Below are 1,153,433 nucleotides of genomic sequence, written 5' to 3'. Positions count from 1 at the left end.
AAGTATTTTTACTGGATCTAATCAGGTTTCATTCAAGGCATCCTTAATTCAATAATTTAACAAGTATCTGTTGAGCATCTACTAAGTATCCAGCACTATTCTAATTACTGGAAAAGGTGCGGAGAATAAAACAGATCAGGCCAGGTGTGATGGCTCACGCCTGTAATCCCAGCACTTCAGGAGGCCGAGGCAGGTGGATCACCTGAGCTCAGGAGTTTGAGACCAGCCTGGACAACATAGCGAAACCCTGTCTTTACTAAAAATACAAAATTAGCTGGGTGTGGTGGCGTGTGCCTGTAGTTCCAGCTACTCTGGAGGATGAGGCAGGAGAATTGCTTGAGCCGTGGAGGCAGAGGTTGCAGTGAGCTGAGATCACGCCATTGCACTCTATGCAGGGCGACAGAGCGAAACTTTATCTCAGAAAAAAAAAAAAAAAAAAAAAAAAGAAAAAAACCCAGAGCAAAGTCACTTTCCTTTCTGTGTTTATATTCATATTGGGGGGGGCTTGTGGTAGAGTGTTGGCTATAAACATATAACATATAAACGTAAGCAAGTCTCTTAGGAACAGGAAATCGGGGAGCAAAGCTGCTCAGTTGAAGCCATGCTTAGAACATTCCAGGAACATCCAGGAAATCAAGATGGCTGGAGCACAGTGAATGTGAGGAAGAACGGTAGGAGGGCAGAGTATGCAGGGTCTCATGCGTCATGGCACAGACTCTGGCTTTTGCTCTGGAAGGGGAAGCCATTTTTCTGGCTGAAGGTTCACCCAGAGGAATATCCTGAGACAAGAATTTGAGTGCAGGTAGTTCATGTGGAAAGTGATTCCAGGAAGCACCAGAATAGGAGTGGAGAAGTACGACAGGAAAGAAAAAGAACCCAATAAAAGGGGTAATATCAAGCTGGTTGCGACTGTAAGCAACTGCAGCTCGGTCTTGCAAGGGACCACTGGCAGACAGTGTAGAGAATGCTTGCATGTCATCACAACCCAGGGCCAAAGGACCTGGGAAATTGATCCACCAGCTCTCTGACCGTTGGTGGTTGAAGGCCATGTCCAAAGGTGTTAACCATCTGGCACATTCTGCTTGCCCTGGACTTGATTATGTGTGCTTCTTAGCCAGGAAAAGGGCCCTGAGGCAGAGGGTTGCAGAGCCTAGGTGGCTTGCACAGCAGAATGCAGAATGGATATGGCCAGGGCGTCAATGCCTCTGTGACTCCACTGGGAGTTTCTGAGCAAGGGAATGATGTGATCAGATATATTTAAATGGGTCACTCTGGATGATGTGTTGAGAATAGGTAGGGTGAAGGGCACGGGAAGAAGGAAGGGGAAATAGCTGAAAAATTATCACAATAATTAATGTAATGGTAACTTGGATCAGTTGACTGCAGCCCCAGGTAGTGGAGGTAATATGTTGTGCTCACTTTTTTAAAAAATATATTTTTGTTTCAATAGCTTTTGGAGCATAGGTGGTTTTTGGTCACATGGATGAATTGTTTAGTGGTGAAGTCTGAAATTTTAGTTTAGCTTACATTTTGAATGGATTCTGTAAGCTCAATCAAAACTCATAGTTTTTAAGCATCAAAGACTGTGTCCGCCATATGGCTAGATGAATTCTTACTTAATTTCTTTTCTTCTTCTTACATGCTTAGAATTGCAGCCTTGACTTCAATATGATGTATATTCAAACGCCATGCAAATTAGCTTATTTGTGTATTGACTACAGAAAATTCTGTTAGTCTTACTTTGTAGGAGTCAACATCAAATACTTCTGACAGCGACACTCAAACGACATGCTAAGATTACATCTTCAGAAGTTTAAGAATATAAAGAAACATCTTGAATTAGAAAATAGTACCTTTTTGTTTATATAAGTAATGAGTTCAGGGATCTATAGCAACTCAGTAGTTAGTTGTGAATTGCTTGGTTTCAAGGACATAATACCAAGCGGTAGGTATATAATAAATATTTGTGGAACTGAATTGAATTGGCTTATAAGAAAGACACAATATTTAAATCCTTAGTTGTGGAGAACTTACCAGTGCTGCCTATTATTTTTAAAAGATTTCCTTGTCTGATTCTGCTCTGAAGTAGCTAACATTGACTACATGTCTGCCGTGTTCCAGGGACTTTACAAGCAGTATTTACATTAAGTCCTGTGGTAGCCAGTCTCAAAGATGGCCCCGGTGATCCTGCCTCCCTCCTGGGGTTCACACTTCCGTGTAGTCCCCTCCCACATTGTACCAGGGTGGGTCTATGTGGCAGAATTGATGGTTTCTCACTTTTTTTTTTTTTTTTAAAGGACAGGGTCTCGCTCTTTCACCCAGGCTGGAGTGCAGTGACATAATTAGGGCTCACTGTGGCTTTGACCTCCTGGGCTCAAGCAATCCTCCCACCTCAGCCTCCTGAGTTGCTGGAACTACAGGTGCATGCCATCATACTTGGTTAGTTCTCTTTTTCATAGAGACAAGGTCTCACTGTGTTGCCAGGGCTAGTCTCAAAGTCCTGGACTCAAGCAGACCTCCCATCTTGACTTGCCAAAGTCCTGGGATTATAGGCATGAGCCACGGCACCAGGCTGCATTCTCACTTTTGAGATTAGAAGTATTTGCAGCTTCCATTGTGTTCCCTCTTTTCCTCTCTTGAATCATTCACATGTCATGAGAAGCCCCAAGGTGAAGCCTACGTGGTGAGAAACTGAGGCCTCCAGCCAGCAACTAGGTTAATGGGTTTGACAGCAAATCTTCCAGCCTAATCCAGCCTTCAGATGACTGCAGCACTAGGTGACAATGTGACAGAGGACTCATGAGGAACCCTGAGCCAGAACCACCCTGCTCATCCACGCTTAGACTTTGAAACATATGTGAGTTAAAAACATGCTTACTATTTAAGTCATTAAATTTGGGGGCAGTCTGTGTTACAGAGCAAATATATTTAATGCAATTCCCAAAATGGTTCTTTGGAAGTGGATATTGTTTTCTATATTTTTACAGTAGAGAAAAGCAAAGCTCACAGGGTGAAGGATAGAAGGACCATATAATTTATTGTTTAAATTGGGACATTTTGAGCATGAAAGGGGTGTTCTTATTAATTACACTGAAACAGCAGGTGTAAACTCAGACAGTCCCTGAGTCCCGGCAGAGTGTGAGGGACCATCACTTTACTTAGGTTATTTAACTGGGATCTTCAGCCACCAAGTATCAGAGTTGGGACTGGTCTGAAATATGTCAGTTTCCAGAGTGCACACTGTCTCAAGCTGCTTCCCTGGCTATGTCCTAAGCACATATCCAGGAATAGTAGAACTCCAGACATGAGAAGTGATATATATGTACAGTGTAAATGTAGTTTGATAACTACATATACATGTATGTAAGTACAGGAAATAAACACGGATTAACACTTGGTTATTTTTTTCTTTGTTTCTTTGTGTGTATTCTACAATTATAAAGAAATGCATATTTTTAAGGCCGGGCACGGTGGCTCACGCCTGTAATCTTAGCACTTTGGGAGGCCAAGGTGGGCGGATCTCAAGGTCAAAAGATCAAGAGCATCTTGGCCAACATGCTGAAACCCTGTCTTTACTAAAAATACAAAAATTAGCTGGGCATGGTGGTGCGTGCCTGTAGTCCCAGCTACTTGGGAGGCTGAGGCAGGAAAATCGCTTGAACCCAGGAGACGGAGGTTGCAGTGAGCTGAGATCGCGCCACTGTACTCCAGTCTGGCGACAGAGTGAGACCCATCTCAAAAGAAAAAGAAATGCATTCTTTTTGAAAACAAAAATCTCTAAAATATTAAGTGAAGAGCTCTTGGCCAAAGGTCTGGAGGAGCTGTCTGGAGGAGCTGCATGTGTGCAGGTATCCCAGGTGGGCAAGCTGCTGTTGAGAATCTGCCAGTATGAGTCACAAACGAATGACCAAGTACCCTTGTAAAACATTCATGTTTTCTTCTCTGGTTAGGTCTGTGTTGGGAAAAAAAAAAAAAAAAGAAAAAAGAAAAAGAAGCTGAGGGCAGAGAAATTTCCCAGGAAATCTAAGACGGGTAGTTCTAGGATGATAAATTCTATTAGGTTGGTGCAAAAATAATTGCGGTTTGAGCCTTTATTTTCAACAGTAAGTACAGCAATTACTTTTGCACCAACCTAATACTGTCTAAGCCCGCAACACACACAACTGTCGAGGACTTTAGGGAAATAAGGGCTGGCTTTTCTTTGTATTTCTGTCTCCCTACTGTATCTGTTTCTTTCTTGCTTCCTTCTTCTTTTTTTCTCTCTCCCCTTTTGCCTCTCTTCTTTCTCCTTCCCCTCTGTCTTTTCTTCCTCTCTTCTCCCCTTCTCCACCTGACTTTTTTCATTCATTATTCTACAATTATTGACTGGATGTCTACTATGTACCAGGAAATATGCTAGATGCTAGAGATACTATTCATTCCTTCAAAAAATATTCAGTCCCTCTTATGTTCCAGGCACTATTCAAAGCATTGAGTCTCTAATAGTGAGCCAAACAGACAAAAATTCCTGCCCCTCTTGAAGCTGCGGTGAGGCGATACGGACAATAACCAAAATAGATAAATAAAACACATAGCATGTTAGATGGTGATAAAGTCTATAGAGAAAAGTAAGGTGGAGAAGGGACATAGGAAATGACAACGTGCTTAGAGTATGGTGGGCTTTGGTTTTAAGTGGGCTGGTTAGGGAAGATCTCACTGCAGGGATAGGAGGAGTTGAGGGAGATGGTCACATAAATAACTGAGGGACAGGGTGTTCCAGAAGCAAGGACAGCGGTGGATGGGCCCATGCCTCATATGTTCAAATAACAGGGAGGAGGCTGGCGTAGCTGGAGAAGAGCCAGTGAGGAGGCAGGTCACAGGAGGTAGAGCCAGAGAGCTAATGGGTGGGCAGGAGGGTCAGGATGAAGATTGTATAGGTTCTTGTAGGTCAGAAGAAGGACTTTGGCTTTGAGTCTGAGTGAGGTGGGAGCTAGAGGGGGCTTTTTGAGCAAGGGAGTGACACCAGCTGATCTGCATTTTACAATTTTTCTCTGGCTTTTTAGTGCTAGTGAATAAGGGTTCAGCTCTCTCTCTCTGTTTTGTTGTTGCTGTTGTTTATTTTATTTTATTTTATTTTGATTCTTTTTGAGATGGAGTCTCCCTCCGTCACCCAGGCTGGAGTGCAGTGGTGCAATCTTGGCTCACTGCAACTTCCGCCTGCTGGGTTCAAGGGATCCTCCTGCCTCACCTCCCCAAGTAGCTGGAATTACAAGCGTGCACCACCATGCATGGCTAATTTTTGCATTTTTAGTAGAGACAGAGTTTTGCCATGTGGGCCAGGCTGGTCTCAAACTACCGACCTCAAGTGATCCACCTGCCTCGGCCTCCCAAAGTGCTAGGATTACAGGTGTGAGCCACTGTGCCTGGCCAAAGGTTCAGCTCTCTAAGAGCTCATAGTCCTAGTTGGGGAGAAATCCCTGGAAACATTTAGGCAAGTGAAATAAAATGCTACAGATACACGATAAAATCTGTCCCAGGGATGGGAGCATGAAGGAGAGCACTTGGCCTGGACTGGAACCCACTCGAAGGAGGTGTCAGGAAATGCTTCATAGAGGTGGTGTCGTTTGAGCTGAGGCTTGAAAGATGAATGGTAAGATATTTATCAAGGGAGAGGGGAAAGGGCAGTTCAGGAGGAAGGATCTGCATAAGCAGAGGTGTGGAGGCTTTAGAGGGTATGGCATGCTGGGAGAACGACCACAAGCAGTTTATTACAGGACTGGAGCAAGGAGAGTCCGGATGGAGAGAGTCGGGAAAGGACTGGAAAGATTTTGTAGCCCCAGGAAACTCCAGAAAAGAGGAATTGGGGGTTCTTGAGTAAGGTCTAGTAGAGAAGAATTGTGACCGGACTATTGTCATGGCTGGAGTGCAGACAAGGGTTAACCTGTATAGTTGTCACCTTTCAAGTTGCCCCATATATTGCCAGGAAATGGTTTGAGGAGTGTGATTTAGCCAAGGCAGGATGCTTTCTGGCTTGGCAGCTCCTCCCCTGTGAGCAGTCCTGGGCGCTGATACAGGGCTCAGGAATGAGCCTCTCATCAGGCACTAGGCGTGCCATGTGCGGGCTCCTCCGGCCCAGCTGCTGCTCTGGCAGCTCCATGACCACATTTTTGTACCTAGACACGGATCAGAACTGGGAGAAAAAGGGAAGATGGTACCTTCCATCCTCCTCACCCTGGGGTCTTTCAGGGTCTGCCCCAAGGAGCAGAAAACTGGTGCACCCAGAGCAGCTTACTTAGGAGACACTTGCTGTATGTATGGCCTGGGACACATAGTGAGGGCACAGAGTGTGGGCAACAGCTGATAGCAAATAAAGGAGCATATTTAGCAATGCCTGTGCTACCTGGTAATGAGAAATCTATGAAAATAGCAATACCACAGGGGTAGGGACTGCAGAGTGGGAAGTAATGAGGGGTAACCATGTTGAAGAAACGGTGTTTCGGCAGAGGAGAAGGGCAATGGGGTGAGGTGGGAATGCTCTTGGGTGGGCTTCAGAAGCAGTGAGGTCAGTGTGGCTGTCGTGAGGTGTGGAGAGTTGGGGAAGAGGAAGGGAGGTACCTGAGTTACCTGGGGCCACGTCGCGTAGGGCCTGGTGGGCTGTGGTAGGGACTTGGGATGTTTCTCTAAGTGTAGAAGATTTTGAGCTGGGGAGATGTGACTGGATTTATGTTGTAGGGGCAATAGAGACTAGGGAATTGAACAGGAAGTAGGGAGGCCAGGAGGTGGTGGCTGTAGAGGTCTAGGGGCTTGGATGTAACCAGGAAGGGTGGACAGAGCTGCAGGTCAGACTGGGTCCACATTTTGAAGGGGATCTTAAGGGCTGTGAGAGGGGCTAATTACATGCCACCAATATTGATTGTGTTCCTACCATCAGGGTACAGAGTTGAGACTGATTCCTGTCCTCAAGCAGGAACATTCATTCTCATGGGGAGAGACACATGGCAAAACAGACCACCAAGGCCAGTCTGCCAAGAGATGATGAGAGCCCAGAGAGCATATCACCAAGAGAAGGCTAGGAATGATCTCACAGAGCAAATGGCAATTGGGTTGAGTTTTGAGGAAGTAGAAGTTTGCTCAACAGGTAGGAAGCTGAGCAGGAAGGGAATTTCTGGCAAAGACACAGTTGTTGGTTCAGTAACATTTTTCCCTCTGGGGAATCTGGGAAGACTGGGCCTGATTGTGGTTCCTGATGGGATTGCCAGTAACTGGCTCTAGAACGATGATTTGGTGGATTAAAAAAAAAATGCATGATATGTTTGGAAAACTACAAGTTCGCCTCTAAGCTGGAACGTAAATTGTGATGAGGGCATGGCAGGGTGCCTCCAGGTTCTCTACGGTAAAGGGGCTCTGGAGAGTAATTGAGGGGACCGTGAAACTGTGTGTGTACAGTCCTCTGCATCAGATTTGGAAACAGCTGACAATGCACATCAAAGAATGAGGGTGCTGCTAATGGAGGTCATGAGAGTCACCACTCCCTAAACTTGCTCCTTGGCCCCCTCTTTGAGCTTGGAGATAAATCTGTGGAGGCGAAGGTTGGGTGGGGCAGTGTATGTCCTGCTAATGAGTTTGGACCACGACAAACAGGGAGCTCTTGACGGAGTTCCTGAAGGTGAGTGAGAAGTTCAGGTGAGTCCTCTAGGGAGTTCACTCTGGAGTGTTGGGGGAGATGGAGTAGATGGGACAAGACAGCAGCTGAGGAAGAGGATGGCTAGAAGGCTGTTGCAAGATTCCATTATGATCTTCCCTTTTTAAAAGCTGCTTTGGAACACACCCCAGAATACACTGGAAAATTCAGAAAAGTGGACAATGGAGAAAGGACAGAAGCAAGTCCCAGAATCCACAGCAGCTCCCCAACACCCCGGGCAAGCACTGCCTCCCTGCCAAGGTTCAAGTGGGGCTCTCTTGGCAGCCTCCATAGGAATTGGCCCGGGGCGAGTTCCCGGGGTAAAAGGTGCAACCTGGGTGTGGGCCGGTTTCCTTGTGAAGGCTGTGGCTTCCCCTCAGGCTCACCCTCGCTGATGCTGAGTAATCTGCAGGCTGCAATCTGCCCGTGAAAGAACTCTTGCAACACATTGTGTGAGGATCCCAGGTAAACAGCCAATGTGTGTGCCCAGAGCTGTGCTTACGACTGTCTTCTGGGGAAGCCTCCCTCCCCGCTGGCCTTCAGGCTGTGCCTCCACCCTACCTCTGTCTTGTTCTCTTAGGCTGCCGTGTCCTTCCCTGGGAACCAGGTCAAGAGCCCTGCTGGCAGGTGTCCTAGAGCATGAATCAGGCCCCTGCAAGGAGAAGGCGGGAGATCTTGGCTGAGATGAGGCAGGAAGGTTTATTGGATGATGTGTCTGGTCAATAGCCAATCTATTAAACTCCTCCGAGAGAATTAGGAACCTTCATAGGATGGGTCATCTCTTTGTGGGAGAAGTTTAGGTAACCGGAAACCACATTTTGGTCAAGAATGACTCAGTTAATTTTTCCATGCCTTTAGTGAGGATTTAATTTTACACAGGTGGGTGACTTCGGAGTGGTCGGTGAAAGCTGGCTGGCTGTCATTTTGTCTGGCAGTGCAGAGTGGCAATTTATCCCTTTAGTTGGCCCAAGATTTGGGTGGCTGGACTTTCCAAGGCAAATTAACTATTTATTTATTTATGCTGAGCCTTGGGTTAATGCTTTCAAAAGGTTTATTTCAGAGACCTGATAACCTGCGGACTGACTTTCTCTTTCTAGACTTGTGTCGATTTGATTCAACAGACCCTCATGACTCATGAAGCACCTATATGTAGCAGTCATTGAGATAAATATGGGGATTAGACAGGGGCAAAAACTCAGTCCTTGCTGAGTTGGTTCATGGTGCAATAGTGGACTCAGACATAAACAAACACACAGAAATGATAGGTTTGTGTGGCATGCTGAAGGCCCAGGTAAGAAGGAATTCATTCTGTTGAATAAGGCAGGGGGAATCAAGGAGGCTTCCTAGAGGAAGCAAAATCCTTGATGAGACTGAAAGGATAAATAGGAGTGAATACTCTCCAACTCTGATGGAGTTGATGATCTTAGGGTTGACCTCTTGTTACACTGGTTTTGAATATAAATGATTAATTTGTTTGTAATATTTAATAAAAAGAATGCATTCACAAGCATCACAAGTGAATCCATCCCTGACTTCTTAGTAATTTCCCCTTCTACACTCTGCTAATATGATACCTGTTTTTTTGCCCTCTATGAAGTGGTCCACAGTGTGAAAAATTTGAAAGGCCCCAAAGAATGAATAGCTCTTCAGTAAACGAATTGGAACAGTGTATTGGGCATGAAGTCAAGATGTTGACCTATGTAATTCTTTTGACTTTTTTATTTTAAAATTACTGTGATTCCTCCAGGGCAAGGACTGCTTTAATAATTCATCTCTCTATCTTCAAAAGTCAACCCAGTAACTGTCCCTTATTCCACAGATGTGGAACCAATTCGGGGTTGTCCTTGTGATTCTTTATCCTAAGTGGAATACTGAGCCCACAGCTTGTGTGTCATATGTGGACTTTTCAGCATATTCTGCTCTGGCCCAGAAGTCTGGATTCTTCTTGTCTGTTGCAATAATATAAAGGTTGGAATTTTCAAACTCTTTCCAGACCAACATTTCTAATTATTTGGTAGGCCCCTTGGAAGGGTTCTCCAACTTGCTTTACTTTCCTTGTTTTTGATTGAAGTTATTCAGAGCTGTACATGAAGAGAAGTCCCACAGGGACCCTGGGATCAGAGGAACTCTGGGAAATGCCTGGCCCAGCCAGTGCTGTTCTGAAGATCTTCAGCCTCATGGAGATAACCACTTTTAAGGAAGAAAAGAGGATCTGACCCCAATCCATCTCAGTCTCCATCAGATCTTAAGGATGCTCCAGGAATTGGCCATAATTCTCCTCTTTTCTACCATCTTGTATGTTGGGCTTTGTAGAGGATAGATGTTTTCTAGAGGAATGGCAGGCAAGGCAAGGTCTGCAGCTTGCCATTAATCATGTCTATCAACAGATCTGTGTGGAATTGTGCCACAGTTCAGTCTATAATGGTGCTTTCAATATAGAATCAACAAGGCAACCTGCATGCTGGGCACTAGGGGTATATCTATGAGATGCCACCCCAGCTCCCACAGTTTTACAATCTAATGGGGAAGACAGCTATGTCAATAGACAAATGCAGCAGATGGCAAGTGCTGGGATATGAAACAATAAGCAGAAGCCACGGTGTTCTCTGGGACTTCTGAACTGAGTCCCAAAGTAATTAGAGTAATCTGTCTTGGGAGGTGGGGTGGGTAGGGGGTGCTCCAGGAAGCACGATCAAAAGTAGAGAGCTAAGGAGAGAGAGAAGGAAGAAATAAGTGAAATTCAGCAAAGAGGAGGAGAGCAATGAAAAGCCATGTAAGACCAAGCGAAGGTAAACTGTTCAGGACTAAACATGACAGTAGGGCGGGTTTTTGAGGGATATCCACTGCACTTACAGAGGCAAGATTCTCTGTGGTGGCCTTTCTGTGAGGGTGGGCAAATGCACTACTTTTTGAGTCAGCCATTTTTCACTACTGAGCACCTCTGGTCTTAGCAAGTTCTGAGTGTGAATACTTTTTTCTATTTCTAAGTCATTCAACAAATATCAAAGTGCTTTCCCATATGTTGGTCATCTTAGGCAACCTGGGTGGGCATGTAGAGCAAGAGGTAATGAAGTAAGCACTCACTAGAGCTAGGTCATCTTAGAAAAGTCACTTAGCCTCACTGAGCCTCAGTCTTCCTATCTGTGAAATGGGGATAATGAGCCTTATGTCACCTGGTGGGCAAAGTCTAAATAAAATCATTGCAGTTAGGCCCATAGTAGGTTCTTTCTGACCTATCACTGTGCAACTTATGCTGTTGCTATTCCAGTGGGACATATCCAATGGGATTACGGGTATGACATTTCATAACCCTACCATCACTTGTATCAGGAGGTCTGTCCTAAGTTCCCCCACTAAGCTTCCTGGATGAGGCATCTAGTGGCATTCCCTAGTTTGAGTGTGTGTGTGGGGGTGGGTTGGTAAACTAGTCCTTATGTATGCCTCTTAGATGGAGGGTACTGTCTTTAAGATGGGCTCATAACTGAATCGGGAAGGTAAGTGCTCCAGGCCAGTATTATGTGTTTTCTCCAGGATTCAGAGTTCCCTTGCTATTTCTGTTGACTTTACTTCCCCTCAGGTGTCCTCTATCCTAACCTATCCATTATGTTCACCAGCTTTAATTTGCCTCCTCAACTCTCTTTTTGCATTTTGAAATGGACTTTCCCTTAAGCTGTATTCCTCTGGTTCTCAAACTCCACCTGCTTTGTTTTTTTTTTTTTTTTTTTTTAAATCTTCATTTTCTTCACTAGATTATAACCTTAGTCATTTGTACCCTTAGAATGAATACTTTTTCTGTCATATCCTTGGTTGAACCTTTTCACATTTGACTTCAGACATTACCCATCTCCTTCATCTGACCACTCTCTTCACTTTTTTCATCTTTCCATATTGGTTGAACGTCTACTGAGCAAGGGGCTCTGTGCAGAGCATTCAACGATGACTGAGACACAGTCTTGTGGGTAGAGAGAGACAATTAGAAGGCACCCTGGACAGTGTTAGGTTGAGGGTAGCAGAGGTTACAGGAGTCCAAAGGTCTTATCCGAGGATCTGGGATAGGCTTGAGAGAGGATGCTGAGCTCATGTAGGTGAGGAATTGTCCTGTATGAAGGAAAAGAGGCAGGAGACAACAGCGCGGAGGCTATGTTACTTTATCTGGGGCTGCCATACCAGAGTACCATACACTGGATGACTGAAAACATCAGAAATGTATTTTCTCACAGTTCTGGAAGGTAGCAGTCCCAAGTCAAGATGTTGGCCCTAGAGCCATGCTGTTTCTGAAGGCTTCGGAGTGAATGTGTTTAATGTCCTTTTCTTAGCTTCTGCCCTTTTCTTTTCTGGCCTTCACAGAAGGCCAAAGAGCAATCCTTGGCCTTCCTTGGTTTGTGGATGCATCGTTTCAGTCTCTGCCTCTGTTTTCACATGGCCCCTCTTCCCTGTGTATCTGTCTCCATGCTGCTTGTCTCATAAGGACACAAGTCATATTGGATTAGAGCCTATTCTAATTCAGTATAACCACATCTTAACTTGATTATATATGCAAAGACCCTATTTCTAAATAAGGTCACATTTTCAGGTCCTTGGGGTTAGAGCTTTAACATGTCTTTTTGTGGGACATAGTTCAACTCATAACAGAAACCTTGCAGATAAATCATTTTGGCTGGTGCACAGAGTTAAAAGTGGTGGATTATCAGGAATAAGGAATTTTAGAATTTTAGCTTCTTGGTTGATCTTTGGGAATTAACATACAGGAGAGCAGGTTTAGAAGTGACTAAAGAATAACACTTTGGGAGGCCGAGGCGGGTGGATCATGAGGTCAGGAGATTGAGACCATCCTGGCTAACACGGCGAAACCCCATCTCCACTAAAAATACAAAAATTAGCCAAATGTGGTGGCAGGCGCCTGTAGTCTCAGCTACTCGGGAGGCTAAGGCAGGAGAATGGCGTGAACTCAGGAGGCAGAGGTTACAGTGAGCTGAGATTGCGCCACTGCGCTCCAGCCTGGGTGACAGAGTCAGACTCCATCTCAAAAAAAAAAAAAAAAAAAAAAAAAGGAAGCCGTGACAGTAACAGAGGCTGGTCTTCTGGGAATGATGCGATATTCTTCAGTCAGCCTTTCTGTTTCAAGTGAGGCCCCAGCTTGGAGTTCAAAGAGAGTCAGGGCGCTTCCTGTCTTCTTGTCTTTCTCCTCTCTCCTGCTACTTGTAATGAAATTCAGAGCAATTAGAGATTTTCTGTCTCATTCCTGGAATGGTACTTCTCCTGCTGGCCCTATCAGGCTGGTGTGTTGATGTTATCTGGGAGAGGCTGTAGTTCCTAGGATGAAGAAGGCAGGAGAGAAATGGAACTCACACAGATCAAACGTGTAATCAGAAGACATTACTGAAGCTTGATGATGCTGTTCAGGGTGTATTTCCCTTGAAATGCTTCTTGAAAGACAGCAGCTTAAACAAATGGGCAAGAGGAGATTCACAGAGATAATGTTTCAGAGAGAATGTAGGTACAGCTAAGCAGAGCTAAGCAGTGACAAAAGGTGAAAGTGTGTCTGAAGAAAAATCTTCATTACAGATTTGAAAGAAAAAAAAAATCATAAAATCCCTCTGCCTTGTAGGTGTTACAGGAGGCAAACTTTCTTTACAAACTGTGTGTTTGTGTTTTGAGAGACTGAGAGTTCAGGGACAAGTTTAAACACACCTAAGTTCAATTTAAAAGTAAATGAGATAACATTGGAGGAAATTTATAATAAAATGTCACTCTTTACCTAACACCATTTTTTTCTGGAATTCAAAACATCCATTGTTTAAAAGTGACACAGCAACCACCATCTAGTTTGCTGAACGACCTTCTTTATAGTGTCATAGTATTAGAAATGGCTTTGGAAGGAATCACTCAACTGCATTTGTCTGGCAGGAGAAAAATGCAGGTAGTACTTATTTTGGGGTGTGGTAGGGGTTGTCCCCTAGCAAGGATCCTAGAAGTCCGTGTCAGGTATGAGAACAAGAAACATTCATATATTCCATGCATACTCACTGAGTCCCTACTATGTACCGGTATGATGTGGCAGTATGAATATTCTCATTTGTTAAATAAAGATACTTGTGTCTGCTTTCAGCATTGTGGGTTTTGTTATTAAGGCTAATATAGTCATGTGTTGCTTGATGATGGGGACTTGTTCTGAGAAATGTGTTGTCAGGCAGTTTTGTCTTTGTGGGAACCTTGTAGAGAGTACAGTACTTAAAAAACCTAGATGGAATAGCTTACTACACACCTAGGCTGTAGGGTAAAGCCCACGGCTCCTAGGCTGCAAACCTGTAAAGCGTGTTACTGACTGAATACTGTAGGCAATTGTAACATAAATCACTAGGCAACAGAAATTTTTCAGCTCTGTTATCTCATGGCACCACTGTTGTGTATGCAGTCTGTTGACCAAAACATCATGTGGTTCATGATTGTACTTACAGTACTAAGTGCCAGGCATTGAACTGTGCCAGCCAAGTGTCAGGGCTGAATGAGCTCATTCAATTTTTCTAATAAGTCTATGAGGTAGTTACCGATATCTCCCCTACTTTACAGATGAGGAAACTGCGGCATAGAGATAAGGAATGTGGATAGATTTTTATAACAGGTAGGAGATACGTGATGAAGAGACATTGAATGATTGAAAACTCACTTGGTTTGATTTGCTTATGTGAAAAATGGATTTAAGGAAGGCGGGGGTGCAAGCACAGAGGCAGGGAAACTGGTTGATGTGTGGATTGAGTGAGTTAATGTGTGTCAAATGCCTAGAATGGTCACTATACAAGTATTTGCTATTGTTCTTATTTTTGTTGTAATCAGTCAGAATGGTCTAAGTCAGGGGTCAGCAAACTTCTTCTATGCAGAGCCAGATAGAAAATAATTTAGGCTTTTTGTGCTCATAGGTTTTCTTGCAATTACTTAATTCTGCCCTTGTAGCATGGAGGCAACCATAGTCAATGTGTAAATAGGAATGAGCATGGCTGCATTCCATTACATGTAGTTTATAAAACTGTAGCCCACGGGTTATACTTTGCCAATCCTTGGTCTAGACTATGCTATAGTTATAATTCCCAAACCCTGTTGGTTTATAAGGGTTTACTATTATTTCTATAACTGTCAGTCAGAATGAGCTAGACTGTGTTGTAGTAACAAATAACTCCCAAACCTTAGTGGTTTATGAAAACAAGGATTTTGTTCTTGGCTCACATTACATGTCCACTGTGGGTTGGTTGGGGAGCTCCAGTTCCTGCTTCACGACTCTGAGACCCAGGCTGATAAAGCAGCCACCACCTAACAGGTTTCTGATTCATAAGAAAAAACGAGAGAGACAGAGAAAACTTTTGATGTGATCCTGTCCAGAAGTGCACATGTCACATCTGCTCACAACCCTAGTGATTGGCAAGCACTGGGCACATAGACTGAGCTATTCACAAGGGGCCCAGGCAGGACAATCCTACCAGGTTCCTAGAAGGCAGGGAGCTGGACACATATGGCAAGCATCACCAGTGGTTATTGTTGCCTACTACTAAGCGTCCAGTCATGTGTTACAGCTATGGCCACATGGAGAAAGAAACACAACGTAATTTCAAATTGCAGAGGAAAAGAATCTGATTGGTTCATTCTGAGTCAGAGATCCATTGTTGGTTTAATTAACTGAAGAGGGGTGGGGGTGTCATATTATACAAACGTAGTCGCTGGGAGCCAGCCCATCCTTTGGATGGGGGGAGGAGGAATCATGAGGAAAGTTAAGGGAGTTATTTTAAGCTGGTGAAGTTACTTCAATATTCATATACCTTAATAAAGAGCCAGATAACAGCAGTTCAACTTTCTGAAAAGTCAGTGGATAGAAAGACAGCCCTATATATAAATGAAAGTGAGGGAGAGCTGGCATGGGCAAGTTGAAGCATGAATCCTGGTTGCATGACTAACCGGGTATGTGACTTGGGATAAGTCATTTCAGAATGTATTGGGGTCTTGGGTTTCTTATCTGTGAAATGAATACTTAGTAAAATGGTGGACAAAAGAAGTACAACTTGCTGAGAAAAGAGAGGTATGTCAGGATGTTTTGGGATCAAATGAGATAATGGATGTGAAAATGCTTTGCAAATCATATTCTGGTTTTCTTAATTGTGCGATCTTGGCCACATTGCTTATCATTTCTCAGCCTGGCCTCCTCCTTTAACTTGGAGATAAAAAGATCTACACTTTAAAGTAGTGAAGATTAGAGGCAAAGAAAACTGAGCACACAGCATTAGGTCTGGCAAGACACCCAATTAATGATGGTTCTTATTACTACTGGTTTTTACTTGTGGCATTTGAATTCATGTCTCATTGGATTCCATGATTGACTCAGCGGATCCGACTGGTTGAGTATGTTTATTTTCTCTTCTTTCTTGCTGCCGTTGACATCCGTGGCTCATGAATGTGAACTCTTTCATGAGCACACAGGGCATGAGTAAGACTGATCCTTCAAGCAGGTGAGCTTCTATGAGATGTAATTAGCAGGATAGTATCCTAAATTACACCCTTCACCCACTGGTCTGTCTGGGATTCTCATTTTTTGGGTCATGTATTGTGTTTTAATCAGGGCATTGTTTCTATAGGAAACTCATGAAAACAAACATATAATCCATCACTAGATAGAAGCAGACGAGATATCTGAACTTCTGCCATGAGATTAGACTTTGAGGGAATATGGCACAGGACAAATGTGACCACATATTGGAAAGCTGGAATTGCCCAAGGAATTGAAATTAAATGCATGGGACTTACCTGCAGAAATTCTGATTCAGTTTCTCTGTAGTGTGGCCTGGTTTTGGAGATGTTTAAAAGCTCCTCAGGGCTGGGCGTGGTGGCTCACTCCTGTAATCCCAGCACTTTGTGAGGCTGAGGCAGGCGGATCATGAGGCAGGAGATAGAGACCAGACTGGCCAACATGGTGAAACTCCACCTCTACTAAAGATACAAATAATTAGCTGGATGTGGCGGTGCGTGCATGTAACCCTAGCTACTCGGGAGGCTGAGGCAAGAGAATTGCTTGAACTTGTAGGCAGAGGTTGCAGTGAGCTGAGATCGTGCCATTGCACTCCAGCCTGGGCGACAGGACGAGACTCCATCTCAAGAAACAAAAACAAAAAAGAACTAACTTTTTGTTAAGTACCAATCATACCTAGAGTTGCCCTGGACCTTTTGAATAGACCACATTCTACTTCACATAAGGCACAATAGATTGTGTGATGCTTATTTTATGTATCAATAAGATAATTTTTAAAATGCCACCAATTATAGTTGTAGGAAACTATGAATTGTAAGTGGCATTCCAGTGTCAGAGATGTTAAAATGTGAGGAATGAGCGTATTAGAATAATTGCATCACTGCACTCCAACCTGGTGACAGAGAGAGATTCCATCTCAAAAATTAAAAAAAGCTCTCCCCGGACGATTCTCATGTGCAGCCAAAGTTGGAAGCCACTAGTTTAGAGCACAGGATACTGTTGGAGAGGACAGATCTATTTGGGAAACTGCGATGAGCAAACAAGGGGAGGGGGGCAGATAAGGTGCCAGGGTTTCTTCAAAGAGGAAGTATGAGATGGTAGGAGAGGCAGAAGATGGAGAAGGCAATTTCACTCAGGCTTAATCTAAGCCTGAGAACTGTTGTGAAATTTGTTGGGAAGAAGTGGTGAGAAGGGAGAAGATGAGGGCTAGTCTCAGAGCACCCCTGTGACTGTTAATTTTATGTGTTCAATTCGACTAGGTCATGAGACCTGGATATTTGGTCAAACATTATTCTACGCCTCTCTCATTTAGATGAGTAGACATTTAAATCAGTGGAGTTTGTGTAAAGCGGATAACCCTCAATAACGTGGGTGGGTCTCATTCACTCAGTTGAAGACTTTAATAGAAAAAGACTGATTTGCCTGAAGGAAGAAGGAATTCTGCCATCAGACAGCTTTTGGACTGGAACTGTGGTTCTTCTCTGGGTCTTCAGCCAGCCCATCCTACAGATTTTAGACTTGTCAGCCTTCACAATTGTGTGGGACAATGTCTTAAAACTTCCTCTTTGCGCACGTGTGCGAGCGTGCACAGACACACACACACACACACACACACACACACACACATCTTATCAGTTCTATTTCTCCGGAGAACCCGGACTTAACAACCCTAATGAGGTGGTATTATTTAGTTGCCTCATTTTACAGATAAAGAAAGTGAGATGCTTAATAATGTGCCCAAAGTTGCACTTTCAGGAGTAGGGGAGACATGAGACACAGGATGTAAGCCCAGGGAGTCTGGCTCTAGCATAGCCTGGGGTGACTCTCAGAGTCTTTTCAAAGAGGGTGTTGCTGTGGTACACAGTCATGAAAAGCTAGACTTTTTTTGTTTTGAAGATCACTTCAACCCTCAAACCTTAAGTTTCTTTGTTTTCAAAATAAGGGGGGCTTTTTAGATTCCATATGAATTTTAGGATTTTTTTTTTCTATTTCTGTGAAGAATGATGATGTTATTTTGATGGAAATTGCATTGAATTTGTAGATTGGGCAGTATGATCATTTTCACAATATTGATTCTACCCATCCATGAGCATGGGATGTGTTTCCATTTGTGTTGTCTGTGATTTCTTTCAGCAGTGTTTTGCAGTTTTCCTTGTAGAGATCTTTCACCTGCTTGGTTAACTATATTCCTAAGTATTTTATTTTATTTGCTGCACCTATTATAAAAGGAATTGAGTTCTTTATTTGATACTCAGCTTGGTCATTGTTCATGTAGAGAAGTGCTACTTATTTGTGTACATTGATTTTATGTTCTGAGACTTTACTGAACTCGTTTGTCAGATCTAGACAATAGATATTGGCATGGATGTGGTAAGAATGGAATACTTGTACGCTGCGGGTGGAGATGTAAACCAGAACAACCACTATGGTAAACAGCATGGAGACTCCTTAAAGAGCTAAAAGTAGAACTACCATTTGATCCAGCAATCCCACTACTGGGTATCTATCCAAAGGACAAGAAATCATTATATAAAAAAGACACATGTACATGCATGTTTATAGCAGCATAATTTGCATTTGTAAAAATATAGTACCAATCTAAATGCCCATTAACCAATGAGTGGACAAAGAAAATGTGGCATATCTACACTATGTAATACTACTCAGCCATAAAAAGGGATGAAATAATGTCTTTTGCAGCAACTTGGATGAAGCTGGAGGCCCTTATTCTAAGTGAAGTAACTCAGGAATGGAAAACCAAGTATCATATGTTCTCACTTATAAGTGGGAGCTAAAGCTATGAGAATGCAAAGGCATTACAGTGATACAATGGACTTGAGGACTCAGTGGAAGGGAAGGTTGGAATGGGGATGAAGGATAAAAGACTACACATTGGGTATAGTGCACACTGCTTGGGTGATGGGTACACCAAAATCTCAGAAATCACAACTAAAGAACATATTCATGTAACCCCAAACCACTTATACCCCCAAAACTATTGAAATAAAAATAAAAACTAAAAAAATGAGGGGGGACACCAGATGAACCCTTTCAGACCTTTTGACCTATATCAACTAAGAGCAGACATTAGAAGCTGATGCCTGACTGTTGGTAATTGTAGCTGTCAAGAGTTTCAGCAGTGTCTCTAGGTAGTGAAATTAACACCTGCTTCACCTTCTTCCCTGCCTTCCCTCTGCTGGGTCTCATCTCCCCTCAGTCTCAAGGGCTGACCCCTTAACTCACTGGGACCTCTTTGGTTTCTCAGCTGGCATTCGAATCTTCCTCAGTGGAACTCTTCTTGCTGCCTCTGTCTGATGTATTAACAATGTCAGAGGCTCAGAATGACTGCTTCCAGCCCAACATTTGGTTGGTTTTGAATGTATTCATCTCTTGTCATACCAGTTACTGGCACTGTTTTTAAGCTCGTGTGTGTATGTGTGTGTGTTGTGTGTTATTTTCTAAGTAAGTCATTAAATTTTTAAAATCATACAGCTCTCTCTGTAGACCAGATTTGTGCAAATACTTTGAATTTTGTTCAAGGTTATAGCACATCAATTTGCTTTCAGCATTTTCTCAGTCTGCTTTCCATCTGCCTGAACTCTGGTAGACTGGAGTCCAGTTTTGGGCGATCAAGTGATTGGTAGCATTTCTCTGCTCTTAGAGCACTTGGGATTCAAGTCTCCCCTATATGTCTTCTTCTGTATCTCATTACTTTTGTTTTTCTTTCCACATCTTGACACTTTTTCAGTATATCAGGCATCTTTCTCCATACATATATATATATATATATATATACGTGTGTGTGTGTGTGTGTATATGTACATGTGGGACCTTAACTCCCACTTATATATGTTTTTTAAGACCGAGTTTCACTCTTGTTGCCCAGGCTGGAGTGCAATGGCATGATCTCGGCTCACTGCAACCTCTGCCTCCCAGGTTCAAGCAATTCTCCTGCCTCAGCCTCCCGAGCAGCTGGGATTACAGGCACCGACCACCACACTTGGCTAATTTTGTATTTTTAGTAGAGACAGAGTTTCTCCATGTTGGTCAGGCTGGTCTTGAACTCCTGACCTCAGGTGATCCACCCACCTCGGCCTCCCAGAGTGCTGGGATTATACAGTGTTGAGCCACCACACCAGCCGCATCTTTCTTTTTAAATCAACTTTACTGAGATATAATTGACACACAATAAGCTGATGTATTTAAAGTATACAATTTGGTGTTTTTACTTATGTGTACATCCACAAATCCATCCACTGATCTATCCTCGGCAATCAAGATAATGAACATATCTATCACTCCCAAAAGCATCCTGTGTCCCTTTGTAATCATTTGTGTTGTTGCACCCTTTCCCCACCATATGTTAGTTTGCATTTTGTAAAATCTTATATAAATGGAACTATACAGAGTGAACTCTTTTCGTCTGGCTTTTTTTACTTATTTCTGAGTTGGTATTTCATTGTATGGATATACCACAATACATTTATCCATTTGCCCAGGGATAGACACGTGGTTGCTTTTAGTTTTTGAATATGGCAAATAAAGTGTCTATAAACATTTACGTAGAAGCCTTTGCATGGACATATGTTTTCTTTTTTAAAAAAATTATTTATTTATTTTTTAAGATGGAGTCTTGCTCTTGTCACCCAGGCTGAAGTGCAGTGGTGCGATCTCAGCTTACTGCAACCTCTGCCTCCAGGGGTTCGAGTTGACTTTCCTGTCTCCGCCTCTTGAGTAGCTGGGATTACTGACATGTACCAACATGCCCAGCTAATTTTTGTATTTTTAGTAGAGATGGGGTTTCATCTTGTTGGCCATGGTGGTCTCAAACTCCTGACAGGTGATAACACTTGCCTTGGCCTCCCAAAGTGCTGGAATTACAGCCACCACGTCCGGCCCTGTTTTCATTTTTTTTGTTTGTTTGTAAATGTCTAGAAGAAGAATGGCTGGATGATGAGGTAGATACGTATTTAACTTTTAAAGAAGCTGCCGAACTGTTTTCCAAAGTGATGGTGCCGTTTTAACATTCCCAGCAGCAGCACATGAAAGGTCTAGTTGCTTCACATCTTTGCCAACACTTTGTATGGTCAGACTTTTTAATTTTAGCTTTCCTAATACATGTGTAGTGGCATCTCATTGTGTTAGCATACATTTCCTAATGATTAATGATTTTTTTTTTTCCGGAGACAGAGTCTTACTCTGTCACGAGGCTGGAGTGCAGTGGAACAATCTTGGCTCACTGTGGCCTTGACTTCCTGGGCTCAGGAGATCCTGCTACCTTAACCTCCTGTGTAGCTGAGACTACAGGCACATGCCATCATGCCTGGCTAATTTTTTGTATTTTTTGTAGAGACGAGGTTTTGTCATGTTGCCCAAGCTGGTCTCAAACTCCTGAGTTTAAGCAGTTTGCCCACCTTGGCCTCCCAAAGTGTTGGGATTACAGGTGTGAGTCACTGCACCTGGCCTATCATATGTTTATGTGCTTATGTGCCATCCATATATCTTCTTTGTTGAAGTATCTCTTTAAATCTTGTTTAAATCTTTTGCTCATTTCTTACTGAGTTTTTAATTTTCTTATTGTTGAGTTTTGAGGATTCTTCATATATTCTGGATATAAATTCTTTTTCAGATATATGACTTGTAAAGACTTTCTTTCAGTCTGTGCCTGTATCTTTTGATGAGTGGAATTTTTTTTTTTTTTTTTTTTTTCCCCCCCAGACAAAGTGGAGTGCAGGCTGGAGTGCAGTGGTTTGATCTCAGCTCACTGCAACCTCCGCCTCCTTGGGTTCAAGTGATTCTTGTGCCTCAGCCTCCTGACTAGCTGAGATTACAGACATGCATAGGCACACTCAGCTAATTTTTGTATTTTTAGTAGAGACAGAGTTTCGCCATGTTGGCCAGGCTGGTCTTAAACTCCTGGTCTCAAGTGATCCACCTGACTGGCCTCCTAAAGTGCTGGGATTACAGGCCTGAGCCACTGTGTCCAGCAGAAGTGCTAATTTTGATGAAGTCCCATTTATCATTTTTTTTAATGCTTTTTTGGGTCATATGTTAGAAAGCTTTGCGAAACCCAAGGCCGTGAAGATTTTCTACTATGTTTTCTTCTGTAGGTTTTATAGTTTAAGGTTCCATGTTTAAGTTTATAATCTATCTTAAGGTAATTTTTGTTTGCGATATGAAGTATGGATCCAAGGTTTTTTTTTTTTTTTTTTTTTTTTTTTTTGGCATATCAAGATCCAATTGTTCCAGCATCATTTGTTGCAAACTGAATCCTTTTTCCCACTGCACCTTTGTAAAAGTTCATTGTCAATATTCGCGAGTTTATTGCTAGACCCTATATTCTCTTCCATTGATCTGTTTGTCTATCTTTATACAAATACCACAGTGTTTTGATTCTGAAGCTTTATAATTCTCAGGATCAGGTAATATTAGTCCTTCAGCTTTGTTCTGTTTTTACAGTGTTGTGTGTCCGTGAGTGTGTGTGTTTTTTTGTTTTTTGACTATCTTAGGGTATTTGCATTTTTGTATGGGGCAATGAAAGATGGTCTCTGTTAACATGGCTTTATTTTCTCCACTTATCAAGAAGTCCCTGAGAGGGTCACTTACATGCTTCACGTCTACGGCACTGCCTTTTGAGAAGAAAAATGACAGTCTTGACTAATTTCTCCAAATTTGAAGAAGAGCTACATTCTGAAACTCATGACCTTTCAAAGCCTCCTGGCTGATAGCATTTTCTCCTCACCTCATAACCTGCCTCCTTAAGTGACCACCCTCAAGACTGGTTTGAGATGCAATGGGACTTTCAAGTGAGACGAAACTCCCTGAGAGTGAGAAGTTGGTCTGTGTTCCTCACTTGCCTCTGCAGAAAACAATCACATTGTCTGGTGCTTAGTAATTGCCCAATGACTGTTCTTACAGCCAAATCTGTTACCAAGTGAAGCTTGCTCTGGGAGTTAAAGTCTTGCCTCGTATTGCTCTGCTTTCTGGTTTCAGGGAAGATTAACGTGAAAGGAGGGCCTTTGGTGGATCTGGAGCTCCCACTGTGTGCGAGGCATCACGGCAGGAATCCACACGTAGGCTATCCCACTTACTCTTCTGCAACAAGGAAATATTATTCCCGTCTCTTACTAATGAGAAAATGGAAGCTCAGAGGGTGTATTAGTCATGGTTCTCTTGAGAGACAGAACTAATGGAATAGATATATATAAGGGGAGTTTATTAAGTATTAACTCACATGATCACAAAGTCCCATAATAGGCTGTCTGCAGGCTGAGGAGCAAGAAGAACCTGTCCGAGTCCCAAGGTGAAATAACTTTGAGTCTGATGTTTGAGGGCAGGAAGCATCCAGCTCGGGAGAAAGATGTAGGCTGGGAGGCTAGGCCAGTCTCTCTCTCCACATTTTTCTGCCTGATTATATTTTAGCCATGCTGGCAGCTGATTAGATTGTGCCTAGATTAAGGGTGGGTCTGCCTTTCCCAACCCACTGACTCAAATGTTAATCTCCTTTGGCAACACCCTCACAGACACACTCAGGGTCAATACTGTGTATTTTTCTTTTTTTTTTTTTTTGAGACGGAGTCTCGCTCTGTCACCCAGGCTGGAGTGCAGTGGCCGGATCTCAGCTCACTGCAAGCTCCGCCTCCCGGGTTCACGCCATTCTCCTGCCTCAGCCTCCCGAGTAGCTGGGACTACAGGCGCCCGCCACCTCGCCCGGCTAGTTTTTTGTATTTTTTAGTAGAGACGGGGTTTCACCGTGTTAACCAGGATGGTCTCGATCTCCCGACCTCGTGATCCGCCCGTCTCGGCCTCCCAAAGTGCTAGGATTACAGGCTTGAGCCACCGCGCCCGGCCAATACTGTGTATCTTTCAATCCAGTCAAGCTGACACTCAGTATTAACCATTCCAGAAGGGTTAGGGAACTTGTTACCACACAGCAGAATTGAAATCTGGACTCCTACTTTTCCCAATACTTTAACCTCCCTCCAGAAGTATCTAAGATATGCCAAAATCATTTACTTATGAAACATGTAGCTAAAATGCATTAAGCACTTACTGTGCGGCAGGCACTAGGGACTTGATGAACAATGACTGGTTTGTGGTAGAGGCTACAAGGGAGTCAGAGATGGGGGACATTGATGAGGAGGAGAAAAAGGCACTGGCTTTGAAGGGTGTTAACTACCAGGCTAAAGAACATGGGCTGTATTCGGTAGGTGTAGGGGAATGGTGGAAAGGGTTTATTCAAATGCAGAATGGGATTGGACTTATATTTAGAAAGAGCATCCAGCAGCAGTGCGGAGGGCAGACGGCAGTTGACGAGGAAGGAGTCAGGAACAGTAGTTATGACACCACCGAAAGAGAATAAAGATGATGGTGATGAGGTGGTTGAAGGAACTCAACACTTATGTATGGCAGACACTGTGCTTAGTGTATTCCATGTGCTTGCTCATTTAATATTCAGAACAACTGCATGATGCCAGTACTACTACGATGACTGTTTTCCAGATGAGGAAATTAAGCCACGGAGGAGTTAAGTAATAATCATTCCAATCATAATAGAATAAGCCCTGAAACGATGTTCCCTGTTCACATCTGTAAGATTCTCTTACAGTTTTCAGTCAGTAAATTGCAGAACCAGGATTTGAGCCTATATAACCTAGATGCAAAGCTGTATTTGTTTTGTTGCTTACCAAATCACCTCGCATCACAGACACCCAAGGAGGGGAGGGAGAAGTCTTTGTGATCACAAAGGCCACCTCGCTCCCTCTCCCAGCCCCTTCCAGACGTGTGAATCTCTCCTGTGCCATCTGCTTAATCATCTCCAGTGATGAGGGCCTCCCTCTCTGTCCAGGCATTCTGGGCCACATTTTGACACCAGCATTATGAAAACTTGGTCCTTTTTGTTGAGCCCTAGTGAACTTGGCTTGCTGCTTCCAGGGTTTTCTCTGAGCCTCTGCTAGCTTCTTTTTTTTTTCTACTTAAGAAGCACCTGAGGGTGTGAACTGTGGCTACTGGTACAATCTGGGACAAAGTCCACCACGAATTTTAAGGAGTGTTCTTTGCATGCAAAATATCACAAGGTGGCTGAGGCCATGCTAATTGGCTGCATTTGAACTACAACAACATTCAAACCCAGCAAGACAATTAAAGCTGAAAATGATCAGCTGGGATTAAAAGGATCCAAAGGGTAATTGCTTCGTAACAAGCTACATTGCTCCAAGTAGCAGGAAGGATTGACGAAACTGGAATTAATTATATCGGAATACTTGTTTATTTTTATAGTGTGTTTTAAAATCATTTGGATTTGGCCAACTTGTGCCTTTTTCCAAATACTCCTGGGTTTGGTTAACTGCCTTGGATTTATCTGCCAACTGCAATTACTCCTGTTCTTGGAAACTACAGAGGCACAGAAACATATTCACCATTTATCAGTGTGATAAATCCTTTTATTGCCTTGGTAATAATGATGCCTACATTTGTATAGTGCTTGTAACATTTTCAAAATGACTTACATCTGTGATCTCAGTTTGAGACCAACCCAATGGTATGGCTAAGGGTTGGGGTCTGCATTTGGAGATGATAAAGGCAGAGAGAAGTGAGCCATGCAACAGATTAATATTAGTGCTCACACGAGAATCCTGTGGGCCTACTCTCACCTGGGGTGTTCTAAGAAGGAAGCATCTTGTTCGGCAGGGCTGAACACTGCCAATACAAAGTGAGAAAGTAATTGTTGGGGATTAAGAGGAAGGTGAAACTCATTGATAAATTAGCTGTTTGAACTTTACAATGTGAAAGAGATCGATTGTTGGTCAGATAAGAAAGACGCTTTTAGAAATAAAAGTTGCTGCAATAAAGCCTAAGGCATGAACTTTGGTTTGGAGTTGGTAGTCTTGGGCTTACATTCTGCCTCTTACTCTTTGTGGTTCTGTATCTGTTAATTGACTTGTCTTAGTCTTCCTCTTTTCTTAGTTTCTTATTTTCCTCTTTCGTACAATGCATCTAACAAGGACATTCACTGGTGTTATGGTTAAGATCAAATGAAACCGTGTATGTGCTGGAGCTAGACAAATATGGGATACTTTGGTCACTGGCATTTTTCTGTCTGATGTTCCTACTTTGACTGTGATAAGATATTCAGGAGACCAGCCACCTTTGCAGCTTGTTTCTTGAGAGACTTTGTTCCCTATATTTTTAGGTATGTTTAAAGGGATGTTTTCCTTGTGATAATAGAATGAGTTACTAGGGTTTCACAATTTAGGAATGGGCAGAAGTCTTTTCTAGATACACACAAAGTGAATCAACCACCATAAACCAAACAGCGTCTAAGAGATGTGCCTTCTAGTTTTGAAACGGATACAATTTCCAGCTTTTGTGACAAGCCTACCAGTTTAGCCTGTTCTGATATTTGTTCTGGGTCTGAGATTTGCTTTTTTCTCCCTTTTCTTTCTTTCTTTCTTCCTTTCCTTTCCTTTCCTTTGCTTTCCTCCCTCCTTCCTTCTTTCTTTCCTTTCTCTTTCTTTCTCTCTCTCCCTTCCTTCCCTCTCTCCTTCCTTCCTTCTTTCTTTCACTGTTTCTCTCTTCCTTCCTTCCTCTTTCACTTTCACGCTTTCTCTCTCTCCCTCCCTGCCTGCCTGCCTCTTTCTTTCTTTTCTTTTCCTTTCTTTTCTTTCCTTTCCTTTCCCTTTCTTTCTTTCTCTTTCTCTCTCTCTCTCTCTCTCTCCTCCTTTCCTTCTTTCCTTCTTTCTTTTTCCTGAAACAGTCTGCTTCTGTCACCAGTGTGGAGTGCAGTGGCATGATCTTGGCTCACTGAAACCTCTGTCTCCTGGGCTCAAGCCTCCCAAATAACTGGGACTACAGGCATGCGCCACCATGCCCTGCTAATTTTTGTATTTTTTGTAGAGACGGGGCTCTTGCCAGTATGCCCAGGCTGGTCTCAAACTTGAGCTCAAGTGATCTGCCGCCTTGGTCTCCCAAAGTGCTGGGAGTACAGGTATGAGCCACCGTGCCTAGCAGGGGCTGAAGTTTTAAAACAACACCAGCTTCTCAGCGTAAAGCCTCAGGGTATAGAAAGGACGCTTTCAGATTTTGCAGTCTAGTAGACTGTTTTTGTGCGGTGTACTCTGGACTAACCCCTACAGATAGAAAGTATTGTTCTAGGCATTGCAGGGCATGCAAAATAAATAGAAGTTAGTGTGTCTCCCAACATGAACTTAGAATCTAGTTGGAGGAAAAAAACAAATACACATAAAATACTTATATTTAGCTCTCACCAAGCTTTTGCTTGGTGCCTGGAACCAGGCTGAGACCACTGTCTACATCGTCTTATTCCCACCAGGTAAGTACTATTTCTTTTATCCTTAGTTCACAGCATAGAAATTGAGGTTCAGGGAGTTTAAGGGCCTTTCCAAAGACAACTTGATCCAGCTGTCTCTAAAGGCCACACTCTAACCACCTGCTAATCAGTGCTTCCGAACTCAATGAGTGGGTCCTCCCAGCCAGCCCTGAATCTGGGTTCATGTTTCAAAATATCAGGAATTAAAGTGCAAATGAATAGATTGCTTACAAAAGCAGTCACCTTAAGTAAAGGCAATGAAGCCACAAGGGAGAAAAGTGACTTCTGGGATCCAACTGGCCTGGATTTGAAACCCAGATCCATCCGTTATAGCCTGCAAATTGTTCAGCCTCCCTGGAACTCGATCTCTGCATCTCCATTAAGGAGGGAGAAAAATGCTCTCACTTTAACTGAGATAACCTTTAGAAAGCACCTAGCACAGAGCATAGCCCCAAAACTGGCCAATTCATGGCTCCTTCGCCCTGCTTCCCATTCAGTGGCTGCTCAACAGCTTCCTCTGACCAAGAGACCCCCACTTCCCATCTTTCCGTCATGCCCCGAACAAGCTGCCTTATCCACTCTCTCTTCATGGATGCCAACGAAAGGCGGCCTGCTCATCTGCTTTGGATCTTGCTGGTCTCTAGCCTCTCTCTTCCAATCCCTGGTGCATTATTGGCTTCACAGGGATTCAACATGCCCACGTTCTTGTGTGGTCACTGACTGAGCCCAGTTCCCTGTCTTGACAGTGGCCTTCCGAACATGAAAGTGTGTTAACACTTCACAAATGTGTTTGAATTTCCTAGAGCTGGCATCAGAGGAACTAGAACCTCAGCTTAACCTCCCGCAGCCTGGTTCCAGCTGACTGCTTTGTGGGATGCCATTTCTGTCAGAAAGTTTGTTCTTAAACTAAGCTGCAACCCGGCAGAATGGTTCTGAGCTGAAGAACTCAGACGTGGCATCCAATTGCCTTGATTTAGAACCACCTGATAATAGATACTGAGCTTGTTTCCAAATGTTTTACTGTTATACATAAAACTCCATGCACATCCTCATGCACACTTATAGAGTATCTCCAGGAGTACACAGCTCAGAGAGAAATGGCTGGCTTAAAGGTATGCGCACCTTTAGGTTGACTAGGTGCTGCCAAATGGCTCCCAAACTTGTTGCAATAATTCACACTCCCATTAGAATCTATGAAAATTCCACTTCTTCCCTGTCCATTCATTTTTGGTATTGTCTGACTTTAAAATTTTTGCAAATGTGAAGTTCTCTTGGAAGCGTTAGCTGTGAGGTTGTTGGGTTTTTTTTTAATCCAACTTTTAATTTTTTTTTTTTTTTGAGACAGAGTCTCACTCTATTGCCCAGTCTGGAGTACAGTGGCGTGATCTTGGCTCACTTGTAACCTCCACCTCCCGGGTTCAAGAGATTCTCTCCTGCCTCAGCCTCCAGAGTTGCTGGGATTACAGGTGCGCGCCACCATGACTGGCTAATTTTTGTATTTTTAGTAGAGATGGGGTTTCATCATGTTGCCCAGGGTCGTCTCGAACTCCTGGTCTCAGGTGATCTGCCCACCTCGGTCTCACAAAGTTCTGAGATTACAGGTGTGAGCCACTGAGCCCGGCCTCAATTTTTAATTTTGAAATAATTATATCCTCATAGCAAGTTGCAAACTAATGTACAGGGTAGTCCCAAGGACACAACACCAGCTTCCCCCAATAGTAACATCTTGCATAGCTCTAGTACAGTATCATCACAGTCAGGAAATTGACATTGGTTCAAGCCACAGGGTGTGTGTGTGTGTGTGTGTGTGTGTGTGTGTGTGTGTGCATGTTCTATGCAGTTTTTTCCATAAATGTAGATTTGATCAGCCAGCACCACTGTCGAGCTACAGAGCTGCTTCATCGCCACAAGCTTTCTCATCCTATCTGTAGCCTGTGATTTTGTTTTGAAGCGTCTTAAAGACACTGCAGCTAAATCCATTTTCTGTTTCTCTGGATGACTTCCAAAGAGTAAACTTAAATTCACAGTTTTTTATTTTGTTTAATTATTTTTTTCCTTTGCAACCCCCGTCAACTTCATTAGCACAGTTTTTAAATATACATACACAATATACAAAGCAGAATGATCACGGCTCTGGAATCTGGTGCACCTGGGTTTGCGACACAGCAGTTATTCACCAGCTGGGTAACCTTGAGTCACCTTTCTGAGCCTCATTGATAAGAGGGTGCGGGGAGACAGTACTTGCAATAATATGCGGCACTGCTGTACAGTGGCCAATAAGTGCCTTGTGAGTGGTAGTTACTGTAATTGAGGTTTCTCCTCTGACACCAACCTCATTACCCTGATTTTCTTCCACATGAGTAGAAATCGTGGCTGTTCTGGCCTCTGCTTGTCATCTCAGCTGATGAAGCATCTTTTAAAAAAAATTATAAATTGACAACTTATAACTGTATAAATTTATGGGACACAAAGTGATGTTATAATTTACGAATACAATGTAGAATAATTAAATCAAGCTAGTTACCATATCCATCACCTCAAGAACTTAACATTATTTTATAATGAGAACATTAGAATTTTTTTTTTTTTTTTTTTTTGGGGACGGAGTTTCACTCTTGTTGCCCAGGCTGGAGTGCAGTGGCGTGATCTCAGCTCACTGCAGCCTCCACCTCCCGGGTTCAAGCGATTCTCCTGCCTCAGCCTCCTGAGTAGCTGGGATTACAGGCATGCGCCACCGTGCCTGGCTAATTTTTTTTGTATTTATAGTAGAAACGGAGTTTCACCATGTTGGTCAGGCTGGTCTCGAACTCCCGACCTCAGATGATCCGCCTGCCTCGGCCTCCCAAAGTGCTGGGATTACAGGCGTGAGCCACCACACCCGGCCACATTTGAAATTTACTAAGTACTTTAGAAATGCACAATACTGGCTGGGCGCAGTGTCTCAAGCCTGTAATCCCAGCACTTTGGGAGGCTGAGACGGGCGGATCACGAGGTCAGGAGATCAAGACCATCCTGGCTAACACGGTGAAACCCCCGTCTCTACTAAAAAAAAAAAAAGAAATGCACAATACTACACACAAACTACAAACTACAGACAGTTCTTGACTACTTGGGTGTGACAAACAAGTTTTTTGACTTTCTCGTGGTGCAAAAGCTGTACGCACTCGTTAGAAACCATATTTTGAGTACCCATTCTGTTTTCACTGCCAGTACAGTATATAATAAATTGCATGAGATAGTTAATACAATATTTTATTATAAAATACGCCTTGTATGAGATGACTCTGCTCAACTATAGACTAAAGGAAGTTTTCTGAGTGCGTTTAAGGTAGGTGAGGTGAAGTTATAATGTTCTGTAGGTTAAGTGTATTAAACCCATTTCGACTTAGGATATTTCCAACTTTCCAAGTTTACTGGTACGTAACCCCATCGTACGTTTAGGAATATCTGTATATTTACCTTGCTGTGCTTTAGGACTTAACACAAAACAAAACAAAGATTTTTCCTTCTGTCTAACTGGATTTTTGTACCTTTTAACCATCACGCCCCCATCTCCCCATCCCTCGTAAAGCTCTTACTGCTTTTATTTTATTTTTGTCTTCCTCCTCCACTGTGCTCGCCAGCAGGACTGATAACTGTGGCAGAGGCATCCTCAGCTCGTTAGCTGGGCTCTCACATCTCTCTGGTCTTTTTGTCTCACATGTTTTCTGTTTCATCTGCGGCTTGCCTTCACTGTCTGGCTGGGCAAATCCTCCTCATGCCAGTGCTGACGTGGCAGTGCCCTTTTAAGAGGAGCACCCCGCTGGGCGCCAGTGGCTCCTGATCTAAGCAGAGAGGGCTGAGCTGGGGGGAGCCAAGAGCTCCTTCCTGGGGCTGGGGGAAGCAGCTATTCTGGGAAATAAACGCTCCAGGCATCTCATTAGCATAATCTCAGGAATTAATGGCTTGATTGATGTTTCACGTTTCCCTGCAGTTTTCTATAAATGATAATGTATTAAAAGGAGATGGAGGAAAGAAAACATGACACGACATATATTATTTAGGTGTTTGCAGAGAGGCTGACACACAAACACACACAATTTATCAACAGTCACTTTTTGCATGGTGTTCTGAGCCCCAAGCCACCAAGATGAGGAATTAATTTCATAGCAGGTGATTTTAGACTATTTCACATGGGCCATCTGTCGCTTCTTCATTTACCTCTCTGCTGTTACAATAATTAATCATTTCAGGGGCTGGCTTGGCCCAAGCAAGTCCACTCTGGCTGAGAGCTCTACAAAAGGGTGCAGCATTGGATTACTTGCTTTAAAGTTGTTTGCTCCTATGAAGCAGGTATGTTCAATTTTTTTTCTTGTTCACTTCTATCTGCTAACACCAGTGGCTTAAGAGCTGGTGACTGCTCCAGAGTATTAGATTTTTGTTGCTTTATCTATTCATCTTCTTCATTTGCAATTGAAAAAAACAAGTTCAGAGAGGTTGCTTGAATTGTCTAGGCTCACACAGCCAATCTGAGGGAGCTGAGACCACAACCCCTGGTCAATTTTTCATACCTTGGTCTTGCTATCTTTTGTCTGAAGGGGTTCTTCAGAGAAGGAAGAAAACTCACCAGAAATAAGAAGAAGGGAACCCTAGAAACCCTAGGGGTATCTCAGCATGGGATATTTGGGACATACTCAGACGCTGCATGTCCATGATTTAATCATTTCAGAAATCAAAATGTAACCAGCTCTAAGATGGAATTAGTGCCAAGGGAAATGAAGAGACGTGAGGCACTGGTCTACCATGCTTGATGAAACTGTGGGACAGAAGAAACACCATGCTGCTTTTTAAATTGAGACGCATTCACCTGCCATCATTTACTGATTGACTTACTAATGACACAAGTACTCATTCATCGATTAATCAGTTCATGCCAACACTGGGCTGGGTGCTAGAGACACAGTGAAGTCCGTGCACTCATGGGACTGATAACTTAGTTGAGGGATATAAAATAAAGAGTTAAACAAACAAATACAAATTGGCATAAGTGCTACCAAAGAAACAAGGAGTGAAGATGGGGAAGGACTGGTGGCTGTTCCTCCGTGTGTGTGGGTGTGTGGGTGTGTGGGTGAGTATAGACGGGATGGTCACAGAAAGCCTCGTGAAGGGAATTGTGCTTGAAATTGGACCCTGAAGGATAGGAGCTGATGTGTGACCACAGGAGGAGGGCAGCCCCAGGAGCTGGCCCTGCATCCACGATGGCCCTGGGCTGGGAAGGAAGATCAGCACCACAGAAATGGAGTCAAGGGCACAGGAACCGGTAAGGAAGGGGTAGAAGAAGAGTAAGTGGGGCCACTGTAATCCTACAGGGGATCACACCTGTAATCCCAGCACTTTGGGAGGCCAAGGTGGGCGGATCACCTGAGGTCAGGAGTTCGAGACCAGCCTGGGCAACATGGTGAAACCCCATCTCTACTAAAAATACAAAAATCAGCCCAATGCGATAGTGCACGCCTGTAGTCCCAGCTACTTGGGAGGCTGAGGCAGGAGAATCGCTTGAACCTGGGAGGTGGAGGTTGCAGTGAGCTGAGATCACGCCACTGCACTGTAGCCTGGACGACAGAGCGAGACTCAGTCTCCAAAAAAAAAAAAAAAAAAAAAAGTAAGTGGGAGGAAGATCATTTAAGATCTCTCCAGGTCATGGTGAAAAGTCTGGATATGACTCATGGGATCCACGGGATGGGTTTCACTGGGGAAAACAGAGCCTGGTGTATACTTCATTTTCCCCGTCTTACAGATAAAGACCCTGAGGTGCAGAGAAACTTGCTGAAGGTGACACGGTGATAGGTAGAGTAGCTGGATTTCTAACCTAGCCCTCTTCAACTTCAGAGTTCAATGCTCTGAACCAGGGGTGAGCAAACTGTGGCCTATAGGCCAAGTCCAGACTACTGCCTGTGTTTTTTTATAAACAAATTGTCATTGGAGCACAGCGATTTCCATCCATTTATGTCATGTCAGTGGCTGCTTTCCCACTGCAAAGGCAGAGTTGAGGAGCCACAACAGACACTGTGGCAGGCAGAGCCCAAAACATTTACTATCTGGCCCTTTAGAGAGAAAGTTTATTGACCCCTGCACTAGCCCGTGGGCCTCAGGCAGGGAGGAATCACGTCTGCTTTGGGTTTATTGACCCCTGCACTAGCTTGTAGGCCTCAAGCAGGGAGGAACCATGCCTGCTTTGCTCCTGGTGTTTCCCCTAAGTCACTCAATGATTGGTATTTAGCTAGTATCCCCTCAGCATCTGCTGAATAAGTAAAGAATGGGAAGTGAGTGTGCAGAATTGAGAAATGAAAGAATCAGCGATTGAGTGACCAGGATTGGCAGGAGATAAGAAACACAGGCGGATGGGCATAGGCTCTGCTTGGAGTGCAGCAGGTGGACCCCTGCTTGGCTAGAAAACAGCATGCAGAAGGGCGGGGCAGGGTGTCAGGTTAGAGAGACCCCCTGGGGGTTGACTGAGAAGAGCCTTGAATGCCATCATCATGAAGTGCCCAAGACCTTTAAGTGGCTGAGTTATCCCTCAGAGTGGATGGGGGAGGCCTGCTTTCCCAAGATGGAGATTGTAATTGGTTATTGATGTCCTATTTGTATGCTAATGCTGCTTAATAAAATAGCTAAACCACAATTAATGCTCCAGCTTTCTCTCTCCCTCAAAAAAAAAAAAAAAAAGCCCGTGGAAAGGTCAGTGGATTTCATATAATAAATTATTAAATAATGGGAAACAAAAGAAGTAAGTTTCTGTGCTATAATCTTTTATTAACTATCATTTTTTACAAGCACTGACAATGTTTACATTTTGCTTCTGCCATCTTCTTGCCAGTTCCAGGAATTTTTGGAACTGGAATCAGTGTTGAGTGCAAAAATACATTGTTTGCCAGAGTTTATCTGTTTGAAAATCAAGACAGGTTACCTCTGTGATCTGACTTCTCTCTTTGTGTCAATGTTTAGGCCAATGGTGTGGCAGCACACTGGCAGATGTTATGATAATATGGAAACCGTGATGAACAACACTACAATGCCAGTTACATTTAGTTGGTAATAACAAAACTATGCCAGGATCCTCTGTAGTTAAAATTCTTACTCCTGTCACGCAAATTCTGCCAGAGGGAAGACTAGCAAAAAGTCATCATGACATAGGGGTACCCATGAGCTTGGGCTCTGGGGTCAGACACTCTGCATTTGAATCACAGTCTCATTTTCAGTAGCTGTGAATTTTGTCCTTGCTGCTTCCATGCCTCATTTTATTAAACTGGGAAACAGGGACATCAGCAATGCTTACTGCGTAGAGTTGTGAAGACTAAGTAAGAAAATGCATGCAAAGTGCATGTCAGAGTGTTGGGCACACAGTAAATGTTCAATGAGTGTTTCAAGGGCTCGAGGACAGTGGTCCATAAGAAGCCAAATGTATCAGTAAATCTGTTAGCTTTAAAGAGAACAAAAGACACTGGGATCTACTTGAGGGTGAAGGATGGGAGGAAGAGGAGGAGAAGAAAAGACAAGTATTGAGTACTGGACTTAATACCTAGGGGATGAAATAATCTGTACAACAAACCCCCATGACCTGAGGTTACGTATGTAACAAACCTTCACATGTACTTCTACACCTAAAATAAAAGCTAAAACAATTGTTAGCTTTAAATTTTCTCGTCAACTATCAATCCATTGGTAGTGTACCTAGTGCTGTGTTGTGTGTTTTGGGTAGATGCTAAAAGAATATTGGCCAAAGTCATCCTGGCTGCCAAATAATTTACAATTTTTGCTATGAAATCATGTCAAAGGTCTCTGAAACAATCAGAGGACAACCCAATGGAATAGAACTCAAATGTTCATTTATTGAATACCTACTAAGTATTAGGGAATAGGCTGGGTGGTTGGTGGTAATAAATGAATCAGAAGAATGTAGCTCACAGTCTAGTGGTGTCTGTAGACAAAAACGTCAATAAAGGGCAATGGAGTCAACATTATAAGTGTTTCCTCACACACACACAAAAAGGACCTAGTTCTACTAATGATAGGACTTCATCAAATTTCTGGCCTTAATTTCCTCATTTCATGTTTCAACCAAAGACATACAAGATGTTTACCTTGCCCAAGGACTCACTCCCTAAGAATGTGTAATACTTGCACAGAATTCAGTAGTCATTACACTTCCAAAAAATACATTTACATAATAGAAGTCATAATCCCAGCATTTTAACATCACTCTAATTCTTTGAATTCTTCTTTTATTCACCATGATGTTTTTAAGTACAATTTTAAATGTAATTCCTATCAAATTTCACATATTAGGGCCACAGTTGTACAGAATCAGATATTAGTAATAATACCCAATTCAAAACATACTCTCATCATTTGTTGCCTGTGGATTTTTTTTTTTTTTTTTTTTTTGAGACGGAGTCTTGCTGTGTCACCCAGGCTGGAGTGCAATGGCCAGATCTCGGCTCACTGCAAGCTCCGCCTCCCGGGTTCACGCCATTCTCCTGCCTCAGCCTCCCGAGTAGCTGGGACTACAGGCACCCGCCACCTCGCCCGGCTAGTTTTTTTTTGTATTTTTTAGTAGAGACGGGGTTTCACCGTGTTAGCCAGGATGGTCTCGATCTCCTGACCTCGTGATCCGCCCGTCTCGGCCTCCCAAAGTGCTGGGATTACAGGCTTGAGCCACCGCGCCCGGCCGCCTGTGGATTTTTGTGTCCCTGAGTTTTCCATTTTGTATTCAGCGACACATAAGAATTTTGATGTTGCCGCTTAGTTTTAATAAATATTTTTGGTATCATCGTTGTTGAATGTATGGGTTGTCTGGTTTCACACCTTGTCACATACTTTACATTACTGCTTATATTAAACTATGTACGTTTTCCCAAGCATAAAGGTACTGTGGGAGTAGGCAGAGTTCCAGTAGGGAAAATATCAGATGTCACTGAGCTCTTCTCTTGGCCTTGGTCATGCAAAGAACATGTCAGAGTGGTGAGGCTGGGTATTCCCCTTCTAGGATCCATGGCACCACTCTGCACGCTCTAATACAGCCACGGCTGCCTGGCTGGCTTGACCAACCTCTTTTCATAATTATCAATGCTTTGCATGTATTATCTATCCTTCTGTTTTTTGCTTCAGTACTATCAAGTATATTCTAGGCATCGTGTTTACATTGTGTTTACATGTTTACATGATCTGTAGTGGCTGCCTAATGTTATGCATCACACTGAGTGGATTTTGCTCATAAAACATTTCCATTGTTAGATAAATAATTTCACAGGGGACATCTTTAAGTCTGAAGCTTGTTGGTGTTTGATAAGGGCTAAGACATGAAACCTTTCTCTTTCTCTCACAAGATCTGATACAAATGAATGAGCGATGTTAAGGCCAGTTAGATACAGAATAAGGTATCAGCTATACCAATTTCCTAAAAATTTTTTTTCTGAATTGAATTTCACATCTCTTTTTGTTCAGTACAGACCAAACTGTCTCCCCAGATGGAGCATGGAGAAAGAAAATTAGCCCAACATATGTTATGAGCATTCTTCTGTGGCTCCTCCCAAATCCACTCATCAGCCAAATTCCTCTTTTCCCTCTGGGACTGCAGGGAAAAGGAGAGTATCTTCTGGGATGTGGAATTTCCCCTCATCAAAAGAAAACAGACGCTGGGAGATAAATGATTCCCCTTATAAAGCTTTTGGATTTATCCCCAGGAGGGGGATTCCTGAGTTAAAGGGGAAATACATTTTTATGGCATAGTGCCGAATTATTTTTCAAAAGAGCTGTACCTATGTTGGCTTTTAAGTTGCCCAAATTTTAAATTATCCAACGTGCATAAATACCTGGGGAAGTGTATTTAGCATAATTGTATTTCAATAAGCATATAAAGTAGACATTGTTGACTGTTCCCTAGTAGAGATTGCCAAAACTCAACTAATCAAACTGGGTATTAGCACCCTTAAACAGAGTAGGGGCCATCTGAGCTGAAGCAGGCACCAGTTGGAAAGCATGAAATTACTGACTTTGTTTAAATCTAACTGCAATTTATCTGTGGGAGAAGCATTGAAAGGTGACATTTGTCTTCGTGAGTTTCCCTTTCATTTCCGGAGCCGGAGTTCATCAGTCATGCAGCTCAAGTGCATGATACATGCAGATGAATATTTATTATAGATGATGGAGTATCCTTCTGGCAACATAATACACTTCATTCACTGGGAAGGGAATTCAAACCGATTCATGATAGACTACTCGTGTGACTGGAGGAGGCTTTCACCTCCCTGCGGAGAAATCCATGGAGAATCCGCCATGTTGGTGCAAGGAGAATCCACTTGGGTAGGGTCCATGTGCAAATTGATTTTAAAACATCATGGCTCGAATTTAGTTAAGTAACTTTTATTTGGAAAAAAGTCACTATTTCAAAAATAATTCATTAGTGGTTGATGGAAAAACCAGCTTGATGCCTGAATTCAGCAAATAGTTTTGAAGCACGTTGGTTGTGGAATGCAATCTGTTTGAATCATGTTAAGTTCACTTGTGAAGATACAGTTTCCATGTATTAGAAAAGGATCTTAAAATAAAGCGTGCATTTCCAACATTGATCTGATACTAGAGGTTAAGTGCTGCTTTCTTAGGAAATGCAAGATCAAAGACAATGAAATGACAGGAAAAAAAAATACTCAGAGCACGATTTTTTTTTTTTAAATTTAGAAACCACTCCTTTTCCCAGGAGAGCTGAGCAGAGAAATCACTAGAAAAATAGCCTCCTTGTGCCCATTAAGCTACCTTTTGTTTTCTTTCGATGACCGATGGGAATCTTATTCATTAAAATTGTATGGATGCCTTCTCCTTTCCTCCCACTGTTTATTTATACATAAAAAATAGATGATTTCCAGGATTCAAACATCGTGCCTGCTAAGGCTGTTGAAAACCTCCATGCAAACAGTCCTTTCTGCAGAACCATTGTGAGTTTCCTAAAATATACTACAGCATATTCAGGTGGGTAAATTTGTGGAAGTGTAGACAAGGCTGACTATCTGAGGAAAACCAGCATTACAACAAGCCTTTTTCGTTTTATCAAAGCAGAACCACCGTGCCTTCCCAGTCTCTAGACACATGCCTCTCTTATTGCATGCTGAGTGGAAGTTACAGGAGGTGCAGTGAGTATGGGAGACTGAAACCAAAAGTACAGCCATCGAGGAAGATTAAACTCAACTTGACCTCCAAGGCTGATGGACGAATGATGATTAGAAAGAGGATATGCGTATCTAAATTGCCTTCTATCTCTATTACAGTCTAACGACATTACTAAAATTGCTGTTTGATAATTCGTCAACGCGAAACGTGTCCACTTATCTCTGACTATACAAACAATCATTGATTCAGCCTTTCAATGTGAATCTCACCAAATTATTATGGGCAGATGGTCAGACCATTGAATTAGGGTTTGAATCCAAATCACCTCTGTGTTTTCTCTGTCTCTCTCCATTTCTCTTTTTCTCTTCCTGTCTCCCTAATAAGTATTAGTTGTGGTCCTGTTATTTAACACAGTTTCATTTCTGGCTGTACCACTTGCTCACTGGTGATCTTGGCCAAGTCACTTAAAATTGTGAAATCTTTGTTTCTCCTACACAAAAGGAGAATGATACCTGCCTTGCTTGATTCACAGACTTTTTGAGAAGCACAAAAGTCAAAGTATTTCATAGGGAGTAAAATGCTGTAGAAACATGCAGATCCCCACTTGGGCTATAGTATTCATTTATGAATTCATTGAGTACTCACTGTGTGCTAGGCACTGAGCTGGGTTCAAGGGATATGAAGATGAATAAAATGTATTCCCTGTGCTTCATATTTGTTGAGTCCAAGAGGGGTGACAGATGTATAAAGAAGTGTAGACAAGGACAGGTGATGCAGGGAAGAGCATTTCATGCAGTAAAAAGAGCACAAGATCCAGATGCAGGGTGGTGAATGACAACTATGGGGTCGTCTTTCACCTTGCAAGCCATGAGCATTGCCGTGTTTGTTTGTCTAGACTCCTCCTGCGCATACCCAGAGGCTAAGCCTCTCTATTCCTTATAACGTGGACCAGCCCAGTTTGGGCTTGCCTACATTATCTTACTGGATGCTGTTGCCCATATAGTTATGACATCATTGTGTAGTTGCTGTTGAGGGTAGAGGTGGAACACAGAAGAAGAAAAGCAGTATGGACATGACAATGGCTTGGGAGGTGCTAACCCTCCTCTACTTGTCCCTTTTCCTGGTGATCTGGTGCTCTTGTGATGAACTGGATGTGCCCTGTGACAGGATCACTTCAGATGGTAGACTTACTTGAATCCTGGGAAAAAGAGGCACCTGCGATAGCTTCTCAGGCTTCATAGCTGGAGCTCTTTTCGGCCCCCAGACGCAGGTCCTTGCAGCATAACAAGCAGGAGTGGAGTCAAACAAACTGGCTTGGAAGTATAGCTTGCACACTCTCCATCTGTGTGATCTAAAGCAAGTTACTTAAACACTTGAAGCCTCGACTTTCTTGTTTAGAAAATAGGAGTGATCATGATAGCAGCAGTCTCCTGGGGTTGCTGGGTGAAAAATAGACATAAATTGCTCAGCACTGGCCTCCATACATAGTAAGTACTTATTAAGTGGTTCTGTTTTAGAGATTGCTTGACTTCTGGATTTTGAGAGAATTAGAGGGGAAAGAAACGGCTTCATCTTCCCCCATGGGTATCACTTGCTTCTTTCAGAGGGAGAAATGATTTTTTGCAGCAAGGCTGTAGTGAAGTGAGAGAGCTGCTCCAGCTGTCACGCCAGCTGCTGCAAATGAAATTTTCCTGTAGGTGTTTACGTGCATCTTCCCAGCAGGTGTTTCCCAGGTGTATTTCCTGGCTGGTGTGGTCTATAGGACTCTCTTTCCAGCTCGACAGTCTGTGCTGTGTTTCAGTAACAACCCCAATCTCAGTGATTTAGATCCACAAAGGTTTATTTATTGCTCGTGCTATCTGTCCCTTGGAGGCTGGCAGGACTACTCGGATCATTTTGGTCACTCAAGGACCCAAGTGATAGAAGCTCCATCATGTTGCATGGTTCCATGAATTTCAAAGCAGGAAAAAGAAACATGGTAAAGCTTGAATTGGCTCTTTCTTTTTAAAAAATTGTTATTAAGTTAATATTTTTAATCAACAAATCATAACTATCTGCATTTAGGGGGTATAATGTGATGTTTGAGATATGTATACAATGTGGAATGATTAAATCAAACTAATTAACATAGCCATCACCTTGTTTATCATTTTTTACAGTGAAACATTGAAAATGTACTCTTAGGTATTTTGAAATATACAATACATTTTTACCATCTATATTCAATAATGTGCCAAGTCCTATACATTAGCTTGCTAATCCTTACCCAAACCCTACTGGATAGGGAACTTTATCCTTATTTTATTGGTGAGAAATCAAATGCAGATTTGCCCAGGATGACACAGGTAATAAATAGCGCTGACACTTGACCTCAGGCCTCTCAGACTTCCCAGTGCAGTGAAATTATGATTCTGGAACAATCACTTTATTTGCCTATCTCTTCTACCAGCTGGGGGATGCCCTGAGGGCTTGGTCTGCATTTTATTCTTCATTTATTCCCAATGCCTAGCATGGTGTCTGGCACAGAGGAGGTGCCCAAGAGGGATTTGTTGAATGACTGAATGGTTAGTTGTGGCCAAAAATGAGGGGAACAAAAGGCATCAGGGGAATTAGGCGAAGGAGGCAGTGGTGCAGTGGTGAACTCTTTAGCATCGCTTTCTTTAAGATTAATGGAAACCTTGACAGAGAGAGGCTGACCCCACAGAAAGGCATTTGATCATCTAATTTAACAGGGGGTGTAGACGTTAATGGACTGAAGGGTTCAGGGCTGAAAAATCTTTTTGCTTTAGGTTAGTACCTCTCTCTTACTGCAAATATCATGTCCAATGGTCACCTCTTGAAAAGTCAAGTTTCTTGGCTCACAGAGATATCTAGAAAGACAGAGGCCACCTCTGGAGATACAGATATGGTTCCTTTGTTCCATGCCATCTGGAAAGCATTGCCAACCCTTTGTGAACCATCAGCAATAACATCTCCTTGTATGATAGCTTATTTTTCAGTAACTGAAAGTAAACAAACTGCAGCCGTATTTGGGGACACTACCTAGTCCTATGACCTTGGGCAAACCAGTTAATCTCTTTGGACCTCAGATTATTTTTCTGTTAAATAGGAGTACTGGTCTTCGTAGTTACCTCACAATATTGATTTTGCCCAAATTTTCAGGTGGGACTTGCAGACTGCATTTCCCAGCCAACTTCAAGCCAGTGGTCTCTCAGAAGAGTCACATGGCAGTTCTGGGAGCCCTCCTGAGACTCAACTCCCCATGCATCTTTCTTTCCTCCTCCAACCTGAGCCAGGAATGTGAATGCTGCCATCCTGGGCCATGATTTTGAGGCCAAAGATGGTGGACAACATGGAACCTATGTTCCCGACACCAGGAAGTGCCCTATCAGCCCTGGACCAATGGCCAGCCTAATTTAGGAGAAAAATACCATTATCTTGTTTAGTTAACTGTTGTTTTAGAGATTCCTGTTACAGCTGAATCTCATTCTAACTAGTAGGCTATGTCAATGATTTCTAAACTTGCCTAATCATAAGCACAGCCTGAAATATTTATTCAAAGCAGATCCCCAGGCTCCTCTGTGGAAGATTCCAAGTAAGTAGGTTGAGGGTGGTGCCCAGGAACCTATATTTTTAATAAATGCCATAAAGTCATTCTTACGATTAAACAAGTTTGGAAATCACTGAGCCAGATAATATCTAACATCCCTTTTCTAAGCAGGAAAATTATATGTTTGTTTATTTATATATGTGTATATGGATTTATAGTTTATTTTTTATGTCTACCTACAGCTGTATGGAAAGTGTTTTAGAGGATCCACGGTGTGGGGATGGAGAGAGTAGTAAGTGCAGCTGCCTGTTGAGGTCCGGAAGAGAGGAAATAAGGTCTGAAACTCAGGTCAGAAGAGCTAGGAAAGTGAAGAGAAATCTCGCATGTAAGTTGGACTGGGTGACTGACTAGGCTGGGGATGGAAGGGAAGACTCTGGTTAACTCCCACATCTCTGGGTTGGGTGACTGGGCAGAGTGATGCCCTTTCTAGGACAACGACGCAGGTGGAGAGGCAGTTTTGGGGAAGAAAATGGAGAGGTAGATTTGGGATGCACCCAGTTTGAGGGGCCAATGGGTGGAGCTGTCCGGAACAGTCTAGGATTACAGATATCCCTTTCCTGGGCAGGGCTTGAGTGATGGTGGTAGTAGTACTTAGAGAAAGTGAATGAGTTGGACGGTAAGGGTGTCATCCATCCATACCTCCTGATTCTGGCCAGGTCACTGGGTCTACCGTCCACTTTAAATCTAAACATTTCCCACCTTTAATAATGGACATTGGAGATAACAAAAGGGGGAAAGGTTGGAGGAGAGTGAGGGTTGAAAAATTACCTATTGGGGACAATGTTCATTATTTGCATGAGGGTTACACGAAAAGCCCAAACTTCACCCTTATGCAACACACACATGTAAGAAACCTGCACTATTACCCCCTAAATACATAAAAATTTAAAAATAATTTTAAAATTAAAAAAATTAAAATGCAAAATTTCCACTTGTTTGGGTGGTCATTTTTTTTTTCTTCCCAACATAGAAAGGAAATAATCAAGTTATTGAATGGGCAGATACATTCATTCATTTTGATCATTCATTTGTTCATCAAGGAACAGTATCTAATATGTACTCAGAGCTGAGAATAAAATGTTGAAAAAGATAGGCATGGCTCCTGCCTTCATGGAGCTTAGACTGATGGATGAGTCTGACAAAAAAGTAAAAATTAGCTGGATATGGTGGCATGTGCCTGTAGTTCCAGCTACATGGGAAGCTGAGGTGAGAGGATTCCTTCAGTCCAGGATTTCGAGGCTACAGTGAGCTATGACTGCACCACTGCACTCTAGCTTGGGCCACAGAGTTAGATCCTGTGCTAAACAAAGAAAAAAAATAAAAAAAAATAAAAATATGAACTATGAGAAGTTCTACAAAGGAACCAAACTTTGTTGGGAAGCACATAGTGTAGTAGGATGAGCACAAGGCTTGGAAACAAAAGCATGCGCAGGAGGCTTGGGCTCTCATTCTCCACCTTTGCAGTGTCTGCACATCACAGCTGCAGTGTCTCATCTGTGAAATGGGGTAGTTATCAATTTCCATACCTCACAGTTGTTGTATAGTTTAGGCTAAGTGATGCTGTCCTAACAAACCACATCCACATCTCAGTGGTTTATAAGAACCACATTTATTTCTTATTCATGTTACTTGTTGGTTGCAGGCCAGCTATGCCTCTGCTCCATGGTCTCGTCTCTTTGGAAGGAGCAGGTGGCGTCTGGGCACGGGTATGCACATGTCAGAAGGAAGTGAGAAATGGCAGAACTACGTGCCTCTTATTGGTTCTGCTTGGATGTGAAGCAGAGTTCTGCTTGCCATCCACTAACCAAAGACATTCCCATGATTCAGTTCAGACTCACCGGTGGGAAGGAGGTGAAACTCTTTTCTTCCATTGAGAGGGCACCAGAAGAAGCACAACAGGACATGGCAACTTCTGTTTTAGAAAACTTTCTACTGATGTATACTAAACCTACAGAAAGGATATAAGAAACCTGAAGATGGTAGCAAATGTTTCTAAACAATAATATAACAGGCCAGGTGCGGTGGCTCATGCCTGTAATCCCAGCACTTTGGGAGGCCGAGGTGGGCAGATCATGAGCTCAGGAGTTCGAGACCAGCCTGGCCAATATGGTGAAACCCTGTCTCTACCAAAAATACAAAAATTAGCTGGGTGTGGTGGTGTGCGCCTGTAGAGCCAGTTACTTGGAAGGGCGAGGCAGAAGAATCACTTGAACTCAGGAGGTGGAGACTGCAGTGAGCCGAGATCCTGCCACTGCATTCCAGCCTGGACAACAGAGCAAGACTCTGTCTTGGGGGGGAAAAAAAAAAAAAAAAAGGCCAGGAGTGGTGGCTCACGCCTGTAATCCCAACACTTTGGGAAGCCAAGGTGGGCGGATCACCTGAAGTCGGGAGTTCGAGATCAGCCTGACCAACATGCAGAAACCCCATCTCTACTAAAAATACAAAAAATTAGCTGGGAATGGTGGTGCATGCCTGTAATTCCAGCTACTTGGGAGACTGAGGCAAGAGAATTGCCTGAATTCGGGAGGCGTAGGTTGCGGTGAGCCAAGATCATGCCATTGCACTCCAGCTTGGGCAACAAGAGTGAAACTCCATCTCAAAAAAAAAAAAAATAATAATAATATAACAGTCCACGGATGTGAGAATCAGTTTGGGTAAATACGTTAATAAGCTTATATAATATAATGCTCACACGCAAACATCAAGAAGTAATTCTCTGATGATCTGCAGTTCCATTTAAAGAAACTACCCCAGGTGAAGACTCAATGTAGTGAATGATGTATCAGTCATTTGTCTGAAATGAGACGGTGATCATGAGAGTTTAACAATGGCTGAAGGACGAAAAGGGAAAAAATAACTTATATTAACTTATATTAAAAAAATAACTATTTTTGCTGATGGGGAAATAAAAAATATGTTACACAACTTGCTCAAGGTCACACACATAGGGTTTGAGCCAGGTTGGCTGACCTAAGACTGTATTCATAACCATCAGGCTCTGTAACAGCTGCAAGACTGGGGTAAGTCTGCCTTAGAGTTCGGCTCCTTCTTATGGCAGATATTTTAGAGAGAAGCGGGAGAGCTACTCTAAGACCCAAGCTCCCTCTCTCTGAGAGAACAGGGGAGGAGTTCTAGGGCTCCCTGAAACCCTTCCTATCCTACTTCCTAGGTACCAAGGAACTACTGTCCCAAAGATCCATTGGGTAATTATTTAAGATGGTGAGGTTACCTCTGTCATTGCTGACGACTTGATGCAGTTTACAGAGGGAATGAGGTCATGTTGCTGAAACTAGTCCCTCTTATCAAAGAGGAAGGCAGCACACATGGCCCGGACCTCTTTGGGTGAGAACTCATGGGAACAGGGTTGCTTTTCCTCCTGCAGTAGAGAAGGTGAGAATTGCCTATTCTCATGGTAACCCAGGCTGCTTGTGGAGACCCTGTAGCCTCCCACACTGATCCTCTGCCTGGAGGCCTTCACCTACTCACTTTTTTGACTCCTGGATGAATTGTATTCTTTTTCCAAAGCCAGATTTGGATATCAGGAGTCGAAGGTATATTTACTTGTTCCAGGCACGTCATTTTCATGTGTTGCCAGAGTTGACTTGTCCGTGATTGAGCAGCTTCCAAAGGAACAGCTTGTCAAAACTGTCAGCTGTTATCATTTTCTTTGTTTTTCTTCCTCCACTTCCCTGTGGACCCAGTGGCCTTTTCCAGGTTGAGAGATGCTATCTTACTGAGGGAAGGTCAGAATGGCACCAGCAGTGGTGAGAATCATAGGTGCTCATCAGATCTAGTTTGAAGACCACCGATTTGAGTGCAAAGAAAACTCTGGCATTATTATCATTATTATTTTTTGAGGTGGAGTTTCACTCTTGTTGCCCAGGCTGGAGTGCAATTATGCAATCTTGGCTCACCGCAACCTCTGCCTCCCAGGTTCAAGTGATTCTCCTGCCTCAGCCTCCTGAGTAGCTGGGATTACAGGCATGCACCACCATGCCTGGCTAATTTTGTATTTTTAGTAGAGATGGGGTTTCTCCATGTTGGTCAGGCTGGTCTCGAACTCCCAACCTCAGGTGATCTGCCCGCCTCGGCCTTCCAAAGTGCTAGGATTCTAGGCATGAGCCACCACACCCGGCCTAACTCTGGCATTATTATATTTGTCATTCACTGAGTGTTTTGTTACATGAGACTCTGCTAAGAACTTAAGCTTTATCTCATTAAATCTTCACCACAACCTTGTAAAGTAGATACTGATATTCCCATTTTACAGACCAAGGGACTGAGGATTAGATTGTTTTTCTAATATCCCCAAAGCCACTCAGCTAATAACTAGCAGGCCTGGATTCAAATTCAGGCGGGTCTGACTTCAGAGCCCATTGTCATAACCCCATACAAGGCTGTTCTTCCTGTCCCCAGGTCATTGTGTTGTTCACAATTACTCACTTCCTGCCCCTTCCTTTTAAGAGGACTACATGTGACCCCTTTCCCTGCAATGTCATGTGACTTGCAGTGTCTCCCATAGGAGGGAGGAGGATACATCTCCTGACTCACTGATGGACTTGGGGTTTGACCATGTGTCTTGTGTTGGCCAGTGGACTGTGAGTAGATGTAACACACCCCGTGGCTGAGCAGAAGCCTTTAAGAGTCTTCATGAGTTTCTGCTTGCTTGCTTGCTCTTTTTGCCAAGAAAGTGCCACATTCCACAGAGGGGTGTTCCTCCAGGCTGGATCTCAGCATAAGACAGGTGGTGCAGATTCTATAGCTGCTGATCTGTAGCCATCCACATGCAACATGAGCTAGAAAGAAATTGTTTTTTTAAGCCACTGGGATTTGGGTGCTCTTTGTTATTGCACCTAAATCCAGCTAATACATCAAAGGATATTTGGAAACATACGGTTCTTGTAGATACTAATAATCTCAGGAAGATAGTCCTGAACTTGATTCTCGTCTGTGTCACCGTGGATGGGTTGATGACAATACCTGTGGAGATCAACTTAAGTAATTAGTTACAAAAACACTCAAATCAACCATGATGTTTCATGTTAATAGTGATTACCCCAGTGAGCACTGTTTTTGGTGATACAGAATTTAGTTCCGCTACTTTATAAAGTCCATGGAGGCAGGGACCATGTTTGTTTTGCTCAAAACTATGTAGTGCATGCCACATAGTGGATACTCAATAATGAATGAATGATGTTGGGAGGGGTTTTGCAATGAAAAAGTATTTTGTGAGAGTTTTTTTGTTTTTTAAAGACAGAGTTTCGCTCTTGTTACCCAGGCTGGAGTGCAATGGCACGATCTTGGCTCACTGCAACCTCCGCCTCCCAGGTTCAAGCAATTCTCCTGCCTCACCCTCCCAAAGTAGCTGAAATTACAGGAGCCCACCACCACACCCAGCTATTTTTTTAAAAATTTTTTTATTTTTAGTAGAGACAGGGTTTCATCATGTTGGCCAGGCTGGTCTTGAACTGCTGACTTCAGGTGATCCACCCACCTTGGCCTCACAAAGTGCTGGGATTACAGGTGTAAGCCACCACACTCAGCCTTGTGAGTGATTAAAATTTTAACCAGCTGAAATAACCTACTTACATACTTTAGGACTTCTCAGAGACTTCAGTGCATTAAAGCAAACTGCGACTCTCTGAGAGAGGTTAGGGCTGATAGGCAGAATTTCACAAAATTATCTGACCATGGAACTCTTTTCTTCTCAGGAACATCTCATAGAAACACATTCTGGAACATGCTGGTTTGGGGAATGGGGAACAGAAGCACTAGTGTTCTGCCTCATTTGCCATCTTGTCCCATGGAATAGATCTCAAGTGGGGTCATGGTCTGCAGCTGTCTGGAATGAGAATTAAGCTTAGAGTTGGCTGTTTACATTTCTGACCATTTCTTTCTGAGGTGAGCTGTGTTGGCAGGAATATCACATTGCTAATTCATACCTCAATATCCTTTTCTGTACAAAAGGAACATCTCTGCCTGTCTCATATTTTGGCAGAAAAAACAAATGAGATTGAGCAGTAACAGAGCCACTTGAAGATAGGGTCTGTGGCTTGTTTTCTATGTCCCCAGCACCTCATTGATGGGCTAGTACGTGATAGAAATCAATATGCTTCCATGAGTGATGAATGAATTCACAGCACTAGCCCACAGTGAGCAGAATGACCTAGGTGGTATTGGGTCTGCATAGAGAAAGGCCAGCTACAGATGACCTGTAAGTCCTCCAGAAATCCAGCCAGTTTTTACCTAGATCTACCGTAAGCAACAATTCCATTGTGCTACTTAGGAGAAGAGTGAGTCTGGCAAGTAAAAAGTCACAAGGGAATTGCAGATGCCACTGGGTTGTCAACTTCATTCGTTCCTCACTCTTTTCCTCTGTTAAGAAAGCTCTGATTTTGTTCACTCTCCACTGAAGCCTTGTGTTTCTGGAGGAGAGAAATAATTGGTCTCAGCCATCAAGGTGGTCTCATTCTCTTTGCTCAAGACTACTTTAGGTATGGACATATGACCCACTCCTGGCTCGTAGGTATCAGGGGAAGTCAGCTTGGATGACCGAGAAAGTGTTTTTTCATCTCTAAAAGAGACATCAGAGAGGGGACGTGTCCCTATTCTCCTCATGTTTCCTTTGCTGCTGTTGTGTCTACATGTGATACCTGAAACTGTGGCTACCATCTTGGAAACATAAGAAAAAATGACAGAGTGGAACAATGCAAAGTGCAGGTTCTTTGAAGTGTTCATGGAGGTTTCAGATTAAGCCTCCATATCCCAAAGTTTCTTTTTCTGTGAGATAATGGTCTTTACTGTTTAAACTATTAGTTGGGTTTTCTATTACTTGGTGTTGAAGTTTCCTGACAAATACAAGATGACACACAAATGAGCAACCTGTGGAGTCTACCCTCAAAGATCTCACAGCCTAGTTGCAACGGCAGCATGAAAATAATGCCAGCATGGTGTGATGTGTGCCTAAATCCAGGTATAAGCCAGGTGCTGCATGATGGCACAGGAGAATGGTCTTGGTCTGCAATGGAGGGTTGGGGAAGGCTTCTCCGAGGAGGTGGTTTTTTGGGTGGAGCTTTGAATCAGATGGGCTTTGCCATCCAGGTGGGGTGGGTTCGAAGGATCTGATAGGGCATTGTTTGATTAAGGCTTGTTTGGTTTTGCACACGTCTGGGTTGTAAAGGAGACATTCTCGAGACAGTAAGAACAAAGCCAGAGGAAATAGCTTGATGTAAAGGACACTGTGAAGGACATGTCGGAGACGCCATAAGGGAGGCTTGGGTGCCTCAGGATTCAGGAGCAGGCTGATCTGACTCTCACGGATTCATGTAGTCAATGTCATATCAATTGAATGTTTGTAGTGTGCCAGGCATTCAGCTAGGAGCTGAGGTTACAGGGTTGAGTGCTGGCCTGAAAGCTCCTGAGAGCCTGAAGCTGTTGTGGTCACCTCTGAGACTCCTAAAAGCTGGCCTGGAGCTTAACACCCTGGGGACTCACATGTTTGTTGACCAAATAAGTAACGCAAATAGCATCCTTGCCCTCTTGGCCGTTGTGGATGGGGCAGGAGAAATAGGCATTTAACAAAAAGAGAAAGATATCAACAAACAAAATTTCGATGAAAACCAAATTCCATGGATACTCAACCAAGCCAGAAAAGATAATCCTGAAAAAGGGGCCAGTGAGGATTTTTTTGGGGTCAACCTCTCTGGGCCTCAGTTTCCTTATTTGTAAGCTGAGGATAATAATTCTTATTTCCAGGGGTTGTTGAGAGGTTAGAAATAATATATGTAAAGTTTCTAGCATGCAGTACATTCAATATTTTTTAATGCAGCTCAGGCAAGTCCTTGGGAAAAGTCACTTATGTGGGGCCACACTGCATCTTGGCACTCTCTTGCATATTAATTTGCCTGGACCAAAACCTACAGCCACTGCTTTCAATTTGTGTTGGCTGCTCACAACTCATTTCTTGACAATACTGGAAATATAAAGTATTATTATATTTCATGATGAAAAAAACCCTTTGTGAATTTGATTGATGTCAGAATCATTCCCTCCCTTTGCCCCTGGCGAAAAATGAGCCAACAACTAAGTATCTGTCGCATACAGTCAAGAAGTGGATTAATGGATCAAAATGACCATTTAACAAGGATAAAGAAAACTCAATTTCAGAGAAGCAAATGGAGACGTGGGTGGGAAAGGTGGGTGGCTCGGGTTGCCTCTTTTTCCATTAAGACGTGGTTGGTTTTTATCATACTCACACATCTGAAGGCTCCCCAAGGGCCAATCTGAGGGGCTGCAAAGTGGTGAGGCTACCTCATGCCAAGACGTTCTGGCAAATTTTCCCTCCTAGACTCAGCTCAAGGCTACTTCTCTGTGTCGTCAAACTCAAACCGCAAGGACCAACACTGGTGTGAAGCTCTAGGTGTAAGTGTAGGGTTCTGTGATGAATGAGCTTGCTTCCAGAAAACAGTGGCTTAGAGCCGCCTGGGCTAAGGGCTTGCTACCTTGAAGGCTAAGGGCTCTAGAGTTGAAAGAAAGAGAAAAGCATGTAGTACTGTGCTGGCTATTTATGTGACATATGCTTTGTAGTCCATGTAGCAGCCCTTCCATATCTGCAGAGTTCCCATGTCCAGATGAGAAAACTGAGGCTTAGAAAGGGTAATCAAATTATTCAAGGTGATAAATCTATAAAGTGGCAAAGCTGAGATTTTTAACTTGCTTTTTTTTTCTTTTGCCCTAGAAATCTGAGTGAAGAGATGAATTGTGGGCATCTTTCTCAAAATTTAATTTGAAAGCATGTCTAAAATATGTAGACCTGTGTTAGGTTATTTCTATGAATCTGGTAGTCTGTGTGCTCCATGTGGGTGAATGGTGTGGATTGCCTCTGGGCTGCCTCCAGCTCTATCCCCAGTATCTTGTGCTGCACCCAACACAGAGGAGATTCTCATTCCAATGTGTTGACTGAAGAATAAATGTGCTTCTTAGCTTTTGATTTCAAGAAGTCACACACACACACACACACACACACACACACACACACACACATATATAAAAAATATATATATATATGAAAATGCTATCCAGAAGGGAAACCTGTAGAATTAGACACCAAGAATTGCAAAGACCTGGGAAGGCATCGAAGGCAAACCCTCATCCGTGACATGAAGCTTCTTCCAGTGACTCATTTTAGGCCTTCATTTCACAGAGAACACAGGGCAGGAAGTGACAGATGTTCCAGACATCTGGGCCACAAGTAATTATGCAGATTTTATAAAAAGTATTTGACTGAACTGTAACCAGCTTCTCGAGCAAATTGATCAGTTGATCTTTCAGTGAAGGTACTGAGTCACAGAGGAAAGGGAACACTAAGAAGACACCTCCCACGACTGAACAGGGAACAGCCAGGGCATGGGCTTGCCTGACCTGTCTAGTGGGTAAATGGCAGCCGGGGAGGGGCTGGCCCACTGAGGCCTCTGATAGACACTCCTGGCCAAAGGGGTCCAGAACTGGAGACTATGAGAAATAGAAGGGACTACATTGCCCACCAAAAACCTATTGTCCATCATTCAACTGCTTGATCATCAATAAGTAAAAGTCCCGTAGTAACTGACAAGAGGCCTTTTCCCAATGCTGGACTTATTCAATTGTTATTATTAGTAATAGCAGCGGCTGTCATTTACTGAGTACCTACCATGTGAGGATAATAGCATCCATTTCCTTGAGTTATTGGGACAACTGAAAGCATGCAAATTGCTTTGTACAAGCAGTTCTGCTATAATATTACACATGTGTTCCTAAAATCACACAAAAACCACGGGGCTTATGGAGAGAATGGGGTTAGGGGAAAATACTCAAGAATGTCACGAGTTACATATATATAATCATATAGTTTTTAATTAATTTGGTGCATATATATATATATACACACACACACCCCTCAAGTATGTATATATCCCAAATAAAATGGTAGCACAGTTTTACACATTAGCTTAAAAATGCATAAATACTCAAAAATATTTCACTTTATCTTACTAGGAATAATTCAAAGTTTACTTGTGTAAGTGGGTGTCAGAAGGGTTGTACCTTGTGAGTTATTGAGAACTTGTGATAGAAGAGTTATTTGAAATCAGATGGAAAGTTGTTACACCAGATGTGGATGGGTGTGGTTCCTAACACACACCTTTGTGTATTATGCTGAATACACAACATCTCAGCTGAGGCGGCTGGGAGATGTTTGAGGTGTGTTTTGTGTACTCCTACATAGCTCGGTTCAGCTGGGTGCACCTAGTGTTTCTCACAGATGAAATCGTGCATAAGGAAACATGAAATGTATGTTAGGCTCAAATTGTTTTGTATTGTATCGATTGTGCTGGAACCATTGCACACTTTCCAAAGAAGCAGCATAACAAAAGTGACTTTATAGGATTCATAGCAAATGCTGAATAAGTGATAGTTGTAACTGTTTGGTAAAGAATCTGACATCCATACATTAAACCTATTAGGCACATGTAAATAACCTCATTTTACGGATGAGTAAAACTGAGTCTCATAGAGGTAAAATCACTCATTGAAGGGCACAGAGCTATGGAGGGGCAGGAGCTCTATTCACCCCTTTATGTGTCTCTCCCTGGGGTAAGTTTCCTTTTACACCTCATTATGGCATAGTATGCTAGTGGCAGAGGAAACCACAGGATGACTGCATGCTTTTATTTGTTTGTTTATTTATTTATTTATTGAAACAGAGTCTCACTCTGTCACCCAGGCTGGAGCGAAGTTGTGCAAACTTGGCTCACTGCAACCTCTCTCTCCCAGGTTCAAGCAATTCTCCTGCCTCAGTCTCCAGAGTAGCTGGGATTACAGGCACGCACCGCCATGTCCAGCTAATTTTTTTTTGTATTTTTAGTAGAGACGGGGTTTCATCATGTTGGCCATGCTGGTCTCGAACTCTTGACCTCAGGTGATCCACTCGCCTTGCCCTCCCAAAGTGCTGGGATTACAGGCATGAGCCACTGCCCCTGGCCGACTGCATACTTCTAGAACATCATCTTTACCACCTTAAAGTATTATTGCCTAGAATGCAAATTCATATAATTTTTAAAGACTAGACAAATTTCTGAGACTTTTCCAGTCTGTGCTGCTACCTCAGGTGACATATTTATCCTCCTTCTCTGCTCTTCGGGATGATAGAGTGAAAAATGTCGAAGAGCACTGTGATATTTCATGCTACTTCCTGGTGTGGCACAAATCCCTGTATTTAGCCAAAAGCTGCCTCCCTGGAATGCTCACCACTGTGTCCTTGACTAAGTCTTCTTTTCTCTCAGCTGAACTTGGTAGTAAATAGTTTATAGTTTGACAATGTCTTCTATAAATTCTGGGGTTGAGAATTGAGCACACTATTCCGGACATTCCTTAGCAAACCTAAACACAGAGGATCCTTTTGTGCTCTTGGCCTAAGGTAGGATTAACTTTTGTAGTAGATACCCCACTTTACTAGTTCATGCAGATCTCAGGGCCAACTGAATCCCAGATCATTTTTGTGTAAATTCTTGATACCTGGTATCCTTTCTTCATTCTGAGCTCAAACATAGAATTTACATGTGTGCCCATTAAGATATCTTCTAGTTGGTTTTAGGCCACCAAAAGTCAATTTTCTCCCTACTTTTTATTATGGTATGCTTCCAACTTATTCAAAAGTCGAGAGAATAGTGATATAATGAATCTACATAAACCCATCACCTTCATGAAATTCATCAATTTTCAGCCCATGGACAATCTTGTTTTGTGAAGACTCTTGTTCGCTTCTGACACTGCATCTCTCCTGCCCTGAATGTTTTTTATTAAGCAAGTCCTTAACCTCATACCGGTTCACCTGTATTGCAGTATGTATCTCTAAAAGATAAGGATTCTTGGCCGGGCGCGGTGGCTTATGCCTGTAATCCCAGCACTTTGGGATGCCGAGGTGGGTAGATCGTGAGGTCAGGAGATCGAGACCATCTTGGCTAACATGGTGAAACCCCATCTCTACTAAAAATACAAAAAATTAGCTGGGCGTGGTGGTGGGCGCCTGTAGTCCCAGCTACTCGGGAGGCTGAGGCAGGAGAATGGCGTGAACCCAGGAGGTGGAGCTTGCAGTGAGCCGAGATCGCGCCACTGCACTCCAGCCTGGGTGACAGAGCGAGACTCCGTCTCAAAAAAAAAAAAAAAGATAAGGATTCTTTTTAAAACCTACTTAAAAGATCATTATCACACCAAAATAAATTAACAATACTTTTTTTTTTCTTTCCTTTTTCTTTTCTTTTCTTTTCTTTCTTTCTTTTTCTTTTTTTGAGACAGGGTCTCCCTCTGTTGTCCAGGCTGGAGTGCAGTGGCGTGATCTCGGCTCACTGCAACCTTCTCCTCCCAGTCTCAAGTGATCCTTCAACCTCAGCCTCCCAAGTAGCTGGGACTACAAGCATGAGCCATTATGCCCAGCTACTTTTTGCATTTTTTATAGAGACAGGGTTTCACCATATTGCCCAGGTTGGTCTCAAACTCCTGAGCTCAAACTATCTGCCCACCTTCGCCCCTCAAAGTGCTAGGAATATAGGTGTGAGCCACTGCACCCAGCCAACAATAGTTTCTTAATACTGTCAAATATCTAGTGTTCAAATTATCTCAATTGTTTTTGTTTAAATTAGGATTCAATATGGGTATGTCTTTTAAGTCCCTGTTAATTTATAGGTTTCTCCTTCATCTCTCCTTTTTTCTCTTGAGTTTTGTTATTTAAAAAAAGGTTCCTTGTTGTTGGTTAAATTTCTTAAATCATAAACTTTTCTGATTGTATCCTCAGTAGTGTCATCTAACATGTTACTCTGTCTCCTTTTTTCCCTTATAAATAGGCAGTAGAATTCAGAGGCTTGATCAGATTTGGTTTCAATTTTTTAATATACCTTTTTTTTTACTATGATAAAATGTATGTAACACACAGTTTACCATCTAAACTGTTTTAAGTGTATATTTCACTGGCTTAAGTATATTTGCAACGTACGACAATCATCACCATCTACTTTCAGAACTTGTTCATCATCCCAAACAGAAACCCTGTATCCAGTAGACAACAGCCCATTCTCTGCTTCCCCATCCCTTGGCACCCACCAGTCTACTTTCTGTCTCTATGAATTTGACTAGTCTAGGTGTCTCCTGTAAGTGGAATCATACAGTATTTGTCCTTTTGTGTTCAGCATATTTCACTCCGTGTAATCTTTTCAGGATTCATCCATGTCGTGGCAGGTATCAGAATTGCGTTGTGTGACCGACACATTTTTCTTATCCATTCATTGGCAGATGGACAATTGGGTTGTGATTTTGATTTTGACAAAAACACTTTTATAAAAATCACATAATGTCTGTACATCTCTCATTAAGTTCTCTTAAATCGTTATTTTATTTTATTTTTATTTTATTTATTTATTTATTTATTTATTTGAAACAGGGTTTTACTCTGTCACCCAGGCTGGAGTGCAGTGGCTAGATCTCAGCTCACTGTAACCTCTGCCTTCCGGGTACAAGTGATTCTTCTGCCTCAGCCTCCTGAGTAGCTGGGACAACAGGTGCCTGCCACCATGCCCGGCTAATTTTTGTTTTTTTAAGTAGAGACATGGTTTCACCATGTTGGTCAGGCTGGTCTTGAACTCCTGACCTCAGATGATCTGCCTGCCTTGGCCTCCCAAAGTGCTGGGATTACAGGTGTGAGCCACCACACCAGGCCTTAAATCTTGATTTTATCACTGAACCCCAAATATAGGTTTTCTGGACCTCTGTGTGTTTGGTGCACTCCGCGTTTTCCCCTGCCTTCTGCTTTTGCTGCTCCCTCTTTTTCACAAATCTTTCACCTGTGCTCACTATTCTGTATCACCGGCTGCTTGAAACATCCTCCTCCCACCTTAGGGAGCAGCCAGCACTCTTCCCGAGACCTACTCCTTCTGGCCCGTCTCCCTTGTCTGCCTCACTCTCTCACAGCTCTGCTTCCTCCAGGCTGTGGGTGGATTCCAGGGCTGACTGACTCCCTCACAGCTCCTCATTGCAGCTTTTGGTCTTTTGTTGCTTTTTCTCGGACTTGTTGCTCCTTTTCTCTATGGTGCTGCCTTCTCCTCTGAGGCTTGTGCCCTCCAGTGAACGCCTCTGCCTTTCCCAGCTGTGGTTGTTCCTTCCCCAGCATTCCCTGGCGACTTGGGTCCTGGCTCGGTATCTTTCTCTTACCTCACTTTTTTTTTTTTTTGTCATCATGACTGACCTCAGTGTCCCTGGGAACATTGATTGTGCACAGTAGCATCATTGCTTTTTCATTCCTCGACCTTGCCAACTCTGGTGACCTTCGTCCCTGCTCCACCTCAGCCACCCTATCCCATAGCCATACTGTGGCGAACGTCAGCACTGCCTGGCGTCATCTCTGAAGCCTTAGCATTCAGTATCCCTTGCTTTGACCCCAGTTTCCTCCTGTCTACCTCCTTCCTGCTTTCCCCTCCATCTTCTCCCCAGCAGTCAGTGGCTACTGGATTCACAGCTTCCCTTTTAACTTAGGCCACTTGACTGATCACCAGAATAATTCTCTTATCAATGCTCCTGCTTCTGTGGAGCTCTGACCCTCCTGCCAGAAGCATTCAGCCAAACCCCAAATGTGGTCCCTGCTACAGCCCTCTCCTCCAGCACTCCGGCTTCTGAGAACTATTGGAGGAAGCCACACGACTGTGCAGACTGGGGCTACCCTAGTATCACAGCACCTCTACTCAGCCAAATTCCTGTATTACCTGAGAGTCCTCCTGTAAACCCCTGACCAGCTCTTGCTCTTATTCCACTGGGCAGTTCTTCCTCAGCTTCCTCCTCCTCCACATCCTGTATTGTTACTTTTGGGAGAAAATAGAATTGCTGCCCCTAGCGTGATTTCCCTGTGGTTCTTGCACCCTTGTGTACAATTTTCCTCCATCTGTACCCACCTGTACCCTCTTCCTTCATGTTAGGGGCCACAGGACCCTTATTATTTGGAGGCCCTAGTGGCTTCTAGCATCTCGGACTAAATAGAGTGGCCAAATGGCATAGGCAAGCAGGCCTGAGAGAGAGTAAGGGGAGGAAGAGGAGGGAAGGGAGAAACAGAAAGCCGGTATGAATGTTGGAGAAGTGGCGGCAGAGGGAATAGAAGTAGATGTACATAGCCCCTCCGCCAAATATTCTGAGGGTTTTTTTTGTGGGTTTGCCTCTGAGTGCTCTCTCTGTGACCTTATCTCTCCTCGCTTCCCTCCAAGCGTTGGGAGCAGATTGCTCTACCCACGTGCCTCGTAAATAAGTCATGAAGGTGATGTTTACAAAAGGCTTCACGCTCTGTCCTGCACATGCCCACGCAGAAACCCTGGGCCGTGGGTCCTGGTGGTGAAGGTAGACCTGTGCTCCCAGGTCTGGGAGGGGTAGTGGGAGGATCTGGCACTCACACTGTGGTCCACTAAATGAGGGATATGCAGACTCTTCCATCTTCAAGCTCTTGACACTTCGTAGTCAGGAGGAATCCGCAGAGGAAGGGAACCCTATGGAAGTCAGCTGATACAGTTTTTCTCTTTCTTGGCACAGTTAGAGAGCCTGAGCCAGAAACTTCTGCAGTGTACCTGTTTTGTAAATGGATTTGTTTTCTCTCCTCTTTTTCATCAAATGATCATCTGTATTTATGAGTTTTTATCTTTCCATTCATGTGCTAATAAATAGACCTTGGGAATCCTGAGATAAAAGTATACTAGCCATATCTTTGCGTCACCTATTCTACAACCTTCTGCCTGGGGAAAATATTCCCTCATGGCTACCGCCCCTCACCCCAAACACACACAGAATTATCCTCTAGCTGGCCAGTGGCTCGTGCCTGTAATCGCAGCACTTTGGGAAGCCAGGCAAATCACTGGAGCCCCGGAGTTAAAGACCAGTCTCTGCAACATAGTGAGATCCCATCTCTAAAAACAAACAAACAAAAAAAGCAAAACATAAAACAATTATTCTCTAGCATCCAGCTGTACCATTCAGCTTTTATTTGTGTCCTTCCATAGTGAGGAGTCCACTGCCTGAGGAGAAAGTCTATTTCACTACTGGGCAATACTGCTCATCGTTAGAAAGTTCTTCTGAGGTTATCGAGTTGTATCATCTTGGGTGAGTCACTTCCCCTATCTGGGTTACAGATTCTCATATGAAAATGAGGCAGTTAAACCAGACCTGACCTCCTAATTCTGAGCTTCTCTGTCCTTTGAGTCAATACAAGTTTATTCTCCTGGTTTTCTTCCTTGGCCATTAATTACTCCTCCTTATTCTCCTTCCCTTCCACCCAGCTTTTAACTATTGGTTTTCCTCAGACTTGCTCTACTTCTTATGTTATATTTACCACTTTTCTGTCCTCCACTTTAAGCCATGGTAATTTTATACATTCCCACAGCTTTCAATGGTACCCCATCTGAAGAATTCTCCAAGGCAGGTCTCATCCAGGCACTCCATTGCAATGTCTCACAGCCTTTCAACTTTGAAATTCCCCAACTAGATTCTTGATTTTCTCTCCACCTGCTTCTGATCTAGGCTTTAAAGTCTCAGGGAGTGGCTCAAGCCAGAAGGCTGAGTTTCATATTGTTCTTTTCCTTAACCTGCCACATCAATCTGTCAGCGTGGTCTACTGGCTGAACTGAACACAGATTTCCCCAGACTGTCCACTCTACTGCATCTCACCTGTCTCAGCCTGGGACCAAGCCACAGCTTCTCTTGCCTGGGCATTAGCTATGATCGCCTTCTGGATTCCCTACCTGTCCCCCTCCTCCAGGCCATTCTTGGCAAAAGTGCTAGGATGAAATTGGAATCACATCCTTCCTCTGTGTAAAATGCTTTAAAAGTTTTCCATTGTGCCTAGAACAAAATCCAAAGTCCTTAATGCAGTCCATAATCCCTGCGTGCTCTGATCTCACTTTGGTCCCCGAGCTCATCCTAGCTGCTCAGGCCACATTGGCCTTCTCTCCACCCTACCTCATGCCATTCATGTGGGCTGTTTCCCCACCTGGAATTCTCCTCTTTATGTGCTTCCTTTAGCTGTGTCCTTCTTCTGTTTTGGGTTTAAGGTACAACCATTTTTTGTTTTTTTAAGACAGAGTTTCATTCTTGTTGCCCAGGCTGCAGTGCAATGGCACAAACTCAGCTCACTGCAACCTCCGCCTCCCAGGTTCAAGCGATTCTCCTGCCTCAGCCTCCTGAGTGTCTGGGATTACAGGCATGCGCCACCACACCCGGCTTATTTTGTGTTTTTAGTAGATACAGGGTTTCTCCATGTTGGTCAGGCTGCTTTTGAACTTGTGACCTCAGGTGATCCACCCACCTTGGCCTCCCAGAGTGCTGGGATTGCAGGCATGGGCCACTGTGCCTGGCCTTACAAACATTTTTAAGAGAGGCCTCATGTGGTTCGCTGATTAACCCTACTAATCTTATGACTTTAGAGAAGTGATGTCACCACTCAAAGCTTCTGTTCTTTTAATCTATACAATGAAGATGACAATATTTATTTGGCAATATTATCAGGATTAAATAAATTTGTTCGTTCACTCCTGTATACACACATACACACCATCAATAAGTATTTATCGACTGCTTCCAAGGTGCTGTACCTGGAGTGGAGGGTGCAGAGATGCAGGTACATGTGTAGAGTGCTAGCATAGGGATTGGTACAAAGCAGGTGTCTAAGGAATGTCTGTTCCCTTAGGGACTATCTGACACTCAGCTGCTCTCTGAAAACACTTTGCACTTCCTTCTGGAGAGTTTACATTTACAGTTTTCCAACCAGCTCCAATCATAGCACAGTAGTATTTATAGAGAGCTCATTATGGGTCAGGAGTTCCGTATATATCACCTAGGGTGGTGATGACAGCTCCATGAGAGAGGCATTACCATTGCCCACACCTTACCGATGAAGACGAAGCTTTCAGAACTCACAGATCTGTCAGAGTTCTTCTGGCTAGTGACAGACAGGTGAGCCCTGGGCCCCACCGATTTGAAGCCTGCCCTACTCTCCACAAAACTGTGCTGCCTCCTGAATGCTTCATTGTCGATTCTCATGACAGGGCTTTTCTGAAATTAAAGGAAACAAATGCTCACCATAAACGGCGAACACTTAAGAACAACAACAAAAACCTGAACATTACCTCATTCTTATAACCTAACGCTTACCACCTCACATTCATTTCCCGTAACGATAGCAGTTTGGGGACCCAAACAGCTTCCTGGTCTCGCAATTGTCAATGGAGAGCATGGAACAGCGGCCTGGATGGCCACAGAGGCGCTGACCCTCCTTGCTGGTCAAGCAGCCCTGTGACACAGGTTTTTCATTCTAGAAATTGAGGCCCTGGGTTCTTACCTTCAACCTGTTTCTCAAGGACGTTGTGAGGATAGGGTTTGTGAAGTGTTTTGTTTTGTTCTGGTTCCCTCAGTCACATAAACAGAGCCCTCTGGCTTCCATCCCAAGTCACAATGATATTGTCCTATTGTGGTTAAAACTGAGTTAGACCAAATTATCTCTGAGGTTCCTCCCAGGTCTGAGCCCCTATAGTTTACGCATGTGATTATTGACTGTCTATGTAAGTTTTCTGTGGATGTCTGGAGAGCAAAAGGAAGAGATTACCTTACTTGCATTTTTGGACCATTCTGAAGAATAATAATAAGACTAGTGGATATTGTTAGTTGCTTACTGAGTTCCAGGGACCATGTTTGATACTTAAGAATCACCTCACTGAAGGTTTGTAACAATTCATATTATATTGGTGGGGGAACTGAGACCCAGAGAGATTAGGTCACACAGCTAGTAAGTCATAGTCCTGGGATCTGATGTCCCAGGTGATCTGATGTCCGTAACATCTATGCTATGCAGGGTATGTATTGAAAAGAGGATGGCACAGAGAAGGAGATGAAGAACGCTGCTATAAAAATGATGGTGGTGAAGCAAGGGAATCAGGGAAGGCTTCACAGAGGAGGTGATGATTAAGCTGAGTCTTGCAGGATGAACAGCAGTACTACAGATGACGGGGTGGGCTAGGGGAGGGGAAGGACATTGGAGACAGAGGGAACAGTATGCAGAAAGGCATTGGGGGTTAACATTGTACAATTATTGGGAAACTGCACATGTTTAAAGGAAGAAAGCCGAGGCAAGATGGGAGAGGTAGGAAGGGGTGGGTCTTGTGGGCCACTGTGTGCCCACTGACACAAATGACTAAGCAGAGGACTGACAAAGTCAGATTTTAAAGAAGAACATATACCAAAGTCTTTTAATAGTCTTGGAAGGCCCAAATAAAGAGATAGTCACCATTATCTTTTCATTTTGTAGATTTTCCTTCTCCTTTGAGAAGGTGATATGGATTCTGTTAATTCAACGTGATTGGATTCGAATTTTTCAATGAGTACCTCACCCCATTGAATGATAAATTAGTCCTGGGAAGATCACTCAGAAGGCTCACATAGTTCTAAATATGGAAGCCCTTGGACCATGTGCTTAGGGGAAAGGGTCATGATCACCATTATCATTCACCACCATCCCCATCATATTTACAATATCCAGAATTTATTATGCAACTATGCTAGGTGATTTGCATGCATAATCTCATCTAAACCCTCTTTTACCACAACTCCTTGATGAGCTATACTCACCACCGTCATTTCACAGATGAGAAAACTAAAAGTTACAGACCTTAAACTTGCTTAAGATTCTAATTGATGAGGAGGAGCAGGGCTGAAAATCAGCCCCAGGCTGTGTGGCTCAAGGTCCCTTAACCCCTTCTCATGTTGACGGTCTTCAAATTTTGGTGTGCATAGCAGGCACCTTGCTCAATCTGTTCAAAAAGCTGATTGTCAATTTCTCCCACTCTTCCCATGCCTGGCTGTTGACTCACTAAGTCTAGGGCTTGGCCTGCGATTCAGAATCTTTAGGACATGCTCTCGATGGTTCTGATGCTGGCATTTTGAGGATGAACTTTCCAGGATTGCTGCTGAGTTAAGGGCTCACCACCATTGAGAATTCATCACCAGGAGGGAAATGAGAATATTAAACAATAATGCCAGATTTAAGTAACTCTCCCGGGGGTGGTGGTAACTTCACAGGTGTTAAGGATTAAGGACCAGATAGTGATTTCAGGGAGGGGTCTTTATGAGCTTGAGTCGCCAGCAGCCTGATGACCCTTGAGTTACAAAGCTCCACAAGATGTACTACTAAAGGATTCAACGTTGATGCCATGACAATTCTGCATATATAAGTATTATATGGTATAAATAATGCTTATATTATAAGCATTACTTTTCATGGCAAAAACTGCAATTACTTTTGCACCGACCTACTCTTTTATTAATTTCCTATGGGTACTGTAACACATTTTCACAAACTGGCTTAAAACAACAGAAATTTATTTCTTTCATAGCTCTGAAGACCAGAAGTGCAAAATCAAGGTGTTAGCAAGGCTGTGCTCCTTCCAGAGGCTCCAGATGGGAGATTCCATTCTTTGGGTCTTCCAGCTTCTGGTGGCTCCACTGTTCCTTGATTTGTGGCTGCATCACTTCCGTCTCTGCCTCGATCATCACATTGTCTTTTTCTCTGTGTCTATCTCTCTCTGTGTGTCGTTCTCTCTCTCTTTTTTCTTTTCCTTTTTTTTTTTTTTTGAGATGGAGTCTTATTTTGCTGCCCAGGCTGGAGTGCAGTGGCATGATCCCTGCTCACTGCAACCTCCACCTCTCGGGTTCAAGTGATTCTTGTGTCTCAGCCACCCTGTAGCTGGGATTACAGACACACACCACCATGCCCAGCTAATTTTTGAATTTTTAATATAGACGGGGTTTCACCATATTGGCCAGGCTGGTCTTGAACTCCTGACCTCAAGTGATTCACCTGCCTTGGCCTCCCAAAGTTTTGGGATTATAGGTGTGAGCCACCGCGCCAGGCCCCTCTGTTTGTCTCTTGTGTGAACATTGAGTTTAAGGCCCACCTAATCTCCTCTACAAAGACCTTTTTTTGCAAATAAAGTCACATTCTCAGGTTCCAGGAATTTGGACATGGACATATCTTTTTGGGGGCCACCATTTTGACCAGTACATTTCTGTATCACCTCATTCCTTACAAATTGCTTCTTTAGACACACACTTGTTTGAAACCAGCCCCACACCAGCCCTTGAAGCAGCAAGGTAGATATTGGTGCCCCCATTCAGCAGTTAAGGGAAGTGAGATGAGGCACAAAGTTGGGCAGCCAGTTAGTGGCAGACTCCTGACCCAAGCCAGGGTCGAGAGTAGAGTCTTTGGTTAGGGGGCTCATCTTGAGGTGTGAAGGTAGGAGGAACGCAGAGATAAACAGCCAGGAGCCACAGACTCTCTGGGGAGAGACAAACAGTACAGAGTTTGGGAGTTTGTAAATCAATGGCTCCAAGGCCAATTAGGAAGTGCAAATGAGATTTGTTTGTTCTTTGCTATTTTAGGAATTTTTTTAATAGTTGCTAACATTTAAAAATCAGAAGACAATCTGGATTTTCCCATTTCTTTTGAAAAAAAGTAGAATATTTAGCTAACCTGGTTGCTTATTTCCATGGGGAAACATTTGGCAGGAGCTAGAAAGTAGTTGCTCCTTTAGATAAGGCATGATTTGGTGCCTACAGCAGTGATGCAAACTACCCCAAACCTTAGTGGAAAAAAACAACTATCTTATGCTCACAGATTTAATGGGGTGGGAACTTGAATTGGCCACAGAGGGGATGGCTTGTCTCTGCTCTGCAATGTCTGGGGCCTGAGCCAGGAAGACTCTTAGGAGGTACTCTCACAGCTCGGGGCTGGCAGAGCTGTGGCTGGGCGGCCCACTCCCAGCATGGCTTCTTCATTGGTATGTTTGGCTCCTGGGCTGAGATGAATTGAAGGCAGGGCTCAGTTGGGACTGTTGACCTGAATACCTCCATGTCCTCTCTCCAGGGGCCATGGCGATCGATGAGTATGAGAGGAACTGTTCTGGGAGGAAAAATTCATTTTATGGCCCAGCTTCTGATATCATGCAACATTACTTCTGTTGCCTTGGTGGAAGAAGTGTCAAGGAATGTGAGGCTCTTCTTTCCCTCCAAAATCTCCAAACAGCATAGGTGAGCATGTTTTTTTTTTTTAACTTGACTCCTCAGATGGTCGAGTTAATAAAACTGTTCAGCCAATTACACAGTGTTATCCTAACACCATTGGTCCCTGCAAAGCCCATCTCATTTATCTTTGCTTCTATTTATTTCTTTTTTAATGACCATCTTCCTCTTCCTATAGGCAAGATTCTAATGTATTGACATTTATCTTTCTGTCTGTAGGTGTTCTGGTAAGATCCATAGTGCTTTGTATGTGGAGTATAATTTACAAAAATGATATTATCTCAGATATCTCATTCTGTTTCTCATTTTCTGGACTCAGCGTGGTACTTGAAGATGCATCCTGTTGTTGTGTATACACATGGCTGCTAACTGCTGTTGGCTACTCCGTTCATGTCCGTTGCATAGTCCTATTCCCTCCTCTAAAGACAGTCACGTGGATGGATGCTTCTCTACTCTGCCACCCTCTGTGAGGAACAAAGCATGAGGGACCTATGGGGAGGATTCTCTTTATTTTATTTTATCTTTATTTTATTTTTTTATTATACTTTACGTTCTAGGGTGCATGTTTACAACGTGCAGGTTTATTACATATGGATACATGTGCCGTGTTGGTTTGCTGCACCCATTAACTAGTCATTAACATTAGGTATTTCTCCTAATGCTATCCCTGCCCAATCCCCCCACCCTATGGCAGGCCGCGGTGTGTGATGTGGGAGGATTCTTTATGGAACACATCTAGGAGTGGGAGCTGGGTTGTGTGGTGTATTCATAACTGATTTTCCATTTCAGTATTTTCACCCCCACAAGAAGCATGTAGATGTTCCCAAATCTGCAAGTCCCACCAACTCTTGGTGTTTTCCAGCTTTATGGCTGTCTCATGTTATGTTTATTTTTTCTAATGACAAATGAGTTTGAGTACTCTTCACATGCCTGTTGGGCTTTAGGTGGTTACCTTCTTTAGTAAATTACCTTTCATATCCTTCATTTATCTTTCTGTGGTGGTTCCTCTCTCTTTCTTGGTGCTTTGCAGAGACATATGCCCTTTGGTTTGTACCAGTCTCTACTCATTTCACAAATTGATGTTATTTGCTGGTCCTTGGAAGTGGGTGAGTTTGCATCCACTGGTAGAATAGTTCTACTGGAAGGAAACACAGGTTGCAGCTGGGACTCCTAGAGGAGGCAGGCTAGTTTCCTCTGGATAAGATAGTTCAAGTGGTGGCTATAACACATTAGCACAAACATGGTGGCTTGAAAAAACAGAAATTTATTCTTTCATAGTTGTGGAGGCCAGAATTTCAAAGTCAGTTTCAATGAGCTAACATCAAGGTGTTGTTAGAGTTGTGCCTTTTTTGGAGGCTCAAGGGGCGAATTCTTCCTTTGCCTCTTCCAGCTTCTGATGGCTACTGGAACCTTTTTTTTTTTTTTTTTTTTCCTGACTTGGGCCACATTCCTCCAATCTCTCCCTCTGTGTGGCTATTGTCCCTCTGCCCTTCTCTCACAAGGGTACCTATAGTGGCATCCAGCGTCCACCCAGAGAATCCAGAATAACCTGTTCCTCTCAAAATATTTAATCACATCTGCAAAAACTTTACCATGTAAAGTAACATTCACAAGTTCCAGGGCTTAGGATCTCATATCTTTGGGTGGTACCATTCAGCCCCCACTACATGAAGCCATGCTTAATTTGAGTCAGGAGGACAAGAAAGAGTGGAGGGAAGGACATTTCAGGAAAAGTCTGCAAGTAAAGTAACTGCACGGAGTTTGGGACAACTGGGGCCTTTGGTCAGAGGAGAAGACAGTAGGGGCTAGGACTGGATGCAGGGGAAGGAGGAGAGATTGGGGTCTCAGCAAATGAGCAAGTGAAGATAGGACAGCAGCCTCCTGGAAAGGCTAAAATGGGTTTACTAAAGACAGTCATTTCTTCTGGTGGCTTTTATTTTTACTATATCACTAGTAAAAACGTACAAGTACCAAATAGGTGGCCTCCCAAACAGTGTTGTGAGAGCAAAAGCTACCTAATGCCTCCTTGAGACAAATCCAATAATCTGTAGAGATAGAGTTGAAAGTATGTGTAGGGATTATAATTTTTACCTTGGAGGTTTGTAGTTGAGCAGATCTTAATTTTGGAAGGTTGATCTCAGGCCAGGCATTGTGGCTCATGCTTGTAATCTCAGCACTTGGAGAGGCTGCAGCAGGAGGAATCCTTGAGCTTAGGAGTTTGAGACCAGTCTGGGTAACACAAGGAGACCTCACCTCTACAAAAAAATAAAATGGTGGCACGTGCCTGTAGTCCCAGCTACTTGGGAAGCTGAGGATGGCTTGAGCCCTGGAAGTTGAGGCTTTTTTATTTTTATTTTTTTGAGACAGGATCTTGCTCTGTCGCCAAGGCTGGAATACAGTCGTGCAATTAATCATGGCTCACTGCAGCCTCAACCTCCGGGGCTGTCTTGGGAATTATAGTTTTTTCTCTCAATATTTGGTATTAGTCAAATAAAAAGAAAATATATTTTTTATTTGGCAGTTTTCTTTTAGAGTATATATTACACACCAGGCACTGCTGTCCCAGAGGATAGGGACATAAGAGTGAATGAACTGAAGTCCTGGTCTTCACAAAACTTCCATTGTAGAGGGGGAGATTGATGATCAAGAAGTAATCAGTGCCATAGAGAAAAGGAAGCAGTGTGACCAGGATAAGTATTACAGGGGAGAAGAGTGGAACAGCCATTATATCAAGGGTGGTCAGGAGGGAGAAGGGTACAGTGGTTAAGAAGCCAGACTTCACCTTTGCCACCTACCTGTATGGCCTTGGGCAAGTTACTTAACCACCTCGTTATTAATAATTGTGTTTATTTTAACACCTCGTGTGAATTTTCTTCCCTGTGCCAGATGGGATGTGGAAGTTTTAAAACATGGCTGGGAGTCTTTGACACTATTACTTTTGAGAGGTGGGCTCTGGGTCCCCTTCCTATGAATTTAGGTGGAATTCTGACTGCTTTGACCTAGAGTGTATACCAAACATGAAACTGGGACTTCTGAAATGAGGTCATAAAAAACTGCGCAGCTTCTATCTCTGTTGCTGGAATACTTGTTCCTGGAACTCTGTGGTGCATCTAGAAAGGGTGACTATACTGAAAATCCTGGAGAGGCCTATGATCAACAGCCTTTAAGTCATCCCAGCCCAGAAGCCAGACACATGAGTGAATGAGCCTGCAGATGGTTCCAGCACCGAGAGTTGCTGCCAGTCATTTGAGCCTTCTCTCCTGAGGCACTGACATCGTGTAGCAGAGATGAACCTTGCCACGCTGTGCCCTGAGTGTCCTGACCCGGAGATTCCATGAGCATAATGGAATAGTCATCTTGTCCCTCCTGCATTTGGGGCTGTTTGTTGCACAGCAGTAGACAAAGGGCAACAGGGATCCACATCGCTGCTGGGTTATTATGTGGCTTACATGAGTTAATTAATGCAAATTTAAATGTTTTTAAACTCAATGATTCCAACCATTTTCCAGTTTAAGAATGGAGATTGCTTAGCAGAAGATTTTTTTTTTTTTTAAATTAATGATTTGGTCAAATTTCTAGCAATTTAATTTGTATAGTTTCCTTGTACTATGTATTTGGTCCATTAAAAAATTGGAAAGCTCCTGGCTTCCTCTTTTGGAATATTGTAGATAATTGGTGTTATGCCCACCTCAGCATGGGGTGCTTTCAACATGGATGGCCTCCTTGGTCTTTGTAACTGTGGGCAGTCGAGTGTGTCACATCTAGGGAAGTGTCTCATTAGTATAGACTCCTAGATAATTAAATAGTCAGCATGGATCAATCAATAGATCATTTCTGGTTTTCAGAAATTAATGTTTCTTCTCTACAACTATTGTCTTTGAAAAATGAAAGACTGAAGTTTGTCCTTGACCTGAGATGCCCACCAGCAACCACTCCATTTCTGTACAAACTTTACAGAAAAGTTTATAGAACAAATTCTACGGAAAAGTTCTCGAAAGAATTGTCTGGACTTATCACCATTTACTCTTTTCCTGTTCTCTATCAACTCATTTTAAGCAGACCTTGGTCTACATTGTTCTATTAACTAAAATCAACTTCTTTTATTTGTCTATTTATTTTTGAGATGGAGTTTCATTCTTGTTGCCCAAGCTGGAGTGCAGTGATGTAATCTTGGCTCACTGCAACCTCCACCTCCTGGGTTCAAGTGATTCTCCTGCCTCAGCCTCCTGAGTAGCTGGGATTACAGGCATTCGCCACCACATCTGGCTAATTTTTGTATTTTTCATTTTTTTTAGTAGGGATGGGGTTTTGCCATGTTGGCCAGGCTGGTCTTGAACTCCTGACCTCAGGTGATCTGCCCACCGGGGCCTCCCAAAGTGCTGGGATTACAGGTGTGAGCCACCAAGTCCAACCTAAAACCACCTTCTATTCAGATCACCAGTGGCCTTCATGTGGCTATATCCAGTCATTGATTTGACATCCTGTCTCCATCCTGCATCTTCAAGTGGCCTCCCTTGACTATCTGACCCAGTTGGTCATCATTTCCTGGTAGAATTATTTCTTCATTTAGCAGCAAGAACCTCACTCTCCATAGCCCTCCTCCACCTCACTAGCTGCTCTTCATCTGTTCAATTAGTCTTCCATTTACATGCTAACGACTCCTCAATTGTTCTCTCAAACCTGAATCTTTCCTCTCTACTCCTGACTCTTACATTCAACAACCTGCTTAGTAGGCATCTCAAGCTTAACATGTTCAAAACAGAACTCCTGGTATCTCCCAAGACTACTCCTACCCCAATCTTTCTTTTTTAAAAAACGCTTTCTTCCAAGTGAGCAACCTGAAAATCTAGAGGCATCCGTGACTCCTGTCCTCTCCTGTCCTGATGGATCTACCTTCAAAATACGTTAACAATCTGTCTACTTCTCACACTTCCACTGCCACCATGCCGTTCTAAGCTACTTCATCTCCCACCTCATTTATTGCAGTGGACTCTTCTCTCTGCTTCCATTTGTGTCCCTTTGTGGCCTATTCTCTAGGTGATATTTTAAAATCATATGCTAGGTTAGATTATTTCATTCCTTAACTCCAAACCTCTCAGTGGCTTTTCATCTCATAGTAAAAACTAAATTTCTAGGCCAGGTGCAGTGGCTCATGTATGTAATCAACCCTAGTACTTTGGGAGGCCAAGGTGGGCAGATCACTTGAGGTCAGGAGTTCGAGACCAGCCTGGCCAACGTGATGAAACATCTCTACCAAAAAATACAAAAGTTACCCAGGCGTGGTGGTGATGCATGCCTATAGTCCCAGCTACTTGGGAAGCTGAGGCAGAAGAATCGCTTGAACCTGGGAGGCAGAGGTTGCAATGAGCCAAGATCGCACCACTACACTCCAGTCTGGACATCAGAGTGAGACTTTGTCTCAAATAAATAAATAAATAAAGTTCTTATAGTGGTCTGCAAATTTGACATAGATCTCTGATTCCCCTTTAAACAAACAAACAATTCAACACCAACTCAAAGCAGAGGCCTCTGATTGTCAGCTGCACTTCTGACCAGATCCCTTAGAGTCTGGCCCACTCTCACACTGCTCCAGCCACAGGGCTCCAGGGCTCCGCTGCCATTCCTCAGGGCCTTGCGTTTACTGTTTCCTCCGCCTGGAATGCTCTTTCCCTTGGTGGCTTATTTCGAACTTTGTTCGTATTTCTGTTCAAATGTCCCTCTCTGAGAAAGACATCCTGTGAACTCCCAACTGAAAGATCCTTCTCTTTTCCGGCTGCTTTGCTTTTATTTTTTCATGGAGGTTAACACAGCCTGACATACGTATTTATTATATACCTCTAGTTCCCATATTATAAACCCTATTATGCAGGAACTACATTTTTAATTTATGTATTTATTTATTTATTTATTTTGGAGGCAACCCATCCTGCCTCAGGTGACAGCACCCTAGGATCCTCAGCCTCACCTTTGGTCTTATACCCCCTTGGGGACCTCCCCAAGGAGGAGGAGCCAGGGGCAGTGGTAGAGGATAATTTATATTTTTAAACAGTTGTATCCTCTGCACCTGGAACAGTGACTAGGACATAACACACATGTAAAAGGAATCTGTTAAATGTGTAAATAAGCAAGCCAATCAAAGAAAAGATTCCTCTTTGCATTAGGCCAAGTTTGCAGAGTGCTGTTTTAGATGATGTATATGAAAAAGAAAAGTAATCTAGAAAAAGTCTTGCAAATTTCAGTACTTATTGTCACTGCCTTTTGGGAAAAGCTCATGTCACCATGGCAAAGAAAGATGGGGTCTTGGATTTGAAATTTTTCTGTGAGGCCACCTAGTGCAGCTCTCTCTGATGGCCGTATATATCCAGAAATATCTCATTTAATCACCTCCAAGGAGCCCGTCCCCTAGCCTTTTTTTTTTTTTAAACAATTCCTTTATGCTTGATATGTATTGACATGGAAAGGGCTTTTAAGAAAAGGAAGGGGTTTCGTGCCCCTTCCTCAACACCTTGTCCTATGCATCGCTGCATCTGAAATAAAATGACTTCGAAATCTGAAATACCCACATCTTGGGTAATGTCAGAAAAATGCTCTACTGGGGATGCCAGTGCCCAGAGTATTCCCAAATAATAGAAATGGCTTATACAAGGTCATGCAACCAGGGGAATGCAAGGAGGAGGTACTCACAAGCAGAAAGTCTCGTTTCTCCCAGGACTGGCTCTGGAACTGTGGGAGGTGCCGCCAGATTCTATTAACACTTGAACAGTACACTGTGAACAGCTCCTGACTGACCAACAAGGAGCTGCATGGTTTACAGATGGCAGCTCCAAGGTGAATGGACACCATCCTGTTTGGAAGGCTGTTATTTTGATCAAAGAAGGTAAAGACAGATCAGCTCAGCGGACTGAATTGCATGCTGTTTTCCTAACAGTTGTGGAAGAATTAAACAATAATAGAAGCCTCTGTTTTTTTTTTTTTTTTGTTTGTTTTTTTTTTTTTTTTGAGATAAAGTCTCACTGTGTTGCCCAGGCTGGAGTACAGTGGCATGATCTCGGGTCACTGCAACCTCTGCCCCCCAGGTTCAAGTAGTTCTCCTGCCTCAGCCTCCTGAGTAGCTGGGATTACAGGCATGCACCACCACGCCCAGCTAATTTTTGTATTTTTAGTAGAGATGGGGTTTCACCATGTTGGCCAGGCTGGTCTCGAACTCCTAACCTCAAGTGATCCACCCACCTCGACCTCCCAAAGTGTTGGGATTACAGGCGTGAGTTACGGCACCTGGCCTGTATTTGGGGTTTTATTGACTCACTATCTGTGAGCAATGACCTGGCTCCGTGGTCAGGGAAAAGGTCAATGGAAACCTGTCCAATTAAAGAGATGCCCATAGGGAACATGGCTCTGTGGAAACCTGAGAGGTGCATTAATGTAGAACAAGTCAGTGCCCATCAGAAGAACCCCTTTCCAAGTTCAGAAGGTGACTAGAATCAACAAGCAGATATTCCTGCGTGCTTCTTTGAGGTGGCCACCTGGGTCCATAAGATGAGTGGATATGGGGGCAGTGCAGAGATAGACTGAATCTAGACACAGTCCTCTTGCACCTCTCAGGCACAAAATGCCGGTAAAAACTGTTCTGTCTGCTCAAAAAAGAGATAGAGATTGCTAATGGCTATCGGGCAGATTCTCTGATGGGAAAGCCCTGAACATAGCTGGCAAGTGCGACTGATGTTAGCAGCCCTGGGGGTGACAAATGGGCCTTGTCAGGCACAGACACTGACTGTGGAGTGGGCTTTGCTTACCTGGTGGAAGATGTAAATGCTCAGAGTACCATAAAAAACAGAGGTAAGTGTAGCATGGCTTTGGATGACTTGGAAGCTGACCATCATTTCTTCAGACCAAGGAGCACACTGTACAGCCCATAATGTCCAACAATGGGCAGAGAGATACCCTCCTGAGAGTAACCGTTTAATAGAGAAGTAGCATGGGCAATGGAAACATTGGTTGTCTAAAACAGGAGGAGATAAAAGCATGAAGGGCTGGGCATGCTGGAGATAAAAGCATGAGTGGGACTACAGTGTCACCACTAGATTTTTTTCTCTGTTTTTCTGGTTGAAGAGGAGATAGGGAGGATGATGGTATGGCTATACAGTTCTTGTCAAGAGAGTATGCTGGTATAACAACTATAGTCCTTTCCTTTCCTTTCCTCTTTCCTCTTTCCTATTTCCTCTTTCCTCTTTCTTCTTTCTTGCAGTGACGTGATCTCAGCTCACTGCAACCTCTGCTTCCCGAATTCAAGGGATTCTTGTGCCTCCAGCCTCCTGAGTAGCTGGGATTACAGTCATGCACCATCATGCCAGGCTAATTTTTGTATTTTTGATAGAGATGGGGTTTCACCATGTTGACCAAGCTGGTCTTACACTCCTGACCTCAGGTGATTCACCTAGCTTGGCATCCCAAAGTGTTAGGATTACAGGCATGAGCCACTGCACCTGGCTCTAATTTTTTTCTTCTCCAAATCATCCAAAAATTGTGTTTTCTCTGCTACCTGACACAGTGGTGCTGGGACCAGGGCTGCAACTACAAGTACCAGAAGCAGAGATGACTTCTAAATAAGAAACTGTAACAATGACGATGTCCTTTTTTTTTTTTTTTTTTTTGATGGAATCTCACTTTGTAGCCCAAGTTGGAGCGCAGTGGCACAATCTCAGCTCACTGCCACCTCCAACTCCCAGGCTCAAGCGATTCTTGTGCATCAGCCTCCCAAGCAGCTGGGACTACAGGCACGCACCACCATGCCCAGCTAATTTTTTGCATTTTTGTAGAGATGGGGCTTCACCATGTTGCCCAGGGTGATCTCAAACTCCTGAGCTCAGGCGATCTGCCCACCTCAGCCTCTCAAAGTGTTGGGATTACAGGCATGAGCCACCGCGCCTGGCCTATGTTTTTAAACCTTATATAAGAATTTCAAAGGGCCTGATGGGCGTGTGCCTTCATCTAGCAAAATTGGTCTAAGAATAAATGCAGCTATTGTGCCTAGTGGTAAGAATAGCTCACTAATTCTGCACCTATGTAACCTCGTCCTATCGGAATGGAAGTGGACTGAGAGGGAGGTACTTGGTAGACTTGTATTGCTGCCTATAGTCTAGACCAGCACAGTGACGATTCTAATGTCCCTTCTAGAGGTGAAAAAGTTTGGGTATTCATGGAGAGAAGGAGAAATGGTCACTGAGAGTAAAGAAGTGAAACCATGGGTTCTCCATTGAGGGAAATTCAATATTATGTTAACTACTTAAAATAATTTCAGAGCAAGAGATGACATTGCCTCTTAGCTCAGTGATTCAAGGTGTCTGAAAGGGTGAAGCTGTGTATTTACCCAGGCGGCTCCTGCTTGTAGAACCTGACAAGATCAAAAGGAAGCCTGCAAACCTGAGTGGCCTCGCCCTGGGAAGAGAATCAAACAATATGATGGAGTGGACTAATTATTACTGATTATGTATATTCTTTTGATGTAAGGGATCCATGTCGAAAACCGGGGAGTGGACTGTCATGTTACGATATTTTAGTTTTCATCCATGGTTCCTGGCTCAGATCTCTTAAAATCCCTGGGTTCTCCACACTGCTATCTTTTGTGTGTTTTTTGTCTGATAGTTTCAGGGTGAGGTTGGTCACCCAGAAGACCAAGGCAAGATTAGAGGGTGGGGATTTTCAGCTCACTCCCCAGCCTCTGGGGAGGAAAGAGGGGCTGAAGACCAAGCTGATCATCAATGTCCAACGGTTTAATCGATCATGCTTAAGTAATGACATCTCTATAAAAACCCGAGAGAAGAGGACTCAGAGGGCTTCTAGATAGCTGAAGACATGGAGGTTCCTGGAGGGCGGCTTGCCCAGAGAGGCCAGGGAAACTCCACACCCCTTCCCCAGTATCCCACCCTATGAAGCTCTTCATCTGTATCCTTGGTAATATCCTTTAAAATAAACCAATAAATGTGGAAAAAAAAGTCACAGGAGACCTTAATGGCTTTGTTGACATCACCATCTGTTATGCCTAGAACATTCCCAGTTTGAATCCCTATTAAGAAAGGGAAATCCACGTATTTGCCAAGCCTTGCTGTGGGTAAACCAATGTTAGCTTCTTCCAGTTCACTGTAGCTTCTTGAAGAAGCTCCTAGGGAAACCATCTGGTCTTGGCAGTCAGGAAGGTAGTTTCAAACACACAGCCTAGCCCACCCACACTTCAGAGTAATTGTAACTAAAATGGCACTTCTTACATGCCAGACACTGTTCTAAGTGCTTTGCAGGTTATTGTCTCATCACATCCTTACAACAACCATAGAAGGTAGCTGCTATTAGTATCCCCATTTTATGGATGAAAAAGCCGAGGACATGCATAACTTACTCAGGGAATAGAGCTAATAAGAAATAGAGGTGGGGCACTCCACTTTCAGAGCCCAGGATCTGTTTCCTTTTCTGCTTGCTGCTTACACCTTTCCATTCTCTGTTTATATCTTCATCTTGGCCTCCAGTTTAGCTCTTAACCTCCTAATATGTTTAAGATACCATAATGACCATGAACATTGATGCAGGAATTGCATAGACCTGAGTTCAAACTCAAATTTTACCATGGGGGGCTGTGTGGTCTTGAGTAAGTCACCACATCCTTCTGTGTCTCGTTTTCCACATTTTTGTTATGCTGGTGATTCAAATATCTACTCTACAGGGTTGTGTCAGGGGTTAAGTTGGGTCATGTGTAGAAAATGCTCTGCACAGTGCGTGGCACACTTTGAGTGCACCCACACAGCAGATATTATTGCTGCTATTGTCTTTGTTCTTACTGAAGTATGCTATGGGTCTATTTAAAGTTCCAAGGCTCCAGTGGAGGTATTTGAGGTGTTCCCCTGGCCCATTGGCTCCACAGGACCTTGGGGAACTCTCCTTCTAGGCTGCCCCGAAGGTGTCCCAGCCCTGCATTTGCCCATCCATCAGACCTCATGAATTAGACCTGGATGGCTTGATGCTCACCATTTTTATTCCTAGGTGTACACATCTGCTTGTTAATAATGTGTCCTGGAATCTTCTTAGGGTTGAATATTCAGGTCACGTTTGCTTTTGATCCCAGTGTCAGACAAAACGAGCCCCGAATCACCCTAAAGTCTACCCCAGGCCTTCTCTGTTTGTCTTTCCAAGAGTGATGGTCATTCCTTTGGGATTTGGGTCTTTCAAAGTTGGCGAGGTCCATTCCCACAGTATTCTCACCTCTCTTGACCCTTCATTGTCTCCACATCATTCTTGTTCTTTTAGTGGGAGGAAGACCTTGGTGGGGAGAGATGAACTCAAGCCTTCAAGAGAGTAATCGTGCTCTCCCAAGTCCTCTGAAAACCTACTGCCATCCTTCATTTAAGAACTTTATAGGTTTCCAAGCGTTTTCATACATTCTCTCGGCTGATCCTCCCTGCGGGTCACTATCCACAATGTGTACTCCAATCATACTAACATTTTTTATTTCCTGAGAAATTTCCAGCAAATATTTTATTCTTCAAATCACAGATTTGATTTTGATTAAGAAAATTATAATTGCTTTTAGCATGAGACTGAAGCATGTTGCTCCTTGATATCTGCTACCCTTTCTTTCCTAGAGTCTCTTAATGCCAGTTACACAATGATCCTTCATTAAAGACGCATGAGATGCCAGGGTAACATACAGTAGGCTCTGCAGGAAGGGAGATGTGAGTCCAAATCCCAGGTCTGCTTCTCACCAGCTCTGTGACTTTGAGCATGGCATTTAACTTTAATTCTTTGTGCTAAATTCAGGCTAACGCTCCCTGTCTCATTGGCTTGGTGTAAAAATTAAATAAAATAATTAAATAAAGAATTTAGCACAGTCCCTGACCCACAGGATGTACTCAAATATGATTTAAAGTTATTATTACCCTCTGTCAGCCACCCACTGTGTGATAAGCCCTATTCCAGGTGCTTTACATACATTGTCTCAATTAAACTTTCTATCAGTCTTATGAGATAGAATTGATGATATTTATTTTACAGTGAGAATGCTGAGTGCCAGAGAGATTAAGAACCTTACTCCTGGTCCAGAGTCAACTTTAATGGCAGAGCTACGTGTTCACCTAGACCCATCTGTCCCTGAAACCTATGTTTTTTTTCCACTCTGCTTCGTGGTCCATAAAGTTTTTCTGCCTCAAGTATCTAAGCCCTTGCTTCCTGTTAAGATCGTGATCCTTCCCTGAACAAATTCTCTTCTTCAGTCAAGCTGATATCTTTAATTTTTGAGGACCCTGCTTTGTATAATCCTACAGTATCTATCAGTTTATTCGTTCGTTCAAGCAACGACTCTTGAATACTGTGTCTGAGGCTGGGCTATAAAAGTGAAAAAAACAAAACAAAACAGGGATTTCACTCTTGGGAAAGTTGCAGAGTAGTAAAGAATTATATGAAAGGAAGTTAACATGGATGTTTTGGCTGAGATCCTATGACAACAGATTATCACACACCAAAATGTTTTCTGAGATTGACCACCCAGAAGAACTTGTGAAAAGTCGGTAGTTAAGAGTAGTTAGCTCCCTCTTACGTGCCTTACCTACACCAGGATAGGAAAGTGTCAGGAGGCAAGATGATTTAGAAGAAAGAGGACTTCCTGGTAGAGGCGGCTTCTCCACTGAGCTCAGTGGGCAGGGGCAGGGTACATGTCCCTCATTGGAGTCTACCTACAAGGGTTTCAGCAAGACCACTGAGAGAGCAGGGTGCGTATCTCTTGAAGTTGTAGGTTGCAGTGGACTTAAGCCTGACTCCCACCCGAGACGTTTGAGGGAGAAGAGATGTCCTGGCCAGCTGCTGATGGATGATCCAAAGGAGAGATGGCTACACTGTGCAGCTTGTCCTCTGAGAGCTCTTCAGGGATAAAAATACAACACTCTTTCCATGTTCTATATGTAAGACAGTCAGTGTGGGATTGCAGTCTGCCCATTCCATAGGGCTGCCTAGAGTGGGGCCCAGATCTCAGCTGGACCTATGGTCACATTCCTGGGAGACTTGGAAGGACTAAACCATCAGCTGGAACAAAAGTGTGCACCCTTTGCATCAAGGGAGCTGTAGGTCAGAGCAATTTTGGAGGGGCCTCCAAAGAACCAACAAAAATATCTCTTAAGAAAAAGAGGCATCTTTGAATATCTGCCATGCTCAAAGAATATAGAGCCAGCTTACAAGAATACCAGGCAAGCAAAAACTGTCATGTGCCTCTTGTCTTAATTTCTACCCTTCTCCAACTCCAGAGGGGCGGAAACCACTTAGTAACTTGAAGGAGAAGTCTGAGCTCCAGGCTTCTCAGCTAACAGGGGCCTTACCCAGGGAACGGGAGAAGATTGACCTTGGAATCAAGTTTGGATTGCAGATTATTGTATGAAGAGGCATTCCAATATCTGAATGCAGGATACTTCGTGATATAAAGGAACATTGACTTTTATTAGTTAACAGTGATTAGAAAATTCATTGGATTGTACAAGTTTTCATTTGAGGCCAGGGGGTGACCTTTCCCCATTGAATACATTTTAAAGGGATAATGGGAGCACAGCAATGCTACTTTCTGCTCACACCCCATGAACCCAGCTTGTTCAGCACTCTAGGAGGGAAGTGTGCCATGAGTGAGGGGGGCACTGCATAGCACCATGGGGGTGCTTGAGCAGCACTATTGCTGCCACCTAAAATTTTATCTTTCTATTCTCTGCGTTCCTAAGATGAACTCAGCTTTCAAGGTCCAGGCCAGTTTTCATTTCCTCCATCCCTGGTCACATCCAAACTTCTCTCCTTGGAACTACCGTAACATTCACCTAGCCCTTCTTTTTCTTTTCTTCTTTTTTTTTAAAATTATACTTTAAATTCTAGGGTACATGTGCAGAACATGCAGGTTTGTCACATATGTATACATGTGCCATGTTGATTTGCTGCACCCATCAACTGGTTATTTACATTAGGTATTTCTCCTAATGCTGTCCCTCCCCCAGCCCCCCACCCCCTGGCAGGCCCCAGTGTGTGATGTTTCCCATCCTGTGTCTAAGTGTTCTCGTTGTTCAATTCCCACCTATAAGTGAGAACATGCAGTGTTTGGTTTTATGTCCTTATGATTGTTTGCTTAGAATGATGGTTTCCAGCTTCATCCATGTCCCTACAAAGGACACAAACTCATCCTTTTTTATGGCTGCATAGTATTCTATGGTGTATATGTGCCACATTTTCTTAATTCAGTCTATCATTGATGGACCTTTGGGTTGGTTCCAAGTCTTTGCTATTGTGAATAGTGCTGCAATAAAAATACATGTGCATGTGTCTTTATAGTAGCATGATTTATAATCTTTTGGGTATATACCCAGTAATGGGATCGCTGGATCAAACGGTATTTCTAGTTCTAGATCCTTGAGGAATCACCACACTGTCTTCCACAATGGTTGAACTAGTTTACACTCCCACCAACGGTGTAGAAGTGTTTCTATTTCTCCACATCCTCTCCAGCATCTGTTGTTTCCTGACTTTTTAATGATCGTCATTCTAACTGGCATGAGATGGTATCTCATTGTGGTTTTGATTTGCATTTGTCTGATGACCAGTGATGAGCATTTTTTCATGTGTCTATTGGCTGCATAAATGTCTTCTTTTAAGAAGTGTCTGTTCATATCATTTTCCCACTTTTTGATGGGGTTGTTTGTTTTTCTCTTGTAAATTTGTTTAAGTTCTTTGTAGGTTCTGGATATTAGCCCTTTGTCAGATGGGTAGATTGCAAAGATTTTCTCCCATTCTGTAGGTTGCCTGTTCACTGTGATGACAGTTTCTTTTGCTGTGCAGAAGCTCTTTAGTTTAATTACATCCCATGTGTCAATTTTGGCTTTTGTTGCCATTACTTTTGGTGTTTTAGTCATGAAGCCTTTGCCCATGCCTATGTCCTGAATGGTATTGCCTAGGTTTTCTTCTAGCATTTAGCCCTTCCTTTATATTTTTTACGTGTCCTTTCACTCACTCAAAGGCCCAGATTATAAATTTAATGAATATATCATTTTTTGATATTCAGAGTGCTGAACAAGCTGGATTCATGGGGTGTGAACAGAAAGAAACATCACTGTGCTCCCATTATCCCTTGATGCAATATTCCCCTTGATACTGCCTCTATAGCATCATAGAGTATTTGTTTGCTAGGGCTGATAGAATAAAGTACTGCAAACTGGGTGGCTTGGACAAGAGAGATTTGTTTTCTTCCAATTCTGGAGGACAGAAGTCCAAGAGCAAGATGTTGAATGGCTATGCTTCCTCTAAAATTGAGGATGAACCTATTCCATGACCCCTGCCTAGCTTCTGGTGGTTTGCTGGCAGTCACTGGCATGTTGTGGCTTATAGACTCATCACCCCAACCTCTGCCTTCATCGTCACAAGCCAGTCTTTCTGTGTGCATATCTGTGTCCAAATTTCCTCTCTTTGTAAAGACACCAGTCATGTTGAATTAGGGGTCTATTGTACTCCAGTATGACCTGATCTTAGATTAACTAATTATATCTGCAACATGCTTATTTCCAGGTAAGTTCACACTCTGGAGTGCTGGGGGTTAAAACTTCAACATATACATTTTGAGGGGATGCAATTCAACCCGTAACAGTCAACTATGGGTTTTCCTTCTCACTCTTCTGGAAAGTTCCTGCTCCTGCCTCTTTAAGCCAAGTCAATCCACAGACAACTTCACACCCACTAATCTCTAATCATGACCCAGGTACTCCCTCTAGGGTCTGGGCCAATTGTGCGTAGGCCCTTTCCCATACCCCCTCCTGAATTCATCAAATTCTTTACTTCTTTTTTTCTTTTTTTTTTTTTTTTTTCTTTTAACTTTCTGGCTTTGCAACTCAATTTGATTTCTGCCTCTGGTCTCTCTGGTCTTTTGGGGATTCAAATTTCAGCTTTCTCTATCCAGTAGCCTTTGGCTTGGCTTTTCCTCTGGCTCCTGGGGCCAAAATTGCTCTTGTTCTGGGCTAATGAAATCCAATCTTGACCTCGATCTACTGGTTGGAAGCCTGGTGAGTCCAGCCTGGCCTCCCCTCAAGGCTGCTCAGAGTTTTTGACAGGCTCTCCTGAACCTCTCTGAAACTCAGGTACCCCGTGTGGAACAGACTCTTGTACTAGAACCTGCGATGTGCTCATAAAAATGCACACAACCTGGTTTCCTGTCCAAGTCTCCAGGCAATTAGGTGTGGCCAGGTGCCTGTTTCTGGCTGATGGAATGTAAGCACAAATCAGGTGGAACACTCACAGGTCTAGCCCAGAAAGACCCTTCATGCAATATTCTTCATTATATATATATATATATAAAATATATATATAAATATAAATATATATATAAATATAAATATATATATATATAAATATAAAAATATATATATATATAAAATATATATTTTGAGGTGCTCTGTCATGGCTGGAGTGCAGTGGCACTATCTCAGATAACCACAACCTCAAACTCCCTGGTTCAAGCCATTCTCCTGCCTCAGCCTCCCAAGTAGCTGGGATTACAGGCACGCACCACCATGCCCAGCTAATTTTTGTATTTTTAGTAGAGACGGGGTTTCACCATGTTGGCAAGGAGATTCTCGATCTCCTGACCTCGTGATCCATCTGCCTCAGCCTCCCAAAGTGTTGGGATTACAGGCTTGAGCCACCGTGCCCTGCCCTTTGCATTGTTTTATTGGAGAAAAAAAACAACAAACTTCTATTGTGCTAAGCCACTGAGATTTGGGAGGTGTTTGTTACCAGCAGCTAGGTATGATGACTTGAACTGAGATGTCTTTGAGTATGAAAAGAAGAAAACTTGTTTGTTTCTATCATTATTGCATTTTCCCCTCATTCCTTCCCAAATATTTACCCCTCACCTCCAGGCTGTTTTGAAGAATGGAGAAAGAGAGTTGCTTCCCAACTTTCTCAGTCTGTTGACTATGGAAGGCTCCTTCTCATGTGTGTTGGAGATGATTTTCAAGTCAGGAAGTCAGGGGGTTGGGCTTATGATTTACAGTTGATGACATATATGCACTCTGACTTTGGGATTTGCCCCCTCTTGCTCTGTATGTGTGTGTGTGTGTATATGTGTGTATATATACACACACACACATATATGTGTATATATATGCTCTGTGTGTGTGTGTGTAACATCCCCTCTGAGCCTTGTTTAGTAGGCTTTTATAAGTTGAAGTTTGGTTTATGGTTAGGGAAAAAACAATACGAAGTAAAAGTGACAGAATAAGTGAAAATTCTCTCAGGAGAGGACAAAAAGGGAAAATGATCTGAGGAAGATCATTCTCCTGCATAGTCTGTCCGATGAATATTTAATGAGTCAAACATGGACAGCAGATGAATGCAAAGAAGGACACAGCATCTCACCATAGAATAAGGGAAGCTCAAGACTTTAATTAGTAGAAACTTTTAAAAGCGCATAAAGTGATTAAAGGAGTTTTGCAGAGTGTGTCTTTAATATGTCCTGAGGATGGAAGAGGCAGGGGTGGCGTAATACCAGGAGCCCAGGCTTCAGCCAAGATTCAGGAAGCAGACTCTTGCTCTAGCCCCAGTTCTGCCTTTTTCTATCACATGAGCCCTAACATCCAGTTAATCTCTCTGGGCCTCTGTTTCTTTCTCTAACAGATAATTATAAGGCCCATCTTATAAGGTTGCAATTTGTAACTTACCTGAACACTCAGAACTGTAAAATACAAAGACTTTACTTCAAACTTGGCTTCCCCACTTTGGGTGCTATAATCTTGTCCCTAAACTTTTGCCATCACAAGTTGTTCCCTACATTGGGGTCAGATTCTGAAAGATTTCGAAAGCCAGGCTGAAAAATTTGGACCTGATCCTGTAGGTGAAGGAGAAACTTCAAAGACAATGATGGCTACCAGAGCCTTGAAGACTGGGTTTGTTAATCACTTCCCTGGAGCACTTCCTGGCTTCTGTCTTTCCTCTCCCAGGGTTAGGAAGCTGTGAACTTCTGTAATTTCATACTTATCTCCAAAGCTTCAACTCACCGTCCTCCTTAAACTCTCCTCTTGAGACACGCTGACAGTGTCCTTCAACCTTCTCTGAACACAGAGAGATTTGTTGTTGTGCTCCTGGGGTCTGTGGCCTCATTTTGCACAGAACCGAAAAGTGTCAGCTGCCATTAAGATGCTTGCCCTCTTAAGACCACCTGGTAGGGCCTCTCCAGTGGCTTTCTAAGGCCCATTGACCAGATGTTAGCTATGCCTCAAGCCTTTTGCCAGACTATTGCTGAAAATCTTCAGGTGAAAGTCAAGCCAGTAATTTCAGGGAGCCTTAGTACCATGACAAAGGAAGCCCAGAGGCTTTATGAAGGCCGCATTGATTCTTCATGACCTTCATAACCATTTAGAATACACAAAACAAGACTTCACTATGGGTACAAGAATCTCAAGCAGAAAGGGGGGCAGCCTTCATCTGATGAAGAAGCCATTGAGTGCTCCATTAGCCTAGGCCTTGGGAGACCCACTGCTCAATTAATAGAAGGAGGGTTTTGTTTTGTTTTTCTAATGTCTTGGAAAACTGAATTTGAAACACAAACAATTGCAAAGGTCAAAGGTGTAGCAGCTTCAGGCTAAATCTTAGGCCCTTTGTAGGTCTGCCTGTAAATGTTGAAGCTGAGAGGTTGACCTAGGAGGGATCAAGGACTCTGAGCTGCGGTTAAGGAGGCTCAGGTGTCCTGACCACCGTGACCATGTTAGAGACAAGTGGAGTTCCAACGGACAGGCGGCACACTCGCAATTAAGGAATATTTAATAAACAAAGGAAGGGTCAGTTGGCTTCTGGGAAAAAGATTTATTTTGATTTTCTCTTTGAGGCCATTGCATAGAGGTTGGGAGAAGGAAGAGCACGTACTGGTGGATAAGCACCTACGCGGAAAAAGGCACCTGCTTTCACTCTTGTTGTTATTTAATGGTGGAGGTCAGGCAAAAGATCCACTTGTCCTGGAGTTTTAACATAAATCTCTATCTGGACAGCCCCAGGGCTCTGCCTCAGCCTGGTGACATCAGTAGGTAACTTGCACTGCAGGGTCACCATGTTCCACGCAGCCGGCTGAGAGATGTGGAGATGTTCTCTCAGTTCTGTTATAAGATATTTTTTAAAATAAAAATCTCATTTTATAAATGAAGAAACTAACACTCAAGAGACATCGAATGATAATTCAAGGTCACTTAGCTAGTAAGTGATCAGGAGTCATAAGTCACCCTACTCACTCCTGTAACCCTACTCCTAGAATGATGTCTGGCATAAGTAGACACTCCAAAATATTTGTTAAGCAAAGGATTGAATCTGACTTCAGGGTCTGCGTCATCATGCTTCACTACCTCAGGGCTAGCAAAGACCTTCTGGGACTTAACTGTTTGGAAAAGTTTTGTGACTCTTCTTCAATTCCACTGAATAGCACGACATAGAAACAGTCATATTGATCAGTATTTCTGGGTGGATGTGATATGCCCCTAGTCTAGGGAAGGACATTGAGATTTAGATAAGGGTATCTGAAAGCAGCAGAGATAGAAGCCAGCAGGCAGGCAGGGACCCAGGGCTATGTTTTTGAACCTGTCAGTAAAGAACTCTGGGTGTTTGAAAAGTCATCTTCCCTCTTGAAGCTTGGTTTGCATGATCTGCAACAAGATGTTTTTCTCTAGCTGTCACATTTTAAGACCCAAGAGTCCAAGGAGGCTGCAGAATCTCTCCAGGAAACTCATCTATCTGTTTCTCTTCTGAACATTGCCCAGAGACCACAACACATGATGCCTCCCATGTCCATGGCCATTTCTCAGCATGTAGATGAAAACTTACATCCACACAAAAACTTGAACACAGATGTTTATAGCAGCATTATATTCACAATTTCCAAAACTTGGAAGATGTCCTTAAGTAGGTGAATGGATACATAAACTGTGGTCCATCCAGGAAATGGAATATTATTCAGCAGTAAACATAAATGAGCTACAAACCATAAAAAGTCATGGAGGAAACTTCAGTGCATATTACCAAGTGAAAGAATACAATCTGAAAAGTCTACAAACTGTATGATTCCAAACATATGACATTCTGGAAAAGGCAAAACTTACGGAGACAGTAAAAAAATCAATGGTGTCCAGGGGTCAGGAGGGAGGGAGGTAGAGCACAGAAGATGTTAAGGGCAGTGAAACTGCTCTGTAGGATACTATAATGGTGGATACATTTCATTATACATTTGTCAAAACCCATAAAATGTACAGTACCAAGAGTGGACCCTAATGGGTTCTAGGTGATAATGGGCTCTTGATAATGATGTGTCAATGTAGGTTCAGTTGTAACAAATGAAACAATCTGCTGGGGGATGCTGATGATGGGGGAGGCTGGGAATTTATGGGGGCAGGGGGTATACGGGAAATCTCTGTACTTTCAGCCCAATTTTGCTGTGAACCTAAAACTGCTCTAAAAATGTCTATTAAAAGAAAAAAAGTACATAAACACCGTTTGAGAATACTAAAACACATTCACTTATACTTTGTAGAGCTGCTTAAATTATTGCCTTTATGTATTTTCCCAATAAACTGATCCTATTAAAAAATGATAAAATTATGAGGAATTTATCCTGGAAAGGGGTTTTCCTACCGGAAAATGTGTTGAATCACTCAAGTAGATGGTCATGGGGATCTCTCCCAGATCTCCCCTTCTGAAGTGTCATTGAAGGCCTTAAGGTTTCTGTAACTAAGGAGGCTGTCAGGTGGTCTGTCTGGGGTGGGGTCCCAGTATAGTAAGCTTCATCTACTCACCTCATTTTTCTTAAGGGCGAAGGAGCCGGCATTTGTGAACAACTACAATGGGTCAGACCCACATTTTATCTCTACTTCAATGCTTTGCTTGTGCGGTTCTCTTAAAACCCTCTTTTCCACCTCAGTTTGTTGAATTCTGTTCACCCCTTGCTGTGCTGGGCTCAGATATCTCTTCTTTCCAAGGCCAGTGCACAGTCCAGCGCACCTGCCCTCCTCCCTGAGGTCCTCCAGCTCCTGCTGATGTCAGCCCTCCCTTTTCCATGGAATCAGAGAATTCACTATCCCCAAGGGAACCCTGATCCCCTCTGCCCACATTTGTAGATAAACGCACTGAGGCAACTTGCCCTAATATGCCAACTGTTTAGCCACCCAGACCCTGTAAGGTCTCTGGGCACCATGAACCATAAACTTGTGCCCTGTCTCAAGTGAGTTTGTCAGCTCTTGTAAGACAGGGAAATAAATAGATCTTACTTTTCCTGTATGCTGTTTAGAACCACGATGGGTTTTGACATCTCTTAGCAGTGCAGATACGTGAAGATTAAAAGAGCAGCAGAGCAAAAATGCTGTGATACCTCACTCTTTATACTCATAGAAGTATCCTTCTCTCCGTTCCTTTTCTCTCCATTTTCTAAACCAGCGTTTCTGAACCTCAGTACTATTGATGTGTTGGGCCAGATAATCCTTTGCTTGAGAGGCTGTTCTGTGCATTGTAGGATGCTTGGGAGTATCCCCTGGGCACTGTCCATCAGATGCCTGCAACAGTCATCCCCCAAGTTGTAATAATCAGAAATGTCTTCAGACTTTGCCAAATGTCGCCTGGGGAGCAAGATCGCCTCTGGTTGAGAACTGCTGCTCTAACAGCTCCTGGAGCACCTACCCTGTGCCGGACAGTGCTGCAATTTCTGAGAAACCCCAGATCTTCTTCCACCCCCATTATAAGAAATCATGGCTTTGGAGAAGGCTGCTTACAGGAAACCATAAAGTCATTCTCTGTTCTGTCACCTTGGCTATGAAGATAACGCAATCAGTTCATAGAGGCAGAGTTTTTGGAACTTCAAAGCTGAGCCGTAGGGAGTGGAGGGACAGGAGCTGGGAGCAGAAGTCTTATCGGTAGCTTGAATGTTCCCACCCTTATCAATCTAGAAGGAGGGACCCTAGGGGAGAACCAGTGGAGAGTCAAAAGGCCAGACCGCTTGCTGCTTCCTACCTGTCTGTGGACTAAAAGGGACCAGGAAATAAGGAAGGACTGAAGGAAGGAATGCAAGTAGGAGGAATGCTGAAGAGATAGTGGAATTTTGTGGGTGGGGAGTGTGAGTGTGGAGGGGGAGACTTCGCTGACTCCACATGAACTCATGCTGCCCTGGAGTGGACACCAGGGTCCTGGAACCACAGAATCTGAGAGCTAGGTCTTGGCATTAGATACGTGAGCATCACCAGAAGTCACCAGGGCCTCAACTCTGGGGACATGCACTGGGTAGATGCGGCTTTGAAAATGTCTGTCATAGATGATGAAGGCCTGAACACAGGCAGCAGCAATTGGGATGGAGAAGTGAGATTCCTGATAGGATGAATTTACCGAAGATGAGGGCAAATCATTTGTAGAGGTTTGAGGGAGTAGGAGAAATCTAAAATAATAATAATAATAAACCCCTTTATATTACTTACGATGTGCCAGACACTGTTTGATGCACTTTATATAAATATTAACTTATTCTATCTTTACAACAACTCAATACAGTAGGCACCATTGTAGTACTTGTTTTATAGGTGAGGAAACTGAAGCAGGGAGATATTTAATAACCTGCAGGTCACAGGGCAAATGAGAAGAACTGGGATCTGAAGCCAGACAGCTCAGTTCTAACACTTGTGTTTTAATCACTATGTTACAATCACTTGGCAAACAGAACTTGGGCAGCTAAATGGATAGCAATATCATTAACTCAGGTACAGCCTGAAGGAGGAATAGGTTTGAAGGGAAAACAATGGGTTCTTCATTGAAGATGTTATGTCTGGCATGTGTGTGGGATACCCAGGAGCTGTTACCTGGAAGGTAGTGTAGCAGGTTAGCCCTGAGCTCAGTACAGATGTCCGGGTAGCTGAAGCCATGGACCTGGGTGTGTGGCTCAGGGAGCTATGTGCAGTAAGGCAAGAGTACCAAGGAACTCTGGAGAACACCAACAATTAGAGATAGAAGAAGAACCAAGAAAAGAGAATGAAAAAAAAAAAAAATCCATCAGTGTTGAGAGTAGGGCCCTGGAAATGAAAGGCGAGGTGAGTTTCAGGAAGAAGGGCAAGGTTACCAGGGACAAAGTTGTAAAGAAGGCCACTAAGATAAGACTTGAAAAGAGGTATTGTTCTTCAACGGTCTCAGGCATTTCTAATTTATTTTCCTAGCCAGAGGGGAAACTTCTTGAGGTCAAGTGTTATTCAGTACTTCATTGGGTTCCTCTTTGGGCTCTCCTAGTTTTTAGTGCAATGCTAGGCATGCAGAAGGCATCCCCCAAATACCTGTGGGCTGATGGTCATTCAGGCTCCTGTTGGTTTTTCTTATTAAGACAATGACTTTATTTATAAGTTTGTCTACACCAGTTGAGAAGGAGATATGATGTTCTGAGTCTTACACAATGTTGGATAGTCTATAACCACTGTACTCGGCATTGATGATGCAGATGATTGGCAGATGCAGCATCACGATCCTCTCTCCCTCAGGAATTGTGACATACATAAAGGCTTTCATCATTGAGGACCTACTGTGAGTCTGGCTCTGTAGTGTACATTTGACATTTGTAGCTCGGATTCTCACAACCTGGCAAGGTGGAACTTAGTATCCTTTCTTTCCAGAACAAGTGACAGGGTTGAAAGATTGTTGTGCAGGGCCACACCATTAAGTAAAGGCATTGCCAAAGTAAAGATCCAGGTCCATCTGCCTCTAAAAGCCTTGGACTCAACATGCCCCAAACTGAGCACCCTCCCATCCCCTTCATTGCCACTGCTTTATTTCGGGAGTCACCACCATTTGGGAGAGTTTTACCATAGCTTTTTTTTTTCTTTGTTATTCACTCTTCTTCTTCTTCTTCTTTTTTTTCTGTTCTTTTTTTTGAGATGGAGTCTTACACTGTCACCCAGGCTGTAGTGCAGTGACCCCATCTCCACTCACTGCAACCTCAGCCTTCCTGGTTCAAGTGATTCTCTTGCCTCAGCCCCCCGAGTAGCTGGGATTACAGGTGCCTGCCAACACGCCTGGCTAATTTTTTTGTATTTTTTAGTAGAGATGGGGTTTCACTATGTTGGTCAGGCTGGTCTTGAACTCCTGACCTCATGATCTGCCCTCCTCGGCCTCCCAAAGTGCTGGGATTACAGGTGTGAGCCACCGTGCCCAGCCTGTTCTCCACTTTTCTATTGAACCTTTTTCTCAGAATGCGTCCTCCAAACTATAGCTGCAGTAATTAACCTAAGTGCAATTTTGATCACTTCTAAATTCCTTCAGTGGCTCTCTCTTTATGATAAAAGGGATATGACATTCTATCATATAAGCCAAAACCCCTTAGCCTACTTTACTAGGCTGTCATCATCTGACCCCTTTTGCTTCTCTAGGCCCTTTTTGGCTCACTCATTCTCCCCTCCAGCCAAAGCAACCTCCTTGAACTTCCTTGAAGATGCTCTACTCTCATTTTGCATATTCTGTTCTCCAAGTTTCAATGCCCTTCCTCCCTTTTGTTCTGGGTTAATTTACACTCGTTCTTTCAAACTCATTTTACCCCCTCCTCTCAAAAGCTAAAATTCCTAAATCTTATTAAAAGATCCTCCTCTATTTGCCTCCTCTGAGTACCTTAGCACCCTGGTTTCAGATGCCTCTATCACTGTGCAGCACTCTTTCATTTCTTTTGTTTCTCGCACTTGACTCTGAGGCCTTGCAGGACAATGGTTACTTATGCTTCCAGTTCAGAGCAGGAGCTGAACTCCTCCTGGCTGTTAAATAAGTGAATGAGTTTTAGGGGATAAACTGGAATGTGATAGAGGAAGGGAGGGTATCAGGAACAGTAAGGGGGTGGAAGCGTTGGCCGGAGGGTAGGCAGTGCCGTGAGGAGTTGGTATAATGCTTCTTCTACGTTTCCTTCTTGCCGCCACTCCTAAAGGCATGGAGGATACCCCACCTCTGCTTCCAGACAGTGATAATCCTACTGGGACTGTCTGGGCCAAAGCCTTGCCTTGAGTCTCATCTTCCGAGTCCAGTTTTCTTTTGGCAAGACCAGGACAGGAAACACTTGCACATTGAAGTTCCCCTGCTATGGAATGTGTGTTGGGACACGACTGAGAGCCAGATGGAAAATGTCTCCGAAGTCCTAAGCCAGGCTGGAAAGATAGGTGGATGATAGTGAAGTCCATCCCTCTGTTTCAAAAATAGTTGGCAGTAAAAGTAATCCAGGATCATGCATCTGAAGTGTTGGAAAAGTTAGCAAGACTCGGGGGCTGAAAGGAAAGTAGCTGAGATGACGAGAAAGTGAGCTATCTCTTCTCCATTATCTCTGCCCTCCCATCTCCAAACTGAGGAAAGCATTTCTGTTCTAGTGGGAACATGATGTCTTTACTGAAAGGAATGCCTAATGGTGGAATTTTCAGATGGTTAAACAATAAGGGAGACCTTTCATGGGGTCAGTTGGGCCCCTGAAGCCACATCCAAGGGATAGCATTAGCTCTTTCTGCTTATAAGTCCAGCTCTATGTCCATGTGTGACACAATAACCAAGAATATTTGACCAAGTTACAGCTGGTGAAACATTTCCCCCGGTATCCTCAGATTTGATCCATACAACAGCCTAGTGATAAGATTATCTTCTCCCCACCATCCTATTCTACAGAAGAGGAAACTGAGGTTTACAGAGGTCAGGTGACCTGCCTGAGATCTCACAATCATTCATTCATTCTTTCATCCATGCTTTCATTGTTTATTAAGTACCAACATTGCCCCAGGCAATATTTTCCAACTGAGGATAGATGCTATGTAAGACAGACAGCTCTTTGTCCTTAGGGAGCTTACATTCTAGTTGGGGAAACAAACATGTGAGTTACAAGCCGATAACAAGGAGATAAATAACTAGACAAATAGCACGAGCTGTAAAGAAGATGAAGCCTTGAAAACTGGATAGAAAGTGCCCGACAATGGGGTGGTGGCAGGATGTATGTGCTATTTTGGGAAGGGTGATTGGGGAAGGCTAGTGGAGGAGAGAAAGATAAAACTTTAAGGAAGACCTATTCTATGCTTCTTTCATTAACCCCCTCCTGCAGGGAGCTCCTGTAGGGACTTCCTTCTTCCCCCACACTTTTTTTATTTTTTTCTTCTAAGGAGCTCCCAAGTACTTTTCTCAGAAATTGATATTGCCAGATGCATATTTCTCAGGGCCTGTAAAGACAACCCTTGGACTCTTCCCAGGGACAGCTCGGAGATGGGGCAAATGCAAGTACGAGCCCCACTCTGGCAGTGTGTCGGCAGCTGTCCTGGAAAATAAAAACACAGGCCGTTTACAGATTCAGGAAGCTGAAGTGTTTTATAGGCACAGTCATTAAATGTAAACACAGCCTTGTTTCTTGACAACATCTCCAGGAAGCCATTCACTGGGACAATAGGAGGCAGAGAGGAAACTTAACAGTCTTCAAATATTTGAAGGACTGTCATATGGCAGGAGGACCAGCCTCGTTGGGGGCAGTTACAGGGAATTAAAGCAGGGCCAGTGGCGGGAGGCAAGAGGGAGGCAGGTGACAGCTTGGCACTGGGAAAAATTCTCTAGTAATCTCAACTGGCCCACAGTGGAATCGAGTGGCCTTGTGCAGGGGTGAGATGCCTCCCTCCACCACTAGGGGTATGCAGTAGAGGTAGAAGGCTCACCTTCCTTAGTACAATGAATGATTTGCTGATATATTCATTCATTGAACTTGTGCTCATGAAACATTTACTATGTACTAGACATAGATGCAGTAGTGAAAGACATGAAAGATCTCTGCTTTCTTTCTTTTTTTTTTTTTTTTTGAGACGGAGTCTCACTCTGTTGCCCAGACTGGAGTGCAGTGGTGTGATTTCACCTCACTGCAACCTCTGCCTCCTGGGTTCAAGCAATTCTCTGCCTCAGCCTCCGGAGTAGCTGGGATTACAGGCAGCTGCCACCACGCCTGGCTAATTTTTGTATTTTTAGTAGAGTCAGGGTTTCACCATCTTGGCCAGGCTGGTCTTGAACTCTTGACCTCATGATCCTCCTGCCTCGGCCTCCCAAGATGCTGGGATTACAGGTGTGAGCCACCGCACCTGGCTAAGATCTCTGCTTTCTCTAGCTTTCTCTGCTTTCATGAAATTTCCATCCTAGTAGTGGAGACAGACAATAAATAAGTGAACAGACAGATACAAAGGTAATTGTAGCTAGTGATGGGTGCCATTGTCCCAATAAAAGGGAATGTAAAATAATGACTGTATATTTTGTGTGTGTGTGTGTGTTTTTTTTTTTTTTTTGTGTGTGTGTGTAATAGATTGTGCTTTATTGGGTGGCCAGAGAAGGCGTTTCTGAGACCTGAGTAATCAGAAGGACCAGCAAGTACAAAGACCTGGAGGTTGGAAGTAGCTTGGTGCATTCAGGAGCAGAGAGAATCTCAGTGTGACTGGTGTAGTGAGCAGAGGGACAGTGCAGTAGGCAATGAGAGCAGCAGGGACCAGATCCTATGGGTCCTTGTTGGTCCTGGTAAGGCAGCTGGGTATTATGTAAAGGGCACTGGAACCTACTATCCAATTACATTGAAGGAGCTGTAGCAAGGAGATGATTTTGGTTGGGAGGTTGGACTGGTTTCAACCCTGGCATCAGAATCACCTAGGGGTCCACATTTGGGATCCAATGGTCTAAGTGAACCCTAAAATTCCTTTCATGGTGAGGATTTGAGGTAGTGATATGAGCTTCCATATGGGATGATACATTTTGCTCCAGATATCTGAGAATGCATGGCCCATTGGAATTTTGCTAATGTATTATCTACAAACCAGTTCATTAGGGTGGGTGGGCTCTAAATAAGCTTAATTTACTTCAACAATTATTCAGTGGATTATCTTCTATGTGGCAGGCACTAAGTATGCACAAGGGGGTAAAGTACAGTGCCTGGAAAACAGCAGATAGTCCATAAATACTGACTGACTGAATAAATGGATGAATGTACCAGACATTCTGCTGGGCACCAGGGACAAATAGATGAGGAAAAGATGTGTGAGAGACATTACAGATTACTCTGTCTTTATTAGCTCATGTGATATGGTTTGGCTGTATCCCCAGCCAAATCTCATCTTGAATTGTAGTTCCCATAATCCTCATGTGTCATAGGAGGGACCCAGTGGGAGGTAATTGAATCTTGGGGGCAGTTACCCCCATGCTGCTGTTCTCATGATAGTGAGTGAATTCTCATGAGATCTGATGGTTTTATAAGGGCCTTTTCCCCCTTTGCTTGGCACTTCTCTCTCCTGACATCAGGCAAAGAAGAATGTGTTTGCCTCACCTTCCGCCACGATTGTAAGTTTCCTGAGGCCTCCCCAGCTCTGTGAAACTGTGAGTCAATTAAATCTCTTTCCTTTATAAATTACCCAGTCTTGGTCAGGTCTTTATAACAGCATGAGAATGGACTAATACATCATGGGAAGAGAATTGCAATAGGAGTGTTTGCAAACTGCTAACAGAAGGGTAAAAAGATGGAAAATGTCAGGGAAAGGAATATGTGTTTGAATTTGGGCACCAGAAGACCACAGGGTGTTCCTGCTAAAGGCAAAATGCAGAGACAATGCTGGGAGCATTTGTAAAATCTGAATGATTTGCTTCCAGTCTGTTGGGTTCTGGCTTCTGGTGTCACAGGGGAGTCTGCTTTTGATTTTATAGGGACAACAGAGAAAACATTGGATGGTCAGGAACAGGAACTTTAAGGCTTCTCAGGAAGATCAAGCGGCTTGGACACATGGCCTTCTGGTTTTCTCCCTTGATGGGAAAACAGGGAGGATTCTGCCAAAAAGCTCACCAGAACTTTCACATCTACCAGCTTTTGTCGCCTGCCAAATCTCTGTGTGCGGCAGTCTGTGTTAACCTAGTCAAATTACCATCAAGTGGCCCGAAGCCACAGCCAAAGCAACCTCACCGTTTTCCTCACCCTAATTTAATCATCTGGGAGTGGATTTCTGGAATTGCCTCTAATCTAGCGAACACATATCTCCGACTCTAAACTAAGCAATTAACCCTTTCCTGGGGCCAACAAACCTTTGGAAGAAAGTACAGTTTTGATGTCTGCAATTGGATTTAAAGTTTTTGTAACTTCTGGGAGCGGGGGAAGAAGGAATTTTGACTCATCCTTATTATGGTCCAGACTCTGCTAGATGTTAATATTCATGACTTCTGCACACCAGTTCTGTGAGATAAGTATTACTAACTCCATTTTAAGCACAGGAACACAGAGTTTCAGAAGGATTAAGGAACATGGTCAGGACCACACAACTTAATAATTGGCAAGATTTGACTCCAAGCCTATCATCAAGACCCAGGCTTTCCCCCATAAAACGCTTTCTGTTCCAGAACTGTTTAGTAAGCAATATTTACATTTTATACATCTTGAAAATTTCCAGTGCTTAGAGATGGAGCAATGCCATTCTTGGGTGCTTATGTCCCAGGGTAGGCATTCTTTATCTTGGCTGTCCATTGGAATCAGAGTTGAGATGAGGATTAAAGACGGATGAATTAGTTTCCTAGAGTTGTCACCACAATATATATATATAAAAAATTATTTAGAGCCTACCCACCCTATATTTTGATATAAAATATATATATCAATCCCTGGGTCCCAATCCCCAGAAGTTCTGATTTAACTGGATTTGGAAGTGTAGCCTGGGCCTCTGTTTTTTTTTTTGTTTGTTTGTTTGTTTGGTCTCGCTCTGCCATCCAGGCTGGAGTGCAGTGGCTCAATAATAGCTCACTGCAGCCTTGAACTCCTGGGCTCGAGCTATCCTTCCGCCTCTGCCTCCCAAAAGCTGGGACAGCAGATGCACAGCACCACACGTGGCTAGTTTTTACTTTTTTGTAGAAGTGGGATCTCACTATGTTGCCAAGGCTGGTCTCCAGTGATCTTCTAGCCTTGGCTTCCCAGAGTGCTGGGATTACAGGCATAAGCCACCTTGCCCGGCTTTTTGTAATTTTTTGCCTCTTATTTTTTTTCTCGAGACAATGTCTTGCTCCGTTGCCCAGTCTGGAGTACAGTAGTGCAATCTCAGCTCACTGTAACCTCCACCTCCTGGGTTCAAGCAATTCTCCTGCCTCAGCCTCCAGAGTAGGTGGGACTACAGGTGTGTGCCACCACACCTGACTAGTTTTTGTATTTTTAATAGAGATGGGGTTTCACCATGTTGGCCAGGATGGTCTAGATCTCTTGACCTCATGATCTGCCCGCCTCAGCCTCCCAAAGTGTTGGGATTACAGGCGTGAGCCACTGCGCCTGGTCCTGCCTTTGCTTTTTATCAGCTCCCTAGTTGAGGATGAATGTGTGCTGGTCCCTCATCTTCAACCAAGAGGGAGCAAGACCCAAATGAAAGGAATGAGTTGGGGAGAGCCACTGGGTTGTGGAGGGTCAGCTCTGTAGGGGCACCTGGAGAGTCCCGTACATATAGTCCAACAGATCAAATAGGATTAAGATTCCAGGTCTAAATCTCAGAATAGTTGGTGGGGGCGGTGGGGGATCTCAGAAAAGGGGGGCTTCAAGGTTGGTAGTGTTGAGGGAGAAGAGCTGCATAATCCCAGTGAGAATTGAATTTGGACTGGGGTCGAGGGAATAGGAGACCCAGAAAAGGCTCCAGCATCCTAAAAAAGGATGGAAGGTTGTGGCCTGGGAGGAGCCCCAGTGAGCTGAAGATTTCAATTACACTCTGTCCTAGAGAGATACAGGGATACGACTACAGAATAATAAAGAAGACAATGATGACGATGATCATAAGAAAATATCTGACATTCACTAAGTGCCAGAAAAGCACTTACCAGGATTATCTCTCCAAAAGTGGGTTGAATGGTAGCTACCCTCCCCCATCAAGAGATATGTTTATGTACTAATTCCTGAAAGAGTAAATGTGACCTAATTTAGAAATAGGATCTTTGCAGATGTAATTAAGGTAAAAAATCTTTAGATAAGATTATCCTAGATTATCTGACTAGACCTTAAATCCAATGATAAATGTGCTTATTAAGAGACAGGTAGACCAGCCCTGGGTGAAAGAGATAGGTAGAAGGAGATTCGAGATAGAGAGAGAAGAGGAGAGGCCATGTGCAGATAGAGCAAAGATTACAGCCATAAGCCAAAGAATGCCTGGAGTCACTAGAAGCTGGAAGAGGCCAGGAAGGATCCTCTCCTAGAGCTTCTAAAGAAAACATGGCCATGGTATTACTTTGATTTCAGATGTTTAGCCTCCAGAACTATGAGAGAATACATTTCTGTTTCTGTAAGCCACCTACTTGCTGGAAATTTGTGGTGGCAACTCTGGGAAACTAATTCATCCCTCTTTAATCCTCACCTCAACTCTGAGGCTGGTACTATTACTACTTCTATTTCATTGAGGAAGAAACTGAGACTCAGAGCTTTACAATGTTTTGCACAGAGGTTGCAGATTGTGGGTATAACATGTTAACTTATCTTCAGAGCTTAGGAACACTCCTACCATCTATAAGCTCCATAAGGGCAAGAACTGTCTACTGAATTTCTGCTAGAACCTGAGGACTACCGAGGAGCTAAGGGATCCTGCCTTGCCCCCACAGTTTTTAAACTTCAGTGAAATTTTGGGACACAAAATCAATGCACAAAATTTCAAGCCAACATAAAAGCCAGGACCAGCCCAGGACCAGGAAAAGCATGATGTGCTTTCATTCATTCCGTGCCAAAAAAGACCCAATTTTTAAAAATTGAGATTAAATTTACATGACATGAAATTAACCATTTTAAAATGAATAATTCATGGCATTTAGTACACTCACAATGTTGTGCAACTACCACTTCTATCTAGAACATTTTCATTACCCCAAAGGAAATCCTGGCCCCGTTAAGCAGTGCCTTCTAGTCTCCTTCTCCCATTCCCTGTGGTGTTCTCCCCACTCTAGTTTTGCCATCTGGACATTTTATAAAAGTGGAAAAATACAATATGTGATCCTCTGTGATTGGTTTCTTCAGCTTAACATAATGTTTCTGGGATCCCTCCACTTTGTGACATATATCAGTACTTCATTCCTTTTTCTTGCTGAATATTCTACCATGTGTGTATACCACGATTTTTCATCTGTTGATGGACAGTTGGGTCACCTTTTGACTGCTGTGAATAATTCTGCTATGAACATTATCATACAAGGTTTTGTGTACACCAATGTTTTCATTTACCTTGGGTATATGATTAGGGCTGGACTTGCTGGATCAGATGATCACTTGTAAAGGGGAACAGCCAAACTTTTTCACAGTGACTGAATATTTTCCAACCACATGGATTGAGTCCTTGCAACCTGCTAGGCACTATGTTTTAAGTTTTGATTGAATGAAATCCTTGAAACCAGTCTATGAGGGATGTACTGTGTTCCCCATTTTACAGATGAAGAAACTGAGCTTAAAAGAGATGGAACAGCTTTCCCAAGATTATGCTTGTGAGGAGCAAGGATGCAAACCTAAGTTTGTCAAGCCCAAAGTTTGTGCTCTTGGTCACAATGTTCTGTTGCCCCTCACTGGTGTGAAAACACATTGAGGAAAAGGAGAGGATGAAAGGTTGCCTTTGTATGTTCCGTAGTGCCCAGCATAGGGTTGTATATTGAGTATGTTTTCAGTAAACACTTGCTGAAGAGGGCTAAGAATCTATTCGATGAGTATAACAGTACTTATCCATGCTACTTTTTTTTTTTCTTTTTTTTTTTGAGACTGAGTCTTACTCTGTCGCCCAGGCTGCAGTGCAGTGGCAAAATCTTGGCTCACTGCAACCTCTACCTCCCAGGTTCAAGTGATTCTCCTGCTTCAGCCCCCTGAGTAGCTGGGATTACAGGTGTGCACCACCACGCCCAGCTAATTTTTGTGTTTTTAATAGAGACAGGGTTTCACCATATTGGCCAGGCTGCTCTCGAACTCCTGACCTTGTGATCTGCCTGCCTCGGCCTCCTGAAGTTCTGGGATTACAGGCGTAAGCCACTGCGCCCAGCCTCCAAGCTACTTTTTACCCCTTTAATACTTCAATACATTTGTGACAATGTTAACATAAAACAGGATTTAGCTAAACTCTCTCATGTGGCTACAAATCTGCTCTGCTGGAAATACTTTGTAATGTTAGCCAGTAATGTTTAGGCAACTGAGCAACACTGTGGAGCTCTCTATCATACATACAACCCTGCTGGAGATTCGGGTTGAGGACTCACCTTCAAAGTACTTTAAAATGTTGAAGCTGCAGGTGTGGATGAGATTCCCAAGAGACAGAGCAGAGAGCAAATGAAGGCAGTTAGTTTTTGGCAGACAAATTGGGAGACATTCACGTTTGGAAAGTCCTGGTGAAAGAGGAACTTGCTGAGAAGGCACGGTCTGAGAGGTGGGAGGAGAGTCAAGCTCGGGCTCAGTCCCAGAATACAAAGAAAGGGAGATGTCCTCCAGTGACAAATGCTGCTGAGAGTCAGAAGAAAAACATAGAGCACACCTTCATTTAAGTGGGCCTGGTGAGTTCGTGCATGGGTCAGAAAGGGTCACCTTGTTCCTAAAATGCAAATCTGTCATAGCATTTTCCTGCCTGAAAATCTTCAGTGGTCCACAGCTGTCTTCAGGATAAAGCTCAGGAGGCTTGCTCAGCCTGTTCCTGCTGCCTTCTCCAGCTGCATTGCTCCTAACTCTTCCCAGGTATCTGACATTCCCAGTTGTTTGTTTCTTTTGTTTGTTTGTTTGTTTGAGACAGAGTCTTGCCCTGTTGCTCAGGCTGGAGTGCAGTGGTGTAATTGTAGCTCACTGTAGCCTAAAACTCCTGGGCTCAAGTAATCCTCTGGCCTCAGCTTCCTGAGTAGATGGGACTACAGACATGCACCATCTCACCTGGCTGTTTGTGGTCTTTTTAATGCTTTCTTCTCAGCCATGCCTCTGTGCCTTTGTCTGTTTTCTCAGCTGGCAGTGCCTTCTTCATCCTGTTCACTCAGTGAGGTCCCAGCCAGCTCTAGCCTTTACTTCTGGATAAAATCGTCTCTGATCCCTGTTCTTGCCCCCAAAGTAGTTCTGACCTCTTACTCCACCATCTCTAGTTGGACCTCGAGCAAACCTTCTTTAAAACTTTCATCTCTGTATGCAGCAATTGCTTATGTACAGGCTGTGTCTGTTGGTAGACTGTGAGCTTCACGAGGGTAGAGCCCATGTCTCATTGCGTTTTGTCTCCTCTGTTCCCAGGTTTGCAATCACTCCTTGATGAATGAATGAGTGAATGAATGAGTAGGTGATTGACCAGCTGAGAAATTCCAAGGGTTAGAGCTGGCAATGCAGAACACCTGTGTAGGACAAGCAACCACCAGCTGGCACCTGCCTGTTTCTGATCTGAAATGGAAGCATCCCCAGCCCTCTTTACCCCTCAGACAAACACCTGTGATAACTTTGCCTGTCTCTACAAATCATTTCTGTAAGTGAGGCAGCTCAGGATAAGCATAGCTTAGTGAAAAGACAGGGGCTGGAGGCGTACAAACTGGGGTTCCCTTATTCCTTAGATCTGATCTATGAACTAGGAATGGTATCTTCTACCTTTTCATCTTCAGCCAACATTGAGTGTATGATACTATGCTATGCTAAGTTCTGGGGCTGCCAAAAAATAATAATAATAATAATAAGAAGAAGAAGAAGAAGCCAATCATCCTATTCAAGAGTTCCCATTTCTTGGGAAGAGTTTCCAGGGTTTTTGTGGCAAATGAATGTAAAAAATGAAAATCATAACAACAACCCCTTACTAAGCGCTGGCAGTGGATGGAGCAGTGCTCAGTGATAAGTACCTTCTGTAATTGTCATATTGAATGCTCACAGGAAACCTACAAGGAAGGCATCATTAATTATCTCATTTTGCAGATGAGAAAACAGTCTCAGACAGGTTGTGTAGCTTGAATGAAGGATATGGGCACAAGTCTGGCAGGTACTCCAGAGCCATGGGCTTACCTTCATCCCCACTGGACTGACCCTCACATACACAGTGGGGACAGCAGAGCTGTGTCTATTGTGTTTTGGGCTTAGCCATATCCGTTTTCAGCTCTCTGGCTGGGGTTAAGGGAACTTATAAGACCTAACCCCTAGGTTCTAAGCAACATGTTTATCCTTAAAGCCTTAAACCTTTTCTCCTGTGTGAGTTTTTGTTGTTGTTGTTGTTATTTATTTATTATTATTATTTTTGGGTCTCCTCTCTTGGATTTTCCTTGTCCTGCAGGAGTGTAGCTGAGATTCATTGCCTAATATGGTTCTGCAGCCCCTCCTGCTCCAGTGTCTCTGTATTTGGAAAGGGAAGCATCTCTCTGCTCCTTTATGGGGAAAGGGAAATGATTGCTCCTGGCAGTAATCCAAAAACTACAAAAGCAAGGAGTTGAGGAGTGGGGAAGAAGAAATAGGTTCACAGAGAGAAGGCTGGACTATTAGACTTGCTGGTTGGGAGCTGCAAATATTTAGCTAAAAAAGACCCAGAGTGTGTATCTTATTTGTATCCAGGCACATCTCTGCTCCTGCTGAAAAGACAGGGAAGCCAAGGAGCTCGAAAGAGTCATGCAGGAGCCTGGAGGGCTGCTAAAAATAAAGCTGGCTGTCAGGGAACTGGAACTCACTTTGTACATTGCACATAAATACTTCCTCAAACTTCTGCTAGCTGGTGGGGCATGCAAAAGGAAGACTGGGAAAGGAGAAGGGGCCTTGGTTGTGATCAGGGGCTGGTGGGAGAATGGGGATGGGAGTGCTGATGGAAAGTGTATGGCCCTTAGTAGGTAGCTCAACTTCTAGTTTGGGACAGATGTAGAGGAGAAAGGTGAGGTTTAAGGAGGCTGGGAGGTGGAAGCTTTTGGTTCCAACTAAGTTCTCCTGAGGTTGATGCTCTGGAAGACCACTGGGGGAAGGATGGAGCTGGAGGGGAAGCAAGAAAAAGGAGGGGGTGGTGTTAGTCCATTTTCATGATGCTATGAAGAAATACCTGAGGCTGGGTAATTTATAAAGGAAAGAGGTTAATTGAGTCACAGTTCTGCAGGTCTGGGGAGGCCTCAGATAACTTACAATCATGGTGGAAGGGGAAACAAACACATCTTTCTTCACATGCCAGTAGCAAGGAGAAGGGTTGAGAAAAAGGGGGGAAAACCCCTTATAAAATCATCAGATCTCATGAGAACTGTCTCACTATCATGAGAACGGCACAAGAGTAACAATCCCCTTGATTAAATTGCCTCCCACCGGCTCACTCTTGTAACACATGAGAATTATGGGAACTACAATTCAAGATGAGATTTGGGTGCACACACTGCCAAGCCATATCAGGGGTTAACAGTAATCCAGAACCTCCTATGGCAAGGTATTATGCTGCCCGGGACTGGAATTAAAACCTTATCTCCAGCTTGAGGGAGGGATGGTGTCACTATCCCTCTCCCACCCCTGACAACTGTAGATGCCACAGATCAAGAGGTTTCATAACCTGTCCTGGATTATATAGCCAAGTGGCAGTTGGGCTTCAACTGTAGAGGTCGCGGATTCAACAGGCAAGGTCAACACTTGTGTGAATACTACAGAGACCTTGGAGCACAAGAAATGCCCTTGGACGTGGCATAAATGCATGTCCTCTTTGCTGGAAGTGCTCTTCTCTCTTTTGTTTGCTTGAGAGCACCTGCTTATTCCTGAGAAGTCAACTCAAGCATCACTCTGCCTTGAAGCATTTTCTTCTGTTCCTAGGTAGATGCAGGTGTGAGCGGCTATGAGCACATTTCAGACACGGCCCCTACTGTATTTCTCTCATCATTAATTTCCATCTGTCTTGTGCCCACAAGGCCATGAAACCCTCCAGAGAAGGCAGAGCAGATATTTCTCCATCTCTATTACCTGCCACAACGCAATAATTACTAATTGTGGCTAATGGTCATTGAACACGTACCACATGTTAAGTAACTCAAATGCAGCATCTCATTTAATCGTTACATAACCCCATGAAGTACACAGTATTGCTTATGTTCCTTACACTGATACATAGAAACCCAGAAATCACAGAGGCTTAAGAAAATGAACTTAATTTATTGCTCTCATAAATCAGGAATTCCTGACTGGGAAGTGGGATGTCTATAGTGGGTGCTGTTGGAGCCCTACGCAGCGTCCAGGTTCCCACTGGGGGCGCTCACAGCTACCCCGCTTTCCAGAAAATTGATTTCTGCAGAATGGCGGGGGGGAGGAGAGATGGGTCTGCCTCGCCCAGGAGGTGACACCTCCCACCTCGTGGGGTGGCAGTGGTGGCCTTTAGCCAATTACTGCCTGATACAGGTACTAAGGCTGCCCTCCCCACTTGCTTCCAGGCGGGCCCAGCTCTGGTGGAATTCAAGCTCCAGGGCTCCTGTGGAATCTTGCCGCAGATTAGTACCCTGGTGAAACCACATACTCGGTTAGTTCCTTTTCCTGTCCTGTCCTGCTTTTTACACTTCCTTTTCCCTGAAATCCCTCCTTCAGTGAATCACATACACTTTAATCCCTGTCTTAGCCTCTGCTTAGAGGAAACCTGGTCCAAGACAGTAGCTCTCTGCTCCACATACTTAATCACGGATTCCAGCTGACAGACACTCTGTATTCAACACACAGCTTCTGAAGTCACCCTGGGGCTCAGCATTCTGCCAGCAGACAGGGAAAGGAAGAAAGAGAGCAGACAGCAGTAAAGGAGGTTGCATGAGTCAGGCCTGGACGTGGTACCCGTTGCTTCTGTGCACATTCTTTTGGCCAATACTTAGTCACAGCCACACCAAATTGCAAGGGAATCTGTGCAATAAGTATAGGCTAGCTCTGGGCTAGGAAAAGAGAAAAGTAGGTTTTGTGACCAGCTGAGCCAGTCTCCGTAATGACAGACACTGTGATGACACCCCATTTTAAAAGTGAGAAAACTGAGGTTTAGAGGCTTTAAGTAATTTGCCCAAGGTTGCAAAGTCAAGACAAAGGCAATTTAATACCAGAACCTGTGTGCTTGACCACTCTGTATGTTACTACCTGTTGTCAAGGGTTGTTGAATACGGTCAACGACCGACGATGCTGAGGTTCTTGTTTGCTGTAGGTCCCTTGACCCCATGGCTGTATGGGCAAGGCTTTGCGTTAGCAGTGTGTTGGAACTCACTCTGTCTTGGCTGAGACATCCCTCATTTAAATTATAAAGTAAATTAGAATAAAACACCTCTGCTCTACGTCTCTCCAGGGACCATCTGAACAGAGTATTTCCAGATTTCCAAGATTAAGGCACAAGACACCTGTAAAGATGAGAGCAGGAAGAAAGAGGCAAAATAAAATAACATTAAGATGGCACCAGTTACTTTCCCTCCAAGGGTTTAGAATTCCTACTGGGACCTTCACAAGGCTGGAACTTTCGGCCCTATATCTCCCTCTCCACTCATGGCAGCCTCTTGGTGTCTCACTCCACCCTAGCCAGTGTAAACTTCTCTCTGAGTGACAGAGAGGAAGGCTTTCCAGGATGGACTGGGCCTGAGATTGCCTGCATTCATGTTCTAGCTGGATCACTTCATGGCTCTGTGACTTGGAACTTCTAGCTTACCACTTTTGTGTCCTAGTTTTGGTCTGTAAAATTGTAATAATAATACCAGCATCGTAAGTTTGCAGTGAGAATCAAATGAATGTCTGCTAGAACAGTGCCTCTGCATACTAGCATGATGTCTGTGTTTGCAGTTATTACCGTTATTCTTTAGCAAGTTCCTTCCTGGCCCAGGGTTTACCTGTAGGCAGAGCCCTCTACAGTTCTAACTGTGTCATCTTCCACCAGGATTCATGCTTATTGTCACATCCCCGGGGGAGCCCTCCTTCACACTCAGCCTAGGTTTGGCCTCCTCTACCCTTATTTTGCAAGGTTGGGATTAGGTTGAGGCAAAAGAGGGACTCACTTTTGGGTGCAAAATTTTAAGTGGGTGTCCATAAAACCCCTTTCACAATCAAGATAAATAGTATTTTAATGCAATTATTTAGCACATCAAAATTAATGCAAAAAATTCAAGGTGAACAAAATCGCAAATTTTAAATAAAGACCCATGCTCTTGTGAGCCAAGCTGGTGCCTGACGGAAAGGAAAAATGTATACTCCAGGCTTTTTTGGAAGCAAGCACTCAATAATATTTTCAGTGTCTACTTCTTTGCTTATCTTGCTTTCATTGGAGAAAATTGTCATGTTTGATAAATTCATGTGACCAAGTGGCAATCTTAAATGATTTTTTAATTAGCTTAAGGTATAATAAAAAGATAATAAATTCTGCTTGGTAATAAATAAAATATTTAAACGTAAAATAATGTTGTGAGTTTTAGTATCCTACTTTTACATTGTTCAGTGATTTTCAACTACTTTAATGTTCTAGGAAAAAATAACCATTAAAATATGCAAACTCATGTCCATAGGGGTGCATATTTTCCTTATACCTTTGGCTGTATTGTGACTTGGCATGATGCTTTGGGCTTTGTTTACATTTTGGATATTTTCTTGAGCATGAGTGTTTTTGTATTAATTTTGATTTGTCTTTTCCCTGTTTGTTTTTGCTCGACCTTAAATTTTGCACTTGGGACTAGTACCTTATTTGCCTCCCCCAATCCTGGCCTCATTCTTTGGTAACATTTATCAGAACCACAGTTAGTTAGTTGTACCCTTTGATCAACATCTCTCTTTCCCCATCTCCCTTTGCCCCAGCCGCTGGTAATCACCATTCTATGCTCTACTCTCTACTTTGACTGTTTCTGATTCCACGTTTAAATGAGATCATGTGGTCTTTTGTCATTCTGTGCCTGCTTTATTTCACTTAGCATACTGTCCTCCAGGTTCATTTGTGTTTCTGCCAATGACAGAATTTTTATTTTTTTATTTTTTTGAGATGGAGTTTCACTCTTGTTGCTGAGACTGCAGTGCAATGGGGCAATCTCGGCTCACTGCAACCTCCGCTTCCCGGGATCAAGCTATTCTCCTGCCTCAGCCTTCAGAGTAGCTGGGATTACAGGTGCACCACCAGGCCTGGCTAATTTTTTGTAATTTTAGTAGAGTTGGGGTTTCACCATGTTGGCCAGGCTGGTCTCGAACTCTTGACCTCAGGTGATCCCACCTGCCTTGGCCTCCCAAAGTGCTGAGATTACATAGGTGTGAGCCACCACACCTGGCCCAGAATTTCCTCCTTTTTAAAGGCTGAAAAATATTCCATTGTGTATAGACACCACATTTTCTTCATCCATTTATCGAATAATGAATACCCAGGTTGCTTCCATATATTAATTATGGTGAATAATTTTGCAGTAAACATGGGAGTGATCTATTGCACGGAATGGTGGCTCTAATAAATAGTAGTCCATTATATATTTCGAAATTACTAGAAGAGTAGATTTCGAATGCTTTTACCACAAAAATAATATGTATGTGAGGTGATAGAATTGTTAACTATTCCACAATGTAATATATATACTATATAGAATTATTATTTGTTAATTAAAAATAGAACTTAAAAATTTTTAAAAAAAGAACTAAAAAATATCTATTAAGAAAAAGGTTAATAGTGCCACTGCTGTTTGATTCTGCCACAAATCAGCTCCCTGAGGGCAGAGGCAAGGCCTATTTTGCTCCCCATTGTCTTTCCTGTGCTGTCACAGTGCCTGACCCCTAGCAGGTGCACAAAAACATGTGCTGAACAAATAAATGAGATTTCTAAAAAAAGGCTGCTCTAGGGCGAGTTTGTGGTTTCAGTTAATTCTTCCAAATGTTTAAGAAGATAAGTGTCTATTAAAAATCTTCTATGGGTCAAGCACTGATTGTGCAACTCTAGGGATGGTGAAGGCCATGGCTTGACTAGTGGTGAAGATTGATGGACACCCAGTTGAGTGTTGACAAGAGAGGTGCTGAGAGAGAAGGGCAGTGGGGTGAGGTAGGAGGCTGTGAGAGCACAGAGGAAGAGGAAGAGGAGGGCCACCCTGGAGGTTCGAGGAAAGACTGGTTTTGAGAGGATGTCTGCACCACGTTATGAAGAAAGAGGAGGAGGTGGGTGGGTGGACAAGTGGGGAAATGGAATTTTGGACAGAGGGTACAGCACACACAAAGGCTTCGGACCAGCACGCTACGTATACGTGGGAACTTCTGGAAGTTTGGCATTTTGGGTGTAGCTCTTTGGCATAGATCAAAGCTCTAGAGTTCTGCTTGGGCAGGCTTGGAGAAATGGGCTGGGGAGATTCCCACAATGTCAGGACTTTCATTGTCTTTCTGGAGTGTGTGGCCAGTAGTTGATTTCTGAGACACTTAGACTCATGGCTCATAGACTCCCAGATAACTGGGAGTAGCAGGAAGGCATCTATTATGTGGAATATGAAAGACTGGAGCCGAAACTCAGCAGAAGCCTGAGTCTAGAGCTAAAAGTGGTTATAGCGCTAAAACACTCTCCCAAAAACTCAACTGCAGCCAGTTCAGCATGTCTCTCCCCATCCCCTTGATATGTATCCAGGGTTGTCACCTGCCACTAGAGTGTCACTCACACTACATAGGGGTTTAGTAGCATCAGTTTCTCTCTTGAAGTAATCTCAGCCAGTCCCTGACATAAGGCAGAGCACGGTTGCCGGGCCTAAGCCACATTCATCTGTTACAACTCTCTAGTCCAAAGTCACAGTTGAAGCAGTGGACACCACCCCTTTGCCAAACAATTGTCAGTCCCCGGCAATGTGCTGGGAGAGCTTATCACAAAGGCCTGGTGGGGCTTCCTGTCATAACTTTGCACAAGGTGTGGGGTTATCTTTCAGGAACCTTTGGAGTTGAGAGTTGAGTTGTGAACCCTTCCCTGCGGCCCATTTCATCCTGAGATGAGTGTGATCAGGGAGATGAAAAGGGCCCTGCCCGGGTTGTTAAGGTTTACATTATCAGCTCCTTCAGCCTATATCAAAAAGACATTTGTGGTGGCATTTGACCCCGCAGAGGAATCTGAGCCATCTGATTGCAGGTATGGAATTTTACAATCTGCCTTTATCTGCATCTGCGATGCGTTTAACTCTCTAAGGTGGCAGCTTCCCTTCAGTAACCTGGTTTCAGCCCTGAGAGTTCAATAGAAGACATTTTGCCAGGGAGGAAAGGCATCTGGCCATACCAGCGAGGCTGAAAAACCCAGCAGGTCTGGGAGAAAGAAGTCCTTTTCATATTTACCAAACTTAACCCTCCTCCAAGTGTGGAGACACCTGGCTTCTGTTTTTTCTCTAAGCCTCAGTTTCCTCACAAATAAAATGGAAATGATTTTGCCTGTCTTTTAGGATCAGTGAGAATGCACCCAGAAAGCACAGTTCACAACAGATGCTTGAGGAGGATTTGGTGACTCAAGCACGTGGTTCTGTCCTCCGTGCTCAGTCTCTCCTCTGATCAAAACTGGAAAAGAAAGTACAACTAGGACAGAGGCATTTAGTAAGTGGGGCTCAGATACTAACTGCAGATATTGAGCTTTGACCCCAATGTGGGGCCTTTCTTAGGACATTTTCTTTCCTTTTCAAACAGATCAACTTTTACAAGTGTACTTTAGTTCACATTAATTTATCCCATTGTAAAAATGCAAATTTATTTTGTCTTCTGCAACTTTGGGGAACTAAAGGTAGGTGCACTGAGCCTTAGTTTGGCCTCTGACCCATGTTTGTCTCCAGAATTGCCCAAGACCGCCTGTGGAACTGGAATCCGCCAGCCAGAGCATCTCTCCCACTGACCCCATTCCTTGAAGCTGGCACCCAACTCTCATCTCTTGGGGCTAATGATGTGGTAGTTTCTCCACTTGGCTCTGACTGTGACTGCCTGGATGATTCCAGGCAAAGTCTTCTATCTCTCATGCCCTCGGACTCCCGGACTCCCCTTCTGTAAAATGAGGAGGTGCCGTGCAGTATTTTCCAATGTCTCTCAGCTTCTGTTGAGGTATCTTCTATTTGTACACCCTGCATGAGCCAGCTGTTGTCCATTGATTAACACCGGCCTGTCCCTCAGGTTTGAGTTTACACCGGTCATCCAGATTTCTCCTTGACCCACCCACCCGAGAACCCACTTCTTTGCCTCCTTCGAGAGGGTGGCTTGTTAGAGTGATGACGTTTTGTTTGCAGGCAGACCTAAGCTCAAATCTTAGTTTTGCCTCTTACAAACTGTGACTTTGGGATGATTCACTTATTTCATCCCTCTGGACCTCAGTTTCTTTATCTGTAAAATGGTAAAGCAGCCATAGAGAACACAAAAGCAAATGAGTTTGGCCATGTTTCCATAAGACTTTACTGATGGAGATTGAAATTTGAATTTCATGTAATTTTTACGCATCACAAATAGTATTCTTTTAATTTTTTCAACCATTAAAAAAATGCAAAAATTGTTCTTAGCTTGTGGGCAGGCTGTACCAAAACAAAGGGAGGCCAGATGTGGCCTGAGGACTGCGGTTTGCTGAAACTACTCTAGTCTTTCCTCTTTTCCTGGTCAGGGGCTCTAGAAGCTGAGTCCATTCTTCCAGAACCGCTTGTCTTCAGAGCTTATCATTCAAGCTTGGGAGGAAGGCAGGAGGCCCTCCCTTTTCTCTGTGCTGTTGAGGCAGCTCCGGCTTCCCTCTGAGAACTGCATAGGGAGAGGGGCTTTTTCTGGCGTCTCTCCTCCCAGTCTCAGCTCACACCCAGGTTTTTGGCATTGTGTTACATAATTTTGCTAATAGATAATTCGTCCATACAACTCTCGTTATGTGGGCTCCTGTGCATCAAGATGCGAATGTCAAAAGTGAGGGGACCTTCAGGCCAATTATTAAACCTGTGAAAGTTCACGCATCTGAAAAATTAGGCATAGGCTATGTATATGCATATCACCTACTCCACTCCTATTATACACACCCCAAGAACATGGTAAAGACATGAAAAAAAAAAAAAAAGAGCCAGACTGGCCAGGTGTGGTGGCTCATGCCTGTAGTCCCAGCACTTTGGAAAGCCAAAGTGGGTGGATCGCTTGAGCTTAAGAGGTCGAGACCAGCTTGGGCAACATGGCGAAACCCTGTCTTTACAAAAAATACAAAAATATTAGCTGGGTGTGGTGGTGCGCGCCTGTAGTCCCAGCTACTTGAAGGGTTGAGGTGGGAGGATTGCTTGAGCCCAGGAGATGGAGGCTGCAGTGAACCGTGATTAATTGCACCACTGGACTGCAGCCTGGGTGACAGAGGGAGACCGTGTCTCAAAAAAAGAAAAAACAAACCGACAAAAAAACCCAACAACAACAAAAAGCCAGCCAGACCTTTTTTTCATTATGAAAATGCTACTTCTTAAAACGTCTGCATCATTGACAGTATCTCCTTTATGTCCTGGAATGCATGAAGGTAGGACACTATATGTCTTTTCAGGGTAGGAGGGAGAGAAAGAAGGGAGGCTCAGGCCCAGACAAGAGGCCTTTATCATTTCCTCTAGGAATTTTTCTTGGCTCTCTAAGGCAGGGGATTGACAGGGATAATGAATTCATGGCTCAGCTGGCAAATCCAATTAAGCTTATTAACAGGGTGGCCTTGCCTTGGGCCTGCTCTGTGGTGGGACCTTGGCAGAGAAGGAAGTGCCTTCTGTGCCTGGGGCATCTCATTCCTCCTTAGGCAGCCGTGGAAGCCGCAGTTAGGGCATTTCAAGGGAGAGCAGGACTGCACCTTTATATTTAGTCTGTGGTGCATAATCTAGAACTAGGATGAGCAACCATCCCAGTTTTCCCAGGACTAAGAGGTTTTCCTGGAAAAAAAATAACAGAAAGTCTAGGAAAAACTGGGGCAAGTTGATAACTTTATATCTTGCCTCAGGAAAAAATGAGGCCCTTGTGTCCTTGAAGGGATGTAAGTAATCTCCTATGTAGATCCTCTAGAACAGGCATTAGCAAACTTTTTGCAAAGGATAAGCTAGTCAATACTTCAGGCTTTTCGGGCCACATGGTTGCTGAGTCGCAGCTACTCAGCTTAGCTGTGGTGGTGTGAAAGTAACCATAGACGGTATGTAAATGAATGAGTGTGGCTGCGTCTCCACGAAGTGTTATTTATGAAAACAGGCCAGATTTGACTGTGAGCTCTACAATGCCAATGCTTGCTCTAGGAGGTATCCAGTTTTTCTACCTCTCTCTGTATGCCACACCTCTCTGTATGCCACACCTCTCTGTATGCCACACCTCTCTGTATGCCACACCTCTCTGTATACCACACCTCTCTGTATGCCACACCTCTCTGTATGCCACACCTCTCTGTATGCCACACATATATACACAAACAGGCACACCCTCTGTAACTTGGTTTGGGAAGCAAGATAGCCCAGTGGTTACCGAGGGCTTGAACTTCGGAGTTAAAAGGATCTCAACTTGAATCTTGGCTTTCCCACCTGCTAGTTGGGTGACCTTGAGGATCGCATCTCTGAGTCTCTGAGCCTCTGTTTCCTCCTCTAGAAACTAGGAATAATACTAATGGGATCACTGGGCACGGTGGCTCATGCCTGTAATCCTAGCACTTTGGGAGGCTGAGGTGGGCAGATTGCCTGAACTCAGGAGTTCAAGACCAGCCTGGGGAACACGGTGAAACCCCGTCTCTACTAAAAATACAAAAAGTTAGCCGGGAGTGGCGGCATGCACCTGTAATCCCAGCTACTTGGGAGGCTAAGACAGGAGAATTGCTTGAACCTGGGAGGTGGAGGTTGCAGTGAGCCGAGATAGTGCCGTTGCACTCCAGCCTGGGTGACAGAGTGAGACGCCATCTCAAAAAAAAAAAAAAAAAAAAACCCACAAATGGGATCTGCCTGCCAAGATAGAAGGAAAGGGGATTTGGACTTCATCTCTTGACTAAGGAGGTGTCAGAGAACATGCAGTTGTCTCTAATCCACCACAAGAGTGGGCCGGGAGGGGTGACATGGTTATTCAGCACTCGATTCTTCTGTACCTAGCTCCCAGCTAGTTGCTGAAGCCAAACCCTCAGTAAGATGACACACAGCTGTTTTCCTTGTGGAATTCACGGTCACGTAGAAAATTAAAATAGCCAATTATAGTAAACAGGGTTGAGTTCCAGATAGTGAGAAGGCAAGAGTGAAGGAGGCTTCTGATTCTTTAAGAGAAAAAAGTTTCAATAAGGGGAATACATCACTTTTACTGCCTTAGAGAGCAGAGAGGAGCAGCTGCTCAGGAGCCGCCAGGGTTGGTCACATGTGCAAGTGGCTTCTTCTTGTGTGAACCTGGGTGAGGCTGTTTGCTGCAGGGGTGTGGGCTCAGGATGTGTATGGATATGTTTGTGTGCCTCCTGGTAGGTAACTTGTGGGCATGTGGCTGTCTGATGACAGAGAAAGGGCAGCTCTGATGTAACAAGAGACATGCTCACATCTGTAACTTGAAGAAGCAGAGACTTTAGGGCCAGAAGGGTCTTAGAGATGCCTCCTCCAATTTCTTGTCCTCTTCTCGTTTTACAGGTGACTAAATGGAGGACTTGTCCAAAGCCTCTCAGCTAATTGGTCCCCTGATTCCTCATCAAAATAACATATTTCACACGCAAGGCCAGTTAGATTCTCGGTGAAGTCAGCGGTTGAGTTCAGATACTGTTCACTTGCTGACCTCGCCTGATTTGGGGTTGACAGAAGAAGGCAGGTTGAATGTTGAGAACACAAGAGTGCATGCTCATCAGAGAGGACTGGGCACAGTGCAAGGCACAGTTCTCAGAAAGGGCTGGTTGAATTTGAACCTGCGTTTTGATTATGCTTCATCTAAACTGCGTTCAAAGCCAACATTTAAAAATTTCAACCTCAATTAAAATTCTTACATTTTCATTTAAATGAATAAAACCCCCAACTTAAAACTGTGTAAACTAGGAGGGCGAGCATCTCAGGGGAGATGCCGTTGTGTTTCAAAGATGCCCTTAACATGTTTAAAGTATGAGCTGAAAATCTTGGATGAGTTTCAGAAGATAGAAAGAACCTAAAAGCCTGAAAGCCCAGAATCAAGTTATGTTATGTTGAGAGAAGCACGCTGGAATTCTTAACCTGGACCCTTGGTTATGGTAGTATGATGCTCAACCACAATGCATGCTGCTCAATGATGTCCTGGCCTCCTCATATGCCCATCTCTGATATAGCTATGTTATAGGATACCTTAGGGAACGTCAGTTCCTCTGTCTAGCTGAAGAGGCATGATGTCTGAGTCAGTCCCACAGCGTGAGAATCTCTTTTATAAGACAAGACGATGTCAAGTATGAAACCGTTGGTACATGCCTGGCAAATGTTTGGTTTGTATTTCCATCCAGGAGATGCCACCCCTGGGCTTGTCCTGAAAACAACTATGTCCAAGGGGTTATTAGACTGCTTAGAGAAGGCTTCATCTAAAAAGTAAAAACAAAACTTTTAATGTATGAGAAATTCATAATCATTGCTAAAACATAGAAACAAAACAGAGAAAATGTAAAAGGAAATAAAAATCACACTATTTAAATATGACTACTTCTAAAATTTTCAGGTGTACTCTCCCAGAATTTTTTCTATATGTGGTAAGAATTTATATATATATACATACATACATGCACATTTTTATTTATTTATTTTTATTATGCTTTAAGTTCTAGGCTACATGTGCACAACGTGCAGGTTTGTTACATATGTATACATGTGCCATGTTGGTGTGCTGCACCCATTAACTCGTCATTTACATTAGGTATATCTCCTAATGCTATCCCTCCCCACTCCCCCCTTCCCACAATAGGCCCCAATGTGTGATGTTCCCCTTCCTGTGTCCAAGTGATCTCATTGTTCCATTCCCACCTATGAGTGAGAAAATACGATGTTTGGTTTTCTGTTCTTGTGATAGTTTGCTGAGAACGATGGTTTCCAACTGCATCCATGTCCCTACAAAGGACATGAACTCATCCTTTTTTATGGCTGCATAGTATTCCATGGTGTATATGTGTCACATTTTCTTAATCCAGTCTGTCACTGATGGACATTTGGGTTGATTCCAAGTCTTTGCTATTGTGAATAGTGCCGCAATAAACATACGTGTGCGTGTGTCTTTATAGCAGCATGATTTATAATCCTTTGGGTATATACCCAGTAATGGGATGGCTGGGTCAAATGGTATTTCTAGTTCTAGATCCTTGAGGAGTCGCCACACTGTTTTCCACAATGGTTGAACTAGTTTACAGTCCCGCCAACAGTGTAAAAGTGTTCCTGTTTCTCCACATCCTCTCCAGCACCTGTTGTTTCTTGACTTTTTAATGATTACCATTCTAACTGGTGTGAGATGGTATCTTACTGTGGTTTTGATTTGCATTTCTCTGATGGTGAGTGATGATGAGCATTTTTTCATGTGTCTGTTGGCTGTATAAATGTCTTCTTTTGAGAAGTGTCTGTTCATATCCTTTGCCCACTTTTTGATGGGGTTGTTTGTTTTTTTTCTTGTAAATTCGTTTGAGTTCTTTGTAGGTTCTGGATATTAGCCCTTTGTCAGATGAGTAGATTGCAAAGATTTTCTCCCATTTTGTAGGTTGCCTGTTCACTCTGATGGTAGTTTCTTTTGCTGTGCAGAAGCTCTTTAGTTTAATTAGATCCCATTTGTCAATTTTGGCTTTTGTTGCCGTTGCTTTTGGTGTTTTAGACATGAAGTCCTTGCCCATGCCTATGTCCTGAATAGTATTACCTAGGTTTTCTTCTAGGGTTTTTATGGTTTTAGGTCTAACATTTAAGTCTCTAATCCATCTTGAATTAATTTTCGTATAAGGAGTAAGGAAAGGATCCAGTTTCAGCTTTCTACTTATGGCTAGCCAATTTTCCCAGCACCATTTATTAAATAGGGAATCCTTTCCCCATTTCTTGTTTTTGTCAGGTTTGTGAAGATCAGATGGCTGTAGATGTGTGGTATTATTTCTGAGGGCTCTGTTCTGTGCCATTGGTCTATATCTCTGTTTTGGTACCAGTACCGTGCTGTTTTGGTTACTGTAGCCTTGTAGTATAGTTTGAAGTCAGGTAGCCTGATGCCTCCAGCTTTGTTCTTTTGGCTTAGGATTGTCTTGGCAATGCGGTGTCTTTTTTGGTTCCATACGAACTTTAAAGCAGTTTTTTTCCAATTCTGTGAAGAAAGTCATTGGTAGCTTAATGGGGATGGCATTGAATCTACAAATTACCTTGGGCAGTATGGCAATTTTCACAATATTCATTCTTCCTATCCATGAGCATGGTATGTTCTTCCATTTGTTGTGTCCTCTTTTATTTCACTGAGCAGTGGTTTATAGTTCTTGAAGAGGTCCTTCACATCCCTTGTAATTTGGTATTTTATTCTCTTTGAAGCAATTGTGAATGGGAGTTCATTCATGATTTGGCTCTCTGTTTGTCTGTTACTGGTGTATAAGAATGCTTGTGATTTTTGCACATTGATTTTGTATTCTGAGACTGTGCTGAAGTTGCTTATCAGCTTAAGGAGATTTTGGGCTGAGATGATGGGGTTTTCTAAATATACAATCATATCATCTGCAAACAGGGAGAATTTGACTTCTTCTTTTCCTAATTGAATACCCTTTATTTCTTTCTCTTGCCTGATTGCTCTAGCCAGAACTTCCAGCACTATGTTGAATAGGAGTGGTGAGAGAGGGCATCCCTGCCTTGTGTCAGTTTTGAAAGGGAATGCTTCCAGTTTTTGCCCATTCAGTATGATATTGGCTGTGGGTTTGTCATAAATAGTTCCTATTATTTTGAGATACGTTCCATCAATACCAAATTTATTGAGAGATTTTAGCATGAAGGTCAGTTGAATTTTGTCTAAGAACTTTTCTACATCTATTGAGATAATCATGTGGTTTTTGTCTTTGGTTCTCTTTATATGCTGGATTATGTTTATTGATTTGCATATGTTGAACCAGCCTTGCATCCCAGGGATGAAGCCCACTTGATCATGGTGGATAAGCTTTTTGATGTGCTGCTGGATTTGGTTTGCCAGTATTTTATTGAGGATTTTTGCATCAACGTTCATCAGGGATATTGGTCTAAATTCTCTTTTTTTGTTGTGTCTCTGCCAGGCTTTGGTATCAGGATGATGTTGGCCTCATAAAATGAGTTAGGGAGGATTCCCTGTTTTTCTATTGATTGGAATAGTTTCAGAAGGAATGGTACCAGCTCCTCCTTGTACTTCTGGTAGAATTGGGCTGTGAATCTGTCTGGTCCTGGACTTTCTTTGGTTGGTAGGCTATTAATTATTGCCTCAATTTCAGAGCCTGCTATTGGTCTATTCAGGGATTCAGCTTCTTCCTGGTTTAGTCTTGGGAGAGTGTATTTGTCCAGGAATTTATCCATTTCTTCTAGATTTTCTAGTTTATTTGTGTAGAGGTGTTTATAGTATTCTCTGATGATAGTTTGTATTTCTGTGGGGTCAGTGGTGATGTCCCCTTTATCATTTTTTATTGCATCTATTTGATTCTTCTCTCTTTTCTTCTTTATTAGTCTTGCTCGCAGTCTAGCAATTTTGTTGATCTTTTCAAAAAGCCAGCTCCTGGATTCATTGGTTTTTTGAAGGGTTTTTTTGTGTCTCTATCTCCTTCAGTTCTGCTCTGATCTTAGTTATTTCTTGCCTTCTGCTAGCTTTTGAATGTGTTTGCTCTTGCTTCTCTAGTTCTTTGAATTGTGATTTTAGGGTGTCAATTTTAGATCTTTCCTGCTTTGTCTTGTGGGCATTTAGTGCTATAAATTTCCCTCTACACACTGCTTTAAATGTGTCCCAGAGATTCTGGTATGTTGTGTCTTTGTTCTCATTGGTTTCAAAGAACATCTTTATTTCTGCCTTCATTTCGTTATATACCCAGTAGTCATTCAAGAGCAGGTTGTTCAGTTTCCATGTAGTTGAGCAGTTTTGATTGAGTTTCTTAGTCCTGAGTTCTAGTTTGATGGCACTGTGGTCTGAGAGACAGTTTGTTACAATTTCTGTTCTTTTGTATTTACTGAGGAGTGCTTTACTTCCAATTGTGTGGTCAATTTTGGAATAAGTGCGACGTGGTGCTGAGAAGAATGTATATTCTGTTGATTTGGGGTGGAGAGTTCTGTAGATGTCTATTAGGTCTGCTTGGTGCAGAGTTGAGTTCAATTCCTGGATATCCTTGTTAACTTTCTGTCTTGTTGATCTGTCTAATGTTGACAGTGGGGTGTTAAAGTCTCCCATTATTATTGTGTGGGAGTCTAAATCTCTTTGTAAGTCTCTAAAGACTTGTTTTATGAATCTGGGTGTTCCTGTATCAGGTGCATATATATTTAGGATAGTTAACTCTTCTTCTTGAATTGATCCCTTTACCATTATGTAATGGCCTTCTTTGTCTCTTTTGATCTTTGTTGGTTTAAAGTCTGTTTTATCAGAGACTAGGATTGCAACCCCTGCCTGTTTTTGTTTTCCAGTTGCTTGGTAGATCTTCCTCCATCCTTTGTTTTGAGCCTATGTGTGTCTCTGCATGTGAGATGGGTCTCTTGAATACAGCAAACTGATGGGTCTTGACTCTTTATACAATTTGCCAGTCTGTGTCTTTTAATTGGAGCATTTAGTCCATTTACATTTAAGTTTAACATTGTTATGTGTGAACTTGATCCTGTCATTATGATATTAGCTGGTTATTTTGCTCGTTAGTTGATGCAGTTTCTTCCTAGCTTTGATGGTCTTTACATTTTGGCATGTTTTCGCAATGGCTGGTACCAGTTTTTCCTTTCCATGTTTAGTGCTTCCTTCAGGATCTCTTGTAGGGCAGGCCTGGTAGTGACAAAATCTCTAAGCATTTGCTTGTCTGTAAAGGATTTTATTTCTCCTTCACTTATGAAACTTAGTTTGGCTGGATATGAAATTCTGGGTTGAAAATTCTTTCTTTAAGAATGTTGAATATTGGCCCCCACTCTCTTCTGGCTTATAGAGTTTCTGCCAAGAGATCTGCTGTTAGTCTGATGGGCTTCCCTTTGTGGGTAACCCAGCCTTTCTCTCTGGCTGCCCTTAACATTTTTTCCTTCATTTCAACTTTGGTGAATCCGACAGTGATGTGTCTTGGATTTGCTCTTCTCGAGGAGTATCTTTGTGGCATTCTCTGTATTTCCTGAATTTGAATGTTGGCCTGCCTTGCTAGGTTGGAGAAGTTCTCCTGGATGATATCCTGCAGAGTGTTTTCCAACGTGGTTCCATTTTCCCTGTCACTTTCAGGTACACCAGTCAGACGTAGATTTGGTCTTTTCACATAATCCCATATTTCTTGGAGGCTTTGTTCATTTTTTTTTACTCTTTTTTCTCTAAACTTCTCTTCTCACTTCATTTCATTTATTTGATCTTCAATCACTGATACTCTTTCTTCCAGTTGATCGAGTTGGTTACTGAAGCTTGTGCATTTGTCACGTAGCTCTTGTGTCATGGTTTTCATCTCTATCAGTTCGTTTATGAACTTCTCTGCATTGATTGTTCTAGTTATCTATTCTTCCATTCTTTTTTCAAGGTTTTTAGTTTCTTTGCGCTGGGTATGTAGTTCCTCCTTTAGCTCTGAGAAGTTTGATTAACTGAACCCTTCTTCTCTCAACTCGTCAAAGTCATTCTCTCTACAGCTTTGTTCCATTGCTGGCAATGAGCTGCATTCCTTTGGAGGGGGAGATGTGCTCTGATTTTTTGAATTTCCAGCTTTTCTGCCCTGCTTTTTACCCATCTTCGTGGTTTTATCTGCCTTTGGTCTTTGATGGGGTTTTGGTGTGGGTGTCCTTTCTGTTTGTTAGTTTTCCTTCTAACAATCAGGACCCTCAGCTGCAAGTCCGTTGGAGTTTGCTTGAGGTCCACTCCAGACCCTGTTTGCCTGGGTATCAGCAGCGGAGGCTGCAGAAGATAGAGTATTGCTGAACAGCAAGTGTTGCTGTCTGATTCTTGCTCTGGAAGCTTTGTCTCAGAGGTGTATCCAGCCGTACGAGATGTGAGGTGTCAGTCTGTACCTAGTGGGGGATGTCTCCCAGTTAGGCTACACTGGGGGGTCACGGACCCACTTGAGCAGGAAGTCTGTCCTTTCTCAGATCTCAACCTCCATGCTGGGAGAACCACTGCTCTCTTCAAAACTGTCAGACAGGGACGTTTACATCTGCAGAGGTTTCTGCTGCTTTTTGTTTAGCTATGCCCTGTCACCAGATGTGGAATCTACAGAGGCAGGCAGGCCTCCTTGAGCTGCGTTGGGTTCCACCCAGTTTAAGCTTCCCAGCAGCTTTGTTTACCTACTTAAGCCTCAGCAATGGCAGGCACCCCTCCCCCAGCCTCACTGCCACCTTTCAGTTAGATCTCAGACTGCTGTGCTAGCAATGAGGGAGGCTCCATGGATGTGGGACCCTCCGGGCCAGGTGTGGGGTATAATCTCCTGGTGTGCCGTTTGCTAAGACCCTTGGTAAAGCGCAGTATTAGGGTGGGAGTTATCTGATTTTCCAGGTGTTATGTGTCTCAGTTTCCCTTGGCTAGGAAAAGAAATTCCCTTCCCCCTTGTGCTTCCTAGGTGAGGCAATGCCTCACCCTCCTTCAGCTCTCGCTGGTTGGGCTGCACCCACTGACCAGCACTGACTGTCCAACACACCCCAGTGAGATGAACCCGGAACCTAGGTTGAAAATGCAGAAATCATCCGTCTTCTGTGTCACTCATGCTGGGAGCTGGAGGCTGGAGCTGTTCCTATTTGGCCATCCTGGGCGCCCCCAAATCACACTTTCAGAGTGATCTGAAAGTCCTCTCTCCCTCAGTTTCCAGGTTACCTACATCTCTCCTGTGACTCCTCTTTCCTTGCAGAGTGATCTTTGGCAATTTCCTTCTATTCACATTTTCTAAACTACCCCCGGATGGTCTCCTCTATTGCTGTTGTTTCATTGACCATCTCTGGACAATTCTCAAATCAACACAATGAGGAGCTCCTCAGCCTCCAGTCAATGTTTAGTCTGTTCAAAAGACATCCCCAGTCATCTCTTCAGTGCTCAAACTTATGACTCACAGGACTAAACTTTAATGAGCACTTCTCCTTAAAATCTACTTTTTTTTTTAAAATTTTTTAATTTTTTAATTTTTTATTCACGGCAATGTCAGGTGTTCAGTCAGGCCTTAGCTTCTGGAATCAAACAGATCTGAGTCGACTCATGATTCAGTCACTTAATAGATATGTGTCCCTGCAGAGATCACTTCACTTTTCTGAACATCAGCTTTTCCTCTGTAAAATGGGGATAATTGTGTTTTTACTTCATAAAAATATGAGAATGTAGTAGTTAGAAAGTGTAACTGTTACCATTATTAGTAATTTCAAAATGTTACCTTCTCTGAGCATGATATAATACATGCTCATATAGAATATTTGGAAAATTCTATGAGACGTGAGGATTGCCTGAGGCCAGGAGTTCGAGACCAACCTGGGCCATAACTTCCCCTAAGGTAAAAAAAAAATTAAAAAGAAAATTCTGGCAAGCATTTTGTGATCCAAGGATAAAGACTGCTAACATGCTAATGTGCTTCCATTTCTCTTGTCTTTTTTTAAAAAAAAAATTTTTAGAGATGGGTTCTCACTGTGTTGCCCAGACTGGAGTACAGTGGTGTCATCATAGCTCACTGTAGCCTCGAACTCCTGGGCTCAAGCTATCCTCCCACCTCAGCCTCCCAAGTAGCTGGGACTACAGGTGCACACCACCACAAACAGCTAAGTTTTAAATTTTTGTAGCAATAGTGTCTCATCATGTTGCTCAGGCTGGTCTCAAACTCCTGAACTCACTCTCCCAAAGTTTTCAGATTACAGGTGTGAGCCACTTGCCTTTGTGTGTGTGTGTGTGTGTGTGTGTGTGTGTGGTGTGTGTATGCATGAGCCTGTGTTAGGAAAGAGGGCTTCTCTGGATGGCTCTACCATTTTCTTGGCCCCTCAGGGTAGATGGCTTCATGTCATCCTTTACCTTCTCTCTCATATTCTCATCCAAGTGACTAATACAATCTTCCAATTGTATTCCCAGATTTCTCCCAGATGCAATATTCCTTCTCCCACACTGCCACTCTCATAATTTACCTATTTCCCCATCTTCAGGCTCTTTTTTCACTTTTTATTCTAAATTCAGCATGGCTGGTTTCCCCAAAGCAAAAATCTGAATGTGCCTCTCCCTTGCTGAAAACACCTCCCTGGCTGCTCTCAATCTCTGATATTAAGTCCTCTCCTTCCATTCCAGCCTTCTCTCTCATCTCTCCTGTATTCACTTCAGCCATATTCCCTGGAAGAGTCAGACCTGGTCATGCCTGTGCCCTTCAATATGCCACTTCCTCTGTCTCAGATCTTTGCCTGCTTTCTTGCCCTGGAAAACTCCTACCTATCCACCACATCTGAGCTCAAATGGCAGTCCCTGCATGAAGCCTCCCCATTTCCCTCTACCCCATAAAACAAGAAGCTCTTTTGCCTCTTCCTCTATGTACCCCTTTGTACCTTGCCACTACTCTGGCTATACATTCTGTAAGGTATCAGGTTACTTGTTCTCTGTGAATTATTTATGAGAATTGCATCTGCAGTAGCTGGAACAGGGCTTGGCCCATGACAGTTGCTCAGCAAACATTTCTTGAATAAATGAATTGATGGGTGGTGTGATGTGGAGTATCAGAAAGATCAAAGGATACTATGGAGGAAGACCTAAATCGGCGTTTTATTTCTTCCATATTTTCACCTGCATGGTTCTGGGCAAATATCTCTAAGCCTTGTGGGTTTTTGTTGTAGTTTGTTGTCTTTTTAGCAAGGTTGATGAGGTGTTCCAATGACATGGTGTAAAGGAAAATGCTGTGAAAATAAAAATAAAACACTATGCAAGTGTTCTTTATATGATTATTATTAATTCAAAAATAAGTAGCAGCTGAGGCTCAACATGGTCTTGCCTGGTGACCATGCTGTATGCATAGGGACTTGGTTGAGAATGGGAAGTCCCATGTCTAATCGCAGGAGCCAAGTGCCTTCAGACAAGCCCTCTTTCCAGTTCCCTTCTGGGGCAGGTGAGGATGTTTGTTCCCATTCCCGCTTCCCTATGCTTGTTGTGAGTCTCAGGTGAGATCATTCTTTTTAAACATCCATGTGGTAAAGTGCCTGGAAAAGGTACTGGAACTATCCAAATGCACAATGCTTATTCTGGTGAACCTGACACCCTCCTGGGAGGTCCGTGCTCCTAGCCTTTGCCTGGGATCCCCAGTTTCAATCCTGCTTTGAGTCTTATTTGACTAATGCTGTGTCTCCTGGACCTAAATGAGGCTGTAGGCTAGTTCCTTCTTTTGATTCCACCCCAGTGGATTCATATCAAGACTTAACTCCCTCAGAAGCTCACTATTAAATTAAAATCTACCCTGTATCCAGAAGGGAAGGACCCTACTTTTCTACTCTCTGTTGTTCTCGCTGATGCTATATCAGGGAAGCTTTCCATAACCTTCCAGACAAGGTTAGCCTCCTGAAGTTCAGTAATCTTGTGTTCCTGCTTTTTAACTTTGTAGTTTTATCACAGTTATCATGGTATCGCTGTTTGTATTTGTTATCAGTGTCACTCTGGACCATATCTGGTCCACTCCTCTTTCTCCTTTGCTTATCACAGTGCCTAGCACATAGAGGATGTCAACAAATATTTGTTAAGCAAATAAATTAAAGAATATTCTGAACTTAATTCGTTTCTTCTATGTGCATTGCATATTTCTATTTCAGTACCTTTGCTCCTGCTGTTTGCCCAGCCAGGAATGTGCCCACCTCAATTCCTCCTTGCATATACACACACACACATGCACGCACACATGCCTATTAAATGAGATAATGCATGCAACACGCTTACCAAGCACAGTAAGAACACTTAGTAGTAATTAACACCCGCTGCTGCATGTCTGTCATACTGAGCCTCTAATCTACATCTCCTCAATCGCCTACCACTTACTGCCTAGTGCACATAGCATGTACTCACTCAATACTCAGTTGCATAAATGCTCCATCTCTGGAGTTTGTCTTCATCATGGAGATGGAATGGCATTTATGGAGCCAAGTGGTGGGTGTTTTTACCCCACTTTCCAGGTAAAACACTGGTGGTTGACAGTGGAGAAGAAACTTACCCATTGTGCTTGGTCCTGAGCTTGCATCATAGATGAGAGTGAGGAGGTGATGGATACAAAAAGAGCAAGACAAGACACAGTTCATGTGCTTAAGGACCTTGAACTTTGACTCTGCAATAAGCAATGAACTGTGGTGAGCATCCACACCAGCCCTAGAGGCAGACAGACATGGCTTGCACCTTGGTGCTGCCACTCATCATCCTTGGGACCTCAGGGACTTACTTAACCACTTTAAGCTTCAATTTCCACACACCTAAAAATGGGATCCAAGTAGCCCAATGTCACAGGATGGTTGTGCCACATGGTAAGGGCTATCAAGATCACCTGTGAATTGTTGATCATCCTCCTGGCTTTCTTCCATGGAGAGGTGTGTTGCATTCCTCCCTCTTTCACCACATGGAGGTAGAGGAAAGATTTCTTCAGTAATCTTCCAAACTTCCCTCCTCTCTCCAGCATCACTTGGTTGGTGCTTGTGCTCTTCCCTGAGATTTTGTGTGAGTCAGTGAGTACAGCAGGGAAATCACTGTGCGTGAGCCTAATTGAGACGGAGATATTGGCAGCAGACTTGGCATACAGGTGCCTTGAGAGCCCTGCCAGACGGCTTCTGCAGTTTCATGATCCTCCCTGGGGTAATCTAAGCCTCCATCAATTGGTGTCTCTGGGAGCTGTTCTGTTGCTACTTTACCAGCCACCTGTCGCTCAGAACCCACAAATAGTCTACGCCACAGTACCAGCATAAGGATGGGGAAGTGCCAGTTTTGGTGTTTGATGAGCAAGGTTATTACTTTAGAAAGGCTACAGTCAGGGGACTGAAGGAATGGGAAAGGAGAGAACCCCACCATGATTAAATATTCATTGAACAATCTCGCTGTTGGTGTCAAAAAAATGATGGTGATACCATATAAAATAAAACGGATGCTGAGACTCCAGGTGGTACCAAGGGAGTCTTGCTCCCTTCCCACTCCTGGTTCCCACACCTTTCATCAGATGAATATATTTCTCCTTACACTAAAATATTCTTGCTGTCTGAAGCAGCAGACCAACTCCTGACTTTTCAAATTATATCCAAACGACAGTCAAATGTTCTTTGTGTTCCAATAAGCTGAGTTCACAATATGGATGGGTTGGCCGAGGTAAAAGGTAGTACTGATGCTTCCTGTGAACAGAGGGCCTGGGCTAGGAGAAAGGTTCTGGGCTGGGCCAGGCTGTGCAGTCATGCTGCCACCACCCATGCACTCCAAATCTTCCCCTTGCTAAGGCTGTTGGTGGTCTCCTGCCTGAGATCGTGTTTTTCTGTCCTCTTTCAAGTTCAGAGCATTTGACTTTGTGAGTCAAGAATTTTGAAATTCTCTCCTCTGGGGCTTTTGGGAAGCACTTTTATGCAATTCTTCTCCTAGCTCTTTGCAATTTCTCAGTTTTCCTCCACTGGCCCTACTTTTAGATGCTTTCTTTAAGTTCTTTTTTTCATCTTGATTCCCTTTTAGCTTTAAGCATTCTTTCTGAAAGACCACATTCATCTCTTGTATTGTAATCAATAATTGTAGTAGGTGGAGCAATGCTCTCCCCCTTTCAAAGATGTCTATGTCTTAATTCCCAGAATCTATGACTATGTTACTTCACATGGCAAAAGGGACTTCATGGATATAATTAATTCAATGATTTTCAAATGCGAAGATGATTGTGGCTTATCTGGTTGGGCTCAATGTAAACACAACATCCTTAGAAGAGGAAGGCAGAAGACTTAGAGTCAGACAGAAAGTGACATATATAACAATGGCAACAGAGGGACAAGAGAGGTCAGGAGATATATTAGGGTTCCCTAGAGGGACAGAACTGATGGAATATATATATGGGAGTTTATCAAGTATTAACTCACATGATCACAAAGTTCCACAATAGGCTGTCTGCAAGCTTGAGGAAGAAGGACAGCCAGTCCAAGTCTCAAAACTGTAGAACTTGGAGCCCGATGTTTGAGGGCAGGAAGCATCAAGCATGGGAGAAAGATGTAGGCTGAGAGGCTAGGCCAGTCTCACCCTTTCATGTTTTTCTGCTTGCTTTGTATTCACCGGCGGCTGATTAGATTGTGGCCACTAGATTAAGGGTGGGTCTGCCTTCTCCCACCCACTGACTCAAATGTTAATCCCCTTTGGCAACACCCTCACAGACACACCCAGGATCAGTACTTTGCATCTTTCAATCCAATCCAATTGACACTCAGTATTAACCATCACAGGAGATGCTACACTGTTGGTTTTGAAGATGGAGAAAAATGCTATAATCTAAGGAATGCAGGTGGCCTCTAGGAACTGGAAAGGCAAGGAAATAAAATGGATTTTTCCCTAGAGTCTCTAGAAGGAATAAAGCCCTGCTGACATCTTATCTTGATTTTAGCCCAGTGAAACCCATTTGGACTTCTGACTTCCAAAAGTGTGGTTTAATAAATTTATGTTGCTTTAAGCAACTAAATTTGTGATGATTCGTTACAGCAGTAATAGAAAACAAGTACAATAATCTACCTAAGAAAAATCTACATAGCATTTAGTGGTCGTGGAAAACTGTAATTAAATCCTGGTTCTGTCTCTTACTAGCTGTGGGACCAAAGGCAGGTTATTTGATCTCTATGGTACTAGTTTTTTTTTCCAGCTATAAAATGAGGAAAAGAGAATCTGTTACATCTCAGATAAAATTGGGCTACTCTGGTCTCCTCCCACTACGTGTCACAGTCAAGCTATCTGCATGACCAATCATCTCAGAAATGCTATAGGGAATTTCATTCTTAACACGCGGCAAGGTTTTTCTAAATGTCTTTACCAGTCTCTTTCTTTGTTTCTGTCATTTTTCTTTCCTCTCTCTCTCTCTCTCTCTCGGTGTGTGTATAATAGGATGTTAAAAATGAGACCATTTCTGTCTCTCTGACTTAAGCAAGAAAAATCAGTAAAGAAAGAACCTCCATCTTCCTAGGGAAGTGCTACCCCATCCTGACGGGCCTTGCAATGGGAAGGCTGAAATCAGAATACTGGGTCATCACCTGCATTTAGAGAGTCAAACTGGAGCCCACAGGCCGAATCCTGCCTGCTAGCTGTTTTTGTAAATAAAGTTATACTGGAACACAGCCACGCCCATTTGCTTAAGTATAGCCCATTGCTCTTTTCTTTTCTTTTTTAAAAAAATTGCAGAGTTGAGAATTGCCACAGAGACTGTTTTGCCTGCAAAGCTTAAATAATTTACTATCAGGCCTTTAACAGAAAAGCCTGGCTGACTACGGCTTTAGGATTTAAATAGCTGATCTAACAGGACCATGTGTGGGGCAGGGTTGTGGAGTGCTGTAGAAATTTCCTCCCCACCCCCTGCATGGTGAGAGTGGCTTCAAGGACCACTTGAAGAGCTTGAGATGCATCCCTTAGGGTTTAGGGAACCCAGTGGACAGTTATCTGACTTTTCCTGAGAAATCTGAATAGCAACAGTGTGACTTCTTCACTGGGGCTGCATAGCAGAGAGAAAGGACTGACATTTGTGGTGAATATTTCCATCAACGGTGGTACTAAGAGTTGCTGGGGTCTCTCTCATGAGCAGAAACGAGCTGAAGCTTATGTGGTCTTCCCAGAGGTGAAATGGAACACCAAAAAGAAAGTGTTTCTATGAAGTGGACCACCAAATGCCAGGGCTGAGGGTTGGAGTTAAAGGCGGTCCCAGGAGAAAAAACAGTGACTATGAGAAAGTAATTTAAGGTTCCTGGTGGGGAATCTCTGAGAAAGGTACGAAGCATCTCTTGGAAGAAACTGTCAGCCTTTACTTCCTCCAGGACTGGAGAACACCAAGGCTGGATAGTGACAGTCCCAACTGACTAGGCCTCAACATTCTCCTCTAATTCTTCTTTCCATAAGCCTAACTCTGGAATATTCAGGGTCCAAGGCTGGCTCTCTGGGGGGAGATAAAGCAGAAAGGCAAGGTAGGCCACAAAATAGAGCAAATATCCACAGCATCTTACAGGATCCGAGGTCTGCATCTTCCCTGAGCCTGGGAGAGGTGAGAAGTTTCAACTCTGAATGAAGCCCAGAGAAGAATCATTGTCTTAACTTAGGCACAATAATTGAAGGGATAATGGCAGTGGTGGTCTTTTTGGTGGCCAAAAGCCATTGGAAATTTTATTACCAAGTAGTGATTGTAAAAACCATGGAAACTGTCTGAGAGTTCATTCAAGAGCCAAGGGAAGAAATAGTACAGAGGTAGTTTGGGGGGCAGTGGTCAGAAAGAGAAAACTTGCTTTCTGTTCTCACCTTAGTGAGTTCAGCCTCATGGCTGAACTATGCATAGGTTATTTCTCACTGCTTGACACAGCAGCTACCCCATTCCCCCTTGTCTGTCACCAAAACTCCCCCAAACTATCTCCTTCCATTCCAATCTGAGCTGAGTTTTTGCCTCTTACTCCCTTTTCTGATGCGTTATCCTCACTCTTCTCTCATTAGAATGTAAGCTGCATGAAAGCAAGGGTTTCTGTTTCCATCACAGCTCTGCCTTCAGTACCTAGAACAGCGCCTCTCACAAAGGAGATGTCCAGTTACAATAGTCCTTTTTATCAGTAGCATCGCTTTCCAGGATTTCCTTACTTGCAGAGTTTCAAAAACTCTTGTAAACTGAATGGAAAATTCCAGAAATAAACAATTCATAAGTTTTAAATTGGGTGCCTTTCTGAGTAGCATGATGAAATCTCACACTGTCCCACTTTGTCCTGATCAGGACATGAATTCTCCTCTTGTCCGGCATCTCCATGCTGTAGATGCTCCCTGCCTGTCAGTCACTTAGCAGCTGTCTAGAATATCAGATCGACTGTTATGATATTGCAGTGCTTCTGTTCAAATAACCCTTATTTTACTTAATAATGGCCCCAAAGCAGGAGAGTAGTGATGCCGACATATTGTTACAATTGTTCTACTTTATTATTAGTTATCGTTGTGAATTTCTTACTGTGCCTAATTTATACATCAAACTTTATCATAAGTGTGTATGTATAGGCAAAAACACAGTATATATAGGGTTTGGTGCTATCTACTGTTTCAGTAATCCACTGAAGGTCTTGGAACACAGCCCCTGTGGATAAGGGTGGACCATTGTAATGGTTGTCTGCTAAAGAAGAGCATGGGGCAAATAAGTCTTGTCTTTCAGATTACCTTTCAGTTCTCAGAAGTATCAATTGCCTCAGTTAATATAAAATTCATATCCAAGATTCTTTCTCTTAGACAGTAGTGGAAGGAAGAAGACAGAAGTGGGAAAGGATGGGAGAGAAGACAGGAAAAGAGAGAAGGCAATGCTGGGGAGGAGGCAGAGGTGGGATGAAGGCTCGGGTGGGGAGAAGATACAGGTATAGAAGGCAGGAGGTGGGAGAAGGCTATGGTGAGGAGAAGGCAGGCAGGAGAAGGCTGTCTTTCTCTGTTTCAAAGGGCTTTTGATAAGATGAAATTGAATAATGTATATGAAATGCTGAGAACATTCTGTGGGATGTAGTATGTGCTCAAAATATTTCTTACATGTAGCTAATACTTTAATAGTTCTTCCTTGTTCAACTGTCTGCTGGACAACTCCCTGATGGCAACTCAAAGCCAAAGTCTCTCAAATGTTACTCATTTTCCCCCCCATCTAACCTGCTCCCAACTCCTGTGCTCCCTCTAGAAATTAGTAAAATAGCAAAACTCTCTTGCCTCTGAAGTGAGATACTTTGCAGCATCTGTGACTTTTTTCCCCCTGGTGTCCAGTTGGCCACCAAATCCTCCTTCTGGATGCCTCTGGGACATATTTATTCCTGGCCACTCCCACTGCCACAGGTTGAACCCAAGCTGTTGCATTAACCTCATGTGTTTGTGCAGTCCCTCCTTGTCATGCATGACTATATTAGTTTGTTCTTGCATTGCTATAAAGAAATACCTGAGACTGGGTAATTTATTAGAAAAAGAGTTTTAGTTAGGTCATGGTTCTACAGGCTGTGCAAGAATTGTAATACTGGCATCTTCTCAGCTCTGGGGAGACCTCAGGAAACTCACAATCATGGTGAAAGGTGACGGGGGAGCAGGCACATCACATGGTCAGAGCAGGAGCAAGAGAAAGAGGCAGGGAGGTGCCACACTTTTAAACAACTGGATCTCATGAGAACTCACTCACTATCATGAGAACAGCACCAAAAAAGATGGCGCTAAACTATTTATGAAAAATCCAGCCGCATGATCCAGTTACCTCCCACATTGGGATTACAATATCTCCTTACCTCCAACACTGGAGATTACAATTCAGTGTAAGATGTTGATAGGGACACAAATCCAAACAGTATCAATGACTCTGTTCTCCAACTCTTGGTTCACAAGGCTGGAAGCTTAGATTTGCCAGAATACATATTCTATCATAACAGGTCTATGCTCATGAACCTTCTGCCAATGCCTGTTGCCTGCAGGAGAAAACGCAGCCTGCATAGCAGGGGGCTAAACACTCTCCGGCTCATCTCTTCAGCCTGTCTCTCCTGAATTCTGCTCCTTTGCTCTCCTCATTGTCCTTGGGGGAATTCCATGCTGTTTCTGAAGCTCCATGTGCCAGAATGCTCCTCCTTTCCTTTCCTGCCCTTGCAGAATCCCTACCTTCTTTACAGCCTGGCTCCAGGAAATCATCCCTAATAAATAATATTCCCTTCTGTGTTCTTGTGCTCTTGGTTTCCACCTCTCTTCTGGTATTTAGGTGGAGTCTTCAATTTTATTTATTTGTATTCATAGCTGTCTGTCTTCCAAAGGAACTGGACATTAAATGCATACTTTATGTTTTTTTGTTTTGTTTGCTCCACCAAGCAGTGCTTAAGACAAAACAGAGACTGAGGCAATAATTCTTTGAATAAATAGTGCAAATCTTGATTTCATCTCTCGGTAGCTGGCTGACCCCAGACTTGAGATCTGACCTCTGGGATGACATGGGTAATGTTGGATTCAAGTTTTTTGTTTTTTGTTTTGTCTTTGCAACTTAAAAAGAAAAGTTAGAGCTAATTCACATACCATAGAAATAACCCATTTCAATGTGCACGTCAGGGTGTTTAGTATATTCAAAAAGTTATGAAGCCATCACCGCTATATAAGTCCAGAAAAATGTAATCACATCCAAAAGAAACTCTATAACATTTAGTAGTGACTCTCCACTTCATACTTCAGCAAGTCCCTGAATAATAGCAATTTCCTTTCTGTCCCTATTGATTTTCCTGTTCTGGACAGTTCATATAAATGGAACCATACAATGTGTAATCCTTTATGACCAGCCTCTTTCACTTAACCTCATGTTTTTCAGGTTCATCCAATGCAGCATGTGTAATACCTCATTCCTTTTCATGGGTGAATGATATTCCATTGTATGGATATGCCACATGTTATTTATTCATTCATCAGTTGATGGACCTTTGGATTGTTTCCCTTTTATGGCTTTATAAAAATGCTACTATGAACATTAATGTACAATGTTGTGTGAACATAGTTTCCACTTCTCTTATAAAAATACCTGCAAGTAGAATTGTTGGGTCATATGGCATGGTTTCAGTGTTGGCTGAGAAAATGTACACTTCTCATAGGGCATGTTATGGTTTCATCCAATAGTTATTTACTGAGGACCTACTCTGTTGCAGACACTGTTCTAAGTGCTGGAGATTTAGCAGTAAACAAACTAATAAAACTTCCTGCCCATAGGGAGCTTATATGTTAGTTTGGGGGAGGCAGGCAACATACAAAATAAATGAGTAAAATATATAGCATGCTAGATGGAAATAAGTGGGCTATAGGGAAAAATAAAGCAGATAAAGAAGAGGTTGCAATGAAATTATAAACATGATTTTCAGGGAAAACCCCATTGAGAACATGACATTTAGGAAAAGATTGAAGGAAGTAAGGAAGAGCCTTCAAGGCATTTGGAATAACAAATTTAAAAGCATGAGGAAGAGCAGTTGGTGGGCTCATAGAACAGTAAGAGGCCAGTGTGGCTGGGAGGAGGGAGTGAGGGGAGACAAGAAGCAGCAGAGGACACAGTGGGGCAGGAAGCGTGGGGCCATGTAGGGCACTGTAAAGGCTTCAACTTTTAGTCTGAGTTACAAAGGGGCCAAGGAAAAGATTCAAGCACAGGAGAGACATGATTTGACTTATATTTTTATGGATTCCTCTGACTGGTGTGCTGAGGGTAATAAAGAGACAAAGACTCAGACTCCAATCAAGAGGCTAATACAACCATCAAGGGGACAGATGACAGTGGCATTGATAGAGCGGCAGAAAAGGGTATAATGAGAAGTGTTGAATTCTGGAAAGAGCATTCATTCATTTTAAAATGTTTATAGCACCTACTATTTGCCAGGGATTCTTATAGACGCAGAGATTCAACAGGGAACATACACTTGCTAAGATGAGCGCAATCATATTGGTCAATATGATTGACCTCTTGCTCATAAATTGAGCCCCAAGGAGACTTAAATCATCGTCCATTTTTTTCTACTTACTAAATTCATTCAACTTGATTTATCAAATGCCTACTATGTGCAAGGCCCTTAGATACCTGCTAATCTAGAGCTGTATAAGACACAATTTTGCCCTCAAGGACACAGACAAAAATTACTGACCTGCAGAACTAAAAAAAAGTGGTCATCATTTTAAGTCAGTAATTTTCGGAAGGTTTGTTTTGCAATGTAGTAAACTGACACCTAGGTCCTTCGTACATATTCACTGAAAAGATGAAGGAAAGAAGGCTACATTATGAAATTATTTCTGTGCCCATTCATCCTGAACTCAACAGTCATGTTCTCTTTTTGTTTTCCTTACTAAGGGGAAGACAGGGTACTGATAAGCAAAGTGAGTGGGATGGTGAATTTCTGGGTGCCCTCCACTCTCTGCAGGGTGGTGCGTCATCAGGATGCTAACGCATGAGGTCAGTGAGAAGACCTCCCAGCTGCCTCCATCTGGTTTTCTGGAAGTGCACCTATGCGAGGTGGTCATCTTCAGTGCCTGGGACACAGTCTGCACCACCCATGTGCAACCAGAGCCTGAGGATCTGACAGTGTCAGGCTTGAGGTTTTTGAATTGTGGTTCGTTGTTAGCTTGGTGAATCCATTTGCATCCTCTCAACAATGTGGGCTCACTTTGCATCACTTTACATCCATATCTAGGAAATAAAATTGGCCTCACAATCCTAGTTCAGGTTTCACCAAGTAGGGTAATACCAGAAGAAGCTAAAATGAGACAATGACAAGGAAGTGAGACCTCCCTTCTCTTCTATGTGCTCATTAGGAGGCTTGGGTGGAGTTGGGGGAAGTTTCCTCTTCCGTCTCCCCTAGGTGGGGTAGATCAAGAAAGAGAAGCTAGAATGTTGGCTTTTTAATGCTTTTACTACATAGCCTGATGACCCTTGGTTTTCAAAGGGAGAATAATTTTGTCAAGGGTTTCTCCCTCCTGGGCTATCTGCCCTGGGCTCAAGAATACAATGCCTCAGATGCTTTCATTCAACATGTATCTACTGACGTCCATTAGATATATGTTGGCCCTTTCAGAGCTGCATTCACTGAATGAAGATGATAGGGTAGCTGACATGGATCAGTTGTTCACTATTTGCTGGACACTGTGCCAATCTCTCAGCTTACATCATCTGTGGAAGTCCATACAACAATGCTTTTGGGTGGATATGCTCGAGTGTTGCCTTCTAGATGAGGAAACTGAGGCTCAAAGAGGTCACTTCCTCAGGGTCACAGAGATATAAGATGTCAGAGCTGGGATCCAGACCTCAAAGTTTGGCTGCAAAGCCTATGCTCTCAACCACAATTGCTTCTTCTGTTTATTGGTGGTTCCCAGTGAGGGGAAGAATGAACTCAAATGGAAGGTGTAGGCCTAATCCACAAACCTTATAGCAAGAGTAAGCGCTTTTAGCTTCATTTTACAAATGGTAAAACTGAACATTTTATGACTAGACTGTGATGGATGGTGGTGGTGGTGTTTCGTTTAAGAAATTCTTATTTGACCATTGAACATTAATCACATAGATCAGGCATGAACAAACATATTTGGAGGTAACTATCATGACAGTGTGATTTCTTTTTGTTTATTTTCTGTTTATCTTTATTTCAAGTGCAAAAAGCATTGAGATGTAATTTAAACTTACTTTATAAGAAAATAGCTTGTTAAATGCTGAGATTGCATGTTAAATAGTCGCAAGTTAGGGTCAAAATGCCATCGATCTGAAAATTGTTGTCCAGCTTTGCAATTACTCTGAGCTTTGTGTCTGAGCTCTTTCTGACAAATCAGGTAACAAGAAATAGCTCCGGATATACTGGTTCCTGACACTCCATTCCAGTCTGATATTTGATGGTTTAGTTGGCATCAGAATTCTTAAAGGACACACTGAACATTTTGTACAATTCATACTGCCACACCATCCTTCAGAGTAGAATTTTATCAGCTCAAAGTAACTCAGCACTTTAAATCATTTCAGGACCTCTTTTGGGCAGTTACTTCCATCTCCAAATAACACACAAAATTAAAGCTTTTAAATTATTACTTAGTAAGAACTTATTGACATATTTCAAAGTGTGGTGTAAAGGGAAGAAAATAATGAAAAGGGTTATAGAGATGGGCGAAGGTTGTGATTTAATCTTCCTAGAAAATAGGGGGGCTCATCTTATATAAAGTTTATATTCTTAGTAACTCCTTTTGTTTTCTCTAATCTCTTTATGCCTTAGTTTGCCTTTCTCATTTCTACCACTTGTTCTACTTTTTTCTCCACTAAATGTAGACACAAGAAAATCTCACTATTTCCATGCATTGCTGGGGAGACAGTGTGTTTTTAAGTAGCATTACTCTCGTTTTACCCTATCTTTGCTGAAGATACTAGAACTGAGCTACCTGTTGGGGTAGGCCATTAAAAATGATAATAATAGCTACTCCTCACATTGATGAAAACATATTCTATGCAAAAACTCGAATTAAACTTTGTAACAACTCTCTGAGGCAGATATTATTATTGTGCTTATTTTGTTGATGAGGAAGCTGAGGTACAGAGAGCCTCGTTTATTCAAAGTAATATGGCTAGGATGCAGCAAAGCAGGGATTTGAACTCTGGCAATCACTACCCCATATCACCTTTGGTTAAATGAGATTATTGCACTAGCAAAGCCATCCATGAGCCAGCCCATATTCAGTTACTCTATATGAGCCTCTCTCACTAGTGGCTTTCTTTTGGTGGGGGGCACCTAGTATGTGTTGTCAAGCACACAGTTTAAAATATTTCCATATTAGAATCCTTCCCTGTTCTCTTTTTGAGAGCCCAGTGTCAACACTCCCAGCTCCAAGAATAGCTCTTGGAAAGTTCTTGCAGCAATTGCAAAAATATTCTTTCCCTCCCTCTTTCACTGGCTGGTTTCCAAGTCTTACGTTATGGGTTTGGGAGTCTAAATAGTGTGAACCTGTAGGCTAAGACACAATCTGGAGTTCCAAAAGAGGGATACTTTTCGGCAGTTGGATGCAAAAGAGAGCAAAGTCATGTCACCTGTACCCTGCTGAAGTTTCCTCCTACAGAAAGGATACAAGTGATTACACAACATCTTTCTCCAAATGTTCAGACAAATTGCTTGTACAATAGTTAACAATATAATGCAAAACAGAAGCTGAAATCTTCGTGCGGATGTGCCCCGTAAAGAGATATCCCTGAGCTTTGAAGTAAGTGGGCATGATCTCTCCTCTCACTATTGCCTTCTTATTAACTCTGTTTAGGCAGTTACATAACCTTTTACGAGCCCCAGTTACCCCATCTGTAAAATAGGATAAGATTGGCTTTCCTACAGGATGGTGAGCCTGGTGTATAGCGAGCAGCCAATAAATGCTCCTGTAAGTCCATTTGATGATGTCTGTGCCTATTTATCCTTTCCATGCTCTGGTCAATAGCTTTTTCTCTACTTTGAATACTTGCCTATACGGACATTGGCTCATGGGAAATAGAGTCTAGATAAATGCATGTGAAATTCATTGGTTTCTATAGGCATTCCTTGTGTGCCTAGAACTGAAGTAACTTCTGGGAGGTGGTACTGAGGGAATTTTGAAAGGGAAATGAAGTTGTCCTTGCACACAAAGAGTTTATTCTCAGATCTAGGAACACACAAGGAGATTAATGAGAAAAGAGTTTTTTAAAGCTCAGCAGCCAATGGATATTGTGAAAACGAAGTGAATTGTGTAAATAAGTAATTGCTGTGTTCACCCAACTTGGAATCCCCCCACCTCCTGATGATAGACACTTGTGTCTAGTTCAACATGTGTTACAGTTTTACCTGTTTCTTGTGTTGGGTGCATACCCACCTTGCTGAATGGACTAGTGTTCTCCAACAGAAATGTAACATGGGCCACATTTACAAATTTAGATTTTCTAGTAGCCTTATTTAAAGAAAAGTAAAAAGACACAGATGAAATTAATTTTAATAACATTTTAACTTAATATGTTCATAATATTATTAGTTCAAGTAGTAATCAATGTAAAAATGATTACTGTGATGTTCACATGCTTTTCTGTCATTTGAAGACTAAGTCTTCAAAATATGGAATGTATTTGACACTTACATCACATCTCAATTTGGCCTGGCCACATTTCCACTGCTCAAGTAACCACATGTGGCTAGTGGCTCCCGCGTTGGGCAGGGAAGAGCTAGACAGTGGCCTCCTTGAGGTACAGGATCTTTTATTCTTCTTTGTGTCTCCACTCTATGCATCTTTGTACCTGGAATCTGCCTTATGCCAACTCGGTGTTCAATACTTTTGTTGTATGGGTTTGAGTTCCATTTTCACACTTCTGCACCTGCCATCTTACCTGACTACTTTTCTCACCACTGCTTCATTGAGTGATACTGTCTTCATTTCTCAAAGGTTGCCCACATGCCCCCTTCTATCACCTTTAATCCCTAGCTGGCACCTGTCCATTGCTGGAGTCAGTGAGAAACTTGTTCACAATGCACCAAGTAATGGTTCAGTTCAACCCTGCTTTGTCTTCAGGATCTTGTGGCAGGCTGTCTTCAGTCCTGGAAATCCCACTTAAAGAGTAGAGGCTGAGGGATTGGAACCAGTTAAAAGGAGAGGAGCAGAGAGTGATAAAAGGTTGCAAGGGTGGGATTTATGTGATGAGGATGAGAAAGAAGAGCATGTGAGTCTGCAGAGGAGGATGAGCTGGGTGAGGTGCTCAGACTCTGGCAGGCACATGAAAGGATGTGCCAAGGAGGACAGGGACCAATTATTCTCATTATCCAGTTAGCAGGGGTTGGATCACTGGAAGGACCATTGAGATTGCAAAGGAGACAAAATTCAACTGCAGAGAGAAAAAAAGAGGCCTGTGGCATCAAATATACCTCTGTCTGAAGCTACTCTATCTACAGTCTGTGATGCTGAGTAAATTACTTAATCTTCCTGGACTTGAGCTTTGGTGTCTCTATGTCTACAATGGAAATAAAGTTTCAACCTTAAAGGTTATCTTGACTATGCAATGATACTCAAATGTCTGCGGTGCATGAGATGCCAACAAGGAAACTAAAGGAATTGAATTCATTTTAGACAGAAATATTTCTTCTTTTCAATTCTTCCAATTCCACCCCTCCTCCAACTCTTTGGCTGGCTTTGGAATTCTCATGAAATTAGATGTCAGTGTTTCCAAATGTCTGAGGAGAACACTATTAATGGCATGAGACTGTGAGAAGGTTGTTCTTTTCCGAATTCTCTTTCTCTTTGCCTGGAGAGATTCTCAGTTTGGTGTCACTCTTTAACGCCTCTTCAACATTTGTTTCAGTCTTTCTCAAGGACAATAGAAAAGGGCTCAGGAACAAAGCTTTGGGTGGGCAACATTATCTACCTGGAATTTAATAGCATAATAAAGTTTACATAGTAATTTCTATTTAGGATAATTCATACTTAAATTCCATTTATTGCAATGTGATGGTTTTCTTGTAATTTCAGATGAAAGTGATCAATTAAAATACAGTAAGTTGATGATAGTATGTATGGTACAGACCTGGTAAAATTGTAAAGGTGCTCTAGAAATGGCTGAGGTTTGGGCAACACCAATCCAGGCCAATATTGTCATTTTATGGCAGGAATTAGAGTGCCAGTGAGGGGAAGTTTCTTGTTTGCCCGTGGACAGCACAACTTGAATTCACATTGGAGCAAGATCTGCACTGGGTTTTGGAGATGTGGGTGATAACTTCTGCCCTACCACCGCCATATGCCCTTGGGCAAGTCACTTTCCTCTGAGAGCTTTTGTTTCTGCTAAATTATATTGATTCGTGGAGTTCTTTACTACTCCGAAACTTGCTTGGGGATATCCCCAATCCCTTTGCCCTTTCATCTCTCAAATATTCTAATGGAGGACTTCATGCTCTGGTGGTGGAAATGAGGACTGATAAGGACAGGGGAGAAGGTTGCTACCTGTTCAGCCTCATCATCGTTCTTATCTGAGTGACTGGTTCAACGTCCCCATAGAACTGATTAAAGTGACAGCTCCTTGGAACCAATATAGTACTGACTCCTTCAGAGGATGGTGTGGGACTAACTCCTCAGACAGCTAACTTTCTCAAGATGGCTCTATATGTAATATCTGCTTTTATTTTACTGATGGTTTTAGCTTTATTAATGACTTCCAGAATATAGGAACAATATTGGTACAGTTTTTCCTGCAAATGGATGTTTGATTGTGAATATTATTTGGTTAATTTTCAAATTCTTTTTAGTGTTTAGTTATGGCTAATTAGAAAAGTTAATAATATATTCTTAGTCTGGGATATGTAGTTATCCCAGATATATATAAGGTACCTTACCAATATAAGGTAACACCTTATGTTGCCGTGGTCATATGGAGCAGGAGTCAGCAAACTTTTTCTCTAAAGGACAAGATGGTAAATAATTTAGGCTTGCAGACCATGTGGTCTCTGTCACATTACTCAACCTTAGTATGGTAGCATAAAAGCAGCCATAGACTACATATGAACAAATGAGCATGGCAGTGTTCCAATAAAACTTTATTTACAAAATTAACCAGCAGAATGAATTTGGCACTCAAGCTATAGTTTGCCAAACCTTGCACTAGAATGTATTTATTTTCTAAACTTCACCCTATGCCACATGCACACACATACTCACATCCTCATTGACGTTGTTTAGGAAGCAAGATTGCCTAGTCTTTAAGGAGGGCTTGGACTGGGATAAGACCTTTCTGTGTACTCAACCTGATGTCCTGTGAATCCTAAAATGAATTAAAATTTTGTACCTTTTAGAACTCATAAGAATTAAATAAGATACAAATGTAATATGCCCGACATATGGTAAATACTCAGTAGGTATTATATTCCAAGGTCTATTCCCCATCCCAACCCTTCCCCCGCCAAGGTAATATCAAACCAGAATTGCAGAATTTGTGTCTCCCTCACAAATTACTTGTAGAACAGCTCTTTCCACCCTACATGAGCCTGGGTCGTGCAGACACAATTTTCTCAGGTGCCGTGTGTGGCTATTCTTGGCTTTCTGGCTTGATCCTCTGAATCTAGGGTGTGGAGAAAATCAAGCAGTCTCTTCCAGGAATTCAGTGGAAAAGAATTTCTAGGCAGATTGCCCAAAAGCTACACTGTATTCTTAGAAAGTGGCTGTTGTATCAGTTAAGAGTTGACTATGTGAGACCATTGGCAGGAGTTGTTCTTTGAGGACTGACCCTGGGTCTTAGTGTTCCAAGGGCTGTGAATGACAACACTCACCACCATTTCCGTGATCAAAGACCGACACCGCCACCCAAACAGTCCTGGGATGGGGTGCTTCTGTCACTTCCTACAGTCTGGGGACACATTAGCTCTGCCCAGTCCAAAGCTGAAAACAGTGGAAGAGAAACAGCAAAGAAGACAGGACTTCAGCAGGTGACTTGGGCTTCTTTTCTTCAGCTCTGCCCAGAAGGACCCTGTGTTAGACCAGCTGAATTCCATTCCCTCCCTGCCATGTTGGTACAAGACCTCCAGAACGCTCACTGCCTTGGAGTCATCGAAAGGTAGAGCTGAAATGGCCTTTGAAAATGCTCTAGTCTAACTCCCTCATTTTCTAGCATTGGAGGTGGGGCGGGGGCAGAGGGTTATGTCACTTCATAAAAATCACACAGATGTGATATTAAAGCAGCTCTCCTGGATTTCGCAGTTCAGGGCTATAGTAACAGTGAGATATTTGAATTTGAGAATCTTCCTGTGATTTAGAAGGAATGTTTCTCCTTTCTTATTTTATAACCCAAATTACCAACCAGTCCCCTATACCTGCATATGTCTATAATTAATATACATTTTATAGAAGCATATGTGTCTATGTGCATATATAATATATATCTACCTCTGTGTGTGTATATAGATGTATGTAAATACATAATTTATATATGTTTACATATATAATTTATATATATATATACAGAATTTATTCTTCAATTTATTTTTCATCTACTTTGTAAATATTGAGTGACGTCTATGTTTCAAGTACTATAATTACGATCCTGGTAGTATGTGTGCATATACATGCACATGCATTCATGTGTGTGGTGGGGAGTATGCCACAATAGTAAGCAATTCACAGTACTGACTCTCAAGGAATTTATAGTCTCATGGTTTCTGGAGGTAAGAACTTCAAAAGGGATTAGCTGGGCCGATCTTGCTTGTGGCCTCTCACTGGATTGTGGTCAGATGTTGGCTGAAACTTCATTCTTCTGAAGACTTAATCAGGGGTGGAGGACACCTTCCAAGTTGGCTCATTTATGGAGCTAGAAAGCTGGTGCCAGCTGTTTGCTAGGGTCCTTAGCTCCTCTCTACAAGGACACATGAATGTCCTCAGGGCATGGTGTCTGGTTCCCTAGAGTGGGCAATTTATGAACCCTAGGTGGAAGACACAACACCTTTTATGACCTAACCTTGGGAGTCACATATCTTCACTTTTGCCATATTTTATTGATCACATAGGACTGGCCATACATTGACATGGGAAGTGTCTCCACAAGATCATGAATACCAGTAGGTGGGAATCACTGGGGAACATATTGTAAACTGGCCCCAGCACATATTCTAAGTGGGAAACATATGGATAATTATAATTATGTGTGGTAAATACCATGAAAGTGGAAGTATACAGTGTAAGAGAGCAAATGATGGGTATAGATAACCTTATCTGAGATTGGGGAAGGTGGCAGTACTGGTGTTGTTAAAGACTTTTTGGAGAAAGTAGTTTTCATCCTGAGACATGATAGTTGAGTAGAAATTGGACAGCTTGGTAGTGGATGGTGTGGGAAGAGTATTCCAAGCAAAGAAAAGAACATTCTTTGGGTTGCAGCTAGAATGGCATTTCTTCCAAAACTCTAATCCCAGGAGATGCAGGACAAAAAAAGAGCCCTGTACTTAAATAAATTGGGAAAATGTAGTATACTGCAGTTCTTATGAGAGATTTACATTTCTCACTGACATCAATATCAAAAGGCTTGAGAAATTTTGCACTAAAGATACCTTTTAACAATTTAACCCTAAACTTACTTGTACAGGGACAAATTTAATGTTCTGCAGAGCACATTTTGGGAAAAGTTGCATTAGACAAATATCAGTGCTATCAGTTATTGCCAAATCCTTTTTAGTCTTTCTCAGAAACTTGGAGGAATAAGGGAAGAAGCTATGCTTGTTTTCTTAAGTTTTCTTACTTGAAGAGAAGGGAGCAGAGAATTCATTTATTTATCCAGTGTGGTAGTGAACATTCTTTTAACTGCAAGAGAGAAAATCTCATTTAAATAGGCTGAAATAAGGAGTAAGGAAAGGATCCATAATTGGCTACTTATGGCTAGCCAATTTTCCCAGCACCATTTATTAAATAGGGAATCCTTTCCCCATTTCTTGTTTCTCTCAGGTTTGTCAAAGATCAGATGGCTGTAGATGTGTGGTATTATTTCTGAGGACTCTGTTCTGTTCCATTGGTCTATATCTCTGTTTTGGTACCAGTACCATGCTGTTTTGGTTACTGTAGCCTTGTAGTATAGTTTGAAGTCAGGTAGCATGATGCCTCCAGCTTTGTTCTTTTGACTTAGGATTGTCTTGGAGATGCGGGCTCTTTTTTGGTTCCATATGAACTTTAAAGCAGTTTTTTCCAATTCTGTGAAGAAACTCATTGATGGGGATGGAATTAATTCAAGATGGATTAGAGACTTAAATGTTAGACCTAATACCATAAAAACCCTAGAGGAAAACCTAGGTAGTACCATTCAGGACATAGGCATGGGCAAAGACTTCATGTCTAAAACACCAAAAGCAACGGCAGCAAAAGCCAAAATTGACAAATGGGATCTCATTAAACTAAAGAGCTTCTGCACAGCAAAAGAAACTACCATCAGAGTGAACAGGCAACCTACAGAATGGTAGAAAATCTTTGCAATCTACTCATCTGACAAAGGGCTAATATCCAGAACCTACAAAGAACTCAAACAAATTTACAAGAAAAAAACAGAACAACCCCATCAAAAAGTGGGCAAAGGATATGAACAGACATTTCTCAAAAGAAGACATTCATACAGCCAACAGACACATGAAAAAATGCTCATCATCACTCGCCATCAGAGAAATGCAAATCAAAACCACAATGAGATACCATCTCACACCAGTTAGAATGGCAATCATTAAAAAGTCAGGAAACAACAGGTGCTGGAGAAGATGTGGAGAAATAGGAACACTTTTACACTGTTGGTGGGATTGTAAACTAGTTCAACCATTATGGAAAACAGTATGGTGATTCCTCAAGGATCTAGAACTAGATGTACCATATGACCCAGCCATCCCATTACTGGGTATATACCCAAAGGATTATAAATCATGCTGCTATAAAGACACATGCACACATAAGTTTATTGCGGCACTATTCACAATAGCAAAGACTTGGAATCAACCCAAATGTCCATCAATGACAGACTGGATTAAGAAAATGTGGCACATATACACCATGGAATACTATGCAGCCATCAAAAAGGATGAGTTTGTGTCCTTTGTAGGGACATGGATGCAGCTGGAAACCATCATTCTTAGCAAACTATCACAAGAACAGAAAACCAAACACCGCATGTTCTCACTCATAGGTGGGAACTGAACAATGAGATCACTTGGACTCTGGAAGGGGAACATCACACACCGGGGCCTATCATGGCGGCGGGGGAGGGATTGCATTGGGAGTTATACCTGATGTAAATGACGAGTTGATGGGTGCTGACGAGTTGATGGATGCAGCACACCAACATGGCACAAGTATACATATGTAACAAACCTGCACGTTATGCACATGTACCCTAGAACTTAAAGTATAATAATAAATAAATAAATAAATAAATAAAGAGGCTGAAATAAAAAATGGAGGATGAGGCTGGGCACGGTGGCTCACGCCTGTACTCCCAGCACCTTGGGAGGCCGAGGTGGGTGGATCATGAGGTCAAGAGATCGAGACCATCCTGGCTAACACAGTGAAACCCCGTCTTTACTAAAAATACAAAAAACAAACAAACAAACAAAAAACAATTAGCCGGCATGGAGGTGGGCGCCTGTAGTCTCAGCTACTTGGGAGACTGAGGCAGGAGACTGGCGTGAACATGGGAGGCCGAGCTTGCAGTGAGCCGAGATTGTACCACTGCAGTCCAGCCTGGGCGACAGAGCAAGACTCTGTCTCAAAACAACCAAAAAAACAAAACAAAACAAAACAAAACAAAAAAATGGAGGATGATTAACCCACATAATCAAAAGATCAGGGGTAGATCTTCAGTCTCAACTGGATCCAGGTATTCAAACCAGATAGATCAGCAGGATTCTGAGTTGATCTTGTCCCCAGCCAGTCTTTCCCCAGCTGGTAGATAAGAAGACCACCAGCACCTCTAATTTGCCATATACTTAATAACCACGGGCAAGAACGACAGCTGCTTGTTCCAGCAAAAGGCCAGTGATGGACATTGATTGTCCTGGTCTATGTCCTAGGCAAGGAGAATACAGTTTCACATGTTGGCCTGATCTTGGGCAGGTGTCAACTTTTGCTGCCAAGAGCTTTGAGGCGGCTCCATCCAGACAACATGGATTTAGAGAGAGGATGGAGGAGTGGTTAACCAAATGGTAGAGAAGGATCTTTGGAAGAAGAGATCCAAGTAAATACAAACAAAGGTGCCTACTACCATCCTCACTGATTACTTGACTACTTATTAAGTATCAGTTCTTGGCTATACACAGGGAAAGCACAGATTGATGTTAAACCTTCTTTCAAAGGGCATGGAGTCATGAATACTAAAGAGTGACCCGGGCTTCATCACCAGTTGATGACTTTACTTCTACACCCAGCCCTCCAATTCAAGAGTTCCAATTCATGCCTCAGAGAAGCTGCAAATGACAGCTGACTCTCATACAGACGAAATGACCAGGGTCTTCCTGTAGGTACCAAGGGTCTGATAATGATTATAGTGAAATATTCTAACGAAGTATGAAGGCTGTACCAAGGGCTGAGAGAAGGAGGTAATTCATTTTTTCCTGACCAGTGGTTCTCAACCCTCTCTAGATACCAGAACCATCTAGGGAAATTAAATAAACATTGGAGCCCTTCCTTCACAGATTTTGATTTAATTAGTCTGGGTTGGGGGCACTGGGAATGGGTCTTTTTAGAAGTGTTCTAGGCTACTAAGATGTGCAGGCAGATGGAGATCCACTATTCTAAAGACCATCGGCTGCTCGTGGGCAGGAGCTGTGGTTTATTTGCCATTGAATCCTTAGTCTCCAGTACAATGCTTGTCACAGAGTAAGTGCTCAAAAATTATTTTTGAAAAATAAATGAATGAGGAACATATATAAGCAACAATTCAATGCCAAACTTTGGTTTCTCCCTCTCCTGCATACACCCTTTGCATCCTGACACCCAAGGGACACGTTTTCTCTGACGGGGATGATCTATCTTCCAAGCGCAGTGTGCAGGAATCTTGTGAATTCTCACAGCACTGTGGTGAGGAAGGTTTTTTTTCCCTTTTCCCCACTTAACTAACGGGGCACTCAATCAGAGAGCACACAAATGATTTGCCTCAGGGCCTCCGAGAGGAATAATGATAGGTTTGTGGGGTCTCTGATGCAATTATAAGTAAGCTGATGGAAAGAGATTAAGGCTGCAATTTGGAAATGTAAAAGGTTAATACAGGCTAGATGTTTTTGTCCCAAATTTGATTTCTGGTACAGCTGACCAATGCTAGATCCACATTACCTCCAGTTTAGAAATGTCCTTTGTTTTCAGGGCTGCCTGGAGCTGCTGTCAGACTTTCTCAGCTGCTCTCACCCAAGCTGTTCCTGTGGAGCATCTAGTGAGATGTAGATGATTCTAGTTCTTTCTGGATCTAGAGAGGCCACTGTTTGACAGTCCTGGTTTCAGGAACTGGTGGTTTTAGAATTAAGCTCCTTGTTGCACTATTTCTGAGGGGCTGGCTGTGGGTCTGGGCCAAATAGCCACAGCAAAAGGAACTGGCCCCCAAATTGGGGAAGGGGGTACTTCTGTTAGCCCCTTTCTGCTGGATGCATAGGTCTTTGGGAATTGACCGTTTACTTCTTCCCAATGAACTGGTTCTCATGGCCTCTGAAGCCAGACTCCCTGGCTTGTGCTCTAGCTCCATTCCTGTTAGTTATGTGACTTTTGACAGCTACTTAACCTGCATCTCCATTTTGTCATCTGTTAAATGGGGATCCTTCTTGGGTATTATGGCTAGGTTGGAACTTGATTGCATTTACCCTGTTGCTCAGGGATGTGGTCTCCAACCAGGTGCCATCTCCTGCTGCTGCAACTGTGGCCATAAGCTTCATTTCAGCAAATTTTCTCGCATTTGCACCCATTCCCCCTTCACTCCTGATGCTTTATCAACAGCAGTGCTTTGAACAATCGCTTGTTAGTGTTCATCTTCATGGTCACACTATAAGCTCCCTGAGGGCTGGGCCCATGTCCACCTTCTCAGCTCTGTATTTCCTATGCTAAGCTCAGTGTCTGGCATATGAAATATCTCACTCAATTCATATTTATTAAATTCATATTTATTAAATTGTCCTAATTCTTTGATGGGTGTTGTGGTCAATCCTGACTACTCACATTGCCATACATGCATCGGGTACAAATAATACTGTCAGAAGGAGGAAAAAACAACAGTAGTTAAAATTGGAACAATTCAAACTCATGTGGAATTGTTACTGAAGTTCATGCAATCACTGAAATTGTATCTCATGGATCCCTCTTGGGGTGGGAACCTACAGAAAGTGGTAATGACTCCATAAATTTGTTCTTACTCACCTGAAGGCCCTCAACATCCAAAGATTTAACAATCTAAATAGCAAAGCTTGATCAAGACTTGGAGACTTTACTCTCTGATCCAGATTCATGGGGCCTCAGTTCATCTAGTGATCTCTGGGTATTTTTAGAGCAACCGTCTAGAATGGGAACTCTACACTGAGATTGAAAACGACTTTTTCACAGAGTTAGGAAAGACTAATACAAATGCTGAGTTTAAGGAACAGAGAAGAATTTCTGGCACTCGATGAATACTACACTTCTTCACATTGATGAACATGCCTTTCACTTAGAGTCATTCCTCATGTTGTATTTATTTGCTTATTCATTCACTTGGGCTGTGTTATCCAAATTCTACCACTATCTGTGTAAGTTTGGGCAAGTTACTTGATTTCTTTGCCCAATTTCCATCTCTGTAACTTAGAAATGGTAATGATATCTCCTTTGGGAGTTGTGGTGAGAATTCAATAAGATAACACACATGACTGAAACATCATAAGCACTTTATAAGAGTTATTAATTAGTAATTGTTATTTTATTTGTTAGGTACTAAGTATAGAGTGTTAAATATCTCAGAGCACAAGTGTGGACAAAGACTTGAAAACAGAAATAAGTGGTTATATGAGTAAGAGTTGACACTTTTTGAGCATTTCCAGCATTCTCAAATGTTTTACTTGAAGCCTAAAAGAATGCTAGTCCTTGGATCATTTCACATTCAAGTTGACAAAAAAGTGGGGTTGATCTTTCTGGCATGTGGCAAGAGAGATGAAAGCATGGATGTGTAGGCTGAACCTGGATCATAAAGTTAGGGTTGATGAGAGACAGCGGTCAGAACCATGAAGAGCTTTAAGAAGAGGTGGGGAGGAGCTCCACACATTGGGAGAAAGAGTCTTGTGGAATAAAGGCAGTTGCCCCACTCTTTTCTTCACTTGACATTTGTATTTCCAATAGAGAGTCCTTAATGGAAACAATCTTTTCCTTGAAGGAAATATCTGCTTTTCCTTTGTTCTGGAGACGCTGTAGAACATTGTTCTTCCATCACATAAAACCTTTTCTTGGAAGTTTCTCATGACATTTTTATTTAGAGGTATGTTCAGGGAAAAGACCTATCTCTTTTTGCCCTATGGAAAATAAAAGGTATACCTTCTGTCTGTATTTTCTATTAATTTCTGGCCCACAGGGAGCTCAGAACACAAATCTCAGATCAACTGCAGCTAATGGTGAAAACCTTATGACTGTGCTGTTTGCAGTCTCTTTCTCTCCCAAATCTATTAAGACTCTTTCTCTCCCAAATCTATTAATTCTTTTATCTACCTTTTGTAATCTCTAACTACACTAATTTATATTTTTCTCTAGTCCAGGTTTTAGAATTTATATTTAACAATTTTATTTTGTATTTTTTTTCTGTTAGCATCTTCAAATCTGTTATGGGAAAAGTTGGGCTCTAAAAAATTAGCTAACTGAATAAGCACACGTGTTCCTTCTTACAGGAGGAGTTGATGAGAAAAAGAAGTGAGGCAAGGATGCATGGAGAGTATGGCTAGATAAACAACCTCAGCAGGCACCTTATCACGTGCACCAGAACTGTACGATTATTTACAACAACTCTCCAAATTATTCTTATCTCTGACTACAGAGTTCTCTTTCATGTAACTTGCACCTGTGACTTTTACCAGACTTGACAATTTGCTTGATTATTCTGATAAAAATTTAGGATTCTTCCTTTGTCTTTTCATTTATTTCCTGTTACTGATCCATTTCCAGCTCCTTGTCCTCGTCTTTATAGTCTATATTGAATACATGTTCATTCATCCATCTTCATTTAATTTCCATCATTGGTTCCTGGGTTGATTCCACTTCTGACCGTCATCTGTACCTGCTAATACCATTCTGTCCAAGGTTCTAAGGTTGAGCTTCACTCTAGGCCATAATTCTCCAGTCAACATGTTCAAATCCATACCACCATGGCAGCTTGACACCTGCTCTAAAGAGTAAACTAGGAGAGGATGATTATTTAGCGCAAAGGGATGTGCCTGGTCCTTGGGAGTCCTTAAGATCCATTCCAATTCTGAGGTTCTATATTAGAATAGCAAAGAATAGGTAACATGTGTAGCCTCAGTGCATCACCCACAGCAAGCACTCAGTGAACATTCATTCTAAAAATAATAAAAGAACTTACGGTTTTAGAACATTTACATTTAAAAAAATTGATCCACATATGTAGTATTTGCAGTTCCATGTCATGGATGAGAAAGACTGAGTCTCAGAGACCTTAACTGATTTACTCAGTCAATAGTAGTAGGAAGTGAAGATACCTTTGAACATGAGCACAGATATTCTGCTTCCAAAGTTGATTCTCCTCACTTTGATTACATGGACACATTTGAAGAGAAGTAAGAGAAGAGATATTTTGGAAGGCAGGAGGGTGAACCACTTCATGTATTCCCTAAAATGTAAGAGAATCTTTAAAATATTGTACAGTTTCTCAAGAATGGGTACTGCATAAATGCCCCATTTGAAAGGGGGAAAATCCGCATAGTCTGAGGATGAGAAGCCTTGCTTACAGAAAAATATTTTTGCTCTTTAATTTTGCCATTGCCAAAAAAAGGATAAGTATATATTATTACACTTTTACCAATCCTGACAATTAAGATTTTAATCTAGATGACTACTAGAGCTTGTAATGAGATTGTATCCTCTATTAAAAGAATGATCCAGTAGGGTAATAAAAAACATTTCAGTTCTACTTAGTATGCTACTGGTCTTAGAGGGAAGTGCTAAAGGCATTAACATGCATCCTAAGCAAGGAAGAACCACACCAGAATGTTTATGGTGCTTGTAAGGTCTAAAGTATTTAGAATTAAAACCTTGTGGAGTTTATTTTGTATACTTCTCTCCATTCCAGTTGTTCCAGATATGGAAATTTTAATTGTCCTTTTTTCTTTGTTAGTATATTTCTGAAAGAAATTACTATAATTAAAAAAAATAATGAGCAGAACCAGTAGAGAAATGTGCCAGCTTTTGATACATTGAAGGCTATTGGTAAATTCTCTAAGTAACATTACAATGAAAGACATCTTTATTATTACCTTGTATGTTTATTTTAACCCCTTACAGTATGTTAGATATCTTTTTTGATTTCTTCTGAATCTAAAGATTTTCAGTTGTTTTTAAAATACATTGGTCTAAAAACTTTGCCGATAGTGATATATTGCCTGGGAGTCGCTTCTCATTTTATGCCTGAATTTTCTTCCTGTACAAGTAGCCACAAGAGGAATTTTTGGGGTCTTGGGGAGAAGATAACAATAGACCTATCTCAAACTGACTGGCTAAAGAAAAATAGTTCAAAAGATCCCAGGTGATAATGAAATCTCGGAGTGTAACTACTCTGAGGGACAGCTATATCTAAAGGCTCTCTTGATCATGTCCTTGAGTCTTTCTCTCTCTCTCACTCTTACTTTCTACCATCTTAGCTACACCCCACAGACAGAGAGCAAGCCTTCCCTAATTGTTTCTGCAAAACTTCTGATGAGGTGCCTCTTTCCATAGCTTAGATCACACGCTCATCTTGGGGCCATTCTCTGAGAGTTTTACCTGTGCAGGCTGAAGCCACAGGACCACCCTTGGTGCAGGAGAGAAGAGCCAGGTCTGTCTGAATCAAGGAACTGACAGAAGGAGGGATTGGTTCCCCAAAGGACAATCAGGATGGGGTAACAATCAGGACATTACTGGAAGAGGCAAGCTGAGAGGAGAGCAGTGAAAATCTCTAGATGCCCTTTATGGTAGCTGTCCATTATCTCCCTAGGCACTGTCTTGATGAGCTTCTCTACCTCCTGCAGAATGTTAGTTTTTGGATAACAATGATCTCAAAAAATTATTTCTGCCATTCAGGCAAAATCATTCTGAACTTCTATCTCTTTGTTCCAATTTAAAGCTTTGGGACTACACAGAACACAGCCAGTACTTTTTTCACATGATAATGTCCTTGATACATGGAAACAACAGCCTTGCCTCCCTGTAGTCATTTTTGTTGTTGTTTAATGCCAAACTTCCCTTATTCCTCAATCCTTTCTCTTATTTGAAGCTAGAGTCATCTTGGATGTCTTTTCCTCACATTCCCCATCATACTTATCCAGTCACTGAGTTTTCGTGATTCTACCTTCTAGACTCTCTCTCAGAACATCTTTTCTTCTCAATTTTCATGTACACTACTTTAGTTCATGATGTTATCATTCTTCACGGGAACTACTGCAAGGGTTCCCAGTGGCTTTATTTTACTTTTAGTCTCACTCTCTTATTTCCATTATTTATTCTGCCATTAGAGTTATTTTTTCTAAAACATACCCCTGTAAAGGCACAAAACAGCACTATCAACTCAGAAGCTGCTTCTTTATACTTGGTGCTTGCATAACTCTTATCTATGCAACAGTCCCACTATTCAATATAGCCCTGTGTCTATTGCCATGCTATTCTGTTGCACACTGGCTCCCTCTACTAGAATGTAAGTTTCTGGAGGGAAGTATCAATGTGGCATCCAACTCTATCTCCACAGCTCCTGGAACACAGGAGTCAACATGTTCAGTAACGTTTCTTGAATCACTGTGGAATAGAGTGGACCTGGTCTGTTGACCTCTCCCCATTCTGGCTGTCTCCTTTGAACCATTACTCTTGAAATGAGGTTCCCAGAACTAGATCTAGTATACCTGGTGCGTGGTGATGCATACAGCAGAAGGTATAAGGATCCTTTCACCTTTCTGGTTTCTTTGCTTTAATGAAAGCGACATGCAGTCACATTGATGTTTATGTCAGATTCATTAGGCAGTTACCTTAACTGAGATAATTCTATGTTAAACCTAAGGGTGCCTTCATGTACTGTAACTTTCAAAGTTTTTTTGCATAACTGATCTGTAGTTGTTTTAAAGGAGTTTCTAGAGTACACAAGCCTATTTTTTTTTTTTAAGGGAAAAGAACTGAGCCTGAGAAAGAAAGTATATGTTAATTTTGGAAGTAGATTATTTTCCATAGAGGGTTCTTTAGTAATTTTATTTAATTCTACACAGTGGTTTTCAACTGTATGTGTTTGGGAGGGGGCAGGGCAATGTTTCCCACCTAGGGGACATTTGAAAATGTCTGGAGACAGTTTTGGTTGTTATAGTCTATGCGTATGGGTGGGTGCTACTGGCATTTAGTGGGCAGAGACCAGGAATGCTGCTAAATATCCTACAGTGCACAAGACAGCCCGCACAACAAAGAATTATCTGGTCCAAGCTGTCAATGCTGCCAAGGCTAAGAATCCGATTTAAGAGCTAAAATCCACCACCATCACCCCAGCACATTGACCAGGAGAAATAAAACAAATACTTAAAGTGACATGCTTGTCGGTGGTGGAACAGAGCTCTCAATCTTTCAGTTTCTAATTGTTGTTTTTCTAATAATGTTGTATCATGGGAATTCTTGCTTCATGCTTCAGGAGGGTAAAAAGAACACATATCTTTTGATTTTGTTTTTCTCATCCTTCTTTCTCTCAGGGTTTTTTTCGTGTGTGTATGTGTGTGTCTCACTCTGTCACCCAGGCTGGAGTGCAGTGGTGTGATCATAGCTCACTGCAGCCTCAAACTCTCAGGCTCAAGCAGTCCTCCCACTTTAGCCTCCTGAGTAGTTGGGACTACAGGTGCCTACCACCATGCCTGGCTAATATATATAATATTATATATTCATAGAGATAGAGTCTTGCTGTGCTGCCCAGGCTGGTCTCAAATTTCTAGACTCAAGCCATCTTTCTGTCTAGGCCTCTCAAAATATTAAGATTACATTAGGCATGAGCCACTGCACCTAGCCTCATCCTTCTCTCTTTAAGCAAGAGCACATAAATGCAGAGTGTATGTATTACTTGCTTTATCTTTCCTAAACTTGTCACTATCCACTCTGGATTATTGACTTCTCAATAAATATTAGCCTTCAATTATTGTGTTGAACAAGTTGTGTTATTGTGTTGAACAAGCATTGACCAAGGACCCAATTAATATGTGCCATATGCTGCCCGTAGATACTGAGTCAACAAAGAGAACCATATATCTTTTCTATTCCCAAGTCATGCATAAAATGTTATGTTATCATTTTGCCAACTATGTCCTGTAATGTTCATCAAACAAACATTCTAGTTCCTTGCATAGAAATAAGGGATTGAGATCTAATATTTTGAAAAATTTAGGGAATGTGATGATGTATAAGGCTTTATCTTTTTCCTCAAGGAGTTCACACTTCAGTGATGGAGATGTGTAAACAGACTAATTTCAACACAGCAAGAATTTCTGTGAAAGCAGTATGCATCAACTCTTATGATAATTCAGCAAAAGGGCATCTAACCCGGTCTGGGGGGTCAGGGAGAATGCTTTGAAGAAGTAATATTTGAACTGAGTCTTGGCAAGGTGAAAAAGGGGCAAGAAGAAGATTTGGAGAGAGAAAACTGTATAATCAAAGACGTGGAGGAATGAGATGCTTGTCTTGGCTCCTTCCACTAGAACAGAAACTTGGTTCAGAGAAAAGCCATTCCCTGTCTCATCTCCGTCCTGGGGAATGTAATCTGTTGTAGATGCAGGTAATAAGAAGTTATTAAACATTTCTGGCTTTTTTTTTTTTTTTTTTTTTTTTTTTTTTAAATCAGCCAGGCACTCTGTTAGCTTTTTCATATCCATGCCCTCCGTGTACTCTCCTAACAAAGCTTTGAGCTACATCTTGGATTAGAGACAACTAGCCATTTTCTGATTTCCACTCCCCCCCCCCTTTTTTTTTTTTTGAGACAGTGTCTCACTCTGTCGCCCAGGCTGGAGTTCAGTGGTGCGATCTCGGCTCTGCAAGCTCCGCCTCCCGGGTTCACGTCATTCTCCTGCCTCAGCCTCCGGAGTAGCTGGGACTATGGGACTACAGGCGCCCGCCGCCACGCCCTGGTAATTTTTTTTGTGTTTTTTCAGTAGAGACGGGGTTTCATTGTGTTAGCCAGGATGGTTTCCATCTCCTGACCTTGTGATCCGCCCACCTCGGCCTCCCGAAGTGCTGGCATTACAGGTGTGAACCACCGCGCTGGCCTCCACTCCCCACTTCTTATTAGTGATAAAATCCCCTGTGCTGGACAAATGGCAGTCCACAATAACACTACGTTTTCCCACCTCCCTTGCAGCTAGATGTGGCTATATGGCTAGCTTCTAGCCAGTGGGATGTAAGATGAAGTGTTGTGTGGAAACTTCCAGATACTTTCCTTAACAGAGATCTGGTGTAGATGCTTTGCCCCCTTTTCTTTATACATTCGTTCCTGCCGGTTTGAACGTGGGCATGAAGGCTAGGATTTGAGAAGTCTTTTTAGACTATAGCATGGAGGAAAAACAAGATGGAAGGAACCTAGGCTCTGAAATTTCTGTGGAGCAGAGTTGCTGCGAGTTCTTGTCTGTCTACCTTTGGATCTTTTACAGGTTAGAAAAATAAACTCCTGTGTTGCTTAGACTTCTGTTACTTTTGGGCTTCTTTTAGTTGCAGCTGAACCGATCATATCCATTTTATAGATGAGAAAGATGAAGCTCGGAAAAATTAGATTATGTTTTACTAGTTTCTGCAGTAAATGTTTGGAGCATAGGTATTCTGATTTTAAGACAATGGCTTTTGTCACTCTTCCAGGCTGTTTCACTTGGTGTGATTTTTTTTTCTATCTTGCTTTAATTAAATTATGATTGTCTGTGACTGGCCCTCAACATAGTTTGACCCAGAAGTCTTTTAATGTTGATCTGATTTAACTCTAATTTTCAGGAAATGGCTCTTGGGGATCTTTACTTCAGAAATTAAGGAGCTGAAAGATTGATAGGGCAATAGATAAAGAATGTTCATTAGACATCATGACAGTAAATTTTGCTATCTTCATTTTGTAGTACAATCCATTGTTTATCTAATCATCTTTTAATTAATTAGCAATTAAGCTTGCTAAGGATATGAAGATGCCCATTAATAAAGCTTGGCAAATTGCTCTCATGGTCTGAGGAAAAATGAGTTTTAGTCATCTATTATTTTAAAGTCAAAATAAGTTACCTTTCTTATTTTAGTTTATTTATTTTTGCCCGGAGTTCTCAATGTGGCAAATACTCTGAACAAAGAACAAAGAACATGTTGTCATCCCAGCTATGTCTTTGTGAGCTTCAGTAACATGCTAATCCTAATTGCTAGTTAAGATGACATCCCAAATAACTGGATAGTAAAATTAGATATGATTATTTCATCTTGTCTTAGGACAAAATCATGTATGCACAGAATAACAAGGACCTAACAGTTTGTTGTCTCCAATATCCTCATTTTGGAAAATGCAAAATGAAACAATCAAAACATACAAAGAAAACCAAAATGAGTGCCAAATAACTTGAGTTATTTGGCACTCATTTTGACAACCAAATTGGCTATTTGACAACCAAATTGACCTATATTTTGCTTAAACTGCATAGACATAACTCCATTTTCCACTTTATTGAAACAAGCTTTAAAATGTATCTGTCACAGGCTAACAAAAGCAATGCACTATAATGAATGAGATTAAAATGTGTTCCTTAAGATGTTGGCAGGTATCCTTATGCACATTATGTTGACCATAGTACAGATGTTTCATCCCTTCAACTACCTTTGCTCAGCAATATGGACCCTAATATCACCAATTAGTTTGTGCCAGTTATGATCCAATTATGGATCATAACTAGATATGCTAGAGTCTTTGCCATTCTCTTCTTTATCTTCCTGTTCCGCAAACCAAGCCTTTCTCAGGAACTTGGCTTGTGTGGTTTTCTCCAAATGGAAAAGCTTCCAGCCTCTCCTGATCCCAGTCTTACTCTTGTTCTAAGGGTCACTAGTCTCATCTCTGCACAAATATTTGCTCTTTTTGTCAAACCCTTTTGAGAATCCAGAAGGTACTGGATTAATACTTGCTGATGAAACAAATGGAAAGTAGGTGGCTGTGTTATTCTAAGCTCATGTTCACTTTCTTGGCTCTAGATATGACCAAAATGTGTCTATTTTATTGAGCAGAGATTCTGTGTTGGTTTATAATGCCATTGAAACAAACTGAGTAGGAAGTGTGGTAAATACCAGCTGATAATATATTAAACAATGGGCTGGGCATAGTGGCTCACACCTGTAATCCCAGCACTTTGGGAGGTCGAGGCGGGTGGATCACGAGGTCAGGATTTCAAGACCAGCCTGGCCAATATGGTGAAACCCCATCTCTACTAAAAATACAAACATTAGCCGGGTTTGGTGGCATGCACCTGTAGTCCCAGCTACTCGGGAGGCTGAGGCAGAAGAATCACTTGAACCAGGGAGGCAGAGGTTGCAGTGAGCCAAGATCACACCATTGCACTCCAGCTTGGGCCACAGAGTGAGACTCCATCTCAAAAAAAAAAAAAAATATATATATATATATATATATATATGTATATATACACACACACACATATATATAAAACAATGGAAAGAAATACTATGCAAAATGTAGTGGTTAGGGGCTTATTACTATTTGGGATTACTGCTGCTCTCTAGATGACTGCTTAATGCTAAGTCATAGCTAAGATTTCCCAAGTTGATCTTCAAATCCTTGGGATTCCTAAAAAGAGAAGGTACTCACCTTCTCTTAGAATGGCAAAATCCAAAGCACCAACAGCAGCAAATGCTGATGGAGATGTGGAGCAATACAAACCCTCACGCATTGCTGGTGGGGATGCAAAATGGTGCAGCCACTTTAAAAGACAATTTGGCAGTTTCTTACAAAACTAAACCGATTCTTACCATAAAATCTAGCCATTGGACTCCTTGATATTTACCCAATGAGTTGAAAATTTATGTCTACACAAAAACTTGCACACGTATATGTATAGCAGCTTAATTAAAAATGCCTAACCTTGAAAATAGCCAAGATGTTTTTCAACTGGTGAACAGATAAGTCAACTGTGGTATATCCAGACAGTGGACCATTATTCCACTCTGAAAAGAAATGAGCTATCATGCTATGCAAACACGTGTAAGAATCTTAAATGCATATTACTAGGTGAAAGAAACCAGTCTGAAAAGGCTATATGAGTTATAATTTCAACTATGTTACATTCTGGGAAAGGCAAAATATAGAGACAGTAAAAAGATCAGTGGTTTCCAGGAATTAGGGTAGAGGGACAGATAGATAGGGCACAGATAGTTTCTGAGGTAATGAAACGATTCTATTTGATACTATAATGGTGGATACATGCCATTATATATTTGTTCAAACCCATATCATGTGCAATACCAAGAGTGAACCCTGATGGGAACTATAAAAATGACATGTCAACATAGGCCCAATTGTACCAAATGCACCACTCTAGTGGGAGATGGTAATGAGGGAGGCTGTGAATGTGTGGGGGTAGGGGATATACAGGAGCACTTTGTACTTTCTGCTTAATTTTCCTGTGAAGATGAATGTTCTCTAAAAAATGAGGTCTATTTTAAAAAAGAGAAAGAATGGACATTTTTGCACCTACAATGTGCCAGGGATTCTGGAGGGCACTTTGATTAAACGATCACATCTATTCATTCAAAAGCTGTGCACTGGGCGCGGTGGCTCAAGCCTGTAATCCCAGCACTTTGGGAACTGCAGGCAGATGGATCACTTGAGCTCAGGAGTTTGAGATCAGCCTGAGCTCAGGAGTTTGAGATCAGCCTGGGCAATATGGCAAAACCCCATTTCTACCCAAAATTCAAAGTTAGCGGGGCGTGGTAGCGCACACCTGTGGTTCCACCTGCTCAGGAGACTGACACAGGAGGATCACTTGAGTCTGGGATGTGGTGGTTGCAGTGAGCTGAGATCGCGCCCCTGCACTCCCACCTGGACAGAGTGAGACCCCATCTCAAAACAACAACTGCAACAACCACAACAAGCAGCAGATTAGAGAACTCCGGCTCAGAAAGCTTTACGCAACTTTTCCAAGATCATAGACGAAATAAGCAACAGGAAAGAGATAAGAATTCACACCTGTCAGGTTCTGAAGTCCTGTTTGTCTTTATTCAACCATGGCACCCCTCAAACCTACAAAGTTTGGAAAAACATCCCCAGCCCTCCACTCTTCTCCCTGGCAGCTCCACTGTATGAGCAAGCTGGGCCCATTGTCCACATGACTCATGGACAGAAGCCGGAACCTCTACCTGAGAAGTCCTATAAAAAACAGTCTGGCTCTCTGCCTTCCTCATTTCTGCACCTGGGATAATTATACCAGCCCTTTGTCTGTGGAAACCGACATCAAAGGTCCTGATGAAGAGTATCTCTGGTGGGAACTATGATTATCCCTATTTTATGGCTGGAGAAACTGAGGAAAGGATTCGTTAAGTGGCTTGCCCAAGGTCAGCTGGTGAGTCAGGGAACTGACTCTGCATCTGTTGGACTCCCATGCCACATGCAGGCTCTTGCAGCATAATTCTGCTCTTAGCCCCAAATACCTGCCGTGTTCATTGGACTATTACCATTCCCTGGTTAAAAATTAAGGGATTAAATCCAGCAAACCATAGCATCTGTATCATTCTGAGGTCTGCAGGAGAGACGCCTCTATTTCTGGGAACTAGGTCAGCAGTCTTAGTGTTTTGACTGAGCTTCTGGGATAGGGATCTTGGGAATGAAATTGCACCAGTTCAAGAAACCCTCAGCTACATAACCAGTGGCCACGTTCATCCTCCAGAGAACTTCACTTTGCTGGTCATTGAGGAAGCCCACTTCATTTTGCCTTTGGCTCACACTTGGGCTTTAAAGTACAGTGGCACATGATGATTCTGTAATTGAGGAGAGTTTGGGATGTAGAGAAGCCATAAGGGATAATGCAGTTTTCTGACCTAGGACAGTGGGGCCGTATTATCCCCTTGCCTGAATGAAGTGTTGCCAGAATGGTTTCAGGACACTGGAGAAAGAGCATCCTTGAGATGGAAGCTCAGACCTTGGGTTGAGGGACACAGCCAGCTCTAAACCAAAAACCCTGATTTTTCTGCCTTCCTGCTTCCAGTCTGTGGCCACCTGGCAGTGAGGGAGATGTGGAGACCATTGATGTAGCCCACACTGGTCAGTCTCCTTGGCTGACAGCAGGTGGAGAAAGGGCAAGAATGGAGGTGGATGAGCACACAGAAAGTACCTGGCACATTACCTCATATCCTGTGGTCACACCTATAAGCCTTCCCCAGTGTCTACACTCTAAGGAATGATGGCAAGAATTCATAGTGGAGTGAATTAGATAGATTTAGACTATGCATGTATCCTTAGACAAATTACTTGAGAGTTACTATCTCAGAACCTCAGTTTCCTCCTCTGAAAAATGGGGATAGAAATAAATATCTCATAGGATAGGTGTGAAGTCCATGTGAGAAAATATAAGTGAAGTGTTCAAGGTGGTGGGTGGCACATAATAGGTGTTCACAGTTCATTTATTACTTTGCATTTGGCTTACTTACCCACCCCACCCCCTTTTTGCAGTACAAGCCATGCTTCAGTGAATGTTTCTGTGTACGGATTTCCCTCTTGTATTGTAGATTTTATTATATTGTGTATTGGGTTTTATTCTTAAGAGAGTTGTAGAATTGGACTCACTAGAAATATAGATTGGCATCTGCCTCATTGTACCCTCCCTCCATTATCCTGTCCCATTTTGTAAGATAAGGATATGGCCTCATCGGAATTAAACACTTTGGTCAGCCTAAGTACAAACCTGACCTTGCTTTGGAAGAGGGTAGGTTACAAAAATCTTAGTCTTTGCTCCTTGGATATTGGTTGGTTTTCCATAGGAAAAAGGACTCCAACCTGGAATTTTGTTTGGTGTCTCCAGATTTAAGTATATGTGATTGCCCATTTAAAGTGGTCTGAGTTTTTATGCTACCTGTTCATTTTTTTTCATATAATAAACCATTTGATGCTTCCACAGACCCATGAGTCTGTAGGTAGGCATTTTACGTGATTATACTTGGAAAAAGCTAAGGTCAATGGTTTGTCCAAAGTGGCACAGTTGCTGAATTATAGTACTTAGTGTAACACCCGTTTCTTCTATTTCCCATACACTGTGCTATGGCCATCATGTAAAACTGTCAGAAATTATTAACCTATGCTTAATAAATATAGGATTAAATGAGTTTTCCCAGTACTAAAAATTCTGGCATAGACTTAACTTCAGGGTGCACATAAATCATCCTGTAAACTGGCAATTCTTCCCTCTGAGGACCTGTTGTGTATGGAAAGTACATTTCATTAGGCTCTCTAAAGCCCCATTTATTTAACAGCTTTCTTCCAATTTAATATCTTACATGTAATGGCCCTGGTGGCATGATGATAGACATCATGGAAATGCAAAGCGATGGGAAGAAGCAGATACACACACTGGTTTATGTGGGGTGAATTATACATTAGAATTGCCCTTTCCCTATCTGTTTGTAAGTTCATTTCCTCACCTGATTCACCTCTGAAGTGTTATTTCATTTTAAGACCACCTTTTAAGGGGCAGGATGTTTGGATGGCTTGGTGCAGAATGGGTTTTGGTAACTGGCTTATTTCTCCAAAGTAACATTTTCCCTTTGGAACACTGTGCTTTGAGGAATCATTATCAACATATAAATTGAAATTCCCAGAACCTAGGGCAAAGGTGATTAGAGGTTATGTAGAACTCAGTAAAGAAGACATTAAGGTATTAATTCTCAAATAATTGACTCCAATGTGCATAATTATCTATTCTACTCTCTCTGTGTCCTTGTTCCCCATCAGCCACCCCTTCCCAACTTTCCTCTACCTGTTGCCCCACTCCCCCCTCTTTTTTTTGAGATGGAGTTTTGTTCTTGTTGCCCAGGCTGTAGTGAAATGGCGCAATCCTGACTCACTGCAACCTCCACCTCCCAGGTTCAAACTATTCTCCTGCCTCAGCCTCCTGAATAGCTGGAATTACAGGTGCCTGCCACCAGGCCTGGCTAATTTTTTGTATTTTTAGTAGAGACAGGGTTTCACTATGTTGGCCAGGTTGGTCTTGAACTCCTGACCTCAGGTGATCCACCTGCCTCGGCCTCCCAAAGTGCTGAGATTACAGGCGTGAGCCACTGCACCTGGCCCCCATTTTTAAAAAAAGTTATTTATTTATTTTTTTGAGACAGAGTCTTGCTCTGTCACCCAGGCTGCAGTACAGTGGTGCCATCTAGGCTCACTGCAAGCTCTGCCTCCTGGGTTTACCCCATTCTCCTGCCTCAGCCTCCCGAGTAGCTGGGACTACAGGCACCCACCACCAAGCCTGGCTAATTTTTTTTTTTTTTTTAATTTTTATTTTTAGTGGAGACAGGGTTTCACCATGTTAGCCAGGATGGTCTCAATCTCCTGATCTTGTGATCCGCCTGCCTCAGCCTCCCAAAGTGCTGGGATTACAGGCGTGAGCCACCACGCCCAGCCTGGCCTCCATTTTTATTTGACCAAATTGTAAGCAAATGTAAAACTCTCTATTTTTATTTTATTATTTTTTTATAAGTTTGCCACCTACGTACAATTCCCTAAATGATATAAGGCTTGGTTCTGTCTGTTTGGGCTTGATGTGAACAGAATCATACCACATAAGTTTTTCTGTGACTTGTTTCTTTCTCCTGCCCTTGTGTTTTGAAATATATCCACATTAATGTGCATAGTTGTATTCATTCCTTTTGACGAGCGAAGCAGTGGTCACCAGATGTTGTTCATCTGTTCTTGTGCTTGTCTGTAGGGGTTCACCTGCAGGACCTGGAGGACACTGTTTGTGGGGGTGTTGGAGTGGAAAAGTCTATGACAGCTCCAGACCTTGCCTGTTTGCCCCAAGAACTCAGATATTAGAATCTTGTGGTATATCTGCTGTACATGTTCACGTTTATTGCTCAGTGCCAAAGCATTCCCCAAATGGCTGTGCCAATGTACTTTCGCACCAGCCATGTGTTAGATTTCTCATTGCTCTACAATTTAACTGACACTTGGTGTTGTACACCTTTAAAATTTTTGCCAGTCCGTCATGCATGAAATGGCAACTGTCTGTTTGTGGGTTCAATATACATTTCCCTGGTTACCAAAGAGGCTAAGCATTATATGTTTTTGGACAATTTGTGTGTCCTTTTCTGTGCAATGCTTGCTTACAACTTTTTCCCATTCTATTTGGTTGTCTTTTTTAAAAAAATTTCGTCTGTAGAAAATATTTATAGATGCTAGATACAAAGCCTTTATTGATTTTGTTTTAAAAGTCTTCACTCAGCTTGAGGCTTTTTGCTTCTTTATTGTGTCTTTTGATGAAGAAAATTCTTAACTTCAGTGTAGTGAAATTTGTCGATTTTTTCTTTTAAGGTTTGTGCTTTTGGTGTTTTTTTAAAAAAATATACTTCTACACCCCAAAATCACAAATATATTGTCTTATGTTGCTTCTAATAGCTTTATAGTTTGGCTTTTCACCTTCAAATCATTCCACTTGAAACAGATCTTCGGCTGGGATCAAATATCAATGTAATACTGATAAATAATCATTATTCCAGGGCAATTTACTAAAAAGTTATTTTTCCTGTTATCTGCAATGACCGTTTTTGTAAATAACAAAGTTTACATTTTGCGTATATGTTTGTTCATAGCCACTCTATTTTTTTTCCATTTGTCTTTTTGTTAATTTCTGCACCAGCACCACACTGGCTTAATCCCTAAATCTCTATAACAATTATTGATATCCTACTTGGGGAAGCCCCATAACTTTGATTTACATCCTCAGGAGCACCGTGGCTATTCTTGAACTTTTGTTCTTTTGCACAAATTTTAGAATCAGTTAAGATGTATGAAAGCATGCTGTTAGGATTTTTGGTAAAATATCATTAAATTTATAGATCAATTGGGGGAAAATTAGCATCTTTAAGATACTGTCTTACTTAGAATATTATATAGCTTATCATTTATTTAGATTTCCTTTAATGTCTTTCCATTAGGTTTTACAGTGTTATCCAGAAATGGCTTATACTTTTTAAAAATTATTATGTGCATTATATTTAATAATGCCACTATAAATATCTCTCTTTAGGATTATATTTTCTATCTCATTTTTACTGGGAAAAATTGATTTATATTTTCTGTCTTCCTGACTCTTTTTGTTTGCAAATTCTGACCCAACTTTAACATTTCCACAATAAAAAAATTTTAATATATCTTATGTAAACACTAATTACTTTTTTTTGAGAATGAATAAGTTTTCTGATAAGCCAAGATTTCCATTTTAAAGTCATAAGAATCAATTGAGTCTGATTCTTAAAGATCCAGTAAACATGCTTTCTGGGAAAACTGCACTTGTGTAATATTAGGATATCTCATTAAAATATTTGTACAAGTATTGATTTTTAAAATCAATACAAAAGGTTAATTTAAAAAATTAAATTTTGAAATAATTGTAGATTTACATGGGGTTGAGACATAATACAGAGAGATCCCACTTATTCTCTCCTCACTTTCTACTAATCCTAACATCTCTCAAAACTATAGTACATGATCACAACCAGGATATTGATAAAATCAAGGTAAGAACATCTCCACCACAGAACTTTCCCTTATGTTGCCATTTTATAGCCACACTCCCTTCTCCTAACCCCCACCCTTTCCATAACCCCTAGCAACCAGTGATATTTTTCTCCATTTCTATAATTTTATCATTTCAAGAATGTTATGTAAAGAGAATTATACACTCTGTAGCCTTTTAGGAGTCACTGTTTTTGCTCAGCATAATTCTCTGGAAATTCATCCAAGTTGTTCTGTATGTCAATATTTTATTCCTTTCCATTGCTGAGTAGTATTCCATGGTGTGGATGTACCACAGTGTATTTAACCATTTACCTATTGAAGGACATTTTTTTTTTTTGTTATTGTGAATAAAGCTGCTATGAACATTTGTGTACAAATTCTTGTAGAACATAACTTTGTATTTCTTTGTGATAAATGACTTTAGTGTTGTATTTTTTATTTTAGCTCTTCTGACGGATGTGTAGTGATATGTCAATGTGGTTTTAATTTGGATTTCTTTGATGGCTAATTATATCGAATATTTTTTGTGTGTTTATTTCCCATATACAGTACACACACACACACACACACAGACACACACAAATACACACCCTCTTTGGTGAAACATCGCTTCATGTACTTTGTCCATTTTCTAATTGTATTATTTGTATTTAATGTTGAGTGTTGAGAGTTCTTTATGTATTCTAGATACTAGTTTTTGCTTGGATAGGTGGCTTGCAAATATTTCCTACAACTGTAGCTTATCTTGTTAACCCCTTAACAGGGTCTTTCAGAGAGCAAAATTCTTAATTTTAATAAGATCCATATTTATGAGTGTTTCCTTATATGCACTGTGCTTTTGGTATTAATTAAAATTTTTTTCTACCTCTAGATCTTCAAGGTTTTCTCTCTTTTTAAAAAAGTTTTATATTTTTACATTCTACATTTAAGTAAATCATCTATATTGTATTCATCTTTATCAACTGTGAGATTTAAGTCAGGGTTCATAGGATTTTTTTTTTTTTTTTCATATGAATGTTCAATTGCTTTAGCACCATTTCTAGAAAAGTCTATTGGGCCGGGCACGGTGGCTCACGCCTGTAATCCCAGCACTTTGGGAGGCCGAGGCGGACGGATCACGAAGTTACCAGATCCAGACCATCCTGGCTAACACGGTAAAACCCCGTCTCTACTAAAAATACAAAAAATTAGCCAGGCATGGTGGCAGGCGCCTGTAGTCCCGGCTACTCAGGAGGCTGAGGCAGGAGAATGGCCTGAACCCGGGAGGCGGAGCTTGCAGTGAGCCGAGATGGCGCCACTGCACTCCAGCCTGGGCGACAGAGAGAGACTGTCTCAAAAAAAGAAAAAAAAAAAAATAGAAAAGAAAAAAAAAGGCTATCCTTTCACCATTGAATTGCCTTTGCACCTTTGTCAAAAATCACTTGGGTATATTTGCGTGTATTTTTCTGCCTTATCTAATCTGTTTAATTCATTTATATGTGTATAACTGCTACGGTTTGGCTTTGCGTCCCCACCCAAATCTCATCTGGAATTATAATCTCCACATATTGAGGGAGGAACCTGGTGGGAGGTGATTGGATCATGGGGATGGTTTCCCCCATGCTGTTCTTGTGATAGTGAGGGAGTTCTCATGAGAACTGATGGTTTTAAAAGTGGGAGTTTTCCCTGCACCTCTCTCTCTCCTGCCGCCTTGTGAAGAAGGTGCTTGCTTCTCCTTGCTTTCTGCCATAATTGTAAGTTTCCTGAGGCTTCCCCAGCCATGCAGAACTGTGAGTCAATTAATCCTCTTTTATTTACAAATTACCCAGTCTCAGGTAGTATCTTTATAGCAGTGTGAAAACGGACTAATACAATACCACAGTCTGGAGTACTCTGGCCGTATAGTAAGCCTTAAAATACCGTTTCACTTTTTTTTTCAATATTGTTTTAGCTATATTTACAAAAAATCTTGCAGAGATTTTTATAAGAATTGCATTAAAGCTGTGTGTCAATCTGAAGAGAATTGACTATGTTGAGTCTTTCAATCCATGGACATGCTATGTTTTTCCATTTATTTAGATCATTTTTAATTTTTTCATCAACATTTTATAGTTTTCACCTACAAGTCCTGTGGGGATTTTGTTAGATTTATGCCTAAGCATTTTATATTTTTAATAAACATAAATTGTATTGTTAATTTTAATGTCCATATGTTTATCGTTGATACATTCAAATATAATTGATTTTCCTTTGTTAATCTTATAGTTTACAACCTTACTGAACTAATTAGTTCTAGAAATCTTTTTATGTATTTCTTGAGATTATCTATGCTGATAATCATGTCATTTGCAAATAGACAGTTTAATTTCTTCCTTTCAACAAATATGCCTTTTTATTTAATTTTTTTCCTCTTAATGCACTGACTAGAACTTCTATACGTTGAATGAAGCTTCCCATTGTGTTCTCTGTTTGTTTGGTTTTTTTCTCTCAGATGTTCATGTATCTGTTTTCTTTTTCTGTTCTTCCAGTGGGTTAAACATGGTTCATATTTTCATGTTGACTTATCTATAATATTTTTGATGATATCTTTTTGTATAGCTTTTTAAAGTAGTTGCTATATATGTTAAATTGTATATACATAGCTTATCATAGTCTACTGGTATTGAAATTTTACTAGTTCAAATGGAGTGCAAAAACATTCTTTCCTTTGTATCTTCATTTTAATATATTGTCTTAAGCATTTTCTCTACATACATTCAGAACCACATAAGAACAATATTAAAAATGTTGCTTTGACTATCAAACATAAATTAGAAAACTCAAAAGGGGAGGCAAAATATATTTACTTGTAATTTTCCTCTTTCTGTTGTTCTTTCTTTTTTCCAGATGTCCCAAGATCCCTTGTTTTATCATGTCCTTGCTGTTTAGAGAAATTCCTTTAGTCATTTTTTTAGGGTACTTCTGTTGACAAAAAAAAATTATTCTTATTTTTCATCTGAGAATGTCTTGATTTCCCCCTCATTGCAGGAAAATATATATTTTTTTGGTTATAGAATTTTAAGTTGACAGTTTTGTTTTTCAGCACTTTAAATGTGTTATGTCACTTCTTTCTGGCCTTTATGGTTTCTGATGAGAAATCAGTCATTCATATTTTTTTCCTCTATAAAAAGTCATTTTTCCCCTACTGTTTTCAAATTTTTTATTTGTCCTTAATTTTCAGAAGTTTGTCTATAATGAACCTTGCCATAAATTTCTTTGGGTTTGTCCAGCTTGTGGTTTGCTCAGGTTTTTTAATCTATAAGCATATATCACGTCCTTTGCAAGGATATGGATATTGATTTATAATGTAATTGCTTTCTGAATTTGTCACTTTTCTCTTTTTCATGTGTATATTCTTTGTCATTTTTCTAATCCATTAACTGTTGGTTGTTATTCTTTTAATATAAAGATTGAAGTTTATAAATATTACTTTATATCATTTAGCTGTTACCTAATACACTCGGTGACTTACTCTCAGTCACATATTTATAGGTCTCTCTGGGACTGGCTGATACAGGTTTGTAAATATAGCTCTGTATCAGTTAGCTGTTGCCAGAAAATATGCTGTGTAAGGAACTACTACAAAACTCAGTTTCTCTGATTTATATATGTGTGAGTTGGCTGGGTTTGGCTGACCTAGGTGGGATTATGCTGTTTGTTTTTTCTCCAGATTATAGGGTAAGTTCAGGTCTGTTCCATATGTCTCTCACCCTTTTTAGACCATAGATGAGGACATTTTTTTTTCATCTTTATGACAGAAGTATACAAGGCCAAACCCCGTTATATACATAAACACATTTAAGCCTTTTCTCCAATTATATCTGCCATATACTGTGTTAGTCTGTTTTTGTATTGCTGTAAAAGAATACCTGAGACGGGGTCATGTATAAAGAAAAGAAGTTTTATTTTGGCTCACAGTTCTGCTGGCTGTACATGAAACACAGGGCCAGCTATGCTTCTGGTGAGGGCCTCAGGAAGCTTCCATGCATGGCAGAAGGCAAAGGGGGAGTCATGGTATCAAACAGCAAGAGTAGGAGCGAGAGAGAAAGGGAGAAGGTGTCACACTTTTTTAAACAACCAGATCTTGCGTGCAACACAGAGTGAGAGCTAACTCATTATCATGAGGAGGGTACTAAGTCATTCATGAAGGATTCACCTGAATGACCCAAACACTTTCCACCAGGCTCTGTCTCCAACATTGGGGATCACATTTCAACATGAGACTTGGCAGGGACAAACATCCAAATCATATCATATACTGTTGGTTAAAACAAGTCACTTCAGTGGGTGGGGCACTTATCACACCCATGGTAGGACTGGAAAAAGGGTGAATATTTCTGAACAATAAACCAAACTGTCATAAAATCCAGGCACTGATTTGTTTGCCATCCTATTTTGTTGTTCAGTACCATTTATTTTGCTGTTTCTTTCTCTCTCTCTCACCCCCTGCACACACAGAGGGAAGGCCATGTGAGCACACAGTGAGAAGGTGGCCCTCTGCAAACCAGAAGAGACCCTTCACCAAAGTTCGGTCATACTGGAACCCTGATACCAAATTTCCAGCCTCCAGAATTGCGAGAAATAAACTTCTGTTGTTTAAGCCACCTAGTCTATAATATTCTGCTATGACAGCTGGAGCAGACTAGGCACTGATATATTTGGATTTACTTGAAAAATTTGGTTGTGTGCTTTCCACTTCTCCTGTCTTTTATGTTTCTTTTCTTTTTTTTCCTTCTTGCCTTCATCATGATTGATTTAGTTTCTTTTTTCTTTTCCATTTTTTTCCCTCTACTTATTTGGCAATTATATGCTGTGTGACTATCATTTTAGTAGTTACCTACTTATTTTAACACACATACCATGTTAACGAAGTTTAAATATATTATCTTTTCTATACCCTTCAACAATATAAAAATACATAATATTTTAACTGATTATTTTTCAACCAAACTCCCTGGCTATTGCTGCCCTGTGTTTTAATTCTATGGCATCAACCTCTAGTTCCCACAAGTTACCCTCTTTGTGCATACAACTGCAGATTGAGCATGGTTTTCTCTTAGCTGGTTGGTGATATTACTTCACTATCCTAATTCACAATGGTTTGACTTAGATTTTTTGACTTCATGATGGTGTATAAGAGATATTTGTTCAGTAAAAAGTATACTTTCGGCATTCAATAAATTACATAAGACATTCAACACTTTATTATACTCTAAGCTTTGTGGTAGATTTCCCTCAACTGTAGGCAAATATAAGTGCTCTGAGCATGTTTAAAGTAGGCTAGGCTAAGCCGTGGTCTTCAGGGAGTGAGGTGTATTAAATATTTTTTAACTTAAGATAGAGTTATCGGAACAAACTCTCATTATAAGCTAAGAAGCATCTGAATGTCCTGGGTTCCCATTTTTTGCTATTTAGAAGTTAGATAAGAATGCAATTTTTATTCTCTCTTAAGCAATCTTTTTTACTTAAATAACTATGCAAAATAACTATATAGTATTTTGTTGAATTTATATTGTCTTCAATCTGTTTTTGGATTTGTCCTTGTATCTGTCTACATCTATCTAATATTTATTCACTAAATTATGATCATCCTGATATTTAATATGATTTATTCACTACTTTTATTTAAAATTGTATCAAGAACAAGCCTCATGTTATTAAATATTCTTCTCTTGCTAAACATTTAGTCTTCTTTCCTCTTCTTCTTTTTCCTTTTTCCTCTCCTTTTTCCTCCTCCTTCTTCTCCTTTTATTCTTCTTTTGATACTATGTAAATAATAGTGTGACAAACATTTCTATAGATAAATCCTTGTCCATGGCTCTCCTGTTTCTATATTGAAGGCTTTTAGGGGTGGAATTATTGAGCCAAACTACACAGATCTTTCAAGGCTTGTAATAGTGCTGAAAAGTGGCTTTCCAGAAAGACTAGTAAATGTCCATTCCAACTCACTGTGCCTGAATTGCTTCATCTCATGACACCCAAGCCATCATAGAATGCTATTAGTTTAAAAATCTTTTACAACTCGATAGTGAATAATGCTTTAGTCTGCATTTGTGTTTATACAACTATGTATTGTTTGAACATTGGTTTGTTCAAAGGCTTATTGGTAATTTCAAATTCCTCTTCTCTGAGTCGTTCTTTCAACCCTTTGGCAATTGTGCTTTTTCAGTTTTGTCAGTCTATGTAAGCTTTCTTCATATTAATACTGCTTTGCCTTATGCAGGTTTATAGACTTAAAATCGGCCTATATCATGAATTAAATTAATTAGCTCAATAATTAATCTAAACATTCAAAAAAATTTCCTGAATATCTACTATATGTGAATTAAGGAATCTGTAGAAAATTTTAAATAGTAATTATTTTATTTTATGGATGCCATTTCTTCAAACATTTCTTTTAGCATATTATGACTTTCATGTTGTAGGGTTATTATTTTTGTTTTTAAAGCACATCATACTTTACTAAATAAATGGCCTGGGAACTCATCCTGAGCATTAAGCTATGCATAATTTTAATAATAGGGTATATTGAGTACACATTAAATACTGTGCTTAGCATTTGGGATATATTGCCTCTTCATTAGAATATATTACCCATTTTACAGATGAGAAAATGAGGCTTAGGAAGGTTTAGCATGTGCCCTAAGGTCACACAGGAGGTGTGGCTTGGGACCCAGTTTTAGACCCACATTTATCTGCCTACGAGACCCATACTTTCCTTTTTGATGACACTACCTCTCAGCAGCAGTGAGTCCTTTTTGGGCTTCTGTGCATGTCAAACTGCAACTGGGTCCTGTTCTCTCTTCCATGAGACTCTGAAGTTTTAGGAACAAAAATAAAAAATTGTCCTTCTTGGTCAGGTGGTTCCATTAGCAAGAGGGTCCCATCAGGAGAGAGAGCTTTGGCACTGTCCCACGTGGGGCATCCTTCCCACGGCAATTCTTTTTGTGTCAATCACTTCCTAGCCCTCTTTTCCTCTAAGGTGGAGAAGATATCAATGAGGTTTTTGGAGGTGAGAGAACAACACAAACGCTGATCCACAGTGTAAACCTAAATCAAGAAATTATCTTGCTCTTTCCATCCTCTGCTGAATAACTTGATTGTCTCCTCTCTTGCTTGACAAATATTGGCTGTCCAGATTGTGTTTGGAGAAGATTCAGGCCTGGGAAATGTGAAACATGGCACAGGTGCAGGCACAGTTTCTTCTGTAGGCAGATGTCCCAGGGCCAGGGGTCAATTTAGCGGGATTATTCAAGGGTGTTTCATATGCTGTCATTCTTTTCTCTTGTCCAGCTGCTTTTCCCCAATGTCTGCTAGGACGATGACTATGAGTGGTAACCTTGACTTGCCTGAAATGAAAAAGTCATTGAAAGGTCTGTCATGACCATTCTTATGCTCTGCCCACTTCATTCATGCAGGAGAGGAAAAGCTGAAATCTCAACAATCTGATCAATGGAGACATTTGTGCCCCAGTTCTGACCATGTTTTTCCTGGATGCCAAATCCTTCAATGGCTCATTACTTCCAATGGATGAAGTCCAAATTCCTTAGCATAGCATAGAAAACCTTTCATTTCTTCCCTCCATCTTTTGCTTCATTTCTGTTTGCATCCACACTTGGCTTCTAGGTGTCACTCACTTTGAACTACATTAGGCCTTTGCACTTGCTCTACATAGAAAGCAGCTTCATCTCCTTCCTCAGCATCATGATCTTTTCCTCCTTGCTGGGAACCCTTCCTATGGACCCTTTTCCTGACAGCCTACTTCTTTCCAAGCTGAGTGGTTTTCTCCCTACTTTGCTTTATGTGTGAACTTGGCACTGCCATTTGCATCCCATCTTTCCTTCTAGTCTATGGGCATTAATCTCACTCATCTCTGGATTCCCCTGCACACAATAGGCACTAAATGCATTTTTTTCATTGAGTAAATGAATGAATGATGTCTGACATTTGTAAAATATTTTATTTATTTAATATGTTTTTTCTCTGTTATCTAACTTTTATGTTCATAATAAGCCCACAGGTGGGATTATTTCCCTCATTTTGGACTTTAGAAAATTAAAGACCATAGTGGCACTGTGACTCTCTAATTTGGCAGACTGGTGACCAGCATACAGTTCTTAAGTCATAGGGAATGAAACCAGAACAGAGCTTGGTTGATTAAACATGCAAGTAGTGTTCTTATTGTTCTTGTGCCACATTGATTGACAATGTCGAGTTCTTTGGTTGATTTGAATTATGCTTATGTAGAGAAAAATTTGTACTTTAGGCTACTTGCAAGGATCCTTATTGCCTGCAGCAAAAGTTCTAACACCTTAGCAAGGCATTCAAAATTCTGGCCCTAATATAGAATGTCAGCTTTATCTTTAGCCCACTTAGCAGCCATATTGCAATACTCCTTTACTATACACTAGGGTGGAAACCTTTTCTGTTAAGAGCTAGATATTTAATATTTTGGGTTTTGTGAGCTAGATAATCTTTCTTGCAACAACCCTGCAACTATGGTTTGAAAGCAGGCATAGATATTACTTAAATGAATGACTATGGCTGTGATCTAACAAAGCTTTATTTATGAAAAAGTATACTGAACTTGGCTCGGTGTCATAGTTTGCCAATCCCTGTTATAAATCATTCCTGAAAATATCCTGGATTATTTCCTTTTTCCCTTTCCTCAGTTCCCTGTCCTCATCTATGTTTCTCACGTCTATCTCCTTTCTTTCCTACCTTTCTTTCATCTTCTTAATGTGTGTTCAACAGGTATCCATCCCTGTGAGTCATCCTTAAATCACTGCACCTGCCCTGCTGATTCTAGGCATCATGCAAAGGGAAACTCCATCAAGGAATCTTATTGTTTGTGGTCTTAGTTTCAAGTCCTTTGCCCCAAATCAATCTTTACACTGTATTCCACTTTGTTTTTAATTTTCTTTCTGATGTCCTGGCTCATTTTTCTACTATCAGTTTAGCCTCCTTCATCCTTTAGAATTGATGGCTCCTCTCACCTTCACAGCGATGATTCTGAGTTCCCCTTTGTAGGATCAGAGTCAGGCCCCTCTGGCTCTGCTGCCTAAGGCCACCTCAGGTGAATCTCCTCCTAGTTTTATCTGGTGCTGTGATGCCCTAATTTGGTGCCCTTTTTTCACCATATTCTAGGTGACCTGTCTGCCTGATTGCCATGGCCTTGCCAGTTGAAATCAAACACTATGTGCCTGATCCAGTGCCAAATTCGGAGAGGATGGAGGGGTTGACATAATCTGTGTTCTTATTCTGTAGCCCAGTCTAGCAAATAAGTGATACAACTAATGCTAATATCATACGAGAAGGGAGCATCTCTGGGGAGCCCGATTTGAGAGTGATGACTTCAAGAGGAAAGGGTATGGTAAAAGATGATTTCAGTTCCAACATCTGAGTTTTACTTCCTTGTTGAAAAAATTGCTACAGCTCCCTGTTGTCTCCTATGCCAATTCCAGCTTCTACCACCTCTCCTTCAATGTCTTCAGTTGCCTCTCATTGGTTTGCTAACACATAGAATTGTATTTCTCAGTAGTCCCCAATATAAACTTCTTCCTCAAGTACCTGAGCCATTTTAGTGTTCCCTGCATACAGCATGCCAGTTCCTACCTACATGCCCAACACCCAGCATCTTATATCACCTTGAAAGGTCGTGTAACCATCCTGAATTTTAAAAACTTTAAATATTCACTAAAATACCGTATCTAAAACTTTTTGCCTTGTTCTTGTCACTTAGTAAGTCCTTGATAAATACCCGTTTCTTCCTGCTCACAACTCTTTTCTTTCTTTCTACCTGTCTAAATCCTAACCACACTCCAAGATGAACTTAACTTTTTCTTCCTTCGTGAAGATTTCTAGTCAATGTAGCCAACGCTGACTTTTCATCCTATTCTTAAGAAGCTACTAAACAAAAGCTTAAAGCATAATACATCTAATTCTTGACTATATTCTGTTGTGCATGCTATTTTATTGCTTCCTATTTAGACAGACTTACTCTGTCCGTGGGTAGCTATGTGATCTTGGAGAAGTTACTTAATTTCTCTGAGCCTCTAATGCCTCATTGGTAAAATGAGACTAATAAGTTTTCTGCTACCTAATATAGAGTTCACCTTTCAGTCACTTTCTGTCACATGTTAGAAAATGCGTTATCTAGTGCGGCTACTTTTTTTTTTGGTCTGTTGTCTTTCTTCTCCCACCAGCAAGTAATAATTGACATGAGACTGAAGATGTTGTCTGGTGTGTTCAGTGCTATATCCCCAGTGCCTAGAAGGTGTTATTAAATATTAGTTGAATAAAAGATGGTAAGTCACTTGCAGGTGCGTTTTGAAGATTAACTGAGATGTGGTTAAATGACTGGCCAGTACATGGTCATTGATGAGATTTCAATAAATGTGAATTTCCATAACACAACGACTGCTACCTATTTCTGTCACCACCATTGCTACTACTATTATTATTATTGACTAAGGCAGATGGACCACTCTCCCCTTCTAAGGCAATGATGTTGAGAAGAGCAAATCTACATACAGTGGAACTGATCTCCTTGGAGCTGCCAGACTCTGAGAGTGAGCTGTGTGGGCCTCTCAGTGAATGCAAATATTAATAAACAAATGCAAACACCAACAAATGATGTGATTAAACAGCATCTGGAATCATAAGGAGAGTTAGAGTAGTCATGATTTCATTCAGTGAGTTTCTACCTTCTTGCTTCTCTGTTGTTAATTATTCTGAGACCAAATGACCATTTGGATGTAAATCCGAATTGATTGCTCAGCACATTGGTCAAAAGGTTAGACCCTCCTCTTATCCCACTAGTTGATACCATCTTTTGTTTTTTTCTTCTTGACTTATCACTCTGTAGCAATGAATCAGTGTTGCTAAAAGTACATGTTGCAAATTCCTTTCATGTCCTTATTATTTCATTATTTCATTGTTGACACAATTAATCAGCTATTTCCTCCTAGCTTTTTATTGCCTAATCTTGACTTTAGTTATTAATATGTAAGGTAGACAAAATACTCCCACTTTCTCAATGAAGCAATAGATATTTGCTTAGGTGTCTACGATTCCAAGGGCACAGAGTGGTGGGGCCAGAATACTTCAAGCTTCAATTCTTGCCTCCGTCCACTTCCTCACAGTTTCCTTCCAACCAGATTTTCCCCTGAGATTTACCATCTTCAGCAAACACTTGTTGAATGTGTACTACATGTCAGACACTCTGATAGTGGCCTGGAGAAAACAGAAAAGAATTAGACATCAAGTCTGTCCATTCAACTATCCAGACTGATTGGAGAGACAGAGGAGAACATAGAGTATGTCAACAGAATGTAACGTGAGCTATATTAATAATGCATACAAAATGTTACAGTTGCAGAGCAAAAAGAGTGGCTTCCTGACATTAAAAGAACACCTTGGAGAAACTGTCACATATGAACTGACATTAATAGTTAAGTATGGCACATGGATAGGGGTTTTCCAGGTGGGGAAAGTGGGAGAGACACACCAGGAAGCAGGAACTGGAATTATAAGCAAGCCCAGGTATATGGTAAGTAATGTGCTGAGTGTCTCATATTGGTGGGACATTGAAAAGCAGGAGTTGACACAGAAAGATTGCCCCAGTGAATGGGGACCAGGGCACAGATATGTCACACTAAGGATGTGGGCTTTATTTCTAAGGGCCAAGGCAAATGCTTCATTTTGTCTCCCATTTCCATGGTGACTTCCTCATCAAAGGGAAGTCCTCTTGCCAAACTTATAGTGACTGCTACAGTTCACCCTACAGACATGCTTGGCTCAAGTGGGCCATAATAGCAGGTGTCTACTCTACCATCACATGGAGACCTCCTGCATTTGTAGGCGGAATACTGTGTCCATATGTGTGCCACACACCCAGATATCCTCTGTCATTCAGGAGCTTACCGTCCCAACTGCCTGTGAGTGTAGATGACAAATGGCGTGGGCCACGGGGACCTGGGAGCATGACCCCAGAGAAGAGCCAGAATTCTTCAGAACTGTCAACAAAGGGCTGCATATTCTTGATCAATTGTTCTGTGTCTAGTTCATTTACTGAACTTGATAAAACTGACAACCCTCACAGTGCTACTTCCTTCCCCTATCAGGATCGCTGTGTTTTAATCTCAAAGCTGCCTTTGACCTGAGCTCCTGGAAGGAACACTCTTCAGGGACAGCATTCAACCTGTGTCCTCATTTCCTTTACCCCTGGCTGCACCATCCTTGAGCTAAGGAGAAATGTTACTGTCTGTGCATGGAAAGGATTTCCCGGCTGCTGTTTGCTTTGGAGCAGATCCGGAGCTTTCTGTGGTTATCTCAGTTTAAGTCTGTCAAATGACATTGTTTTATTTATAATGACAATGTGGTAGTGAAAAGAGCCCTGGAGTAAAAATCAGAAAGAGGGGAAAGGGGAGAAAAGAAAAAAGAAAAAGAAAAATCCCGCCCTTGTTTTAGGCCTGCGGCTCTCTTCACAGGCTGTGTGTTCCAGGTCTCAGGTGACTTGACATCCCTTGCTGGAATTCACTGAAACTGAGCTAGTTCTGATGACACTGGAAATTACAGAATTTTGATGAATACTAAAGAAGATCACATAGTGAGAATGACTTCTAAGTTTTAAAGTGTTTTTTACATTTGATCAACTTTCACTGTTATTTTAATTTTTATTGGACACAGTTGTAAATTATAATGGCCTTTTTTCTCCTGTCCAGGAAGTGACTCTCACTGTCCCATTCTTCATGATATATTCTTTCTCTGAGCTGATGAGAAGATAAAGCTTCATATTTTTGAACTTAGACATAATACTTCTTTTGTTATTTCTATATTTATGTATTTCACGCATAGGATGAGGTCCCGGCAGGTATCCGGTATGTCTTTATTTTCCTTTCTGCTTGGCACAGCGCTGAGCACAAAGTAGACACTCTGTATTATCCAATTAAACTGAATTTCCATTTATATGCTTACTTGAACTAATAAAGAGTATATAGCTCTGAGAAAATTTATTAATTGAGGTCATGTTTATTCTAAGATTATCAACTAACATAATACATTTGTTTAAACTCAGGGATCAGCAGTTTATGTTGGTCATTAATGCATCTCAGTGAGATATGGTTGTTTACAGCACTTTGCAAGAATATGTAAGTTTTCCATTCTAAGGATATCAAAGGATGATAATCAGCAAAAGGAAGTTCCTCCAAAGCCATGGATGGACGTGTGCCGTAGACTGCGGGTTCTCAGCCTTATCCATCATTGCCTGTGTGCTTTCCAGCTTTCCTGCAGTGAACAGGGCCATGAATCTGAGTCTTGACCAGTGAACAGTGTGTGGCCACAGGAAGGGTATGCATCACGTCCAGCTGGCGATAAACCTCTTGTGTGAGCCCTCTTACTTTCTCTTTTTCCTCATTGGCCAATGGAAACAGGAAATCCAGTGAGAGACTCCAAGGAGAGCTGAGGGCAAGGGTCAGCAAACTGCTCCAGCAAACGGCCAGATAGTAAATGTTGTAGACCTTATGGATGATACAGTCTCTGCATCTGTTGCAATTATTCAACTCCGTGTTGTAATGTGAAACACCCATAGATAATACGTAAACAAATGAGCATGACTGTGTCCCAATAAAAAATGTGTTTATAAAGACAGGCAGTGGCTGGATTTGGCCCACAAGCAGTGCTGGATTTGGTCCACAGGCAGTAGTTTGCTGACCCCTGACCTAGAGTGGGCCGATGCCACAAGATGCAGGGATTTTGAATCCCTGAGTCACTACATTGAAGGCTGCGGGCCAAACACGCAATTGGACCAACATGGGTGAGAAATAAAACTTATTTTTAAGCTGCTGTGATAGTTAGTTGGTTTGTGAAACCAGCTGATATTATGTATTATACATTATGTATCATATATACATACATTATGTATGTATGATATTAAGTATTATGACTAATCATGGAATATTCTAGAATTTTTTAAAACTCACTAATTCAGTCAATCATGAATCCTGTCAATTTTGTCTTTAATTTTCTTTTCTTTTCTTTTTTTTTTTTTAAAGACAGAGTCTTACTCTGCTGCCCAAGCTGGAGCACAGTGGCATGATCTTGGTCTTGGCTCACTGCAACCCCCGCCTCCCAGGTTCCAGAGATTCTCGTGCCTCAGTCTTTTGAGTAGCTGGGATTACAGGTGCCTGCCACCATGCCCAGTTAATTTTTGTATTTTTAGTAGACATGGGGTTTCACCATGTGGGCCAGGCTGATTTCAAACTCCTGGCCTCAAATGATCTGCCTGCCTTGGCCTTTCAAAGGGCTGGGATTACAGGCGTGAGTCATTGCACCCAGCCTAAATAGTTTTAATATCTTCTATATCCCTACTCCCACTGCTCAAGTGCAGACCCTTGTCATTTATCATCAATACAACTGCAGCAGCCTCCGGACGTCTGTGGCCTCTGGCCAGCTCATCTTCTACACTGTGGACAGGGAAATCGCTGGAAGGATGCTCCACACACAGAGGTGAAGGCTGACAGTCTCTCAAGCCTCAGTTCCACCATCCTGTCCTCTGAAAGATCCCCTGCTTGAGGCCTGATGTCAGGCTGGTTAAACCACAGCCTCAGAGTCAGAATATCTGGATTTAAATAGTAACTCTGGCAGGGTGGAGTGCACTTTGAGAGGCTAAGGTGAGAGGAATGCTTGAGGCAAGACATTGAGACCAGCCTGGGCAACACAGTGAGACCCAATCTCTCTTAAAAAAAAAAAAAAAAGAAAAGCAAAAAAGAGGAATTAAAAAATAAATAAATAAATAAATAATAAATAAAATAAACAAGCAGTACCTGCCACATTCGATGACAACTTGGCTTTGCTTGCATTTGTTCATTTCATTGAGGGTCATGAATCCTTCCTCACCTGGCTGTTGTGGAGCTAGCAGCTGACTGTGTTTGCAAAGCAGCTTCTAGCGTGGGACTGTCATCTTCCATTGCTCTCTGTTTTTGTGATATCCTGCGCTGCTTTCTCAGGGAGTGAGAACAGGAGGTGATTTTGCTCCCCTGGATACATTTGGCAATGTCTGGGGACACAGTTAATTGTCACCACTATGTGGGTGCTACTGGTATCTAGTGTGCAGAGTCCAGAGATCTTGCTAAACATCCTACAATGAACATATCAGTGCCCACCTCCCAACCTGAAAATAATTATCTGACTCCAAACGTCCATATTGCTGAAGATGAGAAACTCTGCTCTAAGGAGACCTGTGTGAGATTTTGAAAATTCACTACCCCAGGGGTATTTATTTGCTAGTCATGAAATATAAAATGTTTCTGAAATTGAAGGTCTTCCAGGTGGCCCTGGACTCTCTGGTTTTTCACAGGCCACTCACCTCCTTGGTCATGATAGGTATGGATGGTATCTACTGGACCCAGAAGGCATTTGAATTTGTTATTTGTTACTCTTAGTGAACTTTCACTTCCCCTAACAGACAATAACTTACTCAAGGGCAGGAACTTTTTCTTTCCAAGTTAAAGTGTGTGTAATGGAGTGGATAATGACCCCTTGAGAGGCCATTTCTCACCTGTGTATGCCAAGATCTATGCTCAGGGTCTACCGCTTTCTCAACGTTCTTTACTGAACTCATGCTTCTGTGATGTCCTTTGGATTTAATGTCTGAGCAGCTCAACTATGATCAATTATGTGCAGGAAACCACAGAGTTACACATGCCTGATTTACGAACATCTGCATAGAGGGATGGTGTCAAGTTCTCTTAGGGATCCTAGAGAGGGAAGTGGAGTTTTTAAGGTACCTGGGACCTTCTTCTTGCATCATAAGACTTCACTGACCCCCCTAAGGGCCCATGGTGGTCTTCCCATTGTGTTCCTAGGTTCTCTGTGTTTCTTTTTCATCAACTGCCTGATGGTTGATGGGCCTGTGGGAAGATAACTAGAGGGACAAAATGTTCCCTGGGTTACATCTTTTTCTTTATGACAGGGAAACATCTTTTTGTATTTTCTCAACAGAAAGAATGTGGGCTTATTACTTAATATAGCCCAAATATGGACAAATGGAAGAATTCCTGGGTCCAGCGGCAGGGATATGTAGGAGAAACATACAGGATATTCTTGATGGCTGGTCAGGGAGAAAGGTGGAACAAGTACTGGATGTTGCCTCAAATCACAAGCTAGTGGAGGGGCGGCTGGGTTAATTAGAGGTGAGGGATTGGGAAGTTGCAGGGGAGAGCACAGGAATACAAAAGAGAATTGTCTTTTTAGAATCTGCTTCTTATCTGTAATTTTTGTGTCCTCACCAATGCTTTTGGGTATGCTGTAACGGGTGCAATAAAAAAGTTACGGGGTTTCACTTTTTCTGTGATGCCGATCCAAGCCTCCTATACTTGAAGAAATCATATCCCATTCTGTGACCACATTTCCCTCTGTTCGTACCTCCAGGGTGACCCTCATCACTTATTTTTTTGGTCTCTGCTGGTTTCTCTCTTTGCATCCACGTCCTCAAGGCAGGCTCCAGGTTGTGTGTGATTTGTGCCCTGAGCATCTCCTGGGTTGGCTTATGAGTGGATGTGAGTGCACAGCTGCTCATCCCTATCGTGAGTGGCCAGGTCTGCATCCTCAGCTTCCTGCTCTTGACTCCTCCCTCCAATATCTCCAACAATAGACAAATCCTATTAATTCTACTTCTGCATTGCTCTGAATTTATTAGCTCATCTCGACTCGCACAGCCTCTCCCCTGGCCCAGCTTCATTACCAGTCAGCTGTGGGGGGATCAATCTCCTTACAGGGTCTCCCTGCTTTCAGACTTGCTCCCTGCTGTGCCCCTTCCTGCCTATTTCCAGCGGCAGAGCTAAGAGCTTTTTTATTTCACAATGCCGTCGACTTGGGGAGAATATCCTCATGGCGATGCTTGTGCCAGATACAGTTCAAAGTGCCCAACATACCCTCACTCACTGAATAGGCATCACAACTGTAGGTACAGCTATTTTTATTTCCCTTACACCTTCTAGTTTAGAAGAGAAAACAGGTGCAGAGAATTTAAGAGACTTGTCTAGAGTCATGGGGTAAATGGTGAAACCAGGATTCAGAATTGCTTCTTGAAGGTTTTCTTTGTCATTTGATGATTTAGGGTAGATGGGTCAAGGAGGCACTGCACTTAGTAATGTACTGAAGAACAGCATTTCTGTGATTCTGGGTTCCATTTAAGCTTGAATTTATTTTATTCGTTCACTCAGGAATGCATTAAAAACATATGAATTGATATTGCCAACGTCCTAGGTACTGGGGATACAGCTTTAAATTGTCAAGATCCTTAGTCTTTTATGGGCTTTGCTTTCTTATAGAGGGAAACAGACTGTAAAGAACAATATACTAAAAAGTTAGGAATAAATATCTTAATAATTTTTTTTTAAATTAAAATTAAATTTTTTATTTTGAGTGTGGGGGTATATGTGCAAGTTTGGTATATTGGTATATTATGTGATGCTGAGGTTTTGGGTGTGATTGACCCTGTCACCCAGTTACTGAGCACAGTAACCAGTAGATAGTTTTTCAGTCCTTTTCCCCCTCCCTCCCTCCTTCCTTCCTAGGAATAAATCTTAAACAGAGAGTTGAACTAGATGGACCCTGGAGAGCCTATCTGGGGCCAAGAGCTGAAAGCTTAGCAAGAACAAAGTAAAAGAAGATTGTAAGTGAGAGTGGGGAGCCTTTTTTTAAAAAAAATTATTATACTTTTAAGTTCTGGGATACATGTGCAGAGTGTGCAAGTTTGTTACATAGGTATACACGTTCCATGGTGGTTTGCTGCACCCATCAATCTGTCATCTACATTAGGTATTTCTCCTAATGCTATCCCTTCCCTAACCCCCCACCCCCCAACAGACCCCAGTGTGTGATGTTCTCTCCCTGTGTCCATGTGTTCTTATTGTTCAGCTCCCAATTATGAGTGAGAACATGTGGTGTTTGGTTTTCTGTTCCTGTGTTAGCTTGCTGAGAATGATGGTTTCCAGCTTCATCCATGTCCCTGCAGAGGACATGAACTCATCCTTTTTTATGGCTGCAAAGTATTCCATGGTGGTATATGTGCCACATTTTCTTTATCCAGTCTATCATTGATGGGCATTTGGGCTGGTTCCTAGTCTTTGCTATAGTGAATGGTGCTGCAAGAAACATACGTACGGATGTTTCTTTATAGTAGAATGCTTTATAATCATTTGGGTATATACTTAGTAATGGGATTGCTGGGTCAAATGGTATTTCTGGTTCTAGATCCTTGAGGAGTTGCCACACTGTCTTCTACAACGGTAGAACTAATTTACACTCAGGTGAGGAGCCTTTTTGGTAGACAGAGTCGTCAGTGCAAGGGTTCCGAGGTAGGAACAAGCTAGGTAGGTTTGCAAACAGCATGGCTGGAACACAGAAAAGGAGATAAGTAGCTCAAGGGGGTGTCAGGGAGGAAGCTCAAGTCTGACAGTCCCTTGCACGCCAATGTAGAGAGTTCTAAGTGTGATGGAAAGCCACTGAGTTATTTTAAGCAGGGCAGTGATGTGATGATCTCAATTCTGTTTCTGTAAGCTCACTCTGGCTACCAGTGGAGAATGGAAGAGCGGGGGCAAGGGTAGAAGCCATCAATGCGGAGAGAGGTGAGAGAGACTAGGCCCTTGGACAGGAGTAGTGAGAGTAGAGATAGAGGCAGAACTGTATTTCAAAGCCTTGCTAAAAAGAAGTGTTGTGCTTAGAAGACTGTAGCTGTACATTAGGGCAAGGAGGCAGAAAGTAAGCGTCCAGAGAAATGACGCTCCTCGTTCTGTACATTGTTGCTCCTGCTGGGCTCTCAGAGCTCAAAGAATAGCTGTTTTCTGTTGCAAAGGTTTAGACTATAAAGTGCTGGCACTAACTCATGTTAATAGACAACCAGAGACAGAGCCATAAACCAGAGCGGGCCATGAGGAGCAGGAGGGTCCAGATCTTCACTTCAAAATGAGCGTCCCCTGATGGACTGATGGGGCCTGCAGCCTTCCATCACTCAGTAAAATCTCTGCAAGCCATACGAAATGCCTGGCCTGAGCATATCTGTATTTCTCCACTCATCCACACTCGGCCCCATCTCTTTATCTTCTTTGGTCCCATAGGAAATGTGTTGGAGATTTCAGAAACATGCTTATTTATAAGTTGCAACAAATTGAGAAGGCTGGCGATGGAGACACAGACAAAGTGACTGCACAAGGAGCTTCTAGGTCTGTCCGTTCCTTAGATTCCGGCTTCACTTGATGAATAACCATGACTGTGGGTTTCTGCTGCTGTGCACCTGCAAGTCTTGTCTGTCTTGCAATATTCCTGACAATGCCATTTCTCCCAGCCTGTGTTTCTTGAATAATCTGCACTAAAGAAGCATATGGGACTTTGAGCAAGTCTGCTGTGCAGCTGTAGGGCTGGGGAAGGCAAGTTCAAGTGTATAATATGGCTTTGGAGTATGACTCAGGGCTAAACGTCTGCTCTAATGGTGTGCAGTGGGGTGGCTCACAGCTGAGATCCCCACACCCAAGCTGCTCAGACTCTGAGTGACCTCCTTATGTTAGGACTTGGGTTATTAAGCTGGACTCTGTGAATAGTTTTATTTTTCATTTTTTTTCTGATTATCCATTAACAATTGATCATTGTGGAAAATTTAAAGAATTCAGAAAAAACTGAATGGGGCAGAAACATGATTTCCTCATTACTCTATTATGCAGAGGCAAGCCACTCTGTGTTTCGTATATTTCCTCCTGGGCTTAAATTCTTTTTCTCTCTTACATGTTTCTTGCTTTTTTATGGAGCTGGGTTTATACCATATGTGCAAATTTGTATCCTACATTTTCCCACCTACCTTTTTCTCAAAATTCCTTTTGCGTTGTATTAAACATTCTTGGTGATGCGTTCCTTTATTCTCCAAATGTATACAAACAGCAATAACTACTTGGCATTACAGATACGGTGGTGACCAATCCAAACACCATCCTTATTCTAAGGAAGTTTTCAGTCTGGCAACAATATGGAAATTCATTTTTATTTATTCTTTCTTTCTTGTTTTTATTTTCAGTAAGTCTTTCTTTTATTAGCCATCAGCATGCCACTAAGGATGTATAAATGTGCATTGTAGGAATGTGCCTCAGTGGGTTGATGTAACCTTTTATCTTGGTGTCTTAAAGTTAAGCAGAAACCACTTTCCCTTTTTACAGATGAACAAATGGCCACAGAAAAGGGATCATTTTTGATGGTGAAGTATGAGTCGAGATCTTCTCATTTTGAGTCTAACTGTCATTCTGTCTTCAAATAATATTACTTGAGCAACCATCATGTACAAAATGTTCTGCTCGAGTATATGGGCCTACCCATCAGAATTGCAAAGAACTTGGGCAACTCGTTCTTGCCAAGTGTTGGCTCGTAACAATGTAAGCCTTAAGGAGCTTCCAGTTTCAAAAACTTCCCCACCTGTAACATCAAAACACTAGGGAGGAGCTCCTCAAGCTTTCTTTAATCTGGAATATCTCTGATTCATACATTATCCAATTTTCTTCTTACCCCAACCCAGAGTATTGGCTAAGAGCCTGGGCTTTGAATTTAGGACACTTGGATTCAAACCCAGGCACCACTGTTTCACTAGCCATGGGGATTTGAGCCATATCACTAGAGCTCTGCGCCTGTGTCCTTGCCTCTAAAATGGAAATGTTGATAATACCTGTCTCCTAAGTTTGTTGTGAAAATTAGATGCAATAAGCTTGTAAAGTGCTTAGCACACTCTCTAGCACATAATAAGCACACACACACGTAAACTCACAAGATTGTCCGCATTATTCCACTACAGGAGAGTTCAACAGTCTCCACTTATTGGTTGATGCCACTGAGACTTTACATACTCAAAAGAAGCTGATCCTTCTTCCTTTTAACTTTAAAAGGAGGTGTGCATTCTTACTTTAATATATGAGGGACGTGGAATAGAGAGAGATGGCCCAACTGGCTCCAATAGAAACCAGACCTGTTTTAGGCATTATACCATTTTTGAGGGGTGGAGCAGATTGAGAGTAGAAACGTTTATGTTTTCTTCCCTAATGCATGCATGTCTCAGTAATGTGGAGAACAGAAAGATCCTATGGTTTACCAGATGTTCCCACCAGAAATCCCTGGCTCCAGTGGGCTGGGGAACCAGTGCTGGAAAGGTTGCTGCAGACCAGTGCCATCCCAACAAAGCCAGGTTTCAGTGACAGCAGTGGACTGGTGATATCTTGCATTGGATGGTCTGATCCTATGGTCTCCCAGAGACTTCTGCAATTCACTTAGGGATATATTTTAGAAGAGTAACTCAAGGATGTGTCAGCAAGTTAATAGCTACTGTGATTGTGTGCTTTTACAATTATGACGGCCATCGGGTTTCTCCCATGGGGGAGAAAGTAAGGGTAAAATTGGCCCCTTTTCACCACAACCAAAATGACCATCAGGATAGAGCAGCCTGAGGGCAGCACTATCAAGTGGGGAGAGCCCCAAGTTGTCTGATTGGTGATGATGACAGGTTGGTGATGCTTCTTACCACATTGCTATCCTAAGCAGCAAGTGGTCCTGTCTCAGATTTGCCTCTACTATCCCTGCCAGGAAACCAGATGGCAGGAAGAGCCCATGAATTACCTCCCTGGGATAAGTAGAACAGTATTTGTGTATTCTTGCCTTTGTGGTTGCTTATTCTTTCGAAGTTCCAATGAGCAGGCTGGTGTCAATTGCCTGCTGGAGAATGCACTTGATTCTTCTGTGTACAGTATCAGAATATGATTTTTAGTTTTAATGGTAAGAAGTACGAATAGTCCTATATTCACTCTTTTCCTCATTCCCACAACTGTGACTGGACTTTTGACCTCTGTTGATCAACACACATCCCACCTCCACCCCACTGATACTTTTTAACTTTAAGAAGCTCTTCATTACCACCAGAGTTTTCAGGGGGTAGAGTGGGTCCCTAGAAACCGATCGAGGGCCAATCTGCAGTGAGTTACCCAAGAGTTTAAAGTTTCCCTTCATTTAGATCTGTTGAGTTTAATCATTATTTATTGTCTGAGCACATCCTTTGTGAACATCCCTCTGCTAGAGTCAGGAAATTAGAGATGAAACACTCATGCCCTGTGCCTTAGAGGAACTCTCCATTGAGCAGTGGAGATGGGAGAAAATGGAGAAGGAGAATGTGTTCTGCTGGACCCAGAGGAGAGACTTGGGGAGCAATCAGCAGAGGCCCTTAACTCTTTTTTAGAAACAGGGAAAACTCTGGAAAAGGAGACGTTTTCATCTAATCATCCATCATGTCATATATTCATTCAATAAACATTTATTGAGCCCTTACTATATGCCAAGCTCAGCACTACGTGCAAGGGACTCAGGAGCCAATGAATCAGACAGTGTCCTGCTTCATGGAGCTTCTATATAATCTTGAGGAAATCCAGAAGGAATTCCAAGGACAAAATAAGTGATGGGATGGAGAGGATGGATGACATTTAGATAGAGCAACAAGGACAAAATAATAAAATGCTCTGCTTCACATGTGCAGGGAACTAGAGTGACTTTCAGTTAATACTTACAGATTAAAATACCAGTAGTCTCTGACTATAGAACGTAGGCAAAGACGGAACCTTCAACCCCTCTAGATGAGGTTAGAGAATTTACTGTTTTACCACAGATGTCCCTGTGTTAAAACCTAGTACTTCATTAGTAGGTGGTCAATAAATTCTAGCACTCAGCACCTAGTAGGTGGTCAATAAATTTTTGTTGAAACATTAAGTGAATTAACGTTGGGTCAAACTGAACCCTGGTCTTTGGATACATGATACTTATTTCAATTCCCATAGAGAGCAAAGGAAAAAAATATTTAATAATTAATGAATTTCAGAGATGAACACTGAATTAGAGCTGATCTTAGCCACATGGCTGACACCCTCTATTTATATCTTAAGTGCTAAATGCCAGCATAGATTTGCAAATTCTGAGTTGATTTTCATGGCTGATGCAGCTGAATGGGGCTGTGAGTAATTTTCAGTTCAGCTGTCCAACATTTATTTAGTGGTTTACCAAGAATTTATTGACCACACACTAGGTGCTACGTACTGTTCTGAGATATCCCCTAGTCCAGAATATTCAGAAAATGGGGAAAAACCCTGTGTATCAATATCATTCAATCATGTATTTAGCCAATATTTTCAGAGCCCAGTTGTGACAGATGCTGTAGTAGATAGTGGAACATGGAGATTAATAAGGTGAAGTCCTGACCCTTGAGGTGCCATCTCTTTGGGAAGCTTCCCTGGACCTCTTATTCTTCCCAATAGAGAAAACCCCAACATCTCTGCTTCATGTCTGTAATGAATCTCTTTTGTTCTATGTCCACCCCTGAACTGTGGGCTGCTCCAGTGCAGATACTCCATGTTGTTCACTTTGATTCTTCTGTGGTTTGGTAAAGACTCTGCAACAAGAAACTGAATTCAACCGAGAACTCACAACCTGCTGGGGAAACAGACATGGGACGCAGCAGTGCATCAGCATCTTTCAGGGTCTGTGGACTGGGCATTGTGGGGTCAAGAGCTTGAATAACTGGGATCGCTTGGGCAATGAGTGTTGCAAAAACATCACAGAAGAGACAACATTTGAGCTGGGCCTCAGAGATGATAAGGATTTTGCTGGGAAGAAAAGAATCCTGTGAAATGGAAGGAAGTTTTTGAAGGAACACTGGGGTACTTATTGTACTCCTGCAGGGTTCACTCCTCCTATTATCCTATAGGTCTAGGGTATGTGCTCACATACCTTAGGATGTGCTCACACTCCCGGATTGTGCTGGAAGTGGCTGACCTGGTGTTGAGATTGTTTCTTACTCTTCATTATTTCTGACTGCCCATTTTACAGGTGGGAACCCTGGTTCCCAGAGTGGGAAATACATGGTTGAAGCAGAGCGGGCTGCAAATTCTTGATTTTTGTGCTCCTGCCTTTAAACCTAGCTGCTTCTTATTCCCTGTGTTCTCTTGCCAGCTGTAGTCTTGGAGTTTCCTGTAGGCTTGGAGAGGATTTCCTTTTGGATGGTGTTCAGATGGAGCAGACACGTTGCTTCCTTATCTGTTGCTGTTGTTGAAGAGTAGCCAGCTGCGTCTTTGGGTTTCCAAGATACATCTGAACAGCCAGAGAAGACCTACTCTCCTCCAATAATAAAGATTGTTCTCTCTTTCAGATTTATGTTAATATGGGACAATCCTAGACTGAGTGAGAGCACAGCTTTAGTATATGGTCAAAGAGACTGGCAATGAGGAGGTTAAGAATGGCTGTAACTGGAGGAATTGTGTTTTCTAGCCAGTTGTTTATTAGGGTCATGGTTGTCCTCTTCCCAAAGCCACACCTTGTAACCCATACACACACACACACACACACACACACATACACACACACACACACACACACACACACACACAAAATACTGCATCAGGATTTGGTCCAGGGTTGATCTTGGAAAGTGAATTAATATGCAAATAAAAATGCAGATTGAATTATGCAAACAGATACGAAAATGAGACAGTAAGAAATAACTTAGCCTCCTTTCCCTTTATTGTATCACACACAGTAGCATGAGCAAAGTTCTTGGAGTCTTACTAAACTCCAAAAAAGAATCCTATTTTCAAACCATTTTTTATGTAGTCACTGCCCAGTCTTCTCCGCTAGGGGCAGGGCAGTGAGGGAAAGCCCTCACTCACTGAGCACTTACTATTTGCCAGGCCTTGTGGTAGGTAACTTGACAATTGTTATCCAGTTCAACACTCACCACAGCACTATAGAGAGTATGTTATTGATCCTTATTTTACAGATGAGGAAACAAAAGCTCAGAGAAATTGATGGCCACTCCCAAGCTCACTCAGCCTTGAAAGGGCAGAGCTGTAATTTGTATATGACCTGATTTTTTTTTTTTGGAGATGCAGTCTCGCTCTGTTGCCCAGGGTAGAGTGCAGTGGCACCATCTCGGCTCACTGCAACCTCTGCCTCCCATATTCAAGCAATTCTGCCTCAGCCTCCTGAGTAGCTGGGACTACAGGCGCACACTGCCACACTCAGCTAATTTTTTGTATTTTAGTAGAGACGGGGTTTCACCGTGTTGCTCAGGCTGTTCTCGAACTCCTGAACTCAGGCAATCCGCCCACCTTGGTCTCCCAAAGTTCTAGGATTACAGGCCTGAGTCACCATGCCAGCCTATGACTTGATTTAAGACTAAATTGATATGAAAAACAAAAAATGAATTTCTCTTTCTATTTTTAATTCCACTTTCATGACGTGAGGATTCATCTTCTCTCCCTCACTCAAAACCCTTAAGTCTACTGTTGATAGCTTTAGTGGCTTTAACTATTATTGTTCACATCCAGTGGGGAAGATAAATTTGCCCATGGAAGATGATGAGAACTTGTGTTTCGCAGAAGTTCTCACAAATGTCTCACTGTCACTGATTGGTTCATGTACTCATTGGCTAAAGCTCATGTTTGAGAATGAGGATGGGGACAGGATGATGTTGCCATTTGGAAATCAGGATCTCATTAAAAGAAATGGAAGAATTCCTGCTGTGCAGCCGACCACAGGTGTCTGCTATACGGTGTCTGGAAGATAATGGCTGTGAAAGTAAATTTTGGGAAATAAACCAAAAAAATTAGAGGCTAACAGAGCCATTAAGCTTGTACAGTGACACCATATAAATCCTCAGTAACACAATTAACCTAATGTAAATAAATTAAGCCCCACTTTGCTAATATATTGGGTTTCTTAGGTTATAAAACATTTTCTAAACACTTCAAGTCTCATGGTATTACTTTGATGTAGGTTTTATTATTTTCACTTTATATGATAAGAAAAAAAAAGACTTCGAGATGTAAAGTCAAGAAACAATGTGGTAGGAACTTGAATTGAGGGCTTTATATGTATTTTTTTAGTGGTCTTTTCACTATCACGCTCCCAAGTTTGAGTACTAGAACCATTTTCCAATCAATCCAGAACCATTACAACTGGCAGGTAGATTATAAAATAAGCTGGTGTGAAGCAGCTTATGCCTCCCACCCACAATTCCTGAGAATGTTCAGGGCATTCGGGAGTCAGCGTTACGTGACACAGTTCTGGATTCAGAATGCCCTGGGTCCTGGCTCCAATACACATTGGCTGTGTGACTTGGGCAAGTTATTGGATCACTCAGAACTGAGTTTCCTTACCTCATAAAGTGGAAATAACCCTACATCATCTATATTTCAAGATGAGTAAGTAGAACATTGTCAATAAAGAGCTCAGAACAGTGCCTGGCATATTGTAGACATTCAGAGAAATATAGACATTTGGGACAGATGACTGTCTCACTTTGCTTGGGCTAAAGAAGTTCCTGGCATGAGGAACTTTCAGTGTTCAAACACGGAAGGCCTCAGATAAATTAGAGCTAGGTGTTCACTCTGGGTGACATAAATAATTGTAATTCTGAGAATGAGATGGCTCAGAAAAAGTATACTCCTATGCTTTGGTTAAATTATTTGGTTTAAAATAAGAGGTGATAAGTCCAAACACACTAAAATTTCCCATCTAAATGTGGAAAATGAGGCTCAAATGAGACAGAGCATCTTTCTCAAGGCCTCACAGCCAGGAGGTGCCCCCAACAGAACTCAAGCCTGATTCTAGAGTGCATCTCGTTTTCATGCCACCTCTCTGCCTAGCTGAGCACAGTGGTCACTTCCTCTTTCGTGATCTCATGGCAGTGAAACTCAAATTGTCTTCTTTTAGTCTAGGGGTAAAAGTCAAAGCCTTGAGCTAAAGTTCTTTTGGCTAAACATCTTTTTGGAGCATTATTCATCATCTGCCTGATCTTTGCAGGCATAGGAGAAAGTGGGCAAGGATTTCTTTCCCCATCAGAAGAAAAGGACTTCTATGACCTCTGTGGAATAAGAAAACATGATGGTTTCATGGGCAGTGATTGCTCTGAGCAGAGGTTAGCAGAATAGAAACAGCTCGTCTAAGTGCAGACAGTGACTTGGGAAAATTTTTAATTTAGCAGAAACCTAATTACTCATGTATATGTGGTACACTTTCTCTCTTTTCTCCAGAACATGTGTGCGTGCACACACACACAAAACTAATTATGATCCAAAGATTCCTCTGGAAAGGGTAGTTAATTGGTTCTAAGAATACCTCCATCAACAAAAACAGTGACACACTTGTCCCGGGTTCTGAGGAGTCAGCAGGAAGCCTTGCCTATGAATTCTCAGTTGCAAAGTAAACCTTTATTTCAGTACAACATGTTTTATGGTGCCATAAAAGAGGAGGAAAGTCAATAGTTCTATCTAATATCAACGGAACCAAGAAAATACTTTACTGATTCTCTACTGTTTAAAGGGCAAAAGAATATGAATACTTACCCTTAACAAAGTATTTGAACATCTTAGAGGTTTGGCTTCAGCTTTTGCTCAAGCAATTGAGGCTGCCATATTGAGGTAGATAATGCATGATTACTTCCCCCATGAATGCATAAAACCTAGGAACCAAGACACAATTTCTTTGCTAGAGAATTTGGAGGTGGCTTGAATCTCTAATTGTATTCAACTATCAAACTATTGAGACGTATTAATTGAACAAATATTTATTTGTGCGGGGCTGTATTCTGAGCCCTCATGGTTTGCTCTGCAAAGGGAAAAGAGACCAGGGGCAGCAGACAGGAATTTCCATTAATGAGACTCTAAGCTTGACCCGTGAGAATTGCCTGGTTATATCTTTAATACATACATTTCTTACCCTTGCCACTACCATAGCCCCAACTCAAGATCATTGCTTCCTGAGGCAGCTTCCTGTCTTCAGATCTGCCTTTCATTCTCCCTAAGCATTCAGAGAGACTGTTCCAAAATGAGCACATGATCTTGACCCTCCTTCTGATTTGAATCGTTTTCTGGTTCCTTATTGCCCTTAGAATAATGCACAAGCTTGTAAGCAGCCTGCGCAACATGGCCCCCTGCTTACCCTCCCCGCCTGATGTCTTCCCTCCCACCCTCACTTCCCTCTGCACTTGATCTCCTTCTTGATCTCCCTTTCGTTTTGGAAACATACTCCCCCCGCTCTTGCTTCCGGGTCTTTGCATGTGCTTCTTCTAAGGAAATGTGCCAGCATTGCCAGTGCAGGTTATGCATGTATGAACTTTAAGTGGCCAAACAGAAAGATTCGGTGATTGCAACCATGAACTTGTGGTGAGGAACTGGGCAAGTGGCACTCTTTGCTTGTCAAATGACTTTAAGCCAATCTTCTCCCCCTTCATCTTCTATGGTATTTATTGGTTCATATAACTATGGAGGCAGCTAAAGTCATGCATGAATAAGCTCAGGACCTTCGCTGGAGGGACTGTATCATTTACGGCTTTTGAAGGTGAAAGGAAAATCCATTAATGATCCTCTCAGGACAACAGGTGTAAACTGAGATAATCCAAGGCTGCTCCCACAAGGTGGCAACAATCTCCTCCAGCCACTCCTTAGTTACTGTGGGTGGAGTAAGGGGTGCTCTGATTGGCCAGGTCTGAGCCCCATGTCCACCCTTGGAATCACCCCACCTGAATGCCAAAAACTGTGAGTTGGAGCGGAGTGGTTCCCAAAACTGGAAATTAGGTGCTCGTGTCCCATTTGAAGGAAGGGTTGCTGGGTGGTCAACACAATGAAAGTGTACATGCCTTTGGTAGCTGTAGTTCTGGATTGGCAGTGAGGAATAGAAACGTCATAATAACATTATAAAAGAAAGAGTGTATATTTTGATGACTTCTATAAAATAGGAGATTATTTTGTTTCAGATTAATTGCTTTACAGTTACATCCAAAAGCCAGCAACTGTTAGTTATAAGGGAAACCTGATGTGGGGTATATGAGAACTCTGTACTGTTGTTGAGACTTTTCTGCAAATATGAAGCTGTTTTAAAATAAGGAAGGTTTACTTACAAAAAGACTGGCTACCAATGTAACACATATCTTATTATAGACAATAAATACTTTCAATTCAAAGTCATATCACACAGCTTTCAGCTAAACAAAATAAAATTCTGTGTTTTTCAGGAGAGAGAGAAAGAGAGTGACTTCATCTTTGATGGTGGCAATAAGCATATAGCAAACATTTTTGCAGAGGGCAGTGGAAATGGAAATAACTTTTAAAATTCAATTCAGTTTACCTTGGTTTAAGAAATGCTGTCTTCTTTTTCTCAATGTCTGTGTTTGTCAGAAAAGGAAAAGTAGGGACCCAGGACTTATTCTGTATTTTGGTTTTATTTGTACATGCATTTGTTTGTCTTGGCTGTACTATATCTTATAGTTATATCACTTAATTATTATACAAACTGATGAAATATGAATGCAAAAGGACAGTTGATGAAGTATAAGCTAAATGCTCTGCACAGGCTTGATAAAGACAATTTCCTAACAAAATTAGTGTAGAATTAGGTGTGAGGGAGACAACCATAAAAGTTCGAGAAAACATCATAGGAATCTACTGGGGTCTTAGATTTCTTCCCAAGCGTTTTAAGTTATCACTTCCCTCCAATGAAAAACCAGGAGTTATGGCTTACACAAGAAACATGATTTGAACGTCAACAACCAAACCCATCATCAAAGAGAAGGTCTGAGCCTTAAAATAAACGATTTGTGATGACATAAGCATTTACATATTTTCAACTAAATAGATGTTAACCCATTTGAACAAATGTTTCAATTAACCAACTTTGAATCCATTCATATTGAATAGAAGGGTTTTATTCTATTGATGAATTGTAATAAATAAGAAAAATCTAGTTGTTGACTTTTTTTCTAGCTTGCAAAAGCTGTTCTACATGTGATGTGTTTTCCCTGAATGCCATTAACCTAAGAATCAGAGTTAGTTCTGATAGTACAAAGCAGAGCTTTAGAGAGATGCACAATTTTGGTTTGAAGGCAATAAATTTCCACAGTTGTTTATCCTTCCTCTATCCTTATTACTGTAGAGTGCATTATTCTTGCCAAATGAGTCAACTGAAATGAGAAAAATAAATAATTTGAGCTCATTTACATGTCATAGAGATATGTAACTGCACAAAAATGCCAGAGCGTTTATATTTGTAGAAACTTCCTGCCATAGATTTGGTTCTAGATTTGAGCCTTTGTGTCCAAAATTTGTGGAGTATTTACACTGCAGATCTCTCATTATGGATTCCTCCCAGGCCATTCCCTTGCCCTTATGACTAATAATTGTGCTGACTCTCTTCCCACCTCTCTCTTACTATCAATGACAGGTCCTTAGACAATGTATGATTCTTTGAAGATAGGCCTGAATTTGCTACTGCTTAAATAGTAGCACCATAATAACATTGTTTCCTGTGTGTATAGTACTTGTTTGGTTTACAAGTGTTTTTACATGCATTTTCTCATTTGAGCCACCTAATAAACCTCTTTACATCCTTGTTATAATTGAGAAATCTGAAATTCAAATACTGCAAGTAATTCATCTGATATTCCTTAATTAGTAATTGGGAGACCTGGTATTCAGATTAGCAACTTCTGAATTCAAAGGCAGAGCTCTTTTCTGAAACACCAACGCAAACATAAAGCAGTTCGGGTTTATTTGTTCCTTTTGGTTTACTCATGTCACACAAATCTTTTGTTACCTTCTGTGAATGCATTTAGCAAATAGTTTATGGCGCATTAATTATATGCTAGACAACTGGTTAAAATAGACGTCTATTGTTAAAAAGCAGAAGCCTCACTCTGGGGATGTTTGGGGACGGAGATTGGACCACAAACAACACTCACATGCTGAAGTTCATACTTGAAATTCCCTATGCTTGGTTTTCACATGCATCCCACGTAGCATGCAAAACTCAGGGAAACACTAATATCCGTTTTAGCACACTGCCATTGGTGAACTGCACGGTTATCAGTAAGCAGTATGATGGTGTGAATATGTGCTCTTAATAATTGCCACCATTTCCCATGGAGTGAGCGTGTATTTATTTACTACATTATTACTGAAAAAAAAAAGTGTGTGACTTTCTGGTAACCATGTAATTAACTTGTACCTCACTATGTTATTGTAGCTTAAACTGCATCTGGTGACTTCTAAAGAGCTGTTAGGAACAACGCAGACTGTGCTTTGTGGTTCTGTCTGAGAGAATGATTATGTGTTGAGTGTATTTGTAGTTGATTATTTTTGAGCCAACTGTTGGTGTCAATTTCAATTTATTGTGGGCTTGTGCCAGAGAATATGCGCTTCAACAGAAAATATCCATTCTTTCTCTACTTATGTCTTGCACTTTTTTCTACTGACTATATTGCTGTCCTCATTCAAATATCTGCTAGATTTGTTCAACAAAGCAACCCCAATGCCTGTCCTTATATACTTCATAAACTGTGAAGCTTACGATGTAGTTTTATGAACGTGCGGCATAGCCATCCTGAAATGGATCTCTTTGCAGGTCTTATTTTTAAGAGCTTTACTTGTCTACGTGACTGAATACTTTTTGTTAATCTAATTTATGTGTTTAATGTAATCTTGCTATCATATAGAACACTGTGAAACAGAAGAGAATTGCTTTATCCCTCTTTCTGCTTCACTAACTCAGTGCATATTAACATCTGGCATATTTTCTTTCAGTCTTTTTTCTTGCATAGCTGTGATTTAAAAATTATGTGCATAGTAGTAACCATTGCAGTTTTTTTTTTTTTTTTAAACAGTGTCTCTGTCACCCAGGCTGGAGTGCAGTGGCATTATCTTGGCTCACTGCAACCTCCACCTCCCAGGTTCAAGCAATTCTCGTCTCTCAGCCTCCCAAGTAGCTGGGATTACAGATATGCACGACCATGCCCAGCTAATTATTTGTATTTTTAGTAGAGATGGGGTTTTGCATGTAATATGCAGAACATTTTGTATCATTTTTCTTCCCTTAATATTATGACGTTATTTTTCTGTGCTCCAACATAGTCTTAAAATATCTTTTGAAATGAAATGGATGGATATTTTTTCCCATTCTTTTGGATAAGTAAAGCTAAAAACTTTGGATATTATTTATAATATAAGCACAAGAAGACACTGAAAGGTGGAGAAAAGAAGGCAACTTGTTGGAGGTCTCAAGACTCAGAGTATGACATGGCAGTGGGATTCCTGGGTTTTCTTTTGGTCTCATGTATCCCAGGACTGGTCTTTCAAGGAGTTGGCAACCTGGAACTGTCAATGAATGCAAATGAAAAGAGTTCCAAGACAAGATTGCTCACTCCAGCCAGAGGACCAGGAAAGGGCAGCCTAGCAAGAAAAAAAAAAGCTTTTAGACATCAACTACCAAACACCATTGTAAAAACAGTAGCCCATTCCACCTTATCAGCCAGGGCTGTGCAGGAAGTTTTGACTTTCACCGTCACCAAGATGTAAGGAGGTACCCAACCCCCTTGCCTGGCTGGCATCAGAAAAGGTAAAGTAGGAACTTGAGAATTTCATTCTCGATGGTGGGTGGGGAGTCCATCTCGCCCACACCCCTCACCTCCCTACTACCACCCACCCCACTACCAGCCAGAGTGGTACCAGCAGAGGCCTGGCCGGGGGCTGAATTCCCACTCCCACCCAGCAGTCATGAGGAATCCTCCCCCTTTCTGAGTCTCAACAGAGGCTGAGTGGAGTATCTGGACATCCACCTTCGCCTGATAGGGTCAACATAGTGCCACTCTTTTCCCTCTGGCTTGATATCAGGGGAAGCCCTCTAAAACAGAGAATATAAAGAAAATCTAGAGTTTCATAATCCAAATGTCCAGGATTCCATTAAAAAATCACTTATATAAGAAACCAAGAAATTTTGAATGAGAAAATATAATTAAGGAACGCCATTACCTTGATGACAGAGATTCTAGAATTATCTGGCAATGATTTTAAAGCAGCCATCACAAAAATGCTTCAGTGAGAAATTATGAACATATTTGGAAAAAAGAGAAAAAAGTAGAAAGTATTGGCAAAGAAGATATAAAGAAGAACTGAATAAAAATTTTAGAGCTGAAAAATACAATAAACTGAAATAAACAACTCATTAGATGGTGTCAATAACAAAATAGAAAGCCACAGCATAATGTATCAGTGAAACAGAAGATGAAATAATGGACATTTTCCCGATCTGAATAACAGAAATAAAATATACTGGAAAAGAATTGAACAGAGCCTCAGAGACCCATGGGACTAATACAAAAGACTGAATATTAATATTGTTGAAGTCCCAGAAGGAGAAGAGAAAGAGGGCACAGCTGAAATGTGTTTAAAGAAATAATTGCTGCATTTCTTAAATTTGACAAAACACATAAACCTAAAGATTCAAGATACTGAGTGAACCTCAAACATGATAAACCCAAGAAATCTCAAACATGATAAGCCCAAAGAAATCCAAAGTACAATAGTACAAGATATAACAGATAGCCAAGACACACCATAGCAAAATATTTAAAAACTAAAGACAAAAATTCTAGAAATCAGTGAATTAGAAACAACATTTTATTTATAGAGAAAAACCTATACAAATGACAACACATTTCTCGTCAGAAACCATGGAGGCCAAAAGAAAATGGCATATTTTTTAAGTGCTGAAAGACAAGAACTATGTCTTTCCAAAATTAGTCTATATCCAGAGAAAATACCCTTCTAGGATGAAGGTGTAATAAAGATATTCTCAGATGAAGTAAAACTAAGAGAATATGTTGCTAGCAAGGGAGGTTCTCAGAAAGAATTCCTCTAAAAAGAAAGTAAATGACAAAAGAAGAAGTCTTGGGTCATCAGGAAGGAAGGAAGAACAATAGAAAGAGTAAAAATACCAGCAAATACTGTAGATTTTCTTCTCTTGAGATTTCTAGATCATGTTTGATGATTGAAGAAAAAATATAACACTGCCTGATGGGGTTTAAAAAGTATATCAAAACAGGAAATGTCTAAAACAATTACATTATTGTTTGGAGAAAGCAAAAGGAAATAAGCATGGGGGTGTGTAAGTGTAAAGGAGTAGCAAAATAATCTTTGCGGGAGGTAATACTTCTGTATCTTGCAGAAGCACTTACAGAAATCTACACAAGTGATAAAATGACAGAACTACACATGCACACACATCCAAATTTGTGCGTGCACATGCCTGTCCCCCCTCACACACTGTGCATCTGTCAATTCCGGATTTTGATATTGTATGATAGTTACATAGGTAGAAACATAGAAGTAACCTTGGTGAAGGGTATACAAGACCTCTTAGTACTGTCTTTCAAATCTATAATTTAGATAATAATTATGAACTGACAATAATTATATCAAAATAAAATGAATCGTTAATAGATAAACAAATTTTGTTGCATCTATATAGTAGAATATTACCCAGTAACAATGTGGATAAACCTCATATGCATCATGCTAAGTGAAAAAAGGCATACACAAAAGTTTGTGTACTGTATGATTTCATTTATATAATGACCTAGAAAATGCAAAACCATAGGGAAATAACTATGCCAGAGGATTCCCTGGGGCAGGAAGCCAGTATTGACTATTTGAGGGAAATTTTGAGGTGACATAAGTTTTATATATCTTTTCTTAAATTAAAGAATAATTTAGAGATAAAGTCTCATTATGTTGTCCAAGCTGGAGCGCAGTGGCTATTCACAGGCATAATTACAGTGCATTGCAGCCTGGAACACCTGGGCTCAGTTGCTCCTCCTGCCTCACTCCCCAGTAGCTGGGACTCCAGGCAAGTGTTACATTTCTTGATGACAATGGTTACATGACTGTGTACATTTTTAAAAATTTGCATTTTTAAAATATTTAAAACTCTATGTAAATTATATCTCTACACACCAAGTTTAATAAAAACGAAAAGAAGGCATCATGAAATCCTCGACTATACCCATAATAATTATGTATGCTGTTTTTTATTTTTTTTACCATAAAACATTATGTGATCATAAACATCTATGAGCAAAATAACATTGTTTCCCCAGGATCTTTGTATTAGATCCTGTAGAATGCACTGCCAGAAGTTGTATTACAGAGGTGGATGGAGAAGAGTAGAGGAATAAATTTTAAGCACATTTTTACAGGAATATTTGCATATGCAAGTATGCAAAATTACTTTCCAGAAGTGTATGTATTTTTAGCCAGTTTATAATGCCACTAAAGTTTTGAAAGTACTTCTTCTCCCCACACCCTTGTGGGCAATAGAATTTTGATTGCTACTGTCAGTTGGTTCCACTTGGCTCAGATACCTCTTCCTGATAATTGAAGGGTTTGCACTTATTTGAGACTTTGTAATTATGGCATATAGGATTAGCAGAGCAGAACTGAACCCACACTATTTACAGTTTACTAAACATCCCCTGGAACATTCATACACACGTATGGCAGACTACAAACACTCTTCATTGATAACTATAGTGTCGTTCTGGTAATTATCATTAATTTTATTTACCAGAATATTGGTGATGTCTGCAGACAGGAGAATTAGTAAGGTATCTTATTTCGGTTCTGGAGTGAGTCGCCTTCTTTTAATTTTTATTCTTTGTTCTCTGTCTCTCTGTTATTTTCACATTGTCTCCTTGTCCCATTCAATTGTGTCTGTCATTCCATTTTACATTTAAATGATCTCTTGATTTTGCTTTGGGTTAATTCTCACTCTGTCATAAATGTGATTTGATCTGTCACAAACTGCCCAAAATACACATTTTAGGATCTTGCATCTTCATCTACTATTTTTCTATATTTGCAATGATGTCTTTTTCTATTTTCTATTGTTGGGTACCTGCGGCACTTTGCTCCAAGGAGATGTAGCTTTCTCTAATATTTTTATTGCAAAATATGCCTGCTGTAGTAAATGCATTTTGAGGTGCTTTGTCTTTGCTCTGCAATGATAGGCTGTGTTTTACAGTCGCTTCTGGCTTTTGCTCAAATATTAATAATTCTGGAGTAAGCATCTCCCTAAAAGAATTATTCCCTACTCAGGAGAATCCTTCTACTTCTTTTTTGCTTCCTCCCTTGCCCTAACACATGAGCATTTTTTTCACTTGCTTTACCTCATTTAACTTTGAGATTACTCTCAGAAGGAGATTCTAATACTCCCATTTTGCATGTGAGAGAGTCATGGGAAAGGGTCCTCAGAGAAACTCCAACCAGCCTGCACACTGGGAGGAGTGCACACTGGGGTGGAGCCACAGAATTTCTCACCATTTGCAGGGGGGAAGAGCCTGGCCCTTCCTCTTCCTGGGTGGTAGCTGGGATTCAGTTGTGAGGCTGGAAGCACATACTAGGAAGACTCTGGCTCTGCTGAGTCTCTGTTCTGCCCCCATTTTTCCTTTTGCTCAATAAATCCCATTATTCTCACCCTTCAAATTGTCTGTGAGCCTAATCTTTCATGGCTATGTGACAAGGAGCTTGTCTTTAGCTGAACTAAGGAGGAGTCCCACCCCATACGCACATAATATGATGACAAAGTCCTCCCCACCAGCACTACTACTACTGCCAAGAGCTGTCCTCTAAATAAAGTGTGACCCAGCTCTGTGGAGAGTTGGTCAGGTGGGTGTCACCTGAGCTCAGGGACAATCTCCTCTGCTCTGGCCTTGCATCATTCCCATGCTGGATTTGAGCCTAGGTTTCGTGACTTCCCTTCCTTCCTCCCTACTCATTCCCAGGCTGGATTTGAGCCCAGGTCTCTTGACTTTCCTTCCTTCCTTCCTTCCTTCCTTCCTTCCTTCCTTCCTTCCTTCCTTCCTTCCTTCCTTCCTTCCTTCCTTCCTTCCTTCCTTCCTTCCTTCCTTCCTTCCTTCCTCCCTTCCTCCCTCTAATGTCTACTGAGCACATATTAAATGCCAGCTTCCTTCTAGGATTTAGAGTTTTTCAATGGAAAAAAAAGTGGATTCCTGCTTTTGTGATATTTGTATTCTAGTGAGTGGACATAGACAGACTACAAAGCATAAATATTATAAAGTGGTGAGGGGTGGTTGCTATAGACAAAAATGTATAAGGGAGTGTAGGGGATATCAGGAGTTCTGGGGGATGATGGGATTGCAATTTTAAATGCAGAGGTTAAGATAGACCTCATTGAAAAGGTGACATTAGAGCAAAGGCTTGATGTCTATGTGAAGAGCATTCTGGACACATGGAGCAGCTGGTGCAGAGGACTGAAGGTGGAACATGGGGTGATTGTGGCTTAGTGATGAGGGGCAGTACAGAGGTGCAAAGAGGCACTGGGTGGCCTAGTCATGAGAGTCTCTGCAGGTCATGGTTGGACTTAGATCTGGTGCTGTCCCTCTATGTTGTGGTCAGCAAGATGATTTCACCAGCAGCTTATTCAATATGCTTTCTAAGAAAATCAGCATTTAACCAGTTAGTGTGGATTCTCCTGGCCAAATCCTAGTGTGCAAATATGCTGGAAACATTCAATCTTGTTTCCAGCAAGGCTTGGGATAATTTAGAAACTGTTCAATCAATCCAGTAAATATGAATTAAACATTTACAGTTGTATTAAATATTCGAAAGATAGGAACCAAAACAGTCTATCAAGTAATTGTACATATTTGTGCATTTACAAAATGCATATTCATGGGAGCTATGTAAATATATATTTAGTCATTTCCTCTTTCATGCGAAGTGCTATGGCTGAACTACAGATGGTAACTTTCTTGCGTCTCATTATGAAAATGGCACAGTAAACCATTCTGACATTGTCCTTAGAAAAAGATCACTGTTTGGCCATTACCATGAGTTCAGTGTTCCTGGAACTGGGAAGAAGAAAGCTCTAGAACATGTCTGTTTTTTTGGTAGGCATCTAGGGAGAAAAGGCAGTTATTTCTAAGATAAGTGGCTCTCATACTTTTTCCGCCAAGGGTCACAAAAGGGAGGAGGTTTATGTGTAGGACATACTGGAGTCCTGTGGGATCTGTATTCCAGCCACGGTGCCACGCTTTCTTTCCCCATCAGGAAAGCATATTGGGAAGGTAGGGAGTGAGAATAATGGCATTTTGGGTTAATATTTAATTCATTCTAATTTATTCAAAAACGTGTCTAACTTCGCATGGTATCTATTAATACTAGCATGACTGGCAACCCCTCACAACTGCCTCTGACAACTCTTGTGGGTCCTTCTGCCACATCTAAGGACACTCTGGATAAGGAGATGGTGAGAGAATACACATTCTAATTTTGTCTTTGTGTGAAGATCTTATGTGAAAATCTTTCTGGGAATTAGAGTTTTCTACAGGGAATCTCTATTTCCTAAGGTCCTGATACTTACTAGCGTTTGCCAATTAATTCTGTAAGACCCACATGTGTGCAGGGCCTAGACACTTTATCTCAGACTGGATCTCTTCCTTAACCTTCCACTATTACCCAAATATTTACACAGGTGGACTGGGTAGTTAGACTGATATTTGTGTCAGCCTTGAAAACTCAGAATGACTCTTGAAGCTGACTGCGCATGAAGTATCGTTGCTTAGATCTCCTCTTTTGGAGACTAAGAGAGTTTGACTGTGTGCAAGTTAGCAATAAGGACTGACCACTGGATTAGGTGGGCCACGTAGTTATCAGCTTGTGGCGGTCTTTTGGGATCTTCTGATCTCACTCAGAGTAAAAGCCAAAGTCCTCACTATGACCTAGAAAGCCCTTTGTGATCTGTGCCCCCAGGTCTATGACTTCACTTCTAACTAGTCCCCCTCACTTGCTTAACCTCCTTCCTCAATGGTCTCTCTGCTGGCTCCTTGAACCACCCCAGGCCCTTTGCACCTGCTATTCCCTCTCCCCAGCATGCTCCGCCCCAGACAATTGCAGTGCTAACTTCTTACTTCCTTCAGGTTTCACTCAGAAATGATTTTCTCAGTGGGGTATCCCATGACCATTCTATTTAAGATTTCAACTACTTTGCCAGCATTTCACTTCCCCTCCCTTGATCTTTTCTTCCAAATACTCATTGCCCCATCACACACTGTATCTTTTACTTATTTATCTGCAGTTTCCGCCTGCCTCACCACAGTGTACATTCCACAAGGGCAGGCATTTTGTCTGTTTTCTGGATTGCTATAGCCCTGGCATCTTGAGCAGTGCCAGCACGTGGTAGCATTAAGTAAGTATTTACTGAATGAATGAGTGACTTCTTGCTTAAAAGCAAGAAGAGAGACCTTCATAAAGAAGTAGGAAAATCAAATGTTGTACAGATAAAGGACCACGTAATGAGAGAGAGAGAGAGAGAGAGAGAGTGTATGTGTGTGTGTGAGAGAGAAAGAGAGAGAGAGAAAGAGAGCAAGAGAAAGAGGTGAGATGCTGACAGATTTTCTGAAAACATTCCAGTTCCCACTTCCCATCTTTCACGAACGAGGATTTTACTTCCTATCCATGGTCTATCCCTAAAAATTCCATTTTCTTAAGCTACTGTAATTGGGTTTGTCTTTATCACTACCAAAAATCTCTAAGCAAAGAAAAAAAAATAGAGTCAAACTAGAAGATGCTAATTGTTTTCTCAACACCCAGTGTGTCTTTGGAGAATGGGGTTCTCGCGTAGCGAACAGTTTTGTGGGTTCTCTTCCGTGTTTCCTGTCTTGGATAACTAGGTCACAGACAGCTGGCGTTTCCCATGTGGCAAAGAGAACACACGCAGAAATCCCCACCTCCTCTCTCTTTGCTTTTCAAGCCCTGCTGAATGCCTCCTAATGATTTCATCTGCTTGGAGGTCTGCTGGCTTTTCCACTCTCGTAGAAGCTGGTGGCGCCGGGGGCTGATGCATGCTCTGACTACTGACTTGAAACATGCTTTGATGAATTAGTGCAACTCGGCCAGCCATTTACTTTAAATTTTACCCTTGATTCTTCCTCTAGCAAACAATTAAGGAGCAGCAGTGGCTTCCTGCAGGGGAGACCAATGCCTTCTGTCCTCTGCGAAAACAGCTTGGCATTCTTCCAATTGATGAATGGCACGGACCAGGAGCACTAGTTGTCTTCAGCTCCTGAGCAGCCAAATAAATAAACATACAAATGCACAACATAAAATAAATTCAAATTACAAAGGAGAAAACCAATCTAGGTTACCAGCAAGTCCTACGACTTGATGTGGAGGCCTGGAAATGCGTCCTTGAACCTTGCAATGTAGTGAGCCAAGGAGCGATGAGAGGCCACATGAATAACTGGGCCAGTGACAAGACACATGTCCTCCTCCTTGCTGGGTGAGTAGCCCAGTCCAACCCCAAAAGCTCCTGAGTAAGAGGAAAATGTCTCTTTAACAGTATTAAGGGACAATTTATTATGTGTATCCTTCCAGGGAAGCACAACGTCAGTAAAGGCCCATTGCATTTGCATTATTTCCAGACAACAGCAGCAGCAGAAAGGGACACTGATTTATTTCAGAGCAAGCACAGGTGAATTTAATGTCTGTTGGGACTGAGCCAGGGAGAACTTAACCCATTCTGAGTCTTTCCAGTGCATTAGGGGGAACCATCGGTTTTTGGAATGGTTCTATAGGCTTCTTTGGTCAAATCCAGTGTCCCTGAGCCTGTGCTTCTCATTTGCTTGGTAACAAAAGCTCTTACAGGGTGGAAGGGAGAGAAAAAATTATGTTTAAAAACAGAAAATCTGGTTTTATGCCCCGGCCACGCTAATGACCTGGGCAAATAATTTAATCCTTTTATGACTCAGTTATCGCTTTTGAAAAATGTTTGTAATAATGCTACCTGCAGGATTTTAATGAAAATCAACGAAGCAAATGTGTTAATGAGTGACTTATATAATGAATTGTATAAAATGACATTGTTTTGATGTGATATCAATTTGGGATTCCTGGGACACAAACGGAAGTTTAGGTATTGTCTTCAGGTATGGTGTCTTGGCTAGCTTAGGTAGCAGAGAGCTTTCTTTTTTTCAGAAGAATCATTCGGTGGGAGGTAAAACAGTTACTCTTTGAATTCTGGAATTAGAGAGTTATGAAATTCAAAAGATCATGGTAGAAAGTGTCTTGGAGACATCTCTTCCAAGCTTCTGTTTTGGCAGATGGAAAAACGGAGGCTTAGGGAAGCAAAGTAGACTGTAAACATCTTGGAGGATGAGATCAATCTTAATTATCTTTGGTTGTTGTTTCTTATCAGTATACACCAGAATGCCTTGCATCCAGCAAATGCTCAAAAGTGTTGGTGGAAGTGACAGAATTCCATCACCACTAAACACAACCAGTGTTGCGGCTGACAATTGCAGGTTGGAATATTTTCTCTTCTGATCCAGACTAGATCAGAATTTGATATTATTTTAATATTAAACCTTGGAAGGAATGCATCTGCTGGTCAACCGAGGCATCTTGAAAAGGGACATGACCCCTGTAAAGCCAGAAACATCCTGGTAAATCCTCTAGTTTCAACTTCTGATAGAAACGCCTTGAAGTCTTACAGAACAATTCCTTTTATTAAACCTTCATACAATTTTAATTTACACAGTAGGACACATTTACAAAATGTTACCCAATACATTACCTTATTTAATTCTCCTCATGATCTGGTGAAGTAGGCATTATTATTTCCATTTCTCAGAATAAGAAATTGAGGCTCTGAGAGTCTGAGTGATGACCCAAGAACGTATAGGCACTGTCAGGACTGGAACTTGAACCCAGAACTCTCCATTTATGTGTATTTCATTAATACTACCTTGTAAAGTACCAAGTAGATATCCCTTGCGTCTGTTTCTTCCTTCCTCCTTTTTCTCTCCCCTTCTCTCCCTTGTTTCTCACTAGACTCTGAAGCAGGTGAAAAATCAATACAGCAGCTTCTGTCTTTGAAGAGTTTGTAGCCTCCTGAAGCAGGTTTACAGGTAAGAAGGTAATTCTAAACGCAGAGGATCTTTATTATGCACTAACCCTGATTGAACACAGCCCAAAAGGGTTAACCGACCTTCCTGGAAGATGGGAAAGAGAGATAAACCACAGTCCAAGATACAGTTGCTGCTAGAAAAAGAAATCTCTGAAATCCCAAAACACCCCTTTCAAAATATCTAGGGTTTCAAAGCCGTGTCTTTCCTTCTCCCCTCTCTCAGATGTGATGAATGAGAGATGTGCGTGTGACACATCCAACTGGAATCTGCAAATCGCTGATCCTTTAAAACCTACTTTTGTAAATACCAATAAAACAAGTCTTGACACTTGTTCCTGAGTTCAAGGAATTCATTCAATCTGGAGCCCTGGAGGAGGAAAGCTACCCCCTAGGAAAGTTTTCCCTTTCAGGTATCTCACCTGAAACTGAAACTCGTCTCTCACTCTTCCCTTTTTCTGCCTTTCTTTGATTCAGAGCCGGTAATCCCTTCTGGTTTTCCTTCTTTGTCTGCCTTCACTTTGTCTAAGCAACAGAATAGTTTAGTTTGCCAAATGAATAATACCATGGGCACTGCATAACTATTTGTTTAATGAATAAATGAATGGGTGAATAAATGAATGAATAATGGCCAAGTTCAAATACTGGTTCTATCATTTACCAGTTGCCCAACTTTAAGACAGATATTTAACCTGTTTGTGCCTCAGTTTCTTATCCTTCCATATTGTGTATAGGAGATTATAAAAATGTATATACAAGCATACCTTGAGATATTGTGGGTTTGGTTACAGACTACTGCAATAAAGCAAATATTGCCATAAAGCAAGTCACATGAAGTTTTTGGTTTTCCAGTGCATATAAAAGTTATGTTTACACTGATGTAGTCTGCTGTGTATGAAATAGCATTATGTCTAAAGCGTACACATCTTATTTTATTTTTTAAATTTTTTTGAGACTCAGTCTCAGTCTGTCACCCAGGCTGGAGTGCAATGATGCAATCTTGGCTCACTGCAACCTCCACCTTCCAGGTTCAAGTGATTCTTCTGCCTCAGCCTCCCAAGTAGCTGAGATTACAGAGATTCATGCCACCACACTCAGCTAATTTCTAAAAACTTTTTTTTTTTAGTAGAGATGGGGTTTCACCATGTTGTTTGGGCTAGCCTCAAACTCCTGACCTCAAACTTTTTTTTTTTAGTAGAGATGGGGTTTCACCATGTTGTTCGGGCTAGCCTCGAACTCCTGACCTCAAGTGATCCTCCCATCTCAGCCTTCCAAAGTGCTGGGATTACAGTGTGAGCCACCGTGCCCATTCTTAAATGTACACATCTTAATTAAAAAATATTTTATTGCTGACCATGCATGGTGACTCATCCCTGTAATCCCAGCATTTTGGAAGGCTGAGGCAGGAGGATCACTGGAAGTCAGGAGTTCTAGCCTGGCCAATATGGTGACACCTTGTCTCTACTAAAAATACAAAAATTAGCAGGTGTGGTGGCAGGCGCCTGTAGTTCCAGCTACTTGGGAGGCTGAGGCAGGAGAATCACTTGAACCCGGGAATCAGAGGTTGCAGTGAGCCGAGATCATGAAACTGCACTCCAGCCTGGGCAACAGAGCAAGACTCCATCTCAAAAAAACAAAACAAAACAAAACAAAACACTTTATTGCTAAATAATAAACCTGAGCCTTCAGCAAATCATAATCTTTTCTGCTGGCAAAGGGTCTTATCTCAATGTTGACGGCTGCTGACTGATCAGGGTGGTGGTTTCTGAAGGTTGGGTAGCTGTGACAATTTCCTAAAATAAGATAAAAATGAAATTTAGTGCATTGATTGACTCTCCTTTTTACAAAAGATTTCTCTGTAGCTTGCAATGCTGTTTAACAGCACTTCACCCCTAGTATTACAGATTTTTTTAAATTGAAGTCAATCTTCTCAAGCCCTACTGCTGTTTTATCAACTAAGTTGATTGTCATGAATTTTTCGTTTTCCTTTCAATAGTGTTCACAGCATCTTCACTGGGGGTAGATCCCATCTCAAGAAACTTTTTTTTTTTTTTTTTTTTTTTGCTCATAAGAAGCAACTTCTTATCCATTCAAGTTTTATCATGAGATTGTAACAATTCTGCCACATCTTCAGGCTCCACTTATAATTCTGATTATCTTGCTGTTTCTACCACATCCACGGTTCTTGCCTCCACTAAAGCTTTCAACGTCATCCATGAGGGTTAGAATCCACTTCTTCTAAACTCCTATTAATGCTGATATTTTGACTTCTTCCCATGAATCACAAATAGTCTTAATGACCTCTAAAATGCTGATTTCTTTCCAGAAAGTTTTCAATTTAATTCGCTCAGATTCATCAGAGGACTCACTATCTATGGCAACTGTAGCCTTATAACATGTATTTCTTAAATTATGAGGTTTGAAAGTCAAATTATTTCTCAATCCATGGGCTATGGAAGGAATGCTGTGTTCACAAGCATAAAAATAACATTAATCTCCTTGTACATCTTCGTCAAAACTCTTAGATAACTAAAAGCATTATCAAAAGTCTTGGGTAGCTATATTAATGAAAGGAATCTTTGATTTTCAGCAGCAGATCTCAAGCATGGGCTTAAAATATTCAGCAAACCATTCTGTAATCAGATATGCTGTCATCTAGGCTTTGTTGTTCCATTTACAGAACACATACAGAGTAGATTTAGCGTGATTCTTAAGGGCCCTAAGATTTTTAGAATGATAAATGAGCATTGACTTTAACCTAAAGTCTCCATCTGCATTGGTCCCTAACAAGAGAGTTACCCTGTCTTGTGAAGCTTTAAAGCCAGGCATTGACTTCTCCTCTGTAGCTATGAAAGTCCTAGATGGCATCTTCTTGCAATATAAGACTGTTTGGTCTACAATGAAATTCTGTTGTTTAGTGTAGCTACTTTTATCAATTATCTTAACTAGATCTTCTGGATAACTTAACTAGATCTTCTGGGTCACTTACTGCAGCCTCTCCATCAGCACTTACTACTTCACCTTTCACTTTTGTGTTATGGTGATGGCTTCTTTCCTTAAACTTCACGAACCAGCCTCTGCGAGGTTCAAACTCATTTTCTGCAGCTTCCTCATATTTCTCAAACTTCACAGAATTGAAGAGAGTTAGGGGCTTGCTCTGAATTAGACTTTGACTTAAGGGAATGTTGTGGCTAGTTTGATCTTCTATCCAGACTACTAAAACTTTCTCCATATCACTGAAAGGTTGTTTTGCTTCTTATCATTCATATGTTCACGGGAATAGCACGTTTCGTTTCCTTTAAGAACTTTGCCTTTGCATTTGCAACTTGGCTGTTTGGCACAAGAGGCTGAGCTTTTGACATACCATACTCACTAAGCTTAATCATTTCTAGGTTTTTTTTTTTTTTTTTTTTTGAGACGGAGTCTTGCCCTGTTGCCCAGGCTGGAGTGCAGTGGTGCGATCTCGGCTCACCGAGTCGCTTCTAGTTTTTTATTTACAATGAGAGATCTGTGACTCTTCCTTTTACTTGAATACTTAGAGTTCATTGTAGGGTTATTCACTGGCCTAATTTCAATATTTTTTTTCTGACTCAAAGAATAGAATGGCCAGAGGAGACGGGGAGAGATGGGGGACGTGGCTGATTGGAGTGGAGCATTCAGAACACACACAACATTTACCAGTTTACTGTCTGATATGGGTGCAATGTGTGGCACCCCAAAACAATTACAATAGTAGTATCAAAGATCACAGATCACAAATCACCATAACAGATAGAATAATAACAACAAACTTGAACTTACCGAAGAATTAACAAAATGTGACACAGCGAAATGAAATAAGCCCACACTGTTGGAAAATTGGCACTGACAGATTTCCTAGATGGAGGGTTACCACAAATCTTCAGTTTGTAAAAAAATGCAGTATCTCTTCAAAGCACACTAAAGAGAAGTACAATAAAAAGAGATATGTCTGAATTTATGTAATACATAAAGCACCTGAGATTCATTCTGGCACTGAAAAATGATTGTTTTTATTATTATTGTCAGAAAGACATGTGTGTGACTTGGGAGCCACAGGAAGAATGTTCTTGAAGGCTGGGGAGGCTTGGGAGGATGGTTTTTTGTTAGCTGTGAGGAGTTTAGGATTTAAATACACATAGGAAAGGATGCAGGAGAGGGCATTTCAGGCAGTAATACTAGAGTAAAGGAGCGAGGTCTGGAATTTTCTGAAGGTAAGAGAGATAGAATGAAAAGTGAGGAGTCAGAAAATGCTGTAGAAAGAGGCGAGGAGATGTGGGGAACGTGGATGGCCAAATGGATTTGTAAAACTAAATAGTTGATTATGTATTGCATGGCTATTATGTGCTGCTGATACAAAATGTGACATGAACTATGTGCCCAAGAAGGGAGCCTGAGATTCCACATCGTAAGAGAGATAAGGGTGACGGCAGAGGAGTATTTCACATGCTGTTAGCACAGAGGAAGGAGTATGGCATTCACTGAGGCTTCCAGAGGCCTCATGGGGAAGGCCTGTGCTCTCCAAGGATTCATTCATTCTCTTTCACTCTCTTGCTAGGTAGCTTTTTCACTCATTTAACATACATTCTTGAGCACTTGTTTGTTTGCTAGGTGTTGATCTGGGTGCTAGGGACAAGGCAGACACAATCATTGACTATAGGGTCAGCAGATCTCCCAGTGTTGGTAGGGAGAAATCCTGTCCCAGGCAGAGAGAATGACATGACAGAAAACAAAACCGAACCATACCATGGAGCACTTAGAAGCAAGCAAGGGCTTTCCACAGTAGCTCAACGGGAAAAGCATGGATGGTACGTGGTCCAAGAGTCAGCTGGGGGTTGAGGCCATCATCATGTGCCAGACATGGGAAGGGGATGGAAGATACTGAACAGGAGAGGGGGATGGCCAGATTTATAGTTTAGTATGAGACCACTGGTGGCAGGTGGAGTGGGGTGGTCTGAGTGAGCCCTCAGAGAAACACCGAAGGAGAGAGCAAGGAACTCTGCGTGGAGGCAAAGGGACAGCTGGAACTAGAGAGTGAGATGATAAGATGTTTCTTGAGGCAGAGGTCTCCCCACAGTGAGTCAGGGGTCAAGGAGAAAGCACCAGCTACTTGTCGGAGGGTGGGGACGGGCAATGAGACTCTAAGTGCAGGAAGAGGGGGCCTGAGGGTGAGGGTGAGGTAAATGTTTCCTTCACAATGGCAGGGACCATAATTGTAGAGGAAAGACAGATGGTCCATTTCTGCCAGGTGCCATCCGTAGCAACTCTCCTCTGCAAGGACTCACCCTAGCCCTCTGGGAATAAGGAGTGGGTTTATCAGCATCAGTTCCATGCTTTTGTAGTGGGAAAACTATGATATCTGAGGATGAGTCAATCAGTCCAACCAGGACTGGTTGAAAACAACTTTGATGGAGAAGGCTGGGGGAAAAAAACCATCAAATCCCTAAGAATTCCATGTGTCAAAACAAAACCAACACATCTGATTCACTGCAGTTCTTGTGAAGTCTCTTCTATCCAGCTAATGACTTCGATGCCAGGGGAAGCAGCATGAGGAAAAGTCAACACAACAAATTTTGCAAAGTCTCTGCTCTTACTTAAATTTATTTTCCTCCCAGATTCTCCCATACCCCAAGCTGAATCACACAGGCAGAAATCCCCACCCCCTTCAGTATTTTTTTTTCTATCAAGGGGTTCCTGTTGCTTTTTTTCCATAGCACCATTTACATACTTCCCCAATGGCACTTCCTCAATTGAAGTCCCGTCTCATCATCATCATCTTTATTATTTTTACGTAGAGACAGAACTGTTCATTTCCCTTTAGTTGTCCAATCATCTACTATAGTGTCTGGCATGCAACTCAACAAATGAATGTTTGCTGAACAAACTAAAATGTCAGTGGCAGGTAATATGTGTTCTAGAATCTTGTAATACCTGACTTTGCAAAGGAGACTCATGGAGACCAGGGAAAAAGAGAGTTTTAAGCGAAAGCACTCCTGTGCACTCCTCATATCACTGCTCACTCTGCATGCTTAAAAATAATTTGTTTTAGATGAAGCTGCATGTGGTCTCTTGCGGTGGCTCATAAATTCCACTTGGCAAAAATAGCTGGGCTAGTTGCCTGAGAATCTCTAGAGACTGTGATTCAGTAGTTTCAGGGTGGGCCCCTGGAATGAAGAAATACATACACACACACACACACACACACACACACACACACACACACACACATATGTATGCCTTTCTCTTTTCTCTTTCCTTCTCTGTCTCTTTATCCATCCATTCATCTATCCATCCAAAGGTTTAGGCAACACTGTTGAGAGGGAAAACTAGTAGAATTGGAGTTTGGAGACTTGGCTTAGTAACTTATTCTTTTAAGACTCAGAGAACCCATCTTGAAAATTGCAACACTTATTTAACTCCCAGGGCTAATCAGGACATACGATTAAATAATATTTATAAACATGAGAGACACACAGTGGGTTCTCAGTAAATGTTAGTTGAATCTGAATATACTGACAATAGAAAGTGTGGTAAGACTGAGGTTTCTGGGCTAGTTCATAACTAGGAGGGGAAAATAAAAGATTTGGGTGTAGATAGAATTCAATTATTCATTTTTTTTTCTTTTTTTTTGAGATGGAGTCTTGCTCTGTTGCCCAGGCTGGAGTGTAGTGGCGCAATCTTGGCTCACTGCAAGCTCCACCTCCCGGTTCACACCATTCTCCAGCCTCAGCCTCCCTAGTAACTGGGACTACAGGGGCCCGTCACGACACCCGGCTAATTTTTTGTATTTTTAATAGAGACAGGGTTTCACCATGTTAGCCAGGATGGTCTTGATCTCCTGACGTCGTGATTCACCTGCCTCGGCCTCACAAAGTGCTGGGATTACAGGCATGAGCCACCGCGCCCGGCCAATGATTCATTTTTAAATTTGTCACGTTGCAGCAGTGTAGAAAGAGGCACTGCCAGGAGGTGTGTCCCAGAGGTGTGAGGAAATCATTTGGCCGTTGTCAATCCAACCCAGAAGGTAATAGAATTAACTTCCAGAGAAGTCACGAGCAGACACATCCATAGATCACCATGTGAGAAACTTTCTTTGCTTGGGGAATGAGAGGGAGACCACTCCTGTAAATGCTGCCAAAGGGCACATCCAAGGTGGGGGTAGGGTAGGAGGCTAGAGGGCCAACTCGGCTGGCTTGATGAGAAAGAGTTAATTAGACTCCTGGGTCCAGAAACAGCCCTCCACTGTCTATGCCCTCTACATGGAGCTGCAAGACTGGGTATGATTATGTGCTTTGCAAGGAATACATATTTTATAAGATTAAGACAAAACTGATGTGACTCTATCAGCCAAAAACATTTATTGTGTGCTTTTAATGTGCAAATATGAAAGGAACCTGGAGCTTTTTAATCTGGATTGGGTGTCTCCTCTTGGCCCCTGTAGCTGTTTTGGCCATAGCTCTAACTTCATTGAATAGAAATAATTTGAGATTTTCTTCTTTGTTATCCCAGTTTTTGGTTTTGGTTGTTTTTGTTTTGTTTTGTTTTTCCCCCAGCACTTAACATTGTGCATAATAGCACATAGTAGACACTAACGATATTGAATCAAAGTGGTGTCAACAGAATTGGACTGTACCTATTGGCCAGCGCTTTTAAATCAGGCTTGTGCATCCTGATGGCATAGCTTTAGTTTGTTAGGAGTTATTTTATGCTCCAGAGTCAATGCGAACGGCATCCTGAAGTTTCAACTGTTTTGGAATAGTTGGTAAAGAAAAAAAAAAAGGCAAACAATTTAACTGTTGATTATTAGGAAATATATAGTAATGTTAAAATGAACCTCCATATATTACAGAGTAGGATGTTAAATTTGCATGAATTTTAAGATAAAGTACACAAAGTCAAAGTCCTCCCTTTTCTCTTGTGCCTGCCCGGAATCATTGGATATGCAGCATCCCTTGGAATACATTGACAATCATTCATAATGAGCTACACGAAGGCAGGAACTGTGCTTTTGTTCCCTGTTGAATTGCTAGCATGAAGAACACAGTGCCTGGCACATAGGAAGTGCTCAGTAAGAGAGTGGGTGCTGGATTATTCTCTATATGCTCCATAAGCTCCTCTTCTCTGTTCAAATAGAGTGTTGACTCCTGGAGGGCATATTCTAGTTATCTTCGGATCTCTGATGCCTGGTGCATAATAAGTTCTTGCTACATCTTCATCTTGTGCTTCACTGTACACTCAGTGGGCCTAGCACAGTCTTCTGCAAATACTAGGCACTTTCTGCAGTTTTGTCAATGATGCTGGCTTTGATGTTATGAATATCTGTGGTCAAATCTTTGCTATTTAGCACTTTGAGTACCTTCTTACTGAACCTTCCTTAGCTTCAGTCCCCCTGTCTATAAAATGAGGATAACAATTTCTACTTCACAGGATAGATGCCAAGGACCCGTGATAGCTTTTATATGAGACATTTGACACAACACATCTTCAACAAACGCCAGTCCTGCTTTCCCCCTTGTTTCAGTCTCATTTCTAGACAATTACTTCTATGGCTTAGGATGAGATTTGAAAGGGCTAAGTTTTGATTCTAGTTCTCCTGGTTCTGCAGAATAAGGTTGTTGATTTTTCTGATGCTGAGAAAATCTCTTACTGCCTTTGAGGCTTAATGTTTCTGTCAGCAAAATGGGCACAATACTTGCAATTACTCTCTACTAGTGTTCTGGGAAGAAGAATGAGATAATGTCTGGAAGGAGCCTTGAGCTTCAGAGATGAAAGTTGCTGTATGAATTCAAAGACCAGAAAGTCTCTGCTATTATTCTTCAACGGCTTGTTGGATTCTTTTAGAGCAGGAGGCTGTTTGACCGACAAAGTCATCAGCTCTGTCTCCTTCCTAAAAACCCTTTGAAATCACTTGTAAACACCTCTGAGTGGTAATGATTTGCTTTTGCTACTCCTGCCCCTCCTCTGCCTCATTTGTTTGCTCTGAGGTTAAAGATAATTGCTTTTGGGGTGGGAGGAAAAATGAAATAATCCCAGGGATAATTGCCCCAAGGTCAGCAAATCTGTGTTCAAGTCCTGACTGAGACTCTCACTAACATTAGGAAAATCACTGACCCTCTCTGGGTCTGAGATGGAAACATCAAGATTGGACCAAATAAACTCCAAGCTTTTCCAACCAGCCTTGAGAATGTGGACCAGAAGCCTGACATAAGAGCATATTCCGTGTCAAAGTAGAGCTAAAAATGGTGGCTGAGCACAATGGGAAGAAAGAATCTCTTCACTGAAAAGGAGGGCGTTAGTGAGCATGGGTTGAATGGAGATGGAAAATACCATGAGCAATCAGATTAAGCAGGGCCCTGAAATCCAGGCAGAGGAATTTGAGTCTTGGTGCCACATATCAACTTTCCTTCTGCTGGGAGACAATATGGGGCATAGAAAAAAAGCCATATTGTGATTTTGGAGCCATGCAAACCTGGATGACTTTAAAAACCTTTAAATCCTTGCATTATCATGAATTAGTTTACACCTTTGGACACATTATTTCACCGTCAGAATCTCACTTTTCTCTACAATGGTGATAAAAATACTCACCTTTTGGGATTGTTATGAGGGTTAAATGATATGGCACATGTAAGTAGACTGGATCTTTATTATTCGTGGATTCTATATTTGTGAACTCACCTACTTGCTAAAACATACTTATAATCCCCAAATCAATACGCATGGTGCTTTTGCAGTGATTCTTGGACATGCTTAGAGTGAGTGGCAAAACATCTAAGTCAGCTGACACACGTGATCCTAGCTGAGGGTAAACAAGGTGAGCCTCTGCTATCTGGTTTCAGCTCTTACATTGTAACAAGTGTCCCTTTCAATCTACTTAACACCACATTTCCCCCATTTTTATGCTTTTTGATGAAGTGTTTCTCTTTTTTTCTTGAGATGGAGACTCACTCTGTTGCCCAGGCTGGAGTAGAGTGGTGCAATCTTGGCTCACTGCAACGTCTGCCTCCTAGGTTCAAATGATTCTCCTGCCTCAGTCTCCCAAGTAGCTTGAACTACAGGTTTGCACCACCACTCCTGGCCAATTTTTGTTGGTGGTGATTTTTCTGTTTAAAACGGCCCCATTTCAGCAGAGTGCTGAAGTGCTGTGTAGTGTTCTTGAGTGCAAGAAGACTGTGAAATGTCTTATGGAAAATATATACATGTTAGATAAGCCTCATTTAGGCATGAGCTATAATGCTGCTGGCTGTGAGCTTAATTTTAATGAATCAACAAAATATATTGAATAAGGTGTCTTTACATAGAAACATACATAAAGCAAGATTACGTATTGCTTGGATGATGAAAATGTTTTGACCAGAGCTCACGGGAACCTAACCTTATATTTTACCTAGGAATGTTAGTTCAGTGTTCGCTAATTCAGTATCCATGGAAACTTCATAAAACATAACTACTGTGAACAGTGAGAATTGACTGTATCTGAAATATTATTTATAAGTCAGCCTTTGATAGGTTATGCTGCAGTACCAAACATCTTCCAAATTACAGTGGCTTACAGTCTAAAAGGTTTATCTTTTATTGATTTTATATGTCCACTGTGTATGTCAACTCTAGATCAGCTCTAGTTTTGCCTCAGGTGCCTTCTCAATACCAGGTCAAAGGTGAAAGATCAACCTCTATCTCGCACATACCAACTGAACGTCAAAGAAAAAGCAGGAGATAAATCAGAACCAGGCAATTGTTTCATGACTTCTGTTCAGACATGCACACGTCGTTATGCTTACTCACATTCTATTGGCCAAAGCAAGGCATGTGATCAATCCATTGTGAAGAAGACCAGATATACTCCTCCCAAGGAGGCACTGTAGGCACATGCCAGTGGGTGGGGATGGATAATCCTCTTATAGATATGAAAGAAGGGGAGAGTAAATACTTGGAAAAATACAAATGCAAATTAATACAGTTACCTTTTCTTGGCACTCTTAACTTCTTACTGTTGGCTTATGATTAGTCAAAGGACACGATGAGCAGTCGTCTAAAGAAAGAACATGTGACCAATTCCTCTGAGAGAAGATGTCTTTATATATTGAGTGACAGTTAACACCATTAGATAGAGCTTGTATGTATTCACCTGTACATATTTCTTTGGGTGTGTATTTAAGGAATATATAGTTTAGTAAAAATAGTAGCAGACAAACTTTCAATCAGTGACTTGAAAGGAGCCTTCGAGACTAGACTTTTAGTCCAATACCCTTGTGTTATAGATAAGGAAATTAGTGCTGAGGAAAGTGAAGTGAATATATATAAAATATACATTTACTTGATTACCTGTTTCATGTCAGGGCCAGAACAAGAAACTGTGTCTCATTTGACAAGCCCTTACTAATCCTCGGCTATTTTCCAAGCACTGCAGTTGCTGCTAGGATGATAGGGATATGGTGAATGTCTAGATCCTTTTACTGAAAGGGTGGTGCTATCATTCATTTATATAGTGGGTGGGGAAGGTGGTTTTTAGGATGGAGTTAGAGTGAAGTAGAGATGAATCATGATAGGGCAAAAAGACAAATTGGCTTTGATTCTAGACAGACTCTACTAAGATATTGCTGTGAGACCTTGGACAAATCATGCATACTCTTAGAGCCCCAGTTTCCTCATCTCTAGATATTATCTACCTTAAAGAATTGCTATGGAGATTAAAAATAATGTAAGAAAAGTATCTGGCACACATGAGGCATGAGGTAAGTGGCTGCTGTTACTTTGAATAAGATTGTGATTATAGACCCTATTGCTTGGACAATGGGATTCTTACAGTGGCACTAACTGTGTACAGACCATAACTTCTGGAAATTTTCCTAGTTCTGCATGGATAATGTGAAGAATTCTGCACTCAGAATTCTCTCCCAGCAAAAGATGAACTGGTGAGTAGAAAAGGCTAGCAGGTCGGTCTTCTCCCACAGTAGCAAACGCAAGATGAAGGTGGTACATCTTCCATGCACCGTCTCTCCGTTCCCATGGTATAGCATATCCTTGCAAGCTGGCATCATAATCTACTTAAACTAACCTTCAAGGTGGCTCAAGGGCAGTCTGACTTTAAAATCTTTATGGAGGTTTTGTTTTCCCGCTCACCCTTTCAATCTTTTTCTCTCCCTTTTAATTTGATATGAAAGGAGCACAGGTGGCTTATGATTCCTATTTCCTGTGCTTGCAAGATAGAGACACATGCACATAGGCTGTATTTACAGCTAGGGAAAAACTGGCTGGATGAGGGCATTGGCTACTTGATAAGACAGAGGACAAGGTTTCTTCTTTTGCTGTTGATGAAGTCATTGTCTTTGGAATACCTTTTTCATGCAGTGCACACTAGGGTGTTTCACTATGTTCGTAGCCAAGGTGGTTTTTACCCCAAAATAAGATGATTAGTGTAAGCCAGTGAATGAGTTCTAGGTGAATTGTGAGTCCATCCTTTTTAGATTTCCTATCGACTGTGAACAGTTTTTTTGCTTGTTATGATGAGACAATGCAAACAGAACCCATTAAGTGGGTTTAGGGGAAAAAAGAATTTTTTGAGGAGTATTAGCACTTCACGTCTCCAAGATGACTGGAGAGTCACACTGGGAGGCTCTATGGAGAAGGATCACATCCATACTATACAATGGGAATGCATTAGTACAGACTCCATCGATGCTATTGAGGACAGAGACCACAGCTCACATTCTGGGCTCAGGATGTCAGAAATCTCACTTCTGGCCATCACTGCCATCTCTAGCCAAAAAATAGTTTCTACCCAGCATTGGCTGTCTCATCTTGCTCACTTCTCAGTGAGTCTCTCACTCATTGTGGTTGGTGGGGCTGAGGTCTAGCATTGCAAAGGAGGATGGGAAAGTGAGTTTCTTGTTTCTACCTTGGTGATGTGAAAGGTCTTAGATGATGGAAGGGTGTTTAAGAAGTTCTGAGCAGTGGGAAAACTCCCAATGTCTGCAATAGCTCTTTAATGCTGGATATTATTATATTAAAGGAAATCAGGGAAAGTATAACTGCTGCTTGGATCTGGCTATTAGATCTCAACTATAGACCAGGGCATCTCAACCTCAACACTTAGGAAATCTGGGACCAGATAATTCCTTGTTGTGAGGAGCTGCCCTGTGCATTATAGAATGGTTGGCAGCATTCCCCACTGGTGCCATTAGCACAACCCCCTTCTTGTGATACCAAAAATGTCTCCAGACATTGACAAATGTCTTCTAGGGAGAAGGCAACATGGCCCGTTGTTGAGAACAACTGCTGTCAACCATAACACATTTGATGCACTGTCTATATATGAGTGGCATGTGGGTGTGTTGCCTTATGCAAAAAGTATTTTTGGTAAATTTGATCAAATCAGATATTGAAGGGCATTAGACAATAGGACTGGGGGACGAGGAGTTCTCATTAGTCCTCCACTTGGATATAAACATCCCAAGTATAAGGATTTATCTGTTTTGTTCACAGCTCAGTTCCCAGTGCCTAGTGCATAACAAGGCTCCATGAATATTTGTTGAATGAATGAACAAATAAAAGAAATCCAAGATGATTTTTATGACTGTCTTAATTCAGATATTTGGTTTTATTATTATACTAGAATTTCAGGTCTATAAGCGTGGCTACTCTACCCCTAAGGTATGCACTGGCCCGAGGTGACAGCAGTCAGATGTAAGAAGCCCAAATGTCAAAACATCCTGGATGTTATACACTCATTACTCAGAAGTTGCTTAATGATAGGGAAACCCTCACTCTGTTTCCACACAAAACACTCATGGTTTCCATCTTGATGTATCCCTTAGCTGAATTTGGACAACCTTGGTTAAGCAGTATTTGGCATTCTTAGTAGACTCAAGATTCTCAAGCTGCCTTTCACTGTTCATGTGCAAGCTGAACTGAAATTTTCTGGGGGTTTTGGGGGTCTCTTTTGCTTGTTGATCAGATATCTGTTGAGCCAAATGCTGAGAATTCAGTCATGAGCAAGACAGACTAAGTTCCTATCTTCATGGAGCCTATATTCAAATAGTAGATAGCAATGATACTCAAGTAACTGCATAAATAGCATCAGTTTCTGAAAGCTATAAAAAGAACACTAGGATCAGTTGACAGAGAAAGGGAATGATGATGAGGGGGCACTGAGGGAGAAAGACTGGCTACAGAAGTCCCAAGAGCAGTGACTACAAGGATGCAGCTCTCAACCTTTGCCTCTGTTTTCTTCCCTGAATTGTGGAGAGTAGGATGAAGGGGTGTGTGTGTGTGTGTGTGTGTGTGTGTGTGTGTGTGTGTGTGTATGTGTGTGTGTAGGAAAATGAGGAGGAAGAGGGTAGATCAGTACCAACTGACAGGTTTCTGTGGTGCATCAGAGGGGACATGTCTGGAGATGCACACATCTTTCTCCCAAAAGCCTGCATGAATCTCCCATAGTTCATATCGTTTTGAGTTGTAGCACTTAATATTTTTGAGCTCCAGATCTTCAGAGAATCTGAAGTAAGTTGCAGAAACTCTCCCCAGAAAAATGCATCTTGAATATAAAATTTTAGTACAATTTCAGGATGACTGTAACCCTGCTGAAGTCTTTCTACAGAGGGCCTTCTTTGTTCTACCACAAAGAAATTTTGGGGCAATACCAGTCATACTAGACATTTATTGAGAGTTTGTCTCAACTACTTAAAGTGCTAACTACTTGACATCTATTGTCCCAGCCAAATCCTACAATGACTCCATGAGGTAGATGTCATCACCAACCCCATTGTGTAGAAGAGGAAATTGAGGCATAGAGTGAGTGACAAATTTCCCCCCAGATGTAGAAATTTGTGTCTGTCTGATTTATCTCTCTCACTAGGTGGCTTGATAATCTACTAGAGAATATTTTGGCTGAAGGTTTAGTTCACCTAAAGACTTGAATAGCTCTTAATGCACTATTTTGGGATATTTTGACAGTAAATCTTCAGGATGAAGGTAGTGTCTTCTACCACTGTATTTGCCTCAGCACCTATCCTAGTTACTGATAGCCCCTGAGAGCCCAGAGCATTTGTGTCACTGATTGGCAGGCCGTGCCTGCATACAATGCTGCTTGTGTTACCCTAAACCAACTGTACAGTAGAAGGGATGATGATGATGATGCCTTCCTGCTTGATAACAAATATTTTATTCCTGTGCAGATTGTGCTTGCAACTGCATGCAATGAGAGGGAATATTTATAGCGATTAAGATACACTAGATAAGGGAGCAGCAAACTTCTTTTGTAAAGAAAAGGTTGTACACGTTTTAGGTTTGGAGGGCCAAGAGGAAACATGGAAAATTTTATTGTATAACTACAGACATTCTTTAACTTATGATGGGCCTCTGTCTTGATAAATTAATTTGAAGTTCAAAATATCACTTTAAGTCAAAAATACATTGAATATACCTAACCTATTGAACATCACAGTTTAGCCTAGCCTACCTTAAGAGCACTCAGAATACTTCTATTAGCTTATAGCTAGGTAAAATCATTTAATATAAAGCCTATTTTATAATAAACTTTGAATATCTCAATTTGTTCAAGGCTGTACTGAAAACGAAAAACAGAATAGTTGTATGAGTACTTGAAGTACTGTTTCTACTAAATACATATAACTTTTGTACCATTGTAAAGTCGAAGAATTGTAAGTCAAACCATTGTAAGTCAGGGACTGTCTGTATTTAATAGACATCTATTTAAAAAAGTAAAAACTTACATCAGTGTAGTGTGGGAAAACAGAAAAAAAGGTAAAAATTATTTTTAATTTGAGTCATACAATACACAATGTATGTATGTATACACAATGATACACAAGTCAGTGCCTAAATAGGATCGGGTTCTGAGAGCTATAAAGACAGAATACTAGGATCCGTAACAGAGAAAGGGAGTGATGATGAGGCGGCCTTGAGGAGGGAAGGCTGGCTACAGAAGTCCTCTCTGTACAGTATCCGATGGGCTGTATTTGGACCACCAGCTGGTGGGCCAATTGAGTAATTGTAACAAATAAAATTCTGTGAAGAAACTCATTGGTAGCTTGATGGAGATGGCATTGAATCTATAAATTACCTTGGGCAGTATGGCCATTTTCACGATATTGATTCTTCCTATCCATGAGCATGGTATGTTCTTCCATTTGTTTGTGTCCTCTTTTTTCACTGAGCAGTGGTTTGTAGTTCTCCTTGAAGAGGTCCTTTACATCCCTTGTCAGGTGGATTCCTAGGTATTTTATTCTCTTTGAAGCAATTGTGAATGGAAGTTCATTCATGATTTGGCTCTCTGTTTGTTTGTTACTGGTATATAAGAATGCTTGTGATTTTTGCACACTGATTTTGTATCCTGAGACTTTGCTGAAGTTGCTTATCAGCTTAAGGAGATTTTGGGCTGAGATGATGGGGTTTTCTAAATATACAATCATATCATCTGCAAACAGGGACAATTTGACTTCTTCTTTTCCTAACTGAATACCCTTTATTTCTTTCTCTTGCCTGATTGCCCTATCCAAGAAATGGGGAAAGGATTCCCTATTTAATAAATGGTGCCAGGAAAATTGGCTAGCCATAAGTAGAAAGCTGAAACTGGATCCGTTCCTTACTCCTTATACGAAAATTAATTCAAGATGGATTAGAGACTTAAATGTTAGACCTAAAATCATAAAAACCCTAGAAGAAAACCTAGGTAATACCATTCAGGACATAGGCATGGGCAAAGACTTCATGTCTAAAACACCAAAAGCAATGGCAACACAAGCCTTAATTGACAAATGGATCTAATTAAACTAAAGAGCTTCTGCACAGCAAAAGAAACTACCATCAGAGTGAACAGGCAACCTACAGAATGGGAGAAAATATTTGCAATTTACTTATCTGACAAAGGGCTAATATCCAGAACGTACAAAGAACTCAAACAAATTTGCCAGAAAAAAACAAACAACCCCATCAAAAAGTGGGCAAAGGATATGAAAAGACATTTCTCAAAAGAAGATATGCATACAGACAACAGACACATGAAAAAATGCTCGTCATCACTGGCCATCAGAGAAATGCAAATCAAAACCACAATGAGATACCATCTCACACCAGTTAGAATGGCAATCATTAAAAAGTCAGGAAACAACAAGTGCTGGAGAGGATGTGGAGAAATAGGAACACTTTTACAATGTTGGTGGGATTGTAAACTGGTTCAACCATTGTGGAAAACAGTATGGCGATTCCTCAAGGATCTAGAACTAGAAATACCATATGACCCAGCCATCCCATTACTGGGTGTATACCCAAAGGATTATAAATCATGCTGCTATAAAGACACATGCACATGTATGTTTATTGTGGCACTATTCACAATAGAAAAGACTTGGAATCAACCCAAATGTCCATCAATGACAGCCTGGATTAAGACAATGTGGCACATATACACCATGGAATACTATGCAGCCATAAAAAAGGCTGAGTTCACGTCCTTTGTAGGGACATGGATGCAGCTGGAAACCATCATTCTCAGCAAACTATCACAAGAACGGAAAACCAAACACTGCATGTTCTCACTCATAGGTGGGAATTGAACAATGACATCACTTGGACTCTGGAAGGGGAACATCACACACCAGGGCCTATTATGGGGAGGGGGAAGCGGGGAGGGATGGCATTGGGAGTTATACCTGATGTAAATGACGAGTTGATGGGTGCTGATGAGATGATGGGTGCAGCACACCAACATGGCACAAGTATACATATGTAACAAACCTGCACGTTGTGCACATGTACCTTGGAACTTAAGGTATAATAACAAAAAAAAAAAAAAAAAAAAAAACACACACAAAGAAATCAAGTGATTTCTTGACTTCTGCTCTGAGCTTAAATCCAGACTTGACATTGGCCTGATGAATAATCTTGGTCAGGTTTTTCAGCCTCTCTGAGCCTCATGCATAAAATGAAGATCGTCATGGCACCTACTTTGTAGGGTAAAAAATTTAGACAAGTTCCTGGTGCTTCATAAAGATTATATCAGAGTTGCTTATTATAATTTCTTGATTGTTTGATAAAAGGTACATCCCAAGACACACGAGTGCTCTGGAATGCTTACTTGTATGTGGAGTTTAAGAACTATTGTACTCTGATGCTGTATGGCTTTTTAAGAAATGCCTCTAAATTCAGACAGGAATACACTAGCACATACCCTTATCTATGCACAAAAGGAAAACTAAATCCAGGAGTAAGTGAGGAACTTGGCAGGAAAATTATTTTATGATAAAATAATATCTACAGTCAGTTTCCCTCCCTGACTCCTTCCCTGCCCCCAACCCCTGCCATCCCCACCCAGCCCCCTTGCTTTGAGAACTTTGGGGCAGGGCAGAAGAGGTGTGGTGGGGGGTGGAAACTATAAGTGGGAATGGCAGTAAGGATAAAGCTAATTGGGCACCTCTTACTTCTCAGAGTTCCACTGGGTGCTTAAATGTATATCATATAATCCCATTTCTCAATTATTGTGCATAGCACCCAGGTGATATGGATTTAATTAAATCCATGCTACAGATAGAGAAGCAGAGGCACAAAAACGATTAATAACTTGACTAAAGTCACATAGCCAGTAAGTGGCAAAACTGAGATTCAAATCTAGGCTTGTCTAACTTCAAAGAACCCAAGTCCATGCTTTTTCCAGAGCTTACTACTTTTCCCTGGCAGCATCTGTAGTATAGTCAGGGCAAGCAGTCATCTCCGGGTGCACTTAAATTGCTAGCTCTCTGTAGATACATCATTCACATCAAATTCTGTATAGAGATCTTTTGATTATATGTAAAACAGACTGTCATAACTATTTCTATTGCAAGTTACTGTTTTATTGATGCAATTATTATTATTATTATTATTATTAGTTTGAGACTGAGTCTTGCTCTGTTGCCCAGACTAGAGTGCAGTGGCATGATCTCAGCTCACTGCAACCTCTGCCTCCCAGGTTCAAGTGATTCTCCCGCCTCAGCCTCCCAAGTAACTGGGATTATAGGCGCCCACCACCGCGTCCAGCTAACTTTTGTAGTTTTAGTAGAGACGAGGTTTCACCATCTTGGCCAAGCTGGTCTCAAACTCCTCACCTCATGATCCACCTGCCTCGGCCTCCCAAAGTACTGAGATTACAGGTGTGAGCCACCGCGCCCAGCCTAATGCAATTTTTTAAAGGCTTCTACAAAGCTACTTAGGGCAAACTGCTCTCCTGTGAACAAGGCCAAGGCCATGGTGGGAGGGGTTCCACGGCTGTTCCTCTCCCATCCCCACCCCAGATACTCAGAGAGCCCTTTCTCTGTTCTTTCTTTTTGTGCTTCACTATCAAACATTTTTCCAGCAGCAATTGAAGGGACAGACAATAGTATGTTTATTGGAACTTTTTTCTGAATAATATATGTTATATATATGCATTTTTCTGGCTATTTAAGTCATGTACTTTCTTATATAGGAAAGCTTGGGAAAATTTGAGAAAAATGTAAAGAACAAAACATAAATTAATTCTAGTTCCACTGTAGAGAAATAACCACTGCTAGGATTTTTTTTTTCATGACAAGCTTTTTTGATGACCTCAGTGTCATACTTTATGCTCTTAACATAATCTAGGACTTCATGTGCTCATGGATACTCAAAGAATTGCTACTCAATTAGCCATACATAATTATTAGGAAAAATACAGGCTTCACCTCTGGTCTTCAAATAATGTTAAGTGGAATGTAATTGATAACTCATGTTAAAACTTCCTAAGCCTTTGTTTCTACTACTGTCCTACCTTTCCACACCCAAAATCTATATAATAGCTTCTGGATTCTCCAACCTACCCCAAATTAGCCTCACCTCTTTATAAGTCTCCCATAACCCTTTCTTATCCTATTTTAAGCTTCTTTTAAATTCAGTAAGGAAGAGTTTCTCTGGCCTTCTTTTTTTCCTCAAATTTTATTTTAGATTCAGGAGGTACATGTGAAGGCTGTTACCTGGGTATATTGAATGATGCTGAGGTTTGGAGTGTGGCTAATTCCACCATCCAGGTACTGAGCATAGTACTCAATAGTTTTTCAACTTTTTCCCCTCTCTCTCCCTCCATCCCCCATCTAGTAGTCCCCAGTTTCTGTTGCTGCCATCTTTATGTCCAGGAGTATCTGGATTCCTTTTAAATTTGCTTTTTTCTTTGCTCATTACCCAGAATTTCCATAATAGAGGAAAAGCTGAAACCATACCCAACAAGAAAGAATTTTATCTAAAGTTTTACTACCTTTGAATTCCAGTCTTTCTCTACGCATTCTCCTAATCTTGTCTCATGAAATCATGGCTGCTGAGAATAAGATTTCCTTTGGAGGACAATGAAAAGCAAGGGGGGACAGAAGCTACAAAGAAGGGAGAACAGAAAAGTGAGCAACTGAAGACAAAAATTACTTTAGAAGGTGTAAGCACATACAAACAGGGCTCGGTTTACATGTTTCACTTTGAATGAATCTCATTTACCAAGATATCAGGAGGATTTTACTTAAGTCTTTGAGAACATGAGTTTTATTGGCTGCATCATACTCTGTTGTAGAAATACACTGTAATGTACTTTCACAGTCCTCTTTTATTGGACATTTAGATCTAAATTAATTTTGTGCTAATACGAATATTGTATGATAAATACTTTGAGTATATTTTGTGCATTATGTTATAGGCATGTATCATAAAAATGGCAGAGGGAAGATTTTGCTTTGTGACCCACTTTGATAGTCCTTGCCTTTTGCTAGACATGTTATTGATGTTTTGGGATTGAACTGATGTATGTCTTCATTTATTTGTTTTTATTTATTATTTTTTGAATTTTTAAACTGTTTACTTGAACTATAGCAAATACACAAAAGAGTGGACAAATCTTAAGTGAACAGGTCATTAAATCATCACAAACTGACCACAACCCAGGTCAAAGAAACAGAACATTGCTAGCACCCTGGGAGCCCCAATATCACCCCATATTTAGCCCTTTCCCTCTCCCCAAAGGCAACCAAGTTTGCTTTTTTTTTGATTTCATATAAATCAAATCATACTGTAGCATTTTCAAGTGTCTAGTTTCTTTTGTTCTACATTATATCATTGAGATTCATCCACATTGTTATATATAGTAGTAGTTTGTTTTCATTATTATATAACATTCCATTGTAAAATATATCAAAATTTGTTTATCCATCTACTATTGTTTTTTTTTATTATTATACTTTAAGTTCTAGGGTACATGTGCACAACGTGCAGGTTTGTTACATATGTATACATGTGCCATGTTGGTGAGCTGCACCCATCAACTCGTCAGCACCTATCAACTCGCATCTACTATTGTTGAACTGGAACTATTGTTGTTACTGGATTGGGACTATCGTAGCTAATACTGCTATAAGCTTTTTTCTACATGTCTTTTGGTCCACATGTGCACACATTTCTGAGGATATATACCTAGAACTGCTGGGTCATAGTATTATATTAAATTTCAGTAGATGATACCAAAGAGTTTTCTAAAATACTTGTAACAGTTTACATTTCGACCAGAAGTATGACAGTTTTCATCGTTCCACATTCTGGCCCATACTTGGGATTTCTAATCTTTCACATCTAAGTCAATTTTCAGAGTGTGTAATAGTGTTTTTATTTTTCATCCCCTGATTACTAATGAAATTAGTAATGAAACACCTTTTCAAATATTAGTTGGACATTTGGATAAATGTTCTCATTTATAGGTTGCATTTAAGAATAAAGCAAACACAAAATCCTCAGGTATTTTTCTGTGGAGGGGCCCTTAAAAATGGTATGATCTTTTATTCTCTATTCTCCGTGACAATATGGGGATATAGTTCACACTATTGCTTCAACCTATAGACAAAATGTCAGTAGAAAGGAAGAAAACAGAGCCTTGCAAAAGATACGTAACAAATTTTCACCGCTTGGAAATCCACACCGAGCCTAGAACTTTCTCCTTAATTTGTAAAACCACATGAATTTCAGGAGAGACTACTCTATTTTTGAGTCATTGGCACTTAACAAATAAAGATGTGGTGTTGTACGAGTTCAATAAGCTTTACAATCTTTTAAATGCTCTTCACTTAGAAGGAGAGATGTGTTGAAACTAGTCGGTGGGTTGCAGAAAAGGAGGAGAGAAAGGTGGAGCCAGAGGAAGAGGATGTGGGTTTTTGCCACCCTGAAATTCAGCTGAGATCTGCAGAAAACTCAAGCAAGAAAATTGAAGTTAGGGGGTGATCTTTGAAAGAAATAAACAACCTAGGGTCCTTCAAAATTTAAATGTACTCAAGCAGATGAATGGGATAAGTCAGGAGAGCAAATGCTGGTCCACTGTCCTAGAGCTTTAAAAAAGTCATGTGGTAGAGCATCTCCATTCTTTCCCCACCCCCAACTCCTTTTCATTCGTAATTTCTTCATTTATTTATTCAACATGTAATTATTGAAGGGAGCTTTGTGCCAGGCTCCATTTTAGGAGCTGGGATTCTGCTATGAACATATCTGAGAAGGTTCCTCTTCTCAAGGAACTTTTATTATGATAGAGAAGACAAGTAAAAATCAGTAAATAAATAAAATCTTTTCAGCTAGTTAAAAGTGGATAAACTTAATGAAACAGAGTAATGGGCTGAGTGTAGAGTTAGCTAGGGAATAAGCTCTGAGAAGGGGACATCTGGCCTGAGAGGCTGCATGATGGAGCCAACCATTGGAAGACTTGAGTGGAAATAGAATTTCTGGCTGAGAGAAAAAGAAGACAAAATGTTCTGAGAAGGTGTTTTAGTTGTCTATTGTTGTGTAGTATATTACTCCAAAATTGCATGGCTTAAATCAATCAATCTATCTATCTATCTATCTATCTATCTATCTATCCATCCATCCATCCATCCATCCATCCATATATCTATCTATCCATCCATCCATATGTATTTTTTGAGACGGAGTCTTGCTCTGTCACCCAGGCTGACATGCAGTGGCGTGATCTCGGCTCATTGCAAGCTCCGCTTCCCAGGCTCACGCCATTCTCCTGCCTCAGCCTCCCCAGCAGCTGGGACTAGAGGCGCCTGCCACCATGCCCAGCTAATTTTTTTTTTTTTTTTTTTTTGTATTTTTAGTAGAGGCGGGGTTTCACTGTGTTAATCAGGATGGTCTTGATCTCCTGACCTCGTGATCCGCCCGCCTCGGCCTCCCAGAGTGCTGGGATTACAGGTGTGAGCCACTGCACCCGGCCACAGTGCAATATTTTTTATCTCATAGTTTCTGTGGGTCAGGAATGTGGGCCTGGCTTAACTGAGTCTTCTGTTTCAGGGTCTTTCACAAGCTGTAATTAAAGTGTTGGCCAAGGACGTAGTCTTCTTATGGTTGGACTGGGGATAGAATAGCTTCCAAGTTCACTCACATGATTGATGGCACGATTCAGTTTCTCTCAAGCTGCTAGACTGAGGCCTTCAGTTCCTTGTTGGCTGTTGGCTGGAGGCCACTCTTAGTTCCTCGCAAGTAAACCACCTCATAGGGCAGCTCACGACATGGAAACTTGCGTCATCTGAGTGAGAAAGTGAGAAGGAGAGAGAGAGAGAGAGCCAATAAGATGGAAGTTACAGTCTTTTGCAACCTAAACATGGATGTGACATCACCTTTGCCATATTCTGTTCTTTAAAGGCGAATCACTAGTTCCAGCCTACACAAAGGGTGTGAATATGGAGAGGTGGGAATCACTGTGGGTAGGGTGGCCCTCTTAGGAGCCTGAGTGCCAAAGAGAGGGGAAGCCTGGAATATCAAAGGCACAGGCAGCAGGTCAGAGAGGCTTGTAGATAAGGGGGTAGTGGTGCAAGAGCTGGTCAAAGAGAAAAATGGGTGCCAGCCAGATCATAAGGCCTGATTGGCCAAGGTAAGACATGATAGTTACTGGTGGGTTTCGGGTAAAGATGTAAATACATTTGGTTCAAATTCTGAACAGATTGTTCAGATTGTCACAGGTATATAGGAAGTAGGAGGGACAGGGTAAGGAGGGGAAAGAAGCCAGTTAGAGGCTGCTCTGGCTGTTCATTTCAAGATGGTGGTGGCTTGTCTCACGGTGGTGGTCATAAGAAGAGAGTTACAGAGTGAGGTCTATTTTGGAGGAAGAGTTAGCAGAATTTGCTGGTGGCTTAGATGAGGGTAATGAAGGAAAGAGAAATCAGTTGGTCATTATTTTGATTGCTTTTTATTGTATCTTGTGTTTATTGAAAACCTGAAAGCATGTGAGAGCTAGAAGAATCCTTGGGAATTATTTAATACAGTTTCTTCATCCTACTGACGGGGAAGCTGCAAGCCACTTCATCTTTCTAGTCCTCAGCTGCCAGTTTTGTAATAGGGGAAGCTGGGCTAGATTTTCTCTGAGCATTAAGGAATACTCTCTGAACAAAACCAAAGCTTGAATCTGCACTGACTTCCAGTTTGTGCCTTTGTCCATTTCCTGTATGGAGAAGCGGAGAGGAAGGAAAGGTAGGTGGAGAGGGAGATCAGCCTGTTCAAAGGTGTTGAGTCCAGAGCATGCTTGGTGGGTCAAAGGGGCTTTGGGTAGCCAATGAGCTTTTAAAACCACTATGGTACCAAGATTCTGTGGTCCATTTGCTGGTGGAAAACAGCCTGACCATGTGCTTTCTCAGAGTGCTTAGATGTAGGGCAAAGGTCTGCAGAAATATTTAACCAGGTGAGCAGATACATTGTTAATAGTAATATCTACCTGTTATGGAACACACATTCTGTGCTAGACACTGTATAGCTGGAGAAAATATACATTCATTGTTCAGTTTTTTCTCATTCTTGCAGAGCTGCTTCTTCTATACTTCCATTCTTGTGAAAGCAGTTATTCAGACCAGGAAACTCATAGTCCCATTCCTTCTCTCCTATCCACATAGACCTCATCAGCAAATCCTATTGGCTCGACTTCAAAATAAAACCCAATTCCTACCATTTCTCCATCTCCGTGGCTACCATTGCAGCCCAAACCACCATCCTCTTTTCCTAGAGAACAGGTAACATCTTCCTAACTGGCTTCCACACCTGACCCCTCAGGTCTAACACAACATATCAGCTTGAGTGATCCTAGTAGAACTGAAGTTAGGTCATGGCACTCCTACGTCAAAAGCCTCCAACGGCTCCCAATTACTCTTAGAGAAAACAATCTAAGTCCTTGTAATGGTCCCATAAAGCATTGCATAGTTAGTGCCCCATCCTCTGCACTATCCATAATTAGTGCCCCATCCTCTGCACTATCAGTTACATCTCTGATCTTCCCTCTTAATTCTGTCTCCCTCGCTCACTCCAGTGCAGTCATGTGGCCTCCCTGTTCCTGGCACACAGAGGCACCACCCTCCCAATGTCTTGCCTCTGGTCCTCTAAACTTGCTGTTTCCTCTTACCTAGAAAGCTCTTCTTCCAGATACCTACAAAGCTTGCTGTTTCATCGCACACTCCTCCCTTTATTTTCTGAGACAGGGTCTCGCTCTGTTGCCCAAGCTGGAGTGCAGTGACACAATCTCAGTTGACTGCAGTCTTGACCTCCTGGACTCAAGTGTTTCTCCCACCCCCACCTTCTAATAGCTGGAACTACAGGAGCACACCACCATGCCTCGCTAATTTTTTTTGTATTTGTAGAGATGGGGTTTCGCCATGTTGCCCAGGCTGGCCTCCAACACCTTAGCTCAAGTGTTCAGCATGCTTTGACCTCTCAAAGTGCAAGGATTACGGGAGTAATCCTCCTCCACTGTGCCTGGGCCCTCACTCCTTTTTGAGGTCTTCACTGCATGTTGCTTTCTCGGTTGCAGTCTTTCCTGGTCATTCTGTCTTGAACTGAACCCCTCCTTCCAATACTCCCTATTCTCTTTCCCTGTTTTATGTTTCTTAGTATTTATCACCTTCAAATGCAATATATTTTCTTTTCTGTCTCCCCTAAGCAGCACATAACTCCACAAGGGCTGAGGCTTTTGTTTTGTTCATTACTGTATCTCCAGAACTTAGAGCATAGTAGATGCTGAATAAATGCTTGTAGAATGAATGAAGAATCTGCCCTATGAGGCAAGTACTCTTTCCCTCTAGTTATCGCATGTGAACACTGAGATGCAGAGAAAATTCGCATTTTGCTTGAGGTCACAAAATTGGAGAATGGCGGAGTTAGGACTTAAACCAGAGTTTGTCAGCTCCCAGAACAGCCACCAGTGTTTGTGTGTTCTTGGAGGCATAACAGAATGTGTTAAGGCCATAACAATGGCTTTAACAGAATGTGAGCCTCAATTTCTTTATTCATAAACATGGAAAGAAATATTTACCCCCATGAAGTTGTTGTAAGGGTCAAGTGGGACACTAAGTGTGAAAGTGCATTGTAAGATACATGTTTTCCTCGCATGGAAAATGTCATTATTCCTATTATGAATACTATGTAGGACTCTATGGGCACCTTGAACTTGGTATGTTCCCAATCAGAAAGCAGCACTGGGTCATAAAAGACACTAGTTTGTAGAGACCTGTTGTAGAAGGCCTGGGTAGAAAAAAATAAGAAAATCTGGCTTTCACCAGTTTTGAGCTTGCTGACTCAAGTTGATCAAACTGGGGTTACTGAGCCTCAGCTTCCTCAGCCTTAGATTTAGGCTCACTCTATCCTGCCACATGACTGTAAAACCCATTTGGGATTGCGTCAGGGAGGTCTGCAGCAGGTCTTTTTCTCCGATATTACAGTTTACACTGTCCTGTCTGTGGGCACATTCAGAAGTAATTTCATGTTTCTCAGCTTTCACTGGGGACCTCAAGCATCTTAAGGAGCAGGCAAGCGGGCGACTCGTGGCAATCTTCTTTACATCCATGTCGTAATTCTTAGGACCCAGCCTGAAAGTCCAGGGCAGTATCATTTCTCACATCTGAGCGAGTTTTCTCATTTGCAGTCATTTCCCGGACAAATCTTTCTGGGAGTACACTTTTTTTTTTTTTTCTTCCTGGAATATAAGCCCATATTGGAATAGATCACTTCCCCCTTAGAGAATCTTTGAAATTTTGAATCTTCTGTAATCCTCTACTAACCTTTAAGCCAGAAAATACCCCTGATTCAAACTGCATAAATAAAGTATTTTTAAAAGCCTAAATACTACTTGGGAGGCTGAGGCAGGAGGATGGCATGAACCCAGGAGGCGGAGCTTGCAGTGAGCCGAGATCACGCCACTGCACTCCAGCCTGGGCGACAGAGCAAGACTCCGTCTCAAAAAAAAAAAAAAAAAAAAAAAAGCCTAAATAAAATGCAATACAAGAAAAGATTTTGCAGCAATAATAGTATGTCTGGTTAATTTTCGAGTATAAGGCAGAGTTGCTTCTCCTGAAAATAGAAATATTTTCCTGAACACCAGAAGATATGAAAAACTCTTGGTAATGAGTGAAGCAGAAAGCCATTAATGGGATTTGAGTAATTGGCATTCAGTCTTGGTCTTGGGAATGAGGGCAGCGTTATGGAGCAGGCTGCCCCAGGCCACCCGCCTGATTGCTCCTTCAGATGCACAAGTCCCCACTGCAGGCCAAGGACGCACTTGAGATCCCTGCCTAGTGCACCTCAAGACAGGACAGGCAGAAACAGATTGGAGAGATAAATCCGCTCCACAGCCCAAAGCACCAGTTTATGCTCAGATTAGATGAGAAAGGAAGACAGCGGGCTCCTGACTCCACCCTGCTAGGGAGCATCTTTCCAAGCATTTCAGAAATGCTAATGGGATAGGGATCGGGAAGTGCAGGAGGTAGGGGACGCTTCTCTTAGCCTAGGACTCAGCTGTGGGTTTACATGCCAGGATTTTTTCATTTTGCCAATTTCTACAGCCTCACACCGAAGTATTTATTGTGGCAATGAATTTTTAAATTGGCCTTACAAATAGCTTTCTTCCCTCCCTCCCTTTCTTTCTTCTCCCTCTCCCTTCCCCTTTCCCCTGCTTTTCCTCCTCCTCCTCTTCTTCCCCTTTCTTTTCCCCCAACTCTTCTTCCCTTTCTTTCTCCCTCCTCTTATTATATTTTTATTCTTCAAAACCTAGGCTATAATTATAAAATACTAAATTGGAAGGGGCACAAGAGATTATGTTGTGCAACATCTCGTTTTGCACAGGAAGAAACAGATCCAGAGAGGAGAAGTGACTTGTATCTCCTAAATTTTAATTCTTAATTCATCATTAATTGGACAGTGGACTCAGCTAGGAGAAAATGTTATTCCAGTGGAAAAGCCTAGAACCCTAGAAGCTGAGTACAAGTTATTCCTTCGAAAGAACCAACAGGATATTAGTTGTAAAGGTACAGAGGGTATCTGAGAATGGGTGGGGGCAAGTAAAGACAAAGATCTGATCTTGGCAGAGCTGGAATAAATCAAGGAGTGAGACCAAGGGCAAAAGAAAAAGGACTCTTAAGAAGTTCCTGGTCTCAAATCTGATAACACTCCACTGTCTCACCTGCCATGACTCTGGACCTTGTCACCATTGCTTTTTTCTGGACCACTGCAATTATCTGCCTGCATCCCCTCTATTCTCACACTCTATTGTTCTTTACTGCAGCCATTTATTTATATAGTGTATTATTTCTGTCTGTCTCCCCTATTAGAATGTAAACTGCAGTATGACAGAAACTTTGTCTTTTTCACTGACAGAACCCCAGTGCCTCATCACATGCTTGATACTTTTTAGAAACTCAATAACATTTGTTAAGGGGATGAATGAATTTGATGAATTCCTCTGGTTTAAAGGCCTGGAATCAATCGGGAAGCACATCCTGAGGAGGAGGCTTCCGTATTAGTCTGTTCTCATGTTGCTAATAAAGACAAAGCTGAGATTGGGTAATTTATAAAAAGAAAAAGAGGTTTAATGGAGTCACAGTTCCATATGGGAGCTGGGGAGGCTCATAGTGGAAGTCATAGTGGAAGGCGAAAGGCATGTCTTACATGGCAGCAGGCAAGAGAGAATAAGAGCCAAGTGAAAGGGGGAACTCCTTATGAAAATAGCAGATCTCTTGAGACGTATTCATTACTGTGAAAACAGTATAGGGGAAACTGGCCTCAAGATTCAATTATCTCCTACTGGGTTCCTCCCACAACATGTGGGAATTATGAGAACTACAATTCAAGATGAGAGCAGGGTGGGGACACAGCCAAACCATACCAGCTTCTAAGCACGCCGAAGCCACATAGCACACCCTGGCAATTGCAGTGGCCTTAACTGCAGCTCTGTGTTGTCCACCAGTTCCTCCTCTCTCACCCACAAGTGTGTAGGTGGCAGACTAAGAGGACCAAGCCAGATAATCAGGGAAACAGGACATTTGAGCTAGAAAGTCAAGGCAGCTTTGGGAGGCCGCGGTGGGCGGATCACGAGGTCAGGAGATCAAGACCATCCTGGCCATCATGATGAAACTCTGTCCCTACTAGAAATACAAAAATTACCTGGGTGTGGTGGTGTGTGCCTGTAGTCCCAGCTACTCAGGAGACTGAGGCAGGAGAATCGCTTAAACCAGGGAATGGAGGAGTTGGAGGTTGCAGTGAGCCAAGATCACGCCACTGCACTCCAGCCCGGTGACAGAGCGCGACTCCGTCTCAAGGAAAAAAAAAAAAAAAAAAGAAAACAGAAGGGTAAGAAGCCAGTGAGCCTGACATTGATGGTCACAGATGTCACAAGGCTTGACAAATTTCCAGTCATTCGAGGGCAGTGACTGAGACTCCCACAGCAAATTGAGAAGTGGATCAAGGTTAACAATCAGAAATAGTAACAAGAACTAATAATGATAGCAAACATTTTTATATTGTCTTACATTCTTAAAAGCTACAAAGCCTTTCAACATCTGGTACACATTTGGGCCACAGATGTCATCATCCCATTCAAAAGTCACCATGGGCAATGCTCCTGCTCAGTGCTTGGACACAGGAATGGACCTTGCCACAGGAATGGACCTTGCCTTTTAAAACCTCATCCAAAGGTGGGAGATACACACGCTAAAAGATCATTATTCTAAGAGAGACAATCACAACTTTAGAGGAATGCTAAGTTGCTATAGGATCACAGAAAAGATGAGCCTGGAGGAAAGAAGGGATCTGGAGATGGTTTCTGGAGGAGGCAACAAATGAAATGAAGGAAAAGAAGCTTATAGGACTGCATGGACCAATATGGTAGCCACTGGTCTGTGTGGCTGTTTAAATTGAAAGGAATTAGTATTAATGAAATTTAAAAGTCCATTTCTCAGTCACATTAGCCACATTTCAAATGTTCAATAACCACACGCAGGTAGTGGCTACTCTATTGAACAGCATAGATATAGAACAGTTGCATCAATGCAGAAAGTTCTATGGGGCAGTGTAGCTGTAGAACTTGGCTTTTCTAAGGTCATTGTCCACTTAGGAACCTCTTTTGTGCAAGTAACAGAATATGTTAATTCAAACTGGATTAAATATTAATCTGAATTTATTGGTGCATGTAACAGAATAGTCCAGAGGTAGTGGGTCCTTTAGATGAGAGTTGAAGAATCTGGCTTCCCTTTATGATTCTCTCACCTTTTCCCTTCTATATATGATTGCTTTCATTCCCATTCTGGCTTTTCTCATGGCAATAAAATGGTTGCAGCAGTTCCAGACTTTCTATTTGTATTCCACACCCTCCAAAGGAAGGAGGAATCATTTTCTGTCTCCGTGAATCAAAGTCATGAGCTTCACCCTGCCCCACATGTATATCCTGGAGCTAACTGCTGTGGCCAGGAACATACAATCTATTTACTGGTTTAGGCCTGAGTTAAGTGCTCAATCACTGGGAACAGGGATACAAAATTATACTGATTTGCTTAATCCAGTTGAGGCAGGGCCTGATCCCAGGGCTGGGAGGGCAGTGCAAACCTCAAGCCTCTGGCTGCAACTCAGTGGGTAGGTGTTGGCAGATGCAGCAGATGCTGCAGTAGCAACCACCAGGTCCACTAGTCACTAAGCAAATTGAATCTTGGCTGGTCCATCATTTTGGGCCTCAGTTCCCTATAAGCCATGTAAAGAGGCCAGATTAGCTTTGGCTTTTATTGATGACTTCATGTGAGTTTTCTTAGCAGGGTCGATACTCGAGTGAGGCAAGTGAGTCTCCCAGGGTGCAAGATTTAAAGCAGCATGCATTTTCACATTCTCCAAGTACAGGGTCGGCACCTGAAATGGAGAGCCTCCTTACATTTTGTACACTGCGCACATTTGCCTTGCCCTAGTTCCTGCCCTGCTTCTCAGGAAATCAATTTGTCAGAAAAGGTGCCTTGTACCCCTCTCTTTGAATTCAAAGAAGAGTTTCCTCTTATCAGAAAGAGCAGTAATTTCCAGGTTTAAAAACACACAGCTTGTTACGAGGCACTGCTATTTGCACCAAGCCAATCCATCTCCCCAATGGTTGTTCTGATGAGTTGTATGATATTACAACACAATAGAAAAACATATTACCCATTACAAATGGCATTGCATTATAAACTATAAATAATTGATAGGCAATGATATAGAATAATAACTTTCCCTCAGAGCTATTTATCTGAGGCCTTAACAATTTCACTCAGTTGAGTCATAGACTAACCCCAGAATAGCAGGTGCAATGATACCACTGTAACAGAGCAGACCCGGAAAAGGGCTTTGGGGATGCAGTGGCTGAGTGGGAGGGGGAAGTTGGTTAGGGCTACCAGTTTTAGCAAATGAAAATACAGGACACACAAATATTGTATGGAGCATACTCATACTAGAAAATTATTTGATGTTTATCTGAAATTCAAGTTGGATGGTGTGGTCTATACTTTATGTAGCAATCCTCATGTATTAGCTTCCTATGGCTTCCATAACAAATTATTGCACACTTGGTGGCTGAAAACAACACAACTTTATTATCATTAAAGTCCTGGAGGTCTGAAGCTGGAAATCAGCTTCACTGGGCTAAGATCAAGGTGCACATAAGGACTGCACTCCTTATGAGACTCTGGGAGAGAATCCATTTTGCTTCTCCAGCTTCTAGAGGCCATCTGCATTCCTTGGCTTCTCGCCCATACCCCTACAAATTCTGCTTCCATCCTCACATCTCCTCTGACTCTGACTCTCCTGCTTCCCTCTTATAAGGGCGCTTGTGATTCCATGCAGCCCTCCTGATTCATCCAGGATAATCTCCCCAACTCGGGGCATTTAATTCAATCACATCTGCATAGTCACTTTCGCTGTGTAAGGTAATAGTCACAGGTTACGGGGTTAAGATGTGGACATCTTTAGGGGAGCCATTATTCTACCTTTCACACCTAGCTTAGGAAGAAATGTCCTGCCCTACGATGTGGCCTCCGAATACCTTCTCTCCACAAACAGCACTGGATGGCACCTGTGCTGTTGCTCTGCCCCTGAGCATTTCTTAAAATAGTCTGTGTTTTATAATCTGCACTCCTCTCTGAAGTGTGATAGTGTGATAGTTTAGTTTCTGGAGCTCAGATCAATCTGGATTGGAATTCTGACCCTTCCTCTTCCTCCCTGTGAAAACCTGGTAAATTGCCTCCTTCTTTGTTTCTTCATATGTGGGATATGAATAATAATACTGTCTCCTTTCCCTGAATTATTGTGAAGTTGAGAAGTATTTAGTGAAGTGTGTAGCAGGGACTGTGCAAATACACAGGGGCCAGGATGCCAATGGTGCCAGTTAATGGGAGGCTGAGGCTGGTCGTAAGCATGGCTTGGTTAAACCCTTCCTTTTCGGAAAAAAAGGCAAAGGCATAAAGTTATGGAAATGGCAGATTGCTCTCAAGGTGCCCATCTGATGATTCATGCTAGGAATTAATGCAACTTTCTGTAACCCAGAGCAGGATATCTCGACCTCTGCACAATGGACATTCAGGGCTGGATAATTCTTTATTGTGGGTACAGCCTTTCTTTTCAGACTCCATGTCTTCTCTCTGGCTCTGATACCCCCAGTGTGACAGGTCAATAATCGCAATGTCATCCCTTTGTCCCCAAATGCCCCTGAGAGTGGCCATTTTGCTGTCAGTCATCTATACCTTAGTGTAAATTAAGAATCTGAGACTAGGATTTGATAGAATAGAAGAGAGCAAGGAGAGATTTTTGTAGGTAAAGATTGAGGAACCAGAATGTCACATTCCATCTTTACAATTTTCCTAACTTCTGACCCTGTTTTTGCACTTGTACATAGAAAACTGTGCTGTTCAATTTTCAAATTATAGAGGTTTATGAACACTGTAGACCCAATTAAAGGATTTCTCTGAATCAAGAGGTAGAATTACACATCTCCATTTTCCCTTTTATAAGCATTTATTTTACCTCTAATGAATTCATCATCAGATGGCCCAGGCACTGATCCCTTTTAAAAGGCAGCATTGGGCCATCTTCGAGGTGGTCATGAAGCTCTCGGGCAGGGTGGACCTGGAGCTCCCACTGGCATGGTGGTTGGGAGAAATGAGTGTTGTCTCTTGTTCTCCATTAACCAGCTGTGTGGCCTTGGGCAAGTCTCTTTCCTATCTTGAGCCTCCTTTCCCACATCTCTACAGTGAAGGAGCTCAGTTAGATTGTGTCTGATGTCCCCTGCAGGCCTAAAGTCTTATGAATCTGGAACTCATCCATGATGGTGTTGAGGTTCCATTCTGCATTGGAAATAAAATAGCTCTTAAAGGCTGGGTGCAGTGGCTCACACCTGTGATTCCAGCACTTTGGGAGGCTGAGGCGGGTGGATCACGAGACCAGGAGTTCGAGACCAGCCTGGCCAACATGACAAAACCTTGTATCTTCTAAAAATACAAAAATTAGCTGGGCATGGTGGTGCATGCTTGTAATCCCACCTATTACGGAGGTTGAGACAGGAGAATCGCCTGAACTCAGGAGGCGGAGGTTGCAGTGAGGCGAGATCGCCACTGCACTCCAGCCTGGGTGACAGAGTGTGACTCTGTCTCTAAATAAATAAATAGATAAGAAAAAGAGCAAAGTAAAATAGTTCTTAAGTTCTTCTCAACAGTGTGGGTGAGTTAGAGACAACTGCTGTCGGCTGAAGTTAGAATCAGCATTTCCCTTTCCTCTATGGGAAAACCTCACAGATTCAACCCCTTATCAGCCATTCATGATAAATGACAATTACGTAGCCTAGAAAGCTGAATGGTGGCTTCCTAATTGTTTCGGGTAAGACAATGATCATGGAACACTAAACTTCCCTTTTCCCCCATTTGGCTTTTACTTTATGTTCAATAATGCAGATAATGTGCAAACTCTAAGATAGGTATATCTTACCTTAGGTACCCCTTATCTAGCAGCAAGAGAGTAAAATCCACCAAGAGAGTAAAATCTAACAGCAAGTGTGTGTGTGTGTGTGTGTGTGTGTGTGTAACACTAATGAGCATTAAGTAAGCAGTTTTAGCACAGTGACTTGATAGAAGTGGTTAGAGAATGAATTCAACAGATAGTTACATATGTGGACATATAGATATCTGTATCTTGTCAGATTTCATAGACTCTGCTGGAGAAGAATTCCTCCATATCTGATTTCGATGATACTTAGATAAGACTCTAGATTTATAAGTTAAAGTTGATGCTAGATGAATTAAGACTTTTGGAGTTATTGGGATAGAATGAATATATTTTGTTATGTGCTTCAAATGTACTGGGTGGGATAGGCATGGGATAGATGTTTCCATTCCAAAAGAGAAAAAATAGGAAAGAAGAAAGGAGTAGTAGGTCCTACGCCCATTCAAAACCCAACAAGGCAAATAACACTCAAATCTTGAGGACTGAAAATAATTTTATTTGACTCCATTCCTGAGTTCTTGACACACTGGGATATGGGTTGGTGCCTGCAAGACTCTGGGCAGCCTCAGGAGTGGCCCTGCCCCCACGGCTCCACTAAGCATTGACCTAGGAGGGGCTATCTGTGGTAACCCTGCCACTGTGATAGTTCTCTGCCTAGGCCGCAAGGCTCTCGTAAGCATCCTTTAAAATCCAGGAGGAGGTAGCCATGCCTGCTTAGCTCATGCACTCTGAGCATTTGCTCAGTTAGCACCACATGGATGCTGCCATGGTTTACCTTATGCTCTCTGGACTAGTGGTTTGAACCATACCTTGGATGCACTTGAGGAGCTACAGCTGGGACAGACAAAGAGTGTTGGGCCAGAATAGTGCAGCAGAAGCCTGAGGCGGTCCTGGGTGGTGAAACCTCAAGGTACCACCTATGAAATTGTTCTGCCTTCAGGGCCCTGGCACTCTGGGCCTGTGATGAAAGTGGTGGCTTCCAAGATCTTTGAAATGACTTTGATGTCATTCTTCCATTGTCTTGATGGAATAGCATCTGCTTCCTTCTAGGTATACTAATTTATTTGTCAAAGAGTCACTTGGCCACACCCTTAGGATTATTCTCTCCAAAGCAGTGCCTTTCCATTCTTTACATGGCCAGGCTGATAATTGTCCAACGCTTTATGTTCTGCTTCCCTTCTGATTATAAGCTCTGTCTTTTTTTTTTTTATATATACTTTATGTTCTAGGGTACATATGCACAATGTGCAGGTTTGTTACCTATGTATACATGTGCCATGTTGGTATGCTGCACCCATTAACTCGTCACTTACATTAGCTTTATCTCCTAATGCTATCCCTCCCACCTCCCTCACCCCACAACAGGCCCCGGTATGTGATGTCCGCCTGTGTCCAAGTGATCTCATTGTGCAATTCCCACCTATGAGTGAGAACATGCAGTGTTTGGTTTTCTGTTCTTGTGATAGTTTGCTGAGAATGATGGTTTCCAGCTGCATCCATGTCCCTACAAAGGACATGAACTCAGCCTTTTTTATGGCTGCATAGTATTTCATGGTGGATATGTGCCACATTTTGTTAATCCAGTCTGTCACTGATGGACATTTGGGTTGGATCCAAGTCTTTGCTATTGTGAATAGCACCACAATAAACATATGTGTGCATGTGTCTTTATAGCAGCATGATTCATAATCCTTTGGGTATATACCCAGTAATGGGATGGCTGGGTCAAATGGCATTTCTAGTTCTAGATCCTTGAGGAATCGCCACACTCTCATCCACAATTGTTGAACCAGTTTACAGTCCCACCCACAGTGTAAAAGTGTTCTTATTTCTCCACATCCTCTCTAGCACCTGTTGTTTCCTGACTTTTTAATGATTGCCATTCTAACTGGTGTGAGATGGTATCTCATTGTGGTTTTGATTTGCATTTCCCTGATGGGCAGTGATGATGATAAGCTCTGTCTTTAAGTTGTTTCTCCCTTCTCATCTTTTCCTATAAACAGTCATGCAGCACTGTCAACACTTTGTTTAGAGATTTCTTCTGCAAAATATCCTAGTATATCACTTATAACTTCTGCCTTTCACAAAACATTAGAACGTGGGCATCAGTCGCCAAATTCTTTGCCAACTTATAACCTTTCCCCCAGTTTCCAATGCCTTGTTCTTCATTTCCACCTAAGATCTCCTCAGGATGGCCTTCACTGTCTGTATCTCTATGAACTTTCTGTTTATAACCACTCAGTCTCTAGGAGAGTTTAGGTTCTCTCTGCAGCTTTTCATTTGAGCCCTCTTCAGAATTACTTTAATACTCTGTTAATGAAAATACAGGCTATTTCTCTAGCCTGATTCTCCAAACTCTTCCAGTCTCTACAAATTACCCAATTTCAAGTCACTTCCACATTTTTCAGGTATTTGTTATAGGAACACCCCACTTCTTGGTATCAATTTCTGTCTTAGTTGTTTATGCTGCTATAATAAAATATCAGAGACTGGGTAATTTATAAACAGTATGCATTTATTGTCCACAGTTATATGGTCTGGGAAGTCCAATATTAGAGCACCAGTATATTCTATGTGTTCTGTGTCTGGTGAAAGCTACTCTATCCTTCCAAGACAGAGCTTTCTTACTGTGCCCTCATTGTGGTGGAAGGGGGCAAAAAACGATGAACTCTGTGTACTCACATAAGAGAATAGGTAGAAGGACAGAAGGGCCTAGCTAGTTCCCTCTGGTCTTTTTATAAGGTTGCTAATCTCATCTGTGAGGGCAGAGTCCTCATGGCCTAATCACACTAAAAAGGCCTTACCTTTTACTAGTGTTATATAAGTTTCAAAATGAATTTTGGAGGGGCACATACATTCAAACCATAGCACCTTATATCAGTATTATGTATATATGTATACTACATATACATGTATGTATATTATGTATACTATGTATACATTATGTATAACATGTATATCATGTTTATTATGTATTATGTATACATAATACTCTGAGGCAGTCCTGGGTGGTGAATACATAATACATATTATGTATACATAATACAGAGTATTAAAGTAAATCTATAGTAAATATTCCCATATTTATTCTATACTTATATACTAAAGATAAGAGTGTGTATGAGGCCTAGACTCTTAAGGAGCTCATAACCAATCACGGGCTATAAATAAATTAACTAACAATCTTAAGAATATGATAAGCATTATATTGAGGAAGCTTTGCAAACTATTGAAATGAACTTGTGGGCATCTGATGAAGCTCTTTGTTTCATGGTTACTCCACAAGAGAAGACTTTACTGTTCAAAGGGTGAGCAGTAAAGTCTTCTCTTTTGAAGCAACCATGAAGCAGAGAGCTGAAGGATGATTAGAGTTAGGTAAATGGTAAATGGGTAGATGAGGTATGTATCAGTTAGTCTAGGTTATGCTATGCTGTGTAACAAACAGCTCTCAGAACTTGAGATCATAATAAGATTTATTTCTTCCTTATTCCATTTCTGTTATGGGTAATTTGGGAGAGTGTTACTTCATGTTTCTTCACTCCAGGACCCAGGCTGATAGGGCCTCTACCATTTGGAAAGTGACAAGAGGAAGAGAGAGAATGAAACAAAAGTAAGCACTGGCTTTCAGCCTCTGCCTGAAGAGACAAACATTGCTTTCACTTACATTTCATTGACCAAATCAAGTCCATGGCAACAATTGAGTGCAAAAGCATAAGGAGGTATCTGGAAGGAAGAGAATCAGAAAATTTCTGAGCCTCACTGACTACCTTCAGGACGAAGAGGAAGAGAGGCACTCCAGATCAGAGATCTGTGTTGGAAACTCCTTGAGAACCAGAAGGGTATGCTATATTTTTGTAACTGTGAGGAGCACAGAAAGACTGAAGCTCAAATAAACTTCATTTATTCAATATTAATTAACATACTTGTTAATTATTAATAAATTTAACTTAATTATTCTGAGCATTCAGTTATGCCGTCTGTCATCTCCATCTCACCAATACCTAGTACTATGTTTGCCAAATAATTGTTGCAACCAAATTACTGAAACTAAACCATGGTTGATTACATCTGAGCCCCCAAATTGAGGTCTTGCCTTTTTACAGTGAGGCCAAAATTTTCACACAGACCTTTTTTCCATCCCAATGCTCACCCAAGTCAGGGAAAAAGGCATTTACTTTCTTGGCCAGTCAGGGTGGTGGAACATTATTATTTATTTAAAACCTATTACCTACAAACCTTTTGCATGGAACCAATTAAGAAATCTCTTAAAGAAAAAGATAATATTATACTTGGTGTAACACAGTTTTTGAGGGCCTTTTTAATGTGCTAGAAAGCCCCATAGGTCTTGACAATTTTTTTAATGTCTCCCTTTTAAAAGCAAGGCTGCTGCCAGGGAATTTGGACTCTGGTGGTAAGTGCTGGTTGTGGTTTTCCTCAGAATAAAATTATGGGCATGTTGAAGGTGGAGTGAGGCAGAGAGTGGGAACTTGCAGGGAATGTGGGCACTTATGTCGGTTAAGGTGTCAAATTTTACATGTCTGGGTTTTGTTTCCACCAGGCTCCACTCTCTGAAATCACCATTCTGTTATATATGCTTACTGGAAGGGCTGGCTCTGTTTCAAAGAAATCTCTCTGAAATGGGGACATCAGAATGTAAAAGTCGATGAAATGGTGGTAGGGCCAGTTTTAGATGGAGACAGCAAAGGTGCTATAATTTGAAAGGGCAGTATGAAAAACAACCTTTCCTGAGATTCAGCAGCCTGGATTCAGAGCCCCAGAAAACAGGGGTGAGCATTTGGTCGACGACTGTGTCATTGTGGGATGTCTCTAGCCTTTGCTTTCTCAGTAGCAGGCTGAATTCTATAACCTTTAAGGCTGTAAACTGTCTATTGCATATAACCTGTCCTGAGTCTAAGATCCCTCTCCTGGATGTATCAAAGTGTCACCATTCTTACACTGGAGATTCATTCCTGTGGATTATGTTCTCATTTTTTTATTTTTTTTTTGAGACGGAGTCTCGCTGTTGTCACTCAGGGTGGAGTGCAATGGCATGATCTTGGTTCACTGCAACCTCTGCCTCCCGGGTTCCAGCAATTCTCCTGCCTCAGCCTCCTGAGTAGCTGAGGTTATAGGTGCCCACTACCATGCCTGGCCTATTTGTGTATTTTTAGTTCTTGCTTTTAGAGAGAGTAGAATGTGTTTCTAGACTTTCCACAGCAGAGCTCCGTGAAAAGATGTTTAAGCTCTGACTGGAGGGGAATAGAGAGTGTGGTCAAGCACATGTGCACACACACAGCCTGTGACTGGCCAACTGCTCCTTGGGTTTCCAGAATTTTTAAAACATCTGCCAAAATGCAGGTGTCATCCCATTCCTCCCTGTCTTTCTAGTTCTTTTAAGCATATTTTCTATCATGAACAGGACTCTATACCAAAGGTAGGAGATACAATGCAACTCGTTTCCACCCACTCAGAAGCCTACAACCAGAAGATGAGAATGTGCAGTGACTAGCACAACATAGCGATATCATGATAGCATTTTCAGTTCTGCATTATACTGTGAAATATTGCATAACACTAGGCAATAATACTATTATTTAAGTTCTACAACTACTATGCAGTATTGCATAGTATTTTAAGTTCTGGAGCCTGCCTGTGTTCAGAATCCAGCTCTCCCATTTGCTGGCTGTCAGACCTGGGGCAAGATACTACGACTAATTTTTGTCATCTGTAAAATGAGGAAACTAATATTAACTGACTCAGAGGCATTGCGGGGGAAAATACATATATATATGTATATAGCCTGACACAGGGCCCTTAATAAATACTAGTATACCCTCAATAAATAAAACAGTGTGCCTTCAATAAATATTAGTTAACATTTATTTTAAATTTCAACTTTTATTTTAGATACAGGGGATACATGTGCAGGTTTGTTTCATGGGAATATTGCATGATGCTGAGGTTTGGGGTATAGATTCCATCACCCAAGTAGTGAGCATGGTACCCAATAGGTAGGTTTTCAACCCATGCTCCCTCCTTCCCTACCCCTTCTAGTGTCTATACCATCTATTATTCCCATATTTATGTCTATGTGTGCTCAATGTTTACCTCCCACTTATAAGTGAGAACATGTGGTATTTGGTTTTCCGTTCCTACATTAATTTGCTTAGAATTATGGCATCCAACTGCATCTATGTTGCTGCAAAAGGCATGATTTCATTCTTTTTTATGACTGCATAGTATTCCATTGTGTGTATGTACCACATTTTCTTCATCCAATCTACCATTGATGGCCACCTGAGTGGATTCCACATCTTTGCTATCGTTGAGTAGCACAGGGATAAACATAAAAGTACATGTGTCTTTTTGGTGGAATAATTTATTTTTCTTTGGGTGTATACCCAGTAATGGAACTGCTGGGTCAAATGGCAGCTCTGTTTTAACTTCTTTGAGAAATCTCCAGACTACCTTCCACAGTGGCTGGACTAATTTACATTCCCACCAAAAGTGTATAAGCATTCACTTTTCTCCACAGTCACACCAGCATCTGTTATTTTTTGACTTTTTAATAGTAGCCTTTCTGCCTGGTAAGAGACAGTATTTTATTGTGGTTTTGATTTGTACTTCTTCAATTAATGATGTTGAGAATTTTTTTTCATGTTTGTTGGCTGCTTGTATGTCTTCTTTTGAGAACTGTCTGTTCATGTCCTTTGCTTGTGTTTTAATGGGGCGGTTTTCTGCTTGTTGATTTGTTTAAGTTTCCTGTAGATTCTTGATATTAGTCCTTTGTAGGATGCATAGTTTCTGAATATCTTCTCCTACCCTGTAGGTTGTGTATTTACTTTATTAACAATTTCTTCTGACATTTATACAGCCAACAGACACATGAAAAAATGCTCATCGTCACTGGTCATCAGAGAAATGCAAATCAAAACCACAATGAGATACCATCTCACACCAGTTAGAATGGCAATCATTAAAAAGTCAGGAAACAACAGGTGCTAGAGAGGATGTGGAGCAATAGGAACACTTTACACTGTGGGTGGGACTGTAAACTAGTTCAACCATTGTGGAAGAAAGTGTGGCGATTCCTCAAGGATCTAGAACTAGAAATACCATTTGACCCAGCCATCCCATTACTGGGTATATACCCAAAGGATTATGAATCATGCTGCTATAAAGACACATGCACCCGTATGTTTATTGTGGCACTATTCACAATAGCAAAGACTTGGAATCAACCCAAATGTCCATCAGTGACAGACTGGATTAACAAAATGTGGCACATATCCACCATGAAATACTATGCAGCCATAAAAAAGGCTGAGTTCATGTCCTTTGTAGGGACACGGATGCAGCTGGAAACCATCATTCTCAGCAAACTATCACAAGAACAGAAAACCAAACACTACATATTCTCACTCATAGGTGGGAATTGAACAATGAGATCACTTGGACACAGGAAGGGGAACATCACACACCGGGGCCTGTTGTGGGGTGAGGGAGGTGGGAGGGATAGCATTAGGAGATAAAGCTAATGTAAATGACGAGTTAATGGGTGCAGCACACCCACATGGCACATGTATACATATGTAACAAACCTGCACGTTGTGCACATGTACCCTAGAACTTAAAGTATAATAGAAAAAATTTTCTTCTGCTGTGCAGAAACTCTGTAGTTTCATTAGGTCCCACTTATTTTTGTTGCAACTGGTTTTGGGAACTTAGTCAAAAATTCTTTGCCAAGACTGATGTTAAGAAGAGTATTTTCCAAGTTGTCTTCTAGAATTTCTATAGTTTGAGGTCTTACATTTAAATCTTTGATCCATTTTGTATATGGCAAAAGGTGGGGTTCCAGCTTCAATCTTCTGCATATGGCTAGCTAGTTATCCCAGCACTGTTTATTAAATAGTGGGTACTTTCTGAATTGCTTGTTTTTGCCTATTTTGTCAAAGATAAGATAGTTGTAGGTGTGCAGCCTTATGTCTGGGCTCTCTGTTCTGTTCCATTGGTCTGTGTGTCCATCTTTGTACCAGTAGCATGCTCTTTGGGTTACTATAGCCCTGTAGTATAGTTTAAATGTTGGGTAATGTGGTGCCTCTGGCTTTGTTCTTTTTGCTTAGTATCGCCTTGGCTAGGCTCTTTTTTGGTTTCACATAGAAACCATATTTTAGAATCCTTTTTTTTTTTTTTTAGCTCTGTGAAGAATGATATTGGTAGTTTGATGGGAATAGCACTGAATCTGTAAATTGCTTTGGGCAGTATGGCCATTTTTACAATATTGAGTCTTCCAATTCATGATCATGGAATGGTTTTCCATTTATTTGCGTCATCTCTGATTTCTTTGGGCAGCATTTTGCAGTTCTCCTTGTGGAGATCTTTCACTTCCTTTGTTAGCTGTATTTTCAGGTATTTCATCCTTTCTGTGGCTATTATAAGTGGGATTGTGTTTTTGATTTTACTCTCAGTCTGGACATTGTTGGTGTATAGAAATGCTACTGAATTTTATACATAGATTTTGTAACCTGAAACATCATTAGAATTGTTTATTAATTCTAGGAGCCTTTTGGCAGAGTGTTTAGAATTTTCTAGATATAGAATCACATCATCGGTAAAAAGAGATAGTTTGATTTTTTTTTTTTCTTATTTGAATGCCTTTTATTTCTTTCTCCTGCCTGATTGCTCTGGATAGGACTTCCAGTACTATGTTGAATAGGAGTTGTTAGAGTGGACATTCTTGTCTTGTTTCTGTTCTCAAGGGGAATCCTTCCACCTTTTGCTTATTTAATATGATACTGTCTGTGGATTTGTCATAGATGGCTCTTATTATTTTGAGGTATATTTTTTGATGCCTAGTCTGTCAAGGGTTTTTATCATGAAGTATGTTAAATTTTATTGAAAGTTTTTTCTGTGTCAGTCGAGATGATCATATGTTTTTTGCTTTTTAATTCTATTTATGTGGTGAATGACATTTATTGGTTTGTGTATGTTGAACCAGTCTTGCATCCCAGGAATAAAGACTAATTGATTATGGTGTATTAACTTTTTGATGTGTTGCTAGATTTGGTCAGCTAATATTTTGTTAAGGATTTTTGCATCTCTGTTCATGAGGAATATTGGCCTGGAGTTTTCCTTTTTCATTGTGTCTTTGCCAGATTTTTATATCAGGCTGATGCTGACGTCACAGAATGAGTTAGGGAATAGCCCCTCCTCCTGACTTTTCTGGAATAGTTTCAGTTGAATCAGTATCAGTTCTTTGTATGCATGGTAGAATTCAGCTGTGAATCTATCTGGTCCAGAGCTTTTTTCATTGTTGTTGTTGTTAGGTTCTTTATTACTGATTCAATTTCAGAAGTTGATATTAGTCTCTTCAGGGTTTTAATCTCTTCTGAATTCAATCTTGGGAGATTGTGTGCTTCTAGCAATTTATCTGTTTCTTCTAGATTTTCTAATTTGTGTGCATAGAGTTGTTCATAAGTTCATAAATCTCTGAAGATCTTTTGCCTATCTGTGGGATCAGCTGTAATATCATTTGTTATTTCTGATTGTGCTCATTAGGATCTTCTCTTTCATTTTTTTGTTAATTTAGCTAGCAGTCTATGTTTTCAAAGAATAAACTCTTGCTTTCTTTGACTTTTTGTATTGATATTTGCATCTCAACTTCCTTAAGTTCTCTAATTTAATTATTTTCTTCTATTTCATTTTAATGATTTATTTTCTTTGGGATTAGTTTGTTCCTTTTTTTTTTCTTTTTTCTAATTCCTCTGGGTGCAAAGTTAGATTTTTAATTTGATATCTTTCTAACTATTTGATGAAGGCATTCAGGGTTATAAACTGTCTCTTAACACTGCTTTGGATGAAAACAGTAATAGTAAAAGACTTCAACATCCCACTGACAATATTAGACAGATTATCAAGGCAGAAAACTAACAAAGAAACTCTAGATTTAAACTCAATGCTTGACCAATTGGACCTCATAGAGATCTACACAGCACTTTGCCCAACAATGACAGAATATTCGTCCTTCTCATCTGGACAAAAAATGTATTCTAAGGTCCATTATATGCTCGATCATAAAGCAAGTCTCAATAAATTCAAAAATTGAAATATTACCAAACACTCTGGGACCACAGTGCAATAATAATAGTAATCAATATCAGGAAGATCTCTTAAAACTACACAAATACATTAAAATTAAACAATTTACTCCTGAATAACTCCTGGGCAAACATCAAAATTAAGGCAAAAATAAAATATTATTTGAAATTAATGAAAATACACGACTTACCAAAGTTTCTGTGATGCAGCCAAAACCTTTTACATATTAATTCATTTATTTCTCCTGATAGTCTCTGAGTTGGTACTATTATTATTTCTTATTTTATAGATTGTAACACTAAGGCACAGAGCAGTTAAGTAACTTCCCTTAGATCACACAGTCAGTAGCTAAAAGCTTTGGGATATGACTCTAGGCTGTCAGGCTGTAGAACCTGTGCCCTTTACCTCCTGCTCCGATAAGTGGCTACTACTACAGCTAATACACATATTATCGTACTTGAATTCCGTATCTCTAGAGAGTAGTTACTATAAGCCCTGCTTTCAACAATGGAGACACTGAAACTCAGAGAGACTAAGTTACTAGGTCTGCGACTCATGGTAAATAGCAAGATCAATGAGTTTTCCACTGTCTCTCAATTTCATGGACAACCGTATCAAATGAGGCAGGGTGTGTTAAATGTCCGAAGTTTTTATTTTATAGAATTAAGCTAAATATAAACCCTAGGACCAGGAACAAGAATATGTAATACTTATCACCTCAGGGTGCTTTGTATGAAGGCAGGCACCTGGAATATTCATAGGTACCTGATCCTACCCTGATGCAAAAATCTAGACCCCTGGGGCCCGTGCCATACCAAGAGAATCAGAACCTCTGAGGTCAGGCTTAGAAATCTGAGGCTGACAAGATTCTCACGTGTTTTTTGATGTGTAGCCAATTCGAAAACCACAGCAACAGCAGAGCTGAATGCAGATTGCTGAGTGGCATTTCTCCACGAAGTGCCCCAGAATGCGGTTGTGGGAGAAGCTTGGACAAGAGCCCCCACCTCTGATTTCAATTACCGACTCTGTCTCTCAGGACTTGTTGACAATAAACAACCCACTCAACTTCACTCAGCTACATTTTCTTCATCTGCCATTGCAAGGAACATAAGTGTTAACACATGTAAAAGCCTAAGTAAAAAAGCTGATGCACAAAATGCAAGTTTTCTTTCCCTAGTAAATTTTTCAGAAAGGACTTTTTCAATTATAGAGGACTATGCAGAAATAATAGAATGATTTACTTGGAACAGTTCTACACACTCAACACCTGCCTTTTGTGTTGAAACATTGTTTTCTTGTGGGCATATCTGAAATCATCATGGTTTCTAAATGCTCAAGTTTCTTGTTGATGCTAATCCTAAGGTATTTCCAGTAGTCTCTGAAGCTAGTTGTCTGAAACTTAATTATTTATAAAGTTTGTTTCTAGTACACCCAGGCCCTCAATTTCTCCTTCTTAAGTCTGAAATCAACATGGTGGTGGATTGCCTCCCAAAATATGCCAAAAAGAAAAGGGAAGCATAAATTAGTTCCTTTGGGCTATGTCTAGTGAAGCAAAAACCCCATGTCTGTGTGTTCATCATTTACTGGGCATCTTTTTCAGCCTAAAGAGGCTAATCTTGTAAGCTCTAGTGGGAGGTGTTACACTTCCAGCAAGGGAGAGATTTGGGTGCCTTGAAATACATGGACAAAGTCATTAGGTTACCCAGGTTGGAGAAATAATCCCATTAGTTATAAATGGCAATTTATGCTGCCATGAGTCCTCTCACAGACTACATCGTAAGGGGCTCAATTATTTTCTGATTTCTGCAAAAATGGCTTCTCGTAGAGAGAAAATAAAAATAAAATGGTTTCCAGTCATGACTTGGTTCCCCTGTGACTTGGCTTCAGGGAAGGAAACTCACCAACTCAGACCACGTCAACCTGAACATTTTGCCTTCTTTCCCCCCATTGAAAATTAATAAACGGACACTCTGATATATCTCCCAGCTGCATGGGCACGTTGGTTAGCCTGAGTCAGGCTGAACTCTGAGCATTGACAAGATGATTTTCGTTCCAAACATCCTCTCTTAAATGATGTCAAGGTCTTTGGTTCACAATGTCTCACTCAAGTGATTTCAGCCCTGAGCAGTTTGCATTGTGATGTCTGTCGGGGATACAAAAGCAGAACAGGGCACCATCCCTGTCTTCAAGGGGTTTGCAGTATTGCTGGGAAATAAGGAATGAGATAAATTTCAGAATCGTACAAGATGAGACATGATCAGAGGCTCAATGGGACATATTCAAATGGGGTTGGAGAGGTAAGTTGAGTCTAGGAATGGGATTCACGTAGAAGTGTGGTGGTCAGAGGGAGAAGTCGTTTTCTGCAGTCTAGATGTTTCCTGTTAGATTGGCCCAAGTGGGATAGGTAGGCAGGAAGCAGAGAGGATTAGCTTGCCATGCCAAGAAATGGCCTGGGCAGAGATTCTAGACCACTTTAGTACCCCTATCATGGAAGTTCTGATCATTGAATCCATGGACTCAAGCAGAAGGTCATGTCCTCCCCACTCCCAGAGATAAGATGGGATATGCCTACAAAATAATAAGTGGTCTCCAGGCCAGGTACAGTGGCTCATGCCTCTAATCCCTGCACTTCGGGAGGCCAAGGAGGGTGGATCACCTGAAATCAGGAGTTCAAGACCAGGCTGGCCAACATGATGAAACCCCATCTGTACTAAAAATACAAAAAATTAGCCGGACACGGGGGCAGGCGCCTGTATTCCCAGCTACTTGGGAGTCTGAGGCAGGAAAATCACTTGAATCTGGGAGGCGGAGGTTGCAGTGAGCCGAGATTGTGCCACTGCACTCCAGCCTGGGTGACAAGAGCAAAAATCCCTCAAAAAAAAAAAAAAAAAAAGAAAAGAAAAAAGTCTCGAATCTGAATATGTCAGCAAATCTTTCCATATTGACCAGATTCTCAAAACTACTGCTCCTCTCCTCTAGCCCAGTATCACCTTCCCTAAGGAGCCTGGGGAGCAGTTCTCCCAAATTATACACAGGGATATGCTCTGTACTTTTCCACTTGTAATTAAATAAATATTTGAATAATTACTTGTTTAATGACTGTCTCTCCTACCAGACAGTCAGCTTCATTAAATAAAAAATACTTAGCATGATGCTTGCCTCCTAGTAAGGACTCAATAAATGTTGTCTCTTTGTGCTACTTGAGTTTCATGAGTGCCAAGCCTGTTTCTGTCTAGTCATCAGTGTATTCCCAGTGCTAAGCAAGATGCCTGGCACAAGAGTCTCAGTAACATATTTATTCAATGAATGAACTCTTGGTTCCACTGCCCCATTCCCATTTCACCACCACCAAACTACTTTTCCTATAGCTTTCCCCAATTCAGTAAATGATAATTCTAATCTAGGAATTTTTCAGGTCAAAAACCTTACTGTCAGCCTTGACTCCTTTCTTTCACATCCATGCCTATTCCAACAGCAACTGCAACCAACTCTGTCCTCAAAATTTACCCTTAAATAATGCCTTATCATCAATTCTCTTATGGCCACTCTAGACCAAGCAACCATGACTTCCCAGTTGATCTGTCACAGGAGCCTCCTGATGCATCCCTTGCTTCTGCACTTGGCCTTCTCCACAGAGTAGCCAGAGTGATTCCTTATTAACATAATTCAGAACATGACACTCCTCTGTCCACACATCTCCAATGACTTCCCGTTTTCCTGAGAGGAAAACTAAAAATTCCTTAATCTGGTCCACAAAGTCTGAGGTGAGTGATCTCAGCTGATCCTCTGGCCTTCTCTCACTGTCCTTCTCTAGCCTCTCGGCCTCCTCACTGTCCACAGCAGGCCAGGGAGCTTCCTCTCTTCAGCCTTTGACCTTGCTATTCTCCACCTGGAAGACTCCTTCCCAGACATCCATAGAGCTGGCTGCAGCTACAGTTGGCATAGCATGGGTGTGAAGGAAAGAGTCAAGGCTGACAGTAAGGTTTTTGACCTGGGAAACTCCTAGAGTGGAATTATCATTTACTAAGCTTGGGAAGGGTATAGGAGAAATAGTTTGGTGGCAGTGGGTAGAGAGGAACCAAGACATGTGGTTTCTCCCTCCTTTCTTTCAGGTCTCCCTTCCATGCTACCCTCTCAGAGCCTTGCCCCAAGCACCCTACTTAAATGGATGCCTTGGCCTCTCCAGCCCTCCTCATCTGTTTGCTATGTTTTACTGTCCTTCATAGCTCTTATTGACACTTGTCACAATACACATCTATTTACTTATTGTCTATCTTCCACTCTAAAACATAGATGAGACTTTGACAATTTTGTTTAGTATTTACATGTCCAACGCCTAGATTAAGATCAGGCAGTTAGTAGGCAGGAGGTACTTGTTGAATGCATATATGCATGAATGAGTATAGACACATACACACATACATCACACACACAAACACACACCTCTACGTGTATTCTTTCTAAAATCACTTGTTTTGTTCCAGGCATCATTGTAGGTGTAAACCTTTTACCAGCATGATGTTTATTAATTACAACAAACCAGTAAAGTAGGCACTATTATCTCCATTTTACAGAGGAGAACAAGAGGCTCACTGGATAAGCGGCCAACATCCCAGAGCTGGAAAGTGAAGAGACTGAGAGTCCATCGCAGTTTGAATGACTCCAGGGACGTTGACTTTCACTACACCAGAATGCCTTGTTCAGGCCCATAGACCTACTGACAACATACACAACTGCCTTGAGGTTTCTGGAGGGAGGTTTCAGAGAGTGATGTTGAAATAACAGGTTTGTGTGTCAGTCACGGGGAGTTAGGACAGAGCAGTATTTACTGTCGACAAGTCAAAACGGCTTACCCTGGGTGACTAAACGGAATACCTTCAGATCTTCCCTTTAGGAGGAAAAGGGAAACAGAGCAGAGCAGGCGGAAAAAAGTGAAAGGTTCCTCTGGCAGGTCGCCAGGCTTTCCTGTCAGGGCACTTCTGACATGCCCCTTGCAGGAGTTATTACTCATAGAGGGGAAGATGAGTCTCACAGCACATTGTCTTGGGACATTTCCAAGGGAGGAGCTGGGGGAGGAGGGGACAGATTTAGTAATGGGTGGACCCAAAGTTAGCTTTGAGAATCCTGTTTTCTAATCACAGCTATCTTGGGAGGTTACAAGGCAACAGACTATTCACTAGGAATCAGTTACACTGACTCATTAGGTTGGGATTTGACATCTTCTTGCTACCCTCAAGTTCTCGGAAATAAATGGGGTGGGGATTGAGGTTCTGGGAATGGCAAGATTCTGAATCCTAGATGATGACTGAATGGAAGATCTGCTTGGGTTAGAATTCCAGTATCAACAGTTGATAAAATTCTGAGCTGTAGTAAATGGCAGAATTCCATGGCTTAGTGAATGGTAGTATTCCATTATCACAGGCCACTGAAGACCCAGGCACAGAAGGTAAAATCTGGCAAAATGTGATTTGTAGAAGAATGGCAGGTGTCCTTGATATCTGCTTAGCCTCTTTCTTTCTCCCTTCCAGAATGGTACGTGTCCTTGAAATCTGCTTGACCTGTTTCTTCTCCCTTCCAGCTTGGTTCAGAAAGTTTCTTAGGCCCAAGAACTAGAGATTTGCAAACTCCTGGATGCTGGCTCTGCAAGGAGAGCTGTTTGTGATTCCCAGGGAGGATCATGCATTCCTTCAACAAACCTACACAGTTTGGGTTAAGCAGACATTTTTGTTTGCCTGCCAATAGTCATGCTAAAGTTGGTTTTTCCCTTACCTGCCTCTAATTATGTAGGTTGAATGAGCCAGATGCATGCTTGCCTGCCTCCTTTGCAGCAGGGCAGCTATGTGAGCCAGCTCTGCCCAGTGAGATTTAAGGGGACTCCTGGTTATCTAGGATAGATTTATCTTTCTTCCTAAAAGGAGAGATACATGGCAAGTGTGCGCTTTCTCTCTCTATCTCTCTCTCTCTTTCTCTCTGTCTCTGTCCTTCTCTCTCTCCTCCTGCTATACCACTCACCCCATCTTGATTGCCTTGTGTTTCTTGCCTTTAAATGCAAGTTATGTGAAATCGTGATACCTAAAGATGGGGACACCAAACTGAGCATATGAGGGAAACACTGAGAGAAGGTAAGAGACATCAATCTAATGCTTTGGTGTCACAAGCTATTCTATCAGCTTTGGAGCCCCCACTTCCAGACATCTTGCTAAATGTACATGTCTTTCCAGCAACTTTAAGTCATTGGTCTGATTTATCTTACTTTTGGCATTTTCCTCTTCAGAAGCATCCTCATCTTCCACATGAGGATTATTCAAAGTATTTCTGAATGTGCAAATTTCTACTGGGAACTGGGACAGGTTACAGGTTAGTGAATTTCCAGTTTGTAAATATTGAGTGGCTGGGAATCAACTCTCCAAGGGCCCATGTTAGGAAAGCATCATGTGTCTCAGACAAAGACACAGACACAGACACAAACAAGGTTAGGAAACACTGCAATTGGTCATCTGTTGGTTTCAATACAATTGGCAATATTTTTGTGTGGGGACTGTGCTTTATTCATTTCTGTATCCATAGGCCTTGAAACATTAATATGCATTCAGGAAATATTTACTAATAGAGATTGGGCTGAGTATAGGAAGCTTTGAGTTCTAGTTCTGGCTTTATTGTTAACACACTCTGTGACCTTGGTCAAGGCATATTATTCTTCTGGGCTTTAATTTACTTCTCCAGGGTGGATTGAGAGTTTTGAGTTAAATTTACCCTGTTCTGTGACTACAACCAATGGGCAATGGAGCTGGAATTAAGAGCCTCAAGCTTAGAGGCAGATGGTCATCTGCTCTGGATAGGTCCACATACTTTATTCTCTAAGCCATGCAGAATATTAGAAGTCAAATTGAGCAAAAGATGAATCAATGCATTATAAGACACAAAATGAAAATGTGAGAGCATAATGAATCTTCTTGAGTGTGACTCTTGCTCAAGCGCCTTACAGGATAAACCCCCAAGAAAAAAATGGCAAATTTGGCAAATGAGGAAACTGAGGCATGATTAACTTGCTCAGTGTCCCACAAATAGCAAATAAAAGGCCAAGATTCAACTGCTTGCACAAAGTTGAATCTTGTTCGTGCCCATGTACTCTGCAACCTACGGACTTTGCTGCAATTAATGTTGTATGGCATGTGATTTTTCTCATTTTCTTTGGTTCAGAAGTTGCTGTAATTTTGTTCTTTTATTACGTGTTTTGGCCAAACTCACATGTGTGCTTGTATGTGTGTATGTGGTATATATAGTTTATGTGTGCTGGGTACTTGGTAGTTGCATTTGGTGGAGTACTTATATCTATGTATAGGGTGCAAAAGAAAGAAAGAGTCCTTTAACTCTTTTAAAGTATTAATACTTAAAAAAAACTTGTCTTCATTTTGTTGACAAGAGAATAAATGCAGTGGAAATAACCACAGTTCTTTATGTTTTTATGGGAATAAATGCAGTGGAATTAACCACATTTCTGGTATAGAATGCATATGCCATCTGAGATCAGATTGGAATGACTCCTATTAAGCAGGGAAGATTATGGGAGAGGTAGGAATTGAACCTGGTTAGTGGGACTTGGAGAATATTCTGGAAGAGAAGGTTTTATTTAAGAATACTTCTTAAATAAAAGGATTTAAGAATTATTGAGTAAAGCTATGGACTGTTTTCCCAGAAAAGGCGTTAGGGCCAAGATGCCTGAAGTTCAACCTTGGCTTTTCTACTTTCTGGCTGTGTGACCCTGGATGAATAAATTAAGCCTCAGTTTTTTCATTTGTCAAATTAAATATCTCCTAGAGCTATTTTGAAAACATTTAATTAATGCATGAAATGTGTTTAGATGAGTGCCTGGTATGTAAGTAAACACTCAGCCAATGTTAACTATTAGTATTTTGGAGAGTTTTGAAGTCTGTGCTTGACTTGATGTCTATCTTTTCATAGTTAAATAGCTATGGAGATTTCTCTCTTAGTCATTGACATTGACTGTAAGTTTAAAAATCAGTTGATATTAAATGGCAGCAGGTATGCAGATAGTGGTGGTGGGTTTGGGAGTGAATCTTTATTTCTGATATTTCAAGATGGTTCATGAATATCTTGCTTAAATCCTAGTCAGGCAATATAGCAGGGAACTCTGTAGATTTTTTCCTCCATGCTAGATCTTTACTGGAAGAATGCAGAAAATTAAACAAAGAGTGAGCTTTTATACCTTCTAGACCATTAGACTATGGACATACAATAGAAGAACTCACCCGAGAAAACCGGGATCAAGGGCAAAATGTGTGGTAGAAGCAATGAATGCCAAAGACATGTTCTTATTTGTTACCATCTGGACCTCCTAGAAACTGAGCTTATCATCCTAATTCCTGACATTGGCAATCCTTTCTTAAACTCTTCAGTGGTTTCCTCTTTAGACTTATAGGATAGATGCTTATCTCTGAGGAACAGTGTGAAAACCATTTATGACTGGAACTTGCAAACGTCTCTAACTGCATCCCTGTGCTCCCTTCCACCCTCCACTTCCCTGGTGAGAGGCGTGTGGTTTGTCATCATGCTGCTCCAGTTCTCTGTGCTTTTGCTAGTGCTGTTTCCACTGCCTGACTGCTTCTCCCAACCTCTTTGGCTTTTATTCATCTTTCAAGTCTTAGCTAGGTGTCATCTCCTCCAAAAAGCCTTCCTGAGTCCACATTTGGCTTCATCATCCTTTCCTTTATTCCCAGAAAGATTTGTGGGCTTTCCCTCTCGGCATGATCACCTGTTTGTACATCAGTTTTTCTTTGCAGCCTGGGACTCCTTGAGGGTAGGGCAGAAGTACTCATCAAATACCTGTTGACTAGAGGTATTACCAGAGCAGCCCTTTGGAAGTATCCAGCTGAGCCAGTGGTGTGTTTTCCACCACTAGGGCAGAACAGCTCTCCCAGTTGCTTCCATTTCAGCTGTTGCCAGTCCTCTCACTAGTGCCAAGGCTGAAAACCTGGGAGGCATCCTGATTCTTCACTTTCCTTCACAGCCATGCCATAGCCATCAACAGGTCCTGACAACTCCACTTTCAAGTGCATCCTTAATCTGACCACTTTCACCACCTCCGAGTCTAGCCTTGTGGTCCAAGTCATTTCTGATCTCTCAATTTATCTCTCTGCTTCTACTCTTGGCAATTCCCCTCCTCCCCACCACCACACACACACAGAGCCTATTCTGCATGTAGCGAATAGGGTGATCCTTATAACAAAACAAAACAGATGATGGTTCTCTTCTGTTCACCCATCTACCTCCATAGCTTTATGTTACCCTTTGAACACAATTCAAACTCTTGATATCCTGGCCTACAAACTCCACATGCCCATGAAAACCCCTCTGGCCACCTTTTACCTCATGTTCATTGTTGCCATTGCAGCCACACAGACTCATGGTGTTCTCGAATTTCCTGAAACCATCCTGATCTCAAGGCCTTTGCATAGGTTGGAATACTGTTCCTCCACTCTCTAGCTGGATCACTCATCAATCAGGGCTCTCAGGCTAAGGGGAACCTTTTCTGACCACTCTCTAAAATAGCACGTGATTTGCTCATCTCAGAGCACTTTCGAAAATAGCACCTGAATTTGATTTCCTTTACCCCGCTTATTGCCAGCAGTAATTACCTTTTTATAAAAAATTTGATGATGTGTACACTATCTGTTTACCCCAGGTAAGATCCTTGATGGCAGAAACACAAGTTTCTTCACTGCTGTGGCCACATGGTCTCACACTCAGTGAATGACTAGATCAATGGGGGTAATATCTATGATAATCTTACAGTGCTTGAAATTCTCTTTCCTTCACATTCTTCTATTTGGATATTATAATGATGAGAAAGAGTGCTGTAGAGTCAATCAGCAGGCTGAGAGCTTATGATTTTTTACTTATTGATGTAGGATTCAAATATATTGTTTTTAAATCTTGAAATAACATTTGTGCAGCCCATTTTTATGTGAGCTCCCCAAGTTACTCAGTTAGGGAAAATTTACCTTCATGGGACTTGTTCTTTCTCCACATTTCTGGATCATTGGAAATGCTTATGAGGTGGAAAAAAGGCAAAGTCAACGGGTCAATACTTATTGAGTAGTGAATCTGCAGATTTACATAGCAATGCAAAAAGTCCCACTGTGTCTGGTTCTCGGAGAGTATGTACTAACACTATAAAACTCACAGGCAGTAGAGAGAAATCCACAGAGGTGTGAGTGGAAAGAGAGAGAACTACAGTTTGAATCCAGTGGAGATGCAGGTTCTAAATTTAGTGGATAAAGGAAACAGGGCATATGATCAAAATTATCCTTGGAATTTCTAACTGGGACTGTAAATCATCATAGAATGCGTATTTTTGTTCATATAATCCTTTTACAGTGATTTACTATTAAATATATGTGGTTTTTTAAATAAATAACAAGTGATATAAAAATCAATGTCCTTAAATGCTAGACTTGTGTGCAGTTACTTATATATTACTTTATTGGTAATATAAGTAAAGTAAGTGGTTACTGTGATAGGCGGAGGCAGCAGCAGTCCCTGTTTCCCATCTTACACATTTTCAGAATAGATACTCCCTTGGTAGAATCATGGGCTGACACTATCACACTATAACATTTTCTCTGGTTCTGTCTCTTCCCCTCTGGAACACACATGGATGATTCTTGTTACTTAATGCACACATTAAATAACTGTATACGCCATGAACTGGAGGCCTTGTGTTTTGAGCGAAAAGCTTTGGATTTGAGTTTGTGTTTTCAAACACACTTCTAAGGTAGAAATTGTCAAGAGCTTTCCCAAACTCTCTTTTTAATCCTCCTGAGCTCACCATCTCTAGGATTCTCTTTCAATTGGACAGCCATGCAGTTGAGCTTGGCCAATAAAACATGAGTGGAGGGTGTGACTCAAAACCTGCCATGTTCAAGCCTACATACTCTTTCCCTCTTCCAGCTTTGTGCTGATGAACATGGCCACCTTGAAAGGTGTATTGAATATGGCACAGCCAGAAAATGCAAGGAGTCTTCTTCTCTGGATCACCACTTGAAAAGAGCCACTTGCTGCTCACAAACCCTACTTTGGACTGAGGTAGGTAAAAAAAAATTAATGTATCTTTACTTAAAATCACTGAGATATGGGGGTTTATTTGTTATAGAAACAAGCATTGCTTTAACTAATGCACTATTTGTATGACCTTGCACAAGCTACTTAAGCTTTCTGTGTCTTAGTCATTGTTCCTCCCACCGTGGGGCCCCTCCCAACATAACCAGCTCATACATTTAAAAGAAGCAATTGAGGAAAGTTCCATGAAGAGACTATATGCAAAGATGTGGGCAGAACTAAGGGAAACTCACAAGGGAGGGCGAAACATCCCAGGGTTAGTGGCAGCAGAGACCCATTTTCACTCTAAGCCTAGGACTCAGGGCACAGGGAGGAGGCATTTACTGAAGCCTGGGGAGATGCTAGAGCTGCAAGAAAGAGCTTTCTGAAGGGAGCTGCAACTTTCAAAGGCAGTCAATTTAAGCTCTGACAGGAAGGAATTTAAAGTAATAAAACGTCAGATGCCATTCTTCTACCTTCCAATCTTCCTGCCGATAGATCTCATTGACTAAACCCAACTAGAAGCCAGAAGGCAAGGAGCTCATTTATGTAGTTTATACAAGTCATCTACCTAGGGTGTGGGCCAGGTACAGAAGGGTAGAGAAATGACAAACAAGGGACAAACAAGGAATTTCAAGCACAGTTTTTTAACCCACAAATTGCAGTTCTTAGCTTCTACTTTATGGAGGCTGCTTGGAGCTATGGGCCTCGATATACAAAACACCTAATAAGGAAACCAGAAGACAATCGGTTCCGAATAAAATACAGCTTTTAATATTCCTCTTGCCATCTGCTATGAAACCACTGTCCATTGATTTTTTTTTTAACTTTTTTCTACTGATTATTTTTTGTGTTTGTGTGTCGGTTTGTTTTAATCTCCCAGCTAACTGTTAATGCCAGGAGTTAAATTCCAGAATGAATTTAACACTGGTGCTTCCTGGAGACTGGCATCTTTATTTCTCCGTGATTTGTGTTTGTCTATAGGTGGGGCTTGAGAAAATATCTAGTTTCAGAGTCTTTGGAGGATTCTTCCTTCTTAGCTTCAGTCACTCATTGTTATTTTCAGGGTCATGTTGCCAGGAACTTCTCCCTGCTGCAGACAAGAGCCATGTCTAAACCACTCTGCTTCTGCCTGCCTGAATTTCGCTACTTCATATTTTATGCCTGCTTTGGGGTTATAGGATAGCATTACCTTATCATGAATGGGAGGAGTGGGTCTTTCCCAGTAAGTGATGAGAGACTGGCATCCTTGTGAGGCAGGCTTGGTGTAATAAAGAGGATCCAGGGTTCTAATCCCTCCTCTGCCTTTTACTTAGAGTGTGACCTTGAGAAATTCCTTCTCTTTCTTTGAGACTTAGATTCCTCGTCTATAACATGGAAGGCTCACTGTGCCTGTCTTCCTGGGTAGATGTAGGGAGACAATAAAATACATATGCATAGAAGTCCAGGCATTTCCCTTGACACTTGGCAGACATTCAGAAATTCTTATAGAAAAATAAAAAAATTCTAAGGTCCAATGGAGATCCTGACATTTTGATTATACTAGAGCTAAAAATGAAGCTGATAATGTGCCCCAGGTCCAAAAAAGTTCAGTCCTCCTAGGCAATAAAGTGTCCTTCTTATTCTAATTGATGCCCTTTTCATTTTAAGTGTGACTGAAACATTTTTCTAGGGTAAATTGAGTTCACAGATGTCAAGTCTATTCCTTGTGATTCCTCAGTAGTAAGACGGGAGGATAAAAAAAAAATCACATAGAAACATACCTTTTGCATAGAGCAATGTAAAAAACACACATCCAAAGATGCAAATGCCAAGAACAGAAGAGCCTCAATTTCTGGGAATCCTTTGGCTGGATTCTGTTACTTTTTCTATTTTTCCATGTGCGACATACGGCACCCTCCTTTTTCTGAGTATTTCTGGAATAACTTGTCATTTGGGGAGTCTGGAATCCAGAATTACTTGGGTTAGAGCAGAACAGTCTCGAGTCTAAACTCCAGCCCTCCCTTTGACTTTGGGGAGTTACTTGACAAACCTTTTGCACCTATGAAATAAACATCATAATGTCATCTCAGAGTTTGCTTAAAGATTAGAAAAATAATGTAAATAAAGTCCTTAATAGACGTGCTTAAGAAAGTTCATTAGTGGTATCAATTATTGTTGGAAAGGCACAATTATCACATTATTTTTGATCTAGGAAAAAGTCTAAGGCAATGTAATCCATTGCTTTCACTTCATGTCTAAAGAAACTGAGGCGTAGGATGGGGACTTAGGACTAATCAAAGGCCACCCTATTAGTTTGTAGAACCCAGGTTTCTTGATCTCCACTGGGATTTCCTAGCTGTAGAAACACCATTTTATATAAAAGTGTCACCAATGAGCAAATAGCAGAAAGCCAAGTCATAAATAAATTTATGACAGTCTTCTAACTTAGATGCCATCTGCAGAAAACTAGAAATTTGGGCAAGTCTCCTGACTACCACTGGTATGCCTAATCATTAATCCCTGTTGGGTTTCTGAATGCCCTGGAGATTTTGTTGTCATTCGATACATCAATCAGAAAATGAGTCTCAGTTTTTGGCGATGCAGTTTCATAGAAAATTTGGAAAGATGTGATTATTACCCTCTATTTCATGTCCTTCCAAGGAGCTGGCTCGGGGTAAATAGGTGCACATCTTTGAATCAAGAGTCATGGATAGGTGCATTATTACTGAGCGGACTTAAGTTCCTAATGTTCACTATGAATAATGAGTCTAATGTGAAATCTTGATGCATTTAAGGTAGGTATGATGTTCTTTTAAAAATGAATTATCCAGGGCCAGGCGTGGTGGTTCATGCCTATAATTCCAACACTTTTGGAGGTCAAGGCAGGCAGATCACCTGAGGTCAGTGGTTCAAGACCAGCCTGACCAACATGGTGAAACCCCATCTCTACTAAAGATACAAAAATTAGCCGGGTGTGGTGGTGGGCACCTGTAATCCCAGCTACTCAGGAGGCTGAGGCAGGAGAATTACTTGAACCTGGGAGGCAGAGGTTGCAGTGAGTCGAGATCACGCCACTGTACTCCAGCCTGAGCTACAAAGCAAGACACCACCTCAAAAAAAAGAAAAAAAATTATCCAGGCCAGGTGCAGTGGCTCATGCCTGTAATCCCAGTACTTTGGGAGGCTCAGGCAGGAGGATCACTTGAGCTCAGGAGTCTGAGATATGGCAAAACCCCTGTCTCTACCAAATGGTAGATATGGGCAAAACCCCATCTCTACCAAAAATACAAAAATTAGCCAGTCTCATAACCTGGTCTCAAAATAAATAAATAAGTAAAATTTTTAAAAATTAAACAATGAATTATCTGTATCATGGAGAATGATTAATGCTCACATTTTTGTGGAATATGCAAGGGAATGGTGAGGGACTGTGACTGTGCCTTTAGTGGTCAAAAGAGGTTCTGTACCAGGACAAATAGGATGTCTTGAAGAAAAACTACAGCTACCATCAAGTAGAACTCTAGGAGAAGGTAAAAAGGAGGGAAAAAACAAGTATTTATTGAATACCTACTATGTGCCACACATTTTACCACACTTTAAAAATTATCACTCGATTATGTTACTTTTCATTGAAAGCTCTTTGACTGTATGGCTCTGTGTGTCATATTCTCACTAGTAATGAACACAGTGCCTGAAGCATCATTAAATGTTTGTTGAACGAATGTGTTAGGAACTCTTCAAAAGTAATCTCTTTAACTCATAGTCACCTGTGCATTGGCAATTATTATCTTCACTTTGTAGATAAGAACACCAAGATTTGGAAATGTTGAATAATGTGTCCACTGTGTCAGTGGCCAATCTGAAATTCCAGTGTAGGCACCATGATTCCTGGATGGATATTAATATCTAGGGATATTACATACCATGCTGTTAGACTCTTCATGGGAGTCATCTACTTGTGTTCTGTGCTATGGAATGGTGTGTCCTTCTCTTTGATTCTTAATTCCTGCAGATTGTGGGGAAATGGTTCTACCATTGACAACCAAAGGCAAAAGGGGTGCAACCAAAGAAGCTCCCTGACCTAATTCTTTATAGTTAGTGGCAAGTGTGGTGTGGTGAGGGGAAATAGCACTCTATGAAGATTTAATAGTGCAAATTCCACCTTCCTGACAACACCTTTCTTCAGCACTGGATGGGTGTATTAGTTGTTTATCATTGTGTAATAGATCACCTCAAAACTTAATAGCTTAAAAACAACACATTAGCTCACAGTTTTGTACAACAGCCATTATGGAGTGGCTTAACTGGGTATTCTGGATAAGGGTATTTCATGAGGTTGTGGTCAAGATGAGAGCAGGGGATGTTGTCATCTGGAAGCCTCACAGGGACTGGAGGATCCACTTTCCAAAATGGCTCACTTACCTGGCTGTTGGCAAAGGCCCCAGTTTCTTGTTGGCTGTTGGTAGGAGGCCTCAGTTGCTCACCATGTGGGCCTTTCCATAAAGCTGCTTGAGTGTCCTCACAACATGTCAGCTGGACTCCCCCAGAGAGAATGATCTAAGAAAGAGAGAGCAGGGAAGAAGCCACTGTTCTTTATTACCTAGTCTCTCAAATTGCACACTTTTACTTTTACCATATTTTATTCATTAGAAGTGAGTCACATTCTGTGGGAGGGTAATTAGCCTTCACCATTTGGCAGGAGGAGTATCAAATAATTGGTGGGCATATTGTAAAGCTATCATAATGGTTCTGGTAGGCCATATTTTTGCCTCTGCCACTCAATATTTGATCTCCATTTCTTACAGGTATTGTGAAAAGAGAAGGGGCTTTAGAATAAGACAGGCAAATGTTAAACATTGAGTAAATTTTTAATGTCCTTACCCCTTGTTTCTCAAGCATAAAATGAGAATGATTATATCAAATCTTCACAGTTTTGCAGGATGGGTTGCAGGTAATAAAGTCCTAGTGCAATGTCTGGCACAAGGTAAGTGTTTAGGCAGTGGGCTCCTTTCTGTTACATAATGTGGCAACCCTCTTCTCCCCCCTCCACCTCTCAAATATGTGTCTGAGTCAGAACACCAAAGTCACAGACACACAGGTAGAAAACAATTCCTGATTCTATTCTGTTTCCATCATGCCATGCTGCCAGCTTCTGCATGGGGCCATCTTTACTTCTGTGGCAAGGAATATAGTTACTTGTTACAGAAATTAGATTCCAGAATTGGGATATGAGTTGGAAAGGGAACTTAAATGTTCTCCTTCAGTCTTGCTTAAATTCTCATGCTCATTTGCATATGAGATATGAGTTTGCATCTAGATTCTCCCACTTGTTATTCTGCCAACCTTGAGTCGCCTTTCTCAGGGTAATAACTTGCCACTCAATTCTGTTGTGAGGTTTAAGTCAAGTAAGATGTGTGTAATTTTCTCCCTAAAGAGTAGCTATTATTTATTGTTTATCATATTTATCATTAACTTCTGTTCCTTAGACCTGACTAAAATATTTCTAATGTCATCTGAAAAGATTGCATTATATTGGGTGGTGTGTGTGTGTGTGTATACATATGTGTATATATATATATACATATGGCACCTTTTTTTTAAGAAGCACAAAATATGGTTTGGCCAGTTACTTAGATTATTTATTTCTCACAAAATGAAGTAAAGTCCATATTTTCTCATTTAGCAGAAAAGTGAAATAGAAGGTTAATAGGTTGGCCTAAGCCTCACAGCTGGTAAGTATAGCCACCTAGATTTGAACCATGGAAATCATTTGAGATGATGCTCTGCTTTATTTAATCTGTTCAGACAATGGCATTGTGGTCTCATGGGGAGACAGGGTAGATTTTGTGACCTGAATGTCTACTTGTTTGACTATGTAGTACAACTAAAAATTGTGAATCCACTAAATAAGTCTTTGTGTTTAATTTAGTTTAGTGCAATAATAATTTCCAGGGATATTACAAGCCAGGCACTGGAATAGATAATGAGGTACAGCTAGGTGAAGGGGGCAGGATGGAAATGCTGAGGTACAAAAGGGTCATAAAGCCCATTGTAATGTTCCATTTTTGTCTCTAGATAATGACAAGCAGACAGTAACACACTGGTAGCAAACATTGAAGACTGGTGGCCCAGGGGCTCTGATGTTGATGAAATTCCTGATGAAATTGAGTTTTATAATTATACAGTTGACCTGCTTGAAAGAAAGATATCACAGTAGAACAATTTCCTTGGTTCTGCCATTTCATTTATCACCATTGTTTGTCTTTGTTGTCAGTATTAACATCAATTATTAATCTTAATGCTCATTTTCCTTCCTAGGCTTCTTTCCTGTCTGACATGTGGAATCTCTTGCTATTAAATTGAGAGGCAGGTGGAAACATTAGTCCTTCTTACGTCATTGGTCATTGTTTCTTCTGAACCAAGAGTTTTTTTCAGTGGGGGCAGCACAATTGGAAAAATCTATTCCAAGTGGCATAAAGACTGGTTTCTTTGCTCTGTACAAAGCATCCCAGTATCACTTAAGTAGCTATTTCTCTGAGGTTGGACTTCAACTAGAACCATGATGGTGGGATGCAGAGAAACTGGCAAATAGGTTAAATCTAAAGCAGGTAGAAATCACAACACTTGGGATGGCAGAAACAGCTAGGTGCCTCCCAAGATCTGCTCTCCCTTTCTGTCTCAGTAACCTAAACTCATTTTATATAGGATAGCAGGCCATCCAGCTAAAAGACTGTATTTACTAGTCTTCTATGGCACTAAGTTTTGGCCAATGAGAATTAGCAAAACTACAATGTGCAACTTTTGGGAAGGCTGCTTAAAGGAAGCTGAGTTAACAGGAACTCTCCCTTCCTCAGGCCATTGCCTTTTTCCTTCTAGCCTGCAACACGGATGTGATGGTAGCACTCCCAGAAGCCATCTTGAACTGTAAGTCAACATTAGGCAGAAGCTGCAAGTGAGATGGTGAGGCAGAATGAAGAAGCTTGGACCCCTGATGACCATTATATCATGCTCAGACTTCCCACCTCTGATCTTCTATTATGAGAGAGATATTTATATACCCAAGTTATTTAGATCATTGACATTTTTAGAGCTTCTGTTACATGAAGCTGGTTCTCACCATAAAAAAGCTGGAAGTGACTAGGTGGGGTAGAAAGGGGTTGGGAATGTTGAGAAAGAGAAAAAAAATCAAAGCAGACTCTCGGGTGATTTGGGTGGTGGTCCGATTCACTGAGAGTAATACACAAAAGGAAAAAAACAAGGTTAGAAGAGAATTAACACAGTTTTGGAAATGTTAAGGTAGAAGGAGCTGCAGGTCATTTAGGAGTGGGAGTCTTACAGGCAGCTGGATATATGTGTTAGGTGCTATGATTAAATATTAAGGAAAGAGATAGAGGTTTGGCCATAACTATCATGTGTGTGATATGTAAAGCTATTGTAGTGGATTAGATTACCCAAGAAGACTTAGATGGTGTTGAAACTTAACATAGAGAAGCTGGGTGAGCTTACTGTGGGACAACTGAGGGTGGTATACATCTCGGTAAGCATATAATTATGATTCCAGTCAGGATGTGGTAAATACACCATTAATGATCCACTTAATTATTCGTCCCCTAGGTAGTCCTATTTTGTTAGGATGGCAAATAAGCAAAATTTTAAGTAATTAGTTTCTCTCTTTCCAAGGGATCTAAGGCAGAGACTACTGCCAAACAGAGGCACAAATCACCAAGAGATAACTAGCATTGCCCCAGTAAATTGACAGAATTTCAGCCACATCAAAGCTTTGTGATGTCTGAACCTATGTGTTCTAATCATAGGCATGTAAGTTATTTCCAGAGGAGTTGTGTGTTATTGAAATGGACTAATGAATTTCCCCTAACATCTTCAAGGAATAATAAAGTAGCGGACGAAGCACGGATCTAGAAATTAGTTAAGACTGAGTATGTTTGTTGTAACGGTCTCTATCTATGCTATCCCACCTTAACCATCTCAGTCCCATTTTCTCATAGGAAAATGAAGTAATGTCTCCACTTCATGGTTCTACTGTGAGAAATGTGGGATGATATATTTTAAGTATTGGAATAGTACCTGGCACATCAGACACCCATAATTCCTCATCTCATTTGGTTAACAAAAGGCTAAAGCCCCAGGAATCTGGGGTTCATTTTATAGATGCTTTCAGTTTGAAGATTCTATTATCATAGGGTTTTCTTGACCAGAAGAGAAAGAACTTTAATGAAAAATTTTAAAAAGGAATGAAACGGGGGTAGGGCTGGCATACTGCACAGCTCCATGGGATGCCATTTACATTGTATTGATGCAAACAGCTGCCTTGGAATTGGGCAGTGTGCACTCTGTATAACTGTATGCAGTGACCCTGTTTGGAAGCTACCTCTTAAAATGTTCTTAATAATAATGTTTGTTATCTATTAAAATAAGAAAAGGTATGCCACCATGGGTTTTGTCTTTTGTTGTCTTTAGTTGAGGTGGGACTTCTCAAGGCCTCTTAAGACCCTCACTTTCCCTACTCTCTGATGCACACTTAGTACTTTCCCTTTGCTAATTTTTGCTTTCTCTCTCTCTCTTTTTTTTTTTTTTGCACATGCTACTCCCTTCTTCTGGCATTCTCTCCTAATTTGGCTTTCTTGTGTATATCTTTTTTTTTTTTTTTTTTTTTTAAGAATCAGCTCAAATGTTGTTCTTCTGGTTGTCTTCCCTGCCAGCTCTGGGTAATATTAAGTGTTCCCTCTCTGTAGTGTCATGATGTCATGGCTGTATCTTTGCCATTGCCCTTGTCTTAAAACTCATGCTCCTCAGCCTGTTCTAGGAGGCTCAATACAGTGATTATTTCTTCAGTTGTGACTCTAGTCACTTTCCTCCCATGGTCCACCCAGAGTCAACACACTCTGTTCATACTGACTTTGGGCTTAATTTGAGCTAGGAAGAGACCTTCTTGCCATGGACTGGGGCCTATTTCTGGAGAAGAGCATGTGTAATCCTGCTCGTGGGTATATAGTATGAACACCCCTTCTTAGCCATGTTATATGCTTCATGTTTTAAAACCTCTGGACTTGTGATATCAAGTTGCCACATGTGGCTATTTAAATTTAAGTTAATTAAAATTAAATAAAAATTTAAAATTCAGTTCCTCAGTTGCACGAGCACCACATTTCAATTGCTCAGTAGTCACATGTTGCTGCTGGTTACCATATTGGAAAACACAGATATAGTAAATGTCCATCAGTGCAGAAAGTCCTTCTTTTTTTGAAACAGGGTCTTGCTCTGTCACGGAGGCTGTAGTGCAGTGGTACGATCCCTTTTCACTACAACCTCTGCCTCACCGGCTCAAGCAATTCTCATCCCTCAGCTTCCTGAGTAGATAGGACTACAGGTGTGTGCCGCCGTGCCCAGCTAATTTTTGTATTTTTAGTAGAGACAAGATTTCATCATGTTGGCCAGGCTGGGCTCAAACTCCTGGCCTCAAGTGATCTGTCCTCCTCAGCCTCTCAGAGTTCTGGGATTACAGGTATGAACTACTGTACTCAGTCAGCGTGGAAAGTTCTATTAGACAGTGCTGCACTGGACTTTTCAAATTTTTGAGAGAAAAGGTACCTTTTTTCTCTTGTTACTCAAAATGTTGTCCCAGGACCAGCAGCAGCTCTATCCACTGGTTGCTTTTACAAAACTGCAGAATCTCACACCTATCAAGTCAGAACTACTGAGTCAGAACCTGCACTGTAACAAGATCCTCAGATGATTTGCACCTGAAGGATTCATGTTCTTGAAAGTCATACATTACTGCCTTAAGGATCACTAATTTCAGCTACCTCTCTCCAGATAGTTTCAAGGTTTTCAACTACGCCTGCAAATTGAAAGCTCCTGAAGGGCCTTAAAAAGTGTGGATATTTGATTTTGCCCTCAGAGTTTGTGATATAATTGGCTTGAAGCATAGTTTTAGTACTGGGAACTTGAAAATCTTCCCAGGTGATTCTAATGTGCAGCCAGGCTTGCGAACCACTGCTTTAGAAACAAGACAGAAAGGTTCGGAGAAGGAAAGTGATGGATACAGATCACTAGTAATAGCCTCCCTTATTTCCTAACTCAGAGTCTAGTGCTCATTCTGCCACATCATACAGTCTAACCCTCGGTGGCCTGAATTCTAGAGAAGCACTCTGGACTGATCAAAAATTTTCCCCTATCTTTCTCCACTTGAAGCAATCACTCTGATATCCCTAGTGGAGCTAACTCAGGGACTGCATTGTAATTGCTTGTTAATGTCAAACTGGTAGCTGATGGATTTGCCATCTGCACAAGCCTGCCTTTAATGGCCAATGCTGGGTGTGCAGGGCTTGCAACTCTTCTGGTGGAGATCAATACTCTATTATGGAAGCAACCGGCTGGCAGACACCATGGGGGCCTCACCTTTTGCCTTTAGGTGCACTGGCTCTGCGAAGAATTCCAGTCAGAGTTGTGAAGGTTGTGGGTGAGGGAGCCACTAATGAGCCCAGCAGAGCCCCACAGTGCCACTGCGGCAAGTCTGCATGCAGGGGGACAGCAGCGCTGGCCATTGCCCTGCACATTAAGACGGCCCGCAGGCCAGGCATGGTGTATCATAGGGACAGGATGCACCTTGTCCCTGTGATGTCCAGTCAGTTACATCTTCCACTGCAGTCAGCCTCAAACGTGCCCTATAAGAAACTGCTGGAAAAGCAAAAGAAAAGAGAATTCACAGACACTATCCATTCCCTCTGCCCACCCTCCTTTTCTCTCTCTGAATTGTCTTCACTGCACGTAAAGTGGAGCAGAGGGCAGAAAAGCAGCATTTATAACAATGATAATAACCAGTAGCCTGTATTTATTGAGAGCATAGAATGTTCCCGGAAGTTGGCTAAGTTCTTTCATTCATTTTATTACTTAATTCTCATAACAACACTATGTTGGAGATAGATTTTACCAAGGAGGAAACTCAGCTCAGAGAAGTTATATGACTTGTTCAAGGTCATACATCTAAGAAGTGATAGAACTAGAATTTGAGCTACATCTGTCACTCAGCAAAGCCCATGCTCTTTACAACCATGTAGTTCAGTTTCCCAAAACACATGCATAAGGCTCTCAGGGCATTACTCATGTGGAGAAGGAAACTGCCAGAAGGACAGCATTTTAATCACTATGCATGTTTCACTGTAGCATTTCCTGTTCTATTTTTAAATGTTAGAATATAATTTATAAACATATATTGCACCAATTTTATAGATGCCCCTTGATGATTTTTCTCTTGCAGGTGTATCTATATATATATATATATATATATATATCTCCATGCAACCACAACTGAGTCAAAAATATAAAGCATTTCCACCATCCCGGAAGTGTCCTCAATGGTGCTTCCAACTCGGTCTCCACATCGAGAGATAATATAATTTCTATTAACAGAGATTAGTTTGCTTGGTCTTGAATTTCATGTAAATTGAATTATGCAGTATATATCTGTGTCTGGTTTCATTGGCTTAATTTATTTTTAAGATTCACCCATGTTGCAGCATGCCTGAGTAATTTATTCCCTTTTATTGTTGTATACTACTCATTATATGGATACATCACCATTTATTTTCCATCGTCCTGTTGATGAGCCTGTGGGTTGGTTCTCCATTAGAATCAACGGTTCCCTCCCTTCAGGGTAACCTTGGCCAAAGCTCTCAGTTCCTTTCTCTACCTGGCCCTTGATTCCAGGTTCCAGTGAATATTCTCTCCATTTGTCCCTTCTAGCCTTGAGGTATAAATCTATAATGAACCCTAGGGTACTGCAATATTTTTAAGGTTTCCTGAGGTCCTGTTCACAGTGTCTTTTCTTTCCTTTTTTCTTTTTTCTTTCTTTTTCCTCTTTTTATTTTTTTCTGTAAATTCCCTTTGGGCAGGACAAGATTTGTATCTAATATGGTGTTACCACGTCCCCAAATCCTAACACTCCTCACCTCTTCTTTCCACCCAGTTGCCAGCAAAGTATCTTGCAGAAGGGAGGGTTACAAAAATGTTGTCTGATAGATGGACTTGCTGAATGAGACATTAGCATTTTATTAAAGTGTCTGAAGCTAAAGCTGATGAGTTTCCTACAAGTAGCTCCTCAGAGAAATCATTGTTTTTAATTTGTTTCTCCCAAGGCAAGCTAAGAAGTAGACCTAGGCCGTTGGCATTCATGGCATAGAATCCAAGGACAAGTTTTCACTGAGCTTTGTGAACTAAGATGAGCAAAGAGATTGCTATGTTTCCTCATCTGGAAAATGAGTAAAATACTACCTGGCCAGCCCCAATCCACAGATGTGTTGTAGAGTAGTAGATGTTAAAGCAAAATTCCCCTTAAATCATAGAGGATCTTGCCATTTATTAGGATTATAAACAAAATTCTGAAATCTGCTATTACAGTTTAATTACCCCAAACACATTCTTTGAGATTCTCAGTGCATGTGTCTACCATCACATCAGCCTGAGAACTGCTGCTGAATAGGTGCAGCTCTTACACAACCCAATGCACATTAACTAGGATGTTATAGAATGTAGGGGCTCTCAGGAAAGCGTTTGAGCTGTGTATCTTCCATTCAGTTCTCTGATGCCATTTCTACTCTCCTCTACCTTGCTCTATTCCCCAGGAGACTGACCTGTATGGACTAAATCAACAGGTTCCCATGTCTCTGATGTCTGCTTGGGTTCAGACAAGGGTGAGCACTAACAGAACACTGAAGGGAGTGGGCAAGTGGAGTTGGGAAGATGACTCACATGCTCCCTCCCTGAAGGGTAAACTTGACCAAAGCTCTCGGCCTCTTTCTCCACTGGGCCCTCTTTGACTCCAGGTTTGAGTAAATATTCTATCCACTTTCCCCTTCTAGCCTTGAGGTATAAATCTATAGTGAACACTGGGGTACTGCAATATTCTTAAGGTTTCCTGGGGTCCTGTCCACACTTGGTAAGTAGTGCCTTTTCTTTTCCTTTCTCTTCCCCTTCCCCTTCCCCTTCCCTCCCCTCCCTTTCCCCCTTTCCTCCCTCCTTCCCTCCCTTTCTTCCTTCCTTCCTTCCTTCCTCCCTCCCTCCCTCCTTCCTCTTTCCTTCCTCCTTCCTTCCTCCCTCCCTCCTCCTCTCCCCTCCCCTCCCCTCCCTCCCCTTCCCTTCCTTTCCTTTCACTCTGTTGCCCAGGCTAGAGTGCAGTGGTTCCCTTCAAAGTGCCCTAATTTGGGTGTGCTCCTATTGCCTGCTAAGAGCCTGACTGACACATCAATCTGCCCAGCTTTCCAAAGCCCTGTATCCAAACATATCCAATGATAATCTCCCTCTCCTTCATTTTTCTTTCTTATTACTTAGGAGAATCCTATGCAATTTATGAGGAATCCTGAGGTTTATGCTTTATTTTTTTTTTCTATACACCAACTCCAACACTTTTGAACCCAGTTTTTTTCTTCTTTTTTCTAGAATGCTTGAATGCTACACACATAAGACAACTGTTTCTATTTTACTAAAATGCAAAATAAAAGCTGACCATGGAACTGTCCCAAGCTTCTGTTTGGAGATGGCCCACCTAGGTCAGGGATGGAGTCTCTACAAAGTACTCATCCTGGGTGAGCTGGAATTTAAAATCTTGGCCTCAGGATTGTGACCTTGGTGCTCCAGGATTAGATTAGGCTTTTCTGAGTGGAATGCTACCATTTCAACCATTCTAAGGAGTCAGCGTTCTTATGTGATTAACTGCAGAAATGACTTTCAAGAGCTGGTGTGATCAGTCCAACCCTCTTGTTTAATGACCAAATCACTTTTACTATTTAATTCTGCTCTTCTGGGGTGATTTAAATGATAAAATATCTTAAGAAGGAAGGAAATCTTATTAAACAAATATTTTGACAAAACACTTGTCACAAATAGGTGAGTTTATCCTGGCTTCTTAGGGAAAGGAGGCTTGGAACATATTTAATTGTGTTAAGATAGGCTATTTTGCTTCTTTTCCCTTTCTACTCTATTCCCAATTGTAAATTTGGTCCACAAACCATGCAACTTTTACATTCAAAGTGTACATATTTCACTCTCCTTTTTGTTGCTAGTGGCCTAGGTCAGGATCCTATCATCTCTCATTCTGATCTATAGAAAAACTTTTTAATTAATCTCTCAGCAACCACTCTCTCCCTCCTCTAATTCATCCTCCAGAATGTCACCAAGTATTCTTCTAAACCATAGAAACACTTATGCCACATACCTTTTCAGAAATTATCATTCTAGAGTTTATAATAAATCCCTATATTCCTCAAGGCCCCTGTCCCTGGAATGCTGCTGTCCTAGAAAGAATCTCAGCATTTTTCAGTCATCAAATAGAGGGTGCATCTTTATCCCACAACATCTTATTTTAGGACAGAGGACAACATCACCAGCATAATGGGGTAAGAAACAGTGACATGACGCAATGGTCCTATTCATGGGGTTGCACAGGAGGAAATGGTGCCTAATGGTACTCATGAAATGTTCTCAGAGTTATTTTGCAATTAGGGTAGATGTCGCTCAAGGCTGGATCTGCACAGGGGAAACCTGATCCAAATAAATATCTGATGGGGTGAGGATATTGCCACATAATATCGCTATTTTATGGAAAATATTATCCTGCATTTCATTGATGAGGAAACTGATGTAAAGAGAGGGTACATAATTCATGGTTTTGTGGTCACCCAACCTCTAGTGATCTCAAATGAACTTAGATTCTCACAGGATGGACACAAAGGGGTGAGAGGCAGAGAAGTGTTCTTTGGTTCCATTCCCTGCTTCCCTTAGATCTGCTGCTTGATTTCCATTCCATCTGGCTAGTGCCTATTTTCATGTCAGTTTTATAATGTGTGGATTCTTGGCCCAGCTTAAGAACTGTTGAGCTGTGTGCATGCTGGGCTGGCAGATCCAAGAGAGAGGAACTCTACTCAGATATTTACCCTCCAACTTTGTGCACAGACACAGATGCTTATGGAATGTGGATGGGAAATTCCTGATGGAGACATCCGTGCTGGTTTAAGCTGTCTAATTAGAACCAACATTTAAAGCCACCTGAAGTTCAAAAAGTTCAGACAAAGCTGGTTTCAAGAAATCAGAGATAACATACTTTTTTTCCTAGGCAAAGAAAGGGAAATATTTTCTGTATAACTTCCTGCTCTTATATGGCTTTTTCATTCACCGTATATTGAATGCCTAATGAATGTCTAGCTGAGTTCTGGGGCACAGAGATAAAAATGTCTGTTTTCATGTGACTGAGGAACCTACTAACAGTCTAGTGAAAAGGACCCAAATGATTGCAATACAGTGTGATTAGCACTATAATTGGTGGGCATACAGGATTTGCTGGAGAACAGAGGAAGCAGGAAGGAGGGGAAGTAGAGTAGCAATTCTGGAGTGGTACTAAGTAGCAGTGCTGTGCTGTTGTTATACATGTTCTTGTTTAATCTTCCATCACTGCTGGAGGGACAGTATAATTTTCCCTTGATTCTCAGACAAGTAAAGCAACCTTCCCAGGGTCCCAAACCTAGGATTAAGGGCTTTTACAAAAGTTGCATCTGCAGGGTTCTAAGGCAGTGGTTCTTTTTACCTGGGCTTGCTGGAGGGGCTGCGATCATGCTCTTCACATGTAGGCTGCGTGCTGAAGGGAGACTTGGAATGTACCAGCCTGAGTGAAGGACATTCTAGGCAGCATGAGTCTAAGCCTTGAGAAATCAAAGAGTCCAGGGATCATGGGATCATGTAAAAATGACCAGCCCTTCTTTATGTCTAAAGAGAGGGTCAGAAAGAAGGGGTGATAGAGGGAACTAGCAATGCAGGTGGTGTCAGCTTTTTATATGCCATAATGTCGTTTTTGTGCTAGAAAACAGGCTATCAATTTGGAATTTTCATTTGTTTGCTTTGTGTTAGCAATTTACTTTTTAGACTTTCCTCCTAACATTTAACAAACTGAAGTGTATAATGAATGCCCACAGGCCAATGGGAGCAAGAGAGGCCATACAAGAGGAGAAAGCACCCCAGATTTGGATTCATAGACTAGCCTTGTTTCTTTGATCCACCATTTAAACCTACATAAACTTTAGGCTGTTATTTGACTCCTTTGAGGTTTACTGTCCTCACTTGTGAAGTGGTGGCAATTTTTTAGCCCTACTAATCAAGCCTGGGTATCAAACACCATCATAGATATGAGGTCCTCATGCAAACTCTAATGTATTGGGCAAACACTAGTTTCTCAGCTTTGGGCATAATGGTAGCATATAGAATCAAAGGAGAACTCTTCTTCTTGATTGGATTTCCACCAGGAAAAGAATAAAAATTGCTGTTGTGTCTCATCCTTTTTGTTTTTTCTGCAACTGCTTTGCCAAAGTTTTTCTTCTGTTCCCAGTTGTAAATGGCCTTGTGCATCCTTTGAAAGAAGACCAGGCCAGGGAAGACAAACTGGTTCTGATGTGGAAAAATCACTTGAAATGGAGAGACAGATATGAACTTGTATGTGCCTCTCTTGTCCTATGAAGAAGGTATGAGTATCCTTGGTTCACAGATAAGGAAACTGAGACTCAGCGATGAAGTCATGTGTCTGAGATCACATGGTGAGCAAGTCCTAGAGCCTGAGGCGAGCCTAGGTCTGGCAGGTTCCAATGCCTGTGTTCTTTTCACTCCTTTCTGTTGCCTGCAGCAAAAAAGCTCCTTTGAGCAAATCGATAGGGCTGTCAGCTAAGTTCAAGCCAGGGTTGAGGCGGAAGTTGACACAGGGCTCTGAATGTTCTAGCTAAGACTTTGTGGAGGCTTTTACCAGCCAATCTTCAGAAGAAAACCTCCACCCAGAACCAGATGAGATCAACCTGGGCTGTAATGAACTAACAACTTCCAGAGTGAGAATGCCTCTCTTGTTGGCTCCAGTAGACAGCAGGAAAACAAGTCAGAAATGAGGAACCAGAAAGCCACTGAGAGAAGATTTTGCTACTTGGACCGTTTCCTGGAATATTGCTGTCAAATAAGGAAAAGCCTGATAACGTTTTCAGGTGCATGTGTGTATACAGTTTTAAAGGAAGTGTTATTAAAGAACATCAGATTCAAGACTTATACAAGAAATGCCTTCAGTTTGGCGAGACCATACTTGCAGCCGGGGGGTTCTTTCACTGTTGGAGGTGTCTGCAGGTAGCGCACCTGTCCAGTGGGAATGCTCTGTCAAGATGCAGTAGTGTCATCTGGGCTGATCTTGCCCACGGCTCTCTTCCCAGAGTAGAACTGAGGGGAAGCTGAACACCTGCAGGATATCTTGGGAATGACATTCAAAAAGCTACAGCTGTCCTGGCTGAGCCAGGAGCCTGGCAAGCACTTGGAGCACACATTATTTATGTCAGCAATCTCTGTCAGCGCCACATCTGGGGATAAAGGATCAAACCCCAACAAATTTAATTAAGGCTCATCACGTAGATGAAATTGAGATGCTAGACTAGGCAATTTGTAATGGTTAGAAAATGCCCTTCTAAGCTTCATCTAATGCATTGGCTTCTTGGCATCTCCCAGAGAAAGCTCTCACCAGATACACCCCAGAGAGATGACACCTTTTAGAAGTTCAGGGACCACATAAAGGTTGGTGATGGATGTTTTCCTCAGGGGCGATTATGGCTCTTTAGTCTAATAGCTCTCCTATTCATACCATATTAAGGGCTTAATATGAACTGAAATGGTGCTGCTGGTAGCTTTAAAAGCTGACGTAAACTTAAGGGCTCTTTAGAAAACATAATATCCATGGGAAAATAGATGGCATAAAACCATAAACAAAACACAGCTCACCAATGCATTGATATAGGCCAAACTGGTATTACAGCCTGCTGGGAAAGTGGGCTCATTCCTTGTACATTTGTACATTTTGGGGGTAGGTCAGGAATCAGGAGACACAGAATGCCTTCTTGTTGGGACTTGCTGGTAGAACTTACGTAGGGCATGCCAAACTCTTCCCTTATTAACTATTTGACTCTTCCTACAGGCCCAAACATATTACCTGGGCAGTTGAGAAACGAGAACAGTTGTGGGACAAAGAACACATTGTTAAATTGCAGAGTTGCACAGTTATTGCCTGGAGCGCCAGGTTAAAGGAAACTGAACTGTGGGGTTGGCTGGCACTGTATACACAGCCCAGTCTAAGGCCCCAATCCTGAGAAACTTGCTGGGTTCCTGCCCTTTGATTCAGAGAAAGCAGCTTTCCAGCTGGGGCCGACTCCCTCCCCCACATAAAATAAAATAAAGTCAATAGCACATAAAAATTCTTTGTACTTTTCTCAGTGCCTTTCATCTGCTGAGCTCAAAGGACGATGAGGGTATTAACTCTGGCTACACCTCTTAGTGGTAGGAGGAGAGTTTATTCGTCCCTCTGTTTTATGGATGGGGAGCTGAGATAGGGAGAGGTTAAGCAATTTGACCAGGGTCACGCAATTGGTCAGAGGTGGAGCTGGAAGGGAAATCAGGTTTTCTAATTCCAAGTCTAGTGCCCCCTGCAGGCTATATGGAGCGATGCAGCTTCTAAAAAATGCTGGAGGGCTGTGGAAGTGGAATCATGCAATAAGAGCAGGAAAAGAAGCTTGTAATCATTTGGACGACGCCTTCATTTCCCAGATGCGGAGAATGAGGCTGGGAAAGTTGATGGTGATTTTTCCAAATTCAAATAGGTAGTTAATTACAGAGTAGAGTCTAGAATTTTGTCTCTTGACTTCTAGTCCAAGGTGGTTTCCTCTTAGCTCTTGGGGAGTCTCTGTTGATATCTCACTCTTGGTGTCTATACCAGTTTTGTAAACTTTAGCATACCTAGAAATTTAATTGGTGTTCAAGAAATGTCTGATGATCATTTGATAGTCTCATACTAGCTTTCTTCTTCTCTGAATTTGTATTCATTTTTCAGCAATCAGGTCAAGACCCAGAACGTCCAGGAAAGTCCACCTGATCACCTCGGAATTGCTAGAGCCTCTATTATTTGAACCCCACATTTGGCTCTGGAATTAGGGATTATTTCCTACTGTAAGTCTTCTCTGTTCCTCCTCTTTACTATTCAACCCGGCAGGCTACGTTTCTATAACCCTTTGTACCTAACTGTTCCAGCATAAGAAACATTTGGCTATAATCTTTGATGTATTTTTATCTCCTCTCCACAAGACCCTTTATACAAATTGAATCATATAACGTTAAAACACTGATGAGTTGCAAATTTAAACACTTTTTTTTTAACAAATGAAGGAAAAGAGGGGTGAAGTAATTTTTCCAGGGTTTCATTTCTAGTGAATCACATAGGAGGCAAGCCTTTTAAAATGAAATTTTGTGCTATCTCTTTTGAGGGCATCAAGCATTTTTCACAGCTCTCTCTTCTTCACAGGAACTAGAATGATGGTAATCACTTATGACGTTGTGGTTGGTTTGAAGGGAAGTGGCTCAAAACCCATCCTCTGCCACTATTAGCGATGAACCGTAATTTTTGTTGTATCTGCCTTCTACGTCCACACATGTGGGTGAATGTGTGTGTTCCACACCTCCACAAATCCTTTCATCTAGTCAAATATATCTTTACATTTCTGCTTTTATTGCAAACTATGTATAAAGTACATAAGACAGTGATTATACTTTGGAAGACTTTTCCAACAGCCCCTTTCCCCATGAGATTCTAACATGCCCTCCAAATTCTTTTCTAGTTGAGGATCACTGGGAAGAGTTGTATTACTTCAAGTAACCCTAACTGATATAACAAATAAATTCCATATACATAAAGGCTCACACTTATCAGAAATTTCTTTCTTGCTCAATTTAACAGTTCTGAAGATGGCTGAATATGTTGTTGGGTGATTCTGCTCCATGTGCTCATTGAGGGACCTAGGGCGACAGAACTAAGTCATCCTTAACATCTGCTTCTAAGATTGCTATGCTGATTTTAATCTCAGCTAGCCAAAAGGGCAAAGGGGCTTGAAGAAGCACATGTTGGGAGATTCCAGGGCCAGACCTGGAAGTCCCATGTCTCAAAAGTCACACCACTATATTTTAACTCTAAGGAGATTGGGAAATATAATTCAGGTATGTACCCAGGAAGAGAAGAATAAATTTGTTCAGAGCTCAGATCGCTGATATCATCTCATTATAATGCCTATGTTGGTAGCAACTTTTTCATTCATTCACTTTTTCATTCATTTTTTTTACTAATAAACTTGGCTATTAATTGAGAGGTTATTGTGTGTTAGGCATGATAGTTATGAAACAGGCAAAAGCGGGCAAAGTACTTGCCTTCAGGGAGCTCATGAACAAATACAGAAACAGTCACAATTCAAATACTTACATAAATCAATGTACACTTACATTTCTGCAGGTGCTGGTTTTGAAAGAGAGGCATATGGTATGATGAGAGCTTATAACAAAAGCTTGTGACTTAGCCTGGGTGAGTCAGGGGTGATTTTCCTGAAGATGTGTTTTCTGAACAGAAATCTGAAGAAGAAATAGGAGTTAACCAATTGGTTGAAGGGTGAGAGCCAGGAAAAAAAATTTCATTGCCAGTTCCAAATAAAATTGTGTCTAACACACAAGACAATTTCTGTACTGAGAAGGGGGATTAGGGATGCTACAAACCCATAATTTAATTTGGTCTGGTGATCATGTAGTCTTGAATGACACCAACTGCCTGTCTTCACTCAACTAGTGGCTTTCGCAGTGACCAGGGTGAGGTTGTTCAGGTGTGGACAGTCCACCTGAGTTAGGAGCGGCTGAGCAATCTACCTGACCAACTACCCGAGCATGATATCAGTGGACCTTCTTCGGTTCAGAGGAGTTCCTGCTTTGGCTACAGCAATAATGCTCAGCTGAGGATAGTTAGGAATCTCTGGTGTACTGAAGGTTAATCAAATATGTTACTGCCTGACCTCAGGCTGTTCTGCTACCTGAATCAATAGAGAAAGTCTTCAGTTTGCTCTTCTTGTGTGTGTGTTTTTGCCATGGTGCTCTGGTTGTGTCAATATTCACTATACTGCCTTGTGTTGTAGCATGTCAGGACAATATCCTACAATAACAGGGTACAGGAAGTCTGGCACAATACAAGGGAAAAGTAAGCATGAGAAAAAGAGGAAGATGCACAAAGTCATTTATTTGCAAGATAATGAGCAGGTTAGACATTTTTATTTTTGGAAGCGGCTTGTTTCCCAGGGCTAACACCCTGCAGGTAGCAGAGCCCCATGTACTGTTTAAAATGAGGTGTGATCCTATCAACACTATAACTTGATATATATGTTTTAACGGCATATCCTGCCAAGAAAGATATTAATGAGCTATTGCACCATTTGTTCTGCTGTTGCTTATACACAAATGCTGAGTCCAAATGAGATTCCTTGGGGGTTTGCGATTAAGGCTGGAAAAGAATTACCCACATAAGCTGATTTTGTGGAGCATGTTCTGTGGTGGGAGTAACAAAGTTTATTTAAAAAGTGCAGTTGGTCAGGCTACCTTTTCTACAGATAGATTTAGTCTCAACTAGTGAAATATTAATGACTCATTTAATTTTCCCAGCTTTCATCTCTCTATGTATGAATTGAGAGCATGTGAGACTTTTGCAGTCTGCTGACCAAAAGTAGATGAGCTCCTTTATAACTGTTGAGTGTGCATAGAAGTTTTGAAGGTGCTGGTCAGGCAGGGTGAGAGCCAAAGGTGTGCCCTTGGCTTCTGAAATCTTGACTTTTAGCTGTCCTCTACCCTTCTTGGTGGTAGACCTAGAAATTTTTTCTCCTCAGAAGCTCTTTTCTAGGCAAGACATGAAATCAGAACCCCCCCAGTTTTTCTTACTTGCAATTGGTTTACATTCACTCAAAATAAAGCAATAATATCCATGAAAAGACAGGTTTGAAAGGCTAGAAACTTAGTACTAACACACATTAAAGCATGCAATTATTACAATTTAAAATATCCTTCTGCACACTATGGTCAAATGCCTCCTGGGGCATGGTGGCCATTCTTTGGGAAACACTGTGCTAAAGGAATCAGCAAAAATGTGTCTGGAATAGTGAAAGTAATTCCTTTTCATAGTTGTAAATATATTTCAGTGGAACATTTGACAACTGAAGTAACTCCATGGCCTCAATTCACTTCTCTCTTTCTTTCCTCCCTCCTTCTTTTTCTTTTTCTGGGCTTTCTTCTCTCTGTCCTCCCCCTTTCACTGATTTCCTTGTAGTTGCCAAGAACGATACCACATTTATTGTCACCATAGACCTTCAGATTAGTTTCTTGTCTGCTTCTTGAGGGCAGGGACTATGCTTGAGCTATGTGGTATCCTCAGAAGCTGCCGCAATGCCTAGCCCAGGGAAGGACTTCAGAAAGGCTATGCTAGGTGCATAGACACTGTCCCTGAAGTCACAGCACTCTGGACTTAATAGGAGAAATGGACCGTAAACCAGAAGTGGCGAATGCTGCGATCTGGGCATGCACAGGCTCCAGTGGTGAGACAAATGGGTGAGGAGTGGTCTTGGTGCCTTTACGAAGGAGACTCGAGATCCATCATGAAGAATGAACAGATGAAAGAGAGAGACATGCAAGGCGAGAAACAGCAGGGAAGCCTGAAAGGGAAGGATGAGTTTAAGGGTTATGAAAACCTTGGTTTTGAAGGTGAAGGTAGGGCTAGGTAGAAAATAAGAACAACAACAACAACAATAATAGCAAATACTTTAGCATAGTTGGCACTTACAGTGTGCCACTTACTATTTTAAGCACTTCATAAGTACTGCTTTCCTTAATCCTCACAACCACCTTGTGAGACTGAGTATTATGAGGATCCCTATTTCATGAGTGAAGAATGGAAATGATACCAGGTTGCCCAGGTAGAATGGCAAAGTTGGTGGGTTCATAGAAGCACTCTGACTTCAGATTCTGTCTTCTTAAGGACCGTGTTTCCTGGATCAGAAAATAAGAGTGGAAAGATTAAAAAAAAAAAGGTAGTGTGTACTGAGAACTAAATATCTAATGGCGCAATTGCAGAGACTGGGGTGTAGGCTGGTGGTGAGAGTAAAATTTCATGATGGGAAAGGTGTCATTGGGTAGGTAGCCACTCACCTTGCTCACTCCTCAGAATAGCTTGGAATGGCAAAGTGGCTTTTTTGCCAGGTGGTGGAGGCAGGTGTCAATCAGCAAACATTCACCAACACTTCTTATGTGCCAATCAGTGAGTTAAGTATACAGAAAAGTATATACATTCTCCTGCCCTTGAGGCTGACACAATCTTTGCCTTAGAAAGGAAACAGATAAGCAGGCAGTGATTCCTCAAAGTGATACAAGTCATGGTCGTTCCATAAAACCATGGTGGGTGGGGATACAAAAGAGAGAACCTGCTTGGAACATGTGTGTGCACGTGTGTGTCTGTCTTAGGCAAAGCTTCACAGAGGGCACACAAAGAAAGCTGAATCTGGAAGGATGAATGAGAGTTTGATAGAAGAGGAATAGAAGCGTTTCTGGCAAAGAGAACGTTGTGAGAGAAAGCAGTGTTGTAAGAGGGCAGGAAGTATTTGGGAAAGAGAAGTTTAGTTTGGCTGTGTGTCCAGAATGATGGTTGGCACATAGTGGATGCTTCATGGTTTTGAATGAATGAGTGAAAAGATAAATGAATGGCATCAGTGGTAGAGGAGGTTAAGGGGGGTTATTGATGAAGGTCCTGGTAGGCATGGCCATAGAGAGTGGTCTTTATTTTGTAGGCAATGGGAGCCCATTGTGTTTTCTGAACAAAGAAAAAAATATAATCAGATTTATGGATTAGAAAACACATTCTTGCAGATGTTTTGAGGGCAGAATTGAAGTGGTGAACTTTGCAATGGTCTAAGTAAAAGAGGCAGTGGGCATCAAGAGGAGGGAAAAGATTTGAAACATACTTGTGGGGAAGAATATAAAGGACAGCAGGGAAGACAGAGGGTGAGGAGGGGTGGAAGTCACAAACATTGGTTGTAAACCATGGCCCAAAGCATTTGACACTTGACCCAATGTCTTACATATGGGCCCATGGGAAACAAAGTCTTCCACTGGGCTTATTCTGTGTCATCTGTCACCAATTATCCATCAAACAGGAAGCCTTAATTGGAAATGAAGATTTAGAAAAGGGGCAAAGTCAGTATTGACAAAATACCGAGAAATTGGCAGCATGTGTGTGTGTGTGTGTGTGTTCATGTGTGTGTTTCAGGTTGGAACACTTAAGAAATGTATTTTGGCAGAAGTGGAGGAACAAGGAGTCTGGGGAAATAAAGCTCTTTTTTTTACCAGAACTTACTCAGTGCTGGAGTTCATTTATAGGAAAGTGAAGTTCCTATGGAGAGAACAGGGGCCTCTTTCTCAGAGGTCTTGCTCCATCCAGCTTGCTGGGTTTTGGCAGTAGGTGGAGAAGGGCTAATACTGGGAAGGGGAGCATTTGTGGGATCAGAGGCATCACTATTGATTAAACGTGGTCCATTGCTCTCATATTTTTACTATCCCCATGTGTCCTTCCTTTCAAACTGGCAGCTACAAGCAGCAAAAGGAAATTGGAGCCTGTGTGATTTTTGCCTCACTGGTTTGAGCTTTGACTTTATTTATGCCTTTAATTTTCCATTTAGCAGATAATTGTTGCTTTGCATTCTGTTTCATGAAATGTCCTGGAGTTGAAATTAGATTCTGCCCTTGGACGTGCATCTCTGATTCCTGTTGACAGCCCCCATGATATCATCCTTTAAGCTGAGCTCTTTTCAAAGCAGACCAAGCTTCCACGCATGGAGTTTCTCACTCTCCTCTTTCTTTTCCATTTCTGGGCTTCTTTGGAACCACTGCAAACGGTTCACCAGTCCCTTCCAGTCTTGATCCTTTAACACCTGGCTAAATCTTCAAGCAGTCAGCCACAAGGAAGACTGTTCTAGAGGAGAAGAAACATGGGCTTTGGGGTGGCCACCTTGCTCTGCCACTTGAATGTGAAGTGACATTGGAAAATTACTTAACCATTATGGCCTCTGTAAAATGGGAATAAAAAGCAGCTTATTCTAAAGATCATTGCAGTTATTTAAAATATGATGCCTAAATAATGAAAACATGCCTAGAACCTCATGTACAGTTAGTAAATATTAACTATTGTCAATTTTATAACTTTTTGATTTATAAGGGCTTCAAACAAAGGAGAGGGCATTGGGGGCTTAGTATTTTCATGTAACATTTCTTGGAGATTGCTTTTCTGCAAACAATGAATTAAAAGAAGACTTCTTTGGGGAAGAGAGACTTCATTTAGATCTTGAAGGATGAAAAGATTTGGCTGGACAGAGATGACTCCTTGGCTTGGACTGACAGATCGAAGGCTCTACTTGGCCACTGGGTGCTGAGAGGTGTCAGATGTATGTCTGTTCTCCTGTGCAAAATAATTTATGCTGCCACTGCTCTGCAGCTTATGGTGCTCTTCTCAATGAGTCTTGCAGGGTTACGGCTACACTTCCATCTTTACCTACACCACCTCCTTCTTCTCTCATCACATATCTTCTCTTGATAGGTGTCTCCCCATCCTCTCTCAGTGGGTCCAAACACTAAATTCTTGGGTCTTCAAATGTGGATATGAATTATATAGCTCATTTTTGCCATCCCTTAGTATTGCCGAATTTTTGTTTTGTTTTGTTTTTGTTTTTTGAGATGTAGTCTCACTCTGTCACCCAGGCTGGAGTGCAGTGGTACAATCTTGGCTCACTGCGATCTCCTCCTGGGTTCAAGTGATTCTCCTGCCTCAGCCTCCCAAGTAGCTGGGATTACAGGTGTCCACCACTATGCCCAGCTAATTTTTGTAGTTTTAGTAGAGACAGGGTTTCACCCTGTTGGCCAGGCTGGCCTCGAACTCCTGACCTCAGGTGATCCACCCGCCTCGGCCTCCCCAAGTGCTGGGATTACAGGCATGAGTCACCACGCCCAGCCTGAATGGTTTTTAAATTGTTCCCTCCCTCTCTCCTTTCCTCCTTTCCTATATCCCTTCTTCCCTCCTTCCTTTTCATCCTTTCTGGTATGATGATCATTTGAATATAATGACCACACCTGGCTTTAATTTCCAACTCTGCCACTTATAAACCGTAAGCAAACTTTTCGTATCTCCAAACATCTGTTTCCTTCTCTGTAAAATGAGAAAAATAATTATATACATAGGAATCTCAGGATGATTAAATGTACTAATATGTGTCAGGGCATCCTTCAGCATTTCTGACCTAGAATAAAAGCTCAATAAATGCCTTTTTTAGTTACTATTCAACAAGCATTTGTTTGATGAAAAAGAACATATGTATATTTTGTACACACACATATACGCATATGCATACAGACATTATATAAATACATATAATTAGAAAAGTGCAGAAGACAATTTGGAGTTTCTCAGACCATTGAGGTCCCCAGGCAAAAAGCTCTGGAGAACAGAACCTCCATGGGTTTGCTCATCCTGTGCCCTCCCCTGGAATGACATTTTTACTGATACTATTTCTTTTCAAAATGCTGTGGCTCCAGCAGGGCCTCAGTTAGCCTTACTGCATTGCCTAAGCCTTTCCTCCTGCCTTTCCTCCTCACCACAGTGCCCAGTACAGTGCCTGCAAGCAACAGAAATCTAATACGGACTTCCAAAACTGCATACACTGAGATAAAAATAAATTCAAACTCTGCCACTTATAAACTAGTCAGATTGTAGAAGACTTTATTCCATCACATCAGTTAAAAGGCCAACAGGAACCACATCTCCAGCATTTGCTAGTAGAACTCAGTCAGTGCTGCCTCACTCTGCACAAGGACTGTGATGGTTCAGGTGAACGAACAATCAGAGACCTTTTGAAGTAAGTGTAAGATCAGATCAAAATTAACAATGTGGAATAACCCACATTTTGTGTGAATTAATTTATAATCATAAATAAGATATATTCCATATGTAGGAAATAGTCCTTTTTCTGTTTTGTTCACTGCCGTGTCCTTTGTGGACCTCACAGCCCTCAGCACTCAATGGGCTGTAATAAATAGAAGCAAATGAGTGAATGAAGGAATGAATGGGTAGCTGAAGGAAAATAAGCTGGCTTAAACTGCTACAATTTATTGAGTGCTTATTTGCATGCCAGAAACTTAACATACATTATTTAACCTGAAAAACATTATGGTAGACTCTGTTATTATTTTCATTTTTCCCAGTGAGGAAATTAAAGTTTAGAGAAGTTTGATCCCTATGCCAAGGCCACACAACCAGGTCTGGTGGTTTTAACCATCAGAATACACAATTAAATGCCTTGTTTTAATCTCACCAAATGGTAAAAGAAAAAATTAAAACTTTAACATTGTAATTTAGTCTGAAACTGATTAAAATCTCTAGTGGTTGCTCAATCAGGTGGGATATGGTTTCATATTCCATAGGGCTCTGCCTCAGTTTCTCCATCTGTAAAGTGGAAATGATGAAGCCTGCATTCTCTCTCTGGGAGGTTATGAGATTTAATTAGGGCAATGGTTATAAAGATGCTTTGAAGTTAGAAAGTGCTTATTAATATCAGGGCTCATGACTATGTTTCCAAATAGGATATCCTTGTCTTTAAAGCCAATTGCCTGGGATGAGCCCCAAAGGCCTCCCAGAGGGAATGGTAGGAAACATTAGCCTTGGATGCCTAATTCAGCCCATATGGTTTTGCAGCAATTCCATAAGTAAAGAGGAGACTGAATGATCCCATCTCTTTAACGTTTAAGTGTGGGAACATTAAGAGTTTGCTCCTTAATGATTATAACATTCAGGAATGTTGGCACCTTTTCTTCCTGACTTCACGTTATGAAACTCGGGGAGTGTTGAGTAACAGGATGTACGTTCATGCCATTTTCAGTTTCTTTGGGGGTTCATTTTGGGAAACCTTCCTTCAAGCAAGAGCTTCAGTGGTTAGACACGGAACAGCCCTTTAACCTCAGGGCTATTGCCTCCAATGTGGTGTAAAGGTCCTAGTTTGTGGAGTAACAGTTGGATCCTGTTCCTCATCAGTTAGGAGTCATTGTTTGCAAATGTGTTCCCCAATGGAAAAGGATTAGATCCTGGACAGTAGGGAACATTATGTTCATATTGCAAAATCTTGGTACAATCTAGTCTTGGGCTGATGGGAGATTTGATGAAGCATTCTTCTTCTTGGCTGAAAATGTCATCGTAGGGCTCAGTATACTGCCATATCTGGTCCCTTTCCCCTGACACACTCCCATGCACACTGCAAGGCAAAAATTAAATAAATCTTTTTGGTTCTGTTGGAGGTGCCCCAGGGCTATGGGAGGATCACAGAACTCAGATCAAAAAACCGATTTTGCCTTGCTAATGTGTTACTTGAGCAGGTTGTTTTAAATCTGCAGCCTAAGTTTTCTTATCTGATTTAGTAATCATAATATATGATACTTTTTGTCACCCAGGGTTTTCATAATTATCAAATGAGTCTATATGTCTGCTTCTATCTATCTGTCTACTGATCAATAAAGAAATGGGAGGCAGTCTAGCATGATGGCTATGATGTGTATTTAAATGCTGTGTGGACTTGGGAAAGTTACTTAACCTTTGTAAACCTCAGTTTCTTCCTCTGCAACAGAGAGCTAAAAATACAATACCTGTCTCAAAATGTTGCAAAAATTAAATGAGATGATCTATGTTGAAGGAAATAGCACAAAACTTGGCACAAGATAAGCTTTTGATAAATATCAGCTATGGTCATTATCCTCATTGTTAGAAGAATGACTTAAAAAATTAGAAGTTTCTATACATACAGAAAATATTATTATTGTTTAAATTTGCTCTCTATTTGGGTAAAAAGCAATTCTGAGGCTTACCAATTGTTCCTTGGAAAAATGAATTATTCACCAGGTTATTGGCTTCAGCACATTTCATCCTCAGCAGGAACAAGAGAAGTGCAAAATCTGCTGGTGCAGTTGTGGCCCACTTACAGGGGTACACTTGAGGAAACTCAGCTCAGTGAGAATCTGATTGCAATTGTTTCTTGTGAGGTCAATGTCTTTTGCAGATTAGGATCAATGTTGAAAAGATGCCTGGAAAGCGAATCTTCACATATTGAAAGCTCTCTTCGTACTTTTTCTTTATAAATGTACAAATATGTTCATCCAGAAACTGAGATATAAAACACACTGGCAAACATAACCAATAGTTCCAATCACTGCTGCAATGGGAAAATAGCAAGTGTGCTAATAAGATAAACCAAAATTGTAAAAGAGCTAGGTTTTCCTTTGCAATGTGGTATCTTGATACCTAGAAGTAATGCATGCCGAGAGAACAACAGAGTCACCTATGTGGATCTTTAACATACATGCAGGGGTCCAGCTATGCCCCTTAAGCTTCTGATTTGTATGTCTGGGGTGAAGTGCAGTATGTTTTGTACTTTTGTTTGTTGTCACTCCATGTATGATACTTATGTGACAAACGCTGAAAGGGAAGACAGTAGCATCCTAACTGAACAGAACCCAATCACTAATTTAATAGTTCGACTCAATATTTTGCCTTGACTATATCTTCATTTGACTGTGCAGATCTTGTTTTCTAGCTCTTAATTTTAAAATGGACTTTTTCTTTCTTCATCAGCCTCTTTGTGCTAAAGAGAAGGAAATGTGGTTGTGGAAAGGGAACAGGTGGCAGGAACATAGCGATGGAAAAAACAGAGAACCCTGATTAGAATACACAGACTACTTTAAAGAAAGTGAAACAAGATTGTATTTTTGGAACCAAAAAGAGGCAAGGAATTCTGAAGAGTGAGTTTTCAGATAATGAATATGCAGCTACTGAATTATGAAGGCTGGAGTTATGCAAGTCTGTTACTTTACTCAGTTGTGATTAGTAAGATCTGATCTGCTTAAAATAAAACACATAGATGCATATTCCCAAAGTGGTTTCAATAAAAAGAACAGAAGAATCAAAATCTATAAATGTGGTTTCCCTGCAGAACCCAGTGGGCTGTCTGTTTACAGGTATGGTAGACAGTTTCCAAGATGGCTTCACCAACACTGCTCACTTCAAGAGGTGGAGTCTTAAATCTAGGCTGACAGTAGTGATTGTTTAATAGAATGTGGAAGAAATGACATCCTGGGACTTTCAAGGCTAGGTCATAACAAGTCTTACAGTGTCTGCCTGAATCTCTTAGAACACTCACTTCTGGGAAGCCTCGGAACCCACCTGCCATGCGGGGAGAAACCCAAGTGACGTGGAGATGCCATGTGTAGTTTCTGGTTGACAGTCCCAGGTGAACAGCTGACCTTTGCCACAACAGCCACATGAATGAGCCATTTTGAATGTTTCTGTTCAGCGTAGCCCTTGGATGACTGTATCCATGCCAGCATTCCAGCCAATACCATGTGGATGAGAAGAATCACCCAATGAAATTCTGGAATTATGAGACAGAATCAACTACTTTTCTAAGCTATGACATCTTGGGCTGGTTGTCAATGCAGCTATAGATTACTTAAAGAATGTGCTCACTATCCTATATTTGCAAGTAATGGGGAGATATTAAATTGGTTGATTTTGCATATTTATCTCTGGCCACACAACCAGCCAGCCAACCACTCTTCCACCCACCATCCTATCTATCCAACTATTTCTTAACAACTTATTGTACATCTACTATGAAAAGGGCAATGGAAGACACAAGTTTATTCTTTCATGTTATTTAGAATTTACTATTGCCAGATATTGATCAAAGAGTTGTGGACACACAGGCAAATGAGTTGAAATCAACAGAATAAGACATATATGGTACATGTTCACACTCCAGTGGGGGGAAGATGAAAAGCACAAATATATTTAAATAAATAAATGGTGTCATTTAAAATAGTGCTACAAAGGAAATAAAATACGATTATGGGATAAAGATTTTCTGAGGTACCAGCTAAGTGTGCCGGTTGTACAAAGGATTGCTGAAGAAGGGTTCCCTAAGAAGCGACATTTGAATGGCAAAAAAGACAGCTGTGTAAATAACTGTGGTATAGGACGCACTTTTAAAAAAGAATAAACAGAATAGAGGTCCTGAAAAGGGAATAAGCTTGGTGTGGAGGAGGAACAGAAAAAATGCTAGTGTGGTTGGCTCATTTTAGTAAGGACAATGGGAGAGGAAAGGATGGAGAAGTAAAAGGGAATAAGAGCATGTAGAAATATAATTCAGAATATATCAAGGAGAGATTGTTCAATTTTAAGCAAGAGAGAAATACGAGTTGAATGTGTTTCCAGATCACTCTTGTGGCTGGGTGTAGAATGAACTGTCAAGGAGCAAGAGGTGAAGCAGGGAGATGGCTGGGAGGCTCTTGCAGTGGTCCAGGAGAAATTTGGTGGTAACGTGCACCAGCTGGTAGCAGTGGAGGTTGCCAAAAATGATGCTACTCAGAATATATCTTGGAGGCAGAATCAGTAGTACTTGCTGATGGTTTGAATATGAAGTGTTAGGAAGAATTAAGGATGATTCCTAGTTTTATAGCCTGGGCAACTGAGTGAATAGTACTATTATTAAAGGAGATAGAGTAGATTGGAGAGAAGCAAATGTGAAATGGAAGTGGGAAAGTTCTGCTCTGGCCTTAGTAAATTTAAGATCACTAGGCATGCTAATGAAGGCGTTCAATAAACAGTTGGAAACACAAGCCTGATAATCAAGGGAGAGTTCTCAACTAGAGTAGTCAGCACACAGATTTTATTTAAAGCCATGGATGTGTTTCCCCAGAGAGAGTGCAGAGTGCGTCTAAGCCAAGCACATTACTACATTTAAAAGTTGTGAACAAGAGGAGGACCCAGCAAAGGAGATTCAGAAGGAGTAGCCAGGCAGGCAAAAGCAGAACTAGGAGAATGTGTGGTCACAGAGCCAAATGAAAAAAATGTTTCAGAAAGGGAGGTGTGCACAATTGTCAAATGAGGCTTAGAAGTCAGTAAACTGGGGCCCATCGGATCGGGCCAGATGGAGGATGTTGATGAGCTTCACAAAAGTAGTTTTACTGATGTGGTGGAGACAAAATCTGATAAAAGCAGGTTAAAGAGAGAAAGAGAGGTGAAGAGTTGGAAACAGACAGCATAGTCAACCCTCAATAAATTTGTCTGTAAAGAGAAAAAACTAAGGCAGTTGTTGGAGGGGGACATGAGGTTAAGGAAGTTGTTTTTTTTTCTTTTAAGATAGAAGGATATATTTATATATCTGCATATTTATCTTTTAATTAGAGGAGAAATCGCTGATTTAACAGATAGGTAAAAATTATGTAACACAAAATTAGAAAAGTTAGAAATCTCCTTTGAAACTTTCGAAAATTTCCATAGATTTAAAGGAGCTTTATTGATCCTATCTGTAGTAGGAGATACTGACTTTTTCCCCCTGCCTTTCCAACATTCAGACACGTGCACCTACATATACACCAATAAAAGGGAGGAATGATTGATATGAGACCTATGAGATCATTCGAAATGCAAAACGTTTGAGTATATGAGAGAGGATACGGTACCGGCTTAGATAGGAGGGGGAACTGGTCATGTATACTGACAGGTAAGGATTGTTTCTGCCTTTCTCACTGTAGATCTAAATGGCTCCATTCAGCCTGGGCCAATTATAATGCCCCACACTCTGGGCTTTTCTGATTTGTTCAGGGATGAGCACATGGCCTAAGCCAGGCCAATCGGCATCTCTCTCTATGGTTTCAAATAGGAACTGAAGGAGGCAATGTGTTCATCTCTACCTTAGAATGTGCTTCTAGATCAGCATCTGGCATGGTCCGTGTTGCATGGAAGATGCCTATCTCAGTAGAAGGTGATGAAGTCAGCATATCGATAGAAGCATAGCCGAGAGGTGAAAGGACAGAAAGTCCTGATAGGTTTTTTGCTCTGGCAGAAACCCATCATACAGGTTAGACCCATCCCCCCACATTTTGTGTTTTAGAGGAACCAGTAAGTTCCTGTCTTTTTGCATAAACTAATTATAGTTGGGTTTCTATTGTTTGAAACTTAAAGAATCTTGACTAACAGCCCATCCCATGAAGAAGAAACTCCTAGCACATGTAGAAACAGCCATCCTTCCCAACCTAATGATGATCATTACTTCTGCAGGGAATGCCTTAAGTATGTGAGAGTCACTATTTTTACTGACAAGTTTACTGGGATAGTCCAATCTGACTTTTCTTTTAGATTCTATTTAAAGCTGTGATAATCAGTATCTGATATTTGGATTTGGATAAGGAAATTCTATCTGAAAACCACCACCAACCACAAGGCTGTGGCTAAGAGGAGACAGTAGCGTCAGCATTGGATAAGTGTTGCAAAGGAAAATCAGCAGCTGTCTCCCCCTTGATATTTTATTTACGTTCAGTACTGGACAGAGAAGGTGGAAACTAGTAGTCTAAACTGGTCTGGGAAAGTAGAAATTCCTTGACTTGGTGTTTTAGTCGTTTTGGGCTGACATAACAAATTATCATCAGCTGTGTGGCTTAAACAATAAACTTTTATTTGTCACAGTTATGGAGGCTGATAATCCAAGATCAGGGTACCAACATGAGCGAGTTCTGGTAAAGGACCCTTTCCAGTTGCAGATTGATGACTTCTCACTGGCTTCACAGGGCGGAGAGCTGGAGCGCTCTCATGGGGCCTCTTTTATAGGGGCATTAATCCCACTCATGAGAGCTCCAGCCTCATGACCCAATCGCCTTCCAAAGGCCTCATCTCCTAACACCATCACTTTGAAGGTTAGGATTTCAACATATGAATTTTAGGGAAACACAAACCCTTAGTCTATAACACTTAGCCTGAATGCCTGAGTGTGTGTGCATTTGTGTCTCTAAGTCAGGGGCGAGTGTAGATCCTAAAATCATCCCCAGGGTCATTGAAGAGGTGTCCCAAGGGAACAAGCGGCCTGGGGATCAGGGTGATGCCAGCCAGCCTTCACCTTAGTGCTCACAGTAAGCTCTCATTTCACTCTGGCCTAATCAATACAAGAAAAAATGATCTTTTTTCCAGCCTTATGGTTGGAAAATTAAGAGTAACTTTTTTTTTTTTTTTTTTTTTTTTTTTAAATTTTTGAGACGGAGTCTCGCTCTGTCACCCAGGCTGGAGTGCAGTGGCCGGATCTCAGCTCACTGCAAGCTCCGCCTCCCGGGTTTATGCCATTCTCCTGCCTCAGCCTCCCAAGTAGCTGGGACTACAGGCGCCTGCCACCTCGCCCGGCTAAGTTTTTGTATTTTTAGTAGAGACGGGGTTTCACTGTGTTAGCCAGGATGGTCTCGATCTCCTGACCTCGTGATCCGCCCGTCTCGGCCTCCCAAAGTGCTGGGATTACAGGCTTGAGCCACCGCACCCGGCAAGAGTAACTTTTTAACAGAAAATGGGAGTTGGTACTTATTTTTAAAGGGTAGTGTGGCTGGCACATTTCTGTAGTAGCCAGCTGTCAGAGGGACCATCGTAGGGCAGCACAGCCAGGAGCCTTGGGATCATCTTCTAAAATCAAGTCATCAGATCCTTGTCTCCTCTAGATTTCTTAGATCAGACTCTGACCTGGCCCAAATCTGATCTCTCAGCATTGTTCATCCTTTACATCCTTGAAAATCTATATGTATCTCTGTATCCTTCTTTTTTCATTTTTCTTTTTTCTTTTTTTGAGACGGAGTCTTGCTGTGTTGCCCAGGCTGGAATGCAGTGGCGAGATCTTGACTTACTGCAAGCTCCACCTCCTGGGTTCAAGCAATTCTCCTGCCTCAGCCTCCCGAGTACCTGGGACTACAGGCGCCTGCCACCACGCCTGGTTAATTTCTTGTATTTTTAGTAGAGACAGGGTTTCACTGTGTTAGCCAGGATGGTCTCGATCTCCTGACCTCGTGATCTGCCCGCCTCGGCCTCCCAAAGCTGTTTTCCACCATGGGGTGCATTTGCTTTGAAAATCACCTCGCGGTTCCCCTCCTGCCTAGCTCCCTGTGAACTTTATCTGGCTGACTTCTGTCACTTTTTGTTATTCCTCCTAATGTCTCACATCTGCCACCAATTCTTCTTTCCTGTCTTGGCCTTGGTTTCTTCCTTTTCTCTAGGTTTCAATGAAACTTCTTCATGTTTTAATATGATCATTTGCTTGTAGAGTTATCTTCAGATGTTTCCCTTTGAACTTGATGAGGAGAAACTAAGGGAAAATGGACTGTTTCCGAATAGTTTGTGTCCCATGTGCCCAGACTCGGGGGGGCACTAACGTCAGCCTATTCAGTGATTATCTTTCTGAAAATGCAGCATTGAGGTACACTCCTGTGCATAACAGCAGAGATTCATGTGTATTCCAATTTGCGTCATCCTGGGAGTAGGTGACTCCTGGAGTGGCAAGTGAGGACTTCGGAAGTGAGTGTGATTCTGGACTCTGAGAGGAATGCCTTCTTTTGTGGGTATTGGGTGCAAGGAGGGGTCACAGTTTAGCTGCATTTAAATGCAATGGATTTAACTAGAGAGATTTCAGTGGGAAGAGCATGCTATGTCTGGCCCCATTGAGAGAAGCTAGGAGTGTGATGACAAGCCAGTCCAGCACTGGCCAGGGAAGGCCAGAGCAGGGATCATGGTTATCCTGTTGTTAGTGTCCCTGAGCCTTTTAAAAAAACTTAAGAAACAATTACATTTGGTTCTCTCTTCTGCTGTGTGGAGTTAAATAGGAAGACATTGTGCATGCTTGGTATGAAGCAAGGAAGGAGTGAGCTGAGGAGTCCTCCAAGGTCAGACGGGGTAGTAGCAGCAGTAGCCACCAGTGGAAAGCTTGGAGTCTGTGCCCACTGGAGCAGTTGTCTCTCAAGGATCTCCAGTAGCAACCCAGAGGCAGGAGGAGACAAATATGAGCATTCTGTTCTTTCACATATACAAGACAGCCCTGGAAATTTTAATTTCTGCAGTGAAGTGGTTGGGAGTCTGTTCCACCATAATTTGGGTTACTCGATTATGGTTTCATTGTATTGATTTAAATCAGTGTCTCTCAACTGGGGGTGTCTTGGAGTGTCTCCCCAGGGGACATGTGGCCATGTCTGGAGACATTTTTGGGTGAGGGTGGGGACGTTATTGGCATCTATTGGCAAGAGGCCACTAAACACCTGCAGGAAAGTGTCCCCAGCCCCCACAAAGGACAATCCAGTGCAAATGCCAATAATACTGACACATAGTTCCTGACTTAAAAGAAACTGAACAAAGAGAGCATTGGAATCAAAGCAGTTCCAGCTCCCTTTCATCCAGCTACTCTTCTGACTGCCTAAGCCCCACTCTGCAATCTCTCTCAGGCTGCAGGAGAAGCAGCTTGCTCAGTTTCTGCAGGAACGCAGCTTCTTCATGGCAGAGCTGAATAGAGAACCTGCCAAGGAGAGAGGCAACCTTGTTTACATTCTTGTTGGCAGCTAATGAAGAAGCTGCTGTGTACCCGAGCTATTATCTAAACCAAAAATAACACATGAAAATGATTAATTTCATCTAAAAATAAGCAGGCGCTATGCTATGTCAGCCACGATAATCAGGCTCTGAGCTGATTGTACTGCAGCATTGGAGTGGAACTTGGAAACAAAGGGAGAAACAAATTTGAGCTCATAGTAATGATCTCCTACTGCCTTTTCTTTTCTTCCTGCTGTTTCTTCTCTTTTCTCTTCCTACTTTGTTATTTTTTCCTTCACTTTTTTTCCACATTTTCCTTGTTCTCTATAGTTTCTTCCTCCTCTCTTCTTCCCCTTCTTTTTCAAACACTCCCCACCCTTATTTCATTATTACCAGTATTATCCTCAGACTGCAGTGGATCCATCCCCGTTGCTTAGAGCACAGTTTCCTACAGCAGTACCTGTCTCTACTTGTAGCACATAATATCATGTTAGGGGGTGAGTAAATGATCATTAATTGTTAAGGACCAAAATTATTTTAATGTTTTAATTAAAAAATTACTGCATATGATCTATTATTGCATGAATATTGGTTCTCAATTAGGATCAGATCAAAGGTAGGTATTTAAGCCAGAAAAAATATTCCAATTTTTAAAAAACTGTACTGGGTTACATTAGGAAAGGTTATATGCAGTTCCTGAAAACTGACCATTTTTTGACTTACAAAAATGATAACTTCATATGATTTCACCTAATAGAATAAAACTCATGTTTCTCAGCATATTCAAAGTTGTTTACAATCTGGCGCCTATTTGTCTTCCAATTCTGAATTTACAATTTTCCCCTAGATAAAATCTAGGCTTTGATAGATCACTGAATATTTATCAAATACCAGTTGTAAACTAGGAACTGGAGTAGGTCCTAGTGATGCAGATATGATTGAGATCAACAGTTTGTCCTCGAGGGGCTTACTCTCGACAGGAGGAGACAGGCGCACGGTTTCAGACAAAATGTATTAAGTATTGAGGTGTAGTTTTAACTGCGATGTGGTTTTTATTGCTACTTAGAGATATTTGGATAGTGTCATGGAGATTTTTGGTCACCACAGTGATAAGGAATATCATTGATATTTAGGGAGTGAAAGTTAAGAATACTAAACGTTCTACAATGCATAAAACAATTCTATTCAATTACTCAGTGAAGAATCAACCCACCCTACTGCCAATGGCAGCCCCATAAGAGAAACTAATGGGGGTTACTACTGGGAGCAAAGAGGAACAACGCAAAGCAGTATCTTGCCAAATTTGGGAGCTCAGAAAAGTCTTATTGGAGGAGGTAGCATCTGAACTGAGCCTTGAAGGACGAGGATGATTGGGTTTGTGAAAGTGGGAATGGCCTTCTAGGAAGAGGAAAAAACAAAGTTATTTCAGGAGTCCTCATCAGCTTAGTCTCTTGTTGATTTCTCTCTTGGCTCCTGCTGGGTGATGACTTTGTATGCATCTCCCTCTCTCTAAGGGAGATTTCATCTCTGTCTGCAGAAATTGTTCCCATCCTTCAATAAGTGGCTCATGTCCTATTCCCTTTATAAAATCCCCTTATTGACTCAATTGAAGGTAATTTCTTCCTAGGCCTTTTGACCTCAACAATGCTTATTGCCTTCATACTTTTCTTTCCTTCCCTTCTTGGTTGTAATTTTTTTTTAAAGGAGAGCACCGTTACCTTTTTTTTTTTTTGCATGTGATAAGTGACATCTAACAAATAACATTTTATTTGTCTTACAATATCTTATATTAGCAATACTTTTTTTTAAAGATTAAAAACATATTTATCAAATTTGCTTCTCAGAATGGCTCAATTAGGCAATTTCACAGGTACCTTAATCCTATCATGTAGGTCAATAATTTTCAGCTTGGAACAATTTTCCCTTCCAGGGGATCTTTGGTACAGTGTCTGGGGACATTTTTTATTATCATGTGGGAAAGATGCTATTGGTATCTAGTGCACAAGGGCCAGCAATGCTACTAAATCTTCTACAATACAAATGACACCTTCCTGCAATAAAGAATGATCTGACCTGAAATATCAACAGTGCTGAGGTTAAGAAACATTGATGTAAGTTAAGAAATACAAGTGACTTACTGAAGGCTATACAACAAATTGATGGCAGATCAACCAGAACTTAGGACATCAGGACAGTGAAGAACTGAAGAAAGGATGCACTGTGGCGCTAGGTAATCTGGCTTCCAGTTTGACCTGCTTACCAGAAAGTTCCTGACTTTCATCTCACATTCCTGCTTTGTCCTCCATTGCTCCTTCTTGCCAGAGTTTCAGTCTCCAATTGCCAAGCTGCTTTATTTTGTGTATGTTCTTTAACCTATTTCCTTTAACCTCTTAAGCCTGAGTTTCTCTATCTATTTATAACGTAATAAAATTAGCATCATAGAATAGTTGACAGAATAACTGTAAAGGCATAAATGGAAAGGTAGAGGTGATGTTTACCATTAACACACTATGCACTGGGCTCAGTTCTATGCCAGTTATGGGTATTAAGTCACTTACCCCTCACCATAGCCCTGTGAGGTAGGAACTATTATTAGTCCCATTTTACAGATAAGACAACTGAGCCACAGGGAGGTTAAGTAACTTAAAGGATCACTGCTAGTTACGTGGTGTATCTGAAATTAGAACTCTGAATCCAGGTGCTTACTCACTATACATACCGTACACTACATATTACTATCTGGGCACCACATTCGCCTTCCCATGGTTCCCCCATTTTACTCCTGTCCTCCCACTATTAAATGCTTACATGCTGCTGTGGGGAGAAGGTACCTGGCTCAGAACCCACACTTCTGCTTTGTGTACCTTCCTTTGGGCCTAAGGTGGGTATCCAATTGCTAGGTTATTTCTGCTTGGTCTCTGTATCAGTAAGACCCAAGTTGCAACCAGCTGTAGCCATCCAAAAGATAAGCAAGGAAAAGCAACTAGCTCAGACTCACTCAGCTGACCACAGAGGCTTTCAGGGTATACTTGTTTCCTAGCTGGGGCATCTTTAAACCATACTACAAACTAGATGGCTTAAAACAACAGAAATTGTATTGCTTCACAGTTCCGGAGACTGAAAGTCTGGAATCAGGCACTCAACAGGGTCATACTCCTTCTGAAACCTATAGGGAAATCCTTCTTTGACCCTTCTTAGCTTCTGGTAATGGCCAGCAATCTTTGACGTTCCTTGGCTTGTAGATGCATCACTCCATCTGTGCCTCTCTGTCACAGGACACTCCCGTTATATGTATCTCCATCTGTGTCTTCATGTGTTGCTCCCCCTGTGTGTATGTGTCTCTGTGTGCTCTCCTCTTCTATAGGAGACCAGTTGTATTGGGTTAGGGGCCCACACCAGTCCAACCTCACTAAACTCATTACATTTGCAATGACCTTATTTCCAAATAAGGTCACATTCTAAAGTATTAGGGGTTAAGATTTCAATGTATCTTTTGGGGAGGGGAGGGCGGAGGTGGGAGATACAGTTCAATCCGTAACTCCAGGCAAACTCTTCTGTCTTTGTCAGTCTCATGGAAGTTGGGCTCCGCTCAGTGCTTGGCCACCTCTGAATCTCATTCTGCCTTCCTTAGGCTCTCTTTGGAGGATAGATACTTCCTTTGCAGCTCCTTAATCTTCAAGGAAATGAGGTATCGCATGTCCTTGTCAGAATCCCTGCTATTTCATACGTTAGTTGATCCAAATAAATGAGCTCTTGAATAAATACCATCTGGCCCTGCTGAGTCACTTTCTCAGTGGCCCTGTCTGTGCCTCCCATCAGAAGCATCCGTCTCTATTGATGTCACGATTACCGGACTTCGTGGGTAGAGCGCAGCTTCCTTCCCTCTTGGATCCCTGCATCACGGTCCTGAGAGGTACCCCCCGTGGGTTATGACCCAGCTCTCTCAAATGTAATGCTGCTTCTCAGTATCCCTGAAAGTAATGTTATAAAGAAGACTCATTCTTCTTTTTTCTTGTCTTCTTTTATTAAAATATATGCTTTTAAGTAAATCAAAGCCTTTTACTTATTACAACAACTTCCATGAAAGTTAAAATAGAAGAATATTCACCTATATTCTCCCCATGGCTAACAGAAAAGAACTGTCAGAAACTTCCTATCTCATTTTTAGTCAGATGCAGGCATATTTTTACATTAATTGCAGCATGTTCTCTGTTCTACCTTTCTACTTTCATATTACTTTTAAAGGAGTTTGTATGTTACAGCATGGTCATTTTAATGACTATAAGGTATTTCCTTTGGGTTCATTTACCATAATTTAATACATCAAAATGTATTATCAAACATTTAGACTTTGGGGACTTTTTGTTACTTTAAATAACACGCTGTAAATATCTTGCAATGAATTTATTTGTACAAGTTTTTCATTTTTTTTTTTGTCGTCGTTGTTGTTGTTGTTTTTAATTTATGCCTTCAGATGAAGCCAGGCGAATTCCTTTGTCAAAGGGCATGATTATATTGGCTCTTTATTTATTTTACTAATTTGGTCTCCAAAATGATTTTTCCAATGTGTGTGTGTTTCTTTTTCCCTACAGTCTTACTAGCGCTGAGCTTTGTAATTTTAAATTTTCTCTAAAATTATTTTAGTGGGTAGAAAAGAATAGTTTAATAGTCTAACTTGCCTGTCTTTGGTTAGCAGTGAGAACAAACACCTTTACACTGCATCTTGTTGTCTAACCCTCTGATGCATGTAAAAACTATTGGCCTCTGCTTCCTCAGACCTAGGTTATCTCTGGCAATGAACCTTTTGCTAGCAATCCACACCTTCAACAAGAATAAACAACATGTCTCCCAGACTCCTCTTCACATATCTGCCCTTCTAGTGAGCTATTTAGGAGCTCAAGTAGCTGTGGGTGGTGGAGTTGTCTATGCACTTCAGCTCCGTTCTTTCTGTAACCCAGGCTTTTATGGACCACAGGGACAGGAAAGAACAGTTCATATCATTAGCAGATGCTTCATTGACTGGGGGATAAGAGTAGGGAGGTAATCACTCAAACTCTTTCTGCAATGCTGACTACAGGATGTTATTAGAAAGAGCAGATGGGGTATGGGTGGTTTGAATCAGGAAGCTGAAACCCTAGTGTTAAGTGTCCCCAAAATACACTAGCATCAAAGGCAGACCTGTGGATCCCAGTAAACTATATTTTGAATACCAACATATAATGAAGTTTTGCTGGGAAGCAGGAGGAATAAAAAGAGAAGGAAGATGTGAAGGAGGGATTTAGGCATCTATTGGACCCTTGGCTATACCAGGGGTCGGCAGGCTTTTCTGTAAAGGTCACATAGTAAATATTTTAGGTTGCAGGCCAGATGGTCTGTCACAACTACCCAGCTCTGCAACGGCAGCACAAAAGCAACCCGAGATGATATTTAAATAAATGGGTGTGGCTGTGTTCTAAACTTTATGGACACCGAGATTTGAATTTCATCTACTTTTTTTATGTGTGACAAAATATTATTTATCTTTTGATTTTTTTTGTTGACCATTTGAAAATGCAAAAGCCATTTCTGGCTCACAGGTCATATACATAAAAGCAGTGGGCTAGATTGGGTTCAGGAGATGAAGTTTGCTGACCTCTAGGCATAACTATCAAAGAAAAAAGAATGGTGTTATGAAGTGGCTTTCAATCTTCTTTCAGCAGAGACATTTATAAACTCCTACATATAAAATGGATGAAAGTGCTTCTGCTGTGGTTTAGCAGAGGAGAGCCCGAAGGCTGCGTCCTAGCCTCTTTCTTCCCCTTTCACTGCTCCTTCCCACACCTAAGGCAGCTTCTGGATTATCTCTGCTGTGGAACACAGGCTGACCTAGAAATACTGAGGTGGGAGTTTAGTTGTTCCTCTGCTACCCTGAGCACCTTGCATGGGACGGGTTCTCATTAAGCTTATTAACCCAATTAGTGGATAGAGGAGTGTCCAACAATCTTTGAGATCTTGGGTTGGTTTCTCTAGCTCACTGGTTTCCGTTTCTTCTCCAAAAATCAAGCTGGAGATGAAGAGAGAAGGATGGAATGATCTCCGAAGTCTCTTCCAGGTTGCATATTCTCCAAGATTGGAAAGGTGCTGGCTCATTAAATTTGACAAATATAAGGCATAGTCTTGGCTTCACTCAACTAATTGGTACTTTTTTTTTTCTCAAACTCTTGCTCCTGAGTTGATTAAACATAATTGAAACTCATACAATAAAAAATGTGGGTGTGGTAATGGGAATGTATTGAAGCTAAATTATCTAGACTTTCTGATTGCACTAATTAAAAAGCATTGAAATGTTTCTTCAACTGGAAGGTCAGTTCCTTGAAGTTAGAAATGATGTATTTTTCCTTATATATACGGCTGATAAGATCCTGAGCATAGTAGATGCTTTAAAAATGTTTTTGATGGGAAGACATTTATGCTGCCAACAAACATATGAAAGAAAGCTCATCATCACCGGTCATTAGAGAAATGCAAATCAAAACCACAGTGCAATACCATCTCACACCAGTTAGAATGGCGATCATTAAAACATCAGGAAACAACAGATTCTGGAGAGGATGTGGAGAAATAGGAATGCTTTTACACTGTTGGTGGGAGTGTAAATTAGTTCAACCATTATGGAAGACAGTGTGGCAATTCCTCAAGGATCTAGAACCAGAAATACCATTTGACCCAACAATCCCATTACTGGGTATATACCCAGAGGATTATACATCATTCTACTTTAAAGACACATACACACGTATGTTTTTTGCAGCACTATCCACAATAGCAAAGACTTGGAACCAACCCAAATGCCCATCAATGATAGACTGGATAAAGAAAACATGGTACATATACACCATGGAATACTATGCAGCCATAAAAAAAGGATGAGTTCATGTCCTTTGCAGGGACATGGATGAAGCTGGAAACCATCATTCTCAGCAAACTGACACAGGAACAGAAAACCAAACACTGCATGTTCTCACTCATAAGTGGGAGTTTAACAGTGAGAACACATGGACACAGGGAGGGGAACATCACACACTGGGCCCTGTTGTTGGGTGGGGGGCAAGGGGAGGGATAGCATTAGGAGAAATACCTAATGTAGATGATGGGTTGATGAGTGCAGCAAACCACCATGGCACGTGTATACCTACGTAACAAACCTACACATTCTGCACATGTATTCCAGAACTTAAAGTATAATAAAAAAGTTTTTGATATTAATATTAATAATAACAGCTACCCCTCCAGCCCCTTGCTGGCTCTTCTACCAGCCCACTTTCTCTTCTTCAAATATACCAAGTTCATTTCTACCTTAGAATCTTTGCTTTTCCTCTTCCTGGAACTCTCTACTTCTAAGTCTTTATACAGTTGACTATCTCTGTTCATTTAGGTTTTGGTTTTCATAGCATCTCCCCAAAACGCTTTTCCCTAGATACCCTACATAAAAGGGTCATCTCTATTCTCTATGACTACCCTGTGTGATAGCCAGCATTCATGGTCTTACCCTCGTGTAGTCCCATCTTTCACTGAACTAGGGTTGGTTTGTTTTACCACCTGCACATGGCAGAAGCTATAACTTCTAAGATTAGGTTATAAATGATTGCAACTTCCATCTTGGGTGTTCACTGTCTCTTTTGGGTTACTTGCTGTTGGGAAAGCCAGCTGCCATGTTTGGAGAACATTAGTCCTCCATCTGATGGAGAGGTCCATGTGGGAAGGACCTGAAGTTTCTGGCAACCATCAGTGAAAAACTGAGCCCTACTAACAACCACAGTGTAAGTTTAGAAGAGGTTCCTTTCCCAGTTGAGCTTTCAGATGAGGCTGCAGCCCTTTCCAACAACTTGAATACAACCTTGTGAAAGATCTTCAGCCAGAACCATCCATCAAACCATTCCTGATTTCTAACTTACAGAGACGATGCTATAATAAATATTTGTTGTTTTGAACTAAGTTTTGGGGTAGTTTATTGCACAATAGATAATTAGTATACTCTGAATTACTTTTTGTCATGCTTAATATTTTTCTGAAATTTCCTTATTGACCGATGTAGTGAATGGGAAAGGTGGAATCATAAATAAGTAATTTGCCACACATATTATAAGTACAATGAGATAATTATGTTTGAGTAAGTATAGACCAGTGGTTTTCAAAGGGTGATCGCTTGGCCAGCAGCATCAACATCACTGAAAATGTAATAGAAATGGAAATTTCTGGGCTTCATGCTAAACCTGCTAAGTCAGTAACTGGGAGTGAGGCCCAAAAACCTGCATTTTAACAAGTTCTTCAAGTTATTCTTATGTACACTAACATTTGAGAGCTACTAGTGTAGCATTATGAGAGCATGAAGGAGGTCTAAGACTGAAAAGTGGGGCCTCAAGGATGACTTCTTGGAGGAGGTTACAACTGAGCCAAGTATGTAAAGATTATTTAATTCTAAGCCCCTGAGTATAATATCAGTAGAATTATAGAAGTAAAGAAAATTTTGTCTTATAAAAAATTACAAAGGTGACTCTGCTCACCAGTACAACAGGAAGTCTTCCTAGTAGGGTAGACAACTATGTAGGTGAGAGTTTTCCAAGAGAAGGAAGGGAGAAGAGAATTTCGGCAGCAGGAAAGAAACTTTGTGAGAGAAAGCCAAAAAGAAAGGGGCCCGCGGTGACTACACTAAAGGGTCATTAAGCTATGGGCAGCAGCAGGTGATGAAGCTGAAAATGTAGGTTGGAATTAAATTGCTCCAAGCTGGGCTAAGGATTCAGTGTGTGGACAACAAGATAAGCATAGAATTCCCTGAATTCTAACATTCTGAGAGCAGATGGCAGGATGGCATGCATCTCTGAAATGGCAGGGAGGCACCTGTAACAGGAGGCCATCAAGGTGAGTGGAAGGAAAGGTAGCTGTCCTCTTCCCCTTCACTGACTGCACTGCCTCTGGGGCTGGAGGCCTCCTTTGTCTGCTGAGATGACAGGCTTTTCCAGTCCTTCAGGCAGAAATTGCTGGCAGGTTTGATCATAAAGGGCAGGTTGTTCTTGGGACTAAGAAAGACAAAGAGAGCGTTTCCTTGTAGCCAGGAGGCAAATCTTGCTTCTCACACCAAGACTAGCTTTGCCCTTCTGTCTCTCCCAGGTGCTCCTTCTCCAGCAGAAAGCCCTACCTGCCACTCTCCCTGCAGTTATTTGACTAGAGTAGGACCAGGTGTATTTCATGTCACTTGCCTTTTGGGTTAGTGATCTAGAAGTGACTTCCCACAGTATGATTAATATGGCCTGCCCTTCTTTGAAGCCACTGGGACTGTGTTGTGTCCAGAACAAAGAGATTGGAATAACCAAACTGTATTTGCAGACTGAGGTGCTAGGGGTGGCTTAAAGCTGGTTCATTAAACACAGATTTGTCTTTCACATATAGGTCTACATGGTTGTGTTCCTAAGGAGGTAGGTGGCCGCTTTGTGGAGATACTTTGCACTCTGGGATGTAATTCACACATTTATTAAAAGACACTAAGTGGTTGTTGAAAGAAAAACAGACTGACTAACAATAAACGAATACATGAATGCTGAGGTTAAAAGAATTTGGATTTTGAAACCAGACAAAACTGGGATCAAATTCTAGCTCTTGTCATTTATATAGGTCATATTGGTCAAGTTATTTTGCTTTCAGCGTGTCTATTTTCTTATCTGTATAATGCTGCTATTTGAAAGGTTTTTAAGAAGAACAAAGAAAAATCAGGCATATAAATGTATTCAGCATGATACATAGGACTCCATTGGCACCTCCAAAATGATGAATTTCTTATAAATTAGTGGTTTTTAATCGTGGCTGAATCTTAGAGTCATCTGGGGAACTTTTAAACCCCCTGACACCTGATTCCCACCCTAGACCAGCTGAATCAGAATGTCTGAGTGTAGAGACTGAGGATGAGTATTTTTCATAAACTGCCCAGGGTGATTTGGATGCACAAGAAGGTTAAGCATCACTGCTTTCTTTGGCAACTATAAAAGGTGATTGGCAACCCTGGGTGAAAATTAGAATCACCTCTGGAGCTTCTAAAATACTAAAGCCTGGGTCCTGTCCCTCAGAGAATATGCTTTAAATTGCTCTGGAGTAGTGATGTCAGTATCAGAATCATTTAAAAACTCCCTATATACAAAGCCTTCCAATATACGGAAAAGGTCTTCCTTCTTGCCCATCCACCCACTTACCATACTAACTTATTTGGTGACTATAAATTAGAAATACTATTTAAAAATCAGGAGTAACTGAGTTTTCATTTAAGTGTTCACTACACTATTTTTACTTATATTAATACTTTATTCACATATATTGTATTTTAATCAGTTGTTTACAAATCTAATTCCTATTAAAAATGTGAGCACCCTGATATACGGAATGTAATTTTTGTCTTTCAAGAATCTGGCACAGGACCTAGATGAGTAAGTACATACTATTATTTGTGAAACATCTGAGTCCATACATGGACTTCCCACAATAGTAAAGTTGATTTCATCCATGTGTATAGTACAAGTTGCAAAAACTTATACAAGGATTTAATTTTGAAAAGAGAAATTAATCTGTTAGGACTTAGGGTTGCAAATGCAAAAAAATAGTCTGACCCACTTAGCTTTAGGAAAAAATATATTTGTTTGAGTAATCATATATAAACATAAGTAACTATAAAACATGCACACACAGAAAAAGATAGTACAGAAGTAGTGTTAAGATATAGCATTATTCTGAGATTTATATAATGTTACCATTGCCCAGTCTCTGTGTCGTTCATTTTCTAGTCTAAGGTAATCTCCTTCTCAGACAAACTGCCCTCTTTATGGTAGAAAGATAGCTGCTGAGGAACCAGATTTTATATTCTCTCGGGTTTAGGTAAGCAGAAAGAGAGTTTCCCAGAAGTCTAAGCAAAAGTCTCATACTATTACTCTAGCTCTGATTGGAACAGATATCTATCCTTAAATCGAGCATTAGGGTCAGGAAGAATAAATACTGTGAGTGGCTTTGGCCAATGGGGATACTTCAATCAAGGCACATGGGCTGAGGCTGTTGGCAAAGGTGGTTTTCTGGAAAACAATCAGAGCATGGTTATCTGACGAAGAACTGCTGGATGCTGGTAGCAAAACACGACAGACACTCTAATCAGAATCTATTCAGGCGATTCACTTAAATATGTTTTAAATACAAAATTTAATAGCTTTTTTATATTAGAAAAGAGATTTTCTCATACACTGTGGATAAATATTCTTACATATAGTTTGCATTCTAGTCTTAAATGAAAGTCAACATAAAAATTCTTCCTTGAACATTTCGATATATCATGCCATTGTGAGATACTACTGCTGCTGCTAATGGTAGAGAATAGTATTACTTCCGGATTCTTCCTGATCACTGGCTTTGAGAGAATCCAGAGACACAGTGTAATTCTAATTTCCACATGGTAAACATGCAAGAGATTAATTCATCCATCCATTCATCCACCCATCCATCCACCTATCTATCATCCAACAAATATTAACATCCACCCATTTAACAAAACTATGTGTTTTAGGTTCTCAGATTTCTGAGACAAGACAAAAATTCCTCCCTGCAAGGAGCTCTGAGTCTCAAAAGGACGGATATTCATGAATTCACCATAAAAGAGCATGGTAAACGCTTTGCTCAAAGGATGAACAAAATGTTACAAAAGCATAGCATGAGTGGAGGCCTTGGTGCCCAGAACAGTAAGGCAATTTGATTTCCAGGAGAAGAGAAGCTCACTCCACAGGTATAGATTCTATTCTTTGGGGCTTCTTACAGTCTCCCAGTCTATGGCTCAGTTTCCTTGGAAGAGACCCCCAGGCTTCCTTTATCCCACTTGCTCTGGTACATCTCTGCAAAGCCCAACAATCTGAGCAAGGTAGGGAGAACACTGGCATGAAGGAGGTGCTCTTAAAGAAGTAAGTGGCAAACAAGAAATTTGTGCCTCAAGCAGATCTCTGGCTAGGTCATGCTATAAATGTGTTCCAGGGGTGCACCTGGAAGGAATCATGATATACCTGGACCACATGCACAATAAAATGTAACAGGAGGTGGAAGAGCCTTCTCTATTGGCATACCCACTCATGGTAGGATTTTAGAAGACAAGAAAGACTCACTTTTCAAAGTCACTATCAACTGTTTCCTTCATGCTTTGATATGCTCACAGATATGTCTGGAATATATAGTGCTTTCAGCTGCCATCAGTCATTTCTCCCTCAATGTGGCTGACCGTGCTATCACAGGTAAGTTTGGGAAGGGAGAAATATTTCCATTCAACTCAATTAACATCTATTTAGTGTCTTCTAAGTGTTGAACTGTTGCTGGCATTGGAGAAATAGAGACGAATAAGACAGAAGTGTGTTTTCAAGAGATTTTCAGTTTATGGGGAAATGGCAGCGAACAGTCACAGTGCAGGATGTTAAGAGAAAGACAACACAGCATCACTGTGGGAGAGGCATTTCATCCACCACAGAGCTAGCCTCCTGAAAATAATGGGGGAACCCATTTTCTATAGATGTTGGCATCTCTCCTAGAAGTTTGCTGAGATTAAGCCTAAGCTGGGAGCCTGAGCTAATTGCCATATTTTGTATGATTTTCTTAGGTGATTTTGTTCTTTCAGATGTTTTATTCATGGAAGTAATTTTTTCATAGCTAATCCTGAAGGTGACATAATGATAACATAACTGAAGCTTAATATATTCCAAGTTTCAACTAGTAAAGATAAAATTGAATAGATATTAGATATTAGCACAGAAAACATTTCATAGGAGATACCAGAAAACCAGTTTTATTAATTTAAAAAGTCTATCCCATGCAGAGTGTAAAATGGTCAGAAGCCAACGGAGAGAAGATTATTTGGGGATAATTTCTTGGAGGAGCTGATGACAGGCTTTGAGTCCTTCTCTAAGGACGTGTCTGGGGATGTCTGTCCCTCACTTCAAGCCAAGTGAGAGAGGTGCTTCTGTGAAACCATTCAGAGAGCATAATGTATGTATCTAGGATTTGGGAGTGAGTAGTGGATTGATGTCTGACTCCCTTCAGGGGACTCTACTGAGCAAGAGGGAGAGGTTGGGGGGCTACTTGGTGGCCACATGAGAAAGAGGTAACTCCTTCTCCTGACACTCAGCAAATGCATCAAGTGAATAGGATGTGTGAGTGTCCTCTGGACCAGATGTGGGCACACAAGAGAGAGAGAGAGCTATGCTCAAGCTCCTTTGCCTTGTACCCATGGGACTCCCTGGGTGCGTGCGTCAGGGGCCGTGCTGGATAGGTAGAGAACTTTATCCATGGGCCTGGGTGAATCCATGTCGTGTATAACTGCGGTTGCAGTAGGTGAGCTTAACAAAGGAATGTAGCTCATATTGTAGATGAGTTCAGCAAAAACATTTAGTTCATTTTGAGGCTGGCCTGCTGAGAAGTGTTCAGTCCATAGGGTTCACCCCTTGGGCCCAGAGAGAGCAGAGCTGGTTCACAACAGTACAACAAATAAGAGAGTAAGGACTTTCTTATTTCCTTTACCTATTTTTCTCACCTCTTCCACCCTCATCTGAATGAAAATGAAGATCAGAAACAGTGATTAGTCAGTGGAGAAAGTGGCACGTGAGAACGTGAGACGTGAGTCTTCCCCAATGCTGGCTACCTGCCTACCATAGACTCTAGCAGTTGGGGTGGCCCAGAGGAAAGGAAGGTCTTATCCTTGAATATAGATAGGGGTTTTCATTCCTGTATTAGACTGAATATTTTGATTTATGATTGGAGATTAGACGTTCAAGACTTATAAAAGTGATCCAAAAAGACTTGGAACAACTGAATTTTCACCCAGTGGCAGAGCAAAGATTATCCTCGCTAGTAGGTTTAATAGGGCAGTCAGGGACAAAAAAAAAAAAAAAAAAAAGAAACTAGTTGTATGACTAAGCCCTATGAGTTCTGCGTGTTCAGAGTTCTCATTACACATATGCCCTCATCCATTAAAAGAGGACCCATAAGAGAGGAACTGAAGTTACACTGGGCTAACACCCACATGTGTAATGAATGGTAGGCGGGAGTCCATCTGGACTAAATTAGTTGAAGTGTGGGTCTGGGCATTGGAGCAGGAAGTGATTCTGAGAGCTCCCTCATGAGGCAGCTGTCCAGAGGACGAACTCTTGGGGTTACCCAGGTTATCTCGACTCCGTTAAAAGCCAGCTCAGGTCTCTCTTGCCTGAAGGGTTTTCTCTGACAGGAGGAGATTCATAATTCATGCCACTAGCTCTCATCATGCCTGTCACGCATTGTGCTGGACACAAATTTCCTGTCTCCTTCCAAATTTGTATGTGCCATATAGTACAGAAAGAGGGAGCTGCTATCTCTAGGGTAGAAACTCTCAAATTTTAGGACTCATGGAAATAATCTGGGATTCTTCTTAAAATAGAGTCTGGCATTCTTCTACTGTAAGATTCTGTTTTAGGAAGTCTGCAGTGGAGCCTTAGAATCTGTCGTAGTAGCAAGGCCTAGGCATTTATGAACCAAGTGGCCTGGCGATTATACTTTGAAAATAACTGCTCTGGAGTTTATATTCTGTATTCCAATAAAACTTTATTGGGTGTAGCTGTATTCCAATAAAACTTTATTTGCAAACACTAGTGGCCATAGATGACTGCCCCTGGTATACAGCATTATAGTTTATAGCACACTTTTCAACCTTCTACTCTGTTGGTTCTGGAGGAATAAGATTTCCAAGGAAGTGAAGGACTCATTCTGGGTCACCAGCAATCAGATGACACTACTGAAAACCCTGCCCGATTCCACTACTTACAAATGCAGTCTTCCTTTACCTACAATTCCAGCTACCACCGAAGACAGGATATCGTAAAGGTTTTTAAAATAGTCTCTTGCATATGGCAGCCATCTTGATAAATGTGGGCTGGTTTCACTGTGCAGAGTCTTTAATAAACCAGAAAGCCTATTTTTCCTTATTTGCTAGATACTTACTATTTACTGTTGTAAAAAGTTATAGCATCATGAGTACGCTCAAGGAAAGGCCTGAAATCATTCTTTTCTGTGTGTGTGTTTGTTTCTTCAGAACCCAAAATAGGAATCTTAGCCTCAAAATCCCACAGGGCCAAGACAGTGAACATTAAAGGATGAAGTAATAGAGCGGTAGCAATTGGGACAAACTTAGGAGTATACCCCGATTTCCACCAGCCACCCAAGTCAGGACAACAATTGCCCTGCAGAAATTCTGGCCCAGTGCTGCCAAATAGTGATTTTTCTGAGATACTAGAAATCTAGATTTTCACGTGAAATATCCTGATTTTAAATATTAGCAATTTCCTTCCGATTTTAACAAAAGGCTGGTGCAGATCAACTGTGGAGAATACACAGACCAAGTCTGAGGGTTATATTCCACTTACATATCACCAGTTTATGATCTCTAACCTAGCACATAGTGGGTGCTTTATAAGTGTTGATGAGAGGTATTGTATTTTCATTTTATAGATGGGGATATGAAATTCTGCGATTGTCTATAACATGGGTCAGTGCTCCTTCTGCTAAGCAAAACACCCAACTCCTAGGCGCTCCAGCAATCTCTTCCTCCCTGCTCTCTTTCATTAGAAGACTATTGACAAATGTTTTCTCAATCAATTACTGTAATCAGTCAGCTGCAACATTTACAGGTCACGAGAGCACATCAACAACTGTCAGTAGGTCAGACAATCACGATTCCCATTTGTCAAATGTGCAGTCTCTCCCCATTACGTATGCATCTCCATCCAAAGTGCAGAACCTCATAAATAAATGGCTGCTGCAAAGCCCTTTAAGAAACCAGCCGGGAGAAATGAGATCATGATGGAAGTGGATCCAATTGAAAACCCCATGGCCACTCCCCATTAAAACAGTGCCCTGTAGTATAACAATTGACATAGACATTGGAATTTTGTAGCACCGACTGAGCTGTCTATCTTTAACACAGAAGAGTAATATCGGATATCTATTTTTATTTCCTTTTTTACTGCTTCCAAATTTGGTGGTCTCTAAACACCTAGAAGCCTGGGATGAACTGTTTGTGTTTGTTTTCTGAGGCTGTAGCAGTGAAGGGGAGCACGAGAGTAGAGGTCTGCCTTTTCTTGATTTCACATGTGAGAAGCCTTAAGTATGTGTTCCTCGTTGAGTGACAGCATTTCCGGGGAAACCATATGGCAATTATTAAACATTTATATAATGCCATCTGTATACTCAGTGTCTCATGAATCATAAATGAGACAAGAGCCCTCCTCAGCAAGCTGAGGACTTGTGTAAAAACTAAGCAGAGAAAGTGGAAGAAGTGCGAAGGAGTGGAGCCTGTCAAGTGGAATGGTGTAAATAAACGAGAAGGGACGTGATGGGACCTCACAGGAAACCTGAAAACACCAGGAACTGAGTGTCTGTGGCTTTAGCAGAGGCAGAGAAGCAGTACCAGAAAAATCAATAATAATAATCGAAATAATGATAATAATAGTAATAGTGGCAACTTTTATTTTTTTTATCCACTTGCTGTCCATTGGGTAACAAACAAAGTGCTTAATATTCAGTTTTACTTAATGCTCACTATCACCATGTAAAGTAGAGATTATTGCTGCATTTTGTAGATGTAAAATCTGAGCTCAACAAGGTGACGTGACTTGCCCAACACCAAGCACTATTCAGGTCTACATGCGTGAGGTCTTAGGTAGCTTTCGGTGAGTGTTGAGGGTCATGAAGACTTGGTATTTGTCTTAATTCTTTTTGCCACTTTGCTGGCTTGACTGCTGTGGCTATTAAACAAGTGAGAGAAGGCCCTTGCTTTGCTGTCATCTTCTCTCTGAAGCTTGTGATATTCACCTTTCCTCCCTTTATATCTGGTTATTGTCTAGCATAATAATGAAAATATTGTTAATATAAATTATAAAAATAGTAATGACAGTTATTATTTAGAGTGCTTACTATGCACTAGAAATTATTGTATTTTCTACTGTTTAATCTGCATGACAAATCTGTGTAGTGGGGCTATTTATCCCTACATGATACCTGGGAAAACTGGAACTCAGAGGGAATAAAGTAACTTGTTAAAGGATTTGAACTTAGGTCTGCTCCACTCTAAACACTGGGCTATAGGGTTGTTGAGAAAGAAGGAAGTTTAGGAGTCAAATAAGCCAATCCCTTGCAATATAAAGATCTCAGAGAGAATAATGAATTTGTGAATGACTTCAAGGTAGAAAGCAGAAGCCAAACTGGACCATGGGTCAGCTGACTCCTCTCCAAGTCCTTTTTTTCCCTGCTCATGTGCATTATGTTGATTACCTGCTTTAGTTCTGTTACTTTTTGGGAAAGCAAATCAGAGGCCAAAAGCAGTCATGTCATTGGAATAAACAAATAAGCAAACAAAAAGCACGAGGAGCAAAGAATGATATTAGTATCAAGACTTTTGAAACTACCTGATTAAAAATACTTAATTTGGACTTAAAAACCATATCAGATCATCTTTACAACTGAGCTGGTGCAGGTGGTTCTAATAGTAGTCATTAGGATGAGCAAATGAATGATTGGACAGAAAGGGACAATAACTGGTGATTAAGTGATAGCAGATAGACACAGACCTAGGTCTGGTTCACTCAGTGCATTTTTTCAAGGGAGAAAGTCATCAGTCTTGGAGATTTCCCCCACCCAATATGAGTATCTCTAATTTATTACATATATATCCTAGGCTGGGCTTTTAAAGCAATATTATTTTTTATTTATAGGGGAATTTAAATATGGCATTTTTCAAAGTGTAAACTTCAGATCTAGCCTATCAGCTGGAGTCATAAATCACAGCTTCTTCATTTCCAAATCATTAGGGAGACTGAAAGCTTAAAGTGTTTAATTTATCCAAACCACATGGGGTAGTTTATCATTGAGTATGATGGACCATTTTTTAAATTTCAATGCTGACTAGTAAAATTTTGAACAAATCATGCTGAGTTTTGGGGGTATATGAAGGCAATACAAACCTTTTAAATCTCCAAGGAGTAGGTAATATGAGTATCCCTGTGAAAAATGTGTAGAAATGGAAGTTAACATAATACTTAGGATATCTCCCTGATGTTACAGGGTACCTCATATTAGAACCCATTCTGCATGAAATAAGTTAGATTTTTTAAAGAGAGAAAAATGTGGTGGTTTGATGAATAGAGATGGATAAAATGAATGAATGAGATAGATGCAAAATGGGCTAGTCCCTTCTTGGTAAGACAACACATTTTTTCCCTACTTACAGGTTTCTCGCTATAAATAAAGTGAATCTCCAGTACTTGCCTTGAAAATTGTCTTACATTCACGAGAAAATATTTCAGATTCTTTGATGAGTAAGTCTTTTTTTAATTTTACTCAAAATCTCAACTGGCCTCAAGTTCATGACTGGAATAGTGAAGTTACTTATCTCTTTTGAAAGTAGTGGGCATTCCTTAATACCAAAGATTTAATATATTAACAATACTAAAGTCCAGGATTTGAGCCCAGATCGGTTTTAGCTCCAAAGCTCCCAAGCTGAGGCAATCACAGCACCATCCAATGCTCTGCCTTTTAGAGAACAACAGATAGCTCTAGGAAAGAGTGAACTGATAGGAATATAATCTTCTTCTCAGCTTAAAATAGGCTTGTCTCCCAAGTGTGGCTCTACATTTACCCATTGTTTCTATTTGTGCATGGAAGCCTTCATTTATCTCTGCACTCCCATGTTCATCGAAGCATTATTTGCAATAGCCAAGATATGGAAACAACACAAATGTCCATTAACAGATGAATGGATAAAGAAAACGTAGTATATACACAAAATGGAGTGTTGTTTAGCCTTAAAAAGAAAAAAATCCTACCATTTGTGCCAACATGGATGAACCTGGAAGACATTATGCTAAGTGACATAAGCCAGGCACAGAAGAGCAAATACTACATGATTCCACTTTTATGACATGTCTGTAATGGTCAAAATCATAGAAGCAGGGACCACAGTAGTGGTTGCCAAGAAGTGGGAAGATGGGGAGTTGTTGTTCAATAAGTATAAAGTTTCAGTTACACTAGATTAATAAATTCTAGAGGTCTTCTATACAACATATTATCTACTGTTAGTAACATGGTATTGTGCACCAGAAAATTTAAGAGGGTAGATCTCATGTTACATGTTCTTACTGCCAATACAACAAAACTGGAAGGTGATGGGCATGTCCATTACCTTAATTGTGCTGATGGTTGTTGCGTATATCCAAACTCATCAAATTGTAATGAATATCACTCATTAAATATGTGCAGGTCTTTGTATGTCAATTATACTTCAATAAAGCTTTTATTTATTTATTTATTTATTTATTTATTTATTTATTTTAAAAAGCAGTTCTAAAATCCCTGAAATGAGCTTGGTGCTATGCTAGGTGATGGACATTTCACTCTAGTCCTATATATGTTGTTAAAAAATTTAGACAAAATTTAACAAAGTTTATTTGAGCATGAATCAGGCAGAACTCCACATGGGAAAAGGTTCAGAGAGCTCTGCTTCAGCAGCATGAGCAGCGGGCTTCTGCAGAGTGAACATGAAAGCAAAGTAAAGAAATTGCTTGATTGGTTACAGATGGGCCTTTTGCCTTGTTTAGGTACAATCTGGTGGGAAGTCTCTAGTTAAGAGTTTACTTGGTGATTTCAGACTGGCTAAACTTAAGTTCTGTTTTTTCAGTCGTAATCTCCAATATTGGAGGTGAGGTCTGGTAGGAAGTAATTGGATCATGGGGGTGGATCCTTCATCAATGGTTTAGTATCGTCTGCTCTTGGGACTGTAGAATGAATTAGTTCTCGTGAGATCTGGTTGCATAGAAGTTTGTAGCACCTCCTCCTTCTCTCTCTCTTCCTCCTGTTCCAACCATGTAAGATGTCCCTGCTTCCCCTTTGCCTTCTGCCATGATTATCAGTTTCCTGAGGCCTCCCCAGAAGCCACTACACTTCCTGTACAACCTGCAGAACTGTAAGCCAATGAAACCGCTTTTCTTTATAAATTACCCAGTCTCAGGTATTTCTTTATAGCAATGCAAGAATGGACTAATACAGAACCCAAAGCACTGGAGCCATCTCAGCCTAATGGCCTTCCAATCAAATTTTTTTTTTTACGTTTTAAGACTCAAATTTGGCATGGACTGAACCTGAGTAAGTGCCCTAGTTTATTCTATAACTTTAGATGACTCTAAATCCTTCTTACGCAAAAATTTCTACTTATATCTGTCACTTTTTAAACTGTGGAGTCATGAAACATTTCTGAGCCTCAATTTCCTTATCTGCAAAATGGAGGTAATAATATAATACCTGCTTTTCTAACTTAGATTAGATGAGATAGTGTGATGCAAAATATAAGTACAAGGAATGACAATAGTACTAATTATTGGGCTTAGAGTTAACGACTAACATTAAGCACTACATGAGATAAACAATTTACATGTTCCATTTCACATAATCTTCATTAAAGTCTAAAGAAAGAGATATAATATTATTATTTCTGCACTATAGATGAATGAACCAAGTCTTTAGAGAGGTTAATAACTTGCCCAAGATCATGGACTATTGAACACTAACACTGCATAAAATTGCGCTTATTGTAGTGAAGGCTGAGAGAACCCTGAAGACTGTAAGGTGACTGTTGACTTGGCACCCAGCTGTGACATGCTGGAGGACGCTCATATTTGTGGACTATTTTAGCCTTGGCTACATAGTCCCACACCTCAGATCTGATATTTCTGATTAAAAACATTTTCAGTGAGCCACACATGGCAGCCAATGCTTTCATTTCAGAGAGGAAATGAGAACACTAATATTTAATAGGCAAGGCTATGCTAAAACTTTTATATATTTTGTCTCATTTTGGCCTCATAACAGTGCTATGTGGTAGTTGCTAATATCTACATTTATAGGTCTAAAAATGGAAGTGCAAAGAGATTATTATAATCTGTTTTCATGTATAAAAATTTAATAACATGAATATACATGGTCACTTAATAAAAGTAGAAAGAAAATATGAATACCAACATAAAAAGTCAGAATCATGGAAAATAGAGATGCGGAGAAGATAAAAAACAGAGGATAAGTTGGGAATGATGCAGATGTAACCACCTGACAGGTTCTTCTTGCCCATTGCACAGACAAAACCAATTCACTGAGACTGTGGTGTTGCAGTAGAGAAAGAGTTTAATTAATCCAAGCCTGGGCAAGTGGAAGGACTGGAGTTATTACTAAAATCGGTGTCCCTGAGAACTCAGAGGCTGGGGCTTTTATGGTTAATTTGGTGGGCAGGGGGATAGGGATTGTGTGCTGCTAACTGGTTAAGGGTGAAATCATAGGGGTGTGGAAAATGGTTGTTGTGCACTTAGTCTGCCTCCAGGAGGGGGCCAAAGGACTACTTGAGTCACGAGTCATGGGTCTGAACGGGGTCAATCGGTTGCCAGAATCCAAAAGTCGGAAAAACATCTCAAAAGAACAATCTCAGGTTCTATAAGAACAATGTTATCTACAGGAGCAACTGGAGAAGTTGAAAATCTTGTGATCTCTGGCCACATGATTCCTGAGCAGGATTAATAGAAACTATGCCTATTCTAAATCTTAGCAGAATTTGGGTTTCTCTCATAATTCTAATTTCATGGCCTTTTATTAGTTTTTGGTTCCTGAACAAGGAAGGGGTTAGTTTTAGGGAAGAGCTATGATTATCCTTGCTTCCAAGTTAAACTATAAACTAAATTGCTCCCACGGTTAGTTGTCCTGTGCCCAGGAATGAGTGAGAACAACTAGCCTGTTAGGCTAGAAGTAAAATGGAGTCAGCCGTGTTAGATTTCTTTCACTGCCATAATCTTTGCAAAGGTGGTTTCACAGATATCATTTTATGTATTTAAATTTAGCCCCAGACAAACCAATGAGCTTCATGATAGAGCTAAAAGGAAATACAATCAGTTACACAATTTGTCTCATCCCTAAAAGGGAAAAAACGTGTATGTCAGTATGTCAGGATCAGCAAAGCTTTTCTGAGAGACAAGACAGTTATTTGTACAAAGTCACAGATTTGGAAGGAGATGGTGATACTAGCTTTAGGACTCGGGTCTTGTTGTCTTCCATCCCCATGCCCTCACTTTATGGAAAGCTGTTTCCTACTTTAGCTTGGGAAAGAGTGTGTTTGCTCTGGTTTCTGTCGATATGGTTTTGCCTTCAGCACTTACCTTGCTTCAGTATAATTAAAGTGTTTTGTCATGGGTAAAAAGAAAAGATGTTAAATTTTAATTTCCTATGTGCATAATGTGGGCAGGTTTATTTATTTTCCCCTGCAGCTAACACAGGCACATGGAGGGATAGGACCAAAGGATAGAAAAGGAGGAAGAATGAGGAGGAGGCCCTTCTTAGTGGGTATCTTTATAAACAAATTAAGCTGATGAGTAGATATGATGAGGACAGTGGATTCCATGAAGTGCATCAGGAAAAGAAAGAGAAGGAAGGAAAAAAAAATGAAAATGAAGCAGAAGCATCTCCTGTGGCTCAAGCACTACCTTATGACAGAGGAAGGCTATAAGCAAGGAGGCATCTAGATATAGATTCTAGATGAGGATAAACTACCAAACCATGGGCCTAGGGAGGGGCTCAGGACTTTGCCCTATTGTCCTTCATTAGCTTGAGTGCAGGACCCCTAACTCTTTCCTCAAAACAACTCTTCCCCATCCCCAACAGCGAATCCTGGCCATCTTACTACCACTCTGTGGTCCAGGATAGAATGAACTATATAGTTGGACACATCTGATTCCTGTCCCAACTTTATTATTTTAGCCTTGTGAACATGCTCAAATCATTCCCTGCCTTTGGGTCTCAATTTTCTCTCTTGTAATGTGGACATAACAATCCCTTGGCTTCTGAAAAAAAGGCCAATCTGTTCACTAAAATGAAAGACTTTGGAAAACTGCAAAAGGTGTTGCAGTGAGATGTAAGGAGATGGAATTTTCTTCAGGATTTCTGCTTCTATAAGAACACTATAGAACAGAAGTGGCCCTCATTACGTTCACATAGACTAAACAAAAAATAAAACAAGACAGGCAAATGCTAATTTGAATGAGCTAGCCAGTCAATAAATATACAGTGATGAATACAGAAGACTTTACTACCAAAGAATGCTCTGACTGTGCTTTCAAGTGGATTGAGCTTCATGCTAGATTTCCTACAGACTTCCTTGTTATATCCCAGGAAATCACTTACTTTGAGATAGGTGCTGGGATTCACATTCTACAGGTTAAGAAAATGAGAATTGACAAGACATTTCGAGGACAGTAAATGACAGAGCCAGGCCTAATCTTGATCCACGCTGTGGGACTCCAAATCTTATCCAAGAAGTCATTTGGAGATCCAACAAGCACTGGCCAACAAGCTTCCCTAAACAGTGCTTGAGCTCTGGAAGGAGTTAATGCCCAGACTACCTAACGATATAATTATTAGAAAAGAGACTGACTGAACAAGATAGAATTTGAAAATGTTTAAATGTCTGCCAGCGTGTTCCGGGAGGAATAGAAAAATGTATGAGAGACATAGAGCCTGAAGTTGACATGGATGCCTGCCTACTTGGGATAGGGCTACTGTTAGCATAGTGGCAAGAAATGAAGGGAAATAAGAATAATATCTAGATTTTCTGTCAAGATTCTACATGTTTCAAAGTAATTTTACATACGTTATCTCATTCAAATTTGCCCCTTACTCCACACACCTCTCCAATGCCCTACTTCAGTCCTTTTATCTCCCAATGGAGTTCCTTTCACAGCTCAACTTCCTATCTTCTCTGGGATACTGAGAGTGATCTTTGGAAAGGCAGATCTGACCATGACACTCTTCAATCAAATTCCTTTGATGACTTTCTGTTAGTTTTGGGAGAATAAGAGTTCAAATTCCTCTCATGCCATCCAAGGACCCATAACCCCCTTCCTGTCTCAACTCTTACATGCTCCCATCACAGCCTCAGTGTTGTCTCTACTCTGCTGAGCTACTTGCCTTTCCCTGACATTCTAAGCAATTTTACTCTTCCGGGCTCTTGCTGTTTCCTGTGCTTCCACCCACTCCTCTTCTGTTTTCTCCATAAAATTTCATACTTTCATGGAGCAGCCCTGTTGTCAGCCAGTAAGACTCTTTCAGTTAGAATCAGTCACTGCTCCCTCTGTGTGGCCACTGCACTTTGTTGACAGTATTTGTATTTTAACTTGGAGTACGGCCTGATTGGTTTTTACAGAGTGAGCATAGTACATGTCTTTCTAGCTCAGGAGCATCCTTGAGGTCAGACTCTCTGTCTTTTTCATCTTTGTGTCCTTACCACTTAGCATGGCATCTTAGCATAGCAAAGACAGAACACATGTTTGTGGAAGTAAATGTGAATTGATTGTCATAGCATCAGCAAATCCATCATGCTCTAGTGTAGGAAATAAAAACCACACTATTTGTCTTAATGGAAAATTTAATAGGGAATTGGCTAAATACAAGAGGAATGAAAAGGTAAAAAAAAAATAGTGAAGTTACTGCAGGAAGCGGTTTTTAACCTTACAAATATAAGAGATTGGAGTTATCAGATTCAGGACATTTGGAAAAGAGACCCTATGAAGATGGGATCCCCACTGGTGAAGAGAAGGTGCTGCCCTGCCAGCTGGCACTGGTACCTCTCCAGGGGCATGATGAGGCTGGTCTCAGAGTAAAAAAAAGCAGAAATCATCTGTTGCCACTAGATGAAGACTGTTCCAGGATGACACTTATAGTAATGGCGAACAGTGCAGCAAAAACAAGTTCTTCCCTTTTTTTTTTTTTTTGATGTGGAGTCTCACTCTGTCACCCAGGCTGGAGTGCAGTGGCATAACATCAGCTCACTGCAGCCTCTGCCTCAAGGGTTTAAGCGATTCTCCTGCCTCAGCCTCCAGAATAGCTGGGATTACAGGCATCTACCACCATGCCTGGCTGATTTTGTATTTTTAGTAGAGATGGGGTTTTGCCATGTTGGTCAGGCTGGTCTCGAACTCCTGACCTTGGGTTATCCACCCACCTCATGCTGGAATTGCAGGCATGAGCCACAGTGCCCGGCCAAAAACAAGTTATTTTTTCATTCTGGACTCTTGCCTTCCAGTTTGCCAGAACAGATCAGGGGGCCAGGCAGCTCAGGACTAGGGCAGTTTTCAAAGTCCAAGCTGGGTATAGGATGGTGGGTATGGAGCTGAGAAACAATAGCTTAGTAACTAGTGTAATCCCTGTGAGGTGAGAAGGTGAGATTATTACTGACTGTCTGCATGTGGAGAACCTCATCTGTAAGTGGCTCAGTGGCTGTTCCTAGTTACACAGTAATTCAGTGGCAGGGCTGGTCTCCAACCTGCCTGCTGTAAGAAAGATCCACACCTGACCCAGCTGATTGTAAACTATTGAGAGCAAGGACAGGATCTGATTCATCTCTGGACCAGGCTGATATTCATCATTCACAACTGGCACTCATACTCTCCAGTCAACCAAGAGGGAATCCTTCTAGAACATTCTGGTGCACACCAGCTGAGAAGCAGCTCTGCCTTTCTTCCTGAGTGCCTGAAACACAGCTGACACTCAGCAAATGCTTGTTGAATGGGATTAAATTCCATATCAAGAGAGTATGGCTGACTAAGAAAGAACACCTCAAGAAAATTACTACTGACAAAAACATTTTTGTAGTTCTCTATTTTTCCCTTTATATTAATAAAAATTTAATATTATTTATTGAGCACCTACTATATGTCAAGCTATGTGCTAGAAGCTCAATATATTCCATGTAATTAAAGGTTGAAAATGAAAATTTTACAGATTCATTATCCTTTTCGCAGTGGATGGATCCAGAAAGGACTTGTGAATGAATGAAGTGAAGTTTTGGTGGCTGGAGGTCATGGATTTCTCATTTAAGATAAGAAGTGGCATCCTATACCAGATGGTTTCCTTCCTCTGACCTTGCATGTTTCTTTTTTCTTTTCCCTCTACTAGGAAGGGCACCACCATTCTCTCTTGTGTTTGGCACATTTCAGTTTAATGCTCACAGCTCTGTTTTGGTGTCCCCTCCCCTGTGAAGCCTGCTTTCACCCTCTATCAGCTACTCTCAATCATCTCTCCTTTTTGTGATGTTTTTAAACTTTGTGCATGTCCATCAACACCCATAAGAAAATGTGGCCTATTATCAGTATGAAGAGCTATCTTTCCCAGGAGACTAAGAATTCCTCAGGGGAAGAAGACCTCCTCCTCCTCCTCCTCCTCCTGCTCCTCCTTCTCCTCCTCCTCTTCCTGCTCCTCCTCCTCTTTCTTCTTCTTTCTTCTCTTTTCCTTCTCAAGAAGGAATGATAATTCCAGTGCCTTTCACTGACACATTCTAGTTGCTTTCTGTCAACTGAGTGGTGCTCACTTCGGCTCCTGGACCTGAGGTGCCATCTGCATTCCTGCCCATGGAGATATTTCACTGGATATCTAACTGCTGCTTGTCTGGCCTCTCAGGCAGACGTCATGCCCAGTTCATTTTTTGTATACCTCTGTAGTACTTACACAAGTGTTGCATCTTTCATCTCAAATTCTCAAGGAATTTCTCCTCTGTTTGTTATCGTTACACCCAGAATGGCTCTTTGAGGCCTCACAGTCATTTTCTTCAAGGTGGAGAAACTTTGGACCAGGAGAAATTTTGGGTCTTCTCAATCAGTCATAGAAGGCTGAAAATGCAATTAGCCATTCTCAGGGCAAATAGACAGAATCTCTGAAAGGCATCAAAGGAAGCTTCTTCCTTCGTCTTCCTTTCCTTGTCCTTCTTTTTTTACCCTCTCTTCTTTCCCTCCCCACTCATAGATATGTAAAACTGGAAAGGATTAAGAAATCCTGTCACCTAAAACTATTATTTGACAGATGAGGATAGAGAAGGTGGGCAGATTGGGGTTGTAAGTCCTTGATTGTCTTCTTAAAAATGATACCACTGAGACCCCTTATGACTTTTACTTGTGTGGATAGGGTTAGGCCTTGCCACCACTTCCGTTTATTTAATTTCCTGAACTGGCTGCTTGGCCTTGTCTTGGAGAGGCAACACGTCCACTGGTAACTCCTTCCATCTCTCTGCACGTGCCACCACTCACTGTTTATCAAGAGGTAGAAGAATTTTACTCAAAATTGTGGTTTAAAAAATGAAGCAAAATAAAACTTTGATTACAGAGACATATTCAGACATTTGGATTTGTCACTAGGAGTAGCAGGTCAGCATTATGTGCTAATTCCATGACATCATGCGTATGTGACATTGATAAAGAGACACTGATATTGGGTGTCTACGGTATGCCAGGTAATTTACGTATAATTGAGTTAAAAGGCAGATATAATTCCCAGCATATGGACGAGGCAATTCCAGCCGAGTAAGTTGTAGGTATTCTAATGTAAAGGCTAGGCGTTTGGGCTCTGGAGTCATAAAGACATATTAGTACTTCCCCATCTGAGCTATGCTACCTCCTCACTCTGTAACTGTACACAACTCATCCTTTCTCTACTTCACTTTCCTTGTCTGAAAATGTAGATAAACAATGCTTTCCAGATCAAGTTGTTTTGAGGATTAAATCGAAAAATTAATGTAAGAAGGTTTAGCACATGCTAAATCCTTCTTAAAAGTGATAATTGTCCCAGATCGTGGAGCTGCTAAGTGTGGTGCAGAGGACTTTGAGACAGGCAGAGTTTTGTTTCTACCCTTGCTTCTGCCATCTTGCCTGCAGTGTTGGGTTGGCATGAAAATTATAGATAATTTGAATTAAAAACCTAGCACAATAATTGCCCTAGAAAAAATGGAAACTCCATTCTTGCAGTTGGCTCAGGGTAAAAGAAAAAAAAATTGGAGTCATTTTTGACCTTTCTCTCTCATACTTCCCAGATACCATCACTAGATCCTGTGGCTCTGCCTTCAAAAAAAGTCTGTGATTGGATCATTTCTCATCACCTCTGCTGCTGTCACTGCCTCGTTTGGATTACTGCAGTGGCCTTCTACCTGATTTCTCTTGCTCTACCCTCCCCAACTTTCAGCCTAGTTTCCACCTAGCAGCTACAGTCACATTGGAGAATATAAGTTAGATCAGTAACTCTGCATCCTCCCACAGCAGCTTTGCAATTTGCTCAAAGTAGAAGCTGAAAACCTAACAAAGGCTTACAAAGCCTCTGTGAGCTACAAACCACACCCAACCCCAGCTTCAGCTGTCACTGTTTGCCAGTTCTATTTACTGGCTTTTGTTTTGTTCACCAAACACCAGAATACCTTAAACATTTGCATTTGCTGTTGCAATGTTCATGCCTCAGACATTGACATGACTGATTCCTCTTGTCTCTTGAATTTCTTCTCAAGGGTTGCCCTATTGATGATGCCTTTCCTGAACACCCTATTTAAACTTATACCTGGTTTCCATCGCCATTGCCACTGCAACCATGCTGAGCTCTTTCCCACTTTCTTTGCTCTATGTTGTGCCTACCGTGAACTGACCCCTTGAGTGTATGAATAATGACTTGATGGTTGCTACTACTTATTGTCAAAATATTCTAGTATCTAATTCTGGGTTGTTTGGCTGTGAGACTGAATATTCTACTTAACTTTCCCTTGGCAGTGAAATTTGGACAATGATACACATTTATAAGGCTTGTACTCGGTCACTTGTTTTTTGAGAAGTAAATAAAACACCATTTCCAAACAGTCTAAACAGAGTGGCTGGCATACACCAGGCGTCAATGAATAGTAATTGTTTCTCATTTGATTAAATGAATTCCATGGCCGGGCACAGTAGCTCACGCCTGTAATGCTAGCACTTTGGGAGGCCAAAGCGGGCGGATCACAAGGTCAGGAGTTTGAGACCAGCCTGGCCAACATAGTGAAACCCAAGTCTCTACTAAAAGTACCAAAAAAAAAAAAAAAAAAAAAATTAGCCGGGCGTGGCAGTGTGTGCCTGTAATCTCAGCTACTCGGCAGGTGGAGACAGGAGAATCGTATGAACCAGGAGGCGGAGGTTTTAGTGAGCCCAGCTGAGATCGTGTCATTGCGCAGGCAACAGTGCAAGACTCCATCTCAAAAAAAAAAAGAAAAGAAAAAAAGAAAAGAAAAAGAAGTGAATTCCATTCAATTTGGCTTGACAATCATTTATTGAGTTGTATTTTAAAATTAAAATAATAGAGTTTCCCTTTTAAAAGGCATACCAATTATAAATAATTAGTTGTGAAAATGAATATTTACTCAAAACAAGATATCACAACAAGTTGCACAATGAATTAAAATGAACAAATATAATTAATGTCAGAAAAATCTACATAGTAATATTTTAATTAATTACGTTTAAACACAATTGAAAAAAACTTTTTTCCTACTTTTTGGAGCTACCTGTCTTTTGATCTCCCTGCCAGATGACAGTGGTGTCTCAATATCATTTTCTTTAGAGGGAATCAGAAGTTAACTCAGTCTTTCCTCTAGCATGGTTGACTGGAATTTGTGTTTATTATTGATAGTTGGGATGCATAAAACATATTACCTCACCCACAGGCAGTCATGCTATTTGTAGTACTGCTAGAGATGTGTGCCCTATAAATATTGGATTGCTGATACGTTCTTTTTGTGATTGCACTCAAAGAAGAAAATAATGTATGATGCATTTATAATTGTATCTGCTGCACAGTCTGCACATTCTGTGAGAAGAGTTGCTCTGCATTGACTGGGCATCCTGATGTTCTTATTGCTTTCACTGTTGTCCCTGTCCCACTTTACCAAATCAAGCCTTGTCTCTTACACACAGAATCATACTACAAAGGGTTGTGCTGAGATGCGAAAACTTCAGAGGGACTATTTGAAATACTGTTTAAAAAAGCTTCATCTAATCGAGATGCCATAATTTGCTCTCTCTCCACCCGTATATAACAAAGAGGTGTCTTTCTAATGAAATTTATTTTTTTAAGTTAAAATATTTATAAAATGGATAATATCTTTAGCTCAATTGTCTGTTCCTATTAATTGCATTAACATTTATATATGTATGAAGAAAAAATTTAAACTCATAAAACTTTATGATCACAGAAAATTGAATATACACACACGCATGTGCATAATTATATGTACAGTATGTGTATAATTTTGTTGTTGAGATGTGTGTTGGAGTAATCAATGAAAAACCCTAAAGTGTGGAAAATAGGTCAATATAATATTCCCTGGGGAAAGAAAATGGGAACATGTTTGCTAGGAAAAAGAGGAAGGCTATACAATTTCAACTGTTGGAAAAGAGTTTATACCTGTATAGAAAAACAAATTAAATGGATAGAAACTATATCAAATTGCCATCACATTTAAATTCATGTAGATATTTTTAAGAGGGATGTAAATATTGATATTTGCAAAATGCAAGAAATGACATCCTTTGCACCTCTAGTGAAAAATGCTAGATGTCAACCGAAAACGTGCAAGGGTAAATAATTTTTAAAAATTTTGCATTAGGGTATATCACTGACTAGTTAATAATGATCCACAAAGATACCCATGTCCTAATTCCTGTAACCTGCAAATATGTTAGGGTCCATGCCAGAGAGGCATTTTAAGGTTGCAGATGGAATTAATGTTGCTAATCAGTTGTTGAACATGAGATGAGGTGTTGTGCTTGGATTAGCCAGGTGGGTCCAATGTAATCACGAAGCCTCTTAAAAGTAGAAGAGGGAAGCAGAATAAGGAGAACCAGAGAGCTGCGACCTGACAGTGACTTCATCAGATGTTTTTGGCTTTGAAGCTAGAGAGACCATGAGCCAAGGAATGTGGGTGTCCTCCAGAAGTTGCCAAGACCAGGAAATAAATTCTCCCTTAAAGCCTCCAAGAACGAAAGCAGTTCTGCTGACTCCTTGATTTTAGCCCAGTGAGACCCCTTTGGGGCTTCTAATTTCCAGAACTAAAAGAAAATTATTTTTTCCTGTTTTACACCAGTAAAATTTTTAATAATTCACTACAGCAGCAGTAGGAAAGGAATATGTACATATATTAACTGACATAACTTTACTACCATGTTTCAAAGAGAAAAACAGACTTCCTTGTTACGTTTTCAAGTAATCAAAATACTGAATTTAAAAGTAGTGAAGGAACACTTACTCATCTCAAGTCCACGTATATAGCTAGCAGTCTGAACATTTTAGAATAACAGTTCTCAAACTTCAGTGGGCACCAGAATCACCCAGAGGGCTTATAAACACAGATTGCTATATACTTCACCCACAGAGTTTCTGATTCAGTGGGTCTGGAGTGGGGACCAAGACTTTGACTTTCTAACAACTCCCTGGGTGCTGCTGCTGCTATGGGCCTGAGGACAACACTTGGAGGACCACTGACCAAGAAGACTGAAAGAGAGAAGAGGCTTCTGAGAAGTCAAGCCTGTGTTAGAAATTTTATACATTAATACGTGTATGTTTTAGTCACAGAAATGCCCCTTTATCCCCTACTTAGAGCCCATTTACTCTATTTTGAATAAAACAAGGCAATTTTACTACCAATTTTTTCTAGCTTATACCAGACTATAATAATAAACAGGAGGCACTGTCATTTGCTAGAGATAGCAAATTTGCAACAATAATGAAGGAAATCAGGCTGCCTGAGAGTGAGGTGGAAGAATGAGAAGCCATATGAACTTAAAATATTCATATGTCATATGAATATATGAAGTTAACAGACATACAAAGTTGAAATATTTAAGTATCTGCTTCCGTGTAGTGAATTGGTGATTAATCATCAGTACTTGTTTTGCTCTGAAATTGCAATGTCCAATAGAAAAGTCACTAGTCACATGTGGATATTAAGCACTCAAAACATGCCTGATATGAATTGAGATGTTCTGTACATATAAAATACACATGGAAATTTGAAGACTAAATATAAAAAATGTAAAATACCGTAACAATTTTTAAATATTGAATATATGTTGAAAGAATAAGATTTAGGATATATTGAGTTAAAATATAGTATTAAACTTGATTGCACTTGTTTCTTTTATTCTTTTAAAGACATGGCTTCCAGAATATTTGGACCATTCTGAATAATAATGACTGAATAGGACACTGGTAGTTAGTTCCAGACTTCTGAGTTTCTTGAGGGCAGAATGGATTTATTTACTCGGTCTGCCCCAGACCCTTTCGCAGTGCATGATCTATGGGTAGTATTTGTTTTATATCTGTTGAAAGAGTAAACGAATGTATAAGTCAATGGATTAAAGAAAAATGTTTGTGGAGGTATCACACCATCTGATTTCAAACTATACTACAAAGCTGTAGTAATTAAGACAGCATGGTATTGGCAAAAGAGTAGAAACATGGACCAATGAAATAGAATATCTAGAAATGAACCCACACGTACATGATCAATTGATTTTTGACAAAGGTTCCAAGAGTGCACAATGAGAAAATGATAGTTTGTTCAATAAATGGTGCTTGAAAAAACAAATTTCTATATGCAGAAAAATGAAAGTTGACCCTTTTTTCGCACCATGTATAAAAATTAACTTGAATTAGATTAAATACTTAAATGTAAGACCAGAAACTCTAAAACTACTAGAAGAAAACATAGGAAAAAACTGCAAGACATTAGTTTAGCAAAAATAGACAAAATATGACATCAAACTAAAGGACTTCTGCACCTTAAAGGAAACAATTACTGGCGTGCATAGACAGCCCACAGAATGGGAGAAAATATTTGTAAACCATACATCCAAAAAGGGGCTACATCCAAAATATGGAAGGAGCTCACTTAACAAAAAACCCAATTAAAAAATGGGATCTGAATAGACATTTCTTAAAAGAAGACAAATGATCACAAATATATTTTCAAAAAAATGCTCAACATTGTTAATCATAAAGGAAAGACAAATTAAAACCATAATAAGATATCACTCAACACTTGTCAGAGTGGCTTATATAAAAAAAACAAAGATAACAAGTGTTGGTAAGGATGGAGAGAAAAGGGAAACTTTGTACACTTTTGGTGAGATGTAAATTAGTACAACTATTATAAAATCCAGTTTGGAGGTTCCTCAAAAAATGAAAAATAGAATTATCACATGATCCAGCAATCCTACTTCTAGGAATTAACCCATAACATTTGAAATCAGTTCGTCAAAGAGATGTCTGCACCTCTATATTCATTTAACACTGTTCACAAGAGTCAAGTTATGGAATCAAGCTAAGTGTTAATCAATGGATGAATGGATAAAGAAAATGTGGTATATATACATGGTGGAATACTATTCAGCCTTAAAATGGAAAATTCTGTCATCTGGACAACATGAATGGTACTGAAGAACATGATGTTAGGTAGAATAAGTCAGGCACAGAAAGACAAATACCACATCTTCTCACTTTAATGTAGAATCTAAAACAAACGCATAGAAAAAGAGTAGAATGCTGGTTACAGAGGCTGGGGGAACAGAAAATTAATGATTAAAGGGTATAAAATCTGTGAGACATTAACAATGTGATTTATTCTTTTTTGAGTTCTATTGGACCGTGTGTTGAACATAGTTAATAATAGAGAATTGTTCATTTCAAATTTGCTAAGAGTGAATTTCAAATGTTCTCACTACAAAAATGTTAAGTATTTGAGGTAATGAAAATGTTAATTAGCTTGATGTAGCTATTCCACATTATATTCATAAATTATAATATCATGTTGTACCCCATAAATTTATAGAATGATAAATTGTCAATTTATGATAAAACTGTCTGAAGTACTCTGTTTAAGAAAGTAAGAGACTTCTTGCAGAAAGATTTCCAGCAAAAAATGGATAGGATTTTAAAGCTCATTCTTTAAGGGTTAAAGTAAGCTTCAGTATTCTGAAAAACATACGAATATGAGTTGCCTCATTCTCTAACAATTCAGGATGGATGATCTACTACTGTTTTTAGATTTAAAATGCCTGTTTCCCTCCAAACAACACATAAATATTTTAAAAACAATTGTAGTGTAAGTTAGTAGCTCGTGAATCATTTATTGAATGAACATGAATTTGACATGCTTATCATACTTGAATTAAGAAGTGGTGAAATATGAAATAAAAAGTCCTAGGCTTAAAAGTCCTACACTTAAAACTCAGAAGATTTGAAATAGAGTCTTAAATCTCAACCCCAAGTTATGCAAGTCTCACCTTATGCAAATTGTATTTTAGATGCATTGTTCCACAAGGTACACCCTATAAATTTAGGTGTGTAGAACATTTTTGCTCTATATGTGGAAGTACAAAATGGCCTTATGTCCAGGTGCAAACTAGAAATAAGAATCCAAGTGGGTGGAGGGAGGAAGGGTAGACATCCTTTGTGTTTGTTCTGTTCCCATGAAGATTCTTGCTGCTTTAGCTTGCATTAGTTATTCAGTGCTATTTCTGGGTAAGTCCCTTCTTTTAACACTATAGTTAATGCTGGGAAGCAACCAGGTGATAGCAAGAAAACAAGGAAATAGTTTAATTTATAACTGACTATGTAAATAAGAATGCAATATGAAGAAAGTCAACACATTTCTTTCATTGCACTTCAACAGTGAAAAATATTTTGAATACAACAAGAAAAAGACATGTCAAATGTCTGCCACTGCTTTGTCTACTCACCACATGTGGCCATTAAAACTGAAATCAGAATTAATTAACATTGAATGAAATGAAAAATTCAGTTCTTTAATCATGTGAACTACATTTCAGGGGCCCAATGGCTATATGTGGCTAATGGCTACCGTGTTGGACAATGTGTAGAACATTTTCATCATCACAGACAGTTCCATTGGAAAATGATGCTTTAGGCAATTAATTCTCTTAACTTGTCTGAGCTTGGTCTCTTTATGTAGCAAAAAGGAAGAATAGTAGTCAGACTTTAGTTACATCACAAAACTTCTGCGAGAGTCAAATTTCATAAAAGTACTATGCATGTGGTACATGAAGGTGGATTATTATCATTATCTCAATTGAGGAAGGAAGTTTGGAAGTGAGAACTGGTGGTAGACATATGGTTGGGTGTTCACTCCAAATAAAGCATAGAACTTTATTTGATGCACCCCTGAACACTTCTATATCCCTGAATACTGCTGTATCCTGAATACTGGTTCAGCAGAATGTATACACTGGACTGAACAGCTCTTGTGTTCTTACACCTTCTTGGTCTACATGTTCTACTCCAGCCATTGCTACAATAACCAGTTACCATGCAGGTCAAACCAACAGCATCTAGCCTTGACTACACCCTGTAAGTCTTGCTTTCTCCCCTGGGCCTTTTATGACATGGCTAATATGCAGTACTTAAAGAAACCTGCTCCGTCATTCTGATTCATATGCAACTCTGAGAATACAGAAGAGGTAGCACCTTCTGGGATAACCCTTGACCAGTGAAGGTGAGGTGGTGGATAAATACTTCCCTCTTCTGTCCCCTAGGTAGCAATTGTACAGAGTATTCTACAAGGCTTCTCAGAGGGTCTGAAGTGGGACCGAGCCCCAGATGCTCACAGTGGTGTTAGCTCCATAGTGCACCTGTCCATTCCCTGTTTCATTCTCCACATCTCCCACCCCCGATTTCTTGAAGTCACTTCTCTGAAATAAACTCTCTGAAAGTCTCTACCCCATGTCTTACTTTTTAGGGGGAATTTACATTGAGACAAGGTCTTGGGATGATTTCCTGCTTTTAGTCCACAATTTTTTTTCAAAGTCATTTGAGATTTGGGATTTAAACAGGTTGCTTTAGTATTGCCCATGGTCTTGGGCTCAATGACGTATTACTCACATCAATGAGCCAGGCAATTTTTACTGCATCTACAACATGAAAGAAGATTGTAAAGATGGAAAAACTAACATATACAAAGTTCTCCATCTCCATTACAACCCAAATCCCCTTCTATGATATTAAAGTCAGCACGTTTTCTGTGAAGTGATGAATGTGTGCCCAGAACTGTGCTAATCAGTACAATATAATCAGTATGAAATGATAGGAATAGATTTATTTCTCATCCCCAAATAGCTTATAAGCAATATAAGAATGTGCGCTTTGATATCAGAAGATCTGGGTTTCTGATTGTTATTTATCTCAAAACCACAGTTGTTTCCTTCATATCGCTTTGTATTTTATAACGGCTTATTTAGGAAGTAGACTGTAAGCTCAATGAGGGTAAGAACTGTGTCCTGTCACTGAACATATCACTGGGATATCCTCTATCCCAGGATAGTACCTGGCACATAGAAAGTGCTCAGTAAATGTGTTTTTGATTTAATGAATGACTGTTAATATTTATTGAGTTTTAACTTTTTGCTAGGCCAGGGGCTGGCAAACAGTCAGTGGGCCAAATCCATCCCATAACCTGTTTTTGTAAATCAAATTTTATGGAAACTTAGCCATCCTTGTCCTTGGCCACACTGTCTATGGCTTCTGTTTAGCTATAATGGCAGAGTTGAGCAGCTGTGACAGAAACTATATGATTCACACAGCCAAAAATATTTACCATCTGGCCCTTTACAGAAACATTTACCTATCCCTGTGTTGGGCTATACATTTCTATGAAAACTAAATTTTCTGTATGAGCTATGACATGAAAAATGTCTGTGTCAAACCCCTACTGAATAGAAGCCATTATTCTAGAATACTACACACCAAGGCACAGAGAATATTGTCTGTGTATAGAGTCTGAAGGTGTGAAGGAGACAGAGCTAAGAGCCTTTTCAACAGGGCCTGGAACATGGACCTGGCCAAGCCTACTCCTCTTCTTGGTGTAGTGTCTTCATGGCCTTAGCAGCAGATAGGAGGAATCACTCTTATTTCTCCCCCAAACTCCCTGCTCAGAATATCTCCATTCTGCTTTCTTTTGATGAGATTCATAGTTACCAATTCATCAAAACAGTAAATTCCACATGTCTATTTTTTATTGTATCTACATCCCTAGGTTCCAGGATAGTGCTTCTGCATTATAAATGTTTACAGAATTCATGAACTTTTCCCCATATTATAGATGAGGAAACTGAGGTTCAGTCAAAGAAATAGTCTTGTTGCAGATACAGAAGCGATGGTCCCTTCATACAGGTAATGAATAGTGGAGATAGATTCAAACATGGGTCCACCTGGCTCAACAGCTGGGTTTTCTGTCCTGCCACCGGGTAGCTGTGCTCTTGAGCCAGGTCCTTCAGGATTCTAGGGCTTACTTTGCTCATCCATAAAATGGGCAGAGAGTTGGGAATTAACTGGATGATTGCTAAATTCATTTCTTAACTTTGGAAAGTACTAAAACAATATGAGCTATTGTTTGTAGCCATAAACTGAAAAGACCAATTTTGTTTAGCTGAGGTGAGAAAACCTTTTCAAAAGTAGGGAAAAAAATGAAGGAATCTTATAGTGGCTGAACAATGTAATCAAATAAGTTACTGTTTTATACAGCTTCAGGCCCCATGCCACAACTAGGTCAAAAATCACTTGAGTAAGACTCAAAGGTCAAGTTGACCAGAAAATAGAAATCAAATGGACAAAGTGGCAGAGACAAAGCCCACTTTGCTTTCAAACTAATACCCTTTATTCGAGCTGGAAAGGGCTTATCTCAATTGCTTAATCCCATGACAACACTTTACACGGATTCTCTTTGGTTTTCCCAGTGCTGTAAATCTTATCTCTCTTTAACCCATGCTAAGTTATTTTTTTTTTAAATCAGTATTTTTAAATTGTAATTATAAAAATCATTTTCTTCCTCTGTTCCCTTTACTTTTAAAGGCGTGCTTTTTAAAATCTTCTACACTCAGGTCTCCTTATCTGTGACCTGCCATCTCAGCAGCTTTATTGTCAAAGCCTCAGTGTGGCTTTGGAGCACAGGACTTATTTTTACTTTTATGTCCTGACTTGCCCTGGGCCGCCTGAGTCATTCAGAAAAGGTGGCCCAGGGACATGAAGACCATTTCTTTTCCTTAATTCCCGTAATTAATTGCTTTTTGATTAGGGGCAATGACTCTTTGGCAAATGACCCTGCCAAATACTTGCTTACTCCTCTTGTGAGCTATTCAGCTTCGGCCACTGAAACCACACGGTTAGTTGCAGATGAAGTGTGATGAGCTATCTCGGGAATATTGAGCCACATCCCGATCTTGCCAGGCTACGGAGGGTTGGTTATTCATGAACTATGGGGGCTTTTAAACTATACAATGGTTGTTGTGCTTGAAAACTTTGAAGATACTTAAACAAAATATTTTTTCGACAGTTTTTCAATGAATATTTACTGCATTTACCATTTTAAGAGTCAGGACATGAAGATAAGGCAGACCGATTATGCTTCTGCCTTCACAGGCATTCTAGTGCAGACAGAAAATGTACAGGAAACCAGTAGTATACACACACACAAACAAATACATAAAGTATTGTTGATAAGTGCTCTAAAAGAAATAAAATATGATGATGAGGTAGACAGCGGTGTCATGCTGAAGATAAGAGGCCAAGCAAGTCATCTCTGAAAAGGAAGCATTTGAGCAGAGGTTTGAGTGATAAGAAGGAGTCAGGCATATGAGGAACTGGCTGAGTAGGGGTGGGGGTGTCCAGGTAGATGGGCTGATAACTACATAAACTCTCAGATGAGAAGGAGCTTGGTAGGCTTGGGAATACAACCAAGCCCAGTGTTGCAAGTTGGGTGAGCATGGAGGACAGTAATTCAAGGTGAAATGAGAGAGGTATGGAGGGGGCTGGATAATGTTGACATTGCTACCTGTGTAAACAGTACAGGCACCAACTGTGTGCTGGGAACCTTGCTGGGTACTGGGGGTATAAAGACCAATAAAATATGTTTATGGACCAGATACATTGCCCTGGGGGCGTTACCTTATTGCATATTGCCAGTTGTCACCGTATCTCAGCAATGGCAAGTCCCTCAGGTCTCAGTACTCAGGTAAAGCTCCCTTCCCAACCCAGGACTTCCATCACTGATGCTCCTGGACTGCTGGGACTTATCACATAACCATTACACTTCTCATCCCTCCCTCCTTAGCCACCATCAGAGGTCAAGGCTCCCATCTAATCTCTTATCAATGGACCTGCTTCTGTGCTTCTCAAATATGGCTCTATCCCCATCTCTTTCTGCCCTCCTAAACCCCTGTTCCCCACCCCTGGAATTCACAGTGAATCAAATCTGAATCTATCTCCATCTTTCTCTGCACACTGGAATTCACAATCAGACATGAATAAACGCCCATATGTTCCCCAGTTTCTTGGTCCTATCACCTCCTTGATGTAAATGAAGACTTTCTGTTCCCTGATAAAGCAGCTTCCCCTGTCATTGGTAACTGTTTCATCTCTCCCACCTCAGATAACTTAAGGCCTGGGGGTGAGGATGCTACCTCCTTTCTCTCTGTTGTCTTTCCCTACTCCAAAAATCCTAGCATCTTTGAAGCCCATCATTAGACTTTATTACCCAAAAGAACTTGGCATACAGGAAAGTGTTGACTTTAGTTACATATTTTATTATTTTATTTTTGTTTTTTAGAGCACTAGAGGAAACTCAAGGTCAGGGTCATAAACCGTGGAATCAGATTGCTTAGGTTGGATTCAGTCTCTGCCATTTACTAGTTATGACAGTAAAAAAGGTTAATTAGTATCTTTGGGACCCAGGTTGTTCATCTTTAGAATGAGGATAGGGTAGAGGTGAGAATTAAATGAGGTAATACACATGAGAATTAAATGAGGTAATACACATTAAATGAGGTAATACACATTGAATGGTGTTTGGTATATTTTAAGTGCCATGTAAGTGTCTGTAATTATTTTGTTGTTATCAACTGACTGATAACTTGAATGTCTGGCTTACTTCCTCTTCTCTCTGTCCAATATCATTCTTGGCAAATTCAGCATTCATGAAGGTGGAGTCTCTATGACTCTGGCACTTTAGCTCTTTGGCCTAGTAGCTCTGACCATTTCTTCCTCCCACCTCTGCCACCTACTCACATAGTCATGCCCTAGGATTTGTCATCTCCAGAAATTGCATCATCTCCAAAATCTTGATTTCAGTACATCCCACTTGCATACAGTATTCTTCTCTCCTGGTAGCTTATTCCCTCCGGCATCTTCCCTCTGGAGACTGACATCATTATCTCAAATCCACTTACCCTTCTATAGCTTTGTCTGTCTGTATGTTTCCCTTCTCATCTTCACTTCTCTCACCTTCCAGCTTAGAGTTTATGGCCCATCATTAAGATCAATGCCTTGAAAAACCACTTATCTTTCTTTCCTTTCTCTCCTTTTGCCATTCTTGACTAGATAAATACTGGATAAATCCAAACTATCACTTAGTCTGAGCTTGCTCCTGAGAAGTTGAAATATCACAATATTACTCATAGGACTCACTTTGCATGTGCACTTGGTTACCAGATAATCTAACTCAGATATCAGATAATCTAACATTTCTATAGGAGATTTACTTTTCCATTTTCTGAGATAATCATTGCATATCTTCCTCTCCTTAAGTCTCCAGAACCTCTCCCCATTAACTGATGTTTTATTTTCATACTTTACCAAAAAATTAGATGAAATAGACATTATCTTCAATTCCCTCCACTGATTCTATGCCACCAGCTCCATCTGTACATTCCTTCCCACGATAATTGAAGATCTATTTCTACTCCTCTCTAAGACAAGCCAGTTCTTGCTCTTTGGATCTCACTCTTCTAACACTTTAAAATACTTCATTCTTACAACTATCTCCCTTTTCCCAGCACTGTCAACATTTTTTCTTTCTATGGGATCAATTTCATCAGCACTCAAACATGTTTTAGTATACTTGATCTTACAAGAGAAATAAGGACCTTGACTTGAGCCTAGGTCACTGTGCCGGACATCTTCTCTTGGCTCCTCTGGATCCACTCTGACCTCTCTCCACCTTGGACACTGCATCAATAGTTTCCATGCACTCAGGTTTAAGGTTGAATTTGCTAAATAAGCAGCTTGCAGGAGATTGGAGGAAGAGAGGAGAATAGCATCAGAGTATTTACTCCCCTAGAAACTGCACTCAAAGCACAGAGTTACAGTGCCATCTCTGAAGGTTGTCCATGCCCTGCACATATCTTCACACGCAGTTCTTTAATGAATAAGCCTTCCCAGAATTATCTTAATTTGACTATGCCTTCTAACTTTTACTAGAATCCTGCCTGATAAGGTCATCTTCTAGCTACAGCTCAAATTCTCTGCTATATCAATCTCTTGGGTTTTTCTCATATTTTTCTGGCTCCTCCTTCTCAATGCCCATACTGGCTCTTCTCAAATTGAATAGATGTCTACATGTCAAAGTATCCCAAGGCTTTGTTCTAATCCCTTTCTTTTTTCTGTCCCCTTTTACCTTATGATCTCATGTAGTTCACAGCTTGAAATACCTTCTATATGTATTAGTGACTTTCAGATTTATATATCCAGCAAAAACTCAAATTCGAAGTTAAATACATTCATGTAACTACCCAGTAGATACCTTCACTTGGAATCTAAAGGGCATATCACATTTCACATGGCCATAATTATGACAATGATCCCAACTCCTAAAGTCTTTCAAAGGAATCTCCCTCTCTACAGACTTCTCTGCCTAATTTAAGAGTACCACAATCCATCCTGCTTCCCAGGCAAAAAAGCTAAAAACTTTGATTTGTCTCATTTCTTATAACCCACATTCAATCCATCAATAAGTCTTATCAATTACATCTCCAATAGATCCCAAATCCAACCACTTTTCACCATCTCCATTGCTGTACCTAGAGTCCAAGACACAGTCTCTCCTTGCCTGAGCTTCTGAAACAGCTTCATATCTGGATTGTCCGAACTCACTTTTGATAGTCCAATCTTTACCTTGCACTCAGAGTAATTTTTCTAAAGTGTAAGCTATCCCCTTCCTTTAAATCTGACAGAGCTCTCACTGCTCCCAGAATAAAATCCAGACTTATGATCATGATCTGTATCACCTGACATGACTTGGCCTCGACTGCTGACTTCGATGTCCTCATTCTCTCTTCTGTCCCTGCTCATTCACCAGTGTCCATAAACACTGAACTTTCTTTTGTCCCTTGAACATTTCAAACTCATTCCTATCCCTGGGCTTCGCTCATGATATTGTCTGCTTGGAATAGCTCCCCTCATTTCTTCCTGGCTCACTTCTTCTCTGAACTAAAATAGTATTCTCTTCCTGGTTACTCTCAGAAATATCACCCTGTATTATCCTCTCAATTGCATTTATCATTGCTTAAAATTATTTAATTTATTTATCTGTGTATATGTTCATTATCTATCTCTCCTCATAGCTGAGAAGATAGTTGCTCCACAATGTCCCACCTTTAGAATTGTGCATGGCACATGATATGTGCTTAATAAATATTCGTGGAATAAATAGATGAATGAGAAACACAAAAATGAATTAAAATTGTGATAAGTACTGTGAATTAAGTAAAAGATGCCGTGGAAGCTATAACACTGGGGACTCGTGTAAGACTAGGTAGTTACTGAAGGACTTTCTGAAGCAGTGACATTTAAGCCGAGACCTGAAAGGTGAGTTAGAGTAAGTGCAATGTTGGGGAAGAACTGTCCAGGCCAGGGAAGCAGCATGTGTAGGTGACGTGAGGCCATGAAGAACTTGAAAGGTGAGTTAGAGTAAGTGCAATGTGGGGGAAGAACTGTCCAGGCCAGGGAAGCAGCATGTGTAGGTGATGTGAGGCCATGAAGAACCTGGTGCATTAGAGAAATGATTGGAGGCCAGTATGGATTGAGTGGAAAGCGTGGCATAAGATGAGTTCGAAGGCCAGTAGAAACCACTTATAGAAATGTGGTAAATGCTGATGTACAGTCATTCACAAAGGAGGCAATGCCCAGGGAAGGGAAGCTGCTGGAGCTGGAGGAATGGAATTCAAGAAAGTCTTTACAGAAGCAGCAATATTGAGGCTGAGAAGTTACCAGAAGGGTGGGAATGGAGGGGTCAGAGGAGCAAATCGGGGAGGCATACACAAGGGCAGACAAGTGTAGAACAAACTGCATATTCTGGGAACCACAGGTATGGTGTGTCCAGAAAGGCACAGCAAAGAGGAACACTCAGGTGACTATCTTGCTTGTCTTTATATCTCTAGCCCATTCTAGGTAGTTAACCAATATTGGTTCATTGAATAATGGAAAAAGGAAATACAGGAGACAAAACTGGAGAACTGGGTAGGAGCCAAGCCACAAGCATCCTCATGTCTTTACTAAGGGTATGACATTTTATTTGATAAAAATAAAACACAATAAAAAAATCTTATGATAGAACTGACATGATGAGATGGAAAACCTAGTCAATCTCGTATTTTCTCAGAGTTTTAAAGAGTTGTGCAGTTATTGATTAACTTAGGAAGATATTTATCATTCATCTACTTGATTCAATGCTGTACACACTCACAATTTGCTCAATATAATTTTATTGTGAATCTTGAGCCTTGTGGTAATTTTCCAGAATACATTGGGTTCTTTATTCTAGGACTGGGATGTGGAGTTCAATTCTAAGCAAATTTTTCTATTGGGACAATTGCAAATTTAAAACGATTAGCTTTAAATAGAGCATTGTTTCTTATCATGGATTATTTTGGTTCTTAAATGTCTGTCAAAGTAATAATAGGAGATTTGAGCTATTTTAAATATTTCAAAAGTCCAACACATTTATCAATGATTAGGTTGCATGTACTAATTAAATTTCAAGGTTCTTTAGTATTAGCTAAAATTACACTAATTTCAATGTGCGGTCACATTGATGAGCATGAATGACAGTCTTAAGTGATGATAGCTTCTTTGCTGAGCAGTGTCCCTGTGTAAAGATGTATACCTCTCCAATCATCTTTGGAGGACCTAAGATCAATTTTCATGAAATAGTATTCATTAGACATTTCTGGGAAGGAACTCATTCTAAGGAAAAGTTCAGTCAAGTAGCTCAAGTTCAGGCCAATGGGAATGAAGGACTGTTGAAGGGAAGGCAGGATTTATAACACAAAACTATCTGGGTGGTCTCAGAACTTAGTCACTGAGAGCCTGGGCTTTGGAATATTACATATCTTCACTTGAATCCTAGCTTACCAATTCTTGCTGGGTAATTTTGGACATTGGCCAATCCTGTAGAGCCCCTGTTTTCTCATTTGTGAGGTGGGAATCATCATGGGTACTACATAAGTTTGTATTAGGGAGGGGGACTATGCATGAAAACTATTGCTCTAAGTTCTCCATAAAGAAAAAAGTGGCTATGTTCTGTCCTACTCTGTCCAGGCCTTCTCATGCCTTCAACCATTGCCCACGTCCACAGCCCAGTCATCATCATCCGCTTAGTTGCAATGTAACTCCACACGTGTCTCGGCCAATTCACTAACCTCTACACAATGCAGCAAGATGGCACTGGCAGTATGGGACCTAGATCCTGGGTGTTGGAGCCAGGCAACATGGCTTGCTAAAGGCAATGTACAGTAGACAGAGTTTGAAGACAGCTCCTAATAACCTACACCCTTTTATTATCCCCTCCTGTTGAGTGTGAAATGACCCTGTTAATATGATGATACATGGCAAAAAGGATTTTGTAGAGGTAATTGGGGGCCCTAATCAGTTGAGTTCATTGAAAGGGAGATTATTCAGGTGGGCCTGACCCAATTACATGAGCTGTATGTATCTGCAGATCAGAGACAAATGAAGTCAGAGACTCAAAGCATGAGAGATGCTCAACATGATACTCTCCACTGCTGGCTAAGACAGAGGGAGCCATGTGGCAACAAACAGATTGTCTTTTAGTGGCCAAGAATGGCAGCTTCAGATGACAGCCAGCAAGGAAATGGGAACCTCTGTCCTACAGCAACAGGGAACTGAATTCTACCAACAAACTAAATGAGCTGGGGAGAGGACCTCTCATTCCAGATGAGATGAGCTTGAGTTTGGTAAACATTATGATTTCAACCTTGTGAGTCCCTAAACACAGAACCTAGCTAGGCCATGCCCAGACTCCTGACTCATGTAAACTATAAACTAACAAATAGGTGTCATTTTAAGCTGCTAACTTTGTGTGAGTCTGTCTTAGAGTAATAAAAAACAAGTACAGAATAATTGCCTACCTGGAGTTTCTGGGTAATTAGGAGCATGAGAGAATCTCACTGGGGCTTTCTGGCACCTGGAAGGTCTTCCCTATGGACTGGCAGAATACTTCCTGTTCAAGCAAGTCTCTCCAAAGCAATGGAGATCATGAAAACCTGCACTCATTGACACTCCCCCAATCTGCTTAGTTGTGTTAGACTTTGTTAAATATGTATTTATTTTGCATATCGAATATATATCAGTCATGCAGCAGACAGATACAAAACTTACACTGGGTAATGGAGGAGAGTTTTATAAATGGACTCTATGCAAAGGCTTAGAGACATAAATGTGGGAGTGTGCAGTACCCCAAAGGTTAGCAATAGCAGTGAACTCTCAGTACCCCTAGGGAATAATCTCCTGTTTTCTAGATCTCTTTCCCAACTGACTGACTTTGATGGTATATGATTCCCAACAGCTTTCTGAGTAAGGTTGTCTGATAGACAACAGTTTTGGGAAAATTGAGTGTCTAAAAATATCTTTGTTATCTCCTCACACATTGGACTACGGGTATGGGATTTTAGGTTGGAAAACATTTTTGTTCAGGTGTTTGAAAATGTTATTCCATTGTCTTCTAGTTTTTGATGTTGCTGTTAAGCCCAATGTCATTGTAACTTTTCATGCTTTAAAGGCAATTTTTTATTCTCCTATCGCATCATTTAGTATCTTTTTATTCTTGGAGTTTTAAATTTTGTCATGATGTCCCATGATGTGGGTATTTCTTTTTTCATGATGCAGGAAACCTGTTAAATCCCTTTAGTCTAGAAAGCCATGTATCTTGATTCTATGCATATTTTTTAAAAAATTCCTAATTTCCTCCCATGTAATCTCTGTCATTTTTTTCCTAGAACTAATATTTGTTAGATATTAGACCCCCAGAGAATTGTCTAATTTTCTTACCTTTCTCCAGTATTTTCTATTTCATCAACTTTTATTTTTTCAAATTTCTGAACAGTTCTTCAACTTAGTATTCCAATTATCCTCCCTTTTTCTTGACATTTTAATGTTTGCTTTCACAACAATTCCAAGGATATTTTTCTTTTGTAAATGCTTACTTTGTTCTCTGTTTTATATATTCAAGATTTTCCTCAATTATTTTATGATATTTTGGCACTCTACTAATGACTAGAATGAAGCACTGGAAAGTTAATTAGAGGTGCTGTGTATGTGATTGGGGCTGTCAACTGGTTGACCTCACCGTAGAGTGATGAGAAGAGGATCTGCCATTTTGTTATGATAGTATCTGAATGTTTGTTTTCCTCCTGAGACAGATAATCTCCATGGAGAAGAATTCTCCAGTGTCACAGGTGGGGAATAGAGACCTGAATGACAGCATTAGGGAAAAATCATAAATAGCACTTTTCAAAATGTATATTTTGACTTAATTTTTACATTTTTGATATATCTTCTTATATCCACCCTCAGATAGGCCTAGTGTCTCCATGTTCTGGTCTTCTCTGATACAGCCTCTGTAGATACTAAGTGTTGGGGAGGAAGTAGTTGTTTGGTTATTAGGACTAGACAGTGAATCTATGGTTCTAACTCCTCCTTACACATATTGTCAATCAACCCTCTCATTTTTTTCCCCTTTCAAATACACTGGATGCCAATGAGCCATTATCTTTTCTGCATCGTCTGATGTTAACTAGCTTTTGACATCCCTAATATGGACTTAGTTTTCCACTTGTTCTGCTCTGATCAGTTGGCTACCTCTATCCTTTTGTTTCCCATAGTTAACAATTTAGTTGACATCTCACAATTGATATCATTACCTTTCCAGTTCTCTTTGTTCTTGTAAGTTTATATCGTTTTTTCATTCCTTTACAATCATTTTATTGGTTTGCATAAAAGAACAGAGTAAAAGCAAAGATTCAAGCTGCCATGTTTAACTGGGCATTTTCTGTGCTACTCTTCTTAGGAGAATTATCTCACTCAATCCTCACAGCAGCTCTAGGAGCTAGGTGCTGTTATTGCCACCTTCTTAAAGGTAAAGAAATACAGATATTAGGCCTATTGCCAACATCACTCAGCAGGTAGGTGAAGGGGCTGGGATTTGACCTGAGCTCTTTTGACTTTATTCAGGACCTGTATTTTTTATCTTTTGGCAATATATTCTTTTAAACATCTAATATTTGAATTTGTAGGAGTCTTATATTACTTTCCTGGAGTTACATTTGTCTTCCATATTTCTGCCACATTCTATAAGGGAACCTTATTTACATTTCAGTGATTTGCTGTCTTTTCCTTGGCTATAGATCACACTGCTGATTAATTTGACACATGTTCAAACTATCTGAGATGAATATTTATATTTATTTTATGTATATTTTCTCCTGGGAGGTACCCTTTCCTAGAGTCTATGCCTGGCATCTATATCTTCAACTAAGAAGAAAATGTATTTAAGGACATGTGCATGGAGAGTGTCACTGGATCTGGAGTCAGTAGGCTTTCACGTTAGTCCTGCATCTACCAGCTGCTAGCTGCATTGTATTAGAAATTCATACAAACTCTGAGTTTTAGCTTTCTTTTCTGAACCGTGGATTAATTATTCCCATCCTCCTTGCTATTACAGGATAGCCAAAAACAAATTTTAAAAAGCAAGAGAATATTCTGTAATTCTAAGACAGTCTTCATTAAGCTGTCATTCATTTACAATCATCCAAATTTTGACCACATCCACGTATCACTTTCACTGTTATTTAGTATTTAGTAAATATATTTGTCTTAAGTCAATTTACTTCTTTTTTGCTTAAATACATTTATTTATAAAGGGAAATTAATGGAAAGAAAAAAAGAAAAAAAAAAAAACACAGGCTCAAACTATAGGAACGATCAAGGCCCAAGAGAGAAAGTGTTGCTCATGGATGTGTTCAGGAAGAGCAGACAGGAACGGATCTTGGGCTTGGGGACCAGTTTTTCATTGCGTTGGCTCAAGAAATTGGCACGAAATGAGCAGAATGAGTAAGGGAGAGGAAGATCCAAGGCAGCAGGTTGACCCACTGAAAGAAGTGAACTCCAATCTGAGAAGGAAGGTTGGAGTAGAATGGGATGGAGGCTTTTGATTGAGTGGTAGGATGGGGCACTGAAGCTAGAAAGAGACCGTGACAGAGAAACTAGAGTCAGGGGTTTCAAGAAACATTTAGTTTAAGGACATCATGTAAGGGTCAAAGCTGAAAAATTGGGAGAGCTTGAGGAGATCTAAAACTGCTTTGGGGATGAGGGGATGCTTGAAAAGTTAGGGATGATTAATAGGATTTAGGAAATGGAAACTGCCACGTAGATGGAGCCATGGTGTTACTGCAGCATAGTAAGCCAGCACCCCAATTTGGAAGTGACAGGTCTTTCAGGAAACGTGGTAATGGAATATGTGTCTTCCTCATTTTAAGTTTTATAGCATTTCTTCCTGGGATTAAACTCTGAGAGCAGGAATGCCCATCAGCAAGGGATAAGAAAAGTCAGGATATCAGTCTTGGGTGAAACAGTCAATATATCCCACCCAAAATTATTTTGCGTATTGTATAATACCACATGTATATACACCATATTTTGGAAAACGCTACTTTAAAGCATTCCACAAATATATGGAATTACTTACAATTAGTTCTTGGAACAAACTCTATTGTCCTTACAATTCTCCTCCATTCTTCCCTGGTAACTATATCCTGGTGTCTAGGAACTAAAAATGATCCCATGGGCACAGTTGGCTATGTGTTTATATGGCATCTGGGGAGCCATTGGAGGATTGGGCGTGGTAAAATTATAAACATACTGAAGTTCAAACTTAGAACACCTTTTAACATCTGGCAAATATAAACCATCCCCCTTTTTCATTTTTGTTTGGGCCTTTCTCAAAAAACCAAAAGTTCTTGCTCTAACAATCTTGGCTTAGACAGGAGACGGTCTGAAGTAAATGCGGTAGAAACAGTTACATCATAAACTATTCCAAGACGTGTCCTAAAATGGGAAATCTAGGAGATAGCTCAGTGCTCCATCTTGCTGGTTTCCCATACTGGAAAGCCAAGGACAAAGGAAGATTAAATTTTCTAAGCATTATCTTGGGATTGGGGTTTCATGCTTGGGAGGCCCACGCCTGAAGTTCTGCCTAAGAACAGACAGATAGCAGCAGCTCAAAGCCTGATCTACACAACTTTAGCTAGAGCAGGGTCATTTAAAAGGATAGTGGTCATTGTTAATTTTCAGCATGTGCATAAACAGGAGGAAACAATGAGGAAATTGTTTAAGAAGGAGAAAAAAAACCTCCTATAGCCCTCTGTTTCTCCCTCCCTTCCTTCCTTTCCTGCAAATGACTGCTTGCTTAATACCAAACTAACCATTGTGCTTTTGAGAATCCATGATTACTGCTTGGGCTGGAAGGTAGTAAGATTTTGAGGCCAGAGGGGAGGTCAGAAGTCATCTAATTCAGTCCTCTCACTTTGAAATAAGAAACTTACAGCCCAGTGAAGTGAAATGATGATCCCAAGGTCACCCAATTGGTTAGTAGCAGAATCAGGCCTAGGTCAGTATTCCCTGCCTCCATCTGTTGTAAATCCTCTTGGACAGGCTTTGTGGCAAGCTACCAGCAAAGCTTATTGGAAAGCATTTAAGAACGTTAGAGTGTCTGCAGATGTGATTTTAAAGGTTATTTATTTGTTTTACTGCAGATCATGACTTCCCCTCCATCCGTCTTCTTGTTTCAGGGCCAGATTCTGCCCTTTGATGTTCTTTGTGGCATTCTCGTTGTCTTTGGCCCGAATCTGAAGCAGGGCTTGACCCAAAGCTACTGGTGCCTTTGTTTGCTCCCAGAGGACTTCCCCTCCTCCCAGGAGACTCAGCAAAATCAGTTGTCTTAGAAATACTTTCTACACAAGATGCATCCTGCTGGGTCCGTGTCATTGAATCTTTGACCTGGAAGAGACCTCTGAGGCCATCAGTCCAACCCCTGACCCAGTTCAGGCATGTCTTCCAAAAATTCCCTGGCATATGGTCACATAGTCTTGTGGCTGGAAGATACCTTGGAGACCAAAGAATATCTTGATTTCTTTTTGCAGGTAAAGAAGCTTAGATTCAAAGGGGAAATGATTCATCTCCATACAGGTGGCAGAGCTAAAATTGTAATTCATGTTTCTGACCCTGAGTCTACTGTCCACTGTTCCATTCAACTTCTGATTATTCTTCTAACAATTGTCCAGTGAATTATCCCTGTCTTTATTTGTTGATCATCATTAATTTACTAAGCCCTTATTTTACCCTGTAGTAATAGTTAAGAAAAATAGACATTTAACTAGATAAAAAGACCACACAAGAATGGTCTTCATTCCCTAAAACAATTGTGTTTTATTTATTTATTTATTTATTTATTTATTTATTTATTTATTTATTTTTAGGTTCTTTTGGTTTGTTTGTTTTGTTTGTTTGTTTTTGAGATAGAGTTTCACTCTGTCACCCAGGCTGGAGTGCAGTGGCACAATCTTGGCTCACTGCAACCTCCACCTCCCTGGTTCAAGGGATTCTTCTGCCTCAGCCTCCCGAGTAGCTGGGACTACAGGCACACACCACCATGCCCGGCTAATTTTTCTATTTTTAGTAAGACAGCGTTTCACCATCTTGGCCAGGCTGGTCTTGAACTCCTGACCTCATGGTCCGCATGCCTAAGCCTCCCAAAGTGCTGGGATTACAGGCGTGATCCACCGCACCCAGCCCTTTTGTTTTTTTTTTTAATGCTGCTGTAACAAGTTCTGAAAACTTTGGTTTAAGCCAAGACATATTTATTGTCTTAGTTGTGGAGGTCAGATGCCTGATGTTTCTGGGCTAAACTCAGGCTGTTGGCCGCGTTGTTTTCCTTTTGGAGACTCTAGGGAGAATCTGTTTCCTTGCCTTTTCCAGCTTCCAGAGACTGTAACATTCCTGTTCATGGTGTGGCACCTGCCTCCATCTTCAAAGTACATTGCTGTAACTCTGCTTCCATCATTTCTGACTCTCTCTCACCTACCTCTTTGCTTTATAAGGCCCTTGTGATTACATTTGGCCCATCTTAATAATCCAGAAAAATCTCCCTATTTTGTGATCCCTAATATAATCGTATCTACAAAATCCCTTTTGCCATGTAAGCTGACACGTTCACAGGTTCTTGGAATTTGGACCTGGATGACTTTGGAGAAGCATTATTCTGCCTACCACAGCGACTGTTGACAGAGCAGTCCAGTGCTGTCACTGACATATTAAGAAAGAAAGCCGTTGCAGAAAACAGATGCTTGAACCAAGTTGTGAGGGATGTGAAGCGTTCACTAGCCAGGGCAGATAAAATAGGGAATGATGAGTAGAAAGAAGAGCATGTTCAGAGCTGCTCAGATATGAGAGTGAGCACATGGCACCTTTGGGGAATGCTGAGTACTCAGGATGACTAGGAAAGACTATTATCCTATTAAAAATGCATTCTTAAAGTCTCAACAAGTTTCACACATAATGCAGTTAGGATAAGAGATGCAAAGAGATATCCAACTAACTCAAGGTAATATTGTAAATGGCACATTCATAAGGATTGAAAGAGGAGGAATATAATGAGAGAGGGAGGTTTGTATCTTAAGTCTGCTGTTGAGGGACAAGAATAATCAGAAAGGGTCAAGTGGTGTGAACTGCCCAAAATAGAAAGTCTGGAGAGGCCTCAAGGGTAAGAAATATTTATTTTTAAAAAGGAAGAGTGCTACAGCACACATAATCTTTTGCGGGGAGGTCAGAACTTAACTATGTGACATCACATATGGGAAACATTCATTGTTGTCAATCAAATGCCAGAAGCTGCTGAATTTAGATCCAACGGTGACTCTCAAACTTCATCTTTGCACAGTAGCTTATTTGAAAATTTACTTGGGGTTGTCTTTGGCTATACTTCATCATGATGATCTTTTCCAACAAATTTAAAATTTGTTCAATTTAGAAGTTTTCCCTCATACTTTTTTTTTGCACCTTCTTCAACTTTCTTTCTAGCAAGGACATATCCAAATGAATGAATGTTAATAAATGTAAAAATGCAGATTTTATGCTAGGTCTTCAGATGTGAAGAACTGCAATATGTATAAGAGACTCCTATTTCTGACTATACTATCAATAGATGTGCCCACAGTTCATTGGGTCTCACAAAGAACATCGTAATTCCCACATGTTCTATTACCGCAATTTGGATGGCAATTACATTTTTATCAGCAAGCAGTTATTGATACTAATTATGTCTCAGGTTGTCTTATAAGCTCAAGGGATAGAGGAACATATAAAATATTGCATTCTCAATGGATAGTTTTATATCTTAGACCTAGGACCTAGAGATGTCCTAGGCAATATTAATTTTTTTGGCACCCTCCAATCACTCCCAAGTAATTTACTTGCATCCTTTAGCTCCTTGAATCCTCTTTACCCAAATTTTGTACAAAAGGAACCAGGAACAGTAGCAAGCTCATGGTAGCCGCTCAATCAGTGGGTTTGGAACAAATGAGGACATTTAAGTAAAAATCTGGAGGTAAATTGCCTGTGCCCACAGAGCTATTAATTGACAGTGCTGAACTTGAACCCATATCTATCTATTTTCAAAGCCCTTTCTATTTGCACACCAAAAAGCTGCTGATGACTGATAAAAATAATGACTAATATTTATTAAACTTCTGTGATATGTCAGATACTATTCTGTTTCATATGCATTAAGTCAATGCTTCATTTGAATAAAAAACTTACAAAAACTTCACTGAAAGAAAATCTTTTGTGATAGATGTTGTTGGTATCCCCACTTTTCATGTCAAGTAACAAAGACTGAAAAGTTATGGAATTTTCTTAGCATTATCAGCTATGTAAATTATATAGAGAAAATTGAACACAGACAGGCTTATTCAAGGACCCATCTTATTATCTACAGTGAACCTGGTTTACAGAACAAAGACTGTGAAAGATTTAGGAGAGTAAGGGCACAGTCACTAGAGGTATGGAGAATGATGACTATAGAAAATTTCAGATAAGGGTATATTAATAGACACAACCTACCTAAATTCTCTCTTCTGGTAGTTTAAAATCATGATCAGTAGAGTCTTAGATAACTTGTGGTCATATCTCAGGCCCACTGTAGAGTCTGAGGGTACATCAATTGGACTCCTACTTATAGTGGTTCTCCTTGTATCTGTTATATATTTTAGGCTTCTCTATATGGTTTAATTTTGAATAATGGTTTTATAGTACTAAAAGTCAGAAAAGTCATTTTCCTACTTATAATATCTGGGTGTAGTCATCAAAGCTTCCTCTAATATCTCTGCTGGTGGGGAATTAATTACACAGTGATATGGCTTATTTTAGTTTCTGATATATCTGTATATTAGATAGATCTTTGCTTAGGTCAACCTGGCTGATGGTGTTGTTTAGATTTTCTGTGTGTTTATTGATTTTCTTAATATTTGTTCTATCAATTACTGAGAGACAAGTGTTGAAGACTTCAACTTTAGTTGTAGATTTGTCTATTTCTCCTTTCAGTTCTATCAGCTTTTATTTCATATATTTGAAAGCTCTATTGTTAGGTGATTAAACATTCAGGATTGCTATGTCTTCTTGGAGAATAAACTTATCCCTGTAATATTCCCTATTTCGAAGCCTACTTAGTCTGATGCAGTATTGTTACTTAATTTTTTAAAATTAGTTTGTGAATGTTATATCTTTTCCCATCCTTCTACTTTAAACCTTAGTATATCTTTGTATCTGAAGGCATGGAAAACATAACATTGCATCTTGCTTTTTATCCAGTCTGATAATCTCCATCTTTTAATACACCTATGTGTGTTTTGATTATGGTTACTCTAATTATTTGATATACTTTGATTAATATCTGCTATTTTGCTAGCTATTTTCTATTTGCTCAATCTTTATTTATTTTCTTACTTTCCACTTTCTTTCGAATTGAGTATTAATAATCCCATGGTATCTCCACTTTGGCTTATGTATTTGTATCTCTTTTTAAAAATGCTTTCAGTGGTAGCCGTAGGGTTTATAGTATGCATCTTTGGCTAATCAGCATCTGTATCTTCAAATACGAACAGGGCATGATGGCTCACATCTATAATCCCAGCTCTTTGGGAGGCTGAAATAGGAGGATTGTTTGAGGCCAGCAATTTGAGGCCAGCCTGTGCAACACAATGAGAACTCATCTCCTAAAGTAACTAACTAAATAAAAATTAGCCAGGTGTGGTGGCACATGCCTCCAGTCCCAGCGACTTGAAAGGCTGAGGTGGGAGGATTACTTGAGCCTAGGAGTTCAAGGCTGCAGTGAGCAACGATCATGCCACTGCACTCTCTGAGTGGGCAACAGAATGAGATTTTGTTTCAAATAAAAAGAAAAAGAAATAAAATGATACCACTTCAGGTGTAGTTTAAGTACCTTAAACGAGAGTGACTCCTAGTTCCTCCTCCCAACATTCGTGCTACTGTCAGTCATTTTACTTTTATACACGATATACAAAGAATATACATATTGCTATTATTTTACTGTAGATTTTTAAATAATCTTTATGAATAATTAAAAAATAATTTTTAAAGGCTTTATCTGTACTTTCTTATATGCAATTTTTAGGAGTTTTCATTTCTTTTCATAGACCCAAATGTCTGTCTGGTTAATTCCTTCTGCCCAGAGAATTTCCTTTGTACTGCAGGCATGCTGGTAATAAATTCTGTCAGTTCTTGTTTGACTAAAAAAGTTTTATGATTCCTTCATTAAAAACATTTTCTTTTCACCATGGATAGAATTTTACTTTACAGTATTTTTTTTCTTCCTCTCAAGACTTTAAAGATGCTACTCCATTATCTTCTGGAGTAAAGATGTTACTCCATTATCTTCTGGCTTATATAGCTTCTGACAAAAAGTCTTTGTTTTTTTATGGATGTAATATGTCTTTTTTCAGTTTCGCTGCCTTCAAGATTTTATTTCTGCCTTTGTTCTACAGCAGTTCAAATACAATATTTATAGTGGGGTGTGTGTGTGTGTGTGTCCTGTTTCATATTCTCTGGGCTTTCTGGATATGTGATTTAATGTCTTTCATTAATTTTAGAAAATTTTCAGCCATTATCTCTTCAAAGATTTCTTTTGTCCCATTCTCTCTCTTCTCTGGAATTCCAAAGACATGTACTGAATGTTAAATAGTTTGATATTTTGAATAGCTCTAGGGTGACCTACTATTTTTTCCACTATTCTTGCTCTGTTTGTATGTTGTATTTCAGATTGTATAATTTCTAATTACCTACCTTCAAGTTCTCTATTAATTTTTCAGTTGCATCAAATCTACTGATGAGCCCATCAAAGGCATGCTTCATCTCTGTTACACTTTTATTCATTTCTAACATTTGCAATTAATTATTTCTTAAAAATTTGATCTCTTTGCTAAATTCATTCAACCGATCGTGCAACTTATGTATCTTTTTCACTAGAGTCTTTAACGTCTTAATCAGTTGTTTTAAATTCCCTGACATTTTCAACATCTATTTCATTTCTGAGTCTGGTTCCATTGATTTAGCTGTTCCTTGACATTATGTTTTATTTCTTTCTGTCTTATATTTTTGTATACCTCATAATATTTTTATATGACAAGACTGAGATATGTAATTTTTATGAATCAATTGGGTATACTGTGAATTTTGCCAGGATTTTGGGGGAAGATAGTCTTTGGTTTGAGTCATTTAAGTCAAAAATTAACCTCAGTTTGAGATTTGTTAATGATATGCTTATGGTATTTGGCCATTCTTGCATTGCTATAAAGAAATACCTGAGGCTGGGGAATTTATTTCATAAAAAGAAGTTTAATTGGCTCATTGTTCTACAGGTTTTATAGGAAGCAAGTTGCTGGTGTCTGTTTCTGGTGAGGCCACAGGAAGCATACAATTATGGCAGATGATGACAGGGAGCCAATATGTCACACAGTGAGAGTGAGAGCAAGAGAGAGAGTGGAGGGAGATACCACACTCTTTTAAACAACCAGATCTCATGTGAACACACTCATTATGAAGGGGATGGCACTAAGCCATTCATGAGGGATCTGCTCCCATGATTCAGAGACCTCCCACCAGATTCCACCTCCAAAACTGGGGATTAGATTTCAACATTAGCTTTGAAGGGGACGAACATCCAAACTATATCATTCTCCCTCTGGCCCCCAAATCTCCTGTACTTCTTACATTGCAAAATACAATCATCTTTTCCCAAGGTCCCCCAAAGTCTTAGCTCTTCCCAACATCAAGTCCTAAGTCTCATCTGAGACTTACATCCTTTCACCTAGGAGCCTGTAAAATCAAAATAAATTATTTACTTCCAAGATACAATGGAGATACAGGCACTGATTAAACATTCCCATTTTAAAAGAGAGTCAAATTGGCCAAAATAAGGGGGCTGCAGGCTCCACACAAGTCTTAAATTCAGTAGGACTGTCATTAAATCTTAAAGTTTCAAGATAATCGCCTTTGATTCTTTGCCCTGAATCTTGGTATGAGGGGTGGGCTCCTAAGGCATTGGGCAGCCCCACTCCTGTGGCTTCCCTGGGTGAAGCCCATGTAGCTGCTTTCATGGGTTGTAGTTGAATGCCTGTGACTGTGACTTTTCCAGGCTCAGGATGTAAGCTACTAGTGGATCTACCATTTTAGGGGCTGGAAGGTAGAGGCCCCATTCCTACCAGTGAATTCACTAGGCAGTGTCTCAGTGAAGACTCTGTGTGGAGGCTCCAACCCCACATTTCCCCTTGGCACTACCCTAGCAGAGACTCTCTGTGGGGGCTCTGCTCCTGTACAGGCTTCTGCCTGGTCACCCACGCTTTCTTACATATCCTCTGAAATCTAGGTAGAAGTTACCAAGCCTCCTTTACTTTTGCATGCTAAATACCTGCAGGCTTAACACAATATGGAAGCCACCAAGGCTTACAGAATGTGCTTTCCAGAGCTATGACCTGAGCTGTACCTGGGGCCTTTTGAGTGAGGCTGGAACTGGAGTGGCCTAGATGCAGAGAGCAGTGTCCTAAGGCTGTACAGGTCAGTGGGCACCTGGGTCTGGCCCATGAAATCATTCTTTGCTCCTTGGTCTCTGAGCCTGTGATGAGAGAGGTTGCTTGAAGATGTCCAAAATGCCTTTCAGGCCTTTCCCTGTTGTCTTGGTTACTAGCACTTGGCTCCCTTTTAATCATGCTGATCTCTCCAGCAAGTGGGTCCTCTGCAGCCTGCTTAGATTCTCCCCTTGAAAATGAGCTTTTCTTTTCTACCACATGGCGAAGCTACATATTTTCCGAATTTTTATACTTTGCTTTCTTTTTAAATATAAATCCCAGCTTTAAGTCATTTCTTTGCTCCTGCATCTGAGTATAAGCTGTTAGAAGCAGTCGGGTCACATCTTAAATGCTTTGCTGCTTAGAAATTTCTTCTCCCACATATCCTAAGTCATCACTCTTAAGTTCAGGCTTCCAAAGATCTCTACAGCATAAACACAATGAAGCCAAGTTCTTTGCTAAGGCATAACAAGAGTGACCTTTGCTCCAGTTCTCAATAAGTTCCTCATTTCCATCTGAGACCTCATCAGCCTGGACTTCACTGTCCATATCACTTTCAGCATTTTGGTCTCAATCATTTAACCAGCCTCTAAGAAGTTTCAAACATTCCCTCATCTTCCTATTTTCTTCTGCACTCCTCAAAGTCTTCTTATCTCAGGCCTATTACCCAGTTCCAAAGTTGCTCCCACATTTTCAGGTATCTTTATAGCAATGCCCCACTCCTCAGTACCGATTTTCTGTGTTAGTCCATTCTCACATTGCTATAAAGAATACCTGAGGCTGGGTAGCCTATAAAGAAAAAAAAGGCCCAGGGGCAGTGGCTGATGCCTGTAATCCCAGCACTTTGGGAGGCCATAGCAGGTGGATCGCCTGAGGTCAGGAGTTCAAGACCAGTCTGGCTAACATGGTGAAACCCCATCTCTACTAAAAATGCAAAATTTATTACTTTTTTTTGGTGGTGGGTGCCTGTAATCTCAGCTACTCAGGAGGCTAAGGCAGGAGAAATGCTTGAACCCAGGAGGTGGAGGTTGCAGTGAGTTGAGATCATACCACTGTACTTCAGCCTGAGCAACAAAGTGAGACTCTGTCTCAAAAAAAAAGAAAAAAGGTTTAATTGACTCATGATTCTTCAGGCTTTACAGAAAACATAATGCTGACATCTGCTTCTGGTGAAGCCTCAGGAAGCTTACAGTCACGGCAGAAGGTGACAGGGAGCCAGCATATCCCATGGTAAGAGTGGGACCAAGAGAGAGAGGGAGGAGGTGCCACACCCTTTTAAACAACCAGATCTTATGTGAACTCACTCATCACCAAGGGGACAGTGCTAAGCCATTTACAAGGGATCCATCCCCATGATTCAAACATCTCCTCCATGCCTCACCTCCAACACTGGGGATTACATTTCCACAAGAGATTTAGAGGGGAGAAATATCCAAATTATGTAACTTACCTTTCCTGCACAATAAGATTTAAGTTCTAGAGGTACGTTGTGTTTAGACTGGAGACTCATGTGCAAGATGTGTTCCTCGGGATCTGCTCCACTGTCAGGTTTAGGTCTTTTTTCTGATGTTATAAGATGATTTTTTCACATGCTCTTGTCCTCTCATAGCAGGAACCTGCTGCTGACTGAGGAGAGAAACAGAGTGTTTTCTGCTGTTTGAATTGAGGCTCAGTTTCACATAGGCATTGTGTTCCTGAATACCCCGATAGTGGTGCCTTCTCCATGATACTGCCCTTTCCTAAACTGCAAGAGACCTGTTTATCTGAGCTCAGCATGTATTCTTGCTTTTCTTTCAGAGATAGAGAGTCTATTTTTATTGCTTCTCCCCAGATGCAGTGGGTCTTCACCGCTGTCCCAAGGCCAACATTGTTTGTTGCCTTTTTCTTACAAGCTTAAGCTATGTGTTCTACAGAAGAGATATAGTGAAGAATCTCTGTAAGGCTTTATTCCAATCCTACACTGGCTGCTATTTTTCTCTTTGAAATATGAGCCATGAGGAAATTTTTCTTAGGATTCTCACCCTGCCTCCAATCATCTTACAGCTGATGAAATTTGTAGTCTATTGAGAAGAGCCAATGAATAGCGTGAATCCCATTTCTCTATGGCTTCCAGGGATTCCATAATCTTATGTTAACCCATACTCAGCCTTTACCAATTTTTAAAACATTAGTTGAGTTATCGTCAACAGGCTGTATGGTTACTGGGGGCGTCTATCCTAAGAAAACATGTGTTCATGTCCTGGCTCTTCCTGAAGGCATTTTTCTTACTTTTTATTTAGGACCAGTTTGTTGTCCTGCGACCTCAGTTCTCTGATTAGTTACAAAAGTAAAGATAAAAATAAAAAGCTGTGAATTTGCAGATTCTTTTTTTTTTTTTTTTTGAGACGGAGTCTCGCTCTGTCGCCCAGGCTGGAGTGCAGTGACCGGATCTCAGCTCACTGCAAGCTCCGCCTCTCGGGTTCACGCCATTCTCCTGCCTCAGCCTCCAGAGTAGCTGGGACTACAGACCCCCGCCACCGCGCCTGGCTACTTTTTTTGTATTTTTTTGTAGAGACAGGGTTTCACCGTGTTAGCCACGATGGTCTCCGTCTCCTGACCTCGTGATCCACCCGTCTCGGCCTCCCAAAGTGCTGGGATTACAGGCTTGAGCCACCGTGCCCAGCCGAATTTGCAGATTCTTTAGCATTATGTCCTAGTACCTCTAGGAGTGCTACTCTTTCCTGCTTTCTATATCCTAAGTAGAAGCCAAAAGTCTTTCACAGCTTTTTTTTTCACATTTATTGAGGTATAATTGATAAATAAATATTGTATATATTTAAGGTGCATAGCTTGATGTCTTGATACACATATACATTTTGATATAATCACTATAATCAAGGTAATTAATATATCCACCATCTCATCAATATGAGATAACTACCATTTTCTGTTCTTTTTTTTTTTTTTTTCTGGTGATAAAAACAGTCATCTACCCTCTTAGCAATTTGCACAGCATTCTTTGTGATGGAGTCACAGACACTAAATGGAAGGTTTCCATTGATCTTTCAAGGAATTTTATCATTCAAGGAATTTTATCATTTTATCATTAATTTAATAAACACTTTTGACCATATAGGACTCCCAGATCTTGCCTTCAGGCAGCTCATAGTCTGCTAGGAGGAAAAAATACAGCAACAGATAATTTTTGAATAGCAAGTAAGTGCTAAAATACAGGTAATCTATGCTAACAAATAAAGGGGATAAATGGATCACTGCTTGGGTAAAAAACACTTAGATTTTCTAGGGGAGATGACACTTGCATTAGTTCTTAAAACAAAAATATTTTACCAGCATAGAAAGCTGGGTAGAACCTTCTAAAAAGAAGAAACATCATATTTTGAGTTGTAGATTTAGCATAATTTGTCTGAACAAATTTATATGTGTAGAATAATATTACACTCCACTCACAGACTCTGTTGTTAACAATTTGATGTAGGGACACTCAAACATTTCCCCCGGCATATTTATTTATTTATTTGTGTAAAACGAAATAATATAGTGTATTCTGAAAGATCTGATAACTGCTTAATAATACAATGATGCTGAATAATTCACATTTTCTCTTGTTTAACATTTCACTTATTTTTATTTATTTTGCTTTTGTAAATGATGTTATAAATGTCTTTTAGGTGCAGTATATTTTTTTTTCATTCCTTTTGGATAATTTTATTGGATATATTTGTATAAAGGAGTTTCTGAATTAAAGACTACTGACATTTCCAAGACTTTGGTACTTGCTACCAAATTGGTTTTCAAAGTGGTGGCTCCAATATTTGCTTTCTCAGTAGTTTATGAAAGTGCTCATTTCATCACATACTCACAGGAATATTGTATCTGCATTAATAAAATCTTGGCTAATTTGGCAGCTAAAATGGCATTTTATTAACATTTAGAAGTTTGTATTATTTGAATATAAGTAGGTCTCATAACTTGAAATATTTCTATTAACCATTTTGCTTCCTCTTTTGTAAATCCTCCTTTTATGCCCTTTGCCCATTTATATATTGGAAAATATGGTTTTTGGTTTGAGAGTTGTAGGTTATTGTATTATATTTATTGGCTCTAAATATTATGAAATCTTCCTTTTAAATCCTAGAGCAGGAGTGCCTAAATCTGACTGCTCAAAAATGCCTTTGGAGCTTTAAAAATGTATACATTCTTGGGCCCGACCTGATTCAGTAGTTCTAGTGCAAAGCTCAGGAATCTGCATAAAAATTTCAGAGAATTCTGATATGTTAGCTCGGTTGAAGAAGCCCTGCTCTTGTCTCCTATAGTCCAGTTACCCTGTTTTGTTATCATATTTAGCCTCGTAGGGTCTGCTCTTCACCTGAGAGTAAGCTGGTGAAGGTTGTGTTGCAGAGGTTGAGCCTGGAGAACACTGGCTTTTCAGATGGGCTGGTGTTTAAATTCCAACTTCGGTGCTTGCTAAGAGGGGAGACTAGGGCATCTTGGCTGTTTCATTTTCCTCATCTTTAAATGAGGAGAATAATATTTTCTGTATTTAGCACTTTACTACTAAATCAAGGCTATCAGTTACTAAATTTTTGTAATGGTTCTGGGATAAGATAGTAAGGGTCTGAAAGAGAAGGAAAGAACATAGCCATTAGATGAAAGAATTGGAAGGTTATGCTCTCCTCTCCTCACTCTTACCGAATGCTGAATGTGGTAGGTATTATGAGAAGCAGTAAAACTGTATTATCTCGTTTATTCTTTTTTTTTTCTTTTTCTTTTTTTTTTATTATACTTTTTCTAGGGTACATGTGGATAACGTGCAGGTTTGTTACATATGTATACCTGTGCCATGTTGGCGTGCTGCACCCATCAACTCGTCAGCACCCATCAACTCGTCATTTACATCAGGTATAACTCCCAATGCCATCCCTCCCCCCTCCCCGCTCCCCGTGATAGGCCCCGGTGTGTGATGTTCCCCTTCCTGAGTCCAAGTGATCTCATTGTTCAGTTCCCACCTATGAGTGAGAACATGCGGTGTTTGGTTTTCTGTTCTTGCGATAGATTGCTGAGAATAGGCATCGAACTTGTCTCAGAGCTGATATAAAGAATAAACGATCTCAAGAGTATCAGCGATTGAGGATCGTTTATTCTTTATATCAGCTCTGAGACAAGTTCGATGCCTAGTTCCAATGAAGAAGCTGACATAACAGGGAGAATGAAGTTATCATTTACCAATACAAGGAAGACTCTAGAAAAATCAGGTTTGGGGATGAAGATCAGAAGCTCTTTTTTGTATGTATTAAGTTTGAGATCTATGTTCATCATCAAATGGAGATATTAAAGATGATAGTTGTATTATGACCATAGAGTGTAAGGGAGAGGCCCGGGCTAAAAGTATAAATTTGGAAGTCATCAGCACATTGGTGTTAGTAAATAAAATGGGAAGAATGAACTCAGCACAAGCACCCGGTGAGTACAGGTGGAAAAGAGGAGTGGGGCCAAGACCTGAGCCATGGTCTTGGTGCTGAGAGATCAGGAAGACTGGGAACAACTGGCAAAGAAGATTGGTAAGAATTGGTGAGTGAGGAAGGAAGAAATTCAGGAGAGGGTGGTATCTTGGAAGCCAAGTGAAGAAAGAATACCTACTTGGTAAGTATTTTGAAATGAATTAATGATGTATCTAGGCAGAATCCAAATTCAGATCTCTTTGACCCAGGAGACTATACATTCTTTTTTTTTTTTTTTTTTTTGAGATGGAGTTTCACTCTTGTTGCCTGAGCTGGAGTGCAATGGTGCAATCTCAGCTCACTGCGACCTCCACCTCCCAGGTTCAAGTGATTCCCCTGCCTCAGCCTCCTGAGCAGCTGGGATTACAGGTGCTACAGGCATGTGCCACCACACCCAGAGAATTTTTTGTATTTTTAGTAGAAACAGGGCTTCATCATGTTGGCCAGGCTGGTCTCGAACTCCTGACCTCAGGTGATCTGCCTGCCTCAGCTTCTCAAAGTGCTGGGATTATAGGCATGAGCCACCATGCCCAGCCTATATCTACTATTTATTATCCCAGGGGCTGACAAACTGTTTTTTAGAAGATACAGATAATTAATATTGTAGACTTTGTGTGCCAACAGGCAAAATTGAAGCTATCACTTCAGTGCTTGTATAAGCATTTAAAATGTATTCACTAGACTAGCCTAAAAAAATAAAATAAAATAAAATAAAATAAAATGTAGCCGCTTCAAAATTTAAAAATTATTCTTAGCTCAAGAGCCATAAAACAAAACGAAACAAAAAACCAGGCTGCTGGCCCATGGCTGCAGTTTGCTTCCCTCTTCCCTACATATTATTCACTTTGATTCTGGAAATATTTATTACTAAAATGATAATACTCAAGCATCATCATCTTAATCAGCTATCTCAGTCTCACATAAAATTCCACAATAACCCAGATGGACTCATTTCACCAGCAGCATAATTTAACTTTTTTTCTTTATATAAAGGTGGCCTGTATCTAATCCAGCAATTTTATTTCTCCCAAGACACTATTTCTTGTTCCATTTTGCTTAGCTACATAGTTGGCAAAGAAATGGAGCGTGGAAGCGAGTGCAGAATTTGCATGAGCATATTTGTCATAGGTTGTGGCCCCTAAAGTGAGTTTCTAACCTGACAGTGTGACAGAGAGAAAGGGTATTTCCCTCTCCTCTTGTTTTCTTTCTGAAAGTCATGCTCAGAAACCTCAAATAAGTCACATTTATTCTCCCCAGGGTCATACCAAGGGGTGTCATTATGATTCATTCCTCCAGCATATGAACTCTGCCCACAGAAGCAGTTTTTAGAAAGATAAAGTTCAAACTTAGTACTATTGACTTCTATTTTTCTTAACTTGATTTCTATCAAAAACCAGTTCAATGACCTAAAGTCATTTACTCTCCTCTTCTGCAGTGCCTTCTGTCTACGCTTTCCACATCCCTCCCCAATCCCCTAAATCCGAGAACTGAGGAACACATTCACAGATAGAGCTTCCAAGATCCCTGGGCCATTTTTGTTTCCTCAATGCTACTCTCCCCTAAAGTGTTCCACAAGGACAAATAGACTTATTGGGAAAACAGTAACTGCCCACATTTCTCATTCACCTCTCAGGACACGTGTATTTGCAGATATTCCCAATCAATCATGAAGTGATTGCTGCTAGAAATTCTCCCAAAGGTCAACCTGCCTTCTTGAAATTGCTTCTATTTAGAAAAACAGTTTAATTATCATAGCCAACGACCTTTGCTGAGTGGTCTCTCTAGACGGAAGGTGATCAAAGGGTGTTAAACTTTTGGGCTCTGGACATCCTCCCTACCCATGTCCAAACTTTAGGACATCCTCCCTACCCATGTCCCTACCCATGTCCAAACTTTAGGACATCCTCCCTACCCATGTAATTCTGTCTTGGCTTCTTAAATAGCTATATTGAATCTGTTCTTGCCCCACAACTGGGAATGAGGTGCTCTTTCTCCCTTTCCTCTTGTGCTGTTGGCTGGGGCTGCCAAATACTGCACAAGCTGCTGCTTCTTTTTTTCAGAAAACCCATCTTTTCTTTCTTTCTGTATTGAGAGTGTTTCTTTTGCCCAGACTCCCTATGACCATTTCCAATGAAGTTTGCTATTTATCCTGAAGCCTATCTGGCTTCAATAAAATGCTTTGTAAACTATGAGGTTTGTAAATTTATAATTTTTCTTCCTCAAGACCCAGGACAATGCCTGCCACAAGTTAGATAATCAGTGAATGTGTCTTACATTACACTAAAGAGATGGCTTATTATTGGTATCTGATCGGCAGATTTGAAAGGGGAAAGTAAAAAGTGAGAAGGCCAATTTATTACCCAGGAAAATCCTGGATAATAGACTATGATCCCCTGTGGGCAGAAAATAAATGTTTGTTGACCCAATAATGATGAGCATGGAGCTGGTTGTGGGAGTAAAACAGAAAGAGCCATCTCTGAGAAGTGGAGTGGAGAAAGAAATGTCAAGCAGGAAGCTGACCTGAATGGAGGAAGAAGTCAAAGCAAATTATAGGCTACTAATCTGAAGACTGGCAACCAGAGAGTTTGTTAAAGAGAGAATCATCTGAGAGTCAAGAGATATGGGTTCCGTGCTTGCTTCCCTCTCTTCTGTAATACCAGGCAAGCTACTTACTCCTCTTAGCGTCAGCTTCCCCATCTTTAAAATAGATGGAACAATACACTGCACAGAGTTATTGCAAGAATTATTATTGTTTTCTATTAATAACTCCCTTCAGTGCTCAACTCAAGAGCTGACACATATGAAAATTCCTAGCAAATAGGCAAACCGTGCTGGGTAAGATACTTTTGCTGGTAGGAGAAAGGAGCCATCTCCAGGACTGTGAAATCATAAGGCATTTGTAAGACTTGCCCTGATGGGACCCGAGGGCTAATAGCATGTACAAAAGAGCATTGTCTTTTCAAATCTGCTTGTAATCCTTGCAGAGACTCACATGTCACTTTAAAGGGTTAACAGGAAACTAGACGTCATCTTGTCAGCCTTCCTGATCTCTTCCAGCTGAAAGTCATCTTATTCTGCTCTGAGCACCCACTCCATCCCCATCTGTTCTTTGCTGGCAGTACATTACCCTGTCCACCTCAGATCTTGGATATTTAATGCACTTGGCTTATCTCTCTCTCTAGAAGGTAGGCAAGTTGGAAGCAAGAGTCATGGCTGGGTTACCAATAAATCCCACAGAGTTCTGCCAACATGTCTTATGCTGCCAGAAATTCATGACATGCTTGTTAAGTCGCTGGGTGGATGGATGGACAGATGGAGGGATACACGTGCCACTAAAAGTGTTCAGTACTGAATCTCAAGATGTTGGTAGAGAGCCTGCCCCATAGTGGACAATCAACATGCGCCAGCTCACTGACTGGGCACAAAGATGTCCCTTCCATTTTGTTCTCACTGATCTCTGGGTCCTAGCACAGACCTGGAACCTAGAAAACTCTTGCACAAGAGTTGTTGACTGACTTACTCACTGTGTTTCTGAACCACAAGAAACCAACCAGCACAGAAAGAGATGCCAGCAAGATGGTTTCACTTAACGCATTCCTCTCCAAAAGAGATTGCCACCATGGTTAGTATACACCGTATGCTTTTCCCTGAACCTCCAGTCTCCTGTCTGGAGCAGAAGTAGGCAAACCACAGCCCATGGGCCAAATCCAGTCTACAGCCATCTGCTTTTGTAAATAAAATTTAACCTGGAGCAAGTCTGAAGTGTGATTCTTCAGTTTTACGAGGAGGCCCCATTTCTAAGTTTGCTTCACTCGAAGCGTTCATCCAAACACTTCAATTCGACCTTGTTCCACCAACACCCCATTGACCCTCCAGGGCTCCCACTCTCTCCACATCTCCATATGATGGTTTCAAATCTCTGCCCACACTTCCCCAGCTTCCTACCCCTGCAATAAGAGTTGGACTTTGCCTCATCTCACTCCCCAAGTCCCTGTGGCCTCTGTGACCTTGCCAAATCTCCTCTTTCAGAAATGTACCTCATCCCGCCTCCTTTCACCTGGCTCAGTTGTGTCTCCTCCAGGAAGCCTTTTTGATTCTGGTATCCCTCTTCTGTGTTCCAATCACATGCCATGCATTTACCATTGCTACCTGTCTAGCTTCCAGGCCGGGCATGGTGGCAGAAGCTGGCCTTCTTTCGGGACACTCACACTGGTCACCCCCCCTGCCAAGAACACCTGCCCTTCCGGCTTCTCTTCCCTAGCCCACTCTTATTCCTGAAAGTCTCATTTGAAATGTTATTGCCTCAGAAAAGCCGTTCCTGAACCCCCTGCCTATATTCCAAGGTCCAGGCCTATGTCTTCACAGCCCTTTTTCAAGGAATTTATTCCAATAAAAGTAGATGGCTTATGGTGTGATTATTTATTAATGTCTTCCCACCCATTTAACAGACAGCCTCATCAAGGCAAGCCAGCCATCTGTTCTATAGACCAAGTGTTTCCTCAGAGTTGGTCCACACTAGTAGATAGTTTTCTGGTGAATGAATAGAGTTGACGTCACTCCTCTAAATTAAACTAATCAAGTTGGAACTGGGTGCAGTAGCTCACGCCTGTAATCCCAGCACTTTGGGAGGCTGAGGCAGGTAGATCACCTGAGGTCAGGAGTTCAAGACCAGCCTGGCCAACATGGCAAAACTCCGTCTATATTAAACATACAAAAATTAGTCAGGCATGGTGGTGGCAGGTGCCTGCAATCCCAGCTACTCAGGAGGCTGAGGCAGGAGAATTGCTTGAACCCAGGAGGTGGAAGTTGCAGTGAGCCAAGACTGCACCACTGTACTCCAACCTGGGCAACAGAGCAAGACTCTGTCTCAAAATAATAATAATTAATATTAATTAATAATAGTAATAATAATAAAGTTGGGAATGGGTCAGTTAACAAAAGACGCTAAGATAGAAACCAACGTCTCCACCAGTTAGCGACACAGAGGGTGGATGTGTGCGTTAGGCTTTTCTCTAAGAATAGGATTTTGTCCTATCCAAGAAAAATGACAAACACCAATGAAGAGGGTTTTATTTTTTCTTGGTGTTTTGAAATGAAAGTATTAGCTTTTCTAATCAAGAGAAAGTCATTTGTCCCCACTTCCCCTGCAAACAACACAAAAGAACCCATGATATTTGTTGAAAACCAGCTTACAGCCTAATCCTGGCCCTGGAAGCATGCCATTCTTTAATAGATACAATTAAGTTAAAAGACTGGGGTGGGTCACATGGTTTCAGACAATGGCCCTATATTTAGGAGTTTTGTCCCAAATATAATCAGATTCCAAAGGCCTGTGAGGGTTTATTTATTTATGAAAATAAGGACCCAGTGCCTTCTGAAATAAGCCCTTTTAGTGCAGCAGCCGTGTGTGCTGGGGCAGATTTACTCTGAAAAATAACAAGGCTTCTCTGACCCAAGAAAGTCACAGCCTGAAATGCTTATTTTTGAAGCAGCATTTATTTTCTGCTGGTTTAGAACATGCTCCCCTTAGGAATAACCTCCTGGCTGCCCCAGAAATGCTGATATGTGGATTGTATAATGTCAGCTCTCCTGTGCGCCCTATCCGTGCCTCCTTCCTCACAGCAGGGAGGCGTTCAGCCCGCCCCTGCCCGTTCCTTGCCTTGCTCTTTTCTAAGAACTGGAAATTATTCCTGAGATGAGAGGAATAAAACATACATAGGACATATCCAGTCTATTTCTGAAGCAGAACATGGAGAAAACCTAGCAAAGAGATTACAAAAAAAGAAAGCAAAAGAAGGTTTTTTTTCCTAGTCCTCACTCCCAACCCCTTCCTGCCCAAGTTTATGTTTGCTAAGGGCTCCTCTCATCAGTCCTGCTTCCTGGGCTGCATTCAGAATCAGGAGAGAGGGGAGCTTCATAGTGTTTCCATGTTTACTTTCTAGGCAAGGATAGGTAAGAAGGGTCCCGTTCACGAGAGCACTGCTCAGACAGAATAGCAGGTGGTGGCTGGGTGGGAAGGAACGAAACCCTAGAACATTTCAGTCCTCATGATCCTCTTATCTGCGCTTCTGATCAGAACATGACTCTTGATTGATTTTGAGGGAAGTTCCAATACCTCTGGCTGTCCGCATCCTTCCCTTTTCTCACAGAGTGTACTCAAGTGTGTCTGGTCATATGGTTTCTGATTTACACCCAACTCCTAGTTCCTCTTTCTCAGGTGGAGACCTTCGAGACCTGGGAAAATGACACATGCCTCCTTCAATAAGCAGTTGTCATCAACCATCAACTTACACATGTTACACATGTTAGGCTTACACATGTTAGGCTAGGGAAATGGGGGCATTGAAAGAGCAAGGCAGGGCTCTGCCTTCATTCTAACCATACACATATTCTCCAAGCAGCACAGGGCGAGTCAGAAGACATAGGTCCCAGATCTGGGCAACTTTTCCCGTCTGTAAAATGGACTAAGCACCTCTTACTTGTTATTTTATGGGGCTGATGTGGGAATCAAATGGGATGATGGGTGCAGAGGCCTTTATAAACTCTGCCTCTCTCCGTAATGCAAGCTGCTAGGGGTAGATGGCAGGCGAGCGGGGTCAACAAGGTTCTCATCTCAACCCTTGCTGTACACGCAGCTCTGGGGAAAAAGTGATGACCTAGAATCATCTCTAGAGTTGAGGGTAGGGCCTGTTATGGGGCTTTTTAGTTTTTAAGGCTCCTAAGGTGATGTTGGTGGGCAGGAGGATCTGGAAACAGATAGAATACAGAAAAGTTACAGGTGTTAAGAGAAAGCAGAACTTGTGGATTAGGGTGAGCCGGCGGGAAAAGCCTTGAAGGAAAAGATGGGAATCTGAGAAGTAGAAGGGACCCAGGCCAAGGGGCGATGGTAAAGAGAATGGAGTGAAGACAAGTGAAAAGGAGAAAGGGGAATGAATGATAGAGGGGGAGCTGGAACATCAATTAATCACAAAGTTGGTGGCACCTGGTCTGGTGAAGGCTGCACCTCTTCTACGAAGCCTGGCGACTCCAAGTGTCTCCTATTGGAAGCTTCATGTCACCTGTGTCACTCTGTCTCCCCATTGCCATATTGTTTCATCATTGCTCGTGTGTGTATCTGTCTCCCTCAATGGATCAGGGGTTCTTTGAGGGCACAAATTATTTCTTTCACCACTGAATCCTCAGCACCTAGCAAGGTTCCTGGCACAGACCTAGAGCTTAATACATGATGTCTAAATGACAGGTGTTAAGCATCTGGTAAGGACTTGTCTTAGGTCTGAGTCTGCCACTAATTTACTGGGAAGTCTGCAATCCCCGATTTTGCCTATTTGGGTTTCAAGCCCCCCGCCCCCTCATTGTGAGATGTGAAGTCCCTAGGAATTCAAGTATGTAAGTAGCACTGTGTCTAGAAAAAAAAAATCAGCGAGGTATCAGGCTCAAATAATTAGAACACATTAATTTAGATCAGTGCTTCTCAAACTTTAATCTGCCTACTAAGGTACATGCGGACTTTGTGAAAATGCAGATTCTAATTCAGTAGGCCTGGAGTGGGTCTTGAGATGCCACATTTCACACAGGCTCCCAGATGATGTCAATGTGGCCTGTCAGCAGCGCTCACTTGAGTAGCATGCGTCAATAGTACTTACTTCCAGGTGAGACAAATGCTGCTGGATTTTGACTTTGATCTGAAGTAGCAGGTGGTTAGGCTATGTTCGTATGCTAACAAAATGACCTGCTGAAAATGTCCCACTCCAGTCCCTGAAATAATGATGTTTTTAAAATTCTTGGCAGAGATACTTCGTTGGCTAGAATTATAGGATATAGGTCAACCAAATCTGGGCTCAAATCCTGTTCCCATCATTTCTTAATTATATGATTTTAGGCAAGCAACCTCAAAATCTTAGCCTCAGTGTCCTATTCTGTCAAATGGGATCACAAAACTTATTTCAACAAGTATAACTCATAGGGCATGATCATTGATACGAGAATGCAGGTAATGCAATTAACATATGGTGGGTGCTCAGTACCTGCTAATTCTCTTCTTATTGACTAAGCAACACAGGAAGTACAGAGATTTCAGGAACTATAGATTTATTGTTCTTTCCACATCGAGAAAGGAAGGTTGAGTAGTATAGGAAACGCAGTACGTTTCACTTCCTTTCTTTAGGGAACATAAAACCCCCAGGTGTATCTTAGTACAGACTCAGTAAGAGAGAAATAGTAAAAGTGAAAAGTTCTCAGAGGGAGCTGACTCACCACTCCTCAGGGACAGGTAACCACCCTGTGAGGCTTTGTGAGGAAGGTGGTCTGGGCAGCTTAGGGGAAATATGAAGGAAAAGACAAAGACACAGGAATTCCCTGGCTCACAACAAAAGCCTTCTTTCTTCAACACTCCATTTTCAACACTGAACTCTGACTCTTCTTGGACTTATCTTTAGACACATTCTATTTCTTTGATTAGGGAAGAGGAATCAGAACAACTTCATATCCTGGCCTTCTGAGAGGTCAGGTATGAGCACAGGTATTGTTATCTGACTGGATCTTTACTGTGCTCCCTTTTAGTAACCTCCATAATAATTTCTTAGGTTCCTAAATAACAAGCTTTAAGGGCCACTCCTGGGGTGATTTTCAGTGACTTGACATCAGAATAGTTGTAATCAGCCTTGTCAATCTTCCACTGTACCTTTTGCACCTGTCTTCCAATTTCCAGGCACGCATTAGGCCCAAGCTCACCGTAGGCTGTTCTAATGACGTCTCTTTGGGACCTCAGTCAATAGCTCCCTGGTCAGGTGTGTGCACGCTTTGTCTTTAACTCTCCTGTACTCTACATTTGCTAATCCTGGCCAGGAGTTAAGAAAACAATCTGATTAAAGATGTAATCCTGTGACCATCTGCTTGATTTATCACTCCCTGAAAGAATTTGCATTTTGAAAAAGGAACTTCTTAAAGTAAATGAGTCTTTAATTTCGTGGGTTAGTACAATAACTGCTCATTTTATATATATTGAGGGAATTTAAAAACATGCAAATGTGCAGGCCTTAAAGTTTTGCATTTTAAAGGCTTCCATTAGGTTTTGAGCATCTGTAGTTTAAAAAACTTTCCAGGTGATTCTGATGTTCAGCCAGAGTTGCAAACTCCTGGCGATTGGTGGATTATGTATGGGCCATTAGAACAAGTTTTTTTTTTAAATTTTTAATTTTTGTCTATTCTTGACCTAAACATCCACCAATTATCCATTGCTGTGTAGTAACACACCCTAAAACTTAATGGATTAAACAAAAAATAAAAATACTTCTCCTGATTCTGTAGGTTGCCTTGGCTCGGCACGCAGCTCTTCTCTGTCTAGTGGTATCAACTGAGTCACTGCTTTGGCTGTATCCAGCTGGTGTCTGGGCTGGGATGGAAGATTTGAGAGACTTCATTCACATGGACAGTGCCTCATCCTCTTCCATGTGGCCCCTCCATGTGGCTGGTTTGTGTTTTTTCACAGCATGGTAGTCTCAGGTTAATCTGATGTCTTAGATGGTGGCTGGCTTTAAGAATGAAAGCAGAAGCTGCCGGACTTCTTAAAGGATAAACCTGGAACTGGCATAGCATCATTTTTGCTATATTTTGCTCACCAAAACAAGTCAAAAGTCCACTCCGGGCTTAAGATAATAAGAAGCAGACTATAAATTTAGGTGGGCAGAGTATCATGTGCATAGAGGAAAATAATTAATTTACGGCATCATCTTTGGAGACAATTTACTGTAACATCTTCCAATCAATTTGCCAGATAATACAAACTTGCAGCATAACACCTTACCTCTGAAGAATGTCAATCCTCATGCTATAGGAGTTAGGAAGAAATTACTTAGGCAGATAGTGAGGGTACAGGAGTCCTTGGTAAAGTTTTCCTTTTAATGAAAAGCAGCCCCCAGATCATTTTCTTTTCTAACAAAGAGCAGCCTGTATAATCAAGCTGCAGACATCGATAAGCAAGCTGGAAGCTTGCACGGGTGAATGCCCACAGTTGTGCCAATAGGAAAAGGCTACGTGGGACTAGGCACGTTCAAAAGAGTGGCTCCATCTTCCCTTCTCTTTGCCAAACCATGTGTACAGTAAGGAGAAGACAATATGGCCCCCGCCAGGCAAAGACCCAATTTACTTAATAAGATTCAGGTGGGGTGACCAGCCTTTCCCGCTGCACTATGTAAACATCACACCTGGTTGAACCAATCTGTGAGCCTTACGTAAATCAGACACTACCTCCTTCAGCCTGCCTATAAATTCTGGTGCAGTCCACCAAGGGGTGGTTTTTTCCCCTTTTGGGAGCCCCTCTCTCTTACAAGGGAGAGAGCTGGTCTCCTTTCTGTTTCTTTTGCCTGTTAACCCTCTGCTCCTAAACTCACTCCTCATGTGGTCTGTGTCCTTAATCATCTTGGCACGAGATGATGAACCCTGGGTATTTACCCCAGACAATGACGCTGCTTCACTTAAGCCAAATAAAAAAAGCACCAAATGTCCATATGGACCATATAAGCATTCAAGACCCTCAATGGTTTTCTTAAAAGAGATTTGAGGATTCATGGGGTTCCTCCCCATCTAATATTGCTGTAGATGTGGCTCAATCGATCAATTCTAACTAGAGGAACCTCAGGCAATCACTCCACATACATTTTTCAGTTTCCAAAACCTAAGGGAGGTTTGTGGGAGGAGAGCATAACCAAATGGAACATGGGCCATGATAACAGAAATGGTTTAGATTCCTAGATCTGCCAGCTGTGAAACCTTCAGCAAGCTGATTCTCTGAGCCTCTGTTTTGTCTTCAGAAAAGTGAACATGACATCTTCTCTCAGGCTTTCTGTGAAAACTCAGGGTGATGTGTTTGTAGATGCCACCTGACCTGTTTAGCAAATGTTGTACCTTTTGCTACTAACATTTCTCTTTCATAAAAGACATAACTTTGTAGAAGTATTTAAACTTATAGGAAAAAGAAAGAATTTTGCAAACACTTCTGGGAGAAAGAGGAGAGAGAGAAAAAGCTTTGTGTATATTTAATGAGTAAGAGCATATAATTTAAAATGTGAAAGTTAATATGTTGAGTGAGTCATCTATTGATAAGCATTGAATGTAGTTTTAGTTAGTTTTCCAGAACAATGATTCTACCTTCCTTGGAACATAGCTTCTAGGAAGTTTAGTGAGGAAGCCTTGAGAAGGCATCAGCACTCTAAGCCAGGTGGGCTGTAGAGTTAGAATCTGAAGCAACCGGTAGAGAGAAAAAAAGAAGAATGGATTACAAAAGATGGGCAAGGTGCCTGGAATTTCACACCTACATCATCTCCTTTGTGGTAAAGGGGAAATCCCAGGATCCATAGCTACCCCTGATACACTAGTATATCCTCGACCTATTGGAGCAAAACTATAGAGAACAATGACTGCATTATTTCACAAGACACCCTTTGATCCAGTTTAGAACACTAGTTTTCCATTCTTCTGTCGAGAATGATGCTATTATATTTCTAACAGAGATTCTTTCAAAACCATAGCCTGGTAGTTAACAGGAAAGAAGAATCTCAATGATCCAGGGCCCCTAAATAGAAATTAAGAAGACTTTTCCCAGTCCCAAGATTTTATTCTTGGGACTAACAGATAGTTAGCTTAAGGAATGAAAGGTAGATAAGTAAAATAGGTTATTGTCTACTGTATGGTGGCTACTATGCTGGGTACCTCACAATATTTTTCTCATTGTATATTTTTACAACTCTACAATGCAAGCATTATTACTTCTATTTTATGGATGGACAAACTGAGACTTAGAGAGTTGGCCAATCAGGTAAGGAAAAACTTCAAAACCCAAAGCATCTAATCAGTGTCTTATTATGTAACAGTAAAATGAACAATTCAGAAATCCAAGATAAAACAGTTTCACCTGTCTCAGAATATGATTGAAAAACTTGACAGTTATTTCTGAAAGATATACTTATTTGAGTAATTTAAATAAGCTTGCTTTTATATATGTAAGGAACTATACAGAGAGGATATTAATTCTCTCTTACATCTAAGTAACAAATTTTAAAACGCAGTATTTGATTGCAATAAAAAAATAACTTTAAAAAGTACCCTGGGGCCAGGAGTAGTGGCTCACACCTGTAATCTCAGCACTCTTGGAGTACACCTGTAATCTCAGCACTTTTAGGGAGGCCAGAGTGGGAGAATTCCTTGAGACCAGGAGTTTGAAACCAGCCTGGGTCAGGGTTAGGGTTAGGGTTAGGAACAGAGACGTTCAGCCACCTGCCCAGGGTCACACAGCCAGTGATCTGCCTGACTCTGCAGCCCATGCTTGCAACACAGTGAGACCCGCATCTCCCCAAAAACTTTAAAAGTTAGCCAGATGTGGTGGCATGCATCTGAAGTCCTAGTTACTTGGGAGGTTGAGGTGGGAGGATCGCATGAGCCCAGGAGTTTGAGGCTACAGTGAGCTATGATTGCACCACTGCATTCCAGCCCAGGTGACAGAGCAAGACCATGTCTCTAAAAATAATGATGATTTTCCCCCAAATATAGATTTTTTAAGTTGCCCTTTTCTGATTATAATTCAGTAAATTTAGAAATCTAGGGCTATAGTTCATATGCCCAACAAATAGAAAAGCAAAGTAAATAGAATTTTTAAAAGTTTAACTACTGGGAAAGTATGAATATGGAATGTTCTTTAATATAAGCCTGAGAGCCAAGAAGAAATAAAAATAGAAATGAAATCCTATCTAGGAATCAGTGAAAAGACGATTACTTGTTGTCAAAACCTATTAGAAATAAATCTATTATTACAGAAAAATGTATAGCCTAAAATGCCTTTATTATTTTATCACCGAAAATAAATAATTTTTGTTAAGAATCTAGGGAAAATTCAAAGTAAATCATGAGGGAATACATGGGCATTGCCAATGCAAAAGATGAAATTTGTGATATAGAAAACAACATAGTAAAAAGGATAAAAAGAAGCAAAAGCTGATTCTTTGAATAGACCAATGAACAAAATTAACTTTGGTAAGCCTGCGGCAGGAAAAAACCAGGGTTCAATTCACTTGCTCCAGGGCACATAGGAGAACATCCATTATTTATTGATTGATTGATTGATTGACAGTTTTACTCTGTCACCCAGGCTGGAGTGCAGTGGTGTGATCTCAGCTCACTGCAACCTCCGCCTCCCAGGTTTAAGCAATTCTTGTGCCTCAGCCTCCCAAGTAGCTGGGATTACAGGTGTGTGCCAACGAGCCCGACTAATTTTTGTATTATTAGTAGAGACAGTGTTTTGCCATGTTGGCCAGGCTGGTCTTGAACTCCTGACCTCAAGTGATCAGTCTGCCTTGGCCTCCGAAAGTGCTGGGATTACAGGTGTGAGCCACTGCCTTAAATCTGTCATTTAAACCCTGCCCATCTGTACCCAGAGCCCTGTCTAATACATCGTATGCATACTATGACAGAAATAAAAAATAGTAGAGCATTAATAAACTAACTTGAAGATAGTCAGTAAAGGTGTTTCAACATATCCAAGATGTATGGGCAATAAAGAGCTGGAAAGACTTGTATTCTTTCTCCTTTCCCTTTTGTGGTCACACGTGGTTGATTCCTGGTTCACACTGATATGTGTGAGCTATGGCTAGGTTGTAATGACATTTTTCCATTTTCAGAACATTTCTGTAACTTTTCCACCAATCCCAAGTATAAAAGATTCAGAGAAAGATGAGGAGACTGGAACTAAGAGGAGCAAAATGACCGATCCAAGAGAAGAAACCAGAATTGGACCCAAGGAGCTTTATTGAATTTGGTTTATGTATCAGACATGGTTTTCTGTTGTCCCTGTGGTATGTTTCTTTGTTATCCTCGTTCTTCCCAACAATGATGCTACGGCACAGAGACGTTCAGCCACCTGCCCAGGGTCACACAGCCAGTGGTCTGCCTGACTCTGCAGCCCATGCTTGCAAACACTCTACTGAAGCATTTCCTAATACCTGCTGGAGCATTTGGGCTCTCCTGATGTGCTCCCCTCCACCTCTCTGCCTCCCGCTATGTGCCCTCACATTTCCTTGCTGGCCCACGAGCTGTGAAACACATTAGGAACTAATAGTCTAGGAGGGGCATGGGTTTGTGGAAAGCAAGCACCACAGTCCCCTTCCTCAGCTGTACTGTTCTTTCCTTCAGCTGATATTTCTCAGGTTACATAAATGGAATGTTATACAAATGTTTCCGCCATGAGTTTCCTTTCAAAAGATGAATAAAAGAATGAGGCATTTTGTTTTCCTTTGTTCCCTGGTAGCACCTATGTTAAGAATTTGTGCTTAAAACATGACTCACTAATTCTTGGAGCAGAGCACAAGGAAGTGAACAGACCTAATAGCTCTGTGAGATGTAGGCTTGAGCTTGTGTGGGAAAGAATCCATTGGAACCACGTAGACGAAGTTTCATTCAAAAACAATCCTCCCCGCCCTTACCCCTTCCCCAACAGCTCCCAACATGACTGCGTTGTTTAAGTAGCCCATTGCTTTCTTGTATGACTGTCAAATATTTCAGGCAAGTGATATCTAGTTCTTCTGTAAGTGGGTGCATGCTGAATTGTTAAGGTTTATAATTATTAACTGAATCATTGCTTTGTTGTTCGATAGGCAGTTTAGATTTTGGAATGGTTATTTACAGAACAAAGGCAGGAGGGAAGTGGTTTAAATACAGCACAGGATAAATAAGTTGAAAAGTACCTAATTTTTGTGGATTTAAGTACAATAAGCTTTCAAATAACTCATTGCATTTTAATTCCTTCGGTCTATGTATGTTATGGGCAGGAAATATTCTCTCTGTTGGAATGGTGAGATCCAATTCTCAGTGCACAGAAAGACATTTTTGGAACCTGCTTTCTAGAAAGTGACCTATGTGGGCAACCCCTACTTCACCATCCCCTTCAGATCCAGTAATTTGATCGCCCAGAATATTCTCATTATAATTCACTGGCACATGGGAGCTGCACAAATATCAGTGAGTCAGCGTGCTGGCTACTGGGGATCCACAAGCAGGATACTTAGATGCTCAGGATGTTTTCTTTGGAAGGATCCCTTCTAAAGAATGTCTTTTCTTTGCATGAGACAATGAGGGATGGGAAGTTACTCTGGGTGTGACTATTTATCCCTCTTCTTTCATATTCCTTGCTCAATTCCTTCAAAAAACCAAGTCCTGGAGCAAAGAGGCATTTAGGGAGTCAGCTAGGACTCTCTAGAGACTGATAAAATTGCTCCCAGTAGCCTCTGCTGTCTATTCATCAGATCCCAAAGCTATCAGAGAAAGTCTGCTATTTTCTCCTGCTAACTGTTGCATAGACTGGCAATCAGGCTTACCACCAAATTTTCCTTCATTATCAAAATGATATTACTCCTAGATAATTTAGTGCTCCTTTCTCTTAGTTAGGACTCAACAATACCAACCTCACCAACATCAGTAGGACCACCTCTATCATCAGTATCATCATCACCACCGTCAGTAACATTCCCACCAAAAACAATCATCGTGGCTACTAACCAGCGCCTCTTCCACAACCACTGCCATCATCGCCACCTTCCTTTAATTCAGCAGTTATTTACTGAGCAGTTATTTACTCAATAATGCACTGAAGATATCCAAGCACTGGGCTAGTGAAATCAGCCCAATTGCGCCATAGAAATAATGTTTATGGGTTTTTTGAATAAATATAGAAATTGACTCTCCTGCTCTTAAAATTTGAAACTTATATTTGCCCCATCTGAATTCTCTTCTCAGGAAACTGACCCTCAGGCAAGGGACTGAAACTCACTAGATCACCACATCCAGATAACGAGAGCTCAGACCCCTCATTCATCATGATTGCTTCCTTATCGCTCCCTAATTCCTTCCTGCTTGTAGCTACAGTCCTTCTCTGCTATATAAACCCCCAGTTGTAGTCAGGCAGGTTGGAGACTCATCTCCTGTCTCCTTTGCTGCAGCACCCAGATAAAGCCTTCTCACCTGGCAACTCTTGTTGTCTCGGGGTCTAGCTCTTCAAGCAGCAAGCTACAGGACCAAGACCAAACCCCTGGCATTTTGGTAACATTAGGCCCTAAGACTATCAAGAAGATTATACCAGGATTTTTGCCTTGAAGGACAATACTCTAGGAACTTAAAAACGTGTATAAATGGCAATTATAAAAATGTGGAGAGGTATATGCCATAGGAGGTCTATAAACAAGTGATCTGCCCACCTTGGCCTCCCAAAGTGCTGAGATGATAGACATGAGCCACCGCGCCCGGCCACATTTCCACTTTGATCATCTTCCTCTTCCTCTCTCTTTCTTTTCTTCTTCTCCTCCTTTTCCTCCTCTTCCTCGTTGGGCTGATTGTGTCTAATGTTAAAATGAATGGATAACATAACCTTGGTCTTCTTTCAAATATGGCAAAGTTCTTTATTTTAATATGTAAAACTTTATGATCAGTTGCAAATTACAAACACCAGACAGAATTTGGCTAAACAGAAAAACTTAGAACACTTAATAATCCCCCCCCTTTTTTTTTGTTTTTGCAGGGATCAGGGAGTAATGTGAGAGAAAAAAAATATGGGGTGGGGGAGAGATAGAAATAATCTTCATTGCAAAATATAATTTTAAAATGTTTATCATGAAGAATCAGCAATGCTAATTTTCTTTTACATTTTAAGAAATGGGTTTTTAGATGCAGGGTCATTTGAAGGCAGACAGTTTCTCTATTCAGGGAACATTCATACTTGCTCCTGGACTTCTAACATGATATCATCATTTCCTCATATTACCACCATTGGCATAATGTTCTTTTGCCCACACCTTGCCAACTCTACACATTCAACTATAACAAGATACACAAAAGGATCATATGCTTGAAATATTCCTTCAACCTGTCTAGCACCATCAAACTGCAATGATAGATTCTTGTCCAAAATCAATCAATCCAAAAGATTCTTGTCTTTTAAGTTCAGGTAGAAGAAAGAGGTAAGATTTTCTTATGATTTTTTCTAGTGAACCTAGCCCTACTTTGACGAAGGGTGTTCTAGTTACCTATTGCTATATTCAAATTATTTTTAAAAGTCAATGACTTAAAAAGTAACCATTTCAAGATATCTCTATTGTGTGTGTAAACATTTTAAGATGGATCTATAATTCATTCCTTTTTCCTTTTCACCTTAACTACAGTGGCCACAGATGCTCTACTGTGTGCATGTGGAATTTAGGTAGAGGTTGGCTGCTTTCTTCTTGTGTTCCAAGGAACATCAAGCAAGGTAACTCAGTGGTACTCAGCTTGCAGGTGGACTGATCTGAGGGTTCCAAGGTGGCTTCACACACACATCTGGTGCCTTTTTCACAATGGGTAGCACAGCTGAAGGCTGGTCAAGCATTTATTTCATCTTGTATCTACTCTACATAGCTGACATGGACTTTTTGACAGAATGAATTCCAGTGGCTGGGATTCGAAAGTGTTCCAAGAAAAATCATTCATTCCAAGAAACCCAGACCAAAGAAGCCCAGGAAGAAGCTTTAAGGCTTCTGGTAACCTAGTCTTGGAAATCCCAGAGTGTCACTTCAGCTGCATTCTGTTGATCAATCATGTCCCCATGACCAACCCAGGTTTATAAAAAATGGTTCAGACTCTTTTTGGGGAGGTTACATGTGGTAATTTAATACAATTATATAATTTGTAAAGATCAAATCAGTATACTTAGGATGTCCATCACCTTAAATATTTGTCCTTTCTTTGTACTGGATATACAGACTGCCCCTCTTGATGAAAGAAATAGCAAGGGCTCTGTGGCCATCTTTCATATATCATAGAAGGAACAGCAATAACAAAATTGAGAAATGAGGAAAAAAAGGTGCATTCTTGTCAGAGAACTGAGTCATAAAGTTGGGATGGATTATCAAGTTCATGGGAGTTAAATCTGGAAAGGTAAAAGAAGAGGCTTAGGGGACAAGATTGAGAACTCTGTACTTGAAGAAGTGGGAAATGGGAGAACTGATAAAAGAATGTGAGTGATCAGATCAGAGAAGATGTGGGTATTGGTGAGGGGGTTGCTGAATGGTGGGGATGGGGAATGGGTGGGAGGTAGGAGACACTGTAAGTAAGTGGAGAAGCCCACCAAAGCAGAGGCAACTGGAAGTCTTGGGGAGAATTTGCCCAGGTCCAAACCATATGTTGCTGAGGCAATAAAGGAACAGATAGAGAATTTCCAAGATGTATATATCATTATCATCTATAGTGTCATTCATTATGAGAGACACTCCCCTAGTGGCATGCAGAGTATAGGACGATAGGTGGTAAATGAATGAAACACCAACTTACAATGGCTTGCAAATATTAATAACAGGGAATGTATTGGCTCATGTAAATTAAAAGTCCAATGTTTCATCCAACTTTAAACATTTGATTCAGTTGAATAATGCCACTAGGATTATCTCTTGTCTCTGACTCCTCTGTGTGGTGACATTATTCCTTAGCTATTTCTTCTAATGTTGACAAAATATCTGAAATAAGTATAAACCTCACATCTTCACACCATCAAATCATGTGTAAGAAAGTATACTTCTCTCTCTTAGAAACTCTAGCTGATGATTCTTTGTGTTTAATTGGCTCGGATTGGGTTTTAGAATTCAGTTCAGTGTAACCTTTCTGTCCCATCAGTTGCTCCATGCCCTAAGTTTTACAGGGGCTGGCATCAATGTGGGTTTACCAGAGCTGCCTATGACAAGAAGGGTATGTCTCTCTAATTCTGGGACTCAGTATTAGGAAGCCTGTGGCATATTTTATTTTCTGAAGATGGTTCCAGCAATACCACCCATCTCACAGTCTTTAGAGTCTCTTTCTCATCTTCCACTGGCCGAGGGCAAAAAAGAAAAAAAAAAAAGAATAATAAATAAATACATGTAGTCTCTGTTCCCTAACCTTGAATATAGGCAGAGAGTATGTGACTATTTGGATCTATAGCGTATGGCAAAAGTGATAATACTGTTACTTCCAAGACTAGGGCATGAAAATGATATGCACTTCCTCCTTATTCTCTTGGAATGTTTGCTCTTGTCATCCTGCTCCAGGCTGCAAGGAAGCTCAAGTAGCCCATGGAGAGGATGCAAGGCTTCCAGCTGATACCCTCAGCCAGGCTCAGCAGCAGTCAGAACTAGCCTACCAAGGAACCTGCTGATCATGTGCGTAAGCCTCCTTGAACGTGGATCCTCCTGCCTGGTGGAGCCATCCCAGATGATGCCACATGAAGCAGACACAAGCTGTCCCTACTAAGCTCTGCCCAAGTTGGATATTCATGAGTGAAATAAATAACTCTTACTAAGTAATTAATTTTTGGGTGGCTGTTAGGCAGCTACGGTAGATAATTGGAACAGAGCTTATTGATGTAATACATCTATATCACATCCTCCAATTCATTTTTTTAAGTAATAAAGTTGATGTTTGTTTTGATTTTCAGTTGCAGCTTTAAATATTTTGTCTTAATTAGTCAATGTTTTCCAAACTCAAAATGGGTTTTTGTAAGAGTAGTAGTAGGGTCCTGGAATAATGGCAATTCTCTTTCACTGGAGAAAGCTTTGTAGAGAAAACAAAAGACGTTTTACAAGTACTCAACTGGTGAAAACTGTCATAAACCTTGAAAGTATTTTTAAATTCATCATTATCAATTTATAAATGAATTCATCATTGATTTATCCATTCATCCATCCAACCATCCATCCATTTCTAGATCCTCTCATAAGAGGAAATCTAGGAATAAGCCTGATCAATGAAAGTTTCATGGGAAAGAGGAAGTAGGAAGAAATTATTTTATTTTTAGAGTTTTGGGAGTTAGTGGGTTATGGATTTGCACTGGAGGAGATGGGTGAGAAAGTTCAAGGTTTCTAAAATGGGAAAGTAGACCTGGAGAAAACGTTGCAACCAAGATTATAAGGCCAATTACCAGGTCCAATTTCCAGAAAATAATTTTTAAAGCAGGAATATTAGGTCATATCAGTACTTGAAAGAGTGATTGGGGCTAATTTGTTCATTCATGTAACAATAATTTATTATGTGCTACTAAGTACCATCACTGTATTATAAACTGAGGGTTCAGTAGTGGATAAGAGAAACTAATTCCCTGGCCTAATGAAGCTCGCATTCAATGGGAAAAACAAGCAACATATATGTAAATTAGCAAAAATTAATAATATCATTCAAAGAGTGCTAAGAGCTCTGAAGATAGTAAAGCAGGATGACTGATAAAACAGGACTAAGCAGGCAACATTAAGAGGTGATTAGGGAAGAAAACTCTGAAGAAAACACATTTGATCTGGAATCCAAATGGCAAGTAGAATGAAGAAGGTAAATAATTCAAACAAGAGCATACCTCTTCCATAGCAAGTGCAAAGACCCTAGGCAAATGCCATAGTTGAACTAGCACCCACCACTGGCTTCAAGTGATGGGTGAGTGTTACAGATTCAAGGAAAGGGCCAAAAGGGCAGACAAAATCAGTTCATTAGTCATTTATTCGTCCACCCATTGACACATCTACTGATCCATCCATCCATCCATCATCCATCCTTTCAACATACATGTTGGGTGCCCTCTACATACCAGGACCTGTACTGGGCATGGGAACTGCAGAGATGAAAAGATGAACAATCTCTGTACTTGAGGGACTCATCTCACTCTGTGAGATGAACTGGCATGTGACTGAAAACTCACTATATTGGTAAGGAAACTAAAATACAGAGCTTAATGATTTAACCTGATACCACCCAAGTGGTTAGCGGTTAGTGGCAGGGCTTCAGCATTTTATCTTCCTTCCCTACAGGGAAAACCATTATGTATGACCTATTTTTTCAAACTCTCTTCCTCGGTGGGGCAACAATTAGAGTTTATCTATTGCTAGTGCTTACCATTTTAGGCTCCTTTAATTAGAGTGTTTTAAATTAGTGTTATTTTAATTTTACTTATCTCCTGAGACATTATAGAGGATGAATAGCAAATGAAATAATGTACATGAAAACACATTGTAACCCATAAACTGTCATACAGATGTGTGTTACATATAGTTTTATATTTGAGGATATAGCTTTATGCATTAGTACTGCTTCCTCCTCAGGGATGTCTCCAAAAGAATTCAGAGTAAAACGGACTTGTGGATTGATGCTTTAAATACATTTTATATTTTCTTTAAAAATAAAATTGACTCACAGTAGGTGCTTAATAAATATTTGTTCAAAGAATGGATAAGATGCAATATTCAGAGACATAGATTCAGTGTAGTAGGTCTCAGTGTGGCTACTTACTGTGCAAAAGATGTCAATTTGTGAGTGTAAATTCATCTTAAGGAAATTCTCTGATTTAATTTAAGCATTTGTAGAGAGAATTACTATGATCCTCCTTGGGAATGAAAAGTATATAGCTCAGGGAAGGAAAATCACATTTTTCAGGAGAACTATCTGGGGGCAGATTACCCAAAGTGTTAATTATTGTAATTATTATTTTTAAGTTGGTTTTAAAAATCCTATATGATGTAATATCATGTTCTCTTTTTGTTTCTCCAGCTAAGCTGATGATCCTTTAAATAAAAAACTACAACCACCTCTCTTAATCTAGAGACTACTCAGTGGTTGATTTTTCAGAATTGGAGCCAGGCTGTCTGGGTTCAATTACAGGCATAGTATCTTAGACTTTGAGTTTGTTTCTTAACTACTCTGTCCCTAAATTTTTTTCTTTCTTTCTTTTTTTTTTTTTTTTTTTTTTTTTTGGTAAAACAGGAATTATAAGTAGTATATGCTTCATAAAATTGCTGGAAGAATTAAATGAATTAATTTATGTAAAGTACTTAGAAGAGCACTTATGTTAGCTCGTATGTGTCTACTTACTTTGACCTCCCATTGGATTATAAAAGCTGGAGAACAAGGGCTCTATCTTATTTTGCTGATGTTTTCTTCAGTGCTGGGACTAGGGTGAGTTGAGTGAAACACCTGACTGGCTGCAAAATTCAGTGAAAGAGTAGAGGAAGCAAAACACATAAACAACCAAGATAAATAATATTTTAGTGCAGTGCTTTTAAAAATAGAAATTAGTGCAAACATTCCATTGTGAACATAATATTTTAAATAAGACTGGATTTGTATTAATCATTATGTAAGACCATTTCATTTGGTCAAGATAAATTGTTAAACATAGCAATTTCCCCAAATAAAAATGAGATCAGCAAGAAGCTGATTTTGAATATATTGGTGAGTTTTCTCATCAACAAAACAGGAAATTAAAATTAAAATAAGTTCATTTTGGGTATAAATAAAATATTTAATCTTAAAATAATGTATTGAGTTTTAGTACACCTACTTTTAGACTTCAATATTCTTCAATGATTTTAATGTTCTTAAATAAATTACAAACATATTAATATGCCACATGAATGGCCAACAAATAGATGAAAAATACTCAATTTCTTTCATCATGAGGGAAAAGCAAGAAAACCACAATGAGATATTACTTCAAACCTGTTAGAACAGCTGCTATTAAAAAGACAAATCATAAAAAGTGTTGGTGAGGAAGTGGAGAAAGAAACACTTGTACATTGCTGGGGAGAATGTAAATTAGCATGGAAATTTTGGAAAGTGGGAATTTCCTTAGAAAAATGCTAAAAATAAAATTACCATATAATCCACAATCCCATTTATGGGTGTATATTCAAAAGAATTGAAATCAGTATTCAAAAGAATTGAAATCAGTATGTCAAAGAGATATCTGCACTCCCATGTTAATTTCAACATTTGTCACACTAGCCAAGTTATGGAAGCAATCTAAGTATCTATCAACAAATTAATGGATGTTTAAAAATATAGTATACATATACAATGGTATACTACACAGTCTTTAAAAATAAGGAAGTTCTAATCTTGTGACAGCATGGATGGAACTGGGGGACATTATGCTAAGGGAAATAAGCCAGGCACAGGAACACAAATATTATATGCTCTCACTTATATGTGGAATCTGAAAAAAGTCAGTCTCCTAAAAACAGAGAATAGATAGGTGGTTACCAAAGGCTAGGGCAAAGTGGAAAGGATGGGGAAAAGGAAGATGTTATTAATTGAAGGGTACAAAGTTTTATTTATTGGAGAAATAAATGTTATTTCTTGGAGAAAAGATTTTAATAATCTATTGCACTGCATGTTGACCACAGTTAATAAAAATGTATTTTATGTTTCAAAATTACTGAAAAAGATTTTTAACATTCTCACAACCAAAAATGATAAATTATTGAGGTGATGGATATGTTGATTTAATTAAATCTTTCGATAATGTATACGTAGATCAAATCATCACATTGTATCCCATAAATATATATGATTTGTAAACTAAAAATAAAATAATAAAATTAAATCTTTATATTAAAACATATATAGGCCGGGCGCAGTGGCTAGTGCCTGTAATACCAGGACTTTGGGAGGCCAAGCCGGGCGGATCACGAGGTCAGCAGTTGGAGACCAGCCTGCCCAACATAGCGAAACCCCGTCTCTACTAAAAATACAAAAAAATTAGCCGGTCGTGGTGGTGGGCGCCTGTAATCCCAGCTACTCGGGAGACTGAGGCAGGAGAATCACTTGAACCCAGGAGGCAGAGGTGGCAGTGAGCCTAGATTGTGCCACTGCACTCCAGCCTGAGCGACAAGGGCGAAACTCCGTCTCAAAAAAAAAAAAAAAAAAAAAAAATGTATATGGGGCATATGTTTTTTCTTGATCCTCATACTCCAACATTGTTTGGCATTACTCTGATCTTCCTGGATCCTTGCACAGGTTCTAGTGCATACAGGGTGTTCAATTCGTATTTGTGAAAGGACTTGTGAGCTCTCTGAGGACAGGGCAATAATATATCTGTCTTTTGAATCTCCTCTCTTTAGTACCTAGTACAGTAGACAATATACTAGTACAGTAGAAAATATATTCCTAGTACACAGAGGAGGATAAACAAATGTTAGTTGAATGTTTGTTGAATGAAAAAATTACCTTAACTCCAGCTTAATTCAAACCTTAATTCACATCATGCTATTGGATTTTGTAGTATACTGAGATGTTCACTGTGGATTACAGAAGTCTGCTTTATTAAGTCCTAACTATTGACTTGGGCATTATAATCCTTCTCTTCCACTTGAGATACCGTAAAGAGACTGAGGACAAGAGTTAGCAAGTAGGGAATGCCCCACATAAATCTCTGTGTCTTTTGCTTGCAAAATTACTAAACGAATAGCTTCCAAAAGTTTCTCACCATGATTTTTATGAGCTATTTTTTAGGTTGAGGTTACACTGCAGTCATTACTGCACTCTCCCTGGGCAACAGAGCCTGGGTGACAGAGCAGACTCTGTCTCAAAAAAAAAAAAAGGTATATTTTGTACATTATGATATGGCACATACACATATATGTATATTTACATATGATTAAAACAAAAGTGTCATCAAATACTAGTGTTATGTAACATGCATTCTATACTTAAATTTTTTAACAAAGTATTAAAAATGTATTTGTGATGACTTCAAAGTAGCTTAATGACCTACTGAAGGCTATGTCCTAGAGTCTGCAAAACGTTTCACTAGACTTTCAGTTTTTTAGAGCAAACCATTTTATCTCTGTTTATGCTCCTAATATGGCCATTGGTTCAGGGAAGGTGTTTAATGAGTCATTTAGGCTGTAGGCTTTTATGCAAAGGATAGGCCACTAGTTTGAGTCCTAGCTTTGACGCTAAGCAGCTGTATACATTTGGGCAAATGACTTAACTGCCATGAGTCTCTTTCTCTCCGTTTCCAATAATAATGATGACAACAACAATAATCATAATGAAAATTGGTTGAAGGGTTACAGTGCACCTGCATCATTGGGATGATTGAAACTTGACACAGGTGCTATGGGGACCAAATGGGATCAACGTATAAAGCACCTGCCGTGAATGAGAAACTTAGTCATTGCTGAGGCAATTTACCCCTTCATATTTCTTCTAAGCCATGACTTTCTACTGGGAATCAGAAGCGTGTTGCTTGCTCCTTTGGGTACTTGGCACGCGTTGAACTGGGACGAGCCCAGTGCTTTGAAGAGCACTGTGAGAGTGCACCACAACCTGAATTCTCAAATACCCATCTTCTTGCCTTCCTCCTGGCCCATTTGCAACTCTTTGGTCTGCTTTTGTGGTAGTTGAGTCCAGCTGGCCTCCATCCACATTCCAGCGTTTCTGAGAACAGTGGCAGCATTGTTGATGTCTGAGACCTACAGGACAAAGAGCTCATATCCTCAGGCTACCTGTGGCATTTCTGTCCCAGGACATTGTACTGTTCTCCTCATTGGTCTCACCAACACAGGGGACCAGAGAGGAGAGAGGACTGGGCAAAATGCACTATGAATGTAAACCACAGGGGACAGATGAATTGTTTGAATGTCTATTCTGATTGGGTTGTCTATAAAGGAAGAAGCGTTTATACTTGTTTTAAACCAGGTTCTCGACTTTCCCAGCTGCACTGGCTCACCTTGTTCACACTGACTCAATAATGTCACAGTCTTAGCATCTGAGAAGTCCATCCATTGCTCAGGAAAAAACTTGCAATAATATCAGTTCTAATACCAATGCCTTCTAAATGTGTCTATCATCCTACAAGTGTACATAATTACCATTCATCGAAAATATACCATATTTTATCTGCTTGACATAGACCATTTCAAATCTTTGTAAGAACAAAGTGTAAAGTGAATTAACATGCCTAGTTTGCAAATTAAAAAAAATATATATTTATTAAGAAAGGTTGAATGTCTTTCAAATTATCCAGCTCATATTTATGGAATTTGAATCAGAGCCTAAGTCTGTCTGATTCTGGAACCAAGTTCTATTTTCTTCCTAAAACACCTGTCCACAAACAGGTGATGTTTGGTTATTCATGTTCTCATTACTAATCATAGTTCACATTAAATTTACTGAATGTCTTCTGTATGTCTGGCTCTGTTGTGAACACTTCACATGTACTGCTGGTATCACTTATTGCCTACAACTCTTTGAGAAAGGCATCTTATTATCCCATGTTTTCAGATGAGCACACTGAGGTACAGCTACACTTGGCAAGATTGGGTGCTGCTGTAAGTACAGGATCTGGATTTGAATCCAGGCAGTCTATGTCATTGACCTCTAACCTGTGTTGTTTCATGTTCCTTTTTTTCTTTTCTTTTTTTTTTTTTTTTTTTTTTTAAATCTCATACTACCTGTGAAAGAGAGCAAACATTATCAGTGTTTTACAAGTGAGGGCACTGAAGGAATTTACTTGCGCCATATTACAGAGTTTCTAAGTGGAAGACGGATTGAATCTGGGTCTCTTGGCTCCTGGTTCAGTGCTTGCCTCATTAGATCAGAATATGTCATTGGAGATGTTCCTTACCTGCCCCTGTGCTTGGCACCTGGGTATGCTGAGAAGGTGCATAACATTGATGAGCTTTAGGACTTGGATGGGTCACGTAGCTTGGGTTCAAATGGAATCTTCCTCTCCTGCTGGTGTGCTTTGCTGGTTCCTTTCACTTGGCTGTTACAGCCTGACTCCCTGCACTGCCCTGGCCTTCAGCACGTGCTTGGTTCTTCCTTCTGCCTCCTTGCTACCCATCAAGGCTCCTTGGGGATTTCCTATATTCAAGGTATCTTTTCAGTATAGCAATAACTTGTCATCTGACTTTCTTTTGGCTAATGAGAGATCTTGTCTCTAATTAAATTGCTGGCCATAGCCTAGCAGGAAAAACCTTGGGAGTATCTCAACCAGCACTTTTGAAAATTTCCACTCTCTACTTTCTGCATACAATGCACGAAAGACACAAGAGAATGCCTGCCTGTATCCTCTTGTATGTATCCGATGGCCCTTCCAAATAGAATAACATATGGCTATATTCATAATAAACACCAACAGAGGCAAAAAAAAAAAAAAAAAAAGAGGGGGAGGTAAGTAACCATCCCACTTGTGTGATGGGAATTTTCATGTATACTATCTCATTTATTCAGACAACTCCTTGAGATAGGAACAATTATGCTTACCCCTATATTTAAAGGGGAGAAAACTAAAGCTCAGAAATAGAAAGTAAATTCAGCTGGTAGAACAGGGACCCATATCTAAAACTGTATCACTTTAAAAACCAATGCTTTCATCATAAAGTTGCTGTTTCTCATAGTTCAATATGTTATGGGTATTTATCATACATGTGCGTGTCACAAAAACACCTTCTTAAGTTTTAATTGAAATGAGTTTTCTACCCTTCGAGTTTGCATAAAGCTCATACAGTTATTTTTGCTAATTGTATTATCCATACTTGTTCACAGAATGACTGTATTTCTTATTTTGACAACAGTCTCAGTTTCTGATAATTTCATTCTTTTCAAACACATATACCTAAAACTAATGAATTTATATTGCACCATAGAACATTAATTTAAAGAAATTCATAAATTAACAAAATCCCCTCTTGAATTGTTCAGCTTGGTATTGGATTTGGAAACAAGTTGCACATAGCTATATACATGAGCATGCATATATTAAATGCTGTGATTCTATCACATGTCTGCATATAACTAAGCAATAATTGCAAACTCAGTCTGTTTTAATTGACATCAAATGGTATTCAGCACACTAATCATTAAGAAGTGACAAGATGTGAAATGTGCTTGGTGTTTCCAAAGTAAGTAAAGGGCTGTTTTGAACTTAATATATGGTGCATGAAATATCTTTTCTTCTAATTTGTTTATAATCAATGGAGAAAATCTAATATGTAAAGCTTTGGCTCTGTGCACACTTTTCCTTCCCCATATTCTGTATTCCATCTCAGTTCTGCTCACACTATCCAGAACCTCCCTCCACAAATATTTTCTCAGGTTGGCCTCAGATAACCTCATTGCTGACTCAGATTTTTGGATACATACATTATATATTAAGAATGAACCTCTTGTTCCAAGACCTTTAAGCCTTATATTTAAAAGAATGAGTAAATAATAGCCATTTAGAATAAGTCTTTTAAATTACAAAAGGAATCTCACTGGTTTTCTAGTTCTGATCATCTAAACTGAAAGTGACATCCACTATATTATCTAGAATCCTGTGAAAATTCTAATTTCAAGAGTGAGTACCTATAAGTATCTATTATATGCCAGGTACTACGTGCTAAGCTGTGCAGTTCCATTTTACCTGCGGAGGCAACAAAGATCATACGCTTTCTACATGTATTGCATCATACTAGGTGCTATGGAGTATTAGAAAACTATAGAAAAAAATATTTCATCGGAAAATTTTTTCAGTTAGTTACTTGAGGGAGAAAAGATTTAACATAGATCAAAAAGTGAGCGTCGGCCGGGCGCGGTGGCTCAAGCCTGTAATCCCAGTACTTTGGGAGGCCGAGACGGGCGGATCACGAGGTCAGGAGATCGAGACCATCCTGGCCTACACAGTGAAACAAACCCCGTCTCTACTAAAAAAATAAAAAAAACTAGCCGGGCGAGGTGGCGGGCACCTGTAGTCCCAGCTACTCGGAAGGCTGAGACAGGAGAATGGCGTAAACCCGGGAGGCGGGGCTTGCAGTGAGCTGAGATCCGGCCACTGCACTCCAGCCTGGGCCACAGAGCGAGACTCCGTCTAAAAAAAAAAAAAAAGTGATCGTCAACTACTGGGAAATTCTTCCAGAAGGGAAATTTAAATTGGCTCTTCATGGACAGAAGGTTGGAGAGGAAACTCAAAGGTAGGTTGAATGTGGCTGGTGTGAAAGAGAATGACCAAGTGAAACATAAGGCCACTGAGAACTATTGAGAGATGGTTTTTACATAGATTTTGTGACAGCAGGATCTTCTCAAACCAGAGTGAGTAAGTGGAAATAGTACAGGCTTTAGAAACAAACCAGTTTAAACCCTTGCTCTGCTACTCAATATCTAATAACAGCATCAGGTAAATTATTTAACCTCTTAAAACCTGAAGTGCCTAATCTGTAAACTGGAGATAATAAGATTGTCTACACCACCTCACCTTATTATTATAAGCGATTAAATAACACAATCTGGTACAAATTGGGATGTCAATTTGTCTGCTCATAATTGTCAGATTATTTTGGCAAACAATGGCTGTGACAATGACAGGCAGGTGGGGTTGTGAATTTGCTCCCCAACAATCTCACTTGTGGAAGGGATTTTTGATGAGAGCAAGTCTCAGAAATAATTCTGCCGCTTGTACAAACACTTATTATCAAATAGTTCCCAAATAGTCATGCAGCCTATTCCCAGAAACCTGGTGATTTCTCCCTCTCTATCCTTTTAGTCGTTTCAATAAGCACCTTGCATGCAGTCCTTATTCTGAGGTGCATACAGGTTCAGGAAATTATCCAGTAAGATAAGATGGGCCGGGCACGGTGGCTCACGCCTGTGATCACAAGGTCAGGAGTTTGAGGCCAACCTGGCCAATATGGTGAAACCCTGTCTCTACTAAAAATACAAAAAAAATTAGCTGGGCGTGGTGGCGGGAGTCTGTAGTCCCAGCTACTCGGGAGGCTGAGGCAAGAGAATGGCATGAACCCGGGAGGTGGAGCTTGCAGTGAGCTGAGATCGCGCCACTGCACTCCAGCCTGGGTGACAGAGCGAGACTCCATCTCAAAAAAAAAAAAAAAGATAAGATGACAGAGTCCTCCATGAACGGGAGGAGAAAGATGATCAAATAGAATTCTAGACCTAGTTATGCCAAAGATGTTAGGCTACTGGGCTTGTCAATGTCAGCTGCTTTATTCATGAAAGAGTAAACTTGTCTTATAATGTTTCTTGTCAACTACACATCTTGAATATCGTTTATTTCACCAAGGCATAATTTCTGGCATCCTTATACGAATCAGCAAACCCTCTGATGTAGATATGGATAGTGCTACTAAGCACTTGCACAGTTACATCTAGAGTGTGGACTCCTAGATATACCCCTACAAATATGAACTAATCACACTGTGCTGTGATTTCCTGATCTCTGTTTCTGCCCTATAATATGAGCTCCAGGAAGACTTTTAAAATGTGTTTAATAAAACACTGCATTCAAAATACAAAAAGCAATGTCAGCCACATAATTGGTGCTCAATAAATATTAGACAAGTGAATGAACAAGTTAGCAAATGAAGAAATGTATCACCCTTAGGGTTTAAATTAAGGCTAATATAATGCATTTATATGCATGTATTACTAATACATATTAGAGTAAGTTACAAATAATATAGCATGTAAAGCATCTGACACATTGTATACATTGCTTTTCCCTTCTAATACAAACTCATTAAGTATATCATTCTTCTCTGCAACTTCTAAAACAGAGGCTTGAACAAATTAGATATCAGTTATATTAAATTAGGATAAATGCACAGTTTTATGCATTCATTTTCCTCATAAGTAAATTGGAGATAATATTTCCCATTCTGTCTACCTTATTGGACTTTTGTGATATTCAAAACACAATGAATGTGACAAAAGTGCTATAACGTAAGACAATATTTCCAAAATATAGACCACGAAATATGTACATCAGAACTATCTGAATTACTTTGAAAATACTGAGTCCTGGGACTCTCCTCAAGATTTTCTAATTCATAGCATGGCAAATATATCTGAAAATTTGCCTTTTAATAAAATCCCCAGATAATTCTTTTTCACTTTTTAAATTTTTTAAAGATTTTATTTTTATGTTCCTTTTTTTGATCCCTGGGTGCTTCATAAACATACTTTTTTAATTTTTATTTCTTTTTTGAGAAAGAGTCTCACTCTGTCACCTAGGCTAGGGTGCAATGGCACAATCACAGCTCACTGAAACCTCTGCTTCCAGGGTTATAGCGATTCTCCTACCTCAGTCTCCCGAGTAACTAAGATTATAGGCACCCACCACCACGCCTGGCTAATTTTTTTGTATTTTTAGTAGAGACGGGGTTTTGCCATGTTCTCGAGGCTGGTGTTGAACTCCTGACCTCAGGTGATCCACCTGCCTCGGCCTCCCAAAGTGCTTGGATTACAGGCATGAGCCACTACACCCAGACTCATACTTAATTTTTAAAATTGCCCTAAGAGATAAAAAGGGAGATGGTAGTGGTGTTTGCAATGAGGAGGATGACGAGGTGAACCACAACAATGACTAGATGAGGAGTTCCATGAGGCAAAAGAAGGACAATGACTTTTTGCTTACTGTTGTAACCTTGGCACCTGTCCTATAATCAGTGCTCAATAAATGGCTTTTGAATGAATGATTTGATGGTGATGATGCTGTCTTTTAAACTCTCTTTGTGACACCCAACACAGTGAGGGTGACTTGTTCCTTGAGACAACAGATGCAGGTCAAGCATGTGAATTTCTGTCTGTGTCTTGCCAAAAGGAAGAGGATTTCCTTCTTGTGTTTTCTTCCTCTTCCATTTGAACAATGTCCACAAACTTAGAGAAGGTATATAAACACATAGATTGTGTCAACCCAGCTCTGGGTTGATAATGGCCACATTTCCTGCCTTATGAAACTGTCAGAATCTCTGTTGTCAAAGTTCTCTTTGTTCCCCAAGTACAGTTCATTAACCTTCCCCAGAGAAGAGAAGGATGCCCAGGGGCCTCGCCCTATATTGTTGGCCTTTGGCTGTCTCCTTCCAATCATTTCCCACAGTGGTTTGGAAAAGGCAAGGAGGAGTTCCTTGGAAATTGTGCATAAAGTTGATGACCTGAAGAGGTAGCTAATTGCCTAAAGACAGGCTTGATTATTTTTACCAGCACAAAAAGAGATCAAGTGATCCAGGAAGCTCTTATCCTGGTTTATAACATAGGGAGGAAACAGCTACAAGCTTGTTGATTATTACAAAAAATGATGCCCCACCCCATCTCAACACGCACACATATGCATATATGTTACTGTGTGTCAACTTCCAGTGTGGAGCAGCTGGGAGGATCCTTGGGCTTGGCTTTAGGTCAGTGTTCCAACTCATTACCCAAATGAAAGACTTGTGAAGCCACCTGCTCTCTTGTGTTAAGTCTTCCCCAGCAGACAGCATTGGAGTAGAGGGCAGAAGGGTGATTGGGAACAAAAGGGATACATTCTGGGCTCTGAAGGGGCAATAGACCTCATGATTGCTATTACCAGGTGCCACCCCCACTGTTTTCCTGTTAGATCAACTTCTTTCCATATCTCTATCTAGGCAAACTGGTAAGTCAATATGGTTCAAATGAGAGAAGAAAGCATACAAAACACCACCCAAATTGAAGCCTTCACCATTTGATTGCCTGTAATTTTCCAGGCATTCCTGCAACGAGTTGTTAGCAGGACCCTGGCTTTGTCTTTTAGGGAGTTTGGTAATCTTGGCTCAATCTCACCATTGATGGAAGCCCAAAGTTCTTCCTTGCTTATTATTTATTTCTAGGGGTTATACCCTCTCATGATTACCTTCTGCCTGAATCTTCTCTCTGTTTTATCCTAAATCAAAGTGGTTCTAAAGAATAAGCTTCAATGAAAGTTTACATAAAAAACACAGTCATGTTGAGAACATATAAAGTTAGAACTAATTATTGAAGATTTGAAAGTCCCAGGGAAGTTCACATTATAGAATTTGCTGCACTTTCATTCATTTGTCTCATCTTTTCTGTTCTTAGCCAGTCTCTGCTGCCCTTTACGTCACCCCAGGACTGAGACTGGTGGCACCAAACTTCTTTCCCTAGAATATATGGGAACAACCCAGCTTTCCACAGGCCCTGCCACCATGCAATGCTGTGGATGTTCAGAGCAGAAAAACTCTAGTGTGAGTACCTCCTTGGAAGGCTGCTTTGGTCATCACTCATAACATTATCTTCATTGTTATGATTTCTTTGCTTTCTAACCCTTATAACAATACTGAAATAACCAGAGAGGAGGAGTTAGCTGTCCCAGGTCATGTTAGTGATAAGTGGTGGAACTGGGATTTAAATTTATGTTTCTCTGATTCTGAAGCCCATGTTCTTTCTATTCTGCCATATCACATGCAGGCACAAGGTTGGGGAGGAAGCCTGAGAGATGATGAGAAAAGCTTTAGTGAAGGTAAAATCTATGGTTCCCATTCGTGGCAGGACCCCAAACCACTGATAATATGTCCTGCAATGCAAACTGATCTCTGTAAGGAGGAGACATCTGCCTAAGACAGCTCTGTCCCTACCCCTATGCCTCAGTCTCTTATTGCTCTAGCCAATAACCATAAACTTAGTGGCTTAAATGACAAAAGTTTATTATCTCATAGTTCAGAAGGCCAGACTCCCAAAATGGATTTCACTGGGTTAAAATCAAGATGTTGGTTAAAAATTGGTATGTTTCTTTAAAAAGAATTACACTTAGTCATATATATATATTCATGTTGAGAATAATTGTATTTTTTAGTTTAATTATCAATTGCCATTATATTCCACAAACATTTATTGAACATTGACTACACATTGATTACTGGGTTTAGCACAAAGGTACAAAGATAACAGGATGTTACCTCTGTCCTCAAGAATCGCATAAACTAGCATCAAAATTTTTATTATAAGAATATGAACAAAGTGCTATGGCCAGGTGCAGTGGCTCACGTCTGTAATCCCAGCACTTTCAGAGGCCGAAGCAGGCAGGTCACCTGAGGTTGGGAGTTTGAGACCAGCCTGACCAACATGGAGAAAACCCATCTCTACTAAAAATACAAAATAAGCTGGGCATGGTGGCACATGCTTATAATCCTAGCTACTCAGGAGGCTGAGGCAGGAGAATCGCTTGAATCCTGGAGGCAGAGGTTGTGGTGAGCTGAGATCTCACCATTGCACTCCAGCCAGGGCAACAAGAGCAAAGCTCCATCTCAAAACAACAACAACACACACACACAAAAACCTGCCAGGCGCAGTGGCTCACGCCTGTAATCCCAGCACTTTGGGAGGCCAAGGCGGGCAGATCACGAGGTCAGGAGATCGAGACCATTCTGGCTAACACAGTGAAAACCCGCCTCTACTAAAAATACAAAACATTAGCCGGGCGTGGTGGCAGGCACCTGTAGTCCCAGCTCCTCAGGAGGCTGAGGCAGGAGAATGGCGTGAACCCAGGAGGCAGAGCTAGACTCCGTCTCAAAAAAACGAACAAACAAAAAAACCTTTTAATAGAGCTATGTGTGAATGCCAGGTATACGAGTGTATAACAGTGTTGTGTGTTTGCAATGTTGGCACTGGCTGCCTTTCTCTATTATACTTTCATGTAGCAACTGTTCATTCATTGCCAGCCACTTGTACTGGCTCTGGAGATATAACAGTGAGCAAAATAAGCAAGGTCCTTGCCTTCATGTTTCTTACTTTCAAATCAGAGCATAGTAGCAAGCCAGAAAGCAAATAAACAAGATAATCATGGACCAGCACTATGAAGGACCTCTGGGAGGTGGACATTAGACTGAGTGATTAGGGGAAGTTTCTCTTTATTTCAATTAAGCAGAAGGCTAAAGGATGACAAAATTTAAGAAGTCTTCTAGGGACTTTGCTGAAGAGGGTATTTGGGGATGACAGTAATCTTCCTGCAGAGGGTCATAAGAATGAACATAGCCATCCTCTGGGACCACAAAATTCCCTGAGTTGTGCTTCCCTTTCTGGGACAGATAAAAAGCAAAATAATAATCACAAGCTCTTAGTATCTACTCTCCTGGCCTCTGATGAGCCAGGCAAATGATGCACAACTTTGGATCATTAACAGTGTATTCATTTTCTACTGCTGCCTAATAATAAATAACCACAAACTTAGTGGTTTAAAGCAACACCAATTTATTATTTCATAGTTCTGTAGGTCAGGAGTCCAGTCAGATCTACCCAGGTCTCTGCTCACTGTGCCACAAGGATGAAATCAAGGTATCACCTGGGATGTGGTCTCCTCTCAAGCTAAGAGTCCCTTGTAGCCCTCATAGCTGTTGGAAGAATTCAGTTCCTTGAGGCTGTAGGCAAAATGCTCCCATTTTGTGGCTGACTGCAAGCCAGGGACTGTTCTCATTTTCTGGAGACTACTTCAGTTCCTTGCCATGCAGCTTCCTCTAAGTGCAGCTTCTCACATTTCAAATCTATCTAACTCCAGGAAGAGCCCGGTGCCTTATAAAGTTCTCCTGATTATGTCAAGCCCACCTTGATAATCACTCTTTTGGTTAACACAAAGTCACTGATTAGTAACCTAACCATGAGGGTAATAACCCATCACATGCAAGATTCTACCTGTGTTCATGGGGAAGAGGTTAGAAAGGCTCTGAATAAGAGGGACTGGGATCTTGGAGACATCTTAGAATTCTGCCCGCCACAACCAGTGAATATCCAGGCTGACCTGGGAGACCAGCCTCACATTTATCTGGCTGGTGAGATCAGGTTTCTCTGTATTAGCTTTCCTCGAGGTGAAGCCATTCATGGCACAAACTGCCTAATTATGTCAGTTTCACTAGACTTATATGTTAATAAAGACTAATGCTGAGTGTTTACCATATGCCAGAAATCATCTTAAGAGTTTTAAACCAATCTAATCTTTACAACAGTCCTTTAAAATAGTATACATATTTTCAGTTTACAGTTGAGAAAACTAAGGAAGTCATCCGAAAAAAAGATGAGTAATTTGTCGGAAGTCACATATATGCAGGGACAGGTTGGAATTCAAACAGTTTCCTCTCAGCATGCTGACGTGGGATAGCAGATCCCTCAGTTTCCCTCTCTGGGTCTAAGAAAAGCTGCATGACCTCAAATTTTACTAAAACCCACCCAAGCTGGCATTTCTAATAAACCATGACTCTGGTAACTAGTTAATAATGCTTTCACTGACCTAAGACAGCCCAAACAAAATGAAAAGATTTGAGTAGCTAAATTGCTCACTCTTTTTATGGGGGAAAGATAACTTCCTCAGATTCTTATGAATGAATCATTATATTGTTGTATACCAATTCCCAGTCTCTTAAGTGTTTCTCAAATACTTCAGCGACTATGCCACAAACCATAAATGAAGTTTTTAAAACTCTCCTTTACTCAAAATTTTCAGATGAAAGAAAAAATACTATAAAAAGGGCTCATATGGATCACCAAGAATAATACTAAATAACTATTTTTAAATTATTTATCTTTAACCAAGATTTCATGATTATTTCTCCTTTTAACCAGAATTTATGAGTTATTGTTTGGTAGAGGGTGTCCAGGTGGAGGTTGTGTCCAGGTTCCTAGCACCTTAAACAAAAAATTGGACAAAGTGCATAAACAAAGCAAGGAAAGAATGAAGTAACAAAAGCAGAGATTGATTGAAAAGGGAAATACAGTCCACAGGGTAGGAGTGGCCCGAGCAAGAGGCTCAAGGACCCAGTTAGAGTTTTCTGAGGTTTAAATACTCTCTAGAGGTGTCCCATTGGTGTCCCATTGGTTACTTTGTGTATACCCTATGTAAATGAAGTAGGGGCCCATAATCAGTCTGATTGGTTGTGGTAGGGAACCAATCAGAGCCTGAAGCAAAGTTACAAAGTTACACTATATGCAAACGTCTGATTGGTCGTGTAAAGCAACCAGAGGCTAAACTGAAGTTACAAAGTTATACTCCTATACAAAGGAAGACTTGCCCCGCAGCCAGCCTGATGGGTTGTGGGAAGTGACCAATCAGAGGTACTTTTAGTTTTTCATCTGCCACACAGAAAACTGGGGGTTGCAAAGGGAGTAGCCTCTGGCTCTTTTGTTACTTGGGCATGGAAAGTTGGGGTTTTCCTTTTGATTGAGTTCTAGGAAGGAAGCTTGAATCAGCCTGAGGTTCCCTGCCTTCAGACCCTATTCTCCTGCCTCATTATTACAAGTACTACTTCCATTCCATCAATCAGAAGGATAAACCCGTTTTTGTATTAAGCTGAGTTCCGAGCTTTTAATCAGACATATTTCTATGAAACACTTCTTAAACTCTGGAAAGCAGTCATGTAATGACTGATCTTTAGATAAGAGACACAATAAAATAATGCTCTTTGAAATTTTAGATTAAAATCTTTTCATCTAACTACTAAATTGTTTTTTATTCACTGGCAAAAAAGAATAAAGGCAATGTGGTTTGTGGATTTAGCACCTCTCTGAAGATAACTTTAAACTGAGAATAAATGACTCATTTATTGATTATGTATTCATACACATGTTCTACTTTCCCCTCTCTTTGTGTAGTTACGTAAATTTGGTTAGTCTTCTGACCTTTGTGGATCATGATGTTTTACAAGTTGACCACGGCAAAATGGTCTACTATGTGCCTTTTATCTTGTGTCCCAAATTTTGACCTGTCTGTTGAATTTCTTTTATTTTGCCTTAAGGATATACCCTGTAACAGTGATGTCTGTCAGAGAGAAAGTTGAAGTTACAGGGTAATGCATCATAGTGTAAAGCTGTGTACTGTGTACAGTTTTTTTTTTTTTTCTTTTTTTGGAGGTTGGAGTCTCACTCTGCGCCCAGGCTGGAGTGCAGTGGCACCATCTCCGCTCTGCAAGCTCCGCCTCCCGGGTTCACGCCATTCTCCTGCCTCAGCCTCCCCGAGTAGCTGGGACTACAGGCGCCCGCCACCTCGCCCAGCTAATTTTTTTTTTTTTGTATTTTTAGTAGAGATGGGGTTTCACCATATTAGCCAGGATGGTCTCAATCTCCTGACCTCGTGATCCACCCGCCTCGGCCTCCCAAAATGCTGGGATTACAGGCGTGAGCCACCGCGCCCAGCCAAAGCTGTGTACAGTTGAAATAACAAGGAAGATGAATGGCATAATATAAAACCAGCCCCTCCCTAGGAAAAGTGTATTTTTATTAGAACATACCAGAAATTTCTGTAGCAAGTTTACAAGCATGGTTAAAGTAGCAAACAGTACTTTAATGCAATTTTTAAGCATGATCAACTATCTATAGGGCAATAACTGTTAATACTTTTTATAGACATTGTAGAACATGCTTATACTACATAAGTGATTATATTGTAATTTCTGATGGCTTATTTCGTGTTATTTTGAATCCTGCATTATTGTGATTTCTCTAGATAAAATCTTTCTAATTTTTAAGCAGCAACCCTTCATCCTGTCCAATTTTTTGAAATCTGCTTTTTAAAAAACAAATAAACTTGTACCTTCACGTGTATTGTCAATATTTTAATATTCGCTTTGAATCATGGTTTGGCCATTTGTAAAATAAAAAGGATTAAACTAGATAGTAAAGTTCATCTGCACCACATTTTAGAAATCGAAAGTACATTGTGGGTGAGACTCTAAGTTTCCTGCTGTCACCTTAACTGGGAGAATCTGGTTTTATCTATTTCTTATTACGGGGTTTTGGATTCTTTAAAAATGCTTTCATTTGCAACTAACAGAAAATCCCACTCAAACTGGGTGAAGCATAAAAGATAATCTATTTATTTACTTAACTAAGAAGGCCAGAGGCAACTGGATTGGGAAACAGCTTGATCCAGCAGGTTAACTATATTTACATTAGAGGCTCATTTCTTTATATTTCTCAAGGATCAGCCTTCTCTGCTGGCTTTGACCTCAGGCTAGAACTGCTAATGGTAGCAGCCATGGCTCCTGGCAGTTCTAACCTTCACATCCTCATCATCTCAACCAGTGAAGCTATTCTAGTTCAGTAGTCCCAGGCAATTCTTTGGGATCAATCTGATTGAATCAGCAGAGATCACTTGGCTACCCTAAAGCAATCATGGTCCCAGAGAAATACAACCTGATGCATGGTTTAAACCAATTACTGACCCAAATTAGAGCTAGGTTGTGGTCAATCCTACATACTGTATGTGAAAAGGGTAGTTTCTCAAATAAAATTTAGGTTTTATTTGAGACAAAATACCAAGGAATACATGCCTATCTATGGTACGTTGAAAATACTGTCTGAAAAAAGATTTTCATTACTAAAGACAAGTTTGGAAGCTCTAGAGAAGACCATCCCTAAGTTTTTCCAACTCTACTTTTCTGATTCAGTGCTTGCATCTGAAAATAGGTCTCCAAGTTCCAAATATAGTTGTTAAAAGCCCACTTGATTGTCATGGTGATAGGAATGGCATCAGCTAATCTCCCAGCAGGCAATCAATAAATACATACAGGTACCTTCTCTGTACAAGGGTATAATGAAGAGAGTCTGGTTGGAGAGTCAGGTGAGCTACCTTTAAGAAGTATTACAAATTCAGTATCTTCTTTCAAGGCCCCATATCTTTTCTTGATGTTGTTCCTTTAATCTGAAAAGCTTTCTTCTCCCTCATCCTCAAAGCCAAGCTCAGAAGTCATCCCCTGTGATAGACCACCATCCATCAACTAGAATTACAACTTCTTTTTAAAGTTCCTAATATAATCCCAAGATCAGCCCTTAACACTGATAGTGTCTTTGGTCTTCTGCTTTCCCACTGGGACAACTTTTTAACCCTCAATTTCTACATTTGTAAAATGGGGATAGTAATGCTTCTTTAGAGTGACTGTAAGAATACATGAGTAAAAGCACTGGAAATGCTTCATAAATACTTGGCATTCTAACTATCTCACATATGCAAATTCTATCCCTATAAGAAGGTTAAAATGAAATAAGTTGGTAACATGAGGAAGGGTGAGGTCTTGACTCAGCATTTGAACCAGACACATACATAACTGTTCCTGAAGAAACAAATTCCTGAATACTTCAGTATGCCACAGTTGAGCCATGTCACTGATCACTAACCACCTGGGATTAACACTGCCTTGCAGATAGATTTCAGCATTCCCCGGGCCTGTTCAGTGCCTGCCATGCATCTGCATTGCTCATGTGGAATATTTTCTTTGAAATATGGGTTCCCACTGAGAGGAAAAACATCTTCCCTTTGTTGGATGTACAGAAGCAGGATTTGGATGGCTGTCCCCTAAGGATATACTAGGAGGATCCTTGCATTGGTGACAATGTTAGGGCAACGTTAGACGTTACTGTTATTCTAGGACTCTAAATGAGTAGGTTTTTCTTTTCCTTTTCTTATCTTTTAAAAAATATCTTTTATTTTTCCAGACTTTGGGGAGTTACTTAATCCTAGTTCTTCAGTTTTCCCACCTGTATAGGGAAAATAAATTCTGGTCTCCATTTTATTTCCCCATTAAGAGATGATAACACATGAGGTAATAATAGAAGATTTGTGTTATGAAATACTTGGAAGCAAAATTGAAAATAAATCTATGATTTTACCTTAGTATATGCATAATTCATATGCCTAAGCAGCACATATATTCCAAATGTATTTGAACCTTTCTCTATAAAACACCCAACCCTCATAGGGACCACATTAAATCATTTCAGGCTTCTTTGACTAGGATCACAACTTGACACAGTAAAAAATGCAAAATGAAAACAAATGTAAAATGAGAAAAAAGTAAACAATGAAAAATAAGAACAAAACATCTTTTTCTTTTCTTTCTTCCACTTTCTACAATCAAAGCAGAAGCTGCTGATTTGAAGAATATTTCTGTAGAATTTTGAATGCTGCCTCTGATAGTCTCCTGTGGTGGATCCCCTCCAGCTACAGAACATTCAGCAGTTTTGGTTCCCTGATGACACAAGTTCCCACTTGTTGACTGAGAGGCCTTCTTTGGACCTGTTTCAGGACAGATTGCTTCTTCCCATCTCCCAACATGGTACCCAAGCAGAAACAAAGGAAAATGACTATGCTTATAGGCAGTTTTACGAATGAGATTTAAAGTTGATGAACTCTCTCTTTTCCTGCTTGGTTCAGAATGCTAGGACGCTAAGCTTGCAAAGTCTTGCTTCTTAGGAATGAGCCCTATTTGGGTCCGTGCTGCTTAAACAAGGAAGAAAAGGTTAGCACCAAGATGTAAAGAGGGCAGGGTTTAAATCATTGCTCTGTTTTTTTTTTTTTTTTTTCCCCCAGCTGTATGACCAAGCATGGCTGTATCTCAGTTTTCTCATTTGTGGGAAGAGGATAATCATATAGAACTGCTGGGTGTGTGTGTGAAACTCCAATAATATTATTATTTAAAAGTGTGTTTACAGTAGGCACTCAATAATCATTGGCTTCTGTCCTTGTTTGCTTCCCTATTCTAGGTTTATTCTGTTGATGGATAAGGAAATGATCAACCACAGTTAAGTGAATAGGAGCCTGACTCTAATATAATTTTACAAGTGCAGAGCCAAAACTAGATGAAATGGAGGAGGCATTGACATTGTTTTTGAACGGACCACATCATTCCTCTGTTCTACGCGCTCCTGGCGGTGTCTGTTCTGCTCTTTCTCTGGGGCACCTAGACCTTTTGTGTCCTTTTTCTTCCACTTAACATCTTTGTCTCCAGAAAATATGCAAGAAACTCATTCCAAACTGAGGTGTGAAAGACTGGTAAGGTTTCATATATATGTATATATACATGTGGATAAAAATGTAATTCAAATTAATGAACCATTTACTATGGAACACTGACCACAACCAGGTAAATGTTTGATTTCCCCATTCGCATATCTTATTTATTCAGCAAATATGCACAGAGCTCCTTCTCAGTGACAGGTTGAGGGGGGTGGAGTACATGAGTGAGACATGGCCACTGTCCTCAAGGATCTCCCAGTCTTATGGGGGTACAGCTGCATAAATACAAATAATAACAGCAAAAATAGAGCACTTAGTATGTGGCAGGCACTATTCTATGTGCTTTCCATATATTAATTCATTTACTGTTTGCCACAGACCTATGAGTTGGTTACTATGATCGCTTATGGTTTAGAGTAAAGAAACTCTAACCAGAAAGGTTAAATGTCCTACTTAAGGTTAGACAGCTAGTTAATGTGGTTTAGTTCCCGAGTTGTTGCTTATTACCTCTATGCCTTACTGTCTCACTATACACAAGACAGTGTCATAGTGACTTCTAGGAATCTATTGTTAGGAAGTAATCATTGATGCAGACAAAGACTACAGATAGTAAATTTGATAAAACAAACGGAAGAGGAAAAATTATAAAAATCAATCAGTAGTAGAATGCTTAAATTAATTATGATACATCTATATGAGGAAATATTCATAACCATTAAAAGAAATAAGGCTATCACTCCAAACTTCAGTGAGAAAAAGAAAGTATAAAATACGGTTTACATGGATTAATTTTTTAAAGTATGCATAATATATAAATATCTCTGTGTTTTAAAAGTGTTTGTTGGCCGGGCACAGTGGCTCATGCCTATAATCCCAGCATTAGGGAGGCCGAGTTGGGCAGATCATGAGGTCAGGAAATGAAGACCAACCTGGCCAACATGGTGAAACCCAGTCTCTACTAAAAATATAAAAATTAGCTGGGTGTGGTGGCGCATGCCTGTAATCCCAGCTACTCAGGAGGTTAAGGCGGGAGAATCACTTGAACCAGGGAGTCAGAAGCTACAGTGAGCCAAGATCGCACCACTGCACTCCAGCCTGGGCAACAGAGCGAGACTCCATCTAAAAAAAAAAAAAAAAAAAAAGTGGTTGTTGTATAGTAGGCACTTAATAATTATTGGCTTTTTTCCTTGTCAGATTAATATCAACACATATACAACACACTCTCTGCCCTGGAGGAATGTCTAGTTTAGGGAGAAGCTAGATATTTTTATAATTGAGCTTCAGGAAACATTAGAGGGTTGTTTACCAGACAGTGGTGCCCAAGGGATTTGGACTTTGCTGGGAGCCCTGGGGATGGATCAAGGAAACATTCACAGAGTAAGACAGCCTTGCTGTTTCCATCTGGAACTTCTTCTTCAAAGGACAAACTGATTTTCTGTTTATGTTTGTCTCTCTAAGAAGGAACCAGGGAATGTCAAAGAACATCTGTCTTTTTCTAAACCTCCGATGACCTTGCAGCAAGTCTGTCTTTGACTCCTACTTCCATGATGCCAGCTGAGAGGTCCAATCTGTTTTAAACCTTTCTCAGTGTCCACTGAGATGTGTCATTTGAATCCAGGAGCTCCTCTAGTCTCTGGGATGGTAAGAGAGCTGAAGCTCAAATCCTGGCTGCTGACCTGAAATTTTCTGTAGCTGGGATGCTGTCTAGAGTTGCTGCTAGGTGTTTGAACCTCTCGTGTAAGATACCCTGGAACTAGTGCTTCCTAATGAGTGAGAAAGAATCAGCACTCCTGTTGACTGCATGCTGGCTGTGCACCAGACATTGTCCCTGAACTTTTCTCCTCTCTTTATAATAATTACGTGATGTTGGTTTTATTATCTACAGTTTGAAGGTGGGAAAGGTCTAACTCAGCAGGTGATGGTCATGCCAGCCGAGGTCTTACGGACATTTATCACTAGACTGCCTAACTTCATTCTTGGCACATAGACGGGACTCAGTAGTTGTATTTTTGATTCTCACAGATACTAAGTGGCAGATTTGAGACTGCAATCCAGGTGTACACGATCCCCAAAACTCTTCTTTTTCTGCTGTGGTAAGCTGCTCCTCAGCCTGGATTCTCACCTGCCACAGTGCTCTTTTTGTGGGTATTTTGCCTCCCTGGCAGGTCTTACTTTTTAAGTAAAGGTAGGTTCATCCACTCCAGCCACCTCTGTAACAATCAGTAATTCGTGGTGGTTTCTAGATCAAAGAGTTGGGGAGCGTGCCTGGGTGGAGTGTGGGAACCCTCTGGATGTTTGCTGGAACGCTGCTCCACACTGTGTACCTGGGAGGGTAATCTTTCATCCTTTCTGAGCCTTCCTTAGAAGCCTATCAAACAACTCCAGACCTTTTCCTTGTCCCCTTTATCGCCCTCGGGAGCAAAGTTGGGACTTGTGCAACTGCAGGGCTCTTTTCTGTGGGAACAATAATCTCATTTCAATATGTGTGGGTGGGTAGATTATACGTTATGGGCTTGGAGCTCATTTGTAGGACTAGGGAGGGACTGGGTTAAATAGTTGTATGATTAACAAGCTGCTGTGTTTTTATGGTCTGGAAAGAAAAGATTTCTGCAAGGATTATCAGTTCAGATTGGGAATGATTCACCCAAAAGTATTCAATAGTTTGGGTGGTAGGTGTGGGGTGTGGCAAAGAATTTATGCCCAGACCTCTGGGAAAAGAATAGTATGTAATATACTTGGAAAAGTTTAATCTCTGTTTTTTAAAAAAGTCCTTTCTTTCCTTGAGGAAAAATCTCTAACATTATGGAGAGATTTAGTCATATAATAAATATTGTTTTGTGTTCTATCTGGGCATGGTATTAGCAATATATGTTAGATGGAGCAGGGATTTGGGAATCAGTTATCAATATAGGTGATTTTGAGCAGTCAGATCATTGCTTTGGATTCTACTTATGTTGCTCTAAGGGCAGGTTTTACTAGATAATCTTTCAGGTTTCTTACACGTGCATTCATTTACTGAGTGCTTATTGAACACATCTTACAACTGAACAAACTGATGCTGATGTTGGGCTCTAGGGTCTATCAACATGGCTCTTGTTCCCTGCATGAATTCAGAACCAATTGAGAGAAAGACACTGAAGTGAGACAGATGGGGATCAGAGTATCGCCACCACTATAGATAAACACTATTGTGGGTTTATGGCTAAAGGAAACAGCAGTACTGGCTTTCTTAACACCAAATCTCAGAATAAAACAAATTTATTCATCCAATTGCAAGCATTACTGGATCATTACAGGATTTCCCCACCCTTGTATTGATGGGGCAATTCTTCTCCAGCCAAGCTTGAAGCATGGAGGAGAAGAGCACAATCTATGCTCTCTACTCTCAGGTACACTTTCAAAGAATGAAAGAAAGGGAGAGGCTGTACCAACAACCTTAGATCCTTCTTCCAAAGACACCCAGTAACTAAGTCAGTCTTCCTCTCAATAGAAAGTAAGTGGAGAGAGGCCTTAGGGTTTAGAGTAAATTCCTTTTGATATGGCTTGGATTTGTGTCCCCACCCAAATCTCATGTCAATTTGTAATCCCTGATCCTGGAGGAGGGGCCTGGTAGGAGGTGATTGGATCATCAGGGTGGATTTTCCTCTTGCTGTTATCATGAGAGTGAGAGAGTTCTCATGAGATCTGGTTACTTAAAAATGTGTAGAGATCCACGCCAAGATGGCCAAATAGGCACAGCTCCAGCCTCCAGCTTCCAGCGTGAGCGACACAGAAGACGGGTGATTTCTGCATTTCCAACTGAGGTACCGGGTTCATCTAACTCGGGCATGTCGGACAGTGGGTGCAGGATAGTGGGTGCAACTCAAAGAGTGAGAGCCGAAGCAGGGCGAGGCATCGCCTCACGCAGGAAGTGCAAGGGGGAAGGGAATTCCCTTTCCTAGCCAAGGGAAACCATGACACACAACACCTGGAAAATCGGGTCACTCCCACCCTAATACTGTGCTTTACCAAGGGTCTTAGCAAACGGCACACCAGGAGACTATATCCTGAGCCTGGCTTGGAGGGTCCCACGCCCACAGAGCTTCCCTCATTGTTAGCACAGCAGTCTGAGATCTAACTGCAAGGCAGCAGCGAGGCTGGGGGAGGGGTGCCCATCATCGCTGAGGCTTAAGTAGGTAAACAAAGTGGCCAGGAGGCTCGAACTGGGTGCAGCCCACCACAGCTCAAGGAGGCCTGCCTACCTCCATAGACTCCACCTCTGGGGACAGGGCAGAGCCAAACAAAAGGCAGCAGAAACCTCTGCAGATGTCAATGTCCCTGTCTGACAGTTTTGAAGAGAGTAGTGGTTTTCCCAGAATGGAGTTTGAGATCTAAGAACGGATAGACTGTCTGCTCAAGTGGGGGGTCCCTGACACCCAAATAGCCTAACTGGAAGACATCCCCCACTAGGGGCAGACCAACACCTCACACCTCACATGACCAGGTACACCTCTGAGATGAAGCTTCCAGAGGAACAATCAGACAGCAGCATTTGCTGCTCAGCAATATTCACTCTTTTGAAGCCTCCGCTACTGATACCCAGGCAAAGAGGGTCTGGAGTGGACCTCCAGCAAGCTCCAACAGACCTGCAGCTGAGGGTGCTGTTAGAAGGAAAAATAACAAACAGTAAGGACAGCCACACCAAAACCCCATCTGTACATCACCATCATCAAAGACCAAAGGTAGATAAAACCACAAAGATGGGGAAAAAGCAGTACAGAAAAGCTGGAAATTCTAAAAAACAGAGCGCCTCTCGCCCTCCAAAGGAATGCAGCTCCTCACCAGCAACAGGACAAAGCTGGACAGAGAATGACTTTGATGAATTGAGAGACTAAGACTTCAGACAATCAAACTTCTCCGAGCTAAAGGAGGAATTACGAACCCAGCACAAAGAAACTAAAAACCTTAAAAAAAGATTTGACGAATGGCTAACTAGAATAACCAATGCAGAGAAGTCCTCAAACGACCTGATAGAGATGAAAACCATGACACGAGAACTACGTGACAAATGCACAAGCTTCAGTAAACGACTCGATCAACTGGAAGAAAGGGTATCAGTAATTGATGATCAAATGAATGAAATGAAGCAAGAAGAGAAGTTTAAAGAAAAAAGAGTAAAAAGAAATGAACAAAGCCTCCAAGAAATATGGGACTACATGAAAAGACCAAATCTACGTCTGATTGGTGTATCTGAAAGTGATGGGGAGAAAGGAACCAAGTTGGAAAACACTCTGCAGGATATCATCTAGGAGAACTTCCCCAACCTAGTAAGGCAGGCCAACATTCAAATTCAAGAAACACAGAGAACTCCACAAAGATACTCCTCAAGAAGAGCAACTCCAAGACACATAACTGTCAGATTCACCAAAGTTGAAATGAAGGAAAAAATGTTAAGGGCGGCCAGAGAGAAAGGTCGGGTTACCCACAAAGGGAAGCCCATCAGACTAACAGCAGATCTCTTGGCAGAAACTCTACAAGCCAGAAGAGAGTGGTGGCCGATATTCAACATTCTCAAAGAAAAGAATTTTCAACTCAGAATTTCATATCCAGCCAAACTAAGTTTCATAAGTGAAAGAGAAATAAAATCCTTTACAGACAAGCAAATGCTTAGAGATTTTGTCACCACCAGGCCTGCCTACAAGAGATCCTGAAGGAAGCACTTAACATGGAAAGGAAAAACTGGTACCAACCACTGCAAAAACATGCCAAAATGTAAAAGCTGTTGATGCTAGAAAGAAACTGCACCAACTAACGAGCAAAATAACCAGCTAACATCATAGTGACAGGATCAAGTTCATGCATAACAATATTAACCTTAAATGTAAATGGGCTAAATTGTCCAAATAAAATACACAGATTGGCAAATTGGATAAAGAGTCAAGACCCATCAGTTTGCTGTATTCAGGAGACTCATCTCACGTGCAGAGACACACATAGGCTCAAAATAAAGGGATGGAGGAAGATGTACCAAGCAAATAGAAAACAAAACAAAACAAAAAGGCAGGGGTTGCAATCCTAGTCTCTGATAAAACAGACTTTAAACCAACAAAGATCAAAAGAGACAAAGAAGGCCATTACATAATGGTAAAGGGATCAATTCAACAAGAAGAGCTAACTATCCTAAATATATATGCACCCAATACAGGAGCACCCAGATTCATAAAGCAAGTCCTTAGAGACTTACAAAGAGACTTAGACTCCCACACAATAATAATGGGAGACCTTAACACCCCACTGTCAACATTAGACAGATCAATGACACAGAAAGTTAACAAGGATATCCAGGAATTGAACTCAACTCTGCAGCAAGCAGACCTAATAGACATCTACAGAACTCTCTATCCCAAATCAACATAATATACATTCTTCTCAGCACCACATCACACTTATTCCAAAATTGATCACATAATTGGAAGTAAAGCACTTCTCAGCAAATGTAAAAGAACAGAAATTATAGCAAACTGTCTCTCAGACCACAGTGCAGTCAAACTAGAACTCAGGATTAAGAAACTCCATCAACCGCTCAACTACATGGAAACTGAACAACCTGCTCCTGAATGACTACCGGGCACATAATGAAATGAAGGCAGAAATAAAGATGTTCTTTGAAACCAATGAGAACAAAGATACAACATACCAGAATCTCTGGGACACATTTAAAGCAGTGTGTAGAGGGAAATTTATAGCACTAAATGCCCACAAGAGAAAGCAGGAAAGATCTAAAATTGACACCCTAACATCACAATTAAAAGAACTAGAGAAGCAAGAGCAAACACATTCAAAAGCTAGCAGAAGGCAAGAAATAACGAAGATCAGAGCAGAACTGAAGGAGATAGAGACACAAAAAACCCTTCAAAAAATCAATGAATCCAGGAGCTGGTTTTTTGAAAAGATCAACAAAATTGATAGACCACTAGCAAGACTAATAAAGAAGAAAAGAGAGAAGAATCAAATAGATGCAATAAAAAATGATAAAGGGGATATCACCACCAACCCCACAGAAATACAAACTACCATCAGAGAATACTACAAACACCTCTGCACAAATAAACTAGAAACCTAGAAGAAATGGATAAATTCCTGGACACATACACTCTCCCAAGACTAAACCAGGAAGAAGTTGAATCCCTGAATAGACCAATAACAGGTTCTGAAATTGAGTCAATAATTAATAGCCTACCAACCAAAAAAAGTCCAGGACCAGACAGATTCACAGCCAAATTCTACCAGAGGTACAAGGAGGAGTCGGTACCATTCCTTCTGAAATTATTCCAATCAATAGAAAAAGAGGGAATCCTCCCTAACTCATTTTATGAGGCCAACATCATCCTGATACCAAAGCCTGGCAGAGACACAACAAAAAAAGAGAATTTTAGACCAATATCCCTAATGAACATCGATGCAAAAATCCTCAATAAAGTACTGGCAAACCGAATCTAGCAGCACATCAAAAAGCTTACCCACCATGATCAAGTGGGCTTCATCCCTGGGATGCAAGGCTGGTTCAACACACACAAATCAATAAAAGTAATCCAGCATATAAACAGAACCAAAGACAAAAACCACATGATTATCTCAATAGATGCAGAAAAGGCCTTTGACAAAATTCAACAGCCCTTCATGCTAAAAACTCTCAATAAATTCGGTATTGATGGAACGTACCTCAAAATAATAAGAGCTATTTATGACAAACCCACAGCCAATATCATACTGAATGGGCAAACACTGGAAGCATTCCCCTTGAAAACTGGCACAAGACAGGGATGCCCTCTCTCACCACTCCTATTCAACATAGTGTTGGAAGTTCTGGCCAGGGCAATCAAGCAAGAGAAAGAAAGGGTATTGAATAAGGAAAAGAGGAAGTCAAATTGTCCCTGTTTGCAGATGACATGATTGTATATTTAGAAAACCCCATCATCTCAGCCCAAAATCTCCATAAGCTGATAAGCAACTTCAGCAAAGTCTCAAGATACAAAATCAATGTGCAAAAGTCATTAGCATTCTTATACACCAATAACAGACCGACAGCCAAATCATGAGTGAACTCCCATTCACAATTGCTTCAAAGAGAATAAAATACTTGGGAATCCAACTTACAAGGGATGTGAAGGACCTCTTCAAGAAGAACTACAAACCACTGCTCAATAAAATAAAAGAGGACACAAGCAAATGGAAGAACATTCCATGCTCATGGATAGGAAGAATCAATATCGTGAAAGTGGCCATACTGCCCAAGGTAATTTATAGATTCAATGTCATCCCTATAAGCTACCAATGACTTTTTTCACAGAATTGGAAATAACTACTTTAAAGTTCATATGGAACGAGAAAAGAGCTGCACTGCCCAGACAGTCCTAAGCCAAAAGAACAAAGCTGGAGGCATCACGCTACCTGACTTCAAACTATACTACAAGGCTACGGTAACCAAAACAGCATGGTACTGGTACCAAAACAGAGATATAGACCAATGGAACAAAACACAGCCCTCAGAAATAATACCACACATCTACAACCATCTGATCTTTGACAAACCTGACAAAAACAAGAAATGGGGAACCTATTTAATAAATGGTGCTAGGAAAACTGGCTAGCCATAAGTAGAAAGCTGAAACTGGATCCCTTCCTTACACCTTATACAAGAATTAATTCAAGATGGATTAGAGACTTAAATGTTAGACCTAAAACCATAAAAACCCTAGAAGAAAACCCAGGCAATACCATTCAGGACATAGGCATGGGCAAGGATTTCACGTCTTAAAACACCAAAAGCAATGGCAACAAAAGCCAAAATTGACAAATGGGATCTAATTAAACCAAAGAGCTTCTGCACAGAAAAAGAAACTACCATGAGAGTGAACAGGCAACCTACAGAATGGGAGAAAATTTTTGCAATCTACTCATGTGACAAAGGGCTAATATCCAGAACCTACAAAGTACTCTATCAAATTTACAAGAAAAAAACAAACAACTCCCTCAAAACTGGGCAAAGGATATGAACAGACGCTTCTCAAAAGAAGACATTCATACAGCCAACAGGCACATGAAAAAATGCTCATCATCACTGGTCATCAGAGAAATGTAAATCAAAACCATAATGAGATACCACCTCACACCAGATAGAATGGCGATCATTAAAAAGTCAGGAAACAACAGGTGCTGGAGAGGATGTGGAGAAATAGGAACACTTTTACATGGTTGGTGGGACTGTAAACTAGTTCAACCATTGTGGAAGACAGTGTGGCGATTCCTCAAGGATCTAGAATTAGAAATACCATTTGATCCAGCCATCCCATTACTGGGTATATAGCCAAAGGATTATAAATCATGCTGCTATAAAGACACATGCACAAGTATGTTTATTGTGGCAGTATTCACAATAGCAAAGACTGGGAACCAACCCAAATGTCCATCAATGACAGACTGGATTAAGATATTGTGGCACATATCCACCATGGAATACTATGCAGCCATAAAAAAGGCTGAGTTCATGTCCTTTGTAGGGACATGGATGCAGCTGGAAACCATCATTCTCAGCAAACTGTCACAGAACAGAAAACCAAACACTGCATGTTCTCACTCATTGGTGGGAATTGAACAATGAGAACACTTTGATACAGGAAGGGGAACATCACAAACCAGGGCCTGTTGTGGGAAGTGGGGAGCGGGGTGGGATAGCATTAGGAGATATACCTAATGTAAATGACGAATTAATGGGTGCAGCACACCAATATGGCACAAGTATACATATGTAACAAACCTGCACGTTGTACACATGTACCCTAGAACTTAAAGTATAATATAAAAGAAAAAAATAAAATAAATAAAATAAAAATGTGTAGAACCTCCCCCTTTGCCCTCTTCCTCCTGCTTCAGCCATGTAGGACACGCTTTGCTTCCCCTTTGCCTACTGCCAGGATTGTAAGTTTCCTGAGGCCTCCCCAGCCGTTCTTCCTGTATAGCCTGCAGGACTGTGAACCAATTAAACGTCTTTTCTTTATAAAATTCCTGATCTTAGATAGTTCTTTATAGCAATTCAAGAATGGACTAACATACCTTCTTTTGAAAACCAGAAAAGATAGGGATAACTGTTGTGGTATAGCCAGTAGAGACTCTCCCAACAGCCACTGCTTACCTATACTTTTCACCCTCCCTATTGTTAGACTGAAGCCACGTGAATAAAGCAGGCTAGTGGACTTGAGTGGAAGTAATGCATGTGAGCTGATTAATTACAGCCCTCTTCTGTCCCTGTTAGTCTCTGCCTTGGTGACCCTGGAGGCCATATGTTCTAGACAGCATGACTATTAGAAAAGGGAGAATGGGCCAGGCGCGATGGCTCACGCCTGTAATCCCAGCATTTTGGGAGGCCAAGGTGGGCGGATCACGAGGTCAGGAGATCCAGACCATCCTAGCTAACACGGTGAAACTCCGTCTCTACTGAAAAAAAAAAATACAGAAAATTAGCCGGGTGCCGTGGTGGGCGCCTGTAGTCCCAGCTATTCAGGAGACGGAGGCAGGAGAATGGCGTCAACCCGGGAGGCGGAGTTTGCAGTGAGCCGAGATGGCCCCACCGCACTCCAGCCTGGGCAACAGAGGGAGACTCTTTCTCAAAAAAAAAAAAAAAAAAAGTAAACCAAAAGAAAAGGGAGGAAGTAGGACCTGAAATGGACTTTAAGTGGCAAATCCATCTGTGGTTCCAAGCAGCCCTTTGCTCTTCAGCAACAGTATCCTTGTCTGGTTCCAGATCTTAGCGGGTAGCCATGAGCTTTCATCCTTGCACTGCAGCTGACAATGCCACTGTCACCAACTTTCTCTTGGCCCCCAAACAATTTGAGTTGGGATTTTCATGGCTTATAATGAAATGTAATTGATATAGAGGCTAAAATTCACATTTAAAAAAAAGAAAGATACCAAAGGACCACGTGTCAACTATTTTGCTGATCTAAAGGCTCTTCACTGTTTTCTCCAAAAATCTGGGTTGTTTATAGTGGTTCTAAAAATTGCCTGACGAAAAAGCTCACGTTTGAATCATTTTACCTTTCTTAGAGGAAAACATTTATTGAGAATACAGGGAAACTGCCTCTATTTAATCAAAACATTTTACTCAAGATACAAAATGGGAAAAACTGTAACATCGCAAAAAAGGAACATAAAAGTCATTTAAAACCAGGCAGTATAAAAAGCCATAATTATATTAACAGAATGAAGAATAGAAAGCATTTGATCATCTCATTAGATGCAGAAAAAGCATTTGACAAAATTCTACATTCTTTCATGATAAAAATTCTCACCAAATTAGGTATAGAAGAAATGCACCATAACACAGTAAAGTTCATATATTAGAAGTCAACAGCTAACATTATACTCAATGGTGAAAAATTGAAACCCTTTTCCCTAAGACCTGGAACCAGACAAGGATGCCCACTCTTGCCACTTCTAATTAGTGTAATATGGGAAGGTGTTGCCAGAGCAATTAGGCAAAAATAAATACATGAACAAATAAACAAAAATAAAAGGCATCCAAGTAGTAAAGGAAAAAGTAAAATTGTCAATGTTTGCTGATGACATAATCTCATACATATAAAAAACCCTACAGACTTTACCAAAAAAAACTGTTAGAACTAATCAATGAATACAGTAAAGTTGCAGGATACAAAAAATCTCACATAAAAAATTGATAGCGATAGCATTTCTTTTTCTTTTTTTCTTCTTTTTTTTGAGATGGAGTCTTGCTTTGTTGCCCAGGCTGGAGGGCAGTGGCGCGATATTGGCTCACCACAACCTCCACCTCCTGGGTTCAAGCGATTCTCCTGCCTCAGCCTCCTGAGAAGCTGGGACTATAGGCGCGCACCACCATGCCCAGTTAATTGTTGTATTTTTAGTAGGGATGGGGATTCACTATGTTAGCCAGGCTGTCTTGAACTCCTGACTTCAGGATCTGCCCCCCTCGGGCTCCCAAAGTACTGGATTACAGTCGTGAGCCACCATGCCCCGCCAAAAATTGATAGCATTTCTATACACTAACAATGAATTATCTGAAAAAGAAATGAACAATCTTATTTACATTAGCTACAAAAATACAGAAATATTTAGAAATAAATGTAACCAAGGAGGTGAAAGATCTGTACCCCCAAAACTATAGATGTTGATGAAAACAATTAAAGAAGAAAAAGTAAATGAAAATACAGTTCAAGTTTATGGAATTTAATATTATTAAAATGCCCATATTACCCAAATTGGTCTATAGCATCAATGCAATCCGTATCAAAATCCCAACATCTTTTTTCATAGAAATATAAAAAACAATTCTAAAATTCATATGGAACCTCAAAATACTCTGAATAGCCAAGGCAATATTGAGCAAAAAGTAAAAAGCTGGAGATATCACACTACCTGACTTCAAATTATGCTACAAAACTATAGTAATTAAACAGCATGGTACTGGCAAAAAAATAATAAAAAAATAAAAAAAATGGACATATCAACCAACAGAACAGAGTAGAGAGCCCATAAATGGCCCCATGCACATATGGCTAACCAATTTTAAACAAAGGTACCAAAAATATGCAATGGAAAGAGAAAAATCTCTTTAATCAATGTTGTTGGGAAATGGTATTGGGAAAACTGGATTTCCACATTCAGAAGAATAAAATTGGATCCTTATCCCACAACATGTCCAAAAATCAACTCATAAGCATACAGATTTTAATGTAATACCAGAAACTCTAAAACTGCTGGAAGAAAAGCTTTATGACTTTAATCTGGGCAATAATATATTTGGAATAGACTCCAAAAGTGCAGGCAACAATAACAAAAATGGACAAATGGGATTATATAAAATTAAAAATCTTCTGCATAAAAACAAAACAAAACAAAACAAAAAACAAAGCAATTACCAGTGTATAGAGACAACCTATGGACTGGGAGAAAATATTTGCAAGCCATACATCTGATAAGAGATTAATATATACAAAATATATAAGGAGTTCAAAAAACTCAATAACAAGAAAAAAAATTTTAAGTGGGTAAAGGGTGTGAATAGACATTTCTCAACAAAAAACATACAAATGGTGAACAGACATATGAAAGAATGCTCTGCATGACTAATTATTAGGGAAATGCAAATTAAAACCACAATGAGATACCATATGTCAGAAAGGCTTTTATCAAAAAGGCAGAAGATAACAAGTGTTGACAAAGATGAGGATAAAAGGAAACCTTTGCACGCTTTTGATAGGAATGCCAATTAGTATAGCCACTATAAAAACACGTATGGAGGTTTCCCAACAAAACAAAAAAATGGAATTACCACATGATCCAGCAATGCCTCTTGTAGGTCTTTACCCAAAAGATTTGAAATGTTTGTTATGGAGGTGTCTGCCCTCCAATGTTCACTGCAGCATTATTCACAATAGACAAGGTACGGAATCCTCCTAAGGACTCCTCAACAGATAAATGGATAAAGAAGATGTCATATAAACACACAATGACATACTATTCAGTCTTTAAAAAGAAGGAAATTTGGTTACTTGCAATAACATAGATAGGTTTGGAGAACATTATGCTGAGTAAAATAAGTCAGGCACGGGAAGAAATACCACACATTCTCACTTACAATGTGGAATTTACAACAATCAAACTCAGAGAAATAGAGAATAGAATGGTAGTTACAGAGGCTAAGGTGAGGGGAATGGGGAGATGATCAAATGGTATAAAATGGCAGGAAGAATATGTTCTTTCCTGTTTTTAAATTCTATTGCATATTGTGGTAAACATAATTAATAATAAAGCATTGTACAGTTAAAGATGGCCAAGAGAGTAAATTTCAAATGTTCTCACCATAGAAAAGTATTTGAGGTGATGAATATGTTAACTAGCTTGATTGTATTTATAAACTATAACATTACTTTATAAACTTTTTATTTATTTATTTATTTATTTATTTATTTATTTATTTCTTGAGACAGGGTCCTCTCTCTGTCATCCAGGCTGGAGTACAGTGGCAAAATCTCGGGTCACTGCAACCGCCACCTCCTGGGGTTCAAGTGATCCTCCCACCTCAGCCTCCTGAGTAGCTGGGATCATAGGTGTGCACCACCAGGCCCAGTATTTTTAGTAGAGACAAGGTTTTGCCATGTTGCCCAGGCTAGTCTTGAACTCCTGAGCTCAAGTGATCTGCCCACCTCAGCCTCCTAAAGTGCTGGGATTACAGGCATAAACCACTAAGCCTGGCAAACATCACTTTTTACTTCATACATTTATATAAATTGTCAATTTACAATTTAAAAACAGCAATAAAAATCTAGTTGAAAGTTCTTTACTCAGTAGAAACTTATATAAATTATAACTGCTTGTCTCTTTAAGTAAACTTAGTTTAGTTAACATGCATAGCTGTTTTCTGTCTCTCCCTGAGCAATGCATTTTTCTTGGGGTGTACTTCTAATTCTAGCTGTCCCAAAGGAGCTGCAACACTTCAAAATTGGTAAGTAGGTCAAGTTTGCCTTAGATGGTCCTCAGATTCCTGTCAATACCATTTCCTTCTTTCCTCATTTTGGGAGAAAGAAAGGAGAGAAGAAGGAAGGAAGGAAGGAAGGAAGGAAGGAAGGAAGGAAGGAAGGAAGGAAGGAAGGAAGGAAGGAAGGAAGGAAGGAAGGAAGTAATTATCAAATGCATTATTAAAATCTGATTGTCACTGCAAACTTATGAGGTAAATGTTTTCACTTCAAGTCTATAAATGGAAACTGAGGCTCAGAGTGATCATTATGACTAATCTTTATTCAGTGTTTTGTATATCATAGGTGCTTTTCTAAGCAGCTAATATGAATTAGTCCATTTAATTCTCACAACAACCCCATGAAGTAAGCAACATTATTCTCACTTCATGGAGGAGAAAACAGGCACCCCAGGAGATAAAATAACTTATTCAAGCTTACACAACTTGTGTCAGCGCCAGGATTAAAACCTAAATGGTCTTGCTTGCAAGTCTATACCTGTAACTATTAAGTTGGCTTGCCCCTATGAGCAAAGGGACCTGTGCAGGTTGATTTATTCGTGGTTTCAAAGCTTATTAGTAGTTTTTATGGTCATGTTTCTTTAACGTAGACAACATAACTCAATGCAGCTATTTTCAGCAGAAAGAGTTCTATTAAAGGTGGTAAATAGCTATCACAGCGATAAAATGACTTTTATGAAATACAGACTAAAATTTCAGGAAAGATTCCCAGAGCCACACCTTGGAACTAACACACCCAGAGGGCAGCTGCCCCTACCACAATCAGGGTGCCCTGAGTCAGGAGCTGACACCCCAACTGCGGACTATAGAACCAGGCTACAGCTGCATTAGTCTGCAACAGCTGAATAAATTCTTTGCATCCTGCCTCACTTTCCATGAATATCATTGACCCCTCAAAATGCATCTCCCAGAACTTGTCTGATGAGCAGGGCCTGTGCCACCTGTCGGCCCTGATGGATTCTATGTTGGAATGGAGAGATTTACACTGTAGAGAACTACCACAATGTGGAGAAGGTGTTCACACAGGCTAAATGGCAGATGCCCATCACAGTTGCAGAACTGAAATTTGAGCCCAGATCTAGCCAACTCCAGCGTCCCTGCTCTATTCAGTGCTGCCTTCTAAGTCCTTTCTCCTTGAGGACCCAGGGCTCACCAGGGTTAGGATCTCTGGATAGACGGTACCTCACATGCGATATTCAGGATTCCAAAGGGATAGCTGCTTCTAGACCCATGCTCATTATCTAGAAGGGCATGTCACACCCAAATGCCAGGAACCGTTTCTTCCTGAAGAACTGAAATGGATTCTTGAGGTAGAAACCTGAAGATGCCCTTGCCCACTCTCTCTGAAGCATAGAGTGGACCCAAAAACTCAGTAACTTGTTTTCTCTGCTCTTGAGCTTCTCATTTGCTTTTAAACTGAGAGCTCCATGAAGGAAAAACTTGTGTTTTCTATATTTCCAGCTCCTAAGACTGGGCCGGGGCACTAAAGTGCTCAAATCAATTTCTTCTGACTAAGTGGAGGAGAAGAGGGATGTATGGGTGGTGGAAGGGTTCCCATGATTCTAAGTGGCTTCCCTGGGAAGGACATGTTTAGTCAGATTTAGGAGATAGTTCATGGAAAGATAGGGAGCAAAATATAAGTCAGGATACCATGTCTCACTCCAAAATCAGCCATAAACCTCCCACTGCCATATCTACTTAACACTCCACAGTCAGCCTCAATCCCTCTCCCCACCAATTTCACACTTCATCATAAATACAAATCCTCCTCTGATACAAGCAATTCACATTCCACATCAAGCAAAAATTGTCCCTCCTTACAATCACTACATATTCTGCAGTAAATCCAATCGTCCAACCCAACAGCCATTTTACAGTCCACAGCAAACTTCATTCTTACCTTCTCTGACCTCCTCACGTCCTGGGGGAAGCCCTAACCTCCTACTCCACAGTAATTCACCTTTCCACAAGAGGCCCAACGCTTCCCTCCCCCATAACCGCTTCACACCCCATAATAAAATTCTCACGCCTACAGCCCTTCACACTTGCTAGCCATCCTCAGTGATCCCTGCCCACACCAACTCGTGTTCCAAGAAGAACCCAGTCCTCCCTCCAACAACTGCTTCACATGTCACACTAAACCCAAATCCTCCCTCACCAGAAACCCTGACCTTCTAGAGCAAACCCAACCCTCCCACCACAGAGCCCCTTACTGCTCTACCGCAATCTCCAATCCCCCATCCAATAACCACCTCACGCCCCAACAGGAAAGCCCTCCCACCTCCACTGCACTTCACACTCCATGGAAGGTACCAATTCTTCCCCCACAACCACCTGCTTCACGCCCATGGAAAGCTTCAGTCATCTCTCCACAAAACCAGGTTATTTCAAAATCAAGTACTACTCATCCCTCTCAACAGCCACCTCACATGCCACAATACACACCAATTCACCAAGCCTCAGATCCCTTAGACTCCACAGGACAGCCGTGGCTCTTTTACCTTCGCGTTAATCACCAATCTTTCTACTCTACACATGTTGCACACTCCACAGGAAACCTCACACCTCCTCTCCCACACGGCTTCATGCGCCTTGATAAACTGCAGTTCCCCTACCCTCACACCCGCTTCTTACTCCGCAGGACCCCCATCCTCAAGCCGTTTCACACTCCCCAGTCATTTTCAGTCCTTCCTCCCCCAAATGCTTCAGACTCCACAGCGGACGCCAATTCTCCCCTCTCCCAGCCCTTTTGCAGTTCACGTGAACCCCCAATCCTTCCTCTCTACAAACAATTCACATTCCCAGGTAAACCCCACCCCACTCACCTTCATAGTCCCTTTCTCATTCCAGAGTAAATCCTCATTCTGTAAGCCAGCATCCACTTTTAAGCCCTTAGTTATTTGCAGTTCTTCCACCCCTACAAGCCACTCCACAATAAACCCCTATCCATGCTCCCTAAATGACTACACTCCACAGCAAACCCTAATCCTCTCGTGCCCACAGCCCAATCACATGCCAGAGTAACACCGATCCTCAAATACGACACATCCTTCACACGCCGTGATGAACTCCAATCCTCCGACCAACAGTCACTTCTTACTCCTTCCTAATCCCCAGTAATCTCCCCTACAACCGCTTCACGCAGTGATTCCCAATGCTCCCTTCCTATAAACAGCTCATTCCACACGAAATCCTTGTTCTCTCTCCACATAACCACTTCACACGCCAGAGAAGCCCCATTCCTTCAATTTCCCTAAATTCTCCAAAGGACTTTGATAATCGAAAAAGTACTTTATAATCACATCGTGGAGAGACGTTAATAAAATTTAAGTCTACAATCCCAAGGGCCTATTCTAAGGATTTACAGGGAAAGAAGTGTCACCTTTTCTGCATAAGGATGTACTCGGCCACGCTATTCATACTGCTGAAAACTGGATGCATATAAGTGTGCTCTTAAAAGTAGTGTCTAAATAACGTGTTACAGCTATAACAAATGTGGTGTGTAAACATGGACTGTTTTCATGCTATATTCAGAGAAGAAAACGATAAATTTGGAAATGGTAACTCTACCCCGATTAAAGCTCAAATGTCATGTGTGTTTGTGGTCACAGGGAGAAAGGACATAGGCAGATGGAAGCCGTATTTTTAGGAGGTGTTGAAATTATGAATGAGTTACACACATATATATATATATATATTTCTATATAGCTCCTTGGCACTGCTTGTGTGGTATGAAATAGACATTTCTGAGAAAAGCCAGTGAACTCCTTCAGTCCTCCTTTATTTAGAATCCTTTCCCTCACTGAGCACTTGGGAGTACCAGGTACATTGCATAATACACATCACCTTCCTGGATCTTCCCAGTAACCCTGGAAGGTAAGAGGCTTGGAAAGGTTGAGTAAACTATATGACCCAAGTCTAATTCAGGCTAAGTAGTGACTTTAAGGTTTTTGTCCCAAATTTATCTCTTTTACTTTCATCAGATTTTGATGTTTTCATTTGAGATAGACAAAGGAGATTAAAGGCAATTACCTGCCACTGTCTCTAGCCCTGAGTGGAATAAACCTGCCTCGCTTGCTCTGTGCATTTTCCTGTCTGTGAAGCCAATGGTTTTGCCTGTCTCATTCACTACTATAGTCCGAGGGCCTATTATAGAAGGTGTTCAAGAAATATTTTTTAATAGATCTTTTTGCCTTTGGAATGAAATCCCTCTCCTTATGAATACATCTCTTCTCAAACTCCATCCACTCTGCTTGGCTACATGGTCAACAGTCTATGAAATAGCTGAAAGAGGTAGAGAGGTGTCTGCAGATGAGGTAAAATATTAGCTGGGGGAGTATTTAGAAGACTCTGAAGTGCTCTTTAAAAATATAGCGTAGGTGGGGCATGGTAGCTCACATCTGTAATCCCAGCACTTTGAGAGGTCAAGATGAGAGCACTGCTTGAGCCCAGGTGTTCAAGGCCAGCCTTGGCAATGTAGTGAGACTCACATCTCTACCAAAAAAAAAAAAAAAATTAAAGTTAGCCAGAGATGGTGGTGTGTGCCAGTAGTCCTAGAACTCAGGAGGAATGCAGAGGGAGAAACACTTAAAACCCAAGGGTTTGAGGCTACAGTGAGCTGTGATTGTACCACTGCACTCCAGTCTGGGCAGCAGAGCAAGCAAGACCCTATCTCACACAAAAAAGAAAAGAGTAAGAAAAGTAAAGCAAGATTTTATTTTCTTCAGGCCAAATAGAGGCATGTGTAGAAAATTGAATTCACTATCTGTCCGGAAGAATGTGTCTACCAACTAATTTACTGAGGATCAACTTTGAAGAGATTTCCGATGCTGTTTTATTTAACCTAATACCTTCAGGTGTAATTTGTACTGCACTGATACCCTGTGAGAATAGCATCAATAACTTTTTCAGGTAGTAAATGACCGAAGCCTATTTCAAACAGGTTTTAGGGAAAAGGGGAAATATAATTGCCAATTAAAGATATGCTGGATCCCAGTACACCAGGCTTTCAGAACCTCTGCCTCTCTCTGTGCAAGAAACAGAGTAAAAGTGAATTTAATAATGGCCATTAGTAAAGGTAAATAGGTTCACATCCTCTGTTTAAGGGTATAATCTATGCTAGAAAGACTTTTTAAAGTGGTAAAATAATTTTAACTTTTAAATTTAAATTTAAATTTTTAAAATAAATTTCTAAACAGGAAATACTCTCTAATAATGTTGGTTACATGAGCCATTTGCAGTAGGAGCTTTGCAATATTTTACCATATGTGACATCCAACACTCAGGACAGTCCTGAATTAGAGACCTCAGTAATTGCTGGTAACAGACAGGAATTATTTTTATAAATAACCCAATTTTAGTAACCAACCCTCAAAGAATTCTCATAATAGGTTAACATAAAGTAGTGCAAAAACTCAAGTCCATGGAACTGAAACTCACTTGCACATAAGAAGCAAAGGGACAGCTTGAATATCCAAACAAATGCACAGACCATCACTCCTCCTTCATATCACACTTTGAGAACTAAAGCAAAGGTACTGTGGAGTTGGGAGAAGTAAGGTCATGAGCAGTTCCCGGTATTTTTTAAAGCCCAAGGAAATAACACATTAATTTGTTAATACTGGTTTGTGTTTGTGTTTGTTTTTGTTTTCGTTTTGAGACAGAGTCTGGCTTTGTCAACTAGACTGGAGTATAGTGGTACCATCCCCACTCCCTGCAGCCTCCACGTTCCAGGTTCAAGCGGTTCTCCTGCCTCAGCCTCCCAAGAAGCTGGCATTACAGGCCTGCGCCACCACACCCTGCTAATTTTTATATTTTTAATAGAGATGGGGTTTCACCATGTTGGCCAGGCTGGTCTCGAACTCCTGACCCCAAATGATCCACCCACCTCGTCCTCCCAAAGTGCTGGGATTACAGGGGTGAGCCACCACACCCAGTTTAATCTGTTAATACTTTATAAACTATCAAAAGTGTTAAATAAACTGTGCTTCAAGTTGGATTTACTTTTTGATTCCTGTTGATCAGAAGTTTTTATTTGTGACTTACATATCTTTGATCAATAGAAAACTGAGACAAGGAATTAAGGACTCATGAAAGCGGTTATCATTTATTTTTGAATCAGATTCTTTCCAAACATTGGATCCTTGGGCAAAAGCAACAAAAGAGACATTCCTCGTACTAAAAAGGCCGGATACCAGTACTGCCATCAGACTCCTATTTTAACAGCAAGCCTGGGGAGGTAAGTTCCTTCTTAAGGCTCACACTGGGTGAGTCCAGTGCCCAACCAGCCCATAAGCACAGCAAGAGCAGACTTCCTGTCTTCTTCACTGTTTATATTTCCCTCAGGTCCTCTTTATTGAGTAGTGGTGAATTAACATCTTTTGATTTATTCTGTTGAACCGGATAGCAGTTTATTTCCACCCATGCAATTGCTGATGCTCCTGTTTCCTTTTTGCCTTTTACCCTGCAGCTTAACTAACGTTGACTACTGTGTTAGGATTAGTCATTGCTGACTGTGCCATCCTGCAGCCTCATAATCAGAGGCTTGTCACCAAGCATGGCTGCCCCAGTGACTGGGATGGAAATGAAAATAAAGCAAGTGTTATATTCCTCACCCTGAAGCCCGAGAGAACTGCACCAGGTTTACCAACGTGAATATGGGTAAGAAGGAGTTTTGAAGTCCAGCGAAGACTATAGCTAGTGAAGCTGGCTGGAAGCAGGGTAGATCTGGTCTGATGTGTTGCAAGATGTGAACTTATTAAGGCATCACAGAGGCAACTCCCAGCGGGGGTGGAGGAGAGCAGCAGGGATGGAAAGGAAGAAGACGCTCAAAATAGGATGTTCCAAAGGATGATTGGAAGAGAAGGGTGATGTCTGGAAGTGATAAGCCTCAGATATTTGTTTGCACCTTACTGGAAAGCCATGTAAATTAACGGAAACTTCCTGGCAAAATAGCTTGACTTGTAGGGACTTCACAACCACAACAATCCAGAGGTGAGGTTTGCCGGCACCCTATTCATTTCAATCCTGAAGGCAATTTTCCCCCTGGCCCCAGAGAAGCTCAAGATTGTGAATGAAAGCAAGAAACGTGGCATCAGTGAGATGCCATTAAGAGAGTCAGGGTTAGCATAAGTTGCTTCACAGTGCCTTCATGTAGCACTCCCAGATTTCAATTCAAGCCAAGCCACCTCTGTCAGGACATTCACCAGGAGCCCCAGAAGTGCCATATTTACTAAGACCAAGTCAGCAAGCAGTGATGCAGTGTCACCTGGGTGCTCACCATGGTGCTTGGCATTCTTTTTATTTTGTTTGCTTGTTTTTGAGACGGGGTCTTGCTCTGTTGCCCTGGCTGGAGTGCAGTGGCGCAATCTCAGCTCACTGCAACCTCTGCCTCCTGGGTTCAGGCAATTCTCCTGCCTCAGCCTCCCTAGTAGCTGAGACTATAGGCACATGCCACCACGCCTGGCTTGTTTTTGTATTCTTAGCAGAGACGGGGTTTCACCATGTTGGCCAGGCCGGTCTCGAACTCTTGACATCGTGATCCGCCCTCCTTGGCCTCCCAAAGTGCTGGGATTACAGGCATAAGCCACCTTGCCTGGCTGGCATTCTTATACTAATTCAGGAAGCAATCACTTATTCAATAAATCCTGAGGGCCAGCTGTATGCAGGGACTATACTGGATCCATGCAGATAAGCTAAAGAGCAAAGCCCCAGGTCCTGTTCTCAAGAGGCTCCTAATTTGGGGGAAAGAGATAGACATGCAAAGAGAGTTGCACCCCAGCATGATGACTCAGCATGTGAGCTCCTCACCTAGCCCTGGAGGATAAAGAGAGAAGAAAGACTGCCTCTAAGCAGCAAGGAGGGAGGAGAAGGAAAGCTAGGTGAGCAAAATACAGTGGGTCCTCCTTATCTGTGGGCTCCACATTCACGAATCCAACCAGCCACAGTCAAAATATTTGAGGAAAAAATGGTGGTTGCATTTGTACTGAATATGCACAGACTTCCTTTTCTTGTCATTATTCTCTAAACAATACAGTATAACAACCATTAACATAGCATTTACATTGTGTTAGGTATTATAAATAATCAAGAGATGATTTGAAGTATACAGAAGGATGTGCGTAGGTTATATGCAAACACTGCACCATGTTATATAAGAGACTTAAGCATCCGTGAATTTTGGTATTCATGGGGGAGTTCTGCCACCAATTCCCCACAGATACCGAGGGATGGCTATGCATACCTATGTGCAGGGTTTGTTTGGTGCTGCTGGCAGATAGAAAAGAAGGGAGGAATCAGGGCCTTTCAGCTTTCTGTTCTGGTTGAAGGGCTTGGGACCGATGAGAACTAAAAGTGGCTAAGAAAGTTGCAGCCTCCATAAGGAGACTGATGATGATGATGATGACGATGATGATGATGATGATATGTGTGTGTGTGTGTGTGTGTGTGTGTGTGTGTGTGTGTGTGTGTAGTTAATAACACAAGCTTTGGATCCAGGCAACTCTAGGTATGACTCCCCATTCCTTTCCTTCCTGTGTCATCTTGAGCAAGACACTGACTTCTCTGAACCGCCATTTTTTACATCTGTAAGACGGATATAAAAATATCAAGCTTGGGCTGGTTGCAGTGGCTCATGCCTGTAATCCCAATGCTTTGCAAAACTGAGAATGGAGGATTGCTTGAGGGCAAGAGTTCAAGAGTTCAAGACCAGCCTGGTCAAAAGAGAGACAGAGAAGGAGAGAAAGAAAGTGAGATTAGTCTCAGAGATAGTGAGCGCTTAGTCACAGAAGAACTGGAGTTGCAGGAGAATTTCAAGTGTGGGCCTAATGAAACAGAATAGATTTTAGGATTTCTTTCAACTTTGATCTACTAGGATTCTACTAAAACTCACAGAGCTTCAGTTTTCTCTCCTCTAAAGGGAAATTATAGTAGTTCCTTCCACACAGGGCAATGGTGTTTATCACAACCTTATGTGCAATTTTTTTGGCAAATTTTAAGGGCTGTAAATGGTGGCTATTATTGTTGTTAAATGAGGAATTAGCGGCTTCAAATAGTCATTTATTGTGTGAAAGAGGCACATTAGACTGGAAATGACATTAGGAGGCCATTTGATGTACAATACACTAAGGCTCCCAGAGAATTAAACACATCATTGCGATCATGGCAGGACTGGTCAGGGTATTTTCATATGTGAGAAGAGTGAGAGGAACGCTGAGGAACACTTAGGCAGAAAGGAGTAGATTAGGGGCTCCAGGAAGAGGCAATAACATGACACAAATAATAAAAGCTCCAATGATTGAGCTGCTACTTGCCGCACAAATTACCCGTTTAATTCTCACAGCGACTATGCAAACTTGATATTCTTGTACCCATTTTACAGATAAAGAAACAGTGGTTCTGAAAATCAGTGACTTACTCAAGGTTATACAGTAAGAAGAAAAAGTGGTGCGTCATATTTGGAGTTGCGTGGGTCCAAAGCTTGTGTTTTTAGCTACTCAGACACCTGTCACCTGCATGAGGACAGGAACCATAGGTCTGCACAGCACGTGTGGGAGAAGAGCTGGAAACTCCTCCGCCAGGAACAGTCAGCCTGGGTGGAACACAGTGAAGATGCAAATGTGTGGGGTGAATTGCTTCAGCAGCCGTAATGTCAGATTGGAGTTCAGCAAGATTCTGACAGAACAGGAAGTGCTGTTGAGGGCAGTGAGCAGGGCCGTGTGAAGTTGTTAGAGGCAGGCTCTGAAACAGACAGCACAGGTTCAAATCTCAGCTTTCCCACTCGTCAGATGTGTGATGCTGCAGAGAGAAAGTATGGAGGAGAAAGGTTGAAGCAACCTGCACAGAACACAACCCACATTATGTTTATTTCTCTGGCTCCTGAGAAGAAAGGGTCATTAACCAATGAACCTCAGAGAATTCATGTTAGGAAGTGAACTTTAGCATATACAAAACTTGCCATTTGGACAATCCGAGGGAACAGGGAGCAAAGAACTCTGATGAACTGGGCTGACAAGCCCTTTACTAAGATTAGAAAGCAAGAGCAAGGGAAAACAGCACCGTCACCACCTCGATGATGCAGATGGTAGCACAAATACAATATGAAACAAAGCTGTGTGTTGTCTTAATTTGCAGTGATTTGCAGAGTACCACCCAGATAGTTCTCATCAAAATTTAGGTTCAAAAGCTATAAAATAGCTGCTGGGTGGCAGATTACACTGGCTCTAGAATAAAAAGGTGAAAATTTGCCACACAGCTTCTACCATCAGCTCCCAGTGATATGTCTCAAGGTACAGTACACCTCCGAACTAGTTTCCTGGGTAAAATGGAGCAACAGTAACCAACTTATCACTGGTTCAAAAGTTACATTAAATAGAGATGGGAAGGTACCTTGCAACTTGTAATGGGATACAAAGAATAATTAGCAGTATTATGATAAAGACCTCAGCACAACAGTCCCCCATACAGGGTTCTTTCCACATACCCATTCATCAACCACACACAGGAAATAGAGACATCAATGACTGACATAACTAGGAACTCTTTTCTCTTAAGTACAGAGTCGGAGAAATTAGATTTCTGGGAGTGAAAAGTGTTGTCTGGGATGAACAACATCAACACCAATATCATCTGGGAACTTTTTTAAAACTGCAAATGTTGGGGCCGCATCCTTGAACCACTAAATCAGAAACCCTGGGGGTTGGAATCAACATCCGTTTTAATGATGATGACCACTGACCTAGAGAAAACGATCACCTGGCAAGAGACATGACCAGGTGACTTTACATGTCGATCAAAAACATTCCCAACAGGAAGAAAATGGACTTTTTCTGATGAGCTCAAATTAAATGATTAAAAAAAAAAAAAAAAAAAGAAAGAAAATCCTGGAAGTTACTGGCACATGATCAACATGGAATGACACATGGTTTTGTTATAATTTTATCTCTTTCTCCTGTAGTGGGTCCTATAGTGCCACCTCAAAATTCATGTCCACCCAGAGCCTGTGAATGTGACCTTATTCAGAAATATGGTCTTTGCAGGCTGGGCGTGATGGCTCACGCCTGTAATCCCAGCATTTTGGGAAGCTGAGGCAGGCAGATCATCTGAGGTCAGGAGTTTGAGACCCACCTGAACAACATGGCAAAACCCTGTCTCTACTAAAAATACAAAATTAGCTGGGTGCGTTGGCACATGCCTGTCATCCCAGCTACTCGGGAGGCTGAGGCAGGAGAATCACTTGAACCCAGGAGATGGAGGTTGCAATGAGCTGAGATTGCACCACTGCACTCCAGCCTGGGTGACAGAGCCAGACGTCATCCAAAAAAAGAAATATGGTCTTTGCAGATGTAATCAGTTTAAGATGAGGTTATATTGGGATAGGTTGGGCCCTAAATCCAATGCCTGGTGTCCTTATAAAGGGAGGAAAATTTGAAGACGCAGAGACATAGGGAAGAATGTCATGTGAAGATAGCGGCAGAGATTGGAGTGACGTATCTATAAGCCAAGGAAATCAAAGGATTGCGGGCACCTCCAGAAGCTAGGAGAGAAACAGGGAACAGGCTCTGCCTGAGAGCTCTCTAAAGGAACCGATTCTGCTGACATCTTGATTTCAGACTTCCAGCCTCCTGAACTGTGAGAGGATGAATGGGATAAGCCACCAGTTTGTGGTCCTTTGTTATGCCACCTCTGGAAAATTAACACATTCCCTTTTTAAAAAGCAAACATTTCTCAACATGGTGAAACCCCGTCTCTACTAAAAATACAAAAAAAAAAAAAAAAAAAAAAAAATTACCTGAGCACGGTGGCCTGTAATCCCAGCTATTCAGGAGGCTGAGGCAGGAGAATCACTTGAACCCGGGATGTGGAGGTTGTAGTGAGCCGAGATTGGGCCACTGCACTCCAGCTTGGCAAGAGAGTGAGACTCCTTCTCAAAAAAACAAACAAACAAACAAAAAACCACAAACATTTCTCAATATTTAAATTTCTGGAACCACTCCAATTACTCCTAATTTTTCAGACTCTTGAAAGTCCTTCTCTTCTGAGTGTAGACTCTTTCCTTAGGCCATATTGTACTTGATTATGGCTCAAGTTTGTATTTCCAGTCCAGATCCCTTCTCTGAGGTCATAGATACTCAGATTTAGATAATTAAGCATCCCCTGAAGAGGTGGTATAGAATAATGAATAAGTCTTGGGCTTTGGAATGGAGTTTTTTCCAATACTCTGAAGGCTACATGAGAGAAGAAACTGACATTTTCCTATTATATTCTAGTATTCAGGTTTATGAGGCCCTGAAAAGGTATTTGTTTAATGAATGAAGAAAGCAAAAACATTGGTTAGAATGAGGAGGGGGCTCAGGCTTAATTGTTTATAGTAACACTATTTCTTCCTTGCTTTCCATACTGCCATTGGCAGGTGGGAGAAGAGTGCCTCAGAGTCCTGGGTGCTCCAAGAAAGACCCCACACCCTACCTCCCCTGACATTCACAATCTCACCACTGGTGTCTTGCAGAAGATCCTCCCTTGATCTCCACATCCATAAAATACTACGAAAGCCCAAGACACGCAGCTCATCCTTTAGCTCCCATATACTTCCCCAGTACCGCTCTGTGTACCACCTAATCTGACCCCATCTTCACCTCTTTCTAATTCCCACACCCTCCCTTGTACAATTCCAGATCAGTCATCAGCAAAATGCCTTATAACCTGTGCAGTTTCTTTATAAATCCCGTTTTGCCTTTTTGCTCTAATGGAAACTCAGATACTCCTGGGATCCCTGCCTCCTCATAAAGTCCTTCTAATTTGTCACTTTTTTTTTTCTGTTTCCTTCTGTCACTAGCCTGGAGGCTGACTAGGTGTCCTCTTATTTCCTCATTCCAGCCTCCAGATGCTTCTCCCTGCCCGCTCTCTGAAAACTCGCTTTGAAGTTTATGTCATGCATCTATACCATCAGTTGCCCCTCTTTATTGCAGGCATCTACAAACCCATGATTCAGATAATTCCCCCTTATTCTTTGAAGTTTTTAACTTCTGACCTGTTCTTATAGTCATAATCACACTGTTCATATCATAAACTGATGACTTCACTAGCAGTCAAGATAATCTTTCCAGTAACTTGACCTTAACTCTTTTACCTCTTCTCTCTTCTTTCTAGGTCTGGGCATTAAAATCACTGCCACTCCCTGTAATCTCGGTTTCAAGTATTTCACTTTCTTAACCACCACACTCTATCTTTCCAACTCACTCATTCTAGGACCTTGAATCCAAAAAATGTGACTGCACAGTGACCTATAGTGTCTGGATCTTGTTTCCTATTTCACTGGGAGAAGAGAAGGCAGCAGAAGGCAATTTTCTCCCAATACTCCCTCCACGTCTACCTTGCCTGTATCTGCCCTATATACTCACCTCTCTCTCAGTTAGTGTAAATTAACAATCCATGTTTGTGTGCAAGGCCAGTCTCTGCATTTTTGTAGCAGAACCCATTCCCTCTTACCAACTCCAGGATGGTGCTTCAGAAAGCACCCTTTATCTCCCATACCAAAGTTTTTATTTGCAAATGAAGCCTGTGTGTAATTCCTCCCATCTTTAAAACTCCTTTCCTTGATACCACATTTTCCTGCTCCCCTTCTTAGCAAAATTTCTCCAAAGAGATGCTCTTTCTCATTATCTCTTAAATCTGTTTCCCTTTCTCTCTGAAACTTACTCTATTTAGCCTTATATTCTTCCCTCTTTATAAAAATGTCTCTTGCTAATGTTCCAAAGGCCTGCATATTGCGGATCTCATTCCTATTTTTAATTGACCTACTGGCAACATTGGACCTAGTGATAGCTCCTTCTGCATTGAAAATATTTTCTCATTTCTTCCAGGATACCATTCTCATATTCCCTACAGGCTGCTCCATCTCAATCACCTCTCCTGTTTGCTTCTCAACTTCCTAAACAATACACTTTGGTGTACTCTAGGATTCAGTTCTTAAACATCACTTTTCTCTGTCTATACTCACTCCCATATAGTCTTACAGCCTTGATACCATGTATACACTGATGACTCCCAAATTCATTGCCAAATCTGTGTCTCCCCTGTGAATGCAACAGAACCGCATACACAACTACTCATTTGACGTCTACACTTGAATGTCTTAAAAAGTTTACCCAAAACAAACTCCCAAATTCCTTCCTCCCCAACTTGCTCCTTCTGCAGTCTTGACCTCAAAAAATAGCAACTCCATCCTTCAATTAGAACAAAAGTGCCTAACTCCTCCTTTTGCTCACATTTCACATCTAATTCATTCCCAAATCCTACTGGTTCTGTATTCAAAATCTCTCTAGGATCCACCTATCACTCACCATCTAGAATGCCACCCTGGTCCATGCCACCACCATCTCTGTTTTTTTTTTGTTGTTGTTTGTTTGCTTGTTTCTAAGACAGCCTGATACCTGAACTCTCTGCTTGTGCCTTTGGCTCACTTATAGTTTACTTCTAACACAGCAGCTAAGTGATGACTTTATAAGTGTACATTCTATAAATGCCACACCCAGCTCCTTCAGTTCTTTTCCTTTTACTCATGATAAAAGTCTAAATTATTAAAATGGCCAGCTCCCATTATGGCTCCAATTTTACCTGCAGTTTTATCTACTCCCTGTTGTGGTCCATCCATATTGGCCTTTTTCGCTATCCTTGAAACAAGTCCGCAAGCCTTGCCTCAGGATCTTTATGCTTGATGATTCCCCTGCTTGGAACATGTTTCCCTCAGGTGCCCTTCACTTCCTTCCGGCCATTGTTGAAATGCAACTGTTTTGAGATGCCTGCCTTCACCTTGTTTTAAACAGCATCCTCCTTCACAGAGGGCCTTCATTCCTTTTTACCTGCTTTACTTATTCCCATGACAATTCTTATCACCTAGTATATTATATTTTGATCTAATTATTTTATTTAATGCCTGTGTTCTCCCATCAGGGCAAGGGACATTTGTCTGCTTTGCTCCCAGTTTTATTCTTAATGTTTGGGAAAATGCATGGCACATACTATTTGCTGAGTCACTGAATGAATGAATCTACGTATTACTTTTTCCCTGTTGTGGATTGGGATATGTATGAGAAGAGACAGAAGATCTCATTCAAAATAGGAGATGCTTCATCACTCTCTCTACCACTCACTTGTGCACTGGCTCTGTCTTAAACACTTACATAACCCCCTGTTTCCAACAGAACAATGAGCAATCTTAGAAATTAAGGAATTCCATGCCACAGTCTCTACTTTCTTTTCTGTCTGTCACTTATCTTGTCCTTTATGCTTTTGGGATGGGGATGGGTCTGTGTCACTTTTATCTCAGAATATTCAGTCATTTTAAGACTTAATTTGGGGCTTAGTGTTCCCGACAGTGGTCATTGGTCCATTTTGATTTTATCTTTTCCCCTCCCCTCCCCTTTCCTCCCATCCCCTCCCCTCTTTTTTTCCATTCCTCCTGTTCTGTGCAGGAAACGTGCAAGGGGAAAAGAAAAGACACATACACACATACACAATACCTTGAGGGGTAAACAACCTTTATCCCATGTAAATGGCAACGCAGATACAATAAGCAAATGATATAATAAGCAAATCAATGTAATAAGCAAATTGATATAATAAGCAAATAATATAATAAGCAAATTGCAATGAAAAGGAGAGAAGGGAAAGATATATATATTTATACTCACCAGATTATGAAGGATTCACCACCAGACTGGGAAACAACAACCTGGGCTCCAGAGCTGGCCACTCATCTGTGCACAGATGAGGAGCAGTCTCATGAAGCCTTGGTGCAGTCTGGGACTCTAGCTCTTTTTGTAACGAGTTATTTGGTGTAAGGCCCAGTCACTACGGCCCTCTGCAACTGGGCTCAAGGAACACAAAAGGTCAACTTGTTTTTTGCGATTCTCTATTGTTTTTCAATAACTAACGTATAGGAATAGATTGAAATAGGGATTTCTCTGAAACAGCGCTGGATGAACGCCTCAAGGGGCTCACAGAACCTGTTCTGGGACTTGGTGACCATTGTTTGTGTCCATGTTCAATTGAGTTCAAATTTAATATTTAATTTCTCCTCCACACCTCACCATCTCACCCCTCCCCTTCCCTCTCCTCTCCCTCCCTTCCCTCCTCTCCCCTCCCCTCCCTTCCCTTTCTTCCCCTCCTTTCGCTTTCTCTTTTCTTTCCTTCCCTTTTTCTCTTCTTTTCTCTCTCTAATTTTTTCTCTTTTTGTGACTGGATTAGAGCTCTAATAACAGAAGGTCAACTGTCCTTCAGTTATTAGATTTTAGATGATACAGAAAATAAGAGAAAGTGAAGAAATCCCATTAAGCTTTTAGAAAATCTTCACTCAAATCACATCATTCTCACCACTCTGGTTCCTGAATTCTTTGTTTATTACTTGGCATGCCAAATTTCTTTATAAGTTTAACAGGAATTAACATTTAAAAGTGTGTGTTTTTTTTTCATAGTAAATCAAACCTCCAGATCTATCATTGAGAAAATAGTATCATGAATCCCCGTGTAGACAGAACCTCTAGTTCCCGAAGTCCTTGTCCCTTTTCTTTCTGCCCCTATACAATTAATGACCATTTTTTTCCTTTGTTTAAGAGAAGAACCAGTCTGAAAACAAGGACTCTGTTGCTTCGATTTCTGGAACACCATTCTAAGAATACAGTGAGACAATGGTATGAAGGCAAATGCTTTTGATGTGCAGATGGCTGGTTTTGTTGACAGAGAAAAAACAAAACAAACAAAAAATGTCTTGTGACTTTCATTGAGGCAGAACTTGAAGGCACTTACAGAGCAGGTTATAGAAATTGTGAGAACTGATTGATGCAGGGAAGTTCTCACAGCAGGAAAATGATAACTCTGAAAGCCACCAGAGTGCTTGGGAGGAGCTTGAATGTTAAGGATAGAAGAATAGAATGACTATTCAAGATGCACAACATGACTATTGGAGTTCCAGCTCACCCCCTGGTGTAAAATGTGAAGCTGGAGGGTATAGAAACCTAATCTCATTTAGGAGAAAGTAAGTAAAACAGAACTGGAATCCTTGAATCCCTGGAAAAAGCCTAGGGAGTCTGCAAGCCCCTCAAAGAAGTTCCATAGTCAGCATGGAATTACAATCCAATGTAGTGAGAAAGTCATAGGGAAGCCAAGGGGTGGCTCAGGCTCTCTCTCACATGTCACTGCCTACTGGAGAGAGAGCCACAGTGCATTATTGCCACTGGCCCTCAGGGGACATGGAAATCCTGAACTTGGAGGAATCCGGGAGGCAACATGAGGGCACATTCAGAATGTGGACCTCAAGACTGGAGGCCACAGAAACATCTGAGGTCATTATGGAGGATGACAATAAGAGCATCTACATCCTTGACATCTGGACCCAACAAGAGCGTCAACATGCTGAGGAAGTTCGCAGCAGAAGACAGCGCACGAACCAGACAATGCTCCCCTGACACCGCAGGGCTGAACAGTCTTCTTTCTCAAGTGTCCTCTTGAGATATTGAAGAAGGGTATAGGAGAAACCCTGAAAAATAAGCATGCTTCTAAAATAGCCTCAGGTTACCTGAAAGAGACTGCTTTAAACCACGACCTTGCCCGGGAGCCTGAAAACTCTTTAAGGACCAGTGCTGGGGTTTACCCAGTTTTGTGTCCCAAGCAGCTATCACAAACCAAGGTGCTGAAGAGTATCTCAGTAGAGGACCATTGAGTGATGAATAAACAGTAAATAAAAGCATCAATGTTTACAGCAACTGACTAGAAGGAAAGTATGAACTCACAGAGGAAATAATAAAAGGAGAAAGGCAGATGATACCTCTCCTTTGGTTCAAAAACAAATTGTACAAAAATAGGGCTCTCAGCTCTGTTCCAAATTACTTACTGTGAGTGAGAAACCAAATTCAATTTAATGCAGTAAGAATGAACTGCAATTACAAAAGGAAGAGGTAGAGGAGAGAAAACAAGCAATTTGGTTCTGTTTTATTCAGAGTATGTAGATGACTGGGTACCACATAAAGAAAGAACATTGACAACCTGTGTATTGATCTCATTAGAAGAGCAGTTGAATAATTAAATCTGGAAGGACCTGGAGAATTGATGAAGAAATTGATAAATGTCTTTGGATATAAAATAGTTGTCATATAGGAGAAGCCACAGATTTGTTTTAGTCTGCTCCAGGGAGCAAGAAAAAGAGCAGAGATGGGGAATTGCTAGAAGGAAGATTTCAGTGTATAGAAGGAAGAGCATTGGAACAGGATGCCTGAAAAAGAAATTGCACAACTATAGAGGTGAAAGCCCTATTCCAAATCCCTTACTGTAAAAGGAAACAAAAGTCAATTTAACATAATAAAATTGAGCTCCCCGTCACTGGAAGTGTCTTGGCAGGTGCCGAATGCGTGTTTGTGGGAGGTTTGAAAGAGGAGATTTAACATGGGTAGGAGATAAGTACAAGACCTGAAAGTCTCTTTCAAAATTGGCGATTAATGGGCTATCTCTCTCTTAGATGTTCATTCAGGCAAAACCAAGGCGAAGAACACCTGCTGGTGCCAGGATGCAAGGAAGGACACAGTGGTCAAAATATAAGCATCCGTGGTGAATTAACTGCAATCCTGCATGCCTCCCTGTGTGTTTGCAGCATGACTTTGTAGCTCCTCCCATGAAGAGACAGGATCTCTTTCCCTGCCTTTCAAATTTGGGCTGGCCACGTGACTTACTTCAGCCAATATAATGTCATACAAATGATTCTGTGTCTGTTTGGGGCCTAGACATCAAAAGACTGTATGCATCTTTTCTTACACTCTTGAGACCATACCACTGCTATGAAAACAAGCCTAGGCTAGTCACTTGTAGGGTGAGAGACCAGCTAGAGAAAAGTCCACTTATTTCAATTGTGAACATCCTAGATTTGCCCGTTGTCAGCTGACCTCCAAACATGTAGGTGAGTCCAAATAGCAGCAGCTGCCTACCCAACTGAGGGCTGATTGCGGATGCATGAATAAATCCAGCCAAGACCAGAAAAAACTTCCCAGCTGACCTATAGACTTGTGAGCAATATAAATGTTTATTATTTTAAGCATTAAATTTTGGAGTGATTTGTTACACAGCAATTACTAACTAATATATCTTCGGAGACAGGGAGACTTGCACCTCACTGTTTTGTGAACTTCAGCAAGCCTCTTTAGCCTCTCAGCTTTGGTTACTTTATCAGTCAAATGTGGACAGCTTACATGGGACCCATTACATTTCTTGGGAGGATTCAATGCATAATTTATATTAAGTCATTTTCATAGTGCCCAATACATAGTTAACACTCAACAAATTTTGTTCATTATTAGTATTTTTATGAGTGAGCTGGAGAAAATTACCACTGGGGAAGTAAAATCATCACTGGAGAAGAAATTTCATATGACATGGCTTTCTTTCACACATCAAAAAGGTAAAATAGTTATATTCTGTAACTTTTTTTGATTGATGTGCTTATTTTGAGAGAAATCACTTCCTTTACACTTCTGTGTCCTCGGCACATGTCCAAACCAACACAAAGAACTTTAGATGATGACACACTCTCACCTCCTTTTGGACGTATGTGGCAGCCATGTATGTTCCTCACTTTAGGTTATCTTGGAAGGCTATTTCTCTGCCTAGATGATGGTGGGTGTCAAAATTTAAAACTAATCAGAGCTAAGGAAATGACATCCTCTTGTAATCTTGAGGTCTTCCCAAGCAAAGGAAGCACAGAGTAGTAAAAAAGGTATTTTTATAAGAACACGTTATAACAGAAGGGCTAAACCTTGTACTTTCAAATAACCTTTAAAAAATATTCCATCCCCAGAGAACTTTTTATATTATCTCCTTTCACAAATTTCAGAATGCAAGGCGTGAGTATAAATCTCTTTTTCTGCAAGAATGACTCTGTTACAAGTCAAACAAGTAATAATTCAACTTAGCCTTAGAAGGGACTGCATGGTCTAAATGTAGGTCCTGCAATCCAATTACCTATTTTATTTTTTGTGTCTCCCCAAATTCATTTTTCCACTCATCATTGAAAACTTCTACTGCTGAGAAACTCACTACTTCATGGAACAGCCTATTTCATTGTTTTTTTTACCTGTTAAGACAAGGATTCAAGCACAATTAGTTTCTTTGGGAGGTTATTCCATAATATAAGGATATGGAGATGTGACACAGAGAATGGAAGAAAATCAATACAGGATATGCACAGATATGTTTTGAGACAGGGTCTTGCTCTGCTTCCCAGGGTAGAGTACAGTGACACAATCACAGCTCACTACAGCCTCAACTTCCTAGGCTCAAGTGATCCTCTCACCTTAGCCACCCAAGTGGCTGAGACTGCAGACAGGCACCACCATGCCCTGCTAATTTTAATTTTTTTTTTTTTTTTTTTTTTTAAGAAACAAGATCTCACTGTGTTACCCAGTCTGTTCTTGCACTCCTGAGCTCATGTGATCCTTCTGTCTCAGCCACACAAAGTGCTAGGGGTACAGGTGTGAGCCACCAGTCCCGGCCACAGTATGGGATATATTTTGATTACTTTTACAGCTTCAGATAAATGAAGCTTAATTCTGTTGGAGAACTTTAAGAATGATATTCCTAGCATATGTATCTCAGAATTAGCTAACCCAAGGGGTAAGGGAGCTGGGGTATTTATGCACCAGATAGCACAATTATTGATTGAATTTTCTATTGAGAGGAGTTAACTTCCATGCAAGTGGCAGGCCGGAATTGCTGATCTGCCACTTGTACAGGCTGAGCTAACTTCAGCCTTGTGGCAAAGGAGCATAGAGCTGGCAGTTGGCAGTCAGACTTGTGTGCACACACGCTGTAAAAGTGGAGGAGATAAGAGTTCCACAATGTGCACTGCAGGTTTGAAAATCTCTTTCCCATAGAAAGCATCTGCCATTTCAGCCATCCCAACCTCCTTCCTTCTTCTTTGGTTCACCTTTTCTTTGGAGAATCTCCCTTTGCCTTGTCCCTGTTCACATAATTTAGAAGGAGGTGATTTTAGCTCCTTTTAGCTGAACTTCTAGCTTGAACATCAGTACATTCCTCAGTTCTGAACAATAATTGTAAAGTGTATAATATATACAGTGCTTGGTTCAGAAATGGGTATGTGATCAAAGCCAACTTACTCAGATGCAATCCTGAGATTTTTCTAGAGCAATTAGGAAAGGGTAACTATTGTCTCTGTTGGGACTGCTAAAATGATAGGCTGTGAGCTCAAATGATCTTGTGGCCGTCATTGTCAAGCCCTGAGAAAGAAGCCAACAGAAAAAACATAAACACATTCTACCTGTATTGTTTGAGCATCAGTATCCATCTAATTGTCCCCGGACTTTGGTCAGTTTGAACTGGGTCCTACCCAATACACTTAATTTAAGTCTCTATTACTTGTAATTTCTTCTTATTTGACTTAGGACTACTCAATGGGAACATGCAGATCAAACCCTGTCTCTTTTCCTATATTTTCCCATCAGAAAAGTAAAGAGACTTACGTGATGTAGGCAGTATATGCATTTGCAGTGATTAAAAAAAAAAAAAAAAAAAAGGAGGGCAGTAGACCCAAACAGACACTTTTCTAAAGAAACATACAAATGACCAAGAGGAGTATGAAAAAAAATTATCAGCATCACTAGTCATCACAGAAATGAAAATCAGAATTGTAATGAAATAGCACCTCACACTTGTCAGAATAGCTATTATTTTTTTTTAAAAAGACAGCAAGCGTTAGTGAGCACATGGAGAAATTGGAACCCTTGTATACTCTTGGTAGGAATGTGAAATGTGCATCTTCTATGTAAAACAGTATGAGGTTTCTGAAAACATTAAAAATAAAACTATCATGTGATCAAGCAATCCCACTTCTGTGTATTTATCAAAACAATTGAAATGAGAATACTGAAGAAAGATATTAGCACTTCCATGTTTATTGCAGCACTGTTCACAAAAGCCAAGATGTGGAAATACACTAAATGTTCATTGACAGATGAATGGATTAAGAAAATACAGGGGCTTGGTGTGGTGGCTCATGCCAATATTCCTATCTCTTTGGGAGGCTGAGGTGAATTGCTTGAGCCCAGGAGTTCGAGACCAGCCTGAGCAAAGCATGCTGAAACCTCTTGTCACTACAAAAAAAAAAAAAAAAAAAAGGTGGGGTGGGGGGCGCATGCCTGTGCCTGTAGTTTCAGCTACCCAGGAAGCTGAGGTGGGAGGATCACCTGAGCCAAGAGAGGTTGAGTCTGAGGTTATGAACCATGATTGTGGCACTTCAGTAAAGGCTGGGAGACAGAGTGAAAGCCTGTAAGAAAGCAAGAAAAGCAAGAAAACAAGAAAGCAACCAAGCAAGAAAGAGAAAAAAGCAAGCAAGAAAGGAAAATATGGCCTCTACACACAATACAATACTATGCAGCCTTAAAACTTAAGGAAACTCTACAGTATAGATAACATAGGTGAAACTTGAGGACATTATGCTAGGTGAAATGAGCCAGTCACAGAAAGACAAATACTGCATGATTCCATTTTTATGAGATAGCTAAAATAGTTGAATTTATAAAATAAAATACTGGAATTATAGATGGTCAGGAGCTAAGGGGAAGGAGGAAATGAGAAGTTACTCAGCAATGGTATGAAGTTACAATTAAGCAAGATGAATGAACTCTAGATATCAGCTCTATGACATTGTACCTGTAGTTAACAGTGACTATACACTTAAAAATTGCTAAAGTTGAAAAAAGTGACAATAAAATAGTGAAAAATAAACATAGAAGATAACATGATAATACGAATAAAATAAAAATAAAGGTTTTAAATTCTGAAAAACCTGGATCTGAAATGTGGCTCAGGTATTTACTAGCTCTGTGGACTAGAGTAAGGTATTAAAACACTGTAAGCCTTATTTTTCTCATCCATAAAATGGAGAGGAAGAGTGCCTGTTCTTCGTGGTTCTGGATTTTTGAATGGTAAATGGCCAGGGAATTTGGTGTTATCTAAAGAAAAAAAAAAATAGCAGAACTGAAGATTTAAAAAAATGAATGTTTTATTGAGGTATGATTTGTACACATTTAATGTACACATGTGGTAAGTTTAGACATATGCATACACTTATGAGACCATGGTTACAGTCCAAGGCCAAGGTGCCAAACATACCCATCACCTCTAAAAAGTCCCTTTTGTTCCTTTGTGTTTGTTTTGTAGTAAGATACTCAACATAAGATCTATCCTCCTAAACACATTTTAAATACACAATACCTATTGCTAGCTATAGGTACTACTAGTGATCTAGTAGATCACTAGAACTTATCCATCTTATGTAACTAATACTTTATACCGATTGACCAACAACTCCCCAGGCAGGTCTGGCATAGAGTAACATAGAGTAACAACCCCATAAAGGCACCTACAATTCTTTTATTTATTTATTTTTTTAAAATTATACTTTAAGTTCTAGGGTACATGTGCACAACGTGCAGGTTTGTTACATATGTATACATGTGCCATGTTGGTGTGCTGCACCTGTTAACTCGTCATTTACATTAAGTGTATCTCCTAATGCTATCCCGCCTCTGTCCCCCCACCCCACGACAGGCCCCGGTGTGTGATGTTCCCCACCCTGTGTCCAAGTGTTCTCATTGTTCAGTTCCCACCCATGAGTGAGAACATGCGGTGTTTGATTTTCTGTAAAGGGAGCTACAATTCTTATGTCTTCCCTGAGATTTCTCTTCTCTAGGGTGAACCTCTATGCCATTTCTAGATACACATTGTTTATATTTTTCAATATAATATCACCATAACTGTGACAATGAGGTGTGATATTGAAAACTATGGGTATCAGGACTAATAAGGAATGTGTGATGGCTGAATGGCTACATGGCATAATTTGTGATTCCTACTTGTATCATTGGCTATTCTTATTTGAGTATAGTCTTAATTTAAAACACGTATGTTAAAACTCTTGACTGGCATGCATAGTAGTGGTTTATTCCATTTGGGAATTGTTTTCTTTAAAATCCTCTTGGGTTGAGTCCAAACTTGAAAGGAAAACCACTGAGAAAAGTGGTTTTCCTTTTTCTTAAAGTGGAGGCTGCCACTAGATAAACAATCCAATTAAGAGATGAGTGACTTTTTGGAGTAGCCAGCGCCCAAGAGCTCTGCCTCCCTAACCATAGGGCATACTTGAGAAACATGCCTGATGCTGTGGTGGAGTTCCATGCAAAACAGAGGCTTACAAAAGTTACGTGACCTAGACCAAGTCACAGAGTGAACAGGTGGAGTTATGAAGGTCAAGGGCTGACCACTGACACTGCAAAGCAGGTCCAGTTTCCAGTTATAAAATCCATGGTACTTTCTGGGCCAGAGAGTGCATTTGGAGAGACGTGCATTCTTTCCTTAAACCATCACTAAAATGTTGCTTGCAATTTTTTACTCTGATAAGTAATTCGTAGTCATGGATTTCTCATTGTCATATCTACGGCTGAGTTGTTTGAGAAACAGAGTCTCAGATGGAGACTTGCACGCAGAAAGTTCACTGGATAGTGTCTTTGGGAACAACACTTGTAAGAGAGTGAGGGAAACAGGAGTGGGCAGAGGGAGAAGTTGAACTGTGAGACAGATGCAATTGTTGACTAGCCCATTCCACAGGGAGCTCTAGGACTATGGTGGCCCTGCAGAGTTTTCCTGAACTGGGGCAAAGAGCACATCTACACTGACTAACATTGGATCAGACTGACCCTGGGAAGGGAGTATAACTGTGGGCAAACTAGCAGTCTCCAAAAGAGGGCAATGCAATTAGCATCCAACACCCCCATCAACTGGGTAAATTAGTGCCTTGGCTCTGAAGGGGGTTCTGAATGACACACCAGAGCATTTGTAGGTCTCTGTTCAAGGAAATTTAAAAACGCATTTCACACTTGGCTAATTCAAACAACAACAAAAAAAATCTGAAAGCATGAAACCAGTGCTATTCCGTAGAAGTAAGGAAATGAATATGATGACATGGAAATGACTTGAGATTAGAAGTTAGACAGACATGGGATTCCATTTGGAATACTCCAGAATTGGAATTGTATTCCCAAATGAATACAGTTTCTCTTGGTATGGTCTTGGAAAAATTCTACATTACTTAGCTTCTCTGAGCACAAGCTTTTTCACTTATAAAATGATGATGTTAGTAATAATATTAGTTTCATGGCATATTTGAAAAAACATAATGAGAAGTCACTTGAAGTACCAAGCACAGTGCCTGGCATATTGAAGGCACTTGATAACTAGTAGTTTTCTACCACCTAAACAACAGTGAATGGCTTTTACATATGTCATTCTTTATTCAAACTTTGTAGAGTAGAATGTACCAAACCTTTAAAGAATTCATAACTGGTTGAATGCAGAAAAATACAGGCAAGTAATGGGAAGAGAAGTGCTGAAATGGAAGCAAACATAGTGTGTGTTGTGAGTGCAGACCTGAGATCTTGCAGAATAGTGCAAGGACTAAGGGAAAAGGAAGGATCTGACCTGTGTCCTGAACCAGAAAGAGAGGTGAGTGTGGTGATGGAGCCATGAGGGAGAAAATTCACAGAAGGGCTTCTCAGGTTCAAAAGCACGAAGACAACAGAGAGCACAGCATGTGTGGGTATCTGTAGGTGGTTCACTACAGTTGCAGCATAATATGGGTGAAGAGTAGGCAGCTAAGGGAACACTTCATTTCAATACGCTTCCTATTGCCAGCTCCTAAGCCATCACTGTGGCTTGGGATCACTTGTCTTAAATTCACTAAGAAGCATTAAAGAATGGAGGTGGTGGAAAGAGTTCACAGCCTGTTTAAATAGAGTCTACCTGGGGCTGAAAACCAGTTGGCATGGAGCTCACTTGTTCCACCTTGTTAACAGCACTGGATTTCAGGTTTAATGGCTTTAGGCTGGTTTAGTCAAGTCTTGCTAAGGAGACCATGTTTCCTTTGGATGATTGGAGAAGTCACCCTTTCACAATGTATGGTGAAATAAAGTCAAACTTCAGATGGGAATTCTGAGTTCATTGCAAGCCCAGGACGCTCACAGCATAGTTAGCAGGAGCAGCCTCATAGAGGGGGATGGGTCTACCCTAAAAGGCTTTTCCCTGAGGCCAGATTCCATCCTTCACTTACCCAGCTCTGGCTGATTGGCTAGGGAGAAAAGTGCCCCATGGCCTGTCTATGACACGATTTCCACTGTAAACTTTGTTTTTATTCTCTGTGAAAGAGTACTTTATGCCCTGAACTTTATGAATGTTAAAAAAAAAAAAAACCAGAACATTCATTTTCAGATGAAATTTTTCAAGCTTGGACTCAACCCAAGAGGATTTTAAAGAATTGGCAATTGGAAGTAAAATGTTCCAGGAGGCTTTTAGAAATGCAGTGTTAACCAAAAAATAATGAAAATTTCAGAGTGCCTGGTTTGTAGGCTTCAGTGAGGGTGGTGGGTTTACTTGTACACACACCTAATTCTGGTCCACTTCCACATTTCCTGAAACATCATAATATTCTAGGCTTATACAGAACTTTATTTATTCCAGAATTTCCTTTCTTAATTAGCTTCGTTTTATCATATTTTCACTGTGAAGTGAGTTAAGAGATAAAGAAATTGACACACAGGCAAGTAACAACACACATTGCCCAACATGGCCAATATTTAGTGGGAAAAGTATAGTTAGTGGACATGAGACATGGCTGGGGCTCATAGGTACTGCTGCTGTTGAATAGATGAATACCTGTGCCTTGATTACTTATGAATTCTTTGACTTGACTTGCTCATCTGTAAAATGGGATAGTAATAGTACACAGAATGATGTGTGAATCAAATAATCATGATTTAATCACCACTCAAATGGTGGTAGAAATATTTATTTGTAAATTACAGTGTCACTTAAATGTTAAATAGTATTTAAATGCAATTAAACATCTAGTTGGGAATGTAAATGTGATCAACCCATCTTCTGAGTCTTGAGTAGGCATTAGCGTTTCGAATGAATCATTATTATTAGCCATCATCAGTTTTTCAGGGAATTGGTAGGGTCAATACATCTTTCAAGTTCTACGAAGATTATAAAATTCATTCCAGAATCCCCTATGAGCTTCTCAGTCACTTTTGCCCCTTGTCGAGTGGGGTGGAACAAGATCCATGTGGAATGTGCAGTTTTTTCTTACACTAACTCCCTCTGCTTCCTGTGGAATAGCCTCTTATGTAACTTGGAGTGACTTTGTTTAACGCTCATGAACTGCATAGGTATTAGTTAGAGAATACAACTATAGAAAGCCATCCAAGCCCTCGAGGACTCTGTGTTCTCAAAGACATCAAAAGCAACGCACACCTACTACTCTAAACATCTGCCAAATCATGTCTACTTTAAAAACTGTAACAAGTATAAAACCTACCAAAAATCAAAACAATGGCTAACCATGCACATACAAAAAAATAAAATTCCCAGATGTACCATATCAAGGAATGGAGCACATAAACATAATGAACTTCCTATTTCCTATAAATAGACTGTAGCTCTTTATCATTGTATATCTCTAATACAAGGATTTTAAAGGGGAAGCAATGAAATTTGTATATCTGTGTCCTACATTCTCTAGTAGACTATGGAAACTGGGGGTATCTTATTCATTCCTGTACCCCCAAAACACATGGATAGGGTGGAGAAATGCATTTAGTAAGTCCCTATTCAGTGTCAAGTGCTATACCAGATTCTTTACATTGATCATATCCATTCATTCTTTGAAATAATCCTTAAGTGGTAGGTATTACCATCATTCTTGTTGACAGATAGGGAAATAGGCTGCTGATGAGAAAAGCACCTTGCTCAAGGTCACATATACAGTAAATGGTAGAACCACAATTCATGTTTGAATCTGTTTCCTATCATATTCTTTTGCCTTTCATATATTAATAGTACAGCATTTAGCACATAATATGTATTTATGCCTGATAAACAGTATGTGCTTACAATATGTTAAATTGTCATATTACTATGCCTAAAATAATGCTTGTATAAGATATAGCATCTGAATACAAACAGGTCTAAATACAGAATTCTGTAGAATTAATTCTTAGTTAGGTACTAGGTCTTAGATATTGATAGTAATAGTCATGTACCACCTATCCATTCTGGTAGGGCCAAATGTAGCATAGTCATAAATTAAACTGTAATAAGGGCTTCACATAAATGGATTTATTTAGCCTTTTGAGATAGACACTACTGTTATTTCCATTACTCTAATTTTACAAATTAGAAAAATGGGTGAGAAAGTTTGTCAAACCAGAGCTGAGAGTCAACCTCAGAACTCAGGGAGCTCTAGTTTCCTTATGTGTGTGTCTCTCAAACTTGACTGCACTTTAGAATAACCTGCAAATTTTCTGTACTCTGGAAAGCCTGGACCTGACTACTGGAGATTCCGATTCAATTGATCGGGGGTGAGGTAATGGCATTCATGTCTTTTCCAAGATATCCATGTGATACCACCGTACAACCAGGGCTGGGAAGCCCTGCACTAGAGTAGACCTCCTCTGAATTCTGTTGTGCAGAAGCCTTGTTCTTTGTGTGAGTCAGAACTGAGTGTATATATATTAATAACCCCCCTCTTCTCATTGACTTCTACAAACCAGGCTTTCTGAAGTTTTCATATAAATTGCATTTACAAGACTACTAATAAGAGTGATTGAACCCATCATTTGGGGCATGGAAACTATATGTGGTTTAGATGTTAGGCACTGTGCTAGGAGCATTGTGTGGCTTATTTCAGTCAACCCTCAGAGCAGCCCTATGAGTAGGTAGTTTACTATAGGTTGGGTATGTCAAATAGGTTTCATCTTTCATCTCTAGTAATCAGCCTCCCAACTTGGTTGACTACTGGAGCTCACAGCCTTTCCACTCACAGTGTGGTATGTGGGCATCACCTGGGAGCTTGTTAGGAATGCAAAATCTCAGGTTCCCTGCCAACATTCCCCTAATCAAAATATCAAATCGGCATTTCCACAAGGTGATTCCAATACATGTTAAAGTTTGAGAACCGCTGGTCTAGAACCATTTCTTGAGCAGATTCTGTGTTCCCATTGGAACAGGAGTCAGCAGGAAAATGTGCTCTGGTAAATGTTCTGTGTCTGCCTGGGCGGAGGATGGACTCATGCCTTCGGAATCAGGCATTTATTAATTCGGCTTCATATACAGACACAGAGGACACTATAGAGAACATGTAATGCGTTCTCAATTTAGGCACTGGTCCTCCCTTACTAAACACTGGCTACTGTTCTTTACCAGCATGGGTAAGGGGTCCATCTCATTTTGGTCCTGTTATTTATTTTCAGTAGGTCCAGCACTTCTCTTGACTTGCATTGTCCATACTGGCTAGGTGTGGCTAGCTCTCCAGGCTTGGGTTACCAATTAAAACCTTCTCGTCTTTGCTTTTTACAGAATGGCAGCAAGATGCTGCAGCTTAGGTGACCAACCGACCTGGTTTACCTACAATGGAGGGGTGTCTGGAGATGTGGGAGAAGGTCTGGACAGTCTTGGAGAAACTGGAATGGTTGGTCATCTTAATTGCAGACCCTGTCTCTCTCATACACGTTGAGTCTGTGTTTGCTGTTTCTTGTAGGGCTACTTGTTTCTTTATTAGATTTATATTTTCTGCTTTCTGGCAGTAAGCAATTATTCCCAGTTTTTTTTTTAAATCAAGAAATACTACTTCCAATGTGTAGTCCACATTAAAAATAAACACCCTATATCATAGAAAAATGAATCTATACTTTCTGTAGGGTACCTTTAAATGTCTCCTTTTCTCATCCCACTTCCTTCAGCAACAAGAACACTGGGAGTACTTGTTAATTACTTTTTGGCAGATATTATGTTGTTGAGAATGGTTGGTATAAGAATGTTATAATTACAATTTGAGTGACTTTTAATAATTTGTAATCAATATTAATTAGGATTGGCTGGGCGTGGTGGCTCATGCCTGTAATCTCAGCACTTTGGGAGGCCGAGGCGGGCAGATCACGAGGTCAGGAATTCAAGACCAGCCTGACCAACATGGTGAAACCCCATCTCTACTAAAAATACAAAAATTAGCTGGATGTGGTGGCTCACACCTGTAATCCTGCTACTCGGGAGGCTAAGCCAGGAGAATCGCTTGAACCAGGAGGTGGAGGTTGCAGTGAACGGAGATCATGCCGCTGCACTCCAGCCTGGGCAACAGAGCGAGACTCCGCCTCTCTCTCTCTCTGTGTGTGTGTGTATATATATCTTTCATATATATATATATCTATATATCTTTCATATATATATATCTTTTATAGATATAATATATCTTTCATATATATATAATATATATATTAGGATTAACAACCTATTTTTAGGCTCTATCCCACGACCACCAGTTTTCAAGTCCAAGTGACAGAGTTTATGATGCCAGAAACTGATTTATCTTGGTACATTATTTAACTTCCTTTAATTCTTTACTGTTGAGCTATAAGGTTACCTTTCTGTCTTTGTAACTTCCCGATCTTCATAAAAAGAAGTGGCAAAATTAAAATTTCAACCATAAAGGTGAAAGAATTGTGTAAAATAAGCTCTGAAATTTCCTTAAAATCTAACATTTTATATTGTAGATGACTAGTAGGTTTTAGATTATTGCTCTGGATATTAACATTTTAATTCCTTCAATTTGTTAGATACTTAGCTGAACAATTTATATTGAAAATAACAAGAGATTTTAAAATCACGTATATCTGACTTACCCTTTGGCTTGGAGAAACAGACACAGGTCAATTATAGATATATTCATTTGTTATTTTAATTAGATTATATGGACTGTGGCTCGCTAATGTTCAAGACAGAAAATGAAAGTGTTTTCTGCCCTTTCCCCTATGCTAAGGGATTATTGAGATAATGACCTAATAGTCTGGGTTGCGTGTATGTCAGAAAAACTTCATTTTATTAATAAGTGATACTACAGATACTGCCAATTTATTATATTGATAGCAGCTGTGGATATGAGATGAGTGGACATAATTTGTATAACCAAACTACAGGTTTTTTTTTTTTTTTTGAAGTCATATTATTCAGGGAATTGACAGAGGTGTGAACTGGACTTTAAGAAGCTGCACATAAGATACTAGTATGATCAAGCTGGAATGGACTTAGACAATTTGAAACAACTTTTCTTAGTTTTCGGATGAGGAAACTGATGGGTACCAAGCCTAAATGACTTGACAAAGCTCATAGAAGATTAGCAGGTAGTAGAATAATGACTGCTGACTCCTAATTCCATGGATCCTCCCTGCCACTGTTTTGTATTGAGCTGCAATGCTTCCTTGACTGTTTTCCACACCAGATTCTTATCAATGATCTTTCGCCTAAGAAACAGCAAAGATTCTGGCAAGCACACCATCTAGAGATACATCTTATTGTGGTTTTTCACAAAAATCGAAAGAAGAAAGGAGGCTTAGCTGGTGTTATAATTATTGTTATTTTTTTCAGTAGGGAAATCTGTACAAAATGCTTTATCTCTAGTGATTTGCCATTGATCAATTTTTTTTCTCATTTCACTTTGTTCTTTTTTTTGTTTCTATTTTTGTTTTTCTTTTTTAATTTTTTTATCCTTTTTCTTTTTTAAATTTTCTGTTTATCACAAATGATCATGTAATTATATGTTAATATTATGTAACCCCAGTGTTCTCAACTGTCTGTGATTTAATGTTACCCAGTTTTCTTTTCTTAATTTTAAATAAATTTGAAAAACTATCTTATAGTGTTTTGAGCCTGTGTTGGTACATTTAGTTCTAGTTCATTGTGGTAAATCCATTTCCATTTCTAAGTTTCCACCTTTTAGTAAAGACATAGTTCTAAACTGGGTTTATATTCTCAGTTACAAAGGATTCTAACTGCTAGTTTTGTGACAGCGATCACACATACTATCAAGGGATGGGTCAGGCAGTTTTGGAATGTGCTGATGCTAGCATTTGTATAAGCCTATGGCTCTTCTAGTCTAAATTGTTCTTATTTCTATTAATCCTTCAACTTTTGACAAACATACAACCATAGAAACGAATAATAAATTTGTTTTTTGGGAATTATCCAGGATTCTTGGTTAAGTGGGGAATTTAGGCTTTGATAGCATAAAGGATCACGGATAAGAATTTTTCATGGTGGCTCTAATTATAATGCTGAGCATGTGGCAGGCACAGAAATATTTACTCATTGACTGAATATAGCACATCATAACGTTGATTTTTTTTCCCAACATAATTTTAGAGCTAGGCATATTGTATTCTATTACATTAGACTATATATCCTTCTTAAATAGTACCAGCCTTGCTAGATAACACATGTTAGAGGAGAGGCCCTTCTTCTTAGCCCTCAGTGTTTCCATCTATGGGAAAGAAGTTCCACCATACTAACATTACTATCGTCTCTCCACCTGCTCACTCACTTCTCCCCCAGGGAGGAGTGTTCAATATGGTTTCTGAGGTTAGAACGAAAACTCAGACATGTGTAACATGGTTCCTTCAGTCCCATGACCCACTGTCCACAAATGGGCTGCTCACAGAGTGCATGTCTTCACCCTTGTTTCTGGCCATGCAGGCAATTATATGAAACAGTCCCAGCTGAAGCCTGAGATTTTCCTGCATTGCCTAGTCCTGGTGGGTATCTGTCTACTTCTGGAGTTTGGATTGGAAAGTCCACATGCCTGAAGGTATAAACCTATTCTACAAGGGGGTGTTTTCTAGAATGAAGGTAATATTTTTATCTTACGTTTACAGAAAGAGACAGAAAAATGATATAGGTGAGTGCATGGACAATGACCTCAAACAGCTAAGATTCAAATCCCTGCTGTGTTACCTATCAAGCTAGAGTTGAAAGGATTAAATGAGCTAGTGTACATAAAGCATTCAGAATGTTGCCTGGCACAAGGTAAATGCTCTACAAGTGCCTGATATTAATGTTAGCCTTTTGTTTCCCCGTTCAGTTGGTTCAGAACATAGACATTATGTACTGGCTCTGTCTCACACCTCAATAACAGAGATTTCTTAAAGAATAATTTATAAACTCTTTTCAACTTCAAATCACTCTGTGATTAGGCTGATCTTATACCTTACTAGTTCTTAGCACCAAAATTATTTTTCCAATTGTAGAACTAATCATGTTTCTCTGAAATTCTTAATGAGTGCAGACCTCTCAGGGGGGCTTTAAACACTCACAGTCAGACCTCAGCATATGTTTCCAGCCCTGTCTTCCTTACACACTGTGCTTTGGCACGAGTCTACCATTGCTCATAGTTCTGAATCCCATGCAATCTTCACACCATGCAGCTTTGCTCTTGCTGCTTTGAGGGCTTTCCCCCTGCTCTGCTTGTTAGATCAGAACCCAACCTTCATGGCCCAGCTCACAGGCCTACTCCTTTGTGAAACCTTTTCTTCTTACTCCCCATTCATGGAGGCCTCATCTGTTCTGAAAGCAAAAGAACATCTCATTGCTGCTGTAACCCTTACTTACTAGAATTTTATGAAAATTACATGAACTCTGAGCTTCTCAAGGTCTTGGCCAGAGATCATGTTCTCTTTACTTTTGTATACTCATCTCACCCAGCCCCTAACACAGTGACTTGCTCCTCAATGATTACCCAAGTATGAGTCCATCAAGGAATTCTATCAAAGTCTTTTCCAAAATACCAACCAAACATATGTATCTCTTTCCATCTCCACCTGATCACCATTATCTCTGACTGGGTCTACTGTGAAAGCCTCCTAAATTTTCTCCCTGCCTCTCTGCTGGTCCTAATTCGGGTTATTCCCCAAATGGTCACTGGAATAATGGAGTTAAGATGTAAACCAAATTAGGTTACCTCCCCACATAATACTGAAACCTCAATTTTGATCTTTCTTCACTTGCCCCTCTTTCACACCTCATATTTTATAATCCCCCATCTGCACCCTTGCTCACTGAACTCTACTGACATTTCTCTTCTTTCCTTCTTTTGGTTTCTCAGACAGGCCAAACTTTTCTTGACCTCAGTCTCCTGCACACTCTTTTCCTTCTCCCTGAAATGCTCAAGTCTTAACTTTTTTTTTTTTTTTTTTTTTTGAGACAGAGTCTTGCTCTGTCTCCCAGGCTGGAGTGCAATGACATGATCAAGGTTCACTGCAGCCTTGACCTCCTGGGTGCAACCAATCCTCCTTCCTCAGCCTTTCACGTTGATGGGACCACAGGCATGCACCACCACGCCCAGCTAATTTTAATTATTTTTTGTAGAGATAGGGTCTCACCATCTTGCCCAAGTTTGTCTAGAATTTCTGTGCTCAAGTGATCTTCTCACCTCGACCTCCCAAAGTGCTGGGATTATAGGCCATGAGCCATGATATAGGCTATGACTAGATGTTGTTATCCTTTAAGTTTCCGATTACAAACCTCCTCCTAAGAAAAGACACCTTGGCCCTCAATCTAAGTTGAACATCCCCTCTGTGTAATTCATTATACTGTGTAGTTGTAACCCTCAGAGCCTCATTGTTTTTTCACTGCGTTCATAATGATTGGTAACAATCTTTCTTCAGTGTGGGTTTTCCAATAGTATTATCTGTTTTCTCCACTGGGCTAAAACTCCATGATGGCAGGAACGAAGCCCATCTTGTTATCATTGTGTCCTGAGAAATGAGCACATACAGGATGCATGAGAGAACTGTGCTCAGTAAAAAACAGTTCTAGATAGACTCTGAGGTCTTGAAAATTCTCCAAGCAGAAACAGGACCCAGAGAGTACCTGGTTAAAGTCCTTCATTTTACAAAGGGGAAAATCAAGATCCAGGACTTGTAATGAGATCTCCTAATGCCCCAAGTGAGTGTCTGCCCAAAGATCTCTGGTTTTTAGGGTATCCTTCATTATCAAGTTCTCTTGCCTTAGGCTTCTGGAAACTAGCCAATAACTATAGATTATTAATAAAGTAATCTAACAGGAAAATCAAATGCTTCCTACACAACGTTTCACTGAGAAATGAAAGCAAAGCCTAAGGAAATGCCATCTGACTAATTTCTAACCAATGCAAATCTTCTCTCTTAGTCACCCCTAACAAAAATGTCAATGTTCTATAAGCACAGTGAGAGCTGCCAAGGCCCAAGACAGCTTTTTAGATCTGCTCTTTCTCACAGAAGGGTCAAGGATCTACTGCACAGTGGAGTGGCTCAGAGCTGCATCTGTTTATTGGGCAAATAGAGAAAACCCAGAACCTTCAACAAACACCCTCTTTCTTCTATGCAGTGGAGGGTTTTCTATCATTATCTGTGGCATATTTGTTAGCTGCTTGCCTTTATTCATGTTCCTGGTTCTTTTCCTTTTCAAGTCTCAATGTTGTCGTCTCTAAAATAGAGTGATTGATATTGGCAGTCTTTTTGGCCTTGACATTCTTTGACCAGGATTCTCCAAACAGAAACAAGATCTAGAGAGTACCTGGTCCTGTTTCAGATGTGTAGGGTTAGTTCTCAACTTCAAAGGATAAATATGATTTGCTGAGCAGGTTACTCAGGATCTACCATGTATAGGAAACTAGATAATCATTTCAGCTCCTCATTGCATCCTCTATTATCCTGAGTAAGTATGAGATGCTGGTGATTCCTGGAGCTAACATTTATGTTTTCTGTTCCTCAGGACTTTGTTGTCTGCTAGACCATTTATTCAAAGCGGGAGGATGATGTTCTAAAAGCCAATAATAAAGCTCATGGCAATGCAGGGTATATGGAACCCTTTAGGATGGCCAAGATTGTCCATCAAATGCCAAGTCACCAAAGGCACTCATTTATTCTAAACATATACACTAATCAACCCTTTCTAATATGCATTGTTCTAGGTTCTGGGAAATAAGACATCATTAGAAAAAGATTTCTGCCTTCTAGAAGTACACAGTCTAATGGTGAGACAGGCAGGTAAGCTTTTACAACACAGTGAGACATGCACATGAGTAAAGCTGTTTTTCCTTGGTGTGCCCACAGTAAAGGGTATAACTAACTCCATCTGTGGGCTTCAGAAAGGGCTTCCCAGAGGAGGATATTGGAACTAGCTCTTGAAGGATGAGAAAGAATTTGCTTCATAGAGATAAAGCCGAGGATAAGAGCAGGTAGCAAAGCAGCAGTACACAAAGGTACTGAGTCCAGGCCTGGTCTCCTTTGGAAATGATGAGGAGTATAAGAGAATTTTGTGGTAACATCAGTAAGGAAAAAGATGAAGAAGGGAGAGTAGAAATGAGGCTGGATGGGCCGTTTTGGAGGCTGACTAAGGAGGGTCTTATGTGCTATGTTAACAGGCCTGGACTTCATTTTATGTGCAAACAGGGAGATCCAGACTAATGAGGGGTGTGTGTATGTCCTTGTATGTGCATGTGCATGTAGGTGACATAATCAGGTATGATTTTTAGATGATACCTGGTGACAAAGGAAGGGTGGAGAATGTGAACTACAGAAGCCTGAGAGAAAATGGCTGCTTGGGAACAGTGAGAATTCTGGCAGCTGCACTGCTGATGAGTAAAGTGGAGGTAAGCTTTGGAAAAGTGTTTAGGGCCAATCAGTAGAACATCATACATTCATACTAAAGGTTGTTTTTTTGTTTTTTATAAGTATAGATACAGAATTCTACTCATAGATTTTCTCCTGTGGTTTACATGACAGTTATTAATGGCTCTCCTGCTAGGAGCCTGACATCATGGTGAGCATCAAGAAAGGAATAACCTAAGCTGAAGACGTGCCTTTTCTACAGGAGGCCAAGTTCCACGTTCTGTGCATGCTTTTGGTGAAAGTCAAGTCGAGCCTCCAGAAGTGCATGGTCTATTCTCTCGGATCATATGGCTGTGACCAACCTCTGGCTTCTTGGAGCCACCATTAGCCACCCAGGGAAAAGTAATTGGCTTTATGTTTGGCTCCATCACTGCTGGGGACAAGCTCCTCTGCATTCTCAAGCAGTAGATGAAATACAACTGTGCTCCTGAATGCAGCAAAGAAAAGAGAACCCAAATGGACCAATGTGAAATCAGGACCTTTGGAGGCAAGAATGCACACATTTATAAATGAATAAACATAATTTTTCTCTCTTCTTCCCATTAGCAGCATATCTAAAGGCCCTGACTCAGCAGTAGTGGGTCTTAATGCTTGTGCTTGTCCACCCTTCTCGGCAGTGATTGATTTCATTGTTGGCTTGTTTTCACGACTTGAATGTGGGATCTTCAGAGGGCCTAATTCCTTGCAAGTTCCATTTCAGGGTGGAAGAGCTAGAACAAGCTCTAACCGGTAGACAACTCAGTGACTCAGGAGCTTAAGCATTTAACTAATTAGTAAGAAAAAATGTGGTGAAGATTTGTAGTTAATAAGAAGGAAAGAAGAATCACTGGGGCTAGAATTATGCAAGCTTTTGTTTCCTTTTGGGACTATGTCAGAACTACGGGAGAAGAAAGGCTACCTTTTACCTTTGAGGAATTTTCAAAGCATTTTTTTTAGGTTTGTTTGTGACTGACAAAGTGCACAATTTCAACACTTCAGAAAAATGCCTCATCATTTCCTCTTGTGAAATCTGGGTGCTTCTGAATGAATCCATGTTAGGAATGCGGACTTTCATCCATGAAAGTCAATGTCCAGTCTTATTTTGGGCCAAAGGCTATTACTAAGTTGTAACAGAACAGAGCATTTACCTTCCCCAGGTATCCTGTGATCTACATGTGTCCTTGCAAGGCTATTAATTAAGAGCATAGCCTTTCATCAGATGGGTTCAGATCCTAACACACCCTCTTTCTGGTTATAGGACAGTCCTCTCTGAGCCTCAGTATTCTCATCTCTAAGATAAGGCTAATTATACCTACTTCCCAGGGGGGTACTAAGGATAAAGTAACAACACATGAACATTTTTTTATCCTTGATTTTCTTAGCTGGAAAATTAGGCTAGAAATACTTCCAACCTTGGGGTATTTAAAATAAAAGGACAAATATATGATGAGTCTAAGTACCAATACATTGTGGCTTTTGTAATTACTATTCTGAAACAAGAGTGTGGCCTGGATACTTTCCAAAATTCTGCCCTCTCCACCTAGCAAAATAACAACCAGACTTACAGATATGCCAACAAGCTAGTGTTTAATAATGGCGCTTGATGATAAATGGCATTTCTTTTCGACATTTGTCTTTTTTAAAAACTTGGTGCTCTTAAACACACCATTGGATAAGTGTTGACATCGCATTCGCAAGAAGAGACCTGGAATCTAAGCATGAAGGGCCTGTCCTGATGTTGAGAAGTATGGATTACATTTATTTGTAAACTTAGCTTCTTGCTCGTCTTATGGTTGCTTTTCTTTTTCTTTCTTTCTTTCTTTTTTTTTTTTTTTTTTTTTTTTTGAGAGGAAGTCTCACTCTGTCACCCAGACTGGAGTGCAGTGGTGCGATCTCGGCTCACTGCAACCTCTGCCTCCCAGTTTCAAGCAATTCTCCTGCTTCAGCCTTCCCAGTAGCTGGGATTACAGGCATGTGCCACCACACCCAGTTAATTTTTTTTTTTTTTGTATTTTTACTACAGATGAGGTTTCACCATATTGGTCAGGCTGGTCTCGAACTCCTGACCTCTTGGTCCACCCTCCCCAGCTTCCCAAAGTGTTAGGATTACAGGCGTGAGCTACCGCACCTGGCCTTACGGTTTTTCTCTTTTTTTTCTTCCCTTCCTCCCTCTATTCCGTTGTTCCTTTTACTCTACCATGCCTATTGTAAAGAATAAACAATAGATTGGATCTACTCTCAAGATTCAGGAGAAAGAAAACCATCATTTATTAAATGGCATCTACACCCCAGGCTTTGTACCAGGCACACCTTCCACTGTTCCTAGTTATTCCTTACTGCACCCCTAGAAGTATATGTTTTCCCAGAAAAGATAAACAAGTTGCCAAAGTCACATATCACATAGCTAGCAAGCGAACATGGGTCTGAAACAAAACACTGTCCAGTTCCAAAATCCATATACTTATTTCTTCATGTTTCCCTATGAAAATGGCAAAGGTGAGGAGTGCGTGGTGTGGTGTGTGCACACATGCATGTGCGTGCGTGTTTGCACATGGAAAATTCCAAATATCACAACTTGTCTATAGACACTAGAGTCATTCTTTGGCTATGGCTGCATCCATTATCCCAAACTCTATCTTGACCTCAGTTTTTATACTTACAAAAGTAAAGAAACTTTAAGGTCCAACAGGTTTACTAACCTCCCCCTTGATCTGATAGCTGCGGAATAATTTTTGTATGCTTCCCAGTGGGCTCCCAGTCTTTTCACCTGCTAAGACCATCTGGTAACTCATCACCAAACATGGTGCCTGAGAGCATCACTGGTGCCCTGCGAATGTCCACCTGATAAATGAGTAAATTAATGAACGAATAAGAAAACGAAGGATACGGTTGCCCCAGACCAACTATATCTTGGTTTTGGCTTGTCATTCCAGATTTGTGATACTGGTTTCTAGCAGAAGTTCAAAACCTCTTTTTTGTTCTTTTGTTCCTCTAATTTACTCCCCCTGTCCCTCCACCAAGATGGGAATGAGGGATAATCTGAGCATTCAGGTTTCAGAATGCTAATTGGATAGCAGCTAATTAGAAGTAGATCCATAAGGATTTAATTAGACTTTCTGGGTAGATTTGGATATTGCTTTGAAAATGAAAAGGCCCCGTATCCAGTTTCCCCTGGATTATAATAGTTTTATGGCTCTGCCCTGCTTTAATTGGAGGCTAGTTGGCAATACCCTGTCCAGGAAAAAGGACTCTTCCACGTAGTCCTGTCTGTTCTACTGAGTTCTACATTGGGGTTTTAGCAAACAATTCAGCTAATATATATTATTTTCTTTGTTCTCAAGGATTTAGTGGCAAGATGTCATTATAGACAAGAACAGGATTCACACAGTTACATGTTATGTGTTCGTGTCCAAAGATTGTATCACTCTGCACTGGCATCCCAATCTCACCAACACCTTTAGCGGGAACTTCCTGTTTCAATAGCATTTCTCAACACTCTACCTGATTGCTTGGAATCTGTGAGACGGGCATATTCTCCATGTCCAGGTCCCTATCTTATTTTTGTTGAGATGGTGTTAAGACTTTATTTGTGAGGCTTCTGGGGAAGAGGAGTAAGGTATTGATCCCCTTGACTGGATAATCTGGGTCTCAAAATGAATAATAAATAAGCATTACATATTTTGACCACTTCCTTGGAGGAGAACTTCTTAGAACGTGTGCCATGTCCACTGCACTTTTGTTTGCACAGATAACTAGGTTGGAGAAACATACTACTAGATAAATCAATTTGTTCTCTTAGTACTCATGATATGGTTCCTGGGAATTGTTGATTCACCAAATTAATCTTGGCCAGGTACATACCTGGCAGGAATCCAAAAATTCCCCTTGGCTCTTTGAGGTTCAGGATCATCATTCTTAATAAATATTGTAAGGGAAAAATCATGGTGAGTTTGCCCCAGAGGCTGTGAATCGGGCCTGGAGTACATGAAGAAGTCCTTAATTGCAGTCATTTACATGGTAGATTCTCTATAATTATTTAATTTGCTATAGGTCTATGATTTTTAGTCCCTCTTCTCTTGATGATTGAACATGTATAATTCCCATTTCAGTCATATTACCTAGATGAGCAAAAGTAGCTCTAGACTCATTTATGTATTCTAGTTGCCAAGGAAAAGGGAAAAAAAAAAAAAAAACAAACAATCAACAGGACACTTAAACTCTTCTAGGGCAACTTCAGGCCATAGTCATCGATGTTCTTGCAGACTATGAGGTATTTTACGTTCTGATAAGGGATAAAAATTTGTGCCTCAAATGGCTCCCGTCACACTAAGATCTTGCAACAATAACACTACTGATTCAGACATTAATCTTAAGTATCCAGGGAACCCTCAAACATTATATCCCACTAGCAAGGACCATGGTAATTGCCACGTAAATCCCCTCCATAATGTGGCCCTTATTATGACCAGCCAGCCAAGGCTTGCCTTTAAATCATATCAATTGAACCGAGCCTTGTAGAAGCACTATCACCTACACATACCTCTGCTTCTTTTCATTAACCTGTTATCCTCTTTACAAATGGGATTCTTCACCCACTCCCTTCTTCTAGATTAGCAATGCCCTGTTAAGTAAACGAACATGAAATTCAAAGGGAAACAGGAGCAATAATCATTACCAGCTGCCGTGGTAAGCATTGCGAAAACACTCACGATTCACAGAAAAATCCATGCTGTTCTTTGAAGGCATTCAAGCCTTAATAGCTAGCTGGATGAATGTTTAACTTCTAGGCCAGGCACTACTGTGTCCCAACAATAAGTCCTGTACATTGGAAAAGGTGCTGAGACATGAACTTTGGTCTCCTCTGCAATCCATCTGGAGTATTCAGTGACAACACCGACTTTGAAGTTGCACTGACCTGGCCAGCCCTGCCACTTACCAGGTTGGGGAAGTTATTCATTTCTTTATTAATTCATTCATTCATTCAATTTATGGATATTTGGTGTCATACACTTGCTAGGCACAACATATATATATATATATATATTCACACACACGAACACACACAGTGCATATATATATGCACAACATATAATATACATATTATATATTTTATATATACATAATCAGTAGAGTAATGAGAACTCAGAGAAAGAGTAATTTAACCAGAATTGGAAGGTCAATGAGGGCCTCCTGGAGGAAACAATATCTAAGTTAAAACATGGAGACTGAGGAATATTGGGCCAAAGTTTCTCTTTTGTGAAATGGGCATGGTGCTCTCTTGAAAAGTAGATGTGATGTTGAATCAGATGATTTTCTTAAAATGGACAATGGCTTTGGACTCAGATTTGGCATTTGACAAATATTATTAAAGTTTTTGTCTGTTTATAAAATTTATGTTTTTCATTTTATACAATTAGAAAAGGTCATAAATATATAAAGAAAAAATTTTTAAACACTCATATCTCATATCCTAAAGATCTTTACTTTCTGTTAACACTTTAACACATATACTTTCAAACATCATGGCTTCTTTGTATACTTATATTTTGGGGGTTATCCTTTTTATTTATTTTGGACCCTTATTTTTCACAGTTATTCGTGCATCTTAAGTTTCTTCCCCCACCATCAGTAGCTGTAAATATTGTTTTCAATGGCTATGTGTTACATCATATGGATTTATTATAATTTAGTTAAACATTCACCTATTTCTAGTAATTAAGACTGTTTTCAATTTGTAGCCACTATAAATCCAATTTTTGACTATTATAAATCATGCTTAAATGAACATCTTTGTGCCTATTTTTGATTATTTCCTTAGGCTAGCTTCCCAAAATTGGAATGACTGGGTCATAGGATATGAATATTTTTGAGGTTCTGCAGTCATATTGCCAAATTGTCTTCCAAAGGGGTTATAACAATTTACATTCTGACCGGGAGTGAATGAGTGGGCCTGTCTCCCCGTATGCTGCCGGCTAAATTGAAGTTACTATTATGGTTATTCTTATTACCATGTGCCTTTCAGTCCTCAGGGACATATTAGGTTTTAAAAATTCAACTTAGATTCTTTTTTTCTTCTTCTGAATTTAAAAGCAGGACTGGTATATTATAGCTACTTGGAAAATAGAGAAAAAAGGAAAACAAAAGCATGAATAACCTCACTGATCAGACTTAACCACTCAATATTTTGATATATTTATAAAATAGAGATGTATTCTTTTTTATGTTTAATGTTATATGTTTAAAAATTTACATGTCTGCATATCATTAACATTCTTTTTAAAATGTCATTATAAACAATTGCCTACATAACCATTGTTCCGATAGATCAATTTCACTTTTTTCTCCCCAGCTACAGGGATGTTAGGAATTAAACATCTGTATCAAACTGTTTAGACTAGGATTTCTCAATTTCGGCTTGGGTAATTCCTTACAGTGAGGGTGCTGTTCTGTGCATTGTTTGATGTTTAGAAACATCTCAGACTTCTATTTATTAGATGCCAATAGCACCCTCCCACCAACCCCCAAAATTTTGACAATCAAACACATTTGCAAGCATTATCAAATGTCCCCTGGGAGACAAACTCACCCCAGGTAGACAGCCAGTGTCCTAGACCTACCACCTGGTGCTGCTTGAGTTGAACATCCCTGGCAATGGAACACTGCAACTAGCTGACAAGGCACCTTTAAATTTTGGACAGCTCCATTCAAAAAGTTCCTTCTCACACGGATCTGAATCTTTTTCTGAACTTCTTAGTCACTATTACTACTGTCACTTACATGAACTACTTAGTCATATATTGCATTAAATAAAAATTTTGTCTTTTGCACCTATCTTTTAAAGACTAAAAGACTGCTAACACCTCCAAGTTAAAGAGTCTCTTTATTTTTTCCCCCATTAACCAGACATGTCTTAAAGTCCCCTCCCCGCTTGGTTGTTATATACTGAATATATGTGTCTCTTTTTGTCCACTACCGTCTTTATTTGTATGGCATCAAGAACTGAATGATTACTTAAAGTATAAGCTTAGTACTGCAGAACAGAGCAAAGTGAGGTTTTTCTGCTTCCATCTCACTCTACAGACTATGAACCTTATGAAATTACCTTTATTCAACATTTTTCATCTACCAAAATGGAAATTTTATGTTCTAAAACCTAATATATTTCTACGCATTCAAACACCAGATTTAGCTTTTTGAAGACCATATCACATCAATGAGTCATATCCATTTCATATTCTTACTATCAACTAGACTCTAAGACTTTGTTCAGATCTCCCCCAATTTTGGCTTGTCTGATTAATCTAAGGAGAGTCGTGGGGCACATTACTAATGACCTTGTGCTCCATGGAAACTAGATAAAAAATTATAGAAATATAGAGTGAGTAAGTAGGAGAGGAACCACACAACCATTTGTTTTCACATCTTCCCTTCATAGATGGGGGAAGTGAGAGGTCAAATACTTGCCCAAGTTTCACAGCTAGTTACTTCCAGTAAGATTCTATTAGAAGCCTGACTTTCAGACTGTTGATCTGTCCAAAGACATTAAGAGGAACAATGGGATAGATTAAGGAAAAAAATGTGTACACACACATGTGTATATCCTGTTAGTGCAGACAGAGAGCTAGACAGAGCAAGGAAATGCAGATTGAATAGCAGCGACATCTGCAAAGACAGAGAATGAATGAAAACTTCAGACAATTAGCTAACACAGTTATGACGACAGTAGCCACAGTCAATAAGATAATTTGACTGAGTGAATCTGAATGGAAAAAGGAATAGGTCAATTGCCTACTGCTATATCCAAGTGTTTGGGTTTTCCCTTTCAATACTGCCACTTTAAATTGATCTCATTAATTGACTGCGGGGGTTTTGGAAAGACACAAGTTATTGCTACTCCAGATCTCCGAGTAAATTAATCCCAGTCACATGTCTCTTCTACTTCTCCTTTGATCTTTCTCAAGCTGGTCAAGGCTGTATTCCACTAGAAACAGAGGATAATTTCTAAATTAAGTATTTAATAAATTGAACCAAAAAGTCACCACCAGCAGCAAATTTGGAAAATAACACTCATAACTTCTCCTACTTTGGTCATTTTCAGTTTCCCAAGCCCCTATTGAGCTTGATAAATGGACAATATAAATAAACAATGTGTATATTTCGCAAGACATTTGTGATTACCCAGGCACACTTATCTCTACCTCCCTGCAGCCTTTTCCCTGTCAACTCATAAACTTCGTATTTGCTTTGTGACTCAGCATACCTGCGACAATAACTATATGGCTCTTTATAGATATCAACAGGATGTTTGATTTAGGTTAGCCATGAATAAATACTGATATCACTAATCCTAAAAATCACAAATATGATAAAAATAAATATTCTGACCTTGCGGTGAGTGAGTAATTAGACATGAATTACCTTTGTCTTTTTGATAATGATGCAAAGCAGAATGGCAGAGTGAGGGGACATCCTGTATTTATGTGCTTCCACTACAATGGGTAATTAAGTGCAGTTGAATAGTTTAAGGTCAAGCTGTGGTCCCTGCCCTTGATTTGCTGCTTTTGATAGTACAGCTGAAACTGTAAACAGCAATGCCCTCCAATGGTGAGGAGGTTTAGGAGCATGGATGAGTTTTAGAGTCAGTGAGAAAAACTGGGCTCAAATCTCAGCTCTAACTAGCCCAGTTGGTTGTCTTGAATGAAAATGAGATGAATTGTGAACATGGAATAAACAGTAAGAGATACACACAGTACAAATAAATATTATTGCTTTTTCATAGTGAGATTTCTGATTCCATTTAAAGTAAATGGTTCCTGTTTAAAGGGTTATGCACCTTTTAAAAAATGTGGCAGAGACTATGGTGCTTTCCAGAGGAAAAACACAGACACCCACACACCCCACATACACACACACACACCCCAACATGAACACACCCACATACGAGATTCCAGAATCTTGTTAGAACTTGGGCAAATCTGTTTAACATAGGGCTCCATGAATCCTAGATAAAAAACTCTTCATGAAAGATGTGTTGGAGGTAAAAATGCCCTTTGTACTGTCTAACACTGTACCTAGAGGAAAAAGCTTTAGAATCATTTTCTCTTATTACATGTTTCAATATTTCCAAGTCCTTTCCCAATTAACAACTGAGGCTGAGAAAAATCAAACAACTTGCTCAAGTTCAGGATCAGCTTCACGAGTATCTGCTCTGTGGGACTGCAAAGGTCCTGCATGTACTTAAAAGGACCTGTGCTTGGTTCAATTTTCTGCAGTCATCGACTCAAAATTTTGAACAGTGGGTGCTACATTTTCACTTTGCCCTGCATTTTACAAATTGTGGAGGTCATCCTGCCTATGGCCACGCATCTTATGAGTTTAAAAACAGAGATTCAATCTCCCCCACAGCATACCCTTGCCTCTTTCCCTTTTTGATTTTCCTCCATCACCCTCATTCTCATTTCATATAATATAAATTCAGTATAAATTGTATACATGTATTGCTTGAATGTCGTCTGTCAGTAGAATGTCAACTTCATGGGGGCAAAGATTTGATTTCCACTGTATCCCACACCTAGTATAGTGTCTAGCACATGATCAGTCCTCCATAAATATGTGTTGAATAAATGAATGAATTCAATACAGGCACACTTAACACTGACTTGTTAACCCTCTCAACCACTGCCCTGTAGTTCCTTAATATGACATCATACTGCACACTGAGATCATTCAGAATTCTCTGGGGGTCAACCAATAGACATGACTCCCGTAGAATAAGAATCTGTGGTTTTGACTGGAGAAAAAATAGGAGACACTTTTATGAAAATAGAAGCTTGATTTTTGCTGTCACACTAGATTACTGGAATAATAATGAGAAGGAAAAAAATCTACAACTTCTTAAATACCTACTCTGCACTAGGAGTAAAACATACCCCTAGTAAAACATAGTAGGGGTACATGTTAGTACTGTACACTAAAACATACTTTATCTCATTTAATTGACTTGTCCTTCAACACTCTAGACAGATAAGCTTTCAAATCTCCATCTTATAAAAAAGAAAACTGAGACTCAGAGGAGATCACTCCTTCACCCAAGCTCCCTCGGCCAACAAGTGGTGAATTTGTGAACCAGCCATCAGCAATGATGATGATTATTAATTATAGATAAAACACATCAATCTTAATAAGATGCAAAACTCATATTTTCCCAAAAATAAAAGAGTATTTCTCATTTATAGTGATATTCAGGTTTAGAAACCAGTTTTCCCACCATCTGCTGGTTGCTTTTTGCAGGATTTTGTTTTCTTTGGCATTATTATAGGGAAAGAAGTAAAGAGGTAAACTAAAGCCAGTCCACTCATTTCCTCCCATGCTTATCAACTTAGGATTTACGGTGCCAGGTTCTGTGCTAGCTGCTTGAGGGAGATACAGGAGCGAATCAGACACTATCTTGTCCTCAAGGATGTCCCTGCTTCCTGTTGGCAACACAGTTGTAGTCACTTCATAAACATTATCTTAGCACCTACCCTGTGCCTGTAATAGGGCTTAGTGATTAACGGAACACCACTCTTGTCCTCAGGGGGCTCCCAGTCTGGGAGTGGGGAGGCCCTGGCTTCCAAGTAATACAAAGGACAATATGCAAAAGCTACATTGTAACTTGCATGAGAATGGCAGGGTCTGTCTTGCTCCAGCTGTATTCCCAGTGCCCAGCACAGGTAGTGGCATATACTAGATGCCCAATAAATATTTGTTAGAAGACTGATATGCCCCAGTGGGTGGACATGTGAAAGACAGGTAGTATCAGAGTAGTGATTTTGAGCCTTTATTGATAAAAACTATAGAAGAGGAATGAGTATTTGAGGAAAAAAGGATCATCATGAACAAAAGACCAAACAGGCTGAAATGTGTGTTGGAATAGTTCAGTTTAGCTGGTTATGGGTTACCCATGCAGTCGGGGGGTGGGGTGTGGGGTGTGGAGGGAGGAAGCAGTGTAAGGTTGGCCAGCGCAGGTTGTGAAGGTTTTGTGTCCCTGGTTAGTGAACGATAAAAGGTAGAAGCTAATTATCTAGAACCAGGATCGCAAATGAAAGAGCTTATAGGGCCTGATCTAATCAATAGACCTATCTTTTTTCCCGGAACATTGTTGAAAGTGTTTGCATTTGACTCTCTGTACCACACACCTCACTACTCCCTATTGCTCCTAGGGCCTCTTCACATACTCCTGTGAACTGCCTGCCTTAGTGAAAGAAATTAACAAAGAATGGCCAAATGGAGACTCTTAAATAGGCAAAGCTCAGTGAAACTCATTTTGAGAAAATACAATAATAAAGGGCTTGTGCTGGGTATGGTGGCTCACATCTGTCATCCCAGCACTTTGGGAGGCTGAAGAGGGAGAATTGCTTGAGCCCAGGAGTTACAGACAAGCCTGGGTAACATGGTGAGACCCCACCTCTACAAAAATATAAAAAATTAGCAGGCCTTGGTCGTGCAAGCCTTTCGTCCCAGATACTTGGGAGGCTGAGGCAAGAGGATTGCTTGAGCCTGAGAGATCGAGGTTGCAGTGAGCCTTAATGACAATACTACACTCCAGCCTGGGCAACAGAGTGAAACCCTGTCTCAAAAAATGAGAGTTTGGGGTTGAAGTGAGAGAAGCAAAAAGCAAAAAAAGGGTTAATTTGAAGTGGACATTTGGGACCTATTGTAGGGAGAGAAACAGGAAGTCAGGGGATTTGTATTCCATCCAGATGTGAGGTGAACAGGAAGAGGGAAGGAACGTTCAGAAAGATAATAGGTTCCATTCTCTGCCCTCTGTCTGGGGCCATGGGTGGGGTTGGGGGCTGGGAGTGGAGTGAGGAGGGTCATCTGGCCTACTGAGTGAAGAATGAGGAGGCTTAGTGACCAGAGCATCATGTTTGCTCAATTCCTCACTTGCCTGAGACATCCTTGTTCTTATCAAAGAAGCAATGCTTTACAAAGTCTAATATTCTGTGTTGGTCTGGTTAGGGAGAAATAAGCAATTTCATCCACAGTTCTGGGAGTAAATTGGAGAAGCCTTTTGAGATGAAGAATTAGCAGTTTTTTTCTAAGAGTATTTTTTTTTCTTTGAATTCAACTTCCCAAAATATACCCTATGGAAATAACCTGAAATGAAGACAAAAATCTAAGGTATACTGATGTTTATCACAATATGCAAAATAGTAAGAAAATTGGAAAACATCTAAATGTCGATGGTCATGCAAATATTGCTTCATTCATAATATGGGATAATGAACAACCATTTTGTGCAAAATACTATATAAAGATAATTCAATAATCCAAGAAAGTATATATGATACAACATGAAGTGAAAAGAACAGTATACACAGTTGGATATCTAATGTGATACACATAGGAAAAAAATTCTCAGTTCTATATGCCAGGTGCTGGCAAAGCATGGCCCACAGGCCAAATCTGTCCTGCCACCTGTTTTTGTAAATAATTGGAACATGGCCACACTCCTTCTTTATGTATTGTTTATGGTTGTTTTTGCATTACAGCAGCAGAAGTGAATATGCGCAAGATACCCTAGGTCCTCTAAAGTCCAAAATATCTGCCATCTAGCTCTTTAGAGGAAAAGTTTGCTAACCTGTGCTGTGTGCCAATTTTGTAATTGCAGAATGATATTTTTGAGAAAGCGTTGTTATATTTATCTTTTATTTTCTTAATGGGTATGTATTATTTTTATATTGCATAAGAATATGCTGTTTAAAAATATCTGGCTACAAATGAAAACGAAACGCCCAGTATGATTTTATTCAGTTTTGCTTTCAGGTATGCAAAGTGGGGCCGTTGTGCTTACGTTTCTCTGAGATTTAGGAAATCCCAAAGCTCAGCCCCAGGGGTGATGATTTATAGTAACCTCTTCAAAAGTGGGCATGGGAAGAAGGGAGTCTGTGTTTCCCACAGCTATAGGCTTGGCTACAATGCAGATTTTATGTTCATGCTGGTTAGTTGAGGAGGCATGTGTGGTATAGAAAGAGAATTATCCTCTGCTGTCAGAGACCTGCAGCCTGTTCCCTGGAGCTGACCTTTGGACCAGAAGAGGATGCCTGATCACCTCTGGGCCTTAGTTGTCCGGTTCCAAAACTGACATCATAACCCATCACCTGCTACTAGTCAGAGACTGACTCAGATGTCCTCTTGACCTTCTTTCCAGCTCCTAACTCTGGAATTCCATGATTCATCAATAACATCTGATCAGATTTCAGCAGTGAGGATCTTGCTCACTTGCCATTCAGAATTAATGAAATGCAGGAATGCAGCCAATATGAACAAAAGGAGAGCCCCTTTCTCCCTTAGGAAACTCATGCAGATCACATGATGCTACCTGGTGATCTGTGAAAACTACATCCCCATGTGAGATGGTACCTACCATTTCCTCCCTCTTCCCCAACCCTTATTTCCTCCAGTGGCTTTGTTTTTTTGTGTGGTAGATGCCCTGTAATGTGCACCATTCTATGTACTGTTCGAAGAAATCTGGTATCTGTGGGAAGGAAACAAAACTCTATTTGCTATGCTTCAGTCACCAAAAAAAGTACTATCTAAAAATGTCAGTTCACAAGTAGAAATATTCAAATAGATATTTTTCTTTTAGATCATAGTTCTGGTTTCTATTTTCAATGGGGATTTCATGGGGGAAAATATTTCACCCTGAAAGCTGGACATTTTAAGACACAAAATGTAAGGACACCCACGTATCTCTACATCGTTGTTCATAATTTCCCAACTAGGTTCAGAAGGACTCCCTTGTATGCAAAAGTGATTTTTTGAAAGTGTCATGTGCATGTTATTCCTTTCTAAGTACAGGATGTAGTAAGAAAGCTGATTCTAAATAACCTTCTTGGAGAGAAGGAAAAAGAAAGCTAATAACTCTTCTATTTGACGGTTTAAATTTTCCTTTCTAGATAAGCGTGTTCTGATAGGTGATTTTCTTGTCCACAGCTCTGTATGGCTAAGAGTTTTCTCCTAAAATCCCTTGAAAACTGTGAAAAGACCATAAGAAGATCATATCTCTAATTCTATTTCACAAGTCACACAATATTCTAGCCAATGACAGATGGTTGAGAAAGGCCATCCACCTTCCTTCCCTGTCCTCCCACAGCCACTCAACCACTGCCCTGAAACTTATATGCTGCTATCCGCAGCTCCGTCTGGAGCATCACAGCTATCGTCAACCCTGACACTCTTTCTGAACAAAACACTGGATAGACATCAGAAATATTTCCTTAAGGATGTTACTGAGCCACACAGGAAAACCTGCCTTATGATTTTGGATGCACAGATCTGATTTGACTAAACATGATAACTAGAGAATCACTCAATTTACTCCCATTTTTAACTCTAAATCATCAGACTGTCTCAAATCCAAAGCACACACAGACCAGCCTGACCAACATGGTGAAACTCCGTCTCTACTAAAAATATAAAAATTATCCGGGTGTGGGGATGGGTGCCTATAATCCAAGCTACTTGGGAGGCTGAGGCAGGAGAACTCCTTGAACCTGGGAGGTGGAGGTTGCAGTGAACAGAGATCACACCACTGCACTCTAGCCCGGGCCACAAACAAACAAACAAAAAACAAAGGGCACACAGAGACTGAGGTCCTCTTTGGCATTGAGAAGATGGCTATGCAAGTCCCGACTAGCAAGTGCAAATTTCCCAGCTTCAGTTCTGCCAGTGTCCCTTCACCCCTTCTCAGCCCCACTGGGAGGCAGGAGGGTGCTTGACAATAGCCCTGGCAACAAACTGCCAGGGTGTAATGGGAACTGTTACAATTCTGAGATTCTGTGTAAGCACTGGCTTTTCTGCCTAGAATGCCTTCTCCTCTCTTATTTAATTGCATGCCCCTATTTATCTTTCAAAGCCCTGCAAAAATTACACTGCACACAGGAAATGCTCCCTTTCTACTGCAATCATTTAGATGACTCTATGCAATTCCGTTCATTTATCCTTCCTACCACAGAAGTGCTTTGAGATTTTGGAGTCAGACTACTTGACCTTGAATCCCGGCCCTCTCATCAGAGACTTGACTTATTTTAGGCAAGTTATATAACCAGTTTTACTCTCAGCTCCTCACCCATAAAATGGATCTAATGAGAGTACCTACCACATAGAATTTTGGTGAAAACTAAATGAGATGAAGTCCTGTAAGGCAGTGGTCCCAACCCTGGGGACACAGACAGGTACCAGTTTGTGGCCTGTTAGGAACTTGGCCACACAGCAGGAGGTGAGCAATGGGTGAGTAAGATCAGCAGTATTTACAGCTGCTCCCCATTGCTCACATTACTGCTTGAGCTCTGCCTCTTGTCCGATCAGCAGTGGCATTAAATTATCATAGGAGCATAAATCCTATAGTGAACTGCGCATGCGAGGGATCTAGGTTGTGCACTTCTTATGAGAATCTAATGCCTGATGACCTGTCAGCATCTCCCATCACCCCTAGATGGGAGTGTCTAGTTGCAGGAAAACAAGCTCAGGGGTCCCACTGATTCTACATTATGGTGAGTTGTATAATTATTTCATTATATAATACAATGTAATAATAATAGAAATACAGTGCACAAGAAACGTAATGTGCTTGAATCATCCCCAAACCATCCCGGTCCATGGTCTTCCACATTTTGTCTCTTCACAAAATTGTCTTCCACAAAACTGGTCCCTGGTGCCAAAAAGATTTGGGACCACTGCTTTAAAGCCTTTGCATAGTGCTTAGAATTGAGGGAAAGAAAACAATGCAGCTAGTTGTTACGATCACTATATTTATTGGTGAGTTTCAAAAGGAAAAGAATTCTGTTCCATTTATGCTTGAGCCTTGAGTTGCTAACCAAGCCTGACACAAAATTACTGTTGAAGGGATGTGTGAGTCCTAATTGAAATGAGGCCACTTAAGGGAATTGTGGACCAACCCCTAAGCAAGGAGAAAGCCATATCTTAATTATTGCAAGTTATTTCAGGCAAGGTGTGGATGGCCATTTGAATTCAAGCAGAATAGGACCTGGGATGAGAAAGAAGGTGTGTACATGGCTTGATCTTTGAACTTTAGCTCATCATCTGGAAGAAGGCTGAGTATTCTGTGCACTCACGGAGTAGCTAATGCTTACTCCCCATCCACCCACAGTTCTTTCTATAGGAAGGCTCCCTAGAACGCTTTCTGATATTGGACATTCATTCCATATTCTACTGTGTATCTTTTAATATAAATATAATTATATTAAGTCTCGGCATGCTTGCTCAGTCTCTCTGTCTCTCTCTCTCTCTCTCCTCCCCACTCCCCTCTCTCTTTCCCAACAGACTTGGAAAGCAGGCATCACCATGTCTATTTAACAGTTGGGGTTCCTTGGCTACCAGGTGCTGGAGTAGGAATCTGAGCCCGGACATGCCTGATCTGCAAATTTTGTGTTTTCCCCACTGTGGTGGGCAGATCAGAACAATCAGCGCCAAGTTCATAGAAGGGGCGCCCCCTGTGGTCAATTGAGGGATTTGTGTTTGAGGCAGATCTCAAGACGGAATGGGTGGTGAACTTAGCCTAGGACGGGGCGGAAAGGAGTCCTCACTCCCCAAGCACCCACGGCCTCAGTCCTTCTTTCTATTGATAAGAAATCAATATCAATCCTTCCTGCTGACTCCAGCCTCCAGCTCTCACCCAGACTATCTGCATCCTTCTCTCCACCATGCTCCTTTGGAACCTGCATAAAATACAGATTAAGGGAATTCCTGCCTACTTCCCTTTCCGCATTATGACCAAATGGTTTTATACTATCATTGAACATTTTAGTACAAAACATGCCACCTTTTAATCTATTCATTCATTGAACAAATACTTCGGAGTGTTTACCATGTGCCAAGTGCTGTTCTAAAAGACATAAGCTGTGAGGTTATGCTGATCTGATTCTCACAGCAACTGCCTTCGAGATATGAATTGGTATACTCATTTGACAGATGAGGAAATTGAATTCATGTAGTGAGAAAGGAAGAGCTGTAATTCAGGGTTACCGGTTTCTCCTGTACTAAGCACTGAGCCACATTAGAAGAGAAGGCATGAGGAAGACAAAAGTGAGAAGGTAGGAGAGAAGATATTAAGTATAGGTCTATTAGTTCCTCTTAAAACTATTTATGAAAGAGGGGGATGGGGTAGTGGATAGGAAAGACAGATGGATTCATGTCCTTTCCTCCAGGTTTCCCCCCGTTCCCTTCCCTTTTAAATGCCTGCTCATGTTTTGGCTACCTTCCAAGCTCTAGGAAACACTCTGGAATTCCAAGCTGGGAGGGGTTTCCTTTGCAGATCTGGCTATTGTAACTTTACAAGAAACTGCTCAATACTTCCTCTCACCAGTTACAAACCATGGTTTTCTGAATGAACTTTATGTTCATTAAACAGTTAACCCTTCACCTTTCTGACTCACATTTTTCATGTTATTAGTCAGCTTTTAGAGTAAGGTAAAATCTAGAACAGCCTTTATACACACCCTGCCTCCCCCACACACACACACATACATACATAATACAAACACAGACCATATATGTCCACATCCTTATGCACAAACACTAAGAAATACATGCAGACACAAATATACATGTACACAAAATTAAATACATCGCTATGGCACATTCACTATATATGTAAACACCCTTACACACACACATACATACACGCGCACACACACACACACACGCACGTATGGAATTAGCTTTTTCTCCTTATGGGAGGAGGGAAATGAAAAGAACCAAAACATTCAGATTCCCAAATGGACACGTAAGAACCCCGTCATGGAAACAGGTCTGGGTTTTTTTTCTCTTTTGAGGGAAGCAGGGCGTTTCTGGTTACTGTCACCATTGCCGTTGTGCCCCTGCTTACCATCCCCCTGCCCACCGCGCCTCCCCCCTGCCCCCCGCCCCACCACTGCTAGGGTTTACAGGTCATCCCTGGATCACATAAGTGATATTGTATTCTTTTTTCTTTGACACAAAGTAAAATTATAATTAATCTCGAATAAAGTAAAAATGAACTCCTGAGTTCCAGTCCCTTATGTAACAAACCTGGTTTATGGCAGGCACTCAGGAAATATTAGTTGCATGAATGAAGGCTGCATTTTCATTAGAACAACACACAGCCCAGCCCCTTCATGTTTCAATGAGGGTTCAGATACCCAGAGGGCTATGTGATTGTCCAGGAGTCCACTCTGCTAATTGTTAGCAGAGTGGAACAGAAGCCTTAATTTCCAGAATCTAGTGAACTTAATGAATCAAGACCATTGCGATTGGAAATCTGTTCTCCTCTGCTGCTGGGTCTCCTCCTTCATACTCAAGCCAGAAACCAGGAAGGTATGTGCCACAAAGTAAAGTGGAATTCAGGACAATTATCCATCAAGACTTTGTTACAGATTTCCAAAGCAGGCAATTCAAGTCACAGCTTGACTTTACTGTCTCCATTTTGGTGGTTAATAGAGACAACTTGAATTCAAATTTGTCCACATGAATTTCCCTTGTTTCTCTGAGGTTTGACTTTTCTGCCAAAAGAGAGAAACACAGAGAGAGGGGAGAGAGAAAAGAGGGGAAAGAGAGAAGAGAAAGAGCCCAAGGAAATGTGACTATAATAATTTTTTAAAGAGTATTTTTTCAATTTTTTAATTGAAGTATCAAGTACATGTAGTAAGGTATGTAAATAACTCAAATCTTAAGTGATTTTTACATACATGTATACCTGTGTACACCTGTGTAATTACTACCTAAGTCAAGATGGAGAACATTTTAATCACCTTAAAAGGTTTCCGGTGTCTCTTCCCACCAATACCTGCTGATGTGCCCACTCTCCTTACTGCTATCAGCAGATTTGTTTTACCTGTCCTTGAACTTAATATAAATGTAATTATACTGTATATGCTCTTTTGTGTCTGATTTCTTTCACCCAACATACTTGTTGGTTTAGTTCATGTTCTTGTGTACATCAGCAGTTTGTTCTTATTAAGTAGCAGTGTTCCATTGTACAAATGTACTATATTTTATCCTTCTTCATGTTAATGAACATTTGAATTGTTTTTATGTTCTTGTTATGAATCAACATGGTTATGAATAGTTTGGTTATGAAGAGTTTTGCACATGCTTTTTAGTGTATTTTGTTTCTCTTAAATATATACTTAGTAATGGGATTACTGGTCATACAGTATAGGATAGGCAGAAGTTCAGCTTCAATTGACACAACCAACTGTTTTTGAAAGGGGTTGAGGCAGTTCACACGCAATAAATAACTAACAACATATAAAAGTTCCAATAACTCCCAATATTTACCAATATTTGATTGTATTATTCCTTTAAAAATTTTAGCCATTCTGATGAGTATGTAGTGGTAATTCAGTGTAGTTCAATTTGCATTTTCTTGATGAGCAATCAGTGTGAAATGCCTGATCAAAGTTTTTTTTTTTGTGTGTGTGTGTGCCATATTTAAAGTGGTTGCTTGTCCTTTTGTTATTATTTTGTAAGAGTTCTTAATGTATTCTGGGTATGAGTACTTTCGCAGATAGAAACATATGCATATATTATGATAAAATTGTTATTACAGGCTGTGGCTTGCTTTTTCACTTCTTGTGTCCTGTTTAAGAAATATCTGCTATCCCAAGGTAAGATATTATTCTTTTTTTTATGTTATTTTGTTTTACCTTTCACATTTGGTGTACACTACATTTGTAATTAATTTGTCCATATTATATGACATATAGCCAAGACTTATTTTTTTACCATACAGATACCCAATATTGCCATTTACATAGAACATCGTTCTCTTCCCACTCAATTGCCTTGGCACTTTTGTCATAAATCAGATGACCGTGTATGTGTAATTCAGTTTCTGGACTCTGACTTCTGTTTCTTTAGTCTATTTGCCTATCCTAGTACCAATATGCACTGTGTTAATAACCGTAGCTTTGTAGTAGGTCTCAAAATCTGACAGTGTAATTCTTCTGGTTTCTTTCTTCTGCAAATTTTCTTTAGCTGTTTTAGGTCCTTTGCATTTGTATATAAACTTCAGAATCAGCTTGTCTATTCCAACAACAACAACAAATGAAAGTTTCAGAAACTTTAACTGAAATCATATTGAATCCGTAGGCAATTTTGGAGTAATCTGCATCTTGGCAATGTAGAGTCTTTCGAACCATAACCATGGTAAGTCTCTCCATTTACTTAAATCTTCTTTAATTTATTTCAACAATGGCTTCCAATTTCCAGTGTGGAGCTCTTGGAAACTATAATTTATGTGAACTTCTAGTTCGATATTTTTTGGTGTCATTATAAACATTGTTGTTTTAAAAGTTATCTTCAATTTTTGTTGTCAGTGCACAGAAATACAATTAATAATAACTTTTATATATAAACTGTATCCAGTGATCTTGCTAGATTCACTGATGAGTCTGATATTGTAGATTCCTTGGGATTTTCTCTGTACATAATCATATCCTTTCTGAATAAGATAGTTTTACTTCTTCATTTTTAATATCTATGCCTTTTATTTATTTTTCTTGCCTAATTTCACTAGCTAGGACTTCTATAATATTGACTACAAGTAGTGATAGGAAGAAAAAGTAAAATAGGTATAGTGTGAATGTGAGAAAAATATGGCATGAAATACAGAAACTGAAAGGACTAAACCCAATATCTCTAGTCCTATATGTGGCTTAAGGAGAAAGAATGCTGCCTCTAGAGCACTTTTGGTGAGGCAGATTTTGTGGTTGTATTAACAAACTGCTATTACCCAGGACTGAGTTAATTATTCTTGTGGGTTTTTTTTTTTTCTCCAGTGCCTTACTTGACTCCATGATCCAGCCTGTGAAGGAGTGACTTGTTGATAGACTCTGTCAGAATCACTTTTCCTACAACCCTCGAGTGCCCAAGCAATTTTCACTAATACCTTCCTTTATTTTTGTTGTTCACTCATTAGATAGCTGTTTATTAAATGGCTGTTAGGTGCTAGGTACTTTAGTAGGCACTGGGAAATAAATTAACAAAATAGATGCAACTCTGTCTTTGCTGAGCTTATTATCTTGTGATTTTCAGTGGAAACTCATAGAAACTCTCATTTGTAGATTTGAAGGAAAAAGCTATCTAATTTTTTGATATAACTGAGGGTCTGGAATTATTTATAACACTGGAGTTCTAGAGTTCTTTGATGTTAGGATTAGTGTACAAAATGTTATTAAGGACACAAGATTTTCTATCTGCTGTGCTCTCTACCATCCTCAGGCTGTTGGCTTTGATAATCTTTTTTTTTTTTTTGAGACTGAGTCTCGCTCTGTTGCCAGGCCGGAGTACAGTGGCGCGATCTCGACCCACTGCAGTCTCTGCCTACTGGGTTCAAGTGATTCTCCTGCCTTAGCCTCCCAGGTAGCTGGGATCACAGGTGCACGCTACCACACCCAGCTAATTTTTGTATTTTTAGTAGAGACGGGACTTCACCATGTTGGCCAGGATGGTCTCGATCTCCTGACCTCGTGATCTGCCCACCACGGCTTCCCAAAGTGCTGGGATTACAGGCGTAAGCCATTGCGCCAGGCTGGCTTTGACTACCTTAAGACCATTATAGCTCCTGTAGTTCTAAACATGGTAACTTCCTACCAAAATATTCAAGGAAGGAAGAAAGTGAAATGGCAGCTTTTTTTTTTTTTCCATATTTGTCTATTTTCTCTAAATGCAAAATCATTTCTAGATGTTCTCCTGAAGACCTTCTCTATGTTTCAATGGTAGGAATTTTACCACATGGTCACCCTTAGCTATATGAAGGGTGGAAAACATGAGTGTCTGGCACAGAGACGTGGATTTACCATGGTCAACTTAGATTGGCCATGGTGAGTCCACTAGAGCTATTTGTATTGTCACCTCAAACCAAACTGGGGTGCTGTTAGCAATGAAAAAACAAGGAGGGCCAGGCATGGTGGTTTACACCTGTAATTCCAGCACTTTGGGAGGCTGAGGTGGGTGGATCACTTGAGGTCAGGAGTTCAAGACTAGCCTGGCCAACATGGTGAAACTCCGTCTCTACAAAAATACAAAAATAAGCTGGGCATGATGGCAGGTGCCTGTAATCCCACCTACTCGGGAGGCTGAGGCAGGAGAATCGTTTGAATCCGGGAGGTAGAGGTTACAGTGAACCGAGATCACACCATTGCACTCCAGCCTGGGCAACAGAGTGAGACTCCATCTCAAAAAAGAAAAATAAAAAAGGAAATGGCCAATAGATAAGCAATGAGCTCCATAACTGTAGAAAGCACCTTGTTTCGTTCAACATTCTATGCCCAGGTCCTAGCCCAATGCCTGGGACACAACACGCACTTAAAAAAATTACTGAATTAATAGTCGGTTATTGATAAATATATATTTAATACATAAATGAATGACTAATAAATGAATATGTAATTAAAGGGTGTAACCTTTTACAATGGCAATGTTGCTTAATTAATTATAATCAATTCAAATCTTCAACTGTCCCAACGAAATTAATGTTCATGATTCAAACGGGGGGAATACACAAAGGTATAAGAAGCACTTTGGGATTTAAACAAGAGCTTGCATCGGTTGTTAAAAAAATATATTATCCTAGAATAACACAAATATGTTAACACTGCTTTTTTGGATGTGTAAGTTTCCTCAAGATTTTTCCACAGTTTATAACTTTACTGGTATTTTCTCTACATCTTACGCATTCTAGAAACAATGAATTCATTATGCTTATTTATTTATTCATTTTTTATGTCACCCAGACTAGAGGACAGTGGAGCGATCTCGACTCACTGCAATGTTCGCCTCCCAGGCTCAAGCGATTCTCCTGCCTCAGCCTCCTGGCTAGCTGGGATTACAGGCACCCAACACCATGCCTGACTAATTTTTGTATTTTTAGTAGAGACAGAGTTTCGCCATTTTGGCCAGGTTGGTCTCGAAGACCTGACCTCAAGTGATCCACCCGCCTTGGCCTCCTGAAGTGCTGGACTTATAGTTGTGAGCCACCATGCCCAGCCCATTATGATTATTCAAATGCTTATTTATTCATTCATACATTTATCCATTTACAAATCAAATATCTAATGTGACTATTCTGGGCTAGGAAGCGTGCTATTGCATGACTTGCAGTCTGAGGACATTCTCCTGTCTTGTACACATTTCTCTACCTACCTTATACCACAAATTCCAACATATATTTTAAGACTCACTCAAATATCTCTGCCTCGATCAAAACTACTTTCATGAACAGAGAGGATGGTTTTTCCTTTCTTCTGTAGTCACAATACACTTTACATATACTTCAGTAAGAGTTTTCGAACTTTTTGCTAACTTCATTATTCACTCTCATGATTTTCTCTTTCATTAGACTATGACTCCTTGATGGTAGCAATTCGTAGTAATCAAATTTTTGTATTTTATTTTAGTGTCTGGTGCCTTTCTTGACATATGTAGCAGTTGCTTTCTGACAGCTTGCTTCTTCAGTGAATGAATAAATTAATAAAGAGACATGTGATGTTCAGTGATCAATTTTGTAGGTAAGAAAACTGAGGCAGACAGAGGACGTTAGCAAGCAAGAGGCCTTGGGCTACAATTTAGATCATTTGACTCTTACTCTAGATGCAATCTGCAGAACCCCACATACTTTTAGTTATTGCCTTTGTCTATGTTCTGCCACTGTCACTTCTAAGGAAGGTGTGTCATCCCAAATGGAGTAGTATCTTATTGGTAGACCCAAATCTGCAGTGTTTGCCAGGTCACCTAGATGAGTATCTGTGTGTAGCATTCTGCACATTCATCTTTTCCACATTCTGGAGGTGTTGTCTTTTTATAGGCAGCACATGAATAACAATGGGGCCAACCTGGGGAGCAGAAGAGGACATTTTCTAGTTCTGAACATAGATAAGCATCACTAGCTTTTCCCTTCTAGCAGTAATGGCCTCAAAAGTTCCAACTTAGGAGAAAAAGGTGAAACAGTCTGCCAAAGTGTGTGAAAAGTTAGAACAAACCTTGCTTTTACCAAGACCCCGTGTCCCTCTTCTGGAAATTCACACTTTCACACTTTTAGACAAATATTAAATGTGTGACATTCTATTACATACAGTGCCTGGCACATGGAGACACACAGTACACTTTAGCCCCCTTCTTTCTTCCTCTAACTCCAGGTTCTAAACTAGAAAAAGCCCCACTTGAGTCTGAGATTTGGTTTTTGGACCAGTTTATTTCAGATTGTAATCATGCGATCTAGGGTTGTGACAGTATTTTGCTATTTATAGGGCACTATGACCTGATTCTTCTTGCACAGGAAACTTGTCCTACCCTTTTGCCCACTTCACAGAAGTGAGGACTGAGACAGAGAAAGATTAAGTAACTTTTTATTTAACAAATACTTGTTCACATTCCCAAAGCATTTATTAAATAATAGGGCGTAATGATGGAATGAATTTTACCATAAGGATAAACCAGTATTCTGGACTAAGCCAACCCGGGAGACCCTAGGAGGCCTGTTTGAGAAAGTGACATTTAAAGTAAGGCTTGGCTGTGGCTACATATCCAGTAAGTGGCTGAGCTGGGATTTGAACTCATGCCTGCTTAGCTCTAAAGATGATGCTTTTGGCTTTGTACTCTCCTCTCTCTCTAGACAAACTGTGGTCCAAAATCGTTAAAGCTAATGTTTATCCCTGCCCAACTGGAATTGTCATGTTATGACAAATGGCTCTGCGGTCTCAGATGCCCAGCAGACCCATTAGTGGAATTCTGTGTGCTATGGGCCTGGGCAAAATGCCAAAGCCTTATACACTCATCACATTTGGGCTGGCAAAGGTCTTCAACAAAGAGAAGTAGTTACAGCAATGAAAAGCAACAGGTCCAGCAACACCAGAAGAACAAAATAATTAATTTCCCTAAACTAGAATAAACCATTTATATAGAGTAAGAGACTATACAATCAATGATAGGAAGAAATAGAAGAGGCTTTAGTATTCTAGCCTTCATTGCAGATGTAAATGTCGAGCCTCAGAGAAGTTATATACCTAATTAGTGTCACTCAGGTAGACTACAACAGAATTAGGATTAGAACTTAGTTCTTATGACTTCCAGAGCAGGGAAAAGACAGGATGGAGTCCCAAAACATTGCCTGTGAACTCACATCTGACATTGAATTGAGAGTCTGCTATTTATTCCCTGTGTGACCAGAACCCTTCAGAGCCCATGAGATTAGCTATCATAGAGCAGACTTTTGATCCACACTAGGCATTTTTACCTCTTGCTCTTTGACTGGGTGCCCCACGTTTATTCAGAAATATACCAAAGGTGGCCGGGCGCGGTGGCTCAAGCCTGTAATCCCAGCACTTTGGGAGGCCGAGGCGGGCGGATCACAAGGTCAGGAGATCGAGACTACAGTGAAACCCCGTCTCTACTAAAAATAAAAAAAAAAAAATTAGCCGGGCGCGGTGGCGGGCGCCTGTAGTCTCAGCTACTCAGGAGGCTGAGGCAGGAGAATGGTGGGAACCCGGGAGGCAGAGCATGCAGTGAGCCGAGATCGCGCCACTGCACTCCAGCCTGGGCAACAGCGTGAGACTCCGTCTCAAAAAAAAAAAAAAAAAAAAAGAAATATACCAAAGGTATTACGTCTATTAGTTTTACACATTGAGGACAGATCATTATAAGACAAATTGAAATTAAAACATCATCAGGTCTCATTCATTGTTTAACTTACACTGAGCAATATTTAATAACTAGAATATCAAGAGAGTCCAAAGTATTTGCCCATCCCCTCACGACCAATGTAATGGAATTTTATTCTTATCGCCTGCTCAGGGTAGTGGCAATTTGGGATACAGAGGATAGAATTAGAGTCATGACGTAGGATCCACAGAATTCATAGATGCCAAACATCTACCCTTCTCTGTCACCACACATTTGACTCACATGGTGGAAATGGGTAACACAAGCAGAGAGGCGGCTTAGCCTTTCATATTTTTTCAATGGCCTATGGGAAGACAGGTTTCTTGCTTCAAATCCCAGCTCAGCCACACAGAGTTTGGTAATATTGGGCAAGTCAACCAAGCTCTCTGTGCTCCAGTTTCCTCATTATTAAAATGGGGGAAATAATAGTGCCTGCATCAGAAGGTTGTTGTAAGAACTAAATGAAATAGGGGGGCGGAGCAAGATGGCCGAATAGGAGCAGCTCCAGTCTCCAACTCCCAGCGCGAGCAACACAGAAGACCGGTGATTTCTGCATTTTCAACTGAGGTACTGGGTTCATCTCACTGGGGAGTGCCGGACGATCGGTGCTGGTCAGCTGCTGCAGCCCGACCAGCGAGAGCTGAAGCAGGGCGAGGCATTGCCTCACCTGGGAAGCGCAAGGGGGAAGGGAGTCCCTTTTCCTAGCCAGGGGAACTGAGACACACAACACCTGGAAAATCGGGTAACTCCCACCCCAATACTGCACTTTAAGCAAACAGACACACCAGGAGATCATATCCCACACCTGGCCGGGAGGGTCCCACACCCACGGAGCCTCCCTCATTGCTAGCACAGCAGTCTGTGATCTACCGGCAAGGCAGCAACGAGGCTGGGGGAGGGGCGCCCGCCATTGCTGAGGCTTAAGTGGGTAAACAAAGTTGCTGGGAAGCTCGAACTGGATGGAGCTCACAGCAGCTCAAGGAAACCTGCCTGTCTCTGTAGACTCCACCTCTGGGGACAGGGCACAGTAAACCAAACAAACGCAGCAGACACTTCTGCAGACGCAAACGACTCTGTCTGACAGCTTTGAAGAGAGCAGTGGATCTCCCAACACGGAGGTGGAGATCTGAGAAGGGACAGACTCCCTGCTCAAGTGGGTCCCTGACCCCTGAGTAGCCTAACTGGGAGACATCCCCCACTAGGGGCAGTCTGACACCCCACACCTCACAGAGAGGAGTACACCCCTGAGAGGAAGCTTCCAAAGCAAGAATCAGACAGGTACACTCGCTGTTCAGAAATATTCTATCTTCTGCAGCCTCTGCTGCTGATACCCAGGCAAACAGGGTCTGGAGTGGACCTCAAGCAATCTCCAACAGACCTACAGCTGAGGGTCCTGACTGTTAGAAGGAAAACTATCTAACAGGAAGGACACCTATACCAAAACCCCATCAGTACATCACCATCATCAAAGACCAGAGGCAGATAAAACCACAAAGATGGGGAAAAAGCAGGGCAGAAAAGCTGGAAATTCAAAAAATAAGAGCGCATCTCCCCCGGCAAAGGAGCGCAGCTCATCGCCAGCAACGGATCAAAGCTGGATGGAGAATGACTTTGACGAGATGAGAGAAGAAGGCTTCAGTCCATCAAATTTCTCAGAGCTAAAGGAGGAATTACGTACCCAGCGCAAAGAAACTAAAAATCTTGAAAAAAAGTGGAAGAATTGATAGCTAGAGTAATTAATGCAGAGAAGGTCCTAAACGAAATGAAAGAGATGAAAACCATGACACGAGAAATACGTGACAAATGCACAAGCTTCAGTAACCGACTCGATCAACTGGAAGAAAGAGTATCAGCGATTGAGGATCAAATGAATGAAATGAAGCAAGAAGAGAAACCAAAAGAAAAAAGAAGAAAAAGAAATGAACAAAGCCTGCAAGAAGTATAGGATTATGTAAAAAGACCAAATCTACGTCTGATTGGGGTGCCTGAAAGTGAGGGGGAAAATGGAACCAAGTTGGAAAACACTCTTCAGGATATCATCCAGGAGAACTTCCCCAACCTAGTAGGGCAGGCCAACATCCAAATCCAGGAAATACAGAGAACGCCACAAAGATACTCCTCGAGAAGAGCAACTCCAAGACACATAATTGCCAGATTCACCAAAGTTGAAATGAAGGAAAAAATCTTAAGGGCAGCCAGAGAGAAAGGTCAGGTTACCCACAAAGGGAAGCCCATCAGACTAACAGCAGATCTCTCGGCAGAAACTCTCCAAGCCAGAAGAGAGTGGGGGCCAATATTCAATATTCTTAAAGAAAAGAATTTTAAACCCAGAATTTCATATCCAGCCAAACTAAGTTTCATAAGTGAAGGAGAAATAAAATCCTTTACAGATAAGCAAATGCTTAGAGATTTTGTCACCACTAGGCCTGCCTTACAAGAGACCCTGAAGGAAGCACTCAACATGGAAAGGAACAACCGGTACCAGCCATTGCTAAAACATGCCAAAATGTAAAGACCATCGAGGCTAGGAAGAAACTGCATCAACTAACGAGCAAAATAACCAGTTAATATCATAATGGCAGGATCAAGTTCACACATAACAATCTTAACCTTAAATGTAAATGGACTAAATGCTCCAATTAAAAGACACAGACTGGCAAACTGGATAAAGAGTCAAGACCCATCAGTCTGCTGTATTCAGGAGACCCATCTCACACGCAGAGACATACATAGGCTCAAAATAAAGGGATGGAGGAAGATTTACCAAGCAAATGGAGAACAAAAAAAAGCAGGGGTTGCAATACTAGTCTCTGATAAAACAGACTTTAAACTATCAAAGATCAAAAGAGACAAAGAAGGCCATTACATAATGGTAAAGGGATCAATTCAACAGGAAGAGCTAACTATCCTAAATATATATGCACCCAATACAGGAGCACCCAGATTCATCAAGCAAGTCCTTAGAGACTTACAAAGAGACTTAGACTCCCATACAATAATAATGGGAGACTTCAACACTCCACTGTCAACATTAGACAGATCAACGAGACAGAAAGTTAACAAGGATATCCAGGAATTGAACTCATCTCTGCAGCAAGCAGACCTAATAGACATCTATAGAACTCTCCACCTCAAATCAACAGAATATACATTCTTCTCAGCACCACATTGTACTTACTCCAAAATTGACCACGTAATTGGAAGTAAAGCACTCCTCAGCAAATGTACAAGAACAGAGATTATAACAAACTGTCTCTCAGACCACAGTGCAATCAAACTAGAACTCAGGACTAAGAAACTCAATCAAAACCGCTCAACTACATGGAAACTGAACAACCTGCTCCTGAATGACTACTGGGTACATAACGAAATGAAGGCAGAAATAAAGATGTTCTTTGAAACCAATGAGAACAAAGATACAACATACCAGAATCTCTGGGACACATTTAAAGCAGTGTGTAGAGGGAAATTTATAGCACTAAATGCCCACAAGAGAAAGCAGGAAAGATCTAAAATTGACACTCTAACATCGCAATTAAAAGAACTAGAGAAGCAAGAGCAAACACATTCGAAAGCTAGCAGAAGGCAAGAAATAACTAAGATCAGAGCAGAACTGAAGGAGATAGAGACACAAAAAACCCTCCAAAAAATCAATGAATCCAGGAGTTGGTTTTTTGAAAAGATCAACAAAATTGACAGACCACTAGCCAGACTAATAAAGAAGAAAAGAGAGAAGAATCAAATCGACGCAATAAAAAATGATAAAGGGGATATCACCACCGACCCCACAGAAATACAAACTACCATCAGAGAATACTATAAACACCTCTACGCAAATAAACTGGAAAATCTAGAAGAAATGGATAATTTCCTGGCCACTTACACTCTTCCAAGACTAAACCAGGAAGAAGTGGAATCCCTGAATAGACCAATAGTAGGCTCTGAAATTGAGGCAACAATTAATAGCCTACCAACCAAAAAAAGTCCAGGACCAGATGGATTCACAGCTGAATTTTACCAGAGGTACAAGGAGGAGTTGGTACCATTCCTTCTGAAACTATTCCAATCAATGGGAAAAGAGGGAATCCTCCCTAACTCATTTTATGAGGCCAACATCATCCTGATACCAAAGCCTGGCAGAGACACAACAAAAAAAGAGAATTTTAGACCAATATCCCTGATGAACATCGATGCAAAAATCCTCAATAAAATACTGGCAAACCGGATTCAGCAACACATCAAAAAGCTTATCCACCATGATCAAGTGGGCTTCATCCCTGGGATGCAAGGCTGGTTCAACATTCGCAAATCAATAAACATAATCCAGCATATAAACAGAACCAAAGACAAGAACCACATGACTATCTCAATTGATGCAGAAAAGGCTTTTGACAAAATTCAACGGCCCTTCATGCTAAAAATGCTCAATAAATTCGGTATTGATGGAACGTACCTCAAAATAATAAGAGCTATTTATGACAAACCCACAGCCAATATCATACTGAATGGGCAAAAACTGGAAAAATTCCCTTTGAAAACTGGCACAAGACAGGGATGCCCTCTCTCACCACTCCTATTCAACATAGTGCTGGAAGTTCTGGCTAGGGCAATCAGGCAAGAGAAAGAAATCAAGGGTATTCAGTTAGGAAAAGAAGAAGTCAAATTGTCCCTGTTTGCAGATGACATGATTGTATATTTAGAAAACCCCATTGTCTCAGCCCAGAATCTCCTTAAGCTGATAAGCAACTTCAGCAAAGTCTCAGGATACAAAATTAATGTGCCAAAATCACAAGCATTCTTATACACCAGTAACAGACAAACAGAGAGCCAAATCAGGAATGAACTTCCATTCACAATTGCTTCAAAGAGAATCAAATACCTAGGAATACAACTTACAAGGGATGTAAAGGACCTCTTCAAGGAGAACTACAAACCACTGCTCAGTGAAATAAAAGAGGACACAAACAAATGGAAGAACATACCATGCTCATGGATAGGAAGAATCAATATCGTGAAAATGGCCATACTGCCCAAGGTAATTTATAGATTCAATGCCATCCCCATCAAGCTACCAATGAGTTTCTTCACAGAATTGGAAAAAACTGCTTTAAAGTTCATATGGAACCAAAAAAGAGCCCGCATCTCCAAGACAATCCTAAGTCAAAAGAACAAAGCTGGAGGCATCAGGCTACCTGACTTCAAACTATACTACAAGGCTACAGTAACCAATACAGCATGGTACTGGGACCAAAACAGAGATATAGACCAATGGAACAGAACAGAGTCCTCAGAAATAATACCACACATCTACAGCCATTTGATCTTTGACAAACCTGAGAGAAACAAGAAATGGGGAAAGGATTCCCTATTTAATAAATGGCGCTGGGAAAATTGGCTAGCCTTAAGTAGAAAGCTGAAACTGGATCCTTTCCTACTCCTTATACGAAAATTAATTCAAGATGGATTAGAGACTTAAATGTTAGACCTAATACCATAAAAATCCTAGAGGAAAACCTAAGTAGTACCATTCAGGACATAGGCATGGGCAAAGACTTCATGTCTAAAACACCAAAAGCAACGGCAGCAAAAGCCAAAATTGACAAATGGGATCTCATTAAACTAAAGAGCTTCTGCACAGCAAAAGAAACTACCATCAGAGTGAACAGGCAACCTACAGAATGGGAGAAAATTTTTGCAATCCACTCATCTGACAAAGGGCTAATATCCAGAACCTACAAAGAACTCAAACAAATTTACAAGAAAAAAACAAACAACCCCATCCAAAAGTGGGCAAAGGATATGAACAGACATTTCTCAAAAGAAGACATTCATACAGCCAACAGACACATGAAAAAATGCTCATCATCACTGGCCATCAGAGAAATGCAAATCAAAACCACAATGAGATACCATCTCACACCAGTTAGAATGGCAATCATTAAAAAGTCAGGGAACAACAGGTGCTGGAGAGGATGTGGAGAAATAGGAACACTTTTACACTGTTGGTGGGATTGTAAACTAGTTCAACCATTATGGAAAACAGTATGGCGATTCCTCAAGGATCTAGAACTAGATGTACCATATGACCCAGCCATCCCATTACTGGGTATATACCCAAAGGATTATAAATTATGCTGCTATAAAGACACATGCACACGTATGTTTATTGCGGCACTATTCACAATAGCAAAGACTTGGAATCAACCCAAATGTCCATCAGTGACAGACTGGATTAAGAAAATGTGGCACATATACACCATGGAATACTATGCAGCCATAAAAAAGGATGAGTTTGAGTCCTTTGTAGGGACTTGGATGCAGCTGGAATCCATCATTCTTAGCAAACTATCACAAGAACAGAAAACCAAACACCGCATGTTCTCACTCATAGGTGGGAACTGAACAATGAGATCACTCGGACTCAGGAAGGGGAACATCACACACCGGGGCCTATCATGCGGAGGGGGGAGGGGGGAGGGATTGCATTGGGAGTTATACCTGATGTAAATGACGAGTTGATGGGTGCAGCACAGCAACATGGCACAAGTATACATATGTAACAAACCTGCACGTTATGCACATGTACCCTACAACTTAAAGTATAATAATAATAAATAAATTTAAAAAAAATTAAAAAAAAAAGAACTAAATGAAATAATTTATCTGAGCTTTAGAACCCACACCATATTAGTTAAAAATGCAGGCTTTTGCTTTTATTATATTTCTCCACCTTAGACTGCAAACTCTAAGAGGACAGCCTGCACTGTTTTATTCATAAAGCATTACAGGAACAGTAAATAGAACTAGGAGCTTTTCAATGGCCTGCCTGAAATCTGAAAAATAGGTATATTATTCCACAATTTGAAAAAAATCAAAGAATTAAAAATTAATAAATGTTAATAAAATATCTGTAATATGTAATATCAAGGTCAACTCAACTCAGCTCTTGTTTATATAAAAATATAGTAAAGTTTAAATTGCAAAACCTTATAGACAATGTGCTATTAAAACTCAAAAGTATAATTCTTTCGTATATATATACACCTTTAAGTTCAGGGGTACATGTGCAGGTTTGTTACATAGGGAAACTTATGCCACAGGGCTTTGTTGTACAGATACTTTCATCTCCCAGGTATTAAGCCTAGTGCCCATTGGTTATTTTTCCTGATCCTCTCCCTCCTCCCAACCTCTACCCTCAGGTAGGCCTCAGTATCTCTTGTTCCCCTCTATGTGTTCACGAGTTCTCATCATTTAGCTCTCATTTAAAAGTGAGAACTTGTGGTATTTGGTTTTCTGTTCCTGCCTTAGTTTGCTAAGGAAAGCAGTGTGGCAATGTCTCAAAGGCCTAAAAATGGAACTACCATTCAATCCAGCAATCCCATTACTGGTTATGTTCTCAAATATTTTTAAGGCAAGACAAAGCTGCAACCAGGACACCTGGTCTCCCTGAAACCCCTTCCACTGATGTTGTTGTCGTTTTTTCTTTTTCCCCAGTTTTTCAGGATAAAATCCTGGATCATCTTGGGTACTGTTCTCTCCTGCCCACCCTTTCCCATATCCAGAGTTTCATCACTTCTCTCTGCTTCCACTGCTAACTCCCTGGTCCAAGCCACTGCACCTCTTTTCATGATTATTGCCACAGCCTCCTTGCTGGTTCCCTGACCCCACTCTTGCTCTGAACTATCCAATTAAAACCTGAATTAGATCATCTCATCCTCATCTCAAAGCTTTCTCATGGCTCCTCTGCCCTCTCAGGAAAAATCTAAGTTCTGGATGGCCTAAAAGTCCTTGTCTCTTACTGTTTATCTGACCTCATTTACTACCACCTTTTTCTTTGATCATTTTGTTCCAGCCACACTGGCCTCCTTACCACTCCTCAAATATGCCAAGCTCAGCCCCCACCCCCCAGGGCTTTGAACTGGCTGATCCTCCTTCCTGGAATGCTTTTCCCCATATATCAGCTTGGCCAACTCCCTCCTCTTCTCCAAGTGTCTGTTTAAACACGACTTCAGTAGGAGCTGTCTTAACGTCCTATTAATATTGTAATTCCTCTCATGATACTTCACACCTCTTTCCCTGATATGCTTTCCACATACCATGAAATGTCTGCTGAGATAATATATAATTCGCTTATTTTTTTATTATCACTTCAAAGAGGGCAGTGTGTTTTGTGTTTTGTTTAGTGCCAGACTACTTGATGATGAAAAGAGTGCCTGGCACACAGTAGGTGCTCAATATATACATGTTGAATCAATGTGTCAATGTTTGATGTACATACCTTTTATTATGTTTGATTTGCTACCAGTGCTGCCTCCAAATACAGGAGTGCTTCATTAGATGTCCACAAAAGGTCTTAAAATATTCCACAAAAATCTTAAAATATTTCATGAGAAAATTTTTTATAGCAGCACATGGAATTTTTATAGCAGCATCTGGAATTTAGCTTGCATAGGATCCTCTGTGAGTTGACCCTGTTTATCTATTCAGCTTTACTTCTCCCCTCTCTCCACTTTGTAGTTTATTCTCTACTACTTCCAACTGATTGTAATTTGACCAGACTCCAGACTATCCTATGTCTCTTTGCTTTTGTTTATCTGTTACTTCTCTCTGGAATTCCCTGCCCTTTCTTAATTTTTCTGGCCAATTATCACTCTCTAGGACTCAGAGGTTTCTCCTCAGGAGACTTCCATGAGTCTCATGTTGAGTTAGGAGACCCAATCCTCTGTTCTTCATAGTCATTCATGTGTTTATCTAGCTCAGTATTTGCCATACTACTTTGAAATTGTTTCCTTGTGTGCCCATCTCTCCCCCTAGATTGCAAACTCCTAGAGAAGAGCTCAACAGTGAGTGTTGAGGGTGCACAGAGGAGGAAGGCAGCACAATGATGGAAGACTTCTTAAAGAGGTATGTTCCAAGAGCCCCCACTTCCTTGCATGGGAGACTCATGCTCTTACACCCAGACTATCTAGGGATACATCTAATGTAGTCATGGAAAGAACAGGGGACTTGAGTACCAGACTGACATGATTTTGAACCCTTGCTCCCTATTGACCAGATGTGGTCTTGAACAAGTCTCTGAGCCTCAGTGTCCTTTCTGCATAGTGGGGATAATGATACTGCACTACATATATAAGGTATCTGGCACATGTAAATGTCCAACACATGCTGATTTCTTCACCCGCTTCTCATCCCTGGGAAAGAAGTAAACTCATCTACTCCTTGGTACCCATTCATTCCCCCTCGGTTGGAAGCATGAGGTGCGCAGCTGCCTGACCTGGGGGAAGGGCTGCAAGCAGTAGGTGTTAGATGTGGTGGAGCTTGTTGACTTCCTCCCAGGGGCCCAGCTAACAAACTGCCTGTTCCTTGATAGTCAAGTTCAACTTTCACTTCTTAGCACCACAGGAAGTTGACTGAACATAAACTGAAGTCTCTCTCAAACACAAGACATCTTTGCCGGGTCCCTGTCCTTCCTAGCCTCATTCCTGCTCTCCCCAGTGAGCAGGCTGCCCTCCCTTCTCCCCTCAGCACCACTGATGGGCAAGGGTACTCAGAACTACTACCTCATGGGCGATGACATGTGCCAGGAGCTGCACCCAGGACCTGAATACAGTAGTTGGCTCCCATTGAATGTTCATAGTTACCCCAGGATAAAGAGGGGACACTGTGATCATTTTTTATTTTGCTGTGATCAGCTTCAGTGAGCTAAAGTCACCCACCTTCCCAGTCTCCACTAATAGAAGTCATGTATCAGTGCTATTGGTCCTTCTGTTACAAGGATTCAGAATTCATAATCATGGAGCTTCATTTACAGGCAGAAGTTTCTTTCATAGTTTTCTAAGTGTTCCTTTTAGCAACAATGGAGAAAATCAAAGAGGGCAAAGGTGAAGGGAGAAAATGCCATTTCCTTTTTTGTCCTTTGCTCTTGTAATCTTTTGCTTTAGTTTCCTTACTATGTCTCTGAGGGTGAAACTAGTGGTGAGAGTGGTCCAAAATGGGTTTAATGAATCTGATTCTGGTGACACAAGGTGAATTTGGTATATTTTTCCCTAAAGATAGAGAGACAATATAACATAGTCTTTACATTAATAGATTCTGGAGCCAATTTTCTTAGGTTCATTCTCTTTCCTTTCACATGTGTTGATTTTCAATAAACATCTTGCACCCAATTCCATCTCACTGTTTTATTTTCAAAAAATTTAATTTGAGAAAGTTAGCTGTATGAATTTTTCTCTTTTAAAAAAATTCTTTAACTAATTGCAATTATTTCCATCTATGCTATTCCACTGAAACCATTTTAACATGGGCTTAATAACTTCATTGTATGTTAATGTTAATTTTTCATTTTTTACCTTCTTGGTTTTCTAGCTGCATTTAATGTGGTTGACGACTCACTCTTTGAAGCTCTATTCCTCTGGCTACTACAACATGAGACACTTTGTCTCCTTCTTCAGTCTCTGTCTTCTCTACAGTCTTCTTCTCCTTTTATGTACCTTTAAATATTAATGTTTCCCAGAGATATTTTCTTAACTCACTTCTCTACTGATTCTACGTATTTTTCTTGATCCAACTCTTCTAATTTTACCCATTTTGATGATTTTATAATTTTTATTTTCTATTTTGATCTCTTTTCAATCTTCCAGACCTAAATATCCAAATGCCTGATGGATAGTGCTTTCTTTTTTACTACCAAACCCTCAAAGGCACCATGTTCAAAAGGAATTAGTCATCAGTCTCACTACACATAAGTTTCCTCTTGTGTTCAAGCTAGAGACTTGAGAGTCTTCTTGTTCCCTTCTTCTCCCTATTTTCTCCATAATCAATCATCAAGTCATGTGGATTTTGTTCCTAAATATGTTAACTTCTTTCCTGTCTCACTTTATCTCCCTTACATATAGGTATTTAAGACCCCCAGTGTCTCTCACATAGACTTTGGCAATAACCTTCTAATATCAGTCAACCTAACCAATAGGCCACCAGTGCTTCTTGCAGAATCTGGACAATGTAGAGCACTGAGAATGCTCACACTGGTCATATATGTATGAGTTGGTATGACATCTAGGGAAGTTGAAGACTCACATGGCCTTTGGCCCAGCAATATACACCAGAATACATTAGAGAAACTCTAGCATGTGTACACAATGATATACACACAAGAATGTTCACAATGCCATTATTTTTAACAGCAAAATTATAGAAACAACACAAGTGTTTATCCACAACAGAATGGATAAATGAGCCATGGCATAGTCATACAATGAAAAATAATATAATGGTCCAAATGAATGATCTGAAGAGATGTCATTGTTGGCAATCTTATAAAAGACTGAGTTAAAATGCAATTTGTGAAAAATGTTAATCATTTGACGTTATTTAATGCAAAGTTTTAAAACATGCAAACAACTGTATATATTATTTATGTATATATGCAAATTCAGCAATAATATTAAATCATGCCTGGGAATGATAAGTATCAAAGTCAGAAAGTGGTTACCCTTGGGAAGAGAGGTATATATCAGCAGTGGGGCACATAGGATGTTTCAGCCATATCTGTAACGTTTCTTTGCTTTAAAAAATTTAAATCAAGCTTGGCAAAGTGTGACATTTGATTAAGCAGGATAGTGAGTGCGTATCTGTTACTTATATTGTTCTTTATAATTTTCTCTGTGCTAAAGCATTTTGTAATTTAAAAAAACCTGACCGTGTTACTCCCATGCTTAAAATTCAGCAGTGGCCTCCAGTTGCCCCCCAGGTAGCATCCACATTCTTTAATGGAAAGCCCTTCCTTGCTTGGAACTTGTCAACTTGGATTGGACATTTGTAGTTGTATTTCTAAGAACTATTCCCTTTTGTCAATGGAGCCTGATTTCCACTTGGATATCTGGGTGGTTTAGGGAAACTGACCTCAAAACCCAATTCTAAATTTCGACCATGTGACCTTGGCTTAATCAATTAGCACATCTCTTTCCCTCACCTCTGGGGATGATCATATGAACTAAGCCAGTTGCAATAGAGTTAACCTCATGTTCCTAATGAGAAACCCAGAACAAAATGCTTTATTTTTCTTCAATTTTTTATTAGGTCAGCTCCTAAATCAATTAAGAAATAACAACAGTGACAACAAAACTAAAAAATATGAAGAGGCTGAAATGTGAAAGCTCTGCCAACTGCAATATGTAGCTGCTAAGGTTGCTGTATTTATTGCCATCAAGCAAGTGTTCCAGGAAAGAGCAGAGAAGATGTGCCTGGGAGCCTTTATGTGTAGGTCTGTAAATGGCAGATATCACTACTACTCACACGCCATTGGCTAGAATTGAGTTGCATGGATACACCCAATTGTAAAAGAAGGAAATAGAGACTATTGCGCCCAGGAAGAAAAGAAAATTCATTTATGGAAGAGGTAGCTAGTCTCTCACAGCCATGAAAAAAGTGTTTAGCTAACTGAAGCAAATAGCAGTCATCTTGTGTCTCTAAGGCAAGTTAGACTAATATTGAAGTGGAAACCATGAGGAAAGGAGTGATACTGAAACTAACTACATCTTTGAGGATATGCATTAATTTCCTACAACATGAATTTATTGAGGACCTACTGTAATACAGGCAGCATGGTAGACACTAAGAGAACTGATGTCCTCTTCCTTCCTGCCTGCCTGGAGCCTACATTCTGGAGGGGATAGAGCTAGCAGATCATCAGATCTAACTGTAAATCTGCTGTGCCTCTATATATTTTAGTGATGTGAGCCAATATTTCCCCTTGATTGTTCAAAGTCATTTGGTTCACATATTTTGTTGCTTTAAATTGAACACATTCTTATGTACAGCCTCTGTCTCCTCATCTCCAACCAAGCAAAATAGCTTGTTCTCTGTATGCAGGGACACATGATATTTCCCACATGGCTTTGTACATATCTCCACCTCAATTTAAAATGCCTTCTGGGAGGGCACCAAGATGGCCAAATAGGAACAGCTCCAGCCTCCAGCTCCCAGCATGAGTGACATAGAAGAGGGGTGATTTCTGCATTTCCAACCGAGGTACTGGGTTCATCTCACTGGGGCATGTCAGACAGTTGGTGCAGGAGAGCGGGTGCAGCCCAAGGAGCAAGAGCCTAAGCAGGGCAAGGCATCACCTCACCTGGGAAGCACAAGGGGGAATGGAAATCCTTTTCCTAGCCAAGGGAAACTGTGACACACAACATCTGGAAAATCAGGTCACTCCCACCCTAATACTGCGCTTTACCAAGGGTCTTAGCAAACGGCACATCAGGAGATTATATCCCACGCCTGGCTCGGAGGGTCCCACGCCCACGGAGCCTCCCTCATTGCTAGCACAGCAGTCTGATATCTAACTGCAAGGCAGCAGAGAGACTGGGGGATGGGCACCCACCACTGCTGAGGCTTAAGTAGGTAAACAAAGCAGCCCAGAAGCTCAAACTGGGTGGAGCCCACCACAGCTCAAGGAGGCCTGCCTGCCTCTGTAGACTCCACCTCTGGGGACAGGGCATAGCCAAACAAAAGGCAGCAGAAACCTCTGCAGATGTAAATGTCCCTGTCTGACATCTTTGAAGAGAGTAGCAGTTTTCCCAGCACAGAGTTTGAGATTTGAGAACAGACAGACTGTCTGCTCAAGTGGGTCCCTGACCCCTGAGTAGCCTAATTGGGAGACATCCGCCACTAGGGGCAGACTGACACCTCACACCTCACACGGCTGGGTACACCTCTGAGACAAAGCTTCCAGAGGAACAATTAGACAGCAACACTTGCTGTTCAGCAATATCTCTTCTGCAGCCTTCGCTGCTGATACCCTGACAAACAGGGTCTGGAGTAGACTGCAGGCAAACTCCAACAGACCTGAAGCTGAGGGTCTTGACTGTTAGAAGGAAAACTAACAAACAGAAAGGACATCCACACAAAAACCCCATCTGTAAGTTACCATCATCAAAGACCAAAGGTAGATAAAACCACAAAGATGGGGAAAAAGCAGTTCAGAAAAGCTGAAAATTCTAAAAATCAGAGCACCTCTCCCCCTCCAAAGGAATGCAGCTCATCACCAGCAATGGAACAAAGATGGATGGAGAATGACTTTGGCATGTTGAGAGAAGAAGGCTTCAGATGATCAAACTTCTCAGAGCTAAAGGAGGAATTATGAACCCAGCACAAAGAAACTAAAAACCTTGAAAAAAGATTTGACGAATGAATAACTAGAATAACCAATGAAGAGAAGTCCATAAATGACCTGAAAGAGATGAAAACACAAGAACTACGTGACAAATACACAAGCTTCAGTCACTGACTCGATCAACTGGAAGAAAGGGTATCAGTGACTGAAGATCAAATGAACGAAATGAAGCAAGAAGAGAAGTCTAAAGAAAAAAGAGCAAAAAGAAATGAACAAAGTCTCCAAGAAATATGGGATTATGTGAAAAGACCAAATCTACATCTGATTGGTGTACCTGAAAGTGATGGGGAGAATGCAACCAAGTTGGAAAACACTTTGCAGGATATTATCCAGGAGAACTTCCCCAACATAGCAAGGCAGGCCAACATTCAAATTCAGGAAATACAGAGAACGCCACAAAGATACTCGTTGAGAAGAGCTCCAAAACACATAATTGTCAGATTCACCAAAGTTGAAATGAAGGAAAAAAAAGTTAAGGGCACTTGAAATGAAGGAAAAAATGTTAAGGGCAGTCAGAGAGAAAGGTCGGGTTACCCACAAAGGGAAGCCCATCAGACTAACAGCAGATCTCTCGGCAGAAACTCTACAAGCCAGAGACAGTGGGGGCCAATATTCAACATTCTTAAAGAATTTTCAACCCAGAATTTCCTATCCAGCCAAACTAACTTTCATAAGTGAAGGAGAAATAAAATCCTTTACAGACAAGCAAATGCTGAGAGATTTTGTTACCACCAGACCTGCCCTAGAAGAGCTCCTGAAGGAAGCACTAAACATGGAAAGGAACAACCAGTACCAGTCATTGCAAAAACAGGCCAAAATGTAAAGACCATCAATACTAGGAAGAAACTGCATCAACTAACGAGCAAAATAACCAGTTAACATCATAATGACTGGATAAAATTCACACATAACAATATTGACCTTAAATGTAAATGGGCTAAATGGTCCAATTAAAGGACACAGACTGGCAAATAGGATAAAGAGTCAAGACCCATCAGTTTGCTGTATCCAGGAGACCCATCTCATGTGCAGAGACACAGATAGGCTCAAAATAAAGGGATGGAGGAAGATCTACAAAGCAAATGGAAAAAAAAAAGGCAGGGGTTGCATCCTAGTCTCTGATAAAACAGACTTTAAACCATCAAAGATCAAAAGAGACAAAGAAGGTCATTACATATTGGGAAAGGGATCAATTCAACAAGAACAGCTAACTATCCTGAATATATATGCATCCAATACAGGAGCACCCAGATTCATAAAGCAAGTCCTTAGAGACTTACAAAGAGACTTAGACTCCCACACAATAATAATGGGAGACTTTAACACCCCACTGTCAACATTAGACAGATCAACGAGATAGAAAGTTAGCAAGGATATCCAGGAATTGAACTCAACTCTGCACCAAGTGGACCTAATAGACATCTACAGAACTCTCCACCCCAAATCAACAGAATATACGTTCTTCTCTGTACCACATCACACTTATTCCAAAATTGACCACATAGTTGGAAGTAAAGCACTCCTCAGCAAATGTAAAAGAACAGAAATTATAACAAACTGTGTCTCTCAGACCACAGTGCAATCAAACTAGAACTCAGGACTAAGAAACTCAATCAAAACCACTCAACCACATGGAAACTGAACAACTTGCTCCTGAATGACTACTGGGTACATAATGAAATGAAGGCAGAAATAAAGATGTTCTTTGAAATCAATGAGAACAAAGATACAACATACCAGGATCTCTGGGACACATTTAAAGCAGTGTGTAGAGGGAAATTTATAGCACTAAATGCCCACAAGACAAAGCAGGAAAGATCTAAAATTGACAGCCTAACATCACAATTAAAAGAACTAGAGAAGCAAGAGCAAACACATTCAAAAGCTAGCAGAAGGCAAGAAATAACTAAGATCAGAGCAGAACTGAAGGAGCTAGAGACACAATAAAACCCTTCAAAAAATCAACAATTCCAGGAGCTGGGTTTTTGAAAAGATTAAAAAAATAGATAGACCACTAGCCAGACTTATAAAGAATAAAAGAGAGAAGAATCAACTAGACAATATAAAAAATGATGAAGGGGATATTACCACTGACCCCACAGAAATACAAACTACCATCAGAGAATACTATAAAGACTTCTATGCAAATAAACTAGAAAATCTAGAAGAAATGGATAAATTCCTGGACACATACATTCTCCCAAGACTAAACCAGAAAGAAGTTGAATCCCTGAATAGACAAATAACAGGCTCTGAAATTGAAGCAACAGTTAATAGCCTACCACCCAAAAAAAGTCCAGGACCAGATGGATTCACAGCCAAATTCTACCAGAGGTACAAGGAGGAGCTGGTACCATTCCTTCTGAAACTATTCCAATCAATAGAAAAAGAGGGAATCCTCCCTAACTCATTTTATGAGGCTAACATCATCCTAATACCAAAGCCTGGCAGAGACACAACAACAACAAAAAAAAGAATTTCAGACCAATATCCCTAATGAACATCGATGCAAAAATCCTCAATAAAATACTGGCAAACCAAATCCAGCAGCACATCAAAAAGCTTATCCACCATGATCAAGTGGGCTTCATCCCTGGGGTGCAAGGCTGGTTCAACATATGCAAATCAATAAATGTAATCCAGCATATAAACAGAACCAAAGACAAAAAACACATGATTATCTCAATAGATGCAGAAAAGGCCTTTGACAAAATTCAACAGCCCTTCATGCTAAAAGCTCTCAATAAATTCGGTATTGATGGAACGTATCTCAAAATAATAAGAGCTATTTATGACAAACCCACAGCCAATATCATACTGAATGGGCAAACACTGGAAGCATTCCCCTTAAAAACTGGCACAAGACAGGGATGCCCTCTCTCACCACTCCTATTCAACATAGTGTTGGAAGTTCCAACCAGGGCAATCAGGCAAGGGAAAGAAATAAAGGGTATTCAGTTAGGAAAAGAAGAAGTTAAACTGTCCCTATTGGCAGATGACATGATTGTATATTTAGAAAATCCCATCATCTAGCCCAAAATCTCCTTAAGCTAATAAGAAACTTCAGCAAAGTCTCAGGATACAAAATCAATGTGCAAAAATCACAAGCATTCTTATACACCAATACCAGACAGAGAGCCAAATCATGAATGAACTCCCATTCACAATTGCTTCAAAGAGAATAATACACCTAGGAATCCAACTTGCAAGGGATGTGAAGGACCTCTTCAAGGAGAACTACAAACCACTGCTCAATGAAATAAAAGAGGACACAAACAAATGGAAGAACATTCCATGCTCATGGATAGGAAGAATCAATATTGTGAAAATGGCCATACTGCCCAAGGTAATTTATAGATTCAATGTTATCCCCATTACGCTACCAATGACTTTCTTCACAGAATTGGAAATAACTACTTTAAAGTTCATATGGAACCAAAAAAGAGCCCGCATTGCCAAGACAATCCTAAGTCAAAAGAACAAAGCTGGAGGCATCACGCTACCTGACTTCAAACTATACTACAAGGCTACAGTAACCAAAACAGCATGGTACTGTTACCAAAACAGATATATAGACCAATGGAACAGAACAGAACCCTCAGAAATAACACCACACATCTACAACCATCTGATCTTTGACAAATCTGACAAAAACAAGAAATGGGGAAAGGATTCCCTATTTAATACATGGTGCTGGGAAAACTGGCTAGCTATATGTAGAAAGCTGAAAATGGAAGCCTTCCTTACACCTTATACAAAAATTAATTCAAGATGGATTAGAGACTTAAATGTTAGACCTGAGACCATAAAAACCCTAGAAGAAAACCTAGGTAATACCATTAAGGACATAGGCATGGGCAAGGACTTCATGTCTAAAACACCAAAAGCAATGGCAACAAAAGCCAAAATTGACAAATGGGATCTAATTAAACTAAAGAGCTTCTGAACAGCAAAAGAAACTACCATCAGAATGAAAAGGCAACCTACAGAATAGGAGAAAATTTTTGCAATCTGCTCATCTGATAAAGGGCTAATATCCAGAATTTACAAGGAACTGAAAACAAATTTACAAGAAAAAGCAAACAACCCCATTAAAAAGTGGACAAAGGATATGAACAGACACTTCTCAAAAGAAAGCATTTATACAGCCAACAGACACATGAAAAAATGTTCATCATCACTAGCCATCGGAGAAATGCAAATCAAAACCATAATGAGATACCATGTCACACCAGTGAGAATGGCGATCATTAAAAAGTCAGGAGACAACAGGAGCTAGAGAGGATGTGGAGAAATAGGAACACTTTTACACGGTTGGTGGGATTGTAAACTAGTTCAACCATTGTGGAAAACAGTGTGGCGATTCCTCAAGGATCTAGAACTAGAAATGCCATTTGACCCAGCCATCCCATTACCGGGTATATACCCAAAGGATTATAAATCATGCTGCTATAAAGACACATGCACACGTATGTTTATTGTGGCACTATTCACAATAGCAAAGACTTGGAACCAACTCAAATGTTCATCAATGACAGACTGGATTAAGAGAATGTGGCACATATACACCATGGAATACTGTGCAGCCATAAAAAAGGCTGAGTTCATGTCCTTTTTAGGGACATGGATGCAGCTGGAAACCATCATTCTCAGCAAACTATCGCAAGAACAGAAAACCAAACACCGCATGTTCTCACTCATAGGTGGGAATTGAACAATGAGAACACTTGGACACAGGAAGGGGAACATCACACACTGGGGCCTGTTGTGGGGTGGGAGGAGTGGGGAGGGATAGCATTAGGAGATATACCTAATGTAAATGACGAGTTAATGGGTGCAGCACACCAAGATGGCACATGTATACATATGTAACAAGCCTGCGCATTGTGCACATAGACCCTAGAACGTAAAGTATAAAACAAAAACAAACAAACAAACAAATGCCTTCCGATCCCTGCTCTAAGCCACACAGTTTAATAATGGTAGACATAGAATTTGAGTTATTCTCATAATAGGTCTTTTAAACAATACCTTCTTCTCTTCATTCTTTCCATCTTAAAGTGGATATTCTTTCTGGTGCATCATGTAAAGGAATGTAACTATATGCATGTAATGATGAGAATATGTATTTATGACTATTACAAAAAATTAGAAAGATTCTAACATTCTAGAGGAGCATTTATTTTATTTTTTTAATTGAGAAAAGTATAATTTTATTTATTTATTTGTGTAAATTTATGGGGTACTTGAGAAAATGGGTTACATGTATATAACATGTAGTGATCCAATCAGGACACTAAGGGTGTCCATCACCTGAGTGTATTATATTTTTGTTAAGTCTCACCATCCTACTCCAGGAGTACATTTTAAAAACTGTTCTGTAGAGATACTACTCAAATTAAGTTCCCAGTCCTGAACATCAGATCAGCTAGGAATTTGACTAAAATGCAAGTTCTCAAATGACAAATGAGACCACTTGAATCAGAATTTCTGGAGTGGAGCCCACACATTTGTATTTTAGCAACCTTTCCAATGATACTTATGTACATGCTCAAGCTTGAAAACCACTTTCCTGGGACATTAGATCCTCAACAAGATTTATGAGTAACCTTGTTTCATAAAAAAGTGTTTAGGAGATACTGATTCAATAAAAACTAATCAGGTTTTTATTGTTTGCAGGGCTTTCAAAACTTGAAATAGGCCACTATGCATTGTTAATTTCCAAGAGGAAGATGCTTATGTCCTCAATGAATATCTTCCCACCATGAAGTACTCTTCTTCCCCCACTTTTTAAAACAATTATTAACACCTGGCAGAAGTAGGATGACAGCTTACAGCTTAGAAAAAGTTGGCCTAAAATAGTGACTAATTTTCATACATTATTTATTTGTCATCATGCTTATCTTTCTCTCTCTAAATTGTATATTTCATCTGTGAGATCACAGATTGAGCCTCATATTTCATATCTGCCCCTGGCCTAATGTTTGTTTACAGAATGAGCTCAATGAATATTGTTAAGTGAGTAGGATTTAACTTATTTGATAAATAATAACCTTAAGTTTTAAACCATGGATTTCACATGAGGACATTTACTTACTACTGTTGAGCTATAATTAATTTTTAATACTCTTTAGGTACTCATAATAAAGAACAGGATATTTGGAGAAGGAAGACAATATCATTCCTGGTTCTTAGTCTTACCGGTTTGTTGATCGTGAGTATATGGACTCTCTGTGGCTCAGTGCCTTCCTCTGTAAAATGGGAACACAGTGATGTTCATCTCACAGAATTGATTTATAAAAGGGCTGGATGAGGTTATGAGAATGTTTTGCAAAGTGATATAGAAAGATTAATTGCAAACTTCATTTGAATCTTAACTTGTTTGAGATAGGTCATGCTATGAATCAACTACGAAGTGCAGATATTGTCAAGATTAAATATTTCTTTCCAAAGAGCTGAGAGGAGGGGCTGCTTGTTTGTTTGTTTCTTTCTTTTTAGAAAGATGCCAGGATGGGCTCATTTTGGGATTTTCCTCTCACTTGCTTATCTTACTTTTTCTTTAGTTTCTCTATTCATTACAATACAGTGCTGTAAAGCTTTATGGCATTTTTATTTTGTGGGAGATGAATCTGAATAAAGAATTACAGTTAAATCATTGCTAAGTTTGATGAATCAGTACCAAAGAACTCTTCAAGTTGTCATTTTTTAAGTTTTTTAAATAATTGGCTTTCAGTGGTTCCCTCTAAGGAATTTTAATTTTGAATAATGCATAGAAAAATGTGCACACACACAAATCATTCAGTGTCCACCTTGAGGGAAATAAAGGTGCCTGTGAAGTGAAACTTTACCTTTCTACGTCACCAGCTTCCTGTTAGAGCACAGTTTTTCTTTGTTCAAAGTCTCAGCATTGAAGAACTTCCTTTTAGTAGGTATTTTGTTTGTTTGTTTGTTTGTTTGAGATGGAGTCTCACTCTGTCACCCAAGCCGTAGTGCAGTGGCATAATCTCAGCTCACTGCAAGCTCCACCTCCCCGGTTCACGCCATTCTCCTGCTTCAGCCTCCCAAGTAGCTGGGACTACAGGCGCCCGCCACCACACCCAGCTAGTTTTTTTGTATTTTTTGTAGAGACTGGGTTTCACTGTGTTAGCCAAGATGGTCTTGATCTCCCGACCTCATGATCCACTTGCCTTGGCCTCCCAGAGTGCTGGGATTACAGGCGTGATTTCGGGGGTAGTTTTGAGTAGGGAGTATACATTTAAAATACTGAAACTCAGTTAAGGAATAATCTAATACTGTATTCAACTGAAACTCAGTTGAAAAATTTCTTTCCAATAATGTAAAAAGGAGAATCAACTGCAGTAATGAGGGAGATGATTTGCTGATAATTATAACAAATATTTACTACAGATCTGTATGCACCATGAACTGTGCTAAATGCTTTATACATATAACTTTATTTTGTGCTCCAACAACCTATTACACAGAAATTGTTATTATTCCCACTTTCTAGATTAATAAATTGGTTTTGAGGGGTCATATAGGTGAAACAACTCACTCAATATCACAAGCTGTTATGTGGTGAAGTTTGCATGATCAGTACAGGATTCTGGTCCTCCCACTCATTGAGTGGTACTAGTCAAGATCTGGAAGCTCTTCCGGTCTTAGTTTCTCTAGCTGTGAAGTGAGAATGACTAGGACTAATCATAGAATATGAGAGTACATGTGAAAAAAATGTCTTTTTAAAGAGTATGAAAAACTTGGGTTGTAAAATTTTCTTGTGGATAATTTATTATTGCTTTTCTTTTTTAGATAACACTAACAGAGTTGACCTTAGAATTGGAGTGCCTCGGTTAGAACCTTGGCATCATCTTCTTACTGTAAGACTTTGGTCAAGTTAGTAACTTTTCTGTTCCTCATTTGTGAAATATAGTTAATGGATGTGTGTGTGTGTGTGATGCGTTTATCGGGACATAACCCCATTGCAAGTTGAGGAGTATTTGTGTATATATACATATTTATTTGTGTGTGTCTGTCTGCCTGTCTGAGAACAGTACTGGCACAAAAGTGCTTAATACACTTCACTCATTATTATTAATATTACTATTGTTGCATTTTCGCCTGGAAGGCATACTTCTGATGTGAGTTCAGGAGAAGACACTGGCAAGGACAGCAAAGAACAGGAGAACACTCTAGCTTCCCTGATAGCATTCGAGGTGCTGTCCAAAGTGAGTTTTCCTCAAGCAGAGAGATGCACTGCCTCTTTTATGCTTTGTTTTTCCTACTTGCCTACTCTATTTCCACCTTCCAAGTAAGGACCAATCAGCAAAACCCCAAGAGAGTCACTGTCGTGAATATAATTATGAACTGGCTGAGTCCTTGCTATGTTTATTATTTAGGTTTTTAAGAACAGATAATTAAAGGCCCCACAGAATCTAGTCTCTCCCAATTGTAAAAGTGGGGTCTTAATAGAAACCCACAGAGCACTTGGGGTTGTGCACTTGCTTCTGAAAGTTCTCTTAAGAAATCGCTGACCTGGTGCACTCCCTGGGGTATTTCATGACCATGTGAAATCACTTACTGTTTCTAATTTGCATTTTTCCTGAGTTTGCATATTTTTCTTGCATCTGCTTTGTTGCCAATGTACCAAGTCCTTATACATTTGGACTGCATTTACTGCAGTTTGGAATGGTTTCTCAGAAATGGGACATTAAAATCCTGGAGTGTGACACTGAGACGTGGAAAGGGCTTCCTTTGTAAGCTGTTCAGGCATGCTGAGCATTAGTGTAGAAATTATTTTTTCCTTAATTTTCTTGGATAGCAACCTATATAGGATCTTATAGTTGTGTGTAAGAATTCATTAAAGAAACTCTCTTGATTGCTAGAAATCCAAGCAGCTAGTGAGGAGAGAACTGCAGTGATTTGTTGCAGCAGAAGTATTATGGAAATATTTACTGAATACCTTCTATGTGCTGGGCATTGAGTGAAACACTTTCATATCCCTTGCAACACATGTCTTAGTCTAAGGTAATACTTTAATGTAATTCTAACAAATGGATAAAAAGGGAATTATCATTATTTTATTGATGAAACACCAGAGACTGCAAGAAACTAGGCCCAGAACAGTTAAACAGAGTAGACATAACCTCTTACCGCCTTATCTGCTACTATGTAACAAACTACCCTAAACTTTAGTGGTTTAAAACAACAAACATTCATAATCTCACAGTTTCTGGCACATACGAAGCACTGCATAAGTGATTGTTATTCTTGCTGATTATGTTTCTGTCATTGACATTGTGTATCACTGAGCTGGGATGTGTATTAGATAGAATCATGGAAGGTAAGGTTATAGAACAACAATTCAGACACGTTCATTATGCTAAGTGCTTTACATATATGAAGTCAACTACATTTAATACGTATCAACAATGAGGTTGGTATTAGTATTATCCCCATTTTAGAGATAAAGAAAGAAATTCAGAGAGACTTCCTCCCTCCCTCCCTCCCTCCCTCCCTCCCTTCCTTCCTTCCTTCCTTCCTTCCTTCCTTCCTTCCTTCCCTCCCTCCCTCCCTCCCTCCCTCCCTCCCTCCCTCCCTCCCTCCTTCCTTCCTTCCTTCCTTCCTTCCTTCCTTCCTTCCTTCCTTCCTTCCTTCCTTCTTTCCTTCCTTCCTTTTTCTCTCTCTCTCTCTCTCTCTCCCTGTCTTCCTCTCTCTCTTTCTCTCTTTCTGTCTTTCTTTCTTTCTTGACAGAGTTTCACTCTTGTTGCCCAGGCTGGATTGCAATGGAACAATCTTGGCTCAATGCAACCTCCGCCTCCCGGGTTCAAGCAAGTCTCCTGCCTCAGTCTCCCCAGTAGCTGGGACTACAGGCATGCACCACCATGCCCGGCTAATTTTGTAGTTTTAGGAGAGTCAGGGTTTCACCATGTTGGTCAGGCTGGTCTCGAACTCCTGACCTCAATTGTTCCATTCTCCTCAGCCTCCCAAAGTGCTGGGATTATAGGCGTGAGCCACCACGCCCGGCCTAATTTTTCTTACGTGAGATAGTTTACCAAAGTCCACCTTCCACTTCTTCCTTTGTATATATAGACATGGCGTTTCCTAGCTTCTCTTGCAGTTAACTGTGGCCATGAGCTTTGGGCAGTGGAATGTGAATGGATGTGATGTGGCCACTCCATATGTGTTTATCTGTGTCCTTTCCCCTTCTAGGTGACTGTGATGGCACCTTCCAGACAGACAGCAATGCCACATGGCAGAATTCAAGATGGCAGAATCACTATCAGCTTCAACTCCTGAATGACTGCAGAGCAAAATTTCTTGCCTGCAACATACACTCTCTTTGCAGCCTCCCTGGGCTGTTATATAATGACACATAAAAATATTTCTTGTGTTGAGGCATCCCAAATTTGATCTATTTGTCATCACAGTCTATCCTACGAATACATTTCCGATCCAAATAATGCTAGATTCATGAGAGTTTATAGTCCAGAGATTTTTTTTTTTTTTGAGAGAGAATCTCACTGTCTCCAAGGCTGGGGTGCAGAGGCATAATCTTAGCTCGCTGCAGCCTCCACCTCCTGGACTCAGGTGATCTTCCCTGCTTAGCCTCCATGAATAGCTGGGACCACAGGTGTGCACCATCAAACCTGGATAATTATTTTGTATTTTTTGCAGAGATGGGGTTTTGCCACATTGCCCAAGCTGGTCTCAAACTCCTAGACTTAAGGGATCTGCCCGCCTTGGCCTCCCAAAATGCTGAAATTACACGTGTAAGCCATAGTAATAGTTCCTAGCCATAGTCCAGAGATATTTAAAAAACTTTAGTGTGAGTCATTTCTCTCTGCTGTAATTCTTTCATGCATTTTGAAAACCTTTTCTGCCATACAGTGCTTTTTGGGAAGTTCTTTGGACAGACATATCACAGGATGGAGAAATTAAAGAGAGAGAATGCACTAAAGAAAAAATAGTACTTCGTATTTCAGAAATTACTAAAGGTGTCTGCCCCAGTGCAACAGCATGGTGGGCAGTCATTTGTAACCCACAGAACATTGAGTTTCTAAAATTTGAGTGTTTCTAACTTACGAGGGCCAACTTCACGGATGAAGTGATTACCCCAAATATGTGAAATCCATATTTCAAACACAATAGCAGGAAATCGGAAATATTTCTGACTGTCAAAGAGTACAAAGTAAAGAGGGGCCCCTGAAGAGTGACACTACTGGAAAAACAGAAGACAAAAAAACTTTCTTTTTTTAAAGAGCAGTCAACCTCAAACTTACTACTAATGACTGTATTTCATTTCAGTCTACCCCAGTGGTTTTGTTTCTCATAGACTGTAGAATGTAAGGTTTTTTGGTCATTCTGACAGATTTTCCAGCACAAAAAATATCAGGGGATTAACTGACAAATCATGGGTATTTTTAGCAAGATAGATTAGCCCTGGAAATTTTCTCCACCGATGAGAAAAAAAAGACATGTGCCACCTGAAGGTTACAAAGACTGTTGGTGGCTGACCTGAGGCTCCTGTCTTTTTTTTTTTTTTTTTTTTTTTTAACCATTTTACCTCTGTCCTGTTTTTGTTATTATTATTTTAAGTTCTGAGATACATGTGCAGAACTGCAGGTTTGTTACATGTGCCATGGTGGTTTGCTGCACCTATCAACCCATCATCTAGGTTTGAAGCCCCACATGCATTAGGTATTTGTTGTAATGCCCTCCTTCCCCTTGGGCCTCACCCTTTGACAGGCCCCAATGTGTGATCTTCCCCTCCCAGTGTCCTTGTATTCTCATTGTTCAACTCCCACTTATGAGTGAGAACACACAGTGTTTGGTTTTCTGTTTCTGTGTTAGTTGGCTGAGAATTATGGCTTGCAGCTTCATCCATGTCCCTGTAAAGCACATGAACCCATTCTTTTTTATGGCTGCATAGTATTCCATGGTATACACCATATGTCATGTTTTCTTTATCCAGTCTATCATTAATGGGCATTTGGGTTGGTTCCAAGTCTTTGCTATTGTAATTAGTGTTGCAATAAGCATACGTGTGCGTCTTTATAGTAGAATGATTTATAATCCTTTGGGTATATACCCAGTAATGGGATTGCTGGGTCAAATGGTATTCCTGGTTCTAGATGCTTGAGGAATCACCACACTGTCTTTCACAATGGTTGAACTAATTTACACTCCCACCAACAGTGTAAAAGTGTTCCTATTTCTCCACAGCATCACTGACATCTGTGTTTCCTAACTTCTTAATAATCACCATTCCAACTTGTGTGAGATGGTATCTCATTGTGGTTCTGATTTGCATTTTTCTAATGACCAGTGATGATGAGCTTTTTTTCATATGTTTGTTGGCCACATAAATGTCTTATTTTGAGAAGAATCTGTTCATATCCTTTTCCCATTTTTTGATGGGGTTATTTTTTTCTTGTAAATTTGTTTTCAGTTCCTTGTACATTCTGGATATTAAACCTTTGTCAGATGGATAGACTGCAAAAATTTTTTCCCATTCTGTAGGTTGCCTGTTCACTATGATGATAATTTCTTTTGCTGAGCAGAAGCTCTTTAGTTTAATTAGATCCCATTTGTCAATTTTGGCTTTCGTTGCCATTGCTTTTGATGCTTTAGTCATGAAGTCTTTGCCCATGCCTGTGTCCTAAATGGTATTGCCTAGGTTTTCTTTCTAGGGTTTCAGGTTTAACATTTAAGTCCCTAATCCATCTTGAATTAATTTTTGTGTAAGGTGTAAGGAAGGCTTCCATTTTCAGCTTTCTACATATAGCTAGCCAGTTTTCCCAGCACCATGTATTAAATAGGGAATCCTTTCCCCATTTCTTGTTTTTGTCAGATTTGTCAAAGATCAGATGGTTGTAGATGTGTGGTATTATTTCTGAGGGTTCTGTTCTGTTCCATTGGTCTATATCTCTGTTTTGGTATCAGTACTATGCTGTTTTGGTTACTGTATCCTTGTAGTATAGTTTGAAGCTGGGTAGCCTCCAGCTTTGTTCATTTTGCTTAGGATTGTCTTGGCTATATGGGCTCTTTTTTGGTTCCAGATGAGATTTACAGTACATTTTTCTAATTCTGCAAAAAAAGTCAATGGTAGCTTGATGGGAGTAACATTGAATTTATACATTACTTTGCTCTGTCCCTGTTTATACATACATGACTGATATGGTTTGGCTGTGTCTCCACCCAAATCTCATCTTGAATTCCCACCTGTTGTGGGAGGAACCTGGGGGGGAGGCAATTGAATCATGGGGCAAGTCTTTGTCATGCTGTTCTTGTGATAGTGAATAAGTCTCATGAGATTTGATAGTTGTAAAAAGAGGAGTTCCCCTGCACAAATTCTCTCTCTTTGCCTGCTGCCATCCATGTAAGACATGACTTGCTCCTCCTTGCCTTCTGCCATGATTGTGAGGCATCCCCAGCCATGTGAAACTGTAAGTCCAGTGAAATATCTTTCTTTTGTAAATTGCCCCATTTCAGGTATGTCTTTATCAGCAGTGTGAAAATGGACTAATACAATGATACAAGAGTAGTTAGAACAGTGTTTATAAATGTGCCAATGTTAATCAATGTAGGAGTTAACAATTTCCTGTTTTTCTGTGATTTCTCATGCACCAAAAATGTATGAAGATAAAATATACAATTTTCATTCAATATTCAGTGATTAACCTCATACTGCTTTCAAGGGCATTTATTGGCACCTACTATGTGTGAATATGCTCAGCTTGCTTATGTGAAAGCTGAATAGTAAAGTGGTTATGTAACTTAATGAAGGTCCCACAACTAGGAAGTGGTAGATTAACTTTCTAAACCACTTTCCTCCCAGCTTAGTTTCACATTCATGTGTTCAGTCAACAAGCACTTATGGAATCCTGATGCTGGGCCCGCCTTTGTGGTAGACACTGAAGATACAGACCTTGTCCCTGCCTTCATGGAGCTCACAGTTCAGGAGGGAAACCAGATTTAATTAAATAACTACACAAAAATTTGCTTAAAAAATGAAATCAATGCTGCAAGGAAAATGAACAGGGTTATTTGAGAGCATGTAATAGGATTTTATCATATCTGATGATTCAGAGTAATGTTCTCCTATAGAAGAGATGTGGGAACTGACATCTGAAGTGTCAGCATTAGTTAGCCAGGTGTGGTAGATAAAAGATGACCACCTTATCCAACAAGAGGTAGAATTGCTTTCCCCATGCATTAAATCTGGACTGGCCTTTGACTTGCAGTGTCCAACAGATAAAGTGGAAGTTTCTGCCCTTGCTCCCTTGGAACATCGTTTTGAGACTGCCAATTGAAGAAGTCTAGTCTAGTCTACTAGAGGATGAGAGGCTGGTAGAAAAGAGAAAAACTGTTCCAGCTGAGTCCCCTCAGTCCAACCAGTTGACAGCCTGCAGCAACTGTGTGGGAGGCCATCTTAGATTATTCAGCCCCAGTACAGATGCCAAATACCTGCAGCTGTAAAAGTGATTCCAGGCAATAACAGAAGAACCATCCTGCTGATCTGAGCCCAAATTGCAGGCCATAGAACCATGAGCTAATAAGACAGCTATGGTTATAAGATATTGAGTTTGGGGTTGGCATGTTACATGGCAGTCAGTTATTGATAGCCTGATAGAAGTATGGAAGCTGGGACTGAATTCTAGGAAGAGGGAAAGATATATGCAAATGTCCTGAGGAGGGAAGAATAAACTTTTAGGGAACTGAACGAAAAATGATGAGACAGAAGACTTTAGAGGGTTAGGCAAGGCCCAAGTCAAAAGGCAGTGTCTTAGAATCTGTCAAAAACCTCATCTTTTTGTTGTTGTTTGGAACAAAGTCTTTCTTTATTGCCTAGCCTGCAGTCATGCAGTGGCACAATTAAAGCTCACTTCAGGCTCGACCTGGGCTCAAGCAATCAGCCTCCTGACTAGCTGGGACTACAGGTGTGCATGACCATACCCAGCCAACTTTTTTTATTTTTTATACAAACAGGGTCTTAGCATGTTGCTCAGGCTGGTCTCAACCTTCTGGGCTCAAACAATCCTCCTGCCTCAGCCTCCCAAAGTGTTTGGATTATAGGTATGAGCTAGTATGCTTGGCTGTGAGTTCAATTTTATCTTTAAAAGCAAGAGAAAGTCATTGTAGAGACTGTGAGCTCAGAAGTGGCATGAATAGACTTACACATGTGCATATATTCTTTTTTTTTTTTTTCCTTCACCAGGCGCAAACTTATGATGGAAGGGACCTACATTAAGCACATATAAGTAGAAGCTGAGTAAATCTTATTTTACTATTTGACTGATTAAATCATGAAGATACCCAGAAGGCAAAACTGAAACAGCTCAGGTGTCTGGGGGAAGTCCAAAGTAGAGGACACTGTGAACCAGACACCATGACTGACCTCAGTTTGAAACTACTGGGGTAGTCTGTTTTATGGCTGAAAAAGTCATTCTTTCTACCAAGATTTTCCACTGAAAATTTGCCTTTGACTCATTTAACTTCTAATCAGGTGACCTTCTACGTTTTTTGCATTTGAAGTAGGTTTCTTTTACTAGGCCAGCGGGTAAACAAGGAGAAAACACACAGGGAAAGTCAGATGCATCATTGAACGGAGTTTCTGTCTCTAAACCTGTAAAGTACTGGTGAAAATTCCTACTGCTGAATCAATTACAACTGCAAGCTTAGAATCAGGGTAGAGTGCAACCGTTAAGGCTTTGGCCCTTGGCCTTAGCGGTTTGTAAGGCTGGAAAAGAAGTAAAGTATCTCTTTACTCCAGTTCTTGAATCCAGTTCATGAATCAAGAGAGATCCTTGGATGTCTGATGGCTGCTATTCTGTTTCTCAAACAGTTTGAATTCAGCAAGGCATCACTGAACATTCAGAGTCACACAGTCAAGTTTAAATCCATGCTATGCTATTTAAAACTTGCATGATCTTGTGCTAATTAATCAATTTTTGTTTCAGTTTCTGAAATGGTAAGGGGCACAGGGATAATACAGTCTGCTTACCACATGGGTAAGGATGTGGAGGAAGTTTAAATACATTGTGCTTACATGAAATATAAATAGAAAGCTCCTCCACAGTAAGCTATCAGCTAAAGCTAGTTTACTTTCCATTGCTCTTCAGTAACGGAAAGAGTAATTTTTCATTACTGAAGGATAGACGCTGATGGCATTTTTTTGTTTCGTATATTTTATGTATGCTTGGATTTTATATTGATCTTTGCTGCAAATTTGCTTAATTTTAAATAGGAAAATTATCTTTCCTTAGCCTGTATTTCAACCTTCTCTTTACTCCAGTTCAATGATTTCAACACTGACTGGTCATTGGAACGTTAACAAAAATATCAATGCCTATTTTCATTCCCAAAGATTTTAGTACAATTGGTCTGAATTGTGGCCTGGGTGTTGGGATTAGTTTAATAAAATAATCTTTTGTAAATAATTTTGTGCACAAATTCCTTGAACTACAGAGAATTTTGAGAAGTAAAGGATAGGTATCCCTAGAACACGCTGCTGGTCTAGATAGATAACCAATGTTATTTTCACTACACTCTGCCCATAGAATGACATAATAAAACTTTTTAAAAACATTTTTAGTCAATACGGCAACTGAATAGGCTTCAGGCCACCTTATGGGTAAAATAGCTTTGTGGCTCATTAAATGAGCGCTCTTAGATATCGCCTGTGGGGAATCCAGCCTGAACCCAAGTATGCTCCGTGGTGACCAGGGAGTTGTGTTACTCCCCTTTACTTGAGGTAGAAAATAAAAATAGCAGTATTGCATTCAAATTACCAGGGGTTGTGACCCTCTACTATCTCATGTGTGTCATATATCTCATGTGATGTGACTTTTGTCACTTTATGTGTTTAGGCTTCTCAGTTCCACTTAAACACTAATTCTTCAATTAGGGTATGCTGCCACCAGGTGGCAATGAGGGCCTCACCTGTGGCCCCTATCTTTGAATAATAGTTGTTCATTCATACATTCATTCATTTTTCATGGCAACTTGAAAAGGTTGATATGCCTTTTTACTTGCTATCTCTTAAAATTCAAAATGTAAACTTTAATGTTAAAACTGAACTTCTATGGCTAATTATAGTTTTAATAATTATAAAGATTATATATGCAGGCATGCAAGAATAGTTGCATATGTATGTGAAACTCTACATGTCTACATGTATGAATGGTTTTAGAGAAATTAAAGATAAAAGTATGTATCTTCTTCACTATCCCTTATTAATCACTAGTCACAGCAAAACCATACACGCTTATTTCTATTCTTCTACAGCCAAATTTTGCTGTTAGTATCTTTATGAGTTGAGTACTATTGTGTAATTTCAGACCAGCCTGATGGTTGTTGGTCTGCAATTATGAGATTGAATACTATTGTACTATTGAGCACTATTGTACTATTACCTTTATGAGACTGAGTACTATTGTGTAATCTCAGACCAACTTAAGGTTAAAATTCAATCACAGGATTCTCAAACTTTCTAGCAATGTGTAATTCTAATTAAGGAATTATTAATATATTTGCTTTTCTGTATCTTGGTACTGAAATGATTTCTATCAACAATAGCTCCTAATAAGTTATCTTTTATTTCTTTCACGTTGAAGAACTGAGAGGGCAATAACAGTTTTGTTTTATTATTGTGTTTATTGAGTCCTCATGACCAATTTCTCCTAATCAGAAGAATGAAACTTTCTCTTGTCTATAGAAGAGGGAAACATCAGGATGATGTAATCATTAGCTATGTATGACTTGAAAGTTATGCACAATGATTCTCTTCTATCAGATGAACACGACTTCTATATCATCTTAAGTTTTAACAGATTATCTTTAACATGAAGGATTTAGTGAGAAGCCACTAAGAAATTATTTTAAAAACATATTGTTGTCCATAAAGAGAAATTGATAAAGTCTTTGTGCTTCCCTGTGCCTTTTTAAAGAAAAAGTCCCAGTAATTCACTCCGTCTTCCATGTTGGTATCACACATGCCAGGAGACATTGTGAGGGGCCACAGCAAATTACATTTTGTGTTACCAAAGAAAGTCCCCATCTTTGGGTTGAGCATGAGACATTTTCACTGCCTCTGAGGTGACTGATTAGAATTCTGACCAACTGACCCACTTTCTGCCAACTGCTGCCTACAAAAAACTAATCACACTCTCTCTCTTATAAATGTAAAGCAAAGATGTGGGAGGGTCACTTACCCCAAGGTGTTTACACAGAGCAAAGCTGAGCAACTTTCTAGATAACTTTTGATGCCTACGCATCCAAAAGTAAGACCTGGGCTCAGAGAGAGAGAGTGCTGCTGAGATATCATTTCTGTTTCTATCTTGAGCTTCTTCGTATCTTGGAATAGTTTGCCATGACTTTAAAGAATCTATAAATCTCAAGAATCTCTTTGGCTAGGCTGACCCAGAGATATGTTATTTAAGATAGCCTTTTTGATGGCATTTCCATGCAAATTTTAAATCAAGATTGATAGCATTATCAGACAATAAACATTTGTGGTTTTAATCTTCATGATTTTGACTCTTTGGAAAAGATCTTGACAATCCACGAAATTTTTTAAGAAGTATTATCAAACCTCATCTCTAAAAATGTTGTGGTGACCACTCCACATGTCTCTGTCCTTTCTTTTTCTACATTCATTTCCCAATCAAATGATATGATTTAAGATACTAAAAATGTTTGTAATTTTCTGAAATTATTATTTGGCTAGTTAATTCTCATATCTTTATTTAACCTTTCTTATGTTTCTGCCGTGTTTTCTCAGTTATTTGTAATGTCTTCTGAAGCTGGACTTCATATATTGATACTCTGCATCATCATTCCTGATTCAAAGTTAAGTACTCTAAGCCTCCCACAAAGCTTCTGTCCATTCAGTTCATTCATGTATTCATTAATTTTTCTATTTCATTTATTCAGGCAATAAATATTTATTGAGTACCTATTTTGTTTCACTCTTCTCTTTTTGTTGATACATAACTATGCATATTTATGAAGTTCATGTGATATTTTGATGCATGCATATAATATATAATGATCAAAAAGGGGTAACTAGGATATCCATCATCTCAAATATTTATCATTTCTTTGTATGGAAAACATTCCAAGTCTTCTCTTCTAGCTATTTTGAAATATACAATAAATTATTATTAACTATAATCACCCTAGTGTGCTATTGAACCCTAAAACTTATTTTTTCTAACAATATTTTTGTACCCACTAACCAACCTCTTCATCACCTCCCCTATCAGCCTTTGGTAAGCACCATTCCACTTTCTACTTCCATGAGATCAGTTTTTCTAGCTCCCATATATGAGTGAGAACGTGCAATATTCATCTTTCTATGCCTGGCTTATTTCACTTAACATAATGTCCTCCAAGCTTACCCATGTTACTGAAAATTACAGGAGTTATTTTTTTTTATGGCTGCATAATATTCCATTGCCAGGCACTTTTCTTGATGCTAGTATAATAAAAGAGGCAGGCATTCTTGCCCTCATGGAGCCCATGTTCTAGTGGATCAAGGAGGTAAAATATATAGGAAACATAGTAGTAAGCCACAAGGGAGAAAATTAGCAGCTCTGGGTCTGTTTGGCAAGGTTAAGCTGTCTGCATGGAACCCCAGCCAGCAATGGCTGAATCAAGAATGGTTTCCTGCCCATGGCTAGTGCCTGCTGTATCTGGTGTCAACACTGAATGGTGGAATGTTGACTGCTCTGAAGGTTTTCCTTGATGCCCTTCAAACTGGCCTGGTCAAAATAATTGGACTCCTCTCTCGCTTCCTGTCCAAGTTTTGTTTAACCAAGATTAAAGTTTTGCCTTAAATGTTCAAGCTTTACTTGAAAACTTGTTCCCTGATCTGCTCTTTCCAGGTCCTACTGGTAGAGATTGTTCCTGGTCTTTCCTCCCCTAATCCTGGCTAAAATACTGCTTTCAGATGGAATCATTACCATGGCATTTCCATTTCTGTTTTTTTCCAACAATTTATTTATATACATTAAAATAGAAATGAACTACATGCTTTATATGAGACATTTTCCTGGGAATCAGGGATATAGAAGTAAATGATACTTTTGATCTAACATGATTTATCATGTTTAGCATGATAATTCTTATGTAGCAGCTGCTTAATCCTCTTGTGTCCTATTTGTCAATATAAAATTATTTTCAAAAACTTTAAATGTCTTAGCAATTTGTCAAGGATTTCCTCTGGCTGTAGATATTCTTTTGTGTGGGGGGTGTGTGTATGTGTGTGGTATATGTGTGTGCATGTGTGTGTGTGTATGGGTGTGTGTGTGTATGGGTGTATGTGGTGTGTGTGTGCATGTGTTTGTACATGTGTGTATGTGTGTGTGTGGTATATGTGTGGTTTGTATGTCCTTCTAGGTTGCCAAGCACAACACCATATGAAAATAAGGAATTTTGAATAAGAAGATATACATGCAATATAAAATATTTCTGTAATAGTATAAATTTTTGTGCTTAATGTTATGGACACTTTTGAAAATGGTAGCTAAATGAACGTTGAGTCACTTTATTTGCACCCATAAGATATCAGGAATTATGCAGAGTTGATCCATGTGCAAAGGTGTCTGCTATAGTTTGGATGTTTGTCCCCCTAAACCTCATGTTGAAATTGGATCCTAATTTTGAAGATGGGGGCCTGATGGGAGGTGTTCAGGTCGTGGGGGCAGATTCCTCATGAATAGATTAATGCCTTTCCTGGAGTGGGAGGAGAAGTGAGTGAGTTCTCACTCATTAGTTTTCAAGTGAACTGGTTGTTAAAAGGAGCCTGGCGCCTGTCCCCCCTCCCTTTTGCCTCCTCTCTCACCATGTGATCAGTTCACACCAGCCTTTCTTTGCCTTGTACTGTGAGTGGAAGCAGCCTGAGGCTTTCATCAGAAGCAGATGTTGGTGCCAGGCTTCTTATAGTCTGTAGAACTGTGAGCCAAAGAAACCTCTTTTCTTTATAAATTATTCAGCTTCAGGTATTCTTTTCTCACAACACAAAATGATCCAAGACAGTACCTAAAAGCTTCAATTTGCCATTTGAGTCTTTCTATGAGATGACTAGATTTTTCAGGAGGACAGGTCCATCTATCTGGAAAGAAGCCATTTGGAATGGAAGCAGTATGAAACAAGCATAATTTTCTTGGTTTAAGCTGCCCCATATATGCCTCTGAATCTTACAACATTTCTGCAAATATCCAGAAGCTTATGTATTTATTATTCATAAGCTCTTGAGTTTCTGCTTTCAAGTGACCCTCAGAAATGCCCCCATTTCCTGCAGAGGTTCTGTTTCTCCTTGCTTTGTTCTGACTTTATGGCAGGACTAAGTTAATGAATTAATTACTATGGGTTATCACTTGGATTTGAAGAACCATCATTTCTAGGCATTGCTGCTCAGAGTGGTAAGTGGACCATCACAAATCAACCATTACCTGGAAGCTTGTTAGAATTTAGAATCTTAGGCCCTACCCAAGACCTACTGAACCAGAATATAATTTAACAAGATCCCCAGGTGCAGTATAGTTTGAGAAGGACTGAGAGTCTAGAGGAACGGCAGATGCAAGGCAATAGGTAGGCCCATGCTTTGGACTGTGGGGAGATACAGGTTCCCACACCTCTTCGCACCTAGATCCTCCCTAAAAGCAGAATTAATAAATTAGTTTGATTTTAGGATACTGACTGCAGACCTGGGACTAGGGTAACACAAGTGAGGCTCGCAGGGTACAACATTTCCAGAAGCACCCACTGTCAGGTGCTGACCCTGCAGGTGTCACAAATCTGAAAATCCATGCCTCTGTAAAGTTTTCACCTGCGGGGCCATTCTCACCTCACCCTAACCTTGCCTGGTGGAGAGCTCAATTTGACTATTAAATGGGAGAAACAGTTGTTGAAACGTTACCTACCTGTGGCTATCTCTCCTCTATCCTTCCATTCTTTATGACAAAAGCCCCTCTAGAAGTCTCTCGCTCTCTGTGTCTCTGTGTGTGTATGTGTTCTCTCTGTGTGTGTGTGTGTGTGTGTGTGTTTGTGTGTGTGTTCTTCTACACTTTTATAACTATCTTCTGTGGTTTGGTAAGAAAATTGAGAATTGGAGAGCCCCTCTAGTCTATTAGTTGGGCCATTTATGTTCAGTTTACTAAGACTTCGGTGCATCAATCTAGCTCAGAACAATCCTGACCTTTGTTTATCTTTTCTCCTTCATCTTCATGCATGAATTTTCCCAGGTGCCTCATAGAGGGGTTGTTGAGAAATGGGGTAGGATTCAGATATTCCTGCAATCCCAGTTTCTTACTAGAGAGTTCCACATTTAGAGATATTTGGGGTTTCTCTGGTTATTTATGGTGTTAGTTTATTTTCTATATAGTTAATGCTCCTTGGGGCAAGATTTCCGCAGTATAAAACTCTGAGAGGAGGACAGTTGAGTGGCTGGGTCGTCACAATACCACCAGGGCTGGGGTAGGCTCCTGCAACTTTTAAATCTTCACTTTCCTCCTCTATAAAATGAGAATGACACTAATTTCTACTCTGTAGAATGAATGAGAACATTACATTAACAAATTCATGTATTTCAAAAAATACTATACAAATATTATTAACCTCTTGATTGAGTTTTAAGAAGTATATAGGAAACAATGTTTTTGGATCAAAAAGGCTCAGAAATCTTAAGTGCCATTTCAAAGCCCCACATTCTGTAGCTTCTGGAGTAAGGCTTGATCTGGAGTGCCCGGCTCACTCTTTCCTTCCCATCACACTGCCTCTCAGATACGTAGCACAGATAATTCATTGTTTATGTGCTCTTAAATTTGATGGCATCTCCTTGACCCTCCATTTACTTTTCCTTGTTATATCAAGACATCTCTTCAGATTCAGTCCCTTGGAACCTAGTGTCTTCAGTAAAATTATTATTGATTGGCTTCTTGCAGAGTAGGAGGGGAGGCAGCCTCTGAAGCAAAGCAGGCTCTTCCTATTTGCATTTCAGGTGGGTCAGCAAAATGTGGTACTACAGTTGTGCCTGCACTGAAATAAAACATGTTGGAAGGCACGGTGCCTCTCTAGAAGAATTGGATCCACATTCAGTTCAAACCAGGAAACTCTCCACGGACTAACAGTCCCCTTGACCACCCAAGTAAAAACTTCCCTGAGAAAACAAAAATCCACCTTTGAAATGCCTCATGCACAGACATTGCCCTTCCCAGCCTCTGCACTGCTCAGCTTCTCCAGCTGCATGGAAGCCCTTGACACTCCAGTGGAGACTTCCTCCTACCTGTTTCTCATGTTAATCCTCAACAGAGGCCAGAGAGAGCTCATAGGCTCTAATGCCCTGGGATGAAGCATCAAGTGCTCACTCCTACAGGCCCAACTTTGCCACACTTCTGACTTCCAGGATGTTCTTTCAACCCTGTGTCTATCCTCCAGCCCAGAATCTAATCTTGGGTCTCTGAAAATGGGGTATTGACTTGTTCTACCCAAATGACCTTCATAGGTGGCAGTTCAGATCACCCTGCCTCACATTTATAGACCCTTTCGCTACATGTTTTAGGATCCTCATCTCATGGTCAATAAGATACCCTAATTGTTTGTTCATTCACTCTTCTATTAATATTTTAAGTGTCTTTTATGAGCCATGCACTGGGGACTAATGGAGAACAACACTAGTCCTATGAAGCTGTAGCTTTTTAAAGTTGACAGATGTTCACTTATTGACAACAAATATTTATTGTTGTCTCTATGTAATAGGGATTATTCTGGTTTTCTTTTTTTTTTTTTTTTTTTTTGAGATGGAGTCTTGCTCTGTCACCAGGCTGGAGTGCAGTGGCACAATCTTGGTTCACTGCAACCTCTGGCTCCCTGGTTCAAGCGATTCTCCTGCCTCTGCCTCCTGAGCAGCTGGGATTACAGGCACGCACCACCACACCCAGCTAGTATTTGTATTTTTAGTAGAGATGGGGTTTCACCATGTTGGCCAGGATGGTCTCAATCTCCTGACCTCGTGATCCACCCGCCTTGGCCTCCCAAAGTGCTGGGATTACAGGCAAGAGCCACCACACCTGGCTATAACAGGGATTATTCTTAAAATGAAGGATACAGTAAAGAATGAGCAGATACAGTCCCTGACTTCTAGCGCTTATGTCATACTGGGGTAGGTTGGGGAGGTATGCAACAGACACAAAATAATGACGTGCCAGGCGGTAGGATATGATAAGGGGAAAATTAAAGCAGAAAAATGGGGAAAGGAGCAATGAGTGGGATGGTTTTAGATGGGATGATCAGGGATGTTTTCTTTGATGAAGTGACATTTGAACTGAGATTTGAACAAAACTAGAAAGAAAGTCATGTGGATATCTGGGAACAGGATATTCTGAGAAGGAACAGCAAGGATATAAACCTGAAGATAGGAATATGTTTAAAGTGTTTGAGAAGCAAGAAGGAGAGCAGTGGGCTGGAGTGGAGAGAAAAAGGGAAGTGAGATCAGACAAGGTATGGGAGCAGGGAGCAGTGGGCAGCTTTGAATAGAGCCCTGTGTGCCCTGGTGAAGACTTTAGATTTTACTCTGAGTGAGATGATAATATACCAGAAAGTTCTGGACAGAGGAGTCATGTGGTCTGACTTAGGTGTTAAAAGATTTGCTTTGTCTAGCATATGGAGACCAGACTGTATGAGACCAGCGGGAAGCAGCAATATCATTAGAAAGGCCTCTGTGATGATTTTCCGTGTAAGAAGTAGGTGGTTTGGACCAGGCTGCTGACAGCAATGCTGGTTAAGATATTTTGAAGGTTAAGCAGTCACATATACAGAAAGATCAAATTCTGAGTGTAAGAGGAAGAGAGAATTCAAAGATGACTCCAAGGCTTTCATATGAACTTCAGAATGAATGAGGTTGTCCGTTACTGACATGAATCAAAGAATTTCTCAATGGAGGTTAAAATTACACATTTGGATGAGTGCTAATGTTGAAAGATGCTGGACCCTGTAACTTTCCAATTTCATATCCTCCACTGTCCCTTTTGTTTTCTACTCTCCTGCTAACTACGTCCCCTCTCCCTGCAAAGACCTTGCACAAGATGTTTCTTGTTGAGGATTTGGATGTTATCTAAGAATGATTAAAAGCAGGCATTACATTATATAATGCAGTGAGACAAATAGATTTATGCTTTGGAAGCTTACTTTGTCTATAGGTTGGATAACAGATTGGGGAGGAGTAGTGTAAATGAAGGAGAACTAGCTAGGAAATGACTATAGAGACCAGGAATGAGAAGACAGTGGCTTGGACCAGGGTGGTATCACATTAGATAGGCCGAATATTGCAGGGCCATTCTGGAAGCACTAATTTCTATGATCTTCCTTAGTACATAGTTGTCATGTAGGCATGGCTGTAGTTGGTAAATCAGAAAAGGCTAAATTGAGTTGTGGTAGGAGAAAGACAGGAGGCAACAGCAGGTATAGATTAAGTAGAGGAGGAAGTTAAATGTGGTTTTCTGGGTGGGGCCCTCAGGAAGCTATGAGCTATTTCCAGGAAGAGCTGGCACATTTCTTTGATGGCCTAGTGGTTTTTATATTTTTCTACCTGAAGTTCACCACTTTCTACCCATGTACTCCTCTCCTGTTTTCATAAGCCTCCTTCTTTCAGGACCACTTGAAACCCTTCATTTCTGCCCAACTTCTGGATGTTCTTCCCTATACTCTATTAGACCTCCCAACAGTGTGAAAAGGAGATATTATTGCATAATGGTTAAGAGTCCTGGCTTTTGAGTTGGACTGGCTTGGATTTGAAACTCAATTCTATTACCTACTAACTTCGAGACTTTGGGCTGATTACTTAATTACTTAGTACCTGATTTTTCATACCTGTAAACTGGTAGAAATTATACAAACATCTACTTCTACTTCATAGGATTGTTATCATGATTAAAAATGTCAGGGACTTCTTGTTTCTAGTCTGACATAGGAGCTTGGAGGTCCCCACTCCATCCTAAAAACAAGTAAATATCTGAAGAAGTGGAAAAAATCAACACCTCTTCTTAGATACATAAGAGAAGGAAGGTCACAAGGGAAACTACTGCCCCCAGAATTGAAGAAACAGATAGGCAGATAAAGAGAATCACAACTTACTGGAGCAGAAACCTATGGGCTGAAACATCTATTGGAACCAGTGCCAGGGTAGGAAAACCCGAACTATAAATTGATTTATTTCTGGAGGCTCAGAGTCAACAAGTCTGAGAGATAAAAACTCCCAGAGGGTCCAGAAATAGGGGGTACCATACTTTTATGAGTTTTACCTCTGGGAGCTCTAATACATTCTTACATTGAATATCTGAGAAAAATTTCCTCACGCTTTGGCAAGAGGAGAAAAAAAGGAAGCATTTTGAAAAAAAGCAATACATTCTTCAAAAAAAAAAAAAAAACAGGTCTGCCCTCAGGGGAAACTATCAAACCATAGCCTAACCCACTAGGGTTTTATCAGAGCCTAACTGACCTGAGAAAAAGAAATATTCAACTCCAGCAAGCTCCAGCCTTCCAAATGGAGGAGGAGAAATACCCAACTCCAACCTACTTCAGCTATCCTGTCCCACATAAAGGGGGAGCGGAAGAAACCTGAGAAGCAGGCATGAAGTTCACAGTCCAGAGGCACAGACACATCAGAGTTCAGTATCTGATGAATTACATGCAAAATCCTCAACAAAGTATTAGCAAATTGAATTCAACAATGTATGAAAATTATTACATGCCATGACTAATTGGAATTATCTCAGGTATACAAGCCATGCTGAACATCTGAAAAATCAATTCATGTGATCCATGACATTAGCAGACTCAAGAAAAAAACCACATTATCATATCAGTAGATGTAGAAAAAAATTTCAACACAATCCATCACCCATTCACAATGAAAATGCTCAGTAAATTAGAAATAGAAGGTAACTTCCTCAACTTGATAAAGAATATCTCTAAAAACCTACAACTAAAATCATACTTAATGGTGAAAAACTAGACGCCTTCCCAGTAAGAATAAGAAGAAGGCAAAGATGTATGCTCTCACCACTCCTTTTCAACATCATATTTGAAGTCCTAGCTAGTGCAATAAACAAAAAAAAGTTATATTAATAAGAAAAGAAACTGTCTTTGTTTGCAGATGGCATGATTGTCTATGCAGAAAACTCAAAATAATCAACAACAAAAAATCCTGAAACTAGTAAATGATTATAGCAAGATTTCAGGATGTGAGATTTATATACAAAGGTCATTTATTTTCATATATACAAGCAATGAACAAGAGGGATTTGAAATTAAAAACAAAACTATTTACATTAGTACCTCCAAAATGAAATACTTATGTATAAACTTAACAAAATATGTACAAGATCTATATGAGAAAATCTACAAAACTCTAATGAAAGAAATCAAAGAAGAACTAAATAAATGGAGAGATATTCCATGTTCATGGATAAGAAGACTCAATATTGTCAAGATGTCAGTTCTTCTCAACTTAATCTATAGATGCAATGCAATCCCATTCCAAATCTCAAAAAATTATTCTGTAGATATCCACAAACTAATGCTAAAGTTTATATGGAGTGGCAAAATACACAGAATAGCCATACTGAAGAAGAATGGAGTTGCAGGACTATTACTACTGAACTTCAAACTTACTACAAAGACTGCATGATATTAGTAAAAGAATAGGCAAATAGATAGGTGGAATAGAATAGAGGGCCTAGAAGTAGACCTACATAAATAGAGTCAACTGATAATCAACAAATGAGCAAAGGCACTACAATGGAGCAAAGATAGTCTTTTCAACAAATGGTGCTGGAACAACTGAACATTCACATGCAATAACTCGATCTAGACATAGACCTTATACCCTTCACAAAAATTAACTCAAAATGAACATAAACCTAAATTAAAATATAAAAGTATAAAACACCTAGAAGATAACATAAAGAAAACTTAGATGACCTTGGGTATAGTGATAATTTTTTATATGCAACACCAAAGATACAAACTGTGAAATAAATAATTAACAAACTGGACTTCATCAACATTAACAATGTCTTCCCTGTGAAAGGCAATGTCAAGGAATTTGCAGAAAAGCCAGACTGGAAGAAAATATTTGCAAAAGACACATCTGACAAAGAACTACTATTCACAACATGCAAAGAACTCAACAATAAGACAACCAGCAATCCTACTTATAAATGGACCCACAACCTTAATAGACACTGCACCAAAGAAGATATGAGATAGCAAATAAGCATGTGAAATGATGCAAGATAGGAAATAAGCATGTAAAATGATGTGAGATAGCAAATAAGCATGTGAAATGATGCACCATATCATATGTCATCAGATAAATGCAAATTAAAACAACAATAAGATACCACTACACACCTATTAGAATGGCCAAAATGCAGAACACCGACAACACCAATGCCGGCAAGGATGTGGAGCAACAGAAACTCTCATTTGTTGCTGGTGGGGATGCAAAATGGTACAGCCACTTTAGAGGGCAGTTTGGCATTGTCTTATTAAACTAAACATATACTTGCCATACAATCCAGCAATCATGCTCCTTGGTATTTGCCCAAAGGAGATGAAAAGGTATGTGCAAACAAAAACCTGCACATGGATGTTTATAGAAGTTTTAACCATAATTGCCAAAACTCGAAAGCAACCAAACTGTCCTTTAGTAGGTGAATGGATAAATAAACTATGGTATGGTGGACAGTGGAATACTATACAGCACTAAAAAAGAAGTGAGCTATAAAGCCTCATGAAAAAGCATGGAGGAACTTTAAATGCATATTACTAAGTGAAAGTAGCCAATCTGAATAGGAAAAGGCTACATACCCTATGATTCCAACTATGTTACAATCTTTAAAAAGCAAAACTACAGAGACAGTAAAAAAGATCAGGGATTGCTAGTGCTTGGGGAGAGAGAGGGATAAATACGTGGAGCACGCCAGGATTTTCATGGCAGTGAAACTATTCTCTATGCTACTATAATAAGGGTATATATCATGACACATTTGTCCAAACCCACAGAGTGTACAACAAGAGTGAAACCTAACGTAAACCACGGACTTTGGGTGATAATGATGTGTCAATATAGATTCATTGACTGTAACCAATGCACCACTCTGGTAGAGGATGTTGAGAATGGGGGAGGCTATGCATGAATGGAGGCAGGGGTTATTTTGGAATACTGTAACTTTTGATCAATTTTGCTGTGAATCTAAATATTCTCTAAAAATAAGTTTATTTTTTTAAAAACTCCATGTTACTCAGTGTTTAAAAAAAAAAAAAGAGATAATGCCTGCTAAGTACATGATGCAAGGCCTGGAAAATAATAATAACTGACATTATGAAATTCTTAATTTGTATCAAGCTGTAAAGTGCTTCAGGTACATTAACTTGTTTTATCTTTCAAGCTACACTATTATCCCCATCTAATAGATGAGGAAACTGAGGTTCAGAGTGCTTTAGTAGCTCACACAAGGAGACAAGGCTATTTAGTGTTAGAGCCAGGGTTTGAGCTCAGGCAGTCTCTCTCAGTGAGCAGACTGTACAGCCTCTCTCAAGTAGTAAACACTTAATGAAGGCAGCTATCAGTAGCCTCAGTGGGGCATTTTAAAAAATGGGCATTCTAGGATCTCAGGGGAGATCCTATTTATTTAATTATTAATTCTATATTTTTCGCGCATTGTTTTTTAAAAAATTATTGCTGAGAATCTTTTTACAATAACTGAATGCACTTTCTTAGAAACCTAAGGGGAGGGCCGGGTGCAGTGGCTCACGCCTATAATCCCAGCACTTTGGGAGGCCGAGGCAGGTGGATCACCTGAGGTCAGAAGTTCAAGACTAGCCTGGTCAATATGGCAAACCCCATCTCTACCAAAAATACAAAAATTAGCCGGGCATGGTGGTGCATGGCTGTAGTCCCAGCTACTCAGGAGGCTGAGGCAGGAGAATCGCTTGAACCCAGGAGGAGGAGGGTGCAATGAGCTGAGATTGCGCCATTGCACTCCGGTCTGGGTGATAGAGTGACAATCCATCTCAAAAAAAAAAAAAAAAAAAAAAAAAAAGAGAGAAAAAAAAGAAACCTAAGGAGAAAGAATAGGTGTTCAAGTGTTACATGAGTAGATGAACGATAGGACTGCCTGCACTCACTGCAGACCCTTAGGAGATGTTTGCTGAGCAAATGAGTATCAGGATTAGGAATGTTTAATAGGATCAGGGAAGCCCCCAGTGAAACCTTGTTTAAAAATGGAAGGGACCGGTGTGGTGTTGGTTGTGTTGAGTATGGCAGAAGAGTTAAGTGCTGCTGTTTTATTGTTTCCGTATCAGAGCAGTGCTTCTGCCAAGCTTTCCAGCCTTTTTGCAGGTAATATTTTGTGGCTAAAACAGAACACGCAGATCTTAATATTTCTACATTTAAGTGTCATAGGCTATGAGCCCCTGGCATGATGAGAGGCAGTGTGTGTGTTGATTTAACATGTAGGAGCTCAAGCCAAACCGCCTGATGTTTGAATTCTGATTCCACTACTTTCCAGCTGTGTGGTCTTGGGCAAGTATCTTAACCTTTTGGTGGCTCTATTTCCCCATCTATAAAATGGAGATCAAAATAGGACCTCTGCCATTTGACTGATAGAATAATTGAATGAAATAATACATACAAAGGCTCCAGCAAAGAGGCAATAAATGTTGGTTGTGACAACGGAGTGCCAGTTGTGGGCCATGACAGGTGACCACTTGTGCTAATTTTAAAGCAGAATAACTCAAGAAAAGCACCAGACTTTCAGGTCCCTATGTAGCTAAATCATCTGGCCTGGAAATATCATGACAATTTCCTGAATTTGCTAATCACTTTCAAGCCAATTAAACACATCTCTATATGTCTCAAAGCATTTAATGAAAAAGTCCATCTGATTCTATTGCATTCTGTATTTCATTTCATCATTTTGACACAATAATCTGTTTTATGTCCTGGTCTGTTCTGGTCCATTTCATTTGATTTCATTCTGTTTGCATTCCTATAGTATATTCTATACCATTTCATATTCCATCGCATTCCATTCTACACAATTCCACATCTCCCCGGCCACATCAGCCTGAGAGTAATAAACAGGTAGCAACTGACACATTGCTTTTGCTCTATCCCCACCTATTTTCTGTGAATACATTCCCCTTAAATTCTTCCTGAATAGCTCTGGGTGTCCCGGAAGATCTGTGGCCTAAACTAATCATCTGGTCTTTTTGGTGAACTGCAAGCTTTCTCACTCCTGTGCCAACTTGCTCTGGGGGTTCCTCTGGCTTGAGCCAATTATACCAGTGGCAACTGGTTGGGATAGTGCAAGCACCAAAGCTTAGACATTCTAAACGGAGCAACAAAGATCCTCCACTAATGCTGCCTCTTGCAAATGGAAATAGTTATAGTTTATTCTTCCTTGTTGCCTCTTTTCTGGGTAGTAAGGTCTACAGTTGCATTGAAAAATTAGATCATTAAGAAAAATATATACTGATGCTCCTTGGAGGTCTGCTCAGGCAACTGACACAGTGACTATAGATATCACTCACTTGATAATATCAGGACTGAGCAGAGGGTGCGCCTTGTAAGCAGCCAGGGTTTTCAGCACCAAAAAGTTGGGGGTGTGGGGGGCATATTTATATTGCTCAACAGTGACACCTGTTGGCCCAGACAGAAACATTTTTTTTTCCAGTGGGGTTGGGGAAGGCTTTAGGACTAAACAAATACAAACAGCAAAAATACAAACTGACAACAGAGCAATTAACGTATATGAAAGCCATCTGCTCCCATCTGAGTTGGTTTCCTTGCTGCCAGAGGTGAGTTAACTTTAGCCAGGATACAATAAAATGTTAGCAGAACTGATGAGTGCAAGGCTTTGCAGGATATTTAATGAACATTTGGAGACAAGCAATGTACTCTGGTCAGTTGAGGGAAACTGAGGTCCATACATACATACATACATGCTCTGTATGAGCCATTATATAGTTGTGGAGCCTAGACCAGGAATCAATTTGTTGAATCAAAATCTAAAAGACTTTTTCCTTCAGTAAAAAGAGTAATGATTCTTACTTAAGTCTCTTTTGCTTATGAAAATGAAATCATATCTGTATGCCTGCTGCCTCTCTCCCTCCCTCCCTTCCTTTCATTTTTCCTTCCTTCCTTCTTTTCTTGTTTCTACAAATACATACATACAAGATAGGTTTGTTGACACCATGAGTCAGGCACTAGACTGGACGTCGATGATGAGCATGACTTGGTCTAGACATAATGAGGTTCATCAAATTTCAGAAAGCCATTCCTACACATTATTTGGTATAATCACTGACATAGCTGAGCCCTATACTATGGGCTGTGACATTCCAGAAATGACAAAGATGGTATCTGGCTGAGGGAATGGTAGGTCAGTGAAACCTTCACTGAGGACAGGGTTTTTAAATTAGGTCTTAAAACGATGGTAGAAGTTTCCCAGCAGAAGTAAAGAAACTCAATGACATGGAAGGAAGTGATGGTTTGAAGAATGGTTAATGGCCTTGTTTGCAAAAACTTCTTGTTTATCAAGTAATTCTTTTGAAGGTCGCATGGGGGCAGTAAAAAGAGCATAGGCTTTTGAAGAAGTCAGAACTAACTAAAATCCCACTCAGTAGCTATGTAGCTATGGCAAGTTAGTAGACTTCTATGGGTCTGTTTCTCCATCTATCATGTAGAATCAATATTTACTTCCAAGGACTGACATGAGGAAAGATGAAGTAATGTAGTAAGGACATTAATACTGAGCCTACAACACGAAAACTACTGGAGAAATGGTGCTGTCTCCAGATTCCATAGATCTGAGTCCTGTTCTTCAGTCTCCAGAAAGGCACATTGGTTTGTCATCGAGTAAATGTCTGCAGGAAAGACCATGCCATTCAATTAGTAGGCTGCTTCAGGCTTGTGAACTTTCATGTAAATGTATTATGTGCGCGCGCGCACACACACACACACACACACACACACACACACACCATGACGTGACGTGAAGGCAGAAAATCTTCCTGTGGAATATCAGAGAACTAGATCTGCAAACAGGAGACCCTTTCATAAAAGTTTCCAGATAGCCCATTTGGTACGTTCTACAACACTGAGAATCGGACCAACATTTCCATCTGTCTTTTGGCCTCTCCTTGCCAACCGTGGAAGCAAACCTTTTGCCACCTCCATTTTAAATTTAGATTTTGACATCATCTCCTGGCCTAAACGTGGGTCATGGTGGATGGCCAAGTTCACATGGCTGTTTTCTCCAACTTCAGCTTTCCTCTAATCTGTGCTCTCCTGACAGTTTCATTCATTCCTTACAGAGTGCTTACCACCTACCCTGCTTTTTTTTTTTTTTTCAATTCATGGAAATGAATCAGATCTGTGATGGCGTCATTCAAAAGAGAAAGCTAATTAAAAAGGTCCCTTTTCCTTCCTCTTACAGACCTTGCCATCGTATCCCCTTTTGGAGACACAAGCCAGGAAGGAAGCTCTTCAGTGCAGCTGTGAATAGAGAAACGCTGGCCGAGGTTTTGGGGACACTGGGCGATCAATCCCAGTGAAATTTTTAGATCCCTGGGGACATGAGCTGCTTTGTCTTTTCCAAGGTCAGGATAAACAGAATAACTTCAGGCTTCTCTACCCAGAAAGAACATGTGGCATAAACATCAACTGCAGAATAAATATGATTAAGCTGGTACATGAACAAAGATGTTTTCTAGGAGATGCTTATCCTAGGATGAGAGCTTTCATAAGCGTTGGTGTTTACAGGACTCTTACTGTGTGTCAGGAACTGTTCTAAGTGTTTTACCTACGTCAATTCATTTGATAGTCACAACCACTGAAAGAGGTAAGCACTCTTATTACTTCCATTTTACAGATAGGGAAACTGAGGTATAGAGAAGTCAAGTGACTTGTCCAAGGTTATTAAACTACCTCATGTCAACACTAGGATTTGAACCCAGATCATTTGTTTCTGAAGTACATGCTCACAAACACTGCATTACTGATACACTGTTTTGTCTTTGCATACTTAAGTGGTCATAACTTAATCTGAAACACTTTGTGAGAGCAGGAAGCAAACTGTCCCCTTGTTATGTGGACCAGTATAGTGATAACACAAAAATGTATTGCATTTGAATTACTTGCCAATATCTTCTAATTGAGGCAATTTTTAACAAGAATATACATATCTAGCCTCTATTTTTCTCGCTAGAAGTTCTAAAATCCCTGGGCTTAATATTATATGGCAATAATTGGCTGGAGTTGAGTTGCTGCCACTCTCTTTTAATTGAGCCATGTTCCCTCCAATTTGCTACAGGCCCCACCACTCCCTGTTGCCTCTCCAATACCAGGCCATTTGGCATCTTATTCAGCTCATTTCGTGCACGTGTGTTCCACAATTGGTAACATAACCCTAAAAGTATTTGAGTTTGTGGCTCCTGCTCTTGTGACAGAATATTTTTCTCCAATTCCAAGGTCAAGATATACCATACTGACTTTGGGCAAAATTTTTTTAATGTGCTCAAGCTCAGTTTTTCTCCTTAAAAAATGAGGATTAAAAATAACACTTTGTAGTTGCCTCATCTATGGATTGGGAAGATTTAATGCCTGTCATTTCTAGAGTTGTTGTAAGGGTCAATTGTTGTAAGGGTCAATTGTTGTAAGGGTCAAAGTGCCTGTGAATACACCCAATGGGCCATCAAGCAATCTCAGGGTTTAAGGCAATGCTGGGGTTTATAAAGCACTTTATGCTTTAAATCCACTTTTATTTCTAAAGTCTCATTGACTGCTCTGAAAAACTGTCAAGTGAAGTGGGCAATAAAGGCTTTATACTCTCCCCAATTATACCTTCTTTTGTATAGATTTGGAAGCTGGGGTCCAAATGCATTAAATGACTTGTCTAACATGGTCCATTAATGTAAGTACAGAAATGGAAAGAGACCCCAAATCTGCTTCATGGAGGGAGACTCTTCTAGGATACTGTGATGCTTCTTCCCAAGTAGTTCCATCTTCAGACTCCAAGGTCTCAATCTGAATCATAATTCATTACAGGACTTTCATAATCTTAAAAGCAACCTGACAGTCATTACAGTGGGCTGTGAGAAATACTAGTGCAGAGCCACATACTTTGGGCTTCACATTAGGTTCTGCCACTCACTATCTTTGTGACCTTGGGCCAGTGACTCAACCCATTAAACCTCAGTTTCTTCACTTATACGATAGGGATAATGTCACCTGTTCAGACTACCTTACAAATTTGCTGTGAGACTCCATTGAGATGATATCAGTGAAAGCATGCTTTCACTATACATTAATATCAGAATGTGTACGTCTCTTAGCCTCCTGACTAAAGAGTGAGCTTCAGGGGAGTATGTTGTAGACTGTCCTCTCTATTCTGGGTACTTTTGTACTTCTCACATAAGGATGCATGAAATGCCTAAACAGTAAAACCTGAACCATCATGTGGTTCTAGCCAGGGAAGCAGGAGATGGAGCCATGAAATGATTCTTTTTTGGGGATTGCTATCAAAAAATGAGGAATGATATTCGAGTTGAGGGCTGTTTGCTTTCTACCTGTGCAGGTATCAGCCTATGAGATTCCAAGATATTATTGATCACTGGTCAGCAGTTCGCACTGTCAAAATTCAAAAATTACTGTTAGGATAAAGGAACATTGGACTTTAAGTCAGAAGATGTAGCTTTAAATTTTGATTCAGTTCTCTAGAAACTGTGTCCTTAGGTAAATTACTTGACCTCTCTGGACCTCAACTGGGCTGTCATAATTAAAGGCATTCTTAGACATATGAAGCATTTATGTTGGTTCTCTTCCTTCTTATAAGCTTTATTACAACTACAACACACGAATTTTCACTGGAAGCTTGTACTAGGTTTGTATTGTATTTGCCTTTTTCTTTTCTTTCTCTCACTTTCTTCCTGTTTTTAAATCCACTTGTGAGCCAAGTTGGCTCTTACTCATTTTATCCCAAGTCACCAAACACCCTACCCAGATTGAGAGCATTTCTTCTCCTCAGGCTGAAAACACTCAGTGAGTAAATCCAAGGTCTTTAATAGCAAGACGATCAGATCCACTTAATGTAATTTGGTTTCTGCCTCTGAATTAATGTCACAAGAAGTATCTGAATGAGTTTTGCTGTCTCTTTTTCTTACAGAATCATAGACTGGATCCCAGAAAAATTCTGGTCAAACTAACAAATGATTCACTAAAGAATGGGGGCAGAAAAAAAAAAAGCTGGCTGCTTGTTCTCTCTTTCTAGTTAATGAATTGAATTGATACAGGAACTTCATCGTTTTCTCAGGGAAATCCTGTTGGCTGGGGCTCACTCTTCAGCACTGCTAAATTTAGGTCACAGCTCAGTGAAGAACAATTACAGGTTCTTAATAAAAGATAATTTACCCAGTGACATCCAACAGGACAGCTGGGCAGGCGTTCTCATTTTCTTGTTAATGTTGAGGGGGTGGGGAGTGTGGAGTGGAGATGAATGTTGACAGAAAGTCATTTTCTGATGGCTTTGTGGCATATGTCAGTCCACGCTTTTCTAGCAACTGAAAGCTGAACCTAATGGGACCCCCATAAAATGGTTTCCTAAGTTGGGCCAGGACTAAGAAATGCTGAGAAGCATAGCAGTGGGAAGGCAGAATTCTTAAGTCCTGCATTTGAATCCTGGTTGCTCATGCCTTCTCTGGATTAATCTTTTTCTACCTTACCTTCTGCTCTCTACTAACTCCTCTCTCTACTCGTTAGTCATGCTGAATTATTTTATGGCTCTTCACAAACTGTGGTTTATCTGTCCCCCCCACCTTTTTTTTTCAGACAGGGTCTTGCTCTGTTGCCCAGGCTGGAGTGCAGGGGTGCAATCTCGGCTCATTACAACCTATTCCTGCTGAGCTCAAGTCATTCTCTTACCTCAGCCTCCAGAGTACCTGGGTTCACAGGTGTGTGCCATCACCCCTGGCTAGTTTTTGTATTTTTTGTAGAGACAGGGTTTTACCATTTTGGCTTGGCTGGTCTTGAACTCTTGAATTCAAGCAATCTGCCTGCCTTGGCCTCCCAAAGTGCTAGAATTACAGGTGTGAGCCACCATGCCCGGGTTCTCCATCCTTTTTGCCTTTGACCACCCTGTTCTTCTAGGTTGGTACGCTTCCCCCTCCCTTTTGAATGACTTATTTTTGCTTTAAAACCTATTTCCATTGTCGCCTCTTCCAGGAAGCTTTCTATGACCCTCAAATGCAAAGTGTGATGCCTTTCGCTAACTCTTTGCTTGGTTTCTTCATTAGATTGAGCTCTGCCAAGTACAGACTGTCACAGTGTTCTCGGTGCCCCAGTAGTAACCTACTCCATTCAAATCAGTTTTCTTAAAGTCCTAATGGCCCCACTGTTACCAAACACAACAGACATTTCCCAGTCCTTATATACTTGCCCTTTTAATGGAATATTACACTGTTTACAAGTTCCTCCTTCTTGATGCCTTCTACTGTGGATTGAATTATGCCCTCAAAAATACATGAAGAGCCAGGTGTGGTGGCTTATGCTTGTTATCCCAGCACTTTGGGAGGCCAAGGCAGGTGGATCACGAAATCAGGAGTTCGAGACCAGCCTGACCAACATGGTGAAACCCTGCCTCTACTAAAAATACAAAAATTAGATGGGCATGGTGGTGCAAAACTGTAATCCCAGCTACTCAGGAGGCTGAGGCAGGAGAATCACTTGAACCCAGGAGGTGGAGGTTGCAGTAAGCCGAGATTGCACAATGACACTCTAGCCTGTGTGACAGAGTGAGATTCCATCTCAAAAAAAAAAAAAAAAAGAGAGAGAGAGAATATTTTGTTGTTGTTTAGGCTTTTTCTTTTCATGTCAATAGTTTTGGGGGAGAAGGTGGTGTTTGGTTGCATGGAAAAGTTCTTTAGTGATTCTGAGATTTTGGTGCACCTATCATCTGAACAGTGAGCAGTGTACACTGTGCCCAATGTGTAGTCTTTTATCCCTCACACCACTTCCACCCTTCCCCACAAGTCCTCAAAGTCCATTATATCATTCTTATGCCTTTGCATCCTCATAGCTTAGCTCCCACTTATAAGTGAGCATATATGGTGCTTGGTTTTCCATTCTTGAGTTATTTCACTTAGAATAATGGTCTCCAACTCCATTCAGGTTGCTGTGAATGCCATTATTTCATTCATTTTTATGGTTGTGTAGTATTCCATGATACATACAGGAATGCTATATATATATGCGATTGCTGGATCAAATAGTAGTTCTATTTTGAATCTCCATACTGTTTCCCGTAGTGGTTGTACCAGTTCAAATTCCCCTCAGCCATGTAAAAGTGTTCCCTTTTCATCATATCTATACCATCATCTGTTATTTTTCAATTTTTTAATTATGGTTATTCTTGCAGGAGTAAGGTGGTATCTCATTGTGGTTTTAATTTACATTTCCCTGATAATTAGTGATGTTAAGTATTTTTTCATATGCTGATTGGCCATTTGTATACCTTCTTTTGAGAACTGTCTGTTCATGTCCTTTGCCCACTTTTTGATGGGATTGTTTTTTCTTGCTGATTTGTATGAGTTCCTTGTAGATTCTGGATATTAGTCCCTTGTCAGATGCATAGTTTGTGAATATTTTCTCCCACTCTATAGGTTGTCTTTTTACTCTGCTGTTTATTTCCTCTGCTGTGCAGAAGGTTTTCTGTTTAATTAGGTCCCATCTGTTTTTGTTTTGTTTTTGTTTTTGTTGCATTTGCTTTTGGGTTCTTGGTCATGTACTCTTTGCCTAAGCTAATGTCTAGAAGAGTGTTTCCAATGTTATCTTATAGAATTTTTATAGTTTCAGGTCTTAGATTTAAGTATTTGATTCATCTTTAGTTGATTTGTGCATAAGGTGAGAGATGAGGATCCAGCTTCATTCTTCTACATGTGGCTTGCCAATTATCCCAGCACCATTTGTTGAACAGGGCATCCTTTCCTCACTTTATGTTTTTGTTTGCTTTGTCGAAGACCATTTGGCTCTAAGTATTTGGCTTTATTTCAGGGTTTTCTATTCTGTTCCATTGGTATACCTGCTTACTTTTATATCAGTACCATGCTCTTCTGGTAACAACAGCCTCGTAGTATGGTTTGAAGTCAGTTAATGTGATGCCTTCAGATTTGTTCTTTTTGCTTAGTCAGGCTTTGGCTATGTGTTGGTTCCATATGAATTTTAGTATTTTTTTTTTCTAGTTCTGTGAAGAATGATGACGGTATTTTGATGGGAATTGCATTGAATTTATAGACTGTTTTTGGCAGTATGGTCATTTTCACAATTTTGATTCTACCCATCCATGAGCATGGGATGTGTTTGCATTTGTTTGTGTCATTGATGATTTCTTTCAGCAGTGTTTTGTAGTTTTCCTTGCAGAGCTCTTCCTCATCCTTGGTAAAGTATATTCCTAAATATTTTATTTTATTGTTTTGCAGCTGTTATAAAAAGAGTTGAGTACTTGATTTTATTCTCAGCTTGGTTGTTGGCATATAGCAGTGCTACTGATATGTGTACACTGATTTTTGTATCCTGGAACTTTGCTGAATCCATTTATCAAATCTAGGAGCTTTGTGGATGAGTCTTTAGAGTTTTCTAGGTACATGATCATATCATTCCTATTATCAGTGAACAGCAGCAGTTTGACTTCCTTTTTACTGATTTGGATGCCCTTTATTTCTTTCTCTTATCTAATTTCTCTGGCTAGGACTTCTAGTACTATGTTAAAAAGAAGTGGTGAAAGTGGGTATTCTTGTCTTGTTCCAGATCTCAGGGGGAATGCTTTCACCTTTTTCCTGTTCAGTTTAATGTTGGCTGTGGGTTTGTCATAGATGGCTTTTATTACCTTAAGGCATGTCCCTTCTATGCTGATTTTGCTAAGGGTTTTAATTATAAAGGTATGATAAATTTTATCAAATGCCTTTTTATGCATCTATTAAGATGAATTTTGCTTTTAATTCTGTTTATGTGATGTATCGCATTTACTGACTTGCAAATGTTTGACCATCCTGCATTCCTGGTATGAAACCCACTTGATCATGGTGTGTTGGCTTTTTGATATGCTGTTGGACTCAGTTAGCTAGCACTTTGTTGAGGATTTTTGCATCTATGTTCATCAGAGATACTGATCTGTAGTTTTCTATGTTTGTTATATCCTTTCCTGGTTTTGTTATTAGGGTGATACTGGCTTTATAGAATGATTTAAGAAGTATTCCCTCTTTATCTTTTGGAATACTTTTAGTCAAATACGTGAATATTCTTTATATTGGTATCCTACATAATTTCACTAAGAGGAGATCTGATTACATCATTTGTTTCCTGAAAATCTTCAATGATGACTCAATCTTTAGTTTAAGATGCAAACTTTCCATCCTAAGATCTGAATTGTGTCTAAGTCTCCATCCTCCTTCTCACCATTCCACCATCTTACTTGTTCTTCAACTAGCTTTAAATGTTCATGAGTTTTCACTTACACTGTGTTCTTCCATGCTTACAAGTAATTTTTGTGTAAAATTCCCAACACCTGAATCCTCTTTCCTATGTTACCCACCTGTCTTTTACATAACTTTCAATATTTGACTCAGTTATGATATTCTCCAAGAAGCCATTACTGATCTCCTCTCCAAATTAAATAAAAAGCCCTTTCTTTATGCATCTATAGGACTCCATGGCTACTTCTAACATTATACTTACTACACTATGTGCATGTATGTTCACATTAGACTCTGAGCACCTTGAAGGTAGAAATCGAGTCTTACTTATTACTACATAACCTGGGTCCCAGGCATATCAGTTAAAAGAAAGAATATATAAATGAATTAACTGAGTGTTACGGAAGTAGAGAGAAGATGATAATTGAAATGAAAATGACCTCACAAATCTGCATATATATGCTCGGAGACTATTTTGGTATATATACTATGCAGAGTTGTGCCCAGGCACATGGTTGGAAAAGGACAGAGCCACATTTTTTTTGAGAACTAACTTGCATATTATAAAACTTGGATGGAAATTGAGGAGAGGACATAAAGGGAGGGTGATTTCCTCCCTTTATTCCTAAATAATAGTCTTTCAAGAAATTGGAAAATACATCTAGATTCCAGAGTTCAATTCTAGATTTGTTGCTTACTAGTTTTATAATCTTGGGCAAGTGCTTTTATCTTTTAAGACTATTTCCCCACTTATCAACCTAAAGTGAATTCAAAATACTTTGCAGGATTATTTTGAAAATCAAATAAAATCAAGTATATGAATGAGAACACAGTGCTGGATCCATAGTGGTAAATGACAACTTCCTTCTTCCTCTCAGGATAAAACAGACCAGAGTGAGAGAAAAATAAAAGAGCAATTTTTAAACAAATTACCAACACAGCTCAGAGGGACAAAGGTGTTAAGAAAAACTTTAAGCAGAAACCCTTTGTAAAGTGAAGGCTACAATTTGGGGAAATTATTGGGAACAATTAAGAAACATCTTGGATACATTTTTTTTTTTAGTCTGAGATAGAGAGAAATTGGAGTTAAGTAAAATAGCAGTGATTGATCTTTGAATATTTAAATAGTACCATTAAGTTTTCTATTAGGATAGCTCTGATTCTGTGACATCACTTAACTCTAATGTGAATATAGATGCCATATTTTAGCTATAATTCTGCTTTTAAGGACTATATATTTTTTTATTTAATTTTTTGAAGCTTTTATTTTTGTGTTATCTAAGCAATGTAGGTTTCCTATCAGAAACGAAAAGAAAATAATGGCAACAATCTTACCCACCCAGAAACTACTATTGACATTTTTAAATTGATAAATAATAGTTGTACATATTATGGAGTACATGTGATATTTTGATACATGTATATAATGTGTAGTGATCAAATCATGGTAATTGGGATATCATGCACCTCAAACATTTTATGTCTGTATTTTTAGATCCATTCAATAGAATATTAATATATTTTCCATAATAAGCATAAACTGTGTATGTTCCATTAAAGTGTGATCTTTTTTTTCCATTTAAAACACCATGAACATTGTTACATCTTGGGAGAATGTCTGCTGCTAGCAGGATACTTTCTTATCACAAATGACTAGAAAATGTAATTAAATATTTGACAATAATTTTCTGATACAGGACAGCAGACAGAGCATGAATGAGACCCCCAAAGAAGAGAAGCAAATGAGGCAACCCCCAAATTATTCTGCCTTTTGGCCTAGAGACAATCTATGAACTGTGGGGCATGCAACAAAGATCACAACAGCTTGGCAATCTGAGTTGAGGATGAAGAGACCATTAGGGGCAGAAGTAGAGGCAACTCAAATTTGTGGAGCAAAGTACCAAAGAAGATAAACTACTCCAAATTCCATGAGGCTGGGCAAGGAACAACTTTGTGGAAAGAAGAATTATCAGGGAGCCCTAAGCTGAAAAGTTGGCAGGGCTCACACTGACCTGGGGAATTGGTTGAGTTTATGCCACCTACAGGATAGAGAACTTCCTGAACATTCAAGGATTTTGTTACAGATGCCAGAAAGATGACACTCAAAGGGATGCAAAACTAACATCTCTGGATTAGTCTTAATAAAGTTTAAAAGTAAGCTTAGAAAAAGTCAAACGGATCCACAGTTCTCCTTGTGTGACTTTGGGCATGTTAATAAGCTTTCTGAGTCTCAGTTTCTTTATCTGCAAAATTGGAGTAATAGCTATATTTATCATCTGTGTTGCTTGGAGAATAAAGCTCCACATTAGTACATGACATTCACTGGGCAAAGACTCTCGACTAGAAGAGCTCTAACATCTGGCACATAATAAATACCCAACAAATACTGGCATTATTATTAATAGTTATATGCCATTCTGTCCTCAGGAAAGAACTGTGACCAGTATCAAAGCTAACATGAGGCATTTCCATATAGATACCAAACAAAATTACATGCAGTGCATGAAAAATAGCTACATATGTAAAAGACTCTATTATTTAAAAATCAGCTAATTTAGGACTTGCTAACATTCTTCAATGACATCTAGGGTGAACAAAAACTCCTTTATTGGAACACCCATCCATGGAATGCTACACATTTACTGACTTTACTCAAATGAATTGAGAGGTCTCAAAGGCAGAGACTATGAGTTACTCATTTTTGTATCTCCTAGTAGAGCACGGGTCTGTTGCAGCGGACTCCTCACAATAATGTTTACATAGTTGAATGAAATTCAGAAAGTAGTCATTCATTTGCAGAAGAAATTAGCTGGTAATGAAATACTATGCAGTGTTCCATTCTGCAGAGGAACAAGTAACCTGCTAAAACATTTCTGTTTAATATTTGATAAGCAAATTACTCCCTTATGGAAGGAAACTAGTGCTAACCTTTCCTCCACCACACTGAGCATTTAAGCCCTCAAGATACACTCCTGGGACGGACGGATGATGGGCGTGCTGGAATACTATAATGTGCTCTGAATGAAAAGCCCCTACACTCAGAAATTACAATAAGATCAGGAGCCAAGTGGAGAGAACATTTACTAGAACATGGTAGATCAAAGCCTTGGCAAAACAATATCCGGGAAAATGTGGTGTTGTTGTTTGTTTCATATCATATCAGGAATATACATCATTAAAGTCGCATCTACAGGAAATAGAAAGGGTTCAGAGCATTGTAGCAGTGAATCTGGAAAATGTTTGAGAAAAGCATACATTACAGGGGAGTATGACTGGGACAAATGCCTTTTGGCCCCCACACTGTTTTCTCATCTTGGAAATACAGGAAGACATTTCCCAACCTCTAATGCAGGTTATGAAATTGTCCCAGTTGTCTCAGGGAACTAACGTGTATGGTTTCTTTGCAATAAACATAGAAATTGACCCTCCAGTCTTAAAACTCAAGAAAGTTGTATTTGTCTTATCTGAGTTCCTTTCTTAGGAAACCAACCATCAGGCCTTTCGGGTAGTATCAAGGAGCTGAAACTTAGCAGATCACTGCGTCTCAACAATGAAACATGAGAGACCCCCTCACTCATCAGGATTGCCTAACCAACCACCTGCTTCCTGTTGACCAACTTCTCTTTCTTGCCCCTCCTAGTTCCTATTTTCCTCTACATGTGTACATTTCTTTCCTACTATATAAACCCCTAATTTTGGTTGCTTGCGGAGATGGATTTGAAACTGATCTTTCATCTCCTTGGCTGTAGCACTTAATTAAAGCCTTCTCTGGCAATACTCACTGTTTCAGTGACTGGCTTTCTGTGCTGCAAGCAGCAGAACCTAGAATAAACCTCTGGCATTTAGGTAACAGATTTTTAGTTCCCTGACCAGTAACACATTGCTTGTGGGTTTGTTTCCACAGGCTGAAAAAGTTTTGGAAGCCCTCCTAAGCAGCTGCCAGACCCTTTTTTAGCCAGAGGTGAGTCTCAGTTTCTCTCTCTGTCTAGTCCCACCCCTGCTGGCCCCAACCATGTTACTGATTACCTAGGAAAAACAGCCTTAGAAATTTGACATCTGCATCTGGATAGGTAAGTGTCCTTTTGTGGGCCTAGAGAGTATCTGCTCCTCTCAATTTGAGAATCTTTTTTTTTTTTTGGGATGGAGTCTCGCTCTGTTGTCCAGGCTGGAGTGCAGTGGTGCAATCTTGGCTCACTGCAAGCTCCGCCTCCTGGGTTCACACCATACTCTTGCCTCAGCCTCCCAAGTAGCTGGGACTACAGGCGCCTGCCACCATGCCTGCTAATTTTTTTTGTATTTTTAGTAGAGAGTGTTAACCAGGATGGTCTCAATCTCCTGACCTCATGATCCACCTGCCTTGGCCTCCCAAAGTGCTGGGATTACAGATGTGAGCCACTGCGCTCGGCCAGGAAATTTTTTAAAGAATTTCCATTTACAGGTTGAACAAGCCCAACTGAGAGAGGGAAGCACCTTCTCTCAGTTTGGATACTCTTAGAACTTGTTGTTACAGCAGTTGGTTTATATTTTGGAGGTTGTGTGTGTTGATATAGTCATGGGAATTTAGAGTTTGATAAACTGATATAACTGATATTCTTCTGTAATGCTGTTTGACCTCAATATTCCTTTTTTTTTAAAAGACACTATATTACTCTGTTGTCCAGGCTGGAGTGCAATAGTGTCACCATGGCTCACTGTAGCCTGGAACTGCTGGGCTCAAGAGATCCTCCCAGCTCAGCCTCCCAAGTAGCTAGGAGTATAGGCACATGCCATCATGCCTAGCTTTTTTTTTTTTTTTTTTTTAAATTTTTGGAGAGATAAGGTCTCATCATGTTGCCCAGGCTGATCTGAAACTCTTGGACTCAAGTGATCCTTCCACATCAGCCTCTCAAAGTGTTGGAACTGCAGGTGTTAGCCACTGCACTTGACCTGGTCCCAGTATTCTTTGGGATCTGGAGTTTGCTGTTGAATGGGAAGGCAAGATGAAATTCCATGTAGTCAGGCTCTTACATTGCTGTTCTAAGCAGAGTTGGGCCTGATTAGTAGGTTACAGGTGATGTTTTTATGTAGTGCTCTCTGATCCTAGTGCTCTTTGGCATATGGGAAGATATGGCCTTTGAAAAGCAAACTGCCATGAGAACTGCTTTATCCCCAATTTTGGTTCACAGCCTTCATTGGATTACATATCAGGGCAAAAATAGTTTAGCCATGTGAACCTGTTTGTAAACTGGTGAGTTTGTATTGCTATTTCATAGCTAAAGTTCTGAGGTAAACACTATTGGATCTTTGCTTGTGTGTATGTGTGTGTGTGTACATATTTAGATATGTTTATGTGTATGTACATTTACTATATGTTGTGTCTACCAAGTTTGCTTATAAGCAAAAGAATGCTCATAAATTAAGTATATAAGTCCAAGAATTTAAAAAATTCATATGATTAAGTAAATTGTTAATTTAAAAAACTGGCTTTAAAATTATTGGTAAGGTAAAAATAGAAATGTGTTTGGAATTGCCAGCATACATTTTTGTCTGGGTTTTATATTTGTCTCTGCTAGATATTTGGGGTGTCAGGGTTTAGCACAAAAGGTTATAAAACAATATACCCAGCCAAAACTAAATAGTCTTTGTTTGACTTTTTTTGATAAGTAAGACCAATTTAATGTTAGTTTAATGAAGATAGCTGAATTTTCTGAATTGTTGACAAAATACCCATGTATTTAACTTTTAAAAGGTTCTTACTTAGGTGAACATCTGATCTTCATAGGCTATAAAAAAAAAGTTAACGAGGAAATAACTTGAAATGATGACTAGCTTTGTCTAATATTTCAGTTTTCAGAAGTAATCTAGATAAATTGTTTGAAAAAATAAAAGAATCGTGTACATGTAAATGAGATAAATGCTTGTAGCTGTGAGAGGTGACAATGTGCTAGCAGCCCTCACTCTCAGCACCTCCTCAGCCTCGGCATCCACTCTGGCAGCACTTGAGGAGCCCTTCGACCCACCACTGCACTGTGGGAGCCCCTTCTCTGGGCTGGCCAAGGCCAGAGCTGGCTCCCTCTGCTTGCCGGTAGTGTGGAGGGAGAGGCGCAGGTGGGAACCGGGGCTGCCTGCCACACTCACAGGCCAGCACGAATTTCCACAGGCATGGGCATGGGCTTGGCGGGTCCCACACTCCGAGTGGTGGGCCAGCGCCCAGGCCCAGAGCAGTGGGGGATTAGCACCTGGGCCAGCAGCTGCAGTCGGTGTGCCGGGTGCCCCAGCAGTGCTGTCCCGCTGGTGCTGCACTGGAGCTCTAGCCGGGCCTCAGCCACTTCCCTTGGGGCAGAGCTTGGGAACTGCAGCCCACCATGCCCGAACCTCCCACCCCCGCGGTGGGCTCCAGCAGGGCCTGAGCCTCCCCGAGGAGGGTCGCCGCCTGCTCTGTGGCACTGGGTCCCATCAACCTCCCAGGGGCTGAGGAGTATGGGTGCATGGCCCAGGACTGGCAGGCAGCTCTGCCTGCGCAGGGTGGGGGTATCCACTAGGTGAAGCCAACTGGGCTCTTGAGTCCAGTGGGGACTTGGAGAACCTTTATGTCTAGCTAAGGGATTGTAAATACACCCATCAGCACTCTGTGTCTAGCTCAGGGTTTGTAAATACACCCATCAATATTCTGCATCTAGCTAACCTAGTAGGGACTTGGACAACTTTTCTGTCTAGCACTCTGTGTCTAGCTCAAGGATTGTAAATGCACCAATCAGCACTCTGTGTCTAGCTCCAGGTTTGTAAATACACCAATTAGTACTCTGTATCTAGCTAACCTAGTGGGGACTTGGAGAACTTTTCTGTCTAGCACTCTGTGTCTAGCTAGAGGATTGTAAATGCACCAATCAGCACTCTGTCAAAACAGACCAATCAGCTCTCTGCAAAATGGACCAGTCAGCAGGATGTGGGTGGTGTCAGATAAGGGAATAAAAGCAGGCTGCCGGAGCTACCCAGGGGCAACTGGCTGGCATCTCCTTCCACACTGTGGAAGCTTTGTTCTTTCACTCTTTGCAATAAATCTTGCTGCTGCTCACTCTTTGGGTCCACACCGCCTTTATGAGCTGTAACACTCACCACAAAGGTCTGCAGCTTCACTCCTGAAGCCAACGAGACCACAAACCCACCGGGAAGAATGAATAACTCCAGAGGCCCCACCTTTAAGAGCTATAAAACTGTGAAGGTCTGCAGCTTCACTCCTGAAGCCAGCAAGACCACGAACCCACCAGAAGGAAGAAGCTCCCGACACATCTGAACATCTGAAGGAACAAACTCCAGACACACCGTCTTTAAGAACTGTAACACTCAACGCGAGGGTTCACGACTTCATTCTTGAAGTCAGCCAGACCAAGAACCCACCAATTCCGGACACAGCTGCACTTTTTAATGTAATTGGAAATCTTGAAGTTATTTTGGATTGAATAATAGAAGTTATTTTTGGCCATCTGGGTCACTTCCAATTAAGAAAGGATTATGGGGCCGGGTGCGGTGGCTCAGGCCTGTAAACCCAGCACTTTGGGAGGCCAAGGCAGGCAGATCACCTGAGATCAGGAGTTCAAGACCTGAGATCAGGAGTTCAGCCTGGCCAACGTGGTGAAACCCCATCTCTGCTAAAAATACAAAAATTAGCTGGGCATGGTGGTGGATGCCTGTAATCTCAGTTATTTGGGAGGCTGAGGCAGGAGAATCACTTGAACCCAGGAGGCAGAGGTTGCAGTGAGCCAAGACCATGCCATTGCATTCCAGCCTGAGTGACAAGAGCAAGACTCCATCAAAAAGAAAAAAAGAAAAGGAAGGAAGGAAAGAGAGAGAGAGAAAAAGAGAGAGAGGAAGGAAGGAAGGAAGGAGGGTTATGACGTTGGGAAACATGTTTTTTTAAAATTGTGGAATGTTCTCATCTGTAAAATGTTAATATCTGATAGCTAGTTCAGAATGTCATGTTTCCTAGGTTTTCACTAAAATTTAAAGTTACTAAGAATAAGAATTGTAATTAATATATTATTCTGTATATCAAATGTGTGAGAGAAGATGTGTTTTTACAGAGAAAAACAAATTATTTTGTCAATTCATAAGTTATGTAAAGGTTGATACAAATTATGGACTATGGTAAACTTTTGTCCTAAAATAAAATAATTGGTCATTAAAAAAACAAACAAAAAAAACAAACAAAAACAGAGAAAGAAAATTTAGGACAAAAACAAAGTCCAAGCATGTTAGATGATTTGTGTAAATTAGTAAAATACTCTTTAAAATCTGATACAAAATTGTAGAAATTTGGCTAATTAACATTGCTCATAAAGCTCTTAGTATTGATGAAGGTAAATAAATATTGTAAAGAAATATATTGGCAGTTTGGCAATTCTTTTCTCTCTTTTTTTAAAACATACTTAAGCATGAACCCAGATTTAGCATGGAGTCAAATTTTATATACACACTTGCATTGCTTTGTTTCATACTGTATTTGCTATTCTGCATAGATAGTACTAACACTAAAGTACATACTGGTCACGTGCTTGAAGTAAATTTCTGAATTGCACAGAAGGTATAGTGGTGTTGCTGGACTTAGAGACATTAATTTGTATACTAGGAACAAAATACCCAACATATGTTTGTTTTAGGCTCTGGATTATACTGTAGCCTTCAAAGTAAACTGAGTAGGTGAAAAATTGGGTATTGCTTTCCAGTTTGTTTTTGCTTTTAATTTTTAATTATTTGCTATTTGTTCTCCTTTGGGTTTTACGTGTATATACATATATAAAAAAACATTGATTTTTTTAGTTTTTAATGGAAGGCTTGTATTTTGTTCTATGAATAGTCATTTTGTTTCCTATGCATTTCCAACAATTCATCATTTGCTCTATTTAAAGTTCTTAAGCTATCTTTGTCAGGCCTGCAAAAATGGATAGGGGACATCAGCCATTAAAAATTTGATTGGTTTTGCTTACCTCTGATAATCTAGAGAGCTACAAGAGCTTTAAGCTATGGGTCAAAAAATAACCCCTAAAAAACAAAAAACCTTGTTTTTTAAAATAAGTTATAAGCAGAAATAGTATATTACTTATTTATTTGGAAAAGTAGGTAAGAATAGACATGTTTACAGGTAAGAATAGAGCAAACTATTGCAAGGACAAAAAACCAAACACTGCATGTTCTCACTCATAGGTGGAAATTGAACAAGGAGAACACTTGGATAAAGGAAGGGGAACATCACATACCAGGGCCTGTTGTGGGGTCGGGGGAGAGGGGAGGGATAGCATTAGGAGAGATACCTAATGTAAATGACGAGTTAGTGGGTGCAGCACACCAACATGGCACATATGTAACAAACCTGCACATGTGCACATGTACCCTAGAACTTAAACTATAATAAAAAAGAAAATAAAAATAATGTTTAGAGAGTTTTTTCCCCTCAGGAAATCAATTCAATCAATAATTTGAATTGGTTTCAGATCTTTTTCTTTAGGTAATGAGGAAAAATTGTGATATGGGTACAAAGTTTTAATGTTCAGGAAAGACTAGCCTGGCTTTTCCTTAAAAGAAATTATATTGACTGGGATTTCTCTCAGACTGTGTTAGTTGTATTTACAGGTATCAAAATTAAGTGACATTCACTTGGATTAAGTAGCAGTAAAAATGTCAGGCTTTCTAGTGATGTTTTGTATTCCAAACCTGTTATCACTATTAGGTCTTAATGTGTGTACTTGAAAACAAAATGTATACTAGTGTTGTTCTGGTTTGAAGATTCTAGAGTTGAAATTTACCTAATAGTTATCAGTACTGTATCTAGAAACCAATCTTTGAAATGTATGATAATGCTCTTTTAAAAAGCAGAACAAAATAAATATTCTGTGCTTGCTTTTACTTTGTCCCTGTTTCACTGTATAGTATTTAAGCAAAAGGAGATTATTTATCTTCATACTGAATTTCCAAAACCGATATTTGGCATTTACCATTTTCTTAAATCATGGAGAGTAAAGGTAATTGTCTTACTTTGATAAGTTTGGCATTGGACCTATCACATTTTTGATGCTTTGGGTCACAGTTCTGTCACTACAATGTTAGCAATTAGATATATGCAAGGAATAATCTAACCACTTTAATATGGTGATTTAAAGTGCTGCAGGCATTAACTACTAGACACCAATTCACAGTGTTTTAATTTGTGACATGTTAGGGAGAATGACAGGATTTTCTACAATATAAATGTCCTATTAACTAATCCTTGTTAAGTTAGGACTTTGACTCTTGGGTCTAAAAAAGGCACAGACTTCTGCCAAATCTTGAATATTGACAGTAGTCAAAGCCTTGTTTTCAGACCCAGAAGAAGGTGACAATCAAAATGAAGAACTTGCATGAAACACAGGGCTAGAAATTAAAACAATTCAACCCCTCTAGGCCCAGGAACTATTGTGAAAGATCTGGGCATGTGAGATTGTAAGGGCTAATGTTAAGGGACAAATTAGTTCAAGGTTTTCTATAAATTAAATGTTAATAGCAAAAGCACACTGATGCAATACCAGTATCTGGGCTACTGTGCTGGAGTAATGCAGTTTTCTTAGAGCAATGATTTTATCTTTAACAAAAAAATTGTGAAAGGTTATAAAAGACTTCCTACCTTATAATCAAACTGATTCAAATTAGATTTGTTCATAAGGTTTTGTTAAAATCAGCTTTAACATTAACACATGAGATTCCTAAAATTCTGATGTCTTAATATATGTTGTCAGTAATAATTATGATTATGTTAAATTTTTGTATGTCACAGAAATAACCACATTTTCTTGTCAATTGTGTCTGTTGAGCCTTTTCTCATCCATAATTATTTTGCTTTAATTGTTTTTTAAAACAGGCCTATCATCAGCTACAGTCTGGAACTTGCTGCTTTTGGGGAATTCACGAAAAGGATCCTTGAATGTAGGTTTCTGATAACTTTGGAGTTTTTGCCATTGGACTAGAGAGAAAACTTCCAGGACACTAATTGAAAAGCTGATGTGTTCTTAAAGATTCCTAACCCAATATGAAGCAAAGTGGGATCTGATTGCATGGACTGAGCTAATGGAGGACAGAAATAATTTTTATGGTTTTTCTCTTTTTGGTTCTTTGAAACATTGCTGATTTTTTTTGTTTTGTTTTCCAGAGTTTGGAGAACACTTTTTCTTTTGAGCCATTTACAACCTTTAACAATGAAGTAGAGTATACTCTTGTAAATAGAATTTGAAGCACATTTCTCTCTCTGCCTGATTTCTCTAGAATTTGTAAACTATTTGTGAATATTCTTAATTTATGGCAATATGGTTGCTTACATAAATTCAACAATAATCTGTTTTCTTTTATAATGAGACACTGTTGGAGGAACTGGTTATTTTCCCAGGACTTTGACTGAAATGGCCTTGTGAATGGTTCCAGGAAAGCCAATTTAGGAGACCCTATGTGGATGATGATGCTTGGTACTTTCTGTGGGTAATCAGGCCAAGTATATGGGATTGAACCTAATTTTGCAGGTAGGTTAGTCCTGCTATGGTTTGTCTTTGGTGGAAGTGAGGGACTAGAGGGAGAAAGATTGTGTCATAGAAGGAGACTGTCATATTAGATTAACACTTGATTCATTACCCTTCGTATGAAGCTGCTTGTAATGCCCCTCCTCAGCATGAAGCAGCCAGAAAGATCAATGACCAAATTCCCCATGATTGAGGAACTGATAAATAGAAAGGGGAGACTGAAACTGGTCCAAGTGTTCTACAGAACTAATGTTTATTATTTCTTTTGAATAAACATACAAATTGATCCCCCCAGTCTTAAAACTCAAGAAAGTTACATTTGTCTTATCTGAGTTTCTTTCTCAGGAAACCAACCATCACACCTCCCAGATAGTGTCAAGGAGTTGAAACTTACCAGATCACTGCATCTGGACAAAGAGATGCCAGACCCCTCACCCATCAGGATTGCCTAACTTTCCACATACTTCCTGTCGACCAACTTCTCTTCCTCACTCCTCCCTAATTCCTGTTTTCTTATGCATGGTTACATTTCTTCCCTGCTATATAAACCCCTAATTTTAGCTAGTTCAAAAGACAAATTTGAGGCTGATCTCCTAACTCCTCAGCTACAACACCCAATTAAAGCCTTCTTCCATGGCAATACTCATTGTCTCTTTGATTGGCATTCTGTGCTGTGAGTAGCAGGGCCTAGACCAAATCTGTAGCATTTTGGTGACAATAAGTTGGGATCATATGACTGAATTTGGGGCAATGCAATGTGGGTGGAAATTATGTAAGCCACTCTAAGCATGGTCCTTAAAAACCTGACCCTGTAACTCTCTTTTCCTTTCCAAGGCAACATGGAGAGACTTGAGTTCCAGGGGGAAAGTTTTAGGATGGAAAGAAGCCCTCACTGGACTGTGATGTGGGTAAGAAACCTGTGTTAAGTCCCTGAGACATAGGCGTTTATTATTACCCCAGCATAGCTTAGCTGATTTAAGAGGAGTTAAGAAGCTTCCCTTGCCTTTAAAGGTATTCTATAGGTAAGTCCAGGAATACAAAAGCACTTCCAGAAAACTCCAGGGAGCTATAGTTTGGGAGATGGAACTTCCAGCAGACTAGAGCCAACAGTAATACAGTTCTAGCAATTAATTCTTTCACTTTGTGCACGCAGCTGGCACATAAACTAGTCCCAGAGCACGTGAGCAGGGAATATTTCTAGCAACTTTCACATTACCAACTCAGAAATAATTCAATTCTTTGTCTCCCTTGTGATGCTCCTTCCTGTAGCTTTTGACTCTCTTTTCCTCTAACACTATCAAGTCTCCTCCCCTGTATCTGCCTTTGAGGGGAGGTCACCACTGGTGACACCAGTGTATCTTGAATTATACTCTTCTATGGAAGGCCCCACTTAGTAATTCTGAAAGATTCATTATTCCCACCTATAATCTAAAGTACCTGACAACTTATCTTGCTAGAATCATCATTTTAATCTCTAGGTGAATGTCAAGATATATGTTATTGTTTATATCTTGACTGCCATAGTTACTGTAAGCCTGCCCTAGAAAACTGTGATCTCCTTAAAAACAAGGACCACATTTTGCATCTTCATCATCTCTTTGAGTCCAGCACCAAGCATGATGATTGGTGCAAAGTGATGTAAGCTTCATAAAGACAGGACCAAGGTCTTCACCTCCACCCTACTACACCCAATAGTTCTTTTCTGCTTTTCACCGTGCTTGTGGTGGTGGTTTGACTGGAGTTAGAGGCTGTGTTTTGCCATATGTATCTGCCAATACTTCTCTTCAGAGAACTTTTACATAGGATGACCTCTTCAAGGCGGCACAAGAGAATGCCTGAGGGACGTATCTCTCAACCCCATGTCCATTAATTGTAACAAAATAGTTGCCTCATGACTGGAACCCTCCTTTATCCCTGCTGGCAGTACCCAATAGCTCTGCTGGGCCAGTAGGGTGAAGTCATAATTGGAGCACACTTTGCTTATAGAGATCAGTTGCAAATGCCAAGTTCAAGGAAGACTGGCCACTGCACCCAAAATAAACCGGGGAAGCAGCCCTTCTTATAATTTTCTCTCAACTTAGGGAGATAGTCCAAGAAAGAGAATTCTGGGGACTCAGATATATAGAGAGCATAGAATCATAGATATTTGAAGATGAAGGGGCCTTAAGATCATTTTCCAATCTCCTTACTTTACAGGTGAGAAAATGGAGGTCTAGAGAGAAAAGTGACTCACCCAAGCTGAAAACAATTGCAGGAAGAAAAGCCAGGATAGAATTGGGCTGTTAGAATCCTTGGTAGTGCACTTTTGATTTCACTCTTAAAATGCTCAAATGTCTTTTTCTGACAACATGTAGGGAGACCTGAGGTTGGACATAAAGACACTAGATGTAATACCCACCATATATTGTATTCGTGCTTCACACAAGTTAATCTAAATATACCTCAAAATACCATATTTTGTTGAGTAGGCAACTGAGGCTCAGAGCAGGATGCCAACTTGCCCAAGGACACTCAGTGGCTCAAACCTGATCTCACCCGGTGCTTTATCAACTGTTTCTAGGCCCCAGGTTTCTGACAATATTCCTGGTGAAAGGACAAGTTGGAACCATTGAGAAACAAATGAGCATCTTGTAAACCCAAAATACAAGACCTTGCTAAACACCAGAGCTTGCCCGCAGCCAAGTTGTGAGACTTAAAATTTGTCTTTAGGGCATACAGCCACATCCACTCACCCCTCAACACACCAAGGCTTCTGGAACATTTCTTTCTGCTTTAGATGTCTATTTCCAAGTGGTTAAAAAAAAATACTGGCTGAGGATCAGAATCCCTAAATTTTGGGTTTTGCTCTGCTACCAACATCTTGCATGTTCTTTGTAGAGTTACTTTATCTTTCTTTCCTTTAACTTCTTTGTATCTGCAAAAATGATGAAGGAGTGCACTAAAGATGAGGAACTGAGTCACCCCAATGCCAAATGTAACAAGCTGTGGGTCAAAATTTGGATGTCTGCATTGGAAATTATTCTGAAGCCACAGACAGGGCTAAAAGGTAAGTACGGATAATTAGTGACTCTTGCCATAGACAGATTAAAGTGTTGACATCACATAGGACAAGAATTGGCCACCAACAGATGAGAGAACTGTTGATGTCCTTGAATTGGAAATGAACAAGCTAATTGGTTAGTTACTTATTCACTCTAACCCAGAAAGCTGCAACTTGTGAAAAAAGTTTTTGCTGGTAACACACAGGAAACAGAAAATGTAGTATTTTTCCCAGTGGAAAAGCACTCTTGTACCACCAAGCAGAAGAGAACATGATGTCTTTTCTTTTGATGTAATTTAGGGTGATTCACAAAGTGTTCATAGCAGGGAAGCTGATGGAAAACTGACATGCCCCTAGACTTGAGAGATGCTTTCTAAGTTTAAGAAGGAAACAGCTTATTGTAAAATGTATTTGAATCCTACCACCTTCCCATATCTGTGTAATTAGCAAAAAGGCAAGCTGCAACCAGAGAGGTAAAGTATCAATTTATGTCATACTTATTTATTGAGACCCTCCTCTGAGCTGTGTACTATGTTAGGCAGAGAAAACAAACAATAAGCAAGACACAGTCCCTGGCTCCATGTGATTATCAGGGAGACTAGGAAAAGTCATTTCTGCTTGGACAATCCCTTTCCAGAAATACCTCTCTTCTCCTGAAGGGACATGCACATGTACATATTATAATAAATGAATCTAGAAAATATATAATATTTATATATTTATATTTATATATTATATTAATATTTATATAAATATATATTTTCTATTTCATAAAAATATTCTATCAGTTGTGTAATGCTATATATAAATATATATAACATATTCTAGATGTATATCTCATATAATGTATAAATATGGTAATATATTAATATAGAATATTTATATAACCTATTTTTGTATAGTGTATATCTAAACTATATATTATACGTATATAAAATATATAATCTATACATTTTATATATACATATATATAAGACCTATAGTAAGTCACTGAAGTTTCAGAGTTTATTTGTTCCTTTGGTTAGAATTTCCTTAACAAATACAACCTACAGTATGCCGGGCAGATGAATAAACCAGAAAATGCAACTCAATGCAATTTTGTGTCATGTTAGGACTGAGTTCTACACGTTATCAGAACATAGGTCTGGGAACCAGGGAAGACATCTTGCTGAAATCGCCAATAGGAACTAGCTCCTCGAAAGTGTGTGGGTAGGGTGGGTTTGGGAGGAAATGAGAGTAAATGACAGGTGCAAAGTCCCAGAGGAAAGTAGAAACATGTCACCTTCTCTAAAAAGCAAAGAGATGTGTGCTTACAGTCGAGATTCAAACAAGGAATGGAAAGTAGAGAGGATGGAGTGATAAATAAGGGTCAGATCATGGCACAGTAAATGTTTTGACTTTGACACGAAGGCAATGGGGATCACAGGGCAATGACACTATCTGATTATTCTGGATTAGGGGAAGCAAGACCAGAAGGAGGAGAGCATGCCTATCCCATCTATTAATACTTCCCACTGTCAGGTTCAAAGTAAGAAGTGAATATGTACCTGTTACATGATGGATAAATAAATGAGTGAACTATTTCAGAGCCTGTTACACTATTTAGGTTAAAGAAGATTGGGTTTAAACAAAGGTAATGGGCCGGGCGCGGTGGCTCAAGCCTGTAATCCCAGCACTTTGGGAGGCCGAGATGGGCGGATCACGAGGTCAGGAGATCGAGACCATCCTGGCTAACATGGTGAAACCCCGTCTCTACTAAAAAATACAAAAAAAAAAAAAAAAAACTAGCCGGGCGCGGTGGCGGGCGCCTGTAGTCCCAGCTACTCCGGAGGCTGAGGCAGGAGAATGGCGTGAACCCGGGAGGCGGAGCTTGCAGTGAGCTGAGATCCGGCCACTGCACTCCAGCCTGGGCGGCAGAGCGAGACTCCGTCTCAAAAAAAAAAAATAAATAAAAATAAAAAATAAAAAAAATAATAAAAAAAATAAACAAAGGTAATGAAAGTAGAGATACCCTGATGTGGATCTATTTAAAATATTTAGAAAAGTAGTGGCTGGGCATAGTGGCTCACACCTGTAATCCCAGCACTTTGGAAGTCTGAAGCGGGTGAATCACTTGAGGTCAGGAGTTCAAGACCAGCCTGGCCAACATGGTGAAGCCCTGTCTCTACTAAAAATACACAAATTAGCCAGGCGTGGAGGCACGCATCTGTAACCCCAGCTACTCGGATGGCTGAGGCAGGAGCATCTCTTGAACCTGGGAGGCGGAGGTTGCAGTGAGCCAAGATCATACCACTGCACTCCAGTGTGGGTGACAGAGCAAGACTCTGTCAAAACAAAACAAAACAAAACAAAAACAAGTGACTAAATGGACATAGGAGTTCAGAGATGACTTTCAGGTTAGTTTTTCTTGGTGAGTTGCTACTTGCATATGTAACAATTGCCATGTTTTTGGAGCTATTCTGAGTGTTTACACATGATAATTCATTTAACCCTCATAAAGACCCTATGAGTTAAGTAGTATCAATATCAGATGAGAAAAAGGAGGCACAGAGGGGTTAATAATTTATTCCAGGTCATACAGCAAGTGACTATTAGGTCCGGGAGTTAAATTCCAACAATCTGGCTTTGGTGTGTACTATTCTGGGTATGAGGTTTGTGTCTGCTCTTAGAAGTCATGGGAGAAGAATGTGCGTGAAGAAGAAGAAAATGAATTGAAATTGAGACTTGTGAAATTTAAGTTTTCTGTGGAATACCCCAGTGGAAATAGCAATTAGACAAGTTAATATTTATAATAAAATTAATTAAAACTTCACCTAAAGTACAAACTCTAAGAAAATGGTTACAAAGAAACCTGAGAGTTCACTGCAGTTAGAATAAAACTACTAATAAAGGAAGCAACTACATGAGTGTAAACAATCTGAGATGAAAGTGTTGGGGGTATAGAAGACAGGAGTGGACTTTTAGGGTGTGCATGAAGAAAGTAGGAAGATTAAAAAGGAGGCCAGACAGAAATTTCATGAAGGAGGGCCTGGAATTTAACGGCATTGCTATGGGTACATTATGCCTGTGGGTTGTTCTCTATATAATTTGTTTAGCAATTAATCCTATAGTAACTATTTATTACCAGAATAACTGTTTATGATTTTCATTCCACAGGGTGTGTTTAGTCGTTTAAACTGATTTTTTTTGTAATAAATCTATAAAGGAACCCCACTACACATTGAAGGGGAAAGGTGTTTGAGCCAAATAATTAATAATTTTACACACATTTTGGTTGTCACAACCTCTTGAAGAATAGCTGGAACAGAGATGAGTCCTACTTGAGTGTTTTATATATTTCATTATAAACAATAGTTAACGTTTATTGAGCACTTAACCTGTTCTGGGCACTCTGAAAACATTCCATATACATTCTCTTTTTTAATCCACTTAACAAACTCATGAATTCGGTAAAATTTGTATTTTGCATTTCCATTTTGCATATGGGGACACAGAGGTTTAGAGAAGTGAAAGAAACCGTCCAAGGACCCAGGAGTGGTGAGGTTAGCAGAGGCACTTCCACCCACGCCTTCTGACCTTTACTCCTGCCCAGTGCTCTCTCTCTCCTAATCTGACAAACTCAGTCTGGGCCAGACTGTGTGCTTCTTAACTAGAAAGTTTCCCAATGGTCACAGTTTGTTCTTTATGTTTGTTGTTCAAGACAAACCATTGCCCTGTAGCTGCTCTTTTCCCCACTGACTTATCTTTGGACTGACTGGGAGGTGAAGGACACTGTCCTTGTATGTGCAATTCCCAATTGGCTACTTCCTGATGAACTTGATTTCTCATTTTGGGGCCCAGGAGGGTGATCATTGCCTAAGAACATTCCAGAGTTTACTTAAGGCAAACTATGAAGATGGTAAATTCTGTGCCTTCTTCCTTTCATTCTACTTCAGTAACTGCCTTTTTACTGGCATTACTCAAATTCTCCAGCTTTCTTAACCTTTAAATAATTTTACTGAGCCTCTACTCTGAGTCTGGATTTGTGCTCTATGTTGGACATATAACAATAAATAAGACAATTTTATTAGTGGTTTCAGGTATGTAGACAAGTTAGTAGGGTACAGAAATGATACATGTGATAAAAAAGATCCTTCAAGGTAGAGAGAAGCACCAGGTAGGGAGTAATCAGCCAGTATTAAGAGTGAGGGCTTGATAGTTAAGGGTCAACTTCCCAGGGCTAGAAAAAGTTAAGCTAGCTTTTGAAGGATAAAAGATTCCCTAGACTGGATTTGGGGGTGATGTTAAATAGTAGGTAGAAGAATCAGTCTATTTAGTGGTGCAAGGTCTCTATTAACAGGACACGTTAACAGGAAACTGTGAGTGGTTTATTATGGCTGGGGCACAGGCTGTGAGATGGAGAGAAATAGGAAGTGAAGCTGAAGAGGCAGGCAGCTTTCAGATTAAGGAGGGTTGTGTGTATCATGCTAAAGAGTTTAAACTTTCTCCCATTCTTCTGACTGAGAAAAGCCAAAGAAAGATTTTAATCAGGGCAGCAGCAGTATGTGAGTTTGGTTCTGAAAGTTTATTCTGGGGGCTTTTATGATCCAGTAGGACAGATTCTGGAGACACGGTTTGAACATGGGGCCAGTGTAATAGATAGTGAGGGCCTAAATTAATGTGGAGGCACTGGAAAGACAGACAAGTGTTTTGAGAAGTATTGATGAGAGAGCCATGCTACTGAATGGGAATGCTGCTGGCCTTAGAGTTGTTAGGTTTATAAAATATTTTTAAAAATTCATGAATGGTGGTACCATTCACCGAGAAACGGAGGCCAGCTCTACCAGGTTTGGGAGGTGCGAAAATAAATAATAAGTGTAACTTCAAACATGTTTCCATTTGAAGTTCCGATAACACATCCAGGTAGAAGTAATGAATTGGGGGCTAAAAATATAGATTTGAAGCTGAGGAGAAAAATCTGGGCTGGGGATAGAAATTCAAAAGTTGTAAGCGCAAACATGGTAAGTAAAACCAATTTATTTTTTTAAAGGCATAAACGTTATTCTACAGAGTGAGAAGAGAGCTGGAGAGAGGGTGGGCATTTACGGCATATCACTATTTAAGAATAAATTAAGGAAGAAGAGACAGATAAATAGTTTTCTGGAGATATAAGAGAAACCAGGAGAGAAAAGTTTCATTGAAGGCAAGAAAAGGGTTTTAAGGAGTTAAATGTCAACAGAACAGCAGAAATACAGAGTGAAAAGGGTCAGCAGAGGCTGTGCCTGTTAGTGGGTCACTAGAGACCCTGGAAGAACAGTTTCTCTGAAGGGATGAGGCCCAAAGCCAATTAGCAGTAGGTTAGGGAATAAACAAAGGTTGAGCAAGGGGAAGGAGAAAATGCAGACTACTCATTTAAGAAGCTGAGGTTAGAGAGGGTAAGTGATTTTGTGGAAGGTAATAAGGCTCCTCAGTGGTATTATCTGGGACTTTATGTCAAGTGGTCTGACTCATTAAAATGCCTTTTGGGACTTTCTATTTATTTAAGTATGTATTAGTCACCTACTCTGTTCTAGACACCTTGGAGTTAGACACCTTAGATATTATAGCATACAAAGTGAGTTAGGGATGACTGTCAAGAACTGTGAAGGGTCTGAAACTTTATTTTACTTGCAAGCTAACAAGGTAGCCTGCTGCAGTGCCATAGGTATTGGCACATGGTATGAGATTTTGGAGTCAGAGACAAAAGACACCTGGGTACTTACAACAATAACAATAACCAGTAACTTCATTTTCTCAAGCCAATCCCTGGGCGTCAATTCCCATAGGGTGACATGAATAGGGCCATGTGATGCCCGCACACGTGATGCATAGTGTTACAGGAAAGAAATACTGAGTTTAGCAAATTTGAATCTTTTGTAATTGGCAATGCACATGCCTAATCGTCGCCCCAGAGAGAGAGACATTACCTTTGTTATATTGGACAGTAAAGAAACTTCTCTCTGCTTTGAAGGGACACATGATCTCTAGCTTCCTAGGCTTATACACAACCTTGGAAAATCACTTCAGAACAAAGAGAGGCAGGGCCTCTGTCTACAAGATGTGCAGAAATTCTGGAGACCCATAGAAAATTGTCTCTTAACAATGATGTGGTAAAGATAAGTTGCCTACCCAATATATACATATATATCTTTTTCATTTAGCAACAAAACCAAATATATGTCAAGCAGCAATGTACCTAATTGAAGACAATGTGGTAGCTGGAGCTCAAGCAGCCTTCTTGTAGCCTTACAGATTATAGCTACTTAGGCTGGTGTGGTGGCTCATGCCTATAATCCCAGTACTTTGGGAGGCTGAAGCGGGTGGATCCTGAGGTCAGGAAATCAAGACCATCCTGGCTAACATGGTCTCTAACTAACATAGAAACCCTGTCTCTATTAAAAATACAAACAATTAGCCAGGCATGGTGGCAGGCACCTGTAGTCCCAGCTGCTCGGGAGGCTGAGGCAGAAGAATGGCCTGAACCCAGGAGGCAGAGCTTGCAATGAGCCGAGATCATGCCACAGGACTCCAGCCTAGGCGACAGAGTGAGACTCCGTCTCAAAAAAAAAAAAAAAAAAAAAAGATTATAGCTACATAACAAAAAGGGTAAAGCATAAGGACAGGAGTCTAGGTCCCTGATGACTTTGTGGCATTTTTATAGCAGCTATGGACTGCTTAGCTCTGAATTTGATGTAGGTGGATAAATATTATGTGTTTAAGCCATCATAGTTGGGTTCTGTTATTCACAACCATAGACAAATAGTTACTATTAGTAAATAAGTGCAATTACTAATTTGGAAGAAGAAAAGAGTACTAGATAGTAAGATATCTGAGACCAGAATTATAGTCACAGTAATTATGAACTTACTGTGTTAACTTGTCAATTGACTTCTGTGAACTTTATATTTCTCAGCTTAATATTATGAACTTCATAGCTCTAACTTTTTTATCCTAAATTAAAATTTTAAATTTTAAGAATTTAATCCTAAACTCTTAAACTAACCTTTTATATAATATTTATTTTTAATATTAACCTTTCTTTTTAATATTTTTAAACATTAATTTTAGTTGACAAATAACTATATAAGGTACAATGTGATTTCTGACCTATGTAAGCATTGCAAGATAGTAAGGTAATCAAATCAAGGTAATTAACATATTCATCACCTCAAATATTCATCATTTATTTGTGGTGAGAACATTGAAAGTCATATCTTTCAGCTATTTTGAAATATACAATACAATATTATTAACTACAGTCATCTCGCATTGCAATAGAACTCTAGAACTTATTCCTCCTAACGATTAGGAGTTGAAGCAAGTGGATAAATGTGTTTTGCTATTACTTGTAATGGCAAAAACGCAATTACTTTTGCACAAACCTAACATTATAACTTTGTACCTGTTGACCAACATCTCCTGTTGACCATCATCTCCCCATAAACTACCCTCCTAGCCCCCACCTGCCTCTGATAACCACAGTTCTACTCTCTACTTTTGTGAGTACCATTTTTTTAGCTTCCACATATAAGTGTGCCTGGCTTATTTCACTTAACATAATATCCTTCAAGTGTATCTGTTGTAAATGATAGAATTTCCTGTTTTATTTTTTCAGGCAGAATAGTATTCCATTGTGTAGATGTACCGCATTTAAAAAATCCATTCATTCATTTTTGGACACAGATTTTTTTCATATCTTGGCTATTGTGAATAATGCTGCAATGAACATGGGAGTGCCGGTATCTCTTTTGGTATACTGATTTCTGTTTCTTTGGGTACATATCCAGTTGTGGGATTGCTGGATCATATGGGTAATTCTATTTTTAGTTTTTTGAGGAAACTCCATACTGCTTTCCAAAATGTCTGTACTAATTTACAATGCCACCAACATTGTGTATGGGTTTGCTTTTCTCCACATCTTCACCAACACTTGTTATCATTCATCGTTTTGATAATAGTCAATATAACAGGTGATATCTTATTGTGGTTTTAGTTTGCATTTCTATGATTAAAAATTTTGAGCATTTTTTTTCATATAGCTGTTGGCCATTTGTATTTCTTCTTTTGAGAGATGTCTATTCAGGTTCTTTGCCCGTTTTTAAAATTGGGTTGTTTCCTTGTAATTGAATAGTTTTGAGTTCCTTGTCTATTTGGGATATTAGCTCATTAACAGTTATGATTTGCAATATGATTTGCAACTATTTTCTCCTAATCTGTGGGTGATCTCTTCACTCTGTAATTGTTTCTTGTGCTGTGCAGAAGCTTTTTAGTTTGATGCAATTCCATTTCTTTATTTTTGCTTTTGTTGCCTGTGCTTTGGAAGTCATACCTAAGACCAATATAATGAAGCTTTTCTCCTACATTTTCTTCTAGTAGCTTTATAGATTCAGGTGTTACATTTAAGTTTTTCATCCATTTTGAGTTGATTTTTGTAAAAGTGGTTAGATAAGAGTCTATTATTATTATTCTGTACATGGATATCCAGTTTCCCCAAGATTATTGTCTTTTTAAAAAAAATCCCTTTTTTTAATCCTTCAAAGCTCATTTCTTTTTTTTTCTTATCCTTCAAAGCTCATTTGATCTATATCCCATTTTCTTTTCAACAGGAACCCATCTGAAAAATAAATCCATAAACAATACAGATAATGGCTTAATTTGCTACTTCCCTGTCCCCAACATAAGAATGTGTGTACTTTAGAGATGCCTTAACCCAGGGGTATGACTTTTGGGGGAGGGAGGGTGATATCTTTACTGTTATTATTATTATACTTTTAAGTTCTGGGATACATGTGCAGAACGTGCAGATTTGTTACATAGTTATACATGTGCCATGGTGGTTTGCTGCACCCATCAATCCGTCATCTACATTAGGTATTTCTCCTAATGCTATCCCTTCCCTAGCCCCCCACCCCCCGACAGGTCCCCGTATGTGACGTTCTCCTCCCTGTATCCATGTGTTCTCATTGTTCAGCTCCCACTTATGAGTGAGAACATGTGGTGTTTTGTTTTCTGTTCCTGTGTTAGTTTGCTGAGAATGATGGTTTCCAGCTTCATCCATGTCTCTATGAATGACATGAACTCATCCTTTTTTATGGCTGCATAGTATTCCATGGTGTATATGTGCCACATTTTCTTTATCCCGTCTATCACTGATGGGCATTTGGGCCGCTTCCAAGTCTTTGCTATTGTGAACAGTGTTGCAAGAAGCATACATGTGCATGTGTCCTTATAGTAGAATGATTTACATTCCTTTGGGTATATACCCAGTAATGGGATTGCTGGGTCAAATGGTATTTCTGGTTCTAGATCCTTGAGGAATTGCCACACTGTCTTCCACAGTGGTTGAACTAATTTACACTCCCACCAACAGTGTAAAAGCGTTCCTATTTCTCCACATCCTTTCCAACATCGGTTGTTTCCTGACATTTTAATGATCTAATTAAACTAAAGAGCTTCTTCACAGCAAAATAAACTATCATCAGAGTATACAGGCAACCTACAGAATGGGAGAAAATTCTTGCAATTTATCCATCTGACAAAGGGCTACTATCAAGAATCTACAAAGATCTTAAACAAATTTACAAGAAAAAAACAACCCCATCAAAAAGTGGGAAAATGATACAAACAGACACTTCTCAAAATAAGATATTTATGTGGCCAAAAAACATATGAAAAAAAGCTCATCGTCTCTGGTCATTAGAGAAATGAAAATCAAAATCACAATGAGATACCATCTCACACCAGTTAGAATGGTGATCATTAAAAAGTCAGGGGTGTGGCTTTTTAATGAGTTTTCCAATACCTTTAAGTTCGGGAAGGGAGGAACTTAACTGAAACATCTTATAATAATGCAAATAGCTTGTATGTCATAGCTTCTTTGTCCCTAGTGCTTAGCATGGACCCTGACATGCTTAGTTCCTCAATAAATATTGTTGAATGAATGAAAACACAATAGCATTTTAAAAATAAAAACTTAAGAGCAAAAGAAAAAACAATGGGGCATGACCCACTTTGACCTGATCTACTACCTCCACTGCCTTGCAAAGTGTGACCCAGAAGATTTCATGTAAAACAAATCCTTTGTAATCCAAAACAGACTAGATCAGACAGAAAAGAAAGATATTTAAGTTAAATGGTTTCTGATTATCTTTTTTTTTTTACTTTTTAAGGAACAGTAGGTCATTTGTTCTTTGGAAACATTGCTGTCAATTTAAATTATGCCATCGTTTGAATAAATTGATATTGGATAATGAAGTTTCACTGAATCACTGAATGTCTACATATACTTTTTTCCTCTGGGCTAAATAACTTCAATTCCTCTAACCTTTTCTCATGAATTCTATTTTCTAGCTCTTAATCACTCTTTTGTTCTCCCATGAAATTGAATAAAAAAATGTTAACCAGTAACAAATATCACAGGATGATTTGTATATGAACATTAGCCCTATGTTCACCTTCAAATACATCATGCCATTGGTGGTGCTACCATCAGATTTAATATTTTATGATACACTAGAATACTTTTCTACCTTACTAATGTCTGGAATTGTCTCTTAGTTTATAGTAGTCTGTGGGTCCATGATTCTAGCTATATAGATATTACCAAGTAGGCAAATAATTAGTATCAGGCAAACCAAACAGCAGTTGGCAAATAGGATATTCTCATGTCTAATCTAGATATTTCATTTTTTCATTCATGAATCTACACATACATTCATTCCGTTGCCATGTATTATTTCCTTATTCTGTGACAGACTCTGAGCTAAATACTGGTATAGAGATAAAATGGAGTTCAGAGCAGTTCTCAGCTGTCTATTAAAGAAACAATTATAATAGAACATGATCAAGCACAAAGATATCAAGACAGGATGCTACACAAATATAAGAATGTACCTCAATGCAGTTGACATCAGGTGTCTTGAAGGATAAGCAGTTAGCCAGACAAGAAGAGATGATTGGTCAATTGTTACCTTGAGTGATACTAACATAATATATTCTAGTGACTACAACAAAAGAGTTGTAAGTTTGAGGGAGATTGTTTTATCTGTTCTTGCCATGACACAGGACCATGACTGAAGTGCAGATCCTTCCCTGTGTACTATGTTAGATGCTAGAGATAGAGCAGAGAACAAGCTAAATGTGGCCAGGGGCTTAATATCTAGAGGAAGAGACATAGCACTGAACTAATGGTTAAAATCAGAGTGACCTATTTTTACTTAGGACATTCCGATTTTATTCCCTTTTTCTAACTTAATTAATAACCATGCCCCCTTTCACTGTTGAAAGTCCCAGTTTGAATAATAAAGTTATATGGTCATTGTTCTGGGACAATGTGATCATTGCTACCCTAGAGGTAATATAGAATAGGATGGGAGTCCTGGGGGAAGAACACCAAAAAGAAACTTCTAACCCAGTTGGTGGGCCAGTACACTGATATTACAGATGACGTATTTCTAGAAATTTCCAAATGATAATAATGAGGCAAATCCCTTGCCAGATTTTTAAAAACCCCATATTATCCAAGTGGCTATTTTAATAGTCTGGTCTAAGCAAGCATTGATAAGTCGGTTACAGTGGTGTGAAAATGAAGATATCAAGTGAGAAATCAAGTTGTGTTCATGAGAAGTCAGTTTTTCCTCTGTGCAATTAAGAGAGAAACACAATCAATAGTGTATGCTTTTGGAAGGGTAAAAATATCAATGGATTCACAAGATTAAGCAGGTTTCTGCTGAAGGAATGTTTGGGCTGCCATTGAAATGAATCCTGAAGCCACACAAATGAAAATCTATTTCAGAATTTCTTGCAGGACATGGAAATATTCAAGTAAAATGTTTGTGCATATTTAGAAAGACATTGATACACATATAATGACTCCAGGTATTGTTTTTTCCCCTTTAAACAAATATAGATACCTTGGAAAACGAAACATGAACATTTAGATTTCAAAAGGCAAAACATACTTTGAGAGTCAATTGAATTGACAAACAACGTTGTATAAAAATGAACCTTATCTTCTCTTTGTGAGGTTGAGGGAGGGGTTCCTTGAGCTGAGAGTAATCCAGTCAGGAGACCCCAGCAAGCTAAAGAGGAACGGGGCTAAAGAGACATCTGTCCTCATTTATCCAATTATCATTCTCAATTTTCTGTAGCTACAGGTCCACTTCAGAAAAAAAGGACAGGCTCTGAGAAGATCAGGATGAGTTTTAGAGGGTCAGGATTGGAAGAAGAAAGAAAGAGAGACAAACAATATTTTTAGCATCTCTACATATCGGGTACTGGGCTGAGTACTTGCCATATAATACTTTTTTGATTTCAAGAATGACCCATTGGTAGATATGACCTGGGAAGGCCGTGGCTCAGGAAGGCTAAGTCCGAATTTAGACCATATACAGTTGATTGCAGGCACCTCAGTTAAAGCCCAGTTTAGTTAAACTCCAGTGACTGTATTATTTCTTCTATTTATTCCTTAAGGCATTTCTGAGGTCAAAAAATAATTTTTGATATGTGACATTGGTTAAAAGAAAGGGGATTCCAGATGAGGAAACCATGGTGAATCAAGGTGTTATTTTATCCAGGGCTAAAACATGTTTATAAAAATGTATCTTAGAGTCTTCCATTATTGCCACAAGTTGCCACAAGCAGATATGTTCTTGCAGCAGAACAAAAAAAAGAAAAAAAAGAAAAAAGAAAAAAAGATGAAATTAGAGAACATTATCATGTTTTCTACAAAAGAAGAACCAGAACATTAATCATGGGGCCTGTATCAGTTAGACTTCTTTGTTGCAAGCAATAAATGCCATTTTTGCTTCACTTAAGCAAACAAAGAAGGAAAAGCCAAAGAACTGAGTTGTAGGATGCACAAGAGCTGGGACAGCTTCTGGAATCAAGGAAGCAAAATGGCCAATTTTTTTTTTTTTTTTTTTCTGGGAGCTATGATCAGCATAAAGATCTAAAGTGCAGAAAGAGAGAATCAAAAAGCTCCAGCTTGGATATGGGCCACCCCTTGATAAGTGGAGCAAGGTACCTTGATTGACAGTGACAGAGAGAGTTCTCCAGAGCAAAATCCATATTAAAAATCACATGATATCAACAAAGAAACATCTTACGACATCCCATCTCTTACTACTGTAGTTTAAATGTCCTTCCCCTGTATGTTAGCTTCCTAGGGCTGCCATGACAAAGTAACACCAATTGGGCAGTTTAAGAAAACCAAGAAATTTATTGTTTTATAGTTCTAGAGGCTAGAAATTTGAAATTACGGTGTCAGCGGGGCCATGCTCCCTTCTAGGGAAAATCTTTCCTTGCCTCTTTTTAGTTTCTGGTGGCTCCTGTCAATCCTTGTCTTTTCCCGGCTTCAGTCTCTGCTTCCATCATCACATGGATTTTTTCCCTGTGTGTGTCTGAGCACATGCTCTCTCCTTTTTAAGAATACCAGTCATTGGATTTAGAACACATCCTAATCTACTATGACCTTATCTTAACTAATTACATCTGCAAAGACCATATTTCCAAACAAGTTGTCATTTTGCACTTCAAGGTAGACATGAATTTTGGGGTGATAATTTTCAAACCTTTATACTTTGTCTTCTTTTGGAACCATTTGGTTTTCTCTATCACAAACTAACTATCCTGTCCTCTAATTTACAAATTAAATACGTTTTTATATAGAGTTATGGTTCTTTAAGGGTAAGGACAAGGTCATGTTCATCTTTGCTTGTTCAGCATCTAGTAGAGTGTCTGGTATATTGTAAGCACAAAAGCAGTTTATTGAATGAATGAATAAATAAACCAACCAGAAATGAATTATTCAACTAATAGGAGACATAAGAAAAAAAAAAAAACTACAAAGGAATCAGGAATGGCACTTGGCATGTATCCCTATACAAGATTATAGAGTTCCATGGTCCTGTCATATACCCAAACAACACTATTGCAGAAACAGCAAATAAAAGCATGTTTCCTATTCCCCACAAGGGTTTATAATGGCCTGAATATTGAGAAAATTGACCTTGCTTCCACTTTGATTCTTACAAGTTCTCAGATAAAATAGACAATTTACAACTTCCATGTATTTTCTCTATATTTCTCAACTAGTTTGCCTTTTCCTAGTGTGATTACATCATGCAACCCTGTTTACCTCCTCTGGCCTTGGCCAACTTCCTTTACTTTCACACCCATTGCAAAGCAGTTTTGCTTTTCCTTCAAGGATTTTATTTTTATACCCTGCTTGTCTGTGCTTAATTTACATCTTCTCCTCTAGCTTCAAAGGTTTGCCGAGGCTATGACTTCACCTCCTTAACAGTGGTCACTTTCTTCTTTGAAGTTGAGTATTCATTTGAAGAGAGATGCTGTGTCTTTTGGCTCCTTCTCCTAATCCATGCTGTCAGGAGATGAGGGAAAACACAGTTGCCCTAATGATTTGATAGGATAAGTCTGATACTTTCTGGATTTAAGGAACCAGTCCACTTCCCTGCTATGAATTGGAATGAGAGAGAAAAATGATTCTAATTTTAGGCTGAATCTTCAGAGGTTCTTTTCCTTAGGCATTGCTGTCATGGGAATGTTTGGGGGCATAAGTGGGGACACGAACATCCCTGAAAATTGCCTGGTGAGGACAAGCAGCAGGCTGTCTTTTATTGTTGACCCATGATTCCCACAACGTAACCTTCCTCCTTTGCTGTGCCTGCCCTGATCGTACTTCGAGTTTACAATTACAATTTGTTTTTCATCCTGTTCCATGTCCTTGGAGAGAGATCACTTTGATGATGGTGCCAGAAACTAATTGTGAGGGGAACCAATTGTATGGGAGGATGAAGTCCATGGAGCCAGAGATCCTCAGCATCCTGAAGAGAAGGGAGGTGCCATAAGGGAACATGTTTCCAGGGAAGACTCCAGGCTTCCTTTCCTGGAGACCTCTCAGAATAGGTTGTTCAGCCCTCCTACTGGAATTACTGAGTCTTATGTTTGGAAGGGACCATATTAAGCTGTGCTGTTTAAGTTCTTTAAGAGTGTGAATTCCCTGGGCTATGAGTTCCATGCTGTCTAAATCAATGGGCCGATGTGGTACCGTAGAAGAGTTGGCTTAGAATCAGGTCAACTAGTGTCAGAATCTTGGGTTCTACCTCTGGCTGGGTTACTTTATTAACAATATTATTAAAAATACTAGCAAGCATTTATTGAGTACACATTATGGGCATGTTGTTGGGCTGAGTGCCTTACTCTCAACATCTTAATTTATCACAATAATGGTTCTATGAGTAGGTATTATTATTGTTGTTGTCATTAGGTTTTACAAAATAGAACACAAATACATAAGGCAAGCTTCTAAGATCACAGAATTAGTAAAGGACAGAATTATTAGGGAAGAGCAAGGTCTTGCAAGTTCATGTGCATGCTTAACAACTACATAATACTGCCAAACACTAGACTACACATTTGCCAAGTCTTGTTTCCTCATCTGGAAAATGAAGACAATAATCCTATTTATAGATGTATAGGATTAAGTAAAATTGTTACTGGGTTGTGAAAGTGAGTAGCCAGTTACCTAGAATATGGGCTTTCAATATGATTGTCAGTGCTTTTTTATTTCCTCCCTTCTCTTTTTTTGCAGACCACAAACCTTAAATCTTACCTTGGGAGGCATCCTGTTCTACATGGCTGTTCTACATGGCCGTGGGAGATTGCTTGGTAATTTGTCCCAGTAGTTCCATGGGGCTTACCGGCCTGTTTCCAGCCAGCCCCATGAGAACAAAGGCATTAGAGGTACTATACAAGGCTGCCAGGGATTCCCTGTCTACTCTGGGCACATCCTACTAAGCATGAGGCCCTGATACATGTTGGCCAGAGGAGGCTGCCTGCTGCTCCCCGTTTCACAATATCTTGATGAAATGTGGTTCAAAAGTGCACCAATGAGGCTTACACAATCTCCCACTCCTTCAGAATTAAGAAACTAAAGCATGTTTCCGGCTCCTCTATAGCCCAAATGGGGAATCCTATCAACTCCATAGCCCCTTGGAACTCCCAGTGGGGGAAACCTAAACCTTAGGCCCACTTTAGCCTTCTTTCCCTAAGGAGCTCTTATTGGCCTGCTCTATGAAATTCTCACCATGATCCTCCAGAGTCCATGCCCCTACTTTACACATAGAAAACTGATGCTCAGCAGGAATCAGTAACTTGCTCAAAATCACGCATGAAGAATGCAAGCTAGAGCTGTCTGATTTCAAAACTCTTTACAATACTTCGCTTTCCATTATTTGCACTGGTCTGGCAGTCCAGGTGACAAAAATCTAGCAGAGCCATTTATTCATTCATTTACAAATATTTGTTAAGAATCAATGATGTCCTCGATATAGATGCTGGGGATACAGCAGTGAGTAAACAGAGCTTTTCTGTTCTCACCCAGAGCTTACAGTAGAATGGAATAGGAAACAAACAAGAAACAAACATATAGATATATAAAATGTCAGGTAATAGTAAGCACCAAGAAGAAAATACATGCGGCTGAGGAAGACTTCTCTGTGAAAGTGACTTCTGAACAGAAAATTGGATTAAGTGGGAAAGTGATTCATGCAAATATCGGGGAGGAACAAAGCAGGAAATGGAAAATTCACAGCCTCTGATGCAGGAGTGTGCTTGCTGTGTTCGAGAAAGAGCATGGCGATAGCTAGAGACAGGCGGGTGAAGGAAAGTAGGAGATGAGGTCAGAGAGGTGACATTACAAATGGCTCATGCAAGGCCACTGTGGGGACTTGGCAGTTTTCTCTGAGAGAAATGAGCTGGGAATGAGGGGTGAAGTGGCTGGGACAGTGGTACATCTTCAGCAAGTTACGGTTCCAACACTAAGCAATGAAGGGGTTGGATTTCACTGGTGGTTGCCGAGCTGGCTGCACAGTGAATTTCCTAATGACTCAGTTAAAGCTGTGACTACCTGGAATCCACCACCAGAGACCGTGATTCAGTAAGTCTGGGGCGCAGGTTCTATTGATGGTTCTGATACCCAGATATATTTGGCAACCATTTCCCTAGACTCACTCTAAGACTTTGCTGATCAACGCCTCTGTTAATGACCCCAAATCTGTACATGGACAAGAGCTGTAAATACAATATGAAATATTAGCCAGTGTGAAAAGTCTTCTGTTATCTTATCTATGTAAGGATCTGCAGTATGATCTTATTACTTCTCTCTCTCATCACTTATTTTCTCCCTCTGAACATGCGGAAGAGATTAAATAGCTAAAGAGAGCAAATTACTACATTCTAATGCAGAAGGCTATCGGATTAAACCCTCTGTGTTTCTGTGTACCTTTTGATGGCCTGTGAATTGACTTAAACTGGAAACGTATTTACTATCTAAATAATCTGCTTGATATTCTGTAACATCACTCCAATTACTCATCCTTTCAATAAATTTAATCTATTGATTTGAGTGTCTTATTCTATTTCACACTCTCTCCTTTGCTCAAGAAAAGCCTCAGTAGCCTCATAATAAAGGTGAAATTAGATTTAAAATGCTCAGGGAATTTTTCTCCCCTCACACTTCTTTATTCCAAACCCAGATATGATATGAAGCATGAAAAATAGCTATATTTTCAAGAGAATCAATTTCAAATTTGAGAATTGACATGGATAGGTTTACCTACTGATTCATGTGCTGTGTTCTAGATAGCATTTCGAAATGTGTGGTCACATGTGTGCCTACATTTTTAGATGATTTTAGACTATAGATTTCTGTGGTGCCAGTCAGCAATCTCTATAAAACAAGAAGTAAATATTTTGGGTATTTTGGACCATATTGCAACATGGTACACTGCAACATCTCTGTTGCCACTACTCAGATCTGCTGTGGCAGTGCAAAAGCTTTCATGGACAATATGCAAATGAATGAGCGTGGCTGAGTTTCAATACAATTGTATAGACAGAAACAGGTGGTATGCCAGATTTGGTAAGCAGGCTTTGGTTTGCCAAATCCTGATTTAGTCTAATTGTTATGTTTTTGTTTTTCTTTATATTTTAAATTAAGAAAATTAAGTCCCAGAGATGATATTTGACTTGGGTTGATTGTAGCACTGCTGAGACAGGAACCAGAGTCTTTTGACCCAGATCAATGCTCTTTCAACTGTACCAGGCTGCTCCTACTCAGGGGCTCACACTGATAGCGCAGGAGCTCCAGCTTCCAAGGCAGAGCTAGAAATGAATTGAGTGCAAGCTGATTAGATCTTGATGCGGACATGAGTTGACTGTCCTCAACAGTCCTTGACTGTTGCCTGTCCTTCCTCTTCCCTTTCTGGTCATGGTGCTGTGGGAGGCACTTCTCACCCTAATCTCTTTTAAGGGTACATTTATACCTTCTGCAACCACAACACTAAAAGAATCCAGAATATGTTTCTGAACCAGCTATGAAGACGGCATTGATGTTAGCCCCAACTGCACCTGCAAACGCAATCCATTATCCCTCTCTTTTGTTAATAACCTGTCCCTTCAGACAGGTCCCTACTCGCTTTCCTCTGAGGATAATTTTTACTCAGATGTACAACTGATTGCAGCTACAATTTCTCTCTGGGGCCTAAAACCCCATTCATCTTACTTTTTTTGAGAAGTGAGATAAAAGTAAGTGTATTGCTTATCTCTGTGGAACAGGAATTTCCAAGTTCCAATTTCCTGTGGATCCCACAATCTTGTCCCAAAATGTTAAATACATTTTTGTCTTCTTGTGGTGTTTATCTTCCTGTTTTCCTCTCACTTGCAATACTATAGATATTACATTTATTCTTTTTTTGCTCTTTCTTATATAAATCCCCCATATTAAGTTGACTTTTGATCTAAAGTTCTAGAATTTGCTGTGAAATTGTCACTTTCTGTTCTTTAATGAAGGTTGAATAGTCAACCTTAATGAAGGTTGAAAGACAATAGTCCTTTCTACCAATTGTGAATTTCTCTACTTCATGCTGCTGAGTCCTCAACAATGATTTCAAACTCCTTCCAACAAAGTAGTTCAAAGTACTCCTTTCCCCCGATTATATTGACAACATCCATATACATATATATATAGTTTTTGAAACAGACTCTCACTCTGTCATCTAGCCTGGAGTGCAGTGGCATGATCTCAGCTCACTGAAACCTCCACCTCCTAGGTTCAAGCAACACCCATATCTTAAGCTAAACCTTGAATCTCCAAATGGTTTATTTCCTACTCAACTCAGGAATAAAATTTAAAGAGATGACATTTGTGGCCATTTGTGGAAGTGCTTTGCAAATATAAAATGCTGTCACTTTTATTGTTTTCATTTTCAACATTTTTTCTAGGCTCCTTTATTTTCATGCCAACTGTCTGGATACTGGAATTTTAAAAAAACCTCAACAGATTTCCAGCATCTGGTTATTGGGCCTCTCCTTTCTTAAGTTCTAGGATTAAAATGTTCTTCACTCACTATTACTAAAAATTAATTCTCTTAAATTATTTTTAAAATGTTTGAAGGAAAACATAGTCCTGCCCTTTTAAGGATCAAAAGTCATTTGTATCAGCAGAAAAAAAGGTTGTAAAAATCCCATATGACAAAACCTATAGTAAAACAGTGATCTTACATAAGTCTTTGCAAAATAAATTCTACCCAACAGAGTAGTTTAGAGGAAGAAATGATTTAGACCTGTGATTTCCTACAAATCTTTTCTAAATTGGAGTGAGAATTAGAACTACTGCAAAAGTATCAGAAATGAATAGTGCTACTACTCATCTCTGTTCTTCCTCATCATGGCAGCCTATGAAAAAGCAAGCTGTGGCCATGAGTAAAATTATTCCGGTAAAATACATTGAGGTTGTATACTTATGTTAATGGTCTTCAAAAAAGCTTACTTACCCTAACATGAAAACAGTGAGTGGCTAGCCAGGTACAGTGGCTCACGCCTGTAATCCCAGCACTTTGAGAGGCCAAGGCAGGTAGATCACTTGAGGTCAGGAGTTCAAGACCAGGCTGGCTAATATGGGAAACCCCCTGTCTACTAAAAATACAAAAATTAGCTAGGTGTGGTGGTGCATACCTGTATTCCCAGCTACTTGGGAGGCAGAGGCACAAGAATCGCTTGAACCCAGGAAGTGGAGGTTGCAGTGAGTCAAGATTGTGTCATTGCACTCCAACCTGGGTGACAGAGTGAGACCCTGTCTCAAAAGAAAAAGAAAAAAGAAAAAAAAAGAAAAGAAAAGAAAAAGAAAACAGTGTGCAGTTAACAGGGTCTCTTTGCAAACTTTAAGTCATATTTATTTTAATGCTGTATCAATTTCTGCCCTAGTTTTTGGTAGACTGATTCATAAACTAATCAGTTAACTAACTGATCACATATCATCATATGCAGGTAATGTGCTAGGCACTGTAATAGCAGGATCTGCTCTACGGGCAACACGGCTGTTACTAGCACCTGGCTTTACTGTAGTTACTCACATGAAGTTGCCTTGCCACAATTCCAAGGGCTTCATTATGGTCTTAAGACTGTTTGGGTTGCTGTAACAAAATACCTTAAACCTGGTAGCTTATAAACAACAGAAACATATTTCTCACAGTTTTGGAGCCTGGGAAATCCGAGATGAAGCACTGGTAGATACTGTGTGTAGTGAGGTCCTCTATTCAGGTTGAGAGAACAGCAGCCTCTTGCCATGTCCTCAAATAGTAGAAGGGATTAACTCGCTCTCTGCAGTTTCTTTTATGAGGGCATAAATCCCATTTGTGAGGGCTCCATCCTCACGACCTTATCACTGCCCAAAGGCCCCACTTCTTAGTACCGGCACCTTGGAGGTTAGGATCTCAACATATGAATTGTAGGGGGCACAAAATTTAGACCATGGCAATCAATTCTCCCATTTTATTATTTCTATGTGCATAGTCCATTCTGCTGACAATAAAGGAATACATTAGTTCCAATACCATCCAATGTTCTAATTGGTGAGCTATCTCTTATTCTTCAAACCTCAATCTACATCTACTGAGATCTACTATGGGCCTGATGACAGGTAGATACTAAGAATACATGAATTAAATAAGACTCCTTCTGGGCTAAGGTGTGAGGATCCCTTGAGGCCAGGAGTTCAAGACCAGCCTGGGCAATGTAGTAAGACCTTGTCTCTACTAAAAATTAAACATTAGCCAGGCTTGATGGTGCACACCTATAGTGCCAGCTACTCAGGAGGCTGAGGTGGGAGGACCACTTGAACCCAGGAGGGTGGAGGCTGCAATGAGCTGTGATTGCCCCATTGCACCCCATCGTGGATAACAGAACAAGATCATATCTCAAAAAAAATTCTCCTTTAAGTTGAGAAATATACTTGTGAGCAAAGAACTGTCACACATTGTGACATATACTTTATGTAAATTTCACATGGTGAAGGGCAATCTTCCCTGAAGAAATGACACTTGATTTAATCTTGTAGGTAAACAGGCATATTACAAATCTTTCGTGAGGGTAGCTCCACCAACTGATAGATCCATTTTCAAAACTATAAAATCAAACCTCGCCTGTTGCCTCAGACTTGAAACACATTCAAATGCTTCTTCTATCCCAAAGTCCTTCCTCAGTGACAATTGACTACTATTCCATGACTAGACTAAGTACAAAATTCTTTTACTGCTGAAAAATATTTGTATCTGTTTCAGACACTATCCTAAATATTGCAGGTGACTTTTGAGCATTATTTATTTGAAAGTCGCAGCATTTCTCTTTATTATTTCTCCAGTAATTTTCACTGGGTCTCTTTGAAAATAGGTCTCTGTCGCTTGTCTGACTTGATAGATTCCATTCTTATACAGTAAATTCTATGCAACTCTAAATTTCTCAACATCTTTCTTTGAGCGCCATGTTTTTCTCACTTACTGTTCCAGTTGCATGACAGATTCAGGAGTTTGATGCAGGTGAACAGTAGGAAAATTATGAAGAGAGTGGCTGGGTGCGGTGACTCATGCCTGTAATCCCAGCACTTTGGGAGGCCAGGTGGGTGGATCACTTGAGATCAGGAGTTTGAGACCAGCCTGGCCAACATGGTGAAACCCTGTCTCTACTAAAAATACAAAAATTAGCTCGGGGTGGTGGCGGGCACCTGCAGTCCCAGCTACAGGAGGGAGGCTGAAGTGAGAGGATTGCTTGAACCTGGAAAGTGTAGACTGCAGTGAGCCGAGATCACACCATTGCACTCCAGCCTGAGTGACAGAACGAGACTCTATCTCAATGAAAATAATAATAATAAAAAAAATTAAAATTATGAAGAAAGAAACACAGAGAAGAGAAGAGGCCAGAGGAGGAATTTCTCTGCTGTAAATGGAAGTAAAAAGTAGCAATTTTAATTATGATTTAGGCATCCAGATCTTCAGTAGGAAAAAGTTAGGCATTCCAGCCACAAGATGCAGAGAAGCACAGGACAGAGCCTCAAGAGGGAGAGAAGAGCAGGGCAAAGCCTCTGAAGCAGGAGAGGAAGATGCCAACTTAGGAGGACACCTCTGTAGGAATGTCTGGACCAGCAGTACACATGGGGTGGAGGCAGGAGGTGAAGCTGAGGAAACAAGGTTTGGGGGGAATTTTTTAAAGGGGTAGTCAGAGAGACTGTTCTGATAGGAGATATTTGAAGAGGCATCTGATTATGAAGTGTTTTATATGCTATGCTGAGGATTTTGAGCTTCATCTTTAACATGGGAAATTTAGGAAAGATTTTAATGGTGCAATGAAGCTAGGAGATAATGCATTTTTTTTTCCTTAAATTACTTTTGGTGACAATAGTTAGAATTGAAGAGACTGAAAAATTACAGGGCTGGGCAAGTTGGCTCATGCCTATAATTCCAGCACTTAGGAAGGCCGAGGTGGAAGGATGGCTTGAGGCCAGGAGTTCGGAAGCAACCTGGTCAACAGAGTAAGACCTGATCTCTACAAAGGAGAAATAAAATAATTATCCAGGCGTTGTGTTGTACACTTTCATCCCAGCTATCTGGGAGGCTGAGGTGGAGAATCACTTGAGCCCAGGAGTTGGAGGCTTTAGTGAGCTGTGATCACACCACTGTACTCTAGCCGTGGCAACAGAGCAAGACCTTGCCTCAAAAAACAAACAAATAAACAAAAAAGAACAATAGGTTTGGAAGATATTGAAAAAGTCCTGAGTAGAAACTAAATTGGGGCGGGAAATGAAGAAATATTTTAAAGGGGTGGAATCACCCAAAATCATCCAAATTTAGTTTAGAAAGACATGGCGGACCGATTTGATTCATTCATCATTAATCGTGATTCATTCATCCATTTCTTTTTTTTTTTCATTCATTCATTTCTTCCACAAATATTTTGACTGCCATGTGGTAGGCATGCATGTGTTGGGCAGTGAACCAAACGGATGCCCACTCTCATTTGGTTTATAGCCTAGAAGGATAAAAGTATAAGAAGTAAATATAATTGCAGAGTTACTAATTAATAAGTACAATATATAGTTAGATAGAAGAAATAAGACCTAGCATTTGATAGATCAATAGGGTGATTATAAGTTAACATTCTTCTATTATATATTTCACAAAGTTAGAAAGTAATTTGAATGTCCATAGCATAAAGAAAAGGTAAAACACTTAAGGCGATGGATACCCCAGTTACTCCGATTCGATCTTTATGCACGATATGAATGTATCAAATTATTACATGTACTCCCAAAATATGTGCACCTATTATGTATTGTTAAAAAATAATAAAAACAAATAAAGTGTTAACATAGGGTTGACAAGACTGTTTTTTTAATGAGGTGGTTCAAAAGACTGTTCTGATAAGGAAATACCTGAGTAGGCACCTGAAAGAAGTGAAGGAATGAGCCCTGTGACATATTCAGGACACAGGTTTTCTGAACAGAGTCATGGTACAATCACAGTCCCTAAAGCAGTGCATGCTGGGAAGGTGTTTTTGTGAGAGGAGGAGCAGTTCGGAGGGTACTGCATATTCAGAGATTGTCTTTTGCCTTCAGTGTCTCTTTTCTTTTTCCCCAGTCATAAGACCTCCCTTGCTCTCTCTCAGAGTCTAGAATGTCCTGTTGGAACCTGCTGGAGTTCCAAAGGCATGTGATGTCCTGGATGTGATTGACCAATGGACACAGCAGGTATTTGAAGGGTTTTGATGCTTCCTTTCTGTTTTCAGTGCTATTTTTTGCTTTTACAAAATTTTCCCCACAGAGGCTATTTATTACACAGCAGCAGCCAGTATGCACCAAGCAGAATTGCTTTTCATAATAAACCTATTCATCTTCTGGCATGTCAGAAATTTCTCAAATTGATACTTATAATAAATGTGATTAATAACACATTGTATTTCAGTTGTTGCTGTAAAATAATTGGGAACAAATATCATATTGTGATGTTGACAGTGTTGGGTTGGTTGGTGCCAAACAGTGGGAGCAGCCAACTGTATTTCATTAACAGCCACATTGCTACAATGCTATTAAGTTTTTCATAATCCCTTTTACTCAAGGTTGGTCATTCATTCTGTTAGACAAATTCTTGCAATAATCACACTGGAAGTAAATCTGCCAGCAACAATCTCAGCAAGATGGGTTCTCACAGGGACATTAGGTACCCTGCCTGTGAAATATGCTAGGCAAGTATTGCAATGTTGGGCTTGTGGATTAAGGACTAATCAAGGAGCATGAGAAAGACACCAGGACTAATAGACATATAAATGGTGAACCTGAATTTGAAGTGGCAGGAGAGGGAGAAAAGGGCATGGCTTTTAAATGAAGGTAATATGCCTCATGACCCCTCAGGCTTTTCCAACCTCACCAGCTTCCTCCTTTGTCATATTTACTGCTCCTGCCACAGTTACTTGTTGTTCTCCAAACACATTAAACTGTCCCATGGCTCCTCATATTGCATTTGCAAAATGCAATTTTCATTTCTGTATATTCCTCCCAACCCCCTTAAAAGTATAGTAAACTCTTATTCATCCCTCCGAACCTGTTTTAAGCTACATTTCCTCCTTGAAGCCATACTAGAACACTTGCCTACTCCTTCCACAGGGCTACCATGAAACTATATGCATTTGTCAATTACTATGTATTTTACACTGAATCACAATTAGTTGGTTTTCATGTGTGTCTCTCCTACGCAATGAGTTCTTGGAGGCAGGGCTTACACTTAGTACAAAGCAGATGCTCGGCTCAGAGAAAGTGCTCACTAGATAATTCTTGAACTGAACTAAACTGAAGGGGACATAGAAACAGTCTGGGCAAAGAAAGGAACCAGAATTGCTGGTCATTCCAGCGACAGGCACAGAATGTCCCTTCCGTACAGTGTGCTAAAGGCCTGCCAAGGACCCTAGATGCTTTAAAACATTTTTCGGCTGCGTATGGTGGCTCATGCCTGTAATCCCAGCACTTTGGGAGGCCGAGGCAGGTGGATCACCTGAGGTCAGGAGTTTGAGACCAGCCTGGCCAACATAGTGAAAACCTATCTCTACTAAAAATGTAAACATTAGCTGGGTGTAGTGGCATGCGCCTGTAATCTCAGCTACTCTGGAGGCTGAGGCAGGAGAATCCCTTGAGCCCAGGAGGTGGAGTTTGCAGTGAGCCGAGATTACACCATTGCACTCCAGCCTGGGCAACAAGAGTTAAACTGTGTCTCAAAACAAACAAACTAACAAACATTTTTCATGGTTATACCATGTATGTGTACATGAGAAGCGCAGAGGAGTAGCCCAGAATCACAGATTCTGTGATAGCTAAGAATCACAGGATCTTAGCTTGGGATGAATTTTTTAGATAATTTTTCCCAAATCTGCATCAAATCACTTTGATAGCATTAAAATAATTGAGATTCCTGAGCCCAATTGTTGACTTATTGTATCATTCATGTATCTATTTAATAGCCATGTACTGAACATTCTTACTTGTGAGGATGCTGGGGTAGGTATTATTTATATAATCACACACAGTGTGATTATATAAATATATAATCATACACAGTGATTAAGAAATATTTCAGGGTGCTATGAGTATGTCAATGGCAGGATCTAACCTTGTCTGAGCTGAGTTCCAAAAGATAAGTGGAATGTCAAATTGATGAATGTAGATGGAAGGGTGAAAAACATCAGGCAGAGAAAACAGTTTGTTCCAAGACCCTGCACCCAGAAGGGAATTTGAAGCTGGGTAATATCTGAAGCATTGAAGGCAATCCTGTGTGGTTGGAGCATAGAGGGAGGAAGCTGGAGAGGGTGAGACCAACAAGGAACGTTTAGACTATATTATAGAATTTTTATTTCAGTCTTTGTTCTAAGAGCTACAGAAGGCCTCCTAAGAGATTTTATCAAGAGAGTAAATGTTGAGTCATAGTTTTGTTTAAAAAGATTGCTCTGGTGGCAGTAGGAAGAAGAACTAGTATAGAGTCAGGCTGGCAAGTCAAGGGTCCCTGGCAGTGGTCTATGTGCTTGTAAAAGGATAGTAATAGTGATGATAGAAAAGTTGGTGGATGTAAGAGATATTTAAGAGGATATATTGACAGGAATTGGTGATGGATTAAATAAGCATGAAATGGACGATGAAGATAGACTATAGAGAATGACAACCTTTTCTGGAGCAAATGAATAAATGTGAGAAATCATTACCAAAATAAAGATTTGGTGAGAATAAGATTGTCTTAGTCCCTTTAGAGTTGCTCTAACAGAATACCTGATCTGGGTAATTTATAAAGGAAAAAAAGGTTATTTGGCTCACAACTCTAGTGGCTAGAAAATCCAAGAGCATGGCACTGGCATCTACTCAGCTTGCAGAGGGTTATGTGCTACCTCATAACATAGCGAAGAAAAAAAAAAAGTCAAGAGGGAGCGTGCAAAGACAGCAAAACACGAGGAGAAGCGTCACAACAACTCATTCTTGTGGTACCTCATTCAGTCCTGCAAGAGAGGTCATTCACTCCCACAAGACAATATTTATCTATTCACGAGGGATCTGCCCACAGGACCCAAACACTACCCTCTAGGTCCCACCTCCCAACACGGCTACATTGAGAACCAAGCCTCAACATAAGTTCTGGTGGTGACAAACCATATTCAAACCATAGTACAGTCTCTCTAGATTTGAGAAAACTTCTAGGGTCTGTATTTTCAGCAAGTATTCCGTGCGATTCTTGTTAGCCAACATGGCACGGGTACAGAGATGCATTCAAGAATCTCTGGTCATATATCCTTCAACAATCCCTTAAGTTGTCAGTTCTCAGTGAATGTTCAGTGTTCCTATGTTTTACCTGCAAATATGTGTCTGAATCTCAGTTCTTCTTGGCACCTATTTATTTCCAGCCTTGTTTGAGTCTCCAGCTTAGGGTTGTTGTGAGGATTATATAAGCCTAGTTATTCAACTCAGAAATATTAAGTTCCTACTATGTGCTAAGCTTTGTTCTATGTATGGGTGCTTCAGAATAGAACATACATGATACATGCCCTCAAGAAGCTCAGAGTCCATAGAGAAAGGTAGATGTTGTATTAAATAGTTTTTCAATAGAATGAAATGCTCTCCCATATGAAAGCCCAGAGAAGTGAGTGATGACTTCCTAAAATGTGGAGATACTTGAAGTAAGTCTTCTGGGATGAGCAGGATTAAGCCAGACAAAGTTATGAGCGAATGTTTGAGTCAACCTTTTGGATACAGAGGCTACCACAGAGTAAGCAGTTAACATCCCTTCCCTCCCTTTCTGTCTCTTCTATTTACCTCCTTTCTTCCATAATCAAGTACCAGTCCCGTCCTGTCTCCATTAGCTGCTATCTTTACCTTCTATCTCCCAGAAATGTACAAATTATGTAATTCAAGCTTCTATGACTGTCTTCCCCTCCATACTAAAACATGTTATCACACCTTGGTTTCTGTCTTATTTTTCTGAATCTAAACTAGTCCTTTCATTGCTGTAGTTATCCTTCCTCTGTTCTAAGGTTCATGGCACCATTGTAAGCCCAGGGCCCTATGCTGACACTCACATAACAACATTTTGCTCCATCCGTTACTAAAAGTGCCCCCTTATATCAGCAGTCTCCCTGTCTTTGGAGAGGACACAACATGTACTCTCATCCCATTTTTCCATTATGTTCAGTTCATGCAAGTAGTTGAGGCAGAAATGATACTTCCATTGAGATCTTCAAACTTCCAAGTTCAGTTCATTTTCTTCCATAACATGTTATCTCAAAAATATCATTTGCCAGATATAAGTAATGCTAAATAGGTAACACTGCCCCCACAACAAAGACCCCACACTTTCTAGAGCCAGAAAATGGTTTCAGATGTATTTGTTAAACTTTGCACTTTGTATCATTAATTTTTTTTTTTTTGGAAGTGGAAACAGCTGGCTTTACTAAACCCTGGGGTCATTTCACTTTCCTATGGCTCTCTCTACCAAGTGTAGCTGGTCTCTCTTGAATACGTGTTGCAAGCATGAGTTATGTGCCTCTGAAATATGTCGCCCAGGAGGGAAAATCTGGCTTCATAGCTCAGTTGGTTCACTTACTCTGTGACTGCATGAAATTGCTCCTCAAAATGCATTTCTATCTCCATAGACTCCTACTGGGGAGCGGCTTATTGCATGCAATGTCTTAATGTGGGCAGCTTGCCTAACCTCTGTGTGTAGGCTAGGTATCCCTTGCAGTTGGGTGGCATGTGACTGCACATCCATTTCAAACGCCCTGAAACTCAGGATGTGCTCCCGAGGTGCTCCCCTATGCCAGGATCTGCCTATGGTTTCCTCAAGAGCTACTTGGATGTACGGCATACCCTTGGATCCATCACTGCCAGAGACTCTGCAGAAACTCTGCAACTTTAACTGGAAACCTCTCTACTTCGTTGCTCCCTTGGAAAATGACTATTTGCCACGTCAGCTGCCAAATATCTCCTCCCAATATGTTCTGTGAGCATTCAGTCTGCTCAAAGTCTTGTGTAATGGTGGATATATGATGCCGTTTGTTTCAAGCTAGACTCACATATCCATCTGTCTCAGGGGCTACATGATTTACTTGCCATTTTTTAAACTTTCACTTGTAATTAACAAATAATAAATGTATATATTTATGGGAGACAATGTGATGTTTTCATGTATGTATACATTGTGGAATAATTATATCAAGCTAATTAAATTAGGCATCATCTCATAGACTTAGTTTTCTGTACTGAAAACATTTAAGGCCTACTCTTTTAGCTATTTTTAGATATAAAAGATATTATTGTTAATTATGGTCACCACACTGTGCAATAGCATTTGAAAACTTATTTGTCATGTCTAACTAAAACTTTTTACTCTTTGACCAATATTCCCCCATTCCCTGTACCCCACCCCTCTCCACCCCACCCTCTAATAAACATCATTCTACTCTCTATAAGTTCCACTTTTTCAAGATTCTGCATATGAGATTATACAGTATTTTTCTTTCTGTGCCTGGCTTATTTTACTCAGCGTAATGTCCTACAGGTTCATCATGTTGTTGCAAATGACAGGATTTCCTTCTTTTTTAAGGCTGAATAGTATTCCATTGTGTATATTTTTTCTCAAGCAAATTTCATACTTGGCTATTGTGAATATGGCTGCAATGAACATGAGAATGCAGATATCTCTTTAACATATTGATTTCAAATCCTTTGGATATATACCCAGTATTAGGATCATGTGGTAGGTTTATTTTCAGTTTTTTGAAGCTCCTCCATGCAGTTTTCCATAATGACTATACTAATTTACATTCCCTCCAACAATGTACAAGGATTCCCTTTTCTCTACATCATTGCCAACCTTGTTATCCCTTGTCTTTTTTGATAGTAACCATTCTAACAAGTGTGAGGTGACAGTTCATTGTCATTTTAATTTGTATTTCCTTGATGACTAGTAACATTTTTAAAATATCCTATTGGCCATTTGTATATCTTCTTTTGAGAAATATCTATTTCAGTTTTTTGTCCATTTTTGAATTGGGTTACTTGTTTTCTTGCTATTCAGTTATGTATGGGAAAAAATCATCTGAAATAAAGAGAGTTATTCTTGACTGCATTGTTATATCTTGTTTACATATCATAAGCATTTTTTTTAATTTACTAAATAAATCAATAAATATCTATGAGTGTTATGTATTCCTGTGTCAAGTTATTTACATTATACTATCACTTCCACTCAGTTGATTTCTTTCTTGGTCAGCACCCTCTTTATGACTAATGCAGAACCTACTTGGACTGATTTAGACAAAAAGAAACTGTTTCAGGACAAATACTGGGGAAATAATTTTAAAAAAGAACCTTGATGAATTTCAAGAGCCACAATCATCCAGAGGAAAATTAACTATCTTTAACAGTGGGTTTACTGCATTTGGGAAGCAGAATCATTCACTTTAGAAAAATAACTGTAATCACGGGATGAAATGAAGAGATTTTTGAATTGCTGTGTAAGCCCAAATGTCGAAGTTAACTGTTTTGGGGAGGTTTTCTGCTTGTTTGCTTTTGTTTTTGCATAATAGAGAGGTAGAAATATTGCCTGGCTTTCTTCTGAGTCTGAGTAAAGTTGGGGGGCGGGGTATAATGGAGGGAACTCACGCGAATTGAGCTAGACTTAGTGCAGTCATATGCAAGATCTCAGTTCATATCACAAATGCCCTTAGAAGGGGATTCAGCTACTCTTGTTTTCCAGATGAGGAAAGTGAGAATCGAAAGGCTCAGACATGATCACATCCAGTCGAAGCCTGAGATCTGTGGTTGGTCCCTGACTTTTTAGCATCCCTTTCATCAGACTGTAAAATGTCCTGTCAGGTCCTGCTTCCCTTGTTCCAAATAGTAGTAGTTACTAGAGAGGGGCTGGAATAACTTTATTTCCAATTTCTAATTTTTCTTTTCTTTATCTCTGTTCTCCCTTGTTTTACCTTTCGACATAATTCCTCTAATCACATTTCCTTTCCAAATTTCTTCTTGCCCATGCACCATTTCCTCTTTTATGATGTTAACAAATAGTCCTCATCCTAATTGGTGAATTGGAAGAAATAAGTGACTCTCTGAGAATAATTAGCTCTTTGTTAATTGTATATTTGGAAATGAATGGAAAGAGACCTTTTTTAGCCTATGCAGGAATTTAATCTAGCACTTATCAGTACAAAATGGCTTTCGTTTAGTGTGTATTTTAAAAGTGATGTCCAAACTGGTGAGTAGATGCCAATTTCTTAGTATTCAAAAAGTATAATATTAAAAGCCTTCCTCTGTTATCAATATAGTGGAAATTCTTTACAATATAATCCCCAAGATTTCTGACTTTTTACATATTTTTTATTTATTTATTTAGTTTTGAGACAGAGTCTCGCTCTGTCACCCAGCCTTGAGTGCAGTGGTGTAATCTCTGCTCACTGCAACTTCCGCCTCCTGGGTTCAAGCAATTCTCCTGCCTCAGCCTCCCGAGTAGCTGGGATTACAGGTGCCTGCCACCACACCTGGCTAATTTTTTGTATTTTTAGTAGAGACAGGGTTTTACCATGTTAGCCAGAATGGTCTCGATCTCCTGACCTTGTGATCTGCCCACCTCGATCTCTCAAAGTGCTGGAATTACAGGCATGAGCCACCATGTCCAGCCGATTTTATTATATTTAGTATTCGTTAACTGGCATAATTTAGCTTTGTGTTTGATAACATATTTTTCAAAGTCCTAATACATAGCTATATCTTCAGGGAAAATGAAAAATGTACTACATTCCCTTTCCTTTATGTGCTGCTATCTACACTCTCTCATAGATTCATTCATTGATTTAGTCATTTACATGATTTTTATATATATGTTTGGTATCTATTATGGGCCATGCTTGTGCTAAATGCTAGCATTGGGGCAGTGACAAAAGAGATGTGTCCCTGTGCTCATGGGGCTTACAGAATTTAACATTAAAAGAGAGGCCATAAATAGGTAAAGTAATATTCAGCATCATCATCATCAAACTATTACAAAATCATTACAAATAAGAGCTATGCAGCCAATAAACATAGAGAGTAATGGTGCTGGGAAGTGCCACTTTTGCTAGGAAAGTCAGGAAGTAGGAGGTGGCATTAAGATTGAGACTTTAAGCATGAAAAGGAGTCAGCCATGCAGAAGAGTAAGTAAAAAACATTTATTCCTCTTTGAAAATGAAGATGAGACCTCTTTAAACAGGTGATACCACGGTGCACAGAGATCACCACTGAATTTGTATAAACCATACAGCAAGCCAGCTGCACAGGGGAGATTAGAGAGCTTAGAAACCCTGCTTCCTCACCCTGAAGCATTTTTACTCTTCTCACTAGCCTGTTTCCTGTTTTTCCCATTTTGCCCTTCTTTGCCCCTCTCTCTCTCCCTGCTGTCATCTCCAGGGTTCAGCTAGGTTTCCCTTTGCTCTGCGCTGGACAATATAGTTTGAATAATCAGACTAAACAGGACAGCCTTAGACATGTTTATAGGGTGTGCTGGAGAATGTCAAAAGCAAGGCACAGCGGAAGCCCAGAGACCCTCATCCACCCAGGCTTTACATTGTTTCTGGAAAAGAAGGCGGGTCTCCTGCCTTAGCTGACTTGTGCCTGCTTCTCTAATAATGGAGTGTTATCTAATTGGTGCTTCCTTTACATCAATGGAAATAGTAGCACGAGACACGGGGGCAAAGCAACATGCCAGCAGTTAAGTATAAGTGAGGGTTCAGACCCACCTTCCAAGGGCTTTGCGGTAATATTTAGAACACATCCTAATGACTAAGGCATATATCCTTGGGCAGGACAGCCTCATATAAGAGACATCTGGCATGTATTTTCTGGTCTAAAATTATAGCATTCCCACCTAAAGCAATTTATATTTCTAAGAAGATGGGAGAGAGAGAAGGATGATGAAGTACCATCTGACAATTTGTGTATCTGTCACTTAAATATAAACTAAAAATTAGAAGTCCCAAACTGCTATTAACATTAGGGTTTTAAAAATGCATACAAGTGAAGAAAGCTTGCCAAAATATTAACTGCAGATTTATTTCATTTTCCTTTTTTTTTTTTTTTTTGTTTTGTTTTTGAGATGGAGTCTCGCTCTGTCGCCCAGGCTGGAGTGCGGTGGCACGATCTTGGCTCACTGCAGACTCTGCCTCCCGAGTTCAAGTAATTCTCTGCCTTCGCCTTCCAAGTAGCCGGGAGTATTGGCACCCACCACCATGCCCGGCTAATTTTTGTATTTTTAGTAGAGATGGGGTTTCACCATCTTGGCCAGGCTGGTCTTGAACTCCTGACCTCGTGATCCACCTGCCTCGGATTCCCTGGGATTACAGGTGTGAGCCACCCCGTCTGGCCTTATTTCATTTTCTTACCATTCCTCAGAATCTTGTGCATTGAGAAGGCATTGCTGAAGTCATGTTTTTTGTTTGTCTTTTTAACTAAAGTAATCCTACAAACAGGGATATTATTTGCTACATGAAAAGCTTGAAACCTTTTTTCCCCACTTTTAATCACCTGAAAGTAATCATTTTTACAGCAAACATCACAGAGCCAAAGGCAAAGAAAACCAAACAAAGGCAGGGTTTCCCCAGAGAACTTCCTAAGGCTCTCACAGAAGCTTCTAGTAAACCTTTGTTTGTCACAAGCAACTGTCTGATGGAAATTTCACTTCGTAAACGTTGGAAGTGGAAGAAAGGCAGGCTCTTTCTATGATACCCTATTTGGGAAGGGAAAAGAGTGGAGAAAATGACAACGAAGGTTCTTTGGACTGCACAACAGTGGACGTCACTTCCTGTGGTGGTTCAGGCTCTTCAGGAGACCCACACTGACCTGCTGGTTGATGAAAGTGTTTACTGCTGAGACGACACTGCTATTTCTGAAGATACGAGTATAGTTAGGCTGCTTCTGAAACATCTCCCTAGAAATCCTGTCTTCCTCTTTACTAGCTTCCAACTGTCTTCATTTGAATTGGCTAACAAGGGGAGAAAGAGATCAATGCTTCCCTTCATAAAGCAATGGCTTTCAAATGCGTTTGCCATCACAATCCTATTTTACATCTTCCCTGATGTCTCCATATGTGACTCAGAGCACAGCAAGGCAGCCTTGTTTAGGTAGAGTGGAGGTTCAGAGTTCTACTTCATTGCTTCCCCTTTTCTCCCTGAGATGACCTCTGAGATGCCTTTGGACTTTTTAGAATCCAGTTTGAAACCTTAAAGAACTGCTGGCTTTCTGCTTTGACCTTTTTTGCCAATTCGAGTCAAGGAACATTTATTATGCGCCATCTACCTACAACACTGAGAGGCCTTGAGAGCATTCAGACATGAAAAATAGCCTGTTCCTGCTCTTTACAGCCTCCTCTGCCCTGTGGATGAATTATGCACTTAATTTTACTGTGATATGAATCTCCCTCTCCTTTAAACCAGCTCCACCGTGTGCGTCCCTCATGTGCCTCTCCTGTCCATGGGCATGGCCATGAGCGTGGTGTAAGCGCTCTAACCTCCTGAATCCTGCTTCTGGGTATCTGTTCTCCCTCCATTCCCTAGATCAGCCAGCCCCATCTTCCCTGCTCTCTGATCTTGATCCTGCCCTTCCGATCCCCTTGTCCTATCCAACTGCCTTCTGGGACTTTGTAGTATTTGCTTCCTTGACCTCTCTCTCAGGCCTTGTATACCAATTTTCCTTTGCGCTTTGCACAAAGATTAGCACTGACTATTCCCATACTCACTTCTGGCCACCAGGACTCCATCTTGTGCTGTATAAATTGTGCTATAACACTGCCATAATGTTTACACTTAAAACAGTTACCTTAAAAATTCTTGTAAGGTGGCTCAGATTTGAAGATTCAATTCCCTCTTCTTTGAGGTTTGTATCTCTCAGTTCTGTGCTCCTGCACCAAGCATGAATTCTGACCAATACCGGGGCTTTCTTTAGAGAGTCACCACTTCAGAGGTATGTGCATGGATGTATGTATACCCACATGTACATAACATTGATTTATATATGTGTATATAAATAAATGTTTGTATATATACAACTGTAAAAAAAAGTCTCAGTTTTTTTTAGTATAAATATATGCAGGGAGAATAGACCTCTATTTTGTATACAGATATATGCACCCATTTATTTTTTCTATGATAGTAGGATAAAGACTATTCAACAAATAGTCTAATGAGTCAATACCATATGTCTTCGGAAATGCAGGGTGAGAAGGTAGAATCTGACCATCATGGATCACAAATTCCCATATGTTTAAGGTAGAATAATTTGTATTATATCAAATTATAATACAGATAGATACTCTTATATTTTGGTATATATCCTTCCTTCTATACATACTGCTATACAGAATGAATATTCAAATTCAAATCTAGCTGTATCCTATTTTTTCACTTAACATTTAATCATGACTTTTTGGTACTTAACAGTAACTTTACTGTCCTTACAATTTAATAGTGTATAATGTGCCATCTTACGGAATTATTATATTTATCAAACTATCCCTGTTGTTTGACAGTCAAGTCTTTGTCACTTTTTTTGTATATGTAGCAGTGCAAGAAACAGCTTTGTATATAGCAAAAAAGAGCAGTTAAAGATAAAGGCAAAGCCTGGTATCTCTGTTTTGCTGAGATTTGAATAGGATTGATAGTTTTCTAAATGACTTGTTGTAAATGTAAGGTATGTAGTCCTGAGAAAGCTCTTTGAGCTCAACGGTGTGTTTGCATGTGTGTGTGTGTGCGCGCGCGTGTTTGTGTGTTTGTCTGGGTGTGTGTGTCTGGGTGTCTGTCTGTAGTAGTAGTACATTACATCTGATCATCCAAAAGATCACCCTAACAACTACCTATGCAAATATGTTGAAAGTGACTAATTTTTAATATAATTAAAACAAACAGGTTAAAAAGATGATCAAACTTCTGAACTCAATCAAATACAAATCTTACTAAAAGTAGACCAAAACAGAGAGAGACAGATGTCTTTTACCTCAGTGATAGCACACACATGCAGTTACGTGTACACACACTCATCCACACAATGAGCAAAGCTTTCATGAAAAGGTACATTATCCCTCATATTTCAATTTATGAATGTTAATAATTGAAATATAATTATGGCATAATTTGGAGAATGGCATCTGGAGTCAGACTGTCTGAATTCAAATCCCAGTTCCACCCTTGCTAATTCTGTACATGTTGGCTGATTCTTTGACTTCTTTCCACCCCAGTTTTTGCATCTATAAAATGAGATTTAATGTTACATATGTCATAGTTGATTCTCTGGCATAGATAGAATGAGATAATATATGTAAAGCTCCTAGCCTGACTCGTGACAACCCCTCCATTGATGGGATCTATAATTGTTGTTTTGATAGACTTGATTCTTCCATTATTTGTAGAAGATCCAGTTTTCACTTTGGAAGATCCAGTTTTCACTTTTGACTTCTGTAAGGGCAAAATTCTCCAAGAATTATACCAAGTAAAGCTTTAAGAGAAGTATATTCTGATAGGGAAGGGAAGCTGGTCTGCCTTTGTCCTCCTGAGGATTACTTTACTCTTGGAGTCATTAATGTATTCATCAAACCACTGTGAGATCCCTATCATGTTCCATGTACTGAGCTGGGTACGAGGAATTCAGAGAACAATAAAGACACAGTCGCTTTTGTCTTAGAGGTTTCAGCATTTAAAAATTCCCCCATACATATCAGCATGTCTGTGTTTTGGAGTCCTGCCATTCTCCTTTTAAAAGACTGGCTTAAGCTTGTGAAACATTTCTGTCTGTTCCCAGGATAAATATGAGCAGCAATGAAATTAAGAAAAAATATTTACTAGGAAAGAACATAAAAGAATTGAAAGCAGCAAGTAAAAGCAATGCCCAATTAGATACCCTTTCAAGGAGCAGATTATTGTCTAGAAGGAAATCATCTGAATCCCAGTCCTGGAATCAGCATTTTGCCTGGTTCTTGGCCTCTACGCTGCTCTCAGTGGTTGTTGATCCCTGGGTCTCTTTTAGACCCCCTGGTCTCCATGAAGCTGACAATCAACTCTTTTTGCTCTGTCTCAAGCTAGATGCAACAGACTTTTCATTCCACAAATGCAAAACCTTTTCCTAACTTATTTCCTCCAGGATGGGGTTTTTGCAGACAGGGGCAGGGTTGCCAGTTGTTCTGTGAGTCCTCATGAGCCTCCCCACCTAAGTTATTATCATATCCCCACCCACCTTCAATGACCACTGTCATCTTCAAATATAATTAGTCTAAACATTAAGAAGTTTCAAGCAATACAAGTTCCTCTACTTTCTTTCCTATTTCTATCAAAGTTTTCATCATTGTTCTCTTTAAACTCACTCAGAACTTTGAAGGTGTCCTTAGTCCTTCTCAATGGTCTCCCTTATCCAGTTTGTTATGTTTATTGATGTTTTACCTTCATTATTTCTCCAAGAGAAGATCACAGAATTTAGAATCCACAGAGCTATCCTAGCTCTGAAGTGCACAAGCTGATTAATTTAGAGTAATTCTTCGGCCTCCAATCGTCAATCTCCTCTAAAATGTACAGTATTTTAATGCCTATTTCATATTATAATTTTTGTTTGCGTTTGAGATGGAGTCTTGCCCTGTTGCCAGGTTGGAGTGCAGTGGCACGATTTCAGCACACTGCAACCTCCGCCTCCCAGGTTCAAGCGATTCTCCTGCCTCAGTCTCCCGAGTAGCTGGGACTACAGGTGTGTGCCACCATGCCCAGCTAAGTTTTGTATTTTTAGTAGAGATGGGGTTTTACCCTGTTGGACAGGATGATCTTGATCTCTTGATCTCGTGATCCGCCCACCTTGGCCTCCCAAAGTGCTGGGATTACAGGTGTGAGTCACAGCATCCGGCCTCAAATTATAATTTTATCACCTCCCCACATGTATGTGAAAGAGATTTGCCTAGCACATGTTCTATACCCACATTAGTAATGACTCTTTTTATCTCTCAAACTACTTGAATTTGGGGCTTGGAACAAATCACTTTGCTTATGCTTTGCAGAACACTTTCTTCCCCTCAGAATCCTAAAACAGCAGTACTTAAAGTGGCTCTAGAAGTTATCAATTACAATTTACTGTTGCAATGTTTTTCTTTCCTAAAAATCATCTGCAAATTGATTTATCCAGTCCCTGACTAGAAACTCTTTCTACTGCAGCATCATCATTGTAAAAAATTATGTTGCTTGCTGGTGGAAACCCCTTCGCTGTTATTCATCAATAAATTGGTCCACACTTCCACAGATGTCTTTGAATAGGATATCCTAAAATGACCACTCTACAGGCCACCTGCTGTCACCTCAATGCACCTTAAAGCCAGCTCTGCATGTGACAGAAACGTCATCGGCACTGAATAGCCAGTCAGGAGGTGTGTGGATGATAACCAGTAAGAGTCAGTTGAATGAATGCTGAGCTAAGCGAAGGAGGGTGAAGCGGCTAACCTATTCGACTTCAACCTTTTTAATGCCTAATAATGGTATTTGCTCCTCAACATTTATGAAAATATATTTTTAAAATGCAGCCACGCTGAATGAGTCTTAGAAACATTGATGAATTATTTCTAGTGCCTGGAAAACACTGAAATATAGAACTTTCTTTTACCCAAATCTCATTAAACTGTCAGACATTTTTCTGCTTTTTCTAGTAACTTATCAAGGTATTTATGTGTACGCATGTGTGTGTCTATATATCTTGATAATCAGCTATGATGGGAGAGGAAATGCTGGAAAATGTTTGACAATCTAATGAGAGTTGTGACATCTGTTTTCCAAGGCTGCACCACGTGCTAAGGTAGCTCATTAAATTAGGGTGGTGCTGCAAATTCAAAGCCTGTACCTGTCCTTGGTAGAGCCCTGAGGTGCCCTTAGTGTTCCGAGTATTTCAGTCCTTCGACTTGACTCTCAAATTCCCGATTCCTCCTGGCTTTACCCCGTCCTTCAACCAACTCCTCTACTTTTTGGTGTAAATGACATTGTTTAATAGGAATCTCAGTTTTCAAGCGAAAATATGGACCTGAAATGGTAGGATTTAAAGCATAGGTTTGTTTTACTTTCTTGTTTCTATCATAAGCCCATTAAATCATCTGCATTGGCTATCTATAAAACTTCTTCTTGTCCCATTCAAATCCCTTATTTGAGGGAAAGTTTCCAGAGATCCTAACAGTACTTGCTTCGGGTTGAAGTTTCAGCATTACAACTTTAGGTGAAGAGTCCCTCCACTGTTCAGCATTGGGCATGGGGTGGGGGAGTGACGGTAAATGTTGATGGAAGGTATGATCTTGGAGAACCACCAAGAACAGAATTCAACAGGAAAACGGCTGACTTTATTGGGGTCCCTGACAGATGCCACATCAGGTGTTTAATTACATATTTTATCTTTCAATCCCTTTGTATTCCCAGCATGTGAGCACTGTCACCCCATTTTATAAATGAAAGGACTGAGCTCAGAGAAGTTCAATGGCTTGCTGAGGTAGTAGAGTTGCCATTAGGAAGCAGGTCTGAGGAATTCCATGACCTCGCTTTTCCTTCCATCCTATTGAACCCTGGGCTGTCACTCACCTCCTTTTCCTTTGCAAAGTCTCATGGGATACCTGGTGGGCTGTCCCAGGACCTTCATGTTCAGCCTCCCCCTGTAACCCACACATACTTGCAATTCAGAAACAAAGAAGTACTGCACTTTCCTTTCTTACCAAACCCCCATTGGCAAGGGGACAACTCACCATCTCACGTGCCTTTGGTCACAGTGGGATGGGGCAGCAGGAGTAATGCAGCAGCCCCAGGATTAAATGCATGTTTTTTAAACACCGTATCAGATTCCTTACTTAGAAAAAGGCTTATTTTATTATCAATTATCAAGCAGATTTGCTTGAGATTCAAACAGATAAACAATAGCATATGGTGTACTAGGTACAGACTGTTTTCTCATTCTCAAAATAAAGATATTAATGCCTACATCAGGGACATAGTAAGGCCTAAATGAAATACTGTGTGTAGCATATAGCAAGAGCACAGTAAATGGTACGTATTATTATTAACAGAAATATAATAAAAACAGGGTACTTGCTATGTTTCAGGCATCATTCTCAGTACCATATCGATATTAAAAACCTCTTGACTATCTTAGGAAGAAGGTACTGTTATTATCATCATTTTATAGTTGAGGAAATAACATACACACTGAAGGTTTGGATTGAAGAGTTATAAATAACAATAATTTGCCAGCCAGGTGCGATGGCTCATGCCTGTAATCCCAGCACTTTGGGAGCTGAGGTGGGTGGATCACCTGAGGTCAGGAGTTTGAGACTAGCCTAGCCAACATGGTGAAATCCCGTTTCTACTAAAAATACAAAAATTAGCTGGGCATGGTGGTGGACGCCTGTAATCCCAGCTACTAGGGAAGCTGAGGCAGGATGATGGCTTGAACCTGGGAGGCACAGGTTGCAGTGAGCCGAGATCACGCCACTGCACTCCAGCCTGGGTGACAGAGCAAGACCCTGTCTAAAACACACACACACACACACACACACACACACACACACACACACACACAATTTGCTATTTGTTAATTATGCAATTATTAACATTATCAACATAGATGATAAAGTACTGGGGGAACTAACACCACACCATAATAAATTATCTTATTTAATTTTCTAAAGTTTATGAGACAGAAAGTAGGTCTATTCTACCTCACCCTCATGCAGGGACTACCCTGCAATTTCTTGATAGTTGGTCATTTAAATCTCACAAAATAGTCTTTCCCACTGTAGTATGAAATACTAGAAAGTTCGTCCTTCTATCTGACCGAAACCAGCCTCCCTTTCATTTCCACTCGACACTCTTGGATTTACTCTCTAGAGAAAGATTGTGATCCCATCTCCCTGAGTCTCCTCTTTAGGCCACATGTTCTCAGTCTCTCCAGCTGTTCTTCATGCAGCAGCATGGTTACGGAGCTTCTCCACACTCTGGCCTCACTGTTCTGGACACATTCCAGTTAGTTATACCCTCTTTATTTGAGATAAACAAGACTGAGAGTGATAGTCTGCATGGGTAGTTTGTACTGAGAGAAGGGAGGGGACCATGCCTTGTACCAGCTGTGCAGCACTGAGAAAAGACTTGGGCCTCTCTGAGCCAAAGTATTCTAGGCTTTGCATTGGAACTATCAGTAGGTTTGTTGTGACTATGAAGTGAGATAATGAACTATTTAAAGCCCCTGATATATAATATTCATGCATGTACCCATGTATTTATTCCATGATTTAGTCTATAACAAAGACTATTCAACAATTAATCTAATGAGCCAATACCATATGTCTTTTAAAATGCAGAGTGAGGAGATAGAATCTGCAACATCATGGATCACAAATTTCCATACGTTTAAGGTAGAATAATTTGTATTATACCAAATGTCCTTGATATGCAATTAGCATTCTATTGGTATAATCATCTGGTTCTAGATATTCTATTAGTTTGCAATTCTTTCGAAACTGGATGCCAAATTTTGTTTTTCCCCGTTTCACAGAACCTGAGCTCTGTGAACAAATCACCTGGATTGCATCTCAGACAACTAACTGTATGACTTGGGACAAGTTTCTTCACCGACATCTATACATTGAGGTTAATAACAGTATATTCTAATACGATAGCAGTGAATATTAAGTAAGAAAATATGTACAAAGTGCCTTGATCAGTGCCTGGTACATATTGTCTACACAACAGTTTAAGTGTTAGCCCTTATTTTATTATTATTTTCATATTGGCCAGGTTTTTTAAGCCCGTTGGTCCATTATTTGTTTTTTTAAACCAATGGCCAAACATTGATAGAGCATCTTTTGGCAATCTTCTTTTCGTTCTGGTAGGACAATTGTTGTGTTCTGACATCAAGAAACTCCCAATGTAATGGGGGAGATGCACATATAAATAACACACTCTGATATGGTGCTAAAAGCACAATGGCAGCATATGTGCAGGAAGTTAGAGAAGAAACCAAAGAAAGGGGTAACTAACTCTCAGGGTGATCAGAAGATTCTAACTGTAGGATCTGTTGCCTGATCTGTTTTTTAAGGAATAAAATAAAGTTAGGCCAGTTGGGCATTTTTGACCAAATAAATAGATCACATCATTTAAATATTTCCAAATAAATATTTTTGAAATGCTGTCTTTACAGTATGATTTTCTCTTGAGAGCAGTTCTCTCATTCACTTTGAAAATGCCACTCTTACCTTGAAGGGACAGATCAAGTGGGTTATTTTTACAAACACATCTGCTGGCTACTGACAGTCACTTCTTATTTACAGAGAAGGTCAGCAAATTTGGAACATCGGCTTTTACATGAAAGCAAAATATGTTATCTCTCTTTATTGTTCTGCAGCGTCTTTAAAAACTTTGCCATGAGATCATTTCCACAATAAAATCTGCATTGTAACAAAGATTTCTATTGTCACTTCCCATTTCATGAAAACTATTGCAAAACATTTACTAACTCTCTCTTGTTTTAGGGACATCAACCTCATTAATTGCCTTATGTATAGTATCCTTTATGCTTTGAACTTCAACCTTGGTGTAATAAATTGCCTATGACCTAAGCAGAAAATAAGCATGGTGAGATCTATAAATTTAACTTTTTTTTTTTTCTTTTTAAACAGAGCACCTGCTCCAACAATGGCTAGAGTTACACATTTCTTCCATAATGCCTTGTGTTTATTTAGTCAACTATTGTTTGTGAGGACATCTTTGCTTTATAGGATCACACCTGAAAAGGTGCTTTTGATGTGCTTGAATATTAAATGAGAATTCAGAAAATCCTATGAACAGAAACATGTTAGAAACATTTGTAGTTGCATGCCACCATGTACCATACATATAGCAAATTTTCTATTGTGTAATTGATTGTGTATTTCTTTAAATATTTAGCAAGGCTGTCTATATATAGCACGATACTATTTGTGGATGAAGTAATATATTTTGGCTTGTTACCATATTGTTCTCCATCTATTATGTCAGCCTTTATTATTGTAGCAGGATACAGCCGCAGTGATGTATGTTTTTCTTTTATGTTTTGCTGTTGATTACAAAACTATAACATAAGCTTCTATATTATCATTAGGTTTACCGAAATTTTATGAAGTATTAGATTGAGTAATGCATGATTTTAAGCCTTCCAAAAAAAAAAAAAAAAACTGTTAAGATCTGTCCTCATAGCCATCACACTTGCTTATTGAATGTCTTGCTCATTATGATGGTTTAGTACTATGACCAGGAAACATCTCAAGGCACAGATAACACTTGAGGTAAGGTTCGCAGCTAAGGTTGGTGGGTATAAATCCATACTTCAAAGAGAACCCTAAATAATTTCCTTGTTTTGGGCTAACTTCTTGTCAGATCTCATGAGATCATCATTGCTTTTCCCCCATAATGCTGCCAAAGAAAAAAACAAAACACAAAAAACACCTCATCTCAGGACTGGGGGGTGCTGGCTCTGCTCTTTTCTTACTGCTCAATGACAGCATTCTTATTTTGCAGTTTCTTTACAGGAAGCTTTTTAAACCACTCATTTAGTTTGAGAGGGTTAGTGTAATCAAAACTTGATTCCCTTGTCTCTAAATCCCCAGAGCAGAGTCCTGGTAGCTGCAGCCAGGGGGAAGCACACAGATTGGGAGGCTGGCCTGGGGACATTGGAGAAGAGGGGAAGGAAACTGCCATTTATTGCGCATTGCATATCTCCCCAGATGAGAGTTTCCCTTATGCAAAATTGAATTATATGCAAATTTACATCTGTATATTTTGAGGCAGCCATGGAAATTTTGGTTCCAACAAATGCGAATTTTGTGACGCCTATTATAGATAATTAGAAAAAGAAGGAGCGCGGGTAGAAAATAGAGATAAAGCAGGCACAGAAAAGCAAAGTAAATTTTTTGGAGGCTTTGCAAGAGAGAATGCGCTCGAGGAAAATAGAACCTAATTTTAGAATGGCTTTCTGCAGGTGGCCATGAGGAGGAAGTGGAGTAGGTGTAAGAGGTACTGTGAGGGCAGGTCTCAGGGAGGCTTAAAAGGTAGGGCTATTAGGGGTGTTAAGCACTCTTGGAGACATAAGATCCCACTGGCAGGGACTGGAGGACCAGCTTCAGGGAAGAATAAGCTGGTAAACAAACAAGTATTCTAGTATTTGCATTTCCTCAACTAAGCCAAGAATATATTTGCAACAAAGTAGAAGTTACTTCCTTAAGAGCTTCTGGTGACAAGGGATTCCAAATATCCATGAATAGTGAAGGATTTACTATTGCACATTTAAAATGTGTAAAATGTTTTAACATTGTCTTACAACGATGTCTTTATTATTATATATTAGTAAATTAAATATTTACTTATAAATTGTATAGATTTATTAGCAACCTCAGTTCTTCATCCCAGTTTTTAGGTTCCTGAAATTAAATTACATAGTCCTGTTAGAAATGCTTGTTCCCTGGTGCCATAAAGAAATAGCACTTGAACATAAATTTAATTTCCTCAGCAAGGCAATTTTTACCTATTGCAGAAAGGGTACGCTTGCCAGCAATTTTGCCACGAGAGGACACTGAACAAAGGAGACAGGGTCATTTACAACCCGATGCACCCACCTTACTGCTGTGTCCAGTTTCCATTGGCTGGAACAGGACATCACATTCTGTATTTGTCCTGATTAGCTAGCAACTTAGAACTTTTTAAAAGAGGCAAAAGCAGAGGAGAACAAAGGAAGGAGGAAGTAACTTGTGGAATGCTGAGAAAGGTAAAAACACCTTAAAATAAGGAAGAGGAACAGGCTATGACCTAATGCGTGCTTGGACCAGTATAAGTATGCCAGGGCAAATATTTAGGTTAAATTGTGGGAGCTAAGAAGATAAAGTACATTGATTTCTTTATTACAGCTAGCAGATATTTAAGAATGTTAGCACAGGTCTTTGAATAAATTTTGCTTCTAAGAGAAGTTACTATTTATTCCTAATTAGATGGGGAGGAAAGTCTTTGAAGAGAAACCTCTACTTGACTTTTAACAGTATTTTGCCAGTTCACCTACTTTGTGGGTTTTTAGGACCCGCCTCTGGCATTTTGAAGGAAATACTTTTTATCAGAAACATCACTAGGAACTTTATGCTATTTAATTTCATGCTCAAATCTATTTAGAGCCTAAATAAATGCTGATCATTCTAGTAAACAGGCACTCTGCACTTGTGTGCTAAACTTTCAGATATTATTTTTAATGTCTTTCAGGAAAGAAATCTGAGGTCCAGAGAACTGGGAACAATGCTAATTGAATTAGAATGTAATCTGTGTTAGTTTCCAATTGCTGCTGTAACAAATTGCCTCAAGTTTAATGGCTTAAAACAACATAATCATCTTACAGCTCTGGGTGTCCAAAGTCCAAAACAGGTCTTACTGGGTTAAAATCAAGAAGTTGGCAGGGCTGCTTTCCTTCTGTGGGCTTTAGGGGAGACTCTGTTTCTTTGCCTCTTCCATCTTTTAGAGGCTGCTTACATTACTTTGTTTGTGCCATAGTTTGGATGTTTGTCCCCTAAAAACCTCATGTTGAAATTTGATCCCAATGTTGGAGGTAGGGCCTAATGGGAGGTGTTTGGGTGATGGGAATGAATTGCTTACGAATAGACTACTGCTCTTTTGCTCTCTCTGGGCCAGGGAAGTGAGTTCTCACTCTTAATCTTAAGAGAGCTGGTTGTTCCATTGTGGAAGACAGTGTGGCAATTCCTCAAGAATCTAGAACCAGAAATACCATTTGACCCAGCAATCCCATTACTGGGTATGTACCCAAAGGGTTACAAATCATTCTACTATAAAGACACATGCACACATATGTTTACTGCAGCACTGTTCACAATAGCAAAGACTTGGAACCAACCCAAATGCCCATCAATGATAGACTGGAAAGAAAATGTGGCACATATCCATCATGGAATACTATGCAACCAGAAAAAGGATGAGTTCATGTCCTTTGCAGGGACATGGATGAAGCTGGAAACCATCATTTTCAGCAAACTATCACAAGTACAGAAAACAAAACACTGCATGTTCTTACTCATAAGTGGGAGTTGAACAATGAGAACACATGGACACAAGGAGGGGAACATCACACACCTGGGCCTATCGGGGGTTGGGGGTTAGGGGAGGGATAGCACTAGGAAAAATATCTAATGTAGAAGACAGGTTAATGGGTGCAGCAAACCACCTTGGCACGTGTATACCTATGTAACAAACCTGCACGTTCTGCACATGTATCCCAGAACTTAAAGTGTAATTTTTTTTTTTTTAAGAGAGCTGATTGGTTTAAAAAAAAAAAAAAAAAAGGCCTGGCACCTCCTCCTTCTGTCTTGCTTCCTCTCTCTCCATACCAGCTCCCTTTTATGTTCTGACATGAGTGGAAACAGCCTGAGGCCCTTGCCAGATGCAGCTACCCAATATTAAACTTTTCCAGACATGACAATAGTGAGAAAAATAAACCTTTTAAAAATAAATTACCCAGCTTCAGCTATTCCTTTATAGCAACACTAAACAGACTAAGACAGCTTGTGACTCCCTCCATCTCTAAAGCCAACATCACTCTAACCTCTTCTCTGTCTTCACTTTTTTTTTGTAACCCTCATTTTCCTGCTTCTCTATTTTACTTATAACGACCCTTGTAAATACATTGGTTCCATGTGAAGAATACAGGATATTATCTGCATCTCAAAAATCCTTTCATTTAATCACATCTGTAAAGTCTCTTTTGTCATGCAAATTAAAGTTTACAGATCTTAGGGATTAGGATGTAGACATCTTGTGGGCCATTGAATATCACATAAACACAGATATGCCTAAAGATAGTGTCTAAGTAACTTATATTTTAAATTCATTTATTCATTCAATAATTTTTTATTCATACGTGCTATTTGCAAGCCTATGTACTAATCCCTAAGCATATAATGTTGAACAAGATAGTCAAATCTCTGCAGCTCTAATATCTCCTAGGCTAGCTGATAGTTCCTTAACCACCCCCAACCTCTATCCCCACCTCTAGGAGGATATTAAGCAATAAAAATTCATCCAGTTTGTTCAATGGACACCTACCTCATGCTGAGTAGAAATGGAAAGGAAAAAATATAAATTAATATCTGTGCTCTCAAAGATTATTCAATCTAGATGAGAAGACGAAATACAAAAGAGAATAAAGGCAAACAGGGAGAGGGAAAAAATGTAATGAATGTAATGAATTTGTCTTGGTAGAGGACTTTCTTTGAAAGCACTTGGAGTAGAAGAGGTATAATCTGAGGTTGTTGCGGTCAGTAAACAGAAAGGCCCAGGGAGGCAGACACTTACTCTGCATGATTGAGAAGAAAGGATTCACTAATTCAATCCTGAAAAGAAGGGTTAAGTCCAGTCCAGGAAGAGAAGAAGAGTCTGGGACTATTGAAGAGCCACGATTGCATATTGCTTAGGGTAGGGGAGGGAAGACAATAGACTTTTTTTTTTAAGAATTAGGATCTCTATTTAAAGGTTAATGTTGTATGTGCTCCTGCAATTAATTAACCTTCACTTTTACTTAAAATTCTCAATTTGAGCTGCTTTTTCAAGAATTATTGGTGTGAGGGGAGTGTGGGATGGAAGAGGACATTAGTAGTTGCTGAGTTTTGTGCCTGGGTTAATGAGTTATAGCACAGAGATAACAAGAAGTGATCTAGGAAACCTGAATGAAAAGGGGCTTTGAGATATAAGGCCAGGAATCGACAGATATCTGAGGGAAAATACATTTACTCTTAAATATTCTAGAATTAGCAGAGGGGTGGAGAATTTTTTCAACTGGGTCATGAGGGGAAGGGATGTCTTTGACTGGCATCGGGGTTCCATGAATCTAATGAGGAGTGTAGACTTCAGTGGTTGTGACAGTGGAACAGGGAATACCTAGACTGGAGCTCAGAAGAAGAGGTGACATCCAAATAGCCCCAAGGGTGGCCAGAGATAGAAATGCAAGTAAAAACATGAAAACAAAACCCACATGTATAATGTAGTCCCTAAAAGCCAACCTTAGATCAATCATAGAATAGTGTTCTATCTATGCTAACCCTTTTAACTCTCATAACACCACCCTTAAGTGGAATCACCATCCTCTTTCATTAAGTTATGAGAATGTATCTATTAACTCACCAAATATTCACTGCATATTGTGATGGTCAGTTTTATGTGTCAACTTGCTAAAGTTACTGTGTTAGTCCATTCTCACGCTGCTATAAAGAACTGCCCAAGACTAGGTAATTTATAAAGAGAAGAGATTTAATTGACTCACAGCTCAGCATGGATGGGGAGGCCCCAGGAAACTTAAGATCATGGCAGAAGGGGAAGCAAACATGTCCTTCTTCACATGGCAGCAGGAAGAAGGAGAATGAAAACCGATCAAAGGGGGAAGACCTTTATAAAACCATCAGATCTCGTGAGAACTCACTCACTATCATGAGAACAGATGGGAGAAACTGCCCCTATGATTCAATTATCTCCACGTGGTTCCTTCCACAATACATGGGGATTATGGGAACTATAATTCAAGATGAGATTTGGGTGGGAACACAGTCAAACCATACCAGTTACAACTTTCAGTTATTCAAACTCTAATTTAGGTGTTACTGTAATGATATTTTATAGATGTGATTAAAGTCCATAATCAGTTGGTTTTGAGTAAGGGAGATTATTTTAGATAATGTGAGTGGGCCTGGTTTAATCACCTGAAAGTCCTTGAGAGCAGAGCCGAGTCTTCCATGAAGAGGAGCAGCCACATGAGTATTGCAGCTTCATCCTGTGCCTACAATTCCCAGCCTGCTTTCTTGCTGCCTGCTCTGTGGACTTAGGATTTGCCTCACCAGTGCCCACAATCACATAGGTCAATTCTTTGCAAGAAATCTCTTAATATAGGTATCTTACTGGTTTGGTTTTCTCTGGTTAAACCCTGATTAGATAGACGTGGTAATGCCTCTATTTTGAATCCACAACCATAGGATTTTCTGTTTTCTCTCATTCTGCATCTGTGTGTCCTAGAGAAAGCATCTGGCTCTCAGCAATATCATTTTTTATTTCCTCCTTAGCACTTTCTAGTGTCTTACAGAAGACTTTCTTCATTCAAGCTTTTGGGGTCACACATTTATTTTCTAGCTGTATTGATTTGGTAATCAATCAAACTATTGAGTTTGAGAGTTGTATTTCTATTGCCCCCAAAGCCGGTTGTTTTTTCTTCAACTTCTTGTTTCTGCTTCATGCAGGAATCTTCCGTAGCTCCTCAAGGACATTTACTATGATTATTATAATATTTAAACATTATAGTTCGATGTTATGAAATTCAAACTTGTGGTCTCTATATATTTATTATAGCCCAGAAGCCAGTACAGTGCTTGATATACCATTGATGCTTAAAAAACATTTATGGAATAAATGAAGTGTCTATTTTAGGTTTAAAGATGCATTTCTCAGGCAGACTACGAACCTCTTAAACACAAAGACTGTATATTGATGTCTGTGCCCATTTCATAATCTTGCATGGCTGCAGAGAACTTGTTGATGGATTAAAGGGTGCTCAGTTTTGACCTGGTGGCCAGGTGATGATGCTGAATATTATGTTCAAATATTGGAGCTAAAGCTGGTTAAATCCATAGTGCCTCTTATACAAAATGGCTCTGGGATTGGTGTAAGATGTGTTTCTACATTAGGGGACCAGGAGGCCCTAACTAGGAGAAGACAAAAATGAAAAGGTATGCCATCATAAAGGTGAAATGAAGATAACTTTGCAATCAATTTATTAAAAGGGCAAAATATGTCCACCGGAAAACCTCTGAAGGAGTAGAAAATCCAGTCTTCAGCAAAATTAGTGTTCAAAAAAATTTTAATAATTAACACTTACAAAGCATGGTCTCTCCACAATGCATGGCACAACCATACTACTAGTTTCCCCTCATAACTAAGTGTGATATGTCAACTTTGAAAGCCCTTATACGGTTAAAGGAGAAATTTGATAAAATCCACATGAGGAGACAGCGGAATATTCAGGATAAAACCTTCCAGCTTCGTAGACTCAATCCACAGTAAATCCCAAGAACTAAGCCATTTCTAATTAAATACAGGCATGTTGCCATGTGGGGCTCAAAGCCAGCTCCTGATTGCAGGCAGAACTGCTTATTTCTCTCTCTCTCTCTCTCTCTCTCTCTCTCTCTCTGAGGATTTGGGAACTCCCAGAAGTTAATGACAGTCTGGACAACCAACATCCAACTGGAGAGTAAAAGCAGCTTTATCAAACCTGCTGTTTGAAATACATAACACCAAGCATCTAGATGTTTGGAGGCATCTGGTATTTGGGGTGAAACTTTTCCCTCTCTACCCAGCTATCTGAGAAAGATCAAACTAGCAGTGGAATATCAGCCTCCTGGAATCTGGCCTGTACACAGGCGATGCACAGTAGAAAGCTGCTTAGCTTCCATCTTCGTCACACAGGCTCTTGCTCACTGACACTTTTCCATAGTATGTGGCTCAGGATCACTTCTGGACTCAGATCCACGATGCTTCCACAGAGCAAGTCCTCCAATCTGATCTTTCACCCATGCAAATTCTCCATAGATTTTAGCATTTCCTGAATTCCCGAAAGCTATATACTACCCAATCTCTGGTCCTACCTGACCGATTTTTTTTTCTTTTTTGAACTTTCCTAGCACACACTTTTGCACTTGATGTTATACATATCATTGATGTCTTCCATACGCTTCCAAAGCACTTCTTGCTTTATGAGGCTTCTATTAACCCACACTTGCCATTTAGATTTTTCTTGGATTGTGAGTTTCTGATATTGTACCTGAGAAGACAGCAAGTGCTGTAACTTAAGCAAGTTGGTGAGCACCACATTATTTTAGGGGTAAAGGTTGTCAAAGGATAACAGTAATTTTAGCTTCAAAGGAATTTCTAACAGTTCTAAAATGTAACGTATAGTGTGTTCTATTTTTTACCTTGGGTGTATTTGATCCTATTTAAAAAGCAATAAAAGTACTCAGATCAAAGAGATCTTCTCTTAAATGCCATATTCCCAGTGGAGATGGTCAATCAATGTTTATTAAATCAATCAATCAACAGAAAGCATATTGGTTTATTTACATTCTCTTAAAAGCAAACATATATTATGATTAATTTTATTTGTTAATGTACATTTTCATATTAGTTGTCTTAGTCTATTTTTGCTGCTATCACAAAATACCTGAAATTGGGAAACTTTTTTTTCTTTTTTTTTTTATTATTATACTTTAAGTTCTAGGCTACATGTGCACAAGGTGCAGGTTTGTTACATATGTATACTTGTGCCATGTTGGTGTGCTGCACCCATTAACTCATCGTTTATATTAGGTATATCTCCTAATGCTATCCCTCTCCCCTCCTCCCTCCCCACAATAGGCCCCGGTGTGTGATGTTCCCCTTGCTGTGTCCAAGTGATCTCATTGTTCAATTCCCACCTATGAGTGAGAACATGCGGTGTTTGGTTTTCTGTTCTTGCGATAGTTTGCTGAGAATGATGGTTTCCAGCTGCATCCATGTCCCTACAAAGGACACGAACTCATCCTTTTTTTTTTTTTTTTTTTCTTTTTTGAGATGGAGTCTCGCTCGCTGTGTATAGTATAGTATTCCATGGTGTATATGTGCCACATTGGATTAATAAATCGGGAAATTTATTAAAAAACAGGAATTTATTTTATCCCAGTTCTGGAGAAAATGAGATGTCCAGGATCAAGTTGTTGGCTGGTTCTGTTGTCTGGTGATGGCTCCTCTGCTTCCAAGATGACTCTTTGTTGCTGCTCCCTCCGGATGGGAGGAACACCGTGTCCTCACTTACGGAAGGTGGGAGGGCAAGAGGGCAGAATGCTGTGAGGAGCCTCTTTTAGAAGGTCCTTCATCGCATTCTTGGGGGAGGCACTCATGGCCTAACCACCTCCTAAAGAACCTACTATCCTGTGTAATACCATCATATCAGCTGTTAACTATCAATACCTGAATTTTGGAGGGAACACATTCAAACTATAGCACCTATTTAGACTAAAAAGATATGTTTTACCTGGGGGATGTGAGTGACAGACTCCTCACTCATTTATTTATCACTATTTCTAAAAGAAATTTTGCTTTGGGTTATTTGGATTTGGTTTATACATGCATCACCAGATGTATATGTAACATATTAGTCTAAAGTTTCATCAACAGTTTCATCTAGACATTAATCTATCTTTGCAAGTAGTTTAAGGTGCTGGAAAGTCCTTCTTTCTACCTTTTGTCATATGTCATAGTGAGTCTCTAACTCTTCTGGACATTAACTTGCTAAGATGAAGATTCCTGACCATCCTCTTAGAGTGTTCGATTCAGTGGGTCTAAGCAGAGGCCCAGGAATCTGCATTTATAACAACCTAAATGATTCTAGGAAAGAGGTCTCAGGAGAAACATCATCCTATGGCACTGCAACTGGTTCACTTTGGATTGTAGTAGGAGCTCAGGGCTTCTTGTTCAGTGCTTATTCTTTTTGTCATCTATTAAAAGATAATTTTCAAAAAAAATAATTTTTTCTACTCTCATACTGACAAAAATATGAACAGGTGTTAAAGATTTAATTAATTAATGAGGAAGCTGAAGAGATGTTAGAATGAGTCCAAGGGAAAACCCAGAAATACATTTATAGATCAGGAATATAGAAATAAATGGGCAAATAGAGGCAAAACTACTAGCCTTTTCCACAAAGGGGAAGAAAAGTCAATTAAATTACCACCGGACACAATTTACATGCCTATAGACAAGAATTATATACATTAATATTAGTTTACAGAGTTGAAAAATGGCTCAAAGATAATGAAAGACTAGAATTGTATAATCTGAAAGGGTGTGATTCAAACAACATGCATTTTCCAATGAAGCACAGTATTTTTCTACTTGTGCTAGAGAATAATCCAAGAAAAGAGAAAATACTGAATCTAAAGAATAGGGATCAGAGTGACCAGAGTGTAGATGAAAAGACAAGTAATCTCACAGGGTTGAAACTTAGGGGTAGGAGGTCAAAGGTGCAGTTAAGAGGCGGCAGAGAGGCGAGGAGGACAGCAGAACTGTGAAGCTGTGAGTAATCATACAAGGGAAATGTAACACATGGTCTTAGACCCTCTAAGAACTGGACATGGTTGTGGCATTGCCAGCTCATCTCTTGGGCATTGAGCGAAACTTACTCCAGCAATGTTATTCCATAATTGCCCTGATGACCAGAAGGTCATGACTTTCCGCTTTTGAAAGTTTGTGTTTTGAGTAATCTGTTTAAAAACTCCACCCACAGGGCACTGGTGGTGGCAAGGCATTGGCATTTGGGGGACATAATTTAGGTCACCAAGTTCCCATTTGACATTTCAATCATATCCTTGCCTTTAAGGTTCTGGGTGTATCTGTATCTTAATATGGTGAAGGAATTATAAAGCAATCTGTGTCTCCTCTGTGGGCACAGGATGTTGCAGAAATAAAGCTGATAGAAATAGTCACATGAGCGGACCAGATGGCATCATCAGCCTCTTGGATCCACTACATCCCTAATGTCATTAGCTTGGAGGGGCAGCTGCCAAATTAGGTGGGGCTGGACATTCCTTTTAACAGTTGCCTTCTTTTCTAGGATCCAAGTGAGAGCCTAAGATAGTTTCCATAATGTCCAAAAGCACATCCTTAGAAAAACAGGATTGAATTGTCCAACAGGGACTTTCTGACTCAGTTCCCTAACCCATTCTTAGTTGGTATTCTCCATCAGAAAATGTGACAATATTTGGCAAATATAACTTTGAGATTTCCAGAAAAGAGCAGTCAGAAAATTAAAAGAAAAAATAAACATAACATGAAAGGAACAGGTTATTTTTGTGTAATGAAAACTTGACTATTTCATCCTCTTCTTCAAACACTTAGTGTATATTCATTTCAGTTAGGATACAATCCAAGCTCTCGGACAAGGAGCTTGTTACTTTACTTTTAGTCATTGAAACACTTCATAATTCCCTCCCACTGCCCATTCTCTCCACTACACACCGTGACCTTGGCAAATACCTTTCCTCTGCTTTAAATAGTCTTTCAGGCCCTTTTCTGACTTGATTGAGCCTACTTATTTAGATAATCATGTCATTCCCAGTGGAAGAATTCCCTTTCTCTACCAGTCTGGGTTAGGTGTCACCCTGCGTTCTATCACCTTGAATTTCTCTAAGCAAAGCAATTATCACTGCATATCTAAATGTGTCTCCCTAATCGAACTGTAAATATGGGAGTGGGAGGCTGAGATTTATAGCTATTTTGTTCAGTATTACACTTCTAATTCTGAGAAAATGCATAAAAAATATGAATATTTATAGAATAAACAAACCATTGAGAAATTAAATGAGTAAACAAATAAGTGAATGAAGGAATTATCAGGTGAATAAATGGATATACAATTGAGGAAACTGGATATTTTTCCTGAGGTGAAAAGAATACAGAGAATAAATGATGAAAGAAACTGTCCCTTCCCCATTTTTGGCATCTTTGTCAAAAATCAGTTGGTTTTTAATTTGTGGATTTATTCCTGGGCTCTCTATCCAATTCCATTGGTTTTTGTATCTGTTTGTTCACCAGTACTATGCCATTTGGATTACTGTAGTTTTGCAGTATATTTTGAAATCAGGTAGTGTGATGCCTCCAACTTTGTTCTTATGGTTCAAGATTGCTTTGTTTGTTTAGGTCTTTTCTGGTTCTATATAAATTTTAGCATTTTTTTTTCAACTTCTATAAAAGATGACATTGGATTTTTTATAGAAATCACATGGACTCTTTAGATCACATTTAGTATGGACATTTCAACAATATTAGTTTTCCAACTTATGGACATGAGACATATTTTCATTTATTTGTATAATCTTCAATTTCTTTGATCGATGTTTTACAGTTTTCAGACTATAGATCTTTCCATATTCCTGCTTGGTTAAATTTACCACTAAGTAATTTTCTGTGGGATTAAGATAGGATTATTTTCTTAATTTATTTTTCAGACAGTTCATTGTTAGTGTATGAAAAAAATACTGAATGTTTATGTTGATTTTATATACTGCAACTTTACTGAATTCTCAATAAATGGTGTTGAAAAAAAACTGGATGTCCTCATGAAGAAGAATGAAATTGAACACATCACATCCCATATACAAGAATCAACTCAAAATGGGTTGAAGACTTAAATATAAGATCTGAAACCATAAAACTACTAGAAAAAAATAAAATGTAAGAGAAAAGCTCTACACACTGATCTGGGAAAAGATTTTTTTGACTATGACCCTAAAACCACAGGCAACAAAAACAAAAAGAGACCATTAATCTATTAGCTATTGTATTCCATCAAACTAAAAAGCTTACGCACAGCAAAGGAAACAATTTACAAACTAAAGAGACAACCCATAGGGTAAGAGAAAAATACTTGCAAATCTGTTAAGGGGCTAATATCCAAAATATAGAGAGAAATTAAACAACTCAATAATGAGAAAACAAGTAATTATATTAAAAATAGGCAAAGGACTTGAGTAGATATTTCTCAAAAGAAGACACATAAATGGCCAGCGGGTTATTAATAACAAAGCTCAATATCCCTATCACTAATCATTGGGGAAATGCAAATTAAAACCACAATTAAATATCACCTCAGATCTGTCAGAATGGCTATTATCAAAAAGATGAAATTTAAATGTTGGTTAAGAAGTGTAGAAAAGGGAACCTTTTTACACTGTTGGTGAAAATGTAAATTAGTACAGCTGTTATGGAAAACTGTACGGAGGCTCCTCAAAAAACTAAAAATAGAACTACCATGTGATTTAGTAATTTCACTTCTGGGTATTTACCCAAAGGCATGAAATTAGTATATCAAAGAAATACCTGTTCTTCTATGTCCATTGCAACATTACTGACAATACCCAAGACATGAAAAGCAACCTGAATATTCATTTACAGATTAATAGACAAAGAAAATGTGGTATATATTTGCAATGGAATATTATTTAGCCTTAATTAAAAAAAGGAGTCTTGTCATTTGCAACAACATTGATGAACCTGGTAAACATTATGCTAAGTGAAATAAGCCAGACATCGAAGGACAAATACTAAATGATCCCGCTCATACAAGAAATCTAAAACAGTCAAACTCATAGAAGTAGAGAGTAGAATGATAGTTACCAGGGGATGAAGGAGGGGGAAACAGGGAAGTATTGGGCAAAGAATACAAAGTTTTTGCTATGCAAGTTTAATAAGTCCTAGAAATCTATGTGCAGCATAGCGTCTACAGTTAACTATATTATATCGCATACTCAAAGAGTTGCTAACATTTGCTAAGAGGGTAGCAAATCTTATGTTAAGTATTCTTATAAATAGATAAATAAATAAGGCAGAGGAAACCTTTGGGGGTGATGGATGTGTTTATGACATTCATCGTAGTGATGGTTTCATGATTGCATACTTCTTACCAAACCCTTCAAGTTATATGCATCTCGTACAGCTTCTGTATGGTAATCAAACCTCAATAAAGTTTTTTAAAATCATACTATGTTCATATCAGCACCAAAAGATCATCTTTTTCTACTTCATAGATTATTGATTTTGATTAGGGGTTGGTAACTTTTTTCTATAAAGGACAGATAGAAAATGTTCTAGGCTTTGTGAGCCACACAGACTCTGTTGCAACTAGTCAACTCTGTCATTGTAACATGAAAATGGATGTAAAAAATATGTAAATGGATGAGTATGACTGTGTTCCAGTAAAACTTTATTTACTAAAACAGGTGCAGACCAGATTTATTCCACAGGCCACAGTTTGTAAACCTTTGATTTGAATGATTAATCATGGAGGCATATGATTTATAGGGAGGACGTGATTTTCAAGAATTTGCAATTTCTAAGACGACAAAAAACAAGGGTTGAATAAACGAGGATCTGAGACAACTACAAGTGTTGGAGGTTGAAGTAAATAACTATAATGCCAGTGATTACGGATTCTAAGTTTAGAAAATTATGGATAATAAACAACAAGGGCAAACGTTAGGCCATGGTGAGGGTGGCTAAACTGAGTTTGCAAGTAAGATCCGTTTAAGTTGAGAAGGTCTGGTAATAGATGGCCTAATATTTGGAAGTTTGTGGAAGAGATGTCCAAAGTTCAAGAGAGACCATGTAATCTATCTCTCTTGAATCAACAGGTATTTCCAAATTTAAACATTATGAAGTTTGAGCTACTTAGGAAGTTAACGAGATAATCAGATCATATAGTCAAACACCCTTAAGGTAAATAAACTCTAATGGCTTACAACTCTGACAATTCTTTTTCCCATGTGATGGGGAAATAGCAGTAAACTTATAGCCATGAAATTATCTTTTAAAGAACTATATGGTACCTGCCTTGGAGAGTTTATAATCTAGAGGAACACTCAATGTACAGGTAAACTGTATATTAGTCATTTCAGGCATCATGACAAAATATCACAGTCTGGGTGGCTTAAACAACAGATAATGATTTCTAATAGTTTGGGAGGTTGGAAAGTCTAAGATCAAGGTGTCAGCAGGTTCGGTTCCTGGTGATGTCCCTCTTCCTGGCTTGTAGACAGCTGTTTTCTCATTGTGTCCTCCCATGTCTTAGAGAGAAAGAGAGACACAGAGAGAGGGAGAGAGCTTTGTTCTCTCTGTCTCTTCTTATAAGAACACTAATTCCATTATGAGGGGCTCCACCTTCACAACCTCATCCAAACATAATTACCTCCCAAAAGCCCCACCTCCACATACCATCACAGTGCGGATCGGAGCTTTTACATACGAATGTTGGAGGAATGCAACTTTCAGTGCTTAGCAAACTGTTGCATTAAACACTATGTATAGATTATAAAATGTGCTAGCGAAAGGAATAGAAACAGTCAGTAAAGAGGTGAGTTGGAGAGGCCACTTCCATCAGGGTGGCCAGCAAGTCCTTTCTAAGAAGGGAACATTTCAGCAGATATTTGAAGGATGAGAAGGAGCCACACAGTGCTTGTGAAGAACATTGCAGGAAGAAGGAGTGACACGAACTGTGGCCCTAAGGCAAGAAAAATTCTAGCATGTTCCAGAATCTCTCTGGAGGCTGCTCAGGTTGATGCACGCAGAGCAAGAGGAGAAAGGCTTTAGGAAAGGTTGGTCCTCTCTTACCTGCTCAAAGAAACTGTATTATATGTGACCACTGGATTTCAAGGGCAGTCATCCTGTGGACTTCTGAATTTGAAAACCTTTGTTAAAACTTCCTGCAAGTAGATTCTTCCCTGTGAAATCCTGAGCAAGCCCCTTGGCCTCTCTGAATTTCATTTTTGTTATCTGGAGGTGAACATATCATCTGCCTTTCCTACCAGATTGGTTGCGAGCAACAAATGAAATAACATAGGTGAAAGCATTTTGCTAAACAATCTACAAATAGGAGACATTGTCAAGTATCTTGGGACTGACTCTTCACTTCCAATCCAGTTTGCTTACTGTGTCTAACGTGCCACTTTAGATGGCATTTTTCTTCATGAGATGACATCTCTTCTCCTATTGAAAAACAGAATAAAGCGAGATGAGGAAGTTAGACGCTGAAGCAAGACTTCTGCATAACTGTTATTTACCCTGTGCCTCAGCTTTCAAATCTGTAAAATGGGGATAATGATACTTACTTCCTGGGTGATTGGTGTGTGCCCAGCACAGATCCTGGTGTGGTGTTAGCTTCAGTTAGGACAGATTTGAAAGAGTCACTGCTGTGACAATCGGTTAGATTATGATTCCTATTAGGCCCACCATGGCGACTGCTCTTCCCTTCTCAATAACCTCTCTATTAAGTGGCTGGCATGAAAAGGCAATTCTCATCTGCAGGCATTCACCCTTCCTTTTGGGTTGCCATAGCAAGTGAATCACAACATGGGTCTCTCTTGGCCTTTGTCCAACAAGATTAATTTCCACAAGTGGTGTTAGAATATCCAATCTGCAGTCGCACAGAGCATGGGCTTGGAACAGGAGCTGTAATAAAGTTCTCAGCTTAAATGGACTTTGCAGCCCCTTACTTCTGGCTTTGACCTTTTTACAGTAAAACTAAACTATTTTTACAGCTTTCATCTGTCTGGAATTCTCTCCTTTGACTCATACCTTTCTTTTTTTTTTTTTTTTTCCCACCACTCTCCTCACTGCCTCTACTATCATGTTGGGGGCTGGCTCCTACTGCATTATATTTTAAGGATTAGTTCAGTTGATCCCTCCTGTGATAATCCCTGATGAATACCATCCACCTTCCTTTGCCCGCAGCAGGTGAGTTGGGAATCTCCTTCTCCAGCCTCTACACTATCCCCCACATACTTTCCTCATAGCACTTTCCACACACTCTTAGCTACGTGAGTTTCCCTTTCACTAGAGTATGTGCTTTGACATCAGCGCCCCAGTGACTAGATATTATTCAACTTTAAATTTCCAGTGTCAATCACAGCACCTGGCACACAGGTGTTCAGTAATGTTTATGGAATGAATGAATTAATGATGACTGAATAAGCTATCTCCTCTGGTTTCCTCTATACAGCAGACAACCCAAACTCCTTAGTTCCCTATCACGAGTTCCTGATTATCCCCAAACAGCATCCCTCACATCCCTTACAGTGACTTTTTTCTGCAACATACCTCACCTTTGAGGCAGTCTGCTCTATAGTTAGGCTGCTCTATTTTTAGAAGAATATTTTGAGCAGAAACTTCACTGTAAGCATCTTCCAGCTCCAGGGATTAACTCTACCATCTGGAGCAAAACAAACCTACGGTCTCCTTTATAATATTTAGAACAATTATTTTTAAAAAATTACTTAAATGGACAAATAGTGTGTATATATTAGTATATAAAGAGTATATATTTATGTGGTATAATGTAAATGTTATACTTGTATACATTGTGGAATGATTAAAACAGACTAACACATGCATCATTTCACATGCTTATTTCTTTGTGGTAAGAACATCTAAAACCTACTTTTTAAAAACAATTTTGAAATACACATTATGTATTCAAATATAAATTTCATAGAGGATGCACCAATTTACATTTCCACTAATAATATACTGAGTTCCCTTTTCTCACTATCAATTCCAACACTTTTTTTTTCAAGGTGCTGCTCTAACCCCCAACCATACTCTGCAACCACCTGCATTCCTGTTTCTCATTTCTGCCCCTTAGGACCCCAATACCACCTTCAGCTCCTCCTTTCCCCAGTACTGAAGGAAAAACTGTCCTTAGTGACTGGGGCCTGCGGACTCCAGACATTCTCAGCCGGGCCTGCTATCCAGACTCCTGGAGAGCTAAGGTGGCAGCCATTATGCACTTTGGCGGACACAAAGCAAGGGGCCGCTTTTGGGTTTTTTTGCTGATAGTTATCCTAATGCGTCCGGAATTGGTGGGTTCTTGGTCTCGCTGACTTCAAGAATGAAGCCGCGGACCCTCACTGTGAGTGTTACAGTTCTTAAAGATGGTGTGTTCGCAGTTTGTTCCTTCAGACGTTCAGATGTGTCTGGAGCTTCTTCCTTCTGGTGGGTTCATGGTCATGCTGTCAGGAGTAAAGCTGCAGACCTTCGCGGTGAGTGTTACAGCTCTTAAAGCCAGCTCATCTGGAGTTGTTCATTCTCCCCGGTGGGTTGGTGGTCTGGCTGGTTTCATGAGTGAAGCTGCAGCCCTTAACAGTGTTATAGCTCATAAAGGCAGCGTGGACCCAAAGAATGACCAGCAGCAAGATTTACTGCAAAGAGGGAAAGAATCCAGCTTCCACAGTATGGAAAGTGACTGCAGCGGCTCGCCACCGTTGGCTGGAGCAGCCTGCTTTTATTCCTTTATGTGGCCCCACCCACATCCTGCTGAATGGTCCATTTTACAGAGAGCTGATTGGTCCACTTTACAGAGAGCTGACTGGTCCATTTTGACAGCGTGCTGATTGGTGCATGTACAATCCTTGAGCTAGACACGGAGTCACAGAGTGCCAGTTCACTAGATAAGGAGTTTGCTAGATACAGAGCACCAACTGGAGTATTTACAAACCTTGAGCTAGACACAGAGTACTGATTGGTGTATTTACAAACCCTGAGTGAGACACTGAGTGCTGATTGGTGCGTTTACAATCCTTGAGCTAGACAGAGTCACAGAGTGCTAGTCCTCCGAGTCTCCACTAGGTTAGCTAGATACAGAGTACCAATTGGTGTATTCACAATCCTTGAGCTAGACACAAAGTGCTAGAGGGAAAAGTCCTCCAAGTCCCCACTAGGTTAACAAGATAGGGAGTGCTGATTGGTGCACATAGAGCCTCCTCCCGCTAGATATAAAAGTTCTCCAAGTCCCCATTCGGTTCAGGAGCCCAGCTGGCTTCACCCAGTGGTTCCTGTACCCGGGCTGCAGGCAGAGCTGCCCGCCAGTCCCCAGCAGGGCCTGCACTCCTCAGCCCTTGGGCTGTCCATGGGATCAGGCCCCACGGAGAAGGGGGCGGTGCCCGTCAGAGATGCTCAGGCCGCAGGGGAGCCTACAGCAGCTGGGGAGCTCAGATATGGCGGGCTGCAGGTCCCAAGCTCTTCCCCACAGGGGAGCAGCTAAGGCCCTGCAAGAATTTGAGTGCAGTGCCCGTGGGCCGGCACTGCTGGGGGACCCTGCACAACCTTGGCAGCTGCTGGCCCGGGTGCTAAGCCCCACACTGCCCTGGGCAGGCGGTGCGGCCTGCCGCTCCGTGTGTGGGGCCCTCCGCGCCCGCGGGAGCTCACACAGGCCCGCAAGCGCAGCCCCGGTTCCTGCCTGTGCCTCTCCCTCCACACCTCCCTGCAAGCAGAGGGAGGTGGTTCCGGCCTCAGCCAGCCCAGAGAGGGGCTTCCATGGTGCCATGGCGAGCTGAAGGCTCCTCAAGCAGCACCAGAGTGGACGCCGAGGCAGAGGTGGCGCTGAGAGTGAGGGCTGCTAGCACATTGTCACCTCTCACTAACAGGTGTGAGGTGGTATCTTATTGTGATATTAACTTACATTTTCCTAATTAGTGATATCCACACTTTTTCAGATATCTGTTGACCATTTGTATGTCTTCTTTCTAGAGACGTTTATTCAGTTTCTTTGTCTATGTTTTAAATCGGTTAACTTATTTTCTTTTTTCTTTTGCCTTTTGTTTTCTATAGGTTTGTTTACTATTTACTTGGAGGAATTTCTCATATATTTTGGATATTAACCCTTTATCATATATACAGTTTACAAATATTTTCCCCCACCCCATAGGTTATTTTTTTTCAGTTTGGCAATTCTTTTACTGTGCAGAAGCATTTTAGTTTGATAAAATCGTACTTATTTTTGTGTGTGTTACCTTTGTAGAAATTCTATTTCTAGTTATTGCTACCTAAACAAAAAAGAAACAAATTGTCCTAGTCCATTCAGGTTGCTGTCTTAGACTAGGTAATTTACAAACAACAGAAATGTGTTGTTCGGAGTTCTGGAGGCTGGGAAGTCCAAGATCAAGGTGCCAACAGATTCAGTTTTTGGTGGAGGCTTGTTCCCCAGGGATAGTGACTTCTAGGTGTATTTGCCCACTCCCATGAGAGAAGGGAAAAACAGACACTCCCTCTTTCATAAGACCACTAATCCTTTTCACAAGTATTCCACTCTCATGACCCTGTCACTTCCCAAAAGCCTTGCTTCTTAATACCAACACACTGGGGACTGGGTTTCAACATATGAATTTTGGAGGAATATAAACATTCAGACCATAACACAAATTGAGTTTTATTTGTATTTAATTACCTATAGGCACTGATGCTCTCAGTTGATCTAGCAAATAGGCATCTGTCACAGAAAATGAAGAAGATAGATATCCCAAGGGAAGAGGAGAAGCTCCACAATGTGAAGAGATTTCCAGAGGCATCAGCACTTCATCTGTCACTATTGGCATCCTGTGACATAGTTTAGTTTACATGTGCCTGGTTAGGCTGATTTACATAATATATTATCTAATTAGACCTTAAATAAACCTCAAAATTGACAAATATCTTGAAAATGTCCTGGAAAAAAAGAATAAATAAATATAATACCAGTGATACCAAATGAAAAAAACATGGAAGGGTACAAGTACTCTATCAGCCATATTTTGAGCTATATAAAAAAGTAATGACATAATCATAAATGACAAGAAGTCAATGAAAAAAGTCCTAAATTATCAGGGAAACTATTTGATATGTGAAATTACATATACTGTCATTGGTATTGAAATTTGTCCTATATGTTAATTGTACAAAGATACAAAGACAGCACTAAGTCCTTACTATGAGCAAGACATTTGAAGCATTCACAAGATGAACACAAATTTTTATAATTCAAGGGTAATTTTTCAATCATTCTATATTTGAGCCAACATTTTATTTAAATTTTACTATACTTCTTACTGTTTAGAGGTATGTTTTGAAGTTTCTCAACAACAAAAGCTATAAGTTTTACACTGAGGGTGAACTTGTTTTTCTTGTCATTGTCACAATAAAATAGATTTAAAATAATAGATGTAAAACAATATGATGTCAGCTAAAACGCATTTCTTTTTTAGCAAATACTTTTAGAAAATTTCTAATTTCAATAGAGTTCCTAAAAATAATTCTGTAAGGGTTTCTTGTCTATGCATTGTATGAAAGTACAGATGTTTCTAAATGTCTCAGCTGATGGTATTTTTTTTTCTAGATTCTGTTTCAGAAGTGAAATGAAGAAAAATACTTTTCAGAGAGTCACTAAAATAGTGGATCAGACAAAATGATCTATTCTTTACAGAAAATTACTTTTATAACAATAACAATGTTTCCTAGCACAAATTCTGCTAAGTGCAGTCACTATTGGGAAAGGTAAAACAGATACAAGAGCAACTATAACCCCAGAAGATTGTCGGAAATATATCCAGAGATACTACAATTGCTAAAAATCCTTCTTTGCATCACTCATATTCAAACTACAGGCATTCCTCAGAGACACTGTGGATTCTGTGTCCAGATCACCACAGTAAAGCCAATATTACAATAAAGTGAGTCACACAAATTTTTTCGTTTCCAATACATATAAAAGTTATGTTTACCCTATACCTATATTAAGTGTGCAGTAGCATATGTGTTAAAAATGTACGTATCTTAGTTAAAAATTAGTTTATTGCTAAAAATGCTAAAGATGTCTGAGCCTTCAGCAACTCATATTCATTTTACTGGTGGAAGATTTTGCCTCAGTGTTGATGGCTGCTGACTGAATAGGGTGGTAGTTGCTGATAGTTGGTGTGTGTGTGGCAGTTTCTGAAAATATGACAACAATGAATTTTGCCACATAGATTGACTCTTCCTTTCCTGAAAAGTTTCTCTGTAGAATGTGCTGCTATTTAATATTTTATCTACAATAAAACTTTTTACAAATTTGAAGTCAATCCTCTTGAACTCTGCTACCACTTTATCAATTAAGTTATGTACAATATTCTAAATCCTTTGTCTTTATTTCAACAACGTTCAAAGCCTGTGTACCAGAAGTAGATTCTATCTCAGGCAGCCACTTTCTTTGCTGATTCAGGTGAAGCAACTCCTTATTCATTCAAGTTTTATCATAAGATTGCAGCAATTCAGTCACATCTTCAGGATGCACGTCTAGTTCTCCTTCCTTTCCTTCCTTTCCTTCCTTTCCTTCCTTTCCTTCCTTTCCTTCCTTTCCTTCCTTTCCTTCCTTTCCTTCCTTTCCTTCCTTTCCTTCCTTCCTTCCTTCCTTCCCTCCTTCCTCCCTCCCTCCCTCCCTTCCTGTCTTGCTCTGTCACCAGCCTGGAGGGCAGTGGTGTGGTCTCAGCTCACTGCAACCTCCGCCTGCCGGGTTCAAATGATTCCCCTGCCTCAGACTCCCAAGTAGCTGGGTTTATAGGCATGCACCACCATACCCGGTTAATGTTTTGTATTTTAGTAAAGACGAGGTTTCACCATGTTGGCCAGGATGGTATCAATCTCCTGACCTTGTGATCCACCACCTTGGCTTCCCAAAGTGCTGAGATTACAGGCGTGAACTACCACGCCCAGCCTCTCTTGCTATTTCTACCACATCTGCAGCTCCTTCCACCACTAAATCCTTGAACCCTTCAAAGTCATTGATGATGGTTGGAATCAACTTCTCCCATACCCCTGTTAATAATGAAATTTTGACTTCCCTCCATGAATCATGAAAGCCCTAATATCTACAGTGATTAATCCTTTCCAGGAGTTTTCAACTTACAGTGGACCCTTGAGTAATGTGGGAGTTAGGGATTTGGGACACCTGCACTGTTGAAAATTTGCATATAACTTTGACTTCCCAAAAACTAAACTAATAACCTGATGTAGACCGGAAGCCTTATGGATAACATAAACAGTCAATTAACATATTTTTATGTTATGTGTATTATATAATGAATTTTTAGAATAAAGTAAGCTAGAGAAAAGAAAATGTATTAAGAAAATCATAAGGAAGGAAACATATATTTACTATTTAGTAAGTGGGGTGGATCATCATAAAGGTCTTCATCCTCAACATCTTCATGTTGAGTAGACTGAGAAGGAGGAGGTGTGGGCCTTGCTGTCTCAGGGGTGGCAGAGGCAGATGAAAATCTATGTATAGGTGGACCAGCACAGTTCAAAGCCATATTGTTCTGTACTCTGCTGAGATCCATCAGAGGAATCACTATCTATAAACTATAGCCTTACAAAATGTATTTATTAAATAGTAAGTTTGAAATTCAAAATTACTCATTGGTCCATAGGCTTCGGAACAAATGTTGTATTAGCAGGCATGAAAACAACATTAATCTCCTTGTACAACTCCATCAGAGCTCTTGGGCAACTAGGTGCATTGTCAATAAGCAGTAATATTTTGAAATAAATCTTATTTTTCTGAGCATTAATTCTCAACAGAGGGCTTAAAAGCTTGAGTAAGCCATGCTACAAACAGATGTGCCACTATCCAGTTTGTTCTGCTTATAGAGCACAGGCAGAGTAGATTTGGCATAATTCTGAAGGACTTTTTGATTTTCAGAATGGTAAATGAACATTGGCTTTGACTTAAAGCCACCAGATACAATAGCCCCTAACAAGAGAGTCAGCTTATCTTTTGAAGCTTTAAAGCCAGGCATTGACTTCTCCTCTGTAGCTATGAGAGTCCTAGATGGTGTCTTCTTTCAACGTAAGGTTGTTTGGTCTACTTAAAAATCTGTTACTTAATGTAGGCACCTTCATCAATGATCTTAGCTAGATCTTCTGGATAACTTGCTGCAGCCTCTATATCAGCACTTGCTGCTCCACCATGCACTTTTATGTTATAGAGGTGGCTTCTTTCCTTAAACCTCATGTTCTGCTAGCTTCCAACTTCTCCTTTGCAGCTTCCTCACCTCTCTGCACCTTCGTAGAATTATAGAAGGTAGCATCTTTTATTTTTTATTTCTTTCAAGAACCTTTCTTTTGCATTCACAATGTGAGTAACTGTTTTGCATTAAGAAGTCTAGCTTTTGGCTTGTCTCAGCTTTCTATATGCCTTTCTCAGTAACCTTAATCATGTCAAAGTTTTGATCTAAAGTGAGAGACATGGGACTCTTCTTGTTACCTGAACACTTAGAGGCTATTGTTGGGTTATTAATTAGCCTAATTTAAATATTTTTATGTCTCAGGGTATAGGGAAGCCTGAGCAGAGAGGAAGAGATGGGGGAATGGCCATTTGGAGAAGTGGTTAGACCACACATAACATTTAACAATTAAGCTTGCTGCCTAATATGGTTGTGGTTCATGGTTCCCCAAACAAGTACAAGAGTAACATCAAAGATCGCTGCTCACCAGCTACCATAACAGCTATAATAATAATAATAAATTTTGAAATATTGTGAGAATTACCAAAATGTAAGATGGAAACAGGAAATGAGCCCATGTTGTTGGAATAATGGTGCTGATAGGTTTGCTTGAGGCAGGGTTGCTGCAAACCTTCAATTTTTGAAAAACATAGTATCTGTGAGGTGCAATAAAGTGAAGCTAGTGAAGCTCAATCAGATGAGGAATGCCCATATTAAGCCTGCCCTTTTCCCCATAAAAGAGCCAGAAAGGTTTAGATTACTAATGTCTCTAATGATGAGGAATCATGATAACCAGGTAAATAATGATAGTGTGAATAATGATGGTGACCAAAGACTTTTAGCATACAAGAAAATCTTTACAATTCTCTATAATAAGATGATGACATTGAAAATATGTTGCATAACATGACAAATCAATCATTATATCTTAGTAAATTAATTATGAGTTTTTATACTAATAATTACATAAACTATTTTTCTTTTATAGAGCTCTCTCTGCATTTCTATTCATGCAAATTAGTACAGTAAATGACTGTATATCCTAGTTCATACTAGTTCTTGTCCCAGTGCCCTGTCTGATTTAGTATTGGTCGCATACTTTTCCTTTTTGTGAAATGAAGTATTATCTATGTACATTGAAATAAGATGGGCTTGGTAGTCATCCACTTCATTCTTCCAGCCTTTCTCACAATCTCACCTGAGAGCATATGGGATGTCTCTTCAGGGACCAGAATTCTCACTCTCTTTGTCTGGCCTTTTCCAGACTCACTATCGCCAACCCCTTCCTTCCAAGGCACAATCAAGGTATTTGCTGGTGAAATACATTGTACTTAGACTAAAGTGTTTCAGAGAATAGCTTATTCCAAAGGACCACCCTTCCCGATATGCATTAGATGAGGCTCAAGGATTGCCAGCATTGTTTACCTATGACAAGGCCAGATGCAGACGCTCCAAACTCCTGTTCTTGGCTTCATAAATGATTAGCTAAATTTATTGTCCCCACTGATCAATTAGAATGGAATGCCTATTAACCTGACCTGAACAAATTTTGGTTACGCTTCTTTCTTTTCCCCAGGATCTTGAACTCTGATGCATTCTAAGTCGAGCCAGAATTTAGCTCCTTCTCAATGGCTCCTCCCAGGAAGGGGCTGGCCTGAGGGTAAAACATTCTCTGATCTACTATCCAATCAGGCCACCTCACTTACTTACATCTGGTTCTTTCTAGCCTGTTCTCTCTTTCCTATAAAAGAAAAGCCCTTTTCTGCCTGAGCTCTGAGAAAGTTGCTGTTCTTGTAGTTGGAGTGTTCTTTCTATTCCAATAGTTCCTTCCCCCTCTTTTCTAATAAAGCTTTTTGTAATTTCTAATAAAGATTTTTGTAATAATCTTTTCTAATAAAGCTTCTACTTACCTCAGTCTAGATTTGTTTTTTACTTTATTTATTGAATAGATTTTATTTTTACAGCAATATTAAGTTCAAAGAAAAATTGAGTGGAGAGTACAGAAAGTTCATTCACCTACTCATCCTGTCTCCAAGCATGCACAACCTCTCTTACTATCAAATCCTGCACCAGAACAGTATATCTATTACAATCAACGAGACTCATTGACACACAGTTATCACTGAAAGAGACCAGAATGTACCACCACCATCAAAATATGTCACTTCGACATAAGGATTATTTTGAACTGAAGGCAATTGAAAACAGCCAAACATCGGAAGGGGTCTCTCTGCCCTCTTCTTATCAGAATAAAAGCAGGGCATACATTTCCTTTCTGTCTCCCTTTCCTGAACTGGGAAGAGGAGAGCCACTCTTATTACTGGATATTGAGAGTCAGACAAGTTTACATAAATAGACCTTAGTAAAATAACCCTTATTTTTCCTTTGTTTCCCTATATCTTTCCTAGTCACTTCCCCACGATTTATCATCCTTTGAAGCCCCAAACCTTTCCTTCGTTAAAATGGTATATAACCCCTCTGAGTTTAATTGCGTCTTTGAATTTCATTTCTTTTCTATGAACTCCTATGCATGTAACTATCAATAAAAGCTGTGTGCCTTTTCTCTTGTTAACTTGTCTTTAGTTAGTTTAATTTACTGGTTCCCAAGCACTAAACCTAAGAGAGTGGAGGAAAAGTTTTTCTCCGTGACATCACTGAAAATCTGCAGTTTACATAAACATTTATTCTTGGTGTTGTATATGCTGTGCTTCTGTGGTCTGAATGTTTATGTCTCCCCAAAACAATTCCCAGTGAATTTTGGTCTGTTATTTGGGTTCCCCACAAAATTCATCCCCACTAAACCTAAAGTCCAGTGTGATGGTTTTAAGAGATGGGCCTTTTAGAGGTGACTAGGCCATGAGGGCAGAGCCCTCATGAATGAGATTAATACTTTTATGTAAGAAGCCCCAGACAGCTGCTTTGCCCCTTCCACCAGTGAAGTTATAGCAAGAGGATCGCCAGCACCAGGCCCTGAATCTGCCAGTGCCTTCATCGTGGACTTCAGAACAGTCAGAAACATATTGCTGTTGTTTATAAGCCACTCAGTCTAAGGTATTTTCTTAGAGCAACCTAAATGGACCAAGGCATACGTGTTTTGACAAATGTATAATGACATGTATCAACCATTATAGTATCATATAGAACCGTTTTGCTGCCCCCAGAATCCTCTGTGCTTCCCCAATTCATCTCTCCTTTCCTTCTAACCGCTGGCAACCGCTGACCTTTTCACTGTCTCCACAGTCTTGCCTTTCTCAAAATGTCATATAGTTGGAATCATACAGTATGTAACCATTTCAGATTGACTTCTTTCACTTAGTCATATGCTGGATTTATTTTTTTATGTGAGAGTTGGTAACTGAACACTGATTCTAAATCATGTATTCCAAGACACTGAATTTATATTCCTAAAAGGTACATTATACATACTGCCACAAGGGCAGGGGGAATGCAACATTTGCAAAGGTCCTATGAAAACTCTTTAGCTAGAAATTGTGATGGCTTGCTGTTTAATGTTTCTATTAGAGATTAAAGAGGGAGCTCCCCCTTCCTGTGCCAAATGAAAGAAGATAGTTGTGATTGGAAGTCGCTTTGCTGCCACCATTTTGCCCCAGGGGAGGCAATAAAGGGAATCATTTGATGCCGTTACCAGGTCATGTCCACGGTCCTTGGCTTTGGGCAGAAGTGAGTTCCCTGGGAAGCCAATGAAACATAAGCTTTTAGGCCTCTCATTTTGTAGTCATAATTTTGTATTCTGTTTCTTAATAGTGTCTCCCCACTGTATAAGTCTCATGCCCCCAGAAAACCTGTCTCTTCCCCAGCTATACAATTTAGCAAATCTTTGCTTGTCGCTTCATCTCAGCACGCCCTACTAGCTTGTAGTACAAGACCTCTTAGACAATCAAAATAAGCCCAATGTCAATGTCAAAAATAGACGGTAGGGAATGTTGCACAGTACTACCTTTAATAGTGAATAAAGAAACAGAAGAAAACTCATCGGGTGTTTTAAATCTTCCATCTCAATGCATTTAAATGTAACACAGTGAGATCCTACTCACATATCTTCTTCTTTTTTCTTTTTGGTAGTTCTAAAATTGATTTCAACTTTAGTAGGCTCTTGAAATAATGACAACCATAGATAAGCCAGGAATAAACCAAATTAAGAACTGTTACTATGCATCATGTAGATACAAAATCTAAAGAAGTGCAAGCGAATTTCAAAATAATAATATATGGAATCCCGTTAGATTCTGAAAATATCAAGACTATTTTAATGAAGTTTGCAAAGCTCCTGCCACATAGTAGTACATCCTCCATACTCCCCCAGATTGTACTCCTCCTGGTCTGTAATTCCAGAAGCTACATGGGCCAGCCTCGAAGAAATAGTTAACATTTACTGATACTGATAATGTTCCAGACACTGTGATTGATGCTTTTCATGTATTAACCCATTTAATCTGTTGAGGCTGGGGGAAGGGTATGATAAATATACCCTTGTCTCCCCATTTGGAACCAAATGAGGAAAAAAAAAAAAAAAAACAGGAAACCCACAGAAGAAGCCTTATTACTCTGATTTGTTTTTGCTTTAATGTCAGTTTTATTACCTATCAAGCTGATTTGAGAACAAGGCTTTAGCCCTCCAGCCATGATAGGCTTCTTAAATACTTCACCCCTGTGCTTATCAGACTTGGTTGTTCAGTGACTGGCTCAGCTGGCTGATTGAGCTTTCCCTGCAGGGATTGAGCCTAGGCTGTCCAAATGCCACATGGCTGAAGAGAAGGGCTGGCCTTCTTGGGAACAAAGAGCTAGAGAAACGAAGGAAAAAGGGGAGGGTGAGTGGGAGAGTGATTGGGATTTTCTTTGCTCATTTAAGGGTGAATGTGCTGCTGCTTCTACAGAATGGTCCCTTGCATAAAAATGCACACCCTCCTTCAAGTCGTCAGTCTGGGACATTTACCCCTAATTTCTCTGGTTCAACCAAGGTGCTTCATCTCCTTCTGCCTCTTTTCATTATTTCCCTAAGTGTGCATGTTCCTTGAATTAGACGGAGTCTATCTAAGTTAGATTTAGGTGCATACACACGGTCTTTTCTATTGTGAGGCTGAAGTCTTCTCTTCTTCCATCAGGGTCTCCTCCCCACTTTTACAATCAAAGACATCTTTATGGGTTCCAGTTCATTCTGAGGTGATTATAATCAGATGCTAATTTATGCAAATTCTGCAGAAAAACAGATGAGATGTCTCTACTGCACTAAATGTCTCTTGACACTCTGCTTAGCTCTGTGTTCCTATCATTGTTGAAAACATTCATTGAAAAACTGTCCCCATGGACCATTCTGTCACTGACAAGCAGCACCCAAAGAAACTCGATTAATCCGAAGACATGAAGTTACAGGTTTCTCTAGGTAGTTCCCACTGATAATTCACTAGGAGAAAAAAAAAAAAAAAAGCTGTCAGAGTAACTAAACTGTAGGATGCCATCTCTTCGGAGGAAGAAATTCTCTTTTTGAACTCAATAATTTATAATTTAATCTCTTGGCAATGTACAAGATCAATTTAAGTAATTGGGGTATAATAGCACCCACTATTAGGGATTCAAAGAAAACATACTATATTTCAAGATTATTTGTTTTACCAGAAAGTAACATGGGCCTTGGAATGAAATAGCCCTGGGTTGAATTCCTGACTCAAAAATTGTATGATCCTGAGCAACTCTCAATTTAATCATCCCTGAAATAGCTTTATTAACAGTTTATGCCCTCTGAACCATTGATGGATTAGATATACCTATGTATATGGCAGATAAAAACTCTGATATAATTTTAGTTTCCCTTCTCTTTACAAAGGCCAAACTTATTTGTGGGTTGAAGGTGCTGCCGCTAGTCTACTACATAATATCCCACTTCTCCTTTGATCAAGCTATGGAGTGGACCTCAGGGATAATAAGGGAAGATTTCTCTAAAATTCAAGTTCTTATTTCTTGAGGTCTGGAATCACCATTTTTGAGTCTATAGCTTACTTTATACCAAGAATTTTTATGAGCATTTAATAAATACTAGCATGTTCTATCCTCATAACAACTTTTTTAAATGAAGAAACTGATTTACAGAAAGCAACATGACCAAAGTCACAAAGTTCAGAAATTATTTGGATCCAAGTAGATTTTGCTTCTTATTGCTCTACATTATTGCTTTAATTGGGATTCGACTACAGGAAAATTTAATGTTAACAGTTTACCTATCTATTTCTATCTACTTCTCTATATACAGTATTACTTAAAAGTACTGCATGTTATAGCTATAGTATATCATACTTAAAATATGTTCACATTTTATCTATTGCTTTTCCATTTACCTAGTTGTCTATAGAAATAATTTCTATTTTTATTTCTTAGTATCTATTTCTATTTTTGTAACAATCTTTATTCTGGAAATTTAAAGTTGGTTCTCTCACTAGTAACTGTGTGTGGGGAGGGGATGTGATTAAGCTTACAGGCTCTGGCCTCTAATGGAGTGGCTTACAAGTGGCCATACCACTTACAGGCTGTGTCCTTAGCAAATTGCCCAAACTTGCTGTCCTTCAGTTTCCTCGTCTGGAAAGTAGAGATAATGCTACCATCTATCTTCATAGGAGATTTCATAGATTCATAAGTGAATACATTTAGAACTACCAGGCTCATAGTTGTTCTCAGTAAGAGAGAGCTCTTATTATTATGTATATCTATGCTGTTATCTCTCATTGTTTTTACTGCCTTGTTCTTATGTAGAATCTTCAGTTTACTAAGTTCTTTTAAATACGCTGGCTGCTTTTCAATTTTTAAAAAACAGTGTAAGGTAAATATACTTGTTTTGGAGATGAGGAAGCCAAGGATCGGGATCTGTTATGGATTGAATTGTGTCACCCCAAACAAACATGCTGTAGTCCTAACCTTCACTGCCCCCCAGTGTGACTGTATTTGGAGATAGAGTCTGTACAGTGGTAGTCAAGTTAAAATGAAATCATTAGGGTGGACCTTAATCGAACATGACTAGTGCTCTTATAAAAAGGGGAAATTTGGATACAATCATGCACAGAGGAAAGATGGTGTGAGGAGACACAGGAAAAAGGACATCCACAAACCAGAAAGAAACATCAGGAATAGACCCTTCCCTCACAGCCCTCAGGAGGAGCCCATACAAAGATGAGGACACATCTTGACTTCTGGCCTCCAGAACTACAAGGCAATACATTTCTGTTGTTTAAGCTACGCGGTTTGTGGAACATTGTTATGACACCCTTAGCAAACTAATACAGAGTAGTAGAATGAGCTGCTATGCTGAGTAGAATGCCCTAAAGAACCAGAGCAAGAAGTTTCCTGCTTCAGTCCAGTGACCTTTTTCTGGTAACTTGGATACTTCATGTGTGATGATCCCTTAACCCAACTCTGCCTCCACCTTCATATCCAACCATTTTTAAAGTTAGCAAAAGCTTCCTGGCTTGGAATGCTGTGCATAAGGCAAATACTTCAGGACAAGGTAAGAGGACACTTTATGTCTTCCAGGACACGTATACCTGTGTGGAGGTATAATGTATTCTAAATGTATTCTTTAATGTATTCTAAAGAGAGGTGTGACATTATTATGCATAAGCTGATTCACAAGGAGTAACAAAATCACAGCGTCAGAGAGCCTGAGTGCTCACGAATTCATCACCCTCAAAGCCAGCCTCTCTGTTTTTCCCATCCCTTTAGCTGTTCAGGTTTCATTTGAGCATGGACCTTGTCGGACCCAACTCTCCTTCATGGCTTTAACTCAACCAAGGACCTACAGATAGGGACAGAAGCCATCACCTCTCATCTCCTGAATGTCTCATGATTCAGATCCCAAATGCCTTGTAAACCAAAATGTTATATGAATGGAGCATATTGTTTTCATGTATGCCAAACTCAAGTCTTGAAAACTACAGAATATAGACAGACCTAGAAATGATTAATGGCAGACTAATGAGATTGTATAAGTATGCAGTCCATGAATAGAATCTTATAAAAAATGAACTGTGAGAAGATATTGAGTTTTGCCAAAATGCCATTCCTGTAAGGGCATCGCCTCCCATTATCAGTTTCATAGCATCAATCATGTGGACACTGTTGTCAAAAGTGTCATTAGAATGACTCTAAACCCTGATAAGCTAACCCAGTCCATTTACAGGGTTTATTTTAAGCTGTTTTGGTTATCTGCCTCATTCTAGATCTTGAGAGCTTTTCTTAGAACACTTTTCTCACATGGTTCAGGACCTAAAATTATTCTATTGTCTCAAAAAACTCTTTCCTTCTCAGCATAGTTTCTCTTATTCTAGAACATTCACTTTGCCCATGCAGGACATGATTCTGAACTCTAGACTTTATTACCTACAACTTGAAAGGGAAAGGGGTTACACTGGCTACTAAAGTCATGGCTTTTGTCTGGGGGTCAGAAACCTGGATTCTCTAGTAGCTTTAGGCCCAAGACCTATGGCTTCCAGACAAGGGTATATGACCTGACATTAGAAAACTTGGATTCTTATCCCAGCACTGTCATATTTTGCCTCTATATATTTCAGAAAGCATTTATGTACCCTGAATTTTTCCCCAAAAAATTTAGTTCAATATATTTTGGCAAATATATATAATCATGTAACCACATATGGATCAAGATATAGAATACATCCATCACTCCAGATAGTTCTCTCATGGCCCTGTTCAGTAAGTTTTTCTGCAACCACAAAGAAGTAATCACTTTTCTTCCTTCCATCACCATAGACCACAGATTCACTTTGCTTGTTGTAGAACTTCATATAATAGGTTCTCATTGTGTCTGGCTTCTTGGACTCAGTGTAATGTCTGTAAAATTAATTCATGCTGTTGCATAATCATTTTCCTCCTTATTGATGCTGAATAAAATTTATTTTCATAAATGTATGTGTCTGAACCTTTTTCATTAACAAAATAAGTAGGATAATCTGGACTTGAAACCTGGGCTCATTGGTACTAGCTTTGTGATTTTGGACAAGACATTGGCTCTTCCAACTTATTTCTATATCTATGTAAGATGAAGAAGAATCTCACCACTCCTTTCCTGTTTAACAGTTTATAGCAAAGATCAGACACAATAAAGGCCTCTCCCTCACCATTGTTACTGGCACTAGTCCACATCTCCTCCCTGGACTACTGGTAAATACCACACAAATTAATGCATAGAACATTATATGTCTATAATATATAGAAATCAAAACACAGGACAGCTTGTGCTTCCTTTACACCTGGCTTCTTTTGCTCAACATAATGTCTGTGAGATTAATCCATGTTAGTCTGCCAATTAATGTCCTGGCTTCTATTATTCTTCAATCAGAGCCAGGATGAATCTCTTAAATATAAATCAGACTATGTCACTCTTTTCCTTAAAACTCTGCAAGGGCTCCCATTTCACTTATAACAACGTGGAAATGTTTACCAGAGCCTACCAGGACCTGCCACCCCCAACTCCCCTGCAACTCCATCCTCATTTCTTGCCACTCTCCTTTCACTCACTGTACTTTATGATTGTGTCTCCAGTATGCTCCAGTTATTCTTGTGATGGGGCCTGACAAGTTCCCCTCTTTACTGCAGGTCTGCTTGTTCTTCCATTTGTGTCTCAGATTCAATGTTTCCTTCTCATAGAGGCCCTCATTGACCTCTTCAACTAGGTAGAGAATCATGCTTGGCACCCAGAAATTGTTCTAAAATCATTAGTTGGATTAATGAATACGGACAGGGAGCATTTCATATACTACAATGCATAAATGCATTGTGGACATTTGTGACTGTTTTATAACAAAAATACATAATAACTATGTGCTCAAAAATTAAACTGTGTATTTGTGGTCACTATGAAAAAAAAGACCTACACTTTGCATTCCAGAAGCTTATTTAAGATCTCAAATAAGAGAGAGGAGATTGGAAATTGTCTATTAAATAATAATCCAGAAATGATAACTGAAAAGTATGTTAGCCAACCGTACAGAGGGTGGATGACTGGCAGATGGGAGGTCCCTGTAGGGAGGGAAGTGGTGCGAAGTCTTGGGGTTTGTCAGAAGGGTGGGTTTAGCTTTCATGAGATAATGGGAGGGCAGTGACAAGTTAATACTGCTGATATTGTTGCCTTTTTATTTTTATAAATTGGGATGTCAGTATACAAATTACAAGTGAATACAAATTTAATAAGATATCTTCTCAATATACTTCCTTTTTTAGGGGGGGAATTAATAACATTCTACTCCCCACTCTGAAAATGCTGGCTGATAGCCATGGCATATTCCCTCTGGGCCAACAAGCAGCTATGGTGTTTCGTCCTCCTTTACCCTCTACTACTCTCACCAAAAGAGAGTAGTGTTTGTTCCCAAATGTGTTCATGTTGTATGTATTGTTTTATAAATCAAGAAAAGAATAGAAAAAAATAGAAATTTCTAGGAAAACTAGGTTGAACATTTTAGGCAGAGTTGATAAGTATGAATTGGTATTATTTTTCTGTTGAAATAGGTGTGGGCAATACAACTTTAGAATATTTGGATAGAGTTGCAAAAATCTAGACATATTCTGACCTCAGGTGGCTTTAGATGTCTTTAAGTTCTTCCATACTTTGAAGAAACTGAAACAGAAACTCAAATATTTGTTTTTAGGCAAGTTATTTCTATGCAAAGAAAAACCTTGGATGCACATCAAAAGATTGGCAAACAACAACTCTTCTGGTTAATGAACCAACTAAAAATTCTGATTCATGTGAAAAAAAAGGGCATCCACTGAGCTGAATGTAGTTCATTCCTGCTACTTAGGAAGTGTAATCAGTCACCAAAATGCAGAAACTGAGTTTCCCTGGTTCAACATAGCAATTAGCCACTACTAGATCCAATGGCCGTTTCTCTTTTCTCTTCATATTTGAACTTAGCTTTTGAAATGGTTAATTTTTTCCTCTTCCTTATAATACTTTCCTCATTTTATTTTCCAAAAACACTCACCTGGTTCACTTTCTACCTGGATGCCTTCTCCTTTTCAGTCTCTCTTTTTTTTTTTTTTTTTTCTGGTTTCTATTCATCTTTTCTACACCAGGGCTCAATTTCTAAATGTTACTTCTCTGGGCTAATACCCTTGGTGATCTCTGGTCTCATAAATTTAGATAAATAATATCTATACACTGATGACTCCCACACTTATATTTCTGGCCTAAATTTCTCATCTAAACACCAGGTTTGTATATCCAGCTACCTACTCAGCATCTCTACTTGAATGTGTTATTAGGCATCTCAAATACAGCATATCAAAAGACTTACTTCTTACTTCCTACCTTCCTCCACACCAAACTGTTTTCCAATAGTCTTCATCACAGTCAATACAACTTCATTATTTCAGTTATTCAATCCCAAAAGCTTGCAGTTGTCTTTTATTTGTCTCCTTCACAGCCCACTTCTGCTCCAGCAGAAGACTTTTCCTGTCTTCAAAAATAATCTGAAATCTATCCTCTTCTTAATACTTTCCCTCACTCAATTCACCATCATCGTGCAATAGCATTTGCGCAAAGCCTTCTAACTAACCTTCCTTCTTCTGTCCTGGGTTCCCTATGGCAGGTTGAGCAGTAACAAAAAAGAGAAATAATAAAATATTTTCTTTCTAGAATTTCTGTAAAGACTAAATACAAAGAAATTGGGAGAGTATCTGTGGAGAGCAAGTGATAAATGTTCTGTGATATTGCTGTAGACATGACTACACCAAATTTCCCATTTCTACCATGATCTCAATTTGCTCCCCTGCATTTGTAAACATATTTGTATCTCCAAAAACATTTTTTTGAACCTGCATCTCTTCAACCTCCCAGTCCAACTCTGCCCTCCTGTAACAAACAAGTTTATTTCATTACTAATATATTTTCCGGACAATGCCTTATTTTCTTGCATTCACTCATTATCTGATTTTTTCCTTCATTTCTTGGATATGCTCTCTTTTCCTAAGTTGCTGATGAGGTTATAATGAACAAATCCACCCAATTTTTCTGCCTTTGAAAATGTACACTACATTATTCTTTAAAGTCTCTTTCAGTGACTCCCTTGCTATTACACCCTCCTGATTCTTCTCTTACTTTCAAACATATCCTTCAATGTGCATACCTTCATACCTTAAGAGTTCACATTTATGATGATTTTGATCCCGAGCTTGGCTCTCTTCCATCTACTTATGCTGAGTCATCTCAATCAAGCCTATGGCCTTTAAATATGACCTATTTCTCAGAGATTCTCAGCTACATGTATCTAACTCAGATGTTTTACTTAGCTTTAGAATACGAGAATGTGCTCCCCAAAACCAAAATGATCAAAGCCAGGGGAAACATACAAGAATGTTTATAGCAGCATTTCTTGCCATAACAAAAAACTGGAGATAATCCAACTGCATCAAGAGGAGTGGGGATGGGCTGTAGAATAGTCAGTCAATGTACTGTTATACAGTGTGGAAAATGAAAAAACTATAGCTATACAAAGTAATTTGAATAAATCTTAAACAATAATATGACAACAATAATTGAGAAAAGAATCAAGTCATAGAATACCATATGCTGTAGAAAAAATTAAAATTTTATTATGTAAGAATATAGCTATAGGCGGTAAAACTATGAAAAGAGGTGAATGATTGTAGATAGTGGAATGGGATTGGAAAGAAGCATGCAGCTAACATCTATGTTCTTGGTAACATTCCAGTTCTAAAGTTGTGTAATGTGTTCACAAGTATTCATTTCATTGTTATGATTCATAACTTGCTTATATATTTTCTATATTCTTTTTATGTTTTATATAATAATTATATTAAAAATCCAAAGCCAAATTTATGATACTCCCACCATAGAAGTTTATTTTTGTGTGTGTGTGTTCCCTGTTTTGGCCAATGTCCACATCAATTATCTGTTTGTTCCAGTTAGAATATTTGATCACAGTTTTTGAACTTAGTTTGGTCTCTCGCATTCAGTATACAATCAATTTGATTCTACCTAGACCTAGCTCTTGAATCTTATTCTTCATATCTATTTCTAGGATAATAGCCACAGTCAAGTCATTATTTCTCCCACCGGAAATTTTGAAAACCTATCTAATGTGTCCCTGTCTTTAGTAATTTACTCAAGGTCCTCTTCACAAGCACAACTTTAATCATGTGTGTTTTATAATCTAAATCTTAGTCACTGTTCCATTATTCAGTCACTAAATCCAAACATCACAATCTGACCTAACTTACCTGCATGCATCCATCTTTTACCACTTGATCCCATTTCTTTCGTTAGCTCCCAAACCCTATAGTCCATCATTCCTTAAACAAGGTGTTAATTTTCAGACCTTTATTTATGTTTTTGCTTCTTCTCCTGCATCTGCCCAGCATTTACTTGTCACTTAAGGCTCAGCTTAAATATAATCTCAGTGAAGTCATCACTGGCTACCTACGTACAATTCATCCTACACTGTCCTATGTTCCCACTGTATTCTGTGCATATCTATCTTACAGAACTTGCATCATTGTATAAAATTACTCAATTATGGTGCAGAAAAGCTAGCTCATAACTAGACTATTAGCTTCTTGAAGACAGAGGTTTCCCAATTTCTCATATTCATCTTTGCAGGTGCCAATCTGCGTGTTTGGCATGATTACCTTCTATCCTCAATGAATGCCCTAATTGTTAAGATTCTATAACTCGGACTGATTCACTGAGCTTCTTGATGTCACAGAATAAATTTATCTTCTTAAGTGTCCTTTTACAAATATTAACTTATTTGTAGAAAGGAGTTATTCTACTTAAGATATTACTAGAAACATATTTATAAATATTATGCAGATTTATTCCTTGTGATCAAATGCATGCACACATTGGGGATAAAGGCTGTGGGGAACAAGAAAACAAACCAACACCCACTGAGTGACTAATGAGTCAGGAAGTAGGTAAGGGTCTTCTACACAATTAATTTTATTTAATCTTCCCCACAACCATTAGTTGTGGGTACTGCATTTTTTACTTAAGTAGTGATAATGAGACTCAGAGATCTTAACCTCCTTGCCTGCAGTCACATAGTTAGTTACTGTTTGTAAGTCAGGTTAGGCTAGGTTCTGCTTCACTAAAAAGCAACCTGTAAATCAAATCATGAACATTTATTTCTCATTCACTCTACATATCCCTTGTGGGTTGGCAGGCAATCTCTGCCCATCAGTCACCCTGGGATCTCTACTGACAGACCAGCCTCATACCAAATCTCATCAGACACCACTGTTCACATATTATTGCTAAAGCTCTTCCTGGCCACACTTAACTCCAAGAGGTCAGAGATGTAAAATTCTAACATTTTCTCCAAAAGGAAGATCGAAAGAATTATCTGAGAAACAGATAATAATCACTCTCAGGGAAAATTTTAAAATTGAGAACACAGCTGCTAAGTTCAAAATTTTACCACTAGCCATTTTTCATTCTTTTTTCTTCAGTTAGAATGAGATTAAGTAACATTTTAGAAATATAATCTGTAATGCATGGTCCTTGAGGAAGGTGTGCAGAACCTCTAGGCTGGTAATTCTCAGGGTCGGTGTCCATCAAGGTCACCTTCAAATTCCAGATTTCCAAATACAAAAATCAGAGTCCTCTAGGGATGGCAGGGAACCTGCATTTGGAACAATCTCCCCAGGTAACCATGGGTTACCAGTGTTTTAGGACTGAAGGTTTACCTCCTCCCAACCTCATTCTAAGTCGCCTTGCTGTTTATTACACGTTTCCTTTCTGAGGAGTTTTCAGTTCAAAATGTAATGCATGCTTCCTATGAACACATGATCCTCTCAGTTCTCTTCTAAAGCAGAGTCACTGCATCTTCCAAATTTCTTTGGGCACTGGAGAGAATAGAACTTATTGAATAATGCATTTCATCCCTGGGCTACTTGAAAGGGGCTCTGCTTAATGCAGTAGAAATTTTCAGATGATTCATTCTGGAGCCACTGATCAAAAGTACAGCTAATGGAACAGGTGAGCTCAGGTGATTGATATCTTTCAAGGGACAGTGAACAAAATCTCTATCACTAAGAAAGAGGCTGAGTAATGAAACCAAGTGTCAGACAGGCAGAGAAACCTTTCCCTCCATTTAAGCTTTAAAATAAATTTAGTCACAGTCTCCTGTAAGCCTCAGACTAGACGTTACCATGTCTAAATGGATTCTGCAATGTTGGCATCCTGTTTCTGAGTCTGAGCTGATAGTGTCTTGTGGTGTTGGTGAATAAGGCAAGCCAGGAATAAAACTGACAGGGCCAGGAAAACATCAAAAATCTCTCAGAAACAAAGTGAAGAGGAAGAAAGTCAGCCCTTATATGACAGAAAGGAGGTTGTTCTCATAGAGCTGCTTAGTGTATGTCCCTCGGAGGGAGTGCTTTGTTTCACTTGGCTCCCGTGCCAATCAAAATGCCCCCTTGGCAGTGGATAAAATAAAATATAGAAGGCAGAAATAAATGCCAAAACAAATTCATGCACAGAATGACCTTCCAAATGCTTCAAGGCCCAGCTAAGCTGTCCTCTACCAAATGAACTGAAGGGGCAAAGAAAAAAAAATCTATAATTTAACTTCAACAGAAAAGATCTTTAAAATCAGCTGAGATACTAAAATATTTGCCAGTCTCTTCTTTCTGATGGTGACCTAACATTCAATGAATGTCTCATAATGTGCCACGCATTTTATATGCATTTTTCACACTATTTCATAATACAGTTGTGAAATATATGTCACTGTCTTCAGTTCATGTTTGAGAAAATAAGCCAAGGTTAAGTAAATTGCCCAAGGTCACACTAGAAAGAAGTCAGCCTGGTATTTGTACTTTGTTTTACTCTAAAGTTCATCCTGATTCGTTTTTTCCACACAAGCCAACTTCTCAAGTTTATATTAGAATCTTTTAAAACTCTATTCAATATTTTGAAAACTTCTGTCTTCTCTCTCCTTTGCACATCAGGAAATGTGCTCATCCAAACTGGTTGTCCAAATGCAAAATGGTGAAATCAAGTGTCTTACAAACATACACATACACTTTTTACATCTTTAGTTTAATTGAGGTACTTATAAGCTTAGTTCACAAGACTAGACTCCAAGTAGATTGACCTAAAAGCTTCAGAAGTTATTCAGCAGAATTGACTCTTCATTTCACCCTGCTTGAGTGCTTACTCAAGAATAATGCAGTCAAGTTCCCAGGGCCACCTGCCAAGGCATACAAGGAGTTTTACATAACCCCAGTAGACATAGCCGTGAAGTGTCCAAGGGCAACTAGAGAAAGAAAAACCTCCTGTCACCAGACCTATTGCATCATGTCAACCTTGGAGAAAGAATGTAGTAGCTCTGTCATTATTCCAGCATGAGACTTTGGCAGAAATCCACCTTGAGAGGACAGATTGCACACATAGCCTTCCTTGGCCTTGTGGGTCCAGATGAATCTAATCACCATAGTACTGTCCACAGTGATATTTGAACTGACACACACATCAGGCCTCTCCACAAGACTCCAGACGCCCCACATTTTGCTGTTTGATAAGGAAAGGTACCCTCCCCATATTCCAGCCTACCAAATACAAATAAAGAACAGAGAAAGGAGTTGCAAGAGTGATCTAACTTAGAAGACCCTAGCAATGGCAGGTCATTGGATCATAAAATGAAAAGCCCACAGGATCAAGGGTCATGCAGGCCTGAGTTGTCATCCAAGCTCTGCCACTAACTAGCTGAGTGACCTTAGATAAGTTATTTAGCCTCACAGGGTTGTTATGAAAACTAAACATAATGATTTTAAAGGGAAGCCATATAGTGGAGTAGTCAAGAGTACTAACTTTGGAGTAAAAGTGAGCTGGAGACCAGCTTTACAACTTAATAACTATGTGATGCTGTGCTGGGCAATTTACTTTCTAGGCCTCAATTCACTCATCTGTAAAGTCAGATTAATAGATAATCACAGTGTATTAGAGGTACACAGAGGAATATCAATGGATCTTAAAAATATAGTTCTTAATGAAAAAGTAAGAAATGGCTATAACACATTATCATTCACATATTACCCATTATACAAGAACACGTTCAAATAAAATACACACACAATGCCATGGAATAGTTATCCATGGGAGAGAGGAAGGAATGAGAATGGGGCGTGGGGGGGAAAAAAGGGATACATCCATTACATAACAGGGGCCTTGTACAGAAAAATAATAAAATAGGCCATATACTGAGGAGTGTGATTAACTCGACGCTGAACCAGAAGTTTTAACGAAGCAACAATAACAAATAGGGGCAATAACTGGGTCTCCTTGCTGGGGTTGTTGGGGGAAATGAGTGTGGTAAAGTGCAGGAGAGATTTGGCAGAGGATCTGCTACAAACCCAGTGATGGCAACAGTTTTGTAAGAACTTTTGGGGAGCAGTTCTTCCTCCTTTCTTCACACTTCGAAGCTTGGACTATTTTTGGAGGGGCATTCCCAGGTTGTTTTTGTCATTGTTGCTTTGTTTGGAGAAGCACATTATTGCCAAGCATGCTTGAAAAATCCAGTTTTTAATCTTTTTCATGAATTGGATTTCCAAAAGTTGGAGGTTGCCTCCAAAAGTTCACTGTCCCACATAGGATACAAGCAAATAACTCTACTATACCATAGATTACTAGACTTCGGCTTGCAAAATTATGGAGATGATATCCGCTAAAAGTAAATTACGTTAAGTTGATCATTTCTCATCTTTGACATTCAAAATGATTTAGCCAGGTTACATTTATTTATGCAGTAGAACACTAACGGGGCACAGCAGTCTTGTTTCATGTGATCCTTTATTAAAGCAAATTAAAAATAATTTCTAAATTCCATTATTAATATCCTCCCTCTGTGAAAAGTATTTCCCTCAGCAGACCCTATTGACATTCAGTCTAGACACTGCTGAAGGAATTGACTTCATGAATATCAGTAAATGTGTTGCATAGAAATGGGAAGATATTAAATGATTTCCAAGCATTTGACAGTAGACAAAATGTTAGTATAATAATTAAAAGTGCAGGCTGTTGAAATGCTAGGTAAGGGTTCCTCAGTGCAGCAGTGCACATTGGTCATCTGAATAGCATCTTTGCTAGAAGGTAGCTTATAGAAGAATCTTAACCTTGCCTTCAATTCATCTTGGCTTTACAGCTTCAGTGAATCCTACTCAGAAAGAAAGAAAGTCTTCTTTCCAAAATGCTACTGATTCCTCATGTTATGCTCTTGATTTCGAAAAAATAAAGTTCAATAAAACATATTCTTATAATTTCTTGGCTTATTTTTTCTCCTCCCACAGTAGACAAATTTAAATGCGAATGGATATATTAGAAGAGAAAATAGGTTTAGCTGGTTACTGTTCTTCTCTTCACTTCCCATCCATCCTAACTTTTATTCAATGCCCACCCACTCCTCCACCTCAGATATTCTTATTTATTTTTTTCTGGGGAGAAATCTGGGCTTCAGCATTTTTTAGGAGTTTCCCAGCTCTTTCTCACGTACAGTTAAGGCTTACATCTAATGAACTAAAGCAATGATTCTCTAAAGAGAATATAAGGCTCACCTGAGGTGCTTGCTAAAGATACAGATTTCTAGGATACACACCCTGGAACTCTGGGGAGTTTGCGGGTAGAGCTCAGGAGTCTGCATTTTTAGCAAAATATCCAGGGATTCTGATTCAGGTAGTGAAAGGAGCACATGCTGAGAACATTGGCCTGGTTCCATTTCTCATTTTTAGCTTAAGCCTTTCACCCAGTTGTTGAAGGAATGCAGATCAAAGAGCAAGACTGCACTCTGTTGCTCTCAATAAAGATATTTCTAGTGAAGACAGCCAAGTACATTTTGTTGATAACGTTTGTAGGAACCAGCCCAAAAGAACATGAGGAAAGAGATGTCATATTTACCAAGCACTTACTATGCTTCAGGCCTTTTTTAAATGTTCTCTAATTTAAGTCTTAAAGCACACAGAGTTATAGATCAATCACATATCCTTTTCTAGACCCCACTGCTAGGGAGAGGGCAGCTAGAGGTGATCTTGTCTTCTAAATCCAAAGACTGTGACTATAAAAGACAGCAGTCAGAGGTTGGGAAATCTAAATACCAGACCCCGATTTGTCCTCCTTGAATGTTTTGATCCAAGCACCAAAATTCTCCCAATTTCTATTTCCCTATCTGTCTAGGTTTGGGATTTAGGGGACAGGGGTGGGATTTCTACCTCTTTCTGATTCAGAAAGATTTTCTGAAGGCAAAGGTGCATGAGCTGGCACACGTGAAGACATTTGAGTTTTTAGGGAGAAAATATGTAGATTGAATAAGATGTAATATGTAAAAAGAAAATAATATTGACATCATTGGACACCTTCTGTAATTTGTTCATTTGCCCATGCATTCATACATCAAGTGTTATTTGAATATATATTATTTACAGAACCCTGAAGATTGGAAAGAGCACAAGCCCTTTATAGACAAAAGATTTTCAGTTTGTTGGGGAGAGGAGGCAAAATGGATAGGACACAGTGGGAGTAGAGGAGCTAGAGTGTGGATAGAAAAGAGGAGGGAAGAAGAGGAGGTAGAAGGAGAAGGAGAAAGAGAGGGTAGTGTGGGGAGACAACACATTTACATTTGTAAAAATGTTTTCCAGTTCACAAAGTTATATTTTATTCATTGCACCATTTAATTCAGTTTTTCTTATACTTCGGCATGCAAAAAGATGAATAGGAGAATATTTTTAAAACAGATTTCTGGTCCCACCTTCAGAAATTCCAATTCAGTGAGCCTGGGTTGGGGCTGGTGGCTATGGGGGTAGATTGGGATCTGTGGAAAGACCATGGTTTGAATGGCACTAATTTGATTCTTACTACAACACTATCTGGCAGATAAGATTGGCATTATACTCTTTAAAATTATAATTTTCACTCCAGTTTTATTAAGATCTAATTGACAAATTAAAAATGTATACACTTACGTTACACAATATGACATTTTGATGTCCTGTGTTAACTGCAGCATTACTCACAATAGCCAAGATATGGAATCAACTGAAGCGTACATCAACAGATAATGGACAAAGAAAATGTGACATATACGTATAATAGAATTGGACATTACACAAAGAAGGAAATCCTATCATTTGCAATAGCACGGATGATGCTAAGCAAAACAAGCAAGGCACAGAAAGAAAAATACTGCATGTTCTTACATTTGAAATCTAAAAAGTCAAATTTATAGAAGCAGAGAGTAAAATGGTAAGTACTAGGAACTGGGGCAGGTAGTAGAATGCAGAGATGCTAGTCAAGTGATCCCCATTTATCATCCCTATTTTTAAAAGGAGAACGTTGAAGTTCAGAGAAGTTTAAAAACTGGTTTAAGGTCCCAGTGCTATTTTGGGCTCTTTCTTTTTTACAGAAATGATTTAAGCTCAATATTCTTTGAGGTCCTACATGGGGAAATCTGAATGATGACCATCCGCCTCCAAGAGGTGAAAGTTTCCATGGATACAAATGTTGTTTTGATGGATTGCAAAGAATTTCCTTTAATCATAAATTTTCTAAGAAATAGTTTCAGCAAGATATAATCTATTTCTGTCCCCTTAAAGAATCGATGTTCACAAAGTAGGAGAAGTAAATACCAGAGTTCTCTTTGTGAAAATTTGCAAGGTATACAATCTTCTTGCAGTTAAATTTTAACCATGTTTGGGGAGGTTGTGAAGATTAAATGAGGATTAATTTGACCTAAATTACATTTGGTAGTTCTTGGCATGTCATAGGTGTTCAATACATACTAGTTTCTATGTTTTCCTTTTCACTATTTTGTTTTCTTTTATTATTATACTTTAAGTTCTGGGATACATGTGCAGAATGTGCAGGTTTGTTCCATAGGTATACAAGTGCCATGGTGGTTTGCTGCACCCACCAACCTGTCATCTACATTAGGTATTTCTCCCAATGCTATCCCTCCCCTTGGCCCCCACCCCCTGACAGGCCCCAGTGTGTGATGTTCCATACCCTGTGTCCACATGTTCTCATTGTTCAACACCCACTTATGAGTGAGAACATGTGGTGTTTGGTTTTTTGTTCCTGTGTTAGTTTGCTGGGAATGATGGTTTCCAGCTTCATCCACGTCCTCAAAAAAGACATGAACTCATCCTTTTTTATGGCTGCATAGTATTCCATGGTGTATATGTGCCACATTTTCTTTATCCAGTCTATCATTGAGAAGCATTTGGGTTGGTTCCAAGTCTTTGCTATTGTGAACAATGCTGCAGTAAATATACATGTGCATGTGTCTCTATAGTAGAATGATTTATAATCCTTTGAGTATATATCCAGTAATGGGATTGCTGGGTCAAATGGTATTTCTAGTTCTAGATCCTTGAGGAATCACCACACTGTCTTCCACAAAGGTTGAACTAATTTACACTCCCACCAACAGTATGAAAGCATTCCTATTTCCCCACATCGTCTCCAGCATCTGTTGTTTCCTGACATTTTAATGAATGCCATTCTAACTGGTATGGGATGGTATCTCATTGTGGTTTTGATTTGCATTTCTCTAATGACCAGTGATGATGAGCTTTTCTTCATATGTTTCTTGGCCACATAAATGTCTTCTTTTGAGAAGTGTCTGTTCATATCCTTCACTCACTTTTTGGTAGAGTTGTTTGGTTTCTTTTTTTCTTGTACATTTAAGTTCCTTGTAGATTCTGGATATTCTGGATCTTTGTCGGATGGATAAATTGCAAAACTTTTCTCCCATTCTGTAGGTTGCCTGTTCACTCTGATGATAGTTTCTTCTGCTGTGCAGAAGCCCTTTAGTTTAATTAGATCCCATTTGTCAATTTTGGCTTTGTTGCCATTGATTTTGGTGTTTTAGTCATAAAATCTTCGCCCATGCCTATGGGATTTTAGGAATTTTATGGTTTTAGGTCTTACATTTAAGTCTATAATCCATCTTGAGTTAATTTTTGTATAAGCTACAAGGAAGGGGTCCAGTTTCAGTTTTCTGCATCTGGCTAGCCAGTTTTCCCAACACCATTTATTAAATAGGGAATTCTTTCCCCATTGCTTATTTTTGTCAGGTTTGTCAAAACCTGTTTGTCAGGTGTGCAGATGTGTGGTGTTATTTCTGAGGCCTCTGTTCTATTGCATTGGTTTATATATCTGTTGTGGTACCAGTACCATGCTGTTTTGGTGACTGTAGCCTTGTAGTATAGTTTGAAGCCAGGTAGCATGATGCCTCCAGCTTTGTTCTTTTTGCTTAGGATTGTCTTGGCTATATAGGTTCTTTTTTGGATCCATATGAAATTTAAAGCAGTTTTTTCTAATTCTGTGAAGAAAGTCAGTGGTAGCTTGATGGGGATAGCATTGAATCTATAACTTACTTTGGGGAGTATGGCCATTTTCATGACAGTGATTGTTCCTATCCACGAGCATGGAATGTTTTTCCATTTTTTTGTGTCCTCTCTTATTTCCTTGAACAGCAGTTTGTAGTTCTCCTTGAAGAAGTCTTTCACATTATTTACAAGTTGTAGTCCTAGGTATTTTATTCTCTTTGTAGCAATTGTGAATAGGAGTTCACTTGTAATTTGGCTCTCTGTTGGTCTATTATTGGTATATAGGAATGCTTGTGATTTTTGCACATTGGTTTTGTACTCTGAGAATTTGCTAAAGTTGCTTATTAGCTTAAGGAGATTCTGAGCAGAGATGATGGTGTTTTCTAAATACACAATCATGTGATCTGCAAACAGAGACAATTTGACTTCCTCTCTTCCTATTTGAATACCCTTTATTTCTTTCTCTTGCCTGACTGCCCTCGTCAGAACTTCCAATACTATGTTGAATAGGAGTGGTGAAAGAGGGCATCTTTGTCTTGTGCGGGTTTTCAAAGGGAATGCTTCCAGCTTTTGCCCATTCTGTATGATACTGGCTGTGGGTTTGTCATAAATAGCTCTTATTATTTTGAGATACCTTCCACTGATACCTAGTTTATTGCAAGTTTTTAGAATGAAAGGCTGTTGAATTTTGTCGAAGGCCTTTTCTGCATCGATTGAGATTATCATGTGGTTTTTGTCTTTGGTTCTGATTATGTGATGGATTGCATTTACTGATTTGCATATGTTGAACCAGCCTTGCATCCCAGAGATGAAGCTGACTTGATTGTGTGGGATAAGCTTTTTGATGTGCTGCTGGATTCAGTTTGCCAGTATTTTATTGAGGATTTTCACATTGATGTTCATCAGGAATATTGGCCTAAAATTCTCTTTTTTTGTTGTGTCTCTGCCAGGCTTTGGTATCAGGATGATGCTGGCCTCATAAAATGAGTTAGGGAGGAGTCTCTCTTTTTCTATTGTTTGGAATGGTTTCATAAGGAATGGTACCAGCTCCTCTTTGTACCTCTGGTAGAATTTGGCTGTGACTCCGTCTGGTCCTGTGCTTTTTTAAGTTGGTGGGCAATTAATTACTGCCTCAATTTCAGAACTTGTTATTGGTCTATTCAGGGATTCAACTTCTTCCTGGTTTAGTCTTGGGAAGGCATATGTGTCCAGGAATTTATTCATTTCTTCTAGATTTTCTAGTTTATTTGCATAGAGGTGTTTGTAGTATTTCCTGTGATGGTAGTTTGTATTTCTGTGGGATCAGTGGTGATACCCCCTTTGTCATTTTTTATTGTGTCTAGTTGATTCTTCTCTCTTTTATTCTTTATAAGTCTGGCTAGCGGTCTATCTATTTTTTTAATCTTTTCAAAAACCCAGCTCCTGGAATTGTTGATTTTTTGAAGGGTTTTATTGTGTCTCTAGCTCCTTCAGTTCTGCTCTGATCTTAGTTATTTCTTGTCTTCTGCTAGTTTTTGAGTTTGTTTGCTCTTGTTTCTCTAGTTCTTTTAATTGTGATGTTAGGGTGTCAATTTTAGATCTTTCCTGCTTTCTCCTGTTGACATTTAGCTGAGCGCTAATAAAAAGTGCAAATGCAGAATGCCAAGACTTGGCCTAGGCACTTAATTTACATTAGTTTATTTAATAATCATCACAATCCCAGGGATCTGGTTCTATTAACTCATCCCCAGTTGGTAAATGAGGAACCTGAGGCATAGAGAGATGAAGGTCTTTCTCCATTCTCACACTAAATAGAGTTCAAGCTGGGAGTCCAACCTAAGCCGCGTTTCTTCAGAACCTGCACTCTTTTTTATTATTTTATTTAATTTTATTATTATACTTTACATTCTAGGGTACATGTTAAGTGTATTGTGATGAGTTGCTTCCCCAGTTTGGCATTCAAGATATTTCAATTAGTTAAAAGTTGAAAGTGAAGGGATGAAATGAGAACATGAATTCAAGCTTAACTGACAAACCCAAACTTTTTACCATTACTGGTGTATGGTTCATAAAACAGTGTGAATGGGTGCTATTAATGCCACAAAAATGATACTTTTTTTTTTCTGGGCCAAGGATTTTCCTTACTCCAATTTCCATTCTTTTGGTTCTAAGTCTTTCTGGCAAGAAGTATAGTTTTGCTATTTAATCCCTGCACCTGCTAGATACCTTGCTGGTCAGCCCTTATACTGATAAAAGGGCCTCTCTCACTCATTTACTCATTATCCAAATAGTTCTTGGATGCAAATAGTTTTTGAGCACTTCCTGTGTGTAAGCAATACAAATTTCTGGTGGTGCAAGTGGGAATGTGCACACACACCCCCTGTACCTGTCCTTATGGTGCTTTATGTATGGGGGGGAAGATGAAGAGATATACTAAACAAATACTTAACATTTCTGACTATAGAATTTCAAACAGATGAGGATCTTGAGAGAAAGAATAATAGTCTCAAGAAAGAGTACGATGAGGAATGTACTTAAGTTGTCCATGAGGGGTATAGGTTCCTCAGCAGATGTCAATGAAGGCGCCTATGGGTAAATGGTCTTTGAGCTGAGATTTAAAGTGTAAATAGAAATCATGGGCTAAGAAGGGTGAGAAGAGAGATAAGTATGACGTCCTTGTGTTGGGAGGGAACGTGGCAAGTTCAACGAACTGAAAGAATGTCTAGGTACATAAAAGAAAACTGACAGAACCTAGAGAAAGCTGACTCCAGAGAAAAAAAAAGGAACCTCAGAATATATCCTGTAGGAAGGATATAAAGTCACGCGTTAATTTAACAGACATATATTGAATTTTTACTGCATGCCAGTGTTTGTGCCAGAGGCAGAAGATACTACAAAGAAAAATAAGACATGTATTTTATTTTGATTATTGATCAAATAAACATTGATGCATTAATTAATTCATGTTAATCTATATGCTTATAGATATATCTCTATGTTATATATGTTTAGATATTAAATTAGGTATAGATACATCTCAAAGACTCACTCCAAATCTAATGAAGTATAATCCTCAGGTAAGAAGCGATGATTCTGGAATTTTTTAAATATCAGAAATGAACCCTATGGGCAGCTACGGTTGAGAACCTGGTTACATGCTTCAAGTTTAAATGCTTCTCACTGTAAGAAGCAAAAATTAAAAATCACATTTTAAGGTCAGTAGTTGGCCAAATTGTTTCTTCCCTCTAAAACTTGAGAAATACTACTATGAAATTCTAAAGGTAACAGTGAGCTCACTATGTCAAATGGGGACTGGGAAGCGAGTCTTCTTTAGGGGCAGGTATGAGAGTAGTTTGAGCCATATGCCCAGAACCTGCACAGCAGATGTGTTAAGGCCCCCCAGAGGGGTATATGCCCTGGTTAGGAATTGTTCCTGTAGGAACATTCATTTGATTTCTCATTTACTGGTATATCCTGCTGACTTTAATGAAAGCAAATCTTATGCAAATTAAACAAAAATGATGAGCTTTGACAATAGACAGAAGCTGAATCTTAGCAAATGAATCTTTTTCTCTGCTGATGACCTTAGCTTCCACTTGGCCTTTAGCCATGGAAGGCGAATGTTTATATGTAGCTTAATTGGTTAACAATAGTTAAGTGCCTCAAGAGCTCCTCAACTTGGCATTAAAGAACAATTACCCATCATCACTGGCTTCCCAGGGCACTTGATAAAGTTGAGTCATACACCTGTCTCTGAGTGGAGGCTCTTAGGCAAGGGCATAGTGTTTTGCTAAACCTCTGTAGTACTTAGAAACACACCACATGATCTGCCCAGCCACTGAAGCGCCCAAAGCTAATGAGGAATTCATTAGGGAAGGAGGGTGTGAGGTGAAAAACAAGCAGAAACTCTTTCTAAGCCCAGCCTTGCCTGAGCCACGAGAGCTCCCATAATAACCTGGACCTGTTCCACTTATGATTGACTTCATTTGTTTTACAGGAAACTCTTCCTTTTTGAAAGGCAGATGCTAAGCTTTTCAATGCCTCCAGCAGAACATGTTAATGCCTTGATTCCAAGGGTGTGGATCACATAAATCTAAAATATCTCTGGTTTCGGTGGGAATACTGAAACCTTTCTCTGCTGACGCATATAGGAATTAAAGAAGCGTGACAGCTTTGAACCATTGTCAAAAGCTGCATGGAGCCTCATTTCTGGAACGATGTTCTATTTTCTGTGCTTTTAGCTTGGAAGCATCCCCTTCTTAAACCTCTCCTTTCCCCACACCCCCAACCCCCTGACTTTATTTCCACCCTTCTTTTGGTTCTGCCAGGAAAGCTTAAAATACCAGAAAAGTGGGGACTGAAAATAATTTAGGTAATATGACTACCATTACACTTTGTTGACAAAACATAAAATGTTTCAACTTCAAGAGCTTGTTTTGATAAGATTTATAAGTCTCTCTCTATATATACACATATATATATACACATATATACGTATACACACACATACACACATATATATGTATACACACACATATATACTATACACACACATATATGTATATACGTATACATACATATATACATATATACGATATGTATACATATATATCGTATATATGTATATACATATATATACACGATATATATACACACACACACCTTGCATACACCTCTTTTTTGTTTTTTGTTTTGAGAACAGGAATTTGCAAGCTTGAAAAAGAAAGCTTGTTACTACAAGTGACTGGAGGTTATTCTTCTAATTGATATTCTGAGTCTTCTGTTGTGGAAAAATATCTTGTTGAAGAAAAATACTGGCTTTCATAAGGCCAGATGAATGAGTTTCCAACCAGTCATGGTGGTATCACTGAAGAATGCTTCAATGTTTTGTTATCATTAATTCATACATGCATTCAGAAAATTTATATTTAGGACCTACTGTGTAGTAAGACTAGTGTCTAAGGCATAAAGCAAAATATATTTTTAAATAACATCTGTTTTAAGATCTTACAAACTTATGAAGAAAATAAGAATTTGGTCAAGGGAGAATGCTTAGCTGCTCCAAGAGTGTAGACAAATGTTTTTAGAATTAACAGGAGGGAGGCATTGATTATGACAATCAATGATGAGGGGGCTGGTGGTTTTACGCATTGCTTTGGTAAGGAGATAGAAAGTGGGCTGGGCCTTGAAGGATGTTAAAGGCATGAGAATATTGAAGTGGAAAGGGAAGGGAGGTGACTACAGAAATATTGTTAAGTCAGGGAACAAAGTTGAGGAACTAATGATTGTTGGTAATTTTGAATTGATAATGCCCATTTGCTCAATTATGTCATTTATTCTTGGTACTTTCAGGGTATAGGAGATGGGCACAGAAAAGTCAGTAGGGATTCACCCATCCACCATGGAGAAGGTGGATGCCATTGAAGGTCAGAGAAAAGAACAAGCCAAACAACGGTTGAAAAGGTGGAGTATGGAATCTAAGATGGAGAATATCAAAAAAGGGGGGAAAGGATCAACCAGCATCCTGCATTTAGAGGATTTTAGTGCATGGTGTCTTCAAGGATCAACTAGATCTCAGTGTAGGCAAAAAGACAGAGGGATCAAAGCTTGCATATATTTTATAGATGGACCATGCAGTCTACAAAGGTAAATTCCGTAAGACACAGTGAGAATAAGGAGTAGATGAGGAGAGAGCAGACTCACAAAATTGCTGTGAGGAGAGAAATTCTATCTGAATGACTGACATAGTGGCTGAGAAAAATTGCAACAGGGGGCACAGTTAGAATTACTAGGAGAACGTCATTGATAATGTTAATGATACCCAATTGTAGATGAATAAATACTCTGTGCCATTAGATTCAGATGCACTCTGGTAAGGAGACATGGCAGTCCTTGTGAGAATTCTGATTTCCTTCCCTCTGATACTTGGATGAAATGTGTTCAGTGGAAGGTAGGAAGGAGAACTTAGAACCGTGTTTCTCATTGCTTGGGAAACATTAAGTATAATAGGAAGAATAACTGCACTCTACTGAGGTCCACATCCTAATTCCTCCAGAACCTGCAAATATTTTAACTTTCATGGCAAAAGGTACTTTGCAGGTGTGACTAAATTAAGGATCTTGAGATGGAGAGATTATCCTGGATTATCCATATGGACCCAATGTAATCAGAAGAGTTTTTACAAAAGGGAAAGAGGATGTCAGAAGACAGAGATAATGATAGACTGCTGGCTTTGATGTTGGAAGAAAAGACAATCAGTCAAGGAATGCCCATAGCTCTCAGAAGCTGGTAAAGGCAGGGGAATGGATTCTTCCCTGGAGCCTCCAGAAAGAATATAGCCCTATTGTCATTTTGGTTTTAGCCTAACAGGACCCATTTTTGACTTCTCACTTTCAGAACTGTAACATAATAAATCTGTATTATCTTAAGCCATTAAGCTTGTGGTGATTTTTTACAGCAATAGGAAAATAATATAGTATGTTGAGTTTAAGTCTAGTATTGAAAAATACATTCTCAGGTAGTAGACAGCTGGGTTAGCTGGGTCCAGGCTAGGCATAGATGATGATGAGTATATGTTTGGAGGCCCAAAGTAAGGTAAATGCAGAGGCATTTACCTCTGCATTTAATGGAAAAGGTAGGTGGGCAAGAGGGTAAAGTATGAGTGGTTATTTCAAAGAAATACTCTGAGCAAAGAATGGAAAATTAGCAAAGCAACCTGTAATATAATAAGTGCTTAATATGTGGTTTAAAATAATTTGTTAGAATGTTGACTGTCCTGTGGGCAAAGTGATCTTTTGGAGGGTACAAACTTCAGAGAACACATTGTTTGGTCCTCCCTGAAGATGGCTCTATACAAGTAAAATTGGCTTATGTTGAATATCAAGGAAAGCCTTGAAGTGGGGAAAGAATTTGTGCATGAATAGGAATGGATAGAAGGAAGGAGAGCAAATGATAGGCAGCCTCCTCACCCTGGTTTTACCTGTTTGCCTAGCTGACTGTTCTTATAAAAGCTTCAGGGTTTCTTTAGCACCAGCTGAGCATGTTACTTCATCCCACCTCCAGCTGCCTTTCTGAGTCACTGCCCAGTTTTTTACCCTGCAGCAATCGCCTGTGATCTCTTTGTGAGAGATCTTAGTGCTTACTCATCTCTGTGTTGCCAGCACCTAGTATAATGCCCAGTGAATAGCAAGTGTGCAATAAATCTTCACATAGTGAATGAACAAAGAGAAAAGAGTTCTACTCTTAAAACATTTAAAGACTCATTACAATGAGAAAGTATTATAAAGCAGTAAATAAATAATCTTGGGCTCAAATTTGTGGTCCAGATGACTTATTTTCAAAAACTGATCTACACCAGTCCACCAACTGAGGCCAGGCCAGTAAAGATGCTTGGTCCCCAGCCCTTCCATTCTAATTTAGTAGGTCTGGGCTAGCTCCCGGGCATGCATCCTTTTAACAAACTCCTTAAGGATTCTGCTTTTCAGGCAAATCTGTGGACTCCTGATCTTGACTTTGTTGAAGACAGATCATTGTGGACTAGGATGATCAGAGAAAGATTCATTGGGAAGTTGGGATCTGAGTGGAATCTTCACGCATGGGCAAATTTGGATGGATGAAGAGAAGGACAAGCAGCCAGGTCAAAGATACAGAGAAGCAGGCATTGTAAGAAGCAATATTCTGTATGATTTTTCTACTCAAAAGACCATTCACAATCTGTATCACTGATTTCTCCATATCAAATCACTCTAAAGCTTAGTATCTTAAAAAAAATAACCATTGTCTATTATCTCTCTGTTTCTGAGGGTCAAGAATTTGGGAGGAGCTTGGCTGGGCTTTCCTGACTGAGGGTCTCAAGACATTGCAGTTAGATGAAGACTGAGACTATGGTCATCTCAAGGGACCCTTTAGTCAGGCATCTGGACTGAGAAAACTCATAAGGCTGGGAGGGTTGCAACAGCTAGGGCCTTCTTTCTCTCTCTCTATGCTGTCTTTTCCTATGGTCTCCACAACATAGTGGACTCAAAGTCATTGGGCTTCTTACATGGTGAGCTGAGCCTCTAAAACAACATGTTCTGAGACAGTGCACTCGTAGGAAAACAGAAGCAGAGAGAAGGAGAAGCTAAATGGTAGGGCACATGTGGAATCTAACCATGTAAGCAAGTGTATAGGTAAATAGTAGATGGGCAAGGAAGTCATGGCCTTTGGAAGTTCTTAACTTTAGTCAAACACCAAGAGATTATTATTCAGTGCTTCCTATTGGTCAACAATATAGATTGTATAGCACATAGAAGAATCATCATAGAATATATCAACTTCAAAGGGTATGATTTAATATAGCTTTACCATGAGGAAATGTAGTAAGGTCTCATTCTTTCAGCAGCTTTCAATCATCCTTGAAGGTCAAGGATCACATTTTTTAAAGAGTTGACTTTGTTTCATGGACATATATCTATAATGTGAGCCAAAAGAGTTGAGTTCCATGCCTACCACTTACCAAACTTTGGGATCCTGAGCAAATCCTAACTTCCTTCCAGATTTAGCTGTTTATTTTTCCAACTTTATCTCCTATCTCTTCCTCAGATTTCACAGTCCCATTTTTTAGATTACTTGCTCTTTCCTAAAAGGCAAAAATTCTCTCCTGCCTCTTTGCCTTTGCACAGGGTGCCTCTGCTTGAGGCACTGCCCTTCCATACATTTCTCTGTCCCCTGCTGCTGTCCCTCTCTGCCTTTCAACTCTAGTACTGTCACAACTTCTTAGAATTGTCAGATCTCACTCCTGGAGGAGTCACTCTCTGTGGTTTTCTAGTACCCTACATGTATCTGTAGCACTGACCAGGTTTTGCTCTTTTTACGGCTAGACTCAGAGTTTTTTAAGGTCTAGGTCTTCATTATCTCTGGAATGTCTGCAATGAGCATATGTCTGGCACGTCATTGTGTTTAAGAGAATAAATGAATTCATTAATACAAGAAGGAAGGAATTATTTTACAGTGTGGATCATCCATTCTCTAACTTGAAGGACACCGACACATTGGACCTCAGGGGACATTGGCTAAATTTTCATGGTCATTGTAAAGATTGAAAAATAAACAGTAAGAAAAAACTTGCTGTAAATTCCTCTGCGTTTTGAGTCTATTTTCTTCTTTCTTTCTTGCTGAGAATCCTGCACAAAGATAAAGATGAGCATGAGAAGCTTCCATGTTTATCTCTTTGTATCAAGTATATAGCCCCTTCTACTTTTTGACTACAAGAATGGTGCCCATCTTTTTCTACTCCAGAAAGACACAGTGGAAAGAAAATTCATTTCTGGTGTGCTGTGAATGTCTATTGAGTGAGAGTGATGGCAATCTGACTATCATCTCACACTACCTCACTGGGATAGAGCCAAATGGGACTGACCATGTCTCTCTCTCACTGACAGCAAGGTGCAGAGCTAGAATGTGGATCTATGGCCACACAGATCTCAGTTACCAGCTGGCCACTACCATTCATTAGCAATTTGACTTCATTTTCCTGAGCTTCAGTTTCTTCATTCATGATCTGAGGATTGTTACTTCATCATGCTCAGCTCAAAAAATGACAACTGTTGTAAAGTTTGAGATAACCTTAGCAACATCACCAAGCCTGTTTTCTAACATACAGTAGATGGTAATTTTCTCTTTTCTTCTCTCACGAGACCCTCTGGAGCAGAGAACATTCTAGCTACCCATGACAAAGATGTCCTTTCTGGCTTTCCTTTTCTGCTTAGTAAGAGTAGGGCTGGGCTCTAGGTATCTTGTGTATTTCTCTCTGGCTCACACACCCAGGCACACCCATCCACAGGGCTTTGTTTCTTTAACCTCAAGTTATGTAATGAGTAGGTGTAGGGCTCTGAATTCATTTCCACAAGGATCTGTTTCAATTGCTCTAGGGCTCTGAGTGTATGTATGACACAGAGAGGCCTGTACATGTTTCCCACTTGAAGCACCAGGCCTGAATTAGGTCATGCAATCATTGCATTTTTTACCATTTCACAAGCTGCTGCCATAGAAACAGGTTAGGGCCACAGAGAATAAAGCAACAGCAGGTAGTTGCCTAACCTTGCTTTGTATTTACACATACGTGTAGGTGGGGAAATGGTGACTCATTCCCCTTGCTGAAATACAGCAGAAAGGCCAGCTCTTAATGACTTTATTTCAAAGGTTACTTTCCCCCACCTTCAGACAAATCTACAATCGAATTTAATCTCTGGAAGTATGAGACATGTTAGGAGGAGTATTAGCCTATTCTGACCCCTAGGGTACCATTGGGTAATAGCTAGTATCTAGATGGTATTCAAGGAGCCCTCCCTAAACCTGTGGGAAGGGAAATAAACAATAGCTGATGATTCAAGGATTGGTGATAGTGCCCAATGAAAGTCACTACCTACTATGTGCCAGCTCCTTTGTCTACGTTTTCTCTAATCCTCACGTCAAACCAGCTAATTTTGCAACTGATGTTCAGGCTGATTAAGTAATTTCTCCAAAGTCCAATGGTAATAAGCAGCAGAGTGGAGAGATTGAAATCAAGACATTTCTAATGTCAAACTCCATATACCTTCTACTCTGTCACACTGCCTCCTTAAAGTTGAAATGGAGTGTTCTGCCTGCCCTGCTGCCCATGTCCCTAAAACTGCCACTAACTATGGACCTTCTGGGACTATGAGTCATAGTGCCAATGCCTCCTGTCTCTGCCACTAGGTGACTGTGTTCTAGAATTCTGACTCCTAGTAAGTCACACTTGCACAGAAAGCAGTTGAAAGAATGTCAGTTTTGAAACACTCCTTATGAAATCCTGTTTCTTTGATTACTCTTCCTGAGGTCTAGTTGTTTCCCTCTTTATTTGATTCTGGAAATTACTCACAGATAAACTTCCTGTAGATTTGTTTTGTTTTGTTTTGTTTTACTTAAGTCAGTCTGGAACAGTTTCTGTTGCATGCAACCACAGACCCTTAATGAATGATGGATACACTGTGAAGCACTCAGATGGTAACTTAGTTGAATGCAGCATCTGCATGTCTCAAGAGAGTAGTTCTTAAACATTTGCAAACATTAGAGTCACTGGGAGGGTTTTAAACACTGATAGCTGGGACTAATCTTGAGAGTTTCTCATTCAGTAAATCTGGAGCAGGTCCTGAGAATTTGCATTTATAAGGAGTTCCTGGGTGATACTGGCACCACTAGTTCAGGACTACACTTTGAGAACTACTGCCTTTTTCCAAATACATTCTGTAGGATAGTAAATGCAAGTAATTGACAGCTGTGCATATGCCTTCCATGACATCCAGTCCTCTAAAAGCCATCAATGAATACGTAAATTCAGAGTTTAACTGCCAGAGTGCATAGTCATCCTGTTCTCAAACTTAAATACTCCTGATTCTTTGTATATTCCACCTTTTTGTAGAAAACAAGACCCGCATTTTTTCCAAGCCATGTTTTTTTTTTTTAAACTTTATTCTTTTAGAGCAGGTTTAAGTTTACAGAATGATTAAGCAGAAGAGTTTCCCTGTACTCCTTGTACAGAATAATTAACCAGAGAGTTTCCCTATACCACTTGTTCCCACACACGTCCAACCTACTCCACTGTGAACTTGACATACTACAGTGGTACATTTGTTAAAATCAATAAACCTAAGTTAACAAATCATTATTACCCAAAGTTGAGAGTTTAGGGTTCATTCCTGCTGTTGTTCCGTCTATAGATTTTGATAATACATAATGGTATGTATCCACAATTGTAGCATCAGTAATATCAGTATTACTGTAGTACAGAATAGTTTCATGCCCTAAAAATCTTCTGTGCTCTACCTATTTATCCCTCCTCCCCACTAACTCCTAGAGGAATCTTTTTACTGATCTTTTTACTGTCTTCACAGTTTGGCCTTTTCCAGAACGTCATATAGTTGGAATAATACAATATGTAGCCTTTTCAAATCAGCTTCTTTCAGTTAGTAATGCATTTAAACTTCACTTATATATTTAAAGTTCTTCCATTCATTTTTGTGGCTTGGTGGAGCTATCTATCTTTTTTTAAGTGCTTAAAAATCTTCCTGGATGTGTCATATTTTATTTATCTAATCTACTGAAGGATAGCTTGGTTGTTTCTAAGTTTAGGAATTTTTAAATAAACCTCTCATATAAATTGGTATGAAGGGTTTTGTGCAGACTTACATTTTTAACTCATTTAGGTAAATAGCAAAGATTATGTTTGCTGGATCATAGGGTAAGAGTATGTTTTGTTTTGTAAGAAACAAATTAACTTCTAAAGTGGCTGTAACATTTTGCATTCCTACCAGCAATAAACAAGAGTTCCTATAACTCCACATCCTTGCCAGCATTGGTGGTATCAGTGTTCTGCATTTTGGCCAATCTAATAAGTGTGTAGCGTTATCCTGTTGTTTTAATTTGCATTTCTCTGATGACATACATTAGGGAGCATCTGTTCATATGGTTATCAACTGACTTATATTTTCTTCTGTAAAGTGTCTGTGAAGGTATTTGGCCCATTTTTAAATCAAGGCATTGTTTTCTTATTGTGGAGTTCTTTGTATATTTTGGATAACAGTCCTTTATCAAGTGTGTCTTTTGCAAATATTTTCTCCCATTCTGTGGCTTGTATTATCATTCTTTTGGCATTACCTTTCGGCAATCAGAAGTTTTTAATTTTAATAAAATTTAGGTTATCAATTATATAATATCCAGGTTAATTATTTCTTCCATGCTTTTGATTGCATATATAAAGTCATCTTCGCACCCAAGATCATCTAAATTTCTCCTATGTTACCTTTTCGGAGTTTTACAGCTTTGGTTTTACATTTAGGTCTGTAATTTAGTTTGAGTTAATTTTTGTAAGGGATGTAAGAGCTATGTCTAGACTCATTTTTCTGCACGTGAAGGTCCAATTGTTCTAGTACCATTTGCTGAAGAGACCGTTTTTGTTCAATTGTATTGCCTTTGCTCATTTGTCAAAGATCAATTGACTACATTTATGTGGGTCTATTTATGAGCTTTCTGTTCTGTTCTGTTGATCCCTTTTTTTTTTTTTTTTTTTTTTTGGCCAACACCACATTGTCTTGATCACTGTGGCCTCATAGTAAGTCTTGAAGTCAGGTAATTTCAGTCCTCTTGCTCTATTCTTTCCCTTAAATATTGGGTTTGCTATTCTGAGTCATTTGTTTTTTCATAGAAAGTTTCAACTTACTTTGTTGATATCCACAGAATAACTTCCTGGGATTTTAATTGGAATTGCATTAGAACAAGCTGGGACGAAGTGACCTCTTGACAATATTGAGTTCTCCTATTCATGAACATGGAGTATCTCATTTATTTAGTTCTTCTTTGATAGCTTTCATCAGAGTTTTTACTCCTCATATAGACCTTATACATATTTTGATAGATTTATAGCTAAATATTTCATTTATTTTGATGCTAATGTAAACAGCAATATGTTTTTAATTTCAAATGTCTCTTGTTCATTACTGATATAAAGGAAAGCCATTGACTTTTGTATATTAACTTTGTACGCTCCAGCTTTGCTACAATTGCTTATTGGTTCCAGGAGTTATTTTGTCAATTGTTTTATATTTTCTATGTGTATGATCATGCTAGGGTTTTTCAGAAATAGAACAACATAACAATAATAACATTTTTTAATGCTAAAAGTAAAATGATGCGTTACAGAAAACTTGGAATCTGGGGGAAAACTTAGTATTTATTGAGTACTTACTATGTGCCAGGAACTATATCAAGCATTTTATTGGTATCTTTTAATTAAATCCTGCTGACAACTTTTTGATTTAGGTGCTTTTGTTCTCATTTTATACCTAGAAAATGGATGTTCAGAGAAAATAACAAACATGCCTCAAGAAACACAGCTAGTAAGTGGTAGCGACAAGAATCTGGCACAAGCAGTCTGATTTCAGGTCTGTACCTCTGACTACTATACTATATTGACCCTTATCACCCATCTTACCACCCCACCACACTTCAGAAATAACCAATAGTATTATGTTGTATTTCTTCCAAGCCTTTATTTATCTCCTGTAAAAGAGATAAAGAAGAAAAAACACTCTAAGTTAAGGGTACATTAATACCATTTTCAAAAGAAAAGTAAAGAAAATGGTAACTGTGTAATGTGTTGGATATGTTAACCAGCTTGATTGGGTGACTATTTCATAATGGATATGTATATTAAAAAATTAAGTTGCATATCTTCAATATATATATAATTTTAATTTTGTCAATTATGCCTCGATAAAGTTGTAAAAAGTAGCATTTTCAGGAGCATAATACATTCATTCATTTATTTATGTAAAAATAGATTTTTGAGCATCAACTTTATATCAGGCACTATTGTAAGAGTAAAGCAATTAAAAAAAAATCCCTTCTCTAATGGATCTTGCCTTCTAATGGTTACTGTATTTTCTCTGTAGCATATTACCTGCTGAAGTTCTTTTCACACCTCTTTGTATACATTTTTTAGTGGTTGGTCTAGAATTTACAAAATACCATCTTAATTTTCATAATACATTTAGAATTAATACTGTTTTAATTCACATAAAATATAGAAAATGTGCAACCATATTGATCCATTTCTTTCTCTGCCAGAATTGTCATAGCTTTGTGAGGCCTCTATGTATTATAAGCCCACAAGAAAATGTTAAAATTTTTGATGTAGAGAATCAGATGCCTTTTAAAAATAGATAAAATGTTATTTTATATTTACACAGGTATTTAGAATATCTACTACTTTTCATTTGTTTCTGAAGATCTAAATTCCCTTTTAGTATCATTTTCTTTGGTGTGAAATACCTTCTTTATAGTCTGAGACTGATGACAAAAATTTCTCATTTTTTCTTTATCTAAAAATGTCTTCAAATCAGTTTTTTTGGAGGATACATTTACTGGATACGGAATTCTACATTGACAGGTTTTTTTCGTTTTTGTTTTCAGTGCTTTATAAAGACATGTTTCACTGTCTTTTAATTTCCATAGTTTCTGAGGAGAAGCCAGCTGTCTTTATAAATTGTTGTCCCTCTATATGCAACATGTATGTTTTCTCTGACTGCTTTCTAGATATTCTAGAAATATCTTTTCTCTTTGGTCAGCAATTTAGTTATAATATCCCTCTATTTTTTATCTGCATTTATCATATTTGAGTTTGCTGAACTTCATTAGTTCATACATTGAAGTCTTTCATGATATTGAGGAAGTTTTAGCCATTATAAAAATAAAATTTCTGTCCCATTCTTCACCTTCTTTGACTCCAATTCCATATATGTTAGACCATGTGGTGTGTCCCACAAGTCCCTAAGAATCTGGTCTTTCATTAATTAAAAAACCTTTTTTCCTACTTTACTTTAGATTGGATAATGTCTACAGACCTATCTTTAAGTTCACTGATTTTTTTCTTTTTCCTCTTTGTAACTCCATCTAATAAAATTTTTAAATTATTATTTCTATAATTTTTAAATTTCTTTTTATGGTTTCTATTTCTTATTCTGACCATGTTATTCTTTATGTCACTGAGGACAATAATAATAGCTGCCTTAAAGTCCATTTATTGTTATTTCTAACATTGGAGTTATCTTGGATTTTACCTTCATTGATCGTCTTTTCTCTTGAAAATGTTACATTTTCCCAGTTATATATCAAATAATGTTGAGCCATGTTCTGAACTCTAAATTCTGTGGTACTCCTTCAAATATATTAATGTTTTCATTTGAACCATAAATTAACTTAGTCATACTAAAGCTACAAAGCCTGTTTCTTGAGTGCAATGTTATTTAGTGATTTTATCTTACTCCGTGTTGTTTTGAGTCTGCCTCATACAAACATACTCAGCCACCAGCTAACATTTTTGATTTGCTCTCTCTGCCGTCTTGTTTCCAGAAATCCTTCACCTACTCACTTTCCAGTGGTTTTGGTTGCCTGAACTGTGTCATATTGTCAGAAAGACTGCATATTTTCTGTTGAAGTGTTAGCTACACTATGTGGCACTGATTCACTCTTCTGTCATGCTAAAAGCCGTACATAGTGGCTAACCCACCCCATGCCATCCCTTTCTCCAAGTTTTTATAGCTCCTTTATAGGATCTGCCTGTTTTTGTGCACTCCCTGTTGATTTCAGATTATTGTTTTATAATTCTTTCAGTTCATACTTGTTTTCAGCAGGTGTTCGTGTCCAGTAAGAACTGACTGGAAGCATAAGTTTTTGTTATGCTTTGTATGTATTTAATTTTGAAGAAATAAAAGTTTGTAGCCCAGTTGGCTACCAAACTCATTTTGAAAAAATAAAGTGAACCATGAAATTTGAAGGGCTAGATACTACTACTGATGTAGGCAAACTTCTGATTCACACATTCAAAAAATTTTTGCATGGTTTGCTATGTGCTAAGGCACATATATGGTTCAAATAAGTAAAATAGGAAATCTGTACCCACAGGAAGCATACGGTGAGTAAAAGGGATAATTTAAATCACTAGTAATTTAAGTAGCACTAGGTCTGGGAACAGATATGAAGATGAGACTATCTGCGGAAACTGCTGCTGAGAAAAGACTACAGAAGATTTGTTTAACCATATTATAAATTGGTTTAAATTGTATAAATTTATTGTCAACATCTATAAACATAGTAAACATAAAACAACTGATCCCTTTTCATTTATCTCATTCTTCATTTTACAAAGAAATCTCGCAGCAGTCCTTACCAGGCCGGGCGCGGTGGCTCAAGCCTGTAATCCCAGCACTTTGGGAGGCCGAGACGGGTGGATCACGACGTCAGGAGATCGAGACCATCCTGGCTAACACGGTGAAACCCCGTCTCTACTAAAAAATACAAAAACTAGCCGGGCGAGGTGGCGGGCGCCTGTAGTCCCAGCTACTCGGGAGGCTGAGGCAGGAGAATGGCGGGAACCCGGGAGGCGGAGCTTGCAGTGAGCTGAGATCCGGCCACTGCACTGCAGCCTGGATGACAGAGCGAGACTCCGTCTCAAAAAAAAAAAAAAAAAAAAAAAAAAAATTCTTTAAAAAAAAAAAAGAAATCTCATTCTGGTCTCCATTGATGATCATCCAATACCAAGTTCTACCGATCAATTTCTCTAAACAAAGTCAGAGCCATCAAAGCCATCAAAGTCATCAAATGACTAGCATCCAAACTGATGTGTTTCTTAACAACAAGCATATCTCAGGCAACCAACAGAACTGAAAAGATGACTCTCCTTCAGCTTTTAGTCATCTTTGCAGTTACCAAACACACTATTTTCTAGAGTAGGGTTAACAGTTGTCTCCAATACCAGCCAGCTATTTTTTCCTAGAACATTCTTGGTGAATAATTTTGTCAAAAGTAAATGCAAATGCACACCGATTTTCAGGATGATCTGAGTTCTAAAGAAATGTCACCATCAATAACGATAACCAATCAAATCAACAAAAATAAATGTCACGCGCTCCAGACTACATCTTAAAAGCAAAGGTTGGAAAAGTAAGGTGTCTCTGGCAAAGGTGGTATTTAATATAGGGAAGAAATTATGTCCTCTGAGTTGAGCATATCATATTTAAAGGTTACTACAGTCATTTGCATTAAGCAATATAAGTAGCAAACCCAAGATCTTTTTTTTTTTTTTTTTTTTTTTTTTGAGACAGAGTCTTGCTCTGTCAGCCAGGCTGGAGTACGGTGGTACGATCTCAGCTAACTGCAACCTCCGTCTCCTGGGCTCAAGCAATTCTCCTGCCTCAGCCTCCTGAGTAGCTGGGTTTACAGGTGTGTGCCACCACGCCCGGCTAAGTTTTATGTATTTTTTAGTAGAGACAGTGTTTCACCATGTGGCCAGGCTGGTCTTGAACTCCTGACCTCAGGTAATCTGCCCGCCTCGGCCTCCCAAAGTGCTGGGATTACAGGCGTGAGCCACCACGCCCGGCTGATCTTTTTAATGTGTTTGTATTTTAATACCTGTCTTGTCCATCAAGAAACAGTAGTTAAGATGACTTGAAAAAGATGCATTAATGAATTAAACCAAACATTCTGTTCCAATGAATTTGTGCTAAGGAAATCACAGCAAGGAAACAGTAAGAGCATAAAAGAATCTATTGTAGCATTATATATAATGACAATTTGGATACAACCTGATGGTCCTATGTGGCCTGCAAATTATGGTATACTATGTAGTTTAATAGTAATAATCATGAAGAATGTCAAAATATGACATTCCTATAAATATAAAGCTTACCAAATCTGGCTTAATAAGTAATAGAAAACTTGATCTTTTTTATAAACATAAAGATATCAAACTGGTAGTTTAAAATCTCATTATAAAGAAAACTCTAGGTCAGATGGTTATCTGGATACGTTTTACCAAATATTAAAGGAACAAATAATTCCAGTCTTAAATAAACTCTTCCAAATGTAGGAAAAAAGGGAACACTTCCAAATTCATTTTATGAGACTTGAATAATCTTGATAAGAAAACCTGACAAAATGAAAAGAACTAAGGAAAATTATAAGCCATATCACTCATGACACGGATACATAACCTAAGCAAAATATCAGCCTACTTACTCCAGTAGTAAATCAAAATGAGAATATGTCATCACCAACTAGGGTTTTTATTCCTTCAAGGTTATCAAGGCTGGTTTAGCATTAGAAAATTAATTTAAGTAATTTACTATATTAACAAATTTTTTAAAATCTTATGATTATTCTCAATAAATAAGTTTTAATATCCATTCACGACAAACTCTCCACAAACTGCAAACGAGAACTTCTATAACTTAATAAAGTGTATTCACCAAAAGCCTAATGCAAACTTCAGATTAGGAGCTATTTCAATAATATCCATAAGATGTCTTATACCATTAGGTGTCTCACATTAGGATAGAGGCCTGTATTTGGCATAGCAGTAGATGAAAAAACAAGATATAGAGCAATTTATTATCATACATACATTTTGAGAAGTGTCTAGCCTCGGGCTTTGCACATAATAGATGTCTAAAACATGCTTACTGACTCCTAGATGAGAGAATGTTACGAGACTTTGTCAACATTTCAGAGTGGTGTGGCCTGAAGAATATAACAGCCCCCAAAGATTCTGGCTTGGAGTTGTCCTCTGGTCACAATCTGCTCTTGAGTGTGGGCTGTACCAGTCATTACATCTTTCATATTCAGCTGCCAAAAGACCTTATTTGTTCAAAAACACAAACTAGAGTTTTTCACTATAAATTTGTTCTGGACAGTTACTTTCTTTGAGTGGTACTCATAATAATAGATTGCTTTCGACCATGTAAGTTTTCTTCCAGTGTTGGAAAAATATTGGGAAAACATTTACCCTTAAAGGGTATGAAAAGATGGAATAGAAAAAACACTAAATTAGTCCTGAAGATACAGGGCTTTTAGCTCTGCTGGGTTGTTAATCAGCAGTATGATCTTTGGTGTGATTCAAAATTTTAGGACCTTATTGTCTATTGTGAAATGTACTATATGATTTACTCATTTATTCAATTAATTATTTCCTGTTGGGTATTATGGTCCTGTGCATGTCATATAGATGTTGGGAAAGTCAACAGTAATAGGAGATACAAAAGTGTGTTGTCAAATTTAATTTGCTCTTAAAAAGCTGAGGGGTTTGGGAAGGTGAGAATTCGACAGTCGTTGATTTTCTAAATTAGCCCCCATCATCTCTTACATGCTTGCACAATGCCAGGCCCTTGGGGAATATCAACAAGAATGAAGTATTCAAACTCAACACCAGAATCTTACATTTTCTATGCAATATGGTAGAATATGGGATGAATCCTAGGTTGGTGCAAAAGTAATTGCAGTTTCAGACCATAAATTTTAAATCATTATAACTAGGCTCAAACACATATTTATTCATCAAAATAGGAACCATTACAATCGACACATTTTTGCCAATGAGAAATAAGTCAGTTTATTCCTGTAGCCTAAAAATCTGTGCTTCAGAATTCGACAAACTCTTGGAAAGCATTTTCTGCATCCTGCTGGTTGTGGAAGTGTTTTCCCTGCAAACAGTTGTCGAGATACTTGAAGAAGTGGTAGTCAGTTGGTGAGAAGTCAGGTGAATATGGTAGATGAGGCAAAACTATGAAGCCCAATTCGCTCAACTTCTGAAGCACTGGTTGTGCAATGTGCAGTTGAGCACTGTCGTGGAGAAGTATTGGACCCTTTGTGTTGACCAATGCCAACTGCAGATGCCACAGTTTTTGACGCAGCTCATTGACTTGTTGAGCATACTTCTCAGATGTAATGGTTTTGCCAGGATTTGGAGAGCTGTCATGGATCAGACCAGCAGCAGACCACCAAATAGTGACCATGACCTTTTTTGGTGCAAGTTTGACTTTGAGAAGTGCTTTGGAGCTTCTTCTCAGGCCAACCACTGAGTTGGCCATTGCTAGTTGCCATATATAAAATCCACTTTTTATTGCACATCACAATCTGATTGCAAAATGGTTCATTGTTGTTGCATAGAATAAAAGAAGACAACACTTCAAAATGATGATTTTTTTGGATTTTTGCTCAGCTCACGAGGCACCTACTTATTGAGTTTTTCACCTTTCCAATTTGCTTGAAATGCCAAAAGACCATTCAGTGATCAACACTGGGTTCTTTGGCAACTTCTTCTGCAGTTGTAAGAGGATCAGCTTCAATGATTCCTCTTACTTGGTCTTTGTCAACTTCCAATGGCTGGTCACTATGCTCCTCATCTTCAAGGCTCTAGTCTCCTTTGCAAAACTTCTTGCACAATGACTGCACTGTATGTTCATTAGCAGTTCCTGGGCTAAAGGCGTTGGTGATGTTGCGAGTTGTCTCTGCTACTTTACAACCCATTTTGAACTCGAATAAGAAAATTGCTCTAATCTGCTTTTTGTCTGATATTATTTCCATAGTCTAAAATAAACATAAAATAAACATCAAGCAATAAGTCCTTATCAAAAAAATAAATTGAGAAATGTTCATTAAAATGATGTATAACATAACCACATTTCTGTAAGAACGTATTCCAATATCAAATGGCAAATTCCGACCATGCAAAAACTGCAATTACTTTTGTACTCATGTAATATATGTAAAACCTTGATCAAGTCATCCAACTACTTTGGTATGAGTTCCTGAAGTAGATTCTGAAACAAAAACTTGAGCACAGGAATTTATTTGGAATTTGATCTCAAATAAGGAAGGAACTGAGGAAAGTGAGACAGAAGGGAGAGAAAGCAATAAAGAGGGGGTCTGAATGAGCTGTTCAAACTGTTGCTGTTTGAAACCCTCGTTTCTTACTCTCTGAACTTGGGGGTAAATCTAGGATCTCTTTCATAGCATAGTCTGAACAGCTGTTCAGACTGTAGGGGTTCAGTCCTTCTGGGGACCATTTGAGTCACCATGTAAACCTCAGATTTTTCCTGCCAAGGGACAGGCCAGCTAGGATATGTATCCCCTGTCTCTTTTCTCTCACCGTGTGAGAGCTACCCCTGGCAATTTCTAGCTGCTGGTCTGATGGGTTGAGAAGCACTTGAAGTAAGAAGCTGTAAGCTTCAGGTGAACTCAGTAGCAAGCTCCAGGGACATGGAGTGTGAAATTAACAGCATCTGCTCTAGCAACCAATCACTGACTGGGTTTCCTGATGTATATTAAAAAAAAATAACTTATATCTTGCAGGACAGTTGTGGACATTAAAATTTTCTCATATTCATTTTTATTAAGAAGAAATATTTACTCTAAATGTTTCAGGGGATGGGGCAGAGTGATGAAAGCATGCAGCAGCAGTATGGTTCTCATAGCACATGAATCTTATGACCTGGGAAGCAGGAGTTATAAGCCTGTCTTGTCTTCAGAATCTCCTTTGAACAGGCTCCAAGAGAGGATTTTGATAAGGACTTAATGAAAGAGGCCAAGTAGTAAAGTTTGGGTTTATTGCAAATGTTTATTTAACTCAGACACTTCAAAAGCATTTTTTGGAGAAACAAGTTAGCTGAATCAACATCCCTGGCCCACATCAGGATCCTAGCCTGGGGTACTGAATTTAGTTAGAGCATTTGCTAACCTAAGGCTCACATGGGAGTACACCTGTTTAAGATTTGACAGTCTAATGTCAGGTTTCAAGGTTGCTTTTTCCTTGGTGTAGGAGGGGACACCTGAAGTAAGATTGGTGAAGGGCAGTGGTTCTCAAACTTGAGCATGCATTAGGGGGACCTGGAAGGCTTATTAAAATACAAATTTCTGGATTCCACACCCAGAGTTTCTGATTTAGTAGGTCTAGGATGTGGTCCAAGCATTGGCTTCTCTGAGAAGTTCCCAGGTGATGCTGATGTTGTCTGGGGAACACATTTTGAGAACATATGGTTTAGAAGAAGCTAGAGTCATTTGAATGAGTAGGAGAAGTCAAGGGTGGGAGTGCTCTGCTGAGAAGTGCATTAGAAATATGGTCAGACCCAAATTCAGCATCAGCCTCTACTCCTTGGTCTTTGGAGATCACTGCAAGTTCATCCTCCAAATGAATGCTTCTATTTACTTTTAGTTCAGAATTTTGCCTTATTCCTACCCTAGCCCATAAATGCACCACCTCAGACTAGCCTTCCAGAAGAAGACTGAACTTGGAATCGAAAGGCGAACTTCACTAATAACTAGACTTTGCATGGAAGGAAGACAAAGACAAAGAAAAAGAGAAAGAAAGAAGAGAAGGAGTGAAAAGGAAAGATGACAGACAGACAGAGAGAAAAATAACATTATGAACCCTTATTGTGTTCCAAGATCTATACTTTAAATTTTCACATACTTTAGAATGTTGAAGTCTCACAAATATTCAGCAAGACATGTGTTATTATCTCCATCAGGAAACTGGAGCTTAAAGAGATTATAGAATTTGCCCAAGTAGGCAAGACTTACGAAACGCATAAGCAGGACTCAAAACTAAAACTGTTTCATTCTAACTCTATTGAAATTTCTACCGTTCTCTGCTGTCAAAAAAATTGTGTCACTCACTATAAAGGGATCATAAATGACTTGGAATTGGAAAGCAGAATCACATGGGCAAAATAGTGGTTGCCTCAAATGTTCAACTGATTTTTGTATTTACAATCATGTTGTCTCTATAACCCTCGTTTCTTACTCTCTGAACTTGGGGGTAAATCTAGGATCTCTTTCATAGCATAGATGTAAAAATGAGGTGAGACTAGGTAATCTCTCTGCCTTTGTATCTGCTAATCTCATGATCTCGGACTGAGACTCTATTCTAGGTAGAAGCAATTACGTTGCACATACCCCAGGAATGGTAGTTCTGATTCAAGAAAAGATCCCTCAATACAGGGCTTCTCAGAATGCTGAGAACGGGTCCAGGGAAGTGAATGTGGGGCCACCAGCTTGACCAAAGTGGAAGCCTATGAGGCCATCACTTTTCTCTGAATGGGGCCATGACATAGCCTAACAGATTGAGAATTGATGGTATTCAACCTGGAGAATTGTTTCAGTATCCTAGTAAAATTTGCCTGTCCAGTGAAAAAATGCTGGTGATTTTAAGGTGGTCAGTTCTGTACAGTTTTATAATTTCTACACAAATATTTCTAAATTTCTCCATTTAAGGCAGGGCATTGGCAATATTTGGTATGATCAAATTTAGCTTGCAAAATGTAGAGTTCAAAACAAGAGTGCAAGAAGGAAATTCCAAGAACAACTTTCACTGAGAGATGAGGGTGATTCCCAGTGGTTGCATTATCCAGATGTGGGATGAGCTTGCCCAGGCATTCCCTTAAGTGGTATTAAATCTGATACTGGACAAACACTTACAGAGCATATTATGCGGAAACAGACAGTGGGTCTGGGTAAGTGCTGTGTCCTTTCCACCTTCTAGTCTAGGCAGGTGTTTAAAATACTGGGATCTAGGACGAGTTACGAGTCAAGAAGAAGATCCATTGTGACCATTTGGGATGCTTCAGCAACATGCTATTTGGTAAGCATCAGTCCAACATTATCTAGACTCTGAAAAGAGACTAGGTTGAAACAAGAAAAGACCTCTTTGAACTTGTAAGTAAACACAAACTGCAGAAGTATACCTGTCCAGTATCAAGCAATTTTTCTAAGTACAAACCACAACCAAATTTAAAAACTAAATCCTACATGATATTCAAATATGTGGTTCTTGATGTGGGCCAAAAGGGAAATTAAAAGGGCATGAAAGAGAATCCAAAGGGTGGGGATCAGCAGTGCTGTTTGTTTGAAGCTCATTTGCATAGAGAAAAATATTTGACTATGAAGGCCCTCACACGTGAAAACTAGAGCACCAACCCTATGAAAATCACATAATCTGATCTCACCCTGCTAAAGTTTAAATCTGGACTCATTTATGTAAATTATCTGGAAGAAGGTAATTTTTAATATTTTAATGCTTGAGTTCTTCCACTGAAGAAGTTCCACATAGAAGAAGGAGCTTACCACTTGAGGCTGTGTCTCCTCTCCCCTAAGAAGCATTCTGGAACAAAGCTTTGTCATCTGAGATTGTGTGTGTGTGTGTGTGTGTGTGTGTGTGTGTGTGTGTGTGTGTGTGTTGTGCATGTCTGTTTATGCACATGTATGGCAAAACTAGAGGACAGAGTAAAATGAAGCCATTTTAGAAGCTGAGGCCCAAAGAGGCATCCCCAAACAAAAGTATAAAAAACAGATTGAAAAGGGGTACAGGACCAAGAATCCAAAACCTAGGAACAGGGAAGAAGGAAGGGGCTTCACAGTAGCAGTGTTTAGTGATGGGATTTGCAGGCAGCTGCACCAGCTCCCTGCCTATGCCACTTACAAGTCATGTTGACTGACATAAAGTACTCTGGTTCTCAGAACTTCTGCTTCCTTATTGATTAAATAGTAAAAATACCTACATTATGGAGTTATTTTGAGATTGAACTGAGATAATATGTATACAATATTTGGGAAATTCCCTAGATCTAAATGCTTAATCATTGTGGGCTAGTGTTATTGGGGAGGAAACAGAAAGAGATTTGGAGCAAATGCCAACTAAATCCATTCTCTAAACTTTATATGCCACTCAACATGGATGGGATATCAGACTGCACAAAAGGGCTTGATAGCAGCAGTATAATGTCACTGTGAGGCTTAAATAAAATTAGATAAAATTATATGCACACACAAAATTATATATAATTGTCTGGTACATAGCATTCAGCAATTCATAGCTCTTATTTTTATTGAGAAAATATCTTTCACCTATGTTCCTAAGATTAATTAATGCTAGAAAATGCTCTTGTCATGAATATGAAAGTCAGAAAAGGGAAAATAATGTCAATAATAAATATGGGGGAAAAGTCCAACATAAGGATATGAATTAAAACAATAACATTTTTTACATAATATAACACAGATATTATTTATTTTAATGGCAAGTCCCGGTGATGCAGAGGATTCACTAAAGTAAGCTTGGTTATACATAACTGTTGGGAATGTAGATGAGAATGAGCCCCTTTAGAAAGTTATTTGGTAATATATAATAAGAGCCTTCAAGCATTCAAAACCTCTTCCCAATAATTCCATTTCTTAAAGACCAACCTACGGAAATAATTTAAAACACAATGGAAAATGGATGACTGTGCTTCCCTGTAGTATTTTTTCCAAGACAAACAATGGGAAAAACCCTAAATAGTTAATAGAGGAGGGATGTTAGCTTATGTAATTCTACTTTGGAATATTTACTCAATGAAATGTCATATAGCCATTAAAAATAATGCCAAAACAGAGTTTAAAATAACATATTAAAAGCTTACAATGTCATGCTAAGGATAAAAACAAGATATAAAATTGTTTAAACAGCAGACTCACAGTATATAAAACAACTCAATAAAAACTGAAAGACAATATACTGATCTGATAGTGATGATCTAAAGATGATTATTAATTTTCTTTATGTTCTCCTGTATTGCAATTTTTTAAAATAATCATGCATTTTTGAATAATAGTAAAAAAAATCCAATGTCTTTAAACATCCCAGTTACCAAATTCTCTAGTACAGGAATCAGAAACTATAGTGCAGGAGTCAAATCCAACCTGGTACCTGCTTTTGAAAATAAAGTTTTATTAGAATACAGCTATTCTCGTTGACGTAGGTATTGTTTATGGCTTTTTCACTAATATGGCATCGTCATGTAGTTGTGATAGAGACAGTATGGACCACAAAACCCCAAATATTTGCTATCCGACTTTCTACAAATCTTGAAAGTGGATGCTATCTAAGCTCAGAAGACATTTCAACATCCTAGTAGAAAGTATCTGTCAAATGATAAAATAACTGGTGATTTTGAAATGATTGGACTTTTTTTTTCCTATAATTTTATAACTTCTACACAGAAAACTCCATATTTCTCCATTTAAGTGAGCGTACTGGCAGTATTTGCTAATACTAATTTTAGCTGGGCTGTGGAATTCAAAAGTACAAGATGGGAACTCCAAGGACAGCTTTCACTGCAACATGAGGATGATTCTTAGCTATTAAATTATCCAGACATGGGACAGTCTTGTGCAGGCATCTTGTTACTCTTTGGGTGATATTAAATCTGATGCTGAACAATTAGAGGGCGTATTATAGGAAACAGGCAGTGGGGCTGGGTAAGTGCTGAGTTCTTTGCACCTTGAAGTCTAGGCAGAATGGCTGAAAAACTGGACATTGGGATGAGATATGAGTCAAGTGGAGAATATGTCATGACCATCTGGGATACCTAAGTTACTTAACTTGGACCACATTCCCACTACTCCATTCTACATCATCTATTTACAAACTACCAGCTACAGGAAACTCATCCTTTCTAAGGTACTCCATTCCACAACTGTTTATTTTTTTAAATTTATAAGTACCAAAGGGCTTACCTTGTATATCTGCGCACCCCTTGACCCTTGGCATTATCTTGGGAGGTTCCAATAGATTTCTCTTCTGACTTCTAGTGATTAAAGGCCACTTAAGTTCCTTTGCATCATCTCCTTCCTCCCTGTAGCTTGGCCTGTGGGGCCTACACTGGCACTTAGAGGCATGTGGGAAGGAAGATGTGAATGTTCCTTATCCGTTGGTGTTTCTGCCTCTTCTCCATTAGTCTTCATGGCCTTATTAAGAGGGGATCCTGATTCTGGCTCTCTGGGGTGCCTATGTCAGCTCTCCTTCAGGCTTTGCAAGGCTTCCACAGGTGCTAGTTAAGTGTGAGACTTAACGGTGGATCTCTTTAATTGCTCAGGTTCCCAAGTTGGCTATGCATCTTATATCCTTTGATGCTGTGGTCCGCTGCCTCCAGACCACCATAGGTGACTCTGTACTCAAGGGAGATGCCTTTCTTCATTATAATTTGACCTGTGGGAATTCATACATTCTTGTCTCACCAAATTGTAAGGGTACAGATGCTTTCTCTGCCTTCTTGCCACTTTCCTTTCCTTCCTATCTGCACAAGTAGGCAACAGTGTAGAGCAAGCTGCCTATGCAGAAATCCAATATTCATGTGTGGTTCGGAGCCACTCCCTCCTCTTGGCTTCAGAAAAGTGTAGGACAACTTCACTGGACATTCTACTGGTCCAAGTCAAAACTCTGACAAATTTACTCTTCCTTCTACTCCCACTCAAAGTGTCTTTTTACATTGATTGATATGGGAGGTGACTAGGTGCCTGGGCTGATTGGCAGAAACAGCAGAACTGCTGAAGTGCTTTTGAATGAACACCCAAGGAAGATTTCTGTGATGATTTGTAGCTCTATATAGATGTTTAGGGCACTAATGATTTCTTATCTTCAGCTTTGGGGTCTACTCACAATTTTGGAGCAACAAGCAAAGCCCAACTCAAAAGTCTGTTACATTGTCATTGACCAGCCTCATCACAGTTAGCTAGAGTATGTTCTGTGAAGTCCAGTCCTAGGAAATGCTTCTGCAAGAATCTCCCTCATGGAAAACACTGTGAATAAAAAAGGCTTTGACGAGTCCTACAGTTTATTTTCTTCATGTAGGAATGACCACTGTGTCCTAGTTTACAGTGTATACAATTTTTTCCTTTAAATATGCTCTCATTCATTCATTTATTCATTCAACCATCCAAAATATATTAAGTACTTGCTCTACTCGAGGTATGAATTCAGTATATCTACTGGAAAAGTTATTTGTAATCTTATTCTTTTGTCACAACAACCCTTTGAGATGGATGCAGCAGATAATTTACTATTCTCATATTACACATGAGGGATCTGAAGATCAGAAATACTGAATAATCTTTCCAAGGTTATATAGCTATTAAGAAAGTAGAGAGGCCGGGTACGGTGGCTCACGCCTGTAATCCCAGCACTTTGGGAGGGCGAGGCGGGTGGATCATGAGGTCAAGAGATTGAGATCATCCTGGCCAACATGGTGAAACCCCATCACTACTAAAAATACAAAAATTAGCTGGGCATGGTGGTACGCGCCTATAGTTCCAGCTACTCAGGAGGCTGAGGCAGGAGAATAGCTTGAAATTGGGAGGTGGAGGTTGCAGTGAGAGTGAACTGAGATTGTGTCACTGCACTCCAGTCTGGCAACCAAGAGAGACTGTGAAGAAAAGAAAGAAAGAAAGGAAGGAAGGAAGGAAGGAAGGAAGGAAGGAAGGAAGGAAGGAAGGAAGGAAGGAGAGAGAAAGAAAGAAGGAGAAAGAAAGAAAGGGAAATCAGAAGAGGAGGGGAAGGAGCAGGAAATTAACTAGCATATTGTGAGATCCTAGACTTCATCATACTACTACTCAAGAATGTTTAGGAACAAAGCCAATCTACAAGGAAAGAAAGTATGGAGACAAATTCTGAATTCTTAAACAAATTTGACAGTATGATTGAATGCTGGGACAACATCAGATTTTTAATATAATTTTGAGGCACCATTTTGCATGTCGTGGTGAGACAACTGAGTAAACACTGGCTGAGTCTCACATCAGAATTCTCTCTCTCTCTCTCTTTCTCCCCGCTCCACCCCCGTCCCCTTTCTCTATGTGATTTTAAATGCCACAAGACTCACCTTGGGACATTGGTTGAACTGACGGACAAACAAAGGAATGACAACAAATAGACTCGTTTAATTGGCCAAACAACAAAAGTAGACTGACTATGAATAGTAGGCAACCAGCTGGTGTCAGCTTTTTCTGAACTTGGTGAGAAACTTCATCAAGTTATCTACCAGTCAAAAGAGAATTCCAGAAACCCTCTTTATTTGGAAGCATGAGTATTGGAACTGAGCAACAAGGGTTGAGTATGTTTGAAACTGGAAAAGAAAGCTTCACACAGTACTAAATATAACTTCCTGCCAGGCAGGTATGGGCTGCTTGCCACATTTTGATGGTTGTCAGGATCCCAAAACCACGAAGAAGGCCAATGTTTTGATACTAAAATTGCTTTCAAGTCAGGCAAATTTGCCTTATTTAGGGGGAGATGAGGTTGGAAGGAATTAGTTAATTATCTCTCACTCCTAAACTTTCCAAATTTTAAATATAAAATTTACTTTTGCATAACTAGAAACAAAATTAAGATAATAAAATTGCCTCTTACATTCACAGCATACTTTTTCATAGAAAGACAACTTGAAATATACATTTACCAAGACAACTTAAAGGAAGGTAAATAGAAACAAAGGAAAGTCCCATTATATCAAATGACATTGACCAAACAATGCCTCTTAGAACTTCTATTCCTGTTTTCTGTTAAGTTTCTTTTGGACAGCAACATCCTTGAGGGCAAGCAAAAGGTCTGTCATCTTCCTTGTTTTATTCCCAGTGCCTGGTGATGTGCCCTGCACATGAATAAAGGAATTCTCAAATTCCTATTCCCTGGAGACCACAAAGGGGTAATTACTCACTCTGAAAGTAGCAAAATGGGTGGTGTGACTGAACTATTTACATGCGCAGGGTTAACTATAGGTAAATCCTAGCTCTAATATGAATACGAAGGATTCTGCTTTTCTCCATCACTAATGTTTGGCTCTCTCCAGAGTGAAGGCAGGCAGCCTTTTTCAGAGGTTGGCAAATCTAAACATTGGCAAAATTGTGAGGTTTGCTGTTTATTTTGGCTACATTTGTAATGTACTCCTTATGACCCAAGTATCTTTCTTTGGCAGCGGCGTTCTCCATCTCTCCAAGATCTGAGAAAAGCCTCACCTTACTAATTCTTAGAAAAATGGGTCCATTCAACTTCTCATTCCTTTAGAGTCTTATGGTTACAAGGGTGTCCCATAGGTATAGGAAATCATTAACATGACAGGAGACAATAATCAGTAGAAAAAATGATCCAGACACATCAGGCTGAAACTTATCAAATGAAAAGGACCATAATGCCAAACATTTTGACTAAAAAATATTATAATTTGATCTCAATGCAGAAGATCAGGTTGGTTTGTAGATTATGTTTTTTTAAAAAATCTAGAAGGAGGAGAGGTAAGGTGAGTATGTGACCACAAACTGAGCCTGGAGTATAGTGTAACTTTGTAAATATATGCAAGGGGGAGTCCCCGGAAGAAACACTCAAAGACCTTCAAAGAAATCAATGATCATAGCTAGGAACATCTCAAGGAGACATGCTATGCCACATCCTATGTCATTTAAATTCTCTAAGCCTCAGGATTTCCATCTGAAAAGCAGAAATAAAAAACCAATGGTGTCTTGTCCTCAGTGATACCATGATGATTAAATAAGTCTAATTACAAGTTGTTCTGATTATTAGTATTATTTTAACACTAATAAATTCAAAGTTACATTTATCTGGGAATACATAAAGGAGCATTGGAAGAATGAAGCTGGATATAGAAGTTCCAGTTTAATAAAATCATTTAGCAGAATACGTAAATTATAGATGTAAATGTATATAACACAAGCTTAATGTACATCAAGCCAGACTTTTTGGTTGATTAGGATTTCACCTGGCATTTAAGGTGCTTTGAATGGACCCCTACTTCTGCAACTTTGTTTTCACCCATTTGCTGCCTACAGTTGATGTCCCAACAGCCAAGATGCTTTTTGCCTTCAAGTCATTCCATCATCTGACCCCTCCACTCAAAATGTTTTCTCTTACCCTATTACTTGTTTATTTCTTCAAACGCACTACCCTCAAAGAGAAAACTATGTATTTATTTACTTCATAGTTGATGACTCTGTATGTTTCAGGCATGGAGAGTCCGAAATAATTTTAACTACAGGTTTTAGGTTGCCTTGCTGAAGGAATGCTACAAAACAGAGTTTCAGGATCTTAGAACAATTAAGATATAACTTCTCACCAGTATGTGGGGGCCTGTGGAAACTGACTCAATATTTCCTGCATGGAAACAGCATATTATTTCAGGGAGAGCCATGAATGTAAATCTTAAGAGTATATTTCAGCCAGAGATTTTTGAAGCACTTTAGGAACATGAATACCCTTATTCTTCTTATTCATAAAACACACATCTATTGATGCTGATCATAAAATCTCTTGTTAAGCATTCTTAGGTACCCACACTCGCTGATGCATTTTCTCAATGGAGTCTAGCCTCCCTTGTGGTCTCCATTCTTGGGCTGTAACTCAGAAACCCTACCCTTTGGAGTGTGCTTTGGCCACTTTCAGGAACAGGGATTTCTCTGTTTAGATCAAGAGAGCATAATGAAACATTGTCTGCTACAGTATCAAATGTGAAGTTTCCCCTAAACTAATTGCTGGGGAAAACATTTTGCCTTCATCAAGCAGGGCCTGAAGTCAGAAAAATGGAAATGGAAATGAGGGGTTGGAGAGGGTGGGCAGAGAATTTGCATGGACTGGGGGAAAGTTTTCCATAAACTGAAAAGCTTTGCCTGGGGGCTGAAATGAAGATGGTGTTCTGCTTGGTTCTACCATCTAGAAAGGAGAAGCTGGCTAGGGCTAAAGAAAATTGAAGTCTAGACAAGACCACCCTTCCACTTACTAATCTTGATTCTGTTTACTCATTTGCCAAATTATGATAATTCTAACTGCTGTGTGTACCAACTCTTAAACACATTTTATATAAAGTTCAGGTGAGACACAGAAATAGATATGAAAATGTAATAAAGAATAGAGCAGTGATTTTCAAAGAAGTTGGTTTTGAAGTGAAATTGAATTCCCCTCAGGAGCTTTGTGCTAAAATGTATGCACCATTTCCTCCTTCCTTGTCCCCCATCCTTGTACTGAAAATTAAAATGATTAATTTGAAACTCTATATTCGAATATAGTGAGAAGACAGCACTACAACAATGCACCCAAACAAGTGAACATTTATTGAGTATTTTATATGTACTAAAAACTGTGCTAAATCATTTACATACATTTCATCACTTAATTCCCATCATATCCTTATTGGTTGTATACCATTGTTGTCCTCTTTTCACAAATGAATAAGCTGAGCAAATGAGGAAGTATGTTTAATGAACGATCTCACTTATAAAGAACTACTCTCTATACTTCAACAAGGGAGGAAAAAAATCACATAATATACTTGGGATTTCATACTGGGGCAATTATTCCAAGGGTAAAACTAAATATCTACCTTGTGTTACTCTTCTCATCTGTCAATTAAAGAACACTGAGAAGTTTGCTTTACCACAACTTCTTCTTAGGAGTGGGTCTGACTTCAGCTAAATTCAATGTTTAGAGAACTTAAGTTAATGTTTTAAAACATATTGTAGTTATTTCGACTGGGAGCCTGTTGTCCCAATCTTAGTAGTCTACATCTACAGAGCATGTGACCGTCAATGGATTATTTAATCTCCCCGAGCCTTTGGGATTTTTTTTTATATATATATAACATAAGACATAATAAAAAGCTCAGATGAATGACCTGTAAGTTTTTATTTTTTTCTGTAATTAACATTCTTTTTTAGAGAATTCATCTTCATGATCTAGATGTTAGGAATAATCCTGTCCCTCTTAAAGGATGATACTGTAGTAGGATGGAGACCAGTAATAGCAAAGAGATTTCCAAGAATCTCCATCATGATCTTCCCAAGGAAGTGGTTTTGAGGTCTGCTTATATGTCAGTTGATCATAATAAAACAATCAAATAAGAATGATAGAGGGTTTCAACAAGACAATAAAAGATGAAATATTATTAATTCCAGCACTAGAAAATCTCAAAGACAAGGCAAGATAGTAATACTATAGTGATTAAGATAATGATCTTTAAAGACATTCTTGCAGCTTGTAACTACATAACTACTTTTATGATCATTAAATTAATATATAATTAATATAGTCTCCCTCTCTAAGCTATACATTTCACTTAGATAGCAACTATAACTATTTTATGCATATATTGCCAGCAAGCACAAGTATACTATCAAAGTGGACTTATGGACTTACTGGTATTTTGGTCCAATACTAAAGTACTGAATAAATGAATAATAGATTCAAATTTCAGTCTTCTTTTTTACTAGCTATATAAATCTCAACTTTAGTAATCTAATCTCTGCTATTTTTAAACTCATCTGTAAAATTAAAACAATAGTAGTGTCCACCTCTTTGGGATTTTTCAAAATAAAATAATACATCTAAGCTATGAAGAAAATGGTGGGTAGAATAAAAATAATACGGTTGACATTGTATAATATTCATTACACCATTTTTCCTTCAAGTTCTGAGCCAATTAAGAAATAGACAGTAGACCGGCCAGGCGTGGTTGCTCACGCCTGTAATTCCAGCACTTTGCTAGGCCGAGGTGGGCAGATCATAAGGTCAGGAGTTCAAGACCTGCCTGGCCATGATTGTGAAACCCCATCTCTACTAAAAATACAAAAAAATTAGCCGGGCATGGTGGCAGGCACCTGTAATCCCAGCTACTCAGGAGGCTGAGAAGGAGAACTGCTTGAACCCGGGAGGCAGAGGTTGCAGTCAGCCAAGATGGTGCCACTGCACTCCAGCTTGGGTGACAGAGCGAGGCTCCATCTCAAAAAAAAAAAAAAAAAAAAAAAAAAAGAAAAGAGAAGAGAAAGAAAAGAAAATAGACAGTGGACCTTTGCTGGTGAATCTGGAATGAAGAACCCTGCTTAGACTCCAAGACAAAATAGGCTGTCAGCTCCTTCCCCAGATTTGAGTGAACTAAAGACCGATAAAGCCATTGATCAATAGCTGGTCTCTCTTACCATGTGAAGCAGTTCACACCACACAGTTGAAGAGAATGGGTGCATTCCAAGAGGTGGTATCTAAAAGAGATTGGAGAAGAGAGTTAGGCTGCATGTGCTCAGGGTTCCTTGGCTAATCTCTAATATCATTGCCCCTTGGAGTGGAGTAAGTAGGTAGGGGAGAGAAAACTAAGGATTTTAGCATACTCTTAATATTTCCAAGAAGACAAAAGTTCTTATTTTATGGGCCTACTCAGAAACACTAAAAGAGAGAGAATGGAATCATCTCTCTCAAATAATAACACCAACCTCATAGGAATGTCCTGAGGCTAATATGTGAAGTACAGATGCTTTTAAACTTACAATGGAGTTACATCCCAATAAACCCATTGTAGGTTGAAAATAATATTATGTTGAAAATGCATTTAATACCCATAACCTACTGAACATCATAACTTAGCTTTGCCTGCCTTAAATGTACCCAGAACAGTTACATTAGCCTACAGGTTGGCAAAATCATCTAACACGACACTTTTTTTTTCATAACAAAGTGTTGATTTTCTCACATACTTTATTGAATACTATAATGAAAGTGAAAAGCAGAATGTTTGTATCAGTACTCAAAGTACAATTTCTATTGAGAATTCCTTTTGTACCACCCTAAAGTTGAATCCTCATAAGCCTGGGACTTTCTGCTTTGAAGTTCTTTTAACTGACCTATAGCAATGCTCTCCAAGCCACTCAGTTTGAGATCTACAATAATCTGATGCTGGTGTTTAGTCGGCCAATTTCTAATAATCCCTTACACTTCTATCCTTGGCAGTTAAATTTTACATGTGCCAAGAATCAGTCATATTGACTCCCAAGCTCATTTATTCTACTGGAATTAACTGATTAATAAAAGGCTATGTAAACACATGAAATATGATTTTGATAAGTCAATATTTTGGAAGGGTTGATAAAAATAACGCTCCCAAAAGTGCTATTGCAACACTATTGTAAAACATTGGAGAAAACGTAGAATCTTAAGAGGTTTTGTCTTTTGATTGTTGTTTATATTTTTTACATTTTCTCTCCTTTCAGAAAAAGAACTAAAAATTACAGATAAGTATATTACTGTATTATGGGTGTGGCTTATAAAAGAAAGATGACACATAACTCTATTTTATGGGCTCATTATCAAAGGCAAGGACTGCTCTTTATTCAAAGATTGGTGAAAGGAAGTTAATTATTAAGATACATTTTCACTTTTATGAGTTAAAACTTCTACTGAACGATAAAAATCAGTTGTAAGGTAAAATTATAAATATTACAAAAGATTCAGGAAAGCGACTTCCTTGAATACTATTCAAAGGCATTTACAAATGAAGATCTGGCTTAGATATGTTAACAATTGAATAAAATACATTAATCAAGATCATGACACCATAGACAGTTTAAAAGTGACTCATTTGACTCTCAAGAAATTTAGAGAAATCCTTGGAAAATTTGTGACTCCTGGTATGTTTTTGAAAAATATGATTCTTTTGATTAGGCTACAAATTCTTGATTGTTCCACATATGGCCTCTACTTTGTATGTAGCCCAGTGCTTGATGTATATCAAGACTTTAACAATGATATGTATTCATATATGAACATATTACTATTAGTAGTAGTACTTGTTGCATTTAACTTTGCCCTCTATCCTAACGTAGATATTAAGGAGCCAGTTGGCAGTCATGACTTCTGTCTTCACATGTGTTGCTCCTATAAAACCACTCTTCTGGTTATGACTGCCTGCCTAGACAAAAAAAAAAAAAAAGTTTTCTTGTGACTCTATTTCTGCCCGACTATTTACCTAATTCTTTCCTGAGTGCCCATGTAGGGCAATAAGCGGTATTAGGAGCTGATTTGATAGCTCATCCCTAAACTAAAGTGTATCTTAAATTTGACTAAATTCCATAAATGTTTTATTAGGACCATTCATTCTGTTACTTGGTTAGCTTATATAATTTATAAAGAAAAAGAAAGAAAGAGAGAGAGAAGAGGGAAAAAAAAGGAAGGAAGAACTCCTGCCTTCAAGGACTTTATAACTGAGCTAAGTACATTGGCACAGAAATGAACAACTCTAATTTAGGACCTTATGGAAGAGGAAGAATAAAGACTAGACAGAGAATGTTGTCAGTTACTCTATCTTGGTGTGTGGAGCTAGAGGTAGCTCATAGAGGGCTCAAGATTATTTAAAAACTAGTTTTGGTTATTTGTGTTGGGTCGTGAAGTATAAGCAAAACTTTACAGATTAATGTTGATGAGGAAGAACATTACGTATCAAGCAGAACCGAGAAAGAATAAGGAATATATAGAGAATGGCTGTTGGTTTGGTGTGTCTAGAAGGAAAACCATGCTTGCCTCAGCGAGAGAATAAATAGTAGAAATACCAGAAGACTAATCTAGAAAAGTAAGTTGATTTAGTATAAATACAAGAATATCCTAAACAGCTCAATAAATTACTCTCTGAAGAATCTGGTTTATTATCATAAGATAGTGGTTCTCAAGATCCACAGAACCTAAGAACTGGTCAGAAATGAAATTATCAGGCCTGACCCGAGACCTACTGAGTCAGAAACTATAAGTGCTGGTTCCAGGAATCGATGTTTTAATTCCATATGCAGGTGATTCTGATACAAGTTTGAGAACTACAGCCATACGCAGAAGAGATTATTCATAAAATGTTAATCAGGAAACAGCATAGTCACATCTGAGCTTTTCAGTAATTGCCCTGGCCCCTTGTAGAGAATGGACTGCAAGCAGGGGTGCTGGAGTTTTCCTAGGGGGATCTTTAGTAGCTAAAGGGAGAAGCAAGAAGAGTATGAACATCAGGAGTGGAGGAAGGAGGGAGAAGGAAAGAAAGAGCCAACAGAAAAATCTGTGGTAATCAAATTCATCTTCGACCTTCAATCACTGAATGGAAGTAGATAATTGAGGTGACAGAAAATGGAAGAGTTTAGGTTGCAATTTTTTCTTCCTAGTCTGAGAGGTTCAGTTGATGGTGAACCTTTTGGGGAACACAGGTGGAGGAGGGAAGCTCCTTCAATTAGGAAATTATGGAACTTTTAGTCAGGTTCTTTAAGAGTTGTATCATGAGTGAAAATTGACCTCACTATAGTCATTTGTTCATTCATTCGTTATACAGTAACATTAATTATTAAGCATCAGACACTTTGATGGTTACAAGAGACAGGTGAATCAGATGTTTCTCCTTTAGGACCTTTTGAGTTAGCTGACATGTAAGAAAGAGGCAGACACATCATGTGGAGGGGACAAATCTACTTGGGAACAACTCCCATTGTGATGGGATGTGATCACAGTTTGTCCCTTGCTATTTATCCTATTGTTCTTCTCAGGTTCTTAGAGGAGAGGTCATATCGGTTGATGGCTGAAGGAACGTCAGGTGCTCAGAGATTTTCAGTTTTCATAAGGACAATGGTGGGATCTTTGATCTGTGAGCTGCTCATGAGTTCAATCTCAGAAACTTGCTTTGTACTTGACGTACAAAGCAAGTTCTACTTTACTCAGGGGTAAAGGAATAAGTTCTACTTTACCCCTAAGGAAATGAAGAGATAGAAAAGAGAGATTAAACTTGTCCAGACACATAGATCAAGTCTCTGGCAAAATGCAAATTCTTGTTTGCATGTCTGGTGTTTCTTTTTGAGTGAACAAATGGAAAGAGCCAGTATAGGACAAAGAAATCAGCTTGTGCTACTACTGATTGACAAATGTTGTCGAGTGGTTTAATAAAATATTCTAAACACATTAAAATATTATACATTTATTTATTTTAAAAATAGGTTGACATTTTACTAATGTAAAAATATGGCCGGGTGCAGTGGCTCATGCCTGTAATCCCAGCACTTTGGGGGGCCAAGGAGGGCGGATTACGAGTTCAGGAGTTTGAGACCAGCCTGGCCAATATGATGAAACCCCATCTCTACTAAAAATACCAAACTTAGCCAGGTGTGATGGCAGGTGCCTGTAGTCCCAGCTACTTGGGAGGCTGAGGCAGAAGAATTGCTTGAACCCAGGAAGTGGAGGTTGCAGTGAGCTGAGATCACACCACTGTACTCCAGCCTGGGTAACAGAGAGAGACTCTATCTCAAAAAATAAAAATAAAAATAAAATAACATGATAAATTGTATCATGACACATGATATGTAATACAATGTACATGATGAATTATAAAATGTGAAAAAAATCAAATTGCAAAGCAGAACGTGTAGTCTGCTCCCCAATATACATATATGAGAGTGTTAACAATGGTTACCTTTTGATGGTGGATTACTGATTTTACCATTTCCTTTATATCTTTTTATGTTGACTGATTTTTTTTTTGCCCTGAACATATAATATTCTTATAATCAAAGAAACAAAAAATCTATTATTTGTAAAATGTAATATATTAATACTTCCTAAACATATGCTAAAAAGGAATAATGATATTACAGTACTAAAAGTGACCAGTATCAAAAGTAGAAAAAAATAAGAAAGAATCATTTCTGCTTACATAACATCTTTACATTATAATCTCATGTAATGCCTACGTTAATGGTGTTAGGTATGTAACAATAATAACAACATAGAGAAATGTTCCATCTCAATGGAAAACAATGTAATATCTATAACACATTATTCCCAGTTATCTAATATTGTTTCTATGGGAGCTATTTTACAACTCTGTACATTATAGACAACCGATGGCAATGCAAAATGATTCTTGTCCATAGGCGGGTAAATGGTATCAATTTTATCCAGTGAAGATTCAATTGATTTCCCTCCCCAATGTGCAAGAGGCTAATCTTTCCTCCCTGTGCTCATTCATTTCAACATTCCTGATTTATAAATGTGTCTGTACTTTGGAATCTCCTTTGAACTGATTGTAACACCTCATTATTCTCAACATTAATGAGTTAAATAAAATCTTTCACATGTATTCATTTTTGTATTTGTATGATTTATAATTTTATCATTTTTTGGAAAATAATCTTTTAAGAATTATAACATTAGCTAATGTTTACTAAGAACTTTATATGCACCCAGCCCTGTTCTAAGTCATTTATATGAAACTATATTTTACCTTCACTATCTCTGAGGAGCTAATGTCAACTCTATTTTACAGACAAGGATCTAGAAGTTACCTAAAAGTTAAATAATTTACTCAAAGGGAAATGAGTGGTAAATGGTAGAGCAGGATTCAAATTCAGGCTGAGTCCAGATACTATGTGGTTCAGCAGACAGTATCATCTAATTTTTCCAGATGAGAAAACTGGACCTCTACAAGGTTAAAATTTACTCTTACTTTTCCTTTATTCAATTAATATTTTGAACATGTACTAGGAGCCAGACACTAAGCTAGATGTGGGGAACCTAGAAGTGAAAAAGGTAAGTAGATAGAACCCCTTGATTTTTATAGAGCCTAGAATTTTGTGATAATTGACTCCAAGTCCAATGCTGGTGGAGTCAGAGGGCCTGTTTCCTTTAAAAGTTTGTTTTCTTCAAGATTCTTTTTTTACTCACTTCCAGTCAAATGGGAACATTCAAAGGACTGGAATTATAACTTCTAGTAAGAACACACTGATGTCATGTTGTATCCTCTTGCTGCCTGGTGAAGAATGTATTCAAATAAATACACCAAAGGAGATGACTAATGATTTAATTGCAAACCTCTAAGAAAAGCATCCTGAATGGACTCCCTTTGAAAATGCATGTCTTTCTGGAATATACTTTCCTGGCTTCCCTCCTTGGTGGGTCCCTCTTCAACCCTTCAAATTCTGTTCAGTCTTCAGAGCCTTTCTGAAGCCTTTTTTGGCCCTGTATCCCTTCCCTGACATGTAAAATTTGCTTCTCTTCTCACTCTAGTATTCCCTATCTCTGGGATCGTTTTAACTGTGGCATGTTAGCATGTGCTGGGGCAGTCATTTTTTCTGCACGTCTATTTCTCCCATAAAAGCATAAACTGACAAAGGAGAGGCACTGCGGCTTACTCATTTCTGCAGAACCTGGTATCTAGGAGCGGATTGGTGCACTAATGTGCTGGTAAACAATTCTTCCCATACAATGTATATAGAGCAATATTCACTTATCCCAGTATACACAGTTCTCTACTATCTCTAGGTATTTGTATTTACTGATCCCTTTGTGGAAACCTCATCTTCATTTCATCTTCTGGGTAATGCCTATGCTTCCTAAGGACCTCTGTTCATATATCTGTTCTTCCTGAAATATTTCCCGAACCTGAGTTAGATGCCCCTTCTGTGTGTTCTCCTATCACCTTAAACTTCCCCTATCACACCACTGGTTTCATTTCATCATGAAGTGTAATTTCCTATTTATATGTCTGAATATATGTATAAGTATTTTTAAAATTCTTAAGGAGAGAAACTTTATTTTATCACTATGTCTTCAGATCCTATACATATAAATCCTATATGTACACGTATAAATATGTGCTCATTTGTGTATTGAAATATATGTTAAAGGAGAAAAAAAGACCAATTTGTTCACGCTTGTTGCTACCTAGAAGGAATTTCTCTCTTAGGATACAGCATGATAGAATAGAAAGACCAACTTTAGAGTTAGAAACATGAATTTTGTTCCTAGTTCAGGCATTTATTAGCTATGTGACCTTGGGAAAATAGAATCAATGTATTAGGCCTTAATTCCCTTATAAGTAAAATGAGAATAAAAATCTCCACATTGTGCTATTTTCATGAAGACTAAATGAGATAAGGTGTGTTGAGGGTCTGTGCTAAGTAAGCTCTAAATGAATATCCATTTCCTTCCTTTTCTATTTGTGGCCAGTGGTAAATTATAAAGACAGAATGTGGGCACATAACAGGATATCCTACATGAGTAGGAATGGCTTCCCAGGGTAATAGATAGTGTTGCCAACAATAGTGGAGAGAATGAGAGGAAGCAGCCACATAAACGAACCTTCTCAAGGTTTTACCCTTCAGAGTTCAATGTAAGGTTCAAAGGATGACTTTGAACATTAAACAGCATCATGAACTGCCCAACAACGTTCCCAGCTGTGGCTTTCAATCAACACACATTTCTAAAGGCAAGGTGGCTCAGTGAGAGGCAGGAGACCTGGAATGTGCGAGGAATGAAAACTCATCAGGGGTTCCTGGTATGCAAGGCATGTGCTAATGACACTAAGTGCACCTTCTTCCTACTCTACCCCTCCCCTGCCCCAAAATGGGAACTGTTAAGAGGTGGTATAAGCTTCCTGCATGGTATGGTGAGCTGTGTATTCCCTTCCTCAGGGATATTTTAAGGCCTTTAGACTTTTATCAAGTCATTTATGTTATAGCACCTATGGACAACATCTACATATTGTACTACAAGTGGCAAACAAAAAAAAATTCTCCTGGCAGGACCAAATGAAGGATGAATGAAGCTAATGCAATGCTTTCTGGGCTGCTGAAAGCCCACGTTATATTTCCAGATGGTAGTTTGATCTTTCCATTATCTTGTTTTAAGAAAAGACTCACTTTTATGCCCAATAAATGATGTGGCCTGTTGGTAGTTCATCAACCAGGTGAAACACTGAATTCATGCTAGATAAGCCCTACCTTCATTTTCTAGTGACAAGAGGCTAGAAACTGAAACATCTTTCTTGCAGGAAATAAGCTAGTTCTTACAGGTGTGTGTCCCCGTGTCCCAACATTCCTACCCTGCTCTGACTATTCCTACACATCAGACTGTGCTGCTACAATCCTGCAATAAACATGACAAAGCAGGAAATTCAGCCAACAAGGAAGGGGTGAGAGAGAAGTCCCATGCTACTGCAGAAAGGCCAGATTGGGAATGTGGAGACATGGATGCCTTTGGTACCTGACTGTTCTGCTAACTTGGTGGATGAGCTTGTTAAACAGAACAGTGCTTATTCAGGGTCAACTTCACTGTGGGTCAAGTCCTTAAATAATACTATTTTAAAAAACTTCCTTGCCAACACTATATTATAATACCTATTCCAGACATGAGAAAACTGTGGATTAGATTGGTTGGATAATGTGTCCAAGGTCAAAACGTGGTGAATCATATTGTGAACCAAATTTCATGTTCTTCCTTTTGATCCTGCAATCCCACTACTGTGTATCTACCTAGAGGAAAATAAGTCATTAACAAAAAACATACTTACACACTCATGTTTATAGCAGCACAACTTGCAATTGCAAAAATGTGGAACCAGCTCAAATGTCCATCAATCAACAAGTGAATAAAGAAACTGTGATACATATATATATATTTATGTGTATATATATATATATGTGTGTGTATATATATTTCACATACAGTGAAATACTACTCAGCCATAAAAAGGAGTGAATTAATGGCATTCACAGAAGCCTCGAAGGAACTGGAGATTATTATTCTAAGTGAAGTAACTCAGGAATGAAAAACCAAACATCATATGTTCTCACTCATAAGTGGAAGCTAAGCTATGAGGATGCAAAGGCATAAGAATGAAACAATGGACTTTGGAGACTCAGGGGGAAAGGGTGGGAAGCAGGTGAAGGATAAAATACTACAAGCTGGGTTCAGTGTATACTGTTAGAGTGATGGGTGCACCAAAATCTCACAAGTCACTACTAGAGAACTTGCTCATGTAACCAAATACCACTTGTTCCTTAAACATCTATGCAAATAAAAGAAAAAAAGTCCATGTTCTAATATATCATGCTGCCTGTCCAATAGCCTGCAAAATGTATCATTTTTACATCATCCTTTAAACATTAATAACTACCTATTACCAACTTCAGATAAAACTGCTCCAGTCCAGTGGGCATGGACTAGATAATGATAAGGCAGACACAGCACACTCTCTGCCTGCTGGATGTCTTCACCTGCAATTTCTCACTGGCCTTCGGGCAAATCAATTTACTGGGCTGAGCTTTGTTTTTCACTTATGTAAAGTATGAAATTTAAACTAGATGATTTCTTAGATTCCTTTTAACTCACATTCTAAAATGAAAAGTAGACATTCTAGTGACATATTTCATACACGTGTATATACATACATTTAGTGTCTACATGATTATGTTTTTAAGGTAGACTGGAACCCTTGTCCTGACTTCTGCCTCTGGTGAAATCCATCCCATTTTCATTGCCCTGTCTTCATTCTTCCTCTCCTAACTAAAAATAGGAAACTCTCATACCCAGCCTCTTGTATAAGTACGGACATACTTATGTCTATACTTCATTTTTAGCACCCTTGGCTTCCTATGATGATTAATGGTGGGCATATCCTATTTCCCCTAGAACCTTGTAGAATTTCCTCAACTTTCTTACCAACGTTGGTAGTCTCAAAGATACTCAGCCAAATATCAGCACCAGAGAATAGAATATTGATATGCTCTGCCTATTTTTATTAAAATTAAAATCTGAAGTATCACAAGATTTTATTTAATTGAGTGATTGATTAAGACAGCATCTCACTTTGTCACCCAGGCTAGAGTGCAGTGGCACAATCATGGCTTATTGCAACCTTAAACTCCTGGACTCCCATCTCAATCTCACAAGTAGTTAGGACTATAGGCATACATCACCAGGCCTGGCTGTTTTTTTGTTTTTTTTTTTTGTTTGTTTGTTTTTTTAGACAGGGTCTTGTTATGTTGTCCAAGCTAGTCTTGAATTTGAATTCTTGGCCTTAAGCAATCCTCCTGCCTCAGGCTCCCAAAGTGCTGGGATTACAGCCACCATGAGATATAAGCCACCATGCCTAGCTGATTTTATCTAATTTCAACTTGAATTCTACACAATGTATTTTGAACAGAAGAAAAGGATCTGAGAAATTATATAGCAAAAAGTTTTAATAATAAATGACATGTCTATGTTGTTTTACAGCAGGGCTTTTCTTGCTGTCTGAGTTAAACGATCAGGATTTTTAAAATTAAATGCCAGTTGATTGTGGTTTAATGCTCTTATAAAGTATAATGAAATGCCTTTTTAGAAAAATTAAATTTATAAGGTATTAAAATACAAGCTCAAAATTTGTGTCACTAGATTCAATAGAAACAAAAGCATTCTGTTATTACATCGCTATAAAGTTTCTAAATATAATTTCTGGGCTTATCTCATAGACTCACAACAAATGGCAGCTCACTATTCACAATAGAAAAGACATGGAATCAACCCAGGTCCTCATCAATGTTGGATTGGATAAAGAAAATGTGGTACATACACACCATGGAATACTATGCAGCCATAAAAAAGAATGCAATCATGTCTTTTGCAGTAACTTGTATGTAGCTAGAGGGCATTATCCTAAGTGAATTAACACAGAAACGATAAACCAAATAAAGCAAGTTCTCACTTATAAGTAGGAGTCGAACACTGGGTACATACAGACACAAAAATGGGAACAACAGACAGTGGGGATTCCGAAAAGGGGCAGAGAGGGAAGGCGGCAACGGTTGAAAAACTACCTATTGGATACCACGTTCACTACTTTGGCAACAGGATCATTAGAAGCCCAAAACTTAGCATCACACAATATATTCATGTAACAAACCTATGCATGTACCACCTGAATCGAAAATAAAACAACCACCACCACCACCACCAAATGGCTGCTCACTACCACCATTCCTGGACCACATTGGGAGCAGCACTAATTTACCCCTTATACAGAAGTTTTAGAATTCTAACAGGAGCTGGGTTACACCAACTAGATGAAAATATAAGAGATCATGCAGGCAAAAGACCAGTAGAGACCAGATGTTTATCTTCAGCCTTTCTCTGTGGTCTTTGAAAAGAAAGACCACGGTACACAGCAGAAGGTCAAAGGATTCTGTCTTTATTCTATTCTTTGCTCTCCAGATGAAGAAAACAGGATTGGAAATCACTGCCAATAAAATTGAACCTGGGCAAGGAAAGTGTAACAGTCAATGACTGCAACTGGTCCATACTCTTAACAAAGAAAATAATATGTATTATTTATTTTTGAAGTTATAAATTGATCTTGCATTGTCAGCTCATGTGTAAGCTTTTTGTCTGTTGATAATTACTTTGCATTTTTAAAAAACTCTCCGAAAACATTTTATTTAACTTTCCCAAAATCCCAGCGAGGTAGGTACTAGTGTTGTCCTTACCTTACAGGTGAGAAAACTGATTCAGAGATGTTAAATGACTTACCATAGTGGTTCAGTTACTAGGGGGTTCAAGTGACTTTCATACCCAAGCCTATCTGACTCTCAATTCATACCCCAGCCAATTATCCATTCACCAAACCTATTATTTCTGTGGCTCATCTCACTTTACAATACTTGAAGAATCTAGGTATACAGGAAACTGTAGAAAATATATGATTTTCTTGAAGTAAGTGGGAAAAAATGTCTCCTCACAAAACCCTGGGATAATACTCATGAGCACACTTTTGTGAATGTTAGTCGTACAACCACTGTGTTTACCTTATAACTTTAACCTCCACAGAATGGAATCAGATACATAAATATTATACATAGGTTCTTAAGATTGCTGCACTTGCAATCTCTTATCTACAGAATCTTTAATGAATAGTTAGGAGTATTCAATGTGATTATTTAAAACTCTTGAAAATTGGACTCATACATTATAAGGATTCACTTGGTGCACGATAAGGAAAAATCTAGCATTTTAACTTTTCTAAAATTGACCACATTGGTCCTAATGCACTGGGGGAAAATACCCATCAAGAGATGAGGGATGGTTTCTTGAGCTACTTACAAGTTACAATTGATTTGTTTTCTTCCCCGCTGAATTCGTTTTCAAAGAATAGGGTAAAGATTTTTGAAATAAGCCTGGTGGTAAGAATCTCTGTGGAGCCCCTCATGAAATGGTGATAACATAAAGGGTGCTGCTTCCTATGATATTCCAAGAAATAGCCTCCACTCTATGTGCTACTTCGAGAGTGTGGATTCGCTGCAATGTCTTCAGATTCTTCCAACTAAGACTTCAGGTCTCAGTTTCACCCTTTGCAGATACTTTTCTAACAGAATAAATTCCAAATTCTAAGATACCCAAAGATTGACAGAAATATGAAATATCTGTGCTCAAATGTGCTGTGCTTAGTAATGAGGAAACTAAATCCTAGAGGGGAGAATGGGCTTGCCCAAAGTCACACAAATAGTACTCAACGTGAACTGAAATGCCATTTGAATCCCTTTTCTAGAAAAGTCCGTATTTAATCTAAAACATATAAATCCACTGCATACAACTCTACTTCTTATTTTTGCTGGCAAAGTCCATATCTATGTATTCATTTCTCTATCCCCAGCACTAGGCCTAATGCCTGACACTTACTAGATGCTCAGTAAGTGTCTGTTATGTTGAATTAAATTAACAGAAGTACCAAGGTGGAACCTTTTGGAACTCATTGTGATTATACACACTAGTAAACCTTGTCTGAGTGCTGATAAGATGCGGTAGAAGCATGTGTAATTCCTCTTGCTTTTTATAATCTTTGCTGTGAAGGAAATATAATAGCACTCAGGATTCCTATTACCACTGTCAGAGGGATGAATGATCCAAAAACCTATAAAGTTTAATGTACAATTAATATCATGCCTCACTTCTGTCACAGGCTCATTGTTCTACATTTTGACTATCTAGACAAGTATCTCAACTTTGACCTTCTGAGCTGATGAGACTACAAAAGAAAGTAGTCAGAGAAGAAAAAAAATCATAAATATAGCAAATATAAAATTCAAAATGCAACAGTCTATTACTGTTCTGTCACTCAGAGAACCCAGAAGCATCATTTCTTTCTTGCCTCAGAATTGAAAGGTAGGCAGGACTGAGCCGCTGCATACATCACATGGAATTCCTGATACCAGTGATTTTAAATTATAGTAGTATTTGACCAAAACAGACATTAGAGCTTTCCAGACCTCACTGGCTCCCCATAAAATAGAATATATTCATGTGAAGGCACTAAACTTCTTACTGTCCAAGGGGCCATTTGTGAATCCTATACAATTCTCCTGCTATCTTTTTATCTCCTGCTGGTCTAAGGAGATAAATCAATAAGTGTACAGGCACACATATATACCCATGGGCTATAAAGGTGTTGAGAAGAAATACTTATAGTGAGCTAAAAACTTTCAACCAACGCACATAGTGAGGGGGCATTTAATTTCCACCTGCTACTAGAGCAGATTATGCATTTCTTCCTGCCTTTAGAAACATCATGGGATCGAAAGCTAGCCAAATCACATAGAAATTAATATTATAAAAAGTGCTATAGGAATCATGAAACAATTCATGTTATCTGAGACTTGTAGAGTGTTTTGGGTAATTTCTTAGACATTCAAAGGAAAATTTACATGTCCATTCATGTATACATGCATGTATCCATTCATCCATTCACCCACCCATTCAACCACCCACCCACCCACCCATTCACTCACCCACCCACCCATCCATCCACCCACCCATTTGCTAACCCACCCATTCATCCACTTACCCATTCATCTATTTATCTACTCACCCACCTGTTTATCTACCCACCCACCCAAGCATCCATCCATCCATCCATCTAATATTTTTGACATCCTACTAATATGCCAATGATGATGCCAAGAGACAAAGAATACAATGATGAACAAAATAGATGTGTTATTTTTCCTCCAGGAAAGGCAGACATATACAAACACATAATAAAATCAGATTGTGGGGTTGATAAACAGGGGCTATTGTGAGAGCAAATAAGAGATGAGTTTCCCTGGAGATGATGTTTGCTATGAGTACTATGGATGAGGAGGTGTTAGGAAAAGCAAAACCAAAAAAAAAAAAAAAAAAAAAAAAAAAAAAAAAAAAAAAAAAAGAAAAGTGGGAATATACTTGGGATTTAAGGATGAGTACATATTATGTGTCAAAGCTAAGATTTTTTGAGAAGCTACAATATATTTGGGAAACTGCCAAGAGTTCAGTCTGATGAAAGGGAAGGAAATGGTGAATGATAGTGAGAACACTAGTCTTGAGCTGTGCTGTTGAAGGAACTGTGAAAGCTATTAAGAAATTTCCTTCCTTTCCTGGGCCTCAGCTTTTTCATCTGTCAACTATGGAAGCTTGTTTAGATGATGCCTCACATCCTTTCCAACTCTTGTGGTCTTAGGAATTCTCTTACAAACAGCGAACTTCTTGAAATATAGCTAGAAACAAAACAGAAAGCCTGCAAGCAAGAAATTCAAGTGACCCTCTTACTGCGATTGTTTAGTAACCAGCCTCATTCCCACTTGACTCATTTACAGAGACAGCTTTCCCGAAGGAAGAAGGAGCTCTCTTACAATTTTTCTTGTTTTTCCAGAATCGTCCTGAGCCACTGTTGTGATAGAGGGATGCCAGAGGGCGGGGGAGGGTGGGAAGTAGAAATCCAATGGGAAGAAACTCCTAAATTTTCTTCAGAGAAAGGAAAACCCGTAGTCAGTGGCTCTGTGGGGAGTGGTTCTGGGGAAAAGAATCTGCTTTAAATGTTCCTTTTTCCCTTGTAAGACTCCTTATCTCCACTCTATGCTAGAGCTGCCTCTCAGTCTATAATATTCTCCTGAGGCCTTAGACAACACACCATGTTAGTAATTGATTTGGGAGTCTTAACTGTCTTATCCATGGAATGGGGAGAGTGAAGCCTGCCTCCAAACTGTGAGGATTGAAGTAGGTGGTTTAGGCAAGAAACTTTGCATAGTGACTTGGTGTTTTAAGTGCTTTCAATGATTAATTAACCATCTTCACGATAGCTCTGTAAGGTACTGCAATAATTATGCTCATTTTTTACACAGGAACACTGATGCTCATAATTTAAAATACATGCAAAAGTAATTGTGGTTTTTGCCATTAGTGGCAAATTATTTTGCACCAACCTAATAACTTGGTCAAGATCACATGGCTTCTATATAATGGCACTAGGATTTGCTTCAGAGTAACCACCTCCAGACCTATGCCCATAACAATTATGCTAAATGCTTCTTAATAAATGTTGGTCTTGAGTTTCCTTCGGTCCAGCATTTGCGGCGAAGCGAAAGGTGGTCGAGTCCTGAAGGAGTGCCTGATGTCTTCATCATTCTCAAATTCTTGCTTATCAGGAGGGCAGACTTCAAAAGCTACTAAAAATGAACGGCCCTGAGGATCTTCCCGAGTCCTATGACTATGACCTTATCATCATTGGAGGTGGCTCAGGAGGCCTGGCAGCTGCTAAGGAGGCAGCCCAATATGGCAAGAAGGTGATGGTCCTGGACTTTGTCACTCCCACCCCTCTTGGAACTAGATGGGGTCTCGGAGGAACATGTGTGAATGTGGGTTGCATACCTAAAAAACTGATGCATCAAGCAGCTTTGTTAGGACAAGCCCTACAAGACTCTCGAAACTATGGATGGAAAGTCGAGGAGACAGTTAAGCATGATTGGGACAGAATGATAGAAGCTGTACAGAATCACATTGGCTCTTTGAATTGGGGCTACCGAGTAGCTCTGCGGGAGAAAAAAGTTGTCTATGAGAATGCTTACGGGCAGTTTATTGGTCCTCACAGGATTAAGGCAACAAATAATAAAGGCAAAGAAAAAATTTATTCAGCAGAGAGATTTCTCATTGCCACTGGTGAAAGACCACGTTACTTGGGCATCCCTGGTGACAAAGAATACTGCATTAGCAGTGATGATCTTTTCTCCTTGCCTTACTGCCCGGGTAAGACCCTGGTCGTTGGAGCATCCTATGTCGCTTTAGAGTGTGCTGGATTTCTTGCTGGTATTGGTTTAGATGTCACTGTTATGGTTAGGTCCATTCTTCTTAGAGGATTTGACCAGGACATGGCCAGCAAAATTGGTGAACACATGGAAGAACATGGCATCAAGTTTATAAGACAGTTTGTACCAATTAAAGTGTTGCTGGCAATAGGAAGAGATGCTTGCACAAGAAAAATTGGCTTAGAAACTGTAGGGGTGAAGATAAATGAAAAGACTGGAAAAATACCTGTCACAGATGAAGAACAGACCAATGTGCCTTACATCTATGCCATTGGCGATATATTGGAGGATAAGGTGGAGCTCACCCCGGTTGCAATCCAGGCAGGAAGATTGCTGGCTCAGAGGCTCTATGCAGGTTCCACTGTCAAGTGTGACTATGAAAATGTTCCAACCACTGTATTTACTCCTTTGGAATATGGTGCTTGTGGCCTTTCTGAGGAGAAAGCTGTGGAGAAGTTTGGGGAAGAAAATATTGAGGTTTACCATAGTTACTTTTGGCCATTGGAATGGACGATTCCATCAAGAGATAACAACAAATGTTATGCAAAAATAATCTGTAATACTAAAGACAATGAACGTGTTGTGGGCTTTCACGTACTGGGTCCAAATGCTGGAGAAGTTACACAAGGCTTCGCAGCTGCACTCAAATGTGGACTGACCAAAAAGCAGCTGGACAGCACAATTGGAATCCACCCTGTCTGTGCAGAGGTATTCACGACATTGTCTGTGACCAAGCGCTCTGGGGCAAGCATCCTCCAGGCTGGCTGCTGAGGTTAAGCCCCAGTGTGGATGCTGTTGCCAAGACTCCAAACCACTGACTCGTTTCCGTGCCCAAATCCAAGGCGAAGTTTTCTAGAGGGTTCTTGGGCTCTCGGCACCCGCATGTCCTGTGCTTACCACCGCCCAAGGCCCCCTTGGATCTTTTGGATAGGAGTTGGTGAATAGAAGGCAGGCAGCATCACACTGGGGTCACTGACAGACTTGAAGCTGACATTTGGCAGGGCATCAAAGGGATGCATCCATGAAGTCACCAGTCTCAAGCCCATGGGGTAGGCGGTGATGGAACAACTGTCAAATCAGTTTTAGCATGACTTTTCCTTGTGGATTTTCTTATTCTCGTTGTCAAGTTTTCTAATGTTGATTTTTTTTCTTTTTTCTCCATGGTGTTAATGATATTAGAGATGAAAAACGTTAGCAGTTGATTTTTGTCCAAAAGTAAGTCATGACTAGAGTATCCATACAAGGTGTCTTGTTGCATGGAAGAGGGATAGTTTGGCTCCCTTGGAGGCTTTGTAGGCTTGTCCCAGGAAAGAGAACTGTCCTGCCGCTGAAATGGACTGTTCTTTACTGACCTGCTCAGCAGTTTCTTCTCTCATATATGCCCAAAACAACTACATCTGCGATCGACTCTAGCCAAATTTGCCTCTGTGTGCTACATCACGGATGATTATTATTTTAAGGTCTGTTTAGGAAGAGAAATGGCTACCTGGCCAGCCATTGCCTGGCATTTGGTAGTACAGTATGATTCTCACTATTATTTGTCATGGAGGCAGACATACACCAGAAATGGGGGAGAAACAGTACATATCTTTCTGTCTTTAGTTTATTGTGTGTTGGTCTAAGCAAGCTGAGATCATTTGCAATGGAAAACACGTAACTTGTTTAAAAGTTTTTCCGGTAGCTTTACCTTTTATGCTAAAAACACAACATATAATGGTGTTAGGTATCTATTCCTTTCTAAGACTACATTAGTAGGAAAATAAGTCTTTTCATGCTTATGATTTAAATCTTTTGTGGTAATTGCTTTTTAAAGGAAGTTATTAATATCATAAGTTATTATTATTATTTTGAACACAGGTGGATGTGAAGGATTTTTATTTAAAAACCAAGTGGTTTTGACTTTTTCTGTTGAATGAACAACTGTGCCTTGTGGAATTTTTGCAGAAGTGTTTATGCTTTGTTAGCATTCCAACTTGCGTTATTATAAAGAGGTATTAATGCCTCAGTTATGTGTTTGTCAATATACTGGCTGAGGATTCTATTTCAGCTGTCTTTTCTAACTGTAAGTTGAGTTTTGAACACGTGCTGTGGACATCAGGCCTCCTGCCAGCAGTTCTTGAAGCTCCTTTTTCATTCCTGCTCCTCTGTCTACTTGTATTTCTCAGTTACAGCACTGAGTGGTTGTTTCCAAGTACATTTCTGGGCCACCTCAGGGAACCCGTGCATCTGCCTGGCATTTAGGCAGCAGAGCCCCTGACTGTCCCCCCAGGGCTCTGCCTCACGTCCTCATCTCATCTGGCTCTACGAAGAAATAGGAAATGGGAAAAGGAGAGGGCAATTGAGGCAGTTGACCATATTCAGTTTTATTTATTTATTTTTAATTTGTTTTTTTCCTCCAAGTCCACCAGTCTGAAATTAGCACAGTAGGCAGTATGAGATAGTCAAGCCTAATCATGTTGTGATTCTCTTTTCTTAGTGGAGTGGAATGTTCTATCCCCACAAGAAGGATTATATCTTATAGACTTGTCTTGTTCAGATTCTGTATTTACCCATTTTTTTGAAATATATACTAAGTTCCATGTATTTTTGTTACAAATCTTCTGAAAAATACAAAACAATGTGAAACATTAAAAGGCGTTAATAATAAAAAAAAAAAAAATAAATAAATAAATAAATAAATAAATGTTGGTCTTTTTTTTTTTTCATCATATTACCTGAGGCCAACTCACCTTTTGTACTAATGGTAGGGATGTTACCACTAGGTAACTGTTACCAGTTAATGCCCTGTCGTTTCTAGGATTCTGTATCCATCATTGCACAATGTGCCTTCAACCATTATCTCCAAAAAAGAAAGATTTGGGCCAGGACTAGAGACCAGGACCCCTCTTTGGAATCTGGTCATGACTCCTGGCTGCTACAGCACAACTACTCCTGATGCCTAAATATGGAATCAATGAAGCACCCACTAAAATCATTTCGGTACCTCATCTTTTTCCCTCCAGAACGGCTCCTGTGCTAATTGCATCTGCTTCCCTCTTTGCATCACAATGGTAGTTTCTATTTTGGATTTTTATCGTCTGTTGCAGCTTTGAGAAATTCTTATTCTGGTTCTGATCCAGCCTTGGCTATGTTTCAAAGACGTTAAAACCGCTAGTGAAGCTGGCCTCATTTACCTTCTGGCACAAGTGTGCATCTTTCCCAGAGAGGAAAACAGATTCTGTACCCACTCCTTAAAAACAAGTAGACAAGAAAGAAAGAGAAGTCTCGTTAGAGTATACCAGGAGCAAAGTTGGCAAGGAATAAAACAAATTTTAAATCAAATTTCTGCCTGGTGAAATTAGCTCAAATGATGATCTTCAGATTTCTTTCTATTTCCAAAATTAGAAACTTTGGAATCTGCTAATCACTGTTGTTGTTCTGTAGAAACATTTTAGAGTTTACAATTAAAGCATGAAGAATTTTTCTTCCATAGCACATGTCATCAGAGATTCTCAGTGGCCTCTCTACACTGTGTAAAAAAAAGCACAGGAAACGTACTCAGCCAGCTGCGTCTGAGGGGTCCAGAGAAAAGTCTTCCACTCAAATACCTGTCCTAAGGAGGGTATTTTGTAGGACATAACAATTTTTTAGATATCTCATTTAATTTCTATTATAACATTGTAGCACAGATAGTCCCATTATTCTCATTATGCTGATATGTCAAATCAAGTGTCAAAAAATCAAAGTGTATTACTCAAGGCCCTAGAGCTAAGCAATGGTAATATCAAATTCCTCTGGGACTCAAACTCTCCAGTTCTTTCTGCTATCTCAGGCTGCTGCTTTCTTGGCACTTTCCTGTGAGGGTTCTAATTAAAATAAAATGCTAGATAATATTTATTGAGTACTTACTACCTGCCAAGCACTCTGCTAAGAACTTAAGTGATTTTTATCCCTTTTTAAGGTAGTTGTATGAAATCTTTACTGTAATAATTACCACTGTGCAGGTCAGTCTTTGGGAAGATCTATGATTGCTGAATATCTCACAGGCAAAATGTGGCCAACCTTTCAACATTTTCAAAAAATGTTTAGACTCCAGGCCCTCCAATAGGCAGTACGAAAAAGCAGACCAAATACTTTCTTCTTTCAGGGAGGATGTGATCTAATGAATGAAGATGAACAAACAAATAAGCAATGTAGAATACTTAGAATATGGTTATCATTAGGACCAGGGAGAAAACCAAAGGAGGGAAAAGGGATCAAATTTCAGGTGAGCTACATCTGAATGCTCCAACAGCTGTGTAAGACACCACCTCACTTCTGAAAGGTCCAGATTCTAATGAGATGCTGAGAGTTTTATCCCTCTAATAGAAAGTAAAATCAACATGTTCAAGGTGGAATAAATGGCACAGTTGTAAGCCCTGTTTAGGTGAAGTCCAAATCTCTAGCGTGAAATAGAAGTTCACACTAGAAAGAAGAGTTTAGTCCAGATCATAGATGACCCCAAAAATTAGGTAGAAGATTTTAGGTGTGATTTGATAAGTAGAAGAGTGTTTTAAAATTTGAAATCACTTTGGAAGAATTCCTTTTGAATTATTTTTCAGAATGACAAGAAGGGGACAAAGACTTCAAGTGGGAAATTTAGAAGTTTGCGATGGTTCATGTCTAAGGTAATAAAGTTTTAAAAAGGGCAGCATAATGGGGACAGAGATCCACCATGAAGAACATGTTAAAAGTCCTTTGGCAATTGGTTATTTGTGGGTAAACAGCATGAGGGTAAACACAGGTAAACAAGGGTTTATCTCAAATAGCTAGATTTAAAATGAAGCTAATAAAGTCTAAGCTTTGGGGCTTCTCATTTGCACAAAACCCTTCTAAAGCCCTGGTAGGGCCCCCACCAGTAGGAACAAGTGTTGCAATTCAAACTATGCATCTAACAAAGGACTAATATCTACAAAAATTTAAATCAGCAAGAACAGACAAACAAACAAAACAAATAATCCCATCAAAACCTGGGCTGAGGACATGAATAGATATTTCTCAAAAGAAAATATACAAACAGCCAACAGACATTTGAAAAAATGCTCAACATCACTAATCATCAGGGAAAATGCAAATGAAAACCACAATGACCACCTTACTCCTACAAAAATGGCCATAATTAAAAAGGCAAAAAACCAATAGATTTTGTTGTGGATGTGGTGAAAAGGGACCACTTTTACACTGCTGGTAGGAATGTAAATTAGTGCAACCACTATGGAAAACGGTATGGAGATTCCTTAAAGAGCTAAAGTAGAACTATCATTTGATCCAGAAATTTCACTACTGGGTATCTACCTAAAGGAAAATGAGTAATTATATGAAAAAGGCACTTGCGCAGACATGTTTATAGCTGCACAATTCACAATTGCAAAGATATGGCACCAACCTAAGTGCCCATCAACCAATGAATGGATAAAAAATGTAGTATACATATATATATACACACACACCATGGAATACTACTCAGCCATGAAAATGAATGAAATGATGTCTTTTGAAGCAACTTGATGGAGCTGGAGGCCATTACTCTAAGAGAAGTAACTCAGTAAGAAAAAGTATATGGTCTCTTCTCACTTATAAGTGAGAGCTAAGCTATGAGAATGCAAAGGCATAAGATGATAGAATGAACTTTGGGTACTTGGGGTAGGGGAAGGTTGAGAGAGGGGTAAGCAATAAAAGACTATATATTGGGTACAATATATACTGCTTGGGTGATGGGTGCACTAAAATCTCAGACATCACCACTAAAGAACTTATCCATGTAACCAAAAACTATCCGTACCCCCAAAAACTATTGAAATAAAAATTTAAAAAAGATTTAACTCCATCTCCCCAAAAGAATACATATGTTGCAATTTAAAGGGTGTTTAATGCTAGTCACTTCAAAAAAAATAAGCAATTCAGTGAGAGAACTTTGATAGAAGTTTCTCAGGTTTGACAAAAATTTATAAAACTTTCTATAACATATCCATGAATTAAAAAGCTGAAAAGACTCTAATAAACTATCATTATCAAAAACAAATTGCTATTAATAATGCTAGAAATAAGACTACGAGAGATAGATGATAGATAGATAGATAGATAGATAGATAGATAGATAGACAGACAGAGATGTATTTTTATACAGCCAACACAATGTAAGAAAAAATACTATAGAGTTGAGTTGTGACAGACAGCTAACAAATATGTGACGTTTGTCAAGTTTTTTCATTTGTAATTTGTTTTAATTGCTTTCCTTATTATAAATATTTACTTTTGAATTGAATTAGTATTCAGAATGCCATATTATTACGTTTTTAATTGTTGAAGACTTAGGACCCACGAAACCTGGATCTATTTATACAGATGAATCATAAGTTGATAGCCCAAATGATACAAAAAAATATGAAAATAAAGTCATGTTTTGCCAGGCATAAATACCCCTTTATCATGGTGAATAATCCTTACAATGTGCTCTTGAATTGGATTTGTTAGGTGCTTGGTTGAGGATTTTGGCATCTATGTTCATCAGGAATATAATCTGTAATTTTATTTTATTTCTTAGCATCCTTGATTGGCTTTGATATCAGGGTAATGTGAGGCTTAAAAATGTGTTTGGAAGTATTCCTTTCTCTTCAATTTTTTGGGAGAGTTTGACAACAGCTGGTATTACTTCTATCTAGTTTGCTAGAATTCCGTCATGAAGTCATCAGGTCCTGGGTTGTGGGTGGTTCAATGTATGCAAATCAATAAATGCGATACACCACACTAACAGAATGAAGGACAAAAACTGCATGATCATCTCAATAGATGTAGAAGAGGCATTTGACAAAATTCAACATCTTTTCATAATCGGAGCTCTCAACAAATTAGGCTATAGAAGGAATGTTCTGCAACACATCAAAGGCCATATATGATACGCCCACAGCTAATATCACACTCAATGGTGAAAAGTAGAACACTTCTTCTCTAAGTTCAGGAATAAGACTAGGATGCCCACTCTTACCACTTCAAATCAACATAGCACTGGAAGTCTTAGAGCAATTAGGCAAGAACAAGAAATAAAACACATCCAGTTTGGAAAAAAAGTAGAATTGTCATTGTTTAAAGATGATGCTATATTTTGAAAACCCTAAAGATACCATCAAAAAACAGAACTACTAAACAAAGTCAGTAAAGCTGAAGGATACAAAATTACCATACAAAAATTTGTAGCATTTTTATACACTTATAACTATCCATAAAACAAATCAAGAAAATAAGCCCATTTACAATAACATTAAAAAATCTGAGGAATAAGTTTAACCAAGGAGGTGAAAGATACCTACAATGAACACCATAAAATGTTTATGAAAAATACACAGATAAATGAAAATAAATTCTATGTTCATGAATTGAAATAATATTGTTAAAATGCCCACACTGCCAATAGCAATCTACAGATTCAATGCATTTCCTATAAAAAATTTCATATTTTTCACAGAAATGAAAATAATAATTCTAAAATCTGCATGAAACCACAAAAGACCTTGAACAGCCAAAGCAATCCTGAGCAAAAAGAACAAAACTGGAGGTATCAAACTACCTAACTTCAAAATCTAATACAATGATATCATAATCGCAACAGCATGGTAGTGGCACCGGCACCAAAACAGACATATAGGTCAATGTAACCAAATAGCCCAGAAACAAATACACACATTTATGGACAATTGATTTTTGGCAAAGGTGCCAAGAACATACACATACAATCAGGACAGGACAGTCTCTTCAATAAATGGTGTTGGGAAAATGAAATATCCACATGCAGAATAATGAAACCAGACCCTTCTCTCACCCCTTATATAAAAATCATCCCTAAATGGGTTAAAAATTGAAATTGCAATGTAAGACCTGAAACTAAAAAACATTCGCTTACAACTATCCAAAACTATGCTTTATAGCAATGTTTTCCTAGCAAAAACATTAGGGAAAACCTTCCTGACATTGATCTAGCAAATGGAATACTATTCAGCCTTAAAAAAGAATGAAAGCATGCCCTTTGTAACACCATGGATGAACCTCAAGGACATTGTTAAGTGAAAGAAACCAGGCACAGAACACAAATATTATATGATCTCACTTATATGTGGAATATAAAAAAGCTGAACTTGTAGATTCAGAGACTATAATGGTGGCTACCAGGAGCTGGGGAGTGGGGATTGGGATAGAGGAGATATTGGTCAAAGGATACAAATTCCTTACACAAGGGGAATAAGTTTAGAGGATCTACTGTATGACATGGTGACTACAGTTAATAGCAATGTATCATATATTTGAAAATTGTGAATAGAGTAGATTTTAAATGTTCTCGCCATAAGAAAGTATGTGAGGTAATAGATATGTTTATTAACTTGATTTAGCCATTCCAAAATGGTGACATATATCATGTTGTACACCATATATATAATTTTCATCAATTAAATGAAAAAATATTTTAAAAATTAAAACAAAATAAAGACATGTCTTGTAAGAAAAAACGTAAGTTGCAGTGTTATATATGTTAATAAGAGCATGTGGGACATTGAGGAGGTGCTCAGCAGGTGGTTAGATATGAGCCCTCTAGCTAAGAAGACAGGAAGAAGGAGGTGCTAAAAATATGAACATATAGGAGAATAGACCACATGGCATTTACAGTTGAAACAATGGGAATAGCTAAAATCTCAAAGATGAGGCCTTAGAGAGAGAAGGCAACAAGGGCAGAGACAAGAACATTCTTAAGATTACATTGCATTATAAATTCCACCAGCCAAATATCTCCAAGCAACTGCTGGGTCATATCTGAGTTAAACATGAATGAGATCTGGAAAATTCAGTCAAATATTCAACTTTGTGTCAATATAACTCCAAAGGAGACATTTTAGAAACATCTAGATGGTATTTCAGTCTCTTGTTTGACCTCAAGCACTGCTGTTATTACAATCTGTGTCAAAAATCTTTCAGAGGATGAATTCTAGAGCTTTGTGGCGTGGAAAAAGGATAGAATTTGAAGCTACAGAGAGGAAATTCCCAATCTTCTTGGTAACTCTGGCTGCAAGTGGCAAAGACAATGCACTGGGACTGTGTTCACCAAACCCTATTCCTCCTGGGCACACAGAGAGTTTCCTGCAGATTCCTGTGCAGTGTGACGATGCCTATGACAGACTTCCAGCTCACGGAATGTAGGCAGATGTGATATGGACTAGCCACTTCCAGCCTGGCTCTACCCAGATTTTTTCAGAAGACTCTTTGGGCTCTCTTCTCTTCCCTGTCTGCATTAGCAGAGGATCTTCTGCAGACCTCTGAGGCCATGGAACAGACCAATAGACAGAAAGAACTGGATCCCCAAATCTCTACTTGGAGTGCCATTATTTCCAATCAGATCATGATGTGAGTAAGAAATAGATACTTCACCATGCTGAAACATTGAATTTCTATTGCAGTTTGTCACAGAAGTTAGGCCACCCTGCTTACTTCAGCAAATTACTTAACTTCTTTGAGCCTCACTTTCCTATTTATATTATATTTCTTAGGGCTCTCCCAATCAGCAAATATATAACATGTCTATATATACACATATTTTGTGTTGATTCACATTCTCTTTCATCCCTTGTTTGCATTCCGATTTGGTATGGCTTTTCCACTGCACATTTCTGAGGGCACCATCCCACACATTCTATCTGATAAATACATGTGTAGTGTACAATAGAAACCATGATCCCCTGAGGTTGCATAGCTCAGCCCAGCCACATGAATTAGCTTCTAAGGGAAAGCACATTTTCTCCTAAGTATCCAGAACAAAAGAACTTGGTATTAACTTAATAAAAAAAATTAAAAAATATTAAGGCAACAATGATTTTAATGGTAGAATAATTCATAGCCTTTCTATCATGGCTTTATAAACTTCTTGTACCATACAAAGGAGATTTAATCTCTTTTTGAAGTTGTTTGCCTCTTTTCCCCTCTGGTCTAATAAAAGAAACAGCCTTTAGGTATCACAGCTGATACAAAGTAGGCAAAAGAAAACCTCCTGATCAATATTCGGCTTTGGCACTTACGTACATTTTATGTTGAGTGGGACTCAAACTCCTACCAGCAGCTCTCGCTGCCAAATCGCTTTTCCTCTTTGATGCTTAAGGTTGGAATTGAGTGTGTACCAACTGGAACTGATTGCTTAAAACTTGAACAGTTCAGAGTTTAATTTCTCTAATTCGGGTAAATGGTATCTACCACCAGGCTGTCTGTGTTTTCAAGTGTTCAAAGCCACATAAGAGCCAATACTTTAGGCAATGCACAAGGGAGGCATTGCCACCATGCTGAGATATTCTAAGAGACGGTTTTACTTTGGTGAGCCCTCAGAGAGCGTGTGAGTCCCTAAGAAGAAATTGGTTGAAGCAAGCTGAAAAAAATGTGTTGCAGGGAGATGGTTCCTATGGCCATTTGCCTTCCATTTGCTGAACATCTGAACAGAAAAAAGAGAAATGACAACATGACGAAATACTGACATCTGGAAATTTTGAGGCACACAGTTTTTACACTAATTTAACGCGTATTCTCACATTACAGTCATGTTTAACAGTTACCCATGTATCACTCAAAGAGAGGCATTGTATGAAAAGAATTTTGGCCATACAGAACCTCCCGGCTGGAGCATGAGGTAATAGTAAATGAAACACTTGTGCACAGACTATCTACTTAGCATTCATTCATAGCTAGTCTCACAGAATGCTAGAATGGGAAGAGGATTTGGAACACAGTTAGTTCTAATCCTTTTATTTAACAGATGAGGAAACTGAGTCCCTGAGCTGGAAAGTAAACAGACAAGGGACAAAGGGAAGTGAGTAGCAGCAGCCAAGTTCCTAATCCGTGCAAATGCATCCTATAATATTACCTATTTCTTTTTACCATGGTAAACTCTCTTTGCATTGCCACATTTCGCTTTGTACAGGGACCAGGTGGAGAATAAAAGCCAAAGATCCTCTCAAGTCTTCAGACTTATTCATATTTCCTATTTGCTCAGGTGAATATCCAGAAAAACGTGGCCCTTATCCTCCCGAAAACCAGCCCTGGCAAATCTGTAATACAGGATCATGGTTTCACATTTTTAAAGCAAGTTTTTAGGATCCATATGCTGTGAATCTTTTTTTCCTAAATAGCTGTTTCACTAATAGGTGAAAAAAAGTGCTGTGCTAAAAGTTAAGAGACCTGGTTTTGAGAATCAGCTGCTAACTAACCAGGTATCTGTGGCCAAGTTCCAACCTCTCTGGGCTTTCCTTTTTTCACTCATAAAATGAGAAGAGGTATATGAGAGTATACTAAAGTCCTTCAAGATTTACAGCTTTGTCATTTAAACGATGTCATCTCATGCCAATTCTGCAACACACACTATTCAAAAGTAGATGCAATATCAAAGTGCCCCAGCACTATGCTAGGTGCAGTAAGGAAAGAGGGAAGGAGCATGACCTTAGTTGTTGGAGTAAGTCATACTCCAGGGAAACAATACAATATAGACTTATAAAGAAATAAGTGGGAGGATGCAAAGTGACACACAATGAAGAGCCAAGGAGAATGCCTTTGGAGGAATCTTCCTTGTGTCTGGACTTTCCGAGAGTCAAACTATAGAAACTCTAATAACAATAAACATTAATTTCATTGAGTATTATCTATTAGGCACTGTTGTAAGCCTAATGCATGAATAAACTCATTGAATCCTCACAATTGTATGAAACACGTATTATTACCTTCATTATGCCTGTGAAGAAACAAACACAAGGAAAGTTAAATAACTAGCCCAATTTGGTTTAGCCAGGATTCAAGTCCAGATAATCTAGCTTTGGAGTCTATACTTTTAATTATTCTACAAAGTTCTTACGACAAGGAAGGGACAAGAAAGTATAAAGAAGAGACCTGGACAATCCTTGGTATGAAGTGATGTTCTAATAGTTTGAATGTTTGTGTCTCTTCCAAAATTCATGGCAAAACTGAATCTTCAATGCAACAGAATTAAGAGGCGGGTCCTTTAAGACATGACTAGGCTATAATCATGTCCTAAAGGGTTGCAGAGAACTAGCTAGGTCCTTTGGCCCATGCATTTCTTCTTTCACATGAGGATATAGCATTTTTCCCCTTTGGGGGACACAGAAACAAGGCACCATTTTAGAAACAGACTGGGAACTCACCAGACACTAAACTAACTAGTGTCTTAATCTTGGACTTCCCGGCCTCCATTAATGTGAGTAATAAATGTATAATGTTATAAATTACCCAGCCTTAAATATTTTGTTATAGAAGCACAAACAAAGATATGTGCTATAATAGTAATACCATTGTACATTGACAGTTTATTTTGTGCCATGCACCATGTCAGGTATCTTACATGAACTGCCTTGTTCAGTCTCTACCCGATCATTCATTGAACAAACATTTATTGAGGGCTTACAACTCAGTAGACACTTACACAATAAACTATAAGGAAAGTTCTATGATTTTTCATTCACATTTTATAAATGCGGGAACCGTGGCTCAGAGACATTACATTAACTCATCCAAGGCCACCTAATTTCCAAGTGGTAGAGTCTAGTTTTGAACCCATATCCATCTGGCCCCAGAGCTTATGCCATTGCTGTCAGTAAAATACTTTTTTATGCCATTCAGGTTCTAGGAAATCCTTTATAATCTTGAACACTTTTTGATCATTTTGATGCAAATGTCTCCTCTAATTCAGCATTAAAAATATTTTCTAGTTTTTGTTTGTATGCTTGTGTTGAGAGATAAAGCCACATAGGAAGACAAAGCTGCTGGAGGCATTGATAGAAGAGAAATCATTTCAGAAGTCTATCACCTGGCAATGAAACTGCTGCTCTCTGCCGTCATTGCCTTGATGTCATTGTTCAGATGGGAGGCAGGAAGGGTAAGGAGAAAGTAGTGAATGGCAGGATAAACAGGTGGAGATGCATAGGGGTCAAATGGAGGAAGCACATTCAAGGCCACAGGATGAATTACCAATGACGAGTGACTGGCAAGGTGTCAGGCATCCAGGATAAAAGAAAGACCCTTGGGTCACAGTGAGCTGCAAGCTCATCTGCTGTCAATCACTCTCATTGACTCAACGACAGTTTGGGAAAATCTGTCTGAGTCCCAGCCCAGGCCCAGCTTCCTTCTAGTATAAAAAGGCTCTTTTATTCTGCAGCAAGTCAATGAGGAAGGCTGAAAATTCGAATTGAATTTAATCAACAGGACCTTTGGAGGAAATAGCCATTCGTTGTATAGATCTTTATGGTTTCATAGTATTTTCACATCTGTAATCTCAGGTAATTCTGGGGCATATTTTTCTCCCAATTATACTAATGAGAGTGTGGAAGCTCAAAAAATTTAGTTGATGTTGTTGTTGTTTAGTCAGAATTCTTCAGAGAAACAGAATCATAAGAATACGTATAGATATATAAAAAGAAATTTATTATGGAATTGGTGCATGTGATTATGGAAGCTGAGAAGTTCTACAACATGCCATCTGTAATTTGGAGAACCAGTTCCAAAGAACTGAGAACAAGTGGTGGGGGAGCTGGTATAAGCCTTAGAATATTAAGGTCAGAAATCCAGAAGCTGTGATGACCAAGGGCAAAAGAAGATGCATGTCCCAGCTCAAGAAGAGAGAGAATTCACCTTTCTTCCATTTTTTGTTCTATTGGGGTCCTCAAGGGATTGGATAATACTCATTCACATTAGTAAGCACAGATGGTCTTTGCTCAGTCTACTGATTCAAATGCTGATCTCTTTCCAAAGTCCTCTTATAGACACACCAGAAATAGTATTTTATCAACCATCGGGGCATCCCTTAGCCCAGTCAAGTTGACACACAAAATTAACCGTCATAGGTGACTTAAACAAGCTCACAACAGCAGGTTTTAGCCAATCATGAGAATTTATCTTAGCAATCTCACTTCTATATTATCTCTCTAAGATGAAGTCTTCTATGGAAGTAAGACAGTCTCCAGTTAGTGGTATTTGGATATAAAAACCCAAATAGGCTGGGTGAGGTTGCTCACGCCCATAATCCCAAAACTTTGGGAGGCCGAGGTAGATGGATCACTTGAGGTCAGGAGTTTGAGACCAGCCTCAACCTCGAGACCAGCAAAACCTTGTCTCTACTAAAAATGCAATAAAATTAGCTGGGTGTGGTGGCACACTCCTGTAATCTCAGCTACCCTGTAGGCTGAGGCATGAGAATTGCTTGAACCTGGGAGGTGGAGGTTGCAGTGAGCCAAGATGGCACCACTCTACTCCAGCCTGGGCAACAGAGTGAGACTGTCTCAAAAAACAACAAAAATTAAAATCTAGAAATGCATGTCACCCCCATGATCATGTGCTAAGCCCAGCTGAATAGGAATGAGTCTGTCTCATTGGCTGTTACTCAACTGCCCCTGAAGACTGTTGTCTGTTTCAGGTTCAGTTGTGTCTCCAAGAAAGATATGTCCAAGTGTTAACCCCCAGTGCCTGTGAATGTGACTGTATTTGGAAATAAGGTCCCTGAAAATGTAATTAAAGATCTCAAGATGAGATGATCCTGACTTTAGGAAGAGCCTTAAATTCAAAGACTGAAGAAAAAAGAGGGATATTTGAGACACATAGAGACATAGAGGGGAAGATCATGTGAAGATGAAGGCCGAGATTGTAGTGACATCTTTACAAGTCAAAGAATGACAAGGTTCACTGACAGTCACCAGAAACTAGGAAAGAGTCATGGGGTGCACTCTCTCCACAGAGCCACAGAAGGAACCAACCTTGCTGACCCCTTGATTTCAAACTTCTTGACCTCCAGAACTATGAAAGAATACATTTCTGGGCTGGGTGCAGTGGCTCATGCCTGTAATGCTAGCACTTTGGGAGGCTGAGGCAGGTGGGTTACCTGAGATCAGGAGTTTGAGACCAGCCTGGCCAACATGGCGAAACCCCAACTCTACTAAAAATACAAAAATTAGCCGGGTGTGGTGGTGCATGCCTGTAATCCCAGCTACTAGGGAGGCTAAGGCAAGAGAATTTCTTGAACCCAGTAGGCACAGGTTGCAGTGAGCTGAAATCACACCATTGCACTCCAGCCTGGGCAACAGAGCAAGACTCTGTCTGGAGAAAAAAAGAAAAGGAATACGTTTATGTTGTTTTAAGCCACCAATTTTGTAGTAATTTGTTACAGCAGCCCTTGGAATATGGTACAATGATTAAGTGCTTTCTCAAATAACATCCACACAGCCCAGTATAAAGTTTTCTTGTTCTAAGCATTATAGTTATTTAGTAAACTTTAGTTAAGTGCCCTACTATGAATCTAGCCTTGTATGAGTGCAGTGGCGGATGCACATATGCACAATATATTATGGATGTACAAAGGATTAGACACAATACTGGTAAGGTTCATAGAACAGTTACTGCCATATAGAAAGGACTTGACTTTGGTAGATATTACAATATTAGGAACGGGGATTTCATTCACTGGGATTTCATCTTCAACCCAACCAATCAGCACTCCCCACTTTCTGAGCCCATACCTGCCAAATTTTCCTTAAAATATCTGATCCCTAAATGCTTGAGGAGAATGCTAAGAGTAATAATAAGACTCTGGTCTCCAGCACAGCTGGCTCTTCATGAACTTGCCACTCACCACATCCTTCTCTACATGTCTCCTCCTTAAACTGGAAAGGCTGTAATGTAATTTGTCAGAGCCCAGGATATTCATTGAGCCACGTTTTACTAGTGAGCAGTGTTGCTTTGTCTTAAAGTTTAAGTCCCCTGCATAATCTTAAACATCTCCCTTTTTGGGTTTATGTGGAAGGTTAATTCTACAGTGTCTGGCCCCTGCCTTCTGGCTGTTCCTTCTACTCTGTGGAGTTAGTTGCATGAGTGAATTCTGGGCCCACTTGCAGCCAATCAACCTCAACTCATGGGAATCTGGAAGTCAGAGATTTCATTTATATCTGAAGACATAAGCAGATCTATTTTAACTCATGTTTTCTCAATCTATATTCAAGTAAGTCGTCATTAAGTATTTTACTTCCAGATACTTCTTAATTGTGAATTTGATTCTCATCTGGCCATTGTTCCTTTTGGATAAAATTCTTTGTTAGGAAATCTGTAGTAGAAAAGGAAGTAAGGGTTAAGATTACCAACACTTCAGCCAGAACTTATGACATAAAATGATAAATATATTTAAGTAAATTTTGGATAAATAATTGAACACAAAATAGATAATTGCCACAGCCCTTTGGGTATTAGCTGATGATCCTGTCACTGAAGTTGGTTTACAGAGAATTTTCTATGTATCATCTAATGAAATAGCTACATGAAGAAAGTTTCTTAGGAAAAAAAAAATATATATATATATATATATAGATGTAAGGGAAAGAGGATAAGAAAATTTTGAAGACATACAGGCTTCTGCCTCAAATGAGTGCACATTCTTTTTGGAGAGATGGAATCAGCAGAAAAGGAGCTGCCAGAGATGATAAAAATAAAGCCCTCACCCAGACTCTCCCATGGGAATCAAATGGCCGGACCGAGGACAATATACCACCCATTGCCATATTTCATTTCGCTGTCATATGCTTAAGACAACATTCAACTTTAAACCCTTTGTGCAGAGAAAGACTTCTTCATTAGACACAGTCCTTGTCACTCCCTGTGTCTTGCACCTGGCCAGTTACTCGCATTTATATTACCTGTCTGGCTCCTAAGGGCATCTGAGTATAAGACTGAAACTGCCTTTGCAAAATTATACCTGAGGAAATTGTCAGACCTAACCGACTTCACCTTCCTTCTAACTTCTAAACTTTGTTCATTCCTGACTGTAGGCTGAACTAGCCTTGGGAAGGTATTTAGTTTATAGTTTAAACTCTGAAACAAAATGGGTAATAGCTCTTTCTTGAAAAACCCCTTCCTTGCCTGGGGACCAGTTTGCCTTTGCAAGACAAACAAGTTAGCTACAAGATTGGATATCATGGTTTGGAGCGCCATGCAACCCCTGGCTGCAAGAGCTGAACCTACCCAGATTGCTCCTGGGAGTAATGTCACTATTGTAAAACCTAAGATCAGTGCTTGAGATATTTTGCAGACCTTTCATTCCTGTGCAGCAGATACCACCAGGAACTGCCTCAATCCGTTCTGCAATCCCACCCAGGAACAGCAGTCAGCAAAAAGAACTCACTTCCACTCGCTGGGATTTCATCTTCAACCCAACCAATCAGCACTCCCCATTTTCTGAGGCCATACCTGCCAAATTTTCCTTAAAATATCTGATCCCCAAATGCTCAAGGAGAATGCTATGAGTAATAATAAGACTCCGGTCTCCAGCACAGCCAGCTCTGCATGAATTGCTCTTTCTCCATTACAATTTCTGTCTTGATAAAGAGGCTCTGTCTAGGCAGCGGGCAAGGAGAACCCACTGGGCAGTTACAAGACCTGTGCCCTGAATGTGTGCTGTAGAGAGCCCAGGAAGATATCTGTACAGGCAAGCTGTCATTAGCCAAGTGAGGACCTTCTAGAGTGTCTACTTAATGAAGAAAAAGAGAGATTATTATGTGGTTTGCCCTTATGATGTCTAGGGAATCAAGAGAATGTCTAAATAATCAATCTTATTTCCATAGGAAGGGAACAGGGCCAAATAAAAAGAAAGGAATAATCTCGATCATCATGGGGCTCTCTGAGCAAAATATTTTACAGTATATAAAGTTCTCTTGTTCATTTTATGGCCTTTCAGTTTGGTTCGTATGCTATTGTCTAAACAAATAGGGAGGAAAATTGCCCACTTGTGGTTGATTGAAAATGTGTGCCCCTCCCTGCCCCCATGATGTCTATATCCTAATCCCTGGAGCCTGTGATTATGTCTCCTTGCATGGTAAAAGGAATTTGCATATGTGTTGAAGTTAAGGATATTGGGATTATCCTTGATTCTCTGTGTGGGTCCAACCTAATTACAAGCTTTCTTAAAAGGGGGAGGCAGGAGGTCAATAAAAGAGAGTTTAGACTGCTGGCTTTGAAAATAGAGAAAGGGACAACAAGCCAAGGAATGTAGTTTTTCTCTAGAAGCTGGGAAAGGCAAGGAAACAGAGTCTCCCACAGAGACTCCAGGAGGAACGCAGTCCTACCTATAACATAAATTTTATACTTCTGAAATCCAGAACTGCAACATAAAAAAATCTGTGTTGTTTTAAATCACTTACAGTTGTGGTAATTTGTTATAGCAGCAATTTAAAAAAAAAAACAAAAAACAAAAAAAACTCATACATGAATCTAAAACCTTTTGAAGAAAAGGAAGCCCTTTGAGGGGAGAACAATGATCCAAGTCAGGAGACCATGTGGCCCTCTGGGTCACACACAGAACATCAAGACTTGTGTACCTGTTTCCCAGAACATTGGCCTAAAAGATCCAAGTACATATTTCACTTGCCCAGGGATATTTGTCTCACTCAATAATTAGCAATATGGAACTTCTACAAAATGCTATCCCTTGCTTCTTTCCATCCTTCCTCCTATCTGCAATATATATATATAAAATATATATATAAAGTATATATATATCAAGTATGTATATATAAAGTATATATATATCAAGTATGTATATATAAAGTATATATAATATATATAAAGTATATATAATATATATAAAGTATATTTTTATATAAAGTATATATGTGTGTGTGTGTGTGTGTGTGTGTGTGTGTGTAAATTGCCTTCTATGTACTGCATAAGGTTAAGTTCCTGCCATCAAGAAGCTTAACATAGGGTGAGGGTGGAGAACTGAAGAACCAATAAATACACATGCGGATAAGAAGTAATGAAAAAAGAAAGAGTATTATGGGGAAGCAAAAAAGTTTTTTTTTTTTTTTAATTTTATAAAGGCACCTAGTCCAGCCCACAGCATAATAGGGGTTTAGGCAAGTGTGTGTGTGTGTGTGTAGATAGATAGATAAATATTACATATAAATAAAAGGAGAAAGAGAGAGAAGAGAGGGAAGGAGAGAGAAAGGGAGGAAGAGAGGGGAAGAAAGTAAGAAGGGAGGGAGGGAGAGAGAGAATGCAAAAGAAGAAAAAAAAGAAAAGCCCTGATTTTGTGTGTGTGCTGTTTAAACCTCATGGTGTAAATACTCCCTTGGTGGCTCATTTCAACCTCCCTGACCATCACTGTACACTTAGCGTTCACAATCAGCTCTTAAGGACCTGCACAAGCCAGCTCCAGCACACACCTGGGACCCTCTGGCCTCTCACCGGGCAGTTGACTGAAAGGAGGTAGACCAGTTGGAGACTGATGGAAAGAGTTGCTCTTTGTCAGAACTGACCGTTACGTGTGATATCTTGAGAAGAATCCCAGCTAATTGTCAAGCTGTGGCCAGCCCTTCTGGTGCACTTGACCTATAGAACAAGGTAGTTCTGAGCAGGCCAGGTCCTAAGTGGTGTCTTTGGTGGGTAAAATCTAGATAACATCAGCAAGCACCAATTCTTTCCTTCTTCAGTCTCCAATTCCTCAAAGTTAATGGAGCAATGAGTTAAGGCCTAAGAAGAGAACAAAAGCTGAAATCTGGGCACAACCATCACCCTCTCCTTTTTTTTTTTCACATATTCTCTTTAATTCCCTCTCCCTGGCTCTGGTAGGGCAGGTTAACAGCTTGGAGGTGGGGGAAGTGAATTGTAAAAAGGAGGAGAGCAAAAAAACAAGCACTTCTTTGTCCCAAGTGCCAGCAATCCAAAGGATCGGAAGCTCTGCAACTTTCTGTGGGCGGGCAAGTGCACGTGAATCAAAGAACAGGCAGGAAATAGAGTTCAGCGGAACAGCAAATTGATCTGCAAAGACATCTCAATATCTTCGACATTGCAAGTTCAATGGCTTCTTATTGCCTGCCATGCATAGTTAAGAGTGCTTCCACGCATGCACGTGTTTAAGCATTCCCTCAGGATAGTTAGGTTTATGAAGTATTACATACTGGCATATTCTTACTTTCTCAGCACTCTTAGAAATATCTAAACTAAGGGACAATTATTCTTAACTTTCTTTTAAGTTAGATTACTTGTTTTATTTAACAGAAAAATGCTATGTAAGAGCAACAGTAAACCTTAAGTGGGTTGTATGCCCATAGATATTAAGAATTTGTAGGGAACCTCGCTGTGCCAAATCTTTTTGCCTCACGCAAAGCCACGGATCTTCATTCATTTAATAAAGAAGAGGTTGCAGCTTTGGGCACACCCGTTACTGTTTCAATGCCTAGCCCCTCTAACTTTTCCAGAACACCAGTACATGCTTTGAATCTTGAAAGCAACCAGGAATTTCTTCTTAGTGCAGAAGTTGGAACATAAAGAGATGCTTCAAAATTGCTCACTGAAAGAATTTTCCTTTCCTAAGGCACCAAAAATATGATATATTAACGCTTAACAAGATAATTTACATTTAATTTATAAGCTCACAGAGAGGGATAATGACATGTAGAAGGTTGCTAGTAGTGAGATTTCATGATGACGCGGAAAGAACTTCTTGGTATTTGTCAAAATATACCATGAAAGGAGTGGTGACTTGCTCCAGATGTAGGACCGAGGCTCTGCCAGTGGAACAAATCATTTATGCTGATGACTATGTTTATCATTTTATGTATTTATTGGAATGGATAAAGAGAATTCAAATTTCTGTCCTTTACTCATTTCTAGGTACATGTAGAGGTGCCTAGTGTGTACCAAAACTTGTGCTCTGTTTTTCCATTGGATTTTTATAACCTCTTGTGTGGTACATAACGTCACCCCAAAATTACAGACAAAACTAAAATCCAAAGAATATCAGTAACTTTCCCAAAATAATAATATGGCTAGTAAGTTCATGATTATGTTCTAATTCCATGTTGCACACAGGATACCCCAGCTACGTCCCTTAGAAAACAATTTTTTATATTTGTAGCCATCTTTTCAATTATCCTTCTCCTCTTGCTCCTCCATCTTCATCCTTAATTATCGTTTATTAACTAAGGGCTTACTATATGCCCTTAGTTAAGGCACTAAGTATATTGAGATTGAGAGTGCATTAAGTATATTGCATGAATAATTTTATTTTTCCTGTATGTTACATAATCTTGTGATATACAAGAAAACATGCAACTCCAAGTCATTTTTGCCAATAAATAAAATAATAAATACAGCAGTCAATATGATTTCATTAACTTCTCCATTTTGCAGATGAGGAAACTACGACTACTATACCGTATTGTGTTATTATAACCTTATTATGACATACAAGAATTGATGGAGGTTTCTGGTCTATTTCCACATTTTCATAATGCAGGCAATCATACATGTAGATGAATAGATAAATCCTAATGTTTTCTAGCAATAATAAAGAAATCTTATTACTTCCCTTTTGTATGTTTTTTGCATAAACAATTTGTTATCTGATAGTTCTTCCTTACTTTTAACCAAATTCTCTCCTGCTAAAATAAAAGACCACTTATTCTTATTTGGCTCCCAGAAAAAAAACAGAATTTGTCATCCCCACTTCTTTCTTGAAATGATAAACTTCATGTGTTACTGTGTGACACTCCAGTTGCACAAGGCTTGGCAATCATTCCAGCCTCCTGGCAAATTCAGATTGTGAATAAATGTAACATGAGAAGAAGAAAATACCTTTTTTTCTTAAGTAGATTATGAGGTTTTAGGTAAGAAACCAGACATTTTTTCTAGGGTCATTCTCTAGGAAATTCTTGTGTTATTATTGCCCCAATCAAGAGTCTCTGGTCATTTGTTTGCACTCAGAGTGAAATGGCGGATAAGTCTGTAGTTCTGCTCCTGGTACATAATAGAACAGAAAGGTGACATCTTGAGCCCTCCATAGCGGGGAGGGTCACTCAGCAGGGTCCACTGGTGAAGTGAAGAGCATCCAGGTTCCTTCCAAAATTGCAGATGTCCATGAGACCCTTGCAACTCTCTTACAGGTTCTGGATACAGAAGCTTAGCAGCATTAGAAATGGATAACACCAAGATTAAAAGGCATGAGATGTGCCCTACAATTGCTCAAGATCTAATGATTTAATTTAGTTCTATTCAATTCAACAAAAATTTATTGGGTTCATATGCTGGTGCCACTCACTATACTTGCTTCTGAGGGTAGGAAGATAAATAAAACATAGCAACTGCTCTGAAGGAGAGAACGGATGTGTGTATACATTAACAACAATGCAAGGAGGAAAATGACAAAAGCCAGAGAAATGTTAGATAATATATGAATATCATTCTGCATGACAGTGATTCACTCTTGAGTTTATGGGGGAGGAGGAATTTGCAAGAGGCCTTGAAGTATGGGGTGATTTTAACCCTCTGAGACAAGAAAACTGTTCTTCTAGGTGAAAAAAAAATAGCAAAAATTAAGCCATAGAGAAGAGATTGCCTGAGGCTCAGTGGGTTGTATGATTTTAGCATCCAGTATTGGAGAAGCAGAATGGAAGAACAACTAGAGAGAGAGATGGATTGATTCTCATTTTTGAATTGAAAGTAGGGTTAGGAGTTTGGGTTTTATTCTACTAGCAACATAGAAGCCATTATAGCCAGGACATAGAAAGATATGTAAGTGTGTATAAAATATAAATATATATTACCTTTCATTGGAATTGTGTGTATATATGCATGTCTTCATACACAGGGAGTCACTGTGGTTTTTTAAGGAGGGGAATGGTTAGCATAATAATGTTATTAGTTTAATAAGGAAGCAGAGCATCCCCATTATTTCATACATCCTGCTAGTTGCTTGAAATTCCTGATTCATGATATTAATCTTACAATGGTACTCTTAGGGAAAATACTTGTTTTCTTTTTTTTGAGATGGAGTCTCGCTCTGTCACCCAGGCTGGAGTGCAGTGGTGCGATCTCGGCTCACTGTAACCTCCGCCTTCCAGGTTCAAGTGATTCTCCTGCCTCAGCCTCCCGAGTAGCTGGGACTACAGGCATGCACCACCACACCCAGCTAATTTTTGTATTTTTAGTAGAGATGAGGTTTTGCCATATTGGTCAGGATGGTCTCGATCTCTTGACCTCGTGATCTGCCTGCCGCCTTGGTGCTGAGATTACAGGTGTGAACATACTGCTTTTTTTTTTTTTTTTTTTTTTTTTTTTTTTTAACAGATAGAAGCACTGAAACCTAGAAGTCAAGGGACTTGTACCTGGTAAAGCAAATTTTCTTATTCATGTATATCCAACTCAAATTATTTCCTCTTTCTTCAATATTCTGCTGTAGTTTGGGAAGCTAAATGGCAGACGTATGGAACATAGACTGGAAGGGGATATAGGGAGAGACCAGAGACAGGGAGCTCAGTTAGAAACTTAACACGTACTGTGGGCAATGAAGACAAGAAAAAGGGTGACAGAGGAAACTGGAAAAGACAAAACAAACGAAAATCAGTCCCCAGTCCCGAGGGGTTAGTACCTGATTGGTCATGATGGGGTGAAAGGAAAAGGAGAAATCAATATTATCTTAAAGCCTGGAGTATAGAGAAGTAATGAGAGTTTATAAAGCTCCTTGTAGCCCTAGTGTTTTAAAGCTATAGGTCCCTGGAATCTTGTGAGCACTCATCCTTTGGCTTTAAGCTGCTGGGACTGGACATCTTTCCTAGGCATAGCCATAGACCACAGGCCAGAATCATTAACCGTTCCACAAGGTTACAAAGGTCTACCTGGGCTTTATGTTAGAGCACTCACTTTCTCTGTCAGTTCCTTCGAAGGCCAGGGCCTAAGGCATCTTGCTGCCACCAAAGCCAGCTGTGCACATGCAAATGTCAAGGGAATTATCTTGGCTAGGGGAAGCCTACGTCTCTTTACTGTAGAAAAAGGAAGTAAAGATGCCAGTGACTGAAGGGCTGGTCTGTTCATCTATGTTATAATTTATGACTCCTTATCTGTTTGGAAGCTTGTAGGACTGTGCAAGGGAACTCTCCTTGGGATGCAGACCTAAGAAACTATTTACTGATTACAAACAGTGCCTCAGAGACAAATCCTCTCTAGCTAGCTCATCAGGACTTTGGAGGTGAGATCATTTACAAGCTTGTGTGCAGCATTTTTGGAGCCTCACAAAGCAAAGTCTGAAAGAATGATTGGCTTCCTTTATCCTCTCTAATGGGAGAAAATACAGCAGTAGAGATATGACTTCTCAATCTCCAAATGTCCAGGTCAAACTCAATGAATCTTTGAGGTCTACCGGACTTTAGATTCTACACAGCAGTGAGGCATCTTGTGGACCAGTGGAAGGTTTGGACTGTTCTCTTCCTTAATGGAGTCATGAGAAGGTATTCATGTAGTAAAAGGAGAAATTTAATTCATTATGTAAATGAAACACCTGCTGGACTTGGTGGTAGACAGATTGAATGAACACAGTCTCTATCCTGAAAGAACTCTCATTTCAGTAAAAAAAAAAAAAAACAAAAACAAAAAAACAAAAACAGACAAGTAGACAAATATTTACCACCAAGGCTGATGAGGGCTGTGATGGAGTGATAGAAATTCATGCATTCTTACAAGGTATAGATATGCGCCCGGAGAGAGAAAGGCAAATTTTGCTTGAAGATGGTTCCACCTCAAGAGGTAGTGGACATTTAATCTTGATCTTGGTGAATGAATAATGCCTAGGAAAGATGTCCCAGGCAGAGGGAACAGCTTGTGCAAAGGCTTGCCTGATCTCTCTTCTCAGCCAGCAGCAGTGGCACAGATCCATCCGCGATGAGTCATGAGCGCCTGTGCTGGCATGAGGCAGGTGCAATCAGAGGTCCTGCTCCACACTTACTAGCAGCCTGATTTGTGACAGCTCACTGATTCTCTCCCAGCCTCAGTTTCTACATTCGAGATACCCCTTTCTCTTCAAAATGTTTAGCCCTTAGCATTTTTGCAATAGTGTATCTAAAGTGCTTAACAAAAGGAAAAATTTCATTCTTTTGCGATACTACTTCTATTGGGATGTGTCTTTCCAGATATATGTTCTAACAGAGGTATTTATTGGCTGCCTTGAGTATGCAGGATGCTACAGAAATGAGGCATAAGGTACAACACCTTCAAGGAACTTAAAGTCTAGATGTGGAGGAGATAAGTCACAAGCCAAAAAGGATTTAAAGAAGAGATCAGGCCAAAGTGAGAGGGACTAGTGTAGATTATGAATTTCCAAATGAATTAAACTCACAGTTATGACCACAGAGAGAGAAGAAAACATTATGTGTAGGAAAGGAGCACTTAAATAAGATTCAATATTTAATAAATATATTTTTCCCTTAAGAAGATTGAGTCATACTTTACTGGAGGAAAGAGGCTGCTGTTAATAAAAAGATTATAAAACTCCATTTACTAGAAATGAAATAGGGGAGAGGCAAATATTTCATTCTGAAATCAACACAAAGAAACAAAATTGTGTTTTTTATCAATCTCTCTCGAAAATCTATTGGAAATTTTTGGACCCAGAGCACCTAAAATTCTCAATTCTGAGATGTCTAAGCCAGTTTTTTTCTACAGTTTTCAAAGAGATTGTTGTTTCTTTGAGCAGCAATGAAGTACTGGGCTTAGATTTGTACCAAAAAAAAAAAAAAAAAAAAGTTAACAAACTGTATGATACTACAATGAGGCCAAGAGATAGAACATAGAAGATTAGCCAAGGAGAAATCATATCTCACAGTTCATGCTCATGCAAGGATATGCTCATGGAATTAAGTCACGGTGGTGGTAATTGCATTTGAAAATTGTCAATTTTCTTTTGTCTGTTTTTGACAAGTGCTGAATATGTTTTCATTTATCAAACTTAAATGTGCAGAAGAGACAATTGCACAGTATTGTTGTGTAATCATTGTAGTGCTATAGAAAGACTATAAGAGTTTGAGATAGAAAATAGGGATGTAAGTCTCCTCATAAACAAGTAAATGATTTTGGACATTTGGCCTAATTGCTCTGATTTTCAGACCTATTATTCAAAAACCAATGGAATATGATGAGATGATATCTAAGTAGACTTTAATCTGTAGTACTCATGAGTCCCTAATATTAGCAGAAAATTTACCCTTGGAATGTTTTTAGTCATCAACTCTTTCATCTATGCGCTATGTTGCGCTGATAATTCTATTGGAAATCATATGGCCTATTTCCTTCCTGCAGTATTCCAAGAATTAATTTGTGATCTAACCTCCATGGTTGCAAATTCATTGGCATTGACAAAGAGCCATTCTTGAAGCTCCAAAGGACAAGTGTTAGATAAGTGGCTTCTACAAGCATGGCTAGAATGCGTCTATTCTAAGAGCTGTGGTATACTCACAGCCGATAAAAACTGAAAACCCTGCCATGTGTTTCATCAAAAGTGTGCTCAAGAATTGAACCCAGGAGCTGAAGGTTGCAATGAGCTGAGATCGCACCACTGCACTCCAGCCTGGGCGAAAGAGTGAGACTTCATTTCCTCCCCGCAACCCCCGCCCCATGCTGCCAAAAAAGAGTATGCCCAAGAGTAAGCCATAGGTTTGAGAATCAATTGTGGTGCAGAAGCCAGAACCTGGAATCCAGAATTCAGGATCCAGAATCTGGTGACCTGGTTTGGGTTCCAGTTCTACATATCTAACTATAACACATGACAATTTATTGATTCTCTCAGTCCGACTTTCCTGATTCATAAAATAAAATTAACAATGGTGATAATCATGATGATAATAATGATTGATGACTTATAGGGATGTGATGAGGATGTATAAAAAGAGGTATATGAACAGCCATTATGGCAACAAGAATATTGGAAGGTAATTGGTGACATGAGAAAAGCTACAATTCACTTTTCCTTTTGGTTTTAGAGACAGGGTTTTGCTCTGTTGCTCAGGTGGGAGTGTAGTGGCACAATCATAGTGCACTGTCTTCTCAAACTCCTGGGCTCAAGCAATCCTCCTTGGATTTGCGTTGGCCTCCCCAAGTGTTGAGATTACAGGTGTGAGACACTGTACCTGGTCTTCCCTCTTTCTTAAACATAGCGAATGATTGTGGACATATATATTCATAAGCACAAGAAAGCAAAGGGGAGGAAAATGGAAATGACAGATTTCAAGCTTCCCTTTCACATGTTTAAATGAAGTGCTCCTGACCACAGTGACAGTGACCTCTTCGCTACTCTATTTTCAGCAGCCATCACCTGGTCATCTGGAGCAGAGATAACAAAGGAAGGGGACAGGAAAAAGGATTTGAATGGTTTTAGATAAAAGGGCATTGTGTCCGTCAGGACCCCATCTCTGCAGCACAGACATCAAAACAGCAGGCATTTCTGGTAAGCCCAGACATGAAGTCATTTAACTGGGATGCTGAGCCAGTGACTTCTCTTCACAGAGTACATACAGAGTTAATCCTGTTTGTAGCACCATTGTTACTGAGAAAGGGTTTTCAGGACTAAGGCTCCTTATGGTTGAGATAAAGTGTCCTCAAAATATGACAACATTGGTTGGCCAAAACCATATCCTCAGTCCAAATGCCAAAACGACTGTTCCAGAAAATCATGTCAAAGAGATGTTACAGTTCTTACATGCCTCTTTAATTTGAAGCCAAAGGAAAGCTGTCCCAAAGGCAGCATGTGTGGCCTGCACAATCTCTTTGTCCCGCTCACACATTCTTCTCTTCTCTCCCCAACATTCCTTTTCCTGCTCCATGTGTGCAAACACATTACAAAATGAATAGCCTTCTTTTAAACAGGAAAGATAAAACCATCCTATGACACAGAACATGTCATAGTCTAGATCGGGGGTTAGTGAACATTTCATATAAAGGGCCAGACTTAGCTTGCAGGATATAGAAACATAGGGGATAGTCGGATTTGTCATGCAGGCCATTCTTTGACAACACCTAACCTGGGTAGTAATAAATTAAATAACAATGGTGGCAATATGAAACTATAGGCTTTCGATTAGGATGTAAAAAGGAGTAAGAATCTGTCAATCTTACTGTAACAATAAGAAGCGGGATAAACTGTAAAATTATAGCTGTTAAGATCCAAGAACCCATTAGAAATCTGAGGATGAGAATGTCTAAATGAACTAAATTCCAGAGAATAACAAGCCCTTCTAAATGAGAAGAGTGCCTCTGTTGCTTTTATCTGTACTGTCTGGCAAAAGGCAGAATTCACCATCGATGGACAAGGAGAAATCATCTCAAGGTTTAAATAAGTTTTAATGGCAGAGTGAGCTGATGTGAAGATTTGGAATCTCACAGAACTCTGGCCACACAATGAGTCTGGACATACGTACAAGCATTCCGGGTGAGAATTGAGAAAACCCTCTGAGAACTTCAGGCCAACGCAAAGTATGAAGCAACGGATGACAAAGATTGGAGCAGAGTGCAGGGCAGAAGATGGTGAAGGCTGAGCTGGGGAAAGAGACAGAGAATTCCTTTGGGGGCTCCCCAGGCTGTCAAATCATGAATAGGCCTCTAAAGGCTGAACAAGACAGCAGGGAAGAGATTAATCTCCCAAGAAATCAGAAAGCCAGGGACATCTTTGAGAAAAGGGGGGAACTCCCCAGAAACTCAAAACTCTGGCAGAGTGTAATGCAGAGAGATATTTTATATATTTAGAAAACTGGCAGTTGGATTATGGACCACAAACAGATCTCCAGAGTCTCCCTGGTGCTCAGATCCCCAGTCAGTTGAAAAGAAGTTACTAATTCTGATCTCAAATCATTAGAAGCCAGTGGTGTTCATAATCTAAATAAAGTAAACATAAAGCCCAGACTCAACTAGACTACAGGCAAAATTGACTCAGGCTTTTGCATGAGCAGCCTTAAAAATAAAATTGATCACCTTTTTGTGGAAAAGCCTTATTTACTTCAGTCTTTACAGTTATTTACACGTAAGACCAGACATACACTAACAATTATAAGACACTTGAAGCATTAAGAAACATGAAAGTAAAGCTAAGAAAGAATCAAGATAAGAAGCAAATTCAATGATTGCATAGATTGAGGATCTATTAGATAGGAGCTTTCAATAAGTGTTCTAAAGTGTCTAGTGGAAATCTAAAAACAGGCTTAAAAAAAAGGGAGTTGAAATGGGAACTGCAAAAATAAAAAGTCTGCTATATGAAAAATGTATATGGCAAGATTACCAGTAAATAGGATTAGCAAAGGAAAGAATTGTGAACTGGTTTCTGATTTCTGGGAACACAGATTAGATTTGACTGTTAGGAGATTTCATATAAAAATGAAATCTGCACTATCTTTTCTCTTATATCTGCCTCCTTTCAGTCAATTTAGTGCTTTGGTAATTCATTCATGTTAAATGTGCATGACCAATTTACTCTAATTTCTTGTTGCGTAATCTTCTATTGTTTGAATATACCACAATTTCTTTATCTGTTTACCTGTTTGTGAATACTTGATCTGTTTCTGGGTTTTGGCTTTTAAAAATCAGGCTTCTAGAAACAATTTAGACAATATTTCTGTAGTCACTTTTTTTTTTTTCATTCCTCCTAGGTAAATATCTGGGAGTAGAATGGCTGCATGATAATAATTGTGACATTCCTGTTTCCATCAGTGGTGTCTAAGCATTCCAGTTGCTCCACGTCCTAGCCATAATTTGATACAGTCAGCCTTTTTAATCTTAGCCACTATAGGGAGTATGAAATGCTGTCTAATTGTGATTTTCATTTGCATGCCATTGATAAATTTTGATGTTAAACTTCACGTGCTTATTAACCATTTTTATGTTTTTATTTAAGAAGTGTCTGTGCACAACTTTTGCCCACTTAATAAAAGTGTATTTAAAAGTAAATAAAAAGTGTATTTATTTTTATTTTTGTTATTGGTTTGCAGGAGCTCTTTATCTAGCTTTTATACAAGCCTACGGTCAATAAAATATTTTGCAATTTTTTTTCAGTCTGTGACTAGCATAATCATTTACTTAATGGGAAATTTTGATGACTGGTTTTAAAAAAATTGTTCAATAAATCACAAAATTCTTCTTTATGCTTAGAGCTTTTTGCATCTTGTCTACCAAACATGCTTAACCCAAGGTCATAAAGATTTTCCTCTATTCTTTCTACTAAAATATTTATAGTTCTTGCTTTTAAATTTATATCTGTAATATCGCTATGAAGTTTATTTTTGTGTAAGCAGTGAGATATAAATATTCATTTATTTCAGAATTACTTGTTAAATGTCCTCTAACCCCATTTAATTTACTTCTGTACTTTTTCAATCAGATTTTTTTTTTTTTCCAAAACCAGATAGAACTTAAAAAGAGAAATCATGATTGTGGATTTATTTTTCATTTTAGTTCTATCAGATTTTCTTTTCATTTTTTCCAGTGCTCTGGTTTTAGGAGCACATATACTTAGAATTGTTGTATTTTATTAATGAATTGACCCATTTATTATTTCTAAATGCCTCTCTTCACATGTGGCAATATTTCTTGTTTTGAAGTCTGCTTTGTCTGATTGTCTGATATTCATATAGCCACTCAATCTTTCTTTTGATTAGTGTGAATTTTTTTTTTTTTTTTTTTTTTTTGAGATGGAGTCTCGCTGTGTCACCCAGGCTGGAGTGCAGTGGTGTGATCTTGACTCACTGCAACCTCCGCCTCCCGGGTTCAAGCAATTCTTCTGCCTCAGCCTCCTGAGTAGCTGAAACTATTGGTGCGTGTCACCACACCCAGTTTTTTGTTTATTTGTTTGTTTGTATTTTTAGCAGAGACGGGGTTTCACCATATTGGCCAGGCTGGTCTCGAATTCCTGAGCTCGTGATCCGCCTGCCTCGGCCCCTCAAAGTGCTGGGATTGCAGGCGTGAGCCACGGTGCCTGGCCAATTAGTGTTAATTTTAATGTTAGAATCCTAATTTTAGTCAGTTTTTCAGTTACTGCGTGCAATAGGTAAAAGATCATTTCTTACACATCATTAAGCATTTAAGAAAATAGATCTATTTTCAATGACAACAAAAATATACACTATGAACTTACAAAAGAAAATCCCAAGTGAAGATAAGGCACTCATTTCACCCCTTTGGACCTTTCTGTAAAAGATCTGACTTGTAACATGCCCCATTTGAGAAGTAAGTGAAGTCTCTGAAGGGCTGGGTGGAGAAAGGTAGGAACTAATATCCACTTTCAGACTATGGCAAGGTATTTAGCTTTATAGAAAAACTCTCCAGCTGGAAAGTAATCTGGTACGAAGTACCACATCAATATAGAATTAACTTTACATCCTTTGGATCACATGGTCTTGCTAGCCAGAAAGATAAACAATCTTATATTACCTAAGGTATACTTTTCTCTTTGAGGTGATTTAACTATGTCTATAGCTGACATTTATTAGTGCTTTCTCTACGCCAGGCATGTTTGGCATTCTTCACAAATCATTAGCAATTACCCCTCTGAATTACCCCATGAGATAGGTCCTAGCATTATATCACTGTTGTTTACTTTTTTATATTTTAGGTAATTGAGTCTTAGAGACAGTAAATAACTTTTATAAGTTTATCCAGGTAGTAAATGTTTTATTTCAGAACTCATTCTCTTAGCTATTTAGTTCTACTATTATTAATATAGTTAATGTTTACATAGATTTGCAGTTTGAGGATATGTATGTATATGTATGTACTGTGATTGCTCTTGATGAAATGTATACTTCTGGTTCAGATTAACTTTGCCATCAGTTGAAACTTGTGAATATTTTTATATGATCTTTGTTTTAGGCATAATGCTGTAATTATACATAGTCATATATGTCTACTTTAGAATTTAAATGCAAAAAAGGGAAATCATTAAATTATTTGCCTTACTGAATCTTAATTTAGTATTCTTATCCCACTTTCCTTTTCACTAAGTTGGTGTTACTTTTTTAAAAATGAGTGCCCTGAGCCATTGTGTATTAATCTCACATTGAGTTAGAGTATATAAGAAAAGTTGGTTAAAAGCAGTAATAGAAATCTTTGTTCACATCAATATAATACACATACATGTACACACACTTGTATATGTGTTTAAAAAAACAGAAAAGGTCAAAACTCTTGGCATGGCCCCTAATCATCACACCTGTGATAAAATAAAACCTTTATAAAGTGGCTCCTAAGTTCTGTAGTGACCACAAATATGACAGAGCTATGTTTATACACAGTATTCACATTCTCCATTCATCCTAATGGTCAGAATGAGAGTTATTACAGCTGGAATACATCTTGGGTATCATTTGATTAAGGGGTGTCCAATCTTTTGGCTTCCTCAGGTCACATTGGAAGAAAAAGAATTGTCTTGGGCCACACATAGAACACACTAACGCTACTGATATCTGATGAGCTAATACATATATATATATAAAAAATAATGTTTTAAGAAAATTTACAAATTTGGGTTGGGCTGCATTCAAAGCCATCCTGGGCCACACGTAGCCCAAGGGCCATGGGTTGGACAAGCTTCATATAATCCTATGCCATTTATGCTCATCAGAATAGGATACAATCTCAATGGCTTAATATGAAAACTTGTATATACTATTATCATAATAGATTGCTCACACTGAAAGTACAGTCGTGCCCTAGAGTAGCTCTCTTCCATGTGGTAACTCAGGTATTTCAATTTGATCCCATTTTGTGACTTCTTGATTTCAACCCATACCCTCCATACTCACCATGGCAGAGAAAGAAATAACCTGAATACCACACATCTATTCTTTTTTTTTTAATGCATGTGCACAATGTGCAGATTTGTTACATATATATACATGTGCCATGTTGGTTTGCTGCACCCATCAACTCGTCATTTACGTTAGGTATTTCTCCTAATGCTATCCCTCCCCCAGCCCCCGAGAGGCCCCAGAGTCTGATGTTCTCCTCCCTGCATCCATATGTTCTCATTGTTCGACTCCCATCTATGAGTGAGAACATGCTGGGTTTGATTTTCTCTCCTTGCCACACATCTGTTCTTAAGAACATACACATCACTTCCGAACACAGCTCATTGGACAGAGCTATTCATGACTAAACTGTGAGGGAAGCTGAAGGATACAGGGAAGCACATTAAATATTTTGAGAGCAATAACTATCTACTCTATACTATTATTTAAAATACGATTCTATGAATCCTTGGAAAGCTAAAGTGTTTGCCCAAAATCATTGTGGGAAGAGGCTTGCCTAGATGCCAGTTATCCTGAGACCCAGTCCAGCATCTCATCTCTTTGACTGATAAACTTATTAAAAATATCTGTTCTCTGCTGACTTGAAGCCCGGTTTGTCGTTGCTACTATTGCCAATATCTTTAACTGCTTGTAGAGAGACTTCTATTTTATTTAATACATTGCTGTATTCCCCATCCTTGAATTGTAATAATAACAATCTATATCAAACAATAAAATGTCAACTTGTCAAAGACTGACTTCTCAACAGGTACTATGTTAAGTGTTTATATATATAATTATATCTATAAATTCACTGATAAAAATATATATAACTTCATTTAATCCTAATAGCATATATTAATTAGATACTATTATCTCTACCTGATAGATGAGGAAACTGCAGAAGAGAAGGTTAATTTTTAATTCATCCCTTTTCACTCATCTTGGATCATGACTGCCTAGAACTACCTGTTTTGATCCTCAAGTTAACTTACCCTCTTTTGTATCTGTGATTTTCTCATTCTCTCTGGATTTTACCAGATCTTTGAATATTGCCAAAGTCAGGAAACAAGCCCTAGACCACCCAAGCCTTTGATTCAAGCAGGAAGGGCTCAAGTAAGATGCAGGCAGTTGGCCAAAAGACATTGCAAAGAGACCGCTTCCTTTATATGTAATTTTATTTGAGTTTTCACAAGGATCTGTCTGTGCCTGGGTGGTGAAGATGGGATGTTGTAAATGAGAAACTTTCATTCCAGGATAGGAGCAAGGTTTTGGAGATTAAACACACATACAAACACCCCTTGGGTGCAAAAAGAAAATGGAGCAATGTTCTATTCAAAGACAAAGAAAAGAGATGCTGTATAGAAAAGGTACCTTTCACATCTAAAGAGAAAAGGCAATAAACCAAAGCATAAGACCATGAACACTGGACAGCCCTGGTAGAAACCAGGATTGAAATGGAGAAGAAAATGCACGAGACTTTAAAAGTGCCAAGGAGAGGTTCATAAAACAGAACAGAGTATGCAGCTTTCCAGTAACTCAAAAAGTTTAGTTGGTCACTTATTCATTCAACAGTCATTTACTGAATAATATACTATGTGCAAAATGTGATGGCACATATCACTAGATTGTCTGGTATTGTTCCCATTAGAAATAGACCACCAAGTAACATTGCATTTTCACACCCAAATAGAGGTTGCAACTCATAGGATAATTTTTGATTGCCAGTAATGAAAACTAAGGCCTACTGAGACTACTTAGAACCACTGTTCAGAACCTGAATGCTAATTTTCCAGCCTCATCACTTTGGCTTCTAGTTACCTGCATTGCCCCTAGGCACACAAACACCTTGTGTTGGACAGTATGATGCACTGCCCAGGTCCTCCTCCCATAGTCAAAAGGACTCACTATTCCAGCTGCTAAAAGTGCTGCTGGAAGACACATTTCATCTGTCGGTTGAAAGAAGTCATCTTGCCAGAGGACATGCACTGGGGTGGCCTGCCTCCAAGAGCTGCCACATTTCAGCTGTCTGTGGAAAGATGTCATCTTGCCAGAAGATACGCACCTTTCTGGGGTAGCCTACCTCTAATAGCTGCTTAATGCTTAGGGAGAAAGTCTTCCTTCTTGACACAACTCAGGATAGCTCTGAAGGGTTATCTCATCTTCAAAATTTCCTGCAAGATCAGCTGAGGATTGCATTGAGACTGCATGACAGCACAACATCTCCCACCTCCCAGTCCCGCTTCCTTTCCTTCCTTTTCACAAGTATTAATTCCAGAAACAGCCCTTAAGAAATAACCTGTGTGCTAATGTCCGTATCAGCTGTTTCCGGGGGAACCCAACCCATCACACATTTTCTGCTTTGTTACCTCTGGAAGCCAGCCTGCTCTTCTTCCTCCTTGTCCCTCTCCCCCATGTTGGCTCAGTCATTTAAGTGTCTTTGCCTAGCTGTCCCAAATGACCTACGCTCATGTACCTCGCTCCTTCTTGGAAATGCATCTTTTCCTCTACCTTATCTATTGAGCCAGCTAGAAAAATCTACATTTCACGTATCAGGACCTAGAAAAATATGCACTCTTTTTCAGTTTCAGAAATTGAAGTAAGCTCTGTGAAGACTGCTGGAGCAGGGGCTACTGTTTCGAGAGATGAGACAAAGCCTCTAGAACATTCTGTGTGAATGTCCTCCAGTAGTTTTAGAGAGGCAGATAACAATGTCCTCCAACAGTATGAGAGGGGCAGATAACTTCTGGAGATAATACCTACGACACGAGACATCAAGTAATAAAATCTGTTAAAAGAAGTACAGGTGGCACATTTGGAATTCGAAAAAGTGAAGTTTTTAGCTGAAAAGTGTTAAAAAAAATTTTCATAGCGTCTGCAACATTTCTGCTGAAAAAGACAAGTGTAATTTATGCATAAAGTCATGAGAAGACAACATTCTTTCAGCGGGTGGGGAGAGACTGTATTAACAAAGGCATGGAGGTAAAAAGCCATGGAGTATGAAAGGAATGCTAGCAGGATGATAGGAGTCCCAGTGTTTATAGAGCAGTGAGAAAGGAAACTGAAAAGATTAGGGTAAAAGTATCCCCCCAACCATCACAAAAGAAGAGCAGACAGTAGAGAAATTATTTCCATTTGAAAATATGATACTAAAACTTGCTACAATGTTAAAGTTGAACAAACAAAACCGGGAGAGAGCCGGGCGCATTGACTCATGCCTGTAATCCCAGCACTTTGGAAGGCAGAGGCGGGTGGATCACGAGGTCAGGAGATCAAGACCATCCTGGCTAACACGGTGAAACCCAGTCTCTACTAAGAAAATACAGAAAAATTAGTCGGGCGTGGTGCTGGGAGCCCATAGTCCCAGGTACTCAGGAGGCTGAGGCAGGAGAATGGTGTGAACCTGGGAGGCGGAGCTTACAGTGAGCTGAGATCGCACCACTGCACTACAGCATGGGCAACAGAATGAGAGTCCGTCTCAAAAAAAACAACAAACAAACAAACAAAAACAAGCAAACAAACAAAAAATGGGAGAGATGTACGTTAACCTCCACTGACACATGAATAGAATAGCATATTTCCAGTATTATTTTCACCAGCCCCAAAGATTTCAACTTCCAAATTTCGTTTTGAAGGGAATCATTTGTAAGTGCTTAAGAAGAGAGGTATAAAGGCAGGAGTTTGACAACTCACTGGAAGGGTACTCAATTGTGTTCCCAAAGATCACATCTCTTGGCCAGACTCAGTAATACTTGATGGTACCACCAGAAACCCACTCACTCCTCATAAACCCATGAAATTAGCCTTATCATTTTCTTCTTCTGAATCTAGCACAGAAATCTCTTTGCTACAAAACTTAAGCTCCTTGAAGGCAGAAATTCCGTCTGAATCATCCATGTAGTCATAATATGTAGCAATGCTAAAACAGAACGCTCTCTCCAAATGCTGGCTGAACAAACAAATGACTTACACGGCCTGTTTAAGAGCTGGGGAGCAAGATGGCCGAATAGGAACAGCTCCAGTCTACAACTCCCAGCGCGAGTGACACAGAAGACCGGTGATTTCTGCATTTTCAACTGAGGTACTGGGTTAATCTCACTAGGGAGTGCCAGGCAATCGGTGCTGGTCAGCTGCTGCAGCCCGACCAGCGAGAGCTGAAGCAGCAGCCAGGCTGGGGGAGGGGCGCCCACCATTGCTGAGGCTTAAGAAGGTAAACAAAGCCGCTGGGAAGCTCGAACTGGGTGGAGCTCACAGCAGCTCAAGGAAACCTGCCTGTCTCTGTAGACTCCACCTCTGGGGACAGGGCACAGTAAACAACAAAAGCAGCAGAAACCTAGCAGACGCAAACGACTCTGTCTGACAGCTTTGAAGAAAGCAGTGGATCTCCCAACACGGAGGTTGAGATCTGAGAAGGGACAGACTGCCTGCTCAAGTGGGTCCCTGACCCCTGAGTAGCCTAACTGGGAGACATCCCCCACTAGGGGCAGTCTGACACCCCACACCTCACAGGGTGGAGTACACCCCTGAGAGGAAGCCTCCAAAGCAAGAATCAGACAGGTACACTCGCTGTTCAGCAATATTCTATCTTCTGCAGCCTCTGCTGCTGACACCCAGGCAAACAGGGTCTGGAGTGGACCTCAAGCAATCTCCAACAGACCTACAGCTGAGGGTCCTGACTGTTAGAAGGAAAACTATCAAACAGGAAGGACACCTACACCAAAACCCCATCAGTACGTCACCATCATCATCAAAGACCAGCGGCAGATAAAACCACAAAGATGGGGAAAAAGCAGGGCAGAAAAGCTGGAAATTCAAAAAATAAGAGCACATCTACCCCGGCAAAGGAGGGCAGCTCATCACCAGCAATGGATCAAAGCTGGACGGAGAATGACTTTGACGAGATGAGAGAAGAAGGCTTCAGTCCATCAAACTTCTCAGAGCTAAAGGAGGAATTACTTACCCAGCGCAAAGAAACTAAAAATCTTGAAAAAAAAAAGTGGAAGAATTGATAGCTAGAGTAATTAATGCAGAGAAGGTCATAAACGAAATGAAAGAGATGAAAACCATGACACGAGAAATACGTGACAAATGCACAAGCTTCAGTAACCGACTCGATCAACTGGAAGAAAGAATATCAGCGATTGAGGATCAAATGAACGAAATGAAGCAAGAAGAGAAACCAAAAGAAAAAAGAAGAAAAAGAAATGAACAAAGCCTGCAAGAAGTATGGGATTATGTAAAAAGACCAAATCTACGTCTGATTTGGGGTGCCTGAAAGTGAGGGGGAAAATGGAACCAAGTTGGAAAACACTCTTCAGGATATCATCCAGGAGAACTTCCCCAACCTAGTAGGGCAGGCCAACATTCAAATCCAGGAAATACAGAGAACGCCACAAAGATACTCCTCGAGAAGAGCAACTCCAAGACACAAAATTGCCAGATTCACCAAAGTTTAAATGAAGGAAAAAATCTTAAGGGCAGCCAGAGAGAAAGGTCGGGTTACCCACAAAGGGAAGCCCATCAGACTAACAGCAGATCTCTCGGCAGAAACTCTACAAGCCACAAGAGAGTGGGGGCCAATATTCAACATTCTTAAAGAAAAGAATTTTAAACCCAGAATTTCATATCCAGCCAAACTAAGTTTCGTAAGTGAAGGAGAAATAAAATCCTTTACAGATAAGCAAATGCTTAGAGATTTTGTCACCACTAGGCCGGCCTTACAAGAGACCCTGAAGGAAGCACTAAACATGGAAAGGAACAACCGGTACCAGCCATTGCTAAAACATGCCAAAATGTAAAGACCATCAAGGCTAGGAAGAAACTGCATCAACTAACGAGCAAAATAACCAGTTAATATCATAATGGCAGGATCAAGTTCACACATAACAATCTTAACCTTAAATGTAAATGGACTAAATGCTCCAATTAAAAGACACAGACTGGCAAACTGGATAAAGAGTCAAGACCCATCAGTCTGCTGTATTCAGGAGACCCATCTCACACGCAGAGACATACATAGGCTCAAAATAAAGGGATGGAGGAAGATTTACCAAGCAAATGGAGAACAAAAAAAAGCAGGGGTTGCAATACTAGTCTCTGATAAAACAGACTTTAAACCATCAAAGATCAAAAGAGACAAAGAAGGCCATTACATAATGGTAAAGGGATCAATTCAACAGGAAGAGCTAACTATCCTAAATATATATGCACCCAATACAGGAGCACCCAGATTCATAAAGCAAGTCCTTAGAGACTTACAAAGAGACTTAGACTCCCATACAATAATAATGGGAGACTTCAACACTCCACTGTCAACATTAGACAGATCAACCAGACAGAAAGTTAACAAGGATATCCAGGAATTGAACTCATCTCTGCAGCAAGCAGACCTAATAGACATCTATAGAACTCTCCACCCCAAATCAACAGAATATACATTCTTCTCAGCACCACATCGCACTTATTCCAAAATTGACCACATAATTGGAAGTAAAGCACTCCTCAGCAATGTACAAGAACAAAAATTATAACAAACTGTCTCTCAGACCACAGTGCAATCAAACTAGAACTCAGGACTAAGAAACTCCATCAAAACCGCTCAACTACATGGAAACTGAACAACCTGCTCCTGGATGACTACTGGGTAAATAACGAAATGAAGGCAGAAATAAAGATGTTCTTTGAAACCAATGAGAACAAAGATACAACATACCAGAATCTCTGGGACACATTTAAAGCAGTGTGTAGAGGGAAATTTATAGCACTAAATGCCCACAAGAGAAAGCAGGAAAGATCTAAAATTGACACTCTAACATCACAATTAAAAGAACTAGAGAAGCAAGAGCAAACACATTCAAAAGCTAGCAGAAGGCAAGAAATAACTAAGATCAGAGCAGAACTGAAGGAGATAGAGACACAAAAAACCCTCCAAAAAATCAATGAATCCAGGAGTTGGTTTTTTGAAAAGATCAACAAAATTGACAGACTGCTAGCAAGACTAATAAAGAAGAAAAGAGAGAAGAATCAAATAGATGCAATAAAAAATGGTAAAGGGGATATCACCACCGACCCCACAGAAATACAAACTACCATCAGAGAATACTATAAACACCTCTATGCAAATAAACTGGAAAATCTAGAAGAAATGGATAATTTCCTGGACACGTACACTCTTCCAAGACTAAACCAGGAAGAAGTTGAATCCCAGAATAGACCAATAGCAGGCTCTGAAATTGAGACAATAATTAATAGCCTACCAACCAAAAAAAGTCCAGGACCAGATGGATTCACAGCTGAATTCTACCAGAGGTACAAGGAGGAGCTGGTACCATCCCTTCTGAAACTATTCCAATCAATTGAAAAAGAGGGAATCCTCCCTAACTCATTTTATGAGGCCAACATCATCCTGATACCAAAGCCTGGCAGAGACACAACAAAAAAGGAGAATTTTAGACCAATATCCCTGATGAACATCGATGCAAAAATCCTCAATAAAATACTGGCAAACCGGATTCAGCAGCACATCAAAAAGCTTATCCACCATGATCAAGTGGGCTTCATCCCTGGGATGCAAGGCTGGTTCAACATTCGCAAATCAATAAACATAATCCAGCATATAAACAGAACCAAAGACAAGAACCACATGATTATCTCAATAGATGCAGAAAGGCTTTTGACAAAATTCAACAACCTTCATGCTAAAAACGCTCAATAAATTCGGTATTGATGGAACGTACCTCAAAATAATAAGAGCTATTTATGACAAAACCACAGCCAATATCATACTGAATGGGCAAAAACTGGAAAAATTCCCTTTGAAAACTGGCACAAGACAGGGATGCCCTCTCTCACCACTCCTAATCAACATAGTGTTGGAAGTTCTGGCTAGGGCAATCAGGCAAGAGAAAGAAATCAAGGGTATTCAGTTAGGAAAAGAAGAAGTCAAATTGTCCCTGTTTGCAGATGACATGATTGTATATTTAGAAAACCCCATTGTCTCAGCCCAAAATCTCCTTAAGCTGATAAGCAACTTCAGCAAAGTCTCAGGATACAAAATTAATGTGCCAAAATCACAAGCATTCTTATACACCAGTAACAGACAAACCGAGAGCCAAATCACGAATGAACTTCCATTCACAATTGCTTCAAAGAGAATAAAATACCTAGGAATCCAACTTACAAGGGATTTAAAGGACCTCTTCAAGGAGAACTACAAACCACTGCTCAGTGAAATAAAAGAGGACACAAACAAATGGAAGAACATACCATGCTCATGGATAGGAAGAATCAATATCGTGAAAATGGCCATACTGCCCAAGGTTATTTATAGATTCAATGCCATCCCCATCAAGCTACCAACGAGTTTCTTCACAGAATTGGAAAAAACTGCTTTAAAGTTCATATGGAACCAAAAAAGAGCCCGCATCTCCAAGACAATCCTAAGTCAAAAGAACAAAGCTGGAGGCATCACGCTACCTGACTTCAAACTATACTACAAGGCTACAGTAACCAAAACAGCATGGTACTGGTGCCAAAACAGAGATATAGACCAATGGAACAGAACAGAGTCCTCAGAAATAATACCACACATCTACAGCCATCTGATCTTTGACAAACCTGAGAGAAACAAGAAATGGGGAAAGGATTCCCTATTTAATAAATGGTGCTGGGAAAATTGGCTAGCCATAAGTAGAAAGCTGAAACTGGATCCTTTCCCTACTCCTTATACAAAAATTAATTCAAGATGGATTAGAGACTTAAATGTTAGACCTAATACCATAAACACCCTAGAGGAAAACCTAGGTAGTACCATTCAGGACATAGGCATGGGCAAAGACTTCATGTCTAAAACACCAAAAGCAACGGCAGCAAAAGCCAAAATTGACAAATGGGATCTCATTAAACTAAAGAGCTTCTGCACAGCAAAAGAAACTACCATCAGAGTGAACAGGCAACCTACAGAATGGGAGAAAATTTTTGCAATCTACTCATCTGACAAAGGGCTAATATCCAGAACCTACAAAGAACTCAAACAAATTTACAAGAAAAAAACAAACAACCCCATCAAAAAGTGGGCAAAGGATATGAACAGACATTTCTCAAAAGAAGACATTCATACAGCCAACAGACACATGAAAAAATGCTCATCATCACTGGCCATCAAAGAAATGCAAATCAAAACCACAATGAGATACCATCTCACACCAGTTAGAATGGCGATCATTAAAAAGTCAGGAAACAACAGGTGCTGGAGAGGATGTGGAGAAATAGCAACACTTTTACACTCTTGGTGGGATTGTAAACTAGTTCAACCATTGTGGAAAACAGTGTGGCGATTCCTCAAGGATCTAGAACTAGATGTACCATATGACCCAGCCATCCCATTACTGGGTATATACCCAAAGGATTATAAATCATGCTGCTGTAAAGACACATGCACATGTATGTTTATTGCGGCACTATTCACAATAGCAAAGACTTGGAATCAACCCAAATGTCCATCAGTGACAGACTGGATTAAGAAAATGTGGCACATATACACCATGGAATACTATGCAGCCATAAAAAAGGATGAGTTTGTGTCCTTTGTAGGGACATGGATGCAGCTGGAAACCATCATTCTTAGCAAACTATCACAAGAACAGAAAACCAAACACCGAATGTTCTCACTCATAGGTGGGAACTGAGCAATGAGATCACTTGGACTCGGGAAGGGGAACATCACACACCGGGGCCTATCATGGGGAGGGGGGCGGGGGGAGGGATTGCATTGGGAGTTATACCTGATGTAAATGACGAGTTGATGGGTGCTGACGAGTTGATGGGTGCAGCACGCCAACATGGCACAAGTATACATATGTAACAAACCTGCACGTTAGGCACATGTATCCTAGAACTCAAAGTATAATAATAAAAAATAATTAAAAAAAAAAAAAGAGTTGAAAACTCCATGGTATATTACCCTCCCTTTGGGAGCTCCACTGAGCCTGAAATCTATTTACATATGCAAAAGTTTGTTTGTTTGCAACCCAAAAACAAAAAACAACTTTTGCTTTCAGGTGACAAAGGATTTATTGGAAATGGAGTAGTCACAGGTTTAAGTAGGAAACTGAACACTTGAATTTAGGGAAAAACAAATTGAGGAAATCTCAAGGACTTCAGTACCAGGAGTCTGTGGCCTTTTTGATAAAAGTTGATGCTGCAAATGTGACCCAGCTCCTACTAACATCAATTTCTGCATCTCTCATTTTGATGTCAAATTCTTAAGTGAGAGAGTTTGATTGTTCTGGCTTCAGTCAACAAGTCCCTTTCTGCAGTTCAACCCAGCCAGGGGTCAAGAAGTAAGAAGGACATAGCCACTGGGTGGAATGAGGTGAAGACAGACAGGCACTCTAGAGTGTGCCTTCTCTATCATTCCCCTTGTCTGCCCAGTACATATTCACACCTATTCCTTTAAATATACTGGTGACTAACATGTGGGGGTTACTTGTACATGTCCAATTCTCAGTTTTATATATACTGACTCATTTCATCCTCATACAAGCCTACAATGTGTGCAAATTATTTTTACTACTTTAAAGACAATGGAACTGAGATACAGACAAAATAATTGATTCAGGTTTATTCAATGACAACCTGACAGAGCCTGGATTCAATCTCAGACATTTTTTACCTCAGAACCCACACTATTAGCTAATAAGCTGGAAGAACTGAGTCAGGGCCATAGGATCTTCCACCTGGTTATGTAAGGTTTTGACACAACAGGCAGATTATAGTCTTCAAGAGCCATCCTACATCATTCTTCTCTTCAAGTTCCAACAGTACAGAGTGTAGGGTTGGGTCCTGGGAGGCTCTTAATAAAACTTGCTTACTGATTCCATAAAATCTGCACTCCACCTACCTTTTTAATGCTCCTGTCACAGCCTTTTCACAGCTGCAATGCATAATCTTTTTTCACTAATACTGCTGGAATTAGTCTTTAAACCTTTCCCATTCTCATATCCCCCACAACCTCTATATCCCAGAGACTTCCAGTATTACACTAGTATTCAGAAAATGCAGGTGTATCTTTTAGTCACATTTAGACTTAAATATATCTGTTAAATGCCAAGTAACTAAAAACTGCCAGAAAAACAGGGTCAAATAAGTCTAAGCCACTGTCCTAAAGGAGTTTATAACCCAACGGGAGAGTAAAACACATAAGCCAAATGATGAAATGACATATAATGAGTGTTGTTGAGAGTTTCCACTACCCCCATCGACTACATCCACCCACTCATCAGCATCTAGACTCAGGGATGGGCATCTGTCTCTCTCATCACAACTACAGATGAACTGTCCGTGCCCCAGGATAAGACCACCCCTTCAGCTTGTGCAGTAGAATTGTGCATCTTCTCCATCACTTATCCAAGGGGATCACTTCAATAACTCAACACATTCTTCTGTCATCAAACTTTCCTCTCTGATGAATTATTCCCACCTGCCTACAATCATAACATTCTTTCTTCTGCATTAAAAACAAACAACAAACAACAAAACCCCTCTCTTAAACCCACCCTTCTTTTCCAGTTATTCTATATTTCTCTGTTCCCCTTTAAAGCAGAATCCTAAATGTTACCCAATTTCTCTTCTCTCATGTTTTCTTATACTCACCCTCACTAGACATTTGCCCCATTAGAACCACCTTGACAAAGTGATCAGTGATCTCCATTTTGTCAAATCCAAGGATCAACTCTCAGTCTTCATCTAACTTGATCTGTAAGTTAACTTGCTTCTTGTAAGATCCTGAGGCAGACGATTGTGTGATTGCTGTCCTGTAGCTGTCAAACATTTCCTTTAAGGAACTGAAACGTGTCCACTTGGTGCCTGCATCAATTGGTCCCTTCTCTGACTTTTGGAACCCCAGGGAACCAACCTAATCGCTCTTTCAAAGACAGATTTTCCCTTGTTTGATAAACATCACAGGTTCTTGATGTGTTTCTGAAAATTAGTAAAGCCAACTGTTATCTGAATGTAGGAAGAAGATTGTTCGAGAACTTTATTAATTCATTTGTTCAACCAATGTTTCTGAAATGTCTATCATATAGCATTCACCGTTCTATGCACAGAGGATATAGCAGTGAACAAGACACACCTATCACTTGCCCTCAGGGAGTTCACATCATCAATTTTATTGAAAAGTGATAGCAATACCCTAGATTTTTCTGGGGTTTTATAAACATTTAGGTTTAATTTAGTGGGGTAATATTCTGAATTATGACCTAGTATATTTTTTCACTTCTAAAATATCTTCTCCTCTGCCTTCCCTCATTTCCAGGCAACAGGCTAAAGAGAGATGACAGAAATTAATCCAGAAAGAATATCAGTCAAGTTGATGACTTTGAGTTATAAGGTAGATTATTATCTTTTTTTTTTTTTTGCCAATAGCAAATCAATAGTCATAAACGCTATTGAGATAGATGCAAGGATTTGTGAAAGTTCCCCCCAAATCTAGGTTTTTTGTTTCGTTTTGTTTTGTTTGAGATGGAGTCTCACTCTGTTACCCAGACTGGAGTTCAGTGGTGCAATCTCCACTTACTGCAACCTCCATCTTCTGGGTTCAAGCAATTCTCCTGCCTCAGCCTCCCGAGTAGCTGGGATTACAGGTGCACACAATGCCCAGCTCACTTTTGTATTTTTAGTAGAGACAGGGTTTCTGTTGGTCAGACTGGTCTCGAACTCCTGACATTGTGATCTGCCCACCTCAGCCTCCCAAAGTGCTGGGATTACAGGCGTGGGCCATCGCGCCTGGCCAAATCTAGGTTCTTAATAACAAAGGTTGTTAAACCTATGGGACAGAGAATATACAGTCTATATAAGAAATCTAAAAGGGAATGCAGCAGTAAAAGAGGTGGAGTTAGTTTCTCAGCCCCATTCACTGGCCTGTCATCCAAGCCTGCAAAAAGGTTTCACATCATCACTGCAGGACTGAGACAGTAACTGTAGCTTTGTCTGTCTTTTCCTTTTTCCTGGTGAGAAGGCTAGAATCTTTGACTACTGTGAGCTGTAGGTCTTTATCGCTGCCACTGAGCTACACTGAGGAAACACAGATTGCACCACACCCTATCCTCTCCTCTTGTTGGTCTGTGTGCTCCATTCTTACTCTAAGTTTGATTATTTTTACTTCAAGACCTGTTGCAATGAAGAGCTACATTTGAGGAAACAGTCTAACTTGTAGTTTTTTGGGGGGATTGGAGGGACAGGGTCTCACTCTGTCACCAAGGGTGGGGAACAGTGGTGTGATCTCGGCTCACTGTAACCTCTGCCTCATGGGCTCAAGCCATCCTCCCACCTCAACCTCCCAAGTAGCTGAGACTATAGGCCCACACCACCACACCTGGCTAATTTTTGTGTTTTTTTGTAGAGACGGGATTTCCATATGTTGCCCATGCTGGTCTTGAAGTGTCCTGAGCTCAAGCAATCTACCTGCCTTGGCCTTCCAAAGTGCTGGGATTATAGGCTTGAGCCACCACAACCAGCAACCAACCCACATTTGAATTCTAACTTGATCACACACTAGCTCTGAGACTTTTAGCAGGCAACGTATTGGCTTTGTGCCTCAATTTTTCCATCTGTGGTAAGTATACCTACTTTGCAATACTGCTGAGAATACCGAATAATATAATGAATGTAAAGGGCTTTGCTCACTGCCTAAACTACAGTAGTCAACCAATTTTATTTGGTGAGTAGCATTAGCTTTATCTTATTTACAGCATATTTTTAGCTTACTCGAATGGAAATCTGATTGCAATTCACAACACTAACAGAAGTGGTGTGCACAACCTTAAGCTACACCGAGTACTGAGGGAAAATAGTTCACTTTCCTCTGGAAAGATGATCACTTCTGTGTGGTTTTCTAATTAACTGCTTGCTTTCGCTCCAAAGAACATCTGAGCATTTTCCATCCTGTGTTAAAGCCACCAAGCTGAATTTCCTGCCTCCTTTCTTGTATCCTCTTACAATCTCTATGCACCCACAATAGTGAGCGATCTGCAAATGGGACCAAGTCATGCCCCTACATAAAGCCCTTCAATAGCTTCCCTCGACATCCTCTAGGAAAAGCTGTAAGCTTACAAGGTAAATGCAACCTTTCATGATCTGATCCCAGCTACCTTTCTAGTTTCTCTTCATTCCAGTCCCAACTTTTCAATCTATTCTCCAAAAAGAAGTACCTATCTTTCCCTGCACAGAAAAAGTTTCTCACCTTCGTACTTTTGTTCATGTTGTTCCCTCCATCAGGAAAGTCCTTCTTCTATCCTATGCCTGGCTAACTCATCCTTTTTTTTTTTTTTTTTTTTTTTTTTTTTCCCCAAGCGATTCCCCTCCTGCCTCAGCCTCCTGAGTAGCTGGGATTACAGGCATGCACCACCACGGCCGGCTAGTTTTTTGGTATTTTTTAGTAGAGATGGAGTTTCACCATGTTGGCCAGGCTGGTCTTAAACTCCTGACCTCAGGTGATCTGCCCGTCTCGGCCTCCCAAAGTGCTGGGATTACAGGCATAAGCCACTGTGCCTGGCCAACTCATCCATTCTTTAAGTTTATAGTCAGATGCCTCCTCTTACTTGAGTCATTCAAGAACTCCCCAGGTGGGACTGTGTGCTCTTCTCCATTCTGTGTTCCCTTCATTCACATTCCCACTTTAATTACTGCTCTTACACAATTTACTCAAATTATTTGATTACAGATGTACCACATGGAAGCTTCCGGAAAATTAGGACATGTCTTATGGTCCCATAAGATGGTATCACAGCAAAATATTTACATATAAGTAGTCGTTTAATAATACTTTTTAGGCCAGGGGCGGTGGCTCAAGCCTGTAATCCCAGCAGTTTGGGAGGCCGAGGCGGGCGGATCATGAGGTCAGGAGATCGAGACCATCCTGGCTAACATGGTGAAACCCTGTCTCTACTAAAAAATACAAAAAAAAAAAAAAAAAAAAAAAACTAGCCGGGCGCAGTGGTGGGCGCCTGTAGTCCCAGCTACTCGGGAGGCTGAGGCAGGAGAATGGCGTAAACCCAGGAGGCGGAGCTTGCAGTGAGCTGAGATCGTGCCACTGCACTCCAGCCTGGGTGACAGAGCGAGACTCCGTCTCAAAAAAAAAAAAAAAAAAAAAAAAAAAAAAAAAAAAAAAAAAGAGTTACTGTAGAAAAAAAAAAGTTAAATAAATTAAGTAATTCATGTTATTTAAAAAAATTACAAGATGCTATACAAAGTATTGCTAGAGCAGTAGAGCAAATATTGAATTTGGTTGGAACCTGTTGAGATTACTGTAAAAATATGTCTTATATGTAATTAAGCCCTCATTTCTTTCAGTTGGTATTAGGAACAACATTCACAACAAGATCAATCACAGAACTTGAAGCTTCTCAGGAAACGTTGCAAAATACAAGTAAGTGTACTGTAAACCTGGAAGATCCTTAGGAACTCTCCAGCCCTGTTTTCACAGGAAATAACCCTGAAATGCAGACATATCATAAGACCAGCTAAGGGTCACTATATTGGAACATGTATAAGATCCAGGCCTCTAAATTCTCTGTCTGGTGTTTTGTATAAGAAATCAAGCTAAATCTAGATTAGATATCCTCTAATTCATGAGTAAACGAAATAACTTTTTGTTTGTTTTGGGCCTTGAAAATTCTATAGCCACAGTCTAAATCCAATCATCCAGAAATGGTTCACAAATATAAAGATAGGGATCTGATACATTGATACAAAGCCTCAAGATTATCTCTTCAGGCCAGGTGCAGTGGTTTATGCCTGGAATCCCAGAAATTTGAGAGGCTGAGGCAGATAGATTTCTTGAGACCAGGAGTTCAAGAGCAGCCTAGACAACATAAGGAGACCTTGTCTCCACAGAAAAATTAAAAAATAGCCGAGCATGTTGGCATGCACCTGTGGTCCCAGCTACTCGGGAGGCTGAGATAGGAGGATTGCTTGAGCCTGGGAGATTGAGGCTGCAGTGAGCAGTGACTGCACCACAGCATTCCAGCCTGGAAAACACAGTGAGATACTGTACAAAAAAAAAAAAGCCTCTTCAGAAGGAATAAATTTCAGGACAAATTCTCCTTCCTAAGCAAATAGTACTTACATCTTATATTAGGAATGACCTGAAAACGAAGTATGCTTTTCAAGTGACAACTACCTTTCAGCATGGTCTTCAATCCCCACCCAATGGCCAGCCTGCCTACTACCGTCTTGAAGGTCAGCCAGATTTCCTCATTATAAAGTCATGTGATAAGCCCAGTCCCTGGTGTCCTCTGAAGCACAAAATTCCCAACAAATGAGCCAATTCGGTATATGTGAGGAGCTGTGATGCTGAAGCAAACAGCTGCACCTGGTTAAGTCTTTCTACCTTCCAGGAGTTACATGTTGCTGTAAACCCCTGAGAGGGCCAATGATAACTCACCATAGAATAAGCAGATTGTGCTTACTGTGTTTCTCAGGATTCAATTATTTCTTTCATCCAAGTGCTACATGTTATTCTAGGTGCTAAGAAGAAAGCAGCAAACAACATAATCAAGGTTATGGCCCACGTCCAGCTTGTTTGTGTTGACTAGTCTGTCTACCAGCAGTGGGCCACACAGAGATCTTGATTCTGTTTCCAGTTTTGCTATTAGCCATTGACAGACTATGTGACTCTCAGCTTTAATCTCCACATTTCAAAAATAATGACCATAAGCCAGGCATGGGGGGTTACGTCTATAATCCCAGTACTTTGGGAGGCTGAGGCAGACACATCCCTTGAACTCAGGAGTTTGAGAACACCCTGGGTGGTGAAACACCATTTCTACAAAAAATATAAACATGGTGAAACACTATTTCTACAAAAAATATAAAAATTAGCCAGGTGTGGTGGCACACACCTGTAGTCCAAGCTACTTGGGGGGGCTGAGGCGGGAGGATCTCTTGAGTCTGGGACTTTAAGGCTGCAGTGTACCATGTTTGTGCCACTTAACTCCAGCCTGGGCATCAAAGTGAGGCCCTGTTTCAAAATAATAATAATAACAATAATAATAGTAATAACCATAATCCTCATTTGCAGAGTGCCAGTAGAGATCAAATAAAATACTTAGCATTTCTACTCTCTGAAACACATTGAATACTCCAAAATTTTATGTAAAAGCACTGCTATATATGCTCTCCACAGCCTAGCTCCAGCTATTCTTCCCAGAAATGTCTACTATTGCCTTCCTACAAAGAATTCCTCCTCAGCCAAATCCATCTTTACTCTTACTCAAGAAATTATACACTTTCTTACCCCTTATTCTTTGTTTCTGCTGTTTTCCCTTTCTAAAATATCTTCCCCCTTATTCCTGTTGTTCTTCTATTTCAGAGGTTGCAAACTAAGTTCCCACAGAAGCTAGGCAGTAACAATCAGTGAAAATTGCCTGACATAAAAGAATGGGGAGTTGTAGAAATGGAAGGGAAGGAAAGTACACATTGTCTGTAGCTGTTATTTACCCTGTTAAATACCGATAAGTGAAAATGCGAAGCTAGTAGGGCTTTGTATATCGTTACAGTTGATGGTGTCTCATGAATCTCTGAGACTCTATTTTTTATTATTTCATTTTTTTTTTCCTTTCTGTCACTTGACTGGGCAATATTAATTGACTTAGCACGAATTCTTCACAACTCGTCCAGAAACATAGAGGAGAAGGAATATTTGTTAACTCATTCTCTGAGGCTAGGATTACATTGATATTCAAACAAGAAAAAAACAGCATAACGAAAAAAACTATAGACCAATATTCCTTTTGAACACATATGCGAAAATCCCTAGAAAATTACTAGTGAGCAACAACATATGCACCATGGATCCCAGGAATGAAAAGTTGGCTTAATATATGCAAATCAGTCAACATAGTATACCATAGTAATATTAATAGAACAAAGGAAAAAAGCCATGACCATAAGAGGCACAAAAATCATTTGACAGAAACAATATTCCTTCATGAGGAAACTCTCAGCAAACTAGGAATAGAAAAGAATTTTCTCAACCTAATAAACACCATTATTAAAAACCCACAGTTGGCATAATATTTAATAGTGAAAGGCTGAATGGTCTGTTCTTAATACAATAAATAAGACAAAATTTTCCTCTTTTGATAGGAACAAATCTGTGGAACATTTTACTGGAGGCTCAAGGCAGGACCATTAGAGTAGATAATAAAGGAAAGGTTATCAAGATCCAAAAGGAAGAATTAAGATGAATTTGCAGATGAAATGATGTTTTATGTAGAAAATCCTGAAGAATCTATAAAAACTATTAGTACTAATAAATGAGTTCAGTTAGTGCACAGTACACAAGATTAACATTCAAAAATCAATTATATTTTATACAGTGACAATGAATAATATAAAATTGAAATTAATAAAACAATTATATAGAAAATAGCATCAAAAAGAACCAAAAAAAATTTAGGAATTAATTTCACAAAAGAAGTACAAGATTTGCTCACTAAAAACTACAAAACAAAATTCACTGAAAGAAGTTAAGGAAGATATAAAGTGAAAGGGCATCCTAGTTTTATCAGTCGGAAGATATAGTATTACTATGATGGTGGTACAACCCAAGATGGTCTATGAATTCAATATAATACCTATCAAACTCCCAGATGCATTTTTGAAAATAAATGTGTGTGTAAATCTTAAAATTCACATCGAATTTTAAGGAGCCCTGAATAGCCAAAACAATATTAAAAGAGAATAAACAAAGTTGGAGAACTCACACTTCTTGATTTCAAAACTTACTATAAAACTACAGTAGTCAAAACAGTGTGACAATGGCATAATGATAGACATATAAACTGATGTTGTAGAACTAACAGTCCAGAAACAACCCCTTATATTATAGTCAAATGACATTTAACAAGAGTGTAGAAAACTTGATGAGTAAAGGACAGTCTTTTCAACAAATGGTTGGGGAAAATTGAATAACCACATACAAAAAAGTGAACTTGGACCCATACCTCAAACCACACACAGAAATTAACAAAATGGATCATAGACTTTAATGTAACTGCTAAAACTATAAAACTCTTAAAAAAAAAGAATAAATCTTGATTATTGTGAATTAGGCAATAACTCTTATATATAACACCAAAAACATAAGCATCAAAAACAAAAATAATAGAGAAACTGGACTTCTTCAGAGCTAAAAAATTTTGATCTTCAAAATCACCATCAGGAAAGTGAAAAGACAACCCACAGAATAAGAGAAAATATTTGCACATCACATATCTGATAACAGATTAGTATCTAGAATATGTAAAGAACAGTCACAATTCAACAATAAAAAGACAAATAATTCAATTTAAAAATAGGCAAAGGATCTGAACAGACACTTCTCCATAGAAGATATGAACATGGACAATAAACATATACATCTAAATAAATAAAGTTGTTCAACATCATTTTCTATTAAGGGAATGCAAATGAAAACAATGAGATACAACTTCACACCCTTTAAGACACCTGTTATCAGATACACAATAACAAGTGTTGGCAAGGATGTAAAAAATATGGAATCCTCATATATTGCTGGTGAGAAAGTCAAATGCTCAGTCTTTTTGTAAAACAGTTTGGCAATTCCTCGAAAGTTTACACAGAGTTACTATATGACCCAGCATTTGCACTCCTAGGTTTATACCCAAAATAATTTAAGCATATGGCCACATAAAAACTTATACAAAACATTTATGTAGCCTTTTTCATAGTAGCTGAAATGTGGGGAAAAAAACCCAAATGTCTACCTGTTAATAAATGGAGAAATAAAAAGTGTTATATATCTATACAATGACATAAAAGGTATTATATCATCTATACAAAAAATAGTATATTATTTGGCTATAAAAATTAAGTACTGATACATGCTACAACATGGATGAACCTTGAAAACATTACACTAAATGAAAGAAACAAGACATAAAGACCACATATTCTATAATTCCATTTACACAAAATGTTCAGAATAGGAAAATCCTTAGAGACAGAAAATAAATTATTGTTTGCCAACAACTGCTGAGAAGGCATAACAGGAAGAGTGACAAGGAAGGGTACAGGATTCTTTTCAAGGGGACGAGAGTTTTATGAAATTAGATAATGGTGATGGTTGCACAACTTGTTAACATACTCAGAACTGTTTGATTTTACATTTTCAAAGGGTAAGATTTACGGTATGTGACTTGTATCTTGGTAAAGCTAATATTTAAAAAATATTATTCATAATCACAAGGTCCAAGACAGTCTGTTAAATTGATAATTTTTGTCGATAAAAACCTTAGAAGATTATTTGAAGTAAGTCCCTGAGAAGATGACTAAGGAGGGTCAGGTTTGGTGGTTAAAAACACAAAAATGTACTTCTAGTCTTTCCTCCAGAGTGAGCAATGGAGAGTGGTTCCCATGGAAGTAACTCCAAGAAAAGTTCAATACTTCAAATGACTCTCTTCTGGTCTTTAATTCTCACCAAGTCATAGTATAGCTCAAAGTCACCCAAGGACAAGAAATAAAATGATAGGGGGTCTGATATAGCCTTCTTTCCTTTATTTTAGAAAGAATGAGACCTTGGAGAGTGATGGTACGTGGTTGCCTTTCTTATGAGTTGTTTTACAAAAATATATAGGAATAAATGCTGTATGATGTTCAGAACCTCATACACTATAAAGTTATGCTACAAATTTATTCTTACTTTTCCCAGTGGTCACCAGTTAGGCTGAATTTGGGTTTCTAAAAATGACAAAAGAACACTTGTAAGTAGAGAGATATTTAAAGAAAGATGAAAAGTCAGGAATGGAGAAGAAGGCTTGAGATCATGAGAGCCACCACTTGATTCTTGCTTTTTTCATGCAAAAATTGTATCTAACACATATAAAGCAGCCTCTCACTGAATATCCCTTGAATGAACAAAAAAATATTGAATGAATTAAGTGCTTATGTAAAGAATCCATGAAAATGCCAGCAACCATGAGTATTCTGTTTGGAGAAGTAATCTTTTACATTATAGACTCAGTTTTGGAAGGGATTTTAGAAGTCTTCAGACTTGATTTCCCAGTTGTGTCTGAAGACCACTTTCTCGATCCTTGTTAAGTGGTAACTGAACCTATACTTGAATGTGTCTCTTGACATTGAATTTATTCATTCTCAGGATGGTTCACATTTGAAGATCTTACTATTAGTTCTACATTTAACTAGCTAATGTTTATTGAGGCCCTCCTTCAGGCCACCAGGCCTCAGGGGTACAGTAGAAAAAGAACCAGACAAAGACCCTTTACTTATGCAGTTTACAGTCTAGTAAGGTGAGCGGAGGAGACAGAAATAAATAATTGAACAAAATACATTCCGGCTGATGATAAAAGCAACAGAAAAATTAGAGCAAAGAGAAGGGAGTGCTGGGGGATGGTTGCTGTTCTATATTGAGTGGTCAGGGCAGGCCTCTCTAGTAAGGTGATAACATAGGAGCAAAGAATAAATGAAGTGAAGAGGATGGCAATAAAGTATGCCTAAGGAAAGAGTTTCCAAGCACAAGGAACAGCAAATGAAACATTCCTGGAATCTGGCACTCTGCAGGAGAAAACAGAGCATGGGTTTGAAAAGGCCTGAAATTCTTCGTCAGTTCCATGCTTTGGGAAAATAAAACGTATACCTACCTACCTACCTAGAATTTAATCAAAAAGAGCTTGCCCTGATGTGGTGGAAAGATCCATAGTCTAAGGAATATAGACATGTAAACTAGATCCAGTTCTGCCACTCATTTTCTGTGTGGCCTTTATCAAATCATTTCTCCTTTTTAAGATTCAGTTTCCTTGTACATCAAATGATTAAATTCTAGATTCTTCTCTAACTCTAAATTACTATCATTCAAGGGAAATGACCATATCTCAAGGACATGTGAAATATGAGTAAATAGTAGAGCTATATAAGATGTAGGAAAACTGCTGACCAGTGTCCTGGTCTGTAATAAAATCTTCCTCATTCAACGACTGTGTAACTAACTCAAGGTCAAAGTTTATTGCTCCCCTTCTGTTTCTTCCTCACCTAAAATGCTTCTCCCCACAGTGTGTACTCAATAGATTCTTCTGTCCTGGTGAAACTCTGTTCTTTACAGAAAGAATTCAAGTGGCTTGGTTTCAGATTCAGGAATCAGGTGACAAACACAGAATCTAATTAAGTACCATTGGGTATGAACAAAATTTGGGAGGCTCAGAGATGTACCTAGTGGTTCTCAAATTGGCTATGTATTAGAATTGCCTGGGTAGTTTCTAGAAGTCCCAATGCCCTAGCTGTGCCCCGAAAGAATTAAATCAGACTCTCTCAATATGTATTTAGTGTTACTCGGGTGACTGCAATGTATAGCCACAGTTGAGGACTTTGGTTTAGGGGAAAGAGCTTGCTATTGACAGTGCACATGTCTAAACTTGACATCTAATTTTAACACTTGCTGAATGTGTGCTCTTGAGCAAATGTCTTCAATTATTCTCATTTTCCTTATTTGTAGCACTGGGAAAACGTTTACCCTCACAAAATACCTAAACTATTAAGTAATCTCTCATTAATGTATTTTCACTGAGACTTATTTTAAGTTATTTTCTATTAAAGTTCTAGTTTTGCATAATTATATACTAGCTTTGTGAAGCTAAATTTATAAACCATGCTAGTAAGCACTAAGAGTCTTTACACAAGGCCCTGGAATGGAAGGAGAGAGAGAGAAGGACAATTAAATCCATGCCACTGGCCATTCATCAAGAAGAAAGCATGTCCTGGTAGAATGAATATGGTGGGCAGAATTTTCAAAAGTAGATATCTAGGTTATCTATTATTGCACAACAAATTACACCAAAACATAGTGGCTCTAAGCAGCAACATTGATTATTTCAGTGCTTTAAGCCAAGAATTTGGACACAGATTAGCAACATTCTACATCTCTGGGTCTCTTACAAGGCTGTAGTCATCTCAAGGCTTAACTGGAAAGGACTGGCTTCTTCATCCTCCATGATCACATTCATCCTTCATGATCACATCAACCCCCATGTGATCATCAACCATCACATGGTGGTTGGCAGGATTCAGCTTCTCATAGGCTGTTGGACTGAGGCCTCTGTCCCTGCAAGGTTTTAGTCGGAGGCCTTGCTATGTGGTTGGTTCCTTGCTACGTAAACCTCTCCACAGATCACCTTACAACTTAGCAGCAAGTAAGCAAGTGAATAAAATAGAGTATCAAGCAGAGAGAGTGCTAGCAAGACGGACATCACAACCCGTGATGTAATTATGGAAGTGACATTCTCAACACTTCTGACTAATACAATTACTTTTATTAGAAGTGAGTTGTGAGATTCACTTCACACTCAGAGAGGATTACCCAAGCACATGAACAACAGGAGGAAGAGATCAATGAGAGTCATGTCAGAAGCTACTCACCACAGTAGGTGCCTGAAAGTTTTGTTTCTTTAAATCCAAATGCAATCCCTGGTCTCGGAGAGGAGAGATTGGAAAGGGTCAGAAGTGTCAGTATTACCTCATGGTCATTTACATTTCCAAGAGCCAAACCTCGTCCTACCCGGTGGTTATGCTTAGGGGTTTCATTTAATGAGCCCTGCTATGTACAGAGCACAGTTCTAAGAGCTAATGGCTGATTTTGAATGAATAAAACAGCAACTGTCTTTTAAACACTCACCAGCAAATGAGGAAAACAGAAACAAAATCATTTGGAAACAAGAATGTAAATTTTGTTATAGACAAACCATGTGCTATGGTATTTTAGGTTAAAAAAAAAATCATGTTTTGGGGGGAATGGAATAAAATTTGAGCAACACCTTAAGAATATTTAGGGCTTTGACCAATATATATTTGAGAAGGGCACCACCAAGAGAAGCCAGCTTAAGCAAAGGCACAGTGAAGGAAAATTGAGGGAACATTTTGAGACTTGTAAGGATGAAGTATAGGATTCAAGATACTGAAGAGAGAAATAAAGCTGAATCTAGTTACCAAGACACAAAGTAGAATTCAGTGGAGAAACTACTCAATCTTTGGAAACCAGAAACAATATAAAACTACTCACATTTTGGATCATCCACTGGCAGCAGGATAAAACAGAGATAGAGTAGGGGCTACTAGGAGGGTGTGTGTGGAACCAGGGAGACCAGTTAAAGAATATTTGAGATGGTACAAATGGTAGGATTTAGGGAGAGCTTTGAGAAAAGGCTAAGCAAGACACGTCAAAGGTTACTCTGAATTTCCATACCTTGTAGCTAGGAGATTTATAGCAATAATTCAGGGAGAGTATTTGGAAATATAAGAAGCAGCAAAGGTTTATTACTTGCCTCATTAATCCCTCTAACATCATTCTCCTATGAGCAACAAGCTTCTCATTTGCCTGGGTAAGTAAGAATTGTATTCTTACGGATTGTGTATGCTGTGATTTGCTTGGAGAGATAATGAAACAGGGCATGGATTCAAAACCACCCAGGAGGGTGGTGAAAATGTTAGAAATCAAATTTAGATCTGCTTGATCTTCTCTAATACTTCTGGAACTTTAAGTAATTGAGGTCCTTGACTGTCAGACTAAGCAGATTATATTGTATCCCATGGACAATGGGTAGCTAGGGCAACTATTCTTTCTCAGCTTTGTGCTTCATCTTATGGGGTCTTTGAGTTGGATACAATTTAGGAGCTTCACATGCATAACTGTTCCATTAATGGATTTAACATAGCATGTCTAATATAAAAAGAATACACAGAGATTGTAGGAGAAAGGAATGTCTATTTTCATCCAAGGGCATTCAGAGAAGCCAGGATGGAATTTAGGTTTGGCTCTCAAGGAGGAGCATATGTCTTTACTGTACTGCAAAGTCACCAAGCAGAGAGGAAAAGAATACTTGGCTAATGATTAAAAAACCAGCACCAAGAAATGTCTCCATGGAGAAGGCAGAAAGAGGGGCTGAAAGTGGAATAGCTGAGTAGTTTTACTCTAGAAGTGGTGGAGCTGGTGATGCGCACAGGCTTTTCCCAATGTCCAGTAAAGCCAACCAAATAACCTGGTCAGACCAGCACAAACCATGGGAGATACTCAGGGAGAAATGCCTTCTTCTAAATCACCCGATACTAATAGACTAAGTTCTCCTATTAGTCTATCCAGAAAGTTTTTCCAGCCAATCCTTCCTCTCTATATCTACTCTTGGTGACCTTGCTCAGACTTCATCTTCTTTACTGTTCTGTCTCAGGTTGTCTCTTAGAAATTGTATCTTAGACACAGATTTGGAAGCAAATAGTTTATTTCAGAAGTGATTTTAGGTATGGGAGTACAGATGGAAGAAAGGGGAGAGAAATAAACCAAGGAAAGTGGGTTCATAAGCAGGGAACTGCAGTGGGCAAGTGGAGCTCAATTGCCCAGGGAATCTCTGGGAAACAATATAGAATAAGACACAGATTGTTTCACTAGAGGGACAAGAAACCTAAAATGACTGTCCTCCAACTTCTGCTCATCATTGGTTCAGGACTCCTCTTGGGGAAAGTCACATCTGGCCAGCCCCTTGCAGAGGCTGAGTGCCCTGAGGTCAGCCTTCAGGACAGAAGTCCCCGATGCCTGCAGTAGAAAGCTGTCAGCATGCACAGGAATGACTGGTGATGAAAGGATGTGGCAGAGCACCCATATCTTCAGTTATACCTGGCCTGAAATTCCTCTCAACTAACAAGGTCTAACCTATTCACCTTTAATTATATCTTTATTGAGCAGGTACCATATTACAGTCACTGGGATACAACAGTAACCAAGGCAACTTTGCCCTTATGGTGCCTACATTGAAATGGGGAAGACAAATAATTCAAATAATTAAGGCAAGAACTGTAGTCAAGGTTTACATTATATAAGTTTTCAAACATACAAGAAAGTTGAGATAATTTTATAATGAATATTCAGTTATCCATCATTCAGTGGAATGGCAGTTACTGGCATTTTGTCATATTTGCTTTGCCTTGTTTTGTGGATTTTGCTAAATTACTGTGATGGTTAATACTGAGTGTCAACTCTAGAGAACCCTGACTAATACAATTACTTTAAAATAAAGTATAGATTTTTATAACGTTGACTCTTATATACTTCAGTGTATATCTATAAAAAAAGGAAAAAGAAAGACCATTTCCCTGTTCAGTAACACAGTAACATCACACCTAACAAAATCCACAGCAGTTCCCAGAATTGAATACCCAGACTTTAACATCAGTTGACGTGTAATTCAATAAACTCAGAGAATATATGGACTGCTTCTCTGTTCAGTCCAACACCTGAATTTGATGCATCATTATAGTGATGGGAAATTAACTTGTCTGAAGTGTGGGCCAGAATACCTGGTTTTAAGATCTTCTGCTACCTTGACGATTAATTTTGATTAATTTTGCCAGAGATTGAACCGTGCTAAGCAAAATATGAAACATACTGGCTCATACAATTGCCAACTCCAATCATAATAAGAGTAACCATCTGTGTGTGTGTGTGCACGCGCATGCACACGTGAGTGCACTTGGTATAGAATTGTGTATTCATCACAGCAACCTTATGAGGCAAGTTTCCAGTCCTCATCTTTATTCACCTCAATGAGGTGATTGAGACATAGAGAAGTCTAGTGGCTTGCTCAAGGAGGCCACTTAGCTTGTTGGTAGCAGAGCTGTGATTCCAACAAGGGCAGACTGGCTCCAACATTTAGCTTAAGTTGGGCCCGGGGACTCCAATTATATCTATAGGACTCAATCTTCTTCTCATAACACACTCTGTCACTTGTTTTCTGGCTTCATTTTCAAGCAGAGCATCCTCTCTTGATTGAAGCATAGCTTTAATTGATTCCACCTCTACTCTCAACCACTCCAGTAGAAACCACACACCTCACTGTTCAATTCTTAAAGCAAAGGTTTCTAACTGTGTTTCATTGGCTCCCATTTGTCTAGTTTGAGTCATGACTCATCCCCCGACCAGTCACACGATCTGAGAAACTGTGAGGACACAAAACACGTTGACTGAGCAGGCTTAAGCCACATGTTTAGTGACTGCAGTTAGTCCCTTCTACTGGATGGAGAATGAGGGAATGGGGCTCTCTAGAGGAAACTGGAATGCTGTCACCATAGGAATGGAAACTGAATGCTGAGTGGCAAAATCTTGCTTATGAGCATTCTTGGATCCCAGCTAAAGCTTGCCACACAAAGCCTCAGTTTTCTTCTAAAATGAAGGCAGTTGGACACCATCATTTCTAGAGAAGTCTTTCAGCCCCAGTCATCTAATTCTATGCAATTTAGAAAACAGAAGACTGAGAGATGAGAAGACTTTTGTCCAAAGTGATGAAGACAGTGGCAGAGTATGGGTTAAAACCTGAGATCCATTGGTCCCAGCCTAGTCCATTTCTCTCTTCCATAGCCACTGAAACATGGAGAGCCCTCATACAAACTCTGCAAATACACACACACACACACACACACACACACACACACACATACACATACACATACACAACCACATATACATATAATTGCTGACATTGGTCCTTAGCTTGGAGTATCTGTGGCTTTGCTGAAGAGAAAAGAATTAGAATATAGTTATTGGCCTCATCTGAAAGATAAATGTTTAACCCGCAATTCTTAATAAAACTCCCAAAACATACAAAAGAAATTTTTAGATGATCCTTTAAGTTTCCTGAGATTTTCCAGGAATGCAGAGTTGAGGTTGCCAGGTAGTATATGTCTGATGTCATCAAAGTAGCTAATGGCTATAGACAGCTTTACCTGGCACATTTCAAAGCTGTTGATGAAGCAAGGGAGAGAAAGTCCACCCAAGCTTGGTACATGTGGATCTCTATGAAGTTACGTTGATCTTCATCTCTCAGTCACGTTGAAGTAAACCTACTTTGGTAATCAACTCAGAGACCACCTCTCATCTTTCTCCTGGGAGAACAGAAGCCAAATCAACACTTTAAGGAAAACTGAGAAATGAAGTATTTTGGCTACTTCCCAACTCTTGGCTTGGAGGAAGACTTTCGTAAAGGAGAAGATGGGAATATTGAGGGAAAGGAATTAATGAAATCCATTTGCTAATTAAGCTGTTACTATTTACAAAGCAAAAAGTCATCAAATCATAAGAAAAAGGCCCAATGGGCCGGGCACGGTGGCTCACACCTGTAATCCCACCCCTCTGGGAGGCTGAGGTGGGCAGATCACGAGGTCAGGAGTTCAAGACCAGCCTGGCCAATGTGGTGAAACTCTATTTCTACTAAAAATACAAAAATTAGCTGGGTGTGGTGGTGTGCACCTGTAGTCCCAGCTACTCAGGAGGTTGAGGCAGGAGAATCGCTTGAAACCGGGAGGTGGAGCTTGCAGTAGGCTGAGATCATGCCACTACACTCCAGCCTGGGTGACAGAGTGAGACGCTGTCTAAAAAAAAAAAAAAAAAAAAAAAAAAAAACAGAAAGAAAGAAAAAGTCCCAATGACAGCATGTCTTCTCTTTGCCTATCTGATCTGTTGCCCTCAGGTGACTAATTCCTCTTTTATGTCAGCTGAATCACAAGGAAAGTGACTTTGATTGGTATTTAGTAATTGTCTATTACCCTTTCTATCAAACCATCTTGTAATTAAATATAGGCTGCTACTGGGTCCTTGCCCACTCCATTTAATATTAGCTGGCCCTGAACCAAGGACAGTCTAGAGTTCTTTCGAAAGAAGGATGCCATGGGTAGTGAAGTTCAGATGGAAAGGGATGTGAGAAAGTACACAATTTATGACAAATGGTCTGGGACACCTGCTATTCTGCAACTACAAGACAAAATCTGACTTCTAGTACTTGTTTTTTTTTTTTTGAGACATAGTCTCACTCTGTCACCCAGGCTGGAGTACAGTGGCACAATCTCAGCTCACTGCAACCTCCACCTCCTGGGTTCAAGCGATTCTAGTGCCTCAGCCTCCCTAGTAGCTGAGATTACAGGCATACACCACTACCTCACCTGGCTAATTTTTGTATTTCTAGTAGAGACAGGGTTTTACCATGTTGGCCAGGCTGATTTCAAACTCCTGACCTCAAGTGATCCACCCACTTTGGCCTTCCAAAATACTGGGATTATAGGCATGAGCCAACACATCCAGCCAGTATACTTCTTTCTCTCTCTTTTACTCTCTACCTCTCAAAAATTCTGGATAGATTAACACAGAAGAAAATAGCTATTCACAGATAAACACAGAAGGAATAGCTATTCCTGCACTTTCGTTGAAGCCTGATATCTCTAATCAAATGTGCCACTTCTTGTTAAATCCACACCTGGTTCAACATGAATTGCTTAATTCAGTACTCATAGTAGCCTCCATCAATCCTATTTGCCACCTTAATTTTAGAGCACAGTGTTATCTGTTATCTCCTCCCTTCTCCATTATTAAATTTTATTATAGATTTGAAAGATGAAGATCATGTCATCTGTTCTTAAGTACCAAGGTACTTAGCACATGGTGGAAGGAGTTACATAAAATTATGAACTCAACTGATAACACTTCAGTACTTCAAGAGACCAGAAAATTAAGAGAATCAAGTGGCTCATGCCTATGATCCCAGCACTTTGGGAGGCTGACGAGGGTGAGTTGCTTGAGTTCGGGATATCGAGACCAGCCTGGGTTACATGGTGAAACCCTATCTCTACCAAAAAATACAAAAAATTAGCTGGACTTGGTTGCACGTGTCTGTGGTCCCAGCTACTCATGAGGCTGAGGTGGGAAGACTGCTTGAACCCAGGAGGCAGAGGTTGCAGTGAGCTGAGATCGTGCCACTGCACTCCAGCCTGGGTGTCAGAGTGAGACTTCATCTCAAAAATAAACAACAAAAACAAAAAAACTTTAAATCTAGAAAAACACCTGATAAGGTGAGAGTCAAGAGCTGAATGTGCAGGGAACAGGCCTGGTAACAATTTTGGCATCCCCTGATCATCAAAGCCTTTAGGAGCTTACGAATATAATTGTTTATGTCTGTCTTTCTTATCAGCACGTGAGTAACACACAGTAAAATGCCGACTTTCAAATTCCTCCGAGATGAGCAGGAACTTCTGGGATTTAGTCTGGTATTGGTAGGAGTTTTCTTTAACTTGTGGCCACAAGACAAGTAAATCTCTGGGTATATTTTTTTCCCCTCCAGGTATGTTTCTCTTCCTTCTAAGCTTTCAAAATCCTACTAAAGATTGCCAAAGGATGTGCACACCCTCCTATGTAATAACCCAGATCTGAGGTATAAGGTTGGTAGTGATTGTTCTAAAGTATGTAAGTTAAGCAAATGGATCCCTCAGATTCTTCTCTTTATCAGCTATCAGAGTCTGAATTCTCCTTCACTTTTTATTTTGTGTATTTATTTATCTATTTATTTATTTATCTTCTGTTGATTATTTTTAGAGATGCCCAGGCTAGGGTACAGTGGCATGATCACAGCTCATTGTAACCTTGAACTCAAGGGCTCAAGTGATCCTGCTTTAGCCTCTCAAGTAGCTAGGACTACAGGCATATGCCACCACACCCCACTCCCTTTCACTTAAGTGTTGAGTCACACTAATCTCCCAGAAGTAGAGCCAAACATTGTAAGATGGAGAATAAGAGAAAAAACAAAATTAGAAAAATCAGTGCAGGAAGTTGAACATCTGAATAGTAGAAATTCCAGAAATAATGGCCCGAGAAAGTGGAGGGGAAGAAAAAAACTGACGATATAATAAGAGAAATTTTCCCAAAATAAAATCACACAGGCCTCCAGATTAAAACCTTAACTAAGTGTTCAGCACAAATATGTTTAAAGTCCCACCTTAAGACATGTGATAGTGAACACTTTAAAACTCCTAGAAGAAATAGCTTAAAAAACAGTTTGCTCAATCCAACAATGAATTCTCAACGATCATTTTCCTTGACATTTCAGTTGTCTTTTACACTACTGATTGCCTTCTGTTCTTAAAACATGTTTGTCACTACAAGATATCCATACTTCCAAATTTTTTTGTCCTGTCTATCTAGGTCTCTTCTTCCTCTTTCTACCTTGCTGGATCCTCCTGATGTTCCTAAACCTTTCAACATGAGTAAGTCCCTGTGCTCACTTTTTAGAGATTTCATCCAAGATCATGGCTTTAAAAGTACCAATACACTGCTGCCTCTCAAATTACTTTTCTAGGCCTGACCTCTTCTAGAAAGTCTAGACTCACATATCCGGCTGCATTTCCACTCAGATAACAATGGGCTGCTAAATTTACCATGTTCAAAATGGAACCCTTGAATTCATGTGCCCAATCCTGCTTCTTTTTCTGTGTTCTCTATTTCTGTCAATAGCATCACCATTCCTGCTATTGCTTGATTCCAAAAGAGTCGGCTTGATGCCTGTTACAACCTACATCTAACCCATAAGCATACTCTTTTTGTTCGGCCTTCAAAGTATATTTTTAATTGGACCAAATCTCATCAACTTCCCTGCTACCACTGTAGTTTCACTCCTCATCTGGGATAATATTTCTTAACTGATCTTTCTGCTTCTCCTGTTGGTTGGCCTTCCTCCTTGAGGATTATGTGCCTTCCAGCAACTACAGTGATCTTTTAAGAGTATAATAATTCCAATTAACTACCTGTTTGAAACCCTCCAAAAGTTTTTCATCACACTTGGAACGAGATGAACTCTGATGTCAAGAGGTACCATTGGATTTGCATGAAATATTAGATGACTCTTTCTTAAACCTTGAGCCACAAACCCAGTTAATAGGCAGTAGAAGGATAAATCTCTTAGAACCTTTCCTTTGAGACATGCTTCTCTCTTCTTTTGAAGGTTGTCAATTAGCAGGCATTACTCTTCTAGAAAGCTGTGACTTAGTCACTCCAAGTTGATTAGATAATCGCTATTCTGTTTATGCATAAAACTGGCCTTTCTTTAAATGCTGCAAAGTCAGAGAATTGACCAAAATAGTCCCTTAAACATTCTAGGAAGTCAGAGAAGGTAATTAGGCCGTGTGTGGAAAACACTAGACCAAGGTACTCAACATAATCAAATCCACACCCTCTTTTCAAATCACGTATTTTGTAATGCCTCTTTATTATCAGAAATAAATTTTACATATACTATAACATATTCTCACACATATATTTTAAAACAACCTTAATATTATGTTCTAAAAGTATTATAAAGGGAAAAAACAAAATAATTTAAAATAATATTACATGTATCTTTCCATAAATATGCCCTAGAAAATATCATGAAGTAATGAGAAACTCATTCATAAATGTTAAATCACCAAGAATATAAACACTACATAGTCGGGCAGACAGAGGTTACATTAGAAACCCTTATTTTCTTAGTCAACAATAACTCTCAATAAATTCTGAACAAAATAACAGTAACAATATATCTATCACAATTACTTTTTATCAAAAATTATCAATAACTCTTAATAAATTCTGAATAACTCTCAATAAATTCTGAACAAAATAACAGTAACAATATATCTACTGCAATTACTGTGTATCAAAAATTCTCAATAACTCCCAATAAATTCTGAACAAAATAAGAATAATATATCTATCGCAATTACTGTGTATCAGGAACTATTCTAAACACTATATATATTAGTTCATTTAGCCTCAAAACACCCAAAGGACATATTTACTACTATTATTCCATTTTATTTAGGAGAAATTTAAGGCTCAGAGTGTGATACAGGAGCTAGAAATAAATTATTTGGGCAGATAGTAAGGGCAACAGTCTTCAGCAGAATTTTCCTTTTAACAAAAGGAAAACATTTTTTTTTGCCAAAATATTTTTTTTTTCCTAACAAAGAGCAGCCTGAAAAATTGAGCTGCAAACATAGATAAGCCAGCTGGAAGCTTGCACAGGTGAATGCTGGCAGCTGCGCCAATAGAAAAGGGTTACCTGGGGGCCAGGTATGTTCAACATGGAGTCTCCATCTTTGCTTTTCTTTTGCCACCACGTGCACAGTAAAGAAGCAGGCAACATGGTGCTGGCCACATAGAGAACTCATCTGCATCATAAAAGATTAGGGTGGGGGTGGCCAGCTTCTTCACACCCTATAAATGGCACACCTGGTCCAACCAAATCTTTCGTGCCCTGTGTAAATCAGGCACTGCCTCCTCACGCTCACCTATAAAACTCACTGCATTCCACTGCAGAACCAGCAACCCATTTCGCTGGGACCTCTCTTTGCTGCTGAGAGCTCTTCTCTTTCTTTCACCTATGAAACTCCCACTCTGAACCCCACTCTGTTTTCTGTGGCCATGAAACAATGAATCTCAGGTATTTACCCCAGACAATGACACCACTTCAAGAGGTTTTCATTTGCTGAAGGTCATACAGATATAATCATAAGATATAATTTTCTTAAATATAGCAACAACAATGCAAAGGCAATATAATGACCTAAGGGCCTGTTGGCCTTGAGCCTCAATGTTGGTGACACAGACGCAGAAGTCTTGGGCCTTAATATTGGTAACTCAGAGACATAAGAGAACGAGCCACCTCTCCTACGGGGGGCAGTAGCTACTCCACTTCATCTAATTATTGGCATGTAGAATTGCCAGCCCATATCTTCCACTCTCTAAAAATAATCCAAAAAGCCAGATTTGAAAATGTGGCACCTATTAATTGTTAAATGTTGGATCACATCTTTTGAAAACATTTGTTTTTGAAAGCCAGACAAACCGTAAGTATAAGATTTGACTCATGAGTCTCCAGTTCACTTCTAATACCTTTCCTTTCATTTCTGAAAGTCATTCTAACTCAAACCCTATGATGTTACATCTTTTTGGGGAATGTTAAGGAGGAAATTCCTGGAAGCATTTTTAAAAACACAGTTGTTAGAGAGATAAGTGGCTATTCCAGAAGGCTGAGATTAGGAGCTTTTCACCACAAATGTGAAAGTCAGAGTCAGCTCTGAGATTATCTGGGCTAAACTGGTTATCTAACTATGCAAATAAACTCACACCAAGGGAAGGGAACAAAATGTGGAGGAATTCTTGAGAGTTTATTTATTTATTTATTTTTTAAGAGAAGGACAGGATGCAAGACCTAAATTTCCTTTAAATATAGCACCACCCCTGACATTGTTTATACTTTCCCCTTTGCAGTGCTTCCAGGCACACTTTAAAGGGAAGCGATAAGAAAAAAGGAAAAGGGAAGTCACTTACACTGGAGCATAAGGAACAGTAAGTGTCTGCTCTAGAGGGTGTGGACCAAGCACTTCAGCTGCCCTCATTTTTTTTTTTTTTTTTTTTTGCTTGTTTGCTTAATTTTTTTTTATTAGGTAAAAAAATATTCTTAAGGAGAGTCAGTAAACTTTACTTCACATCTGGGCTGACCTCATGTTTTTGGTTTGTTTAATTTTTTTTCTTTTCTTTTCTTTTTTTTTTTTTTTTAGGTAAAAACAGATTTTTAAGAAGAGTCAGTAAACTTTACTTCACATCTGGAGTGTGCTTCTTTGGAGGTGTGGGAATCCCATACATCTTTTCTGTCAAGGATCATTGTATCCATCGGGCAAAAAGGCAAGTGAAGTGCATATCAGGGTTGCGCTTGCAGTCAGCCCAGCTATCAGCAAGGGAAGGAAGCTGGAGTGACAGGATATGGGCAGGTTAGAACACAGTTTATGGAATGCTAAGGAACAATACCCACCTCCCGCTGGAAGGCCAGACGTCTTTAGAAGGGAAGTCTCTGTCTTCCTCAAGTTCAGACTAGGGGGTCTGTTCAAGTGGGGCCTGGAGGAGAGAAACTGATCTCATTTTAGAGTAGATCTAACATGCCCAGGCTTTTGCTTCCAGCTTGGGGTGCAGCACGGGATAGTGAGCACAAACACTTTGAAGTCAGACAGATGTGGGTTCAAACCTGGGATTCTCAAGTTGCCAATTTTGCAACTTGGGGAAAGTTTCTCTACTTCTTAGTCATATTTCTTTTAAATGCAAAATGATATGAATAATATTTGCCATATGTGTTTTGTAGAGATTAAAAACCACAACAAATACAAAGTGAAGGGAGTACTGCCTAGCAGTAAATGCTCAGTAGGTTTAGATTTCTTTTTCTTTTCTGAATGCAAAAAATATGGGTCCATCATAGATACAGCTACCTAGGAAGTAAGTTTTATGAGAGATGCTAGGCAATGTACTTACTAACAATATCTTTAATCCCAGGTTTTCATCATTAAAGACTCAACACTTTGTCAAATTTTATATCAGAAAAATTTAGAATTGGAAAGTTCAATAAATAGCATCCAATCCAAAGATTTTTATCTTGCCCCAGTCCTTGAGTGACCCAATCTCTTCTCAACCAATATGTGATGAAATAAATATTAATATTAACCCTGTTTTGCAGATTAGGAAACGGAGACGTTGAGGGCTTTCATAATTTGCCTTAAGTGACTAAGGTAGGCATAGAAATCACATCAATTTAAGTCTACAGTTTGAAAACACAACTGTCATCCAGACCCCTGAGAAGTAAGATCTCCGTTTACTCTAGCAGAAAGGGTCAGGAAATATTTTGCTATTCCTTCACCTGGAGGCATATTGGACAAACCGCCTGGCTATCTGTGAGAGCATCATGCAGCAGCTCCCTCAGTGATCCCTGGGCTTTCTCAGTCTAAGATCTCCCTCCCATGCAAACCTCTCTTTTCCGCTCTGGAGAACAATGTTTAGGCTTTTCTTGAGATCCAGCCTAAACGTGAGCTCTCCCACAAAGTCTCTCTGGCATATGCTTTCCTCTCCTGGTACAGTTAGTTATCACAGAGGACAGAAGATGAATCCTGATGCTGACTTTGCTGGCCATGTGACACTGTATAAGGTGTTTGGGCTCTATGTGTCACCATTTTCTCATCTGCAAAATACTGTAAATCAATCTCACAGGGCTGATGTGAGGATGAAACACAATCATACCTTTCAATATTTTAACACAATCATTGGCACATATACAGTGAGTATTTTCTATGTTTCCTGACTTTGCCACTTTCCAGCTTTAAGACCTTAGCCAAGCAACTTACCCATTCTGTTTCAGCTATTATATCTGAATATGAGGAAAATTATATTTATCTCACAAAATGATTACTGGGACGATTAAAGACATAACACATGGATAATTCCTAGTATAAAACCTGGTATCCAAAGGCAGGTATTTTTTCTTCTGTATTTTATAGAAAGACTCTGGTGTACCTAAATTATTGATTCCACACTTGAAAAGCATGGACAATTTTTTTCACATGCAAGAGCTATCACTTCACTAGTATATTTACATCTCACATTGGTAATGCAAAATTCCATCTCTATCTCCAGTTTTCACTGCTTTTTGGAGTGTTATCTTGTAGAATGCCTAGAGCAGAAATCTCCTTAGCATTTTCAAGCCATTAACCAACTAAATCAATAAACCAAATAAATCTCTAAATGTGCATCAGTTTTTGAAAGTTATTATGAATCACTGAGGAGCCTTTCCTCTGGCAAATGTCTCTTCCTAAAAAAATAAACAATTTTGCTCTGGTTTTCTATCTTGGTAATTTGAGTCTCATTTTGCATTGAAACTCATTCATGTATTAAATATGAAGTATTTATTACATGAATGTATTACAAAAATGTATTAAATATGAAGCAAATTCTCACTCTGATTTAGGATAAATAATTTGGAGAGGGGAATTGCGGAAGAGTGGGATCAGATACTGATCTTGCCGTTATTACAGCCAATTCATAGCAATGAAGCTTCTTGTGGATCAGCAAAATGAACTATTTGTGTTTTTTATAGACATATGGGAGAAAGTAATTAGGATATGGGAAAAAAAAGAGATAACCACTGATAATGAATTTAGTAAACATTACCTAATGTATGCTACATGAAAAGCTTTAAACTAGATATTTTGGTATGCGACAACAATTTTAAAGCACTGAACTTCTTTTATAGTAAAATATACATTCCATTTTGAAACACCTATTAAAGAAAGAAAGATAAAAAAGCTTTATCACAAAGATCAGGAACTAAGCAAGAATGTTCCCTCTCACTACTCATTTTCAACATTATACTGGAAGTCTTGACTAATGCAATAAGACGAGAAAAAGAAAAAGTGTACAGAGAAGGAAGAATTAAAACTTTCTTTGTTGACAGATGACATAATTGTCTACATAGAAAATTCAGGCCGAGCGCAGTGGCTTACTGCATAATTCCAGCACTTTGGGAGGCCAAGGCGGGGGGATCATGAGGTCAGGAGATCGAGATCATCCTGACTAACATGGTGAAACCCCGTCTCTACTAAAAATACAAAAAAAAAAAAAAAAAAGGTAGCCAGGCGTGGTGGCAGGTGACTGTAGTCCCAGTTATGTGGGAGGCTGAGGCAGGAGAATGGCGTGAATCCAGGAGGCGGAGCTTGCAGTGAGCTGACATCCTGCTACTGCACTCCAGCCTGGGTGACACAGCAAGACTCCATCTCAAAAAACAACAACAACAACAAAAAGAAAACTCAAAAGAAATATTAAAATCTCCTGGAATGAATAAGCAGTTATAGCAAGGTTGCAGAGTACATTCTTAATATAAAAGAGTCAACTGTCTGTATACTCACAATGAATAAGAACAACTTGAAATTTAAAATAACACCATTTACATTAACATTCAAAAAAATAAAACATAAGTCTAACAACATATGCACTAGGTCTACATGAAGAAAACTATAAAATTGTTATACAATAAACCAAAGAACCCAAAAAATGGTGAAATATTTCAAGTAATAAATAGGAAGAATCAATATTGTCAAGACATCAGTTCTTCCCAACTTGATCAATAGGTTCAATGCAATGCCAATTAAAATCTTAGCAACTTATTTTGTGGATGTCAACAAATTGATTCTAAGGTTTATATGGAGAGGCAAGAGGCATAGAACAGCCAATCAACATTGAAGAGAAGAACAAAATGAGAGGACTGACACTAGTCAACTTTAAACTTAATATAGAACTATAGTAATCAAGACAGTGTGGTATGGGCAAAAGGATAAACAATAGATCAGTGGAACAAAATGAAGGGCAAATAAATAGACCAACATACGTATAGTCAATTGATTTTTGAAAAGGAGCAAAGGCAATGCAATGGAGAAAAGATATTTTTTCAACAAATAGTGCTTAAACAACTGGACATCTACATGCAACAACAACAATGAAAGCAATCCAGGCACAGACCTTACATGCTGCACAAAACTTAACTCAAAATGGATCATAGACCTAAAGGTAAAATGCAAAACTATAAAACTCCAAGGAGACAACAGAAAAATCTACATGACCTTCAGTATGGTAATGACTTTTAAAATATAATACCAAAGATAAAATCCATTGAAAAGTTGATAAAACAGACTTCATTAAAATTTTGAAAATACTTATGCTTCACAGAAGACAATGTCAAGAGACTAAAAAGTCAAGCCATAGACTTGGAGTAAATATTTGCAAAAGATATGTCTGAAAAAAGACTACCATCCAAAATAAATCCCCCAAAATGTTAAAATTCAACAATATGGAAATAAGCAACCTATTAAAAATGTGCAAAAGTCCTAAAAGGAGACTTGAAAAGACACGTCACCATAGAAGATAAACAGATGGCAAATAAGCATATAAAAATATTCAACATTTTATGTCATTAAGGGATTGCAAATAAAAACAACAGAGAAATATCACTACATACCTATCTCAATGGCCCAAAACCAAAACCCTGGCACCAAATGCTGACAAGGATGTGGAGCAATAGAAACTCTCATTCATTACTGTGGGAATGAGAAATGGTAAATTACTTCAAAAGACAGTTTGGCAGTTTCTTACAAAAGTAAATATACTCTCACCATACAATCCAGCAATCACACTCCTTGGTACTTAGCCAAATGAGTTGAAAACTTATGTTTCCACAAAACCCTGCACACAATGTTTACAGCAGCTTGATTCAAAATTGCCAAAACTTGGAAGCAGCCAAAATGTCTTTCAGTAGATAGCTGGATAAATAATCTGTAGTACACTCAGATAATGAATTTTTTTAGACATAAAAATAAATGAGCTATCAAGTCATGAAAAGGCATAGAGGAACCTTACGTGCATATCACTAAGTGAGAAAAAAAAGTCAATCTGAAAAGGCTACATACTGTAAAATATCAACTATATAAAATTCTGGAAAAGACAAAACTGTGGAAACAGTAAGAAGATCAGCGATTTCCAGGGGTTAGGAGGAAGGGAGGTATGAATACAAAAAGCACAAAGGATTGTCAAGGCAGTGAAATGCTTCTGTATGATACTATACTGGTGGACACATGTCATTATACTTTGTCAATATCCATTGTCATATGGGAACTCTGCACCTTTCACTCAGTTTTGCTGTGAACCTAAACCTGCTCTCAAAAGTAAAGTCTATTTTAAAAAGTTAACATAGATGTTTAATCAAAATATTTCTAGAAAAAATTTATATGTGACAACTAAATAACAAACTTCTAAATAAATATGGGCCAGTGAAAAAACATCAAAAGAAAAATAAAAAAGACTTTTGAGCTTAAAGAAAAAATTGTTAGCACCCTATCAAATCTGTGAGAGGAAGCTAAAGCAGCACTTAGATGGGTATTCATACCACAAGAGGCCTATATTAGAAAAGAAAAGAAAGTTTCAAATCATAACTTCAGCTTCTATAAAAGAAACTAGAAAACAAAGAGCAAAAGCATGCACACACACACACACACAAAAAAATGAAAGAAGAAACGAAACAATCATACCTTAAGTCAATAAAATATAAAAGAGAATAGAGAAAAGTAATCAAACTAAAACCTGCTTCTTTGAGAAGGCCTATAAAATTAATTTATCACTAGGTAGGCTAATCAGAAGAGAAGGAATGAGGGCAAATTACATGTATCAGAAATGGGATCAGTGATATCACAATAGATTCTCTATATATTAAATGAAAAATAAAAAAAATTATATACAACTTCATACACTGATAAATTTGATAAACAAGAGAAAAAACACAAATTCCTGGAAACATTCAAAATACCAAAGCTCACTTGAAAAGAAAGAAACCGGAAGAGCCCTACATCTATTTTTTAAAATAATTTTTTGGTAAAAACCTTCCCACAAAGTGAATGCTACTCTCAGACGGTTTTACTGGAGAATTCTATCAAGATTTAAAAGACACACAAACTCTTTAAAACAATTGAAGAGGAAGGAACACTTCTCAACTTATTCAGAGGCCAGCAACAGTCCGATATCCAAAGAACGCAAAAGTATTACAAGAATGTAAAACTACAGGTCATCAGTGCTGTCTGCCTGGTTGGTTAAAAATAACAACAACAATACAAACTACAGGCCAATATCACTTAGGAAGATGATTGGGGGAAAACAAATCTTATTTCTAATAAAAACTGTAACCAGAAAGAGAAGGAAAGTGTCTTAATGTGATGAGCATCTACCACAACTCATAGATAACATCATATTTAAATGATGACACAATGCTTTTCCCTTAAAATCAGAAACAAAGCAGTGATACCCTCCTTTCACTGCTCCTATTCAACATTGTACTAAAGATTCCAGCAGGCAATATAAGACAGGAAACATAACCCAAACAACAAGCTGAAAAGGAAAAAGTGAATGATTTTAATCCCAGAAGATGTAATTATTTATATGGTTAATTATGTAGAATTTACTCCCTCCCTCCACCAAAAAAGGGAGAACTAAGAGGTTAATTTAGCAAGGTTGCAGCATACAAGATCAATATAAAAAAATCAATTGTATTTACACACATACTAGCAAATCTGAAATTGACACTACAATAAATACCATTTGAAATAGCATCAAAACTTTGAAATAGTTACATATCTGACAAAAGATGTCTAAGACCTCCTGCACATTAAAAACTAGAGGACACTGCTGAATAAAAGAAGAACTAAACAAATGACAAGATATACCATGTTTATGGGTTGGAAGATGCTCCATTGTGCAGATATTAATTTTTCCAAAATTAACCTCTATAGTCAATCTAATTTTAGAAAAATTCCAGAAAGTTCCAGAATTGTAGAAATTGGCAAGCTGGTTATTACATTTATATAAAATTCAAATGACTTAGAATAGCAAAAACAACTCCTAAAAAGAACAAAATTGGAAGACTCATATTACCCAAATTCAAGAGTTAACTATTCAAGCTACAGTAAACATTACTGTGTGGTACTGATTTCAAAATGAGTAGACAGGTGCAACAGAATAGAGTCCACAAATAGACATACACAAACACCAACAACCATTGATAAAAACGCAAAAGCAGTTTAGAGGAGAAAGAATAGTCTTTCACCACATGGTGATTGAATATTTGGATAGGCATGTGCATAAAAGTAAATTTCAATCCACACTTCATACCATATACAAAAAATAAATCAAAATGGACCATAAGGCTAAATGTAAAACTTAAAATTATTTTAAAAATTAAAAGAAATAAGAAAAAAATCACATTGGATTAGGTGATGATTTCTTAGATATAACATGAAAAGCAACACTTTCAAAAATGTTAATTTTGTCTTCATCAAAATTAAAAATTTCTGCTCCTGAAAAGACCCTGATAAGAATGTGAAAAGACAAGCCACAACTGGTAGAAAATACGTTCATATGTCATATCTAAGACGTATATCCAGCATATATAAAAACTTCTAAAAACTCAATGGGGAAACAAAAATCCTAAGGAAAAATAGTGTAAATATTTGAATAGGCACTTTACCAAAAAAGATATACATATGGCAAATAAACACATGAATATATGTTCAACACAATTAGTAGTTAGGAAAATGCAAATTAAAAGCATGGTAAGATACCACTACAACTTTACTAGAATACCTAAAGTTAAAAAGACTCACTGTACCAAGAGATGGTGATGATGAGGAGCAACTAGAATTCTAATACACCCCTGGTGGAAATATAAAATAGTAGATTCATATTGGAAAACAATTTGGCACTTTTACAACCAGGTCAAAAAATAAAGTGTATGATTCAATTTATACAAAATTTAAGAAAATGCAAGCTCATTTTTATTGACAGAAAGCATATTACTGGTTACAGGTTTTGGGGATAGAAAGAGAGGTAGGCAGGAGAAAATTCAAAGGTATAGGAGAAAACTTTTGACAGTAATGGATATGTTCATTATCTCCATTTTGTGATGATTTTACAGGTGCATAAATAAGTTAAAATTGTCAAATTGTAAAATTGAATCAAGTATAGTTAAATGTATATATGAGATAACACTATTAAGAGGGAAAGTCAAGATCTTAACCAGGTCACGCCTTTTGGCCCTACTTTTTTTGCCTCATTTAGATTAGACCTTGAAGTCAAGTCTGTGTGGAGATTTAGCATGCCAGAGAGAGAATGAAGTACTGGAAAATTAGCTAGAGTGGGAATCAACAGAACCAGGGTAGGCTGACTCAGAGACATGAAGCTGAAGTGTGGAAGGAACACTGAGAGCCCTGAAGAGATTCACTTGTCATTGAGTTTCACAAGGCTTCCCTCCTGAGATAGGCCTTCCTAACCCAAAATGACACCACCACTCGTAATCTATGTGCAAGGGCACTATGAAAGGCCTATTCTATGTTTTCACAGTACTTATCCAAATATGAAATTGTCCTGCTTACTTCTAGGTTAATGAATTTATCTTCTCTCTCAAGCTGCTGACATGTCCAGCTTACTTGTCTTGTGCACTGTTTCCCAGTGTGTAGGGTGGTGCCAGCCACCTGGATGCACCTGTTGAATAAATGTGTGTTGACTGGATGGGTAAACGAGTTCATCCTTTTCTATTTTAGGTTTTAAGTTTGGTTTGGGGTTTGACAATCTCCCCAAATTTGCCAAAAACATTTTCCCTTAATTTCTAGTCTCATGTCTGTTAAGAAGGAAATTAAATCCAGATGTTTCTGAATCATCCACCCTGAACTCATTAGAGTTTGGTGTTCTAAGAGCTGAGTTATAGAGCTTTTCTGTTAGTAAAACAGTGTCCAGAGAAGGAAATAAGCAACCTCAGAGGAAAAAAAAGGATTAAAAGTGTGAACATTTCCAAATTGTATCTCCAGTTGATATTTTGACAAGAGTTGGTGAAGGGTGTCGTGGTACCCAGTATCTCCTACCAAGACACAGCAACCTCTTGTGCAGCACCCTGCTAAAACAACTCACATTCTCTAATGGTAATGAGATCTTGTGCCTCAGTCTTTCATCCTCAGACAATGCCAGAGCAGGTTGCCCCCTCTCATCCTCATTATTGACTTTAGTTAATAGGTTTCTTCTGAAGCAGAAGTCTGGTGGGAATGTGAAGACATGTTGTCATCCAGTAACAGATCTTTCAAGACAACATCTGGAAGAAGAGCTAGTCTGTTTGGGAATCTCCAACCCAGCTTTTTGCTTGTTTTGTTTATTTTTGTTTCCATCATGTGTGTATTTCAGTACAGATTTGTGAATGAACATGAGCTCCCAAACAAGACAGATTTGTTTTTCAATTCCACTTCTACTATTTAGTGGTAGCATTTTCTTGGGGGCATTAAATACACACTCTGAGCCTCTGTTTATTTGTAAAAATTGAATTAAAATTGTATAGCAAGTTGTTACGATGATGAAATGAGGTTTTATGTAAAGGGCCTGCCAAAATGCCCAGTATATATTAGAAATATTAGAAAACATAGAAAATAAAAATAATGGGGGGAAAGAGGAAGGGAATGAGGAATAGAGGGAGTGAGGGAAGGAAAGAGGGAAGGGAAGAGGGAAGGAAAGAGGAAGGGAAGATGGAAGGGAGAGAAAAGGGAAGGGAGGAAGGAAGGAAGAGAGGAAGGAAGGAAGAGAGGAAAAAAGGAGGAAGGAAGGAAGGAAGAGAGGAAGGAGTCAACCAGTCATAAATTTTCTAAGAATTTATCAACTTTTGCAAGCTGTATGGGGCAGTACCTTTTTACGACTGAAGAAAGGCTACAAAAGGCCATAGTTATTGAGAAAATAAACATTGATTAGTCAACCTATGACTATAGCAGATTCGAAATATAGCTTAAACTCAAATTAAGTCCACAAATACTAATTTGGGTACTCTTTTTTTAAAAAAAGGGTGCTGTACGTAAAGTTAGACTGCGTGATAGGCTCAGAAAATTTTGTGGTACTCTTTGAATCTGGTATTTGGGGGCCCCAGGATTTATAAGAAAAAGCTGAAACGAATGAATAGTATTTTCTGAGGAAAAGAATTAGGGCTGGACTTAGGAGCACTTTGTAGGCTCCAACTAGTATCTGCCAGACCTAGTTTTTTTTTTTTAACCACAAACTATTAGACTGATAAGTTGAATTTCACGCTTAGGGATATGCTGAGTTTTCAAACAGTTTCTCCAGGATAAAATGCAATTCAGTCTCAAGAAGTGTTAAAAGGTAAATTGAGACACAATAAAATTTTAAAATTGAGTTTATTTGAGCCAACAAAATTAATGAATTGGGTAGCTCCAAATCAGAAGTTGCTTGTGGGTTCCATCATGGGAATCCAAGGGAAAGGCTTTTATAGGATGAATATGGAAGTAAAGCAAAGAAAATATTTGATAGATTACCATTATAGAGTTACCTTATTTGGTCTCTACTGCTATCAGGTTACCAGTTATGTAAGTGAGTTGGTGGCTTCTGACTGGTTAGCTTTCAGTTTCTGTTTCATTTTCCTTTCATATAATCGATAAGAAAATGCCCAACCTGGGCTGGGCACGGTGGCTCACGCCTGTAATCCCAGAACTTTGGGAGGCCAAGGCAGGTGGATAACCTGAGGTCAGCAGTTTGACACCAGCCTAGCCAACATGGTGAAACCCCATCTCTACTAAAAATATAAAACTAGATGGGCATGGTGGTACATGCCTGTAGTCACAGCTACTCAGGAAGCTGAGACAGGAGAATCACCTGAACCCAGGAGGCGGAGGTTGCAGTGAGCCGAGACTGCACCACTGCACTCCAACCTGGGCAACAAGAGTGAAATTCCATCTCAAAAAATGAAACAAAACAAACAAACAAACAAAAAACGATGCCCTATTTATTTTTCACTTATGTTTGCAAACCAGAGGTAAGGTCACTTGTGAGGTCTAATTGGCTTTGCCTGCTCTGAAGGATTCTTCAGGTCTGGTCTCCATTTAAATTTACTTTAATAGAAAGAATTATACTTTGATCATCACTTATTAATATCTCAGTGTTTGATTTGTTTATTTCACAATCAATTCTTTGGCAATAATCTCAGGGAATGAAGCATTGGGCAGTTTTAAGATGGGGCCAAGAGTCAAAATTATCATAGATCCTGGGTTAATAGAAGGAAGTCTTTGTCTGAGTAAAGTGTGGCTCTGGTGGGTCCTAATCCACCAAGAAGCAGTGAGAGGACCTGGGTCCAGGGCATAAGGGCATGTGGTAGGAGTGGTGGTTTGTGAACAGGTTTTATATGATAATACTTGAATTTTTAAGTTTTGCGCTTTTTTTTTTTACTTTACTTTTTTAGTTAAAAAGAAAGAAACTCATATCTTTAATGTTTGTGTAATGTTGGGCAAATCACTTATCTATTCTGATTCGGTTAACTGACCTATAAAAAGAGAGCATGATATTAGTGAATTTTTGTGAGTTTTCAATGTGGTAACATAAGCACCTGGGACAAGATGGGATATTAGCTCAAATACCATCTATCTGATTGCTTTCTTAGCTTCCTTTCTCCTTCATATCTTTTCTCTGCAGGAAGCAAATGAAAAGACATGAAGGTGTTTCATAATGGAGATATGGGACGGGTAAGTGCCAGGTGTGTGTATGTGTGCATGCACGTGTTTTAGTGAGTCAAAATCTGAAAATCTGGTTTCAACCCTGCCGGCAGAGGAATGCTTTTATTACAAGCATATGGTTTTATTTACTTTCTTAGGAAGTACTTGCTAGAAAACTCTTGACCCCTCCTTTAGAGCCCATTTCAGATGCTGCATCTTTAATGAGGCCGTGTCTAAGTCTCCCAGCAGAAACTGGCGTTCCACTCCACTGTATTTCTCAGCTTCTTTACCTTCTGCTCTAAGCATACATCTTACATTGCCTTGTGATGTAATAATCTTATTGGGCTTGGGTTTGTGAGTTTGACCTTTTGCTTGTAAGAAGCACAGGCCACCCTTGGATTACCTAAGATCATACAATGATATTATAAGAAAAGGTATGGCCTTAAGAAAAGCAGTGAGCTCAACCAGGTCTCATGGGAACCCGGAGCATCTCCACAGTCAGGCCTCCAGGAAGGATAGAGATGTTCACACCTTTAGGTTTCAGAGGGACAGAAACACTTTCAGGAACCAGAAGGTTACTTGTGATCCCAGCAAGCTTATTGTACAGATCCCAGGGCCATTCTTCACACAGACAGTGTGCACACCTGGTCAAACAGCCTTGCCGGTGCCTGTGCCTCTCCTGTGGGGCCTCTGAGCCTGGACTCTCTTCTCTCTAGCTCAACCACTCCTCTATTTCTCCACTGCTGTTTGCTTATTTCAAAGGGAGAAAATTTGCTGGTCACAGTGGTCACCATCGTACCCACTGGCCAGCCTTTCTATGCCACCTGCAGTCTGCTGGACGATTGTCCTTGAGTTATATATCAACTCCAAGCAAACACATACACTCCAATCACCCATGGCCAAGATGTTGGGTTCACACCTGGCACTAGCAAGATTTCTTATGGGAGAGGATTGTGTCTGTTTGGGAATCCCAACAAAGACAGCTGGGGCATGGCAAGTGTCTAATGCAAGGACTCCCCAGTGGACTCTCTTATCTCCATGACTGCTCTCTAAATTTTTTTAACAAGATGAGCAAACTGTTTCTTGTTCATCTCTAAATCCCCTGCAGCAACTAATAGGTACTGAACACTTTTAAAATCCGATTGAGGTTGGCGCGGTAGCTTACGCTTGTAATCCCAGCACTTTGGAAGGCTGAGGCAGGTGGATCATGAGGTCAGGAGATCAAGATCATCCTGGCCAACATGGTGAAACCCCGTCTCTACTAAAAATACAAAAATTAGCTGGGCATGGCAGCACGTGCCTATAGTCCCAGCTACTTGGGAGGCTGAGGCAGGAGAATTGCTTGAACCTGGGAGGCGAAGGCTGCAGTGAGCCGAGATCATGCCACTGCACTCCAGCCTGGGTGACAAAGCGAGACTCCATCTCAAAATAAATAAATAAATAAATAAATAAATAAATAAAATCCGATTGAACTGCATTTTTTCTGGATTCATTTCTCATAATTCTGACTCTGGTTTGAAAAGAGTGTATTTGTGGATGTGATGTGGGGCTGGGGAGTACAGAGAGAATGAGGCACACTAGAAAGGTAGTATAATCTTTTGCAGAAGATAAAATGGCAAGCAAGCAGTCTGGGTCCAGTTTAAAAACTAATTTTAATAAGATGCCTTTGGGACTTCTATCTAGAGAAAACTTTAAGTAGAAATATCACGTATTCCTTTGTTTGTTTCTTACACACCTGTGGAATATATTGAAGGTCATGGCCCAATTTGTATACTTAGAATTGTTTTCAGTTGAAGCCCATTTATTTTACAAATAGAGTATACAGGTGTTTGATATTCACCCTCTCAACCTACTTCCTGAAGAGTTATCTTGAATGTGGTCAGAAGAAGATGATAAAATGGGAAAGACTCCTGATAAAGAAAGGTTGGTATATTGGTGTATTCTAAATCATTGTTGGCTTGAGCTCTCAGCCATTGTTGGTCAAACGCCTTGTATTAGTCACGCTGCTAATAAAGACATACCCAAGACTGGGTAATTTATAAAGGAAAGAGGTTTAATGGACTCACAGCTCCACATGGCTGGGGAGGCCTCACAATCATAGCAAAAGGCAAAGGTATGTCTTACCTGGTGGCACGCAAGAGAGCGTAAGTAGGGGAAGTCTTCTTTATAAAACCATCGGATCTCATGAGGCTTATTCACTATCATGAGAACAGCAGGAGAAAGACCCACCCCCACGATTCAATTACCTCCCACCAGGTCCCTCACATGACATGTGGAAATTATGGGGAGCTACAATTCAAGATGAGATTTGGATGGGCACACAGTCAAATCATATCATCCCTCTAGTGTCATGAATGGAAAAAAGCACAAGCGCCCGTAACCATACTTGTATCTACGTTTGTTGTATCAATGCTTATCATACTGCATCATAACATCAGTTCACACATCTTCAATCACACTTATCTGTGTTGTTCATCTTAATAGCCCCATCAAAATGCTGGCTACGTGACAAGATTCAATAAATCTTTACTATATCAATGAATCTTCAAATACACAAATGGACTCACAAATGAATGAATGAAAGTGCTAGGTCACCACTGATACTATTGTACTTACCCATCAGCTTCTTAGTTTCATGGACTTTTATCTGATTTTCTTCTCTACCCTTAACTATTCACACTGAGGTGGCCACATCTAACCAATACAATTATAGGACACCGAATTACATTGGAATTTTAGATAGTCAATAAAAAAATTTTAGTATAAGTTTGTTCCACATGAAAGTGTTATTTATCTGCAACTGAAATCTGAGAGTCTTTTATCATAACTGGCAACCCTAATAGACACCAATAGCCCCAATCTTTTAAGTCTGTTTTCATGCCATAGCTCTCCCTATACCCACCTCTCTCTTACTTCCCCCATCCCACTACACCCCTAGCAGCCACCATGCTGATCACAGTGGGCTGGGCTCAGCTGGAATGTCAGTCAAAACGAATCTTGCTCTAATGAAAGGAGATTCAGGCCTTCCACACAGCCTAATAGTGGATAGGGTCTCTAAAGGGCTTCCTAAGGAAAACAGGAGCTGCCAGGGAGCACAGGGGCATCCTGATCAAGAACACTTGCCTTTTTTGTCTAAAATAAAGAAAAGAGCTATTCAGAAACCAAATTGATTAAAATTGAGGGAAATTGCCAGACCATTGATAATTGCAGCGAAAGGGCAGTGGTCACTCTGACTGATTGCCACTTCAGAGGAAGCTGCACACCATCAACCAATCATGGGCATTAGTGAGCAGCAACCTCTTAGTGACCCACAGCTCCCCCCTTGGGAGGTGTGTCACACAAGCCTTTAAAGCCAGGCCAAAGCATTTTCCGCACCATATTTACCTTTAATTCCCAAACCTAGAGGGACTGAAAATCATTCAGCCTCTAAATGTCTTTCATATGCTTAAGAGATGAATGGAAATGGCTTCTACCTCAACAGCTTTCTCCGTTCACCAGCCTTTGAAATACAATAGGCGAGTGAGACCTTGTGGCCCCCGTACATCCCTGGGCCTCTGGCTACCCACCTTCCTGCACCCCAATCAGGCCCATCAGAAACGCTGCTTCTGTCCAACACCGTGAAAACCTGAGCACTTGTCTGGTTTGTATTTTTTTCTTATACCCTTTCACAGTGGCATTTTGACAAAGATAAATCATCTTCTCTGTTTTGAAAGAAATCTGTATTTGTCAATTGAACGGACGAACTTTGACCTGGGACCTGAGAAACTGGGAGTGGTCCCAGCGCTGCCGCAGCCGCATTGTTGTGTGGTTTCAGGCAAGGTGTAGAGCATTTCCAGAGTTCAACTTTCTCACTGAGAAAATAGCAATGTCAGACTCAGTCCACAGGTCACTAACTGTGCTAATCATTGAACACCTTAGGAAGTCAGAAAAAATATATATACTGCATGTTAGTATGTAATTTTTTCCTTTTCAATTTTTTTTTAAATATGCAGATGGGACTTGCTATGTTGCCCAGGCTGATCGTGGACTCCTGGCTGCAAGTGATCCTTCCACTTCTACCTTCCAAAGTGCTGGTTTTACAGGCATGAGCCACCATGCCTGGCTGAGTTTCTAAATAATACACTTAACGTAATGTATTTTAAAATATTGCTTTTTCTTTGGAGTCGCCCCTGGAAAGTCATATTTGAAATCAGTAATCTGTATTGTAAATAAGCTCTCAGAATGATTCTAAAGATTAGACAGGTCTGGAAATAACTAAAGGAAAAGGTCACCAGTCTTCTGCCTCTTTTCCTACTTAGCATTTCAGAGTAGAAACACTGAGTATTTTTGTTGTTGTTGTTCTACCTATTCCTAGAAGCCTGGAGGCTGTATATATAAGACAGTAAGTGAAACAAGGCCTCCAAGGATGTTTAAAAGGTCAAAGGGATCTATACAAGGAAGGGAAGAGGGGATGCCTTCTGTCCCCCAACCAGGAAACCCCACACACTTGATAAAAGGGCACTTCCTCAGACCAGAAGGCTGGAGTGAGTTTAGTCTGGGCTTTGGCAAAGGAGGCTTTGTTTGCTAGAAGAAGGGTAGACTTGTGATTAAAATCAGGCCTGGAAGAACAGTTCTAAATGTGGATTCCTTGTGATTACAGATCCCCAGCCACTTAGGAATCCAAATCTCTGTTCCCTATAAATACTTCCCCTGTGAAAACAGGGCTAGTTTGCTTTGCTCCCAGGAAACTGGATTCTGGCTCCAGAGGAACTACCAAACTACTTATGTGATGTTGAGTGCTTCACTGCCTCATTCAATACTTCTGATTCCTCATTTGTAAATTAGGAGGTTGGTTGACATGTGTAAGTTTCTTTCAAGGTGTAAAAAAAAAAAAAAAAGCAAAATGATTATTTTAAAACTTCTGTAGCCATTATTTAGATAACATAATTAAAAATATGTAAATATCATTTAATAGTTTCTGGTGACAAAAAAAGACACAAGCTTAATATACGCATAAGAAAAAGACTGCACAAATTGTGGCATATCCATGCAAGGAATATTATTCAGATATGTAAAAAAGTGAGGTTTATTTCTATCTGTTACCCTCAAGGGATGTCCATGATGTGTTCTAAAAGTGAGATATTTAATAAAGAAATTAAGCAAATCATAGACAATTGTATATGAATTTGACGTTTCTAATAAAATACACCAAAAACATCTGTCTGTATGTTTTGCAAGAACATTGAAAACATATTCATAGATACCCATCAAGCTGTTAATATTGGTTTCCTGGGGGAAAAGGATAGTGTGAGGGAACATTATTAGCTATTCTTTTCACAGCTGCAAACTGCTTCACTGGTTATAGTGAGGGCTGGTTTCTTTTGTATTTTCCAAAAAATAAATCAGGCTGGACACAGTGACTCACGCCTGTAATCCCAGCACTTTAGGAGGCCAAGGCAGGCAGATCATGAGGTCAGGTGTCCGAGACCAGCCTGATCCACATGGTGAAACCCTGTCTATACTAAAAATACAAAAATTAGCCAAGCGTTAGGGAGCATGCCTGTAATCCCACCTACTCAGGAGGCTGAGGCAGGAGAATTGCTTGAACCCAGGAGGTGGAGGTTGCAGTGAGCTGAGATCATACCATTGTGTTCCAGCCTGGGCTACAGAGCAAGAATTTGTCTAGAAAGAAAAAGGAATGAAGGAAGGAAGGAAGGAAGGAGGGAGGGAAGGAGGGAGGGAGGGAGGGAGGAAGGAAGGAGGAAGGAAGGAAGGAAGGAAGGAAGAAGGAAGGAAGGAAGGAGGAAGGAAGGAAGGAGGAAGGAAGGAAGAAGGAAGGAAGGAAGGAGGAAGGAAGGAAGGAGAAGGAAAAGGAAGGAAAAGGAAGGAAAAGGGAGGAAAAGGAAAAGGAAGGAAAAGGAAAAGGAAGCAAAAGGAATGAAGGAAATATTCCTATCTTAGCTCTTCTTCTGAGGAAGGCATGTAGTGTGAGATGGAAGCTACAAATCCTATCTACAAATGCTATTAGAAAACATTGCCACAAAGCTAAGTGTCTCTTTGGGGGCATATTCTCCATCTCCCCTGTCACTGCCCCAGGTCTCCCCATCTCTTGACAGGATTGCTGCATCAGCCCTTGTTTGCTTTCGGCCTATTCATGCATTCTGCACACTGCTGCCAATGAAATATTGCTCCTGCTCCCATCTGGTCATCCCACTTCCTTTTTTGAAAATTTTCAGTGGCCTCCCAGTGCTCATAGAATATTCTCTACACTCTTCAGCAAGACAGACTAGGCTTCTCACAGTCAAATTCCAAATTTCTTGTTCAATTATATCTACACATTTCCTATTTATTTTCTATGTTTCAGATACATTGTTTACCACTTGCTGTTCTTTAAAAATCTCTTGATTTTTCACAGTTTAATGTTATTCAAATGCTTTTCTTCTCAACCTGAATTCAGTTTTCCCTATGCATTTCTGGTGAATGTCTACATATTTTTCCAACTTAAGACCCAATTTAAATATCCTCAGCTGCATAAAGGCTATCTTTAATACCAGCCTCAAGAGGAAGGAATTCATCCATTCTCCCACAACATCCATAGTAAAGTAAATATCTATTCTAAAACATGACAAATCTATTATAATGATTCATACATTTACCTTTGTCCTTCTAAAATGAGAACTTCATTGCAAATAATATATGCTCAATGAATTTTGCATAAATTTCATTTATTTTATGAAATAATTTTTTAAATTCAGTAGCGAAAACATCAGATCATGAACTGCAAAGATACATTTGGTAGTTTAAATTTTGTTTTCAAGTGACCCTAAGTACTTGACTAAAAATTGACAACATCAAAGGAATACCAATCTGTGCTAATTATTGCCATGTAAATGATTGCCTGTGCTGGTTATTGCTGCCAAAAACTTTTGGAGACCCCTCTCCTCAACCTACTCCACCAAAACACAGTGCAGGCTAGAAGAAACATTGTTTTTGGCACCAAAAGATTAAGGCTTAAGTCCTAAATCTGTGTCTTGCTGTTTGAAATCTGGCAAGCTCTGAACTTCTCTTAAAATTCATTTGCTTATCTGTTAAATGGGGACAATGAAAAGATGACTTCTTCACAGTGCCCTCGTGAAGCTGAAATAGTAAGATTACTAAAGTTCCACATGGGACTGGGTGCGGTGGCTCATGCCTGTAATCCCAACACTTTTGGAGGCTGAGGTGGGTAGATCACTTGAGGTCAGGAGTTCGAGACCAGACTGGCCAACATGGCAAAACCCCGTCTCTACTAAAAATACAAAAATGAGCCCGGCATGGTGGTAGGTACCTGTAATCCCAGCTATATGGGAGGCTGAGGCAAGAGAATCACTTGAACCTGGGAGGTGGAGGTTGCAGTGAGCTGAGATCATGCCACTGCACTCTAGCCTGGGTAACAGAACGAGACTCTATCTCAAAAAAATAAAAAATAAATAAATAACATAAATAAATAAAAATAAATAAATAAGTTCTACGTGAATGTAGGTTGTTATACTTTTAACAGCTACTCCTCCTTTCACAATATTTGTTTGCTCCTTCATCTGATCATACCCTGCTAGGCAAAAATCAGAGAAGCCATCACGGGTGTCATAAGTAAAAGCACAATGTGCATCTAGCTCATTTAAATACACCTGTTAGATCAAAACGAAGATTTCCCAAACTCAAGAGAGGGTATAACACTGTCAGCTGGAAAGCCCACATCAATAGGAACTATAATCATTAAGAATTTACCATATACCAGACACCATGATGGTTACACTACATGTTTTATTTATGTTAAATAGCCCAATGAGGCAGACACTAATCAGTCCTATTTTTAAGATGAAAAAACTGAGATCCAGATCCAGGGTTATAAAGATCCTTAATGTCACACAACCCCAAATGACAAACCCATTGCCAAAGCCCATGCAGATTGCTGCAATCATTTTCTCATTGGTAATTAAAAATAACTTTAGGATATGATTTGTTGGAACATTTGCCTTTCAAATGTTGTCCAAATATATGAAAACAAAAAATTGGGAGTTGATGCATTATCAATGTTAACAGAATATCAGTGGCATGGCACCTGTAGGCAATACAACTGGCTCTCTTTCTGAAGCATATATTAGAAATATATTTCAGCTTAATTGTCTCACAGGGCCAAAGAGCCTTCCTGTGTCATGAGTTTGTCAAAAGAAGAACAGACTTCGAGTTTAGCAGGAGTAACTTCCTCATTTCACATCCAAGAAAACCAAGGTCCAATATAATTGAGTAAGATCCTACCAGTATGGATACACACCTACTTCCATGACAGAGCTGAAACTTCAATTTAGAACCCCTGATTTGCAGACCAGAAAGTATTCCACTGCACTAAATTGTAGCAAGAAATTACAATGATCTCTTCAGTTTACCAGTTATATATTTTGCCAAGCAAAATTTAGCACAACTCTCATTTATTTGAAGTCTATATTTAATTTTTATTTATTTTGAGACGGAGTTTTGCTCTTGTTGCCCAGGCTGGAGTGCAATGGCACTATCTCAGTTCACTGCAGCCTCCACCTCCCAGCTTCAAGCAATTCTCCTGCCTCAGCCTCCCAAGTAGCTGAGATTACAGCCACCTATCACCACACCCATGTAATTTTTTGTAGTTTAGCAGAGACAGAGTTTTGCCATGTTGGCCATACTGGTCTCAAACTCTTGGCCTCAGGTGATCCACCCTCCTTGGCCTCCCAAAGTGCTGGGATTGCAGGCATGAGCCACTGCACCTGGCCTGAAGTCTATACTTTTAAATAAATATGAGCTAATTATCTTCTCATTCATATGCCTCACCTCTCCAACTTAAGTAGGAGGGACCGAAAACAGAGAATAATTCTCTGGCCTGTTTGGGTTGTGTCTTCCTACAGTATTTCAGGCCAGTTACATACAGGTCTATCTGAGCAAGTAACACAATATTTCAGAATACTCACACCACCACAATTTCCTGTTCAAATATCAACCTTCTTTGTTAGACTTTGGACCCATGATAAAGCTAGATCATGACTACTGCATTCAGCATCCCCAAGTACTCAGGCACAGTATTTTGGCTAATAGAAGATGGTCAACAGATGTTTGATGAATGAGTGAAGTAAGGTGAACTCGTGTAAAAATGATATTGGCTGAATGTGATGGCTCACTCTTGTAATCCCAGCACTTTGGGAGGCCAAGGCAGGTGGATCACTTGAGCCTGGAAGTTAGAGACCAACCTGGGGAACATAGTGATATCTCATCCATACAAAATTTTTTTAGTAAAAAAAAAAAATTAACTGGGCATGGGGATTTGTACCTGTGGCCCCAGCTACTTGAGAGGTTGAGGTAGGAGCGTTGCTTGAACCCAGGAGGTCAAGGTGGCAGAGAGCTGTGATTGTGCCGCTGCATTCCAGCCTGAGTAACAGAGCAGGATTCTGCCTTGGAACAACAACAACAAAAAAGAATGATACTGTGCTGGCCAAGCTAAAAATATGAATGAGTTGTCTCCCCTTCAACTGTTTCTTTACTATTTTATTCATGCTAAACTCATGGCACTTGCCTCAGTCCATGGGTACCCACATTTCTCATCTAGTAGCGAATCGAAATTCTTTTATGCCAGACACTTTGCCTTTTTTTTTTTTTTTCATTTACCCTCCCTAAACATACCCATCACCTGATCCGAGTCTAATCCCTGTCACGTTCCAGAAGTTCACTACATGTTTTGTTGAATGAAACTGAGCCTATAATCAAGAGGTTAAACAGAATAATCATTTCAGGACACTTTCAATACTAATATTCTGTAATTCTGGAATGCTACAAAGATGTCTGCCAAAATGTCCTCATTTGCTTCTGTATCTTGTTTAGCAAGCCATCTGTGAATTCATACAGCCCTTGGTGTGGATATGCCCAAGGATTTGTATATTCATCTAAACCATCCCTTGGGATAATAAGCTTGGAAATAAATGCTTCCTATACTAATGTGTTCTAAGATGAAATGTATTATACCCAGAGGCCAGCAAGGGCATTTTATACAATGACACAATATGGTTTATTTTATATTTATGTTATTTATTTTACTTTACTTTTTTCCTAAGACTGCATTATAAGACTGGTAAACACTGTAATTCTTAAACCTAACTAAATATATCTCAAGTTTTGCTAAGTAGAGGCCAAATTGTATTCTTAAATCAGAGGACTAAATAAAGGATCTGTACATTCTTCAGGGAAGGTCTAATGTGAACCATACTTGCTATAGATCATGCCAGGGTGATACTGGGAGGACAGAGCTCATGATCTAAGTTTTTTTTCTCCTGTATGGGAAAGTCAGAAAGCACTGGGCCTCTATAGAGAATTGCTAGAAGTCAGGATGCCCACAAAACCAAATTACTGCCAAAGTAAAACATTCTGTGTTATTTATAAGTGGGTGTTGTCAGGTCAGCTAAATCAATTATTCACCATTTGTTCAATTTCGCTTTGTACAAATCTTCATTTTCTCGTATAGCACACTCTTGATTTATTGTGAAGCCATACACAGTCACTAATGAGGATTGAATGCCAAACACTAAACTGAGGACAGTTGCAAAATGCATAACTTCTGCCCCTCAGCTGGCTTTATTTTTCTGCAGCCCTCCCTTTTCCGAAAGCCATCACTTGGTCTGATTTTTGTATGTAAGTCATAAAGAGAAACACTGTTGCACCAGCAACAAGCAAGAATTGTGTAATATCTTTGCTTTATGATTTTCAAACCTAGAATTCTAGTTGATGCCTATCACTTAGGATACTGGTGATGGTTAAACAAAAGCACAAATAATTCCAGTAATGCTAATTAACAACGACCATTTCTATATTGTTTATTATGTGGCAGCAGCTGTGCAAAGCACTTTACATACATCATTTAATCCTGACAACACCCTTTGAAGATGTTACTGATACCACTTTACAGTTGAAGAAGCTGAGATTTGGAGATGTTAAGAAGCTTGCCCAAGGTCATAAGGTTTGTATTGTAAAACCAGGACTCTTGCATATATATCATAGATGCTTGATAAATGGTGATTTTGATTATATCTCTCCTTTCCTTTAATTTACTTTCTTGAGCATGGGTCATTGGACCGTTTTATCTCTCTTGCTACAACTGCTGAGAGCTCTGATTTCAGCAACATCTCTATCCTCGAGCCTCTTTTTTGGGTGACCCTTTATTAACAAGATGATCCATTTATAAGAATATTTCTGAACTCTGACCTTGGAATCAATATCTTCTTATCAATCAACTGTGGCAAAGTCTCTGCAGGGAGCTCTGAGTAAGAAAATAAGAAAGAAGAAGAAGCACCTGTGTAATTAAAAAGGCCAAGTCCCTTATGAGGCGAAAAGAAGGAATAAGAGAGATGTGGAAATTGATGGAAAATTCAATCCCAAAGATCCAATCTTAGACCAAATAAATTGTTTTGTAGCTCTGAACCTTTAACTGAATCACTTTAATCTCTGAAACTTGCTGAAGAGCTCTGCACAGGGCTGGCCCAGGAGACTTGGGTCTTTGCAGGGAACAAAGTTGGTGATTTTGGCCAGGGACGGGCACCTCTCATAGTGGTATTGAGACAATGGTGGTGGGCAGTCCAGTGGATGTACTTCCTGCCTCTCATATCTGCTGTATACAAAAGCTTCTCTACTTATCAACTTCTGGCTTCTAAAAGGGGATGATCATGTGGAATTTTTAAAAATATAGGCTGTAAGGACAAATTTTCCTAGAATCAAATGCAGGCTCCTCCACATACAAGCTGGCATTGGCCAAATCACACAGCTTCTCTAAGCCTCAGTTTTCTCATCTGTAAAACACTGACAAACTTACATAGTTGTAAACAAAGCGGTGAGTCAGAGTAAAACCCCATCAGCTTTGACCACAACCAACAGATGGCAGGAATCACCATTGATGTTTTGTTGCATCTTTAGACTTTTGATGAACAACTCTTTTATAAACCGAATTTAGAAAGCCAGTTCATAAAGAAACTTCCATATTAGGGTCTCTAAGGACTTCAATAAATGCATGTTACAGCTGGATATCAATAGCTAGATATCTATTTTACTGGTTTCCCAACTACGTTCTACTAAGCACTAGAGTGCCACAGGGAGCTACAGAAGTCTTTAGCGGTTGGGCCAAGAAGAGGTGAAGTGAGTGACAACGAGTCCATGAGGTTCTGACCCTCAATCTCTCTCCCTCTTTTTTTTAAAATTGAGACGGAGTATCTCTCTTTCACACAGGTGGTAATTCAGTGGCACAATCATGGTTCATTGCAGCCTCAACCTCCCAGGCTTAAGTGATCCTCCCATCTCAGCTTCCAAGTGGCTGGGACTACAGGCATGCACCATCACGTCCAGCTATTGATTTTGTTTTTTTATACATATTTTAAGTTCTGGGATACATGTTCAGAACGTGCAGATTTGATACATAGGTATACACGTGCCATGATGGTTTGCTGCACACATCAATCCATAATCTACATTAGGTATTTCTCCTAATGTTATCCCTCCCCTAACCCCCGACTCCCCGACAGGCCCTGGTGTGTGATGTTCCCCTACCTGTGTCCATGTGTTCTCATTGTTCAACTCACACTTATGACTGAGGACATGCGGTGTTTGGTTTCCTATTCTTATGTTAGTTTGCTGAGAATGATGGTTTTCAGCTTCATCCATGTCCCTGCAAAGGACATGAACTCATCCTTCTTTATGGCTGCATAGTATTCCATGGCGTATATGTGCCACATTTTCTTTATCCAGTCTATCATTGATGGGCATGTGGGTTGGTTCCAAGTCTTTGCTATTGTGAACAGTGCTGTTATAAACATACATGTGCATGTGTCTTTACAGTAGAATGATTTATAATCCTTTGGGTATATACCCAGTAATGGGATTACACCCAGCTATTTTTTTTTTAATTTTTAGTAGAAACAGGGTTTCCCCATGTGGCCCAGGCTGGTCTCAAAGTACTGGGCTCAAGTAATCCACCTGCTTCAGCCTCCCAAAGTGCTGGGATCAGAGGCATAAGTCACTGTACCCAGCCTCCATATTTTTTTAAAGCAAATAGTTTTTACTATTGTATATATCATATTTTGAGATTCTGAGTAATATTTTATTTGCTTCTAGGAAACTACTGTGTTAGTTTGTTTTCACACTGCTATAAAGATACTACCTGAGACTGGGTAATTTATAAAAATAAAATGTTTAATTGACTCAGTTCTGTATAGCTGGGAGGGCCTCAGGAAACTTATAGTTATACACTATCATGCGAACAGCATAGGGGAAACCACCCCATGATCCAATCACCTCCCACTAGGACCCTCCCTTGACATGTAGGGATTACAATTCAAGATGAGATTTGTACAGGGACACAAAGCCTAATCATATCATTCTGCCACTAGCCCCTCCCAAATCTTTTGTCCCTTTTCATTTCAAAGCCAATCATGCCTTACCAACATCTTAACTCATTCCAGTATTAACTCAAAAGTTTAAGTCCAAAGTCTTATCTGAGACAAGGCATGTCCCTTCCACCTATGAGCCTATAAAATCGAAAACAGGTTTGTTACTGCCAAGATACAATGGGGGTACAGGCATTGGGTAAATGTTCCTGTTCTAAATGGGAGAAATTGGACAAAACAAAGGGACCAAGTTCCCATGCAAGTTCAAAACATGGCAGGGACCTCATTAAAATTTAAAGCTCCAATATAATCTCCTTTGACTTCATGTTTCACATTCAGGGTATGCTGATGCAAGGGGTAGGCTCCCAAGGCCTTGGGCAGCTCTGTCTCTATGGCTTTGTAGCATACAGCACCTACAGCTGCTTTTGCTAGCTGGCATTGAGTGCCCATGGCTTTTTCAAGTACACAGTGCAAGCTGTCAGTGAATCTACCATTCTGGTGTCAGAAGGATGGTGGCCCTCTTCTCACAGCTCCACTAGGCAGTGCCCCAGTGGGGACTCTGTGAGAGGGTTTAAATCCCACATTTCCCCTCTGCATTGCCCTAGTAGAGGTTCTCCATGAGGGCTCCATCCCTGCAATAAACTTCGGCTTAGACATCCAGATGTTTCCATGCATCTTCTGAAATCTAGGTGGAGGCTCCTAAAGTTCAACTTTTGTGTTCTGCAAACCCACAGGCCCATACCACATGAAAGCTACCAAGGTTTGGGGCTCGTACCCTCTGAAGCCATGGTCTGAGCTGTACTTTGGCCCCTTTTAGCTATGGCTGGATCTGGAGCTGTTGGGACTCAGTGTGCCATGTTCCAAGGTTGCATCAAGCAGAGAGCCCTGGGCCCAGCCCACAAAACCATTTTTCCCTCTTAGGCCTTCAGGCCTGTGATGGGAGGGTTTCTGTGAAGATCTCTGAAATGCCCAGGAGATATTTTCCCTATTGCCTTGACTATTAACACTCAGCTCCTCATTACTTATGTAAATTTCTGCAGCAGGCTTGAGTTTCTCCCAAGAAAATGGGTTTTTCTCTTCTACTGCATAGTCATGCTGCAAATTTTCCAAACTTTTATGTTCTGCTTCCCTTTTAAACATAAGTTCCAATTTCAGATCATCTGTTTGTGAACTCATAACTATATGCTTCAGAAAAAGCCAGGTCACCTTTTGAATGCTTTGCTGCTTAGAAATGTCTTCTGCCAGATACTCTAAATCATCTCTCTCAAGTTTAAAGGTCCACAGGTCTCTGTGGCAGGGCGAAAATACTGCCAGTCTCTCTGCTAAGGTACAGCAAGAGTGACCTTTCCTTTAGTTCCCCAATAAGAACCTCATCTCCATCTGAGATCACATCAGCCTGTACTTCATTGTCCATATCACTATCAGCATTTTGATCAAAACCATTCAACCAGTCTCTAGGAAGTTCCAAATTTTCCCACACTTTCCTGTCTTCTTCTGAGCCCTCCAAACTGCTCGAACCTCTGCCCATTACCCAGTTCCAAAGTTGCTTCCACATTTTTAGGTGTCTTTATAGAAGTGCCCTGCTCTCCCAGTACCAATTTTCTGCATTAGTCTGTTTTCACACTGCTATAAAGATACTACCTGAGACTAGATAATTTACACAGAAAAAATGTTTAATTGACTCCCAGTTCTGCATATCTGGGGAAGCCTCAGAAAACTTAACAATCATGGTGGAATGTGAAAGAGAAGCAAAGACCTGCTTCACATGGTGGCAGGAGAGAGAGAGATAGATCAAGGGGGGAAGTGCCACACTTTAAAATCATCAGCTCTTGTGAGAACTCACTATCATGAGAACAGCATGGGGGAAACTGCTCCATGATCCAAGTACCTCCCACCAGGTCCCTCCCTTGACACACGGGAATTATAATTCGAGATGAAATTTGGGTCGGGATAAAGAGACAAACCATATCACTACTATTTATTTAAAAATAGTATTAAGAGAATAATTTATCCACTCTTAGAGAAGGTTAAGTATCTTGGCCAAGATCATATTAAATAAATTAGGAGTAGAACATATAATAGAGCCTGATGCTGTGCCTAATCCCCATTTCCAGGGCTCTCCTTATGACTCCAAAAAGTGCAGACATTCACATGGTTCAATACTCCAATCCAGGTCATAATTTAACATTGTATGATTCCAGCTCTTTAGCCTTGGTCTGTCAGGGTCTGTTAATGCCCCTTCAGAGGTTTACAGGGTCACAGATGGGTTACAAGGAAATAGCCTTGATACATAGCTCTTGGGCTTGGGTTGGATAATATTGAGTTGATGATTTTAGGAGAAAAGGGAAGGAAGAATTACAAAAAGCTTGGCGTTGTTCCCTCAGCCTTCTTGGCTTCCTCAGTTGACTCATTTGGGGAACAAAACACAAGAAAAAAAGACAGAATGCTTGCACCTTAGTGTAACAATAAAATGGTCCTTAGGGCAACCTGGGAAGTCAGTGACTAAGTCATGAGACATGAAACGGGGTGAAAGACCAGCACTTTTGTTATTTTTGTAACATTTCTCAAAGCCAGTCTTTTAATCTAGATTTTAAAATTTTACCTACGGCAAATTTAACAAAAGATTGATTAGAAAACAATATAGCAGTTCCTCAAAAAATTAAACACTGAATTACCATGTGTTCCAGCAATTCCACTTCTGGGTTATATACCCAAAGGAATTAAAGGCAGGATCTTAAAGAGATATACACACAACCACGTTAATTGCAGCATTATTCACAACATGTCCAAAGGTACAAGCAATGCAAGTGTTTATCAGTAGATGAATGGATAAACAAAATGTGGTATATGTGTACAATAGAATATTACACAGCCTTAAAAAGGAAGGAAATTCTGACACATGCTACAACATGGATAAACATTGAATTCATACTAAGTGAAATAAGCCAGTCACAAAAGGTTAAATGCTATATGTTTCCACTTACATGAAGTACCTAGAGTAATCAAATTCATGGAGACAGAACATAAAATGGTTGTTTCCAGAGACTGTGGAAAGGAGGGATGGTGATTTATGGTTTAACAGGTACAGAGTTAAGGTTTTGCAAGATGAAGAAGTTCTGGAGTTGGACGGTAGTGGCAGTTTCAGAACAATGTGAATGTACATAATACCACTGAACTATATACTTCATAATAGTTAAAATGTTAAATTCTCTGTTAGGTATATTTTGCCACAATAAAAAAAGAAGGTTGGTTCTAGGCAGTGTTTTGAGATGCATATCTGTACTTGGTATTCAACAAAGAAGAAAAATTCACAAATACTACACCCATGTGTGCTTTGACCTTTAATTTCATTCTGACATCTTCCAGTTAGGACTCTATTATTGAGAGCATAGTAAACAGGATGCCCATTGTGGCGGGAACTGGATTTCTGGGGAAGGATCCTGGATTTAATCTTTTTAGGAAAAATCACATAACTATGATTTATTATTAGCATCTTAATGATGTGAGCTATTTTAAAGAGATAGTGCTTTTCTCAGCAGCCACCTGGAGGGAAGAAGTGGCTCAGACCTCAGAAATTGTCACTTGTGAGTATTCCGGAGACATGGCCTCTTCCTGCCCCTCAGTACACAACAGCTTTCACAGCCCATTGTTTCGGGGATGTCTTTTTTTTTTTTTTTTTAATGGAAAGGACAGAAGAGAAACAAGGGCCCCTTCCTACCAAGGTTTCTGAGAGGTTAAATATGAAGTCAATGTATGTGAAAGTGTTCAGTAAGTGCCTAGAACATGACAGGCACCCAAGGAATTTTCTAGAACTTATGCTGAAATTTTCTACTACGGTCCAGGTATTTTCACATGCATTCATTTATTCAAAAAGGTAATTGAGCATTTACATACCTGGCTTTCTTCAAGTCATGGATGATGAAGGAATGAATAAAATGAAGTCTCTGCTTTCATGGTGTTTACATTTTAGTTGAGGAACAGAGAATATACAAGTTACACACTGTCAGTGGAAGTAAGGGTTACAAAGAAAAATAAGCAAGATGAGAATGAAGGAGACCAATGGGGGAGGGTGTTGTTTATTTGTTTAACCAGGAGAGAGTGTTTGAATCAGATGACATTTGAGCAAAAACCTTGAAAGGAAGCTCAGGAGTTTTGCATATGAATGGATGAATTCATTTGATCATGAGAGAAGGGTCCTCCGGGCAGTGGGAAAGGCAAGTACACTTCCCTGAGGTAAGGACATTCTGAGAAAGTTTCTGACATTGCATGGAAGCCAATGTAGCTGAAACAGAGTAGGAAAAGGTATGATTGTTGGAATATGAGGTCAGAGAAGTATGTGTATGTGTGTGCATATCTTGGGGAGTAGGTGAAGATTATGTAGAGCATGAATCAGAAAATTCTTTCTGCAAAGAGCCAAATAATATTTAACATTCATGGGCCATATGGTCTCTGTTGCAACCACTCAACTGTATTGTTATAGCATGAAAGTAGTCATAGACTAAATGTAAACAAATGGGAAAAAAAAAAAAAAAAAAAAAAAAACAGATACAGTCTTACAGACCATGGTGAAAACTTTGTCTTTCACTCTAAGAGGAAACGCTGCAAAAGAGTTTTATAACTTTGAAAGCCAGGTGAATTATGAGGAGGCTTTAACAAGAATGAGGGGAGAGATGCTGGTGATTGGCATTCGGAAAGGTGAGGGGGCTATGTTTTAAAAGTAGAGCCAATGTGAGTTGCTAACAGATTTCTCTCTGGGCACTAAAGAGAGGAGTGGAGGATGACAATCAGCTATATAACCTGAGCAATGGAATAATGAAGCCGCCACTGAAAACTGGAAATCAGTTGTTCATATTTTTGCATGTTAAGTTTGAGATGCCAATAAGCATACAAATGGAGATACCAAGTCAAATGCTGAGTTGGAATTCCCAGGAAAGACTGGAACTAGACACATCGATGTGGGAGTCATTGGCATGTGGGTGGTACTGAAAGCAATGGGACTGGATGGAATTATACCAGATGGTAGATTAGAGCTATTTATCACATAGAGTATATGGTACGCCCTATACAGGAACATGCCACAGTTAAGGTTAAGGCTGTGGTTAACCTTATAGCCTCATAGTAAATTCTGCACTAGCCACATACTACCTGTGAGATCTTAAGAAATGTAATCTTCATAGAATGCCATCTACTCTACTGTACCCAGCATATCGTAATACCCAATACCTACCAAGATCTCACAAAATTGTATCATGTTATTACCCTGATTAAAATCTGCAATGATCTCTTTGCTCTTAAAACAAAATTCACAGTCCCTGGCACAGCCTCTAAAGTGCTGCCTGTTCTGGTCCTTTGCTGGTCTCTGCAGCTTCCCCTGCCCTGGTCCCCCTCTAATTCTCAAGGTTCTTCCCACCTGTTCTATGTCTGTTCCACACCCATGTCAAAGTATTTGCTCCAAACTTTCTTGCTGTGGCTCTTACTTATCCTTTAAATTTCATCTTAAATGTTACTTCCTTGTATAGGCTTCCCGGATACCCTAATCAATCTATATCAGCCTCCCTAGTTGTTATTTCACAGTGCCCTACTGTTTGCATTCTTGACACTGTCAGCATAATAGGAGATTGTAAAGAGTCAGGTAGCCTGGGTTCAAATCTGGACTTGGTCGCCTAGTAGTTGGAAAATCTTGGATAAGTTACTTCACTTCTTGGTCTTTCAGCTCCTTTATCTACTAAATGGGGTGATGACAGTGTATACCTCGGAGGTCTACTGTAGGACTGAATGAAATAACGTATGTAAAACACTTTGACTACCTAGCATAGCAAAGGTGCCAATGAGTCTTCCCTGTTATTAGAATGATGATCTACATAGCATTGTATGAGTATTGTTTAACACCTGTCTATCACTGTAAATAATAAAATCCCAATGATAGGAACTGTGTCTCTCTTGTGCTCTCCAACCTCATCACTTATCTGACATGCAATGCTCTTGAAATAAATACATGTTATTATCTTTATTATTATCAGCATTATGATCTCATTTTGTCCACTCACTAGGTGAGGTAGGAATCATCTTTTTGAAAGATGAGCAAATTATGTCTGAGAGAGGCTAAGGAGCCCAAGGTGACACATGCACACTTCTGAGTTGGAATTCCCACACAGATCAGACTCCGGATGCTTGTCGTTGTGTTACAATTTGGTTTGGAGAGATTACCTGCACATCATCTACAAATGACTGCATGGTAGCCAAAGTGTACAACAGAAAACCCCATCATCTCAGCCAAAAATCACCTTAAGTTGATAAGTAACTTCAGCAAAGTCTCAGGATACAAAATCAATGTGCAAAAATCACAAGCATTCCTATACACCAACAATAGACAAACAGCCAAATCATGAGTGAACTCCTATTCATAATTGCTACAAAGAGAATAAAATACCTTGGAATACAACTTACAAGGGATGTGAAGGACCTCTTCAAGGAGAACTACAAACCACACTCAAGGAAATAAGAGAGGACAAAAACAAATAGAAAAACATTCCATGCTCATGGATAGGAAGAATCAATATCGTGAAAATGTCCATACTCCCCAAAGTAATTTATAGATTCAATGCCATCCCCATCAAACTACCATTGACTTTCTTCACAGAATTAGAAAAAATCTACTTTAAATTTCATATGGAACCAAAGAAGAGACTGTACAGCCAAGACAATCATAAGCAAAAATTTCAAAGCTGAAGGCATCATGCTGACTTCAAACTGTCAGCAAGGCTACAATAACCAAAACAGCATGATACTGGTACCAAAACAGATGTATAGATCAATGGAACAGAACAGAGCCCTCAGAAGTAATGCCACACATCTACAACCATCTGATCTTTGACAAACCTGACAAAAACAAGCATCAGGGAAAGGATTCCGTATTTAATAAATGGTGTTGGGAAAACTAGCTAGCCATATGCAGAAAACTGAAACTGGACCCCTTCCTTACACCGTATACAAAAATTCACTGAAGAGGGATTAGAGACTTAAATATAAGACCTAAAACCATAAAATCCCTAGAAGAAAACCTAGGCAATACCTTTCAGGACATAGACTTCATGACTAAAACATCAAAAGCAATGGCAAGAAAACCAATATTGACAAATGGGATCTAATTAAACTAAATAGCTTCTGCACGGCAAAAGAAACTATCATCAGAGTGATCAGGCAACCTACAGAATGGGAGAAAATTTTTGCAAACTATTCATCTGATAAAGGGCTAATATCCAGAATCTACAAAGAACTTAAACAAATTTACAAGAAAAAAGCAAACAACCCCATCAAAAAGTGGGTGAAGGATATGAACAGATACTTCTCAAAAGAGGACATTGATGCAGCCAACAAACATATGAGAAAAGCTCATCATCACTGGTCATTAGAGAAATGCAAATCCAAACCAGAAAGCAATACCATCTCATGCCAGTTAGAATGGTGATCATTGAAAAGTCATGAAACAACAGATGCTGGAGAGGATGTGAAGAAATAGGAAAGTTTTTATACTGTTGGTGGGAGTGTAAATTAGTTCAACCATTGTGGAAGACAGTGTGGCAATTCATTGAGGATCTAGAACCAGAAATACCATTTGACCCAGCAATCCCATTACTGGATATATACCCAAAGGATTATAAATCATTCTACTATAAAGACACATGCACACATATGTTTATTGCAGCATTGTTCACAATAGCAAAGACTTCTTACCAACCCAAATGCCCATCAATGATAGACTTGATAAAGAAAATGTGGCACACATATACCATGGAATACTATGCAGCCATAAAAAAGGATGAGTTAATTTCCTTTGCAGGGACATGGATGAAGTTGGAAACCATTATTCTCAACAACCTAACACAGGAACAGAAAATCAAATACCGCATGTTGTCACTCATAAGTAGGAGCTGAACAATGAGAACACATGGACACAGGGAGGGGAGCATTGCACACCAGGGCCTGTCACGGGGTAGAGGGCTAGGGGAGGGACAGCATTAGGAGAAATACCTAATGTAGGTGACGAGTTGATGGGTGCAGCAAACCACCAGGGCACATATATACCTATGTAACAAACCTGTACATTGTGCACATGTATCCCAGAACTTAAAGTATATATATATATATATACATATAAAAAGCCAAAAATAAACAGACAAAACACCCCCTCCATAAAATAGTCCAGCCCACAGCTGCCTGAGTGCTTATCTACATGTTCCTATCAATGATGCTTTTCTTACATTTGCCATATTGAGCCCTTAAATACCTCCTTTTGAGAGTTACATTCAATAGAGGAGATAAGTTCATGAAGTCTCATAATTTGAGGGGAATTTAGAGCCCATTGAATAAGCTCCACATCTAATTCTCAAATACCCTCTCTGACACCTCTATCCAGGAGTGCTCCAACCTCTGCTCAGAACATCAGTGGAAATGGAAATAGAGAAAAGTGGATTAAGATTTTAGAGGTAAAAACATTAGGACTTACTGATTTGTAGAATGTGACATGTGAAACAGATCGAGGTGGTAAGAAGGAATCCCAAATTTCTCACCTAAGACACAAGGTTAACAATGGTGCCATTTTGTGACATGTCAGTGAATGATTTGGGCAGAAACAGGTTTGGTAGAGAAGGCCACGATGCCATGGATGTGTTAAGTGTATGATATTTTGATTTATCAACTGGAGATAAGTCAGCAGCCGTTTTATCTTTGGAAAACTCATAGAAACTATAAATCTGTTGCTATTATTAAGGGACTGAACTCAATACATTATAAAGCAATATTATTTACTCCTAAATGTATGAAAAAGAGGCTAGACATTTAATGTATACACAATTGGAATGAAAATAGTGTATTAGAATATAAAATATATTCAGAACATGGGTTTTAGAATGAGACAGACCTAGAAGTGCCCTGCCACTTACTCTAATGACCGTGGACAATTTATTCTACCTCTATAAATTTCAGTTTATTTTCTGTAAAGTGGGAATGCTATTATATGCATAGAAAATTGATGAATAGATTATATAATATAAATGACTACATATTGTTATTATTTTTAATACTGACCATTATTATTTTTAGCTGTAGGAGGAACATTATTATTATACCTGAGTGAAAGTTGTGACCTAAAGGGATTCCTAAAAAAAAAAAAGGGGGAGAAACTGGATCAGAAAGTAAGAAGGACTAGGGTATGATTTTAGAGAAGATTCTTAAATCTTTAGAAAGATAGGTCTTAAAAATAAAATAAACTCAACCAATTGGGTTGGATTTGAATAGATCTTGTCTAGACCAGAAGTCTGGGATCTCAACTGACTCATATCCTACTTTGGGTGTACTTTAGCCAATTCATGTAAATTATCTTAGCTTGAAACTTCTTGGCTTCAAACCATACAGAAAGTTCTCATTGTATACAGTGTATTGTAGCTTAATTGAGGACAGGGGGCATTAACCTACTGGCCAGTGGTTTTCTGGATAGGTTTACAGCATCACAACTTTTAGTAGTCCCCTCCATGCATGCCTTCTGCCTCTCAAGGTGAAAAGAGGATTCATTTGCATTGTCCTTGGCAGATGTTATAGTAAAGTCTATATTACTCACAATTGGATGGAGAAGGGGAAGGAAATAAACGTTTTTAGAGTGTCTATTTGATTTTAGTTACTATATTATTATTATATATTTTCCATACATTTTATCAGTTAAACTTTCAAAAGCCTATTGAGGTATCCTTTGAGATAATAAAGCAGCAAGAGTCAAAGATGTTCTTTGTGTCCAAGGCCACAAAGCCAACAGGTGATGAAGCTGTACTTTGAACCCAAGTCTGTGTCCTTCAAAATCTTTCCCAATTCCTCTCCTCTACACAACACTGAAAGGTAGATTCTATTTATGCAAAACCTCATAGCCTGAATTCTGGGCCTGAGAACAAGAGTTATTATTATATGCCTGTAATTATACATTGCTATAACACTGCCTGTAAGAAGTAATTATGTAAAGACAGTGGGGAAAAGCTCCATTCCCTCTCACTTCCTTCTTCTCAGCACCTTTACTGAGTAAGACCCTTTAGGGTAAATTCTCTTTCCATGATTCTGTAAGTGGCTCCACGCTGAAGCAGGTGATAACAGATGATGGCCTGTAGCAATCATCAGAGGAAGGCACCACCCTTTGGTCTTTAGGGAGAAATAAGGTACCACACTTTTGTTACAGGCGTTAAAAGAAAATTGTTGCCTCAAAACAAAAAGAAAGAGAACAGAGACCTGTGCTGTTTTCACTGGCTTTACACCAGAAAGTGAAAAGGCAGTAAGAATTGGAATCAGCACACCCACAATTGGAGGACTTATTTTGTCACTTTCTGGTTGTGTGACTACAGGAGAGCTGGTATATTTTTTTGCGTGTGGTTGTTTCACCTTCATTCTTTTAATTTTTATTTTATTTCAATAGTTTTTTCAGGGTACAGGTGGTTTTTGTTTCTTTAGTGCTGATTTCTGAGATTTTGGTGCACTGTCACCTGGGCAGCGTACACTGTACCCAATGTTTAGTCTTTTAACCTTCACCCACCTTCCACGCTTCCCGAGTACCCAAAGTCCATGATATCATTCCATTATATGCCTTTGCATCCTTATAGCTGACCTCCTCACTTATAAATGAGAACATAGATATTTGGATTTCCATTTCTGAGTTACTTCATTTAGAATAATGACCATCCAAGTTTCTGCAAATACCATAATTTTATTCGTTTTATGGCTGAGTAGCATTCCATGGCGTATCTGTCCCACATTTTCTTTATTCACTCATTTGTTGATAAGCATTTATGTTGAGTACGTATTTTTGAAATTGCAAATTGTGCTGCTATAAACATGCATGTGCATGGGTCTTTTTCACATAATGACTTACTTTCCTTTGGGTAGATACCCAGTAATGGAATTACTGGATCAGCTCTTTAAGGAATCTCCACACTGTCCGCCATGCTGTTGTATGAGTTTACATTCCCAAAAAGCAGGGTCTTCCTTCTCTGAGCCTCAATCAAAATACCAACTTCATGAAGATGCTATGGGGCCTAGGTAAGAATAGGGATATGAAAGGACTCCTAGGTGTAACTATTCACCTTGTTAAAATCACCACACATGGTGTAAAGTGTTGCCAAATATAAATTTAAGAAAATTGAAATGTGGGCCTGGAGGGAACTTCTGAGTCTGACCATCATGGTGCCAGGAGACAGGTACTCAGGTATGCGTTCTCATCTCCAGCTCGGAAGGGTTGTTTTGACCTTGGACAAGATGCAATTCCCATAACCCTCAGCTGCCTCATTTATAAAATGGTGTTATTTGTGCCTCTTCTGTTTCCCCACCCCACATGCCATTAGTCCACAAAAGACAACCACTCAAGGCTTTCTCCTATATCTGAAACGTATAATTATATGAAAAAATCCCAACACTTGTTTTAATCTAAGTCCTTTAGGAGGCACTTATAATTTTTCTCATCACCGAAATAGGTAAAAACATTTGTGGTGCTATTTAACTATTATATCTATTTGCATTTATTATCTGTCTTGGTTCAAATGTGCAATGAATAGTAGTGTCCAAGAGGCTTACTGGTTTTTTCCTAGTACTATTTCTGTAATTCTGATAAATACCACTAGACAAAGAAGTCTCAGATTGTAAATCCATCCAAAAATCTTTATTTATTTATGCTGGAATCCACTTTAATATGAATGATAACTATTTTTAAAATATAACAATTTGTATCTATTAGAATAGATTAGTACTCTTCTCCACCAACAGGTCCTATTTCCCAAGCTTGTAAGAGGGTAAATTTGCTTCATTCTCTTTATTCCGACTCATCAAACTTGATTGGTATTTATAAAAAAGGACAATTAGAGAATAGGTGTCCCTACATGCCGCCCCATTATGAAAATCAATTAATTACCCTAAATATTTGAATTATGAATTATGTCTCAAAAAACCATCCATGATAACCAGAAGTACCTGAAGAAAGAGTGGACTTGATTATCTTATTAATATTACTAACAAGCATCAGGGATCATAAAGCAGTTGGTAAATGGTACATGCTCAATAAATGTACTATGAGTCAGGTATTAATGCCTGACCAATGCCTTAAATCTATAAATACTTATCAGGCTCCTACTATATGACAGACAATGTTTATAATGGGGTGAGGTTAAAAACAACTGCCACCACCATCACCGCAATGGCTTTATGCTTACAGTGTACCGAAGAGTTACATATATTAAATAATTTAATAAATAATAATTAATGAAGTCATTGCTATGAAAGAAAATAACAAGCCATGACAGAGAATGATGAAGAAAGAAATACTTTAGGATGGGTGTCAGAAATGGTGCTTCTGAAAAGGTGGCATCTAAACTGAAACCTCGGCAAGAAGAGGAGGCAAATATGCATGTTCTCTGTGAGGAAAGGATTCTAGGCATAAATAGGAACATGCATGAAATCCACAAGGGAACAAAGAGCTTGGAGTGTTTTAAAGAATTTAATTGTATCTGCATGACTGAAGCACAAAAAAACAAAGCCATAGAAGAGCACAAAGTATGCTTGAGAAGTAAGCAGGGGCCAGATGATGAAGGGACTTAAACCCATAATAAGGAGGTTATTGTAATGCAAAAGGAAGCTTCTTAAAGATTTTCAGCAGTGAAGTGAAATGAGATAAGTCTTGAAATGACCACTCAGTTCTGCTGCAGTGACTGTATTAGGCTGGCTTTAGTAAGTGTAGGAGGCTAATTAGGACAGTGGTTTTTGTTTTTTTGTTGTTTTTTGGTGACTCAAATAAAAAATACAGAATACTTAAAACAGAAACTGTCATGCTCCCAGCAGGAAATAGATAGCATTTTTAAAGAAGAATAGCTTGGGAGGGTTAAATACAGGCAGCATGCAAGGCAGGATGTAAGGAAGACACAGAGAGCTGTGCAGTTCCTTGGGGACAAGGACCAGTGGAGAGCCATTACTACACAGGGCACAGAGGCACAAGAGGAGGGAGGGCTAACTAGAAGGCTGCCTCCTGATGGGAATGACACCTTTTATAGAGGATCCCTGTAAGTCTATGGCCCTCCTGAAAGAAAGGAGCCCATGGAACACACACTCTGACCGCAGTTTTCTCCTTCTCTCCAATTTCCAGCTAGTACTCTCCACTAGCTAAATCCAATTAGCCGCTCCAAAGGCTGGGGAATTTATTGATAATAGCATATACCGCTCAGTCTGCTAAGGAATCATGCAGGTTGGAGAAGAATGAAAAATGGATCTGGAGGGGAAAATTAAAGATATGCATCCTAGGAGGTACTAGTGGAGATGAAGAGAAATTGATGAATTTAAGATATCCGTGGTGTATTAGTCCATTCTCACATTGCTACAAAGAACTACCTGAGACTGGGTAACATATAAAGAAAAGAGGTTTAATTAGACAATATATAAAGAAAAGAGGTGTAATTGGCTCCCAGTTCTGTAGGCTCTACAGGGAGCATGGCTGAGAGGCCTCAGGAAACTTACAATCATGGTAGAAGGTGAAAGGGAAGCAGGCACGTCTTACATGGCCAGAGAAGGAGAAAGAGAGAGGAGGAGGAGGTGCTACACACTTGTAAACCACCAGAACCCATGAGAACTCACTCACTACCAGGAAAACAGCAAGAGGGAAGTCCACCCCCCATGATCCAATCACCTCCTACCTGACCCCTCCTCCAACAAGGGGGATTACAATTTGACATGAGATTTGGGTGGAGACACAAACCCAAACCATATCACTTGGATATAGGATCCTCATGAGGTGCAGATATATTTTATATGGAGAGCAGAAGACAGGGATATACTATGAACTTCATGCTTTTAATTGGAGTCATGAGGTTGGTAATGGTGTCATTTACTGAGATGTGGTAGACTTGAAGTAGAATGGGTTTTTAAGGAGAAGCTCAAGATTCATAGGCATGTTAGTGTGGGATGTGTAAAGGGCATCCAAGTGGAGATAGTGAGTGAGCAGGTGGACAAACTAGACCATATCTCCAAAGATACATCTAGGCTATGGAGATAAATCTGAGAGTTGTCAGCACCTGCATGGTGTTTAATGAAATGATGACTATTATCTAGAGAGAGTGTTTAAGAAGAGGGAAAAAAAGCTTATTTTCACATTCTGTGATCAGATAGAGGAGAGAAAGCTAGCACAGAAGACTGAACAAGTGTAACCAGGGTGGTAGAAAGACAACTAGGAATGCATGCGGTAACAGAAATGTTTCAGGGAAGAATGTGCATCAATTGTAATGAACATGCACTTCAAGATTAGTTTTATCAAGTGGAGAGAGTAGAAGCCACATTAGAGTGAGGTATTCAAAAAAGGCCCCAGATACAGATTGCATTGTGTCTTTTCATTTTAACAAGTGAAAAGAAAATAATGCTGAGATGAATTACATAGTTCCTTCATTTAGTTACTAAGAATTTGAACACAGATCTGTGATTCCAAGGCCCATGCACTTTCCTTTCTTCTGAGTAATTCTCCAACTCTATGATTCATGCTGCACAGGGAGAAGTTTGAAAGGAACTGTCAGGTTCACATCACACCCCGGGTTTGACCTTCTCTCAATTCTGACTCCTGAAGGCAAAAAATGAGGAAAGACTGCTTTCCAAAGGGGAAAAATAACATAAAATAAATGGCAAGATATTAATCTTGAGACCATTTACGGGGAGGTGTTAAGTGGCCCCACTGGCATTAACAGCAATGAGCTTTGAATATCACTTGTACGGCAAGCTGCTTAGCTCTGCAGATAACAAGTCACAGCAGGCCTTCTTGGGTTGCAAATGTAGTCACTCTGTTTGCCAATTAACTCTTTCCCACATTGCCTTTTATATAACCAGCCAGGAAGCTTTGCTGAGACAGCATGATCTGCTGGAAAACAGCACTGGCCTGGGAGTTAGAAGAAATGATGTGCAGAAGCAGTAGTGGAAGTAGTAATAGAGAGTAGCAATAACAGTTGTAGGAACATTATTGGGAAGCCAGAGCCCTTGGAGGCTCTCTATTTTCTGAAATAAATGTCTACGTTTTCTAAGCTTAAAATCAGCCAATGTCATAGACAAGGCGTTGTTCATCTCAAGAAATTTCAATTTGTCTCAGTTGTTCCGTGCATGCTAAAAGAAAATACTCCGTGGCTTTCCCATGTCACTGCCCACCATCTTTAATTCATCTGTGATGCTATAGCCTAGATTTCTGCAGGCCCAGCTTGTTCTGTGTCCTGTAGAAAGCCACGGTCCCATCACCTGGAACCATGAGTTCCAGCAGATGAAATATACAGATCCCATGCATGTCCTTTGCGTGCTTGAACTTCCAGCAACATTTGACTTGCTTATCTTGTCTTCATGAAACATGTTTCCTTTGTCTTTGTGATACCACATTTTTCTGGTTTTCCTTCTACCTCAATGACTATTTTTTTCCTCAATCTGTCGTGCTCCTCTTCTTTTCCTCAGCCTATATGTGTTGTGATGTCCTGGGGTCTTCCCTAGGCTCTTTTTACTTTGCTATGTATATTTTCTACACAGAGAACAAGGATGTAATTTATCAGCCAAAACAGGACAGTCTTGAGAGTGTGAAAATGCTGAGCCAGGCAATAAGTCCTACAGGACTGTCGATGTCATTTTAGGTGACCACATCCTCTCCATGGTGAAGACTCTTAGATCTTTCTCTACAGATTCCAGACTCACATACTCAGAAGTCAATTTGATGTTATTGCTTGGATTCAAGTAGTCACCTCAATTGTAACATAACCAAAACAGGGTTCTTCAGTTTATTTTTACAAATGTGTTTCTTCTTAGTCTTTCCTATCCCAGTAAATGGCTCTACCATTCATCTGCCACTCATAAAGCCAAGTGTTATCTTTGCTTTCTCTTTCTTTCTTCCTTCATATTTAATTCATCAGTAATTCCTGTTGATTCCACTACCACATTGGATAAAGCCTAATTACATGTCCTAAAAGCATCTTAACTGGTCTTCCTTCTTTGATTATTGGCTGTGTCTAAACTATTGCCCACACTTTGAATAAAATATATGCTCCTAACTTTAGTAATAAGGTTGTCCATAATTTACCTTCTCCCACTTCTCTGGCACCATTTTCTTTTCCCACTCATCTCATCCGCCTGCCTAGCCTCACGTGGCTTCTTTCTGTTCCTTGAGCAGCCAAGCCAGACTCTGCCCTCAAGGCTTTGCACTGACCTTTCCCACTACCTGCCATTCCCTGACCCTCAAGGGGTTTTTTGTTTTTGTTTTTGTTTTTTATTTTGAGACAGATTCTCACTCTGTGCCCCAGACTGGAGTGTAGTGGCACAATCTCAGCTCACTGCAACCTCTGCCTCCCGGATTCAAGTGATTCCCCTGCCTCAGCCTCCTGAGTAGCTGGGATTATAGTCACAGGCCACCACACTTGGCTAATTTTTGTATTTTTAGTAGAGATGGGGTTTCACCATGTTGGTCAGGCTGGTCTCGAACTCCCGATCTCATGATCTGCCCGCCTTGGCCTCCCAAAGTGTTGGAATTACAGGCGTGAGCCACCGCACCCAGCCCGGCTCCTTGACATTCAGAGCTCTGCTTAATACCTCCCTTAGATAGCCTTTCACAACTGGTGTTGCTCATCTGAATCACAGAACACAACACATAATTTTAGTAACTTGATTTTTGTTGTTCAGTTCTTTCAAGGGTTTGTACATAAAGCAGTACCATTCTAGATGCATAAAAACTAATTTATTATATCCTATGTATGTGTCAGAGTAGCTGGACTTAATCTTCTCAGGGAACCTCAGTGGAAAAGGACAAAATATGCTATCTCTCATCACCTATTATTTTTCTTTTCAAAGTAGCTATTACTAGCTGGTATTTCCCTCATTTGTTTATTCCCTAGCTCTTCTCCAATTATAAACTCCCTAAGAGTACAGATTTTGTCCATTTTCTTTTCTGGTACATAGTGTGAGTTCAGTAAACATTTGTTAAATGAAAATACAATGAAGTGAGAGGGAGAACCCAGGAGCACGAGGACTTCTCTCAACCCCTGTCCAAGGTTGTACCACTTTCCCTTGGCTATACCGCTGATTCCCCCATTTTAATTGTTAATTGTTTTAACACCATCCTGTATATTTCTTTGATAATCCTCATCACAATATTATTTCATGTCATATGTGCTTATTGTCTCTCTTCTCTTCAGAATGTGAGCTGCATATAGAGACCTTATCTCACTCACTGTCCCGTGTATGCCCAACGTCTCACCCAACGACATGTAGTAGTTTCATTGTCTCAATAAATGAAAAAGAGGGCAAGCCTTTGAGTAAAAAGACTTTGATCCTGGCTGAGCTTAGCATCCACCTTGCCCTAGACCTCTGAGCTTGTAACTCTGCCTATGTGTCATGTTTCCCCACCTGTAAAATTAATACCCATTAAATCTCATATAGGACAAGGAATAAAACATTCTGCATAAAACTATTGAGTGCTATTTTAGTTTGGATTTCTCAGAAGCTGTCTCTGAAACAAGGATTTCAGTGCAAATAAACTAATTTACTTGGCAATTAAGGGTACACTGGTAGGAAAGTGGGGAAAAAGAAGGTAGCCAGTAAAAGATGAACCCTTGAGCCAGCCACCAGTGTGGGCAATGGAGCTTAATCTGATTGAGTGAACTGGGAGACAGTGTGGCACACGTGCCTGGGATTGACCTCACTAAAGGGAGTGGTAGCTAGGGTATGCATACACTGAGGGCTCTTCTGGTTGGGGGGGATGGGTGGTGGCACTCATTTCCTATCACTTCAGGTCGTCACAATGGTAGCAAATCATGTGCTAAGAGAAAGCCCTTAGAGGAATGCAGGAGCTGTTGGTGGACATTGGGCTGGTGTGCACTGTGGTAAGGGCAAGAGGATAAGGAACAGGGTAGTGGGGGTGGGCTCCAGAAGCATCTGCTCCAAGGGTCTACCAGGTGCTAGCAGTAGCTCCATGTCTAGCATAGTAACCTACATTTAGCACATACTCAGTTTTGTCCATAAACCCTCTGAAACAGTATACAAGTTATAGATAATTACATGTGGTTTTTGTTTGTTTTGTTTGAGAGGGAGTCTCACTCTGTTGTCCAGACTGGAGTGCAGTGGCACGATTTCAGTTCACTGTAACCTCCACCTCCCAGGTTCAAGCGATTCTCCTGCCTCAGCCTCCCAAGTAGCTGGGATTATAGGCGCCCGCCACCACGCCTGGCTAATTTTTGTATTTTTAGTAGAGACGGGGTTTCTCCACGTTGGCCAGGCTGGTCTCGAACTCCTGACCTCAGGTGATCTGCACGGCTCGGCCTCCCAAAGTGCTGGGATTACAGGCTTGAGCCACTGTGCCTGGCCTACAAGTGTTTTCTAATCTGCTAAACCTTAAACAGATTTTCGAAAGGATCTATGACCCCAGAGACTTAAGAGCCATTGGTATATGACTGTCTGAATCCTTTAAGTCATCCATTCCAAAATCTAAACAATGAGTATACATTGAGTAACAATGAGTATACATTTTAGTATACAGAGGAAGTGTGAAGGGTGTACCCACCAATAACCTTACAACAATCTCAAGGGAGAGCTTAAGTGTCCCCACACATGAGAGTAGAGATTTGAGCCAAGTGTACCCAGCTCTCCGGGAGAAGAGATGCTACCTTAGCACATATCTTCTATAAATGTAGGATGAAGATCATAATCTCTACCTTATAAGGCTGCTGGAAGAATTAAATAGCATAATGGACAGAATATATTTAAGCACCTAGCACAGTCCTGGCACCCCAGCTTCCAGAGGATGAGGCAGAGGGCACATCTGTATTCTTCATTTGGATGCCTAGAATGATTGGACACATAAATACATGTTGGGCTGAAATTTAAGAAGAGGAGAAATGAGTGACAGGATGAGTGGGCATCTGGACCACAGTGATTGTTGGCCTCCTGGCTATTTCCGCAGTGGCCATTTAAAGCCAATGACACAGGGGGAGTGTATCTATTGCATTTAGCAGACCGGTGTTGTTGGGATTGCGCTCTGGGAGTGCTTACACAACCTTCAATAATGGAGACAGCTGGAAGAGCAGAAATAAGGAGATGCTTCAGATGAACTGCCAAATATTTTTTGACGAAGGAGGTGGGTCCCAAAAGAGATTGGTCTCCTGATATTTGCCTACAGGATGGGATGCCAAGTCAATGCACTCAGATAAATAGATTCAATCTTAGGTATATTATTTGTTTAAAAGTGGTTTGCCTGGCATATTTTAGCACTGTCACATATTGGGCAAAGAGCCAGCTAGAGAAGGTAAATGAAATCATAGCCTCATAGATCTCTAGACTAGAAGCATTTTCAAATAATTGCCTAGAAACATGGTTATAGCCTGGAAAAGAATCAGGGTTTTAGTTACCAAAAGGCTTGGGTACAAACTCTGGCCTTCTACATGTTAGATGTGAAGCATTAGACAAAACTGTTCAAAGTCTCAGTGTCTATTTTATTAATTTTTAAAGATAGGGTTTTGTTCCGTCATCCAGGCTAGAGTACAGCGGTACTATCGTGGCTCACTGAAGCCTAAACTTTCCAGGCTCAAGCATTCCTCCCACCATAGCCTCCCAAGTAGCTGGGATTACAGGTGCATGCCACAATGCCTGGCTGATTTTTTGTATTTTTTTGCTAGAGAGGGGGTCTTGCTATGTTGCCTAGGCTGGTCTTGAAATCCTGGACTCAACAGATTCACCCACCTAGGCTTCCTAAAGTGCTGGAATTACAGGCATGAGCCACTATACCTCGCCAAGTCTCAGTGCCTTAACTGGAAACCAAATCCATTTTGGAAGGTTAGCAACACAAGTGCATGTGTGCACTCCCAGAGCAAACTGGAAGCTGTTATGGTTACCTAGTCTAGCCTTTACATTGAGATTTTATAGATAAATCAAGTGAGAAGATCAAGAGTTAAGCTAATTATCTAACTCACACTTATAAGTAAGCAAAATAAGAACCGGGTTCAGCAAACTATTGCTCACAGCCCAAATCCCACTTGCCTGCTTGTTTTTGTACCTGAAGTTTTGTTGGATCACAGCCACACCCATTCATTTCTGTAGTGTCTATGGCTACTTTTGTGCTATAGCAAGAGTTGAATAGCTGTGATAGAGACCACATAGGCCACAAGCCCAAAATATTTACTATCTAACCCTTTATAAAAAATATTTGTCTTGGGAGGCCGAGGCGGGTAGATCACCTGAGGTCAGGAGTTCGAGACAAGCCTGGCCAACATGGCGAAACCCTGTCTCTACTAAAAATAGAAAAATTAGCTTGGCATGGTGGTGGGTGCCTGTAGTCTCAGCTACTCGGGAGGCTGAGGCAAGAGAATCTCTTGAACCCAGGAGGTGAAGGTTGCAGTGAGCCGAGATCGCACCACTACACTCCAGTCTGGGAGAAAGAGTGGGATTCCATCTCAAAAAAAAAAAAAAATTGTCACCCTCTGAAATATGGGATAGGTGAAATTTACATCATGAGCTATGCTCTTATACCAATCTTGAATGCTTGCATCTTCTGAAGCTAAGAACTTTTTAAAAGATATATGGTGAGAAATATTAGCAGAATCAGTCCTGAGGGCACCCAGATGCCCATCTCTTTCTCCCCATGTTCTTCTTTCTCCTTCTTTCATGTCTATCCCCTCATCATGTCCTCCAGTCCTCTCCTGTCCATCAGTGTATACAACAGGCTCAGCTGCTCACATCACTGTATACAATGCCCGGTGAGCACAGTGTGGTATGAACGACCCCAGCCTGTCTTCTGGGAATATCAACTTTGTCAAAAATAATGTAAAATCTTACCATTTTTACTGAAACAAATGAGGAGTTTTTAAGATGAAGCTTGAGACTTTCAAGAAATTTCCAGACTGCTTCTGGTCACCCTAACATCCTCTCTTGGAAGAACACATTCTGCTTTGGGATTTTTAGAAGAAAATTTGGCAAATATTACTTTGACTGGAGCCTGACATGTCAGATAGACCTGCATTTGAATCCCTGCTCCACAGCTAACTGGCTGTGTGACTTAACTGCTCCAAGATATTCGCTGCTTCCCATCCTCAACAATGAGAGGTAAAGGTATTTCCCTAGGAAGGCTGGACGCGGTGGCTCGAGACTGTAATCCCAGCACTTTGGGAGGCCAAGGCGGATGGATCACGAGGTCAGGAGATCAAGACCGTCCTGGCTAACACGGTGAAACCCCGCCTCTACTAAAAGTACAAAAAATTAGCCCGGGGTGATGGCGGGTGCCTGTAGTCCCAGCTACTCGGGAGGCTGGGGCAGGAGAAAGGTGTGAACCCTGGAGGCAGAGCTTGCAGTGAGCAGAGATCTCACCACTGCACTCTAGCCTGGGCGACAGAGCAAGACTCCGTCTCAAAAAAAAAAAAAAAAAGATGTTTCTCTAGGAAGGTTGGGGTAAGGATGAAAAAGACAACTGGGTATCAGAGGTTTTCAAACTTGACTGCAAATGAAAATTAGCTGAGGAACTTTATGGATACCCAAGCCACACCCTCAGACCAATTAAAACAGAATGGATGGGGTTGGAGGGGAGTGGGGACTGCAACTGGCATCTTTAAAGGTGCTCCAGGTGATTGTGTTGTAAAGCAGGGGCTGAGAAAGGACTGATGGGTATAGAAGTGCTAGCGTGGTGCTGACTCATAATTGATCATGGATAAATGGTAGCTTAAAGTGGGGGTGGGCACATGGCACTCACCCAGGACTGACTACTCTGCTGCAAGTTCCAACTTACCCCAGTGTGACAAATGGCCTAAGGTTAGAGTGCCACTCCACCCATATAATATATTTGCATGGCAGAGTCTAATGGTGCCATTAAATCACATCATGGAGACAGCTGCTGGCACCACTTGATGCCAGCACCAGATCAAAGCTGGTTGCTGCTGCTGGGGCAACTGGGCTTTAGCACTAATGCCATCAATGCACAGGAACCTGTGTCCTTAAAGGGCCTGATGAAGACACTGTCTGCCCCTTGAGGTCCCCAGCAACATATGGGATGACCTAGAAAGACCGTAGAGCTGGCCAAACTCCCCCTTCCTCCACCTGCCTGCCATGGACACAAAACAAAGTGTGTGTGTCTGTGTGTATGTCTGTAAATCAAAAGACTCCTAACCTTCGAGTCACAAGGTCTGGCTTCTCTTCATTCCTGTCTTAGCCTGGGTTTCCAAATAAAGAGCTTGGGTCAGGGCATGTCAAGGTAGTTTATTTGCGAGGTGGTTCTAAGGAACAAGAGTGAAGCACTGCTGAGTGACAGGAAAAAGAAACATGAATGTAGCAATCTGCTGTGTGTTGGGCCATTCCTGGGAGTAACTGTGGCTCAGTGTCCCCGCTCTTTTGAGACATGTCTCAGAACCATCACCCTTGGGGGAATGAAGAGCAGATGCATTTATCCAACAGATCCTGTCCCCCTTTGGTTAGGGTGGCTCCGCCAGCGTTAACCTCTCAGTTCGTCCTTTAAAGCTGAGCAACGTTCTGCAGTCAGCCAGAGAAGCCCCATGGCAGGAAGAATTACTTGCACAAATACTGTGGAGATTGGCATGGAAATGTTTGCACAGACTGTGGGGCTAGGAGGCTAGGCACTTGTGTAAAGAGATTCTCAATGTGCAGCATGACCACTCACTCCCAGCCACAGGAGAGGTTCCGGGCCCCACGCCAAGTATTTCACATCCATGATCTCTTTCAGTCTTTCTCAAAACCCAAGCAATTGACATCTTTCTTTTCATTTTACAGATGAGGAATCTGGAGCTCAGAGACATCTGTTAACTTAAAGTGGCTGAAGGGGGACTCCAATCAGGGCAGCTCACCTTACAGTCCTCTGCTGTCCACCACTGAGCTGGGAAGTGAAGACTCGGGACATAGCGTTCATCTGGCTGATTCTTGGAGTCCTAGTCTGTAAGACTGTGTCAACAGCCTCTGCCTCCTCTGCAGGATGACCAGATGAAAAATCGATAAAAATTCATTCATACACAGGGGTTTAATGTTTTTTTATTTTCAGGAGGCAAAAACAAACAACAACCACCACCCAACCCAATGAGAGCCTGGTCCCAGGGATCAGAGGATGGGAATAATAGGGTTCAAAGCCACATTCATGACTTGGGTGATTCTGCTTGAACAGACAAGGTGCCCCAGGCATCCTGGAGATGAAGTAGGATTCTTCTTGAATTTGGGGGACAGCTGTTCTCTGGAGTTCAAAAAAAAAACATCCAAGTTTCACTGGGGGCAGAAGGACAGTTGCTGGGTGTGCCTCTAGTTGTTCTAGAGAAATGAAAGCTTAGAACTACAGTTCCTCTCACAAGAGGTGAAACAGCTTTGCAATTGAAAGAGAGCAATCAGCCGGGAGCAATTATGTTTTCATTATTATTCCCAAGCTTCTCTGTCACAAATCACATTTTCCATCCTGGGGCACGTTGGTGCAGAGCTGCCGACTGCAGTTCCCATCATTCCACCAGCTGACTGCTCCAGCCTGGCCCTGGAAGCAGCAAGCCGGTGGCTCATTAACTGCAATACCTGTGCACAGATTGCAAACCCGGCAGAGCAGATGCTGCATATTTCAGGAAATTCTCCCCCCATCTGAAAATGACTACGAAGTACTTTTTACTATCAAATCCCTGTTGGGATTTTTCTAGAAAGAAAGACCGTGAAGCCCTTGTAGATTTTCCTGTCGACTTGCATTACAGAGCAGCTGAGAGTGCTAAGTCTGGACATTGCCTTGACTTGCAGGCACAAACACAAACACACCCAGGCGCCCCTGGCTTTAAAACTGGGGATTTAAAGTGCTAGACTTGAGAGCGCAGAAGTGCGGCAATGCTCATGCCGCCATCATGTGGCTAGAGGTGGAACTGCACCAGGAACAGACTCCCAAAGTCCGTAGGGACCAATTCGGCCAGCCTGCCTGCATCCATCCCATCCTTCCTATTTTCCTCCCTCCCTTCCTTTGAAACAGCTGCTGAAGAAGTCTAGTGAATTAAAAAAACAAACAAACAAAAAAAAGGTGGAAGAGAAATAATTGAGTTAGGTACCACTGTTTGCATACCCCGTTCCTGGGGCTTTATAAAACCCCTGCGTGGTAGCACAAATAGTGGTCAAATGAATTTGAGTGGGAATTCAACGCACTCTTGCTTTCTCTTGGTTAATATAGGTTAGCTGAATTCAATGTCAAAATTGAGCAGCTCATATTTAAAAAGAGATGATTCCCACAGAACTTTGTGGACTTTACGTATAGAGGACAAAGAACAAATTAAACTTTTGCTTATTGCTTTGAATAAAAATTAGTGTTTTATAAAGAGAAAGGGAGGGAGACTTAAAACTATGCCCCCAGTCGTCGTTCTGTTAGGTTGCCTATCTTTTAGTTCTTAATTTGTAGAAACTCCTTGCATCCTGGGGATAATATCGTCTTGTGCATCATATGAGTTGCAAATACTTTCTAATAATTATTTGGCTTATTTCTTTATGGGATCTCTTTCCAATTTTAAAAATTATTAATTTAATGTACCTGAAGCTGCTAATATTTTTTCTTTTATAGCTTCTGTGTTTTCTATCTTGCTTAGAAACACTGCCTCCACCTCAAAGTATAAAAATAGTCTTTAATACTATTTTTAATAATGATGTTATGTTTAGTTCATGTAGGTTTTTTTGTACTCCATTTAAGCTAGCTTCATTTTCATCCAAATGTGGAATCAATTGTCTCTATACCATTAAGAAAATAGTAATCTGTCCTTTCCCCACTGAAGTGGCACATTTATTATTGAGTAAGCGCCTATATGCAGCTGGATCCTGTCTGTTCTGCTAACATACCGTATTCATACTTCACTACCATACTGTTTTAATCTGGTAGGATAAGCCCCTACCCTCTTCCTATTTTTCTTTTATAAAATATTCTTAGCCAGTCTTGAACATTGGCTCCTCCATCATATGAGTATGCATGATCTGATTTCTTATAACAACCTTGCGTTATTTTTGTTAATAAAAGGTCTTCAGTTCTATATCTTTTTTTTTTTTTTTTTTTTTTTTTTTTTTTTTTTTTTTTTTTTGAGACGGAGTCTCTCTCTGTGCCCAGGCTGGAGTGCAGTGGCGCAGTCTCGGCTCACTGCAAGCTCCACCTCCTGGGTTCACGCCATTCTCCTGCCTCAGCCTCCCGAGTAGCTGGGACTTCAAGCGCCTGCCACCACGCCCGGATGTTTTTGTATTTTTAGTAGAGACGGGGTTTCACCGTGGTCTCCATCTCCTGACCTCATGATCCGCCTGCCTTGGCCTCCCAAAGTGCTGGGATTACAGGCGTGAGCCACCGCACCCGGCCCAGTTCTGTATCTTCTGCAGAGCTTACATTGTTTCTCTGGAGACCTGGTGAAGGAGAGCCACCTCACATCCCTGCTCCTGCTGTGGGAAAGGCTAAGCGCTCTCTCTCAACCTGCTAGAGGGACTCTGATTGGCCCATACAGACAATCTTAGAGAGTTGAAACACGGCTGCCAGACGTCCACCCCTATTAGTGAGCAGTTAAGTGGGGTTGGTTGTGAGATGAGCAGAGATCCCAAAAGGTGTTTCCTATGTTCCTTAATCTGAAATTTATTCAAAAATCATGAGGTGATGGCTCTTTATATACTAAGGCTTCGGACCAGGGAATCAAAGGTAAATCAGATTTGCATTCAGAGAGCTATGAACTAGAAGTGCTATGTATATAGTGAAAACAAAATTAGCACCCTTCCAGGCAAAGAAAGTAGTCTGGAAATGTACACAGTATTGTAGCAGCCTCCAGAGGGGGCAGTGAAGCCAGGTGAGGCAAGGATGTCATCAAGGAGTGGGGGCAGTGTGAGGCCAGGTAGCAAACCATCCCTTCCTCCACAGGGGAATCAGGCTCATCTCAGTGGTAGAAAGGAGTGTGATTATGCTGTTGTGTGTATACGTGTTTGTATGTCTGCATACATGTTTGTATGTGTGTATGTGCACGTGTGTGCGAGTTGACCTGATTCTCCTGAGCAGGAAATCTAGCCAAAGAGTTCAGAAGCTGCAGACTTAGGTTGCAGGGAGGGGTTGAAGGGCTCAGGAAGGAAGCGGCTCAGATATATCTTGTTCTTCTTCCCTGACCTCAAGCTATGAAACAGGCAAACACTTCAGGCAAGCTTTCCAAAAATACAAAGTTCTCACTGTCCCAGGAAACGAGAGCTTAGACCCTGAATAAAGACTCCACTTCATATGGTACTACCTTCTCCCACCTCTCTCCTGACACACAAATGCTGTTTGTTTCAAAGTTTATCTCAATTGGAGGCTTTAAGGAAGGGCCCCTGGACATGGCCTTAGATCCTGTGTTATGCTTCAGCTGTTTTTTAATGTTTGCCTGTTCACACAGATGAAGTCATGAAGATCACAATCTAAGGCAAAATGATATTTTCTGCAGTCATTATTGTTCTTGGAAACAGAAGAACCGAGTGTGAGAGAATGTGAGGGCTGGAAGGGACCAAGGCAGCCTCCAGTGCCCCACTGGGCTTAATCCCCAAGGGAAATGAGGCCAAGAGCAGTGACATGACTGGCCCAGTTCCCGCAGCTAGTTCCTTCTGCACAGATGTATCTAAAGAACACTTCTCTAGGGGTGCTTCACCGTCACATCATTGTGCAATTAAATGGGGGGGCCTCCTTTTAATAGAATACATTATTTCTCTTCTTCCAAATTAAGGGTCAAGGTTATGTACAATTTGTGTGTGAAAGTATGCAATATAAAATTCCATTTAGGAGAGTGGAATGCTTCCAAAGGACAAACTATAAATGAGATGGGCTCTTCCACCCCCAGGTCCCACCAAAAAAGGCTTCAAACAAGGGAAGGCTAATTAGATAGGGAACTTCTCCACAAAGACTGATTTTCCCTAAATACCGCAGTCCACCTGCTTACTCCTCTCCTAGAGGGCCTTCAAGGTCATCTAACTGCAAAGTTTGGGACAAAGATGGACATTCTACAGTGCTCCCCTTTGTTCCCCTTTATAGGATGTAATGGCTTGCAGAGAGCACCTGTATTCCCTACCAAGGAGGTAAAGGTCCTATCTCAAGGAGAAAGATATTTATGGTGGTTTTGTCTTGTTTTGATTTTTCCAGCCCTTTCAGTGACTGGGCAGAAAAGCCAGACTAATTCTGGGGACTCTTGGAAAGCCCACTGTAGTCTTTATCTCCAGTGTTTGCTTTGTCAGTAATAAAGCTGGCATTCTGTCCTCCAACTATCAGCCCCCTTGCATCTCTTGGTTGATTCAGAGCTCTGGAAGGGAAAGAGGTGAAGGGGTGTGTCGTGTTCACTCTTGAACCCTTTTCATCGTAGAATACCAGTACGCATCAGCAGTAGCTAATTTAAAGGCTGAGTCGCTTCCGCACTGCTTCTGCATATGTTGCCAAGTTGATCTAACAATTTTATGTGAAATGTAAAGTTTTTTCTTTATCATAGTTATGTTTCACAACTCAATACTTTTTTCCTATACTTTGGGTTTTGGACAGAAGCAGGGCCGAATATATGACTGAAGTGAACTCCACTTGACCTTCAAAACCAACCCGTCCGAAGAGAATATTCCAAGAATCAAGCAAAATATGGGAGGTCAAGGACAATTCATCTGCGTTTCCCCCTTCTCTTGGATTGCCTCTTCTTTCCTCAAGTCTCATAGAATCTGAGAGCTGGAAGGTTCTCAAAGGTCATCTCATGCACAATGCTTTGTGAAATTTGAAGTCCAGCTACAATATGCCCAGTAAGCATTTGTCTAGACTCAAGAGTCCCCATTGCTGGAAAATTGAAATTTAATAGTACCAAAGGTAGCCCAATCCATTTTGGAACAAATCTACTTGTGAGAACGTGTTATTTTATTGTTGTTTGTTTTACAGCATGCCGTAGGTGGCCTCTTTGAATTCCATCTAAATACAACTTTTTGTGGGGCAGTACTGCAAATCATCTATTCTAAGATGCATATGTGTTTACATTGTATCTGTGAACACTCATAACAACTGAAGACAATTCTGATTGTGCTTGGCTGGGCAGCAGACGTGACGTTGTTGCTTATGCAGGTGTGAGATGGGCTGTTTCAGGTAGTGTGATAATTCTCTCAATATTTCAGTCAAATTATTCAAGTGTCTTTGGAATAAGGAAGATAAGCCTTCTATGTCTTAAAATTTTTTTTTATGGAGATTTTTTGAAAATCATGAAAGCACCAGATTCAAAATGTTCAGAAGGCATCTTGAAAAAAAATCTTGGGAAATAATAGTAGAGGACTCTAAACAAAATTGTATTGCAGTATTCTTGTTAAGGGTAAAATCGATGGGGCAATAGAGCAAAACTGCTCAACTAATATACCTAATTCATAGAATGTAACAGCTATTTAGGAAACGAAATATTTGTTTTTGACTTATGATGTGCCACTAAACTCTGCTAAGCCCTTTCCATATTTCATTCTACTTAATCCACACCAAGACCTAATGAGGTGGTTAGCACAGGGCCAGTATCCCTTATCCAAAACTTTTGAGGCCAAATTTTGAAATTCATAACTATTTTTATTATTTAAGAAAGAAAATATAGTACATGTGTTATATCTTGTTTAACCCCACCAGCAGGGTCTGGGATAGTATGCTGTAATCAAACACATTAATATTTTGCAACAAAATACATGCATATTCACAAAGAATAGGATAAAGAAAGATCATAAGTCTCCAGTCTCCAATCTCATGCCAGTTCAGGTCAAAGATGAGTTTGCAATGGGCTTATGAAAATGTTTTCTCTTCTCAGGTATCTGGGGATTTTAGATATGCAAATTAGTGGTTTGGAATTTGTATTAGTATCTCCATTTTGCTAATAAACAAAGTGAGGCTTTGTAAGTAGTTCCCCCTGATGCACACAGCTCAGAGTGTGGAGTTGGGTCTGGGACAATCAAGGTCTTAACGACGATGCTTGGCTGCCTCAGTGAAGCACACATCTGCCAGGTGGTTGGGGGTCACTGCCATGGGCCCTGAGTCTTTTCTTTAGACTGATCACCTGCCCATAACTATCTCTAGCTTTCTTGACACAATGGCTCTCCTTTGAACACCCAGTGGTTTCTCCTCACTTCTTATACCACTATAAGTATGAAGTCTCCATGAGGGGAGACTTAACTAACAGCTAATAGAAAAACAGAAAGAACAGAAAGGTATGTGGACTTCCACACTCCAACAGCATCTACCACTTGCTCAATGAAGTTTTTAAAAAATAACATTTTCTAAGCAGATGATGTGGCTCTTTTATAGTGCCCATCATTTTAGAGAGAAAAAGATCAAAGATAGAGCCACCGTAGGTCCCAAATCCAAGATTTGGGAAACCTCCATTCCAGTTCTATTGAAATTGCAGTTTTTTTCATATAAATTTCCCTGGAGAAAAAATATCATAGGAGTTTTAATAATAATAAACTACAGGTTCTGTAGCCAGCTTATCTGGTTTGAATCGCATTCTGACGCTTCCTAGCTGTGTAACCTTAAGCAAATTACTTAACCTGTCTGTGCCTCTGTTTTTCTAACAAATGGGGACAATGATGTGACCTGCCTTTGCCAGTTGATATAAGAATTAAATGATTTCACACATGTAAGCTACCATACCAGTTCCTGACCACAGTAAGAACACAGGGAATATGAACTTTTATCATTATTGTCACAGATACTTGCAACCTATGAACCATGCCCTCTCAAAAAGGAAAAGTAGCAGGAAAATAATTGGGAGTCAGATCTGTGAATCTCTGAAACTCAGGAACTTAAGCATTAGGCTGTTGTGCTTCTCAGCCCAGGAGTCACGATGCCTGGAAACCAATCAACTTCTGAAATTCTAGAGCCTTTCCCAAAACCACTTCAAGCAGCCAAACCACTTCGTGTCCTGACACAGAATTAGTGACTTGGTGCAATATAAAACAAACACACATGGCCTTCTCCACGGAGTCTTTTTGGTAAATAATAATGGATTATATGTGTTCCAACACTATCATTATTAGGCATTACTATGGGCAAGAATTTTGTAGTGCTCTCTAGAGAAACAAGGGTGGCTTAGATGATCTTTTTCTTCAAAGATATCACATCCTAGTAGAAGTAACAATATGTAAACACATGCATTAGAATGTCAGATAAGGTATATGTGGAGATACACACATACTATATATGTAGATCGGTAGTATAATATACATACTGCATGTTTATATATAAACGTCTCTCTGTAGATAAACATATGCAGTGTGTATGTGTGTGTATGTATATATATATATAAACTACATATAATATGGAAGTATTAATATAGAAGAGAGAAATTGCCCTGGAACTGTGGTCAACAAACTATGGTCTATAGGAAACCCTGCTTGCTGCCTTGCTATGGCTCGTGAGCTGAAAATAATTTTTACATGATTGGCTGGTTTCATTTTAAATGAATATATATGTATCTACATAACATCTTTCATTTGTCTCTTCACTGGCAAAGACTAAAATATGTACTGTTTGGCTCCTTAAGCAAAACTTTGCTGATCCCTGCTCCAGAAGGCTATGAGGGGGTATCACGTGGTTTAGCACAAAGTGAATACGTTGTGGAGTCAGGCAGGACTGCATTTGAATCCTAACTAATCTGCTTGCTAGTTGTGGGGCTTTAGGCAACACCAACCTTAAGATCTTCCTTCATGGAAAAGGAATAATGTTATCTACAATGTAAGATTAATATCAGCACCAGATGATGTTTAATGCACCTGACGCTTTGTCTGTGCTTAATACATGTTTCCTATAACTGTGCCTGAGTTTGTTCATAGAAGTTGATTTCTATTTATTTTCTTCTTGACTCCTAGATCTTTAAAAGGGCTACGTCTTGCTCATTTCCATATTCATAGTGCCTACTAAGCGAATGATTAATAAGGAATGAATGACTTGCGTGATCTGCAGAGTCTCTAATGGGATACAAATTCACCTTATTGTGTTCCTTAAAACAGCCCCTAAAGCATGCTGAGAACATATCCCACACTGAGCACATCCCACCCGTCCTTCCCCTACACCCAAGCACACCCTCTTCAGGCCATGCTTGGAAATGTTTCTTGAAGGGCTGAAAAAAAAGAGGCCAATCTACAGGCCTAAAGCAAACAAAGGTGATTTCTTTTTTAATTGCCTCACCCAGGTGAAAGTGGGAAGTTGAAATAAAACCAGCACGTTTCATCAATACACATTGCCCTAATGCACAGGCAAGCCCTGGGGGTGAAATGGTTTTGGTAGCTCTAGGGTAAATAAGTTCTGGTTCTTTCTATAGTCTGAGAGATTTTAAGACAATTCCAGGGGAGCAACCTTTTAAATGGGTGTTCACATATCACCACCTTCAGAAAGCCTTTCTTAGCCACTCAGGTCTCACTGATTGTTCTCTCCGCTGAACTCCTAAAGTGGCAGTGGAGCCTAGCGGTTGGGTTCGGGAGACGGAATCAAACCCAGGTTGAAATCCCTCCTCTCCATATACAGCTTTGAGACCTTTTGCAACATACCAAGCCTCTTTAAGTCCGTATTTTCTTGTTTAGAAATGTAAATATCAGGCCAGTCACGGTGGCTCATGCCTGTAATCCCAACACTTTGGGAGGCCAAGGCAGGCAGATCGTGGAGTCAGGAGATAGAGGCCACCTTGGCTAACACGTGAGATGCTGTCTCTACTAAAAATACAAAAAATTAGCTGGGTGTGGTGGCTCATGCCTGTAGTCCCAGCTACTTGGGAGGCTGAGGCAGGAGAATCACTTGAACCTGGAAGGCAGAGGTTGCACTGAGCCAAGATCGCACCACTGTACTCCAGCCTGGGTGACAGAGCGAGACTTCATCTCAAAAAAAAAAAAAAAAAAAAAAAAAAGTAAATATAGATAGCACCTACCTCATCATAGAGTTGCTTTAAAAATTAAAAGATAATCTGTATGTAAAATACTCAGCTCATTGCTGACATAAAGCTCATTCCTACAAAACACTGAAGACTATTCATTATTGTTATTTATGGCATTGATAACCTATGTTGCATTTAATAATAGATGTTTCTTATGCTGTAGTTTAAATATTTAATACATGTTTGTTTTGTTCTTTTGATAGCAATTGCTACATATTGAATTTTCTGTTGTAATCTCAGAAGAATATGTTTTTCAACAAGATATACTTCTCCTTGGCAAAGTTGTGAAGTAGGTGAGAGCAAATGTATAGTATAAAGACAAGAATGTTTCTGAGCCGTCTTTTACCTTCCCTGGCCAGTTGCCTCTCAAGCTACCTCCTGCCCAAGTCTGAGTGGAATCTTCTCCCAGGGCTAATCAAGGTTGCAAATCAGCTGCATCCGTGGTAGGGAGATTATACTAGAATATGCAGTGGACCCAGTGTAATTCCTTAAATGAAGAAGGAGGCATGAAGTTTACAACCAGGGAGATGACACCATGAGAAACCCTCATTGGGCCCTTGCTGGCTTTGAAAATTGAGAAAGGGGACTATCAGCCTAGGAATGCAGGCAGCCTTTAGAAACTGCAAAGGGCCAGGAAACAATCTGCCCTAGAACCTCTGAAAAGAACCCAGTTCTGGCTGGGCGCCTGTAATCCCAGCACTTTGGGAGGATCACTTTCGGGTGGATCACGAGGTCAGGAGTTCGAGACCAGCCTGGCCAAGACAGTGAAACCCCGTTTCTACTAAAAATACAAAAATTAGCCAGGCACGGTGGCAGGCACCTGTAATCCCAGCTACTCAGGAGGCTGAGGCAGAATTCCTTGAACCCAGGAGGCAGAGATTGCAGTAAGCCGCGATCATGCCACTGCACTCTAGCGACAGAGCAAGATTCCATCTCAGAAAAAAAAAAACAAAAAAAAAAAAAAAAAACAGTTCTGCTGATGTCATGATTATAGCCCACTGAGAACCATTTCGGACTTTTGACCTCCAAACCATAAGACAATAAGTTTGTCCCTTAAGCCAATGCCTTTGTGATAATATTACAGCAGCAATAGGAAACTAATACACTGACCCAGGAGCTTATAGGATGCAGGAGCCCCCAGGGCAGTGTTGACTTATGGAGATTTTTCAGGCGGTCTAGAATAGTATAGCCCAAAAGAGAACATGATCCGACTGAAGTCAAGGAGGGAGAAAAACAAGCAGAGTCTAAACCTTCATCCTGAGCGCCAAGACAGAATATCAGGATGAAGTGATGAGAACAAGGCCAGGACCTATGGAAGATCAAGGGCAAGGCTGGATATGACGTAGGGAGCAAGAGGGGTGAGGTTAGGCCTGGCACTCAATGATGGGAGGGAGAAACGCTTGACTATCTCATAAGAGGGCAAGGATATGCCACCTATTTTATAGTTCTGCTGGCTTTTTCACAGGAGGGGACCCAACCATGCTGAGAGCCATGGTTCCACGTACAATGCACCTCTGTACCTCCTATGACACCTTCCATGGCACCTGATGCCAAATCAGCCCTGAATGTATTAATACGTTGACAGACTGTCCAAAAAAGTCAGTGACTATGGTCAGTATGATGATCTCACCTGTGAGAGGTAGGCTCTATCTACTTGTGAAGGTATATCTTTTTTTCATAATATTCCTAAAATCCCACTTGATAGAAATATTAGGTTGCTGCAAAAATAATTGCAGTTTTTGCCATTACTTTTAAAGGCAAAAACAGCGATATCTTTTGCACCAACCTAATAAATCCAGTGCCAGTAACACTGTGTGATAGAACACGTTTCCATAAAGTTTTGTGTTAATAAAGCACAGAGGAGCAGTAAGTTTTCCTTCCTCCTTTCCTCCCTTCCTTTCCTCTTGCTTTCCTTCGTCTCTTCAATGTTCATAGTAACACGAAAAACTTCTAAAAGCCCTAAATATGCCAGAGAATGCAAATTCAACAGAAAAGATGGAACCCAGGGAGATGGGGAGCATGAGAGATGGAGGGAGTATTTTATACAAAATGCGCTTGGCCACCTGGTGGAATGGGACTAGACAACAAAGGAGCAGAAGAAAAAAAAGGAAAAAAAGCAAAGGAGTTTTATCACAAACATGGTTTCCAAAGCAACTGCTTAGACGTCTCTTTCATAAGATTCCAAGTTCCTCTCCATTCCCTCCTAAACACACACACCTCAACTTCAATGCAGGCATTAGAACAAGTCAGGCAGTCATGCAATCTTAGAACTGAAAAGGCCCTCAGAGATAATTTGCATCCAATTGTTGCTTCTTCCCAACACCCAGAACACCCATCTATACCTGAAGACACTCAGATTCCAAGAGAAGAATCTGTCCCAAGGGCCCGTACCTATCAAGCAGCAGATCTGGACTTGGATGCAGGCGGCTCCACAGCAGACCCCTGCTCTTCCTTTGGTTGCAAAGGGCACGCCTTACTGGAATCACTGCCTTTGGCCAGAGTGCAGTCCAAGGAAGCCCCATAAACCCTTGCTTCTCAGAGGGCGGTCCTTGATCCAGCAGCATCAGCATCAGCTGGGAACTTGTTTAAAATGCTAAATCTGGCTGGGCGCAGTGGCTCACACCTGTAATCCCAGCAGGGGATTGGGAGGCTGAGGTGGGCAGATCATCTTAAGTCAAGGGTTTGAGGCCAGACTGGCCAACATGGTGAAACCCTGTCTCTACTAAAAATACAAAAAAAAAAAAAAAAAAAGAAATAGCTGTGTGTGGTGATGCATGCCAGTGATCTCAGCTACTTGGGATGCTGAGGCAGGAGAATCACTTGAACCTGGGAGGCAGAGGTTGCAGTGAGCTGAGATCAGGCCACTGTATTTCAGCCTGAGCAACAGAGCAAGACTCTGTCTCAAAAAATAAATAAATACATAACAATAAAAATAAAATAAAAATAAATAAAATGTCAAATCTCAGGTCCCTCTCCAAACTCTCTCAATTAGAATCAGCCTTTGTGATAAGGCTTCCAGGTGATTCGTGTGTACGTTACACTTTGAGAAGCACTGAAATAAACTGTTCTTAATTTGGTACAGATAGCAACAGTTCTCCAGCGGTCTTCTAGCTTAATGGTCCAAAGCTGCGAATTCTCACAGTTCAGAGTGCCCAACAGGTCCATCATAATTACCAATAAATAAGCATTAGAAAGTGGTGCTTCGTCCTCTACACAGAAATCTGTGAACTCCATGGCAGAGGCCTTCATGATTTTTGTTCTCTGCTCAGGAATCAACATTGCTTTTGGTATCTAGGAAAGAAGGAAGAGGTATCTTTTTTAAAAGAAAAAAAATAAAATATCAGATGACTATAGCTCTTTTGTTAACTTCTGCTTACTTTGCTTTGGCTTTGATTTCATGAAACCAGAACCTTCTATTTACATAGGGTTTACATAAGGTCCATTGTCCTTTTGTGGCACAAAGAGGCAACTTAGATGAAAGAAAAGAGCACTGGGCCCAGAGTCATCCAGATATGGGGTTCAATACTACCCCAGCTTTTGGACTGCTGTGTGACCCAAAGTAGATCAGTGTGCTTCTCTGAACTTTTATTTCCTCAACAGTATGGAAATATGTTATATTAGCTATGCCAATAATAAGTAATTTATGAGAGTTGCGAGAAATCATGTATATGAAAGCTCCTAGCATGTGGCAGATACTCAGTGGGCATGATACAGAAAGGTTGTAATTAGAGCATAAACTGAATACTTTTTGAGTATCTGCAATGCCTATAGACACCAGGTATACAACAGTAAATGAGACAGATATATTAATAGTATCCACCCAAGTAGAACGATTGTTCACTGGAAAGCAAGACAAAATAATGATAGCTAACAATGATTGAGTGCTTGCTACATGCCAGGCACTGTTCTAAGGACTTTACATGAATTCACTGATATAATCCTCACCAACATCCTATGGATACTAGGTACCATCATTAACCCTCTTTCACAGATGAGGAAACTGAGGCGCACGAGGGTTAAGTAACCTGGTCCACAGTTGTATAGAAGCAGCTTAGCATGAGGGAAGTTGGTATTAAGCTTCAGTAAGTGTCTGAGTTCAGATCCCAGGGTCCCTTACTTACTGGAGAGTCTGGGATCTCAACTCAGACACTTACTGAAGCTCCGTACCAACCTGCTTCATACTAAACAGCAACTACATGTATATAAACACATGCTTCAAAAGGAGAAGGCCCAAGAACTAGGAGCGTGCACACCAGGGAGCCCTGGCCTAGCCTGAGAGTCAGAGGCAGCTCTCAAAGGGGTCAATGAGAAAGCAGTACCCAGATAAAGAAGGGGAAAGTTATCGCTGTAGAACAAGTATGGGGGTGAAGACCTGGAATTAACAGGGAACTGACAGCTTAGGTCTTTAATATTAAGTAACAGAATTATACTTGGCTGCTAAAGACTGCAGCTCAAAAATCAAGCATCCAACAAATACACTTGGAAAGAAAATATCTCAGACACCACTTCTGTTGTATCCACATTCTCTTAGTCTTGACCAGCATCAACGTCTATCATTTTTAGAGTAAAATTAGACCACAGGAGAGCAGATAATGAGAAGGCAAAGGAGGGAGGGCTTTGGCACCACATCTGGGCCTGGATCCACTGATGCTCGTTTCTGTGTGACCTTGGATGGGTAATTAAAACTATCTTCTAAACCTTAGTTTCTTTATCTGGAAAATGGGATTAAGAATACTTACTTTTTATAGTTGTGGTGAGGATTAAATAAAGCCATGCATGTATGGCCTGGCTCTTGGCAAGGATTCAAGGAATGTCCTCTCCCTTCACCTGTCAGCGTTCAAAGTTAGAAACTGGCACATCGTGCAGGAAGCTGAGACACAGCCTCTAAACACCCAGGTCCTCTCTCTAATCTTGCATCTTTGAGGGTGTTTGGTTTTGTTCCAGTATCTTAACCAGTATTGAGTTATCAGGTTCGGTCATGGAACACTCACAAGACTTTCTTCTCAAAATCATGTGTTTAAGATCATTCAGAGGGATTGATCAAAACTTCAATTTGGATGAATACATCCAAGTGTCCTATTAATGATCTTTCTCATCAACGAAAACAAAAAAAAAATAAAACTGGGAAAAAATTATGAGGAAACAGCTAGTAAAATGAATGAGGATTGCTGTTTTCCTTTTTTTTTTCCAGTGAACACTGAAGGAATATCTATGACCTCAATTTCCATCAAATTCCAGGAGATACTTTTGGAGAAAAAAAAGCCATATCTTTTCAGGGATACCTAGAGCATTAGAACCAGAAATCAACTCGAAGATCATTAGGTCAACCCCTTCATTTTCCAGAGGATGTGAGTGATTTTTAAAGCTGGAATGAAGCTCATACGGGATTATCAGCAGAATTAGGGCTTGAATTTGGGAGTCCTAAGGCAATCAGGGCAGTACATGTGTAGCAATAGCACTGATCAGCTAAGGAGATTTTCTGCTCGGGACAAGTAACTTAAGTTTCAAAGTTTAAGCAGAGGACTATTGATAACCTGCCAAATTCACTTGTCTGGAGAAGGAAAGTGAAGTTGAAAGTGCTATAAACCAACAAAGCCTCAATTCCACAAATTTAAGAACATATTCTCTCTCATAATAGATGCAATAATCCTCATGCGTTTCAGTTTTCATTGACCCTTTTAAGGGAAGTCGGTGGAGTTTTCTCAGATTTGCATGTGATTTGCATATTGGTCACACAATCCCCACCTCAGGTCAATGGGTAATCATAGGCTTGTTCCTGTTCTGGTTCTTGGTCGTTAAGCAAGAATGCCGGGTGCCTTAGCCTCTGCCATGGGAAACCATCACCCAGGAAAGTACAGCCATTCTCCAACTGCCGCTTTCCAGCTGAGGACCAAGGCAGCCCTCATAATTCTGATGCCCTCCAGAGGCCTTTCAGAAAACCACGAAAGACTCCCCAATGCAGTGTGTGGTCTGAATATATCAGCTATGAAGGAAACTTCTGGACCTATTAAGGACATTTGAATTTGGATTGGGCCTTCCATGCCACTAAGAAATTACTGTTAATTTTTATGAATATGATAATTGTATTATTATGGAAGATAATAGCCTTACTTTTTAGATAAGGATTCTGAAGTATTTGAGGTTAAAATGTGATATCTGTAATTTGCTTTAAAATATAAACTACTGTAAAATACTAAGCAGGCCGGGTGCAGTGGCTTATGTCTGTAATCCCAGCACTTTGGGAGGCCAAGATAGGCAGATCACTTGGGGTCGGGAGTTTGAGACCAGTCTGGCCAACATGGTGAAACCCCACCTCACAACATCCCTGTGAGGTATGTACTATTTTTATTCATATTTGTAAAGAAACTGATGCCAGAGAGGTTAAACAGGTTGCCCAAACTCACCCAGTTAGGACTGGGGGAACTGAGATTTGAACCCAGGTAGTCTAACAATGGAGTACACTCTGTTGACCATCACACTATTCACACATATTGCTTTCTTTTTAGATTTATTTTTCATACATAGGATCATACTATATGTGACATTTCAGTTTTACTTGAAATATTCCTTGGACTTATTGGATAAGATCTACTTCATGGCTTTTAACTCCTGTATAGTCTTTCATAGACAGGACATAGAGATGTACAGAACCATTTCCAAATTGATGGTTATTTAAATTATTTCTAATATTTTGCTGTTATAAATATTGAAATGAACAGCCTTGCCCTTGTTTTTTTTAGGCTTATATGTATTTGTGTAAGTTTAGATTCTTGCTGAGTCAAATGATAATACGCATTTAAAATTTTGATAAACACTGAAGTAAGATTTTTGCTTTTCAATTTACAATAGAGGTCAGAAGCCAAAAATCCATGTCTTAGGAGGCAGGGAAAGGAAACAAGACTAATATCTTGCCTGAGGCATCAGTCCAGTTGGCTTTTCAGCCTCCCATACCGTGATATAAAAATTGAGTTCCCCCCAAAATGAGTTCATGAGTTCAAAAAATGAGTTCATGAGTTCTGAAGTCATGAATGAGTTCAGACCTTATAACTAGAAGACTTTAGCCTACGTTGACAAAGGTTAAAAGGTTATACTATTGAATATGGCTGTATTTCACAATCAAACTCTACCAGTAATCATAACAGTCACTATTTAATGAGCATACACTATGTGCTGGGAACCCTACTAAGGACTTTCACAGCCTCATTTAATCTTCCTAACCATCCACAATCCTATGAGTGCCTGGAGCCAACGGTGGCTGCCTGGTTAACCCCTTGTTTCCCTTGCAGTTACAGATCAATCCTCACTTCCTTAGGGAAGCCCTTCCTTACTGCCCTGACCAGGGAAAATCCGCCTACAATACCCTCTCATAGCACCAAATGCCTCTTCATTAGAATGCTTTCCAGGGATGGTAATGCTATATTGAATATGTGAATCTTTGATTAACCTCTATTTCCCTTTCTAGGCTCCACAAGCGCTGGGATGGTGAGAATTGAACAAGTGACTGAGTGAATGAATTAACCAAGACATGAGTTATGGAGCTAAACATTGACTGGTAGAGACATGTGGGAAGATAAAGGTGGGAGAGGAAGGACAGTCCACGCAAGAACATAGTGATCAAAGGAATCAAGATGAAAAAAAAATGTATAGGCCATGTTTGTAGCACAAAGAAGAATGTACAGTGTAGTATGACTGAAACTTCCTGCCTCCACTCATCTCGGTTTACCAGACAAGAGAATAGAATGAAATTAATCATTTACACCTTAGTTTCTTACTGTAAACTCATCAATATACCACCTATACTAGCAACATATGTGTTTAGAGAAGAACTAAAAGCTAAGGAATGCTGAAATTTCAAGCACTATGACATCAGAATGGGAGAAAAATTGGAGTACTTCAATCTTTGTAAGTCACATATTGTGGGATACCCACATCTTCCATCTATCAGCACACATGGTTCTGGCTAATCCTGGATCAGGAGGGGGGGGGGGAAATAAAACCTCTGATGTTTGAGCTGCAACAATGGGCAGTGTGTTAGTGTGTTACACCAAACACTAGATTAGACATGGTGGTTTCACGAGAATATACAATTTCGGTATGATTCATACCCTTATATTCCCTGAAACTTGACAGAAGCAGATTTTGCACTAACAGCTATGCACAGTGGTGCTCACGTACAATGGCTTATACCTGAAATGACAAAGGAGTAATCTACCTCTAGAAAATGTGACCCCAATCCCCTCAGAGTGCACAAGCTCACTTGGGTTTCCATCGGAGGAATTTAACTCTTAGGGTTTGGAGAAGGGCACTGAGCAAACGTTGGGAATGCTTCACATTGTATTAAAACAATAGACTGGCTCTTTTCCTTTGGGTGACATGGTTGATTTCCAGAAATAGGATGAATCATTTGTCTCAAGTAGGTAGTGTTCATTCTAAATTCTTGGTAGATTTCCGGTGGCCTTTTCTAAAATCCATAGAAGAAATGTGTATTACAGATAGACACATTTGAGAGGTGCTTCCTGGGGAAAAAAATATCCTAGGTGAACAAGTTCTCCTCTGTATCTTACCCAACTCTCCATCAAAAAAGGCTTTTTCTAGGCCTTTCTTATCTTAGACCTATGAGGTTAACTATAGGAAGAGGATGAACTAGGTTAATCTTTAGAGAGGAGAAGGGAAGCCATATTATCAATGCTTTAGCCATGTGTATATGCAATTTGGGAATGCTTTGGGTTGTAAATAAAATAATATTGGTCTAACAGTGGCTTATATAGAGTTATGTACCACTTAAGGATGGGAATACATTCTGCAAAATGCGTCATCAGGTGATTTCGTCATTGTGCAAACATCATAGAGTGTGCTTACACAAATCTAGATGGTACAGCCTCTACACGCCTAGACTCTATGGCATATCCTGTTTCTCCGAGGCCTGTGCAGCATGTCACTACACCGAATACTATAGGCAATGGTAACACAAGCGTAATTGTTAGTGTATCCAAACATAGAAAAGATACAGTAAAAGTACAGCATTATAATCTTATGGGACCTCTGTCATCTATGCTGTCTGTAGTCAACCAACTCATCCTGATGCAACACATGACCATATTGAATTTTTCTCCCTTATATAAGAATTGTGTAAATAGATTGTCCTAAGTATGTGGCAGCTCAAGGATACCTATCAGAAACACCTTCCTTCCATCTTTCAACTTCACTATTTTTAGTAAATTGGTATTTTATCCTCTTTGCTATCCCCTTATGGTTATAGAATGGGTCCTAGAGTGGGTCCCATAGCTCCAAGAACCACAACTTTAAATAAAGGCAGGAAGAAAAAGGGAATGAGGTATCTGTCCTTTTTATCTAGAAAGAAAACTTCTCAGTCCACCAGCCAACTTCCCCTTAACTCTCATTGGCCTGAACTGGGTTCTATCATCTCCCTTACCTATAAGAAAGGCAAAAAATAAAAATAATAAAAATAGAAATAAAATAAAATAAAGGTAGAAAAGGTGTTCATGACTTAATTCAACTAACCAATCATGATCTGTCACTTGGAATCAAACACATTGCAAATATTGTTGTTTCCAAAGAAGGTAGAAGTGGGTGTGAAGCAGGTAACTCACACCTCCATCCCGTCAGATCACCATTCTCAACCTTCAGCACCTTGGTCTCAGCCTCTTCTTCCCTCTCCTCTGCTTTTATGGCAAACAGAACATTAAAACTTCTCATTCCTTAAGGCTTAAGTTTTTTTGAGTGAGCTCATCCAGGAAACCATATTGGAAGACTTCAGCCCACAAAAATTATAGCTACCATTGATTAAATGCTTACTATAAACCAGACATTCTGCTATATTTGAATTAGTATTGATAATTCTCACAACAATCCTGCCAAACAGTTAATATCCTCCAAAGTATATAAATTTTTCAGAGTCTCGGAATTGGTTTGCAGTGGAAAATTGGTTTGAACTCCACACCATCTGGAGTACAAAATCTACTCTCTATCCTAACACACCTGCTCTTTTTCTCTACTGAACTCTTATGGAACTTAGAGTATTACCAATACCTCTGTCCTGTCCTGTATTATTCTGTGAAGTATTTATGTGTGTAAATTATACGAAAAGAGTTTCCCTTCCTAGGGGCAGGAAGGTCTTCCAGTTGCCCCAGCCATTTATCTGCAACCATGCCAAACTAACCAAATGAGCTCTATTTATAAGCTTTTACACCCAGTACCTAAAGGGAAAGCTCCTCAGTGAAGACTTGAACTTGATATCCTTGCCTTATCAAAAAATAAAGTCTGCTTGTTAAAACTATGGTGCAGTTGTTCTCAATCCAGGTGTCTAGGGTGGCACCGTGGTGGAGACCAGATATCAATATATTTTTTTAAATCCTGTCCAAGTTTTCATGTGCAGCAAAGATTGGATTTCCAAGGTAGGACTCAGCCTCTGCCTGTTGACCTAGCAGTTCAGGTGAGTCTAATGATTCGGCTAGTCTGTGCAACGCTGGCCACATAGAAAACCTTTTTGCAGTAATAGCAGAAACTCTTTCTTGGCTCTGATCATGATGAAAAATTACTCTAGACTTAGGCTTGAGTGTACCAGCAGGGTAGTGGAGTTTTGTAAAACATAACAGAACTAACATCTATAGAATCTTTATTACAACGCAAGTCTTGATACTAAGAACTTTAAATGGCAAATTATGTTCTTCCTCACACCCCTCTGAGGGGAGCGATCTATTTGTATTACCATACTTTATAGACAAAATAATTTCCTATGGTCACAGAGTAAGGAAACGTGGAACAAGGGGTCCAGTCCAGGAAGTCTGACTCCTTGGTCCCTACTGTTAGCTCTCTACAGTGCTCCCTGCTCTAGATTGCATTTGGGTTCCTCAACAGCATCATGAAGTAAGCATTATCTTCTCTACTGAGCCAGAAAAGAGGATGGGAAGTTAGAGGCCAGGATCAGACTGGACCTATGTCTTACAGCAAGGGATCTGATGGAGGAGAAACAAAGACAGACTTTGGAGCTCAGGGGACTTGCAATGCTATGAAGTCAAATAGAACAATCTTCCTACCATGTGTAATCCCTTGCTCTAAGTGCAGAGACTCGACCTTTCATAAAGCACCAATAGTAATTCTTTCTAGATGGCATGATACAGTGAAATAACCTTGGACCTCAGGATCTAACAGAGCTTGAATGTCAGCTACAACACCTATACATGTGCCAAAGGCTAATTATTTTACTTCTGAGCCTCAATATCCTAAATTGTAAAAAGGATAAAAATAAACTCTTCTGTTTCAAATTACTTTGAGAATAAAAGGAGATAATAAACATGGCAGCCCGTAAATAACTGCCTGTCCCTGCTCCCTAAGCAACTCTCATTCAGTTCAGCCATCAAAGGGTTAAGAAAGACAGCTTGAGTACAATCATGAAGTTGGGATATTTTATTTCTGAACAAAGGTTCTATAATTTCAGCTCAGCTATGCCTACACCCAGCTCCTCTCCAAGTTCCTGCAGCCGCCTGTGGGACGTGTAAGCAGATCCAGGGCTCTGCAGTAATGCTCTTTGAAAAAGCATTGTGCTCTAATAAGTCACTTTCCTCTCCTCAGGCGAAGTTCACATGAATTAGACTGCAAGGCACTTTATGCAAAACGTGTGACCTTCACAGGCTCTGATTTGCATTGTCATCGTTCCTTTATTCTTCTAAAGTGCCTTCATTTTGCATAATGCTATAATGTTATTCAGGCTTTGCAGTTATCACTATTTCATTGCTCCAATTATAACCATTTTAGGCAAAGCTATAGATAACCTTCAGAAACCCATGCCTGTGTGATCTTTCATTCACAAGGAGGAAGCAATGAAACTGGACTTAAAAAAAAAAAAAAAACAAAAACAAACAAACAAAAAAAAAACCACAAAGCTCATTTTGAGTGGAAATTTAAAACTCCAAGATTAGCTTTTTTTCCCTTCTTGGGGATTAAGAGAGAGAGTGGTCTGTGTCTCCCATGAAAATCTGTATTACTAGTTAGTTATTACAGGCAAAGCTTACTATTGGAGCAAGCACATTCACCTACGCAGAATCACCCAGTGCCATTGAGGCATAATTTGAGTGTTTCTCACCTTACCGAAGATCTCCCTTCCTGCTCTTCCCATAGATCCCACCCAATGGCAGAAACACCACCCCAAGGCCAAGGATTGGAACCAGTTAATGAACAAACGTCTGTTGGAGACATGACATATTACATTATTTGTTTTTTGTGTTAGTGTAAATGAGACTGATCCTTTCTTCCAATTTAAAGTTGACTGTAGAAAGACGGAGACACAAATTCTGAGGGATAGAGTTGGAGAGGGAGTAAGGAGATGACCCCAAACCGAATGTCAACATTTCCACACTTTGTTAGGGCCCTTGGTTAAAAGTAGATATGCTAAACAGTGGAAGGAAACATTCATTTCTCATATTATTTATCAAATACCTACTATTCACCAGACATCAAATTAAGCAGTAAACAATACAAAATGTACCCATCGTCCACAGGGCTTAGCATCCTAATCATGAGATTACAATGGGCTAGGGAAACATTAAAGGAATTTTGGTAAATCAGAGAGCTCAAAGTTACACAGAATTATATTACATTTCAATGTGGAAAGCATGTGTGTCTCTTTATTTCTCTATTATTTTACGCTCCCTCACTCCAACTTGCTAAATATTTAAAGAAAAATGCTGAAATTAGTCCCTGCTAACTGCAAAATGAATATTATCAATAGTTAAATAATTTATCTCTACTTAGGGCCATCTCTTTGAAATCACTGCTATTTTTCTTGGTCTCCTTCTCACCGGCACTTCCCTAGCTGTGCAGGAATACAGCTGGCATGACCCCATGGTACCATATGGAGGGCAGCTTCCCATGCCTAATCTTTGGGTGTGTGTTGGGAGGCATCTCATCAAGTCTGCTTGGTTTTGCTTCACCCTGGCTCTTCAGTGCCATTGATGCTGACGTCCCTGAATAATAAACTCTTCTCAGCCCACTGGAGTCCAATGGCTCCACCACCCCTTTAATCCCTCCACCAAGATCCTCCTCAGTTCTCATTCTGTCCAAGTCCAAAACTTACTCTAGTCCTAGGTTTGAGTGTGCCAACAGGGTAGTACGATCTTTTGTAAAACATAACAGAGCTAACATCTATAGAATCTCTACTATAATTACAGCAAGTCACTATAATGCTAAGAACTTCATGACTAGTTATCTCCTTCCTTGTACCACTCTTTGAGTGGAACTATCTACTCATATTACCCCATTTTACAGACAAGGAAAAGTCCCTAAGGTCACAAAGTAAGGAAACGTGAAACAAGGCGTCCAGTACAGGAAGTCTGAGTCCTTGGTCTCCGCTGTTAGCTCTGTACAGTGCTTCCTGCTCTAGATTGCATGTGAGTCCCTCAATGGCATTATGAAGTAAGCGCTATCCTCTCTACTAAGGCCAGAAAAGAGGATGGGAAGTTAGAAGCCAGGATCAAGCTGAACCCATGTCTTACAGCAAGGGATCTGATGAAGAAGGGGAAACAAAGACAGCCATTGTATATCAGGAAATGTACAATGCTATGAAGTCAAATTGAAGAACCTTCCTACCTTGTGCAAGCCCTTGCTCTAAGTGCAAGGACTTGATCTTTTCATAAACCACAGATAGTAATTATTTCTAGGTAGTATGATACCATGGAATCCAGACCTCTCTGAGTCATGCCACACCCTCACAGCAACATTGACCCCAGAGGCCATCTCTCAGTGTCTCTTGAAGGATCTCCTCAATCCCACTTTAGTGGGCCCAGTTGCAGTCCCAAGGGCTGGAAACCTAGTTTCCTTCTGCTGTATGTCATCTAAGGAATCTCAGGCCTGCTAATAAAATCATCTCTCTGTGCCAGTCCATCCTCTTAAACCATGCTAGGATCCCATGTGTTGGCTTCTCTGCCTTCTGGTGTACTTTGTGAGTGCTTAGTAGGGAGGTGGTCTAGAGCTCTTTGCTCTAAATAGTCCCCCAATGTAGTCAGCACATCACCGCCTTGAGAGCAGGAGATGTTACAGGTTACAGCCCTGGCTGCCTTTCTCCTCCATCTCTGACATCCTTCTCAGTCCTCTGGGCTCAGAAAGAAGGAGCCTTTCCCTATGTGAGATCCTCCTTCCCCTAAAGAGCACCCAGCCCTCCACTGCCCCTTCCCCGTGTTAAACTAGCAAACAGATGCAGGGAGGCAGAAATGATAAAGTAAAATCAATTGATAGGTACTTAAAAATATTATTCTTTTTATCCTTAAATATCCAGGTTCTCAGTCACCAAGCAGAAATTTTGCTTTCCATTTTGTAGATAAGAAGAAAAGCCAAAATGGAGAAAAATAAAATTGAGGGCATATCCATGCCAATATATCAACACTGCAGGTAAATATCTATCTAGCGTCCATCACTTCAGTGACACTATACTTTGGAAATCTCTCAATCTAACTGTATCTTCTATTTTTCCTTTGAGGGAGGCTCTGCTTGTCCCTGCCCCTTAAGAAGGGCTGTTTCTCCAAGTTCCTTTCCTTGGCAACCTTCTTTTTACTTTTTTCTCTACTACTCTGTGTGTCTGTGTGTGTGTGTGTACGTGAGAGAGAGAGAAAGACAGAGAGAGACAGAGAGAGAGAGAGAGAGAGAATTCACCCACTCTTCACCCACTCTCAGAACTTAGCCATAATCTTTAAGTATAGATTCAACACATCTTTATACCTTGCCCACTTTTCTGTCTTCTGAATAGTTCTATTTTAAAGGAATGCTGGTTCCTTAAACTGGGCATTCAAAGAACTGAAGACTAGTCTCCATGGCATTGATGTTCTAGTTTCTGTTTAAATCATCCTTTCCTCAAACATCTTACTGTCTCGCTATTGGCCTTCATTCAGCAATCCTCATCATGCTCATTCCCATAGATTCTGCCTTCTTGGCCTTCCAGTTTTATTCACATGTATTCCTCTCTCCATCTCCCCAGCTCCCTTGCTTCCTACCAGTACCTCACCACTTCTCATTGGAATCCTGCAGTGGGGTCAGGTAGGTGAGATAGAGTATAAAGAAAATAGGTTCAGGCTGGGCATGGTGGCTCACACCTGTAATCCCAGCACTTTGGGAGGCCGAGGTGGGTGTCACCTGAGGTCACGAGTTCGAGACCAGCCTGACTAATATGGTGAAACCCCATCTCTAAAATAAAAAAATTAAAAATAAAAAAATTAAAAAATTAGCTGGGCATGGTGGCACATGCCTGTAATCCCAGCTACTCGGGAGGCTGAGGCAGGATAATTGCTTGAACCAGGTAGGCAGAGGTTGCAGTGAGCCAAGATCATGCCACTGCATTCCAGCCTGGGTGACAGAGCAAGACTCCATCTCAAAAAAAAAAAAAAAAAAAAGAAAGAAAAAAAGGAAGAAGAAGAAAATAGGTTCACATTCCATCTTAGTATCCTGGCATCCTAGATGCTCCAATACCTGGCTCCAAACGGAGTTGTTATCTTATCCCCTACACTCTTACACATTCTCCACAGACTTGCTGAATTTGGCACTCATTCTCCTTGGACATGGGCTTTCCTATTATATGACAGGTAACTTATTTTCTGCACTGAATGAGTTTGCCAAGCCATTTCACTTTTTGCAATATATCTACCAACCAAGACTGTTTTTAGATAATGCCTTTTTTGTGAACCGATTCTTGATCACTGTCTTGTCTGAAGCCCAGTAACCCATGGTTTTCTCACCTCTACAACTCCCGCTGAGACAGAAGAATGTGTCTTTACCTTGGTGAAACTTTCTTTAATCCCAAAATCCAGGTTAGGTTAGGGCCTCCCACTGTGTCATCTCAGATTTTAGGGGAGAACCCTCATCTCTCTTTGACTTTCTTTTTCTACAGACACCACTGAGAGAAACATATATGGTTTCTTTCTGTATCCCTGACTTCATTCCCATGGAAGAAAGACTGAGCATTTTACTTGTGGGCTGGGGATAAGGGGCTTAGTTCATCTTGACTGCTGCTTTTCTTAGCTCCTCCCTGATCCTCTACCTCCAGAAGCTTGACTGACTGCAGGAAGTATCCACTGTGATCTGCTTTCCACTGGGCAACCATAGCTTCTTCCTTTCCGGGAAGCTTCAACTGTCCCACTCTGCCAGAGTGGGGTAGGCACAGTACATTGAATGTGCTAGGCTGAATTCTAGGCCGAAATATTGTTGGTAAAACCTCTAGGTGACAGATGTGATATTGCATTTCCCAATCCAGTTTCCATCACTAATAGAGCTGCCATGTTGCTGCCGATGGTTCTCCCCTCGGCCTTTCCATGGACTCAGGACTTCACAGGGAGGAAAAAGCAGTATCTCAAACCTCCTTCGTGATGACATTCAGTATGTTCAATGCCAGTTTCTTTCCCTGTCTCTTCTGTCTAGCTGGTAAATTCCTGTAAGACAGAGACCATGTTCCTTTTCATTTTTGTATCTCTCGTGTCTAGCACAGTATCTAGTTCAATAAATATCTTAACTAAATTGACGGATAGATGAAAACTTTATGCCACCCTTATGGCTCATACTATATCTTATAATAGCAATGCATGAATAAATGGATGAATGACATATGCTCGTATACTGCCTACAGCATATTCTGATTCCTTTCACATGTTGTCTACCAACTCGAACAATCTGCACCTCACAATTTTGCTGTAGGTCTAATGTGGGAGAACACTCGCAGCTCTTTCTCCACTGCTTTTATTTGCCAAGGCTCAGAACACTGGAATTTTGCCAGGGAGGTACAGAACTGTTCAACCCTATCACCCAGAGCCGAATCATCCACAAAGCATCATAGCATCAAAGCTGATGACAACATCTCACTCACCTATATCGTCTTCGCTTTCTGCTTTTCATTTCTGCCTTTGTAAATTTACTATTCTGTCTCTCGCTGCACTTTAAACCATACTCGCGTCTTATTCATCCTTTCTTGTCACCAAAAAGCTGACACAGGCATTCAGGAAACCGGTGTTGTCTATAAAAGAAGAAAACCACTTTTTTTTTTTTTTGGTTGAATATTTTCCTTCAAACACATGTCCTCTTTTCCAGATATTTAGTTGTACTATTTTTAGCCTGAATTAGGTGTGCTCCTTTCCAGACTTCATTACTGTAAGCAGAGGGAAATACCCAGAATAGGTCCTCAGTTTTAACGGACTAGCCATAGCTTTATTTATTAATTAACCATCTCTATGGACTGAGTTGGTATTTATAACAAAGGAAGCAATTGCTAAGTTGGACTTGGTTTTCATTTCTAGACTTCTGGACCATGGCCATTTGTACAGGGAAAAAAAGCATCTAACAATCCCACAAGATTTTAAACTTAAATTAACTTCTTGCATTAATCATTTACTAGTACTAAATAGACACTGTATATGCTTTCTTATTAGTTACTCATTGCTGTCCAATAAACCACTTTGTAATGTTCTGGCTTTAATAACAACCATGTGTTATATCTCATGAACTTATAGATCATGTGAGAAGTTCTGCTATTCTGGACTAGGCTTGGTTGATCTTGACTGGACTCACTCATGCATTTGTGGTCAGTTGAGTGTTAGGTAGGCAGCTATGCTCACTGTGGCTGACCTTCTAGCTCGTGTGTTTGAGGGTGGCCTGGTGCTGGATGACCTTGGCTGTGCCAATTCAGCAATGCCTTCTCATCCTCCAGCACACTAGTCCAGGCTTGGGTCCATGTAGTTGGCAAGTTTCCAAATCCAAGCAAGCTCACTGAAGAGGAGATGCAGAGACCCTCAAGAACTTTGTAAGGGTCTACTTGAGGAACATTTGCTAACATCCTAATGATCAAGGAAAAGCACAATTCTGTCCAAAGGCAGAGGGCAGAGACTACAAATTATAGGATAAGGTCAAGAATAACAAGAAGCCAATAAGCGGGGCTATCGATGCAATTAATTTATCACTTTCCAAACCCTCCTTCTGACTTTGTGTACCTCATAAAAACACACGTGTAATGCCCTAATTTAATCCTTCTGGAGATAATACTATCATCATCATGAACAATGACAGCCTTCCTAGAGCACTGACCACTACAGTTAAACTACAAAATAAAGGTGATTTCATTGACACAACAACCTATAAAGTAGACAGTAGTATTATTTCACGGTCAGGTGCTTTAACTCCAAACCTCATGGGCTTAAGCATCAGACCAGTCTTCCTATAAAAGCAGTTATGAAATTATGCCCCCTGGAGAAACACATACTATGATGACAGTCTTTTGCCATACTTTGTTCTTACCTCCCAGTAAAAACTCTTTGGCAAAGAGTATATACACCAAGTCTCTTCTTATTGTGCAAATTATTTGAATTTCCCAGGAGTATGTGAGTATACAAGCATATGTGAAATTGAAAGGTGCAATGAAAAATATAATTCAGGGATCATTCACAATAATGGCTCACAAACCATTTTGTGCCAAGTCCTCAGGCCTTTGGAAACTCTCCAAAGTCTCTCAAATTGTTGCTGGGCAACAACAACAGAAATGGAAGGGAGAAGAATCTGCTTCTGGAAGCAGCCCTCAGCCCTTGGCCCAGCTGTTCTAGGCCTGCTTTCAGGGATCCAGGAAGAAAGTGATGAACCCATGCAAACTTAGGGCAAAACTAACCATATTTAACAGTAGGTGAGAATGCAGAAGGGCAAGGGGAAAAGAGATACCCAGTGCTTAATAAAGAAGCTGTCATGTCTCATGGAGGTTGACTTAGGATACACTTTCATCTAATAGACCTTCAACAAAATCCTTGAAGTAAAATTCACTTCATCTAATGAAAATGTTATTAGCCTCCGAAATGATCAAGACGGTTCAGAAAGATAGTCATTAGGTTGCTGAGATTTCATCAATAAAGGCTAGGCTATGGGTAGAGAAGGACCTTGTAGACTATATCACAGAGCCTCATGGAAGTTATTTGTCGTGTATGTTTGCTCCATGGCCCCTGGGAGGGCCCCAAGTAACAATCTAGGCCAAGGATTTAAAATTTTTTATGTAAAAGACCAGATGGTAAATATTTTCGGCTTTTCAGGCCATATGATCTGTTGCAACTTTGTACAAAGGCAGCCATAGGCAATACACAAATTAATGTCTATGTCTGTTTTCCTATAAAACTTTATTTACAAAAACAGATAGTGACCAGATTTGGCCAACAGGCTGGAGTTTTCTGACAGCTGGTCTAAGCAGTCAGGAAGTCTGTGAAGATTTGGGGCATGTAGCTGTAAGCAATAGGTCTGGCTTCTGAGCAGGGTGAAAACACTTTTTAAATAATCTGCAATTGTAATCTGTCCAGCATGGTTAAGAATTAAGTATGTGACAACCGGTGGCCTTATGTGACAACCGATGACAGTCAAGAGAAGACCTCTTGTTCCTAGAGGAACAAGACTGACCACAGAAAAGCCTTGTCTGCTCTCAAATTCAGTGCTTTTTTCAGCCAACCAACACTATAATACTTGGAGATCTAAAGGCAGGAAGATGAAGTTAAGTCAATTACTTAAGAAGCACTGGGCCGGGCGCGGTGGCTCAAGCCTGTAATCCCAGCACTTTGGGAGGCCGAGACGGGCGGATCACGACGTCAGGAGTTTGAGACCATCCTGGCTAACACGGTGAAACCCCGTCTCTACTAAAAAATACAAAAAAAAACTAGCCGGGCGAGGTGGTGGGCGCCTGTAGTTCCAGCTACTCAGGAGGCTGAGGCAGGAGAATGGCGTAAAAACCCGGGAGGCGGAGCTTGCAATGAGCTGAGATCCGGCCACTGCACTCCAGCCTGGGCGACACAGCAAGACTCCGTCTCAAAAAAAAAAAAAAAAAAAGAAGCACTGAACTCAAAGCAAGGAGAGCTGAGGTCCAGTCCCAGCCTTGCTACTTACTATCTGTATGAGTCAGTTCTTTTAGGACTGTGATCAAGTTTTCCCCAGCTATGAAATAAGGGATTCTGGTGTTTCTCCAAGTGTCATCTGAATCAGAATCATTTAGGTTACTTATCCAAAAGGCAGATTTCTGGGCTCCACCCGAGACCTCTATTGAATTATAATCTCTGAGGTTTGGGGCCTGGTAATATGTATGAACAGCATGAGCTCTGGGGATTTTAAAATCCAGTAAAGTTTCAGACCCACTGGACAAGAAAGATACTGTTCTAGCACACCTTCCAGTCCAACGTTCTGGCCTCTCTGAAATCTGGTTAAAGTATATCATCTTCTGTTGTTCTCAGGAAGAAATGCCTGTTAACTATAGCATACACATGAAATTCAATGGAGCCTTGTGGAATTTTGGAAAGAATAACCAGGCTCATCTATATCTCTATTTGGAGAAATGGCTTCTTGGCTTGGGCTAATGTGTTATTTGACAATCAGAAGGGGAAAAAGTCATAACTTCACTCCCGTTTCCTCAGGCCAAAATGCAAATTTAAAACTCATTCCGAATGCCTTTCCAGGGAGGTGGCCACAGCTGATGAAAGACCTCATGCTTGTTGCAACAGGCACTGGTAGCTGAATTTTATCCCTGAAACTGGCATAGCTTCCTTCAGCTCAGCAGAGCAGCTGAAAGGTAAATGGTGCATACACATGTGTGCATGTGTGTATAGTATATATGTGGGGGTGAGAATTATGTTTGTATGTGGGGGTGAGAACATGTGTGTATGTACATGGTGTTTGGTTTGTGATGTGTGTGTGTGTAGTGTGTTCACGTGGTGTGTATATATGTGTATGTCTGGCGTTTGGTGTATCCAATATGGTGTTTGTGTATGCGTATACAGATATATATATATATGTATTTGTGTTGTGTGTGGTATACATAGTGCTTTTGTGTTTGTGGCATGCGTATATTGTGGATATATGTGTGCATGGTGTTTGTCATGTGTGTATGTTATATGTGTTTGTTATGTATGTGAGTGTGCCTGGTGATTGTGTGGTGTATGTGTGCTTTGTGTATGGTATACACGGTGTTTGTGTCTGTCTTAGGTGTATGTTGTATGTATATGTGGGAATGTGTGGTGTGTATGGTGTTTATACATGTATGTATATGTTTAGGGAGGGTTGTGGAGGGGGATTGTCAGCCAAGAGAGTCAAGGTTCATAAATTCAATAGGTCCTACTATGTGCCAGCCCCAGGCTAGGTGATGAAAGTACAGAGATAAGTTAGAACAAGTCACTACCCTGGAAAACCTCAGAGCCCAGCTTGCAAATTTTCCCGAGTGTTATAAGCCAGGCATTTACCTCACATCATATTTACAGCAACCCCTTTGAGATAGAGATTGTGATTATTCCCATTTAATATCCAGGGAAGACTAGGACTAAGGAAGGTTAACTATGGAGCACTGTAACAAACCTAAAGAACTTGAACCCAAGCAGGTCAGATTCCAGAGCCCATGTCATTAGCCTCCATCATCACAGTAGCTAACTTTTACTGAGTGCTTTGCATGCTTCACGATCTCATGAAGGTTCTCAGGACAACCCCGTGAGTTAGACACGGTTACCATTCCCACTGTGCCAAGAAATGAATGGCCCAAGGCCACAGAGTCAGTTAACGGCAGAGCTAGGATTCGGACCTTGCTCCAGGTGCCTGCTCCAAGGATTTTTTTCCTTTGTTTCTCAAAGAGAGACAAGCATGGAAATGAATGACAACTCAGAAGGTGCTTGTACAAAGCTTAGAGGAAGGAAAAAAATAACTTTCAAAGGACTCCGGGCAGGGTTTCCTCTAGGAACTGTCATCTATTTTCTTATACTTACAAACCTGACTCTGGGAGAAATAGCAGAGTCCAAGTTTTGACCGTGACTTTAAAGACCAAGGAAGAGTTTGATGGTTGTAATTTCCTACCTGTTTGATTTGTCCTTGGTTGGACAGGGAGCCGGGAGCCATGTTTTATCTCTTTTTTCCTTTTTTTTATTGAACGTAAACTCCCTCAATGTAATGTAAAATGTCTCTACCAGTCACATCTTTTTATAGTGTCCCCTCTTCCCCAGAAGCTAGAGAGTAGTTAAGGGCAGTCAAGTTTGCATGGATGGAAGCAGGGACCAGGGAATATAAAAGGTTTGTATAAGCGGAATAGTGGAGACCAGGGAGCAAGGGGCTGGGGCATTGGAGAGTCTTATTGTATATTTTGTTCCCAGTTCTGCCAGAGTCTCTAGCCTTCTTTCCAAAGCAACTGGAGATTATTTCATAATACACTCATGAACACACTCATGATTTCACAAAACACTACATGTTTCAGAAACATAGGTCTGACTAAAGCTAAAGTCCCAAAAGATAGTTTTACCCTCACAGGCTTGGGTTTAGCAGCACAGGACATTAATGACTGGAACCAGAAGTCTTAAATGTGTTGGAATTATATTGTACTTGCTATGTAAAAAAAAAACTTTGAAAACAAAATGTATAAAAGAATGATCAAATTTAAATATTTGCAGAAACTGCACCGAAGGCATTTTAGTAGGCCAAATGAATCAACTCCTCAAATCACCTGGAGAGTGTGAGAGTGTATGGGTTCACGGGTGTGTGCACACATCACTTCTGGCCACCTTGCATCTGCATACTTCCAGGGTTGGGAGGTCACTGCTTGCCCAGCAAGCTAATCCACTGTTTTGAAGCTCTGATGGTTAGGATGGATTCCTTTTTTGTTGTTGTTGTTGTATAGCTGTTGTTTTGAGAGAGTCTGTCTCTGGAGCCCAGGCTGTAGTGCAGTGATGAGATCTCAGCTCACTGCAGCCTCCATCTCCTGGGTTCAAGCGATTTTCCTGCCTCAGCTTCTTGAGTAGCTGTGCACCACCACACCCGGCTAATTTTTGTATTTTTAGTAGAGATGGGGTTTCGCCATGTTGGCCAAGCTAGTCTTAGAACTCCTGGCATGCTTCAGTCTCCCGATGTGTTGTGTTACAGGCATGAGCTACAGTGTCTGGCAGGATGGATTCCTAATAATATTCACTGTTTGTCCTAGTTCTGACTTCTGAACCTATGCAGAGTCAATTTCAAATACTTTTTAGTGACTTCAAAACATTTTTGGAAGAAAGACATGAAAAGCAAACATGTATATAAGTAAAATGAAGAAATGAAGAAACAAACGGATTTTTCTCCACCTAAGAGCCCACTGATGATCTAATAAATTATTGCCTAATAAATCCCTCTAGGTGATTTCTTTTTATCTGGCTTAAATATCAGTCTTGCTTGTCTTCGGTGCCCATATCCCAAGTCACATGACTCTCCCCCCGGACCCACATGTGTCTTCACACATGCGCACGTGCTGCCAACTGGCAGGCTCAGCAATCCTTGAAAATTCTGATGGATACTGTCCTTAGGTAAAGTGTGATTTCCTCAGGAGACTCCTTTTCAAGTTAACCTTGCTGACTGCTTCAGCCCTGATCCACCACTGTTGCAATTGCTTCATTTCATAACTCCTGGACCCCACTCTCTAACTTATAGCTTGGTACAACACCGAGTCTCATTGCCATTTCTAGACTGTGTCCCTGTCTTAAACCACTCTTCTTAATGATTAAGTCCACTCCTATCACACTTGTTCTTGGACTGAAGCCTTGATCCCAGGCTCCTAGTTGATGATCCTCCTGACCCCATGACACCAGGCATTTTAACAAACCCAGATTTCATCTCAATCAAGCAATTAAATGCTTATCAAAGAGGCCAATGTTAGATATGAGTTCTAAATTTCTTTTCAAAAAATTAATATGTCAGTATGTTCAATTCTTTGCCTTCTAAGATTTAAACTTAACTTCCTCGTAAAGCAATTTTTTTCAATCACCTACTCCACCCTAACTCACCTGCTCCACCCTAACTCATTCCAATTACCAGGTACCTGCTCTGCCCTGACTTCCACCAAAGCACTCACCCTGTCATTCTCTTCAAATTAGCCAATAGTGCAGTCTAGCCTGTTTAGTTTAGCCTGTGCAGTCTAATGCTAGCCAATAGGAAAATGACACAGCAGCAGGGGCCACATGCGTCAGGGATAAAAACCCCTTCCCCTCCCTTGTCCAAGTGTGCGCTCACCATTGCTGCACCCATAAGGGTGCACCCTTCTATATAAAAATAACTTGCCTTGCTAAAAATTAAAAAATATATAAAAATTAAATTTATATTTCAAATGCTATTTCTTTTGCAATGCCAAAACTTTATATATAACACCAAGAACAGACAGATATGGTCAGTAGCTAAAGACTGCCCCATTCCAATGTATATGTATTGAAATTTACTATCTTCTAGCCTTCATTTCTCAAGTTTTTCCTCCAAAAGCATCTGAAGTAAACTTCCACATCCTTGGCTGAAATTGACTCACATGGCATCAGTTGCACCTGATGCTTTGCTAGCCTGGCACCCTATCAGAAAAGGAGGTGAATTTGACATCAGCTCTTCTTATATTTATGTAATCCATACCACTTCTTGGTGATCACTGCTTCCTTCTTTAAGTGATGAAATTAGATAGATAGATAGATAGATAGATAGATAGATAGATAGATATCGATATATAGATACATAATTATTAATTGTAGAGTTTTCTTGGGGGCAAATATCAGACTTAGATGTCCACCGTAGCATTCATCTTTTCTTCCTTAACATTGAATTTGTGCATCTTCGGTCCCCTGCGGTTCACCTCTGCAGTTCCTCTGAGATTACTCACAGTTAGTGGTTTTTTTTTAATTCTTAGCAGGAAAAGCAGGAGATTTAGACGTGACTTTCAATCTTGTCTCTTACTGAATAATGTATTCAAGGGGGTGACCATGGGCAAATAATTTACTTTCTTTGTACCACAGTCGCCTCAGCTGTAAAATGGATATAACAATATTTGTCTTCTAGGGTTGTTGTGAGAAAGGAATTCAGTAGCATCCCTAAAGTACCTGATGCAGTGCCTGTGTCCTTGCCCCTTGGGAATCAGCTCTTTTTATTTCTGCATCTTGACCTCACGTGGAGCTTCCGCATCTTGAACTCTGTGCTTCCACCGCATTTCCTCACGTATCCTTGTCTCCATGTTCTTCCCTTTCCAGATGGAAGATCATTCTCCTTGACAGGGATGACACATTTTACCAGATGAATACAGCTCTGTTGTCTCGTTGTCATCTGTCAGCATTATGTCTTCTGCCCTGAGCAACGAGTCTCTTTCTCCTTTACTCTTTTTATTGTGAAAGTAGCTTTTAATGAGTCTCACTCTCACCGCCAGTACCCCTTTTATCCTGAGTGTTTTTTACAACTCTCAGTTTATTCACAAGAGCGTATAAAAGGCTTCTTCTGTCCAGTATGCACTCAACGTTGAGGACACTGATGAACAGAGAGACAGGGTCCCTGTTGTCACGCATCTTCTAGTGAGCATTGGCTTCCTGTAGCTGAAGCTGGGTTTAACTTGTACCTCAAATCCTGGGGTGAGTGTAGCACATGATGGAAACAGGATTCCAATCTAGGTGACCTTTCTGCCATATGATGTTGGCACAAAGAACACTTTTTGAGAAGCCTGACCAGCATCAAGGAAATATTATGAAGTGGGCTGTCAGGAGGCCCCATGATCCTCCTTCTGACATCACCTGCCTCCATTCAATAGATTATCAACTAATCCTTATTAAATGATTACTGGCTAGGGTAGTTAAGGTGTAACTGATAACAACTAGGGTACGAATCAGTTCTGGTGAAAATGGAGTGGCTTATTCATATCTATTTCCAGAGAGAGTGAGAAATGACTTAAGTATCTGTCCCTCCATCACTTAACAGTAAGCCTTAATTGAACGTTTCCACAGCCCTCACGCATTAACCTCTAAATACACTTGAACAAAAGATCCTTGTACTCCATGATTACACATGCTTGTGTGATCCACATCCTCATATGATTACCTTATGAATCCCCTCCCTTCTCTATTCACTCTCCACATGGTGAGGTATAAACAGTGCTTTGGAGCAGTGGGTAGGAGAGCTGGGCTACTGTCTCGCTCCTGACCGTTGGGGACATTGCTGCACCATTTCTTCAACTGTAACACGAAGGAGCGGGCCTCCGAAAACCTTAAAAGAAGGTTCTGCTCTAAAGTTCCAAGTGGTTAATTACCCCAGTTTGCGAGACAATTGGCTGTAAACAGATGTTAGCAATCTGCATCCTGCCCAAACACAGTTAGCTCTGTAGAAAGAGGACAGAGCTCAAGGGGGCTCGCAGGAGGTCTGAGCATTCACCTTCTTGCCTGAGAGTTCACTGACTCATTCAGACAGTATTCCTGGGGAAAAATAGAACTGGACCTATGGCAGGGGGCTTGCAGCCTGGTTCTGTCACTTATGTGCTGTGTGGCTTTAAGGAAGCCATTCACCTCTCTGATCTCTGTTACTTCCTCTGTAAGTCGGGCATAGTGGTACAGCCGTTCACAACAATGGCAAGTGTAGAATTTTCATAAGACGAAAGTATTGATCTGATTTGAAGACAGCCTGGTGGATCTTCCTTGAGTCTGTAATTGTGAAGGTAGCAAGTACAAGCACAGTGAAATTACTTATGTTGCTTGATATTTGAGGTAGCTTTAATGAGGTCACTGAGGTAGGCTGTGTGAGGTCGTGGGACTCAAGGCTCCTCAACTTACCCCCGATGGAACCGTGATTATTCACAGAGCAACTGAGACAATTCAATGTGATTCCATAAACTAAAGTGCCCAGCACGTGCTCAAACAAATAGAACAACATAGTAGTTTTGTATGTGAGCCTGCCTTGTGCCAGACCCCAGGTTAAGCACACATAACTGAAGTCCTTTGCCCTGCAATATGGCACACCGTAAGGAAGCAAGATAGCATTTTATAGAGGCAGCATCTAAAAAAACAATGTAATCCTCTCTTAGGAAATCCAGCCTTAGCTTTTAAAGTTTAAGATCGCTGAGATGATAGAACATTTCAGATGGTTGCTGCATGGCTCAGTCAGCACCTGGTTAATGGTGCCTACAGAGTGGAAGAGTCAGGATGTGTTCATCCAGCTTTAACACTTAGAAACTGAATGCGGGCCTGGCACCTAGCAGGCCCTCAATAAATGTTCAGTCAATGAATGGATGAATTAGTAAGTTAATGTATAAATGGAGAAAAAATATTTTATGAGACCAGTGCTGTGAATTTTCAGTTTCACACTTACTCAATCCACAAGGGAGTCAATCCAGAGGCAAAATTCACGGATTCACGTATCTCTCCTGAGATAACACATGTTGAAATGTCATCGAAATAAAATATGTGAAATTTTTGTCATGGGAGTACTTCCAAGTATTTTGATTTTCTTTTCTTCTTCTTCTTCTTTTTTTTTTAACTCTTATTTCAGCCCTGGCAAATCCTATTCAGAGATTAAAAAGAAGAACTTCCAGTTGGGCATAGTGGCTCACGCCTGTAATCCCAGCACTCTGGGAGGCCAAGGCAGGCAGATCACTTGAGGTCAGGAGTTGGTGACTAGAGTGGCCAACATGATGAAACCCCATCTCTACTAAAAATACAAAAATTAGCTGGGTGTGGTGGGGGTGTCTTTAATCCCTGCTACTTGGGAGGCCGAGGCAGGAGAATCACTTGAACCCAGGAGGTGGAGGATGCGGTGAGCCACTGCACTCCAGCCTGGGTGACAGAGTAAAACTTCATATCAAAAAAAAAAAAAGAACTTCCTAAGTAACAGTCGTCTCTTTTCTCAGTTGGGCATGTATCTGCCTAAATTAAACATGAACATTTTCCCACCTCTGTTGAAACTAGATGTGGCCACATGACACGTTCTGCCCAGTGGGGTGTGAGCAATGTGCTGAGGGTGGCTTCCTGGAATGTCCTTAATGGGAGGGAGCTGTTCTTGCCTTCCCCTTTCTCCTTGGGTGCTGGCTGGAAGGGCCAGCCTGGTTAATGAGATGAACTTGGGAATGGAAGCTACGTGTGAAAGAGTAAAAGCTAGGAAGACTTTAGTCCTGAATATGACTCCTTCAGATGTTGCCTAAGAGAGGAATAAACCTCCATCTTAAAAACAAACTAAACTGTATTTTGGGGTTTTGCCTGGCACATAGTTGAAGCTAACCCTGACTTATAGAGTAACACTCAGAAACTCTGGAAATGCCATTCACACAACATGATCCAACAACATGAACACTGGGTTAGGAGTCAGCAAACTGAGTTCTGAGCTTTTAGCACTATTTAGCTTGTTGATATTCAACAAGTCATTTCCTTTCTTATGATTCAGTTTTCCATTCAGTAGAATACAGGCATTAAATTAGGACTTCCTCTCCGATGTTACCATCCTTAATAATTCTTATAAGAATATAGCAGGAGCTACTGTATGAAACATCATATCAAGCTTAAGGATTAAGGGGAAAAAATCTAGTGTTAAATGCAGTCAATAAATATTTGTTGTGCACCTAACTCATGTCAGGTACTGCAGTAGGTACTAGAAATACGGAGGTGAACTAAACAGATACAGCTCCTGCCCCTGTGAAGAATACTATCTAGTTAAGAGGAAAGGCATTAAAAATATTGCTAAATGCAATGGCAATGAAAGCCAAACTTGACAAATGAGATCTAATCAAACTAAAGAGCTTCTGCACAGCAAAAGAAATTATCAGAGTGAACAGGAAACCTACAGAATGGAAGAAAATTTTTGCAATCTGTTCATCTGACAAAGGGCTAATACCCAGAATCTACAAAGAACTTAAACAATTTACAAGAAAAAAGCAAACAACCCCATCAAAAAGTGGGTGAAAGATATGAACAGACACTTCTCAAAAGAAGACATTTATGCAGCCAACAAACATATGAAAAAAAGTTCATCATCACTGGTCATTAGAGAAATGCAAATCAAAACCACAATGAGATACCATCTCACACCAGTTAGAATGGCAATCATTAAAAAGTCAGGAAACAACAGGTGCTGGAGAGGATATGAAGAACTAAGAACGCTTTTACACTGTTGGTGGGAGCATAAATTAGTTCAACCATTGTGGAAGACAGTGTGGCAATTCCTCAAGGATCTAGAACCAGAAATACCATTTGACCCAGCAATCCCATTACTGGGTATATACCCAAAGGATTATAAATCATTCTACTATGAAGACACATGCACATGTATGTTTATTGCAGCACTATTCACAATAGCAAAGACTTGGAACCAACCCAAATGTCCATCAATGATAGACTGGATAAAGAAAAGGTGACACATACACACCATGGAATACTACGCAGCCATAAAAAAAGGATGAGTTCATGTCCTATACAGGGACATGGATGAAGCTGGAAACCATCATTCTCAACAAACTAACACAGGAACAGAAAACCAAACACCGCATGTTCTCATTCATAAGTGGGAGTTGAACAATGAGAACACATGAACACAGGGTGGGGAACATCACACACCAGGGCCTGTCTGGGGGGTGGGGGACTAGGGAGGGATAGCATTAGGAAAAATACTTAATGTAGATGACGGGTTGATGGTTGCAACAAACCACCATGGCATGTGTATACCCATGTAACAAACCTGCACACTCTGCACATGTATCCCAGAACTTAAAGTATAATAATAAAAAAATTGCTAAATGATTATAAAATGATTTGTATAAAAAAGAAGTGTGTATGTTATGATACCATGGGTTAGCAGGGCATTACTTGGTTGTGGGAGGAGGGAATCAAAGGAATGCATGCACGAATGCATATTTAAACTGAAATACGAAAACTGAATGAGGCTTAACTAGGTGAAGAGTAGGAAGAAAAATGTGCTAAAAAATCAACTTACAGGAAGCTTAAGAGTTTCATAAGGACAAGTTGATCAAGCTTATGAAGCCAGAAGAAAAGACTCATGGGTTTACTCTTTCCCAGACCTGACCCTGTTACAAATTGATACATCCAAGCAAAATTTCCACCCAATCCTTAACACTTCTGCTTTTCAACTCAGGAAGATATTTTTTCTTGAAGTTGCAACACTGAGCATTTTTAGATAATCACCTTTTCATGTGTACTGCAGTTTTCAATTAACTGTTTGCAAAGCAGGGTGACATGTATAATCTGGGGTAATATAGGCAGTAGATAGTACTATCCTCAGTTACAAGGGCAGAAATGGAAACTTGGTGAGATTAAGCTACATTCATGTGGTCAAACAGTTAAGTGGTGGGACCTGAACTTTCTTCATCTTCTGGCCAGTGTTCTAACCATCTCTCTCTTTCTAGGGCAGAGGTCGTTTGCCCATATAAAAGTGACTATCAGGAAAGTAACTAACTTTGAAAGGAATGTTGGCCAATTAACCCAATAATGCTAGTTGGAGAGATTACGGTCAAATGATTTCTTCATCCAGGATCATTTTAGAGCATTTTGGAATTCAGATTTTGGGATTTGGGATGGTCAACCTGTACTAACTCTTTCTAGAGGGGTGGCCATGGTTAAACAAGACTGTGCATGGAAAGCTACTGCCTGACACACGCAGGGCCTCTATACCTGTCAGGTGCAATTACTATTGTATGGCCCATCCTTCAAGACTGAGAGCTATGGGGGTACTTCCTTCAAACTGCTCAGATCTCTCAAGGTTATATTAACTGTCTTTCTTATGTGTGCCCCTGGTTTATCTCTATCACAGGATTGACGACAATATATTTTTATTGAATAGTTACATTTCTCTTTACCACAGATTGGCTGAGGAGACAGATGCCATGTCTTCTCTATATTTGTATTTGCAACACATAGCATAGAACTATTTTTATTTATTTGAGATGGAGTTTCGCTCTTGTTGCCCAGGTTGGAGGGCAATGGCATGATCCTGGCTCACTGCAACCTCTGCCTCCTGGGTTTAAGCGATTCTCCTGCCTCAGCCTCCTGAGTAGCTGGGATTACAGGCATGCGCCACTACACCCAGCTACTTTTCTATTTTTAGTAGAGTCAGGGTTTCTCCATGTTGGTCAGGCTGGTCTCAAACTTGCAACCTCAGGTGATCTGCCTGCCTCGGCCTCCCAAAGTGCTGGGATTACAGGTATGAGCCACCACGCCCAGCCCAGAACTGGTTTTGTAAAAGCTTAATAATGCTCAATGCACCAGATATAACTTCAGAATCAGCTGCTCTTCAAATAGGTGTTTCTGGCTCTTTTTCACTCCAAACTAGGTAAGTCATTCTGTTTTATTCCTCATAACAGCAACACTTTTGCATTTCACAGCTCTATTTACCTTATCAAATCCTTATGCCCCCACTAGACTGGAGGCTCCCTGAAAGAAGCCACTCCATCTGCAGGGCATCTCCCGGTGTCTATCTGCTGAAAGAATACATAAACAGATTGCTGAGACTGCTCTGAGAAATGAACTTACTAGAAATTCAGCAATTGCACTGATAAAACAGTGACACGGGTCTTGAGTGGGTGGCCTGGCCTTGCTCATGCTTCCTGCTTCCTCCAGAGCTCTACGCTTGCACAGCCCAAATACTCTACTCTGTGTGGCAAAGCTTTGGAATTTGGCTCTAAAATCAGGGGAAAGGAAGCAGAGGGGCCAGGGAGTCATTTGCAATGACTGTCCTGAGATTCTGTTTCATCATGTGCATGCACTTGGTGACACATCAGGGAACTTTCTTCCAGGAGCAAGTTTTTCTCTTCCCCTCCACTTGTGCATATGTTGAAAGATCACACATACGTTTTCAATGAAGTCACTGACGATCATGGGAAGCCAGCAGTAACAGCTGGTGTGTCCGAATTACCCGGAGGCGATTTAATCTTTTGGCCTCACATTGGGAAAGCAGTTTGAGGAAGGTAGGCTCCTTTAAAACAACAACAACAAAACTGAAGCTAGAGGACAGGAACAACAAGGAGAAATTGTATGGCTTTAGGCAGCTGCTGCTGTTACTAAAAGCTAGGAAAGGAGGCAGGAGGGGCCTGAAGCCTGTGGATGAAAGTGAGGGTTGTTATCAACAGCAGGGTGGCCGGGACTAGCGCTCCTGGGAGAATATCATTTCCTTTGTGGAATGAGATACCAGAAGGCTTCCAACCCCCAGGAAATCAGCCTAGGGCGGTCTGGGATTGAGGATCTTTCTGATCTGTAATGCCTGGACTCATAAACAATGTCAGTATCACCCATGAGAGATGAGTAACAGGAGAGGCACAATTAGCCGGCCAGAGAATCCTGAAAACAGTCATTAAAGTCTTGAAGGATGTGGGCAGCAGTGTGGTACAGCTGTTGAGCATGTCAATTAGGGATTCAGAGGTAGGGTGGGGGAGAGAATGCCATTCCAAGGAGGCCAGCACTTCTCACCCTGACTGCTGGCACGGCAAGCTACTGTAGCATACAACAGGGCCTCTTCCCCCACCGCGCCCCTGACTGAAAAAAGCAAAAGAGAGAAGAGGATCAAGAGGTCCCAGATACGAATTTCCTGCTGCACTTAGAGAGCTACATGTTTAGCCAAGATTTCATGATCAGATTTTTGCACATCAGTTATTAAAAGAAACCATCCTTCAAAAGTAAAGTTTAGTTTTCCCTGAAATTGGAACATTTGCTTAATCAGAAGGAATAGTGCACCAGGAGAAATGACCACCTCTGCTACTACAAGTAATGGTATTGAAAATTTCCTATCATAATTTACTCATTAGTCCAAAAAGCTTTTTTATATAACAGTCACAAAGATAAATAATATCTAGTTCCTGACCTTGAAAAATGCACCAGTAATACAGTAGAGAAAGCCACATAAACAGGTAATTACAATACAATGGAGCATGTGCTGCGATGGCACGCCCACTGAAGATGGGAAGGATCAGGCTGGGCTGGACCTGGAAGGCTGAGAGCAGGAGGGCAGAGGGCAGCAATAAGGAAAGGGAGGATAAAGCTAATGAGGTGCAGAGCAGTCTCCTTGCTGTGTTTTTTGCATATAAACTTGTGTGGTCCTTCACTGCTCCTTAAACATATACTAATTGGTACTTTTCTCCTTTCCTGAAATTTTTCAACCTTCTTTCATTTTTCTTCTCAACAACCTTCCATTCCGATTTTACTCATTCTTGCCATATGCTTCCTGCCTGTGAATGTCAGTGCTGGTGTCACTCCTGATGTGTGAAACGCCCTCCCAAGATTTTAAGTGTCTCAGTCCACCAATCATTCCAATCTTCTACTTTGCCTCTTGATATGGTTTGGCTGTGTCCCCACCCAAATTTCACCTTGAATTGTAGCTCCTATAATCCCCACGTGTTGTGGAAGGGACCCGGTAGGAAATAACTGAATCATAGGGGCAGGGTTTGCCTGTGTTGTTCTCGTGATAGTGAATAAGTCTCATGAGATCTGATGTTTTTATAAAGGGGAGTTCCCCTACACACACTCTTCTTGGCTGCCATCATATAAGATGTGCCTTTGCTTGCTCTTCACCTTCCGCCATGATTGTGAGGCCTCCCCAGTCATGACGAACGGTGAGTCCATTAAACCTCTTTCCTTTCTAAATTACCCAGTCTTGGGTATTTATTCATAGCAATATGAGAATGGACAAATACAACTTCCTATCTCTAAAACCTCCCTCCTGAACTCATGTGGCAAAGGTTTTTGCTTTTATTTATTTTTGCTTGACAATGAACAAGAGAAAATATTAGGTAGCTGAGGAAGTTAATATAGAAGAGGGTTCCTATTTCTTTGCAAATATTTCCAGGAAAGTGACATAACCAGGGCTTTGAAACAAACTGGTTTTTCATTACTATTGCCTCATTGAATACTCAAATCATTTTTACTTGAGGCATACAATAAAGAGCTACATATTGGGTGGTAGTACTTTTTGATTTCAGGATGTTTTAGAAGATTTGGGGTACTTTTATCTCTCAAAATATTTCCCTTTTAGAAATTCGTCACCACCCCACCAACCACCACCATGTTCTTTTTGAGTTGGTCACTTATATGGTCCAACCTGTGATGACACAGGGTTGGGAACATGACTCAAACTGGTCAATCACAGTGTACCATTTTCCTGGCCATAGGGATTGGTTTAGACATGAGGACATGACACAGGCCAGACAAAATCCTGAAGCCATTGACAAAAATGACCGTCTGGTTTATCTGAATCTGCTAACAGCATGTGAAGAACTGGGTTGTAATCTTGGACAGCAGATGGAGAAGATTTAAGTGAGAATCAGCTAACACAGAAAAGCAGGAGGAAAGAGGGAGAGAGAAAGAAAGAGACGAAATGAATTTTTTGTCTTTGAATCCAGCTATGTTCAAAACTAGAGCCACTTTCTTGAACTTCCCAGATATGTAAATCTTTTAACTCTGCCTTTTGTTAAGTTGATTTCCATTAAGTTTGTGGAGCTTGTAAGAAAAAACATTTTTTCAAATAGAATTGAATAGACATATATCACACTGATGTTAATAACATCTTAAATGAAAATAGGTTTATCGAAGTGGAAAAAAATGGGTTATATAGTAAAAAAAGAAAATGAAAAAAGACAACTGAGACAATACATGATGAAAAAAGGCTCAATTTGCCAGGGTAAAAGTAGCAATCCTAAATAAATATATATATATATATATATATGCGCCAAACAACAGAGCTTCAAAATAAATGAAGCAAAAACTGGTAGAGTTGAAAGAAGAAACAAACAATTCCAAAATTATACTTAGGGACTCTGACATCCAACTCATGGCAAATGACAAAATGACTGGATAGAAAACCAGCAAGGACATACAGGAAAATGACCTCAACTTGAGAAAGAAATCTGCAACACGCCTACATGCTTAAAGGTGAAAGACTCAACATGTTCCCCCTAATATCAGGAACAAGGCCAAGACATCCACCCTCTCTGTTCTTATTCAACACAGCGATGAAAGGGATGAAAGTTCAAGCAAGCACAATAAAGAAAGAAACATACATAAATAAAAGGCATACAGATTAGAAAGGAAGAAATAAAATATCCCAAGGAATCTACCAAAAATAAAAATTCTCCTAGAACCACACAGAGCACAAGATCAAGACAGAAAATCATTTGCATTTCTATACACTAACAACAAACATTTGGAAACAAGTTGAAAGCACAATACCATTGGCAATTACACCAAAGAAAGTGAAATACTACGGTGAAAATCTGACAGAAGATGTAGAGGATCTCCCTTCCGAAAATTACAGGGGCCTTTTCTGAACTAGTGAAAGTTCCTTTGGGCTGTTCTCATGTCTGTCCAGAAATTTTCCTGTTTCCTGCCTGAATTCCTGGATTCTCGGATGATTCCTGTCTTCCTGTCCAAATTGAGAGATGTCAAATGAGGACCATGACAAAGCCAGTTGTAAGTTTTCTGATGTCTACACCAAGAAACTCACACTTAGTGGGATGTCTGCTCTCAGGTAGAACCAAACCAACCAGTTAGGAGATACCTAGAGCATAGTCTTCAATGCCTGGGAGGATGGGAGACAAGCAGAGATCTTGGTTAGTAAAAGAGTTCAAAATCTATTTGTGAAATCAATGTTTATTCACTTAATTAGAAATAAATATGTAAATAAATGGAATTCTGTCGAATATCTAAGTAAGACCCAGTTATGGTACATGTTCTATTTTCTCTTTAGTTTTTATTTTAGTTTCGGCTATACATATGCAGGCTGGTCCTATAGATAAACTGTGTGTTACAGGAGTTTGGTATACATATTATGTTGTCACCCAGGTAGTAAGCATAGTACCTGACAGGTGGTTTTTTGATCCTCACCCTCCTCTGATCCTCCATCCTCAGGTAGGCCCCAGTATCTACTGTTCCCTTCCTATCTGTTTTATTTTAAGCAATTTTGTATCTTAGCAAGTTGAATCCTCATACCAGTTGTGTTAGTCGAACATCATTATCCTCATAATATACATGAAGGAGCCAAAACCCAGAGACATTAAATAACTGTTTGAAAACAACAAAGCTAATAGAGCCTGGATTTGCACCCATATCTCTGACTCCAAAATGTATACTCTTAACCAATATGGTACCCTGCCTCCCCAAATTCTCAGAACATCCCATTCTGGTATAGTCACGATTACCAAAGCAGGAAATAGCATGTAAAGTCAACAAATATAAATAAAATATCTTCAGTGAAGGAGAGACTGAATGAGCCACATCTTAAAAATATGGAAATATATGCAAGCCTCATTTGCTAGAATAAACTTTGAGTAATGCTGAGTAAGCCAAACACTTTGGAAGTACTGGCAACAAAATAAGCAATTATATGCTAAAAGGACAGAGGTCATTAAATGCTAAAGGAAGAAAAAATAGTATAAGCTTATTCTTGTTTCCTCTGGACAAAACTGGGGTCAGTCTGTAGAAACTGCAAAGAGAGAGTTCTCAGCTCATAGTCTGAGAAATTCTCAAGGAAGAATTTACAAAATTATTTCTTACAAAAGGTTTTTTCAATAATTATCTAACAAAATTACAGTTTCTCTAATAAAACAAAACATTCGCCGGGCGCGGTGGCTCAAGCCTGTAATCCCAGCACTTTGGGAGGCCGAGGCGGGCGGATCACAAGGTCAGGAGATCGAGACCACAGTGAAACCCCGTCTCTACTAAAAATACAAAAAATTAGCCGGGCGCGGTGGCGGGCGCCTGTAGTCCCAGCTACTCAGGAGGCTGAGGCAGGAGAATGGCGGGAACCCGGGAGGCGGAGCTTGCAGTGAGCCGAGATCGCGCCACTGCACTCCAGCCTGGGCAGCAGCGTGAGACTCCGTCTCAAAAAACAAACAAACAAACAAACAAAAAACAAAACATTCTTTTGGAGAAAAATTAGAAAACACCAAAATACAGAAAAGATGGAACCCAAATCTTTCATCACTCCACTACACGAAGGCAATAACTGTTAGCATTTAGATTTTTCAGAAAGAGGAACATTCTCAATGTCAAAATGGTCCAGTGAAGGGTAATTGCTTTCAAAGGTAGTGAGTTCTCTGTCACTAGAGGTATGTAAGCAAAGACCAGGTGGCTAGTGGATAGGGGCTGGTATAGATAGATGTAACCATAAAGTGGGCAGAAAGTGGGTCTGGACTGAAAGGCATTAAAGAATGCTTCCGACTTTGAAACTACAGAAATCTATATGATCCAGGAAGAAAGCAGAACCCGGTCTGGTTTATTTATCAAGGATTATTTGGAATCTAGAACAGATTCTAGCACATGGTAGGTGCTCAGTAAACATATATTAAATGAAAATGAAAGAATAAAGGAAGGAAGAGGGAGAGAGAAGTAGGAAAGATGGGAAGGAAGGAGAAGAGAGGAATGCCTGATTAGGGAGCAGGTTCCAGATTCAAGCCCATTCACTCATAGATCCTCAGCCATTCATTTAGCTCCTGCCATGTGCCAAGCACTATCCTGGTTACAGGGATTTGAGATGCAGTCCCCTAGCTCAGTGTTCACTTTGGAGTCCCTATTCAATCTGATAGTAAAAAACGGGCCTTGTCTATGGGTATGGTGGTGGTTGGGGAAGTTTGTCTCCGTGAGGCTTGGGGGCCCAGCAATCATTACAGGAAAGAGACACGTTTGGAAAATGACAGGTGGTTGGAACACCTGTGCCGTGTGATGTGCAGAGGTGTCTGTGTCGGGGGGTGGGCATGTGTCAGCAGACTCAAAAAGACCCTTGGAGTCATTTCTCCCTCTATTGGGTAAGTGAGTGGGAGACACAAACCATTTTTCCAGGCTACAAGCTCCCCTACACCCCCAAATCCTCCCTTCCAAATTCTCCCTTGAGTCCCAGCAGCAGAACTGCATTCTGTGTGGCAGAGCGGGTCCAGTGGCACTTTGCACTTACGAGTAATTTCAATTTTATCAGACCAGCTGGGGCTTGTTTTTGAGTCTGTGAAAAGATAGGAAGTGCTCAAACAGGAAGCTGGGATAAGGTTACACTGACAGATCTGTGATTTTGCCCATGACTTTAGGGCAGAGGAATGTTCTGCTGCAAAACGGCACCGCTACAACCAAGTTGAAAACACACACAAATATATACATACACACGATCACACCGATTTGGCTGTTTGGAGCTGGTTCTGACTCAAAGTTCGTGTTATCTTTGTTCTGTCCTGAGAAAAGCTCCTTTAGTCATACGGGCTTTCCCCTACCCTAGGTTGGCCTTCAGGATCCCCTTTTAAGGCCCCAAGCTCAAACCTTAGTTAATGGGATCTTAATGCCCACAGTTTTCCAGAAATCTTGAATCTTCCCTTTCCCGCTTCTCACATATTGAACACTCAACAAGCACAGCATGTTTGTCTCTGAAATGGTTCTTAGATGCATGATCTACTCTCCCTAAGGATACTCAGGGCCTCAGGTCAGATTCTCACCGTCTCTTGTCTGCACTGATGCTCCTGTGCCTTGAATTGTCTCCTTGACTCAGTCTCTGCCCGAAAACCTTTCTCCATCTTGCTGCCAGTGTAACCTTCCTAGGGCACAAATTTGATGGAGTTATTTCCCCGCCTAGATATTCCTGGTGGTTCCTTATCCTCAGTCACGCCGCTCCAAGCATGGTCTGTGGATGGGCACCAGCCTGTGAACTTTGTTCCTGTCCCTGAGAGGTAAGTGCAAAAGTAGAGCGCATTTGGAAGTGTATATGGACATTTGACATCGCCATGTTATCCAAATGTGTCATGTGTGGTGAATAGACCGGTGTCATTAAATAGAGTCTACCTAGGGTGTTGTGGAGCTCACATGGAGAGTCACCTGTGGGGCCAACTCTGTACTCTTAATTGGTGCACAGTTGGGGTAAGAACAACAACGACAACTGGTCCTGTACCACAGACAGTGTGAGAAGCACAGCTCTACAGGATACAATCCAAAGATTTCACCCCAAATCCTTCCCGACCCAGTCTGTGTCCGTGGTTCTTCCAGTATCTCCTGAAACTCCTCCTATACTTCCCCCATCTGTGAAGCTGCTTGGCAGTCCTCTAGACAATATGTACATGTGAATTCTTCCCGGAATGTCCTTCCCTGCAGCCCTTTTCTCATGTTCTTACACATCTTTCACGTCTCATTGCAGCTCTGCTAGAACGGCCTCTGTGAAGTCATTTCTGATGCCATTTCTTAAGTCTCCAACACAAATACCGCCTCCTTGTGTCCTTCCACATTACCTAGTTCATTACTGTGGCAACTTCAAATGGGATGAATAAGACAAAATCCCTTCTATCGAATGGTTTCTAGCCTACTTCTCTCGTGAATACTTTTCTCATGAATTTTCTGTGCTGTGTCTCCTTAAAGAGACTGTGTATTAAACAGTGTTGTGTCTACAAGGCCTTTATGCTGTGAGCGCAGGCAGAATTCAAGGAAAGATACAAGGAATGAAACATTTGGGATTCATTGTGACAATGAAGGTTGAGACATAAAAAGAGGTTCTGGAAAATCTTTTATCCTCTCAGTCTCTCTGGGCTTTCATTTATTCTTTTACCACAGGTGGGATTGGAGTTGTGGACACCCATAATTCCATTGAAGCTCAAATATTCAACTCTACAGCCAGGGAATTTATGTTAGCAGAACCTCTTCCCTCCAGAAACCCCTAGGAGACAGCCCGATTTCTCAGACTCTACATAAAAAGTAGCAACCACAGGATGCACATGGCTCCATTTCCTGAGACTTTTCTTTGGATCTTTCTTATGTCGCATCCCTTTAGGGATGGTGCCCTTTCATCTGCATTCACAATGCCCTGAAGTCAGGTAATTTAGATAGAAAGAAATGGAAGAATTTCAAATTTGGACTTTTTATTTTCTAGTGAGTTGTTCGGGTGCTGAAGGCTACAAGAAAACATGGCCCAAGTCCCCAGGCTTGGCAAAGGGTCATCGACACCTAAAACAAGAGATCTCAAGTTAAACACGTTAAGTAGAAAATAGGCTGTCATTATGGGTAAGTGGGCAAAATTGCCCCCATTAAACCTACTGAATGGAGGATCGTGTTCTTCCTTTTCTCTCCTTCCCACTCTTTAGATCAGATTGCACAGAAATGTGGGTTGAATATTTATTGTCCTTTGGGTTTTCAGATAGTTGTGAGTCTCCTGTCCCCCACTAGATTTCACTGCAGCAGCAAATTCTTTTCAGACCTGATTCAACATCCAGTTCTTCATTTGGAGTACACTATTCTCTACCTGACCAAATTCTTTCTTACCTCACATTGGAAACATTGCTAAATTGATTTAACTCATAGACAAGTGCTCATTCTCCGTGGCATCACCCTCCCAGAAAAGCGGGCCACATACTGAGAGCACAATCTCCCTTCTCAGCCTTGCTGGTGTTGCTTCCTTTTGTCCAGAACAAGCGTCCCAAAACCCTCTGTGCCTGGCCAGGTCTGACTCATCCTTCATGCCTCACATTAGATGCCACTGCCCTGGGCCCCCTACGTGTTCCCAAAACTGGGGCAGATGACATTTTTTTTTTCCTGCTCCCATTCTACCCTTGAAAACCAACCTTTGGAAGAGAAGTGACAGTAATGCGAGGGCAACTTATCTCTACCTTGGTCCTGAGCAGAGCAAATGCCCTAATTTTGATGTCTTTCTCTCTCAATTCAGTTTCACGTAAGAAAGGTTTTCAAATAAGCAAAGACTGAAGAGGCTGACATTTTTATTTCCGCAAACAAACAATTCTTCTCAGAAATACTCATTTGAGTCAGGAATATCTAACAGCATGGTCAAAAATACTACAAGAATAATTGCAAAGGAGTTATTTACCTCTCTGGATTTAGGCATAAGCCTTAACAAATGCAGCTGGGGATGTTTTCTAAGACCCTGTGACATGCACTTCACACGATGTCAGCACTGCTTTATAATAGCTCCCTCCCAACACACACACACACACACACACACACACACACACACACACACACACACACACACACTTTCCATGAATTTGACTGGTGGTTCTTGATTAGCGATTCTTTAGACTGAGACCACAAGAAAGACTGAATCTGCTATTAGTGTGTGGGGCAAGTCTCCCTGGCAGAGGTGTCTGTCCCTGCAGAACGCCACTGTGTCTGTTCTCCTGTTTCAGATTCCTTTCGCTTAATTGACAGGCCAGCTTCCCTCCACCCCCTTCTCTGGTGCCATATTCACGGGCCTGCAACACGTATTAGTGTTTCCAAAGCAGTGTTCCCAGCAGGAGTTCCCACAGGGGGATACACACCCAGGAGGAAGGAGATAAAGGTCTAAAAACTCGGCTTTAATCGCATTTGAATTTAGGAAACTTGTTTTGATTAACAAGTAACGCTGTAACGGCATATCTCTTACAATTTAATGAAAAGAGGTTTTTCTCCCTCCTTAAGAAAGTGAAAGAGGGAGTCAGATAACTCCGTGACACTTCCCTCCACCCACCCCCAAGCAATAATTTGATTCATGCAGGCTGAGAAATTTGATGCCAAGACTGACTGGGGGGAAAAAAGAAAAAAAAAAAGAAAAAAAAAAAAAAAAAAAAAAACCACTTTCAAAGGGCTCTGGCGCCCTCTGCTGATAATTGGTGCTGAGACCAGCACTATAGGATAGAATTCGTCCTCACTGAACGTTGAAGTTGACCTCTTCCACTTCACTCACTTTAAAGACCAGGACGCTGGGATTGAAAGAGCGTCACTCAGTAACATCATGTTGCTTGTTAATAGAAACTGTACTGTGATCCAAAGGACACACTTTCATGTGAGGAACTCCCTCTTTTAAATATTGTTTCCTTACTAGCTGTGTTCTTGAAGAAGTTATCGACCTTTCTTCAAAAAAATACCCTTCTTCAAAAGATATTTACTTGACACATCTATGTTGGGCACTATCATCATCCTGTGGATCACTAGCGTTGCTTGGATAATTGAGTTATCTAGGCTGGTGAGCTCCCCTTCTTTTCCACAGTTCCATGGGTTTGGTTAATGAGAAGATGGGTTGCAGATGGCAGTTTGTTGGTTAAAGTTACATAAATAGCTGCTCCTGCATACATCTGGTCTGTGCTCATATTTACTGCAAATTATAATCCATATAACTTTAGGACTAACTAAAATGTAGATGTGGTGTGTATTAGTCCATTTTCATGCTGCTGGTAAAGATATACCCAAGACTGGGGTAGTTTATAACGAAAAAGAGGTTTAATGGACTCACATTTCCACGTGGGTAGGGAGACCTCCCAATCATGGCGGCAGCAGGAGAAAATGAGAACCAAGTGGTGAAAGGGGTTTCCCCTTATAAAACATCAGATCTGGTGAGACTTATTCACTACCAGGAGAACAGCATGGGGGAAACCGACTCCCTGAATTCAATTACCTCCCACCGGGTCCCTCCCACAACAACGTAAGAATTACGGGAGCTACAGTTCAAGCTGAGATTTGGGTGGGGACACAGCCAAACCATATCAGGGTGTTAATTACCAGCCCTTCTTACAAATTTACTAGGACACTACCTTCTTCCGTTTGACTGAATGGTCCCTCCTCTTTCTCTTTCTCTGCCTAATTCAGCACCATCACATTTCAGGTTTACATCGGATCTGCCACTTTTCATCTCAGAGCTAATAAGCTAATTACCAGAAGTTTGTGGAATTTCTTTATGTAAATGTGCCTATTTACCTTTAGTTTGTGGTATTTTGGCACTGTCAAAATCTGGATGAATTCAGACATTCTGAAAGGTCTTTTAGTGTAAACTTGCTCTGATAAATTCCTTCTGCCTGTGGAAGCCATTATAAAAATGTTTGGCCCTGATAAGAAGCATTTTACAGACTTCTCTGACTTTAGGCAGGAAAAGTACAATGGTTAGGTTGGATATTGCTTGGAAAACTCTTTCCCATTGTACGGAATCCTTTTCCTCAATTATACAGTTATTCGTTAAATGTCAGTTATATGTGGGCTAGAAGACACAGGGAGTAAGAGAGACTGGTTACTGACTCCATAAAGCTTATATCCAGCAGAAAAAATAAAGGTTATTGATCAAGTATTGCTTACTTTCTCTTTGCCACCACAAACCATTTTACTAATTGCAATGGCTGTACTTAGAAGTTGACTCTAAGATGTTTCTCTGGGATTTTACTATAAAATGACTTTTAAAATATGCACATGTTTTTGACATTATTTTTCATACACACACAAAAGCAAGTTGCAAATTGTACAGAGCTCTAGAAATATAAGCTATTAAATGTCCCAGATGTTTTGATGCCCAGCTCATCATCTTTTAACCACACTGAAAGGCTTTAAGCTTTAGTGTTTAAAGCACTGGCCAGAGGAGATAGTCAAAACATGAGTCTTCCCGTGCCTCAGTCCCTGCAGTTTCTGATTCAGTAGGTTTGAAGTCAGATCCAAGATTCTGATGTGTGTGTAGCCCACAGACAACACTTTTAAAAATACCTTGCTTCAGCCTGCAGGTTTTTTGTCTATCAATTCAGTCATACCTTATAAACTATTATTGTGAGAGATACACAGATGCTTATTGGAGACCTTCTGTGTGCCAGGCACTCTGCATGGTGCTTTCCCACGGTGGTTTAGCATCGTGGCCAAGAGCAAAAAGGGTTCAATCCCAGCTCACTTTAGTCTCTCTGGGTTCAATCCCAGCTCACTTTAATCTCTTTGTTGCCACTGTGTCATCACTGAAAGGAAGATAATAGTGGTAGCTTCATCATGAAGTAATTGTGATGATAAGATGGGTTGACAAGGCTGGGTGTGGTGGCTGGTGGCTCACGCCTATAATCCCAGCATTTTGGGAGGCCGAAGCAGGTGGATCATGAGGTCAGGAGATTGAGACCATCCTGGCCAACATGGTGAAATCTAAAAAAAAGTCAGCCAGGTGTGGTGGTGCATGTCTGTAGTCCCAGCTACTCGGGAGGCTGAAGCAGGGTAATCGCTTGAAACCGCGAGGTGGAGGTGGTAGTGAGCCGAGATTGCACCACTGCACTCCAGCCTGGTGACAGAGTGAGACTCCGTCTCAAAAAGGAAAAAACAAATAGATGGATTGACACATGTAAAGCATTTAGCATAGCATCAAGAAAATGAAGGTGGATAATTTTATGTATGTAATGGGAACATCCATGAGTTTCATGCTACCTTTAGGTGCTAATGGCAGCATTGATATCTAAAGGTAACATGGAAACTCATCTATTGCTTGATATTTGGTGAACTTGAATACAGCACTGGCTCTTTGATCAAGTACACAGAACCAGTAAGCAATACTGCTGGGACCAAATTATGACTGAAATCATAAACCCAAAGCCTGTTTTGAAACATACAGAATCCACACTCTTTACTCCCAATGAGCTTTCTGGCAAATCAAGGCATTACTCATGAAAGAGTAATGACGAAAGCATTTTGTAGTGCATGCCAAAGTAGGTGAGAGAGAATAGTAAGTTCTATATCAGTTAGAAAAGGCAGCTCCATAGAGACCTTGGAAGATGTGTCCATTGCCTAGTGAATGGAACGATGTCTAAAGACCTTACGTTAGCTACAAACCCAAGTTTCCAGACACTCTGGATTCGGTGAGAACAAAATGGGAATGTTTAGCTTCTACAGTAATAAGGGGGAGAACAAACTGTTCTCCGGACTGTGCCAGGTGTTATGCAGTAAGAAGTGAAGCCAGCATATTCTGCAACGTGTTTCCATACTTGAGTGTGATCTGCCTCATCTGGGTTTAGACAGAGGCTTTTGTCCTAGAAGTGAAAGGGAAAGCCCCCTTATTGCAACTAAAGCTCATTGTGTCCCCCTTTATCACTATGGGAAATGGGGTTCTCACGTAAATCACATTACTGGTTAAAAACCACATTACTGGTTAAAAAATATGTATGCATTCCTCAACCGTGGTAAAGAAAACAATTCATAGTGATATGGAAGCGGGGAAGGGAAGTGCTGGGAAGGGAAGAACCTGGTCCCTTTAAATGATACGGAAGTGGGCGGGGAAGTGCTGAGTGGAGGAGGACCGGGTCCCCTTGGCCTGTGCCCTCTGACCTATGTAAGGACAGGAGTTTTTGTTTTGCTGCCCAAATGTTGCATTTCCCAAGACCTCCCCTGGCCTGCCACGCCCCCATCCTGTGCCTATAGAAACCCGAGACCCTAAAAGGCAGACATACAGGCAGCTGGACGTCCAGAGGAACGTACCAACAGGCGCCAGCAAGCCAGCAGGCCACCAACCTGCAGAACAACTCAAGAGTTTGGCTGGGGCAGTCAAAGGAGAGCCCAGGTCGCCCAGCAGCCCGACTCCAGGGAAAACCATCTCCCTTGTGCCTCCCCCATCTGCTGAGAGCTACTTCCACTCACTAAAACCTTGCACTAATTCTCCAAGCCCACATGCGATCCGATTCTTCCGGTACACCAAGGCAAGAACCTCGGGATACAGAAATCCCTCTGTCCTTGGGGTAAGGCAGGGGTCTAATGGAGAGGACTAACACAAGCTGCCTACGGATGGCGAAACTAAAAGAGCACCCGGTAACACACGCCCACAGGGCTTCAGCTGTAAACATTCACCCCTAGACTGCTGTGGGGTCAGAGCCCCACAGCCTGCCTGTCTGCATGCTCCCTTAGAGGTCTGAACAGTGGGGCACCAAAGAAGCCAGCCACACCCACATCATGCGCCCTGCCAGGGTGACAAGGGGACTCTTCCTGTTTCAATAGTACAGCCATTTGATGCAATGAGCTATAAAACACACGGTAACTGGTTTTATTTCTGAACTTTATGTTCCGTAGTTTGACAAGTGCTCTATGGGACAGATGATGGCTTGAATATAGCAACATTTTCTTACATTTTCGTATCACTCAGCACCAAAAAAAATTTGCTTTTCATAGTAATGGTCTCTTGCTTAAAAAATAAATATGCGAATTGTTTAAGTTGGATGTTCCCATGATAGGGCTGTGAGATTATGTCATGAACAGTAGTAAGACTTGGCATTCACATCTGTCTGATGAGGGCACATTAAATATTCTTTCCATAGTTGAACTTGTTCCCCTAAGGAGTAAAGTTCTACACCAGAATAGATGTTAAACCGCCCAGCTCCAGTTTCTCTCTAACGAAACAGCAAATATACGTTTTTCATTTTCATTCATTTCCAAATCAATTATCACTTCCTGTAGAACATTCTACTGCTTTTTTTGTCTGCCAGCTCTCTTCCACATTACTTTCTTTCATAATCTTTATTGCATCCAGATGTCACAATCACGATTTGTTTAGCAGTTAGCAATTATGATGGCCATGACTGAATTTAAACAGTAATCGTGCAAGAAGCTGATGTTCCAGTGTAAGCCAAAGGTTATCTAACTTTATAGACAAAAAGGCAAGAAACAGAATACTTTGAACAGCAAGTGTGAGGCATCAAAGGACTTTCTCTGGTTTTTCACAAGGTGATAGAGAATTTTAGCTTCTAAGTTAAGGAAGGAGAACAAAAAAAGGGGCTCTTACTCCAGTTGGTTAGAAGGAATTCTCTTAAACTTAGTTGACAAGAATGAAACATTATCCTCTGGGCAACCTGATACAGAGAAGACATTTCTGAAATCAGGAAAATGTTCATAGTTTTGCCCACCCAATTAAATATCAGTACACTACCATGGAGTTAAGGAGGATGCCCAGGAGGACAGAGATCCATCCCCTACATGCTCGTATTTGAGAGATGGGTATAGGAGTGTGTGTGTCTGTGTTGATGTGTAGGTGTTGATGTGTCTGTACATATAGGTGTGTGTGTGTGCATGTGTGTATTAGACTAGATAATGGCTACACTGAGAGAGTACAGCAGGTAATGGCTATGTGTTCTGACAATTTAGATACAGTGCAATTATCAGAAAATGGGGGGAAATGGGGAAAGCATATGAAAAGTAGAATAAACTTGCTAGTGACCTTATGCAATATTTGGCATAAAAGAGTGTTACTTCAGTTTAGATGCTGAGAAAAAGAAGAGGGTACTAGCTAACTTAAACGGTGTCATAGAGGAAAATAATATATAATAATGAAGAAAAGGAAGACACTAAGGTATGATGTAAAAATATGAGTGAAAGATCATTATGACCACAAATAAATAAACTTTTCTAAATAATAAAAGACTTATTAAAAGAGAGCAAATAAAATAAATAAGATATTCAGACTTTAATATATAAAGATAATTATATATTACACATATTCAAATAAGCACAATATGTATAATTTATAATAAATATATTTTAGATGTGACACATACAAATATATTTATTACATATTTAAATATTCCTATATGCACATATATATATAATATAATGTAATATCTGAACTGAGACCAAACATATCATCATATTATTAGGTCAATAAATTTAATGTGTTTACCTATTAAAAAGAAAATATTTTAAGAATAGTTAAGAAAGCAAAATACAATATGTGTTATATATAAGAAGCATACTTAAAGCACAGAGATTCAAAAAGGTTAAAAATTAAAGAATGGTACATCCAGACAATGGAATATTATTCGGTGCTACAAAGAAATGAAAAGACATGGAAGAAACTTAAATGCATACTATTAAATGAAAGAAGCCAACCTGAAAAGGCTGTACACTCTATGAGTCCAACTAGATGACATTCTGGAAAAGGCAAAACTACGGAGACAGTAAAATGATCAGTGGTTGTCAGGGGTTGTGGGTAGGGAAGGCTAAAACAGCAGAACACAAAGAGTATTTCAGGCAATAAAACGACTCTGTGGCCGGGCGCGGTGGCTAACGCCTGTAATTCCGGCACTTTGAGACGCTGAGGCGGGTGGATCACCGGAGATTGGGAGTTCAAGACAAGCCTGGCCAACATGGAGAAACCCCATCTCTACTAAAAATACAAAACCAACTGTGTGTGGTGGTGCATGCCTGTAATCCCAGCTACTCGGGAGGCTGAGACAGGGGAATCACTTGAACCCGGGAGGTGGAGGTTGTGGTGAGCCGAGACCACGCCATTGCATGCAAGCCTGGGCAACAAGAGCCAAACTCCGTTTCAAAAAACAAACAAAACAATTCTATATGACACTGTAATTGTAGAGACATATCATTATTCATTTGTCACATGCATAGATTGTACAACATTAAGAGTGATCCCTGGGGGTCTCTGGGTGATAACGATGCGTTAATGTAGTAGTAGGGATGTCGATAATGGCGGAGGCTGTATGGCTGGGGTGGGGTGGGGTGGGGAGTGTCAGGGGATATATGAGAAATCTGTACCTTTCACTCAATTTTGCCGTGAACCTAAAACTGCTCTAAAAATGAACCCTATTAAAAATTAAGATAAACATAAATACAAAAATAGTAAAAAGCAAAACTAGGCTAATGCAAAATATAAAAATAAAGAAAGAAAGAAAGGGTCATGATCTTGATCATTAACAAGATAGAATTTACACCCAAAAGCATTAAAAGTCACTTTATAGTGCTAAAGGCAACAGTTTACTATAAAGCAATTGCAGCTGTTAGAATTTGCTTACCTGATAACAGAGTAATATATTTCATAAATCACTGTCTAAATGAGATAAAAAACACACAGACATAGACTAATAGCTGAAGACTTTAACACACATATCTTAAGCAAAGACAGATGAAGCAGACTAAAAATTAGCAAGTATCTCTAAGACTTAATCAACTGTTTCTCATGCTGCTTGTGTCCCAACTCAAAGCTCTCCATCTCTCCTCTAATTTCAGTCACATGGGTGGTACACAGTTCCTGATGGGCTTTGACTGAACTCCTGCTGGTACTATCTTGCCTCAAGCGTGTATCTGCAATGTATTTCACTTTCTGCCCCAGGGATTCTACATCCAGACACTAGTAAGAGCCCAGTGCAAGCACATCTGCACAGCTAAAAAGCACTGCTTCTAAGGGTAACCCTCAACATTGCAGCTAATTAGCACTTACCCAGCAATACGCATTGTAAATACTCACAGAAGCCTGGTGAGCACTGAACCCCATTTTCCCCAAGTGGCACTCTCAATAACACATTCTTACATTGATTATTTCTCCTTCATCCACTCCTTCTAGTCCTTTACTCTTGTTTCCAGGGATGATCTTGTACATAGGTTACATACACACAAAACCTTATCTTGGAGTTGGCTCTAGGAGGATCTAAATAAAGATAAATGTATAACCAATAAAGTAATCTCTCTCTGTGTGTGTGTATGTGTGCAAGCATGTGCATGTGTGTGTGTGCCTGTGTGTATAACATATATAGTCTACCAACAAGGCATATGCTTTTTAAAAAAGTACACATGGAGCATTTGCAAAAATTAAAGACATCTTAATTCCCAAGTAAAACCTCTATAAATCCTAAAAAATTGAAATAACAATAAGAGCATTCTCTGATAACAATACAATAAAACTAAAAACTAGTAAAATAGCGAAAATCCTCTTCTATCTAGAATTTATAAAAAATATGCTATAAACAATTTTTAGTTCAAAGACGAAGATAAAATTTCAAAATTTCTGAAAAATGATTATAATGATTGCATGATGTTATCTCTATGAGATAAAGCAGTTATCGGAGATTGTATAGTATAACACATTTATAACAATAAAAAGCAAAAAATTTAAAAATAACATACTCAACTCAGAAAGTTCAAAAGAAAACCACCAAACATGCAGAAGGAAATAATAAAGATTAAATCAGATTATAATGAGTTAGAAAAAATTATGGTAAAACTCATAAAGAAATAAACCTAAATGCTGGTTCTTTTGTAAAGCAACAAAAATAACAAAAAATAGATAAACAACCAACCAATCCAAATGAGAAAAAGAGTAAATATAAATATACAAAATTAGAAATAAAAGCCATCAAAATAGAAAAATTTTTAAAATCATTGTAATTACTTTGCAAAATCCAAATGGAATACATAATTTTTAGAAAATATAATTAACTGAAATTGACCTCAGTAAAGGCATAGTCTAAAAACCTTAATATTCATGAGCAGTAGATAATATAATTAGGATTTCTCATGAAAAGCACCAGCTCCAGATAGTTTTACAGGATAATTTTTCTAAATCTTTAAAGCTCAGATCAACCCAATGCTATTAAAAAGAGAAATAAAAAATTTAAAATTAGTTTTGAAGAAAAACAATATGATCCACAAATTTGATAAATATTATACAATAAAAGGAATCCAGAGAAGAGTCTAAATTCTAAATGTTGATACAAAATGTTAAATAAAATATTTGCAAATATAACTTATTAGCACATTAACAAATAGTGCATCATGACCAAGGGTGATTTATTCCAGTAATTAAAGATGGTTTAACATTAAGAAACTCATTAATATAATCCATCATATTAATAGAGCTATGAAGAAAAACATTATTAGGTATAGAATAGTATTTTGAAAAAATTGAACACATTTATATTTAAAATATTCAATGAGACAAGAATCCAGGAATATTTAATGACAAAATTAAGATACAATCATCTTACTTAATGGAGGAAACATTAAATTCAGTCCCATTAAAGTCATGACCAAAAAAGATGGCTATAATCTCTATTACTTTTAACACTATTGTTGAAGTACTAGCCAATGAAATTAGAAAAAAGAATGCAATTAGAGGCATAAAAGTTAGAATTGAAAAAGTAAAACTGTCTCTTTTTGTAGAACCTATGATTGAGTATTTGGGAAAATCTAAAAGAAGTAATAGGAAAACTACCAAAACGTATAGCCAACTTTTAGAAGAGAAACATAAACTAGAATTAACCAACAAAATCAATATATGTCCTGCATATACATAAAAAGAAAAATTAGAAATTATAATGGAAAGAAATGCCCATTGTAGATAGTAAATAAAATTAAAAATAAATAAAATAAAATATAGACAAATTAGGAAGAAATGTTTCAAATTACATAAAAAAAATAAAATGCTATTGAAAGTTTAAAAAATATGACTTGAAGAAAATATACTCTGTATTTTGACAGAAAGATGTAATACTTTTTTAAAAATTGGTTCTTTCGAGTTAATTTATAAATTTAAAACAAGTCTGATAAAAATGCTACCTTTTTCTGGAAGTAAGTACCCTATTATCCATGCCTCCTTATGTTCATGCCTTTGTATGATCTTCCCCCTTGAGTGCGGGTGAGAATTGTGATTTGCTTCTGAACAAAATGGTGAAGCACGGATGATGGGATGTCACTAAATGACTACGTTTCATTATGTAAGACTGTCTAGCAGACATATTCTAAAGAGTATCCTTGATAAGTTGATAGAGTAAATTGTTATGTTAGGAAAGGCCACATGTAAATATTCCTAGATGCTTCTAGAGACTGTGGGTGGCCCCTAGTTGCTGAAAGCAGTATCCAGGAAATAGTCTGTAAAAGTCAGGGTCCTCCAGTCCTACAAACAAAGAAATGAATGCTGTCAAAACTGGAGTGAGCGTGGAAGCAGATTCCTCCCCAGTCAAGATTCCAGATGAGAATGAAGCTCAGGCAATACCTTAACTGTAGCCTTGTAAGACCACATGCAGAGGACTGAGCTAAGCCATGCCAAGATTTCTAACCACAGAGGCTGTAGAAAATAAATACGTGTTGTTTTAAGCCAGCAAGTTTGTGGTAATTTTATTTTTTTGTTCTTTATTTTATGTGTGTGTGTGTGTGTATATCTTTAGAGATAGAGTCTTGCTCCGTCACCCAGGCTGGAGTGCAATGGCACAATCCCAGCTCACTGCAAGCTCTGCCTCCTGGGTTCCCGCCATTCTCCTGCCTCAGCCTCCGGAGTAGCTGAGACTACAGGCGCCTACCACTGTCCCCAGCTAATTTTTGTATTTTTGGTAGAGATGAGGTTTCACCATGTTAGCTAGGATGGTCTCGATTTCCTGACCTCATGATCCACCCGCCTCGGCCTCTCAAAGTGGTTTGTGATAATTTTTATATAACCATAATGGATAATGAATGCAAATAAACAATGAACTCTGAACAGAAATAAATAAATATTGTAAGTATTGGATGAACTAGCTCACCAGACATTTAAATACAAAGCCTCTATAATGAAAAGGTTGTTCTGGCACTTGAATAGGCAGACATACCAATGGAACACAGTAGAAAATTTAGAAATAGATCCGATTGCATATGACTTTTAATAATATTTTCAAAAAGCAGCATCTCAAGTATGATAACTGGATAAACATTTTTAAAAGCTAAAATTGTATTATTAAAAACAGGATAATTATAAATTTATAAAAATTTTAAGGATAAGAATTAAACTCTAAAAAAAGAATTAAACTTCTATAAGTATGAGAAGAAAATGTGGGTGAAGTTTTTCCCCATTCACTAATGGGGGAAAATTTCCCAACTATACCTCAGTGTCCAGCAGTAATAAGGAAAATAACTAATCAATTGGATTAAATAAAAATTTAAAACCTGTGTATGACAAAATACAGTAAACCAAGTAGAAAACCTGGAAAGCATATTTGCCATGTATGTTATGAAGAAACTGTTCCTTTTCTTTATTATATAAAAAACTTTTAAGATAAATAAGTAAAAGGTCAAAACCTTATGTTTTTTTTTTAAGTACAGCCAGAGATACAAAGTGTTCACACAAAAAAGGAAAGTAAATGGCCTTTAAATACATAAAAGGATTCTTAATTTTACTCATATGAAAAGAAATAAAAGTTAAAACTACACTGGCTGGCAAGACAGGCTGTGAAAAAACAATCTCATCCATTGCCTATAGAAATTAAAAATATTTCAATTACTATGAAGGAGAATTTGGTAATATCTAAGAAAATTACATGTGCACTTAATTTTTGCCCCAGCTATCCCACTTCTAGAAATATGTTTCAAACACACTTTGACAAAATGTTACTCAAGGCTAGGTAACTCAACACTTCAGCCTTCCCTGTGTCCACATGACTCCTTCAAGAGTGGAGCAGTTCTCCACCTTTGCACCTTTGACAGCAAGCTTCACCATGGGCTTGACTAGGAGGCATGTTTGCATATTAGCATGCGATTGGAAGTGACAGTGTGTAAGTTCCAAAGCTGGGCCTTAAGGACTATAAACAATTAGTGACCTTTTAAATATTCACTGAGTTGTAGTTAGTTGTTTGCTTACTTTGCACTTTTGTAGCAAAAACTGATACAGAGGGAGCATTATTTATAACAGCAAGTAACTGGAAACAACCTAAATGTCCATAAGGACACTTAGGACAAACCGTACTATGGACAAGCTACACAAAGGATTATTAGGCTTTATGCTTAATTTGTTTTTAATAGTAAGGACAATGGATGCAACTAGATTAAGTTAAAATGATTGTGAGCAATTATTTCTTTTGAGAATCTTCCATTAAATGCTCTTCTAATATAGAACATTTAATTTTTTCATAATATTTTTGTCATTAATCAAGGAACTAATTCCAAATTATTGCTTTGACTAGACCACTACTTTTAGTGCTAGTAAATCAGAAAGTGTGAATATCGAATTTGGATTCTTATTCAGAGGAGAATCATGAGTTGCCGTGAGCCGAGAGTCTTAACTTTTTCTCATCCAAAGTGATCTCATTTTCTTAATGGCTAACATGTATGAATGAGTAAGGAGGGACTGTTGTGGGTGTATATTGCTGTATGTAGCTGCTGACTCCGCTTCCCTCTCTGATTGCTGTGGGGGTATCATGTCATGGCAGGTGAGATCAAGGGCTCAGGTCAGACAGACATGAGTTCTGAGTCCTGCTTCCCCATTTCCCAAAAATTTGAATTATGATCAACTTAACTTTTATAAAACTCAGGTTTCTTATCCATCAAACAGTTAATAATATCTACCATGAAGAGTTGCTGTGAGGATGAAAAGAAGGAACAAATATAAGAGTTCTACACAGTGCTTGGAAGAACACGGGTGCCCAAATACCTTGTTGTTTTCTGCCTCTATCTCTTATTATTGAAATTGTGGAAACATGCATATAAATGTGCACTGTGAACTCTCCTAATAATAGTACAATTCAAGATTTCCACTAACATTATGAGTAAGCTTATGTAAAATTATTATAATTATTACTGAAACATAAACAAATTAAAACAAAAATTCTTGGTCACTCGTGGACATCAATATAAGAAACCGCAGTCGTATACTAAAGGTTCAAAGTTAGCATTGCACTAAATGACTCTCCTGTTTAATCTAGGTGTATATGCTGAATTTGATTTTCAATTATGTAACATTTTCATTATCCACTCATTGGTTGATGGGCACTTAGGTTGGTTCATATCTTTGCAACCGTGAATTGTACTGCAATAAACATATGTGCAGGAGTCTTTTTGTTACAATGACTTCTTTTCCTTTGAGTAGAGTCCCAGTATGGGATTGCTGGATTGAACGGTGGATCTACTTTTAGTTCTTTAAGAAATCTCTGTACTGTTTTCTGTAGAGACTGTACTAGTTTACATTCTCACCAGCAGTGAATAAGTATTCCCTTTTTACCACATCCATGCCAACATCTGCTGTTTTTTGACTTTTTAATAATGGTCATTCTTGGCAGGAGTAAAGTGGTATCTCATTGTGGTTTCAATTTGCATTTCCCTGATGATTAGTGATGTTTCATGTTTGTTGGACATGTTTGTATCTTCTTGTGAGAAATATCTATGAGTGTCATTGGCCAACTTTTGATGGGATTAGTTGTTTCTTTGGCTAATGGCAGGCCAGTGGATTTGACATATACCACAGTCAAGCGGACTTTGTAAGAGTCATCAAGAACCAGAAGGAAAACCCTCATAATACATAGGGAATTTATTAGAATACTAAGAAGGGTCTTGTCTTAGGACTGAGGACAATGAATTCTAGCAGACTTCCTCTATAAAGGGATAGGTAGTAGACATTTCAGGCTTTGAAGACTACATAGAGTCTCTGTTGCATATTCTTTTTTCTTTTATAATAATTTAAAAATGTAAAAGCTATTCTTGGCTTGTAGATAGTACAAAAAATAGTACCTGACCTAAACTAAACACTGCTTTGGTCCTACCTAACTAAACTTAAAAGCAAAACCCAAAAGAATCAAGTTATGTCAAAGCTATTAACTGGGTCTTAGAACAAAGTTGAATAATATTTATAGAAATACAAATATATCAGTCCTTGTCTTAATTTGTTTGGTTGCTATTTAAAAAAATATCATAAACTGGATGGCTTATAAACAATAGACATTTATTTCTCACAGTTCTATAGACTAAGAAGTCCAAGATCAAGGTGCGGCAGACTTGGTGTCTAGTGAAGTCACACTTCCTGATTCATAGAAATGGCAACTTCTCGCCATGTTCTCACATGGGGAAGGGCAAGGCAGTTCTCCGGTGGCTCTTTTATAAGGATGCTAATCCCATTCATGAGGCTCTGCTTTCACAATCTAGTTGCTTCCCAAAGTCCTCACCTTCTAAAACCTTCACATTGGGGATTAGGTTTCAATCCATGAATAGAATGGTGGGGTGGGGGTGGTAGTTAAACATATTAAGACCGTAGCAGTACTCTATCAGGTAAAATTCACAATGTTTGATATCCAGTAAAAATTGCCAGGCATTCAAAAAGCAGCAAAATACAAACCATAATGCAGATAAAAATTAATCAAAACCAAGAAATGGAACAAATGAAACAACTTATTCCCATTACCTGAGCCATCCTGACCCGAGCTGTGGCTCACAGCTCTGGCATTGAGGTCTATTTCTGTTGTTTATTAGATATTTTCTCTCTCTTGAATTTAAGATCAGCACCATTTCCAATAATTTTCTTGTAAAATCTACCTAAGATTTTCTATGCACTTGGAGCAGTAAAGCAGATCTTTCAAGACATCTGCATCCACCGTAGTGCTTGAAAGGCTTGATTCATTTTTTTGTTTAATCAACACACCTCAGTCTTTGAGATTCTTGAAGGGCAAAGATTTGTCCTGATCCTTCAGCAAACAAGAATTTCCATTGTCTCAGGGAACGCCAGTAACGACCAACAGAGAAGGCAAAGAATAGCCGTGTGTCCAATATAACCACTAGATGGTGCAATGCCTTCATATTTCCTCAACAGTAAAACCCAGAGGTGAATTTAGTCCATTACAAGGAACACTTTACCAGATAGCTATCCTAATTTGTCATTCCACTTGCCTGCCTTACTTGTCAATGATCTTGTGAGAAGGAACTGAGTCGAATACAGCTTTGCTTTGCGTAGCTTGAAAGGGAGTTTTGAAATTTAATTTTTTATTTTTCTGTGTTGATGCTGTGCTGAGAGTTTGCATATTTGAAAATCAAACCATAAGAGGAATTCTAATTCCCCACTCCCCACCCCTAAGCATGAGCTGCTCACCTGCCTCAGAACCCTTGCCCCACATTTCAGCATTCTTCAAGGCCCCAGTTTTCTCTTCTATAATAAGCATTCACTGACCTTTCCAATCCACTATCATCTCTTTTTCCCAAATTCCTATTTTTTCCCCTAAATTCCTAATATTTTTGCTTTGCTCTTTACTAAATGGTACAGTGTAACATTGGAAAAGTTGCTTTACCTACTTGAGGCTCAGTTTTCCCTCTATCTAATGGAAACAGCCATAATATATCATTCATGAAATGACTATGTTTGAATAAAATAAGACATGTAAAGCAATTAGCACAGTGCCCAACACACAGTAAATTCTCGTAAATATATTTACTTACCAATCTTTGATAATATAGCAAGTATCATTTTTCACCATTCTGTGCTTCAGTTATGCACTCAGTAAATATTCCTTGAACACGAATGACTTGCCAAGCATCTGCTTGCTGCCAGAAATGGAGCAGTGAAGAAGATTTACATGATCCACACCCACACGTGCCTTACAGTAGAGCAAAGGAGAGGGAGATAAATCATTCTAGTAAGCTCTGCAATAGAGGAAGTCCAGGGAGCTATGGAAGCATGCAGCAGAATTAACTTGTCTTGTCAGGTAGAATTAAGAAAGGCCTCTTCAAGGAAGTATCATCTAAACTGATGGCGATGAAAAGAGCGGTTAGGTAAAGGAGAGAAGTGGGATGAGATTTCTGTACAGGCTACGACAGCCCAAAGGCAAAGACTAGGGTTTGGCAGTCATGGCTTTCAAATACTTTTGATGAAAATTTACAGTAAAAATTATATTTTACATCATAATATGTACACAGACACCCCCACACAAAACTAAAACAATACTTAAATAGTGCTTAACTGGACTGCAACAAATACTTTCTAAGGTTTTCTATTCTCTTTTATTAAAAAGTATTGGCTTCAGGACATTTGTCTTGGCAAAAATTTCTTGAGTAAGACTTCAAAAGTACAGTCAAAAAAAGCAAAAATGGATAAATGGGATCACATCAAACTACAAAGCTTCTGTATAGAAAAGGAAACAGCAAAGGAAAGATAGTAAAGGAGACATAGCTAAGGAAACAAAGTGAAGAAACAACCTACAAAATGGAAGAAAATACTTGCAGTTTATTCAACTGACAAGGGATTAATAACCAGAGTATATAAGGAACTCAAATAGCTCAATAGCAAAAAGCAAGCAAACAAACAAACAAAAAACCCAAAACAACAATAAACAAATAATCTATTTACAAAATGGTCAAAAGATTTGAATAGACGTTTCTCTAAAGAAGACATACAAATGACCAACAGGTATATGAAAAAATGCTCAACATCACTAATCATCAAAGAAATGCAAACAGAATCACAAGAAGATATTATTTCTTGTGGGCCACTATCAAAACCACAAATAATAACAGATGCTGCTGAGGATGTGGAGAGAGGGAAATGTCTGTACACTGTTGGTGACAATGTGAATTAGTGCAGCCACTATGGAAAACTCTATGGAGGTTCCTCAAAAAGCTTAAAAATAGAACTACCATATGATCTAGCAATCTCACTGCTGGGTATATATGCAAAAGAAAGAAATCAGTATATTGAAGAGATAGCTGCATTCCTATGTTTATTGCAACACTATCCACGATAGCCAAGATATGAAATCAACCTGTCTCTCTCAATGGACAAATGGATAAAAAAATGTGGTATATATACATGACGGAATATTATTCAGCCATGAAGGTAAATGAAATCCTGTCCTGGATTTCATTGAGAATGAGTTCCTGTCCTGGGTGTAAAAATATTGTTAAAAGGAATAAGATTTAGTGTTTGGAAGTACAATAGGGCAACTATAATATAACATCAGTTAACTATAAGTTAATTATAAATTTAAACTATAAGTTTAACTATAAATTAATAGTAATTTATAGCATATTTCAAAAATAACTAGAGGAGTAGATTTGGAATGTTCCCAATATAAAGAAATGATCAATTTTTTTTTGTTTTTTTGTTTTTGTTTTTGTTTTTGAAATGGAGTCTCGCTCTGTCACCCAGGCTGTAGTGCAATGGTGCAATCTCAGCTCACTGCAACCTCCACCTCCCGGGTTCAAGTGATTCTCCTGCCTCAGCCTCCTGAGTAGCTGGGATTACAAGCATGCACCACCACACCCAGATAAATTTTGTATTTTTAGTAGAGATGGGGTTTCACCATATCGGTCAGGCTTGTCTCAAACTCCTGACCTTGTGATCTTCCCTCCTGGGCCTCACAAAGTGCTGGGATTACAGGCGTGAGCCACCATGCCCAGACAGAAATGATAAATTTTTGAGGTGACGAATATTCCAATTGCTCTGATTTGTTCATTACACATTGTATGCTTGCATTAAAATATTACATGTACCATAAATATGTATAAATATTGTGTATCCATAAAAAAATTTTAAATGATTTTTTTAAAGTATTGGTTGTACCTCATCACAGAGCACCAAAATACATGAAACAGAAGCAGGTAGAAATGAAGAAAGAAATAAACAATTTAATAATAACACTTGGAAACTATAACAATCTGCTTTCAGTAATGGATAGAACAACTAGGCAGCAGACCAAAAAATAAATGGAAGATGAAGAATACAAATCTTCATCTTCAACTGGTCCTAACAAACATCTATAGAACATGCAATCATCAACATCAAATTATATATCCTTCTCATGTGCACATAAACATTCTCCAGGAATGACCATATTCTAGCCACCTCCCCCCAAATAAGCCTCAATAAATCTTAAAGGAATTAAATTTAAATTTGATTCTGAGAACTACAGGATGAAATTGGAAACCAATAACAAAAAGGAACATGAAAAACTGGAAATTATGTGGAAATTTAACAACACATTCCTATGTAACCAATTGATCAAAGAAAAATTACATGGGGAATTAGGAAATAGTTTGAAATTAATGAATATGAAGATACAACATAACCAGAATATATAGAATGCAGCTAAAGCAGTGCTTAGACAGAAGTTTAGAGCCATAATTGCCTGTATTAAAATAATAAGATCTCAAATCAATAACCTAACTTTCCACCTTAAGATACTGGAAAAATAAGATCAAATTAAACCTAAACCAAGTGGAAGGACGAAACTAATAAAGATTACAGCATTACTTAATGGGTACAATGTGTATTATTTGAGTGATGCATACCATAAAACCCTGACTTCACCAGCATGTAATCTATGCATGTAACAAAATTTCACTTGTAACCCATAAATTTATACAAGTAAAAAATAGAGCATACATTTATGAAATAAAAAATATGAAACAGTAGGAAAAAAAATCAACAGAACCAAAAGTTGGTTCTTTGAAAAGATAAGCAAAATTGAGAAACCTTCAGCAAGATTGACCAAGAAGAAAAGAGAAGGCTCAAATTACTAAAATGAGAAATGAAGGGACATTACTACCAACCTTACAGAAATAAAAACATTTATAGAATGATACCATGAACAACTGTATGCCAATAGATTAGACAAATTAGATGAAAGAGAGAAATTTCTGAAATTGACTCAGAATGAAAAAGTTAATCTGAATAGGCCCATAACAAATAAAGAGAATGAATTACTAATTAAAAAACAAAACAAATACAACAGCAATGACAACAAAACTATCACAAAAATAGCTTAGGCTCACATGCTTTTAATGTTAAATTCCACCAAACATTTATAGAAATATTAATATAAATACTTCATGAACTCTTCCAAAAATAACAGAAGAGGGAACACTTCCCAACTCATTCTATGAGGCCAAAACTTCCCTAATATCAGAATCAGACAAAAATATTACAAGAAAAGAAAACTGTAAATCAATATATCTATGAATAGGTATGCAGAATTCCTCAGCAAAATAGTAGCAAATGGAAGCCAGCAACATATTTTAAATAGTGTGTATGACAACCAAGTGAGACTTATACCAGAAATGCAGCATTGGCTTAATATTTAAATTAATCAATTAATGTAACATATCATATCAATAGAATAAAAAACAAAAACCACATGATCATTTCAATAGATGTAGAAACAGTATTTGACAAAATCCAACATCTGGTCGTGATAAAAACACACAAAAAATAGGAATAGAAGGGAACTTTTGCGATCTAATATAGGACATCTATAAAATCCCACAGTTAATATTTGCTGTGAAAATCTGGTTGATTGCTATGTGACATTGCAGTGGCACGATCTCGGCTCACTGCAAGATCTGCCTCCCGGGTTCACATCATTCTCCTGCCTCAGCCTCCCGAGTGGCTGGGACTACAGGAGCCCGCCACCATGCTCGGCTAACTTTTTGTACTTTTAGTACATAAAGATGGGGTTTCACTGTGTTAGCTAGGATGGTCTTGATCTCATGACCTCATGATCTGCCTGCCTCGGCCTCCCAAAGTGTTGGGATTACAGGCGTGAACCACCATGCCTGACCGCATTATACTCTTTAAAGGATGAGTTAGGATAAGGAAAAGCAGTCAGAAAAACATACAGCATCTTTAGAAAACACTGAGCGCCTCTTGGCTGAGCACAGTGTGAGTCAAGAAGAACACAGGATTCAAACCTTGAGTGACAAGGTGACAAGTGGATATTTAATTAGATGAGCCCCGAGAGTCACTGAAGCTTTCGGAGTGGGAGAGTATGCAGGGATTTGTGTCTTAGGAAAATGTATCTATCAGTATCTGGCATGAAGCAGATACTCAACAAATGTTCATTAGATCAATGGCAGCAAAGTAAAATATGCTTTGAAAAAATAGAAACATTAAGTAGAGAATCCAATTAGGAGGCTGTAATGCACGATCAGTTACATATCCAAATCCCATCTCCCCACCCCATTCCTCTCAAATCAATCCTCAGTTTCATTCTGGCTTCTTCACTCTTCTATGTAGCCAGGTACTGAAGAGGTTAGCCCAAGCCTCAGGAACTGGATCCTGCTTAGCCAAAACAATTCCAGAGGTCCTTCCAAGAATTGGTTTAAGCATGGATTAAGCATGAACACGTGTTAGAGTTTTGGCCTGTGGAGACACATGGGAGTTTTGCTAATAATAATAATAAAATAAAATAAGAAACACATAGAAGAGAGGACCAGTCAGTGGGCAAGACTGACCCATGAGATATAAAGAACCAAGAGATTGCAGAGAAGCTGAGCTGCAATCTTACCGTTATGCCTAGAACCACTATGGATGTGTTTAAATTTTAGAGAAAATAAATTTTCTTATCATTTTAGCCAGGAGCATCAAGGTTTCATAGTACTTAAAGCCAAAAGCTTGTTGATGAATAAAGAGACCATCAGAACTATCCAGGCAAATGATAATTAAGGTTTGAGCTAAGATGTTGACCTCAGGAGAAGAAAAAGTTGAACGAATTTGAGAGGCAATTTAGGCATAGAATAGGACTGTCAGACTTAGCAGATAAAAACACAGGGCACACAGTTAAATTTGAATATCTCCCCTGCAACGTTTGAAACATACTTCCACAAAATTGTTATTTGTTGCTTCTCTGGAATTCAAATGTAACTATTTTATCTAGCTGCCTGAGTGTAGAGCTTTCAAGACTTTCAACCACTGATTTGATGTGAGAAAACAAAGGCAAAAAGAAGTTACAGAAGTCTTTGGGGTTTTAAGCTTGAGTCATTGGGATTCCAGGGAGTCCATACCACTAAATAAGAAAAGGAAGTCAGGATATTTTGTGGAGTGGGTAAAAGTTTAATTGGAAATGTATGGTGGGTGAGATGATTAACAAGTTATCTTACAATAGCAATTCTCAACCAGGGGTGATTTTGGCCCCCAGAGGACTTTGGGCAATGTCTGGAGACATTTTTGGGTGTCACAACACAGGGGAGGGATTGCCACTGGTCTCTAGTGGATAAAGGCCGGGATGCTGCTAAACATCTCACAGTGTACAGGGCAGCGCCTTGTGACAAAGAATTATCCCATCCAAAATGTCAATAGTGGTGAGGTTGAGAAACCCTGTATTAGAGTATGGGGTGAAAAAAAAAAAGATATTTTTAGGATGTTTATATTAAGTCTGCATTGAACTTTAATAATCTAATTTTACTCTCTGTTTAGCAAATATTTAATCAGCATCCAATATGTAGCAGGCTGTTTACCAGGAACATAAAGAGGAATAAGATATAGATATAGTATGGGCTTTCTAGAAACTCAGCCTATCAGGGGAAATGAATGTGTAAAAGTTTCTGAATAAAAGCTTGCAATAAGTACACTGAAGCAAAACAACTTTATCTAAATTTGAGAAAATATGCCATATGTTTGCTATATCCCACAAACATGCACCCCAGAGCATTAGTCTGAAAAACGCCAAAAGGGTCTAGTCTAGGGAATAGCAGATCTTTTTTAACACAAGCAAAACATCATGTGGATAACAGTAAAGGCTACAGGAACGAACCCTAGTGTAGAAAGCACTATTGACTGTTTTCTATGTTCAAGAGCAAAGAAAGAAACACCTTGTAATTGTTAATATCAGATGTCAACTTGACTGGATCAAGGGATGCCTAGATGGCTGATGAAGTGTTATTCTGGGTGTGTCTGTGAAGGTGTTTCCAGAGGTGATTGACATGGGAGTCAGTGAAATGAGAAAAACCTGCCCTCAATGTGAACAGGCAGTATCCAGTTGGCTGGGGGCCCCTCTAAAAGAAAGCAGGCAGAAGAGAGATACTCTTTTTCTTCTCCTTCCCTTGATATCAGACTCCAGGGTATTTGGCTTCTTGACTCCGGTATTTGAATCCATGGTCTCCTGGGGCTCTCAAGCCCTTAACCTCACACTGGGACTCCACTGTCAACTTACCCAGTTCTGAGGTTTTGGACTTGCCCTGAGCCATGCTACAGGCTTTCCTGGGAGCCACACTACTAGCCTCTCTGGTTCTCCATCTTGCAGACAGCCTATCATCTCTATGACTTTGCCTCTGTGGTTGTGTGAGCCAATACCCCCAAGAGATCTCCTTTCCATATATATCTATTGGTTCTGTTTCTTGGAGAACTCTGAATCATACACACCTATTGGTGCCTAACATCCTCCTAGAGGACTTCATATTTCAGCTCATTTACTCACCATAGAAACAGTGTGAAGTGACTGTTACTATTACCACAGGCATTTCACAGGTGAGAAATATGAGGCTCTCAGAAATTATGTAATGTGTAAAATGTGTGTTTTGGGCTCCCAGCACTCTCCCTTTTCAGATTGCTTCCCTTTTTATTTCATTCCTTTTTAGATTTTATTGTGTGTGTGTCTTCTGTTTAAACTCACCTTAGTTGAGCTGGTGCTCTTAATTGCAAAGGTAATTGTTGGGGCAAACAGAATTAAAATTGTGCAGAGCTACACATCTACACAATATAGTACTATTCAGCACTATAAAGAAATGAGCTACGAAGTCATGAAAATACATGGAGGAAAACTGCAAATTACTAAGTGAAAGAAACCAATCTGAAAAGGCTACATATTGTAGACTCCAACTTTACAATATTCTGGAAAAAGACAAAACTATGACATAGTAAAAGATCAGTGGATTTCCAGCATCAAGGAGGAGGAAGAAATGAATAGATGGAGTAAAGAGGATTTTCAGGGCAGTGAAACTACTCTGTTTCATATTATAATGGTCCATACATGTGATTATACATTTGCCCAAATCCATATGTATTAGTCCATTATCACACTGCTATAAATATACTAACCCATACTGGGTAATTTATAAACAAAGGAGGTTTATTTGACTCACAGTTTAATATGGCTGGGGAGGCCTCAGGATACTTACAACTATGGTGGAAGGAGAAGGGGAAGCAAGGATCTTCTTCACATGGTGGCATGAGAGAGAAGTGCAAGCAGGGTAAATGCCAGATGCTTATAAAACTATCAGATCTCATGAGAACTCACTCACTATCGTGAGATCAGTGTGGGGGAAATCGCCCCCATGATCCAATCATCTCCCTTCCTTGACATACGGGGATTACAATTCGAGATGAGATTTGGGTGGGGACATAAAGCCAAACCGTATCACCATAGAATATGCAACCCTAGTTTAAGAGATAATTCACATTAGGGTTCACTCAGTTCATGTTAGGGTTCACTCACCTAACAGTAAACCCTTGTGTGAACTATAGACTTTGGGTAATAACGATGTGTCAATGTAGGTTCATCAGTTGTAACAAATGTACCTCTGTGGTGCAGAATGTTGATGGTAGGGGAAGCCATCACGTGTGGTTCTTGGTACTTTCTGCCTAAATTTGCTATGAACCTAAGACTGCTCTAAAAAATAAAGTCTATTAAAAATAAAATAAAATTAGGCCGGGCGCGGTGGCTCAAGCCTGTAATCCTAGCACTTTGGGAGGCTGAGACGGGCGGATCACGAGGTCAGGAGATCGAGACCATCCTGGCTAACACGGTGAAACCCCGTCTCTACTAAAAATACAAGAAAATTAGCCGGGCGAGGTGGCAGGCGCCTGTAGTCCCAGCTACTCGGGAGGCTGAGGCAGGAGAATGGCGTGAACCCGGGGGGGGGGGCGGAGCTTGCAGTGAGCCGAGATCGCGCCACTGCACTCCAGCCTGGGGCACAGAGCAAGACTCCGTCTCAAAAAAAAAATAAATAAATAAATAAAATAAAAAATAAAAAAAATAAAATTAAATTAAAAGGCTACTGGAGAGTTCTGTTAAAAAAAAAAAAAAAAAGGAAACTGCGAGTATCCTGTGGTGGTTTTTACCTCAGGCTGTTGGTGCTCTGCATTTGCCTGTGTTTGTTGGTGATGGCTCAGCCCTCTTTGTGTTCTGAAAGGAAGTGACCCTTTGAGATTCCTATCTGTTCATTCTCTCTGGAAACATAATGCTAAGGGTCAGTGCGGTGGAACATGGGCAAGCTGTGGACCTTACATTCTCCTGATTAATTGGTGAACGGCTCACGCAAGGTACTTTAATCAACTAAGCCTCAGTCTCCTAATCTGTAAAATGGGGTTGACAGTGAAAATTGTATTTAATTATTCATTTACTGTCCAGTTCTTCTGCCAGAAAGGAAGATCCACAGAGACAGGGACAGTGTCTCTTTTATTCAGTCTCATTACTGCTTCCAAAATGCTGGAATTTAATGGGCATTAAATAATATTGTATTAGATAAATGGATGAAGGAATACATACAGGAAACATAATGTGTGGCCTGCAGGGTAGTTGTGAAGCCTGAAGGAGCCAGTGTATGGGAAGTGTCTGGCACATTTGAGGTTGCCCCTTTCCCTGGCCTTGTGAATTTATCTTTTCACCTAAAGCAATCCTCAGCAACCACTGGGAGAATCATCCCTGGCAACCCAGAACAACAATAGACATTTAAACAGAGAGAGACTTCAGGGGTACAACTGACCCAGAGAAACGAAAGAAAGGAGACACCTGCTCCATTTTCCCTTAACAACATTTACAGAAGTAGGTCTTTGTCTTTCCTAATTGCACACTGGGGAAAAGCAGTATCAATTTAAATGTAACACGTTTCAACCAAGGGATTGGCTATTTCTGTCTCAGGTCTACCATAATGATTCCCAAGAAACTTCAAACCTACTGATTCAATTATTTGAGGAAAATTTCTGAAGTTGAGATAGGCATTATGCTAGGTTTCATTATCATTTTCCTCTATCCAAAGGAAGACAGGAGTGAGAAATGGAGCCAGCAGCGCTTTTCTGGAAGAAAAGAGAACTATGTCTTGTTCTGGTTCTGTCAACAACAAGCTGTGTATACTTGGGCAGGTCCTGTCTCCTCTTTGGGCTTTGACTTCCAGATTCCCAATATCTGGAAATTAGCCATATCAGTGATTCTTCAGCCTACACGTTCAGAAAAAACATTGGATTAATATTCAGATACAATTTTATGTTTTGGAAAAAGTCACTACTTTTAAATCACAAACTGTATCTTAATTGGTGGAAGCAGATGGCAAATACAGTGATTATGAATGAGGCTTATTTCAGGTACTACTGCCTCGCAATCCCAAAGAAAATATATCCTAATTTTGAGATGAACGTGTGTGTGTGTGTGTGTGTGTGTGTGTGTGTGTGGTGCATGGGAGTGATTTTTATTGTTTATCACAATATGTAATAGACTTAGAGTGAAGAAACACTGATTATATGATTCTTTTATCATTTCCAGGTTTCAGATTAAAGGACCCTATTTAAATGAGTAAGATGAGGATGATAATTTCAAATATTGGGTTGTTTGGTATATGCAAGGTATTGTGCAAAACACTTTATTTAAAACTTCATGCCTACCTCTCAATGGCCACTAAATAAATTGACAGAGAACATCTCAATTGCATTCTGCATCATTTCTCTCCTGGGATTTTCGAGGCTGTGAATGTTATTACTTATTAAACTTCCAAGTCAATTGCCACATAATAAGATATTGCTTTTCACCATAAAGACCCAACTTAATGGATCAATAATGGAATAACTTCAGTTTAAAGTTATCATGAGGGAACTGAAAATTATAATTCAAATGTCCTCTGTACCTATTTTCTTATATAAGGGAAGGAAATTAGCATTTATGGACTTCCTATAATGTGCCATTTTCTTCTGATTTAATATTTTGAATAGCTCATGTTACTGACACATAGTAGGTGATCAAGCAATACTTACTGAATTAATGAAGAAATTAATCAGTTAATTTTAGTCACCATTTTATAGATGAGGAAACTGTGATCAAAGATTAAATAAGTGCCCCAAGGAAATGGAGGCAGGATGCAGTGGAGCTGGGATTCAGGTGTGCCTAATGCCAAGCCCTAGCACCCCCCTTTCCCCATTCTCCCTCTTGTTTTCTAGAATCTGTCCTTGACTTCTCAACAGCATAGTGCATAGTACATGGTCCCCGTGTGGCTTTTTTTTTCTTTTTTTTTCTTTTTTTTTTTTTTTAGCTAAAATCACCTTCAAAATTTGAGTCACCTGTAAACCAAAACAATGCTATAATCTGCAAAAAGAGATATGTAGAGATGACAGGATAGTGAGAGAAGTGAGAAGAAAAACAAGTGAAATGTAGATTACTATTGATCACTTCAGCTGGAGCTCTGACTATATCTTACCTCCTTTTAATTTCCCCACCCACTCCGTTTTTTAATCTTGGTGATATTCTTGCGTAAAAATAATCCTTTATGGGCAGTGTATAGCTTCAAGTATTGGCGATGGTGTTGGTCAGAAACCAATAAAAACAAAATTAATCTATTGAATGCCAGGGACAAGAGGTTGAATCCATTAAATAATGTGATACATTTCATGAAAAGGCCAACATTTTATTGGCAATCTGGCAGTAACACTCTCATAAGACCTCATGAAAATCAAACATCGGGGGCGGAGCAAGATGGCAGAATAGGAACAGCTCCAGTCTCCAACTCCCAGCGCAAGCGACACAGAAGACTGGTGATTTCTGCATTTTCAACTGAGGTACTGGGTTCATCTCACTAGGGAGTGCCGGACGATCGGTGCTGGTCAGCTGCTGCAGCCCGACCAGTGAGAGCTGAAGCAGGGCGAGGCATTGCCTCACCTGGGAAGCGCAAGGGGGAAGGGAATCCCTTTTCCTAGCCAGGGGAACTGAGACACACAACACCTGGAAAATCGGGTAACTCCCACCCCAATACTGCGCTTTAAGCAAACAGGCACACCAGGAGATCATATCCCACACCTGGCCGGGAGGGTCCCACACCCACGGAGCCTCCCTCATTGCTAGCACAGCAGTCTGCGATCTCGCAGCAAGGCAGCAGCCAGGCTGGGGGAGGGGCGCCCGCCATTGCTGAGGCTTAAGTAGGTAAACAAAGCCACTGGGAAGCTCGAACTGGGTGGAGCTCACAGCAGCTCAAGGAAACCTGCCTGTCTCTGTAGACTCCACCTCTGGGGACAGGGCACAGTAAACAATAACAAATGCAACAGAAACCTCTGCAGACACAAGCGACTCTGTCTGACAGCTTTGAAGAGAGCAGTGGATCTCCCAACACGGAGGTTGAGATCTGAGAAGGGACAGACTGCCTGCTCAAGTGGGTCCCTGACCCCTGAGTAGCCTAACTGGGAGACATCCCCCACTAGAGGCAGTCTGACACTCCACACCTCACAGGGTGGAGTACACCCCTGAGTGGGAGCTTCCAAAGCAAGAATCAGACAGGTACACTCGCTGTTCAGAAATATTCTATCTTCTGCAGCCTCTGCTGCTGATACCCAGGCAAACAGGGTCTGGAGTGGACCTCAAGCAATCTCCAACACACCTACAGCTGAGGGTCCTGACTGTTAGAAGGAAAACTATCAAACAGGAAGGACACCTACACCAAAACCCCATCAGTACATCACCATCATCAAAGACCAGAGGCAGATAAAACCACAAAGATGGGGAAAAAGCAGGGCAGAAAAGCTGGAAATTCAAAAAATAAGAGCGCATCTCCCCCGGCAAAGGAGCGCAGCTCATCGCCAGCAACGGATCAAAGCTGGATGGAGAATGACTTTGACGAGATGAGAGAAGAAGGCTTCAGTCCACCAAATTTCTCAGAGCTAAAGGAGGAATTACGTACCCAGTGCAAAGAAACTAAAAATCTTGAAAAAAAAGTGGAAGAATTGATGGCTAGAGTAATTAATGCAGAGAAGGTCATAAACGAAATGAAAGAGATGAAAACCATGACACGAGAAATACGTGACAAATGCACAAGCTTCAGTAACTGACTTGATCAACTGGAAGAAAGAGTGTCAGCGATTGAGGATCAAATGAATGAAATGAAGCGAGAAGAGAAACCAAAAGAAAAAAGAAGAAAAAGAAATGAACAAAGCCTGCAAGAAGTATGGGATTATGTAAAAAGACCAAATCTACGTCTGATTGGGGTGCCTGAAAGTGAGGGGGAAAATGGAACCAAGTTGGAAAACACTCTTCAGGATATCATCCAGGAGAACTTCCCCAACCTAGTAGGGCAGGCCAACATTCAAATCCAGGAAATACAGAGAATGTCACAAAGATACTCCTCGAGAAGAGCAACTCCAAGACACATAATTGCCAGATTCACCAAAGTTGAAATGAAGGAAAAAATCTTAAGGGCAGCCAGAGAGAAAGGTCGGGTTACCCACAAAGGGAAGCCCATCAGACTAACAGCAGATCTCTCGGCAGAAACTCTACAAGCCAGAAGAGAGTGGGGGCCAATATTCAACATTCTTAAAGATAAGAATTTTAAACCCAGAATTTCATATCCAGCCAAACTAAGTTTCATAAGTGAAGGAGAAATAAAATCCTTTACAGATAAGCAAATGCTTAGAGATTTTGTCACCACTAGGCCTGCCTTACAAGAGACCCTGAAGGAAGCACTCAACATGGAAAGGAACAACCGGTACCAGCCATTGCAAAAACATGCCAAAATGTAAAGACCATCGAGGCTAGGAAGAAACTGCATCAACTAACGAGCAAAATAACCAGTTAATATCATAATGGCAGGATCAAGTTCACACATAACAACCTTAACCTTAAATGTAAATGGACTAAATGCTCCAATTAAAAGACACAGACTGGCAAACTGGATAAAGAGTCAAGACCCATCAGTCTGCTGTATTCAGGAGACCCATCTCACATGCAGAGACATACATAGGCTCAAAATAAAGGGATGGAGGAAGATTTACCAAGCAAATGGAGAACAAAAAAAAGCGGGGATTGCAATACTAGTCTCTGATAAAACAGACTTTAAACCATCAAAGATCAAAAGAGACAAAGAAGGCCATTACATAATGGTAAAAGGATCAATTCAACAGGAAGAGCTAACTATCCTAAATATATATGCATCCAATACAGGAGCACCCAGATTCATAAAGCAAGTCCTTAGAGACTTACAAAGAGACTTAGACTCCCATACAATAATAATGGGAGACTTCAACACTCCACTGTCAACATTAGACAGATCAACGAGACAGAAAGTTAACAAGGATATCCAGGAATTGAACTCATCTCTGCAGCAAGGAGACCTAATAGACATCTATAGAACTCTCCACCCCAAATCAACAGAATATACATTCTTCTCAGCACCACATCGTACTTACTCCAAAATTGACCACATAATTGGAAGTAAAGCACTCCTCAGCAAATGTACAAGAACAGAAATTATAACAAACTGTCTCTCAGACCACAGTGCAATCAAACTAGAACTCAGGACTAAGAAACTCAATCAAAACCGCTCAACTACATGGAAACTGAACAACCTGCTCCTGAATGACTACTGGGTACATCACGAAATGAAGGCAGAAATAAAGATGTTCTTTGAAACCAATGAGAACAAAGATACAACATACCAGAATCTCTGGGACACATTTAAAGCAGTGTGTAGAGGGAAATTTATAGCACTAAATGCCCACAAGAGAAAGCAGGAAAGATCTAAAATTGACACTCTAACATCGCAATTAAAAGAACTAGAGAAGCAAGAGCAAACACATTCAAAAGCTAGCAGAAGGCAAGAAATAACTAAGATCAGAGCAGAACTGAAGGAGATAGAGACACAAAAAACCCTCCAAAAAAATCAATGAATCCAGGAGTTGGTTTTTTGAAAAGATCAACAAAATTGACAGACCACTAGCAAGACTAATAAAGAAGAAAAGAGAGAAGAATCAAATTGACGCAATTAAAAATGATAAAGGGGATATCACCACCGACCCCACAGAAATACAAACTACCATCAGAGAATACTATAAACACCTCTACGCAAATAAACTGGAAAATCTAGAAGAAATGGATAATTTCCTGGACACTTACACTCTTCCAAGACTAAACCAGGAAGAAGTGGAATCCCTGAATAGACCAATAGCAGGCTCTGAAATTGAGGCAATAATTAATAGCCTGCCAACCAAAAAAAGTCCAGGACCAGATGGATTCACAGCTGAATTCTACCAGAGGTACAAGGAGGTGTTGGTACCATTCCTTCTGAAACTATTCCAATCAATAGAAAAAGAGGGAATCCTCCCTAACTCATTTTATGAGGCCAACATCATCCTGATACCAAAGCCTGGCAGAGACACAACAAAAAAAGAGAATTTTAGACCAATATCCCTGATGAACATCGATGCAAAAATCCTCAATAAAATACTGGCAAACCGGATTCAGCAACACATCGAAAAGCTTATCCACCATGATCAAGTGGGCTTCATCCCTGGGATGCAAGGCTGGTTCAACATTCGCAAATCAATAAACATAATCCAGCATATAAACAGAACCAAAGACAAGAACCACATGATTATCTCAATAGATGCAGAAAAGGCTTTTGACAAAATTCAACAGCCCTTCATACTAAAAACGCTCAATAAATTGGGTATTGATGGAACGTACCTCAAAATAATAAGAGCTATTTATGACAAACCCACAGCCAATATCATACTGAATGGGCAAAAACTGGAAAAATTCCCTTTGAAAACTGGCACAAGACAGGGATGCCCTCTCTCACCACTCCTATTCAACATAGTGTTGGAAGTTCTGGCTAGGGCAATCAGGCAAGAGAAAGAAATCAAGGGTATTCAGTTAGGAAAAGAAGAAGTCAAATTGTCCCTGTTTGCAGATGACATGATTGTATATTTAGAAAACCCCATTGTCTCAGCCCAAAATCTCCTTAAGCTGATAAGCAACTTCAGCAAAGTCTCAGGATACAAAATTAATGTGCAAAAATCACAAGCATTCTTATACACCAGTAACAGACAAACAGAGAGCCAAATCATGAATGAACTTCCATTCACAATTGCTTCAAAGAGAATCAAATACCTAGGAATCCAACTGACAAGGGATGTAAAGGACCTCTTCAAGGAGAACTACAAACCACTGCTCAGTGAAATAAAAGAGGACACAAACAAATGGAAGAACATACCATGCTCATGGATAGGAACAATCAATATCGTGAAAATGGCCATACTGCCCAAGGTAATTTATAGATTCAATGCCATCCCCATCAAGCTACCAATGAGTTTCTTCACAGAATTGGAAAACACTGCTTTAAAGTTCATATGGAACCAAAAAAGAGCCCGCATCTCCAAGACAATACTAAGTCAAAAGAACAAAGCTGGAGGCATCACACTACCTGACTTCAAACTATACTACAAGGCTACAGTAACCAAAACAGCATGGTACTGGTACCAAAACAGAGATATAGACTAATGGAGCAGAACAGAGTCCTCAGAAATAATACCACACATCTACAGCCATCTGATCTTTGACAAACCTGAGAGAAACAAGAAATGGGGAAAGGATTCCCTATTTAATAAATGGTGCTGGGAAAATTGGCTAGCCATAAGTAGAAAGCTGAAACTGGATCCTTTCCTTACTCCTTATATGAAAATTAATTCAAGATGGATTAGAGACTTAAATGTTAGACCTAATACCATAAAAATCCTAGAGGAAAACCTAGGTAGTACCATTCAGGACATAGGCATGGGCAAAGACTTCATGTCTAAAACACCAAAAGCAACAGCAGCAAAAGCCAAAATTGACAAATGGGATCTAATTAAACTAAAGAGCTTCTGCACAGCAAAGGAAACTACCATCAGAGTGAACAGGCAACCTACAGAATGGGAGAAAATTTTTGCAATCTACTCATCTGACAAAGGGCTAATATCCAGAACCTACAAAGAACTCAAACAAATTTACAAGAAAAAAACAAACAACCCCATCAAAAAGTGGGCAAAGGATATGAACAGACATTTCTCAAAAGAAGACATTCATACAGCCAACAGGCACATGAAAAAATGCTCATCATTACTGGCCATCAGAGAAATGCAAATCAAAACCACAATGAGATACCATCTCACACCAGTTAGAATGGCGATCATTCAAAAGTCAGGAAACAACAGGTGCTGGAGAGGATGTGGAGAAATAGGAACACTTTTACACCGTTGGTGGGATTGTAAACTAGTTCAACCATTATGGAAAACAGTATGGCGATTCCTCAAGGATCTAGAACTAGATGTACCATATGACCCAGCCATCCCATTACTGGGTATATACCCAAAGGATTATAAATTATGCTGCTATAAAGACACATGCACACGTATGTTTATTGCAGCACTATTCACAATAGCAAAGACTTGGAATCAACCCAAATGTCCATCAGCAACAGACTGGATTAAGAAAATGTGGCACATATACACCATGGAATACTATGCAGCCATCAAAAAGGATGAGTTTGTGTCCTTTGTAGGGACATGGATGCAGCTGGAAACCATCATTCTTAGCAAACTATCACAAGAACAGAAAACCAAACACCGCATGTTCTCATTCATAGGTGGGAACTGAACAATGAGATCACTTGGACTCAGGAAGGGGAACATCACACACCAGGGCCTATCATGGGGAGGGGGGCGGGGGGAGGGATTGCATTGGCAGTTATACCTGATGTAAATGACGAGTTGATGTGTGCAGCACACCAACATGGCACAAGTATACATATGTAACAAACCTGCACGTTATGCACATGTACCCTACATGTTAAAGTATAATAATAATAAATTAATTAAAAAAGAAAAAAAAAAACCATCATGCATCTCTGGATATAGAACATTTTAACAGCTTTAATTATTATTCAAAAGTCAGTAATAAAAATATATTACTGGCTTTGAAGAAGAAAAATGGAAGCCTATAGGGGTGATCCAGTTATTTAGGAGATAGAGAATAAATCCCATCCTTTCTCATTTTTCAACATTTGTCATTGTGTTTTTGTCATAAAAGAAAGTATGAAAAAGTCACAGAACTACTTTTACTTATTTTATTTTGAAATTTTATAATTTTCTGATGGTGAATGCAAGTATAAAATAATGTTTAGAAAATACGGATTGTTATAAATAAGAGAATAAAACCAACCACAGTGCAATCATTCAGAGATAACCATTGTTAGAATGTTTTATATGCAATAGAAATTTGAGCAGCAAATATTCACTAAGCAATTAAAAAAGAGAAAATTCCAATAAGTGTTAAAAAATAATATACTATCCTCAACTCCACTGGTTGTTGGGGAAATGCAAACTAAAAGAAAACAAAACAAAAAAGAATTTAAAAAATGAGAGACATGGTTAAAGAAAGTGTTAGAAAACTGGAACATAAAGTCAAAGAAATTATAGAAAATGCAGCATAGAGTGAAGAAAATATAAAATAAGTAAAACATCTGCTGTCTAGAAAATATAGAAAAGAGCCTCTCTTTCTCTCCCTTATGCTTTCCTTTTTCTTTCCCTCCTGCTTTCCTTTTCCTTAACTTACCTTTTCTGAATAATGTAGCTGAAAAGCCATCAGTTGGGACAAACCAAGGTAGACAGTAGATTGCGGGAGTGAGAAATTGCACATAATGTTAGAACTAAGCAGGGTGAGAAGGCATTCATGCAGGGGGAAAGGGAACTCGATATTGATAAGGAAAGCCCAGGCAGAGTGAGGAAGATATGCCCATTAAGGGGCAGTTCAGCATGTGGTGTCAGAGCCTGAGCAGGATTCAGCTATCTTTGCATAAATGTGACTCAATGTTAGAACTTACGCTTACAGGTAGGTGGAGGTGGGGATGGGAGATTGTTTACATACCCAGAGATTGATGAAATAAGTTTATTAAAAACAATAAGAAAAAGAATCTTACTGTTGGAAACGGTAGTTATAAATACAAAACGGGAGAAAATTGGAGTAGAACATGGGCCATGGAATTGGAATTAAAACATCAATGGTGTGTTATTTTTCTTTTGCTGCCTTAACAAATTATCACATACTTTATGATTTACAACAACACAAATTTATTATTTTACACTTCTGAAAGTTAGAAATCTAACATAGGTCTTACTGAGCTAAAATCAAGGTGTCGGCAGGGGTGCATTTCTTTATGAAAACGCCAAGATGTCATTTTTTTCCATGGCTTTTTCAGCTTCTAGAGGCTGCGTGGGTGCCTTAGATTATGCCCTCTTCCTCCATCTTCAAAGCCAGCAATGACAGGTGAGGCATGCTCACATTGCATCACTACCTTCCTTTTTCACTTTTAAGGCCCCATGTAATTCTATTAAATGTACCTGCATAATTCTGGAAAAACTTCCTCTTTTTAAGAGCAGCTGATTAGCAAGCTTAATTCCATCTACTACCTTAAGTCTCTTTTGCCACATAAGGTAACTAACATGTTTACAGGTTTTAGGAATTAGAATATGGGCATCTTTGGAGAGCCACTATTCTGCCTACCACAGATATATATTTATGATTTTCACTATGTACAGATAGAAAAGTAAATATATATTTAAATGTGTGTATTTGTACATATATGTGTGCATGTGAATACACACATATTATTCCCTTGTTCTGTCTACTGGGAAATCCTGGGGCTAATGACACTCCAGTAGTAATGAGAACACATGAAAGGGCCCAGAGCATGACTTCTAAATAACATTCTTCACTGTAAAGAATGAGAACACATGGACACAGGGAGGGGAACAACACACACTGGGGCCTGTCAGGGAAGGGGCAGGGGAGGGAGAGCATTAGGAAAAATAGCTAATGCAAGCTGGGCTTAATACCTAGGTGATGGGTTGATAGGTGCAGCAAATCACCATGGCACACGTCTCCATACGTAACATACCTGCACATCCTGCACATGTACCCCAGAACTTAAAAATAAATTTTTTTTAAAAAAGAATGAGGGTTCATTGGAGAAATGGCTGATTCATTTCTAAATGAATTAATTTAGAATGAATTCTAATTTCATTCTAAATGAAATTAGAGCTAAAGCATGAAAAAATACGATGGGCCTGAAACATCTTTTGATGCCAGAAAGCCAGGAAAGACACAAAGAAGGATGTACCAAAAAGACAGAGAAGCCAACTTGAAGGGATGCCCACTGGCTAAATTAAAGACAACTGGAGCATTAAAATAAATAATGGTAGCAGCGCATTGTCATACATTGAATAAAATAGGAAGCTATGAATCCACATAGATATTAATAAGCAAGTGAACATATGGAAAGTTTGGTGAGGAATGAGATATTTATGTAGTTCTAAATTACTCCCCACAAAATACATATTAATTATAAAGGAAACTTTACTCTGGAGAGGAAGATAATACCATATTAATGAAATAAGCAAAATGTGAATCAAGAGTAAAATAACAAATAGAAATTGGACATTATTTAACAGAAGTCAAGAAAAGAAAGAACAGGGCATTTCTCCTGTGATATTCCTGCCAAAGACGCAGAATATGAATCTAATCGTAAGTTTTTCATACTTGGCTATAACGATAAAAACTAGGATTTGAAAAGCTTGACAAATCATAAATGAAGAGAAATAAAAATTTGACTATGAGCATATTTTCAATAAAAACAATAGAAATCAGAAGAGAAGACAATATCTTAAAAGTATTTACCCATGTAAACTCTACTTGAAAGATAAGGATAAAATAAAGACATTGAGAAAAACACAAACTAAGTTGCCACGAAAAAATCTTTACTAAGAATAAATGACAAAGAAATCAAAATATGAAGAAACCTCAATGAAATGAGTCTGAAATTGAAAATCTTCTACATAAAAATCTCTAGGACTAAATGGCTTCACTGATGAATTCTGTCAAAGATTCAGAGAATAACACCAATCTTAGACAAACTCTTCCAGATAATGAAAAAGGAAACATTTCCCAGCTCATTTTCTGAGGCCCATATCATTCTGAATTCAAAATCAAAGGCCATTAAAAGAGAACTGTAGACCAATATTCCTCAAGAACATAATATAAAAATCCTTTTTAAAAGGTAATAAATCAAATCCAACCACATAGAAAAAGAGATAATATACTATGATCAAGATTTTTTTGACAAGAAATTCAAAATTCGTTAAAAATCTGAAAACAAATCAACGTACTTCATCATAATAATAGAATAAAGGTAAACAACCACATCATTATATCAATGGTGTGGAAAAAGCATTTAAAAATATTCAACACCATTTTATGACAGAAACACTCAGCAAACTAAAAATAGAAGGAAACTTACTCAATTTAAGAACATCTGTTTAAAACCTAGAACTACCATAATATTTAACATCATACTTTAAGCCCAATGTTTGATCACAAAACAAGGCAAGACAATCCACTCTCATCACTTCTGTTTAAAATTATATTGGAAGTCCAATGCCACCACCAACACAAAGAGATAAAACCCACATAGATTAGAAGAATAGAAGCAAAACAGTCCTCATTTTCCAGCTCTATAACTATGTATGCAAAAAAGCCTTGAAAATCTACATACACTAGAATAATAAATGTTAGCAGGATTGCAGGATTCAATACCAATATACAAAAATCAACTACATCTCTATATTCTATTAATGTGTGATTAGAAAATAAATATTTTAAACTTCATTTATAATAGTATTAAAAATCCTTAGTGGAAAATTTAATAAAAATGCCTAACACTTATACAAAAAAAGCTTCAAGGCCAGGCGCGGTGGTTCAAGCCTGTAATCCCAGCACTTTGGGAGGCCGAGGCGGGTGGATCACGAGGTCAGGAGATCAAGACCATCCTGGCTAACACGGTGAAACCCCGTCTCTACTAAAAAATACAAAAAACTAGCCGGGCGAGGTGGCGGGCGCCGGTAGTCCCAGCTACTTGGGAGGCTGAGGCAGGAGAATGGCGTGAACCTGGGAGGCGGAGCTTGCAGTGAGCTGAGATCCGGCCACTGCACTCCAGCCTGGGCGACAGAGCGAGACTCCGTCTCAAAAACAAAACAAAACAAAACAAAACAAAAAAAGCTTCAAAACATTGCAAATCAGAAGTAATAAGGACCTAAACAGATGCAGAGATAACCATTGGAATAGTCAGCCCTGTCTAGATGGCAGTCCTTTACATACTGATTTAGAGATTCAAGGTAATTCCAACCAAAATTCTAACAAGATTGTTTTTAACTGGTAAGCTTATTTAAAAATTTACATGAAAAGGAAGAGATCTAGACTAGCTGTCTTTGTCTGTTTGGGCTGCCATAACAAAATGCTGTCAGCCTGGCAGCTTGTAAACAACAAATTTATTTCTCACACTTCTGGAGACAATAGGCAAATTCAGTGTCTGGTGAGGGCTGCCTTCCGGTTCATAGAAATGGCGCCTTCTCCCTGTGTCCTCCTGTGGTGGATGGGATAATCAGCTCTGTGGGGTCCCTTCTATAAGGGTGTCAATTCCATTCATGAAGGTTCCCTTTCAAAATGAGATCACCTCCCCAAGGCTCCACCTCTCCATACCATCACATTCGTGATTAGGCTTTCAACACAGGAATTTTAGGAGGATACAAACATTCAGACCACAGCACTTACCAAAATAATTTTGGAAAAAAATTTAAAACTCACACAACCTGATTTCAAGGCAATATAAAGCTACATTAATCAGGACAGAGAGATACTGAAGTAAAGATAGATCCATAAATCAATGGAAAGTTCAGAAATAGACCTGCACTTATATGGAAAATTGATTTTCAACGTAAGTGCCAAGTTATTTAAAGAGTGGAAAGTGCGCGTTTCCAAAAACGGTGATGAAACTGCTGTGTATATGTACCAAAATAAAAAGAAAAATCATACAATTCCTTCACACTATACACACAAATTTTAAATGAATCAGGGACCTAAACGTATAAGCTAAAACTATAACACTTAGAGAGGAAAACATGGAAGAAATCATTTTAACACTAGCTTAAGAAAATATTCCTTGGACGAACACAAAGAGTGTATAGACATTGCTGGTATGAAAAAAAGTGGCACAGCCATTTTGTAAACAGTACAGCAGTATGTTAAAAGGTCAGCCCTGCACTTACCATATATCCTAGGTATTTACCTAAGAGAAATGGAAATGTATGCACACACAAACTCTTTTATGTGAATATTCATAGCAGCATTATTCATAATAGCCCCAGACTGAAAACAGCAAATCCAAATGGTACCAACTAATCAAATGGTAAAGATGAACAAATTTGATATATTATATTATGAAATACCACTTACTAATAAAAAGTAATGAAATACCATGATCAATCTCAAAACAGTGCTAAGCGAACAAAGTCAAATCTAAGACTATATACTCTATCTTCCATTAGAATTAAATCCTTAAAAAGGCAAAACTAAAGGAATGAAAATCAGATCAGTGTTTGCCACAGGGCTGGGAGTGAAGTCTAGCAATGAAACTTCTTTAAGGTGAGAGAATTATTCTGTATCTTGATTACGGTGGAGGTTACAGTGCTGTATATAATTCCCCAAATTGACAAAACTGTTCTCTTAAGATGGATGGACTTTATGTAGATAATACCTTAATAAAATATACTTTTAAAATGTGTTAAATTGCATTCTTATATCACAATATACACAAAGTTCTATTTTAGATGTTTGTAGACTTTAATATGAAAGATACACTTTGACAGTAAGATATAATATGTTCTTTTCTGATCCGGGAAATGAAGCATTATTTTTGGAACACAAAAAGCACTAGCCATAAATGCAAAGATTAGTACATTCAGTTTTGTCAAAATTAAAAATGCATAGTCATTGAAAACAAAGTAAACAACTTGCCCTGGTTTGCCTGGGGCTTTCCACGTTTTAGCAGTTTATAATCCTGTGTTCCAAGAAACCCCTCAGTCTCGAACAAACTGGAACAGTGAGTAACTCTATCAAAAGTCATTAAACAAAGTGAAGACAACCCCCAACTGTTAACCAGTATTTTCCACAGGCGTAAAAGACAAATAATTCTCTAGAATATTAGTAGGTAAAAGATGGCAAATATCTTATTGATAAATTCACAGAAGCCTTAAACGGACACTTCCAAGAAGAGGGTACATGAAAGGCGAAGAATCATAAAAGGATGTTCTTTCCAGTCTCTCTTTTTTAAAAATCTGGAAAATGAAAATTAAAAGTGAGATACTGTAGTGATAGACCATTAGAAACCAACATGTTTTTCCAGAAATGTTTAGAACCTGAGGGCACCAAGTATAGGAAAGAATTTGGGGAAATAAACACTTGTATAAAAAAACTCTAATACAGGCCGGGTGCGGTGGCTCACGCCTGTAATCCCAGCACTTTGGGAGGCTGAGGCAGGTGGATCACAAGGTCAGGAGTTCGAGACCAGTCTGGCCAATATGTTGAAACCCTGTCTCTACTAAAAAATACAAAAAATTAGCTGGGCGTGGTGGCAGGTGCCTGTAGTCCCAGCTACTCGAGAGACTGAGGCAGAAGAATCGCTTGAACCCAGGACACGGAGGTTGCAGTGAGCTGAGATTGTGCCACTGGGCCCTAACCTGGGTTACAGAGTGAGACTCCACCTCAAAAAAACAAAACAAATTTTTTTAAAAAGCCTCTAATATATAAACGGATGAAAACATTCAGTAGAAAAGAATTTGCTAAATAAAATTATGAAGTGAAAATTGTGTATATCCTATAAACCAGTAACCTTACCCCTAATTATGGAGTTGTAGAGACATGGAGCATGTATATCAATTGATATTCGGAGGAATCTTTATGGTAGTCTTGATGCTAGTAGAAATAAAGAGAAGGAAAAATAGAAGCAGCATAAATGTCCATTGAAAGAAGATGGATAAATTAATTAAATATATCCACACAGTGAAATACTGTTTAGCTGTGAAAACGAGAATCATAGCTATGATTTTCAACATGGATTTTAAAAACAATATGAAAAAAATCAAGTTGTAAAAGAACACCTATAATGGGATACAGTTTTTCCAAGTTCAAAACCAAGGAAAACAAAGAATTATTAATTTATGGATATATGTATGTGGCAATATTATTAAGAAAACACAAGAATTTAATTTTTACTTATTACACTACTAAAATAAAAATGATAATAGCATCAAGTGCTAGTAAAGATGTAGAGAAATGGGCATATTTACCAAGAGAGTATGTGGTTGCCACAATATTGAAAAGTAATGATTTTCATGATGATATATACTAAAATAAAAAGTAATGATTTTAGTGATGCTATCTACTCAAGTCAAAATAAATATACGTGCTTGAACTCAGGAATTTTATGTACTGGAATTGATCCCATAAAAATAAAATTGCTTCTAAGTAAATGTGTTTGTGCAAAGATGCATCATTAATTGTGTTAAAAACAAAATGGAAGCAAATGAAATACCCATCAATAGAAAAGTAAATAAATCAATGGTGGCATATTACTCTGCAAAAGTATCCAGCTAATCGAAAGGATGAGTTAGACTTTGAGAGACAGTTATTTAATTTTGTTAGATGAGAATAAAAAATTGCAAAACGTGTAAATATGATCTTGCTTTTGTACATAATTTATTTGTAAAATAAATAACTCAAGTTCTAAGCATTTGTGCATTAGTACATATATACTTGTTTTGTTGTGGGGAAAGAAATGAATTAATGCACATCAACTTGCTAATATTTCTTACCTTAGGAATGGAAATAAAAAAGGAATGGGAAGAGATGAGTTCTTTCTAAATACAACTTTGCATTGTTCTATTGGTTTAGAAGAGGATATGTTACTTTGGTAATATAAAAAACTTCCAACGAAAATATTTATTCAAACAGTTTATCTCCTTTAGGGAAATTTTGGAATGTTTAGTTTCCAAAATGTGTTCCAGATCATTGTATTTGAGGATACATTTAAATAATTATCTTAGCTAAATGATGCTACATTACTTAATAATTTTACTTGTGATATGAATTTTTAAGAGGAGGATTTCACTTGTAGAATTTCTTAAACATTTGATCACTTGGAATATCTCAAGAACTACAGCACCATAAAACTAATTTTCTGAAATAAAGTCCTAATCCTACATCCAAGACATAACTGCTCTCAACCTGAAGTACCGTTCTTTCTAATCTTTTTGCCAGCATCTTAACTTTGTGTAGATCATATGGTACAAATAATTTTACTTCCTTTTTCTTCTTAATGTTATATCATGAACATTGTTCTGATCAGTGTACATATTTTTATGGACATCAGTGATAATTTACTTGCAATTCCGGTATAAATGTTTGTGGAAAATATAACCAACACAATCCTAAATTGGTAATGCAAGATAATAAAGAATATGATTAAGCTGCAAATAGTGTGCTTGTCTGGTTCACACTAAAGGTTTTAAAAGGGCTGACCAAAAATGATGGATGTCTGGAGATAAGAGGAAAGACATTGTGCAGAGAAGGGATTTGAGCAAAGGGTGGAAAGACTAGAACACAAGATCAAGGCAGCCCTAGCCAGGATGAGAGCGAGCACATATAACCTAAACAATAAATAAGCATGCTCCAGGTAGGAGGTATAGATTCCAGTAAAGACGAACCTGACTGGTTAATGCAGGAGTTCACAAAGGCTTAAGGGTAAGATCCAATTCTTAAGCATTCTGTAGAAATAAGTGATGCTAGTCATTGTGTTGCAGAGAGATCTGGAATGTGGTCATTGAGACCTACAATAAAAAGATGTATGTTTTCTGCATACACTGAGTTATCTTCACTGCTCCACGACAATTCTCCTGTTCATAGACATGCCCATCTCTTGAAAAGTGGAAGCCACTGTGAGGATTTAATTGAAAAATGCATAAGCCATTAGGGAATAATAGTAAGTACTGACATTTTTACTGTAATTTACAAATCCCTCATATATGCATTATCTAATTTTATCTGTTCAACTTGTGAGAGTTAAGGATTGCTTTCTTAACTTAATAAATTAAAAAATTAAGACTCAGAGAGCTTGAGTGGTTGGTCCAAAGTCACAACATTAATTAGTGAATGAGCTGGGATTCGCACCCAGATGTTCTATCTTTTGCTCTTTCTGCTTGACTGTATTCATTCTTCGGCATTGTTACCTTGATGATAAAGACAAAAGATATTGGTAGGTTTATGTTGTTATGTGTCGAGTCTTCATATTTTAAAATTCGAATTTACTTTATAGTCATCTCTTCATATAATTATGTTTTCCAACAAGGATCCATGGGCAGCACGTCTCTAAGCTGTTGGAGAGCTGTGAATATATTTCTATTGTCACATGCATGAAAAATAACTGGGATATGTGTAAAGATTTTTGGGTCACAACCTTCTTCTCTTCAAACTCATGAGCTGTCACTCCTCTTCATTCTGGCTTTTGATAGTGAAGAAGTCTGCGTCAGACTTATTTGTGCTTTTTGTTAGTAGCCTGTTTTGTTTGTTTCTCTCCTTTTTTCCTTAACTGAGAGTGCTTGTCAAAATTTCCTTTATCCTGGTACATCAATACTGCTGGAATACGTCTTTTTTCACTGATTTCATCAAAGAAGCAAGAGCACTTCTGTCATTACTTTCTAATCTAATTTCCTATGAGGATCTTTTAAAATTATGTCTCTTTTGCCCATGTTGCAGTTGCTTCAGTTTTGTTTTTTTTTTTTTCCTTTGTGAACTTTTGCACCTTTAGAGCAGACTTCCCCTCCTTGTCCTTCATATTTATTTCTGTTGTGGTTTTCTCACTTGTTTTTTCTTTAGCATTCCAGAATACCTTCTCAGTTAATTCTCTATGTATTTAATGAATATTTATTGAGTGTTACTCTATGCCATTGATTGTTCTAAGTGTTGGGGATACAACAGAGAACAAGAGAAACAAACAAACAAAAATATCTGTCTTTGTGGAGCTTACAAAAGAAAATAGAGCTATGGATAATATTTTAGAAAGTGCCAAATACTTTGTAGATAAATAGAGTGAAAGTGAGGGTCAGAAGAGGGAAACTGAACTTTTATATAGGGTAAGAAAAGAAGATCTTACTAAGAAGGAAATATTTGAGTAAAAACCTCAGGTAGCTGAGAGAGTGAGGCAAACGGATACGTCAAAGAGTATCCCAGACAGAATAAGCAGCAAGTGCAATGGTCCTGAGACAGGAGAATACTTGTGTGTTCCAGGAAGACCCTGGCCAGAGTGAGCAAGAGAGAGCAGTAGGAAATGAGGCCAGCAAGGAATCAAAAGCCAGATAAGGAAAGACCACATTAGTAAGAGTGAAACTTTTGGCTTTTGTGCTGAATAAGAATGAAAGGCAGTGAAGAGTTTTGAGTAGATGAATAACATGAGTGAATTTGATTTTTTATAGAATTACTCTGCCTTCTGTGCATAGGGCCAAGGGCAGAAAGAGACACATCAGTGAGAAGGCTATTCCATCATCCTCATGAGAGATGATGATGACTTCAACCGGAATGGTAGAGCCATGGGGCTGGATATTTACTGTTGTTCACAATGAGATTTCTGATGAATTGGATGTGGAAACATACATGTCTGTAGTGGGAAACTGGAAGAACAGGGTTACATTTTAACATGGTAAAAACTCTGGGAGAAGTAGGGAAAGGAGACCAGAAATACCGTTTAAAGCATAATATTTTGGTCTGGCTTCTTTTGCTCAAGCATTTATTTGTGACATTCATACTTGTTAACAAATGTAGCCATAGTTTGTTTATTTTCACTGATCTGTGGCAGGGAAAGTTTTCCAAAAAGTTCAGAAAACTTTTCCTGTAAAGAAGACACTAAAAATTTTTGGATTTTGCAGACCTGAGGGCCATTAGCCATAGGCAATATGTAAAAGAATAAGCATGGCTCTATTTCAACAAAATGTGTATACAAAAATAGTAGGCCACATTTGACCCACAGGCTGTAATCTCTTGATCCCTGATCTATACTGTTCTGTTGTGCAACTAGGTCATGGTTTGTTGTCATATCTTTGTTTGTTTGTTTTTAGAGACAGGGTCTCAGGTCTCGCTCTGTCACCTAGGCTGGAATGTAGTGGTGCAATCATAGCTCACTGTAACCTCCAACTCCTGGGCTCAAGTCATCCTCCGGCCTCAGCCTTCTTAGTAGCTAGGACTACAGGTGAGCACCACCATACCTGGCTTCTTCCCTTCTCCTCCCGTCCCCTCCCATCTCCTCCCATCCCCTTCCATCCTCTCCCCCCTCCCCTCCCCTCCCACCCCCTTCCCTCCCCTCCCACCCCCTTCCCTCCCCTTCCCGTCCCCCTACTCATGCCTTCCCCTCCGGCTGCCTTCCTCTTCCTCTCCCCTCCCTTCCTCTCCCCTCCCCTCCTCTCCCCTCTCCTCTTCTTTCCTTTCATTTTCTTAGAGATAGGGTCTCTCTATGTTGCGCAGGCTGGTCTCAAACTTCTGGCCTCAAGCCATCCTCCTACCTCAGCCTCCCAAAGCTCTGGGATTACAGGCATGAGCCATTGCACCCACATCATTTCATTGTTGATGGGCATTTGGGTTGTTTCAGTTTAGGGTATTACAAATATTGCTTCTAAGAACCTTCTTGAATATGTCTTCTGTTGTGCATTTGCTCACATATCTATTAGGTGTTTGTAAAGAAATGGAATTGCTGGGGTCATAAAGCATGACACTCTTCAGTTTTGATAATGTTATACTTGTAAAAACTAAAGAAAGAGGAAAGAAACATGAAGGGTGGCTCGCTAGTCAAGACAGTTTTATTTTAGAGAAAGCAAACTTGAGAGGAGCTTCTGGCTGAATTAGATCAGAGGCCCACTCTCTTATACACTTAAGAGTTTTTAAGGATTCAGGGTGGGAGAGTTTATCAGAGGCTTGGATTGCTTCTGTGTCTTTTTGTTGTGCTTATCTAGCAGGGAGAGTTGTGTGTTTGTTCCCATACATTTTCCTGCAGTTGCAGGAGTACACCTGAATCTGCTTTTAGCTTCCCTATCTTAGCTCACCTAAAGAAAAAGGAATGTGCTTACTAAGGTCCACTGTTTTACTGGGGTGCATTGTATGAGGGTGAAGTTTGGAAGTTACCCAGTAGACTTTCTCCCAAACTCCCTCTGTGCCCGAGCTGTTTTATCTGTGTTTTAATGTCTGCTCTTTCTGGCTGCTTGTAGTTAGAAGAGAAAGGATTTTCTTAAAATGCATGAAACTGGAAAGGGAGCTGGAATGTAAAGTGGCAGTGTTTGTCCAAGATGACAGTGCTTCTGCTCTGTCAATACTGTTTTCCAAAATCATTCTATGCTTTAACTTCCAAATCTGTGTATGAGACATCCTGTTGTTCCACAATCTCACCAACAATTGGCTACTGTCACCCTTTTAATTTTAATATTCTAATGAGTCTTCAGTGACATGTCATTTTGGTTTCAATTTCCATTACTTGATTATTGATGAGGATTAACACTTTTACGTGTTTATTGGCTGCAGAAGTTTTCTTTCACATGGGACTGGTTAAAAAAATTTTGTCCATATTCCTAAAGCTCTGTGTTCTCATTATTTGATAGAGTGTTTTATAGATTATGGTTATATGTTACAATTACATTTACCTGTACATTTATTCTTTTTGATGTTATTATTCATTCTTGCATTTCAGAACTGCCATATAACATATCTTCTTTCTGCACTGAGGAACTGTTCTTAGTGTTTGTATTGGTGCAAATTCTGCTGGTGATATATTTCCTTCATTTTTGCTTCTTTGAAAAGATCTTAAATTTACCTTAATTCTTGGAGGGACTTTTTTCCTAAGTATATTTTTTTCTTTTTTCTTTTTTTTTTTTTTTGAGATGGAGTCTCACTCTTACCCAGGCTGGAGTGCAGTGGTGCAATCTCAGCTCATCTCACTACAACCTCCGCCTCCTGGGTTCAAGCAATTCTCCTGCCTCAGTCTCCTGAGTAGCTGGGATTACAGGCATACACCACCATGCCCATATAATTTTTGTATTTTTAGTAGAGACGGGGTTTCACTATGTTGGCCAGGCTGGTCTTGACCCGCTGACTTAAGGTGATCTGCCCTCCTTGGCCTCCCAAAGTGCTAGGATTACAGGTGTGAGTCACCAACCCCAGTACTACGTATGGTATTTCAGATTGGCTATCCTTTTCTTTCAGTACTTTGAAGATATTATTCCTTCATATTCTGCTTTATTTGTTTCTACTGATAAATAGGCTGTTTTATTGCTGGTTATCTGAAGCTAATATGTCTTCCCTCACTTCACTTTGTTTTTAAGATTTTAATTTTTGCCCTTAGTTTTCAGCAGTCATGTTATCATGGTCCTAGGTGTGGTTTGTTTTATATTAATCTTGCATGAGATTTAGACATTTCCTGAATCTGTACTTTAATTTATTTTGTCATTTCAAGACAATTCTTCTTGTTTTTTGGCCCTTCCCCTTCTTCTCCTTTCCTTCTGGGTCTCCAATTACATGTGCATAAGGCTTTTTTGCTAGATTCTCTATGTATGCTACACATTTTTCTGGATTTTTCATTCTTTTGTCTTTACATGCTTTATTTTGGATATAATAAAATATAATAAAACTTGGGGGTTTATCCACTAGTTAACTAATTCTACTTTTGGCTTAGTCTAATCTGCTCTTTAACTCTTTAACACATAATAAGTTAAGTTATTTATAGTTACTATGTATTTTTCATGTCTACAATTTTAATTTGGTTTCTTTTTATAGTTTTCAAATCCCTGTCAAAATTATCAATCCTATATTTATGTTCTTAAACATATTTAACAGAGTTGTTTATTTGTTTTAACTGTGTCTGACAGCTTTATTATATTTATCACCTCTGCATCCATTTTTGTTGTTCATTGTTTCTCTTGATTTTGTATCATGTTATTTTACTTCATAAAATCCTGTTTCTTTTCTATTGAGCACTGAATGGTCTAAGTAAAAGTATATTCAAAAATTAAGCCTTAGGAGATTTACTTTCTTCTAAAGAAGATGGAAACCTGGAGGATCAACTCAGAAACAATGTAATCTAGTATCAGTTATTTAAAAACTCAAAACTCGGCTTCAATTCCTATGCAGGTTGATCTATTGACCTTTATTCGTAGGATGTAGCCCTTATAGTCATATTCTGAGACCTGAATGGAGTACTACACATCATTAACAAGTATTGAAGTCATATTTTTTTTTTGTTTCCTGTATAAACCATGAGGCTGTTGAAATCTCATCTCGGCTTCCCTACCCCTAATCTACCTTTTGACAAACTGGGAGGATTTCAGAAAGAAAAATGGCTTTAAAGGCCAAACCTATCTCTCAAGATTTTGTTATATTCTTTAATGTTGGCCTTTTAATTCTTTATCTCCTTACTGGCCCTAAAATTCATTCAAATAAATGTGCAAATACTTTTGGTTTTAAACATTTTGCCCATTCTTTGAAAGATTTTTTTCAACACAAGGTTAGTCTGAATTTCATAGTCTGCCATTCAGGAAGCAGAATTTCTGACTTTTCCTCCTATTTTTTCTATTTTGGGCAATTATTTTAATTGTGCTATTGCAGTGTTTTCAGTTTCTTAGCCATCTTTTACTTCACTAATCTGCATATTTTCATCTCATCCTAGTATCTTTTCTCCTAGCCAGTTCTTCCTTAAGGGACTCTGCCTTTGTTTCAGAGAGGCAAGGTTTTCTCACATCCTGCTGAAAATACCAGGCTGTTTTCTCAAATATCCATAAGGTTTTTATTCTTCTGAGTTTTCAGGACAATGTTCCCTTCCTTTTATCTAAAAATTTGTCCCCCAATTTATTCAAATTGGTCTTTCTGGTTTTGTTGTTGTTGTTGTTGTTGTTAGAAGTTCTTTCAGACTCGTTGACAGAGTTTATAGATCACTATTAATTGCTCTCTGTCAGCTACAGTGGTCAGCTATAGACAGGTCTATAGCTGAGTGGCAGGTTTATTTGTACAACTCTTAGACCAATTATCAAGCAGCTGTCACTGAATACGTTTGAATTGGATAAAATTATATTTTCTTTGAAGGTATAAAACAGCAAACATCGTAAGCCCCAGTATATGTACTCTATCACAGTTCTTCCTGTTTCTGCCTTTCCCCTCCTACTCATAATACCACCTAGAGGATTTTCCCTCTAGTATGCAGCACTACAGAGTGTTTGTGTGTATGTTTAAGATACTCCAAACTTGACAATTTTTGTTGTTGTTGTTGTTGTTTTGAGACAGAATCTTGCTCTGTCGCCCAGGCTGGACTGCAGCGGTGCCATCTCAGCTCACTGCAACCTCCACCTCCCAGGTTCAAGAGATCCTCCTTCCTCAGCCTCCTGAGTAGCTGGGATTACAGGCACATGCCACCAAGCCCAGCTAATTGTTTAAATATTTTTTCAAAAAGACAGGGTTTCACCATGTTGACCAGGCTGGTCTCGAGTTCCTGACCTCAGTTTATCTGCCTGCCTTGGCCTCCCAAAGTGCTAGATTACAGGCATGAGCCCCTGCGCCTTGCCGACAATTTTATTAACTTCAAAGCCCCATATTTCTTATCAGTAAAATGGGGATAATAATATAACTGCTTTTGTAGGACAATTAATTGAGATAATCAATGTAAATTCATTAGCATAGCATCGACTTAAATAAATGTTAGCAGCAGCAGTAAGAAGTAGTACCAACATTACTGCTATTAATTTGCTGCAATCTGCCTATCAGCCTTATTCCAATCTGCTGAATTCAGATAGAGATGATTTGATGAGAATGTTGGTGTTTGGGGAGTGGAACAGTTTGTTGGCTCTTTGTAAACCAGTATTCATTGCAGTAAAGAGATCAACATAAATTTTCTGATAGGTGTAGTTTTATATGTGTGTTAAGCACTGGACAATGGAGGAAGTACTAGGCAGTCTCATATACCTGTGGGTATCAAATACATAGTAAAAATGAGTGCAGTAGGCCAAGTGTAATTAAAAGAACTGATAGAAACTGTGGCAAATCTTAGCGTGCCCGGTATTTTGCAGGTAGCTGTACTTTAGTTCCAGTTAATTGATATTGTGTGGAAATGTGGGTTGAGTGATTTCTCCAGATGATGGTCATTGAGATTTTTAAGCGAAATAGGCTTTCATATTTATGTGAATGCATTTTCTAAAATATTTTGGAGATCAATCAAAATCTGTATGAGCTGTATGTGGCCCATGTTCTGTGCCTGTATGACCTCTAACCTATAAGATAAAGCCCACATCTTATCAATAGCAGCCCATGACCTGTGCTATGGTTTAAATGCATTTGTCCTTCAAAATTCATGTTAAAACTTAAACTCCAATGTGATAGTATTAAGAGGTGGAGCCTTTAGGTGGTGATAAATTCATGAGGGCAAAGCTCTTGTGAATGGGATGAGTGTCCTTATAAAAGGGCTAGAGGAAACTACCTAGGCCTTTGTGCCCTTCTGCCATGTGAGGATACAGTAACATGGCACTATCTTGGAAGCAGGGAGCAGCCCTCACCAGACGTCAGTTCTGCTGGTACTTTGAGTGTCCAACCTCTAGAACTGTAAGGAATATGCTTCTGTTCTAATAAATCACCCAGTCTCAGGAATTTTGTTATAGCAGCAGGAACTGACTAAGGCAACCTACCTCCAGAAATCCGCTTCAGAGTTATCTTTCACCTCTTGTTGACTTTTTGTTTATACTCTGTTAATATCAAAGGGCTTTAAAGAATCCCCTCACTGTCTTCTAAGCCTCCAGTTTGTCATAGTGATCCTAAATAATTTTCACATTATTTGGGGCGTACAGACATCATTGTACATGAAGCACAGTTTTAAGACATCTGTTTTTCATCACCCCCCTTCAACCATTAACTTCTTGACACTGAAACCCATTTCCTCTCCATCTCTCCCCTCAGTGACTGACACACAGTTGGCCCTCAGATAACATGTGTTGAAATAAACTGAATTTATTGAAAGGAATGTGGTAACTGTTACGATCAGTTTTTGCACAAGGACAGATGGGGCATAGAGGGCATGAAAGCAAATACTTAATATGCATCCTTCTTTTTACTCATCTTTTTTATGCCTGAAGAACTAAAGATTTGTAAGACCCCCAAAGGCAAAATATGCTTGAGGCACTTCCGGTAGGATTATTTCCCTGTATTATACCATTCAAATAGCAATGACAAAATTGGCATAATAGTAACCGTAACTATAATTTATTTAAGTGGTTGTGAAACAATGTTCTTTACTAAGCAGTTTATAGAAAATAAGTTTTTAACATTCATGCCATCTATATAAGGCACATATTGTTATTGTTCCCATTTACCAGATAAACACTTTGAGGCTTACAGAGATTTCTTATGATACTACAACTAAAAACTGGTGGTTCCAGTACCCAAACCCGTCTAACCCCTCTCCTCTTTATGCCACCTCACCAGTGACCAGCAACAGCAGTGACCTCTGGATGATGAGTTTCTGTCCTAACAAACCTGAACCCAGAAAGAATCCACACTTTTTTGCGGTTTTCCCCATAACAGTTTTAAAAAGGTAAAGGACCAGAACAAGATCAGAGGCACTCTGGATAAAAAATACTGCATTTCATGGCTCGGATTGTGCCTCTAAGCATGCTTTCGGTATACAGAACCTTTTAGAAAAAGAGGCACTCTAATGAATTGACTGGTTTTTGAGAAATCACTTCTCTCTGCCTGAGAATAGAGGATAAAGCAAGGACCCTGGAGTCATGTATTCTTGAGTTCAAATCCCCACACTGTCACTTTGTGACCTTCTATGAATTGACTATATTCTTTCAGGTTTATTTGCCTTATATATGAAATAGAAATGATAATGCTCTGCTGGACTCATAGGTTTATTATGAAAATCAAATGACAAACTATGTGGGAAAGAGCTTTTGAAACTGTAGAGCACCATACACACAGAAAGAATGGTTATTATTCTGCTGAAATGGCATTCCCCAAATCATTTTTTATGAAAGTAGAAATTTGGGGCAGGGGCTGGGGATGCACTGTGTGTAGTAGCCCTGCTTTGATAACAGTATAGTGGTTTAAGCAGTCAGCAAATCAGTGGAAACCAGGCTATCAAAGCTAGACATATACATTATATTACATAGATTTTTGCTTTGACAGGGACTTATAGACTCACCTTGTAATAAAGCAATACAGATTTTGTTAAAATACAAGTCAATGAGCAATAAAAAGCAAGAAGGAAACAGCAAAAAAAGATATTGGTCACAAAAGCAGACCTCTATGGAGATGGAGGGAACAAATCCAGTGTGCTTTTTATTAATACATAGCTCCTACCCAAACTCATCTTTATAACAACCTCAAGCCAAGTAGACATGATTTTCATCATACTTTTGTCCATACAATAGAGAGGAAATTTCCACTCAACTGTCAAGTGAAGCTAAGGAAAGCAGGCTGAGATTTCTCTTTCCCTCAGGCATTATGTGTATCAAACCCACAATCTCTGATTTAAAGCTATCCTTTGTACGACAATCTGTTTTATAAAACAAAACCAGTATCTCTTACTCTCCCATGTTCCTTTTACCAGGAAATAAACAACTCATTTGTTAGCAATTTATTTATCATAGATTTACTCTGGGAGAATGCCTGGGACTTTGGGGCTCGGTGCTACTGAGTTAGCAGATGTGATTTTGATAGTATTTCATAGCAGGAGAGAGCGTGCCTCACGAAGAACCCCCTCGCTGTCTATTAATTAATAACTAGTGGATGGTTCTGTGCAATAAAGAAGCCAGTAGATAATTGAGAAACACACCAGTAGGTGACAGAATATGCTCATTAAGAAAGAGAAAGGCAATTTGAAATATTTAAAAGGGAATAACAATGGTAATAATGATTATACTAATAATGATAATAAAAATAAGTACTTATTGAATACTTACTGGGTACCATCCTAAGCATTCGCATACATCATTTAATTCTCACAACAACCTGTGAGGTACGCCATATTATTATTTTGATTGTACAAATGGAGAAACTGAGGCAGAAAGAGGTTAAGGAAATCCCCAAAGCTTGACAACTGCAAAGAGGAAGATAACCTACAAAGTTTAATTTAAAAGGAATCATATGGCTGGGCATGGTGGCTCATACCTGTAATCCCAAAATTTGGGGAAGCCAAGGCAGGAGGGTCATTCGAGACCCTCAAGACCAGCCTTGGTAGCAGGTAACATAGTTAGACCCCATCTCTACAAAAAATAAAATAAATTAGCTGGGTGTGGTGATAAGCACCTGAAGTTCCAGCTACTCAGGAGGCTGAGGCAGAAGGATCCCTTGAGCCCAGGAGTTCGAGGTTGCAGTGAGCAATGATCACATCACTCATCACTATACTCCAGCCTAAACAGTAGAGTGAGACCCTGCCTTAAGAAAAGAAACTAATCATTTTTCTTCAAATAATCTCCTGATGTTATCAGCCTTTGTTTGCCATAAAGACACAGAAATAAAGAAAACATTATTCTTGACTTCCAATGGCTACTTTCTAACTAATACGCTGTCTTGCTTTTGTTGACCCGATTCTATTTTCTAGGTCACAAGCTCATGTTTCACTCACTGACCACCTTCTACTTCCTGGGTCATAGTTCTAACTTTATTTTACTGACCCACTTCACTTCCTAGATCAAGAGCTTATCTGCATTCACTGACCTTGTTCTGCTTCCTGGGTCATTAACTCACATCTCCTCACTGACCTTGATTTTGCTCCTTGGTTCTCCTTACTAGAATATGGACATATTTGGACCTCAAAAATAAAGATGCAAAAACATGAAATATTACCATCATGGTTGTTGCTTTGTAAGCAATACCAAGAATGGAGGAAGCTTTTGTCTGTTTGAAATCTTTTTATCCTGAAAGTAACAAAGCATTAGGGAACCCGGCATTTAGACGGAGGCCACAAAGAGTCTTTTGAGAATTATTTTCTCTGAAGATAAGAAAAAAGTGTTACAACTGTGAATTCAGATCCTGCAACTGTCACAGTGCAAGCAGTTCAGCCTAAAAACAGTAAATCCAGAATACCCCTCTGAATCTTTCTTTTTTTTAAATTGAGATTTCCATATATGAGCCTTTTCCCTTTAATAATAAATAAGACTTCTGTGTCTTATTAGCTTCTGCCTATTAATTCTCTGAATTTAAGATAGATATGCAATACAAGAATGGTAAAAGCAGCCGAAGTAATATTTTGTTTAAAAAAATTATGGAATTCAGCTTAGCATTAAAAAGCATAAGCTGTTAATGACACTCTTATCAGTCACTGCTGGGTAGCTGAGACTCAAGATCAGAAACATGTAGGTCACATACCAACTTAGCTCTTTGAGCCTTAGTTTCCCCTCCATAAATGAGGAAAAAAGTACAAAACTCTCAGTATCTCCTCAAGTACAAAAATATATATGAATACTTATATATATATTAATATATATGAGTCTAATATATAATTATATATAATTTTTATTGTTTTTTATTATATATATTTTTACTTTATATTTTTTTTACTTTATTATATATTTTATATATATTCATATAGATATATGAATAGCTAATTTTTATTGACAGCTTACTACGTGCCAGCACTGTGCTAAGGTTTTAAGGTATGTACATCAACTGAGGTTTCAAACTGAAAGCGCATGACATGTTTTTTTTTGTTTTTTTTTTGGGATGTTGGCATGTTTTTTAACCACTAACTGTTCCATTATTTTAAAATTAGTTGTCATCAATTAAAAATGGGGAAATTTTACCATGTATTTTTGCCATTTCTGCCTTTCTGATTGCTTCCTCTTTTTTAAACGGCAAAGCTGAGTAACAAATGCCTATGTTAGGTGACACACATGCTCTGCAGTATCCTCCAGGTCCCATTCTGCCCTGTTATATGGCACATAGCTCATGTCACCAATGATACTATCTTCTTGTCCCCTATAGACTTTTGAATTTGCCACAGCTGCATCACAACTTAATTCTTGAAAAGGCCCTATAAGGTAAGTATTATCTTTTGTTAGGACATACAAATAAAATCTATTTTTAAAAGAAGTTTTTCAACTAATGCTAGTTAACTTTCTCCTTCACTTCTTATCTGAAAAATTTCGTTGGGTTTCAACGTGGATGGGAAGGTTTATTCTTAAAAGTTTAATTAAATACAGCTGAAAATAGAGGCTCTTTGGGAGAAGCTTTCATTCGAAGAACCATAAACTGCTATTCAAAGGAAATTCAAATGCAAACATAAATCCACCAAATGTCCACTCCTGCTATTAAAGGTAGATGAGCCACATCATTATCTGATTTCAACCGAAGGGCTTATTAAGGTGCAAATGTTTTAAGAATTAGAATAGGTTTTGAGCTGGAATTTGGTTACTGCCAAAAGAATTGCACCTTCTAAGAAAAAAGCATGGGGACTAATTTTGGAGATGGATTGTAAATTATTTATGGAACCTTTGAAAAAGGTCGGCTTTACCAGGGCCCTCTGGGAAATGCAATACTGCTATTCCAGATGCTCCTTCCTCAGGATGCCTGCTCTTTATCAGCATCCCTGTCTCCATGGTGATAGGTAAGTGCTCATCCCTCCACCTCCCTTCTCAGCCTTTACCACCCACAGCAAACCTTAACAGGATGAAGAGCCCTCTGGGGGCCATGCACTGCAGCTTCAAGACATAAATAACTCCATGGGTGGTTGCCATGGCAGTTCTTCATCCACATTCTATTTACCCCAAGGTACACTGGCGACGCACTTAAGTGCATCGAAACAAGAACTGATACATTTCAATACATCACTCCAGCCAGGTGGTCACCATGCTAGTGTTCTGAGAAGCTGGGTTACAAGGCAACCCTGTCCATCATTCATCTTTAGAAACAATGCCAACCTTGGAGTTCATCCCAGGCATGGAGTGCTTCTCCTGTTTTATACGAGGAATGAAAAGAATGCCAGGAAAATTCAGATTTGGATTCAGGCAAACCTAGGGCTGATGTCTGCTTCCTTTACTTAGCAGCTGTGGGGACCTGGTCAAATCAGTTTATCTTTCTAACAAAGGTTTGCTCATGTATAAAACGCAAGTAATACTACATACCTCAAAATTGTTGTGAATATTAAAGGAAGTTTATATACGGATAGTGACCAACATGTAATGGCAATAATAATTGGTAATATTATTTTTTTGATGGGAGGGGATCTATAATGGGACATCATTGTAGAATGGTGGATAGTCATTAAATAATTAAAAGATAAGGTCTTCCAAAGTAAAGATCCCATTCCATTTCTCTCCTCCACCCAACCATGTAACATACACGTGTGACTAGTAGCAACTTGTACTCAAGATCTGCCTGCAGCTAGAGTGTAGGTATATACTACCCGTGTGGTTCACAGTTTAGTTCCTCCATCAGGTACTCTACTGAAATCTAGCATGCATTCTCTTCCGCAGGGTGGACATCTTGCCCCCATATCCTCAATAATGTCAGTGTATCTAATCAAGTTTCGAAATTGTGTTGAACACAGATGTGAGACTCGGCTTGGATTCACTCTCCTCCAAAGAAAATACATGTCATTTTCAGAATCAAGCTTGTCTTAGTCTTCTTGTCAATGCCTCATCACCAACTGTATTAGTCCATTCTTGCACTACTATAAAGAACCACCTGAGACTGGGTAATTTATAAAGAAAAGAGGTTTAATTGGCTCATGTTCCACAGGCTGTACCGGAAGCATGGGGAGGCCTCAGGAAACCTTCAATCATGGCAGAAGGGAAAGGAGGAGCAGTACCTCTCATGGTCTGAGCAGGAGGAAGGTTGGGGGCAGGGTTTACACAATGAGATCTTGAGAAAACTCACTCACTGTTGCCACACCACCACCAAGGGGGATGGTATTAAACCACGAGAAACTGGCCCCATGATCCACACCGCCCACTAGGCCACACCTCCAACAATGGCGATTACAATTCAACATAAGATTTGGGCAGGGACACAGATCCAAACCATATCAACATTGTTCTTTATTTTCCTGATCCTAGAATTTGAATATTTTCTCTGCCAACAAAACTCAAAGTGGAGTAAGCATCATCATTCCCACCCTAACGTGAAAACTGATGTTCACAAAAGTCATGTGACTCATCCAAGGCCACACAGTTTGTGAGTGGCAGAGCTGAACTGCACACAGGTTGTCTGAGCCCTACTCTTACTCCAGTACTTATCACACTGCACAACCATGCCTCTTATAATAATCTGTTATTTTTTTTTTTTACATTGCAAAAGTGCTATTGATACCATTAGAATTAGTCTCACTTTCAAAAGGCACAGTTATTTCAGGTAATGTTATAAAGAAATCTCATGGTAATTGAAGTGGTTGAATTCTTTTAGCAATTAGTCATCAGTGATCAAGCCTGACAAATCAGTTGTTCTTTTTTAATCACAGCCTTCGTGCCATAATCAGAGGGATGACCTACTTAACCATGGAAATATTGGCTTCATTCGAGTTAACTTTGCTGGTAATATGCATGTATGTGTTTAATTCCATTTTTGATCCAAACTGCTACAATTATATCTGTCTATAGTAGGTTCTATAGACAGGTATAATTCTAAGAAGAATGTAAAATCCCTTTTTGTCTTGCTTGCCCTAAAGTGTTATCATTTTAATTTCACCAAGGTATCCCTGGTCTTCAGGGATTCAGAATTGGAGCAATTCTTGGTTACAACTCATCATTCTACAGATGTCTCTTTTATAGCAGTCTTTTCATCTTTGGCAGAGGTTCCACAGCTTTCTCCAACCTTCGGGATGGAAATTAGCCAAATTTCCTACAAACTCTTGGGAGCTACATGGCTTAAGAGAAAGGCTGAATGTGAAAATGTTTCTGATGTCTCACTTAGAGTTTCCAATTCCCTCTTGGAATCTTTGTGCAAATGACCTAGGAAAGACATGCTTTTCTTTAACATGAAAAATGATATTTCTGGTTTTAATAAACTTTGTTTGGACTTTTATTTTAAAATTTAGATATTAGAATAACATATAAAAATTATTTCATTGCAGGTACACAAGTTCAGCCTCTCAAAAAAAGAATCCCTGTTTGTAATCCTATTCTTTTCTTACAGCCAGTGTTCCATCTTCATGACCCTGTTTCTAGCCTCTAGCCAAACATCAGTTGTTCTGTGTGTGGGTGTGTGTGTTTCATTTACAATGCTTTATTGAAGCATTATACTTCAATAAAAGAATTATGTGATCATAATGTTATCATGAAACAATATATTAATTTAGATGCCACTAACTTGGAATTTATGCTCTTTGATACATGAGTTGCAATTCTTAGTTGAAATTATAAACGTAAAAGAGAGTGAGGCGTTAAAACTATAAGTTTCAAAATATTTTAAAAAAACTTTATCATCAATCCTTTGACACTAAAAACATGTAACAGATGATTCTTATTAATTTATGAAAGCTATTTTCAAAATCTCCTTATGAGCATTATTCTGTAAGTTGACACACTGAATTATTGTTATATTATGCCAAACCATAAAACTGGGTGCCTATGTAATACAAATCACACTGTAAGAAGTAGCTTTCCCAGGCCGAGGCGGGCGGATCATAAGGTCAGGAGATCGAGACCATGGTGAAACCCCGTCTCTACTAAAAATACAAAAAATTAGCCAGGCGCGGTGGCAGGCACCTGTAGTTCCAGCTACTTGGGAGGCTGAGGCAGGAGAAGGGCGTGAACCCGGGAGGCGGAGCTTGCAGTGAGCCGAGATTGCGCCACTGCACTCCAGCCTGGGGGACAGAGCGAGACTCCGTCTCAAAAAATAAAGATAAAAAAAGAAGTAGCTTTCCCTCAAGTTCTGAATTAATGAAGTTTACACATGAGATTTTCTAGTAGTTTTGAAATTTCGATTCAAAAAATATTTAGCAGATAGAGATTTTATGCTATTGTTCATACGTTTATATGCAATCCAAGTAAGCTACAACATAGATTCATACTACATATTTATAAACTGATAAAATCTATGTAAGCTTTACAATCTATTGATACAATCTAGTCTAACCCAGGGCTTCTCAATCTTGGTGCTATTGACATGATGGTCTGGATAATCTTTTACGTTAGTGGGGCTGTCCTGTGCATTGTAGGATGTTTAGCAGCATCCCTGTCCTATACACACAAATTGCTAGTACAACTCCACCCCCTTTGTGACAACCGAAAATTTCTCCAGACATGACTAAATGTCTCCTGGGGGGAAAATACTCCCTAGTTAAGAACCATGGGGCTATTCAATAAATGGGGCTCACAAAGCACTTCTTTATTTTAAAAAAATAAAACTATGTTTAGTCTAACTCATTAGCTCAGCTGTTTAGAGTATAGTACTAATGAGTTCAAGGTCAGAAGATTGATCCTTATGAGGCTTAACACATTCATTCAACCGGCAGTGAATTGAGTGGTCTGCAATTACTTTGCACCATGCAAGGTCCAGAGAGAAATGCCAGAAAAACATAAAAAAAGCAGCCAGCGCTCTCCAGGAGTTTGTGATCCTACATGGTGAATGAAAAACAAAACAAAACAAAAGGCCAAATTAATGGTAGAGTCAGTCAGAGGATGACTGGTGTGACACCAGGGATTGAGAAAAGCTGTGTAAACACTGAAGCGTGAAAAGCATGTGGTCGGGCAGAGAAGAAACAGCGTTGGCTCCTCCCAGAAAGAACAATTATTTATAGTAAAAATTGTGTTCGCTAAGCAGCACACTAAATACTTTGTTATATCCTGGAAATCTTCTATATATGGCAGAAGTTAAGTTCTGTCACTAGAATCTTGTCACTAGAATTTGTCACAGACCTTGGCTACTTGAAGGATTTAAATCCTCCCTTTGCCTATTTCACAGGATGGCCAAGATACTCATCCTCTTTACATATTCATTTTCTGTGTATCAAATGGGAATAAATATAAGATACAGCTGTTTTCAGGCCAAAAAGAGACAATAAATGAAAACCAATTAGTATAGACCCTATACAAATAATAAATAATAGTGAATATGTTTTATTCTCCTTATTTATATTATTGTTTTTCATTTATGTGGGCATTTAAACCCAGGCCTGTCTGCCTTTGAGCTGTTCCCTCTATGATTTGCTATCTTCCTAGAGTGTGGAGGTCCCTGTTGGAATGCCGTGGGAGCTCCGTGACCTCCCCGGTGAAAGACAGTGGGCTATATAATGAGGAACTTGCACTATTCACCAGCAACAGCAGCTACTTCGAGATTTGGAGCATTGCTCACCTAAGACCCAAGAAAAAGCCAATGCAGCTGGATTCAACAAAAGAAAGAATGGAAATGTGGAATTCCTCATCTGAAGGGGAAAAGGTAGCAGGAACCAAATCTGGCAAACTTTCCTAGGTGACAATAAGAACTTGAATTTTATCTTGAGGTCAATGGGATGCTATGCAAGGATTTTCAACAGAGCAGTGTCAAAATCAAATTTACCCTCTGAAAAGATCACCCTAGCTATTTGAAGGATGGAGAATAAATTGGATTATGACAAGTCTAGAAGCAGCAAGGTCAATGGAAAAGCTAAGTGACAAATAATAGTGGCCTAGGCTTTGCTGGTAATAGGAAGTAGAAACAAGTAGATGGCATTTGAAGTAGATGGAAGCAAAAGAAGATGCTTCTGTTGCTAGAATTGATAGGAAGTTGTATTTGCCTGTTTTCACGCTGCTATAAATAGCTACCTGAGATTGGGCAATTTATGAAGACAGGAGGTTTAATTGACTCATAATTCTGCAGGTTGTACAGGAAGCATGGTTGGGGAGGCCTTAGGAAACTTACAATCATTGCAGAAGGGCAAAAGGCAAGCAAGTACCTTCTTCACATGGCAGAGTAGGAGAGAGAGAGAAGGGTGAAGTACTATACACTTTTAAACAACCAGATCTCATGAGAACAGCAAGGGGGATATCCATCCCCATGATCCAATCGCCTCCCACCAGATCCCTCCCCCAACATTAAGAATTACAATTTCACATGAGATGTGGGTGGAGACACAGAGCCAAACCATATCTGAAGTCCTTCAGCTAAGCAAGTGGCAAAATACAGGTATTACTTTTTACCCTAGTTCATAGCTGCCTTCTCTTCTAACCTAGATAGCTATAAGCCACCAAACACTGACAGAACGAGAATATCTACATGTATAAGTTAGTGTCACATCCAAAAAATCAGTAAAAGAACTCAAATTTTATGGTCTTTGGATTTTTGCTGAGAATAGTAAATGTCTATGGAAAGAATGAATGGATGATATTGGGTTAATTACATCCATCTCTGTATATAAAGAAAAGCATGATTTGCCTGGAGTGTGATATTTACTTTCATGTACTCCATTAGCATTTAGCATTTACCAGGTTATCTGTCTCTTTCCGGAAAACTTCGAATAAGTGTATGTTTTAAAACTATACTGAGATACTCTTGGTTTGACATCTAGTTCACTGCTGAATGCTTTCCTATAAGCACATCTTTCATTAACTTTTAATGAATTTGCTTATATATTCAACAAATGTTTGAGCTAGTACTCTATGCCATGTGTTGCACTCAGTGCTGGTCATAAAATGAAAACAAGATAGACTACTATGCTCAATCAGTTTATAGTCTATAGAGGATTCAAACGAGTAAACAAGCAATTTCAAAGAAGTCAACAATCGGTTTGAAGGAGTAAGTATAAGGTACTGCAGGAGGAGCTAATACAGAAGTACAAACCTGAGGATAATTAGGACTAGTATGGAAATGGTGAATCAGGGGGAAAAATATTCCATGTGGAGGTCAGAATATGTGCAAATGTCCAGAGACGAATGTTAAAATGGCATGTTCCAAATATCTTAGAATGGCTGGAATGGAGAACTTTACAAGTGGTGAACCCCCAGGCACAATGTTACAAAGGAATCTGTAGTCCATGCTAAATTGTTGGCTTGATTCATCTAAATGGCAAGAAGGAGTTATGAAAGAATTTTAGGCTGGGGATTCACATGATCAAGTATGACATTTAGAAAGACTCCTTTGACTACAGGGGTTTTCCTGAGTAGGAGTGGAGAGACCAAGTGAAAAAGACCAGGAAAATTAATTGAAGTTGTTTGTGTTATTCTGGACTGGAAATTATGCATTCAAAGAAAACTGAGTATGAATGGATAGGCGTAGACAGATGTTTAAGTTTATTTAGTTGACAGAATGGACAGGTCTTGATGATTGATTGGAAGTGATGGGTAAGTCGCAAGAGATGTCAAAGACAATGCCCAGGTTTCTGACTGAAGACACAAAATGCATGATGGTGCCCTGAAGTTTGTGAATATGAGAGAAATGGTTAGAAATGGCAAAAGACATGATAATAAGTTGTACTTTGGACATGTTAAGTTTCAACTATCTACAGATTATTTAAGTGAGGATTGCTACCAGGTAGTTGGATTCACTATATTCACAGGAGAGTTCTGTGCCAGACTTGGAGATTTTGTTGGCACCAGCATACTCTGCAGTAACAATTTTGACTGGATATGGCCCATGAACAGACGAGTCAGGGAAATGTGACAGCATTGCGTGAATTAGCCCTTCACAGCAATCCTGGGGCTGTTATAATTTATCTCCACAATCAATGATACGCTAAGCAAACAGTGTCCGAAGGGTCATTTCAGTGACTTTGTGGCATTAATCTGTAATTAGGCTTCCACTAATTCTGGTTTACCATGATTCAAATCTGCAGGCAGTATGCCAATCAATGTCTATATATCGAATGCCCCATATATGTTCAGCACAACTATCTGAACCCTCTTCAGACTTCTGGATATGGGGACCAGAAGTAGGAGGAATTTGCAGAATAAATTACAGTCCTAGACATAAAGAAGCAGCAAGTATAAATTTTTTAAATTCAAGATGGTTTGGTACCAAATAGCAAGGGTGGTACAGAAACCAAGAGACAATGCGAAGGTCGAGAGCCTGGTCAAACAGGATAGAACAAGTGCAAAGTCAGGAGGACAGGATCAGCCCAAGGCAATTAAAGTGCTTAAGCCTCTACAGCTTGACTTCATCGTTTATCACGTACATAGTGCTTGGATGGGCCAAATTAGCTTAAAAAGTACAAAGTGTGACAGACAGCATTTTGCTTATTTATTTTAGTTTGATTTCTTCACAATTCTAGAACCTTATTCTAGCCACTTCGAGTTAAGGTAGCATTTTTCACTTGTGGTCATTTCCCCGTTTTCCAAGTCTTTTATAAAAGAATTCCTGAAATAATTATAAGTAGATACTACTTATGAATACTTACTCTGTGTCACCGAATGGGCATTTTGTATGCTTTGTTCCATTTAATCCTCACAACAATCTTACAGAGTAAGTTTTGATTTTATTATTGAGCTTGTTTTACAGTTAAGGAGAGTAAGTCTTTGAGAAATGTATTCATTTTCTCATTCGAAAATATTTATTAAATGTTTCTGGGTGGTTATCCTCACTAGAACTGATAAATAAATTATATATATTCATGGCGGAATACTATGAAATAATGAAAATGAATAAATTACTGCTACATGCAATAATATAGAAAAATCTTGCAAATGTTATGAGTAAAAAAAAGTTTTATCAAAAATAATACATACTGTATGAGTCTACTCTTTTAAAGTTCCAAACAAGGGTAAAATGAATCAATGATAGCAGGAAACAGCACAATGGTTACCACTGGGAAGGAAGGAGGGCTGTGACTGGAAGGGGGCATGAGGAGGGTCCCAGGGTGCTGCTTATATACTATTCTTTGATCCGGGTGATGGTTGCATGTATGTATTCACTTTGTGAAGATTCATCAAGCTGCCCACTTATGATTTGTGCACATCTCTATATGTATTACATTTCAATTATAAATATTTTCTTGGAGACATAGAGAAAAGTTTTGGGGGGGCACATAGTCCACAGACTACTAACTTTAGATATTAAGGTGGTAATATTAACCTGCTATTTACTATTTTTTTGCAGCTGTAGAGAAGAAAAACGTTTTATGAGAATGCATCAGACTGTAAAAATGCATAAAATAAGAACCTCTTGGTGAAGAGTGGGTCTAATAGTGAAAGAGTTTTATAGTTCAGAACATGGTGTGAGAGAATTGTTTATTACGTGCCTACTGTGTATTGGTGATATGGTTTGGATGCGTGTCCCCTCCAAATCTTGTGTTAAAATGTGTTGGAGGTAAGGACTGGTGGGAGGCATTTGGCCTCATGAATGACTTGGAGCCCTCTCCAAGGTAATGAGTGGTGATAAGTTTATGCAAGATCTGGTTGTTAAAAACAGTGGGATATCCCCCATCTCTCTCTTTCTCTCTCTGTCTCTGGACATGTGATGTGCTGCTCCCTCTTCACCTTCTGCCATGACTGTGAGCTTCCTGAGACCTCACCAGAAGTAGACACCAGCAGTATGCTTTCTGTACAGCCTGCAGAACCATGAGCCAAAATAAACCTCTTCTTTATAAATCACCCAGTCTCAGGTGTTCCTTTACAGTAATGCAAGATGGATTAATACAACTTAAGCCTTAGTGTTGTGTGATTCACATGCATAATAAGCTCTTTAAGTCCATTTCCCCCATTTTTAAGTGAGGAGATTGAGATTCCTGTTGTAACAGGAAAGAATGACAAAATTCAAATGCTGCCTGAAAGACTTTTTTTATTCTATCTTTGCTTTCCTCTGAAAACTTGCTGTAGTTTACACTCTGCCTCCCAGCCTTCTTTCAGTTGACCAAAGTCACCATTCTGCTGACCCCAGGACTTTTGTACATGCTGTTTCATCAGTCTGAACTGCTAGTCTCTCTTTCCATTTATTATCTCCTGTTTCTCCTTTAGATCTCAGCTCAAGGACACTCCTCAGGGAAGCTTTCCCTGCCTTCGCAATACCAGTCAGTTCGCTTGTTCATGGTTTAAAGGACCATGTCCCTTTCCTGACAAGCCCTGAGCTCAGGATATAATTACATCTTGATTAGCAGGATTAATCGTTTACAGTTTTTCATCCTTAGTAAATCATAAACACTGTAGGACGACCTACCATGTATTTCTTTGTAGACATCAGCATGTACTATAGTTTACACATACTACCATACCATGGGGGCCAAGCATAGACCTGGCACATGGTAAACATCCCATAAATATTTATCAAATAGAAGAAAAAGGCCATTTCCTCAAGATTACACAGCTAGTTCATCTATATGTACACTATATCATCAAAACCCTACAACAACCGAGTTACTTTTAATTATTTTGTAAGTTATATAAATGAGGGCAGAAAAATTAAGTTATTAATTTTTATCTAAGATCCAACAGCTCGTTGATTAGTACCAAAACTACAGCTCAACATTCCTAGTTCTATGTCTACTTTCTTTTAAAACTCTTAATGTTGTGTGACTTTCTCTTTGTCCTCCCCTAATGACCTCCATTCTGATAATTTATATAAATGCTCAGAGAGTAAGTCCATATGCTAACATTAATATAAGCTCAATGAACTAACCAGAAAAATAATTCGCCATAAAAATATAATTTAATATACTAAAACCATAACTAAAAATATTACTTCAATCTGGCAACTGCACTTATCATCTCTGCAGAGTGCATGTTTCTTTATATCCTGCATATTTCCCTTCAAAGAAAATTGAGAACTGCTATTGAATTGTGCCAGAAAGAATCGTAGCTGTGTTGAACATTCTACAAACATTCCTTTAAAAGCATGTATCATCTTGACATTTTATTTAGATATATCTTTTAAAGAAGCAATTGCTTCTATGCTGTAAGCTGATGGAAAGCAACTGTAGTTTCTCTTTAAAATCTTCTGGGCCCCCAGAGGGGACTGACAATTCAAATCCCAGCTATACAGCAACCGCTTACATGTATGGCTTCCCTGTGGCAAAGTTCTTAGTTAAGCCCATGGATCATATTATTCCAAGTCAGTTGATACCTCTTTGAACGCTATTGCCTATGTTTCTACAACTAAATTTAAAGATCAGCCTTTTCAGTTGTACTATACAGATTCTCATTTTTTTCTTGATTATTTCTGCTCTTTCTTTTTGCCTTTGTCTTTATGTTCCTACATGTTCAAGTACAGAATACGAGCAGAAAGTTCCAAAGCTAATAAATGAAAAATGCTTTCCATGGGCTCAAAATGCAATAATGCTCTAGTGTTTTCTGGAGGTTTTTTTTTTTCCTCATTAATCCAGCTTTGATCTTTAAGTAATAATCCACTGAAGAATGTAGCTGAATATGGACCACAATGATTTATCTTTCTTTACTCCCTAAAGTTAATTGATCATCTCTAAAGTCAGAACACCATTCACCCAAAACTCTACTGAGAGAAAGGCAATATATTTATTATCACTTAACCAAAAGACTTTAAAAAGAAGTTGCCCTTTGGGAAAAAAAAAAGGAACATAAGGGGAGATTTGAAATAATGATAACGAGAAGTTTTTAGCTTTGGACTTGGAAAATAAACTGATGAGCAAGAGCAAAAAACATAAGTAAAAATGGTCATGAACATTCCTGTGAATTTCAGGGAACAGGGCAAGCAGTTTAAGAAGTTAAGAGCACAGGCTACCTTCGTTGGTTTGTTCATTTATTAGTCAGTGATAGAGAGTCACACTAGTTAAAAGGACCGACACCACAGCCACATGTACTGGAACCAAATCCCAGCTCCACCACTGACAAGCCGTGAAGTCTTCAGCAAGTGACTTAACATCTCTGGCTTCAGTTTACTCATCTGTAAAATGGATGTGCTAATGGTATCTATTTCATGAGGTTGCTAGGAAACTTTAATGAGTCAACATAGATAAGATAATGAAAATCCTGCTTGGCACATCATGAGTCCAATATAAGTTTTGCTTTTCTTATTTTGTTTTGTTTTGTTTTGTTTCCTGGTGCATCTGCTGTATTCCAGTTCCCACACTGGCTACTAAATTTTGCACAGGGAACAAAACAAACAATATATCTCATTTTGTAAACCACCATAAATACTATAGTGGAATAGAGAGTTGTGAGAGAAAATAATGGGGCTGTGAGGGAATTTGATTTATTGAATGGTGAGAAAATACCTCTCTGGAAGACGTGTTGCTGGATCTGAAAACTGAAGTTTGAGGGGATAAAGAAGAGAGACAAAAAGCCCAATCAGAGGAAACGGCACATGCAGGGCCCTGGTTAAACAGCGTTTGCCCCTTTTGAAGAATTGATGGAAGGTTCATGTGTCAGAGACACAGTGAGCTTGTAGAAGTGTGGGAGATGAGGCTGGAGTCACAGGGAGGGGCCAGGCCATTAGGGACACATAGACCATGTTTTGTTTAAGAACAATGAGAAGCTATTAAAGGATTTTATGCAGAAGAGGGCTATGACCAGATTTTTAAAAATTAACAGACTCTATTTTTGAGCAGTTTTGGTTTACAGGAAAATTGCATAGAAAAGTACAGAGAATTTCCGTATACCTCTTTTCCTTTGACCTGTACATCCCCTATTATAACATCTTGCTTTAGTGTGGTATGTTTGTTATAGCTGATAAACCACTACTGTTACAATATTATCAACTGAGGTCTTTAGTTTATGTTAGGGTTCATTTCTGTGTTGTACAGTTCCATGGGTTTTGGCAAATACATAATTTCATGTATCTGCCATTATAATATCATAGAGAATCATTCCTTCACTGAATACAATTTTTACTTAAAAAGGAAAAAAAAAAGCCTACCTTTGAAAAGTATATGGAAAATGTAGCTGGGGTAAGGGTGGTGATAAGAAACACCTAAAGGTCGGGTGTGGTGGCTCACACCTGTAATCCCAGCACTTTGGGAAGCCGAGGTGGGTAATTTATCTGAGCTCAGGAGTCCGAGACCAGCCTGGGAAACATGGTGAAACCCTGTCTCTACTAAAATACAAATAATTAGCCAATCGTGGTGTCGCCCATCTGTATAGTCCCAGCTACTGTGGAGGCAGAAGCATGAGAATTGCTTGAACCCGGGAGACAGAGGTTGCAGTCAGCCAAGATGGCGCCATCACCAATACAAAGACAAGAAGAAACACCTTGAATGGTTACTGCTACAATCTTGACAAGGAATGGTGGGTGGTAACTTATACTAGGATAGAGGCATGGAAATCAGAAGAATGGATATATTCAGGATAGATTGTTAATAGTGGGTTTCAGGGTGGATATATTAATCATGATAGACTAACATCTCTACATATGAACCTTAAAATCTCAGTAGCTTCTTGTAACAGAAATGTATTTCCTGCTTAATAATAGAAAAATAAAATAGACATGTATTTCCAATGTACATTAGCAATGTGGGTTTGCCTTAGGCTGTCATCTAGGGAACCATGCCATCTTGCAGCACAGTCCAGCCTTGGGACCTTGCCCTCGCTCCTCAAGCCCTCTCCACTGATATGGAGACAGATTGGGAGTGTGTAGGACCATGGGAGACACATCACCTCCACCCACATTCTAGTGGCCAAGATTCAGTCTTATGGTCTTTAATTGCCAGGAATTTTGGGAAATGTAGTCCATTTGTGGGTCTAGGAGAAATGGTATGTGGAGTTTGAGAAACACATAGCAGTCTTTACACAGGATAAAGGAGAGGTTGGTGTCAACAATGACTCCTGAGATTCTAATTTGAGCTACTTGATTTACAAAGGTGCTGAGATTAAGATTAGAGAAGAATCAGAACTGGGGGAGAGAAGGTATAGAGATCAGACTTTGGTTTTTTATCCCAGATCTGATCTTTGACCGTGTTTCCTTAGTCAATATATTTAATATTTTATGTTTTGGTTTCCTCACCTATAATATAGAGATAAAAATGGTCCTCGATAAGTGTTATAAAGACTTTATGAAATCATCCATGCAAAGCACTTAGCATGGTACTTGATGCATTCCATGCATTCAAAACTCTTAATTGCTGTCATTATCATCATTTTCATCATTCTTGAGTATTATATTGGATATAGGGAGATATATGATACGAAATCCACACTTTTCTTCCTGAAATATGGAACTTCCTGGTATCTTCTTGTCCCGCGGATTCCCCCTTGATATGACAGGCCATACAAAGACACTTAAGCCTAAAGAGCTCACTTGTAAATTTTACTAAATTCATTGTCACTTTGAGTGGCCCAACTTCAGAGTTTTATGCTACCTCTCATGACATAATTGGGAGAACGGTAGTGGAAGGAATTAAGGGCATGAGAACTGTGCCTTTGGAGAAGGGTTATGACTATGACTTCACCCAACAAGAATTCTGCACAGGATCCATATGCCAATAATTTATTTATTTGCTTTCACACTACTCTGCTCTCAACATTTCTGATCTCACCTGTACTCCAAGGCTCAGATAAAAAATCAAACTCTTTGATGGATAGTTATTGATTTATGTAGCCATTCTGCAAATAATACTTTTTTTAGTTTAGTTTAGTTTTGTTTTTTTGGAAATAGAACCCACTTTCCTATTTGAAAAATGCCCCTCACTCTCAGTTCACGAGCTGTAGAGCACAGCATGAAACCAAGCCTAAGGCAGGGAAGGTAGGTCTACCGTTCCATCATAGCAATTCCCAAGGGGTGGACATTTGACCAAATTGGCCAAATCCCTGGTGAATCTTAGGATTTGTCTGAAACCCAGCTGGAAACATCTTTCTTTTTGCTGAACTTGCACCTGGGAGGATATTGGAGTGAGCAGAGAGATTGTCTGAGAATAGAGCCATCACAGAGGAGGCAAAGCTGAAAAGCAAGAGAGAAACACCGTCTTAGATGTATGACAAATGGGTCAAAATATTCCTGAAGCTACACCTCTTCATGGAATATTAATAATGAAAGCCCATATCTTCCATTTTTTTAAGCCCTTTTTAATTCAGTTCTCTGTCGCTAGTAACTAAAAAACCTTAACTGACACATGCTCCATGAAGTCTTTCCAGATCCTCTCAAAGGGAGTGGATTTCTCTCTCCTCTTACCGCATTTCTTTTTGTATATTCTTACAGCATTTGTTCCTGTACCTGTCATGTGGAATTTAGCACTTTCTATCATGAATCACAATTACTTATGTATCCATCTAACCCCCCAACTAGAATTTAATATTTTTTAAGAAAATTAATCATTTCTAATTTGTCTCTAAATTCCCCAACATCCATAATTCTTATTAAAGGACCAGGAAATGGTGTAGGGATAGAAGAATGTGGACTATATCTTGGTTGATTCCCTAATTTTTGTGGCAATGGATCCCAAATTGAAATCCTAGAAACCCTGAGCAGGTGTGATTCATTGAGAGCTCATCAAATGTATGTGCACCCTTGCGGGGCGCAGTGGCTCCCACTTATATTCCCAACACTTTGGGAAGCTGAGGTGGCGAAACCCTGTTTCTACTAAAAATACAAAAATTAGCCAGGAGTGGTGGCACACACCTGTAATCCCAGCTACTCGAGTGGCTGAGGCACAATAATTACTTGAACCCGGGAGACAGAGGTTGCAGTCAGCCAAGACTGCATTACTGCATTCCAACCTGGGTGACGGAGCGAGACTCTGTCTCAAAAAAAAAAAAAAAAAAAGAAACTAAAAATTATGTGCACATCAAGCATTACATAACAAATTAAATCATTAATGTGCCTCACACAAAAAAGCTGTAAAAACAATTACATAATCTATTGTTTGCTAATATAATTAACGTATGGAATTTGATTTTAATCTATTACTAAATTCATGACAAATATTTTTCAATATATATTCTCTCAATGAGCTCATACATAGCTAGACACATACCTCAATTGAGACCTTACAATAAGCCAGACACTGTGTTAAGTAAGCACTTTAGATACATCACATCACATTAGCCTCTTTGCATGTGCCACTCTTTTACAAAGTCTTCTGCGGGTTCCCTCTGCCTATAGCAGTGCTTCCCAAACTTCACATCAAAACACTAGTAAAAAAGTCAGAATTTCATATGGCTCATTGTGGTCAAGGGACAAAGATGCTTGCAAACTAGAGGCAACCTGTAATGAGGTGTGACTCTTCTTGGTCCTAATCAGTCACCGTGAAGACTGAGGGGATGATTAACTTGTCACAACTTAAACATGTTCACAGCACTGCAGTATGTTATAGGCTAGTGAATAATTTCCAGGTCCAAAGCAATGAATACGTCTTCAAGATCACATGCCTGCCAATCCTTCAGCCCCAACACACACAGACACACACAGAAGTACACAGAAGTGTGCATATTTGCTACCCTACCGTGGTATCAGATTATCAGGATAATTATTATATCCTAATATATCATATTATATCCTAATTATTATTAGAATAATTTTTATGCTAATAATATTATGCCCTAATTATATCCTAAATATTATATATCTTATATATAATAGGATATATGTAATATAGGATGTATTAGGATATACTATCCTTTGGGATATATTAGGATATAATAATTATCCTAATAATCTGATACCACAATAGGGTATCACACCTTAAAAATAATAATGTACAGAAATGTAAAACAAGGTTATTTTATTTTCAAGTGAGAAAACTGAGACACAGAGAGCTTAATGTGCCCAAGGTCAAGATCTGAACCCAGACAAATCAAAATCTAAAGGTAGCAAACTTACTTATCGCTCTGTGCAGATTGTTACTACAATTTGAATTGAGTTTCATTCTCTTCATTGACTTTATACTAGTTAAAAAATATGACTTAATAAGATATTTTTTAGATTAGCCACTATTTTCCTAGTGCCTTTTAATTTAGAGCTGTGCAAGTAATGGCTTAAATGATCTTGAACCTGCTGTTACCTGACTCCAGGTGAATATCCCTCTGACGTGCACTTCTGCTACTTTCAAGTATTATCCTGTCTGGAGTGCCTTTGTGGCTTTGCTCTTCACAGCAGTTGCTTCTAGAAACTATTGTCTTATATGATTTCAATCAAAATTATATACAAGAGGGACAGTGTGTATATTTGGGTGTAAGAAGAGCCACCTGAAATGGGAGAGTGGGCAGCAGAACATGAATTCCTTTTATCCATCACCATTCCATTGATGGGCCACATTACCCCAGAGTTAAAGTATCAGGAGGCAGCAGAAATAATTAAGTTATACAGCATTAATCTGATACAAATAGCTGTTTGTATCTTGGAAATGCTGATTGATTACACTTTGGTCTTTGTATTAGTCCATTTTCATGCTGCTGATAAAGACATACCCAAGACTGGGCAGTTTACAAAAGAAAGAGGTTTAATTGGACTTACAGTCATGTGGCTGGGGAAGCCTTGCAATCATGGTGGAAGGCTAGGAGGAGCAAGTCACGTCTTACATGGATGGCACCAAGCAAGGAGAGAACAGGAGCCAAGCAAAATGTGTTTCCCCTTATCAAACCTTCAGATCTCGTGAGACTCATTCACTTCTAAAAGAGCAGTATGGGAGAAACCACCCCATGATTTGATTATCACCCACCTGATCCCACCTACAACACATGGGAATTATGGGAGTACAATTCAAGATGAGATTTGGGTGGGGACACAGAGCCAAACCATATCAGTTTTCCTCTGATAAAAAGCTTTGTTCTTATAAGAAAGAGCAATGATGTCTGTCAGACCCTACTTTTTTTCTCCCTCCACCTCTCTTAAAATTACCCATTATCACTGGAAGCCTAAAGTTGTTTAATATAACAATTTCTTAATTGACTTTAATATCCAAAATCAACATGGCAAAAATTTTTTATTTGACAAATAAAAATTATATATATTTACAGGGGATATTGTGATATTTTGATATATGCACACATTGTGGGATGAGTACATCAAGCTAATTAACATATCTGTCACCTCAAATACTTATCATTTGTCTTGTGGTGAGAACATTTAAAATTTACTATCTAGCGATTTTCAAAATATTATTATTAACCATGATCATCATGGTTTGCATTGTCTCCAGAATTTATTCCTCCTACCTAAATGAAATCTGTATCCTTTGACCAACATCTTCTCATTTCCACTCCTATCTCCAGTACCTGTTAACCACCATCCTAGTCTCTATGTTTATAGATTTGACTTTTTAGATTCCATATATAAATGAGATCATGTTGTATTTGTCTTCCTGTTGTCTTATTTCACTTAGCATAAAGTCCTCCAGAATAACCAATGTTTTTGCAAATGACAGCATTTTTTGTGACGTAGCACATACAAAGCATGGCACAGTGGAATCATCACTAGGGAGAACATGAGTATAAGGTGCTCTCTCTCTCTATGTATATATATGTGTGTGTGTGTACATATATATATATATATATATATATGTATATATATATGTGCTCCCATGATCCATGATTCAATTATTACCCACCTGGTCACTCCTGCAACACCATATATATATATATATGTGTATATATATATATTTCTTATTAATGAAGATTACTAAGCAATGGAACAAGTGTTACATTTAGCTGGTTGATGGATGCCTCTCTTCTTTTATTCTAGTGAGATGTTTCATTCCTGAGTCATGAGAAGGGAGCTCACCCCAGGTGATGACCAAGGAGGTTGCTGTTTGTTATGATTAAGATAATACACCACGGAAGCTGATTTTCTGAGTTCAGTCTTGGATCTGCCATGTATTAGTGTGATCTTAGACAATTACTTAACTCATATGTCTCTGCTTTCTCAGCTGGAAAATGCTACTAAGAGTACCCATGTCATAGGGTTGTTACAGGCTCAAATGCATTAATTCAAGAAAAGAACTAAGAACTGAACTTGATTTTAAACAAGTCAAAAAACAAGTATTGATGACGACGTGGAGAAAAAGAAACTCTTATATACTTTTGGTGGGAATGTAAATTGTTACAGCCATTATGGAAAATAGTACGGAGGTTCCTTATAAAAAATAAAAATAGGCCAGGCACAGTAGCTCACACCTGTAACCTCAGCACTTTGGGAGGCTGAGGTGGGCAGATCATGAGGTCGGGAGTTCGAGACCAGCCTGGCCAACATGGATTGGATTTCAAAGAAGAAAAAGAGAAGTAGGTTCTCTCTAGTGCTCCTTGTAGGAGACCATGAGTCTCCGGACATCCTTTCTTATTTGATTTACATCAAGTCTGTGAAGTGGATTGCATCCTTTAAATGTGGAAGCCCTCTGCAATACACAAATTGAGAGACTGGTATTTAACAGGCTACTTGTGAATCCTGTGGTTCCAAAATTAGTGAGGTATTCCTCAGTGGGAAGTGTCTCTACTAAAAATACAAAAATTAGCTGGGTGTGGTGGTGCATGCCTGTAATCCCAGCTACTCAGGAGGCTGAGGCAGGAGAATCGCTTGAACCCAGGAGGTAGAGGTTGCAGTGAGCCAAGATCATGCCACTGCACTCCAGCCTGGGTGACAGAGGGAGACTCTGTCTCAATAAATAAATTAATTAAATAAAAATAGAACTACCACATGACCCAGCAATCTGATTTCCGGGTATATATACAAAGGAAATAAAATTATTATCTCTAAGAGATATCTGCAATCCCATGTTCATTGCAGCATTATTCAGGCTGGCCAAGTATGAAAACAATCTAAGTTTCTTTTTGTGAATAAATGAAGAAAAAAATTATGTACTAGAGAGATAGATACGTATAGATATGTACATATATGTATGTGTGTATTATGTGTGTATACACATCCATACACTCAATGGCATACTATTCAGCTTTACAAAGAAGGATATTCTGTCATTTGTGACAACATGGATGAACCTGGAGGATGTTATGCTAAGCGAAATAAGCCAGACACAAAAGATAAATACTACATAATCTATATGTAGAATATTTAAAAAGTTAAACTTACAGAAACAGAGAGTAGAAGAGTGGTTGCCAGGGGTTAGGAGTGTGGCAAATGGGTAGATGTTGGTCAAAGGATACAAACTTGCAATTATAAGATGAATGTGTTCTGGTGACCATAGTTCATAGTAATTAACCATGTGAAGTAATTAACATACTATGTCAGATATGTTAATTACCTTGATTATGGAAATAATTTCACGATGTATGTGTATATCAAAACATCATGTTGTACATCTTGAATATATACAATTTTTATTTGTCAACTATACTTCAGTAAAGTTAGAAAAATAAAGAACTGAACTTGGCACAGATGAAGAGCTATATATGTGTTAACTATATATATGATCATTAATACTAAGTTCAAATTCCTTGCTACTTGTTGTTCCAAAGAAGTAATGTGGTCTGAGGTTGAAAACACCTGGACTACATTTTCACAGACCCAATGTATTACCATCCTGTTACTTGTGAAGCATTCGGATTGGAATTTCATATACAAGGTATGTGGTTTCACCCAGTCGTCCCCTCTCTCACCTGCTAAGACTGCTGGCTCTAGGAGATGCCAAGCATGTGCCACGAAAGCAGAACATTCTTCCCTCCCAGTTTTATTTTTTAGTCTTTTAACTCTTAATAGTACATTTTATGTAACCAAATAATATCTAAAATATTACCATTTTCAAAATCGAGTCAGTACCAAATATTAATAAGATATTTTATATGCTTCAAGATTTTTTTCTTGTCAGTACCTAGAGCATGTTTAGTACTGACAACATCTCAGTTCTGACTAGTGCATTTCCTGTACTCAGTAGCCACATGTAGCTGGTGGCTACCGTACAAACAGCACACATCTAAATTTTTGGTATTGTTTTTCTCCCTCCAAGCCCCTCTCCTCCACTGCCACCAGAGGGGCATTTCTAACACTCAAATTTGATTTCGGTACTTCTCTGTTTCATATTTTTATCCATGGTTTACAGGATAAAGTCCAATATCCTTTCCATGTCTCTTAGCATCTTCTATGTTCTCGAAGCTTCCTATCGCTTCTTTCTCATCTCTTTTAAGGCCTGACTCATGTTGCCATTGAGTTCACTAATCTCTATCATGTCTCTGTGCAGCTCTTCCAGTGTTCTTCTGTTTCTTATCTCTAGGAGGGTTTTTTCCCATCCATTTGTCTTCCCAAAAAACTTCTACTTAACCCGCTATTTAAAAAATTTATGGAAGGGCGGAGCAAGATGGCCGAATAGGAACAGCTCCAGTCTCCAACTCCCAGCGCGAGCGACACAGAAGACCGGTGATTTCTGCATTTGCAACTGAGGTACTGGGTTCATCTCACTGGGGAGTGCCGGACGATCGGTGCTGGTCAGCTGCTGCAGCCCGACCAGCGAGAGCTGAAGCAGGGCGAGGCATTGCCTCACCTGGGAAGCGCAAGGGGGAAGGGAATCCCTTTTCCTAGCCAGGGGAACTGAGACACACAACACCTGGAAAATCGGGTAACTCCCACCCCAATACTGCGCTTTAAGCAAACAGGCACACCAGGAGATCATATCCCACGCCTGGCCGGGAGGGTCCCACACCCACGGAGCCTCCCTCATTGCTAGCACAGCAGTCTGTGATCTACCGGCAAGGCAGCAGCGAAGCTGGGGGAGGGGCGCCCGCCATTGCCGAGGCTTAAGTAGGTAAACATAGCCGCTGGGAAGCTCGAACTGGGTGGAGCTCACAGCAGCTCAAGGAAACCTGCCTGTCTCTGTAGACTCCACCTCTGGGGACAGGGCACAACTATACAACAACAAAAGCAGCAGAAAACTCTGCAGACGCAAACGACTCTGTCTGACAGCTTTGAAGAGAGCAGTGGATCTCCCAACACGGAGGTTGAGATCTGAGAAGGGACAGACTCCCTGCTCAAGTGGGTCCCTGACCCCTGAGCAGCCTAACTGGGAGACATCCCCCACTAGGGGCAGTCTGATACCCCACACCTCACAGGGTGGAGTACACCCCTGAGAGGAAGCTTCCAAAGCAAGAATCAGACAGGTACACTCGCTGTTCAGAAATATTCTATCTTCTGCAGCCTCTGCTGCTGATACCCAGGCAAACAGGGTCTGGAGTGGACCTCAAGCAATCTCCAACAGACCTACAGCTGAGGGTCCTGACTGTTAGAAGGAAAACTATCAAACAGGAAGGACACCTACACCAAAACCCCATCAGTACATCACCATCATCAAAGACCAGAGGCAGATAAAACCACAAAGATGGGGAAAAAGCAGGGCAGAAAAGCTGGAAATTCAAAAAATAAGAGCGCATCTCCCCCGGCAAAGGAGCGCAGCTCATCGCCAGCAACGGATCAAAGCTGGACGGAGAATGACTTTGACGAGATGAGAGAAGAAGGCTTCAGTCCATCAAATTTCTCAGAGCTAAAGGAGGAATTACGTACCCAGCGCAAAGAAACTAAAAATCTTGAAAAAAAAGTGGAAGAATTGATGGCTAGAGTAATTAATGCAGAGAAGGTCCTAAACGAAATGAAAGAGATGAAAACCATGACACGAGAAATACGTGACAAATGCACAAGCTTCAGTAACCGACTCGATCAACTGGAAGAAAGAGTATCAGCGATTGAGGATCAAATGAATGAAATGAAGCGAGAAGAGAAACCAAAAGAAAAAAGAAGAAAAAGAAATGAACAAAGCCTGCAAGAAGTATGGGATTATGTAAAAAGACCAAATCTACGTCTGATTGGGGTGCCTGAAAGTGAGGGGGAAAATGGAACCAAGTTGGAAAACACTCTTCAGGATATCATCCAGGAGAACTTCCCCAACCTAGTAGGGCAGGCCAACATTCAAATCCAGGAAATACAGAGAACGCCACAAAGATACTCCTCGAGAAGAGCAACTCCAAGACACATAATTGCCAGATTCACCAAAGTTGAAATGAAGGAAAAAATCTTAAGAGCAGCCAGAGAGAAAGGTCGGGTTACCCACAAAGGGAAGCCCATCAGACTAACAGCAGATCTCTCGGCAGAAACTCTCCAAGCCAGAAGAGAGTGGGGGCCAATATTCAACATTCTTAAAGAAAAGAATTTTCAACCCAGAATTTCATATCCAGCCAAACTAAGTTTCATAAGTGAAGGAGAAATAAAATCCTTTACAGATAAGCAAATGCTTAGAGATTTTGTCACCACTAGGCCTGCCTTACAAGAGATCCTGAAGGAAGCACTCAACATGGAAAGGAACAACCGGTACCAGCCATTGCAAAAACATGCCAAAATGTAAAGACCATCGAGGCTAGGAAGAAACTGCATCAACTAACGACCAAAATAACCAGTTAATATCATAATGGCAGGATCAAGTTCACACATAACAATATTAACCTTAAATGTAAATGGACTAAATGCTCCAATTAAAAGACACAGACTGGCAAACTGGATAAAGAGTCAAGACCCATCAGTCTGCTGTATTCAGGAGACCCATCTCACACGCAGAGACATACATAGGCTCAAAATAAAGGGATGGAGGAAGATTTACCAAGCAAATGGAGAACAAAAAAAAGCGGGGGTTGCTATACTAGTCTCTGATAAAACAGACTTTAAACCATCAAAGATCAAAAGAGACAAAGAAGGCCATTACATAATGGTAAAGGGATCAATTCAACAGGAAGAGCTAACTATCCTAAATATATACGCACCCAATACAGGAGCACCCAGATTCATAAAGCAAGTCCTTAGAGACTTACAAAGAGACTTAGACTCCCATACAATAATAATGGGAGACTTCAACACTCCACTGTCAACATTAGACAGATCAACGAGACAGAAAGTTAACAAGGATATCCAGGAATTGAACTCATCTCTGCAGCAAGCAGACCTAATAGACATCTACAGAACTCTCCACCCCAAATCAACAGAATATACATTCTTCTCAGCACCACATCGTACTTACTCCAAAATTGACCACGTAATTGGAAGTAAAGCACTCCTCAGCAAATGTACAAGAACAGAAATTATAACAAACTGTCTCTCAGACCACAGTGCAATCAAACTAGAACTCAGGACTAAGAAACTCAATCAAAACCGCTCAACTACATGGAAACTGAACAACCTGCTCCTGAATGACTACTGGGTACATAACGAAATGAAGGCAGAAATAAAGATGTTCTTTGAAACCAATGAGAACAAAGATACAACATACCAGAATCTCTGGGACACATTTAAAGCAGTGTGTAGAGGGAAATTTATAGCACTAAATGCCCACAAGAGAAAGCAGGAAAGATCTAAAATTGACACTCTAACATCACAATTAAAAGAGCTAGAGAAGCAAGAGCAAACACATTCGAAAGCTAGCAGAAGGCAAGAAATAACTAAGATCAGAGCAGAACTGAAGGAGATAGAGACACAAAAAACTCTCCAAAAAATCAATGAATCTAGGAGTTGGTTTTTTGAAAAGATCAACAAAATTGACAGACCACTAGCCAGACTAATAAAGAAGAAAAGAGAGAAGAATCAAATCTACGCAATTAAAAATGATAAAGGGGATATCACCACCGACCCCACAGAAATACAAACTACCATCAGAGAATACTATAAACACCTCTACGCAAATAAACTGGAAAATCTAGAAGAAATGGATAATTTCCTGGACACTTACACTCTTCCAAGACTAAACCAGGAAGAAGTTGAATCCCTGAATAGACCAATAGTAGGCTCTGAAATTGAGGCAATAATTAATAGCCTACCAACCAAAAAAAGTCCAGGACCAGATGGATTCACAGCTGAATTCTACCAGAGGTACAAGGAGGAGTTGGTACCATTCCTTCTGAAACTATTCCAATCAATAGAAAAAGAGGGAATCCTCCCTAACTCATTTTATGAGGCCAACATCATTCTGATACCAAAGCCTGGCAGAGACACAACAAAAAAAGAGAATTTTAGACCAATATCCCTGATGAACATCGATGCAAAAATCCTCAATAAAATACTGGCAAACCGGGTTCAGCAACACATCAAAAAGCTTATCCACCATGATCAAGTGGGCTTCATCCCTGGGATGCAAGGCTGGTTCAACATTCGCAAATCAATAAACATAATCCAGCATATAAACAGAACCAAAGACAAGAACCACATGATTATCTCAATAGATGCAGAAAAGGCTTTTGACAAAATTCAACAGCCCTTCATGCTAAAAACGCTCAATAAATTCGGTATTGATGGAACGTACCTCAAAATAATAAGAGCTATCTATGACAAACCCACAGCCAATATCATACTGAATGGGCAAAAACTGGAAAAATTCCCTTTGAAAACTGGCACAAGACAGGGATGCCCTCTCTCACCACTCCTATTCAACATAGTGTTGGAAGTTCTGGCTAGGGCAATTAGGCAAGAGAAAGAAATCAAGGGTATTCAGTTAGGAAAAGAAGAAGTCAAATTGTCCCTCTTGGCAGATGACATGATTGTATATTTAGAAAACCCCATTGTCTCAGCCCAAAATCTCCTTAAGCTGATAAGCAATTTCAGCAAAGTCTCAGGATACAAAATTAATGTGCAAAAATCACAAGCATTCTTATACACCAGTAACAGACAAACAGAGAGCCAAATCAGGAATGAACTTCCATTCACAATTGCTTCAAAGAGAATAAAATACCTAGGAATCCAACTTACAAGGGATGTAAAGGACCTCTTCAAGGAGAACTACAAACCACTGCTCAGTGAAATCAAAGAGGACACAAACAAATGGAAGAACATACCATGCTCATGGATAGGAAGAATCAATATCGTGAAAATGGCCATACTGCCCAAGGTTATTTATAGATTCAATGCCATCCCCATCAAGCTACCAACGAGTTTCTTCACGGAATTGGAAAAAACTGCTTTAAAGTTCATATGGAACCAAAAAAGAGCCCGCATCTCCAAGACAATCCTAAGTCAAAAGAACAAAGCTGGAGGCATCATGCTACCTGACTTCAAACTATACTACAAAGCTACAGTAACCAAAACAGCATGGTACTGGTACCAAAACAGAGATATAGACCAATGGAACAGAACAGAGTCCTCAGAAATAATACCACACATCTACAGCCATCTGATCTTTGACAAACCTGAGAGAAACAAGAAATGGGGAAAGGATTCCCTATTTAATAAATGGTGCTGGGAAAATTGGCTAGCCGTAAGTAGAAAGCTGAAACTGGATCCTTTCCTTACTCCTTATACGAAAATTAATTCAAGATGGATTAGAGACTTAAATGTTAGACCTAATACCATAAAAATCCTAGAGGAAAACCTAGGTAGTACCATTCAGGACATAGGCATGGGCAAAGACTTCATGTCTAAAACACCAAAAGCAACGGCAGCAAAAGCCAAAATTGACAAATGGGATCTCATTAAACTAAAGAGCTTCTGCACAGCAAAAGAAACTACCATCAGAGTGAACAGGCAACCTACAGAATGGGAGAAAATTTTTGCTATCTACTCATCTGACAAAGGGCTAATATCCAGAACCTACAAAGAACTCAAACAAATTTACAAGAAAAAAACAAACAACCCCATCAAAAAGTGGGCAAAGGATATGAACAGACATTTCTCAAAAGAAGACATTCATACAGCCAACAGACACATGAAAAAATGCTCATCATCACTGGCCATCAGAGAAATGCAAATCAAAACCACAATGAGATACCATCTCACACCAGTTAGAATGGCGATCATTCAAAAGTCAGGAAACAACAGGTGCTGGAGAGGATGTGGAGAAATAGGAACACTTTTACACTGTTGGTGGGATTGTAAACTAGTTCAACCATTATGGAAAACAGTATGGCGATTCCTCAAGGATCTAGAACTAGATGTACCATATGACCCAGCCATCCCATTACTGGGTATATACCCAAAGGATTATAAATTATGCTGCTATAAAGACACATGCACACGTATGTTTATTGCGGCACTATTCACAATAGCAAAGACTTGGAATCAACCCAAATGTCCATCAGTGACAGATTGGATTAAGAAAATGTGGCACATATACACCATGGAATACTATGCAGCCATCAAAAAGGATGAGTTTGTGTCCTTTGTAGGGACATGGATGCAGCTGGAAACCATCATTCTTAGCAAACTATCACAAGAACAGAAAACCAAACACCGCATGTTCTCACTCATAGGTGGGAACTGAACAATGAGATCACTCGGACTCAGGAAGGGGAACATCACACACCGGGGCCTATCATGGGGAGGGGGGAGGGGGGAAGCGGGAGGGGGGAGGGGGGAGGGATTGCATTGGGAGTTATACCTGATGTAAATGACGAGTTGATGGGTGCAGCACAGCAACAAGGCACAAGTATACATATGTAACAAACCTGCACGTTATGCACATGTACCCTACAACTTAAAGTATAATAATAATAAATAAATTAAAAAAAAAAAAAAAAAAAAAAAAAATTTATGTTCTGTGAGGCCTTCCATGAATTCCACCTGTATCCCCATGCCACACATAATCATTTGCTCTGTTTCTCCACAGCAGTGTAATCATTGTTTGAAAACACAACTTATAATACTATATAAAAATACTTTTTGCATTTTTTTCTCTGGATTAATCTTAAAATCCTTGAGGATTGCGATGGTGCCTTATTTATCTTTGCACTCCCAGGGTACACAATGGAAGGTCAATAAATTCTTGCAGAATAAAGAAAAAATAGTAATCACTTCCCACTGAGGAATATCTCCCTAATTTTGGAACCACAGGATTCACAAGTAGCCTGTTAAATACCAGTCTGTCAATTCGTCTATTGCATAGGGCTTCCATATTTAGAGTACGCAATCCACATCACAGACTTAATGTAAATCAAATAAGAAAGGACGTCTGGAGACTCATGGTCTCCTACAAGGAGCAGTAGAGAGAACCTACTTCTCTTTTTCTTTTTTGAAATCCAATCCAACATTTATTTATTTTTTTAAAGATAAAGAGATAAAATTGTACATATTATCATCTACAGCATGACATTTTGAGCTACACATATATTGTGGAATAATTAAATTTATTAGGTTGATGCAAAAGTAATTGAGGTTTTTGCCATTACTTTTAATGGCAATTACTTTACAGTAATTACTGCAGTTACCTTTGCAACCTAAGTAACTAATTAACAAATGCACTACTTCACATAGTTATCTTTTTTGCAGTGAGGACAGTTAACATCCACTATCTCTGCAATTTTCAAGAATATAATATATTAATAACTATAGTCACCAAGTTGTGCAATAGATCACTTTAATTTATTCCTTCTATCTAACTGTAATTATATATCCTTTCACCAACATTTCCCCATTTCTCCTGCCCCCGTAACCACCCCAGCCTCTGATAACTACCATTCTACTCTCTACTTTGATGAAATCAACTTTTTTGGATTCTACATATTAGTGAGATCATGCAGTATTTGTCTTTCTGTGCCTGGCTTATTGCACATAACATAATGTCCTCCAGATTATTCAGGTCATCTTGAATGACAGGATTTCATTCTTTTTATGGCTGCATAGTATTCCATTTGGGTAAATGTACCACATTTTCTTTATTCCTTTCATCTATTGATGAACATTTAGGTTTTTTTTTTTTTTCATATCTTGGCTATTGTGAATAGTGCTGCAATAAACATGGGAGTACAGCTATCTTTTTAGCATACTGATTTCATTTCCTTTGGATATGTATCCAGTAGTGAGATTGTTGCATAATATAGTAGTTCTATTTTTAATATTTTGAGGAACCTCCATACTGTTTTTCATGTTGACTTTACTAATTTACATTCCCACAAACAGTGTGTAAGGGTTCCCTTTTCTCCACATCCTCACAAAACCCTGTTGTCTTTTGTCTTTTTGAGAATAGTCATTCTAACAGGAGTGGGGTGATATCTCATTGTGGTTTTGACTTGCATTTCTCTGAAGATATGTGACATTGAGCATTTCTCATATACCTATTGGTCCTTCATACATCTTCTTTTGAAAAAAGTCTATTAAGGTAATTTTCCCATTTTTAATTAGGTTATCTATTTCCTTGCTATTGAATCGTATGAGTACCTTAGATATTTTGGGTATCAACCCTTTATCAGCTGTATACTTTGCAAATATTTTCTCCCTTTCTGTAAGTTGTCCCTTCACTCTGTTCATTGTTTCTTTGTTGTGCAGAATATTTTTTTGTTTGATATAATCTCATTTATCTAGTTTTGTTTTTGTTGCCTGTGCTTTGGAAGTCATATACAAGACATCATTTCCCAGAAAAAATGTCAAGGAGTTTTACTCCTGTATTTCTTCTACTAGTTTCATAGTTTTCAGTTTAAAATTAAGTCTTTAATCCATTTTGAGTGTATTTTTATATATGGTGATAAATAAGGGTGTAATTTCATTCTTCTGCATATGAGCATCCAGTTTTCCCAACACAATTTATTGAACAGACTGTCCTTGGCTCATTGCGTGTTCTTGGCACCTTTGTTGAAAATCAGTTGGCTATAGATGTGTGGATTTATTTCTAGGATCTCTATTCTATTCCATGGGTCTATGTGTATTTTTTTTATGCCAGTACTATGTTGTTTTGGTTACTATAGCTTTTTAGTATATTTTGAAGTAAGGGAGTGCGATCCTTTTAGCTTTCTTCTTTTTGCTCAGAATTTCTTTGTCTATTCAGGGTTTTTTTTGTGGTTCCATATAAATTTTAGAATTGTTCTTTCTATTCTGTGAAGAATGTCACTGTTATTTTGATAGGGACTGGATAGAATCTGTAGATCATTTTGAATACCATGGACATTTTAACAGTATTTATTCTTCTAATCCATGACATTGGCATATATTTTCATGTATTTGTGCCCTTTTCACACTTTCAGTTTTAAATCACTGACTATAAACACATAAGGTAAAGGAAGAGAACTACTATGTAATAAGTAGTTATAATTGTGGCCTAACCAATTTGCCAATTACTTCTTACACCCTGGGTTGAAGAACTGAAGATTTAGCTCAAGGAAACAGTGTTAAACAGATAAATTAATTCTCTTCTTTTGTCTTATGATTTATGTAAATTTTGCATTCTACTCTACAGCATTCTCCATTGTGTTATACTCTATAACATCCCTCATCCCAAATATTTAAATAAAACTGGTGATTGAAGAATTTGAGCTGTGTCTATGACTTGAAATTTTCCCTACTCTTCAAGAACATTGCTAAATACAGAAAATAAATCTCTGGAGTTCTTGTACCCTTATTTGACAAGCATGGACATGTGCCTTCTTCTCTCACTCTATACTATTTCTCTAGGAAATTTCATCTTTTAATATCTTGATTCAAAAAACCAACTATATATCAATGACTCCGCAATTTTTATCTTTAGCCTAGAACATATCTTCAAGTCTTTGACTTGTATCTACTTGACTAATCAACATATCCACTTAGTGTCTAAAATGTGTCAAAAGCAAGCTGTTCTACTTTCCCATATCAACAACTTCAAATCTGGACTCAGCAACTACTTCCACCTTAAATCCCCCAATCACTTCTGTGGAGTCTCTGTGAATGCCACCACCATCTCATTGTGCCAGCTAGAAACCTGCAACTGCAATTTTTGAAGCCATCTACATCTCCCATAATTAATCCATGACAAAGTGCAATTAATTTAACTTCTTGATTTTTCTTGAATTTACCTACTTTTCTTCATCTTCACTGTCACTATAGGGAAGTTATTCATTACAGCTTTTCACAGGGGACCCTGCAGAGGTCAGCCAAATAGTTGAGGCAGTGGTCACAGGTTGAAAGAAGCCCCCAAATGGGTTTCACGATATAACTTCCAGTAGGAACAAACTCCCTTGGCCAGGGCCGGGGTCAGGAAAAGTGAAAAGCAGGCTGCAGCCATGAGTGCAGGAGCTGGAAATCCAGGTTTTCAGCAGATGGGGAGGGACATGACCCGAAAGCCACAGTTATTATTTCCGTGAGGAAAGTTTATGCCCCAGGGCACTTGTGAATTCTGAGTGCAGGCTACCTGGAACTTAGCCCATTGCTGCTAGTGGAGCACTGTGAGAATGGATCTGCCTTGCCAGGTGCATGGGATCTGTGTGGGGCTTACTTCCACCTGCTACTCGCCACTCCCTACATGAACTCTTCTGTGTAGCAGAAGCAGCAACATTCCCCTATGGAACATCAACCCAGTGGCCTGAGAACTGCCTCCATCCCCTGACACCCACAGAGGCTGCTGCTTGACCTGCATGTGGAAATTCACAGTGCAAACCTGCCTGACCCAGCCCCTCCCTGGCTTTGCCCTACCACCCTCCCTGGTAGCTCAACATAAAGGACAGAAACTTTTGGAAGCTTTGTGGCCCCACTCATTGCCTGAGAAACCAGAGTACTTCCCCTGGGCAACAAAACGCCAGCAAAAGTCTCATTGCTACTACCACAGCTGCTGCTCCTTTGTAAGCGCCACCTCCTTGCTGGAGGTCAAACAACACAGTCCATTGCAGCATCTCCTGGTAGAATAACACTGTACCCAGAAAGGAGAAAACAGCTGCACAATCTCAGCTATCACTACTGCCTGCACCACTTGCACCACTCTGGCTAAACAGGTGGTCTTGGGTCTGTCCAAATGACCAGTTCATTACTATTACTGGTGTTCAAGAAAGCCAACACACTAAGTCTATCAATAACGAAGAACTCTCCCATAGTCTACATCACTCCACTGCCATCCCCACTAGAGCCAGTGCTGTTACCCACTGCTGGGAGACTTGAGGAAAAGTCACATCACCAGATAACCTTGAAGATATTTCCAAGCAACCAGCCTGGAGAGCGGCAACTTCACTGAGTGACTAGACCCAGAGGAGCAACAACATTCATAGTAGTCTGGCTCCCAGGGACTTCCACTCCTAGAAGGAGTGCGCCACATCAAGGGAACACCCAATGAGTCAAAATAATCTAGACGGCAGGCCTTGAGCACCAGCTCTTTCTTCTGGTGGGAAGTTTCTTTCAGCAGAGGCAGCTGCAGTGCTGGCTCAGTAAGGAAAGTCTGCAGCTGTAACCCAACAGTCAGACAGCCCTGGTGCACACAAAGGGTCTTAGAGAAGGGGATGGCTTTCCCCTCTTGTCCACCACTGCAAGCACAGTTGGAGGTTCTCTCACAGAAGGCTGGCATGGATTCAGCTATAGGCAGCCTTTCTGGAACACATCAGGGTGACTGCGTCCCCACAGGAGGAGCACCCTCCAAGTTCGGGCTTGCATGAGAGACAGTCACAATTCTCCTATACTTGGAACATCAACATTCCTACAGATGAAAAGAGGAGCCTGTCTGAGCTGCATAGCCAGAGCACTGGGAAAGGAGTGTGTCTGAGGGGTGTATAACTTTCCTCCCAACCTGACGGGGGAGCTGAGGTGGCTCCAACCCTTCCCCCTGATAAGACCTCAGTGCAACTCACCAAGAGCTCCTCCAGCCACCTTTGCTGATGTTAGGACCTCTGCCCATCATTGGATAATACATTTACCAACCTGCTTTAGCCACAACTGGTTCCTACCCAGGGACACCTTCCTTACTGGCCTGAAGCCTGAACCATCAAACCAGTAAATAAAATATTGGGGAAAAATAAATAAACAAACAAATAAACAAATGCATTTCAACCCCATAGGAGACAGTAAACTTGCTCACACACAGAGCACATTGCTACTACAACCAGTACATGTGAAAGTCATCATACAAAGATTCTTTATAGGCTGGGCATGGTGGCTAGCACCTGTAATCCGAGCACTTTGGGAGACCAAGGCGGGTGAATCACTTGAGGCCAGTAGTTCGAGATCAACCTGGCCAACACAGTGAAATTCTGCCTCTACTAAAAATACAAAAAAGAATTAGGTGGGTGTGGTGGCATGCACCCATAGTCTCAGTTAGTTGGGAGGCTGAGGTTTCAGGGAGCCAAGATCACCCCACTGAATGCCAGCCTGGGCAACAGAGCAAGACTCTGTCTCAAAAAAAAAAACAAAACAAAAACAAAACAAAACACAACAAAACAAAACCAAAAACAAAAACAGAAAAACTCCAAAAATCAGAGACTCTCTATAACCAAGGAACTCTTACAGAGTCTTCACCCCTGAAAGCACCAAGAACCAAGTTAGGCTATAATTAACTGTAGGCACTGAAGTCACATTCTTAAAGGGAAAGAGAAATTTAAAAACAGACAAAAGAAACACAATCAAATCAAACATAAATTCAAGAATAATTAGAAGAAATAGTGTAGCCTAATGAGAATGAACCAGAAAAGTAACTCTGGTAATATGACAATACGGTGTGCTATATAACTCCCAAAAGATCACATTGTCTCTCCAGCAATGGATCCTAACCATAATGAAACCTTAGGAATACCAGATAAGAAACTGAAAATGTCAATTATTAAGCTACCCAAGAAGATATTATAGCCAGGCGTGGTGGTTCACACCTGTAATCCCAGTACTTTGGGAGGCCAAGGCAGATAGATCACAAGGTCAGGAGCTAGAGACCATCCTGGCTAACATGGTGAAACCCCATCTCTACTAAAAATACAAAAACTTAGCTGGGAGTGGTGGCAGGCACTTGTAGTCCCAGTTACTCTGGAGGCTGAGGCAGGAGAATGGCATAAACCTGGGAGGCGGAGCTTGCAGTGAGCCAAGATTGCACCACTGCACTCCAGCCTGGGTGACAGAGCAAGACTCTGTCTCAAAAAGGAAGAAGAAGATATTAGAGAAAGGTGAAAAACATCATAGAGAAATTTAAAAAGCAGTTCAGGACACGAATTAAGAATTTTCTAGAGATGGATATAATAAAGAAAAACTAATCAGAACTTCTGGAAATGAAAGACACACTTAGGGAACTACAAAATGCAGTGGAAAGTTTTAACAATAGACTAGACTGAGTAGAAGTATGAATTTCAGAGCTTGAAGATAAGACTTTTAAATTAAGGCAATCAGACAAAAAATTTTTTAAAAGAATGAACAAAATCTCCAAGAAATATGATATTATGTAAACTGGCCAAACCAAAGAATAATTAATGTTCCTGAGGGAGGAGAGAAAACAGTAAGTCTGGAAAACTTATTTGAGGAAATAATTAAGATAAATTTCCCTGGCCTGGATAGAGATCTAGGTATTCAAATCCAAGAAGCTCAAATAACTTGTGGAAATGCATCGCAAAAAGATTTTCACCAAGGTGGCATATAGTCATCAGATTATCTAAATTCAACATGAAGGAAATAATTCTAAGAGTAGTATGACAAAAGCATCAGGTAACTTAAAAAGGAAAATGTATTAGACTAACAGCAGACTTCTCAGCAGAAATCTTACAAGCCAGAAGGGATTGAGGTCCTATGTTCAGCCTACATAAACAGAGTAACTGTCAGCCAAGAAGTTTGTATCCAGTAAAACTAAGTTTCATAAATGAAAAAGAAATAAGATCATTTTCAGACAGACAAATGCTAAGGGAATTTGTCACTACCATATCAGCACTATAAAAACAATACTAAAAGGAGTTCTAAATTTTGAAACCAAAGCCCATTATGCACCAATATAGAACTTCTTGAAACCTTAAAGCTCACAGAGTCTATAAAACAATAATACAACCAAAAAAAAAAAACCTATCTAGGTAACAATAATATGGTAAAATAATAATACCTTACATCTTAATATTAACATTAAATATAAATGGCCTAAATGCTCCCCTTAAAATATACAGAATGGCAGAATAGATAAAAACTTGAAAACCAAATATCTGCTATCTTCAAGAGACTCACCTAGCATAAAAGGATTCATACAAAATGAAGGTAATGAAATGAAAAAAGATATTCCACATCAATGGAAACCAAAAGTGAGCAGGAGTAGCTCTTTTTGTATCAGACAAAACAGACTTCAAAGCAACAGTAAAAAAAAAAAAAAAAAAAAAAAAGTCACTATATCACCATATACAATGATAAAAGGATCAATCCAACAAAAACTATTAAAATCCTAAATTTACATGCACCTAACACTGGAGTTCCCATATTTATAAAACAATTACTGCTAGACCTAAGAAATGAGATAGACAGCAATACTATAATAGTGGGAGACTGCAGTACACCACTGAAGGCACCAGACAGATCTTCAAGACAGAAAGTCAATAAAGAAACAATGGATTTAAATTATATGCTAGAACAAATTAACTTAACAGACATTTACAGAATATTCTACCCAAGAATTGCAGAATATACATTATTCTCATCAGCACATAGAACGTTCTTCAAGATAGACCATGTGATAGGCCACAAAACAAATCTCAATAAATTTAAGTAAACTGAAATCATATAAAGTATCTTCTCAGGACAACAGTGGAATAAAACTAGAAGTCAACTCCAAAAGGAATTCTCAGATACAAACAACTATACAAATACATGGAAATCAACAAGGAAATTTAAAAATTCTTTGAATTGAATAATACTGACGAAAATTATCAAAACCTCTGGGATACAGTAAAAGCCATGCTAAGAGGAAAGTTTATAGTGCTAAATGCCTATATCAAAAGGTCAGAAAGAGCACAAATTGACAACCTAATGTCACACCTCAAGGTACTAGAGAAACAAGAAAAAATGAAACCCAAAGCTAGAAGAAGAAAATACATAACAAAGATCAGAGGAGAACTAAATAAAATTCAAACAAAAAACTACAAAAGATCAATGAAATAAAAAGCCGATTCTTTGAAAATATAAGAAAAATAGATAGACCATTAGCTAGGTTAACAAGAAAAGAAGAGGAAAGATCCAAATGAGAAATTGGATTCAATTAGAAATGAAAGTGGAGACATTACAACAAACACCATAGGAATATAAAAGTTTATTTGAGACTACTATGATTACCTTTATGCACCCAAAGTAGAAAACTTAGAGGAAACAGATAAATTCCTGGAGACATATAACCCTCCTAGATGAAATCAGGAAGACATAGAAACCCCAAGCAGACCAATAATAAGCAGCAAGACTGAATCAGTAATTTTAAAATTGCTAACAATAAAAAGCCCAGGACCAGATGGATTCACAGCTGAATTCTAACAGACATTCAAGGAATTGGTACCAACCCTACTGAAACTATTTCAAAAGATTGAGAAAGAGGGAATCGCTGCTAAATCATTCTATGAGGCCATTATCACCCTGATACTAAAACCAGAAAAGGACACAACAACAAAAAAGAAAATTACAGACCACTTTCCCTGTTGAACATAGATGCAAAAATTCTCAACTAAATGTTAGTTAACCAAATCCAACAGCACATTTAAAAGAGCATGATCAATTGGGTTGCATCCCAGGGATTCAAGGATAGTTTAACATACAAAAGTCAATAAAACTGATACATTACATAAACAAAATTAAAAACAAAATTAAAAACCATACAATCATCTCAATAGATGCAGAAAAAGTATTTGTCAAAATCCACCATCCCTTTATGATAAAAACTCACAACAAACTGGGCATAGAAAGGACTTACCTCAAAATAATAAAAGTCACATATAAAAAAGCTATAGTCAACACCATAATAAATGGGGAAATGTTGAAAATATTTTTGCTGCGAACAGGAACAAGACAACAATGCCAACTTTCACCACTCCTATTCAACATAGTTCTGGAAGTCCTAGCCAGAGCAATTAAGCAAGAGAAGGAAATTACAGGCATCCAAATTGGAAAAGAGGAAGTCATTGTTTACAACAGGAAGTCATTGTTTACAAAAGTGTCATTGTTTACAGATGATACGATCGTATTCCAAGAAAATCCTAAAGACTCCTCCAAAAGACTCCTAGATTTAATAAACGAATTCAGTAAAATCTCAGGTTACAAAATCAATGTACACAAATCAGTAGCACTGCTATACACCAACGATGACCAAGGTGAGAATCATACTAAGAACTAATCCCTTTTACAACAGCTGGAAAAAAAAAAAAACCTAGGACCTAGGACTATACTTAACCAAAGAGCTGAAAGATCTCTACAAGGAGAACTACAAAACACTGCTGAAAGAAATCACAGGTGACACAAACAAATGGAAACACACTCCATGCTCATGAATTGGAAGAATCAATATTGTGAAAATGACCGCACTGCCTCAAACAATCTACAGATTCAGTGTAATTTCCATCAAAATACCAACATCATTTTTTCACAGAACTAGAAAAAACAATGCTAAAATTCATATGGGACCAAAAAGAGCCGAAATAGCCAAAGCAATCCTAAGCAAAAAGAGAAAACCTGGAGGCATCACATTACTAAACTTCAAATTATACTACAAGGCTGTAGTTACCAAAACATCATGGTACTGGTATGAAAGTAGGCACAAAGTCCAACGGAACAGAATAGAGAAGCCAGAAATAAACCAAATACACACAGCTAACTGACCTTCAACAAAGCATACAAAAACATAAGTTGGGGAATGGACATCCTATTTAATAAATGGTGCTGGAAAAACCAGCAAGCCACGTGTAGAAGAATGAAGCTGCATCCCTATCTCTTATCTTATACAAAAATCAACTCAAGATGGATCAAAGACTTAAATCTAAGAGCGGAAATTATAAAACTTCTAGAAGAGAACCTTGGAAAAACTCTTCTAGACATTGACATAGGCAAAGAATTTATGACTAAGACCCCAAAAGCAAATGTACCAAAACAAAAACAAATAAATGGAACTTGATTAAACTAAAAAGCATCCTCACAGCAAAATAAGTAATAATTAGAGTAAACAGACAACCCACTAAATGGGACAAAATATTTGCAAATGACACATCCAACAAGGGACTATTATCCAGAATATATAAGGCACTCAAACACATCAGCAAGAAAATAACAAATAATCTCATCAAAAGGTAGGCAAAGGACACAAATAGATATTTCTCAAAAGAAGATGTACAAATGGCCAATGAACACAGGGAAAAAATGCTCAACATAATAAATCATCAGGAAAATGGAAATTAAAATCGCAATGAGATACCACCTTATGCCTGCAAGAATAGCCATTATTAAAAAATCAAAAATCAATAGATGTTGGCGTGGATGTGGGGAATAGGGAATGCTTACACACTGCTGATGAGAGTGTAAATTAGTACAACCTCTATGGAAAATAATATGGAGATTCCTTAAAGAACTAAAAGTAGATGTATCATTCAATCTAGCAATCCCGCTCTGGATATTTACCTGAAGGAAAAGAAGTCATTATATGAAAAAGACACTTACACACATATGTTTATAGCCACACAATTCACAATTGTAAAGATGTGGAACAAACATAAATGCACATTGACTAATGAGTAAATAAAGAAAATGTGGTATACATATACCATGGAATACTACTCAGCCACAAAAATGAACAAAATAATGTCTTTTGCAGCAAGTTGGATGGACCAAAGGCCATTATTCCAAGTGAAGTAACATGGGAGTGGAAAATCACTCACGTATAACTGGGAGCTAAGCTATGAGTATGCAAAGGCATAGAGAGAGATATAATAGATTTTAGAGACTCAGAAGGAGGAGGGTGGAAGGGGGGGTAGGAATAAAAAAACTACACATTAGGAACAGTGTACACTACTTGGTGACAGGTGCACTAAAGTCTCAAAATTCACAACTATATAACTCATCCATGTAACAACAACAACAACAACAAAAAACAAAAAAAACAAACAAAAAAACCCACTTTTACCCCAGAAGCTATTGAAATATATTTTTTTAAAACATTACACACATACACAGATTGGATGGCAGTAATGTATCATCATGAACTCTAATTTTGATGGGTATGTTTTATTACATAAGAGAATGTCCTGTGCATGGAAAATACGGGAAACATGCAATAAAAAATTCAAGAGTGATAAGGCATAGGATGGAAAACTCTCATATGGTTTAGGAAAAATGTCTTTGTTCTGTACCTGCATCTTTGCTGTAATTTTGAGAAACTTCCAAAATGAAAGTACTGATAATACATACATAGATTATGTTTGAGGAGACATGCCAGGATAGCCATATCCTATGGGAAGAGGAAAGGTGTCCACCATGGAAGAAAAATTCATTTTCTCCTGTGTATCTTTTATACTATTGAGATATTGAATATTGTAAATTTAAAATTATATTATAAAAATGATTACATGGGAACATTTTATGAATGTTAAAAATAAAATGCATGCATGCTCATTATCTGAATTTGGGAAATTTTGAAAATCATCCCATAGTGCTGTGTCATAAGCAATTTTGAATATTTTTAAAATTAATGCTATTTTCATCCTACCTAAAACTTTTAAGCATGAAACAAATAAATGAAACTAATCCCCTTCTTCAATCTGCACCTTTATGCTATTTTATATGAAGTGTTAGCACTCACTACTACTACATGATAAAATATATGATTTTTCTTTGTTTTCTGTAGCTCCTGCACTCAAATCTTGGCCCCTCCCATAAGACTGAAGACTTCGTTTTATTCCCTGCTGAATTTTGTCCAGTGCTATGACTGGCACATACTAAGCACTCAGTAAATATATGCATAAGAAGATAAATTTGAAGGGAATGAATCTTGTTTACTTTTATGCTTCAGAATCTGTTAGGTAGAATTATTTCCTGGCCTGATAAAAGACTTAAGTACTTACTACATGCCCAGAACTGCACTAAGAACTTTACAAATATTCTCTAATTTAATGATCATCATCGACCGTATGAATATGTCTATGACCATGCACAGGTGGCATCGTGAGGCTTAGAAATGAGCAAATTGACTAAGACCACACAGCTGGCACTAAGGAACCTGAGATTTAAACACATGCCTCACCAGCCCTAATCCCTGTGGCAGCTACATCAGCAGCAGAAGATATTGGCCCTTTTGCCTTGTCCCTGGCTCAGGTTTTTATTACCTCTCCTCTGCACTCCTGCAGTGAATGAATGCTTAGCTCTCCTCTTGGCCTCCTACCCATTCTATAAGATTTTTTTTTCAGATTATACTTCAAAAACATTCCCATAATGCCTCTACCCTGCCCAGTCATTTTCTGGGGCTGCCTATCGGGTACAGAAGAATTACCCAAACCTTGTAGAACATTTGGTCCCCAAGAGGAGAAAGCAGGAATTTCTTTTTCCCAAATAAATAAGAAGGGGAAGTAAGCATTGCAACGAAAGAGAAGTGTTGAAGATAAAGGTTTTCAAATGGTCATTCATTTGGCAAATAGATTGCATGACTAAGGTACTAGGTATGTCACTGGGGTATAGCTATAGATAATGAGAGGTGGGTGTAGGGTGCTGAGATAAAATGTGAGAGCTGAGATGTGCAGCTGGACTTAGTAAATCTCTGCAAAATGCGTACAAGGAAGAGTGAAGTGGGGTTGGCGAATAGAAGGCAGGCTTGAGATATTACTACGGAGAAGGCTAATTGAGGGAAATCATATTCAAGACAGTAAGTTAATTTGAGGAATTAAATAAAGAGAGCTAACATTCATAAGATATCCAGCAAAGGGCCTGGCACATAGTAGAAACTCAGTGAACTGCATATCTTAATAATAATAATACTTCAATTTTAAAGCATTGAAATGTGTAAACATAAATGAAAAAACATCCCAGAAGTAGAAATACATCTTGATTTATGTGCATTTATACACAACATTTTCAATCACCTTCCCAAACAGTGCCAATCTCAGAAAACATTTCAAAATATTAGTATTTCTTGAGAGAGGTTAATAAAAAAGCATTCTTCCCTCGTTCTTTCAGAATCTGTAGCTCTCTTGATTTTTATTTGGTTTCACTTTCCATAAGGGGTTTCCAGCCTAAAACTGAAAGTGTATCATCAGGGGTTTTACAAAACAAATTGAGTTTTCCAAACTAGAGATGGTCTAAGGTTGCTCCCAATGTCCTTTGTTCTCTTATTTTTCTCTTACCTGCTGGTTAATGCCTTTCTGCCAATGTAAGAAATTATCCCTTTGTTACCCATGGTGCTGCCAATTACACTCCAAAACCTAGACGGACTAAACACCTAAAGTGAAATAGCAAAGAAAATTTGAGACCAAATTACATATCTGTGTGGACCCACTGCTCCCCAAAAAGGCCTTACCTACCATCACCTATGCTGTCAGGCAAGCCTGTGTAAATTAAAAACAATGTTCATTGAACAAATACAAATTGAGGGCTTGCTGTACAGCCTGCACTGTGTTGGGAGCTTACCATAACAATCAGAGGTAATATGATAATTCCATAGACCCACCCCAGAGATATGTGTTGAGATAATACTCGAATGCTGAGAAATATATCAGATTGTAAAGCTCTTTAAAGTGAGGAATCCCAGCATTCTCCAGATATCCTAAAACAGAACTTGGCCAAACCTATTAGTCACAAGTTTGAAATGTCAAGTTCAAAAATTGATTTGAAGGTCGGGCACAGTGGTTCATGCCTGTAATCCCACACTTTGGGGAGCCGAAGTGGGCAGATCACTGAAGGTCAGGAGTTCAAGACCAGCCTGGCCAACATGGTGAAACTCTGCCTTTACTACAAATACAAAGATCAGCCAGGAATGGTGGTGGGTGCCTCTAGTCCCAGCCTACTTGGGAGGTTGAGGCAGGAGAATTGCTTGAACCTGGAAGGCAGAGGTTGCAGTGAGCCAAGATCAGATCATGCCACTGTACTCCAGCCTGGGCGACAGTGCAAGACTCTGTCTCAAAAAATAATAAGATAAATAATAACAATAATAAGTTGATGTGAGAGAATATGTCCTGGTGATTTTCTTTCTTTACTATACACAGACTCTTACACACACTCTGCATTGTTAGAAATCTTTGACCCTGCTCATGGCCTTCTCTGTACTTACTCTGCTTGAATGCATCCCAGCTAACTTGTTGACTAGACATCCTACTTTTCAAGCTTGTTCCACCCTGAGTGAAAATAATCCAGATAGCTTAGTGGCTGGAATTAGATACACCTGAGTTCAAGGTCTGGCTTTGCCACTTCATGGTTGTGTGACAAGACATTACTCGATCATACATAGGCAAACACTGTTAAAAAGGACACTGAGGCAGAAATAAATTTTAGAAAGGGAAGAAATAGAAAAAAATCAATGAGTCTAAGAGGTTTTTTTTGAAAACGTAAACAAAATTGACAAACTCTTAGGTGAAACTACTTAAGAAAAATAATACATAAAAATACATAAAACCAGAAAAATGAAAAAGGAGACATTACAACTGATAACCACAGGAACATAAAAAGATTATGAGACTACTATAAACAATCATGTTCCAACAAACTGTATAGCCTGGGGAAAATGGATAAATTCCTAGAAACATACAATCTACTATGACTAAATCATGATGAAATAGAAAGTCTGAACTGACCTATAACCAGCAGGGAGATTAAATCAGTAATAAAAAAAACTCCCACCTCCCTTAAAAAAAAAGCCACGAATCAGATGACTTCACTGGTGAATTCCACCAAAAATTTTTTAAAAACTTAATTCTAATCATTCTCCAACTCTTTAAACACTTGAAGATGAGGCAACACTTGCAAACCCATTTAATGAGTCTGGCATTACCCTGATACCAAAGCCAGACCAAAACACCACAAGAAAAGAAAACTATAGGTCAATATCCGTGATGAATATTGATGCAAAAATTCTCAACAAAATTCTACCAAACCTAATCCAGTATAGCAAATTGAAAGGATCATGCACCATGACCAAGTGGTATTTATCTCTGGAAAGCAAGAATGGTTCAACATAAGAAAATCAATTAATGTGATACACCAACTTAACAGAATAAAGGGAAAAATATCATATGATCATCTTGGTAAATGCAGAATAACACTGACAAAATTCAGCACCCTTTCATGATAGAACTCCTCAACAAACTATAAATAGTAAGTAACTTAACATAATAAAGGCTACATGTGAAAAGTCTAGAGCTACCATCATACTTAGTGGTAAGTAACTAGAAGCTTTTCCTCTAAGATGAGGAACAAGACATGGATGACCACTCTTACCACTTCTATTCAATGTAGTATTGGAAGTCCTAGTCAGAGGAATTGGGAAAAAATAAAATAATAAAAGGCATTCAATTCAGAAAGGAAGAATCGATATTGTCACCGCTAGGAAACGACATGATCTTAAATGTAGAAAACGCTAAAGACTCCAGAAAAAAAAAAAAAAAAAAACTGTTTAAACTAGTAAATAAATTCAGTGAAGGTGCAGGATACAAAACAATAAAGAAAAATTAGTTACACTTCCTTTTTCTTTTCTTTCTTTCTTTCTTTTTTTTTTTTTTGAAATGGAGTCTTGCTCTGTCGCCCAGGCTGGAATGAGGTGGTACAATCTCGGCTCACTGCAACCTCCGCCTCCCAGGTTCAAGCAATTCTCCTGCCTCAGCCTCCTGAGTAGCTGGGATTACAGGCTCCCACCACCACACCTGGCTAATTTATTTTGTATTCTAGCAGAGATGGGGTTTCACCGTGTTGCCCAGGCTGGTCTCAAATTCCTGAGTTCAGGCAATCCGCCTACCTCGACCTCCCAAAGTGCTAAGATTACAGACGTGAGCCACCGCGCCCGACAAAAATTAGTTACTTTTCTATACACTAACAGTAAGCTATCTGAATATAAAATCAAGAAAATAACCTCATTTAAAATAGCACCAAGAATAACAAAATACTTAGGAATAAATTTGACCAAGGAGGTTAAATATTTGCATAATAAAAACTGTAAAACATTGATGAAAGAAGACACAATAAAATGAAAAGGCATTCAGTGTTCATGGATTGGAAGACTTAATATTGTCAATAACTCCATCCTACCCAAAGTAATCTACAGATTCAATGCAATTCTTATCAATATCGCATAGATTTTTTCACAGAAATAGAAAAAAATAATACTAAAGTTTAGTCCATTCCATTCATATGGAAAGACCACCAGTGGGAAATCTCATTGTCATTAAGGTGATAAATGATGAAGACCTTGGACATAATAATCACAACGGGAATGGAAAGGAGGGAGCTAAGATAAAGTATACTTAAGAAAGTTAACCGACAAGATTTGGTGACTTGATTAGATGTAGTTGGTGAAATAGAGATGAGTCTTGAATTCTTTGGGATTCTGATGTAGGGGACTTAGGTAGATGGCAAATCATTTCACTTGCATACAAAACACAGAAGAGTAAATGGGGAAGGATAATTTGTTCATTTGTAGACATGTTGAGGTTAAGATACATTGAGTAACATCCAAGTAGACAGTTGATAGAAGAATCTGGATCTCACAATAGAGTTTCAAGTTAGAGATAAGCATTCTGGGAATCGCTGAAATGCAAGTGATAATGAATAAATGGGAGGAGATATGCTTGTCCAGGAAGACACGTAGAACAGAAAGCCAAGGATGGAATTTTTGGGAATACCAACATTTTCGTCATAAACATCTGTGATTTTATGACTTATGGTTTCTACTTCTGTTACATCAAAATGTTACAGTTTTCCATAAAGTGTGAGATTTAAAATATTTTTGGTTTTAGGCTCCAGAATATCTTATTTTATAAGAAGATCCAAATAAAATGTAGAACTGAATATTTGGAAATTCTCATTTACAGCAATCTCTTTCATAGAGAAAGACATACAATGTCATGATTTACTCCTCTCTGCTTCTTTCTCCTATCCACTGATCTCAGTAACAAGCACCATCTCTTAACCAGTTACTCAGGCCAGAAAACTGGGAGCTGGAATTGGCATCTCCTTCTCCCTGTGCTTTATCTCTAATGAATCACCAAGTTGAATCTATTTTTCTTGAATCTCTCAACTTTTGCCCATGCCACATAACCCAAGTCATCCTGTTAATGTCTAATCGCCTCCTAACTTGGCTCCCACAGCCTCTCTAGTTTCCTTCCAGGCTATTCTCCACACTGCAGTTATAGTCAAAATCTAAAAATCTAAATCTGATATATTTTTAAAGTAACCCCTCACTTACAACACTTTCATAGATTTCTAACACTTACAATAAAGGTAAAAACTCTTCTGCCTTCCAAAGGCTCCTTGTGGTATGACACAAGCTCATTTCTTTCCATCCTAAATAGATGTATTTTGTTTTTTCATCTCTAGATTCCAGCTATTCTAGGCACTTTCTCAAAAATGCCACACTCTTTCTCACTCCAGTGTGAATTCACCTAGTAATGTCTTACCAACCTTCAGATCTCAGCTTAAATGCTACTTCCTTGAGGAAGACTTCCCCAGTTCTACCATCTCCTTGTTGTACATTGTCAAGCATACAAACTTTCTCTACTATATCAATTCAGACAATAGTGGTTTATTAATTCATCAATTATGTAACAATTTGTTCAGTCTTTTTCTTCCCAGATGGCAACGGTTTGAATGTGTCCCCTCTAAGATTCAGGGGTTGCCAATGTGACAGTATTAACAGGTAGAGCCCTTAAGAGGATATCAATCCGTAAGTGTTTCTCCCTCAAATGAGATTATAGGCCCCTAAAAAAGAGCTTGACATAGGAAGTTAATTCTCTCTTGCCTTTTAACCTTTCACCACATGATAATGAAGCAAGAAAATCCTCATCAGAGGCTTGGACTTCCCAGCCTCCAGAACTGTGATTAAATAAATTTCTGTCATTTGTAAATTACCCAGTCTCAGGCATTTTGCTATGGCAGCACAAAATGGACCAAGACACCAGAACTATTTCATGAGGGAAGAAATAAAAGGTGCGGGGGCGGGGTAGTGGTGGGAATTAAAAATAAGGTTCCTAGAGAGAGAGAAAGACACAGTTGCTTGCATGCTTTTTGGCCTTGAAGTCACTCAGACACTGGGTTCCAAGGAGTAATTTTTCAAAAAGGATAAATTTGGACTCATTTCTGTTGGTTTACTCGAGCTATTATTTAGGACAGTAAAAACTTAAAAAAAAAAATGAGGTTATTTGATCAATTAGGATTGTCACCAAGGCCTCACACAGAACTGTCCCTGACCCACCACGTTCATTGTCTTTCTGGTCCTACAACCCTTTTGCTAAGAATTTCAGAGGTAATTATTTTGCAAGACATGGTGGAAGATCCCTGAACTAAGAGTAGACACTTGGCAGTGTCCACAGTGACATTGACAGTGAACCCCTAACCTCTTCCACCAGCATCATAAACTATATGGGCTCCAGAGCCAGCCTGCCCTAGCTGGATCCCAGCTCTGCCTCTTAATAAATACCCGATCTTGGCCAAATTAGTTTATCTCTCAAAGCTTCAACATCTCAGTCTTAAAAAGGAATTTAATTATAGTTTCTACCTCATTATATTGTTATTAAGATTATACAATAAAACATTTTAAAATCACTTAGAACCATGCCTGGTATATGACAAGGCTATGTAAGTGTGATAATGATGATGATGGATTATAATGACATTCTATACACATAAGGTGGACTCCTCTTCCCTAATTCATTTGTTGCTCTCTGGGAACTCCTTTTGTTCTTTAAATCTGCCCTAGGAATTCTATTTAACCCAAATTTTTTGGAGTCACATAATGAGAGGAAGAGGCTATAAAATAATTACCCAGTTTTGTTAATAATAGAAAGAATAAAACAAGTGTTTAGTTTTATTTATTTATTTATTTATTATTATTATACTTTAAGTTGTAGGGTACATGTGCATAACGTGCAGGTTTGTTACATATGTATACTTGTGCCATGTTGGTGTGCTGCACCCATCAACTCGTCATTTACATCAGGTATAACTCCCAGTGCAATCCCTCCCCCCTCCCCCCTCCCCATGATAGGCCCCGGTGTGTGATGTTCCCCTTCCTGAGTCCAAGTGATCTCATTGTTCAGTTCCCACCTATGAGTGAGAACATGCGGTGTTTGGTTTTCTGTTCTTGTGATAGTTTGCTAAGAATGATGGTTTCCAGCTGCATCCATGTCCCTACAAAGGACACAAACTCATCCTTTTTGATGGCTGCATAGTATTCCATGGTGTATATGTGCCACATTTTCTTAATCCAGTCTGTCACTGATGGACATTTGGGTTGATTCCAAGTCTTTGCTATTGTGAATAGTGCTGCAATAAACATACGTGTGCATGTGTCTTTATAGCAGCATAATTTATAATCCTTTGGGTATATACCCAGTAATGGGATGGCTGGGTCATATGGTACATCTAGTTCTAGATCCTTGAGGAATCGCCATACTGTTTTCCATAATGGTTGAACTAGTTTACAATCCCACCAACAGTGTAAAAGTGTTCCTATTTCTCTATATCCTCTCCAGCACCTGTTGTTTCCTGACTTTTTAATGATCGCCATTCTAACTGGTGTGAGATGGTATCTCATTGTGGTTTTGATTTGCATTTCTCTGATGGCCAGTGATGATGAGCATTTTTTCATGTGCCTGTTGGCTGTATGAATGTCTTCTTTTGAGAAATGTCTGTTCATATCCTTTGCCCACTTTTTGATGGGGTTGTTTGTTTTTTTCTTGTAAATTTGTTTGAGTTCTTTGTAGGTTCTGGATATTAGCCCTTTGTCAGATGAGTAGATTGCAAAAATTTTCTCCCATTCTGTAGGTTGCCTGTTCACTCTGATGGTAGTTTCTTTTGTTGTGCAGAAGCTCTTTAGTTTAATTAGATGCCATTTGTCAATTTTGGCTTTTGCTGCTGTTGCTTTTGGTGTTTTAGACATGAAGTCTTTGCCCATGCCTATGTCCTGAATGGTACTACCTAGGTTTTCCTCTAGGATTTTTATGGTATTAGGTCTAACATTTAAGTCTCTAATCCATCTTGAATTAATTTTCGTATAAGGAGTAAGGAAAGGATCCAGTTTCAGCTTTCTACTTAGGGCTAGCCAATTTTCCCAGCACCATTTATTAAATAGGGAATCCTATTTAATAGGATAAACCTGTTTCTCTCAGGTTTGTCAAAGATCAGATGGCTGTAGATGTGTGGTATTATTTCTGAGGACTCTGTTCTGTTCCATTGGTCTATATCTCTGTTTTGGTACCAGTATCATGCTGTTTTGGTTACTGTAGCCTTGTAGTATAGTTTGAAGTCAGGTAGCGTGATGCCTCCAGCTTTGTTCTTTTGACTTAGGATTGTCTTGGAGATGCGGGCTCTTTTTTGGTTCCATATGAACTTTAAAGCAGTGTTTTCCAATTCTGTGAAGAAACTCATTGGTAGCTTGATGGGGATGGCATTGAATCTATAAATTAACTTGGGCAGTATGGCCATTTTCACGATATTGATTCTTCCTATCCATGAGCATGGTATGTTCTTCCATTTGATTGTGTCCTCTTTTATTTCACTGAGCAGTGGTTTGTAGTTCTCCTTGAAGAGGTCCTTTACATCCCTTGTCAGTTGGATTCCTAGGTATTTTATTGTCTTTGAAGCAATTGTGAATGGAAGTTCATTCGTGATTTGGCTCTCGGTTTGTCTGTTACTGGTGTATAAGAACGCTTGTGATTTTTGCACATTAATTTTGTATCCTGAGACTTTGCTGAAGTTGCTTATCAGCTTAAGGAGATTTTGGGCTGAGACAATGGGGTTTTCTAAATATACAATCATGTCATCTGCAAACAGGGACAATTTGACTTCTTCTTTTCCTAACTGAATACCCTTGATTTCTTTCTCTTGCCTAATTGCCCTAGCCAGAACTTCCAACACTATGTTGAATAGGAGTGGTGAGAGAGGGCATCCCTGTCTTGTGCCAGTTTTCAAAGGGAATTTTTTCAGTTTTTGCCCATTCAGTATGATATTGGCTATGGGTTTGTCATAGATAGCCTTATGATTTTGAGGTACGTTCCATCAATACCGAATTTATTGAGCGTTTTTAGCATGAAGGGCTGTTGAATTTTGTCAAAAGCCTTTTCTGCATCTATTGAGATAATCATGTGGTTCTTGTCTTTGGTTCTGTTTATATGCTGGATTATGTTTATTGATTTGCGAATGTTGAACCAGCCTTGCATCCCAGGGATGAAGCCCACTTGATCATGGTGGATAAGCTTTTTGATGTGTTGCTGAATCCGGTTTGCCAGTATTTTATTGAGGATTTTTGCATCGATGTTCATCAGGGATATTGGTCTAAAATTCTCTTTTTTTGTTGTGTCTCTGCCAGGCTTTGGTATCAGGATGATGTTGGCCTCATAAAATGAGTTAGGGAGGATTCCCTCTTTTTCTATTGATTGGAATAGTTTCAGAAGGAATGGTACCAACTCCTCCTTGTACCTCTGGTAGAATTCAGCTGTGAATCCATCTGGTCCTGGACTTTTTTTGGTTGGCAGGCTATTAATTATTGCCTCAATTTCAGAGCCTGCTATTGGTCTATTCAGGGATTCCACTTCTTCCTGGTTTAGTCTTGGAAGAGTGTAAGTGTCCAGGAAATTATCCATTTCTTCTAGATTTTCCAGTTTATTTGCGTAGAGGTGCTTATAGTATTCTCTGATGGTAGTTTGTATTTCTGTGGGGTCGGTGGTGATATCCCCTTTATCATTTTTAATTGCGTCGATTTGATTCTTCTCTCTTTTCTTCTTTATTAATCTTGCTAGTGGTCTGTCAATTTTGTTGATCTTTTCAAAAAACCAACTCCTGGATTCATTGATTTTTTGGAGGGTTTTTTGTGTCTCTATCTCCTTCAGTTCTGCTCTGATCTTAGTTATTTCTTGCCTTCTGCTAGCTTTTGAATGTGTTTGCTCTTGCTTCTCTAGTTCTTTTAATTGCGATGTTAGAGTGTCAATTTTAGATCTTTCCTGCTTTCTCTTGTGGGCATTTAGTGCTATAAATTTCCCTCTACACACTGCTTTAAATGTGTCCCAGAGATTCTGGTATGTTGTATCTTTGTTCTCATTGGTTTCAAAGAACATCTTTATTTCTGCCTTCATTTCGTGATGTACCCAGTAGTCATTCAGGAGCAGGTTGTTTAGTTTCCATGTAGTTGAGCGGTTTTGATTGAGTTTCTTAGTCCTGAGTTCTAGTTCGATTGCACTGTGGTCTGAGAGACAGTTTGTTATAATTTCTGTTCTTGTACATTTGCTGAGGAGTGCTTTACTTCCAATTATGTGGTCAATTTTGGAGTAAGTACGATGTGGTGCTGAGAAGAATGTATATTCTGTTGATTTGGGGTGGAGAGTTCTATAGATGTCTATTAGGTCTGCTTGCTGCAGAGATGAGTTCAATTCCTGGATATCCTTGTTAACTTTCTGTCTCGTTGATCTGTCTAATGTTGACAGTGGAGTGTTGAAGTCTCCCATTATTATTGTATGGGAGTCTAAGTCTCTTTGCAAGTCTCTAAGGACTTGCTTTATGAATCTGGGTGCTCCTGTATTGGGTGCATATATATTTAGGATAGTTAGCTCTTCCTGTTGAATTGATCCTTTTACCATTATGTAATGGCCTTCTTTGTCTCTTTTGATCTTTGATGGTTTAAAGTCTGTTTTATCAGAGACTAGTATTGCAACCCCCGCTTTTTTTTGTTCTCCATTTGCTTGGTAAATCTTCCTCCATCCCTTTATTTTGAGCCTCTGTATGTCTCTGCATGTGAGATGGGTCTCCTGAATACAGCAGACTGATGGGTCTTGACTCTTTATCCAGTTTGCCAGTCTGTGTCTTTTAATTGGAGCATTTAGTCCATTTACATTTAAGGTTAAGATTGTTATGTGTGAACTTGATCCTGCCATTATGATATTAACTGGTTATTTTGCTCGTTAGTTGATGCAGTTTCTTCCTAGCCTCGATGGTCTTTACATTTTGGCATGTTTTTGCAATGGCTGGTACCGGTTGTTCCTTTCCATGTTGAGTGCTTCCTTCAGGGTCTCTTGTAAGGCAGGCCTAGTGGTGACAAAATCTCTAAGCATTTGCTTATCTGTAAAGGATTTTATTTCTCCTTCACTTATGAAACTTAGTTTGGCTGGATATGAAATTCTGGGTTGAAAATTCTTATCTTTAAGAATGTTGAATATTGGCCCCCACTCTCTTCTGGCTTGTAGAGTTTCTGCCGAGAGATCTGCTGTTAGTCTGATGGGCTTCCCTTTGTGGGTAACCCAACCTTTCTCTCTGGCTGCCCTTAAGATTTTTTCCTTCATTTCAACTTTGGTGAATCTGGCAATTATGTGTCTTGGAGTTGCTCTTCTCAAGGAGTATCTTTGTGACATTCTCTGTATTTCCTGGATTTGAATGTTGGCCTGCCCTACTAGGTTGGGGAAGTTCTCCTGGATGATATCCTGAAGAGTGTTTTCCAACTTGGTTCGATTTTCCCCCTCACTTTCAGGCACCCCAATCAGACGTAGATTTGGTCTTTTTACATAATCCCATACTTCTTGCAGGCTTTGTTCATTTCTTTTTCTTCTTTTTTCTTTTGGTTTCTCTTCTCGCTTCATTTCATTCATTTGATCCTCAATCGCTGCACTCTTTCTTCCAGTTGATCGAGTCGGTTACTGAAGCTTGTGCATTTGTCACGTATTTCTCGTGTCATGGTTTTCATCTCTTTCATTTCGTTTAGGACCTTCTCTGCATTAATTACTCTAGCCATCAATTCTTCCACTTTTTTTCAAGATTTTTAGTTTCTTTGCGCTGGGTACATAATTCTTTCTTTAGCTCTGAGAAATTTGATGGACTGAAGCCTTCTTCTCTCATCTCATCAAAGTCATTCTCCATCCAGCTTTGATCCGTTGCTGGCGATGAGCTGCGCTCCTTTGCCGGGGGAGATGCGCTCTTATTTTTTGAATTTCCAGCTTTTCTGCCCTGCTTTTTCCCCATCTTTGTGGTTTTATCTGCCTCTGGTCTTTGATGATGGTGATGTACTGATGGGGTTTTGGTGTAGGTGTCCTTCCTGTTTGATAGTTTTCCTTCTAACAGTCAGGACCCTCAGCTGTAGGTCTGTTGGAGATTGCTTGAGGTCCACTCCAGACCCTGTTTGCCTGGGTATCAGCAGCAGAGGCTGCAGAAGATAGAATATTTCTGAACAGCGAGTATACCTGTCTGATTCTTGCTTTGGAAGCTCCCACTCAGGGGTGTACTCCACCCTGTGAGGTGTGGGGTGTCAGACTGCCCCTAGTGGGGGATGTCTCCCAGTTAGGCTACTCAGGGGTCAGGGACCCACTTGAGCAGGGAGTCTGTCCCTTCTCAGATCTCAACCTCCGTGTTGGGAGATCCACTGCTCTCTTCAAAGCTGTCAGACAGAGTCGCTTGTGTCTGCAGAGGTTTCTGTTGCATTTGTTATTGTTTACTGTGCCCTGTCCCCAGAGGTGGAGTCTACAGAGACAGGCAGGTTTCCTTGAGCTGCTGCTGAGCTCCACCCAGTTCGAGCTTCCCAGCAGCTTTGTTTACCTACTTAAGCCTCAGCAATGGCGGGCGCCCCTCCCCCAGCCTGGCTGCTGCCTTGCTAGGAGATCGCAGACTGCTGTGCTAGCAATGAGGGAGGCTCCGTGGGTGTGGGACCCTCCCGGCCAGGTGTGGGATATGATCTCCTGGTGTGCCTGTTTGCTTAAAGCGCAGTATTGGGGTGGGAGTTACCCGATTTTCCAGGTGTTGTGTGTCTCAGTTCCCCTGGCTAGGAAAAGGGATTCCCTTCCCCCTTGCGCTTCCCAGGTGAGGCAATGCCTCGCCCTGCTTCAGCTCTCGCTGGTCGGGCTGCAGCAGCTGACCAGCACCGATCGTCCGGCACTCCCCAGTGAGATGAACCCAGTACCTCAGTTGAAAATGCAGAAATCACCGGTCTTCTGTGTTGCTCGCACTGGGACTTGGAGACTGGAGCTGTTCCTATTCGGCCATCTTGCTCCGCCCCTCAAAACAAGTGTTTAATAAAGTCTAATCATGGCCTATATACCATCATAAGTAGAACTCAAACCATTCTCACAGCAGTGCTAAGATGGGAAGACTGAGCCTTACAAGTTTTGGTAAATTTGGCCAAGTTCACCCATCTGGAAGAGGCAGAGTTAACAACAAAATCTGTTTCTGTCTGACTCTAGAGGCATAATTCTTAACAACTGCCTTAAGTTGTTAGTATCATTCCACATCCAGGGATAGCTTTGGGATAAAGAACATGAGGAACAAAGGCAAAAGATGTAAACAAAACTCCATGCTTCTTTTCCAGTTTAGAGCAAGGCCAAGCCAGATGGAAATGGCATGCCAGAGGTGTAGGTAGGCTGTACCTACCTGCTCTGCTATTGTTCTACCCTAGATCCCAACTCAGGGTCTAGGCCTTCTTTCTTTCCTAAGGTATCTGATAGACATATTCAAGCGGAATTTAAGCTTTCTTAGAATCAGCAAAATACCAATTGATGCTTAAATATATTGCTATGGAAATTCAGCCATTGTTACTCTGAGCCCATTTCTTCCTGTCTACCAGCACTGGCTCATATATCATGAACTAACACTGGTGGAATGCAATTAGCATATATTGAAGGACATTATGTAAAATACATTTTGCTGCTGCACCCAGATTCCCTTATCAGGGCCAACTCACCCCGCCTTTAGCTGTTGGGAATATTAGCATGAAGAATTCACAGCTCTGTTCTTCACTGGGAATTGATGTTGGCCATAAGAAACTGTCTCACGTACACTCCCTCCCAGGGAACTGTCTATAGTCAATGAGTGGCTGGTACGGAAATACACACACCTGGCTGACTTGCCTAAATTTATGTCAACTCTGAAGGGTCTGCCTAAGCTCCTGAACTTCCTATAGAAATTTTTCTGTGGTCTCAATTACAAACACTGAGGAATTAATCTTTGTTCCTGAGATGCAATATTGGTTTTGATTTACTAATTTGTCCAGGGAGAGGGGAAGTCATAAGCTTCCACTCACCTTTTTCCAGCATGACAGTTCTTACACCACAGGTCAAGAAAGAAGTATGACATTTTGGAACACTACACAGTCATAAAAAATAAATAATAGAATCTGCCAGGTGTGGTGGCTCACATCTGTAATCCCAGCACTTTGGGAGGCCAAGGTGGGAGGATCATCTGAGGTCAGGAGTTCGAGGCCAGCCTGGCCAACATGGTGAAACCTCATCTTTACTAAAAATACAAAAATTAGCCTAGTGTGGTGGCTAATGTAGTGTACCTGTAGTCCCAGCTACTCGAGAGGCTGAGGCAGGAGAATCACTTGAACCCGGGAGATGGTGGTTGCAGTGAGTCAAGATTGTGCCACTACACTCCAGCCTGGGCAATAGAGTGAGACTCCATCTCGAAATAATAATAATAATGATAACAATAATTAAATCATGTTCTTTGCAGAAACACAGATGCAACTGGAGGCCATTATCCTAAGCAAATAAATGAAGGAACAGAGAACCAAATACTGCCTGTTCTCATCTATAAGTGGGAGCCAAACATTGGTATTCAAGAATATAAAGATGCCAACAAAGGACACTGAGGACTACTAGAGGTGGGGAGGAAGGAAGTAGAGCAAGGGTTGAAAAACTATGTATTGGGTACTATGCTCACTACCTGGGTGATGGGATCAATTGTACTCCAAACCTCAGCATCATACAATATACCCAGGTAACATTGCAATTATACATTCTGAGATGGATGGGTCCATGAAGATAAACCCAGGGTAAGACTTCATATAGAGCCTGGTCCTCATATGCTTTCACTGTAATAATAAACCGTGATTGTACCATATGCTGCAATATGTCTAACAGCCCTCAGAAGTTCTGGATATTCCAATTTCTTCAATATACACTTACTCAAGTAAAGGCCGTAGGTCCCTATACTGTGGAACTAAGGGAATCATTACTGTATACACTTACTCTGATGTTGGAATGTCTGTCCTTGGAGGGCCTGGCCTCTCCTTCAGCTAATGTAGTCTAAGACTGAGAACTGGCTCAGGACCAGAAATGCAGCAAAGAACCATTACTTTTAATTGGTGGAGTTGTCTTCAGTCTTCTGATTATCCATTCATGATTTATTGTAACTGTATAAATTAAGAAACTCACTTGTCGGCTGATCACCCTTGCCACTAGGAGCACTGTGTTCTATTAACCATCACATATCTCTCTATTGGTCAGGTTCCCTTGGCTACCTCTCTAATAGTAATTACATTTACCTTGCCTTCTAAGCTTAAGTGCTATTAACTGGCTTCTACTATTTGGGGATACTTCAATATTGATTGATATTAAGGAGTCCAGTTCTGTAACAGCACCTCCTAATGAGAACTTTAACTTTTAGAAGACAGACACCTTTGAGCTTGTCAGTGATGCTGGTGCCCCTATCACTAGCATGTTTCTTATTACTTTGGTAAGTAAGATGAGCTCTAAGCCTTCCTGAAAATCATAATAAACTAGTTGGTTTGCTGGTATAGGGAGACATATTCTCATATGCTCATTTATTTGACCCTTTTTGACCTCTTATTCCAAGTCTACCATTTTGTGTGGACTACTTGCAGCAGAGAAATATATACCACTCAAAGAGCACCTCTTGGTGTGCTAATGGACTCTAATAGAGACCACGCATCTAATCATGGGATATCGACTGACCATATGGCTAGAGATGCCTCTCATGAGCTGGGTTCCATCAGATTGACTCACCAAGACCTAAGTGCATGAGGGTCAACAGTGATCCACCTTAAGATGGGATGGTATATCCAGGATTGGGACAAATACGTTCATAAGGTACAAGCAAGCTCCAAGAAGATGTGGCCCATTTTCCCATGTTACCCACCACTGTTACACTGGTGCCTTTTCATCAGTTCAAACTTTATGACCAGCTGACAAAGGAGGAAAAGGGCCAAGCTTGGTTCAGTGATGGGTTGGCTTGGTATGTGGAATAATGAAAATAGATTAGTGCTGAACTCAAAACCCATTGAGGGGTGCCACTGAGAATAGTCATGAGGTTAAGTAGCCCAATGAGCAGAGCTTTGGTCAATGAACCTGGACATCCACTTTGTATTAGAAGAGAAGTGGCCAGAAGTAAGGAAATACATGGACATGTAGGAAAGCAAATGGAATAGCTGGTGTGCCAGGGGTCTGGAAGGAGAAAGATTGGAAGATTAGAGCCTAAGTTGTCTGGAGAAGAGGCATGAGAATGGGGACTCTGCCAGGGAGCAGGATATGAGATTATCTTTTAATTGCAGGTTATTGCCTATGACAGCATTCACCATAGAATTGGCACTTAATAACCAAATAGACAAAAATGACTTGGCCAGTTAACATCAGCATGCCTCTGTCACGGATATTAAAAGAAATTGAGAATACTCTTAGCCTCTAAATCCTGCTAGATAAGCAAGTTGTTTCTCTGTTTAAGTTGAACTCCTTATACTGCCTTATATCTACGTTGCATTGTACAATTTCCTACACTGCTTCTGTTCATTTCTCACTCCAGAGAGTAAAGGCCTGCAAACTCCAGTCCTCATGTTTAGAACATGTTGAGATCTTGTAAAGCTCACATTGTAGCTTTGAAGCCTGGCAGTCCTATCCTTTGTCTCTTTATTTACAAGCAGAATCACCTTGAACCCATTGGTTTGCCTCTCCAAAACTTAGAGAGATGATAATACCCACCCATAGGTAGTTATAAGGACTAAATGAAATAATGTTTTTTAAAGGCTTAATGCAGGGCCTGTCACAAAGCTGATTTTGAAAAAGGGTTAGATGCTGTCCCTGTGTCAGAACTCCACAATCAGACCTCTCCAGCTCTTGCTATCCATCTAGAACTCTTGCTTTCACTTTGATCAGACAACCAGATACCTTTCTGTCTTAGTCTGTTCAGTCTGCTATAACAAAATATTATAAACTGGGTAGCTTATGGGCAAGACAAATGTACTTTTCACAGTAGAGTTCTGGAAGCGGAGAAGTTTAAGATCAAGGTGCTGGTAGATTCAGTGTCTGGTGAGGGCCCCATCTCTGATTAATAAAGGGCATCTTCTCATTGTGTGCTCACATGACTGAAGGGACAAGACAGCTTTCTTGGGCCTCTTTTATAAAGGCACTAATCCCTTTCATGATAGCTCCACCCATGACCTGCTCACTTCTCAAAGGTCCCACCTCCTAATACCCTAATACCTTGGGGGTTACAATACCAAAATACAAATCTTGAGGGGATGCAAACATTCAGACCATAGCACTTTTAAAAATGATTTTACACCCAGACTAGCAAAGAGACTTCATCTTCAATCTACTACTCCCCGGGTGATGACTATCAGAGGGCTGTGCTGAAATATGTTCTAAGGAGGCATCCACCAGCCGGTGCCTCATGACTTTGATTTATACCTCATTTTTTCTATGACTCCCTAGAGCACCTCTAAAGATCCCTAGAGTGTAAGCACTTTGAAATCTACTGGCCTAGGGCAATTGTTACAAGCACATCACAAAGATAACTTACTTAATGAAAGGTCTAAAAAATATATATCATTTAACAAAGCAATTAAAGACATTATCCAAGACTGGGCCACCTGGGCTCCTGTGGCCTACACCAGCAAACGTAATAACATTATTACAATTATACATCCACCATCAGGCCCCAGATGTGGGTTAATAAAGAAATGTTAATGCAAAAAAAAGACAACAGCTCAAAAATGTAGAGGGTGAGACTAATAATGACAGACTAATATATCCCTGTCAACAAACCACATTCTACAAATCAGTAAAACCAAGAATAACTTATTGTGAGAGCCAACCTCACAGAATTGTTTTATTGGTTTATTTTCCCCATAAGGTGAGAAAACAGACCAACAAAACTAAAGACCAAAAATAGGGGGAAGGGTTAACTCTGCTGCTAATTAGCAATGCTAAGTAAAAATATTCTCACTGACCAAAAAAATGTGAAAATTATTTTCTCATATGTCTAGCTTTTTCACTAGAGCTGGAAAAATGATATAACCTCTATTTCCTAGGTTTTCCATCTTATTTTAAATATGGAAGAAACAGTAAAAGAGAAAGAGGCTTGGGAAATAAGTGGTGTTCATTTCTCAAAGCAGATGCTGACACCATGATTCTTTAATCTGGTAAATGTACTTAAGCAAATGTAGAAACAAAGAGAAAATCAAAACAAAGCCAGTGAACAGTTATCAAATGGAGTAGATTTCACATAAACTGTGAATCAACAAATATGATGAAGTTTCTAATATTTGGTCTGAGAACTATACTGTCTACTAAGGGGAATATAAAATAGAGTGTTTGCTAAATAAATTATTTACTCTCGATCAATCCTCAAAAAAATTCTATGAAGTAGATACTCAAAGATAAGTTAGCTTAGTTTTAAGGCATTTTAGCCATCCACTAGAATGCTTTGGTTGTAAGTAACTGAAGCCCCTATTCAAACTCCATTGATAAGGAAATATTCATTATTGCCTGCAACTGAGAGTACAGTGGCTGAGCTCTCCCTAGGTGTCATATAAGGACCTGAGTGCCAGCTTCATCTCATATCTGTACCCCCAGATGTTCACACACATGGGTCATGGTGACGATCTGAACTACATGTTTCCTTTTTCCTGTCCAGCATGGGGAAGAACCCTCCTTCCTCCTGAGTATGAACTGTCTGTTCTCTTCAAGATGTCTAGAACAACGTAGGTTATAAGATGACTCCTAAATCAATAGCTGCTGCTCAAGGACATATGTGTAGAATGCTAACAATAAGGGCCATTCCCAGAGCTGGCAATGATACCACTTTCCTCTGAGTCATGACAGATGCATATATGAATGAACACTGGGTGCCTGTAGGAGGGAAGAAGGGGGATGAAGGCTAAGTAGGCAATCAGTGAGCACGCTATATTTGCCCAAAGTCAAATGGTTGACAAATGGCAGAATCAGCATTGAACAAATTAAATATATTATAAAACCATAGGCTGATATCTGCAACTTAGGAAACCACTTGCCATATCACCAGATAATTCTTTTTTTTTTTTTTTTTTTTGATAGAGTCTCGCTCTGTCGCCCATGCTGAATTGCAGTGGCGCGATCTGGGCTCACTGTGACCTCCAGCCCCCGATTCAAGTGATTCTCCTACTTCAGCCTCCCAAGCTGGGACTACAGGTGCATGCCACCACACATGGCTAATTTTTGTATTTTTAGTAGAGACAGGGTTTCACCATGTTGGCCAGACTGATCTTGAACTCCTGACCTCAGGTGATCCAGCACCTTGGCCTCCCAAAGTTCTGGGAGTACAGGTGTGAGCCACCAGGCCCAGCCAATAATTCTTTCCCAAAGTGCTGGGATAACAGGCATGAGCCACCATACTCAGTCGATAATTATTTTCTTTACAATACAGGAATCAGTTTGTACAACTACACCTCCAGAGCTGCGTGAGAACCATATTTACCCAACAAAAAAATTAAGTTACTTGTTCTAGAGTAATGCACTTATCAAAATAACTAAATGCAGCATTTGAAATCTAGAAAGTCAGAGGATATCCAAGACACATGCATGCTATGCCCATAGAAACCTTTGAAGGAAAGTCATTTGTGTTATAAATGTATAATAACAATATCTGTACAACAATAAATATTGATGTGACATTTAGTTCATCTTATTATTATCATTTGTTCGTGGGAAAGCAACTCTGTTGTACTTAAAAACTTCAAAAGGTATAGAAAGCAAATATAATTTTTTCAATGACTAGTGGTAAACAAAACACCTAGGTCTGATAAGCTTTCTCTAATTTCTTCTGTCTGCTACTGATAATGGTCTGTATTTAATGCTGCCCCAGTGTCTGGTGTCTCTAAAATATTTAACACTGGAACAAAGATGAGCTGGTTAGTTACTAGGCTCTTTTCAGTTGAGCGCCTGATCCCAAAATATTCACTCCTCATCTAGGGTTATACCAGTTCCATGGAAATAAATATCCTCCTTTCACAAAGCATTTTTGTTCCACGGGGAAAAAAGATGGATGGTGGCAGCCCAGGATACCACATCTGCCTAGAGGGTTAGTTCCAGTTTACTATGCAGAAGGAAATATGCCAGACAATTCAACTCTTAGAGCATCTCCCAACCCTCCCTCTGCTTGGGGCCATTATCATAAACCTGCTGCTCCCAGCTAGGCCACTAAGTCCATTAGAGTCCTTTCTTCCCCTGGGTAAACAGAATTCTTTCCCACTTTCTTTCTCTGAGTAGGTGTTTTGTGGGTGAAAGATTTTAATATATAATGTAGACTTTTAAATTGAATTGAAAATGCTGACATGAGACACACAGAAATAGAGAATGACCAGGCTTACGGCTGCCTTAAGTGATTCTATAATACCACAGTCCCCTTCTTTTTTATTCTTCCTGCCCTCATTCTTGGCCAGTTACATCACCTTCATCTGAAGTGTCACAGACTCTTGTCCTTCTCATCTCAAATTCAACTGCAGATTTAATTTTGTAAACATCTCCTTGCTGATTACCTCCCTGTTCAAAAACCTTCATTGTAGTGTACACCCGTTGACTACAAAAGACCTTCTCAATCAAGGATTGGCAAACGTGCTCCGTAAATGATCAGATAGCCAATATCCTTAGCTTTGGGGGCCAGATGATGCCTGTTGCAACTACTCAACTCTGTCTTCTGCCACTGTAGTGCTGAAGCAGCCGGAGACAATATATTAAAAAATGGGTTGACTATGTTCAAACAAAACTTTATTTATGAACACTGAAATTTGAATTTCATAAAATGTTCATATTCTTTTTATTTTTTCCCAACTTTTAAAAAATATAACAACCTATCTTAGGTCATGAGCCATACTAAAACAGGTGGCAGGTTGGGTTTGACCTATAGGCTATCATTTGGAAACTTCCAGGTCTAACATCCTTTAGTCCAACATTCAAATTAATACACCTTAACAATCCAGCCATCTTTTTAGTTTTAGTTCTCACTGTTCCTACTGCACCATTATGCCACTCCTAAGAAATTAAGCCACTTTGTTCCCTTAATGTACTGTGTGCTCTCCTATCTGCTCTTTTCATAATGTCATTTCTTCCATCCAGCTTCAAGACCCAGTTTAAGTGTCACTTCTTTCATGAAACTTTTCCTTCAAAGAATCTTTTCATGCTTTATAATAGCAATTTCTACCCAGCTCTGCATTAAGCAATTTGCATACATTTTGCCCTTTAAACCTTAGACTGTGAAATAGGTGCTACTGGAACCATTTTACACACAGGAAATTGAGATTCAGCATGATTGTGTACTCAATGTCATAATAAATGTCCCAGCCAGGATTTTAACTAAGATATTTTGGACCCCAAAACCCATGCACTGCCTTTTAAACTCCAAGTACACCAAACAGGCTAGATTTTACGTCTACTTCTTTTATGAGGCTGATTTTATTTCTTCCCACTATTAGAATTATTTGTGTGTGAACATCTTCATCTCTTTGTCTGCAGTCTGGAATTCTCTAAGGCACAGTCCATCTTTTTCATTTTTGTATCCTCAGAGGGATTTGTATAGAATAGGTGCTTAATACACCTTTGTTGATAAAATGAGCATCATTCAATACATACTTGTAGCAATGAATTCCTATTATTAACTTTTGGATTTGATTTCCTATAATCACTACCCTTGATGATAGAAAAGAAACCTGTCTCTTTTTTTTCCCAGAAGGCAAACTCAGAGATAAACAGAAAATCAAAACTGGTTCCCGTCAGTCTATACGGAAAGATTTTACTTGTGTTCAAGTAAACACAATGCAGTTACAAATATGAAATGCATTTGGCCAATGTTTTGGATGTTAGCACCTTCTCCTGGGAAAAAAATACTAGGATTCCCTTTGGCATGTGATTTCTCAGATTGACATGATCTTTTATGGGCTTTATAGACCCTTTGATATCAGCAACAATAGCACTGCTGGTTAGTGGGCACAGAACCTGCTCCCAGCCTGGTTTATGACAGGGCCAGCTTCTATCTCTATTGGACACTTGGGTCATTTAGAATGGAACTTTTGCTGGCCATAGTATTTGGCAACAATGACAGACAGAGCAATCAACAACTGCCATCCTCCTGCAATTCAACTTGATAAATCTAAAAAGTGACTGATTCTCCTGTCTTCTGACATTAAGTGTGACAAATCTTTTCCTCCTTTAGATGTGATACTTGTTAGAACTTAACATATTGGGAAGTGGTATGGCATAATAGCACAGATTCCAAGTTTTGAATGCAAGAACCACCGTTTACTCACTCTGTGACTGTCTGTGCTTTATATTATGTATCTGGGTTTTGTTTTCATTGCCTGTAAACTGAAGAAAAAATAATATCGTCTTCACAGAATTTTAAATAAGGCAGACAGCATTAACAACATCCTCATTACAGTGTCTGGCACATAGTAGGTACTCAATTACTGAAGTTACTTCCTTCTTTCTGTGTTATGTTTTAAAATAAGGACTAGCACTAGTTCACAAGTTAGTTGTGTAAGAATAGGGTTTTATTACTTCATTTTGTTTTGCATTGTTTACTCTCTCAGGAACATGATTGAAATTTGACTGATGAATTATAATTTGAGTCTATATTAAATGAATAATGAGCCTAAAAGTTAAGACTCCACATTTTATTTTATGTTTATTTTACTCTTATTTTTATTATATTTTTTTGAGATGGAGTCTTGCTCTGTCACCCAGGCTGGAGTGCAGTGGTTTGATCTCAGCTCACTGCAACCTCTGCCTCCAGTGTTTAAGCGATTCTCCTGCCTCAGCCTCCGAAGTAGCTGGGATTACAGGTGCCCGCCACCATACCTGACTAATTTTTTGTATTTTTAGTAGAGACAAGGTTTCACCATGTTGGCCAGGCTGGTCTCAAACTCCTGACCTCAGATGATCTGCCCACCTTGGCCTCCCAAAGTGCTGGGATTACAGGCATGAGCCACTGCGCCTGGACAAGACCCCAGATTTTAAAGTTGAGGTTTTGAGAGCAGACAATAAGTTGTGCTATAGATGTGTTGAAAATCTGTGACTTATAAACACAAAGCAATAGAAATGAAGATTCAAAGGGTGAGAACCATTGCATGCTGCTCCCCCATGGCTCAGGGACCTCAGGTGTAGCTGCTAAGGACCAACCAGTTGTCTTCAGCTAACCATGCCCTGGTGATGAGGCTAGAAATCTATCCCCTAGAAGGGTTTTTTCTATCACAATCGCCTCCCTTCTCTCTCTTTCAGGATAAATCATGCAAACCATACTATTTCATTTTTTTCTCTCAACATTTTACCTCTAGCTATAGCTAAGCTAATATCATCCCAGGTAAATGTTTTCTTCCATAATTATATCCATTCCCCTTAGCTAATTTAGTCCTCCCCATCTTCTTCATGTTTTTTTCAATGGTTTTAAGAACTTCTATCTCCTTTCTTAGTTTGTTACTTTTCTGAACATCCAAGCAACCTAACTCAAGCTTTCTATAAAGAAAATTTTTAGTGTCCTCAACATATAAACTCACAAATTTGCCCAGGATTCCCTTTTAGAAATCCTATCCTCCATATTTTTAAGCTCATATTCAAATAAATGAATTCAATTACTCAAATAAATAAAATTATACTTCTTCATCAAGACTTACATATTTTGGTGTTATTTAGTAGTTCGATTCTTAAATTAGCTGTTGTATCTTTGTAGCTGTAGTATTTCTGTTTACATCATGTTAGGCAGGTTCATGGCCTAAATAAGATACTTAACCACCATTCACAATAATATTTATATGAAGAAACAGTGTTGAATTTCAATGACCCACATAATTCATTTGAAGGATAGTTGCTGCTTGCATATAAGCTATTAGTTGATTTTAGAAAATTCATAGCTCACTTAATGTAGTGTAAATCATACAGTTTATTGTTTTGCTTCTTGGAAAATGTTTCTGATAGTTATCATGTACTTCAACTGCTGGGATTTTTGCAAGTTTTGAAGTTCACAGGGAATCCGAAGGGCATACCTTCATCAACATTGTGAGCCCACGTGGTTGCTCACAGTTAACAGGTTTTGGGCTAACTAGGAGTGGCTTTTAATGGTTGGAGTTTGGTGAGTGTGAAAAGTCTCCCCTTCAGGTCTTTCTACCAACTGTCATATTCCCAGAAAGCTAGTCTCTGAGCAAATTTGGTCAGATATTCGAATATTTATTAGTAAAGTAGAAAAAAAAAAGTAAGTTAACAAACTGTACTAGCTCAATAATATTTCTGTTCTCTTTTCTTTTATATACTCTGACAAATTTATTCCGAAGCAGAGTAATTTCATCAATGGATTGCTATAATGCATTCATGCAATGGCAGAGGCCTTACAACCCATCTGGCCAATTCAGCTTCTTGAACCAGTTCATTTGACCAGTTTAAAAATTATGTCTAACAACTCTCATACTAATTAATAAACTCTCTAGTGTTGGTCATTCATGAAGAAAGTTGAATCCTATTTTCCAACCACTTGACTGAGGCATGATTGACAAACAAAAAAAGCTGTATATTTAATTTATACAATTTGACGAGTTTGAAGATAAGTACACACCTGTGAAACCACCACTGCAAAGACATAAGCACATCCTTCTAATAGCACCACTAGTTTGTGGGCTTCTGATTAGGTTTTCAAAGGCTAACTAACTTAGAATGTGTATTGCCAAGAAGGACGCTTCAATGTTAACTAACTGGAATGAGATTAACACACACACACACACACACACACACACACACTCACGCACCGTAAATTACAGATATGCAAGACACTTGAAAATTCTAAAATCCAAAATTTGAAAATTCTATACCTTCCTGTCTTTTCACACAGGGGTCTTATGGAGATGCAAGTATAAGAAATGAGAATGGAGCAGATACAGTAACACAGTATGAGAGCCAGGCCCGAGAAAACTAACAAAAGACTGTGTCCTTTTCTGGTGAGAAAATGCTGAAGGTTTTAAGTTGGGAGGAACTCAAAAATGTGTAAAATTCAATGTTTCTGAAGGTGCATAGGAGAAAGAGCCAAGGATTACTGCCCATAGAAAGCATGGCTAAAAAACAAAACACTTAATTTCAGTGGTCTAAAATTAAGAAAAATATATGATGTAATGGCTATTTTCCTGCTGTGTGATATTCTTTTAAAAATGAGCATCGTTTAGTCTGGCACAGTGGCACGTGCCTGTAATCCCAGTTACTCAGGAGGCTGAGGAGGGAGCATCACTTGAGCCCAGGAGTTTGAGTCCAGCCTGCGAAACATAGTGAGACCCCGTCTCAAAACAAACAAACAAAAAAAGTGAATGTTATCTGTCCATTAAGAAAATCATATATGTAAAAGCATGACCATACAGAACACACATCCCAATTGCTGTATTTGTTTTTATTTTGACAGTGAAATTTGTATTTCTAGTTTTTAAGATGCCAATTTAAGATTGGGTCATACAATTAATGTAAAATGCCACCAGAGTAATTAGTGTCTGTGTTTAAAATCATATGACCCTGAAAATTAGGTTTAGAATGTTGTGATTTATCAAAAATCAAGCCAGCATGGTTTAATTTTTAATTGTTAAAAAATATTTGATTAGCAAAATGATTTAGTCATTAAGCACAATTTAATAATTAACATGCACTTAAATAAATTATAAATATTTAATCAAATCAATAATTATTTTTAAATCCAACCCATAAAGCAATTAGGTACTTTCTGTTAGCTGCAGAGTCAGAGATCCATACAGAAAGAGCACTGCTTCTGTAAAATATGGTGCTATTTAACCTTCATCTATTTATAAACTGGGCTCTGTCAAGAGAACAAAACACATTTAATTACCACCCAACTCTCAAATGCGCTCTATAACATCGCTACCAAGGTTGTTCCAACCTAGGCTTGAACCCCTCCAATGATAGGGATCTCACTTCATCCCAAGCCCTCCAATTCAATCTTTCAAGAGCTGTTATAAAATCCATCCTTGTTTGCTTTTGCTCAACATACATGTACTGAGGGACTCCTACTGTCAGAGAATGTCATTGGCTCTGGGACTCAGCATGAGACAAACACCACAAATCTTGTTGCTCCCATGGGACTTAAGTTGTAGTAGGGAAAGTCAGACAGTAAAGATAAGTACATGAATTATCTTTCTAGGTTGGAACAGATATGATCTACTGAAAACAAAACAAAACAAAACAAAACAGTGAAGGGCCATAGGGAGAACTCTGGCATTAAGTTTCTGGAGAAAGGGAGTAAGCAAGTGAATAACTGGGGAGAGGCAGAACTGGTACAGGAGACAGCAAATGCACAGACCCCAGGAGGAAATGCGCCTGGAGACTTTAAGAAACACTAGGATGCCCTTGTGGCCAGGGCAGTGCAAGTGTGAAGGGAACAGTAGGAGACGAGGCCAGAGAGGCATCTGGATGCGATTGGGACGAACACAGAGGGACAGGCCATGGTAAGATCAGTCTCCCAGAAACTGCTGAATGTGAAGAATGGAAGTGGGGCCCAAACAAAGAAGCCTCCAAAGGAGAAAACGCTGAGGAATGAAAATCGGCCCTCACCTGTGCAGAATCTTTGCTTTCTTAGGTTAAACTAATCTACCTAATTCATTCTCTTGGTTTTCATGTCACCTGGTTTTGCAGCCCTCACTATTGTGGAGATTCTCTTTTGAAAGTGATTCAGGTTGTCTGTTTCATCTTTCTGTATGGGGCCTGTAACCAGGTAGAAAAATTAGTTAACGAAGAGCAGTCTTTACATTTAGGGAGCAATGTGCTCCCACATAGCCCTTAATTGCCCTTGTGGGAACGCTTATCCTGGATTATAATGGCTGTTTATTTGTGCATCTCTCACATTAAAGGGGAACTTCTTATTATCAATGACTTACTCTCTCGTCAAAATTGTAACCCAGAGCCACTAATATCATTGCCTCGCATATGGTTGAATAGCTTCACCTACAATTGATGTTAGTTGAATATTTATAGATGAAAAACCAGAGGCACAGAAAGGTTAAGAAACTTGCCCAAAGTCACAAAGCTAGAAAATAGAAGAGCTAAAGTATGACCCCAAGCCAGCAGTCTGTCTGAGTGGCCTGTTCTCTGGCCCTGCTATAGTACCTCCCACTGGAACTATTATTTTATTCTTTTGTCTATCTTTTCCAACAGACTCTGAACCACCCTGGCCCAACAGCTATGTTATATTCATTACTGTAACCATCCTATCTAGCACAGTGCCTGGAAAAATCGGAGCTCATTGTTGAACAGATGGTGTTTGAGAAAGTTTTGTTCGGTTTTTAATCTTGTTAAATTAATCTAGCTGAGCCATAACTGATGGTATTTGCAGAAAGACTGGATTTCATATCTATTGATCAAAGCAGAGCAGATGGAACACATTCAGCATGTCATTCAGGTAGGAGAAAATTATCCCCCACTCCCAATAAACACAAAAACACACAGACCACCACCCAGGGCTTGTCTGTGCCTGTGAGAGCACAGGTGCAGATCCAGTTCTCTTATGAATCAGTTTGCTCCAAGATCATTAGGTGAAGTAGGAAAGATGACCTGTTCCAAACTAAACCCCCCAACAAGTTAGATATCTCAAAGGACACGTGAGTGATAAATTTGGAAAGAGATTGGTGGAAATTAAGTCTGGTTTTTTTTTCATTTTTAGAGGATAGGACAATGAATTTTGGGTTGATCTCATCACTCTACGTTAAGTAACCAGTCAATGTGACAAAGTGGAAAAAGCTCAGGCAGGTCTTGGAATCGGAGAACCAAGCTTCAATTGTTGCCATGTGAACCTGGGAAAGTCTTTTTAACTCTCATGTACCATGTACTCTCATATCTCTTGTAAAGGTGGATGAAACCTTTGCCCTTCTTGCCTTCCACGGCTACCACGAGAATTCAGTGGAATAATGTACATGGCACTGAGGTGCCAAACAAGCCTGCCTCCTGGGCTGTAACCAGAACGCAATTTTGTCTTTGTTTTTTACTACCTCATTAGACTTATTTCATGGAGTTAGTTGTTCTGTCACTGGATGAAACTTGATCAGCCCCATGGCATTTCTGCCCACTTTAAGACTGAAATATAGTGTCAGTTCAGTCACTGAAAGTGTCTAGTCGCTGTAATAATCACAGAGTTAACCTTTATTAAAAAGTAAAACTTCTCTCCACCCTCACAGCTAGGGCCTGAGTCAGGAGATTCCCCCAAACCACCCCTAGTTTCAGTGATTTGATAGTAAGACCTGTAAGATTCATCATGTAATGGTACTCATAGCTATGATTTACTATGTATGTAAACTATGTTTACATACATAACTATATTTACTCAAAGCTCTGATTTACTTTGTATGGCGAAGAGGTACAAAACAAAATCAGCAAAGGGAAAAGTGCATGAGGCAAAACCTTGGAAAAATTAGACTCAATTCCCATGACCCTCTCCTCATAGAGTCACACAGAGTGAGCTTAGTTCCCCAGTAATGAATTGTAACAACACAGGTGAAAGTTTGCTAACCAGGGAGGCTCAGCTCCAGTGTTTTTACTGGAGGCTTATCACATAGGCACCCCCTAATTAACACATACCAAAATTCTAGTCTCCCAGAAATAAAGCATGAGTTCAGCATAAAACATTGTTTGCATAAACAGTTTAGGCACAGTTTAGGCACAGTTTAGGCACTACTCTGATTAGTTAGAGAGATAGAAACCCTCTTGAAAGCTGAGTTTTCAGACACTACCCAAGGGCCAGTCTTGTAAGCAGGCCTTTCTAAGGAAACACAGTCAAGCCTGCTATGTGAACTCTGAGGGTGGTGACTTCAGTGCAGAAAGATGTGCATCCTTCTCTTTGTTTTTCCTACCGTCTTCCCAAACATCTAGCTGCAACTGACTATGGAAGAACTGGGGGAGAAAGGAGAGGTGAAAAGAGCAGGAAACTTTTTCCTTTTTTTTTTTTTTTTTTTGTTTAGTTTAGTTTTGTTTTTATTATACTTTAAGTTCTGGTATACACATGCAGAACATGCAGGTTTGTTACATAGGTATACACGTGCCATAGTGGTTTGCTGCACCTATCAACCTGTCACTTACATTAGATATTTCTCCTAATGCTATCCCTCCCCTGGCCCCACACCTCCTGATAGGCCCCAGTGTGTGATGTTCCCCTCCCTGTGTCCATGTGTTCTCATTGTTCAACTCCCACTTATGAGTAAGAACATGTGGTGTTTGGTTTTCTGTTCCTGTGTTAGTTTGCTGAGAATGATGGTTTCCAGCTTCAACCATGTCCCTGTAGAGGACATGAACTCATCCTTTATTATGACTGCATAGTATTCCATGGTGTATATGTGCCACATTTTCTTTATCCAGTCTATCGCTGATGAGCATTTGGGTTGGTTCCAAGTCTTTGCTATTGTGAACAGTGCTGCAATAAACATACATGTGCATGTGTCTTTATAGCAGCATGATTTATAATCCTTTGGGTCTATACCCAGTAATAAGATTGCTAGGTCAAATGGTATTTCTAGTTCTAGATCCTTGAGGAATCGCTACACTGTCTTCCACAATGGTTGAACTAATTTACACTCCTACCAACGATTTAAAAGCGTTCCTATTTCTCTGCATCCTCTCCAGCATCTGTTGTTTCCTGAGTGTTAATGATCACCATTCTAACTGGTGTGAGATGGTATCTCATTGTAGTTTTGATTTGCATTTCTCTAATGACCAGTGTTGATGAAATTTTTACATATGTTTGTTGGCTGCATAAATGTCTTCTTTTGGGAAGTGCCTATTCATATGCGTTGCCCACTTTTTGATGTTTTTTTTTTTTTTCTTATAAATTTGTTTAAGTTCTTATAAAGATTCTGGATATTAGCCCTTCGTCAGATAGATAGATTGCAAAAATTTCCTCCCATTCTGTAGGTTGCCTGTTAACTCTGATGATAGATTTTTTTTTGCTGTTGTTGTGCAGGAGCTCTTTAGTTTAATTAGATCCCATTTGTCAATTTTGGCTTTTGTCACCATGCTTTTGGTGTTTTCGTCATGAAGTCTTTGCCTATGCCTACGTCCTGAATGGTATTGCTCAGGTTTTCTTCTGGGTTTTTATGGTTTTAGGTCTTACATTTAAGTCTGTAATGCATCTTGAGTTAATTTTTGTATAAGGTGTAAGGAAGGGGTCTAGTTTCAATTTTCTACATATGGCTAGCCAGTTTTTCCAACACTATATAAATAGGGAATCCTTTCCTTGTTGCTTGTTTTTGTCAGAATTGTCAAAGATCAGATGGTTGTAGATGTGTGGCAGTATTTCTGAGGCCTTTGTTCTGTTCCATTGGTCTACATATCTCTCTTGGTAACAGTACCAGGCTGTTTTGGTTACTGTAGCCTTGTAGTATAGTTTGAAGCATGATGCCTCTGGCTTTGTCCTTTTTGCTTAGGATTATTTTGGCTATATGGCTCTTTTTGGGGTCCATATGAAATTTAAAGTAGTTTTTGCTAATTCTGTGAAGAAAGTCAATGGTAGCTTGATGAGAATAGCATTGAATCTATAAATTACTTTGGGCAGTATGGTCATTTTCACAATATGGATTCTTCCTATCCATGAGCATGGAATGTTTTTCCATTTGTTTGTGTCCTCTGTTATTTCCTTGAGCAGTGGTTTGTAGTTCTCCTTGAAGAGGTCCTTCACATCCCTTGTAAGTTGTATTCCTAGGTATTTTATTCTCTTTGTAGCAATCATGAATGGAAGTTCACTCATGATTTGGCCCTCTGTTTGCCTGTTATTGGTGTATAGGAAAGCTTGTGATTGCTGCACATGGATTTTGTATCCTGAGACTTTGCTGAAGTTGCTTATCAGCTTAAGGAGATTTTGGGCTGAGATGATGGGGTTTTCTAAATATACATTCATGGCATCTGCAAACAGAGACAATTTGACTTCCTCTAGAAATGCGGGGAATTTCTTACTTATCCAGTACTGCTATAACTTTACTGCACACATCTGGTTCTGGCTGGTGTTTAAAGGTTGGCACTGTGTCTCACTGGCATCCTTGTAGGTTCTTCAAAGTTCTTCCCTGGATTAAGTAGAACTTCTGTGATGTGGTGACACATTTTTCTTGGCTGGAGGTGGCCCCTCAGCCCCGGGATTTTCAGAGCACTCTACATGGTCTCCCTTGGATCTCCATCACATTACTGAGTAGCCCTCCTGGACAGGATGTAAAAGAGTTGCATGTGAGCTCTCTCTTCTGCTTAGCCCACATCTGGCTCATGCGTTTCTAATTGCTAAACACTCTAAGTGTAGACAGCCCATTACGGCCCCCTCACCTTGGCTGCAGTTGCCTGAAGAGCCAGCCAGCTTGACTTTCTCTTAGTTTTCCAGCTTAAAGTCGGTCAGGTATTGCCCCATTGTTCTCCCACTATCAGGAGCTAAGTTAAGCATCAAGCTTTCTGAGTGGTCTTGTTGATGCATTTCTTTTCATTTAATGTAAAAAGTGGAATTCTCTTTTTCCTCACCTTGGGGATTGAGAGGGAAGATGAGGAGGGGAGAAGAAGGAGGAAATGTGAAAGAGCTGATGGCAAACCGGTAGCTTTATCAAGAGAGTTATTTCATAAAGACTCCAGGTATTTCTCTCACGACTCATTTTGATATCTAAAATTCAGATGCAAGTCTAAGTTTTAAGTGTCCTGAAGTTTGTATAATTTGAAGTGAGATTTTTCTTCTTAGCAAAAAAATAAAAGTATAATACAAAACAAGGTACTAAAAGAATATTTTTGAATGATATCATAAATCACAACAAAAAATTTTTTAAGCTGATGAATACTACAAACTTTATAAAACTCAAAAATGTGATATCCTTATTAACTATCTGATATTCCTCTATTATGCCTTTTCCTGTACTTTTAGCTGTAGACTCTTTGATCCCTTCTATAAAGACAACAACTTTGTAACATTTTCAATAGTGTGAAAAGAAAGATAATCCAGTCTTTCTTCTAGCATGGTTGTTTTGGAATTCATTTGTATTATGATAGGTCCGATATTTTTTTCAGCATCATAACACATTATTAGCAATGTCACGTAAATGTCTAGGATTGTTGCCAAAACTAGGCAAGTCTCCATCAAGTTTCTTTCACACAGGAGTTGTAAGATTTGGAAGACATTTCCACAGACCCAGGCCTGTCGTTTCATTTCCAACTTTTAGTTTTGCCTCATCCCATGTGCTTCTGTGCTGGGATCTGCTACCCTGGTTCTGCACCCATGTGAATTGGTGCTATCAGGTCAAGTATTTGTGAAAACCATGCCCACACTCAAACTGTTAGAGAGAATGTAAATTGTAACACAAATGTGACTTGGAACCACATAATTATATACCAACCCATACTAGATGTGTCCACAAATCAACTTCTCATTAGTTCAGTGGTTCTCAATGGAGTGAGGGTTCAATTTTATCTCTCTAGGGGACTTTGTCATAACTGTGTGGGTGGGAGAATAGTTGGTTGCTACTAGGATCTAGTAAGTAGAGGTAAGAAATGCTGCTAAACATCCTTCAATGTATAGGACAGTGAACATAGCAAAGAATTACCTGGCCCAAAATGTCAATTGTGCTGAAATTGAGGGGCCTTGCTAGCTGAATCCTTCTACCTGGATCGCCAAAAAATGCCCCTAGTCACTATAACAGCACCCGATCCTTTGGGAGGTGTGAAAGAAAGAAAACTCCAAGTGGAAATAGTCTGTGATCCTAACGCATTGTTGTTAGAAGGTATTACTTTTGTAAGTTTTGCAAAAATAAATGATCATGTAATCACATTAAAGGGCTCTCCCAAGGACTTGGAAAAGGAATTGGGGGTTCTAAACCACCCTGATGCTTTCTTTACCTTCAGCAGTTTCAGAGTAAATCCACCTCTGCTAATACATTTTGTCTTCACATCCCTGCTGAAACGGAGGCAGCAGGAAGAGTCCTTGGTTACCATCCTAATACACATCAAACAGAAACAAACATTTTTTAATGTGTTCTTGTAACAGGCTAGTATATTCTTCATCTTTTAAAGTCTAAAATAGAGAGAGGACACAAACTCGCTGTTGGTAGTCTGGGACCTTGCCTGCAGACATAATTTGTTGATTCTCACAGGATTTAAATGTTTTAAATAAATTTTCAGCCCTTTAAAATTAAAATATATATCACGGAATCCCAGGTGTCAGGCATTTATTGAAAAATTCAGTAGCATGAGGCTCCTGCTCCCACCTGGAAACAGGTGAAGCTGGTTTTAGTGTGTATATATTTTTTTCAGTTTGCTAAGACCTACCTAGCCCATTGCCTATACTCCCTGCCTGGCCCTCTAGGTACTTGAATCTGCAAGATTGCTCTGTAGTATCAGTTAACTATGAAGGGCTGTGCAAATATTCAATAGTGATATTGATATTTGTACTTTAACTTTCCATGTAGCCTTTTCTGGATGCTGGACAAACACCCCCTTATTTATCTTGGGTAATTTTTCTTTTCTCAGAGGGTCACAAGATGTGTGCTTTAATAAAAGTCACATAATCTCTGCAATTTGTCACATGTTGGACCTTCTAGGAAAAAGCAAAGGGCAAAGGGGAAAAACGTGTTCTCTGTATCCAGTGCAGCCAGGCTAACTAAAAGGTGTCAAGCCTCAAAGAAATGATCTGCAATAAATTGCTCCAGGAAAAGCATGTTTTGAAAAGGCCATGAGATAAATGTCATATTGATTTGAAAGCCCAAAAGGCCAATTAATCTTGTGAAAATTAATGAACAAAATAAAAGTCAAGAAATAATGGCAACACAGAAATTGCAATATGTCTAAAATTAAAATTGTAATTTATCTCTCATTTGAGACAGGGAGATGCTACTGAATCATGTTTAGTGAAAAATTTAAGTGGGCTCTTTTCAAAGCTAGGTCTTCAGGTCCCATTCAGAAACCATCTACGATTCCCCGGAAGACATAAGGTAGTGTATTAGATGTCAGGAATCAGAAGAGGTAAAACTGTTTGAATATTCTTTATCTCAGAATAAATCTCCAGACTCTGTCCTATTAGTCTTGTTCTTAAATGCATAATTTCTTATTTAGTTGAAAGATATCAAATCTAGTTTTTTTGTTTGTTTGTTTTTTTATTGAAGGAACAGAAACTTAGGATTACTTGGAAACTGGTTATGATGCCTAATTTTATGTATCAACTTGGCAAGGCCATGGTGACAAGATATGTGGTGAAACATTATTCTGGATGTTCCTGTTTTCAGATGAGATTAACACTTAAATCTGTGCATTGCCCTTTGAGTAAAGCAGATTGTCCTCTATAAAATGGGTGGGCTGCATCCAATCAGTTGAAAGCCAGAATAGAACAAAAGACTGACCTTCTCTGAGGAAGAATTAATTCTGCAGCAAATGATCTTCAAACTTGAACCTTAGCATTGACTCATTCCTAGTTTCCAGCCTCCAACCCACCCTGCAAGTTTTGAACTTGTCAGCCTCATAATCTCATGAACCAATTCCTTAAAATAAATCTCTTTCTATATACAGGTGCATCTTTTTATTGTAGTTTCACTTTATTGCACTTCACAAATACTGCATTTTTTACAAATTGAAGGTCTGTGAAGACTCTGCATCAAGTAAGTCTATCTGAGCCATTTCTTCAATAGCGTGTGCTCACTTCATGTCTCTGTCACATTTTGATAATTGTTACAATCCTTTGAAACCTTTCCTTTACTATTATATCTATTGTGATGATCTGTGATCAGTGATCTTTGATGTCACTATTGTAATTATTTGGGGGCACCATCAGTCACACCCATATAAGATGGCAGACTTAATAGATGCTGTGTGTTCTCAATGCTCCACAAACCACTGTTCTCCCATCTTTCTTCCTCTTCTTAATTCTCTCTATTCTCTGAGACAGAGCAATATTGAAACTAGACACCTCTCATTTTAAATCAAAAGCTAGAAATGATTAGGTTTAGTGAGGAAGGCCATGTCAAAAGCTAAAATAGGACAAAAGTTAGGCCTCTTGATCCAGTTAGTCAAGTTGTTAATGCAAAAGAAAGGTTTTTTTTTAGAGGGGGATTGTTTAAATGGCTTTATTGAGATATTATGCACATGTCATACAAGGCACTACTTTCAAGTGTAGAATTCCACATTTTTTAGTATATTCACAGAGTTTTCTATCCATGACCATAATCAATTGTAGAAGTTTTATCACCCAAAACAAAATCCCTTATCCATTAGCAGTCACTCCATATTTCTCTCTAAACTGATTCCCCCCAGCCCTAGGCAGCCACCAATATACTTTCTGTTTCAATAGACTTCCCAGTAGACATTTTATGTAAGTAGAATCATATAATGTGGTCTATTGTGACGAGCTTATTTCACTTAGCAGAATGTTTTCAAGATTCTATATATTGCAACACCTATCAGTACTTCATTCCTTTTATAGCTGAATAATATTCCACTGTGTGGATATATCACATTTTATTTATCTATTATTGAGTTGATGGACATGTGGGGTGTTGACTTTTTTACTGTTATGACTAATGCTGTTATGAACGTTCATATACAAGTTTTTGTATGGGCATATATTTTCATTTATCTTCGGTATATAGTTAGGAGTGCAATTTTGGGTTATATCATAACTCTACGTTTAACTTTTTGAGGAATGACGACGTGCACCATTTTACATTCCTACCACTAGTTTATGAGAGAATCAGATTTCTAACACCTTTGCTAACATATTATTATTTGTCATTTTTAATGTAGCCACCCAGGTGGTATGAAATAGTATCTCATTGTTTTTTAAATAAATTTAACTTCTATTTCAGATTCATGCGGTACATGTGCAGGCTTGTTATATGAGTACATTGTGTGATGCTGAGGTTTGCATTACAAATAATCCCATCACCCATGTAGTGAGCATAGTACCCAATATGTAACTTTTAGCCTTTGTCCTGCTCCCTCTCTAGTAGTCCCCCACTTAGTCCTCAGTTTCTAGTGTTCTTTTTTTTTTTTTTAATATCCATGCGTACCCACTTATAAGTGAAAACATGCAGTATTTGGTTTTCCATTCCTGCATTAATTTGCTTAGGATAATGGCTTCCAGCTGCATCTATGTTGCTACAAAAAATATGATTTTGTTCTTTTTCATGGCTATGTAATATTCCACAGTGTATATGTATCAATATCATATTTTCTTTATTCTATCCACTGTTGGGCCCATAGGTTGATGGCTTTGCCACTGTCAATAGAGATGTGCTGAACATGAATGCATGTATCCTTTCAGTACAATTTATTTTCCCTTGAGTGTATACAGAGTAATGGGATTACTAGGTTAAATAGTAGTTCCGTTTTAAGTTCTTTGAGAAACCTCCAAACAGTTTTCCACAGTAGCTGAACTAATTTACATCCCCAACAAGAGTCGAGTATTCCCACTTTCTGTTTGTTAATCTAGTTAGTGGTTAGTTAGTGGTCTATCAATCTTGTTTATTTATTTAAAAATAACAATTTTTGATGCATTGATTCTTTGTGTGGGTTTTGGAGTCACAATTTCTTACAGTTCTACCCTGATTTTTGTGACTTTCATCTTCTTCTGGCTTTGGAGTTAATTTGTTCTTGTTTTTTTAGTTCTACTAGGTATGACGTTACGTTGCTAATTTGAGATCTTTCTGTCTTCTTGATAAACTTTCCTCTTAATACTATTTTTGCTGCATCTCAGAGATTTTGGTATGCTGTATATCTGTTTTATTTATTTCAAATAATTTTTTGATTTCTTCCTTGATTTCATTGTTTGCCCAAAAGTCATTCAGGAACAAGTAGTTTAATTTCCATGTAATTGTGTGGTTTTCTGAGATCTTCTTAGTATTGATTTCTATTAGTTCTATTATTCCCCTGTGTTTCAAGAGTATGGTTGGTATGATTTTTATTTGTTTTAATTTATTGAGACTTGTTTTATGGTCAAGCATGTGGTTGATCTTAGAGCATGTTCCATGTGCAGATGAGAATGTATATTCTGTGGATGATGGGTGGAGTACTCTATAGATGCCACTATTATTGTGTGGCTGTCTAAGTCTTTCTGTAGGTCTAGAAGTACTTGTTTATGAATCTGGGTGTTCCAATGTCAGATGTGTATATATTTCAGATAGTTGAGTTTTCTTGTTTAATTGAACCTTGTTTTAGTTCATTTTCATGCTGCTGATAAAGACATACTCAAAACTGGAAACAAAAAGAGGTTTACTTGGACTTACAGTTCCACATGGCTGGAGAGGGCTCATAATCATGGCAGAGGGCAAAAGGCACTTCTTATGGTGGAGCCTTGGTGGTGGCAAGAGAAAAATGAGGAAAAAGGAAAAGCAGAAGCCCCTGATAAACTCATCTGATCTGGTGAGATGTATTCACTATCATGAGAATAGCATGGGAAAGACTGGTCCCCATGATTCAATTACCTCCCACTGGGTCCCTTCCACAACATGTGGGAATCCTGGGCGATACAATTCAAATTGAGATTTGGGTGGGGACACCTGCAAACTATATCATTCTGCCCTTGGCCCCTCCAAATCTCATGTGCTAACATTTCAAAGCCAATCGTGCCTTCCCAACAGTCCCCCAAAGTCTTAACTCATTTCAGCATTAGTCATTTCAGCAAAGTCCACAGTCCAAAGTCTCATCTAAGACAAGGAAAGTCCCTTCCCCCATGAGCCTGTAAAATCAAAAGTAAGCTAGTTACTTCCTAGATACAATGGGGGTACAGGTATTGGGTAAATACAGCCATTCCAAATAGGAGACATTGGCCAAAACAAAGGGGTTACAGGGACCATGTAAGTCCGAAATCTTGTAGGGCAGTCAAATTTTAAAACTCCAAAATGAACTTCTTTGACTCCAAGTCTCACATCTGGGTCATTCTCATGCAAGAGGTGGGTTCCCATGGTCTTAGGCAGCTCCACTGCTGTGGCTTTGCAGGGTATAGCCTCCCTCCTGGCTGCTTTCACAGGCTGGTGTTGAGTGTCTGCAGCTTTTCCAGGCACACAGTGCAAGCTGTCGGTGGATCTATCATTCTGAAGTCTGGAGGACAGTGACCCTCTTCTCACAGCTCCACGAGGCAGTGCCCCAGCAGGGACTCTGTGTGGGGGCTCTGACCCCACATTTCCCTTCTGCACTGCCCCTAGCAGAGGTTCTCCATGTGGGCCCCACCCTTGCAGCAAACTTTTGCCTGGGCATCCAGGCATTTCAACACATTTTTTGAAATCTAGGCACAGATTTCCAAACCTCAATTCTTAACTTCTATGCAGGTTCAACATCACGTGGAAGCTGCCAAGGCTTGGGTCTTCCACCCTCTAAAGCCATAGCCCGAGCTCTACATTGGCCCCTTTTAGCCATGGCTGGGGTGGCTGGAACAAAAGGGCACCAAATCCCTAGGCTGAACACTGCATGGAGACCGTGGGCCCAGCCCCCAAAAAATCACTTTTTCCTCCTGGGCTTCTGGGCCAGTGATGGGAGGGGCTACTGTGAAGGTCTCTGACACGGCCTCAAGACAAACTATATCTAACCTTTATCATTACAGGGGTTTGACTCTACAGAATACTGGGTAGAGCCTTTTCACTTTGCTCTGTAGCTATGTGCACTTCTGTCAGCAGGTTTCATATTGGGCTGTGTGGTGTGACTTACAGGCCAGTAGATGGTGCTTTTGGGTAAGAGGAGCTATAGCCAACAGGGATGGGTATATACTTGATCCTTGTTTACTGAGAGAAGCTCAGATTAATGTTGTTTTCATGCCTGCTAACACAACATTCATTGGTTGGCTCCATTGCCTATGAATCAAGAAATATCTTTGACCTTCAAGTCTTATTATTTAAGCAATATATTTTGTAAGGCTATAGCTTCCATAGACAGTAATTCCTCTGATGGATCTGGGCAAAGTACATTAGGAAACTGGAAAGGATTAACCATTTTAAGTACCATTAAGAACATTCATGTTTCATGTGAGGAGGTCAAAGTATTAACGTTTAGAAAAGTTTGGAAGAAGTTCATTCCAACCCTCATGGATAACTCTGAGGAATTCAAGACTTCACTGGAGGAAGTGACTGCAGATGTGGTGGAAGTAGCAAGAGAACTAGAATTAGAAGTGGACCCTAAAGATGTGACTAAATTGTTGCAATTTCATGATAAAATTTGAACAGATGAAGAGTTGCTTTTTATGAATGAGCAAAGAAAGTGGTTTCTTGAGACATAATCTACTCCTGGTGAAGATGCTGTAAATATTGTTAAAATGACAACAAAGTGTTTAGAATATTACATCAACTTCATTAATAAAGCAGATACAGGTTTTGAGAAGATTGACTCACATTTTGGACAAAGTTCTACTGTGGGTAAGATATTAAATACTATGATATTTTACAGAGAACTCTTTCATAATAGGAAGAGTCAATCCATGTGGAAAGCTCCATTGTAGTCATATTTTAGTCAATTGCCACAGCCACTTCAGCTGTCAGCCACCACCACCCTGGTCAGTCAGGCCATCAAAATGGAGGCAAGACCCTCCACCAACCAAAATGTGACTCACTGAAGGCTCAGATGATCAACATTTTTAATCTATAAAGCCTTTTTAATCAAGGTATGTATATATGTTTTTTTTAGACATAATGCTATTGCACACTTAATACATGGCATCATAGTGTAAACGTAACTTTCATATGCATTGTGAAACAAAAAAAGGTTATGGGACTCACTTTATTGCAATATTTGCTTTATTGCAGTGGTCTGAAAATGAACTCACAATATCTCTGAGGTATGTCTATACATACATATCCTGTTGGTTCTGTTGGTCTGGAAAATGCTAATACACCACCTGAGAAGATTTTAGGCTAGGACTCACGCCCTGTGCCTTCCTATCCAGTGTTCTTTCAACTTTTAATTGACTTCCTGCAAAAGCCACTAAAGGAAGTTATTAAGTGGACAAATGGTTTCCCTATTTGGAGATATATCACCTTGATGTATCTTTATTAGCATTAAATATTTTCCAGATCTCCTACCTTCAAGAAGAAAAAGATAGGGCTCAGATTTAGATAAGAGTCAAAAGGCAGGAGCAGATGTCAGTTCCAGGAAATTGGAGAGCTAAAGCAGGAAGAGCTCTCTCAAGATGATGGGAGATGCCAAAACCATGCCAACAGACAGAGAAAGCAACAGACTGAAGCACCAGGATATTAACTGATGAGAAAGAAACTAAGAGGAGAGCCAGATCCTAGGGAGACAGGACAAGGTGTCAAAAGGGCCAAAAATTCAAACTAGACCAATAAAAGCAGTTACAAATGCAGATGACAGGAATAGTTTCAATGATTCACTCAACAGTTACTTACTGTGCATCTGACATGTTTCAACCACTATTGTAAGCACAGAGGATGAAATGATGAGCAAAGGAGACATGACATAATCCCTGTCCTCAAGGGGTTTGGAGCCTACCTTTTGCAATTATCTGGAATAATGATTTTCAGCTGAGAAGCACAGAGGGCATAACTTGCCATGAGCTTGCTTGTACATCTCCAGGGGAACAGGGAAGAGCTGTGTAATTTTTAAAATGTGTATTCCAAGTGATCCTATACATTTCTACTGGAGAACAATTTTTAAAATCTATTGTTTTCATAACATAAACTATGGAAAGTAAATCTTGGCAAGTTCTTCTTCCAGAAAGGGCAGTTTGAGAAATATTTGCCAAGAATATCAGCAAGCATTTTCAGCTTGCTTGTATGAACTGGCAAAACTGGGATGCAGAAGATCGTTGACTTGCAATACAAGACCAAAATGAAGCAGATATATGTTTATTCACAGGCACACGTCAATTACATGTTCTCCAGCTCCCGTTTCCCCAGCTCCCACCTCATATACCTACACACTCTTTACGTATACACCCTATCTGTACAGGGTCTTTTATCCATCACTTCATTCCGCAAGATATGTTGACCATGTGCCAGACCCTGTGCTAGGTACTCAGAATGTGGTCCCTGTCCACATATTGCTTCCTGTCTGCTGGAAGAGCAAAACAATAAGCAAATGCTTGCACTAACAAATGTACATGACAAACTAAGTATGCAGCTAAAATGAAAAGATGTGTAATTCTGTAAGAGCAGAGCTGAGGAAACCCAGCCCAACCCAGGGTGTCAGAAGGAAAGTGCAGTGAGGTGATTTGACTAATTTAGGTCAGAGACGTGGTCCTCTTTTCAGAGCCATGGAACACCTTATTATTCTTTTCCAGCCCATATTTTATCTACGTATCACACAAGAAGGTAGCAAGAAGAGGGCAGAGGCCATCAAATTTGGTGTCAGAATGATTGATAGAAATGCTATAACCCTTCTGAAAATATTACCTGCATATCACTCACCCTGTAAGTGTGGCTCTTCCACAGTCCTTTAAGATTTTCATAAATCCTGCTTGTAAGAAAGAGTTGCTAACACTCGCGACACAGCACTTATTTGCAGCCTTTTGATTTTCACCAGGTAAGGCACAGTCATTACTAATTCAGTCAAATAGTTCAGCTTCAACAAGTCATTGGCCCCAGCAGTTTGGAGAAAGCAAAGCAAAACAAAACAAAACAAAACAAATATATATCCTGGGCCTGGTTTATGACCCCCAAGGCCAAATGCTTGGCATTTTCTGATGGTTCTTTATGAGATTTTTCTTAGGGAATGGATATGTTTGTTAATTTTTAACCTGCTCCTCTTTGCATAAATAAGAAGACAATTTGGTTCATTCTATAGCTCAGATGCATCTATTTACCTCTGCTGATGTAATCAATAAGCATTTCTGACTACCTACTATGAACCAGGCTCTCCCAGTTGCTGACAGACAAGCAAGGAGACAGAGATGCAAATAAATAAATGCAATAAACCAGGAGAAGTGTGAAACCAGAGTCAGAGACTAAATGTCTGAGAGAGAAGAGGGTGAGGGATTGCTCTGTAGGGAAAGTACTATTCTAGCAGCGATGCAAGATGAATAGCTTCCCAGGCAGGGCATGGAGAGGAGGGTGGGGAGGAGGAGCAGTGGCTCAAGCAGCAGAAACAGCCTTTTCAAAGGTGCAGAGGTGAAGAAGAGTCTAGTCATTTGTAAGCAGAAAATGGTTCAGTATGCCCTGCAAGCCTGAGGTATGAGGGAGTGGGGAGTGGTGAGCAGCAGGAATGGTGAGGGGGACTTGTAGCTTTGAATGTCATGTTAAGAGGTTTGGGCTTATCCTGGAGGCAAAAAGCAATCTCTGAAGAATTTTAAGCAGAAATGATGTTGCCATTGGATTTGTTGTTTCAAAAACATCGCCCTGGTAACCGTGCAAAGGATAAACTGGAATGAAGAGAACAAATGCAGGGAGATACACCAGGAGGCCACAGCAGCATGGGTGTGAGCCCAGAAAGGCTGTCCCATCTGGTTTTACTATTCCCAGAGCCTGTTTCCTCCACATCAGTCCGGCTCCAGGACTATTCTTTTAACCAGAAATTGTTGTGTTTGTGTTTATTTCAAAATTTCTCCTGGGATCCAGCACTGGGTACATCAATTTGGGTGAGGATTGGGAGGGAATCTTGCAAAGGTTTAAAAGGCAAATATTCCAGATTCCTTTTTTGTACATCCTCCACAGCCTCCGCCTTGGAAGATAACATTCCTGACCATTGATAATCCATGGTTTAGATTCAGAACCTTTGTTCACTTGTAAAGATCCTCTCACATAACCATGGAAACTTGTACTTGGAGATAGATGACATCTAATCCCCACACTTCAGTTTACAGAGGAAATACAGTCCATGAAAGATAAATGAAGTGATTTAGCCCAGGTTTTCACATATAGTAAATGACAAGATCTAAACCATTATTGACACAGCATAATGGTTTATCACGATCAATCATGGATGTTCAAAATCATGGATGTCAGTAGGCGAATGGATTAATAAACTAGTGCATCCAGCCAGTGGAATATTATTCAGCACTGAAACAAAATGAGTGATGTATCAAGCCATGAAAAGAGATGGAGGAAATTTAAATGCCTTTTTCTAAGTGAAAGAAGCCAATCTGAAAAGCCTACCTACTATATGCTTTTAACTCTATGACATTCTGGAAAAGGCAAAACTATGAAGATAGTAAAGTGATCAAGGGTTGCCAGGGGTTAGGGGAGAAGGAGACATGAATAGGTAGGGAACAGGGAATTTCTAGGGTGGTGAAACTACTCTGTATGGTATTGAAATCATGGACACATGTCATTACACATTCTTCCAAATTCACAGAATGTACAATGTTAGGAGTGAAACTGATGTAAACTGTGGACTCTGGGTGATGATGATGTGTCAATGCAGGTTTGTCATTGCAGTTAATGTACTACTTTAGTGGCGGATGTTGAGAATGAGGAAGGCTATGCATCTGTGGAGGACAGGGGGTACGTGGGAAATCTCTACACCTCCCACTCAATTTTAATATATATCTAAAATTGCTGATATGATTTTGCTCCATGTCCCAACCCAAATCTCATCCTGTAGCTCCCATAATTCCCATGTGTTGTGGGAGGGACCCAGTGGAAGATGATTGAATTGCGCGAGTGGGTCCTTCCCGTGCTGTTCTCATGATAGTGAATGTGTCTCACAAGATCTGACGGTTTTAAAAATGGTTTTAAAAAGTTTCCCTGTGCAGGCCGGGTGCGGTGGCTCACACCTGTAATCCCAGCACTTTGGGAGGCTGAGGTGGATGGATCATGAGGTCAGGAGTTCGAGACTAGCCTGGCCAATATGGTGAAACCTTTTCTCTACTAAAAATACAAAAATTAGCCAGGCATAGTGGTGCTCACCTGTACTCCCAGCTACTCAGGAGGCTGAGGCAGAAGAATTGCTTGAACCAGGGAGGTGGAGATTGCAGTGAGCCGAGACTGTGCCACTGCACTCCAGCCAGAATGACAGAACAAGACTCTGTCTAAAAAGAAAAAAAAAAAATTTCCATGTGCAAGCTCTTTGCCTGCTGACATCCATGTAAGATGTGACTTGCTCCTCCTTGCTTTCCACCATGATTGTGAGGCCTCCTAGCCATGTGGAACCATAAGTCCAGTAAACCTCTATCTTCTGCAAATTTTCATGCTCTATCAGCAGTGTGAAAAGAGACTAATACAACTGCTATAAAAATAAGTGGTTATCTTGTGTTCTGAAATGTGTTCTTGAGTTGCTGAGAAATAGAAATAGCTGGGAAATGAGATCAAGCATAACCAGTACTCTGTCCTTGATATGCAGCAGTATTATTAGCATCTGTGCAACTATACTGTATAAAGACAATTGGTAGCAAGTGACAAAAACTCAACTTGAGTTGGGTTTAGCTTTAAAACAAAAGTAAATGATTGGAAACTTCATTTAAATGCATAAAGGGCTAAGCTGCAGGTAGTCTCAGAAACAATTGGAAGCACTCGAACATTCCAGGAAACCTCCACATCTCATCTCTGCTTCTTTCTCTCAGGGTTGGGTCATCTTTTGTCTCTCAGGTACACTTGATCCTTTTGGCAGAGGGCAAACATGGACAAAATATGGTGGCTAGAGACTCACAGACCTCATCTCTTTTAACTTTACCCGAAAAGGACTGTGTCCCAACCCCTCACACAGACTCTCCCCCCAAAAGTCAAAATACAAAATTTGATTGAGTTTAACTTATGATACATTTTCCACCCCCATCAACCAGCTGAAGTCCTCAGACCAGAAATTGCCACTATAACCACATAGTTGTAGTTGGGGGCAAAACAATTTCTCAAGTTGAATAAAGAAGAGATCCCAGAAAATTATTAGGGTCATAGAGTTCTTCTACTACAATTGGTTTCACTGATAATGAGTACAAATAATTGTAGAACTTTTTTTTTTTAGTTTTTAGTTTCATAAGGATGGCAATATTTTATTTGTATGAGTATCATCTATCATAACTTCTCTTTATTACTTGTGTTAATGTCTAACTAATGTATACAAAGACTTTTTCACAAACGAAACTTTAAATTTAAGAAAATAATAATTTTGAGGTATTTTTTTATTTCCCCACAGGGACCATCATTCATTCATTGCATGCTGCAAGCACTTGAGGTGCACTCATTCTAGTGTTAGGCACAGTTATATTAAGATGCACAAGAATAGAAGAGCTTCTTGAGGACAGGGGACAGCGCATCAACTCAGGGTGAAATCTGAGCATTGGGGGTCAATCCACGGTTATCAACCAGAGTCCCTCTCTGAAGAATATGTGAGAAAAGGACCAGGACAATCTGCCAATTAGCAGTAGAACATGAAGAGAAGTGAAGGGGCCTGAGGCTGGGAGTTACAGAACCCACAATGCAGGATGACCCTGTGATAGAAACAAGAGTAAGGAATGACTTACCCTGCCTGCAGATGCTGAGGAAAGTTTTTTAACGCTAATGTGAACAGATTCCTGAAGGGTGAATATGGGCTTTCCAGGTAATAGAGGAGGAAAGGCAGAAGTGTCGAAGGAACTGACACATGAAAAGAAATGGTGCATAGAAGTGTGTGATATGTTCATCCAGGAGAACTTCCCCAACCTAGTAGGGCAGGCCAACATTCAAATCCAGGAAATACAGAGAACACCACAAAGATACTCCTCGAGAAGAGCAACTCCAAGACACATAATTGCCAGATTCACCAAAGTTGAAATGAAGGAAAAAATCTTAAGGGCAGCCAGAGAGAAAGGTCGGGTTACCCACAAAGGGAAGCCCATCAGACTAACAGCAGATCTCTCCGCAGAAACTCTACAAGCCAGAAGAGAGTGGGGGCCAATATTCAACATTCTTAAAGAAAAGAATTTTAAACCCAGAATTTCATATCCAGCCAAACTAAGTTTCATAAGTGAAGGAGAAATAAAATCCTTTACAGATAAGCAAATGCTTAGAGATTTTGTCACCACTAGGCCTGCCTTACAAGAGATCCTGAAGGAAGCACTAAACATGGAAAGGAACAACCGGTACCAGCCATTGCAAAAACATGCCAAAATGTAAAGACCATTGAGGCTAGGAAGAAACTGCATCAACTAATGAGCAAAATAACCAGTTAATATCATAATGGCAGGATCAAGTTCACACATAACAATATTAACCTTAAATGTAAATGGACTAAATGCTCCAATTAAAAGACACAGACTGGCAAACTGGATAAAGAGTCAAGACCCATCAGTCTGCTGTATTCAGGAGACCCATCTCACACGCAGAGACATACATAGGCTCAAAATAAAGGGATGGAGGAAGATTTACCAAGCAAATGGAGAACAAAAAAAAGCAGGGGTTGCAATACTAGTCTCTGATAAAACAGACTTTAAACCATCAAAGATCAAAAGAGACAAAGAAGGCCATTACATAATGGTAAAGGGATCAATTCAACAGGAAGAGCTAACTATCCTAAATATATATGCACCCAATACAGGAGCACCCAGATTCATCAAGCAAGTCCTTAGAGACTTACAAAGAGACTTAGACTCCCATACAATAATAATGGGAGACTTCAACACTCCACTGTCAACATTAGACAGATCAACGAGACAGAGAGTTAACAAGGATATCCAGGAATTGAACTCATCTCTGCATCAAGCAGACCTAATAGACATCTATAGAACTCTCCACCCCAAATCAACAGAATATACATTCTTCTCAGCACCACATCATACTTACTCCAAAATTGACCACGTAATTGGAAGTAAAGCACTCCTCAGCAAATGTACAAGAACAGACATTATAACAAACTGTCTCTCAGACCACAGTGCAATCAAACTAGAACTCAGGACTAAGAAACTCACTCAAAACCGCTCAACTACATGGAAACTGAACAACCTGCTCCTGAATGACTACTGGGTACATAACGAAATGAAGGCAGAAATAAAGATGTTCTTTGAAACCAATGAGAACAAAGATACAACATACCAGAATCTCTGGGACACATTTAAAGCAGTGTGTAGAGGGAAATTTATAGCACTAAATGCCCACAAGAGAAAGCAGGAAAGATGTAAAATTGACACTCTAACATCGCAATTAAAAGAACTAGAGAAGCAAGAGCAAACACATTCGAAAGCCAGCAGAAGGCAAGAAATAACTAAGATCAGAGCAGAACTGAAGGAGATAGAGACACAAAAAACCCTCCAAAAAATCAATGAATCCAGGAGTTGGTTTTTTGAAAAGATCAACAAAATTGACAGACCACTAGCCAGACTAATAAAGAAGAAAAGAGAGAAGAATCAAATCGACGCAATTAAAAATGATCAAGGGGATATCACCACCGACCCCACAGAAATACAAACTACCATCAGAGAATACTATAAACACCTCTACGCAAATAAACTGGAAAATCTAGAAGAAATGGATAATTTCCTGGACACTTACACTCTTCCAAGACTAAACCAGGAAGAAGTTGAATCCCTGAATAGACCAATAGCAGGCTCTGAAATTGAGGCAACAATTAATAGCCTACCAACCAAAAAAAGTCCAGGACCAGATGGATTCACAGCTGAATTCTACCAGAGGTACAAAGAGGAGTTGGTACCATTCCTTCTGAAACTATTCCAATCAATAGAAAAAGAGGGAATCCTCCCTAACTCATTTTATGAGGCCAACATCATCCTGATACCAAAGCCTGGCAGAGACACAACAAAAAAAGAGAATTTTAGACCAATATCCCTGATGAACATCGATGCAAAAATCCTCAATAAAATACTGGCAAACCGGATTCAGCAACACATCAAAAAGCTTATCCACCATGATCAAGTGGGCTTCATCCCTGGGATGCAAGGCTGGTTCAACATTCGCAAATCAATAAACATAATCCAGCATATAAACAGAACCAAAGACAAGAACCACATGATTATCTCAATTGATGCAGAAAAGGCTTTTGACAAAATTCAACAGCCCTTCATGCTAACAACGCTCAATAAATTCGGTATTGATGGAACGTACCTCAAAATAATAAGAGCTATTTATGACAAACCCACAGCCAATATCATACTGAATGGGCAAAAACTGGAAAAATTCCCTTTGAAAACTGGCACAAGACAGGGATGCCCTCTCTCACCACTCCTATTCAACATAGTGTTGGAAGTTCTGGCTAGGGCAATCAGGCAAGAGAAAGAAATCAAGGGTATTCAGTTAGGAAAAGAAGAAGTCAAATTGTCCCTGTTTGCAGATGACATGATTGTATATTTAGAAAACCCCATTGTCTCAGCCCAAAATCTCCTTAAGCTGATAAGCAACTTCAGCAAAGTCTCAGGATACAAAATTAATGTGCAAAAATCACAAGCATTCTTATACACCAGTAACAGACAAACAGAGAGCCAAATCAGGAATGAACTTCCATTCACAATTGCTTCAAAGAGAATAAAATACCTAGGAATCCAACTTACAAGGGATGTAAAGGACCTCTTCAAGGAGAACTACAAACCACTGCTCAGTGAAATCAAAGAGGACACAAACAAATGGAAGAACATACCATGCTCATGGATAGGAAGAATCAATATTGTGAAAATGGCCATACTGCCCAAGGTAATTTATAGATTCAATGCCATCCCCATCAAGCTACCAATGAGTTTCTTCACAGAATTGGAAAAAACTGCTTTAAAGTTCATATGGAACCAAAAAAGAGCCCGCATCTCCAAGACAATCCTAAGTCAAAAGAACAAAGCTGGAGGCATCACGCTACCTGACTTCAAACTATACTACAAGGCTACAGTAACCAAAACAGCATGGTACTGGTACCAAAACAGAGATATAGACCAATGGAACCGAACAGAGTCCTCAGAAATAATACCACACATCTACAGCCATTTGATCTTTGACAAACCTGAGAGAAACAAGAAATGGGGAAAGGATTCCCTATTTAATAAATGGTGCTGGGAAAATTGGCTAGCCATAAGTAGAAAGCTGAAACTGGATCCTTTCCTTACTCCTTATACGAAAATTAATTCAAGATGGATTAGAGACTTAAATGTTAGACCTAGTACCATAAAAATCCTAGAGGAAAACCTAGGTAGTACCATTCAGGACATAGGCATGGGCAAAGATTTCATGTCTAAAACACCAAAAGCAACGGCAGCAAAAGCCAAAATTGACAAATGGGATCTCATTAAACTAAAGAGCTTCTGCACAGCAAAAGACACTACCATCAGAGTGAACAGGCAACCTACAGAATGGGAGAAAATTTTTGCAATCTACTCATCTGACAAAGGGCTAATATCCAGAACCTACAAAGAACTCAAACAAATTTACAAGAAAAAAACAAACAACCCCATCAAAAAGTGGGCAAAGGACATGAACAGACATTTCTCAAAAGAAGACATTCATACAGCCAACAGACACATGAAAAAATGCTCATCATCACTGGCCATCAGAGAAATGCAAATCAAAACCACAATGAGATACCATCTCACACCAGTTAGAATGGCAATCATTAAAAAGTCAGGAAACAACAGGTGCTGGAGAGGATGTGGAGAAATAGGAACACTTTTACACTGTTGGTGGGATTGTAAACTAGTTCAACCATTATGGAAAACAGTATGGCGATTCCTCAAGGATCTAGAACTAGAGGTACCGTATGACCCAGCCATCCCATTACTGGGTATATACCCAAAGGATTATAAATTATGCTGCTATAAAGACACATGCACACGTATGTTTATTGCAGCACTATTCACAATAGCAAAGACTTGGAATCAACCCAAATGTCCATCAGTGACAGATTGGATTAAGAAAATGTGGCACATATACACCATGGAATACTATGCAGCCATAAAAAAGGATGAGTTTGAGTCCTTTGTAGGGACTTGGATGCAGCTGGAATCCATCATTCTTAGCAAACTATCACAAGAACAGAAAACCAAACACCGCATGTTCTCACTCATAGGTGGGAACTGAACAATGAGATCACTCGGACTCAGGAAGGGGAACATCACACACCGGGGCCTATCATGGGGAGGGGGGAGGGGGGAGGGATTGCATTGGGAGTTATACCTGATGTAAATGACGAGTTGATGGGTGCAGCACACCAACATGGCACAAGTATACATATGTAACAAACCTGCACGTTATGCACATGTACCCTACAACTTAAAGTATAATAATAATAAATAAATTAAAAAAAAAAAAAAAAAGAAGAAGTGTGTGATATGTGGACTTGAAAAGGCCACTATAACTAAAGAAAATAAACCCACTCAGCCTAACAAGAGAGAGAGAAGGAAGGAGGAAGAAAGGGAAGGAGGACAAGGAAGAAAATAAAGGGAAAGGAGGAAAGAAAAGGAGAGGAGAGGAGGGGAAAGGAGAGGAGAGGGGAGGAGGAGAGGGGAGAGAGGAGAGGAGAGGAGACCAGAGGAGAGGAGAGAGAGAAGAAGGGAAGGGAAGGGAAAGAGAGAAGGGAAGGAGGAAGGGAGTTTGAAAGTATAGAATTTGACTCCTAGAACTCCAAGACAAAGACCCATTGTCCATCTGGGGCATTGAGGTGGCTATTCATGCACAGGCAATATGACCACTCCCTCTGCTTCTCAAATGAAAGCTCTCACTTCAATTCTCTTTCATGTCATTTCTGCCTTTCTGCATGCAACTACTCTGTTCTAGTTTTGCTCAAAATTATTATTCTACTTACGTATCAGCTTGTACATGGCTTAAGATGACCAACCCCCACCCCTGCAGCCCCAGGCCTCTTACTCCACATAACCTTTCTCTTCATGTCTCACAGCTCTCTGTAAAACAGTCTGTCTCTGAAAATTCTGAAGGGAGGGAGGGAGGAAGGAAAGAAGGAAGGAAGGAAGGAAAAGAAAGAGTGAGTTAGTTTAATTGTCTGATGGTCCTCCTAGGGCTTGTTTCTCTTAGATTGAGATGCATCCCTTGTCTGTATAGTGGAGCCCCTGAAGAAGGCCTTCCCTGGGATCCTTCTTGGTAGAAGGGATAGTAACCTGGTGGATGAGCTGAAGGGCACATGCTTGGCAAATGATGAGACTGGCGGAGCAGCTGGAGCACAAAGCAGTGCTTCACTTGCCCTGCTGCGGAACTTTAGGAGAATGAAGTCCACAACCAAGCAACACCAGAACCAGCATCTATAAGAATGGTGAGATCGGCTCTCAATCCAAGAAACAGTCTGATTATATATGGTCAAGGACAGCATGAAAGAATACAAAGAGATGCCAGGAGCCGAGTAGGGATAATGCCAAGGCTTTAGCGATACATACCACTGAACTCAGTCAGGTAAGCCTGACTTTATGACTACATGTTACATTTATCCTGGATGATGTCTTTCTCATCTGGGGCCACAGCGAATGAACCATTGTGGCACATGAATGAGTTGCTGCTCCACAATGTTTCTCAGATTTCAGGTGGAAATTCGTTACCACAGCTTAAGTGCCATCATTAGTCATTTTAACATTTTGTGATGCTTTTCCAAATGACTGTGGCTACACTCAAATCTAATGTCATAATACAAAATATTATCCTTTCTTTCCATGTTATTTGAGCTGATGTTTTATGGGGAAGCAGCCAAGAGGGTAAATTCTTTTAAAATTTTTGAGAAGCAGAAACAGAAATTTTGTGTTGGAAAAATAAAGTGGTCTTAAGAATATGTTCTCCTGGGAACCAGCAATGTCCTAGAAATCAGCTCCCTTGGAAGCTCTGTGTCCCATTTTTCCTAGTCTTGATCAAAGCTGGTAGAGAAAGGAGAAGAAAACTATAAAATAATCATCATTAACACTGGAACCTATAGAATGTTCCTCTCACCTTTCCTGAGAGCTGGATTTACATTAAGCCTCTTCTTAGCACCTTATTTACTTATTAATTTGTGTGCTAAGAGTTTGTTTAATTTTTTAAGGCAGAGGTGAGAGGAGAACTAGAAAAGAGAAGAAAATAATTGTCTTTCTTCAGTAGGTTTTTTTTTTTTTTTAAGGCAGGAGCTAGACATCAGCTTAGTTGGATTGGAAGCTGTAAGCAGCACATTAACTTTTAACAAGTTTAAACGCAGGTCATTGCTATCCATGTAAGACCTACAACCACCTCTTTCTAGTCACTTGTTTCAATTTGGGGTTCATTTTTGAGTTAAGTATCTCAGATTACAGAAGATGGACATGTGCCCATTTATCTACGGGTAGGAGGAAGTAATAAAGTAAAAAGCCCATTCATCATTAGAACCATCCTCATTATCATTACTGTTACCATCATCCTCTTCATCATCATCATTGTCACCACTACTGATCTTCTGCTGTGTGCCAGGCTCTCATCTAAGCTTCTTGTGTACATCACCTTATAAGGGATGTACACACTCTATAATGTAGATACTATTACTGTGTATTATTTTGCAGATGAGGAAAGTGAGACTCCTAGAGAGAGTATAAATTGCCTAAAGTCACTGAGGTAAGGGAGCTTGAACTGAAATTCAGGTCTTTCTGGTTCCACACTTTATGTTCTCAACTAGGGTGCTGCACACATTCTAAGGGATCTCAATCCTGAGATTGTTCGACTTCTGAATAAGGAAATCAGTTCGTAAGCAGGGAGATCATCCGACTCAGAGTCCTAAGGTCTGTGTTTCAGTCCAGACAATCAGTAAATAATTTTGTTGAACTTGGCAAGAGTAATTACAGCTGGACCTTGGTTAATTACAGCTGGACCTTGGTTCCCCATTTCTACCACGGGGGATTGGACCAGTTGATCTCAGAAATGTCTTCCAATCCTGATATTCTGTGATGTGGTGATTTGGGGACTACCTGTCCTTACTAGATTTCTTCAAAGAAAAAGGGCAAGATCTCCCAGTTCCCTCATCTGTAAATAGGATTGGCATCCTTGATTTCTATCGAGAGGTCAAAAATCTGTCTCATAAATGTTTTGGGAAAATATGCCAGTGAGGTTAATGTTCAAACATTGTGTTTCATCTTCTCCCACATCCAGCAAGAACTGCTACTTCCATCCCCCTCGGCCATAGGCAGATGCCATCAACGCCCTGAGGCTCTACAAGCTCCAATAGTCTTAGAGGCTAAAAGGGTAAGCAATGTTTACTTTTAAAATTACATTTTTTGCTTCATGAAAGGATCCACTAAATAAACCCTTTAAATAGCAATCTCTTTTAGAACATTTAAAAGTAATTTAATTTACTTCTTCAGATACACATTTACCATATCAAGCAAGGGCTGCCTTTATCTCCAACCAGAATTTTGAATATTTATCAGTCTAATAAAAGCAGAGACCTTTTATTTTTATAAAGGAAAATATATAAATTCACTGACTGAAAGTGTATTCATTGCTGGCCTATTTATTAAGCACTGAAAACTGGGCTAGGTACTGGGTATAAAAGCGTGAGCAAGATTGGTGCAGCGACTTTCTGCACAGAATTCTTAAGTCCAGTATGTCAGTAGATAATTTTAAAAGTGATAGCTTAAAATGAAGTAAACGCTATGATGGGAGAAGTATAGGTTTTATAGATACTGCAAGTGTGAGCATGTCATGGGAGGCTTTCTGGAGCAAGTGATATTTTTACCAAGACCTGAGATCAGAAGGAAATAGGTAAGGGAAGGTGGGTGGGTATGAGGAGATTGTGGAGATTGGTCCAGAAAAAGAAAAAACAAGTATGAAGATTCAGGAAAGAGAGAGCAAGACATACTGAAGTCACTCATAGCAATATAAGACAAGAAAATCTGAAATATGAGGTTGTTCAAGTAGATAACGGTCATCTCCAGAAGGACCATAAAAGCCTTCTTGAGACCTCAGTGTGAGTAACTTCAGGGAAGTCACTTAACTTTTCTGATTTGCAGACTTCCAATCGGAAACAGGAGTGGTTTAGAATAAATAAGGTCTAAGGCCTCTTTCAGCTGTGAATTTAACATCATAGCTTAAGGCAGGGGATGAGACTGGGGAAATAACTTTACCTGAACTTCATTAGAGGTGTAAAGTGATCAAGTTAAGGATGCACTCACTTCTTTACTAAATAGTTACTTAAACCTATTTATGTTCCAGCAACAAAATTAGACAGAAGTGATCATTAAACAAGTATTTACAAAAATAATATACAAATATTATGTTTTAATTATTATATAGTCAAAATAATTACATAGTCAAATTTTATGAAGTGCTATGAAGGAAAATAAGGTTCTAATAAAGAATATCTACCATAAACCTACAGAAACATCACACTTTATAATAAAACATTAGGAATATGTCAGGAATATATTCTGTGATTTCCATTAAACATTGTAATGAATATTCTAGCCAGAACAGTAAAACAGAAAAATAGAAAAGAATAAAGATCAGAAAGGAAAAAACAAGACCATTGCTTTTAACAGACAATAAGATAATTTAAGTGGAAAATCTTGGTTTGAATTAATAGAAAGCACATCAAAGTTGAAGAAAAAGGGGTTGATTAAAAAATCAATTGTTATCTTATACAATTGTTATATCAGAAATCAAAAGCTTAAAATTTGCTTAAAATGCCATTTCTAGTAGACGATTTGTGAGTTCTTTAAGAAAAAATTTACAAAACTTTATAAGTACATTTAAAAAGATCTAAATTAATTGGTGATAGCCATATTTATGGAGGACCCCGATATTATTGCAATGTCAATTCTCCTGAAATTGATCTAAGATAAAATGCAATTCTAATCAAAATCACAAAAAGCTATTTACAAAACAAGCTGTTTCTAATTTATTCGTACAAGAAAAGTGTCAAGAGTATCTATGACAAATATGATTTATAGGTTAATATATCAAACTTTGTAAGAAATTTATAACAATTAAAACAGTATGGCAGTTGCCGATTAACAGATCAAAATAACCAATGGTATAAAACACAGACTTCAGAAACAGATCTGTGGCCATTTTGATGCTTGAATGCAGTCAATCAGTGGGGAAATAATGCAGTATACAATACATAAAGCTGAGGAAATGATATTAATTTTAAAAAATAGTAAGATCTTTATATAACACCTACTCCAAACAATTTCACATGAATTAATAACCTAAATGTGAGAAAGTAAAATCTGTGTATCCAAAAATATGTAACCACCTTTTCATACCAAGGAGTATATGATTTCTTAAACTGGATACAAAATGCCTAAACTGTAAAAGACTACATTTGCCTACATTGAAATTTTAAATTTCTGCTTATGAAAGACATCACAGTTTCTTTTTTAAAATTAGTCCCAGACAGGCTATCCATTTATTTAAGAAAATATTAATACACATCATTTATAAATAATTCTTACCAATCAATCCAAAAGAGGCAAATGACTGAAAAGAAAATTGGGCAAAATATGTAAATAAACAAATCATAGAGGTGAAAACATAAGTGGCCAAAGAACACAAAATGATGTTCAATTTCCCTATAAATAGTACAACAAAAATTACATCTTACATCAATTCAAGGGAAGGAAAGAAGGAAAGAAGAAAAAAAGAGAAAATAAAATAAAGAAAACTTGTTAATACAAACTGTTGGTAAGGATGTGGAAGAATGGTACTTTGTATATACATCAGATGAAAGCTTGAGTTAGTACAACATTTTGAGAATTATTTTGATAATATCCAGAAAGTTAAAAATAAATATGTACCCTAGAGAAACTCTTATGTATGGAGTTAAATATTCCTCTACAAGAATGACAATGCAGTGATGTTATTAAGAGCGAAAAATTGGAAAATGCCTAAATGCCCCCAAAGGATCACTAATAATAAATCATGGTGTAGTCATAGAATGAATACCAGACAACAGTTAATATGAATGCTCTAGTGTTATATGTGTCAGTGTAGATTAAATGTCAGAAAGCTGCACTCACAAAAAGTAGGTTGCACAAGGGTATCATTCATATCAATGTTAATAAACTGCCAAATATAGATTATCTATCAATCTATATATAGAGACAGATATTGGTAGATTGATAGATATCTATAGATAGATAGATCAATATAGATAGATGATTGATAGATAGATAATCATGCATGGGGATAATAAATATAAATTTCAAAAAATAATTACCTCTGGGGGTTGGCAAGAAGGAAAGTGGGATTGGTAAAACACTTGAATTTACACAAAAGTATTTTATAATAATTTTCTTTTTTTTTTTTTTTTTTTTTTTTTGAGACGGAGTCTCGCTCTGTCGCCCAGGCTGGAGTGCAGTGGCCTGATCTCAGCTCACTGCAAGCTCCGCCTCCCAGGTTCACGCCATTCTCCTGCCTCAGCCTCCCGAGTAGCTGGGACTACAGGCGCCCGCCACCTCGCCCGGCTAGTTTTTTTTTGTAGTTTTAGTAGAGACGGGGTTTCACTGTGTTCACCAGGATGGTCTCGATCTCCTGACCTCGTGATCCGCCCGTCTCGGCCTCCCAAAGTGCTGGGATTACAGGCTTGAGCCACCGCGCCCGGCCAATAATTTTCAAAAGAGAAAAGAGACATTTCCTGCTTCTGTGTTGAGTGTGGCTGAATACACATAAAATAAATACTAAAAAGTATCCATAGGATTCAGCAACATGGATGACACTGGTGGCCTAAGAAGTATTTTCTTTCTTTCATGCAGCAAGCATACATGTGTGTTTATTCTCGGTAATCTGTTGCTATGTAACAAACTATCCAGAATTTAGAAGCTTAAAGTAGCAAGTGCTTATTATCTTAACAGTTTCTGAGGGTCAGGATCTCAGAAATGACATAACTGGGTGGCTCTGGCTAAGGCCCTTTCATGGGGTTGCAGTCATGATGTCATCTTGGGCTGCAGTCATCTGAAGGCTTGAATGGGGCTGGAAGAACTGCTTCCAATGTGACTTCCTCACAGGACGGGGTAGTTAGTTGTGATGGTTGCCAGGAGGCCTGTTCCTCACCACGTGGACCTTTTAAGTGTCCTAGTGACATAGCAGCTGCTTCCTCTCTGAGAAACTGATTCAAAAAAGAAGTCATAACCCACACTATCTTTTATGACTAGTTTCTAATATTGCATACTATCATTTCTGCTTTATTTTGCTCAGTAGAAGTAAGTTGCAAAGGTGCAGTCCACATTCCAGATAGGGAGAATTAGTCTTCACCTCTTGAAGGGAGGAGTGTCAAAAAATGTATGGATGAATTTTCAAACCATCACAATGCATTATAAGATCTTTGTGCTCTGAGACATATAAATATAATATTAGATGTAATTTCTGCTGTCCAGAATACAATTTTGTAAAGGAGTTAAGTCACATACAAGGCAGTTCACATCCAAGCCCTGAAAGAGTAGGGACAGTCAGATAGGCTGCTGATAAATAGTTCAGTGAAAGGAGATGGAAATCTTATCCCAGGGACCAGAAGACCTGGGATAAGCATATGGGATCATTGAAGATCCTAGCATATAAACAGCATGATAGGAACAGCATTGGTGAGTGCTTGGAATCACAGAAACTATGCATCCAAAGAATATTTTGTTTACCTTTATTATAGAAGACATCATATTGTATTAGAATATTGCTTATGGAGATTTTTCCCAGGTAGATAGAAATTCACATGCTATCCTCAGAGCCTTTGTGTTTCCTCAGAGCAAGGACTGAATATTCTCCATTTCTGTGCCCTCAGGAGCTATTCCTATACCTGGCACCTGGTAAGTCACTCATAATAGTTTGTTGAAGGAAATATGTGTTGAAAAATAGAATGAAAAAAATGAGTAAGTGAAAGACTGAGTGAACAAATGAATTATCTGCTGCCAAGATGCTGGCCCAGACCATTTGTGTGGGAGAACAGAAACAGGATGGACACATAAGAAGTGAAAAAGAGTGCAGAGGGTTGAGATTCCTTGGTCTACATGAAGGCCAAAGCATAACCAGAATGAATACCAGCCTCCGCTGTCTCAGAGGCAAGGGAACAGTCCCTCTGGTCTTGCAGAATTCCTACCATAAGATGTCCAAAAGCCAATCAACTTCTAACTGTCCTTCTCTAGATAAGCAGACATAGCTGCCTCTCCCTACCTGCCTTTACTCAGAAATTATCATCTTTTCCTGTCTTTCAGTTGCCCACCCCGAACCCTATACTATTTATAGGCTTCTGATCTAAATCTTCACTTTGTCCTAGACCACTAGCATTTATAGGAGTGTGATGTGAAGATCATCAGAAAAAAAAAAAAAATGGCACTTGGAGGGGATGAGGATAGGTCTATGCCTTAACACACTGGAAAAGCATTGAACTCTTTACAATCCTCCCCCAAACCCCATGATGGACAATGTATAAATTCTGGCAGTAAAGAATTCTATTTAACATTTTTAAAAAGTTTGCTTCTCAAATGTGTTTGACCTCAGGATGCTTTTCATTATAAAACTAATGATGATGAGAATGATAATATAATGTAACTGACTGCTTTTTATATGTTCACCATTGTGCTGAGAACTTTGTGTAACCTATCCATTGACCCTCAGTAGAACTTTACAATGTGAATATTCTTACCATTCCTATGTATAGATGAAGAAATCACAATACAGAGAGTTTAAATAACAACCCCAGGCAAAGAACTAGGAAGTAGCCAAGATGAGATCTGAATCCACATCTACTTGGTTCCAGGGCCTATGGTTTAACACCAAATAAACCATTCTGTCCTGGAGAATATTTTCCGAAAAGCATGGTCCTAACCTCTTTTCAAATGCATCCTCCCTCTTCTCCACCTTGTGCCCTGATAATGTGCCCTCCCCTCCTCATCTTTGGTGCTCATCTTCTAGTCTTCCTGCCAGGTTTTCCTAGTTCATTGTAGGCTCTCAACAAATATCGCATGAATAGATGCATCCTCTCCAATGCTAATTAAGTAGTTGAAAGTACTACCATGAGAAAACTCATACAAACATGTATGTGTGTATCTTGTCAATTCAATGCTTGTAGAATATGTTATATTTTTCTCGTGATTTTTTTTTTTCAAGATGGAGTCTCGCTCTATCGCCAGGCTGGAGTGCAGTGGCGCAATCTTGCCTCACTGCAACCTCCGCCTCCCTGGTTCAAGAGATTCTCCTGCCTCAGTCTCCCGTGTAACTTGGACCGCAGGCACATGCCAACATGCCTGGCTAATTTTTGTATTTGTAATAGAGATGGGATTTCACCATGTTGGCCGGGATGGTCTCCATCTCTTGACCTTGCGAGCTGCCTGCCTTGGCCTCCCAAAGTGCTGGGATTACAGGCGTGAGCCACTGTCTCATGAATTTTTTAAAAAGAATCTCATGCAGAGCTTCCTGACTGCTTGCATTATCTTCATCAATATTCTGCATCCCAGAGGGCTCCAGTAAAATCTGTTTGGCTGATTAATCCTCACTTTCACCATAATTAAAAGTAAGACTCAGTCGCTGCTTGAGCAGCCCTCAGTTGGATAAGAATTCACACAGTGGTCTGTCTACTCTAATCCATAGCAGGGCAGTTCATGAAAGGGAAAGCCGCAAACTGTTCAAAGGTGGGGCCAACTGAGAATCCAAGGAAAGAAGCACCAAACAATAGAGTGATCAGGCTAAAGCTTTTATTCATTCATTCATTCATTCATTCATTTATTATTCCAAAGCGTTTATTAGGGGAACTTACACACAAGGCTTCAGCGTGTCCTCACAATGGACACAGAACGAAAGAGATGTTCTACTTCATTAAGTCCACATCAAGAAGGTTGAGGTATGGAGTTTGTATGAGGGTTTAAGAGATTTGGCTAAAGCCACAGGCAGTTTCTTTCAATATTTTGAACAACCTAAACACCTTCATCGGTGCCTTAGAATGTTCAAGCCCCCAGCTCGGGTTCAAGCCAACAGGTGAAATCGTGCAGCTGGATAGGTCAAAATACCTTTTGTTTCTCAGTCAGGATAGAGAAAAATGTGGGGAAAACTGAAGAAGCCTACACCCCTCCTCACACAGACACACACACACACACACACACACACACAGAGATTACTGTGTTACAATGTTAGAGGGGCCATCACAAAAGTCTCAATACCTCTCTCTTTTCAGTTCACAAGAAGCAGCTAAATGTGGGCTGACACACAGTTCTGAAAAGACAGGTAGAAATGTGCTTGCTAATCATTTTCTAGGCATCCCTCCTAGTCTTCTTATCTGGCTACCTAGAGGAAATCTTCGACCTCACCTTGGGAGTGCTCGGTGTCTCTCCTCCTGAAAAAGACCGTCAAGCTGGTAACCTGAAAAATCTCTCCAAATGACCTGCAGGTGTCTGGGCTAACAAAGGAATTCCACGTGAAATATGAATATCCTTTACTGAATGTGAACTTTTGACTGTGTCAAAGTCCTCACCAGCCCTCTCCATGTGTTCCCTGCTTTCTCTGTTTTATTGTTATTGTTATTGATAGTCTTCAGCCAGACTTGAGACTGCCTTCTGAAAGCACTGTTCCTCCCTCCCTAGAAAGTCATTAGTGTGCATCTTACGGCCTTGGAGATGATTAAAGGATGATTTCTATTCCCTTCTAGTCATTTGTCATTTTGCCTTGGATCATAACAGTGTAGGGTAAGTTTACAGGGAGATTTAATCAAGAGACTGGAGTAGAATTGTACAAGATGTCTCTCCCGAGATAGGGGAATGGGAAAGGATGCAAAGATTAGGCAGACCCAGTCCCCACCATTTCCTGGGTATGGGATTCTAATCAAGTCCCTTCCCCTCTATGAGCCTCAGTCACCTCATCTGGAGAATATGAGATTAACAAGCTGATGCTCATAAACACACCAGGCACAGATGTGGCTGCACACAGCAGGTGCTCCACAAGTGAGAGGTTTCCTCCAGCCTTGCTTTTAAAGAAGACTCCGAGTGCTGTCACTCTAGGACAACTGTTTACCAAGTGGGTAAAGTGTGGCATCTACAGAGACATAGCCTGGGATGCCTCCAGAAGATCATGGAGAACAACTCGAGGGCTGAAAGCGGCAGAGCTTTCAAACATCTCCATTTATAAGGGGTATATAAATTAGTTAAATTAATAGAGACAAAAAGTAGAATGCTGGTTTCTGGGGACTTGTTTGGTAACAGGTAGAGAGTTTTTTTGCAAGATTAAAAAGTTCTGGAGATCTATTTTCACACTAATGTGAATACACTTAATGCCGTAGAACAGCACACTTTAAAATGGTTAAGGTGGTAAATTTTATGTTATGTGTTTTTCAATGTGAGATTGCTTAACCCAGATGAAACACTAATCAACCCCACTCTGGCCTATTGTTCTGTAACCAAAGAGAGGCTAGGAGACCATCCCTAGGAGAGAAGAGACCTCCTTGTTGGTTATAGCTGTGCACTCTGGGAGGGAATTGAGATTTTGAGAAGCAGCTCTGTGCCAGGGTCTGGGGCATGGCGAGGTGAATAAGGCACAGTCCCCGTATGCACACAGGTTTTTTGGCACAATGAAAAAGGAGCTGTTCCAGGACTGTGTGCATTGTGCTGTAAGAGAGGAATTCCCTCTACCAGGAATGCAGGGTAGGGAAGGCCTCCAAACCATGGGATTAGGGGCTAGGCATTCAGAATGTTCAAGAGTTTCTTCAACAGAGAGGCTGCCCAGACTGAGGGAAGAGGAGGAGCAAGAACCTAAAGAAACAGAATGAAGTGGGAGTGGGGAGCGACTCTAAAAAGGTAATGTGGGCCAGATGGTAATGAGCCTCACATGCAGTGTTAAGATGCTCTGGCAAACGATTATCACTGAAAGGCTCTTTTTTTCTTTTTCTTTTTCTTTTTCTTTTTGAGATGGAGTCTCGCTCTGTCGCCCAGGCTGGAGTGCAGTGGTGCGATCTCGGCTCACTGCAAGCTCTGCCTCCCGGATTCACGCCATTCTCCTGCCTCAGCCTCCCAAGTAGCTGGGACCACAGGCACCCGCCAATGCGCCCAGCTAATTTTTTGTATTTTTATAGAGACGGGGTTTCACCTTGTGAGCCAGGATGGTCTTGATCTCCTGACCTCGTGATCTGCCTGCCTCAGCCTCCCAAAGTGCTGGGATTACAGGCGTGAGCCACCGCGCCCGGCACTGGAAGGTTCTTAAGCAGTGAATGACATCAAATCTACTTGTCCTGAATACCTCTTTTTGTCAGATTTCAGAATTTGATTAACAAGGTTATGCTCTCTTGAAAACTTCCAGTAAACAGTAATTGTTCTTTAGCATTTGGAAAATATTTTTACATTCACTATTATATTTATTATTTAAATAAGTAATAATGTAACACATCTAATACAGTCATATATCAGTGCCTTTTGACTGGAAAGAAAAGAAACATATTCTGCTAAGAATTAAAGAGATAACTGAAGAATTGATTACCAAACGTCAGGAAATGAACAGTCCCAGGCTCCATGGTGCATGAAGGAATGCCCTGCCCTAGAGGATGCAACATGAGGATGAGTCAGGACCAACCATTTCCTTTTTAATGTTTTTTCCCACATTTTATAGTTTTTAAAACATAAAGACAAACATAGAAAATAATAAACATTATTTATATATATTTATAAACTGAGTTCCCAACATTCCAGGACTACCAAATCATTACATGTTGTCATACTTGTTTTAATCAACTATTAAAGATACAATGGAAGGTACTCTGAGTTTCCTCTCCTATCTCATTTCGTATTCCTCTCTCAACGGTCATGACACTCATCCTTTACGTACGTGTTTCTATTATTTTATTATATGTTTGGATACATAAAAAAATATATGGCATTGTTTCTCAACTTGCCTTTTTTGCTCAACATTTTTATTTTGAGTTTTGACCAAATTTACTCATCCAGGCTTAGTTCGCTCATTTTCATTGAAGTATAATAGCCCATTAACTAGATCGGGGTGTCCAATCTTTTGGCTTCCCTGGGCCACACTGGAAGAAGAAGATTTGTCTTGGGCCACACATCAAATACACCAATGCTAAGGATAGCTGATGAGCTAAAAAAAATCGCAAAAAAAGGCCGGGCGCGGTGGCTCACGCCTGTAATCCCAGCACTTTGGGAGGCCGAGACGGGCAGATCACGAGGTCAGGAGATCGAGACCATCCTGGCTAACACGGTGAAACCCCGTCTCTACTAAAAAAAATACAAAAAACTAGCCGGGCGAGGTGGTGGGCGCCTGTAGTCCCAGCTACTCGGGAGGCTGAGGCAGGAGAATGGCGTAAACCCGGGAGGCGGAGCTTGCAGTGAGCTGAGATCCGGCCACTGCACTCCAGCCTGGGGCACAGAGCAAGACTCCGTCTCAAAAAAAAAAAAAAAAAAAATCGCAAAAAAAAAAAAAAAAAAACTCATAATGTTTTAAGAAAGTTTACAAATGTGTGTTGGACTGCATTCAAAGCCATCCTGGGCCACATGCAGCCTGAGTGCAGTGGGTTGGACAAGCTTGATCTAGATAATTCTCCATCTTCTTCCTCCTTCCCTCCTCCTCTTCCTCCTCCTGCTCCTGTTTTCTCTCTGTTTCTGTCTCTCTTTTTATTTTGTTTCTTAGACACTGAAATGAACTATGGTAAGGATTGTTAGGAAGTATTCTTAGATACACATAAAGCGAGGAGGGGAAGACTGAGAAGAGGGAGAGTTGAACTGAGATTTGGCTGTGGCAGGGGTCTCAGCCTATTCCACAGGGAGCTTTGGAAATGCGATGGCCTTCAGAGTTGTCCCAAATGGAGGTGAAGTGTCCTTAGTATGACCAGATTAACCAATCGTTAGCCATTGTGCCCTGGGAAGAAGCATAGCCTTGGGCGAGCCAGTTCTTAGTGCGCAAGGGCAGTTCCTAGTTTTGAGCCTTCGGCCCCTGGAAATGCAAGCACTGGGGAAGCTGTGTGCCAGTCCGAAGAGAGGATCTGGGCAGAGGACCTGAGTATCCACCACAGACTGATATGGTTCTTTGGCACTCAACATTTATTCTATCCTTCTTCCAGTGTGACTTGTAATGGAAAGCCCAGAAAGCTCCCAACTATATTTCTCGGCCTCCCTTAGAAGTAGTGCTGTAGATGTAGCTTAGTTTGCACCTGTGTGAGATTCAAAAGGAAGATGTGAGATGGACGCTGTGTTTCTGCTCCTGCATTTCTGCTGGCAAGCAGAGGCTGGAGGGAAAGGACAGAGCAGGTGGCTTTTCTGCACCAGTGATGGCAGAGATTCCAGTGTCCATGCATTAGCTTTGTGGGTGTTGAGAAACAACCAAGGGGGGCATCCTTTCTGCAGGGGCAGGTCACACAACAGAGGCAGCATGTTCTAGAATCAGCAGCTCGAGCTTCTTATCTTGGCAACTTCCTGCTTGTGGTTATGGCAGGTTGGTTCTGGAGCCAGAGGTATGCTGATCTCAGAGGAGGCAGCCGCTGTTTGTTGGGGCCCAGTTCTGAGGTGTGACTCTGGAGGCCGTACCAGACATCTCTAAGCTATTTCTTCAGTGCTTCCCTCAAGGATTCTCTAAGCCACTTACTACCCTTAAATGTTCCCCTCCTCACTTAAGTCACCCAAGTGATTTCAAGGTCCTGCACCTGAAATCTGACTAATTTACATTGGTTATTTACAATTTTATTTAGTAATTTGTATTAGATATTTGGATTTTTTTCTAACTACTTATATTAGTCCATTTTTACACTGGTGATAAAGACATACCTGAGACTGGGAAGAAAAGGAGGATTAATTTGATTTACTGTTCCACAAGGCTGGAGAGGTCTCATAATCATGGCAGAGGGCAAAAGGCACTTCTTTCATGGTGGCAATAAGAGAGAATAAGGAAAAAGCAAAAGTGGAAACCCCTGATAAACCCATCAGATCATATGAGACTTACTCATTGTCACAAGAATAGCACAAGAAAGACTGGCCTCCATGATTCGATTACCTCCCCCGGGTCCCTCCCACAACATATGGGAATTCTAGAAGATACAATTCAAGTCGAGATTTGAATGGGGACACAGCCAAACCATATCATTCTGCCCCTGGCCCCTCCAAATCTCATGTCCTCACATTTCAAAACCAATCAAGCCTTCCCAACAGTCCCCCAAAGTCTTAACTCATTTCTGCATTAACCCAAAAGTCCACAGTCCAAAGTCTCATCTGAGACAAGTCAAGTCCGCCTAAGAGCCTGTACAATCAAAAGCAAGCTAGTTACTTCCTAGATACAATGGGGATACAGGTATTGTGTAAATACAGCCATTCCAAATGGGAGAAATTGGCCAAAACAAAGGGGTTACAAGGCCCATGCAAGTCTGAAATCCAGCAAGGCAGTCACATTTTAAAGCTCCAAAATGATCTTCTTTGACTCCAGGTCTCACATCCAGGTCATGCTGATGCAAGAGGTGGGTTCCCATGGTCTTGGCCAGTTATGCCCCTGTGGCTTTGCAGGGTACCGCTTCCCTCCTAGCTGGTTTCACAGGCTAGCATTGAGTTTCTGCTGTTTTTCCAGGCATTTGGTGCAAGCTATTGGTGGATCTACAATTCTGGGGTCTGGAGGACAGTGGCCCTCTTCTCACAGCTCCACTAGGCAGTGCTCCAGTAGGGACTCTATGTGGGGACTGCAACCCCACATTTCACTTCTGCACTGCCCTAGCAGAGGTTCTCCATGAGGGACCCACCCCTGCAGCAAACTTTTGCCTGGGCATCCAGGCATTTCCATATATCTTCTGAAATCTATGCAGAGGTTCCCAAACCCCAATTCTTGACTTCTTTGTACCTCGGACTCAACATCACATGGAAGCTGCCAAGGCTTGGGGCTTCCATCCTCTGAAGTCACAGCCCAAGCTGTACATTGGCACCTTTCAGCCATGGCTGGAGCAGCTGGGACACAGGGCACCAAGTCCCTAGGCTGAACACAGCATGGAGATTCTGGGCCTAGCTCACAAAACCATTTTTTCCTTCTGGGCCTCTGAGCCTGTGATGGGAGGAGCTGCTGTGAAGATATCTGACATGGCCCGGAGACATTTCCCCATGGTCTTGGGGATTAACATTAGGCTCCTTGCTACTTACGCAAATTTCTGCAGCCGGCTTGAATTTCTCCCCAGAAAGTGGGTTTTTCTTTTCTACTTCATCATCAGGCTGCAAATTTTCCGAACTTTTATGCTCTGTTTCACTTTTAGAATGAAATGCTTTTAACAGCAACAAATTAACATCTTGAATGCTTTGCTGCTTAGACATTTCTTCCACCAGATACGCTGAATCGTCTCTCTCAAGTTCAAAGTTCCACAAATGTCTAAGCCAGGGGCAAAATGCCACCAGTCTCTTTGCTAAAACATAACAAGAGTCACCTTTGTGCCAGTTCCCAACAAGTTTCTCATTTCCAAATGAGACCAACTTGGTCTGGATTTTATTATCCATATCACTATCAGGCTTTTGGTCAAAGCCATTCCATAAGTCTCTAGGAAGTTCCAAACTTTCCCACATTTTCCTGTCTTCTTCTGAGTCCTCCAAACTGTTCCAACCTCTGCCTGTTACTCAGTTCCAAAGAAGCTTCCACATTTTTGGGTATCTTTTCAGCAATACCCCACTCCTGGTACCAATTTACTGTATTAGACTGGTTTTATATGGACAAATGTCTTCTGATAAAGACATACCCGAGTCTGGGAAGAAAAGGAGGGTTAATTTGACTTACAGTTCCACAAGGCTGGGAAGGTCTTATAATCACGGTGGAGGATGAAAGGCACTTGTTATATGGTGGCAGCAAGAGAGAATGAAAAAGAAGCAAAAGCAGAAACTCCTGATAAACCCATCACATCTCGTAAGACTTATTCACTATCACGAGAATAGTACAGGAAAGACAAGCCCCCATCATTCAATTACCTCTCCCTGGGTTCCTCCCACAATACATTGGAATTCTGGGAGATACAATTGACATTGAGATTTGAATGGGGACACAGTCAAAACATATCACTGCTACTAAGAGCAATGCTGAAATAAATATCCCTACACATACCATCTCTTAAATATATGCAAGAATTTCTCTGGGGCACAAGGGCATGTCTTCAGCATTAATAGGCAGTGCCGCAAAGCTATTTTATCATCTTATGCTCCCCCTAATGTAGCACTACAATGTTTCGCTCAAAGCCAGTATCTAAGAACATTAAGTGAGGACCAGCTTCTTGAAAATTGCAACTTTAAGCAAAATGATGTATAATAAATTCATTTTTTTAATCAACATTATCACAAAACGACCTTGGATGAAATGACCTTGAATGAAACAACTTTGATTAAAAAGATGTTATTCAAGGACCTGCTGTATAAGAGTTTGATTCTTATCCCTCACCCCTGAACTCTCCTGCCTTTCCAAGTCTCCAATAAATCTATAAAAACAAAAAATTTAATTTTAAAAGAGTTTGATTTCTCTAACATCATTGCTAACCCCTGGAACTCATATATTTTTATATTTGCCAGTCAGTGTGAAGTGATATCTCTGTTGTTTTATTTCCTCTAATAATTAGTGAGAGTAAGCATTTTTTCATATGTTTATTCATCATTCATTTTTCCTCTTCTGTGAACTCTCATTCACATCCTTTGTGGATTCTTCATCTTAGTTGTTCTTCCTTTTCTTATTGATTTGCAAAATTTATTTATGTATTCTGGGCTCTAATTCTTTGTTCATTATGTGTGTTGTAAATATAGTCTCCAATCGGTGGCTTGTCTTTTAACTTTTTATGGTATCTTTCAATTATGCAGAGGTTTTAAATATTTTAAGGTGGTTTAGAATTATTGCCTATGGTGATATTGGACAAATATCAGAAAGAGTTGTGGGGTCAAATTCCAAACTCTCACTCACTGATGTCCATGGCTTCACGTACCTTTATGCAAAGAAATGTGTATCTTTTTGAGCTAAGTAGTGCAATTATGGTTATGTTTTTTTTCTTAACATTCAATCTAATTTGCCATTGCTTTGTACCAAGAGAATACATGAGTCATTCCACTTAAGATTCAAATTCTAGGATAAAACAGATAATCTAGCTTGTGTAGCTTGAATAATATGCTCTCTCTTGGCCAGGAGATTGTGGGTCATCTTGACTGATGCAGTTCTACCAACTGTGTCAATGGAAGAGGAGGAGATCCCCAAATCAGAGCCCTGATGCAGTCTTCAGATATAGGCAAAATGGAACCTGGGCAGGCAAAACGATCGATGTGGCTTCAAGTGCTTGGCAATATGATATTGAATAAATAATTGCTATTTCTTAGTTGTAGTAACTAGAGAGTTTTGTTTTGCAAAATGATAAAATAGCATCAACTCTGGATAACATATTTACATATGGCACAATGGAAGCATAAAAAAAAAACAAAACCTCAAATCAGTCAAAGGCATTAGAGAAGGATTCAGAGGAAGTAACTAGTGCTTCAGTCAAAAATCAGGGGAGATTTTCTAGGCTGAGGAAACAGCACATACAAAGAAAGGGAAATGTAATAGGCAAGTCATAATCAGAGAGCTCCAAGTAGTTTAGTATGGTAGGCATATGAACCGCAAGGACGGATGGTTATAGGTAAAGACAGAGAGGAACAACGTGTCTTATAACCATTCACTAATAGATGTCTTTGGAAAGAAATAAAGGAGTGTGGGGAGGTATTTCTAATGATAGAAGCTAAAATAAGAATATTGAAATTTAGGTGTTAAAATATCTCAGGCTTCATGGAGACTAGCACACTGTCTCCCAGCTGTTTCAAGTTCCCACCATCAGAGAAAACTACCAACCAGGAAGGACGTGAGCGAGGTGTAGCTCATCTTCTGTTCTTGGATTAAATGTATAGATCTCCATCTGCAGTGATATACCAACAAGCCCTAAAGTTAGAAAAGCATATGAGAGTCCTAGGCAGAAAGAACTTAGAACCTAGATTTTTTTGTACAATAAAATATAATGTTCTTGTTCAAAATACTTCCTGATTATTGTTTTAGGACACAGTAACACCTTACTTATAGACATGCCTGTGGCATAGAAAAGTGGAGAGGGTATAAAATGTGGTGTCAGCTGCCCTGGGTTTCCACCCAGCCTCTGCCACTTGCCAGTTATGTGGCCTTGGACTTCTCCAAACTTGAGTTTTCACACTTGCGAAATGGTGATTAAAACACCTACGGAGCCCACCAACACCCAAAGCAGATAAGTAAACAAAACTTAGCTCTCTACATATACTTATATATAGCAGTTGTTCCTAAGAATTAATTACATAGCGCTGCTTTTAAAATGCGCTTACAAATATAGAGTTGATCTTTCTTTGTTTTGAAATTGTATAGTGTTTCCAATCTGTAGGTTAAAAATCAGTTAAAGTGATTTTGACTACCATTAAAAACAATAATAAAAACAAAATGAAGTCTAAGAGATTGAAACAGCATCAAGTGGAGTAGACTCAATGAGAAAATACTAAAGTAATACCAAAATATGGAGTGCTTTTGTTTCAAAAGTCTGTGTATATGTTTCTTTCTTTTTCTTTCTTTTTTTTTTTTTTTTTTGAGATGGAGTTTTGCTCCTGCTGCTCAGGCTAGAGTGCAATGGCATGGTCTCAGCTCACTGCAACCTCTGCCTCCCAGGTTCAAGGGATTCTCTTGCCTCAGCCTCCCAAGTAGCTGGAATTACAGGTGCCCGCCACCACACCCTGCTAATTTTTATATTTTTAGTAGAGGCAGGGTTTCACCACGTTGGCCAGGCTGATCTTGAACTCCTGACCTCAGGTAATCTGCCAGCCTCGGCCTCCCACAGTGCTGGGATTACAGGTGTGAGCTACTGAGCCTGGCTTTTTTTTTTTTCTTTTGAGACAGAGTCTCACTGTGTTGCCCAGGCTGGAGTGCAGTGGTGTGATCTTGGCTCACTCCAACTTTCACCTCCTGTGTTCAAGCGATTCTCCTGACTGAGCCTCTGGAGTAACTGGGATTCCAGCACGCATCACCATGCCCAGCTAATTTTTGTATTTTTAGTAGAGACGGGATTTTGCCATGTTGGCCAGGCTGGTCTTGAACTCCTGACCTCAGGTGATCTGCCCACCTTGGCCTCCCAAAGTGCTGGGATTACAGGCGTAAACCCCCGTACTCGGGCTTTTTTGTTTCTTGGAGTGTGTGTGTGTGTGTATGTGTGTGCACACGTGCATGTGTATCAGGTGATTAGGATAAATAATTGGCATGACTTGTAAATAAATTTTGAATGAGATGACCCAAAACTTAAACTAGGACTTTGGGCTCCAAGTCTAACTCTCTTGCTGACAATAGATACTTAACCAATATTGGGAAGGATTAGATGCCCCATGAGTTCTTAGTGAATATTAATTACTAGTCATGAAATGAGTGATGGAAATTGCCAATTGAGAAACCAAAGCATTCCTCAGAATTAATGTCCTGATGGGAAGAAATGATGTCCCAGTGAATAGCTAAGGGCTATTAGCACCAGCTCAGCTGCATCTCTGGGGAATGTCTAAATCAAAGGTCATAATTATGCTCTCCAGAACAGCAAATGAAGATTCATAGGCCCATAAATTTCCTCTTCTATGGGTCCTAGATTTGTGTGGCTCAGTTAAAAGGCAGGGATCAAGAATAAATGCTCTGTTTAGTAAACCCAGAGGTTAGGGGCAGAAACACTCATCATTCTGTAATTCTCTTAGAACCATCCAGCTTAGAGTCTGTCAAGAGAACCATCCCTGAGGTTATCATCTTTGCAGGAACCTCAGTTTTCACATTCAGAATTGGACTATATAATCTCTAAGTCTTCATTCAATTTAACATTCTATGAACTGAGGTGAAATTTTTACTGACAGAACCATCAGTGAACTTTGACATGAGAACACAGTGGTCTTGAAGCCATAAGTACAGTATAAACACCTCAGTCATCTGGTTCTTCTTTGAGTCTTACATTTTGTGGTTCCTGTACATTTGCCCATAAATAATTTGTATGTCTTTTCTCCTGTTAATCTGTCTATTGTCAGTTTGTTTTATAGACTCAAATTACCAAACTTTCAGAAGGAAGGGGAAGGAAAATCCTCTTTACCTGATACCATAATCAGGTAATCCCCTGATACCATAATTTGTTCAAGGTCAATCCATGCTGAAGCATGTGTTAGAATCCCCTTCTTTTTCAGGGATGAATAATATTCCATTGTATGTTTATACCACATTTTGTTTATCCATTCATCCGCCAATAAACATGTGAGTTGCTTCCACCTTTTGGTAATTGTGAATAATACTGCCAGGAACGTGGATGTACAAATACCTGTTTGAGTCATCTGTTTTCAAATCTTTGTGGTGTATACCCTGAAGAGAAATTGCCAGATCATATGGCAATGCTGTTTAATTTTTTCTTTTAATAATGAGCCAAGACCAATGATTACCAGCTGCCCAACTTCCAAAAAAGAAATATGCTTCTGAAAGCTCTTGATGTCAATTTTGCATGAAGAGCAGTCTGGTTGCCCTACATAGGCCACTCATGACAGAAGCCCTTTTTCTCTATTTAATTTTTTAAATAACTATCATATCAATTTCCAGAGGAGGAATACCATTTTACATTCTTAACAGCAATGCACAGGGGTTCTAATTCCTCTACATCATCACCAACACTTGTTATCTTCCAGTTTTTTGATGTTAGCCATCCTAGTGAGTGTAAGGTGGTATCTCGTTGTGAATTTGATTTGCATTTTCTCTAATGATTAATGATTTTGAGCATCTTTTTATGTGCTTCCTGATCATTTGTATATTTTCTTTGGAGTAACGTCTATTGAAATAGTTTTCCCATTTTTTAATTGAGACATTTCATTTTGTTGTTGTTGTTCAGTTGAAGTTCTTTATATATTATGAATATTAATCTTTATCAAATACATTATTTGAAAATATTTTCTCCCATTCTATGGGTTGACTTTTCACTCTGTTGATTGTGTCCTTTAATACACAAATGTTTTTAACCTTGATGAAGTCTAATGTATCTACTTTTTCTTTTGTTGCCTATGCTTTTGGTATCATAGCGAAGAAATCATTGCCAAATCCAGTGTCATGAAGATTTTCCCCTGACTCTACCCCTTTTAAGGGAAGAACTACTAGGTTAGATGGCAACAGGTAAGGATACAAGGGTCCGGGAAGTACTGGTGCTAAAACACAAATTATGACACCTCCTTTTTCCTCTTTCAGTTGCTCACTGTCCTAATACACTCTCCTTGCTCTGCCACATCATTTTTCTCTTAGAAAGAGAATCCTGTCAGCTCTGAGGTGCTGGTGACTAAGGCTTGTCTAAAAGAACTACAGCCCCTAAGGATACTTATATTTCAACATGGGGCAAGAAATCTTAAACCGAGGGAAAGAAGACATGTGTTTGACATTTTGTTCATCTCTAAGCTTGTGATAGAAACCTTCTCACACCCTGAAGCCACAAATCAGAAAATTGGCCCAGTTTCCCACTTGCCATCACTTCTGTTATTCCAGCCTTCAGCATCAAACTGCTTTATTAATAAATGTTACAGCCAGGCTATGATGAAGGTGTAACCTATTAGCCAAGCAGATTCCATTTGTGAAATCGGCAAACAAAATCCTTATAAGCTTCCTTTGTAATGTTGATCCCTTCTCCAAGGAACTGTGACACCACACCCTTCCTTTGTGCCATGGTAAATAACCACTTTCCTTCTTTCCCTGCTGTTTCTAAGTCACGTTTGCACTTCGTAATTTTTTTTTATACAAAATAGAATACTTTCTTGGAGTCTGTCCAGGTTTTGGCAAGCCTTTTTTATATTATGTAACTTATACAAGAAAACAAAGAGTTTTCCTCTATTTTCTAAATGTAAAATCATAATGCTGAGTATACTCTTTCAAGCTATCCTTCCTTACCAGAGATTCTGATTTTATTTCTCCATCATCCCAAGGTATCCAACACACACACACACACACACACACACACACACACACACACACACGTCACAAATCATTGATTCAGAAAGCAGAGGGACGAGAAGGGGTTGCTGTTGTTATTTGTTTCATTTCATTTTTGTCGTGGAGATTATAAAGACTGATGCAAATCAAGGTTTATGTGTGTGTGATGCATAGAGGCAAGGGACTGGAGCAGAAAGCAATAAACCAAGTAGATTGCATAAGGCCACTAGGGATCTGGAAGGGATAAAGGTGACAGGTAAGGGTGAGTTTATTGCTGACACAAGCTAAGAGAGAAGTTAGAGGGAGGGGACACAGCTGGGAAGGTAAGTTCCATCCACCTCTCAATTATGCCTTGAGTGAGCACTGGTTAAACCTATTTCAGTCTACCTACTAAAATCCACTATGGACACACAGCTGAAGGCAAAAACGCTGAGTAGCATCTCCTGTGGCTTTTATGATAAAAATTCCAAAGGGGCTTAGGGATAATGTAAAGAGGGAAAAGAAAGCAAGAAAAGCAAGAAAGCAAGCAAGAAAGCAAGAGAGAAAGCGAGAAAGAAAGAAAGAAGGAAAGAAAGAAGGAAGGAAAGAAAAAGAAAGAAAGAAAGAAAGAAAGAAAGAAAGAAAGAAAGAAAGAAAGAAAGAAAGAAAGAAAGAAAGAAAGAAAGAAAGAAAGAAAAGAGAAAAGAAAAGAGAAAGAGAAAAAATGCATGACTGTGGTTCAAGGAAAAGCTTTCCATATCTAATTTGTTGCAGAAATTATTCAAAAATAAGTCAACTGTGAAAATATGGCCAGTGGGACCCTGCCAAGGTTAGTGTGAACCATTAGGATTTGCTGAGTAAATTCTAGCTATGTAATCAAAAACTGCTTGGTTGAAGCTTTAACTTAAGTACCAATTTTTCTCGCCTCCAGATTTTATAAGGGAACGGTGGTGGGGGCAGGCTGAGGCGACCACATTGCAGGTAATTGTGCTGAGCCAGATGAGGTAGTTCCTGGTTACTCTCTCAGAGAAGCATCTTTTAAATTTCATCTCTCTCTTCTGTCTCTCAATACCTGGATATTTACCTCAAATTCTACACAGAAAATGAGAGAGAAACCCTGGTTTTCCTGGGGTTTTACCGCAGGGCTAGGAGCAGTCCCTTTTTCATTCAAGTTGGCCAATTCTTGGCTATATACTGGGGCATAAACAAGAGTTAAACAAAGCCTAAAAAGCAGAAATAAGGGGGTCAGGGGAAAAGGGAACCTAATGATCTCACATAGGCTATGAATTAATCCATGTCACCAGAAAAAAAAAGCATTTGATAAATCATTGAATATCCTTGCAATGGTATATTTCACATCATTTCCAAATTTGTAATTGTGCTCACTACCCTCCAATAGAAATCCCTCACCAGATTTTACCATCTAATGGGCATATAATAAAAGGTAATATATATTCTTGTACTAAGCAATAAATAGGGAACACTCAGCAGCACTGTCTTCCTGAGGAAATCTCAAGTCTTCTGGGATGCATATTCATTCACACAATAAGGAGACACAAATCAACATGGTGGCTGAGCAGGCACTGGGTGAGCGATGGCCTTGGGTCTTAATGAAACCAAACCATGAAAGGCATTAGAAAGATTGATTGGAGTTAAGTTAGCTGCCAGTGTTAGCTGGGGTGCCCCAGGCTGTAATGAAACTGCCAGGGGTTATTTATGGAGATATAGGGTTTGGGGTGTAAGTTATGTCCAGCAAGCTATTTTTATAGACAGACACACACTTTAACCTCTACAGTGAATGGAGCAGCATACACAGAGTCCCACTGAGCTCCTCTTTTACTAGTTAGAATAGCATGCTTTCTCAAGCATTTGTACCAGGCTGAATAAAGGCAGGCTCTCAATCAGAAGGAAATTGGGCAACAGTTAATTTCACTGTTTGAAAATGTCAGTATTTTTTGAAAATGTTGGTATTAGGACAAGAGAAAGTGTCAAACTCAACATGAAATAATTGTTTTCACATCAAATAAAACAAACACACATAACAAAACAATGCTGTGATGTAAGTCGGGAGATAAGATATACGCTTATTTCAGTGCTTATTAATCCTGTTTTGGCTGTGGCTTCTTTTATGAGAGCCAGAATGGAAGAAAAAAAAGTAAAACCAATATTAATTGCATGTCCTCACAACGACCCTGACAAAGAAGTACCAGAATGCCATTTTACAAATATAAACATTAAGTAACTTTTCTCAGACAACATTACGAGAAAGTGGCATGGTTTTTATACTGTACTGGTCAGTACAATTTTATATTGTATTTGCATTCTGGAAGGAAATAAACGGAACTCTGAAAGTTTTAACTAAGGAGAATTTTATGAACATCCCTTGTACCAAAGATGGGAACACCGTTAAGAAATAGTGAAGCACCCAGGGAATAGCAACTGGGAAAGGCTGTGACAACCACTGCATGTGGAGGTCTATTGGCTAAACCCAACCAGATGTGAGAAGGCAAAGCATGCTGGGAAATGCAGTACACATGCTCAGTCTCCAGGGCACAGAGGAGGGTGGATCTGAAGAGGAAAAAGAATAACTAGTGCCTTGGCACGTTCTTCAACCCAGCTATATTCGCTATATATTTTTTAGCTTTAAGGTGAATGTGGAAAAAAGGACTGAAGCAAGCTGAAAAACAGAGCTTTTTATCAGCCACTAGGAATATGATCATATGAACTCTAGCATAGCTAAGAGGCTGGAAATGTTACCCAATCAGAACGTCTCTGTAATTTCCTGCCTGACTGGCTCCAACAGAGGGAAAGGGGGAAATGGTGCATGGGTGGTGTTACAGGTGTGGCTCCTTACAAGCTGCCTCTTTCTTAACTTGTGCAAAATATCTGTAAAATGCTGTGAAGGGGGCTAGGGGTGTATGAGGGGCCAGGCCGGGAGGCACAGCAACAGCAGTTGAGGCCACAGTTGCTCATTCTATGGAGAAGAGAAAGAGGGGCCACAAACAGAATGAGGGATGGACCTGGCAGAGTCCAGTGCTGTGTGGGTCTCTCAGGGATCCCTCAAATGCAGACCTTGAGACAGGGACTTGGGATGTGTAGTCTACTTGGGAGGTGATATGGTTTTGACATGTGTCCCCTCCAAATCTCATGTTGAAATGTAATCTTCAGGCTGGGTGTGGTGGCTTATGCCTGTAATCCCAGCACTTTGGGAGGCCGAGGCAGGTGGATCACCTGAGGTCAGGAGTTCCAGACCAGCCTGGACAACATGGGGAAAACCCATCTCTATTAAAAATACAAAAAAATTAGCTGGGCATGGTGACGGGCACCTGTAATTCCAGCTACTCAGGAGGCTGAGGCAGGAGAATCACTTGAACCCAGAAGGTGGAGGTTGTAGTGAGCCAAGATCATGCCACTGCACTCCAGCCTGGGTGGAAAAAAAAAAAAAAAGTAATCTTCAGTGTTGGAGGTGAGGCTTGGTGGGAGGTGTCTGGGTCACAGGATTGAACCCCTCATGAATAGCTTGGTGCTGTCCTCATGATAATAAGTGTGTTCTCACTCTGAGTTCATGCAAGATCTGGTTGTTTAAAGTGAGTGGCACCTCCTCCCCCTCTCTCTTGCTGTCACACTCACAATGTGACACGCCTCCTTCCCCTTCACCTTCCACCATGATTGTAAGTTTCCTGAGGCCCTCATCAGTGGCACCTGCTGGCACCATGCTTCCTGTATACCCTGAATAACAATGAGCCAATTAAACCTCTCTTCTTTATAATTTACCGAGTCTCTGGTATTTCTTTTTCTTTTTTTTTTTTTTTTTTTGAGACGGAGTCTCGCCCTGTCACCCAGGCTGGAGTGCAGTGACCAGATCTCAGCTCACTGCACCCAGGTTTACGCCATCCTCCTGCCTCAGCCTCCTGAGTAGCTGGGACTACAGGCACCCGCCATCTCGCCCGGCAATTTTTTTGTGTTTTTTAGTAGAGACGGGGTTTCACCTTGTTAGCCAGGATGGTCTCGATCTCCTGACCTCGTGATCTGCCCGTCTCGGCCTCCCAAAGTGCTGGGATTACAGGCTTGAGCCACTGTGCCCAGCCTCTGGTATTTCTTTATAGCAAAGCAACAATGGCCTAACATAGGAGGTGATAGCAAGAAATATAAGTGAAGGAATTAGGAAAATAAAACAGCATGTTTTTTAGGAAAAAAAAAAAAATGCATCTCAGAATTAAGCCACCAGGGAAAAAAAGATGAGGCATTGACTTGCTAACTTTTACTCTTCGTTAGTCAAGAGTTACTCACATAGGCAATTCCAGGTTGCTGCTACCTGTGCCGGAACAAGTTTGAAATGCCAGAGAAGGCAGCAGAGAAGAAGAGAACACAGGTACTGCCCACCAGAGCTTCAGGTGAATTCAGGTGGGGTGAAGATCAAACAAATTACAATGCCAGTCATGCTGGCTCAGTCATCTGAAAAGACTGGATTTGCTAGGGGGCAAGAATGGTCTTCAAGAGGTAGAGGCTGTAGATGAGACTGGTGAAAATTAGAGTCAGCCATGCAGATTCAGAATTTTAAATCCAAGCTCTTTATTAATATCATTTGACTTTTCCACTAACGGTTTCCCAGGATGATGAAATTTGTTGTTCTTGAATGTAGTAAGGCAAGAAATGCCTTCCTGTATTAGCTTCCTAGGGCTGCCATAATTACCACAAACTGGGTGGTTTAGTAAAAACATAAGTCTATTTTCCCTCAGCTCTGAAGTCCAGAAGTCCAAAATCAAGGTGTGGGCAGGCCCTGGAGTCTCTGACGGCTCTTGTTGAAGACCCTTTCTTTCCTCTTCCTGGCTTCTGGTGACTTCCAGCATGCCTTAGCGTCTGTTGGCTTGCAGGTGTGTCACTCCAATCTGTTGTCATCATGAAAGGATGTTTCCCCTGTGTGTTTCTGTGTCTCTGTTTTCTTCCCTTTTTATTTTTTATTTTTTTTTTTTTTGAGACAGGGTTTCACTGGGTTGCCTAGGCTGGAGTGCAATGGCACAATCACGGCTCACTGCATCCTCGACCTCCCAGGCACAAGCAATCCTCCCACCTCAGCCTCCCTGTAGCTGGGACCACAGGTGCACACCACCATGCCTGGCTAATTTTTTTGTATTTTTAGTAGAAACAGGGTTTTGCCGTGTTGCCCCAGCTGGTCTCAAACTCCTGGGCTCAAGCAATCCTCTCACCTCAGCCTCCCAAAGTGCTGGGATGTTTTCTCTTCTTATAAGGACACCAGTCACTGAATTACGGCCCTCCCTAATGCAGTATGACCTCATTTTAACAAATTCCATCTGCAAAGATCCTATTTCTAAATAAGATCACATTCTGAGTTTCTGGATAGACATGAATATTCAACTGGATATATCTCCCAAAAGATGTCCATGTCAAATCTTTGGAACCTGTAAATATTGCTTTCTATGGCAAAAGAGTGGATAACAACTTATAGGGCAAAAGATGGGATTAAATTAAGCATTTTGAGAGGAGAGGTTAATCCTAGATTAGCTGTGTGGACCTAATTACAATCTCAAGTATCCTTATAAAGCAGAGAGAAAGGTTGTTTAGAGGAGACACACACACAAAAGAGAAGGTGAGGTGATGACACAGTGGAGAAAGATGCAGCCACAAGCCAACGGATGCCGACAGTCACAAGAAGGTAAGAGGCAGGAGCAGATTCTCCCTTAGAAACTGGGAGGAGTGCAGCCCTGCCAACACCCAGATTTCAGCCCTCTGGCCTTCAGAACTGTGAGAAAATAAACTTCTGTTTATTTAAGCCACCAGGTTTGTGGGAGTTTATTACAGCAACCTGAGGAAACTAATGTAAGGAATTCTCTGAAAACCTATTAATTTGACACTTGAGTTGCTCAGTTTATTCTTAAAATGGATCACCTTCTTGGTGCTGTAAATAACATCAAGCAAATGATCCTTCAAGATTTACTTTGAAACCTCCACCCAGCTCTGACCACCAACCCTGAACAATTATGTCACCTACATTTCCAAATGAATAAAGCCCCTGCATATAATTACCTGCGTTTATCCAGACTCCAGAAACCTCATTAACATCCTTCCTTTGCTTTCTCTCCTCCAATAAATTTAGTAAAACCCTTTTAAGGTAGTGAGCCTTTTTCCCACAGTTTTTTTGGGAACCAGTTTCACAGCTGGTGACTATGGTGTGGTTCTTGGGCATGCTAACTATTTTTTCTTCTTTCAAAATATAAAACATTCTAATTTAATCATCATTCTTGAATTAAAGGTACATGGGAATTAATTTTTAAAAAATTTTTTCAAGGATTTTTTTTTTTTTTTTTTTTTTGACAGGGCCTCACTCTGTCGCCCAGACTGGAGTGCAGTAGCACGATCTCAGCTCACTGCAACCTCCACCTCCCGGGCTCAAGTGATTCTCCTGCCTCAGTCTCCCAAGTAGCTGGGACAACAGGCCTACACCACTACCTCCCAGCTAATTTTTGTATTTTTAGTGGAGACAGGGTTTCACCATGTTGACCAGGCTGGTCTCTAACTCCTGACCTCAAATGATCCACCCGCCTCGGCCTCCCAAAGTGCTGGGATTGCAGGCGTGAGCCACCATGCCCGGCTGAGGACTTCATTTTTAAAGATTAGATTTAAGCTTAAATCTAATCTAAAGGAAGATTGAGGGAAAGGTAGTGATTTCCCGTATGATCCCTCCACACACACATACCTATTCCTCCCCAGTATCAACAATCCTCACTGCAGTGGTACATTTGCTACAATTGATTAACTTACATTGACACATCTTTATCATACAAAGTCCAAAATGTACATTAGGGTTTACATTCTATGCATTCGGACAAATCTATGCTGATTCCATACTTACAGTATCATATGGAGTATCCTCACTGCCCTAAAAATTCTCTGTGCTCTGCTTATTCATCCCTCCCTCCCCATCAACTCTGGGAAACCACTGATCTCACTGCCTCCACACTTTTGCTTTCTTCAGAATGTCATATAATGCAATCATATAATATGTAATCTTCTCAGATTCGCTTCTTTCACAGAGTAATAGACATTTGTTTCCTCCATGTCATTTCACAGTTTGATAGTTCATTTCCCCTTAGTGTTGAACAATATTTCATTGTCTGGATATACCACAGTTTATTTATTAATTGACCCACTAAAGGACATCTCAATTGCTTCCAAGTTTTGAGAATTTGAAATAAAGCTGCTATTAACAGCTGTATGCAGGTTTTTGTGTAGACATACTTTTTCAACTATTTTGGGCAAATACCAAGGAGTGTGATAGCCAGATCACATGGTCATAGTATGTTTAGTTTTGTAAGAAACTGTCAAGCCGTCTTCCAAAATGGCTACACCATTTTGTTTTTCCATCAGCAATGAATGAGAACTCCTGGTGCTCCACATCCTCACCAGTATTTGGGGTTGTTAGTGTTCTGGATTTGGGCCATTCTGAGTGTATAGTGATATCCTATTTTTGTTTTAATGTGCATTGCCCTGATAACATACAATGTGAAGCACCTTTTCATTTGCTGATTTCCATCTGTGTATCTTCTTTAGTGGGGTGTCTGTTCAGGTCTTTGGCCTGTTTTTTAACTAGGTTTTTTTTTTTTTTTAATTGTGTGTAAGAGTTCTTTGTATATTTTAAGTAACATACTCTATCCCATATGTCTTTAGAAAATATTGTTCCCCAGTCTGTGGCTTGCCTTTTCATTCTCTTGACAGCATCTTTTGCAGAGCAGAAAATTTTAGTTCTAATAAAGTCCAGCTATTGATTATCTCTTTCATAGATCATGCCTTTGGTGTCATAGCTAAAAAATCACCGTCAAACCCATGGTCATCTAGATTTTCTCCTATGTTATCTTGTAGAAGTTTCATAGTTTTGCATTTTACATTTAAGTCTGTGATACATTCCAAGTTAATTTTTGTCAATATTTAAGCATGCATCTAGATTTATTCTTGTACATGCCTACCATTTTAGAATAACAGCCCAGCCAATAGCATGGGATACAGTCTTCATAGTTGACAAGAGAAGCAGAGGTTTCAAACTCATGCCAAGAGATTGAGTCTCTGTAGATACTGAGAACTTGGATCTGCATCCTCTGGAGTGGTGATCTCCAAATGTTATGACAGTACATCTTTATTGGTAAATTATTTTTTAAATTACTAGTGTCCAATATTTACATGTATATCTGTATGTATGTATATGTACACCCACACATATATGCTCTTTTGTATGAAGTACCTACAAGGCTGGGCACAGTAGCTCATGCCTGTAATCCCAGCACTTTGGGAAGCCAAGGCAGCAGGATTGTTTGAGCTCAGGAGTTTAAGACCAGCCTGGTCAACATAGTGAGACCTCATTCCTGCAAAAAAAATTTAAAAATTAGCTGAGCACGGGACCCAGAGCAAGATGGCCAAATAGGAACAGCTCCAGTCTCTAGCTCCCAGCGCGAGTGACACAGAAGACGGGTGATTTCTGCATTTTCAACTGAGGTACCGGGTTCATCTCACTGGGGAGTGCCAGACAATCAGTGCTGGTCAGCTGGTGCAGCCCGACCACCCAGAGCTGAAGCAGGGCGAGGCATTGCCTTACCTGGGAAGCGCAAGGGGGAAGGGAATCCCTTTCCTAGCCAGGGGAACTGAGACACACAACATCTGGAAAATCGGGTAACTCCCACCCTAATACTGTGCTTTACTAAGGGTCTTAGCAAACAGCACACCAGGAGATTATATCCCACGCCTAGCCGGGAGGGTCCCACACTCACGGAGCCTCCCTTATTGCTAGCGCAGCAGTCTGCGATCTAACTACAAGGCAGCAGCAAGGCTGGGAGAGGGGCACCCGCCATTGCTGAGGCTTAAGTAGGTAAACAAAGCCACAGGGAAGCTTGAACTGGGTGGAGCACATACCAGCTCAAGGAGGCCTGCCTATCTCTGTAGACTCCACATCTGGGGACAGGGCATAGCTAAACAAAAAGCAGCCGAAACCTCTTCAGATGCAAATGACCCTGTCAGACAGCTTTGAAGAGAGCAGTGGATCTCCCAACACGGAGGTTGAGATCTGAGAACGGACAGACTGCCTGCTCAAATGGGTCCCTGACCCCTGAGTAGCCTACCTGGGAGACATCCCCCACTAGGTGCAGACCAACATCCCACACCTTACATGGTGGGGTACACCCCTGAGACGAAGCTTGCAGAGCAAGAATCAGACAGGAACACTCACTGTTCAGCAATATTCTATCTTCTGCAGCCTCCGCTGCTGACACCCAGGCAAACAGGGTCTGGAGTGGACCTCAAGAAAGCTCCAACAGACCTACAGCTGAGGGTCCTGACTGTTAGAAGGAAAACTAACAAACAGAAAGGACACCCACACCAAAACCCCACCAGTAAATCACCATCATCAAAGATCAAAGGTAGATAAAACCACAAAGATGGGGAAAAATCAGGGCAGAAAAGCTGGAAATTCAAAAAATAAGAGTGCATCTCCCCCTCAAAAGGAACACAGCTCATTGCCAGCAATGGATCAAAGTTGGACAGAGAATGACTTTGACAAGTGGAGAGAAGAAGGCTTCAGTCCACCAAACTTCTCAGAGCTAAAGGAAGAATTACGTACACAGTGCAAAGAAACTAAAAATCTTGAAAAAAGAATGGAAGAATGGATAACTAGAATAATCGATGCAGAGAAGGCCATAAACGAACTGAGAGAGATAAAAACCATGACACAAGAAATACATGACAAATGCACAAGCTTCAGTAACCGACTCGATCAACTGGAAGAAAGAGTATCAGCGATTGAGTATCAAATGAATGAAATGAAGCGAGAAGAGAAGTCTAAAGAAAAAAGAGGAAAAAGAAATGAACAAAGCCTTCAAGAAGTATGGGATTATGGGAAAAGATCAAATCTACATCTGATTGGGGTGCCTGAATGTGAGGGGGAAAATGGAACCAAGTTGGAAAACACTCTTCAGGATATCATTCAGGAGAACTTCCCCAACCTAGTAAGGCAGGCCAACGTTCAAATTCAGGAAATACAGAGAATACCACAAAGATACTCCTTGAGAAGAGCAACTCCAAGACACATAATTGTCAGATTCACCAAAGTTGAAATGAAGGAAAAAATCTTAAGGGCAGCCAGAGAGAAAGGTCGGGTTACACACAAAGGGGAGCCTGTCAGACTAACAGTGGATCTCTCAGCAGAAACTCTACAAGCCAGAAGAGAGTGGGGGCCAATATTCAACATTCTTAAAGAAAAGAATTTTCAACCCAGAATTTCATACCCAGCCAAACTAAGTTTCATAAGTGAAGGAGAAATAAAATCCTTCACAGACAAGCAAATGCTGAGAGATTTTGTCATCACCAGGCCTGCCCTACAAGAGATCCTGAAGGAAGCACTAAACATGGAAAGGAAAAACCGGTACCACCCATTGCAAAAACATGCCAAAATGTAAAGACCATCGATGTTAGGAAGAAACTGCATCAACTAATGAGCAAAATAACCAGGTAATATCACAATGACAGGATCAAGTTCACACATAACAATATTAACCTTAAATGTAAATGGACTAAATGCTCCAATTAAAAGACACAGACTGGCAAATTGGATAAAGAGTCAAGACCCATCAGTTTGCTGTATTCAGGAGACCCATCTCACTTGTAGAGACACACATAGGCTCAAAATAAAGGGATGGAGGACGATCTACCAAGCAAATGGAGAACAAAAAAAAGCAGGGGTTGCAATCCTAGTCTCTGATGAAACAGACTTTAAACCATCAAAGATCAAAAGAGACAAAGAAGGCCATTACATAATGGTAAAGGGATCAATTCAACAGAAAGAGCTAACTATCCTAAATATATATGCACCCAATACAGGAGCACCCAGATTCATAAAGCAAGTCCTTAGAGACTTACAAAGAGACTTAGACTCCCACACAATAATAATGGGAGACTTCAACACCCCACTGTCAACATCAGACAGATCAACGAGACAGAAATTTAACAAGGATATCCAGGAATTGAACTCAACTCTGCACCAAGCGGACCTAATAGACATCTACAGAACTCTCTACCCCAAATCAACAGAATATACATTCTTTTCAGCACCACATCGCACTTATTCCAAAATTGACTACATAATTGGAAGTAAAGCACTCCTCAGCAAATGTACAAGAACAGAAATTATAACAAACTGTCTCTTAGACCACAGTGCAATCAAACTAGAACTCAGGATTAAGAAACTCAATCAAAACCGCTCAACTACATGGAAACTGAACAATCTGCTCCTGAATGACTACTGGGTACATAACAAAATGAAGGCAGAAATAAAGATGTTCTTTGAAACCAGTGAGAGCAAAGATACAACATACCAGAATCTCTGGGACACATTTAAAGCAGTATGTAGAGGGAAATTTATAGCACTAAATGCCCACAAGAGAAAGCTGGAAAGATCTAAAATTGACACTCTAACATCACAATTAAAAGAACTAGAGAAGCAAGAGCAAACACATTCAAAAGCTAGCAGAAGGCAAGAAATAACTAAGATCAGAGCAGAACTGAAGGAGATAGAGACACAAAAAACCCTCCAAAAATCAATGAATCCAGGAGCTGGTTTTTTTTTTTAAAGATCAACAAAACTGATAGACTGCTAGCAAGACTAATAAAGAAGAAAAGAGAGAAGAATCAAATAGACGCAATAAAAAATGATAAAAGGGATATCACCACCAACCCCACAGAAATACAAACTACCATCAGAGAATACTATAAACACCTCTATGCAAATAAACTAGAAAATCTAGAAGAAGTGGATAATTTCCTGGACACTTACACTCTTCCAAGACTAAACCAGGAAGAAGTTGAATCCCTGAATAGACCAATAGCAGGCTCTGAAATTGAGGCAATAATTAATAGCCTACCAACCAAAAAAAGTCCAGGACCAGACAGATTCACAGCTGAATTCTACCAGAGGTACAAGGAGGAGCTGGAACCATTCCTTCTGAAACTATTCCAATCAATAGAAAAAGAGAGAATCCTCCCTAACTCATTTTATGAGGCCAACATCATCCTGATACCAAAGCCTGGCAGAGACACAACAAAAAAAGAGAATTTTAGACCAATATCCCTGATGAACATTGATACAAAAATCCTCAATAAAATACTGGCAAACTGAATCCAGCAGCACATCAAAAAGCTTATCCACCATGATCAAGTGGGCTTCATCCCTGGGATGCAAGGCTGGTTCAACATATGCAAATCAATAAATGTAATCCAGTATATAAACAGAACCAAAGACAAAAACTACATGATTGTCTCAATAGATGCAGAAAAGGCTTTTGACAAAATTCAACAGCCCTTCATGCTAAAAACTCTCAATAAATTCAGTATTGATGGAACATATCTCAAAATAATAAGAGCTATTTATGACAAACCCACAGCCAATATCATACTGGATGGGCAAAAACTGTAAGCATTCCCTTTGAAAACTGGCACAAGACAGGGATGCCCTCTCTCACCACTCCTATTCAACATAGTGTTGGAAGTTCTGGCTAGGGCAATCAGGCAAGAGAAAGAAATAAAGGGTATTCAGTTAGGAAAAGAAGAAGTCAAATTGTCCCTGTTTGCAGATGACATGATTGTATATTTAGAAAACCCCATCAACTCAGCCCAAAATCTCCTTAAGCTGATAAGCAACTTCAGCAAACTCTCAGGATACAAAATTAATGTGAAAAAATCACAAGCATTCTTATACACCAGTAACAGACAAACAGAGAGCCAAATCAGGAATGAATTTCCATGCACAATTGCTTCCAAGACAATAAAACACCTAGGAATCCAACTTACAAGGGATGTAAAGGACCACTTCAAGGAGAACTGCAAACCACTGCTCAGTGAAATAAAAGAGGATACAAACAAACGGAAGAACATACCATGTTCATAGATAGGAAGAATCAATATCGTGAAAATGGCCATACTGCCCAAGGTATTTTATAGATTCAACGCCATCCCCATCAAGCTACCAATTACTTTCTTTACAGAATTGGAAAAAACTGCTTTAAAGTTCACATGGAACCAAAAAAGAGCCCGCATTGCCAAGACAATCCTAAGTCAAAAGAACAAAGCTGGAGGCATCACGCTACCTGACTTCACACTATACTACAAGGCTACAGTAACCAAAACAGCATGGTACTGGTACCAAAACAGAGATATAGACCAATGGAACAGAACAGAGTCCTCAGAAATAATACCACACATCTACAGCCATCGGATCTTTGACAAACCTCAGAAAAACAAGAAATGGGGAAAGGATTCCCTATTTAATAAATGGTGCTGGGAAAATTGGCTAGCCCTAAGTAGAAAGCTGAAACTGGATCCTTTCCTTACTCCTTATACGAAAATTAATTCAAGATGGATTAGAGACTTAAATGTTAGACCTAATACCATAAAAATCCTAGAGGAAAACCTAGGTAGTACCATTCAGGACATAGGCATGGGCAAGGACTTCATGTCTAAAACACCAAAAGCAACGACAACAAAAGCCAAAATTGACAAATGGAATCTAATTAAACTAAAGAGCTTCTGCACAGCAAAAGAAACTACCATCAGAGTGAACAGGCAACCTACAGAATGGGAGAAAATTTTTGCAATCTACTCATCTGAAAAAGGGCTAATATCCAGAACCTACAAAGAACTCAAACAAATTTACAAGAAAAAAACAAACAACCCCATCAAAAAGTGGGCGAAGGACATGAACAGACATTTCTCAAAAGAAGACATGCATACAGCCAACAGACACATGGAAAAATGCTCATCATCACTGGTCATCAGAGAAATGCAAATCAAAACCACAATGAGATACCATCTCACACCAGTTAGAATGGCAATGATTAAAAAGTCAGGAAACAACAGGTGCTGGAGAGGATGTGGAGAAATAGGAACACTTTTACACTGTTGGTGGGATTGTAAACTAGTTCAACCATTGTGGAAAACAGTATGGCAATTCCTCAAGGATCTAGAACTAGAAATACCATATGACCCAGCTATCCCATTACTGGGGATATACCCAAAGGATTATAAATCATGCTGCTATAAAGATACGTGCACACATATGTTTATTGTGGCACTGTTCACAATAGCAAAGACTTGGAATCAACCCAAATGTCCATCAGTAACAGACTGGATTAAGAAAATGTGGCACATATACACTATGGAATACTATGCAGCCATAAAAAGGGATGAGTTTGTGTCCTTTGTAGGGGCATGGATGCAGCTGGAAACCATCATTCTCAGCAATCTATCGCAAGAACAGAAAACCAAATACTGCACATTCTCACTCATAGGTGGGAATTGAACAATGAGATCACTTGGACTTGGGAAGGGGAACATCACACACTGGGGCCTATTATGGGGAGGGGGGAGGGGGGAAGGATGGCATTGGGAGTTATACCTGATGTAAATGACGAGTTGATGGGTGCTGACGAGTTGGTGGGTGCAGTACACCAACATGGCACAAGTAGACATATGTAACAAAGCTGCACATTGTGCACATGTACCCTAGAACTTAAAGTATAATAATAATAATAATAATAATAATGAAGAAATATTTTAATAGAGCTCCAGGAGTCAACAAATTTAATTGTTTTTCTTTTACTTTTTTCACTAAATGACAAATCCATTTTTATAAAATTAAGTTGACTCCTAATAGTTTTTTGTCTGGGGATTGATGTAATTTTATTAGTTTTTAAATGGGATGTCACATTTATTCATTTATGTTAAGATACAAAATATGCATTTCTGCCTCATTATTCCCTTTACTTTTATGTGTTCAATCACTTTTTACGTATCAAATTGTTCTTAGCTTTAATAACTGAAATATCCCTTTCTTACAAAGCCAAATAAAGTATTGCCATCTCTGTTAAAGAAAATAAATAAATAAAATAAAATAAAATAAATAAAAATCAGAAAAACCTAAAAAAAAAAAAAAAATTAGCTGAGCACTGTGGTGCATGCCTGTAGTTCTAGCTACTTGGGAGGCTGAGATGGCAGGAACGCTTGAGCCCAGGAGTTCAAGGCTGCTCTGAACTGTGATCACACCCCTGCACTCCAGCCTGGGTGACAGAGTGAGAATCTATCTCAAATAATACTAAATTTGCAAGTTCCACTGTTTTGCGTGTATTAAAAAGCATAGACAGAAATGTAAATGTAAAAGTTAGAAAATAGCAACGAAATGAAAAACACTTTAAAATAATTTTAAATTTACTTAATCATACACCAAAATCTTTGGTTACATCACAAAAATTAGTACTACTAACTAATATATTTGTGAGAGTACAACATCAAAATTGTAAAACACTTTTAAATGTGCAAATGATTAGTAGGTTTCCTTACAGCAGAATGCTGGGCATTAGCTAGCAAACCCTTCAGGGCTATGTGATCCCATAGAGCTTCATGCCTTTGATTATCTTTGAACAGGCTATTTTACAACTCTGTAAACTGTAAGAAACTGATGATAATGCAATTTGTTTTTGTCCATAGAAATGCAAATGAATTTTCTGCAGTAGAGATACAATTGATTTCTGCCCTGTAGAAACACAGTTTGTTGCCCTACATGATATCAACCAGTTTTGCAGCTATTAGCAAATTAATTTTAGGATTCCCGATTGCCTGTAAATATGTCTACTCTTCAGATTTTCCTTTGAACTAGATTAATCATCTTACAGTTCTCTCATTGATTAATAAACTAGATTTAATGACAAATATTCATTTTACATGTCTGATAGTCACAATTTCATCTTTTTGAAAATTATCCACTAACAAATGAAAACAAATATGTGACTTTTAAAAAATCTTGATTTAATTTTCTGTTATACAGCAGTTTATGTGTCTGATTCTAAGTTTAGTTCATTTTGATACTTGGTTTTAACGGATGCTATAGCTGCAAAAATACTCTTCATAGGGGTAAGCTGGTCCAAATATGAAATTTAATGGTTATCTTTCAATTCCACCACTATTATGTAAAATGTCTTTGATTTAAAAACTGTCTTCTCTGATGTTAGTTTTATTGTGAACTGATATGAATATGTTGTGTTTTTATGTATAAACTGTGCTTGCATGTGTGTGTGTGTGTGTGTGTGTGTGTGTGTGTGTCTGTGTGTGTAATCGAATGGGTTTATATCCCACTATAATATTTTTATTTAAAACCTTTTTAAGTGGGTTAAAAATTCTATTTCCCTGTGTATAGCAGGTCCACCTCACAGCAATAACTTCAGCATATCCTGAGAATGACCCTATGGGTCTAAGAAGAATGTGTGTTTGGAATCCTGAGCTAAGGAATCTGGGAGTGGCCAACCTGGAGATTCACTCCTTATCTACGAAGGAGGTCTGAATCCCTGGCCTATCCCCATCCAGGGGCCCTTTGTTTGGGTTTAAATGGAGGTTACTAGGTAGAGGTTTCTAGGTACAGGATGCTCAGTAAAAATGCTATATAAAGGACATACTACTTACAAACAGTAGTGGTTTTCCTGTTCAGCCCACTGCCACTGGACTATCCCCGTACGTACGTCCCCCAGTGAAGCCTACGACTCGTTCATTGTCTCCAAGCCTCTTCTTCAGCCTCCTGGACGTGATGCCATCCCTACTGGACTCAATAGGGGTCTAGCATGACACCCAGTGTTATAAATGCAGATGTGAGAGTTAACATAGTTCTCACTCTTTTTGTTGTTATTTGTTTGTTTGTTGTTAACTTTTATTTTAAGTTCAGGGGTATATGTGCAGGTTTGTTATATAGGTAAATTTGTGTCATGGGGGCGATCTCACTCTTAAATTCATTTTTGAAAGGCAAAATCATATAACACTGAAAATATTTTTAGACACCCATTTTTAAATGTTCTTTCCAGACACAGGTTTTATTTGACAAACAGGTTTTTTTTTTACTCAGTCTTTTTTTTTTTTTTTTTTTTTTTTTTTTTTTGAGATGGAGTCTTGCTCTGTCACCCAGGCTGGAGTGCAGTGGTGCCATCTCCTCTCACTGCAAGCTCCACTTCCCAGGTTCACGCCATTCTCCTTCCTCGGCCTCCCAAGTAGCTGGGACTACAGGCGCCCGCCACCACGCCTGGTTAATTTTTTGTATTTTTAGTGAAGACAAGGTTTCACCGTGTTAGCCAGGATGGTCTCGATCTCCTGACCTCGTGATCCGCCCACCTCGGCCTCCCAAAGTGCTGGGATTACAGGCGTGTGCCACTGTGCCTGGCCTTTACTCATTCTTAAACCGCCACATTTACCTTGAAGAAACAGACTTTTGGTATACAGTTTAAGTGTAGTATTCAATTTTTTTTTCAAAATATATGGTAGGTAAAATACTTATTTATTTATTTATTTATTTTTTGAGATGGTGTCTCACTCTTATCACCCAGGCTGGAGTGCAGTGGCACCATCTTGGCTCACTGCAACCTCTGCTTCCCAGGTTCAAGTGATTCTCCTGCCTCAGCCCCCTGAGTAGCTGGGACTACAGGCGCCTGCCACCACGCCTGGCTAATTTTTGTATTTTTTGTAGAGTCGGGGTTTTCCCATGTTGGCCAGGTGGTCTCCAACTCCTACCCTCAAGTGATCCGCCCTCTAGGGCCTCCCAAAGTGCTGGAATTACAGTCATAAGTCACTGCGCCAGCCTATTTTGACCACTACATTTCATCATAAAAAGGCCAATGATTTTACAAAAAAGAAAAAAAAAGTGTTATGGGTTGGAATGCATCTCCCTAAAATTCATATGTTAAAGTCCCAACACCCAGGCCCTCAGATTATAATCTTATTTTGAGATAAGATCTTTAAACAGGTGATTGAGTTAAAATGAGGCTGTTCGGGTGAGCCCTTAATCCAATATGACTAGAGTACTTCCATGAATTTAAAGAGATAGTAGGGAGGCATATGCAGGGAAAGGCCATGTGAGGACACAGGGAGAAGGTGGCCATCTGTAAGCCAAGGGAGAGGTCTCAAGAAAAAAAGCTAACCTTCCAACACCTTGATTTCAGGCTTCTAGCTGCCAGAATTGTGAGAAAATAAATTTATGTTATTGAAGCCATCTAGTCTGAGGAATTGTGGTATGGCAGCCCGAACAGACTAATGCAATTAGGTTTCACAATACTTTTCAATTATTTGCTATAGAAAATGTGTAACATCTTGTGCTATAAAAAATTGCTTATCTCTCAATGTAATATTGTAGCGATCACACCATTTATTATTTATTTATTTATTTAATTTATTTTTTGAGACAGAGTCTCACTCTGCCGCCCACGCTGGAGTACAGTGGTACAATATTGGCTCACTACAACTTCTGCCTTCCAGGTTCAGGCGATTCTCCTGCCTCAGCCTCCCAAGTAGCTGGAATTACAGGTACGTGCCACCATGTCTGACTAATTTTTGTATTTTTAGTAGAGACGGGGTTTCACCAGGTTGGCCAGGCCAGTCTCGAACTCCCTACTTCAGGTGATCCGCCTGCCTCCGCCTCCCAAAGTGCTGGAATTACAAGCATGAGCCACTGCACCCGGCCTCACACCATTTAAAATAACTCATCAAATCTGTAAGTCTTTTTAACAAGGGGATATGAACCACATAACTGAACACATAAACTATAATGCGGAATGCTGAAAACCAGGGAAGGAGTCGGTCACGACTGTCAAGTCCTCCATGTTGTGGAATTCCCATTTTTCATTCCTGACATGGGGATTGACCTACCTTCTAGGTGAGGACTTCCCCAAAGTCAAGCCATAGAATAAATAAAGCTTAGTTTATTTTTTCCCTAAAAGATAAAAACAATATATAAATGAAAGCTATGATAGTTTCTTTTCACACTGCCCAAGAATCATCTTTTGCATGCCTGGGATGCCCACCCTCTATCGTAGGGACCATCACTCTAAACGATGAAGACCTTTGAAAAGTTTAAGAAAGGGAGACATGATTTAAAGTGGTTAAAGTGTTGGCTCTGTGAAAAAGCAGTTATGGCAGGTGAGAATAAATGCAGTGAAGCCAGTTAAGATGCTGATGCAATTTTCCAAAGGAAATGATGAGAGTGTAAAATGAGTTGCTACAAGAATCCAAAGGGGTCAGACTCCCAGCATATTAGAAGGCCAGGTTGATTGGAATTGGGCAGCAGATGAGTTGTGAGGGAGGAAGGAAATATGTTACATGAAAATGTTAAAGTTAGGATTTAGGATTTGGGGGGTGTGGGAAACGAGGTCCATTAAGAAAATAAGACAGTGGTATAATAAACAAATTTTGGAAAAAAGGAAAGTCATAATTCCCATTTATGTTAAGTTTCAGTTACTTTGGAATATCTAGATGAAATGATCCATCAGGGAGCAAGATATTTGGATCTGGAGTTCATGAAAGAGAGGTATGGTTAATTTTTTATTGCCTAGGGTAATAATGGAGTACAGAGGGAAGAATATATTGTATGTAATTTTAAATCACAATTAAAATGAAATTAGAGTAAATCCTTAATATCTAGTGTCCGTTTAATCTTGTCCTTGACCGTAGCCAATTCATAGAGGCAGAAGTCTGCTACTACCCAGGACCTTACTGGTCTGCAAAAAAGCTTCCATGCCCTGACAAACTAGGACTGCAGGAAAAGAAAACAGTCCTTGCCTCTACAAAGAGGATTCAGTGTATGAGTGGGTTCTGTGCTCCAGCACTAAATCAGCCAGGGTACTTCAAGGGCAGCTTGGTAAACAGCTACTTCTTTCCAAAAAACTACTCCCATCTGAGATCTTTGGTGTACTTTAACATGGGTTAAACTGTCCTTAGATTTAAAAAACAAACAGTGTTGATTTTATGTATTTCTTGGTATTCATGACTCTAGACAGCAAAAGCCATTGGAAGGGATGAGCTTATGGAGCAAGAGTATGGTAGGATTTGGAAACAGGACTCATTCTGTCTCATTTCATCTGAGACCCTGAGAAACGAGGTGCCAACCAACCTCATATCCCAAAGCCAGGTGATAGCTCACCTAGGCAGGAATTGCAAAGAAAATTTCAGAAGATGACTTGCAATCTCTAACCTAATATCCCTTTTCTGGCATAAGAAAATTGAAGTTGAAAATCTCAGAGAGAGAATTTCCTTAGGACAAAGTTGGAGTGTTCTCGCATTTTTGTGTGTGTACCTCCCAGGACAGGGAAACAAAGAAGGGGAAACCCCCTTAGTTCAAGAATAAAAGTAGCTTCAAATAAATTATTCAGAGAGTTTAATAGGTACACGTTGGACACCTGGGCCTCATGTCTGACACAGACTGCAGGAATGTAAAGGTCACATTCTGTGTTATCAGCCTGAGGCACCAGGGCAGAGACAGATGATTATGGATAGGGAGTTAGCTACACTTCATCAAGAGTAAGAATGAGAATGCCTGAGTGTTTCTTGGAGATCAAAAGAGGGCTATGTGGGAGAGGGACATCACACCCTACAACCATCTTAAATCTTCCCTAAGAAGACCATCCAAAGGGATGATGCGATGTCAATCAGAGAGAGGCACCAGCAGAACAGCTCAGATAGAAACTATGTGTGGTCTTCTAGAGGTACCACCATGCTGCTGGAAGTGCAGTAGCACAATCCCGGCGACAGAATCTCCAAGGAACTCTGGGCATACCTTACAAGAAAATCAACATCGAGCATAGATTAAATGAAGAGAATATCAATGCCCAGGCATGCATCAGTACAATACAGGTAAGACTTTTCCTCTCTCTCTGATCTTTTCTCTCACAGCTCTGATCAAGAAAGAGAGAGACAGAGAGAGAAAAAGCTTGATCACAAAGCTTGGAGTGAATGGGTGTTGAAGAGAGGAGTGCTTCATAGTAAGGTAGGAAAGAGGATTACTCTTTCTTAATGTTGACTTCTACCCTGAAGGAGGAACTTGTTGAGGGGAAGGGAGAAGTTGTATTGCAGTTGCACCTGACAGCAATAGCTTAACCTGAATCATACTCCAAGAACTCACTGTGTATGGCAGATGCATCTAAAAGCAATAACATAACTTAAGCATACTCTGAGAATCACCCTATGGTCTAAGAACAATGTGTGCTCAAGAATTTCAAGCTAAGGAATCCAGGAGTGGTCAACTGGGAGATTCATTCCTTACACATGAGGAACTCTTGAACTGCTGGCCCACTCCATGGAACACAGGGCCATACAGGGGATGGAGGCTATTTATTTTAGTTTAAATGAAGATTGCAAGGTGGAGATTTGTAGGGAGAGGGTGCTAAGTGAAAATATGATGTAAGTTGCATGGTTTTTACAAGTGGTTACAGTTCTCCTGTCCAGCCTGCCACCACTGGTCTGCCTCAAATGTAGCTTCCCTCGTTCAACCCCACATCTCAGTTGCTGGCTCTGGGTCTCTTCTCTGGCCTCTTAAACATGGTGCTATCCCTATTAAAGCTCATAGGGGTCCAACATTACAAAAGTTTTAATTTCAAATTGTCTATGGAATTCTGATTATCACTACTGGCCATGTTAATTATTCTCGTGAGACTTTTGTGACTAAAAGTGACCAGAGGACGATTGACTATTGGAGAGTGATCAGAATTGAGAGAATGGCTTTGGACTTCATTCAAGGGTCAGGGAAAAATGAGCCTCACAGAGCAGATATGAAAGGGCAATTGGAAGAAAAGGAAAGTTCCCTTCTCTTGTACTCCATGGAGATCTACTCTTGCAAAATAAGAATTATCATAGTTTGGAGTAAGAACAGAAAAGGTCTGAGAATGAAGTCTTGCCAGAGCTGCAACATCTTAAGAGTGGGCAGGAAGAGAAGCACGAGAGACTGAGAAAGAATAGTGAGGAAAGTAGGAGGGAAATCAAGAGCCAGTGGTGTCAGGAAAGCGATTCCCTTTTTCTTTTGAATGCTACCCTATTTTTTTCTGTCTTCCCACACACCTCCTCATCCATACACATACTTAGTGCAATCCTGGGACATTTGGCAGGCTATAACCAAAAACTTGTGAACCGAATGGACAGAACTGTTCTGCAAATAGCTTCCATCCAACTGTCTAAGCCATAAAGATTGTAGAACTCTGTGGACCAAAGAGGCTCTTGTTTTATAGATCTGCGAATGGTGAAATCATGGATTCAGGTTTATAATGCCAGTGAACAGCCAGAACTGATGAAATATTAGTTGCATCTGGTAAATTCTTCCTTTTTTTTTTTTTTCTCTTTGAGACAGGGTCTCATTCTGTTGTTCACCGCTCACTCACTGATCACAGCTCACTGCACTGTCAACCTCCCAAGCACAAGTGATCTGCATCCTTCAGCTTCCCATGTAGCGGGGACTACATGCACGAGACACCAGGCCTGGCTAATTTTTTTTATATTTTTTATATAGATGGGAATCTCCCTATGTTGCCCAGGCTGGTCTTGAACTCCTGGGCTCAAACAATCCTTCTGCCCCCATCTCCCAAAGTGTTTGGATTACAGGTATGAGCCACTGCACCCAGCACTTTCTGCTTTTCATAACACTTTCATTTCATGCCATGTAAGCAGTGGAACACAGCACATCATACCCTGATGGGAAGGAGAGCCAGGTGTGTTCTCTTTATGGGGCAGATGAAGGTGATGGGGTTGAAAAAAAATGAATAGACTGTGTCTAGAGCTGGAACAAGACAGCAGCAACTCCTGAATCTTGGGGACTTTTAACAGAACATGTTGTTTTCTCCCTGAAACACTACATTATTTAGTGATGCCTTTTATTTGCTTGTCTCTTTAAGGTTACAGAGTATGGCCATGTACTTCACTTGAAGATTCTTCATTCTCCTCAACATATCAACTCCTCATTCCCCTACAAAATTCAGCTCTTTGTCAGCACATCCAAAGTCTTCACTGAACCCCGAAGGCATAAACAAAAATCTTAAAGGCTATTTGGGATGCCTCTAACTCACCTAAAGCAGGAATAACGTGATTTCCTATCACATGGGAATGGTGAGAGGATTAAGAAGACACAGTGAGTGTCCAACACATAGAAGGCCTTCAGTAAAGATCAATTAGAGTTTTCATAACACTATCATGAAGAGTTCCTTCACTCCTGTGTTCAGTGGACAGGTGAGTAGGGAAAAGACATTGTGAGGACTTCAGCTCTTATTTTGGCAATATTCTCATCACGGAGACTTGCCCTCCTCCTATCATCTAAATGGCAAGTCTTGCCCTACCCAAGAACAGCAGGAAGACACAACACTTGTGCTCAGTTCCTGCAACATAAAGACGACAAAGCTCAGGCGACTCTTTGGCCACAGCCATTCTAAATGTATCTGCCCCCAACTTAATTGCAGTGATAAATATCATGTAGAGAGCTGAGGCTAAATGCCAAATGCATAAACCAGCTGAATAGCAGAAAAAAATAAGCCATTAGGCCCCTCTCTCTGATGCCCAGAAGAGGTTACCTGTTCCTTTTTTTCAACAGGCACTGCTGTTGGAGTATACTTTGATGTATTGCGTAAGTCAGCATAGCAACAGCAGGGATATATGTATTTGTCCCGCATTCAAGCATCTCTCTGAATGCTTTCAAATACCAGATTGTACTATCCAGACCGGCAGGAATTGGTATTTAATAACATGGCTAGCAAGAGGTATGGAATCCCAGCAAATCGCACCTGTTCCATGTGCAGACCAGGAGCAAGGCACTGTGTGGGGCATTTTTATGAACATCCATCTCACGACCCCCAGAGCACCCAACATGGGAAGTTGGGATTATATTAGATATGGGAGAAACTGAAAGCAAGAGAGTAAGAAGCCAATAAGAGCAATGTAGCTGGTCAGTAACAAGGTAGAACCTCAAACTCAAATCTTTTGGTTTCAACTTCCACGACCTTGATGCTACCATGTGGCCGCCTTGGTCTTCTACCTAACTTCTCATTTACCTCCCTGATTAAATCACAAGAATCCTGGGAACTGTAGGAGGATATACTGAGAATTGATGGAAATGAGGGCATCAACCAGTGGAGTGGCTAATTTCTTTAGATCAAACTCTGAAAGATACATTTCACCAGGAAGACTATTACGTAGAATAGATTCAAATCTGACTCAGCTTCTTCCATTGTAAATGTTGGGAGGAGAAGAGTCTGACCCCGTCAACAGCCCTGAGTTCTCCCTGCTGTACCCTGAAGTGGCCACCTGCTTGGAGAACAGTTTCATTCAGACCAACTCCCAAATTTGATCACTGAGGAAGCTGAGTTCCAGAGAGAGGAATGGATCCACTGAGGGACAACTTTTTAAGTCTTCAGACTTCTACCTTTATTTTCTTATGGAACCCTGTTTGCCGCATGTCATTATATCAGTGTATTATGAGGAGCGGTGATTTGCCCAGCTGCACCTGGAGGATGGGACTTGGAGCTAGGATTCCATGACAGGCTTTCTGACCCCAGGCTCTGTGCCTTTCCTCCATTCCACAGCTGCATCTAGGGCCTCTCATAAGCGAGGGAAATTTGTGCTTCATTAAAAGGAAACTTTGCAAAGCTCCAGAACTATTCCGTATGTCCCGAAATCTCCAGACTCCAGTGCCTACCAGTTCTTAATATTTATTAAACAGGTATCAGTTCACTGGTTCTTATCTGAATCATGTTCTCAGAGTCTAAACTCAGCACTGCAAACCTTCCTTCTGTTCCTCCCTCTTCCTATCACATCCAGGATGAAATAATTATATTTCATGTAGTTAATTTATACCTGCTGCTCAGCAAGCATAACCTTTTCATGCAGCCAGGGGCAAGGGTGTCTGTGGGGGCAAGAGAAAGAAGGAAAATGTGAATTTCCACTTAGCCAGCAAGTTAGCAGCTCAGCAAGAGAACAAAGCGAGTGCAAACAAAGAAGACGAGAGTAAGGAAGGATAAATCCTAAGTGTCTCCCTAGCCTGGAAATTTCCAGATGCGGTCCTTGTCAGGGTCACCAGGTGATGCATCTGAGCACAAGTTTTCTGTTGTCATGACTGCTGGGGAGCAAGCAGCATGTTGTACAAGCCCCGCCTTCCTTTTGTTTATCCCACAGGCACAGACAGGCTTAAATTATAAAAGCTGTGACTTTTTAAAGAAATATGAATGGAGGCTCAGCACAGTGGCTCATGCCTGTAATCCCAGCACTTTGGGAGGCCAAGACAGGAGGATTGAGCCCTGGAATTAGAGACCAGTCTAGACAACATAGTGAGACCCTGACTCTACTTTTAAAATGAATCAGGCATGATGGTGTGTTCCTGTAGTCCCAGCTACTTGGAAGGCTGAGGTCGGAGGATCGCTTGAGCCCAGGAGTTTGAGGCTGCAGTGAGCCATGATTGCATCACTGCACTCCAGCCTGAGTGACAGAGCAAGACCTGTCTATTAAAAAAGAAAACAAACATGAGTGCAATCTCTTGGGTAGCCATTCACCATTTATCCATTTCGTCAGCCACTCAAATGACTCACTCCACCATCCATTCCTTGCTTTCTATATATATGTACTGAAAGCCTATAAAGATGGGTACTGTGTTGCCTGCTACAAATTCAATAGTGATTTCAGCCGAATATGATAGCTAAAGCTTACTGAGTGCATACATCATATGGGATGCTAAGCACTGTGTATGGACTATTACATTTATTTCCCCTCAATTCCCATAATGTTATAATTCCTATTTTACAGATTAGGAAACTGGGATACATCATCCAAAGCCATGCAGCTAATAAGTGGCAGGGCCTGCATTCAGTCCCAGAGCTCAAAAAGTTAACCATCTTGGGCCAGGCGCAGTGGCTCATGCCTGTAATCCCAGCACTTTGGGAGGCCAGGGTGGGCAGATCATGAAGTCAGGAGATCGAGACTATCCTGGTCAACATGGTGAAACCCCGTCTCTACTAAAATTACAAAAATTAGCTGGGCATGGTGGCGCGTGCCTGTAATCCCAGCTACTCAGGGGGCTGAGGCAGGAGAATTGCTTGAACCCAAGAAGCGGAGGTTGCAATGAGCCAAGATTGCGCCACTGCACTCCAGCCTGGAGACAGAGCTAGATTCTGTCTAAAAAAAAAAAAAAAAAGTTAACCATCATGATAGACAGACACAGCACCTGCCCCCATAGACTTTATAGTTTAAGTCAGGAATAGTTAATAGCTTACCCCATGCTAATGTTTCTTCCCCTGTGTTGGATTTCAATTGCTGCATAACAAATTAGCACAAAATAAGCAACTTATAACAATACACTTCTTAATTTCACGATTTCCATGAGTGAGGAGTCTAGGAACAGTTTAACTGGTCCTCTGCTCAGAGTCTTACAAGGCTGAAATCAAGGTGTTGGTTGGGGCTCAAAAATCACTGAGATCTCTACGGATCTATAAAAATCTCCACAACATCTGCACTATTAACATGATTATTATTCTTCAGTACTATGTTATTATTTCAGTAGAACTTATTGCTCCGACCATGCTGTCTTTTCTACTAATGAGCAAACGTCCTGTGCAAGCTCTAGTAAGTCTGCACTTTTTCTCTGGTGCCAACTTTTTATTACACTATGCTTCTTGCCACATGTTTCAAGTTGCAACCCTCTGGATACTTTATTCCATAACCTACATAAGCTTAACACTTAATGGTAGATCTTGCAGTAACAATATGTGATATATACATATGTGTGTGCCTGCGTGCATGTGTGTGTATGTGTATTCAGTCATAGCAAAAATAAAATTCTATGTTCATCAAGATTTGGTGGTACGTCTGTGATAAAATATTATTCCTCAGTACTTGTATTACTTAGCCTTTGCTGAGTAACAAAACAATTCCAAAACAAAAACAACAACATTCCAAAACAATAACAAGCTATATAGCTCACAATTCTGTGGACTGAAAACAATTAAGCTGGGTGGTTTGTACTCCCAGTGAGGTTCGCTCATGGATTTGTCATCAGTGGGTGGATTGGCCAAGTGACTGACTGATCTAAGATGATATAAACTGGGCTGACTTGTCTTTCTCTCCTCTGTTCCTCTTCAGTTCACTGTCCCTGTCACTGAGGTCATGGCTATTTCCCCATTTTAAAATTCCACATGATTCCTGGTCGGGGTGGGTAGCTTCCAGTCACATCATCTGCTCCCCACTCCTGTCACAGAAATAAACACATAGCTTCAGTCCAGCTAGTCAAGCACCTCATCACCCTGGCCACAGTATTTGGCCAAAGAATGGATATAACATCTAAGCAGGAACAACCATAAATATTCCCTGGGGTCTATATGTATTAAATAAGAGTGAAGGTTGTTCTCCTCTAGGTTGGGAACTGCAATAATATAAACCTGGAACAGTCATTAGTTATGTGTCTTCTCCTCCACCCCACAGAAAAAGCTTCTAAGACCTGGGACAGACTAAGACCGGTGCAAAAGGAGAAGAACTGAAGGGTGCAGAGACAGTGAGTCCCAAAGCCAGAACATTCTTGTGTAAGGCCAGCTCCATGGTAGCCTGTTAGTGCTTTGAATTTATAACATGGTAGTATGAACTGTCAAGTAAGAGATGTTCCCATTTTCCATGAATTGTGATAGAATCAACAGTAAGGAACAATTGTGATGAGACAAATGTGAGAAGCCGGCACAAGAAAACTCTTAAGTTCCCCTACAGCCACCTGGAAGCCCTGGGGTGTACTCTATCCCCCTTTAATGTACCTTTCCACTTTCTTTGAGATGCCAGGAAGGGACTAGGTGCAGAAAAGGAAATTTGTCTTTTGGAAGAAGAGAGAGATTATGAAAAAACAACAATTTCATATTTCTACCCCCAGCATTAAAGATAATTTTCAACTAATCTCAGCCCCCTTTCTTCCTATAAGATAGAGTCGTACAAAGCATGCTGTTCCCACCACCATCACTACTCCACCACTCAGGAACTGGCGATGATCTGTTGTATGAGTTTCTGGTCTGCTGAACCAACAGAGAGACCATTGCTGATCTGTAACAAAAGGAAAAGACCCAAAAAGCCAAGAAAGAAAAGCCAAGGGGAACCCTCACTACCTCTACCTGGAAGAGATGACATTTCCACAGTCAGAGCTGATACAACAGGAGTTGTCTTGAATCATCTCAAACCATCTTACCAGTATCTTCCAAGAGAGCTGCATGCCAGTCTAGAGAGCCCCAGCAGCCAGAGGCTGTGAGCTTGACCACCCGTGAAGGTGGGAAGTGGGAAGAGACTAAGCCTCAAACAGGACTCTTGCAAGGAAGCTGACTATATAAGATGGGTGCCCTTGAGATCTTCCCCAAAATATAATCCATATATGTCCTCACAAGACAGTCAGTATTTATAGTCCTATGACACAGAAGGGACTACAAGCCAGAATAATAAAATCAAGTCCAAAAGGTCATGAAAAAACAACTATGAAAAACCATAAAAGGAAATACCTTTTCTTCTGTCTCTTTTCTTCCCATTCCTAAATTCAGAGACGCAAGGACAGAGCAGGAAAATGAGCATACGGAGAGTTGCCACAGACTCCCCCGTATGGGGACCTGGGGTAAAATAAGAGATATGAGTTTATGAATAGAGAAGACTAACTCTTCGTCCTTGAAAGTGACCAAGAAGTTAGAAAATTTGACTAGCATGTCATTAAGTAGGTGATCATATAATTTATTGCAAATTCCAGGGCACTAATGAGAGTCAAAGGGGGCACTTTTTATAATTGCTTGGGGACAAAAGATGTAAACCAGAACACTCCCAGGCAAACAGGGAAATACGTCATTATGCCCATGAGGAAAGGGACTGCGGTAGAGCAAGACTGTTAACAGATTTTGGAAAAATTAAAAGTGATTTTACATTTGCAATTCAATCATAAAGCCAATAAATGCAAACTGAAGAAAAAACTTTTTCTGCGTTGAAGCAACTTTGAGATAGATTTCTGTCACAACTGAAAGGCCTCTCACTAAAAAAAATGTGTAGAAGTAAAGATGATCAGTTAGGCTGTAAGTACCAAGACAGAGGTAAGCACTGGGTAATAGGAGAAAATGGATGAGAAGCCCCTAATCCAGGCTCGAGGGTCAAGGAAAAATTTCTTCCTTCAGGGTCAAGGAAAAATTTCCAGAGGAAGAAACCCTGGGCTGCAAGCAGAAAACACAAATGTGTGGGAAGGATGGTCAAGACAGAGAGGGCAAGGCAAAGGATGAAGCATGTGAAATTAAATGCAAGGTGAACACTTTATTAAATAGATGAAGATAGGCAGGATCTCAACCAGCAGCAGGCCAAATCTGGGCCTCTGTTTTTGTCAGTAAAGTTTTGTTGGAAAATAACCCCACTCATCATTTTACATATTGTCTATGATTGCCTCCTTTTCACTACAGTGGTAGAATTAAGTAGTTGCAACAGAGAATGTCTGGCCTGCGAAGCTTCAAGTATTCACTATCCGGCCCTTATGGATATGTTTGCTGACCCCTTATTTAAAGCACTAAGTAATAATCAGTTACTCCTTTCAAATCACTGCTGGTTCTAAGAGAGGTATACACAAGAGACTTTCTTTATAACTGCATATAGATTTTTGATTTCACATTACTATTTAGTTTCCTACCTAGTGACCTTAGCTGGACCCTGCAATAACAGAGAAGACTTTTGTGTATGTCAGAGGCAGGTCTAAAGAGACCGCCATTAACATCCTACCCCTTTTTCTAGGTGGGATGCCCACAGAAGCAAGGCCTGAGAAGGGGACCAATGGTGTGAGTTTAGTTTGGAAGTGCAGAGACCTGGCAAGGGAATGGGAAAGGGAGAGATGAAGAATGAAGCCAATAAGGAGCACATTGTCCAGTCAGTGATCACAATAGACAGCTGGAGCTTCATCCCCAGAGGACACATGGGAAATTGTGTGCAACACGTGCATCAGAAATATTCCATCTGGGGGATGAGGAGGCTGAGCTGCTTATACTTGCACCAGGCAGTCACTGATTGTTGCTCTCATCCCAGATGTCAGGCCCCCATCATGGGGTGGACACAGTGGGCTCCAGCAGCCTGACAGTCTCCTCATGAAGATGCAGGTACTGGTCATAAATTTGGCCACTGTGCATGGAAATGTTGGTTCTGACAGAATGCGGACAGAACACGAGCATCCCATGCCACCCCCATCTTGGTTCTGGCTTGACTTTGAAAGTGATGCTGAAATGGTTCCATGGGATCCGGAATTCCTTTTTGGATAACTGGAGAAAACAATGGAGTAGAAACATCTGGAAATACCTGCGGTGACACTTCTCAGTCCACCCTGGCCCATGTATACCTTCCAAACAGAAGTACATCTCTGTCCGTCCTTACCTTGTCAGCTAGGCAGGAAAGAAAAAATAAAAAGAGGAATAAAAGAGAATCAGACAGAAGAAGGGAAGAGAAAAGAGGAGAGGAGTGGAGAGGAAGAAAGCAGGGCAGAGAAAGGGAGAGGCTTCACTTCACTCTTCAAATGTAGACTAAGTAAATAAAGTTGCTCTCACCAATGTGGATGGATACCAGCCAATTCACTGACGAGCCCGTATAGAATGAAAAAAAAAAAAAAAAAGGAAGGAGAGTGAATTTTTTCTCTCCTTGAGCTGGGATATGCATCTCTCCTGCCCTAGGACATCAGTGCTCCTCTTTCTTAGGCCTTCAGACTCTGACCAGGATTTACACTATCTCTTCCCACTGTTCCACCCCTCAGTCCTCAGGGTTTCAGACTTGGACTGGGATGTGCCCCATTGACTCCCTGGTTCTCAGCCCTTCGTGTTTAACCTGGAAATGGCATCACCAGCTTTCCATGGTCTCCAACTTGCGGATAGCAGATTGCAGGACTTCCCAGCCTCCAAAACTGTGTGAGCCAATTCCTATAATAAATCCCCTTCTATGTATCTATATATATTCTATCAGTTCTGTTTCTCTGGAGAACCCTGGCTAATACAGGCATGTATAAGATTTGCAGAGCACATGTTGCTTCCGGCCCCCTATTTGTTTCTATCCCACATGATCTTATTCACCCATCCATCTTCTACTTATACACCTGACTGAGGCCCTGCACACAAGAACAAGAACTCACATACCAACATCAGATCTTCAAAGACCTCAGGCTCCATCCCCCTCTTTCTGCCTATGAAGCCTGTACACAGTGCTGTCTCCTCACTGTCCCATGCAATCTCACACACACACACACACACACACACACACACACACACACACGCACACACCCTTCTGGTCTTTGCACAGGCTGCTCCTTACCTGCGATGTCCTGCCTGCACTCTGCTCCTCCTAGCACATTCCCTGACTTGCTTTTCCACCTACATCAGCCCATCAGGATCATTTTCTTCTCTGAATACCTACAAGCTTGTTAGTGCCTCATCACACACCACTGGACTCTTGACTGACTTGCACTCTTCATTGTTTTTAATTCTATTTCATTGTGTCTTCTGATACAGCTATCTTAATAATATCAGATATTCAGATATCTAAATATCTTAATCTGTATTTGAATATGGCCATCTCAATTACATACAGAAAACATTTAATCTTCAAAACACCCCTGTGACATATATTCATGTACATATGTAGATATATAGATGTATGGACTTGTATATGAATCTTATTCCCATTTGATACATGGAGAGAAAAGAGAGGACAGAGTGGCAACACAATAAGAAAAAGAGCACAGGCCTCAGCAAAGACAGACTGAGCTTTAAATCCTAACTTAGCCTGAAACTGACAGAGTGGCCTTGGTGCAGTTACTTAAACTCCCGGGGCCCATAAGTTGAGAATTATAATGTCCCTTTCATAGACTTCTTTAGGAGGACTAAATAAGATAACTAGTGATAACAATTGCTACCACTCAGAGAAAAAAAACATCATGTACCAGGCACTGTGCTAAACACCTTACATGCTTTATTCTACCTAATTTTGTCAGTCTTATTTGATATTTCTTAATATGACATCCCTGTAAGGACTGAGAAAACTGAGCAAATGTGCATAGACTACGCAGAACACTCCCTAGCACACAGTAGGAACACAGCGAAGAGTGGCTTCTCTTGGCATTGAAGAGGGTGAGCTAGAAGCACTGCCCAGGAAGAGCAGGAGAGGGAGGGAAATGAAGAGGCAGAGGGATGACTACAATGCGGTTTCCATGCTCCCGCTGGAGAAACTGCCCTGGACAAGTCAGAGACACGTCCATTGTTTGGCAGATTGCACCTTTTAAGCAATGTTTCTGTTTGTTTCTACTACTGCAATAATTAGACTCTGAAACAGTAATATATATTATATATATATTTTCTTTATAATTTATAATTATATAAAGTAATAAATATAATATATTATATATATAATATACATAATAAAAGAGAATATATATATATATTCTCTGCAAGCAAAATAAATTATATTTACTTACGCACAGGGCACGAGTAATACCACCATGGTCTAAATATGTATCTATAATGGCAAACATGGAAAATTAACTGACAGTGGTAATAAAAGAATTCTGATCTCCTACATGAGGCCACGTCCATAAGCACCAATATATGATTTTTCTGGACCCCCAAAACACATAGGCTACACCTCAGGAATGCATTTTAATGGAAAAGCTTGCAGAAGTGGAAAAGCCCTTCTATCTCCCTTCCTGTTCCTTGAACCCAGGGAACACAATCTTGGCATGTGCTATACCTGTACCTGGAACAGTCTTTCCCAAGAGAGCTACATGGTCGACCCCCTCACTTCTTTCAGACCTGTGATCATATGTCAAGCCATCAGAGACCCCTCCAATCATCTTATCTGAAATAGCATCCTCCCTACCAGTACCTGCTCTCTCTCCAATCCTGCTGATTTATACTTCATGGCATTTATTACCACCTGACAATTTAAATGTCACTTCATTACTTTATTGCTATAATTGTATATATATATGGATTTGTTTATCTATTCATATATTTATCATGGTATATATTTGTGTATTGTCTAGCTATCCATAGTAGAATGTAAATTGCACAAGAACAGAAATTTCTGTGTTTATTGTAGCAGTTCAAATATTTATAACAAAGCCTGGCATATAGTAGGTGTCTTAGTCTTCTCAGGCTACTACAGAAAAATACCAAAGACGGGGTAGCTTAAACAACATTTATTTCTCACAGTTCTGAATTCTGGGAAGCCCAAGACCAAGGTGACAGCATGGTTGGGTTCTGGCGAGGGCAGGCCTCGTCTTTCTGGCTTGGAGATGGCCCCTTTCTCATTGTGTCCTCACAAGGTGGAGAGAGAGCTCCAGTCTCCTCCTCTTCTTATAAGGACACTAATTCTAGTATGGGGGCCCCATCCTTAGGATCTCATCTAAATCTCCCTCCTAATGGGCCCATCTCCAAATACCATCACATGAAGTATTAAGGCTGCAACATATAAATTCTAGGGGAACACAAACATTCAGTCTGTAACAGTAGAGGTGAATAAATATTGTTGTGAGCAAAGATCATCTTGATTCTTATCTTTATTTAGAGGTTTGTTTTATTTATTGATTTGTTTTTACATGAGAACTATAAATAAGCTGCAAAACTGATTACAGTTGTGCTTTCTGTCCTTTCTCTTGGGTCCTTGGACTCAGGTTACCTAAATGCTACACTGAATGAAGAAAAGAAAACAGAACACATATTAACTGGGTCCATTTTTTAACCTGGGGTTTTGACAAATAATTTCAGACTGATTATTCTGGCGCTACACGAAGAGAACTGAGTTGTATCATTGTTCCTATTTGAAAGACAGAGAAGCTGTGGCTCAGAGGAGTTACACAGCTTGCCCAGAGTCACACAGCAATTTAGTCATTGGGGAAAAGGGGTACAGGTAACTAAAGATAGAACACAGAAATGTAGATTCCAACCTAGTAAGAGTTTTTATTTGGTAAAACTAGGAAACTGATTACATGCACCTCATCACCACCCTCCACAGCACCCCCATGGCCATGGCAGACACTGATCACCCATCACCTCCATGACACACTTACCCTGGGCCAAGGGGTGGTGCCAGGGCCATCCTTAACACAGCATTCCTGTTAGCCTTGGGCAAGCGATGGATGTTAAAGGAGATAAACACTCCTGCTTGCCTTCTTTTTTTTATAATTTCAAGAATTTTATTTGATTATAATTCAGTGAAACCTGGAAAACCAGAATGCTTTGTCATGATTATCTATTTTCTTATGTACAGACAAAATTAAATTCTGTCTCTGCGTTTTTTGTTTGTTTTATTTTAAGTTCTGGGATACATGTACCGAACGTGCAGGTTTGCTACATAGATATATACGTGCCATTACCTTCTACCCTATTGACCCTTTTGCCCTCTCCATTTCCCATCCACAAGATGGAGACAACACATGACTTTGATTATAGAAATGGTCTTTTAGGAATTACTTACTAGAAAGCTTTCCCAATTGCTCAGTACCATTTCAACCTGTACACAATATGTACAAGCATATTACTGTTATTTTGCTATATTGCACTCGAATGAGCTGTGTATTTTATATGCACACACACAGAGTCATAAAATAGTATTATAAATTATGTGTAAAGACAAAAGTAGATGCTTTAAAATATTTATTTCATTGCCATTACAGATACATGTCATATTTATGCTTTACAGAACTGGGAAGAATGAATCTAATCTTTTGATACTAAATGATTACAAGTTTCAAATGGTCCTAAATCTTGTATGGCTTCAATATCAGATTCAGCACATTGGTCTTGATAAAGAAGTATGTTTATTTATTTGTGTTATATGGGCCAAGATCAAGAACAGTCCTCCTTTTAGGGAACGTTTTCAAGAAATCTGGTGTAAGCATGTTCTCACTCATAGGTAGCAATTGAACAATGAGAACACTTGAGCACAGGAAGGGGAACATCACACACTGGGGCCTGTTGTGGGAGGGGAGGGGGGAGGGATAGCATTAGGATATATACCTAATGTAAATGACAAGTTAATGGGTGCAGCACACCAACATGGCACATGTATACATATGTAACAAACCTGCATGTTGTGCACATGTACCCTAGAATATAAAGTATAATAATAATAATAAAAAGAAATCTGGTGATGCACAATTATTTTGCAAATAGGCAGTAAAGATAAAATATCTTTATACCTGATTTCTTAGTTACCACCTGGGGTTCTAATTAAAATTCACTTTTCATATATGAAATGCCATCAGATACTGTTATCCTTATCTCATTGTATAATAATTACAACTGTGGCTTTTGATTTTGTTTTTAATTAGCTTTCACAGTTCTCTACAAATGACACAATTCATTCTTTAACGATAGACAAAACCTTAAAGGACAAGGAAAACATCCAAAGGTAATTAGGACACAAAGAATAACATATCAATGATTTGTGGTCAACTAGATTTTATTTCAGGTACACTCTTCTCTTCACTTGTCTTTTCTCTCACCCTTATCAGTTCCCATGACAAGGACACTGTGGCGGGGACCTCATCAATATTTTGTGAAGGCAGAAGCCTCTGATGAGAGTTGGCTCTCTCCACTGGTGAAACCGCATTATGGCATCTTGTCCAGCTTCATTCATTCTCCATCAGAGCCTTACACCATACGTGCCATGGAACTCTGAATGGCCAGGGGTATAGAGCCTGTTAATATGTCATGTCGGAGGACATGTGTCAACAGTGTCAACAGTGGTGCTTAACCCAGGTTGCAGAGTAGCTGAAGTGGTCAGAGAGGTGGGGTGCTATAATTGTGACATGACTAAATTAAGACGGAATTCTGAAAGTTGTCATTCTTAGAATAGCAGGGATAAGAGCACGACCAGAATCAAGAAAGAAAACTGAGCAGGCAACAAAATGCACATCAAATTAATGAACAGGAGTCAGAAGACTATAAGCAAGCCATCTGCATGCATGTAGAGGAGGAACTCGAAATCTCTGCTAACTTTTTTTTTTTTTTTTTGTGAGACTGAGTCTCGCTGTGTCACCCAGGCTGGAGTGCAGTGACGCGATCTCCGCTCACTGCAAGCTCCGCGCCTCCCGGGTTCACGTCATTCTCCTGATTCAGCCTCCCGAGAAGCTGGGACTACAGGCACCTGCCACCACGCCTGGCTAATTTTTTTGTATTTTCAGTAGAGACAGGGTTTCACTGTGTTCGCCAGGATGGTCTCGATCTCCTGACCTCGTGATCCACCCACCTCGGCCTCCCAAAGTGCTGGGATTACAGGTGTGAGCCACCGCGCCCGGCCTCTGCTAACTTTTCACGCTAGAACTGGGCATGCATGTATATATGTGCAGCAGAGGGGAGATGGAGGAGGGAGAGCTCTGTCCCTCTGTCCGGTGCTTTAGAAGCAATTCTTAGCAGTTAGTAATTAATTTAGTGTAACATGGCTATGGGCTAAAGATTGGTAACATGGAGAAACCGTATTACCAATGCAGGGTGGCCCGGTCTCCATTTTCATTTCACTCTAATGTTCCCGGTGTCCTGGTTAAATGGCAAGACACGTCTGGAAAACCAGGTTAAAAGGATACCCAAAGTGGTTTCCAGGATACCACAATTACACACAGTATTGAAATCAGAAGCAGGGGAGTCCTCATAGATGCCTCTATACTGTCTGTGGCTGAAAACAGCACTTTAAAAGCCAAATAACTTGATTTTTCCGCTCACTATTAGCTGTGCAACAATGAGCCTCAATGTCCCCAGTTGTAAAACTAGGATAAGACCGTAATTCACAGAGTTGCTATGAAGAGCAGATGATAATAATATCCATAAAAACATTTTCAAAACAGCAAAGTGCTACATCAGTATAAAGAGTTACTCTTCCCTAACAGAAGGCGAGGGACATTTTCAACAAAACAGGCGACTATGACCTGTGTCAAAATTTTAGGTGATGGGAGTTAAAAGAACAAGGAACCAAAAAAACCCAGAAACATAGAGAAGTATGCATGCCAGACACTGTCTCAAGCTCTTTCATGTCCTATCATTGATTCATCTTCACAGAAATCCTATTTTATCCCATTCTCTACAGGTAAGCACACAATCGTAACACACTTCCCCAAGCTGACAGAGCTGGTCTGTGATCTGGCCATGGCTGATTCCAAAGTTCATGCCCTTCTCTCATATACTACACTGACTCTTAGGACTTCTTTCAGCAGCTGTAATTCCTTCTCAACAAAACTAAACTCATAGAAGCCCAGCTGAATTTCCATCTTTGCCATTAAACCTTCCCCCCAATTCTCTGAGTTGCTCTGTCAGTCCCTTTTCTGACCACCAACCTCCCATTAGCATCTGCCTTGATGCTCTATGAAATCATGCAGCTGGCTAAGCCGGAATCCAGTGCCATGAAGGCCTCCCATCATCAACACAATGAATATCCATTTTCTTCTAGCACCTGCAGCAAAGAGGACTTTGGTGATGGGCAGGGGCAGGTAGAGGAAGGAGGTTGGAGGGATACTATGATGTTTAATCTCATTTCATCCCTCAGATTGAGTTTATGCAAGAGAAATACTTAGTCACTTAACTTCAGATTTAAATAAAATGCGAAGTCATTTTATATTAAAAGCTGGAGAGGCCAGATGACATCTAAGTAACAGTAATTTTATATTTGAAATAAAAATTCACGAGGTATATGTTAAGTACATGAGGCTCTGTGCCAGGGGATTTTTCTTGAGTTGAACATACTAATTGTTGTAGCTAATCACTATCCTGTTTTCTAGCTAATTTGCTAATTCAATTTTACCTCCCGTGCTTAAGACGTGTCACTACCCTGTTCAGTGGTTCCCCACTACTTGCAGGATAAATTCTTAATGCCTTTGCTGGAAACAAAGGCTTCCGGTCAAGACCCCAAATTGTATGTTATGCCTTCACATCTAATATTTCCCTAAGAGAACATCCTATTTGAGTGTTTCTTGCTCTCAACTCATGCTTTACACATGTCTACTCCTGAGTCATTTTCTCTTCCTCTCTTTTCCCTTTGCCCTCCACTTCCCTGCCCACACAAGCATAAAGCCCAAGCACAGTGTTCCTGCTCTCATTGTCCCTACGTAAGTTTCACATACCGTATCTTCCCTCAACCCCATGTGTCACTGTATGGAGAGACCCTGTCATCAGTAAAGAAAGACCGATTTGGGAGCAATGGAGAATCAACCGAGTACTACAGGAGTCATAAAACCACCACTCCGCTCTAGATCCACATAAACTCTTCTGCCCTAAAGAATATAAGTACCCCACATGCTGCAATCTCATCCACCAAGATTATCTGGTGAGATTATTGTCCAGTAAAATGTATTACTATATAATATCGCAAATAGTATCTATGTGTATAAACTGCATAAAATGGCAAATAGACTTTCCTCTCTCTAGGCAAAAGAATGTTGATAATCAGCTCCTTCTGAGATTAACACTCTGTAAACATGTCTGAGTACTGGCTGAGTGAGACATCTCACTGGGCATTTTGCACAGATTATCTCACAAAGACCCTCACAGTACCCTGTAAGGCCGAGATTAAGTTTGCCTTCAAAGAGGATTCAGAATAAGGAGAAAAGCTTATTGTTTATTCTCAGTGTGGTGGCAGAATGTTGACCACCAGTTAATTCCATTAAGTCCATTAACCCATTTATGCTGGAGGTTGCAATTTTTTGATTTGCAGACATGTGTGAAAATCAGACCTTGGTGATGACCTTGAGCAGTAGATATAAATAACTCCCACGTGCTCAGGGTTCCAATAATGGAACACTAGGCATAAATGTGTAGTGTTCTATTATTGGAATGTTAAGCATAAATAAATGGGCAGCTGTTTTCCCTACATCACATCTGCCCAGGATAGTAAGGACCATAGGGATGACTTCGAGCAAGATGCCCCTGGGCTTTGATTGTGCCTGCCAACCTCTGACACATCAATCAAACTGAATGACCTATAATCTTCCCCATTTGCAGAACTCTGTATCACTTATAAGCACGACAGTAACATTATCTTATGTGATCTTACAAGCACATTCATGTTACGATTTTCAATATCCCCAATTTACAGGTAAGGAAACAGAGGCTCTAATGACAAAGCATCCATGAACTCAAAGGTGAAAAGAGAGGGTATGTTCTATTTCTTTATCAGTTTAGTGGTTATACGATGTCCATTTTGTCATAATTTATTGAACTGTGTATTTTTTCGTGTACTTTTCCACATGTTACACTCCCAGGAAAAGAGGTTACAGATGGGTATAGAAGGACATGAAGGTATTCATTGGGTCTAATCTTATTAAAAAGATACTTTCTTTTAATATTTCATCCAAATTACTTTTTCACACTAAATGAATATTTAGGTATATACATTATATGCAAAGTACTGTCCTACATGCTAGAAATAATTATTTTAAATCAAAAGACAAATGCTTAATAGCATTTATTTAACTTTAACTTAATTTCACAAGAAACTTCCTTATAAAAATATAACACTCTTAATTCACCACACTTTTTTTTTTTTTTTTTTTTGAGACTGAGTCTCGCTCTGTCACCCAGGCTGGAGTGCAGTGGCGCGATCTCAGCTCACTGCAAGCTCCGCCTCCAGGGTTTACGCCATTCTCCTGCCTCAGCCTCCCGAGTAGCTGGGACTACAGGCACTGCCACCACGCCCAGCTAGTTTTTTTTTTTTGTATTTTAGTAGAGATTCCCCACACTTTTAATGTATACACATACACCCTACACACTCTCTCACACACACACACACACACACACACATTATTCTTTGTCATAGCTTTGTAATATTCCATTTTAAAGGTGAATTATCATTTATTTAACAGTCTGTTTCCAATTGAGTTTCTTGCTAGTCTTTATGATATTACAAACTGCAAAAAAATCTATGTGCATGCATCTTTGTTCATATGTTGAGCCATATCAAGGAGATAAAATATTTAAAATGTCAGTCCTTGACCAAGCATTTTTAAAACTTTGACAGTTATTGCCAAATTGCCCTCCAAAGTTTGCACCAATCCTTGATGAGAATATATATTTCTTCACACTTTGCCAATATGATGAGACTCTGATATTTTCCAATCTAACCTGGGAAACTTTTCTCATTGCTATTAACATTTTTATTTATTTAATGATGAGTGATGCTGAGCATTTTTTCATATGCTCATAAGCCAATTTTGTTTTTCACAGATCAGTCTGTTCATGTTTTTACCTGTTCATATTTATTCTTTCTGTCATCAAATGGTCTCTCAATGATTTGCAACAGTTCTTTATCTGTTGAGAAAAATCGATCCTTCATTTGTCATTCTTCATGCTTTTTTCCTGGACAGAAATGTTCCATTCTTACGTAGCCAAATTTGTCAGTATTTTCTCTTTGTGTTTAGAAGGGTCTTCCCCATTCCAAGATTACCTAAAGAAGTGTTTTCTCTCATGTAGCATTCTTAACGGGACTTGCTCGATGAGGTTTTACTCTTTCTAGAAAAAAAGAGTATTGATAACATTGGGAGGCCGAGGCAGGCAGATCATGAGGTCAGGAGATCGAGACCATCTTGGCTAACATGGTGAAACCCCATCTCTACTAAAAATACAAAAAATTAGCCGGGCGTGGTGGCGGGCGCCTGTAGTCCCAGCTACTCGGGAGGCTGAGGCAGGAGAATGGCATGAACCCGGGAGATGGAGCTTTCAGTGAGCCTAGATCGTGCCACTGCACTCCAGCCTGGGTGACAGAGCGAGACTCCGTCTGAAAAAAAAAGAATGTTGATAACAAAATATTTAGATATAGTCCATTCATGTTGAGTTTAATACCTAAAGATTTATTTAATATGAGATCCTACAAAGATGATCAAAAGATAATCCAAAGAAATAATTGAACAATACTAAAATTACTGTAAAACATGGCAAATAGACTTTACTGAATGATAAACTAAAGTTTTATGATGTACAATAGCCTATAGATATTATTTGGTGGGCTTCTGCTATACACCCCAATTCCTTATCACTAAGGAAATGATAGAAACACTTAGCCAGACATCATCTCAGCTCAGTGAGATGGCGGTAGCTGAAGCTGCACAATTCCTCTTCTTTTTACCGTCTCCAAAAAGTTCTTTTAATGTAATTCTGTACCTCCCATGTGCTCTAGGCTGGAATATTTCTTCACATGTCGGAGATCTTTTTTACTTGGGTTGGCAGTGTAGTCTCAGTTTCTATCTGTACAAAGGGCTCAAAGTTCACTCAATGTATGGGGGCTTTGCCTGCAGTATTCCCGAGGAAGCTCCCTTTTTTCAACAGGGTCTGCAATACCTGTGCTGCTAGTAACGTATTAGTCTGAGATTTTTCCATTTGCCATAGATTCCTTTACCCTTTTGCTCTGTGCTGTCTCTGGTATGGGGAAAAGAAAGAGAATGAGCTCTAATATTTACACCCACCACTGTTGTTAGGTCCTGTTCACTCTTATTTCAATTCCTCACAAACTATTTCCTCACCTTATTATTTTACTTAAACTACTTATAGATGAGGAAACAGGGGTTCTGGGTGCTAGAGTAATAGGCCACATATATCATGGCCAGGTAGAGGTGCAGATGGGATCTTAATCCAGTTCAGACTGCAAAGGCTGGGCTCTTTATGCAACAGAGAATGTATACATGTGAGAAATTGAGAGGTACAACGGGATCCCAATAGAGGGACTAAAGCACTTTGCTTGAAGAGACCCACAGAGGAGACACTTGGAAGAGGTCTCAATAATGCTGGACGTCCTCTGGGTTTAGCACAACAGACCCTTACAGAAAATATCCTACACCCACTAATTGGAACAAACAGGGCACTCCGGGCTTCCCTTTCCCTTTCTGGCTTGTTCTCTGATGGTTGCAGACGGTAGTGTGGTTGGCTGACTTTTTGTCTGGACAAAACCTACTCCCTACAGCTCATATAATTTCTCAGATGCTGCCAGGACACCTCCAGCTCCTCATTTCCCTCCTCCTCACTATTTTGTATTCTCCATGCTGCTCCCGGTCCTGTGGAAACGAACACATCAAAGCCATATGGAGTCATTCTGTCTGGGCGCCTGTGTCCTTTCTCTCTTCTTCTTTTCCTGGAACATTAATATTAATAGCTTGTTTCTTTGCTGTTGCTTTCTTCTCCAACCTCAAGGGACCAGAACCTTTTCTTGGTCTTTGTGCCAGACGGAGCACTTGTTTGAAGGCGTGGTAGGGCGTGCAGGGAAGATGATGTCTCTGATGTAATTCTGGGCCATGCAGTGCAAGCATGTGATGCTACTCCGCTGCCAATTCAGTCAAGCCAAATATTCTTCCTAACACTTGTCCTTTTGGAGGAGGAGGGACAGTCACATGCAAACACTCTAGCAAAACCCAGAGAAATCAGTCCTTATTAATAGCCATTGGTTCTGGAGCCAGACTCTGCTCAGCATTTTGCATGCTTCATCTCACATAATTATCATAATTCTTCCAGGCTGATGTCAGTATCCCCATTTTATAGATATGAAAACTAAGGCTCCGTGAGAGTCGGCGTCTGCCTAATGTCACATAGCTTGTAAGTTTGAGGACAGAAATGTAAATCCCCTTCTCACTAACTCCGAAGCCCATGTTTTAAGCCTTCACCATCAACTATTTCCTGTCCTGTAGCCTCTATTCAGGCTGCATTCCCAGAAAATGGAGACAGAAAGAAAGGCTTCTTTTGTGCTCAGTCAGTGGGGCCCCACGTCAGAGCATGAGACCTGGCACAGCAGGAGCCGGCCTTTGTGGGTCTGTGTTCTCCTCCCGCGCACCCACTCCAGTCTGCCTTGGCACCATCTCTGAGCTGTACAGAAGCTCTGGCACGAGAGGGCTGTGAAGCCAGAGTCCCATGGCCAGAACTGTGCTGGCCAGCCCTCAGAGATGGACCATATTTGCACAATGCTCTCCTGCCCTGAGCCAGAGTGCAGCTGTGTGGCAGGAATCACCAGAGGGATGTGCCAGGAAGACTGGGGTGAATCCCAAAATGACAGTGGCCATGTTGGAGCGGGGAGGAGGGACAGAGCTTCAAGTTCATGGGAGATAACTGAGGTGGAATGACAGACACCACCCTTGATTTAAAGAAGAAAAGTAATGTATTCCTTCAGTAATAAAAGGCTAAAGTAGCCAAAATATCTAGGAACTTGATCACGGTTTACAAGGGTTTGTGTGGTCAGCTTGCTGCCAAAGCATTGGCCTGTCTGGATGTGGGCTGAGCTTAGGCTGGGAGCATTCCAAGGCACCAAGGGGACAGAGTAATTTTGCTGCTAGAAAACATGAGGAACCAGGGCAAAAGAAGAAGCTGTTTCATGAATTCAGGATCCTCGAGACTTTTCCACAAATGTCTATTATGTCAGCTGGTTAGCTGAGAATTTATATTTCCTACCACCCCACGGGTTATGCATAGGTGGCATTGCCAGTAACAGAATGTACTTATTTAATTTTTGCCCTTTCTCTCTCTCCCCCACTTTAGTATGATCTGCAACTATCCCTCAAATATCTCACCCAGTTATTGCTGGGATTCCCCAGGAACATTATATGGGAACATATGGCCATATAGGCTCAATGGGTGCAGCAAGAAATAAAAGATGAGAGTCATTAGGATATGTGGATGCTCTGGAAGCATTCTATATGCTTCCTAGCTATGGCATGGGAAGAAATTGTGCACCCAACCCAGAAGTTAGGACTGGGTCACTACTCTAAACAAAGGTGAAAGGTAGGTAGCTGGAAGTTCTATACCCCTCTCACCCAGTAAATCTGTCACTCTGAACAGTCTGCTGAAACCCTATAAAAAAGCACATCATGAAGTCAACATCCATCTTGCTCTCTTACATAGTCCTCAAAGAGCTTGTTTGCTATTCCTTTAGTAATATGGAGTAAGTATTTTTCTAATCAGTTTCTTCCTACTTCCGTTAAATGAAAATTAAATGTTTTCATTTATTCAAATTAAACATTTTATTTCAAATTAAAATGTTTTAATCTGTTTGAAAACACACCAAATTACTGGCCTTTGTGGGGGCACCCATACATATGAGTCTCTCTGATATACCTTCTTGTTGCATCTTATACTTCTTTTGTGTAACATTTTCACAATAGAAATAATGATGGGCCTAATTATTTCTTGAGTGTCTCTCACTCTGCCTCCTGATTGTATACCATGAGGGCAGGGGCCGTGACTGGTGCATCACACCAAGTTCCTTCAATAGTCATTGGTTGAATAAACAAAGGGATGCAACTGACTCTGCATGGGCTGCCCCATCACACAGAGAGGGAATGCCTACATTTGGATTGATTAGGACTGACATCAACACCAAGCCTATCAGAAGCAGATGTTCTTTCTAGAACTCCCTCTCCCTGCATGTGCGATGAAAACATCCCCATTGACTCTCATAGTAGAAAAACAGATGCTGACGAGGATGCAAAGAAGTAGGCACACTTTTACACTGCTGGTGGGAATGTAAATTAGTTCAACCATTGTGGAAGACAGTGTGGCGATTCCTCAAAGATCTAGAATCAGAAATACCATTTGACCCAGCAATCCCAATTCTGGGTATATACCCAAAGGATTATTAATCATTCTACTATAAAGATACATGCACACGTATGTTTATTGTAGCACTATTTACAATAGCAAAGACTTGGAACCAACCCAAATGCCATCAATGATAGACTGAATAAAGAAATGTGGTACATATACACCATGAAATACTATGCAGTCATAAAACAAGAATGAGTTCATGTCCTTTGCAGGGACATGGATGAAGCTGGAAACCTCCGTCCTCAGCAAACTAACACAGAAACAGAAAACCAAACACCACATGTTCTCACTCATAAGTGGGAGTTGAACATTGAGAACACATGGATACAAGGAGGGAACATACCAGGGCCTGTCAGAGGGCTGGGGAGAAAGGGAAGGGAGAGCATTAGGATAAATTAATGCATGTGGGGCTTAAAATCCAGATGACAGGTTGATAGGTGCAGCAAACCACCATGGCACATGTATACCTACGTAACAAGCCTGCACGTTCAGCACATGTGTCCCAGAACTTAAAGTAAAATTTTAAAAAATAAATAAAATAAATATAAAAAAAGAAAAACAGGATGAGATGAAAAAAGTAGGCTGGCTGAGATATGAGGCATTTGCCTACTAGAAAGTCAGATTATTAATATTCGGCAGAAAATAAGAAAACTTATTTAATAGTCTACAGCAAATCAGAAAACCAACACTCTAACAAATAACTTTCTGCTGGATGTTTCAAGTAATCCAGACTCTAATTCTACTGCTCATAAAAAACTGTGTGAGTCCTATAGACAGAGAGCCAAGGCTGAGTTACAGTTTGCAAGGCCAACATATTTCTGAGATCGCTCCAGGAGACCTAATGGGAAAATTCAAATTAGGCCACCTGCTTTATTAAATGTCGAAAGGAACTTCCCCGCTCCTCCCCGAATGCAATTTATTCTTCTAAACTTACAACATGGGAAATGGGATTTCTCAATGGAATTTTCCTTCAAAGGTCATCGTCTTTACCAAGCTACCAAGCTTTTCATTGAAAATGGATTTAAGTAATTTGGGGTCTAGTGTGTCAGGCCTTTTCTTTTTCTTTTCAATTTTCTTTTTCCGTTCGGGAAGAGACTCATTCTGGCATAGTCATGCCCCATTGAACAGAGCCAAACCTGGATATAATTATTTCCTCTGAAGTGAAAGAGGCCTAATATGGAAGAAGCTATTGAAATTGAAATCTCAGAAAATCACCAACCCAAGGCAAGTGTATTTTTATCAATGATGGATTCTCCCAAGAGGCAGGTTATTAAAGTTTCATTATATATATGTGTGTGTGTGTGTATGTGTGTGTATACACACACAAATGTTCACACATATATCCATGTATGTATATAAATACATATATAATTACATATATATAGAAAGAGAGTCTTCAGTAGGAAGATATGCAGTAATTAGCAGAAAAAACAGAATTGCTAACATCTCATTAGAATAGAAAGTGAAGTCAATTTCTTTAAACTGTCATATATTTAACTAAGAAAAATCAGCATTTGAGTGCAAGGCTACCAGCCAATAATGAGGTAAGGAGGAGCAGTTTCAGGCAAACTGGGGTGACTTCTCTGTGCACCCTCTGTTCCACACCCAAATCATCGCAAACAGACCCTCCACCTGAAAAGCCACTTGGTGAGTTGAAACTCCTGTTCTGCCAGGTTTTTCCTCTTGTTAAAGAACCACTGAATAGATATCCATGCATACACTTTGGCTTTAAGAGATTTCCAGTTTCTAGGATCATGTACAGTGATGTCACTTGGGCTTGGCTTTGTCCCCTGCTTCCTTCTCTTTGTTATTGTTTCTAGAGACAAAGAGAGCCCTTTAGATGTCAGAGTCTGAACAGGAAGCCTGTTACTGCACTGGAGCCTCACTAGGCAGGATTCTGAAGGAATCATAGATTGTTCCTCCTATCAGCTCTGCTTGGTTATTGGTTATTTCTGTCTCTTTTCTTTCTTGAGCCCTAACTTGGCTTTTACAGAAAATCCACTGGAACCATGGACTCTACAGTTTACATCTTATGTTCTGTAGTCCCAAATACACACCTCTTCTCAGTCTTGGCTCATAAAATGGCAGGCTTCATAGTCTTTAGAAGGAGAATACTTGCTGCCATTCTTCAAGGCAAGGCTTCATCTCTCTATATTGTTACTCCCACTCTTTTCATTGCCTGAAATATCATTTTCTGTCTTTCCAACCTGGCTTTCTCCTTTGCATCTTTTCCCAGTCAGTTTAAGCCTCCTCCACCCTCTACATGCCTCTGGGTGGGAGTGCCTGGCGCTCCTATGTGCTCCCACAAAGCTTTGTACTTTTCCTGCTCACTGAACTTCAATTGACCTGATCATTAGTCTGTCTCCTCCATGATCTCTAAGCTCTTGGCCGGTAGCTCTTTCCAGGTTTTAAATCTATAGTGCCTAACAAAGTGGGACAATTTAAAATAATTATTAATTAAATTAATTTGACATTCCATTTCCTCTTTTTTTTTTTTTTTTTTAATCATTTATAGAGACAGATCTCGTTATGTTGTCCACGCTGGTCTTCAAACTCTTGGCCTCACGTAATCCTCTCACTTCGGCCTCCCAAAGCACTGAGATTACAGATGTGAGCCACCGTGCCTGGCCCTGTTTCCTATTTTGTGTCTGAAACAGTAGGCTAGGTTATGCTGCAGTAACAAACGATATCCACATCTCACAAAAGCCTTTAAAAAATGGTATTTCTGTGTGTCAACACTGTGTCAATCATGTGCCGTTTGGGACCTCTGTTTCATTCTGGGCCCCAGAATGATGGTGCAGACACTATTTGAAATATTGGTAGGTCATTCATGGAGGAGGTAAAGATCTGGAGGGACTTACACTGTCAAGTAAAAACTCTGACCCAGAAGTGAGACCCAACCCTTTGATTCACAACTCATTGCCATCCACAACTCATTGGCAGAACATAGTTGTATGGCTCCCACCTAATCACAAATGGACCAGCAATTTCACTCCTGGTCCTTGAAAGCAGAAAGTAGAATATTTGAAAATTAGCACTAATGATTTCAGAATAGCTATTGAAGAGCTTTACTCTAAAGTCCTGGAGTGGGGAAGGGGGATGGGGTGGTTTGCTAGGATAAAACAGAAATCCTGTCTCATTTCTCTGTAGAATGTAAACTTAGCGCTGTATCTACACCAGCTGACCATATGTGGCCTGCTGCTCTCAAAGGGTTTCCTCCAACCCTAGCATGCTCTCACTTCTCTGAGCTTTTACAACCCATGCTGTTTGTTACCCCTGGAACTTTCATTATTCCCTTCTCTGTTCCTGCTTGCCCTCACCTGATTATGCCCAATGTATTTTCCAGACATTTTAGTATATATAACTTCCTCCAGGAAGCCTTCATTAGAAATCCCTCACATACACATCACCAAATTGCAGTTAACTATCCCTTGCCCTCTTTTTCAAGAGCCTTATTTGTTTTCTCCATCCTAGAATTTACTAGATTTTTTTCAATAGTCTGTCACTTCCCACTAATCTAAATGTTTTCATGACAGTACAAATTGTGTCTTGTTAACCACTGTGTCCCCAATGCTGAACACATACTAGTTGCTCAAGATGTATCTTTGAAGAAATGAAACAATTAATGATTTTATATATATATATGAATAAAATAAATCTCAACTCTTTCTACACTGTTTCAAAGTAGTTTCTCCAGTGCTCTGACACTTTTATGGCCCTCTCTCCAAGAGAAGAGATCCATTTCTGATTTCTTCCTTGAGTTTAATCCAGAAGCATTCCTCAGTTCACATTCCAATACACTTCTCTCTGGCCAAAATTTTAACTCATCATTTTTGTTTTATTTATCAGCTGTGAAAAGACCTCCTTAGTTAGTAGAAGACTCTTTCCAGAGCTTTCCACTCTGAAGTTTGTAAACTCATTACACACACACACACACACACACACGAGTGCACACATTTGGAAACTTGACCTCCTACGTTTAAAATGGAAGATATGACCACAACTACCTCTGGAGCTCCTGTTGGTTCAGGCGCTGATTTTATGATCTCATATCTTCACTGCATTCCAATCTCTTTAAGCTTTTTTCTTAAAATAAATCCCTCAACCTCTGACCAGTGTAGCTGTCGCTAAGCAATTTTAGAAGCATTAGTCTTATCTGGAAGAAGGTTATATGTTAGGTCATTACTCCTTAGGACAGGCAGAAAACTTTTCCTTGCTATCAGCAAGATTGCCTGAAATTCCACCATTCGTTGATGTATTTATTTTTGACATTTATGTGTCAAATTCTATGCTAACTGTTTTCTCACAGAGAAGTCATGGGTGTTAGGGTAACTCTCTTTTCTTCTTCTGGTACCCCACTTCCCCAGTGATGTAATAATCACCTGAGTGAGACATGTCATAATATTCTCCCTGCCTCTGCCTGTGTCTGACATACCTCCTCCTTCTCCCTTAGGGAGGCTTTCCATGACTCTTACACTGAGGCATCCATCCCTGTCCCTGAAATCTGTTCCCACAACACACTGCATGCCCCCAAATATGGGCCTTCTCACATCTTGTTATAACTGCTTGTTCAATGTATGTCTTCTTCTACAGAGGGTAATCTTCCTTGAGAGCATGGTTTGAGACAGTCTCACTCAACATCTATTTTCTGATGCCTGGTACGTCATTCAAGTACTTTATTAACAGGTGTATAATAAATACTTGCTAAGTGCATGAAAGAGAATGTTTTGGTCTGGTTGAGACTGAACTGGGAGTTAAGTTATATAATCAATGTTAAACTATCCAATTATCAGGCTAAGCATGTGCTTAGAGCAGTAGGGAAAGAAAAAAAAATTTAAAAGTATTATAAAACTCCTTTGATAAACTTAGCCAGAACTTTGGAATCAAACCATTCTATAAACAGCTATTTAATATTACGATACATAAATGCTTTGTGTTATTTCAAAAGACCTCAATTTTATTTCTAGCTAATTCCCAGAGTAAGAAAGCAGCCTTGATCTAGCTCATAATCCAAACATCTTAAATACATCCTCACCCAGCTACTCTAGCTACAACTTCCTGACTAACCAACTTTCTGATGAAAAGCTAAATGTTTGAAGTGAAAAAGAGACTCCAACCGTTGTGTGCCTGAGGAACATATGGAGAAAGGAAGGGACTCTGGCTGGACTTGTTTTGGCTGAGCACGGAAGCTTCTGGAGCATTGCGTAAGGCGTTACTGAGAAAACATTCCAGTAAATCTCATCTGCTATTTCATGTGTGCAAACCTCAGTGCATTTAGCAGTTCCCAACTTTCAAATGGGTTTAATTCCAAAAGCACACTTCTTTGTCAGATTCTCTTAAGAATTCAAAGCCATTTTCCCATAGAAACAATACTGTAAGTGATTGTAAGTTTTCCAGGCTGGCTTACCAAAACCTACTGATTCCATAATTCAGCTGAAATACAATTGCCATTATGAAAGTAGAAAATCATGCTATGAAGGTGCCATTTTCTTTTAAATGCCATAAAACATATCTAAACATGGAGAATATATCAAAATACATTTAAAAGTCACAATAACTTTTCTGGGGTCAAGGTCTGTTAATACATAAAACTTAAAACAACAAAAATTAACAATAACTGTTTTACATTGCCTATTGGTACTTATAATAGCAGTATGAAACACATTGCTAGCTGTCTCTTGAAATCCATTCTTCCCCTTTTCCTTTAGAAAGAGAAACTAACACTTAACTTAGAGCTGGATGCAAGGTCAGCCAGAATAAAGAGTCTGTTGCACAGCCCCTGTGCAACCAGGTGTGGCCATATGATACAATCTGCCAATGGGGTGCATACAGAAATGATGTGTATAACTTCCAGGTTTTTTCCTTAAGGCTACAGCCCCTGCCCTTGAGTTGGCTAGAATGGAGAAATATGGGAAGTTATCCTAGATAGCACAACTGAAGATGGAATCCTGGAGAATAATGAGGCCCAAGATAAGTTTCTTAGACAATATTGTAGAGCAGGGTCACCCTATCAGTTCTCAACCATCTATGAGGCAATTTTTATGTCATAGAAAAATAAATTTTTAGCTTGTATGAATTACTTTTAAGTCTTTCTGTAATTGTAGCCAGATATATATCTGAGCTAACACAAGCAAATAAATGGTGATCTAGGTGGAGAATCCTGTGGAGATTGTGAAGAAAATATATGAGAATTTCCAGGATGGTGCTAATTCAGAGAAAGATTTCTCTGAATCAAAACTCACGATTTTTATTTTCCTTAAAAAAATGCTATTCTTTCCCTGATGAATTTTGCCAAAGTAGCCCATGGAGATATTCTTTCTGGACCATATTCTATAGTCTAAACCAAATATTTGCTTATGAAATTCCCTCTCTCCCTTCCTCCCTTCCTCCCTCCCTCCCTCCTTCCCTTCCTCTTTTCCTCCCTTCCATCCTTATTTGAAGCCCGAGATGTACCAGTCATTGGGCTGAGAATATAAAGTTCCATAACGCACAATGTTTTCTCCTCAAGGAAGTCACAGATTCATAAAAGAGACAGAAAATGGAACAAATAATAGCCCTGCAATGTGATACATGTGATAACGCAGTTATTTCCAAAGCTCTAGGAAAGCACAAAAATAGAAATGTTTTTTGAAAATTATCACAAACTTTGCCTAAAAACTGAAGAATGGGGGTTTGGGAGTCACAGCTAGAGGGTACAGGATTTCTTTGTGAGTTGATGAAAACGTTCTAGAATTTATTATGGTAATAATGGTTGCACAACTCTGTACAAGCCTTTGGATTGTATATTTTAAAGGGGGTAAATTGTATGGTATGTAAATTATATCTCAATAAATCTGTTATAAAAAGAACACTGAAGAAAGATTCAGAGCTTCTTTGAAAGCTGACGTTTCCAAGATGACTGAATGCATGCACATGTACACATTTACACGTTTGATTAGTTCATAATAACGCTCAAAGTAAAAAATCATAATAATGCTCAAAAGGTTTTATGTTAGATTCAAAGTCACTTGATGAGAAGCGTCAGTGGCTCAGGTGCCACTCAGAGAGTATGATTCAAAAATCAATCGAGGCTGGGCCTGGTGGCTCATACCTGTAATCTCAGCACTTTGGGAGGCCGAGGCAGGAGGATCACCTGGGGTCTGGAGTTTTAGACCAGCCTGGGCATTATAGCGAGACTCTGTCTCTACAAAAAGAAATAAAAAAAGAAAAGAAAGCAATTAATAGAGAAAACATACATGTATAAAATATTTAATATTTTAAATAAATATTAATATTAACCTTTTAAATATGAAAAGTCATATTTTAAAAATACGAATGTATTTTTATAAATGTTCTTATAAAAACATTTTAATAAGTGTTTATTTATAAAATATTTATTAATATGAATATCTATACTATAGATACTTATACAAATATTTCTATATTAGTATATTTATGTTGGTTTAGACTGAACATATTTAATAAGGGACCTAGGATGGAACACAGTAATGGGCTCCAGTTCTTCACGTTCCTTATTCTTGGACCAAAATTTAGAAAGCACTTGGGCACTTGCATTGATTCTGGCACCTTCGACACTGTGGTGAGAAGAAGGTGCCTTAGCTAACCACTGTCTCGGGAGAAGGATGAGAGACATGTGAACCTCTGCTGTGCCCAACCCAGAATAGGCAACCAGAGACTCATGAGCCAGCCCAGCTGAGACCAAAGACGAGCGACCCTATCCGCCAAGCTTCATCTAGACCAGCTCATCCCCATCCACCTTACAGTGGGAACTAAACAAATGCAATTGGTACAGATGAGGTTGCCATATAAACAAGTTATGGACATAATTAACTGATACAAGCCCAAGTAGAGTTCATGATTGGGCAAGTTGGGGACACACTTTTCTGATCCTTACTCCCACTCACTTTTCCTCTCTCAATTCAAATACCAGCAACTGATCCTGACACCCTAAGTATAACTCTTTCAGATCTGCGAAGCTTGCTGTTTAAGGTACTGTGTGTACAAATTGTTCCAAACTCAAAGATTGGATAAATGAAGATAAATCAAAGTCTTCCTATTTGTGGACAGAGAAACTTCAAGAAACTTTCTCTCATTACCACAGATGCTATCCTTGGCCTTTTGCTGCTGATTACCAACTACTTCTCAAAGCCACTGTTCTTACATGCCATGGAGCAAAATCGATATCATTAACCCTAGGAAACGATGGAGTCATTTGCCCACAAACTTATTTTTCTCTCTCCCTAAAACACTTGCTTCATTTGCAAGCTCATGTGACTCACTCACTCAACACTGAACATGTGCTCAACAAGAAGTAGAGGGAGGTGGTGGTTGTTTTTCAGTTTCCTTTATACATGGTCTTTGTGCAAGCCCCTAATTCAGGATGATCTCTGCAAGGACTGACATAAAATTTAACAGCCTGTATTGCTCATCAGGGTCTTCCAGAGCTGAGAAGTGACGACTTACCTTTCAGAGCAATCGCTGAATTACAATTATTTAATTTGATTTTTACAGTTCTCTGTTTTATTAGACTGTATCTGTATTCTCAATATTGTATCTCTAGTGTTTGCTACATGGTCAAACACATGCTTAGCTAATCCTTGTGTGTCTGAAGACAAATCAAAATCTTTGTAGAGAGACTATATCTTATAGATTCAAAATCAGATATTCTCTAAATGTCTCTGAAATTCAGATAATGAATGACAGCCTCCAATGTCATATATATGTCACATATATATGACATATATATATAGAGAGAGAGAGACAGTGTAACAGAAATTTTTTTGTGAACTTGGAAATTAGACAAACATGGATTTGAATCCTAACTCCACTATTTTCTGATTATGTACTTAGCAAGTTAATAATTGGCAAATTAATAATTCAGCTATCTATGCTTCTATTTCTCCCTTTGTAAAATGGAGATTATAAAACCTCCTATGAATGTTGTAAAATTAAAATCATGTATGTAAAATGCTTAGCATATTCTTTTTGCACAGAATAGTAATAAATGGTGATGAACTGAATGACGCTTAAAGACGTTCTGGATTATTTTGGGTGTTTTATAAAAGACATAGAAAACACACACCAATTTTAAAGGAAGAAAGAGTGTATCAGTGCAGAGATATTACTCCATTAGGCTTTAGAAACTTATCTTTGATGAATTAGTCACTCTGATCATATAACTATGGAAACAGCACACACGGGGCTGAATCAGAAGCTCCCAGCCCCAACCTGCAGAAGCAATAGAAACTAGATTAGTAGTCAAGGTGCCCATGGGAAACAGGGACTGGGAAGAGATTTCAGGTCTTTAGGTGCTGGTCCACCCTATTCCAGGAGAATCCTTCCCATTTAATGAACACCTTGTGAGTGTCAGGCACTTTGTGGGGGCTAGAGATTTGAATACAAATCCCTTATCACATGACATTGGAGCCATGGTCACTTACGCTAGTTGTTTGCCCAACTAAACCGAAAGACTCTGTGGTCATTTATCAGGCACTTGTTATCTCTGAATGAACTTAGTACAGTTCTGGCATGTAACTACTTGTAGATGAAATAAACTAATGCCTTTTAAAATAGCCCCACCAAAGTCATGGTGGCAAATAGTGTCCTTTTTAGGTAAATAATAATAGCCTTAAACACTTAATAAAGCATCTCACCTATATGGTGCTCTGTGTCACATGTGTGTAATCAAAATAGAACTGAGAGATTGGGCCCTCATACTGGGTCATATCAAATGACATCTGAGATTACCATGTCTCAACCGTTAACACTTTGGAAATGCCTACTGAAAACACCATGTGAGCATGCTTATACACATATACACATACACAGACGGCCCATCTCTGTTGATCGTTGACTGATGGCTCACTGATACCCACACACTCCTCACAGGAATGAGCACCTTCACTAAATATTCATTCTAAGATTAAGAACAGACATTTGATTTCCCAAAGAGGCACAATCTTAAAAGTATTCTGACCTGGTTCCAGGGAGCATAAATTTACATAAATTAAAATATTGAAATCATGATTTTCTAAGGAGGATTCCAGAAATGACTACTATATTTAAAATAATGAACAGAATGATGGCATCCACTACAAGAGGCTTGACTGGCTCAGGCTTGCCCATGGACTCCTTTACATGGGGTTCAGTCTAGATGTTTAAAAATATACAGATTCTCCACCCCCATCTCTGTCCCTTGAGACTGTCCTCATTCTGTCTTTATAAATCTATGCCCTGACCTGGGCACAGTGGTTCATGCCTGTAATCCCAGCACTTTGGGAGGCTAAGGTGGGTGGATCACTTGAAGTCAGGAGTTTGCAACCCCCTGACCAACATGGCGAAACCCTGTTGCTACTAAAAATACAAAAATTAGCCAGGTGTGGTGGCAGGTACCTGTAGTCCCAGCTACTCAGGAGCCTGATGCAGGAGAATTGCTCCAACCCAGGAGGCAGAGGTTGCAGTGAGCCGAGATCGCGTCACTGCACCCCAGCCTGGGCGATAAAACAAGACTCTGTCTCAAAAAACTAATAATAAAAAATAAAAATAAAAAAAATCTATGCCCTGGGTTTCTCTATGGTTGCCAGCTTTCAGGTGATTCTGGTTCCAGGTATCAGAATCACTAACTTGAGTCAGCTCTGGGACCTTTCCATTACTGATGTTCAGTGGGTCAGCCAAAAGAGAGACTGCAACATCTGCCACCCTCCAGATCGGTTGCCTAGTTGGGCTACCTGGAAAGGTGTACCTTCCTTCTTTAGCCTTTCTCAGATTCCATCTTGAAAGCTGCAAACCAGGTATGGGAAGCTATCCATTCCAGCTAGATGTTAGCTTTTCAGTCAACAGTCTTCTTTTTACTATTCTCCCTACACAAACTTCCAAAGATTTTCCCTGGGGCCATGTGTGAATCTGATGAGTCTAGAAATGTCAATCACCCTCCATCCTCTGAGCTTCTCTAATCCCCAGAAGCTAAACCAATCACTCAGAAGCATCAGCTTAAAGGTAGAAGGTTCTTCCCCACTGGTCTCCAGGTTGTTTGTTTGTTAGAATCCCAAGCCCCGTTTTATCTAGACTCTGTGATCTAAATCTCCTTTGCAAAGATTCCAGAAACAGGAAACAAGGTTGCAACTTTGTATTGTGGGTGTGAGTGAGGTCTTGGGGTAAGTACAAGTAAAGGAGTTAGACTAATCATCCTGTAATCTTCCTTAACATCCCACATCAATTTCATGAAATATTTATCTGTGCAACTTTTCTCTGATAGTACCTAATACCATAGAAATTTGATAAGCATTTGTATAATTACTTAGTAAGTCCCCAGGAAACTATAAGCATTATGGTGACAGAAACCTTGACTGACTTTCTCACTCTCATCCCCAGCACCTGGTGCAGAGCCTGGTGCCCCAGTAACAAAGGGAAATGGGGCTTGATGTTGTTGTGCAAGGGTGTTGGTTTCCTGTCTTCTGGGTAAATGCTCTTCCAGGAACAGTCGATTAGTGAATAGTTATTGCTTAGGTTGACCATGGGAATTCTGAGTTCCCTAAGCTGGGTTCTAAGAGGATTAAGCAATCATAAGATGCCTATGGGCAAGGCAAAGGCAGATCAGGAAGTTGAAGATAACTCTGGCTTTCCCTGTGGAAGCCATCAGTCAACAATCAACAGAGATGGGCTGTCTGTACTAGTCAAGGGAGCAGGTGATAAGGGAAAGGATGATGGGCAGGGAGATGTCCAACTTTAAAAGACCATTATTTTGCAGTTCTAATGACTCCCTCGCCATAACACATTGCAGGGACAATGTGCAGTGAAAACTGAATGTTTCGCTTCTGGCAGGGAAACATATAAACAAAGTCTGTATTCTAAAGGACGTTTACTGGGATTTGAGGCATTAGGGAAGGGAGATAAATAAGGAGAAAGGCATAACAAGAGAACAAATCTGAAAAGAGAAAGAAAAGTGAGTCCAATACTTTTTAAGTAGTCAATCTAGGTACATTTTTATCCCTGACTTACAAAGTATTTCTTCTCCCAATAAGCTAGAGCATCTCTCCTAAATCCTAATATGGTGAGGATAAGATCAATGTTTTATATTTTACAGAGCCCAAGAAGCTAAAGAGAATTTGTAAGAATCCAGCACAATTCAACATCAGAGGTTTTAGAGCTGGGATGGATTTTCCAGAAATCTTCTGGTTCAATCATCTGCCCTAGGATAGGTAATGTTTAATTTCCCCCATTTTATAAATAACATGAGCCAGTACTAGGCCTGTGCTTATGTCTGAAGAGTCAGAAGGGGCCAAGAAGAGCGTAACTTGGTCCTCTAAACACAATAGTTTGCAAAAAAATCTGCTCATGAACTAACAGCCAGTTCCTTATCGAAGTCACCCAGTGTTTCCCAGACTTGTCAGAATTTATTTCAAAAATCTTAATTAGCTGGATGTGGTGGCAGGCACCTGTAATCCCAGCTACTCAGGAGGCTGAGGCAGGCAGAACTGCTTGAACCCGGGAGGCAGAGGTTACAGTGAGCCAAGATCATGCCACTGCACTCCAGCCTGGGCGACAGAGTGAGACTCCAACTCAAAAAAACCTTATGAGTGATTTCCATGTGCCGGGTTCAGCACAAACTCCTTTAATCCTCACAACAATCTTGGGAGGTGAATACTTTATCTCCATTTTACTACGGAACAAACCAAACTGCAGAGAGCACAGGTAACTTGCCTGAGATGGCACAGCTAATAAGTGAGTGAGCCAGGACTCTGAACACAAATACTGTACCCCTAAGCCTCGATCTTAACCTCTGTGTGCTTTGATGCCTGTCAATTTTATATTCTACCAATGCATTCCTTTTAGAAAAAGAACCAACTTCTAAGTATGACTTTTTCTTCCCCCTCTTGTAATCACCCAGTGGGTTTGTCTTGTCTGCTCACCAAAAAAGTCAATGCACTGAGAACAGCAGTTTTTTTTGTAGAAAAAACAGTTTAATTAATGCAGGGCTAGTCAAACAGAAAACAGTTTATTGTTCAAATCATCCTCCCGGAGAACTCAGAGCCTAGGGTTCTTATGGATAATTTGACGGGCAGTGGGCTAGGGAAGGGGTACTGCTGACTGGTTGCGAATGAAATCATAGAGATATGGAAAATGGTATTTGTGTGCTGAATCAGTCTCTCGGTGGGGGGTGCAGGACCCGTTGAGTCATAAGTCACAGGTCCAGATGGGTTAGTCAGTCCCCAGAATGCAATAGTCTGAAAAAATCTCAAAAGATCAACCGTAGGTTCTACAATGGCAATGTTATCCACAGGAGCAATTGGGGAAGTTACAAAGCTTGTGACCTTCAGTACAGTAACCCGCAATAGCAAAGTAACCTATGCCTACATTTTAGGAGAATTCTGGTCCCTTCCATAATCCTAATCTCGTGGCTTTTCATTAGTCTTACAAAGGCGGTTTCAGTTCCCACACAAGGAGAGGGTCAGTTTCAGGGAGGGACTATTATCATTTTTGCTTCAAAGTTAAACTATCAACTAAATTCTTCATATGGTTAGCTTGGTCTATGCCCAGGAATGAGTGTGGATAGCCAACCTGTGAGACTAGAAAGAAGATGGAGCCAGGCCTTCTAGACCTCTCTTGCTGTCATAATCTTTGCAAAGGCAGTTTCACTCTCAAAGAAAACTGGGTTTACAATGTCCTGATAATCCCATTACAATATTAATAAATACCCCAGAGGAATTCGAAAATTAAGGGTTAAGAAAGGTTGCACCAGGCACCAGGTCTCACCTCTTGTGAGAAGGCATCCAAGAGGGGAAAACACACCCAAATTATTACCCCAGAGAAAGATGGGAATTAAGTGCTAAGAATCATTGCGCTCCAGTGCCCATTTTATATTCACTTGTCATTTCCCCATCTATTTGCGAGGCTCTTTTGCAATAGCTCTCCTTCCCGAAATGAGTGTTTGTTTCCCCCATTTATCTTAAGAGCCAATAGCCAAATAAAGACATCATTTTTTAAGAAGAGACTGATTTATCAGGGGCTTATGTATCCCCAGAATAATGGCCCAGAAGATTCCTAGCTCCAACACTTGCCTGATTACAACACCTGTTTTTGTGTCTCAAAACAGGCTGATGACATCCTTTCTCCACTGGATTGGAAGCTCCATGAAGAAGAGCATTGACTCTTTCCACCTCTGCGTTCCTGACACACAGCCCAGAGCCTTCCCAATGTGATGTTCTCAAAAAATATTTACTGGATATAAAACCGGCTTCTAGCCCCTTCTCAACCAGGGGTAATCATGCCCTCCAGGGAACATTTGGCAATCTGGAAACATTTGTGATTGTCACAACTTTGGATAGGGTTGCTAGAGGTATCTAGTGGGTAGAGGCCAGGGATGCTGCTAAACATCCTACCAGGCACAGAACAACCCCCCACTGCAAAAATTATCCAGCCCAAAATATCAACACTGCTGAGGGTGAGAACCTCTGTTCTAATTCAATGTAATCCTTTTGTAAATGGAAAACAACTGAGAACTGAAGAGATGAAATTTCATGCTCATCAGAATGATGGTAGAGTCAGGCTTAGGGACCTAACTCCCAGCCCAATGTCCTTTCTTTCACTGATAAATAATACTCCAGAAATTGGGACAGCTCTCTGCAGATCACTCATTTGATTTCCCAGACCAAACAGACTCATGCTAAAAAGAGAATCTTAGATTATGGCATGATTTCCTACTGTCTATTTTTACCTAAAAAAAAAAAAAATTGCATAGCTTGGTGTGTATAAATAAAGCAAATGTTGTATACATACATATCTTTAGCTGATTTTTTTTTCCTTTAGTTTTCTACAGACTGATGAGACACTGCTTCTTACCACTAATTTTTCTTCTAAAGATGTACTAATAACTGATTAAACAGTGATAAATTAAGGACATAAAATGGCTCTTTAGCGCTCATTCTCTCTCATCATCTGAAACACATATCAGAAAAAGTCAAATCTGCTAACTTTGAGTACTAGTTGCATTATTATTTTGTGTATTTTTAAAACGCTATGCAAGATATCCTCCTGCAGGAGTAGGCCTTGGCTCAAGTACCTCCCAAAGCCACTGATGATGCCCCCAAGACATCATCACAGTTTACAGTTTGAAGGTCGAGTGGAGTATGAGGAAAAGCAAAATCGTTGGGTCTAGACAGTTCTGCCATTTTCTTGGGCAAGTTAATTAACCTCTCTGAGACTGAATTTTCTTTTCAAAATGGAAATTCTTTAAAAGGAAATAATTACGGGGATGTTAAAAAATAAAAGACAAATTAAATTCCTTCTGAGAAGAATGAGCACAAACTTGGTGAAGATAATAGATTTCTGCTTTTTCACTGTCGACAAAGCTCTCACTTTTTTCTTCTTTTTATCCTTCATAAGAAGTCTAAAAATATTGGAGCAAGAGTTAACAGGTAAAATGTGTTCCTCTTCTTTCTCTCTAATAAACCATGGTAACCCCAGACACTACAACATGTTACATAGGTTTGCTCTGAGAGTCGACTTGATGACTCAGATCTGCTATCAGCTCAACACATCCCATTGAGCTTTGATTACATGATGCATGTTGGACCCCATGCTGGAACACTGAGGCATTGTAGGGGGACAGGCAGGAATGACTCTGAACCAGGCCCTGCCCTTAGGAAACCCACAATTTAGTGAGGAGACAAGACAAGGGCACACGCAATCCTAAAACCACATGGACTGGGATCCATGCTCTACAGCAGATGCAAGGTATTCATGCCTTAGTTTCAAATGACGGAGACCACTTCTGGCTGAGCACTGGGAAAAAGCTTCACAGAAGTGGTGACATTAGAGGTGAGCCTTTGAGGAGGGAAAGGACTAAAGTAAGGCTATCAGGGAGGAGCACATTTTAGCCTGGCAGAACAGCCTGGTTACAGAAGACAGAGCACGGAAACGTAAGAAGATGGGTTTCCCAGAAGGAGAAGCTCTACAAAGGGGCCAACATGAGCTCAAAATAATATGACAAGCTTTGAAAAGGAAAATGTGCCTTCATTGTTTGTTTATTTCTTCATTCATTCATTCCATATTATTTTCTTTATTCCATAGGCAAACAGGAGTTACTAAAATTTTCGGAGTTGGGGTGGGATATGAGATGTCTTTCAAGAAGGTTATCCTGCAGTCCTGAGAGAACAGACATGCCAATTGGTGCAGAGCGGGGGGGAGAATATAAAGACACCATGAAGCTTTTAAACTGCGATCTGTTCATTTACTCCTGTTTAAATTGGAAGCATAGGGTCCGATGTTTGGATGCAGTCTTAAAAGTCATCTTATACAACCTTGCACCCAATGCCGGAATTACCGGGGTTACACACTCTGACTGAATATCTTCCCTTAAGAGAGGGGCACTGGTGCACAGAATGGCCCAGGCATGAGTGAACTGCTCTGTTCCACAGGTCCAGAAGGCAGAAAGGCACAGGGAAAAGGCCACGGCCTCTGTCTTCTAAGACCTGGGCTCAAATCCACCTCTGCCCCTGTGAACAAGGCAGGATACTCCCTGAGTCTTGGTTTCCTTATATGGAGAAAAAAGGAATAATAATCTTTAACATATAGGGATGTAGTGATACAAAAATGAGCGATCTTACCCACTAAGGCCAAGCATGGTAAACGCTTATTCCTCTCCTTGGTCTGAGCCCAAATCGTCTTGCTTCTTTCACCCATTAATGGGCCCTAATTTCACCTTCTGCAGGCAACAGAACACATTTGCTCCCAATTTCATAACACAATATTAAAAACAGCAGCCATGTTCCCACAAGTCTTCTCTTTTCTATGTCAAATATAACCTTCCTCAGATGACATTTCCAAAGCATTTATCTTTACAATCCTGATGGATGCACCAGGATGATGTCTGAATGCTTGGTCTTTAATATGAAATTATATTTCTACATATGGTGAGGAGCAGAAGTAGACTTTCTCAGAAACAGTCCTGATGATGTCATTCTTCTAATGAGTGAATTTACTTGGCTAATAGGGAGAGATGGGTCATGTTGATGATCTCTACAGAGATGTCTCACCTCCTTTTTATTCCCTCCAGGCCCTGTTCTGACAAATTCTCCAACGTCGTCTAAGGCAAGACATTGGGGGAAAAAAAAATTGAGAACCACTGGTGTAAGACACATGGATCAGTGTTGGTCTGACTACTCAAAATAAACTAAGACTAGCAAGACTAAAATAACTCCAACACTTCATGTTAAAGAGGCACTGATGAGCGCCCGTTAAGGCAGCACATAACACAGCACTGTAGTTTTCAGTACAATTAGCTGGCCTTGGGATTTAAGTATAGCCTCAAAGATAAAGGAAGAAATAAAATCTAAAACTGGGGGAAGAGGCCCGGTGCCTTTCCCACCAGTGCAGGGTACAAGCTGCTTCTGCCTTCAGGAAATTGGAACTTCCTTTCTGACTGACCCATGGCCAACAGAAAATATGCTTAAAAGTGTGCACTGGTCATTTTCTATGGATCGGGCTCTGTGTGAGTTCTCAGTGATTGACATAGCATTGCTAAGGTCTGGCTAAGGAGACTGCCACAGAATAGGATTATGGCACTACCACATGCTAGATGAAACAGGGATAACCAAAACATAGATTTTGCACTTCAAATCTAAGGTCATGGAGAAGGCATAGAAAAGACAAGACAGGGCCAAGCTTGGTGGCTTATGCCTGTAACCCCAGCACTTTGGAGGCTGAGGTGGGAGGACTGCTTGAGTCTAGGAGTTATAGACCAGCCTGGGCAATGTAATGAGACCTTGTCTCTACAAAAAATTTAAAAAATTAGCCAGGCCTGGTGGCTCATGTCTGTGGTCCTAGATACTCAAAAGCCTACAGTGAGAGGATCGCTTCAGCCCAGGAGTTCAAGGCGGAAGTTAGCCATTATGGCACAACTGCACTCTTGGGGAAGAGTGAAACCCTGTCTCAAATGAGAAAGAAAGAGAGAGAGAGAGAGAGAGAGAGAGAGAGAAGGAAGAAAGGAAGAAAGGAAGGAAGGAAGGAAGGAAGGAAGGAAGGAAGGAAGGAAGGAAGGAAGGAAGGAAGGAAGGAAGGAAGGAAGGAGGGAAGGAAGGAAAGAGAGAGAGAGAAAGAAAGAAGCAAGCAGGTGCAAACAAAGGTAATTTTAATAATAGTGGCATAAGAGCTAGGATGGAGATTTATTTAGAATGCCATTGGTAGGTGGGAAGCAAAGTCAGGGAAGCCTTCTCAAAGTAGGTAGTATAAAAGCTAAATTTCACAAAGATTTTGCAAAGCTGAAAGACAGGGAGGGGAACTCCAGGCCAATACAATAACATGCCCAAAGCCCAAGCAGTGTCCAGAAAAAGGGCAAATCTAGGGGAATGAGAGGCTTTTAACCCTTAAGCAATGTGGATTTTAAAAAAATGCTTTTAAGCATGAAAATTACATGAAACAATTACAACGCAATGAGAATCCTCCAGCAACTGTGTAGAGAATGAGTTGAAAGAGAAAGACTAGAGGCAGAAAGATTAATTAGAAGATTGTTGTCTAAGCCCAGATCAGAGATAAAGTCCTGGATTAGGACAAGGGCTTCAGAAGTGAAGAGACAGTGGATTTGATAAACATTTGGACAAAGAGCAAATTGAAATGGATCATATTTCTGTGAAATGGTGTTGTGCCATAACTGGGGACACACACACACACAAAAAGTTAAGGATGGGTCTTCAGAGCCCCCAGGCACAAACACAGAAGAACCATCATGAAGAAGAGCCACTTTTATTTAAATATTTGTGCTCTGCAAAGATGTCAGAGGAATATAAAGTCCTTTACTTTACTAAAGATTTATTAAACTTAACACAGTCCACACTCATTTATTGCCAAGCTCATTAGATACATAATCTCATTTACCATTGAAAATAATTTTTAAAGGTAAGTTATATTATTTTACACTCATATGTTTGAGTGAGTTTAAGTGCCTTGCCCAAGGTCACAAATAATAAACTGTTGGCTTACACACAGAGAAGAACAAAGTAAAAAAATATTTTAACAGATACTAAATTGAAGAAGATAAAATGTCTATATTTCAGGAGCCCATGTGGCCCAATCTGTGCACATTAAATAAACTCCTACAGGAAACAGTTTATTTCACTGTCAAGGCCGGGCACCATGGCTCACGCCTGCAATCTCAGCACTTTGGGAGGCTGAGGCGGGTGGGTCACCTGAGGTCAGGAGTTTGAGACTGCTTGGCCAACACAGTGAAACCTCATCTCTACTAAAAATAGAAAAAATTACGTGGATGTGGTGGCACACACCTGTTATTCCCAGTTACTCAGGAGGCTGAGGCATGAGAATTGCTTGAACCCAGGAGGCAGAGGTTGCAGTGAGCCAAGGTCATGCCACTGCCCTCCAGCCTATGTGACAGAGTGAGATTCTGTCTCAAAAAATTAAAAAAATAAAAAATAAATGTGTCAAGATCATGAAAACAGAGAGAGAAAGAGGCGGTCTGAGCAACTGTCACATACTGAAGTGATTCAAGGGACATGAAAACAAAGTCAATGTGGACTTCTGGCTTCAATCCTGGCCCAGAGAAAGGGCAATAGAGAGACAACTGATAAATTGCAAAGAAGGTCTGTAGATTCATTAATAATATTACATCAATGTTAATTTCCTGATTTCAATAATTGTAACATATAAAATGTCAACATTAGGGGAAACTGGGCAAAGAGTATCTGGTAATTTTGTACTATTCTTCAGGTTTTTTGTAAGTCTTAAATTATTTTCAAATAAGTTAAATACATTGTCTTGGTCCATTTTGTGCTACTATAACAGAACGTCACAGACTAGGTAATTTATAATCAATAGAAATTTATTTCTCACAGTTCTGGAGGCTGGGAAGTCCAAGAAAAAGATGCCGGCATCTGGCAAGGGCCTTCTTGATGTGTCATCCCTTGGAAGATGGCAAAAGGGCAAGAGAGGGTGAGAAAGAGACACAAAAGGGGGCCAAACATGTTCTTGTATAAGGAACCCACTCCCATGATAAGGAACTCACTCTCAATGACAAAAATAATCTGTTCATGAGGGTGGTGAGCACATGAGCCACACACCTCCCTTTAGACCCCACCTCCCAACACCACCACATTGGGAAGCAAGTTTCCAAAACATAAGCTTTAGGGGACACATTGAAACCATAGCATACATACCTATATACATACATACACTCTCCAAATGGTCTACAAGGTATTAAGTTAATCAACCTTTTTTTTTTTTTTGCTTGCTACTCAAATATTAGCTCTTTATTATTTATGCTGACAGCATTTCTGACACTTTTTTCTTTTCTTCTTATCTTTTCTTGTCAAAGGACAGCCTAAAAACTGACTCAGTACACAAGAATCCCTTCCCTTTGTGCTCAGTGCTCATTGCTTCATTCCTGACTCTCAATTCATTCTTAGGATTCTGTATCCCAGAAAATCCATGAGCCGAGAAGTGAAAACAGACTCTCATTAGAGAGTGGGAGAAAGAGAGAAGCTGACTTACCAAGGATAATTATTTTCATGAATGGAAGGAGAGGAAGACATGAATAAATTATGGCTCTAAAACAAAAACATAATCAAAAGCCCACAATCTAAGGATAGATAATAAATTGTAAGGGTGATCATGAAGGAGTAAAGCAATCTGCAGTGAGAAAATGAGCTGGTTGAAGGTCACCCATATTCTGAGACTAAAGTTTTGGTTGGCCTTATTAGAAAATAACCTTAGGTGCATTAAAATTTTTCAGCAATGATTGTTGCAGAGAAGAATCATTGATGGATGATGAAATCAACGGGCAAACGTATGATGAGAAACAGGATGTTTGCATAGTCTCAAAGCAGAATTTATTAAGCAGACAGGAGTACATGAATCAGGCAGCACCAAGAACAGTTCAGGGTGTGAGGGGACTCTTTCATATGGTGTTCATGGAAGTGAGGCAAAGAAAATATTGATTGGTTAATGTGGATAGTTCCTAGTTAGAAGTTAGTTGGCAATTTCTAATTGGTTAAGCTTAAATTTTGTTCTCCTAGTCTATTTCCATTCACTATGAGTTGTGCCTAGCATTAGTCCATTTTCATTCTGCTGATAATGACATAATCCAGCCTGGGCAATTTACAAAAGAAAGAGGCTTATTGGATACACAGTTCCACATGGCTGGGGAGGCCTCACAACCATGGCAGAAGGCAAGGAGGAGCAAGTCACATCTTACATGGATGGCAGCAGGCAAAGAAAGAGAGAGCTTGTGCAGGGAAATGCCCCTTTTTAAAACCATCAGATTTCATAAGACTTATTCGCTATCACAAGAACAGCATGAAAAAGACCTGCCCCCGTGATCCAATTACCTCATACCCGGTCCTTCCCATGAAATGTGGGAATTGTGGGAGTTACAATTCAAGATGAGATTTGGGTGGGTACATAGTCAAACCATATCAGAAGCCATCTCAGCCTAATAGCCTCTCAATTATTATTATCTTTTAACAGCCTTTAGGTGAGCCGTTTTCTCTGTCTTAAGTGAGGGGTTCTGGGATCAGTTTATGGCAAAATTACTTTCATCCATCAATTTCTTTGATGCACCCCCATCTATATGCACCTAGTTTAATGTGTCTAGCTTTCATATTTCCTCAAAACCAACCATGGCATAATAAAGAATATATATTTGGTTGTTTTGTCCCCATTCCTGTTACAGAACTCCTAAAACCTAAAACCTAGGTAATTTCCTGAGTGATGACAGGGATAGAAGCATCTTTTCTTATCTATTCTAAGCTCCTTTCAACCATATCTGAGCTTACGCTAATGAGGTGACTTTTGGTGGGCTCCTAGATAGCCTCAGGGTGGGGTCTGGTTACCAGAGAAACCAACCATGTGATGAGAGGGTTTGAACTTTTATCTTTGGGCATCTAGGGAAAGGAGAGGCCTAGAGGTTAAGTTAAATACCAATGGTCTATGTATTAATCAATCATGCTTATGTAATTAAACTTTCATAAAAATCCCCAGGCAATGGGGTTGGGGGAGATCCCTGATTGGTGCTGGAAGGGTGGCACCCAGAGAGGGCATGGAAGCACCGTGCTTCTTCTCCAATACCTTGCCCTATGCATCTCTTTCATTTGTCTGTTCCTGAATTGCATCCTTTATAATAAACTAGAAATAGTAAGTCAACTGTTTTTCTGAGTTTTGTGAGTCATTCTAGCAAATAATCAAAACTGAAGGTGGTGTGGGGGGATCTCCTGACTTTGTAACCAAGACAGACAGCATGTGGGTACCCTGGGGACCCAATATTTTCAACTTGCATCTGAAGTGAGGGTAGTCTTATGGGAGTAAGTCATCTAATACAGCAGTCCCCAATGTTTTTGGGACCAAGGATTGGTTTTGTGGAAGGAGTTGGGGGAGTAGGGTGGGGAGTGGAGGTAGCAGAGTGGTGGGGTGAGAGGGTGAGGACAGTTTCAGGATAAAACTGTTCCATAGGCAAGGAGCGGTGGCTCACGCCTGTAATCCCAGCACTTTGGGAGGCCAAGGTGGGCAGATCACGAGGTCAAGAGATTGAGACCATCCTGACCAACATGGTGAAGCCCTGTCTCTACTAAAAATACAAAAATTATCTGGGCATGGTGGTACGTGCCTGTAGTCCCAATTTTTCAGGAGGCTGAGGCAGGAGAATCACTTGAACCCAGGAGGCAGAAGTTGCAGTGAGCCAAGATCGCACCACTGCACTCCAGCCTGGCGACAGAGCGAGACTCAGTCAAAAAAAAAAAAAAAAAAAAAAAAAAAGTTCCACCTCAGATCTTTTGCATGCACAGTTCACAATAGGGTTCACAGTCCTATGAGAATCTAATGCTGAGGCTGATCTGACGGTAGGCAGAGCTCAGGCTGTAATGCTCGCTGTCCCACCTCCCCTCTTGCTGTGTGGCCCAGCCCCTAACAGGCCACAGACTCTTATCGGTCTTTGGCCAGAGATCGGGGACCTCTAGTCTAACACAAACCTCAGGTAGTTACCATCAGAATTAAATTGAAATGTAGGACATCAGCTGTGTTCAGAGAGTTGGAGAACTGGTTGTTGGTATTAAAAAAATATCTCACATATTTGATGTCAGAAGTGTTCTGAGTAGGAACAATTTAGACAACTGAATTAATTTGCATAGCCTCAAAGTATTGCCCCACAAGATGCTTATTAATTACAAAGGAAAAATTTAAATTAAAATTTAAATCATGACGTGGAGAAAGCTGGCAGATACCCCCTGAACCGAGTGATCAAAGTTCACCTCAACAATAATAAGAGGTATTGACATTATGTACCTTCCTCTGACATGATGCACTGAGAAGGTCATAACATCATTTCTGTGGTGAGGTCATCCCCACAATCTCATTCATACTAACGCAGTGAGTTTGGGACTATGTTTTCTGCCTTTTCTTGGAAAAGAATTCATTTAGCCACTATTACTCCTTGGTCATAGGGATACCTGTGGATGATGTGGAAGCTGAAATAACTTTAATTTAGCTGACTATGTCAACAATCATCGAGTAATAGAATCATGTTGATGCAAAATAAGCCCTCATTCTATTTGGGGAAAAAATTCAATTAACAACAGAATCATGTAGAGCCACCCTGTGGTTATGGAGATTTAGTGATTCATTGCAACCGAAAATTGCCTGTGGTGGCGGCAATGCTATTTCCCTCTTATTGTTGCTTTGTCGGTACCCAGCAACCATGCCTAGTTTCCACCCATTACAAAGCAAAATGAAACAAAAATCACCAGGGGTTAAAAGACCTAAATTGGATTACACTCACACCATTTTGGAAACAAGGCTCTACTGGCAGTCAACTGAATAAATATCCTTACATTAGCTTATGGCTCATTAGAATTCCAATGGCGATTGTTTTTATGTATATGTGTCTGCCTCTGAATAAATGGGGAAAGGGCAGAATGATACAAGGTTTTAAGACAGGCCAGTAATCCCAGCACTTTGGGAGGCCAGTGCAGACAGATTGCCTGGCTTGAGCCCAGGAGTTCGAGACCAGCCTGGGCAACATGGTGAAACACCCTCTCTACAAAAACTAAACTTAGCAGGGTATGGTGGCTCACATCTGTGGTCCCAGCTATGGGGGAGGCTGAGGTTGGGTGATTGCTTGAGCCTGGGCGTTCTGGGCTGCAGTGAGCTGTGATTGTGCCACTGCACTCCAGCCTTGGCCACAGAGCAAGACCCTATCTCAAGAAGAAAAATAAAAGAAAACCAAAAATAAAAAAGAAACACAGGCTAGGCACAGTACCTTCCGCTCGTAATCCCAGCATTTTGAGAGGCCTAGGCAGGAGGACTGCTTGAGGCCAGGAGTTTGAGACCAGCTGGAGCAATCTAGCAAGACCCTGTCTCTACAAAAAATAATAATAATTAAAATAAAAAAGATGAAATGGACATTCTGTTCAGTAAATCAGAGTTCTGGCATGGAGCTAGATTGTGGGTAACACTGAAATTACACAGAGACTTATTTAACATTATTTATTTGCAAAATTATCTACTGAGGCTACAAACTTCTGGTTTTCAAACTGTGTTTTGCATCAAAACCAGCGGTAAAAAATACAAATGCTACCACTCTTCCCCAGACATTCTGAATCAGAATCTCTAGGAGTGAGACTCAGGAATCTATTTTTAACATCATTCCCCAGTAATCCAGCAAACAATCAGCTTGAGGAATACTGCTCTACACGTTCACCAGTCTAATTCCAAGCTACCTATGATACAAGTGTAGACAAATCTAAAAAGACAAAGTTCACCCCTGGAGATTAACCAAGGGTCAGCCAAATATGCTCTATGGACCAAATCTGGCTCATCACTTATTTTCATATATAAAGTCGTTTAATAGGAATACAGGTATGCCCATGCATTTAGGAACTGTCTATAGTCACTTTTTTACTAAAAGAGCAGAGCTGAGTAGTTGTGACAGACACCATATGGCTTGCAAAGCCTAAAATATTTACTACTCGTTCCTTTGCAGAAAAAGTTTGCCGACCTCTGGCATAAATAGATGCCACAGTCTGAGGGATCAGGAAAATGGGTTAACCAAGATAGGCTGGTAGAGTAGTTGGTCATTTACAAATTCTCAACTCCTTTCCTTGGATTTTAATCTTAGATCTGCCACTTACTAGAATGATTTAACCTTCTCAAACTGCAGTTTTATCTGTAAAAATGAGAAGGATTAGACTAAATAAAACTACACTTAAAAACATTGCAACCTTTGTACTAGGTAAAAGGAAGAAAGGTGAATGAATCATTGTTTTTGCCCTCTAGTTGCTCAAAGTTGATCTGTAGGTTCTATTTTATCTTTAGTTTAAGAGGTTGTTTAGTGATTAAGATTGTGGGTACTGGAGTGAGGCCGAGGACTTTGTTGAAAATCTGGTTCTGCCACTTACCAGCAATGTAATCTTGAGAGAATCCTTAATGCTCTTTAGGGTATTCATGAAAACGGAGGTAATATCTATCCCCAAAATGTCATGGTTAGGTTAAATTAGATAATGCCGATAAAGTATGTAATACAATGCAGGTCTGTCAATTTGGCTGCTATTCGTGTTATTCATAGTCTAGCATTTGTTTATCAGTGGAGACAGCACGGGTTGGGGCTGGACAATTCTTTGTGCAAATCTGCCCAGAGCTGCTAGCATCTCTGCCCACTCAATACCAATGGATAAACAAAATGTGGTCTTCATACAACGGACTGTTATTCAGTTCTGAAAAGGAAGGAAATCCGGTACATGCTACGAAATGGATGAACCCTAGAAGATAGTATACTAAATGAAATAAGCCAGTCACAAAAAGACAAATACTATATAATTGATTGCACTTAAAGTGGGTATCTAGAGTAGTCAAATTCATAGAAGAAGGAAGTACAATGGTGGTTTCCAGGGACTGGAGTAAAGAGAAAATTTTAAATGTTGTTTAGCAGGTATGGAGTTTAACTTTTACAGGATGAAAATATTCTGGAGATTGGTTGTACAACAATGTTAATATGTTTAACACTACTGATTTGTACACTTAAAACTAGTAAAGATGGTAAATTTTAGGTTAGGTGTATTTTACCACAATTTTTTTTTTTTTTTTTTTTTTTTTGAGACAGGTTTTCACTCTTGCCCATGCTGGAGTATAGTGATGGGATCATAGCTCACTGCAGCCTCCAGGGCTCAAGCAATCCTCCCATCTCAGCCTCCTGATTAACTAGGACTAGAGAACTGCGCCACCACCAGATTTTTTAAAAATTTCTTTTGGAGATGGGGTCTCACTATGTTGCCCATGTTGGTCTTGAACTCCCAGACTCAAGGGATCCCCTGGCCTCAGCCTCTCAAAGTTCTGGTATTACAGGCATGAGCTATCATGGCTGGTCCACAATTTTTTAAAAAAAGCTTTTTTTTAAATCATAAAATCATAAAAGGATATTATGCTTTTTTCCAGATTGCTCGCTAAAAATCTTCACATTTTTCACTCCACTTTGAAGAGGCTGAAATTGGCTTCTTTGCTATCTGTGAGGTTTGTGTGTGAAAGTCCAGACAAAACTCCAATCGATATAAAAATATGCTCCTATATGTTGTTGTTTAAAAGTAAAACGAGTGAAGATTTTCATAACAGACTACTATGCAAATGTGTTGGTTATATTGTACTAACTACAAAAAAGTTAATTATTTGTTCACTGTAAGAATTAGTGGCTTGTTGAAATTACAATACAAATATAAACTGTTTTAAATATAAAATACAGACAATCGTAATTACTAGTCTCCCTTTAAGTCCCAATTTCACCAGTTTTTCACTACTGATTGTTAAATATTGGTCTTGCTCTGAATGGATTTGTTTAAATGGCCTTTTTCACTCTGAATCTTCCTTGGGTAACAAAGAACTCCTTCAATTATTTCTTCTCTCCAGATGACCTCTAGCTCCCTAGCTTTTGACTTGAGCAATCTAAGTTTTCTAGGACATGTCCCAGAACATGTTTACTTCAAATGTTTCTCTGTTGATTCGAATTCAGTGTTAAAAAGTCTAACTTATCATTGACCCTCTAAAAGTTACTTTCCTATTTCTCAGTGTCATCATCTACACCATACCAACCACAATGAGATTACTGGTGTCCTATCATTCTGTCTACTTCATTTGCTCATCTTTCCTTTAATTAGTTTCCAAATTCTTCTGACTTTTCTCCTAAAATGTTATCTTTCACCTGTCCTCTCTTCTGCATTCCCTCAGTGGTTGCCTTAGTTCTAGGTCCTTACTACTCTTGTCTAGATGGGCACAATAATGTTCTTCCTCTCCTCACTTCTTGTGGGTATTTTTTTTTTTCTTTTTTTGAAACAGAATCTCACTCTGCTGCCAGTCTGAAGTGCAGTGACGTGATCTTGGCTCACTGCCACCTCCACCTCCAGGGTTCAAGCAATTCTTCTGCCTCAGTCTCCCAGGTAGCTGGGACTATAGGCATGGGCCATCATGCCCAGCTAATTTTTGTATTTTCAGTAGAGACGGGGTTTCACAATGTTGGCCAGGATGGTCTAGATCTCTTGACCTCATGATCCGCCCGCCTCGGCCTGCCGAAGTGCTGGGATTACAGGCGTGAGCCACTGCACCGGCCCTTTTTTTCCTATTCTAATTCTACCAGGTTAATTTTTCTAAAATGTAGTTCTGCTCTAGGCCAAAAATGTTATTATATATATAATTATATATCTTGTTTTATATATGTGTGTTTATATGTATCTTGTTTTATATCTATAAAATATATCTTGTTTTATATATATTATACATCTTGTTACATATAATACATCTTATTTTACATATATAAAAACATATACATATATATACATATACATATACATATATAGAGATAATTTTTTTTTTTAGAGACAGAGTCTTGCTCTGTCACCCAGGTCGGAGTACAGTAGCATGATCATGACTCACTTCTTCCTCAAATTCCTGGGCTCAAGTGCGCTTCCCACCTCAGCCTCCTGAGTAACTGGAACTACAGACATGCCACCATGCCCTACTAACTTTTTCTAATTTTTTTTGTAGAGATGGGGTCTTGCTATGTTGCCCAGACTGGTCTCAAACTCTTGATCTCAACTGGTACCCCATTCTCAAAGTGCCAGGATTATAGGTGACAGCCTTTGCACCCAGCCCCAGGCCAAACATTTTACTCACTCTCCCTCTGACATACTTTTCAGCTTCTGTCTTGGCTTTTCACAATTCCTTTTTGCTGGAATTACCTCCTCCATGATTTCCACCTCTACAAATCCTGCTCAGATCTCAGTACTAATTTGAAGCCTTTCTTGATGAGCTCAAGCCTAAGTGCTCTCTCCCTGAGAACACATTTTGCCTACATCCCCCAGAAGGGAATTATCCATGCATGTAAACACTAGCTGCTTATAGCATGGGATCCAGAGGTAAGAGACCTGGATGTTTCTTAATAGTGTCATCTTGAGTAAAACTCTCAATGGGTATGATGACTACAAATTGTTGCCATTTAGAGTGCTACCATGGGCTAAGCATCTTCTATTTATGAATAAAAGCCATCATTTATTATTTCTTAGGTTCCAGGTCCTTAATATATTATATGAATCAATCCATATAAAAACTCTGGAAGGTGGGTGGTATCATTAGCCCTATATTTCAGATAAGAAAACTAAGGCAGAAAGAATATTTATAACTAAACAAAGAAAGTTGTAACTAATAAGTTGTAGAGGTAGGATTCAAACTCAGACAGTCCAGCTCCTGATACATTCTTAACTATTACCCTCTATTATATTATGCTATTTAATCCTACAGTAACTCTATAAGATGTGTGTGTGTATGTGTGTGCATGTGTGTTTGTGTGTGTTTTCCTTGTTGAAGATAAGAAAAAATGAAATTCAAAGAGGTTAAGAAATACCCTAAATCGTGGATGTGGTGAGTGGTAATGTTAAACTTTATACCCAGGTCTGTCAGGCTCCATTAGACATTATCTTTATTACGCCGTGTTTCTGAGATTAACATGACTACTTCAAAGGTTACTGTGGAAATTAAATAAAATCGTGCACATGGTTTATAAATGCTAATATACTACACTAAATGTTGGGTTGAGCTTTGCATGAACATATTTTTATCTTGCCACCATGCCTATTAGCTTTAGACAAACGGTCTCCAAACTTTGATCTCATACTTTCATTTGCCTTTTTATTGGTTTGGAAATAAGTAATTTATATGTAAATTAAATGTATGCATTACTGTAGTAATAATTCTTGATTCTGTCACTTATTAGCTAGTTGGTCTTATGTTTGTTTCTTAAGCTCTGTGTGCTTCATTTTGCTCATCTGTTAAATAGGGAGACCAGTATAATCATCATTATGTGTTACGAGAATTAAAATAATTATGTATGTAAAGCATTTAAAACAGTGCCTGTGCATGGTCATGTGGTGTCTTAGTAATAAATAAAAAAAGGAAACAAATAAAACAGTGTCTGGTATACTGTAAAATGTATAAAGTGTCACATATAATTATTGATTGTCTCATTATAAAACATACCAAAAATAAAATTTTTTAAACTTAATTTTTTCATTTTAATTATTAATATAAAACTTCTTTGCTTTAACTAAAAATATTAATTTTAGCAAGAGAGACATGATTCAGTATGCTTTACTGCCTTTAAATGTCTAGAAACAACATTTTGTGATAAAATGATTCAAGAGCCTAGTTCTAAATGTACTTTTATTTTTGTAATTTTAATGACTGCCATAGTTAAAAACATAGTTTACAAAGAAGCACAGGTCCATATGGAAAAAGCATATCCACATACAAGTTATCATATTAGCTTTAATTATTAAATCATCATCCCTACGTTTTGGCCCTATCTACCAGTAATTCCAAGTTTTATGTTGATATTTGACTAATAAATTTCCATATTATGTAATGTAAATCATTTTGCAAATTAATGGAAGGTATTTAATTTTTTTTATAAATTGTTTCAAAACCTACTTATTCATTTGAAAGATTTTTAAACAGAAAATGTAGTTTCAAAGACTTAGTGTTGAAATATTAGAATTCTATAAGTAATATATAGCAGTTGTAGTCTCAGGGAGAAAATCTCATAATGATAAATATATTTAAACATTTCAAAATTTTTAAAAGCATGAGTTTTCTTCAAAATAATATTTTTTATTTATTATCAAAAATATTACTTTTAACTAAAAGGGATCAAGTAAATGGATATATGTTATTTTTTAAAATTCTGCTAAGTAATATATCACCAATAGCCATTGATTTTTTTCTCACAATGTGGCTGAAAAAGTGTTCAAACCAGGAAGAGAGGCAGCTTGTTCTTCCATTTCTTTGTTAGTATCTGCAGCTTGAATTATTAGTATTATTTTAACCTGAAGTTTCTTTGCAGGAAATATTTTTTAATGACTTATGTATTTTAAGAGGATTAGTTTAGTTAAAATCAGCAGTATAGCCTACAAATCCATTTTACTAAACAAATCCACTAAACTGTCTCATGCCAACAGTGCCACCACGTGGTCAGCAAAGACTAGTATGATGTGTCTTTTTGTCATACCTTCAACTTATTAAAGGGATTTCAGCACTTACAGCTGCTTTCCTCTTCTGTTTACCATGGTCTTTTACTGTTTACTTCAGTTAAACACAAACATATTAACATACATACACACATCCTTTTAAACTCCATTTATTTTGTTTCACTCTTATACTACCCATAAATGTTCCTTTTCCCTACTCCTTTTTCTCATGAATGTAAAGGATAGTATTAGTCGTTTGTCTGAAAATCATCCATATTTTGTTTCTTTGTTCTTTTGTTGTTGTTGTTGTTGTTTTGAGACAGGGTCTTTCTCTGCAGCCTCCAACTCCTGGGCTGAAGCAATCTTCCCACCCTAGCCTCTAGAGTATCTGGGACTACAGCCCTGTGATACCACTTCTACTTGTTTTTTTGGGGTTTTTTTTGTTTTGTTTTGTTTTTGTTTTTTTTTCAGTAGAGTCAAAGTGTTGCTATGCTGCTCAGGCTGGTCTCCTTGAGCTCAATCCTCAGCCTCCCAAAGTGCTGGGATTACAGGTGTGAGCCACTGTGCCCAGCTGGAAGTATACAGTTTTATCTAAAATCAGACATAATGAGTGCCCGTATTCTCAAAAGCTTTCGTAAAGTTTTAGACATAGAATCACTACTTTTTTTACTTAAACTTCTATTTATATATTTGTCCTCTCCTAATTATGTATATTGGATTTAAGCATTTGGCTGGGTTCAGTGGCTCATACCTGTAATCCCAGCACTTTGGGAGGCTGAGAGGAGCACATCAATTGAGACCAGGAGTTCGAGACCAGCCTGGTTAACATGGTGAAACTCTATCTCTACTAAAAATACAAAAGTTAGCCAGGTGTGGTGGGGGGTGCCTATAATCCGAGCTACTCAGGAGGTTGAGGCATGAGAATCACTTGAACCCAGGAGGTGGAGGTTGCAGTGAGCCAAGATCACATCACTGCACTCCAGTCTGGGTGACAGAGCGAGACTTTGTTTAAAAAAAAAAAAAAGCATTAGCATTCAAAAGCAAGTTTTTACTTTATTTTTTATTCAATTTCAACCTTGCTTTATTTCAGGAGGTTCCAGTTCTTGGTAAGATGGGATGAGCACAGTCTACCCTGTCTCTTGCACTGACAGCTTCCACTACAGTTATGAAGCCTGGACAGAACATGATAGCTGCATGGCACAGCTACTTGAGGACTCTCAAAAATAAATAGCAAGAAGATTGGGAAGGCACCCTAAAGTTTAAAGTACCACCAAACCTGGGATGAATTTTTATATTTTTCTCTTCTGGTATTCTCTAGCCTGAAACCCAGAAAGAAGCACCAGAACACCCAGAGAGCTCCAGGGGAAACCCTTTTTTTGCCTCAAGGTGTGAAAGCCAAACTTCTAACATTCATGTAAGAGAGTGAGTAATTCCCTCCCTTTCTTTCATTCTTTCTGTTTTCTCACACTATGATCCCCAAGCAATTCCACAGCAGTGATGGCAGAGGCCTCCAATAGGAGCCCCACTGGAGGGGGAGGGTTCTGGGGGATCTTCCTTTCTGATCAGTGGAGCTATAATTCCAAAGATGTGAAGTGACTCTCCCTTAATTTTTATTCTTTCTTTATCCTCCCAGCAGTTAGCTCTGGATATGTGTAACAGAGTGGGAAAACTAAAGCCTCCGTTCTCTAGCAGAAAAAACCAAAAAGAGACTCCCATGAAACAAGTACCAGCAGATTGCAAAGAGAGGGGATATCAAGAAAGAAACCCCATAAAGTTGCTTATGAACTCCGTGGCTTACCTCAAATTTATGTATGTATGGGTCTGGCCCTAATCAACATACCAACAAGTCTAAGAACTAGACATGTAGACAGACATTGCCCAGGTCACAAGCCCACTCCTAAGTGAGGCACATATGAGACAGATATGATCAGAACTGTGAAGCCTTTAGAAATGAAACTAACATCAGAACTATAGCCCACTGGCTGGGTATGGTGGCTCACACTTGTAATCCCAACACTTTGGGAGGCCAAGGCAGGCAGATCACCTGAGGTCAGGAGTTTGAGGACAACTTGGCCAACACGGCAAAACTCCACCTCTACTAAAAACAACAACAACAAACAAACAAACAAACAAACAAACAAAACAGCCAGGTGTGGCAGTGCAATGCCTGTAATCTCAGCTACTTGGAAGGCTGAGGCAGGAGAATCACTTGAACTCAGGAGATAGAGTTTGCAGTCAGCCAAGATAGTTTCACTGCACTCCAGCCCAGGTGACAGAGTGAGACAGTCTCCAAAAAAAAGAACTATAGCCCAAAGAAGCCAGGTTAAAACTTGTAGCCTGAACCTAACCAGGTCAGCTATCTGCTAAGACAAAAATATTTGTGTTTTCAATAGGAGTTGAATAAGACCAAGAGTCTTATAACAGTCAAAATGTGCAGGACACAATGCAAAATTACTCAGCACATGAAGAACCAGCAAAATCTCAGTTTACATAAGAAAAAACACTCAACAGATAGCAACATCAAGATGACACAGTGTTATGGGCTGAATTGTGTTCCCTCAAAATGTATATGTTGAAGTGCTAATCACACAAAATTCAACTGTATTTGGAGATACGGCCTTTGAAAAAGTAATTGACTTAAAATGAGTCATTAGGGTGATCTCTAATCCAATATGGTTAGTGTCCTTATAAAAAGAGGAGATTAGAGGACACACAAAAAGGGACACCAAGGATGAACCCACAAATAAAAGACCATGTGAAGACACAGAGAGACAACAGCCACTTACAAACCAACAAGAAAAGTCCCAGGAGAAACAAAACCTGCCAACATTTTAAATTTCTGTTGTTTAAGCCACCATGTCAGTGGCCTTATAATATCAGTGTGTATCACTGTGCTTGGATTTTCCAACAAATCTCAAAGTAGCTATTATATGAATGCCATAACAAGTAATAGTAAATATTCTTGAAACAACTGAGAAAATAGAAAATCTCAACAAAGAACTAAAAGATATATAGAAAAATAAAATTTTAGAAATAAAAAATTCAAATAAACAAAAAATAAATAAACTTATAATTGAGCACAATAGCAGATTGAAAAAGAGAGAAAACTATTACTGAACCAAAAGACAGATCAATAGAAAATATCCCATCCAAAGAACAAAGAGGAAAAAATATTGAACAAAAATTAACAGAACCTCATGGACCCATGGGGCAATATAAAGGATCAAAAATTAAGATCACTAGAATCCCATAAAAAGAGAGAGAAGAGTATGGTGTTGAAAACATATTTAAAGAAACAATGACTAACATCTTCCCAAGTTTAGCAAAAGATTAAAACTATAGGTCCAAGAAGTTAAGTAAAACTCAAACAGAATAAACTCCAAAAAAAATCCACACCCAGGTAATCAAACTGCTGAAAACTAATGACTAAATAAATAAATAAATAAATAAAGCAGAGAGGCTGGGTGCGGTGGCTCACACCTGTAATTCCAGCAGTTTGGGAGGCCAAGGTAGGCAGATCACCTGAGGTCAGGAGTTAGACATCAGCCTGGCCAACATGGTGAAACCTGTTTCTACTAAAAATACAAAAATTCGTCAGTCGTGGTGGCAGGTGCCTGTAATTCCAGCTACTCAGGAGGCTGAGGCAGGAGAATTGCTTGAACGCAGGAGGCAGAGGTTGCAGTGAACCAAGATCATGGCACTGTACTCCATCCAGCCTGGGCAACAGCAGGAGACTCCTTCTCAAAAAAAATAATAAATAAATAAATAAATAAATAAAGAGAGAGAGAGAGAGAAACAAAAGAATGAAAAGAATGAAAGCAGAGAGAAATAATGCACTATCTATGGGGGAACAACTTGAATGACAGATTTCTTATCAGAAACCTTAGAAGATAGAAAATCTGGAGTTCTTACAAATAACACAAAAGCACAAACCATTTTTAAAACTGATTAACTGGCTGGGCTTTGTGGCTCACACCTACCTGTAATCCCAGCACATTGGGAGGCTAAGGTGGGAGAGTCGCTTGAGCCTAGGAGTTCAAGACCAGCCTGGGCAACATGGCAAGCCCTCATATCTACAGAAAAATTTTTAAAAATTAGCCTGTGATATGGTCTCGCTGTGTCCCCACCCAAATCTCATCTTGAATTCCTATGTGTTGTGGAAGGAACCCAGTGGGAGGTAATTGAATCATGGGGGCAGGCCTTTCCTGTGCTGTTCTCATGATAGTAAGTCTCACAGATCTAATAGTTAGAGTAAGGGGGAGTTTCCCTGCACAAGCTCTCTCTTCTCTTGTCTGCTGCCATGTGAGACTTGTCTTTCACCTTCCACCATGATTGTGAGGCCTCCCCAGCCACATGGAACTGTAAGTCCATTAAAACTTTTTGTTTTGTAAATTGCCCAGTCTCTGGCATGTCTTTATCAGCAAGGAGAAAACAGACTAATAACAGCCAGGCATGGTGGTGTGCACCTATAAACTCAGCTACTCAGGAAGTTGGGGCAGGGGGATGTCTTGAGCCCAGGAATTGGAGGCAGCAACGAACTGTGATCGTATCACTGCACTCCAACTTGGGTGACAGAACAAGATCCAATCTCAGAAAATAAATAAATAAAACAAAATAAACTGGACTTCATGAAAATCAAAGTCTTTTGCTCCATGAAAGACGTTATTAAGTGAAAAGGCAAGCTATGGACTAGGAGAACATATCTTCTAATTACCTATCTGACAAAGAACTTATTATGTATATATAATGACCTCTCTAAACTCAATGCAAGAAAACAAAAACCCAATTTAAAAATGGACAAATGAACAGACACTTGCTTACAGAAGATACAGGGATGGAAAATATGCATGTGAAAAGATGTTCTACATAATTAACCATTAGAAAAATGCAATTTAAAAGCATAAGATTCCACTACATATATATTAGAATAGCTAAAATAAAAAGTACTATTAGAACTAAGTGCTAGTGAGGATTTGGAGCAATTGAAACTTGCATATTGCTGATCGGAATGGAAAATGATATAGCCAGTTTCTAAATCAGCTTGGCAGTTTCTTGCAAAGTTAAACATACAAGTATCATATACCATTTCTACTGCTGGGCATTTCCTCTTTGAGAAATGAAAACTTGTATTCACTCAAAAATCTGTACATGAATGTTTATTGCAGCTCTATTTCCCATTGCCAAAAACTGGAAATAACTCCAACATCCTTCTGAAACCAGCTTAATTGTTCCATAGAACTGACGTTTGCAGCTTTTTGAATAAACATAGAAATCGACACTTCTGGTCTCAAAACCTGAAAATTAAATTTGTCTTACCATCTCAGTTTCTTCCTCAGAAAACCAGACCTCAAACAAGAAACTGAGGCACTGAAACTCACTATATCACTGCATCCAGACAATGAGATGCCAGACCCCTTATCTACCATGTTGTTGTTGTTATTGTTGTATTTTGTAGAGGTGGGGTCTCAGTGTGTTGCCACGGCTGGTCTTGAACTCCTGGCCTCAAGTGATCCTCTCACCTTGGCCTCTCAAAATGTTAGAATTACAAGTATGAGCCACTGCACCTGCTTCACATGATTCTCTTACCCTTCCCTATTTCCTGCTTACCAACTTTCTTCCTCATTCCCCCTAATTCCTGTTTACCATCTCCTCTTCCTTACCCCTCCCTAATTCCTGTTTTCTCGTATCTAACAACATTCGTTCTCCTACATAGAAACCCCTGATTTTAGTTGACTGGGGAGATGGACTTGAGACTCATCTCCCATATCCTTGGCTGCAGCACCTGAATAAAGCCTTCTTCCCTGGTAACACTCTTTGTCCCAGTGATTAGCTTTCTGTGCAATGAGAAATGAGACCTAGATAAACCCCTGGTATTTTTGTAACGCTTCATTGGTAAGTGGAAAAACAAACTGTGGTATGTTCATACAATGGAATACAACACAACATTAAAAAATAACAAACCATTGATACATGCAACAATTTGGATATATCTCAAAGGAATTATGCTACGTGGGGAAAAAAGTCAGTCTCAAAAGATTCCATTTTATATAACATTCTTGAAATGTCAAAACTATAGTGATGGAGAACAGATCATTGATTGCCAGGGTTTAGAATGGGTGTAAGGTATGTGACTGTAAAGAAGTATCAGGGTCATTTTGGGAGTGCTGTAGCTGTTCTGTATCCTAATTGTGAAAAGCATACATGTGTTAAGATTCATAGAATCATATACAAAATGTTAATTTTTCTGTACAGTAATTTAAGAAAGAAAATTAATAAATAAAAATATATTATTCTGTTTTATACAATTATTTATTTGATAACATTATTACTTCTCCAAAAATTTGAATTGCCAGATATCAGGTACCCTATTGGAGAAATGACCCTTTGGCAACTTGCCTAGAAATCTAAATTTCAGGGAAAAAAAAAATGTATCTTCAGTTCCCATCATTACTTGACCATGAAGGATGACTTAGATTAAGAAGTCAAAGAAGAAAGATGGGGGCCAAGCCCAGGCTAACATGAAGTAGGGTGGAGGAAGCTCTGTGCAAAGCCAAGTTGTAGAAACAGGTCCCGCCAAGGTGAGTGAGTGTGGACCTTCCAAGAAGAAAGGAATAACTTCCTAAGAGGTAGAACACCAGGCCCAAAGGGAGTTTGAGCTTTTAATCAACAGTTTATTTACCTGAGAGGATCTTTAAAAACTATTTTTTGTTTTTATTTTTTGAGATGGAGTCTTGCTCTATTGCCCAGGCTGGAGTGCAATGGCACAGTCACGGCTCACTGCAAGCCCCGCCTCCCAGATTCAAGCGATTCTCATACCTCAGTCTCCTGAGTAGCTGGGATTACAGGTGTCCACCACCATGCTCAGCTAATTTTTGTATTTTTAGTAGAGACAGGGTTTCACAATGTTGGCCAGGCTGGCCTCGGACTCCTACCTCAAGTGATCTGCCTGCTCAGACTCTCAAAGTGCTGGGATTATAGGCATAAGTCACTGCACCCAGCCAAAAAACTGTTTTTTAAAAAAGGAAGAGATTGATCTTTTTAGTTACTAAATTTTTGTTCTACCACTCCACCACACTCCTCAGCATCAGTGGTTAAGAGGGTACCAGAGCAAGATGAAATAAATTCTAAAAACAGCACTTTTTTTTTTTTACCACCAATACAGATACAGCTAGACTGTACATACAGATTATATATATACAAATATTTGTACATGTATACATATATAATATATATCCCCAAAATATATACTACTATATTTATATTAAAAGTTGACATTTATTAAGAGTTTGTCATGGCTTTAATATATGCCTGTAAATTCTTTGACACTCTTCCACTCAAACAGTGGAAGCTAGATCCCTTCATTTTGAATGTGGGCTGATCTTAGTGACTTAGTGACTCACCTTCAACAAAAAGAATGTGGCAGAGCTGATGTTATGAGAAATCAGAGATTAGGTCATAAAAAGGATTCAGCATCTCTCTCTCTCTCTCTCTGTCTGTCTCTGTCTCTCTCTCATTGCTCTGTCTGGGGTGCAACAGCTGTCAAACCATGAGGGCATCCATTCAGCCCTATGGAGAGGCCCACGTGAAGAGAAAAGAGGTCTACCACCAACAGCCAGCACCATGTGAGTGGGCCATATGAGACAGCCACCTTCAACATGGATGCTCCAGCTGCCATCAAGCCTTCAAATACTTGTAGGTCCAGCCAATATCTTACTGCAAACTCACGAGAAACTCCAAGCCTGAACAGCCCAGCAAAGCTACTCTTGAATTCCTTAGTCACGGAAACTGTGAAGGATAATAGATTATTACTGCTCTAAGCTACTAAGTTATGCAACATTAGATAAATAAGTAATACAAAGGCTATATGCATCAGGCTTCAAATACATTGTCAAATTTAGCTCTCATAAAGTAGAGCATCTCATTTTACAGATAAGCAGCCTGCTTCCTGGAAGTACTGAAAAATTTACCACATGGTCATGGACTTAATTCATAGCCATGCAGAAATTCAACCTCCGGACATGCCATATAGATCATGTGACTGGATGTCAGGCACTGGGAACATGGTCACGGAAACTTTGGGAGTCATGGGAGTGTTTATCAGAGGGAGAGGCTGTTGAGCAAGAGAAGGAAAAACAACATCAAGTTCAGCTAGAAGAAATAAAAAAAAGATAAATTAGCAAATTCAGTAGAAACTCTACCTACAAATCAGATTTAACTGGAAGGTAAGGAGTAACCTTCTGGGCAAAGAGAAAAGCCAGACAAGGTGAGAAAAAGACAAAACTATGCAATGGTTTGTGTTCTTTTAATCACAAGCAAGAGGGTAACCAAGAACACAATAAGAATCAGCCAAAATGGAGTAAGTCATTTGTCAAAGCCATACTGCTCATTTTCTATTATTGGTTGCCCTGGTAATAGAACCCCCACTTTATGGTAATGAAATTTAAATGAGAATATCACATGCAAATGAAGTTATGTGATTTTTTTTTGGGGGGTGCTGATGTTCACATTTATCTATTTAGCTCCATTTTCTCAGGAATTCTAGGTACAATTTGGGAGGAGTTTTGTCGCAGAAAAAGAATGATACCATGAAAGAGAACATGAAGAATACAGCTCATTCTATTAGCTTGGCCATCCAGAAAGATATTCTAGGTACCATTGATGTGTTTATTTTCCCCACAACCCTGGTAGGAGTCAGTGTTAAATAATGAATCTTCTGATTTTTCTTGTCTGGCCCAAAAGGAACCCTGTAAGTCAGGGCTGCAACCAGGCCAACTGATCACTTTGCCAGGGCCCTCGGTAAGGGGTCAGAGCCCTATATATGCTCACTGCTTGGACAGCTCTGCCTACTGTGGCCATTTCTTCATAGACATAGGCTGCCCAGAGAGACTGTATCAGTTTCCTAGGGCTGCTATAACAAACCACCACAAGCTAGTTACCTTAAGCCAAAGAAATTTATTATCGCATAGTTCTGAAGGCTAGAAGTCCAAACCAAGGTGTCGGCAAGGCCATGCTCTCTCTCTGAAGGCTCACGTGGGGAGATCCTTCCTTGGTTCTTCCTAGCTTCTGGTTGCTTACTGGAAATCCTTGGCAATCCTTCGCTTGCAACTGTTACACTTCAATCTCTGTGTCCTGTGTCATACACCCATCTTCTCTTTGTGTGTCTACATGCCTTCTTATAAGGATACCAGCCATATTAGATTATAGCCCACCCTAATGACCTTATCTTTTTGTTTTGTTTTATTATACTTTAAGTTCTAGGGTACATGTGCACAATGTGCAGGTTTGTTACATATGCATACATGTGCCATGTTGGTGTGCTGCACCCATTAATTTGTCATTTACATTAGGTATATCTCTTAATGCTATCCCTCCCCCCTCCCCCCTTCCCCCACCCCCTGGCAGGTCCCAGTGTTTGATGTTCCCCTTCCTGTGTCCAAGTGTTCTCATTGTTCAATTCCCACCTGTGAGTGAGAACATGAGGTGTTTGGTTTTTTGTCCTTGTGATAGTTTGCTGAGAATGATGGTTTCCAGTTTCGTCCATGTCCCTACAAAGGACATGAACTCATCCTTTTTTATGGCTGCATAGTATTCCATGTGTATATGTGCCACATTTTCTTAATCCAGTCTATCATTGATGGACATTTGGGTTGGTTCCAAGTCTTTGCTATTGTGAATAGTGCCACACTAAACGTATGTGTGCATGTGTCTTTATAGCAGCATGATTTATAATCCTTTGGGTATATACCCAGTAATGGGATGGCTGGGTCAAATGGTATTTCCAGTTCTAGATCCTGGAGGAATCGCCACACTGTCTTCCACAATGGTTGAACTAGTTTACAGTCCCACCAACAGTGTAAAAGTGTTCCTATTTCTCCATATCCTCTCCAGCACCCATTGTTTCCTGACTTTTTAATGATCGCCATTCTAACTGGTGTAAGATGGCATATCATTGTGGTTGTGATTTGCATTTCTCTGATGGCCAGTGATGATGAGCATTTTTTCATGTGTCCGTTGCCTGCATAAATGTCTTCTTTTGAGAAGTGTCTGTTTATATCCTTCGCCCACTTTTTGATGGAATTGTTTGTTTTTTCCTTGTGAATTTGTTTGAGTTCTTTGTAGATTCTGGATATTAGCCCTTTGTCAGATGAGTAGATTGCAAAAATTTTTCCCATTCTGTAGGTTACCTGTTCACTCTGATGGTAGTTTCTTTTGCTGTGCAGAAGTTCTTTAGTTTAATTAGATCCCATTTGTCAATCTTGGCTTTCGTTGCCATTGCTTTTGGTGTTTTAGACATGAAGCCCTTGCCCATGTCTATGTCCTGAATGGTATTGCCTAGGTTTACCTAGTTAAGACCTTATCTTAACTTGATTACATCTGCAAGGATCCTTTTAAAGAATAAGATCACATTCTGAGGTACGGGGGGGCTAGAATTTTCAAAATAAGAATATTCAAAATAAGAATATTTTGAAGGGTGTAATGGTTAATTTTATATGTCAACTTGACTGGGTTAAGGGATCGCTAGATAGCTGGTAAAACATTATTTCTGGGTCTGTCTGTGAGGATTATTTCCAGAAGAGACTAGCATTTGAATCAGTAGGTTGAGTAAAAATATCCACTCTCACCAATGTGGACAGGCACTATCCAATCCATTGAGGGCCTGAATATAACAAAAAGGTGAAAGAAGGGTGAATTCTCTCTCTCTGAGCCAGGACATGCATCTTCTTCTGCCCTCGAACATTGGAGCTCCTAGTTCTCTGGCATTTGGGCTTGGATTTAATGCCACCAGCTTTCCTGGTTTTCCGGTTTGCAGACAGCATATAATGGGACTTCTTGGCTTCCATAATTGCATATATATATATGGCAGAAGAGCCCAGAGTCAACAGAGATGGCAGAAATGGGCAAAAGAAGAAATAACCCCGAAACAAACCACTTGCTCCTCACAATGCCCCAGTTAATCTAAGATATAAGATGCTGGGCTAAAAGTGTGAAGACTTGGCTTTCCATTACTCTGCTGCAGACTGTGTGTGAGCTTTCTGTGTTGTGCACCTGAGCACCTAGCAGTGACCTTCAAATGAGTGTCCCTTCAACACACAGTAGCTCATGGATAACTTGTGCTTTGGTAAGCCATTCCCTCTGCTCAGCACTTTCACCAACACAAGACACAACTACTCCCTAGATAAGCTCTGGGTCTAAGATATATTTTCTAGGACACCATAATCACATCTGCAATTCAACCTTCAGGGTAAAGAATGGGCAAAAGAAATATGTGAATATATTCACAAATACGTGGGGACAAGATAAATGTGTGAACATTTCCACAAATACTTGGGGGCAATGTGGAAATGGCATGAAACACTCCATGGTCCAAAATTCAGTTTCATGATCATACCCAGCAGCCAACTACTTGGAGACAATCTGGAAATAGCACACATCACTCCTGGTCACATTCCACAGTCCAGAATTCAGATGCATGGTCATGCCCCAGCGGCCAAGGAGAATGAGAAACGAGGTTTCTAGCTGTGTAGCCATGTGTCCAGCTAAAAGTCTGGAATTCTATTCTTTAAAAATTCCATTATTTTAAAAAATTAAATTCTGTCATTAAAAGAGGAGAATGGATTTTGGAGGAAAACTTGTCTCTCCCATACTCTATACATATTTTGCTAAAATGCTAACTTTTTTCTTTGCAGTCATCCTGAAAACACTACTTTATAACATTTACATAGTTTTCAGCCATCTAGTTGTATAAAAGCTTATATCATCATTTTCCTATTGCTGGGCATTTATAATATTCACTTTTTCACGTTATAAATAATGCCTTAAAGAAGAAACACACTCATCTCTGTGCGCGTCTCTGTTAATCTCCTTATGGGAATCTCTTAAAAGGCTTTTTTGAGAGTCCATGACCAGGTCTGTGATACAAGAACCACATTAGCCTGAAGAACTGCTGTTCCAGTTCTCTCTTTGAGAGAAGTGAAACTTTCATAGTCTTAGTGCATTCTGACCATCTTTCCAAGCCATTCTGCTTTGGCCAGTTCCTCTAGGCCCTCAGCTGGATATCAGAGGCAGGGTACTAGGGAGATAATTTTTTTTATAGCCAGATGTGATATTAGCAAAAGCATGCCATTACTGGATGTTTTCAGAGGTTTGACCTGAGGGTTTGCCTTGAAATTGTGTCCCAGGCATCTCCAGGTTATATGTATGTACAATTTTTACTCATTAACTCTATTTGCACACCTATTTACAACTTGCAAGGTACTTAACCACACAGGATCTCATTGGCTGTATCCAACAGTGATTTTTTCTAAAACACAAATCTGATACTACCAGTTTTATGGCTTAAACCATTTGAAATATCCACACACCTGCGGATTAAAGTCCAAATTCATAAACATAATTCATAAGTCTCCATGACTGCCATACCAATTAGCTTATTACTGCAAACAAACAAACACCCCCACCACTCCCACCCCACACACAAAAGCTTCATGGATTAAAATAATAGCCTTTTATTTAGCTCATAATACCATAAATCAGCAATTCGGGCTGGGTTCAGCTGGGCAGTTCTTATGCTAAACTCAGTTGGGCTCACTCCTGCATCCATGGTCAATTGCAAGTCAGCCAGACAACTCTATTTCCGAAAATAGCTGTTGTAGGCTGGGATGACCAAGAAACCGAGGCAAGTGTCTCTTACCATCCAGCAGACTACCTTGGACTTATAAAAATGTCAGTGTCGGGTTGAAAGAGTAGCAAGAATCTCCCATGTGAAAGCATTTTTCTTTTCTTTCTTTCTTTCTTTTTTTTTTTATACAGAGTCTTACTCTGTCACCCAGGCTGGAGTGCAGTAGTGCTCACTGCAACCTCCACCTCCTGGATTCAAGCGATTCTCCTGCCTCAGTCTCCAGAGTAGCTGGGAATACAGGCACACACCACATGCCCAGCTAATTTTTTATTTTTAATAGAGATGGGGTATCACCATGTTGGCCAGGATGGTCTCAATCTCTTGACCTCATGATCCACCTGCCTCGGCCTCCCAAAGTGCTGGGATTACAGGCATGAGCCACTGCACCCGGCTTTCTTTTTTTTTTTTTTTTTTGAGACAGAGTCTCACTTTGTTGCCCAGGCTGGAGTGTAATGGTGCCATCTTGGCTCACTGCAATCTCCACCTCCCAGGTTCAAGTGATTCTCCTGCCTCAGCTTCCCAAGTAGCTGGGACTACAGAAGCACACCACCATGCCTGTCTAATTTTTGTATTTTCAGTAGAAATGGGGTTTTACCATGTTGGCCATGTTGGTCTTGAACCCCTGACCTCAGGTGATCCGCCTGCCTCAGCCTCCCAAACTGCTGGGATTACAGGCATGAGCCACCTCACCCAGTCTGCAAGCATTTTTCAAGTGTCTTCTTGCATTATGTTTGCTAATTTCTCAATGGCCAGAGCAGGTCCTATAGCCAACTCAGATTGAAGGGATGAAATGAGAAAGCAGACTTTCCCTGATGATGAAAGGGAAAAAACAATTGTGGCTATTTTTGCCATCTACAATGACTTCTTTCTCAAGTCCCATCTCCTTGTGTCTCCACCTCAATACTCTGCTCCAACTAAACAGAACTGCTTACAGTGCCCCTACCCTATCTTGTTCTTTCAGGCCTCCAGCCTTTTGCCCATGCTAATGCCTTGCCTACTAGGTTTCTATCACTATTCAGCTCCAAGTAAGTCCCATCCTAGATATCCCTTCCTCCAGGAAGCCTTGCTTCTCTCACCTCTAGCAGGGCTGATATTCCTCTTCTGTGCTCTTATCCTTCCCCTTATAGCCCATACCATGCTCTGTTACAAATGTCTGCTTTCTTGTCCATTTTTCCAAAAAGACTATAAGGTTCTTGAGAGCAATACTTGTTTCCTATTGCATACTTTGTACCTAGTGCCATACAATAGGAGCAAATAGCTATTTGTTGGTGACTGCTTATGAGGGAGTGAAAGAAACAGAGGTAAGAAAACCTTTTGCAAATTGATAGGCATCATATATATCATAGTAATGGAAACTCAGAGTAAGAAGGAACTTTTTTTTTTTTTTTGAGACGGAGTCTCGCTCTGTCGTCCAGACTGGAGTGCAGTGGCACGATCTCAGCTCACTGCAAGCTCCGCCTCCCGGCTTCATTCCATTCTCCTGCCTCAGCCTCCCAAGTAGCCGGGACTACAGGAACCGCCACCACATCTGGCTAATCTTTTGTATTTTTAGTAGAGACAGGGTTTCACCGTGTTAGCCAGGATGGTTTCGATCTCCTGACCTCGTGATCCACCCGCCTTGGCCTCCCAAAGTGCTGGGATTACAGGCGTGAGCCACTGCGCCCGGCCAAGGAGGAACTTTTTATCTTATCCATGCACAATTCCTTGGAAGAACATGGTTAAAAATTTCCTCTCAGTCCATTGGTCACAGCTATAGATACGGAAAACAATGCATGCCCTCATAGAGCTCATTCTATCTCCAAACTCTTTTTAGGCTTAATACTCTCTTTCTTCACTGAACCCAAACCTTCCCAGTAACTTACACCTATTGTCCAAGGCCTGCTGTCTGGAGCCTCGAGGTTAAAGTGCAATCCTTTTTCTTCTCACATCAGGCCTTCTCACACCTAATCTAACGCCTGTCCCTCTTAGCGTGTGTCTTCACAGCCCTCACCGACCCGGTGGCCTTCTTATGGCCACACCAAATGTGTCTTGGTTTCTCTTGGAAATAAGATCGGGAGCTGGACAGGATATTCCCTTGGGCTTGAGAGATGAGCTTCTCAGTAAACTAGCAGTCAAGACTGCAATGGCACCAGCAAAGGTTACTGCCGAGAATTGTAGCTCCCGCTGAAATGGAACTCACCCACGAATCACACCATTAATATAACTTTTCTAAAAAGGTTAAACTCTACACAGGTATTGATATGAGGAAAATTCCACCTGAGTCTTTTTACCTGTTCTTATCATTTGTATCCAGTCAAGGCCCTCAAAACGCTCAACACTGCTAGATTTCAAATATCCCTAGCAAAAAACAGCAAGAGATACTGAGGTGTATTTCATCATGAATGGACCATACACTTTGGAATGAACCAAAACTGCACTGCAGAGCTAGTTCCAAAATGTACTAAGTATGTGCATTAGGAAGGGAGTTAACCTCTTTAGGGCAGGCAGTTCCTCATCAGCCTCCAGAGTTACTATTAGGACTAAACGTGTCTAACTCGAGCTGACACTTAAATTTCAAGCTTGTCTGTGTCAAGCTAGGTACTTATACATATGCTATGCATTTTAACATGCACCTACCTTTATGAAGAAAATTCCATTAATATGTGTATTTTATATTATATAAGAGAACATGGAGGCTCTGAATTTTGAAGTTATTTGCCCAACATCACAGAACTAGCAGGTAGCAACACTGGGCCAAGTCTCTTGCACCTGGTGAACCCTCTAGAAAAGTTGGTACTTACATTCCTACCTTGAAAAGCAGAGACACAAGTGATTCCTAAGTCACCCATGTTACTAAATGATGACTAATGTGAGCTGCCATGGTTCTGTGGCCTCAGGGTTTACACGGTCACTGTGATCTGCAGTAAAGGCCTGGCAAGAATACTAGGCTCAGTACAACGCTGCCAATCTCTTGGGGATTAGCAGTGGTGCCCAATTTTGCTGCTATATTAGCTCACTTTCCCAGAGATACATTAGAAGGCAGGAAAAGGAAAGAAAGAAAGAAAGAAAGAAAGAAAGAAAGAAAGAAAGAGAGAGAGAGAGAGAGAGAGAGAGAGAGAGAGAGAGAGAGAGAGAGAGAGAGAGAGAGAAAGAAAGAAAGAAAGAAAGAAAGAAAGAAAGAAAGAAAGAAAGAAAGAAAGAAAGAAAGAAAGAAAGAAAGAAAGAAAGAAAGAAAGAAAGGAAACCTACCCCAATGTGTTATTTTGCTAACAGCCTTAACTTTGCAATAAATAAAGACTGCAAATGGGAAGAAAATGCATAAAATGAAAATAAGCTGAGTGAATCATGGCACGTGGTTTGTACAGTATATAAATATTCATGTTAAATTACCTTTTCTTCCAACTCCATGGTTCTCCTCTGTGCACTTAGGGCTGAGTGGTTTCGGTAGGCCTTAGTTACCTACACAAATGTGGTGACTTTCGTGAGAGCCTGAGGAGTAAATAACGACTATTAGCACAAGCCTGAATAATATCTAATCCCACTGAAAGCCCTGGATGCTCAAGCACCCCTCTCCATTTGGCAAGGGAACAGTAATCCATCTCTTGGTCTTTCCTAGTCAACGGAAACTGAGCTGAGGGAAAAAAGAGAGGGGAAAATCCTTAATCTTAGCAACAGCGAGATCTGGTATTTTAGCTGTGGAGCTTAAAGGAAAAAAAAACAAAAAAAACAAAAAGCCTTGTTGAAAAGTTCAACTCTAGGTAACCAGGTTCTGAAAGCCTCTTTTGTATGAGTAGAGAGGTGGGTTGTGTGAGCAAAGAGGAACGAGGGTCACGCCGGGGTTGCTTGCCTGCCTGGCAGCAACATCGTTCCCTTCCTGTTGAGGAGGAACAGGGCAGGGTTGCTAAGGACCGTCACAGCTCACAGCTCGACTGCATGGGAAGGCCCAGAGACAGGAGCCTGCCCGAGGCTCAGCTGGCCCCAGGGGCCAACATTCCTTCCCTGATTCTGCTCTGGCCTCCCAGCGACCTTAGGTTAAACTGCAGTCAAGTCCATTGCTGGTAACGTTTATCACCCCTCTGTGCAGCCCTCAGCCGCTTCCCACCCAAGGCAACATTCTAAATGTGAGTTATTGGAATTTCCTTACATCAGCACAGAGAGATGTGCTGGCGTCTTACTCCCCAAGTGATCCCAGTTTATCTCTACCTAGGAAAAGGAACATCAGCATATGCGGGGTGTGGTGTGCATGTGATTGTATGTTCTATCTGTGGTGAAGCAATTTTCTGCATGTAAAAAGGATCCTATATAAATTGTCTTATATATAACAGCAAGATGACTAAGTGTTAAGCCTGGCTTTCTCTTATACCTCTTCAAATTTGTTAAAATGCCATTTTCTTCAAATAAGAATATATAGTTCATAAAGCTAAAAGTTTCCGAGTATAGCTTTGGGTGTTTATTTCAGCTAATCCAATAAGCATTTCTTAAAGACATACTATGAGGCAGGTTTTGCACCTGGAGCTAATACCAACATGACTAGTGTGGAGGGAAGAAAAACACAGACTCTTCAGGCGGACCAGGTTCGAATCCTGGCTGTGCTACCTGCACCTTTGAGACCTTAGGTAAAAAGCTTCTTCTTTTTGAGACAAGGTCTTGCTCTGTCGCTCAGCCTGGAGTACAGTGGTGCAATCTCAGCTCATTGCAATCTCTGCCTCCCAGGCTCAAGTGATTCTCCAACCTCAGCCTCACAAGTAGCTGGGACTACAGGCGTGCACCACCATGCCCAGCTAATTTTTCTATTTTTGTAAAGATGGGGTTTCACTATGTTGCCCAGGCTAAACGCTAAAACTTTGGATGCCTCAGCTTCTGTATCCTTAAAGTGGAGGTAACAATACGGATGTGAGGATTCAATGAGATGGCATGTATAGAAAGCAGAGCGATACAGTGACTGGCACCGGGAAGCTCTATACATGTGTCTGCTCAGATGCTGCCTGCAGAGAGCGCTCAGCCTAACTGGGAGCCTGTGGGCAGATCCCAGCATCACAGTGTGATGAGCTCTTTAATTGAGATATGAACACAACTCTACAGAATGATAGACAAAGGAGAAATGAGAGGGAAGATTTGACGGCAACAGACAGGTGGGAAGGCAGCTTTTCAGATAGAGGATCAGCAGGAGCCGTGCATGGAGTGAGGAACCTAGAGGACATTTTCAGAGATGTGCGTAGCCATGGCACTTGAGTGTAGAAGAACTGGGAACTGTCTATTTTCTGTCGGTGTTGATTTAATAAGTCAGAGAATCCTGTGAACTACCCCTGGCTCCCTATTATGGGTGCATTAATGGATGCTTTTAAAATAAAGTAAAATAAAATAAAAGGGGTTTCAAGAGGAAGAGCCATTTATTGAGCATCCACTAGCCTTTTGCATATGTAATTTTCTTTTTCTTATCTCACCGTAACAAACAAGGAAACTGAAGATCAAAGAGATGACGCAGCTCATCCAAGTTCATATTAATAAGAGGTGGGACTGGGTGGCAACCCTATCTGGACTAATGGGACCAAAGGCTGTGCTTGTCTCCTTTGCCATGCTGCCTCCCACTGAAGCCTTTCAACTCAATATGTTCCCCGCCCTGTCTTCTCTAGCCATTTTCTTCCACGTCCCTTGCCTAGAGGACCACGGGGTTATCTATCTGAAGCATCTCTCTTCCTCCCATTCTTTCTGCTCTCTTGACCCCCCTTTTTATTCCCCATGGCAGTCCAGACAGCCTCCCAGCCCAGAAAATATATACAGGCAGTAGGAAGGCAAGCTACCTTCTTCATGCAAAAAGACCCACGTGTTTCATGTCATTTTTAATCTGTAGAATATTTTTGTGAAGTAAGGCTGACAATTTACAGAAATCCAGGTAATATGACTTGCTCGTGGTCACGCGGAAAGTAAAGAGCAGAAACATAACCATGTGGAAAGTCTGTTAATTACCAAGGTCAGGAGTGGACCTGTTTCTAAAATATCAGCCCCCATGGTGCTAACAGCTCATGTCTACACCCCACACATAACTGCATCTTGGCACTTTGAGGCCCCATTTCCTGTCCCTCCAATAACCCAAAGAACCCTTACTCTTTTGAGAACACTTACATTGGTGAATAGTAGCTTAAAAGACATTTTCTTCATAGCAGCATGTTCACATGCTAACAGGAAAGACAAGAAAAGATGGTACAGGTGAAAGACGTGGAAAAGAGTGGAAGAAATAGTTGAGCATTTCTCAGGAGAGGAGAAACAAACTTCATTTTCTTTCTTTCTTCATGTTTTGAGACAGAGTCTCACTCTGTTGCCCAGGCTGGAGTGCAATGGCCCAATGACAACTCGCTGTAGCCTCGGCCTCCCAAGGCTCAGGTGTTCCTCCCGCCTCAGCCCCTGAGTAGCTGGGACTTCATGTGCACGCCACCATACCCAGCTAATTTTTCTAATTTTTGTGGGGTTTTTTGTAGACAGGGTTTCATCTTATTGCCCAGGTTGTTTCAAACTCCTGAGCTCAAACAATCCACCCACCTTAGCCTCCCAAAGTGCCTGGTTACAGGCATGAGCCACCACACCCAGCGACAAACGTAATTTTATTTGGATACCAAAAGAAGCACAAACTTTTCATTACCTGGGCTTGTGTGGGGGCCACATGTGTGGCCCTCTGTTGTTCCATTTAAGTCCTGCTTCATGTCCTTAACCCTAAAGTATTGGCAACTCACATATCCAGCAAACAGCAACGCTAATAGTCACAGCTAACTTTCATGAAATACTTGGTGACAGGAAATGTGCTAAGCCCTTAATGTCATTACATTATTTAATCAGCTCAGCAAGGCTGTGAGTTGGTTTGTGCTGGATGTCTTCCATTTGCCCTCCACAGCCATTTCCACCCTTTTCCATTTGTCTCACTCTACCCTAGGAGGCTGCTCTGTGCAGACTGTATCACCTGCTCCCATGCCCTCTGGCTTCTTGTTGGGTTTGGCCAGCAGGGAGCTTCAGGAGAGCAGGATTTTGGAGACAGAAAGTAAAATAAGGTCATATTTCTTCTCTGTAAGGTCATTTCTGATAAAAGCCATGGCTGTTCTCAAAGAGGGCTTTTCTAAGTACCTCTTCTCTTCTCTGGGTTCCTATAATTTCTATCTCCCCTCTTAGATATTGGCTTAGAGAAAGTCACAGATCTGCTGCTCTAACCCTGGGTATCTCACTATCTTTCGTGGTTTTCTAAACCACTTCCACACATTTATAATTTGTTACTATTTCCTATTGGGATCCTGATATATAGGTACTATTATTATACCCATTTTACAGGCAAGTCAGAGAAATAAAGTAACTTGTGTGAGGCCTCACAACTAGTTAGCAGCAAAGCTGGATTTCAAAGCCAGATTCGTCAAAATCCAGAGCTCAAGTTCTTAGCTGCTTCACTGAGCAGCAAAAAACAGTTCTGAACAAGGCAGACAAGCTGGGATGCCTGGGAGCTGCATCCTTGAGGGACTCCTCATGGAAAAGTGCAGTGGGCAAAACTAAACAGTGTGGGTGGTTTGCTGCCACTGTCCATGCCCACCTGTCAACCTCTTGATAAGGCAGATGGAAGGAGGAGAGGAAAGACGGACATCTTCATTGAGCCTACTGTCCTCTCATCCTGGAGTCAGCCTATATTGTTGGGACAGAACATCTGCTGGTACCAAGAGGCTGTGAGGAGCTGTCAGATCTCACCCACATTCAAATCCTGTTTGGAAATGCGTTCCGAGGCCCCAGAGGCTTTTCTCTAATTGCCCTGGCTGAGCCTAGAGGTGGTGCCATTGAGACAAAGCCTTACTTAAAACAACCAAACATGCCAAGGGCAGACAGTGGTTGACTTTATTTCAAAAGAAAAATCCAAGATACTTAAGTTCCCCAAATATCTATCTTTTTTCACAAGACACCAAGAGAATCCACAGCAGGAAATAAATAACAATGTGGCTTGCATCTGAGCTAGACTGACCTCTGCATACTGGCTTTTGACTTCCACTTTGGGAAGCTGAATGATCTTTATTTAATGCGGGGACACTGAGGCTTCTTCCACAGTGAGAAATTTATCATCTCAGGCTTTAGATTAAGTGAAAGAGAATATTTTAGCTAAAATAGCTACATACATTTCCATAAATGATTTTCCTGTAAAATAGGAAGAGGTCTACTTCTTCTGCTTAAAGCCAAACAGATTTTAGGCAAGGCCTTTCAACAGTGCCTTCTTCCAAACAGTTCTGTTACCTCTTGTCTCTTTCTTAGAGTCCCCTGCACTAGAAAGTAAGGTCCTTGTAGGTGGATCATGTGTCTCTTTCATCTCCACATCCCTGGCCCAGCACACAGCACTCAATATATATTGCAGGATGAACAGACACATGGATGTCCCCAGAGGACCCTGGGAGAGCTGCCGTCAGAGAGTGCATTATGCAATTATATGTCGACTCAAAGACAGACTCCATATTTCATTTAATCTTAAAAACCCCATATTTGAAACATCGTAACTGCTCAAAATATGTGTTGGAGGAAATTGGAAACAGAGGATGTAGCAAAAAATAATAATAATAAAAAATAAATAAAGCTTCATTAACTATTGCCCTCCTGTCTTCCTGTATTGCTTGGAGACTTTGGCAGCAATTTGGGTTGGTATTACAGGATAACACCCACCATATGCTTCAGTTATTCCAAGAAGAGCTGCATTCCACAAGGGAGTTGTCCCATGGAGAAGACAATGGAGAAGGGGCTGTTAAGCAAGATGCTGGTTGAACTGATCACAGGCCCAGCAACTTCTTCCATCTCCAAAGTCAGCTTTTGGTTAACTTTACAATGGCAGCTCAAGTGTCCTTTCCTCTAGGAACTTTCTTTGACCCTCCAAGAGAGGCCAAGTTCTCCTTCCTTCCAAGCACTTTACTCCAATTGTAATTACATATTAATTAGTGTGACTCTTTGGCGAATGCCTGACTCTCCCGAAAGTTCCATTTATCAGTTCCATTAATCTGCTGTGTTCATTATTCCATTCCTAGGACCAAGTATGACATCATAGAGTCCGGTGTTCTGTAAATCAGTGTTGAATGAATAAATCAGTGATGAATGAATGAATAAATTTTCAGTCTCTGCTAAATCATACTAAGTCACACCCTTGTTCTTGGTCCACTGTTCTTCCCCTAATACCAGCCATTTTAAATGGATGGTGTGTGTGTGTGTGTGTGTGTGTGTGTGTGTGTGTGTATTGTTGTTGTTTTTTTTTTCCATGAAGCAATCATTCTCATTCCACCCCCACATCTGTTTCCATGGGCACTATACCTACAGGTTGACCTATCCCACACCCTGGCCACCCCATAAAATTAAACCATAAACACTAAACTGACAATTTTTAAATGTACTCTTTGTAGAAAACCTCTTTTAATAATCTACATCCAAAAAATGATGGTATATCCATACACTGGGATATTAATGATTTTTTTAAATGAGCTAGCAAGCCAGGAAGGCATGAAGGAGCCTTAAATGCATAGTGTTAAGTGAAAGAAGCCAGTGTGAAAAGCCTACATGCTAAGTAATTGCAATTATATAATACTCTAGAAAAGGCAAAACTGGCTGCTCCTAGAGGCCCAGCCTCTGTGGCTCCATTGTGGCTCCGTTACCTGCAGGTACTGGGAGATCCACAGCTAAGATGCCTGGACCCCCTGGAAGCCTAGAAATGGAACCATTGACATTTATGGACACAGAATTGTCTCTGGAGGAGTGGCAATGCCTGGACACTGCACAGCGGAATTTATATGGAAATGTGATGTTAGTGGACTACAGAAACCCAATCTTCCTGTGTATTGCTGTCTCTAAGCCATACCTGATCACCTGTCTGGAGCCAAAAAAAAAAAAAAAGAGCCTTGGAATATGAAGGGACATGAGATGGTAGCCAAAGCCCCACTGGATGGGAGCAAAAGTGAATACAACAGACGACACAGATGAGAAGTCCAAAGGTCAAGGAGAAAGTCAGTCCTTAAAATGTGATTTGGGAAGCTGTGTTCTAAAGAAAATAATGTCTAGGAAGCCTGAGTTTTTTTATATTGCTTTCTCATAGGGCATCTTCTGTCTTATGCTTTTAAATTCTCTAAGAATTCTACTTTCCCTTTGGTGATCTTCTTTCAAGTTTACAGTGAGAGCCAAAAGTCTTCTCCATGGCATATTAGAGACTGCACAATCTAACTGCTTTTCCGTTGTTTTGGGGAACACACAAATATCTGCATACTTTTGAGAACTCTAGGTTGAACTATTTTTTACATTCTCTTTTTGCATCATGTCTGAAATGTGTGAGTAGTGATTTCTGTTCCATTGTTTATTTTTTTTTTGTATATTTTTTTAACTTTCCATCCTGTTTGCATTACTCTAGTCTTTAAATATAGTTTGAAATTATAAAGTTAAAAAACAAATAAATAAAAAGCAAAACTATGGAGACAGGAAGAAATCAGTGGTTGCCAGGAGCTGATAGAGAAGGAGGAAGGGGTGAATAGGCCAAGCGCACGACATTTTTAGGGCAGTAAAACTATTCTGTATGATACTATGATGATGGATACATAGCTTTATGTGTTTGTCAAAACTCAGAGAATGTACATCAAGAGTGAATACTAATGTAAACTATAAACCCTTGAGTTTTTTTGTTTTTTGTTTGTTTTGTTTTGTTTTTAAGATGGAGTCTCACTCAGACTGGAGGGTAGTGGCCAAAAATCTCGGCTCACTGCAACCTCTGCCTCCCAGGTTCAAGGATGCCGGGCTGGGTGCGGTGGCTCACGCCTGTAATCCCAGCACTTTGGGAGGCCGAGGCAGGTGGATCACCTGAGGCCAGAAGTTCAAGACTAGCAAGGCCAACATGGCAAAACCCCATCTTTACTAAAAATACAAAAATTAGCTGGATGTGGTAGCACATGCCTCTAGTCCCAGCTACTTGGGAAGCTGAGGAACAAGAATCACTTGAATCCATCCTTGCTCCCAGAGCTCCCAAGATGGTGGCGGCTGCTCCCAACATGGTTGCAAGCCTCTTGTTCTCTGACCTGCGGTTCTTGGCCTCAGGGATTCCAAGGAATGGAACCCTGGGCTATGTGGCGAGTGTTATAGCTCTATTAGAAGCCATGGGTCACGAAAGAGAACCACGGAATCCAGCGACTAGTGTTCAGCTCGATCAGGACCAACCCGGGCACTTAGCCATGCAGGAACAATGGCAAGCCTTTAGCCCGATTGGGAGCTGCAATGAGCACCTCACTGGATCAGGAGCACAGCAGACACCCTGCTGGACCCAGAGGGGTGGAAGTCAGCAGCGGGTCTGCAATGGTGGCAAAGAGCAGTGGTGGACAGCGAGCGAAAGCTCAGCTTGAGTGGTAACAAACACAGATCAGAAGAGTGTACAGTTTCAAGATTTAAGAGAGTGAAAACAGAGCTCCCATACAAAGGGAGGGGACCCAAAGAGGGTAGCCACTGCTGGCTCTCATGCCTGGGTTTATATCCGATCATTGTCCCGCCCCCTGTGCTCTCAGGCGATAGATGATTGGCTATTTGTTTACCTCCCGTTTTTGCCTAATTAGCATTTTAGTGAGCTCTCTGTACTACCTGATTGGTCAGGTGTGAGCTAAGTTGCAAGCCCCATGTTTAAAGGTGGATGTGGTCACCTTCCCAGCGAGGCTTAGGGATTCTTAGTTGGCCTAGGAAATCCAGCTAGTCCTGTCTCTCAGAGGGATGCCGGGCTGGGCGTGGTGGCTCACGCCTGTAATCCCAACACTTTGGGAGGCCGAGGTGGGTAGATCATCTGAGGCCAGAAGTTCAAGACTAGCAAAGACCAACATGGCAAAACCCCGTCTTTACTAAAAATGCAAAAATTAGCTGGATGTGGTAGCGCATGCCTGTAGTCCCAGCTACTTGGGAGGGTGAGGCACAAGATTCACTTGAACCTGGAGACAGAGGTTGCAGTGAACTGAGGTAGTGCCACTGCACTCCAGCCTGGGTGACAGAGCAAGACTCCATCTCTGAAAAAAAAAAAAAACAGGGATGCCAGTATGCCAGCTGAAGTAGGAGTGCTGTCCTAATCCATCCACTTACTTTTGCACCCACAGACACATCTCAGATTCCACTTTCCTCTTCCCAGGTCCCCAAGACACCACTGAGGACCAGTAGGAATGTAAGCCCCAGTTGTGTAGGGAGGAGGAAGCCAGAATTCTGAATTGGGAATAGGTGAAGTCAGATTGCCTTAATCTTCCAAAGTCACAGACAAGACCCCTCAGCCATCCTGCTGATAAATACACCCTCATTGTCATCAAAGAACCCAAGAAGAACTCACTAACCGCTTGAAGGCAAACCACAGCCTGTTAACTAACAGTGGTGGCCCCACAATTACTGGCAAGTGTTTGCTGGGCAGAAGAGTGCCAGTGAAATGCTGCAGGGCACCAAGGCAGAGAAGAGCCGGCTCCACCAATTAAGGGTGTGCTTCTGAGCAGTCGCTGTGTCTAGGAGAGTTTCTGAAATAAGCCCAGGCACGCCAGCACAGGCCCCTGGGAAGAGACAGCAAGCAGCCTCTCTCTGGCAGCAGGGAGCCAAGGGGCACAGCATCGCCATGGCTACCTCTCAGAGCCTGCCTCAAAGCCTTTCAGGAATCTCTGCTATTTATGGAATTGGATCACATTCCCCAAGGCCAGCATTCCTTCACTCTCAGGCACTCTCCCTTTACTTTCCTTCGCCCCAGTTAAATTAAGGCAAAGGTGGGCCCTGACACTGTCCGTGCTGGGGAACCTCAGTGAGATGCAGCAGAGGCCCTGTGGCCGAGGCCGTCCCAGACATTTCTGCTTGCCACAAATCCCACATATCCACAGAGCACAAGGTGGAACATCCTTCGCATGCTCTTAAACTTCTAACAGGATTGGAGGAAGAAACAGACCCTCCCTGATGTGACTGATGTGCCAGTTCAGGCCTTGATGGATGTGCCAATTAATGCCAATTAATGCCTTTTTCCATTCTGTCTTCCCAGCACAGTTTCAGGAAAGGGAGAATGAGACAGTAACGCAATCAGTATTGTATATTTGCCACAAAGAACACCCAGCTAGGTTTCCTATTGGGGCCAGCATCAGATGCTAGTCTGATTTAATTATGTTTCCAAAATAATTAAATAAATAAAATGTATAGCTTTGTTTAATAAGGTAATGTTTTGGAAAATGATAGAAATTGAATTTAAACTGCTTAAATTCTTATTAAAACCAGCTTCTTTCAACCAACTAACAAAACAAAAACCTCCAGAAATACAGTCCGTGAAGTTTCCTGTTCAAATAGTCCCTAACTCCATCTGTTGGTCTTGTCTGGCCAGTATGTCTTTGTTATTCCAGGGGCATCACCTCATTTTTAGGATGGTGGCTCCAAAACTGTTCCTTCTACAACCCCATCCAAACGTGTAGTTACAGTGGAAACTGGCGATAATAGTATCCCGATTACTTAGCCTCAGGACAGGCGTCAGACCATGTCAGGCTAGTCAGTGTGCTTCCCAGCACCTAAGTGGGAAGCTGAGAAAGGGATTTCTAGAGCTAAGGGCAGCTGTGGTTACTACCCTGGGGAGAGGGGTGTATCTAAAGGAATGAAGAGGACTTGCAGAGAAAAGCAATGACAAGATAAGGAGATCCCTGTAGACATTCAAGTCATTGATTTGAGGCTTATGTGGTGGATTGGTAGAATAATGGTCCCCAAGAAATTAGGTCTCCTTGTAGATGCCACCTTGCATAGTCCCCTCCCACATTGATTCTGGGCTTGACCATGTGGCTTGCTTGGGCTAGTGGGACATCAGCAAATAGGATGCAAGTAGAGGCTGGAAAAGAAAGCACTTAGACATTGAAACGTACCTTTTCTCTTGCTGCTGTTCAAATCTCTTCACCATGCGAAGCAGCCCGGGCTAGCCTGCTGGCATCAGGTGGCCCAGCCAATATCCAGCACGAACTGCCAGACGTCAGTGGACCATGGCCAGTAAGAGCATCATAGACCATTCAGCCTCAGTTAAACCACATGGAAGACACCAGGAGAGCCCAGAAGAAGAACCATCATTCCACCCGAAATGATGACCCACAGAGTTATGAGCAAATAAAATGGTGGCAGCTTATTCATCAAGTTTTGGAGTCATTTGTAACTCAACAATAGGAGACCTTTCTGCCATCATGTGAAGAAGGTGACTATAGGAGAAGAAACCCTGTAGAAAGAAGGCCCAGATATCCTAAGCACTCCAACCATCCCCACCATCTGGCTGAAGTCACAGATATAACACAAAGCCCAGTTGACACTGAAGGGAGCAGAGATAAGTCTCCCAGAGGAGTCCAGTCCAAGCTGCCAATCCACACTTTCATAAACAAATTGATGTTTGTTTAAACTTTAAATGTAAAAAGTCACCACATTTGGAATGGCTTGTTATGCAGGAAAAGCTAACTCAAATGACTTCCTTAAAGCCATTCATTCTTATCTTTTTCGTGAAGGCATTTATTTGCCCATGCTGCTGAATGAAGCAAGATCATTAAGGGCATTCCTCATATCCAGTCATTTCTCCCTTGACAACAACATCCTAATTTTGTGTAGGGAGGCAATTTACAGAAGTAAATACCCCTTGTATTTCTTTGGAGTTTGGAGTACAAGAAAAATGGACATTTTCCTTGCTGCTAGATATGTTTATATGACACAGTTGAAGCTACAAAGAGGTTATGAACAATTGATAAAATGGAACACACTCTTTTCACTTTCTACCTTCTTTACTAGAACACAGAAGTGATGCCTGGAGCCACAGCAGCTATTTTCAGAATGGAACTATAAAAGAATTTTTTTTTTTTTTTTTTTTGAGATGAAGTCTCTCTCTGTCACCCAGGCTGGACTGCAGTGGCGCAATCTTGGCTCAATGCAACCTCCACCTGCCAGGTTCAAGTGATTCTCCTGCCTCAGCCACTTGAGTAGCTGGGATTACAGGTGCGCACCACCACACCTGGCTAATTTTTGTATTTTTAGTAGAGACAGGGTTTCACCATGTTGGTCAGGCTGGTCTCGAACTCCTGACCTCGTGATCCACATGCCTCAGCCTCCCCAAGTGCTAGGATTACAGGCTTGAGCCACCGTACCCGGCCCAAAAAAGAAAATTTTTAAGGAATTACAGAGATGCCAGATCTGATATTGAGCTGCTAAAGCAATGCCCCTCAACAAAACAATGCAGTGACCATCTTACTCCAGAAATGTACAAGAACTACAGAAACTCGGTTACAAGACACCTCTTTAATGTGGGTTTCTGGCTGGACACATTGGCTTATGCCTGTAATACCAGCACTTTGGGAGACCAAGGCCAGAGGATTGCTTAAGTCCAGGAGTTTGAAACCAGCCTGGACAACATGGTGAAACCCTGTCTCTCCAAAAAAATACAAAAAGTTAGCTGGGCTTGGTGGCACATGCCTGTAGTCCCAGCTACTCTGGAAGCTGAGGGGAGGATCGCTTGAGCCCATGAAGCGGAGGCTGCAGTGAGCTGAGATCGCACCACTGCACTCCAGACCCTGTCTCATAAAGAAAGTGTGTGTGTTTGGGGAGTGCAGGGGAAGTCTTGCACACAGGCAAATACAATCTGAAAAGAAATGACTTGAGATAGATTTCTGTCCCTGTGACTAGAAGACTTGTGACTAATGATTTGGTCTTTGCATTGGTGAATTCTGTGATCACCCCTGCATGCTATACTGTAAAGTACACTAATCCCCCATTCTCTCCAGCCCAAGCACAGACACAAAGTTATTACCCTCTTTCTCTTTAAAATAAGTGAGATACATGGAGACTTTTTAAAATTATTTTACTAAAACTCAAGCAAGGCCAGGCACGGTGGCTCATACCTGTAATACCAGCACTTTGGGAGGCTGAGGTGGGCAGTCACAAGGTCAGGAGTTCGAGACCAGCCTGGCCAACATGGTGAAACCCCATCTCTACTAAAAATACAAAAAATTAGCCAGGCGTGGTGGCGTGCACCTATAAACCCAGCTACTTAGGAGGCTGAGGCAGGAGAATGGCTTGAACCCGGGAGGCAGAGGTTGCAGTGAGTCAAGATCGTGCCATTGCACTCCAGCCTGGGTGACAAGAGCGAAACTCTGTCTCAAAAATAAATAAATAATAATAATAAATAAAAAATCGGTTTCCTGAGTCCAGTTCAAATCTCTCAATACTCTTAGATACTGCAACTTCAGCCAAGTGTCAACATGAAGAGCACAGCTCTTCATAGCTTAGTAGCTGATTTGCTGAAATTATTGGCAGGCGTCACTCCCCAGTAGTTGGTATAGCCCTTTTTGGCTTGGATTGGAGGAACTGCCTACCTCTTGAGCGCCTCTATCCTCTTTACCTCCAGAGGTCTTGTGTCAGTCCACTTCTTTCCATTAAGTAAGAAAACAGCCTTTAACCATATCATAAATACACTCAGAGTTAATCACATTCAGAGACAATTATTCGTGGAGAGGACGCAATTCAGAAACATCCAACTATAAGATGGATATTTGACATGGTTTGCTATTTTTTTAGTTTATCATTTTGAATAAGGAATCCATACCCATGATTAAAAGATTCAAATACTATACAAGAGGATGTTATGCCAAGTTATTCTCTTTTCTACCTCTGAAACTTAAATCCCCACCCAGAGGCAACCACGCTTATCAGCTTTTTGGATAAACTTCTAGAAATAGACTATAGAGTATATAGAAGAATCAAGAGGAAAAAAGCATGAATATATATACAAATATATATAGTATATAGGATATATTTCTCTCACTGTTTTCCACAAAATGTGATTAATATATTATTATCTATGCTATCTGCACCAAGAATATGGAAAGCAATGGGACAGAGGGAGGCTGATTAATAAGAGACCTTAATAACCTGAAAAGTCCTACACTGAGGAAGCCTGAGTGTTCTAATGACATTATCTGCAAAATAAAAGGATCTTGTCCTGTGCCTCTGGCTACACACAAATGCCCCCTTGATTGTGGTTTCTGTGTCTCTGTGCGTGCATGCAAGTCATACACGCACATGTCTACCTTACTGCGAACACAAACTGGCCACACCCATCTTTGGGGATCAATGTGTTCTCCATCCCACTGGCCTGGTCATTCAAGAATCCTAGATGGGGTCGGGCGCAATGGCTCACACCTGTAATCTCAGCACTTTGGAAGGCTGAGGCGGGCAGATCACCTGAGGTCAGGAGTTTGAGACCAGACTGACCAACATGGAGAAACCCCATCTCTACCCAAAATACAAAATTAGCTGGGTGTGGTGGCACATGCCTGTATTCACAGCTACTGGGGAGGCTGAGGCAGGAGAATTGCTAGAACCTGGGAGGTGGAGCCGAGATCGCATCATTGCACTCAAGCCTGGGCAACAAGAGTGAAACTCTGTCTTAAAAAAAAAAAAAAAAAAAAAAAAATTCCTAGATGGGGCTTCTAGTCCCTAGGCCTCTGGAAGTCCCTTGCATTGGTGACTGGCTCCCCATTTGCTTCCCTTCTGCCTGAGTCTGTGCAGCAACATTTAATTTATGGGGGACTCACACTGGCCTTGGCTCAAGCCTTGAAGCCCAGTCTCCCTGGCTGCATACTTCCTCCTCCTACACTTCTGACACCCATTATCAAGCAGCCTATGGGACCATACACGAAATCCCCCCATATTTTACAAATGGGTGAAATGGTACCTAGGCATGGACTTGGCAGAGAACCAAAAAGAATATGGACGGCAATATATGCCGGAATGAGGACTCTTGCTTCAGCTTGGGTGGCCTGGGATTGGGTGACTAACGGTCACAGGATTGTATCCCGGTTCCTCCACATAGAAGATGTGTTTTCTTGGTTGGGTTTCTTATTTCTGCAGCCTCAGTTCTCAATATCTGTAAAGTGTGGATAATAATACATTATAGAACAATTAGGATTATAGAAAATAGATGCAAAACACCACATAGGATATTTTATTGGATAATAATAATTTTCCAAAATTTACACTGCATTTTTTATTTCTAAAATAGGCTCCCCCTCAGGTTCTGGCCTCTTCCTTATTTCTGTAAACATTATTAGCACCTATAGAGTATGCTTAGACATAGGTGATACAAAGATTATCAAGATATTATTGCCTTTGTCCCCTGGAGGTAGAAGTTGTGACAGAGGAGACAGAACAAGCCAGTTCCAGTGGCACAGTAAGTACTTCTTCTGTGCAGGTGTGAGGAGAAACTATGGAAATATAGAGTGCTTAACCATCTGCTATTAACAATATATGCAGCAGAGCCAGGTCCAGAGTGAGTGTGACTGTGGGACTAAGGTCAAGTGTGGGCTGAAATGGGAACCTCCATTTCCCAGCATATTTTCTCAATCATGCCCAGGCATCACACAGTTACTTGCTGCCTGGCTTCTCTCAGAAGTGACCCAGCTTTTCTCTGGGATTTTCCAAATACCATAGCCAGCGCCGTGACCCCTTCCATTTCTGAGCTTCCACGTGCACAGGAACGCAAGAGTTCCCCTCCTCTGCACCCAGGCACTTCCCTCCCCCTTTCACTCTTGGGCCCTCGCATGACCTCTAGATGAAGTCTCCAAGACATACACCGCTGAGGATAATTTGCCAAGCCAGCAATTCAGCAACAGGGCAGGGAATCTTTCCTGACTTCTGCAGTTAGGGGCTTACATGCCAGCATGAAATTTGTTTACCCTTATCTTAGCACACAAGAACAAATTATCCAGCCCTTGTTATCAATCCAGCAGCTCTGTGTCTGTGGGTAGATTTCTGTGTAAATCTCCAGCAAACTCTACTTAGGTGACTGTTCACTTTTGTTTGCTGCCTTTTCCTGGCTCTGGGCTCACAGAATTGTCCGTCTCACTAGAGGACACACTGGTTTTCATCTGTGGAGATGGTGGAAGAAAGGAGAGAGCAGCCAGAATCACTGCAGCCACAGAAACCCCACCACCCAGGTATGTGTCTCTCTCCCAGCTGACCTGCAACGGTTCCATCTGCCAAAATGGTCCAGTGAGCCAGGGAACCTCTGCCCTGGACAGCCTGGAAAACCAGAATGTATCACCTTTCGGGGCCTCTTGAGGACTTACCCCATTCAGGATGATTAGCACAAACAGATGATCCCAAGTAGGGTAAGAAACCTGTCCAAGTGAGTTTGAAATGGCATCAGTAGCCCCAATGCTAAATGATGGGGTTTAGCCAGGGAAAAGGGAAACCTTCCAGAAAACTAACAGATAATTTAACCACCAAAGTAAACATCATTGGCCTGGAGGCCTAGGTCTCAAAGACAACAAGGGTGGCTTAAGGATAATACTTTAAAAAAAAAAAAAATCATTAACAACAACAATAGTGATTGAGCCATTACTATGTGCCGGGCCCATAAGAGCAGTCTCAACTGGCTTCAACCCTCCAGGTCCATTACCTGAAAAGCTCATAATAGCCCAGAGAGGTGAGTGCTGATAAAACTAGGGACTGGGTCAGGCGTGGTGGCTCATACCTGTATTTCCAACACTTTGGGAAGCTGAGGCAGGCGGATCACTTGAGGTCAGGAGTTCAAGACCAACCTGGCCAACATGGTGAAACCCCCACTCTATTAAAAATACAAAAATTAGCCAGGCGTGGTGGTGCGTGTCTGTAATCCCATCTACTTGGGAGGCTGAGGCAGGAGAATTGTTTGAACCTGGGAGGTAGAGGTTGCAGTGAGCCAAGACTGTGCCACTGCATTCCAGCCTGGGCAACAGAGAAACTATGTCAAAACATAAATAAATACATACATAAATAAACTAGAGACTGAAGCACAGAGAGGTCAGGTGATATTGCCTGAGGTCACACACAAATAAGAGAAAGATCAAAATTAAAACAGGTTGTTCAACCTCAGAGTCGATGCCCTAAATTAGGGCTTCTTAAGCATTGACACACACAACAAAAATCACCTGGAGGCCTTCTTAAAATGCAGATTCTGTTTTTCATGAGTTGTTGGTAGGGCCTGATATCCTGCATTTTCTACATGCTTCCAGGTGAGGCTCATGCTACCAAATAGAGGGCCACACTTGGAGAAGCAACACCCAGTCCGACTCGGTGCTAGAAAATGGAATAGGAGGCCGGGCACAGCGGCTCACGCCTGTAATCCCAGCACTTTGGGAGGCCAAGGTGGGTGAATCAACTGAAGTCAGAAGTTCAAGACCAGCCTGGGCAACATGGTGAAACCCCATCTCTACTAAAAATACAAAAAATTAGCCAGGCATGGTGGCAGGTGCCTGTAGTCCCAGCTACACAGGAGGCTGAGGCAGGAGAATTGCTTGAACCTGGGAGGCAGAGGTTGCAATGAGCTGAGATTGTACTACTGGACTCCAGCCTGGGCATCAAACCAAGACTCCGTCTCACCAAAAAAAAAAAAAAAAAAAAAAGAAAAAGAAAGAAAGAAAGAAAAAGAAAAAAGAAAATGGAATAGGAGCACCTCTATCAATCCACCAACTGTTTGTTACCTGTCTACATTGAAAGAAGAAAAGAAACTGGGAATAAGCCTCTAGAAATCTTGTAACAATTTGGCAGTTATTTCGTGCCTGTTAAATCTAGAAAATAGTAACAACAAACAACTGAGGCTTTCTCTTAGTCCATTCCAGTTGCTCTAACGAAACATAAACTGGGTGGCTCATAAAAAACAGAAATTTGTTGGCTTATGCTTGTAATCCCAGCACTTTGGGAGGCTGAGGCAGGCAGATCACTTGAGGTCAAGAGTTCGAGACCAGCCTGGCCAACATGGTGAAACCCCATCTCTACTAAAAATACAAAAATTAGGCCAGGTGCGGTGACTCACGCCTGTAATCCCAGCACTTTGGGAGGTTGAGGCGGGTGGATCATGAGGTCGAGAGATAGAGACCATCCTGGCTAACACAGTGAAATCCCGTCTTTACTAAAAATACAAAAAAAAAATTAGCCGGGCGTGGTGGCAGGTGCCTGTAGCCCCAGCTATTCGGGAGTCTGAGGTAGGAGAATGGCGTGAACCCGGGAGGTGGAGCTTGCAGTGAGCCGAGATTGTGCCACTGCACTCCAGCCTGGGTCACAGGCGAGACTCCATCTCAACAACAACAAAAAAAATACAAAAATTAGCCAGGCCTGGTGGCACATACCTGTAATCCCAGCTACTTGGGACACTGAGGCACAAGAATCGCTTGAACCTGGGAGGGCCAAGGTTGTAGTGTGCTGAAATCCCACCGCTGCGCTGCAGCCTGGGTACAAGACTTCCTCTCAAAAAAATAAAAAAACAGAAATTTATTTCTTACAGTTCTAGGAGCTGGGAAGTCCAAGATCAAGATGTCGGCAGATTCACTGTCTGGTGAGGACCCACTTCCTGATTCATAGATGGTGGCCTCTCACCTTGTCTTTATATGGTGGATGGTGCAAGGGAGCAATCTTGCTGAAGCCTCTTTTGTAAGGGCACTAATCCCCTCATAAAGGCTCCACCCTCATGATCTGATTACCCCACCCACCCCAGGCCCCACTTCCTAACACTGTCACATTGGAGATCAGGTTTTAACATACCAATTTTGGTGCAATACAGTCAACTCATAGCAAGCATGCATGAATGTCATTTTATTATCATTTTTTTACTTCATTCCTTTAGTAATTTATATCTATGGTATTTTACAAAGATATCAATTTACAAAATATTGGACATTATTAATAAATCAAACAAATAAAATGAACAGCCCTTACTCTTTCCCACAGATAATGTGGAAATGACTTCTCTAAAACCACTACACCATACTTGCTCCCTAACTGATGGGAAGTCTAGGGCCATCAAGATGCACACACATGTATGCATGTGTGTGTCCCGCTCAATTCCCATTTCCTATAGGTTCCATTTCCTCATGATTTTCACACTGCCCTGTATATCCAGCCCCATCAGATGAAGACTGCCATTCCCCAAACCCCTCAAGCTATGTGAATTTTGATTTGTCACTTTCTAGCTTCAGAACCTCTTGGCCAAGTCACTCAACCTGTTGCAAGTTCCATTTCCTCCTCTGCAGAATGAAGGTAAAGCCCACCCCCTGTGCCACTCACTGTGTGGCAACTCAAATGAAATGACCTACGCCTGCAAAGCACTTAGCACAACACCCGGAACAAGCACTAGCAGTCAATAAAGGGCAGACACAATTATCATGAGGAAAAAACACAGCAATAAAGAAATTCAGGGCAGGAGCGGTGGCTCATGCCTGTAATCCCAGCACTTTGGGAGGCCGAGGTGGGTGGATCACCTGAGGTCAGGAGTTCAAGACCAGCCTGGGCAACATGCTGAAACCAGTGAAACCCTATCTCTACTAAAAATACAAAAATTAGGGGCCGAGTGCAGTGGCTCAAGCCTGTAATCCCAGCACTTTGGGAGGCCAAGGCGGGCAGATCATGAGGTCAGGAGTTCGAGACCAGCCTGACCAACATGGTGAAATTCTGTCTCTACTAAAAATACAAGAATTAGCCAGGTGTGGTGGCGCACACCTGCAATCCCAGCTACTTAGGAGGCTGAGGCAGGAGAATCGCTTGAACCCGGGGGGCGGAGGTTGCAGTGAGCCAAGATCATGCCACTGCATTCCAGCCTGGGCGACAGAGTGAGACTCTGTCTCAAAAAAAAAAAAAAAAAAATCTTATTAGTCATTCATCAATTCCATCAACGTTTTCAAGAAGGAGCTCCCAACTCTCTGCTAGGCACTAGGAAGGCAAAGAGATAGTTTTCTTTCAACAAAATTAGACAAATTTCCTCTTCAACTCAGAATGGTTACAGCCCAACTTCTCGCCAAAGTCTACAGCTGGAGTTAAATTTTAATCCTAACTGATAGGCAGAATAATGCCCCATGGCACTGCAAGATGCCCGATCACCAAGCAAAAATGTAATTATTTTCATTCTGCTCTAGAAACTTAGAAAGGTGAGTGAACTAACACAGTTTAGAAAGATTTTCAATATCCAGTTACAAAAAGGCAGGTTTTATTTAACCTTTGGTTAAACAGAAATCCAGTTAACTAGAGACTTTGCAGGCGGAGTATTCCTAGTGAATGGCTGTTAGGGTTTGCTGGTAAGTCATTTACATAATGACTCAGGGGTCTGGAGGCACTGGGGCTTGGGGATAATGGAAGGAAAAGGGCAGAGGATGGCTTTGGGAAATGTTGATCTAGTCCCTGAGGATTTGGGCAGAAATTTGTTAATCACTAGGGGAGACAAATTTGCCTGGTAGGAATGGGAATATTTTTTACCTTGCCAAACTCACAGACCTCTTCATGCCCAGGTTGTCGTTGTGTTTACGTGCCTGCAGGGGTGTAGGGATATGGAAGGGAACACTGAAATTTGATTTACTTATCTTTGTTGTCATGCCCCCAATGCTTTAATGGCTCAGACCCTCCCACGGAAATAAATTCATTTGTCCAATTAGGGTCCCCAGATTATTCTCTCTCCACCCTTGTGCTGGACTATCCCTATAAAGAAAATTCTGGTTCCTTTTCCCAGTGGAGCCATCTTCTATCAATCTGTTCCTGAAATCTGTCTGGGTATGCTGAAATCTAAGCAACTCATCTGAAACCCTGGGGCTAGCTGCTCTGGGTGAAGCATATTCCAGCGAGACCAGGAGGAAGAGGAAAAAGAAACACTTGATCATTGGGTGCATTTGCCTCACCAAGAAGCTCCTTCCTGTTGTTTCTTATACCCTGGGACAACCATGGCCAGAGAGCGAAGGCGCCATATGCAGTGGGCTTGAGGTCAGACCTGCCTGGGTCCATGCCCTGTTGGTTGGCTGATATGTGGGCTCTGGATGGGGACAAGTCCCTCCTGGTGTTTCACTTTCCCCAGCTATAAAATGGGTATGAGCAGAATAACAAAACCTGCCCTGTGAGGGCTAGGGAGGATTAACCAGGTAACACAGTATGTGCCCCAGAATGAATCTTACTACTGTCTCCTAAACAAGGCTTCATCTTTTTGCTGGCTTATGGCTATTCAGAGTGGTGACAGCTACTCTGATTTGCAAAAGTTGAGTAAATATAGCTTTTATACTTCCACTTTTGGCTCAGGCTCTACATATCCCTTGTCTGGCATTTCCAACTACTTTTTGTGCCCTTAAGACAAAAGCCTCATTCTTTGCCTTCATTAATCCATTACTTCAAAAATGCTTCCTAAACACCTATTAAGTGTTAGTCAAAGTGACCGGCTGTGAGTCTCTACAGGGCAGCAACTGAGCAGAGGTACTCAAGGCAGGTGTTCACTAAGGATTCCTAGAGCTGGGTTGCCAGGCTCAGCTGAGCAGCAGTGTACAGTGAAATAACACAGGGCTGCAGCCACAGAGCCTAGGGCAGGGCTCTCACCTTAGAGCAAAGGTAAGTCCTCTCCATATGAAGCAAGAACTTCACCCTTCACTCATACAATCCAGCCAGATCTTTCATTCAGCAAACAGGCAGTTAATGCCCTGTGCAACCAGCCTTAGTAACATCCTTTCTTGAAGTTTGCTCTTTTTAACAAGTCCTTACAAATGTTTAACTTCGTAAAGTTTTTTGTTTGTTTTGTGTGTGTGTGTTTCTCCTCCTTAACCCACACTTTACCCTGTCAACTTCTTCCTGGCTCCGGTTAACTCATTCGTTTTGCAAACCTGAGCACATACTTGAAATTCAAAATCACTTCTTGGCCAGGTGCCTGTAATCCCAGCACTTTGACAGCCCGAGGTAGGCAGATAACTTGAGGTTGGGAGTTCGAGATCAGCCTGGCCAACATGGTGAAACCCTGTCTCTACCAAACAATACAAAAATTAGCCAGGCATGTTGGTGGGCACCTGTAGTCCCAGCTACTTGGGAAGCTGAGGCGGGAGAATCATTTGAGCCTGGGAAGTGAAGGTTGCAGTGAGCCCAGATCATGCCACTGCACTCCAGCCTGGGTGACGGAGTGAGAACTCGTCTCCAAAAAAAAAAAAAAAAAAAAAAAATCACTCTTTGAAGGAGTCATTCTCTTAACTCCCCTCCTCCATAATATGAATTTCAGACTCCTTCAAAGAGAGATCCAGTTACTCCAAAGGTAATTGTTAGGCATGTACCACGAGGAGGCCACTGCACTGGAGAACGAGGGAGTTACATTGGCACAATAAAGCCTAGGCTCCTAGCGAGACAGGCAATGACCAAATGAGCAAACGAAATCACTCTTGTGATCAGCGTTATGCCGCAGACAAAAAGGGCTGTGAACAAGTGAGGGGGTCAACCAGCTAGTTAGCAAAGGCCCCTTCACGAACTTAATTTGAGGCATAAAGAACACTAAATATTTAACTTTGAGAAGACAGAGGTGAAAAGCATGCCAGGTCCAGGGGATGGTCATGTCACGGGCTGAGGTTTTCATGAGCTTGGTATAGGCAGGAACCCAAGGACTGGTGTGGCTCAGTGGGCAACTAGGAGGCTGGCAAGGGATGAGGCTGGAAGGATGGTGAACAGTCAGTCTCATGAATGGACATGGAGCTGCAAGGTGATGGCTTCATCACCGTCAAAGAGGCATGTGGAATATGAAGACAAAGAAACTGAGCCATAGTGGTCAATGTCAAGGCCAGATAGGTGGCTGGGGTTACGCCCCCTCCACGGCACTGCCTGAGTCTAACTCTTGGCTCCGCAAATCACTAGCTGCGCGGCCATGGGTAAGATGCTTAAGCTTTTTATGCCTCTGTTTCGTCATTTGTGAAATGAGGATAATGATCATAATGCCTACCTCACAGGTGAGGGTTACATGAATGAATGCATAGAAAGCTCTTAGAAAGGTACTGGATACAGTAAGGATTCAACACATGTTAGCTGCTTCTATTTATTAGAATTTGTGAATTCTCTATCATCTGAGGTGTAATCCTCAAGCTCCCAGGTTCAAAAACCCAGCTGTCAATTCATGGAAAGTAGAGAGTCACATGAACCCAGCCCACAGAGTCAGATACACAAAAGCAGACTGCCAGTTTACTGATTACCACCAAGAAACGGAGTTATCAGGTTAATTTGTATTCTCTCTAAGAATGTCCATACAGGCGGCCAGATGCTCTTCAGGAGGTTACTCAGTTGTCAGGAAGAAGAACATGCTCGATAATGTTAATGGTGGGTGTCTAGTCAGCTTCATTCAACTTCATTATATACTGGGAATTTCTTCTTCACAGACCCAACTCTCAAGTTAGTGTAGGGGACTATCTGCTTTACTTAGAAAGCACTGAAGAGCCGGGCGTGGTGGCTTATGTCTGTAATCCTAGCACTTTGGGAGGCCGAGGCCGGCGGATCGCCTGAGCTCAGACCACCCTGGGCAACATGGTGAAATCCTGTCTCTACTAAAATACAAACAAATTAGCTGCGTGTGGTGGCACGCGCCTGTAATTCCAGCTACTCGGGAGGCTGAGGCAGGAGAATCTCTTGAGTCCCAGAGGCAGAGGTTGCCGTGAGCCAACATAGCGCCACTGCACCCTAGCTTGGGCTACAGAGTGAGACTCTGTCTCAAAAAAATGAAAAAGGAAAGCGCTGAAGACACATTATCCCTGGAGGCCACTTTCATCCTCTTTTTGCTTCTCTTGGAGACTGTTTTTTGGAAAGAGACATTCATTCTTTAGGTATTGTTATGGACAGAATGTTTGTGTCCCCTCAAAATTCACATGCTGAAATTCTAACCTCCAATGTGTTGCTGTGGACAGCTAATGTGATACCTCAGTTCCTGTCTTCTTCTTTCTTTCTTTCTTTCTTTTTTTTTTTTTGATGGAGTTTTGCTCTTTTGCCCACGCTGGAGTGAAGTGGTATGATCTCAGCTGAGCTCACTGAAACCTCCACAGCTCTCCCACACCCGCCCCACCCTGCCACCAGGGTTCAAGTGATTCTCCTGCCTCAGTCTCCTGAGTATCTGGGATTACAGGCGCACGCCACCACGCCTGGCTAATTTTTGTATCTTTAGTAGAAACGGGGTTTCACCATGTTGGCCAGGCTGGTCTCAGACCTCAGGTGATCCACCCCCCTGCCAGCCTCCCAAAGTGCTGGGATTACAGGCATGAGCCACCATACCTGGCCAGTTCTTGTCTTCTTAGTTTAAAATAATTTAAATAAGAGACACACAGCAAAGGAGGTGCAGCACAGAGTAATGTATTGCAAAAGAATATTTTGAAACTTAAGTGCAGAGGCCGGGCACGGTGGCTCATGCCTATAATCCCAGCACTTTGGGAGGCCGAGGAGGGCAGATCACCTGAGGTCAGGAGTTCGAGACCAGCCTGGCTAATATGATGAAACCCTGTCTCTACTAAAAATACAAAAATTAGCCAGGCATGGGGGTGGGCACCTGTAATCCCAGCTACATGGGAAGCTGAGGCAGGAGAATTGCTTGAACCTGGGAGGTGGAGGTTGCAGTGAGCCGAGACCATGCCATTGCACCACCGCACTTCAGCCTGGGCAACAAGAGTGAAACTCCATCTCAAAAGAAAAAAAAAGAAAGTGAAGTGCAGAATGGATAATGCACCCTGAAAGATAGAGGATTCAGGGTGGGCTGATTGTAAGTATGAGACAGCGAAGACTGGCACTAGGGAGACTCCCTTTCTTATATGATTATAAAGAGGTGGAAAGAGGTGTTACTAGTAAGCATGTTCTCGATGGTCTTCTGGGTGCTCATGTGCAATAGCTGTTCATGCTTGCTTCTACACCACATGTCTTGTTAGCATCTTAAACCTCCACCCAAGGGTGTGTTTTTACTATTATAATGAGCAAAGGGTCAGTTCGAGGACAGGTAAAATCAAAATGCCATGCTATCTAGAAGGGAACGTTCCTACTGGAAGATAGCTTTGCTGGAATGTGCCCAATTGCAATGTGAATGCTGAGGCTTATTGTGTTGACTGTAGGGTCACCACAGTTGCTGCGTCTGGAGAACACTGACTACCTATCCTGCCTCATTGGTATTAGGAGGTGAGGCCTCTGGGAGGTTAGTAGGTCACGAGGGTGGAGCTCCCATGAGTGGGATAAGTGCCTTTATAAAAGGGACCCCAGAGAGCTCTCTTGCCCTCTATCTGGCATGACAGGATGCAACCAGAAGATGGCAGTCTGCAACTCATTAGAATCTAACCATGCTGGCACATTGATCTCAGACGTCCAGTTTCCAGAATTGTGAGAACTAAATTTCTCTTATTTATAAGCCACCCAGTCTATCGCACTATGTTATAACAGCACAAACTAAGATAGGCATGTTAATGCCTTTGAGAGTTATTGATGTATTCTACGTATATTTGATCTTATTCTTACAGAAAAGACAAGGTCACGGCATCCTTGCCCTCAAGAGTCAAAGAGGTAATATTCTTGAAGATAGAGATGAAGGGTGGAATGGAAATTGCTAGAAGTGGGCTGCCCATTAAAAATATAACGCAAGCCCAAATGCAAACCACATACATAATCTAAATTTTTACAGTGGCCACATTTTTAAAAAGTAAAAAGAAACAAGTGATTTAATTTTAATAATATATTCCATTTAACCAAATAGATTCAAAATTTTGTCATTTCAACATATAATCAATATTTTAAAATTAGTAAGATATTTTACTCTTTTGTATTGTCTTGGAATTTGGTACGCATTTTGCTTTTATGACATATTTCAGTGCAGACTAGTTACAGTGCAGATGCTCAATAGCCACATGTGACCAGCGGCTACCATGTTGAGCTACAGAGCTGTCATTTCTTGGTGAACTTAGCTGTGTTTCCTGGGCCCAATTTCTTAACCTCTCTGAAATTCAACTGCCTAGTCTATAGTGCCTGGCACATCATAGGCATTTAGTAATTTAGAATTAATTTTCTCATCTGTAAATTAAGAATAATCTTATACCATTAAGATTGTTGTGAGCATAGAGATTGCATATAAAATGTCCTTTTATTTATTCATTTAACCATAGCTTATTTAGCCTAGCACGTGTCAACCACTGTGCTAGGAGCTAAGGATGCCTCCAGTGAACAAACAAAATCTCTGACTTCATAGAGCTTATAGTCCAACTAGGAGAGACAATAAACAAAACAATTTAGCAAATTACACAGAATACTAAAAGGTGATAAGGGAGTAGAATAAGTGATAGATAATAGAGAAGGAAAGAGGATGAGGGGTATGTATGGGAGAACACTTAGAATTTTAAATAGGGTTTTCAGGGAAGACTCACCAAGGTGCTAATATGCAAGTCAAGACTTAAAGGAATGGCTGGGCGCAGTGGCTCACACCTGTAATCCCAGCACTTTGGGAGGCCAAGGTGGGTAGATCACTTGAGGTTAGGAGTTTGAGACCAGCTTGGCCAATGTGGCGAAACCCTATCTCTACTAAAAATATAAAAATTAGCCAGATGCACACCTATAATCCTAACTACTCAGGAGGCTGAGGCAGGAGAATCACTTGAACCTGGTAGGCGGAGGTTGCCATGAGCCTCTTGGCCACTGCACTCCAGCCTGGGCGACACAGCAAGACCCTGTTTCAAAAAAAAAAAAAAAAAAAAAAAAAAAAGGCTAAAGGAGCACTCTATGAAGATATGGGGGAAGACATTGGGGTGGAGGAGAAGTACTCCAAGCAGAAGGAACAGCCATGGGGGAGAAACAGCAAGTGGCTAGTATGTCTGGAGGTGTAAGTGATGAGCTAGCAGAGAGGTTATGAAGGAGCAGGGTTATAGGAGCTATTGTAGGAAGTTGGCCCTTCTGCAAGGAAGACGGGGAGCCATGATAGGGTTTTGAGCAGAGGAGTGACCTAGCTTGGCTCTCGGTCTCACAGGATCCCTGGGGCTACTGTGTTCTGAATACACTTTAGTGGGGTGAGTAATCCATGGAGATCCCATCGCCCCAGGCCAGATAGGAATTGACCAACTGGATCTGTTGAACACTGTGTCCTAAGTGCTAGGTGGGTGGTCCCCCCACCCACTGGTCCTGCAGAAAACCACACTGAAGAAACGCTGTCTTCCCTGGAAGCATGAAGAATACCCAAGGAAAGCAAAGGAGGTCAGGTTTGCTCTGCCGAAGCCACTCGCATTATTGACAGCCCTGTCTCCTCTCCGAATAGCTCATCCTCTTCTTGCACAAGAAGTGCAAAATAAGATTCTTAGAATTTAGATTATATTTTGAAATCCCCACATTTGGATTTGCAGATATGCCAATATTTGGATTTGTCGAGCTGTAATTTAAGCTGGTCTCTCCCCTGGAACGGCCTGGTGAAATGCATCTTTCATGAGGTTTCTGCAGGAGCCCAGCTACAAGCTCAGACTCCCAAGCACAAATCAAACTCTGGTTCAACATAAACAATATGATGTCAGGGCCTCCTAAAACAGCAGGCCTCCAGCAGGGACTGGCTTCGAAGTCTCGCCACCCATGTACCCTCTTCTAGGAAAGGATTAAAAGCTTCCTTACAGACAATTTAGCTGTAGGATTAATGCGTGGAGAGCTGGTTTGGGGTGGGCTGCAGCCTCAGACCCCTTCTCAAGGTACCTGCTTTTTACCCCTACCCACAGGGTAAACTAGCTCTTGCCCAGTCGGCTTCAGAATCTGCTCTGTTGATCTGAGCAAATAAAATGCAGAAGCCAAGGAAAAGGATGTCATTCCACAGCCTCTGGGCTTCCTTCCTTCATCTGAAGGTCAAGTAATAATTCAGCCAAAATGTAAAACTCTTTATGCAGGACTTAAAAGTCAAAGGCAGGCAGGCTGGGAGGGCTAAGGAAAGCAGTTACAGGCCAGCAGCTCTCAAAGTGGAGACAGGCCCAGGCCTCACCTATTGTGAAGAGTCTGATTTTAAAATAAAAATGAATGCCAAAAGCAGGCTATAATATTTATTGTCCCTTTTATTGGATGGCCCTGTCTATGCAACTGCTGCTGCATGTATAACCTCGCCTGGCAATGGGGGCTTGTTTTAAGAGTGGGGCCTGGGCTAAAACATCAATCTCTCTTTGCTCTCCTCCCCCTTCCCTGCTCTATCCTAGCAATATCACCAGCTTCAACCTCATGACAGCCCTTGGCTTAGGGAGGGCAATGACCAAGACAGGGAGGCACCCAAGCAGAGTGACCAGCTGTCCTAGTTTGTCTAGAATGTGGTGTGCCTTTCAGTGCTAAAACCAATAAAGTTCTCGGCCAACTGAGTATGTTGGTCACTCAGACCTTTGAGTTTCTGGCTAAGCAAACAAACATACATGCTGGTGTTCCCTGAGGCTGCTTGACAGTGTGAAAAACAGACTTGGAAGCAGCTGGATTCAAATCCAGCCTCTCCCCTTACAGTGGGCAAGATTTATATTGACCTCCCTGGGCCTTTGTATTCTTATTTGGGAAATGTCAACAATAGGACTGATAGAGAGATTTAGTAAGAGGATGCCCACAATAAATGGTTACCTTTTTATTCCCCATTACAAAATCTTATCTAGGCCAGGTGTGGTGGCTCAGGCCTGTAATCCCAGCACTTTGGGAGGCCCCGGCAGGCAGATCATGAGCTCAGGAGTTTGAGACCAGTTTGGCCAACATGGTGAAACCCCATCTCTACTAAAAATATAAAACTTAGCCAGGTGTGGTGGCGCACACCTGTAGTCATAGCTACTCGGGAGGCTTAGGCAGGAGAATCACTTGAATCCGGGAGGTGGAAGTTGCAGTGAGCTGAGATCGTGACACTGCACTCCAGCCTGAGTGACAGGATGAGATTCTCTCTCTCAAAAAAAAAAAAAAAAAAATCATTATTTTCATTTAAAATCATTATCACAGAGTGTCAATAATGCCTGGCATCTACACAGCCTTTAGGATTTACAAGGTGCTTCCATATAGAGGGTTCCATCTGAGGATTCACAAGTGAGGCAAACAGTATCATCAGCCTCCCTTTAGAGTTTGGAAAATGAAGCCCGGAGTGGAGGAGACACCTCGGAGGTTATGTAGTTGGCAAACAGGATTAGCCCAGGTCACCTGGCTCCATTTGCTATTGCTTACCTCCAAAAGTCACAACAAAACCCCAGTAGTGAATCAGAGGTGCAGGTAAAGCTGAGGATTTCCCACTGTAAGGAAGGTGTGGAGGAAGCTGTTTCCCAGCCAACTCGCTCAACTCTTTGCTGCTGCCACGAGCCTGGGGCCCAGCCTAGGGAACAGGCAGAGTTCCAGATTGCCTAATCAGATAATTCTGTCCTCATGCTCCTGTTTTGTACTTTCTTGGAGCAAGCCATTTAAACTGAGATCTCTACCACACCTGCAGAGTCAGGGCCAATGCTTTGTCAGGTAGAAACGTCAATTCTCAATTATTCCCCACTGGTCTAGACAAGAGTACTGTGAGAGTGACTAACCGGCATTCAACGCAACTTGTTTTTGTTGAGTGCCTCCTCCAAAGAGGTGTGTGGGATGTGACACTTGGGTCACGGTTGGGGGGATGAAGCTGCAGTATGGCTGAGAATTCAAATCCAACTAATATTTCTTTTTCGAACTGCTGCTCTTGAGGAAGGCGTTTTCCCAGCCTGTCCTTTGCTTTCCTCCAGCCTCCATCTGCCTGGGATGCCTTTCCTCCCACAGCCCAGGCCTCTGTGGGACCTGCTTCCTTTCTCACTCCTGCAGTCCATTTCCTGTAGGGCAGCTGCCTGGATGCCCTTAAACCCAAAGGCTCACCCACCTGTCTACCTGCATCTCCTATCATAGCTACACTCACTCACTGTGCTCTGGTCACAACTGTGGTCTTTTCTTTTTCCTAAACACTTCCAGTCTTTTCCCCCTCTAACCTTTGCTGTTGGTCTTCCCTCTGGAGGTAATATTAAGGCTGGCTCCTCATCCTTCAAGTCTCTGCTCAATTCTATTTCCTCAGGAGTCCTTCCCTGACCATCTTAAGCCAACTAGGCCACTCCTGTCACCCTCTCCTCACTGATAGCTATTCAATCCCATTTCTCTATGTTATCTTCTTCATGACCCTGCTCTCTCTCTCTCAGATATTTCCATTGATCCATTTACTTATTTATTATTTGCCTCCTTCCATCAACATGTAAACGCCATAAGAGCAGGGACTTTTTTTGCTACATCCACAACTGTATCCCTTGGAGTCTGATAAACCCAGACACTCAAATATTTGTTAAATATTGTAGAATCTGTTGGACTCTATTTAAAACAAAGAAGTTAAAATCATGGGCCTGGGTGGTCACAGTGGCTCATGCCTCTAATACCAGCACTTTGGGAGCCCGAAGTGGGCAGATCACCTGAGGTCAGGAGTTCAAAACCATCCGGGCCAACATAGCGAAACCCCATCTCTACTAAACTTATTTAAAAAATTAGCCCAGTGTGGTGGCGCCCAAGTAGCTGTAGTCCCAGCTGCTTGCGAGGCTGAGTCATGAGAATCGCTTGAACCAGGGAGGCAGAGGTCGCAGTGAGCCAAGATCACGCCACTGGACTCCAGCCTGGGTGACAGAGTGAGACTCCATCTCAAACAAACAAACAAAATGAAAAGCATGGGCCTGGAAGTAAAGCGGTCTTGCGTGATCTTTCCTTCCACCAGCTGGGAGAAGCTGTGGCCTCTCTAACCTTTCTTCTCCTTTATAAAAGAATCAAGAGCTCACTCCATGGGAGTTATTATTAATTTCAGAGTTGTGTTTCCCCCATGAGCTCAAGACCCTGTTGGCAGGCACTTTGTCATTAATCTCTGTATCCACTGTGCCTTGAAACATCACCTTACTGCCTCAGCATCCTCTATTTCTTATTACAGGACATGTCACAGTGTCCCAAAGAGTCTATGTATTTCTGTCTCCTCCAATATGGTGACTACCTGGGGACATGAACATCTAAGAAACCTAGCACGGTGCCCATTGTAGAATTGGATGCACAGCGATTAAGACTAGCAGGCACCTAGTATGTCTTCATGAAATGTATTTTGAACCAAGTCCTCTTTAGAAAAGACATGAATAAATATATTAATTAGAATATGAATTTTAATACCTGAATTAGAGAATAATACCAGATAGTATATGATCATGTGCTGAGTTACACATATGCAGGTAATAAAAAGTGTAGTACAGATATTGGATGGCAGAGGTGGCCAACAGAGAGCTTCCTGGACCAGGCAAGGGACCTAGGTAGGTGAGGTACAGGGGATGGGAACTGGATCCAACTGGAGATTATATTTCACCTACAAGGTAACTACCACTTCTCTCCAGCAATTTGTTGCCATCCTGGAACATGGGTCTGATTGTCTCACATCTTTATTTTATTTTATTTAGAGACAGAGTCTTACTCTGTCGCCCAGACTGGAGTGCAGTGGCGCGATCTCAGCTCACTGCAACCTCTGCCTCCCGGGTTCAAGTGATTCTCCTGCCTCAGCCTCCCAAACAGCTGGAATTACAGGCACGCCCCACCACGCCTGGCTACTAATTTTGTATTTTTAGTAGAGATGGGGTTCACCATGTTGGCCAGGCTGGTCTCGAACTCCTGACCTCAAGAGGTCCACCCGCTTTGGCCTCCCAAAGTGCTGGGATTACAGGCGTGAGTCACCACGCCCAGTTAAGTCCCATATCTTTATAAATTTTTCAAATGAAACTGGAAATGTGAATATTTTAATGATATCTCCCAAGTTTTCAAATTGTTGACAACAAGCTTAAATTTATTAAACAACTATTTGAGATGAACAAAGCATGTTTGAGAGTCATATTGTAATCTCTGACCAAGTATTCTAGGTGACAAGATGGATGTTGAACCCTCAACAGGCATTAATGGAAGAATCTACACTACAGGCCAGCTATCAAAAGGCAACATTTCTTCACTCACTCACTCACTTACTGCTCCATAAAACCAGGAAGCAATTATTGACCTATGGCCAAATTTTCCCCTAAGGCATCCATCAAGCATTTATTGAGTACCCACTCAGTTCCAGGCATTCAGATATAAATTGGATCAGGGCTTGTTCCCTCTGAGACTTTATAGTTGGTCAGTTCAAGATATGTTGTTGAGTCACTATTGTGCACCTGACAACAGCTCATCAAGACAAAAGGAGACACACCTAGACAGCCAGGCATTGCTTCCTCACCCACCAGATCTCTGACCTAGAGTGCCGGCAGCAAACTGTCAAACTACTGTGTCCTCTCAGCTCAATTCTTCCATTCCCAGCCATCCCAGTAGCACCTAGGAGCAAAGTGGCCTCCCAGATCAGACAGTAGCAGAGGTCTCCCAATCTCATGAACATGGGATGACCAGCCATAATCTCTACAAGCCTAACTCTTGTCTATAATATGGTGATCATATGATGGCAACAAATATCACTCAGATAACAGCAGCCCCCACACCATTTGCTATCAAAAGGACTGGGGTGTGGTGGACTCATTCGGTCACACGTGCCTGAGGCCAGCCAGTCGGAAATTATTGAAACAGAATCTCACAGCACACAGTAGTCTCATGTTGATCTAACTTATACTGTGATCTCAGACTTGCTGAAGGACTAATTTCTATCACAGCCCTGCCAATATTGATTGCTTGGACTCAAAATTACATAAGTAGATTGATTTTTATTTTTTTCTCTCAAACTGGAAAGGATCACAGCAGTGCTAGTATATTCCTGTTTCCACTGGCTGGTTATACACGCTGGAAAAAATTAGTTAAAAGAAAGCAATGGAAGACAGAGCTCAGGTCTTGAATGGCATTTTTAAGTCCCCCACAGATAAGTTTGGGTGCTTGCAGTTGTGCCTAAACTTGTTTATTGTAAACAGAGCTGTCAATCTTCCACCCCCACCCGACCCATTATTTAAAAAATATAAACAACAACAACAACAAAACCACTTTGGTAGCCTACATTTAGGTAAAAGAAACGAAACCAGTGGGGAGGTGGAAGTGTCCTTTTGTGGTGGAGGTTAGTAGGCAGTACTGGTCTCCTGTCACTTCCCTAAGTCAACAGGAAGGAAATATATGCACCAGGGGCCTCTGCTAATTTGTTTCTAATTTAAGGACAATTAGGCAATTCCTACATCCCCCTAACCGCACCCCCCACCAAAAAAAAAAAAAAAAAAAAAAAAAAAAGCAGTCAGAGCTGCACGCTTTCTCTCACCATCCAACGAACTGGTACCCCTCTGGAAATACCAGAGGTTATGAACTTTGTACTAACTTCCAGGGACATCTAATAAATAGAGCGGTGGTCTTGGGACCCAGTCAGTGAATAAGTCTTCGTTCTGTGTTATACTGTTTCCTTTCTGTGATTTTCTTTTCTACCCCAAAGTTTCCCACTACTAACTCTGAAAATACCTTTAAAATAAAGCACTCTTCGAGCTGTCCTAGTGAAGAATCCTTTCTTGTGACCTTTAGGGCAAGAAATATGTTCCAGGAAAGAAAAGAAACGACTGTTCCTCCGTCTCCAGATACTCTGGGAAAAAAGAGGTGAAAGGGAAAAGACGCAAACACCAAACTCTCCTTCCCTTTCTAATTTCCACACTGGCAAGTTGTGTTTGCCTTCTAACTTCTCCCGGAAAGCAAGCGGAGTTCACAGCGCCAACCCTAGCCAGCGGGTGGATTATTTACCGGGGGATTTAAACCCGCTCCGGCGTGGGGGCGTGGCCAGGCGGAGCCCCGCGGCCTGAGTGGGCGGGGCGGGGGGCGGGGATCCCGGCGGCTCGGCGCAATGTGAAAAAGACCCGAGCTCGGGGAGTGAGCGCCTGTCTCTTTAAATGCCACGGGCTGCACTCCCGCCCGGCAGCCGGGAGCCGGATCTACAATCCCGTCCCTCCCGCTCCGGTGCTTGTTGCTCGCCCGGCCCGAGCGGGAGCTGTTGGCGCCCGGCTGCGAGGCTGCGGTCTTCTCCTTCCGCGCGCCCCACCTCCCCTGAGAGCTGGCTGAGGAGGTGCAGCAGCCCCAGCTGGCGGGAGGAGGCGCGGTGTGAACAGGGATTGCCCCCCGCCTTCAAGTATCCGGGCGCTACGCAGCCGCTGGGGAAAGACATGCCCCCAGTCTACCCGCTGCGCTGCCCTCTGCCCAGCCTCGCTGCCGCCCGCGCCGGGAGAGGGACTGCGGAGCCTACACCTTCAAACTCGTCCTAGAAGTCTTGGGGCGCGGCAGGGAGCCCTTCCCCAGGCCCCACGGCCTCTACCTCTCCGCGGGTGAGTTTGCGCAGGTAACCCGAGCCTGAGGGCGGGCGCGGGGGAAGGGCGGGCGAGCCGGGAGGAGGTAGCGCTGCAGGTGAGCCAGGTAGGGTGACTCACCTGCCCAGGTCGCGCTCTGAGATCCTCGCTTGTTCCTCTGGGGATGGATGCGTTGGTGGGGAGGAGGCGTCCCAGGGGCTAGTTAGGGCCCGAGGGTGGGAGGGGAAGTTAGCAGAGGAGGGGGGATTGGAGTAAAGTTTCTCTTTCCTTCCCTCTTCCTGTCCAAGCTTGGCAGGTAGGGCGCAGGCGGAAGCTGTAGAAGCTGCTGATGCAATGGGTTTTGCCAGGGCTAGGCGAAGGGCTGGGGACAGGGAGAACTGGAGTTGCCCAGTCTCCTGTGACCGTGACCTTAGAGGTGGAGAAACGAGGGAAAGCTCGCTACACCCGAAACTCCCCCTAAAATGGCTCCAGGTGCTGAGCCCCCACCGGTTCTTTTTCGGAATAAAACGCCCTTTTCACGGAGGGGCTCCTACATGGCTTTCTTGCCTTCCTCTCCCAACAGGTGGCTTCAGCCCCTGTCCGGGGACCTGTGCAAATGACCCTAGAGGTGGTTTCGCTTTCTCCCCTCGCGGCGGTGTGAACGTGTGTCCGCAGCGTGATGGGCAACCAGGTGGAGAAATTGACCCACCTAAGTTACAAGGAAGTTCCCACGGCCGACCCGACTGGCGTGGACCGGGACGACGGGCCCCGCATTGGGGTCTCCTACATTTTCTCCAATGACGATGAGGACATGGAGCCGCAGCCGCCGCCTCAGGGGCCAGATGGCGGCGGCTTGCCCGACGGTGGGGACGGGCCGCCGCCGCCCCAGCCGCAGCCCTACGATCCGCGGCTGCACGAAGTGGAATGCTCCGTGTTCTACCGGGATGAATGCATCTACCAGAAGAGCTTCGCGCCGGGCTCGGCGGTGCTGAGTACCTACACACCTGAGAACCTGCTCAACAAGTGCAAGCCGGGCGACCTGGTGGAGTTCGTGTCGCAGGCTCAATACCCGCACTGGGCGGTATATGTGGGTAACTTCCAGGTGGTGCACCTGCACCGGCTGGAGGTGATTAACAGCTTCCTGACTGACGCCAGCCAGGGCCGTCGCGGCCGCGTGGTCAACGATCTGTACCGCTACAAGCCGCTAAGCCCCAGCGCTGTAGTGCGCAACGCTCTGGCGCACGTGGGCGCCAAGGAGCGCGAGCTGAGCTGGCGCAACTCAGAGAGTTTCGCCGCCTGGTGCCGCTACGGCAAGCGCGAGTTCAAGATCGGCGGCGAACTGCGCATAGGCAAGCAGCCCTACCGGCTGCAGATTCAGCTGTCGGCGCAGCGCAGCCACACGCTAGAGTTCCAGAGTCTAGAGGACCTGATCATGGAGAAGCGACGCAACGACCAGATCGGGCGCGCGGCCGTGCTTCAGGAGCTCGCCACGCACCTGCACCCAGCGGAGCCGGAGGAGGGCGACGGCAACCTGGCGCGGACTACGCCGCCTCCCCGGCGCCCCCCTGCGCCCAGCTCGGAGGAGGAGGACGGAGAGGCGGTGGCACACTGATGGGCGAGCTGAGCGCAGAGCTGCGAAGGGGAACTGTTTGCAGTAGCAGCCGCTGCCCCCTTTCTCCCTCTCTTCCTCCCTCTTTTGCCACCGTCTGGGCCCCATCTGGGATTCCTGGGCCCTTTGGAAAAGAGTTGGTGAAATGCGCAGCCGGCTGTGGACAGGGGAGGAGGAAGGGGACAGAGGGAGCAGGTAGGAAACGCTTTAGTTGGGGGTGGGGGGCGTCTCTCTCTGCCCCCCTAAGTGTGTCTTCCTCTCCGCGGTGAGGCAAACTGTGGACTTGCCTGGCTATTAAACCTTGGTAGATCTGGGTTTATAATCGGCCATTCTTAAGCACGTGGGGTTGGGGAAAAGTCCGGAGCACCCATTACTGCCATTGCTTCCTATCCTGGGCTTGGAAGAATCCTGGTACAAAGGCCAGAGTGGGTTTGTGGAGTCGCCACCGAGGTACCAGCACAAAAGCTGCTTATCTCCTTTGGCGGAGCTGAGCTGTATGTGGGATCCAGCGGGGCTGGGGTGATTTATTTTATGGGATTCCTGGAGCGCAGGGCTGGTGAATCCATGACAGGGTCTGGGAGCAGCAGACCAAAACCACAGCAGTCTCCTATGAAGTTTAACAAATAGTTAAGCAAACTCGGGCTACAAAGACTTTGCTACCTCCCTCCTCCACAACCCCCAAGTAATTAGTCTTCTGGAGCTGGCTCTTAGCTGAGGCTCCTGCTACCTCCTGCTCCACCTGCCCCTTCCTAGGTTACAAGTAAATCATTGTCAAGGGCCAGCCAGGAGAAGATTTCAATTAAGGTTCTGTTCTGCTGCCTTTGTTTCTCCCCTGCTGTTGTAGGCACTTACAGCTGCGTTGTTATGAAAGGAGGGAATAGCCCTTTGTGTCTTTGATCTAATTAAACCTGCTCGGCTGTGTTCATCCGCAGGGCAGGCCACAGATAGGGTTGGCTGTGCCACTCCATAAAGTATCTATTGTGGAAGCAGCCAAAAAGGACTGCCCTGGCAGGAATTGGTTAATCTCTCCTTCCACTCCCTTTCCTGAATAGTGAAGGGAGCCCTTTTAAAACAAGGCTTTGGTGGTAATCCTGTAATTTTTTTTTTCTTCCCCCATCCCTTCACTGGCCCATCCATCTCACCCTCACTTTTGTTCTGGTGGTGGGTAAAAAATCTTAGGCTGAACACATATTTCAATGGTAAGATACTACTTTTGCTATCCACACTTGATGCGATTTAATTCAAGGTGCAAAGTCTTGTACTGCAGCTGTCTCCTTGTTGCTTGGAGAATACCTCCTTCGGAGCCCTTTGTTAAATAAGAAGGCCAACGCTGATCATAGATGCCACCTGGTTAGTCAGCACCGAATCTGACTTTGGTGACAGTCCTAAAGCACAGTTGGTGATTGTGAGATGTTAGCGGCAGGCTCAGCAGATACTACTCGGTTTTGCTTAGTATGAGATACTATTTGCTTAGTATGATTTTTTTTTCCAGCCTGTCTCAAACTCCTGTGAGATCTTCAATGATACGTGCCCTGAGTTGCAGCATAGCTTCTCTGCTGCCTATTGCCATTGCTGCCTCAAAAGTTGAGTGAATTTTGAGGTGTCTTTTTTTTTTTTTTCCCTCTCTCGGGAGTCATTATAAACTACTCTGTACAAGTCATTTTGTGATATGATTCTTAACAGTTGGAATAGAATCATAGTTGAGTGGTCCACAGCCATGGCTATCCTCAGGCCTGTTGCCTGGAGATCTCTAAGTTAAGGCAACAAGACTTAAAGGATTTTCTAGTATAGGTGTTTCACACATGGATGTTGAGGCCATAGTCTTTAATAGCTTGGATCTTTGTAGCACCTCAATATGAAAGGGCATTAGCTACGTTCCCTGTTTTTAGAGTGATCACCAAACAGATCTTGCCACTTTGATTGTTAAAAATGAACCACATTCTAGCCCTGGTCTGGGACTGTGGAGGGAGATGAATTTCTTGTTGGAAATGTAAATCTAGTGTCGATATTTAATACTTTCACAGCTTTGTGTTCTCTTCGCTCATGGAATAGAACAAGATAAACATGGGTTAAGACATTTAGGAGAACCTGCTCTATCTAACCGATTTGGATTTTCTTTCGTGCTTAACACAGTAGTGAAAATAGAAGGTAGGCCGGGGGCAGTGGCTCATGCCAGTAATTCCAGCACTTTGGGAGGCGAGGTGGGTGGATCACCTGAAGTCAGGAGTTCGAGACCAGCCTGGCCAACATGGTGACACCCTGTCTCTTCCACAAATACAGAAAATTAGCTGGGCGTGCTGAGCAGGTGCCTGTAATCCCTGCTACTTGGGAGCCTGAGGCAGGAGAATTGCTTGAATCTGGGAGGCAGAGGTTGCAGTCAGCCGAGATGGCACCACTGCACTCCAGCCTGGGCAACAGAGCGAGTAGTAATGACCACTGTGTAGACAAGTGGGAGGGAAGAATAGAATGGCACTGTCCAGCTCTGGGCTAGCCAGATCATTTTTCAACTCCCCCACCCGTCTCCTTCCTCTGTCCCAGAATGGCAAGTGATGTATGGTCGGTCACACTGAAGTATAGCAGTGACTGTTATAAGCAAACTGCTCTAAGAGATCTCAGCTTGAAGGAAGAGCTCCTACAAAATCCACATCAGTAGTAGCACATTGAAAACCTCTAGAGAAGAGGTTTTCAATAAAAGGCTTGGAAATGAACTAGAATAGGCAATAGATCTCTTCAGATGCCGCTTTCCCATGTAATGCAAGCGTTTCTACAGAATACCAGAGGTGTGAAATATGTGACACTTAAGAACAGTGATTTTTATTGGGAATTTTCTTAGGGTTATAACACTTAAAGCAACAACCAATTAGTAACAGCCACAGAAAAGGGGAATGAATCAACTCTTGGTTCTTTCCTCAACCCGGCAGTGTTGTGGATAAGTGCGTTTGTAATGCCCTGGCAATGGCTACATTTGACACTAGAAAAAATAAACATATTTAATAATTTTTGTTTCTCCTTAGGAATAAGACTTTAGAACTGTTTTGTACTGTGAATTACGGATGCTCTTTGAAGGAAAGAAATATCGATTCTAATGTTCTTCAGAAGCTGGCAGGGATAAGCAGGACATCGACTGGAACGTATGCTAAATGAAAGCAGACAAATTTCTATTTTCTTACCTGAGCAAATATTTTATTGAAATGCTTCTGTATGTCAAAGGAGTCCACAACTTCAGCTACACAACTTTTTGTATTGAAAGAACTCATACTTTTTGTAGCTTTTATTTCACATTTAATTTAAAATGACTTTTAGCACTAAAATGCCTAGAAGATTTTACTCCAGACCTATAAGGAAATGTTTAGTTTTTATGAAAAATGACAAGTCAGTGGTTAAACTTCTCATGTCTTTGGTGCTTTGGCCCTAATAGCACTGGACAACACCACGACCACATGGAAACATATTTTTGGAAGCAAAACTTTAATTTTGTATAACGTATGCTATGGAGAGCTAAGAAAATTTAAGGACTACTTGTTTTCTATTTTTTTTTTTTCTTAATAAAATGGAATCCACTGTGTTGAAGACTCTTAATATCATGTGCTTGTCTAACCATTTTTTGTTTTATAAATTAGAATAAAATCTAGTTGTGATTATGGTCATCAAATGAATTTGTTTGGAAAGCTACATCTTATTTGTGAAATGTTTTTTAAATCAGTAACTATAAACTGATTCAGCTTTTCGTTAAGCTTTGTTCTTGGCTGTAATACTTGTGACTCATGAAGAATTATGTTGACAAACAGGATAAATTCCACATGCATTTTATTTCCCAGTGAGTCGTATAAACTTTATTTTTGTTGAAGGTTGTATGTTAAATCAATGTTACATTCTTATATCACTTCTTGAGAAGGAAGTTCCGATTTGAAATTGTATCATTTCCTTCAAAATGAAGGGCAGTGCTTAAATAAAAGATTGATGATATCTTTTAAGCCATTTCCTCTTCACTATGTCTTATTAAAATAAAACCTGTCAAGTTCTTTTGAAAAAGTGCTATGAGGGTTTCTAATAAACCATCTATTAGAGTTCACTGGATTTATTTTTTTTTACTCGAATACCCCTTTTCTGACATTTTTGGTCCAAATTCAAGCTACTCAGTTTAATTTCTCTGAGAATATTAGTGTGTATCACCTTTGTACTGCACAGTAAACATTTTGTTGAATTCATTTAGTGACTGAAAACCCTGCATCTACTTTGTGAAAATCACTTATTGCTAAACTATCAGTGTTCATGAAAAATGTCTTATGAACATAAATTTCCAATACGTAGTGATTTTTCAGAATCCATGCAAAAATTGCTGGAAGCCACACTCATGGAATCTACACAGGGGAGTCTAGTAACCCACTGGGAATCTGTGTTGCATCTTAAGTGGCTTCAGAATTCCAGATGAAGGGAACATATTTGCCACATAATTACAGAAAATGGGTGAACACAGTTGCATGGCACTGTTGGCATAAGGGATGCAGGTGCCAGTGGTTGGTAAGAGAACGGATGTGGCATCAGACTGGTTCATGGGATGCCACTGCTGCACTCCCTAGGCCAGCACCTGAAGCCACCACCACAATCCTGTGATGTTCAAATGCCTGGGCTTTTAAACAGGCTCCTGTGAGAATTTTAAATAGGAAAAAAGTTGAATGAAGGTTATAGGGAGCCCAAGCAGCAATGAGGCCATTTATCCCTAAAGTGGAAGTCTGATGTATCATGGTTCTCACTGCATGAGAAAGCAGGGGAAGGGGTGCTTAACACACAATGTGCATTTATTCTTGGGTGATGTTGATGGAAGCTGTGGTTCCTGTTTCTCCTAAGTGGACTGAACTTGCTTAATGTAGGAAAATGACATGTTTGCGACTTCCGAAAGGAACAGGCCCAGGATATGTGCAGAAAAGCGTTTATTTCCTTTTACTGAGTTTTCTGGGGAAACTAGTCATTAAACAAATGGCAATTTTATCTGCAGAGTAGATGCGAGAATGGCTAGTGTCTGCATTTGCAATTGTACTAAGGTACTGTCTATGAAGGGCTAGAAGATGCTGAGCCCTAGCCTAGGAGAGGTCAAAAAACAAGAACCTTGAGAAATAGTCCTGCCCTTGAGCCTATTTCTAAGGGGAAATCAATTTCACTCATAACATACAGGACAGATTGTAATAAAAGGCGGACCTGTAAAGTATGGATGGTTGATAGATACTCAAAACAGATGTGAGAAAGTTCAGAGTTTGAAAACTGGTATTGGGCATGTGGAGAAATCGGGTAGACCAAATACATGAAGATACAAATGATGAGAAAAGGACGTAACGAATATAACTAATATTCACTAAATACTTAACCTGGAGGCTCTTCAATTCCTAGTGCCTAACATAAAAAGATAAAGCTAATCCTGGCCGGATGCTGTGACTCACACTTGTAATCCCAGTACTTTGGAAGGCCTTGGCTAAGAGACTACTTGGGCCCAGGAGTTTGAGACCAGCCTGGGCAACATGGTGAGAACCCCATCTCTACAAAAAATAAACAAAATTAGCCAGGTGTGGTGGCACATGCCTGTGATCCCAGCACTCAGGAGGCTGAGGTGGGAGCATCGCTTGAGCCCAGGAGGTCGAGGATGCAATGAGCCAAGATCATGCCAATGGCACTCCAGCCTGGGCAGGTGACAGGGTGAGATCCTGACTCAAAAAATAAAAATAGAAAAACAGAGTGAGATCCTGACTCAAAAAATAAAAATAGAAAAATAAAGATAAACCAAGTCCATAGTTACTATCATCATGTAACTTTCATTTTAATTAAGACAGATAACTACTTACCAAAATTGTGATAGGTGAAATGAAGGAAATGTACAGAGTATATAGGAGAATCTCTCCCCATCAATGAGTCAAAAAAGGCTTCCCTGAGGAAATATTTTTGCTGCACCCCGGAAGTGGAGGAGGGAGCGAGGGGCTTCAGAATGGGTACTGATTAAGGGAAGAAGGCTGGAGAGTGAATGAATGGACCTCAGGTGCTCTCAAAATGCCTTTGTTTGTACTCCTGGTACACACCCATTTCTCCTTGGGGCTCTCTTTTACAACAAGTTGTCCAACTCGTTCATGTATCTCCAACGCTTAACACAGGACCAGGCGAAGAAACCCCCACTAAAAAAAGTTTGAGTAAACGAACTTTCAGTTTGGACTTCGCCAGACTAAAAAGCCCCTAGATTATCTCAACATGATGTTGTGACTGGTTTGAAAAGAATGAATGTGATAGTGTTTTTTAGGGTGCATTAAACAGGGAGAGCAAGAAGTGACTGTCTTCCCTTCCTCTTAGAAGGCAACCTCTAGAACAGAAGGCAACTAGAGGTTGTTCTGGGTGGAAGGGTGCTAAGGATGACTTGTATTTCCAGCCAGGTTATGGAGTGGATTGTGAAGTTGGGCCTTTGCCTGGGTGCAAATCAACAGACAAGTGGCATTGGCCAGGCTGGATGGAAGAGCAGTGGTAAAATGGAGTAGGAGGTTTTATAACCTGGCTGCCACGGCCTTGGAATTGTGATTGAGGAAGAGGTTATTTTGTTCAGTTAGCAAGCCATTGGCATAATATAGTACCTAGTGTCTTGTCCAGTGTGACCATAAATGACTCAAAAGATGAGCACTCTGATACTTTCTTTGGAAAGCTTGTATAATGTAGTGAACTCCAAGAATCTAGTTGGGTTGATATTCCGTGCATTCTTTTTAAACACATTACTTTGGAGAATTCTCAGTGACAATGCTAAACTGCAGATAGAGAGTCTGACCTGGGCACACCGTATTGAACAGTGGTTAAGGCTTTACAATCAAATGACCTGGTTTCTCTCCTCCAGCCTTTGCTTATTATTAGGCCAGTAACCTTGGCAGAAGTTACTTACTTTCTTGGAACCCACTTCCTCTTACAACGAGTTAATGGCATCCACCAATTCACTCTCTTAAACTTTAGTTGCATTAGTAAGGTAATATGACTAATATGTAATATGTAATAATATAACCAAACTAAATCTACCTTAAATGGTGCTTGTGAGGACAAAATGGAATACTGCATGTAAATCTCAGATCAATACCTAGTATGGGCTGGGTGTGGTGGCTCACGGCTGTAATCCCAGCACTTTGGGAGGCCGAGGCAGACGGATCACCTGAGGTCGGGAGTTTAAGACCAGCCTGGCCAACATGGTGAAACCTCATCTCCACTAAAAATACAAAAATCAGCTAGACACGGTGGTATGCACCTGTAATCCCAGCTACTTGGGAGGCTGAGGCAGGAGAATAACTTGAACCTGCGAGGCAGAGGTTGCAGTTAGCCGAGGTCATGCCACTGCACTCCAGCCTGGGTGACAGAGTGAGACTCCCACTTAACAAAAGAAAAAAAAAAAAGAATGAAAAAAAAAAAAAGAAACTAGTCTGATTGGCTAGGGAAATCAGGGCTATTGTGTGTATTCAAAAGCCTTAGTCAAAATGAAGTTATTGTCTGGGAAAGAGGTCTTCCCTTTGGTCTTGGATAATTTCTTTTTTTTTTTTTTTTTTTGAGACGGAGTCTCACGCTGTTGCCCAGGCTGGAGTGCAGTGGCGCGATCTCGGCTCACTGCAAGCTCCGCCTCCCGGGTTCACGCCATTCTCCTGCCTCAGCCTCCTGAGTAGCTAGGACTACAGGCGCCCGCCACCGCGCCCGGCTAATTTTTTGTATTTTTAGTAGAGACGGGGTTTCACTTTGGTCTCGATCTCCTGACCTTGTGATCCGCCCGCCTCGGCCTCCCAAAGTGCTGGGATTACAGGCTTGAGCCACCGCGCCCGGCCTGGTCTTGGATAATTTCTTAGCTATACATGAGAACTTGGTAAGATAAGAAAGAGATAACTAGTTAATACTTCAGTCGTTTAGCAGATGCTGTAGTGTTTGGAATATTTCTTGGCCAGGTGAGGTGGCTCAGGCCTGTAATCCCAGCACTTCAGGAGGCCAAATTGGGAGGATCTCTTGAGTCTAGCAGTTTGAAACCAGCCTGGGCAATACAGTGAGACTCCATCTCATTAAAGCAATAATAAGGCCAGGTACAGTGGCTTACACCTGTAATTTCAACACTTTGGGAGGCTGAGGCAGGCAGGTAACCTGAGGTCAGGAGTTCGAGACCAGTCTGGCCAACATGATGAAATATAAAAATTAGCCAGGCATGGTGGCACACGCCTGTAGCCCCAGCTACTTGGGAGGCTGAGGCTGAAGAATCACTTGAACTTGGGAGGTGGAGGTTGTTGTGAACTGAGATTGTGCCACTGCACTCCAGCCCAGGTGACAGGGTGAGACTCCATCTCAAAAACAAACAAAACACCAAAACAATAAAAAAAATTTTTTTAAGAAATAATTTTTTGAGCATCGTTCTTTAGTCGATTAACCGTTTACTTTGTCTACACATATTTATTATTAAATATGTATACTAATAAATTCATCACATATTTACCGAGCACTTTGTTTGTTTAGGACTAGTTATATTGCCCAGCTGGATTTGAACTTCTGGTCTCAAGCAGTCCTTCTGCCTCAGCCTCCCAAGTAGCTGGGACTACCAGCATGCACCTGTTACTAAGCATTTTTAAGACACTGGGCTCTGGGTAGTCAGGGAGGGACAAAAAGGGATTTTACAGTAATAAACAATGACGATGTCACCTTGTCCACTCTGTCCTACTTTAATCACCACAGACTTTCTGAACAGATACTAATATTATGTTCATTTTACAGTTGAGGAAAGAAGTTTAGGGAAATTAAGTGATTTATCCAAAATTACATAACTAATAAATGGTAACTTCTGGCCGGGAACAGGAAAGCTGGTCTCCAAAGGCCCAGACTACTCTTCCTGCACGGAAAAGATCACCTGATCACCCCTTTCCTGCCCTTCCTCTCACCCCATGGAGAGTACTGGGAACCCTCTTCTGCTCCAACAACTGGCAAGCAGCATTATCTGAATAGCATTTATGTTTCCACTGTTATTGCAGCAACCCTGGAGGCAAGCAGCAGCAGGAAGGAGAGAGGCAACTCATCCAGAAGGACTTTGCATTCTTATGGGTAGCAGTAACAGGCCCCAGGGTAATCACCCCACCCTCCCTGTGGCCAAGCACTGTGACAGTCTCTTCTTCAATTGTTCCTCCTCTGTCTGTCTTTGCGTGACTTCTTTACTGCCCCCCAGGACACGTAGTCATCAGGCCACATAGCCTGCTTCTCATCGTGGCTCCAACCCCTGACCTCCAATGTAATCTTGGGCAAGTTAGTAACTTCTTTCAGCCACCTTGACTAATCTAAAAACCAAGGCTATTAGGAGTGCCTACTCCATTAAGCTGTTCATTGACTTACGTGAACAGCTTAGTGCATCACAGGGCACTTAGGTATGGCGTGGTGACCCTATGGGTTGGCTCCGCTACAAATGGCTTGATTTGAGATGTGTGACCTTGAGCAAGTCCCTTTACCATGACAGGAACTTGGTTCCGGGTCTGTGTGTGTGGAGCACACAGCACAATCTATGGCAAGGTTTCAGGTGTAACGTCATCCTTGGAGATGGCTGTAAGATGTTGCTCTTTATTTTAATGAATACTTGTTCCTTGGCCATCACCCTAAACCTCATTCATGTGAAAAAACAGGCTCGGTGAGTCATGCCTATAATCCCAGCACTTAACCAACTAAAGTCAGGGGTTTGAGACCAGCCTGGCCAACATGGTGAAACTGCATCTCTACTAAAAATATAAAAATTATCTGGGTGTGGTGGCAGGAGCCTATAATCCCAGCTACTCAGGAGGCTGAGGCAGGATAATCTCTTGAACCTGGGAGGTGGAGGTTGCAGTGACCCACTGCACTCCAGCCTGGGTGACAGAGCAAGACTGTCTCAAAACAAAAACAAAAACAAAAAACAGTTAATAAGGATAATAATAATTGACTGAATTTCAGGAAGTGTTTTTGTTGTGAAAAGTTGGCACTATCCCCAAAACTTTTTTTTTTTTTGAACTGGCAAATTTTGTCATTATGTTTAATATTATAAACCAAACGTAAGTAGTGGCTAGGGAAAAAGCAAATTAATCCATGTCTTCTTTAAGAAAACATGTTCAGAGGTTTTTGTTTGTTTTAAATTTTGCTTCATTCAATGATTTGTTGTGTTTTGTTTTCCATCCCAGAGTATATTTCTTTTTACTATCTGACTCTACTCTTGGGCAACACATCACAGCCCGTCGAGAGAATGCTTGTGTATCTCAGTGGAAATGCATGCTTTATTCTAATGTATTCTGAGAGGATCTGTTTCTTCTCATATTTCAGAAATAGCAGAGTTGTCCATAAAGCCATAAAACATCAAAATGGTGATAGTTCTTTGTGCTGATATTTATTTTGGTACTTTTTTAAAAATTAAAACTTCTTTTTTTTGAGAGTCTCTCTCACCTAGGCTGGAGTGTAGTGGCGCGATCTCAGCTCACTGCAACCTCTGCCTTTCGGGTTCAAGCAATTCTCCCGCCTCAGCTTCCTGAGTAGCTGGAACTACAGGCATCTACCACCATGCCCTGCTAATTTTTGTATCTTTAGTAGACACGGGGTTTCCCCATGTTGCCCAGGCTGGTCTCAAACTCCTGCCCTCCAGTGATCCCCCCGCCTCAGCCTCTCAAAGTGCTGGGTTTACAGGCGTGAACCACCGTGCCCAGCCAAGACACTATTTTTTAGAGCAGTTTTAGGTTCACAGAGAGGTCCCACATGCCCCTCCGCCCCCTCTCCCCACAACTACGCCCCCTTTAACATTAGGCATCAGTGTGGTACAATTATTACAATCAATACGCTGACATTGACCCGTCTTTATCCACCAAAGTCCATAGTTTACATTAGGGTTCACTGTTTGTGTTGTACATTCTGTGGTTTTTGACAAATCCACTATTACAGTATCCAGGAAAATAACTTTACGTGCAACTATTTCTCCTTCCTTTCTTCCCAGCCAGGGCTGAGAATTGGACTATTTCAGCTGCTCTTATCCGGCCTTAGAGACACTTCTCTGCAGGCCCCTCTGCTGCTCTCCCCAGGCCAAATGACATTCCTGGCTAGAGACATGTCTGCTCATTCCTTAAGTGTTTAAGAAGGCCCACCAGGCATTGTTCTACCACTGGGACTAAAAGGAGGAATACCACATGGTTCAGGTGTCTGCCCACATTCCCTGGAAGGAAAACAGACAGGCTGACAGTAGATGCAATGCCTGTGATAGAGTGTGATAAAGTTCAGGAAAGCCCCGGGCCTAGGGCGCCACTGAGTGGGGTCAGCTAAATTTCCCCCCACCCCAACCACCCACCCCTTGGAAGTGGGAGGGGTAAGCAGTAGACTTCCTGGGGGAAGGTTAACCAGGTAGGGCATGTCTTATCAGAGAAAGATTCCAACATAATCCTGCTCCCATCTTATCAGCCCTTTATTTTAATCGTGAAACACACATATCTGCCCTTGTACATGTGTGACAACTGGAGTAGGATAGGGAGTGAAACGTGAGAGCCAATACTAGAAATTGATTAGTAACTCCCTTTTTTCATATTGCTGATATAGACTCAGCCAATTAGATTACATTATTATTATTTTTTGAGATAGAGTCTCACCCCGTTGCCCAGGCTGGAGTGCAGCGGTGCAATCTTGGCTCACTGCAACCTCCGCCTCCTGGGTTCAACCAAGTCTGGCTAATTTTTGTATTTTCAGTAGAGACGGGGTTTCACCATGTTGGCCAGGCTGGCCTTGAACTCCTGGCCTCAAGTGATGTGCCCACCTCAGCATCTCAAAATGTTGGGATTACAGGCATGAGCCACCACACCTGGGTAATTTTTAAAATTTTTGTAGAGTTGGAGTCTCGCTGCGTTGCCTAGTTTGGTGTCAGACTCCTGGCCTCGAGATCCCTCTGTCTTAGCCTTCCAAAGTGTTGGGATTACAGGCATGAGCCACTGCGCCCAGGTTTTTGTTTTGTTTTGTTCTGTTTTACTCAAATTACATCTTGCTACCCATATTTCTCTGCCATGTTTAAAAGAAAATCGTCAGTAAATCAGGAAATTTTAGTAAAGTGTCTAGAACATTTTTAACAGCTGGCTATTATAGGAAAGCAGCTTCTGTTTCTTATTTACCCATTGTCACATTAATGCCCATTTAAGCCATCTCCAGATTTTCCTAATTACAAATGATACCACAAACATCTTGCTATAACCTGTTCTTGGCATATATGTGAGTATTTCTGAAGGATATAATCGCTGAAGCGAAATTTCTAAATAAAAGTCATGTACAATTTTTTTTTCTCTTTTTTTTGATACGGAATCTCACTCTGTCACCCAGGCTGGAGTGCAGTGTCGCAATCTCGGCTCACTGCAACCTCCACCTCCCAGGTTTAAGCTATTCTCCTGCCTGAGCCTCCCAAGTAGCTGGGATTACAGGTGCCCACCACCACGCCTAATTTTTGTATTTTTAGTAGAGACGGGGTTTCACCATGTTGACCAGGCTTGTTTCAAACTCCTGACCCCAGGTGATCCACTTCCCAAAGTGCTGGGATTACAGGCGTGCCTTGCTTCCCAAAGTGCAGGGATTACAGGCGTGCCTCGGCTTCCCAAAGTGCAGGGATTACACGCGTGTGCCACTGTGCCTAGCCTCAAATTTTGGTAGGAACAACCATGTGGCCCTCTATAAAAGATGGTGCTAATTTTCGATAATGCTAATAACAAACTCAAGTGTTTGAAAACGTTTGCCTACTCATAGGTAAAAAATAATATATTGTTTTAAGTTTCTATTAGTATTTTGTTTTTTACAACCTGAACGAGTCTTATTTATTCTGCCAAAAATTCAAAAATTGAAATCAGTTGGTCACCGGTTTTCTTCTATGGCAAACATTTGAATTCAGTCCCAAGCACTTGGTTGCTGGATTCACTCAGTGAATTGTTTTTTTCTTTTTTGTTTGAGACAAGAGTGTCACTCTGTCACCCAGGCTGGAGTGCAGTGGTGTGATCTTGGCTCACTGTAGACTCTGCCTCCTGGGTTCAAGTGATTCTCCTGCCTCAGCCTCCCAAGTAGCTGGGATTACAGGTACCTGCCACCATGCCCGGCTAATTTTTTTATTTTTAGTAGAGACACGGTTTCACCACATTGACCAGGCTGGTCTTGAGCTCCTGACTTCAAGTGATCAGCCCACCTTGGCCTTCCAAAGTTCTGGGATTACAGGCATGAGCCACCACACCCAGCCCCATAGTTTTTTATCCTTCTATTGTATGTCTCTTCCCACTAGAATAAGGGCAAGGACCTCAGTTGCTTTGAGCACCACGGTATACCCAGTGCTTAACACAATACTTGGACAATAGTAAGTGCTCAATAAATACTTCTGAATGAATAAAGAGATGCTTGATTTTTACACTCTGAGATGTTGTTACATAGCTCAGCACATTCATATACCCTGCTAATTTTGATCATAGAACATTTTCTCACATTGTTTTTTAATCAGGAACTTCCTAGTTTTGCCTTTTAAAATAAGATTTCGAAAGGTGACAGTGCACGTTCTATTTCCAGACACAGTTATGTATGACCCTAAGAGCAGGGACTGCAGGGAAGACTGCTTGACTAGCCTTGCCCACCTCTTCATCCCCCAATGACCTGGAATGAAATGAGAAATAAAAGAAATGTGTAGGTCGATTGTTTCAAGAAAATATCATAACCAACATCTGAATAGAACTTAGCATTTCACCCAACAGTTTCACTTACAAACCTTATAGTACTCCTGTTGGAAAAAGTAGAGGGCTTAAGATCATAATAATAATGCTGACTATTCATTGAGGGCTGTCTTGGTCCTAGCTCCTACTGACTCATTATCATTGTTCTCACAATAGCCCTGCAAGGCCGCATTTATGGCCATTTTAAGGGTGCTGCTGAGGAGGTTAGGTAAGCAGAGTGGCACAGCTACTAAGTGATGAGACTGAGATTCCAAGGCCAGCTTTTCCAATCCTGTGGTGAGATGATTTGGTAGGCAGAATACCGTCCCCTCTGCCAAAAGCTATCCACATTTGAATCCCTGGAACCTGTGAATATGTTACCTTTCATGGCAAAAGGGACTTTGCTTGTATGATTAAGTTAAGGATCTTGAGATAGAAAGATTAGCCTAAATT

At 40.1% G+C, this 1,153,433-nt stretch overlaps 1 protein-coding gene, 3 long non-coding RNA genes, 1 other non-coding gene and 1 pseudogene across 8 annotated transcripts; 3 read left to right on the top strand and 3 right to left on the bottom strand.

Annotated features, from left to right (window-relative positions):
• Window positions 1-277,880: 277,880 nt before the first annotated feature.
• On the bottom strand, window positions 277,881-808,860 carry LOC107130692 (uncharacterized). Its single transcript, XR_010577486.1, has 6 exons — window positions 808,755-808,860; window positions 797,310-797,427; window positions 666,945-667,004; window positions 372,982-373,122; window positions 352,699-352,874; window positions 277,881-278,183 (listed from the first exon to the last, which is right to left on the bottom strand). It is a non-coding gene; the product is annotated as an uncharacterized lncRNA (long non-coding RNA).
• LOC123575266 (uncharacterized) lies at window positions 533,152-544,822 on the top strand. 2 transcript variants are annotated; one of them, XR_006700507.2, is made up of 4 exons: window positions 533,152-533,548; window positions 540,455-541,106; window positions 541,938-542,011; window positions 544,035-544,822. It is a non-coding gene; the product is annotated as an uncharacterized lncRNA (long non-coding RNA). The 2 variants fall into 2 exon arrangements; XR_012416949.1 differs by lacking the exon at window positions 544,035-544,822 and having other exon boundaries at window positions 540,455-543,213.
• On the top strand, window positions 681,923-685,359 carry LOC135964425 (thioredoxin reductase 1, cytoplasmic pseudogene; annotated as a pseudogene).
• A 13,380-nt stretch (window positions 808,861-822,240) lies between the features above and the next one.
• On the bottom strand, window positions 822,241-1,138,003 carry LOC107130691 (uncharacterized). 2 transcript variants are annotated; one of them, XR_006700254.3, is made up of 5 exons: window positions 1,137,822-1,138,003; window positions 1,104,061-1,104,159; window positions 1,064,609-1,064,701; window positions 823,225-823,371; window positions 822,241-822,793 (listed from the first exon to the last, which is right to left on the bottom strand). It is a non-coding gene; the product is annotated as an uncharacterized lncRNA (long non-coding RNA). The 2 variants fall into 2 exon arrangements; XR_012416950.1 differs by lacking the exon at window positions 1,104,061-1,104,159.
• On the bottom strand, window positions 1,011,598-1,011,734 carry LOC123575397 (U11 spliceosomal RNA). The gene has a single exon (XR_006700688.1). It is a non-coding gene; the product is annotated as a U11 spliceosomal RNA (small nuclear RNA).
• LRATD2 (LRAT domain containing 2) lies at window positions 1,137,360-1,143,267 on the top strand. 2 transcript variants are annotated; one of them, XR_280214.4, is made up of 3 exons: window positions 1,137,360-1,137,719; window positions 1,138,264-1,139,484; window positions 1,142,304-1,143,267. XR_280214.4 is itself a non-coding variant. In XM_005564061.4 (2 exons), exon 2 carries the CDS (start codon window positions 1,138,360-1,138,362, stop codon window positions 1,139,290-1,139,292), a length of 933 nt encoding a protein of 310 aa, XP_005564118.3. In that variant the 5' UTR covers window positions 1,137,360-1,137,719; window positions 1,138,264-1,138,359; the 3' UTR covers window positions 1,139,293-1,143,267. The 2 variants fall into 2 exon arrangements, 1 of the variants encoding a protein (XP_005564118.3); XM_005564061.4 differs by having other exon boundaries at window positions 1,138,264-1,143,267.
• The last annotated feature ends 10,166 nt before the right edge of the window (window positions 1,143,268-1,153,433 follow it).

The sequence above is a fragment of the Macaca fascicularis genome, chromosome 8 (genome assembly GCF_037993035.2).
Source record: "Macaca fascicularis isolate 582-1 chromosome 8, T2T-MFA8v1.1".
Lineage (NCBI taxonomy): Eukaryota > Metazoa > Chordata > Mammalia > Primates > Cercopithecidae > Macaca > Macaca fascicularis.
The sequence above is the reverse complement of the archived record's forward strand: the minus strand, read 5'-3'. Positions and strand labels throughout refer to the sequence as shown.

What these genes read in the sequence shown, in the direction of transcription:
- LRATD2 (XM_005564061.4), top strand. Translation starts at nt 1,138,360, where the DNA reads ATGGGCAACCAGGTGGAGAAATTGACCCACCTAAGTTACAAGGAAGTT.